Source organism: Ovis canadensis, chromosome 9 (assembly GCF_042477335.2).
Source record: "Ovis canadensis isolate MfBH-ARS-UI-01 breed Bighorn chromosome 9, ARS-UI_OviCan_v2, whole genome shotgun sequence".
NCBI classification, from domain to species: domain Eukaryota; kingdom Metazoa; phylum Chordata; class Mammalia; order Artiodactyla; family Bovidae; genus Ovis; species Ovis canadensis.
The window spans coordinates 41,979,578-43,133,010 of record NC_091253.1 but is presented as its reverse complement, the minus strand read 5'-3'; the positions used below and the strand labels follow the sequence as shown (position 1 = coordinate 43,133,010).

Sequence of the window (1,153,433 nt, the reverse complement as noted above, 5' to 3'; positions counted from 1 at the left end):
GGTAAAGAACACACCTGCCAATGCAGGAGGCTTAAGAGACATGGGTTGGATCCCTGGAACCGGAGGATCCCCTGGAGAAGGGCACGGCAACCCACTCCAGTATTCTTGCCCGGGAAAATCACATGGACAGAGAAGCCTGGTGGGCTACAGTTCACGGGGTCCCAAAGAGTGGGACATGGCTGGAGTGACTTAGCACACATTCAACAAATAAGTACTGGCATTTGTGCCCAGTTCTTACTCGTTAATGATAAAAGGTTGTATTTCCTGGTGGATCATGTAATAGTAATTTCAGAACCCAAGTATAAAGAAGACAAAAATCACCACACGCTTATTAGAAATAATCTGTCTACTAACAGATTTCTTTGGCCTGACTTGTCAGAAGGCTAATAATGACCAATGTTTCCATGCTCTAAATTTGAACAGCGTTAAATTGCAGCATTCAATATCCTTCTTATTTCTTTTGATTTACATTTCTCATTCTTGGTCGCTTCATTCTCAAATTCCCACATAAAAAGAATAAAGAAGGGCTTTACAAGATAAACCTGTATCTTATTCTGGATTAATTTATTAATTCCAAGGGATCTTCATTTTTCCATTAGTGACTAATAAAGGCTATCAGAGTTTCTCCTTAAGGTTGTTTTTAATGACTTTCATCTGCAATACTAATTTAACATGGATTATGTGATGGCAAAATAACTGAATTAGCATTTCCTACTTTGTAATCCAGACATAATATACTAACTTAGTAAAGGTTACCATTTCCCCAAAACACCTACGTGTATCTATGTATCTTTTCCATCACAATTTAAAAATCCTGGTGGTCCCCACCCTTGACAAGGATGGCTGGAGCAGGTCTGAGCCCCTCCAGACAGCTGGTCATTCACTTTCCTTCCCTCTACGGAAAAAGCACAATGATACAAGCTACTTTTCACTTAGAAGGAAATTTAGAAATTGCTAACTATATAAAACTCTTGATAAATAGATTAAAATATGTATCAGTTTGTGGGTGCCTGCTAAGTTGCTTCAGTTGTGTCTGACTCTGAGATCCTATGAACTACAGGCCGCCAGATTCCTCTGTCCATTGGGTTTCCTAGGCAAAAATCCTAGAGTGGGTTGCTGTTCCCTCTTCCAGGGGATCTTCCTGACTTGGGGATCGAATCTACATCTCTCATGTCTCCTGCATTGGCAGTCGGGTTCTTTACCAGTAACCAACTAGGAAGCCCCTATGTCAATTTAGCATATTTTAAATGAATAAGCCACGGCTTTCTGAGCCAGTGTGATGAGAAAATTATGAAAAAATCTAAGCCTGAATATCGGTCATTTGGTAGAGAATCTGTCATGATGTTTACTAGACAAAAGGATTCAGTTCAGCTCAGTTCACTTCAGTCGCTCAGTCATGTCCAATTCTTTGTGACAAAAGAATTAGTAAGGCAGTAAATGTGAATTTTGCTTTACACAAAGTTCTCATAACTTATTTTAAAAGGTTAACTGTTAGCCTGTCAGGTTGTCCCTATTCCCTCGGTCATCATTAGTATAAGAGGAGAAAGGGGCCAAACCAAGAGGAAATATGGCCTCATCCTCACAAACTTACTCAGTGCCAATTTCCACAGGTAAATTTCCAACCTGAAAAGTGAGAGTATCTTCCACAAAGCAGGAACCCTGGTAGAGGAACTGAGAGGCACGAAAAGGTATTTTTACACAGAATATAAAATAAGTGAAACTCTTTTGAATTGCAACTGAGTGTAGGCCTTATTTGTGCCAAGAATAGTTTAGTGTGGCTTTTCTACTCAGCACAAAAAGAACATTTCTTCATGGTGAAATAGGATGCATCATCCAAGAAGACTGCTATGGAGTTACTTGGATGGCAGGCTATGGCCCTGAAAAGAGTTTGTCAGCAAGAGAAGCTGTAGAGCTGAGCTCAGGGTGGGACTCGTATATCTGACCAGTCTCATCCTTTAATAGCAGTGGGTCTTTTCATTTCTGACATGGACATGTGGCAGAGCTCTTACCTCAACAGCCTTCAGCCTGGGGCAGGAAGTGCAGGTACACATACCTGCATGGCCTTGACCTCAGGAAGCTTCACAGCTCTGCCTCTTCTAGAGTATTTTATTACCTCAGTGCTCAGTTGCTCAGTCGTGTCCAACTCTTTGGGATCCCATGGACTATAGCACATCAGGCTCCTCTGTCCACAGGATTCTCCAGGCAAGGATACTGGAGTAGGTTGCCATTTCCTTCCCCAGGATATCTTCCTGACCCAGGGATTGAACCTGCATCTCCTGCATTGCCAGCACATTCTTTACCACTGAGTCACCAGGGGAGCCCTAATCGATGATGTAGAATTCTTAAGCTTCACTATTAAAATGAAGCCAAGATTGAGCAGAAATTGGAGTCTTATACTCAGATTTCTGTCTGACCCCTGCCCAGGTTGCAATCAGAAGTCACCTGATTTCCCTGGGATCTGGAACACAAGTGTCTAATCCTAACACATAGGAAGGGCCCAGAAAATAAGAGGCATTATTTTATATATTTAGAGATGACAGAGAATAGAGAGAGAAACCTCAAAAATGTTACACTACATACACTCAGGGAATTGGTCTATTGTAATCTGCATTTTTCAAAACCATTTGTTGCCGAAAACTAATTTTTATATTTTCTTTCCTCTTTAATATGTCACTTATTGTAGTCACATCTTAATCCCACCAACGTTTGTCAGGATAACTCTGAAGGTACAAAGCCCAACACAACTAAAAATATCCTCCCCTGTGAGCTGTGCCACGGGGCTTGGTGGTTACAAAGGAGTGAAAGGGCTTAAAGAAGTAAATTCATCTCAAAACAGTTTTACTGTTTTGAAAAATGCCAGATTTATTAATATTGAAATCCTCTAAAGTTAAAAAAAATAGATTGATGAAATAAGCTGATATTTGTAGTCACTATCACTCGAAAGAGAAAACACTATCTTACGTTCTAAAGACAATAATGTCCTGATTATTATCCAATCTGACTGGGCTACGGTGAGCCCCTTGATGACATAGCTAAATGTAAGTGAGTTCATTTGAGGGGAAAATATACTCTATTGTAATAAATTAGCATTTGCTTCAGGGGTTTGAAATAAAATGGAAAAAAATTATAACATTTTTCTCCCTTACCTTGTATAACTGAGCAATTTTCTTTCAAATTTTGTGAATAACTCACTCTGTGGATATAATGATATTCTTAGTACATTTGCAGAGCAAAAAAAAAAAAAAAATACTGCTAATCACTTACTGAACAACTTCACACTATGAAATCATGAAGCAGCTTTGTTTTTGTCTTTCCTTGTTCATTCAAATATATTCTCTGGATCTAGTTTTTCCCTTGCCCCTGATGAAACTTAGAACACATCCCATTACTCCTGATTTTTTGTTTTCTAATGAGTAATACAAGTTTCTCCAGGTGGTAATAACTATAGTTATTCAAAGTTGATACAACTCAAAACTTCGTTCAAAGTCACAGCTCTGCCCTCGTCCTGTGGAAAGAAAGCCCCTAAAAGCATAAGAAAGATGTGATTGGGGAAGAAATATATCTTCTCACGCTGTTTTCTTGATAAAACAGATTAACCACTTTGACACTGAGTCCCCCAGCAGACACTGGGGCACCACCCATGGCAGCAGAGCCTGGTCTTCACGTCTGGAGCAGGGAGATGGCAATGCTGAAGCACAGGGTCCTGAGCGACCAGCCTGGCAGCCAAACCACAGTCTCTTCCAGACTCAGCAGATGCCAGGACCTGAGGGCTAGCCCTCAGCTTGCAGAACCTTACCTGAAAACTCAGAGGGAGAGAGGACTTTGGGGAATGAAGCCTTCATGGGGTCAGGCAGCAGAATCAGCCAGGAATGTTGAAAAGCGAAGGAAGCGCCTTCAGACTTGGAATCCCAGGAACCACGGGGGGGGCTGGAGGAAAGTGATGGTTTGACTACAAATCTTTGTCCCTGAGGCCTGAAAAAGAGGAGATTGTACAAAGAAATGTATTTACAAATGTTTCCTAACGCACATATAATCTGAGACAAAACTTCAGAAAGAATTCAAGAGTATTCCCCACACAGAGGTTTCCACCCCTCTCCCCACCTCAGAGCTCCCAAGTGATTCCAATTCCCTCTTTGTTTATGTCTTGGAGACCCAAGTCCAAGTCTTTATGAGTAGCAAAGAAGCAAAAGAGAAGTAAACAAGCAAGATCGTGAGAATTGTTTTCATGTTGCACAAAATTCCTTCTAACTCTGATGCCGCAGAGTAGCCGGAGGCCATATCCTTGCAGGACTGAACACCACTGCTCCGTCCATCACCTCCTCAGTGGTACCTGGGCAGGGAATGCAGACTGTCTGTATATTCACCTTGTCAGAGATACTCAGAGCACAGCAGGAGCCCCTGCTCCAAGCTCCGTTCCAGAGATGATCTGAACCAGAGACCCAATCTGTCCTGACCCTCCGGTGAAAATGCCCGTCTCGAGCCCCGGCACCATCCCCTCATCCTTCCTGTTCAGTTTCTAGCACATTGATTTTGGCTCCTGCAGAGACACAGAGGTGCTGGTCAGAAGGCTGGGTGCTGTTCTGTTCAAAAAAAAGCTGTGGCCAGGGGAAGGGAAATCAGAGATCACGTCATGTTTTCTAAAACAGTTTCCTTCGATATTAGCTTCTCTGATTCATGGTTTAATGTTTAAAAAAAAAAAAGCACTGGACTTATAAAGCATACTCACTCATCCTTCTGAAAATGTTTTCTTTTCGCAAACAAGGGGTGATTTTATTTTTTAGGCTAATGATGCTGGGAAAGATTGAAGGCAGGAAGAGAAGGGGGCGACAGAAGATGAGATGGTAGGATAGCATCACCAACTCAATGGACGTGAGTCTGAGCAAGCTCCGGGAGATAGTAAAGGACAGGGAAGCCTGGCGTGCTGCAGTCCATGGGGTCTCAACGAGACAGACAGGACTGAACAACTGAACAATAACAACAAAATGATAGCACAACACATTTCAGGATCCACAGGGAACAAGCACTCTGCCTGGTCTCAGCCACCATGCTATGCTAACGTGTTTTTACAAATCTGGAAAATAAGTTTTCTCAGTGATTATATAATTCTTTCCCCAGAAACACTGAAATTTAAATTGTCAAGAAAGAAAAACTAGATTTATCTTAATACATATCGAATAAACAATGCCAAGCTTTATAAACCCGTGTTTCAAAACAATTCAACTGTTTCAACCAGATAATAGGCCCGGAACACTCTTTGCGAAAAAAGCTTTACATCTGCACAAGAAAATTTTGAGAGAGAGAGGCCACATTCACATAACTTTATTCAGTATGTTCTCATCCTTCCATTTTATTATTAGTTACTGTTAACTTCTTGCTGTGGAGTGAGTGGAATAGAACATGCAACAAGACTGTAAAGCTTGTTTTCTTACCAAGGTCCTTTGTATTTTCTTGAGTAAATTCCCCTTGCATTACTTTACACATTTTGTCAATCTCAAGATTTCTGGAAAAGTTATTAATAAATTTCTCAGTGCTTTTCTGTAGGGGTGAGCTCTGGAAGGTTTTTGTGGTTTCAGAAGTGTTTCCTGTGATGGCCCCTCCTTTCATTCCCCCCCTTCACCCCCTCAACCTCCACACCCCACTCCCCACTAGAGGTAACTGTCTGTCTGTAGGTAAAGGTGTAGAGAGGGGAGCGGATTGGACTCTACCTATCAGCCTGATGGCACCAGACCTGACTTCATCCTCCTGCTAAAAGAGGAAAAGGTTTTTCCTTCCCCTTGACCAATACGAATTCCTTCCTTTCTGTGTGCGTCTTCTCATTATTCTCATCTTGCAGGAAAAGAAACTTCAAGTTGGAATGTTTAAGTAATTTTAAAAAAGATCACAAAGCTGAGAGGAGTTAAAACCTACTGGTTTTGCCCTACTCTTCTGGTCTGTCTAGCATTATCACATTGTCTCATATGATTAACAAATCATCAGAGGTTTTGCAAATATAGTTGTTACTATTGTTCTCACAATCTTTAAAAATATTTCTCATCATTTCTGTGATACACTCAATTTTGAAATTACCCATTTTTATTTAGTCTTTAGACTTTCCCATGTTCCCAGTCATAAAGAACCTGCCTGCCAATGCAGGAGACATAGAGTGACGTGGGTTTAATCCCTAGGTCAGGGAGATCCTCTGGAGGAGGGTATGGCTACCCACTCCAATATTCTTGCCTGGAGAATCCCTTGGACAGAGGAGACTGGCAGGGTCCATCAAGTCACAAAAAGCTGGACACACTGAAGTAATTTAGCACTCACAAATTTATCCTTTAGTTTCTCACATCAAGCTATGCTTTAATTCAAACAATTCAAAACTTATAAACTCTAAACTCTATAGTGGCTGTTGGTCATACTGGTTTATATTTATTCATAGTCATGTCTGACTCTTTGCAACACCATGGACTCTAGCCCATCCAGTTCCTCTGTCCAGGGGATTCTCCATGCAAGAAAACTGGAGTGGGTAGCCATTCCCTTTTTCAGGGTATCTTCCTGACTCAGGGATCAAACTCAAGTCACCTTCATTGCAGGCAGATTCTTTACTGTCTGAACCACTAGGGAAGCCCATTTATTCATAAGAGAAGTTCATTTCTCACTCACTACAACATGGATGTACTGGATTGGCAAAGGCTCCTTCACGACTTGGTTCAGGGGCCAGATCTTATCCACCTTCAGGCTTGACCATCCTTCCAGAATACCTTCTTGTCAGGAGCCTCGTTAGGCATTACTGACAAAATGAAGGCACGGCCCCAGCCCCCCTTTCCTCATTCCACAGGCACGGACCTGGGATGAAGGAGTTAGGCCTTGTAATTCTGACTTGTTTTTTCTTTTCCTTGGCTGAGTTGACTGAAAAGGAATATTAAGGTGCTTATTGTTCTTAAGAGGAGAATGAGAAGGCAAAAAGCCTGCAGCTGTGCTCAGAGAATAATTCATAAAGTTAATTACTGACATTTGTTCAAGGACTTTTACAAAAGAGTGTTCCAGGATGAGCACATAGGCCATAGCTTGAGGCCATGGGAGGGATTGCTATCTGAAGTCTATTTGTGAGGAAAATGTTTATGGCAAAGGAGTTTACTGAATATAGGGCTTAGAAATAATTAAAATAGAAGTTGAAGATGTTGTAATGTTAGCATATTTTACTATAGCTTATAGAGGTTATGAATTTTAGAGATACTATAGCTAGAAGCCTTTTTAAGAGATAGTGAGCTCAGGATGTTAGGGGCAAAGAGGATTTAGAAAGATAAGAAATAAACTGAGGAATGTAGCATGAGTTATAATGTACTCACAAGTTAACTATAGGACACATAAGAGGAAGTAGATAATAGATGGTAAAACTGATTCTGAGAGAATCGCTGAAGCAGGAACTCTGAAGAGCAACAATGATTTATGGAGATAATAAATCTGGGTGAGGGGGAACTGAAAATGTCAAACCTCTGACCTAATGTTTTTGCAAAAGTATAAAGTGAAAGTGAAGTCGTGTCTGACTTTTGCGACCCATGGACTGTAGCCCACCAAGCTCCTCTGTCCATGGGATTCTCCAGGAAAGAATACTGGAGTGGGTTGAGAGAATCTTAAACTTGAAATAAATAGCCAGACCAAGAAAACTGAGAGGCTGCCTCATTGCTGACACCATTCATCTCTTCAGGTTGAATTCCTGGCTGCTGAAGCTGGACTCCAGCACCTTCTGAGGTAACATATTTGTCTGTATGGAGTCAACAGAAGAGGAAATTATGTATGTGCCAGGAGTGACTGTGATCCACAGAAGAGAACTGTGTAGTTGGGTGACACAGTTCAATGTCACTTGGAAAAGTAAGTTTGCTACGTGGACACTTAACCAGTTTCAGATACAACGTGGTATCATTATTAGAACTCACATGATTTTTTTTAAAAAAATGGAAAAATATGTATTTCATTTAAGTTTTATGCTAATATTTCTCAAGTTTTCCTCTACATTTTTAGGAATACATTCGTAGTAAAATTCTACTTGAGTTTTATTTCTATTTCTCTTGTAATTATATTAGTCTCTTGAAGTTTGTTGACAAGCAAAGTGAGTTAAGTGGTATCATCTTATTTTCTCATTATCTCTACTACAAAATTTGGTCTAGGAAATTTATAAAGTTAGATGGATTTTAATCTTGAACATTTTCATTCAAATGCTGAAAAAAGAGATTCTATCAGTCTCTCTAGTGATTCCTTTTCTCTGGTTGGCAATAGGCAAAAATATTTAGGAAATGACAACCTTGCTCACCATTCTGAAAAAAGGCTATCATGACTTACCAAGTGACTGTTTCAGTTCAGTTCAGTTCAGTCGCTCAGTCGTGTCCAACTCTTTGTGACCCCATGAACCGCAGCTCACCAGGCCTTCCTGTCCATCACCAACTCCCGGAGTGAGTGTTTAAATCCTCTTAAATCTGGACAGAGAGGGTATGCAAGATTTACCCAATGCCTATAACAGCCATTTACAATTAAAGTGCATTCTTATAATAAACTAAGAATGTAATTCTGCTACTAAAACTGTCCCCAGAGGAATTTTCTTGTAATGTTCACATGAAATTCCAATAAAGTTCTTTAAATTATGGTGCTAACTTGAAGACTTTAAATACAACACTTAACATTTAGCTTTAGATCTGATTCTTGTAACAGGATATGAACATCAGTGTCTAAGCAATTGGAGTGTTTCCAACTCCCCTGAGATAAGCCCTAAAGTATGACTTAACTCACTGCCCAAAAAAAGGTTATGATTGAGCAAAAAAAGAAAACACCGTAAATCCAGGTGTGTGTGTTTGAATTCAAATTAAAAGAACACACAGAGACACACAGGATTTAGAAAGATTAGTTTTAAAATCCTGATTAACCGATAGTCTGAATAGATCATTGGTTATATTTATACATAAAAATTGTTTTGTTTTGTAAAAACCAATTTGTATTGAGGATATAGTTGAACTCAGATCAGTAATGCTAAGTTAATCATGTACACAGTACGATCTCAAGGGTTTATTCAAATTCACACCAAATGTTAAATTCTTTACATAGAGATATTTAACTGAGTGTACTTTGAATACACAGGTGATCCTTGAACAACATGGGTCAATCTGAGTATGTTATAGTCAGCCTGTATGTCTCAGTTTTGTCCATCTAGGGAGTCAGCTAACCATGGACCTTGTCTCATGTTTACTATTGAAAACTACCTGCCTGTGAGTGGACTGGTGCAGTTCAGACTTCAGTTGTTCAAGGTCAATTGTATATTTTTTTCATTTTAACCCATTCAGATCTGACCACACTGAGGGCAGCATTTATTTCTGAGGTTGTTGCTTAGTTGCTAAGCTGCGTCCAACTCTGTGATCCCTTGAACTGTAGCTCTCCAGGCTCCTCTGTCCATGGATTTCTCCCAGGCAAGACTACTGGAATGAGTTGCCATTTCCTTCTCCAAGGGATCCTGCTGACCCAGGGACCAAACCTCCATCTCCTTCACTGACAGGTGTATTCTTTACCACTGAGCCACCTAGGAAGCCCTGTTATGGAGGCGGGTGGGTTTTTTTTCAGCCAGGACCTTGACAGGTTGTTATCATCTAGCTATCTCTTATCAGCTATTCTAATTTTTTATTGCTTCTGCAAAAGACTATATTTTTCTACTCTGCTCACTCCGCAAAATGATTCTTATTCTTTTCAGGCAGTTGCGATGTTAGGAACTGTTATACAGACAAAAGGTCACTCATGTTTTGGGAAGGTAATTTGTTAATGTCTTTAACAGTGAATGTTGCTACTAAGGAAATGACCTAAAATTTCTCCTCCTAATAAAAAAATAGGTGAAAGTTGTATTTGCTCAATTTCAGGCTCCTCTGGCCATGGAATTCTCCAGGCAGGAATACTGGAGTGAGTAGCTATTTCCTTCCCCAGGGTATCTTCTCAACCCAGGGATCAAACTCTGGTCTCCTGCATTACAAGCAGATTCTTTATCAGCTGAGCAATCAGGGAAGCCGTTTTTCATGCCAAGGAAATGAATTAAAATTTCTCTTTCAAATAGAAAAATAGAAGAACCTCATTTATATTTGCTCAATTTTACTATCTAGGTTAAAATATGCCCCCCTTTTAAAATTTGAATTCACATATACAATATGAAAATAACATGTATTTAAAATTCATTAATGGCAAAAACTGAACCAAGCAGCAAGCAAAGAAAAATTGACAATTTTGCTCAGTGTTTAACAAAACAAAAACGAAGCACACTGTGAATTAACATCCATCCGTAAAGTACAACTGCCCTGAACTACCCTTCCTTCTTTGTTTCCACAGTGTTTCATTTCTGCTTGGAAGACATAACCTTCTTTGCTGCCAAAAAAAATTTTTTTTCAGGAAGGAAGATTCTTATTTTATTTTATTTTCTTCTTTTTCTAATTTTAATTGGATGCTAATTACTTTACAATATTGTATTGATTTTGGCATACATTGACATGAATCCACCACGGGTGCACACGTGTTCCCCATCCTGAAACCCCCTCCCACCTCCCTCCCCATACCATCCCTCTGGGTCATCCCAGTGCACCAGCACCGAGCACCCTGTATCATGTATTGAACCTGGACTGGCAATTTGTTCCACATATGATAATATACATGTTTCAACGCCATTCTCCCAAATCATCCCACCCTCTCCCTCTCCCACAGAGTCCAAAAAACTGTTCTGTACATCTGTGTCTCTTGCTGTCTCACATACAGGGTTATCATTACCATCATATATATGCATTAGTATACAGTAGTGGTGTTTTTCTTTCTGGCTTATTTCACTCTGTATAATAGGCTCCAATTTCATCCACCTCATTAGAACTGATTCTAATGTATTCTTTTTAATGGCTGAGTAATATTCCATTGTATATATATATATATCACAGTTTTCTTATCCATTCATCTGCTGATGGACATCTAGGTTGCTTCCATGTCCTGGCTATTATAAACAGTGCTGTGATGAACATTGGGGTGCATGTATCTCTTTCAGTTCTGGTTTCCTCAGTATGTATGCCCAGAAGTGGGATTGCTGGGTCATAAGGCAGTTCTACTTCCAGTTTTTTAAGGAATCTCCACACTGTTCTCCATGGTGACTGTACTAGTTTGCATTCCCATCAATAGTATAAGAGGGTTCCCTTTTCTCCACATCCTCTCCAGCATTTATTGCTTGTAGGCTTTTGGATAGCAGCCATTCTGACTGGTGTGAAATGGTACCTCATTGTGGTTTTGATTTGCTGCAAATTTTTTTCAAGCTCTTGAGATTATATTTTCTCTTTCAAGAATAAAAACCAAATAAAAAATTAAAAGCATTTAATTTTTTCCCTAAATTCATTTTATGGGATTTTTCCTAATAAAAAGCCAATTCTGATTTGATAATTATCTAGGTTTTTTTCCCTTCATGAAAGTATCATGTAATTAAGTGTACCAAATATACATCACCTTTGCAATAAATAAATTTGAAATATTTAACCCTTTACACAAACCTAAATGTACTTTGGAATAAATCTATTTATTTAAATAAATCTCTTTATGAAAAGAGAAATAATGCTGGGTTGAGTGGTGAGAATTTTTTCTAGTTTGAGTTAACTATAAACCGTATATTTTAGATCACTTTTCTAGCATTGCATCTCAGAACATCTCTTCAAACTTCATTTTCTGATTAAAAAATACTGTTAACAGTTTTGAAAGTTTCAGAAGTGTGCCTGGAAAACATTGTTAGTAAACATATTGAAAAACAGAGAAAGACTAGTCTCTTTCACAATGACATTCATACTACAAAATAGACAGTAATTAAACCTGGGCTAATACTCATCACCCATAAAGAGTCTGATGTAAGATCTTGTGAGAGGAAACAATACAAAGTGGGAAGTGGAGGTACTAATGAATTGAATGCAAAACCACTGACAGTTCAGGGCTGACATCGTCTAACTCAGGGCTGGACACTAGCTTGACCAAAGAGGTTTCCAAACAAATGTCTAGGAAACATCCTTTCATCTTCTTGATTTTCACGTTAATTCCATCTTAGGTCAATTACTCTAAGCAACTTAAATTTCTTGGAGCTACTACACATGGGTTCATGTGGATCACATATATGGGCATCTCACCAGCTTGGGATGAATAATAGGGGTGTGTTTCATTTAAATGTTCTGATTCATGTCTCCTTTCCCGGAGCCAGTCTGTAACATTATAAAAATATTACACATAGAATTTGCTGAAGATGGTGAAGGAATAGGATAGGGAGACCACTTTCTCCCCTACAAATTCATCAAAAGAACATTTAAACGCTGAGTAAATTCCACAAAACAACTTCTGAATGCTGGCAGAGGACATCAGCCACACAGAAAAGCAGCCCATTGTCTTTGAAAGGAGATAGGAAAAAATATAAAAGACAAAAAAAGAGACAAAAGAGGTAGGGACAGAGCTCCATCCCAGGAAGGGAGTCTTAAAAAGAGAGAAGTTTCCAAACACCAGGAAACACTCTCACTGCCAAGTCTGTGGCGAGCCTTGGAAGCACAGAGGGCAATATAACAGGGAGGAAAAATAAATAAATAATTAAAACCCACAGATTACATGCCCAATGGTAACTCCTCCAGCGGAGAAGCAGCACAGATGCCTGCACCTGCCACTAGCAAGCAGGGGCTGGGCAGGGAGGTGCGGGCTGCATTGCTTAGAGTAAGGAGCTGGCCTGAATGCCCCGAGGGCAATCTGAGTGAACTAACTTGGGCTAGCAAACCAGAATGTGGGATAGCTACCACACGAAAAGCCCTAAGACACTGCCAGGCCCACTCACAGAACAAAGGACTGAACAGAACTAGGCAGCTGCAGACCATCCCCCTCCAGTGACAGGCAGCCAGAGCCGGAAGGGGGCAATCGCAGCCCCAGAGAGACATTATCTACCAAACTGCAAGCAGGCTTCTTTGCTAAGACTTCTTGGGGTTCTGGAAAGCCAACATCCACCTGAGAAGGTGTGCCAGTTGTACACCCAGAAAACCAAGTTGCAGGGATGGCGGAGGCAGTAAGTTGCAGTGACCGCGCTTGCCAAACACCTCATCACCTGAGCTGCTTGGACCTGGGAAGGGCACAAAACGCAGGCCCAACCAAGTCTATTCCTCTGAGGACTACCCAAGTACCTAAATCTGAGTGGCTTAGACCTGGGAGGAGCATGCAGCCCAAGGCTGGCCTCGGACGGTTCCTGGTGGAGCAACCTAGAGCCTGAGCAGTGTGGGCAGGGAAGGCACACGCGCTGGGAGTGGGGGCAGGCCCAGTGTGGCTGAGGCACTGAGAGCACACGCCAGTGTTATTTGTTTGCAGAGTCCCTCCCTCCCCACAGCGCGACTGAACAAGTGAGCCTAAAAACTGTCCACCACCGCCCCCTTTACATCAGAGCAGAAGTCAGACACTGAAGAGACCAGCAAACAGAAGAAGCTAAAACAGAGGGAACCACCTTGGAAGTGACAAGTGCAATAGATTAAAACCCTGTCGTTAGTACCGACTACATAGGAAGGGGCCTATAGATCTTGAGAAATATAAGCTGGACCAAGGAACTATCCAAAAATGAACTGACCCCACACTGCCCACAACAACACCAGAGAAAGTCCTAGATATATTTTTACTATTTTTACAATCATTCTTTTTTTTTAATTTTTAAGTCCTTTATTACTCCTTTAATTTTCACTTTTATAACCTACTATTACTTTGCAAAAAAAAAAAAAAGACCCTATTTTTTAAAAGCAAACTTCATATATATATTTTATATAATTTTTGTGACTTTGCTTTTTTTTCTTCTTTTCTTTAATATTGTATTTTTGACATTCCAAACTCTACTCTAGACTTTTAATCTTTGCTTTTTGGTATTTGTTATCAATTTTGTACCTTTAAGAACCCAATCTTCAGTACCCATTTTTACTTGGGAGCGAGATTACTGGCTTGACTGCTCTCTCCCCCTTTGGAATCTCCTTTTTCTCCACCAGGTCGCCTCTGTCTCCTCCCTATACTCTCTCTTCTCTACCCAACTCTGTGAATCTCTGTGTGTTCCAGACGGTGGAGAACACTTAGGGAACTGATTACTGGCTGTATCTGTCTCTCTCCTTTTGATTCCCTCTTTTTATCCTCCTGGCCACCTCTGTCTCCTTCCTCCCTCTTCTCTTCTCTGTATAACTCCATGAACATCTCTGAATGGTCCAGTTGTGGGGTGCACATAAGGAGGTGATTACTGGCTAGTTTGCTCACTCCTCTATTGATTCCACCTCATCTCATTCAGGTCACCTCTAACTCCCTCCTCCCTCTTCTCTTCTCCATGTAACTCTGTGAACCTCTCTGGGTGTCCCTCACTATGGAGAAACTTTTCATCTTTAACCTAGATGTTTTATCAATGATGCTGTATAGAAGGAGAAGTCTTGAGACTACTGTAAAAATAGGACTGAAAACCAGAAGCAGGAGGCTTAAGTCCAAACCCTGAGAACACCAGAGAACTCTTGACTCCAGGGAACATTAATTGACAGGAGCTCATCAAATGCCTCCATACCTACACTGAAACCAAGCACCACCCAAGGGCCAACAAGTTCCAGAACAAGACATACCATGCAAATTCTCCAGCAACACAGGAACACAGCCCTGAGCTCCAATATACAAGCTGCCTAAAGTTACTCCAAAATCGTTGACATCTCATAACTCATTACTGGACACTTCATTGCACTCCAGAGAGAAGAAATCCAGCTCCACCCACCAGAACACCGACACAGGCTTCCCTAACCAAGAAACCTTGACAAGCCACCTGTACAACCCCACCCATGGTGAGGAAACTCCATAATAAAGAGAACTCTACAAACTGCCAGAATACAGAAAGGCCACCCAAAACTCAGCAATATAAAAAAGATAAAGAGACAGAGGAATACCCAGCAGCTAAAGGAACAGGATAAATGCCCACCAAATCAAACAAAAGAGGAAGACATAGGGAATCTACCTGATAAAGAATTCCAAATAATGATAGTGAAAATGATCCAAAATCTTGAAATCAAAATGGAATCACAGATAAATAGCCTGGAGACAAGGATTGAGAAGATGCAAGAAAGGTTTAACAAGGACCTAGAAGAAATAAAAAAGAGTCAATATATAATGAATAATGCAATAAATGAGATCAAAAAAGCTCTGGAGGCAATAAATAGTGGAATAACAGAGGCAGAAGATAGGATTAGTGAAGTAGAAGATAGAATGGTAGAAATAAATGAATCAGAGAGGAAAAAAGAAAAACGAATTAAAAGAAATGAGGACAATCTCAGAGACCTCCAGGACAGTGTTAAATGCCCCAACATTCAAATCATAGGAGTCCCAGAAGAAGATGACAAAAAGAAAGACCATGAGAAAATACTTGAGGAGATAATAGTTGAAAACTTCCCTAAAATGGGGAAGGAAATAATCACCCAAGTCCAAGAAACCCAGAGAGTCCCAAACAGGATAAACCCAAGGGAAAACACCCCAAGGCACATATTAATCAAATTAACAAAGATCAAACACAAAGAACAAATATTAAAAGCAGCAAGGGAAAAACAACAAATAACACACAAGGGGATTCCCATAAGGATAACAGCTGATCTTTCAATAGAAACTCTTCAGGCCAGGAGGGAATGGCAAGACATACTTAAAGTGATGAAAGAAAATAACCTACAGCCCAGATTACTGTACCCAGCAAGGATCTCATTTGAATATGAAGGAGAAATCAAAAGCTTTACAGACAAGCAAAAGCTGAGAGAATTCAGCACCACCAAACCAGCTCTCCAACAAATGCTAAAGGATATTCTCTAGACAGGAAACACAAAATGGGTGTATAAACTCAAACCCAAAACAATAAAGTAAATGGCAATGGGATCATACTTATCAATAACTACCTTAAACATAAATGGGTTGAATGCCCCAACCAAAAGACAAAGACTGGCTGAATGGATACAAAAACAAAACCCCTATATATGTTGTCTACAAGAGACCCTCCTCAAAACAGGGGACACATACAGACTGAAAGTGAAGAGCTGGAAAATAATATTCCATGCAAATAGAGACCAAAGAAAGCAGGAGTGGCAAGACTCATATCTGATAAAGTAGACTTTAAAACAAAGGCTGTGAAAAGAGACAAAGAAGGCCACTACATAATGATCAATGGATCAATCCAAGAAGAAGATATAACAATTATAAATATATATGCACCCAACATAGGAGCACCGTAATATGTAAGACAAATGCTAACAAGTATGAAAGGGGAAATTAACAATAACACAATAATAGTGGGAGACTTTAATACCCCACTCACACCTATGGATAGATCAACTATACAGAAAATTAACAAGGAAACACAAACTTTAAATGATACAACAGACCAGTTAGACCTAATTGATATCTATAGGACATTTCACCCCAAAACAATGAATTTCACCTTTTTCTCAAGCACACATGGAACCTTCTCCAGGATAGATCACATTCTGGGCCATAAATCTAGCCTTGGTAAATTCAAAAAAAATTGAAATCATTCCAAACATCTTTTCTGACCACAATGCAGTAAGATTAGATCTCAATTATAGGAGAAAAACTATTAAAACTTCCAACATATGGAGACTGAACAACACTCTGATGAATAGCCAACAAATCACAGAAGAAATCAAAAAAGAAATCAAAATATGCATAGAAGTGAATGAAAATGAAAACATAACCCCAAACCTGTGGGACACTGTAAAAGCAGTGCTAAGGGGAAAGTTCATAGCATTACAGGCATACCTCAATAAACAAGAAAAAAGTCAAATAAATAACCTAACTCTACACCTAAAGCAACTAGAAAAGGAAGAAATGAAGAACCCCAGGGTTAGTAGAAGGAAAGACATCTTAAAAATTAGGGCAGAAATAAATGCAAAAGAAACAAAAGAGACCATACCAAAAATCAACAAAGCCAAAAGCTGGTTCTTTGAAAGGATAAATAAAATTGACAAACCATTACCCAGACTCATCAAGAAACAAAGGGAGAAAAATCAAATCAATAAAATTAGAAGTGAAAATAGAGAGATCACAACAGACAACACAGAAATACAAAGGATCATAAGAGACTACTATCAGCAATTATATGCCAATAAAATGGACAATGTGGAAGAAATGGACAAATTCTTAGAAAAGTACAACTTTCCAAAACTGAACCAGGAAGAAATAGAAAATCTTAACAGACCCATCACAAGCACGGAAATTTAAACTGTAATCAGAAATCTTCCAGCAAACAAAAGCCCAGGTCCAGACGGCTTCACAGCTGAATTCTACCAAAAATTTAAAGAGCTAACACCTATCCTACTCAAACTCTCTTCCAGAAAATTGCAGAGGAAGGTAAACTTCCAAACTCATTCTATGAGGCCACCATCACCCTAATACCAAAACCTGACAAAGATGCCACAAAAAAAGAAAACTACAGGCCAATATCACTGATGAACATAGATGCAAAAATCCTCAATAAAATTCTAGCAATCAGAATCCAAGAACACATTAAAAAGATTATACACCATGACCAAGTGGGCTTTATCCCAGCTATGCAAGGATTCTTCAGTATCCGCAAATCAATCAATGTAATTCACCACATTAACAAATTGAAAAATAAAAGCCATATGATTATCTCAATAGATGCAGAGAAAGCCTTTGACAAAATTCAACATCCATTTATGATAAAAACTCTCCAGAAAGCAGGAATAGAAGGAACGTACCTCAACATAATAAAAGCTATATATGACAAACCCACAGCAAACATTATCCTCAGTGGTGAAAAATTGAAAGCATTTTCCCTAAAGTCAGGAACAAGACAAGGGTGTCCACTTTCACTGCTACTATTCAACATAGTTCTGGAAGTTTTGGCTACAGCAATCAGAGCAGGAAAGATATAAAAGGAATCAAAATTGGAAAAGAAGAAGTAAAACTCTCACTGTTTGCAGATGACATGATCCTCTACATAGAAAACCCTAAAGACTCTGCCAGAAAATTACTAGAGCTAATCAATGAATATAGCAAAGTTGTGGGATATAAAATCAGCACGCAGAAATCCCTTGTACTCCTATACACTAATAATGAGACAATAGAAAGAGAAATTAAGGAAACAATTCCATTCACCATTGCAACGAAAAGAATAAAATACTTAGGAATATATCTACCTAAAGAAACTAAAGACTTATATATAGAAAACTATAAAACACTGGTGAAAGAAATCAGAGGACACTAATAGATGGAGAAATATACCATGTTCATGGATCGGAAGAATCAATATAGTAAAAATGAGTATACTGCCTAAAGCAATCTATAGATTCAATGCAATCCCTATCAAGCTACCAACGGTATTTTAACAAAGCTAGAACAAATAATTTCGCAATTTGTATGGAAATACAAAAAACCTCAAATAGCCAAGGGAATCTTGAGAAAGTAGAATGGAACTGGAGGAATCAACCTGCCTGACTTCAGTCTCTACTACAAAGCCACAGTCATCAAGACAGTATGGTACTGGCACAAAGACAGAAATATAGATCAATGGAACAAAATAGAAAGCCCAGAGATAAATCCACATACCTATGCACACCTTATCTTTGACAAAGGAGGCAAGAATATACAATGGATTAAAGACAATCTCTTTAACAGGTGGTGTTGGGAAAACTGGTCAATCACTTGTAAAAGAATGAAACTAGAACACTTTCTAACACCACACACAAAAATAAACTCAAAATGGATTAAATATCTAAACATAAGACCAGAAACTATAAAACTCCTAGAGGAGGACATAGGGAAAACACTCTCCGACATAAATCACAGCAGGATTCTCTATGACCCACCTCCAAGAATATTGGAAATAAAAGCAAAAATAAACAAATGGGACCTAATTAAACTTAAAAGCTTCTGCACAACAAAGGAAACTATAAGGTGAAAAGATAGCCTTCAGAATGCGAGAAAATTATAGCAAATGAAGCAACTGACAAACAAATAATCTCAAAAATAACAAGCAACTCCTGCAGCTCAATTCCAGAAAAATAAACTACCCAATCAAAAAATGGGCCAAAAAACTAAATAGACATTTCTCCAAAGACATACAGATGGCTAACAAACACATGAAAAGATGCTCAACATCATTCATTATCAGAGAAATGCAAATCAAAACCACAATGAGGTACCATTTCATGCCTGTCAAAATGGCTGCTAATCCAAAAGCCTACAAGCAATAAATGCTGGAGAGGGTGTGGAGAAAAAGGAACCCTCTTACACTGTTGGTGGGAATGCAAACTAGTACAGTCACTATGGAGAACAGTGTGGAGATTCCTTAAAAAACTGGAAGTAGAACTGCCTTATGACCCAGCAATCCCACTTCTGGGCATACATACTGAGGAAACCAGAATTGAAAGAGACACGTGTACCCCAATGTTCATCACAGCACTGTTTATAATAGCCAGGACATGGAAGCAACCTAGATGTTCATCAGCAGATGAATGGATAAGAAAGCTGTGGTACATATACACAATGGAGTATTACTCAGCCATTAAGAAGAATACATTTGACTCAGTTCTAATGAGGTGGATGAAACTGGAGCCTATTATACAGAGTGAATAAGCCAGAAAGAAAAACACCAATACAGTATACTAACACATATATATGGAATTTAGAAAGGTAGTAATGATAACCCTGTATGCAAGACAGCAAAAGAGACACAGATGTATAGAACAGTCTTTTGGACTCTGTGGGAGAGGGAGAGGGTGGGATGATTTGGGAGAATGGCATTGAAACATGTATAATATCATATATGAAATGAATAGCCAGTCCAGGTTCAGTGCATGATACTGGATGCTTGGGGCTAGTATACTGGGACAACCCAGAGGGATGGTACAGGGAAGAAGAAGGGAGGGGGGTTTAGGATGGGGAACACATGTATACCTGTGGCAGATTCATGTTGATGTATGGCAAAACCAATGCAATATTGTAAAGTAATTAACCTCCAATTAAAATAAATAAATTTGTATTAAAAAATTACACATATTCACACTACTATATATAAAATAGGTAACCAACAAGGGTCTACCATATAGCAAAGGGAATTCCACTAGGCATTTTGTAATAACGTATAAGAGAAGAGAATCTGAGGAACATGTGTGTGTGTGTGTGTGTGTGTGTGTGTGTGTGTGTGTGTGTGTGTGTATGCATGCACGTGCTCATTTGCTGAGTCGTATCCAACTCTTGTGGCCCAAAGGACTGTAGACCATCAGGCTCCTCTCTCCATGAAATTGTCCAGGTAAGAATATTGGAGTGGGTTGCCATTCCTTCTCCAGGGAATCTTCCCAACCCAGGGATCAAACACGTGTCTCCTACATTGGCAAGCAAATTATTCACCATGGTACCACCTGGAAGCCTATGTATGTGTGTATATATTAAAAAAAAAAATCACAGACACATACATGAATCACTTTGCTGTATACCTGAAACTAACAAGGTATTGTAAATCAACTATACTTCAATAAAAACTAAAGCAAAGACAAACTTAAATAATTAAAAATATCAGGAAACCCACTCAAGCCAAGGGTTGGTCCCAGTGCCCTGTACCTTGCCCTTGAAGCCAGAACTAAGTCCACCCCTGCACCCCCACCCCAAGGCTAAAGAAGCCATGTGGGCTCTGGCACTAAGATTCCAGGAAAGCCTGTCTGACCGTTTTCACCGGCAGCTCAGGAAGCAAGTCAGGGGCAAATGAAAGCTGGACAATCCCCATGGGATCCCTCACAGTTCTAGATGCTGTCAGGGCAAAACTGACCTGGATTTATCATAACACTGTTCTGTTAGGATTTGGCTCTTTCTCTCTTTCACAAACACCCAGCAACACAGACAGAGCTGTCCCCTCCCGGACACCCATCAGGGGCTCCTGAGGCAGCCACACACCACACCCCAGGAGCAAAATGGAGAAGAAAAAATTCATGGTATGTTTCCCTTTAAGGTAAAGGGTCACTCAGGTGCCCAGTGATTTCTGTTCGGCTGCATGAATCAAAGGATTCCTTCTCACCAGGTTGGACCTGCCAGCAGGAGGAATGAGAGCTTGGTTCTCTCACTGAAGATGCTTCAGCTCCTGAGAAAATATTCCCACCACTTTCCACAAACATTGAAAGCCAGGGTTCTGGAGAAGGGTGGCCTTTGCCAATATTAGCAAATGTTTCATTGCCCTAGGAATACCTTGCTGACTTTTAAATGAAAACATTTTATTCCAAAAATATACTTCAAATGTAACCTCTCCGCTCCCTGTCACACCAGTCCTATTGATCCCTCTCTCACTGACCGTTATGTGATCTGATTTTGTAGCTATTGCTGAATCAGTGGTTTGGGAGTTTCTACAGGGTGTGCTGGGACTGTGGACCCTCCTAAGATAGCACAACATCCAGTCCCCCGGTTGCCAAGACATTTAGTCAATTTGCTCCTCATCAATTTCTAACTGAATGTTGTTTATGTAGCTCTGACTGGAGATTCTAAAGCATCTCAAATGATCATTTTGGACTGTAAAGAAATTTATCATGTGAATTCAATGAGTTCCTTCTTAATTGACATATATTTCCATACTTGGGCTTTGGTAAATTTATCTTATAGGCCTTCAAATTAAATTAACTAGAGAATTGATTAGTCATAAAAGAAGAGCAGACACTTTGCTGACGAAGTCCATAGAGTCAAAACTATGGTTTCCCAGTAATCGTGTATAGATGAGAGTCAGACTGTAAAGAAGACTGAGCAGCAAAGAAGATGGTTTCAAATTGTAGTGCTGGAGATGTTTGAGTCCTTTGGAGAGCAAGGAGATCAAACCAGGCAATCCTAAAGGAAATCAACCTTGAATATTCATTGGAAGGACTGTGGCCTTCCAATACTTTGGCCACCTGATGCAAAGAGCCAACTCATTGGAAAAGACCCTGTTACTGGGAAAGATCGAAGGCAGGAGAAGAAGGGGGTGACAGAGAGAGAGATGGTTGGATGGCATCACTGACTCAATGGACATGAATTTGAGCAAGCTCCAGGAAATACTGGAGGACAGAGAAGCCTGGTGTGCTGCAATCCACGGGGTCACAAAGAGTCAGACACAACTCAGTGACTGAACAATAACAACAAGAAAGAGCACATTTGTAATCAAAGGAAAACCTTTTCTTCAATAAAATCACTTTCATCATTGGTTAAAATCACATTCATCATTTCAACACCCAGTCTGTGATTCTGTCTTGGTATAAGATTCTAGGAACCCAGCTCTACTAACTGAGCTGGTTCCCCTTCTCTGTAGGCAGCACTGACGTGTGGTGAAATCTGAACATCAGACGATGTAACTTTCACTCTCTTCCATGAAAATATTCCTGTTTTACCACCTCACTATTCACCATGACCTTTCACTTCCTGGGCCTCACTTATTTCTCAGTTAGGCAGGTGGTGGCTCCTGGTTTTGTAGATAATCCAAGTTTACAGTCTTTCTCTTTTCCTCTCTTTCCTTCTGATGTTGATGCTTAACGTCTTGTCTCCATGTCTTGTAAGGAGGAGGGTAATTATAGGAGAGAAGAAGAGAAATATAGCAGTTGACCTAAATTCTAAAAATGCTCCCACCACTAAAACTCTGTCATTTTAGCCAATTTATTGAAATGCTCTGGGCTTTGATTGACAACGAGAATTTAAAAAGTTCTTCAACTCAAAGTGCTAAACCCTGTCCTGGGAGCTGTCATGTCTGCTTTCCCGTCTGCGGTAATTCCACTTTCAGTGGATGCTGACCCTTGATTTGAGACTTACCACATACACTGCCATTATATGTGGGCAAAACCAGAACAGTATGTATTTAAAAGACACAAGGCAATAGTGTGATGCAAGAGCGGTAAATAATTTCTAAAGGGGGAATTCCTGAATACATAACTTTCCATGCTCCTTGTCACTCCTGATTTTCAGTGCCATGGACAAGATCATGTAATGAAAATGCAGCATCAACATCACCTTTTTGATAACTGGATCAAATACTAGTGGACTAGTATTAGTAAAAACTAATGTCTAATTTGAATTGGACATTCCAATTACAGAACAACGGTTGACTCCAGGGGAGATGTTCACATGTCTGGGGTAAAACTTGTACATTTTTAAAAAGCCATTTCTGAGTCATTTACCCCCTCAATTCACACCTAGGAAATGACCATGAACTCCAATAGTTCAGGCATCAGAATGCTGCTTCCCAACTGGTATGTAATTAAACCATCCTGACTGTTATCCTGATGCAATATCCAAATCACTTTTAATACAACTGCTTGTTCAAAAATTTTATGTAAGTGCTGCTAAAACTGACTAATTATTCATGTTTCTGTTTGTATTTAATTCCTCTGGGGACACACAAAACTGAATTTCTTTCAGTATGATATCATTTCAAGTCACTGTTTTCCCATTAGAAAAGTCTTGAGAAATTGGTACAGGAATAGACCTCATAGTCCCTAAGAAGAATATTTTTTTAACTTTGCTGAGACCAGGCAAATGGTATTTTCCATTCCTCAGTAATGTCACTTACACTCTACCTTCAGGCTTTTTCCTGGTGTTTTCTTCCATGAGAATTCTGTCTCTAACAGTATTTATAAGTGTGCTAACTCAGAAACCCTTGCTATTTCTTCCAGTTACAGGTTTTTGGTGGTTGTAAATTATCACCATCAATGTTTTACAAGAAAGAAAAACAAGAAAACACTAAAAAAAAAAAAAAAAGCAGCCCATGTACTTCTGAATATGCATTATGCAATGAAATTTACATTTAGATTTTCAAAAGCAATCTTCATTCTTATTTAAACTCATGTATATATAAGTACCTATACTTATATATGCATGAATACCCACACATAAAACTCAAAATGTTCACTTAAAACAAAACAACGCATGCTTTGAAATGTGTTTCTAGCATTAAAAGCTTTAAGGAAATGGATATGCTTTTAAAACAACAGTATTAATCCAAACTACAGGTTTAAAAATAAAAGAATGCCACCTAAACAACAAATATTTTTTGTATAGGCCTTCCTGTTTAAATATTTACAGAAGCAATGGGAATTAATACATATGACTCAGGTTTTTTTTTTTAGTATGTGCATAGCAGAAAGTCCCTGCAAAGTGAACAAAGAGCACGTTCTTTTTACAGGGAGAATACTGAATTTTCTCTGTTGCATGCAGTGACCTTGATAAAGTACTTTTTGGAGGGTCAGAACATCAACCACATTTTCATTTGTCTGGCAAAAACACAGATGCAAAATAAATGTTCCACTGACTCAGGAAAATAATAACTGTGAAGTTAACATTTCAATAAGCCAGTAGATCCTATTAAAATTAGTATTAATGCCCTACTCATAGCTTCACTATTTGTGTTAAACTTTCTCTTGCCCCTAAGAGTGGAACTAATTTCACTGACTCTTAAACAAGGAAACATCATTCATTTAAATAAACACTATGTTTGAAACATTCATTTTCCAGATTAGAAGAAGACGCTTATGCCAAAAAGTGTTATCTACCATTTGAATATCCTGCTCCCATATTTTTCTATATTTAGATTTTGTGTTTTTGCATTTCACAGTTAAATTGCAACTGTAGATTACTGGCTTATGTCTTCAAACTTATAGACACTGATGTTTTAAATAATTAAGTAAAAATATTTTATTTAGAAAGGAAATTTTGAATTCAAACCCAAAAACTTAGTTATGAGCAGGTTATGTTCTCTAGCTGTTTTAAACCATACTATGATTGTTATCAACTTTAAAAGGTCTAGGCTCCTTTTTTTCAATATCCATCTGTTTTTAGCTTTCTCAGCCACAATTATGAACAGATGAACAGAAGAAAAGTACCTGTGATTTAGCAAAAGCCTAGAAGTTATTTTTTTTAAGCCAGATAGTTAAGGAACAGAATGTGTGGACTTTTCCAGAATAAACACAGTTCCTCAGCACAGCTTCGCTTCAAGTGTGTTTTAGCTGCCATGTCTAATCCACTGAAGAAATTCACATTATTGTGCTTCTGTGGGTTTTCATGAATTAAACTGGCACTTTCTATTATAATCTTCTATTTGGGGGGGTTTATAGTAATTTCACTGGAAAATGTAATTTGATACAGAACTACACGAAATTGCTGCTAGAGGACATCGAGAATAAATTAAAAGGGAATGAAAGTCTTTTTGGCAGCTTTAATTTATAGAAGTTCAAAGACAAAATAGAAAGTGTGCTGGACCTGTGACTGTCTTAGAGTGATGTCTGCTATGGTGGGAGCAATTTGCATACCATCAAAGTATCACGGATGCATCTGACTCCCCGGCACCCAGATCCTTCATCGGACCCCATGAGGCTCTTTCTCACTGGCTTATTTGGAATAAAAGTCGTCCAGGCAAAGTGTCTTCACTAATGCACTTCACTTAGCACGCATTCTTTCAACTAAAAATGCCCTTTCAACGAAGCAGAATTATCCTTATGTCTGGAACACCCCTGAGGCAAAGGCCTGAGAACCTCTTGTCCAAAGAGCTAGCATCATCTTTGATCTTCTTTTTTAAGACCTGGACGTTCCCACCAAGGTTGGAGAGAAGAAAATGTGGTTTAGAAGATCAGTTGGTATCAGAGCCAGCAGAAGCCACCATCAGATACAGCAGAACACCTGTTACCTAGAAGACACACAATAAGCATTTCTTTAATTGAATTGACAGATTACATAAAAATAACTACAAATGGGGGGATAAATACAGATTCATAAAAAGAATGTTTTCGTACTAGGAAAGTAACAAATGTGGTGAGGCAAGTTTAAACCAAGCCATATGCAGCACAGATGAAGGAATCAGGAATGTTTTGCCAAGAGATTTCATTCAGTGAAATGATGACATAATAGCTTTTATATGCATGAATAATTTCCATGTGGAAAGGAGATTATATATATTTAGGAGGCATAGACAAAAGTTGCAGCATGAGATGAATAGTCATTTTGAGAAGCAGAATTTCAGCTCAATTTGAAACACAAATTCCAAGCTTTGAAAAATCCAGGGAATACTGCTTGTGTTGGGTGGTGCTCTCTCACAGTGATGTGCTGAGAACCAGGATCCATGCACCTTTGTTATGGTGTTCTTAGGAGACAGAATCACAATGAGACTTCTTTGGAATGTTCATAAGAATGGTGTAGAAAAAAAAGTTTCAAGGCCAAATAAGTTTAAGAAACCCTGGGATATCATTCATGAGAACTATGAACATCCAGAGGATGGGCATGTGAGACCCACCTCACCTGTTGTCCATGATTGGTGTTACTGCAGAGGATCCCACAAGTGCCTCAGGAGAAGGGAAACCACGAGAGGTGCTTCTGGGGACTGAGAGGCAAGATTGGACAGCGGGTACCTTGTTTGGTTTTGTTTCCCATCTCTTACACTGCGGTGCAAACACATGTGAGATTGACCAGGTGGGAAATGAGAGACAGGAAGAAAAAGGAGAGAGATGGAAGGAGGAAGGGAAGGGAAGAGAGAAGGAAGGAAAGAATGGGGATTGGAAATTAAAGATGAAAATGGAGGACGGGAAGAGAGACTGGAGTGAGGAGGTGAATTCAACCACACAGTTGTGGCTACAACACATTATTTTTTCCCAGACTTTTATTGTGCAATAAAATACGTATCCCCAAAACATACAAAAGAAAACAGAAATGCACAGCTCTAAGAAGCATGAAGCCTCTCTGAGCCAATCTCTGCCTGTGTTATAACCCCCTTGGGATCACCAGAGTGGTGGGCATGACAACGACCACCACGTGGCCCCACTCCCCAAGTTTAGCCAGGTCTCCAGCACAGGAGAACGCTCTCCTGAAGGAATGATTCTGAGTCCTATTCACAGCCTGGTGTGAAAGCAAGGTGCTATCAGGGTGATTCAGGGAAGTGGCACTTTAACAAAGCACTTAAGAATGAGCTCTATTGCAATAGATACGCTTCATGGTTACTTAAGGAAAAAAATCAGTGTTGGAGAAAAACACACTTGGTTAGGCAGTTACTTTTTCAGCAACCAGTATAATGAGTATCACAAAAGGTTAGAAGTACTGACACCCCAAAACCATTAGATTTCTACACAGATGAAGGATTTGCATAAAACTCATTTGGGGCTAAGTAAGCAGCAGAGTGTTGATGCTGCTCCCTGAGCACAGAGAGGCTGCAGATGAATTGCTTCACTTCATGCCGGCAAAACCATCAGGGGACCTGCTTGCTGTTAAAGATGACTTTGAAGAACGAGCAGAATCAACAGTCCTGAATACAGGAGTCAGTGGAGCAGCCCAGACCTGCATTGGGCAACTTCGCTTTCGTTAGCAAATGAGTGGAGTCAGAAGCGGTCCCCATGATGGGTTTATGCACACATTGCCTTGGGGGTTCAGGCAAAGACATTATTTCAAAGGTAAAGATCAATTATACGCTAATTTCCCAGCTGGTGCCACTTCCTCCACAGGGAGAGAGGCACACTTTGTGCACAAGGGACAGGAAAGGTGGACGTCAGCAACTACACCTCCGCCTCGCTCTTTCTAACAAAAAGGCCACCTGATCTTGTTGTGCGTCTTTACAACAGCTGTGCTTTAAACAAAGAACTCTGTTTCAGTTGTGTCTGGGGTGCCAGATGCTCACACATTATCACTTTATTATCCTAGGCTTTCTCACTGGACCTCAGGTGAGCAAGCATTTGCAAATTTTGCATATTAACAGTCTACTTGAAATGTGATCTCTATACCACCTAACATTGTAGGTCGCAAGACTGCAGGTGGCTTGAGGAGAAAGAAGGAAGAACACGGGGAAGGTTTCCCACGTTACCTCCAGCACTGGGCGTGACAGTGAACTCAGGAAACACTGCTTTCACAACTTTATTATGGAGGAAATAAGCTGAAAGACAACAGCCTCATATTTGATGCAGGTTAGAGACATAAAATTAATTCTTCTTTTAAAATAAAGGCACCAAAGTCTATTTTAATCTCAGAGGTGTTGAGAGAAGTGCCTCAAGATGCCAAGTATCTAGAAAATTGGTGTGGAATTCCACTCTTCAACTGTTCTATATCATTGGATGTCCACACAATTTCAGGGCTTCCCCGGTGGCTCAGATGGTAAAGAATCTGCCTGCAATGCAGGAGACTCGGGTTTGATCCCTGGGTCAGGAAGATCCCCTGGTGAACAGAATGGCAACCCACTCCAGTATTCTTGCCTGGAGAATTCCATGGACAGAGGAGTCTGACAAGCTTCGGTCCATGGGGTGGCAAAGAGTCAGACATGACTTAGAGAATGAACAACAACCGCAAAAGTTTAGTAGATGTATGAAAGCATCGTTTGTCTTCATAATGCTGGTAACCGGTGTTGGTACAGGGAGTTCTCCCCCTGCTCTGCCTCTGCTCGCCGGCTGTCATCCTCTGACCCTTCGCTCAACTGTGACACCTGCTGCCCATGACCCAGTGTGCAGGAAACGACCAGAGAGTTTAATTCCCGCAAAAACTATTTCTTATCACCGGAGTTTAACTTTCTGCCTCCACAGGAAAGTGGACAGAGGAAAATATGCATGGCACCAATAGACCTAATAACGGCTTCCCTGGGAAAGTGAAATCCAACCACAACATGACGATATTGACAGAGGGCTTTAAACAGAGGAAAGCAAACAGCTGAGGCTTTATATTTAAATAACCCTTAGATGACTTCAAAAGATAAGCACAAACTTCTAATTTCAGTGTTGTCATTAATTTTTAAAAACAAATACTTGGCAATAAAAGACATAGATGACAGTCATGTGTGGATGTGAGAGTTGGACTATAAAGAAAGCTGAGTGCCGAAGAATTGATGCTTTTGAACTGTGGTGTTGGCGAAGACTCTTGAGAGTCCCTTAAACTGCAAGGCGATCCAACCAGTCCATCCTAAAGGAGGTCACTCCTGGGTGTTCATTGGACTGACGTTGAAGCTGAAACTCCAATACTTTGGCCACCTGATGCGAAGAGCTGACTCATTGGAAAAGACCCTGATGATGGGAAAGATTGAGGGCAGGAGGAGAAGGGGACAACAGAGGATGAGATGGTTGACATAATCGACTCCATGAACATGAGTTTGGGTGGACTCCAGGAGTTGGTGATAGACAGGGAGGCCTGGCGTGCTGCGATTCATGGGGTCGCAAAGAGTCAAACACGACTGAGCGACTGAACTGAACTGAACTGAGACAGTCAGATCACATGTAAAGCACCTGTGAGGATGGGGTTTGAAGCCAGAAGACGTCAGGGCTGACTAAGTGTAAATAGTGGAATTTTCTTAGTACCTATAATTTTAAACTAGAAAATGGTAATAATAACATCATTGCTCAAACCAGAAGATGTGCATGAATTATTACTTTAAACAATACCTAAAAACGCAATTTATAAACTGCTAGTTCAAAATAAATACTTTTAAATGCACTATTTTAAAATGTGCTGTTTTTTAAATTGATACAAATGGGCTTAAAAGAATTTTTTAAAAACAAACGAATGTACACTCTGATTACTTCTTGGATCTCCAAAAACATTTTCTTGTCCATTTCTTTGCCAGAGAAGCACTTGCAGGTCACCGCTCTGCTCTTTTTCTTCCTGATTGTACACTCATGGTCTGTCTCTGCCCATCACATCTCACATGGCTTCCCACTGAAATGATACCACTTCCACTGCTTGAATTCCCTTCACAGAAGAACCACAGGCAGGAGGATAAACTGTCTAGAGCAGCAGCAATGACAGTGCACCAGGGAGATGTCCCAGGGCCTTAGGGGTGGCCAAGATGCCTTCAGGAAGGAGTTGCTGCCCAACATCACTGAAGGAGCTCAAGGGTCCCTTCTGTCACCCAGACACCCTCATCTCAACATAGAGCGTCCACACAACAGGCCCTTCCATCCTGCTGCCCTGGTGCAGGCCCAACCTGCCTCCCTGAATTCCTTCCTGAGCCCCTGCCTCCACCCAACCATCACCACCAGGCTCCAGACACAAAATGCCAGCCCATCAAGTCACACCATCGCTGAAATCTGTGCATCTGATTCCAGTTTCTCTGGATGAAACTTGAGCTCATGATCACAGAACCTAAGACCCTCAGAGATTTAGTGTTGGTCCTGTCTCTGCCCTGGGGTCTCTGCCTCCTAGAAGTTCTCCCTGCCTCACTTGGACGCCTCTCCTAACCATTTTTAAATGTTGCCATGTCTTAACTGAAATATGATTTCCAAACCCTACAATTGGCCCATTTTTCACGTGCTCACAGAGCCACGTGGCCATCTAAAGGGTTGACTTTAGAATATTCTTATCACTGGGAAAGAAACGCTATGCCTCTCACTCTAGTCCCCACCACCCGCCCCATCTCACCATCCTCCTCTCCCCCAGGCCCTAAACAACCCAGAACCTGCTTCTGTCGTCATGGATCTGCCTGTCCTGTGCCTTCCATCAGAATCATAGATTATGTGGACTTTTGCTTCCAGATCTTTCACTCAACGTAACATCACTATCAGCCACATAGTGTCACACTGGTATCAGCCTGCATTCCTGCTCACAGCTGAATGACATTCCATTGCATGAAAGCATCAGTTTGTTCATCAGTAGAAGAACATTTGAACAGTTTCCACCTTTTCGGCTACGATGGGAAATATCGCTGCTATAAACACATAAACTCACATTTTTGTGTGAACATATGTTTCCACATCTCACCTATGTACCTGGGATTAGAATTTCTGGGTCATATGGTAACTTCATGATTAATCATTTGAGGAATTGTCAGACTATTATTTAAGACAATTTTTTTATTTTTTAAGGACTAGGTATCATTCTAAACTCCCACTTCCAGTGTATGAAGGTACAGAGATGACTCATGAAGACTGACCTTTATTCTGGGGGATCCTTAGGGTCAGCCATAAGCTTTTGTTTCATGCTATCCCAACAGAGAGCACAATTTTGAATATAAGGTAATGCTGAAATATAGACAAACCCATTCAATTACTGAGTGCAGGAATATTACAGGTAAAACCTGGAAGACTCAGACATAAAAGACCTGGAGAAACAGCAGCAAAATGGAAAAAATAAAGGTGCTAAATAAAAAGAACTTTATGACAGGAGACAAAGTTTTTTTTTTTTTACTACACATGTGTTTTTTCTGAGAAATAAATCAATTGGAAATTCTCTAAAATAAATGTTTGAGAAGATATTTGAGTGCCCGACACCTAACGGAGCCTGGCAGGAGTGTGAGTTTCCACTGAAGTGTCATGAGAATCACTTCGCTCTCTGGCAGAGCTTTGGGAAGAGGTGAGAGCATGGTCTTCTCATTTGTTCCCATCTGGGATGCTCTGCGAGTGACATAGCAATTTCGTATTTGTGTTTCATATCTTAATCTTCTTTTTGCCCCTTTGACAGTGTCATTTACCAAGTTATGTCTCAACACCAATGTTTCCTGAAGTGTGTGCTGGTTATAAAAACTCCCCATGTAGCAATAACAGAGGCCTGAGCAGAGGGTCTGCTTCTCAGGGTCCCAGGGTACAATTAGGGGACAACAGGACCCAGCCTCAAGAAACCCTGGACCCTCAGCCTCCAGTTGTGAAGAGGCAGTCTCTCTGGTGATCCACTGCTGTTTTTCAATGTATGAAGAGATTACAGCTGCTCATTCAGAGAATGCCTCTTGTTCCAAACCTCACATACTAGTCTGACTTTCTAAGTGTGACCCCACCCTTGCTTCGTAGGAAAGGCGTCACACCAGTGTGGTCTGAGAGCGAGGTAGTCCCCAAACAGTGGGCACCTGGACTGGAGGGCACCTTCTGAACCCCGCCTGCCTGTCCTCAGCCCCTCTGAGTAGACCTTGCTTTGTTTGACCACAGTGAACACAGGAAATGGAGGCACAGTGGCTGTGGCTCAGACCAGCTCACAAATTAGACATGCACGAAACTGACATTTAATGAGGGAGTCTTGAGAGCCTCTTATATCCCAGCATTGTTATGGGTGCTGAGGATACAGAAGTCACAGAACATGAGATGTCTTGTCTTCCATGACAGCAAGTAAAGAGGACACCAGATATCCACAGACGTAAACAAGTGGAAAAAAGCTGTGCCATTGGCTGTGCCATGCAGAGGACTGGGCAATGCATGACACACTCCTGCCTCAGTCCCAGAGACGTCCAGGAGTATGGAAGCTCCAAGTGAGACTGAATGTGCCATTTCTAGCAGAGGGATTTTCAGTGCTGGTGTTAACCAGGCGTGCCTGGGTTAGCTATAGTTTCTCCAGCTTGAGTCTCCTAATCTGTGGAAGTTAGGGGTGTGTGTGTGTGTGTGTGTGTGTGTGTGTGTGTGTGTGTGTGTGTGTTGGTCACTCTGCTGTGTCAGACTGTTTGCAACCCCATGGACTGCAGCCCACCAGGCTCCTCTGTCCATGGGATTCTCCAGCAAGAATACTGGAGTGGGTTGCCGTTTTCAGGAGATCTTCCCAACCCACAGATGAGTATCCTCATCTGTGATGGTGAGATAATAACAGCATTAGCTCATGGGGTCCTCATGAGGAAAAGAGTTATTACAAAATGCATCTGCCACAGTAGCACCCATAAGAGGAGGCATCACTGGAATTAACCATCGCTGTTTTGCAGTGGTTGTTACTATGAGCTTTCACTTTCAGTTCCAAGAAGGAAGACACCAAGAAGAAAAGTTAGTGATGTGGGTTCACAAACAGAGACTCAATTCACACAGATTTTAACCACAGGAGTAAGGAAGATTGTGTGGTGATTCAAAGTAACCTGGGCAGTTAATACACATGTCCATCTCCTTAGAGTCTTAGAATTACTCACCTCATAAAACCTTCCCTCACTTCTCCTAAGGTCACTTTCTCCTACATACAACTACACTGGTACATACATTTTTCATTATATAATGGCTGAAATCAAAAAGCAGCCCCAAACTATCACAAATTGGATTTAATCTAAATTTGCTGACTTAGTACACATTGTACCTTGATCTTAGAGAATACTTACAACCTTCAAAAAATCACCCAATTACACTCTATAAAGCCTTGAACAAAACATAAACTTTGATTTGTTAAGACATCTTCTCAGATGCGGCCAACGCCCATTACCTTCAGTTTTATGCAATATTCTCCACCCTGGTGCTTCAAATCCCAATTTTCTTAATTCTTTAAAAAAAAAAAACGCCACCCTCTTCAATTTTGCACTTTCACCCCCTTATCAGCACTTCCCCATCTGGTCTCTTGTTTAAACAGTACTTCTTGGTGTAGATACTCTTCAGTTCAAGAATTCTAGAGCACCACTGCTGTTTAGGATTCCCCTGGTTCAGACATCTAAATAAAAGCACTTTGAGATAATCTTTTTAAACTTGAGGATCAAAAAAAAAGAACTCAATTTTTAGCAATAATTGAATCCGCAGTGTGATAAAAAATCATATTAAAATAATTAAACATACATTTATAGATATGTACAATGACATTCTGCTTACTAGAACACTGCTAAGGACATCGAGCCTAACTCAAATCTCACTTGCCTGACTGCACACTGTGAAGTGAACAGCAGTGATGATTCGTTTCAGACAGAATAATCACGAAGTAATCCTAGACCTACTCATGCTCTGGAGGATGGAGCAGCTGATTGGACTTGACCCAAATTGAAGTCCTTCCCTTGGGAATTGAAATTAAAGTGAAGAGATTCCAGACACAGCTTGAACTAAATTCTTAACAGAGATGTGACAAACGGGAGTGATGACAGGACCAAGCGCTGCGTGGTCAGCCGTGCGGTAGACAGAGCAGCAGCCGTTGACGTGGACAGGGGACAGGGGACCCTGGACAGCACAGGGGTCATAGCCACTGTCCTGCAGCGACTTGTGACGGAGCGTAATCTGCAGAAATGCTGAGTCACTGTGCGGCACACCTGAAACTAATAAATATTGTAAATCAACTATTCTTCAATAAATAAAACTAAAACACATTTTATTGCTGAAGATTCCAGCCAAGAGAATTAAAAAAAAAAGTGGAGAAATGGATAGAACACACCTGGGCCCTTGACTCATAGTTTCCAATTCTAGCTCTTTCCTACAACCTGGCTGCGTTTTCTCAGACATCCAGTATTTCTCTAACTAAATCCCTGGTTTTGATTTTTTTCAAATCAGTTTTTGTTTTTTATTTTGAGTGGGTTCAAATCAAGACATTTAGCCAGACCAAGATTAATTCTGCTAAAAGGAATGGTTTAGGATTAAAACTTGGGCAACAATTTGACAGTGTGATTGAGACTGTGGACTGAGATAGAGAACAATATTCTCAAGTGAGAATAAAGGATAAAAAAATGCAGCAATGGGAGAGACTAGGTGTTTAGGGAGCAGTGACCATCTTGAGATGAAAGGTATATTGTGCAGAATGGGACAGAATGAGAGAAAATTCGGACGAAGATGAGGTCAAATAACACAAGAACTTACATGCATTAGTAAAATGTTAAACTTCTATTCTGTTATCCATGGGTGTTCAACGACTTTTGTGATTATGGCTAAGGAAAGTGTTCCCTTCCAAAATTCTGCACAAATTATTTACTTTTATATTCCGCCTCCTTTTCCCCCCGTACTTTTTTAAAATTCCATCTTCATGATATGGATCGTGACAACTTGAACATAATTGAGAATTACTCTAGGATGTGGCTCTTACAGCCATAATCCCACCTTTGTTTTTCTGTGTGTGTGATATAAAGGATCCATTTAATAATGACAGGATTCTTTCAGATATTCTCCTTCCTTTATTTATCCTCTTTTACAGTGACAAACTGCCTCTCAGAATATAGCAATGATTGTTCAAGACCTCTTGGCAGGGAGGTTTAGGGCCTAGAGACAAAGTCGAGTGTAGCCCTCATCAGTGGTTACTGGACAAACTCCTTAGAGGAGCAAGGACTTGATTGCATCCCAGAGGAAAGAGATGGTTAGAGGCTCTGAGAGGAGGCGGAGGCGGGGCTGGAGCAGGCAGGCAGTCTGGAGCCTCACCGTCCAGTCACTGGGGGTTCTGTCTGAGTCTGGGGCCCTCACCATTTAGGGGACCCTCTTCTCTCGTCCACATGGTGGAGCGCTTGAAGGGGTAAAGGACGCAGTGAAAGGAAAGCATCCGTGCCCCAAATCTGCACTGCAGGATAACCCGATCAAGTCCACTGGGCTGTGGAATCTGTTTGTTGTGGAGAAGCCTGGGCCATCCCTGGGGCATGAGGGCAGGGAGGGTGACCCAGGGAGGCCCTGCCAGGACCTGCAAGGAGGCTCCCTGTAGTGAGCCCCATTTGCCTTTTACAAGGTGACTCTTCACCCATAACTGTCCTCCAGTGACTTCATTTGTGCTTTTTAGATCTTCTCCTAAGTCAGATGGTCATGAGCCCTTAGATCCTGCTCAAGTGTGTCCACTACCCTCCTGACTGGGAAACAAAGTAGCCTGAGCTTGGTTCTGGAATCCCAGGTGCTAACAGGTGTAGTACTGGAGACCAGTGGGCACGTGGCCCATGGAATCTGAATCCTGGCATCACCACCATCCATACTCACTTGTTCAGTGGTCCGGCTATGTATTCTGTGAAGACTGAAGGTGCATGGCCAGAAAGCAATCAGTCCCCAGGTGGTTTCTGAGCACGTTCTGTAAGGTCATCATGTGCCCTGCAGTCTGACTGCACAGGGGTGTGTGTGCTCTGCAAAGACGAGATCAGAACACCCAGTGCCACGTAGCTTGGCTGGAAAATTCCCATATATCTTCCACTTGAAAAGAAAAAACAACACTCTGCCACTCACAGTTCTTCAGTTTTCTCCTAATGTTCTGGAAACAGCCTTGATTCTTCCCCTAACTCCACCCCCTCTCCAGGGTAAAGGTTAGTACAGAAACCGTAAGGCTCCTACACTCATCTCAGGCCCCATTTCTAACACAAACAATACCTGTTTATTGTTCTCATGGGTTCTTATCAGGATCAACATTTGCAGTATTTCCTCTACTAGATATCCTCTGGAACTGGAACTGCAGCTGCTGTCTGTGCTACACTTTCACACACTGTGGTCTGAGCACAGGACATTTGGTTTATTTCTGTTCAACTTTGTCTCCAAAACAGCCTTGATACAAATGCTCTCTGCCACTCCTCTGAGCTGCATTAACTCCTGGGATGTGAAGAGCATCTGATGAACTCTCAAAGCAAGACTGTAACTTTCTACAAAGGGTATAAAGAACATGAACATTTGCCCACCAATAGGAAATATACTGTCAAGAAGCCCCAGCAAATGACTTAATACTGTAGCACAGATTCTATTTATAAGCTTATTGAGCAATTAGATTTTGCTATCATAGTCTATAGGGATTCCCTGGTGGCTCAGACAGTAAAGGTCTGCCTGCAATGCGGGAGACCTGGGTTCGATGAGATACACAATTCATCTTTAGAGGTGGATATGCTGTAAAAGACGTAAATTCAAGAAATCAGCCTCAGTGATATTAGCTTTTGTACTAGGGATGGAAGGCTGCAGGCGGCAGTGCAGATGCAGTGCATCTTGATCCACCACAGTTCAGCCGCTGGACAACGTGGCTTTTCTAGAGTAAGCTATCCTGGCAACCAAGGTCGCTTGGTGATGAGCTCACTTCATGCCCTTCCTTCCACCGTGAGGACGGTGGCCACTCACCACAGTTCATGAGAAAGCAGAGGGACCTGGGCCTCTGGTTTCTCTGGGTCCTCCCGGCCTGCTTTGATGGGCAAGTACAGCAACCCAGCCTGGAGAGTGTGCTTTCCCCGGAGGGATGACGGTCCAGCTCAGCAGGAAGGAAAATCCTGGGGTGAGGCAGGGGCTGCCCCAGGCTGGAAGGAAGGAAGCTTCTGAACTCTCTGACCAGAAATCCTGGGTAGGCTCCCCCAATCCTGCCCCACCCTAGAGAGAGTGTACCTAACGTGAGAAGCAGGTGGACCCGAGAGCCTGGAGGACAGACTGAGACAGAGCTGCCAGGGTCTGTCCGTCTCCTGGCTGTGCCTGCAAGCCCACTGCCTCTGATCCTACACAGCCTTCCCTGGAGAATCAGCCCCTGCTAGAGGAGCCCACCCACCCCAAAACCTGGGCATGTACATCAGACCCCCCACACACCCCAGGTTCCACCACTGGTGATGCTGTGGGACCAAGTCTGACCCACTCTCCTCAAGGCAGAATCATCATGTTACTCACGTCACATCATGTGTAGTATTCACCCAACTCCCCTCGATTTGGTCAACCAGATCCAGAAAAGGTGGGCTCTGTTGAAGACACGTCGCACTGGGGCCGTTGCTCTTCTCCGTCCTATGTCCAATCCCCCTAATACATCCTGCGTCTAGACAGCTCGATGTTAATACTGGCTCTGAGGGAATTTAGTTTGATCATTTTTACTCCTACAGAATCCTGTAGGATGTATTTATGTGTCACTGAGGGTGCTTTCAGGATTGTGGGTCTAGTTTGGGGAGTGGACAAGTCTAGATCACATGCCCAGTAAATTCACTTTAGGTACAATCTCTGATGACTGGGAAAGCATTCAGCATTGAACAGGATAATGAGAAACGTTTGATGACAGAGGCAATTATTTGGTCTTTTAAAGTTGATTTTTATAGAGGATATGTTAGCTCAGCTATAACATATTTAATTTTTTTTTCTTTCTATAACTGTTTTTTCTGACCTCCCCACTAATCACACATCCTCCACACAGAACCATGAATGAATCTTCAAATGGGACCCTTTTCTCTCTATGCTGAGAGCTCTGGAGGCGCTTTATTGGCAACTAGTTCCATCCATTTCTTATGTGTTTTAGGTGTTGAAATAAATTGCCTTCTTTGGCTATTGGGCAATCCACCACTGAACAGCAGAACCCGGCCTGCAGCTTTCTTGGAATTCTTCCCAGAATCTAACCAGAGTGTCCTCAATCATAACTGATTGGAGGTTGGAAAAGGGCAGGTGGAATTCACATACTGACAAAGTGTTATCAGAAGATGCAGCCACCTTTAAAAACCACATGAAAGCCCAGATTATTTTGTGAGTTTACTCAATTGCAAGTGGCCAAATGTGATTGCCAATGAGGGCCGATAGGTGGGAGATAGAGGAAAAGGAAAAGGTGAAAGCTACCCAGACACTGGCCATATACTCAGTTCACACAGCCTGAACATTTCATCCTCACAACACTTCATAGCTGAGAATTACTTATTCCATTTTACAGAGTGGGAATCTAATTTAGAACTATTGATACAGAGCAATTTGGATGTGGTTACCTAGTAGCTGAGCCAGAACTCAGGAGAAGGAGAGTTGAAACATCTGTTCTTTCCATTAAACCCTTGCCTCTGTTGCGATCCAAGTAACCTGGAATTCTGTAATTTTGCCACCATTTAATGTGATGTTTACTCCTTAAGATAAGCTTCCTCGATAAAAGCATTGTTTGTGCATTTACATAAACAGTGAGCACTTATAATGCCTGGGATTCTGGGAAATACGCTGAGAAACATATGAACAGTGAATCTTAAATTGGAACTCCCTTCTCAAATTTCAGCGTCTTCCAAACTAAAAGAGGGAAGGCCTTTGCCTGGGGAATGGACAAAAGGCATGACCATCGTTCCTCAGGGTTTGTGGGACACTGATTCCAGGACTCCAACAGACACCAGGAACCACAGACACTCGAGCCCCTTGTATAAAATGGCAGAGTCAAGTGGGTACACCACCCTTGGTGCCCAAAGGGGCTCTGCATCCACGGATACAGCAAACCTCAGACAGGAGCTCCAAAGAGGACAGCTATCCTCTGCATTTGAAATGCACATTCTGCAACTTCCCTTCCACACCCCACCTTCAGAGTGAAGAACTCCTGTTTCAGAAAGAATTGAATTGTCCTAAAGGTAAGACTTTATTTTGGGGGGCTCCAAAATCACTGCAGATGGTGACTGCAGCCGTGAAATTAAAAGACGCTTACTCCTTGGAAGAAAAGTTATGACTAACCTAGAGAGCATATTCAAAAGCAGAGACATTACTTTGCCAACTAAGGTCCGTCTAGTCAAGGCTATGGTTTTTCCTGTGGTCATGTATGGATGTGAGAGTTGGACTGTGAAGAAGGCTGAGCCCCGAAGAATTGATGCTTTTGAACTGTGGTGTTGGAGAAGACTCTTGAGAGTCCCTTGGACTTCAAGGAGATCCAACCAGTCCATTCTGAAGGAGATCAACCCTGGGATTTCTTTGGAGGGAATGATGCTAAAGCTGAGACTCCAGTACTTTGGTGGACTCATCGGAAAAGACTTTGATGCTGAGAGGGATTGGGGGCAAGAGGAGAAGGGGACGACAGAGGAGAGATGGCTGAATGGCATCACTGACTCGATGGACGAGAATCTGAGTGAACTTCGGGAGTTGGTGATGGACAGGGAGGCCTGGCCTGCTGTGATTCATGGGGTCGCAAAAGGTCAGACACGACTGAGCGACTGAACTGAACTGAACTGAAAGGTAAGATGTTTAGAATTAGAGGGAAAAGAGGGAGTGGTGTGTAGCTAGTCGAGGCAACTTCTTCAAATAATGGGAGGTGATGAAAGCTGACATTTTCATCCCAGAGTCTACTTGCTGCATACTTTGTGAATGCACAGCAGATGCAATACCCTCAAAAGGGATTTCCTGTGGATTAATTTCAAACACTCAGGAAGCTGGGCTCTGCCCCAGAAAACACCTTCTGCCCACAGTTGGCCCAAGAGCAGGTAGCCACCGCCTCCAAGCCTATACCATCCATGTCGACCACCCCTGGACCAAAGCTCCTGACTGTTTAGAGGAGGTCCTGTCCTTTTCAGATGACCATGAGGAGCTGAGCAAGAAGGCGGCATTCCAAATTAAATGATGACACAGAATTCCTGACCAGATCAGCAGTATGGGGAGCTCAGAGCACATCGTATTAGAGAGAGATTAAAGGTGAAGGACTTGACCCGTTAGAATAGGAACTAAAGCTCTTGTGGGCTGGAGCAGTTTTTTCCTTGCTCTCTCCACCCCTCCACCTTCAGGCCCCCAGGGACCTTGTGCAACCTCAATTATAAAAACAAATTCATTCCCATCAAGTGGTACCCGACTCTAAAAAGATCATTCTATGCTCTCTTGCAAACTGCGTTTTACTAAATTTTAAAATGAAAAATAGAAACAAATGGGCCCTTTTTACATGGCTCTTGCAAACATGAGACTCTACAGTTGGCAGACTTATGCAGTTTTTAGCAACGAAGCCAAGTCTTTGCAAATAAATTCGGCGATTTGAGGTAGAAAAGGGAAGTTAGCAGGCCACGTAAAGATAGTTTCCAGGAAAACTCCTGGTGAGAAGAAGGTGATGAGGCAGAACCCACAGATGCTGCCTGCAAGCTTAGGGGAGGCTTGGACTCCTTTCTCAGCCTTGAGGACAAACTTGGGGGCCAGTGCAGCCCCAGGTCTGGAGGGTCAGCGCCATGAGTGCCAATGGACGCAAAATGTAATTGCTCTTTTTAAGGAGCTGACATCAGCTGGAATAGATACAAAGAGAATATGTCTGTGTGTGTGTGTGTGTGCACAGTTGCTCAGTCATATCTGACTCTGCTACCCCATGGACTGGAGCCCACCAGACTCCTCTGTCCATGGAATTTCTAAGGCAGAATACTGGAGTGGGCTGCCATTTCCTTCTCCAGAGGATCTTCCTAACCCAGGGATCAAATCTGAGTCTCTTGCATTGGCAGGCAGATGCTTACGACTGAGCCACCTAGGTAGCCCTACAAAGAGAGCAAAATAATCTCAAAAAAAAGATGTGCAGATGAAGTCGGCACATGGGGAGTATCCCTGGTGTCTGTCCTAGAGAAGAAGCCTGCAGTTTTAAGGACAACTAGGTCTTACCCTGAGAGTGTGGGTGGGGTTGCGGTCGGGGAGGGGAGTGTGGCAGGGCTGCGGTGGGAGCAAGTCAGCCAGGAGACACTGACATTGTAACAATCCCTTGTTAAAGTAACAGATGGCATTGCAGAACGCCTGCTGTTTGCCTGGTGTGGCCTTAAGTCCTGTCTTTTAACTATGAATAACAGTGTTTAGAGTGACAGCACCATGTATCACCCATTTGAGAGGAAAGGAGATGCTATTTCATAATTATGCTGAAACAACAGGTATCAGCCATGACTTTCAAGGAAAAATAGAGTAAACATTTATCATTTTAATAGATTTTTTAAAAATGAGATACAGAAGATTGTCACTTGTCCACAGGGTGAGATTTTAGGAGGGCAGCACTAGGGCCAGGTAACTGGGGAGAAGGGCAAGACTGTACAGGTTGAGAACAGGTGAGAGGCAGCTTAGAAGTAAAATGGACAGATGTGGTGACTGGCTGAGTGTCACACGTAAAGCAGTCCAGTGAATTCTGGTCTTGGCAGACAGTGGACAGGGACCAACTGGCCCGGATGGGACCACCGAGAAAGAATAGCTCCAGTGAGAAATGCTGAGTTCCAGGCAGCCTTGGTCAGATGAGTGTGCAGTGAAAAAAAAAAAGGAAAATATGGCCAGCAGCGTTGGTATGTTATGTGTACACTTTAAGTTCAGTGGAGAAATTAAGAACATGAGGAGAAATTAAGAGATGAGGGGAAAAAAACCTAGATGCATATTGGAGCTGGTTGAATCAAGTAAAAATGCTGATAGCCATATTGTTTAAGGACCCAGAAAAAAGAATCAAAATGGTTCGCCTTGTGCGTCACCCAGATTAATCCCCGAGCTCCACAGGGTTTACTCTCTTCATAAATTAAAAGCTCTTCCTTTTAACTGGATTCGAAAAAAATATTTTTAGGACATAATTTGGGACATCGTTTATGCAAGATGTAATTGGAAACAAGCGATAAAAGTATTGATTCCCAATTACCTGTTAATACTAGCTTTAACTTTTGCACTCAAAAAGAGCCTGGATTTGAAAAATCAATGTTCAACCATTTCACCTTTGCAGTGTTTCTTCCTTCCTGGCAAAAGTCCAAATAAGCGTGTCTTCCATTCATTGCTTCTAAACTTTGACAATTACCTGAATTTTATTACAAAGACAGCCGTTTTACTTTCTCAGCTCTTATATAGACAACGTGTGAATTTTCTGTTTTCAGTAGAGCCAGCAAAGTAACAACCACAAAGAAGCATCTGCAGATGCTTCTTACTCAAAGGTGTTTTGTTTTTTTTTTTTTTTTTTTTGGTCCAAAGGATTTTAAGAGTAATGTATTGTTTTCTCCTCACAGTTATTTCCTGTGGTCCTGTCCCCTAATTGACTGTTTATTTCATTTTCAGATTGTTCGTTAACTGTGTGTAAAAATACAGTTGATAGTTGCGTGACGTTGTGGTTATGATTTGAAAGTATCACATACATCAGAAGAAACGGCATAGGATCCACATGGTCCTGGCACCCGTGTTCCTAATCTTCCATGCAGTGGCTTATCCATGCACTCACTCAAGCTGATTGATCACTGGATCTGATAATACCCTGTTCGTGACGGACAGCTCTAACTGTGCTTTCCCTGGGTCCACCCCAGTCATGTCTGTCTCTACTCATCTCGGAAACATGGTGGCAGCAGCTACTTTTAACAAAGCTTAGTCGTGACTGCTCCAGAATGCCAGTTGATTGTCCTATAGGAGACTTATGAAGCAGTGTTGTCCATCACAGATGAGTTTCTAGATTTACCTTATCAAGTTTAAGAGAATAACACCATTTTGATCTATGAGACTTTGTCAAAGGATATAAAAATATGATTTGAATTTTGCTTTTCTTTTGTGAAATAGTTCTCCATAGTAGCTTATTTAGACAATGTTACCATCTTTTAAAGATGTACAGAGACTGTTACAGAGCTGTAGTATATATACGGTAGTGAAAGTGTGTCATTAAATACTAAGGATCAAGATGATAACCATGGTAACACTTCAGCATGCATGCTAAGTTGCTTCAGTCATGTCTGACTCTCTGTGACCCCAGGGACTGTAGCCCACCAGGCCCCACTGTCCATGGGATTCTCCAGGCAAGAATACTGAAGTAGTTTGCCATGCCCTTCTCCAGGGGATCTTCCTGACCCAGGGACTGAACCCGTGTCTCTTCTGTCTCCTGAATAAGCAGCCAGGTTCTTTGCCACTAGCACCACCTGGGAATCTCAACACTTGAGCAGCTGAGGTCAAAAGGTATTTCATAACAGTCAGCTTTGCTGGTTCCTTCAATTTTCTCTCTCTAAACTCAACATATAACATTAAGGATTCCTGAGTCTAACCCTGAGTCTGCTGAATCCGAGTCTCTGTTCTGGGATCCAGAAATATCCTCTATTAATACGCCGTCTTTGTGATTCTTAAATACTTTAAAATTTGCATGCTCAATCTCTGACTTTGCATCTAAAGTCAAGACAAGGTAGTTACTCAAGGGCTCAACTCCAATTCAAATCTACTCTAGAATTAACATGAAACTTGTAGGTTGATTCCTTCATATCTCTTCTTAGTTAATTCCTACCTTAGGAAGGATTTCATTTACTAGGTCCCTTCTTTCCCTATACCTTCTGCCCCATGTGTGGTCAATGCTTTGACTCCTAACACATCCACTCCTTTGGGGCTACAATCCTTCTTACCAGCCCCTTTCTTCATCCTAACTCTTCCCAGAGAGAGGGTCCCCCATGTTTTACCTCCCATGTACTACTCTAGGCCACCTTCACACAATACCCCAACCCTGAACCACCTACAACCCCAAAGGAAGCTAAGAATGAAAGAGACATTTGGAGATTCTAAAGTCAGCTCTGACTTTTACCACCTGGTGAAAGCGGACCCGAGAAGTCCATGGACTGTTGCGCCATCTCACTGAAAGTTACTAGAACCAGCTCCGGCCACATGCTCTGGCCCTTACATCCGTAATAAAACACTTGTATTACACACTCTTGTGCCATCAACTGTACTTAACAATTCATGTGCATTTGGTGGCTTCATCTTTTCAGCACTTCTCCAACCTAGATGGTAGAATCTGCCATTATTCTTGGCAATAGAAACTCTAGATATCAAAGCAGCTTTTGGCTTGAGCTTATTCTGCAATTTTTTAAATACTGAAAAACAGCTGAAGGAGGGCACTTGATCAATGCTTTCATGAAATATTTGGAGTTTTAGCTCACAAACAAGTCTGAGTAAACAGCAAAACTGAAATAAAACTCCAAAGACTGTTAAGTGTTAGTGCCAAACAAATGCCCCCAGGAATAGTGCCAGTGGTATGTGTTTATGTTTTAAATAAACAATTTTAACTACATGAATATGTTTAAATAAATTATATAAATATAATAACATCTGAAAGCTCCAGGAAGCCACCTTCATATTACACCCTAAGTAAGTGGTGCACTGTTGTGCATAATGGGTGATAGTGAAGAAATATATAATTAATTTGAGATTTATTTCCAAAGAAAAAGTGTAAACAGTCTGGAAAAGTTCAAACAAGCCAGTTAACGCAAAATGTTTCCATCACAGTAAAATAAAGAAAGTCACCATCTCAGGGCCTCCTCTCCCTCGATTCTGGAGGTTGGATCTGGGCAGAGGTATCATTAGCCCTTTTGTCTTTCAGATGCAGGGTGGGGGAGGGGGCAAGCGGGAGGACGACCAGAGATGGAAGAAATGAAAATGACAGAGAAGGTGGGCTGGCTCCTGCCTCAGGGAAGGTTCCGAACTCTTTTAGCTTCTACCGGGCCTTTGTGACGTTACAGATGTTCCCCAAGCAGAGGTGCTTTAATTAGTCGACAAAGCAAAGCTTTAGGTCTTGTTTCTCATTCAGTCCAGTGGTTTGGGCCCTTGTCTGGAAACAAGAAAAGAGTAGCAAGAGCTGAACCAAATGATAATATTTTCATATATTTTTTTAGGTGGAAGAAGAGCTGCTTTATAAAGCTGTGTGAGTCTCAGGTGTACAGCAGACTGATTTTTCAGATTGTTTTCAATTTTAGGTTATTACAAGAAATGGAATACAGTTCCCTGTGTTGTACATAGGTCTCTGCGTTTATTTTGCATATAGTGTTGTGTATGTGTTGATCCCAAACTCCTGATTTATCCCCCCACCTGCCATTCTGAGTCCAAAGGCCTGAGGACAAAGGGCAGCAGTGGCAGATCCACCGTCAAGCAGGAAAGGCCGGGTTCCCGCTGCTTCTGCCTTTTTGTTCCGTTCAGGCCTTCACCCACATTGGAAGGGCAGCATTTTACTGTGTGCAGCAACTCAAATGCCAGTTTCATCCAGTAACACCCTCTCGGATTCTCTCAGAAATAGCTGCATTCTCTGAACACTATTGCACGCAGAGAAGCTAATGATGGTCTTAGACTTTTCCGAGGCTTCTGGAAGCATCTGCTTGCTACCTGGCTTGTTGAATACTCAGCCCTGAAAGGTCCTCGACTCTGACCATGTTTAATCACTGGGAAATGCAGACCAGAGAGGGAGGCACATAGAAGCACAGCTGGTAGATTTGCCTGGATTGACAGTTTGGGGTGGGGGTGGGGAACTTTGCAGGATGCTACATTTACAGGATCTTGTCAAGCCATCCAGATCTCAGTGGGAGATGCTTATTACAGTAAGGTTAAACATGCCACAGAAGACTCTGCCCTAAAAGACAACCCTTTTCCCAGAATCACCCTCCTCTTATTCTTTTCTGTGTAGTAATTATTCCTGAAAAGTGTTTAAAGGGAATGATTGCTTCCAATTGTCTTTAAACTCACTTTAAGCATAAACCACTTGCTAAATCTGGATTACTGGAAGAAATACTTTGAAATGAGAGGGGTGACCCCACCGCAGATTTCTAAGTGTGTGAGGAGGTTTAGAGCTTGGTTGCTTGGAGGAAAGTATGTGAAGTTTTCCCAAAACCCCAGGGAAGCAGCGGGCATAAGTATCTGCTGAAGTATCTGCATAAGCAGCAGAAGTATCTGCTGTTGAGCAGGAAATGCCCTGACCTTGCTCCTAGACCATGTCCTGATGTCATTTATCTTCACTGTTGAGCTCTGTGGTAGGCAGAACAATGCCCCCCAAAGATGCTCACAACATGCTCCTCCCTGGACCCACAGATAGGGTCCTGCAGTGGCAGAGACTTGGCAGGCATGCTTCAGTTAAACACCTGCAGGTGGCAAACTATCCTGGATTATTAGTGTGCTTCTAATGTGATCACAAGGGTCCTGCTATCTTGAAACGAAAGGAAGAAGAGGGACAGCAGGATGGTACCTGGTGAGTCCTCAGTACTGGGCCGCTGTGTCTGGATGCAAGGGGTGGGGGGACTGCCGAGGTGGGCATTCTGAGAGCTGAGAAGGCAAGGAGACCACCTTCCCAGGAGCCTCCAGGAGGAACACGGTCTTGCCAGACTCTTCATTCTGGACTCCTGCCCTCTAGAACTGTAAATGGATACATTTGTGCTGTGTTATAGCTCCTGTCTGCAGTAATTACTTAGGGCAGCCCTGGCACATGATCTCAGAAACCCCCTCCTTCTTCCCCACCCCAACTCAGAACTAACCAACAACCATTCCAAGGTGACACCCATCCTCCCACCTCAGACTTGCCATCTACAGAGAAGCCCCTGGGCTTCTCCCTCATCCACTAGGTCATGATCTGAGTGACTCTTGACCCATACACACAAGTGCATTAAGTCCGCAGCATTCATGACATCACCCAGCTCTGGATGCTCCCATGAGACAGTGAAGGCTCTCTAGGAAGCTCTCCGGTCCTGTTACCTATGACATTCAAGAAATACTGAAGTTCTCTTAACTTCTCTGACACTATCCATTTAACCTTAGATCACTATGGCTCCCCTTGTCTTAAGGTCAGCAAAGAAAATAACCCCTTTGCCGTGGAACCATAACCAACACAAAACGCAGAGAAGTAAGGGGAAGTAACTGATAATTTTCTTAGTCTCCAGATCAGTGTTTGGTATGAGATGGTCTTGTTAACACGGCGCAAGTGTCAGGTAACCAGCTGATGGTCTTGCAGCTACTAATGGACAAAGTCAGGTCTGGGCACCTGCCTCCAAAGCAAGAACGTTCTCTGCCTCATCATGCTGACTCTAACCTCACGGGGATGTCAGTAAAGCTGCATCAGCACATGCTGTCTAACTATGTAGAGAAATGGAGAAATATATCAGTATTCCTACTACTTTTCTTCCCATCTCATCAATGCACCTTGTCAGGTTGCTATGGAGATCAATGGATATATGGGCAATGCCTCTGCGAGAAATAAAGCACTACTGCCTTCCTTCAAATATTCAGATTATTTTATGACATTTAGAAAATGTTTCCACTTAAAAAACAGAGAACTCTATACCTAAAAATCTCCTTAGCTAATTAACATGCTCTTAGCTAATAAGAGGATGATTAGAACATTACCTATTACCTTAGCATGCGCACACATGCACATACTGAAATAGCTAATTATAAATCAGCTAATACCCATGAAGTGCTTGTTATATGCCAGGCTCTGTGTGGGAAGCTTTAGGAGCGTTATTTTTTATCTCATTACAATAAACCAGAATGATGGTTTGGCAGTTTGTTTTTAATTATTCCAGCCTAAAGATTAGATAAATGAGATTTAAAGTTCAGAAAATTCTTCCAGGTCACACAGATTGTGTTAAAGGTGAGAATTTGACACTTGCAGTTTGAATTTTTCAGTTTGTAAATCCAAAGCTGAATTGTGATATAGGCTTAGATTTGTAAATTTTATCTTCATGTAAACCACTTAGTGTTTAATTGCAACCTAAGTTCTATCCCAGAAAAGATGTTTTGTATATAATTATCATTGGTCCCAAGGGATCTGGTAAGATATTTTAAGCAGATAATTCCAATTAATTAATCCTGTGGTGAATCACATTCAAAGCACGTATTCTAGTGTGCTTACAAATTATTGCAAACACTAAAGTTAATTATCCTCATCCTGGCTGTAATGTATGAAGTTAAGATGAGCTAGGACCAGAAACTGGAGAAGGAAATGGCAACCCACTCCAGTATTCTTGCCTAGAGAATCCTATAGACAGAGGAGCCTGGTGGGCTGCTGTCCATAGGGTCACACAGAGTCGGACTTGACTGAAGCAACTTAGCATGCATGCATGCATTGGAGAAGGAAATGGCAACCCACTCCAGTATTCTTGCCTGGAGAATCCCAGGGACGGGGGAGCCTGGTGGGCTGCCGTCTATGGGGTGGCACAGAGTCAGACACAACTGAAGCCACTTAGCAGCAGCAGCAGCAGCAGGACCAGAAATGCCAGCTTTAATATGGCAACATGAATAGTCCTCCTGGAATTTGTCTAAGGTAAGCAAGACACAGAAAAACAGAAATGAATAATCAATCTTCAGCAGAAATGGAGACTTTTTAACATGGGGACCACAAATATGAGGAAAGAAAGATAAAAAGGAAAAACTAGTGAAGATGAAATAAAAGACACTCAGAGAAGGGCTGGGAATTTAATAAAAAGTCACAGGCTCATCCTTGTGTCTGGGAAATGGTGTGGCCTGGGTTCTGAGACCAGCAAACCTTAACTGTTAACAACAGTCATAGATGCAGGGCTGACAAGGTCCCAGTCCCTGATCTTTAGTGCAGAGTCTCAGCGAGCAGAGGAGACGGACAAATGAGCGATTGCACAGAAGAGCCATAATTCGAAAGAACAACATGCTGGTAGAACACGGGTGGAGGAGAGGCCCTGTGTCACAAACAGTGCTGCAGGGGCAATTTTGCACTGTATTCGGAGAATGTGGCACAGACACACATACAGACACACAAAACTCAGTGAATAAAGAATTCCTGTTTGTTCAGAGCACGCAGCTCCAGCTCATTCCACTTGTGAAGCTCCTGCCAAAAAAAAAAAAAAACTAAAATAATTTTAAGCCTCTTGTTTAGAAGCAACTTACTTTGTTCAAAAGAGATTAAGGGTATAAAAAGGAACAAGCTCAGAACATCTGAAATATTCTACAGGAAATAAAGGCATATTATAAACAAACTGAGTATACCACCACAACAAAAATGTTACTAAGGTTGCAGATGAAAATTTTGACCAAATACATTGACATGAATAAAAATAGAAAACAAGGAAGGAAGGAAGAAAAGAAAATATAACCTCCATGAAACAGGATCAAAAAGCAGAAGTAAAAAAACCAAGAGGGCTATAGAGATTTAACAAAAGAGATGAAACAAACACAAGTGAAATTAAAAAATTAAAAGTATTATGGCAATCAAGATCAAATTACTCACAGTAAACAAGAGAGTAAAAATCACAAAAACAGCAAGAAACATGGAGGGCAAGAAAGACAGAAGCAGGCAAATGAAATGGAAACAAGTCACACAGAACACGGAAGTTAGGCCAGTGAAAATGGCAGCTTAGAGGGTTCCAAAACTACGTGGTTTCATGAAAGCAACGAGAACAATCATAAAAATGGTCAAATCAACTCTTTCAGAACTTTGGAAATGAACCAAAGGTTTGCAACAATCCAGAACATTTCTTTAAAAAAATAAAAAAGGAATGAATATTGGTAAGAATGTGAACACTAGCAGTTTATTCCCACATTCCTCTCCCCAGTTCTGTTCAAGTCATGAAAGCCCCAGCCCCCATGGTGAAAACTAGCAGCCTTCTTCAGCTCCACATACATTCTTCAAGGCTAGACCACCTCAGAGCAGAGCCCACACGGTCCTCAGGGAAAGGAATATAGTCCAAGAATTTCAGGCACAGCCAAACAGCAGTGCAAGCACAAAGAAAGAATTAAAGACAAACATGCCGGAGTGCGGGTGTCCAGGGAGCATTGTTCCTACAAGTTATTCTTCAGCAAAATATCAGAAAATGAACCTCAGCCAACCAATTAGTGAATTAAATTATTATGGCAAAATTCCAGCATTGCGAATTGAGTATGTGAATTGTTTGATGGAAGTCTGAAATACATATGTTAATTATGATTACAGGAAAAAATGTAAAAATTCTAAATCTTTGCAATGTAGAAATGATATTAAATTGCTAAAATTGGAAAGAGAAAGAGTGTAGGAGATTCTGTATAGCTCTGAGTTTCTCAATTTTTAAAAATAGCTGATTGACAGAGATCGTTAAATACTGCTAAGCCATAGGGTGGAAATATAAGTATATTTGAAGTTGCAAAGATAAATAAAATAAAAATAGCATAATCAGTTAAATACATTTGGTGGAGAAGAAAGAAGAAAATACTGTACAAAGGTCTACAATCCTCTTTCTGAAATTTATAATTCCTGATTTTCAAGGTACTAATTTATTTAGACAATTGTTCAACTCAAAACCTGATTTGAATGGGAGGCTTTCTATAATCTCCTTTTTCTGCCCTCTGTGATCATACAATATTAACATTCTTAGTTCTGTTTGTTGGTATGTCATGCATGGGTAAGCACTTACACCTTCACTCTAAAATTCTAAAAATTTGAATTCTAAGCTTGTGCCCCAAGGATTTTGTCAAAGGAGAATTTATATGAATTCTATTGTTGTATAGAGGAGAAAACAAACAGGTATTATCTGGAGTTCTAATAGCATCTTTAAAAGTTGTGATCACCTTGCTAACCATTAGAGCAAGGAGTAATACAGAGCAGAATTTTAAAGAAGGAAATTCAGTGAGTCAGACAGACGTAAAATTTATTTTTGAATCTATGCAAATAAAAGCCACGGGACAATATGTGAGCTAAGAAATAATATCAAACATGTCTATTGTATATAAATAAATATAAATGGTCTAAACACACATGCTAAAAGAAAAAATTAGAATTTAAAGTAAATCTAACTTTGCATTGGAGGCAGACACTTTAACCTCTGAGCCACCAGGGAGGCTCAAGTGGTAGATAAGCAATATCTATAAAACAAAGAAATAGAAAAAGTTTGTGCAAAAAACATTCAAAACATTCCAGACAAATGAAAGTAAACAAAACTACATATATTGTAATCTTGAAAAAAAAAGTGACAGAATTCAGGATTGTAAATAAGTAAATAAATATCTGTCACAATGGGCACTTTACAGTGATAATGAGCTCCTTTTATTTTTATGTCTGACAAGTGAATGCAGGTAAAGTCTTGCTGCAAATGCTCTGCAGCTGGAGGCTCCTGTGGGTACCATCCAGGTGTGTACTCCGCAGTGAAGGAGTCTGAGTCTGGGATGCTGTGAGAGACAGTGACCAGAACATCAGCCAAATGTGTAAGAGCAAAATATCTCCCCCTGCTGACCCATTGGGGTCAGTAGCTCAACAACGCTGTGTTTGAGGTGAAAGGAAAATGCATACTCTTATATACCCATAAGCTTTAAAATTTTCACAACTGAAAAATATAACAAAAAATAAATACAGGGAAAACAAAATGGTAGATAATACAAATGCAAAATTTTAATTTAAGATCATTATAGTAAGGGTAAGACTAAAAATACTAATGATACCTAGTTATTTGTGATAAACAATTAAATATACAAACATTTACCACCCAGCAGAGAAAAAAGGATAAAGTATTTTAAAATAAGAAATATTATGATGGGGAGAGTATAACAACCCTTCAAATTAAAAGAATTCCAAGAGGTTATTTTGATCACTTTTATGCAAATAAATGTGACAACCTGTATGAACTGAGTAAGAATGATGAAGCGAGGGCAGAGATGCAGCTATTCAGAGAGCTGCCCACCGCCCTTCCCCCCAGCAACCTCACCCTGTTTCTAAAAGGCTGCACTTTCCAGTGACTTTACTGGATAATTACACCAAATCATTAGGGAACAGATTATGCCAATGCTTTTAACCTCTTCCAGAACTTAGAAAAAGAAAAAAATATTGCAAATTCTTTTCAGGACATAAAGCCAACATTAAAACAAACTCCAAAATGGTATCACAAGGGAAGAAAATTATAGATCAATTTTATAATTAAATGAACTGAGTCATAGGCCCATAGATTAAAATGAACTCCATAGACTTTGAAATGCACTTAAAACATCATCATCCATTCTTCGTTTGAAAAAGCTCTTAAATAGTTGCATTCCTTAAAGTTTGCAAGATGCTTAGTGAAAAAGCCACAGCAAGACAAGGTATCCTGATTGGCACCCCAAGGGTCCTTGTGCTGTAGGTCAGGGTGTTTTCAGGGACACAATGTCCCCTCCCCAGCTTGTTTAGTTCAGCTGTGAAGGTCATTTACCTGAAACTGAAATGGATATACCAGACTACACATCTGGACACGAGGCAGAGATGGCATATAAAAACCAGGAAACAGAAGGTAAAGTAATGGTTTGTTTGCAGATTTTACGACTGCTTATTGTTAATTTAAAAATCAACTGAAAAACTATTATAATTCATTATATGCCTAAACAGAAAATTAATATACAGAAATCATTAGTCTGCAATAGACAAACCCAAGCAGTTAGGAGATGGAAGAAAACCCATAAAATATCTAGGAAGACAATCAGCTCCCAAAATACATAGTAAGGTGAGGAAAATTTTAAAATGGAGCTGAAATGCAATGAAGCCTTGAGCAATAGAAAACCATGCTTAATCTTTGGGGAAATAATTAATTCAACAAGAGTGAACATCCTCCCTAAATTAATCTTGAAAGTTAATGCAGTCACAATACAATAGCAACAATATTTTGGGAGGAAAAAAAGGAGGAGGGGGTAAAAGACAGTTTTCAAACTTTATATGGAGGAGTAAAAATACAAAGTAAACTTCTGAAGAAAACTAGTACAGAAAGAAAGACTTCCACTTCTGGGGAATGTGGAGGAGGTATATTCCTCCTGTGTGTGCTTAGTCGCTCAGTCGTGTCCGACTCTTTGTGACACCATGGACTGTAGCCCACCAGGCTCCTCTGTCCATGGGATTCTCCAGGCAAGAATACTGGAGTGGGTTGCCATGCCCTCCTCTGGGGGATCTTCCTAACACAGGTCTCCCACATTGCAGGTGGATTCTTTACTCTCTGGGCCACCAAGGAAGCACATTCCTCCTGTAAGTAAAACTAAAAACCCTGATGTTATATATAAAACAAGCACAGACATCTCAGAGAGGGGAATGGCCATGTTCTCAGAGCCAAGGAAGGACATGGGGGTGAGTTCCCTGGGTTTCATTTCTCCCTAATGTATCCTAAGGTCTACCTGGTTGTTCAGTGGTTACGAATCCACCTACCAATGCAGATGCGGGTTCAAGTCTTAGGTCAGGAAGATCCCTTGGAGTAGGAAATGGCAACCCACTCCTGTATTCTTTTCTGGAAAAACCCATTAACAGAGGAGCCTGGAGGGCTATGGGGTCACACAGAGTCGGAAACGACTTAGTGACTAAACAACGGTATACTTCTAACTGAATACTGTAGGAGCCAGCAACCAGGAAACACCAATGAGGGAAACAAACAAACAAAAAGCTATAGTGAGCCTGCTCTGTCAGGTCAGAGGCCCAGGCAAAGGGCCTGCTGGCCAGACCGACAGTTTTGTAATAATCTCTGTCCTGCAGCCAAAGAGCACATAGAATCTTTAGCTGCACCCACCTGGCCGGCAGAGGTGAGTGGGACCCCATCCCAGACTTGAGGCTCCAGGGGGTGACCACCCCACCACAGAGTCTCAGTCCACAATGACTTCACTCAAGTGCTCCAATTTTTTAAAATTAAGTGATTTTATAGACTGCCTTTCTAACATTTATTTTGTCAGCCATAGTGCTATCACAGAAAAAACTGTTATCAAAGATGCATAACATGCATTTTATATGACAGGTGTGTGATGGAGATAAATCAAGAAAAATGATCGTTTCCTTAAACTGCATTTATCTCTAACATGGGTCACGGGTGAATTAGGGGCTGAAAAACAAGAAGTGCATTTTAATTTTAAATGAGCAGTTATTGGTAATCATTACCATTTGAGGATGGAGAAGAAAACTGTCTCCCCGAGGGGAAAGTCCTTCCAAACTCCAACTCTACTTCCAAAGGCTGAAGTCGACTGGTTGTGCATGTTCAGCTCCTGCTGCTGCTGCTGCTGCTGCTAAGCCGCTTCATCGCGTCCAACTCTGTGCGACCCCATAGATGGCAGCCCACCAGGCTTCCCTGTCCCTGGGATTCTCCAGGCAAGAACACTGGAGTGGGTTGACATTTCCTCCTCCAATGCTCCTCATTTCAGTTCAGTCGCTCAGTCGTGTCTGACTCTTTGTGACCCCATGAATCACAGCACACCAGGCCTCCCTGTCCATCACCAACTCCCGGAGTTCACTCAGACTCACATCCATTGAGTCAGTGATTCCATCAAGCCATCTCATCCTCTGTCATCCCCTTCTCCTCCTGCCCCCAATCCCTCCCAGCATCAGAGTCTTTTCCAATGAGTCAACTATTTGCATGAGGTGGGCAAAGTATTGGAGTTTCAGCTTCAGCATCATTCCCTCCAAAGAAATCCCAGCGCTGATCTCCTTCAGAATGGACTGGTTGGATCTCCTTGAAGTCCAAGGGACTCTCAAGAGTCTTCTCCAACACCACAGTTCAAAAGCATCAATTCTTCAGTGCTCAGCTTTCTTCACAGTCCAACTCTCACATCCATATATGACTACTGGAAAAACCAGAGCCTTGACTAGACAGACCTTAGTTGGCAAAGTAATGTCTCTGCTTTTGAATATGCTATCTAGGTTGGTCATAACTTTTCTTCCAAGGAGTAAGTGTCTTTTAATTTCATGGCTGCAATCACCATCTGCAGTGATTTTAGAGCCCAAAAAAATAAAGTCTGACATGGTTTCCACTGTTTCCCCATCTATTTCCCATGAAGTGATGGGACCAGATGCCATGATCTTCGTTTTCTGAATGTTGAGCTTTACGCCAACTTTTTCACTCTCCTCTTTCACTTTCACCAAGAGGCTTTTTAGTTCATCTTTGTAAGGCCAGACCCTGGGGGCCATGATGGACCGCCCCTCCTCTCCCTCCTGCTGGCGGTGGGGGGGACGTCCCTAATGGAAAGAGCCTCCCAGATCCCGGGGACCAATGACAGCACAGTTCGCCAGCTAAAGCCGCCCCACCCCAGCCACGTAGAAGGACCTGTCAGCCCGCGACATCTCGGCCTGGCGACCTATCCAAACCCCCGTCCATCTAGCCTGACCATCCCTTGCAACGAATGTATAAAAACCACCCCCAACACAGTCCAGGCGCGGACTTCCTCGACCTGCCTCATTGGGGTCTGGGAACCCGGCCTGGGAGCGCTTTGCCATTAAAAAGCCTGTTAGACACTCTTTTGGTGTCCTGGTCTTTTACCTAACACTCTTCACTTTCTGCCATAAGGGTGGTGTCATCTGCATATCTGAGGTTATTGATATTTCTCCCGGCAATCTTGATTCCAGCTTGCGCTTCTTCCAGCCCAGCGTTTCTCATGATGTACTCTGCATAGAAGTTAAATAAGCAGGGTGACAATATACAGCCTTGACATACTCCTTTTCCTATTTGGAACCAGTCTGTTGTTTCATGTCCAGTTCTAACTGTTGCTTCCTGACTTGCATATAGGTTTCTCAAGAGGCAGGTCAGGTTCTCTGGTATTCCCATCTCTTTCAGAATTTTCCACAGTTTGTGATCCACACAGTCAAAGGCTTTGGCATAGTCAATAAAGCAGAAATAGATGTTTTTCTGGAACTCTCTTGCTTTTTCCATGATCCAGAGGATGTTGGCAATTTGATCTCTGGTTCCTCTGCCTTTTCTAAAACCAGCTTGAACATGTGGAAATTCACCCCTTCTTATTTGAAACAATTTCTCCATGTTACATGATCTTGTGTGCAGTTGCCCAGTGTGCTCTCCCAGACCACTGAGTTCTTAATGCTAAAATGACAACCACATCTAAACATAGTGCTAATAGTAGTACGTAGTAACAGTAGCTTATTTCCTGAGTTTGGGGAAGGGGGTGGTTGCAGTTTATGTCAATCTAAGAAAGTGATACTTTTTAAATATAAATTTATACATTTATTTATTTTAATTGGAGGCTAATTACTTTACAGTATTGTATTGGTTTTGCCATACATCAACATGAATCTGCCACGGGTGTACACATGTTCCCCATCCTGAACCCCCCTCCCACCTCCCTCCCCATCCCATCCCTCTGGGTCATCCCAGTACACCAGCCCCAAGCATCCTGTATCATGCATCAAACCGGGACTGGTGATTCTTTCACATATGATAATATACATGTTTCAATGCCATTCTCCCAAACCATCCCACCCTCGCCCTCTCCCAGAGTCCAAAAGCCTGTCCTATACATCTGTGTCTCTTTTGCTGTCTCTCATACAGGGTTATCATTACCATCTTTCTAAATTCCATATATATGCATTAGTATACGGTATTGGTGTTTTTCTTTCTGGCTTACTTCACTCTGTATAATCGGCTCCAGTTTCATCCACCTCATTAGAACTGATTCAACTGTATTCTTTTTAATGGCTGAGTAATAGTCCATTGTGTTTATGTATCACAGCAGAAAGCACTACTTTACACATCAGTTGCAAGTCACCAGGAGCCTCAGCAGAGAATAAATCCCCAGGCTGCAGCTCAGGGCCCTTGATTTCAGATTCCTGGAGATGGAGCCCTGTGTCTGCATTTTATCAGGCTCCTCACTCGGTTCTTTTTTTTTTTTTTAAAGTGCAGTACATTTAAGGGGTATCTTTATTTTTTTTTAATTTATTTATTTTTTTAATTTTAAAATCTTTAATTCTTACATGCGTTCCCAAACATGACCCCCCCTCCCACCTCCCTCCCCACAACATCTCTCTGGGTCATCCCCTTGCACCAGCCCCAAGCATGCTGCATCCTGCGTCAGACATGGACTGGCGATTCAATTCTTACATGATAGTATACATGTTAGAATTCCCATTCTCCCACATCATCCCACCCTCTCCCTCTCCCTCTGAGTCCAAAAGTCCGTTATACACATCTGTGACTTTTTTCCTGTCTTGCATACAGGGTCGTCATTGCCATCTTCCTAAATTCCATATATATGTGTTAGTATACTGTATTGGTGTTTTTCTTTCTGGCTTACTTCACTCTGTATAATTGGCTCCAGTTTCATCCATCTCATCAGAACTGATTCAAATGAATTCTTTTTAACGGCTGAGTAATACTCCATTGTGTATATGTACCACAGCTTTCTTATCCATTCATCTGCTGATGGACATCTAGGTTGTTTCCATGTCCTGGCTATTATAAACAGTGCTGCGATGAACATTGGGGTACATGTGTCTCTTTCAATTCTGGTTTCCTCGGTGTGTATGCCCAGCAGTGGGATTGCTGGGTCATAAGGTAGTTCTATTTGCAATTTTTTAAGGAATCTCCACACTGTTCTCCATAGTGGCTGTACTAGTTTGCATTCCCACCAACAGTGTAGGAGGGTTCCCTTTTCTCCACACCCTCTCCAGCATTTATTGCTTGCAGATTTTTGGATCGCAGCCATTCTGACTGGTGTGAAGTGGTACTTCATTGTGGTTTTGATTTGCATTTCTCTAATAATGAGTGATGTTGAGCATCTTTTCATGTGTTTGTTAGCCATCCGTATGTCTTCTTTGGAGAAATGTCTATTTAGTTCTTTGGCCCATTTTTTGATTGGGTCGTTTATTTTTCTGGAGTTGAGCTGCATAAGTTGCTTGTATATTTTTGAGATTAGTTGTTTGTCAGTTGCTTCATTTGCTATTATTTTCTCCCATTCAGAAGGCTGTCTTTTCACCTTGCTTATAGTTTCCTTTGTTGTGCAGAAGCTTTTAATTTTAATTAGATCCCATTTGTTTATTTTTGCTTTTATTTCCAGAATTCTGGGAGGTGGATCATAGAGGATCCTGCTGTGATTTATTTCTGAGAGTGTTTTGCCTATATTCTCCTCTAGGGGTTTTATAGTTTCTGATCTTACATTTAGATCTTTAATCCATTTTGAGTTTATTTTTGTGTACGGTGTTAGAAAGTGATCTAGTTTCATTCTTTTACAATTGGTTGACCAGTTTTCCCAGCACCACTTGTTAAAGAGATTGTCTTTACTCCATTGGATATTCTTGCCTCCTTTGTCGAAGATAAGGTGTCCATATGTGTGTGGATTTATTTCTGGGCTTTCTATTTTGTTCCATTGATCTATATGTCTGTCTTTGTGCCAGTACCATACTGTCTTGATGACTGTGGCTTTGTAGTAGAGCCTGAAGTCAGGCAAGTTGATTCCTCCCGTTCCATTCTTCTTTCTCAAGATTGCTTTGGCTATTCGAGGTTTTTTGTATTTCCATACAAATCTTGAAATTATTTGTTCTAGTTCTGTGAAAAATGTGGCTGGTAGCTTGACAGGGATTGCATTGAATTTGTAAATTGCTTTGGGTAGTATATTCATTTTCACTATATTGATTCTTCCGATCCATGAACATGGTATATTTCTCCATCTATTAGTGTCCTCTTTGATTTCTTTCATCAGTGTTTTATAGTTTTCTATATATAGGTCTTTAGTTTCTTTAGGTAGATATATTCCTAAGTATTTTATTCTTTTCGTTGCAATGGTGAATGGAATTGTTTCCTTAATTTCTTTTTCTACTTTCTCATTATTCGTGTATAGGAATGCAAGGGATTTCTGTGTGTTGATTTTATATCCTGCAACTTTACTATATTCATTGATGATCTCTAGTAATTTTCTGGTGGAGTCTTTAGGGTTTTCCATGTAGAGGATCATGTCATCTGCAAACAGTGATAGTTTTACTTCTTCTTTTCCAATTTGGATTCCTTTTATTTCTTTTTCTGCTCTGATTGCTGTGGCCAAAACTTCCAGAACTATGTTGAATAGTAGCGGTGAAAGTGGACACCCTTGTCTTGTTCCTGACTTTAGGGGAAATGCTTTCAATTTTTCACCATTGAGGATAATGTTTGCTGTGGGTTTGTCATAGATAGCTTTTATTATGTTGAGGTATGTTCCTTCTATTCCTGCTTTCTGTAGAGTTTTTATCATAAATGGATGTTGAATTTTGTCAAAGGCCTTCTCTGCATCTATTGACTCACTCGGTTCTTAGATACACCAGATTTTGAGAATTGCATGGTTGCAGTTTTGCTAAAATAAATTGCTTCCTGTTTAGGCAACATCCAAGGGTTTTATGAGGTTTTTATACTTTTGTAATATATGTCCAGCCTGTCTCTCTGTCACCTGTCCTTTTAATCATTTAGCATCAGAGTAGGTGCTGCTTCCATTTGAAGAAACCCAGTACTTCAAGGAAACACTGCAAAGAATGACTTATAATAACAAGCTGGAGAGACTCAATATTTTGAAATTTAATGCTTTCTAAAATATTAAAATAATATTTTTAGAATTCTGAAAGGAGGAGGATTCTGGAGTCCTATAAAAGGTGGTTTCCAAAAGGAAAATACTTGAATTGGAATTAATTGACCAGTTACAGATTGGTTAAACTTTTTAAATATATTTAAGAAAAATTTATTAACCTCATAGACCCCTAAATCCCTCTTCCTCTTCTAAAGTGCTGCTGGGAATGAAGTCTAATTTGCTGTCAGTTTTGGATACAGCTCCCACAGATTCCAGAATTCAGTCTTCTTTCAGCTCCCTGATTCACCATCAGATAGACTCAGGTCCCACCTCAGGGACCCCCCCGAGTGGAGCCAACCTGACACAGCTTAGAGGCAAGACCCTCTATGTATAAGAGGGAATGTGGTCTCCTCCAGGATGCTCAGCAGCATCAATGACAGCAGAGGATGGACAAGCATTGGAATCCATCAAGGATGACATAGGACAACATAACATGATACATCTACTTGGTGGCCTTCCTCTGTATTCTCTTTTCATGGTGAAATTTAGCTTGAAATCCGAAGACAGATAGCTCCCTCAAAAAGTTATTTTAAGACTGCACAAATATTTTCAAAGGTAGTTTATTTGAAAATAGAATGTTTGTCTCTTTCCTTGCAAAGGAATTTCAACATCCTAACCTTTGCTTGAGTTGGCATCCAAAATGTGGTTCCAGTAACCACTCATTTATTAATTCAAAAACCTCTGCTAAGCATGTAAAAAAAGATAAAATATTTATGAAACTCACACTCTGTGGCTCTTAGTCAAATAATCACTATAGTGAAAAGGATTTAATATATTTTGTGTTTACAACCTGAAGGCATATAAGTTTCAGTATATCCAATTAAAATATGTTGAAGCAAAACTTTTACATTCCACTGATGCTAAATAAAGGGCTTCTTTGTTGGCTCAGATGGTCACTAATCTGCCTGCAATGCAGAAGACACAGTTTCAGTCCCTGGGTTGGGAAGATCCCCTGGAGGAGGGTATGGCAACCCACTCCAGTACTCTTGCCTGGAAAATCTCAGGGACAGAGGAGCCTGGTGAGCTGCAGTCCATGGGGTCGCTAAGAGTCAGACATGACTGAGAGACTTCACTTTCACTTTTCACTTTCATGCATTGGAGAAGGAAATGGCAACCCACTCCAGTGTTCTTGCCTGGAGAATCTTAGGAATGGCAGAGCCTGGTGGGCTGCCATCTATGGGGTCGCACAGAGTTGGACACGACTGAAGCGACTTAGCAGCAGCAGCAGCAGCATGCATGCATTCATGCCTCCCTTCGTCCATCAACATTTTGAAAAACAAATAAGTAAATTTTCAGGTGCCAAACCTAAAATACATTCTTTCTAAATTATTGAGAAAGGAGAGTAACTATGTAGTACTCTATTTTTCTAGGTAATACAGAGTAGCTCTATGTTTCGAACAGAAAGTAGCAAAAAATAAATAGAGCAGTACGTGATATGAGACGTGGGAAGACAATGACTTCTGAGACTGGAGACCCTGGTGGGGAGGGCCTTTGGGTGATCTGACTTCACATTGTTGCTGCACAGCCTGCCTTTGGACAATTCACTAGATCACAGATTTCTTAAGAAGGAAGCACAGAACTCCAGGCCCCACCATTTCTCCCCCTGGGCTTAGCTGGAAACAATGCTGTAGACGATGTGACCTCCACAAGAACACCAAACTCGCCCAAAGCTGCTGTCCCCTGACGACAGTGTCACAAGGTACTGGAAACAGGTGGACAGCGTGGTCAGTCATGGTCTGGTGTCCGCAAGAGTGCCTTGCACAAAGGTGGCCACTTCCCCCCTCAGGACCCAGTCCCTGGCACCTTCCCTATGAGTCTTCTCCTAACCAAACCAATCAAAGCCTCTCTGCCTCCACCTCTGTCCTGGCCTAGTCGCACTTCGACATAACACCTTGTTTCATCTCCCTTACAGCACTTACCACTGCAGTAAACTATATTCCATGTTGATTTAGTGTTTACTCTTCTCTGCTAAAATGTGACGCTTCTTGGGAACAACCCAGCTCTAGCCAAAGAAGCAGTGTCATTCATCTGACCAATATTTATTGTTATGTCACAAGCTGGGGATAAAATGTCAAGGAGAGCAGGCATGATCCTTGTCCTCATGTGGTTTATGGTGCACTGGGGAAGACGTATATTATGGCGCCGTGGAAAAAAGACATAACACAACACATGTAAAATTATAACTGGTGAGTGCCGAGAAGGAGAGAAACACAGGCCATCAGCCTGTGATGGAACATCTAATTTAGCTAAGTAGATCGGAGATTTCTCTGGGGAAGAGGCTTTGGAGCTAAGATTTAAGATGCATAGACATGAATTCAGGGAATAGAGTGGGGGCTGGGGATGCCCCATGGCAGGAGGGAAGACGGTGCCAGAAGGATGGACAGAGGATGATTGACGGGGCTGGACCACCGGGCACTGGGGACATGAGAGACAGGAGTGGGTGGGATGGATCTATATGGCAAGAATATGCGGCGGGACAGGGCAGGGTGTGACTTTATCCTGAGAGTAATGGAACCATCGAATGTTGTGGTGGTGTGAGTACGCCTCTTCTTGTGTTCCTGAAGAAAATTAGCAGATTTGAGTTTTGTGAAGATGACTGTGATTTATTTATAGAAGAGATTTAGAAAGGACAGAGGTGGACCACTGGAAGGATGTCCTGGCAGTGCCCTCAGGAGACATGATTGCAATTTGGATTCAGTTAGTGATGGTGGGAAAGGAAATGAGTAGGTAGATCCTAGAAACACACAGAATGAAATTTAAAGGGCTTGGTGTCAGATCGGTCATAAGGGAACCTCACCTCCCTAGTCATCTGGGCTGATGAGTGGAGCTGCCAGTCTCAACGATAGGGGACAGTGTGGGCCTCAGAGAATACTGTTGGGGGTGGTGGTGGATTAATTATGACTGTTACAGTGTTAATTATAACATTAGTTTTTGGAAAGATTCCTAATATTTTTCAGAGGATCTATAGCTATATGACATTTCTTGAATGTCTATGAGTTAGAAATTTAGCTTCATGCTATTCAACCTGGACAATTATTTATATCCTCACTCTCTAGTAGCCCAATGGAATTCTGCAATTATGTTTCTCACAACCCTTATTGTTATTGTTCAGTTGCTAAGTCATGCCCAACTCTTTGTGACCCCATGGACTGCAGTATGCCAGGCCTCTCTGCCCTTCACTATCTCCTGGAGTTTGCCCAAGTCCATGTCCATTGAATCGGGGATGCCTTCCAACCATCTCATCCTCTGCTGCCCTCTTCTCCATTTGTCTGCAATCTTTCCCAGCATCAGGGTCTTTTCCAATGAGTCAGCTGTTTGCATCAGATGGCCAAAGTATTGGCCTAACAACCTAAACTTCTACAAAATGTATGAAGCATCAAATAGGCCTAAGCTCCAGCAGGAGGACTTCAGACAGAATTGGACTGGCTGTTGGTGGCTTTATCTGTAATGAATATGGGGCCAATAATATCCAACCTGCCATCAAAACCACTTCACAAAAAGGTTAGTGGAATCTCAACATAAACTTCCATAGAAACTGAGGGCAAATTATCAAAGCTTTGTTTCGTTTGATACCAACATCCAGGGCCAGTCAAATAGCATTTCATAAATCACGCTAGAATGATCATAGCTTGTTTCAGATCACATGGACACCTCTCTGACATAATTACCTTTACTATTTATTATCTCTTCAGTAGGCAACAAAGCCAGGAGATGTTTTAACTAAAACAACAGTTAATGCTGAGACCTACATCTGAGGTACTTTTTAAAGTACAGCCCCAAAGTGTCTGAATGGTGGGAAAATTGCATGAGAATCAATTATCTAGAATTTACCTAGGGGACATTTTGTTGTCACTATTTCTATCATCATAATTCTGTAGAAACTCTGGAATAGCACAAAGCAAGCCTTTCAGTTTTTAATCATTGTATGTGGTACAGTCGCAAAGTCATGTTCGATTCTTTGCAACCCCATGGACTTCAGCCACCAAGCTCCTCTGTCCACGGGATTCTTCAGGCAAGAATACTGGAGTAGATTGCTATTTCCTTCTCAAGGGGATCCTCCTGACCCGGGATTGAACTTGAGCGTCCTGCATTGCGGGCAGATTCCTTACTGACAGAGCCACCAGGGAAGCCAAACATTATATGAGTTCACTTTAACATTATTTTTTGGAAAGATTCCTAATATTTTTCAGAGGATCTATAGCTATACATCTATCTATCTGGCAACTACAAATCCGCACAAATAGATGTAGTGTGTGTGTATATATACATTACTCTAAAGTGCTTAATAACTATATATGTTCATGATAATAAGTTGGATTTAAAACCTTATGTGAAATTTAACTATCTTAAACAATAATAACCTTCAGTAACAGCACTAAACACATTAAAAATACTGCAAACACAAAGGCAAAATGTAACTTAACAAACAGTATCTTTCTAAGTAGACAAAGTAAATACTGACTTGATAGCTTATTTGGGGAAATTTACCCAATAAACTAAACAAGCCATCTGTTTACACATATGCCAAGTGATTACCAAAAAAAAGGAATTTGTTAATAATCTCAAATTAAAAACAAAACCCCCCACAATTTACCATTTTGTTTCACTGCACTTTTCTCTCACTTTGGAAAAATTCAGTCTTCAATCATGCTAATTTGATTTTAGAGTAAAGGCAAATGAAATGTAGAACTCAAAGGTTTAATGAGCCTCCACTAATGCATAAAAAGTGTAAAGGCAAGTAACCATTAGAAGAGCAGTAATGTCAGCAATGAAGTACTATTGGGCCACAGGGATGTTTGAATCCCTTCACTGACAGCAAAGTGATGAAGGAACGTGACTTAGAAGGAGAACACATCCCATCTGGAGGGACCGGTGAAGGCTGGTGAGGTGTCCATCAATGAGGAGGCCATCCTGCCATGTCTGCGTGGTCCTGTGTTGGCAGAAAGACAGTGCTCCCTTCAGGTGGTTAGTGCACCGTCAGCCACACCAGCGTGTACTGATGTCTACCTCTGGGTGAACGTAGCATCCCTAACTGCTAAGACTGGCAGCTTACGTTGAAAGATATTTGCAAGCAGTATCAGAAAACGTTCAGCTGAAGCTCCTTTAGCATTATCTACCAAACATGAAGGAAAGAAGGAAATATTCTATCTGATGTCAGGAATATTCACATTCAGAAAGTGTATTCCAGCCCTCCTCTACGTATTCCAAATTATACACAAAAACATGATCATATTAGTCAATTTGAAAAGGTACAGAAAAATACAAAGAAGAAAATGAAAACCACCCAAACTCCCATCTCTAAAAATAACCATTGTTACCATTTTGATATATTCCCTTCCAATCTACTCTTAAGCATATGTATCTTTTAAATACGACAAAGTTCATATCATATACAGATTATCCTGCTTTTTTTCATCCAACTTGGTATTTTCATGGTTTTCCATGCTGTTGAAAATAATTTACAATCATGAATTTTAAAGTCTACATAACCAAATATGTACAGTAATGTATTCAACAGATAATGTATTAATGGATATGTTTTCTATTTCCAATGTTCATGATTAAAAATATAATTTCTGCAACTCTTTTTTTACACTTCTGAATCCAGGGCTCTTAAAACAATTATGTTAGGCATAAATGCTTCAGTTTTCAGGCGTAATAAAACAATTAACAGATGTAATGAGAGTTTAACAAGCTTTTTGAAAATTAACACACAATTTTTTGATTTTTAAAAAATTTGAAAAATTATAAGGGTAATGAAAAGGCTATTTCACATGAATCTTTGTATATTTGAAGGTATCATGTATATTTGAAGGTCACGTGTTTGCAGTCTTTTCCAGTGTTCTCCATGTAGCTGACACCGGTGGCAGGAATACTCTCAACATTGAAGAAAATGCCTAAACTTTTGCCGTGCGTGTGGCTGCAGTGGTCTTGTCTTGTAAGTGAGATATCCAGAAGGTTTTCATCTTCTTATAAAGGAGACGATCACCAGGAGTAGCTCAGGTGCTAAAGGGTCCGGGGGTCACACCTGCAGGGCCTCAGAGGGTGGCTATTACATAGAGTTGCAAACAATGGTAATACTTTGCATAGTGTAGTTAACTGTTACAACACTGCCCTCCAAACCGCAAAGCAGAGATCATCAGCTGAGAAATGCTTATTTGTAAGCTAGGTTGTCTTCACAGTCAAGGTAAACTGGAAAAATATTGCTGAAATAGTCCCAGACGTGCCCAATTCATTCCCGTGTCATTTTGATATATCCCCATCATTGGGGGGCATTTGTATCTTTGGGGGCATCATGAAATGGTCCAGGCTTGTCTTTTACTGTTTTACTGTTCCAGAATCAGCCATTGCTCCAAGGAGCTGTGATTCCTCTTGTTGGAGAAGAGAGTAGTTACTTGTTCCTACAGGTACCTTGCTTCTGCTTCCTGGTCCATTCCCCCTACACCATAATAATAACAGCATATGAGTTTTCCATTTCTCTTTAGAGATAGAATGCTCAGATCTGACCAACGATTAACTAGAAGAAATTGCGTCCCCACCTCTGCCCTCAAGTACAGGTCACATCAAAGACTTCACCTTCCAGAGAGGACCATGTTTTCTCCCTGTCGGTTGATGTGACAATTATGACATGCACTGTTTTCATCTGAAAAGGAAATCTTCTTATCAGAAAAAACTTAAACTTACCCACAAGCAGACTGATCTTCTCTTTTTACATTTGAAAGCACAGGTACAGACTGAAAAAAGGATTTAAACCACCAGGTGGATTCTGCCACTTCGGGTGATCCTATCAAATAAAATGCACATTTGTGGTTCAGTCGCTCAGTTGTGTCTGACTCTTTGTGACCCCAAGGACTGTAGCATGCCAGGCTCCCCTGTCCTTCACCATCTCCCAGAGCTCACTCCAACTCCGGTCCACGTGTCAGTGATGCCATCCGATCACCTCATCCTCGTCACCCCCTTCTCCTCCCACCATCAATCTTTTCCAGCATCAGGGTCTTATCAAACACAATTGAGAGATGAAAAACAAAGGGAAATAGGGAGGGTGATGCTGATATGAAGTAAACTACATACCTAGCTGGGCTTTGTCATCACCTACGAAGTTGGCAGAATCAGGGCTAGTTAAAGAGGTGCCTGAAGAAACACTGGCCTCTGTAGGAAAGAAACAATAATAAACAAGCAAATAAATAATAAGCCAACACAGATTTTTACATATAAACTCTCAAGTAGCATGGCCTGAAATCATTTAATCCTGGATTATGAACTGAAAATTTGGTTATAATACCAGCCAATCAGAAGTCTCCCAGAATAATACATATTACATTTGTATTAATAAAGTGTGTTCCTTTCCCTGGTGAACAACTCTCACACAGATATTAAGTAGAATTTAAAATATATAATAAATGTTATCAAATTCAAAATCTTAAAAAGTACAAAATCAAGAATGAATATTATTGTACTATATTAAATATATTACTTGTATACGAGTCATATATAATGAATTATATTTAAATATCCTACAGAAGTTATCAAATTTAGAAATATAAGAATCATTTTAAAAGAAAAACTTCTAATTTGTCATATCATACTTGTGTTTTAAACCTAAGTGTTCTAAAAGATAAGAATAGGAAAAAAAACTTTTAAGAATGTAATAATTCTAAGAACACGGGCATAGATTAACTTTGGGTGGGGGAGAATAAATTAGTAGATGTTTCCATCTCTTGTCTACAAATAACCCTTGAAATAAGACTTTTCTACAAGCTGGTATGACTTCAAAAAATGATAGCTTGGTTCTGAAATGATTGTTTCATTTTATGAAATGTCTGAATTTTCTTCGAGAAGCTATACTTTTCCATTTAGCTATAAATTTTCACAGATGGAGAGATAAATAAAAATAAAACTGGCCAGGTAGAAGCTGACCTATTAACCACAGGAGAAAATGGAAATGAGAGAATCTCTGAAACACACTTGTGCTACTTCTCTTTTCTCAGAAATGAATATTTTATTTATGTAAAATCATCAGGTTTTAGTGTATCCTATTAAAGGCAAGGCACATGAAAGTAAAACCCACAGGAATGAGTTGCCATTTCCTCCTCCAGGGGATCTTCCTAACCCAGGGATGAAACCCTTGCACCCTGCATTGGCAAGAGTATTCTTTGCCATTAGTGCCACTGGGGAAGCGCACCCACCCTCCCCACAACCCCACCAAAATTGTGAAATATAAGCTTCTTTTTACTGATTTATGTGTTAATGGTTTCATGGCTATAACAAAATATAGTTAAAGCAAAGTGATGAGGTTTGACAGTTTTTACTAATTCGGGGAGTCTCTGATAGGTCTATTCCTATTTTCTTCACTGTCACAAAGAATTGTCATATTCTCCCTTTAGGTCTGACAGGACATGATACGTAGGTTAATTATACCCCACAAACATCACCTGAGATCATGTTGTCTAGGGCCACCCTCTAGATTTGTTATGACTCACTTCGATAATACTGATTTCTGGCCAGAAGACAACCAGCGGAAGGCACGGATGCCATTGTCCCCTGAGCAGGAGCCAGTGAGTTGGTGCCCGGCAGCCTGCAAAATGGACAGTGAGAGGCTAAAGTTAATCATATTGGGTTCCTGTTCCTTTTCCCAAGAGTATTTTTTGTAAAGCAACATAACTTACCATGTAATAAATACCCCATAAAGAATTAAAGAGTTCACACAAAATTGTAATCAAATTCATTGCCATAAACGAAAAATGCAATTCATTAGGTGAAAACACAAGAAAAAATTTATATCCAAGTGTAACCATGTCCACAGCTGGCTCCAGAAGTGTCAACACAGTCCTGACCATCACTCACCTGCCTGCTTTCTTCAGCCTGCTCTTTCAGTGAGCGTGGGTCTACAGCTTCTTCAGAAAATGCAGAGTTGGGAAGGGCTGACTGATGGTGATCCAGGACAAACCTGCTATGGGGCAGGGGGTGAGCCGTCAGGAAGCATAGTACCCCTCGGTCTGGAAGGCAGAAACCTGAGCTGGGAGTGGACGCAGGTGGGCACTGGGCCACCACAGGCGGAGCCAGAGGCACCCTGCCTGCCTGTGTGCCCTTGATTGGGTCAGCTTACGAGGGGGGACTGTGGGCCAGGCAGGTCTTGGCCCGGACGTGGTGTTGTCCTGGCCCTCTGGACAGTCCTGGTTCAGGGCTGCTGGCTTGACAGGGAGAGAGGTAATAGCCACTGTGGGGACAGAGACACAAACTTGGGGTCAGTCACACACTTGGGGACAGCACCACGCTGGGCTCTGAGGGGGACACCATGGACAGGCTGCAGGCCAGCAGGGGGACTGGATGTCATCACAGCCACAGGGATGCAGCGCAGAGTCACAGGGTCCTGGGGGACAGAAAAGAGGTCGGGGAAGCGTGGGAGCCTTCCAGAGGAGGGCCGTTCACTGCACCCCCAATGGACAGCAGGTTAGAGAGTCCAGCAAGAACAATTCAAGACACGTGGAAATCATGGGGACTGAGGAAACAGGAGCTTGATAGCCTTCTAGCAACAGTGTTGGTTGAAACAAAAGCTGCATTTCTGTTCTGCTTTTAGCAATGGTCCTTACTTGAACTGTTTTGCCATTTCCTAAACTCAGTTTGCCAAGAGGTCCAGCTGTGGATCCCCGGATATTAGGAGGAAGATGCTGTCAGTTGATGATTCCGTTCATTTGGTGGCTGTTGGTTTAACCAGCTTAAAGCAATTTTGGCAACGTATACAGAATTGCTCACCACCTATGTTCAAATTTACTCAAAATATTTGTCTTAGTTTGCCATCATGGTTCTTTTTAAATACCTATTCTACCTGGTTGGGCTTCCCTGGTGGCTCAGAGGTTAAAGCGTCTGCCTCCAATGCGGGAGACCTGGGTTTGATCCTTGGGTTGGGAAGATCCCCTGGAGAAGGAAATGGCAATCCACTCCAGTATTCTTGCCTGGAGAATCCCATGGACAGAGAAGCCTAGTAGGTTACTGACCACGGGGTCGCAAAGAGTCGGACACGACTGAGCGACTTCACCTTCACCTTCACCTTCTACCTGGTTATGACTCCTTTCTGTTGCCAGTATTATTCATTTCTGCCTTTTCTCCTTTTGTCTTGATTAATTTTGCTAGCGGTTTCTCTAGTAAATCGTTCTTCCAAAGAACTACCTCTCTTGTTTTTAGGTTTTATATTTTATTTCCTGTCTTCTTTTATTCTTCTTCCTTTTATTTACTTTAAGGTTATTCTTGTTATCTATTTCAAAATATTTTTACTGCTGTTATGACATTTCTTGAATATTTGAATCATTTAGTGATGCTTTTCTAGACATATACTTTCTCTGGTAGCTTAGAGGGTAAAGAATCTGCCTGCAATGCAGGAGATCCTGGTTCCAACCCTGGGTTGGGAAGATCCCCTGGAGAAGGAAATGGCAACCCACTCCAGTACTCTTGCCTAGAAAATCCCATGGACAGAGAAGTCTGGTAGGCTACAGTCCATGGGGTCACAAAGAGTCGGACACTACTGAGTAACTTCACTTTCACTTCCTAGACATATAAATTTTCTCAGTTATCTTTTAATTGATGATTCCTAAATACCCTATGTTGTCAAGAGAGTCTTTTCTTTTTTATTTATTCTTTCAAATAATTTTGGAAGTGGCTTTCTGTGTATTAATAATAGTAAATATTCTTCCATTGCACAGTCATGATTTTGTATCTATTTGGTTGTGTTACTTAATTATGTTAAACAAATGATTTATGTACTTACTGATGTCTTACCATCTGCCCTCCCAGTTTGTAGTGCGATTGCATCAGTTGAGTCTGTCCATTTTGGCTTCATATATTTTGCAGCCATGTGGGCAAGTGTGCTCAGAATCCTGATGTCATAGCTTTTTGGTGGATCTTGGATTTTACTTTCCTTTATCAGCACTAAGGGTTTAACTTCAGCCCTAGATTTTCATTGGTCTAATGCTAATTTTGTGGCACCTGCTTTTTTATATGCAATCAGAAATTATCTCCTTTCATCTCTTTATTTCCTGCTATCTGTTGTTTCTTTTTAAAAATAACTTATTAGCTCCCTTTAGCTACATTATTTTTTCCTAGTTTTACAGATTCACTTTCTGTCACAGTTGTTGAACTGTTGGCTGAGTTGCTTAGCACTAAATTTCTTCACAAATTTTGGGATGTGGATTTGCAGGTTCTTTCTGAGTGGTAGGCAACTTCCATTGCTCTGTCTAGCTGTGCACCACCCCTGGCCACTACACCACACCTCTCTCCTGTCTGGTGGTATCAAGGTTTGACCCATGGTTTTAGTTTTTGAAAGATTCAAAAATGAGCCTCTCAAAGACGGGGGTTCACTTCCATTCACTCAGTCGTGTCCGACTCTTGGCAACCCCATGGACTGCAGCATGCAAGGCTTCCCTGTCCATTACCAACTCCCAGAGCTTGTTCAAACTCATGTCCACTGAGTACGTGATGCCATCCAACCATCTCATCCTCTGTCATCCCCTTCTCCTGCCTTCAATCTTTCCTAGCATCAGGGTCTTTTCTAAGGACTCAGTTCTTCCTATCAGGTGGCCAAAGTATTGGAGTTTCAGCTTCTACATCAGTCCTTTCAATGAATATTCAGGACTGATTTCCTTTAGGGTGGATTGGTTTCTCCTTGCAGTCCAAGGGATTCTCAAGAGACTTTTCCAACACCACAGTTCAAAAGCATCAGTTCTTCAATGCTCAGTTTTCTTTATAGCCCAACTCTCACATCCATACATGACTACTGGAAACACCATAGTTTTGACTAGACAGACCTTTGTTGGAAAAGTAATGTCTCTGCTTTTTAATATGCTGTCTAGGTTGGTCATAACTTTTCTTCCAAGGAGCAATCATCTTTTAATTTCATGGCTGCAGTCACCATCTGCTGTGATTTTGGAGCCCAAGAAAATAAAGTCTTCACTGTTTTCATTGTTCCTCCAACTATTTGCCATGAAGTGATGGGACCGAATGCCACGATCTTCATTTTTGAAGGTTGAGTTTTAAGCCAGCTTTTTCACTCTCCTCTTTCACTTTCATTAAGAGGCTTTTCAGTTCCTCTTCACTTTCTGCCATAAGGGTGGTGTCATCTGCGTTATCTGAGGTTATTGATATTTCTCCTGGCAATCTTGATTCCAGCGTGTGCTTCATCCAGCCCAGCATTTTGCATTATGTACTCTGCATATAAGCTAAATAAACAGGATGACAATATACAGCCTTGACGTACTCCTTTCCTAATTTGGAACCAGTCTTTTGTTTCATGTCCAGTTCTAACGGTTGCTTCCTGACCTACATACAGATTTCTCAGGAGGCAGGTAAGGTGGTCTGGTATTCCCATCTATTGAAGAATTTTCCACAGCTTGTTGTGATCCACACAGCATTAGCATAGTCAATGAAGCAGATGTTTTTCTGGAATTCTCTTGCTTTTTCTTTGATCCAACAGATGTTGGCAATTTGATCTCCGGTTCCTCTGCCTTTTCTGAATCCAGCTTCAACATCTAGAAGTTCTCAGTTCACGTACTGTTGAAGTCTCACTTGGAAAATTTTGAGCATTACTTTGCTAGCATGTGAGATGGGTACCCTATATATTTTTGCTTTAGCGACACCCAGTACAAAACCGAATATATACCGTAGCTCCTGTTCTGAAAATCTAGCAAAACCAATGTGGTCTTCCTCCTGTGTGTGGTAATGAGGGTTATATCCTCGGCTAACGATTAAAATGTTATAATAGGGCTCCTATTTCCACACCGCAACCATGACATAAGGCAGGCTAATTTCTCCCCGATCGTTCTCTGACCCACGTTATTTTCCAATATCTCACTATTAAAATTAGATCCATCCACAATTCACTGAGTCTTTTATCCTAAAATTAAGTTATGCAAACATTTCTCTTTGATTATAACACACACTTCAAACTTAATGGACATCTCATTAAAGGAAGAGAAAGGCATATTTAAGAAAGACTAATTACTAGTCACAGTCCACCATAGTCTCCCTGAGGGGTGACCAGTTTATTTCATGTGGGACACTATTACTCTTTCTGGGTTTATTGACGATGGATGAAGTAGGAGACAGATATCCCATCGTTGTTTTGTAGAGCATGGAAATTCACTGCAGAAAGATGGTTGTGCTTATAGCTAATTCACTGCCACCCCGTGCTGTCAGACCACTGACCAGGTGAGGTCAGTCTGGGTGACTTCACTGCCTCTGCCTCATTCCAGCTCCAGTCTGACATGTCTGTGTGTGCACACAACACGTTGGGGGTCTTAAACATGCAGTGACATTGGAATCAATGAACATGCCCCACTAAACACAAACACTCTGTTGTTATCCACTCAGTGTTGTCCAACTTTTTGAGACCTTGTGGACTGCAGCCTGCCAGGCTCCTCTCTCCACAGGATTTCCCAGGCAAGAATACTGGAGTAGGTTGCCATTTCCTCCTCCAGGGGATCTTCCTGACCCAGGGATCGAACCTGCATCTCCTGCGTTGGAAGGCAGATTCTTTACCACTGAGCCACCAGGGAAGCCCAAAACCATACACAAGGCCTCTATAATAACCAAAGCTTCAAATGAACACTGTTCAATTCAGTTCAGTCACTCAGTGGTATCTGAGTGACCCCATAGACTGCAGCACGCAGGCCTCCCTGTCCATCACCAACTCCAGGAGTTTAGTCAAACTCATGTCCATTGAGTCCATGATGCCATCCAACCATCTGTGGCAGGTGCTTTATTGGCGAATGACCCTTCACCCCCTCACCTTCCTCCTGTGAGCTTTCCTAAGAAAAGAAACCTGCCTGAGTCACCAAATGCGAACTTACAGCTCGCAGTGTCGGATTCAAGTGGCGCCAGGGGACAGCTATGGACCTGGGACTGCGAGGGTCCCACCTTGCTCACACAGCTCAGGATTCTGACCCTGAGGCTGTTGGTGACCCTGCCTGACAGCTGCCAGAGGTGAGAAATCCTTCACCTACAGACTCTTCCCATCCACCTACACTGGTTAATAGTCTCTCTCCTTTCACAGATATTTCCAGTGTGTGGATGCCATCCCACTATGTCCAGCTCATCCCAATGTCCAGTGATAGCTGTTTCTCTGACCATCACACCCCTGAACAGCCATGGATGCTAGACCAGCCCCTGCCACAGTGCCCCCCACTCCTCCACCCCCAAATCATCACTGGTAGAGGCTGTAATAGCCACCCTGGTCTGCTGGGGCTTCTGTAACAAAGCACCAGAAGCGAGGTGGCTTAAACCATTGAAATTTATGTTTTCTCTTCTCCCGGTTCTGGGGGCAGCGTTGGGTTCTTCTGGGGCCCCTGTCTTTGGTTTGTAGACTGTTCTGTGTCTTCACAGGGTTGTCTTCTGTGTGTCTGTGTCCTAGTCTCCTCTCTTAATGGGTACTCAGTCATATTGGACCAATGTCCCATCCTAACAATGACATTTGAACTTAATTACCTCTTTAAAGACCTTATCTCCAAATATAGTCACATCCTAAGTTCCTGGGGGCTAGGACTTCAACACGTGCCTCAGCCTGGAACGGCCTGCTGGAGTTTCCCACGGGCTGTGGCACTTCACCCATCACCAACCACGGGGGCCACACAGCTGCCAACCAGGCGAAAGGTGCTCCAACTCTGAAACCCCAGCCCCAGGTCACCCTGTCCTTGGCCGGGTTCCCTGGAGAGCAGAAACTGAGACACACATGGGGCAGAAAGAAACCTTGGGTGTTATCTGTTCAATCCATCAGTCTCATCAACACATCACGAGATCATTCAGACAGCTTGCCAGGTAAAGCGAGATTTCAAACACAAAGTGTATGCTAAGCACAAAAGCTTTCATTTCAGACATGAATTGATTGAATATCCTGAATTATATCCATTTTGATGTATCTTTATCCATAAATCTGGGCACTGCTGTCGCTGGAACATGATGTACATAGTTTCTGACAAAAAATTTCATATGCTGTGGTCATGTTTCCACTGATCCTTTGACTAAGCTTACAAGAAATAGTTTCTTATTTAGAATTAAAACCAGAGAAGCCATGAACTTTAGAGGCAGAAACATGAGATTCATTTTTAATCGACTCATAGTAATTATCAAAGAGCACAAATCAAACCAACATGTTGAAAACATTAGATTGTGCATTCTTCCCTCGAAATAAATATTTTAAGTCTGAGATTTACAAATAAAATGAAACAATATTTTTCACAGTGATATTTATTTTACTGTACTTTTCCCTCCTTGTGCCTGATGGAGAGTCGAGTTTTTAAATGTGGCATTTTTCACTTCCTATCTGCTTTTTTTTTTTTTTCCCGAAAATAACTCTGCTCAACTTTCGGATGAAATATCAACTTTTATCAGATGATCCAAGACACAAGTGGATTTTGAACTTCAGCCCAGGGAAGGAAGGCTATCTCTATGAATTTCATCACCAGAGAGGAAGGGGAGGAAAAAAGGACTTCTGGCAGAACTTTCCCAAGCTGTTGCCAGGAGCCACAGAAAGCTCACTTGTATTGCAAACCCATTATAACATTATAAAATAGTTTTACGAATTCAAGGTAATTTATGAATGGTTAACTACAGAAAGGCAGGAGCAATTAAGGTTACGTGAGTCACAGGGTGTTTTTCTAAAGTGTTAGATTCTAGTGGTGTCAGATCTATGTGTATGTAAATGCAGGCCCTCAATCACAAAAACATGCCTAGATGTGAAATTTTAGCTGCTTGTATAGTAAATGTTTGTAAAACTAGTTTTACCTGAAATCCAGAGAAAATACTGGTGAAATATTTGCTGAAATTTTAATTGCTTCAATCGGTGGCACAACCTCCTGTGTATACATCTATAATGCAAAGATAGATGTATCTCTATGTAAAGATAAAGTAAAGATTTTATCTTTAGGATCCTTTCATGAACCCAGGCTCATTCCAGATTAGGGTGGATTTTCACAGGTGTTTTGAGGTTTTATAACTCTTCACTAAGGCTGCATCACCTTCCCCAAATCATCCCCCAGAACCACCCTACCTTACTAATGTTTAGTCACTTCAGTTCTGCCCGACTCTTCAGCTGTGACTCAATGAACTGTAGCCTTCAGGGTCCTCTGTCCATGGAATTCCCCAGGCAAGAATATTGGAGTGGGTTGCCATGCCCTCCTCCAGGAGATCTTGCCGACCCAGGGATCAAACCCACGTAAACCAGGTCAAATTTCCTTATATTGACTTCCCATGATGGATAGTTTCCACTTGTATCTATTGGGAAAGAAAGCTAATGAAATTCAGAACTCAGTCCATTTAGGTCTGGATTTTGCGTAAAAGTGCTGGGTAAGCAAGATGGCATGCATCTCCCTTCATCTATATTTCTTTTTGTAAGAACAGGACTACTAAAGTTTGACTATACTTCAAAGTATTGCACCCAAGGATCTTTAAGTTGGTCTATGCTCTGAAAAACATGACACAAGATGCCCCTTATTAGCGATTCAATCCAATTAGTGTTCTCCTTTTACTTAAAAATTAATCTCTAATTGTACATCAGATATCTGTGAAAAATCATGAACTATTGTAGCCTCTTTTAGCAAATCTTCAGGAAAATATGTCTACTGGAGTTGGGTTATAGAGTAAATAACCATATTAGAGGCCAAGGGCTCCCTTCAATGAACTCTGTAGAACTAACTTTCCTTGATCATTAAAAACAGTCTGCCTTTGTAGCAATTTTACATCCTTGGTGAATGTAGCCCTTTTATGAAGCAGCTCCACTGAAGTATCTTTGATTTGATATTTTATTGAGAATTGAACAGAACTAGGACATGTTTTCTGTAGGGCTTATGCTACAATACACCCAATGAGTGCAAATTCACTGATTTCATTTTATTAAACATAATCAGTAATGAGTTTCGAGTAAACAAAACAGAAGCCACTCTTTCATGTCTAGTGGGAATACTCTGAGTTTGTTTTAAATTTTAATTAATCAAGATTTCCATACAAGGGATAAAGTGTTTATGATTTTTCAATGAATATTTATGAAAGCTCATTGTCCAAAATTCACAATCATTCATTCAGACTCATTAAAAACCTTCATGAATATTTCACCCAAAACAGAGATCATGAACTGAAGCACTTTGTCATCCTTTCAAGGGCCACGTAAAGAACATCCATGAAGGTAAACCACACATATGTTGGTGAGCATCAGTATTTCTTCCTTTGGGACATATGTTGCACCTCTTTACTTGGGATCAGCAGTGTTTTAGGCCCCATCTGTCATGTTAGCAAGAGGTGTTCAATACTAATACTGAGTTTACAGGTGACAGTTACCAAATCCTGAAACACTGATGAATTAATTTTACAATCTAGAAGTCAGAAGTCAAACGTCATTATCAAATGACAAACTAAGATGAGAATGAATTTTCCAGCAAGTAGAGCCACGTCACAGCTATTTACAGAGTGGCTGCTATGTGTCAGGCACCAGGCTACTATTTTTAATTTTGAGAATCCTGTGGACTCAGTGAAGGCTCCTGAGGATTAACAGAATGTCACATCTCTGTCTACAACAGAACGGAAAGTAGGAGTTGATATCACAATGGCATTTTCAACAGACATCTGGTGTTTATCACCCATGGACACTAGTCTTTCACGGATATGGTTCTACAAGGAGGTGAAACTCAATATTCTGAATCCTCAGCACTCATAAAACTCAGATTTGCTTACTGTTCATTCCTCCTAAGGTGTTTTTTAAGCATGTACTATGTAGCGGGTATCTCACTATGCTGACACGTATGGTAGCCAAGACAACATCCTTGATCTCATGGATGCTAGGAAGTAAACTAGTATAATTCCTAGCAGGGAAACATACTTCAAGCAAAAAACAGATAACTAAGCAGGCAGGATGTTCCCTGGTGACTCAGATGGTAAAGAATCCACCTGCAATGCAGGAGACCCAGGTTCAATCCCTGGGTCAGGAAGATCCCTTGGAGAAGGAAACAGCAACCCACTCCAGGATTCTCGCTTGGAGAATCCCTTGGACAGAGGAGCCTGGCGGGCTAGAGTCCATGGGGTCACAAGAATAGGGCACCAGTGAGCAACTAACACTTTCAGGTTTTCACAAGCAGGCAGAGCACTGGGAGCTGATTTAGGTGAGGTAGAGAGAACAGCCTCTCTGAGAGGGTGAACCAGGCAGAGTCTGAGTGAAGGAGCTGACTCATGCCTGGCATCAGGGTGAGGGCAATCTCAGACAAGCTCAGGAAGGGGGCGGCCGTAGTCGGGGTTTAGGGTCAGGACGAGACGTTTCCCAAACAGAAAACCCAAAGAGATCATCTCATTTTAGGAAAATTCAATGACTTCAGTCTTACACGTATTTGTTTATTCTTTTCTTTATTACTCTGTGTTCTTTTTTCTTGCCGAGTAGCATTCCGACATGTGACTTTACCACACTGTGTGTGTCCGTTCTCCTGTTGACAGACATTTGGGGGTTTCTAGTGTGGGATTATTGTAAGTAAAGTTGCTAAGAACACATGTTTACAAGTCTTTTTGTAGACAAGTGTTTTCATTTCTCTTGGGTAAATACTTTAGGGGTGGAACTGCCAGGTCATGTGTTTAACTTTATAAGAAGCTGCCAAACAGTTTTCTAAAAATGGCTGTAAATTTTCACTCTCTTGCCAACAATGTGTGAGAGCCTAGCCCAGGGAAGGCTGTGCTCGCAGCGTGTGTCTTTGTCGGGGCTCACCATCACCCGTCCTGCTGGGGTGAAATGGTGTCTAACGATGCTTCTCTTCTGTATTTTCTGATAATTGATGATGTCGAGCATCCCTCCCTCTGCTTCCTGACAACATATTTTCTTTTGTAAAAAGAAAGCATCAGTTCAAGTTTGTATGTGTTGCATTTGGGTTATTTGCCCTTGGTTATTGACTTGTAGGAGCAAGCTTTTATTCTGAACACAGTTTTCTCTCCTTCATGAATATTTCCTTTCGTTCTGTGTGCTGCCTTACAATTTTTCTTAGTCATGTCTTTTGGTGGGCTGAAGTTTTTAATTTTGTTGAAGACCAGTTAATCACTTTTTTTTTTTAGTTTTTTATTTTTTAAATTTTAAAATCTTTAATTCTTACATGCATTCCCAAACATGAACCCCCCTCCCACCTCCCTCCCCATAACATCTTTCTGGGTCATCCCCATGCACCAGCCCCAAGCATGCTGCATCCTGCGTCAGACATAGACTGGCGATTCAATTCACATGATAGTATACATGTTAGAATGTCATTCTCCCAAATCATCCCACCCTCTCCCTCTCCCTCTGAGTCCAAAAGTCCGTTATACACATCTGTGTCTCTTTCCCTGTCTTGCATACAGGGTCGTCATTGCCATCTTCCTAAATTCCATATATATGTGTTAGTATACTGTATTGGTGTTTTTCTTTCTGGCTTACTTCACTCTGCATAATCGGCTCCAGTTTCATCCATCTCATCAGAACTGATTCAAATGAATTCTTTTTAACCGCTGAGTAATACTCCATTGTGTATATGTACCACAGCTTTCTTATCCATTCATCTGCTGATGGACATCTAGGTTGTTTCCATGTCCTGGCTATTATAAACAGTGCTGCGATGAACATTGGGGTACATGTGTCTCTTTCAATTCTGGTTTCCTCGGTGTGTATGCCCAGAAGTGGGATTGCTGGGTCATAAATAGACATTTCTCCAAAGAAGACATACGGATGGCTAACAAACACATGAAAAGATGCTCAACATCACTCATTATTAGAGAAATGCAAATCAAAACCACAATGAGGTACCACTTCACACCAGTCAGAATGGCTGCGATCCAAAAATCTGCAAGCAATAAATGCTGGAGAGGGTGTGGAGAAAAGGGAACCCTCCTACACTGTTGGTGGGAATGCAAACTAGTACAGCCACTATGGAGAACAGTGTGGAGATTCCTTAAAAAATTGCAAATAGAACAGTTAATCACTTTTAAAAAGCAGGTTTTGTGTTTTTTTGTATTCTAAGAAGTCTGTGTGTAGCCCAAGGTGGTAAAGATATTTTTCTATTTAGGTGTTGAATACCTTTATATTTCAGGTTTAGATGTAAAGTCCATCTAAAATCATTTTTATTAAACATTTATTTTAAATTATGTACTTTCATATATGCTGGATTATCTTCTTTGGTTAAATTTTTAAATGTCTGATGATAAGATGACATTTATGACTAAGTGTTGCAGGTTTGGGGCCTAAAATATGATACCCCTTTGATACAAACACATTTCTAATCAATACCAAGTGACTGGTCGTTTTGTAAACTGAGTGTGACTGAATTAGAAAATATTTCACTCTGTACCTTTGAAATTTAAGAAAAGAAAACTTCTGTCTCACAGTAGTACTTCTCAAAACTTTGTTTTTGCTGATGATAATCATTCTTTGTTATGGAGCGATTCAAACCTGCCCTTCACCTACCATTTTCTTTCTTGTTCCCTTCTTCTACTCTGTGTTTCCGTTTGGTGCTTAGAGTTTTTGAGCTACCTGCTTCATGAACATGCTAGTTATTTCATGTATGGATGCTTCTGGGAACTCTCAGAGAGCCAAGGCTGAGTTAGGAGAGCAAAAAGTGTAACTGTTGTTGCTGAGTCACTCAGTCGTGTCTGACTCTCTATAACCCCATGGACTACAGCACTCCAGGCTCCCCAGTCCTTCACTATCTTCCAAAGTTTGCTCAAACTCATGTCCATTGAGTCGGTGATCCCATCCAACCAACTCATCCTCTGTCGTCCCCTTCTCCTCCAGCCTTCAATCTTTCCCAGCATCAGGGTCTTTTCCAATGAGTCAGCTCTTCACATTGGGTGGCCAACGTATTGGAGCTTCAGCATCAGTCCTTTCAATGATTATTCAGGACTGATTTCCTTTAGGATTGACTAGTTTGATCTCCTTGCTATCCAAGGGCCCTCAAGAGTCTTCCTCCCAACTGAGGAGCCAACGAGGCATGAACCTCTGACCCTGATCTAGCAACAGAAGGGAGCTCAGGGAGGCTTGCCCCTTCCTGTCCGAGGTCCTGGTGACAACGTCAGGCAGAACTCAGTGACCTGGGTCTCCTCTCCCCACGGAAGCTGACACCCTCCTCTGCCTCCTGCATGGGGGACAGATCCAGGAGCTGCTCTGTCCCTGTGTCCCCACTGTGGTCCCTGAGCCAGGTGGCAGGACAAGAGAAAGGAATAGAGTTCTTCCTAAAACGTGCCTGTTGTTCCATTAAGGATGAAAAGTCAGTTCCTAAATGATGCTAGGACAACTGGTAGAAAAACTGGCCTCGACCCCAGGCATCAGAAGATCAAAACGGGTAGTTAAATCAATAATTCAGAAAGGTCCCTGGGTTGATACAAGCCAAGATGCACATAAAAATAGACATGAAGGGTGGAAGCTGCTGGCTCCCACAAGAGTGAAGTGAGAGCCAAGTCTACGCAGGGTAGATGTGGAGATGGGGGCCGTAACCAGGGGACTGGACAAGGCAGTTGTACCCTACGGAGACTAGGTTGTATTGGCCTCTCCAGGCCAGGCCCCTTGACATGACAATGAAAGGTTTGCCAAGAAACAAGAGGTGAAGATAGTGGTGGGGTGGGGGCTGTGGCTGACCCAGGGACAGTAGGAAGGAGGGTTACAGTGGGTTCTAACCCCCAGCAAGGGGACCCTGGAGGGCAGCTTGCAGTTCAATTCCCCAGGAATCTCTAGAAAGAACAGAACACAGACATGAGATGGGGGGTCTGAAAACATGGGGTTAATCACTGTTCATGGAGCGGCCACACGTCCCCGTAACAACCCACCACCACCATACCAGATGCAAAGGGCTGGTGGAGCAGCCTTGACCCCAACCAGCCGTGTTCCTCTAGCAGCAGCCAGGTTAGCTCAGGGGGTCTGACACCCAAAATGGCCCACCCACACGGTGGTAACTGGGGCACCCCACTCCCCCAAGTGAGTCTGCTCTGACACAGCGCCCAGCAGTCCATTCAGCCCCATCCATCCAGGCAGCACCAGAAGACACCTCTGCTCCTGGATCTAGCCTAGGAGGCAGGCGCTGCTGGCATCTCAACACATAAGTCAGACTGTAGGCATCCTCGACTGACTGACTAACACATCCTTGAGAACTACTGTTTACCTAGCATGGATGGGAAGCCCGAGTTCCACTGGCATCTGTAGGCAGTCATCTTTCAGGCTCTGGATTAGGGATGAGCTGCCCGTGGTTTGCATGTGTGTGATTTTTCTATGCCAGTTCCATTCTTGAGAGAGAGATTAGCAAGTTTGGAAACTGTATATAATTATAATAAAATAATATAAATATTAATATTGTTATATAAACATCCTTATTATACAAAAATGAGAGTAAATATATATTTATACTAAAATAAATCTTTTTCCCAGAAAATGCTGCACTACTAATTATACAACCTCAGACTTTGACCCGTTGCTGCCATTTGAAGGAGGGACCCATGAGCTGTGGAGTTCAGGGTCACAGGCGGCCCTGCAGCATCTCCAGGCAGCTCTCACGTGTGGGCTGTGAGACACTCACAGTCCAGGCAGGAGGAAGGTAGATTTACTTGGTTTCTAAAGATCCACTAGACGGAGAGCAGGGCAAAGCAGTGAGTGGGCAGAGCTTGGAGACTGTGTTCATGGACATTGTGTGTGTGTGCATGTGTGTGTCCGCGTGTGTGTGCATGTGTGTATATGTCTGTGTGCGTGTTTGCCTGACTCATGTGTGTATATGTGTGTGTGTGCACTCATGCCTGTGCTTTCTTTGCATGGAACATATCTAGAATTCACACAAACAGAACTAACTGAAAAGAAGAGAAACTGCTTTACTCTTTTCGTCAGTATAATATCTGTGAGAAGCAGAATGAAAAAGAAACAGACCCAGCTGCTCCCATGAGTTCTTTGTGCCAGAGATGAACCAGGCGGACCTGCCTGGTGAGCAGAGGGTCAGGGACGCAGCAGGGACTGCCTGGACGGAGGGTGGTTTCCAAACCACACCTGTGGTCACCACTGTCGGAACAGAGCCCTCATATCAAGATGGGAGGTCACCCCGCGACCTGCCTGTGGTGTCTCACAGCTCCCCTCTGCCCAGTCTCAGGGTCCACACTTCTCCATACTGCATAACTGCCCTCCTCACCTCGGGAGCTCCTGGGGCCTCAGAGAGACTACAGCTCACAGCTCAAGACTCCATCGTGACAATGCCACTTCCTCCAGGAAGCCTCCCCCGACTTCCTGCCCCCAGAGCTGAGGAGGCTCTGTGTGTCCACTGTCTTGATAGCCATTAACATCGGCTGCAAGCATCAGGCTCTCAGGGGCAGACCTTTCTGCTTCCCAGGACTTCCACAGCCAGCACACCTGTCCCCTCAGGGCAGAGTGAGTGAGTTAAAGTCTCTCAGTCGTGTTGACTCTTTGTGACACCATGGACTATACAGTCCATGGAATTCTCCAGGCCAGAATACTGGAGTGGGTAGCCATTCCTTTCTCCAGGGGATCTTCCCAACTGAGGGATCAAACCCAGGTCTCCCTCATTGCGGGTGGATTCTTTACCAGCTGAACCACCAGGGAAGCCCAAGAATACTGGAGTGGATAGCCTATCCCTTCTCCAGAGGATCTTCCTGACCCAGGAATCAAACCAAGCTCTCCTGCCCTGCAGGTGGATTCTTTACCAGCCAGCTACCAGGGAAGCCCAAGCCCCAGGGCATGAATATCAGCAAAACAAGGAGACAGAAGCCCAGGAAACAGAGATCAACCAAGGGGACAGGGTGGTAGGGGAGAGGGAAGGGGTGTCTGAACGGTTGCCACAGAGACGAAGCAGGTTTTGGGGTCAGCATCACAGGACAGAGGCCCAGTCACCCTGCTGAGTCCTGTCCACGGGCTAGGAAGCTTCTGGGCCAGGTGGCAGGCAATAGTCCCTTTCATGTTTATAAAAAATATTCAACCACCGTACTTTGTCATAATAGTTAAGCAAATATCACAGGCCCACCTATATATAATGCAAATAATTTTAAAGATTTCACCTACTACAGAATAGATTTTTGGATCAAGTTAGAATATTTTCCCTTTTTAACAATTCCAGGCCAACTGTAAACCCATACCACCCTCTGCTGGTCATTGTGTGCCTACTATGAAAATGCATGTGGACCTGGTCTGTAGAGAAGTATCAATAACCTCAGATACCCAGATGATACCACCCTTAAGGCAGAAGGCAAAGGGCCTCTTGATGAAAGTGAAAGAGGAGAGTGGAAAAGTTGGCTTAAAACTCAACGTTCAAAAAACTAAGATCACGGCATCCAGTTCCATCACTTCGTGGCAAATAGATGGGGAAACAATGGAAACAGTGACAGATTTTATTTTCTTGGGCTCCAAAATCACAGCAGATGGTGACTGCAGCCATGAAATTAAAAGACGCTTGCTCCTTGGAAGAAAAGCTATGACCAACCTAGACAGCATATTAAAAAGCAGAGACATTACTTTGAGACAAGGATCCATCTAGTCAAAACTATGATTTTTCCAGTAATCATGTATGGATGTGAGAGTTGGACTATAAAGAAAGCTGAGCACCAAAGAACTGATGCTTTTGAACTGTGGTGTTGGAGAAGACTCTTGATAGTCCCTTGGACTGCAAGGAACACCTGAGTTCTGTTCTTGACTTCACTGCTAGCTGATGGCCTCTGACAATGTAAATGAATCTGATCAATAAACCAGTCCATCCTAAAGGAAATCAGTCTTGAATATTCACTGAAAAGACTGATGCTGAAGCTGAAAATCCAATACTTTGGCCACCTGAAGCAAAGAACTGACTCGCTGGAAAAGACCCTGATGCTGGGAAAGTTTGAAGGCAGGAGGAGAAGGGGGTGACAGAGGATGAGATGGTTGGATGACATCACTGACTCGATAGGCTTGAGTCTCAGCAAATTCCAGGAGTTGGTGATGGACAGGAACGCCTGGCACGCTGCAGTCTATGGGGCCTCAAAGAGTCAGACACGAATGAGCGACTGAACTGAACTGAACTGAACTGAACTGAGTCTGTGAAGAACCCAGCATTCCCCAGAAAACAAACTATTTTTCCCGCAGTGAATGAGCTGTTTCCTGAAACTTATTTTCCAACAAACAATATTTTCAAATTTTTATTTTTATTTCTTTAATTTTTAAGCAGAGCTAGTTACTTAATGGTAATCTTAGAATATTTTTAGACTATTTATCTTAGAATATTTTTATCTTTTATCTTTTTATAATCTTAGAATCTTTCTTGGAATATTTTTATCAAAATGTCACTGATAAAAAGTTAAAACAATAAAATATGTGCACTAGAACTTTTCTCAAATTAAACATATTTTAAACTTTTTTAAAATATTAAATTTTAAAAACTTTTTTAAAATATTAAACGTATTTTAAACTTTTTCATTTCATGCTTTTTATTTTCCATTTAATATATTTTCACACATGAACATAATTCTAAGATAAGGCTATAACCAAGACATGCCATGCATTTCACTGATTCTCTAGATAGACTGCACCACCAAAATGGATGGATTTAACTCACTAATTTATTTTTTCTCTTTCTTTTTCATTTTTTAAATTATGAAAATATTTACATGTTAGAGTTTGATAAAGGTATCACAGACAACTGAAACAGAAAGTAACAGGCAGCCGGAATTTGAAAGTCATAGATCAGCTTGCTTTCTAAGAACGTGACCTCAGGCAGATATTTACTGTAACTCAGCCTCAGCTTCCTCATCCTCAGACCACAGGTAGCACGGGATCACTGCATCATTATTCTGAGTAATAACGCATGTTTCACAGAGTGTGACGCTGCCTGCAGTCACCCAGCCTCTTCTCGTGAAGAGCTGGGGCTCAGGAGCTGCCACCTCTTCCGTCTTCCTTGTCTGAGCAACAGTTCTCATGGGTGTACCTTCCAAAACTGGCACATGCTAGGCTCTCAATAATACTGCTGGTGAGTGGATATTTTTAGTAAATGATGGCTGCAAGTGGAGAGATTTTAGCATATTCTGGGGTCTGTGGCCAGCCCAAATGCTTTTCTCATTCAACACATTAAAGGAGTTCTAATGGAAACAAAACATGAAACTATGAATTTATGGCATTGTTCCCAAAAGCAGCGGAATATATAATGCATCTTTCTTAGTCTTTGTTTGGTTTCCATGGAAACAGCTGTGGCAGGTGAGATTGCTATGTATTTATCACAGACAGTTACCTCTATTACTTCTATTTCCTTGATGTAGAAATAAGAGAACAGTTCAGAGGACAGGGATGTGGAGAAGAATATCCGTACCTACAGGTGACGAGTGCCTCACATGCCTCACGATGTCCACTCATTACCTGCAGGCCCGCGCCCAGCGCTGCTCCATCTCCACCTCTCCACTAAGTGCCCTGCCTCCGAGGGCAGGTGACTGTCTCAGCTGACTGTATCCTCACGGGGTTTCTGCTCGAGGAGACTTTGTATTTAGGGCAGCCGAGTCCGAGCTCGCCAGGGAAGGGTCAGTAACCCTGGCTCTGTTACACAGTTAATTTGAATGCTTAAAAAAGATCAGTGAAAGCAAAGGTCTCTTAATCTTCTTTGAAACAAATGGAAAGAAAAAACTGAAAATACACAGATTCATGCGAGTGGGCTACACATAGAAATAATCATCGACAGCACAGTCTGAGGGATTTCAGGCCCTGCCTCTGTCCTAAAGCCCCACACATATCACCTCATGCATCTTATCACATCCTGTAGAGGTTTATTATCTCTATTTCATTCTAGCGATGATCATAGAAGAAATATGGCATGTGTCTTAATAAAATAAGCTTTGTGATCAGAAACACCTGGGTTCTGTTCTTGACTTCACTGCTAGCTGATGGCCTCACACAACTTAAATGAATCTGATAAACCAAGATTTAAATTGTAATATCCGTTTTCTCTGCTACTAAAGACACATCAGCTGTAAAACAACAGTGTACCTCGTGGATGGCAGTGTGGCTGCGGGAACTCGCCCGCAAACCACCTCTGAACACAAATGGCTTGGGTTTCATAGCTGGAAGCTTGGCATTTGCATCAGGAGCCATGAACACATTTGTACCCCTTGGCCTAATGATTTTACCTCTAGAACTGTTTTCTGTGTCATCAAACGTATTCATTGTAGCATCATTTGTAACACTGAACATCCAGAAACAAACAATGTCCACAAACAGAAGATACTAAAACACCTAAGGATCTGTCCCTGTGATGGAATATTGCGTGTGTGTGTTATTTGCTCAGTCATGTCCAACTCTTTGCAACCATGGAATATTATGTAGCTATTTACATTACAGTCCTGAGGAAGATTTAATAACAGGAAAATCCTTAGGTTGCAATGCTAAATAGAAGAGCAGAACACAGTTCTGCTGGACATTATTATTTCACAACATATGCAATATGTATAGAAAGAAGTTTGATAATTAATACAACAAAGTGTTACCAAAGGCTCTGTTAGAGTGCTAATAGCAATATAACAAATTTTTCTCCATTTCCCACATCTTTCAAAAACTGTATATTCTTTTTAACAATGTAACATAATTTATTTTTTATAAATATAATAGTAGCCTTTTTTTCTTTTCCAAGGATCTGCAGTAACACTATTACCTTTAGGGGAAAACATACTTGATCAATTTAAAAGCTGGCATTTTTCAGCCTTTAACAAAACCTCCAAGAAATAAAAAACAATACATCCAGAAAATATGATATCACTGGGCTGCTTCACATGGGTATCAAATAGTTTAGGATCTCTTAATACATCAAAAGATTACAGTAAAATAAAAGAATAAAGAAACCAAAATGTAAGAGGAAAAAAAAATGTTACTTTTAAAGTGTTACAGTTCTCCAGTCTTTGGAAGGACGGATGACTTCATATTAGACAGCTGGGACAGCCTTCATTAAAGCTGTGACTTACAGTTGGAACCCACCGAGTAGTGTGTTCATTTGCTTAAAAGGCAAACAGAGAAACTCCAGGGCCAGCGGTTCTGCTAAGCCTGCTGTGCGTCCAGCTGATAAGCTGAAAATAAATTGCATAGTGTTTGGGGAGCCCATTCCTTCCAAGCATCTCGCATTCCTTCTAGGGGGATGAACGCGCAGGGATTTCATCATTCTTTCAGTCTTCCTTGAACAACCCTCAAAGCCGGCCATGAACCGGGATTAGACCCAACACTTGAAAGGCTGTGATTACAATCCAGCCGAACCTGAGTAGTTTGTGGTTCCTGGACGCCAGCTCCACAGCTCCTGTCTGGGTGTGATACTCATGATATTTGTGTTTGTTTAACACAGCCTTGTTCCTTTAAGAAGACTTTTTTTTTTTAAGCTCAAAATAAAATTAAAAAAAAAAAACAATAACAAAACATTTTAACTGTGGAAGGAAAGCTGATTGAAATTGATTCCTTTGGTGGTGTCCAGTGGCTGAAGGACCCATGGGCGGTTGAACCATGAGGGACGGCTTCCTGCCCTGGTCACACGGGCACCATGGGGTGAACCACAGATACCCACGATGAAGCCTCCTCTCTCAGGACATAATCTAAACCCCAACAGAATTTAGTAGATTGTGAATAGATTACAGTCAGATCAACAGGGGGCTCAGTTGTGAGGTTGAGAAATACTACTCTTTTCTCTCCTTACGAGGTCACCACATGAAGGTCTTTGGGTCAGTTGCACCCAGATGCTGAGCAAATGGATCTCCAGGCCCTACATCCTTGCTGTCTCGTCAGGAAGCCATGAGTCATCTGCCGTGAACCATCGGATCTGCCGACAGCTGTGGTCCCCATCCACGGGACCAGCACTTCCCTGGACGGGATGTCCCTCTCACCTGGACTTCCCTCTGGCTCAGTCTCACCTCTGTTTCTATCCTAGTAACATGCTGGGTTTTCTCAAGTGCTTTTTTTCAGTATCAATTAAGATTTCCATTTGTTTCTAAATCTATTCATACATTAAGAAGAAAGAATTCAGACTTTGATTCCCTGAGACAGAATAACATCCCTAATCTTGGCTCCTATTTTATTCTGGGAAGTGCAGAGAATGAGAGAAGAGAGAAATTACAGATCATATTCCTCATTCTTATTTTGAGTTTCCTGTATTTTTCAGATTTTCAACAGCATTTTAAATAAGATAAGCATGTTCCCACCCTGAGTTTTTAACGCTGTATATAAATATTCAATGATTCTTTTATTTATACACAACACTTCAATACTAAAAAATGTTTAATTTACAGTGATCTTGTTTCATAACATAGACAAAATATGTAGTAGCATTTGGGAGATATAATTCCTATATTATACAGTTCAGCTAAGGAAAGTGTACAGCTTCATGATTATTTCCTTCTCCATTTCCTTCTCCAGGGGATCTTCCCGACCCAGGGATCGAACCCAGGTCTCCTGCATTGCAGGTAGACGCTTTAACCTCTTAGCCACCAGGGAAGCTTCATGATGATTAGTGTTGCTAAATCTGTGGGATTGTGCAGCCACCACCACGGTCCACTTGACAACATTACCCTCATCCATCTATCCTCATATCCTCATCAGCATTTATTTCCAGTTCTGTCCCACCCCCAAGCCCTTCAGCCCTGTGCATCCATGAGTATATTTTCTGCCTCTAAATATGTGCTGGGACATATCAGACAAATCGATGTTTGTTTTCATTGTTTCACAATGAAATGCCTATCCATTTATTGCAGCATTTTCTTTCTTTAAACAAGGTTTCGTAATTGTCAGAGTAAAAGTTTTCTACATCTTTTGCTAAATCTGTCCTCAAGTGTTTTATTCATTTTGGTGCTACTGTGAAGCTGCTAACTCCCTTTTCAAGCGGTTCACAGACTACTGATACTTGTATGCTGGTCTTGTATCCTGCTTCTTCGCTGGGCAGGTTCACTAGTTCTAATCACGTTGCAGGAGACTCCATAGGATTCTTTATGAGCCAGATCATGTCATCTGAAAATGGAGAAAGTTTTAGCTCTTCCTTTCTAATCTCAATGCCTTGTTCTTGCCTGACTTCCTGGCTGGAACCTCCATACAATGTTGAGCAGAAGTGAGGAGGCTGGACATCCCTGTGCTGCTCCTGATCTTAGGGGGAATATTCATCCTTCATCATTAAGTATGTGAGCTGTGTGGGTTTCTTTTCATCAATCTCCTTTGTCATGTTGAGAAAAATCCCTTCCATGTCTAGACAGTGGCTTGTCTTTATCACACACAAGAACAAAATGTTGGATCTTATCAAGTGTTTCTACTTCATCTGTAAAGGCTCTGCTGGTAGGTGCATTTAAGTTGGAATTCCTATAACTTTTGAATGGGTTGACCACTTCTATAATAAAATTTCCTTTTTGTCTCCAGCAACATCTGAGTCTCTTGTGTGATAGTCATGTAGCCACTCTAGTTTTTTATGGGTGCTGTTTGCACATGCATGCTTTTTTCATCTTCTTCATTTCAAACTATACGAATGCTTGAATGACACGGAGATCCGCCCCTCCCCCACTGCCAAAAAAGGCACTAACTCAAATTTCCCCTCTCTGATTATAACCCTTAATCACCTCAACTTGTTGCCCTCGATTCCCTAGACTTCTTCTTAAATCTCAAAAGACTTCAGTGTATGGAGTCCTCTTGTTTTCTTTCCATCAGCCTTGTCTTTTCATTACTCTTCTCTTTAATAAATTGGTTTATTGTATCAATAATATATTTGCTGTTAGTTGATAGTATAGTAGATTTAGCTTGATGTATTAAAAGTAAAAACAACACCATAGGTGTTTATCTCTCTCTAACTAGTAAAAAAAAAAAAAGACAGCTGTCAATTACTTAAAAAAAGAAAATTATCAACATGGAATTTGTTGAATAAGTACAGAAATAACATATATATGGTCACGTTTCCTAAAGCCCACACACCTCCTCACATAGCATGTACAAACTCCAGCTTTGACAGTAAGAGCAAAGCAGAAATTAAATCTATCTCCGTAATTTATTGCAGTGTAACAAACTCTATCCCAGCAATACTCAGGCTGTAACACCTCATACTTACAACTCCAGTCCCAAGAAATAGGACCAATACTTGTATCACAGACGCACCGTCTTCATCGAGACTTTGGCAGGCATCCTTGTTATGTTTGGAAGACTCTGCCTGACCGGCATTATACCCAGATCTGAGGATGAGTCATGTCGTAACAAGGATCTACTGTACTGCTCAGGTTTGGTAGGGGAATGGCAGAGGTCTCAATAGCTTACTTTGGCTCAGCTCCACTGCCTTCGTGGGCAGCAGTGAAAACACCAACCTGAGGACCCAGGGCAGTAAGGGTGGGGACAGGACCTTATTTCAAAGAAGCCCCAGAGTTGCTTCTACCCCAGACTGTCAGAGATGTTTCAAAACAAAACAAAAAGTAACCGAGGGTCACCTGGCACCTAGAATCCTGGCACCGAAAGGCCAACGATTGCTTTCCTAAAGCAAAACTGCTGTTGGATTTGCCAGGGGTCAGCATGAAAGTCACAGTGTCAGTCATTCAGTCGTGTCTGACTCAGTGCGACCCCATGGATTGTAACCCACCAGGCTCCTCTGTCCCTGGAATTCTCTGGGCAAGAATATTGAAGTGGGTTGCCATTTCCTTCTCCAGGGATTCTTCCCTACCCAGGGATCGAACATGGGTCTCCTGCACTGCAGGCAGATCTTTCACAGTCTGAACCATCCCAGAGCTCCTTTCAAAAATATTTCTATAACAACAACAAAAAAATGTCATTTTTAGGGTGCTGTATTATGGAACTCTAACAATAATAGCTGTCATTCATTCAACGTCTCATCAGCAGGTCTGACTGTCAGAGAAGCACAGGGCATAACATTTGTGTTCAGGCTAATTGGACTCGAGTCTTGTCCACAGGACTGATGGGTGTAACTTGGGCAACTTGTGTGCAAAATGAGTTTTATTCCAACTAACTCAAGACTAGATTAAAGGGATGAGGAGAGGATTCAACAATATCTAGCACAAGGTAAGCACAGAATAAAGGGTCGCTCTTAATACTCTGCTCTGTGCTGAGCACTATAGTTAGCACCTTACACACATCTCAAGTCCTTACAACAGCTCTGAGAGACAATCATCAATATTCTCATTTCACTAAAGAGTAAATGAGGATGAAATAATTAGCCTGAGGTCACTCAGCTACTATGTGACACTAGTCATTACTCAAATCCAGACCTATTGAACTTCAAAGTCTGCGAACATTTCTAACTGGAAAACTGCATAATTTAATGGGCACTCGGGCTGGGTCATATTATTCTTTATTGTACCCTTAACCAAACACAATTACCCCAGTCTGCATAAGGGCTGTTATTGTCTGATTTCCAAATACTCAGAGGTCAATAAATGGTCGATCTGCTAATATTCAGTGTAAAAGCCAGTAGACTTAGTGTTAGAACAACTGCCATGTGTATGAAGTCTAGTTCTCAGTCTCACCAGCTGTGAAATAATAAATTATACCTGTCCTAGACAGTTGTTATGAGATGGAAATAAGATTCATAAATATAGTTAGTGCAATTCTTGGCTAAAGGTAGGCACTCATTAGTGTTTATTTTTTAAAAAAAGAATATATATGCATGTTCTTATAAGGATATAACAGAGAATGCAATAGCAACCCACTCCAGTATTCTCGCCTGGCAAATCCCATGGATGGAGGAGCCTGGTGGGCTGCAGTCCATGGGGTCGCTAGGAGTCGGACACGACTGAGCGACTTCACTTTCACTTTTCACTTTTATGCGTTGGAGAAGGAAATGGCAACCCACTCCAGTGTTCTTGCCTGGAGAATCCCAGGGATGGGGGAGCCTGCTGGGCTGCCGTCTTTGGGGTCACACAGAGTCGGACATGACTGAAGCGACTTAGCAGCAGCAGCAGCAGCAGCAGCATAAGGATATAAAATCCATACGAAAGAGGGAAGAAAAGAGAAAGAAGGAAAGAGAGCAAGGGAGGGAAGGAGGGAGATGGGCGGGAAGGGATCCCGTTCTGCTCATCCTGACCCTTGACCACCAGGAGGCACCAGCCCGGAGAGATGCCTCCAGGTGTCTGTTTGCATCAAGGACCAGAAGCCTCCAGGGGAAAAACAACCAAAGGGTCAAATCTGAAGGCTGCTGGTTCAAGGCTGCAGCAGAGAGGCCTTTTGGCCTCGAGCACTGCATTTGTCAAGGGCTTGTTGTCTGATCAGGCCCCACATCCTCACATCTCTGTTCTGGGTCCCAGGGTGGGAGATGAAGTCAAGTGTATGGGAAAGGCAAGGCTGTGGGAGACCCAGGGCCAGGGATTGCTGCTCTATCCTGTCCTTCGTGTTATCCAGGAAGTGGAGACCAAGGCAAGTCCGGGTGAGGTCCCAGCTCCTGGGAATGGACACCATCTAACAGGACACACCTGACATGGATGGACAGGAGCTGAGGGTGGTCTCAGGGGGTTCAGGAAGGGCTTCCGCAGCCTATGGGCATGGTCAGCCACCTTGGTGGTCAGAGACGGAAACACAGCCATCAAGATGGAGAAGCACCATGACACCCAGGACTCCAGGCAGGAGCTGGGGCCCCTGAGAGGAAGCCTGTGTACGCGGCTGGTGGGACAAAGCAGGAGAACTGCTCTTCAAGTGCTTCTATTCAAACCCCTTTTTATCCCCAGGCTGACAGAGCTTGAGAAAATGTAAGTCCCCTAGAAACAAAGGATTTATAATGGATCATCTTTAATTGTCCTTTCCAAGTTAAAAACTGACTTTTCCTCACCTGAATGTACCAGCCATCATGTTGAGGCTTCGTTTGAGTGGTTGGTCTACCTGGACTGATTGTAGGTGTATCTGGTGAAATATCTTGAAAATACACAAATTTCAGGGTTGTTATGGAAAAATGATGATGATGAAGATAAAGGTAAGCACAGCACTTCCTATGATTTCCAGGTTACAATTTGTTAAGCTCACTTTGGAATCCATTTGACTCACTGCTAGTGGAAATGGCTAACATCTCTATTCCAAGTATCTGAGGAAATGCCCCACATTCAAGAACAAAGGAGAAGCCCCAGCAAGATGGTAGGAGGGGCAAAATCGCATTTAGAATCAAACCCATACCCACCAGAAATGCTCAGAGGGCTCAAATTTGTGTGCACCAGGACACAGAGACCCCAGAGAGACTGAGACAGAACTGTGTCTGAGTGTCTCCTGTGGGGTACAGGTCAGCAGTGGACTGCTGCAGGGGCAGGGGCTCTGGATGCAGCAGAGCTGGGTATGGCATAAGCCCTCTTGGAGGAGGTTGCCATTAACCCCACCATAGAGCCACCAGAACTTACACAGGACTGGGGAAACAGACACTTGGAGGGCACAAACAGAACCTTGTGTGCATCAGGACCCAGGAGAAAGGAACAGTGACCCCACAAGAGACTGACCCAGACTTGCCCATAAGTGTTCAGGAGTCTCTGGCAGAGGCTTGGGTCAGCAGCGGCCTGCTGCAGGGATAGGGGCGCTGAATGTAGAAGTGCATGCGTGGGACCTTTTGAAGGAGGTCACCATTATCTTCATTACATTCACCATACTTTGGCCCCAGGTAAATAACACGGACAGAATGTGGTCCACTGGAGAAGGGAATGGCAAACCACTTCAGTATTCTTGCCTTGAGAACCCCATGAACAGTATGAAAAGGCAAAATGAGAGGATACTGAAAGAGGAAATCCCCAGGTCAGTAGGTGTCCAATATGCTACTAGAGATCAGTAGAGAAATAACTCCAGGAAGAATGAAGGGATGAGCCAAAGCAAAAACAATATCCATTTGTGGATGTGACTGGTGATAGAAGCAAGGTCCAATGCTGTAAACAGCAATATTGCATAGGAATTTCGAACGTCAGGTCCATGAATCAAGGAAAATTGGAAGTGGTCAAACAGGAGATGGCAAGAGTGAAGGTCAACATTCTAGGAATCAGCGAACTAAAATGGACTGGAATGGGTGAATTTAACTCAGATGACCATTATATCTACTACTGCGGGCAGGAATCCCTCAGAAGAAATGGAGTAGCCATCATGGTCAACAAAAGAGTCCAAAATGCAGTACTTGGATGCAATCTCAAAAACGACAGAATGATCTCTGTTCATCTCCAAGGCAAACCATTCAGTATCACAGTAATCCAAGTCTATGCCCCAACCAGTAACAATGAAGAAAGCTGAAGTTGAACGGTTCTATGAAGACCTAAACAAGACCTTTTAGAACTAACATCCCAAAAAGATGTCCTTTTCATTATAGGGGACTGGAATGCAAAAGTAGGAAGTCAAGAAACACCTGGAGTAACAGGAAAATTTGGCCTTGGAATGCGGAATGAAGCAGGGCAAAGACTAATAGAGTTTTGCCAAGAAAATGCACTGGTCATAGCAAACACCCTTTTCCAACAACACAAGAGAAGACTCTACACATGGACATTACCAGATGGTCAACACCGAAATCAGATTGATTATATTCTATGCAGCCAAAGATGGAGAAGCTCTATACAGTCAACAAAAACAAGACCAGGAGCTGATTGTGGCTCAGATCATGAACTCCTTATTACCAAATGCAGACTTAAATTGAAGAAAGTAGGGAAAACCACTAGATCATTCAGGTATGACCTAAATCAAATCCCTTGTGACTACACAGTGGAAGTGAGAAATAGATTTAAGGGCCTAGATCTGATAGACAGAGTGCCTGATGAACTATGGACAGAGGTTCGTGACTTTGTACAGGAGGTAGGGATCAAGACCATCCCCGTGGAAAACAAATGCAAAAAAGCAGAATGGCTGTCTGAGGAGGTCTTACAAATAGCTATGAAAAGAAGAGACATGAAAAGCAAAGGAGGAAAGGAAAGATATAAGCATCTGAATGCAGAGTTCCAAAGAATAGCAAGAAGAGATAAGAAAGCCTTCCTCACCAATCAATGCAAAGAAATAGAGGGAAACAACAGAATGGGAAAGATTAGAGATTTCTTCAAGAAAATTAGAGATACCAAGGGAACATTTCATGCAACGATGGGCTCGATGAAGGACAAAAATGGTATGGACCTAACACAAGCAGAAGATATTAAGAAGAGCTGGCAAGAATACACAGAAGAACTGAACAAAAAAGATCTTCATGACCCAGATAATCATGATGCTGTGATCATTCACCTAGAGCCAGACATCCTGGAATGTGAAGTCAAGTGGGCCTTAGAAAGCATCACTATGAACAAAGCTAGTGGAGGTGATGGAATCCCAGTTAAGCTATTTCAAATCCTGAAAGATGAGGCTGTGAAAGTGCTGCACTCAATATGCCAGCAAATTTGGAAAACTCAGCAGTGGCCACAGGGCTGGAAAAGCTCAGTTTTCATTCCAATCCCAAAGAAAGGCAACGCCAAAGAATGCTCAAACTACCGCACAATTGCACTCATCTCACACACTAGTAAAGTAATGCTTAAAATTCTCCAAGCCAGGCTTCAGCAATAAGTGAACAGTGAACTTCCAGATGTTCAAGCTGGTTTTAGAAAAGGCAGAGGAACCAGGGAGAAAATGGCCAACATCTGCTGGATCATCAAAAAAGCAAGAGAGTTCCCAAAAAACATCTATTTCTGCTTTATTGACTATGCCAAAGCCTTTGACTGTGTGGATCACAGCAAACTGCGGAAAATTCTGAAAGAGATGGGAATACCAGACCACCTGACCTGCCTCTTGAGAAACCTATATGCAGATCAGGAAGCAACAGTTAGAACTGGACATGGAACAACAGACTGTTTCCAAATAGGAAAAGGAGTATGTCAAGGCTGTATATTGTCACTCTGCTTACTTACCTTATATGCAGAGTACATCATGAGAAATGCTGGACTAGAAGAAGCACAAGCTGGAATCAAGATTGCCAGGAGAAGTATCAATAACCTCAGATATGCAGATGACACCACCATTATGGCAGAAAGTGAAAAGGAACTAAAAAGCCTCTTGGTGAAAGTGAAAGAGGAGAGTGAAAAAGTTGGCTTAAAGCTCAACATTCAGAAAACAAAGATCATGGCATCTGGTCCCATCACTTCATGGCAAATAGATGGGGAAACAGTGGAAACAGTGTCAGACTTTATTTTGGTGGGGGGGGGGGGGCTCCAAGATTACTGCAGATGGTGATTGCAGCCATGAAATTAAAAGACGCTTACTGCTTGGAAGGAAACTTATGATCAACCTAAATAGCATATTAAAAAAGCAGAGACATTACTTTGGCAACAAAGGTCCGTTTAGCCATGGTTTTTCCAGTAGTCATGTATATGAGAGTTGGACTGTGAAGAAAGCTGAGCACTGAAGAATTAAATCTTTTGAACTGTGGTGTTGGAGAAGACTCTTGAGAGTCCCTTGGACTGCAAGGAGATCCAACCAGTCCATTCTGAAGGAGATCAGTCCTGGGTGTTCATTGGAAGGACTGATGTTGAAGCTGAAACTCCAGTACTTTGGCCACCTCATGAGAAGAGTTGACTCACTGAAAAAGACCCTGATGCTGGGAGGGATTGGGGGCAGGAGGAGAAGGGGACGAGAGAGGATGAGATGGCTGGATGGCATCACCGACTCAATGGACGTGAGTTTGAGTGAACTCCGGGAGTTGGTGATGGACAGGGAGGCCTAGCATGCTGCGATTCGTGGGTCGCAAAGAGTCGGACAGGACTGAACTGAGCTGAACTGAAATAACAGGGAGAGAACACAGCTCCGCCCATTAACAGAAAATTGGATTAAGATTTACTGAACATGGCCCTGCCCATCAGAACAAGACCTGATTTCCCCCTCAGTCAGTCTCTCCCATTAGGAAGCTTCCATAAGCCTCTTACCCTTTTCCATCAGAGGGCAGACAGACTAGAAACCACAATCACAGAAAACTAACAATTCTGATCACATGGACCACAGCCTTGTCTTAACTCAATGAAAGTATGAGCCATGGTGTGGGGCCACCCAAGATGGACGAGTCATGGTGGAGAATTCTGACAAAACGTGGGCCACTGGAGAAAGTGAAAGTGAAGTCGCTCAGTCGTGTCCGACTTTTTGGGACTCGTGGACTGTAGTCCACCAAACTCCTCCGTCCCATGGGATTCTCCAGGCAAGAATACTGGAGTGGGAATGGCAAACCTCTTCAGTATTCTTGCCTTGAGAATCCCATGAACAGTATGAAAAGGCAAAAAGCTAGGGCACTGAAAGATGAACTCCCCAGGTCAGAAGGTTCCCAGTATGCTAGTGGAGATCAGTGGAGAACTAACTCCAGAAAGAATGAAGAGAGGGAGCCAAAGCAAAAACAACACCCAGTTGTGGATGTGACTGGTGATGGAAGTAAAGCCCAATGCTATAAAGAGCAATATAGCATAGGAACTTGGAATGTTAGGTCTGTGAATCAAGGCAAACTGAAAGTGGTCAAACAGGAAATGGCAAGAGTGAATATCAATATTTTAGGAATCAGCTAACTAAAATGGACTGGAATGGGTGAATTTAACTCAGACGACCATTATATCTACTACTGTGGGCAGGAATCCCTTAGAAGAAAGTGATGGAGTAGCCATCATAGTCAACAAAAGAGTCCGAAATGCAGTACTTTCATGCAATCTCAAAAACGACAGAATGATCTCTGTTGGTTTCCAAGGCAAACCATTCAATATCACAGTAATCCAAGCCTATGCCCCAACCAGTAATGCTGAAGCAGCTGAAGTTGAACAGTTCTATGAAGACCTACAAGACCTTCTATAACTGACACCCAAAAAAGATGTCCTTTTCAATATAGGGGACTAGAATGCAAAAGTAAGAAGTGAAGAAATACCTGGAATAACAAGCAAATTTGGCCTTAGAGTACAGAATGAAGCAGGGCAAAGGCTAATAGAGTTTTGCCAAGAGAAGGCATTGGTCATAGCAAACACCCTCTTCCAACAACACAAGAGAAGATTCTACATGTGGACATCACAAGATGGTCAATACCAAAATCAGATTGATTATATTCTTTGCAGCCAAAGAGGGAGAAGCTCTCTACAGTCAGCAAAAACAAGACCAGGAGCTGACTGTGGCTCAGATCATGAGCTCCTTATTGCCAAATTCAGACTTAAACTGAAGAAAGTAGGGAAAACCACTAGACCATTCAGGTATGACCCAAATCAAATCCCTTACGATTATACAGTAGAAGCGACAAATAGTTTCAAGGGATTAGATCTGATAGACAGAGTGCCTGAAGAACTATGAATAGAGGTTCATGACATTGTACAGGAGGCAGGGATCAAGACCATCCCCAAGAAAAAGAAATGGAAAAATGCAAAATGGCTGTCTGAGGAGGCCTTACAAATAGCTGTGAAAAGAAGAGAAGTGAAAGGCAAAGGAGAAAAGGAAAGATATACCCATTTGAATGCAGAGTTCCAAAGAATAGCAAGAAGAGATAAGAAAGCCTTCTTCAGTGATCAGTGCAAAGAAATAGAGAGAAACAACAGAATGGGAAAGATTAGAGATTTCTTCAAGAAAATTAGAGATACCAAGGGAATATTTCATGCAAAGATGGGCTCGATAAAGGACAGAAATGGTATGGACGTAACAATTAAGAAGAGCTAGTAAGAATACACAGAAGAACTGAACAAAAAAGATCTTCATGACCCAGATAACCACGATGGTGTGATCACCAACCTAGAACCAGACATCCTGGAATATGAAGTCAAGTGGGCCTTAGGAAGCATCACTGTGAACAAAGCTAGTGGAGGTGATGGAATTCCAGTCGAGCTATTTCAAATCCTATAAGGTGATGCTATGGAAGTGCTGCACTCAATATACCAGCAAATTTGGAAAACAGCAGTGGCCACAGGACTGGAAAAGGTGAGTTTGCATTCCAATCCCAAGGAAAGGCAATGCCAAAGAATGCTCAAACTATCACACAATTGCACCATCTCACACACTAGTAAAGTGATGCTCAAAATTTTCCAAGGCAGGCTTCAACAGTATGTGAATCGTGAACTTCCAGATGTTCAAACTGGATTTAGAAAAGGCAGAGGAACCAGATAGCAAATGGCCAACATCAGTTGGATCATCAAAAGAGCAAGAGAGTTCCAGAAAAACATCTGCTTTATTGACTATGCCAAAGCCTTTGACTGTGTGGACCACAACAAACTCTGAAAATACTTAAAGAGATGGGAATACCAGACCACCTGACTTGCCTCTTGAGAAATCTGTATGCAGGTCAGGAAGCAACAGTTAGAACTGGACATGGAACAACAGACTGGTTCCAAATAGGGAAAGGAATACATCAAGGCTGGATATTGTCACCCTGCCTATTTAACTTCTATGCAGAATACATCAGGAGAAATGCTGGGCTGGATGAAGCACAAGCTGGAATCAAGATTGCTGGGAGAAATATCAATACCTCAGATACGCAGATGACACCACCCTTATGGCAGAAAGTGAAGAAGAACTAAAGAGCCTCTTGTTGAAAGTGTAAGAGGACAGTGAAAAAGTTGACTTAAAACTCAACATTAAGAAAACTAAGATCATGTATGGCATCTGGTCCCATCACTTCACGGCAAATAGATGGGGAAACAGTGGAAACAATAACAGAGTTTATTTTGGGATGCTCCAAAATCACTGCAGATGGTGATTGCAGCCATGAAATCAAAAGATGCTTGCTCCTTGGAAGAAAAGTTTTGACCAACGTAGAAAACATATTAAAAAGCAGAGACATTACTTTGCAAACAAAGTTTCATCTAGTCAAAGCTATGGTTTTTCCTGTAGTCATGTATGGATGTGAGAGTTGGACTATAAAGAAAGCTGAGAGCCAAAGAATTGATGCTTTTGAACTGTGCTGTTGGAGAAGACTCTTGAGAGTCCCTTGGACTGCAAGGAGATCCAACCAGTCCACCCTAAAGGAAATCAGTCCTGAATATTCATTGGAAGGACTGATGCTGAAGCTGAAACTCCAGTACTTTAGCCACCTGATGCAAAGAACTGACTTATTGGAAAAGACCCTGATGCTAGGAAAGATTGAAGGTGGATGGAGAAGGGGACGACAGAGGATGAGATAGTTGGATGTCATCACCAACTCAATGGATATGAGTCTGGGTAAACTCTGGGAGTTGGTGATGTACAGGAAAGCCTGGCATGCTGCAGTCCATGGGGTCACAATGAGTCGGATACGACGGAGCAACTGAACTGAACTGAACTGATTCCAAGTACAAAGGGAAAAAAGCAGCACAATCCTATCCTTAAAAAAGAATGCACAGCAAATAGGTTGTTGTTCAGTCATTCGGTCATGTCCGACTTTTTGCAACCGCGTGGACTGCAGAATGCCAGGTTTCCCTGTGCCTTACCATCTCCCAGAGTTTGTTCAAACTCATGTTCATTGAGTCAGTGATGCCATCCAACCATCTCGTCCTCTGCACAAAGGACTAGCTTCCAAACTGGTTGGAATCAAGTGGGCAATGCACTAAACTTCCTGTAGGGCCCTGCAGTCACTGGGCTTCCACCCCTGTGTGGAGTCCAGCCCTGCCTCCTCCCAGCAGGTTTCTCTAGGGAGGGGCCCACAGAGGCCTGCATTTGGGGAGCCTTCCTCACAGGGCACCTACTCACTTTCTTCCGTTGCTTAACCTTGGGGCATCATCCATGTTGACTTTCAACATCATAGTGTCAAGTTGGGGCTTCCCAGGGGCTCAGAGGTGACACTTGCCAGCACGGAGTCTCCATTCTGACACAGCACGGCTTTGATCCATGTCGTGGAGACAACAGGGACAGTCGACTCTGAGCCCTCCAGAATCAGGGACCTGGCCTCGGCCTACCTGTTTAAAGGTTATGGCGACCAGAAACCTGTTTCCTTCCTCTTCCTTAGCATAACTGAACAAATATACGTCATCATCTTCTTAAGAACGGCGGGACGTTTGTGTTGTACCAGGGGGTCAGCATGGTTGTAGGGGCCCACAGGAGGGACTGGGTGGGGCTGGGGGGCCTTCCACGACCCACGTGGCCTGTCTCATGAGAACACAGGTTTGTCCGGTGCTTTGGCAGGTGTCAGGGCAGAGGAACTATGTCTCCATCTCGGAGATAGCCCCATCCTCACGTGTCATGATATCCATGAGTATCACCTACTCATGAGCCAGACCAGCCTGTTTGAAGTGCTCCCCCAAAACAGCTCAGTGTCCAGGGGAGTCTCCCTGCCAGTGATCATAAAGAGCAAACCAAAAACTGGGGTCTGGGAAGACCAGATTGAGCTGTGCTCCCTGCCCTGTAGGCTGCCCCTTACACAGAGGCTGTTCTGCTGCGGGGCGCAGGGTCCAAGTCTTCCTTTACACTCAGAACCCAAGTCTCTCTGCCCTCTCCTCCCACAAGTGAGGGTCTCTCCTGGGTGGGAGCACGATTGCCATCTCAGCAGCACCTGCTGTCTCTTGCAATCTCTGCATAGCCCCGGGACATCTGATGTGCAGGAGGAGAGGAGGTAACCGAAATTAACCATGCAGGTGGCATCCTCACGGAGGCATTAGGCCAGACCCCCTCCTGGGCTGGGGAGGACAGAGGACGGCAGGATGCTAAATGCGTAGGAGTTCTGAAGTTGAGGCTCATTCTTTCTATTGTGATGCCTTTAAAGGCTTTGGAGGAGGGTCTGCAGATGAATCACATCCCAGCACAAGGTGGCCTGGCTCTGGGCACTGTGAAGACCTCTGTGGGTGCCTTATCTGGAGACCAGCAGTGTCAGATCTAATCCCAGTGAGGCTGAGAAGGTCCACACCTGGGCAGGGCCAAGGGGCAAGGGGCAGTCCTGCCTCGGACCCCCAGTTCCCGTGCTTCAGCCCCTCCCACACTCAGTTCCCAGTCCCAATATGAGGTTTCTTCGTGATAGCCCGGATCAACCACAATCACCCTGCTCACCGACATGTAAGGGATATAACGCATCTGTAAACACCACCTGTGTTTCTACAAACCAAGTAAGCCATCGTTAGTTCAGAAAAGTTTTTTTTTAAGACAAGGTTTAAATAACAGTCTCCTGAAATTGGGGCAATTACAAAATGAGGTCAAGTTCCTGTCCTGGGTGCACAGACTGTTGGTCCACCATCGGGAGGTGACAGGCCTTGCTAGAGTCTGGAAAGGAAAGCAAGCACTCACCAGCAGGGGTCACTGTGCACCCACAGATCCCGGAGCCACGGAGCGGAGGACGAACACCCGCTCTCTGCAGTCATTCCTGTTCCTCTAACTGCAGAGTCCACAAGTACAGAGAGGACATTGGGGGCCCGGATGTCTGACCTCGAATGACACAGTAACCGCAGGGCAGCCGCCAGAGGCAAGAGGGACACGAAAACCGTAGCTGGAAATGAGGGTCAGAATCCAAGGGATTCAACACAAAATGCATCTCATGCTGCTCCCACGCTCAGCATGATTTTCTGTTTGGTGTCAGATGCACAGCATTTGTGGTGTCTCCTGACCACAACATCAGAGCCAGATGGACTCACACAGAGCCTGTGGCTGGGAGACTGGCATTGGAGGCCCCGGACACCCAGGACGGACGAACACCGACATACCACACAGGACAGAGTTCACAGACAGCACGCTTCCCCATGGTTCCTTACCCCGGTTCTCCCTTGAGCGCATGCACACACACACACACACACACACACACACACACAGAGGCTCACACTGACCTCCCTGAGCAGACACACGTGTGTACCTGAGTTCCATCCACATCCCTGGAGGAAAGGGACCCTGCTTGTCACAAAGCTCAGAACATCTTAGCAAAACCCAACAAGCATTCTGATTGTCTCCCTTCTGCCTTGGGAAATATTTGTCCCCAAATCACCATAAAAGAAATAAAGGAAGAGTACCGAACATAATTTACAGACAGAGAAACCCAGGAATCCAAGGAAACATTTACTTCTCTTTCAGGGGCTGGTTGACTTTACCTAAAGCTGAGTTCCATCATGAGTTAGAGCAACACATAGACACACAATACCATGAGGCCGCTCACGTTTGTCATTCAAACGTCAAAGTTCAGTATCACGACACTTTGTTACTGTCTAAATAGTTAAGAAGTTAGCTGCACGCTCTAATATTCTCTGGATATCACAGTCAAACCAGCGACATTCCGTGACTGCATGTCTTTCAACAGAGGTAATCCCGCCCCCGCCCACACCAGGGTAATGGCCCAAACTGAAGTCGGAAAAGACGCCGTGGTCTCAGGAGCTGGTTCTCTGCCTTGGCTGAGCTGTGGCTTCTTCTGGAGCTGGAATCACCCTGTTTCCTTAGCTCAGTATCTGTACTGCTGCTCCCATACCTGAGGACCTACCTGCGCACAAATCTTCCTGCAAAGTACACAGACCTGAGATGCACTCCCAAACCTCATGCATCTACTTTACTCCCCAAGTTGGCAAGGCAAGAATATGTCTTTCACAGAAAAGCCTGGGTCTGGGAGAAACCCCACTGGCACAGGGAGCCGTGGGGAAGGGCTGGCCCCCAAAGAGGTCACAGAGTTGTCTACAAGTCTTCTCCATCAGCTTCTTCAGAAAACAGAGCAAAGGAGAGACTGCCTGCTAAGCCACACCAGGTCCTGACTAATAAACTTTGTGATGAGTAAGGAACCAGGTGATGTGGGCCTCCCCACAGATCACAGGTAAGGCGAGGCACTCCTGCCAGTGGGACTCAGCCACGGGGTGGGTATTGTTAGAGCCCCACTTCCTCCAGGAGAACCGAGATTCTCTGGGGCGTCAGAGCCAGGGAGCCTGGACACTGCCCTCAGACCATCCACCCTCCCCTCACGTCTCTGCCCCACATCAGAGCCACCCTGAGTCTGTCCCCACTTTGTCCCTTGTCGGGGGGCACACCTGTGCCCCCAGCTGCTCCCTGACTGGGCTGTGAGTCAGTAACATCTCAGGACAAGTGTCCTTCCTCACTGTTCCTGACCACCTAAGCCATCAGCCCAGGACTGGTTTCTTGCTGAACAAGACCCAGGTTGGGAGTGTGCTGCCCCAATGACATGTGTAAGCCAGGGGTCCTTGCCTCCATGCAGGCCTCTGTGCTGGGCAGTGACTGCCCCAGTGACACATGGAAGCCAGGGGTCCATGCCTCCATGTAGGGCTCTGTCCTGGGCAGTGACTGGGCCAGTTTCTGGCCCACATGAGAGGAACCTCCACAGGTCTGACCAGAATCCCTGCAGTGGGTCTTCTCGCGGGGGGGTGTCCCAATGGTCCCCTCCATCCTGCCATCCTCACCAGCCCCAAGGTGTCTCAGCGGGGCACCTGTGCCCTGACTCACCTGGGGCTGGCCCTTCCTGCAGCAGAGCGGACCTCACACAAGCCTGGCAGACCTGTGCAAGAACACGCCTCAGACAGGCTCCTGACACCCTCGCAGCCCAGCACGTCCCGGCTCGGAACACGTCCCGACTCTGCCCGATGTCCGCGTGATGAGGCATCTGTAACCCAGATTCAAGGGCTTTCCCTTGAGGAGTGAAATACTGTTCAACTCTTAGAGTAGATTGTTCACATACACACTTAAGCAGGTCATCCTGTGCCATAATTATCAACCAACAAACAAACACCAGAATGCCTCCAGCCCCCTCACTGTGCTGAGCAGACTCAGGGTGGAGCTGAAGGGGGAAGTCAGTGCATTGGCATCTGGGTTTTCTCAAGGGGGTCGCGTCCATGAGAAAGTGCCTCCTGCAGGAAGCGGGCTGGGAGGGACGAGGAGAGCTCCTGTCCCAATAAACCGGCCAATCTGAAATGAAAGTGCTAGTCGCTCAGTCGAGTCCAGCTCTTTGAAACCCACCCCATGGATTGTAGCCTGCCAGGCTCCTCTGTGCATGGAATTCTCCAGGCAAGAATACTGGAGTGAGTAGCCACTCCCTCACAAAACAGAAGTTCGGAAAGTTGCTCTGGGTTATCCTGCAGTTCACGGTTTGTGGAGGACTCTGATGCATATTCATATTTTCCTGGCACCCATGAAAACTGCTTCTTTCAACATAAAGTTTCATCTAAATTCCTTTCTCTGGTGTTTGAACCAGTGACTGTTAGGAGGAAGGTAAAGGGATCCTGCACAATAGCGAGGCAGCTGGGGCCCCGCCCTCCCTGCCGCCTCACCGCAAGATTAAGAAGTTATGTGCCAGACATGCGCCTTCCTCTTGCAAGTCTTGACTTCAACTGTTATTTTTCCACTTTTTTTTTTTCTCCCAGCACCTGTTCGAATCAAGGGTAGGGTGGTCTGATTGCAAATTTGTTCTTTCCTTAATCTTTAAGCAAGAGGTGGAAAGGAGAAGAGATGCTTGAAAACATGGTTGAAATGTCATTTTTACAACCAGCCACTTTAGTGTATTTTTAGACTCAATACCGTACACAAAATCAAGGTGTTTTTGCTAGTTACCCGGCTAGTTTAGAAACTCAAGCGCTAGAGGAGGCACCCTTTCCTTAAAAACGCCACACAGGAGAGGGGCAGAGAGATGATGCGGTGACTTTATACTGAAAAAACAGCACCACAGAAAGCAAATAAATGTTTGAAACTATTGTCCCTAACGGCCCATTCAGGCTTTTTTCCATTTAAAAAAAAAAAAAAAAACCTAGTGATGCGTGAAAAGATAGAAGCGCTTCTCAGAGGCCTCTGGGAGAGGGTTCCAGATTCCCACGACAGGGACCTTAGTTCATCCTTCCCTCTCATCCTGGGGGGCCTGCTTCTCCCTGAACGTGGGTCCTTTGGGGGCCACAAAGCGCTTCTTTCAAGCCCCAAAGTTAACAAGTGACACGACCGCTTTATTTCCCGAGGAAGCGCCCCTCTCCCCCACCCCGAGCCGCCAGGACACGAAGCGCATCCCCAAGCGCGCGAAGCGGGCGGGTCTCGACCCGGGCTGCCCCCTTGCAGGCCCGCGGCTCACTCACTGGGGCTTTGTCCTCGCCGCTACCTTCCTTTTTCAAAAGCCAGGAGTGAATTGCTCCGTCCCTGTGCGCGCCAAAGCTCTCCAAAGCCGCGAGGCTCCGGGAGCCTAGAGCCCAGCCTTCCCAGCCGGCGCGGAGCCCGCACCTGAAAGCCAGGCCCGGCCGGAGGACTCAGCGCGCCCGGAACAAGGACGCCCGGCTCTGCGATCAGGAAGGAAAACGACCTCTCCCGAAAAGACTGAAGCACTTTTTTCCTCTCCACTGAAAGCTCGGGGCACAGCCCATTTTGAACCAGAATAATTTAGTCTGACAACAGATTCCTCCTCTGCTCACAGCTGGCCCAGAGGGAGGAGCTGAAATCTGAACCTCTCGGCTGTGATTGGACCCTTCTCGCAAAAGAGAGGAAAAAAAGGCCTCCCCGCCGCCACCGCGGGCTCAGTCCGCGAGGAGCCCGCGACCTGGCGGCGCCGCGCGCGCACCTGCGGGGCAGAGATGCTGTAGGACCGCGCGCCCCGCGCCCCGCGCCGCCGCCAGGATGCCGCGCTCCTTCCTGGTCAAGAAGCATTTCAACGCCTCCAAGAAGCCCAACTACAGCGAGCTGGACACACACACAGGTAAGGGGCGGGGTGGGGGTCAGATGTCCGCATCTCAGTCTGTAAATAGGTAACGACAGGGGTGTGCCGCCGCTCGACTTTGATACGAAAGAGCTGGACACCCAGGCTATCTGCTCCCGAAAGAGCGGTCCTTCCTCAGATCGTTTGGGCTCGGGTTTAATTCAAAACTTCCACACTCTGAGCTGGCGAGGAGATCTTCCCTGGGCTCTTGCGACGTCACGTTCCGCAGCGTGTACATACTTGCATAATGAGGACGTGGAGGCTGGGTGAGGCAGTGGGTGAACGTTGAATTATTGCCTTTTTCATGTAATAAGGCTCCTTTCCTCCAGAAAGCGGCTTGATTTACGCCAATCCTTGTACTTACCGGCGTGAGCCAAGCAAGTACCCCACGCATAAGATGGAAGAGAACTTTTCTGTATCTTTAGAAAGTGGGTAGGTTTCCCCCTGCACTCGCTGGTCGGGCAGCCCCCCACACTCGGTCGTGTGCGGGGCCGGGGGTGGGGGGGGGTGCACAAATGAGCCTTAAGCGCAGTGACCCCGAGCAGCAGCGGCGGAAAACTAATGTCCTCCCAGCGCCTGCCTGCTCCTGGGGAGTCTGTCTCCTCGTTCCCTGCGCAGGCAGCCTGGCTCGTCACTGCGCTTTCACGGTGCCCTCTGTCTCACGCCCCGCTCCTCTCCTTTCTCCGCAGTGATTATCTCCCCGTGTCTCTACGAGGGCTACCCGGTGCCTGTCATCCCGCAGCCGGAGGTCCTCAGGTCGGGAGCCTACAGCCCGATCGCCGTGTGGACCACCGCCTCTCCCTTCCACGCCCCGCTGCCCGCCGGCCTATCCCCTCTGTCCGGATACCCCGCATCCTTGGGGCGCGTGAGTCCCCCTCCTCCGTCCGACACCTCATCCAAGGACCACAGCGGCTCCGAGAGCCCCATTAGCGACGAAGAAGAAAGGCTACAGTCCAAGCTTTCAGACCCCCACGCCATCGAAGCTGAAAAGTTTCAGTGCAATTTATGCAATAAAACCTATTCGACCTTCTCAGGGCTGGGCAAACACAGGCAGCTGCACTGTGACGCCCAGTCCAGGAAATCCTTCAGCTGTAAGTACTGTGACAAGGAATACGTGAGCCTGGGCGCCCTCAAGATGCACATTCGGACGCACACCTTACCTTGTGTCTGCAAGATCTGCGGCAAGGCGTTCTCCAGACCCTGGTTACTGCAAGGACACATCAGAACTCACACTGGTAAGAGAAACACATAGTCAGGGTGTCACCGTCCAGCAGAAGGAAGCTCTGGGCTGGCTGTCCGATTTGCCTTAAGTGGTGACACAGTACTTTTGATGATGGATGTTCGGTTTTAGCTACTTCCTGACGACTCAAAAAGTCGTCAAAGCACAAAGGGTTCCACTGCTTGCTCACAGCCTCTGCTCCCGAGACTGCAAACAGCATTTAGACTTTGGAAAGTTAGATTCAGGAGGTTTGGTCTCAAAGATCAATTAGCAAATCAGGAGAGATGTGCTTGGAGGTGTGTTCTGTGAAATGTCTCCCAATGATTAGCAAATACAGATGTTGTTCTCCCAATCAATTGATTAGGCAGACAGACCGATGAAGTTTTTGGTTCTTGGGTTTTTGTTAGCTACATTCTTGCTGTGCTGTCTCTCACCCACATCAAGTTGGATAGTGAGAGCTGAATTTGCTTTCCGTTGTTTGCTTTTGTTTTGTTTTTGCTGCTGAGTTTTCTATTCCTAGCACAAAATCACCCTGCCAGGAGCGGGGGCACTCACCCAGGCTTAGTCATAATACAGAAGGAGGGAAAAGGGGAACTGTTGGGAAACCTGGGGAGGAGCTGGCCGTTAGCTGCACCTGCCGAAGAAGAGAACTTGAACAAGCCAAGTCCTAGGATGACAGGAATTATTTCTCTAGGACTGGCAGCAGCAATTATATATTTTTTTAATTTTTTAAATTTGATTTTTTTTTTAAGTGCAACTTTCGCATTTGTCTTAAAGGGCCAGACATTGAAACAAATATCGATTAAGGGGGATTTGAATCAAGTTTTGCTCCTTCTCATGCTTTTGGCAAAGTGTGAAGATTGCTGTAAGCCTCTTCTGGATTTGCATTTCCTCTGAAAACACTGACCATCTTTCTTTCTCCCCACCCTGCCCCACCCGCCAGGGGAGAAGCCTTTTTCCTGCTCTCACTGCAGCAGGGCCTTCGCAGACAGGTCCAATCTGAGGGCTCACCTGCAGACGCACTCGGACGTCAAGAAATACCAGTGCAAGAGTTGCTCCAAAACCTTCTCGCGGATGTCCCTCCTGCACAAGCACGAGGAGTCTGGCTGCTGTGCGGCGCACTAGTGACACAGCCCCTGTTTACTCGGGCGGACGCCTTTCTAGTTCACTTGTCACGCATTTTACTTGTCACTCCGCCTCTGAGTGACAAGTAAAAGTCCTAAGGCATTTTGTCTTGTGCTGACAAACCCAAATAATATGTATACACACACACACACACACACACACACACACACAGCTGCCAGGGCAGGGGATTCCATGTGCATCAGATTAATCCTTTCCATGTGAAGTTTAAAATGACCATATATTTACTGACCGTTAGATGGAGAGGATAAAAGACAAGAATCTTGCTCTTCTGAGATGAAGCAAAAAGCACATTGCATCTTTCCTTACTAAGAAAGAATGCAAAGATTTACTTTGCTGCCAAAGCATTTCAACTGAAAAGAACAGTGTTGCCTTGTACGGGATTTGTAATAGATTTTCCTATAGGACAAGAATCTGCCAGACACTATCTCAGGTGCCTTATAAAGTATTCCAAGTTCACTTTGTTACATGTGTCATGTCTGGTCACCATCCTTGAACTGAAGCCTGCTTTGTTACCTGTCGTACTTTAAACTTTGTTTTGGAGGGAGAGAGGGAGAAGGAAAGAGAGAAAGAACAAGAAGGAAAAACACAAGAGAATGTATTAAAAGTGTTTTTTTCTTCTTTTTTAGCCAATAAATAGTATGTGCCTTCAGGAGTCGGGAAAGACTATTTTGAACATTCCTGGTGCATGCTCCATGTCTTATGTTTTAAAAGATTTTTAATGATATTCTAAAATCAAATAAAGATGGGAATAAGTGCAACAAAGGATTTTTAGAAACTCTGTGATGTACTTAAACAACTTTAAATGCATACAGCAAATGCAATCCACAACTGCACCCCTTCTAGCTGTCTTTTTAGTTAACTGTATAGTTGATGAGTCCATGTAAATTTGTGTTTATTTTTATATGATTGAATGAGTTTTGTATGAAAGTGAAAAGTTGTCTATAGCCAATGCCTATAAACAACCTGAAGACTTGTGAAATTTACATTTCTTTTTTTAAAAAAAAAGTTTTCAAGGTTCTTTTTTACAATAAACATTTTTGATTTAAAATCTATTGTTTGTATGCTCTCAGAAACTTTACTTACTTCATGATTAGTTCAAACAACTATATAAAGAGCTGCTTCTTTTGTTAATAAGAGATAAAGTGAATGGTGTTCATTATGAATATCAACTGTTAGTTTATGTGTTCGATTATAGTAAAGCCAGTAACTTTTTTTACTCTTAAGATAATACTGTTACATTCAGAAAGACAACATCTTACTGGGAGTGTGTTAGCGTGCCTCTTTAACAAAAATCACACCTTCTGAGTGCTAAGAATATTCACCTTACTGATAGTCAAGAATATCTTTTAAAACTTTTTCTGTTTGATGACTTGATTGTGTTGGCTTTATGAAATCAAATTACGGTCACTGGTTAATTAGTGTCTGCCACCAGAACAGTTTAAGGACTTTAAAAGAAATGTCATTAATGATATATAAGAAGAAAAATAGAGCATCTGCATGAAAAGATCAGGAAAAAGATTTATTTATAGTAGTAGACTTATTATTAATTACACAGGTTGGAAAATTAAGTCATTCAAAGAAAGCCCAACATCTAGTGGGTTAAGATAATCAGCAGTCTGACAGGTGCATGGCTAAGAAAGAGAAGGTTGGGGTTTCTTTTTATGGTATTTTGAAGAGGCCCCCACTCAAACCCACTGTGACCTATTCCAACAGGGCAAGACTGGCCAGCCCACCTACAAGCACATGCTCACCAAACACAGTGGAGTAACTCACGCATCAGGATGCTAAACCACCATCACAGGCACTGTGACAGTCACCTCACTATGTATTTAAATCCAGACTCAAACCCATGTTGAGCAGAGTTCCTGCCACCATTAATCACTTCTCTCTGGTTTGCTCAGAACTCAAAGAATTATTTTTCCTTCTAATGTCCTTGTGATACAAACAAAAGCCAGAACCAGTATTTCAAAGACATTAGCAATACCAACATATCCCCAGATGCTCAGACACATCCCAACGTGTGTTACATTTAAGATTTAGCTGACATATAAAAAGGGAGTGCATTGACCAAGAAACCCCTCAATTTCATATTCTGTTTAATTTTTTCGTATCTCAGGACATAGCTCTCAAAAGCAAAATTATTTGAAGAGCAATTTATAAATTTAACAGAGATGGCTGATGTCTTGTCTGGGGCATTCTAAAGTCAAGAAAAGACTGCTTTAGTTCGTGTATATGGTATATAAACAATGCCCAGAAGCTTGCAGGCCAGGTAATAAGTAGAAATATCTCACAAGGATACGAGTAAGTGAGGCAGGCAGTGTCGCTGGGGCCTTCTGGTTGGTCCTCCCAGAACCATATGGCTCGCTTTCCTTTCCTCATCTGTAGATTTGCAGGCATCTCATTTCCTGGTGTCCAAAACACAAACATTATATTCTAAGGGGAAAATCTGTTCATTCATTTAATTTTCTAGTGGAGAATTAGTGATAATATTTTTGCAATATTATATATTTTTTGCAGTACATATAAAATGTATATTTCTGCTTTGTCCTCACAATTTTCACTGGATTTGTGATTTAAATATTCTTTCATTAATGTCATGAGTTTGAAGTACAGTACATCAATAAGATATTGAGATTTTCTATAGGTATAACTCAGTAATTTTTTAGAATTTTCAGCTTTTCTATGAGGTCTTTGCACATCCTGTAATACATAAGACCTGGCTTGGATGTCACGTACTTCGAATACTTCCCCAAATTCGATCTTTCTGAAAGAGTTATATCATTTACAATGTGGTACTTATCTCCCTGAAGGGCAGTTTCTTGAAACCTTTTTCCCTCACTAGACAGAGCACCTTAAAATAAACTCACAGCAGCCAGTACATCATCTAGAACACAGATATTAATGCATGTTTGTTGAATGAAGTAAGTGAATTAAAATAATAGAAATTGGTGAAAATGGTCTGCAGACCTAAAATACATTTAACATATTTCCCTTTACTGCAAAAAGTCTTGATAATTTTTGAGAGATCCTCTAGGCAAATGTGCTGGTGAGTCTCCTAACTTAGTAATGCCAGCCTCCCTCCAACAGGGCAGATGCTTCAAACAGGGGATAAGGGGCAAGTGCACCAGGACCAGGTTTGATGGACTTTCTGAGAACCTGAGCTTTGAAAACTATGGTTTTAATAATCAGGATGTGTTCTAAAGAGCCTACTCAGGATCCATCCTTGTTCCCTACAGTATGAGACAGAGTGGCACAGTAGGAGTCGTCCCAGCTTTTTTCAGCTTATATGTTTACATTATTGGCTTTATGTCCTTCTGCAACCTAACCCCTCGGCACCCCGTTTCCTGAAGTTTCAAGGAGGACAAGACCCGCAGGGTCACAACCGCGACCTGACAGTCCCAGGCACGGTATCCGCGGTGCTCTCACTCCACACTCAGCCAGACCTGCTCCCTGGACAGATGTCCCTCATCCGGTCACCTCCAGTGGCCACAGTGTCTCGGGCAGCTGATCTTTTACAGCTACAAACATTAAACTCCGAGTTTAGAAAACGGAGCCAGGGCAGCAGAGGCCAGGAGCTGCAGAACTGAAATCCAAACCCAAATTCTGCGGCTTTCCAGACCTGCTTCTTCCGCTGCCCTTAGGAGGAAGAGCCCCTGGAGCACCCGGGTCATGGGCACCCGCGTCCCAAGCACACGGCAGGCAAAGGCCTCTGGAAGCCCAAGAAGACGCGCTCCTAGATCACACAGCGCAGGACTGAGCTCAGGAACCATCTAACTCGGGGATTACACAATCACGTCCAACAATCTCCAGAGGCATTTCCCAACTCAGCTGGAGAAGCCCTGTTGGCCCCACTTCCTGCAGGGCCGCCTGGCAGGGCCCGCTCCCCACGGCTCCCCTGCGCCCTCCTGGGGCCACAAGCCATTTCCTCCCCCACCCCAACCCCGGCAAGCTGGAAGGCAGCTGGTCTCCATCCTTGGCCGTTAACACTTCATCTTCTGAAGGCCACTACGGCTCCCTCTCACACCCACACTCCTCACCCGGCTTTTATCTCCAGAGACAACAAGGCTTCCAAGGCAAACATCCTTTCTTTCACCACTAAAATGTGGACACTCCAGGGTAATGAGGCAATTATAATTGTGAAAAGTCGAAGGCTTCCCTGGCTGACATCCACTTCCAAGGAGTTGCTCCTAGTTTAGATACGGGAAGTGTTCTGAGCAAAACTCACTTAAGAATGAGTGTCCTGTCATCACGGGGAGCAAGGATTCTCGAGTGAGACAGCTTTTCTCTCCTTCTTATCTTCCCACCGGGGGCAGATGGAGAGCAGAAAGACTCCCCTCACCTGAGACAGACACACACGGAGGGGAAAATCCTCTCGTTTCATTTGCATTGGTAGAAGTACGTTTCCACAACCACAGGGCCTGAGCTCTGGGCTAAGTGAGGGCCGGCCCCTCAGGCCTCCAGGAAGTAATCATTACCCTGTGGACGGCGTGCACGGAAAAAGCAGTGAGCCTGGCAGGCTTTCCGCCCTGGCCCCCAGCCAGACCCCAGACAATGAGCGATCAGCAGAGGAAACGGCCCCGCATCCCTGGCCTGGGACCCCAGAGAGGCCGGCAGGGTATTTATAGCCGTGAGTGGGAAGCCTGCTGCCCACAGGAGCCGGTGCACTGGTACAGCCTGCGCACTCGCTCACTGAGGTAGGCTCTTCTGCTTATGATCCACTCGGCCAGTTGTTTGGGAGATGATCTGTGAGTTATCACTAACTAGTTTTCTTAGACAACGTCGGGGGATGGTCAAGATGGGGAGAAGGATGGATGACCTTCTCCTGGGATTTGTTCTGGGCTGAAACTTGCCCCCACCCCTCCCAGGGAAGGACTTCTGCTTCTGAGAATCAGCAGGTAGCAAGAGCTGGTTGTAGAAAGTGGGAAGAAAGACTCAGGCAAAGGGAAATAGGGAGACATTCTTCTAACAAAGACAACGAATGAGCATCATATTTCTCCTGAGTTCCAGCTTCTGCCTGTAGACGCTCAGATGAGCAGAGTCGGAGCTCTCCTGTGATGCATGAGTTTTTTACTCAGACTTGGCAGAAAGAACAGTGAAAGAGGCTAAGGTCCTCACAGCCCCCACCTCTCAGATCTCCATGAGCTGTGGTCGTCTTGGGGTCTGCGGTGGGGCAGGGCCTGGGAGTCTGCATTTCCAGCTGGCTCCCAGGTGTTACGCTGACCCTTGAACATCACCCTAGGGTGCCAGGCTGTGACCACACTCAGCTCCCAGCTCCACCCACTCCCCAGGCAAGCTGAAGGTGGTAAAGACAAGACCACACAGATGTCCAATGAAGCGGCTCCTCTCCTCCGGGCCACCTGATGCAAAGCGCCAACTCATTAGAAAAGACCCTGATGTTGGGAAAGATAGAGGGCAGGAGGAGAAAGGGGTAACAGAGGATGAGATGGTTGGATGGCATCACTGACTCAATAGACTTGAGTTTGAGCAAACTTCAGGAGATAGTAAAGGATAGGGAAGCCTGGCATGCTGCAGTCCATGGGGTTGCAAAGAGTCAGATGTGACTTAGCCACTGAACAGCAAAACAGGCACCAGCTGCTTCCACTCCCACTGCAAGACTGGGCCTTGCTCTCTGCAGAGAAGCTTAAATGTGATTTCAGCCCAAAGGGAGAAAACCAGCCACACTGGCAAGGCTGATGGGGCAGGTCCAGCCTGTACCGCTCCCCTGGCCCTCCGGTGGGCTCCTGCCTGAGTACTGTGGGCCTCCTCTAGGAATGCTCACAGCTTGGCGAGCAACTGCACAGGCTTCTCCTGCCCAATCACCTTGTATCTTTTACAGACATTTGACATCCTGCCGAGTGGAAATTAATTGATGTATTTTTTCTCTAGTTCCTAGGTTACTTTTGCTATGTTGTTTTAATTTAATTATGTATTACTTACTAATCCTTACATAAAATTTCAAATAGGCACTCAGGAGAAAATGATTTTTTATGAACAGATGGCAAGTGATTCTTTTCTCTGTTAAATGTGTTTTTTTTCCCCCATAATAGCCAAACTCATCCAAAATACAATAAAAGGATGACAGACAATTAAACTGAGGATCATTTTACTCCCTAAGTTTATCACTGAATAAGGAATATATAATAATAATCAGTTGATCCTTGAACAACACAGGTTTGAATTGCATGGGTCCATTTATAAATGGATTGTTTTCACTACACACTGGGGCACCTCACAGTCCATGACTGGTTGAATCCACAGACACTGGGGTCACCTGTAAAGTAATACACAGATTTTCATCTGTGGGCAGTTTGGCACCCCTCACCTATACCTGCGTTGTTCAAGGGTCAGCTGTGTATAATGAAGGATTCCTTACTTCTTTTTTTAAAACTTTGAAGCGATTTTTTTTCTTAAGTCACATATAAAGAACATGGAATCAGAATGGCTTTAGACATTTCAACAATACTGGACATTTGAAGATAAAGGAACAGTGACTTCAAAATAAAGAGAAAACTATCTCCAATCTAGAATTTTACACCCAGCCAAACAATCAAAAATGAAGGAGCTATGAAGAGCATCTTCCATATGCAAGGGCTCAGAACATTATTCCATACACCCTTTCACAGGAAGGAGTAATCTTTTGTGCCTATTTCTTACATTAAGTGCCATTTGAAGGATAAATTTCACATTATTGACCATACACTGATACACTTTGTGTCCTCTTATTTCATGGAGTAAATTTATTTTAAAGCCATGTTTGCCAAAACAAAATAGAATACAGATCACCATGTCTTAAGCCTATAGGTCTAAAGGAAGTAAAAGAGTGAATTATAATGGGTAAATTCAGCAGAAATTACCTGAAGGTAAGAACCAATGTCAGATTTGGGGAATGACACTGAGAAGAAAATGGTTACCCACGCTAGTATTCTTGCCTCAGGAATTCCACAGACAGAGGAGCCTAGTGGACTATAGTATGCGGAGCTGCACACAACCGTATGACTTACACACACACACACACACACACACACACACACACACACGCGCACACACACAATGCAAAACGCCACAGAGCATCACGAGGTGCTGCACTGGCCTAGGGCGGGCATCTCTGTCAGGGTGGCCATTGACCAGGCGCAGTTAGTCCCGTCCTGCTTAACTCGAGCTTTGGGTGGTCACTGGGAGTTCTACCTGCCACCCCTGACAGAGGGATAGATGCTGTGGTCTGACCCAGGTGGAGGCAGTGGTGCGTCGTGCTCCTCTGAGGAGCGTTAAGGTCCTGCCCTCCTCCTGGCTGTGCTTCAGGCCTTGCTCATCAGCTGCAGTCATCACCACAAGTTATATGTGCTATAGATAAAAGCAATCTTCTGAGTCCAAGCCCAAAATGCACACCTGGTCCCCTCTGAAGCACACTGACCATAGTCCCCCATCCTGTCTCCTGTGGAAAGAGAGGATGATGGCTGGACCTACAGCAGCCCTTGGGGGACCAGAGGCCCTTCCAACCTTCATGTGTCCTGAAGACAGACACACAGACAGGTGAGAGGCCCAGTGGAGTATCACCAGCATCGGGGGTAAGATGAATGGAGAAGAAGGGGTCCCAGGGCCATGGAGAGCACTGCTGCTTAGCGGCTGCTTAGTGGCTCTCAGATTTGAAAGGGCACTGGAATCATGGGAGGACCCCTAGAGGAGTAATCGGCAACCCACTCCAGTATTCTTGCCTGGGAAATCCCATGAACAGAAGAGCCGGGTAGGCTATAATCCATGGTGTCACCAAGAGTCAGATAAGATTTAGCGACTAAGCACGGAATCAGCAAAAGACTGGTGGAAACATGCATTGTCCCCCAAATTCGGAATTAGAAGGTTGGCAGGGGACCAAAGGTCCTGCATGTCTCCCAAGCTCCCAAATTAGGCTGGAAAAGCTGGTCAGGGTGCAGGGTCTCAGGAGGGGAGGGGGACAGAGGCTGAGCCCCTGCATTTCATGATGGGATGAGAGTTAGGACTTGTGCCAAAGTTCAGGATCGTTCTCTCGCTCACTCCGGTTGATCGCATCCCACTGCTTGCTGAGCAAGCCCGGTCCTAGGCGAAGGGACTGTTAGAGCAGACCATCCCCCCAGTGAAAGAATGGAAAGGAAACAGCACACACTTGTTCTGAATGATTCCAAATTCTTTACAAATTTCTTTATAGCATAGCAGCTTTCAGAAAGTTTGAAATTCAGCTGAAAAGTACATTATATATATAGTGTTTATATTAATATATTATATGGTATAATAGATATTAAGTTGAAATTAAGCTGATATCATATAAAATTCAGGTTGGTGGGGGTGGACTTTACAGGACAAAAGAGAAAGAAAATGATAGAGGCCTTAGTTACAAAGATTTCTTTATAATGCATAATAAATGAAACTGAGTGAGAATCCAGGCGTTTGGCTCCTATGCCACAATTTTAAAGTCATTTTCTTGCGTTTGTAAGCTAGCCTGAATGGGCCTGTCTGCCGTAATCGGGCTCCCACTGTGGGACGAATGCTGATCAGAAAAGGATTTCCCTCCACGATCCCAGCCAGACAAGCACTTTTTGGATTCTGTGCTTTCAACCAAAGACGTAAAAGGGTCTTTGTATTACTGCTTTCCTGAGGCAATAAAAAGGCAATAAAAAAGAATTAGGAGAAAAGACGATTTTGAAATGTAACTTTTAGGTTTTTTACAATTTAGGAAAATCTGGAGGCCTTCAGGATGGAGCCGCTGCCAGGATGCCGGTTGGACCTGGGACGGGAGCGTCCTCCCCAGGGCGCCAGCCTGGGCCTCTACCCCTGCCAACACAAAAGAGCCCAGGTGCCTTTCCAGGGAGGCGTCCTGATTGACCTTAAAGGCAGCCACTCTCCTTTTTCAACTTCAGATCTTAAACAAAGAAGGGACAGCATTTTCATTTATCCTGCAAAACTGCCATCCTGCAACACAAATATCAGTGACAGGACTTTTTAAAGGAACCGATGGCTGCAGCTCCATCGTAACCAAGGCAGTTCTGGTCTGCGGTCCTAGCACTGAAGCGGGAGTAGGCGTGCAGGGCTCTGGCTCCCTGGCTGACCCCGCTAGACGCCCAACCCAAGACGGCCTAGTGCTTCCCCTCCCTCAGCCGCAGTGAGGACCGTTCTTAACTCTGGGTGGGTGAGGAGTGCAGGCCATAGTGTCTCACACAGCAGGGATCAGCACACTTTTTTCCTTCAAATTGAATCTGGTTTTCAATCTATAGACACCAGTTCTCAGGAGAAAGCTGAAAACATAATTTTTCTCCAATGAGAAAGTGATTCTATCCTTGTCTATTAGAAAGAGACGCTCCCTCCGCTTCAGCAGCCTCCCTTCCCTGCTCTGGGCAGTTAACAAGACCACCTGAGATCGGTGTGATGTAAGCATTCACCACGTGGTCATCACAGGTCAGAATCTGCCCCCAGCAGCCCACAGGCTGTCTCACCCAGAGCAATGCAAGAACCTGAGAAGTCAGAAGGATATTTCTCAGACTCACAAACCATAAAAAAATACACAAAAAGCTCTCCATCCAATGAGTTTGTCAAGAACTTTGAAAATTTTTCACCTTCTGTATAATGAGTTTATATAAAGTGCACACTTAAATGAGAGTATCTCACTTCTGAAATCAGAAAAGAAACACTTTGAAAAGTCCAGGACAGATGCTTCATATCCCATGCTGTAACCAGGTTTCCTCCCCTGTGCTCTATACCTGTTATCTGGGTCTATATCAAAGATAAAGCGATTCCTAAAATCAAAGTAATTTTCATTCCATCAGGAGGATTAAAATGATGTGCAGCAGAGAAGTATCTTGAAGCAAATTTGAGAAAGGAAGTTTAGAAATAGATGTCTCACTTATCTTTTTCATGGATGTGTGAATTCCACCCTTATACACCCCCAACTGGATGTTGCACAAGGGCAGCAAGTGAGCAGGACACCCCGACGCTTCAGTCAGTGTGCGGCTGTCACGACACCAGTGATGACCCCACAAGATCAGAAAGTCGTCAGCAAACCCACTCCAGAAGTCAGGGATGGGAGGCTGGACCCCTGCTTTCCTGGGATGGACGACAGGTCCCCCACAGGCCACGGGCTTTACCCCAAGCTTCTCTTCTGCCCTTCACTAGTGCAGCTGAGCTGAAAGAAGGAGGCAAAGCCATGTGGGGTTGATGGATGATCCTCTTTGGTGTCTTTTTTGGCTTTTTCCTAGAAGCTAACCCAGTTAGTCCAGTGAAGTGCCAACCACTTATTGCTCACAAAAGAAAAGACAGACAACATGACTCACACCTTTTCGGGTCTCTGTTTTACTCTCTGTCCCGTAAAAAGCTAAAAATAAAGAAAATAATATGAAATATATATGCATATACAGAACCACTTTGCTGCACAGTAGAAATTAAAGCAATATTGTAAATCGGCTATTGAAAGTTGAAACTGTTAGCTGCTCAGTCTTGTCTGACTCTTTGTGACCCTCATGGACTCTTCTGTCCACAGATATCTCCAGGCCAGAAAACTGGGTAGGTAGCCATTCATTTCTCCAGAGATCTTCTGGACCCAAGGATCAAACCCTGGTTTTCTGCACTGGCAGGTAGATTCTTTACCATCTGAGCCATCAGGAAAGCTCAGATCAACTATACTTCAATAAAATAAATTTAAATAAAAATAAGTAAAAAATTAAATGAAACTATTCCTGGCTTTGAGATTGAGATTGCCGGTGCTCAACATGATCAATTATTGTTGTTGTCATTGTTCAGTCACTGATTCAAGTCTCTTTGTGACCCCATGGACTGCAGCATGCCTGGCTTCCCTGACCTTTATTATCTCCTGGAGTTTGCTCAAACTCATATCCATTTAGTCAATGATGGTATCCAACTACCTCATCCTCTGTCGCCCTCTTCTCCTCCTGCCCTCAATCTTTCCCAGCAATTGTGAATCCCACCAAGCCCAATGCAGTGGAATTCAAACCCCAGCTGAATCCATAGAAGACATCAGATGAAAGAAAAACTCAGTAACCATATCAGCACGTCAGTACTATTTCTTGTTGGCCAAATGGGCTTTTCATATACAGTAACCGTAAGACCATATTTCATCAAGGAATAAGTAAACAGAAGACTCTGAAGCTGTGAGGAACTGCTGTTGAATTCATTTGCCATCACTTGTAACTTTTACTAAATAAAGGGATCCAGAAAACTGACATTTCTTCCACAAAACACCATGGCAAATTCATCAATTATATTGGATAATGTTTCCTGATGGGCTATTTATGTTCTGATTGGTGGACTCAGGTGGTAAATTACCTGCTGCAATTCAGATAAACCGGGGTTCAATTCCTAGGTCAGGAAGATCCCCTGGAGAAGGGTATGGCAATTCTCCAGTATTCTTACCGGAGAATCCCATGAACAGAGGAGCCTGGCAGGCTACAGTCCAGGGGCCACAAAGACTTGGACAAGATTTAGTGACTAACACAGGGAGAAAGGCTAGCAGACCCTGTCCCCTAACATCAGTGAGTCTTAGAAAATCCAGAAAATGTCTGCACTGGGGGTTGTGTAGCGATGTTCAAATAATTCTGGCGCAGATGTGGATCTCTCTATATGGCAATACCTAATATGGCTGTGGCTTTAGGCTCCAGTCTGATGAACCAGGAAAATGAGTATGAGAACAGTGCCAATCCACAGGCCCGACTCCAGGGACAAACGAGTCTACTGGGTGAGAGACTGAGTCTTTGCTGTGCTTCCATGGACATAGCCCACCCTCCTCACAGTCGGGTGAAGGGCAGCAGAGAGCTTTCCCATCTTCCTCTGATAGAGAAAAACGTAGTATGAACGCAAATGTGTTTTTTCAGCACAGCACACCAAAGGCGACCTCTGAACAAGCTGAGACCCAAACCCATAGGCTTTTACTGATTCTCAGTAAATACGTGATTGAGTTTATCTTCGTGTGCACTCCAGAAATGTTGAACAGCTGGTAGTTTCCTCAACAAGCTAATCTGCAGGACATAGCACCCCGCCCACCTCTGGCACCCCTTCTCCCCTGGGTCTGTCTGGCTGACTTCTACAGGATCTTGGAACCTCAGTTCAAGTCCTGCCTCCTGCAAGGAGCTCCCTCCCACTATCCCAGACCTGCCCCTTGGTTCTTACGCACGCACAGGGCACACCATTCACGTGACAGCTGTTGCCTCTGTGCCCATCTCCTCTCTGGATGGTGAATTCTTTAAGAGTCGACACTGGAATCACATTTTTATCTCCCAGCAGGCTGGGCCTAAGAGATGAGCAAAAAGGTTTTACTGAATGAAGGATTTTATCCCAAGGTAGACGTCATCTGGTGATTGTGGGAATAGCTTATCGTAAGCCCTGAACAGTACTCTGAGACACCTTGCAGCTGAAACAGCACAGACATGCACCAATGTATAGTCAACAGCCGTCTCCCCGTGTGGCAGCGAAGCCAGCTGTCGAGACGAGTGCATTTTCTGAACTCTCGTGCTCCGGCCACCATTTCCACATCTCCCCCCACCGACGAATTCATCACGATTAAACAACAGCAAGTGACTCTCACAGAAGTTATGTTTCCTTCACTGTGCGCCTGCCCTGTCTCTCTGTCCGTCTGTTCTCTCTCTCCCATGGATGCTGCAGGCTGCAGCCATATATGGTTTTTCCTATGATGTGAGCTCTCGACGTCTCCCCAGGTCACCTCCCTGGCTTTGTGGTCTGGGAAACCAGCTCTGGGGATGATTCACCCACCACTAGATGGTCTGGATTGTTTAATGCTCTTTCATGCACTTCATGGTTCTTCAAAGAAGGCAGCTGCTCAGTGTCTAGTCTGACTACATCCAGGAAGAAACAGCGCCTCTCCCCTCAAGTCATCTTTACTTGTGATGACTTGTCACTATCTTGTCACAGACTAAGTCACTATCTGCACTTCTGGGTGTGTGTGTGTGAGAGAGTGTGAGTTTGTGTGTGTTACAGAAGCATGGTCACTGTGAGAAGTCTCTCAGGCTGGAGGCCTCAATGCAATACTCGTCTTTGAAAATCCTCATTTGGAACATTAGAAACATCTGGAGAAACCACATTTCCATGTTGAAATAAAGATAAGTTGTCATTCCTGCTGCTCATTTTGAATGTACCCCACAGCCTGATGAGAGCATTTGCCTAAAGCAAGTTATAGAGTAAGAAAGTAAAAAAGAAAAAAATTTTAAGGAAAGTAAAGAAAAAGATGGCTCAGATGATAAAGAATCTGCCTGCAATGCAGGAGACCCAGGTTTGACCCCTGGGTCGGGAAGATTCCCCAGAGACGGGAATGGCAACCCACTCCAGTATTCTTGCCTGGAGAATCCCATGGCCAGAGGAACCTGCCAGGCTACAGTCCATGGAGTCACACAGAGTCAGACAGGACTGAGCAACCAGCACAAAGGTAAAGAACAGATCTTTCTAGCATGAGTTTTCTTAACTACCAAACCCAGGGAGTGGGCTTCTGAGGGCATTCAGGCCAAGAGGATGGTCAGGACCAGGGCAGGCAGAGGTCCTGGGGAGGCACACTGACCAGATGTTGTTGGCTTTCCTTGTGCTAAATTCAACTAGTAGTTTAGATCTATGCCTACAATGGGTTTCCCTGGTAGCTCAGACGGTAAAGAGTCTGCTTGCAATGCAAGAGACCTGGGTTCAATCCTTAAGCCGAGAAGATCTCCTGGAGAAGGAAATGGCAATCCACTCCAATATTCTTGCTGGAAAATCCCACAGATGGAGGAGCCTGGCAGGCCAGAGTCCATGGGGTCTCAAAGAGTCAGACACGACTGAGAGACTAACACACACACATGCCTACTAATGCATGTATTTGGTCTGGAAATTTAGCATAATGTAATACTAACATACGATTTTAGGCTGATATTCTAATTTCATACTTGATTGCCTTCTCAGGCCTGTGATTAAATGTCATCATGTTCCATATGCCCTCCTTGTTGAGAGACAGAGATGCATTTGTGCAGAAGGGCATCTACCTGGAGCAGGCGTTGACCCATGGCTCCTGTGCCTGCAGGTGCCCCTTGCAGGGAATCACGCATCCTGGGCTCTGCCCAGGACAGACTGGTACCCAGCTAACGACCTCCCCATAGCACTGACCCCCAATCACCAGAGCAACCTTCATCTCCTCACATTCTGTCCCGCTGCCTCAGTGATCTGCTAAGAGGGGGTCCTTTCATTCCCTGTGGTTCTAACGCACTTGTGGGAAAAAATATCAGACGATGTTGGCTTTGGGATTTCATACTGGAGTCTGAATCTGTGGTTTCATTCCAAAAATACCATAAGAAAGTCTGAGGAGCAGCAAAGCCGGGGGAAAAAAATAGCTGACATTGAGATTCAGTCCTGAGCATCCGCAAATATTTCTAGAATCTTTTTTTTTTTCTTTTGGTCAAGCAAACCTTTCTTCAAAGAAAAGCTTAGTCATTGAGGAGCCAGCTGTGTGAAAAGCAATAAGAAAGGCGCTCCTTGAAGCAGGACAGATCCTGCCTGGTCTTCTTTCCAGGCTCTGGGCTGCCCCGGAGCTCACTAGGCAAGACTGACACCAGCTCCTGGTCCCCAAACTGTGCTCTAGGAAGTAGGCCCCTTCAGATGCTCCTCAAAGACTCCTCTGGCCCCGGGCCCGTCGATGCTGTAGATCTTCTCGCAGTGTCTTTGTGGTGTTGGACGGCAGTTCTCACGCTGGAGAGCAGGACGTGCCAGGGCCTCTCTGGGTCATGGCCACTCCCAGATGAGCTGTCCTGCAGTCTGCCGGCCACCACGCTCCCCAGGGAAAGCCCTCAGGCAGAACAATCCCCAACTGTCTGACCATTGCTTGTGTGAAGACAGACACTGGGAAAGAGGGTATGAGGGGGACTGACCTGGGGTCCAGTGAGGCAGGGGAGGGCGAGGAGCCCATGTACATTTACGTTGGGTTGTTTCCAGTGATGAGGTCAGTCAGAATAAATGTGGTACCTGTGCTGTCTGCCAACCAGAAATCCAGTGCAAAAGCTCCGCTGATGTCCTGCCATCACCTCCCGCATCCGTCGGCAGAGCGACGGAGCACAGCAATGGCAAGGCAGGCGTCTCCGCCTCACTGGGAAAAAGTACCTTTCAAATGAATCTGAATATTCACCCCCAGTCTATTTCTAGCTCTATAATGGCCTCCACTTCCGTGCAAACATGTGCACTTTAATGGTGTCTGAAAACAGACACAAAGAACAAGGAATGGGAAGAAAAAACGAGACTGTCGCACAGCTTACACAGGTTGTCCTAAATCTACGGATGATGTGATATCCAGGCCATCGAATAGCTCAACTGGTTTTTGTTGTTTGTGTGAGTGCTCCGTTTTGTTTTTTTTTTTTTTCATTTTCTGAAGGAATGGGTGAAATGCTTTGGGTAAACAGGTAAACCAAGAGATGATTCTGAGCCCAGACCTCAGCCGTCCACTGCCCCCATCCTGATGAGTTTCGACCCTCCTGAAATTTTCCATTCGACTTGGGTGGCTGGCTTCACATGTTTCCTGAACCAGCTCTGCACCCCATGGGGTTTGGGACACCACCAAAGACAGGAGTGAGCGGCCACCTGCCTGCGGTCTCCAGGCTCCTGCCTGCCTGGCCACATGAAGCTGAAGGGAGGGAGCGCGGGCCAGGCTGGAAGAGGGAGAGACCTGCACTGGGAAATAGTCAAAGGAAAAGTAACTTCACACCAAGGCTGGTCCTCAGGTGTAGATGGAGAATCCTTACTGAACCTCTACTTTTCACATTAGGCTTTCATTTGTTAGAAGGTGAAAGACAAAGAAATAATTTCAGTATATCCAAGTATCTATAAGAAGTGTGATAGCATTTTAGAACTAGAAATAGACTGGTGGGGATTCAGATTCACTTGAGAAATATTTCTTTACCCTCTAAAAAAGACGCAAGTCAGAAATAAACCTGCTAAAATCCTAGTTGTAAAAGCAAATAAGAAGAGGTTCACGCAGGGCCTTTATGATCATGGCCACAGACCTAAGTGTAAAAGGAAGTGTCCACCCTTTCTGGGGGGCTTCCCAGGTGGCACTAGTGGTAAAGAATCTGCTTGCCAATGCAGAAGATACAAGAGATGTGGTTTCCATCCCTGGGGTGGGAAGATTCCCTGGAGGAAGGCATGACAACCCACTCCAGTATTCTTGCCTGGAGGATCCCATGGACAGAGGAGCCTGGCGGGCTATAGTCCATGGGGTGGCAAAGAGTCGGACATGACTGAAACATCTTAGCACACCCACATGCACCCCTTCTGGGAGGTGATTTTCCAAACCTAAATGATATCTTGAGAAAAGTGCTCAGAAGTGAATACTCATTGTACTACCATGCAGCTACCTGCAGTTCCGACTTTGAGAAATTTAAAATTTGTTTTCCAAAGATTCTAGTTGTCATCAGCATTTTTGCAGAATCTCTGTTCTTCCACACTAACAAAGGTCTTCTAGGAAACTGTGTCATGGAATCACACTGGACAGCTGGCCATGATCCCTGTTCGTGGGACATGGGAGGACAGCTCCTTTGTGACCTCACTCTGAAAGGTGCCTGGACAAGGCTGAGGCTGTCTAAGGAGACACCCTGGATCACAAGGATGCCCACGAGGGCAGAACTCAACTTCAAGGGTGAATCCCCCTTCCTGTTCACATTCTAATTCTGAGAAAACACTTCAGGAGCTTCTCAAAACTTTCACCCAGCACAATTTTCACCAGCCGTGGAGGCTCTGAGGCCGCCATGCATTTCATTTATCACGTTCATAGCGAGCTCTGCAAGGGACACGCGTGATTGGATGCTGCAAGGAGCTGCACCGGCACCTCGGAAGCCTCTTGCACAGGTCAGTGTCCACGTGGAGTCCTGTGTGACATGGGATAACTCACAAACCCCACAAAGCCACAGCACCTCAAAGTGCAACGCTGTGACAACAGAATTTGTCTCTGTGAATGGTTACCTTCATTTTCCACAGAAATAGACCATGTGTCCATCCTTACATTTTTACCCTGAATTTAGCACGCTGTTTATCTGTGGAAAGATTTTCCAGCACATATCTGCTTTTATTCTTTATATTGTGCATTTTTCAGTGTAAATGGTTGCAAGATCACTATCTAGTAATGGCATTCCTTTGTTTGCAGAGCCTAGAAGCTAGTGGGCCTGTCCTTATACTTTTTCTCCTCATCTGATGTTGAATTACATATCTCAGTGACCTTGTCCACTGACCACAGCAAGAACAAGGTGCTGGGATGAGGCAAGGCCAGTGCCTTTGCACACGGGACATGACCATCCTCAGGACGCACCTTCACAGAGGTATAGCTGATGGCGGATCCATGACCTCAGAGACCCCTGACCCTGGTCCCATTCCTGTGCGAACCTGCTGTGTATGCTGGGGCTCATGGCCTCCTGTCCCACATGCTTACTCAACACATACATGTCAACTGGTTACATCATAATAATGAATCAGTAAGTGTGCTGATTGTCAAAGTATTCAAGTAGTTTAACAATGTCACTTGTTTTATCCTCATGAAATCTTCAAACAGGAAGTTGTGATTCTTCCCATTACTCAGGGTGGGGGAACAGCATAGACAAAATTACCTGCATGTCACAATAGTACCCTGGCTCCACCCATGACCCCAGGCTGCTCCCAAGGCAGTAGAGCCTGGAGATACAGCTGGGAAACCTGAGTGCACACCCCCCACTTCCTACCTGGAGCCCCACAGAGCACAGAGGCCATCCAGGGTCAAGGTCTACCCTCATCTCCCTCTTCAAATCCTGGCCACATCCAGGGACCTCCTCCAACTGGGTTTGCATGCTTAATTTGGAAAGAACATGATAAATCTGCCAATACATACTAATGATATGTGTTTCTCTTAAAAAGTGGAAGTGTTAGTCGCTCAGTTATGTCCACCTCGTTGTGACCCCACGGACTATAGTCTGCCAGGCTTCTCTGTCTATGGGATTCTCCAGGCAAGATTACTGATTTTCCCTACCCAGGGATCGAACCCAGGGATCGAACCCAGGTCTCCTGCATTGCCGGCAGATTCTTCACCATCTGAGTCACCAGGGAAGCCCTGCTTTAAGTTTCTCTTAAACAAACAACCAAAACAAAGGCCTCTGGCCGGGTCCGAAGCCAAGACACATGTCCTGAGCTTCTGGGGAAGTCAGACATGCAGAAGAGGCCGTGGAGAAGCCAGCCCCTCCACTGCTGCCCACAGCCCTGCCCTCAGACTGGTCTGAATCTGGCCATCCCCAAGGCTGGCCAGGGCAGCACCATCAGGCTACAGGGAGACATCTTTCTCTGCTGAGAATATCCCCACCATCCCTGCAAGGGGCCACCAAGCTCTCCTGCCACTCATTAGCTGCTCTGACGGGGTGGAGAAAAGTGTAGGACACCTTCCCAGCCAGCAAGTGCCTGATGCTCGCTTCCTCCCCTCTGTCCTGTCTGAGGGATCTGGTAACAGGTGCTGACTACAACCAGACTGGTCCACCTCTCGCTGCCCACTTTCCCCTCCCCTTCATGACTCAGCTGGGGCATCACCACTTGGCATTGTCCTCCACTGGCCCCTGGCCCCCAGGACAGGGCACTTTGCCATGTTATCCATCTGAACAAGTTTACTTGAGAAGAAGGTCAGGTTCAAGGTGGAGAGAAAGATCAATCTGTGATGAGTTATCAGTTTGCTCATCCAGTGTTTCACAAAGTGTGCTTGGCTGGTCTAGGGAATTGGGCTCTGCTGCTAAGTCACTTCAGTCGTGTCCGACTCTGTGCGACCCCACAGACAGCAGCCCACCAGGATCCCCCGTCCTGGGATTCTCCAGGCAAGAACACTGGAGTGGGTTGCCATTTCCTTCTCCAGTGCATGAAAGTGAAAGGTGAAAGTGAAGTCGCTCAGTCATGTCCGACTCTTAGTGACCCCATAGACTGCAGCCTACCAGGTCCTCCATCCATAGGATTTTCCAGGCAAGAGTACTGGAGTGGAGTGCCATTGCCTTCTCCTAGGACTCTCCAATTATAATCTAGAAACTTGTGGTTATCATCTAAAACATATGGTATCAGTTATAAAAACATCTTTGTCATAGTGAAACTTTGACTTGAAAGATATATTCATAGGGTAAAAATTTACTTTCTAAAGTAAGTTACTCTCAAATTAATTTTTAAGTAATTAGAGTTAGATCCTGAGGGGTGGGGGTGTGCACATCATGGGTTGCTCACATTTTTTCTTTAAAAGAAAAATCTTGGATATTATCCAAGTTTCAAAAAATATTAGAACATGAGGTCTGATCTTAACAAAGTAAACTGCATTCACAGAAAAAAAAAAAACTGAAGGAAAATACAATAAAGAGTGAACACTGGATATTTCCAAAGGGAGCCATGGATAATTTGTTATTTCCATGCTGCAAAATCTGCAGGCTTCACCTTTATCCTAGAAAGAAAAGAGTAACTTTTAAAAATATATCAACTATGTGTAAGCACAATTACAAACAGCATTCAGAATTTAGCAATCAAGTTACCAAACAAAAATCTAAAAAGACTTTCTATTAATGGGAAAAAATTTAAGAAATCCTAATTTGGGAGGTTTCTAAAGTTCCTTGATTTATGTTTTCCTGCAAATGTGTGTAGGTTTGACATTGTTCATGTTGGAGAATTGTCTCAGAATACATATTAGATTACTCAGGAGATGATGCAGAAGAAACCATAGTATGGAGTGCATCGTATGCTGTAGCTCACAAACAATGTTCCCGAGCTCAAGGACAATGACCAGGGCGGGAGAAGAGGAGGACGAGCAGATGGGGACACACAGGAGCTACATGTTGGGGAAATTGGGTTCATGATACTGCTTACTTTTGTATATGATCAAAATTTTCCATAATAAATGTTTAAAAAATAAAAGCACAAAACTAGTCACTCAGTGAGATACTATTCTCCACCTCTCAAAATGGCTATCCAAAGATCAATAACACCAACAGTGGTCCAGACATGGAGCCCTGAGAATGCTTGAACAAAACAAATCTGATTAGGAGAAAAAGGCTCTTTAGAGTGAAGCCTGCATTTTCATACATGGATTGGGTAGAAACTTAAGGGGTTTATTATCTATGCTACAGCCTAAATCTTTTCCTGCCTGGACAAACATTCATGTTTAAATCACGTGTATGTATATTTGGAGATGATACTCATGTGTGTCTGTGAGTGTGTGTGCTTATGTAAAACTAACAACACAAAATTCACATCTTCTCATCCTTCTAGATGTGATTAACTTGCTTAGATCACAAGCAATATCAGACTAGCCCAAAACTTGTGATGAGCACACAACTGTGATGTCTTAATAATTATGACCTAAAGAACACAAACCCTTGTTACCACAGTGTACACATCATAGATGTTCATGTATATATGTATCCACTATAACCACTGGAAAGTGTTAGTCACTCAGTCATGTCTGACTCTTTGTGACCCCATGGACTGTAGCACACCAGGCTCCTCTGCCCATGGAATTCTCCAGGCAAGAATACTGGAGTGGGTTGCCATTTCCTTCTCCAGGGGATCTTCGCCACCCAGGGATCAAACCTGGGTCTCTCGCATTGCAGGCAGACTCTTTATCAACTGAGCCACCAGCGAAAATGGAGATCTCTGTATTAACTTGTCACTTAGTAACTGCATACATAGAAAGAGTCCATATGACCCAACGCTGAGCATTGCATGTTTCCAATTCTTTTGGTTCGTTCATTTAACATGTAATAGAGTCACCAGCACTATACTGAATGTGTTTTCTATTTAAAAAATAGAAAGAGATATTTAAGAGATAAAGGAGAAGAAGTCCAAGGCTGAATTATGATAATTCTAAAGTTCTGGTATAATTATGGTGCATTATGACAAGTACTCTTGCCTGGCAAATCCCATGGACGGAGGAACCTGGTAGGCTGCGGTCCATGGGGTCGCTAGGAGTCAGACACGACTGAGTGACTTCACTTTCACTTTTTACTTTCATCCATTGGAGAAGGAAATGGCGACCCACTCCAGTGTTCTTGCTTGGAGAATCCCAGGACGGGGGAGCCTGGTGGGCTGCCGTCTCTGGGGTCGCACAGAGTCGGACGAGACTGAAGCGACTTAGCAGCAGCAACAGCATGACCATTCAGACCTGACAATTTATACTGAACTATCATGTTATAATAAAGTATTCTTTGAGCTCAGTAATTATGACGTTTTTTCTAATTTTCCAACATTTTATATACAGGTTTTATTTTCATAATTTTACAAATGTGCATATAAGCACTAGGATATTATCTTTAAAATACAAGTTGAAGAAAAGCACAGAAGAGTGAAAACATAGGCATGGATATGGATACAGATGGAAATGTAGAAACAGAGATAGATCAGGATGTAGACAAAATGTGGTTATGGATGCAGATGTAGATGTGGGTGTGGGGTGGGGATGAGGACAGAGGGAGACACAGAGCGAGACGGAGTCAGGGAAGGACAGACTGGCAGCCCAGGTGACCGCTGCCTAGGTCCAGCCCCTTGCAGAGCGGAGAGCCCAGAAACAACTCCTACAGTTTTCCGATCATGACAACCCCCTCCCACCCCCACCTTCTCACCAAAAGGAGCCGCAGTGCGGGTTTACGCCACCAGTCTGTTTGCCTGGCTTGTTACTGTGTATAAATAGAGCCGCACTGTATATGTTCTCTGGTGTGCACTGCCTCCCTTGTTTCAGCGTTCAGTCTGTGATTCACCGTGCTGCTGAACGGAGCTATTGTTCACTCTAGGTCCGGGCCTGCAGATCTCACAAGAAACAAACCCATTTTGCTGAAACGGACATTTGAGTTATTTCCAATCAGGAGCTACTATCATTACAAATGCCACTGCCATGAACATTCTTGAAGGAATTTCTCGCTGCTGTGTATACACGTCTCTGGGATGTACACGTGAAGGAAAGAATTTTTTGTAGGGGATACCAAGCTTCCCCCAAAGTGGTCCCTGTTAAAAGAAAGACACTGAGACCTAGGGTTTGTGGACCCCGGAGAACCAGGACTCTCATTTGATAATTTATTTTAAAAATTAATTTGACAAGTACTTAAGGAAAAAATTCTACTTTGGGAATATTTTTCCCACTGAAATGTGTCACTATGAAAGAGAAGTCCTTGTACTGTCTCAGTGTGGACATGACTGAATTCTCTGTTACACTCTGAGCCCCTGGAGTTTTCTAACAGGGCGAACGATGCCTTTGGGCAAGCTTTCCTCTCTAGAGGCTCAGAGAAATACAGAAAACCACGTGAGATGGTGTTGCAGTAATGAGATTGCATTTATGCCTACACATCCTTTAAACTGGCAGTTTGGGGAAACTTGGGCATTGACAAGAAGAGGAGACCCTCGATTAAATGAGGAGGGTGCCTTCTCCCCGGGGAGGCTGGGAAGTTCCCACAGCCCCCCTCGGCCTCCCTGCCCCCACATGATCCTCTAAACACAGAGCTAACCCAAGACTCCACTGGAGGAAACCCCCTGTGGCTTCCCTTTCATAAGGTCTGAGTCTGAGTACCTGTCCCCAGTCTGCAAGACCTCCGCAACTCATGTCCAGACTGTGTGGCCAAGGCTGTTTCAACCCAAGCTTTCTGCACGAAATGCCCCCTGCCTGACACACTCCCAAGTGAGTTACAAGTACTAACTTTCTTATCCTCATATCAGCCCAGCAGGTGGGCACCGTCATTCACACACCCGCCTTATAAATGAGGAAACTGAAGGAGGGAGATGCCTCTGGTCGCAGATGAGGGAGGTATCCCAGCCTGTCCAACTTGGGGCAGGCTTGACCCACTGTCCGTGCCCCACCACTGCCCCCACCTCCCGGCTTCCCCAGCCCTCTTCATCCTGAGAGGCCAGGTGTTTCCCCCATCATCCTCACACCCTCTATATTCCACCTGTGATTCTCTTTGGGCCACCTCTGAACTTTATCCCTTTTAAAACTTGGATATTTTAATTAAATTATTATTTTTCATGTGTGTCCTCTTCTAGAGTGATAATTTATTGAGAGATAAAGTCCATGTATGGTGGGGCTGAGCTATGTCGTCTAGCACACGGCCTTGTTTTTCCTGCCTCCTTAGAAAGGGCTTCCCAGGTAGCTCAAATGGTAAAGAAATCGCCTGCACTGCAGGAGACATTGAGTTTGATCCCTGGGTCAGGAAGATCCCCTGGAGGAGGAAATGACAACCCATTCTAGTATTCTTGCCTGAGAAATCCCATGGACAGAGGAGTCTGCAGGTTACAGTCCATGGGGTTGCAAAGAGTCAGTCAGTCCTGACTGAGCATGCAGGCCTCCTTGGAAAAGGAGAGAGACCTTGCTTTCCTAGGAAACTCCCCGCCCATAAAACACATGCCTCCTCGTGATCCACAGTGTCATGTCTGAGAATCCACGAGCCTCGTTAGCTCTAACAACCCCTATTTGGCAGCAAACAGGGGCAGCGAAATGCTCGTCAGCTTGGGATGATTTCCCACTGCCGTTGTACATCCGGAGTAAACGCAGGGCAGCCTCCCCACAGCTCGATTAGCACTGCTCCTGCACCTGTGGAGACAAGGGTCTGCAGGAAAAGCCTGGTCAGACTTGTGCACGTAGGTCCCGCCGCCTCCCTGGAGGGGAGGCCACTTGACGAGCAGGCGGCCTTGAGTCCTTCCGCAGCAGCTCCCTTCCCAGCTTTGAAACCAGACGATCTCAGCAAGTGTACATGACAAGTGCTGCGAGGTTCACCACTAAAACCCCTGCAGGAATTCTGAGTGATTCTCAAGCATTGGCTGTAGGAACAACGTGGCGATTTTCTAGACAGCCTGTTATTTTAGAGCATAAGTGCTTCTGGGATTATGATTACCACATACAGTTCCATTTTTCCAGGGACTTTCAAAATGACAATTTTGCACCCATGACGACTAAACACAAGAGTTTATTCAAAAACAGCTACTTTCTGGGCTGTTGTGACCAAATCCACATGAGCATGATCTGGAGGAGCTGAAGGGAAAAGAAGGGGCAGAAAAGCAGATGAGGCCAGTCAGGCCAAGGGAGTCACAGTTCCCCCCAGAGCTCAGGGGCAGGAACACCAGGGGATGCAGGGAGGACCCCAACCAGAGCAAACTCAGGTGACCTGAGGAGCCCATGGCCACAGTGGTCAAGCTGTGGGACCAGAGAGTTGGTGGGAGGGTGGGGACAGAAGGGTTGTTGTCATGCAGGAGATGTACTACCCCACCCCGCAACCAGAGGCTGGAGGGGACAGACAGCATGTGGGCAGCTTGGTGGACACGGGGTGGCAGCAAGTGGATATCTTCTCTTCTCAGGGAGCAAGATAACAGAGCTTCCACGGAGAATGAGGGGCTGACAATCTGAAGAAGGAGGAAAAGGTGTAGAACACTCTCTGGAGAAATGCATTCTGATTTGTCGTTAGTATGAATCCCCTAAAGTGGGGGAACAGCCTCGCCCCAGGGAATGACAGCAGAGGGAGGCAGCACCGGGGTTAAGGGTGTGAGCTCCCGTGCCTGGTTATTCCACTTTGTTCCAAGAGCATCCACATGTTGTTAGCAGATGGTCCTGTGTACGTGCCTCTCTGTTCCTAAGTCCTAGAGGGCTTGGAGCCACTTCACTCAGTGTCGCAAATCTGGTACCAAAGCACAAAGAGTGAATTCTCCTTTTATTCATCTCAGCCACACGTGGTTAGTCACTAAGTCATGTCCTATTCTTTGCGACCCTATGAACTGTAGCCCACCAGGCTCCTCTGCCCATGTGATTTCCCAGGCAAGAATACTGGAGTGGGTTGCCATTTCCTTCTCCACGGAATCTTCCTGACCCAGGAACTGAACCTAGGTCTCCTGCATTGCAGGCAGATTCTTTAATGACTGAGCTATAATGGAATCCTGACCACCAGACACACGTGGTCATCCCCAGCCCTCAAGTGACACGCAAGTACAAAGCCCCCCTTCATCTCATCTTCCTCCCGACTCACATTTTGCAAACCTGCAGTGGTCATCACACGGCCCCTCTCTTGGCTGCCTGAGCACTCAGTGAGCCGTGGTTGGAACTCCATTCCCTCGGTTACTGAGATCCCCTCAGCCAGAAAGACCTCTGGACCAAAGACTTCTCCACCCCTGACTCAGTTGCACACCTTCAGTCTTGAGCGTGTCACCTGGTTTACCTGCTGCTAAGCTACTAAGTCGCTTCAGTCGTGTCCAACTCTGTGCGACCCCATAGACGGCAGCCCACCAGGCTCCCCTGTCCCTGGGATTCTCCAGGCAAGAACACTGGAGTGAGTTGCCATTTCCTTCTCCAATGAATGAAAGTGAAAAGTGAAAGTGAAGTCACTCAGTTGTGTCCGACTCTTCACAACCCCATGGACTGTAGCCTACCAGGCTCCGTCCATGGGATTTTCCAGGCAAGAGTACTGGAGTGGGGTGCCATCGCCTTCTCCGAGGTTTACCTGATCGGAAGGCATCTCAAAGGACATCAGAGTAGCTGATTATCAAAGCGAAACAGGACACAGGAATATCAGCGATTCTGAGAAGAAGCCCTGTTCCTACCAGCTTCCCACCTCCCCAGGGCAGCACAAAACACAAGCCTCTGAGATGTGAGAGGTGAGAGGAAGGAGGATTTCGGCCCAGGAGCTCAGGATGGGAGAGCAACACACAGGGAGGCTCCTGGGCTCCTCACTGGCCCCAGGCCTCTGAGAAAGGGCACTCCCCAGGCCTCCAACCCAGAACCAAGCAGCACAGAAATAATTCCGAGAAAGGCCAGTCTCTCTTGGCCGAGAATCGGGAAGAGGGTGGCCAGATCACGGAAAACCATTCTGGAAACTTGTCTCTAGGTGGGCAAACACCAACAGACAGCCCACTGCTGTCTCCCCCTCTGCCAGTTTCCAGTCGCCAAAAAGGGATTTGAACTTGCTCATCCCATCCTGCCTGTGGGGCTGGGAGCAACCCCCAGGCTGATCCAAGAGCCAAGCTTTCTCCCCAACCCCTTAGACAGTGCACCCTGGGCCCAGCAGCAGCAGAGCTGTACCCCTCCCAGCCCGAAGGAGACAGGCAGACGTGAGGTAGACACTGGCCCTGTATCCCCCATGCCCTGGTATTGCCTTGAGACCCCCTCCCTCCCAGAGGCCCCAAGTTCTGGCCTGAAGGCTCTTTTTGCACCCCAGTATTGAGATCAGGGGTGTACCAGTTGCCCCAGACAAACCAATCAGGCCAAACGAAGGCCACAAGAAACCTGAACTTAAACTGTCGTTGGAGCTGCAGCCACAAAATTATCCAGGACCTGATCAAATGCAGCTTGAATAGCACCCAGAAGCTCCTGACACCATAGACAAAATCGAGTGGACACTCCAAAGTCAGCTGCCGCACAAGAACCAAGAAATATCACAAACTGAGGGAGAAAAGACAACCCACAGACACGGACACTGATCAGATGTCAGGATGAGCTGAGAGGAACATTAAATGATGTCATCATAGAAGGGCTTCGAGTACAATTTCAAATCTTTTTGAAACTGATGGAAAGTAGACATGGAAATCCTACAGACAAAGAGAAGTTAGAGGTGGACATTCTAAAGCAGACAGGTATAACCAGGAAAGTAAAACCACTGTTACTGAATGGGCTGAGTAGCAGCATGGAGACGACAGAGGGTAGAACCACTGGACTTAGTGACAGATCAATAGTATTTGCCCATCTGCTCAAAGGAGAGAAAACAAATGGGAAAAAAATGGAGAGAGTGTCGGGAGAGAAAACAGCAGAAGGAGCAGCCCCATGCTGCCCGGGTCCCAGAGGGGAGGAGGGGAGTGGGTGCAAACTTCCCAAATGTGGAAACGGAGAGACAGAAACCTACATCTTCAAAAAGCTGAGAAAACCGGAAATGGGAGGGGTGCATGGGAACCCATGCCAGGACAGATCACGTGCTTACAACACGGTGACTTGCTAAAAACTAAAAGCAAAGAAAAAAGTCCTAAAAGCCTCCAGAGGAGAAACCAATTTGCAGGAGGACAGATTTTTGATCTGAAGACCTGGAGGCAGAGGGAAGTGCCCAGGCTTCTGCAAGCACTCAGAGAAACTCTGGAAGCTGTCATTTCTGTAACTTCGAGGAATGAAAGGGACGGAAAGAAAACTCAGAGCACGTGTTGCCAGCAAACCAGCCCCTGGAGAATGGACCACGAAGTCCCCCAGCCAGAGAGAAATGGTTGTGAAGGTCACTTGAAGCTTCAGAAGGAGGAACAGATCTTAGAATGCGTAAAAATGGGGCAAATGATGCAGCTAAATCATACATAATGATCGAGGCAAATTTTACAAAATTATCTGCTATGTTGAAGTCACACCTATGAGACTTGCACTGACAGAGTAAGAGAGTCCAGGGACCTGAGTGGACATGTGGCCTCCCCATGTCCCTGGGATCGGTGAGCCCTTGCTGCTGGCCAGTCAAGAGTCCTTCAGGCTGTGAGACACAGAGCAACTACCGGGAAAGACAAACAGGGCAATGTCCTCAAGATCACTCTAAAGAAATCAAGTTCAGTTCAGTTCAGTCGTTCAGTCGTGTCTGACTCTTTGCGAACCCATGAACTGCAGCTCACCAGGCCTCCCTGTCCATCACCAGCACCCAGAGCTCACCCAAACCCATGTCCATCGAGTCGGTGATGCCATCCAACCACCTCATCCTCCGTTGTCCCCTTCTCCTCCTGCCCTCAAACTTTCCCAGCATCAGGGTCTTTTCCAGTGAGTCAGCTCTTCGCATCAGGTGGCCAAAGTATTGGAGTTTCAGCTTCAACATCAGTCTTTCCAATGAACACTCAGGACTGATCTCCTTTAGGATGGACTGGTTGGATCTCCTTGCAGTCCAAGGGACTCACAAGAGTCTTCTCCAACACCACAGTTCAAAAGCATCAATTCTTTGGCACTCAGCTTTCTTTATAGTCCAACTCTCCCATCCATACATGACCACTGGAAAAACCATAGCCTTGACTAGACGGACTTTTGTTGGCAAAGTAATGTCTCTGCTTTTTAATATGCTGTCTAGGTTCATCATAACTTTCCTTCCAAGGTGTAAGCATCTTTTAATTTCATGGCTACAAGAGGAATTTATAAATTAGGCTTCATCAAAGCTAAGAACTTGCCTCTGTCAAAGACACTGTAAAAAGCAAGAAAAGATAGGATAACAATTTGGGGAAAATATTTGCCATGAAAGATTAGTATCGTGCATAGAGGGAGAGCTCACAAAGCTCAACAGTAAGGCATAACTAATTCAATTAGACGACTGGTAGAAGATATGAAAAACGTGATTCGGTGTGGAGAACAAACAGATGGCTAGGATGCACGTGACAGCTAGAGTGAATGAAGTGACCACACCCACGCTGGTGAGGCTGTGGTGGGAAAGCCCAGTGGTGCCCTGCCTCTGGGGACCGTGTGGCAGCTTCTCATGTAACTATACACACGAGTCCCAGGCAGCCCAGCGATGCAGAAAGGGAGACCTACGACTGCACAAAATCTGAACATTTGCAGTGACATTACTTGCAAGAGCCCAGAACAGAAATAACCCAGATGTCCTTCAGCGGGTGAATGACTGAACACACCACCGGGGCCCATCTATACCATGGAGTTCTACTCAGCCACAGAGGAGAATGAGCCACTGGCACCCAGAGCAGCCTGGATGGAGCCCCAGGAACTGAGCCAAGTGAAAAGGGCTAATCCCAGTGGATTACACATGTGTGACTCTGTTCCTAAAACACTCCTGAAATGGCAAATGTGTGGAGACTGACAATAGGTTGGTGATGGCAGTAGGCCAGGGAGGGAACTGGCGGTGGTGGGGGCATGGGGTGCAGGGGTGGTTGGTGGCTGCAGTGATAGGACCTCTGTGTCTCCATGTACTGATGTCAGAGCCCTGGTCCTAACACAGGATCACTGTTGGAAGAAACCAAGCAAAGTGTCCATGGGAAATATCTGTATTATTTTTACAACTGCCTGTGAATCTACAGTAATATAAAATATTTAAGAGAAAGCTAGACCCAAACTTAATCCCAACTTAACAAAATTAATGGGCCAAAAGTTTCTAACACCAGCAAACATCTGGCCAATATTTACATCTTCTGTTAAAATTTGAATGCTTAAATTAATTTTCAAGCTGGTAGTGTATGGCAACTCATTAAGACTCGATTTCTGTTTAGAAAACTACCATTTGTTTATAGTTTTTATGCTAATACCTCATCCTCTTGGGCAACATTCCACATGAAAATTATACCTACAAAACCACACTTAGAACAAGAAAGGAAATGGTTCAATATATCAAACAATGCTCAGGGTCAGAATAAAAACTGAAATTTGAATTTCTTTTTTACTTGAGAAACACTTTAAATAACATAGGAAATTTCAACTAATTCAATTTGGAAGAGAAGCTATGACCAACCTAGACAGTATATTAAAAAGCAGAGACATTACTTTACCAGCAAAGGTCCGTCTACTCGAAGCTATGGTTTTTCCAGTAGTCACATATGGATGTGAAAGTTGGACTATAAAGAAAGCTGAGTGCTAAAGAACTGATGCTTTTGAACTTTGGTGTTAGAGAAGGCTCCTGTGAGTCCCTTGGGCTGCAAGGAGATCCAACCAGCCCATTCTAAAGGAGATCAGTCCTAGGTGTTCATTGGAAGGACTGATGCTAAAGCTGAAACTCCAAAACTTTGGCCACCTGATGCGAACTGACTCACTGGAAAAGACCCTGATTCTGGGAAAGATTGAAGGTGGGAGGAGAATGGGATGACAGAGGATGAGATGGTTGGATGACATCCCTGACTCGATGGACATGAGTTTGTTCAAGCTCCAGGAGTTGGTGATGGACAGGGAAGCCTGGCATGCTGCAGTCCTTGGGGTCACAGAGAGTCGGACATGACTGAGCAACTGAACTGAGCTGAGCTGAATTTTGAAAATAGGTATCTTTTCTGTAATATCCATGCTGTTTAGAGCAAGAGTAAGGTTTCATTTGATTTCCCTGCATGGGCCACTGCCCGTAACCTTTTTGGGCTTCCCCAGTGGCTCAGCGGGTAAAGAATTAGCCTGCAGTGCAAGAGACACGGGAGACGTGGGTTCTATTCCTGGGTGGGGAAGATCCTCTGGAGCAGGAAATGGCAACCCCAATCAGTATTCTTGCCTGAAAAATCTCATCCACAGAGGAGCCTGGCAGGCTACTGTTCAAAGGTTCTCAGTGAGTCAGACACCACTGAGTGACTAAATACACGTTTCATTTGAAGGACTTTTTTGTTTTGTCCTTATGACATTTAATTGAAAACACGATACACAGGACATGGCAACCTCAGTCCCAGATGTACTATTTATTTAAGCAGCATGCACACGGGAGAAGGATGTGTCTAGATAACAGTAAACTGAGGTGACAGTCAGTACCCTTGTTTATAGACTAAAACAGCAAACTTAAAATAACAGTTGGAATGATGGAGTTTAATTAGTGTCTGAGGCTAAAGCTCAGCTCTAGTCTCTCTCTGAACCTCATTGGTCAAGAGTGGTAGTACCCAGGGTTTCACCATCCTCATGCCCAGTGGTCAGCATACAGAAGCTCACCCTCAAGTGCCCAGGATACCCAAGCTCATGAAAACAACATGTGCCCCCCCACACACACACACACGTCTTCACTGACCTTCCCCATCGTCCACCTGAAGATCATGGCTTGTTGCTACACTGATGTAAAAGAACAGACATGATGCATCAGCTCAATGGATTTTTATTCTAAACTGAACAGTTAGCACATCATTCCAACCTCTTGTGTTGGTCGCTCTTATAGATAAAAAGAAAAATGTCTCAGCCTCACTGTTACATTGACTCTTATTCTTGCCGTGTTTGTCCAGAAGGGCTCAAACACTCAAGCAGAGAAGTCCCTAATGAGTTATACCTATTAATAAATCCAGGCAGTCAGTCTTGCTGATTAACCAGGACATCAGCAAGGAAGTGTCCTCACCTTACAAGGTAATATTTAAAAAGGAAAAAAAAAATACATACAGAGCACAAATGCTTGCAACATAGTATATTACCTTAAAAGTAAGTTAGGATTTACCTCTTTATCTCCAAATGCATTAACTTTGAACCAAAATCAATAAACCTTCAAAAGGGATACATAAATAAAAATAATAGTAATTGGGGTGATCTTAAACATATGCATCCAAAGGATATTACTCCTGAGTTTTTAGTATTCATTGACTTGGAAACAAAGGAGAAGGGCATTTTCACACCTAGAATCATTTTATCTGTTGGCTTTTCTATCCAGGATTTGTTCTTAATGTTATTTTTTTAAGAAGTAATTTAATCTGAAAGATAAAGAACCTTTGTGACCACTTTGGGCCCCTCTGAGAGTTGCAGTCCCTATGCTCTCTCCTGCCCCACTATTTCGGGTTGTTACATGAGGTGGAATAAGTACAGTAACTGGTAAGGGTCTGGACATCCTCCTCCAGCCCATTACATCATCACAGAGCTCAGAGCCTGCTCGGGACAAGCTGAGCACCAGAGGCCAAGGGGCTTTGTCAGGGATCCCTGGAGACTCTCAGTGTTTGGAGAGCAGCCTGAGCTTTGAACCTTTGATCAATAACTGGAAGCAAACACGGTCCCAAGACCATCTGTGATATTTGTCATCCAGCCCACCGTTATTGTACAGGTAAAGTATCCACCTTGCACCCAGGCTCTGGGGTCTGAGAGCCCACGGCCTGTCCCCCGACCATGCGTCTGCAGCACGGGTGGCAAGACTGCTCAGAGAGCAGGCATCCCACACCTGGGGCCTCAAGAGGATGAAAAAGTGGTGAAAACTCCCACAGGTCGCAAGGAACGCTCCTTTTCCTTTGAGTCTTCCTACCTATTCTTCAAAGTGAGACACTGGTGGTGAGCCCACCAGCAATGATTCTGAGGCCTCAGGGGTCCCCAGGGCCAGGCAGGCACCAGGTGCCAGTGACCGAGGCTGGCATGAGACACCAGGAGGGCCAGGGCCTCTCTGAAAGCACTTTCAGCAATATTTTTTTTAAGACTTTAGAGTACAAACAAATCGTGACTCCTAATCAGATTTAATATTTGGCCTTTACACACCAAACTGTAATCCTTATTTTAATTAAAAAAACAGAGAGAGAACCATGTCACCCCCTTCCTCACTCTCCCCACGAGGCAGCCCTGCATCAGCACCTGCACTGTTCCATTTAATCCCAACAAAGTCTGAGCATGAAATATCACAGTCCCCTCTGCAGATAGGGACACCAAGGCTGGGAGATAAGTGGGTGGACTGGGTCACACAGCGAGGAAGAAGGAGCCCTCCGCACTCAGCCTCCACACTCTGGACTCTCAGCACTCTGCCCCCAGCTCCATGAGCAGAAGGCTCAGTGCGGATGGCTCGGCCACAGCCAGTGCAGGACACAGAGGCCCGTGAGTCGGGACCTTCTGCCTTTAAGGAGGGTCATCTCAGTGGGGTGGGGGATAAGCCCTGAACTGGAACCATGGGGCACTGGGCTCATACCCCCAGCCCCGCTGCAGGGAAGCCAGCCACATATTCATCCCGCAGCATCTCACGCACAGGTGAGACCCTGGACATCCTATGACGGTGGCCCCTGGGGCCACTGCCACCTTGCCGTGACCGGGGTCAGCTTCGCACGAAGCTTGCTCCGTACTTTATCTGGTCAAGACTTAGTGCCAGAGTCCCGGAGGCCTAGGCTGGAGGACCTGAGGGCTGTCATCCATGTGTAGGTCTCCATGTGCCATTCCATCTGCTTGTCTGTCTCCTCTTTCTCAGTCCTTGGTTTGCCTTTTCTTGACTCTTGGGGAGTCCCAAGAACCCTTCTGGAGAAGGCAATAGCAGCCCACTCCAGTACTCTTGCCTGGAAAATCCCATGGCTGGAGGAGCCTGGTGGGCTGCAGTCCATGGGGTCAAGAAGAGTCGGACACGACTGAGTGACTTCACTTTCACTTTTCACTTTCACGCATTGGAGAAGGAAATGGCAACCCACTCCAGTGTTCTTGCCTGGAGAATCCCAGGGACGGGGGAGCCTGGTGGGCTGCCGTCTATGGGGTCACACAGAGTTGGACACGACTGAAGCGACTTAGCAGCAAGAACCCTTCTAGGATTCCACTCATGCATTTACGTGCTTCTGAGTGCCTCCCGTCTTGGGTACCTAAGCCGCTGCTTAGGTATCATGTGCACGCAAGGGCTTCTGTCTCCTGGCATATCTTTCACGACTGAAAGTGACATGTAGATTCTGCTCTTCCATGTGCGTCTGTCTGCTACCCTTCATACTTTCAACAAACAGTTGTCCCCAGTGTTTCCTCCATATTCATACCTGGCACTGTATCAGATGGTGCTATCAAATAAGATTCAGGAAATTAATCATAAGGAGTATTATCTTAAGCCCCACTTTTACTCATTTCAGTGGTTCTCTTTCCTATCTGATGTTCTGAGCCATCTGGTACTTCTATGCTGTTTAGAGACCATTCTCTCCACCTGCTCGGCAAGGGCTGGTTTGCAAGCAGTCATCTGTGTTAGAGGAGACCTAAGTTGCTGCAAGGAGATCCAATCAGTCCATTCTAAAGGAGATCAGCCCTGGGATTTCTTTGGAAGGAATGATGCTAAAGCTGAAACTCCAGTACTTTGGCCACCTCATGCAAAGAGTTGACTCATTGGAAAAGACTCTGATGCTGGGAGGGATTGGGGGCAGGAGGAAAAGGGGACGACAGAGGATGAGATGGCTGGATGGCATCACGGACTCGATGGATGTAAGTTTGAGTAAACTCTAGGAGTCGATGGACAGGAAGGCCTGGCGTGCTGCGATTCATGGGGTCGCAAAGAGTTGGACATGACTGAGCGACTGAACTGAACTGTACGACTGAACTGAACTGAACTGAAGTTGTTTACCCCTTGATCCTGAAGAATATTTTCACTGGACATTGAATTTGTGGTTCATGTTTATCTTTGTCGCATACTAAGAATGGCGCCAATACCAGTTCCTTCTAGTCCTATGGTTCTGGACAAGGAGTTGCTGTCACAGCAACAGTTTTGCTCTGAAGACACAGGTCCGTCCTCTGCCTGCATCAGCATTATTTATTCCCCTAGTTTTCAGCAGTTTAATGTGATCTGTCCTGGCATGGGTTCCCATGCATCCCTCCCATTTCCGGTTTTCTCAGCTTTTTGAAGATGTAGGTTTCCATCCCTCAGTTTCCACATTTGGGAAGTTTGCACCCACTCCCCTCCTCCCCTCTGGGGCCCGGGCAGCATGGGTGCTGCTCCTTCTGTGTTTTCTCTCCCGACACTCTCTCCATTTTTTTCCCATTTGTTTTCTCTCCTTTGAGCAGATGGGCAAATACTATTGATCTGTCACTAAGTCCAGTGGTTCTACCCTCTGTCGTCTCCATGCTGCTACTCAGCCCATTCAGTAACAGTGGTTTTACTTTCCTGGTTATACCTGTCCGCTTTAGAATGTCCACCTCTAACTTCTCTTTGTCTGTAGGATTTCCATGTCTACTTTCCATCACTTTCAAAAGGATTTGAAATTGTACTTGAAGCCCTTCTATGATGACAACTTTAAAGCTCTTCTCAGCTGATCCCCATGTCAGACTCAGCTCTGTGTTGGCGTCTGTTGGTCATCCTGGCCAGTCCACACTCACAGAGGAAGTCTGGTCCCATCTCAGTAACGCCTTGTCCTGCGTGGAGGCTCAGAGCGCTGCCTGGAAACCTCCACACCTGGGATGTTCTCCACTCACCTGGAAGAGCCAGGACAGCCCTTGCCGAGAAGGGGCATGACAGAACATCCAGAGCATCACGTCCACCCAAGGGGCCAGGCCACACCAGGCTCTTCACCGGGTCTCTAACAGATCAGAGTGAGATAAGAAACAATCGTTGTAGAATCTGTATAGCTACTGTTTTAAGATATGCTTCTCATCTACACTGGGTACAGATTTTGTCTTAACTTTCTAGCAAATAACTCATTTCCACCTTTTCTCTCTCGTTCTTCATCTTTGTATTTTGGGGGATGTGTGAATGCAAGGTCCACTCCCCACCCCTCCACCTCCCGCTTCAGAAGAGTGCTCTGAGGGCACGGGAACAGAGGGGAGGGGAGATGAGGGGATGCTGGGGAGGGGAGGCGGGGGAGGGACAGGAAAGAGCAGAGAGGGGTTCAGAGATGCTGCCCCTTCTCCCAGGAGCCAGGGACACGGACGGCCACAGCCGCCCCACCATAGGTGCTCGCTCCACAGAGGGAACCACTCAGGTGAGACCCATCCCAAGTCAGTGCCACCAGGGAGCCCCTCACGACCCCCTTCCCAGGTGGCTGTTCCCAGGATCTGCTCTGGGGACAGTCGGAGGGACTCAGGACTGTGGTCTGGTCCCCCCTTCCCAAACCTTGCCAGCTGCTGGCCTGGCGCTAGGCAGAGGGCGGGCTCCCTTGAAGCCCAGTTCCACTCCCCAAGGGTTACGCAGGGTCCCCCCAATTTCAGCCACTGCTGACAACATCGTTTCCACAAGAAGATGAACTTTAACCTTCAAACAACCCACTCATGTATCAACTTTGAGATCGCAATGCGTTTATCAGCTACGAAATCCCTGTGGTTAAAATTCAGTGATTCTGTTGAGTAATGTTCCTGCTCATCAGATAGCACCAGGTAAAGCCAAGACCCATTCTGTTGGAGCAGGTGTCCTAGGAGTGCTTTCTTCTCTGTTTCTCACAAGTTTGGGCTGTTTTCCTGTGAAACCAGGTCCCCATGCCTCTGTTTCCCTCCTCTCTCGGACTATCTGCAAACACCAAATGGAGCCAATTATTTACTGACAGCGGAGCTCAAACACACTGGGCAGGAATAGAGGAGATGGGCTTTAGTGCTTCTGGAAACACTAAGTCTGCAGGCTGGTAAGTTTAAAAAGAAGGAAAGAAAGGCTGGACCTGAAGCATCATGTGAAGCTCTCGTTGTGCAAACCCTACAAATTACCATCCATTAAGTAACCACATGTGACATCACCGGAGTCTGCTGGTCCTCACGGGGCCTGCAGAATCACAGAGTACAAGCGGCTGTGGGGCCGCTGTGTGGAAGATACAGTTGACCTCATATCCTGGGCATTTCTGCTCAGCAGCCTGTCTACCCCACAGGACCCAGGGTGGGTGGTAGCTTTCTGCAGACAGACGGGGCACAAGTCTGTTGCTTTGGGCACATTCGACCAGCCTCCTCGTACAAGCAGCAAATCCAGTACAGAGCCTGAGGAAACTAACTAATCCTAATTAAGAAAAAAAAAAAAATACAAAAAATGACCCAGTCTCCTAACTCTAGGGACATCAAATGTGAAGAGAATGCCGGCTAGTTTTCAGAAATGTATCAACATTCCCCCTGCCATCAGACTGGCACTGTGGTCAATGGGAGTACCCGACCCCCTGCCCTGTGCCGACCACCGTGATCTCCCGCCTTTGAGGGGCCGCTGGCATCAAGGCCACACCAGCCCCCTCTCCACCTCATGGCTCTTGAGAATCAAAGGCTGCTCTGCCTGGAGTAAACCCCTGGTGCTCATTCCTCTGTGGATTTCTTTCTAACATGAAGTTTAATTTCAGTGTCACTTCTTGGAAAATAATTTTTAAGCAACATGTGGACACAGCTGTTTCTGCTTGGTATAGTTTTGAACTTGCAGTGAATTACATCTTCCTTTAAAAGGGGGGCCTCTTTCTGCTTCTCTGTGAAAGCAGAAGTCAAATAATTACAAATTGATAATAAACACGTCTGAACTTTCCTCTCCGACCCCCAAGCCCAGGAATCCGTCCATGGCCTCTGTTCTTATTTGGTCTCCCATGTTTTAGCAGAGAAGTTTCATCTGTTCCGATGCATGAACTTCATGCATAAACACCGTTTAGGTTTTAACACTCTTCATTTAGTTTGATAAACAAGAAGAAGAAAGAAAACGCTACCCAAACTGAATGATCACTCTCTAGCCAGAAAAATGTTGCTGTCAGACAATCCATTATTCTTTACCAGCTGAGCCACAAGGGAAGCCCAATTCATTGACTATGTGACATTAAAAAGGAAAGTGAGTGCGTTAAAACACATTGTCCAGGGCAGTGAGTGAGGAAATTTGATCGGTCTTCCACCTTTAAAAGGTCCTGACATACAGTGACCTTTAAATATTTGGCAAGCTGCCCCAGAGAAGAGTCTGCAGTGATGGGAATGAAACAGCCATCTGTGGTAAGTGGCCACCACACTGGAGACTTCATCTACAGAGTGCAATGGACAACGGAAGGGACTGTAGTCTTGATGGCCCAAGTAACAAAACTGCGTGTTGGAGGAAAAACCAGCAGAAGGTGAGGAAAGTGATGGGTTGGGGGGGATGACAGAGGAAAGTCAACTTCCAGACCTTCTGACTCTCAGCCCAGATGGCAGCTGGCTCAAGTGATGCTGTTCTAACCCCCACCAGGCTTAATCAGTAAACCAGGGTGAGGGCCAGGTGCTCACAGACAAGGTGACAGTTTACCAAACAGAGCACTTCGGTGGGAAGGAGACAGGATCTGGAGTTGAAGAAAATCCCATAGTTTGGAGACACGGCATTACACACTTGTCCACACCATGGAGCATGCACCGCCAATAGCAAGCCCTTGTGTGGCCCACCGTAGACCTGGGCGATGACCTATCCTCATCTCTCCATGGATGTATCACATGCACCATTGGGTAGGGGGTGCTGACAGCAGGGAATAAGCTGCGGGGGTGAGGCGGGTGTAGGAGATGGGAAATACCTGGGAAGTTCATGCACATTCCTCTCAGTTTTGATGTGAGCCTAAAACTGCTCTAAATAAGAAAGTCTACTAAGAAAACATCTCAGGATTAAGAGGGAGGTGACCAGGATGTGGTAGGAGACAGCAGAACGGAGCAGCGTGAGCCCAGGCATGCTTGCAAAGCATTCAGGGAGGTGAGAGGCTGTGCTGGAATGGGGGCCAGGTAGGGCGGCAGGCAGGGCTGGACGCCACGCCTGGTCATATCTCTCAGAGCTGTTTGAAAGGCTGGGGCCCTGCAGCCCTCCCTTTCCTACCATGGCCTTTGGGTCCCTGTGACCGCGGTGTTATCTGGGTGCAGGGATAAGCAAGGCCCCAGCCCTGGGGCAGTGTGGACAGTGTCTCTTCTTGGACCAAGTGTTTGGAGACGCAGCACCCCAGCATGAGGACCTCAGAAGCCACTCCCAGGGAAAGACGAGCAGCGTCGACCCACACCCCGGAGCTCAGAGCCATCGGGGGTCCCACTGTGCACACAGCGGCCCAGCTGCTCCCACACGCTGAACGCAGGAGGGTCTGCCGGCTCACGGAGGCCCTGGGGGCCCGACTTCCTCTGAGGCATGTGCAGACCCCAGACTCTCACACAGGTTTCCCTGAGATGTCACTGGCTCTTCATGGTAATGTCACTGGAAACCTTAAAGAGCTTCATCAGAAAGCATGGGGCAGACCTTGGTCCATCTCAGAGCTCACCCAAACCTCTGGGTCTTCACAACTGAGTCCGCCTGGTGGGGCAGGATGCTGTAGGGCGCTCCCGAGGCTGACTCAGCCCAGACAAGCAGGGCAGCCACCCCACCCAACCTGGAGGTGACGCTGCTCTCAGGAATGCAGGCACCTGTGAGGGCAAGAGCAGGAGAGCAGTCACCTGTCACCTGATCCGCCAGGTGGAAAGGGGGTGTGGTCGTGGCTGGGCCTTGGCTCTGAGCCCCACTCCCCTCTAGCCGCCGGCTCCTCCCACCACAGTCCTCCCCACACCCAGCCCTCCCTCCAGGGACCCTCCTTCCTACCGCCCACGTTGCTCCAGGACTACAATCCCCTGTTGTCTGTGAACGTTGGTGCCCCGTTGCCTGTTAGGAAGCCCTGCTCTGTTACCCACAAGGAATCTGCGCCTTCAGGCCCCATCTTCCCTCCAGGAAAAGCTTCCGGAGTGGAAGCAGCTGAGACATGATGGGAGGTGTAGCCACAGGGCCCCCACAGCCTTGGCCCTCACGTCCCCCTAGAGCCGTCCGTCTTGGGAACAGCACGTGGGCCAGAAATGCACGCCGGTAGGCACACACAGAGACGTGGGCACACACAAGTACATGCACACATGCATGAACACACAGACAAGCCCTTCTGTCCTCAGGACCACACTGGAAGCAGGCTTGAGGGTGGCTGAGGCCAGCAGGCTGGGCCTGAGTGCCCTGAGGCTCTGGGGCAGGTGGGGGGTGTCTGGGTGTCTGCGGGTGTTGGTGGAAGAAATCAGCCACTATCCGTGGTCCAGTGATCCCAGCCCAGAGCCCTGCTAGCCACATGTTTTCCCTGGGCTTCAGGGTTTGCAATCATCACTGGGCCCCAAGGTTTCTGCAGGGAGGCCTCCCACAGGCAGGCTGAAAGCTTTCATTCCCTCTCCAACAGTTCCAAGCGCGAAGCCGGGGCTCCTCTGCGTGGCTCTAGGCAGTGGGCAGTGCAGGGGAAGGCAGCCTGTGCTAACATCACACAGTGTGGGACAGCAGGACTCACAGGGGAACTGGCCATCACCATGCTCACACCCAGAGGCCCTGCTCCTCACTGTGTCTGAACCTGCTGCCCCCCTGACCATATCTGCTCCCCATCCTGCTACCAGAACAAAGGACTAGATACCAGGGCTTCAAAACAGCAGACGCTTTATCCTGCAGCCCTGGAGGCGAGGAGGCATGAGCCTCCCTGGGCCAAGTCCAGGGTAACTGGTCACTTCCGGAGACTCCGGCTCCTGCCACCCCCGTGTTCACGCTCCCCGCACACCTTAGCTCATGGCCCCTTCCTCTGTCTTCAAAGTCACTCAGTATTGCCCTTTCATGATTCACATTCCTCCTGCCTGTTTGTGTCTTCGTGTCTATCTCTCTGGCCGCAGCTGGGGAAGCCCCTCTGCTCTTCAAGGCTGTGATTTGACCAGGTTTTCCAGGACAACCCAGTAGGATCTCTCCATCTCAAGACACTCACATTTCCCAAGGCCCTTGTCACGCAGGGGTCAGGTTCCAGGCATCAAGAGATGGGCACTTTCAGAGCGGCCCTGCTGCCTGTCACAGTCAGTTCTATCCCCTTGTTGTCAGATATGTCCTGGCACATCTGTCCTCCAGAGTCCCTGATGTTTCTTCAGTTCCACAGAGGTCACTCAGCAGACCATGGATGGACAGATGGATGGATGGAAGCAACTGTTACTAAACCCTCCTATACCTGAACTAGAATTTTGACGTCCTCCCTGCACGTTAGGACTTCCCTGGCGGCTCAGTGGTAAAGAACCCGCCTGCCAATGCAGGAGATAAGGGTTCGATCCGTGGGTCAGGAAGATCCCCTGGAGAAGTAAATGGTAACCCACTTCAGTATTCTTTCCTGCGAAATCCCATGGACAGAGGAGCCTGGTGGGCTACAGTCCATGTGGTGGCAAAGAGTCAGACATGACTGAGCAGCTAATCAACACAACAACGTGTATGTTTCATTTCTTTGGAAAGCCAGGTCTTACCCTCCATTTCCACAGATGAGGAAGTGAAGGCTGGGTGTTAAGCTGCTGGGGTCACACAGCTGACTTCTGACAGGCGCGGGGCTTTGTGTATATGACCTGAAATCCAGGTGTGCCTCGCCTTTCACCAGTGCACAGCTCACTTTTTCTCTTTTTACCCTAGACTTTCAGAAATCACTGGAAAGTAGCTCGGGTTTTCTGGCTGGAGTTCAGCGCCACTAGGGATAAAGGGAGCAGTGAAGGTGTGATGGTGAACTTGCCCTGGAGACAAAGGAACATCGTGAGGATGACGACGATGCTGGTCATGATAGAGCATCATCGTGGAGATGCAGGTGGTCACTGAAACAGCAGGAAAGTAGGACAGGTTTTGCTGTTGTTCTCTTATGTTCACTGAGGCTTATGATGTGCCAGCATCCATGCTCAACCATTTATAGGTATTATCTCATTTAATTTCCTAAAATCCAGCAAGATAAAACCTCTCATCATCCTATTTCAGAATGGAGGTGACTCGCCCACATTCTCACAAGACATATAAGCAGTTGCTCCAGAAATCAATAGGCCACCTGATGCCAAGAGCCGAATCCCTGGAAAAGACACTGATGCTGGGAAAGATCGAAGGCAGGAGGAGAAGGGGGCAACAGAGGATGAGATGGACATGAGTTTGTGCAAACTCCTGGAGATGGTGAAGGACAGGGAAGCCTGGTGTGCTGCAGTCCATGGGATCACAAAGAGTCAGACAGGACTTAGTGACTAACAACAACAAGCAGGAACTGAGCTCAGATCCGTGAAGACCTGCAGCCTGTGCCGTTAACAATGGCATCATATCAGAAGAATATCCCAATAAACATTGTACTTTACCCAAACTAGCCAGTGTTATGAAAACCATAGTGAGTTCTCTTCAGATAGTAATATGCTACCAACTAGACCATCAAAACAAATATGGATGTTCTCTGCTGGTGACACCAACCTATCCTTCTGGAGCTGCTATCAAAACATTAATGTGAAATTATTTTAAAAGCTGTGGGGGAAAGACAGCTGGCCCTAAGGGGGACAGGGAGACAGGAACGTGTGTAGCCGGGGAGCCCCCATCTTCACCTCAGCAGCAACTCAGGATTGAAAGAGGAATTGAGGGAATTTCCACTTAGAGGAAACTGCTCTGTATTCAAAATTCTCTGAGAGCAGAGGGTGACAGGGGGCAGCCTGGAAGTGGGTATGCAGAGGAAACCTCTGCAGCCTTCATGTCACCAGGGTGCCCACCCGGGCAGCAGGTCAGCACTGATGTGTCCCCGGGCTGGAAATCCCCCGCAGCGGTCATGTTCTCCACTGGGAGCACACGGCCCCAAAGCTCTGCTCTGAGTCTCTGCGGTGATATTTTCTGCTGTTTTTCATGCAGAGATAGCATTAGCTCTTATTACTTCCAGCACAAGATACACTCTATCTCACCACCATCTCTATGACAGAAAGAGTCAGAGGAAAGGAAACAGCAGGAAAAGATCACCTTTTAACCTAACGTCTTCTCTATCCCACAATCGGGAGGCTATCAAAAGAGTCCATCATCACGTATCAGATTTGAATACACAGTTAAAGACTGAGGAATTGGGCTTTTCTGAAATCTACCTTGTATATGCCATGCTGATTTTATCCCCACAGTAGATTTTTTTCATTCTAAGAATCAGTGTAGGAATTTACGACATCAGACCCTTGTACGACCCAGAACCCACAAGAAATAAGCCTGCAAACTAATTCCTCTGAATTCACACCCTCTATGTGAACTGTTGTTGTTTCACTTCATGGTGACCATCCAAACATAAGCACACACACACGAGTTAACAGTAGGGAGACGGTGGTCTGGAAAGCCATGGTTTCCATGACGACAGCCGGGCGAGTGTGCAGGATTCTTACCTGTGGATGGTTTCCTCTCCCACACCTGCGTCCACAGGGTCTATGCACCTGCTGGCTTGAAGCCCTGGGCTCTGCCTGGCTGGAGGAGATCATGGGCTGTTCTGCACACCCTCCTCACCTGCCATGTAAGGAGATGCACTGAGGTCCTGTTTGTAGGTGGCCCGTCTGCACCTCCCACACTGCCCTCATCTCCTTGGCTCCTCTTCCCCCTCTGCCTTCCATGAGCTGTGGCCTCGGGGACACAGAAGCAGTACCCTCTCTACTGCTTCAAGCCATGCCCCTCAGCATCTTCGTCTGCACTGTGGGGGATGCACTTAACATCCCTCCAGGAGTTAAGACTGTTTCTGTACACAGAAGTCAATTCAGAGCTTTCAGGACTCCGGAAGGAGGAAGGAAAAGAAGAAAAAGCAATTTCTAGTGTCCAAGTATGCATATTAACCATCTTTTAACTCTCCAGTTAAATTGAATATAAATACAGTTAATATCAATGGAGTATGAACGATACCTGTGTAGTTAGTTCCAACTAGTAGAGCTTATCTTTCAACTCAATTAAATTTTAGATTTCTTTATGCACAAATCTCTCAGAATTTCCTATGTATTAACCTTCCAGATGGATAGAATGTACAATTTATATATATTTATATATAGTTTTTAAGTCTATTAAATCAAGCAGAATAATCTAATAATTTGAAAGCTATTATATATTATCTCATATGAAGTATTTTTTAAAATATAACGCACATTTGAACTTAAATGTTGTCTATCATGAGATCTAAAGATCAACAGTGCAGAGCTAGTTTTGGAGACAGCTATAATTAACTGCACAGATGCTACTCGACTAAGGATGAGGTTACATCTTGATTGACCCATTGAAGGTTGAAAGGGTCATAGGTCAAAAATGAATCTAACACCCCTGACCTCCCGGACATCACAGCTCAGCTCAGCCTGAGTGAAGTGTGCTCAGAGGGCTCAGAAGCAACCTCGGACCACCTGGGAGCATCTCAGAGAGTGTCTTCTGAACATCATGAATACTGGAAAAGATCAAGAATCAAAGTACAGTTTCTACTCAATATCTATCAGTTACACACCATCATAAAGTCCCAAAGTCCTAAGACACATCATTGTAAGTCGGGGACTGTCTATATTTACTTGAGTTTACTGAATGTGTTTGCAGTCCAGAATCAGTCATCACATGATGCTGCTCCCTAGAATAATGATGTAAATAATAACATTGTGGTTGCTATGTAGTCACTAGGTTGTGTTCAACTCTTTGTGACCCCATAGACTGTAGCCTGCCAGGCTCCTCTGTCCATGGGATTCTCCAAGAAAGACTACTGTAGTGGGTTGTCATTTCCTTCTCCAGGGGATGTTCTTGACCCAGGACTTGAACCCATATCTCCTGTGCCTCCTGCATTGGCTGGTGGGTTCCTTACCACTGAGCCACCCTGGAAGCCCAAATAATAGCATAACCAGCCTTCATTTCACTGTTCTTCCTGTTCTAGCCACTGGATGCTCTCATCTCACCCATTTTCCAGATAAGGACACAGAGGCACAGTTGAGGTTGTTTAAATTCCACAGCAAGGAAAGGGGGCAGCTGCTTGTCACCTCTAGCACCTGAGGCTTAAACTTTGGGAGAGAGATCCCAGTCGTTCCTGCCCAGGAAGAGGCCAAGTCAGGGGACTAGGCAGAGGGCCAGGCCCCCGGTACCCCTGCTCCCTCCCAAGCACCTGGAAGGAGGCCCCAGAAGCAGCCCTCCAGCTGCCGTTCACATGCATGTACTTGGCCGTCCATCTTCCCTTGAGAGGAGGATGATGCTGAAATACACTCTGGCTCAGTCTGGGCTCACCCCAGTCCGTTACCACTTTCTCATGAGGTCCCAGAGTCAATAACATCACCTGCCAAACACTAAAAGACATTTTGGAAGGGAATGTTCGGGAGCAAGACACTCTACTCTGAAATGAATACTTTATAACCGGCCATGGCAGAAATGCAGAATCCGCTCAGAGCGCTCCATCGGGTCCCAGGAACTCATCCAGGCAGATCTGGCAGCTCCAACACCAGATCTCAGGGCCTCTTTTGGACAGGGCATTGGTGGTACCCCCATCCCGGGACTCCAGGGGCCAGGAGACGAGTCCTGTGCAGGGTGTCCTCCCACCCAGATCCAATAGCAAATAGCCTGGAAGGAAAAGTCCAGACGTAACCCCCACAGGACAGAACGTGAACTACCCAGGCCCAACCTACAGTGCAAGTGACAGGAAGGCACCACTTTGAGAAAGAAGGTAATTGCTTAGATCGAGCAATTCTAGCTAGTTAGCATGGCAACAGAAAGTGCTGGAAAAAATCTAACTCTCCCAAGGCTGTCATGCAACCTCAGATCCTATGAACCATGCACACACATGTGGATTTAAACACCAAATCAACACACGACAACACATTTGGGCCTTATAACACGTCCTCGTGTGATTAGGGCTTATTTCCATTCCAGGTCTAGCTGTGCTGCTGCTATATGCCCAGCCCAGAAGCCCGGCCTTGTAAACAATCACGGTTCTTAGAGGGTGAGCTCTGCAGCAGCCCCGCTACCCCAGGTGACCCACAGCCTGTTCTTTGCACCAAACTCAACAAGACGCATCACGCCCGCCCGGTGGACAGCGTGCGTCCAGATTTGCGTAACACCTGCTCAGAACAAATGTCTATTCTTCCCCTTTGTGTCTCTTGGTTCACTTAATTACACTTCTTGGCATGTTGTCTAGTTCAGCACCGAAAAAAGAATCAAGTGATTTTATTAAATTACTGAAAGTCAACGTGGTTCTTTTCCTTAGAACAGTGACACTTTCTTACTCTCCTTTAAAAGGAAAAATGTACAAGAATAAGAGTTCTAGGGTTCTTACGCATCTTGCTCATGTCCAGCTGATACTGTAAATCATATCATGTACCTCAGATGAACGATGTAGATGCTTCCAGTGACTCCACATTATCAACACACACTACCTCTCGAGAGGCTGGAGAGGAAAACATGTTCTGTGACATGACCCACATAGTGACAGGTACCCAACAATTTCAGCTGGTTTTGCAGACTCCCAAGTCTCCTGCACATTCCCGCCCCTTGAAGAGTGCACCTCTGACACTCTCTCGGGTGGATGAGACCTTGTCATTGTTTTGCCCTCTGAGTCACCACTCCCAGCCAAACACATAAGGAAGACAAGACATGTCTGCCCCTGGGGACCATGGCTGACAACTCTCAGGACTCTGCTGGATCATGCCTCAAGTGCAGATATGCCTGGGCACGAGGCCAGTCTGAGGACAAGTTGCCACTTCCCAACTGTGACCTGGGCCAGCCACTGTCCCATCCCCTACACCCCTGGGCCTGGGGACAGCCACCGGCTCCCCTTCTAGACTTGTGCCCCCACTTGCAAGGCCCAAATGGCATCCTGTCAGCCCAAAACTCACTACAACCCATGCATCATTTGATCTGCCTCCCCATCCTAAAACAGGAGGGCACCTCACGTGGGCACAGACGCACGTGCACAGGGACACACAGACGTGCAGACACACACAGGCACATAGACACGCAGACACACACCCTGACAGTGGAAGGGGCTGTTTCCTCCCTGCAAGGTCTACACAGGCCCCAAACTGTCCCCTTTGCAGGAACCCCCTCGCTTCTCTGGTCCGGGGACGAATTGCAGGGTGACTGCCCGTCCAAGTTGACTTACTAGTGGGTCAGAAAATAAGACAGAACAAAATCAAACAGACAACATAAATCAACCTTAAATCAAACCAGCTGAGCCCTGAAAACTACAACATATCATCTTCCCTGCAATTGAGTAAAACAAAGCAATTCATACATGTGATGCTCAGTAAATGCTCTGTGAGCAGATAACCAACCAAGTGAACAGCGATCTCCTCACTGCCTTGCAGCCCCCCACCCTCCTCCAGTACACACTTTCTAGAACAGCCCCTCTCAGCCTGCGTCACAGCTAGCTGGTGAACGTGGGCTGTTTGCAGGGAAACCTGGCGGCAGGGGGGCTTTGATTTCACAGATCTTACACTATGTAGAGTGAAGTATATGCTTTTCCCAAAGTAACCAAAGAGACCTCTTTCTGTGCAGCAAATTCCTCTGCAGACTGCATTTGTAGATATAGTTTACAAGTTGTTGAAAACAAGCCATTTGGAAATTTCTCAGCTGTTATTTGTTTAAAGATGGAGCACTCCAACTGAAATCAAGTCTGAGCTCAATCTAAACATCCCTTAACAACCAGGGCTTCACCCAGGCCAGTTGCCTGTGTTCGGGTGGTCAAGGAATGGAGAGGAGGAAACCCACACGGGGCACCCTGTCCCCAGTCCAAGGTGGCCCTGCCCTGAGTGGATGCACAGCCTACTGAGGTCTCCTGGAAGCAGATCCCAAGATGAAAGGTGTGTGGTTGGCTTGACATGTAATGATGTAGGAAATCAACACAGAAAAAAAGAGGTAAGTCACAAAAGAGGGAGCGTCGGTGGTCCTGCAGTCCGTACACACAGACTCCAGGGGACAGCTCAGCCTGTGATGGCCCAGGAGGCTGGACATGTCCCCACGGGCCCCTTTCTCAGCAGGAGGGGATAGTGCCAGCTTCAGGAACCTGGCAGAATTATGGAGATGCAACTCAACCCCACCAGGAGGCCATCAGCATCCTCACCTGCTAGCTCCCAAGGGCCCCTTGTCTCCATCGGAGGACACGTTCACCTTCCAAGATTCTGAGTTCACTTTCTGACTCTGCCATCTACTCACTCTCTCCCTCAAGTAAAGCAGACAGGACCTCACAGAGGCTTATGACAAAGTTCCGAGGAACTCTGCAACCTTACACAGGCAACGTAAGGCAAGGGGGACTTGTTATCTCCACAGCGAGTGTAAACATAAACCAAGTAGGTATAAAACCTACTTTACAGATGTGGAGACAGAGGGGCACGGACATAGGCCAGTTTCTTCAGTGCAAAGAACCAGGTCAGGCCTGGATTGAGCCTGCATAATTTTTCCACCTCCGGTAGTTTCTTCCAAATGTTTTAGGAGAAATAACATTAATCTTTATACAAACTTTCTCAAAGAAGAGAAAAATGAGACTGGTGGTCAACTCATCTTATGAGGCAAGCATAAATCTCATACCAAAACCTAGCAAATAGGGATTTCCCTGGTGGTCCAGTGGTTGAGACTCTGCACTTACACTGCAGGGGCACGGGTTCGATCCCTGCTGGGGGAACCGAGATCCCACAGGCCACACATCACAGTCAAACAAAACCCAACAAACACAGCATGATGTTCAGACCAATCTCTCCCATGGACAGACATAAAGAGTTTAAACAATATATTAGCAAGTAAATCCAGTGTTACCAAAAGCATAATACCTGTGTTTCCTTTAAAACTGCTTTTTTACTCTGCAATGTCAAGTTTGGATTTATTACATTAATGAGCCACTGAGAGGTTAACGAATTGCTTCCTAAGTCAGAGGAAGCAGACTATCAGGACCATCAGTGAGATCCCTACACCTAGTTTTTTGATGTATTTAAAATATCACAATCTCCACCTCCTCTCTTTCAATTTCCCCTGAATACCCCGCAACACATCTTGGGTTAAAGGCACAGTTTGACGGAAATCTCGTCTTGGCCACACACTGGTCAGTTCTCACAACAGGCTGGACCTACGAGTGGTGTTAACTCTTACCCAGGAAGTGAATACAGGACCCCAGCCCCCCACTTTTAATGAGTAAACTCCTGACCCTGTTTCAGTTTCCTTTTTTTTTTTTGGACAGTGCAATGTGTGGCAAATGAATTTTTCGCCAGGTCCACTTCAAATCTCTCAATGTTTTCAACTCTAATTCAGTCTCTGTTCTGTCTTCTCTGTTTGATGAAGACCTCAGTCTCCTGCCCGTCTCCTTGGGCCATGCCCAAGCTCCACTATGCCTGTCCCTCCAACCAGTGGGGGCCCACAACCACCCAGACCACGTGCTATAGAGACCGCAGAGCAAACGTGTCCAAAACCAGACACCTGCCCCTGTCTGCTTCACTCACAGCTCCTGCTACTCAACTGGGGCAACGTGCCTCCTCTGAAGCCAAAACCAAGGAGCTGGCCTCCTGTTAACAGGAGCAAAGGGGCAGGTTGTTTTAGCTGTGTTACAACAGCTGAGGGGTCACTGAAGCTTTGATTCCATTTTAATTTCATTAATGTGCTTGAGGTGTTATAAAATACTGCATAAATAAGAGATGAATTCAAATTCAACCTACAATCTTATACGGCTTCCCTGGTGGCTTGGTCATAAAGAATCTACCTGCCAGTGCAGGTTTGGTCTCTGGGTGGGGAAGATCCCCTGGAGAAGGAAATGGCAACCCACTCCATTATTCTTGCCTGGGAAATCCCATGGACAGAGGAGCCTGGTGGGCTATAGTCTAAGGGGTCAGAAAAAGTGAGAATAGACTGGGCAACTAAACAACAATGAAGACCATCTTACAGTCAGCAGTCCCGTGGTGAACTCACTCTGCAGCTCATGAAATTATTTCTGTGTAAAAGCTATGTTTTCAAAACTTTCACTTCACTTTAGAAATTACTTATTTAGGTCTTTTCCATACTTCAGCTGTTGTGAAGAATGATGCAAATGGTGTATGGATACAGACATCTCTTCAAGAGAGTATTTTCGTTTCTTTGGATGAATACCCAGGAGTGGAATTTCTAGATTATATGGTAGTTCTAGTTTTAGTATTTTGAGGATGCTCCAAAGTGGTTGCACCAATTTACATTCCCACCACCAGTGCACAAGGGTTCTCCTTTCTCCGTATCCTCACCAGCACTCGTTATTTGTGGACGTTTTGATGATAGCCACTCTGACAGGTGTGCAGTGATGTCTCACGGTGGTTTTGATTGCATTTCCCTGGTGATTAGTGATATGGAGCGTCTTTTCATGGGCCTGTTGGTTATCTGTGTGTCTTCTTTGAGAGGGAGTCTATTCTGGTTCTCTGAGTTTGAAGTTTGAAGATTGTGAGATCTAGGTTAAATTAACTAGCAAGTATCAATATTTAAGGGACTTCCCAGGTGGTGCTAGTGATAAAGAACCTACCTGCCATTGCAGAAGACATAAGAGGCACAGGTTCAATCCCTGGATCCAGAAGGTCCCCTGGAGGAGAGCATGCAACCCACTCCAGTATTCTTGCCTAGAGAATCCCATGGACAGAGGAGCCTGAGAGCTTGCAGTCCATAGGGTCGCACAGAGTCAGACACAACTAAAGAGACTTAGCACTTAAGCACATCAATATTTAAGGATCAGACTTCAGCGTTGCCCCTTTCTTCAGTGTGTGAGCACTGCTGGTCACTGAAGACACCTAACCCCTCCTGGGTGGGTGGAGGATGCAGGGGAGGTTCCAGCCCAGTCCTGCCACGTGGTCCCTGCAAGGCCTTCAGGGAACAGAGGAGGGAAAGTCTCAACCTGCCTGGAACAGGGAGGGAAGCCTATTTCAGGAAAATGAGAGCCTTCAAGAGCAGACGGGGAACGCGTGCCAGAGAGCACAGGATGTGAATGGAACATGGAAGCTCCGAGTGCCCCTGCACCTCTGCCAGGGCCTCGGGCGTCTCGGGGCCAGGATGCCCGTCTCCTCCTCCCGGCCAGTGAAAACAGCTGATGGCCAGCACAAAACCGTCGTCCATGGAGGCCCCTTCTAATTGCCCATTATCCTTTAAAAGCAAGAGGATGACATAAGCTCAATCCCGCTCAACGCTTTAGAAAATACTTCTCAGCTGTCTTACAACCATTGGTCGGGGAAGCCTCGGAGCAGATTCTGATGGGGCAGGGGAGTTCCTGAAGGGAGGTGCACGTGGGCACCTGCTGCCTGAGACCAGGGAGTCCGGGACCCTGCCGCCCACCCCGCGTCTGTCCCGGACCCTCCAGGTGCTTACAGTCAAGCGGCAGGAGGCTCGCCCTGCCCCAGGCCAGACACTTCACTCACCCAGGAAGTGGGACCTCAATGGATTTTGCAACTCAGTGTGGACTGCTGTCTTCAAACCCCTGCGCAGTCCGTCACTCACACTGCTCTTTAAATTACATGAATCGGATCTCTTGGCTGCATTCCAGCCTGGGAGCCCTGTGTCGGGGCAGCATTCACAAGCCCGTGTTAGGACAGGTGCCACGGCCCCAGACATGCCTGGCGGTTGGCTCAGGCCCTTTCTTGCTGCGTTTGGAGGTTAATTACCCAGAGGAGTTGCGGGGGAGGGGCAGGTGGATTGACGGCTTCTCTCCAAGGACGCCTCCGGGGGACAGGTGGGGCGGCCCAGCCAGGAAAACACTTGGCAGGATAGGCGGGTGGGGAACTGGACACAGACCCCTGGAAAGATGGCGGTGACGACAAACACCACACTGTGTCCACGGGGCCCCGATCCATGGTGGGGGAGTGGCACTGTGGAGGGAGTTCTCTCCCAAGTAGCAGAGCGCAAACCATCCAGAGCTAGAAAGTCGGTAGGAATTCCCTCTAGGTGGAAAAATCTGAAAGGCACGACAAGCGGTGCCGAATTCCTGTGTCATTAGTGGACTCTCATGTGTCCTGGGTCAGCACAGCTCCAGGCTTGTTAAGATAGGCTCACCTGCTTCTTGCAGCTCTAAATTACGTTTGCAAAGCACTTCCAACTTCAGAACCAAGAGACCAGCTGCCCATGCTCCAGTTTGTCGGGGTCTCTAAGCATCTATAGACATGGAGCATGAGTGTGATTCAGAACCTTCCACAGTCATGTAATGGGTGGAGTGGGCATGGGGTCCTCACATTAAGAACATGAACCACCCCATCGATAACCCCCATCCTGGAAAGGCTGCCTCTCCTGTCAACATTCAGGACCTCCACAGAGTGAGGTCATGACACCAGCTGGTGGGTGGGAGGACACAGCTGAGACATCACCAAGGGCTCACAGCTCCAAGATGAAGCCCCGGGTTCTGGGTCTATGTTCCATCCACCCACAGTCAGCTTCCAGCCTCCCCAGCCCGATACCGCGGGAGTCAGGGGGCCAGAGAGGCACACATCTGAGCTGGTAGTGACAGCCCTGAGTTTTCAGCATGACCCTTTCCCGTCATTCACCCTTAGGTTCCTCACTGAAGCAGCACAGACCATCCTCAGGGGCCCTGCACAATTGGCTGTGGTCATTTTCTTGAGTGTTTCCAAAGATAAAGGGAATATTTAGGTGACAGGAGAGGAAATTCAAATAATTGCTCCTAGACCTTCCTGGGGTGATGGGGGAACAGCCTAAGGAAAAGCATGGTGAAGATGTTAATTATCCCTAAAGTTGTACATAAGAATAAACAAATACATGTAAATGTTATTTATATATTACTTTTATGCTAATAGATAACAATTACATAAACATAGATACATACACATATGTATAGGGTAGATGTAGTTGCGAGTGATTCCTGTCAAGATTCCAGCAAGGATTTTTGTAGACACAGACAAGCTTATTCTAAAATCTTTGTAGAAAGGCTCAGGCTATAAACCAGATGAAACAGTTTGAAGGACAAAGCGAGAGGACTCACTTTACCAGCAGCAAGTCTTATTTTGTAGATCCAGTAATCAAGACAGGCAGAGGGACAAAGACACAGGCCAATGGAACTGAGCAGTAAACCCAAATACAGACCCACACAGATACGCTGAATTTATTTCTGACAAAGATGCAAAAAGAACTCTGCAGCAGAAAGACAGTTTTTTCAACAAATGGTGCTGGGGTCACTCGACACCCATATGCAAAAATTGTAAATCTTGACCTCAAGCATACACCTCACCCAACAATTAGCTCCAAATGGATACCAGTATTAAATGTTAAATGCAAAGTACAAAACTCTTAGGAAAATAAAGACAAACTCTTCGAGTTCTAGGCTAGTCAAGAAGAATTAGATTGACACACCAGCACTACCTACAAAGAAAAAAAAAAAGCTGATAAATTGGACAACGTCAAAATCAAAAGCTTTTGTGAAAGTCCATCTGAGGAGTACAAAATGTTTACCCATAACCCACAAAGGATTGTACCCAGACTATATTTAAAAAAAAAAAAAACTTTCAAAACTAAATGTTAAAGCAAACAATCCAAATTTTTTGGATGAAAGACATGAACAGATGTTTCACTGAAGACAATCCACAGATGGTAAAAAGGACGTGGCCAGCCCTCAGGGAAACGCACATGAAAACCGCAGTGAGAGGTCACCTACCAGAGCAGCTGAAATAAAGAACAGTAACAGCACTGCTGTCCATGGTGAGGGTGTCCCCTCATGCTTGGCTCGTGGCCCGTCAGGTGAGGCAGGCACGCAGGACTTCTCATACAACCAGACATTCACCTGTCACCCAGCCCAAGAGGCCAAGCCGTTTAGACATTCCACGTTCACAGCACTTAAACTTGCTGGAAATGGAGGCGACAGGTGGGAATTGCAGGAGGGGTGGGTGTCCTGTGGGCTCTGCGACGGGAGGGGACGTGGGGGTCTGTGACCTCGGTGCGGGGTGAAACAGCACAACCAATGAGGCTGTATGGATCCGAATGTACACAGGTGAAGCTGAGAATCAGACTGTGATGGGCAACTGCATTCATGCCGTGAGTTACCGTAGCCAGTGAAATGGGGCTTACAGATGACACACGCAAAACTTTGAAAGGGATTATTCGAGAACGGGAGGAACCACGGAGAGGGAGACGCGCAGTCTCTGATGGGCGATCTGGGTGACAGCGATTAAAATCACAGGCGGAGGTACTGTTCTCAGAGGTCTTACTATTCTGCGACAGAATTGGCCCAGGCTCCCCGGTGGCTTCTGGCCTGCTGAGAAAGAGAGGGATCAGCCTTGCCCCAAGTTACTAAGGGCCTTTCTGGGCAGCAACTGCTTATTGCTTTTCAGAGAAACAACCAGAGCTAAGAGTTCTCAGGCTTCTGGAACCTTGTCGGGGTGCTCATATGGTCCGTGTGATGTGCTACGGACCAGGCAAGGATGTTAGTTAGGAGAGAGATCGCACAGCCCTCAGTCAAGGGAGAGTGTCGAGCTGAGCAAGTTCCAGGTCTCTTGCTCAGAAACCTCCCACCTTTACCCTCCCAGTTAAAAATGATCAGTGAGGAGCAGAGCTCAGGCACGGAGCTGGTGCCAGTTATACCTGCATTTTTCTGTAAACACAGATTCTGATGAAAATTGAGAAAGAACACATGGATAAATCTAAGTTTAACCACATATAGATATTTTCTAACATAGGTAATGTTAAGAAAATATTTCAAGCCAACCAAAAAAGAGCCAAAAAAACACCAGGCAATGAGGGTATTTCCTGCCAACCACTGTTTTCCTTTTCCTATCATTAGTCATTGTTCACAAAGATAGCTTCAAAACTCCCCAAAACTTTCTTTTTGTAATGTGCTTGGTCTACACAAATTTGAAGGTGTCTCATTCAGCAGATTTTATCAAAGTTCACACAAATGTTTAAGGTCTGCACAGAATTGAGCTGAAATCTGGTGGAAGCGAGTCTCCAGTTTAGGGTTGTTTTTACTGTACAGTCGCTCAGTCATGTCTGACTCTTTGTAACCCCATGGACTGCAGCACGCCGGGCTTCCCTGTCCTTCACTATCTCCTGGAGCTTGCTCAAACTCATGTCCACTGAGTCGGTGTTGCCATCCAACCATCTCGTCCTCTGCCGCCCCCTCTCCAGCATCAGGGTCTTTTCCAATTTAGCGCCTGACTGTTAAAAGTCCTCCTCAGTTGTGTGTTTATTGTTTCCTCTCTCCACCAGTTCATCCCCACAGGCATGTGCAATGGAAAGTCATTTATTATAACTTAGAATCTCTGTTACTGAGGAAAACAGCAGTGTTTCAGCAGAGTTCTCATTCTGCTCAAGGGCCAAAGCGTGCATTTCCAGCCATTCTGGGGCTTTATTTTCCCGACTGAGGAGGCCAGCACACTGGGTGGGGAGGGGGGCTGACAGGGGGTGCCGATGGCTGACTGTGCCGACCTCCCACCTGAGATGCTGCTTTACTCCTATCCGCCCGCCTCCAGGCCAGAACACTCTTCTGGGCTGAGTGGGACAGGGGCTCAGCCCGCTGGGCACCTGTGGTCCTCCTCAGGCCTGAGCCTACTGAACCCCGCTTCCTCCAATGGGAGAAATTATGCCCCTTTTCTTTGCATCTGTCCACCATCACCCCAAATTCCTACACTGGGATTGTACATAAAAAGTCTGCTCTCAGAATCTCATTTCTTATGCAATTCTTTGAACATAAAGTTTAACTGAGTCTCTTAGAAAACTATCTCAGCATTATTGCAGTCTATTTTAATTATAGCTATTAAATGAAGGCCTCTCTGAAGAATCTCCTTGATCCAGCGATCACGTGGGTCTGACAGGTTGAGAGTCAGAGAGTGCTTGTCTGCCACTCCGATGCCCTGTGGGCTCATGCGGACACGCTGAGAGTTCTGAGCAACTCATGGAAGAAGTCCATCTGCAGCATCTCAGAGACTGATGACATGCTCCACTTCTCCACACTGAGAAGCACTGGTTTGCTTTCAACTTTGAAAAAAAATTTAAACAATAGAAATGAAATCGTGTGAGAGGTAATATTTTTGTATAAAAAAATGTTAGTCAAAGATTTGTCCTGAGTTCCCTGAGATAGGCATGTTATTTTCTTTCTGGGGATTTTAAACAATTCCTCCTCTTCTTGCTTCCTGTTCAGAGCCCCCACACTGCCCATCAGGTCACCTGGCCCCCTCTTCCTTTACGGACGCTGATGCCTGTTACCAGATGCTGTCCAGTGCTGCTTAGGGTGACAGTTCTTTTCAAATCCAAGGTAACAAGTAAAGCTATTTAAAGAACATGTCATCTCAAGTCCTTTAAAATTCTTTTTTCCATATAAAAAAAAGGGAGATAGAGACAGAGAAGGAGGGAGGAAGACAGATAGAGGGAAGGAATAAGAGAGACAGAGACAGAGAGGCATAAATCTCTAAAAAAGTGGTTTTCCTCCAAAACTTGGAAACCCAGGCTGTGATGAGAGATAGGGCTCGGCACAGAGTCACCACGAACGTCCCTCTTCTTGCACCCTGTGTCCTTTGCCCTCCCCTCTTGTGTCTCTGAGACACGATCCTTGGGAGTCTAATTATTTTTTATGTCTATTACAATTTGGATGACATCTACAATTACAACTAACTTGGGGGTTTGGGCCAACCTGAATATAAAAATCTCATTTCTATGAGAAAGAGTATTATTGTTTTATGATAGTGAGGAGCATGATGAGAATTCTTAGGAAATGAAAAGGGAAAGAATCATAAAATCCTGAAAAAAAATATTCTAGTAATTTTCTCTGTGTGATTCATTCAGATTCAAAATTGAGCTGTTTTCATCACCTGATTTCTCTTGATCTTGGAGGCGATTTGTCTGACATTTTGAAACTTGGAGAGAGGAAGTGGGGTGCCTAGAGCTCAGAGGGGCCCAGAGTGTTGGGTTTATCTTGACCCAACAGGAAAATAACCCCAGTGGGAAATGACTTCAGCTAAATTTGAGCTAATAGTGCAGAGATGCAAATGGCTTCGGGAGGGACAGGGTAGGACAGTTACTAAACTGTTTCCTTCCGTTTTGGATGGTAAGGGTGCCGTGCCCACAGCAAAGCCGAGAACACAGTGAAGAACGAGAAAGCACAAACACAGAGGCAGCCAACAAGTGCACGCGTCCTCGGTGCTTGCTGACATCTGCAGAATCACATGGCGCGCTGGAGTCCGCGGGTTTGCCTCAGAGATGCCCTGAGCCTTCGCCAAGAGCCTCTCCCAGGCCCCGCATGCCCATCACGGCATCACTCCAAAAAGAAATAGAAATAGAAGGAAGGTCTTGCCGTGTACATGTCTTAACCATTAAGAGACAAAGAGGAGTGAAGTCGGCTCAGGCTCACCCCCACGGCTGCCCAAGGCTTCCGGGGACACCACCACCACCTGAGTTATATCCGGTTTGGGAGAAGTCGCCCAGCCCAGGGGGGATGAAAACAGCCCTTGGGTGTCTGTAGGGGCAGCTAGGAGAAACCCCACTCAGGATGCCCACAAGAGCCCTGTCTTTCCCTTGCATTTCCAGGGTGGACCCTAAACAGAACTTGAGCTTCAGAGGAAGACACACATTCGTTTCAGGTGCATCTAGTGGGCGGGGAGGGGGTTCCCACTGCCCCTAAGTGGACATAGGGCACCTACGGGGTGGGAACAAGGAGGGCCCAGAGGAGGTTGCCCAGTGGTTCAGAGAAAAGTGAGGTTCATGTGGTCATGAGCAGCATCGAGACCAGCAGGAGGCGTGGGCACCCCCCTTCCTCCCCGTCTCCCAGACATGATTGAGGCCCAGGTGCCCATCTCCCCTCCACAAGGCTCAGCAGCAACGTTGTCTCAGGTCAGGCTGATTTCCTCAGGTCCAACACTGCTGGCCTTTGGGGCAGGTGATGCTTTGTGCGGCTTTCCTGCATTTCACGGTGGTCAACAGTCTCCTCAGCCTCTGTCCTCAACACCCAGCCCCCACCAGCGCGACAGCCTCAGATGTCTCCAGACACAGCCAAGTATGCCCAGGGCTGACCCTCCCTGGTCCAGGCCAGCAGGCGCAGGGCCGTCCTCTGCAGCCACCACCCCGAGGGCACCTAAATCAGGTGACTTGGCAATGTTGGGGGTGGAGGCGGGTGTTGTCTGATGGCCCTCCCATCCCCCTAAAGGGAAGAAAAGGGTGCAGCCGCAGTGGAGCCAATCTGGGACTCAGAACCAATGTGTGCTCTGACCCGGAGGCAGATGCGGAAGACAGCAGAGTGGGCAGCTCAGGCCTGGAGCCCAGCCTTGCGGGGACTCATGCTGAAGGTAGTTTTCAGAGGGACATCTGAAATGATCCCATCTGCATACGCAAGGAGGGGCCTGCTATCTACAGGGCTGTGTGACTGGATGAATGTTTACAGACAGAATTCTCCAAACTTCTGATCAACACGCAGCCTCCTCCTCCTGAGCGGGCATGTCGCAGGCAGCCCGCCCCTGCCCGTCCCCACCCGCATGGCCTTAGACCTGCCTGGCTGCTCCAGCCCTGACCCCTCCCTCTCACAGCTGGGAACCTCCATCCTCACCACTAGTATTTGTCCAGAGTCTGTCCCCATCCACCAGCCTTCACTGCTTCCACTCCAGTCCAAGCCAACACTGCTGTCTTGATACAAATTCTTGAACCTCATCACCAGTCTCCCTGCATACGCACAGCTCCCCTCAGGACAGTCTGAGCTATCCTGAGGGACTGCATTCACTGACCATCCTGGGGGACACACTGTGACTGTCCTGTCCAAACAGCACCTGCCTCCAGCACCTGTCTCCCCAGTTCCTTCACAGCAGGCGTCACTGCCTGGCGCACTCTGTTTCCTGCTTCACTGTGGGCTCTGACCATCACCCACCAGAGGGGCACCTCCTGAGGGTGCACAAGTTTGTCTGTTTCCTCACTTATTCCAGAATTCAGAATGGAGCCTGCACTTAGAGCCACATTCCATGCACAGCGGAAGGAAGGCAGGAGGGACATGTGCTCAGCGCTGTGAACTGCACTTGTTATCACACTTCCAGTCCCACACTCAGTGCACATCCAGAGATTCTGGGAAAGCAGGGCATCCCCTCGCGAGGACCAGGAAATGGACCCACCGCAGGAATTCACGTAAAAACCCTCCCAGGCCTTCCAGCTTCCGATTCCCATGCAAAGACCTTGAAAGTCACTGCTCCACCTTCACAAGTGATAACCCAACAGACCAAAGGATGGCGGCACCCCTGGGTCCCCGGTAGGGGCGAAGTGATCACCCTCCCAAAGCAGGGCCACAGGAGCAGATCCAGCCGTGGGCCCGGGGAGAGACCCAGACAGTAGCGAGAAGATCGTGGCCTGGGTCTCAGGGTTCACTCTTCAGGGGCACCTGGCTGCATGCCCCACAAAGTGGTAGGGTTTACCTCTATGAGCCCAACCAGTTCCAACGGGCAAAACCAGAGACGAGTCCCCCTCGGGGAGGCTTCGGGCAGGGGGAGGAGAGAGCTCTGAAGAACACCAGAGCACTCTGCTCTTCTTAACAAGGCCTGGTCGCAGGGAAAACTAGCTAACCAGTGTCTAACCAGCTGGGGTTTATCAGAGCTGAATAGCCTGGGGGAGGGGAAAGACCCAAGTCCAGCCAGCTCCAGCCAGCCTGACCCAGAAGGGTCAGGGGAAATAAATCCAGATGGAAGGAAGGAATAAAACTGCTTGGTCCACAGTTGACATGATTGTCTATGTGGAAAATAAAAATGAATAAACTTTAAAAGCTATATATATTTATAGCTGTGTGTGTGTATATATATATATATATAAAATCTCCTTCCAACACAGGCTAAACTTGCATACAAAGGTCAATCAGCTGGATTCTCCTCTTTTTCCTTTCTCAACATACTCATCTGTAAGATAAAAATTCCAGCTCTGAGATGCAAACATAAAGGGTGTCTGGGCACCCAAAAAGAATTTGGGAATAAAGTACTCCCATATAGACTCTGGCTCAGAAAGAAATTTGATCTGACTCCTTTAAAAGTATAAAAATCATAAAACTGACCTACATGTCTAGAAGCTGCAGACAGAACCTTGAATCAATCACAGCCCCAGATGAACCCTGTGAAGTGACCAGCGTGTCCTGAGGACAGACACTCATGTCCGGTCTGCCCACACTCACTCCTATCCACCCGCGGCTCCCGGAATCCCACGGCCCTCTCCTCCCCTAGGCTGACAGCAAGGTCCTCACTGATGCTCAGTCCATCTTTGGGTCCCTCAGTCCTTTACCAAACCACTCAGATTCTCTACAGCCTTTCATTCACTGCAAATGGTCCAAGGTCTCAGGCTGACAGAGCTGGTGTCAACACCTATCACATGACGTAAAGAATGCTTTTTCTGCTCCTCTCTCATCTTGTTCACATTCGATTTATTTCCCTCTTCTCCTCCCTTGCCTGCATTTACACCAAGCATCACCTTTCATTCGTATCACCCTTTGATATTCTTAAATATTGGTGGAAATAGGACAAAAAGATGGTAGACGCTTAGCTAAGAGGTATATAAGTGCCATAACTACATTGAAATTCTGGAAGTAAAACCCCATTTTAGCAAGTTTAGTGTTAACAAATCATCAGATTGGAGATAAAATGATGACCTGGGCTGCAGGACATCACAGAAGAATGCCACATATAAGGACTGGTTATACTGCCTGGAGAAGCATACGGTGGTCTTCTCTTAAACAGAAAGGAAGTCAGGTGACAAGACAAAGGGGTGTCTCGACTCCGTCACCTCGAGTCTCCAAGCTACATATCTGTATGTCGCTAGTTCATACCATTTCCAGCATGAATGGCTAGGGGGTAGGGGCTGGGCAGCTGTGAAATTGGGGTTCTCCCTCCCCCCATGGAACTGAGTCTTCAGAAAGAAGGCCCTCCTCAGCCCTCTCTTCCCAAGAAATCCAGACAGTTTGACCCACTTCATTCTGCTTATTTGACTCACACCCTCAAGAGAATGTAGAATTTCATGATTTTCAGATGAGTAAATGAAAGTAATTTTTCAAAAGATTCAGACAATTAATCCAAGATTCAACTTCCATTATTCCTGATTGTCGAGAAAACTCCGCTTCCCTTGAGGTCTGTCTCTTGTTCAGATTCCCTCTCATGTGCCCTGAGAACCCCTGTTATGAGTAAAGGAAAACAGCAAGCCATTACTAGAGGTACAAACATAGTTGCATTTATTCACTGTCATGCTATAAAACACATAGCCAATAGCATTCTTCAGTGCCGCATACCTTTAAGAAGGCAGTGATGGGATGATATCCTGTAAAAACACCTTTTAAAACCAGATCCCGGATGGCAAGTCAGCGGGACAAACGCACAGGAGGGGGAGGGGGGCACATTACTGGCCCAGCCGCATGGCTGGGCACTGGCCAGCCCACACCTGTGACTCTGGAGAGGGTGGGGTGTTTTCCCAGAGTGGGCTCTGATGAGGCCACTGTCCCTGCCTTCCTGGCCATTCCTCTGCAGAGTCTGGAGAAGGCAGAGTCAACCCCACCATGTTTCTGCAGCCTCTTTGCACTCAGCTTCTGTCTCCTCATTTTCCCTGACATGCACCTTCCCCAGCTTGCAGTAAATGCGTGATTCTGCCTGACCCCTGTCCTTCCAGCCACCTGGAGTGGTCAGGGGGCCAGTGAACCCTCAGAGGAAGGTCAGGACATCCCACTAGTGTCCCCACAGTATCTGATGGCTCCTTCAGTGGCAGCAGGCTCAGGAGAGAAATGGGCACACGCCCCTGAGGGGGGTTATTTTGCCAGAACTGTCCAGCTGCCCCTCCTTCTTTGGAAAACTGACCTCTTTCTGGCTGCAGCAGCCGTCAGACCCTTCGGAGAGCAAAGCCCAAAGCTGGAGCTCTCCCTGCCCCACGCTGTGTCCAGGTTGTACCATTGGAGAACACAGACTCCAGATGTCGAAGACAGAATACATCTGTGGCAGATAAATGTGTGCGCCGCAGTCCCATCCCTTCCTGCAACCCCCTTCTCCTCCTGACCCCAGGACCAGCTCTCCGCCCTCCTCACCCTGTCTCTTCCCGCTGCCCTGCACTGTTCCTGATGCTTCAAAAGGGGATGCAGAGCAGCCAAGACCAACTCCTCCTAGGGGGGTTGGGGGGACACACACTGAAGCAGACAGAACTCAAGGGCGAGGGAGGAGCCCCAGCCTGGGACCCCGACATCGGGGGCTGGGTGGTGTCAGCATCTGGAAAGGACATCTTTCCAGTAACCCCGGCCAGTCTCCTGGCCCAGCCTTAGTGCAGAGATGTAGTCAGTCCCCCAAGGTGGCGCTCACTACAGATCATAAGCTCCAACAAATGCCGAGACTCGCATGGAGACCAATTGCACCCCAATCAGGGGTGCATGGCCCCAAAGGGCTCCAGGGGTACAGCAGGGGCACCGCTCAGGCTGTGCACCCCAAAGTCCTGACCCAGCCGCACACCCAGTGCTAGGTAGGAGCTGCCCACTCAGGCCAGGTTGCGCCACCTTCCCAGAGAGGGCCAGGCACCCCCAGCCTCATGCAGCCTCCTTGCCCCCGGGCAGGTGTGGACCGGGCCCGGGTGCTCACCTGAGCTCCAGCCCAGGCAGGCTGATCCGCCACCTCCCACCCGCACCTCCCCGCGGCCACAGCACCTGCGCTCAGTGCTCACCCCGGCCGCTGTCCAGCCGCCTTCCCACACACTTCTGCTGTCATTCTCGCAATAACTCGATCCTCTGAGCTTCCCCTTGGCGTTTTGAAAATCACACCAAGAAGCCCTAAACTGTTAAAGTGAATATTGTTCAGGGCCCAAGCCCTTTTCTTTAAAAACAGATCAATAACCTAAAACAACAAAGATGCACTTTGGCCCTACTGGCCTTCATGGGCCAGGACACTGGGCACCTGTGGTCAGCATTGGGAGGAAAGCCTGTGTGTCCCCCACCAGCCGAGGTCCGGCGCATGCTCATCACCCCACCCGGCTGGGGTCCCACCCACCTGCCCATCCCCCCCACTGGGGTTTCACCCATCTGCCCGTCCTTCCACTCCCACCCCCCACACTGGGGTCCTGCCCACCTGCCCATGTCCATATTCCTCCTCCATCTGCCTGGCCACCTGCTGTGCGTCCCTGACCCTTCCTGCAGGCCTGCCCACCTGTTGCTCCTGACTGTCCCTTCTGTTCTCTGCTCTCCCCATGGGTCACGGCCGGATTATTTCCGGGGCTGACTCATCGGCTCGGCTGTCTGGCAGCCATCCGCCCTGGCCAGGCTCCACTGGGGAGCAGCTCCCAGGCATGGACTCAGCCGCCTGGTCCGGCCCGGCCCGCAGCCATCACTGCACTTGTGACCGGGCTCCCTGGGTCCAAAGCATCGGCCACCTGCTTCAGACCAGGGCTCCCGGGTCAGTTGTTGCCACACCTGCTTAGAATCTGCGCTTTCACAGCGGAATCCCCGCCCTCTGTCACAGCCTGTAGTCCGTCGGCTGTGGCTCAGACCCAAGTTCACAGCCACGTGCTGTTCCATGCTCCCATGCTCTGTGAAAGTGAGAGAAGATGCCCAGCGCCCAGAGATTCAGGATGTGAGCCCACCCCTGCGCATCCTCAGATGGGCTGGGTCTCCCAGTCACTCAGGGCCTGGGTGTGTGTTCACCTGGTGGGTGGAGAAGGGGGTCTGATGATCTGAAGAGAGGAAGGGGCAGCGGGTGCAGAGAGCAGCAGTGAAGGGAAGGAAGGGAAGGGCTAGAGGTGACGGTAGGACAGATTTCGATTTTTACTTTTTCCACTTTTACTGAGGAATCACTGACGTGCAGCACCATGTACGTTTGTACATGATGGCTTGGCTTACATTTATTGTGAAATGATCATCACAGAGAGTTTAGTGAGCATCCATCATCTCACACAGGCACACAAAAAAGAAAAAGAATATATTTTTCCTTGCGATGAGAGCTCAGGGTCTACTTTCTTAACAACTCTCCTTTATACCACTGGAAAGCATAACATTGTACAAGACTTCCCTCTTCTCCACCTCTTCAGCAACACTTGTTATCGCTTGTCTTTTGAATGATAACCATCCTGACAGGTGTGAGGTGATGTCTCATCGTGGTCTTGACTTGCATTTCCCTGATGGTTACTGATGTCGAGCATCTTTGCCGGTACCTGCAAGCGTCTGTATGTCTTCTTTGGAAAAATGTTTATTCAGATCCCCTGCTCATTTTTAAATTGGATTATTTGGTCTGTTGTTATTTAGATGTACCAGTTCTTCACATATTTTAAATAATAACACCTATCAGATACATGGTTTGCAAATATTTTCTCCATTTCACAGGCTTTTTTTATTTGTGGTTTTCCTTTGCTGTGCAGAAGTTTGTTGGTTTTGTTTCTTTTTTCAGTCTCAGTTGTCTATTTTTTATTTCATTGCTTGTGATTTACAGGGGATTTCCAAGAAAACATTACAAGACCCAGTGCCAAGGAGATTTTTCTTCCCTATGTTTTCTTCTGAGTTTCATGCTGTCAGGTCATACATTTAAGTCTTTAATCCATTTTGAGTTAATTTTTGTGTAAGATGGAGTCATTCTTCTACATGTAAATATCAAGTTTTCCCAGTGCTGCTTATGACGTTCCCTTGTGGCTCAGTCGGTAAAGAATCCACCTGCAATGTGGGAGACGGGTTCGATCCTTGGGTTGGGAAGATCCCCTGGAGGAGGGCATGGCAACCCACTCCAGTATGCTAGCCTGGAGAATCCCCATGGACAGAGGAGCCTGGCAGGCTACAGTCATGGGGTCACAAAGAGTGGGACACAACTGAAGCAACCAAGCACACAGTTTATGGAAGAGACCGTGTTTTTTCAGTATTCTTGACTCCTGTGTCAGATATTAATTGTCTATACATGCTTGGGTTTAGTTCTGGGCTCTCGATTCTGTCTCAGGAGTGTTTTAAAGTTAAATGCATGAATTTCAGGAAATTCTGTATTTCCAACAAAATTTAGGATGGTGATGTAAGAAAACTTTTAATTAGCTAATATAATGATGCTAAATGATACTTTCATACGGCAATTAAAAATACTCAGTGAGTAACTACACTCTTTGGTCTCTTCCAATAAAGTATAAACATGTAATTTCATCTTATTTCCATGCTTCCCCAAAGGTCCTTGCTTGTGGGGGAACAGATGACTCACCATGGTCCCCACGCGTGTTTGATGCCCCCAGGTCCCCTCCTCCGTAGCTAGGCCCAGACGCAGGGTCACAGCGTCACAGGACAGCCGTTCCCAGCAGGTGACTGAGCAGAAATTCTCAGGGTGAAGCAACTGCAAGGGCAGTTCACGTCTGCACTGAAACCAGAGTTGCCCCATGCCTCCCTTTTTATGGGCCCACAAAAGCCAGATTTAATCAATCACAAGAACAAAATGAACAGGATGGTTTCGTCACCCCATGCAGGGAGTGCTGACACTCACCCACCCTGTTGGTATCACCCACCCCAGCCGCACACGGACACAGCTGACCCCTGGCTCCATCGTCACTTCTGTGCGTGGGCTGGAGGTGCCCGGTCAGGGGGAGGGGGAGGAGGGACGAAAGAATGCTTTTGAATGTAAGCAGCAGTCACAGCTGGAAAAGTCATTGAAATATAATATCAGCCCCCAAATGGCCATAGGTTATTTTTTGAGACTTATGAATGGTTGAAGAAATGGGATCCACCTTCGGGAAATAATGTTTCTTTATGTCTCATCCTCTCCCGTTTTTCCCCAAAGATGGAACCAATGTGGGATGTTGTAAATCACAGGGTGGCCCTTGAGCGGCTGTGCAGCCCTCCTGCCCATCGAGCCGAGGGTGCAGACGGCGTGCCCAGCCGTGGGGGCGTCAGCAAGGATGCGGGAAGGGGGGTCCACCGGGTGCAAGGTCAGGACGTGAGACCCAGCACAGGTCTGGCATGGGGTGAGGGGCCTCCCACTTCCTCCACTACAGCCTGAAGCTCCCTGCCCCGTGCTCTCCTGGACCCACTGTGGCTGGAGCCCCATCCCCACCCCAGGCTGCCGGCCTCCCGTGAGGTCAACTGCCCCGTGGGGACAGGCGAAGAGGAATTTCACAGAGTGACTTGTGAAGACCCCATCCGAGACGAGCCTGGAAACAAGTGCATACCGAGGCCAGAGAGGCTGGCAGGGCCACCAGGCACGGCTGGGCAGGGCTCTGCACACCTCATGTTGTCTACATGGGGCGTCATACAGCAAAATGGAGGGCCGTGGGTGTACATGGCCTTGGCCTCACTGAAGATTTGAGGCTTTAAAAGCTGACGATCTCATACTATTCATGTTGTATCACCTTTCTTTTTTTTTTTTAAGTTTTTTTTAAGATGTGGAACATTCTTCTAGGTCAATTTTCAAAATTATTGTATTTATTTTTGGCTGTGCTGGGTCTTTGTTGCTGCACAAATTTTCTCTAGTTGCGGCAAGCAGGGGCTACTCTCTAGCTTCAATGCACAGGCTTCTTTCTGCAGTGGCTTCTCTTGCTGTGGAGCAAGGGCTCTAGGGCACACGGGGTTCATTAGTTGCGGCTCCTGGACTTAGTTGCTCTGTAGTATGTGGAATCTTCCCAGTCTAGGAATCTAACTCCTATCTCTTGCACTATAGCCGGTCACTCTCCTCTCGCTCAGCCCTTCCAAAGGGAGGACCACTGGTCAGGGCTTTTCCAGGAGCTGTCTCTACAGGAGAAGTTCCTCCTACAACCTGGATGAAGAAGCGGGAATAAGACAACACATTTCCTGCGCTCCCGTAGAATGAAGGTAAAGGGACCCATAAACCACACTCCTGCCGGAGCTACGCACCTCATTCCTGTCTGGGCACGGGGGACCTGCGGCCCTCGCCACTTTTTCCTCTTCACCACAAATAGCAAGTTTAAATCCACCCCAGGGTGAATGTGGGTTGTTACATCCTGAGAAATCATACTCAGCTATAAAGCAGAGGGTGTCAGTCCTCAGGCCCACCCTCCCTCCCCACCAATAGCCTGATGGATGTTCGCAAACACCCACGAGTCTATCTCCACTTGGGAATGTTCGCAAAGAGTGATGGATGGTTCAACGTGCCCGCACGAGAGGACACGGGAAACCGCCTGAGTGGAAGCACATTTTCCTTTTTAATAGTCTATAAAGCGGAAGTGTTAGATGTCTTGAGAAAATATGGTATTATATCAGAGTAATGCAGTAGAAAGTCCGTCTCTAAACTGTTCAGCCAATCCACTTTACTGTCCCCTTGGCTGATCATTCTGTCTCCAAGAAGACAGCAATTAAATGCAAGATGAAGCCAGAATGGTCAAGAGCCTATGAACATACTGGGAATGAAAATTGCAAGTTTGTAGAAGCTGGAATAAGATCAGGAATATGTGGTGAAAAATCAGGGTCAGTAATGTCAAAAGAAAAGCATAAAACAGGGGGTTTGCTGCCAGGGTTGCCTGGGTAGAAACAGGTGAGAGAAGGACCAGTTTTTGTGCCTCAAAGCACTGGTGACTAGGGCTGCCAGGCCCCTCGGAGATCACAGCTGTCCTGTCCACATTCTCAGCACATCACTGTCCCTCCAGGGTCAGGTGCCTGCACAAGGTCATGCAGGATGGCGGGAGGCAGCCCTTGAGGCCAACACCAATTCTGTGCTGTCCTGCAGATTACTGTCATCTTTCTCTTCAAAAGATGCAACAGTCCTTCCAGTTTAGTTTCTCCTCATATTTTAAAAATGATACTAAGTGTCAGTGATGAGTACAATATATATTTCCATTTGTATCATCTTCAGTTTCTTTCATCCCTGTCTTCTATCTTTCCAAGTATGAGAGATACTATTTTACCTCTTTATTTTGATTTATTCCTGGGGATTTTATTCTCGTTGATGAAACTTTAAATGGGATTGTTTTCTTAATTTCTCTTTCTGATAGTCTGTTAGTGTACAATGTATTGCTGTTGTTGTTTAGCCGCCAAGTCGCACCTGACTCTTTGCGACCCCATGGACTGTAGCCCGCCAGGCTCCTCTGTCCATGGGATTTCCCAGGCAAGAATACTGGAGTGGGTTGCCATTTCTTTATCCAGGGTATCTTCTTGACACAGTGATCGAACCCATGTCTCCTGCATTGACAGGTGGATTCTTCACCATCTGAGCCACCAGGGAAGAACTTGCCTTTTTCAGATTCTACATATAAGTGATATCACACAGTATCTTTCTTTCTCTGTTGGGCTGATTTCATTCAGTGTAACATCCTCAAGGTCCTTCCTTTCACGTTGTTGCAAATGGCTGGGTTTCCTTCTTTCTCACAGGTCATGCTCTATTGTACATACACCACATCCTCTTTATCCATCCATCCATCGGCTGCCCTTGAGTTGTTTCCACATCTTGCCTGTTGTGGATAAAGCTGAAATGAACGTAAGAACACAAATACCTCTTTGAAACAGTGTTTTCATTTCCTTTGGGTTTATACCAACAAGTGAGATTTCTGGGTCTTAAGGTAGTTCTATTTTTAAATTTTTGAAGAACCTCCAGACTGTTTTCCATAATGGTTGCGCCACTATGTTTTGGAAACATATTCCTCTAGCTTTTACTTCTTCCAAATATGTCTTGATATGATATGTCTGAACATGTGCTTTCATTCTTGAAGAATAGTTTTGGTAGATATAGAGTTTGCAGATGACAATTCTTTTCTTTCAGCCCTTGAAAAAGGCCATGCCAAACACAATTCCAAATGAAATTTCAACAAGTTATTTTGTGGACATTCACAGATTGCTTCTGAAGTTTATATGAAAAGACAAAAGATTTGAAATAATAAACTCAAGACAGAAAGAGAGCAAAGTCTGGGAATGGACATACCTGACTTCAAGATTTACTCTGAAGCTACAGGAATCAAGATAGTGTGGTGCTGGTGAAAGGATGGACAAATGGGTGAACTGGAACAGAATAGACAGGCTGAAAACAGACCCATACAAACATACAGTAGGTTCCCTACTTATGAACCTTTGAGTTGCAAACTTTCAAAGATTCAAGCTTGTTCAATCAGATATATTAGTTCATGTGTCTGGCATACATTGTCACATGCTCTATAAGTGGTTGTGCTTTTGTGTACTTTTTACAGCGGGCTTCCCTGGTAACTCAGATGGTAAAGAATCTGCCTGCAATGAGAGAAACCTGAGATCAGTCCCTGGGTTGGGAAGATCGCTGAAGGAGGACCTGGAAACCCAGTCCAGTAATCTATCCTGGAGAATCCCCATGGACAGAGGAGCCAAGGTGGGCGTCAGCCCATGGGGTCACAAAGAGTCGGATACAACTGAATGAATAAGCACACACACATAGAGTACAGTAGTATGACAGCTTTATTTCAAGCCCACGATGTCCAGAAGCAAGTGTAAAAGTAGTGTAGCTGGTACTGCTAAGAAGTGCCAAGTGATAATGATGAAAACAAATGTGAAAGTTATCGAGAGAATAGAGCAACAAGAGGAAGAAGTAACTGAGGAACAGAAGAGATTCACGATGCAGGAAATGGCAAGGGGATTTTCTTTATTTGAAGAGGTTCTGTTAGTCTTTGAGACTCAGGACCCAAATGCAGAATGGTGCACAAATTTGCAGCAGCTGTTCAGAATGCGATCCAGTGCACCATGTCGTCTAAGACGAGAAAAAAAGAGCTTCTACCCAGACATCACTGGATGGTTTTTTCAAGAGGGTAGATAGAATTGAATCCAATAAGGAACCAGAACTGATGCCATCAACAACAGGCATGAGTCAAGTTCAGCTTGCCCTCTGTCTCCTATTGTGAATGATTGTTTGGCTCTACCATTTCCCACCTCCTCTCCCTCCTCCAGTCAATACCTTTTCTTGCCTGTTCACCTGATGCCAGCCCCTATATGCCAACTGTTGTTCTGTGGTACTGTGCTTTTCACAGTACTGTATTGTAAGGTTTAAAACTATTTTCTTAATTTTTTGTGTTTGTTAGCTTTTTATGTGTTATTTGTGTGAAGGATATTATAAACCTATGATAGTACTGTACTATATAGCTGATTGTGTTAGTTGGGTACCCAGGCTAACTTTATTGGGCTTAAGAACAAATCAGACTTAACGAAAGCACTCACTGCCTGGAAGGGAACGCAGTTTTCAACCTACTTTTCTAAGTTGTTTATTGTAGTCAGCTGATCCCTGACAAAGGGGCAAAGACAATTCAGTGAGAAAAGATAGTCCTCTCAACAAATGATCCTAGAACAACTGTATATCCATGTGCAAACACGACTCTAGACACAGACTTTCTACCCACCACAAAAATTAACTCAAAATGATTCACAACAGCCAAGACATGGAAGCACCTTAAGTGTCCATCAGCATATGAATGAATAAACAATTCAGTTCAGTTCAGTCGCTCAGACATGTCCGACTCTTTGTGACCCCATGGACTGCAGCACACCAGGCTTCCCTACCCATCACCAACTCCTGGAGCTTGCTCAAACTCACATCCATTGAGTTGGTGATAGTATCCAACCAACTCATCCTCTGTTGTCCCCTTCTCCTCCTGCCTTCAATCTTTCCCAGCATCAGCATCTTTTCCAGTGAGTCAGTTCTTCGCATCAGGTGGCCAAAGTATCGGAGCTTCAGCTTCAGCATCAGTCCTTCCATGAACATTCAGGGCTGATTTCCTTTATGACTGACTGACTGGTTTGCTCTCCTTGCAGTCCAAGGAACTCTCAAGAGTCTTCTCCAACACCACAATTCAAAAGCATCAATTCTTCGGCATTCAGCTTTTCTTATGGTCCACTCTCAAATCCATACATGACCACTGGAAAACCTGTAGCTTTGACTAGAGAGACCTTTGTTGGTAAAATAATGACTCTGCTTTTTAGTATGCTGTCTAGGATGGTCATAGCTTTTCTTCCAAGGAGCAAGCATCTTTTAATTTCATGGCTGCAGTCACCATTTGCAGTGATTCTGGAGCCCCCAAAAATAAAGTCTGACACTGTTTCCACTGTTTCTCCATTTGCCATGAAGTGATGGGATTGGATGCCATGATCTTCATTTTTTGAGCGTTGAGTTTTAAGCCAGCTTGTGACATGTATGTGTGTGTGCATTGTGTGTGAGTGTGTATGTGTGTCAGAGTATAATTTAGCCATACAAAAGAAGGAAATACTGCCATTTGTGACAACACAGATGGACCTTGAGGACTTCATGCTAAGTGAAATGTCAGACACAGAAAGACAAATACTGTATAATCTCATTTATATGTGCAATCTTCAAAAAGTAAGAAAAGAGAAAAAAACAAATCGTAGAAAGAGATCAAAATCTCAGATGTGTGGTTATTAAAGGGGATTGAATAACAGCAACTAGAGAAACAACTGGGAGATTTCTGAGCTCTGATCTGAGAATTGTTCTGTGCTGCCAACACTGGGCCACCTCAAGGGAGAGGGCAGGATGTGAAACCCATCATGGGCTCCCCGCCAGGGGCAAACTCAGGTCTCCTGTGCTGGGAGACGGATGGTGGACGACAGGCCACCAGTCTGCCAGAGCTAGGCCACCTGACCTCAGCTCCTGCTGGGCACTGCCAGCAGCATAGGCCTCGGCCCCAGGGTGACCAGGCACCTCAGGGGCCCCACCCGTGGCTCAGGAAGGAGCAGAGACCTCAGACCCTGGAGGGACCATCTGCAGACGCTAAACTCCACCCTCTCCCCACCCCCAGTTCCCCCAGACGCAGGTTTGTGCCATGAGAAAGTTCAGATCTTTCACTGAGAAAGCCGAGCTGCCCCCGGAGGCCCCGAGCTTCTGCTGCGCTTGCTCCAGGGTCTGGCCTTTTCCCTTTTCTGCTCCTGCAGCCGCGGGGCCTCAGCACCTGCTCCCATCACACGATCCAGGTGCAGGCGCAACCGGGGAGCAGATCGAATCTCCCCACCTGGCCGGGCATCTGTCTGTCCTGCTGTGGCAGGAACGTGACGCCAGGTTGACAAAATGCAGCCCCGCATGCATCCAGGGGTCTTTGTTCCACTCAGCGCCCCTGCTGCCAGGTCCCCCCAAAGTTCAGGGGCCCAGACTTCTAATACAAATGGCGGATCCCAGATCCCAGTGGGTGACACTCAGTTGGACATGTGTGTCTCCCACTCAGGGTTCCTCCCTCTGTGCATCTCAGAGGCAGCGAGGAGTCTGGGGTCCATGTGCATACGTGTGTGTGTCTGTGTGTGTACGCACACACCCCACCTCTGGCCAGGAAACCACGTTCCACCCTCTCCACCCTCTGCCGTATGCCTGGAGGCTCATTCTGCCTCTGAGATGCCTTCTTGCCGCTAAATCTGGTCTTTCCTTGGGGTGGGTCCTCGAGGATGCTGCCACCCCAGGGGTATCTGGATGCCAGAGATGGAGCTCTTCCCATGTCCCATCTGCAGGGGAGGCGGAAACTACCAGAGGTGGGGTCCATGGGGAGGCTGGGTCTATGGGGGCGGGGTCTACGGGGGCAGGGTCTATGAAGAGGTGGGGTCTATGAGGAGGCGGGGTCTATGAGGAGGCGGGGTCTATGAGGAGGCGGGGTCTATGGACAGGCGGGCTATGGGAGGCGGGGTCTATAGAGAGGCGGGGTCTACAGGGGTGGGGTCCGTAGGGAGGCAGGGTCTGTGGGCAGGCGGGGTCCATGGGGAGGCGGGGTCTACAGGGGCGGAGTCTGTAGGGAGGCAGGGTATGTGGGGAGGCGGGGCCTATGGGATGAGGGATATATGGGAGGCGGGGTCTACAGGGTGGGGTCTGTGGGGAGGTGTCTATGAGGAGGTGGGGTCTATAAATGTGGCGTCTGTAGGGAGGCGGGGTCTATGGGAGGCGGGGTCTATAGAGAGGCGGGGTCTACAGGGGTGGGGTCTGTAGGGAGGCAGGGTCTGTGGGCAGGCGGGGTCCGTGGGGAGGCGGGGTCTACAGGGTGGGATCTGTGGGGAGGTGTCTATGAGGAGGTGGGGTCTATAAATGTGGCGTCCGTAGGGAGGCGGGGTCTATGGGAGGCAGAGTCTATGAGGAGGCGGGGTCTACAGAGGTGGGGTTTATGGGGGAGGTGGGGTTTGCAGGGGAGACGGGGACTTGGGGCCTCACCTAACGGAACCCCGGGTGCTGCATAGGCACCAGGATGGCCACCCTGGGCGCCACGGGAAGCAGATATGAGATCATGGTGCCCTAAGCGACCTCAACAGTTGCTGAAGTATATGGCCTCTGAAAAGGGGTTAAGATCCCAATATCCGGAAAAGGACGAGGGGCAGGGACAACAGGAGAGAAAGTCAAGTTCAAAGGATGCGGGGACAGGGCAGGTGAGGAAGAGTCGCCCCAGGTCTCTGTGCCCCAGGCCTTCCCACTTGGAAGCCCCCGCCTCCCCAGCACTCAGCCCTCCTCACGCTCAGCACACAACCCCCTGAAGACCCTGGAAACTGGAGGAACCCCAGGACCCACAGAATGTCATCGCGAGGTTAGAAGAGTGGAGAGCAGGGAGAAGAGGGGAGGGCCCCAGCGTGAACGCTATGTCCCCTGTCTCCGACTCCAGGCACATCCTGAGTGACTTGGAGGACAAAGCCGGGGGCTAAGAGCATGAACAAGCTCCCCACTCGGCATCGACAGCTCCCTGGGGAAACCCAGGAGCCCGTGAACTGGCCAAACTCTGGGGCACAGGCAGCAGCGCCTAGATCCAGGGATTAGTCACATCCTCTCCGGGGCTGGGCTCCGGCCCTGCTCCCCGAGGAGGCCGGGTCTGGAAGAGTTGCCTCAGGCCGAGCCAGGGCCAGGCCCATCCAGGCTCCTCCAGGCTCCGCGGGAAGGCCCGCCCGCGCCCGGCACACCCACCCGAGCCTGGGACCCACAAAGAGCCCTCTGTGCTCCGGCCCCGCACATTCCTGTCTGCAGCTCCTTGTACAAATAGCAATTTCAGTTTTGACCAGTGTCTGTGGGCTCAAAACTGAGAGGAACAGAATAAAAGAAGGGCGGTTGGAAGCAACAACAGAAACTCAAAGCCAAATTCTTGGTAAGTATATGCTTTTCAGAACCATGAGAAAAAGGAAAAAGCTTCAGAGATTCCTGTGGTTGAGCCCACTGACCACTGCTCTTAGGGACATCTCACGTTTCTGATGACAGAGCACAGCCCACAGCCAGGCACAGGGACACTAGTGGTCCTCTCACAAAGACTGGGGGGCAAGCTTCTGAGTTTTTAAGTCAAGAGAAAAACCCAGACAGAAAGGGGAGTGTTCCTGTCTGCAATTGGCCTGCTGGGCCACCACAGCCACACTGGATGGCTGAGCCCCCATGCCTGCAAAACTGAGCCCCTGGGCTTAGACGGCTGAGCCCAGGGGACTAGAAGGCTGGCCGCTGAGGAAGGGGCTCCTGCTGACTGCTCCCCTCACACAGAACAGTGTCCCACCCAAGGACCTGGAGCCTGGAGGCACGAAAGGCTGAGAAAGCAAGGCGGAGTATGATTCACTCTGAGATGAAAAGTGACTCAAAATGGAAATTGCCGGGTGCGCTGGGACAGCACGGTTCACAGTAACCCACCGTGAGCAGGCCCCGCGTCAGGAGCCCTCAGGGAACACACCAGGCACACCCCAGCCTCGCCACCACCCGAAGACCAGGACAGTTCCTGGCTGGTCTGGCACTCCTGACGGCTCCTGCCCACCCTGCTCGAGAGCCCCCTGAGACTCCAGGAACCGAGTCAGAAGTGAAGACAGGATGGTGGGACCCAGGAGGGTGGCAGAAAAGCAGGGAGCCCACCTGCTCCCCAATCCCTAGAGTCTGCGTTTGAACTTCCTGCCCCAGCTCGGAGCTCCCTGCAAGCCACACGCAGGGAAAAGACATGAGCTCACTTGTGTGCTGACACGTGACTCTTTCCTAGTCTCTTCCTTTCTCTCTTTCTAAGGTAAAGCAGCTTTTCTTAAGCCTTAAAACAGCTCAGTATTCCATGAGTTCGTTCACCCCTGAAAAGTAAAGATTAGGGTAAACTAACATAATATTATAGATCAACTCTACTTCAATCAATAAATAAGTTACAATCAATAAGTGCACTTATAAATAAGCTTAAAAATAAAGATTAGGGTAAAGTATATGAAATTACTGCTTCGGTAAGTCAAAACTGGGGCAAATATCCTCATAATTAATCTAACAGACTACAGCGGGGAAAAGCCAAAGCTGCTTCAAAAGTTGCTCGTTCTTTTTCAGACGGCTTCATTGGTGTCTTGGGAGATGTTAGCACCTGTCACTTCCTCACCTGGTGGTCCTCACCACGGGTCCCCAAGCAGCCTGGGAGGCAGTCATCTTCCCTCACCCCAGTTGTGACAAGCCGTGTCCACCTGGCATTGACCTCTGGGCAAATTCACACTGTGCCAGGCTCAGGGGTTACCAAAGAATGGCTTGGATCTGGCCAAGGCCGAAACCAGACTGACAGAACGGTCTCAGGGGAAGAAACCAGCTTCCTTCCCCTTCGGGCTCGGGACCCCCGTGTCCCATGACTCGGGCAGAGTGAACCAGCTCGGCCGGTGGGGGATGGCCTCCTGGTCCGTGACTGTGGGTGTGCTGGGGGCACGCCATCCTCCACGCGCCATCGCGGAGGAGAAAGGGACCGCCAGCTCCAACCACACAGTGCGGGGCTCCAGGACGTCTCCACCGGGCAGCTTGGTGGCTTCCACGGAGCAGTCTGCCTGCCTGCGTTCCTGCCGCCCTTCTTTCCTTCAGCGAAAACTTGTTAAGTATTCACACACCACCAGGCACTTCCCAACGAAGAATCATCAGTGTCTCAGACTGTTCCCAGAAGGCGGAGACTGTGCCCCAGCCAGGCCTGTGACGTCGCAAAAGGGTGTGTGTGGTGAAGATGGGCTAGACCGCAGGGGACGCGAGCGTGTGGGGGCGTTACCAGGGAAGGAACCACCATCGCCTCCTGGGTGGCCACCCCCCGCTCCAGGTGCTGGGAGCAGAGCAATATAGGCACCTCTGACATCCACCTGCCTCTGGATCACTTGGGCTTGACAGGCAGGGGGTCTGGAGTTTAGAAAAAAAGATGCAGTTCTTTAAAAGAAAGCAGGATAAATAAAGTTGAATTTAGAAAAATATATACACTTTTTTTTAAAAAAAACAGGAATCAGGAATGTAAGGATTTTCACAAAAGGAGCAGCTTGCGGTCCTGGAAGCACATAGAACAGACATACACAGTCCAGACAGGAAAACTATAGAAACAAAACTTTTCAGAATCTACAGTACAGGGAGCTACACTCAATACTTTGTAATAACCTGTAAGGGGAAAGAATATGAAAAAATCACACACACACACACACACACACACACACACACACACACACTCAGTCACTTCAGTCGTGCCCAACTCTGTGAGTCCATGGACTGTAGCCCCGCCAGGCTCCTCTGTCCACGGGATTCTCCAGGCAAGAATAGTAGAGTGGGTTGTCATGCCCTCCTCCCGGGAATCTTCCCAATCCAGGGATCGAACGCATGTCTCCTGTGTCTCCTGCACTAGCAGGCAGGTTTTATCACCTGCTAAAGAAATAATTTTATTTCATCCTTTCCAATCATATGCTTTTTGTTACTTTTCTTACTTGTTACTGCACTGGCTACAATCTCCAGTATATGCTGAGTATAAGTAGTGTAAGTAGTTACCTTCACATGAGTCTCAGACTCTGGGGGAAGACATTTAATGTTTCACCAACTAAGGAGGATGAACTGCAGTTTGTTTTCAATCAAGATCTTTTTACAGACTCAGGGGCTAGGACCATAAGCTGAGGCTGTTCTGTTGGAGCCCGAGGAAGTGAGAGCCACGGCCACTGTGATTAATCCTAAATATTATGATGATTTCATTCATTCGTTCATTTTTAAATATGTATGGAGCACGATCTATGCACCCCAGCTCTGTGCCAATTGCTAGAGATAGAGCAGAGAGCAAGTCACCCTGCCTTCAAGAGGCTTACACTCTAGTAAAAATGGCATTATTCAAACAACAGGACATTTGCGCATCATTGCAAAATGTGTTCTGTAGGAAGCACACAGCCACTCCCCACCACGCTGAGTAACGGGTGGCGAGGAAGCTGCTGGGGGAACTGGAAGGTGGCAGAAGGTTCAAGGACACAGGCTCCCAGGATGACTACCAGGCTCGGATGGAGGAGTTTGGGGTGGTGTCCTCACATCAGGGCAGAGAGTGGAAGGAATGAAAGTTGTTTCTTCCTTCCATCCCTCAGGAAATATCTCATTCACACTTGAAGGCACTAAGCTGTATATCAGACACACCTCCACGTCAACCTTTTCATTCATGCTTTAGATTCCTTTTCATGCAAAAACTTGAGATTCCAACAGAAGTAGAACATTTAAACCAAGTGCACCAGGAAGGAAGGCAGTAAAATTGCATCTTTCTAATTTTTGTCATATGCAGTCAAGCTTAGTGGACGTGCTCCAGAGAAAGTACATGGAAATAGCTCCTTAAGTAACAAGTGGCGTTTTGCTTGCCATCTGCCTGCTTCTCAGCTTTCTTTGGTTACAGTTTTTTTGCTTTATTTTGTTTTAATGTCAGAAAGAAGCTGTTCAGCAAACCCATAACTTAGAGCCTCTAGGCGTCTTTCTCGAGTAACAGTCTCTACATTTTCTATCCTGTGAGATTCTAGACCCTTGGAAATCACTTAATAAGTAGAATGCTTTTTCTTCCTGCAAATACATCCTCTTAAGTATTTATTTTAGCATAAAAGCTTTCCTATGTCATCAAATAAACACCGTAGAATAATTTCAATTGAGAACAGCAATGCTTATGCCTCCTCTCATCCCCACCGGTGACTGTATTTATTCATTTCATAAATACTTCTGAAGTGGTTCCCATATTGTGAGCCAGACACTGATAACTTAGCTAAACAACTTTCTTTTACTGCCTTCAATTTATACATGTGGTTAGAAGACTTTTCTTCCTTGAAATTACATGCATGCAGATATTAACTCTCTGTATATATGAACATATGTGCAACTATGCAGCTATAGAAGATTTTTAAAAAGTAATTAATTATTATACTGCAGAGGGGTTTCACTGAGTCTAGATAAGAGATGTAAGAGCTTTAGCAAGAAAAAGAACATATTATCTATTTCACATGTTGTACAATAAATTGTCTCATGAAACTTTTACAAGTGTTCCCCTGAACAAAATCCACAATATGAAAAGAAGAAAAAATTTCAGGGGAAAAAAAAAATCAGTGTCATGCTTTTCTCTGTCAGAGTTCCGTGGTCCCGTGTCCAGGAGACAGTGGTCAGAGGCTGACCCAGTCCTATTTCCACTGTGGGCACTGCTGGGCCAGACCTGGCTTCTCAGCGCTGTCATCTTATGTTTGTGCCACTTTTGTGGCTTCAGCCAAGAGCCCACCCCAGTCAGGTCTGAGGAGCTATCGTCAGTGTGCCGGGCACAAGCTGCCAGCCCATGGGGCCCCTCTGCCCACTCTGCCAGGGGCTACCTGTCCCCGTCAGCCCCCTCTGGAACCAGGTGAAGTAATGACAAGATGAACAGAGTGGTGCTGCCACACAAGTGGAGGACAGGTAGAGAGTGAGCACCTGGGGTGAGTCTGCTTCCCAGCCAAGTCCCCCTAAAACCAGAGCCCTCGGTCGGCGCCGAGTAAACCCCCTGATGGTCTCCAAGCCAGAGGTCTTTCCAGCAGCTCCCTCCATGGCTATTAGAGCGATTTTCTTGTCTCGAGAAGTTATGAGGAGCTTTGAACAAAGTCTGCCTTCACTGACTCAAAGAAACGATTCTCTCAAAAAGGTATAAAGGGCTTTGAGAGGCTCTTTATCAAAATATTTTTATGGAGGCTCTTTCTTAAATGTTTGACCCCCGAGCTTCTCAGACCTGAAGATTTTTGGGTTTTCTCTCCAGACGAGAAAGAGAAGATGCTCCAGGGCTAACAAGCGCACTTGGAGCAGAAACGGGACACGGCAACAGTGAGCTAGCCTCATTTGCACATGCTCTTTTCTTCTAATACTGTTTATTTGAAAAATGCTAGAAATAGCAGAGAAACAAAAGAGTAAGACTGCAGAATGTTCATAAAATTTGAATTAGGCAGGAAATCACAACGTATTGCATTTGACAGTGAATAACTGCACCACAGGCCACAGGGCTGGAGAAAGGCCGCACACAACCAGCGGAATGCAATCATCTTTGCCTGGCTCACTCTGGAGGCGCCTGTGGGAGAAAGGAAACACGACCCTGGAAATGAGGTGACACCAAGGGATTTTCTTACAGCACCTGTGAGCGGCTGAACTTCCACAAAGTTAGGGGATGACTGTCAATAATTTTAAGAAAAAAGAGAGTTTTAATGGCTCAGGCAGCAAAAAGACCAGAATGGATCTTCCAGTTCCATTCATTCGATCTCTGTTGATTCTTCTGGGTCCTAATTCCACACATCACCTGATGGCAGTGTCTTCCTGGGACAGTGAGAGAAACTTTGCCCATTTTAAGTCTCCATCAAGAAGATGACTCAGGTAGTAGCATTTATGAGCGAGAAGGTCTGTTTGCACCTGTCCCTGGATACAGGCTGCTGCTGCACCGGCCGAGAGCCTGAATCCACACACACTCGGAACGTGCAGGTCGTACTTTCAGCCCAGGGCTCCCGGCCTCTGTCTAGGTTGTGGTCATGATGTGCACACTGTCTTCCTCTTGACAACTGAGATCAGCTGCTTTCTTCTTTGCACATGTTCTTTGACTTTCAAACTTTCAAGCACGTGTGTCTGAGGAGGATGTTGCTTTAAGACTAGCAGGGCAATTATGAGGCAGGATGGATGGTCCACACACAAGGGCTTGGAAGAGAGCCCTGGCATGGAAGCAACACGGGTTCATGCTTATGATGTGCACACAGCTGCCAGGTCCCTGATGGCTGCAGAGTCTGAGTATGTGCCTATAACTGGGGCATTGAGCAAAAGCTTCATTGATGTCTCCTGCATCTTCTTGAAAACCAACAGTCTATGATCAGGGCAGAAAAATATTTCCCAAGATTTTCTGGCCCTTTGGGCAAAAGAATAGCCTTTTTGTAAGTGGGAGTTTGTCAAATGAGAAATCTGGAGAGAACGTGTAAGCCAGCACGTGATTGTATGCACAGCTTCACTCCAGGCGCCGACACACTAGGAAAGTATGACCACGATTACATCAGGCCACTGTGAACAGCTCTATGGACAGTAAAAGGAGAAATCCTGAGCACAGAATAGATGTGCTTCCCAGCATGAGCGAGAGCTCACCAGGCAAACCTCTAGCGCACATTTTCTTCCTAGTTACGATACTCGTCCCCCGGGGCTGGCAGATCCCTTCAGACCCCAACTCCGAGGAGCAGAGCTACATTCACTCAGGCCCGCATGCCCTTTGCTGTTTAGCCTTCCGAGGACAGACATCATGGCTCAGGAAAAGTTCTAGTTAAGTTCAGTCCACAGCTGCACTCGTTTATCAGGCTCCTATACCCCCTGCCCCACTTTTCCTGGCAGCTGGGGTTGGGGCACGGGGAGGCGCGTGGCTTGGAGACAAAGCCCCTGAGGATACCAGTTTTCTCGTCTGTCTTCAGACTCATCTCATGGACTCCTGCCCGTTCTCCCCACCCTCGGGGAGGGGCAGCCTCCTTCCACCCCCTGCAGTTAGAGCTCAGCCCTCAGAGACTCCAGCACCTCCCCCTCCCCACCTCCAACAAACTGCCAAATGCCAAGTGCCTGGAGTCTCCCATCGATCACCTTGAAAGCCCAGACTACGCTAAGAGCCACCCATCACCTCAGCAGATCTGATCTCAGGAGGAGAACATCTGATTATTCTAAGTGGGGGTGTTCAAAATTGAAGAAAGACCAGCGGACCAGCTTACCTAGAACACTACCTGCTCAGTCCCTAGCATCCTGCATGTGTCTCAAGGGCCATACAGAGCCATAGGACCCCGGGCTGCCTGGCAGAGCGTGACCTGGGGAAGCTGTGCCAGCTCAGAGCTGGGGCACACCTGGAGGGAGTGGGCAGGCTGTGCCAGGATGGTGGTGGTGCTAGCCAGATGCAGAGGTGGCAGAGCCAGGTGTGGGGTGTTGAGGAAACGCAGGAGAAACTGTTCTCGGGGTGGTGGTGGAGACCACAGGGGCCAGGGTCCCCACCATGGCAGGATGAGGCAGGTGCCAAGGGTGCATGGATGCACAGAAACTGGGACAGTTTATGGAGAGCCCAGGGTTGCACAGCAGAGACCCTCTCCCCAGCTGGAGGGGAAATAGCCCTGAAGTGAAGATTTGGAGCAGAAGTAAACAGTGGCCACATTTGACAAAATGGCTCAAAATTCTCACTGAACTGATTGTATTACACAAAACAAACACATCAACTTGGTGGCTGCACGCCACAACCCTTACTTTCTGTCTCCCTTGCAGAGACAGGGTTCTGACCCAGCAAACAGACCGTAATGAAACAACAATCCACACCCTTTGTGGTTGAACAAGAGGAACAGCTAGACACAGTTTCCATTCCGTAGTCCCCCAAAACTAAATGTGAATTTTCCAGTATTTTTGCTGCTGTGGAGTAGAAGACGTATATCTGAGGACCCAGACATTAAACACAGCCACAGGGCCCTGCTTTGGCCCAGTCCACACCATCACAGTATCTGAAAGCCAAATGTCCATTTCCTTCAGAGTCCCTATAGCACACGCCACTTAGATGCACTACCTTCTGAAAAACCGATCTATTAATTTAAATTACATAAATTCAGTTCTATTAACTTCACCCTAAAGTTTTAAGGTACTAACAAAGTACATCATGTTTGAGGGTTTCTTTAAATGAAAGATGCAAAGTAATGTCTTTCTGCGGTTCCCTACACTCCTGTTCCTGAGTCCAGGACACAAAGGTCAACAGCAGAAGTTCAGAAGGTAACGAATTGTGGGAGCCTGTTGAACTGGAGAAGCAAGGACACAGGATTTAATTTACCTCAGTGCTTGAAGAAGGAGGGAGAGAAGACGGCAGAGGTGAAAGATCCAACATTCCCATGAATCCTGGGAGCCAGCTGCGTCCCGCTTTCCCAGCACTGGTCTGGTCCCTGATGCCTGTTTCCTCGGCTCGGTCCAGAGGACAGAACTTTTGAAAGAAAGAGCAAATACAACAGAGAAGATTATTTTTACATCAGTTCTTTGAAGGAGTCTCAGTACTGCTCATTTCTCTTCTGATCTTTAAATGAGTCATTTTTTTTTTAATTTCAGTTTCATTGAGGTACAATTGACACAACTATAAAATATGGAAAGTGTACACTGTGGTGATCTGATACACGTGTGCACCGTGAAAGGATTTCCCACACATAGTTAACCAACATCCGTCTCCTCACATTTATCGTCATGTGTCAGGACATTTAAGCTCTTCTCTCTTAGCAAATTTCGGTGATACAAACAGTGATCAACAGTTGTCACCACATTTTATATTCAATCTTCAGAAATTATCCTGCCTGTAAGCTGGAAATTTATACCCTCTACCAGCCTCTCCCTGTTCCCCTGGTCCCTGGCAACCGCCACTCTAGCTCTGTTTCTATGATAAACTCAAGTCTAAGATGGAAAGAAAATAACCCACAAAATGTAAACAACTTAAATGCTCGTCTTAAGACAAAGTATCTACAAGAAGCAGTTATATTCAGAGACTTTGTTATTAATAAAATAGAAAATTCTGTCTACTAATAATAAACTACTCCAACTTTATGTGTTTTTTTTACAACCAGCCTTTATCTGATACTCCAACCCCTGTAAATTTGGGATGGGCTGGTAAATGCAATCCATCAACTAAAACTAAATTTTAATAATGTAAATGTCTCATTGTGTTTAGAAGTGGTAGAAGCAGAATTTGAACCTGGATCTCATTCCCCAGCCTTTCCTGATTCCAACAGAACCAGTTGCCTTTCTTAGTTGACATGTTGAAACAAATGATATACTCAAGTTACAGCACTTAAACTGTGCATTTCCTTGGTGCACTGCCCTGAGATACTGATGGGTTACCCTGGGGAACCTGGTGGGTTACCCTGGGGAACCTAGTAGGTTACCCGGGGACCCTGTTAGCCCTTGGTCCCTGCCCAGCTCAGCCCCACCGAGCGCCTGCCCACCAGGCATGGAGAGTCCATGTCCTCACCCTGCTGCTCTCAGAGTAAAACTTTCTCCAGGCACATTCTTACCTCCCAGCGGTCTGTGTAAAGACCTACTGGCACACAACCGTCTAAAGTAAATCAAGATCAACTGAAAGGCACTTTTAATGCTTATTGTCAGCTTTACATCTTCCCAATATTGTATATGAAATATATTGTAAAAAATTAAAAATAGAACTACCATATGATCCAGCAATCCCACTTCTGGGCATATATCTGGAGAAAACCATTATTCAGGAATATACAGGCGCCCCATTGCTCAGTGCAGCGCTATTTACAATAGCCAAGACATGGAAACAACGTAAATCTCCACTGACAGAAGAATGGATAAAGACGACGTGGTGCATACATACAACAGAATACTACTCAACCGTAAAAAGGAAATAATTTCATTTGCAGCAACATGGATGGACCTAGAGATGATCATACTAAGGGAAGTAAGTCAGACAGAGAAAGTCAAATATCATATGACATCACTCATATGTGATATAAAAAAAGTTACAAATGACCTGATTTACAAAACAGAAATCTAGTCGTAGGTGTAGAAAACAAACTTAGGGTTAACCAAAGGGGGGAAGGGATAAGTTGGGAGACTGAGATTGACATAAACACACTACTGTATACAAAATAGATGACTAATAAGGGCCTACTCTATAGCACAGAGAACACTATTCAATATTCTGTAATAATTTATATGGGGAAAGAATCTAAAAGAGTGAACTATGTATATGTGTAACCGATTCACTTTGCTGTACAGCAGAAACTAACACAACATTGTATATGAACTATATGCCAATAATAAATAATACAAACATACATAAATACTCATTTACAAGCAAGAAAAAAAGGAAATGTGTTGAAAATATGGGGTGCAAAATTAGTAATAAATCACTGTACAAATGGACATGAGGCTACTGATTGGCTTAATATGAAATTAGCTGTATTAAATTAACTAAATTAAAATGTTCACTGCTGTGGACACAGTGACAATATGTGAAATGACAGGATGGATGCTGACTTTCCAGCCAAGTCAATGGCAATAAATGATGGCAAAACATTCCCAAAAGTGGGAGGAAAAATGCCTTGTCCTCAAGGCAGTTTGTACAAGTTTGCAAAAATAGTTCCAGGGTATCTGCCTGGGGGGTACCTGAAATAGAAAATACCAGAAAGTGTACAGTTTTCAAAACACTTTTTTATATGCAAAGAATTCATGGCTTAATATTATTGAAAATGTATACAGAATTCAAACCTCATCAAAATGAGTTTGTAGGATTGTTCAAATTGCTGCATAGCCCTAAAGAAAGAAATGAATCAGGTTATAAAGAGCTCACTAAAGCTTCTACCAGGGTACTGCAATAAGCAGGATGATGGATCAGACAGCTGACACACACAGTCAGAGTTGCGAATAACCCCAAAGTCATAACACCTGGAGTAAGTCTGAGGTTCAGGGCCATGCAACATCTTTACAATTCAAAAGGGCGCACACACACACGTCTCCTTCCTGGCATTTTTATACAAATTCACATACAATCCTGAATATGCATTATTTTTCCTAACCTTCTGACAGATATAGAAGAGAAGAAACAATTTTAAGAATTTATGAAACTTTTTGAAACATCATCTATAAGCTGATTAAAAGGTTACAGCTGAAGAAGGCACATCAGGAAAAAACTTAGTTATGGGGCCTATTAAAACCCCTACTAAACTTGGCCTCTCTGTATGTAGAAAGATACTTTTAAACACTGACTGCTAAAGTGATGGCAGAATTATTGAATAATGACGTACAAATTGTCATTTTTATTAGCGGTGGCCTTTCAGTTTCATACTTTCCACATTGTTTTTGTTTGGCAATAAAGAGAATCCTGACACTGATGAGTCTGAAAACGTTTAGAACTTGAATTGCATTATCTCTGGAATGGAATGGCACCTCCTGAGGGCATTTCTTTGCCAGGTGAGCAGACAGCCTCTGGGTGTGATGGGCTAAGTGTGTCAGTCACGTGCTGGGCCCCGGGCCCTGTGCTGGTCACTGCACCTCCCCAGCCCCGCAGCGGAGGAAGCTTCCGCCGCGGCCCCGCCTTCCCGAGACAGAAGATCCGTCACAGCCCCAGCGTCTCTGCAGAGGAGTGGGCCGAACACATACAGCGGGAACCGCTGGCCGTGCGGAGCCTTGCGCACTGGGCGGACAAGGCCGAGGCCAGAACCCAGTCTGAGGGGGAGTCTGAAGTCCAGACTACTCTCTGGGTCAATGTAGGCCTTTTCAATGCACGCCCCAAGGGTAGAACTGTCGACTATTAGAACAAAATCAGGGAGTCAGGATTCTACACAGCGGGTAGCGACCTGAGAGAGTCAAGATCGGGCAGGTCAGGTGTGCACAGTCCAGAAGGCCGCCGCGCAGGCTACACCATAGCACGCGGCTATGGATACACTGCCATTTTCTAGAGTTATTAACAATTATTTTTAAATCTTAAAAAAAATCCATATGTCTTTGAAAACATATATACATATTTTTCTGTCCTTTGAGTAGAAACGTTTGTGTAAAATTCGTTTTAGGCCTTGATTCTGACGTGCTTATTTCTTTCCTTGGTTTGCCTCAAGAATTACCCCCTGACAAGTCCCTTTCTGATAACACTGCTGGTTCTCATCTAAATAACTAATTTAAATAAAAATAATGATAAATAACTGGTTCTCATTTAAATAACGAAAGTGACCAAGCCAAAGGCCAGCACACATGATGGAGAGAGATGAGGGAGGGACTCCTCTGTCACAGTGCCTGACCTGTGGCTTCAAAATGAGAAACAAGTTTTGAAGTAAGAATCTTCCCAGAAGGGTGCAAATACTATTCAACGCCCATCAACAACCTACACACTTCACAGAATCCCCCATTTATTGAGAACTTTCTCCCACCCTGAACTAAACCTCAGAGAAACACACTGGGCCTTCTTAGGAATAAGCCCAAAGCCTGAGGTCCCAGGAGCTATGAAATTAAAAGCAAATAAATAAAATTGAATAAATACATAATATGTTGAGCAACCTGGCTGAGCCTTAAACAACTTTTCCTTGTATGAAACTTTCAGAAAGCAACTGCTCTGAAGTCGATGTGAGTGTATGCCCTATGGGTTGTGCTGTGATATTTTAACCAAGATACAGGGAATGATGACTGCAGCCACTGACAAGGTCTCCGGGCTGTCCCTTCTACTCAGGCACGCACACACACACACATACACACAAACACACACATGAACGCATGTTCATGCATACACCCACACATAAATGCATGCACGTAATGCAGGCACACAGATGCACACACACACGTACACTCATTGTATTTATTTTTTTAATGTATTTAGACATTGATGAGAATTTAGAAGCATCTCTCCTGCTCCTCTTGTTTTTGAGACTCTGATGCATATTTTAAATCTACAATGAGCACTATTTAGTCTCAGCAGGCAGAGACCCACAGGGACTGGAGGCCCTCCCTGCAGACCTAAGACAGGGAGGAATGACAGATAAAATACAACTTCATCCAAACCCTTCCCCAGAACAGATGCTGAAAGCCAAACCAGAACTGCTTTGAAGAGCATAAGAAGAGAAAACTGGGTTAACTCTGGGTTTTGCTGCTTTTAAATGAGGGTTAGTCTGCAGAGTCTGCACTTCTGAGCCCCTATAATAACTAGATGCTACAAGAGAAATGCCAGGCCCACCCCCAAGCACACATTAATTGAGTGCCTACTGCATACCAGGGACAAGTCAACCAACCAGCACTTCCTCGGGGATCACTAAGATGGGCAATGCTCAGAATACAGGTGGGATAAAGTGCAGTATTCTGCCTAGAATGCAGAGTCAGGAAATAGTCTTCTCCACGTTTCCCACGCTTTCTAGTTTTCTCTCTGCCAGAAAGGCATCCTACAGCTTGGCATTCTTCTTGGAGAAATCTGTGACCACATTTATAAACAAGTAGCTATTTGTCATGAAGGAGCTTCTGTGTGGGGATCCATGGACAGACAGTGCGCCATCCACAAACCTCGAAGACCATGAGGGAAACAGAGATCCTGCAGGGTTGGGAGACCCGGCCAGGTCCTACACCCATGCCCACGCTGCCTGGCTACTAGCGGACCAGAGGACAAGCCTATGTTTGGAACAGCTGAGTGTCCCAGGACCTGGCCAGGCATCTGAAGGCCATTCCAATATAGGGAGCAAGTTGTCCCACTGGCCGAAAGCCGTCCCTTCTGTCAAATGATAATTAAGCAACAAATTAAATAATGTAACAAAAAAAACCTACCTGGACAGTGCAGATCCACAAAATAACCCCTGTCTAGAGTGGGGCTTCTGAAAGTGAAGTCAGTTCTCTTTTTAAATGCTCTTCAGACCCCAGGCCTGCACTCATTGGCCCCATGAGGCTGTTAATTAACAACTGTGACACTCACTCTCTTGCCTAAACTGAGCTGTCAACCTGCTCACCCAAGAAGCTGCTACAGGACCAAACGTAAGGCATGACCTCGACTGAGAACAGTCCTTTTGACATCAAGCCCCTCCTGGTCCTCCTCGTCTCAGGTGACACTTCAGGCTCCACCGTCCTTCACATGGCCACCACTTAGACCAGAAACAGCTCAGCACCCACACTGGCCACTGAGTGCAGATCAGGGTAGCTCCTAGAAACAGAAATTTGTCTCCTAAGAGAAAGACACATCACCCCCTCGACTCCCTCTGGACCTGCCAACTCAGCATGAATGTTGTCACATGGATGCTGAGAAAGATCAGAGAGAAGGAGGCAGCCTGATGCTGATACACCTGCAGTATCGGAGGAACTGACCTCTGAAATTCTCACTGTATGATGGTCGAATCAAGGGTTCACTTGCAGGTGAGAGCTCCCTAGTGACTCAGAAAACATAGTGTTCCTTCTGCCACGGTCCCTACAGATGAGTCTGAGAGTCCTCCAAAAGCAGGAATCGAAAGCCTGGCAACAGTCAGAGTACCATATTTTAGCTACATGCAAATATTTGTTTTGAAATAAGTGTCAATTCACATGGCTCAGAAAGTAAAGAATCTGCCTGAAATGCAGGAGGCCTGGGTTCAATCCCTGGGTCAGGAAGATCCCCTGGAGAAGGAAATGGCAACTCATTCCAGTATTCTTGCCCGGGAAACCCCATGGACAGAGGAGCCAGGTGGGATGACAAAAAGGTGGACACGACTGAGTGACTAACACTTTCACTTTTTCATAGGTCCTTTAAACTTGATTTTAGAATTCCAGTGGAAATATACTCCTTGGTATACCCCTCCAGGGGTGGGTGCATAGAGATCCCTGCCATCACCAGGACTGATGTCACGTGTAGAAAACCTACATCACTTTGTACCCCCTTTTCTTCCATCACCCCAAAAAATTATTGGCTTAAATATTTCTTATCACGTATAACGCTGTATCCAGAAGCTTCATAAGTTTTGCTTAGACTGTCAGACACCATTTGGAGAACTCAACAAGAGAAGGAAAACACACTGCATTCTCACATTTTCTCTCTTTCCGCTCATCCTGCCTGCTCCCCAGCCTTCTGGGACTCGGATGACTCAGCATTGGCCCCTCCAGCTGGGCTCCCTCTGGGCCATTTGCTGGTGTGGATGGGTTTGGGCAGGATCAGTTTATCGTCTAAAAGCTCTCTGTCCTGCGAGGCTCCCTTCCCTGGTCCTCAACCACGTTTTAGCTTCTGGATTATTCCGGCCCAGGTCTGGGGCATGAGACAGAGAGAAACCAGGAACCCCTGCCCTGCTCTGTGTTGTTCTCAGGGGCCTCTCGGTTCCTGTCTACCTGCCTGCCTCCACTGTCAGACTCTCACTTTATGTATTAGACTTTTGACGCCCACTGATTTCAGTTGTGCTTCATGGAGGAACAGGAAAAGTGCGTCTAATTCATCCTCCTGAAAGAGGAAATGCCTCCGTCTCTGTCCGGTCACTGCGGAGGGGAAGGGGGGTTGCTTTTGCTTTTTGATTGTTTGGTTTAGTTGTTTTGCAAACAAGAATCATGGCATTTTTGAGACGTAAAGACAATATTTTCTCCATTTCAGAATGAATTCACAGTTTTCTGAATGAAGCAGAGAAGCATCATAATAACAAGCTATCAGAATTCAACCCAATGATCGGAACCAGGCCAAGGTCCCGGGAGCCCTGTGCAGACCCTGGGTGAACCAGGACACACAGGCCTCCAGGCACCCTGGGGAGGAAGAGGAATGTGGACAGTCCTCCCACCCACCGCCCTCGCTTTGGGTTCTGCTTCCACAGGCCTCTGGTTCAGGAGAACAGCCAGCAGCCAGGCCAGCTGCTCTGCGCCCGCTGCCCAGAGAGCCATCGGGGACGCAGAGGTCCAGAGGCCAGGCCGTGAGTCCACTCAGGGAAGAGCGACAGAGCCTGTCTTCCCTGCTCTGGGCTCGTCCCGCTCCAGGCTCCCAAGCCTGCAGCTCAGCTCCCAGCCGAGCAGGAGGGGCCTGGCAGCAGGCCGTGGCAGCAGGAACTCCCCTTGCAGACAGCCAGTCTGCGGCCAGTGGCCCACAGAAGGCCACTCTGTTCCCGGCCACCGGCAGCATCCCCACTGCACAGGCCGCGAAGGGGGAGGCTCTGAAAGGAGTGTTTTTTTTCCCTAGAATACACAGCACTCTTATTTCCTTGGGGGTGCAGCAAAAAAAACGGGCCAGGACCAGATCGGCAAATGCTGGGGAGTCGGCAAGGACATTTATCTCCAGCGCTGGGGCGCGGGACGGGTCGCCGGGAGGCACTTGGAATGCTTCAGTAAATCATCGTGAAACATGAAAATAAGAAAGCATTTGCTAAACGTGTCTGGGAGAAGGCTTTCATGCCTCTGCTTTTTCCTACCAACTGCTGCTCCTAGGAGAGTCAACGGGGCTGCTGGAATCCAACAGAAATTGGGTATTTGTTTGAGGTGGGAGGGGAAGAAAGCAGTCTATGCCTAGAGTCTTGATTTACACAGGTTTCTGAGGTCACAGAAAATTCAGCTGGTAAATCCATGTGTGTATGTTATAGGAAGTGTAAAAAAAAAAAAAACAACAATAAAAAAACCAAGCAGGAATATATCTCCTGGATGTGGATGTGTGCATTCTTACCAAAAGGTCTATTGAAAGGTACCATATCATTTGCTTTCCCTTTCATTAAAATATAAGAATTGGTTTCCTTAAAAATCTGTGAAAAGAAGCCACATTCTTTTATGAAGCAGGCTCGTGAGCAATGTTGCACCAGCGTGGACACTGGAAGCCCAAGGCCTTCAGGAGACACACACTGGGGCTCAGCTCCCTTCTTGGCAGGCAAAGCATCCTGGTTTGTTCTGAGCAGGAGGTGGAACCACATGAAAGCAGAAACCCCTTCCAGCCTAGAAGCCATCCCTTCATGATGCTGGCCCATGTTTCCTCGAGCCCCTGACCCAGCCTGACAGCCACTTTCTCCAGGAGCCTGTCTGCAGCCCAGGCTATGGGCTTCCCCGTGCTGTCTGTGCCCCCACTTTCCATCAGGGGCTGAATCGAGTCCCCTGCACACCTGGGGCTGAAGTCCTGACCCCAGGACCTCAGTGAGAGATACACTTGGAGAGAGGCCTTTAAAGAGGTGGTTGAGGTACAAGAAGGTCCCGTATGAATGGTGTCTTCATAAGAAGAAGAGATTCAGACCCAGACACATAGACGGAGATGGTGTGACAACAAAGGAGATGGTCACAGGAGAAATCTGCCCTCCAACCCTTTATCTCCAACTCCCAACTCCAGGACCATGAGAAGATGCATGTCTGTGACACTTGTTACAGTCATCCTGGCAAAGAAACAGCCTCTCACACTCCGTGACATCCAGCTCCCAGCCTCAGGCAAAGGAAGACGCAAAGCTGGCTTGTTGGTGACCCAGTTTGCTGTTATATAATACATAATAACGTAAATCTTCACGACCCAGATAATCACGATGGTGTGATCACTCATCTAGAGCCAGACATCCTGGAACGTGAAGTCAAGTGGGCCTTAGGAAGCATCACTATGAACAAAGCTAGTGGAGGTGATGGAATTCCAGTTGAGCTATTTCAAATCCTGAAAGATGATGCTGTCAAAGTGCTGCATTCAATATGCCAGCAAATTTGGAAAACTCACCAGTGGCCACAGGACTGGAAAAGGTCAGTTTTCATTCCAATCCCAAAGAAAGGCAATGCCAAAGAATGCTCAAACTACCACACAATTGCACTCATCTCACATGCTAGTAAAGTAATGCTCAAAATTCTCCAAGCCAGGCTTCAGCAGTACATGAACCATGAACTCCCTGATGTTCAAGCTGGTTTTAGAAAAGGCAGAGGAACCAGAGATCAAATTGCCAACATCTGCTGGATCATTGAAAAAGCAAGAGAGTTCCAGAAAAACATCTATTTCTGCTTTATTGACTATGCAAAAGCCTTTGACTGTGTGGATCACAATAAACTGTGGAAAATTCTGAGAGAGATGCGAATACCAGACCACCTGACCTGCCTCTTGAGAAACCTATATGCAGGTCAGGAAGCAACATTTAGAACTGGACATGGAACAACAGACTGGTTCCAAATAGGAAAAGGAGTATGTCAAGGCTGTATATTGTCACCCTGCTTATTTAACTTCTATGCAGAGTACATCATGAGAAACGTTGGGCTGGAAGAAGCACAAGCTGGAATCAAAATTGCCGGGAGAAGTATCAATAACCTCAGTTATGCAGATGACACCACTCTTATGGCAGAAAGTGAAGAACTAAAAAGCCTCTTGATAAAAGTGAAAGTGGAGAGTGAAAAAGTTGGCTTAAAGCTCAACATTCAGAAAACTAAGATCATGGCATCTGGTCCCATCACTTCATGGGAAATAGATGGGGAAACAGTGGAAAAGTGTCAGACTTTATTTGGGGGGGGGGCTCCAAAATCACTGCAGATGGTGACTGTAGCCGTGAAACTAAAAAAAGCTTACTCCTTGGAAGAAAAGTTATGAACAACCTAGAAAGCATATTCAAAAGCAGAGACATTACTTTGCCAACAAAGGTCCATCTAGTCAAGGCTATGGTTTTTCCAGTGGTCATGAATGGATGTGAGAGTTGGACTGTGAAGAAAGCTGAGCACCGAAGAATTGATGCTTTTGAACTGTGGTGTTGGAGAAGACTCTTGAGAGTCCCTTGGACTGCAAGGAGATCCAACCAGTCCATTCTGAAGATCATCCCTGGGATTTCTTTGGAAGGAATGATGCTGAAGCTGAAACTGCAGTACTTTGGCCACCTCATGTGAAGAGCTGACTCATTGGAAAAGACTCTGATGCTGGGAGGGACTGGGGACAGGAGGAGAAGGGGACGACAGAGGATGAGATGGCTGGATGGCATCACTGACTCAATGGATGTGAGTCTGAGTGAACTCCAGGAGTTGCTGATGGACAGGGAGGCCTGGCGTGCTGCGATTCATGGGGTTGCAAAGAGTCGGACACGACTGAGAGACTGAACTGAACTGAACTGAATAACATAAATATATGTAATAACATATGTAGTATATACAATACATATAGATTAGATAAATTAATACAGTGATGTCTTGTGTAACATAATTGATGTATAATTTTATGTAATGTATATAATATGTTATATTTATGTAATACATTATAATACATTATGTAATATAACACTATGCATCATATAGCATGATATACACAGAAGAAATATAAGGGTGAAAAAGAGAGTTGCAATTTTATGCAAACTAAAAAAATGTACTGAGTTCTAAAAACATTCTGTAAGTAAGATGCTTATAAAACATTTAAAATAAAAACTAAAAGTCTAGCAGCCTTCCATTGGACTTTTGCTCCCAGGAAGATGTAATAGACAAGTTTTTCCCTTTCTTCCTGTTAGCACAAATAAAAGCAATAAACAGTATGTCTAACACAAGCACAGAGGCAGGAAGGAGAAGGCAGGTAGCTAGAGAACAAAGTCACAGGGCCGGTAGGTGGATTTAAAAAAGAAAAGTCCCTGAAAGAAAGGAGGAAGAAAGTGTATGGAAAACTATTCAATGAAATAATAACTCAAAAATCTTCAAATTTGGCAAAGGACATAATCCTACAGATTCAAGAAGCTGAGAAAATCCCAAACAGGATAAACCCTAAAACATCCTTTCCAAGAAACATCCTAGTCACATTACTAACATGTGAGGGCAAAGAAAAAATCTGGAAAATAGGAGGAGAAAAGAACATTCTTTCTCTAGGGGAAAAACAACTTGAATGAGAGTGAAGTTCTCTCCAGAAATTAGAGTCCACAATGTTTTTTAAGATGTAATAGAAAAGAACTATCAATCCAGAATCCTATGCTGATAAAACACCCCTCAAGAATGAAGGGAATTCAAGACTTTCTCAGATAAAGAAAATAGCGCTGCTTGCAGAACTGACCCAACAGAGGGCTAAGTGAAGTTCTCTAGACAGAAAGGCATGTCTGACAGGAGACTCGGAGCAGCAGGAAATGAGAACAATGGAAAGAGTAAAAATATGTATCTAGACAATGCATGTCCTTCTCCTACGGAGTTTTCCAAGTTACTCTTGATGATTAAAACAAGAATTATAACACTTTCTGGCATGACTCTAAAAATACATAAAGAAAATACATAAGACAATTGTATTTTAAACAAGGTTATAAACGGGATGTAAAACAAGGTAGTCTCCAAACTTTATTCAAACTGGAAAATACTCACATCAGTAGTCTGTGACTAAAACAACAGTAATAACAACTAGAAAGAGAGAAAGTGTTACATTTAAAGACACTAAGATAAATCTAAATGAAACTCAAAAGATGTGTTCAACTAACCCAGAGAAAGCCAGGAAGAAAAGACACAAAGAAAAGAAAACAATAAATAAATAGATAGAAAAGAAAAATGAAAGGGTAGGTTTAAGCCATAGCAATTAATAATTGTATTAAGTGAAAAGTCATCACTTGAAAGACAACAGTTGGCCCAGGGGATTGAAAATTATGACACAATTATAAATTATGACAAGCTATATAGTAAAGATGCATCCTGCAAACATTAATCCAAGGAGAGGAGCTATCAACATCCATATTCCTATCAGCTAATGGAGACTTCAGAGCAAAGAGAAGCACAGCGGCAGAGAGGAACGGTGCATTATGGTGAAAGGTCAGGCCACCAAGAAGAACCGTCACGAATGTGTATGTGCCCAGCCACAGGGTTGCATAAGTTATAAAACAAACCATGATAGAGCCAAGAGGGGAGACGGCAAGCCCACAACTCTATGCAGAGATGCCACGACCCCTCTCTCTGCACTTGATGGACAGTTACTCAGAAAACCACCAACCACGTGGAAGGACTCAGTGGCACCATCAGCCAACAGGATCTAGTCAACACATCAGGAGACACCATACCCTGGTCAGAAAACAAAACCAACAAGTTTAACAGAATTAAAATCATACAGAATGCTTCCTGCTCATAACGGAGTCAAAATAGGAACCAAAAATGGGAAGATACTTCTTTGAAACTAATGGGTGTCCTTTTAAATAGTCCATGGGTCAAAGAGGAATTCTTGGGAGAAAGAAAGTGTCCATTGAACTGAATGAAAATGAAAATGGTCCATATTGAAATGTGTGGTATGTGGCTAAAGCAGTGCCAGGAGGGCCATTCATAGCACTAGATGTTTATATCAGAAAAGAGGGAAATCCCCACATCAGGGATCTAGGCTTCCCACTCAAGCACCTAGAAAAGTAAACATGAAACAAACGGAAGGAGGGGAAAGCCCAGAAACCATTGAAGTTAGAAGCATAAGAACAGTAAAGAAAATCCATGAAACAAGAAGCTTTTTCTTTGAAAAGATCAACAACACTGACCAACCTCTAAAAAGACTTACAGGGAAAAAAAAGAGAGAAGGTACGAGTTTCCACTATCAGGGCATGAAATGGGGATGTTACTACAGAACCTGCAGTCATCAAAATGGTAATAAGAAAGTGACATGGGCAAGTCTACACACGAGAAAGTGACAGCCTAGATGAGTGGACCAATTCCTTGAAAAGCACAGACTACCACAACTTACCCATTATGACACATGGAATTTGAATAGCCTTTTAACTATTTGGGAAATCCAATTTGTTACTAAAAACATCCCACAAAGGTAATCTCTAGGCACAGAGCATTTCCCTGAAGAATGCTACCAAACCTTGTAGAAAAATTAACATTAACTGTTTAAACTCTATTCTGGAAAATAGAAGAACCAAGTTACACCCCAGGTAGAATGAACAGCCGTGTCTGAGCTCCTGCCAGGGACCAAGAAGACACAGGCTTTCTGAGCCACAGCTTCAGGCAGGGCTATGCTAGGCCTTTCAAGTAGCTGACAGAATCACAGGGTTTATGAGAAAGCAGATGCAGAAGAAAATAGTTAATATAAAATCTGCAAAGCATTCCAAAGTGAGTATATAAAGGATGCCATGGGAACAGGGGCGGGGGTAAGATGTAAAATAGAAACATTTTGGATTATAATAAACTTTAAAGTGCTTTGTTGTCAGATGTTTTGAGGAATTGCACATGTATTTAATAATAATCTGACCATTAGAAGGTTGGAGGATATTAATGAAAGACCAAGTCTGTGTTGTAATTAGCACACTGATTTGCATGTAAAGCATAGCTGAGCACAGAAACGTGTCTGTGTAGCCACAAGCCCTGGGTGTGTTATCAATTTATCAATTTTAAGCAAATAATTCGCCATGTGTTTAGAAATTTAAATTGTAGCTTCATAGGATGTATGACATGGGACAGCCTGAGTGCATGAGGTTCTGCTATAAACACTAGTGAATTTTTGATCTGTTTGAAAAAAGAAGAATCCTTCCAACGAAGTGAGGTCAAGTGTAAAACATCAGATACAATGTGATAAAGAGCACAAAGTAATCAAATTCCTCATGTACCCTCACAAATAGATGTTTACTTTTCAGATTCTGGTCTTCGCCTTAAACTTCTCTGGCAGGAAGAAGTCTGCTTGACAAGGCGTATAATAACATAAACTGAATCTGCACTCAGCTGAGGCGTCCAGGCCTATGCAGAGCAGCCTCGTCGTTCCTGGGCTCCCCTCGCAGCATCCATGTCTGCTGGGAACTCTCGGCCAAGGGGCCTGCGGGGGCCGCATTCTCCACCCAGAGAGCACTGTCCACATCCATCTTCCAGGGGAAATAGCTGTCCAGGGGCCGCGAGCCGATAAGAAGTGGCAAGTGACAGATGAGGCACCAGCACCGGCGGACAAATGGCCCCTGGGGACAGGAGAGCCTACGAAACGGCAACTGCAGTTCAGCCAGCCATTGCAGGCCCGCCAGAAACATCACACGAGTGTGCACTGCACTCACACACGAGCACAGACACAGAAACAGCTGCCAGGGCGCTAGGAAAGCACACTCCGAAGTGGCGCTCACCCTTCGCTCCAGCATGAAAATGGCAACTGACCCTCGAGTCCCTCCAGCACAGCTCTGAGAGGAGAACGGGACCTGCCTCCCTGGGCCCACCTGGGCTCAGACGCTCCAGGACAGGCAGGATGCGAAGAGTGGCGTCCGGCACACGGTCAGTCCTCAGTGACTGCAGCTGACCCTCAAAAGCAAGATGAGATGCCCCGTTGCCACCTTTCGGGTGCCTACCCTCCACCTCCAGCTTTCTACCTGTCACAACACGCTTCCCTCATTATAAATGCTGCCAAACTCCAATGCTGTCAAGCTCACAGTCTTTATCCTTAACTGGCTTGTTGGGCCCTCGGCTGTGTTTCCAGATGCTCAACGCCCTGGATTCCACCCCTGGGAGAAGAAGGGGTGGAATGGGAAGGGGTGGAACTCCCATCCCGCTGGTCTCTGTCCCGGCCCTGGGCACCCACATCTGGGCCGCATAGGGCAGGATCCAGCAGCAAGGCTCACGGGCAGCAGGGCCCGCTCACCACCTCTGCTCCTCCTGGAAAAGCACCAGCTATTTTTGAAACAAAGTACTTCCTTGAGCCCGAGAAAGTCCATATTAGTAAAAGCACGGGGACTGCCTCCCGGCCCTTCCTCTGGCTCTCTCTCCCGGTTATTTTTAGCAGTTCCTTTCTCCACACCAGCCATGGAGAGAGAGGAAGCAAGCGTGTCCCTAGGGCGACGCTGTGACCTCATGGCTCCCCGGCCATGGGGTCCCCGCGAGGCTCAGGCTCCAAGCCGTGTGTGCCACCCTGGGAGTCACTGGACGGCTCAGGCCTCAGTCCTCTCCCCACAGAGCGGTTCTGCATCACGGCCACAGAGAAGGGACCTCAGCCCAGTGCCTGGGAGTTCTGGACACAGCCCTGGAGTGAGAGGCAGCCTCAGCTCAGCTTGCCCCGTTACATAAGAGTCTCCCAGAGATCCATCTCCAACCATTCTCGGAGGTTTCCTGATACTCTTGGCTGAGACCCCCGGAAGTACATCCCACAGAACCGCTGGAGGCCACAGGCTGCCTCCTGCCTCCCGCTGTCCCACAGAGCCATGTCCCCCAGAAAGAGATGCTACTTCTCTTTCCCTGAGTCACGCTGCAGCGGACCTGCTGTGACAGGGGATTGGGGCTGGAGGAGGAGCAGCCTCGAAGCAGTGTCCATCCCAGCTCTTCCCACAGGACGAGGCTGAGCCTCCTTCCTGGGGGAGAAGAAGTCACCTCCCCTGGAGGCAGCACCAGCCAAGAGCAAGGCCACCTCGCACCCTCAGGGCCACCATCATCACTTCCCAGGAGACCCACAGAGGATACTGAGCCAAGCTGAGCCCAGATCACCAAGCACAGACCTGGGAACAGACAGCTGGCCATGGTTCTCAGCCACAGAGACTGGTCTAGGTGTCCATGGACACAGCTGATTCAGCCTGGCGGCAGCCCAGACCTCCAAACAGCTTCCCCCAGGTACTCGGGCCTCAGGTGTCTGCTCCCCTCCCTGCGGTGCCCGCACATGCCTTCACCTGGTCCTGGGAGGCCTCTCCCCTGACCCTGGCCCTGTGATGCCGTTCAGGCTCTACATGTGGCCCTCTGACTCATGGCTGGTGTCCAGCAGGTCCTAGAATACCACCCGCCCACTGCATGGGCAGAGACCAGTAACACCTGCCAGGTTCAGACTGACATGGTTGCTTCCCTCGGAGCCGGGATGGGCTCCCAGCCATGCGTGGCTCCGCTCCATGGGACCCCTCAGACCTGAGCCCCCATCATGTGAATTTCCCTCCACCCACAGAACTGGGTCCAGGGCAGGAAGCCTGTCCACCCCAGCTCCTGGAAAAGGACATGTGACTCCCAGGATATCTTATGTCGCAGTTCCTGAGGTGGCACAAACCCACCCACAGGGGAGACCAAGGCCAAGGTCTGGCAAAAGCAGCCCCGTGCCTGGCTGCAAGCCTGTCGCCATGGGGAGGTGGCGAAAAGAACTGGCCCCAGGAGGGAGCCCCTTAAGAGATGGGCAGATTTCCCAGGAACAGTTATTGAGGAACTTGAATCAAAAAAAAAAGGAATCAAAAAAAAAAAAGGAAACTGATGTCGTAGAGAACAGACTTAGGGACACAGGTTGGGGGAGAGGAAGGAGAGAGCGAGATGACTGGAGGGAGAAGCATGGAAGCAAACGCACCACCGTATATAAAACAGATAAACAATGGAAATTTGCCGCACGACCCAGGGAATACAAGCTGAGGCTCTGTGACCACCTAGAGGGGTGGGAAAGGGTAGGAGGTGGATCAAAAGGGAGGGGAAATATGTACACCTATGGTTAATTCATGTTGATGTATGACAGAAATGAAAACAACACCATAAAGCAATTATCCTTCAATTAAAAATAAATTTATTAAAAAAAAAACCTGATGTCCAAACTAACAGTACAAAGGAGAGAAGAGTGTGTGCACGCAGAGCTTTATGGGATGTCCCCTGGGCTCAGCTGAGCCATGAAGGAGTCAGTCCACACCACACGGGGCCAGCAGAGGGGTCTAAGCCTCCGATCTTGCATCCAGCAGGAGAGAGCTGGGGAGAATGTAATGGATGTGGGCAGTCCTGGTTCAGGTCCAGCCTGCCCTCTGATTGGCTGGTTGGTTCATCCTCCTGGTCATGGGCTTCTTCCCTGAGAAGATCAGGAAATGCCCTGAGGCCACTGCCGAGGATGCAATGAAGTAATGACTGAGAGGTCAAGTGAGCCCAGCTCAGGCACTCAGGAACCTGTGCTTCTCTGAGTGAGCCAAGGAGAAAACTACATGTAGGCATTTTGTGACCATCGTAGAGACACTTGGACTATTTCACAGCTCCCTTCTTTCCAACGCTGCTGCAAATGTAAACACTTCTATCTGACACCCTCACACAGATCAGCAAGCTCTGAAGGCTGTGGCCTCGGGGAGAAAGGATCAGGGCCCCATCCAAGCAGCTCACTGGGTCCCGAAGGTGGCCCAGCAATCAGGGCAGCAGGAGTGGGGGACCAGCCAGGCTCAGCACATCGCCCACATGGGAGGGAAGCCAGGTCCCCCATAAGAGTAAGACAGTAGGGGAGCCACAGCTGGCAGAGAGGATGCCCCTTCATGAGATGCCCCCTGACATCCTCATCAAAGAGGATCTTTTCAGCAAGCGTTGAATACTTGAAAATGCTTCAGAGTATATCTGTCTATATGGAACTCACAGTCCTCCTCCTAGAGCAGGACTCAGCTCACACCAGACCTTCTGCAGAGTCGGGCCCTGGACCACACTCAGGGCATCACCAAGGGCATCTCCATGTCCCCTTCCGGCATGGCATTTCTCCACCTCCCAGAGCTTTGCTCACGATCCAGAATCAGGGAAATGAACCATTTTTAAATATAAATAAGGACTGACTCATTTATATTTCCCATCAATTAATTACATCAATTCCCAGGTTATGTGGACACACACACACAATGAGAAACATCCATGGTTCAAACAAGACTTTGAAGCAGAGACATTTAAGAACTTGGTTTCCAGAATAAGAAGAAACACTTCGGAACCGAATCAAAGCTCTGCAACTGGGCTCGATTTTTGTATAAATGCAAGGTTCGCAGAGCACTGAGGAGAGGCCATACCTAAGTTCTCAGACTTGATGAGAAATGGCAGGATCCCCAGTGAATGCAGGGGTTCTTAGCCAAACCCTGAGAACCCCATACCAACCATCCTTCCATCAACCCCAAGGAGACTTAACCTGGCTCCCTCTCTTTTGACTGAGATTTCTGCCTCCTCTCGTCTCCCAAGTTCCTGCTGGTCCCACCCCATCCCTAACCCAGAAGAAGCTACACTCCCAGCCACAAAAGCCAGCTTCTCAAATGAGGCATTGCCTTCTACAGAAAACCAACCCATCAGCCCATAGAGATTATAAAACAAGGCTGCTTAGCCGATGAGCTGCTTAGCCGATGATCTAGGCTGTTTCTCCCAAGTCATCAAGAGCGGTTGTCCCGTTAACCGCATCCTCTAAGATCAGGGTTAGTCACACTTTGCTTCATAGGTTCCCAGGTCTGAACTGAATGGACGTGCTTCAGGGGACTCCAAAGAAGCACTAGAGTCGTGAAGTTTCATTGACAGGAATTCCCCTGGTTGGAGACTCCGGGGGAAAATAAATAGAAGCAACAGCGGGCTGGGTCCCTGAACCCCTTGCATACAATGAGTCCTGAACAACCACTTGAGATGCTTAGATCGTCCAGGTTTAGAACCTGACCCTGGAATCAGGAAATGATTTCACCAGGGATGAACCAAAAAGAAGGAGGTATCTGATTCTTTCTAAGCTCTCCCTGAAGGAAGTACATTCGAATGTGTAAAATCCATATCTTATTAAAGGAAAGAATCCACTGACTCTGACCTTCCACATGTAAGCAATCTGTGCTCTTTCTACTCAGTATAAAACCCAGGGTGGGATGTAAAAGAGAAAGTGAAGGTTCTGCTGATCTTGAGGCTGAAACCCACCGAGTCCTGAAACTTGATGATGAACAGCAGGAAAATTTTAGGAAGCTAATTATCTACAAACTCGAACCCGACACTGACGTGTCGAATGATGTCATCATAACTGAAGCGTTGGCGGGACTCTTCATTGTTTAACTGGGTCTCTCCTCAGCACAGGACATGACATCACCTCATGGAACACAATATGGTTCAAGGCAGGCAGATGCTCAGAAACAATAGGCGAGGAAAAAATACAGAAAGCCTGCTTTCAAAGCTCCAAGGATGTCACTGCAAGGGACACGTGGATTTAAGCGAAAAAAAAAAAAAGTGAAGGGAATGTGATGTGCTTTTCGGAAACGTTATGAAGAGTATCCTTCTTGCCCGGGGAGAAAACACTTCCTCTGGCTAACACAGGAAGGAAGGGTAGGCGGACGCCCTGGCAGCCACGGGGAAGAGGTGACAATTCAGAAGGTTCCCTCAGGACCAGTTCTGTTTTCTGTTTGAAGGGGGTGATGAGGCTGCATGCTCAGGTGTGACACCCGCAGAGTGCCCAGAGGAACAAAGGAAAATAGCGATGGCTCTCCCGCATCACCCGGAAGATCAACTTCCCCACCCCGAGTTGTTATATTAGAATGAGCTTTTGTTGTTGTTTAGGTGATGACGTGTGTTCCAAGGCAGGCTCTTAAAACCATGTGCTCTCCTTTTTGTAGAACAGTCACATGTGTGTCCCAAGACCAGTGTTCAGAGAAGTGGGGGAAAACACAGGACCCCTTCATTCATCTGCTGTATGCGTTTATCTGCTTTCAGAACATCACGGGCATTGCCCTTAACATGGATTAGATTATCTGGTTTTGACCGAACTAACTGTGAAAAAAAGGACGAGTAGGTTAAAGTCATTTCTTCACAGAAACACTGATTTGAGGGTAATGGTAACAGGAAAGGCATAAGCCCATGAGAAGAGCACAGCGCCGCTTCAGCCTCTGCCCACGGGGCTCTGCCATCGAGAGAAGGACGGCAGGATGATCTCGTCAGATCTGCAGAAAGATGGCCACAAACGAATGTATTCTTTGATCTATGAGATTACAAATGAATCGTTGGAGAGGAAGCTGCAACTAAGAGTGCACTGTGGTTGAAAATACAAACTAATGACAACACAAACCGTAAGACAATTAAAAATAAGCATGTAGAACAGGGAGAGTAAATTGTAAAAATCTTTACAATTTTTAAGGTATTTAAGGTTGGGTATACTCAACGTAGTACTTTACAAACTTTTTTTTAACTTGAGAAATATCTGTAAATCTCTCTTGGGCTCTCTTACTTCACAGGAAGAGGGAAAAAAAAAAAAACAGCCAAACAGTTGGGGAAACTCTTGCTCTTCCTGGAGACAACATGTCGAGATTATAAACCATTCATTCTTCAGCATGCACAACTGGACAGTGCACATGAACAACTATGTATGTTCCCTTAAACAGTGGAGCATATCCCCTTCCTATCGGGGATTGGCTGCACTATTTTGCTGGACGGTATGTATTGTTCAGAGTAGGTGATCTGCAGCACAAGACCCCAAGTTTCAGGGTGGAAGAGCATTGAAGACCTTCTTACTCAATGTCCACAGAAGGCGTGTCTGTCCTCCAAAGATCAACCTCGGACCCCCAGGCTCCCGACACATGTTCCGCCCCACCCACCCGGTGCAGCACACATCCTCTGCCTCCAGAGTCAGGAGGGATGTGCTGTGGCCAGGCTGGTCAGCCCCTCCCACTTCTGCCCACGTCCCTCTGACCAAGGCCTGGCAATGTGGTCCCATCTTGATGCAAAGCACTGAGAAGGGTGGTCCCCCCACAGAAGCAGGAGGGCCGCTAAGGGTGTGCTTTGAACCATCACAATGCATCTCAACACTTCTAAACCTACACTGTTTGATCAACTGTATTTCAAGAACAAAATGCTGTGAGTCTCTCAGTAACAAAAATGTCAGAGAAGTATGTTCTCACATAAAAGGAAGTAGTAATTTAAAAAAAAACATTACATTGAAGATAAAATGTGAAGCTGTGAAACTTCAACCACAGTGAAAAAACAAAACAAATCCCCCTGAGTAATGCTCTAGAGACAACAGCAGGCCATTAAGTGGGTCATTTGTGGGCAAAGTACTTTAGTGACGAAGTTAATTCAAGGAGAACAAAGTCTGTAATGTAGGTAATTTTATAAAGCAGTGACTTACAATGCTACTTGACAATAATTCACAAGAAGGAGGGCAGGGGATAAAGGTGGACCTTCTGTGTGTCAGTGATGCTCACTGTTCAGACCACTTGGGAGCAAACAAACGCTGTGAGCGTCCAGGATGAGCAAGATCACTTGTTTTCCTCAAAGACAGGCATTCTGGATTTGCCGGCATTTTCTGTCATGTGCGGCTCACCCAACACGTGCTCTTGACCCTGCCGGTGAGGGACGGGTAGATGAGCAGTACAAGCTCAACAACACACAGATGACAAACACGCTCAGGAAATTTGGAATAGATAACTTCCTACTCTGACGTAGGCCATCTGTGAGAAACCTACAGCAAAGAGCATGTGTGATGTGAGACAATGGCACCTTTCCTCCGACACGGGAGGCAGAGCAAGGGTCATTCTCACCACTCCTCTTCACAGCACACTGGAAGGGCGAAAGCAGGCCTGCCTGCTGCCCCCTGTGCTGGAGGGATGTGCCCAGTGTTGATTTTAAAAGGCATGCAGACCGGAAAACAAGACGTAAAAATGCCCCTATTTGTAGAGAGCATGAGCATCAATGCAGAAAAACTTAAATAATCTACAAAAAATTCTAGTAGAAGAATATATGAGTCTAGCATGGTTACAGCACACAAGGTCAGTATACAATTATCAGGTATATTGTATGTACTATCAAAGAACAACTGCAATATTAAACATTGCCTTTATATTAGCATCAAAAATACTTACGAATACATGTAACAATAGGTGCTCGGATGTGTACACATAACACCTCAGAACAATGCTGAGAGAAACTAATGAAGACCTAAATAGAAAGACCTACCATGTCCGTGAGGGACTGGGGGCAAGAGGAGAAGGGGACTACAGAGGATGAGATGGTTGGATGGTATCACCGACTCAATGGATATGAGTTTGAGTAAGCCCCGGGAGTTGGTGATGAACAGGGAGCCCTGGCCTGCTGTGATTCATGGGGTCGCAAAGAGTCAGACACGACTGACTGACTGAACTGAACTAAACTGAACTGAACTGAACCATGTCCATGGATCAGAAAAACTGACACCGTTAAGACATCAGTTCAGTTCAGTTCAGTCGCTCAGTCATGTCCAACTCTTTGCGACCCCATGAACTGCAGCACACCAAGCCTCCCTGTCCATCACCAACTCCTGGAGTTCACTCAGACTCACGTCCATCGAGTCAGTGATGCCATCCAGCCATCTCATCCTCTGTCGGCCCCTTCTCCTCCTGCCCCCAATCCCTCCCAGCATCAGAGTCTTTTCCAATGAGTCAACTCTTCACATGAGGTGGCCAAAGTACTGGAGTTTCAGCTTTAGCATCATTCCTTCCAATGAACACCCAGGACTGGTCTCCTTCATAATGGACTGGTTGGATCTCCTTGCAGTCCAAGGGACTCGCAAGAGTCTTCTCCAACACTACAGTTCAAAAGCATCAATTCTTTGGCGCTCAGCTTTCATCACAGTCCAACTCTCACATCCATACATGACTACTGGAAAAACCATAGCCTTGGCTAGATGGACCTTTGTTGGCAAAGTAATGTCTCTGCTTTTTAATATGCTGTCCAGGTTGGTCATAACTTTCCTTCCAAGGAGTAAGCTTTTTTTAATTTCATGGCTGCAGTCACCATCTGCAGTGATTTTGGAGCCCCCCAAAATAAAGTCTGACACTATTTCCACTGTTTCTCCCTCTATTTCCCATGAAGTGATGGGGCCAGATGCCATGATCTTCGTTTTCTGAATGTTGAGCTTTAAGCCAACTTTTTCACTCTCCTCTTTCATTTTCATCAAGAGGCTTTTTAGTTCCTCTTCACTTTCTGCCATAAGGGTGCTGTCATCTGCATATCTGAGGTTATTGATATTTCTCCCGGCAATCTTGATTCCAGCTTGTGCTTTTTTCAGCCCAGCGTTTCTCATGATGTACTCTGCATAATTTCTGTATAGATGTGATGCAATCACAATCACAATCTTAGCAGGATTTTGTGGGGGGTCCTAATAAGCTGATTTTAAGGCATGCAACCCTCATGGCACAAGGTGGACGTGTATGGCACAATTTTAAGGCACAAGTGTGGATGTGAGAGTTGGACTATAAAGAAAGCTGAGTGCTGAAGAATTGATGCTTTTGAACTGTGGTGTTGAAGAAGACTCTTGAGAGTCCCTTGGACTGCAAGGAGCTCAAACTAGTCAATCCTAAAGGAAATTAGTCCTGAATTTTATCCAAAATCACTGCAGATGGTGATTGCAGCCATGAAATTAAAAGATGCTTACTCCTTGGAAGGAAAGTTATGACCAATCTAGATAGCATATTAAAAAGCAGAGACATTACTTTGCCAACAAAGGTCCATCTAGCCAAGGCTATGGTTTTTCCAGTAGTCATGTATGGATGTGAGAGTTGGACTGTGAAGAAAGCTGAGCGCCAAAGAATTGATGCTTTTGAACTGTAGTGTTGGAGAAGACTCTTAGAGTCCCTTGGACTGCAAGGAGATCCAACCAGTTCATGCTAAAGGAGACCAGTCCCGGGTGTTCATTGGAAGGACTGATGCTAAGGCTGAAACTCCAGTACTTTGGCCACCTCATGTGAAGAGTTGACTCACTGGAAAAGACTTTGATGCTGGGAGGGATTGGGGGCAGGAGGAGAAGGGGCCGACAGAGGATGAGATGGCTGGATGGCATCACTGACTCGATGGACATGAGTTTGGGTAAGCTCCGGGAGTTGGTGATGGACAGGGAGGCCTGGTATGCTGTGATTCGTGGGGTCGCAAAGAGTCGGACATGACTGAGCGACTGAGCTGAGCTGAACTGAACTGGTTTATTGGAAGGACTGATGCTGAAGCTGAAACTCCAATACTTTGGTCACCTGATGTGAAGAACTGACTCATTGGAAAAGACCCTGATGCTAGGAAAGATTGAAAGCAGGAGAGGGGGATGACAGAGGATGAGATGGTTGGATGCTATTACCAACTCAATGGACATGAGTTTGAGCAAGCTCCAGGAGTTGATGATGGACAGGGAGGCCTGGGGTGCTCCAGTCCATGGGGTCATAAAGAGTCAGATACGACTGACTGACTGAACTGAATTGATGCCACCCTCAGTAAACCTCAGGCATTTGGCCTCCCCACCACTCACTTGCTTAAGATTCCAAAAAGTTACCAGAAATGTGTTAATAGCAGTGAGTGTTGAGTATGTATTTCAGGAAAATGTCTTCCTCACTCCCCAGCCCTTTAATGTCCCTTCTTGGCATTCTCCAGGATAGGCGCTGCCGAGGAAGGGCTCCAGGCTCCACCTGCTCAGGAACTCCCAGTTCCCTCTCCCTAAGTGTGGACCACGGAGCATGGGCTGTGCTACGAACTGCAGAAGGGTGACAGCGGACAGACACAGGGATTCAGAGATAAAACAGACACAAATATGGGGGGAAAGCAGGATCATGTGATTCACATTCCAGTGGGTAGACATATCAGAGAGCCATCACTCACTGTGGGAAGTGCTGGAACAGAATGGTCTCCAGGCAGATAACGATTTACTCACCTCTCTGAAGAGCTGTCCTAGGGGACAGGGGGAAGGACAGGTGGGAGTCCTGGAGTGGGGAGACAGCTCCATGCTGTCAGAGGGCTGTGGGGAGCAGAAGGGGGGAGAGAAAGTGGTTAGAGATGGTCACCTGTCTAAAAGGTTGGCTACAGTCCCCCCAGAACTTCTCAGCACTCTCCCTACAACCTAAAACTGGTACAACTGGATATAAATTATGTAGATAGGTAACCTCTATATTTTCCTTTCATTAAAGTAATTTCATAGTAGATTTGCAATATACTTGGAAATCGATTCTGTGACGTCATCTCCCACAGTTTCCAAATGCCTCCATTACAAAAGGTCCACATTAAGTGAAATACTGTCATCAGTTTGACATTCAAGCTCTTTATCATGGCAAAACTTCAGTTAATTGTGAGTCTAAGAGGAGGCTGTTTTGCACACAAAATTAAAGGAAACACTCATAATCACTCTAATACACCATTGTATCCACAAAAGTATCCATCCCAAAGCTGTTCGAACTCTGGACAGTTCATTGGCTATTTCTTACACAGCACAGAGTGAGCCCAGTTTTTGATTATTCTATTACTGATTGACTTGATATGAGGTAACTGTTCAGGCTTAATTGCTTCACTCAGAAAAAGCCCTTGGGACGCAGTCCCGCATCTCTTTCACACAAGCAACTAAACCTAAGAACAGAAATCACAACCAGTCTCAAAACACACTCAGCAGACTCCATCAGGCCCACAGCTTGTTCTAAGGTATAAAAATACTAAGTTCAAAAAGGCACAAGAATGTAGAGAATGCTCTGAAGCTGGCCAACATGTGGACAAAACACACCTCTGATAAATACCTGCTTTCCCTGAGAAAGATTTGCAAGACTGTACGGGTGTGAGGCCAGTTCCACAACCCACCCTCTGAGATACTAGGGAGATGCTATGACGCACTTGTAAAGTTCTGGCTAAAGGAATAACACAGAAGAAAGACCTGGGGGCGAGGGTGGGAGCAGGACGCCTCACCATGGTTTCTTGGCAGGTTCGGGATTTCTGCTGGTAGGACAGCTCTGACTCCTAATCAGGCTTCTGTCATACTGCCTTCCAGCGGCTCTTCCACTTTGAGGGAACATGGATGGTGGGACCTAGGCCTGAAAGCTGTGAAGGAAGAATTGATCTGCTCCCCAAAGGTGCTTAAGAAGCTTCTGGCTCATGAAGTGTGCAGAGATGCATGGACACACCAGATGGGCCAGCAGGGTGTCTGTTCAGCACACCTGGTAGACACAAGAGGGGCCAGCAGCTTCTCCTATTAACCACTACCACTCTTTCAGCTGCTTGTCTCTACGATGAGCACCCCAACAATCTCTATGGACTAAGTATTTGCCATATCTGACATCTGACAAGTCCCTAAGGTCTCACAGTGAATGTATCCGAATACATCCACCCCTATTCGTTCCCTACAATCCTATTAGAAATGCCACACCTGCCCGACAAGACTATGCATGGGAATACCAGTTAGCCATTAACTGGAAAACTCACAATCACTCTAATTTCATATTAGTTACTGTTCTCAAGGAATCTGCTTCAGGATAACACAGTGCCTGCCTTCCTCAAGCATCCTTGACTCTGGATTCAAACAGCATCCCAGTCTTCCATTCCATAACAAATGAAAAAAGAAAACAGAATCAGAGACCTGATTTGGAATCATTACTCATGGTCGGTAGAATTTTTCTGCTTTCCATTTCACAATGATAGTACACACACTATAAAATAATTCGTACTAAAAAGAATTACTGCTTCTGAAGTGAAACAAGTGACATGTTGGAGAATATTATACAACCTTTTCCTTCTGGCTGAACTAACCCTTGTTACTGTCTTAATTCAAACAGGGTGTCTTATCTGTGTTAAAAGCAGAAACTTCTCTCAGAGTAAAGATGTAAAAATTAGCCTTTGTTTGCAGTCAAAAAACTTGTCTTTCAAATAAGTAAAAGATTCATTTTGCTGGGATATTCTTCCAGAAAAGCAAATTCAGGTTGTACCCCAGAGCCACTGTCCTTTGTCAGCATGTCTTTATTTGGAAGGTTGACTCTATCCAGCTTAAAAAATTGCTAGGGGGTTTTCCCCATATTCGACTGACAGCCTCCGCGCCTACCTCAAGAATGAGCAGGGAAGGGAAAAAAATAAATAATTATTACAAGTTCCTCTTGCTCTCAGTAACATCATCAAAACCTTGAAGATATCTTGCTGCAGACTCCCTTCTGGCATCAGAGCAAAAGGACTGGCAACCTGAGAGCAAGCCCCTCACCCTCCCTTCCTGCGCAGCTGTCGTCCGGATCCACGCCTGCTCATTCCTGCATCCCCCAGGTTCCCAGACCTCCCTGAGGACCTGGCGTCACGCTCACCACCCAAGACATCCCCGCACGGAGCGCAAAACAAAATTCAGACCTTGACTTACGGTGCAGCACAGCAAAGGGGTTGTGAATCCGAGCCAGACACACCTGGATGGTCACTCGCCGATGTCACAGTCGGAAAGCGGTCGGAGGGCGCCTGGCCCGATGCCCAGTGAGAGAGCTCAGACCCAGCAACCAATCAGCGGCCGCCCGAGGGTTGCCATGACCACGCCGCCTGTTAGGACCGCGCCCTCTCCTGCCCAGCAGCCAATCGGCGGCCGCCCAGACGTTGCCCCGGCCACGCCGCGTGTTAGGACAGCATACACACACAGGGGAGACCTGCCTGCAGCCCCAGACCCAGGGCTCGCAACCGTCCTGGCAGCCGCCGCCGGACACCGGCCTCTTCCCGGTTTCCTGAGCTCCCAACATGAACCGCAAGAAGCTGCAGAAGCTGACGGACTCCTTAACTAAAAATTGCAAGCATTGTAAGTAAGAATCAAGGGCTGGGCGGGCAGAGACTCCCGGGTCAGGCCCTATCCTGCGGGTGCTAGAGCCTGGTCTGCAGAGTCCCTCCACGCCTGACCCTAAAGAGAAGTCTGGAAGGGAACACTAGCATCAGCTACTTTGGGTGGACACCCACAGAGCCCAGGATCTTAGGGAGCGTTTCCAGGTGTCGAGGCACCAAATTCTACACTCATGCATGCACGTGCTTGCTTCTCAAACCTTCTCTTAACTTCCCCTTACCTTATAAGAAATGTGATTTAATTACCCTGAAGACGTATGTGGCCCTAGCCTCAGATTTAGGTGGAAAACAAGCACTAAAAACCCACTGGAATCAAGAGAAGTAGCACAACAAAAAGCTCTTCTTAGAGCAAACCAACTGGCAAGGTCCAAGTTCTGGACATTACTAAGCGAACCTTATGGGAAAGTGGTTATCAATGGTTGAACATCCTTAGGAAAGGTGGGTTAAAGCGGTACAGAAACCTGTATCTCAGGGCAAGGAAATGTGCCTGGAAACCAAGGAGCTCAAAAAAGCTAATCACACAATACAGTATCTGTTCCCATCTCTGGGGCCCCACTTTCCTGCAAAGTGAAGGAGACTTGGCAGGTGACAAGATGAACACCTATGAAAGATATTAATGTTAATAACCTCCCTACTCCCATCTCACACATATTCTGAAAAGTGGTCCTAGAATTTCACAGGTAACCTTATAATTATATTCAGACTCAAAAACAGAACTGTGCTTGGGCAAGGAAGCTATGGATCTGGTATAAATATTTGATGATCCAGCTTATAAGTTATGTGCTTATTACAAAACTACTGGCCTCTTAAAAAATACAAGAAACCATAATCCCAAGACTATTCCCATGGTGCAAAGAAAGAAGAGCAAACATGTTTTGATGTAGTTTTAAAGATTATGGAATCTAGTGCCTTCTAATCAGAGTTAGTATCTTATATAATGAGAGGTAGGAAAGTCTGTCAGGATGGTGCTGCAAATAAAAGTTATGGTATGTATAAGCATCTTAAACTCTGAAAATGAAAGTTGTCCTATAATCTATTATTATGGTTACTATAATCTGAGAGTTTTGTCCTATTGTTTTTCTTAAAATACTTTCATTTGTTGGAAAAGACCAGATTTTCTTAAAACATCTAGTCACATATTGAATGAACAATGCAATAACTACTATACACGGCAAACACTGAATCTGATTTAGTTCCTTTTCCAGTGTGTTTGCAAATGTATTGCAGACATTCTGTGAATATATTAAAAGATAAGTGAAAACGGGACAAGAAAACCAGTCAACAGTTTTGATTTTTGTCCTTCACATAAAATTTTTCAAGTAAGTCTTAAGAAACTTGATGATTAAATTCTGTAGAAACAGTGAGAATCCCGGGCCAGGCAACTAATCATAGACGTTGTAATAATTTTGAAACTTTACACAGAAGACCTTTCTTCTAAAGTCAGATTTCCTTTTAGTTGCCAGGTGATGTTCCCAGCAGGATGAAGTGAGTAGATTTTGCAGAATCAGAGAAGAAAGTATCTGAAGTGGTGGTCTAGTTAATCCACCACCTGGCAGATCTGATCTGCAGAGCAGACTTACACCAATCTGAAAAGATGAAAAATCCCTTCTCCGATGTCCCTAATTTCATTTAGTATTGTATTCTTGAATTTAAGAAACATTTCAGCAAGAGAATTTTTCCTGTGGAAAAATTACTCAGCTTTGATACTTTGGGTAATAAGCTAATATTCTTTCATTTTTATTCAGCTGAGATGGGAAAATGGCTAATCAACACCCCCTCAGCTAGCATTTCATATACATGAACAGATCGCATCATCTTTCATGCAAGTCTCTCTTCTCTAACCATTAATATCACTTTTTATTTTTAGAGTTTTTACTGTGGTTAAACACACACAATGTATTACACAAATTGTGTATTACACAAATACACAAAATGTATCACTTTAATTATTTGAAGTGCACAGTTCAGTGGCATTAAGTACATTCGTATTGTTGGGCAGCCATGCCCCTCATCATCTCCAGAACTTTCCCATCTTCCCAAACTGAGTCCCCATGAGACTATTGGTCCCTTCCTTCTCCCCTGGCACCCACCACCTACTTTTTTGTCTCTGTGAATTTGACTACTCTGGGTACATCATATAAGTACAATCATAAAATATTTGTTATCTTTGTTGGCTTGTTTCACTCTAGCATGTTGTATTCAAGAGTTATGATATGGTAACATGATTCACAACTTCCCTCCTTTTTGAAGCTGAATCATAGTCCATTGTATGGATGGACACCCATCTACTCATCCTTCCCTGGACACCTGGGTTACGTCCACCTTTTGACTGTTGTGAATACTCCTGGTATGAACACTGGTACACAGGTATCAGAGTCCATGCTTTCAATCCTTTGGGGAAAATACCCAGAAGTGAAATCACTGGATTGTGTAGTATTTCAATGTTTAAGTTTTTTGAGGAAGTGACATACTATTCATACCATTTTCTGTGGCAACTAACAGCTCTTTTAAAAATTATAATCACTGTATCATTGTCTACTATTTATCAATTTATTTACTAAATCATTTATTTTCTGAAGTTTTCAATGTTCCTCTTAAATTGTGGTGCCCCAAACCAGAAATCACCTTCAAACCTGTCCTGGCCTAAAAGACGAGATGGGATTTACCCGCTTCTCTGTGCTGTTTCCTTGTACATGGACACATCTTCCTTGTTTTTAAAAATGCTCAACCACAATTTTGTCATGTTTTGAAATAACATCTTCCCCATCTTCCACCTGTAGTTCATATTTAAACTCCTTTTTATGTTCTTAACGCCAGACACTAATCCTTCCAGCTAGGCACCTCAGATGGTGCTCGGGACACAATCAGCTCTGTGTTTACTGGGCCACCCTTTCCACAGTCATGCACACTGCAAGCAGGCACGTGTGTGCACACGCTTTAGACAAAAGTGTTCTTCCTCCAAGGTGCTGCTCTGTGGTTGCCTGTTCATTTTCACATCACCCACAGCCCACACTTCCTGTGTGCTAGCATATGCTTAAATCCTTTATTGGAAAATAGGTGATTCTGATTTCCAAAATCTGACTCATGGCTTCACAAAAGCTAATGTGAGATGCAAGTTGGTGCCTAGTGTGGGGGAGATTGGTATCTATCTCCAGGGGAACGCTACACTGTAAATCTCATGAATGCCTGTAATCAAAATGCTGCAGAGGGCTTCCCTGGTGGTCCAGTGGTTAAGAATCTGCCTGCCAATGCAGGGGACACAGGTTTGATCCCTGGTCTGGGAGGATCCCATAGCCATGGAGCAACTTAGCCTGTGCACCACAACGATTGAGCCTGTGCTCTAGAGACGGGGAGCTACAACTACCCAAGCCCTTGTGCCCTAGAGCCTATTCTCTGCAAGAGGAGAAGCTACCGCAGTGAGAAGCCCATGCACTGCGACTGGAGAGTAGCCCCTGCTCGCCACAACTAGAGAAAGCCTGCGCATGGCAGTGAAGATCCAGCGCAACCAAAAATGAACAAATAAAGAAAATTTTTTTTTTAATGATGGGGAAAATTACCATTCTTCACATCACCATGCTTACCTCTGCTGCCTTGTTCAGGTTATAATCAGACCCCACAGTTGCCTTTCAGGTGACCTGGCTGATTTTTTTTTTCCCCAAATATGACAGCCTCAGTGCATGGGAGGGATGGCTGTTATTTCTGCTGTGGCGAGACTCTGGGGTGGTGGGGTCCTCTGTTAACCTGGGGGTCATGAGTCTCAAAGCAGGGTCGTCTCCTGTCGACAGCTGGCTGTGGACGGCTCCAGTGTTGTTTGTTTGCAGACTCATTCATGCAGAGTTGAAGCTGGACTTAAAAGGTTAAAATGCCTTTTGTTATGTCTTAATTTTATTCTTTCCCAGTTAGTAAATTTGAAGTGAAATGCCTTATCAACCTCTTCTATAACCTGGTGGGAGAAGTGACGGAGCGGCAGGGCGTAATCATCGGGCTGGACCGCAACGCCTTTCGGAACATCCTGCATATGACGTTTGGGATGACAGACGACATGATCATGGACAGGGGTGAGCAGATGCCAGCATCCTGATGGGCCAGATCCAGCCGCAACTGAGGGAAACAGTTTGAAGTTCAGGCAAACCCTGGGACAGACGCTTCATGTTCTGTGATCCCAATTCCACTTGAACATAAAATTTTAATTTTCATATTTGTAGGGAAGAAGATAGCGACCACTCTTTTCGTGTATTTAAGAAGAGGACAAAGTCAGCCTGAGTAACTAGGTTTCCTTTACCTTATATCAGAAAACCCCAAACATTTCTACTTGGTAAATAGAATAGTTTTAAAATAGTTTCAAAAGGACATTTAAATGTCCTTATACCATTGAGAGTATTTCAGTAAAAATTAAGATATAGCCTATCATGTAGTAGCATTACTTTCATTGAGTAACAAAAATACAAAATTATATATTTCATGTTAACATACCAACATGTAATATACCAACTTGTTTATATGTTAATTGTTGATTCATGTCTTTAGATATTCAGTGTGCTTATTCTCACAAAGTATAAAGGGAGAATGTAAAAGCTTAGGTGAAAGAGTTTTCCAGTGTTATGACGTCTCAGTTTTCCATTTTGTCAAATGAGAATGTGGGACCACATGGTCCTGAAGTTTTGCTTAAACATGAAGAGTGAGCAGTGTGGCACAGGCCTTCACTGAGAATACAGGCTCAGCACAAGCGTTATGTTGTATGTCTCTCTCTTTTTTTAGTTTTCCGAGGGTTTGATAAAGACAACGATGGTTGCATAAGTGTAATAGAGTGGGTGTATGGATTATCAGTGTTTCTCCGAGGAACTTTGGAAGAAAAAATGAAATGTAAGATTTCACGCCATCCTACTGGTTTGTACTTTATGATAAGCAGGTGCAAAGAATGTGCATCAGTGTGGTGGGTTTCTCTGTTGTTTGCTTGATTTGAACTCCCGTTGACCTCATGTAGGGAGCAAATTCAACTCAATAATAAGAGCGGGGAAAAGTAGTAAACAGACAAGTCAGGACACTCTAAGGAGGAATCATGCCAAGCAAGACCCCACAGGCATGTAGCGCACACGCTAACCATACATGCATGCCTTTAGGCATGAAAGTATTGAGTATTTTACACATTTTGTTACTTGAATTATAATCATAAGAGTCAAAAACATTGATTCAAGTTTCTGATTCTTAGTTAATTCCTAATTCACCCCCAGTGAACTCTGTTTAAGAGGCACATTTCAATCAGTTTTCCAAGGTTTTCAAGATGAAATTGTCAACTTGTTGTTCCTTGGCCTGCTCTTCATAGGTAAGTGTAAGAAACCTTTTAGGACTGTTGAATATATTCAGTAAGTGGACGTTAAGCATCTATTATGGGAATTGATTGCTTTGAGTCCTGGGGTTTGATAAGAGCATCACCCTAGAGCCCTGGGCCTTGAAAACCATCAGAGCAAACTCTACCTTGCTAATGGCAGCACTTTTGTATCGGTTGTTTTTTTTTTAAGATTGCTTTGAAGTGTTTGACTTGAACGGGGACAGCTTCATCTCCAAGGAGGAGATGTTCCACATGCTGAAGAACAGCCTCCTGAAGCAGCCGTCTGAGGAAGACCCTGACGAAGGCATCAAAGACTTGGTGGAGATCACACTGAAGAAAATGGTGAGATGGATCATTCAGACTTTTCTGTTGAAATTCACTTCGCAGGTGGCACTAGTGGTAAAGAACCTGCCTGCCAGTGCAGGACACATTAGAGACATGGGTTCAATCCCTGGGTGGGGAAGATCCACTGGAGAAGAGAATGGCAACCCATTCCAGTATTCTTGCCTGCAGAATCCCATGGACAGAGGAGCCTGGAGGGCTATAGTCCATAGGGCTGCAAAGAGTCAAACACAATTGAGTGATTTAGCATGCACTGAAATTCACAAGCCAGAGATGGGCTAGAAATAAGAATTCAAACTGCGGAAACTCTTTTCCTGGGCTTCTCTGACGGTTCAGTGGTAAAGAATCTGCCTGCCAATGCAGGAGATCCAGGTTCAATCTCTGAATCAAGAAAATCCCCTGGAGAAGGAAATGGAAACCCACTCCAGTAATCTTGCCTGGGAAATCCCATGGGCAGAGGACCCTGGCGAGTTATAGTCCATGGGGTCACAAAGAGTCTGACGTGACTTAGCAACTAAACAGGAATCAGTTTGCTGCCTGGTGAAAGAAAGCGCCAGCTTGTTCTCTCTCACTGTGGTATTAAAGAACCTTTTCCATTCCATCACTTAGTCTTTCACTTTTCTAACATCTTTCTTTGAACCATGGACCACAGGAAGATAGTGTGTGTCTGTGATCAGTGTTTCCATGTTAACTGCCGCGTGGCGGTTGCCCCCAGGACCATGATCATGATGGGAAGCTGTCTTTCGCGGACTATGAACAGGCCGTGAGGGAGGAGACCCTTCTACTGGAAGCGTTTGGGCCATGTCTCCCTGACCCGAAGGTAACAGCGTGTGTTCACAGAACAGAGACCAAAGCATCCTATAGGAGCAGCAGCCCAGGACTCCCTGGTTTGGCAAGTGATCAGATGAGTCACATTCACCCATAGAAGAGGCTTCTAAAAGAGAAAGGCGGCCGAGAAATAGGGCTGGTCCGTGTCTTTGAACTCGGGTAGTCCGCTGTGACTTTTTCATTCACTAACTTGTTTGTTCCTGCAAGAAACTATTATTGAAGCGTAATGTGGGCCAGAAACCCAGATGAAAAACTCTAGGGCTGCACTCCAGATCAGGGGAAAAAAAACCGACAGAAAATGATTACATGGTAATAATTATTATTATACCAGCATTGCTAATCAGTACCATGAGCAGTGCTGGCAGCCCCCTGTGGCCTCACCTGTCCTCTGACAACCCCGTGAAGTCGGCAATTATCATTGTCTTCATTTTATGGATGAGGAAACCTAGGCTCAGCGAGTGTAGGTCACCTGCCAGGGTTCACTGATCATGGGTTACAGAGTCCCCGGACCCCAGGTGCTGGGGCTCAGAGGGGCATGTGTGGCCAAGAGGGGATGTGGAGACTGCTGCAGGGAGTTGGGTGGACAGCTGGAGGGACAAGGCAGGCTTGCGGGTCCTGTGGACCCAGCGGTGAACCAGATGCACGGGAGCAGCAGGGCCCACACAGAGGGAGTGTCATGTGTGAGAGGGAAAGGGGGACAGTATTAGAAGAGCATCTGGAGTCGTGAGGCTGATGATGAGCCTGGAGGACACGGAAGGGCCCAGTGCATGGCGCTCGGAGCTTGGCCTTTGTCTTAAAGGTCATGAGGATCTGTTGAAAGGTGTTAGGCAGGTGGAGTGATGCAATACATGAATACTGCCATATTCCCACCCCGGTTTCTCATCTGTATCTCCAGCTGGGCTCGTGTCTTCCTCGACCTTGTCCCTTCCCCACCCCCAGGTCTCCCTCCAACATCTCAGCTACCACTGCAGCCTGGCTGTGCCATGATGAGCCCTCTGGGATCCCGAGGGTGCCCATCCTCCTGCAGTCCCACTGTGGTGAGCTGAGCCCCTGGTTCTGGCCTGTGAACCAGCCCTGGTTCTGGGTCTAAGCCTGTGGGCAGGGGCCCATAGGAGCCAGGTCTCACCCTCCTGGCGGTCCCTGAACCAGCGCTGGGCTGGAGCAGAGTCAGTACCTGAGAATGAGCACACAGCCCATCCCAGGCCCCCACCTCATGCTCCTCATCGCTGCCAGGCTCTTCGGATGTCAGGCAGACACACAGAACACTTTTTGTTAGTCTGTACTAATTTGAGCCTTCTATTTCGCAGAGCCAGAAAGAATTTGAAGCCCAAGTATTCAAAGATCCAAATGAATTCAGTGAGGTGTGAATTCCTAAATGTCATCTCAAGTGAGTAAAAAGGGAGGCTCACCCATACTGTGTGTTCTTCCTGCTTAGCCTGGACGGTGCGGGTGAATTTGGTGAATTGTGTGTTTGAGGGGGAATGGGTCAGGGTTAACTCACATACATCGTCACCTTTGGTGTAAGATCAAGTAAGATAGACGCAGACACAGATTTCCTTATTAGCTGTGGTTGGGTTTGGCCCAATGGGTTATCGCTGCAGCGAGGAGTTATCACCTAGACCATCTGTTGGCACAAACTATCATAAAATATCTCCATGAATGAAATGAATAGAGAGAGCATGTAATCATGAGCTGTTTTCTTCATGATGGAAAGATGGTGGGCACCCATCTGAACATCACTGAAACTACTGAATTCCCTTTGGAGCAATCAGTAACCAAGACGTTTTCCAAAGAATGATCATTCTGGTGTTCAGTGTTGAGACACCTTCCTGCTGTGCCCTGGGTAACAGTCAGAGAGGCTGGGTCTGTTTTCATATGCTCTGTGTCGCTGTCTGAAGTGCCTAAAGGCTCAGCCTGCTGCCCAGAGGGGCCCCGGGCACCATGAGGCTGACCCATCTGTGAGTGCGCACGGGCGGGGCATGCTCCTCCCTGGGTCTGGGGTGAGGTCTGGCTGTGAGTCAGCCCAGATGCCCCCTTTCTGGTCAGATGCAAAGCCCCCTCTCTGTTCTGCCCCCAGGCTCTCCCCCTGGACCCCACTGTTAGTCCACATCACCCCACCTGGGACACCCCTTGTGCAGCCCCTCATCCGGGGCCACATCACATGTGCCCAGTGGCCGGGTATCCCCAAAGCCGGCCTTGCCTTCCCTTGCCCCTGTTTCCAGTGGGTGCTGAGGGCATCGGACGCAGCTCGAGAAAGACGGGCCTCATTCTGCTGCTGAGCCACGTCTGCCTCCTGCGAACTCCAGGGCAGCCGCGGGACGTCAAGTGGGAACCCCTGGTCCACGTGCAGACACGTAAGGCCACACGGCCTATCAAATTCCTCTTGTTACTGCATATGCTTTATTACATTTTAGCAAAAGAATACCTAGTGTTAAAAATGAAGTGCTATAAATAAGTGAAATACCCAATTTCATGAAATAGAAGACATTTTACTGTCCAAGTGTTTTCTTAAAGTTTTGGATTCTCATACAGATGGACTTTGATACAATTTTTCTGTCTTGAGTTGGCATATAAAAAATGCAACACAATATGCTTGTAATTTTTATTGTATTTTTCCAATTACAAATAATAATCACTGAAAAATATTTCCAAAGTTTAAGAAATTTTAAGATGAAACTAAAACGTTAATATTCTGGCATAGACTCTCTCAGGCTTTCTTAAGGCCTCTCTGTGAGGACATGTACGTTTTTGCACAGAGTCGCCCATATTTTTAGGGGATGCCACTGAACCTCCTCTTCTAAGCTGCTTTTTTATGAACCACTGTGTCAGGAACATTCCCTCAGGTCAGGAAATCCTTGTCCAGAGCCGTCCTAAGAGGCTCTTTCCCTGCCCTTCACAATTTGAATGTCCCCATGTTTGCTCTTAAGAATAATTCTCCAAATGAACTGTCCTCAGAGATAAATCTCCTCACAAGCTTCATCACTTCCTTACTTGGGGTGACTTTGTGAGCAAGAGTGCTGGCTTCCAGGCCTGCATCTCTGGAGATTTCCGGCATGTGTGACTACACGGTCCTGGGAAGGCCGGCAGGGCGGGCGCGTGAGGACCAACCCTGCCCTGTGCCGCGCTATTTACTTCTTTGCCAGCATGTGGCCCATAATCAACTGTGATTTTAATGGATCATGCAAAACCCTGATTTTATGCATCTGTCCCTGAACCTTTCCCTGTAGGTCAACCTCCATGTGAATAACCCTGTTTTACTACTTGACTTCCTTTAAAACTAAAAAAGCTTTTAAAACACTTGTGGTGGGACTTGAGGGTGGGGCACCCGAGGGAAGTGGCTAGAGCCTCTCCACAGCCCAGGACACGCTGGGTCCTGCACCTCTGCCCTGTTCTTCCCTCCAGTGACGTTCTGTAGATGTCTAGATTCTCTGTGGCAGCTTGTGAATGACTTTAGCCCCGAGGGTTCACTCAACTTCATAGCAGGTCCTCGGAGCACACGAGTCCCCCTGAGGACCAGGCTCTCCTCCTACTCCACGTGGACCCCACCGCCTCCCCACCTCCTCCTTCCAGGCTCAGTGGGGCTCAGCACTGCGTCTGCCCCGGGGTGGCCTGGTGGGGGCTGCGGGGAACACTTGTAACCTGGAGCCTTCCTCCCACTGGCTCCTCAACATGCTCCCCCCTCCACGCCCTGGGAGGCCCCTCTGGGAGGGCTGCAGAGCCCCTGAGCAGCACAGAGAGACTCTGTTTGGGAAACAAGTAACTTTTTTTTTTTTCAGCCACAGGATTTAAAAGCTACCACTGAAAACTGGTAGTCCTGCATTCTTAACCTGCAAATATCTTTGGGAACAAGATTGCACTTGTGAGAAGCCAAGCCTGCAATTGCCTGCATCATAAAATCATCCAAAACATTCATGAGTCCCACCTCGGGCTAAGCTGGCGGGGCGGGGGAGGTGGGTAACCCAGCCTAAATCAGTCCTCTGCCCGGTCCGCAGTGTAGACAAAGGCTCTGCACCCTGTGACGCCCCTGCTGTCCCCCTCTGCTGGAGTCCCTCCTCCCCTCCCCCAGCAAGAGCCCTGTTGCGGAGATGGTTCAAGGGAATTCCCATCACACAGGCTCAGAAACTGTACCAATAGCCCCTCTAGAGAAGGTTCTTCCGAGCAGCCCCTCTCAGCATCCCTGACCTCCCAGTTGTCAGGGTTCACATGCAGCTACCGGGGAAAGGAACAGATGTGCACCCCAGATCACATGTTGGTCATGATGCACTAACTGTGCAACTGCCTGGCGATAGCCAGAAAGTGCAGAAGTCACGTGTGTCCCCCTCCTGGAAGACCACCCCTCCCTCTTCAGGAGCACACGACCTCCTGAAGTGGTTCCAGTCTGGTCACCAGTGAAGAAGGAGCCGACCCTGAACACACCCTGGAACCAGAATCAGCCCCTGGATGCCAGATTTCCGGCAGAGAAAAGGGTAGCCATGGTGGGGCCAGCCCAGGAGACTCTCTCCCCATCCCAGTCCCATGGGAATACACCGCTCCAGGTCCCGTCGTTCTAAGTGTAGCTTCCTGTGGCCCAAGCCTCCCACCGTATCTGCCAGGAAAACACTCCTCCCCAGGACCTGCATCTTCTTGTCTGCCTGTACCTCCTGCTGCCCTGCCTGCCCATCCAGCCCTGGGATGGACCCACCGGCCCTGGCATCTCCATGGGAGAGACAGTCCACCTGGAGGTGTCTGCAGAAACCAGGTGAGGTCCCAGCTGTCCTGCCCTCGGCCTGTGCACACCGTCTCCTGCCCCCAGCCCAGGTCTCGACGTGGACAGTTCTCGGGGTCTCAGAGCCGGGACAGAAAGCCAGGTTTGGAGTGGGCACGTCCTCCCTGCAGTCGTGTTTCGAGTGGAGCCACTGCCTCCTGGTGGGAGCGATTAGCCCAGAGCTCAGGACATGGCTGGGCCCCACCCTGCCACAAGGAGGCCGTGAGGAGAGGTCATGGGGGAATGTTGGAAGTCCTTCCCGGAGAGGGCGAGCTGAACCCTCACACAGAGGACAGAGCAGTGCCAGACACAGACCTCCACGTGGAGAAGGAGAAGCAGAGGCCACATGATCCCACAACACACACACACAGAAGTGACCGTGTGGCCTTACAGAGGCAGAGACCCAGCCCAAGGACCCCAGTATGGGGCGGGGGCATGGGTTTGCACCAGGCCCTCCCACCTCGGTCCAGCTCTGACTGCCTCACACAGGCCACATGGACTTGAAAGTCTGACATAAGTGAAAGGTGATTTGTGAGCTGGTGGGGACTGGAATACGCACCATCCATCAGGGCTGTGGTCACAGTGGGACAGTCACATATTCTCAGCCCATAACATTGTTATTGAATTGCTAAGTCTTGTCTGAATCTTTGGAACCCCAGGGGCTTTAGCCCACCAGGCTCCTCTCTCCATGGAATTCTCCAGGCAAGAATACTGGAGTGGGTATCCACTCCCTTCTCCAGGGGATCTTCCTGACCCAGGGAATCAAACCCACATCTCCTGCACTGGCAGGCAGATTCTTTACCAAAGGGCCCCCAGGGAAGCCCCATAGGCTATAAACACTCTACCAAGTGTGTTTCATATAAAATGGGAAAACACCTCCACTCTCTGCCTGCTCGCATAGGGACTTTGAGAATGAGTGAGAATAGGTTTATGATGCCATTTTGTAAACTGTGAAGTGTGACAGAAATCCAAGATAAATACGGGTACACCGTCAATGTGAGGGTCTAGGACAGACAATGTCCTCACCAGGATCTCGTAGCTGATGAATAAATAAGAACACAGTGGACTCGGATGACTTGAAGATACAGCTGTGGATCCTCCCCTTGACAAGTGTGGAGTGTCGTCTGAGTGGCGGAGCTGAAGTCTTGTGAGGGGTCCCCTAGAAATCCTTTAGTCATCCAGTGTATTTAGAGAAACGGAGCTCATGAAGCCAAGATAAAGCTCCAAAGAAGTGTCACTAGGATTTTCACAAATATGACACTCTTGGGGTCTGTTTTTGTGAAGTTCCCCCCTGTTAACCCACAAACACATCCTCCCCACAGACTCACAGAAACACACAGTAGTTTATTCTGTTTATGAGACACACTCAAGTCCCCTGAAACTCCATGAACGATACGAAAAGGCAAAAAGATATGACAGTGAAAGATGAGCCCCCCAGGTCGTAGATGTCCAATATGCTACTGGAAAAGGGTAGAGAAATAGCTCCAAAAGGAATGAAGAGGCTGAGCCGAAGCGGATACAATGCCCAGTTGTAGATGTGTCTGGTGGTGAAAGTACAGTCCAATGCTGTAAAGAATAATATTGCATAGGAACCTGGAACGTCAGGTCCATGAATCAAGGACACGGCCAAACAGGAGATAGCAAGAGTGAACATCAACATTTTAGTACTCAGTGAACCAAAATGGACCATATGATGGGCAAATTTAATTCAGACAACCATTATATCTCACTTGTCGTGACCCTGCTAATCCCGAAGCCATTGGTGCTGTCCCGCTAATGTCTGTCTGCCCGTCAACCCCACTCGAGGCTCCAGTGCTTGTGGCACTCACTGGCTCTTGGGTGCTGAAATAGAAATCAGTAGGATACAGGGTTTGCATGGAAGCACAGGCGTCTGAAGGCTACTGAGCAAACAGGCGCTGCATCCAGGTTATGTGAGCTCCAACCAGCCCAGTCCACCCTTGGGTGTGCCTGCCATGTTCCTGAATGGGACACTGTGAATTTGACTAAGTGGAGAACAAGCTTCTTGCCTCTTTGAATTTTTAAATATGACCTTCTGCTGATTTTGACCTGTGTAAATGCAGAAGAGCGCAGCAACCTCAGGAAACCAGGGTCAGCTGACAGCCAGGAAGGGTGGATGCCTCCTTCTTGCCAAGGGCACCATCCTGTCTGGGTCTGCACACAGAGGCCCCGGTGTGCGGAGTCTGCAGAGCTCAGGCCAGGGGACTGGAACCCCAGGGAGTGCCCACCTGCAGGAGTACACGGTGGGGGGAGGGGAGGACCAGGAGGAAGGGGGAGGGCGAAGGGATGATGAGGTAGCAAGAAAGAGATGTTCTGACTACCGGCATGGTTTTAAAATCATGATTTTTTTTTTTTTTTTTTAAGATAACAGGTAAGATGGAGAGTTAACAGCGGCACTCACCCCTGCCCGGGTCCCGACAGGTAGGAAATCCTGGCCGTGCAGTCTGGCCTCCGCGAGCACAGCAGGATGTGAGCAGGCCGGGGCCTGCAGCCCAGCGCCAGGTATGCGGCCCGAGGAGGGCGCGCCCACGGCAGGTGCAGCTCGGCCAGCGCCCGCGGCCCGGGACAGGAGCCCTGCAGGTGCGGTCGGGGCACGCCCGAGTCTGCAGAGCCACGCGGCGCCCTCCGCCTGCAGGTCCCGGAGTGCAGTGGGGCGGGGCCCAGGGGGGTGCAGGGGAGGGTCATGGACCTGGCGGCTCGGGTGACGCCGTGGGGCAGCTCTGGGAAGGGGTGTGGGCAGAGGGGGTTCCTGGGGAATCCTCTCTGCAGAGGCCTCGCCGGACACTCAGCGCGGCCCCACCCCTGCATTCTTGGCACCCACAGCCCCCCTTCCCCAGGGGCAGCCGCTCCGACCGTGCGCCCTGCCTGGACCTGCTGCTGCGGGGGAGGAAGGCCGGCGGTCACGTCCCTCAGGTGCTGCCGGGGCGAGCAGTCACAGAAAGTCAGTCAAGATATTCTGGGACTCAGGCCCCCGAGGTTGTGATCCGAGACTGGGCCGCTGCAGCCCACGGAGCCTCAGGCGGTGCTGGCCTGGTTTGGGGGCGGGGGAGGGGGTGGGTGCCGCTCAGCCCCACCTCAGCCCCCGCAGCCCCACCCTGCCTCCCCAGGGTCAGCAGGCTTGCTTCTGGTCCGGCCCCTCTGCACGCCCCGCCGCCGGGCACCCGCAAAAGGGTGGGCTCAGCCAGGCGCCCAGGGCCCTCTGGGCCTCACACCGCATGCCGGATGTGGGCAACCCAGATGCCCACCCTCAGGGTGTGGAGACACAGGAAGGGACAGACGGGGAGAGGGGCACCTGGAGGGCACCCGGCTCAGGAGAGACACTCGGTCCGGGTCAGCCCCAGACTCAGTCGTGCAGACGGCTTCCAGTGAAGACCTGGTGCTCTGGCCACGTGTCAAGGACCCAGACCCGAAGGTGCTCAGATGGCAGTGAGGCAGGGCTCCCTGGTGCCCCTCAGCAGGCAGACTCGCTCACAGGGCCTCCAGGGACAGAGTGTCCAGGGGGGTCCCTGAAGGCGCTGGAGTGTCATGTCCTTGGACTCAAGGGAAAACAGCACAACTTGTAGTGGCACGGGGACACTGTGGTGACAAGGTGATATGGGGGTGCTGTGGTCACACGGGGACACTATGCTGAATCAAGACAGGGGGCACGCTCTCTTGCCCGGGCTCCCTCCTCAGCACCACCAAGTCCCAGGAGCTCACAGGTGACAGGTGAGGCCCAGGGACAGCATCCTGCACCTGCCCTGACCTCTGATGCTGTCACTGCTGTGTGGTCTGAACGCTTGTCTCTGGTGCCACTGTGTGCTGTGGTTGTGTCTGTGTGTAGATACATCTGTGCTCACACACACGCTTACACATACACACACACACACTCTCACGCAGTCACACATACACTCACAACTCACACTCACATACACAACTCAAACACACTCACACACACTCACACAACTCACACTCTCACACAACACATAGACTCACACTCTCATACACACTCACACACTCTCAGACACACACACTCACACTTACTCTCATACACACTCACACTGTCACATACAACTCACATTCTCACCATCACACACTGTCACCCACGCTCTCACACACATACACTCACACACTCTCACCCTCACACACATATACTCACATACTCTCACACATATACACTCCCACACGCACACACTGTCAGACACCCTCACACATACACATACACATGGGCTGCCTCCCTCTGCCTCAGGCACCCTTGCCGTCAGCTCCCCCTGCCTGCCCTCCCCTGCTGTCCTTTGGTGGCACAGATGTGAGCACAGGTGTCCCCTCTCAAGAGAAGGTGAGGGCAAGGGGCACACAGCCCCTTGGGCCTGGGGGCACCCCACAGCCATGGCTCGCTTCCCTGGGATGGAGGCAGCCAAGCCTCAGAGCACCTGGGGCTGCAGGCAGAGAGCATGGAAGAGCTAGCCTGGCTCAGGAAACACAGGGTCACCCCAGGAGGTCCTGTAATCCCCTCTACCTGGAAGGATCTGCAGCCCAGAAAGGTGTGAAGGGGTGGGGCACAGCCCGCTGTGGGTTTCTCAGCACCCTCTCCCGGTCACTCTGAACAAGCCCGTTCCTGCAGCTGCCTCTCAGAGCTTGAAAAATTACTACAGTGTTCAAAGTCCAGGAGCAAACAGCACTTGATTTTACAGAAAGCTTGGCATTGGCTCTGATAGGAACACATGACTAGCGACCTCCTCCAAGGAGCCTTCCAGCCTCAGCAAAGCCCAGTTTCCCTGATGACCATTGTCCCCTCCTCCAAGGTCACCCCTGGGGTCTGCACAGTTACAACCCACGGGCGCCGTGGTCAGTTTGCTCCTGAGAAACCCTGATAAGCAGAGGAGCTGACGGCAGCAGAGGGACGAGGGTGAGGTCACCTGGGCCATGCAGGAGGGGGAGGTGGGGAGCCCACCTCGTCCCATCAGGTAGGAAATCCTGGCCTTGCAGTCTCGCCTCCGCTGGTACAGTGGGATGTGAGCAGGCCGGGGCCTGCAGCCCAGCGCCAGGTATGCGGCCCGAGGAGGGCGCGCCCACGGCAGGTGCAGCTCGGCCAGCGCCTGCGGCCCTGGGACAGAAGCCCTGCAGGTGCAGTCAGGGCACGCCCGAGTCTGCAGAGCCAAGCGGCGCCCCAGTCTCTGAGCACCCTCCATCTGCAGGTCCCAGGGTGCAGTGGGGGCGGGGTCCAGGAGGCCCGGGATTGGGCGGCTAGGGTGACGCCCATGGGCACCTCTGGGAGTGGGTGTGGGTCAAGGGGGTTCCCAGGGAACCAGCTCTGCAGAGGTCTCTCCGGACACTCAGTGCTGCCCCTCTGCCCCCACACCGGCACCCTGTCTGTCCACCCTTGGCCATCCCTGGGCACATGGCTCTCTGAGTCTCCAGCTGCCGCCTGAGTCTCCTTGGCAGGTCCACACCCACCATGGGGAGGGGACTCCCAGTTCTTTGCTGAAGGACTGCTCCGCCCCCTGGGGGGCTCCCCCTCCCTAATGTGACCTCAGAAACCAGACAGGGTCCCTTGTTCCTGACACACATTCTCCCTCTGCTTCCTCCAAAGACCTGGAAACTCAAACCGGTTTCACTGTTTCTATCAGTTGCATTGTGAGATAGGAGACGTGGTGCTAAGCTAAGGGTTGGAGTCTTGGAGGACAGCATTTCATTAGCCATCCCATTATTGCAGCCACGCTAAGACTAACCCTCCTCACCCCAAGGGAAGCGGGCTTAGCACAGCCTCCATCACCCTGCTGCCAGCCTCTGCTTTGTTCTCAGTTTCTATTTACTTGTCTTATGGTTTTTTTATTCTACACAAACGTAGGTCCATAAACACATAGGTATGGCCACTTTTACTCTGTTCTCCTGCCTTTGCACATACTTGGCACTTAATAAATGTTTGCTAGGTGAGTTGATGACTGAATCCCAAGGCTGGGTCGTGGGAAAACCCCTTTCTGTTTTAGTCTGTGCACCCAGGGCAATGATGACTCCTGAGAAAGTTGTCAGGCCACAGCACGTGCCCAGCAAAGCGGGAGGATCAGCTCCCCAAGGCCCTGACTGCCTGCAACTCACCAGGAGACGAGGAGCCTGGCCAGCAGTTCACCCACCCATCATTTCAGGGGCATCAGTGTTGACCTTTTATGTTGGTCACCAAACAAAATTTAAAATGTCCCTCTGAGACAAAGAACAGTGAACCAGGGCTACTTGGGTATCTGGAAATTCACTGACATGAGTAGGTCTCTGCCCACGGCTGATTCAGCATCTTTACTTGAAGTTCACAGAGTAAATTTATCACATCAAATATGTCTTCAAAAAGGAAGCAAATGTAAACAGACTCCTTTTGAAGCACAGAGTAAGTATGGTTGGAGTTCAATACACAGTGTCCTGCTGATGAGGCTAGATCAAGCCAAGACAGTCTTCTAAGAAACTGACATCCTTATGAAACTTAAACGTCAGATATTTTCTGATTCCTGAGTCGAGTCCCTGAAGGTGGGCATTGCAGGATTCCACCCAGACGGGGTGAAATTATAAGACTGAGGGTTTCAAAACTCATGTGTATTCAGCACCAAGATCTTAACTTTTAAAGGCTGAGAATGTGCAGATCAACAAGGTAAAAAGCTACCTGGGGAAGTCATGATCCCAAGTCTCTCTTCCCCTACAGCTGTGTGTTACAGGCTCAGAAACGGGCACCGTCTGGGCCTGTTAGAAAGTGTTCTGGCAACGTGATGCTTCCAAGAGGCTGCCTGGCTGCCTGGCTCCATGTTACCGACAAGGGGCCTGGAGATGACACCCCTGATGTCTGCACAGCCTCACACCTCTTCCTCCTCCGTTCCCAATGGCCCACCTCCCGCAGACCTCCGCGGTCTCTGCTGAGAGTTCAGCCCTGACCCCCGCCCTGCCCCCTCCTCAGCTGCTTCCCGTGGGCCCGGGGCCCATAATTCATTGCAGTGCCCCTGTCTGGAAGGTGACCATCCCCAGTCAGGTGATGGATGCGTGACGACTGTTCTCAGACCAGACTTGCTGACTCCAAGGGGGCTCTGGTGATTCCCCAAAGATCCCAGAATTCAGATCTGCTGCCCTGAGAATGACAGATACCCATCTCTGTCAGCCTCTCATGCCCTCTGGGAGCAGCCACACCACAGCCTGGCCACTGCGAAACCCCTCCTCCAGAACCTTCCATTTGACGACTCTACCCTCCAGACACCGCCTTCTGAGCGGCTGCCTCTCAAGCCCATCCCACTACACTTGACCTTCCACGCCATGCACACCTCTGCAACTCACCCCAGACCTCCACAGGCCCCTGCAACCTCGCATTTCAGCGCCGACAGGCACCTGCCCTCCAGGAACCAGGTGTCCCATGGATGCTGGCAATGAGAGAGCACCAACCACTAATTTGAGGATGCCGAAGCCCCCAGAGCATAGCCCCATCACTCCTCACACAGGCCCCCTGACCACCAGGACTCAGAGCCCATTCCCTGAAGTATTCAGTGAGGAGCCACACGCTGAGTCACAGTTGGCGGGCTGGCTCCCTGGTGTCCGTGCCCTGACCCTGTGCCTGCAGGGTTTTTATTATTTGAGTGGCAATTTTATACTTTGCAAATCACTTTTATACCCATGACTTCATGAAATCTTACAGCCGTCCCGGAAGTGGACGGGTAGACAGGGTGATTAATGGTGAGCAAACCAAGGCAGGGAGAGGTCAGACCTCAGCTGCAAGGTGCTCACCGGGCAGTGCCATGGACAGGGTCCCAGCGCCAGCCCAAAGTCACCCCAGTTTTGCAGGATCAACAGAATCCACAGGCGGCATGTATCAGAGCGTGTACAGCACCAAGAGAGGCCTGGCTCCAGCACAGAAGACACGGAGCCTCCCCAGCAAGGCAGCTTCGAGAGTGAAAGCGGCTTTGAAGCATGCTCTGGGTCATTGTGCTTGTTCTCACGCATGCTGCATGCTCTGGTGCAAAGACCTAATTACCCTAATGCAGCCTTTAGCTCCCACCTGGTAGAGGTGATGCTTGGTGTTACAAAGTCACATCTCTGGCTACGGGCCCACTAGGCCCGGTCACAGGCCTAACACAGGTCAAATCCAGCAGCAGCTCCTGCCAGGAGCATCCCCCTCGTGTCCAAGGACATCGGAGCCGAGGTGACCTGAGACGTCTCGAGGTCAGGGCAGTAGGGCAGAGAGCCCCCCTCCCGGGGAGTGGCCAGCTCCCAGGGGACCAGACAGAGCAGAAGGGTGGACTGCCAGCCTCACACAGACGTCAGCTCCCCTGCAGACTTGGAGCCTGTGGCGGGAACTCGCTGCAAACCTACCCAGCTGAAAGGAAATCATTCATTTGCCTGGAGAACAAGATGTACCCAGAAACTCGTCCAACTTCTCACTGCCACCACCAGGAAAAAACACACAGCGAGACGCTGGACGACGCGGCTAACCATTGCTCAAACCTGCGGCCGGAGCAGGCACCAGCCTGCCCAAATTCCTCCCACCCGCCCGCCCGCCAGCAGCGGCCAGGAAAACACAAAGAGATGTGGAGAGTTCAAAGGCTGAAGAGCTGGCTGCGTCGTTATCACCAGCACGGATACTGAGGGCTGCGAGCGTCCACCGAAGAGCTGACCTGAGGCTCCTTTCCCTCTACATCAGCCGCAGCGGGTGAGGAGACTTCCTGGAGGTGGGGCCCCAAAGCTCAGTGTGTGTCCTGCACACGTGCACACTCATACAGCACACACACACATGCCTGTGCAGGTGCACACACATGCACACACACACCTGTCTAATAAGCAACCTGCTGGGAGGAGAGGCCATGAAGACAAGCCTTTTCTGCGGAAACCATCCTGACAGAGACTCTGCTCCCTGTTCTATCAGCTTCCGTGGCTCCTCTTCTCACGTCCACCTCCTCAGAAAGAGCACCCTCACAAAACTTCATCAAGACACGGTGCCCAGAGTCTTTCAAGTGAAAAACAAGCCTGCCATAGTTGAGGAGTGGACACAGACCCTGTCTGAACAGAGTTGAGACCTCCTTCGGCCACGTGGGGCTCCTAGGAGTGGACGGAGGGGTCCCCCACAGCAGCACGCCACGGAGAGCCCCACTTGGTGAGGGGCTCCAAACTTCCGTGCTTCATTCTTCCTTTCCGTGTGGAGATATAAAGGAAATTCCAGCAGCCGTGGAATCCAAGGACCTGGTTCTTATCAGGAACTTGAGAAAATCTGCAGAACTCAAAAAGGCTCTGGAAGAACAGCAATTTTAAAAAAGCACACACAGCAAAAAATTTAAATACCAGTCCAAATATTAACAACAAGCACTTTGGCAGGGCCAGCTTTGCACCAGCTGAGGTAGCAGACAGGTGTCACGGCCCCTTCCTGCAGACTGGAGGGTGACACACCTGGAAAGGATCTCGAACAGTGCTTCCACACGTGTCACGGCCACTAAGACACCACCAGCTCTCATCTGGGGTTAGGAGAGCAGGGCCTAGCTTCAAGCTGCTGAGGCCCATGGGCCTGACGGGAAAGAGACAGGTCCCGTCATCACCTGTTTCTGCAGGTAAGGAGCCTGAGGTCAGATCCAGCAGATAAACATCACAGCAGTACAACCCCCCCCTCCTTCCCCCGAAACAGCCTGTGGTCTGACCCAACCCAGCAACTGCACCAGGAAGCCCCAGGATAGTGGCCTCAGTCTGGACACAGTTGAAAGACAGGCTGCTGGCTGAGTCTTGGGTCTATACCTGTCACACCTCCCACAGGGTGGCCCCGTCAGTCACCCCAGCCTCGGGCCCTGCCCAGCAGCACGCAGCACCCAGAGGCAGGGTGTGGATGAGGGATCCTGCCGTCCTGGGAGAGGGGAAGGCGGCTGGGGGTGCTTCCATGCAGAGAACAGCCCGCCTCAGTCCCACCTGCAGGGCCAGCCCTGGGCTCCCCCTGCATCTTCTGAACAAACCCCGAGCAGATGTGACAGCTTCCGCAGCAAGACAGCCACAGTGGGACCTGGAGGAGGATAGACTGAAAGTCTCCTCCACCCCCACCAAACTCTGGGGTCCTGGCCGTGGTCCTTCTGTGGACCCGACGTCAGCTCATCACCCGGAGGCAGCTGGATGATGAGGTGACAGGTGCTGATTGTGGAAGCAGCCTCTCACCCATCAGCAGAGAGAAGCATGGCTCACTCATACAGTGGATGTGATCCAGCCTTCAAGAGGGCCGCATGCAGCCTGGGAAGACGAGCCTGAGCTGCCAGGATTGTTCTGAGGGAAGAGTCAGTGATACCCTGGTTTGTGTGCCCTTAGCACAGTGCCCGCATTAGCTCTTGTCTGCATAATGTTATCAGCATATCGTGTCCTGATGCGTTTTCTCTGCTATTTCAGCTCCTTACATGCTGTTCCTATGCCTTTATGCTGTTTTCATGGGGAGGCTGTTAATTCTATGTTTGGCCTGAATTTAAGTCATCAGACTTTCTCTTTATTAGTCCCACTGAAAAACCACAGTCATCAAATGAAGTGTGTTGAAACGTGGCCATCGCCCAGCTAGATGACTCTGCAGGGCTGCAGGGACCTGCGTGTGCCAGGGCCTGAGCTTGGGTGCCAATATTTTGTTGTGTGGGCTTTGTCTCAGGCTGGAGGGGAGGTTGGCATCGGGACCATAGTCTGGGAGTCGCGGGCTCCAGGTCAGGACCCCAGTCCCGCAGAGGCACCACGTTTCCCTCCCGTGACCATCACTGGACTGTGTGCTGTGTGCACGTGCAGGCCCCGGGCGGGGAGGGGAGCTGCTACCCTTAGCAGAGGGATGGGGACCCCCGGCAGCTTGGCAGCGGGTGGGCTTCTCGGTGATGGAACTGCAGGTGGATGGCACCAGGGGTTCATCAACTGTCCCCTGTGTCACCTTGGTGACAGAGCCTTGTTCCTCGGGTTCAAAGAGGCAGCTCCAGTCCCAGGTCTTCCAAGAGGCTCCCCAGCCCAGAGAAAGCCTGCCCAGTGCTTCCCATGCCACAGATAGAGATGAGATTTGCTTTTATAAATATAAGTAGATCGTGTGGGGAAAAACAGGTTTGAGTTAGGGAGAAAGTTCTTTATCTTTGCTTAAACAGTCAGATGGATATTAAGTCCCACTGGGCAGGACGTGGGTGGCTAGGTCGAGGCAACGACACTCCAGCCAGCTGCCGAGGGCACAGACCCCACTAAGCCGTGGAAGGAGTCTGTGAGGGGCCTGGCCAGGACTGCTGGGAGTCTCTGCCCCACACACGGGGTTCCCCTTTGTCTCTTTTCTAGCCACACCTCCTGAAGTTCACCTGCTCTGTACGCTTTATTTATGACTTCCTGTCTTCTGGAAAGTCACACAGACGTGTGCTAACCGGCAGGGCTACGCACAGGGTGTTCACACCAGGGCACACGTCGTCCTGATTCAACATCAGGCAGCAAAGATCTGTGTGGCGGCAGAACAAAGGCAGAGGTTGAAAGAATTATTTTGTGTTGGTTTCACTTGAATAGAAAATCCCCTAGAAAGTTTGAGCAGTGACCTGGAGACCCAAAGATTTCACACTAATGACATATTCTGTGCTGCCTTCATATCTAGATTCACCCAGGGATTGGTATTTATGCAGTAATTGCTGTGTGGGTCCAAGTTCTACCTTATATATTAACCTCAGGATTGGTTTTACCTTTGTTACATGGTATAAATCTGGGCAACACATTATCCTAGTGATAGACTCTAATAATTTCAGATACAAATGATCAGAATAATACTTGCTACTATATAAGAATTTAGAGGGGCCCAGTCCACACTTGTGGATTTAGAGTCCATGTTTTGAGTAATACCATGCTCACTGTCAATATGCAATTCCCAATATCTAATAATAGGTCAGTTTACTGGCTCACTATTGTAATATGTATCCTGTTTTGATCTCTTTCAATTAAGTCACCACATACATCATGAGTTTCAAAGGTGATTCCACGAAAGGAGTGTAAGGGACTGATCTGCTCAGGAGCCACTGCAAAGAGAATATTTCTGTTCTAAAAGGTTTTTCTAAATGTATGCGTGTGTGCCTGCTAGGTAGGTTCAGTAGTGTCTGCCTCTGCCACTCCATGGACTGTAGCCCTCTGTCCAGGGGATTCTCCAGGCAAGAATACAGGAGTGGCTGTCATTTCCTCTTCCAGGGGATCTTCCTGACCCAGGGATCGAACCCTCGTCTCTTACGTCTCCTGCATTGGCGGGCAGGCTCTTTACCACTAGCGCCATCTGGGAAGCCTTTTAAACTTACATTTAACTTTAATTGTTGAACCAGTCACCAGGCTCAGCGGAGTGATTAGCCGTATCTGCGGAGATCACACATTTTGCCAGGAGCAGAGGTGGTCTCGCATAAGCTCAGGGAGCCTCAAAAGAGACTCCCGTGTTCGACCTTCAGGAATGTTTTAGCTATTTGTTAAATTTCAAATGATTGAATATTAAATTATATAAACTTGCACCTGAATAAATTATATTCAGTGTAAAAATGGTAAGAACTCAAAACTCATCACTTCCTAAATATTCACTCTGTTTCACTGTGTCTGGCATCCCTAAGGCCACGTGTGGATCACTGCAGGTGGCAAGTCAGAGGCTCCTGGATGTGGAGTCCTGCCTGAGCTCATTCACATCCCGTAGGTGAATGAGCTGGTCTGAGCTGGGGTGCTGACACCATAGACGACAGCAAACATCACAGATCAGAGCTTGAGTCCCAAGTGAAGAAAAGAAGAAGAAAACATTTATGTTGCAAATGAGACCTGAAGGTGCGCGTTTCTGTGGCCGTCACACCATGATGCAGCAAGGCCCACTGCCCCCAGCACCCCTGCCATTCCATCTGGAGAGAAACCATGTCCCATCCAAGGACAAATGAAGTCTGGCTCCACCCCGTATCTCTCCTCTGCCTCCGTGCTGTGTCACTAGGAAAACACCAGCCCACCATCACATCTGTCCACCGCTGCGAGGTCCCAGCAGAGCCAGCAAAGGCATCCTTTGAGAGTCAGTGGGTTTGTATCAGGAGTGTTGCCTGTCACTGTCGGGCAAAGAGCTCCCAGCCTGAAAGGCAGGCAAGAGGGGCCCCTATGATGCCACCACAGCTCCCAAGACAGCACGGTGAGGCCAGGGCCACCAGACACAGGGGAGCTGTCCCACCCTGCCCCTGCTCACGAGAGAAGTTCTGAGCAGAGTGTTTCCACTCCCTTCTCAGATGTCTTCAGCGCCATCTGAGTGTATTTTTCTGAATTAATAAAACTCTCAGCAAGGAACAGAGATCAGGACGAGACAGCTCTGTGATGTCTGCCTTGTGCATATGAGGGCTCACCACAGGTTGACCCCCAGCAGGAATCCAACAGTAAAATGGTGCCCAGGGCACTCCCTCCAGTTTAATGATGCATTTGATGAGAATGACTTCACGTGTCTCATAAACCGATTAGTTATGTTGTTCTGCTTCTAAACCATGGTAGGGCTGGGGCTTCAACAGCAGAGGCCAGAGAGGATCAACTGGACAAAAAACAAAAAATCCATTTTTCTTTAAGGATGAAAGATACAGTGTCAGGATGAATTCAACTAAACACACTGCTAGGTATCTATCAATACAATAAAACATAAAGAATGTAATGAGCAAGCATCAAGGGAAAACATTTGCCTGTTCCAGAGATGTAGGAGGAGTTGACGAGGTTTGTCCACATAAAATATGACCCTCTGAGTCTGCCAAGGTCAGCGAGACCCAGGGCGGCCAACTTGGTCTGGACTGGGTTTGTTCGTCCTGCTCGTCTGTGCTGGTTCCTCCCTTCTTATATCTCCGCTGCTCTCTTTTACTTCCCCATCGTCCCTCCCTCTCCACCCCCGAGGGGTGCACACCACCCACGGCGAGGGCAGTGTGGTCAGGGTTGAGCGCAGAGTTCCCATCTCCTAATTGGACCCACTATCTCCATCTCCTTGTGGCCCGATTCTTCGGGGCGGTGGGAGGACAGATGCAAGTTGCTCAGATCACCAGAATCACTTTGCTACAAATCGGTCAGAGGGTGGTTCACTGTTGCTCATCTTTCCAAACTCCTCTATTTCCTTCCCAGGTTTTTACAAGCCGGCGTCTCTTCACAGGTGAGATGCTGACCAAGTGCATCGGCAGGTTATGGAGGATAAGATTTTGACTGCAGTGTAAAATTATATATGGGATGAGGAAAATAAAATCTAAGGCTTTTCGTGAATTATCATATTTAAAAGTCTAACGGCAAATATTAAGGTAGGTTAAGCCTCAAATCATCTCCCGAAATAATAATTTCTTCCTGAAGTCAAAGTGTTAGTCGCTCAGTTGTGTCTGGTTCTTTGTCACCCCATGAACTGTAGCCTGCCAGGCCCCTCTGTCCATGGGATTCTCCAGGCAAGAATACTGGAGTGGGTTGCCGTGCCCTTCTCCAGGGGATCTTCATGACCCAGGGATTGAACCTGGGTCTCCTGCACTAAAGGCTGATTCTTTACCATCTGAGCCACCAAGGAAGCCCAATTTCTTCCTAGGTGTGCTATTGAAAACACTCTACAACTTCTAGAAATACTATGGTTGTTTTTCTTTTTAAGAAATCTTATGCCGTCATGGAAACAGGAATATGGTGAAAAGGAAGAGATCTTTTAAGTCTTTTAGTACAAAAAAAGCAGTGTCAAGCCAGAAACAAATGAACACAGAATAGCTTCTGATGACGAAAATCACAAAAGGAAAAACTGCAAATGGGTTAATCCTTACTATCACCTTGCTACCGGGAAGAAACAGTTGAAGTCGCATAAATATTTTCTCCCTAAATCCCATTTATCTCATTTTTCTTTATGTACAGTTTTTTGAAAAACAAAGCATTTTCCCTGAAAACTTCCCATGCTAGGATTTTTCTCTTTCTCCAGGGGTCACTTATTCACATGTTGGGAAAATCTGAGCAACATCTGTTCAAGGGTTCTGGCTTTCCGGTAGGATGAAGTGGAGGAAGCACGAGATAATATGCCTGCCCCTGAAAACTATTGGCTCATTTAACTTCAGATCCCTAATCAGTAAAGAAAAATAGCCATTTCTTCACACGCCTCAACAAGAAAGGCAGTTGTGTAGAGTATTACTAATTGAGCCTCAGTAGAGACGTGCCAGTTTTTCTCCATACATGCTACACTCTTCAGAAGTCACTCGTCAGACCCACGTGCCAGCTGCTCGATCTTGTCCCCATTCATTTAGTTGGAGGTGGTCTGTGCATCCTCGGGGACAGATGCTGAGGGCTGGCTGTGTGGCCTCCGTCAGCCTTAGTCCATCTTGGGTCTGGGTGGCTCTCCATCCCCCGAGGACTCCGTATTCATTCCTGCTCCATCACGGCCCTGACGCCTGGGGAAGTCTAGCGACACCTGAGCTTGGAGGACGGCTGCCCGGCCAGCCCAGGACACCAAGGAGGAGCAGGACATAACACGGCCCAGGCTAGCAGCTCTCCTATCCTGGGCCTTCCATATCCATGTCCATAGGATATCTACACAATTTTTCTCCAACATTGAGCTATTTTATTATCTTCTTGTCTTCAGAACTTCGTATATGACATTAAAGTTTCTTTAAAAAACAAAAAAGGAAAATGTTAAGGAGTGTTGAAACTGTGGATGATTTCTGTGTATTTTTTAAAGAGTTGTGGATCATTTTTTAAGTCCTCAATGAATTTGTTACAGTTTGCTACTGTTGTTTATGTTCTGGTTGTTTGGCCATAAGACATGTGAGATCTTAACTCCCAATCCAGGGATTGAACCCTCTACCTCTTCACTGAAAGGCAAAGTCTTAACCACTGGATCGCCAGGGGAGTCCCTAATTTCTGTATATTTTAAGGTAGGTGTTCTGTTTTAAATTTTGTTATCAATTTTTTAAATGTGACGGAAACAAGAACTCACTTTTGTGACTCCCCTGGGACAGACCCGGAGCATCTCAGACTGCCCAGCTTGTTCATCAGAGCGTCTCGGACATACCCGAGTCAGGGCTGACGTCTGAGCAGGGCCAGGCAGGAGGTGTTTACACAGACCATGTCCTGTGTTGCTGTGCGTCGCCAGGGCCGCCTTCTGGCCACTGGCCATCGCTGATGAAGAGAAATCAACAAACAGAGCCTCATCCGAGTTCCTGCACTGGTCTTAATGACGAGCTCGGCCGCCCAGCAGCCCGGGGGCCGCGGGTGGGAAGCGAGGGCAGGAAGTGAGCCCCGAGGTTAGCTTTCCTCCCCAGCTAACAGGTACTTGGCAGTTTCCCAGCTTTTATGACTTCTGTAAGAAAAGTGTACTTTTCCATTGTTACTACTGCAACAATGGTCTTGTCTCCCAACGACGGAATTCTTATCATCTCCTGTGACCCTCGAGTAAGAAAACCGTTCTTCTGTGACACCCACAAGTCCCCTCCCGTCAGCAGCTGGATGTCCCACCCACCCCCTCCTCACCCTCCCAACTCTTAGGTGAAAACTGCGGAATCTTACCCAAGCCCAAAGTCAGCGGGCTTTCCCCACCCCACCCCCATCACCCACTTGGAGAGAAGTGATTACTCCTGACTGTGCGCAGATGTACAACTGCTAAAAATTTACACACTGATAAAACTAACCCCTCGTGCCCAACTTGGCGACTTACCAAGAAAAAATGTACTAAAAACTGTCCTGAGTGGATCCTCCCACTGTGGACAGCCTGAGGCCCTGGCACTTCAAGATCAAAGTTGAACAGAGAAAGAAACCAACAGTGAAGGAGCTTAATCAGCAACGTCAGTAAGAGGAAAAGTCAGTGCAGGCTTGTTTGAAAGCTGTGTCGACCTCCGCTCACAGGAGAACTCTGTGTATTCTTGGGTGCTGTGCTGAGTAACTTGCGTGTCCTGTTTAATTTGGGAGAAAAGAATTAACGGCTGCAAGGAGCCAACTTAAGTCTGTGAGACTTCAAAATGAAGTAAAAGATTTCAAGTGTGCCTCCTGAAGAGAATTCATTCAGAATGAGCAACAAGCTTCTCAAACGAGTGTTAATTATAAAGGAAGTGCAGTGATGCTGTGTTTCCATCTGTGGCTCCAAGTCAGTGAAGGGTCTTCAGACTCTTGGGGCTCTTCCAGTCCCAGGCCCCTGACACCATGGGAGGAAGCGGTGCAGGCTGTAAAGTGCCCGGCCTGCGTGCAGCCCGGGAGGGCAGGCATCTCCTTGTTTATTGGCTTGTTGTTTCACTTGAAAGTAATAGTTGATGTGTGTTTACAGGTCTCGCTGGCTTCCCAGCAGCTCAGCTGATTAAAAAAGTCTGCTTGCAATGCAGGAGATCCCAGTTTGATTCCTGGGTTGGGAAGTTCCCCTAGAGAAGGGAAAGGCTACCCACTCCAGTATTCTTGGGCTTCCCTGGTGGCTCACATGGCAGAGAATCTGCCTGTAATGCAGGAGACCTGGGTTCAATCCCTGGGTTGGGAAGATCCCCTAGAGGAGGGCATGGCAACCCATTCTAGTATTCTTGCCTGGAGAATCCCCGTGGACAAAGGAGCCTACAGTCCATGGAGTGGCAGAGTCAGACATGACTGAGCAGGAGCACATACACGTGTAATGGGTCTTGCTGTCTGTGGTCCCTGTGGGATGACGCGGGGCCGCAAAGCAGAGCAGGCGAGGAAGAAGCACCCTTGCAGGAGGTGCCATCGAAAGGAGGGTCTGGCAAGCCCCCAGGTTTCCCCTTGTGTATCCACGTATCTCCCAAACGAAACTAAGCAGACGCTCCACTGCTCAAGTGCCCAGCCTCTTGTCACTCACATGAGTGACAGCGTCTCACTGCTCCAGAAAGCCTTGTGCCAGATGAGACAACGAGGGTGTTTCAGGGCACTTGGTTTTCTTTTAAAGTATTATGATCCACCCAAACATCACACCCTGGCTGGGAAGTTCAGTTCAGTTCAGTCGCTCAGTGGTGTCTAACTCTTTGCGACCCCATGAATCACAGCACGCCAGGCCTCGCTGTTCATCACCATCTCCCGGAGTTCACTCAGACTCACGTCCATCGAGTCCGTGATGCCATCCAGCCATCTCATCCTCTGTCGTCCCCTTCTCCTCCTGCCCCCAATCCCTCCCAGCATCAGAGTTTTTTCCAATGAGTCAACTCTTCACATGAGGTGGCCAAAGTCCTGGAGCTTCAGCTTTAGCATCATTCCCTCCAAAGACATCCCAGGGTTGACCTCCTTCATAATGGACTAGTTGGATCTCCTTGCAGTCCAAGGGACTCTCAAGAGTCTTCTCCAACACCACAGTTCAAAAGCATCAGTTCTTCGGTGCTCAGCCTTCTTCACAGTCCAACTCTCACATCCATACATGACTACTGGAAAAACCATAGCCTTGACTAGACAGAACTTAGTCGGCAAAGTAATGTCTCTGCTTTTGAATATACTATCTAGGTTGGTCATAACTTTTCTTCCAAGGAGTAAGCGTCTTTTAATTTCATGGCTGCAATCACCATCTGCAGTGATTTTGGAGCCCCCCAAAATAAAGTCTGACACTGTTTCCACTGTTTCCCCATCTATTTCCCATGAAGTGATGGGACTGGATCCCATGATCTTCGTTTTCTGAGTGTTGAGCTTTAAGCCAACTTTTTCGCTCTTCTCTTTCACTTTCATCAAGAGGCTTTTTAGTTCCTCTTCACTTTCTGCCATAAGGGCGGTGTCATCTGCATAACTGAGGTTATTGATATTTCTCCCAGCAATCTTGATTCCAGCTTGTGCTTCTTCCAGTCCAGCATTTCTCATGATGTACTCTGCATAGAAGTTAAATAAGCAGGGTGACAATATACAGCCTTGACATACTCCTTTTCCTATTTGGAACCAGTCTGTTGTTCCACGTCCAGTTCTGACTGTTGCTTCCTGACCTTCATACAGATTTCTCAAGAGGCAGGTCAGGTGGTCTGGTATTCCCATCTCTTTCAGAATTTTCCACAGTTTATTGTGATCCACACTGTCAAAGACTTTGGCATAGTCAATAAAGCAGAAATAGATGTTTTTCTGGAACTCTCTTGCTTTTTCAATGATCCAGCAGATGTTGGCAATTTGATCTCTGGTTCCTCTGCCTTTTCTAAAACCAGCTTGAACATCAGGGAGTTCACTGTTCACATATTGCTGAAGCCTGGCTTGGAGAATTTTGAGCATTACTTTACTAGCATGTGAGATGAGTGCAATTGTGCGGTAGTTTGAGCATTCTTTGGCATTGCCTTTCTTTGGAATTGGAATGAAAACTGACCTTTTCCAGTCCTGTGGCCACTGCTGAGTTTTCAAATTTGCTGGCATATTGAGTGCAGCACTTTCACAGCATATCTTTCAGGATTTGAAACAGCTCAGCTGGAAGTCCATCACCTCCACTAGCTTTGTTCTGGGAAGGGAACTGTAAATTTCACTGCTGACATTTCGAACCTCCCCTGGTTTACGGGCTCCCACCCATGGCTCTGGGAGGAAGGTAACTGTGCATTAAAACAGAGTCTCCAGTCCTTAGTCCCCAGGATCCACACTGGACGGGGCCATGGAGGGGACACTCACCTTGGGTTGCTTACTTTCTGAGGCTCTGGCTTCAGCTGGGACTGAAGGGCCAGTTTTCCCAGTGACCTCCTTCCTAAAGGAGCTCAGTCAGTCTCCTATACATGTGTCAAGCCCTGTTCCTGACAACATTGAATTAGTGGTGACTGCCAGCCATCTTTCCTTTGATAAGACTGACCAGTGTAGAAATGACAGTGCCTCTGAGGTGACACTAGCTGAAGCCCAACACAACCCATGTCTGAGGACTGAAGGCCAGTCCTTAATCTCGGGACTCGCCCTTGACCGTGCACGCTGACAGCTGGATGAGTGAATGGAGTCCAGAGCATCCCGCCCCGGGCACAGCCTGCAGCTCATTGCAGTCTTTCCTTCTCATTTTAAATGTTCTCAGCCCTGAGGCCTCTTACACACTTCTCAGGCTCAGTTAAGCTTCCTGGCCTATTGTCTGAAGCATCTTTCTTCTCCCTTAACTACTTGGATATCTCTGGTGACAGGCTGTTACTCCAGGGACAGGTGTCATGTGTAGCTGGTCAGGAATGTGACAGAATCAGGGAGGATTTAGTGACAAAAGAGCAGAAGTCATTGGGACCAGAGGAGCTGACATCACAGGGGAAGGTGGGTCACACCTCACGCAGCCCTGGGGGTCCCAGCAGGTCACTTGCAGGCCCACCCCGAGAGAGGGCTGGCCCTGGCAATGGGCCGAAGCTTTGCTAACCATCAACTTGGTCCTCAGTTTAGGCTGAGACCCATCAAAGACAGCCCATCCGTTAAACTGCCCACTTGGTGCTATTAATAAATGAGAGGAAAGCATTTCCGTCCAAAGTGGCTTTGTTAGCCTAAGATTGTTTGCAGATTAATTCTGAAAACTCTCTGCTTGTATTTCGATTATCTTCCTGTAACCCCGAGCCGAATTTGCTGATCACTTTTGTTTTGACCGGTCACTTTCTGGATCAAAGAGAAACCGCACGAGCTTTGCTCACTGAACATAGTCTCGGGATGGCAGCCTTGCTGGCGACAGGCTTGGAGTCGCTGGCCTGAGAGCACATCCGCTCTCAGACACCAGCCTTAATGCTGAGTGCACTTTCCCTCTTGCTTCCCAGTCCAGCGGTGTCTGGACTTACTCTCTGGATCCCAGGCTTCACTTACAGCTGAAGAAGCGTTATAATGCAGACCAAGCTGCACGCCCAGTACAGGACTGCTGACTGGACTCCCCTTCCCCAGGGACCAGAGCCTCGTCCCTGCCCTAGGGTTCTGCTGGGGCCCCTGGCCTCCCGGCTCCCCAAGGAAGCAGACAGTATCGGGCAGAGCAGACGTGCGGCTGTAAAGACCCGGAGGAGAGAGATTTGCACCCAGTACACCCAATGCTGAGCTCTATCCTGGAGTCTTCACAGCAGATTTTAAACCTCTGACAATGAGTTTATAATGGAAAAACTACCGGACCACAGAGACGCCACTGTGATGTTTATCAGCACCTTTCTCTCTCCTAACACCCGTGCTCATTGCATGGGCCTCCCGTCTCTGTGTAAACACAGCAAGTGGCCTGCTTCTCTCCCAGATGGTGGTTGCCCTCCTCCATCTGCAGAAAAACAGCAGGCCCCAGGAGGCAGTGGGCTCCCCGCACCGCCCCCCACAGCTCCGGCCCAGACGGCACAGCCTTCTTCCCTTCTGGTTGTGAGGTCAGCCAACCTGCACATCCCTGAGTGTTTCCTTAATTATTTCTTTCAAGGATGCACCTGAGGGGGTGGGGGTGACCAGGGGCTGCAGACAACCTGTGAACCACGGGGTCTGACAGAATCTGACCATCAGCCAGGCTTAAATAAACAGGGGAGAGGCCATGCACATCAGTGAAAGGACCCTTGGAGGCTGACAGCTTATCTGGTCCAACACAAGTGTGTTTCCAAGGAGATGGACCACATAATAGAGATGAGGAGTGACAAGGATTTCCTGAGTCTTCCTGCCTGGCCACCAAATCCCCCGGAGCTGGGACCTGGCAGGGCAGTCTGTAGGTAAAAAGGAGACGGAGGAAAGGAAATGCCTCCTCCTCCGGGCAGGCGTCCAAGGAACCAGCTCCTCCTCCTGACTCAAGTCACAGGGGGTCACATCTGCAGGGTTGGAGCAGGCAGGCTGAGTCAGGAGTAGCCATGGCCTGGCAGCCCCCCTAACATGGGGTCAGCTTATGCCCAGCCTCTTGGTTTGAGATTTTCATCGAGAAATGGGCCAGGGGTCAGAAGCAAAGACTTCTTGTCAAGGAAGGAGAGGGGACATTCCCGTCCAGGTGAGAGTCAGCTACCGCGTCAGAGCCAGAGACGCAGCCCCGGGCAGGTCACAGCGGGACCCACAGTCCAGCAACTGCGTTCACGCAGGAGCCAGGCCACCTGACCAGACCAGTCCTGTCCCTGGGCCCTGAATCGGCTAATGCAAGCGCGTGTTTTGCAGCTGGTCTATATCCGAGGAGTTGATTTCAGATAACCCTGCAAAACAGGAAGCAAAGGCTATAATTTTATAGAACTATCTGGCCATCAATGCATGAAGAATAACAATCCTAAGATTTTTAAGTGGAAGGAAAAAGAATTTAATGTTAGAAGTTTTACATATCTTTTCCCTGTAGTTTGTCAGTCTTCACTGGGGCAGACATGGGGGAAGAGGAAAGATCAAAAGTTGCCCAAGCAAATAAGTAACTAAAAAACCCCTCAGACCCCCACCCCCAAGACAAAGGTGACATGGTGAGAAGTCAGTTCACTTCCCTCTGTAACACATCTTCCTTGAAGGAAAACAGAAAGGCTTATTTGGCAAAGTCAAAGTGAAAGCTAGTATAATCGTTGAACATGAAAGAAAAAATTAGAATAGTGGAGAGAAGGTTGGTCCTTTCCCACAGCATCTCGGGGCCAAGGGCAGAAGTGCCACGTGACAGGCTGTACCCTCTGCATGTGGGGAGGTGGGCTCTGAGGCAGGACCACCCATCCAGCCTGCAGGCCCAGTTCCCCTTCCCTGACACTGCCCAGCCCCCCAAAGATAGCCAAGAACACTGCACCTAAAATCCCCCTCATTTCTACACAAACTGAATCTGAACACGCCTCAGCAGCTCTGTCTGTACTGGAGCAAAACCAGCCATCCAGGAAGCCCCAGACCCCACCCGAGCTTATGGACGTTGGCTGAGGCCCCCAGAGCCGCCAGCCGTCCTGTCCAGCCACTAACACATGCTCTCGGGCCTGGCATGAAGGTGTTGCATGAGAGAAAGAGGCAGAAAACAGCCCTCATAGACGGACGGCTCAGCATGCTGACTGTACTCTGCACCCGTCCAATTTCTGCCATCATTAATCATCTTCAAAGTTTGTTTCTGAGAGCAGAGTAGGGGCGGGGTGGGGGTCGGGCATAACCCCTGGCCCTGACAGCCCTGACACTCAGAAAACTCCCTCCTCTGTCAAAAGGTTAGAGGTCAAAGGTCAGAGATAGTTGAGATGGACGCGGACTGTGAGCCCAGCCCCAGCAGTTACTTCCACATCCTGAGACGGAACCTGGTCTGGGTCTTGACAGAAACCCAGGAAGGGCATCTGGAAGTGCATCTTCTGTGTATCCACAACCTTCGTTTAAGCAGAAGAAACACACCAGGACCGCATGTGGCCCTCCATGCTGTGTTGTAGACATGCCCATGGACTCGGGGGCACAGCTCTTGGCCCCCCCCCACCTGCCATATCTGCATCCCAGGGGCCCAGGTACTGGACAGGTAAGACGTCCGCACAACACGACCCCCAACCTCCCACCTGCTATATGTCACTGCTTCCTTTTCTCAGAACTTCACATTCCCCTTGATCCCAAATAACTCCATCATCATTTTCACATTTTCAGCTGAAATGTTTCACTCTGGAGAAATCTAAGTAAGTGTGAGGCCGGGGATCAGCAGGAACTGGGCAGGCACCCCATGTGCTCCGTGTGTCCTGTTTGTGCCACGGGAACGTCCCTCATTCATGGCACAGTGGGATGCTCTCCTGTCTTCTTCTTCTTAGAAAAACCATCCTCTGGTCATCAGGGGACAGTGTCTGGTGAAGAAACCAGGGGCTCCTCTCGTCTGATGGGCAGCCAGCCCAGGACAGTAGGTCGGTCCCCTCTTCCCAGAACCTGACCCACTGTCGGGCAAGGAGAAAGAAAGTCATTTTAATGTGCCCCACACTAAGGCTTCCACCCTCCCCCCAGTGTAGAACAGCCTCTGTACCAGGTGGGTCTCTACGATTGGACCCCTGTGCCCCCAAACAAAAGAGCAATGGGAAGTCACTGGGCTGATAATGTCTGCATCTAAGTTTTCTCCTTCAAAACACTGCACATCTCCCAGGACAGTCTGTAGGCGACACTGTGACAGAGAAGCCGACACAAGTGACCTGGACACCGCGTGCAAAGAGGAAGGTCATGGTCACTGTTAAGTGGTGAAAGTTCATGGAAGGAGCAAGCCCCATCCCCCCCACCCCCACCCCCACCCCCGCCAACTCCTGGGCTCAGGGCCTCCCAAAGCATTTGTTTGCTTTAACCAGAAAAGTTATAATCTTCTAATGCAACTTGAAATCACTTTGTATAATGTTCTAATATGGTTTTCCTCACATAGAACAGCGCTTAAACCCCACGCGACCCTTGTAACAGCCAAGGATACGCCCCACAAGCCCATTATCAAAGGACAGCCATCCTCCCAGAGAACCTCATTTGGGTTTGGCGGTGCCTTTGATGTGAATGAAATGCAAACCCGAGGGCCCAGCTGCTGGGTGTTGCACAGACACCCCGGGGTCACCGGCTCCATGTAATCTCCTGCTGGAGTCTCGAGGATGTGAGTCAGCCCTTCTCTCTGATGTCACTTCCACGGCAGTCAGCAGCAGCTAGAATGCAGATAAAGTTCTATAAGCACAAACCTGGCAACAAGACACACTTTCAATTTTGCACGAAAAGACTCAGCTGTTAGACACAGCTGAAACCTCAAGATCAAAATTAAGCAACAACCTGTAGAATGCGAAGGAGCTGCTATAGTGGTGCATGTGGTAAAGAATCTGCCTGTCAGGCAGGAGACCCAGGTTCTATTGCTGGGTTGGGAAGATCCCCTGGAAAAGCGAATGGCTACCCGCCCCAGTATTCTTGCCTGGAGAATCCCAAGGACAGAGGAGCCTGGCAGGCTATAGTCCATGGGGTCACAAAGAGTCGAACACAACTCAAGCAACTCAGCACGTAGGATGCAAAAGAGATAGGAACAATTGAACAAGATGTGGGGAAAGAGGAGGAACAGGGTGCATTTAGATGGAGTGAGTCCACCTTGCTTAGGGAGTCACACGGCACTCTGTTTCTAAGTGTGTGTTGAAAAGTACCCTACAAATGTACTTGAGACATGATCACTTTGTAGCTTTAAAATGTCTCTCTGAAACGGAACTTGCTAAAAACATTCTGGACTAGCATTTGAAATTTAACTTCAGCCTTAACTACAGTAAATCTTATTGCAAAAAAATAATAATAATGACACTAGATCAATGGGTTTTTTGGTTACTTAAATAGACTCCAAGTTTTAAATTGTTCACCAAATGTGATACGAATTACCTTATCACCAAACATGATAAGGTAAAGTGTAACAGGTTTATGAAATGCTTTCTAATCATACAACAAATGATTAGGTTCCAAATGTTCTTTCTTTTTCAGTAGTTTGTCTGTCTACATGTCAGCCTGATTAGGTAGGACAGCTCCCCACACGCTGATTCTTGTTTAATAGAAGTGGTTGGTGGGTCTGTGCTGGAGATGGATCACAGCAGTCCTGCCCATTCTGTGGGTGTGGAGGGAGCTTTGTGCCTGTGTGTAAACATGAGAAGTTTCTGTGGGGAAGGGCATGTGCCGGTCTCCAGAGGTGCCCTGAATGAAGGAAGACTGAGAGCCCCTCGACCCTTGCAATGCCAGCACCTCAGTGCATCCTGGTTTGTTCTGTCTATGTGCGTATTTATCCGTCAGCTAGTGTTTGTTGAGTGCCTGTGTGGGATCCAGTGATGCGCCCCCATCCTCAGAGCTCTTGGGCTAATTTGGAAACAGGGGTGGCAAGAGAGGCCAGAGAAGAAGTTCAGCCACCAAGCCAGCAAGTGTGACTTTCTGTCACAGCCCAGGTGTCAGGAGGAGGTGGGGCCCATACCCAATCTGCTCCGATCTGTCACAGTTACTGTCCCGAGCTGCCTGCAAGCCACCATCTTCAGGCTGGGCCTGGGCCCCAGACACAGTTCCAGGGTGCTTTCTGTCCTTGACTTTCTTAGTGATGAGATGGGCCATTCCTGCCCTAGACCTGGAGTCAGCCAAACCCCCAGGAAGCTCTGGTCTCCTGTCAGAAAACAGTGTTTACAGATCACAGACAGGATGCCAGGGATTCAAAATTCAGTATTTTTAAAGTGATAAAAAGAGACTCCAGTTTTACATGGGATGTTTAGTTTCCATAAGCACACAGTTTGATAAAGGTAGTGTTCCTCGGGACAGCTAAGGTGACGGGCAGAAGATGGTCAGCTCTGCACCACACCCGAGCCCAGCAGCCTCACCCAGCCACCCGTGCCTTCTCTCCAGTCCAGGCAGAGCGAGCATGTGCTCCTCCAGACGAAGTGGGGAGACACTCCTGGTGCTCCCTGCACAATGCACCACAACTCACTGAACTGAACAGGATCGCAAGGTGCCCCGGTGATCGTGCGGAGCAACAAGACAGTCCTCACAAACGGAGACGCTTCCTGGAAAATCATCAGTTCATAAATACACAGAGCTGTGGGCTTCCCTGGTGGCTCCATGGTACAGAATCTGCCTGCCAGTGGGGGAGACACAGGTTCTACTCCTGGTCCAGGAAGATCCCACATGCTGCTGGGCAACTAAGCCCATGGACCACAACTCCTGACCCTGTGCTCGAGAGCCCAGGAACCACAATTACTGAAGCCCATACACCCTAGAGCCCATGCTCCACAACAAGAGAAGCCACCGCAATGAGAAGCCCACAGCTAGACGGCAGCCCCCCACTCGCTGCAACTAGAGAAAAGCATCCGCAGCATCAAAGACCCAGCCAAATAAGTAAATAAAAATTATATCTATAAAACCACAGAACCATTTCAAGCACCATATATTTTGATGCAACAGCTTCACATATAAGAATCCATTCTGGGTAAGTAAAAAAAAAAGCTGTGAGTGTGTTTATTTCAGCAAAAAAACATCAGAAGCAGAGAGGGGTTTGGAGAAGGAAGAACAAAAGAGGCCCATGCAATGTGGTGGACTGCATGTGGCCCCCGGACTCCGTCACCGTGGCCAGCAGCATCCAGGGCTTGATCTGAGCCTCTCGTGCCATCCACACTGCATCTTCACAACCAGCGAGGACAAGGACCCACGTCACAAGGACAGTGGGACACGAAGCAGCTGGGGGAGGCGTGGGGTCACAAAGCAGAGTCCTGACCTGCCGGCTTCTTACCCCCTACCGTGGATGGGATCGGTGACTCGGGTGCTGTGCCAGGATGTGGTAGAGAAAGCATGTCTCCTATTCTGTGACTAGACACACACACACTTGTTCACACTTGGGCACGGCATTCATGAAATACTCTTGTATGCATGACCACAGTCAAAACTCCCCAGTGTAAATAATGTGCATTTTTCTCAAAATCATTAATGGAATTTGCACTTATTTTTGATGCTTCTTTCCTTAATCTTTCAGTAGTATATGTTACTTTCACAGTCAAAAGAACAGCCATCACCAAAAACTGCTACACAAAGGAAGAGAAGTTGATCCGTGATTAAATTTTGGTTTCTGGACCCAAGTCTGTCTGCTTATTAAAGATTTTTAACTCTTAAGCAGAATGTAAATATTAGCAATTTTATTACTCACTTTATGCTTTGATTTTAGGGGGTCTGCTTGGCCATAGATGCTGTGAAAAGCTTCCTGACTCTCTCTGCTCTCTGGAGGAACCTGTTTCCTGCCTTTGGATATGTTTTAGAAGTAGGTACGGAAACCATACATTATTTCAAAACAATGAATTTATTGTTGGGATCCCTGTATACTTATTTCTTTCTGAGCAAACTTGGTTTATAAAACCAGTTGTTACAGGACTGCCTTGTGGCGGCCCTTCTAAAGTTCCCAATCATTTTTCCCTTTTAGTAATTTGGCACCAAATCTCAGCTGTTTGGAAGTTGTCTTGTTCCCTCAAGCACATTTTGGAATGTGCAAACAGTCCAGATAATAAAATTGTGCCGATAACTTGAGTCACTAAAAAGTAGAGCCCTTCATGACTGTCCCAGGTGTCAGCTCCATCATATGCCTTTCTACGAAGCCTCCACACCTGAGCTTGGCTGAGCCACCGGCCCACTCCAAGGCTGGTCTGGACCCAACCTTCTCCCCAGCAGCGAGTGCGTCCGCAAGGTCTCCGTGACACTCAGCTCTCCTGTATCCGTGGCCGAATCCAGTGTTCAGGGCACTACCCTAGTATGGGCCGCAGTTGTGTCCCTATCAGGGTCTGACCCGCCTAGAGGTCAGCAGGCAACAGCAGGACTTGGAGAACTGATGGCAGGAGGAAAGGACCCCAGAGAGCATGGGCCCACTCCCCTCAATGCCTCGGTTCCTCTGCTCCAGGCAGCCCACTGCAGCCAGTGTAGACACCTGGTCCTTCATCATCCTGTGCCCCCGTCCCCCTCAAGATGATCAGCGTAAACTTTTTCTGACCCAGTTTCCAGAACTGTTTGAAAGGTGGGGAGTGGGCACACACACGTGCACACACACATGCACACGCATGTACACACTTGTACACAGACCCCACATCTCCTCCCACTGCAAGCCCTGAATCGCAGGGCTTGGACTCCATCCGGCTCCTTTCCTTTGACAAAGCTCAGACTGTTGAGAGAGGGGAAATTTGAGTCAAAACAAATCAAACGGTTGTGCTGCAGGTCGTGAGGCTGTGTGATTAAGTCGGCAGCAAACAGCATGCGGGGACCGGCCGTCAGAGGGCACGGAGCAAACCTGCTTGTCTTTGAAAGTTTCCCTTAGAAAGAAATATTTGGGTTCCAGTATCGACCGGGAAGCGGCCACCTGCTGACCTTGACTCAGGAAGCAGATAGCGCCCCACCACCTGCAGCCCCAGGCCTCCCACTCTGACCAGCCCGCCCCCAGTCTCCCGGCTCCATCCGTCCACACAAATGGCAGACTCCCCCACACCCTCTCCCCTGAGGACACAGAGCAGCTCTCCTCCCTGCCTTAGCAGCCTACATGGCATCCTCGACTCTGCGTAAGAGCACAGCAGCACAGCAACCCCTGCTTCCCGGGGTCGTTCTTGGCCTCCCCGCCCCCCCGCCCCCCACCACCGCCGCTCATGCAAATGTGAGGAGTAACTCAAACGCAGGGGAACAGCTCTAGGCTCCTCTTGGCTCCAAGGTTGTGCCATTGTTTCTGGGAAGCACCTCCCAGCTTGAACAATTGTCAGCGTAAGACAGGATTACCCTGTAAGCATCCTTCTTGCGTGACTTTAAACTTTTCATGAATCCTGAAGGCTGAAAGAGCCGTGGAACTGCACTCCTTGCCCACAGTCTTACCGTGACCAGCCTGCCATGAAGTGGGCAGTGGGCCCCACAGCTTCTCTTCCTGGCATTTCTGAAGAATTTTGGGTCTGCTTTGACCCCCTGAAACCATCAAGAAAGAGAGGAAGCTGAAAACAGAGGGACATGAGCTTAGAGTCAACATGATACCAGCATCCCGTCGGGACAGGAGGGGACGTGCTGTGCTGCTTCCTCAGGACCACGGCTCATAGGTCCCTCTGTCCCCAACCCCATGCAGAGAGCCCACCACCTCCCCCAAGAAAGCGCCTCCTGACAGCCGCGCTGTGGTAGAGGGTCCCGCAAACATGACATCACCTTCTAAATATAACAGCAGATGCGAGAGCCACATGCCTACAACATCAGAAAAGCAATTCAAATGCAAAACCAAAGGCTTGCCTTCCAAGTCTTTGTGCGGATTCTCTGTAAATGTGCAACACATGTCGGCTGTTTACAGAGGAGAGGTCCCTGCTCTCAGGATCACACATGTGGCGGACACGCCAGCCTCATGAGGGAAAGTTGGGGAGCACTCACCCAGCGGGGCCCGGGTTCCCACACTGCCCAGTGGGTCAGAGCAGGAGAGGTGGGAAACCGACTAAGCCCGAGGTCCAGGGCCCACGGCCCCAGCTGGCCAGGGGGCACCTGCGCCCAGTGATCACCTTCCCAGAGCCAGAGGACAGTGCAGAGGTCAGGACAGATGTGCAAACTCGCTGGCTCTGCGACTTTCCCGTGGTCCTGTGTAGTCGCCTCATGTATATACACCTTCATGTGCACACACATGCCTACACATACATACACAGGCCCGTGCACACACACACACCATGGCCCAGGTGTGGTCCTGAGGATGACAGGCTGTCATCAAAGCTCTTGGGGTTTGTGTGGGAATTCATGGTGGGGCAGGGGGCAGGGGGTTGGGGAAGAGACACCTGGGATGACTGGCACCTGCCCACCTTGCTCTTCCCACCTCCCCGAGGAAGAGGTGCCAGCTTGTCCCTCCCCCACCCTTTCCTACCTGCCCCAAGATCCCCCACACTCCACCCCGGCTGCCTCATACCCCAACCATGCCATGGTTTCCTCCCTTTCTTGGGCCCATCGCTCACTTGGTCTGGGCTCACTTCTTCTAGGACTGCTGATCACCTTCCCCTCCTATCCACCTCTGTCAGGATAAGCAGTGGGCCAGTCACTGTTTCAAGAGCTGGAGGCTCAGAGCTGCCCTCCCCAAGCTTGGGGCCCAGACAGAGGGCACCGGCCTGACGGGCAGAGGCTGTCATCACTGCCTGTGGGTCTGGGCATGGGTAGGGGCTGGAAGAACTGCTGAATCACCAGCCCAGAAGGTGTCTGCAGCTCTGTGTCCTGGGCTCCTAACCCATGTTTCTCATTGAATCCTGCTTTTCATCTGTAAAATAAGATTAAAACTACCTACATTATAGAGCCCCCATAAGAATTAAGTGAACAACATGTGGAAGTGTTCTATAAGGTGAAAATTGTATTTTGCAAACATTATGATCATGACCAGGAGTGAAGTGAGGATGCAGAAGCAATCTGTTGGAAAAAAAACGAAGAAAAGAAAACCCAGGAGGAATCCAGTATTACAGTGTAGCAGCAGCCTGCTCTCTGTGGGGTTCCTCTGGGCAACCCTCAGCCCCCAGCCACATCCACCCTCTGATCACTCACTGAAATCAAGGCTTGTTCCTCGGATTTCTCACACTGAAGGTCGCTCACCTGAGTCAGGTAGAAGAGCTCTCGTCCATTCTCCCCCAAGCTGCTTTCTGTCTCAGAAACCACGGGCCCAGATGTCAGGAGCATACCCTTACTCTCTACTGACCCATCTGAAGAATCTCAGAACTCTGTAATTTTAATCTCGCTTTAGTTCTAGACTTTTATTATGAAGTTTGAATGAATTCAGAGCTTGAGCAAATATATTTTCTGTCCCAGCAGTTGCATTTAAAAAAAAAAAAAGCTGAAAACAGAATCCGATAAGGTGAATTAACTCTAGCATGAAGTGTATAGTAAGGCAGGGGCTTCCCAGGTGGTGCTATAAGAACCCACCTGCCAGTTCAGGAGACACAAGAGACACGGGTCAGTCCCTGGGTCGGGAAGATCCCCTGGAGGAGGGCATGGCGACCCACTCCAGTATTCTTGTCTGGAGAATGCCATGGACAGAGGAGCCTGGTGGGTAGTAAGGTAACTTGTGTCCTACACAGAAATACACATGACTGCGCCACCCCAGGGGGCTCCTGCCCAGCTACTCTGTGCTCTCTGCACACATTCCCAAAGGGGAGGAAAACGCACTCCCATCTGGAAAGTGAGAGATGCTCTAGAAAATGCAACACTGCAGACCTGGGGGAAGTGACCAATGCTGCCTTCTGCTCATTCTGAAAGCAGCATCTATCCTTTCCCCTTCTACCCACCCCCCACCTTCTTTCTGCCTATCAGGAAATGTTCCTAAAGCCTCATGTGTATAGCAGACTGGCCCTGCAGCTGGGAGCTGCGTCCAGCATGCCTGCCAGGGGCCCATCTCAGGGACGGGGGATGAGGAGATCGCAGGACGCCCCTGCCACGTTATTCAAGTCCAGGCCCAGGGCTACATGATGCTGCCATGGCCCCTCAGGGCTGGCGCTCTGGGCCTCTGGGATTAACAACAGAGCCTGCAGTGCTGAACATTATGCCCCATGCCTGGTGGATGGTGAGGGATCCCAGAGCCCAGAGAAACCGAGCTGACATTTCCCAGGGAGATAAGCAGAGGACAGGCTCCGCAGAGCCTTCAGGGAGCAACGCCAGGCACACACTCCAGAAGGTCCCCAGCCACTCCAAAGATAAAGACATGAAACCCTTGAAGATCTGAATTCCTGCCTAACTTTATCAAGACGGCGGACTTAAGACAAAGAGGCTGTTCAGCAACTCTGGGAAGGAGACTGCGGTTTCTCAAACTGAGTGGCTCCCAGGGTTTCTTTCAGGAAGGGGTCGGAGCATCCCCACTCCGTCTCTCTGCAGCCAGCACGGCTGTGCTCTTCCACATACAGGCCTGTGGACCTCCCCCCCGACCCATGGAAGCGCTGTGAGGCAGTACTGGGTTACCCCTTGTTTACAGATGGGGAAACTGAGTTTCAGAGGTGAGGAGCCTACCCGAGTTTGCAAGCCTGAGGCTTGACTGCTCTGCTGTCTGCCTGCTGCCGTGTCTCTGTGTTTAAAGCACACAGAAACCCACTCAGGCCAGAAGAAACAGCCAGGACCATGCTGCGCAGGCCCCAGGCTGACCCTCAGAGTCTGCGGTGCCACCTCGGGCCACACACGGGCCCTGTGCCTGCCCCTGAACTGAGCATCATGATGGGAGGGGGGGTGGCCTGTGGCGCTAGGAAGGTCTGAGGTCCGGGTCCCTCCAAGAAGAGGAGGCGGGGGAAGGTGGCCTCCCCACCTGAAAGCTCAGCACGTCTGAAGGTCAGGCAGGGAGGTCAGGTTTGGGAGAAGCACAGACTCACCCCCAAGACCAGAGCACAGGAGGCCAACCTTGAGCAGACCTCGCAGGCCGAGGCTTTCAGCTGGAAGACACCAGCTTGTATTTTTAAATATTTTTTTTATTTTTATTTTTATTTTGTATTTTTAAATATTTTTAAGTATTTTTAAATATTTAAATATTTGCACCTTTACCTTATCAAGAATTCCAAATTTTATTACATGACTATTACCTAATGGCAACCAAGCTTTACATAAAAATGGAATTAACATTATCTGAGGGAATAATCCGCCCTCACAATCAACTGGAGCTCTAAGTAGAATGATGTCAAAGTCGGGAAGCGCCCATGTACAGTGTGGACTCTGGACAAACGCAAGCGCCTGGCTTACTTGTTGAATAAACAATCTGTACCTTAGTCTCTTCACTGGCTCATCAATTCATACAGATTTCTCATGAGTCAGTGCGAACTTACTTACACGTTAGAGATAATATGATTGCAGAGGCCTGTTACATCAGTGTTTAACTTTTACAACCCTCCAAGTGATATCGGTCTGCCCGCTTCCCACATAAGACGGCTTTGCTCTGCGGCTCAGTGCAGCATCACGTATCTCCTGCCTGTCAGGGACATACAGCAGGCATTAGGGATAAACCTAAGCAAAATAACATCCATTCTTGTTCTCACAGGAAGAAAGATACATTGTGTGCTGTGATGAAGGGAAGCTCACAGTCTCTAGAAACTCAAACAGGGGTTCTTAACTCAGTCTTGAAAGGGGAGCAATTTAGGCCCCAAAAAGGCAAAAAATAAAGGATGGGAGTGAGTTTCAAGCAGAGGAGACACAGAATGGGAGTGTGGGCAGAGAAGGCAGCTGACATTTCTGGCCTGATGGAGGCAGCTCCATCTAGCAGATTCTCACATGAGTCACAATATAAGCCATGGTGTGACCTAAGCTTTCCATTAGCCAGACTAAGAGACTAAGAGGAAAATAGGTGAAATCAGTTTAAAATGTTTTTACCCCATTTATCTAAAATATTACCAACTCTACACATAACTGATACAAAATTTACTTTGTTGTTCAGTAGCTCAGTCGTGTCTGACTCTTTGTAACCCCATGGACTGCAGCACACCAGGCTTCCCTGTCCTTCACCATCTCCCATAGTTTGCTCAAATTCATGTCCATTGACTCAGTGATGACATCCAACCATCTCTCATCTTTCATTACCCCCTTTCCCTTCTGCCTTCAGTCTTTCTCTGCTTCAGGGTCTTTTCCAACGCTCTTCGTGTGAGATGGCCAAAGTATTGGAGCTTCAGCTTCAGCATCAATCTTCCTAATGAGTATTCAGGGTTGGTTTCCTTTATGATTGACTGGTTTGATCTCCTTGCTGTCCAAGGGACAGGGACAAAATTACTAATGAGGCCTTTTACCATCTTTACACCCAAAGAGCAACTCTGCTTGGATTGTCCAGTGTCTGCCCTGGATGAAGAGCCCAGGGTCACAGGCTCAGGGCCGGGGAAGGGGAGGATCAGATAGGCTGGAGAAGTGAACAGTCCCATGAACGAGTCACTGGAAGTGGGGGAAACACAGGCGGAGAGAGGGGCTTGCAGGGTCAGTGCAATCTGAAGGAAGCTGACACTGGGCCCAGGAGAAGGAGGCAGAGCTAGAAAAGCCAGACCCTGAGGCTGAAGGGTGGGTGGAGTCTGGTGGGTCTGTGTGGGGAGCTCAGCCAGGGAGCCCAGCCGCAGACAGACAGTAGGAACCCAGTCGTTGGTGCAGAGCCGGAGACTGCAGCAGGCTGGCAAGAGCTCCTGCTGTGCTCAGCGCAGTGCAGCTGGTCACACACAAGACGCCCGTGTGTCACACAGACAAGTTCATGTCCCTGTGTCACCGTATAGCCCTCTCCCTGCTCTGAGGGTGGAAGGGGTAGAAGCAGAGCCACCAGTTTCAAACTCGGGGCCACACTGGGGAACAAGCTCCTGGGGCAAATCCCAGCTCACAAAGAAGAGGGGCAGGGGGATTTTCCTGGGCTCCCTGGACCCCACCATCTGCTAAGGGGACGGAGCAGGCAGACACCACCTGCTCCCCACCCAGCCCCCCTGCTGGCAGTTTGGACCCTGCGGCTCACACCAGCCACGCGCCGTGCGAAGGAACCACCACCATGGCTGTGGGCCTTCCCTGAGAAGTGGCATCTGGTCCTGGGAGCCCCGAGCTGGTTCCTCAGAAGCCTTGGGCTCTGGCCGGCTGTCCCTGGGGAGATGCCAACTGTGCTGCCCTTCCTGCTGGTCATTTGGTGAGTAGGTGGGCGTGGGCCTCCAGCAGGTGTTCACCGTTCCTTCTAGAAAGGCCAGGTGCTGTCCAGCACTGGATTTGTTGTGGATACCACCTGTCTGCTCACATGCGAAGATCCTCTTGAAGGGAACAGAGAGTAACAGAGGGGATGGGCGAGAACCTGCCTGACCTGCCAGGCAGAGCGTGGACAGGAGCCCCGAGGCTCCAAGTGGTGCCCTCAGGAGGCAGCTTCCGGGCTGTGTAGAGCCATGTAGAGCTGTGCAGATGCGTCCTGAGCAGAGCGGGGTACTGGGGCCAAGGAGGAGACAGCTGATGTTTGGGAAAAGGAAGTGGTCTTATGCTTGGGAGGGAGGTCGGGGCTGCCCACAGCTTGGAAAGCCCAGACAGAGGGGACCAGGATGCTGAGAGTTGTCAGGAAACGTGAGCCAGCTGCGGGTCTGTGATTCAGGAAGGCTTTTGGAGGGGCTCTCTGCAGGGTGTAGACACAAGGCTGTGGCCAACTGGATGGAAGCAGGGAGACTTGGTGGGGTGGGGCGGGGGGGTGAGCATAGGCCATGTGGGGTGAACCAAAGGACAGCAGTGGGAAGGGAGGTGAGGACCCCTAGGGAGGCCACAGAGAGAGGAAACGGGCAGGAAGAGCAGCTGGGCATGCAGGCAGGGGTGGACGGAAGTGCTCCTGGGGCCCCCATTGTCTCACTCAGTGGACAGAGTGGGCAGTGGTCTCATTTCCTGAAATGGGATTTCTGCAGGGGAGGAGAGGGCACCACCACTGAGGTCGTAGCCATGCTGTCTCTGAAATTCCCGGCGGGTGTCCTGGAGGGCAGGTGGCTGTGAAGCTGGGCCTCTGAGGACAGACCCACGACAAACTGGGGCTTCTGAGTGACATGGACCAGGTCTGGACAGGACCCCCCACGTGGGGGCAAGTGAGCCAGGCTGGGGAAGCAGGGTGAGCAGGTGGCAGGATGAGCTGAGGTTGAGATGCTGACTCCAGGCTCTGGGGAGCCGGCCCCACACCTGGATGGGGGAGATCAATGGCAGGTGGGTGGACCCCTGAGAACCAGGTCAGCCCATCAGAATCTCGCATCTTCCCATACCCTAGACAAGCCCTAAAATTGCTAACTGGTGGTATCTGTTTTCAGTGATCAGCAGACATCTCTTGCTGTTAACTGGATTGTCTTCTCAGCCAGGAGCTCCTATATGTCCTGGTTCCTCTCTGACCTTCTCAGGATGGTCCCTTGAGCTACTGAGAGGCCACCTCTGGACTACAGTCCTCTGTACGGTCCCCAGATGAAACACAAATCACACATTTAGGTTGTGCATTCTCCTCTGTCCACACCCGGGAAGCAAACGCTTGTCCACAGTGGTCTGGACCTCTCTCCTCCACTGAAGGGGGCAGGTGATAACTGGATGTTCCTGTGAAAGTCTCTGAAGCTGGGGGGTGTGACAGGGCAGCAGACCTACCAGGTCTACCAGGTGGCCAGACACCAGCCCCAGCAGGTGAGAACAGGCAGCAGGCGGACTCCAGTTTCCCACGCCTACGAGTAGGGCTACAGACAAGGACTCCCCAGGCCAGAAGAGGAGCCTGGTGTGGTTTCAGTCTCCCAGGGGAATGGTGACAACTGTGTGAGGACAGATTGGGTTGGGGCAGCAAGAGCAGCGAAGTCTCACATTGCTCGTTCCCTCACTGTGAAAACCTCATCTTCTGTTTTCTTCTAAAGGGCATTATCCCAAAGGTTAGATTGATTCAGCTAAACTGTCTCCTAAAAGTTTGATTATTGAAAAAGTCTGGTGACCACTGTCCTCTCCCCCTGAGCCCTTCCCCTCCCCCAGCCCTGAGGTTACTCTTCAATATAGAAACACCCTCCTCAGTGCTTCTGGATGTCCTCCCCCTCCAGCTCATCCAAGCCCACGGCCAGGCTCATTCCTGTTCTCAGCAGAGGGGACGGGTGCCTCTGCCAGACTTCCTGCAGCTGCCTTCTCTCAGAGCCTGTGCTCTAGTTTCCCAACTTGAAAGGTGTCCCAGAAAGGCTTGCCTCATCCCATTACCCGGGGGAGCCTAGCATCCCCAGGGACAACAGACAACAGCTGGTCCAGGCGCAGGCATCCAAGCTTCTGAGGCCACGACCAGCGACCGCGAGGATCGACCCAGGGAAGGCTGAGCGGCTTTCCCCAGCCACCAAGCCGGGCTGGGCGGACGGCAGAGCTGCGGCTGGGACCCGGGGTCCTGGTCCTGTCCGGAACATGGGCCATCCTGTGCCAGCTCCCGTGGCGTCCTAATCGTTTCCATCTTGGTAACGGCTGCCATATCACACAGCTATGGCTTCACAGGAGACTATTCCAGATGAGAAGCAGAGCTGCGAGCGAAGAATGCTTGTTACAGCAGAGCTACTTTTGGCCATGGAAAGAGGAGTGTGAGAAACTGATCTGGCCAAGAGCTTCCTTCTTCATGTTCTCAGAATTAGAGCCACGTCCAGCCCCTGTGCTGACAACACCCAGGACAGTCGGGATAAACGAGCCTCCCAGAAACCTTGTGAACAGCAGCCTGGGGGGTCAGTGGCCACCTGTCCTCTGGGACAGGGTCCTAAATTCCCCAGTCCACAAGCCTTCCTCCACACAGGAGGGACCCACTCTCTTACGATTTGGAAATAAATAATGTTTATTCTCCTGAGGCTACATCTCGGGGTGCAAAGTGACTGATTTCTAGAGATAAACACTGACAAACCATGTCCTCAACCTGAGCAGAAATCAGGGCTGAATGTCCAGCCTGTAGGGCTGGAGGCAGGGACATGGGTGAGTGGCATGAACAGGCTGCGTGGGCATACTCTGCAGCCCCCAAACCCCTCGGACCACAAGATGAAGGGGGGGGGCGGGTCCTGGCAGCATGTCTCCGGGCCTGGGGGCAGGAGGGTCCCTCACGAGCACTGGTGTGTGGCTGCCCATGGCCACATGGGTCAGGCAGCCAAAAACCACACCCCAGCTTTCAGAACCCTCCTCGCCTCTTCTCACTGCAGCAGAGCAAGAGGGAAGAAAGAATTGTGGCTAAGACCATTTCCGAGCAGAGCGGTCACTGCAGGGGGCAGGGACTCCCCACCAGAGGAGGACACGGTGGGCAACCAGGTGGCCACGGAGATGCTGCGGGCCGTCGGGGAGGGGGGTCGCACAGGAAGCACCTCCTGTGAGTGAGAAGTAAAGTGTGCGGTCAGCACGGGGGTGGGCAGCTAGAGGAAGCAACCCTGAACCGTGTCCTGAAACACAATGTGTCCGTGCTGACCAACCGAGAGCTGCAGGAAAAGTGTTTTGACTTGTATATCCTTTCCACAGACAAAGAGCTCTGTGTATCAGTATCTATTTAATCGGCTGTGCTTTCAGGACAGCTGCTGAGAGATGACCCCGGTCCTAAATCGGGACGGAGCTGATGCTAACACGGGATAAACACAAACCACCTGGCAGCATCTCCACAGAGAACCCCACCATCGGATTCAAGAGGCAAGTCTCAGCTGGCATCACACAGACCCCTCAGACGACCAACAGCTCGGGAGGCTGTCCTGGCCTCTCCTCAAGCCGCCTGGGTCCACTCACCTTCACCTGCCCCAGTTCCAAGACCTTCAGAAACTGACTCCACCACACCTATGAAATGAGAATGGTGCTAACACTCACCTGGTGGTCTGAGAAGCAAGGAGGACCATCTTGTTTGCACAATATCATCAAGAAAGAGAAGGATGCTTTGTTTCAGGTATGACTATGAAATAATCATAAAATACTACTACCTTTCTGTTACAAGCACAGCAGAATCCCAAGTCTACAACCCCAACCTTTGCAAAGTAACCAGTTAAAAGTTTGAAACTGATACATTTGAAAATACTGAGCTACAGGAAAGATATGAATGATCTTCTTAGGTGATAATTTGATTCTGTTACACTGAAGGTGTTCGGAAGACAGCGTCTGCTCAGGGCCGTCAGAAATAAGCTCTTCTTCGACCGGCAGCTGCCAACCAGGATGGAGCAAGAGGAGCAGCCACGGGCCCCTAGAGGGCTGTTGCCTGTATGGGCAGCTCTCCAGGTAAACCCTCACTTCCATGCTCCTCCCCACAGTGGCCTGGGGACCCCTCGGGCCATTTACTCAGGAATTTGAAAGGATTTCTGTTTTTATTCTAGAAAAATTATGTTCACACAACAATGTATATGTGAATGCTTTTGGAAGCATTATTTGTAATAGCCAAACACAGGGGCCAACTCAGGTGTCCTTCAGCCATGAGTGGTTACAGGAAAGGTGTTCTTCCACAATGTGGAAGATGCTCAGACGGAAAGGATGCAGAAACCGGACAAAGAGGACAGGCCTCAAGGAATGACGCTCAGCAAGGACACCTCCCACACACATTGGACAACGCACGAAGATGGAAGAGGCTGTGCTCACCAGGGGTAGGGGTGGGGGTGACCCCAAAGGGAAGCACAGGGACCCTGGTGATGGGGATAAATAAACAGATAAACAGACTCTCACCATGGGCAAGTCTGCAGCTGCACAAACTCAGCTTTAGCTTCTGATGTGGAGGTGTCGGTCTGTAAGTTCATGGGGCGTTACCTAGGGAGACAGGGTGAATAGTCATGGGTGTCTCTGCATCGTATCTCACAGCTGCACTGATTCTTCATCTCACATAAAGAGTTTAAAAGCATATACACACTACTCTGTGTATGCAGATAACTAACAAGGACCTAGAGTACAGCACAGGGAATTCCACTCAATAATGATCTAAAGGGAAAAGAATCTTAAAAAGAGTAGACATATATATGTCTAACTGAATCCCTTTGCTGTACAGCAGAAACTAATAAATCATTGTAAATCAACTATACTACAATAAAATTTTTTTAAAAAAATATATTATTTGAGGGAAAATTTGTGACCCAGAACTCAGGTCCACAGCTTCCTACAGAGCTTCCTACGGAGCTGGCTGGCCCCTCTTTTTTGGAGAGAATTGCCTACTGACTTTAATCAGTAAAGAGCCTCGGAGCTCAGGTCAAAGACCCAGGCTGGCCCTGCCCCCCTGGTGCCGGTCACCCTGAGGCAGTGCTCTGAGGCCAGGCCCTCACTCATCCTGGGTGTGGCTCCCAGGCCTGAGAGGACACCTCTGTGACTGCAGTGTGAACAGACGGGCCCTCCTCCCTCCCTCCCTGCAGCCCCCGTTCCTGCTGTGCCTCCCAGGCTCTGTCGCCTATAGCCACTGAGGGTGGGGGGTCCACATGCCTCTCTGCAGGACCGAGGCCCCAGACAGGCTGAGAAGACTGCTGCAGACCCAAAGCCCGGACTCAAGCACAGAAGAAGGGCAAGTGGCCATGGGCCCTGCCTGACACGTGTGTGTGAACGCGTGTGGTCAGCTCTGTGTCCAGCACAGGACTCAGCCTGTCTCGGGTCCTGGCAGTAGTGATGATGGGCTTGCACCACGGTGATCACACTGACCCAGCTGGTAGAAGGGACAGGCTCTCCAGAGAAGGAATCCACGTCTCAGGTTCCCTTCTTGTGACTCTGCCCTGTGCTCTCACCGGGACCATATACGCAGACGGGTGGCCAGCAAGGTGGGGCCCAGGCCACTGACTGACAGGGCCGTGGGCAGCCCGAGGGCTGGCCAGGCCTCCTCCTCTCTCTGCAGACAGCAGTCAGGCCTCCTCCAGATCCCATGGGTAGACGGGCACCTCCTGGCCTTCCCTCATGCTCTGTGATGAAAAACAGGAGGAAAACAGCCGGATCTGAGCTGCCTCTGAACAGGATGCATGGGGGTGTCACCCAAGTGGAGTGGAAGGATGGAGCGGGGTCACGACCCTCCCTCGGGAGGTGGGTGTCATTCGGGGGTGGCCCTTCCTGCTGACGCTTGGCTTTCCAAGCCCTCTGCTGTCTGTGACCCACACAGTCATGTTAACACAGAGACACACGGGAGGAATTCAGGTGTAAAAACCAATGACTAGACACCAACACTCATGTCTGCAGTCACGAGGGTGTTTACTCTGCATGCAGTCACTTCCACCTCCCACCCTGCATCTTCCTGCCACCACCACCGCCCCCCCTGCCCACTGTGAGAAGTGGTCCCCAGAGGAGGCTGAAATACCCACAGGGGCTGGGGGGCTAAATAGGCCGGACTCTGTGCACAGAACCCTCCCAGGGGTCAGTGCTGGCTCAGGGGCCACAGCCCATGTGGGCCAGGCACTGGAAGGAAGCCAGCAGGGGGACAGAGGCACTCAAGGCGTTCCTAGAGCCCCTGCACCTCAGGCCTGATGGTTCCCCTGGGGATTCTATGGTAATAAGATGGAGACGCAGGACACCCCACGTCAGTCTCCCCTGCTCTCATCATCACCGGTGAGGACATAACCCCCTCCAACCTGGGAATCCCCGGACATTCACCACAGGACCAGAGATCAGGCCAGCAGTGTCCACGCACAACAAGCCCAAACAGGAAAGCAGGTGCCTGGGTGGGCCCTCTACGGGGTACAACCCTCTGGGCATGTGGTCACCACCAGGCATGTGGTCACCACCAGGCTTATCAGGTTGAGAGAGCAGGGGTCCGTCTCCGTGTCCAGGAGCATAAGGAATGGGGATGGGGGCCTCCTGGGAAAGAAACCCACTCCTACTCATAGACGCGGAGTCGGGCCCCAGAGAGGCTGTGTGACCACTAGCAGAATGCCTGACTCCCCTGAGCGGGCCCGTGGTGGAAAGCAGTCCCATAATAAAGAGCAGACGCCAGCACTCCCCTCCATCTGCAGGAGGGACCCAGACATCGGCATTCCTGCCCTCTGTTTCCTCTGCTTCCACTGAGATGTTTTGGGAACCTCTCCGCTGGCCACAAGTTTATATAACCTCTCATCTGCCAATTCTCGGAGAGAAAAACGCTTGAGGTTTTACAGAGCAGTTACGTTCACATAAAAACAACATCAAATCCTGCACTGTAATATGCGAAATAAATCCAATTTTCATCACTAATGATAATAGAAGGAAACACCATTGGAAAGAAGGCTGTTTCGTGCCTGTAACTGTAAAGAGCCTGGTAACCATCAGAGAATCTCTTGATGTAAGTGAAAGAGGAGAGTGAAAGAGCTGGCTTAAAATTCAACATTCAAAAAACAAAGATCATGGCCTCTGGTCCCATCATGGCAAATAGATGGGGAAACAATGGAAACAGTGACAGACTTTATTTTCTTGGGCTCTAAAATCATTGCAGATGGTGACTGCAGCCATGAAGTTAAAAGACGCGCACTCCTTGAAAGAAAAGCTATGACCAACCTAGACAGCATATTAAAAAGCAGAGACATTACTTTGCGGACAAAGGTCCATCTAGTCAAAGCTGTTTTCCCAATAGCCATGTATGGATGTGACAGTTGGACAATAAAGAAAGCTGAGTGCTGGAAAATTGATGCTTTTGAACTGTAGTGTTGGAGAAGACTCTAGACAGTCCCTTGGACTGCAAGATCAAACCAGTCAATCCTAGAGGAGATAAATCCTGAATGTTCATTGGAAGGACTGATACTGAAGCTGTAGCTCCAATACTTTGGCCACCTGATGCAAAAAACTGACTCTGATAATGGGAAAGATTGGAGGCGGGAGGAGAAGGGGACAACAGAGGATGAGACGTTTGGATGGCATCACCAACTCGATTACCATGAGTTTGAGCAAGCTCTGGGAGTTGGTGATGGACAGAGAAGCCTGGTGTGCTGCAGTCCATGGGGTCTCAAAGAGTCGAACATAACTAAGTGATTGAACTGAACTGAACCATCAAAGAACCTCCAGGGAGGACCAAGTAAGATTCTCTTTCCAGTTGTCTTCCCATTAATTACGGTGTTGAACCCCAGTTTGACCCTGGACCTCATGCACTCCTGTTCCCTGGGCACCCAGTCCTAGCATGGCTCACGTGACTGCAGGGCCAGCGCCCACATATACAGGTGGACACAGGATGAGCACACGACTGATGCAGCTGAAGCTTGGGGTCAGCTGGTGAAAGACTGAGGCAGTGACAGCGGGAAGTCTCCTGATGGGGCAAAGACAGGAGCCCACGGGCTGCTGGTCACCCAACCCCAGTATCCAGGCTTCTTGAAGTGGGTGAGGGATCTGACCTGAAGTGGTGGGAAGAGTGCTTCAGGCAGAGGCAAATATTAACGCATACATGCCTGTGTGCACGCACATGCTCAGTCACGTCCAACTCTGTGATCCCACGGACTATAGCCCACCAGGTTCCTCTGTCCATGGGATTTTCCAGGCAAGAACACTGGAGTGGGTTGTAATTTCCTCCTCCAGGAGATCTTCCTGACCCCTGCATCTCTTGCATTGGTAGATGGATAATTTACCACTAGCATCACCTGGGAAGGCCCAAGAAATGTGAGCAGAAAGCATTGGCTGGGAATTGAACCCAGGTCTCCTGAGTAGGAGGCAAGATTTCTACCACTAAACCACCAATGCCACTCATTTCAAACAGACGGAGGGGCAAACGTAAACCCTCAGAGTGAGGAGAGCATTAGCGGAAACGCACAGTGACCGGGGGCCATGGTGGCTGGAGAGGCGGGCAGTCAGGAGGCACACAGCGGCCTCTGGACCCTATCTTCTCGAGAGCAACGGTATCCCATCGACATGTGGCTGAACTACAGCATGCAGAGTCCAGGAAACAAGGCAGGCAAGGGTCAGCGCCTCTCAAGGCCACCAGAGGTCAAGCAGCAAAGCAAGGGGCTCCAGCCACTCAACAGATGCCGGCAGAGTCACTGGACATGGTCAGGCAGCGTCCTGCTCACCCCATGCCCGTGCAGGCGCCCAGAAGCAGCCACCCTTGCTGTGGTTCTTGAGGAGGAGGGCACTTGGTGTTCCTCATGACAAGCAATTTTAAGGCGCCTTCGAATCGCTGGGTTTGGAGAAGATTCTGCACAAAGGAGGCCACGGTAGAGGGGGGTGATGGCCGCTGGCCAGGCTTCCAGGCTGGGTGACCAGCTCTCAGGCTGAGAAGCCACATTTATTTCTCTCAAGAGAAAGCAAAATGATTTACACAAATGTCACTGGTGTTCAAAACCCACCGTGACGGGGTGGAGGGAGCAGAAGGAAGCCCCGTGTTGGCTGAGGGCGGCCCACCTCCTCGGGTCTCTGGAAGAAGTTTCTCCCCCAGCACGTGCGGGCATCACAAAGGACTTACAGGGGGTCCTGGGTGAAGCACCTTAGATCTGATTTGGTGGGGATTTTACTGTTGCTTTTGTTTGGGGGGTTTTAATCAAGTTGAACAAATAGAAGCACTATCTTAGGATGAATTGTAACCAAGTTACTTTACACCTCGCTACAATCCCCAGGTCAGAAAATTGTAAAGATGGGAGATGATTTCCGAAGGACCAAACCAGTAAAATTTCCAATTTATGTCGTCTAACTTAAAGATGATGATTGTGCTGCATATTGCAGGGAGGCTCGGGGGGAGGGATAGGAGTGCTTGTGTTTTTTTAATCTAGGTAAAGTTTCAAAAACTAATGTAGATTAAGCGGGTCTGAGTGCAATTAAATTTATGAATACAGAGAAAAATATGAAGTTTTATTAACTGTGGAAGGAATGTGGGTCCTTAGCTGCCCAGCCAGTTCATGAAGACCAAGGAGATCAACTTACAGGGGTTAAATAAACACACTACTTTTTATTATAGCTCAAATGAATCCTCTTGCAGCAAAGCACCGAGTCTACAGTTGGCTTACGAGGTTTTCGTCTCCAGGGGCTCTGGATCTGCCCGGAGAGCAGGACCCACTCTGTTTGGGGCCTCAGGCTGGATTTTTCACATCCCTGGATGGTACTCATCCTATGTCCTAAATGGAAACCAGTACATAAGAAGCAGGGAGTATGAAAGGACACGTGTATGCAAAGAAGAAAAGCGCAGGGGGTGGATGGTGGGGCCTGGCTGGGCCTCAAAGTTCTGTGCTCAGAGAGTAGAGAGTGCCTGGATGGGAGCTGACACGTGACATGTGATCATGGCTGGAGCAACTGTCAGAAATCTTAGCAAATGCACTCAGGCTGATCCTGGAGACCAGGCAGAGTAGGACCAAGGCCGGGGGGGAGGGGGGGTGGGGAGGCCACCCTCCCAATAGCTCAGCTGACCCCCACCCCCAGGACCTCCCCGCCTCAAGGCTGTGTGGCCAACCAGGAGCTTGTTAATTGTGCCAATGATTGGTTTGCCAGCAGCTCTTACAGATTAATATTTCAGGAGTTAGAGACCCAGCTGAGCGTGAAAAGAGCATCCACTCCAGGTTGGGAATCACATTTCAATTCTGCGGAGAAAGAGAAAAAAGTGTTTCTTGAGTGAAGAGGACGAGACTCATTCACCTCCTGCGGCGGCAGACTCTGGCCTAAACTGGCTCCGGAGCTCAGAGCGGGGTACTCAGCTGTCTGCCAGGGCCCAGCGCCATGGGGTCCAACCCCACGGGGCCCAGCACCAGGCCGCCAGGGTTGCCCTGTTTAGAGAACTGCCCCCTGCACTTCAAGTATCTCTTAGTTTTTCTGCAGGAAAATGGCACATTGCTTAAACTTCCTGTGGTTAAAAAGTGCTTTTCAAGAATGTGTTTCCGAAACTAAAAAAAATGAGCTGAGACTGTGTGATGTTTTTCTTACAGGGACCAGAAAGGCCTGGATTCTCTGTGTCCACAGTGGGCTGGTTCCAAGCTCACAGTGAGGGCAGGCTGGGGGCCGGGGTCCGCGGGGCGGGGGACGGGGTAGGGGGTGCAAATAACCTACCCGGGGTCCCATCCAGACCTCCCTGGAGTCCAGGCCTCCCAAGGTCCCCCCAACCCTCATTTCTCCCACTCCCCGACCAGATCTCTGGCCCCCTCACCCACCCTGGCTCCCTCCCCTCTCCTGCGGTGCCCTTCCCCCACCCGGGCCTCCCTCCCAGACCCCAGCTCCTCACACCCGAGGACGGTTCCCGCACCCCCCGCGGGCTCCCCCGGGCACCCCTCCCCTGCAGGCTCCTCCTCCCTGGAGCGTTCTGGGGCCTGCCTATCATCTTCTCTAATTGTTTCCAGATTCGTGTGGGAGGTCAGGCCGCGAGCGCTGCTCCATGCCAAGTTTATAAACAGAGCAGTGTTTCCAGATGTCCGCTGGCTCCAGCCTGGCGAGCAGGTTGATTGGGACCAGAGCAGCAACAGGTGGAGCGCAGACAATGAATTCCTTGACACTTACTTACTCCCTCAACTCTCCTCCCCCCGGCTCTCAGCCCCATCTGCCACTGTCCCCACAGATCCCCAAACGCTCACATGAACGGCAGAGCCTGGAATGCAAGGAAAACAGTCATTTCCCTAATGAGGGCGGGGGTTGGAGGAGGGGGGCAGCGTCCCCATGGACATCAGAGCCTGGCTGGGCCCGCAGGAGGAGGGATTGGGCGGGGTGCCCAGCCCCTCCCTCGCCCAGGCCTCCCCAGCTCTGTCCCCAGCTGATGGCTGCCCAAGTGGGGCTGCTCCTCACAGCAAGTGTTCTGGGAAACGCCTGGGCTTCTCAGGAAAAGGACAGACAACAGGGTTCAGGCCCGCTGCATGCTCAGGGATCCAAAGGGACAGGGTAGGCTACAGTCTGGACCTGCAAACTGGATAAGGTGCACCCTGGGGACCCTGGGACCACAGCGCAGTGTCCTGTCCACGGGGAAGTGGCTGGGCCAGGGACTCAGCGAGGCAGCACGTCAGACGCCTCCACCCAGAGGGCCTAGCTCACAGGCCCTGTGGCGGCTCCCATGAGGGCTGGGCTCAAAGCTGAGGGTCCCCGGCCGTGGACCCAGAGGCCCTGAGGGCGGGAGACGAAGCCTGCGACCGGATGGAATCCAGGCTGGCTCAAGCAGGAACCCTCCCAGGTTTCAGTCCCAACCTATAGAAAGTGCTGTGAAAATACAGCACATAAATATCGAAAGCACGTCTGTGAGTGTCTCTGAGTTAAGACTAGGTTATCTTCTGCCAGTCTTTGAATCTGACTTTGTTCTTATAATATGTAACCCGACCCTGGGCTTTGAAGAGCCAGGATCTGGGACCAGGACTGAGCAGTTCATCTGAACTGACAGGACACCGGTGCGGGGGTCCGTCCACCCACCCAGGCCCAGCCCAGGCCCGACACCCTGAAGGCCCTGCAGCGCCACCACTAACATCCCGCGTCACAGCCGAGCACACAGACCTAGAGCAGGGCCTGCCGGACTCAGTCTCCAAAGGGAAGAGCACACACTCGTGTGTCTTTAATTACCTTCGCTCCATTTCCACAGGGCGGCTCTGACTGGTGCTTTATCCACAAAGCTCCAAGTACTACAGAAGGAATTCCTAAGGAAACAAATCATGCCTGAAATGAAAGAGCAAGAAAATGAGTTAGAGAGATAAACCCCTGAATGGGAGGGGGAGGGGAAGAGGAGGGGGAGGGGAGGGGAGGGGAGCGGAGGGAGAGGAATATCAGAAGGAACTGGATTTGTCACAGCTAAGAATCCTGCATGGCAACCCCCGCCCGCCAGGGAGCAGGGTCTACTCCAAACTCGAAGCGCCAGTGGCTGGAGAGGACCCCCAACACAGCCGGGTTCACCCCAACACCTTGTCCCTGGGGACCACCCCCATGACAGGGAGGACATCTTCACCTGTGCTCTGAGACCAGGCGTGGAGCTGTGTTCCCACCACCAAGCACAGAGACCCACAGCCATGGCACCCCCTGAGCCCATCAGAACAGGGCACACAGCAGTTCCTCTAACTGCAAGAACCTGGCTAAACCAACAGCAACTTCTACAGCTTAAAATCTCAACATCCTCTCTAGGTGGTTAGTGGAGACTGGAACTTGTCCTGTCTACACAATTATAATTATGCAGCAAAAAAAAAAGTGAGCTAGTGAGAACATTAGAAAGTGTCACGGCATTTCCTAATTTCACTGATGAATGAAAACCCCTAATGTATCAGATGCAGAGTGCCACACCATGTGGGCAAGCTGGCTCTCCACATGCCCACGTGACTGAGCCTCTCTTGAGGCCAAAGTGCAGAACCTACAGGAAAAGAAGCATCTTAGAGAACTTGAGTTTTCAAACTGGAAATGTATTACACCTTTTCAAACATAGATCAGGATATTTCAGCAAACACAATGTGTTTGTGATTTTTATAAACTGGTGGTTCTTAGGAGGAACAATGAGCCTACGTGTGCGGAGGGCCCTTAAAGCAGGGTGTTTACTAGGGGTGCAGTCCTGGGGAGCAAGCTTAAATGCTTCCTGAGACGAAACCCAGGCAGAACTGAGCCAGTTAACCAGCCAAGTGCCTCTTTATGTAACGTTTGAAACACTTCTAACCAGAATTAAGGGGATTTTTTCTTCCCCCCTTCAACTTGGCAAGCAACTGAAAAGACCAGTGTGGAGGAGGTGAGAAATGCCATTTCCAAGTCCTGAAGCCGAGTCAGCTGCCCGGGTGACTTAACCCCATCCTGACACAATGGGCTGTTTGTCAGCCCCCGGCTCAGACGCAGGGATGCAGTCCGTACTGTGAGGGGGGCTGACAACCACATCCTTCCTCCCCGTTTGGTCCTGAGCGCCTCCTCGCCACACACTCCTCTCTCTGCTCTGTCCAAAGCCCGAATGATGGAGTCACACCCGTTGCTGTGTCCTCCCAGACAGAAGTCCTGGCCGCACCTACCTGGCCATCCTCAGGTTTCCAGGTGCCATCCCTGCCCAGAGAGCCACTGGCCACCAACAGGGGACAGTGCTTTGGACAGCCGGTTGGCCTCTCTCTTGGGCTTTCTTCCCCTGTGCAGAGCACAGCCCAGAAAGTTCAGCCTGTGGTCCCCAGGGCAGGCGGGGGCCGGGGGGATGGGAAGAGGCCACAGCAGATCCCAGCACCCAGCATCATCAGACCTCCAACTCCACGCTTTTGTGGCTCAGTTGGTAAAGAATCTGCCTGTAATGCTGGAGACCTGAGTTCAATCCCCAGGTTGGGAAGATCCCCTGGAGAAGGGAAAGGCAACCCACTCCAGTATTCTGGCCTGGAGAATTCCATGGACTGTATGGTCCATGGGGTCGCAGAGTCAGACACGACTGAGCGACTTTCACTTTCACTGCCAAGGCTGCTCAGTCTCGCTGCGTCTGACCCCACATGTGTGCTGATGAACCAGCTCTGCTGAGAGAGCCCCTCTGATCCCACGCGTCTGCTGATGAACCAGACTCTGCTCAGCAGGGCATCTGGGGTGTGAGAGTCATGTTAAGTCCATTTAAATTTGCTGGGATGACCACACACTTGGCGGTTAGTGCAAAGGCCCTGTTGTTCAAGATTTCTAGCCAGGGATTTGGCCAGACACCAAATCTAATCTCCCGGGAGTGGGAGGAAAGCAGACAGGCCTCTGACCCTACCCCGAAGGGGTGACCCCTGGGCACAGCAGGCCTGGGGGCTCTGCGTCCTCCAACCCAGCTATGTAACTCAAGGTAGAAAGAATATGCTTCTGAGGACAAGGGGCTTCCCAGGAGGCTCAGTGGTAAAGAGCCCACCTGCCAATGCAGGAGGTACAAGAGGCGTGGGTTCAGTCCCTGGGTGGGGAAGATCCCCTGGAGTAAGAAACAGCAGCCCACTCCAATGTGCTTTCCTGGAGAATCCCATGAGTAGTAGATTCTTCAAAAGTCTATCAAATGCTGTTTTGTTCTGTAACAAGGAAACTAGAACTCCTGGATCTGAAATGAAGATTCTTAGAAATTCTACAGAAATCAAAGCGATGATACCATGAACTGGCAGAAGGGGATCCAGAGAAAACCACTAATTTTAAAAAATAAAGTTAATTCCATCACAAAGAACAACCCGAACCAAAATGTTTAGATGATATCATGCAACATTATTTGGACATTATTTGGAAGAAATATATTTCCATTTAAGACTTTTAAAGAATTTTTATTCTCTTTCAATGTCACGGGGCTTCTATAACTTAGGATGTTCCCCAAACAGAGGTTTGCTTTCGCTGGGTGGACGCACCCTCTGAGATATAAGGTCACACCTGGTTTACTCACATGGCCCAGAATCGCACCCCCTGGAGCCCAGAGAAGACCACTGGGGGAACCCCATCTCCAAACTCCTGACTCTGCCACCCTGAGTGTGGAAATCACCTCTGTCCTGAAACATGGGGACATTTTCCATACATGACTTAGCAACACGCCCCTGCCAGCCATCACCTGCAAATAAATGAATTGTAAATAACACAATGAAAGCTTGTCCTGATATCGAAATAAATTCTTGCTACACCTGCACAAAGTTATTTTATTTAGAAAAGACCAAAAGTTACCGGTGCCCACTTGCTTCTGATGAAGATTCTTAAATATCCAGAAGGATTAGGAAAGCAGTACTTAGCAGTAATAACTTATTCCCAATAAAAGTGATCTCTGGCCAAGACCCAACGAAAAGTTATGTGACCCAGATGAGGCTCTGGATGGTTGAGAAGGGCCTGCTTTCCTAAGACTCAGATGGCCCTTGAGCAGAGTTCCCAATAACGGCCTCCAGGGCACACAGGGACAGAGATGAATGGGGAGACAGAGACAGAGAGAGAACAGGGAGACAGAGAAAGAGACAGAGAGAGAGAGGCCGAGAGAGACAGAGTCAGAGAGACAGACAGAGAGAGGCAGGAAGGGCACGTGGATGCCTTCACGGTTGTAAGAAAGGCCACTTGAGCTGAACGTATTTCCTGAAACCAGGTCACCTCAGGTGGACACCCAGGATCCCAGTCCCCCCTCCCCGGGGGACTCAGGGGAACCAGCACAGGTTCTCTGGCACCAAAATGCAGTGTTTCCCTGAGAGAAGCCATGAGGAGAAGGACCGGGCGACCTCGCTGAGGACCTCCTCAGGGAAGCTTCCTGACTCCAGGCAGGGGGGACTGGACACCTGCACACCCTGCCCAAGGCCACCAGCCCAAGAAAGGGCCGCAGCCACGGTGCTTCCTGAGGAAGCCTCGCGAAGCCTGAGAATGCTCTCAAAGAGGAGAGAGTGCCCTCCCTCCCTTTGGGGGCTGAGGCTCATAGCCTCACCGCCACCAGGTAGAAAGGGCGTCAGCAAGGGGGCCGCTGGAGGCCAGGAAAGGAGACCCCGACCGGCCCATAGAGCTTCTGACTGCCCAGGGCTGGCAGCCTGTGGCCCCTGGAGACCCGGGCCCAGGACACATCTGTGGAGGAGGCAGAGGAGACGGGAGGGCTGGCCCGTCCTGTCCAGGGAGGCCTTTGTCCAGAGGGCAGGGTCTCCAGGTGCGACTGAAGACAACACCCTGTCAGGGGCTGTGAGGACCACAGAACATGAGGGATTCATCCGTCAGTGGCCAGTCAATGGCCAGAGGCTACTTCTTAGAAAACAGAATAGGTATATGTTGAACTTTGGAAAAAAATGCTGCAATTACTTTAGAAGGAGCTCAAGAAGCTGAAATATTTTCAAATATATAAATCTTAATCCAGAACTGCAACAATAGTTTAAGACGTAAAACGCAAAATGCAGACATTTTTTCAAATTCTAGATCTTGCAACTTCTCTGAACCATCCAGCATGTGGAGAGTACATCAAACCTGCTCCAAACGCCACAGACTCGACCAGCTGACAGGCCGGAGCTGAGGATGGGGGAGCAGGGCCAGTGAGGACCCTGACTGCACAGCCCAGAGAACCAACCAGCCTTTTCAGTAAGCAATGTTTGACTCTCGGTGTGAGTGTGGATGCTTCCACGGAAGTTCCTGGGAGGAACAGTCAGGCCATTTGCTTGAGCAAGACATTCCTGGAAAAATAAAACCACGCTCTGCAATCAGGAGGAGCACAAAGTTGTGCCGGCTCCAGCTCTGTGTCTGGGCAGAGCGCAGGCAGGGGTTCTCAAGGAAGAACCAGTTGTTAGTAATTTACAAATAATATGACAGGTGAGATGGCTGGATGGCATCACCGATGCAATGGACATGAACTTGGGCAAACTCCAGGAGATAGTGGGGGACAGGGAAGCCTGGCATGCTGCAGTCCACGGGGTTGCAGAGTTGGACACAACTGGGCAACAGAACAATACAATACAATACAATAGATAAAGATGATAAACATACTATTTATTAGGAATTCAGAACTGAATTTCTAGAAGAACTCATATCAACACTGGGCATTGGCAAAGTCAAAAAAATTAATTTACTTTCATTGAGCACTTGCTCGGTGCCAGATAATTTCACAAATTTTCCCCCAGTTCCTTGTTTCAGTGGGGTCAGGCAGTGAGGGGCTCAGTCCACACCCAGGACCCACACGCTCACCAGGCTCAGTTCACTGTCTCAGCTGTTGCTGTTGCTCGGTCACTAAGTCATGTCCAACCCTTTGCGACCCCAGGGACTACAGCATACTAGGTTCCTCTCTCCTTCACTGTCTCTTGGAGTTTGTTCAAATTCATATTCATTGAGTTAGTGATGCTACCTAAGCATCTCACGCTCTGCCACCCGCTTCTCCTTTTGCTTTCAATCTTTCCCAATGTCAACCCCCTCCACACATGAGGAAACTGAAGAGAGAAGGGCCAAGCAGGCAGAGCAGGGTTCACTAGAAAGGACACCCAAGCAGGTGACCACAGCTGGACCTTGGTCCCCGAGTTTAAATCCAGGGTTGCCTTGCTGGGACAGCCCTCCTTCCAGATAGACACGGGGCTCTGCCCACCCCGCCAGCCCAGGCACCCCCACTCTCCCATCAGCCCTCATCCCAAGGCCACCAGGTCCAGAAACCACAGCTGTGTGTCCTTCACACCAGGAGCAGTATCTCTGACCACAGGCTGGGCTGCAGCCCAAAGGGGAGAAGCACTTCCTCCTCAGGTTTGGCCCCAAGCCTTGGTGGGACACATGGAAACAGGGGTGTTGCCAGCTCTCCAGGGACACCCCGAGGACCAGCTGCCCTTCTGCCTCCCCGCGAGCTCGCCGAGCCAGGCCGGGATGAGCAGGAGGCTTGTTCTTGGCTACCCGGGGCTTCTCCGTGCTTGGCCACAAGACGCTACCCTGAGTCCTACAGACGCAGGGAAGCCAGGGTTGCCCCACTCACCTTTCCACCAGCCTCCAGGCCCCAACTGCTTGGCTCAGTCTCCTTCAGAAGAGTCCGAAATGAAACCAACATGTCATCTCGTCATGACGACAAGGGAGGATCCAGGAGTCACACGTTCCCCTGTCTCTCGGGCTACAGGAGTGTTTACAAGGCTTCGGTCACCAATAGGCGGGCCACATCTTCCTCCAGTAAATGGTCCCAAACAGACCCCCAAGGGTCCTTCCCCGTCCCCTGCTCAAGCGCAGCAGGGCACCCGCGGGAGGGGCGGGATGAGCATCCTCTCTCCTCCCGGCCACAGGCCCCGTGGGAAGCCGCTGAGTCACTAGCAACAACAGTAACCGGGAGGCCCTGACATCATCTACCGGGCATCTCATGTCCGAGCTTTACATCTGTGGCCTTGTTTAGTTCTCACTGGTGCTTAAGAAAGACATTCTGAATCCTCACCAGGGGGGCAGAACATGCCCCCTTTCAGAGATGACCCGTCTGACCTGCCTTTAGCGAGCCGCCAGTTGCCCAGACTCATGGCTTGTTGGCGGCAAAGCCAGGGAGTGAAGTCCCTTCCTCCACTGCGGGCGTCCACCTCCCCCACTGTCCACAAGGGCCAGCGGGACGCGGTTCTGAGAGGAGGCAGAAAGACTGCAATCAGAAGGCGAGTTGCTGCGGTCCATACTCCTCTTCTGCAGGATGTGACGTTGTGACTCTTTTATCTACTTCTGTTACTTTCTTTTCAGTTCAGTCGCTCACTTTCTTTTATCTCCTTCTTTGTTACTTTCTGATTGGCGGATTCTATCTTCCTGCACCAGGCAGGATTCACTCAGTAACTCACTGGGCTTGAAAGAGTTTCGCTGGCAGAGCGATAAAATGGCATAACTGAGAACGGAATGCCCACTTCGCTGTAACTCACATTCCAATGTAATATGTATACTCACTTGTTTGGTTTGTTCCCAGGGAGCAGAAGGATTATCTTGTGCTCCCTTCTCTGGTTCAATTCACTTTTTGGGGGGTGGGGTGGCGTGGGGTGGGATGGGTGGTGGTGATGAGTGTAGAGCAACAGAATGAACCCCGACAGGAGAGGAAAATATGTTCTTTGATGACAATGCTGCAAGTCCACAGCTCACTCCTCCAAACAGCCTGACTTTTCACCTGGCTCACTGTCAGCCAGCTATTTTACATCTCTTCATACACTGCGGAGAAGGATGGGTATGCAAACTGCAGTTGTCCTGTGGAATTTCAGTAGAGTTCACTGTTCCTGTAGAAAAATCAGTTCTGCCTACACAAACTTACTCCAAATAAACTTGTGCTTTTCACCTTTCCTTCCGACCATTTTTAACACCCGCCTGGTTCCCTCTGTGGTTAAAGAGTAAGACAAAATCTTCAAAATGGGTTGCTGTACATCACTACAAGAATCTCGCTTTTACCTTTTCATGAAAAATATCTTTTGACAGAGATACACCCAGAAATTGACCGATGGAACTTCTTCCTCATTGTCTGGGGCCTCAAGGCCAAGTTAACACACATCTTCCATCTCTAATCTGACCTCAGGCCTCTTGTCTGGCTGACTAAGCCTCTCACAACAGCCACTGTCCAGTATCATTAGACAGCCAGCTCTAAATCACTTTTCTTGGTTCTCCCGTGTCCCTTTGATATTCACAGCGGTATGTCAGCACCATTGAGATGGAATGTCCAGGTTAGGGGCGTGTCCCACCTGAATGAAAGAACCACAAGTGCACTTTTTTTGTGCCTCGAAGGAAGATGCTGTTTTTTCCAAATTGAAGATTTAAAGCTACTCTGTATTGTCAGTTGATGGTGAGCATTTTTTAGCAAGAAGGTATGTTAGCTACACACATTGTTCTTTCAGACATACTAGTGTTGCACACTTAATAGACTACAATACAGAATCAACAACTTTCATGTTCGCTGGGAAACCGAAACACGTGGGTGCCTCGTTGTATCATGGTATTTGCTTCACTGCGATGCCTAGAACCAAATCCATGAGATCTCTGAAGTGTCTCTCTGTAGGATCAATGGCCTTGATTTTTCTTTTTTTTTTTTTTTTTAATTTTAAGATCTTTAATTCTTACATGCGTTCCCAAACATGATTGATTTTTCTAGTGGGAAAAAAAGGCAGGTAAAGAAATCTTGTAAAATATTTTTAGTTATTTGGGAAGCTATCTAGATCAGTAATACAGTTCCAGCATTAGTTTTTCAAGAAATGCCTTACTCTGAATTTTCTTTCAATAACATAGAAACAACTCCATAAGTGAAAAAGTCTCCAGCTTTTTTAAAATAAAACACATTTATAGAGACAGTATCTGGAGTCTTGTGCACATGAGCAGGACATCACATTGTGGATACCAGTTGAGGGTTTTAAGGCAGGTTCCATTCATATGAGTAAAAAGCAACATTCATTTACAGCAATTTTAAGTCTGATAGTTCAGAGAAGAACTAACTGGTTTAAATAGCCTTCTCACTTTCATGCACTGGAGAAGGAAATGGCAACCCACTCCAGTGTTCATGCCTGGAGAATCCCAGGGACGGGGGAGCCTGGTGGGCTGCCGTCTATGGGATCGCACAGAGTCAGACACGACTGAAGTGACTTAGCGGCAGCAGCAGCAGAATAGGCAGAAATGTTACTGAAGTAACTGAAGATTCAGAGACAAATCACTTAACAGGTCACTGACCCATGAATTGCTTAACCAAAAGCATCATCTACTTCAAGACTCTTGTATAACTGAAAATTAATTCAAAAGTAAAAACTGGGGAGGCTAAATGAATTCTATCCTAAACGCTGTTCAGTAGATACCGCAAAGCGTAATTCTTAACACAAATGCACTTATTTTTCTTCAGTTCTTTCCCTGAATGGCAAAGAGGAGTCTCATCAGTGACTTTTTAAAAGCAATTTCTTTTGAAACAATAGATTGAAACTCACAGCAAATTTCCAGTTAATCTTCTCTGAACATCGATATTGTTGGGAAGGGCAGGTAACACAACCAGCATAGCCCCAGGGTGTCGGGTCATTAAACTAAAACAGAACTGTAATATGAAAGTGAAGGCACCCACCCAGAAGCATGTTTTTGCCACTATGAAAAAGGCCTGGATGCTAAACAAGCAAGCATGGTACCAAGTTCAAACAAACTTCGCAGAAAGGGAAACATTCATGAATCAGTTAATAGTGGTCCATGGGGTCAAAAACAGTCAGACATGACTTAGCAACTGAACAACAGGCCTACCCTTAAAGATCTACTAAACAAGTTCCTTCAAGCAGACAGGGAATGATAGAAGAAAGAACTGGGAAGGAAGAAGGAGCAACAGAAAGATTAGAAATGGGCACACACAACAGACCATCCTTTTCTCAAGCTTTATCAATTATATTCAATGATAAAACAGAAATCATAACACGTTCTAATTCATAAGAACAAATTATTTAAAAGCAAGGAAGGAAAAAACAACTAAAGGGATGTGAAGTTTTCACTCCTGAAAATAGTAAAATATTGATACCAGTTAAGTGTTATAAGTCACATATGTATATCTGGGTACCCAGAACATCCACTACAAAACCTTTAGACATACACTAAAATAATGATAAATCACTTTGGGAATCCTAAAGTAGTGCTAATATACCAGGAAAAAGGCAAAGAAATACAGGATCAAGAGCTGGAGAAAACAAATAATAAAACAGTCCTTTTAAGCACTAACATACCTGGAAACCACCTTAAATGCAAATTGTCCAAATACACTAATCAAAAGACACAGATTAACAGACTGGAAAAATAAACATGCTCCAAATGTACACTGCTTTTACCAAAACAACCTCTCTTCTTATGTAATGGCACAGGCATGTTGAAAGCAAAAAACACAGAAATAAATATATAAACATTATTTTTTTAAAAAAGGAGTAATAACGCTATTAATAGCTAATAATGTAGACTTCAGATCAAAGAAAATTACAAGAGAAAAGTTTAAAGTTAATCTTATATAATCTCTTCCAGATAAGGAAAAAGGCAGAAACACTTCCAACTCACTTTCTGATGTCAGTACTATCTTGAAACCAAAACTAGACAAAGACAGTGATATAAAATAAGACTATAGATTAATATAACCAATGAACCTAGACACAAAATCCTCATAAAATATCAGCAAATTAAACCCAATAGTGTATAGAAAGAATGATACAAAGTGTCCAACTGGGATTATTCCAAATATGCAAGACTAGTCAGTATTTGAAAATCAATCAATATATTCTACCATCAGTTCAGTTCAGTTCAGTCACTCAGTCATGTCCGACTCTTTGCGACCCCATGAATCGCAGCACGCCAGGCCTCCCTGTCCATCACTAACTCCCGGAGTTCACCCAAACTCACGTCCATCGAGTCAATAATGCCATCCAGCCATCTCATCCTCTGTTGTCCCCTTCTCTTCCTGCCCCCAATCCCTTTCAGCATCAGAATCTTTTCCAATGAGTCAACTCTTCGCATGAGGTGGCCAAAGTACTGGAGTTTCAGTTTTGGCATCAGTCCTTCCAAAGAACACCCAGGACTGATCTCCTTTAGAATGGACCCGATGGATCTCCTTGCAGTCCAAGAGACTCTCAAGAGTCTTCTCCAGCACCATAGGTCAAAAGCATCCATTTTTCGGCACTCAGCTTTCTTCACAGTCCAACTCTCACATCCATACATGACCACTGGCAAAACCATAGCCTTGGCTAGACAGACCTTTGTAGGTAAAGCAATGTCTCTGCTTTTCAATATGCTATCTAGGTTGGTCATAACTTTCCTTCTAAGGAGTAAGCGTCTTTGAATTTCATGGCTGCAATCACCATCTGCAGTGATTTTGGAGCCCCCCAAAAATAAAGTCTGACACTGTTTCCACTGTTTCCCCATCTATTTGCCATGAAGTCATGGGACCAGATGCCATGATCTTCGTTTTCTGAATGTTGAGCTTTAAGCCAACTTTTTCACTCTCCTCTTTCACTTTCATCCAGAGGCTTTTTAGTTCCTTTATATCGATAAGCAAAAGAAAACAATCCTATTATTTGACGCAGAGAAAGCATTTGATAAAACGTTACTCTCATTTAGGGCTTCCCTGGTGGCTCAGATGGTAAAAAAAGGTGCCTGCAAGAGACCGACTTTCGATCCCTGGCTCAGGAAGATCCCCTGGAGAAGGGAATGGCAACCCACTCCAGTATCTTTGCTTGGAGAATCCCATGGACAGAGGAGTTTGGTAGGCTACAGTCCGTGGCATCACACAAAGAGCTAGACACAAGAGAGCAACTAACACACTGCACTCATTTATGATTAAAAAAATAATAATAAAGGGAAATCAGCAAGAGAGGGAAACGATCTCAACTTGACAAAGAGCATCCAGCATCTACAGCTACGATCATGCTTCATGGTGAAAGAATGTGTGCTTTCCCACTAAAATCGAGAACAAGGCAAGGCTCTACCTCTGTCATTCAATATGGCACTGGGAGTTCTGAAAAGATATTAGGAAGAAGTTAAACTATATTTGTAGATGACATGATTGTCTGTTGTAAAAGTCCAAAAGAATCTACAGAAAAAAAAAAAAAATCCTAGAAGCAAAAAGTAAGTATAGCAAGGTCACAAGATACAAGATCAGCTCACAAAAATCAATAACATTTCTACATACTAACAATGAACATTAAATTATTAAATTCAAAACAAATAACAATTTGTAATCACTGCAAAGAAAACATAATACTTTTATATACACGTAACAAAACATGTACAGAAAGTGTATGCTAAAAATTACAACGTGTATGCTAATGAAAGACAAACAAACATCAAGGCATACCACATTCATGGACTGGAAAATTCAACATCATAAAAATGTCAAGTCCCAAATGAATCTATAGGTTTAACTCAATTCCTATCCAAATTTAGCAAGACTTTTTGTAGATAGACAAGTTAATTCTAAAACAAAGGTAAAATCACTTGAAAAAGAAGAGTAAGGTGGAAGGAAATAGTTAATCTGGCGTCAAGTCATATAACACAGCTACAGTAATCACAAAGAGTCGTACTGGGAGACGGTGGGACAGATACATTTATCTAAGGAACAGAAGAGCCCAGAAACAGAGCCAGATGAATATTCTCAGCTGAGGTTTGACAAAGGTGCAGAAGTGACTCCGAGAAGGAAAGCAAGCCTTCTCAAGCAGTGGTTCTGATGAAACTGGACAGGAAGGGAGGGGACTCACCCTACACATCTTATATATAAGTTAATTCAAACTAGATCACAGACTTGAGTGTAAAATGTACGACGACAAACCTCTCATAAAAAGCACACAGAAGAAATCCTCAGGCTCTAAGGTTAAACAACGAGTTCTTAGACTTGACACCAAAAGCACTGCCATACAAGGAAAATTCGATACATTGGACCTCATCAAAATTAAAACCTTTTGCTCTGTGAAAGTCTATGTGAAGAGAATGAAAAGATGAGCTTCAGATGGAGAAGAGGTGTTGGCAAATCCAGCATGTGACAAAGGACCAGTATCTAGAATACGGAAAGAACTTTCAAAACTAAACAGTAACAAAAAATAACAATGCAATTGGAAAATGAGCACAAAGCATAGTGATATTTCACTGAAGAACATACATACACGGCAAACAAGCATGAGCGGGAAATAGTCAACATCATTAAGCATTAAGGAAATGAACATTTAAGCCTCAATGAGGCCACTACTACACTTACCAGAACACTAAACGGTTGGCCAGGATGTGGAGAAACTGGGTCATTCATACATTGCTAGTTGGACAGTAAAATGGCACAGCCAGTCTTGAAGACAATTCAGCAGTATCTTTGAAACTAAGCATTAAACTACCATACAAATTATCAATGGTCCTTCTGGACATTTATACCAGAGAAATGAACACTAACATTCACATAGAAACCTGTACACAAATAATAAGGCAGGTTTACTTGTAATAGCCTAAAACTAGAATCAGCCCAGATGTCATTCAGCAGGTGAATGGATAAAAACCGCAGAACAGTCATACCATGGAATATCTGTCAGCAATAAAAAGGAACAAACTGCTAATACATGTAACAGTTTGGATGAATCTCCGAAGAATTACGCTAAGCAAGAAAAACAGTCCCCAAAGGATCATGCATAGGGTAGAATTTTAGAAACAGAGGACAGATTGGTGGTTGCCAAGAACTGGGACGGAAGGAGGGGGGCATGTGGCCACAAAAGGCCACAGAGGGACCCTATGTTGGGGTAGTGTTTTAGTTAGTGTCTGGACTGCAGTGGTGTCCACACAACCCACACATGGATACAGCTATGTGTGGAACAAACAGACACGTACTGAGTGCAAGTCATCGGACTGAGGTGAGTGAGTCGTGTCAATATCAATGTCCTGGCTGAGCATCCTTCTGTGGCTTTGCAAAATGTTACCATTGGGGGAAACTGGGGAAGAGTACACAGCCCTCTCAACCACATATGAATCTGCAGCCTCCTTAATAAAAGTTTCAATTAAAGTAAAACAGCTGTGATAGGGCCAGTGTTGAGCACACACACACATGCGCACGCACACACACACATGCGCACGCACACACACAGGTTCCTGCTGGCCCCTGAGCACAGCAGGAAAATGCGGTGAGCTCCTGATTTCAAATGCTTTGTTCCATCATTAAATCAAGGAGCTCCTGGAAAACGCAAGGTGAGTGTATGGAATGGAGGATGTGAGATCAGAAAGTTTTCCCAAGTCCTCGTGTCTATAATAGATAGGAACTAACAAAAATTCAGAACCACTAAACCCAACTGTAACATAAAAGCCTTTCTTACAAACCCCGGTGTAGTAACCCTGGCTAACGGGCAGTGACCTCACACGCATCACCGACCGTAAAATCCGCTAACCTGGAGAAGGAGATTTCCTTATCCGTTAGAGATGAGCAAACTGAGGCTGGAATAAGTAAGTAAGCAAGGGGCCATGTTGGTCTCTTCTCTTTGGAACCTCCTGCGTGTCCCCGGAAACTTCGGTAAAAATCTAATGTGTGAAAAGGAAGAAGCAATTGTTTTATGAATAAACTGAGAGGTCCCGCACTCGCAGCCAGACCACTGAAAGGCAGGGCCCCTCCATCACGGGGAAGCCACTGCCGAATCCTGCCATCAACGTTTCAAAGGGTAAAGAGAGCACAGGGTGGGGCGAATCAGACGAACCTTACGTCTGCCTCTGGCAGCTCTAAAGGAACCTCATTCTCACTCTGGGTTTTGGCTCCATCTTCTTAACCAAACCACCAAGCATAGCCACTAACAGCCAACTCGCCAAATTGGACCTCGGTCTTCTCTGTGAGTCTTGGCCCAATTTCTGGCAAATTCATCAAGATACAGTCTGTGGGAGGAAACAGTGCCCTCGTAGCCTATTCAAAGCACTGTGATGCATCCGAGGCTCCTCAACATTCCAGCGCCCTGACGTCCAGCCACCGCCTGGGCCCATTGACCTCAAACGTTTAGACAAAACTCCCCAGGAAGCTGCTCTGCGGAAAGGCTACCGGCCCCAGTCAGCCTGCCCTCAGACCAGCGCAGCTTCTTCTCAGTTCCACTTAAGGACTTTTGAAAAAAAAAAAAAAAAAAGAAGTCCCGGCTTCGGGGCCAGGGAACCCTGGCCAGGACAACGCCCCCGGCCAGATCTCCAGACCCGCCGGCTGAAACAGTTTGGGACTGAGGTGGAAACCGCCTACACTTCGTGTTAATTGTTGGTGAAGACAACACAAGCTCCGCCATCATTTTCTATTTTCCCTCTTTACCATCTTTTCAAAATGACTTTGTCATGGTTTATAGCTGGCTGGTTTCTAGCTAATGAATATTTAGAACCCCAAATCCTTAAGCCCTTATTCCCTGCCAGAGGAGAGAAGGAACCACCAGCTCCAGGGAAAGACGGGGGCCCAGCCAGGCGCCCGGGCGCAGACTACGGGGCCAGAACCGGCCGAGGAAGCACGTCCCCCCGCCGAGCGGGGTCGGAAGTCTACCCTCCAGCCCCGGCCTGGGCCCCTCTGGGAACCCAGGAAGGAAAGGCGCTCCTGGCCGGCGCTCCGTGACAGAGAGCGATGCGGCCCTCTCAGAAACAGGGCAGGAGGCTTCCGGCTGCGAGAATCAGCGTCAGAACGCGCTTTGAGAGCGGCGGGGGCGGCTGGGGGCGGCGGGGTGGAAGGTTCTACCCACTGCACAGAAACTCACACACGCCTTCAGCACCATTAGCAGAAACAGCATCTTGTTTCCAATTCGGCTGCAGATAATGAAATTAGCCCCCAAATTACCATAAAGTGGAACAAGTAGGCACAAAAGCGGGAGGTGGGTCTGGAGGCCTTCGCCCTCCCCCCTGCAGACCAGTCTCGGCTCTGGCTCTTAGCTGTTTAAATTCAAAGCAACGCTTCTGTTTTTCTAAGTCGCCGTCTTGACCCCAAGCAGATAAAGAGCGCCGCGTGACACATTCAGCAGAGTTGCTGTGTTCTTGCTCTGTTTACATCAGGAAATCCAGCGGGTGGGGACTGGCTGGGCGCCGGCCCGGGCGCTGGGCCTGACTCCATCCAGATGTGCGCCGGCTCCAGAGTGGCTGCCGCGCGCAGTAAACGGGCACCGAGGCGGCCCCGCGGGCGCACAGAGGCGGCGAGAGGAGGAGGGACCGCGGCGCGCGGAGGAGGGACCGCGGGGGCGCACGGGGAAGGGGCGCTCGGAGGGGGGCGCGCGGGGAGGGGGCGCTAGGAGGTGGTTGCATGGGGGAGTGCGCGGGGAGGGGCCATGCGGGGAGAGGTCGCAGGAGAGGGGGTGAGCGGAAAGGGGGAGCTGGGGGAGGCACAGGGACGGGGCGCGAAGGGAGGGGCTGTGGGGGAGGGGCGCACCCACGGGGCGGAGAGCAGGGACCTCGAGCGCGACGCCAGCGACCCCGGGAGTGGGCCCCCGCGCCGTGTGCATTTCCCTGTAAATGTGCTACACTTTAAAGAACAGGGAGCGCAGTATATCACTGGGAATGTTGGCTGTCTATTGGTCCCTGTGGATACTGCTGGGTTAGTACGACTTGTAACCAGAGCAAGAGAAACATAAAAAAAGCCGGGAAACACTGCCAATTAGTCATTACAAGGAGATTGTAAAAACAAGAGAAAGAAAGAGGGGAAGCAGAAGGAATAAAAGAATAAAATGCCCCAGGAAAAAAAAGAAACTAGATGCGCTTTTGTTCTGGAATACAGTGAACAGGCAGCAAGAGAGGCTGCTGGCTAAGCAGGGGTCCTGCAAGCCAGCAGGTTCCCAGGGCGGCCCTGGAGGGACCCCAAAGCCATCTCCCGTCGGCACCCCTCTGCTGTGCTTGCAGGACTCGGGCTAGCCAGTGGGCAGGCGGTGTGCTGTGGAGCAGGGCCCGATTGTGTAAAATCCAAGTTAGACATTTATTTCTGATCGCCGGCGGCCTACACAGTCCTCGCTGCTGAGTTATAAGAAAAAGAAACAGGAACCAGTTTCTTTTTCTCACAAGTTCCTACCAGCCACGGACTTCAAGCACACTGTGGCCACACTTGCTGAACATTGTTTTCAACCTGATGGTATTCTGATTAAAATATCTTCCCCTCTCACCCTGCCTTTTGCTGGATTCACAGCTCCAAGAACGTGGGTATCAAACTGAGATGGGTCTGCAGGCGCCTCCCCGGCCTCAGTCCCTTTGTCCCTTCTCCAGATTGAAGCCCCAGTGTGTTTCGCAGCAGAAGCCCAGGGTGGACAATGCTTCTTCCAGGGAACAGCCTTCAAGCAATGGGGCAGGAGGAGGGGGGCCGCTGGAGAGGAAGCTGGGCCCCCTCCCTGGGGACTAGGGACACATGTTGCCAGCCAGAGAGGAACTGCTTATCTCAGCAGCGGAGAGTCGGCAGGCCGCCAGCCCCTCCGCCCACTAGCTTCGAGTCCCACCTCCTCTGAGTCATGAGGACGGCCACATGGCCTGAGATCCAGCCCTGGCAAGGGTGCAACTTTGCTCATCAGCTGGGGTCCTTCTTGGTGCCTGGCCACAAGTCAGCAGATACACAGCTCAGCTTCACCAGCACAAAATGTCTTGCATAAGATATGTTTCAAAAACAATTACATGAGCAAATTATCTTGGCTCGTAGCAGCAGATTTTTTAAATCTGGTAGCAAGATCTCAAGAAAAAGAATGATTAAACCACAAGCACTATTTTAAAATAACATTAAACTAGACAAGAAATGAAGAATTCTCATAGAATCATGAAGAACATGTTCTTCTCCCCCTCAGTTCAGAGCATCCCCCATGTGTGTGTCCTAGGGCACCCAGAAACTTCCCCGGAAGTTAAAGTAAGAAACTTGCTTCTATCTGTGCCTTGATGGAAACCAAAGGAGTAAAGATCCTTCATTCAGTAGGACTTTCCCTTCTTATCTCAGAGCTCTGACACCCATCAGCGGGAAGGTTACAGGAGAGCCTATGGGAGAATCTGTGAGCTGGGCTCCGCCTGCCCTGCCAGCTCGGCTGGCTTTGCCCACAGTCCGTGGTCCCCAAGGGATGACTGCGTCCCTTTTGATCTCAGGACTCAAACGTGACACCCACTGTGGCTGGAAGCCCATGCCAACTCCTGTTGTGTCTCCCTGTGTGTCTGTGTGTGGAACTCGCTGTCACCCTACCTTTGTCTCCACCCAACACCCCTTTCCGGAGGGCTCAGCCCTTCATTTAAAGCATTGCGCTCCCCTCTTTGCGAATGTCGAATGTCGGTGAGATGGAGTCTGCAACCTTGGCCTCTGCCCTCTCACACTATCCTATTCCACGTCATTGTGTGTAACGGCTCATACTGAAGATTTTAAACATGAAGCTGTGCTCTTGACGTTTCTTCCAGCCCAAGTGCTTTATTCCAGCTGCAGAGACATGCTCATCATCATTGGAAACGCAGGGCCTCGACAGCCCTCTCCCTGGACTCAGGCCCGAGGCTCAGAGCCACTTACCTCCCTCCTGTTCTCAGGGGTCTGCCCTGACTTCCAGCACAGACCTCTGGGCGGCAGCCCTGCCCACACTTGAGACGCGGCCACCGCAGCCCCAACACCACGCCAACCTGCAGCCTGATGCCCCTCCAGGGGAGTCTCTGTCAGGGGGCATTGGGGGCCTGTGTGCCCTAGGGGGGGACTCTGTGTCCTGGGGGACTCTGGGTTCTGAGCAGACTCTGTGTCCTGGGTGGACTCTGTGTCCTGGGTGGGAACTGTGTCCTGGGGGACTCTGAGTCCTGGTGGGGGGACTCTGTGATCTAGGGGGGAGACTCTGTGATCTGGGAGAAGGGCTCTGTGATCTGGGGGGACTCTGTGTCCTGGGGGTGGACTCTGTGATCTAGAGGGGAACTCTGTGGGGGACTCTGTGTCCTGGGGGGGCCTCTGTGTCCTGGGGGTGGACTCTGACATCTAGGGGGGAATTCTGTGTCCAGGGGGAAAGGTCTCTGTGTTCCAGGGGGACTCTGTTTCCTGGGGTGGGGGGTATTCTATCCTGGGGGGCGGAATCTGTGTCCTGGGGGGAATCTGTGTCCTGGGGGAGTCTCTGTGTCCTGTGGGGGGAGTCTCTGTGTCCTGAGGGGGAGGACTCTGTGTCCTGTGGGGGCAGGAATCTGTGTCCTGGGGGAGAACTCTGTGTCCTGGGGGTGAGGGGGGGAATATGTGTCCTGGGGGGGAACCTGTGTCTTGGAGTCTGTGTCCTGGGGGAGTCTCTGTGTCCTGCGGGGGAGGACTCTGTGTCCTGGTGGAGGAGGGGTGGGAATCTGTGTCCTGGGGGGAATCTGTGTCCTGGGGTGGGAGGACTCTGTGCTCTGGGGACAGCCTCTCTGAGGTCTTGTCCTGCATGGTGGTCCTTCTATGGATGCTGACTCCCAGATGGAAGTTGAAGCTCCTCCTTGGTCTCTGGTAGGTAAATTCTAGGCAAGCCTTAAAAATCCAAACAAATCTATCACTCTTCCCAGGGACCCCTGCCCCCACTGCCAGCTTCTCCAGGGACGCCTAGCTTCCAGAGGCCGCTAGCCTCCCCAGAGGTCCCCGGCCCACTCCCAGTCATCGGTGAGCAGCTGGTCTTCATGCCAAGGACCCATCCTCATCCTGCTGCCGGGGCTCTTGCATCTTGGGGGCTCTGCATACTCCAGGCCTGCCCTCAGGCTCTCTGCCCTTGTCTCTCCCATCGCTTTTGGTCTCTTCTCAGCCCAGTGAAACCCATGGACACCCCTGCAGACTCTTCTCCTTCCCCTCCCACCTCCTCAAGGCAGGACCACACCAGCCAGTGTGCCTCTCCAAGATGGTCACCCCACTTCCCTGAACAGAGTGTGCTCCGAGGGCACCCCCCAACTCCCAGAGCTGGGCCTTGTCCTCCCACCGGCGGGGGGGCAGATGAGGGTCATCTGCCTCTACCTTCCCTGGCCCCCATCATTGCTTGCTGCTCTCACAACAGGCCCCACCCTGCAAAGAGCCCTTGCTGGATGCTGCTTGGCCTCCCAGGTGGAGAGAGAGGGCTTTCAGCCTGGAAAACAGACGAATAGTTTGCCAGAGCCCCAGGTCTTGGCACTGTGTGTCCCCTGGGCTGTGACTACCAACTCCTGGCCCGGGGGCAGCTGACGCTGGCATCAGATATGTGAGGGGCCACACAACGTCAGGGATAGGCGAGTCCACATGTGACTTTGTCACAGACTACACAGTGTTCAGGGAGGGCCTCTCAGAGAACGTGGTGTGCTCTCCGGCAGCTGTCCCTTTGATAAAGCTGAGCTCTCGGCAGGCTGAGCATCATCTCTTCTGCTGGATGAGGCTGGAAAACAGGAGTGGTGGAGAAAGAGAAGACAAAGGATGCACTCTGATTGGACTATGTGCTGTCATCCGGAGTGTGGTCTTATATTTGGAAGTCCTCCCTGCCCCACCCCAGGCCCACCATGCCCGGGACTCCGGCCAGTCTCAATGGCTCTTCAAACAGACAGTCAGGACGGCTCTCTCTCTGGAGGGACTCATCCTCGTTTGTTTCTTCACTCTCTTCTCAACAGAACTTCACAAGCATGTCTTCCAGTCTGTCATCAGTCTTGAGAACTGTGCGTGGAGGCACAGCCCAGGGAGTCACCCATCCAGGAGGTCGTGCTGAGGGGAGAACATGGACAGGACCTCATAGCGCAGATGGCCGGCGTTGGAGCAGGAGCTCAGAAACGGCGACGACCTGGGACATCCGGCCCGGGGTCCAGGCAGCAAGGCCCAGTGGACGCAGCTGGGCCTCCTGCGAACTCAGCTCACTGGTGTCTACCCTGAGGCCCAGGTGAAGTGGGTCCAGCTCCTAAGTCACTTCTCTGTTGCTGCTTAAATGGGATCATGAGGTTCCACCCAGGGGTCTGATGGTTGAGCTCACACACCCGCATGGGAGGTTTCACCCACGAGTCTGGTGGTTTGAGTTCACACACACACACCTTGGTGTCCTTTAGAGTCACACCAGGGAAGGCAGGTCCAGGTTTTCTCTGGACAGGAAATACTGGACATCAGCTGTGCCTCCAGTCTTGAGGCAAGCCTGAGACAGGGTGGCCTGTCTGCAGAGGGCAGAGTGGACTCAGATGGAGTTGCACACTCGAGCCTATGGGGTGCACGCCCTCCCATCCCCAGGGTTCAACGTGCCCTTCCTGTAGCAAAACAGCCTGAGACCCAGAAGGCCCCCCAGACAAACTTCCCTTACATCCTTGCTTTAGCCGCCTCCGATGCCGATGCTGGACCCCATCCACGGTGATGAGAAGAGGCCTGTCATCCGTGGAGGGGACCAGGCTGGGATGGGGGTGGGAGGAGGCTCTCACAGTGGACAGAGACCTTCTGCACCCCACCCCCGCCACACCCCTGTGGACTAAGAAAGCCTTTAGAACCATAGCAGTGAGCCAGGTCATCGAGTTCCTGCTCTACCCGCCCCCCTCACCACCGCCCCCAGACAACGTGGGTGTGTGTGCAATCGGAAGGAGACATTCCCTTTTCAGTGTGAAAATAAATTCATGTTATCAGTGTGAGAAGCAGTCATGAAGGGCTGCCTTGGGTGCAAGGGCTGCTAAATAAAGAAGAACTGTCCAGGGAGTTGAAGCTCAATGCAGAGCCCCAGCCCAGGCCAAGAGCAGAGCCAGGAAGCTGGTGGGAGGGGTTTCCTGGAGCCAGAAGTGCGTCTGGCAGAAAGCGTACCCACAGCCCTTTTTTGGTTTCAATTCGCATGACATCACAATCTATGAATTTGCTGTGATTGGATTTGAATGAACTTGTAGATTCAAAACAACCCATTTGAAATGAGCTTCACAAAGCAGCTCCATCTCTCTCCAGCGGCCGTTACATTACATGTGGTTCCCTAATGCTCTTCTCTGTTCTGGATCCAGAGGGCAGGAGGGCCCACCCAGGACCAACACAACCAAGTCCAAACATGCACACGCATATACACACATGGACACACATGGATACGAACACACAGAACCACAGACACACATGGACACAGACACACGGAACCACAGACACACACATGGACACTCATGGACACAAACACATAGAACCACAGACACACATGGACACAGACACATGGAACTACAGACACACACATGGACACAGACACACACATGGACACAGACACACACATGGACATGGACACACACATGGACACACAGACACATGGAACCACGCACACATGGGGACACACACATGGAGACAGACACACAGAACCACAGACACATACATGGGCACAGAGACACATGGAACCACATACACACACGGACACACAGACACATAGAACCACAGACACGCACATGGACACATAAACACACATGGACACAGACACACACATGGACACAGACACACGGAATCACAGTCACACAGGTGGACACACAGACATATGCATGGACGCGTCATCCTCCTCTTTCTTTCTGGGGGTTGGGGGCAACTCAGGAAAGGGTTTACCCACATTTGTACACATCAGGGAAAACAGCATCCCACAGGCCTGTGTGTACACAAGGTCACTGTTGAAGCACTGGGTTAGCTGTCTTTCAGATGTGGACAACTGTGTAGGGACATGGATTCTGTTTGTGATAAAATATAGGCCTGCGCCCTCGCCAACCCTGCACACCCAAACTGACCCCAAGCCCAAACCTGGAGAGGCCAAGGACCCCAGACTCTGGACACAAGCTCTCGATTGTGGGTGATTTGGCCCTGGGCATGTTAGCAAAGTGTGGGGATGTCTGTGGTCCCACCAGGGCTGGGGTGCTGTCAGCACCTGGCAGGCCGAGACCAGGGTGCCCCCAGCACAGGGACGGGCCACCCCTCCCACCTGACCTTCCCTGGCCTCATAGCTCCCAGAGCAGGACCAGCATGGGGGCCAAGACTGCGAGGCCCAGAAGCAGCTGCTGGGCCAGCTGACCGGGATAGGAGCCTGGTGGACCCTCGTTGGGGGACCAGGCCTTCCAGACAGGAGCCCAGGAAACTGTGAACTCACCCTCAGGCCACGGTCACCTCTGCCAGTGCTCACTGAGAGTTACAGGTGTGTGATTTTCATGGATGTGTTTTATATTGATTATGGGGGTGGTCTGTGTGGGGGAGGAAAGGGAGTGTTTCTTCTGTCACCACGTCTACTTGCAGGGCAAGGTGGTGGGGCCCAGGGCTGCGTCTGCCTCTGAGCTCAAGTTTACATACCAGATCACAGCCCCAAAGCCCTTCGGGCACCAAGAAGGAAAGATGGACCATCCTCTTCCCCACTCCAATCCCCAATCCTGGGCCCCCTTAGGCTCCCAGGGAGGGTCCCAGCTCTGTTGTCAGCATTGACCGCACAGCCATGCTCCCCTCAAGCAGAGCCTCCACATGGGTCTCAGGTCCACGGCTGGTCTTGCAGGGTTAGCAAGGAGATCAGTGCTGGAAGGGCCACTGGGGAGCCACAGTGGCCCAGCCCTGCTGGACTTTGATCTCTCCCAAAGCTGAGACCCTCACCAAGCACGGTCAGACCCCAACTCCCATCATCTGGCCTCCTCTACAAGACTCCCACCCAGCCTGCCCAGTCCTCTGGTCATGCAGCAGCCTCTCTGAGGCTGGGGTTGCCCCCTCGCATCATCTCTAACCCTCCTTCTGCTCACAAGGGGATGAAGGCTGGGACCGGAGCAGGGTGGGCCAGCACCCCCTGGGACACGAGGACTCCTGAGCTGACCCTTGGGCAGAAGCACATGTGCCCTGCCCAGCCCCTCCCCCCTGTGTCCACGATGCCAGATCCTCCAGGGTCCCCCACAGACACACTGCTGTCACCCAGGTCAGAGGACAGCCTCTCAGCATGAACCGGGGGTATGGAGGTGTGGATGTCCATGCCTCCCTATGAGCTGGCCCTGATCCTCAGGCAGTCTGAGTCAGGCAGAGTGACCAGTCCTGGCCATGCCCCAGGATGTGCAGGGCAGCCTCACAGGATTGGAATCAGCCTTCTGGTCACCAATACTCTATCCGCTGACTGCTATGTTGTTTGGCAGCAAAAACACAGAAACTCAAAACTGAGAGGAATATTCTAAAGGTTGTATTTATAGATGAAACTTCCTCTGCACATATCGTGTGTGTGCTGGGGGGTTAGGGCTCCCCTTGGGCTTGAAGTATGTGAGATGAAGCAGGAAATTCTAGTGCAAAGCTCCTGCTATGTGACTTTAGGAACATTCTTTTAGTCTCTCTCTGACTCACTGCCCCATTTATAATAGTTTCATAGGAATGCAATTTGCTACCCACATTTCAGGGGGCTTGAGATGGTCAGTTGGAATGAGGTTGCATCACATATAAAAACCTTTCAAAGATACAATATTGTTTTGTTTTTTTTCTTTTGGTTCAACATAGCACTTCTGAGCACTTTACAATCATGGTAAATAAGACAGCTCGGTGAATTCCTGGGAGCAATGCTTTAATTGCCACCCTTCGAGAGGAAGAAGTCGAATTTTTTACATCGTTTACAAGCAGCTCGACAGAGAATCAAATCCCTTCATTGTTGATTGAGAACATATCTGTTGAATTTGAGGCCTGGAATTATATTAAAACATACTTCATTTTCAAGGACCACGAAATGAAAATATTGAACATGGAAGAAATTGCTTCATGAGCTGTGAATGAAGGCTGTGCCAGGTAGGGCTCAGGCATCAGATGGCCTTAGCCATGAATGGGGGTCCCCAGTTTCCCCCAGCCTCTGCAGAGACGAGGGCTGGTGTCTGGCCAAAATAAATATGGGAGGAAGCAGGCTCAGAACTCTCATGAACTGGGCTATTTTCCTGCAATGGGACTTGGGAACAGGGCTTTGTGCTAGAATCTCCTGTTCGTTTTCCTTTCATCTCAGCCTCTCCCAGCCCCATATCGCCCACGTTCATCCCATGAAGCCTGGGCTCCGTACCTCCCAGGGGTTGAGGAACTGAGGGTGCGAGTTGTTTTCACTGAACTGTAGTTGATGTACAATGTTATGCAAGTTACAGGTGGACAAGATAGTGATTTACAATATTTAACAATTTTACTCCATTTATAGTTATTATAAAATACTGGCTGTATTCCCCACGTTGTACCACATGTCTGTGTAGCTTGTTTATGGTAGTCACAGTTGTTTGTACTTCTTAATCCCCCACCCCTAGATCACCCACCCCCGACCTCCCTGCTGAGAACCACGAGTTTATTCCCTGTGTCTGAGAATCCGCTTGTTTTGTTATGTCCTCTTATTTGCTGTATGTTTTAGATTCCATGTGCACGTGAGATCACGTGGTGCTTGTTTTTTCTCTGATTGACTTTTCACGTGCAGAGTCAGTGCTCACGGCCAGCAGGGACCTCAGGGCTATCATCCATGGGAGGCGGACCTTAGCAGGGACGCCCCTTGGTTTTCCAGGAAATCACGAGAGATCTAAGCATCACCATCTCACGTATGTGATGGATCCACAGGGACAAGGGGAGTGAGGATTCAGGACTCAGCTATTTTCCGAATCTGGAAGCTTCCCCCACACGTTCTCCCTTTCCTTCTTTCTTTTCTTCTTCCTCTCTCTCTCTGACTCTAAAATGCTCCCCCATCTGCGCGATACAAAGCCGCAAGGACGCACGCTGAGTGACCTAGAGATCCTTCTGGAGAAGGAAACCAGAGTGAGGAGCAGCAACCCAGGAGGGCACCCAGGGAACAGCTGCTTTGTTTTTAAGTCATTCAAGACAGAAAGATAAATTCTGTAGATATTATGTGTAAACACTAAAAGAAAAAGATTGTGTATCTCCTTTCTGTAAAAAAAAGAAAGAAAGAAAGAAACTCACCAGATGTCCAGGCTGAAGGTGGGTGGGGGCTAAGGAAGCTGGAGTTGGGGGAGCAGCCGGGTGTCACCCCTGTAAAGGGCGCTGTGACAGTCAAGGCCCCTCCTGGGCCCCCCAGTCCTCTGCCTGCAGGAGTCCCAATCAGGTCGACCCAGTGTGTGTTCGCACCAACAGGTGCCTCGGACTCGGGGATGGTCAGAGGGCAGAGGCAGGCGTCAGGGACCGTCTTGGCCTCGGAGGGACAGGGGAGTCACAGGGAAGGAACATTGCTCATTTTAATTCTGGGTATAAATCCTTACTTGTGCTTCCCTGAGGCATCTTCCTGCCTGAGACGCTGCCAGAGACAGTTCAGGGACCTGGTCCCAAGTTTAGGGTCCAAACAAGTGGGTGTCCTGACGTCCTTGGGTTTGCACCTTCATGTCCCACATTGTTGCTTTGTTCCCCAGAACACCCCTACTGGATCCATGTTCTCGGACAAGTTCTCTCCCTGAGAACTTCCCAGCATCTATGCCCCAGTGGACTCACTTACTCACAGGCCACAGGTGGGTGGGGGACCATGAGGGGAGGGGGGTACTTCCAAACAGGGGCCAAAATGAGCTGCAAGCCCGCCCGGTCCCACACCATGGCTTGAGCTCTGGCTGTTCCTCAAGACCTCGTGACAGGCCCCTTGTGGCCTGGAGTCCACACATCCAGGAACCTGAGGTCTGGAGGGGCATAAGGCAGACCCGAGGGACTCTCCATCATCCTTCCAGCAGATACCTGACTCGGTCACCCTACAGCCGTCTGTCTGTCTCCAGGTGTTTCTCTAAGAATCAGATCATAAAGTCAGAATACCAACCACAGCAGGGATGTCAGGCCTGAGGGGTCTCTTCATGATTTCTAAGCTAGAAATCTTTGACAACTAACATGATTTCAGTTCACAGATTTAGTCCAGGGAGAAATAGTTGTCATTGACACCGTCCAGCAGTTGGATCAAATACACACTTGAAAAAATGAAGCCTTTGGCATCTGTGAACTTCAGAGACCACTCCTCTTGAAACTATTCTTCTTCCCCCATCTTATCAAACTCGCCCAGGTGCACTGAGGTAAATGAGAACAAGCCAGAGCCAGAGGCTCGCCCACCTAGCCCCTCCTCCTGGGATGTAGGCACCATGGAGACCCACTTTCCTGCATTGTTTAAAGCAAACAAACTCATTTACCAGCAATCATAGAATATTCAAAATCCCTCCTTGTTTCTATTCTTTTTCTCCCTCATCTATTTTAAAACATGAAGTCATCACCTCACTCTTCTCAGTTCTTTGCTTGAGTCTGGCCATCTCCAAAACTGATAGGAGAGTCCTGTGGGTTTTTCTGACCCTTGTCAAGTGCCCCTCCCCTAAAACCCAGGCTGACTCCAGCCACTGTGAGAGCTGAGTCATCCTCAGTCCAGGCCCTCGTCCCCAGATTAGACAGTTCGAATCCTTTGATTCATTGGAGAGTCTGTATCTTTTGAGATAGGCTGGGCCTGACATGCTACTCTCAGCAAAAGAAACCCTCCCTGCAGCCCAGCCTGGACGGGAGCCCCAGCCAGCAAGCTAACCCTCCTGGTCACATTCCGTTCCCAGGCTGCTGATGAGGTGGTCTGGGAAGCCTGGCTGGGCGAGCTCACATTGCTCAGTGGGACCGAAAAGGAATGTGGTTTCCGGAAGGTTTCCAGCAAGGACATGGGAACGGGCTCTGAAGCCGGGCTGGAAGCACTTCCCTTCTGAGAAGCACTTCCAATCCCCCATGGAGCACCGTGTAATAACAGGCTGACGTTTTCATCACAGAAGAAGAATCGGTCACTCAGACGTGGCTGTCACTGGGGTGTTAATAAGCCCCACCCACTTTGCAACCTAGAAGCTGCATGGTTTAAAATGGGGAGCCCCCCGGGAAAGAGGGGTCTCGGCCAAAGCCACAGGCAATTTCTGCTCAGTCTCTCCGAGGGTCAAAAACAGCTAGAGACTCATTAAGTGAATTGAGACACTTCTTAAAAATTGGCCTCTCTCTCCCTATGTTCAATCTCTATCCTCAAAGATTTAACAAAATTTTCCCCCTTTGACCACAAGACAGAGTTCCAGACGTGGGCAAAGGACTCTCGTAATAGGAGCTCAGAGTTCGGGGGAATTTAATACAATAATCGTGTGTTCAGGAAAATTTTCTGCCATTGCAGCTCATTTTTTCCCCTGAGTGAATCTGCTTTATTTAGAACGGCCAGTGGTTCCAAAAGCCTGGGGCCTCCCCCAGCCCGAGTGCCCGGCTCCATGTGGACCCACTTCCCAGCAGTCCTGCAGTTCCCATGCAGGGACAAGACGATTGCTTTCTAATTGTGGTGAAACATACATCACATCAGATATACAGTTTCTAAGAGCACAGCTCGCTGGCATCAGGCATATTCACACTGGTGCAGCCATCCCTGCCATCCTTGGCAGAACTTCCTCAGCTTCCCAAAGTGAAGCTCCTTCCCCGTTAAACACAAGCTCCCCGCTTCCTTGTCTAGCCTTGGGCACTCACCCTGCACTTTGTATCTTTGTGAGTTTGTCTTTCCTACATATCTCGTGTGTGTGTGTGTGTGTGTGTGTGTGTGTGTGTTAGTCGTGTTCAACTCTTGTGACCCCGTGGACTGTAGCCTGCCAGGCTTCTCTGTCCATGAAATTCTCCAAGCAAGAATACTGGAGTGGGTTTTCATTCCCTCCTCACATATCTCCTATAAATGAAGTCATATAATACTTGTGCTTTTGTACAAATATCAGGTTATTTCATCCAGCAAAATGTCTTCAGGCTTCATCTGTGCCATAGTACATGTCAGGATTTCATTCTTTTTATGGCTGTATAATAGTTCAGCAAATATATAAACCACATTTTGTTTCTTCATTCTGCAAAGTTATTAAGAGTTTGAAGAGATTGCATTACATACTTGGGGTAGAATAGACATATTTTATTCAAATTGTTAATAATAAATTGCTACTGTAATAATATTGTCTCCTGACTCATGAACATAGAATCTTTCCACTTATTTCCAACTTCCACCAGTAATATTTTGTAGTTTTCAATGGGCAAGTCTTTCATCCCCTTGGTAAAGTTTTTCCGCAAGTAATTGTATTCTTGCTGATGCTTTTATACATGGAACTTTCTTAATTTCCTTTGCAGATTGTTTATTGTTATTGTACAGAGACACAGTTGAATTTTGTGTGATGGCAATGCTTTTTAGCATGTGTTGCGAGGTTAAGAAATACCCATAGAAAGAGAGGGTTACAAAGCCTTGTTATACTCATCTTCTTTTTTCCAGTTTTAGGACTGATAAGCAACACTCAACTAACTAAGGTTAAGGTACACAGTGAAATGACATGAGGAACGTATATTATGAAACAATTAACAATTGTTTAATGTCTGTCATTTCATATAGATACTAAGAGAAAGAAGAAACACTTTCTCCTTGGGAGGAGCATTAACTGCAGTCTCTAGGTCACACGCCTAATCCTTATTCTTCTTGTAACTGGAAGCTTGTACATTTTGACCACTTTCCTCCACCTCCACCCCCCATCTCTGATAACCACAAATCTCAGCTCTTGTTCTATCAGCTTGGTTTTGGGGGGTTTTATTTATTTAGGGGGGGTTGGAGTTTGTTTTTAGTTTCTTTTAGATTCCATATGTAATTGAGGTCATAGCATAATGCCTTCCTAGTACAACCATGTTGTTGCAAATGGCAAGATTTCACAACTTTTTGTGGCTGAGTACTATTCCACTGCTCACATAACCACATTGTCTGCAGCGACACGTCACCTGCAACACGACACTTAGGTTGCTTCCCGGTCCTGACTTTTAAACAATGCCATAATGGCCGTGGAGGCACTGGTACATTTTCAAGGGAGTGTTTTCATTTCCTTTGGGTGAATACCCAGGAGTGGAATTGCTGGGTCACACGGTAGCTCTAGTTTTAGTTGTGGAGGATCCTCCACAGTCTCCACAGGGGCTGCACCACTTGCATCCTCTCCAGCTGCACATAGGGCTCCCCTCCCGTGCATCCTCTCCAGCTCACTGACTCTTATCTCTGAGATAACAGCACTCTGACTCCTGGGCTCCCCTTCTTTGCTAGTGAACTGAGATCAAAGGCCTACTAAAGCCAAAGAAAGAAGAGGAAAAGACTGTCCTACACAGGAAGCTAATCTAGGGGAAAAGCATGGGGTTTCGGTTTAAAAAAAAAAAAAAGGCAAAAACCGGGGGCTTTGGTCTCTGGTTTAGAGGAATTGCCATTACAGATAATTCATTTAATTGTGGACACTTCATAAGTAAGTACCGGGCACTGCCTAGAGACTGGGGATAGAGCAGTGAACAGGACAAGGATTCTACCCTTGGATGGCGACACATGCTGTGAAACTGAGGAAGCAAAGAGAGGAAGAAGGAGATCTCAGAGGGTGGGGGTGCAGTCAGAGCCTGCCGGGGACAGGTGACCTTGTGGGGCCAGGGCCTGAGAGGGGCCTAGCGCAGCACGGCCGCTGCGGGTGGCCCAGAGTGCCCATGGCTCCAGAACGTTGTAAAACAGCAGGCTGAGCAACGTCAGAGTCTGTAGGCGTAAACACTAAGCGCCTCTGGGTTCCTTGTGCCCAAAGCGCTGCCTTTAGTGCACCCTCCTCAAGGCCAAATTTGAGTCTGAAATGTTAATGAAATAAGACAAAGAGGAAATTGCCTCCAATTTCGTTTCATAGCTCAGAAAATGTTCACTTTGTGTGGGCAGGTTTAACCATCAGCATGGTTAAATTAAATCACGACTTTTGCTAAGCTGCTGACTCACAGAGACACCCCGTGTTTCCAGAGAACATGTGACTTCCAGGGAAGCAGCCTGCTTCTGCCAAGGGAGACTCTGCTGGTCCCAACAAATGCACCTCTAGGCCCAGCACAGCGCTTTTCCACAAAGTCCGAGGTTCTGTGAGTGGCCAGCAAGTTTCAGAAGACCTGGGGTGAAAGTTCTCCAGGAGAAAATAATTCATGGCCTCATATTCCGCGGGGGCCCTTCCGCTTTCAAATTCCAGTTACACATGCGAATAGCTGTTACCCAAGATCAGGGGCCAGACATGCTGAGGGCCTGCCCACGTGGGCATAGCCAGCCTGTCCTAACCAGGGCCCCGCGGTGTAGGGCGAGCACACAGGGGCTCAGCAAAGATCTCGTCACCACGTCCCAGGAATTTTCTCAGCCCCCAGATGCAGGAGGTGAGGTCAAGAATCCAGAATTGGACATCAAGCCCACAGACTGAGTGTTAGTCATCTTATCATTCAATAAGGAAAATTCCCCATAAACAAAGAAGACATAGAATAAGTGGCTCATGTTAAGGACAATTATTTATATGTTATGAAATGTCTGAACTCCGTCCCCTGAGAACAAACTATCTTGATGTATTTCTTCAGCTTCGCTGAGAAAAATTCCATAATAATAAACATGAGATGTCAGCCCTTTTTATTCTCCAGCAAAAAAAGAAGTGAGACTCTGCTCTGGCTGCCTCAGCACAGACCCCTGTGTGAAACTAAACAAAGGCTTCAGAAATCGAGGGGCTTCAGACAGTGCCGTCCCAACCCAGCCACCCCCAACCTGTGGACCCCAGCAACGTGGGGATGGCAAGCAGGTCCAGGCTCACCCATTTAACCACAGACTCAAAATGAGACAGGCTGTAAGTCCACACCAACAAGAGTCAGATGTCATTACTCTGACAGACAGTTATAGACCAAAACCTGTAGAGGGCCATCCCCAGTGCCTCAACAGGAAAGAACCTGCCTGCCAAGGCAGGAGATGCAGGTTCGATCCCTAGGTCGGGAAGATCCCCTGGAAACCCACTCCAGTATTCTTGCCTGGACAATCCCGTGGACAGAGGAGCAGAGTTGGACACGAGGGAGCCACTAAACAACAAGAACCAAACCACCACCTCCACTGTGCTGCAGCCCCGGCTCCAGACGTAACCTGTCCTCAGGCAGGAAATGCTTCTCAGATCTGCTGTCTGTCCACAGCCAGGAACCCAGGGCTGTGGGAAGCCAGTGTCCCCCAGGAGGCAGTGAAGACCCCTGTCTCTGGTCCACCCCAGGTCCCCCTCCACATGCGCTGCCCTCCGTGGCAGCGCCACGCCTCCTACAGGGCCAGCAGGCCCCTCCGCGGAGGCCTGAGAAGAACTGGACCAGGCAGGGAAGACTCCAGGGAAATCTTTCCAAATTGCTGTATTCGAGTGAGTGATACAAAGGCAGCTCTGAGGACGCCCAGGAAACGGCCAGAGGAACTATGACCAGTTCTTGTCGACCGTGACAATCAGGGGAAGGTGAGGACAAGAAACAGGCAGAGACCACCCCAGGATGCAGAGCACGCTCATGGCAGAGAAGGCAGGACACGGGCCAGTTCACCCGGAGCCCTGCCCCTCTCGGGTATTGGGCAGGAGGCCGAGCCCAGTGGAGCTGCTCTTCCTGGGGTCACTTGCTCCCCTTCTGTAATCCCCAGTCCCCTGCATGGAACCAGGAGCTGGGACAGGGCCCGGGCAGTGCTGGTTGCGCCTACAGTCAGTGGCCGGACACCCCATCCTCTCTAGCTGTCCAGAGGTGCTGGGTCTCCAGGGAATCCACCTGGTTCCCGGGCCTGCCCCGTCACCCCTCGCCTCCTAGAGAAGGGCCCCCAGCACCAATCTGGGGGCCACAACCAGGCCGTGTTTTCCCTTTCTCAGAATGAAAATAATCACTCAGAGGTGGGAAGCAAAGGCACCCTCCCTACCAGCCCAGCCAGGAGCTTCAGGCCTGAGCTCCAGCTTCCTCTCCAGAGCACCCCAGCTCCTGCAGGGAGTACGGCCTCAGGACACAAGACAATAGAAAGTGAGCTTCAAGACTTTTGCATCTTGGGCTCAGACTTGGAAACACTAATCTGCGCTGACTCTTCCAGGAAGCGCCGAAAGCCTCAGGAGACAGGGAGCTGCTCAAGATTCCCAGCCCAACCTAACAGGCCGTTTGAGACGTTTTAGGCAGGTTTCAACCAAAGAGGCAAACGTGTGGGTGCTTATCTGAACCGAACCCAAACCTTTGGAATTTTACACCTCACTCTGGAAACCCTCGCTGCGTGCTGTGACCTGCAGGTCCCAGCGGGCGCTGTCTGCTGGGAGGCGGAGCCACCTTTACATACACCTGTTCGCTCAGCGCGTCAGGCAGCCGACACAGCCAGGCAGCCCTCCTCCGACTTGGCCTGTGATCCTCTGAGCCCCTCTGTATGGTCTGTGCAACCACCGAGCTTAAAGGCAAGGCCCGTGGAATGCCTCGCAGTTGGAGAATCACAGGACGGCTTTATCCTAAATCCACCTGGAGCGACTCAGAACAGGTATCAGCTAGAAGGACAATTAGGGGGCGTGTGATGCCAGGAACTTCTGCCAGTTTTTACCTGTTGGAGCTGTTGGGAAATAGACCTGTCTCTGCTGAAAACTGCACTTGTACCTGCACGCAGGATGTGGGAGGGCGAGCAGGTGTTTGTAAGCCTAGTTATGCTCCTGACAATGCTCCTGTCTCACTCACAAAGAATGCTTGCTGCTCAGACGCTTCCCGCAGGGGACACGCCCGGGGCTCGGAAGCCTGAGGGGTGATCCGTCATGGGGAACTGGGACAGTACCCACTCATAAGCGTGGATTTCCACAGCCAACGTGATCCGAATTCTCTTCATTAGGAAGTAAGCAGTTTGGGGTTTTCACGCGTAACTGCTCTGTGCTGTCAAACAGTAGAAAAGGAAGTGGACCTGGGAGCCAAACTCAGGGACCGCCTCACCACCTTCTCCTCCTCCAGGGGCTGGAGTCTCCCCCCTTCCCAGGACAGCATTCTCAATGCTGGGAAAGGACCACCCCGCAACAGGAGCAGAGGCTGCTGAGAAGCGAGGCCCGTCTCCAGTGAGCCTGATGGCTCAGAGCCCCAATTCAGTGCTCCCAGGTCTCAGGGCAGGAGCGCTCTGGTTCTGCTGCGCTTGAGGGCGCCCTTCTCCAGGTGTGCCAGGCACGCAGCAGACACGGGCAGGCAGCAGGGCACAGCTCCTGTGTCCTACACACCCACTCACCATCTGAACAGAAAGGACCGGAGCGGAGACACGCACTCGTGACAAAGGAACAATCACTGGAGGTTTCTTTACATGCGCCCAGGCTGCCTCCTTCCTCATTGAAATAGGAGCTGCACAGTGTGGGTGAGAAAGTATTAGTAGCTCAGTCGTATCCAATTCTTTGCGACCCCCGTGGTCTGCAGCCCAACAGGCTCCTCTGTCCACGGGATTTCCCAGGCAAGAATACTGGATTGGGTAGCCATTCCCTCCTCCAGGAAATCTTCCCAACCCAGGGGTCGAGCCTGAGTCTCCTGCATTGACAGGCAGATTCTTTACCATCTGAGCCACCAGGTGGGTGAGAAGGGGCCCTGGATTCTTCCTTCCTGCTGTGTGTGCAGAAATCCGAAACCCAGGTGTCAGCAAGTGTCCTGTGCAGGCTGAGGCCTGGGCGGATCCAGTCCTCTGTCTACAGCTGCCCCCTGCTCGGCCCCAGCAGTCAAACCACCCTGTCAGGAAGTGGTCAGCCTTCTATTCTCGGTCTGCGGTCCGCGGCCGCCGGAGCGATCGGTGTTGTGGTTTCCCCGGAGGTTCAGTTCACAAAGGTGCCATCCAGAGCAGTGCCACCTACTCCCTCTACCCCCCATCCAAAAGACCTTTCCAGACCCCTGAGACGACTTGTGAAGACCTTCTGGACCCCTGCATAGACTCATAAACACAGAGCAGCCAACTTTCCCTCTGAAACTGGAACACAGAGGCCCAAAGTTCACTTCCTGCAAAGAAAGGGGTGAAAATGTTGGAACTAAGTCAGGTGCAGTAAGGTCCCCCTTGCCCTTCCCAAGGATGCTCAGGGTTGTAGGAGCAAGTGGCAGGAAGATGGGAGGTCAAGAGCCTGAGACAGACCCGGCTCACAGAGCACCTGGGAAAGCGCAGCTGTGGGTGCTGTGTACGAAAGCACATGTTCCCCATGCCACAGGACTTCTGCCCGCCTGCCTGCAGTCCCCAGTGCTGCGAGCTGCTCCATGGAGCCTCGTGGATGGACCCCGCGAGTAGGTGGGGGGTGGAGGTTTGGAGCCAAGAAACCAAGTCTGAACCAAGACTGGGTTTACCTGCAGACAGCACTTTATGCCAGAGCTGCAGGGTTAGATGCGTCACCCTTAATTAGGGCCTTGAGATGGTGACAGCACTGGGACCATGAGATGGGTGCACAGGGATTCTAGCCACCCACCCCCAGCGGCCACGCCACCCACCACAGGGGCACAGGACCAGGCAAGCAAGAACATCAGTTTCACTGTTCCCAGGCCTCCCCTCCACACCCCCACCCACTGCCAGTTGCAGACACCCCACTCCCAGAGACTGGTGTTCAGGGTCCTCGGGGACCCCCATGGGCAGGCTTGCTCTCCGTGAGCAGTGAGCAGATGTGGCCCCGGGGTGGGGCTTCCATCAGCATCTCTAACCGACCAAGCGGCACCCAGGCAGGGATGCTCCACCTGCCCTGCGGTCCTCTGCTGTGTTTCAGGACACATCCCCAGTCCTGAGCCCTCCAAGGCATCCCCAATAGGCCATTTGCAAGAGGCCTTGACCCGTCTGTGGGTCTTAAATGGCTTCAAGGTGCCCTGTGTGGGTGAGCAGGTCCACTCCCTCCCCTTGGCTGGGCCGAGCTGCTCCAGGACCACAGCCCACTGGCACATCACTGGTACCTGTGGCTGGACTCATGGTGTCTAGGGTGGTTTGTGGGCATCACCTTCTTAAGCCCATAGGGACCTTATGGAGCAGAGGACACTGTCACCCCCAACATTACAGGTGGAGGACAGAGCATCAAAGTCACACACAGGTCACACAGCAAGGAAATGGCTGATCTGATGGCCAGGTCAGCAGGGGCAAAGACAGCGGGGCCTGAAAGTGTGAGGCTCCTCTCTGTCACAGCATCGGCGGCCCCGCCTGTCAGGCCTCACCGGCACAACAGGCACTAGATCAGTGCAGACCATCCCAAGTGGGCACAGGACAATTAGAAAGTGGAAGTTGCCATGGAAGCGTGACGGGATGGTGGCACCTGGTGACCCAAGTGGCATCCATACACAAGACACACACAGACCCTCCTCCCATCTGGACCACGACCCCTGACCAGAACACATTACATTTTTAATAAGGAGCTGAACAAATACATCTAACACCTTAAATTTTTCCTTGTCAATTTCCTCTAATCTAAAACCTAAGAAAATGCCCACACAAAATTTCAGTCTTTTGAGAAATTCTGCAAGTGACCATCATTTAAAATTTTTTCCAAGACAGTATACATTTCTATCAGTTAGGGGGGAAAAAAATTGCCCAGGATTTAGAAACTAGAGCAGAAATGAATAAATGCTGCTTCTGTGTCCTGTGTATATTTTTCATTAGAACTTGACTTGCAGAGGAAACTGAGCTTTCAGCAAATATTTTCTGTCCTGTGAAGTGGGGCTAGAGTGAGGAGGTGTCGATGGCGAAGCAGAGGAGAGCACTTGGCTCATTTGCTCTTTTACAGTGATTTTTTAAAATGATTTAACGAAGCTACTGACCACACTGAGGTACTTTAATTCTTCTGTGAGTTTGACTTCCTGAGCTTTGCTCATCGTTACATCAGCGTGTGCATCTGTGTGCTGAACCAGGTTACGTGATAGTTGGGTATTTGCCATCATGACTGCTTCCCAGAACCTGGGCCTGAATCTTCATGATGATGCTGCATCCAGGGAGCTCCTACTGGTGTTATCTTGCATGCCGAGGGTCCTAGTGGATGTCTTCCTCTGACTGGCAGCTCGACATCTGGATTTTGCCCCGGTTCTGGGGTAAGTCCCATATCCTCTGACACATGCTGGCACCGGGCATCCTCCACCCCAGCCAGGCCATGGGGTCCACTTCCCTGATTCCAGTTCCCCCGCCCCATTTAGACCTGCTGCCTGGCAAGCACGTCCCCTACTCTGCAGCCAGAGGCCAGTCTGTGGTGTCTGCTGGCCAGAGCTGTAGCTCACACTTGCATCCTCTCATTTCATCCTCGGGGCCAGGGTCAGCCCTGCTCGTGCCAACGGCGAGTTTTGGACGCATCACAGCTGTTCAAATGTGCCTTGATGGGAGCTGGCTGCCCTTCGCCCAAGACACCAGCAGCACCCCCAAGACCGGGGATTGCAAGTGGGGGAGCTACACCCACAGCCCCGGACACCAGAGTCCATTGTTCATGCATACAAGCTGCTGACTCCGTGAGAAAATCTTGTTTTCACTTTACTGACAGTGGAATTGCTTGCATTTGGAGAAACAGAAGATATTAACTCCTGTGGGAATAGGTTTATATGGAAAACCAAGTTAGGGAGTCTGCTTTGAGAGAGTAAACTGTTGAGTAAATTTATAGGGCCGATTTCCTTCAAACTGCTCAGAATACTCAAAGGCCCTGTCTCCATTACGGATGGCCTAGAAGAATCTCCATTTTGAGGATAAAGGCATTTTTGAGCCACAGGGATTTCAAACAGCCTGTCCAGCTTTCCCATACTTTGGTTTGAGTTGTTACCCACGTAAGATTTAATAGCAAAAGTGAAATCCGAAAGAGAAAGTTTTCATAGGATTTCAGCTGAGTCTCCACGTTAAGGACTGAATGTGTGTCCCTCCCCGAAGTCCACTGTTGAAGCCTCCCACAGTGTGCTGCGTCTGGAGGGACCATCTGCAGGGGGTAGTTAACGTCCACATACCATCACCCGGGAGTTAGAGTTTGAATGTGTGTGTTTGGAGCAGGGCAGGTAGGGGAAGGGGCAGGTGGAACACTGGGGAGCTTCACAGTTCTGCCCCTGCAGCACCCCAGAACAACGCTGCTGCACCCACTCCCGGGAGAACCAATCTGAGGCTTCAGGAGCAGCTGCAGGGGGGCAGGGCTCTTTTCCCTCAAGAAACTAGCCTCCTCAGTCAGGGCCCCAGGAAGAAATAAAGATCAACACAAAGGGGAACAAAATGTGCATCAAATACACCCAAAATGTACTTGTTGGAAATTTGTTTTATTTAATAGAGAAGGAGGCACCAGTCAGACAAGTCACCCCTTGGCTGCCTGCAGGCCCCCCTGCCCCATTTACTGCCTGGCCCAGGCTCAGCCCGCGGAGCCCAGCCAGACGCCGGTCAGCCCCAATGAGCCAGCTCTGTAGCCTCGGGCCATCCCATCCCTCAGCACTGGTTTCTTCATCTGCAGAACAGTGAAATTAAAAAGTACTTATTCCAGGGTTTTCCTTATGAGATTTTAACAAGATAATTTGTTTAATGGCACTTTGTAGAAGTCCAGGATCTCAGTAAGTATCAGCCTTTCTCACAAGAGCACAGCCATTAAAACCAGAACACAGCGTAACCAAAACAAAACAAGACAAGGACTCAAGCCCCAGAATGCTTCGTCTATTTGAGGCGGAGCACCATCCTGGCTTTTTTTCCACTAGCTTGTTGGGACTCAGTCAGCTCACACAGATATTGCAGGCATCACAGGAAATCAAGGAACCAAGGAATTCACATGCTACAAATCAAAAGAGCTCCAGCCCATGTTAACCTGAAAAGGCATCACATTGTCTCACTTGGGTCCTTTTCCCAACTCCAGTTCAAACATAATAACCAAATGCACCAGCACCTGAGTTCTGGCATCCCCCAGGGCCCAGCGAGGTCCCTCCATCCCCACCTGCAACCCGTAGCCCAGGGACCCCCACATGGCCGAGGCCCGGTGTGCCTGGGATGGGGCATTCTGGCTGATGCGAGTGTTATCGTCTTTCTCAGAGACATCCCAAAGCCCCAAAATTGTGGATTCTTGAGGCAAAGTCATGTCCTCCCCAACACATGTCAGCTCAGTGGGCCCCACAACTCAGAGCTGACCCATTGTCCCAGCGACATGAATTTGGAAGACAGGAAAAGCATTCCCCCAAATGGGCATTTTCCAAACACCCTGCTGCATTTTGACAATGGATGCCCCATGGGCCAAATGCACAGCCGGGATCACCTGGGCCGGGGCAGGGGAGTCTCATCTCAGCCTTGCTCCGTCCTCCACATGATGGCCTCAGAAGGTGTGAAACACACTGCTCAGATCTGTGAGTTTATTAAACAGTCACGGGGCACAGAGCCTCCACAGCATCTGATTCCAGGTCAAGAGGTCCCGGCTTCCTTGGTGATGGCACAGCCCTCCGGAAGCGAGAGTTCACAGCCTGGCAGGTGCGGGAGCCAAATTTAACTCTGTGAACTAGTTATCCGCCTGCACAGACCGGCCAGCCTCCTGGGAAATGCACGGTCCACACCTGCTCACACGCTCACCCGATGAACAGGTTCCCCCACCTCTGGAGCCGCCATCCAGGTGACGTGCACAGGGCAGGTGATGCTCCTGCCCGCCCGACACCCTGCGAGATGTTCTCACGCTGTCAACAGGCTGGAAGCTGGCATAACCTCACAGTCTGAGTCTGTCCTGGGAAATGACATTTATTGGGGTTCCTGCCTGATTAATTGTAGTGCATAAAAGCAATACACATTTAATACTCTTTTGTAAAATGAAAAAATATGTAGAAGCACAACAAAAAACTTGGCGTTGAGACCATTCTATTTTCTTTAGAACATTGTTTTCTTTTTGAAAAGTAGGAACTTAGGAGCAGGGGTCTAAGCCTTGATATGTTTCTGAAGTAGCCAAGTCATATGCTTAGGTCTTTTAACGAGCCTCAACTGCAGAGTCCATGGCCTGAAAGAAGCAGGTCCTGGCCACTGGGGCCACCTGACTTCCCTTGTACCCTTCGTGGGGGCCTTTTCCAGGAGGAGATATGTCAATATGAAGTATTATTTCACTACATACATGTTATATACATACACATATATGTGTATGCTATTTAAAGAGAAAGAAACTAAGGTTGGCTTGCTTACTGCCTTGAAATCCTCCCCTAGTGCAGCGCCCAGGGGTTGTGGGGGGAGGGGGCTGGGGACAGAGACTACCACGGCCTAAGCACCACCCCCCACCCCCGCCTGCTCCCTAAGCCTCTTTTCCCAGACTTTCCAACTTCTTCATCAGCTGACTGATGACAAAATGAAGTCATTACATGTTACATCCAGTTGTTCTACAAATATCACTGGGTGCCTGCTGTGAAACGGGAGCTACAGGTGGGGGGTGGACAATGGGGGGGCCAAGTAGGACCCCTAAGTCCACATGTTCCCCAAATCTTTAGCATAGAAAATACTCTGTGCTTTAAATATACATGTGAAGAGTCTCTGTGTGTGTGTGAGTCACTCAGTCATCTCCAGCTCTTTTCGACCCCATGGACTGAAGCTGTCTAGGCTCCTTTTTCCATGGGATTTCCCAGGCAAGAACACTGGAATAGGTTGCCATTCCTTTCTCCAGGGGATTTTCCTGACCCAGGGATTGAACCCACATCTCCTGCATTGCAGGCAGATTCTTTACCATCTGAGCCACCGGGGAAGAGTCTGTTGCCACAGAGAAGACGTAAACAGACCTGGACATGAACTGGAATATTCATCCTTGGAACCAGGCTGAGACAAGACAAGATGGGAGATTCTGTGGCCACTTTGACACGTTAGTTCTACTGGGACTGGCCCACCAGTCAGTGTTATTTACGGGGTGTCAGCAAGTTGGATTCAGAACAGTAGACAGAGGAAAAATTTTAGATATTTCCCACATACCTCACCATCAAACTTAATTTGAAACAAAAGACAGCCGCACACGAAAGATCCAAGAGGTGATCTCCACTGATGATGAAGTATTATTATTTAAGTGCAGAGGACTTTAAGTCACATTTTAATATCATTCTAAGCCTTTTAGAAGAAAACAAAACCAGTTTAATTTCTTTTATAAAAATTAATCAATGTCTATTATTTCTGCCAACACATGTATTACAACCAAATCATCCCAAATCTGAAACTAGGGACTCACAAAATCATCTTTATTCAAAGAACTACCATCTAGGTTTCCAAATTTCACATTAAAGACTAAATAGTTAAAATTTAAACGCAAACATATTGTTAAGTATAAAAGTGGGTAATACAAAAGAAGACAAATTTCCACCACCGTCAGTTTTCTGGCACGTGCTGATGGCCAGTTTAGAAACTTGGTTTTAAAGCGCACACGCATGCTTGCATACTAAGTTGCTTTAGTCGTGTCTGACTCTTTGTGACGCCACGGGCTGTAGCCCTCCAGGCTCCTCTGTCCATGGGATTCTCCAGGCAATAATACTGGAGTGGGTTGCCATGCCCCTCCTCCAGGGGATCATCCCAACCCAGGATCAAACCCGTGTCTCTTACTCTTCTGCATCGGCAGGTTGATTCTTTACCACTAATGTCGCCCGGGAAGCCCTTTAAAGTGTTTGGTTGTCTCTAAAAGATGAACTGCCGCAGTGCTCTCAAAGCCCACCCGTTTGTCTGTCTTAAAACATATTGAAGGTGTGATTAAAAAAAAAAAACTGGACACACCCAGACTGGACAGCCCCACCTTTCTGATGATAAACTTGAAGACTGCAGAGGGTGGGTCTGGGCCTCTTACTCCCCCCACCAGCCCCACGCCTACACTTTCCCACGCGGCTTGGGAATCCCACGGGAACCAGCCTGTGGGATCCTTTTTTATGAATCATTCTCGAATCTCACCTCTGCCACACCCTGAGATACTGGCTGTCAGCAGAGTGTTATTGCAAGAAAAAGAGGGGCAGGCATGCCCCTCTCCCCCATCACTGGGCTGATTCGGTCCAAACAAGGCCCAGGAACACCAGTGTTTGCACAAAGTCCTCCAACTTTGACTGAGCCTTCAAGAAGGGAACAGATTAAGTTGCTCCACCAAAGGCACATTTTCAGCTTTCTAACAATGATGACTAACTTCTGATTTAAGGTCTCATCAGAATGACATCTTTACCCAGTATGGTAATTATTTATATTTTATTCTATCTTGTTCTCTGGTATTAAAAATTATTTTTGGAATTAAAACCAAGTGAGGAGGGGAAAACGTCATTTCAGAACATAAAGGATACAAGCCTGGCCCAGGTCAGGCAGGGTGTTGCCCCATCAGTGATGACACCTCACAGCTGCCAGTGCTCCGGCAAAAAACCTGCCTCTGGGTCAGGGTCAGGGGGTGAGGGTGCCCCTCCATGCCTTGTGTAGCCAATCAGGTCAGGATGGAGCCTGCAAGGGACCCCAAGACTGCCCTGGGGCAGATGGGGGACAGTCCCCCCACCCCATCTCTCCAGCCAACCTTCAAGGAGTCAGTGCAGACCTTGAATCAACACATTGGAGTTACGTTTGTTTTTTTTGCAAAGTTATCACCTTGGCAGCTTCCTTCAAATTCTGCTTTAAGCCTCTTCTCCTCAAAACATAAACCAGAAGGAGTCTTCCTGGATGCGGATGAAACAGTGGGCAGCAGCCGGGTCTGAGGATGGACTGTGGCCCTCACAACGGCCCAGCCTCCCGGCCCGCAGCCCCATCCAGGTAATGTGAGTGTCAGGTGAGGCCACAGGCTTCTGGCTCCTCCCTGAGTGGCTCCGTACCCCCTGAGACACTTGCTCAAAGATGAATCCCAGAGCATCTCAGCAGACGGTGGGGTCCAGGACCATGTTTCCAACAGGGCTCCCTGTGGGTCTTGTGCACTGATGTCTGGGGACAGAGGAGGGTCCCTTAAGCCCTTCCCACACCCCAGATGTTGGCTCTGCTCTTCAGAAGAACTAAGGTTCCCCATCTACACACATATCCCAGAACGTCCTCATCCTGAGTCAGGGACTCACCCTCTGATTGAAGTATGCCTTGGTTTCAGTAACTCTACAGGGTGTTAGAACTAGGGGTAGGTCACCTCCTGCATCGTCTCTATCCTCAGTTGCTGTGAAATGATTGGGGTGGTGGTTGGAACAGGGAGACCAAAGTCCTTGTGTTTGAGGTCAGAGGTCACAGGGGAGGGGTGATTTTCTTCCTTCCCAGTGTCACCCTTCTCCTATGACCTCTGACCCCAAAGACATGGATGGAGGAGCCTGGCAGGCTACAGTCCATGGGGTCACAAAGAGTCAGACACGACTGAGCATGCACACAGGCACATATTCAGAAATCCACCCGGAAATTATCACCTGAACAGAATGGCTAGATGTATAGATACCATAACTGATGTCACATTATTTCTATGCATTTATACATTACTTTTTCTAGCAGAAACTCGGAGAAGGCAATGGCACCCCACTCCAGTACCCTTGCCTGGAAAATCCCATGGACAGAGGAGCCTGGTAGGCTACAGTCCATGGGGTCGCGAAGAGTCGGACACAACTGAGCAAATTCACTTTCACTTTTCACTTTCATGCATTGGAGAAGGAAATGGCAACTCACTCCAGTTTTCTTGCCTGGAGAATCCCAGGGATGAGGGAGCCTGGTGTGCTGCCGTCTATGGGGTCGTGCAGAGTCGGACACGACTGAAGCGACTTAGCAGCAGCAGCAGCAGAAACTAGTTTCCATGGTTGGATTTTTGCCCAAAATTTCATCCAACAGGGAAAGGAAGCCCAGCTTTACATGTATTGTCCCACTGCTCCTAAGAGACAAGGATAGCTTTCCTTTGAGAACAGTGAAGTAAGCTTCAGAGATGTTACACTATGATGCCCCAAGGTCATACAGCTAGTGATCAGAAATGGAATTTAAATATGTCTGAGGGTGAAACTGGTAGATCACAATGTCACAATCCTGTATTTCTCACGGTCACAGACATCTGCTTCTGGATGGTGCCTTTAGCCTTCCTTGCCTGAGACCCCTCCCCAGCGGGTTCTCCACCGCACTGTGGACTCTGCCCTGGTTCTTATGGAGCTGTGTTAAGCCACCACTAAGTACAGAACTTAAAAACAGAGAGCTGACTCTGAAACCGCGGGATGGACCATGTGACAGCCTCTGTGGACCCATATGACCTCTGTGGATGCATCAGCTCTAACATTCCACATGTGCCTCTGTTCACTCGAGAACTTCATAGAATGTGACCATTGCTTCTGACGTCTTGAGTTGTTATTTTTCACATGTTATCATCTTGCCTCTTCAAGTCAGATCGATATTCTTCACCCTCCCACATCCTAGCTTAGTCTCCAGGTCATGGATGACTGCATCCCCCAGGGACAACCTGCTTGTGTGCATGTTCCCTACCTGGAACCAGTTATTAGCATCTCTGCTCAGAACAACACGATGACTCACGGTGAGCAAGCACAGCCCCCACAGAGGAGATATCCATCCTGCAATTTGCTAACAGATCTCATTTGTAGTTATAAGAACTGGGTGAGAAGATGGTGCAAGAGAACAGAGCAGAGTTTTCAGATTTGTTTATTTTCAATACGTAAAAAACTTCTGCAACAAAATTTAAATGGAAGCCCAGTTCGTTAAACAGATAAAAACAGGATTGCTTTAAGTCAAACGCTTTGGATGAAGGCCTGGAGGCTTCCTTGGCCATCCTACCTCCTGAAAGAAAAGTCGTTTGTAAACTTCCTGCAGACCTCCCAGCCCTTCAGTAAACCCCAGTTAAACTGTCGTCCTATGGAAGCAACCCTGGAAAGGCAGGCAGGAATCTCCCAGACTCACTCTTTCATAACAGCCACAGGAACACTGGGGGAAAGTGCAAACTAAGCCTTTTCAGAACTCTGAAGGTTGTGCAGAGGATCCAGCAACCCAAGGCCTGTTTATTCAGGAAAGACGGCTGAATTTCAGGTACAACAGCGAGCTCTGTGGTGTTCTACTTTGGCCCATTCCAGTCTCCCGTGTATCAGTTTCTTATTGCTGCTGTAACATGTTACCACATACCTGGTGCCTTAAAACTGCACAGATTTATCATCTTGTGTTTCCGCAGGTCAGGGATCTGACGTGGGTCTCACCGGCTGACATCCAGATGGTGGTAGAGCTGACTGCACTTCTCTCTAGATCCAGGGCCACCTGTGTCCTCGCTGGTGAAGCCTCTGCAGGCTGCCCTCCTCCTCAGCTCACAGCCCCTCACCCTCACAGGCAGCAAGCAGTGTAAGGCTGGGTCCTTCCTACATCACATCACACAACCTTCTCCTTAGCCCTCATCCACCTTTAAGGAGCCTTCTGACTACACGAGGCCCACACAGGCATTCCTGGGTCAGGAAGATCCCCTGGAGATGGGGATGGCTACCAATTCCAGTATTCTGGCCTGGAGAATTCCACAGACAGAAGAGCCTAGCAGGCTACAGCCCATGGGGCAGCAAAGAGTTAGACACGTCTGAGCAACTAACACACAGAGACAATTCGTAACAATCCTTTATAAGATCAGCTAACTGGCAATTCCACCTGCAAAATTATTCTTCAAAAATGAAAGATAAATTAAGATGTGCCCAGATAAACGATAACTGAGAGAATTTGGAACTAGGAGTCATGCCTTTCAAGAAATACTGAGAGAGGTGTTTCAAGCTGAAATGATTAAGACATGAAACTGTAATTCAAAGGCTTATTAGGAAAAGAGAGCACATTAAGACTCAACTACAATGGTAAATATGAAAGACAATGTAACTATATGTTTGTTTGTAACTCATTTCTTCGCCAGATGATTTAAAAGATACAGTACACATTACTAAAATATGTTGATGGGCTCATAATGTATAAAAATGTAACTTACATGACAGTAATAGCACAAAGCAGAGTGGAAGATATACAGCTATACCGGAGTATTGGAGCGAAGATTTTGCAGTCTCTTGAATTTAAGTTGGTATATCTCTGGACTACACTGCTTTAAATTATGTTAATAATTAAAACTGGTGGAGAAAAAAGAACAGAAAGCACACAACACAGAAAGAAAATAAACAGGAAAATGGAAGCTATAAAGCCTACGTTATTACTAACTGTACTAAATGCAAATAGGTTAAACACCCCAATCATAAGAAAAACATTGATAGAGTGAATTAAAAGGAAAACATGATCCAATAACATACTGTCTACACGAAGACACACTTTAGATTCAAAACTACCAGTCAATTTAAAATAAAATGATAGACTTCCTGCTACACTTAACAAACTCCCAGCTTGATTTTTAAAGAAATTGATACTTCAGTTCAGTCACTCAGTCGTGTCTGACTCTTTGCAACCCCATGAACTGCAGCACGCCAGGGCTCCCTGTCCATCACCAACTCCCAGAGTTCACCCAAACTCATGTCCATCGAGTCGGTGATGCCATCCAGCCATCTCATCCTCTGTCGTCCCCTTCTCCTCCTGTCCCCAATTCCTCCCAGCATCAGAGTCTTTTCCAATGAGTCAACTCTTCACATGAGGTGTCCAAAGTACTGGAGTTTCAGCTTCAGCATCAGTCCTTCCAATGAACACCCAGGGCTGATCTCCTTCAGAATGGACTGGTTGGATCTCCTTGCAGTCCAAAGGACTCTCAAGAGTCTTCTCCAACATCACAGTTCAAAAGCATCAATTCTTCAGCGCTCAGCCTTCTTCACAGTCCAACTCTCACATCCATACATGACCACAGGAAAAACCATATAGCCTTGACTAGATGGACCTTTGCTGGCAAAGTTATGTCTCTGCTTTTGAATACGCTATCTAGGTTGGTCACAACTTTTCTTCCAAGGAGTAAGCATCTTTTAATTTCATGGCTGCAATCACCATCTGCAGTGATTTTGGAGCCCCAAAAAATAAAGTCTGGCACTGTTTCCATTGTTTCCTCATCTATTTCCCATGAAGTGATGGGACCAGATGTCATGATCTTCATTTTCTGAATGTTGACCTTTAAGCCAACTTTTCACTCTCCTCTTTCACTTTCATTGAGAAACTTTTTAGTTCCTCTTCACTTTCTGCCATAAAGGGTGGTATCATCTGCATATCTGAGGTTATTGATATTTCTCCCAGCAATCTTGATTCCAGCTTGTGCTTCTTCCAGCCCAGCATTTCTCATGATGTACTCTGCATAGAAGTTAAATAAGCAGGGTGACAATATATAGCCTTGACGTACTCATTTTCCTATTTGGAACCAGTCTGCTGTTCCATGTCCAGTTCTAACTGTTGCTTCCTGACCTGCATTTAGGTTTCTCAAGAGGCAGGTCAGGTGGTCTGGTATTCCCATCTCTTTCAGAATTTTCCGCAGTTCATTGTGATCCACACAGTCAAATGCTTTGGCATAGTCAATAAAGCAGAAGTAGATGTTTTTCTGGAACTCTCTTGGTATTTCCATGATCCAGTGGATGTTGGCAATTTGATCTCTGGTTCCTCTGCCTTTTCTAAAACCAGCCTGAACATCAGGAAGTTCACGGTTCATGTATTACTGAAGCCTGGCTTGGAGAATTTTGAGCATTACTTTACTAGTGTGTGAGATGAGTGCAATTGTGCGGTAGTTTGAGCATTCTTTGGCATTGCCTTTCTTTGGGATTGGAATGAAAACTGACCTTTTCCAGTCCTGTGGCCACTGCTGAGTTTTCCAAATTTGCTGGCATACTGAGTGCAGCACATTCACAGCATCATCTTTCAGGATTTAAAATAGCTCCACTGGAATTCTATCACCTCCACTAGCTTTGTTCATACTGATGCTTTCTAAGGCCCACTTAACTTCACATTCCAGGATGTCTGGCGCTAGGTGAGTGATCGCACCATCGTGATTATCTGGGTCGTGAAGATCTTTTTTGTACAGTTCTTCTGTGTATTCTTGCCACCTCTTCTTAATATCTTCTGCTTCTGTTAGGTCCATACCTTTTCTGTCCTTTATCGAGCCCATCTTTGCATGAAATGTTCCCTTGATATCCCTAATTTTCTTGAAGAGATCTCTAGTCTTTCCTATTCTGTTGTTTTCCTCTATTTCTTTGCATTGATCGCTGAGGAAGGCTTTCTCATCTCTCCTTGCTATTTTTTGAAACACTGCATTCAGATGCTTATATCTTTCCTTTTCTCCTTAGCTTTTCGCTTCTCTTCTTTTCACAGCTATTTGTAAGGCCTCCTCAGACAGCCATTTTGCTTTTTTGCATTTCTTTTCCATGGGGATGGTCTTGATCCCTGTCTCCTGTACAATGTCATGAACCTCCGTCCATAGTTCATCAGGCACTCTATCTATCAGATCTAGCCCCTTACATCTATTTCTCACTTCCACTATATAATCATAAGAAATTTGATTTAGGTCATACCTGAATGGTCTAGTGGTTTTCCCTACTTTCTTCAATTTAAGTCTGAATTTGCCAATAAGGAATTGACAAGTTCACCATAAAACGTATATGTCAATGCCAGGAACCCAACGTAGCCAAAATATGGAATGACTGTAGAACTTACTGCAAAGCTGCAGTCATGAAGCAAGTAGGATATGAGCAGAGCAGACACAAAGAACAATGGGATGGAAGTGAGAATGCAGAATTCAGTTCCCACATCTACGATCTGTTGGTTTCTGACGCACAGCCAAGACAATTAAATGGGGGAATAAATAGCATCTCCGACAACTGCTGCTGGGACTGAATACACAGGAGAAACACATGCATCACAGCCCACAGAAACCATCCCAGAACGGACCACAGACCTGCCTGTGAGAGCTAACACTGCAAATAGAATAAAATACAGGAGCTGGGGGGACATCCCTGGTGGTCCAGGGGTTACAACTCCGATCTCCCACTGCAGAGGGCCCGAGTTTCATTTCTAGTTGGAGAACTAGATCCCAAATGCTGTGAATAAAAAGATCCCTTGGCACACAGACAACTCAGGAGAAGAGGCACAGCAGAGAGGAGCTTCCAGTTCAGCCCCAGGTCCGCTGCTGGGAACATGAGACATGCCGTCCACAGCGGAAAGGACCTCAGCCCTGAGCATGCAACCCAGGCATGGACACACCAGCCCTGGTCTCGAGCTTCCGGGTTCATGCCGGGGGGCATGTGCACCCTCAGGGGCCGCAGGCTGCAGGGGCACAGGCAGGTGACGCAGGGGAATGAGGGGATGAAGGGCATGCAGGGCATTTTAAAGCAGTTCCTCCCTTCATCACAAGCCAGATCCCCGGGTTGCCTGCTGTTTTCCACCTTCATATAAAGACAAAAACTCTCATCTTGTCTAGATCCTGGTTATTTTGCAAATAGCATCAGCGTGGAATGGAGTGGAACAGGCTGTAATGGGTGTGCCCCCCCAACAGCTGGACGCTGCGAGCACTCAGACGCTAGGTATGTATTATGGATTCAGCAAGCCTGTGTATTAGATATCATAATTATCCCCATTTCACAGAGAAAAAACCTAAAGCATTAGAGGTTAAGAGGTGAACTTGCCCAGGTCACAGCTGCCAAAGGAGTTTTGGGGTGTTTGATTGAAGCCAACGACGGTCCATTCAGGCAGCCAGGTGATGGCCCAGGACAGCTTGAAGTCCAGCTTCTCCCCCGAACCCCCTGCCAGGCTGTCTAATTTAGTTTAGTTCCAGAAAGTCAATACATTTATTATTTTAAAGAAAAATGAAAACATTCCAGAAGAACATTGGAGTATAATTCCAAGCTCAAAAGAACACAAAGATCACTTTACAAAGAAGTGCTCTAATGAATGAACTCTCCGTGGGGGGTGGGGAGTAGGAGGAAAAATAAAGCTGGATTTCCTTGGGATCAACTCAGCCCTTTAATTCTGACTCTCGGTTACTAACAAAACACTCTCCTGTGCAGAGTTTCACCCCATGGCTTTATCAAACAGGAAACTGTGGGAACCTTCACCAAAATTGATTCATACATTCTTCCAATAAATCATCAGCTTTGCCATTGTCCTTTCAATAAATTTTTAGGAAAGAAAGGAAACTACAATAAATTCTCTAAAATTCAGGACCTGCTGAAGGATGCTGCTGTCTCTCCCGCCTTCCTCTATAAAGGACTCCAGAAGAATCAAAGGAAAGATGTACTTTTAAAAGAAAGAAAAAGAGGGGAAAAAATTTTTTAATGAAGAATCTAAATGTATTCATAAGGAAAGAAGAATTGTCAGCTGACCTCTGCAACAGTGGAGGTCGTGGACGTCCTCAGGCTGGCTGCTGCTCCCAGCCTCCCCCCAGGGCCCCTGGGCGGGGTCTCCTTCCTGTCCTCACCTGGGAAACACCACACAGCTTCATTTCTCTTTACACGGATGAGACCCACATTGGAGTCTGCAGCCCGAGCCCCAGTCTCAGGTTTCGGTCCAGGAGTTCAGACCCTCTGCCTGGCAGCTGCACGGGCACCTCGCAGGGACGGCCACCCAGGAGTTCCCAACCTGGACCCCGTTCCCCGCTCCTGCCCTGGCAGCTCTGGACTGTAGTCCAGTTACAGTCCAGCTTCCGCACAACCCTGAGAGTCCTCCCTAGCAGCCGCGCCCACGCCCCGTCCCAGGCCCCGCTCCACGGCGTCACTGCCCCAGGTCCGGTCAGTGCAGCTCTTTCAGCCTGGCTAATGCCCAACCCCACCGCCTTCCCTGCACTTAGGATGCTGGAGGTCAGCCTCAAGCCCCATGAAGCCTCCTCTGTGCCGTGCAGGAGGCAGATGAACCCAGTGGGCCCTGCAGCCTCTCTCGGGGGCAGGAATGGGGGTCCTGGGCACCACGGGCTGGTCTGACCACTCGGACACCCCAGGAGGGGTGGGCAGGGAAGCAGGAGGCGGTGCGCCCAGTCTGCGTGTGTGGGAGGGGCAGCCAGGCCATGAGCACAGTTCCCTAAATGCTGTCTGCACCCAGTTCTGAAGTCGGCCTACCCCCAGTTAGGTTCACTCCCAATCCCTCCTCTAAGGGGGCTCTGGCACTATGGGCCACTCCACTGCCCGTCTCCCCCCCGGCCAGGCCCTAGACCCAGACCCCACTGGAATCATCATCCTTGCCAGTCCTGAGCCTGCTTCTCTGCCTGGCCAGGTCCTTCCCACAGAATCACCATGCAGGCCCTCCTCTAGACTGTAAAACCCCTCCCTGCTCCTCCTCTGACCTGTCCCTGGCCTCCCCCAACCCCCACCAAGGCCTCAGGTGAAGATGGGGCAGGCACCTGGGGTCTGCAGAATGACCGTCCCTTGCGCCAGCCACCCCCATCACAGACTGGCCAGGCAACCTCACCTCTTGGGAGTAAGCGAACTGCCCTTGGTCTAAATAAACAAACGCCACCCCTGCTTCTCTCCCCTGGCGTAACAGCTGCTGTCTGGCCCACTCACTGGGAAAGGCAGGGTTCTCTTCCTTCATCATTTCAAATTGTCATTAAATCATCAGTTACAGTGTCCCATTTCCAGCCTCAGAAGTCTTCCTCAGGGAGGCGAAGCTGCAGCCTAAAGCCAACACTGGGCCGGGGAACTCCAGCCAGGCCTCTCCTAGCCCTGGGGCTCTGCATCTTCACTTCCACCGTGGAAACAATGATGCCAGCCCCACGGGCCATCTGGACCGCACAAGCCCTTCAGGGAGGCCACCAGGGTGGAGCTGGCCGGGGGGCTGCCCACACCCCACCACGGCCACTTGTACCTCTGGTGGTGGCCTCTAGTTGAGGGCACTTACTGGCTCCACCCTCCCCCTTCACTGGAACTTGAGTGTCAGTGGATGAGAAAGTATGCTGAATAATTTCAGTGCTGCCCAGAGGTCAGACAGTTCACAAATGCTTTCCCTTTCTAAATCTAGAATCCGCCCTCGTATCGTCCTTTCCCAGAATTCATCCTTCCACGGCTCGCTCTGTGAGTTCCTCTAATGTAAAAATATTTGGCAGCTTTTTTACAAAAAAAAAAAGTTCAGCTGCCTAAAATCAAGAGTTTCTATAATATAATCTGGTTATGATATCCCTTCAGGAAAAATAATGATGAAAAGCTTTCTGGTAGGGAAGTTATATTGTGGAAAAATGACTTTGCTGCTTATGAAGTCAGGTTTACTTCTGAATTGCTAAATGTATGCCCAGAGATTTAAATATTCTGAGATGTGGTTTTCCTCTGAAGCTCTGAGCTGTGCTGAGTGTGGGGCCTGTGGGGTCTCTTTGGGGTGATGCAAAGCAGACCAGACTTTTGTTCCCAGGAGAAGGGCTGCCTCCAAACCTGCCATGGAATTAGGGTCCTTTCTCTCGATGCAACAACTTTCTCAATAACGGAAAATGTTGTTTCAACAGAGAAACTACAGCTCCAGATTCAGGAGATATTTTTTCAAATTTTGTTTCTGTTCTCACATAAGAGAATTAATCACAAGAAGTTCATAGCATTGCAAAGAATTCAAGGGTCAGTGAACAAAATATGTTGAGTCCTGACTTAGCGAGGAGACAATGTCTGTTTTAACAAGTCTTCCTTGTCTGGAAGAACATGACCATGCCTGTGTGTGTGCAAAAGTCGCTTCAGTCATGTCCAACTCTTTGTGACCCCATGGGCTGTAGCCCATCAGGTTCCTCTGTCCATGGGATTTTCCAGGCAAGAATATTGGAGTGGGTTGCCATTTCCTCCTCCAAGGGATTTTCCCGACCCAGGGATTGAACCTGCAGCTCCTGAGGCTCCTGCATTGCCAGTGGATTCTTTATCACTGAGCCAGCAGGGAAGCCCAAGAATGACCATGCCAGGTGTTACTTCCATGCCAGGCACCTGAGCGATCTCTCCCTATTTCGTGTTCCAGGACACAGATCCAGGGATCCACAATGGAATTCCATGTCCTAATTGGAGCCACCTCACCTCCTTCCTCCCTGGGGGACTCAGCTAGATTCACTGCCCCTGCAGACCAGGGCACACATGTCCATCTACCTCCACAGACACCCACCCTCCACCTCCTCCCTGCTGCTCCAGTCCAACTGAAATCACCCCCTGATGGTCCAGCGACCCTGCCCCCCAGTTTCAGCACCTCAACCTTAATCTAAACTCTTATGTCCCAGAGCCCCCAGCATCCCCAAGTAACGGGCTTCGGGGCTCTTTGTGTCCACTTTCCTTACAGTAAAAACCTAGCAAATAAAAGAAAAATACACCCTCAGTTCAGTTCAGTCGCTCAGTCATGTCTGACTCTTTGCAACCCCATGGACTGCAGTACGCCAGGCTTCCCTGTCCATCACCAACTCCCAGAGCTTGCTCAGACTCATGTCCATTGACTTGGTGATGCCATCCAACCATCGCATCCTCTGTCACCCTCTTCTCCTCCTGCCTTCAATCTTTCCCAGAATCAGGGTCTGTTCAAATGAGTCAGCTCTTTGCATCACAAGGCCAAAGTATTGAAGTGTCAGCTTCAGCATCAGTCCTTCCAACGAATATTCAGGACTGATTTCCTTTAGGATGGACTGGTTGGATCTCCTTGCAGTCAAGGGACTCTCGAGAGTCTTCTCTAACACCACAGTTCAAAAGCATCAATTTTCTAGCACTTAGCTTTCTTTATGGTCCAACTCTCATATCCATACATGACTATGGAAAAACCATAGCTTTGACTAGACAGACCTTTGTTCCCAAAGGAATGTCTCTGCTTTTTAATATACTGTCTGCTAAGTCACTTCAGTCATGTCCGACTCTGTGCAACCCCATAGAAGGCAGCCCACCAGGCTCCCCCGTCCCTGGGATTCTCCAAGCAAGAACACTGGAGTGAGCTGCCATTTCCTTCTCCAATGTATGAAAGTGAAAAGTGAAAGTGAAGTCGCTCAATCGTGTCCGACTCTTGGTGACCCCTTGGACTGCAGCCTACCAGGCTCCTCTGTCCATGGGATTTTCCAGGCAAGAGTATTGGAGTGGGGTGCCATTGCCTTCTCCAAATATACTGTCTAGGCTGATCATAGCTTTTCTTCCAAGGAGCAAGCGTCTTTTAATTTCATGGCTGCAGTCACCATCTGCAGTGATTTTGGAGCCCAAAAAAAAAAAGTCTGACACTTTCCACTGTTTCCCCATCTATTTGCCATGAAGTGATGGGGCCAGATGCCATGATCTTCGTTTTCTGAACGTTGAGTTTTAAGCCAGCTTTTTCACTCTCCTCTTTCACTTTCATCAAAGGGCTCTTTAGTTCCTCTTCACTTTCTGCCATAAAGGTGGTATCATCTGCATATCTGAGGTTATTGATATTTCTCCCAGAAATCTTGATCCCAGCTTGTGCTTCATCCAGCCCGGCATTTCGCAAGATGTACTCTGAGTATAAGTTAAATACGCAGATTGACAATAGACAGCCCTGACATACTCCTTTCCCAATTTGAAACCAGTCTATTACTCCATGTCCGGTTCTAACTATTGTTTCTTGACCTGCATACAGATTTCTCAGGAGGCAGGTCAGGTAGTCTGGTATTCCCATCTCTTGAAGAACTTCCCACAGTTTGTTGTGATCCACACAGTCAAAGGCTTTGGCATAATCAATAAAGCAGAAGCAGATGTTTGCTTTCTATATGATCCTGTGGATGTTGGCAATTTGATCTCTGGTTCCTCTGCCTCTTCTAAATCCAGCTTGAATATCTGGACGTTCATGGTTCACATACTATTGAAGCCTGGCTTGGAGAATTTTGAGCATTACTTTCCCAGCATGGGAGATGAGTGCAATTTTGTGTTAGTTTGAGCATTCTTTGGCATTGCCTTTCTTTGGGATTGGAATGAAAACTGACCTTTTCCAGTCCCGTGGCCACTGCTGAATTTTCCAAATTTGCTGGCATATTGAGTGCAGTACTTTGACAGCATCATCTTTCAGGATTTGAAATAGTTCAACTGGAATTCCATCACCTCCACTAGCTTTGTTTGTAGTGATGCTTCCTAAGGCCCATCTGACTTTGCATTCCAGGACATCTTGCTACAGCTATGTCTTGGTCAGCTATTTTGGCAAGAAACACCAATTAGTGAGGCATGAGACTTTCAACAGTCTCAAGGGCATCTTCAGAACACTTATGGATATAAAGACAAACTGAAGGGGCTTCATGGTGGAAGAAGCAGGCACAGAACTTCTTAATCATGTGGTCAAATTCAGTAACAAGAAAAGTCAACATCGATTGCCACCTGATAAGATCATTGCTTTGATATTCTGGCCAAAATATGTACAGACCAGGTCTAATCATGAGCAAACTCTGGAACATCTCAAATGGAGTAGTATTCTGGAAAATTACTAGCATTGGTTTTTTCTTAATGTTTACAGTCACAAAAGTCAAGGAAACACAGAGACGCTGTTCTAGATGGAAGGCGGGTGAGGAGCCGGGAGAAGGGTGCAGTGGGCCTGAGTCCTGATGAAGGCTGTTGTTGCAACACTTGGACACGTTTGAATGGGGCCTTGGTGCAACCCTGGCAAGTTTCCTGTAAGCTCCAAATTGTTCTTAAAAAGTTTACTTTAAAATGTCTTTTGCTCTTTCTCATTTTTGCCTGTGACTGGTGACATAGTTTGGTTGTATTTAAATGGATGAAAATTATACTTTATAAACGTGTTTGAGTGTGTCTGTGAGATAAATGGACCAACACACAGATACAGTCTTAGATTTCAGTTAAGTGCATTTGCACATGACATCACAAAACTGTGGACACAAATACAAATGCTTCCATACTTAAACATACACCAACTTAAATCTTTGTCTCCAAGCTCTACCATGGAGAAGAAATTAGAAATGCAAACCCACCAGTGTTTCAAGAAGCCCTGAGTCACTGTTTCTGGGGAAGCAGGGCCTCCGTGAGCAGTGACAGGCTCTGTATGGACTTCTGAAAGGATGCTCTCTAATTCTAAAGCGTGGAGGTGGACCAGAACATCTTCCATTCTCTTTCTAGTTTCACTTCAAGGACAGAACCCCCAGCTGCTAATGTCGCCAGCCCAGCGGGCTCTTGACTCCAGGGCCCTCCTCTGAGGGTGATGGGGCCAGAAGCTCTCCTCTTCCGCCACATCCCACTTGAGGCTAGGCTGCTGCCAGGCCACTACAGCCCTCTACCCCCCACCCCCCACACCAGCCCTGGGAGCAGCACAGGACACAGATCTACAGGGGAAGGGTAGGGGGTGCCGCCGTCCACAGAGGCCCAGGAGGGGTCGGCACCTGCAAGGGGTCCCTGGGTGGAGCACGCACGCGCTGTACATTGGATGACAGACACATTTTATGGGCCCATTTCCAGAACCATTTCTTTCCCACCCGTCACCTTTGACAAAGTCATTCCTTGGACACTGATGCCAACCAAGTCCTCAGAACAGAACTTGTTCTTATGATTAAATCCCAAGCAAACACAGCCACTCTACCCAAGATGCTGAAATCCTCACTTTTTCTCTTTCTGCTGCCCAGCCCTGGAACTTCTGCTCCTAATCTCTAAGACTTGCCTGAACTCTGAGAATCTGCGAGTCTTGGTCTCTAGGATCTGCCCAGCAAAGCATCTCTACCAGCAGTGTCTTAGAGGGTCTCTGGAAACCCCTGGTGGGCCGGACACACCAGTTCAGACTCTAAACCAGGTCAGAGAGGACTGTGGTCATGGGTGGGTAGATGGCCGACACCCCCACCCCTGGGGACAAGCTGGGGGGCAGCCGCGTCACCTCCACCCAATCACTACCGAAACCCACCTCTCCAGGACTATTACAATCCGTGCTTCTCATCCTTCCCCAAACATCTTGTTCTGAACTCTGGACATTGATGTGGACTGAGGATGAATCGAAGCCAGTGGGCAGGCTGGTGGAGGGCGCGGGCCCCGTAATGTCCAGGGTTTTGTTTACTGGACTCTCTTAGCGACGCTGCCAACTCGGGGTTTTTGCAATCTTGTCCTGAAAGGCTTCAATGAAGCCTTTATATGGAACTAAGTCATCTCAGGGCTGGGCTGGCCCGTGGGCCTGGATATTTATTTACACTTGTTGACCTGAGCTTAGCTCATTCCATGGCTGTAACTGTGATCTGGCCCGGGGGCTGCCTCTGTGCCATGGAGCACACCCTGGACGTAGACACACATTCACAGGAAAACCGAAAGCAGATTCTTACACAGCGCCTTTACACAGAATCCTCTCCCCATCACCTTACCAAAAGGCAGCTCGTTTCCTTGCACTTGGTGATGAGCAGGAGGGCTTCCAAGGAGGGCTGCCGGCCGGGTCGGTCAAGCGGCAGAAGGTTCGGGGTCTGGCTCCAGGCCCCGCCACGTGGGCAGCGCCCCTCCCTCCGAGGAGGACGGCCAGGGAAGGGAGTCTGGCTCACAGAGGAGTCACTATAGTGGCTGAACCCAGCCAAGTCGCCTTCTCCCTCTTTCTTTGCTTGTTTTCAGTCCACCTGGGCGTTCACTGCCAGACCTTGTTTTGTTCTGTTTCTTTCCTGGTTCTCAGTTTTAAGGCAGATTTAAAGCGCACAGATGCTGTGCAGAGGGTCCTTGACAGGAGGGTCTGCCTGTCAAACCCTGATGGGCTCCCCGGCTGGGTTGTTTGGTTTAGAGGAAGTTACCCCATGTGGAGATGTCCCTTCAGTGGGTCTGTGGGAGCAGGGGTGTTCAGGATGCTCCATGTTGTCACTGTGGTCTAGCCACTAAAGTCCTCATACTAAACGGATACTTCTTTCAAGGGGTTCACCTGCAAGGCTGATGCCTGTGGAGGCTGTCTGCTCCCTGGGCCCCCCGGGGCACAGTACATGTGGAATGATTCCTTGCGTGTTTTACTGCACGGCTTTTCCTTCTGCATTTTGGAGTATTCGTGGATAAACGTTGTTATTTCAATAACACGAGTAGCCGAGAAAGAAGTGCTACAGCTGGGAACCAGCCGAAGGAAACTCACAAAGTGGATCGAATGGCCAGTTCTCTCTCATACTTTCTCAAGCTCAGTAATGAATGAAAGATAAACAAAGAGTGTGCAAACAGTGAAAACCAAATTAGATTTGAGGTTCCTGCCCCCTCTGATTTAATAATAAATAATCCAAACAGTTATCGTTTGGGGGAGTAAGGAAGTGATGCTACAAAAATAAACGCTCTCTCTGCCAGAGGCCTTCAGCCCCAAGCCACCACGGTGAGAGCAGGGCTGCGACCCCACAACCCCCCAGCAGGGAAGGAGGTCCTTTCAGCCCCACATTCCACCCACACCCTGCCCCCGCTCCGTGAGGATGAGAAACCCAGGAAGCATTAGATGTTCCATGTTCCTAGCGGCTGGGACTCTGTGTCTTTTTTGTTTTTTTTAGGTCTTTTGAAAGTGAAAGATAGATTTGGTTTTAATTTTCACTTATTAATATTTTTGTCTATGAAAGTAACTTTCTGAATGAAGGAAGATTCTGTGTTAAGCATGCATAGTCAGGAGTCAAATTTCACATCATTGCCTGTGGTCAGCATAACCTACAAGATTCAGGCCACTCTGGAACAGGACAAAGCTACTGGACCCAGGCTTGCTTGCTCCTCCCCAGGTCCCACTCCAGACACAGCATCCAGGCCAGGAAACTGCCGATGGCGCCGTAGGAAGCCCAGGGGATTCGGCTGAGCCTCCAGCCCCAAACTCCAGCCCAGAGAGCAGAGCCCAGAAGGAACCCCGCTGTCTGGAGGGGTAACTGCCCATGTGGAGGAAAGAGCAGAAGAGTACAGCCAGCCCATCGAGGGAGGGGTCCCCATGGCAGAGGTCACTCCTGCTCAGCACGGGGCTCCAGGCCCCAGGCACCTCTGATGTGAATGTGACTTAGCCTGGTTTTCTCCCAAGAGCTGCTTCTCTCTGATGGGGGCAGGCGAGGGCCCTCCAAGGAGGTGGCCACCTGGCAGGGGGCCCATCTCCGAATGAACTGGAAGGTGTGACGAACCAGGCTCCAGGGAGGAGACATGAGTCCCTGTGAGCTTGGCAGGGCACCCCCCACCCCCTCCCCAGATGCTCATCCAGGCAGCTCCCAGACAGACAGTCCCTCCCGGGAGGAGCGTGTGGAAGGGCACCCGCCCGGCACACGGGAGCGGGGGCTGAACCATCCTCTGGCAGGAAGACGTTCAAAGGGAACTTTTCCTACAATTGTAACAGGGAGCTGCTAAAAATGAGGCCCTGCTTGACGGGGAATCTACTGGAAACAGGCTATTAATAGGTTTGGGTAGGACGGCTGCCCAGCGGGCAGCCTGCTGGGCAGGGCGGGGAGGGAGCCCTCCTCTGACTGGCCTCATAGAGGGACACAGGGGAGCCTACAGTCCTGTCTCTGCCCACCCGTGACTGACCAGAACAGACGGCTGGACACTCAGGGCGAGCCAAGATAAGAGGTCCCCTGCCTGTCAGAGACAGTCCAGGGTCACAGTCAAAGGGCCACAGGACACACACACCCCTGCCCCTTAAACTTCGGAGAGCGGTTCACTTCACTAGCGACCAGGAGCCAGCCAACTCTGCCCTGGAAGCGCCCTGACCCCACCTCTGTTCAGCTCGCGCCACAGAGCGAGGCACAGGTCCTTCCAGCCCAGTTCTGCCATCACACGTGTGTTGGGGGTGGAGCCCACGGTCCCCTCCACGGCGCTGCCTGACCTTGCCTTGCAGGGCCGGCAGGAGCCACATCACTGGGCAGTGTCAGGAGGACAGAGAAAAGTCATGCGGTATGCGTAAGAGCGGGTGAAAACAACCTGATCCTGTCACAGGCAAAGCCCTGAGCTCTTGCACATGCTGTGGCTCCCCAGCGGGCATTCTGGAGAACCCTGGAGCATTCAGCACAAAGTACAGAGAATCCCACCCACTCCCGCTTTCAGGTGACCTCAAGCAGCTGGCCTGACCTTTTTGAGCCTCGGTTCCCTTAATTACCTGGTGGCTCAGTCAGTAAAGAATCTCCCTGCAATGAAAGAGACCTGTGTTTGATCCCTGGGTCAGCAAGATCCCCTGGAGGAGGGTACAGCAACCCACTCCAGTATTCTTGCCTGGAAAATCCCACGGACAGAGGAGTCTGGCAGCCTACAGTCCATGGAGTCACAAAGAGTCAGACACGACTGAGTGACTAACACTTCCCTTAATTCCAGCGCTAACAGGAGGGAGTACCAAGGGTGTCAGCCTTGGGAGCTCCCAGCCGGGACCCCAGACCCACATTTTTCAGGCAGGTGGCAGCCCCCTACGTGGAAGGCACAGCGGCTTCTGTCCCAGCAGGTCGTCCTCTGTACTGATGCGGCCACACAGGAATCCTCAGCAGGATCTGTGTATCTTGCAAATGAACAGAAATTGCCTTTTAATTTTGTAGGTTTGTTGCATCCTCTCCGTCGAGTAAGGACCCCGAGCCAGTGTGGGGGTGGGGGCCCTTGGGTGACAAGACCAGGAAACCCCTCAAGGTGGCAGATCTCCTGCTGCTTCTCTGCTTCAATTGCATGACCGGCCAAACCAGGAGCTCCCTGCCAGAGCAGCCCTGTGCCTGGGTCAGCCTCTGGGCGGTGGTGGTTTAGTCGCTCAGTTGTGTCCGACTCTTGCGCCCCAGGGACTGTAGCCCGCCAGGCTCCTCTGTCCATGGGATTCAGCCTCTGGGAAGAGGATTCAAGTCTCTCGTAAAACCCACCGGCTCTGAAATCCCGCTGAGCAAGCAGCAGAGGCCCGAATCGGCTCCTCTTGTCGGGAGGAAGTGAGTGGAGGACCGCCTGCTTTGACCTTGACGCCCAACGTTTGCCTGTTCCACTGCATCCAGCGTCCAGCCCACAGCCATGGCCCCCCGCTCAGCCCAGCAGCTGTGGGAACAGGCGGAAGCGGGTCCTGAATGCAGCGTGAGGGGGTGCGTTCTGGGGGGCCTCCTCCCCGCAGACACGTGAGCTCAGGAATTTCCTGACCCAAGGATCCGGCCCAGTTAGTGGTTATATCTGTTTGTCTTCCAAGCAACTTTGCATAATATTGACAAAGGGAAAGAAGATGGACGGGTTTTGAGCCTTCTGCTCACAGGGTGCCTGCAGGACAGATGCTGGTGGAGGGCGGGTCTATGGTCCTGGCCAGGCTGCGGGGCAACAGGCTGTCTAAGGCGGGGCAGGGGACTGTCCTCAGTCCAGGGCACTCCCCGGGCCTGGTCCACTGCTGGTGCTGGGCTGGATGAGGGGGGCCATCCTCGTCCAGCCTGGTGCTCCTCTGAACTTCCCAGAAAACTGCTCCTCAGTTTAACCCAGTTTAAACTCAGTTTAACCCAGACTGGCAATTCTCCCATTGAACTCTGAGAACTGAGATCTCAGGGGACGAAGGCCGGGTCATCAGAATTGTTTCCAATACTTTTCAGAAAAAGAGGCTTCTTTTCTATCCCTTTTAGATAATTACAGTGTATCCCCTTCAGACACACTCTGGGCAGCGTGACTTCTTAGTTGGGGCCATGGGCCTCTGCTTCCAGCAGTTGTGGCAGCGCCCCTGCCTGACCCACAGCCCATACTTGGTGACAAAACCTCCTGGAACCTGGGTCCAGTGGGTCATTTGTTAGTGTCTGTCCCTCAAACTCCCCCCCAAGGATTGTGCACCCTGATCCCTCTGAGGTCTCCACCCAGACCCTGCCCTGGCACCACATGCAGCAACCTCTCACTGACACAGGTTCATTTTCATCTTCCCAGACATTAGGAATGGTTTTTACTTCGCTTTAAGAAATGCTCCTCATGTCTATCACTTTACTGCACCGTCTCGTCACGCCTTTTCCTTCCTTCCTCCCTCCCTCCCTCCCTCTCCCATGCCTTCCAGCCCTCAGAGGACAGGTGGCCCGGAGGCTTTCTGGGGCTCGGAGCCCAGTGCCGCAGGGCCCTTGCAGGGTGGCCCCTCTCCCGCCAAGCAAGTGCAGCAGAGTGTCTGAGCTGCACCACCGTTCTCCCATGTGTTCACAGACCACCGTCCACTGTGGGCCTCCGCCTGGCCCCTGGGTTCACCTGGGAAAGTGAACGGCCATCTGGGTGATGGCTGAGGAAACAACAGTCTGGGGAGTGGGCAGAGACTGCGTCCAGAAGACTCACAAGGGAAAGAGTCAAAAATGCCCCAGGATCTGGGGCTGAGCCTCCCTCTGAGAATCTCCTGCCTTCCCAAAGCTGGTGGAAATGCTCTGAACATATTAATAGGACGCAGATGTTAGGCAAGGCGCTCAGAATTCTGCTGCACAAATGAACGGACTGGGAGGTCGCTGGGTCCCCAGGGACATTCCACAGCGGCCCAGCTGATAGCCCCGCAGTGAAATGGAACGTCAGAGACATTCCAGCCGGAAGAGAGGGCAACTGGGCTCCTCTGACCACATAGAAATCACAAGGCAAAGGGCACCCCCCATCCGGCCACCCACCCCCCAAGGAAAACACGGCGAGGACGGGCTGCCAAGCCAAGCCAAGCCGCCCAGGCGCCAGCCGCCCCGCGGCACAGATGGCGCCCCGGACGCCTGGTCTTGGGGCTGCAGCCAGTGTTTTCACTTCGCTGCAATCTGTTCCTGATTCTCAGTCAAATCCCCGCAAGGCTGGGGTCCCCCAGGGAGTTTATACTCTGACCTCGTGACGGCCAACATCGAGGCTGAGGGAAGATCCATACGAGGGCAAGTCTGTCCGTGAGAGGTGGGTGGTGGGGGCCGGGTGGGGTCTCGGGGCTAAAGTTAAAGTGCTATTTGTGAAGTTATTTCCCGTCCAATAAAAAGAGCACAGTGTCTTTAAAGAGACAAGTTGCCAAGAGGGAAAGAAAGTCTTCTTTCAAAAACTGCCAGGACTGGCGATTCTCCGTTACCGTGTGTGTTGAGAAAAGGACACAAAGCAGACGAGGCCGAAGCCCTTCTGCGGCTCACAGGGCCCTGCACTCCTGTTCTGGCTACAGAGACGAGGGCCCCGAGCCGCGGCCAGTGCGGGGTCCCAGGCCACCCTGGCTGCAGCAGGTGATAGGAGGATGCGGCGGGGCGAGCGGCATTTGTTCTCATCTCTCAGACCTGGCGCAGAGTCTCCGGGGTGGAGGGCACAGGCCATGCACCCCCCAGAAGACGGGGACCACGACCCCGGGGCCCTTCAACACAGCCTTGTGTGTCCCCTGGTTCACCCAGAGGTGCGTACAAGGTAACAGAGACCCCGGGCCTGGAGGCGAGGATGTCACAACAGAGCCCCTCCTATGCAGGTGAGCACAGCCTCGCCCCAGCCCCGCTGGGTGCATGCAGGCAAAAGCAGGCAGGGTCAGGACTCCTGCTGATGGAAACTTGGCCTCCTATTAGCTTTCTGTGTGCTCCTCCAGGACAGTCCCTGGGGACCGGGGGCAGGGGTGGGTGGTGGCCCTGAGGTGTAGGGGAAGGAGGAGGAGACGGATGCGGTGCCCACGGGTCCATGGGGAACACAGCCGCCTTTCCTGGACACTTCTGCAGAGCAGGCCCCAGAGGGCTGCAGACTGCTATCTACAAACCCCTCGGCCAGGGAGCCCAGCACAGAATATGACAGATGTGAAATGGACCCACCCACACGGAGCAGCAATGCCAGACAGAGGCTAGTTTTCCAAAGAAATTCCAAGTTTAAAAAAACAGCCAAAATTATTTCTTTTCCCCTGAGAATTTACCAGAAAGCAAGATAATTATCATCCTAAGCAGCTTCCTCAGAAAACAGAACATCCCTCTGATGGAGGAGCCCTGCTGGCTGCCCACAGGGAGAGGAGGGAAGTAGGGTGGTAGGGGGAGCAGAAGGGGCAGGGGGTGGCTTTGGGGTGCCGGCCCCAGGTGGGGTGTGCGTGGTCCCCAGTGAGGGGAAAGGGTGGGGGTCTGCAGGGCCACAACATGCACGTGGGGCGGGGGCGGGGGCGGGGCGGGGGCGTCGGGGAGGGGTCTGCAGGAGCCATGACCACATGCCATCACCAGAGCAGCGAAGCCTGCTGGGGATAGGCTTTTTCAGTCAAAGTCTTTAGAGTGGTAACACACAGAGGACAGGGAATTGACCATTTTAGCCAGGCTAAGTGCACAGTTCCATAGGGTTAGCACACGCACACTGTTGGGCCACCATCACGCCATCATCTCCAGAACTTTCTCATCTTCCCAAGTGAGGCTCTGCCCCACGTAACATCTCCCCCCCAACCATGCCCGTCCCCTTCCGGCCCTGGGCTTGGACTCCAGGGACCTCCTGTGAGCGGAATCCCACAGTGATGTTCCTCGGGGTCCGGCGTATTCACACACACACATCCCCAGGGCACGTCCATGGTGCAGAACCCCTCCTTTCCAGGCAGGATCCTACTCCCTTGCTCGTGGTGACCACATCCTGCTCGTCCATTTGTCCCCCTCCTCCCATCCCTCAGCTCCTGTAAAGAGTGTTGCAGTGGACACGGGTGGATTGGGGAGTTGCAAGCCTCTGTGCTAGACCAGCCTTCAGTTCTTCAGGGCAAACTCTCGGGAGTGGGGTGACTGGATCCACAGAAACGACGGCTCCGCTTTAATTTTGAGCAGCCTCCGCACTGTTCTCCACAGCAGCTGCATCGTTTTACACTCCCACCGACAGTGTGCCAGGGTTCCAGCTTCACACCCTCGCCAGCACCTGCTGTAAGGATTACATTCCCAGGAGAAAAGCCTCGGAGGATTTTTCCAGAGTCCACTGCAGCGGGTGGAGCCGGTCGTGTTCCTGTTCTTGGCACATTGGGGCCCTGGGTCCACATGAGGCCTGTGGCTGGAATTACTCAATCCCACTCTATCCCTTGCCCACTGCCAGCCCCTTCCCTCCAAACGTCGTGTCTCTAACACAGATCTCTTCTTACTTGAATGTGTTCTACATCACCCCCACTGCCCCGAATGGCCGCCAGAGGATATTCAGCGAATGAAGCTGGAGACCTATACAGACGCCTGACTCCTCAGTCTTCCCTGGCTGCCTGCTCGGTGCTCAGCCTTGTACAAGGCCTGACCCAGGAGCTCCACCATGAATGCCACATCCTGATCACTAACAGGTCGATGATTTTCTGGAAAATTAGGAGACAGCTCATAGAGCAGACCCAGTATTGGGGCACCCCATCTGAGTATACACACCACAGCCAGGCTAGAGCAGCCAGCTGTATTTACAGGGCACCAAGGGCTGTGGCGGAGAAGGCAATGGCACCCCACTCAGTACTCTTGCCTGGAAAATCCCATGGACGGAGGAGCCTGGTAGGCTGCAGTCCATGGGGTCGCTAAGAGTTGGACACGACTGAGCAACTTCACTTTCACTTTTCACTTTCATGCACTGGAGAAGGAAATGGCAACCCACTCCAGTGTTCTTGCTTGGAGAATCCCAGGGACAGTGGAGCCTGATGGGCTGCCATCTATGGGGTTGCACAGAGTCGGACACGACTGAAGTGACCTAGAGCAGCAGCAGCAGGGGCTGTGAGGCAGCGGTAAGGCCAGAGGGGCCATCCAGGCATGGACCATAGAAGGTCTGGGGGTTAACCAGGGGTCCCAACTTTGGCCTGTGGGTAAAGGAAGCCATGGATGAGTTTTAAGACTTTTGTTCCCAAGTTGATTAGATTTTGTTTAGGATGGAGATTCAGGCTGGAGAAAGCACCATGAAGGAAAAATTCTCTCTTTATTTGAAGACACTGAAACGAAGCTGCAGTTCCTAAAGTAATATTCTTGACTTCCAACCAGGCATCGCCCTGAGATTAGATGGAGCTCCCAGCCCCTGGCAGGTGACACTGCAGTCCTAGTGAGACTCTGGGGCACCACCTCCTCGAACTCCCTGAACCTGCACCCACAGGCAGGACAGAGGGCAAGAATGAAAGGAGCACCCCGCCCCCCACCCCGGCCCCGTGCCCATCTCCCCTCTGCAGGCACAGAGCACGTGTGGCCGTGCCCCAGCCGCCGAGGCCCTTCGCCGGCCGCCCGTCTGTCCCACCGGCCGCAGGAAGCAGGACAAAGCCGGGAAGGAAGAGGAGGGAATCCTCACCCTTGGGCGGAGCCGGGCCGTGGGCTGGGGACCCTGGACAGCTTGGGACGAAAACATTCTTGGAAGTTGACGAGACCACAAGTGAAAACAAAAGATTCTATCTGGTAGGAAATCAGACAAAATGGAGAGAAATTTGTTTGGTTTGGGGAGATAAAATAAGCAACAGGACAGTGAACTCGGGTCAGGAGGGCAAAGCAGCCTTCCTCAGAGCTGAGCGCACAAGAGAACACCGTCCTCAGCCCGGAGTGGCTCCTTTCTGCAGGGAGGGGTGCTATGTGCGAGCAGAGAAGCCAGATCCAGGTGAATGCGCCCAGGAGACCCAGCCTGCCCACCCCAGATCCAGGTGAACATGACCAGGAGACCCAACCTTCCCACCCCAGATCCAGGTGAGCATGCCCAAGAGACATGGGCCTTCCCACCTGAGTGTCAGCAGATGGGGAGCTGCCCGATGTCTCCTACCAATTTCTGCCTGAAGCCAGACCCTGGCTGGGTCCCCAGAGGGGAACCCCCTTCCCCTCGCCGCCAACACCCAAGTCAGTCAGGTACTGAGTTCCCATCTGGTCCTGTGCCCTGTGGACCAAGGTCTGGAGGCCAAAGTCCAGACCAGAGTGACCTCGTATGCAAAAGGAGACGCCCAGAAGACCTAGGAGCCCCAGCCTCACAGAGTGGTTGTGCTTGAAAAGGACAGGCTTTGGGCCATTTGCCACGTGCTTTGGAGTCACTGTTTACACGGGAGCATCCTGCCTGCAGTGATTCACTGATAGCACACTGAATGAGAGCGCTTACAACGACGGACAGAGCTCACAAACATTCAGGGCCAGAAGGCCAGGCCTCCTGCACCTGGGGGCCAAGAGTGCGGTGCCCCTCACAGTCCCTCCTCACTCCCGGCCCCCGTCTGAGCTCATCAGGGACCCTTTCTGAGTCCAGACATGCAGATCCCCAGGCCCCGCTCCACGCCAGCTCTACGTCACATCTCCTGCCCACAGGACAAGTGTCCACACAGTAAGTGGAAGCCTGGCTATCACGAGTATTCTGGAACTTTGCATCAGGGATCTAACCAGGGGGACATGAGATTCTAACCAGGGGGACATTCAGAGGGAAGAAGAGCCAGAGTTTAGAGAACAATGGATAGCCAAGCCCTCCTCTGTTCTCCAGAGGGGTGACTCTGTCTCCCAGGGGTAGCCATTGTCCCCAGCTAGAACTTCAGAAGGGGTCCAAACCCACACACAGGCTCCAGACACAGGGAGGCAGTGGAACACCGAGAAGCATCTCAGAAGAGGCTAGGAGTGTCAGCTCCCAGGGGTGCCGGCGCCCTCAGATGAGCCCACAGCCATAGAAACAGTCTGGATGTGCGCTTCCACACTTGATGGAAATTATCGTGCAAAAACGTAAGCCTGCCAAGTATGTCATGACAGCAACCAGGCGTCTGCTGTGACAGCAAGCAGATTTCCTAACTCCGCTGCACACAGGAAAGCGCCGTAAATCTTCGCTTAGACCAGTGCCCCGGTGGAGTGACCAGTGGCCAGAAATAGCTCCTTTCCTGCAGACGACTGGAGATTGCAGCCGAGATAGGCCTGAAGAGGGGGCGGGGGTGGAGGGGGAGGCCCGGCCTGCGAGCCGTTGGAAGGGTCCCTCGTATGGGGGGGCCCCCCCGGCGGCCGCGGGAAGCGGGGGCAGCTCTGGCACACGTGGCCGCGGTGCTAAATTAACTGTTAACACAAATAATCAAAGTGCAAGACCTATCAGCGGCTGGCGCCAGCGGAGCGCGGAGGCAGTGGTCAGCGTCGGCGGGAGGCAGGTGGAGGGAGGCCGACGGGTGGGACCGGATGGGGGCCGATCGCCCAAGGATCCGGACCTGCGCAGGGGGATGGGCCGGGGAGGGGCCGGGGAGTGGGGCGGGGACTCACTCAGGACCCAGGGGCGGGGTTACCGCAGACCCGCAGGCGGTGGGGGAGGGGAGGGTCGCACCTGGACCCCTCGCATGGGCGAACTTAATGTGCACAGCCGCACTGGAAGCCCCGAGCCTGGTGGCACAGGTGTGGGGCTTAAGAGGCCACATACCATACCGGGTGGGACGCTGCTGGGAAGCTGTAGTGACGCAGGGAGCCATGCCTTACCGCGGGCCCCCGTAGAAAGGTTGGTCTCTGCAGCCCTGTTCTGTGAGCTGCCTGCAGACTCCATCGCCTCAGCTTGCAGATCGTCTCAAGGCTGAATGCACACTGGCATAACTGAGCTTTTGTAAGTTTTTAAAAACTGATTTCATGTGTGTCGTGTGTGGATATGAGAGTTGACCATAAAGAAAGCTGAGCCCTGAAGAATTGATGCTTTTGAACTGTTGTGTTGGAGAATACTCTTGAGAGTCCCTTGGACTGCAAGGAGATCAAACCAGTCAATGGTAAAGGAAATCAGTCCTGAATATTCATTGGAAGGACTGGTGCTGAAGCTAAAGCTCCAATACTTTGGCCACCTGATGTGGAAAACTGTCTCACTGGAAAAGACTCTGATGATGGGAAAGATTGAAGGCAGGAAGAGAAGGGGACCACAGAGAATAAGATGGTTGGATGGCATCACCAACTCAATGGACATGAGTTTGAACAAGTTTCGGGAGTTGGTGAAGGACAGGGAAGCCTGGAGTGTTGCAATCCATGGGTCGCAAAGAGACAGACACAACTGAGCGACTGAACTGAACTGAAAACTGATTTAACTGACTTCAGTGTGTTTACAGGGGCTTCTCAGGTGGCTCAGTGGTAAAGAATCTGCCTACCAGTGCAGGAGATGAAAGACATCGGTTCAATCCCTGGGTCAGAAAGATCCCCTGGAGAAGGAAATGGCTACGCACCCTAGTATTCTTGCCTGGGAAATCCCATGCACAGAGGAGCTTGGTGAGGTACATAGCGAAAAAGACAACTTGAGCATGCACGCATGCATGTGTTTATACAGACACAGCCACTGAAAAACAAAATTTCTCCCTTTGAAAAAGGCATTAGAATCATGACATAGTGACTAAGAAAACTATAATGTGCCTGTTAGATTCCTAGACCATGTTTGCACAAGAGAGGAGAATCGTGCCAATGGTAGGATGGCTGTGGCCACGAGCCCCCACCTCACATCAGTGGCCCAGGCCTGAGGCCACGCAGCCAGAGCCTGGGTTGTGAGCTCAAGGCTGGAACGTGGAGGATGGTCCAGAAGGGCAGCGGGAATGGGTTTTCCCTCCATATTCATCCTTCACCAAATATTGGGTTAGCCCGTAACTTCATTCTGGTTTTCCGTAACAAAATCGAGACTAAACTTGCAGGCAGGACCTGTGTCTCGTCCACTATCTGTGCCCACAGACACACGATCGGCACCGATGAATGGGTGACGGGATGAATGATCAGCAACCAACCACTGACAAGATGAGGAAAGAGAAAAAGTCAAAGTGTGGTTAGAAGATAAGAAGCTTGAGTCGGGTTTGGGTTTTGATGAGAATGGTGGTGGATGCGGGCAGCTAGAGCAAATCTATATGAACCCCTGCCTACCCACCTCTCGGAGGTGAAGCCAAACCGAGAGCTGTGGGCTTGGGCACAATCTTTTAAAATCCCCCCCTCGGCATCCTCCCTGCAGGTCATGCACCCACACCTAACAGAGCTCTCCCCTCGAGGCCCGACTCTGTTCAGGAGGAAAGTCTGGGGTCAGCTGAATTTGACATCTCCTGTGAGGTTCAAAAACTAATGGAATTTAAGGCAAAAGGATTTTTTTTAAGAAACATACCCAGGTGGTCCTCACAGATGTCCTTTTACAGGAGAAAGAGCAAGGCGGACAGAGGTGGAAGAGGCAATCAGGGTGTGAGGTTCTTACAATAAATACGGGTTTGCTGCTATTCACAGCTGCTTGTTTGCACTATGGGAGAAAATATGTTAACTTTTTTATTAAAGGAAGTTTTTTACATATAAGAATGTTTTTGTATGAAAAACAGAACAGCAACCAGAGAGTGTCTGCTCTAAAAGACATGTTGCTGATCCCAGTGTTATAGCAGCTTCCAGGAGCCCTCAGCCCTGGAGCTGTTTCTGGACACATCCGCCTGCCCTACTGTGAGGTTTTCCCCAGATTTGGAGCTGAGCCCCCAGGACTCAGTCCCTTAGCTCCAGAAATTCCCTGGAAGCTTGTACAGTTTTGGAGAAGCTAGGGGAGGAGGAGGTAGGAGGATGGGGACCCGAACTACCCCTCCCCAGCTGGGCACTCTGTCCACAGGCTCCCGGCCTGTGAGGATCAAATGGCACCTCAGCCTTTTGCTGCCGACCGGTTTTTTCCTGTCTAGAAACTAAGGGTTTTCCACTTAATTCTCCAAGAAGCAAAAAGTATTGCACATTTACTGTAATAAGCCCAAAGAAAATAATATCACAAACCAAATAAAATCAGAAAATAAAATTGTGAAAAATAATAAAGCAATTGGTCACCAAACTTTTACAGTTGAAAAGAAAAGATGCCCTGTGTCCCACCTGCCCTCCTTGTGTTTTTCATCCTGACTTCACTGTCAGCCAAGCAGCTGCCTTTACCAAGGAGCTGATTTGAACGATAGAATGAAATCTCCCCAATGTTTCAGTGTTGTCTAAAAGAGCCCCCTAAAGTCCTGTGGTGTATCTGCGTCTTGCCTTTGCTGGTGGGAGAGCCTAGATTTCCACTGAAATTGCTCAAGTCTTTGAAGAGCTCAGGAGCCTAATGTACTCAAGATCCAAGTAATTTATTTCCAGTTCCACTTCGTTCTACGCGACTGATTAAGTTCAAACCCTCCGAAACTCAGACATACACTCCCCATTGCCAACCATGGCTGCAGGATCATTTGTCGCTAGGGGAAAAGAGATGCAGGGGGTTCTAGAAGACTGTGTGTCTTCCAACAGCGTGCATCAGGGGTCTTCACAAGTTCTGCACATTTGAAGATTTGACGACCCTCACAGCAACAAAGCCCTGCTCAAAGCAATGACTCTTATCTTACAAATTACTTCTCTCACTTAAAAAAGTTATTGTGCAAACTGGCCTTCTGTCTGCATACATCCGCTTTGGTCACAGCCTTCTGGGCACGAATGTGTGTCTCCAGGTTTGGGGAGGTGGCCCGGCCACCCTGGCCCTGGCAGGGGGACGCTGGTCCTCAAGGCGGAGAGGCAGCGATGACTGTTTCCTGGGCTTTGGCGCGCCACGCCCTGTTATTGTAGAGGTTCAGTGCTGCTAGACTCTTTCCTCTATCTTCTGTTTAATGGTAGGAAGAGAGTGTTGAGGGTGTGGATAAGAAAGAGACTTGATGCCTGGAGTCCACAACCTGATCTTTGTTATGATCACTGCTGGCTCCACTGACCCTGTCACCTGTGCCTCATGTGGAAGTCCAACTGGTGAGCGAGCATGCATTCTGCAGTGGAGACGGCCAGCCCAGGCCTTCATCTCTGAGGACAGGATGGTTCTGGTACCCGGGCTGTGGCGGGAAGTGAACCAGAGGGTGAGATTCCACCGACACCCCTTCATCCCTCCCCGTGTGTGCCCTGTGCCGCGTGATTCATCTCCCGTATTCTGTTCAGAAGCACTGAGTTCCCCTCCTCTCTGCTCTGCAGCCAGGCCTTGACCTGCACGCAGAGAGGGGCCTGAAGTTGATGAGGCCTTTGGGTCCCTCCCCCCACCTGCTGCACCCGCAGATCCAGGAAGCACAGAAGTCAGCTGGAATCAAATCCGCCTGCAGATGATGCATCAGAAAGCTTACTTGTCACCTACTGGGAACACTCCTTACAAGCCAACAGAGGGAAGCGTATTTTGGAAGGAAATGGGAAGAGTGCCCAGTGCTTACCACATCCTTAAGCCTCGTGCATGGCCATCCCTCATGGAAGCATTCACACTATCCTCGAAGAGCTCTGAAGCCCCTGCTTTGTGTCTAAAATAGGAGCTGATTTCAATTTGTGGTTTCTTTGTTTTTTAATTTACTGAGGAAGGAAAAAAAATCTTATCTTTATTCTGGCCCATTCAGCAAATTTTTCATTAGCATCTGTAAAACCAAATGCATAAACTGATTTATTTAAAGAGAGAGACCTGAGAATCTTGTTTTTAGTATCCGAGAGTATTATTTTTCCAGTTTTATTGAGAAATGATTGTCATCCATCACTGTATATGTTTAAGGTGTACAGCACGCTGGCTTGATTTATATATATTGTGAAATGATTACAGTTCCTTTAGCTAAAATCCATCATCCTGAATAGATGCAATAAAGAGGGGAAAGAAATATCTCCTTGTGATGAGAACTGTTAGGATTTACTCCAACAACTTCCCTGTGAACCACAGAGCAGTGTTGACTATAGCCCCTGTGCTGTGCATCACAGCTCTTCTCCTTATTCATCTTAGAATGGTATTACAATGTTATTATGTTACCGGTAATACAATGGTATTACATCTTACAATGGTATTACATTTTGACCACCTTCCTCAGAGTGGAAACTACCAATCAGATCTCTTTTTCTATCAGTTTGGTAGGTTAGGGCTTGTTGTGGTTTTAATATGTAAGTAACATCATGCAGTAATTCTCTTTCAGTATTTGACCTACCTCAGTCACAATCAAGCCCCATCAATCCTGGCAGGTGTGAGATGATGTCTCTTCGTGGTCTTGATTTGCATTTCACTGATGGTTAGTGGTGTTGAGCATCTTTGCAGGTACCTGCAGTTATCTGTGTGTCTTCTTTGGGAAAAAATGCCTATTCAGATCCTCTGCCTCTCTTTTAATTGGATTATTTCATTTGATGCTATTGAGATGTATGAATTCTTTATATATTCTGGATAAATTAACCCTTACCAGATATATGGTGTGCAATTATTTTTTCCATTTTGTAGGCTGTCCTTTTACTTTATTGATGTTTTCCTTTGCTGTGCAGAAGATTTTTAGTTTGATGTAGTCCCACTTGTTTATTTTTCATTTTGTTGCTTGTGGTTGTAGCGTGATTTTCAAGAAATCATTCCAAGACCTATGTCAAGGAGACTTTTTTCCCCTAGATTTTCTTCCAGGAATAACATGGTTTTGAGTCACTGATATGTGCTAAGTTGCTTCTGTCATGTCTGACTCTTTGTGACCCCATGGACTGTAGCCCACCAGGCTCCTCTGTCCATGCAGATTTTCCAGGCAAGAATACTGGAGAGGGTTGCCATTTCCTCCTCCAGGGGATCATCCCAACCCAGGGATTGAACCCACGTCTCTTATGTCTCTTGCATTAGCAGGTGAGTTCTTTACCACTAATTTGTCTATAATTCACTCCAAGTAAATTTTTTTGAGTGGTATAAAAGAGAAGTCTAATTTTATTCTTTTATGTGTGATTATCCAATTTTGCCAGCACCATTTATCAAAGAAACTGTATTTTCTCCATTGAGTCTTCTTGGCTCTCTTGTCAAATATCTGTTGACTTTATACAATTGAGTTTATTTCTGGGCTCTCAATTCTGTCCCATTGATCTGTGTGTCTGTTCTTACACCAGTGCCATACTGTGTTGATTACTGTAGCTTTATAGTATAGCTTGAAATCAGGAAGCGTGATGGCTCCTGCTTTGAGGAGCTGATTTTTGTATGACCTAATTTTGAGACCTTGGTCAATCCTCAGCCTCCTTGAGTGTATGTTCGTTAATGATTAAAATATGGTGTTTGAACTATTTGTTGCTATGGTTCATTCCAGGTCAAAAATACCATTTTCACCAAATTTTAAATCAACTTTACCGCAGGGGCCAAAGCACCTTAAAAGAAAATGGCAAGTCCCAAGTGAAGAGAGACACACCTCTGAAGGGTGGTTGGAACTGTGCTCCTCGAGAAGGGACCTATTTGGGATTAAACAGAAGAAACATAAAGCTTTGTCATTTTTAAAACTTGACACGTTCAGTGGCTTAATTGTTACAATAGCTGATGTTAACTAATACGCTTCTGGGCTTTTAGTTCCATCACTTAAAAGAATGAAAGCAATAGTTCACCCCTAGGAAAGTTTTTGTATGGTTTGCATCAACAACCTGTGTGATGGGCCCATCGCCACCCCAGGAGCCTTCTCTGCACCCCCCAATGTCCCCCCACTCCCCCCTCAGTGCTTCCCCTTTGGAGTTCAGCTGCTGCCCTCATCCTGGAGGCCGTGCTGTGCCCTGGAATCAGTCGTCTCCAGATTCCCGAGTCCTCTGTCTTCGATGGGGCAGGGCCAGCACACACTGACCTGGGCCCTCCTGCTGCAACCATAGCGACACCTCTGTCACCACCACCACCACAAGGGACCACTCGGGGAAACCTGAGTTACCCCCACGAGTGGAGACAGGCAGGAGGAAGACACTATCCCCGGCAATGGCGCCCCTGTCACAGGGCCATCGCTGGCACAGGGAACTCTCCCACTGAGGTCGTCCTGCAGGAAGTGTGAGCGCAGGCAAGACGACCTCCCAGCACAGCCTGAGCCGTGGCAGTGACAGCAGCTCACACACCATGCACTTGCCCTGTTTTCTCACATCTTGGCCTTGACAGCCCCAGGGTCCCTGAGATTCTGTCTTCCTATCTCATCTCTTGCTGGTTTTCTCAAAACAGTTCTCCCTGTTCTTTTTCTCTACAAATGCTTTGAAGATTCTGAGTCTCCATCACCCAGGAGGAATGCCCCCCAAGGGCCCGTGACTCCAGAACACCCAGGACCGTTGTTTCCCTAGGCAGCAAAGGAGCCAGAAGGCTGTGCCTTAAGGGGGGCTGGGAGGAGGTGAGCCTGCAGAGAGCCCTGGTCCCCAGGCTTGGCCGGGAAGTGCCCACCTCGTGAGCTGGGACAGCGGCCACATCGGCAGCAGCCTCCCTAAGTGTGGGGGACACTGTTCCCCTGTGCTGTGTGCTCTGCCCCCTGCAGTCCCTTGCACTGACCTGGCCAGTGTCCCCCATGGCTCAGCGCTCACTCTCAGGCAGCATCCCCTGCCCCGCCCCAGTTACTCAGTGCAGCGGCCCCCAGTGAGGTCAGATCCTCCCTTTCCGCCCCCAGTCACTTCCTAAATCCACCCTCTCTCCCAGGAAAACCCCTCAACTGTGTTATCACACTTCCGTTTTCTCTTTTAGTGCTTCTTAATCTTTTCTTCAGGACCGCTCTGAGACCCTGAAAGAAGCCGCAGATGCTGCCCCGGAGGAAGGCCAGCCTCGGGGCTCCGGGTCTTTGCAACACCCCCACTTTGGAGTATGAGGACAGGGCAGCACAGTGGCCGGTGCCCAGCAGCGTGCTCCCCCCGGGCGCCTCTGTGTGGTGGGAGCCTCGGCCGCCCCTCCTGGTTGCCTCCCTCCTCGAGGCCCCGAGCCCAGGACAAACCTCCAGGAGAGCTGCAGGCGAGGGGAGAGGGCGGGATTAGAAACTGTAATTCAAGCTAATATTTGAGGCTTGGCAAGTGCACCTCTGGGACTTCTTGAAAACCCCCGAATCTTTCTCATTTCAGAGCAATTAAGCCAACCCCAGCGTCCTGGCTCCAGGAAGCCGCGAGGCTCCGAGTTTACTGCTGTTTCCTCTCCCTGGGCTGCTCCAGCTCCATCCTGGCCGGTCGGTGCCACCGAGGGGCTCCGCGAGCCAGCGTGGGCTGGGGCGGGGGCACCAGCGGCCGCGGGTACATGTGGCTTCCAGGCCGCGGGCTGAGGCACTGATGTGTGGTATAATCGAAAACATCCCGCAGTAATTTAATAGTTCCCACCAAGCACAGACACGAAGTCTAGCAGCCCTTCCCTCTACACGCTGAGCCCTGGGAGGCGGGGGGAGGGGGGACGCCAGCAGAAACGGGAAATCCATCTGCAGGGCCGCTGCCCAGGGACTTTCGTGCTTCTCTTTGGGTTTGGCTCTGATGTTACAGAGAAAGATGTGCACTCTGGAAACATGCAGGAAGCAGGGGTTTACATTAAATGTCTTGTCCAGCCCTGGGGGGGCGGGGGGGGGGGGTTGGAGATTGGGGGTGCGAGGACCCTCACACACTGGGGAGGCTGGGACACTGCTGAAAGAACAGAAAGCAACATTGGTCAACACGGTGACCAGTGGGTGCCCTTTGTGAAAAGCGCTTGAATCCCACATGGAGGGGATGCCCAGGGAGGGAGCTGACTGAAGACACTCTGAGTCCATGTCCCCCCTCACCCCCCACCCTGAGAGCCATCAGTGGGGAGATCCCCGGGCACCCCCTCCTGCGAGTGAATTTGAGACCAGGCAGGTAACAAAAGTGGAAGCACAAGCTTGGGAAGAAATCTGTCTTCTAGTCAGAAGTTTTCTTTTTCAATCACAATAAATTTTCCTGAAATTAGTCACGAGCCGATGCCTAAACTTCCTGTATTTGATGAGATCAGTGGCAGCCCACAGCTGTGGTTTGTGGTCTCATCTGCAGCCGCAGACTCATCTGAGGCTCTGCCATTGAGGCCAGTGGACTGGGGTGTCTTGCACACGTGCATGAAGGCCTACTGTGTGCCCAGGACCATCCTGCAGGGAACACGGCTCCCCTCTGGCTCTACCCAAAGCCCGGAAGGAATGTTGACGAGATTTCCTGATGCACTAAGTTGGGCTCTGAGCAATAGCGCCAGAAGTCTTCACCTGTGGAGTCTCCGGGGTCACCCCGCCTCGTAGCCCCGGAGCTACTGGCATTCCTGGGCAGCTTGACCCCAATGTGTGCTCAGGAGATGGGCTGGCCCGGTGCCCACCTGGCTTCATGGCTCTAACCTTCAGAGGGGCCTCCCTGGGCTCCACACCCTCATCTGCAAAGGAGGCTGATGAGGGCGTCATCCTGCTCAGGCCTGTGGACGAGGAGTCAGTTAATGCTGGAAAAGCACTTGGAACAGAAAGTGATGCTGTGGTGCCGGGTGGGGTTCATCATGGCTTTGCTGTGAGATGAGAATTGGATGACACAGCACTGACCGCAGTGGCTGAGAAAACCCACGGCATTGAGAGAGCAGACGGGGCAGGGGCGGGTGTCCTGACAGAGCTTAGTGAGGCCCTGGGCTCCCCTGGGAAGGAGATCCTTAGCAGCAGACAGGACTGATTAGCAGACAGGCCCAGATGACAGGAAAGAATTAAGAGCAGACCCAACAGCAGTCCTAATGGTGGGTCATCCCTAAGCTCTGTGTCAGCTTTCCCACCAGGCCCCACCCTGGGCAGAGTAACAGGGGTGGGACAGGGCCTCTCGGGGATCACACGCCCACCCACCCCTGGGGTCTGACATCCCAAACCCCCGAGTATCCTGTTTTTCTGCCCCCACCCAGAAGGGAGCCATGACCTCAGCCTAGACCAGGGGCGGGGCAGTCCTCCTCTCCAGAGCAGGGTCCTGGTGTGGACACCACTCGCCACCCACTCTCTGATGAGAAAGTTCTTCATCGGGCATAAAATATTTGATACACATTTACACAGTACACTGTGGATATGGCATTTGTTCATTTACATCTTTGATAAATACATACGACTTTATGAGAAACACATGTTACTCTGTTGGAAGAAGTCGGGTCGGATGAGAACCTGGGCCTCTGCTGTGAAATGAATCCTGAATGACAGCATCCCAATGTCCCGAATAAGATCAGCCTCCCAGCAGAAGTCCCAGAAACCGAAACAACCCCAAGCAGAGAATGCACTGCGGCCGGCTCATCTGGGCCTACTTCTTCTCCACTTCCTTTGACGTTAAATGTTATTAGAGAGAAACGTGATTCAGCGTGAGCTCTGTGTGCTGGTTTCTCTCGGGTGTGCTGCCGCTTGCAGCGACCAGCCAGGTCCCGAAGTCAGTGGTCCTGCCGTGCTGAGAGGGCCCTGGGCAGCCGGGGTCTCTGTTTCCCTGGGCTCCTTAGAAACTACCAGTGAGGCCTCAACCTCCACATCCCCCACGTCAGGGGCAGGGGGTCAGGGCGGCCTTGCTGGGGCAGGTGTTCCTACAGCCCCTCCCCAGGGATGCAGGCTGTGCTCCCCCCACACCTCTCCCCCACGCCCACCCTGCCACAAGGCTATGCGTCCCTGCGCTAGCTCCCTCTCCCTGGAAGCACCCGGCCACCTCAACAGCCACATCCCAGCAAGAACTGCTCCACTTGGGTGGCTGAGGCCCATAGGCCCCCAACTCTGCTCCAGCAGGCAGTGCCCACATGTCCAGTGCCCCCCGCACCTGACCTCACTCTGTTAAAGCCCCTCGGCTTTTCCTAAGAATCACCTTTCCCAGAGCCTTCTTGTGGGAGAGGCCAGACCTGAGGTGACCCAAGACCCAAGTGGCCCCAGACCCAAGGTGACCCCAGGCCTGACCTGACCCCAGGCCCGAGGTGCCCCAGGCCCAAGATGACCCCAGACACAAGGTGGCCCCAGACACAAGGTGGCCCAGACCCGAGGTGACCCCAGGCCTGACCTGACCCCAGGCCCGAGGTGCCCCAGGCCCAAGATGACCCCAGACACAAGGTGGCCCCAGACCCAAGGTGGCCCCAGACTCAAGGTGGCCCCAGACCCAAGGTGGCCCCAGACTCAAGGTGGTCCCAAACCTGAGGTAACCTCAGACCTGATTTGGCCCCAGGCCTGAGGTAACCCCAGGCCAAAGATGAACTGAAATGACCCCAGGCCCAAGGTGACCCCAGCCCCAAGGTGGCCCCAGACCTGAGGTGGCCCCAGACCTGACATGACCCCAGACCTGAGGTGACCTCAGACCTGAGATGGCCCCAGGTCAGAGGTGCCCCAGACCCGAGGTGCCCCAGACCCAAGGTGATCCCAGGCCCAAGGTGACCCCAGCCCCGAGGTGGCCCAGTGTCACACAGAGGTAGCCCTCCATCCCTCTGGCCTGGAGCAGATGAGAAGAGCAGGGGATGGGCAGAAACGGGCACCGACCACAGCCGGATCTCACTGCCCTCCTGCCCTCTCTTGGTGCCCAGGGCCTCCTGCTTCCTAACTCCTTTCTGAAATTGAAACGCCACATTCATCCTGGAACTCAAACCCCTTTAAGCCAGCGCAGTAATTCTCCAAGCATTTGCATTTTCACCTCCAATTATTAAACGGAAGCTCCGTGTCTTGTTAAAGGAATGCCTGGTCAAGGGGAAGATTTCTGGGTGAAGCCTCCCTGCACCTAAAACTCCATCAAAGTTCCACATGGCGGGTGTGACAGGGCTGTGGGTGGTTCCATGTGGCAGGTCCAGGGGCTGTGTGCCCACACGTCGCTCAGCCTGGCCCCCAGCCTCCCTCCCAGACCTCCCAGACCTCCCAGACCCCTCCCTTGGGCAGCCCCAACCAGGACCACACGCCCCAGGGGGCTACTCTGACAACCCCAGACTCTTCCTGATCTCAGCATGGGGCATGAAAGTGCCTTGACGGGATGAGGGGACAAAGGTGGGAAGGTGAGAGGGGACTCAGAGGGGCTGGGTGTCCAGGAAACCTCTGCCTTCACCCCTGGAAAGCAGCAGACCCCCAGGAAAGCTGGGGGGACCCCAGGTCTGAAGGCCAGAGTCCCAGAAGACGAGAGGAAGCATGTAGAAGCTGTCTGTACCATTGTGCTGGGCACAGTCACCGTTGGGGGGAGGCCAGGAGGGGACAGAAAACAGGAGGTTTGAAGACACGGGTCACAGCAGGCGTGCCCCAGAGCACCACCCCCCACCCCCACCCCCGGTCCCTGTTCACGGGCAGGGATGGGACACACACTGCTGACTGAGAGACTCTGATTTTCAAAGAAGCAGATTATTTACCACTTTGATATATTCACACATGCCACCACAAAAGACATTTAAAACAAGACTTGCCATTTTTTCAGGATCCAAACCAGGCTACTGTCTCTGCAAATGGCATGAAGAAACATTGCTTCATCTGTGATCCTATCTACCACATGGGGCGCAGGGCTCATCCTTCCAAAAGTAAATATTTGCGGAGAAAGAAAAGAGTGGGATTGGTTAAGCTGGTTTTCAGGCCCAGTGCAGAAAAGTAAAAATCTGATTTATTTCTTCCCCTGTTCTGTTCTATTAAAATGAAGTCGTGCAGAAAGCGGCTTTCCCATACGTGTGTGTGTTTTATGAAGGGGAAGCTCACTCTGAGTGAACAGCCTCCAGTGTACGATGATGCCTACGGCAGCTGTTCAACGCGGGTGGCACGGAAGCCAGGTTTCCTGGGAGGGTGTTGGTCAACAGTTTGCTGGGGCCAGCTTGCCCCGCCCACCTAGGAAGCCCACTCTGCCCACCTCTTCACATCCCAGCTGAGTGACAGCATGCTGGGGGCTTAGATCAGCCGTGTGGGGGCAGTGCCCAGCCCTGAAACCAGCACACCTTACACGCAGCTCTGGTCCCCAGAGACCCATCAACCCTTCAGCAGCTCCACCAGGAAATCGAGGTGGTAGAACAAAAACCGGCTACCAAGGGCTCCCGAGCTCCTTCCTGGTCAGAAGAACCACCTGCAAACCCTGTTATCAAACACTGAACTGCCTTGAAAACTAGCTCTTGCTGCAGATTTCATAATGTTTCTTAAGAAATTCAACCTAAAGACAAATACCAGAATCCCCATGGACAGAGGAGCCTGGAGGGCTTCAGTCCATGGGGTCGCAAAGAGTCGGACACGACTGAGTGACTAAGCACACACACACGCAACGCGTATATATGGAATCCAGGAAGATGGTACCGACGATCCTACGGGCAGGGCAGGAAAGGAGACACAGACGCAAAGAACAGACTTTTGGACTCAGTGGCAGAAGGTGAGGCTGATTTGAGAGAATGACATTGAAACATACACATTGCCAAATGTAAAACAGATGAGCAGTGCTAGGCTGATGTGTGACCCAGGGCACCCAAAGCCACTGCGCTGTGACACCTGGAAGGGATAGGGTCGGGAGGGAAGAGTGGAGGGGACACCTGTACAACTATGGCCGATTCATTCTAATGAATGGCAAAAACAATCACAATATTGTAAACTAATTATTCTCCAATTAAAATAAATAACTAAAGTTTAAAAAAAGGAGAAATTCAACCTAGTCATTGATTGCATCAACAGCTAATACTGTCTGAACTACAAGTAGTATCAAGCGGCTTTATACACTTCCTGTTAAAATTTAAAACGAGATGATCTCCATACCGACACAAATGGCCTTGAAAATGCATTGTTTCAGCTCAAACCACAGCCATGGCAGCTATTCTTGACCTCTGTTGCAAATGCAGAGGAAATTTCTGTATTTCGAAATCCACTTAAACTCTCTGGGTCTGTATTAGGATGGGGTAAGCTCACTTTTCTCTGATGTGTCCTCTAAATACAAGTAGATAACCCCGGAAATTATAAACAGAGGATGATAAAAGGACCCTAAAGCCTAGAGAAAAAGAAGGGCTGACTGGAGATGTGGAGATTTGGAGAAAAGCAGTGTGGTTCCCTAGGCTCCTTTGGTCTAGAAGTAAGGGCAGGAGAAGCCTGCAAGACAGAGCCACCGAGAGACATGCATGATGTTTCTCTTCTCTCTGTAGCCAGAGGACAGGGGTAGCGGACACCAGGTTCCTCTCCCCCAGCCACGTAGCTGGCAGGTAGGCAGGCCCCCTGCAGGGCCAGCCTCGCCCTCCCCCAACTGTTCTGGGCTCTTTGGTCCCGCCCCCAGCCTCCACCAACACCACAGGGAGCCTCAGTGCAGCAGCTCCTGAGCTCCAATCCCACAATACAAGGCAACCCAGAGGAGTGCACAGACTCAAGAAGATGAGAGAAGCCTAACTAGAGTGAACCCAAGGAAACTCACGCCAGCACATCAACGTGGAACTTCTGAAAACTAAAGATGAAGAAAAATATCTTGAAAACTGACACATTACTTACTAAAGAACAAGTTGATAACAGGAGATTTGTGATCTGAAATCTAGCAGACCAGAAAGAAGCAGCATGACCAGGTTCAAGTGCTGAGAGGAAAGAACCATCAACCAGAAGTTCACGTTTGCATAAACCACACTTATCACAACAAACTGTGAAAAATTCTTAAAGAGATGGGAATACCAGACCACCTGACCTGCCTCTTGAGAAATCTGTATACAGGTCAGGAAGCAACAGTTAGAACTGGACATGGAACAACAGACTGGTTCCAAATAGGGAAAGGAGTACGTCAAGGCTGTATATTGTCACCCTGCTTATTTAACTTCTATGCAGAGTACATCATGAGAAACGCTGGGCTGGATGAAGCACAAGCTGGAATCAAGACTGCCAGGAGATATATCAATAACCTCAGATATGCAGATGACACCACCCTTATGGCAGAAAGCGAAGAACTAAAGAGTCTCTTGATGAAAGTGAAAGAGAAGAGTGGAAAAGTTGGCTTAAAGCTCAACAGTCAGAAAACAAAGATCATGGCATCTGGTTCCATCACTTCATGGCAAATAGATGGAGAAACAGTGGAAAACAGTGACAACTTTATTTTGGGGGGCTCCAAAATCACTGCAGATGGTGACTGCAGCCATGAAATTAAAAGACGCTTGCTCCTTGGAAGAAAAGCTATTGCAAACCTAGAGAACATATTAAAAAGCAGAGACATTACTTTGCAAAGAAAGGTCTGTCTAGTCAAAGCTATGGTTTTTCCAGTAGTCATGTATGAACGTGAGTTGAACTATAGAGAAAGCTGACTGCTGAAAAATTGATGCTTTTGAACTGTGTGTTGGAGAAGAGTCTTGAGAGTCCCTTGGACTACAAGAAGATTCAACCAGTCCATCCTAAAGGAAATCAGTCCTGAATATTAATTGGAAGGACTGATGCTGAAGCTGAAACTCCAATACTTTGCCCACCAGATGCGAAGAACAGACTCATTGGAAAAGACCCTGATACTGGGAAAGATTGAAGGCAGAAGGATAAGGGGATGACAGAAGATGAGATGGTTGGATGGCATCACTGACTCAATAGACATGAGTTTGAGTGAACTCTGGGAGTTGATGATGGACAAGGAGGCCTGGCGTGCTGCCATCCATGGGGTTACAGAGTCGGACACGACTGAACGACTGAACTGAACTGAACTGAAACCACACTTGGAGAAGGAAGAGGAAATACAAAATTCTTAGACAAAGGAAAACTGAGATATTAACAGTTTTTAACTAGCAGACCTGTTCTCAAAGACTGGCTAAATGAAGCTCTATACTTCAGCTATATGAAGTTCTATGTTTTGCAAACTCCACACAAGTTTCAGAGCCAAGAGAAAAAAAGCAGGTAGTTTCTCATAGTGTTATGTGGTCAAGAGACTTTCTGTGGACTGAGGTTCATGGCCGTTGTCCCCATGCCTGGCCCCTGACCACGAACCAGGCTGACCTCCTCTCCTGCCTCCACTGCCTTGTCCCCAGGTCAGAACCCAGAACCAGGCGTGAATTAAGGGAAGTCACCCAAGCTGCTACAAACCAGAATGTGGCTGATGAAAACTATTGCACGCTAAAGCAGGAACCCATTCCCCAAGCCCACAGCCTGGTCACAGCTCTGAGCCTCCTGACCACCCTCTGAGCTCCCCTGGCCTGAGGTCAGGATCAGAGAGAACAGCCCTACCCTGAGGCCACACAGACGAGTGCAGAGTGGAGGCTCCAACTCTGCCCAGCCAGATTAGACCACTGCCAACACGTTTGAAGTGCTCTTTCTGCTGTTTCCTTTGCTGCTCATCTTCCCAGGCTCCCCACCCCATCAGCACTGCTCTAGGAAGACCTGATCCAGCCGTTTTTGTTCAATGGACTCTCGGTCGACACCGGGCACCGTTTCTCTGACTGTGCAGAGGTGGTCAGGATATCAGGGCGTGGTGGGTCTATGCCGGATCTAGACAGTCGCCTGCTCACTGAAGTGTGGTCTCAGGTCCAGAAAGATGATGACAGCACACTCAGGTCACACAGCTAGCTATACACATCTCTTAGAAAAGACTCTTTCTTCATTCTTAAAAGTCATACACTTCCTGGAACAAAACTAGCAATTGTCTTGCACTTTTAGGGTGAGAATAAAACCTTTACAGTAACACTCAAAACCCTGAGGGAGGGTCCAGATGCAACAGCAAATGTCTCATAAATTACCAGAGGAAAGATGAGGCCTCCAGAAGGGACTCCTTGGAAAGAATTCCTCCCCAGTCCAGTGAAATCCCAGCCACGGCAAGCAGGTGGTGGCGGGCGGGGGCAGGGGTGGGGAACTGGCCGTCATCCTCCCCACATTGTCCAAGGCCTAGCTGCTGGGCTGCACAGAGAAGACACAGAGCCCTCCCCAGAGGAGCAGGCACAGGCCAGGCCCAGGGCAAGACCCCCCACGCACCGGGGAAGGGGGCCACCTTTGACCCGGGCAACCAGTGGCTCCACGCTGCCGGGGGAACCCCAAGGCAGCCTGGTGCTCACACACGTCCGTGCAGCTGGCCTTCCTGCAGCCACGCCGAGTGTTCTCACTCACACAGGCTTTGGCCGTGGCTGGGACAGGCTCCCAGGGGAGAGGCCACCCACAGAGACCTGCGTAATCAATAGCCTCCCCAGCAGGTGCTGACAGAGTGAGCTGGAGCTGGCGTGGGCTCCCTGAGAGCCTGTGGAATGCAACCCCGCCTGGGGCTGGCAGAGGGCCCGGACCCCAGCCTCAGGAGCCCCCAGTCTCAGCCGCCTGGGCCTTGGCTAGGGGTGCATGGACACACCACAACCCCCGTTTCCCCATCTGCTGGAAAAAAGTCAAGCCAGCCCGTGAGTGGAGGTTCCTCAAGGAGCCAGGCGTCTTCCTTGGGTGAACATCAACAAGGCACAGATCTTGTCCTAAAAGCGCCGGAGGACTGGTGTGTCAAGTGTGTGTGCAGATGGGAACTTGGTATGAAAATGCCACTTCCACACGTGAAGTTTAACATTTTCCTAAATTGCCACTAACTGCCTTCATTCCCTAATGGACGGAAATCAGCTGGAAAGGGCTTCATGTGAGAAAGGCAGCCTGCTATGGAAGTCTGGAATCAGAGGTGGGCAAGTGGCCCCAGGAAAGACTGGGCCTCCGTGCTTGCAGGCCCCTCCTCCCCCTCTGGAGGTCCCTCCCCATGGTTGCCTGTAACCCCCCCAGCCCCCAGCTAGGCCCCAGCGCCAGCACCAAGGGGGAGCATACCTCCACACCTGCCCACAGGCCTGCCCCACTAACCTCTGCCAAACAGGCCCCCACGCCTGCCTGTGTGTCCATCCAGACCTGGGACTAAAGCAGGACTCTCTAGTTGCTGTCCAGCCCTGCGGGTGGGTCTGCTCGGACCCCATTTCTCCCCTACCCCAGCTCTGCCAGCACACCATCAAGGTGTTCCCCAAACCGAGGGGAGTGATCTGAGCCCTGTATTGGGGGCTGGAGCTGCAGGAATTTCACGACAGTGGGACTTCAAGGCAATTAGATTAAAGTATTTATGTGAACTTGTAAAGGTTTAGAAAGAAGCCGACCATGTAATTGGTGATTTACGTAACTGTAAGATTTCATTAATTCCCCTGCAAACAAATCCTTCCCAGGCTGCACATACACCCAGCTCTCTCACCTACCCAGAGAGAAATGCATTTTGCTGGGATATAGAAGTGTTTCATTCCAAATGCTATATATGTATTATATACACTCATAAATTTCTGTGTGTATTTGTATACCACATTTAACATCTCTTGCATGGACGTCCAGCTTCGAGGAGCGAGGCTCTTCTGTGCACAAGGCCCAGTCTGTGCTGATCTGTTGTTGCCCCAGGAACAGAGAAAAGGGCCCTGGCCCAGTGCCTTCTCATGACACAAACACGGGCCAGAGGGCTGCAGGCCACCTCGCCGGCGCTGTCCACCACACACAGAACAAAATGTGCAGCTATGCTTCCATCCGGCGTCTCTCCTCTTGGCCAGAGTTGTTCCCACCCACAAGGCCCAGTTCCCGGACAAGCAGTGGAGAAGGAGGGGGGCGAGGAGGGGCTCAGGCTCAGAGTAAGCACCTCCTCCAGGCAGTTCCTGGGCACCACTCCCCACAGCACGCCCAGACCTGGCCCAGCCTCCTCTGACCTCTGTGCCACCCCTCCCTGGGGAAACACCAGCCTCCCAAGGGCGCTGTGGCTCACAGCTTCTTCTGCGTCCATTCCCTCCACTTAGATTTCTGATTCACTTCCCTTCCTGAGCTCCACCAGGGCCCCTGCTCAGTTTCATCTAACTCAGGCTTCCAAGCCAGGGGGAAGCCATGTAGCTCCCAAACCTGCCCTCCATCACCAACACCCTCTCTGAGAACCACACGCCCCTGTACTGAACGAGTACCTCACACCTGCTACAGGTGCAGGACCCCAGGTGCTGCATTCAGTCACCACCTCACTCGGGAGGACCCTCCAAACACTGGACGCTCAGCATCCCTTCACCTGTTTCACCCACCTGCTCCCACTTGGAGTCACCCTCTCAGTTGGCATCACTTTGAGAAGGAGAACTTTTAAACATAATTTTAGTATTTAACTCTGCTCTTACACTAAATTTGATTCTGCAACTATTCTAAGAATTGCTGTGTGACTCTAAATTCATGTACCTGGAAAAGCACCGAATGTGACCAATGTGACTTGTTTAACGTGCTCAAGAAGTATTTGTTCACAGATGGATGGATGGATGAGTGAATGGATGAATAGATGGCTAAATGGATGTTTGTTGTTCAGTTGCTAAGTCATGTCCAACTCTTTGCTGCCTCATGGACTGCAGCACACCAGACCTCCTTGCCCCTCACCGTCTCCCAGAGTTTGCCCAAGTTCATGTCCATTGAATTGGCGATGTCGATTGAATGGATGGATGGGCTGATGAGTGGATGGATGGGTGGATGAATCCAACGCTGAGCACTGCCAGGAATGCCAGCGTCTCCTCACTTTGGGTTACGGTTCCACGGAGGGAAGTAAGAGATGAGGGGTATGAGGCTGCTCCTGACCCAGGGGGGCACCCTCTCCCCTTGAGGTCTCCCGTCATTTCCAGAGGGTCTGTGTGTAGAGCTTCACAACACAGCCAGGAGCCACAGGGGCTTGAGCTGACTGGAACTAAATAAAGCAGTCATCTCAATACATAATGACACTGCAGGGCACCAGCCACTCGTCCAGTGCTCAAACACTTTGTTTTTACAGGAGCCTTACTGGTTAGTGCAGAAACAGAAGTTATGTTCTGCAGGACAGAAAATGCGAAGAGACTGACAGCCCCCAGGACCCCTCCCCTGTGCCGGGACCAGCTCACCTAGAGCTCTGGCCTCGTTCCACGGTGACCAGCGCCGGGCAAGGGAAGCGGCCTTCGTGTGGGTGTATAATAGGAAACACATATCTGGCCCCCTTCTAGGCTCCCGGCACAGCACTCTGAGAACCCTTGGAATTTCCTGAGCAACGGAAGTGTCTCTCATGCTCACAACAGGGCCCTTCTGAGCAAACCCAGATTTGTGCTAATGAGGGGACTCTCGTGTGGCTCCAGGCAGCTTCAGGCCAGGCCAGGCCAGAAAAACCAAATCTGCAGTTGTCCAGGCAGAAGTGAGGGGGTCTGGTGGGTGAGCCCCTACCCACAGAGTCTGCTCTCACTCTAGGAGATGGCATCAGAACTGAGTTGTCAGCCCAGCCGGTGTCAGAGAATCAGAAAACTGATGGCTTGTGAGGAAAACCCCTTGCTGTTAGAAATAGGGGGAAAAAACAGTCCTCTATTTCCTCTCTGAACCCAGAGACTGGGGGTGGAGTTCCGGTCACACGGAGCCTGTGAGATGCTGTCCTTGGGTGGGGATTGGGGTTGGGGGGGGGATCCTGTGAGATGCTGCCCTGGTGGGAGGTGGAGGAGGAAGGTCCTGTGAGATGCTGCCCTTGGATGGGGAGATGCAGTTCCTGTGAGATGCTGCCCTGGTAGGAGGTGGGGGTGGTGGTCCAGTGAGATGCTGCCCTGGTGGGAGGTAGGGGTGGTGGTCCTGTGAGATGCTGCCCTTGGGTGGGGGGGATGCAGTTCCTGTGAGATGCTGCCCTTGGTGGAAGGGTGGGAGGGGGGTCCTGTGAGAAGCTGCCCTTGGTGGGAGGGGGGATCCTATGAGATGCTGCCCTTGGTGGGAGGTTGGGAGGGGGAGTCTTGGGGGGGTCTTGGGCAGGGGGGTGGGGGTGTCCTCTGTGTTCACTGGCTGCAGGTGGCACAGAAGGCTCTGCGTTCCTGCCAGAGGCCAGTGGCTCCAGGTGACCTTTCCTGCAGTTGTGTCCACCCTGACTAGCTGAGCTTGACTCAGTAGATGATGGACTGGGCAGAACCAGCATGGTTTCACAGGGAGGATGTATGTTCTGACCTGAGAATTGTGAAAGCTATTTTCAGTTTGAGAGAGGAGGACATTTTAAATGCTTCTGCCAAAAACAGTAGATTTATGCCCTCTTTTCTTTAAATACAGGTAGAATGAAACCCAGGAATAAAAATGGCAATAATACAAAATGTTTTTCTAGGATCTTGCTTTCTGGATTTTCTCTCGGGGTTGAGTCTCCACTCAGACAAGCTAGGAACTTCTGCTCGAGAACACTAGGGCTGCTGTCCACCCCATGGAGCGCCAGACCCCCGACCACGGGCAGAGCTGTCCACCCCATGGCTCTACCCACCTGGACGTGCTCCTCTGAGAGGCCCCAGCATCAGCAGTGCAGGAATCGCACCTGCCCCCACCCCCACCCCACCCATCCCACCAAGAGAAACGCTTGACCTCTGTCCCTCGTCCACTCAAGACACCAAGGGGCTGGGCCTTGGGAGTGTGTGTGCAGCTGTCAGGGTGGCAGTGAGCAGCCTGACCACAGCCACCCAGAGATCCAGGCACAGCCCTTCACACCGTCCCCAACCCCTGCTGAGAGCTGGGTGGCGGCTCCAGGGCTCCTGCAGCCCTGTCCCTCTCAGGGTCGTCACCGCCCCAGTGCACAGATTCCAGGTCAGTGCGCCCCACCAGGCCTGGCCCTGGCCAAGCGAGAAGCAGGTGGGGGCCCCCTGCCGCCCCCACCCCTGCACCAGGTACCCTGGCATCAAGTAGGCATGTCTCCACTCTCCCCCACCCACCCTTTAATGAAAGGAGCTCTCCCCTCCAGAATTAGAAAAATCAAGACCTTCCCAAATGCTCCCCCAGGGATCAGGACCAGCAGCCCGGGCCCAGCGGGCCCACAGCAGCCCATCCCCGCAGAATCCTCAGACAGCGTTTCCGTCCAAGAGAGTGAGTCAAGGCCAGACAGGGATGGCGCCTGGACTCCAGCTCCTGGCCTGGCCGCCTCCCTGCAGATCTGCACCTCAACACTCCCGCCCAGCTGGGACAACCCCCGCCAGCCAGGGCTGTCGGCGCCAGACTGCGGAGTAGGTGAAAGTCCTGGACCCTTCACAGAAAAGTCAGTCCTTGTAAAACGTCCAGGGTGTTTTCGTTAGCCCCACAGGGAGGCCGCAGCTCTGCCCCTGCGAACGGGCAGCAGGACTTTCTTGGACGCTGAAGCAAGCCGCCCATACAGCCCGACGGGAGGTTAGCCTCACAGCCCACAGAAATACAGACCGCAAGCTGACGAAACAGATGCATCAGAAGGAAGACAGCGCAAAGCCACTCCCACTGGGCCATGCCAGGCCCTGGACAGTGATCTCCAAAACGCCAGGGGGCAGAGTGTTTGACCCCCTGGTGTCCTCTGAGGACAGAGTCGGATGGACGGAGGGACGAGAGGCCACTGAAAACGTGCGGGGAGGGGCATGTTTGTAGAGACGCCCCATGGGCAGCCACACCTGGCTCCCCTGAGGGAAGAAATATGGTCCAGCTCTAGCTCTCACTCATGAAGAGGGCACATGTGCCTGACCAGGGCTGGACTTAATCCCAGACACAAAAGGGATGGGATCCCCCTGCATGGGTAGCATGGTTATCCTGTGAAGGACTACCTTCATCAGCTGAGCCCCCCAGTCTGTGCGCTCCTCAGCCTCACCCCTCTGGTCACTGCGGTCCTGGGTGGCCACCCAGCCCATCCTCTGAATCCACAATGGGCGAGGAGCCCGTCGGTCAAGAGGAAAGAGCCTGGATTTGTGGATTTGTTCAGAGTACTTTCACTTTCACTTTTCACTTTCATGCATTGGAGAAGGAAATGCCAACCCACTCCAGTGTTCTTGCCTGGAGAATCCCAGGGACGGGGGAGCCTGGTAGGCTGCCATCTATGGGGTCGCACAGAGTTGGACACAACTGAGGCGACTGAGCAGTAGCAGTGGTGTAAATGCTCCCACCATGGACCAATTCAAGCCACCGGTGCTCAACCCCTGGGGACAGAGCTCGTGGGTCTCTGACAACCCACCCTCTCAAGTTGCTTCTGCCAGGCCTGGCCCACAGCTGTCTCCTGCCACATTCAGTCCCCATCTGGACGGATAACAACCACCACCACACCTCAGCACCACCCACCTTCCGGTTAGACCATCTCACACCCAGGCTGTCGCCACAGCCTCCCTGTAGGCGTCCACAGCCTCTGTCTCCTTGTCTGTTTTCAACATGACTTTAACGTTTTAAAGCTGGAACAAGAACATCACAGGCCTTGGCTGAAGCCCCGTCTTACCAGGGTCACAGCCAGTGAGCCTCTGCTACAACAAGCTCATAGCCACCAGGGCAGCCTTCCCGCCTCCTCCTGTGGTCCCCCAGGGATACCAGCATGCTCCTGCCTCTGCATCTGGGCCATGTGGTCCCAAGGCCACCCCCATGAAGGACTCCCTCACGTCCCACAGGAAAACTGTCCCTGACTGGTGCCCTACACTGGCCCCCTTCCCGGTTCATCTCGCCTCAGCTTTTCTCACCATCATCACCTGCATGGCTTAAGGGTCTCTTCCCACAGAAGGCAGAGTCCACAGAGGCCCACGACTTGGTCTGCGTCAGCCACCAGAGGTCTGCAGCCTCAAGCGCCATCTGGTGAGTGGCTACCGCCCCACACTCACTCACCCCGAGCCCCGCTCCCTGCGGTTCCCCCATGGGGGGAGCCACTCCTGGAGCCTTTCCAGGGCCACCTTTCCTTGGGGCACTCTCTCTGCCCTGGCCACTTAGACCATCATATCACAGCCCAGACACTGGTCATCCTGTCATAGGACCAACTCCTTCAAGCAAGAAAGGAAAATAAGGAATCTGCCCACATGTGCCTCTGGGAGAAAGAACCCTCGTGAGCCCAAGGGCCAGCTACTCCCAGCTGGGCAGGCAGGAGAAAAGGGTCACCTTCCTTTCAGCAAAGGCCCATTCACAAAGCAAAGAGCCCTGCCAGCCAGGCCACGCGGACAGGCTTCCTCGCCACTGTCGGGGCCTGGACACAGGGAGCATGCATGGGTGGACGTGCAAACGTGCTGCTTTACCATCTTCATCATCTCTGGCCACCCCAGCAGCTCCAAGCCTTCTAACACGGCTAAATGAATATGAGTGTTATCTCTCCCACACAAACAACTGCTTTCAGTAGTAAGTGCAGGTGTTCCTGTGTATACAATAAGAACAAATACTAAAAGGGTGGAACACTACAGAAAGGTGTAACACTCAAGAAATACTTCTAAAAATTATCAGAAAAATTAATTCAAGCCCAGGTCCATGCCACCCCTGCAACCAGCCAGGGAAACCGCAATCTTCCCTGAACCCCACCTCTGTCTCAAAGGAACGTGTTTCCAAAAGACTGGTCCGTCCACACGTTATTTCTTCTAAGGTTTCCCTTGGGGCAGGTGTCTCCCGCAGTTGTGTGACGTCAGTTGTGGCTTCTCAGCCTCCCCCTTCACTGCACCCACCCCAGGACGGGTCCACGACCCCGCGGGGGCACCGAGCACTCGGCCTCCCGGGTCCGGAGGAAGAGCCAGCCCCGTCCTTTCCTCTCTCCTTGCGTTTCCTTCCTGCAAAGCGGAAACTGGTGGCGGGACTCCAATGCGCAGGTGTGGCCTCAGGGCGCAAGGGGCAGGTGAGGCGCGGTGCGCGTGCACTGCAGGTGCGGGGCTTCGCGGGCAGGTGAGGGGCGGGGCGCGGGCAAGTGCCGGGGCGGGGCTCGGGCAAGTGCGGGGGCGCGCAGGGCGCGTGAGCCCAATGCTTGGTCCCGTGGTACATCCATTCTTGGAGCCGCGCGGGAAGCGCTCTAGCCCCTCCTCGCTCGCTCCTCGCCGGCCCGGGGCCCGCAGCGCAGCCGCTAGACTCAGGGACATCTGCCGGCCCCGGGCGGTACCCACTCTGATAGACACACGTTTTCTGTACGAGGAGCAGGAAAGAAATCGCGAAAACGCTCCTTACAGCCTCGTAACCCCACCCCCACCCCGATTGCTAGAAAAGGGGCTGCAGGCGGTCCGTGCTCTGAGTCTCGAGCCGCTGGGCGGTCTGGCTTTTAGTCCAACTCCTGTTTGCAGAACAGCTTCACTACCGCGAGCCGGGAATGCAGCGGGTGGACGGGCAGGTGCTCTCGGGCTCAGGGCGGGGGGTTGGGGGCGGGAAAGGCAGCCCCCAGGCGCTCGGAGGAAGGGTGAGCTCCACAGTCCGCAGGTCTGCGCACTGAGTTTCTCCCCCTTCTCAGCGCGACCTCCATCGCAAGGACCAGCATCTCCACGTGCAGCTGCGATGTAAGCCAAGGACCGCGCCTCTTCCGCCGGGACAGTCACAGCACTGAGCGAAGACACGGAAGTAAATCCGAGCCTTAGGTCACGCTTCATGCCATTTACATTTGCAAAGACATTTATTACTTGGGGTGGCAGGAAGTTTAAGTGCATATGCCCAGTTACCACAGAGGGTGTTCTTGATATTAATACTTCTCCATATGGATAAAAATACTCATCACATAGTCACAATTCAAACATAGAAAGTCAAGAAATGTAGAAAACTCATTTTTTAGAAAATAAAATATTTTAGAAGGTTTTTTTTGTGGGGGGGGTGGGCAGCACTTGCTTATGTGACTTATGGATACTTGGAGCAGTATACTGTGAAATTCCTGTGTTCATACACCGCCGAGTGATGTCCCAGGAAAGTGCCAGTCTGCAACTGTGAACTGACCTGCTTGTGCTTGAATCTAAATGGTGTCCTGGAGTCTGAGTTTCCCTGATCTCAAGGGCTGCTAGTCTTTAGGAAAGAGAGTCCCTGGGAAGTATAACCACCATCCCATGTACACCTGTGATCTGCAGCGTCCAACTTCCAGAGTCCCTGGGCCATTTTTCAAATCACTCTGAGAACTACTACTGCTGTGTGTCCTAGTTACATGCCTCCCAGTAATGAGCACATCATACTATTACGTAACAAGACATCAAGAAAATGTCCTTATTTAAGGGGGAAAAAAGGAATAGGACTTCCCTGGTGGTACAGTAGATAAGAATTCACCTGCCAACGCAGGAGATATGGATTTGATCCCTGGTCCGGGAAGATCCGGACCATGGGACAACTAAGACTGTGTGCCACAACTCCTGAGCTGGCACGCCCCAGAGCCGGTGCTCCGCAACGAGAGAAGCCGCTGCAGTGAGAAGCTCATACACCACAACTAGAGACTCACCCCCACTCGCCACAACTCAAGAAAGCCTGTGCAGCAGCTAAGACCCAGTGCAACCGAAAGTAAAATAAAAATAAAGAAATAATTTTTAAAGCAAAGAAATTTTGAAGACAAAAAGAACTAAGGAAAACCCGGCTGACTGAAGACAGGACCAGTAAAAAGTTTCCACCCCAGTCCTTCCCTGAGATGACCAGTGAATCAAGGAGACAGGTTACCCCATGCCCTCTGACCAGCGTCTTTGAGATGGAGACCAACCATGCCCACTCCTTCTATCGCCCTGGGGTAGAGAGGCCACTGGGTGTGTGTTTGTGTCCCCTTGGGGCAAAGTCGGCCAGTGTCATCTCAGAACAGTGTCCAAGAGAGCCTGCAGGGGAGGCGGGCAGCCGGACTCCTTTTCCAGAGGGAATCAGATGGGCAGAAGGGAAGCCCCACAGCCCAACCCACAGTGGGGCATCGTCCACCAGGCCCTCTAAGGAGGAGAGGGGCCCATCCCCTGCTTTTCCCGGTCCTCTGACAGCCCATGCCATGTCCTGGAACATTGACTCAGGAATGACTCAGAGAAGATTTCCCACTGCGTGAATCAGCGGCCTCAGGCCCTGCCTGTGCACCCTGGGTGCTCCTGGGAGGTCTTCCTTACATTCCTGGCCAGGCCTGGTCCTGCTCCACTCATGAGATCACAGCCCAGGGTGTGGGCCTGTCTCCCCACCTATCCCACCGAGGGGACCCAGAGCCTGCCTGCTGCACATCCATGTGTGCGTGGGTTCCTGTCTCCTCCTGCCGATCAGGCAGCCGGGGGACCCTCCCCTTCTCTCCCCAGTGACCACACCCCTGCCCCAGGACCCTCCTGCATCTGCAAGGCCCATATGCTTACAGTGTGCTCCACTTGTTCACCCTGTGGCCCAAGGGTCTGGGGTTCTCGGAGGCAGGCTGGTCGCTGGGCTGTGTGGCCCTGACTCCAACTGGGGGAGCGTTTCAAACAGGGCAGAACAGGGAGCCATCTGCCCAGCCTGTCCTCACTCCCCTTCCTCCTGAGGGAAAAGGTCAGAGAGGCTGTTGCAGCCCGCATCCCACCCCACCCCCCTCCCCAGCCCAGGAAACATCACCCCTCCCAGCAGGAAAGGAACAGGAGAGCTTCAATCTCTCGAAGCCTCACAACAAAACACCCTGAACTAACCGGCAGCCTTTCTGAATCGATTTTCTTGAACAACGCGTCCCTGGACCAGGGTGTGAGCGGCCTAAACAGAAGTGGGGCGGGTGGGGCGGGCAGCTCACAGGGCACTCCAGGATCCCTCATGACTTGACGTGTTATGTAAATCCAGGTGCATTATCATTAATCTCAGTGTAGATTCATCTTTCTCTTCAGCCACCAGGTTAGTTTGATGATGCAGCTGCTGTGAGACATGGAGAGACACTGAGCACAGGCCCCAGAGGAGGAGAAGGGCTCCCCAGGTGGCCTGGGGCTACTCACGTCCTGAGCCAAGACCAGCCTTCACTCTGGGAACAGATAAATATGGGCTGTGTAACTGTCCGGAGCCCTGAAATTTTCTAGAGTACAGCCTGGGTGGTCAGGTGATGGCCAGCATTATTCTCTTACCACTCTCTGACTTTCTGAGTTTTGTTTAAAACATTATAGATAAAGTTTGCATGACTTTAATTGCTCAAGTTCTAACTGGCATCAAACATCTCAAGCATTTTGTTGTCCAGCACCTCCTTCCCACAGCCACCTGCTTTGATTGCGCTATACATGTCCACACGCACACACGTGTATGCACACGTTCACACACAGGCACACATGTGCATTTACATAAGCACACACATGTGCGGACGTTCACGCACAGGCATATGCACACACGTGTATAAGCACACAAACACACATGCACTCGTACATGTTCACACACAGACACACACCTGCTCACACACAGGGAAATGTATCTTTTGGGTTACAAAAATAAGAGGAATGGGAAATGTCAGAAACTGTTGAAGCAAAGAGATTCAGAGAAAAAACCTCTTGTAAAATCACGGTGGCTCGCCAGGAAGTGGCGGTCTGCCTGGTGCATGGGGTGGGCACAGCCACATGCAGGTTCAGAGTCCCAAGGGCAGCCCTGAGTTCCCAAGTATCTTACTAGGAGGACCAGTGCAGCACCGCCTGCATGGGACTTACTCAATGTGTTCTCAGGATGCCTTCTCCACCTCCTCGCCTGCGGTCAGGAGTTTCCCAGAAGATTCTCCAGGAGAGGGGTCTCCCTGTCTCCTTGAGCCTCCACATCTGTGCAGCCCGATTCCCTCTGGGTGTCCATATAAAACCAACATCAGCCTCCCCGGACCCTCCAGCAACTCACTCACTAGCTGAGCTGCCCAGGACTCAAGGCGCCTCATGGCTCTCCCTGGAAGCCACACCATCCACACCTTGGCTGAACCACCAGCCCTGCCAGGGTCTCCTGGAGCTCCTGGTTGAGCCCAGGAGCCTCTCAGAGTGCTGCTGTCACCTGCACAAATCAGACAGCAGTGGGCAACATGCGGCTGGCGCTGAACCCCCCGCTGACCTCCAAGGCTCATGGCTTTTGAACCTAATACTGAGTCTAAGTATTCCTTCAAGTTTTAGACATAAGCCCTCTTCTAGGGAAATAACCCTTTACTCATAACACTGTGTGGGAAAATCAGAAGTGAATACATCACTTCCTCTGACACATCTTCTTTCAAGAAGAGCAGAGCTGCCTTGAGGACAAGTGGCACTTTCTCATTGCTCTTCCTCTTGGACTGTCTGAGTCCTGTGGGGTGCTTTCAGGCAGGATGGTAGTAATGACAATCGAGAGGGATAGGGTGGGGATTAGAGCAATGATGAAATGGAAAGGCACACGGACATAGAGACCCTGTGTTACACCCACCAGGTCATGCTGCTGTCCCAGAACAGAAGTAAAAAGCCAGATTTGGAGGCTGAGAAACCTCGATGCACAACGCACATGACCCCCAGCTTCAGAAGAAATTCCAATGACAAGAGATGTTGAAATGGCCATTATCATCACCACCCTTGTCATTAGTAATCTTTCACTCAGTTTCCCTCCACTCAGCAATTTTTATACTTTTTTATTGGAATATAATTGCTTTATAATGTTGCATTGGTTTCTGCCGTACGACGACGTGAATCAGCCATATGTATACACATATCCCCTGCCCCTTGAACTTCCCTCCCACCCCATCCCAACCCTCTAGATCATCACAGAGCACCGAGCTGAGCCCTCGTGCTATAGAGCCGTTTCCCACTAACTATCTATTTTAAACACGGTAATGTATATATATTGGGGGCAGAAAAATTGAGAGAGTAGCATAGGGCAACGTTTAAATGAAAGTTTGAACTGCAATTTTTCTGTTTCAAAGAACATATTTCTGTGGTGCTTCCATGCAGAGAAGCTTTATTATATAAGCAAATCGAAGGTTCTGAGATCGTCACAGGCTGACGTTGAGACTTGTTCCTGGGAAACTGGTCCAGCCTGGGGTGGACGGTCAGCTCTGGACACTCCAGTCACCTGAAGAGCTGACGAGTGACAAGGAGCTGACAGGAGCCATCAGAGCAGCGTGCCCAGACCTGCTTGTGCTTCCCTTTGAAGTTTTAGACATAGTACCTGTCAGATAGTTCCCAGATAGGACCTCATTTCTTAATAGCATGCAGGGTAGTCACAGGAGAGAAAGCTTCAGAGCTTCAAAGACAGACACGCTACTGCATGCAGGTCTTCTCCGTTCATGAGTTGGGGGCTATCAACTTCAGAATTCTCTTTTATTGACACAAGGTCGCTCTCAGCGGCTCCTGGTTGGTCGCGCACACACTCCCTGGCTCCCCCTTCCTGGGAGGTCCCCTCGGAAAATGTGACGCTCTTACCTTCATGCCTGAAGCCCCCTCAATGAGGCCAGTGTTTCACACCCGGCTCCCTCAGCGGGTGCGAGGTGTGAGGCTCAGCCAGCACCATCACGGACTCTGGTTCATCATGGGGCTCCCTCTGCTGGTGACCGACGCCAGGAGCCTATAGTCGCCGAGGAAGTGCAAGGAATTTTTCATGGAAATCGGCCAAACACAACGTCTCCAAAACCATCAAAACTTGGAGAGTTGGGGACCTGTTTTCTCCTCCTTAGATGTCTCCATCCCATGGATGCTGAGAAGACCTGCATTCTGGGGTTAGGGATGCCGGCTCCAACAGTTGGGGCCCAGTGGTGGTCCTGGAGTCCCCAGGACCACACGAGATGTAGAGGGAAGGATGTCCACATGCCGTGGGTTGTGTGGTGGCTGAGACCCCGGAGCGTGGGTGCCCACCTGCTGCAGCCCCCCTCTGTCCTGGAAGGAGACCCCACCCCATCACTGAGGTTACTCACAGGGACCCCACAGAGAAGTGACCCAGCTGGAGCCTGGTCCTTCGTGTCCCAGCCAGACCCGCAGAAGCTCAAAACCCACAGAGAGCGTCTTCCCCAATGCAGATGGGTTGTCACTCTCATCACTAAAGTTCCAGTTTCACTGATGTCCCTGCCAAACTTCTTGTGTTTTATAGGTGCTTTCCTTTTTTACACTATTTGTTAAACTATGTAGTTCTCCTTAAATACTTTATTTAATACTTCTCTTTATTTCTCTTGAAACAAATACTTCACTCCTTTTTGTCAAATACTCTCTGGTCCATTTGGTTGATGGTGAGTGAGGACTAATGTTTTACAAAGTGTGAAAACTGATAACACAAGATAAAATGACCAGCACTGAGGTTCCTTGTCTACACATGAGTACTTTTCAGAGTATCTTTTGAAATACTCAGGGCTATAAAATTTTTGAAAGGGTTACAGTATGAGGCACTGAGAAGCAGAGGTCAGGCGATGGATGGAGGCTGGGCCGGGAAGCTGGGCTGCATCTGCACCGAGCTGCTCCCGCAGCCACTTTGCCCCATGCTCCATCCACAGAGGTGCTGGCCAGAAACAGAAAGCCTTACTCAGACTTACTTAAGTGGCAAGGAATTTACAGGCTCTCTGACCAAGCAGCCCAGGGAAGGTCAGTTCAGTGTGGCCGGGAGAAGGCGCCCTCTGCTTTCTGCCTCAATACAGTAAAGCACCCACGACCCCACATACCCATCACCCCCCCGCCCAGCCACCAAGGAATATTCCTGAGCCCACCCTGCAGACCAACCACACCGAGCTCTTCCACCAGGCTTCACAGCATGGAGCGGCCCGGTGTCCACTCACAGGCATTCTGGAGAATGCGCACCACTCAGCACTCGCCCCTCAGGGAGCTTGTCCACCTCCAGGCAGGGAGTAAGCCCCAGATTTGACCCCACAACCTTCCATCCACAAGTGCTGTGGCTGTGCGCCTTTCACGGATGAAGAAATCAGGGCTCAGATCAAAGAACTTGTCTAAAGGCACCCCACTTGGAGGATGGACACCCTTGACTTAAGCAGATGGGCTGACTCAGTGCCCATACAACCATCTCTGACCCAAGGCCACATCCCATGTCCCCTCCCGGGAAGGCACAACCACCTGAAGACAGGAGTATCTGCAAAAAAGGCACCACCCTGCTTAACCGGATATGTTTCAAACTCACGTTGCCACCGGGCTCTGTTTTCTGGCAGCTTTGGGGTTCGCTACCGGGTCCACTTTTCTGGCTTCAGTGGTCAACTTTGTCACAGGATGTTGCTGTGAAATTCATGGTGGTGAAGTTCCTTTCCTCAGAGAAGCTTCATTTTCATCTCTAGCTTCACTTTGGCTGCAAATTCCCTGAGGCCCAGAGTCTCCTGGTCCATTTACACCGGCCCAGCTCCCTACAGACTGTGGTCAGGGGTGCACTCACCTGTCCTAGCACCTCTCCTGTTGAAGACATGGTGCTGCTAAGACAAAAATAGCAGTGCTAACCCTTTAGTCCCCAGTCTTCTTAGGAAATACACGGGAGTTCTCACTGAGCGCTTGGTAAATAAAGAGCCTTGTGCCCATAGATGAACCCGAGGGAGAGGAAAAATCCCTGCAGCATCAGGCAGCTAGGGCCTGGCCAGGAAGGTGTGCAGCGCATCCCGGCCTTGGGGTTTCCACAAGGGGGTCACACTCTCCAGGGCCAAGCCCTCCGTCCCCAACCCCCATCTCCAAGCCCACCCTGGGTGAGACTGAACCACTTCCTCATGCTTTTGAACCTGTCTCGTTCACAGGCTCAGCAGGCAGCCCACCACTGCCTCCCAGGTCATCTACAGCCCTGAGATGACTCTCCAGGGGCCTGGCCATCAGCTGGTGAACTGCTAGACATCCACGTGGAGCCCTCCTGGACCAGCTGACCTCAGACACACAGATAAGCCTACCAAGACCAGCCTAGCTGGACCCCCACCCAGAAGGTGATCAGTGATGAATGGTGCTTGGTTTAAGCCAGTACATCTGGAAGCTGTTTGCACAGTTGTATGTATAAAGCTTTAAATTAATAGATTTTCAGCATTCAATAATATTAGCAGTAATTTTTCCCATCATAGTAATTTAAAAATATAGATTCTCATCTAACATGCAAATCTGAAATCTACAAAAGCACAATGGCCTTGTCTTCGCATGCCTTATTGCTATAAGGGACCATATTATTTGATTTAAATAGCCAACAAGCACTTTCCATTTAGCTGTGCAGACCTCCTGGGCCATCGCATTTCATGTTGAAGGCTGGAAGCCATGGGGGATGAAAGCGGACAAGAGAGTTAGTGAGCACGGCAGGTATTTTCATCACAGAGGCATGTGGGATGGGATTGGATGGTACCAGCAGGACTAAGTGATCTGCGATGGAGCATGGGACCACTTTCTGACACCTCTCTCCTTTGGGGTTCCTTCAGCCTGGAGTCAGAGGCCCCGAGCATCATCGGGGACATGCCTCCCAGTCCCGCCTTGGCCTCTGCTCGCATGAGCCAGGGGATGGTGTTGAGTGTGGTAGGTCCTGTTTCTCTCAGAACACATGTCCCCAGGACCTCTCTCTCTCAGCCTGATGTTGACATTCAGCTGTGCAAACAAGCTCCTGTTCCCGTCTTGGCTGATCAGAAAGGCACTTTCAGAGATGTCCCACCGAGGCCCACACAGCAGGACCTAAGGAACCACAAGAAAGGATCCAGCGCCGAGTGCACACAGCAGGCAGCGGCAGACCGTCCACCTAAGGGCCTTCTCTTGTTTTTTATCCACATAATCCCATTTCACCAGGGCCAGCAACACACCTCATGCCCAGCTGCAAACCCTCGGTGCCTCCAGCCGCTCTCAGAGCAGGTGCAGCCATGAGACACAAGCCCTCTGTGTGGTCACATCTGTGACCAGGCGGCGCCCCCATCCCCAGTAGAACCCAATTCTAATTGACACACAACAAGGACTGCTACCTCCACACACACAACTCTACCTAAACCATAAGGCACATAATAAAAGAAGATGCTGGAACATGACTTAACACAGTCTCTCATGTGCCATGGCAAACAGTGACGCCCAGAGCAGCCGAGAAGGGAGCACTAGGTCTGCACACTGGCTTGTCCATGGTCTAATATTCTTCTAAGACCATAAAGTCCCATAATGCAAGGTCATTTCCAAACTCAGATCTTATTTGCAAAGGAAACCTAGAATCTTGAACTTGAATAAACATCTTTGCTCATCTGAAGGCCAACCCAACTTCAAGAGCCAAATATAAACAGACTCCAACCTTCCTATTGATTTACGGATGTGGAGCAAAGATGCCCAGTTCAGCCAATTCACTCCATAAACACGACTGAGCACCTATTCTGGGCCAGACCATGGCCAAGCTCTGGAACATCAGAGGAACTTGTGGCTCCAGAAAGCTTTATTCCATGTCACCGGCGAGCAGAGCCAGCTTGGACGGGGGCCTTCAGATGTCTACCTGCCAAGGGTAAGTCTTCTGGCTGGTGAAGCGTCCCAGTGGAGGAGGTGGTAGTTTGAAGCTGTGTTTGTCGTGGGCCTGATGGATCCATGACTTTTAAAACAATCTGTGTTTCTAACGTTATTCTAACCAGCTTTTAGTCTTCCTTTTATGAATCTGAACTCCGAAATCTGTCCAGGGTTTGGATCCAAAAATAGTTTCCATTTCTATCCCTCGTCAGAAACAACACATGAATGGAAAAGTTGGGTCTGAGAGCCCATTTCAGGAGACAGGGCCCATTTCAGGAGACGTCAGTAGGTGCCCTGTCTTCACACCACTTCCTGTCTCTCGGGAAATCTGGTGACACTTCATCACACGCGGGCACTCACTCCCCGTTTTCCTCTGTGTACTTTACAGCAGCATGTGTCTCTATGGTGATCCCTGAGCACAGAGCCGCCCGCCCGCCCGCCAGGACCCGCGCGCCTTTGAGAGGCTCGAGTTCACTCTCCTTACGAGGTGGCGCAGGAAATCCACTAATGCGTCTCTTCCAGCAACAGCCACTTAAGCCCATCTCTGCTTGATGATGTGAACTGTGAAATAGCTGTGCTCAGAAGACAGGCCCCGCCCTTCCTGGAGCCTGTCGGCCTGGGCTCCCTGCTCCAGAAAGTCACCACCCTGTGCAGCAGCTTTTATGTTCGCTTTTGTCCACCTTGGCTGTCCTGATGAAATTCAATGCAAGGGACCCAGAATAACCCAACATAAATCAAGTATGTGCAAACTAAGTGCCTCCAGCAAGAGGCCCTTGGCACTGCAGGCAGCCAGAAGGGATTCTGTTCCTCTCTGGAGGTGACCTCCTTGGGCCATGGTGGCAAATTTACGTACAAAGGCCCGGACTCTCTGCCTTGCACTTGCAATTTATACTATTTGGCAAAGACACTTAAATGTTAATAACACTTTTCTTGCTTCTGGGAAGACAGAGTTGGTGTACTTTCCTCTCCTGCCCACACGAAGTACGTCGGAAACACTGGGCATGAAACCCTGAGAGGTGAGAAGAGAGGCCAGACTGGCCGGCGACCTCGGGACCTGAGGGAGCACCACGCCTTATCCCTGGGTTTCTTTCTGCCTCAAATATCACAGACTTAGAGCTGAAGAACCTGGTAACCTGGAAATGCTGACTGACACGGATAAAGAAGCCCCTGCAGAAGCTGCTTTTTATGGGCAAAGGACCAGGCAAAGGGCAGCCCATCCAGAAAGAGAACTCTTAGGAAGCGGCCACTGTGCTCCAGCCAAGCACCACAGGCAAAGCCAGGGTCCCTCCCCAGCACTGTGCCAGGGAAGGCTGAGACAGGAGCCTAACACCCCCACCCAGTCCCAGGCCCCCAGGGTGGTGTCAGTGGAGATTACATGGGAGCCTAGATGGCCACCCCAACGTGGACTGTAGCCCCAGGGACCTTCCCTCTACCGTCTGGGTGGTGCCAGGGGAGGCCGAGGGGACAACAGGACTTTCACCACAGCCCAGCCAGTGATGGGGCTGCCCTGCCATGATATCAGTGAAGGGCATGAGGGGGCAGTCCCACCCCTCACAGCCAGGGGCGTGCCCATGGAGGCCCAGGGGAGTTGGGCCTCTCCCAGAGCAACAAGGGATCCCCCTCGGTGTCAGGGGAGCCCGAGTGGGGATCCAGGACTTCACCCCACCTGGCAGTGAGGAGAAAGCACACTCCTGGCCCCACGGGACCAGTGTTAGAGGAAACACCTGAAAATCAAAGGGTTCAGAACATAATAACCAGTGTTCAGGCTCCTGTCTAAATTCACTCATCATGCCAAGAACCAGGAGGATCTCAAATTGACTGAGGAAAGTCAGTCTACAGATGCCAACACTGAGATGACCCACGTGAGAATGATCTGACAAAGACTTTAAAGCAGCCAATGCAGAAATACTTCAGTGAGCAAATAAAAACATGCTTGAAACAATGAAAAATAGAGCCTTAGCAAAGAGAGAAAGTCGCTGAAAGAAATAGAAGAAACAAGAACCAAATGGAAAGTTTAGAACTGAAAAATACAACTGAAATGAAGTTTAATGAACATGCTCAAAGACGGATGGAGGGAACAGAGAAACAAATCAGTGAACCAGAGGACAAAGAAAGAGAATTCATCCAACCCGAGCAACAGAGAAGACAGGCTGAAACACGGCAATACCCAGAGCCTTCAGTTCAGTTCAGTTCAGTCGCTCAGTCATGTCCAACTCTTTGCGACCCCATGGACGGCAGCACGCCATGCTTCTCTGTCTATCACCAACTCCCAGAGCTTGCTGAAACTCATGTCCATCGAGTCGGTGATGCCATCCTACCATCTCATCCTCTGTCGTCCCCTTCTCCTCCCGCCTTCAATCTTTCCCAGCATCAGGGTCTTTTCTAATGAGTCAGCTCTTCACATCAGGTGGCCAAGGTATTGGAGCTTCAGCCTCAGTATCAGTCCTTCCAATGGATACTCAGGATTGATTTCCTTTAGGACTGACTGGTTTGATCTCCCTGCAGTCCAAGGGACTCTCAAAAGTCTTCTCCAACACCACAGTTCAAAAGCATCATTTCTTCAGTGATCAGACTGTAGCAAAAAATTCAACATTTGTGTCATAGGAATCTCAGAAGCAGAGAAGAAAGTTGAGGGGAGGGCACTGAAAATACCCAAAGAAACTAGCTGAAAACATCTTAAATTTTGCAGAGGACATAGATTCGAGAATTAAGGGAATCCCAATCCCTGGGTCAGGAAGATCTCCTGGAGGAGGGCATGGCAACCCACGCCAGTGTTCTTGCCTGGAGAATCCCATGGATAGAGGAGCCTGGCAGGCTACAGTCCATGGGGTCACTAAGAGTCAGACATGACTGAAGTGACTAAACACACACAAACAAGATAAACTCAAAGAAATCAACACCAAGACATCTCATAATTAAACTTCTGAAATCCAAGTCCAAGGAAACCCTTGAAAGAATCCAGGGGAAAAAAAAAAAAAAAACCCTCACCAATAATGGGAAGGAACCCAAATGATCATGATTTCTCCTCAGAAACCAAGAGAACAAGAGGAAATAGTTCAACACAATTCAAGATCTGAAAGAAAAAAGAACAAATGGAATTCATCATCTGTTTAAACATCCTTGAGGAATGAAAGGGAAACCAAAGACCCTCAGATGAAGGAAAACCAAGCAAGGTGCCGTCTGTAGACCTGCCCTGAAAGATGGGCTAAAGGAATTCCTCTGAACAGAAAGGAAATAATAAAAGAGGAATCTTGGGGTATCAGGAAGAAACAAAGAGCACAGTAAGCACAAATGTGGGAACACACACCAAACTTTTCTTCTCCTGAGTGTATTATATTATATTATACTATGCAGTTGAAGCAAAAATTACAGCGGTCTGGTGCGGTTCTAAATGTATGCAGAGGAAATGTTTAAGATAATTGTGTTATAAAAATGGGAAGATGAAGGGACTGGAAGTAAACTCCTACAAGTCATTCCACTGGCAGAGCAACAGGGGGGCCCTTGACTGGGTGGTCTGCCGCCACCAGGGGCCACCAGCTCGGAGCCCCCAGGCCCCGAGGCACCCACAGCGCATCCCAAGGGTTCCTGTTCTGTACCCAATTGTTCATTTCAGGGCAAAGGTGCAATTATCCACGCTGCTCATCCCTGGGACCCACAGTACAGAGACTCACTCTCCATATCCAAGCGGACCACACAGTACCTCATGAGGAAGGGTAAACCCTGCTGCTCCTTCTGGTCTGTTTCAAAAGACCCAACAGCACCAACATCCTTTGGAAGTTACCCCCTGGGTGCCTGAAGTAAAGCATGAAAAACTGATCAAATCTGTCTACAGTATCTGCAACCACAGCTCCCGGACTATCACATCTGACTCTCAGAACCACATCAGCAGGAGCTTACAAAAATTCGCCGTTCAGCCCATTGCTACCAGACTACCTCCTCTGCCCATGGCCCTGCCTGGCCTGGAGGAAGGAGGCGGAGGGTGTCCCAGGCAGTTGAGGCAGGACTGAGGCTGCCCCACAGCAGCCACACAGGATGTGGGACGTGTGGATAAGTCACTAAACAGGTGAGGCTGGTTCACTTACAGATACGCTGCACTCACCCTGGGCGTTTATGGCCTGGGAGCTGCAGAAGTTTGCATCAGGCTTGCCTTATGGTCTCTAGGAGCCAAACATGACATTGAAATGATCCATTCCACTAATATCGTAACATTTTGTCAATCTGGAACGCATTTTAATCGAAAGGCCCCTCAAAACGGTCTCCTTTGTTGTATTTTCTTGTTGGCTCATTCCATCAACATCTGCTCTGTTTAGACAATAAGAGTTAGAGCTGTGGATGCTGTCGGTACTCAGCCGCTTTTGGGGGTGGGGAAGCCCACCCCAGCCTGGCAGTGTTTATGTAAATCAGTGTGGCTGACACAGCCTTCATAAACACACAGGGGAATGTAACAAACACGTGGTTAGTGCAGGAAATGCTTGCCTGAGAGCTGGCTTTGGTCTCAGCAGACTGATGAGGAGCCGCTGACACGGCAGATCTGGGTTCCCCGTGCCCAGGGCTCCACCCACAGCTGCGCGGGACCAGAGGGGCCTGGCCCACCGAGGGGCCCTGGGGTTCTCTGGGTGGGACGTGGCCCTGCATGCCGGGCCCTGGGCCCCTCTCTGGCTCTGGGACCCCACCAGCTCCCATCACCTCGGCTAGAGAGGTTGTGGGAAGGCCCTTCTGACCCCAACCCTTCGTGTTTATTCAGGAAACAGGGTGGAAGGAACCATCACAGGCACATGCAGACACATGGAGACCAGGCTGTTCATATAAGCAGACGGGGCACCAGGAGGGGCCTGGTTCACCAGCTTAGGCAGCTGAGAGAAAGCAGGAGGCTGGGGACACTGCGCTGTGCTGTGTGCTGTTGTGATGTGAAACACATGCCGTGCTCGCTGTGTGTGCACAGTGCTCTGCTGTGCTGACCAACAGTGTACGCTATGCTGCCCTGTACTGTGCTGTGCAGTGTCCTGGACTCTATACTGCACTCTTCACACTGCACTGTCCACTGTAACACCAACAGCTGCAGAGCACAGCACTGTGCAGGGCAGGACACCACGGTGCAGCAGAGCACTGCAATGCAGGGCAGCATGTGCAGTGTGGTCTAGCACCAGTGCGGTATGAGCAGTGTGTGCAGTGTGGTCTAGCGCCAGTGCGGTGTGTGCAGTGTGTGCAGTGTGGTCTAGCACCAGTGCGGTGTGTGCAGTGTATGCAGTGTGGTCTAGCACGAGTATGGTATGTGCAGTGTGGTCTAGCACCAGTGCGGTGTGTACAGTGTGGCCTAGCGCCAGTGTGGTGTGTGCGGTGTGTGATCTAGCACCAATGTGGTATGTGCAGTGTGTGCGGTGCGTGCTCTAGCATGAGTGCGGTGTGTGCAGTGTATGCAGTGTGGTCTAGCACCAGTGCGGTGTGAGCAGTGTGGTCTAGCGCCAGTGCAGTGTGTGCAGTGTGTGCAGTGTGGCCTAGTGCCAGTGTAGTATAGTACGCCGCACAGCACAGCCTTGGATAACACAGTGCAGTGCGGTGGAGTGCATGTGCAGTGTCCTGGGCGGCAGCACAGCCGTGCAGAGCAGCCTACCCTGCAGCAGAACACGCATGTGGTCCTCTCACACCACAGCACCACAGGCAACTGCTCCCCACTGCCCCGGCCTCTGGCGTGGGCTGTACCCCTGTGGCCTGCACAGCCCTCTGCCTGCGCTGTGGGACCCTGTGCTCTGCTGGCTCTAGGTCCTCTGGTTCCTCCCGGCACTTCTGGAGGAAGGTCAGAGGCTGCCCTACTTGGGACACAACTTGATGAGACCTCAAAAGTCAGTCTACTGAGCCAACTCTGATGGAAAGAGATACCCAGACACCCTTGGGCACAGGCAGGGGCCCAGCTCACCTACAGGATCATGAAGTGGATACCCTGGCCTCAACCCCCTCTGGCCGGGTCGAGTCACTGACTCAGACCTCCTGGTGCTCAGTCTAATTATGTCATCTCGATTCCAGAAAATTCCTTGGGCTGACGACAGCAGGGAAGGAATGTCCAACAACTTATTCGTTTTTTGCAGATAACACAGACTGAGCAAAAAGCTTTCAGAACATGGCACTGAATCAGACACAGGGACTTGCAGCTAGAAGTAAACCCAGAAAACACTTTAAGGCCCTCACTTCACAAAAGAGGGGACAGACTCAAAGCAGTTCATTCACCCCCATCACAGGCCATTGAATGTTCAGGCAAGGTTGAGTCCATGTGCCCCGGGTACCTCCCCTGACCCCACACACCTGCTTGTCTATGACCACAACATACAAGTCACCTGGCATCACAGACTTGCCTGGTCCCATGGGACCACAGAGAGCACCCCGACCACTCCCCCCAGGCCAGACACAGAGGGGCAGGCAGAGGGCCATGCTGGGAGGATCCACCAGCACAGAATTTCCTCCCACTCAAAGGCCGAGATTCATGTCTTCTGAGTAAGAAAATCAAACTCCATCACTTCGCAATCAAGATTAGCCGCAGCCCCAGAGGATGAATTACTCACCAGATTGCCATCTGGGAAACATCCACGGCTCTATCTCTTCCTGGGTGAGGAGTCCCAGATGTCCAGATGTGGAGGCCGCTGGCTACCATGGCGACCAGACCAACACAGAGCAGCCTCTCCACGCTGTGCTCCAGGGAGGTGGCCTAACCCAAATTCTCTCCTGCCACCAGACCCAGGCTTCCCACTCAAGTGGAAGCAAGTCCCTAAGAGGGTCTCAAATGCCCGCTGTCTGTCATCCACCAAAGCCCAGCTAGGGGTCCAATGGAACACCACACAGACCAGAAGCTTCTGGAAGATGGAGGGCAGGCTCTTCCACCCTGGATCACTGTCCTGATGGAAGGTGAGGGGCTTAAGCACAAGGCAGGAGCTGCTGCTTACAGGCACCATCTTCCTTATGGGAAGTGTGTGATCCTACATAAATTCAGGGTGATCCTTGGGCTGAGTGGAGGCCCTGGTGCAGGGTCCCTGACAGCTGAGCCCGGCTTGCTGCCCAGTTAGGCTCTTCAGCTTCAGGAGCTCCAGAAGCCTTCTTATGAAGACAGAGTGGGAGGGAGAGAAGACCTTTCACTACAGCTGGGCTTATTTCTTGGCCCTAAGTAAAAATTTCAGAAAATATTTTTAACCTTATTTAAACAGAAAATGAACACTAAAAACACCTCCATGCCCCCTGCCAATTCCTGCAAAGAAGGAGCTGCTTGGATAACACTGAGTCGTTATAAAATATTTATCTAAAACAGTTTACTTATAATTACATTAGACTCTGTGATATATTTCTGATCACAGGCTGCCCAGCGCAAACCGACCAGACGGTTCTCGGAAGCCAGCACTTCTCAGAGGTGGGCCTGGAAAGCGCCTGCGTCAGCTGGTTCCTGTCTAACAAGAGTCCACACAGTAACTAGCTGCCCTGCTCCCTGGCCCAGCAGCGAACCTCTGGACCTGTTTTCTGATCTGTGGTCCGAGAGGCTGAGCCACGGGAGAGGCTGAGCCACGGGAGAGGCTGAGCCACGGGCAAGGCCGCCTCTTCCAACACTGGTGGCCATGAGCACCCAGTCCCTCAACCCAGGGGCCAAGGTCGTTCCTGTAGACAAACTCGGGAGTCTCTGGGGCCCCCACAGGCACGTGCACTGTGGTCACTACCCTTGCCCTGGCTGCTGGGAAGTGCCGGGGATGCTGCCCCTTCATCCTCTTTCTTGTCCTGAACAAACGCATCTCCGGAGCAGAGGGCCACCTGGCAAGGCTCAGAGAGCGTGTTCTGGGAGCTCGTCTTCTCCAGCAGCACACGGGGGCGGCTCCCCGGCCTGTGACCCAGAGCCCAACGCCAGACCGGACCCCGTGGAATCTGAGAGGCACTAGCAGCACCCATGGGTGGCCCTGGCCAAACTTCATGTGCAGGGCTTCAGGTTCTGCGGGGTCAGAATCTTGGGCAGGTCCTTCGTCAGGAAGAAAAGCGCACAATCACAACTACAAAACGACACTGAGACTTGACCAGGATGAAAAAAACAAACCACACGAATTCAGTGAGCTCTGAGGACTCAGACCCTTTCTTCTGAAAGCCCTTCACCAGAAATGCTTATATACAAGGGGCCTCCTCTCCACCCAGAGCCACGCCCACATCCCACCCACCCAGGCAGGGGGTCCCTGAGCTCAGACCCTCCCTGGGCTGTCCCTCCCGCCTCTCACACCTGCTCTGGCCTCTGTGATCCGCACTGCTTCACTGTTTGAGTGACTTTTCCACCTACAGGAAACCCAGGGACACAGCAAGGGTCAACGGCAGGGTCCCGAGCTCCACATGTGGCCCCGACGTCAGCCTGAAACATGCACTGAATGGAAACAGAAGCATGAAAACGGGCTCGCAGGACGCGTGTCCCACACCTGTCACCTGAGTCCCGGCCCCGCAGCGCTGCCCGGGGCATCCCCGAGTCCCGCCCTCAGACTCGGAGGACTCCAAGCCATAAACGGCCGTGGAAACGAATACACACGTCCTCGTCCCAGCGGCTGTCTTCTAAGGGCTATTTCTGTGTGATCCAGCTTTAGGTTTTCAACTCTTGTCATATTTTCTAAACTCCGGTCTCTTGCATTTACTTTAGGTCTGCGGCACCGCCCTCCCCAGAGGGAAAGCTAAACATTGCGGTCAGGACTTGGTGTTCCCACGCGGCCCGTGAAAGCCCCTGTCCTCGCTGTTGACTGTGGTGCTAAGAGCTGTGCTGCCCCACACCACAAGGTCTATACCACCCCACTGCCCGATGGATGGGCGGGCATGTGGGTCCATGTCCACGCATGTCAGGACCAGGTGTGTGGGAACTGGTCCACGCAGCAAGCAGCTCGGCTCCCAACCAGCAAAAAAAAACCATGCAGAGCGGGTTCATTGGAGGTCCATGCAGAGCGGGTTCATTGGAGGTCCATGCCACATCGCTGAACGACAAGCTGGGCAGCAAGACCTAATACAATATTGCCTTCTTCATGTACATATCTATCTGCCTGTGTTTGCAAATTTCATACACACACACATGAAGATTCTAGAATAGTGTTCAGTCAGCAAGTCAGCAGACTGATTACTTCTGAACAATGGGATCTTGTCTAACTCTGAATCCCTTATCTGACCCTCTCTCCAGATAAACACAAAAAATAGGCACGACGTGCAAAACATAAGTTTTACAATGAACAGTGAATATTTTTCAAAAGGAGTAAAGCATTTAAAGATGAGGGTGGCAGGCCCGGCGGCTCAGAGGGAAGCGTATGGAGGAGCCCTTGGAGTGGCAGGGGCCGGGGAGGACAGGCACCCAGGCCAGAGGGATGCACGTGAGTTGGGGGGTGGGGGCAGCCTCGACTTCCAGCCACAGGTGCCCTGTGTTTTTCCGTTTTCTCTCTCAGCATTGCTCCAAACTCCCAGTCCCACAGGATTCAGCGGAGATGGAGGACAAGAGGGGCTGATTACAGCAGGAGGCACCTGGGATCAATGTGGGGCCTGAGTTTAGAATCCAAAGACCTGGGTTCAGACCTGGTCTGGCTGCTGAGTGACGACAAGGACAGAGTCAAGGGCACTTTCGAAACCTCTGTCTGCTTGTCAGTCGCATCTTTACCAGGAAACCCACAACACCACACATTTATCAATGTCATCTCCATCTCTAGGTTGTGCTAAACGGAAAACCAAATAATTTTATGACTATATTTTGTATTTTCAGAGGCTCAGAAATAGCAGCCTTGGAAGTCGTGCCCACCTCTCCCTGGACCACGAGCGACCCTCACCCAGAGTGGCCCTGCCTACACATATGAGAACGCTGCCCCTGCCCTGTGAAGCCCCCATGCTTGTCCACCAAGGTTGGTGAAGATTTTTAGTCACTAGAACTTACTAGGGGCTTTGCAGGTGGTGCTAGTGGTAAAAAAAAAAATCTGCCTGCCAGCACGGGAGACATAGGAGACGTGGGTTGGATCCCTGGGTTGGGAAGATCCCCTGGAGAAGGAGATGGCAACCCACTCCAGTAACTCCTGCCTGGAGAATCCCACGGACGGAGGAGCCTGATGGGCTACAGTCCATGGGGTCGAAAAGAGTCAGACATGACTGAAGCGACTGAGCACACAGCACTTACTAAAGGATCCTCACAGAGAATGAGGATCATATGATGCCCAACTGATGTATCTACGTCGTTATGTAATGACACATGAGGTGACAGTCAGCGCCTGTTTTTAGAGGATGTGGCGGGGACTCTGCGGGAATTCACTGCTGTCTTGTCTCCTCCTTCTCCAACAGAAGAAGTTTTGCAGCTGGGACGGCCATGACCTGTCGGGGAGACGAGATGGAATTCTACTCAGTGGCTCTTCTAATAAAGCCATTATGTTCCTAAGAAAAGGGGCCCAGCTGGCAGATACCCCCTGCCCTGCCCTGCTCTTTCTTCCCTCCTGGAGCACAGAGGGTGTCTGGCCACGGAGCCAGCACCCTTGGAAGCCAGACTGAAGCTCACACTGAAGGAGGAGCAGACTCTTGGCGTCCACACCAGCCCCAGACTGCCTCTCTCTGGACGTCTTGAGAAAAGGGGAAACGGACGCTGTCCCAAAGTGATGGACAAACTGCTGCTACTTCTGTCAAACACAGCTCTGCTGAGTGAAAAGACCTGCCTGTTCCCAGGCCTCCCCAGCCAGACCCTGAAATGGGGCAGGCCTTCCCCCCAGGGTCAGAGGGTGCCCCATCCACCTAGCACCCTGCCCAAGAGCAGGGCACCTGTTTCCTTGAGGTGCCCAGCCCATCTCCTCTGGCCCCTCACCTCACTGGAGATGGCATGTCCCTTGTCACAGCAGCTGCCTCCTCCCTGGCGGGAGCCTTGCAGAACAGCTCAGTCCATGATGACTGTCCAGGTGACCATCCATGGTGACCATCCATGCCACACAGAGGGCTGGGGGCTTCTGAGACCCGCGTTTCTGCTCTTCAAGGAGTCAACAGCCAACTCCTCGGGTCAGAAGGTACTTGTGGCAAAAATCACTGGCTGTCAAAAAAGTTCAGGAAGTATCTTCCACAAATCACGAAGACCAGATGTGTAACCAGTGGGAGAGATTTTTTTCCAAGGGGTTGATCACTAAAAAGTAAATGATCCAGCCCCCTGTGGGCACACCCACTGCCCCGGCCGCTGCCCCTCCCCCAGGGCTGCTGTCCTTGTGGTCACAGACACCTCAGGGTCTCTCCCCTGCTTCCTCTTTCATCGTATGTTTCATGGTCCACGAGCTGGACTAGGTCACAGGCCTGTTCTGTGTTGGAAGATCAGTAAGAATAAGAAGTTGTGCTGGACATAAGATGCAGTCCCTCAGTTTTACTACCAAACCAGAAACAAACTCCCAGTGGGGTTGGTGACATTGGGATGGAGTGGTTGCAGTCCCCAGCCCCTCCTCCACCCTGGGACCAGCGGTGACCTGATCTTTGCTGGGGGAGCCACACACACCCCCCTGGGGCACACCAGCTCCTGTCTGGGTTCCTGACCCTTTATTCAGGCTCAGCACCGCCTCGATGTAGCACAGCGCTTCTCTGTGAAACTGGCTGTGTGCGTTTAATTCACGATAATTCCTTCAGCTCCTCTGTCTCTCCTCCACCGCCAGCTTCGTTCCCATCTAGAAGTCTATTTTATCTGATAGAAGGACAGTTGCCTTGCTTTCTTTTAGTTTCCACTCATATGGAATATCTCCTGCCATTCATCACTTCCAGTCAACATGTATCTTTAAGCTGAAATGCATCTCCTGTAGGCAGATAGTGGGTTTTCATTGATTGGTGCGTTTGATCCATTTACATTTAGAGTGACTATTAATGTGTCAGGATTTTCATCTGCCTTCTTATTGTTTGCCTTCTGGTCGTTTGTGTTTCTCTCTTTTTTTTTTTTCTTTTCTTTTTACCCTCTGTCTACCTTTGTATTAGGTTGGTACATACATAATTAGGATTTTGGATCATGAATTTTATTAATAGGTCAGTTTCTTTTTTCACTGGTTGCCTTTAAGATTCTTTATCATTGATTTTTGACAGTTTCATTAGAATCTGTCTTACAGAAGGTCTTTCTGAATTGAGATAATAAGATCTTCTAATTAGCTTAATGGATGTGTACATCTAATTTCCCAGATTTGGGAAGTTCTCAGCTATTACTCCTTTAAATAAACTCTGTCTCCTCCCCTTCTCTTCTCCTCTGGTGCACATTTATTATTATATCTGTCTTTCTGAGCAAACCTGATAGCTCACAGAAGGTTTTTTCACTTTCTTAAATCTACATTCTCTATTCTAATGGAATTATTTCTTCAATCCTATCCTTCAAGTCACTTATTCTTTCTTTTATCTGGTTTGCTCTGTTACCAATACTCTCTCTTGCTTCTTCATTTCATTCACTGAATTCTTCAGCTCTAGAATTTCGGAGTTTTGTGGGGTTTTTTTAAAATAATTTTAGAGTCTGATAAAGAAATCCTCTGTTAATTTTATTCCTGAGTTCATCAAATTGCCTTCTGAGATTTCTTACGACTCATTGAATTTATTTATAACAGCTGTTTTAAATTCTTTATCAGCTATATTGTAATATTCTGTGTCCTTGAATTTAGTTGCTGAAGAACTCTTTTTTTTTTTCCTGATCTCATCTCTTCTTGATTTTTCATGGTATCTGACAACCTGTGCTTCTACTCTCACTCCTGAGTGAGCAGACATCTTCCTTAGTTGAGAATTTATTCTGTTTCTAACAATTCAACAAAGGTCTGTCTAGTCAAAGCTATGGTTTGTCCAGTAGTCATGTATGGATGTGAGAGCTGGACTGTAAAGAAAGCTGAGTGCCGAAGAACTGACGCTTTTGAACTGTGATGTTGGAGAAGACTCTTGAGAGTCCCTTGGACTGCAAGGAGATCCAACCAGTCCATCCTAAAGGAAATCAGTCCTGAATATTCTTTGGAAGGACTGATGCTGAAGCTAAAACGCCAATATTTTGGCCACCTGATGCCAAGAACTGACTCATTTGAAAGACCTTGATGCTGGGAAAGACTGAAGGCGGGAGGAGAAGGGGACGACAGAGGATGAGATGGTTGGATGGCATCACTGACTCGATGGGCATGAGTTTGAGCAAGCTCTTGGAGTTGATGATCCTGTCCTTCCCACGCCAGGACAGGGAAGCCTGGCGTGCAGCAGTCCACGGGGTCTCCCAAGAGTCGGACACGACTGAGCGAATGAACTGAACTGAACTGAACTGAACAATTCAGCAGGCTGGCAATTAGAAACCTTTCTCCTGTGTCCCAGAAGGTGGCGCTACAGCCCAGTCTTGAGGCCTCTCCTGAAGGCGTTCGGGCAGATCCACTGAGGCTTGTGCACCTAAGCTGCCTGAGAGGGGCCTGGACTTGGCACCGGGCCTTGGGGGTCCCCGCGCGCGCAGTAAGGTGACCCTCAGGTAGGGTGCTCCCGGAGGTCCCGGGGGAGGACTCCGGGGCAGCAGCGGGAGACACGATCCTTCAGAGAGTGTTTCCTCTGCCTCAACCAACCCCCCAGCCCAGACACCCCGCCTTCCCATTTCCCCTCCCCTCCTCCCCGCCGCCCCTCCCCCGTCTCCATCCCCGATCGTCCATCCGGCCTGAGGAGTCCAGATGCCGCTGGACAGAAACAGGTCCCTCCTGCCACAATCCCACTGCTGAGTCAACTGGATGGTCATTCGCAACGTCCCACCTTCTCGGCCAAAGCGATCCCCTTGGGGAGGGGAGCTGACTGTGTGAGTCCCTCCACCGCCCCTCCCTCAAAACCCACTGCCAGGTTCCCCATGGGCAGGCGGGACTGCCACCAGACATCTGCCCAGTTTGCACCCGAGGCTGCCTTCCCATCATGGCACGTGGGGGTGGGGCAGGCTCCCCGACCCCCTTGGACCTTCTAAGGCCTGTCTGCTGACTGTCGGTGCACGGGTGGTTAAACCTCCCTGGTTAGGGCCAGTCACAGGTGTCCAGCTAGTGGTAAGTCAAAGGGGAGAGAAGACAGGAGAGACTCAAGCTGCCAGGACAGTGACTCCACTCCCCCCTCTCACATTCAGCCTACTTGTGGCCTTGGAGCCAAAGTGGGTGTCTGGCTTTGGGCAGGTAGTTGGATCATGCTTCTGGTTTTCTGTTTTTTTAATCCCTTCTGCCAATCTCTGCCTTTTGGTTGGAGAGTTTAATCCACTTAAATTTAAAGCAATTGCTCATAAGGAAAGACTTATTTCTGCCATTTTGCCATTTGTTTCTGTATATCTCATATAATTTCTTATCCCTGTTTCCTTCCGTTACTGCCTTTTATGTTAGGTGATTCTTTGTAATGGTGTTTTGATTCTTTTTTTAATTCACCTTGTGTATATTTTATAGATATTTTCTTTTTGGTTGCCATGGGGGTTATATATAATACCCTAAAATTACAATGATCAAATCTAAAATGATATCAACTTCAATCACATTCAATAACCGCTGCTGCTGCTGCTAAGTCGCTTCAGTCATGTCCGACTCCGTGCGACGCCATAGACAGCCTCCTACCAGGCTCCTCTGTCCCTAGGATTCTCCAGGCAAGAACACTGGAGTGGGTTGCCATTTCCTTCTCCAATGCATGAAAGTGAAAAGTGAAAGTGAAGTCACTCAGTCGTGTCCAACTCTTAGCGACCCCATGGACTAGCCTACCAGGCTCCTCCGTCCATGGGATTTCCAGGCAAGAGTATTGGAGATACAATAACTACTCCTAAGCAATTCTACATTATCAGTGTCGCAAATTACATTTTTATACATCATGTGCCAAATTAGATTGGTACGTGATGTACACAGATTTTTAATTATTTTTATGTATTTATCATTTAAATCCTGTAGAAAATAGTTATAAACCAAAATACAATAATACTGTTCACATTTGCCATGTATTTATCTGTGCCAGAGATATTTATAGCTTCTGTGACTACTATTTACATCAAACACTCTTGCATTCCACCGTCAGCAGTCCCTTCAGCATTGCTTATAGGGATGGTCTAGTAGTAGTGAGTCTCCTCAGCTTTTGTTTACCTGGGGATGTCTTAGTTTCTCCCTCGTTCGGAAGGGCAGATGGAGAATTCTTGGTTGACAGTTCACTCTAACACCCTACTGCTTTCTGACCTCCACAGTTTCTTCTGAGAAATAGGCTGATAATCTTACGGAGAATACCTTGTATGTAAGGAGTCACTTTTTACATATTTTATTTCATTTTATCTCATTTATTTATTTACTTTTGGCTGCACTGGGTCTTCCTTGCTGTGTGCAGGTTTTCTCTAGTTTTGGTGAGTGGGGGCTACTCTTTAGTTGTGGTACACGGGCTTCTCATCGCATTGAGATTTCTGCCATTTCTGAGCTCTAGGCTCGATAGTTGTGACACATGGCTATAGCTGCCCCTTGGCATATGCAGTCTTCCCTGACCAGGGATGAAACCGGTACCCTTTGCACTGACAGGCAGAATCTTGACCACTGGACCACCAAGGAAGTCCTGAGTTACTTTTCTCTTGCAGCTTTCAAGATTCTCTTTTTGCCTTGCCTTTCGACAGTCTGATTATAATGTATCTCCATTTGGGTCTCTTTGAATTTATCTTACCTGGAATTATTGAATTCTTACTTATAGACTCACATCTTTCATTAAATTTGGGGGTTTTAGCCATTATTCTTCACATAATCTCTCACTCTCGTGTTTGGGGACTCCCATAATGCAAACATGTATCTGCTTGATCAGTTCAGTTCAGTTCAGTTCAGTTGCTCAGTCGTGTCCTACTCTTTGTGACCCCATGAATCGCAGCACACCAGGCCTCCCTGTCCATCACCAACTCCTGGAGTTCACTCAAACTCATGTCCATTGAGTCGGTGATGCCATCCAGCCATCTCATCCTCTGTTGTCCCCTTCTCCTCCTGCCCCCAGTCCCTCCCAGCATCAGGGTCTTTTCCAATGAGTCAACTCTTCACATGAGGTGGCCAAAGTATTGGAGTTTCAGCTTTAGCATCAGTCCTTCCAAAGAACACCCAGGACTGATCTCCTTAAGAATGGACTGGTTGGATCTCCTTGCAGTCCAAGGAACTCTCAAGAGTCTTCCCCAACACCACAGTTCAAAAGCATCAATTCTTCGGCGCTCAGCCTTCTTCACAGTCCAGCTCTCACATAGTTTCCCACAAATCCCTTCAACTCTGTTCACTTGAACCTGCCCCAGCTGCAGGCAGGAGAGGGGTGAGATAGGGAGGAACACCCCAGGACTCTCCGACCACTCTGAACATGGTGTGTTCTTGACTGGACGTTGGCTTGGGGACTGTAAACTGCCGGTTTTCCAGAGCCCCAGTTGAGGTGGTTGAGATGGTTTGTTTCCTTCAAAGCTTCTGTCAGGGAGCAAGAATTATAAGCTTCTCAGACCACCATTCTGCTCATATCAACCCCTCTCCCAGTTCTTGTTCTTATTTTACCACTTTCATTCCATTTCTTGACCTTCTAGTGTAGTGACATTTTGAAACAAAGTATACAAATCTACCAGTTTACTTGCGAGACTTTGGCTTGCTGGACCTTCATCACACTGCCTTTCAGGTAATCATGTCCAGCGTGATCTTTGTCTCCACCAGCTTCCGGTCATCCACAATTCTCTGTTCAGAGTTTTAGAAAAACAGCCTGCTTAGTCGCCATGTCCTCCTAGTCTTCTGCCCTGTCCTCTTAATGTTCTCACCAGCATCTGTCCCATAATCAGAACCCTGCATTAGAGCTATTTTGGTTTTTAATGAATCATAAACTAAGGCTCCCAAGCCATGAAATCTCCCCAGGGAAAACAGTCAACAGGTGTCAACAGCCTTGTAGGTGCCAGAAGCGCTAAGAGTCAAAGGTGATAATTACAGATAGCCTCATGAGCGTATGCTTAGCCGATAAGTCATGTCCGACTCTTTGTGACCCCGAGAACTGTAGCCCCACAGGCTCCTCTGTCCATGGAATTTCCCAGGCAAGAACACTGGAGTGGGTAGCCGTTTCCTCCTCCAGGATAGAGACTCATCCATTCCTAAAATTCCATCATAAGAAATAATGTTTGTCCCCACTTAAAATTAAGTAGAATTTTATTTGCAGCAGTGAAAACCAGGAGGTAGTTTATCACAAAAACAAAGGCTTTGAAATCAAACAGACCAGTATTCAAATATGGATATTGGCACTTACTGATAGCAAATTATACTTAATTTCTATAAAACTCTGTTTCTCATCTGAAAAATAAAATGGAAAAAGCAACAACTGTCTGGCAGGGATAACATGAAAATTAAATAAAATAGCAGATTCAAAGTTGTAATATTGAATTTCATGTTCCCTTCACTAAGAAAAAAAATGAAAATTTCCCCAAAGCTATGAATTCTAACTTTATTAAAGAGATACTACATGGACACCAGTCATGGTTTATATACTTTTTCATTTGCACATGCTGTAACAGTGTATAAATGTGATGCAGTGTATCGGGAGGTTCCAGGGTGAAAGTCTAGGGTATTTCTGGAAGACAGATGGAGTGGCCTACCAGCGGGATATTTTGCACAAGGGGTCAAGATTCCTAGGAAAGTTTTCTTATAAGAGAGGAAAGAGTCAAGGTCACAGATATGGCCCCAAGCTGGTGAGCACAAGTCAAGGTGAGGTTTTCCTGAGTGTTGCTAGCACAGTGATGTCTAACATCACTGGGTAATTCAGCACACCCTCCACCTGCTCCCAGCTCAGGACTGACTCCCAGGGGCAGAGAAACAAAGCACAGACCAAGGAGAAATGAGAGCCATTTCCTCGATCTCCTCAGGACATGGGGGCACTCGTCCACTCTGGTTTACAAACAAATGAAACAGGAGTCCAGGAGAGAACTGCCTCCAACGTAGGCACAGCTTCAGACTTCAGACTGACAGGCAGAAGCCAGACCAGGCAAGAGGGGACCAACTCTGCTCGTTGTAAATACACACAGCAAACTGAAGGAGCGTGCAGTGCCTGGGGGGCACAGCCTTCACAGGAGGTCCAACCTGGCACGTCCCCAGGGACATGGCCCCGCCACCACCTCCCCGCCTCAAGCCCACTCTCCTTAGTGAGGGCGGCGGCCATGTCCAGATGTGGTGCCAGTCTGTGGGTTGAACCACTGTCCTCAGCTGGGACCAACGCTGCCCTTGCACACGGGGGGACATGTGGGTGTGAGAATGGACGTACGACTTACATACTTGTGTGGAAAGTTAACCTACCTTCTCAGTCCCGCTCACCATAAGCACAGCAGACCTTGCACAATGGAGCTGGACCCAGGGCGCTGAAAGCACTTCTCTCACTCTCCTGTGGTTCTGTCCATGGGTCCTGAGGGGTCGCTCAGCAGCCAGGACTCACCACTAAGCTGAGAACCAAGGGCACTGAGAAACAGCATGCCATCTCTAACTGTTCATGTTACTCATGAACCTGTGTGTGTCAGTCTGGACACAACATGCACAAAGCATGATACCATATGTCAGCAACGAGATGGACATCTAGATGGATGCTAGAAACACAGATTGCTTTATATTGATAAAACACAAATAATACAAATTACATATCATCAGACTTTAAAAAATTAAATTTCTTTCAGCTTTATTTCAATCATTTTGATTTAAAATTAATATTCATTTGTGAAATTTTACATTTTAATGTTAATGTTGTAAAATAAAAATTGAAAGATATTACTTTTTGTAATTTTCACTTGTTTTAATTTATATTTTTTAAGACGTTTCCATCTTAACCGTTTAGACCACTACTGTCAATTGAACACAAATTATGTAAAAATCATTGTTATATCTATATAATTTGTGACTTAGCTGAAATAAGAGAAAATAAATTTTATATGATAAATATATACTAATTATATAATTATATATATTTTATTTTATTATTTATTCAAATATCCACAGAATATCCATATATGTAGAATAATAAATAAAATCATCTTTGATATTTTGCTCTTAGTCATACAAAACTTGTACTTTACATATATTTTTATTTTGTCATTATGAAGATACTTATCAGGATGAAACAACAGAACATGTACACTTGGTACCTGTCTACTGGTCTGAGTTATAAGCTTAATATTACATGTGGCACGTGGGGCCAAATGGATGGAGGGGCCCAGAGACACCCCAGGCCCGAGCCCCAGGGCCCCCACAGCCCCAGCAGCCCTGGGAGGAGCCCCTAAACCAGAGCGGCAAGCTGGAAATAACAGCCCAGCAGGTCCAGGCACCAGCACCCCCACCCCAACACTCCCAAGAAACAGCCAGAATCGGGGGTGAACTGGAGACCAGTCTGTGATTGTGCTGAGAACAGAGAACACCTCTGAGCTTCTGCCCTGGGGACCACTTCTACCCCAAGACCATGTGGCCCTAAAAACATTAAATCACATAAAGAAGCAGAAAAGTCCCTCTCCTACCAAGCCTTCCAGAAAAATGTGCTCTGCAAACGTCTAGACTGATCTTAATTCTGCTGTAATAAGCAACTTAGGGCTTCCCTGACAGCTCAGTGCAAAAGAATCTGCCTGAAGTGCAGGAGACTTGGGTTCAATCTCTGGGTCGGGAAGATCCCCTGGAGGAGGAAATGGCAAGCCACTCCAGAATTCTTGCCTGGGAAATCCCATGGAGAGAGGAGCCTGGTGGGCTACAGTCCATGAGGTCACACAGAGTGGACATGACTAAGCAAACAAACAACAACAATTGAGACACCATGGAGTGAAGCAGGGTCCAGAGCTGAGCTGAGCTGAGCTCTAGGAGAGGCAAGTGGTGCCTGACCCTCGCAACGCCCAGGGTCCTGCATAAACACATCCTCTCCAGCCAGGGCAGCCCCCTAGGAGTGGTCAGTGTTCACAAACACCGGCCTGCAACCCTGCTGTCTGGGGTAGAGGGGTTGGTGTGTCCAGGTCTCAGCTTCCTCGGCGTTGAGTGGGGGTGACAATCTTCAGAGGCCCCCGCACCTGGGAGAGGACACAGTTGTCCCTAAGATAAGTCAGGCTCCTCTGGGACAGGAAAGATGAAGGAGAAAGCAAGGAGGCTCTATCTTCATGCAGGCCGTGCGCGCCCAAGGGGCAGCCTGGACAGTCTGGAGACCTGTCCAGGACATGCCACTGGGTAGTCTCTGAACCCCAGACCTGCAGGAGGCTCCCCTTACTCTCTCTGTATCTTGCTGTCATCAGAGCATCAGTCACTGTCTGGAACTGTGTGGTTTATCTCTTGACATAATTCTCTCTCTCCCTCTCTGGAAGGTAAGTTCCAAGAAGGCCTGAACTTTCAAGTTGCCTTACCTGTGCCACTCTGACGTGATGAGGATTCAATAGAGATGCGGAAGAAAGTCGGGTGGTGGGGGGGAGAAAGGAGCTAAAACTGAGACAACCCCTCACATTCCCCCAAACGGAGACAAAGATGAGGCCATGTCATAACCACACCTGAGCACGCTCCCAAAGGTGGTCCCCATAAACAGCTCCTGGCCAGCGCCCAGGCACAGCCCTGGTGCCATGTGTTTAACGGTTCAATTTTTATCTAGTAAAAAGGAATTGGCACCAAACTGATAATTAAAACATTAAAAAGACTGTTGAGTGTTTTATTTAAATTTTTTTAGGCCTATTTTCTTAAGGAAACGTGCCTTTCAGCCAGTGATCTTGGCCGAGCTTTAACGACTTCTTTATGGATTGCATTTTAAATCCCCATTCTGCTGATTGAAAACAGCACTGTCTTTGGAGGGAGACTCCAGAGTGAGATAACTTCCTGAAGCTGGTGAACATTCACCAATGCCTCACTCAGCAGGCACTGTTACCTGATTTGGATTCGCTTAAGCCCACGTCCCCAGTTTCAACTCTATTAAGCTGCATATTTATACACCATTTACAGTAAAGCCTCCAGACTTGATCACCAACTTTCTAAAGTCTGAACAGTCATGGTTGTGCCCTCCCAGCCCCTCTGAACCACATCTTTCCGGCCCTCTCAGTTGCCCCGTCCGCTCCTTCATGAAAATGACATCTCCTGGTCCCTCGTCCACTGTGAACATCCTCTGTCCTGGGCGGGCACTTCCATCCTTAGAGCCATCTGCCCATGAGAGACAGGGCCTGGGTCCTTCCCCTGAGTGTCCAGAGCGTGGTGGTGTGGGCAATCTCACTGTGGACAGCTTGCCCAGAGGAGGCAGTGCAAGAGTGAGGTGACCGTTGTGACCACGTGACACGAGGACTCCCTGAATTGAAGGCCATCAGACGAGGGCACAGACAGCAGCAGGATCTGAGCACCCTGCCCTACAGCTTCAAAGAAGACCACAGGGCGGCAGACACCTTGTTCCAGCCCAGGAACACCCCGGTTGGCTTCTGATGTACAGAAACGTGAGAGAAACTGGGGTGTCTGAAACCACTATATTCGTGGCAATCTGTTATGGCAGCAATGGGAAACCAATATGCCATGGAGTGAAAATAAACTCTTTTGGAGAAAAATAAACACTTTGAGCAATATTTTTTAAATAAATTTTCAAATTCTGTCCTGGTTTTCCTGATTATTAATAAAACTTCTGAATAGGATAAGTTGCAAGAATATGGTAGCTGTTATTCTTAATTTTTCCCCTTCCCCTCCCTCTGGCCATCTCTTGATCCAGCTTCCATGCTGTTCTAAGCTGTAATTTAATGTGAAGCTGAAAGACCGCAAAATGGAAAGCTGTCATAAGTGGTTCTCTCAAGTTGCTTGGGCCCTGGGACCAGAACCTTGCTGGTGGCTTTTTTGGTTTGACCCAGTTAATTCTCTGTTCACTGAAATCTTTATTATGAACATAAAATGTAATGACCACTTTCTATTCTTAAAATTGTTAATAGATCTTTGCATCAAAGCAAAAACGCAAACTCTTATGCATTAAAACTTCTCTTAAAATGAGAAGAATTTTTTCAAGCCTGCTTTTTTTTCTTTTATTCAAAACTCAAGTTTTACTTTATATTTTTCTAAATTTCATGTTTGGTTGCCCTGGGTCTTCATTGCTGCAAGTGGGCTTTCTCTAGCTGTGGCAAGCGAGGCACCTCTTCATTGAGGTGCACAGGCTTCTCACTGCGGCTTCTCTTCTTGCGGTGCATGGGCTCTAGGGCACTCGGGCTTCAGCAGTTGCGGCACATGGGCCTAGTTGCTCGGAGGCACATGGAATGTTCCCAGACCCAGGATCGAACTGGTATCCCCTGCTTTGCATGGCAACACCACCAGCGAGGCCTGATTTTATTTAACTTTTATTGGTGTCTAGTTGATTTATCGGAGAAGGAGATGGCACCCCACTCCAGTACTCTTGCTTGGAAAATCCCATGGACTTAGGAGCCTGGTAGGCTGCAGTCCATGGGGTCGCGAAGAGTAGGACACGACTGAGCAACTTCCCTTTCACTTTTCACTTTCATGCACTGGAGAAGGAAATGGCAACCCACTCCAGTGTTCTTGCCTGGAGAATCCCAGGGACGGGGGAGCCTGGTGGGCTTCCATCTACGGGGTCGCACAGAGTCGGACACGACTGAAGTGACTTAGCAGCAGCAGCAGCAGCAGTAGTAGTGTGAGTTGCTCAGTCATGTTCGACTATTTGTGACCCCGTGGACTGTAGCCCACCAGGCTCCTCTGTCCATGGGATTTCCCAGACAAAAACACTGGAGTGGGTGGCCATGCCCTTCTTCAGGATGTGTAACATAACAGAAATAAAAACGCCAGATAATTTACCATCGTGTATGTGTCTGATACTATCCTGAGAGACTTACAGACATTTTAATTTTCACAACAGCTGTATGAGACAAGCACTATTAATATTATTACCTTTGCTGATGAGAAAACTCAGGCTCAGAGAGATGGTAACTCACGCATGAGTCACACAACTCGGAAGTCACAGTTAAAAGCATGACAAAGGGCGTAGGGCACCTCCCGGCCATTCCCCAGACCTACCTACCCTGGTCCTTGCAGCCCATTCGAAAAGGTAACCGCATTCGTCACCAACTACATCAGCCTGCAGTCCTCACCCCGGCAAGGGGTACAGGACACTGAAGGATGGACACACGTGGATGTGTCTAGTGCTTGGACAGCTGCTCCTTTTCCTCTGCCCAACGGCTGTGTTTGTGCAGGTCCACACACCCAGCCTCGCAGAGAGCACACCCACATGGACCCTAGCCAGAGGGCAGCGGCCCTGACCTGGTCCTGCTCACACCGCTGGGGCACTGGTGCTGTGGTCCCATGGGCTTGACTAAACCTGGCCATCTAACTACATTCTTCAGCGTAATTTCAGAACCTGGTATTTCATGAGCACAGGCGCTGCTATTACAGCCTAGTCGCCAGGAACCTCTGTTTCCGTGATGTGGAGCCTGCACAGGGACAGTCAGGCACAGAGACCCCGAGCTTCAGCCCAGAGGGAACTTTCTTCCCATGAAACTGAGGGCAAACTATTTGGCTGTTTAAAAGCTAAAAATAAATACAACTTACTGGTTCCAAACAGTGTTTGTGGTAGTTCAGTTCCAAGATCATGGCAGTTTGGAAATGAGTTGTTTGTCAAACAATTAGGCCACAAGGCTACAACTGCTTTTGCTATTTTAAATAATAAAAAACAAAGTATTCTGATTTAAAAAATGGACAGCTGTACAGTAAATTCTCACTCATTTTCCTGAGGATATCAGGAAACTAGAGGCAGGGCCCTGAGATGATCCTTTCAGCAGAGAAATTTGCTCCCCCAACCACAGCATTCCACCCAACATCACAGAAATCCACAGGCTCACTCACTCAAGATAAAAATTAGGCTGCACCCTCCACAAGCCCTCTATTCATGCCTCCGGACTGAACAAATGGTTTCTGTCTGTTTCAAGCTCCTCATGAGAAAGAAGGAGATTTAGAATGCGGATTAGCAAATGTAAATTCAATGGTTAGGCAATGGGAAGTTTAAGTGTGTTTTGATAACGTGGCCTGTAAGCTGAGCTCCAGCCTCCTCCACCCAAACGCACAACCTGGGCTGGGCCACCCGCCTCCCCTCTGCTCCTTCCCTCAGTCCTGCTGGGAACTGCCATCTCGGGCCTGTCCTCGCTGCCCCCCCCCAACCCCGCTCACCACCCCCTTCCTCACCGGACTCCAGGTGGGGTGAGTGACAGAGGCAGTCACAGGGAACCAGCTCCTCCCTGGGGTGGGGGTGCTCCCTGGAGCCTCCTTCCTTCACGGCAGAGACCTGGGCATGTCCCCTGGGCCACTGTGCTTGGGGAGAGTGTGGCCCCGCACGGTAGTTAGCGATGCGGCAAGAGTCACCGCAGCCTCCTGCAGGGGCCACCATGGCCCAAGTGGCTGAGGCCTGCCTGCCCTCAGTGGAGACCCTTCTGGGAGCAAACCCAGGTACCTGAGCCCCAAGGTCCCAGAGCTCAGTTAGGGACACGATCGCGTCCCCCACCAACACCACACACACACACCACACACCACATATACAGATACACACACATGCACCACACACAGAGATACACACCACACATAGACAGACAAACACCACACAAAGACATACAAAGGCATACACCACACACACAGATACACACACACACACCACACACAGACATACAAACACCACACAATGACATACAAAGGCATATACTACACACACAGCCGGCTCACATACACACAGATACACATACACCACACAACCACATCACACACAGATAGACACATTCCATACACATACATAGAAACATGTACACCATACAGCTCACATACACAGAGATACACACAGACACACACAGACACATATACCACACACAGATATACACACACCACACAACAACATCACACACAGATACATATACACCATACACACAGACATACAAACACAGATAGTACACACAGACAAAGTCATACACCACACACATACGCACACACTACACAACCACATCACACACAGATACACACACATCACATGCATATACACACACACCACACACATAGACATACAAACACACACACAGCTCACATACACACAGATACATGCACACACACACAGATACACACAGACAGACCACACACATGCAGGTACACACTCACCAAACACACACACCACACACAAAGACATACAGACACACATTACACACACACACCACACCACGCCAACACCAAATATACACACAGACACCCAACCTCCTCTGCTCCCTTACCTCATCCAGCTCAACACCTCCTGCCAGCCCTGAATTCTGCAATCAGCCGGAGGGTCCTGCAGGCTGGCTCTGAACCCGCAGCCCCGCTGCACACACTTGCAGCGCTCCCTGCAGGCTCCACGGAGAAGACACACAACCGCACCCAGGAGCCCTCTTCTGGCGCCTGCTCAGAGAAACTGAAGGATCAGATCCCATTTCCCAAATGATGAGAAAGTGAACAAGTCTAAATTCGAGAATCTGAGCGTGCCCTCTGACTGGTATGCTTCTGGACACACTCTGAAGATAAATCTTAGAAAAGGAAACATAAGACGTGGACTGGGGTCCGATACTGCACACAACGGCCGTAGTTTATGAAGCGCTTTCACACCTGTCATCTTATTTGACCCTCACAACCACTCTGTACATAGAACAAGTATTTAATTTCCATTACTCAGAGTCAAGTGGAAGCTTGGTGTGCAGGGGACCAGAATTCAGCAGCCTCAAATGAAGGTCGGTCCCACTGTTTAACTTTATATCTTTCCTGTTGCACTTTCTGTGAAACATGCAGGAAAAATTCCAAAACAGCACAGGTTGAGGTCTCTGTTTATTCAATTTACATGTGGATTTCCCCCCTTTTCAAAAGTAACGGCTTAAATGAGAATTGCATGAGTAATCGAGTCATTTGTCTTCTTCATTAAACCACCAGCAAGAGCTGGTTATAAAAGTGCTTCAGCGTGAAGAAGGGGTGGCCCTGGAGGGTCCTCACTCCCCCAGCCACCAGCCCCTTGTGGGCTTGGGAGACCCTGGGGTGGCTTTGTGAGGACACTTCGGGTGTGGCTGTCAAGATGGCAATATCTATCTGGGTCCTTTGTGTGGACCACTGTTTCTCCACTTTCCTTGCGTCTTTTGGTTGGTATCTGGACATTAGAAAGAACAGACCCTTCTCCTGGCCAGCACGACCTGACCGCTTCAGCATACAGAGAGGATCCCTCAGCCTGGCCAGTGACTCCGGAGGCTTCTTGGATCTCCGTGCTAAACCAAACCACCGCCTGCTTCTTACTGGCACCCTGGAAGCTGGAGCAAGCTGGGCCCTTGGACACCCCCAGGCCAGCAGGAAGGAGATCGGCTGTGTTCCCACCCTCCCCTGCAGGAAGCACCTAGGAGCTGGGGGTCCCCCTCCTCCTGCAGGCCTGGGTGGGGGAGGGATTATACCTGGAGGAGGTCTCAGACTTTCCTACTAGCTTGGACAGGCACGTGTACCTGCCAGTGCTGGGCACTGGTGGGCACGAAACACCACCTGCTTCACAGCCAGCCCTCGGCACAGAGGGTCCACCCACAGCCTTGGGCACCAGGGGGCCTCACTCCCCTTTTCTAGAGGTCAGCAAACTTCCTTCAGATCATCACTCTCAGCCCCCATGGGGCCACATGTGCCGCAAGCTCACCAGGCCTCTCCCCTTTCGCTCCGCAGCCACGTCCTGGTGGCTCTGAACTGCTCTGCTGGGTGTGACCCTGAGTCACACCTACGGGCTCCTCTCCACATCCCCAAACCAGCCAGAGCCAGCGCGAAGCCCAGGCATCCAGGTGCCCCCAGCCAGGAGGGACCGCCCCCAGGAGGGACAGAGGCGGCAGGAACCAGGCTCCATCTTCAGAGGCGCTTGCCCTGGAGCCAGACAGCAGCCAGTATTCTGGAGCCAGGACGCTGGCTGGTGAGGAGAGGCCTGGGTGGGCAAGGCCAAGGGTGGGACCAGCCTCTCCAGCCTTTTCCAGTGAAAAGAACTGGGTTTGGTTCTCAAGACCCGACGTGCGGAAGCAGGAGCTGTGGCCAGGGAAGCGGGCAGCTTGGCAGCCCCTGCACTGGTTTCTCAGAATTGCTGTGTCTTCTTCCAGACCAGCCTCAGGAGAGCCACAATTTACAGCTGACTTCATCTGGGAGAGTCAAGTCATGCTGGCAGTTCTCTGCAAGGGGGAAGAAAGACAACTAACCACTTCCCAGCTCCCTCCCGTGGACAAGAAGCGAAGTCACAACACAGGGTTCTGGGAGCTGGAGGCAGAAACATGGGGACACCCGCTGAGCTGCGCGTGTGTGAGTTTGAAGAAGCAGTGCTGAGGCAAAGCGTCCAGAGACTCTATTGTCTTTGTCTTTGCCCAGCCAGGCCTGCACCTCAGGGTCACAGGAGAGGCCTCTGTGTCCTTTACAAATCAGGAAACTGGGCTAGTGGAGCAGGACCTTCGGACACCTGGGCCAGGAGGGCAGGCCTAGGCTTCAGGAGCCTGAGGGCATGCCTCTGCACCCTGCCGAGAGAGGGTCCAGTCCAAGGCCTTCGTTAAGGAGACACACTCGCATTGTTAATGTACAAGATGCATGTCTGACACATGGCTCCACAATGCACACAAGGCAAAATCTCAGGCTCGCCCAGCATCCCCAGGCACTCGACCCTCTGGTGCCCACTCTGTGCTCAGAGAATGGCCAGTACAGCGGGAAGCAGCCCAGGGGCCCAGTTAGAATGGGGGGCGGGCTGTAGGGTGGGGGTGCAGCTTCTACTGGAGAACCATTTGGAGAAACGGTATTGTTCTGTTGTTCAGTCACTAAATCGTGTCCGAATCTTTGTGATCCCATGGACTGGAGCACTCCAGGCTTCCCTGTCCATCACCAACTCCCGGAATTTGCTCAAACTCATATCCATCGAGTCAGTGATGTCATCCAATCATCTCATCCTCTGTCACTTCCTTCTCTTCCTGCCTTCTGTCTTTCCCAGCATCAGGGTCTTTTCCAATGAGTCAGCTCTTCGCATCAGGTGGCCAAAGGACTGGAGCTTCAGCTTCAGCATCAGTCTTTTTAAAGAATATTCAGGACCCTTTAGGATTGACTGGTTTGATCTCCTTGCAGTCCAAGGGACTCTCAAGAGTCTTCTCCAACACTACCGTTCAAAAGTATCAATTCTTTGGTGCTCAGCCTTCTTTATGGTCCAACTCTCACATCTGTAGTTGACTACTGAAAAAAACCACAGCTTTAACTATATGGAACGTTGTTGGCAAAGTGATGTCTCTGCATTTTAATATGCTGTCTAAGTCTGTCATAGCTTTACTTCCAAAGAGAAAGTGTCTTCTAATTTCATGGCTGCAGTCACCGTCTGCAGTGATTTTAGAGCCTCCCAAAATAAAATCTCTCACTGCTTCTACTTTTTCCCCATCTATTTGTCATGAAGTAATTGAAGGCAGGAGGAGAAGGGGACGACAGAGGATGAGATGGTTGGATGCCACCACCAACTCGACGGACATGAGTTTGAGCAAGCTCCGGGAGTTGGTGAAGGACAGGGAAGCCTGGCATGCTGCAGTCCATGAGGTCGCAGAGTCAGACACGACTGGGTGACTGAACTGAACTGAATGGGACCAGATGCCATGATCTTAGTTTTTGAATGCTGATGATGACAGAGCACAAATTATTAACCATGTAACGTCACAAAGAGTAGAAGACCCTGACAGGAGCCTCAAACTTCCTGGGACAAGGGGTGCCCTATGAACTTCAGGGGTTATTCAGCCTTAGTGGAGGGAGCAGGGAGTGCAGACACACAGCCTGTGAAGCTGTGGGCCCCCCAGGCAGGCAAACTGCAGGGAGTGGTGGGCCCCCTCAAGACCACCTGGGGTCCTTCCCTCTCCTTGCCCCTCCCCCACATCAGCACGTCCCACCCTCCACCTCCTCTCACCTCCTGATGCCAACCCAGGGGTTCCCTCTGAACTGCAGCCCCTCCCCGCAGCAGTGAGAGTCCAACCATCCCTTCAGGACTCCAAAGGCTCCCCTGCAGCCACTAAAACACTGACGCCCATGGGCAGCTGGCCTAGTCCTGCCACATTGGGAGCCCCCGGCTCCAGCCCCTACCCCAGCCTGGGCCCGCGGGACCACACACTGTCTCAGTCCCCAGCACTGTGACCATGGATGACTTGCCTGCTCATGGCCCTGAGGGCCCCACAGTCAAGGTCAGAGCCACATTCAGACCTGGTGCTGGCTCCCCATGGTGGTGTGCAGGTGAGAGAGGGAGCCAAGGTCTCACTCATGAGAACACTGATCAGGAACTTGGTCCACTAACTGCAGCATGGGGATGAGAGCCTGTCACCTAGCAACTGTTCCACAAGCATCTTTGGAGGAACGAAGATGGCCTAAGAACATGGCCCATCCAGGAGCCACGGTGTTTGTGTGAGCGGGAGGAGTAACAAGCAACAGAGAGCACAGGGTGGGGTGAAAGGTAGAAGCCCAGTGGGGTGAGACGTGTTCTTCGTTCTGAAACCAGTAAAAAGCTACTGATGGAGCTTCATCCACTGCAGCAAATGACAGCAAATGATTCCCGAGAAACCAGAGTAGAGGCGCAAGAAGGGTTAGAAAACTGTTCCATCATCCAGGCCAAGAACATGGCCCAAACCAAGAGAGTGGCTTTGGGACTGGACAGCATAGACTAGGCTGGTTTGTGAGCCGTTAGTGATGAAAACTTGGCTAGGGTTCATCTTCCACTGGATGCCACGTGCAGAAGGGACGAGCCCAGGACGAATTAAAGGTTTCTGAACGGACAGAGGGGCAGGGCACTGAGAAGGGAGCCCTGGTCCAGGTTTGGAGAAAATGAGTCTGATTCTGAAAATGCTGAATCTGACATCACACACCCACGTGACGGCGGCTGGTTGCAGTTGGAGGCCCAGGCTTGGCGCTCGGAACAGTTTGAGCTGGAAGCACGGCACATAGGTTGGATTTAAGCCACGAGAGTGGATGGGCTCATGCAGGAAGGCTGTAGAGAACACGGAAAGCAAGAGAAGTCTGAACACAAATCCTAATGAAAACTACACCGAGGGTGCAGGTAGGGAGCGCCACAGGAACAGGAAAGCGGCAGAGAAAGACCAGGGTGTGGGGTCTCATGGACATCTGGAGAAGGGTTCCAGGGGGATAGAGGCAGACGGCAGTCCAGTGACTTGGAAGTCACAGTCCAGCGACTGGGCAGTCGTCTGGAATCTCAGCAACATGACCTCAGGGGATGGTGGGAGCGGGGGAAGGAGGATGGAAGAGGAGAGGAGACTGCACAGCATCCTTGACCCAGCCTTCCAGCCTCCAAGCGTGTTCCCATCCACCAGTATAGGAAGTAGTGCTGATCGGGGAGTGCTGGCACCACTGCCCTAAAGCCACCAGAAAGCTGGCTTGACCTTGCCACGCTGACACAGCCATCTTTACTATGAAGCCACTGCATTTGGGAGGATGCAACTTTTTAAATTTCTAAGCTTTATTTTATTTCTATTTCTGGTCACACCACAAGGGGATCTTAGCTCCCCAACCAGGGATTGAACCTAGGCCCTGGCAGTGAAAGTGCCAAGTCCTAATCTCTGGACTGCCAGGGAATTCCCAGGACATAACTTAAAAAAAAAATATATCACAATATAAAAATAGGAACCATAGAAGTGAGCATGTGAGGTGTCAGTGGAGAATATGCCATGGCGAACTTTCTGTGTTTGTATCTATATTTTGCAAAGCCCCACAATATTTCATAAGCTACATACTCGCACTAGAAAGCACTCACTATTCTCTAACAGACATGAAGGTGGATTCCAGGATTCGCTATGCAGCACTGCAGGGGATATTTAATTTTTATTCATCTTGTGTCCATATGCAAGTATTCATGTGAGTTGTATGCCAAATATGGAATGGCTGGGTCAAAAACATGCATTTAACATTTTTTCAGATTCTGCCAAATTGTGACGGTTATTGCCAAAAGCCAGCACGATGACCACAACAATATGCACCTCAGGACCTGACCCCACCAACCCCAGGACAATTTCTATCTACTTAGCTTCCACAGGGCTAACCAGTGAAATATGGCATCGTGTTGAGTTTTTAATTTGCAGTCCCCTAATTATTAGGGATGCCAAGCAGAAAGGAGAAAGGGGGCATTTCAAGCGAACACCTCCTCCTCCCAGGGACTGCCAGGGAAGGTAGGAGAGACTAGCCAAATCCTGGTGCTCTGGGGGTGATGCAGTGGCTTCCATTACTTCTTCAAAGGAAAATACACGCTTTATTCTGAATACTGCTTTCATATACCTCACCAGCGTGTGTGGCTCACCTCTGGTGACCATTACAAGGCAACTGCCACTCGGCCCGGCTGCCACTTATGGCCAGCAGCCCATCTCACTGACATTGTGACAGTCACACTTCCGATTGTTTTCACTGTAATTTTTAATTCCTCACAGGCCTGGGCCATGTGTGAGGCCTCTGTGTGTATACCAGACCATCTTCCAAGGACCTGCCACCAATCAGACAACAGACACAAATCCCAACAAACGACCCCCCTCCTCCAGACCTCTGACATAGTGCAGCCACAGGCACAGACAGCTCAGATCTCTGTTGAGCCGGAAGAGGTAGGGACACTGAGTTTCAGAGTCCAACACTGGCCCCCCACCCCCTGCCAGCCTGAGAAATTCTCTGCATGAAGGTCCTCAGTTTCCTCACTTCAGGGTCCACGGAGCCACGTACTGGCAGACAGTGCAGGGGTGAGGCCTGTCACAGGCGCAGGTTCGGGGAGCAGGTGGACGCTGGGGCCAGGCCAGGCAGGTCAGGGATTCTGCCCCCATGGCTGTAGACACTGCCCTCGCGCGGGCATGCTAGGTGGCCTCTGGTATGTCATTACCTTCCCAAATGGGCAGTTTCCTTTCCTGAGAATTTGGGATAATGACCGCTTTGGGAGACTCAGAACACCATGGGAATGATTGCAAATTCCAGGCAAATATTATTTGTGACTATTTCATCGCTGCAGTGAACATCCTCAGAGGTATAATCTACACACAGAGACGATGCTGCCAATGCTGCAGCCCTGCCCTGAAAGGGGTGACGCCCTGAATGTCCTTCCTGGGAGTGAGGGTGGACAGGTCTTGCTCCCGTGACTCCACCTGCCCCAAGGGTATGAGTAAGGGCTTGGGGATGAGGGGAGAGCTTTGTGAAGAGACGAAGTGAAGAAAATGAGAAGTTGTGACCAGACACATAACAGCAATAGGCCATTTCCTTGGGGTCCGGAGCCAAGGGGAGGGGCAGTGACCAGGTCACCAGGGTCTTAGGGAGAGCGACACAGGCATCTCCGGGCTTGGCCAGCCAGCGAGGAGCAGAGATACACACCCTGAGCTTGCACCTCTGCTCTCCAACAAACATCCCACTGGTCCTTCCATCGACTGAACCCCTAGAGCCCAGAAGGAAGCAAACCTGGGGCCTGCAGTCGACGACAATCAGAAGTCCACGCCCAGAGCATGGAGCACAGCAGGAACGCTGGAAACAAGTGACCTGGACACTCAGGAAAAAGGAGATGTCATTCATAAATAGACATATTTTTCTTTTTGCTGCAGCAACAAACAGCTCCAAATCCCAGGGGTTTTGGTAATGGCCATGCATCTGTCTAGGGATGAACCAGTGCAGGGTGCTCCACACCATCATCCCTGAGGCCAGCAGAGCCCCCCTCACCCCCACCCTGCCACCCTGCCTCCCACTAGAGCACGTCCAGCCCTGCGGACAGAATGAGAGGTAAACCCATTCAGCTGCAACAGCGCCCCCTGCAGACGGCATCCACTGGGCCCCAGGATGTCGTGACGGATAACTTACCACTGCGAGAGGCTTGTAGGAGAGCCAGCATATCTAACAGACTTGAGTATGATGTAACTGCCAGGGGGTGAGGGGTACCTACACCTGCCTGGTTCCCACACAGAGAACACGGCTAATTTTATGTTAATTTACGTTACACAACTTACAATTTTTAAAAATGTATTTTAACTGCATGTTGATGCAATGTTAGAAATCTACTGAAACATCTTGGATGCTCGATTTAAAGAGGCAGATGTGGGGCTTGTCTGGGCCTTGGGCGCTCAGCCCCAGACCTGAAGCCCCTCCAGGAGGCTCTGAACCTCGGGGCTCTGAGAAGACTAAAGCCCATCTCCCTGCTTCGCACAGAAAAGCACGGAGGCCCAAGGATGTGGCAGATGCTTAAGCAGCTCCGGCATTTGTGGAAGATCAGACACGTTCCTGGTTTCTCCCACGTGAGAACACCTGACCACGGCAGTGTGGCAACACACAGAGGTGTGTGGACAGCTGGGGGAGGCCGGCTCCAGCACCGGGCAGCCTTCACCTCGGCCGTCACGTCTGAGGCCTGAGCTAACGCAGGGAAGGCGAGCGCAGGAGACGGTGGGGCGGGGGGTGGGGTGCACGGGGAAAGTGGTGTGAAAGTCGTGCACACACCTGGGCTTCAGATGAAAGACATTAACGTCCACTCGGGGGAACGACGGACACACCCATGTACTTGGGGCTGATGATGATGTCACGACTGGCTGACACTCGGCCTCAAAGCTCATCACATGGAAGCCAGGCCGTGTCCCCGCGGCTCCTGTAGCAGAAACACAGCCACCAGGACCAGTGTCTGGACAGGAGGGTGTGGTCCTAGGCTTTGAGCAGGCAGAGTGACCAGCATGGTGTGGACTTAGTCCTCATGGTGACCGTCACACCCCCACACACCCCGGCACCTGCTCCCACTCTGAACGCAGACCCTGATCACCAGTAGGGCCCAGGTGGAGGCAGTTGGGTGGCCCTGGGTCACGGCCTGTAGGAGTTACCCCGTAGGTTCTGAAGTCGAGAAGACAGGACACTTCACTTAGCAGACACACACACTGCCCAGATCCCTCTGTGCTTCCTTCATGGTTATATTCAGAGGAACAGCGACGCCTCTGCCCCGGCAGAGCTGAGGTCGCCTTCAGCGAGGAGATAGCAACACCTGCCTGCATCTGAGGCATCTGGGTCCCTGTGGACGGGCATCCTTCCCTGGGGAACTGTGTCCTCTGTTCTTTATGAGGGTGGGTACTGCCCCCTGCTGATGACTCAGAGTTGGGGGAGGACAACTGCCTGGTGCGGGCAGAGCAGGCATCTCCCTCACACCCTCCCTCATCTGTCCCCTCCCTGCTGGAGGGGGGAAGGGACAGGCAGGCAGACCCCCACAGTTGTGTCCAGCCTGATGCCATCCGCTCATCACCAAGACCGTGCCCGTCACAGACTGGACCTTGGTCCCTGCAAAGCTCAGGGTCACCAGGGAGACCCCTGACCACAGATGTGTCAGGGACTTAGGCTCCTCAAAGGGAACAGGAGTCCAGGGGCAACTCTCCTAGAAGTCACGGCCACATACAGGGTCCCTCTGCTTGGTGCCGATGCTAGGAGTGAAGACTGCCCCTCACAGAGAAGCTTGTCACCCAGGACAGAGCGCCTTCCCCAACGTGGCTGTGTGAATATATGTGTGTCGACCTCATGAGGCTCAGAGCGATGCCACCCATGGCCCCTTCCAGAACACGGTGCCCCCTTATGGACTGACACAGAAAGTTGAATAACACACATTAGGTTTTCAAATACACGTGTGGGTGTTTAAAAGTAGGAAACATAAGAAAGGATCTTCTCCAAGTCTCTAAGGAGCCTGTGCTGTTTTCGCCTTTCGAAGTATAGAGAAACCATGTCCTAATATTTAATGGGGCTTCCCAGGTGGTTCAGTTGGTAAAGAACCCACCTGCTAATGTGGGACACTCAAGAGACAAGGGTTCAGTCCCTTGGTTGGGAAGACCCCTTGGAGGAAGAAATGGCAACCTGCTCCAGTGTCCTTGCCTGGAGAACCCCATGGACAGAAGAGCCTGGTGGGCTATAGTCCGTGGGGTCGCAGAGTCAGACACAACTGAAAGAAAAGAAGTGGATTTGTTAAAATGAGTCTGATGTCTGGGTTAAAATTAAGATTTCAGAATATGATTTAAATCACTACAAATTATTTCCTTGGAATAATACTTTAAAAAAATCCTTTTATTTCTTGAGATCCCCTTAGGCCATGAAGTTAATACACTCAACAATGCTTGTTCTGCATTTAATTATCCACGTCCTCCTTATTCCCACACTCAGAAGTATTCTCTTCACTTCATCCCCATCGGGAAGAAACGAAACTTCTTGGCAGGCAACCTGAAGGAATAGCATCTAGGGAAGCAGCTCAGACCCGTGGGTCGAAGAGCCTCAAGAACACCCTGCAGAGGCGGCGGCCTGAGTCATGACACAGCACTTCCCCTGGGTCCTGGGCTCAGCTGCATGGCCTCAGTCAAACCTCCGGTCACGTCCTGGGCAGAGGGCCACTGTCACCGCCACTCTCCCGGAGCATCAGCTGGGCCTGGACCCAACAGGGCCTCCCTCCCACCTGGGGCCGCACTGACCCACAACCCCCAGGCTGGAGACACGGCAGGAAATGCGCAGGGGCCTCGGCCCACCCCTCACTCAGGCCCCACAGCACCATGTGCTTACACAGCAGCCCCAGGAACACCTGTTGAATATCTATGCCTCAGGGGCTCGGCCTGGTACTGGCAAGTCCTCCGCCTGTCTCCCACGCCCTGCAGTGACCACTTCAGGTGATTTTCAACAACAGGTAACACTGGTCTCATAGAATGAGTGGGAAGTGTTCTCTCCTACTTTTTTCAAAGTCTGTCTGAATTCTCCTTAAATGTTGGGTGCAATCCATCAGTGAACCTTGAGCCTGGGCTTTCCTTTGTGGGAAGTTGTTTTTATTACTAATTCAGTTTCTCTCTTGTTCTAAGCCTGTTCAGACTTTTTCTTGGTCTGTAACTGATAGTTCACAGCTTTCTAGGAATTGGTCTTGGTTAGCTGATGTGTCCCCCAGATCCCCTCCCAGCCCTTTTACTGGGGGCAGTGGGGGTTCTGAGAAGATCCCCCCAGGGTTATGGACGCAGCGTCCCCACACAACATGGAGAAAGACCCCAGCCTGGAAAGGTTCTCTATGCGGCTGATCAGCTGCGGGAAACGTCCAGGCCTCTGGGAGAGGTCTCGGAGCCCCGGACCAAGGCCTGAGCCCGCCTGGGCAGGCGCCCCTGGCTGAGGGGCGGGAGGAGCGAGGTGCGGTCTCTCCACTCTGACCCTCTGTCGCAGGGCCCCCCGTCTAGGCGGTTGCACCTGCTTGCTGCCCAGCCAGGTCCCACCCCTTACCTGGAGGTCTTCTTACCTGAGGGCCTGGGCTCTGGGGACATAGTGAGCCTCCATTGGCTCAGGCCGTAGGGGGCTCCCCTGGACAGGCACACACACACCTGTGCACTCCATGTGTCCCAGCACCCATGTCCAGGATGCTAAGGCCGCAGTGGGCACGGTGGGGACAGTCAGTGGCTCTGGGAACATTCAGCCTCCAGCTCTGCCACGAGGCTCAGACCCAGAGAAGCCCCCAGTGCACTGAAGGGCCAGAGGACGGGAGCCAGGCATCCCACAATGAAGCCCCTCAGAACCAGACCTGTCCTATTTGCAACCTATTCTTCACCCATATTTCTCCTCCAGTAAATTTAGATTTTAAATTAGATTGTAAACATTTGGAGAGAAGCAGAGACCAGACCTCCACCCACACTGCAACTAGCGGACGGAGATACTCATCTGGTGGTGGGAATTAAGTAAACTCTTAATAGAGTGAAGTTGTTGGAGACTTTCTCAAAAACCTCTTCTATTGTGAAACATCACAAACACAGCCAACATCACAGCTGAGCGAATTATCCCCTCAGTTCTCAGGAGCCTCTCTTGACAAAACAGGATCCACGCTCTTTAGTTTTACCACAGAAGTCTAAACAGTACAGGTCAGGTTCTGCTGTTATTTTTTTAAACAGAATAAACAGAATCACACAGTACATGAGCTCCTGTCTTCTCATCCCCATGTCTGTAGTTTCATCCACACTCTTGTATGCTGAGCAACATATGGACGGAAATACCACAGTGCGTCTCCTGCCCAGGGCCCAGCCACCACGCACACCTCCAGTACCTGTTCCTTGGGGCCCATGCACAGCGGCTGGTTTTCTTGAGAAGGAATGACTGTGCCTTGGGGAAGGTGTATCCTAGATTTCAAAAGATGATGCAAGTTTCCAGCAAGTGTTTGTGTCCTCCCTAGCTTTGCATCCTCACCAGCACTTGATGTCACTCTAATTTTAACCACTGGGGAAGTATCAGTGATAACTCATCGAGCACCTTTTTATGTTTCTGGGCCATGTGTGTATTATCTTTTGTGACTTGTTGATTGTGACTTGTTGATAGGATTTTTACTCTACATTTGAGTTTTCTGGTTATCTGCAGTGCAAATATCTAACTTTGCCTTTTTTTTTTATTGAAGTATACATGACTTACAATGTTTCAGGTATACAGGAAAGTGATTCAGTTACATACACACACACTTTTCCATTATAGGTTATTAAGAGACTAAATAGTAGGGCTGAGTCCCTTAGCTGTTCACCTGCAACTACAACATTGTTAATTGGCTACCCTCCAATACAAAATATAAAGTTTAATGTTTGAAAGATAACTGAATATATTTCCCTGGGCTATACAGTAAATCCTTTTAATCTATTGTATATATTATATATGTATATATTGTGTATGTGTTAATCTCAAACTAATTTATCCCTTCCCTGTCTTCCCTTTTGGTAACCAATTTGTTTTCTGCATGAGTCTGTTTTGTAAATAAATTCATCTGTATTATTTTTTTAGATTCCACATAGAAGTGGTATCATGCCTTCTCTTATTTCATTTGGTATGACAATCTCTAGGTTCCTCCATGTTGCTGCAAATGGCAATAACTCATTATTTTTTTAAGACTCAGTTATATTCTATTTATATGCCACATTTCTTCATCCATTCATCTGTCAACAGACACGTTGCTTCCATGTCTTGGCTACAGTGCTGCTATGAACATTGGCCATTTTTGTCTTTTCCAGAATGTATGCCCAGGAGACTGCTGGATCAGACGGTCATTCTATTTCTGGCATTTTAAGGAAACTTCATGAAGTTTTCCATAGTGGCTGTACAATTTACATTCCCACAAACAGTGCAGGAGGGTACCCTTTTCTCCACATCCAGCTTTCATTATTTCTAGACTTTCTGATGATGGCTTTTTCCTTTTCTTAATGGTATCTTGGTTCTATCATACATTTCTTATTTATTGATCTCTATTATTTCCTCCCATCTACTTTCCTTAAGTTTAATTTTGCTTTCTATGACCTCTTGAGATGAATGTTTAGATGATCAACTTTCAGCCTTTCACAATTTTAAATATGTATGTTTTGTGTTTATACACTTTCTGCTACACAATATTTTTGCTTCATCTCAGGTTTTAGCATGTAGTATTTTTGTCATCACTCAATTTAAGACATTTCCAGTTTCCACTGTGACTTTTCCACTGACCCATTGGTTACTGACACAGAATTCCTAGTGTCTAATCTCATCACCTTCTGATGGTCATTTTGATTTCCTCAATGCTCGGAGAGCACACTCAATGGCAAAGACGTGCTTCCAAGGAGTGTTCCCTCTGCAATTGGCGGGTGCATTTTTCTACATTCGGCCTTCAGTTCAAGTCTGCTAATCATGTTCAGATCTTCCATAAACTTAATGGCCTGTGCTATGTCTTACACAAAGAGATGTATATTGGTGTGCGTGTGTTGTTTTCTGAAAGATCTCTAATTTCCTATCAATTTTTCCTGTGCCTATTTCAAGGCTATGTTTCATGGGTATGAACATAGGATGCAGATGTTTCCTAGTGACCAGCCTGCTTTATCTTCAGCAAGTTGTCTTCCTCTAGTGTTTGTATTGTTACCTTCCTCCATCCTTTTATTTTCAATCTTTCTGTATCCTTATTTTTTAACAGCTTTATTGAGGTAGAATACAATTAAACAGGATATGTTTAAACTGCACAATTTGATAAATTTCACGTTTATGTAAATGAAACCACCCCCATAATCAAGACATTATTATCCATTCTCCCCAAATTCTTTCACACTCATTTATGACTTCTCCCCTCCCAACGTCCTGTTACGAGGCAACCATCAAGCTGTAGGCGTGATGGATTACTACATTTTCTAGAACCTCATAAAATAAAATCACATAGTACGAACTCTTTGTCATCTTTCACTTATTTTGAAATTTCATTTTATTGCTGAATAGCACTCTATTTATGGATATATCACAGTTTATCCATTCACTTGATAGACATTTGAATATTACATGATACGTTCTGACTATTGCAAATATTCTGAGTATTCATTTCTTTGCATGGACATATGCTTGTCACTGTCTTTTCAGTGCATACCTGGGGATGGAAATGCTGTCAGATAGTAGATGTTACTTACAGAAGTCATACCATTTTACAGACCCACCAGCAACATATGAGAACTCGTTTACCTACATCTGCCCCAACATTTGGTATGGTCAATCCTTTTTAATTCAGACATTCATAGGTGTGTAATGCTATCTCATTATAGCTTCTATCTGCATTTCCCTAATAATGAATGATATTAACCATCTTATGTGATTGCCACCTGTATATTTTTGTTACCAAAGTGTCTGTTCAGTTTGTGCCTATTTTTTTACTGGGTTGTTTTCTTATTGGCGAGCTTTGAGAGTTCTGTATGTTTTCTTATACCAGTGTATCAGTTTTCAATTTGTCATCAAAACAACCAAACACAAACTTAAGTGCTTTAAACAAATATATTACCTTTCAGTTCTGCAGGTTAGAAGCCTGAAATGTCTCACTGTTTGGCTAAGATGAAGTTGTGGTTCCCTGCAGGCTTGAAGTGCATGTCCTCTTCCTTTCTCCAACTTCTAGAGGCTGCTCGCCCTCCTTGCCTTGGGGGCCAGTTCCATCCTCACAGCCAGCTTCGCCCATCACACCACCCTGACCCTGACCCTTGTCCATGGTCAAGTGTCCCTGTGATCACTCCAGGCTCACACAGACAGCCTCTTCTCAAGGTCAGCTGATGAGCAACCTTGATCCTGTCTGCAACCTGACCCCCTTCTGCCTTATGATGTAACATTTTCACAGATTTGCAGGATGGGGACATAAATGTGTTCGGGAGACAATTACATGTGAGTCACAATGTTTTCTTCCAGTCATGGCTGGTCGTTTTCTTCTCTAACAGTCTTCAAAGAGCACAAGTTACTCATTTTAGTGAAGTTCAGGTTTTGAAATTTTGTTCTGCAAATCCTGTTGTGGTTTGTTATCTAAGAAATCTTTGCTGAGCTGCCCCAAGGTTAACATTTTTCTACTTTTTCCTCTAAAAGTTTGAAGAAAACGTAAACGCTTTACATTTCAATAATCCATTCTGAATTAACTTTTTTATGTGGTGTGAGCTATGGGTTTAGTTTTGCATAGTGATCCCAATGGTTCCAGAATCATTTGTGGAAAAAGATTATGGGAAGTGACAAAGGGTTCTGCTGGTCAGCAACGAGCCTGGCAGGAGTGTAGCTGGGAGGTCACAGACACAGGGGTCGGAGAGGCAAGCAGATGGTCCTCTGGAAGTTGGCACAAAGCATGAAGACCACCGATCACATGTCAATGCCCCTTAAGAACATCACCTGGACATCCAAGCAGACAGAACAGTCAGCTGGCTTGCTATCACAACCTCGGTGTGGGCAAAGGGTATGTGAAGAGAGTGTCCGTGGTAGTGGGTGGGGGCCACAGGTGGGCTTCTGCTCAGCAAGACCTATCTCCAGCTGCACCACCACCCTAGATAGTCAATCAGACACTTTGGGGCAAGGATGAGTCCACGGGACCTGGTCCACCTTGGGGAAGGTTGGCTTCCTCCTCCATGTTCCCCCTGCTTCCCTGCCAAAGCCACCTCGGATCTCTCATCAGCCACCTCAGAGCTGGAGGGGAGGGGAGCAGGCTCCTAGTGCCCGACTAGTACTAGTGCTCCTTCAGACTCAAAACAGAAACACACCTGAACGCTGTCAGGACATGAATCTGGCCTCTCACTAGTCTTTCAGGAGCAGCCTGCTTCTCACACACACTCGCTCCACCCAGTTTGGGCTCCCTTCACTGATTCCTACCGCGCAACATGACAACCTCAGTTCAACATGTCTGCACACCGTCACAACTGCCAAGTTCCCGATTCCAAACAAGTATGCTGCTTGCGCATTTTCAGCATTTATTTAACTAAGCCCACAGCAGAACAAATAAACAAATGCCCTATTTCGCTGAGAAACCTGCCTCCTCTGGTCAAGTACACGAATTTTTGCTCCCAGATGGCCTAGATGGCCTCCATGCGTGTGAAGAGCAGAAGGGCATTCCTGAAGAGTGACGCATGAGGACGGGTTGTGTCAAGCTGCTTTCTCACTGCAGGCCTTGCATCTTCTCCAGTCAGTGTGGTCCTGCCAGGCACTGTAATCTCCACCAGATCATAGGAAACAAGATTTCTGTAAGTGGTCCTTCATCCTGAGAGCTGCCAGTTCACACCACTGCCCACTCAGGTTAAAGTTTTTCTGGAAACCGTCCAGGCTGTCACCCAACGCAAAGGAATATAAAGCACTGCGTTCAGGCTTTCTCGCTGTCTGGCCACTTCCCAATGCCAGAACCCTATTAGCTCCAGTTTCAGTGACAACCTCACACTGTCCTCTGCATCCTGCTACCCAAGTGGCCACTTCTTACTGGAGCTCTTGACTTGGGCACGAGGGGACACACAGATGGGGGTGTGGAGGACCCCTCACCGGTGCCTGGCTGCAGGAACTTGACTGCCTCCCTGCTGGAACTTGACTGCCTCCCTGCTGAGGAACTGCCGGGGTGGCCAAGGACACAGACCCACTCCTCTCTGTGTTTGGAAAATCCACACCTTCACACAATACTAACAGACCCATAAAGAGCATTTGTCCCTACCACTGCTGATGTCACCTGCCAAGCGTCAGCCCTCCTGGACTTCAATCTTACTTATACAACAAGGATCTCAAAAAAACCTGCTATTTTAAAGTTATTGCTTACTCTAATAAACTCGTTTTTTCCTCTCCTCTAATTTTAGGACATTTTTATGTACAGAGAATATCTGTGTACCCCCGCCCCTTGCTGCTTCTCCTATTACTAGCATCAAGCCTTAGTTACTGTGGTACTTTTGCTACAACTGATGAAACAAACCTAATTATTACTAACTCAAGTTCATAATTACTATGAGGGCTCACTCTCCATGCTGTACACTCTGTGGGCTGGGACATGTCTCCACCATTAGGAACAGTGTCACTGTCCTAAGATCTCCACCAGTCATCCCTCTTCCTCCCCCATCCCTCCCCGAAACCTGGGCAACCACATTCTTTTCATTGTTTATCTCTACCAGAAAGTCACATAATTGGGATCATACAGAATACAGCCTTTTCAGATTGACTAGACTTCTAGAACAACTTGTTCTCTGCAGTTTATCAGCTCCAAGTTCATGGAAAGTTAGCACACACTGCTGGAAAGCATACTGAGGACTGAAGGAACACAATCCCATGGACCAGTTGTAGAACACAGAGCATTCCAAGACTATACTCCCTTGGATTAAAACATAAACACAAACTAAGCCTTTTATCCAATTCATAATGAATATTACTGCTAGAAATATCTAGATCTCTGAAACAAAAAAATTTCTTAATTAAGGAAAGGAAGAAAAAATGAGCTAGGAAACTTGAATCAGAAATTATGACTGCAAAAGATAGCAGAAGAGCAATTAGGTTAAAAAAAAGAAGACATGAAAGACATTCAGAGTGGAAAATAAGGATGACAATCTTTATTTGCAGATGACACAAACCTACATACAGAAAACCCTTAAAAATTTACACCAAAAACCTACCCACACTAGTAAGTTCAGTAAGATGGCAAACACAGGACCCCAAGCAAAGTGGGTACAAAGAGGATATACCTTAGCACAGTGAAGGCCACAAAGTGCAAGCCCACAGCTAACACCTCACTCAGCGGTGAAAAGCTGAATCTTTTCCTCCAAGATAAGGAATAAGACAAGGTTGTCTACTTCTACCACTTTTATTCAACAAAGCACTGAAAGTTCTAGCCAAAACAATTAGGCAAGAAAAAGAAGTGGAAGGGATGCAAGTGAGAAAGGAGGACGCACAACTGTACTTGCGGACAACTTGCTATTAGTACACAAAACCTTAAAAGATCCCACCAAAAACATGTGTGAACCCATCAACAAATTCAGTAAAGCTGCAGGATGCAAAATCAATATATAGAAATCAGCTTCATTTCTATACACAAATAATTAGCTCTCAAAAAAAAAGAAATTAAGAAAATGTTTCATTGAAAATTGTATCAAAAACTAAAATACCTAGGAATAAATTTAAACAACAAAGTGAAAGAACTGTACATTTGAAAATGTACAGGACCCAGAATAACCAAAACAATCTTGAAAAAGAACATAATTGGAGGACTCCTAGTTCTTGATCCCAAAACTAACTATAAAACTATAGTAACTACCTGTGCTTCTGGCATTAAGGCTAAATACGTAAATCAATGGAACAGAATTGAGAGTCCAGAAATAAACTCATAAAGACATATGGTCAAATGATTTTCAACAAAGGTGAACCATTCAACAAATGGTGCTAAAAATGAATGGATATGTATATGCAAAAGAATGAATCTAGACCCCTCCCTCACACCATATGCAAAAACTCAAAACAGACCAAAAGCCTAAATGTAAAAGCTACAACAATAAATTCTTAGAAAATATAGATGTAAATTTCTATTACTGTATCAGTTAGAACACAACAATACAGATAAATGGCAGACAGATAAAGAAGAGAGAGACAGGCATAGAGATAGATTTATTTTAAGGAACTGGCCTAAGTGACTGCGGGGACAGGCTGGCAATTCAGGCAGCACTCAACACGACAATCCTGAAGCAGAACCTCTCCTCCAGGAAACCTGTTTTTACTCGAGGCCTTCGGGAGACCGGAGGTGGGTTCATCACGTTGTTAAGGATAAGGTCCTCTACTAAACACCTCCAAAGGACCCAGGTTAGTGTTTGATTTAGTCACTGCAACCTAGCAAAGTTGACACAAAACTAACCATCACAATGACTTTGGACTAGGCAATAATTTCTTAGACACAGTATTAAAATGACAAGTAACCAAAGGAAAAATAGAAAAATTATACTGCATGAAAATTTCAAAATCTGCACATCAAAGAAATAGTATCGGAAACAGTGAAAAGATAGCCTAGAGAACAGGAAAAATATCTGCAAACCATGTATCTAATTAGGTCTAATATCCAGAATATCTAAGGCCTGGCATGCATGCTAGTTTGCTTCAGTCATGTCCAACTCTTTGTGACCCCATGGACTGTAGCCCACCAGGCTGCTCTTCCACAGGATTCTCCAGGCAAGAATACTGGAGTAGGCTGCCATGTCCTCCTCCGGGGGATCTTCCTGACCCAGGAATCAAACCTGCGTCTGTCTCCTGCATTGGCAGGTGGGTTCTTTACCACTAGCACCACCTGGGTGTCCAGAATATCAAAGACCTCTTACAGTTCAACAATAAAACAACAAATAAGCCAGTTTTTCATATGGACGAAGGACATGAGTAGACATTTCTCTAAAGAAAATATGCAAACAGCCAGTGATCTTGTACAAAGACACTCAGCATCATTAGTGACGAGGAAAACCTGCAATGTAAACTACTTTACACCTACGAGGATGGTGAGAATCAAAGACAGAAACAGTGTCGCTAAGGAAGTGGAGATGTATGGCTTAGCCACTTTAGAAGACAGCCAAGCAGTTCCCCAAATGCCTGAACATGGGGTTGCCTTATGACTCAGCAATTCCACCTCTAGCTATCCACCCAAGAGAAAATGCCAACAGGTCTTCACAAACATTTGTACACATGTCTGTAACAGTGTAACTTATCACCGCCAAAATACATAAATAGCCCAAATATCCATTATTCTGGAGTGTTCTACAGTTAGACAGTGGTGAAGTTTGCAGTCTTGTGGATATGGTAAGTCACTGAGCTGAACAGTTTAAAAAGTGAATTTTATGATATGTAATTTACATCTCAACTTTGCAAGAAACAGTAGCAATAAATATGACCCGACCTCCTCTCCCGGCTCTCCTGGCCTTGGGCCTGCACTTCCAGATGGGGTGGAGCCCCGTCCAGTGGGGCTTCAGCTCCAGGGAGCCCCCTCCCCAGGTGTATAAGAGGATCCGACTGAGATGTCGGTCACTACCCTCCAGTAAGGAGCCTACCAGGCAGCATTTCACACCAAGTTAGCTCAAGTGGCTCAGTCCCTTTGGTCCATGGCTTCGTCTACACGCCCTGGACAAAAAGGACGGCCCAGCCTCTGCAGGCCTGCTCTAAGTTCCAGGTCAGGGTCTGTGCTTCTGGTGGGCCAGCGAGGTGTGTGACCCCACGGTGTGAGATGAATGCATGGATGAACCACATCCACTCCCCTCCAGGTCCACCTGTAACTTGTATTGGTCAAAACAATGATGCCAACAATCATAAATGCACTAATAATGCACATGACATGGGAGGGCAGGCGTGGTGTCCCCCAGGGGTGGACCCACTACACCCAGAGGGTTGAGGGAGGTGTGCCAGGCATGCCAGGTCTCCCTAGCACCTAGAACACCATCTGTCTGTCTTCAACCATGAGCAGAAATTAACTTCAGAAAGCATGAGTGGTTTAATGAAGCCTATAGAACCTCATATAACCTCTTGGAAAGTTGGCCTACCCCTTACACAGGAGGACAGACCTGATGTAAATACACATCTTAACATGATTTAAGTGAATGTTCTTAGATTAAGTAACTTTTTAAAATACAACCATTTATTGATAAGTCATTCTGCATCTGACTGTGATTAAAAGCATTTCTACTATTTCATGAAACCATAACTCTACAGGGTAAGCATAACCTCCTCTCAGGAAAAACCGAAGGACACAGGGCTAACTGGCCCAAAGCCACGGGATAAAATGCCCTGGGATTTGCACCAGGTCAGCTCAGAACCTCATGGTTGACAGCGCTAGGGCTAGGGCTAGGGCTAGCCCTAGGGCTGTCAGTGAGGAGCTCCAGGGGAGGCCCACAGGCCTCATCACTCACTCCATCACCAGGGCTGACTATAACTGGCAGAGGCCTGTAACATCCATAGTACTGTCTACCTTTATGTCTTCACCAGGACTTAACACAGGGAGGGCTGGAAAACACACCCCAGCCTGTCTGCTGAACAGAACTCAGTAAAATCTGCATCACATAAAAAGTAACCTAGTTTCTGGCAGATATGTCAATAATTTTTAATCTAAATAAATAATTCCAACATTTCTTTGAAGCCAAGAACGTTGCTTTCAAAAATGTATTTCTAATAATCTTCAATATCTCAAATAAGAAAACACTTACTTTTTGATTTATAGTTTCAAAAAATATACTTTGGAGATTTTTTTAATTCAAAGAATATTAAATTATTAGAATACATTTATAAATATTATTAAAATTTTATTACTATGATGGGCAACTTAGACGTAACTCTCAGAAGCAAATAAAGCAAGAACATCACACACAAGGATTCAGCTCAGGGTAGGGTCTGCGTTTCTGGTGGGCCAGTGAGGTGTGTACCCCCACAGTGTAAGATGCATACATGCCCTCCCATGTTGTGTGTCAAACAGGAGTGACAAGGGAGACCACCTGCAGATCAAGGCAGTAGTGAAGGTGTGAGAGGACCCAGGTAATGTGGGGATGGGGTAAACAGAGGGCATAGGCAAGAAGGAGCCACGCACAGCAGATGGTGTGAGCTACCACTCACAGTGTTAGTCGCTCAGTCGTGTCCGACTCTCTGTGACCCCATGGACAGCCTGCCAGGCTCCTCCGTCCATGGGATCTCCCAGGCAAAAATACTGGAGTGGGTTGCCATTTCCTTCTCCAGGGATCTTCCCAACCCAGGGATCAAACCCCGGTCTCCTGCATGGCAGGCGGATTCTTTACCATCGGGGCCACCAAGGAAGCCCCATCATGAGTCTTCTTTAAGTCTGCGGTGAGAGCTGATGTGCGGAGAGCACATCCAGGATGATGGGAAGAGCAGCTGAGAGAACGGATCCACTGACGTGATGGAGCACAGGAATGGGCTGATGAAGAGGGAGACAGAGACCACAGGTGAGGGGGACTCACCAGAGAGCCATGGATGACAGACTCATGGAGGGGCCACATTCACCTGCAGTTCACTTTCTAAACTAATAAATGCAGTCAGCACCTCGCAGCACTAAGCATGAGGAATTGCAGCACTTAGCTGTAACACACAAGGGATTAAACCATATCACCCAGATTTAAAACGACGTTACTAATAGATCAATTTATCGACCATCACCAATCACAGATTATCTTTGTGTCTACAGAGGGCCATGAACACAGCAGTGAGTGTCACGGTCATTCTTGAGAACCCAGGGTTTAAAACAACTATGGTCTCAGAGTGGAAGCCAAAAACTCAGGAGTTCTAGTTCTCTGGTAAAGAACAGCACAGAGGGGGGACTTAATGCAGAAGTGTGCGTATACCAAATGAAGGTCAGACAACACGAAAAAGTTTTCTTTGTACCAGTATGGCAAGAGAAAAAAGATAAAGAGAAAAAAAAAAAACAACTAAGGTCCAGCAGCACATAGTATAGACATGGCAACAACAGAAAGCCAAGGAGAGACAACAATATTTACATTTCAAGTAGAGATTAATTCAATAAAACATTTTCAGTATTAAAGTCTTTTACATTTTAATTACTGTGTAACTTTTATAATTTTATTGGGCTTTATAATTTTATAGGACTAAGAAGTATATACATTTGCATTAACACAGTTTTATGCATTAAACAATATTTTAACAAAAATAATTCAAGACAATATTGAGTCCAAAAGAATTATTTTTTTCCTTAAGGAAGTCCACATGTTACTCAAGGTAAAGAAACCCAGGCAATTAGATACTGCACTTTTCTTGTGAACTCAATTTTTTCACTTGGGTATTCAGATGATTTTTTTAAACTATAGCAATAAAAAGATAATCTATGTTAGTGGATATAATCTGAACGTCTGTCAATCACTACTTATCTGGACAACCTGGCTTAAGAAGCAGTCAGACCATACATTTCTCTTTGTCAATTATCAACTGTGTAGAAAATCTACTCTTCTCTCACGTTAAGGACAAACCACACAGGCTGTAAGACTCCGCCCTGTGTAATACAGCGTTCACAATGACCAGGTGTGTTGACTGCAAAACAGTTGAGTCTTCGGACCCAAAAACATGACCGTAAGTACTATAACCAACTTTACATTTTAATGCAGGTGTCATGTCAAAACCTCACTTTACATTACATGGTTAATCTTCAGATTACTTGGTAAAGTTATCTACTGTTAAGTGCCTGTTAAAAAAAAAAACAAAAACTATTATATTAGATACAGGAAAACGATCCACTCAGTAGTTAGCAGTGTTTCCCCATAACTTTTGAACAATATGTAATTACTCAAGTGCAGTGAACAAACAATGCAAAGTTTCACTCTCAGTGTATTCAACAGTCAGCTTCTTTACTGCCCACAGGTTTCTGACTTCTGCTGGCTCCTCAATAATTAGCCCTCATTTGAAGGTGGAATATTAACTTCACTTTATAATATTTTAGCTGCCAAAACCTCAGACGTCAGCAGCTGTTCTTACAGAACAAAGACAAGATGAAGGAATTCACAGGAAATCTACATCCGGAGCAGAGGGGTCAGTGCCCAGTCCTGACACACTACCTGGTCAGTCACCACTGGAGGGAGGACAATTCCTGGACTCTAAGAAGTGAAATCCATCTGACTCTAATTGCCAACTTCATAAATGAACTTGAAGATAAAATCTTGTACGGATCTTCAGACTGCATGTGAAAATGAGATGGAGCAGACCTTTAGGGAATCTTTAGTGAGACTGTCCTATTAAAGACATAAACTCCATGGGCAATCTCTTCAGATCCAGTGATTTTTTTTTTTTTAATGACATACTCACTCCATGAGTTCCTCAAACTCCCTTACTTCACAGGATGATGGTTTTGACTTGTCATTTATTTTCTGTCATCAAACACCTTCAATACTTTTCTCTTCAGAAGATATTCGTGGTGTACCTTTTCTTTTCCATACTCTACTATACTTATAAAATAACCAACATTTTCAGTATGACCCATAATAACATTTCCATCTACAGTTTAATAACTTCAGAGGCATATTAATTTAGCATAAAAGACATTCTATTTCCATACACTTCCTGCTTTTCAATAAACACAGTACTGGGAAGGAGTTAACTGCTAATGCTCCTATCAATCCTGTAACATACTGTATCCACTGCTTTTCATAATGTTTCTATTTTTATATACAAAATATATACACTTCCCAAAATCTCAGGAGCCCGACTCTTTTTGTGAATATAACCAAAAGCCAACCAAGTTGTTACTGGAAAATCATATTGGTACTTCATAGTTTTCTGGTAGAAAAGTGAAATCAGTACCTTTTAGATCCTTCCCAGCAATTAATTATACTATAATGCTACACATATGCATCTAAAAAATATAAAAGGAAATCTGGGGGGGAAAACCCATTAAGTAACTCACTAATCCTGTAACTCATGGCACCAGATGGTATCACACATACTTCTGATATGAGAGCATGGCTGTGTGCCCATCAGAAAGAACACAACTTTGACCAAAGCCAACAATTCACAAGGCTCCTTCCAGAGCCCGCCTGCTCCGGCATGCCCACGTCACCACACACCACATCTAGAATGGAAAATACATTGATATTTTCCAACTGTGTCCTCTAAATTTTCAAAACAACTGAATTTCATGTGTATTTATCAATAATAATCTATACTTAGTGGAAAGTATTTAAGTCAATGAATCGGTATTAAGTAATCCAGACTATAAACTATATGCAAGTCAAACCAATTCTCCACACACTTACTCAAATTTGAAGTGATAAATTCCTTTAAAGAGATTATTTAAAATAATTTTTTCTATTTTATACCCAAAAGATCAAACACCACTGACTACCTGTAACAAAAGTTTATGTTCCAAAATCTTGAAAAGTCACACATAAACCTGCAACAACAAATGCCTTTAAAGTACTAGAAAAAATATTTTTAAAATAAGGGATTCTGAAAATTAGTAACTAAAACCATTCAAGAATAACACTGACCTAACAAGACAAACACTTTACTTTTGCAATTTTTATTAATATATGATCAACCCCGAGGGTCTTACCTGCTAGCCTTTCAAAGGCAATGCACACCTTGGTGGGGAAGAGGAGGGGAGGCCTTTACAACACTGGATGTGGGGAAATGAAAGACAAGAGGTCAAGGTGCCCAAGTGATCAGCCCACTAATGTGGAAACAACAAACAGCATTCAGGTGGTTACTGGCGCCCATGTAGGATAGGACACACTCTCCCTACGAAAGGGGCCACTACACACCAATCCAGACCATCAGGAACCACCATTCTCACATAGGATGTCAGTGGGATTCCACTTAATCTCAACCAGTTAAAATTTTTAAAGAATGTATGCCAAGGTAACAGTCCATTTCAAACCCATTCTAACAAAGTACCCAGGCACTAGTATGTACGTATACATTCTCTATGTGTCACTTTAAACATCTTCGCTATTTAAAGTCAGACTGAAATTAGTAACTTTAGATATAGTGCTGCTAACTTTAATGTATTCTGGCCAAGAAAAGGTAGCTCAAAGGTAACTCTGAATGCACTTGATAAAAACACATCAGTGGTTGTTTGAGAAATAAGTTCTTATTACACGACCACCTGTCTATTTTCTTCAGAAAGCACAACTCTTAAGAAGGAAGGATTTTCAACAAAGTAGTACACCCAAGCTCTATGAGATGAGAAACCGTGACCCAAAGCCTCAAGTCACTGTGGTCAAAGCAGAGCACAGGTGAACTTTCAATTCAGAAATACACAGCTGCCAGAGTTAAGGTAAGTGGAAAAAATTAATCCCAGTCAGTACTAAGAGCACTGGGGGCAGATACTATGAAGAAAACTAAAATGTATATTTGGATAATCTGTAATCTAAATTTTATAAAACACTGCTAGAACTCGGACATCTCTTTTAATAATATTTCTAGTGAAATCAAGTTGAAAACATAATACCTGGGATTATTCCTAACAAGAAATTAAAGCCTATTAGGAAATCTGTACTCTGAAACACTCTGCAAATTCCAATTTGCAAGAAGTATACCATACGGGATAAATAATGAGAGGTGTGTATAGATGAACAGCTACAAGAATTCCAATTTTTGCAATCTCAGCAAGTTACTGTACACACACATCAATATAACAGAAATGGCACCGTTTCTGAAGACACATTCCACATTTTATTTACAATTTAAGACTAACTTTAATCTCCAAATCACATATCCATACACCTAATTCCTTTTTGATTTCATTTAAACGTAAATGCATGGTCTGTCCAACAAAGACTGTAAACAAATATTTACCACATCTGTTACATGGAACACACAGGAACAGCTTGTAACAGAAATTCATCCACCTCCCCCACAACATTTTTTATTATAAATACAGGTATCAAAACAATCCTGAACATATTTTTGATACTACTAGTAGTCAGCACCCATACCGCTTCAAAAATGAACACATTTTGTGACAATATTCATTGTACCTGCTACTTTAGACAATTTCAACTGAAGCTCTTTCTCTAAGCAAGATGATGGAGCACGCCACTCGAGTTTCCTTCTCGGCTTTCTCGTCAGAAACACACCTGCCTGCACAGCCAGCCGACACTTCTTGCTGTGCTCTCACCTGCAAACCTGAGCTCCAGTGAGGACTCCAGGTGCGTGCTTAAGTGGTGGTGCCTTAACAAGAAAAGACTGCTGAATTTTCTTCCTGTTACCTGAAAACATAATGGGTGTACATATATTAAATATATTCTTACAAATGTCCAGGTCATGTTTACCAGCTGGAATTATCTTACTTTAATGTGTGGGTATTTTGCATTGTGATATTTAATCAAGACATTAACATGAGTAGAAGGTTGCTGATTTAAGACAAGTTTGAGATCCACTAAAATTAATTGTTGTATGTTTGTCCTTCTGGTGGCTGTGGAAGCTTCATATTTTCTTTGGACATCATTAGACGTCTTAGCTCTTGAAGTACAACTTTAATGCTATATGAATTTTGCCATTTTGCTAACACTGGTATGCTTCGTGCATCCACCTGAAAGGAGGGGAAAAGTACAGTTAACTACAAAGTTTAAAGTACTTGGGCACCAATTTACTAGATGTACTTTAATAAGAAGGGCTTTAAAAATCCACAGTCAGGCACTATTTTCACAAAAGCAAACATTATAAAACCACAGATCCACACAATACTTAGGGCCACAATCCAAGGCCTGGGCAGTTACTCACACCAGGGATCAGCAAATAGTGGTAACCCTGACTTCTGCTTTCAGATCCCACTCCAGCATGCTCTTTGCACTGTGCTGGACTCGTCTTCCACTGGGGGAGACGGACAGGCTGGGGCTACAGCCTCTTCAAAGCCTTAGCCACAGGTACATGCTGTCGCCTGGCCTATTTGGCAGCTCCCTGGAAACCTGCCCACTGAGGACCATCTATTCCCCGACCACCCCCTCTCTACCCTGGTACCTGTCAAAAATAACCAGTGTCCAATGTGTAACAGCAGAGACACAGACTACTATGTAGAAAATACACAGGTACCACAGATGTGTTGTACAGCACAGGGAAAGATAGCCATAATTTTGCAGTAACTTTAAATGGAGTATAGTTTATAAACTACTGAATCACTATACTGTACATCTGAAACAAATATAATATTGTAAATCAACTATACTTCAATAAAAAATACAATTTTTTTTAAATTAAAGAAAAAACTGTTTTAATAGTTCTACTGCCTGAAGCAGCAGCAAGAGGGCAAGCAGGAAGGGGACCAAAGACGCCACAGGAAACGCTGGGAGAGGAGATGTCCAGTGAGGCTACAAAGTCCCACACACACCTGAGGGTCCAGGAGACACACACACGTGCAGTGCTGCACACAGGCTTCAAAGCCTCAGAAAGCTATAAACTCTCACCTATGGCTGACCCTGATCAACATACAGACATTTTGATTATGCACTATAACCAAGCAGAATTTACCCAGGAAGTGCAAGGTTGGCTCAACATACAAAGATCAGTGTGACACACCATATTAACAGAAAAACCCACCACTATCTCCACAGACACACAACAGCTTCTGACAAAATCCAACACCTTTCATAATAAAAATACTCAACTAACTAGGATTATCAACCCAATAAACAGCTTCCACTCGCTTTTCTGTTGTTTTAATGTTCTCCTAACTATAAACTTACAGGTTACGTAAAAATAAAATAACAACTTTAACTTACCATTCCACTGGAATTATTTATTCCATTCATATTAATTTTGGTTACAAATCTAACTGATGGAGGAGCTTCTGGGTATTTAGGTCCACATTCTACTTTCAAGCTATATATTCTGTTCTCATAATTTGTCTGGAAGGCAGAAATAATAACAATATTCAAGCGCTAATAAACTGGAAAAGCACAAGATAAATGTACTTAATATTGCCATGTGTGTGATCAAGAATTTACTTTTCAACAAATTTATTTTATCTATATGGTTAGCAAAAATACAGTTAGTGTGCAATTAAAACAAGAAAATAAAACATAAATGAAAGTGAAAAATTTAATACCTGATGATTCTTGTATAAATCTGGAAAAAAAGAAGCTGACCATCTATGGATCTCAGTCACCTCAACAGATCCATGGCTTTCTCTCTCATAGTAAGAGATCTCCCCAGTGGAGGTGGATCTTGGGTGTTAATAACCATGGTTTAAAATGTATACAACAATCTTGTTCATATATTAATAAATGTTTCAGTATTTTAAAAAAGTAAGCAGCTATATAAAACTCATCTAAGTTTAACAGCAAGCATATATTAACAGTACGCCCAGGACCCGGAGAGGCTTAAAAAGAACTAAAAAGGCCAAGGAGACACCTGTCTGTCGCTCTCCACTCACATGCATACCATCCTCTCTAGTACTTGCAGTAAAAGAACAATAATGAGGTAACCAACAAGGGCCCCACTGTACAGCACAGGGAACTATACTCAGTATTTTGTGATAATCTTTAAGGGAAAACAATCTGAAATAAAAATAGACATATAGGTAGATAAAACTGAATCACTCTGCTGTACACCTGAAACTAAGACAACACTGTAAATCAACTACAAGAAAAAGAAAACAAAAAAAGCCCCTGAAAAATCTCATACTCTTAAAAATACTCAAAGTACATGGAAACAATCAGAATTCTCATACTTTGCTAGGAGTAGGGAATGGTATAACTATTACGGAAAAAATATGGGATTTTTTTCCCATGCATTTCACTACACACATTCAACTCCCCTTCCCTAACTCCCCTGCTGCTACTGCTGCTAAGTCGCTTCAGTCGTGTCCGACTCTGTGCAACCCCATAGACAGCAGCCCACCAGGCTCTGCCGTTCCTGGAACACTGGAGTGGGTTGCCATTTCCTTCTCCAATGCATGAAAGTGAAGCCGCTCAGTCGTGTCCGACTCTTAGCGACTCCATGGACTGCAGCCTACCAGGCTCCTCCATCCATGGGATTTTCCAAGCAAGAGTACTGGAGTGGGGTGCCCTTGCCTTCTCCGTGTAACTCCCCTACTATGCAGCAATTCCAACCCTAGGCATTTTTGATCCAAGAGAAATGGAAACAAACCTACGTTCACAAGATGACCTGTAATCACAGCAGCTTTATTTGCAATAACCAGAGAGAACCATGATCAGAGGACAAGCACACTGCCGCATATCCCCACCATAATAAAAAGAAACAAACCACTATGCAGCGCATGAATGAAACAATGCAGGTGAACCTGAGGGGCACCAGTCAAAAGGAGCAGGCCTCTCAGTACACACACTACATGATTCCACTTGCATGTTCTATGATGGGCAAAATACTCTAGGGCATAGAAGTAGTAACTGGGTCAGGTCTGGGGTCGAGGAAGGGCAAGGGACTCTCTAGGGTGACAGAAATGGTCTGTATCTCGACACAGGTGCAGGTAACAAGATATACCTTTTGAAAGTCACAGTAAGACCTATGCATTTAACTACATGCAAATTATAAAAGTTTTTAAGTTAAAAAAACAAACTCTAAACTAACCTACAATGCTTAAAATTAAACATCCTAACTTTTGATACCCTGGATTAATTTCATCATCACTGGATTTTAAATTAACAGCCAATCCTTTCTGTTACCTAACAAAAGAGTAGAGAAGAGAGTAATAAGTAAAAGGAACTACTATTTACGAACTATATACTAGAGTCAGATACTCTCCTATTGCCTAATTATTAATTTAATTCTCAAAATTTCTAAAGTGATACGGTACTGCACTTACATAAAAGTAAACCTGGAAAAGTTACTAAATCTCTAATGCTAAAAATTTAACAAATGTGGAAAAACAAAACTGGATTTATTTAAATCCAAATAAATAATAGAATAATATAAAGCAACCAGGGATCTTAATAACATAAAAAAACAAGAAACAACTAACCAAGCAACAGAATGTTAAGGCAGCAATTTTCACATTACCCTAAAGCTGGGACAAAACTGTTCTAAATCTGGTACCCGGCAAAGAAAAAACAACCAAGATGAGATGCCAGCTCCTGCAAGTTTAATTAAAAGGCAGCTGAATGAATGCTGAGACCACAACCCCTCACCCAGCCCCCCAGCTCAGCGAGGGGGGCTGAAGCCTGACTGGAAGACAGAGTCCACTCAGGCTGCGCCCTCCTGCACAAGAAGGGGAAGGGGCTCCAAGTCGACCAACACAGAAAGCGGCAGGAGGCACACCTGTCTCTGAAACCCTGCCAGCTGGCCCACCCTCACGTTACCCTACAACAGCCAAGCCCCCAGTGGGCACAGCCGGACACGGGGGCTTCCTGTGGCTCAGTGACACCAGGGAACAGCCAGTGCGGGGCTCCTGCGGATGACCCGAACCGGGAGAGCAGTATCTGCAAACTAGATTATGGGGCTGAGGGTCTTACTTCACACAAACTCCAATACTCTTCAAGTTCTCTCAGAGGAACAAATGCGAGAAAAATCAAATCTAAGTAATTTCAGGACTTTCTGGTGGCTCAGTGGTAAAGAATCTGCTTGCCAATGCAGAAGACGTGGGTTTGAGCCCTGATCCGGGAAGATCCCACATGCCACAGAGCAACTAAATTCGTGCGCCGCAACTATTGAGCCTACGTGCTGCAACCACTGACTCCTAGAGCCGTGCTCCACAAGAGAAGTCGCTGCAATGAGAAGCCCGAGCACCAGAGCTAGAACGGAGCCGCCACTCTCCACAACGAGAAAAGCCGATGCAGCTGTGAAGATCCAGCACAGCCAAAAATAAATAATTAAAAAAGAAAAAATCTAAGTAATTCTGAAAACATACTCTACTCAGTTCAGACTGTCCAATCTTCAAGTTATTCATTAAGTAAGAATGCTCAAAAGTTATAAGCACTTACTTTTACCAAACAGACCATGGTGATACTGTTCACAGGTAGTAAAACATCCAGGTTTTCATTACAAATACTGAGTTATAAAACAACATTTTTAACCATCAGCATTTTATTTCCTTCCTTACATGTCTAATGGAAAAATCAGAGCAGTGGAGGAAGAGGGAACTTGTTAGTTTAGCAGAGTACATGAATTCTACAAAGGAATACCAGAAAATGGCAAACAAACATTTGTCGGAAGTTATCAATGCTAACTACCTGACCATTTTTCTTTCATAAAAATCAAAAAAATCTAAATTCTACCCAACAGCAAAACAGTTGAAAAAGTCCCATTACCGGTAGCAACCAATACACAAAACCAAAGACTAAAAAGAAACTTCCAATTTGCGTTCTTTCTAACAAAGTCAAAGGTCATACAAAACGTATTTAAAAGACTTGCTGCAGGGCATGCCGCAAATGGGGCCTTTGAGTGAAGAATGCAAGGTACAAAAAAATTTCCCAATCTAAAAAAGATTTTGAGTAAAAATAAAAAGTCATGAACTTGAGAAAGACCTAAAAATAAAACAATAGGTCTGTGGCCAACAACACTAGGAAACATGCAAGAATCAGCCTTTCTGACATATTTTACAGGTGAAGACATCGAAGCCAGAACATTTCCAAGGCCAATCAACTGTCACTGGCCAACAGCAACGTGCACTCAACACAAACCAGTTTAGGAACCCTGCTGATACACACGGCCGGTTAGCAGCGTGTTACATACAGCACATTGTTCGCTCTTCCCAAATACCCCTCCGCTCCGTGCCTCACCTTTTCTCCTCTCTATCTGGAATGCTCTCCATCCCCATCATCACCTTCTGAAATCCTACCAGCCAGTCCTTTAGGTATTCCAAAGGCAACTTCCTCCACTGTCCAGCCTTCCTCAATTATTCCAGCTAGAAGAGACATATTCTACAGTCCCACAGTGAACTCACTCTGCCACATTTGGTCTGTCGTCTGCATTCATGCCTTCTCCTCTACTGAATTGCAAACACTTTGACAGCAATGATCACACCAGTCTTCGCCCCCACTCCTCCAGAAAATCCAGCATCAACAAATGTACAAAAATAAGTAAAAAGTGAGGAACTCTTTCAGTTAAAGTTATCTTAACTATTTACTTTAATATTAATAACATAAAAAATGCATACTCAAAAGTTACAATAAATATTCATAGGAAATAAATGTAATGTATGCACTGACCCGTGGTGGCCCAATGATCATGCCTGTCCACCTTGTGAGTGTCATGTCTTCATCATCTTCCAGGCCCCAGCTGACCGTACCGTCGCCTACTCCTTTCTGTCCTTCTTCAAGTTCTTCCAACAAACGAAAATTACGAGGAACTTTAACGCCTATACAAAAGGAAGCCAAAGTAGCTCATAATTATAAGGGCTACACACAGTCAAATTCAGCTTTTCCCAAATTAACTGTTAAAAATTATTTACTAAAAAGGCAACATTCTCTAAAAAGTCTTCTGCCCCAGGAAATGCTGAATCTAATAATAAGTCTTCAAAATGAAAAAGCTACAGCTAGCATTGTTCCAAACATAACAGCAGCACAGAACATGTATCTCAACACCTAACCAGTTTTACAGTGACATAAATCAATCACAAGGGAATCATTACAAGTGATTGTTTTCCCATAATTGAGATTTCTGCCAAGAACAATGCATCAGGTAAACAGGCATGACCAGAAAGTGTCATAAAAGTGTCACTGCATTAGCACATACTCTCCAGTGATCTGTAAAAAAGAGAACTACATCCCATTTGTAAAAAGGCACCAAGAGGCACTACTTTCTAGAATGCTGACCCCACCCTGGGTCCTCAACCAGTGTGCTGGCTGCCTAATAACCACAGTGTCCTGCCTCCCCTGTGAGCAGGTCCGACGATGGAGAGCCAGTCTCCTGGTGGCTAATTTCCTATGACATGTCCGTCCCACCCTGGCCCAACCCAGCGACACTTTTACAGCCCTTCTCACATCTCCACTTCTGAACCCTTTAGACCTCATCTATTTCTCAAATCTTAATAAAAAATTTTCCCCTCTGCCCAGAACTCCAGCCTTTCACAGTCCCCACCACCTCATTCTCACTGAACCCGGTTTTGCCACCATCACCACCCTGACCTCCAACCCCTGGAACCAGCAGGGCTGGTGATACAGCATGTGACTTGATCACAGCCTCTCTCAGGATCACTGGCCTGGCCTCTCCGGAGGATAGACCCTGTGGTCTTGCGAGCTCTCTACAGCACCCAGCCTGAAACACTTCCCAGCCCCACTGCGCAAGTTCTGAGAAAAACCAAGACCCTTCTGCTGGCTCTGGAGCACTGCCTCCCTCCTTCCCTTCCCACTCTAAAAAGCAAGCACACACATAATTGCAAGGCAGGAAAAAACGGTGACATCTCTTTTAAGGAGACTGTCATTCTGCATAACTTATCTCTCCTGCTGAAACTAAAACACCTCTTTCAGGGTTTCCCTGGTAGCTCAGTGGTAGAGAATCCGCCTGCCAATGCAACAGACACGGGTTCAATCCCAGTCCAGGAGGATCCCACGCGCCGCAGAGCAACTAAAACATCTCTTTCAGTTACTAATTCATAGTAGTCCTTCCGGACAAATAATGAAAAGCCAATAAATATTGTAACTTAGAAATAGTAGCCATTTTATGTACTGTGCTTCAGAAAAAGCACTTTAAAATTTTGGGCCACAGAAACATGGATATGACAAAAACCACAAAACAAGAGTAAGCATTATTACAACTATAATAACTATTAATAACCATTTGCTTAGCGTACCCTCTACACTAAATAAACTATCCCATTGGATCCTAAAAGCACCCATTTTACAGTTGTCGAAAGTAGGAGTTTGAAGGAGTTAAGTGACCTACTCAAGGTCACACGGTTTTAAGTGGCAGCCGTTGCTGTTGTACTAAGTCATGTCAGCCCCAGTATTAAAGCCCACTTTCCAGACCGACGTCACTCTCAAGCATTAGGCTCTCCAGGCAGCACCGTGGGCACAGACCAGGCCTCCGACGGCCGCAGCCGCACCCAGTGCTGCTGCCGCTCGGGCAGGGCCCCTGCAGTGTCCTCACCTATACAAGGGGAACCGCCACGGTCTCTACTCCACAGAGCCACTGTAAGGTGATCGATCTCAAACAGGATAAACGATGACTCTCATCATTTTAGTGTTCATATTAACAAAAATTACACAAAGCTTCCATTCACCTTGACCTACGTTTTGTGAGAATTCAAGCTCTCTGCAGTCCTGAAGAATGACCTAGAAGGGGTCCCTGAGCCGAGAGTTTCTATGCACTCACACTGTGCTCGCACCCTGGAACAACAGCCACTCTGTCAGAATCTCCACAATCTGTTGCTCCTGAGCTGCTCTTTAAAGGAATATGAAAGGAGCCTGATCACCCTCACCATCTATGAAATCATTCCCCAAGAAAAATTCTCAATTTATGTGTAATTTCCTTTCCTCCTTTTCAAAAACAATTCAGTCAGGAGAGCTTTATAAGCATCCAAAACTACAAAGTAAAAAATGTAAAGATGTTTCTTTTTATGTAAGTGCCATAAAAGCAATAAACTGAGTGACTGCTAAACTTCTCACCATTTCTCAAAGCAGCATTTTGGGAAAATAGTTCTAAGATTACCAGCAATGTTAACATTTAAAGGGTTACAGCAGCTAAGGTTGTTCTGTTTTGTTTTTTTTTTTTAAGTATAAGACTCAAACAAATATCAGTAAGCTCTATTTTCAAACTGAGGCCTGGAGTACTCTGGCTTCATTTCACGCACCAATGTCTGTAAAGAGAACACACCACAAGGTGGGGCTGTGGGGCTGTGAATGCTGCAGCAGGTGCATAAGCTGCCCTCTGATCGCTGGCTGGCTCTCAGCCCTTTCCTGTTACTTCCACTTGCCTTTATCCTGTGTGTGTCTATGTGTGCCTGGTGATGGTACTATTCTTATTTAATAGTTTTAAATATTTTAAGCCCTTAGTCTAAGATCTTCATTAAAGGGAATAACAAAACAGCCCATATACATGATATGAGTTCCAAAGGTCAACCTCTTAGCCAGAACTCTCACTGCCTGGGAAAACAAGAACTAAACCCTAAAGACCATCCGCCAGACTGACAAATGTTATCTCTGGCAACGCCTGGTTTGACAAAGATATGGAGATGAAGGCTCTTCCACTGCTGAAGCTGGAATAAACTGGCACAACTACTTCAGGAGGAAACTGGTAACATTTACAGAAATGCTGGCACTGGGCTAGAGAAAGGCAGGAACACTCACGTACTATGATTTCTAACCGTGAAAATTTAGAAACAACCCAGACATAACATAGCATAACCCATGACACAATGCTACTGCAATTAAAATGAAAGAATCAGAGCTACAAGTATCAATTAATGCTGAAATTTTAAAACACATTGTTTAATGAGTGCACGGTTTCAGGTTTACGGCTGTACAACAAAGTGAATATGTAATATTGCTGAACTGTACAGAGGAAGTTAAGACAGTACACTGTCTATTACATACACTTTACCAAAATCAGAAAGAGAAATAAAAAAGCTATGTATCAATAGATCTTTATACTGTTCTGAATACATACACATCTAGCAAGAGTATAAAAATACTTGTGGAACAGACTCCAAAATCAGAACACTGATCACCTCTGGGCAAAGAAGTGGCCTAGTACTTGGAAGGGTGCAGGTAACGTCTTGTTTCTCCAAAAAACAAAACAACCTGAAGCAAGAAAAATTTATTACCATTTGGGAGAGCTGGGGGTGGGGGTGTGGGGGGGTAACATGTATATTCATGCATTTTCTTGTGTTTTAAATCTTTTGTCTCAACAGAAAAGGAGAAACAGTATCCAAAAAAGGAGAGAGGGAACTGCAGGCAATGTTTGGGGACAGCAGTTGAGGATAAATGAGCAAAGAGCCAGAAACTGTCAGGAGGGACAGGTGTGCTTGCAAATTCAGACTTAACCTGTGGTGACAAGGACCCAGGGAGGGACTGAAGCCCAGACTTGAAGGACGGGGAGGTGGGATACAGTATCAGCTGTGATGAAAGAGTAATCAGGGAAAAAACACCACACGCCTCCACTAAGGAAAATGTGGTACATTTTATTGTAGTTCTGTGATTTTGTCATCTGACAACCAAAACTAAACATCGAGTACGAGCTAGGAACTGTGCTAGGCCAACGGGATCTGACACTGACGGCCCTGCCTTCATGGAGTGCACAGCACACCAGGGCAGCAGGACAAGAAAAACAAGGGGAGGAGCAGCAAGACGACCGCGGCGGCGGGCACGCTCCATAAGGCAGTGGATCTGCTCTGCCACAAAAGCAGACAGCTGCGTACTTTGACATCAACTACGGAGCTAAAACTCACAGGTGATGACGTCCAACCTTTGCCCACTCCACCCCAGCTCAATGATCGACGTGTGCAAGCCTCCTTCTGGAAGGAGTCCACGGGACTGGGCAGAAAGGAGAACTCCTGTCCCTGGTCTCTGCCCCCCACCTCTATCCTCGGGTTCAGAATCCCTGCAGAACCACAGTATTCCCAAAGCTCCTCCCAGGTTTAGGACCCTTGAATTTCATTTGAAGGAGTTTCAAAACAAGAGACATGACTCGAAGAAGTTAAAAAAACACAAATGCAAAGGGGGAAAAATAATAAATATAAGGTGTAAAAATTTTAAAGAGTGAAAGTTGCTCAGTTGTGTCTGACTCCTTGCAACTCCAAGGACTATACAGTTCATGTAATTCTCTAGGCAAGAATACTGGAGTGGGTAGCCTTTCCATTCTACAGGGGATCTTCCCAACCCAGGATCAAACAAACCCAGGCCTCTTGCATTGCAGACAGATATTTTTACCAGCTGAGCCATAAGGGAAGCCCAAGATTACTGGAGTGGGTAGCCTATCCCTTCTCCAGTGGATCGTCCCGACCCAGGAAGTGAACTGGGGTCTCCTGCATTGCAGGCGGATTCCTTACCAACTGAGCTATAAGGGAAAAATTTTAAGTTGATTTTTAAACAACTAAAACCCTATGTCAATAACCAGTTCCACTAGTAAGTGGATAATATATTTCACAGGTGTGAAACACAAATGATAATTAACAAAAATATGCAGATAAAAAATATTATTATTAAACTCCGATCAAAAAATAAAATTAACACCATGGTAAACACAATGCTGACAAAACAGTGGAAAAACTATTTATCCACCTCAACACATCACTGAAAACTGAATACACTTTGCTGAAGAGGTAAACTGACAAACCATCACAAGAATTTTTAAATATTCATGTGCATTGACTTAAAATCCCACTGAGTGAAATTCGCCCCCAAGAGCAAAGCACAAGGAGGCAGGCAGCCTCCAGCACAGAGTCAGCTGCGAGCAGTGCTTCTCAGGCTGTAGGCTGGGCCCCTCCCAGCCCCCTGACTCTGAGCTGGCCTTGCCACTTGTTCTGGCAGAATGCGACACTGGTGTGGTTCTGGGGCCAGCCTTGTTAGAGCCCTGATACCTTCTGTTTGGTCTCTCTGAAGCCAACCACCATTTAAGTTCTGACTCCCAGACACTACTGGGATGCAAGTAAGTCCAAACAAGACGCCTAGACTGACCACATGGATGAGAAACAAGGTCCTGGGCAAAAGGCCAAGCCCGTCGTCAGGCGAAGGGAGACAACCAGGCCCAGTCAGTCAACCCCCAAATCGTAAGAATAAATCTCTGTCTGAAGCCATATATCCATTTAAGATATTAAAATTTGTCTTAGAATTGATGAACTAATGGCACCCCACTCCAGTACTCTTGCCTGGAAAGTCCCATGGATGGAGGAGCCTGGTGGGCTGCAGTCCATGGGGTTGCTAGGAGTCAGACAGGACTAAGTGACTTCACTTTCACTTTTCACTTTCATGCATTGGAGAAGGAAATGGCAACCCACTCCAGTACTCTTGCCTGGAAAGTCCCAGGGATGCCGGAGCCTGGTGGGCTGCCGTCTATGGGGTCGCACAGAGTCGGACATGACTGAAGTGACTTAGCAGCAGCAGTAAATAATAAATCTGAAAAAATTTCAACTCAATGGTGTACCTGTGAAGCATCTGAATTTACCTTCAATCACTAGGAAGACAGACCTCTGCATCACAGGGTTTGTGAAGTACCTGGAACCAAGGTGTGGAGGCTGCGCAACATACAGCAGACGGTGAATGACGCTACTGGTACAGGTTACAGCCAAAACCACTCTGCCCCCAGCCACTCCCCAAATTCTGGACCTCTTCTTACATCCCATGTGCGATATACTAACTCAGGGAAGGAAGAAAACAAGCAGCTTCGTGTGTTTATTTAATGAATGTACCCGAACACAAAATATCCTTAGTACTGTTCATTTCAGAAAAGTAAGCTCAAAACAAAATTTACGAGTAGAACATTATAATACACTAAGGAGGAAAGCTAGATTTTCCTTGAGTCATTTGTTTTCTCATCATTAAATCACTTACATAGAAACTGGACCGTAAGTAATGCCGAGACTACCAGAGGCGCTCAATAAACCTGGGATGCGTTTCCGGCAGATGCTTACTGTCCACCTCTCTGTCTACACTTAAGGGCCTGTCCTGTAAGTGCTGCTGGTGGAGGACACAGACTCCTTTGCCTAGCATCTTGGCAGAGATGGCAAGCGAGGACGAGCACGGAAGCAGACGCATTCAAATGCAGTAAGCTGTCCCAAAAGATTTGCTCGAACACACTATTGGTATCTCCGTGCGACAGACAAGCCAGTGAGAACAGAGTGACTCAACGTTCTCCAAGAGAGCTGACAGCACCGTTTACTTCAGGGCTAAGGAGGAATGCCTCCCTCAGAAGAAACGGGGGTGGAGGGTGGTCAGGGCGCCTTTGGTCCCTCGCTAGCAGGGACTTCTAAGGGGATCGAGGGCTGGCACACTCTCCCCTGACAGAGACCACTTCCAGGAGCACAACTGCTCGCCTGGGACTCCTGGGAGCTGCAGCTAGAAACAAAGGAGCGATCCTGCCAAGTCGTTGCCGGTAGGTAAACACTTCAGAAAATTAAAAACTTCTCAATAACTTACGTATATCCTCTCAGGAAACAACCACTTGTATCAATACTGGTTAGTCAACCATAACTGATAATTGAGGGAGCAGGTGACACTACCATGAGAAACAAACAGTAAACCAAGCTCTGCGCTGTTGGTCCTTTTCAACAGCATTCCAGTCACTAGGCAGAAAAAAATCTTTGCATGATTATATACTAACAAAGAATAAACTGCTTGGAGCATGCCTGTTACCTGGCTATATTTCTCTTTAATGTAACCTTAAACCTCACACCTGGCAAGGCAGGGTTTAGACTCCTGCCCTCTGTCAAATGGTAATCATGTACAGTAATCACAACCAGACCATCACTGAGAACTCACATATATCAACATTATGTTTTTAAAACAGAGTCAAACAATGAAGCACATATCAAATGCCAGACTTCCCATCTTAATAAAGTAGAAAAAAATAAATTGGACTTTATCAAAATTTACAACGCTGGGGTTTCAAAGGACACCATCAAGAAGGTAAAAGAAAATACAAACACATAGCTATGGAACTTGTATCCAGAGTATAGAAAGAACTTTTACTACTCAACAATAAAAAGACAGTTAACACAATTTTTTAAACATGGATAAGCCAGAAATAAGCCCACACTTGCATGAGCAATTAATCTACAACGGAGACAAGAATATACAAAGAAGCAAAGACACTGACTTCAACAAATGGTGCTGGAGAACTGGACAGCAATATGGCCACGAATCATACTAGACTACTCCCTCATACCATCTACAGAAACACACTCAAAACTGATCAAAGACTTAAACCTAAGACCTGATGCCTTAAAACTCCTAGAAGATACAGGGGGCACGCTCTCTGACATCAGTTTTAGCAATAATTTTCTGGATCTGTCTACTCAGGCAAGGGGGAAAAAAAGCAAAAATAAACAAAATGAGACTACATCAACTAAAAGCTTCTGCAGAGCAAACAAAATTATCAACAAAAGAAAAAGGAAGTTTATGGAATGGAAGAAGACATTTGCAAACACTGAAATCTGACAAGCAGTTAACACCCCAAATATACAAAGAACTCATACAATTCAACATTAAAAACAAACAAGAAAATTGGATTTTAAAAAGTGGGCAGAGGATTTGAATAGGACATTTTCCCAAAGACACATAGATGGCCAACAAGCACATGGAAAGATGATGCTCAACGTCACTAGTCATCTGGGAAATGCAAATGAAAACCACAATGAGACACCACCTCACACCCATCAGAATGCCTGTCATCACAAAGACAACAAATAACAAGTCAGCAAGAATGTGGAGAAAAGGGAACCCTTGTGTACTGCTCATGGGAATGTAAATTGGTGCAGCCACCATGCAAAACAGTATACAGCTTCCTCAAAAAATTAAAAATACAACTACCATACAATTTAACAATACTACTCCTGGGTATTTAATGGACGAGAACAAAAACACTATTTTAAAAAGATACATACATCTTTATGTTTATTGCAGCATCATGTACAATAGCCAAGATGTGGAAGCAACCTAAGTTCCCATCAACACATGAATGACTGAATAAAATGTGGCAGGCATGCACATACACCACAACACTGCTGCTGCTGCTAAGCTGCTTCAGTTGTGCCCAACTCTTCGCAACCCCATGGACTGCAGCCTACCAGGCTCCTCCATCCATGGGATCTTCTAGGCAAGAGTACTGGAGTGGGCTGCCATTGCCTTCTCCAACACCACAACACTACTCAGCCATAAAAAAGAATGAAATCTTGCCATTGCAACATGGATGGACCTACATAGTATCATGCTACGTGAAATAAGCTTCTCCAAGCGAGGCTTCAACAGTATAATTAGAACCGGACATGGAACAACACACTGGTTCCAAATTGGGAAAGAAGTATGTTAAGGCTGTATGTTGTCACCCTGCTTATTTAACTTAAATGCAGAGTACATAATGCAAAATCCTGCACTGGGTGAAGCACAAGCTGGACTCAAGACTGCGGGAGAAATATCAATAACCTCAGATATGCAGATAATACCACCCTTATGGCAAAAAGCAAAGAAGAACTAAAGAGCCTCTTGATGAAAGTGAAAGAGGACAGTGAAAAGCTGGCTTAAAGTTCAACATTCAGAAAATGAAGATCATGGCGTGTGGTCTCATCACTTCATGGCAAATAGATGGGGAAACAGTGGAAAACACTGCAGATGGTGACTGCAGCCATGAAATTAAAAGACGCTTGCTCCTTGGGAGAAAAGCTATGACCAACTTAGACAGCATATTAAAAAGCAGAGACATTACGTTGCCAACAAAGGTCCGCCTGGTCAAAGCTATGGTTTTTCCAGTGGTCATGTATGGATGTGAGAGGTGGACTATAAAGAAAGCTGAGTGCCGAAGAACTGATGCTTCTGAACTGTGGTGTTGGAGAAGACTCTTGAGAGTCCCTTGGACTGCAAGGAGATCAAATCAGTCAATCCTATAGGAAATCAGTCCTGAATATTCATTGGAAGGACTGATGCTGAAGCTGAAGCTCCAATCTTTGGCCACCTGATGCAAAGAACTGACTCAGTGGAAAAGACCCTGATCCTGGGGAAGATTGAAGGCAGGAGGAGAAGGGAACAACAGAAGATGAGATGGTTGGGTGGCATCACCAACTTGATGGACAGGAGTTTGAGCAAGCTCCAGGAGCTGGTGATGGACAGGGAAGCCTGGTGTGCTGCAGTCCATGGGGTCGCAAAGAGTAAGACATGACTGAGCAACTGAACTGACTGAAGTGAAATAAGCCACACAGAAAAAGACAGATGCTGTATGATTTCATTTATATGCAGCAACTGAAAGCTTACAGAATACAGTGTGATACAGAAGCGGCACTAAAAAAGCTGAAATCAAGAAACTAGTTTGGAATCAACATCGAGCTAAATAATCTTGGGAAACTCACTTTATATCTATATATTCACTGTTCATCTATAAAATGAACTTAGCTAGAGCCTAGATGATTCATAATGTACTTTCCATGAGAACTATTATTCCAGTGTATGTAAGCACCTATAAAAAGCCCTAAGAATTTCTCCCCTTCTGTGGTCTGAAATTTTGCTGAGTTACAACTTAAACTGAAAATAACATCCACTTTAACACAAATCAGCGGAGCCCTTGTAAACAAGAACACACTCCCAAATCCAGTCTTGCAGTGCCATCTCACAGTATCTGAAACATCTTATAAATATACTGGCTCTTTTCTAACAGTCAATTACTTTTAAAACAAACTTTTAAATGAAAACTTTTAAAACTTTTAAATGAAACTGGGTTTCATTCCATTTATTCTATCAATTTTGAAGCTTTGTGTCAAAAAGCTCCCCAAATACTTGCTAAATGGATGTCTCCACATATGGGCAATCTCTGCTTTTCATGGTTTCCATATGGGTGACTTTTAGTTACCAGGATTTAAATGCCAATCCCCCAACAAGAGGGTTTGGACTCCAGTCTCCAGGGCACACACACTGTGAGTAAACGCACAGAGTATACACGGCTGCTACTCTCTGTCCACAAGTCACTATGTGAGTAACTGCCGAGCAATCCCGACCAGCGGCCACACGCCACATCTCTCAGTCTGCAGGTGGTGGTTCACCACATGGCTTACTCAATTCACAGACAACAAAGCCTGTAGTAGAGCTGCCTCCTTGCGATTAAATTTTTGAATCACACATACTAAATATACTAACAAATTTCTATTCTGTAGAGTCATGCCCTATGAAATTATCTTGATTCCCAGAGGTGACTGTCTCTTGGGAAAGGGAAACCTAGCCAGTGGAGTCTCCACCACGGCCCTACTTCCGTCCATGAGAAGCACTAGACAGTGTGAGACAGGAACCTGCAGAGAGAAGAGAAGTATGAAAGCCACTCTCAAGTCTCAAAGGAAGTAAGATTCTTCATTTCAGGACTATTCCAAATTCACAATTCCAGACTGAGTAAGACACCTGAATTCTGATCTGGACTCTATTGCTAACCAACTGTGTAAAAGCTTATACTTCCTTAGGCCTCAGTCTTCTCAACTGCAAAACTAGAGAACCAAGTGGTATGGCAAAGTATTTTCCAGTTTAAAGGGCTCAGTCTAATTAGTACCAAGTCGCTTCAGTCATGTCTGACTCTGTGTGATCCTATGAATTGTAGCCTGCCAGGCTCCTCTGTCCATGGGATTCTCCAGGCAAGAATACTAGAATGGGTTGCCATGCCCTCCTCTAGGGATTCTTCCAGACCCAGGGATCGAACCTAAGTCTCTTATGTCTCCTGCACTGACAGGCAGAATCTCTACCACTAGCGCCCCCCTAGAAGTCCCAAGTCTAATTAAAATTCTTCCCAATTTTTCTTCTTAGTAACAGCAAGTGTAAAAGCATATGACTTAAATAATACATGTTAAAATAAAATGCTTTAAATAAGATATAAAAAAAATCTGTTGGGTGTTTTTTTCTTTCTGGCCAGTCAAACAGTTATTTTTACATTAATTTGGCTTAAATAAAAAACATGTACAGCACATCCATCTAGCTCATCTATTTTAAATTTCAAGCTTTATCATATTTATTTCACAAACAGGTACTGTTTCCCTCCCTTGCTACCAAGAAGCAAGCAATACCAAGGTATAACTAAGCGAAAACGTAATTTAAAAATAGTTATTTACAAAACATAACCTAAAACTGCTTCTGCACTCCTCTCTCTCCATGCTGGATAATACTGTCAAGCTTACAAAACACAGAAGAGGAATAAATGTGATATTGACCAAGGCAATTTTCAGCAACAATGTCAAAACAAGTTTCAGGGTCTAAGAAAACATCCATTAACAGTCTAACAGTTATTCTTCTAAATTATGCTAAGATTTCAAAACTCATAGAACATAAAATCAGTGTAAATGTAAGAACTAGAATGCTGAAATATAAACTATAAAACTCAAGCTTCAGATGTACAACAAAATACGCTAATAACCTCTCTGCAACTTCTTTATAACTCATATCAACTTCCAAAAATGACTTAAATGTTGTTATCAAGAAGTATCTGCCATTAATATAACCTAATTATTGTTTTTTTTCAAAATATTTCCAAACTCTTTCATATGTAAAATGGTACAGGGGAAAAAACTGTGTTTAAAAAATGAAATCTACAAAATGAAAACTATCAAGTTAAAATATACCATTTTATTACTAATTTTTCAAGAACCTAAAGATAGGATGCACAAGTCTTAAAAAAGACATGGCCCCATGCATGAGCACACTCGATTTCAAACAGCAAGGACAACAGCAGTCTCAACACTAAAACGTCACTTTTTAAATCACCTATGCTTTACCTCTTAGGTCTGACCCTAAGCGTGAAATAGTTTCGCAATGCTAAAATCGTTAAACAGCTTATCCTGACACCTGCAAGGAACAGAGACACAAAAGACGCAATTTTTCATTAAAAGGTAGCTAGAAAGGTACTACCTCGAAAGTACCAATCGCAACATACAATGAAGTATTCCACTTAACGAAAATTCGTGCAATGATGGCAAGAAATACAAAACCACACTGTTCTCTAGTCAGGTTTCAATAACGATCAGAAAAACGAAAGACCACACGTACTAAGGTTTTAGGTTAATACAGCTTTCAACATTTTTAAACAGTCAAATTTCTAAAACCTCAGTGTTAACATCTAATTTCAAAATCTGTGCTTACAGGAAACCAAAATTGTATTCAATAGGAGAGAAGAGTTGAAAAGCTAATCTAAGAAGTCGTTTTTTCAATGAGCGTTCACCTCGCTCGTTGCTTTTACTTGGCACCGCAGTTATCCACTCAAGGTAGACAGACCACACGCATTCAGTCAGGTAAGAATGGGCCCTCCGCCCACGTTAGGGCGAACCGGAGGATCCGACTCGCTCCATCCACGACCCCCACACGAGCCATCGCGCGCCGAGGTGGACAGCGGGCCGCCCCAGACTCCTCTCCTCGCTCCCGCATCACCCGCGGGACTCCGCCAGCCGGATCCTGCACCGCCTGCCGGACCCCCAGCGAGCCCGGCCCAGCCCAGCCCCCCGGCGCGCAGCCGACGCGGGGCACGACCGCCGCCCCGACGGTCGCCAGGACCCTCCCTGCTCCGCCTGCGCTACGCAGGAAGTCTGGCCATCGAGGGGCCGTACTGTGGCTTCTCTCACACAGCCAGATCGGTCGCCAGATGCAAGACGAGACGCCGCGCGGGTCGGGGTGGAAAAGCAGGCAGCCGGGCAAGGAACCGACCTGTGGAGACCGCCATCTTCTCCTGCAGCCCGACGCACCGCTCAGACGCACGCGACGTCCGCGCCACTTCCGGGAGCGCCACCACCCGCCCCGCGGCTTCCGGCTCCAGGCTCCCTCTCCTCTGTTTCCGGTGCGTCTCCGCGGACCCGCCCTGCGGCTTCCGACTTCCTGAGACGGAGCCGCTAACTCTGAGGGAAAGGTTGAAGGCTAAGATCGTGGAACAAACTTGAGTCAGTCAACATGAAAGAGCAAGAGCGTGAGGCGAGAATGCTCTGTGAGGGGCTGATGCTCCGGGAGCTCCCCCCGGCGCCAACATATCACAGGCGTGCGTCGAATCAGGTGCGCGAGCGCCGTGCGCGAGCGCCGCCCAGAGGGCTGTCCTCTGTCTGGGAGAGGGTGGCGTCTGTGTTGAGGTACACCAAGTGTTTGTGGAAATGAGGCCCTGACTGGGGCGTTGACGGTTCTGCAGGAGTGACAGAATGTTTAAAGAGACCTTACAATTAAGCCGCCGTATTCATATTTTCTTTTGAGATAGGCATGCTGGAAAAACATGATTAAGTCTGTGACTCTAGAAAGTTCTTTCCGTTTCTGAGTGATTAGGGAGCATGACTCCGTCCGGAGAGCTGAGGTGCCCACGGGGCTTGGGCGGCCGCTGGCACGGGGCGGTTCCAGGCGGTGACAGCCAGGACGACCCCCCTGGGGCGCGCCGATCTCTCCCCGAGGCCCGAGCTCGCCCGAGTGGGACTTGCTCTGCGCAGGGCGGTAGTCCCTGCGGGGTGGACCTCTTTCCATCCTGCGCACTCATTTACCCATGCCTTAGCACGAAGGAAATGGCAACCCACTCCAGTACTCTTGCCTGGAGAAACCCATGGAGGGAAGAGCCTGGTAGGCTACAGTCCATGGGGCCGCAAAGAGTCGGACACGACTGAGTGACTTCACGATAGCACAACCGAGGCCTGGGAAAAGACAGGCCGTAGTCTTAGTTCTGAACGTAAAGTGTCAGCTGCTGCTTCTTCCGAATTGATCCCAGCTACCCCCCTAATGTGAAGTGACACTGCTGGGCGCTCCGTTACTTTACTTTTCACTCTGGTGGAAAACTATCGTAGCTCTACTCTTGGTTTTCCTGTCTTGTTCTTTAAACTCTTTGTGTGTGCGCTGAGTTTACTGACCAGCTTCCATTGAATAAAACAACAAGCGTGGGGAGGTGGGGTGTCGGAGGTAATCACTTCCGAAATTTTGTTTTAGAAGACTAGATCGCCGGGAATTCCCCGCAGTCCCGTGGTTAGTACTCAGCTCTTTCACTGCCAGGGGCCCTGGGTTGGAACCTTGGTGGGAACTAAGAGAACTAAGATCCCACGGCCCTGGTCTGGGCCAAAAAAATTAGATTGCATGCATTGCTGTCCCTTGCTCCAGTCCTCTCTTTGAGGGAAGCCAGCTCTCAGTTATGACAGCTGCTTTATAGAGAAGCCCACATGGCAAGGAATTGAGATCAGTCTCTGGTCAATAAACTTGACGATGTGAGGAGCTCAGTTCAACAGCCTGAGGAGCTGAATCTTGTCAACAAACAGGGCATGAGCTTTAAAGCAGATCCTCCCCAGTCAGGTCTTCAGCCTGCCCCAACATCTTAATGGCTACTCTGCTAGAGACCTTGAGACAGAGGAACCCATCTGGTCACCCCTTTCCTGACCCTTAAAAATTGAGATAACAAATGGTTAAGTGTTTCGAGCAAGGACATTTTGGGATAATATGTTATGCAGCAATAGGAAACTAATACACTCTTTATAGTAGCCAAGATATGGAAGCAACCTAAGTGTCCATCAACAGATGAATGGATAAAAATGCAGAATATGTGTGCAATGGAATATTACCCTTTAGAAAGAATGAGATTATGGGAGTTTCCTGGTGGTTCAGTGGTTAAGAATCCACCTTCTAATTCAGGAGATGCAGTTCAATCTCTGGTCAGGGAACTAAGATCTTAAATGTTGAGGGGCAGCTAAGCCTGTGTGCTGCAAGTACTGAACCCACGTGTTCTAGAGCCCCTGGGCCACAGTTAAGGCCTGCTGCTGCTGCTAAGTCACATTGTCGTGTCCGACTCTGTGCGACCTCATAGACCGCAGCCCACCAGGCTCTTCTGTCCCTGGGATTCTCCAGGCAAGAACACTGGAGTGGGTTGCCATTTCCTTCTCCACAACTAAGATCTGACACAGCCAAATAAATCATTTTTTTAATGAAATTTGACCACTGTCAAGAAGGAGTATGGACCTGGAGGGTACTAAGTGAAGTGAGACAAAGACAGATACTCAGATGTTTTCACTTCTATGTGGAATCTAAAAAATGAAACAAGGAAATAGATATAACAAAACTGAAACAAACTCTCAGATGTAGAAAATAAGCTAGTAGTTACCAGTGGTAAGAAGGAAGGAGGAGGGGCAAGATAGGGGGAGTGGATTAAGAGGTACAAACTACTATGTATAACATAGACTACAAGAACAGGACAGGAAATATAGCCAATGTTTTATAACTTAAAATGGAGTATAACATAAAAATTTAGAATCACTATGTTGTACACCTGAAACTAGTAAATCAACTCTGCCTAAATTTAAAATAAATTTTGTAAATTTCTCTTGAGATTTTTTTATCTTTGCCTCTGCTGTTATTTAGATGTGTGCTATTCTGTCTCCATATATTTTGGTAGTCAGTGAACTTTTTTGACGTATGGTAATGGTTATTATAAGATGAGCTAATGTACAATAACAATAAGTAGTTATATTCTTGCCTTCTCTGTTGTAGATTAATTGACCCTCAGTGCATGGCTTTATTACTGGCTCTTCTGTCCCATTGATTTATGTGCCTGATGTTTGTGCCCATTTCATCCTGTTTATGGTTTTTTGGCGGGGGCGGGGGGGGGGGGGCGCGGCGGCAGGGATGAAGCATCTGTACATCAGCCTCCTGGTAAGCCAGTGGTGTTTGTTAGTGGTTTTACCTTGTGCACCCTGGGTTAGGGGTGGAGGAGGAAGCAGACAGTCCAGGAGAAAGGGAATGTTCCACACAGCTCATCTAATGGGAGTTGTTAGATCTGGACTAGCTCTTGTCTTCAGCATTATCTGACTGTGCGGGCCTCTGTAGATCTCAGCTGCCTCATAATCAGCTGAGGGGTGAGGACTGAATGATGCTATCATACTGTTTTGATTAATGTAGTTCTGTAGTGTAGTCTGAAGGCTGGAAGCATGCTGCCTCCAGCTCTGTTCTTCTTTCTCAAGATTGCTTTAGCTATTCAAGGTCTTTATTGTTTCTCTACAAATTTTAGAATTATTCTAGTTCTGTGAAAAACACCATTGGTGTTTTGATAGTGATTGTGAGAAAGCTTTTTTTTTTTTTTCTTTGCCACTCTGTGAGGCTTGTGGGATCATAGTTCCCCAACCAGGAATTGAATATAGACACTGGAAATGAAAGTGCTGAATCCTGACCACTGGACTGCCAGGGAATTCCTGGGATTGCTGTAAAGCTTTTTAAATAAGTGAAAACACAACTTACCAAAATTTGTGAGATACAGTGAAAGCATTACTTAAAGGGAAATTTAACACCAGGCTCCTCTGTCCATGGAATTCTCCAGGCAAGAATACTGGAGTGGGTAGCCATTCCCTTCTCAGGGGATCTTTCCAACTCAGGGGTTGAACCTAGGTCTCCTGTATTGCAGGCAGATTCTTTACGGTCTCAGCCACCAGGGAAACCCTAATAAAAGAATAGTATAAACAAATCTATGCCCCACATTTGACAACCCAGATGAAATGGATCAATTCCTTGAAAGGTATAGTCTTCCAAAGCTTACAGACTGTATGAATAGGTCTGTGTATATTGAAGAAGATACATTAATAATTACTCACCTTTCAAAACAAAGCACCAGGTGCAGATGTGTTCACTGGTAAATTCTATCAAATATTTAATGGAAAAATTACACCAATTCTCTACAGTCTGTTTCAGAGAAAATAAACTGAATATGTTCTACTTCATTTTATAAGGTCAGCATTACCCTACCACCAAAACCAAAGACATCAGAAAACTGTGATCTGTCTCTTCGACATAGATAAAAAATCTTCAACAAAATATTTGCAAATAGATTCAGTAATATATAAAAAGAATTACACATTGCAACCAAGTAGGATTTATCTCTGGAAAAGGCAATGGCACCCCACTCCAGTAATCTTGCCTGGAAAATCCCATGGACAGAGGAGCCTGGTAGGTTGCAGTCCATGGGGTTGCTGAGGGTCAGACACGACTGAGCGACTTCACTTTGACTTTTCACTTTCATGCATTGGAGAAGGAAATGGCAACCCACTCCAGCGTTCTTGCCTAGAGAATTCCAGGGATGGGGGAGCCTGGTGGGCTGCCGTCTATAGGGTTGCACAGAGTCGGACACGACTGAAGTGACTTAGCAGCAGCAGGATTTATCTCACGGATACAAAGCTATTTCAACATTCAAAATCAATTAATATAGTTCATGATATCAGCAGGTTAAAAACAAAAAACACATGATCATATCAATAGATACAGAAAAGCATATGATGAAATTCAAGATTCATTCATGACAGAAACTGTCAGTAAACTAGGAATAGAGGAAGGGCTTCCCTGGTGGTCCAGTGGTTAAGAATCTGCCTTGCAGTGCAGGGGACACCATTTCAATCCTTGATCCTTTTCAACACTGTACTGGAAACCAAAGAAATAAACTGTTTGCCAATGACATGATTTTCTGTGTAAAAAATCTGAAAAAATCAAAAAATATTCTGGAACTAATAATCGATTATAGCCAGGTTGCAGGATACAAAGTTATCATACAAAAGTCTATCAGTTTCTCATATATCAGCAATGATCAACTGCAACTTGAAGTTAAAAACATAATACTAACATAAGTACCCTCCAAATTAAACACTCAGGAACAAACCTAACAAATTACATGTAATATCTATCTGAGTAAAGTTATAAAAACTCTGATAAACAAAATCAAAGAAGAACTAAATAAGTGGAGAGATATCTCATGTTCATGGATTGGAAGACAGTATTGTCAAGATGTCAGTTCTTTCCAAATTAATCTAGTTTCAATGTGATCCCCATCAAAATCCTGGTAAGTTAGTTTGTGAATTGTGGACAAGCTGATTCTAGAGTTTAGAGAGGCAAAGATCCAGGGTAGCCAACACGATATTAAAGAAGAACAAAATTGGTGGACTGACACTGCTCAAATTCAAGAGTTGCTATGAAGATGCAATATTCAAGATAAAATCATTTTGGCAAAAGAACTGGTCATTGGAACAGAATAGCCATCCCATAAATAGACCTCTAGAAATAGAGTTAGCTGATCTTTGACAGATAGCAGAGGCAGTACAATGGAGGAAAGAGAGTCTTTTCAACAAATGGTACTTGGACAACTGAACATTCAGATGCAAAAAAAAAAAAAAAAACTAGACACAGACCTTATATCCTTCACAAAAAATGAACTTGAAATGTATCACAGACCGAAGTATATAATGCAATACTATAAAATTTCTGAAGTTAACATGGGAAAAGCCTAGATGGCAATGGATTTGGCAATGACTTTTTAGATAGGACCGTGAGGGCACCATCCATAAAAGAACTGATAAGCTGGATTTAAGTACAATTAAAATTTTTCTTCTTTGCAAAAAACACTGTCAAAAGAATGTAAAGACAAGCCACAGGCAGGAGAAATATTTATAAAAGACCCATCTTATAAGGAACTGTTATCCAAAATATAAGAACTTCAACAGCAAGAAAACAAACAACCTAGTTTAAAAAATGAGCTGGAGATCCTAGCAGACCCCTCAACAAAGAAGAAATACTAATAGCAAGTAAGCACATGAGAAGGTGCTCCACATCATGTGTCATCAGGGACAGGCAAAAACTAAAAGAGCAGTGAGATGTTGCTACACACCTTTTAGAATGGCCAAAACTCAGAGCCCTGACAGCACCAAATGCCAGCGAGGATGTAGAGCAATGGGACTTCTCGTTATTTGCTGGTGGCAATGAAAAATAGTGCAGCCAGTTTGGAAGAAGTTTGGCAGTTTCTTACAAAACTGAACATATTCTTCATATATAATCCAGTAGTTTTGCTTCTTGATATTTACCCAAAGGAGCTGAAAACTTATGTTCACTTGAAACCTACACACTAATATTTATAGTAGCCTTCTTCATGATTGCCAAAACTTGGAAGCAACCAATGTTACTAGGTGCATGCATACATAAACTATGATGTATGTAGACAATGGAATACTATTAAGTGCTTTAAAAAAAATGAGCTATGAAATCTTGGAAGAAACTTAAATGCATATTGCTGCATATTAGGTGAAAGAAGGTAATCTGAAAAAGGTTATATACTGGTTGACCTTCTGAAAGTCAAAACTATGGAGTCCATAAAAAGATGGGTGGTTCCTCAAAATAATGGGAGAAGTAGGGATAGATAAACAGAGGACTTTAGGGCAGCGATTAGTCTTTATGATTCTGTAGTGGTGGATTTGTGTCATACATTCATCCAACCCATGGAGTTACAACACCAAGAGTGAACCCTAATATAAACTGTGGACTTGGTGATTATGGTGTTTCAGTGTACATTTATTAATTATGACAAGTTTACCATCTTGTTAAGGGTGTTGATAATGGAGGCGGGGTCGGGGGGACTATGCAGGGTTGGGCAGGGAGGTATATGGGAAATCACTCAGTTGTGCTATGAACCTAGACTGCTCTTTAAAAATAAAAAAGCATTTTGTAAAAACCTTAACAGTGGCTTTGCTTGTCCTCAGCTAAGGTTCCTGCAGTGGACTAGAAGGTTCCACATTGTCTGTTCCCATGCCTGCTTCCTTATCTCCCATGCTCGCCTCTTGGTCTTCTCCTCTCCTCTCTGCTCTTTCACATATGGTCCATGTGCTTCCTCACTGTCTGTCCAACAGTGTAGATTCAGAGTCATTTCTGGGTCTGTCCCCCGGCCATTGCTCCTATGTGGACCCCTTTCCTCCCAGTACATTGCAGCTGAACATCCTCCCTGCTGGCTCCTTGCAGTGTGTTGCAAGTGCATCCTGATGCTCACTTGTTTTCATTCAGGCTGATGAGAGCCCATCACCTGTGATTTGGATTACCGCTGGCTGTGCTCTGCTGAGAGCAGCCCCCAGGGGGATGTCTGCATGTTTCTGCTGCCTATTCCAACCATCCCTGGGTTAGAGCATCCTTTCTGGAGTGTCCAACCAGGCAGAGCTGTGGGGTGAGAGTAGATTCATCCTTCACCATCTACTGTGAGCTGACTGTTCAAGCTCCACAGGTAAGCACTTGCACCCCAATGGTGAGCGCTCTCAAGTCTCCTCCGGTTTGTTAGAACAGTGATTGGTGTCATGGTGTTAAGTTCAGATTTACTGGGTGCATTCTCCCTCCTCTCATTCAGCAACTGGAGTATTCTTAAATCTAAATAAACAGGAGATAATGAAAACTTAAGATAATACAGATGGAATTTGTTCTTACTCCAGTGTGTTATTTTCTCACTATGAAAGAGATTCTTAGAAACATTGATAACATTTGAAGTTTTAAGTCCATAACTGGAAAGAATGGACAACCACTGAAATAACATGAACTATGCATGCTAAAAGTAGGGAGAGGACTCAGGGTTACAAAGAACTCTGAAATTCAGAGAGGATCTGACATAAAGTCATAAATTTCTTAGATATCTAAATTCCTTCTTTTTAAAAAAAGATACAATATTTTATTAATAATAATTCTATAATAATTTATTCATGACTATTACTTTGAAAGTGAAAGTGCTAATCACTCAATCATGTCTGACTCTTTGGGACCCCATGGGCTGTAGCCCGCCAGGCTTCCCTGTCAAAGGGATTCTCCAGGCAGGAATACTGGAATGGGTTTCCATTCCCTTCTTCAGGGGATCTTCCTGACCCAGGGATCAAACTCAGGTCTCCTGCATTGCAGGCAAATTCTTTACTATCTGAGACACCAGGGAAGCTAACACATCTATTTTTAGTTTCTTATATACCTTTCACATAAACATACTTTTTAATTACTGCTCTTCCATCCTACATATTACTACTTTCAGTAAAACATTTTTTCCACTCAGTTTTCAGAAGTACAATTTTAAAGGCTTTAAAATATTAATATTTATCATATTATCAAGACATTTTCTTCTCTGGTCATTTGTCACTGCTTCCAAGACTCTTGTAGAATAAGATCTTCTGTCCACATCCTTAGGCAGTTAGGGGAAAGGTCAAAGGCTCTTCCTGAGTCTTCAGGGCCTTAAACACAATCAGCCTAAATTAATCCTCATGCTACCAAGCCAAACTCAGGTTTGCTCACCTGATGATCGCCAAAGCCAGTCTACCTGGTTGTGGTGAAGAAAAGTACAGAGTTTAGTCATAGGCGCCAAGCAAGGAGAACAAGCAGCTGGGGCTGGAAAGACTTGAACACCCCAAGAACTTCCAGGGAAGTTTTTAAGGCAGCAACTGGGGTGAGGGTCTCAGGGTGTGGGACCAGCTCAGGTACATTCTTCTGACTGATGGTGAGGTCACAGGGTGATGTTTCAGGAATATTAATCATCAGTCTTCTGGTTCCAACTGAAACCACACAGCTGGTCTCAGCTTAATGAAGCTTAGGTTCTTTATGTCTCAACACAGAAGGAATTCGGTCAGAGACAAAGTGAGAGGTAGGAAGTGGATTTGTTAGTATAGGATTCTTGTGAAGGATATGAGCAGGCAGGCAGAAGAGCTCCACCCCAAGAACTTACTGGGCTACACTTTTATAACCAGAGGAAAAGTGGGGCAGGAGAGAAGGCCATCTTCCCTCTCATTCTTTGAATAAACTCCAAGCTTACATCACTAGCTCCTTCGAGTCTTAAAAGCAGAAATAAGCAGTTCTGCACAACAGTTGGAGTCTTTGGCACCCCACTTCTGATAACGGAGACAACCATAAAGCAGAAGATTGAGAAAGAAATTGAGGACCAAGCAATAATATGGACAAGTTGGGCATTTGACTCAGCAACAGTATCACCCACGGTTTTCTCAAGTGCGCATGGAACAGTCTCCAGGATGAGCATCTGTCACAAAACAAGTTTAAAAATAAATTTTAAAAGACAAGAACCATAAAAAGTATCTTTTCTTATCACAAATGAAACTTAAGTCATTAACAGAAGAAAATCTGGATAATTCACAAGTATATAGAACTTAATCAATATACTCTTAACCAGTGTATCAAAAGAGAAATCACAAGGGAAATTTTCTAATTTCCCAAGAATACAATTTACCAAAACTTACGGGATGCAGTGAAAGCAGTGTAAACAGGGAAATGAATAGCTTTAAATATATACATTAAAAAAGAAAAATCTCAAATTAATTACCTAATCTTATAAGGAACCAGGCAAAGCACAAACTAAACCCAAAGCTAGTAGAAAGAAACAAGGAAGATTAGAGTGGAGAAAAACAGAGAATAAGAAAACAATCAAGAAAATCAATGTAATCAAATGATGGTTCTTTGAGAGGATCAATGAAACTGACAAACCCTTAGCTATATTGACTAAGAAAAAGACTGCTTATGTTTCATGAAACTGACAAATGTTTAGCTACATTGGCTAAGAAAAAGACTACTTTGTTTCATGATTAAAATCAAAAATAAAAGTGGGTATGTAACGAACTACACAAAAATAAGTATTATAAGAGACTGTCATGAACAATTGTACACTAAAAAAGTGAGATAACCTAGATGAAAGGGACAGATTCCTAGAAACACACAATCTCCTGAAACTGAATTATGAAGAAATAGAAAATCTGAATAGACCTATAACCAGTAAGACTGAATCAGTAATTAAAAAAAAAAAAATCTCCCAACAAAGAAAAGCCCCAGATCAAGATGGCTTCACTGGTGAATTTTACCAAGGATTTAGGGAAGAATTAATGCCAGTCCTCTCAAATTTTCCCCAGAAATTAAAGATGAGAGAACACTTTCTAATGGGTGTTATGAAGTCGGCATTTCAGTTCAGTTCAGTCGCTCAGTCATGTCCGACTCTGCGACCCCATGAATCGCAGCACGCCAGGCCTCCCTGTTTATCACCATCTCCCGGAGTTCACTCAGACTCACGTCCATTGAGTCCGTGATGCCATCCAGCCATCTCATCCTCTGTCATCCCCTTCTCCTCCTCTGTCATCCCCTTCTCCTCCTGCCCCCAGTCCCTCCCAGCATCAGAGTCTTTTCCAGTGAGTCAACTCTTCTCATGAGGTGGCCAAAGAACTGTAGCTTCAGCTTTAGCATCATTCATTCCAAAGAAATCCCAGGGTTGATCTCCTTCATAATGGATTGGTTGGATCTCCTTGCAGTCCAAGGGACTCTCAAGAGTCTTCTCCAACACCACAGTTCAAGAGCATCAATTCTTCGGCGCTCAGCCTTCTTCACAGTCCAGCTCTCACATCCATACATGACCACAGGAAAAACCATATCCTTGACTAGACGGACCTTAGTCGGCAAAGTAATGTCTCTGCTTTTGAATATACTATCTAGGTTGGTTATAACTTTTCTTCCAAGGAGTAAGCGTCTTTTAATTTCATGGCTGCAATCACCATCTGCAGTGATTTTGGAGCCCCCCAAAATAAAGTCTGACACTGTTTCCACTGTTTCCCCATCTATTTCCCATGAAGTGATGGGACCAGATGCCATGATCTTTGTTTTCTGAATGTTGAGCTTTAAGCCAACTTTTTCGCTCTCTCACTTTCATCCGGAGGCTTTTTTAGCTCCTCTTCACTTTCTGTCATCTGCATATCTGAGGTTATTGATATTTCTCTCAGCAATCTTGATTCCAGCTTGTGCTTCTTCCAGTCCAGCGTTTCTCATGATGTACTCTGCATAGAAGTTAAATAAGCAAGGTGACAATATACAGCCTTGACGTACTCCTTTTCCTGTTTGGAACCAGTCTGTTGTTCCATGTCCAGTTCTAACTGTTGCTTCCTGACCTGCATACAGATTTCTCAAGAGGCAGGTTAGATGGTCTGGTATTCCCATCTCTTTCAGAATTTTCCACAGTTTATTGTGATCCACACAGTCAAAGGCTTTGGCATAGTCAATAAAGCAGAAATAGATGTTTTTCTGGAACTCTCTTGCTTTTTCCATGATCCAGCGGATGTTGGCAATTTGATCTCTGGTTCCTCTGCCTTTTCTAAAACCAGCTTGAACATCAGGAAGTTCACAGTTCACGTATTGCTGAAGCCTGGCTTGGAGAATTTTGAGCATTACTTTACCAGCATGTGAGATGATGCAATTGTGCGGTAGTTTGAGCATTCTTTGGCATTGCCTTTCTTTGGGATTGGAATGAAAACTGACCTCTTCCGGTCCTGTGGCCACCGCTGAGTTTTCCAAATTTGCTGGCATATTGAGTGCAGCACTTTCACAGCATCATCTTTCAGGATTTGAAACAGCTCAACTGGAATTCCATCACCTCCACTAGCTTTGTTCGTAGTGATGCTTTCTAAGGCCCACTTGACTTCACTTTCCAAGATGTCTGGCTCTAGATTAGTGATCACATCATGATGATTATCTGGGTCGTGAAGATCTTTTTTGTACAGTTCTTCCATGTATTCTTGCCATCTCTTCTTAATATCTTCTGCTTCTGTTAGGTCCATACCATTTCTGTCCTTTATCGAGCCCATCTTTGCATGAAATGTTCCCTTGGTATCTCTAATTTTCTTGAAGAGATCTCTAGTCTTTCCCATTCTGTTGTTTTCCTCTATTTCTTTGCATTGATCACTGAAGGCTTTCTTATCTCTTCTTGCTATTCTTTGGAACTCTGCATTCAGATGCTTATATCTTTCCTTTTCTCCTTTGCTTTTCACCTCTCTTCTTGTCACAGCTATTTGTAAGGCCTCCCCAGACAGCCATTTTGCTTTTTTGCATTTCTTTTCCATGGGGATGGTCTTGATCCCTGTCTCCTGTACAATGTCACAAACCTCATTCCATAGTTCATCAGGCACTCTATCTATCAGATCTAGGCCCTTAAATCTATTTCTCACTTCCACTGTATAATCATAAGGGATTTGATTTAGGTCATACCTGAATGGTCTAGCAGTTTTCCCTACTTCAATTTGAGTCTGAATTTGGCAATAAGGAGTTCATGATCTGAGCCACAGTCAGCTCCTGGTCTTGTTTTTGTTGATTGTATAGAGCTTCTCCATCTTTGGCTGCATAGAATATAATCAATCTGATTTCGGTGTTGACCATCTGATGATGTCCATATGTAGAGTCTTCTCTTGTGTTGTTGGAAAAGGGTGTTTGCTATGACCAGTGCATTTTCTTGGCAAAATTCTATTAGTCTTTGCCCTGCTTCATTCCGCCTTCCAAGGCCAAATTTGCCTGTTACTCCAGGTGTTTCTTGACTTCCTACTTTTGCATTCCAGTCCCCTGTAATGAAAAGGACATCTTTTGGGGATGTTAATTCTAAAAGGTCTTGTAGGGTCTTCATAGAACCGTTCAACTTCAGCTTCTTCAGCGTTACTGGTTGGGGCATAGACTTGGATAACTGTGATATTGAATGGTTTGCCTTGGAGACGAACAGAGATCATTCTGTCGTTTTTGAGATTTCATCCAAGTACTGCATTTGGGACTCTTTTGTTGACTATGATGGCTACTCCATTTCTTCTGAGGGATTCTTGCCCGCAGTAGTAGATATAATGGTCATCTGAGTTAAATTCACCCATTCCAGTCCATTTTAGTTCGCTGATTCCTAGAATGTCGACGTTCACCCTTGCCATCTCTTGTTTGACCACTTCCAATTTGCCTTGATTCATGGACCTGACATTCCAGGTTCCTATGCAATATTGCTCTTTACAGCATCGAATCTTGCTTCTATCACCAGTCACATCCACAGCTGGGTATTGTTTTTGCTTTGGCTCCATCCCTTCATTCTTTCTGGAGTTATTTCTCCATTGATCTCCAGTAGCATATTGGGCACCGAATGACCTGGAGAGTTCCTCTTTTGGTATCCTATCATTTTGCCTTTTCATTACTGTTCATGGAGTTCTCAAGGCAAGAATACTGAAGTGGCTTGCCATTCCCTTCTCCAGTGGACCACACTCTGTCAGACCTCTCCACCATGACCCGCCCATCTTGGGTTGCCCCACAGGCATGGCTTGGTTTCATTGAGTTAGACAAGGCTGTGGTCCTAGTGTGATTAGATTGACTAGTTTTCTGTGAGTATGGTTTCAGTGTGTCTGCCCTCTGATGCCCTCTTGCAACACCTACCACCTTACTTGGGTTTCTCTTACCTTGGGCGTGGGGTATCTCTTCACGGCTGCTCCAGCAAAGCACAGCCGCTGCTCCTTACCTTGGACGAGGGGTATCTCCTTACCGCTGCCGTTCCTGACCTTCAACGTGGGATAGCTCCTCTAGAAGTCAGCATTCACTTTCTAATGTGTGTTATGAAGTCGGCATTACACGATACCAAAGCCTGACAAAGACAGTGCAAGAAGAGGAAACTGCAGACCAACATCCCTCATGAATATTGAAGCAAAAAATCTCAACAAAATACCAGAAAGCTAAAATCAGCTGCATAGTGAGATGACTGTACACCATGACCAAGTGGGACATATTCCAGGAATGCAAAGTGTGTTCACATGATACCCACATTAATAGGATGAAGAAAAAAATCACATTGTAGTCCCAATTGGTGCAGTAAAAGCATTAGACAAATTCACCACCCTTTCACGATTAAAAAACACTCAAAAACCTAGGAATAAAAGGAAACTTCATCAATATCATAAAGTCCACATCTGAAAACCCTACATCTAATGTCATTCTCAGTAGTGAAAGACTGAAAGCTTTTCCCATAAGATCAGCAGTAAGATAAGGATGCCCACTTTGTCACTTCCTTTTAATGCATTGGTTTTAGAAGAATTAGGCAAGATAAGGGGATCAAAGTTACCCAAATTGGAAAGGAAGAAATAAAATTTATCTCTGTTCACTGGTGACCTGATCTTATATGTAGAAAATACTAAAAATGCCAAAAAACAACTTAGAGAACTAAGAACCTAATTCAGCAAAGAGGCAGGATACAATCATCACACAAAAGTCAGAAGCATTTCTGTACACTAACAATGAAGAATTTGTAATGGAAATTATGAAAACCATTTCATTTGCAATAGCATAAAAATAAGACTGAACAATGTTGAAAACATTGCTGAAAGAAACTAAAAAAGACATACCTAAATGGAAAGACAGCCCATATTCACAGATTGGAAGACCTAACCTTGTTAAGATGAGAGTATACTGACGTGGCTGCAGGTAAGCACGCAGGCAGGAACATAAGCAGATGTGCCAGGATCTGAAGGGAAGGAGGTGCCTCTGCCGCAGGGCTGTGTTCACACCTGCTCCCAAAGGAGATATCTGCCTCCTTCCCACAGGTGAGCCAGTGCTCTGCACCTGGGAAGGGGTGCAGCTGCGGACAGAGTGGCTGCTCCTTTACTGCCCCTGGGTCTCCGCCTGACCACTCCTGTGGCCAGCCCAGCCAGACAGCCCAGGGAAGGAACCGCACAAAACACAGCTTCAGGGCTTCCCTGGTGGCTCAGTGGTAAAGAATCTGCTGCTGCAGGAGACAGGGCTATGATCCCTAATCTGGGAATATCCTACACCCCACTAAGCCGGTGCGCCACAACTTTTGAGCCTGTGTTCTAAAGCCCGGGAACGGCAGCTACTGAGCCCACACCACAGCTGCTGAAGCCAACATGCCCTGGAGCCTGTGCTCCGCAACAAGAGAAGCCAACGAGCTGAGAAGCCCATGCACCGCAACGAGAGAATAGCCCCGGCTCTCTGCAACTAGAGAAAGCCTGTAAAGAAGACCCAGCACAGCCAAAAATAATAAATTAAATTGTGTTTTAAAAAATAGTTACAGCTTAACCAAGTTGACAGGGAACACAGCCACCACACATGGAATATTTATAACCCAAGAAAGAAAGTCTGTTGACAAGTCAGGAGGCTGCAAATGCTTCATGTAAGGCCATTGGACTGTGTTCTAGCTTTGATTGTAACTGACATCTCCTTCCAGTTGTCTAAGAAATTCAACGTGCAGATTTGAGGACACTCATCATGTTGGTTTGCACAGAGCCTCTTTTCCCATTCAAACTGTAATTTTATGCTTGAAGAGACATCAGAAAGATTTATTAAATATATTTTAGATTATTTCCAAATTCATAAAATATTTTGATAGTGCTAACTTGTGTGCATATGTATCTGATTATTTTAGATACGTCTGAGCTTACAGTGAATTCACTTTTTCTTTTTTTTTCCCCACCTTAATCTAGAGTAGTTTTTTTCACATACTGCTTTCAAAACTAAATGTATCAGGCTTCCCTGATGATCCAGGGGTTAAAAATCTACCTGCCAATGTAGGGGATATGGGTTTAATCCCTGGTACAGGAAAATCCCACATGCCAAGGGCCAAGTAAGCTGGTGCACCACAACTATTGAGCCTGTACACTCTAGAGCCCATGCTTTGCAATGAGAGAAGCCACCGCAGTGAGAAACCAGTGCACAACAGCTACATAGTAGCCCCTGCTCACTGCAAGTAGAGAAAGTCTGTGCACAACAAGGAAGATTTGGCACAGCCAAAATAAAAATAAATAAGTAAAATTGTAAAAAAAAATGCATCTTCTGATGGTTGAAATAGGTGTTTCAATTGCCATCTCCCTGCTGTTGCCATTTATAAAACACTTGAAAATTTTTTTTAACATTTTTGACAGTTTCAAACTTAAAGCAGTAAAAGGAAAAATTGTAAAACACAAACAAACTATGAAATGGACTGAGAAGCTCACTGGCTATGTGTGATGGAAACATGTCTGGGTAACCTGATTCGGCAGGTTCTCTGCTCCTTTTGCTGTCTTTACGCTATTTTACAACTCATTAATTTGTAAACAAAAAACTGGTAATGATCCATGATTTTTGTCCACAGAAATACAAATCAGTTGTGTCCAGTAGTTTGCTATGGATTATTCCCTGTGGTGGGATTCCCAGGTGACTCAGTGATAGAGAATCTGCCTGCACAGGCAGGAGACACAGGAGATGTGGGTTCAATCCCTGGGTAGGGAAGATTCCCTGGAGAAGGAAATGGTAACCCACTCCAGTATTCTTGCCTGGGAAATCCCATGAATGGAGGAGCCTGACAGTGTACAGTCCATGGGGTCGCAAATAGTTGTACATGACTGAGCACACACACGTGCATTCCCTGTGTGTAGTTCCATTTTGCTTCAATTTATAAATTAATGCCAATATTCTTCCAGTTTTCATTTGAACCAACTGTAATTTCTTTTGGATTCTCTGATTAATAAGTTAAAATCTTTGACAATCATTTTATCTTTCTCCATGTCTTGATTGTATCTTCAAAAAGTCGCCTTTTACCAACAGCAAGAGTGAACCAAGAACTTCCAGATGCCATCTGAGCCACTAGGAAGCCTACTAAGAGACATTTCTAAGTATAAAAGATCAACTTAAAAAGTATCAGCAGATACATGCTTGACTTTATCCTATAATCTATAGACAATTTATTAGAATATGTAATAAATCCATACACCTTTTCCAAAGGAATACCCAAGATAGAAGTAGCAATAAAGTTATAACTGACAGTCACCACAGATTAAATAATTTAGATAAAGCTTACCTCTCTCAAAGAGATGGACTCTGGGCAAGTGGTTCAGAAGGAAATACAGTGTGCTTTTAACTTTGTATGAAAAACAATGTTCAGTCCCATGTTGCTGAACATATTTGTTTTTGCCAAATAAATCCTTTACTTCAAATTTCTGTCCGAATGTTTTATTAAAACTCCACTTCTGGCCTTTGTTTTGGAATTTGTTACTTTTGTTGCCACCTCCTGGTTGCTGTCCTCTGAAGCTTTTACTTCCTTCCCACTGTCCCCTGACACCTTGGTTGTTCTCGGGCTGTCCCCTGAAGCCTCAACTGCCTTCCCCCTGTTGCGATATCGCTCCCGTGGTCCTTCTAGCTCTGGTTGCCCTGTGGCCACAGAAAGGTTCCAATAGCCATGAATCATTCCACTTTTCCTGTTCTTCTGTTACTGATGCAGTAGGGATATCAAAGCAAACATCCTGCTTTCCTTCGAGAAAGACCATTCTCTTCACTTTGGAATCAGTATCCAAGCATAACTAATGTTTGGCGTCTCAGTTGAGCATTGCAGATCATGGTCACAAAGCCCGTGTTTGAGTTGATCAAGGAGCGCTGATCTATTGATGTGGCACTGGAAAACTGGGTCAGGGCTGCTGCCAAGGCTTCCACAGCTCCCTCCTCAATCAGCTTCTCAGCTGACTGCTTGAAGTGACCAATCGCAGTGGGAGGCACAGAGTCCAAGAGCCTGATGGCACCTTTGCTAGAAGCTTTTTTATTATCTCTGCTGCAGAAGAAATACCTGTTCGCTTAAATTTAATTCCCACTTTTTGCTCCACTTTGGCTAACTGGTATTCTTCCTTGTGCTGATAAAAGCAGATGCAAACCCTGGTCTCTTCAGCTGTGTTCACCCAGAATGGTGAATGTAGGACTCCACATCCTTTGGTGGGGATCTTATAACAACCAGATCAACCTCAGGGATGTCTAACCTATGTGCAGCAACATTGGTTGCAACCAGAACTGCAACATCATCGTTTCTAAAACCTTTCAGAATGATTTCTCCTTCCTTCTATGGAATGTCTCTGTGTAAAGACTGGGAATCCTGCTTTATGGCCACATTCTGTGACAACTCCTGGGCTTCTTCCTTCGTTTCACAAAATGTGATAGTGTGCCCTTGATAACCACTGTACACTCAGCTCACGTCCCCAATAACTGCTGCCCTCTCAGTCCAGTGGCACTTGATAGCCAGAGGCTCTACAGTTATTGCTGTTTTCTGTGTCTTTTTACCAATCAGGACTGCCTGTTCATATATAGATTTCATGTATTTTTTAGCAACATTATACACCTAATGAGGGCAAGTTGCAGAAAAGACCAATGTTTGGGGATTGTCTTCTGAATCTTTCTTGTATGCTACATATAAAATCTCTTCCACTTGATCAGCAAAGCCCATGTCCAACATCTGGTCAACTTCAGGACATCATGCCTAAGTGTGTTGAGAAGCTTTGCTTATATTCCATATGGTGAATTTTAGCAAGAGCCCATGGGACTACAAGTGCACTCCAGTTATATTTATGTATTTCTTCCACTCCCTAGAGCACTCAAGCCCTGCACTAGGCCCTGAGGAGGAGAGAGGAGACCCACAACAGTAGGTACAGAAGGTCCCAGAGAGGTGGGTGCAGGGCAGTGGGAGGACCTGGGGACATCCCTGATCTTGGAGAACAGGTGGGACTTGGTCAGATAAAGCATTTGTGTAGAAGCACCAAGTGGGGGAGCATAACACATCCAGGGGTGAGTTGGGGGCAGTGGAAGGAAGGTTGGTGTCTTCTCCACATGGGCTGCTGTAAAAAAATGAAATACCAGAGACTAGGTGGCAATAGAAATGTATTTCTCACATTTCTGAGGCCTGGGAAGTCCAGGGTCATGGCACCAGCAGATTCAGGGTCCGGTGAGGGCCCTTTCCCGGGTTACAGGAGGCCTATTGTGTGCTCATGGCATGGTCTCGGGCCTCTGTTACAAAAGAGTGCTGCTTCTATCGTAAGGCTCTGCAGTCACCCCACCCCACCCCCACCCCCCACCCCCGCCTGCCAAATGCTACCCACTAATACCATCACCTCGGGTATCAGGTTTCAACATAGGAATTTTAGGGGGACTGAACATTCAGCCCACAACAGTTGGAGACCTGGATAGGCCCCCTCCAGCCTGAATGAAGTCCTCTTTGAAGGACTGCACATGGCAGGTCCTGCCAACAGGAGTCTGTTTTTCTTTGGGAAGATGTGGCCCTGTCTTTAGGGGTGGGGTAGGAGAGTGCCTCTGGAGAAGGCAATGGCACCCCACTCCAGTACTCTTGCCTGGAAAATCCCAAGGGCGGAGGAGCCTGGTAGACTGCAGTCTATGGGGTCATGGAGAGTCAGACACGACTGAGTGGCTTCACTTTCACTTTTCACTTTCCTGCATTGGAGAAGGAAATGACAACCCACTCCAATGTTCTTGCCTGGAGAACCCCAGGGACAGGAGAGCCTGGTGGGCTGCCGTCTCTGGGGTCGCACAGAGTCGGACACGACTGAAGCGACTTAGCAGCAGCAGCAGGAGAGTGCCTCACTGCCCACATGGCTCAGCTGCTGCCTCTGTGTACACTGTGTTACCCAGAATCCAGGGACAAAGGGCTCGGCCCCTCAGGGCCAGTGGAGCTGGACAAAATGGAAAAAAATTCTCATTTGCCTCTTCTTGATGCATCATCTTCAGTTTATCTGGGACATTTTTCCAAAGATGGCCAACAGGCACATGAAAAGAGGCCCAGTATTTCTAATCATGAGCGAAATGCAAATCAAAACTACAATGAGATACCACCTCACACCTCTCAGAATGGTTGTCATTAAAAAAAGAATAATAACGAATGCCAAGTGTTGGTGAGGATGTGGAGAAAAGAGAACGCTTGTGCACCGGTGGTAGGAATGTAAACCCATGCAGCCACTGTGGAAAACAATATGGAGCATCCTCAAAAACCTAAACAGCTACTGTTTGGTCTAGCAATTCCACTCCTGGGCATGTATCCCAAAAGGAACCAAGACAGTAATTGGGAAAAAAAACATGCACCCCAGTATTCATTGCAGCACTGCTTATAATAGCTCAGGAATGGAAGCAATCTAAGTGTCCATCAGCAAATGAATGGATAAGGATGATGTGGTGCGTATATACGGTTGATATTACTCAGCCATCAAAAAAGAATCTTGCCATTTGCAATAACATAGATGGACTTGGAGGGTATTATGCTAAGTGAAATAAGTCAGACAAACTGTATGATATCATTTAAATGACTCTAAAAAATAAAACCAGTGACTATAACAAGAAAGACTCACAGATGTAGAGAACAAAACTGTGGTTACCAGTGGGAACCAGAGTGATGGAGGGGCACGTAGGGAGAATGGAGGAGTAAGAGGCGTGAACCACTAGGTATACAATAAACCAGCTACAAGTTCCCTGACCCAGGAATATAGCCAGTACTTTATAGTAACCTCTTAACAATTGTGAATCACTATGCTATACGCCTGAAACTGATATAATATGGTAAATCAACTGTGCCTTCCCAAAAAGTTGATATACCTATGGCACCTTCATATCTAGTTATTGATATGCAGAGGGCACAAGATGTAAAAGTAAAATATTATTACTGTTTAAATGGGCTTATCAACAGCATGAATTAATCTTTCCTTGGTGGATAAATGTCTAATTTCTTTAATAACAGCTATTAATTAAGCAACCCAATAGTTTGATGTGACATTAACTTTGTTCTGGTCTTCATTGCTCAGTTGGTAAAGAATCCACCTGCAATGCAGATCCCAGTTCGATTCCTGGGTTGGGAAGATCCACTGGAGAAAGGATAGGCTACCCAATCCAGTATTCTTGGGCTTCCCTTCTGGCTCAGCTGGTAAAGAATCTGCCTGTAACGCGGGAGACCTGGGTTTGATCCCTGGGTTGGCAAGATACCTTGGAGAAGGGAAAGGCCACCCACTCCAGTATTCTGGCCTGGAGAATTCCATAGACTGTATAGTCCATGGGGTCACAAAGAGTCGGACTTTCACTTTCTTTCTAACCTTGTTCTAAAAGAATCATTAAGGTGTAAAGTTAATAGTTTAGAAGGCACCTGGACCCCACAGTCAAAGCCTGTCTCATGGAACTGTCTGTCCTTCATCCATAAGAAGTTGAGTTTATGTAGGATCATCCACAGCCCAGAAATCTGACGTTGAGAACAAGTGAGTAGAGTGTTTCTTGAAAATTCTCCAATCTGGCATCTTTTCTTCTCACTTACAAATTCATTCTGAGCAAAAATTCACATTTGGCAGTGTTTTGATGTGGAAATCCTTCCAGATATTTTGCATCTTGACAGCAAACTCCAGAGTTAAACTGCGGCTAGGCTGATTGGGTAAGTTTAGGTCCTGAGACAGAGCCACTGAAAGGGTCCGCTCAGGTCCCATGGAGCCATTGTTATAAATGTGCAGAGACAGTTACTCAGTGAGTCACCGAGGACAGGCTGTACCTGGTTCTGAAGCTTTCTTCTCTGTGACTGTAATTTTTACTTCTTTGCCTGCTTTTACTGTATCCTTTTTTAATTTTCAGGAATCTTATAAGAAACAGTCATTGAACTTTATTCCTAAGTCAAATGTGGCTTTGCTGTAATGATGCCAAAAGTCTTAAGGAGCAACATGAAGCCAATTGAATCATTATTCCCCAGTGCTTCAGCCCTTTTCAAGGTTCAGAGGGAAGAGACTTCATCCGTTTAACATACACATCGCTGAACTTGAGTTTGGCCCTCTGGTTGTGCAAAACTTTAGAATGTATCTGATATGGTAGAAATAGGTTTCAGGGATCTTTTACTGTAAGCCCTTTTTGAAATAATCACAGCAGATAGCTTATAGAAATCGTTAGCACAGATGCTATATGTTCTATAATATTACAATATAACCTTCCAACTAAGGGAAGACTGTTTTCATCTTTGTGAGATTATGTGTTCAGGGTTCACAGCAATTCAGGCCAGCAGATCACACACTCTGCCTGTGAAATCCCACTGAAGACAGAGTGGCCGTGCCGGAAGCACAGCCCTCAGAGGAACAGACAGGAAGTTGGAGACTGAATTTTATGAGCCGGAAATGTCACTGAATTGGATGTTTTCAATAAAGACTGATATTCTGTTGGGTAGAGCAGGGCCCCTGTTTAGCTACTCCCAGGTGGTTCTGGAGCAAACACTGCGGAAGGCTGTCCATTCCTCAAAGACAGCTCTCCACCCTTGCAGGAATCAGCCCTGCATTTCAGCCCCCATGCCAGGAGACCCCACAAAGGTAAGGCAGCTGGATCAGCTGCTTCTCTTTCACGAGAGAAGGAGCTGGACCAGTGTCCTTCTCCATCCCTCCCTTGTCCAGGGCCGCAGAGACGTGCCTGTTAAACGGGACCAGTGCTGCCCTGCGGAGCTGCTGAGAGGGGAGAACACTGCACACGGGCCGCGTGGTGTGTGTGTGTGAAATAAAACATGGAATCCATTACTTGGTCTCGGCAGAGCCTGATAAAGCCTTGGGAAACAGAAAACAGTGGAAGTGTTATTTGCTCAGGTGTGTCCAACTCTTTGCAACCACCTGGATGGTAGCCTTCTAGGCTCCTCTGTCCGTGGACTTCTCCAGGCAAACATACTGGAGTGGGTTGCCATGCTCTTCTCCAGGAGATCTTCCCTACCCAGGGATCGAACCCAGGTCTCCCGCATCGTGGGCACATTCTTTACCATCGGAGCCACCAGGGAAGCTTGAAAAACATAGAAGCAGATCTTAAATACAACTTTCCATTTGCAACAGTAGACAGAGAGCAGTGAGAGAAAAGAATCCAAAGAATAAACACCTCTGAGGTTTTAAGTTTTGTTTTGTTTTAGATTCCACGTAAAAGAGATCATACAGTATTTTTGTCTTTCTCTGTCTGATTTATTTCCCTTGGCATAATGCCCTCTAGTCCATCCATGTTGTCACAAAGGGCAGGATTTCCTTTTTTATGGATGAATGATATTCCATTGTGTGTATATGTACATACGTGTATGTATAATTACATATATGTATTTATATAGAATTTCACATCTTGTTTATCCACTCATCCACCAATGGACACAGGTCGTTTCCATGTGTTGGCTGTTGTGAATAATGCTGCAATGATCATGAGGCCCATGAGGTTTTATAAATTGTTCTTTTAATCTGGAAAACTTACAGTTGCCTTGGAAAAGGTCCCTGCCTTCATGGAGCCTATGTGCTAATGGAAGTAGACAAACAGCAGACTTAAACAGTACATACATGAGACACTTTCCCATCATGATAAGTACTGAAAAGCAAATGGGGCAACAGAAGAAGAACAACAGAGTTGGCCCCGTTCTTTAGGGCGGTCAGTGAGGGAGGGGCCCTCTCAGAGGGTTGCAGCTCAGATAATAGGGCAGAGCTCCTGTGAAGCCTGGAGAGAGCCCAGGCAGGGGTCGGCGGCTGAAAGAGGAGGGCCTGGGACCTGGGGAATGGGCCTCTGGGAGGGAAGTCCTGGTATCTGTCATAGGCCTTAGTAATGGGCTTATTTGGCCACCAGAGGAAGTCCAGTGTGACTGAAAGTGTGTTAGTGTTGTGTCCCTGAGGTCCCAGAGACAGCTGGAGCCAGATCCTGCAGTGTTTTACTTATGAATGACAAGAAGTTTCTATTTTAACTAGAACAGGCAAACTTGGAAAGGTTTTTAAGAACAGGATATGTAGTGTGAAATCATGTAGCATTGCCAGATTGCAGTAATGTGATTTGTTTTAAAATGATCAATGCTGATATTTAAGGGTTGTTGTTATCAGTCACTAACTAATTGTTGTCCAATTCTTTGCTACCCCATGGATGCACATCAGGCTCCTGTGTCCTCCACAGGACAAATTCACGTCCATTGAGTCAGTGATGCTCTCTAATCATCTCATCCTCTGTTACCCCATCTCCTTCCTGTCCTCAATCTTTCCCAGCATCAGGGACTTTTCCAGTGAGTCGGCTCTTTGCATCAGGTGGCCAAAGTATTGGAGCTTCAGCATTAGTCCTTCCAATGAATATTCGGGACTGATTTCCTTTTGGATTGACTAGTTTGATCTCCTTACAGTTCCAGGGACTCTCAAGAGTCTTCTCTAGCACCACAGCTCAAATGCATCAATTCTTTGGTGCTCAGACTTCTTTATGGTCCAGCTCTTACATCCATACATGACTATTGGAAAAACCGTAGCTTTGACTACATGGACTTTTGTCAGCCAAGTGGTCTCTGCTTTTAATACTTTGTCTAGGTTTGTCATAGCTTTTCTTCCAGGAAGCAAGTCTTTTAATTTCATGGCTGTAGTCACCATACTGTCAGAAGTGGTTTTGGAGCCCAAGAAAATAAAATCTGTCACTGTTTACAGTTTTCCCCCATCTGTTTGCCATGAAGTGATGGGACCAGAGGCCATGATCTTAAGTTTTTTAAAGTTGAGTTTCAAGCCAGCTTTCTCACTGTCCTCTTTCATCAACAGGCTCTTTAGTGCCTCTTCACTTTCTGCCATTAGAGTGGTATCACCTGCATATCTGAGGTTATTTGTTCTGGAAATCTTGATTCCAGCTTGTGATTCATTCAGCCCTCCTTATCACATTATGTACTCTGCATGTAAGTTTAAATGAGCAGGGTGACAATATACAGCCTTAATGAACTCCTTTCCCAATTTTGAACCAGTCAGTTGTTCCATATAAGATTCTAACTGTTGCTTCTTGATCGCGCACAGATTTCTCAGAAGACAGGTAAGGGGATGTGGTATTTCCATTTTTTAAGAATTTTCCAGTTTGTTGTGATCCACACAGTCAAAGGCGTTAGTATAGTCAATGAAGCAGATATTTTTCTGAAATTTCTTTCCTTTTTCTGTGATCAGATGTTGGCAATTTGATCTCTGGTTCCTCTGTCTTTTCTAAATCTAGCTTGAACATCTGAAAGTTCTCGGTTGAAGCCTGGCTTGGAGAATTTTGAGCATTACTTTGCTAGTGTGCGAGATGAGTGTAATTGCGCAGTAGTTTGAACATTCTTTGGCATTGCCTTTCTTTGGGATTGGAATGAAAACTGACCTTTTCCAGTCCTGTGGCCACCGCTGAGTTTTCCAAATTTGCTGGCATATTGAGTGCAGCACTTTCACAGCATCATCTTTTAGGATTTGAAATAGCTCAGCTGGAATTCCATCACCTCCACTAACTTTGTTTACAGTAATGCTTCCTAAGACCCACTTGACTTCACACTTCAGGATGTCTAGCTCTAGGTTAAGTGACACACCATTGTAGATATCCAGATCAATACAATCTCTGGGGTTCAAATGTACTACTTACTCTCAAAATCTGACAAGAACACAATATTTACATTGCCCCAGATTGTCTCCTCACAAGATACTTCTAATTTAAAAAGGAAAAAAAAACACCAAAAACATAATTTACAATGAAGAAACCAGAATACCACTTTACTCAGGTGATAAAGTTCAACCTCAGCAGTAAAGGTCAGGTTCATGACCCCCTGGTGTGATGCGCTGAGGACACAGCCTCACCTGTGCTGCTGCTGCCAAAGGGTCCCCAGAATCCAACCAGAAAGATGTCAGACAGACCCAAATTGAGAGACATCTCCCAAAGCTGTGGCCTGCACTCCTTAAAAATGTCAGAGTCACAAAAAGATAAGACTGAGGAATGCTCCAGAATGAAGAGGACATGAAAACTAAATGCACCTTGTGATCCTAAAGCAGAAACCTGAATTTCTTAGTTTTACTATGAGCGTTATTGAGACATTTGATGAATTCTGAATGTCTGTAGATTAGGTAACGAATAACTTTTTTAAAAAAAATTAATTTTTGCCACTGCATGGCAGTGAGATCTTAACTCCCCAACCAGGGACTGAACCCACGCCCCCTGCAGTGGAAACACTCATTAACCGCTGGACCACCAGGAAAGTCCCTGAATTTTTGATTGTTATGAATAATTCTGTGGTTTTATATGAAGGCTACTGGATTTAGGACATAAATTGTATTAAGGACATACTTATAAGTAAAGGGGCATCCTAAGTGTCTCAAATAAAATTTTATAGAGAATGTTAAAGCACATTTGAGAAAGTGTAACAGGAATTTGAGTGAAGGGTCAATGAGAATTATACTAATCTAACAACTTTTTTAAAGCCTGAAACGTCAAAGTTTTAAAAATTGAGTTGCAGAGGTATTTAAGAAATTACCTCAGACTTAATAAGTAACAGCACTTTCTTAAACCAAACATTTCCTAACTTTGTTCTAAGAGTTACATTCTGAGCTTCTTGTCTTGCTGATCTTTGATTCCTTGGGTGGAGGTGGTTGTATTTATAACAGATGCTAGGAGTATCTATGTCTGTGTCTAAATCCAGTAAGGATGCTCCAACTAGTAAGTCTGGGTCAAAATTAGAGGGAAAAATTCAAATTCAATTACATTATTTTATGGCATTTGAAACATGTACTTTTAGGAATTCAGCTGAATTGTACTGTCCTACCAAGAAAAACCTACGTTCTTTTGTTTGCAGGGACACTTGGGCAGGGACCACATGCCAGCCCTGTGAGTCGGGAAGAAGAGGAACCAGGACCCCGGCCTGGGCCACCCATACCTATGCTCAACAAACCACGTTCCACAGTTGGGAAGGTGCCATCCTTCCTGCCCCAGCACTTGGGGGTGAGTCCGCACGCTCACCCTCCAGCTCCAGCTCTCGGAACTGGGTCTGGCAGAGCTCTCCAGGGAGATGCACTGTTCCTCCTCCACCTCACTGCCTGCACACCCTCTTCCCAGCTCTGCCAACAGGACAAACCCTGCTATCCCCGTGGCTCTTGGGGACCCCCCAGACCAAAAGGGACCAGAAATGCACCCTAATAAGCTTGGATCCTGCACAACAGAACCCCCATTGGGTTCATTTGACTCAAATTCCCTTAAAATCAAACATCATTTGCAGCCTTCAGTTCCACGTTGGTACTGAATTAAGAGTTCAGAAAAACATCATTAATGTATTACTTCAGGGGAAGTCAAAGGTGACACTGCTCGGATGACCTCAAATTCCACCCCCGACGCCCAATGTAATGCTGTTTAAGCACTCAATTCTGTCTGGACACTTTCCCAATGAATAGTGACTTTAAGTTATAAGAAGGCCAAACTCACACAGTGACACGTTTCAGGGATTACTTGTTATAGTCGTATTTCTGCCTGAGATTGCAGCCAATGGTGGTTTTATGAGAATGACTGCTAAAACCGAAATTTTTAAATATGATGAAACTTATTAGTGACTTATAGGAAGTAATTAACATCATGAATTTCCGTAAAAGCAGTGTTTATTAAAGCTTTTTTCTTAGTGAAAAGTGCCAGATAACCAAGTATTACTTATTCTATCACTTATTGAGGAAGAAATTTTACACATTAGAGCAAAGCAATACAAGTTAACATAGAACCCCATTGTTACCAACCTCTTGTAGGCAAGAAAACAAGCCTGGAGGACTCAGCGGGGCCTGTCACCTCCTCATAGGGAGGGATGGGAACACCCGCGTCTCCAGTACCCGACAGAGTCCAGCACAGACCAGGACTGAGACCGCAGTCTGCAGAGAAGAGTGCGTCCTGCTGTCTGTAGGGACACGCTACTCAGCCCTGGTGCTCCATGATACTCAGTCTCTGCTGCACACACTCAGATGGCCTAGGACGCTTCACTCAGTATCAACAGATGAATACACGGGCTTCCTAGGAACAGTGAAGCCACGTGAGAAAATTCTCATGGTGCCAAGCAATGACCTTGAAGCCCCTCCTCCTGCTGGCGGCAGGGCCAGGACCATGCTGCTCCTGGGCCTTCAGAGCAGACGCACAGTCTTCCCAGTTACTGTCAAGAAGTCGTCATCCGCCAGGGCGCGCAGCGCTTCTTCAAACATGTCCTTGGTGATTGCCTTCGGGGAAGAGCAAAGAGTTTACATCTGGAGCTGCCCTCCCCAGACACACAAGGAGCCCAAGTTCAGAAACCACTGGAGTCTCCTGCCTTCTGGGCGGCTGGACAGACATTTCATGCTCCAGCTCTTCCCCTAAAGGGCTTGATGCTAAGCACCACAGGCCTGGCGCCCCTGGTCTGTGTGAACCACTCAGCGGTCATGTGGGGCCAAGAAGGGGGTGTCAGGAAAGCAGGCAAGGGCTGGTCCCAACCAGCAGAGCCCCTGCCGTGAACCTGGCTTTCCTAATAACAGCCAAAAACTGCAAACACTAAATGTCCACCAACAGTTGAGTACATGATGGGGAAGGCATGAGACAGAGCAAACATGTCGCAGTGGATTCAGTGTCACAGAAAGAGCTAAGACTGTCACTGATTAAAAAAGAAACCACTGACTCTGCTCAAAACTACTCATCTACATCCACACAGAAGACTGAAAAAATTCTCAATGTGATCACTCACTATGGATGGGGACCGTACTTCTCTTATGTGTATCTACATTTATTACTCAAGCAGTAAATGAAGGGGGAAAGCTAGGGAAAAAAACTTTAAAGCAGCATCAAAGGAAAAGAAAACTATTAAACAAACAAAATGTCCATGTAAACACTTACTATGTCAGACTGTCCCCGAATATCTTCAAAGAGCTGCTGGTATTTCAGGGCTGGTGTCTTGCCCTTTGATAAAATAAGCTTTCTCAATGCTTCCGCTAACTCTTCTTTCCGCTTCCGAGAGGTAGCACTCATTCCTGAGTTAAGAGAAAGCAATGAAGATGTTTCTCCCATAATCAAGGGAACACCTTTCAAATCTCTAGTATTTCTTCTAAAATAATCTTTAGTCTTGTCACCAGACAAGGTAAGGGGATGGTGGCTGAATGCCAGAGTGAGGTCTGAATCCTGTCCCCAGTTTTATAAAAGCTCAGAGCCGCTACTGGCCACTGAGACACAGCCCAGCAGTCCACACAGGAGCAGAGTCCCCCTTGTGGGGGCCTGAATCACTCGGTGCCTGGACGGCTGGGTGGGACAGAGCTGGGCCGAGTGTGCCAACGTCTGCCTCCGCCCAGCCCCATCGCGTGTTCATGGGGGCTCTGACTCGAGATAGGGCAGCACCCACGTCGGGGGAAGGCTGACCTGTGGTGAGGATGGAGATGTCTACGATGCCTGTCCGCGGGTCGGTGGCCGACTGCTTCAGTGCCTCCCGGTGCAGGCGCTTGGCCTCCTCCACGTCAATGGCCTCCACCTTGTTTGAAAACCGCACTTTCGCGTGGGCTTCTGCCAAGCGGATCAGTGACTCCAGCTGCCGGGGGTACGCAGACACCATCCCTCGGCTACTGCCAACCTTCCTCATGTCCACGTAGGCCTGCAAGACAGGAGACAGGCTGACTCCTCACATGGTGACCGCAGGGAGGGAAGTCCTGAGGGGAACAAGAGCATGGTCTAGCCTTAGGCCTCCACCCTCATCTGGGGGAGAGGTGGCACCAGTGGGGGGATTGTGGCGCTGGGGAGGGAGCTGAGGACTTGGCTTGTTCACACCCTAGGAGGACCAAATAGCAGCAGGCCAAGGGGCGCTGACACAGAGCACACAAAGGGTAAACTGTGAACTCGTGTGGATGACCTGATTCTCAAGATGACCCAGAGGGAAAACTACGAATCACTTCTGTCACTTGAGCATCTTCAGAACTGTCAGGATGGAAAGCCCACCAAAGCACTAGGAACCTTCCTAGTGTCACAACATCCATGCGTGTGTCACCAGGCACTGCTGCCCACTTAAAAGGTACTGAGAAGTGAACATAAAATACTTCAATTCTTTAGAAATGAGCAAATGCAGCTCAGAGACCAGAATTACAAAGTCACTAAGTATTAACAGCCTCACCGATATTTCAACTCAGGCATCCTGGTCTTAAATACACTGTGCTTACAAGAACTTTAAAAAGAGCACACAACTTGTAGAAATAATCCTTTTCCCTCTTCCACACGTGGAAAAGTCAGCTTTGCAACACAGGAAGGAAAACAGTTGTAGAAGACAGTGTTGTTCTTGACTAAAGACTGTTTCAGGGCTGAGCAGGGCCCAGCAGCACTTCGGGCCGCGGTACCTCGACGAGGGCCTGGCTGGCGTCCTGGCTGAGCCTTGGTGTCACGGTGCTGTGCGCGTAGGCGATGTAGTCCCTGAGCACCGCCATGTCCATGCCCTCCTCCTGTGCCTGCTCCTCACTCTGGTAGTACAGGGACACCAGGTGGTGAGCCAGGCGCCGGTCGTATGCCTCGTCCTGGGGGTCCAGCATGAGGAAGATCAAGTCAAACCTGAGGAGACACGGTGATGGTACCCAGTCAGGACACCCACGCACCTGATGTGGACCTGCGGCCTCCGTGGGAGTGGCAGGCGCGCCCGGCCCAGGTGGTCCAAGGAGCTCAGGCCCCCGGGTCTCCTGCCCCAGCCCTCAGTCTGCCTGGGAATAAGTGTTGGGCGCTGAAGGTGAGTCAGAAGCAGGAGGCTCTGGAGGGAAACACTGCTGTGATTCTGAAGACTGGAGGAGGTGAGTGAAACACATTGAGCTGTGCTGGGGAAAAGGAACTATTTGTGTAAGAAGTGAAGGAACCAAATTCTAAAACCCATTTATGAAATACATCCATCCTTGAGGGGAAGCCTGGGTCACATCTCCCCTCCCACAAAGGCAGCTCTCAGACCCTTGTCTATTGCAGGAAGCTGCTCTCTGCACTTTGCTGATTGTCTACAGTGGCTATAGGACCAAGAGCAGCAAGAGGTGGGCTTCTGACAGAATGGAGCAGACAGGCCCCAACCGCTCCAAGAAACAAGCATCCGTCAAGGTGAGCAAGCGCGTGGTCCTCACCTCAGGACCCGTGACTAAGCAGACATGCAGACCACACCAGCATGAAGAGACGGCGACTGGCTGTGTTAACTCTGGTTATTTCCTTCTCACCCTCACCCTGAGCCTTCCACAGATGAGGAAAATGAAAGCATTTGTTTGATGAACATGTGCTATCATACCTTGATAAGAGTGTGTGGGGCAGCTGGATGTTTTCAATGGTGGTTTTTTTCGGATTCCACTGAGACTCAATCGGGTTTGCTGCTGCCAGGATGGAGGTGCGGGCGTTGAGCTGACAGATGATCCCAGCCTGCGGGAGGGACCGATAGCGTGGTCAGCAGCCTCACGCTGAGGCCAGCAGGAGCTCAGAGCCCCTGCCTCGGGTGGCCTTTGCCAGGAACCCCTGGCACCACAAGCACGGTACCTACAGCATCCACTGGGGAAGCCTAAGCTGAGTTTCACACCAAGGATGGAGGTGGGGGTAAACATTTGCTGTGACTACATCTTCTCAAAAACCAAATCCCTGGCATGAGATTTAGGACAAAAGTTCTGTGAACACCAGGCATTAGAGGTTAGTACCGCACAGAGGACCCAGGTCCTGTAGAGGACACTCAGATGGGCTGGGACCTGACAGCAGAGTGTTGGCCAGCCTCCCGAGCTGCAAGTCCAGACGCTGTGGTCCAGGCCCCATCCCCCACCCCCACGCAGACATCAGAGCGGGCGGGTGGCTGACCTTGGCGATGGACAGTGTCTGCTGCTCCATGACCTCGTGTAGCACGGAGCGCGTGCTTTCATTCATCTTGTCGAACTCGTCGATGCAGCAGATGCCATTGTCGCTCAGCACCAGGGCGCCGGTCTGCAACACCAGCTGCCGTGTCTCAGGGTCCTTCATGACGTAGGCAGTGAGGCCCACGGCACTGGAGCCCTTCCCGGACGTGTACTGGCCCCGCGGGACCAGGTTGTGCACGTATTGCAGCAGCTGGGACTTGCTGGTCCCTGGGTCCCCGCACAGCAGGATGTTGATCTCCGCGCGGAACTTGCCCCTCCCTGTGTGGCTGAAATCCTTTCTAGTCCCGCCGAAGAGCTGAAGCAAGATTCCCTGGATAGACGGACAGACAGGTCTCAGCACTCACCTGAGGTGGGTGGTGGAGAGGCAGGGGGCTGAGCAAATGGATGGTGAAGAGATCAGAGGACGAGAGCGGGTCAGAAGCCACACAGGGCCTGCCTGGAAATGGGTGAGCCGGGGGTGGAGATGAGGGTGCGGCCCCTGTTCCACCCGAGGCTCAGCCTTTCCCGGTGTTCACACCATCTGACCTTGAGCTTTCAGGCCTGGCCGTAAGCAAGAAGCCTTTCGAGGTCAGTTACCTTCTTTATATCTTCATGCTCATAGATGCTTGGCGCCAGGGCAGATGCAAGCCTCTCATAGATGTCTGGCTTCCTGGAAAGCTCTTTGAGCAACTCCACACGTTTCTCAGAGAAAAGTTTCTGCTCTGCTTCTTCGTCAAGGCCATGCAGACGCTTTGAGTCAGTCTTCCGGTAGTGAATGACGTCAATGTGGGTTTTGTAGACAGACTTCACATTGCTCACTCTGGGGTTGATGCGAATGGGGACGGCTCGATAGATGCCTGAAGGCACGAAGGACACCCTCTCACCTGCCTGCTCTCAGTCCAGAGCAGGGGGAACAGGGCTCTGGGGGCTCTGAGCACAGCCGAAAGGCTGACTGGGGAAACCCACCTCCACCCGGCGCCTGCCTGCTGCTGTGTTCAGTGTGAGACAGAGTTCTTATTTCTCTTTAAGGGAATGTACAGTTATTAATAATTTGACTAAAAATATTAAAATCCTGTTCCAAAAGCCTAAAAAGAAAGGAAATCCAAAAGGCTCACGTATTTAAAGTCGCTCACTAGTTATTTCGGACAACAAGACAACCTGCTGTCTGGGAAGGCACCACATTGGAGGTCAGAGGCTGGCACTGAAAACAGCAGCCCCAGGTCATCTGCCCCCAACCAGGTCAGAGGCCTGACGGTGGAGCCCCTCACCTGTGATGTGCACTCTGTCCCCAGGCTGGACCTTGTCCACGAGGTCATTGTGAGCAAAGAGGACGACCGTGTGCGGCGTCTGCCCCGCGGGCATGTCTTCGGGGGACTCCTGAAGCTTGATCTGGAAGGACAGGGAATGGACATCTCAGGACATCCAGATACCCGGCACCTCCACTGCCCCAGGGACGTTGCTCTGGAAGATGGCTATGCTCACCACAACACACTAGTCTCCAGCAACTCAGTCTCACCTCCATTCCGAGAGCATTGTTGAGTAAACACTCCCCCACATGGGGGTGGGATGGCCACATCAGGGTGGCAGTGGGTGAGCCTGCATCACCCTCTGCCTGCTTTTCTAATCCATTCTGGGCGGCACTCCATTCCAGGTCAACCCACTCAGGAAGCGTGGTTTTAGGGCCGCACGAGTGGACTGGTTACACTGGGCTTTGGAGGACCCAGCAGGGGCAGAACAAGGACGGGGTTGTGGAGGGTGCACGCACCATCTGCTTGTCGGAGAACACAGAGCGGTTGTGGATGAGGGCCATGCTGTGGCTGGTGTGGCAGCGCTCGCACACGCAGGGCTCGGCGATGCGGCCACGGTCTATCTCCACGCGGGCGGTGTGGGCACACACTTGGCACTGGAAGAAGGCCTCCTGCATCTCTGGAATCAGCTGGGATGTCCTGATCACCATGCCACTGATGGCGATGAGCTGATCGATATCTGCAAGGCGGAGAGAAGGCGGCTTGTCCCAGCTGGGCGTGGGCCTCCCCAAGGTCTGGGTCTGCTGTCCAGCCCTGGAGGACCTTGCCGCAGGCCGCATGGGGATGCTGGAGTCACAGGAGACGCTGTGGCCAGAGCACCAACACTTCGCTGGGCACCCTCAGCTCTGGCCTGGGACGCCCCTCCTGTGTCCAGCCGGATTCCTCTCAATCCCTCAAGTCTACTGACCTGCACCAAGCTCAGCTGGCCCAAGGCTGCCTGGGGACGAGCGGACTTATGACGTGGCTGCAACAGCCCATGTGCTTGTGATAATGTTCTTTATAGCCATAACCATCACCCCACTATACATGTGGGGTTCAGACTTACCAGTCCCACTAATACCTGGGGCCCTGAAACAGCGTTTCCCCAAATAAAGAACAGAAGCTTCAGGTCTGGTTTCCAAACCTTCGGCTGCAAACCCTCCGATGGGGGCCCAGAGTGCGCCATCTCCCTGGGCTGAGACCCCTACACTGTTTTTCTGCCTCTTCTCTTTCTTCCCAAACCAGACATTCTCCTATGCATCAGGGAAGGGACCATATTTTATAGATCTGCTTTCTAAACTGATTCTGAGAAAGTGCCTACTTAGTAAAGTAACTAAAACTATCATCATTGGGTAAGTTTACCTTAAGATAGAAAACTGTCAAAAGTTATATCTTTTATATAATTTCATTTGTTATTAATAAAAATAGGTATGGTGACCTACAAGCATATGGCACAACAGAGCCTGCTCCCGGTTTCTGTTAACTCACACTCCACCGTCACTGTTACCAATTCCTTTAAGGTTCCTTGGTAAAGTGACTCTCACGTAAGGTATTTTCCTGCTGTTAAAAACATTACCTTCTATATGTCAAGAGTATCTCAATAAAGCTGGGAGAAAGACAGTACCTTCTGGATTCAGGTTCCTCATATTCTTAGTCTTCAAGGCGTTGAATGGTCTCACTTGAATCTGATGCTCTAAGATTGAGTCAGGGTAGCGGTCAAAGAAGATCTCATTGACTGCCATGTCAAAAGTTGGGATGACTTCCTAAAAAACAAATGTAGGATGCCAAGCTATGCTTGTATTTTTAGCTTAGGATTAAATAAAGCAACTGACATTAGCAAGGCATAAAAACAAAAGAACATGGGATAATCCAGAAGCATTATCCTAGAAATCACACATGTGCAGTTCACAAACCCTTGGGCATGCTGGAATCTCACACATCAGCACTTTCTCACTTAAAGAGGCGAGTCTACAGTAGTTCCTTCATGCTGTGCTGGCATGACTGTAGGCTTTTAATTAGTAACACAAGCCTATACTTTCATGTCTTTTCCTCCATATCAAAATGATAGCAAGGTAGGTAAAACTATAATTCTTACTCAAATTTGTTAACACCTGTTCTCTGTTCTGTAGATGAGGAAATGCTGCTCGGAAGCTGAGGAACTGAGTCAAGGTTACACAGCAATTCAGCAAAATCAAGATTTAATAACAAGTCTGCTTGCCTCCAAAGCCTACAGCTATTAATAGGATCAGTATAGCTGATGCTTTGTTGATAAAGCCTGGCCTTAAGCCCAGAGAAGACTGTAGTATGGTTAACACACCCTGTTAAGACATGGCAGGCGTGTGACCGTTTGACCATTTTCATTCAAGATATTTCATATCAGCAAACCCAACACACTATTGTGAGTCACTATTACCTTATTCATATACTAAGAAACACTGCCAATCAAACTATGACATGCCAGCAAAAGTAACACGTATCTTGATTTTCAATGTTAATATGTAAAAAACAAAGTGTTCAACTTAAAAAAGAAAGAACATGATTTAAGGAATTTGGGGGGAAATTCCCTGGCGGTCCAGTCATTTGGACTCCAAATCCCACAAGCCATGAGGCATGGCCAAAAGAAAAAAGAGAAAAAGGAAAAAAAAGGCTCTTTGAAGCATATTCTATTTATAAAAAATTTTTTTTTAAAATTCTCATTGCCTTTTTTATTTGGATAATTGTAGATCCACATGCAGGTGTAAGAAACATAAAGATCTGACTCTGCCCAGTTTCCATTAATGATAACATTTTGCAAATAGTCTAATATCACAAGCAGATATTAACTTGGTACAATTCACTTATATTCAGATTTCCCAGTTTTACGTGTATTCACCCTTGTATATATATGTGTGTATATTAAGTTCTATCAATTCTATCACCTGCATAGGTTCATGAATCTGTCACCATAGTTAAGGTACTGAATAGTCCTTCAAAGCCACCAAGATCCCTATATTGTCCCTTTGTCACCATACCGAGCTCCCCCTCCCCTATTCCTTCTCTGTAACCCCAAGCAACTACTCATATGTCCATCTCTATAATTCTGTTATCTCAAATGTTATGTAAGTGGGAACCGTTATTAACATCACCTTTTAGATGTGTATGTAACCTTTTGGAATTGCTCCCGTGGGATCCATCCAAGTCACAGTATGTTTTACCTCTGAGGCATGTTCCAGACTGGCTATACCACAGCTGTTTGCCCACAACTGACCTGAAGGACATTGGGGCTGATTCCAGCTATGAACATCTGTGTATAGGTTTTATGTGAACATGAGCTTTTGCTCCTCTGTGATAAATTTCCAGATATGCAATTGCTGTGTCATATAATGGTTATATGTTCACTATTTTTTTCTTATTGGAGTATAATTACTTTACAGCATTGTGTTAATTTCTACTGTACAACATGAATCAGCCGTAAGTGTACACACACACCTTCCTCACGACTATGCTCTCAATTTGTCCCATCTTCTCATCCCCTATAGTGTCCACACACACATACACCGGCACTCTGCAGGCATATTCTGTTACTGAGAAGACTGCTATCCAGGAACCCTGCAGGTGTTCTAGATATTTATTGTAGTCCGCCAAGGTCAAAGCCAAATTCTTACCTGTGGGTAACAGATGAGCTGTCTGTAGAGGTTTGTATCAAATGATTTTATGTGTTCACAGTTTACGTTTAAAAACGGCTCTCCAGTAACATTAATCTATAGAATAGAACAAACAAGTTATATTCTGTTAATTGTTTTAAAACAGTTAATTGAATTTTTAGGTAAGCATATTTCATTACCTCTCCAAGTCGCTGCATGTACAGAGGTTCAGTAATGTCTATGCCAACATTTTCTTCTTCTTTAGCCAGAGGATCAATGAAACGCTGAAGAAATCTCTAAACATAGAGAAAGATTAAGCAGCTACTCAAGTTATGGGCACTAGGGTGCATGTATCTTTTCAAGTGCTCATCAATAAACAATTGGCTTAAGAAGATGTGATGGGACTTCCCTGGTGCTCCAGTGGTTAAGAATTCACCTGCCAATGCAGAGAACATGAGATCCACCCTTGGGAAGAGCCCACACGCCTCAAGGCAACTAAGTCCCACAACCACTGAAGCTCACAAAACCTAGGGCCCATGTTCTGCAACAAGAGAAGCCACAGTAGTGAGAAGGCTATGTACCACAACTAGACATAGTTCCTGCTCACTGCAATGAAAAGCCCCAGTGTGGCAACAAAAACCAGGCACATACACACACAAAGTGACATATATGTTTATATAAAATGGAATACTACTCAGCCATAAAACAATCAGCCACTTGCAGCAACACAGATAGGTGCAGACAATATTGTACTTAATGAAGTAAATTAGAAAAAGACAAGTACTATGTATCACTATCACTTATGTATGTAATCTAAAAAATAACACAAATGAGTCTACATACAAAACAGAAACAGACTCCCACAGAAAAGAAATGTGTGGTTACCAAAGAGGAGGGGGAGAGGGGAAGGGAGGGATAAATTAGCAGTATGGGGTTAACAAACACAAACTACCTGATGTAAAATAGAAAAGCAACAAGGATCTACTATAGCACAAGAAACTATGTTCAATATCTTATTAGTTACCTATAATTAAATATAATCAGAAAGAAAATTTATTACGGCAACTGAATTACTTTGCTGTATACCTGAAACACAATATTGTAAGCCAACTCGACTACACAAAAATAATAGTAGCGTCAGAATTTGAAAACAAGCACGTTTTTTTTTCCTAAAAACTGTATCTATGATTCTCACCCACATAAGCATCTGTGCCTAAACACTGGGGCACTTGGACATAGGTCATGCACACTTGCTCCCACATTTCGAAGCTTGGAGGAATGACACCTCACCTGAAAGTTTTCTTTGCACGTTGCCACGTTTACATCTGTTCCCCAAATCACGAGTTTTTGGCCCAAAGACTGCTCGCTCGCCACTGTATCTTCTGCGGCCGGCTGCACAGGAAAAGCCGACGGGAGCGGGTTCGGGGGACCGCCCGCATCGCGCACCCCACCGCGCCCCGACCGGCCCTGGACTCACCCCGTCCGAGTGCAGGTCCACCTGCAGTCCCTTTCGGGCCGAGCCCAGGTCGGGTCTCTGCCGCAAGGGAGTGCCGCGCACGCCGCTCCTCGGGGTGCCCTCCACCCGCGAGCTGGGGGTGCCGTAGGTCAGCGGCGAGCTCAGGTCCAGGTCCAGGGGGACCGCTGGGGATCGCATCCACACGGGTGAGCCGGGGCGGGGGCGTCCACCCCCCCCCGGGTCCCACCCCCGACTCCCCACCGGGCAGCGCACCTGCGGGCGGTGCGCGGGACGGGGTGCGGGGCTCGGCGCCAGGCGACGAGGGCAGCGGCTGCGGCTCTCCGGACGACAAGGGGTCCTGGCCTGCGGGGGTGGAGGGCACCGCGGCGTCGGCGCGGGCGGCACCGGGCCTGCACGGGGGCTGACCCGGCACCGCCCGCCCTCCCCGGGGACTCCGCGGGGCACCGCAGGGACCAGACACTCACGTGGCTGAGCTGAGGCGGCCCGCCGGGAGCCGCGGCGGCTCGGGGTAGATGCAGGAGACGACATGGCGGGCTGCGCAACAGGGACGCGGGTTCGCGTGGACGCTCCCTATAGACCCCCGTCCCTCTCCCCTCGGTCCTGTCTTCCCTCCTCTCAACTCTTACACACCCTCGCCGCCCCCGGCCGACCACAACCAACCCGCCGGACCCGCCCGGGCCCACCTAAGTTGCGCGTTTCAGCTCCGCTTTAGCAGTACGCAGATTTCCCGCCGGCGGCACTGTTGGCTCCGCCCCCAGCGGCGGCCCGCCAATCGCGACAGCTTCCTCGCGCGGCCCCCGACCCCGGAAGGCACCACTGGGCAGTGATAGGGGGAACTGGACGGCCTCAGCCCGCGCCCCGCAGGACACCTACGCACAACTGGCTCGGCGCTCCCCTTCTAGAATGGTCTTGACCGCCATCGCAGCGCGATTTCGCGGGAAATCTGTGGAGGCTGCATTCCCGGCCGGCCTCCACGGCGGGGGTCGTCCCTGTGTCCCTTGGGATTCCAGACGACCGCCCTTACCCCGACCCCCGTTACCAAGGACTAGCGGTGGCCCCTGACCCGAGCCCTAGCCTGTCTCTGTCTGCCTCGGGCACTTGGTCACCTCCAACTCGCCCCTTGTTCTCCACATCTATTTCCGGAGGTCGAGCGGTTGGGTTCCTGACTCTCCCGAAGTTTGAATGCATTGTGCTTTGTGTATCTTAACTTAGGATGTCTAAGCCGCCGGTCCTACAGGGCAGGCCATCTCCTCGAGGATCTCCATCAGGGACCCGTCGCCCGCATGGAGTCCGGAGCACTACAGGGCCGAGGCTGGGTGTGCTCAGGGCTCATAGATTCCCCTCCCCGGCCCACTAAGGCCCCATTCGGCCCAGCACCTCGCCCCCTAGTCCTAGGGGCTGGTCCGGGCCCAGGCAGTTGTGCGCACGCGCCGGAAAATCCTCCCATCCCCGCCCTTTCCCGCCCAGCGGCACTTCCGGTCCCGGCAGGGAGAGTGGTGTTCGCAGCTGGAGGTTATGGCTGATTCGGGATCCTGCGTGCGGGGCTCCCTACTGCAGCTACAGGAGTCCCTGTCCGCTGCCGATCGCTGCGGCGCGGCGGTGGCCAGTGGTCAGCTGCTGCGGGGCCTGGGGCAGGAGTGCGTGCTGAGCTCTGGCCCCGCGCTGCTGGGTGGGTACAGCTCCGGGCTCCGGACGGCCGGTGCCCGGCAGCCGGTTCGAGTCCGAGTGGGCACCGGGGGTGGTGCTTGAACGGGTCCGTGGGAATTTGTGATCTGTGTAAAACTGTTTGTCAACTTCCTCTGTTCTTAACGCCAGAGGAAAGGTATTTCAAAGCCTGAGGTGGTGGAAATGCTCTGAATTTGGCATCACTGCTAACCACGGTGGGGAGCCACGATGAGAGGAAAGTTTTATGTTCTTCCACCTCATTGTCGCCTCAACCCACCAGCACCTTTTCCAAACCCCAGTTTTGCTGTTCCTTTGGAGAAACGAGTCATGCTCTTAACTTTTGACTTATGCCTGGGTAAGAACTTGACCCTTTGCAGCAGAAGTGCCTCTTAGCATTTTTAATGTGTCATTGCGTGAAAACTTCAGTTACACCCCCTTGTAAAAACACAAATATGCAGACTTCATGATGCGTCCTCTTAATTAGAGGATGAGATTTTCTTCCGAAAACGTCATTGTTAATAAAGAGGGGGAAATAAAGCCTTAAAGAGATTGCTGTGTAGTGCTTACAGACTGCCAGGTTGTATTCATGAGGACAGCATCACTGTGTAAATGCTTTCCAATCTGTTCAGTTTTGTTCCTTTAGTAACCTTGTCGTAAAGCAGTTCGAGGTTCACTCTATCCAGGATGTATCCTTTCACTTGAGGGATTGTAGGGCTGTGTACTAATTTCCTATTGGTCCTGAAATACACCACAAACTTAGTTTTTACAACAGCTCAGGTTTGTCGGTTACCGGTCTGTGGTTGGAAGCCAGCAGGGATCTATCTCATCAAGCTAAAACCGAGGCAGCAGGCAGGGCCACTCCTTTTTTGAAGCCCCTGGGGGAGAGTTAATTTCCTTTTCATTCAGGTTGTTAGCAGAATTCAGTTCCTTGCAGTTGTAGCACTGAGGTTCCTTTCTTCTGGCATTCCTTGTTTCCAGAAGACACCTACATTTCTTAGATCACGCTGCCCCCCTCCCCGCTTCCTCAAGCAGCAGTGTCAAGTAAGACGCCTGGAACCTGTCCTGCTTGCCTGCCTTCCCATCTCCTTCTCCCCCTTCCACTTGTGAGGGCCCTTGTGACTGCATTGGGCCCCCTTGATAACCCAGAAGTGAAGTGAAGTTCTCTCAGTTGTAACCAACTCTTTGAGACCCCATACAGTCCATGGAATTCTCCAGGCCAGAATACTGGAATGGGTAGCCTTTCCCTTCTCCAGGGGGTCTTCCCAACCTGTGGATGGAACCCAGGTCTCCCGCATTGCAGGCAGATTGTTTACCAGCTGAGCCACAAGGGAAGCTCTGATGACCCAGGGCACTCCCCAGTTTAAAGTCAGATGATTGGCAGCCTTAATTCCATTTGCAACCTAATTTTCATTTGCTGTGTAAAGTTAGCACATTCACAGGTGTGACGCTAGGCATCAGGGTTCTGGCCTCTGGGGCCATTATTCTGACATCACTGTGGAACATTGTCTAGAATTTCCCGTTTTCCGTGTCAAGGCAGACTTAGGCTTGTGTTTTGTCACTTATGAGGCTGAATTGAAAAACAAGCATCACCTTTAGTGTGCGTTTATGGAGAATCTTGGCAACTCTCTTACTTTTCTTTTTTTTTTTTCCAGCATTACACACTTCCTTAGTTTTTTCCAAAGATTTTGGTTTGCTTGTATTTGTTCGGAAATCACTTAGCATTGATGAAGTAAGTTGACCATTTCATTTTGCTCTTCTAGTGTATGTCTCTTCATGTTGAGGTGACTTTTTTTTAGCCCATGTTTCCGTAATGTTTATTTCTTTTATTATAGTTTCGTGATTGTAGAGAAGAAGCCCTAAAGTTTTTATGTGTTTTCTTAGAAAAAATTGGCCAGAAGATCACACCTTATTCTCTAGATATTAAGGTAAGAAGGAAAAAACCTCTTTATATATCAGCATCTCTTAACTTACATGGAAAGTTACATGGTAACTTGTAACTTAACATGGTTAAGCTTAATTTTATTTCTGCCTTTCTTGTTGAGGAGTTTACTTATTTTTGCTTGATTGTATTAGAAATTAAGTGGCTAATTTTTTAAAAAATTTAACAAGCTGAGGCCCTTGTGGAAAACTATTAAATGTAGTATGTCAAGTATTGGTATTTCTTCTCCCAGGTGTAGATTTAGCTATTAAGTCTTAGTTATAAGAAGATCTTGTTGATGATTTTGATGTCTCCTTTTAAATCCTAGAATACTTGTACCAGTGTTTACACAAAAGATAAAGCTGCTAAATGTAGAATTCCAGCCCTAGAACTTCTTATTAAGGTAATTAAAAAAATATTTCTAAGTGCGTGTATTTTATGGTACACATATAACTTGAACTGAAAGCGAGAGTTGTGGGTGAGGGATGCTGAGGACTCCCATTGGTGTGAGAAGGTGTCTGTTTCCAGCCATCACCCAGCAGCACCTTGGTGTTCTCCCCTCACACCGCTCTGGGGAGCAGAGGAAGAATTTGGTCTGTGAGGGGCAAGAAGTGAGAAGTGAAAGTTGTTCAGTCCTGTTGGAGTCTGCGACCCAATAGACTATACAGTCCATGGAATTCTCCAGGCCAGAATACTGGAGTGGGTAGTCTTTCCCTTCTCCAGGTGATCTTCCCAACCCAGGGATCAAACCCAGGTCTCCCACATTACAGGCGGATTCTTTACCAACTGAGCTGTAAGGGAAGCCCTTACTCTGAAAACCTAACGCTGCTGAGACTTGCCCAGATTCACCTCATTTTGTCCTTGAATGTTTTCTTGAAACCTTACACTCACACTGTGAAGGTTCTGTGTGTTGTGTGTATGTGGTCATTGGGCTCACTCTCACCTGGGTATCTGCTTAGATGCGTATCTTTTTTTTTGTAGAATTTCTCTGGGTTTTGTTGGTCCTTAAGTGCCTCTGAGAGAAAGGGTCTAGTCACAGGATAATTTTCTTGGGAAGGTGAAATTACGTCTACATCCCTTTCCACTTGGTCTCCCCTGTTTTTCCACCACCCACCTCAGCCCCTCATCCCCCATAACCTAGCTTGATGCCGAGCATGAGTGCCTGGAGACCATGGCTGTGGAACATGGCTGTGTGCGAACAGGTGCAATAGATGGAAGCCTTCCGTTGCTTCCTCCTAGACTCTGCTAACTCGTGTTCGTTCTCTCAGTTACTTCAGACTTTGAGGAGTTCTAGACTCATGGATGAATTAAGAGTTGGAGAGTTATTTACCAAATTCTATGGAGAACTTGCATTGAAAGCAAAAATACCAGATACAGGTAAGATGTATTTAAATGTGTCTTTAAAATGTTTTAACAAATTTAACAAGTTTTTAGTGTAAAACTTGGATTTTTTTCTGCCAAGGTATTTATATTTTACAGATGAACTTTGTTTTAAACTTCTGTTGGAGCATTGTTGCTTTACGACGTTGTGTTAGTTTCTACTGCACAAAAAAATGAATCAGTTCTCTCTGTTTTTGGATTTCCTCCCCGCTTAATACAGATGAATTCTTTTTGCTGGAAAGAAACCAAAATGGAAACAGAAATAATGTGTTAAATGTGCTTATAAAAATTTTAATCTATACAAAATGATTTCTTCAAATAGAAAACTCACATGTCAAATGTAATTTAGCTTATAATAATACATTCACATAAAACATATCAGGAAAGATTCAGTACATAAAACTAGATAGTTTGTGTGGCTTATTGTTAAATTATTTCGAAGTGAAATCCTCTCCTTTTATTTGGGGATTTTTGCTTAATTTATTTAATTTTAGGCCTTAATTTGTCTAAAATTTATTTTTCAGTTTTAGAAAAAGTATATGAGCTCCTAGGAGTATTAGGTGAAGTTCATCCTAGTGAGATGATAAACAATTCGGATAAACTCTTCCGGGCTTTTCTGGGTGAACTTAAGTCCCAGGTATGATAAACTTTATAATCTATTCTGCTTCCTTGTATCTGGTGGGCTTTTCTCTTTTTATGGTACCTTGTGAAACTCTCCTTTCAGATGACATCGACAGTGAGAGAACCCAAACTTGCGGTGCTGGCGGGGTGTCTGAAGGGACTGGCGTCACTTATGTGTAACTTCACCAAGTCCATGGAGGAAGGTATTGCTTGACGGCACTTGAGTTTCTTTCTTTATGGAAGAACTACTAGTCTGAAATGAATTCCTGTGTGATTTTTGAATTTTGTGCCAGTTGTGGATTCACATGCAGTTGTGAGAGGCAATGCAGAGATCCACGTGTGTCCTTCACCTGGCACCTCCCGGTGACGCCTGTCATGACGTAGTGCAGCCTGATGAACCTTCGGGTCTTGCTTGGTTCCAGTTGCTTCCCATGCACCCACTTGGGTGTTGAATTTAGTTCTGTGCCGCTTTATCGCATGTGGGCTAGTGTGTGCCCATGACCGTCGAGGCCCTGGCAGCCTGCCGAGGGAGCAGCCTCCCTCCTATCCTTCTGTAGCCACATCTCCCTCCCCTCCCCTCCCCTCCCCTCCCCTCTCTTCCCCTACTCTCTTCTCCCTTCCCCTCCCCTCTCCTCCCCTCCTCTCCTCCCACAGCCACTGCTCACTCTCCCATCTTGAGCTTTGTCCTTTCACGTTTGTGTAAACAGACTCATAGCAGGTCCTGGCTGCCTTATTTCATGGTGCTTAAGGTCTTCAAGGTACACCCCTGTTGTAACAGAATCCCGCTGTATGAATATAGTACACGTATATCTATTGGGCCATCAGTGAGTACTTGGGTTGCTTCTGCTTCTTTGACTGTTGTGAATGATGCTGCTGGACATGGGTGTGTGAACACCTGGAGTCCCCGCATTCCCTTAGAGCATCCCCAGGAGTGGGCTTGCCGGCCCACGTGGTGGTTCTGTAATTTCCAGGGGCTGCACTAATTCCTGTTCCCACCATCAGGGCACAGTCTCTTCATGTCCTCAGGGTACTTGTTTTCTGTTGTTTGATCGTAGCCTTCCTAGTGAGTGTGAGGTGGTTTCTCACTGCATCTCCCCTATGGCTCTTGGCGTTGAGTGTATTCACAAGTGCCTCTTGCCCACTTGGGTGTCGTCTTGGTTGAAATGTCTATTCAGGTTCTCTGCCCATTTGAAAAATTATATCATTTGACATTTTGTTACTGAGTTGTATGAGTTATTTACGTATTCTGCATATCAGTTCCTTATGGGATCATAATTTGCAAACATTTTCTCCCATTCCCTTGGTTGTCTTTTCACTCTATTGATTGTGCCATTTGATGTGCAAAGGGTCTTCATTTTGATAAGTTCAGTTTTTCTCCTTTGGTTGCTTTTCTCCTTTGGTTCTCCTTTGGTTGCTTGTGATTTTAGTGCCACATCCATGAAATCATCACCAAGTCACTGAATCGTTGTGTCTTTGTAGAAAGCCAGTTGGGCATTAGCTGATTGGCTCATCACTTGTGGGGGTGGATCTTGGTTCTCTGTTGCCCTGCCCACACCACACTGTCTGTATGATATAATTATATAGTAAGCTTTAAATGTCCTGTGAAGTTCTCACATTTTATTCTTTAAAAATCGTTTGGGTATTATAAGGTCTGTGCCTTTCCATGTAAATCTTAGAATGAATTGGTCTGTGTCGACGAAGTCTTGCTTGGATATTTGTGGTCTTTGTGCTAAACCTGTGGATCAGTTGGAGGAGAGTTGATGCCTTAACCATGTTGAGTTTTCTAGCCCATGAGCACAGCGCACCTCTTCATTTAGTTGAGTTGGGTCCTCTTTGATTTCTTCCATTAGCATTTTGTAATTCTTGTGCCGCAGATCCTTGCCTGTTGGTTTTAAACTCTGTTTAATACAATTTTCTTTTTAACTGTCAGTAGTGTTCTTCTATAGTATCTCAAATTTAAGCTTAGAGGATAATCTAGCTGTGAGAGCATTATAATGAATTCATTTGTTTTTAAAGGACAAATCAAACTTTTAAATTCCAGAAAATTCTTTAAAAAAACTTGTTTGCTGTTGCTTACCATTTTTGTTCAGATAATTGTCAGATTTTTCTACCTCCTGCATGTGTTTGTTTTTATTGAATTGCAGCTTAAGAAATTGCCAGATCTGATCATTTCAACCTGAGGAAGCAGCGGTTTCTAACGTATCAACCAGGTGTTCCCAGTCTTTGCTGCCTCTGAGTAGAGAAGCTGGCCGAGCTGCTGCTGCTTCCCCTCCTTGGTCTCTCTCTCCGGCTCCCTGTCCATGGTGCATCCCGCTCTCTCAGCTCCCTGCTCAGGGATCTCCTGTTTTCTGAAGCCTCTGTGCTTCCTCGTGTGAGCCGCTTTCTTGGGCTTCTGTAGTCCTCTCTGTTACAGCACTTTCTGTGACATGTTTTTCGTCTCCTAGACTGTCTATTTTGTCACTTGACCTCGGTGGCAGGTGACGTTGCTTATTTCTGTTTGTCTTTGCTTGGCGTGTTAACTGACATTCGGTGAACAAGAAAATTAATAGTACTTATTGCTCATTAACCATGTGCTAAGGATTATCCTGTTCATGTTGCAAGGGAAATTCCTGTGACAACTCACTAAAGCAGGTGATAATATGTTTGTTTCCTGGATTAGAACACTGGACTGAGGTGGACAGAATAATGGCTTCCAAAGATGTGCCATAGGTCTGAGTCAGAGGGGAATCAGGTGTGGATGGGACGTTGAGACGAGGCTGTCCAGGTAAACCCAGTGTGATCACAGGGACACTTGACTGTGAACGAGGGTCAGGGTCAGGGTGCTGTGACGGGAGAAGCTAGCTATGAGGATGGGACTGGGGCCCCAAGGCAAGGAGGGCGAGCAACTTCTAGAAACTGAAGGCAGCCCTCAAGCCTCTAGAGAGGAGCACACCCAGGGACTCCTTCCTTTGTCTTATTTTAATGACTTATTCATTTTTCTGGCCATTCTTTGCAGCTTGTGGGATCTTAGTTCTCTGACCAGGAATCAAACTTGGACCCTGTCGGTGAATGCACCAAGTTCTAAGCCAGGAAGTTCCCTATTTTATTTTTTAATTGAAGCGTAGTTGCAGACCAGTATTGTGTTACTTCAGGTGTACAGCATAGTGATCTGACGATGAAGCACCTTAGGAAATGACCACGACAAGTCTCATAGTGTCTGTCACCAGAGTTGTTATGACAGTGCTGACCATACTCCCCAAACTGTGTGTCACGTCCTGATCTGCGCCTGGGTCTCTCATGCTCCCCGCTCGCTTCCCTCTGGCAACAAGCAGTTTGCTCTCCGTATCTGTTTCCGTGTTTCTTTGTTCTTTTAGTTTCCGCTTTTAGGTGAGGTTATGTGTCTTTCCGTGACCCTGCGTCGCTTAGCATAATGCCCTCTAGGTCCATTTGTGTAGCAGCAGATGACAAGACCTCATTCTGCAGCTGAATAGTATTCCCAGAAATACGTATACCTGCACATTCGCCACATTTTCTTTATCCGTTCTTCTGTCTGTGGGCACTTAAATGTTGCTTCCATGTTTTGGCCATTGTCAATAATGCTGCTATGAATACTGGAGTGTGTGTATCTTTCTAACTACTGTTTCCGTTTTCTTTGGATCAGTACCCAGAAGTAGAATGCTGGATCACGTGGTAACTGTAGTTTTCTAGGAACCTCCGCTCAGTTTTCCGCAGTGGCTGCACCAGTTTTCATTCCCATCAGCAGTGCATGAGGTTCCCTTTTCTCCACCTCCTCATCAATACTCTTTATTTGTTGTCTTTTTGATGACAGCCATTCTGACAGGTGTGAGGTGAGATCTTGTGGTTTTGATTTGCATTCCCCTGGTTAGTGATGTTGAGCATCTTGTGCCTGTTGGCCATCTATGTGTTTTTGGAAAAATGTCTATTCAGGTCCTCTTTCTCATTTTTTATTTTTATATTTTTTCAGTTTTAAATTTATTTGTGTCTAATTGGAAGATTATTACTTTACAATATTATGTTGGTTTCTGTCAAATATCAGCATGAATCAGCCATCTGTGTACATACGTCCTCTCCCTCTTGAACTTACTTCCCACTTCTCACCCCATCCTGCATCTCTGTATTGTCACAGTCTGCTCATTTTTCTTTTTACTGAGTTTTTTTTCTTTTTTTTTTTTTATTGAGTTGCTAAGTTCAGTGTGTTCTTTGGATGTTAACCCTTTATTAGACCTATCATTTACAAATATCTTCTCTCATTCAGCAGCCTGCTTTTCTGTTTTGTTGCTGGTTTTCTTCACCATGCAAAAGCCTTTTAGCCTGACGTAATCCTGCATGTTTCTGCTTTTGTCATCCTCTAGTGAGGTAACCAGAGAAGGCAATGGCACCCCACTCCAGTACTCTTGCCTGGAAAATCCATGGACGGAGGAGCCTGGTAGGCTGCAGTCCATGGGGTCCATGGGGTCGCTAAGAGTCGAACACGACCAAGCGACTTCACTTTCACTTTTCACTTTCATGCATTGGAGAAGGAAATGGCAACCCACTTCAGTGTTCTTGCCTGGAGAATCCCAGGGACGGGTAAGCCTGGTGGGCTGCTGTCTATGGCGTCGCACAGAGTCCGACAGGACTGATGCAACTTAGCAGCAGCAGCAGTGAGGTAACTCCAGGTGGCGCCAGTGGTAAAGAACCTGCCTGCCCATTTAGGAAATGCAAGAGATGCAGGTTCGATCCCTGGGTTGGGAAGATCCCCTGGAGTAGAAATGGCAACCCACTCCAGTGTTCTTGCCTGGAGAATCCCAGGGACGGGGGAGCCTGGCAGGCTATAGGTCATGGGATTGCAGAAGAGTCAGGCATGACTGAGCACGCATGCATACATGAGGTAACAGAGCAAAAACAGTACTGCTAAGACTCATGTCAAAGAGCACAGTGTATGTTTCCTCTAGTTTTGTGGTTTCAGATTTAGGTTTAGGTCTTTAATCCATTGAGTTTACTTTTGTATGTGGTGTAAGAAAAGGGTCAAGTTTCATTCTTTTGCATGTAGCTGTCCAGTTTTCCTACCACTATTTGTTGAAGAGGCTATCTTTTCTCCATTGTATATTCTTGCCTCCTTTTTCATAGATTAACTAACCATATTTCTGTGGGGTTTTTTCTGGGCTTCCTATTCTGTTTCTTTGATCTATGTTTCTGTTTTTTTGTGCCAGAACCATAACGTTTTGATTACCGTAGTGCAGTTTGAAATCAGGGCACACAATGCCTCCAGCTTTGCTCTTCTTTCTCAGAGAGTATTTTGACTATTTAGAGTCGTTTGTGTTTCCATTCAAATATTTTGCTTAACTGTTACAGTTCTGTGAAAAATGCCATGGATACTTTGATAGGGATTGCATTAAATTTGTCAACTGCTTTGAGGAGTGTGAACATTTTATCAAAATTAGTTCTCTCTACTTGTGAGCACAATATACGTATGTATATTGTATGTATGCATACGTATGTATATTTGTGTGTATTGCACAACACACATATGTATATTGTATATATACATATGTATATTTGTATGTATGCATATATGTATGTATATTTGTATGTATTTTTATATGTATATTTGTATGTATTGTCTTCAGTTTCTTTCATTAATGTCTTAGAGTCTTCAGGGTATAGATCTTTTACCTTCTTGGTTTAATTTATTCCAAGTATTTTATTCTTTTAGATGCAACTATGAATAGGATTATTTGTTCAGTTTTTCTTTATGATAGTTTATTATTAATGTGTAGGAACACTATAGATTTCTGTATATTAATTTTATACTCTGCAGCTTTACTGAATTCATTTATTCTAATTGTTTTTTGGTGCAGTCTTTAGGATTTTCTATATATAGTGTGTCATCTGCAAATAGTGACAGTTTTACTTCTTCCTTTCCACTTTGGATTCCTTTTATTTCTTGTCTGATTGCTCTCACTGGGACTTCCAACACAATGTTGAATAAAAGTAATGAGAGTGGTCATCCTTGTGTTGTTCCTGATCTCGGAGGAAATGCTCTCAGCTTCTCACCATTGAGTATGACGTTGGCCCTGGGTTTGTCATGTACGACCTTTACTGTGTTGAAGTACATTCCTGTTTTACCCACTTCATTAAAAGTTGTCGTAAATGGGTGTCAGTTTTGTCAGAAACTTTTTTCTTAATCTATTGAGATGGTCATATGATTTTTAATTCTTTGTTGAAGTTCTTACTGTGTTCTTCTATTCTTCTCCCGAGTTCATTGAGCATTTTTATGACCATTACTTTGAAATTTTTTTCTGGGAAGTTACTTACTTCTGTTTTGCTCAGTTCTTTTTTTGAGATTTTGTCGTCTTCTTTCTTGTAACATGACCTTTGGCCCCTCGTTCTGCCTAATTCTTTATTTGTTTGTGTTTGGTAGCTCAGTTACGTTTCTTGGTCTTTGTGTAGAAGGTGTCCTGTGGGGTCCAGGAGTGCAGCTCTCCCCCTTCCCTGGACTGCCCTGGAGCTGGGCACTCCAGAAGCCGGGCACTCCAGGAGCATCCCCTGTGGTGGGTGGGCCAACCTGGCCTGGGGGCCACTGTGCTGCAGTTTCTAAGGCCTGGTTACCGCTGTGGCTGGTGCTCTGGCTTGTGGGGGCAGCCTGGTGGAGGGAGCCACTTTGGGGCATGCTGGTGCTGGCTGAGGTGTTGGCAAGGCAGGGGTCACTTTGGGGAGGTCCTGATACCAGCCAAGGGCCCGCATAAAGGGCTGCTGGGGGTGCAGCTTGGAGGAACACCAACTGTGTCGGGTGTGCAGATGAAGCCGGGTGAGGTGGGTGGTGCTGCTGGCTTAGATGGAGAGTCAGACCCTGCACCTCATCTTCTGGGTGCAGGGTCTCCAGCTGGGGAGCTGAGGTGGAGTCCAGACCCTGGGGCCCCAGTGCTGGGGATGGCCTGACAGCACTACCTTCCTCCAGGGGCCACTCCTGTCTCCACTTGTGGAAGGTCCATCCTGCTGTTTTCAGGTCATTCTCGGGGTTTTCTGCTTGTGTCTGTGATGTTGATTCCAGATTGCTCACCTCCAGAACTGGGTGGTAGTAAGTTTGTGTTGTTTTAAGGCACAAAGTTGGTGAGAATTGATTACAGTGGTGACAGGAAACTGATGTAACCAGTGCAGGACTGGGACTTGAGCCTTGGTCTGAGGCTAAAATTCAGGTTTTTGGGCCATGCTGTGATTATGTGACTCCAGGCAGTAGTACTGGGTACTAGCATGTTCATTAATAGAGGAAGGGGTCCACTGTCTCCAGCAGAGCAGTGGGTCGTGAGTCTCATGAGCTTTGCCAGACACACCTTATGATCTGTGACAGTGGCTGCTTTCTGTCTTTCCTCAGATCCCCAGACTTCAAGAGAGATTTTTGATTTTGCATTAAAGGCAATCCGTCCTCAGGTAGGATTTAGTATTCTAATTCTTTCACGACTGAGCCTTGTGATTGTCAAACATTGATGGTAGTTTTTTTTTTTTTTTTAATAGATTGATCTGAAGAGATATGCCGTGCCTCTGGGTAAGATTCTACTTTTAAGGAGGTTATTAGGTTGGTGTCTGAGTGAATGTTTGCCTAAACTGTGAGTGAAGGTGGCGCTGTGACCCCTGTGATGCTCCCACGTGGTCACTGATGGCAGCTCTTGGTGCTGTTCGAGATGGTCACACTAAGATTGCACCATTTCAGAAGAAATTACTTCAGAACAATCCAGATCTTTTGATTCTATCTTTATCTAAATAAACCCTGATCCTACTTCTGACCTTTGTTTTGGGGGTCACTGGCCGGATTGTGGGCCTCTTGATTCAAATAGAGGATGGAGGCATCAGGTGTGAGGGGACCCCAGGCCCCTGAAGTAAGGATTCGGGGGCTTTGTGAGCACAGTTTTGGTTTGATGTGTGGCTGAAGCTTCCTAAGTTCTTTGTCCTGCCCTTTGTCATCCTGTTTTAAATACGGTGTGTTCTGTGTTTGCAGCTGGGCTGTCCTTATTCACCCTGCACGCATCTCAGTTTAGCACCTGCCTTCTGGACAACTACGCTTCTTTGTTTGAAGTCCTGTCGAAGTGGTGCAGCCACATGAATGTGGAATTGAGGAAAGCTGCACACTCAGCTCTGGAGTCTTTTCTGAAACAGGTACTATGTAAAACTCTTTCTATGCAAAGACATAAATTCCAGTCTTCTGCATGAACATTTGAAAAAAAAAAATACAAGTTGGTCCATTAGCTTCTGTAGTACTTAAAGAGGAAAGTTGGTTATCCCTCTGCCACAGGAGTGGCAGCAGGTTTGGAAGAAAGAAAGCTTCAAAGACATCAAGTCTGATCAGGTCCTCAGAGCCAAGGGCGGACAAGAGAGTGAGGAGGTGGGACGGAGGGAAGGCTGGCGGTCAGAAGGTCAGGGCTCCCTGGAGGCGGTGGCTGGGTCAGGGTGGGAGCAGGGAGGGGAGGGAGACGGTGGCAGGGTCTGCTGTCCTGTTAGACTGGATGCTTGTGTCTCTGTGGCTTCTCGGCTGAGGCGACCTCTCCTATCTAGGTTGGGTGTGGGTGCAGGGAGCCTGCAGGTGGCCTGCCGTCTCCGGGTGCTGAGACCTGGGGCCTTTGTACAGGTCTGGGCGTGGGCTGCAGGTCGGCACTGTGGATGCATGTCTTCCTTCTCCCTTTGGTGATTGTCTGGCTTCTTCCCATCCTTGTCTCGGACGGTCGTGGGCAGGTTGCGAGAGCTTCCTGATGCCCTTGCTGGTCTCGAGTTCTGGCAGGTGTCACTGTGTGTGGTGCATCGTCATCTGCTTGCTTCTCAGAGTACTTGCTTTGGCTCACGTAATTATTGTAGCTTATTGTTTTGAGAAATGAGACACCTTTTTTTTTTTTCTTCCCCTGGTTGTTAGTTCTGAACCCTCTCTGTGTTCGCTCCTGGGGGTCCTGTCTGTGGGTGACTCTGAGCTCGCCAGCTGCTGGGCCTGCCCAGCTCTGTGTCACCTTGAGTCAAAGATGAGTCTAAGGAAGCTTTCTGCTTCATCAGGGAGCTTTAGTCCGGAGCCTGTGTTTTGTGCACGTCTTCCTGTGTCTACCTGGTCTCTCTCTCAGTCCCTTTCTCTAGGAAGAATGCATCACGTGTAATAAAGGCTTACTTAAGGAAGTGGCTTTTCTGAACCTGATGGAGACTAAGTGGATTGAACAGATGGTTCTTTACAAGTAATAGCTGCTGTGGACCTGATGTTGTCCCATTCGGCTGTTCCAGCCTTTTCACGTTTGGATGGATGCCTCTAAAGTGAACGTTGTGTGATGCAGGTTTCCTTGTTGGTGGCACACGATGCCGAGGCACACAGGGGCGCGCTGCGCTTCTTCATGGAGCAGTTCTACAGCATCATCAGGAACGTGGACGCCAACAGCAAGGACCTGTCCATCGCCATCCGTGGATATGGGCTCTTCGCGGGGGTATGTCTCACTTATTGACCCCTTTTACTTTCATTTGAATGTTTAAATGAATATACTTTAGTATCTTTTGAATAGCATCTCACACTTTTGAAAACATTGTTCTTGTTTGTTTTGTTGTTAATGTGTTTTTTCAGTGCTTCCTATGTATCATCTCAAATATTCATAACTCTCCTATAAGCTTTTAGGAATATTATTCCACTTTACAGATGAGGAAAGTGAGGCCAGACAAGTTAGGGGACTCATGTAAGGGTTCAGCCAGCGATAGACAGAACCGAGACATGGCTGCAGCCTGGAGACGAGGAACACCATGTTCTCCTGGCCACGCCTGGCCGCCCATCACTGATGAGCCCCTGTGCTCACTCTGGCATGAGTCCCTGAGCCTGGGTGAGGTCTGCTGGGAATACTGGGAGTTGGTGTGGCTGCATCCTCCTGGAGGGGTCTATGGCTCCCACTGGCGGATTACGTCTCCTGCTGTTTCTCTGTACAGATCCCCATCAGGGCTACTCCCCTGCTGTTGGGATGGAGAGTCTCTTCCAGCCCTCTGCTCAGTCCTCCATCCTGATGCTTCCTCATTTGCTTCTTCCCAACACTCCTTTCCCCTTAAAGTCTTCATCTCCACATGTTTCCGTGGCTCGTTTATACTAGCTTAGGGCAGAGGAAATGTGTGAGGAGGCTCAGAGGTGACTGAGAGCACGGACTTTGTATCCTCAGACCCTGAGGTCTGGCAGTGGGGACCTGTTCACTATAATGAGCTGGTGTAGACAGAGTAAGGTGGAACAAGGGAGAGGATGCGGATCAGGCGCTGGTCCAGGCCCGTGAGGAGGCGGGACTGGGGCCAGCGTCTGAGGAGCCTTTGGGACATGTGTGGCTGGACTGTCTCTGAGTTAGGAGGGTGTGGCTGTGGGTGCTGCTGCTGTGCTGTGGGGGGATTGAGCCTGTCCCTCCTCTGGGCATCGGCCCTCTGCAGGGATGGCACCCAATTGTCTGCAGTCTGCCCCTGCCAGAAACACAGGTGACAATCAGTAGGTGTTTTTTGTGTTAGTAACTTTAAAATGTATTTACAGGTTTTTCGGAAAGCATCTTTCTGACGTACAGTGCATTCTATATCTGTATTCTCCACTGAGAAGCTGTTAACATTCCGTTATAATAACGTGGCCTAACGAGACGCCTTAGGTGCCATCACCCTGAGGTGGAACAGATTGATGGAGACTGGTTTTGCCTCCCTGCAGCCATGCAAGGCAGTGAATGCCCGCGACGTGGACTTGATGTTCGTGGAGCTCATCCAGCGGTGCCGGCAGCTGTTCCTCACTGAGGCGGATGCTGCCGAGGACCACGTGTACCAGCTGCCCAGCTTCCTGCAGTCCGTGGCGAGCGTCCTGCTGCACCTCGACGCCGTGAGTGAGGGGGTGGCCCGCTGAACATGGGCTTGGCGAGATTAGCCCAGGTCTTCAGCTGGTTTGATGCAGTTCAGGCACCAGTATGACCAAGGTGACCTCTTTAGCTAGTACCTTGTACGGTTTTTTGGTATAGTTTTTGTCATGAAACTTGATGATTTGTTTCCAAAGCAGAAAAGCTATCTGTTACTCTTTTCATATTTCTAAAAGATTAGGATTGCTGCTTGAGATAGAATCGTAGGTAACATGTCATGCAGACAGTTTTACTCCACTGTGTTCAGACAGTCCCAGCGAGGAATTAGTCCCCTAGGTAACAAGCTGCTTCTTCATGGATTCTGCCTCCCTGTGTCTGCTGTGCCTGTTGTCGCAGCCCCGACCTGAGTGTGCTCTCATCCCCGCAGGTTCCTGAGGTGCACTCGCCGGTCCTGGAACACCTCGTGGTCCTGCAGATGGACAGTTTCCCCCAGTACAGCCCCAAGATGCAGCTGGTGTGCTGCAGGGCCATTGTGCGATTGTTCCTGGCCCTGGCGGAGAAGGGGCCCATCCTCTGGAGTTGCATTGGTGCTGTGGGTGAGTTTGGAGCTTACTCCTGAGATGATGCATGAAGAATCTTACCGTGTTGTTTGAGATAAAGAACATCCAGTTGCCAAATTCGTTTTTGTCTTATGATGCCTCTTGAGGAACTGCTAATATTTTGGTGAACCAAAATCTTTTTTTCTCTAGTTTTCTGAATTTCTTCATCTTTTCCTTTTGAATCTTAGTAGTCTAAAATTTGAAACTAAACATTAAAAAAAAGAAAAAAAAATTAAAGGTGTTAGCAAACTTAGAGAAAAAACCAAGAGGTACTGTATATTCAAATGGCTGTCTGTTGAGAGTTTAGTATTTTTCAGTGTAATTTTTCATTTTTGTTTTTATTTTCTTTTTTTAGTACATCAAAGTTTAATCAGAATATGTTCTAAGCCAGTGATCCTTCAAAAGGTAAATTCTGAATCTGTGCTTTGAAAATTAGTCTTTTGTCACCCTGCAAGTTAGAGATGTTGCTGGAACTTTTAGTCTGTAAATATACAAAAGTGGCCTTTTTGATTGCCTGAAAGATTTTTTTTAATGAAGTTGTCCAATAGGATGGTTGTCACTTAAACGAATTACCATTACTTTCTATAGTATATGATAGCTGCTTTCCCAAATGCAATGTTAATATAATATATTCAGGCGTTTGAAATTGCAGACGAATGTGTGAATTACTTGCAATGATGGGTAATTCTTATGGGGAAAAAGAAAAATGGCCTTTCTATTATTAGCAATGCCTTAGATTTTGGTAAATGTAGGATGTAATACCTATTTTTTCAGATAAATAAACTTCTGGGTGTGAGACATCCTTAAACATAACCTTATTACCATACCTACATTTTTACGAAAGGATATTTTCCCCTTGAAACTCTAGGACAAAATACTTAGTATATAATGGGAGGCTTGTTTTAAGTTTACTTCAGTTAGAGAAAATAGGAGGAGATGAGAGATCTGTGTGAGGAGGTGAATTATTGGGTATTGTTTTGAAGCTTAGTTCGTGCATCACCATTTCCGTCCTAGAGAATGGTGACTTTTTCCTAGCTTTTTTATTGTGCTTTCATAACGTGCTGTCTTCCTCAACCAAGCTGCATGCTTCAGCCAGGGGCTCCCTTAGCTCCGGGAATGCACATTGGGAGGCACAGCAGTGCTGCTCCTCTCCGTCCCTCCTGAGCGTGGCTGGCTGTCTGTTTTCCCGCCAGGGAGCCGAGCCCGAGTCTGAGGACCCCGGAGTGTTGGGGGAAGTCAGGACCGGCAAGTGGAGAGTGCCCACCTGCAGAGACTATGTGGACCTGTTCAGGAGCCTGCTGAGCTGTGACCAGACGATGGTAAACACTGCAGCTGAAAGCCACTGAAGCGCTTTGGCTCCCCTACAGTGTCCATAGTTCACACTGGAGGCTTAATTATTTCAGAAGCCTGTTTTACTTTCAGTCAGTTTTTTTTTTTTCTTTTTAAGTACTTCAAGTAATGTAAATAAGGATAAAGTGAGACTTGGAAAAAAAATCAGATTAGAGGAGCAAAGTCATAGAACTCATTTGAAACTGATGAGTAGTTGTAGCCAAGTCCTCATTTTAGCTTAAGAAACTGCGTACAAGGTATCAGAAATGTGGCAGTGTTATCATGGTGGGAGAGCTGTGCTCTCTGTATTTGCTAAGGGTGATGTGACAGGATGGAGATGGGTGCACAGTTCTGTCAGCATTAGAACCACCCCTCCTGCTTCCTGTGTTGCTGGCAGGTGTTTCTGCAGTATCTGCTCCAAGCCAGGTTGGTCACCATTTCACGTAGTGTCTGACAGAGCATGGGTATTCTAGGAAAAGCAGTTTTGGTCAGTAGATGGTTCCTGTCCTGTGCAACCTCAGGAGTTTTTCTTATTAAGGTATTAGTAAAGTAGTATAGCAGTATTACTAAAATGTTTTTTCTTATATGTGATAATAGGTATATTTTGAGGTTAAGTTCCGTAGACACTGGTCTGTGTTTTTGGAATGATAGAATATTTCACTTTGAAAGAGATAACAGATTATAGAGCTTTTCAGTCCCTTCTGAGGATAAATGTATAGTATACGTATCTATATATGCATGTGTATGTGAGTACATGTGTTTACAAGTGCACGTGTGTATACGTACATGCATGTGCATTCGCATATAGACATACAGAACGTGTGTATATAGTGTAGAGATGTGTGTATACACACACTGCTTATGTACATTCTCAGTCGCTCAGTCGTGTCCAGCTCTTTGCAACTGCATGGAGTGTAACCTACCAGGTTCCTCTGTCCATGGGATTCTCTAGGCAAGAACACTAGAGTGGGTTGCCATGCCCTCCTCCAGGGGATCTTCCCAACCCAGGGATTGAAACCACATCTCTGACATCCCCTGCATTGGTGGGCTGATTCTTTACCACTGAGCCACCAAGGAGGCATCTCTCCCTCTTTCTGTCTCTCTCTCTCTCTCACACACACACACACATACACATGCATTAATGGAGTAAATACTTGGACGAGGTTGGCCTAAACCTTCTCAACTCACTACTGTTTATGTGTGTTACGTGACTGTTTAAGTCATGTCAGACTGAAATGGTGTTGTCCTAATAATTAGAAAGATGTCTGTATTTTACAGCTTGAAAACTTAGAGGTAAGTCTGCTCTAGTTTACACAAGTGTTTCCATAAAACCTAATTACACATGTACATCTTTATGTGTCATAATGCTGATTTAATACTCGTACTGACACTGTTTTGTGCAGCATTTTGAAATTTATTTTCTTTACTTTCAGGATTCTCTCTTAGCAGATGAAGCATTTGTCTTTGTGAATTCCTCTCTTCAAAGTCTGAATCGTTTGCTATATGATGAATTTGTAAAATCAGTTTTGAAGATTGTTGAAAAGCTGGATCTTACGCTGGAAAAGCAGAATGTTGGGGAACAAGAGGTTAGACAATGTTGTCAGTAGCAATTCTGCATCATTTTTGTACCAGCTGTATCTACATGCTGCAGTATTCAGGAGCAAGTCTTACATTTGTAGAGGATGGCAGGAAATTGGTTTATCAGCATTAACACATGTCATTGATACTTTTCTATTGATATTTGAATTGCCCAGTGTACAGAATATATTCTGTATCAGATTGTTCAAGAAGTAATTTATAATAAGTTAAAGCAATTTTTTAGAAAAAGTTGTTGGGAGGATTAGTACTCTTGACTTAGCAACAGTAGAGACTAGTCTTATTTTGTGTAGAGGTGGGTTTTTGCAGAGGGTCTGGGCACCCTGGTGCTCCTCGGTTTATGGCCAGGGGGACCCCAGGCTCTGGAGACAGTAGAAGGGAGGGCAGGAAAGGCCATGCCTCCCACGTTTCTGCACCGTTTTTCTGGCTGGGCTCAAAGATCAGACTGGGCATGAGGTTGCTAGCTTGGAGCTGCTGTCCCTCTGAGGAGACAGGACACTCAGGTAGAGAGACTGTCACCTAAGGTAGTTTGTTTCTGAGTCCAGTGGTTCCTGGAATCAAGTTTGCACGTTGGCTTCCACGGCTGAGGCCTGTGGTCAGGGGTCCTACAGGGGCAGAGCCCTGGCCTTGGCTGCGCTTGTCAGGGCCAAGTTTTTGTGCTGGTTGTCGGGGCCATTGAGGAGTGGCCTGTCACTCTTCAGGCTTTCTATTCATTCACGTCTAAAGTAATTTCATGAGCAGACGTGCTCACTCCCTGAGACGGTTGGCCACATGTCTGCGTGCAGAGCACCTGTCTTAGTCTCTGTGTCCCTGCGCCCCCACACCCCACCGCCGGGTCACCGTCGTCTCTGTTGGTGTTTCCTGGGACATGCCTGGTCTCCAGCCTTGCCCTCCTTCCTGCCTGTTTGACATTTCCACCTGGGTCTGAAACACAAATTGAACATGTTTATATTTATGTTTCACCTAACAGTAGCCACTGGTCCTCTGTCTCTCATTTTGAAATCTCGTCACTACTGATAACTGTCTTGTGTTTTGAGATTCTGCCTCTGTCTGGGCACTGTGGCTCCTGTGAGAAGTTGTGCCCTGCCCCGCCCCCAGATCTTTCTGTGTTTTCACTTTTATTCCTACTTACCGCATCCCTTGTGGCCTCCTGTGTAGCATGTTCTGAGGGTTCTGTCATTTTTATCTGACTGTGAGCTTTGGGCCCATCTCTGCCTCCTCACTTTTGCATTCCTTGCTCAAAGCCTCACCCATGTCTGTGGGTCACTTGCTGAGTCATTTGTTGAATGACTGAACGGTACCGTGTTTTTGGTGCAACTGATTTTCAAGGATGAAAACAAAGCTGCTGGCATTTGGGTGATCCCGACCTCAGATCCAGCTGCTAACCTGCATCCTGCGAAACCCAAAGACTTCTCTGCTTTCATCAACCTGGTGGAGTTCTGCAGGTATTCATAAAGTTATGTATACTTAAGAGTAGATACTATCAATTGTTGGCTATGACATAGGAGAACCACTTATGTAGTACAAGAAATGAAATAGTAGGACTTAAAATCTAAAACAGCTTATATGAAATTTTAAAATAGATTATTATTATTTTTTTAATTGTATTTAAAAGATCCTCAGGTAAGGACAACAAGGGGGCTTCCCTGGTGACTCAGACAGTAAAGAATCTGTCTGTCTATGCGGGAGACACGAGTTCAATTCCTGGGTTGGGAAGATCCCCTGGGAAGAAAATGGCAACCTACTCCAGTATTCTTGCCTAGAGAGTCCCATGGACAGAGGAGCCTGATGGGCTACAGTCCATGGGGTTGCAAAGAACTGGACATGAGTGAGCGACTGAGCGCAGAACACAGCATGGCAAAGAAACTAAAGAGTACAGATACACCCGAAAATGGGGTATAATGGAGTCACAGATAATGATTTTGTTTTGATTATGTCACTTAGAATTTCAGAGCGGAGTAAAAGTATACGATGAGGATTTCTTTGTTAAGCTTTACATTTGTTTTTACAGGGAGATTCTTCCTGAGAAACATGTAGAATTTTTTGGGCCGTGGGTGCATTCCTTCTCATATCAGTTAATTCTGCAGTCTACACGGTCGCCACTCATTAGTGGTTTCTACAAACTGCTTTCTCTTGCTGTGAGAAATGCCAAGAAGATAAAGTATTTTGAGGTAAGTGTTTTTTGAGGGACATTGAATATTCCTGTGTATTTTAGATTGCACGAGTGTGTATAAATACATTCTAAAATATGGTATTGTACAGCATATTGCAGTTTTAAAGTCTGCTACTATTGTTATTTGTATTTTGAGAAACTGATGTGAGTGGCAGCTGCATGACACCGTTTAAAAGTTTAATGGGGAATGTTTTCCCCATTTTCCAATCTGACTGGCGAGCATCTGGCTGGTGCTGTGAGCTCTACAGAGGTTCTGATGTGTGCATGGCGCCAGGACCCACCTGCAGCATCACTGGCGCCCTTTCCAGACTCAAGTCCTCAGAGCCTCTGGGCACAGCTGCCCGGGGATCTGGTAGCTCCTAAGGATGGAGAGTGGTGCGTCAGTGTCCAGGGGCTCTAGTTGTGAGCAGCTGTCTCAGCTCACAGGCGTGCACGTCAGATGACCAGCACGGGGAGTGGACTTGGGCCCCTGACTCCTGGCCAGTGGTCCCCCTCCCAGCTCACACGTGCTTCCTTATGGGCCTCTGCCTGAAGTGTCTTCCTCTCTGCATGAGGCCTCAGCAAAATTAGAATGGGTCCCCTCACAAGGACCAGTGGGAACCGCCAGATTAGAACATGGGACTATCTGGTTATCATTCCCTGAGCTCATTGCCTGTTTTATCTGACAGGGCGTAGGTCCAAAGAGTCAGAAACCGTCTCCTGAGGATCCAGAGAAGCATTCCTGCTTTGCTTTGTTTTCAAAATTCGGTAAAGAGGTAACTTTCAAAAGCTTTATCCAGTCTTATCATATATTATTTAAAGATGAAATGGGTTGCTTAATCCACGTGGGGGTGGGGGGGTTGAAAACACTGGCAGAGAAAGTCACTGTGCTTCCGAAGTCCCCTGAGGTTTCTCACAATAATTTTAGTGATGATGACTCAGGGTCCATAGATTCTTTAGCTTTTCCACATGATGGGAACTAAGTACTCAACACAAACTTTTGCTGGAGATAAGTACCTTCATTTTTCGTATTTGCAAATCAGATGTTTTGTAGTCGATGGTGGAACTGAAGGCTCTGTTCAGGTGCATAGCACTAACCTTGTCTTTCCTGCCGAGGTGTCAGTTAAGATGAAGCAGTACAAAGATGAACTCCTGGCCTCCTGTTTGACCTTTGTCCTATCCCTGCCACATGACATTATCGCACTTGATGTCAGAGCCTACGTCCCTGCGTTGCAGGTGGGCACATCACTCGTGGGGGTCATGGTTCTGAGAAACGTGGCAGTCACAGTGGCACTCACATGTCAGAACCCCCATCCCCACCCCCCGCCAGCATCCTGCGTGGTCGGGCCTTCCTGAGGGGGCTTCAGTGCCCCTTCTCTCCAGCCTGCATGGTTCCAACAGAGGAAAGGCTTGTCATTTAAGAAGCCTTCTCTCAGAACTAAATTCCTGGTTTTCATTACCTCATTTGTTCTCATGTACAGATGGCTTTTAAACTGGGCCTGAGCTATGCCCCACTGGCAGAAGCCGGCCTGAATGCCCTGGAAGAATGGTCAGTTTATATCTGCAAACATGTAATTCAACCCTATTATAAGGATATTCTGCCTAGCCTTGATGGATATCTGAAAACTTCAGCCTTATCAGGTAAAGTATAGAAGAGTTTTTTTTTTTTTTTTTTTTTTATAGAAGAGTTTTGATGTGTATCTTAAAATGGTAATGTAATACATGTGTTGGTATTTCTACATATTATGCATTCAAAATACATTTGGTTGGTATTTTTGTAATCTTTCCAATTCATTTCAGTATAATTGGACATAAGTATAACTGAGGTATTAAAACTACTTATAGGTTACTTACTCATGTATATCCTAGCAAAATTTATAAAATCTTCAAGGGGAAGAATTCTTAAACATCTTGAGCATCTTATAAATTCTGATTTATTGTCTTGCAAAGAAAACCTTATTTAATAAATTAAACAGGGATTAAAACTATAAGAAAATCCAATAGTAAAGTTATATTTTGACCTAATTTCACCTGATTTTTATTGGTTTTCCAAATATGACTGATTTAGTACTGCATTGGGAGTGCAGAGTCCTAGCCACTGAACCACCAGGGAAGTCCCTCCAAGAAACTGGTAATGGTGTCTAAAACTGAGACAACCACTATTAATATTTTTGTTCTAGAAATTTCATTTTTAATCATACTTTAAATTAGAATTTTAATGTCTCTGCATGGTAGTCTAGTGTCTTTCCACTTGTGCTTATTAACTAAACAGATGAGCGCTATTTAAAATTGACTTCTGTTTACCCTTGACAGATGAGACCCAGAATAACTGGGAAGTGTCGGCACTTTCTCGGGCTGTCCAGAAAGGATTTACTAAAGATGTGTTAAAGCATCTGAAACGGACAAAGAACATTTCATCTGTAAGAGACCCTTATATTTTCTTTACCTTAAATAGTGGAGAGATCAGATTCTGATGCTCATGAGTAGTAAAAATCTTCATTTAAAATATCATTGTTACATATAAGTTGGTGTACAGTATGAAAATAATTTCAGTATATATTTAGTGATAAAAATGTAAACCATGTTAACATGTAAACCGTGTTATTGTCTTGATCTTGTTTTTTTTTGTTTGAAATAAGCAGTTGCCACACTGATATTGATGTATAAGATTGCCTCATTTACTTATTATATCTGAAATAGGTCATTTTGTCGAGTTTAGTTCATGGCAGTTTTTATGTTTTTTGCCCAGTGATAATTTCTTACGACTGGTTTTTTTAGATGTGGCACATAATGTAAGAGATAAAAATGATGTAAATAGAGAAAATTGAGTTAGTGTAACATAACATCTCGGAGAAGGCAATGGCACCCCACTCCAGTACTCTTGCCTGGAAATTCCCATGGATGGAGGAGCCTGGTGCGCTGCAGTCCATGGGGTCGCTAAGAGTTGGACACGACTGAGTGACTTCATTTTCACTTTCACTTTCATGCATTGGAGAAGGAAATGGCAACCCACTCCAGTGTTCTTGCCTGGAGAATCCCAGGGACGGGGGAGCCTGGTGGGCTGCCGTCTATGGGGTCACACAGAGTTGGACACGACTGAAGTGACTTAGCAGCAGCAGCAGCAACTTAATATCTAGAACTGGTATTGCAAGCTTTCAGGAAGTTTCCTCTGATCTCATTATTTTTGACAGTTTCTGTTATAGGATCAGAAATGCATTTATTTCTTTTTTTAATTTTTACTTATTTTTCGCTGTGCTGGGTCTTTGTTGCTGCAAGGGCTTTTCCCTATTTGTGGCAAGTGGGGGCTACTCTCTTGACAGCTTTTGATTGGGAGACTTGAAGGAAACTAGAAGTGGTGTCTAATAGTTTAAATTATTTTATCATATTTAGGTAAAGGAAGATAAAGTTTCTTGAGAATATCTCTAGTTTTGCACATTTCTTTATAGGAGGGCCCGGGGGTCCCAGAGTGCGAGGCCAGAACTGTTTTCACTCGTGATTGTTTGCACTGTGCAGTGGTGGGTGGTGCTGTTCCTTTAAGCTTCACGAAGCCTCGACCCTTGAGCACACACGGTGTACCATCTTGTCTTGTGTGCTGGGGCAGGAGGCGCTGGTGGTTGGCCTCAGGGAGCATCGAGCAGCCGCCTCCCCCGTGAGCACTACTGTTACTGGAAGCATGGCAACGGACTCCTGGCTGCTCAGTGTCTGGCTGACGTTTTCTCTGGAATAGAGAGCGGGCCTGTCACTTCAGGAGCACATCTGAGAATCTTTGCTGCTGGTGAACCGGTATCTCCAGATGAGCAGTACATTGTGTTCCTAAACTGAGTGTAAGATAAAGCCAGTGGATTGTACTGTAATAGACTGCATAAACTTCCCTGATGTGGGCTCACACTCCACATTGTAACTAACCTTTAAGAAACTACTGCTTCAGTTTTGGAGTAGTAGCAAAGCAAACCCTAGTTTCCTAGAAAAACTATGAAGTCCTCCTCCCTTTTCTAGTCATAGCCCAGAAGTCTGTCGCAGACACAAAATGTGAACAGCACCGCTTGCCTGAGATTGTTTATTTGGAATATATCCTTAGTTTTCCTAAAAGTATGTAATTTGTTAACATGTCATGGGTTCAGTGTTTTTAAATAAAATGATAAGTATGTAAATAGTAAAAAGTAAAAGTGTTAGTCCATCAGTCGTGCTGACTTTTTGCAACCCCATGGACTGTAGCCTGGAGAGCTGGCTGCTCTGTCCAGGGGATTTTCCAGGCAAGAATACTGGAGTGGGTTGCCTTGCCCTCTACCAGGGGATCTTCCCGACCCAGGGATGGAACCTGGGTCTCCCTCACTGCAGGCAGATTCTTTACTATCTGAGCCACCAGGGAAGCTAAGTTTTAACAAGATAAATACTGGTAAATACGACCCACAATAACAGAAGCTCTGTGGGAATCCTCAGTATTTTTTAAGGGTATAAGGACTCCCGAAACAGGAACTGCTGACCTAGAAAATGGACATTGGCTGCAAAAGTGGAAGAATTGTGGCTTTTTTTCATGATTTTGCAGTAAAATGACGGCAGTGCCGTGGAGGATTATAAGGAGACATTGAGGGCATCAGCGGTAGAGAGGGTCTTTCTTTGAGCTCAAGGTTGTTTCTTATTGTCTCCACATTTGCAGAATGAAGCACTGTCCTTAGAAGAAACACGGGTTCGAGTAGTGCAAGTACTTGGCCATCTCGGGGGACAGATCAACAAAAACCTGCTAACAGGTGACGTTTCCTGAAAGTAACTCAACCCTGGAGGCATGTGGGCCCCTCAGCTGAGTGCACACAGGTCACAGTGTCTTCTGATACTTGCTCCCGTGTGTCATTTATGTCTTTCAAGTAAGATTTTGAGGAACTGTATTTTGTCTAATGGAGTGAATGCTTCTGCCATGCCCTGAAGCCTGTGGGTTCCTATCTTCAGGGTCTGGCATATGTTCATTTTTTAAGCAGAGTCTAGCTGGATAGGCCTTTATGTTAAACATCGTGTCAGGAATTCAGAGTTATCTCTTTGAATACTAATATTCTTAATGTTTGGATATTTTTAGTTGTTTTTGATCAGAATTAGTGTTTTTTGATGAGTAAAAATTTGTATTTTTAGTTTTAAAATTTCATCCTAAATGTACTGGTGATTTTGGCATTTCAGCAGTTAGAATGTATATTAGAAAAATGTGTTATAAAGAGGAACTATTTATGAAAGTATTGTTCATTTATCATTTTTTCACAGAAGAGTAACTTAACTGAAATTGAAAATTAAACATTCCAGACTATTAGACTTGTTTAATTAGAAGCAGTATGTGGTGGTTTCTGGTGTTGCTGCCCCGTGTGTGTGATAAACAGAGCAGGAGGGGGTGGGCCAAGGCCATCCCGGTGAGGGGAGGAGGGGCTGACCGGCATCTCCCCTATAGCGGCGTCCCCCGAGGAGCGGGCCAGGGGCTGTATGGCTTGGGACCGAGAGAGGAGGCTCAGCTTCGCAGTGCCCTTCGTGGACATGAAGCCTGTCATTCATCTGGACCTGTTCCTGCCACGTGTCACAGAGCTGGCACTCTCGGCGGGTGACAGACACACCAAGGTACTCATCACTCGCCGTGGTCAGCCATGTGCTCCTTAGGAGAGATGTGTTGTGTTTCATGGGCTTTGTGTTTTCTCTAGCTTAGTGATGGGAAACTGCTCAGTTATCAGAAGTTGGTATCCTTGGAAAATGGAAATTAAACCTAAAGAGTCTGAATAGATGATAAAACATTAACGCACTAGAACTCTTCATCGTAGAGAATACAGGGTACAGGGGGTTGAAAAGGGATTTTTTAGTCTGTGCTCAATTCTCTATTCAACTTGGGAGATTCAAAACAGATGGTCTCAAGGTTTTCTATTAATTTGTACATTGCCACATTTTGTTCATTAAAAACAGATTTTCAGGAAGTAACAGTTAAGGCGTGCTCACAAATGGAGCAGTGTTCTGTGATACGGCACCGTGGGACTGTGTCTCTTATGAGTGTGTTAGTCCCAGTGCCTGGATCTTTTACGTCTCTGTTCTCAGCTCTTGGCTCCAGAGCAGAGTGAACAGAAGTGTTAATCTTGTACAACAGGAAGTGTTGCTTAATGTTAGTTCGTATATAGGTGAGATAGTTATCTGCCGCACAGGTTTTTCTTTTTAAAGGGCTGCATTCTGTAGCATTTCAAAATGCTCTTGACCTTTGTTGGACCCCTGGCCTGTTTCAGGTTGCGGCCTGTGAACTTCTGCACAGCGTGGTTATGTTTATGCTGGGGAAAGCCACTCAGATGCCTGATGGTGGCCAGGGCCCCCCACCCATGTACCAGCTCTATAAGCGCACATTTCCTGTGCTGCTTCGACTGGCGTGTGACGTGGACCAGGTCAGTGCATGATTGTGAATTTGAAACAGTTATAGAATTTGGAAAAATGTCGCATCAGGTTCAATGATCATCTCAGCTTGTTGCATGTTGGGACAACTCTTAACATCCTTGAAACCTGCTGCCCGGCGCTGCCCTCCCACCTCTGGATAGGACCTAGGACTCAGGACTTCTCAAAGCGCCCGCAGTCCCTAAACATGTGCCACAGGGTGTGGAAAGAGTCCCTGCTGTGCACCTGCGGCTGTGTGCCGTTGGCCCTGTGACATCAGCGCTCATGGTCTTGCACAGAGGGGAGGTGGAGGAAGCTGTGGCCAGCAGTTGGGGGCTCGGAGATACTAGCAGGGTGCTCTTTCCTTGTGGCTTTGTGGACAGGGACACAGCCTTTGCTGCTGGGACACAGAAAACATTCAAGTTCTCACTTTATTTTGTGAAGCAATAGAAGGTTCACACATGAAAAAGAAAATGAAAAGCACGCTTATGAACATGGATGGAAAGTCCCTTGGAATATGTGAACCAGTACAGTCCAGCAGTGCGGTGAGATGCACTGTGATTAAATAAAGTCTGGGGGTAAAACTGGAAATTTACCACAGTAGATTTCGTTACTGGTGATTCTCTCCATATAGGCCAGAAAAATATTTGTGTTGGCAAGCCAGGAATAGTTTACTTTTGCCTTTAAAATGTCATTTACCTGAATGACACTGTTGGGTCGCCCCCCAGCTTTGAAGCACCGTGCTGCCTCTGTTTGGGCCGAGGTTGAGATGTGGTGAGACGTGACTCTACACCCAGAGTGGGGCCTGTGGGCGGCCTGTTTTCAGAACGGCTTCACGTGTGTCTAGGAATTTATTTGCGGGGGTTGCTGTCTGTGTCTCTCATCAGGCCACGTGGTCCCTGAGGGCGTGGATGTCAGAGAAAGGAGGAAAGAAGTTATTTTTTTGAATACAGTTTGTAAAAACTCTGGAAGGTTCAGATGTCAACCGATAAATCTAAGAATCAGTGAAGGTGAAAGCTGATGAATTACAAAATAGGACTCTCATATATCAGTGTTTTAATATAGCTCATATTTTAGTATTGACCCCTTGGGAAACGTGTCTACAGTATGCCATTCATAACAGCATCAAAGAAAATAGTGAAGCATCTGGGGGAGTTCCCTGGTGGCCTAGTGGACAGATTCCGGGCTTTCAGTGCTATGGTGCAGGTCCGTCCCTGACCTGCAGACCACGTGGTGTGGCCGTAATAAATACAGAAAGCGTCTAGCAATAAACTTCAACGTGCCAGGCACTCGTGTATTTATTGAATATAAAATGAATGTGATGTGTGCCTGAAGAACCAGTACTGAGGGAATTTCCAGGTTGTCTAGTGGTTAGGGCTTGGCATTTCCACTGGTGGAGCCCAGGTTTGACACCTGGTCAGGGAACTAGGGTCCTGTATGCTGTGTGACTTGGCAAGAAGAAAGGATCAGTATTGAAAAAAGGCTGAATCTTCCTCAGATCAATCAGTAAGTTTGGTATCCTTCCAGCAAAAATCCTGAAAGTATTTCATTTTGAACATGAAAAGCAGTCTAAAAGAACAATTCCTTGAATCTAACCCCGAAAACTTGTGGGCGGGTCAAGTCCTAGAGGGAGTCCTGCCCTCGCAGACATCGGGAGGAAGACACTCTGAGTACAGTGGTTGGACTACTGCACAGGTGTCAGTGGGGCTGTCTGGCAGTGGCTGCGTGGGCCCCTGTGTGCACATAAAGTGTGTGTGTGGTGCATGGGGTTTTCTGGGTCAGTGAGAAATGGATCGTTTAGTATATTCTTTTAGAGTTATTAACATATGAAAGGTTAATTTCAGATTTAAAAGATACAGAAGGAAAAACAAACTGAAGATATGAGAGAGAAATGTAATGAATTATAGCCTGTGTGAATCTTTGGATAGGGATGGTCTTTTTCACTGGTAAAATATATTAATATGGAAACATAGGTTGCTAAAAGTAAACTCCCCACCGTCACCCCTCGCCCCCTATCACTCCCCAGGAAAAGTCGTGTCATCCTCTGCAGAAAATCTGGGAAGCTTCCCCAAGATCTTAGTAAAACACATTCTTACAAACATATGTATAAATTTTGTTTTATAGAGAAAATAGGGTCACAGTGTTCAGAACTTCTTTTATTTAAAATGCAGTCTGCTACTCTGGTGGACTTTATCATTACATTGTAGATTGTAGGTGTCTTTCTGTAAAGTTTGTGTAGAAAGGGAGATTTTCATACAAGATTTGAAGGCAGATATGTGGAAGAAAATTATTAGTATATTGACTTGATTAGTGTTTAAAACTGCTGAATGACACAAACCCCACAATTTTGATATGTATGTATTTAATGTGGGAGAGTCTCTTGGACAGCAAGGAGATCAAGCCAGTATATCCTAAAGGAAATCAACCCTGAATACTCTTTGGAAGAACTGATATTGGAAGCTCCAATACTTTGGCTACCTGATGAGACGAGCTGACTCATTGGAAAAGATCCTGATGCTGGGAAAGATTGAAGGGAAAAGAAGAGGGTAAAAGAGGACAGAATGGTTGGATGGCATCATTGGCTCAATGGACATGAATTAGAGCAAACTCTAGGAGATAGTGAGGGACAGAGAAGTCTGGCATGCTGCACTGCAGTCCACGGGGTCATGAAGAGTTGGACATGACTTAGGAACTGAACAACAGGATAAAGTAGGAAATTTTTTTGCCATTTTGTGCTAAAGAAGGTAAGATTTTAAAATGGACAAATGGATAAAGAACAAAAATGGGAAGGTCATGAACAAAGAAATATGTGTGGCCAATTAAGTACATTTAAAATATTCAACCTTTTAGTAAATAAGGAAATTCAAAATTATACTTTTTGTAGCAGTTGTAAAATAATTTAAAAATTGGCAGTGTTTAGTTTTAGTGTTGCCAGTGTTCATTGTTGCTTTATTGATTACGCCAAAGCCTTTGATTGTGTGGATCACAACAAACTGTGGAAAATGGGGTGGGAGGTGGGAAGGTGATTCAGGATTGGGAGCTTATATACACCCGTGGTGGATTCATGTCAATGTATGGCAAAACCAATACAGTATTATAAAGTAAAATAAAGTAAAAATAAAATTTAAAAATAAAAATGTATAATAATAAAAGAGATGGGAATACCAGACCACCTTACCTTCCTCCTGAGAAATCTTTATGCAGGTTAAGAAGCAACAGTTAGAACTGGACATGGAACTACAGACTGGTTCCAAATTGGGAAAGGAGTACATCAAGGTTGTATATTGTCACCCTTCTCATTTAACTTATATGCAGAGTACATCATGTGAAATGCTGGGCTGGATGAAACACGAGCTGGAATCAAGATTGCTGGGAGAAATATCAATAACTTCAGATACACAAATGACACCACCCTTGTGGCAGAAAGTGAAGAGGAACTGAAAAGCCTCTTGATGAAAGTGAAAGAGGAGAGTGACAAAGCTATCTTAAAACTTAGCATTCAAAAAGCTAAGATCATGGTATCCGGTCCCATCACTTCATGGCAAATAGTTGGGGAAACAATGGAAACAGTGACAGACTTTATTTTCTTGCACTCCAGTCACTGCAGATGTTGACTACAGCCATGAAATTGAAAGATGCTTGCTCCTTGGAAGAAAAGCTATTGCAAACCTAGGCAGCATATTAAAAAGCAGAGGCATTACTTTGCCAACAAAGGTCCACCTAGTCAAGGCTACAGTTTTTCCAGTAGTCCTTCATGGATGTGAGAGTTGGACTATAAAGAAAGTTGAGCACTGAAGAATTGATGCTTTTGAACTGTGGTATTGGAGAAGACTCTTAGTCCATTGGACTGCAAGGAGATCCAACCAGTCCATCCTAAAGGAAATCAGTCCTGAATACTCATTGGAAGGACTGATACTGAAGCTGAAGCTCCAGTACTTTGGCCACCTGATGTGAAGAACTAACTCATTTGAAAAGACTCTGATGCTGGGAAGGATTGAAGGCAGGAAAAGAAGGGGATGACAGAGGATGAGATGGTTGGATGGCATCACCAACTCGATGGACATGTGTTTGAGCAAGCTGTGGGAGTTGGTGATGGACAGGGAGGCCTGGCTTGTTACAGTCCATGGGGTTGCAAAGAGTTGGCCACGACTGAGCGGCTGAACTGAACTGAACTGAGTGTTGCCAGGCCGGTAGGGAAGGGACCTGTGGTCCTGGCAGGAGGGAGTGCGGATGCCATGCTCATCCAGAGAGGCATTCAGAGTGTGTGAACGTGGCTGTCACACTTCTGAACCACTTGTGTTTCTAGCAATCGGTCCTGCTGCGTCCATACAGGAGATGCTGGGCCTCTATGAACATACAGATACAGCCCATGTGTTTATGTGAAAAGTATTCAGACGAGAAAAATAGGTAGTTACAAAAGTGTGTATTTTTACAGTCATGTATATTCATATATTTAAGTGTAGAAGTGTATCATGTTAACAGTGATTTTGAATGTTAACAGTGGTTACGTTCAAAACCTACATTGGATGTAGGATTATAGACAGATGGTTTTCTACATTTTCTATATGGAATATGTGTGTACATATATATAATTTATGTACTAGGAATGCAAAATAATTTTTTTTTGAAACAAAAAAGTAACCCTTTAAGACCAGGTTAATTTCCAAACTGAAAGGTAAGACTCTTTTACTTTGATTTAGTCTAAAATTGTTTGAAGTTTAGGAAGATAATTTTCAGATAAATATCTGGATACAAGAGGACCTGTTTAGCCTGAGCCCCAAGACATGCACGTGAGTTTTGATGTGGTGTGCATACCAAGTGCTTCCTTCTAGAGCACAGTATCACTGGGGAAGTAAAATTCCCTGGACTGTGTGGGGCACCTGTGGGGCCAGCCTGTAAGACACAGAGGAGAGAGGTCTGAACATGGAGGATGTTCACCTTCACTTGGACTGTGAGCATTTACTCCTCATAGAGAAAGAGGACTAGCCGCATAACCACGTGTCTCGGGAGATTGCTCTGATCCAAAAGGACACTGCAGCTTCTCCCCAGGCCTGGACTGTGAAACCCAGAGACCAGCAGGCTGTCTGGGTCCTGGAGAGACTGTGTCTACATTTGAGCTGCTTAGAGTGAGAACCTGGGATGCCATAGAGTGAAGAGTTGCTCGGGGCAGTGCCTCTTCTGTGATGCGTGTGGAAGTGTATCCGTGGAGGACGTGGGAACGGACCGCCTCCTGTGTGTGCTCAGGGCCAGGTTAATAGGATGGGTGTGGGAAGCCTTTGCTGTCAACCCTGATTGCCCTGCTTAGGAGAGGAACAATGACTCCTGGGACACATGATTTTTTTTGCAGGCCTCTTAGGCAGGGAGAAGTTAGATCATGTTCGTCACAGAATTTAGCTGGAGAAGGACACTGGTATAACCACAGTAGTGGTATTGCTTAATTTTGCTGCTGTCATAGAAATGAAACTTTCTCTGCTATAAGATCAGCATGAAGGAAGTAAACTGTGATGGTCTTGCTCTTCCAGGTGACAAGGCAGCTGTATGAACCTCTGGTCATGCAGCTGATTCACTGGTTCACCAACAACAAGAAGTTTGAGAGTCAGGACACGGTTGCCCTGCTGGAGGCAATACTGGTGAGTGTGATCCCCTCCTGCCATTCCTGTTGACTGGCTTATGTGGTCAGTGTTCAGGACCTTAAGCTGCCCATTAGGGTGTAAGAGTGTAGCATCTTGCTAGATTCATCATCTTTTTCTTTTGTTTTAGATAATCGGTGAGACACCATTTAATGAATGTGGTGCCATATTTATTAAGTGATACTTTTATTTTTTTTCTTTTTCTTTTTTTTAAAGTGATATGCAAACAGATTTTTTTGCTTTGTTTTGGGAGGATAACTATAAATTTGACAAACTTCATCTACTTTGAGGGACTGTGTGTGTGTTTGGAGGGTAGAAAGGGTGAACAAGAATGTTCCTGGACTTTTATCAGAGTTGCAGTATCCTCTTGTTTTAAAAACATGTCTGTGGTATAATAGTTACGAGTAAAAGGAATTATTTGAGTTTGTCCCATTTTCTTCTGCATTCAGATTCAGTTCCTCAAAACCCCTAAAAAATCTTAGCTCAGCGTTTACATACGAGGGTCCTGAGCCACTGGAGGTGGCATTACTGGGCTGTGGTCTCTCGCTCACTGAGGCAGAAGGCAGTGGTCAGCTAAAGCCTTACTGTCTTTCCATACTTATTTTAGTTTCATATTCTGAACTTGTACAAATAACTATATGTGATTTCTTTAAATGTCATATTAAGTGATTTTTACCTATTATATCAACCCATAGTTTTGTTTTCTCATATGCTGACTTTGAAGTCAAAATCCTCAGTTGAACTCATAGCACATGTGTCCAAACGAACATCCTTTAGTTCTGTGTTTTTGAAAATTGATTTCTTTGAGTCTCTGTGTCACTCTCTGCTGAGTGAGTAGCGTCATCGCATGGAGGGCTGCCGTCCGCTCCTGCTGGCCCAGGCCAGGCCTGGAGTCCCTGTTAAATGTGTCGTTACTCACAGGGCTCCTTTCGCTCTCAGAGGCCCCTGACGAGAGGTCACGTGTGGGTGGTGGGCGTTAGTGAACACGTGCAGTTAGGATGGTGGCGTCAGTACAGCTGTGGTTTACTTCCAGCAGGGCCTGTGACAGATCCAGTTAATTCAGTTTCATTTGTGGATATTTCAAGCAGACGGATTTATTCTGCTGTTTCTGTAGTCGCTATCTTAGCTGATCACTGAAGGCAGTTTAAGTCAGGGTTAGAATGGAAATGTAATGCGAGCTGGTTGTGGAGGTGCGAGCTGGTGGTGGAGGTGCGAACTGGTTCTGGAGGTGTGAGCTGGTGGTGGAGGTGAGAACTGATGGTGGAGATGAGAGCTGGTATGGGCTCCGGCACCCATGTGTCTCTCCCCTCTGCACCCCTGCCATTTCTGCTGTGTGTGACCATCACCTCCTTGACTCTGGTTTGCACTGTGATCAGAGATTTTGTGTATGGCAGGGAACCAGTTGTGTTAGAATCCTCTTATTTCATTTTCTGAGTACTTTCTCAAGTTAAACTTCTCCTTTGTGAATCAAAGAGGGAAACAAACACTCAAGTTTCCTTGACAGTTTTTTCTAGGTGTTTGGAGACCGTGGGCTTCAGTGGTGGCTCAGCTGGTAAAGAATCTACCTGCGATCCCTGGGTTGGGAAGATCCCCTGGAAAAGGGAATGGCTACCCACTCCATTATTCTGGCCTGCATAATTCCATGGACTGTATAGTCCATGGGGTAGCAAAGAGTCGGACACGACTGAGCAACTTTCACTTCACTTCCCGAGACCGTACCATTGCGGAGCATGCTCCAACAGAAAGTTATATTTTCAGAACCGCATCTGTCGGATTTTTCTTTGTGTAGCATTTCAGTTTCCTTGAGACTTGCAAGGTCTTTTCTTCATCCTCAACAGATAAGCATCCCAGGTGCTTTTACTGGTAGAATCAGCAGCAGAAGGTTTCAGGATGTAGCCATTGTGTTTCTTCTGGGAATGAGAGACTGCTTTGTTGAGATATAATTAAAGTATTCTCTCTCTTCTTACAAATGTTTCAGCTTCTTAGTCTCTGTAAAAGACAGTTTCATTTTGTCGAAAGAATTTATTAGAGTCTAGATGCTTCCTGAGAAGCCCCTTGACTAGTGTCTATTTGTTCCTGAATTGAGCTCTAAATTCATTCCCATAAATTACTCCAGTTATGTTCAGGGTACTCAACTGTCACTTTATGCTTTGTTTCAGGATGGAATCGTGGACCCTGTGGACAGCACTTTAAGAGATTTTTGTGGTCGGTGTATTCGGGAATTCCTCAAATGGTCCATTAAGCAGACAACACCGCAGCAGCAGGAGAACAGTCCAGTAAACACCAAGTCACTCTTCAAGCGACTGTACAGCTTTGCACTTCACCCCAACGCTTTCAAGAGACTAGGAGCATCGCTTGCTTTTAATAATATCTACAGGGAGTTCAGGTGCGTGAGTTCCCTGTCTGGGGTACGAGGGCGGGGCAGGGGGGGCGGCATGGGGAGAGTAATACTATTTACAGGGAGTTCAGGAGTCACGTGCTGGGAAGAGTGTAGAGGTTCTTATGTTTCCAGTAGTGATTTTGTGAAGTGACTTACTGTTTATGCATCCATGTAATCATGTATCAAGCACTTAGTGAATACTTATATTCTGGACGCTGTACTGTTTTCTGGGGATTAAATAATGAATTAAAATGCTGTTTGCATTCAAGAAGAGGCTCAGAAAGTATTGAGAACTACATTCAGGCTTAATAAACATGGTCTGGAAGGTGTAGCAAAAGACGTCGTAAGCGACTTGTGAAGCACGTAAAGGTGTCTGACACAGGGTGAGTAGGTGACACGGGAGTGAGACTGGAGCCGCGTGGAAAGGCTCAGGCCCAGGTCAGAGGGACATGCAGAGATAAGAGACGGACGGGGGTCTGAGGAGACACATTTTCTCTTCCTTGCTGTGGGGATTGAGGTGCAGATGTGAGTGAGGCGAGGCTGGCCACGGGCCTCTCTGTAGAGCTAAGATCTGAAGGCCACGGCCAGGCCCGGAGTCGTGGGAGCAGGGAGCACGGTTGGGCTTGTCCTGAAGCTCACCTGCCAGCAGCTGTGTGGGGAGTGGTCTGAGTGCCAGGACACCGGGGAAGAGGCTGTTTCATGGTCCATGGAAAAGATAGTCCCTGACCTGAGGTCATGGTGATGCTGGCTTGTTCCTTCGTTGAGCATTGGTTGCTAAGTTAGACTGCAAGTGCCAGACACCGTGCCAGATGTGGAAGGTACAAAGATGCAGCGCTTCGTGACGGTTGCATTTAAAAAAGAGAGGCAGGTGATAGTCACTTAGATAAAGGTAAAATTTGTAGCTGAAATCAATGCCTTAGTAGTAGTATAAGGGATTCCCTGGTGGCCCAGTGGTAGGACTCCATGCTTCCATTGCTGAGGGCTCAGGTTCCACCCCTGGTTGGGAAACCAAGGTCCCATGAGCTATGCCGTGCAGAGGAAAAAAAAAGAAAAATTCAGTAGTGGTACATGATTACTAAAGGATCTTATAACCAATAATCAGACCTCATTTAGTCAGAATAGCTTCTCTCAGGAAATGGCACTTAGATAATGACGAGGGAGCAGTTGTTAAGATAAGAGAGGTGATGGATGGATGGGGAGGTAGGTGGGTGGTAAGTAGATTGTAGCTGGATGGGTGGTAGATGGAGATATGACGGATGGGTGGACTGATGGATGTCTGTATCGGCGTGTGGGGGCATGTTCACATTTGTGTGAGAATTGACTGGAATTTGAAGTCATTGTTAATTTTTTAGTTGAGGTGGAGTTGATGTAAAATGTTTGGTGTACAGTGTGATTCAGTTTTTAAAGGTTATGCTTCATTTGGTGGCTCAGAGGTTAAGTGTCTGCCTTGCAATGCAGGAGACCTGGGTTTGATCCCTGGGTCGGGAAGATCCCCTGGAGAAGGAAATGGCAACCCACTCCAGTATTCTTGCCTGGAGAATCCCATGGACAGAGGAGCGTGGTGGGCTACAGTCCACGGGGTCGCAAAGAGTCGGACGTGACTGAGCAACTTCACTTTCACTTTCCCTTTCACTATAGTTATGATAAAATATTGGCTATATAATCCTGTATTGCACATTGCTTTTCTGTGTTGTACATAGCAGTTTGTGTCTTGAATTCCTCTACCTGTTCTGCCCCTCCTCCTTCCCTCTGGTAGTCACTGGTTTGTTCTTTGTATCTGTGAGTCTGTTTCTGTTTTGTTATGTACATATGTTTGTTTTATTTTTCAGAGTCCCCATATCAGTGATATTATGCGATATTTGTCTTTGATCTGTTTCCCTAAGCATAAAGCTCTCTAGGTCCAGCCATATAGCTGTGAATAGCATCATTTCATTCTTCTTTATGCTGTGCAGTAGTCCATTGTCTATATACACAGCTTGCTCATCCTTTTATCTGTCAGTGGAAACTTAGGCTGTCTCTGTCTTGGCTGCTGTGATTCGTGCTTCTGTGAGCATTGGGGTGCCTTTATCTTACCGAATTACGGTTTTCTCAGGTGTATGCCCAGGAGTGGAGTTGCTGGGTTGCATGGTAGTTGTAGTTTAAATGTTTCGAGGAACCTCCATGCTATTTCCATGGTGGCTGCACTAGTTAACGTTTCCACCAGCAGTGCCCAAGGGCCCCCTTTCTCCACATCCTCAGCAGTACTCGTTATTTCTGGTCTTCTTGGTAATAGTTATCTGACAGGTGGGAGGTGATATGTCATTGTGGTTTTGATTGAATTTCCCAGATGCTTAATGATGTTGATCGTCTTTTCATGTTCCTGTTGGCCGTCTGTGTGTCTCCTTTGGTGAGTGTCTGTTCGGGTCTTCTGCCTATTTTTAAATGGACTGCTTTTTGATAACTGAGGTGTCTGTGTATTTTGTATACTAACCCCATATTTATCATATCATTTGCATATGTTTTCTCCTGTTGTGTAGGTTGTCATTTTGTCTTGTTGATCCTTCCTTTGCTGTGCAGAAGCTTAAGTTTAATTAGGCCCCATTTGTTTCTTTTTGCTTTTGTTTCCTTTGCTTTAGGAGACAGATCCAAGAAAATATTGCTACAATTTATGTCAGAGCATATTCTGCCTGTATTTTCTTCTGGGAGTTTTATGTTTTACAGTCTTACATATGATTGCATTTATAGTCACATATGTAGTCTTTAAAGTCCGTTGAAGACCTTACATATAGGTATTTAATTCATTTGTGTTTTTTTTTTTTTAATACATTGTTAGAGAATGAACTGATTTCATTTTTTGTATGTAGCGGTCCAATTTGCCCAACAGCATTTATTGAAGACCCTGTCTTTTCTGCATGTATATCCTTGCCTCTTTTGTCATAGATTGACTGACTGTAACTGGATGGTTTTATTTCTGGGCTCTCTACGGTGTTCTGTTTATCTATCAATCTGAGGCCATTTTGATTACACTACAGTATAGTCTGAACTCAGGGAGTGTGGTTCCTACACTTCTGTTACTCTTTCTCAAGATTGTCTCAGCTATTTGGGGTCTTTTATATTTCCATACAAAATTTAAAATTATTTGTTCTAGTTCTGTGAAAAATGCCCTTGGTATTTTGATAAGTTTTTTTTTCCTTTTAGTATTTTAAGTTGTGAAAACCTATTTGTACATAAGAATGTTTAAAACATATGGCCACATCACATGGTGTGTGGGATATTAGTTCCCCAGTCAGGAATCAGACCTGCACCTCCTGCAGTGGAACCTCGGATTCTGGACCACTGGACTACCAGGAAAGTCCACAGATGACGTGATAGTTTGCATAGAGAACCCTAAAGACTCCACCAATAAAACTGTTAGAACTGATAAACTCAGTAAAGTTGCAGAATACAAAATCAGCACAGAAAAATCTGTTGCCTTTCTGTGTACTCATCACGAACAATCAGAAAGTAAAATTAAGAAAGCAGTCTCATTTACAGCTGTATCAAAAGGAATAAAATGCCTCGGAATAAATTTAACCAAGGGGGTGAAAGACCTGTACCCTGACAACTGTAAGACACTGACGACAGAAATTGGAGAAGACCCCAACAGATAGATGTCTGTTCTGTGCTCACGGATTGGAAGAATTAATATTGTTAAAATTGCCATACCTCCCACACAAGTCGCGAGATGCAATGCTGTCTCTCTCCAAATCCTGATGGCTGTTTGCACAGAAATAGGACCAGCAATCCTAATACGTGTGGGGAGCCGCCAAGACCCCGAATAGCTGAAGCAGTCCTGGAGGAGAGCCAGGCTGGAAGCATCCCCTGGGTCCCGAGACTCATCCAGCCTTCTCTCTGCGCCGTCTGACTTGCCTCTGGCTGTGTGCTCCTCTCGCCCCGTTTGCGACTTGCCCCTCCCCATCCGCCCCCCCCCCCACCCCCTGTTCTGGTGAGACCTTGTTTCCTTTACCCTGTTGCTGTCTTTCTCAGATACCTGGGTTTGCTGGGCCGCATTCCAAGTGGCTCTGAGAGAAGATCCCGAGGGAGCTGTGTTGGGGGTGTCGTGTGTTGGGTGATATAAACACAGGCTTGTATGCTTCCTTCCTGCATGCTCTGGGGCCATTCTGGAGATCTTTCTTTGGGGAGCACGGTTTTAGAGTATCATTTGTCTTATCATTTATCTTCTCACTACGTTAAATGGATTTGCTTTTTGTCTTACTGTCTTTTGTTCAGGATAAAACTACTGTAGTCACCCTGGCCCTCTGAGATTGACTCCAGCTCTGGCAGTTTGACCACACGATGCTGTTCAGGGGAACCTCTTCTTCCCGCTCTGACACCCATGTTCCATCCTGCCTCACGCCTTTGCCCACAGCCTGTATTTTCAGTGTCAAATCTGGGTGTGTGACAGGCTGTGCATGTGGAAGATGAGGGGCCTGTGGAACCATAAGAGGCTTCTGGGATCCCCTTCTAGGATTCAAATTTAAAAAAAAAATTAGGGTAATATTCCTGGCAAACCAGACAGCAATGTGCAGTCTTGTCCTGATGCCCCCATCCTCGAGCCCTGCTGGTTCCTCACTCTGGTCCCTCACTCTCGTCCTCACTCTGATCCTCACCCTGGTCCTCACCCTGGTCCTCACTCTCGTTCCTCACTCGTCCTCGCTCTCGTCCTCACTCTGGTCCTCACTGTGGTCCTCACTCTGGTCCTCACTCTGGTCCTCACTCTCGTCCTCACTCTGGTCCTCACTCTCGTCCTCACTCTCATCCTCACTCTGGTCCTCATTCTGGTCCTCAGTCTCATCCTCACTCTGGTCTTCACTCTCGTCCTCACTCTGGTCCTCACTCTTGTCCTCACTCTGGTCCTCACTCTGGTCCTCACTCTCATCCTCACTCTGGTCCTCATTCTGGTCCTCAGTCTCATCCTCACTCTGGTCTTCACTCTCGTCCTCACTCTGGTCCTCACTCTCGTCCTCACTCTGGTCCTCACTCTGGTCCTCACTCTCATCCTCACTCTGGTCCTCATTCTGGTCCTCAGTCTCATCTTCACTCTGGTCCTCACTCTCGTCCTCACTCTGGTCCTCACTCTGGTCCTCACTCTCATCCTCACTCTGGTCCTCATTCTGGTCCTCAGTCTCATCCTCACTCTGGTCCTCACTCTCGTCCTCACTCTGGTCCTCACTCTCGTCCTCGTTCTCGTCCTCACTCTGATCCTCACTCTCGTCCTCACTCTGGTCCTCACTCTCATCCTCACTCTGGTCTTCACTCTCGTCCTCACTCTTGTCCTCACTCTCGTCCTCACTCTGGTCCCTCACTCTCGTCCTCACTCTGGTCCTCATTCTGGTCCTCAGTCTCATCCTCACTCTCGTCCTCACTCTCGTCCTCACTCTGGTCCTCACTCTCGTCCTCACTCTGGTCCCTCACTCTCGTCCTCACTCTGGTCCTCATTCTGGTCCTCAGTCTCATCCTCACTCTGGTCTTCACTCTGGTCTTCACTCTCGTCCTCACTCTGGTCCTCACTCTCGTCCTACTCTGGTCCTCATTCTGGTCCTCAGTCTCATCCTCACTCTGGTCTTCACTCTCGTCCTCACTCTGGTCCTCACTCTGGTCCTCATTCTGGTCCTCACTGTGGTCCCTCACTCTTGTCCTCACTCTGGTCCTCACTCTGGTCCTCACTCTCGTCCTCACTCTGGTCCTCACTCTCATCCTCACTCTGGTCCTCACTCTGATCCTCACTCTCGTCCTCACTCTCATCCTCACTCTGGTCCTCACTCTGATCCTCACACTCGTCCTCACCCTGGTCCTCACTGTGGTTCTGGGAAAACACCCCTTCCCAGAGTGGGGAATGGTGCCTGTGCACTTGGTCACAAGCTGGAACACCCATAAGACTGTGCGCCTCTGCCTGGCAGTGTGTACACAGTCATTCCCTGTCCTGTGTCAGAGGAACAGATTTTCCAGGGGGAGGCTGACCTGTGCCCTGACCCCTCGGAAGTCTGCTGTCACTGGATCATCCAAAGATGTTGGTGGTCTGTGTAACTGTTACGTGTGGTGGGTACGCCTGTGAAAGGCCCAGCGATGACTGCTGGTGTTGACTTGTTTTTGGATGGGTAGAGAGCTTTTGAAGTTGCTTTGAAAGAATGAATGTAGGACCAGATCTTCCTTTCTGCTACATGTAATGTTGGGGAGATGTGTGGAGTGTGGTCAGAACAGTGGTTCAAGGTCCTGTGCTGTGAGCAGGTCCACAGGTGGGGGAGGGTGCTTATTATGGAAGGCCATGTCTGTTGGGTCTGTCCTTGGCCAGGTTTTCCTCTTTGAGGTGTGTTAGGCTGTTTTCTGTTTTAGAGTATTAGAGCTGTTTCTAAAGACAGATTCAGCTCAGGTGTGTTCTGTCTGGTAGCACTGCTGTGTCCCGGTGTCGTGGCTGTCTTCCGATTCTCGGATGACACTCGTGTTCTCTGTTGCAGGGAGGAGGAGCCTCTGGTGGAACAGTTTGTGTTTGAAGCCCTGGTCACGTACATGGAAAGCCTGGCCTTAGCGCACACAGACGAGCGGTCTTTGGGTAGGTCCATTCGGGCTTTCTGTGCACGCTGGCCTGCACAGCTCGCCAGCTTGTCCACGCAGGGTGGGGCCAAGGCCACTCCCTTGTGAGGCTCTGTCTTCTCTCGTCTCCTGTTTAGGGTGATGAGTGAAGCAAGGATGGGCCCCTCATAGCCTCTAACCCAGTTTATACAAGAGGTGTCTGTACCCCCACCCCTAAGACTCACCATGTCCCCCTGGCGGCCACCCAGGTTGACCTCGGTCATGCGGGGTCCTGCCCGGGGTGGGCAGGGCAGTTTTACAGTGAAGCCCCAGTGAAGCCAGCCAGCTGCCGTGGTGACTCAGCTGGTGGAAACACACAGCTGGTGCAGGGCAGACAGTGGACCTCCTCAGAGAGGAGGACAGTGTCTCTGAACTCACTGATTGTGGTCTACAAGGTAGGAAATAGCTTTCCCAACAAGACTGTGATAAAGCTGTTGTGACAGTCATGAAGACAGTTTTAAAATACTAGGCCAGACATAGGCTACATTGTGTCCAGAGCTGTCAGGATCATCCTCAGTTTTCTAAGGCTTCTTGGCGATCCCCTATTCGGTCTGCCTGGGAGTCTGGCCCAGGGTTCTGACATGGCTCTCACGTGTGGAGAACCCCGCCCTCACCAGGGAGGTGCTTGTTTTTAACAGATGCATGGAGCCCTGTTGTCCTCCATGTTGATAGCCCTACTAATGAGTAAAAACATCTAAAATTCAGTCCTGCCAGCATTACATTAAAATTGCTTCATCTTGACGTCGTATACAGGTGACTTTTCTCAACAGGAGAAATTTGACTCTTAAAAATCACTGTCAGGTAAAAAGTGTAGAGAGAAAATGCTTTCTTGGTAACAGGGGAGGCCTCTTTGCTTACCACCCTGGATGCCTGTGGATGATTTCACCATTTTGCTTCTGTTCTGCAATGCTGTATTATCAACTATAACAGAGTTTAACCTACAGCAGAGAAGGAGGGTCAGGGAGCTCCCCCGAGATGACAACCTGCAGTGGGGAGCGTGTGGGCTCTGGCCAGCTTGGTGGGTACCGCGTCCCACCCGGAACTGAGGCTGCCTCTGGCTGGCAGGGCTGTTGTGTCGCTCTGTGTGAGTGTGCACCATGCTGACGTGCAGTTTCTTAAACATGGGTTTTGGTTGTGGACATGCAGTGTTGTATTTTATAAAATCACCTGTTTAATTACAAACCTCGGCCAGGAAGCCTAGTACTGCTGTGTTGATGACTATCAGCTGCGAATCTCCGTGGCGATGTCTGTGTGTTGAGAGCAGGTACGGTTCAGCAGTGCTGCGATGCTGTCGACCACCTGGGGCGCATCATCGAGAAGAAGCATGTTTCCTTAAACAAAGCCAAAAAGCGACGCTGTCCCCGGTAGGTGATGTTGCTTCCTTTCTCTCTTTCTTTTTTTTCCCCCCAGAATAAAACTAATTCTCAGTCAACACATGTTTAATATCTGTGAGGAATTTATAAAAGTATAGAGTTAGTTTTCTAAAGTCATTTAAAAGCTGTATGTTTAAAAGTGCTTCATTTAAGGTATAATCTTGGTTGGGGTGGTAGATGCATTTTTAGAGTCATTGTTGGAGCTGAGATATGTCTGCACTAAATACAGCTCTGATGTGGAATTCTTTGACATGCTATGGAGTAGGTTTGGAATGTAAGATCCAAAATATTAGAACAGTAGGATTTTGAGAGACATGAAGTTACAGGATTTTGAAATGAAGTCCTTCAAAACCAAGGCTGGCTCATCGCCCAGTGATTTTCTGTCTTTACTCCCATTTCCATCCTGCCAGGTCCCGTTCTCAGACGGGGTCATGGTGTGCCATGCTCCCTCTCCCCCGGGTCTATGCATGGGCCCAAGGAGCCCTGGCATGTGCTAACACTCTGCAGAGGCATAGCCTGTGGACTGGACATTGATTCTCCCTCTGGGGTTTTAAAATCAATTCTCCCCTACCCTGGCCGTGGCATCCCTCCAGGTTGCTCATGCTCACTCTTGAGCAACAGGATTACTTTGAGGTCTGGTAACAGTGTGGATCGCTGGGCCCTGCCCTGGAATTGGACTTCATAGGTTTTCAGGGGGCTGAGAATTTGCCTTTCTGCTGAGTTTACAGATGACACTGATGAAGCTGGTCCAGGGAGCACAACTTGAGAAGCTCTGCTTCAGATCCTTAACCCCTTTTGTTTTAAATTGCACTTAACAGAAAACATGAAAATACGTGGTACTGTTCTTTTAAGAAATGCTTTTAAATTTTTCCCTCAATTAAAAAAAGGCAATGAGCATTTAGAATCTATTTCACCTGTGACATTTTGATTGTATTCTAATGATAATACATTAAAAATAAATCAAATGCCTTTTAATGAGGTTTCCACATGTATTAAGGAAGCAAAATTAAATTTATGGTTTATGGACTCTGGGGTTGGCTAAATGCTGAATGTTGGGGCAAATACTGAGTGCAGTGTGTTCTCCATACAGAGGCTTCCCACCTGTGGCGTCCTTGTGCCTGTCGGACGTGGTCCAGTGGCTTTTCACCAACTGCGGGAGGCCCCAGACGGAATGTCGACACAAGTCCATAGAACTCTTCTATAAGCTTGTTCCTTTGCTGCCAGGTATGGCGATCACTGTGCCCTATAAGTGTCTTTTACCAGTAGTCTACAGGTGTGCTTATATAAAACGTGATCTTTCCATTTAGAGAAATGTAACATGCCTCTAACAAACAAAAAGTAAGTATGTTCAATAATTATTTCAGGTCGTTTGTGTGACAGCTGATAATTATGGCTACAGAGTTCTCGAAGATTTATAGAAGGGAAAATGCTGTTTTGATGTTAGATGAAACAGAGGAAGTAAATTTAGGATTTCTTAGTATCTTTTATTTTCTTCTACAACATTTTTGCTTTTCTATTCTACTTAAAAGAAGGAAGAGTTGGATGACCATGGTGGTTGTTAATGTGATATTCAGTTAAGATTTAATAAATCTTATTAATAGTTAATGAAGTAGTGTAGTTGTTTTATTTTGACATGTAAATTAATAAGGAATTCCAGACTCCCAAGTCTGAATGATCTCAGATCTTTGTGATATTAAAGGAAAGCAGTGGACCTGTGCTTTTTAGTAGTTACTCTGCTGAGCCATTAAACTTGAGATCACGTCTCAGTTTCTCAGGAGTGAGTGTCTTGTTCTCTCCAGTCAGTCCCTCCTCAGGTTTGGCGGCTGCGGCATGGGGACGCTGGGCTTCACGTGCGCCGGGCGCGAGTCCGGAACCAAGTGGCGCGGTGCCACGTGCATCTGCGCGAGGCGGCGCCCTGCACCACGGCTCCGCAGCCTGTTCTGTTTAGCAAGTGGCATGGAGGAGCACTGTGGGGAACAAGAGGCGAGACACCTTCCCGTCATTCTGGGAGTTAGAAGCGTTGTGCATTTTGTTATACTCTGGAATACAGTACAAGTTGCTTAGTCGTGTCCGACTCTGTGACCCCATGGGCTGTAGGATCCTACGTTCATGGGATTTTCCAGGCAAGAATACTGGAGTGGGTTGCCATTTCCTTCTCCAGGGTACTGTGAAATACGTGATGTTAAATACTGTATAATTTACATACTATATATCATGGTTTTATTCATGCTGTATATTTACATATACTATGGAAACATGTAGTATGTATTTTTCCACTGTACTATAATTTAACGTACGTGATAGAGATGTATGTTTGTGCTTTTAATTTTTAGGGAATTGTTTAAAAAGCATTAGTATTTTATATAGGCTTTAAGTTAGCAAAGTTTGTTTCACGTGTTTCCATTCTCACAAGGAAGTCAGTGCAGAGTGGATGGACGGGGTAGAAGGCAGGGCAGAGGTGGGACTGCTTCCTGCAGGCCCCACGCCCGCTAGTGGTGTCGGCGCGGCCACTTTTCCTCCCAGCTGCCTGCTGCAGGCCCTCCTGTACTTTGGGGAAATATCAGGGCTCTACCCCTCAGAATGATCTGTGTTCAGCACTGGACACTGGGTTCGCCATCTGATTTGTCCTCCTTTGTCCTCTAGGGGGCCTCTGCCCACTTCAGGGATATTTTAGGTCCTGCGTCCTGCAGAGGTGCCCTGTGCACCGGGCTAGGCACGTGGACACCCAAATGCATGGGGTGCAATGAACAGTGCAGGTTTGCTCCCCACCAGGGAATGGTGGTGGAAAGGCCCCGGCTCACGGGGAGTGGGAGCGAGAGACCCCCCCCCCCCATCTTGTTTCCCTCTAGGCCTGTCCTCCTGGGCCCTTCATTTCTGCATCTTCGCCGCCGCCACTCTCAGCTAGCACTCGATGTAGAATTTACGTTATCTTCTTATGCTTTACTCACTGTTACAGTTTTCTTTTTCTGTTAGTGAAAATAATGGACTGGTAATTTCTCTTTCTAAAACTCTGAAAACATGGTTCTAATCTTTTCTAACATGGCTTGTGATAGGCATTTTCTGACACAATAAAAAGCATTTCTTTTGCATCAGAAATACATTTCTGTTTCAGTTTCTAACTTCATTAGAATCAGAATGACTTGACATGTTTAAAGGCACTGATTTCAGAGCCTACAAAATACACTTTGATGTTCTTTGTTTAATTTAGAAAATAATTAATACCTATTAGAAAAATATCTTTTATTTTTATTTATTTTTTTAATTTTAATTTTTACTTTATTTTACTTAACAATACTGTATTGGTTTTGCCATATATTGACATGAATCCACCACGGGTGTACATGCGTTCCCAAACATGAACCCCCCTCCCACCTCCCTCCCCATAACATCTCTCTGGGTCAAAACGAATCGCCAGTCTATGTCTGATGCAGGATACAGGATGCTTGGGGCTGGTGCACGGGGATGACCCAGAGAGAAAAATATCTTTTAAAAAGTAGATCATTTAATTCTCTTATTTAATGAACACTGGACTTTGCCATGTGGTAGATGCTCTTCCGAGCACTGTTTCAGATATTAGCTGCTTCAGGTCACGTAATCTTGGCGACAGCCCCAGAGGCAGATGTTGTGTGAGTCACTGGACAAGGACACAGGCCAGAGGGCCGCTCCCCATGGCGCCGGGTGGAGAGGCAGAACCTTCAGAGGGCCTCACTACTCTGGTGCTTGTTCCTTCAAAAAAGCAATAATGGTTCTCAAGAAAGAGGGCAGGAGGAAGAGTCTGAAGTTTACAGGTAGTGAAATGGTATCCAATTAGGTTGCTAATGGTTAAAGACACTGAGAATGACTCCTGGTGGAAACAACCTTCTTGTCTGTGAGCACAGGGAGTGAGCTGTGAGTGCCGCAGTTAGAAAAACACTACCCTGGATCATTTTGGAATTTCGTTGCATTGGTAGGTTTGTTTATGTGAGTCTTTTATGGGGGGCTGTATTTGAAATATTGTGATACTGCCCATCTTGTTATGGTCCGACTACATTTTAACCCTACCAGACCTTTTTTTGTTCTTTATTGTTGGGAGAAACTATTTTTTATTTTCGTATAGCGATTAGCAAATGATTTTAATCACATGAGAGTGACTGATGTGTGTGTTTGAATCCTGTTTCTCTTTTAAGGCAACAGGTCCCCTTCCTCATGGCTGAGAGACCTGGTCCAGAAGGAAGGCATCCCCTTCCTCGTGAGCACCTTCGAGGGCGGAGGAGCCCGGGACCGGCCGGCCGGCTTACTGGCCCAGCCCACCCTCCGCCACCTGCAGGGCCCCTTCAGCCTGCGCGCCACCCTGCAGTGGATGGACGCGCTGCTGGCCGCGCTGGAGTGCTACAACACCTTCCTGGATGCGGGCACCCTCGGCGCTGCTGAGGTCCTGGGTGGGTAGAGCCTCCCAGCTCGGCTCCATGGCTCTGCCCGGAGCCAGGCTGGGGATGAGATGGGGCGTGTGACTGGACAGGATCATGGATGTCATTCTCGGCTCTTCTGCTCCCTCCGTCAGGGAGCATGGCCCACACGGGCAGGTACCACTCTGGGAGGGGCGTCCCCAGCATGGAGCGTATGCAGCCAGCTGGTGGCTGCCAGGTGTGCTCTGCTGTGAGGCTCAGAGCAGCCACATTTAGTGTCTTGGATTTCTCCTGGGTCCTCGCTTGGGTGGGCCAAACTGCAGACTTGTCCACAGAACAGGTTGGGCTTTTCAAATGATTGAACCGGGGACATCTGCTCCAGCTGTGGTGACAGCTGACTCAGGGGACTGCATCCTCCCGCAGTCCTGTCAGAGGTGACAGGGTTACAAGGACTCAGGTGGCCCCTGGTCTGTTGCACTCAAGGGCACCTGGGGTTTGAGACTGTGACTCTGACCAAATGAACTCTCGGTTACTTGAATACATAATGACCTGTCCAGAATTACTCAAGTGACCTGTCAGGTGGCAATTTGATTAACTTTCCTCAAATCTAATGACACAGAGAACTGGAAACCCCCACCCGAGAGGGTCTCACCCAGCCTCCACCTTTGCTCTTCTCTCAACTTAGGCACCACTGGGGTCACTTGTCCCCATCTTTATGCCCAGATGGTGAGCTGCACTCCGATCACAGAGAGGAGAGCTTGTGTCTGTCCTTCTGTGGCAGACGGGGTGGGCCAGGGGAGTGCATCTCAGACTCATGAGTTTTGTGGGAAACCTGTCTGGGAGTTGGTCTGAAATTGACTCCATGAAACAGCCAGTCAGAGCCCCCTGTTTAAGGCCAGGATGTGTCTCCCCCACTGCCCTTTGGAGGACATTTAGGTGGTTTCTTCTTATATTAAATTGAAAACATTGCTAGAATGAACATTCTCAAAGCGCATATTTGCGGTTCCACTATTATTTCATGAGGATAAAATCTCAGGGCTGGATCAAAGGATATGAACTTTTAAACCTTTGATAGAAATTGGTGTGCACATTTTTTTAAAGCTTTTAGTATGATTGAGCAAATAGCCCTTCAAAAAGATTGTGTTAATTTATGGTCCCGTGGGTAGTGTTTGAGAAGCAGGATCTAACCTTCCATAGGTGTGTTCTTACTGTATGAGTCTGCAGCTGAATTCTAGGTGGGTTGTGTTTTGAAATGAGAGGAAATAACTGCCCATTTTATTCAGCTTTTATTGAACCTTTAAAAATTTGACTGAAAGTATATATATCACACCCATATTTAAAGAAGAAATTTTACATTAATCTTAGTGATTTTAGAACGAAGTGTATGCTGATATTTTACTATAATTTTTTCTAGGTGCTGAAACGCAGTCTTCGCTTTGGGAAGCAGTGGCTTTCTTCTTAGAGAGCATCGCCCTGCACGACATCACAGCAGCACAAAGGTGCTTTGGCATGGGGACCACAGGTGACAGGCCCAGCCCGCAGGAGGGGGACAGGTACAGCTACAGCAAGTGCACGGTGGTCGTCCGGGTCCTGGAGTTCTCCACGACGCTGCTGGGCGCCTGCCCCGATGGCTGGAAGGTGGGCCTACCCTCCCACCGGTCTGCTTTCCCAGAGCTGTCCCTGTGTGGGAGCAGGCTGTTCTTGAGGATACCTGACTTCAGGTGCTCGTGTGGGAACAGAAGACAATTTTCTAAGTATCTTACTGGCTCTTGGGTTTTATGCTGTGACCGAGCACCTGCCTGAAGAAATGCACATCAGCCAAAGTTTGTAAATGTGTCTGTTTGGCTGAGACCCACAGCCTACCCATTGGCATCTACTGTGTGCCTGCTGTGCACCTGGCCTGCCCCTCCCAGGGCTAGGGACCCAGGCTGCCCCATGAGGGTGCCACAGGGGCACCTCCAGGCCCACCTCTCCCAGGACTGGGGGCCCAGGCTGCCCCATGAGGGTGCCACGGGGCACCTTCAGGCCCGCCTCTCCCAGGGCTGGGGGCCCACGCTGCCCCATGAGGGTGCCACGGGGGCACTTCCAGACCCTACTTTCCCGGGGCTGAGGGCTCAGACCACCCCATAAGGGTGTCATGGGGGGCACCTCTTGGCCCACCTCTCCCAGGGCTGGGGGCCCAGGCCTCCCTGTGAGAGTGTCATGGGGGGCACCTCCAGGCCCGCCTCTCCTGGGGCTGAGGGCTCAGACGACCCCATAAGGGTGTCATGAGGGCACCTCCAGGCCCGCCTCTCCCAGGGCTGGGGGCCCAGGCCTCCCCGTGAGAGTGTCATGAGGGTACCTCCAGGCCTGCCTCTCCCGGGGCAAAGATGGAGTGACCCCGGGAGACTGGAATGTGTGCTCGCTGAGCCTCGTGGAGAGCAGGTGCCAGCCCTTCCCCCAGGCAGACGGAATCCCATGTGCCTGGCCGTCCAGGGTGCTGGGAGTCCCATTGCTGCCATTGTGTCTGTCCAGCTCCTTGGGAAGGACTCACGCAGCACAGACCTCATGAGGCTCCTGGTGAGGACGTTGTGTGCACCCTCGAGTGTGGGCTTCAACGTTGGAGATGTGCGGGTGATGGAGCAGCTCCCTGACGTGTGTGTGGTCCTGCTGAGGGCCCTGAAGACGTCCCCACACCGGGACATGCTGGAGGCCCGCCTCCGGGAAGAGGTCACAGCAGAAAGGTGGGGCTCCGGATGGGCTCTGTGTGGGGGCAGCTTCAGCCAGGGCATGCCCAGCCCCAGGATAGCCGCCATGGCTGTGCCCTGCGAGCTAGTAAATGCATTCCAGCAGGACTAATGATTGTCAGAGTCCTTACAGTAAGGAGGCCAGCACTCACCTGGTTTTTCTTTGTTTTCCTTGCCTGGCCAGCATTGAGGAGCTGTGTGCTGTTGACCTGTATGGCCCAGACGCACACACGAAGATGGCCAGACTGGCTTCTCTCGTGCTGGCTTGTAAGCAGCTGCACAAGGCTGGCTTTCTGCATGTCGTAGTGCCGTCTCAGGTAACTGCTGCTTTGTTTTACATTTCTCTTAGCTTATTATGCCAGTTAGTCTATGTATGTGTAGTCTTTTTAAGACATCATTATGTACAGAGCTTGCTGAGATGGGAATTAGAGAAATACTTGCTCCAGACACGTCATTGTTGCCTGGAGTGTAAATGCAACAGTGAATGCTGAAGTTCGTGAATGTAAACTGGAAATCCAGTGAAGGACTACTGAATGTTTTCAGCAGCCTTCTGAGACCTTTAGGCACTAACTGCTGTCCTCTCTTTGTGGCAGGAAGCAGAGGTGAGTGAAGTTGCCCCTGAGAGTCGGAAGGCAGTGGTCAGTGTTAGTGAACGTGGCTTTTTATGAATGAAAGTGGTGAGGTGGTGTTTTCCTCTCAAGTGTCTCATTGCTGGGTATCTCAGTGTTGCTTCACTTCAGTCTCCAGATGAGCAGCATTCTCTTGGCATGAAGCTTCTTTCCCTGGTTTATGAAAGCATCGCCCCTGGACATGAGGGGCTGAGCCTGTCCTCCCTGGACCCCAGCTGCCGGCGGTTCGCGCGTGAGCTTCTGGAGCTGGCCTTCGCGTGCGGAGGACTGGTAGGAGATGCGCCCGTGTGCACATGTGCCTTCTGGTGACCTCGGGCAGCGCTCGCAGCGTCCCTGGAGGTGGGAGTTTAGTTGGGGACCCTCTCACTTGCGGCTACCCACTGCTGAATTCTGACCTGGAGAATTCCATGGATTATATAGTCCATAGGGTTGCAGAGAGTCTGACACGACTGAGCAAGTTTCACTTTCATTTCACTTTTCTCAGCCGCACAAGGACTTTAATAACTGATTTAGGTGAGATGACTTTTTCTCCTGTAAGGAAAGAGTTTTCCTTTTTTTTTTAGAAAAGTAGAACGATTTTCTTCTTGAGCTGAGGTTTGGTCTTTCTCAGGCAGAGAACGTTCTGTGGGTGCAGAGCCACCCTGCGCTGATGCTGTGGCTCTTCCTCCCCTGCCCTTGGTGACTCGATTGGCTGGTGTGGGAGGCACATCCAGATGCCCAAGTGCTCATAGCCTCGGGATCTGCCAGGTGGCCTCCGATGATCTCGCTGGCTGAGGGTCCCTGTCCACCGCCCCCCTTCTCCTGCCCTCCCCTGTACTCCCTCAGCACAGACAGACTACTGTCTAACGTCCTCATCTGAGGGTCCCCACCCACCATCCCCTTCTCCTGTCCCCTTGTCCCCTTGGAACAGACACTATTATCTAACGACCTCACCTATCCCAGATGCTCCCCTTAAAGCAGGATTTTGGGGAGCCCTGGGAGACACAGGAGTCAGGAAGAGTTCTGATCCCAGATGGAACCTGGGAAATGGAGCCTGGGGAGGGTCTGCAGTGCAGAGCAGATGAGAATGCTGCTCATCTGCAGACTGACCAGGCCAGGCCCCTGTGCTTTCCATGTCAGAGTTCCCTGTCGCCCAGGGAGTCTTGACCCCTGCTGTCCCCTCTCCTCCTTGCAGTGTGAGCGCCTGGTGGGTCTCCTCCTGGACACGGCCGTGGTGTCCACGCCATTCTCGGGAGGCGCCCAGAGGAACATTGTTAGCTTCTCTCATGGACAGTATTTCTACAACTTGTTCTCAGAAACAATCAACACTGAACTGTTGAGAAATCTGGATCTTGCCGTATCAGAGCTCATGAAGTCATCTGTGGATAATCCCAAAATGGTAATGGATTTTTCCTCTTAGGAAAGTGTGTTTTATTTAGTAATGCTTATAAAGGGGTTGCTGTACTGCTGAGAAAATGCATCATTAAAACAAAGTGCAGTCTCTGCCTGGAAGGTCTAAAACTCCTGCCCAAAGCCTCTCCTCTGTGAGCAGTTAGTGATGTAGTGGATATGAGACGTTGACCCTTGTTCTCATCTCACAGGCCCTGTACGACACGGCTCAACTGTGGGAGCGACTGGCCTTAGTCTCCCCCGGCTACGGCTGGGCCAACGCCGCAGTCCCCATCACAATGCTGAGTCCTGATTCGCACACATTCATATTCTGGCCCCTCTGCCCCTCACACTGAACCTTTGCAGGTCAATATTTAATATGTAGTTGACTTTGGTCTGCTAAACTTAATTTTGAACTTGAAGTTGGTTGGTAGACCATCAAAAATTGTTAACTGTTGCAATGGCCATTCTAGGGCCATTCTAGAGGCATAATTTCCTGCTGAGTTAATGAGCTGTTATTGCAAGGAGACTTTACAGCTGGGGCCCGAGTCAGCAGGTTGTTAACTATGTGAGAGTCGAGCAGGTGTTTCCGATGCGCCTGGTCCCCATGGGGTCTGTGTCCCGTGCGCCTCTCCCTGGAAAGCTGCTGGGGCAAGTTCTGCACCAAGACAGTGTTGTAGCGGGGACTGACGAGGACATGGGTCTGGGAAGTGGACAGTCTCCCGGGGAGGGCACTGACCCCCATGCGAGCCCCGGGAGGCACCCCCACCCCCCGATGGTGCACAGCCTCCCTCCTCCCCCGCAACGTGTTTGATGACAGCAGTGACGGTCATGAGAAAGGCTCAGGAGGGAGACACACTGGGACGCTGTCCCTCTGCCAGTGAGAGTCCACGCACAGCCTCTGTGCGTGCGAATCCCTCCCACGGACCGTGGCGCTAGAGTGCATTTCCTCATCAAGGGTACCTGCGCCATTCAGACCGTGTTGTTCATGAGTCAAATATTAAATTCATGGCCATCAGTGTTGCCAAGGAAGGAGACTTCCTGTGGCTGGCTCATCTGTGAGTGGTTTCATGGCAGCAGGGACGTTGATTCATGGATCTCAGTGGACTTAGGAGAGTGCTGTTGGGAAGGTGGTTGGACAGGAATACATGCACGTGTGTCCCTGTGTGTGTGCCTGTGTCCGTGTGTGCATGTTCCTGTGTGTGCATGTGCCTATGTGTGTGTATACTCTGTGGGTGTATCTTTGTGTGCCTGTGTCCCTGTGTGGGTGTTCCTGTGTGTGCATGTGCCTATGTGTGTGTGTGCTCTGCGGGTGTATCTCTGTGTACCTGTGTCCCTGTGGATGTTCCCGTGTGTGCATGTGCCTGTGTGTGTGTGTGCTCCTGTGGGTGTATCTCTGTGTGCCTGTGTCCCTGTGTGCATGTGCCTATGTGTGTGTGTGCTTCTGTGGGTGTATCTCTGTGTGCCTGTGTCCCTCTGTGTGTGCACATGAACACGGGGGTAATGGTGACTGTAGACAGCTGACTTCCCCTCTCATGGAGAATGCCCCCACTAAGAAGACAGTAGTGGTGTAAGCCTGATTTAGTCATGGGGCTGGAGACCATTGTGGGCCTTTGTAAGAAAACTCACATATTAAGTCACATGTGAACTTCAGATTTGAGGAGCTGTGAGGTACATGGTTCTTCTAGAAATAGCGTCTTCATTTTCCAGGAAGAGCTTTGAATGACAGTAAATTCTGTTGCCCGCCTGTGGGCCTGGATGCTAAGTTTCCCTTCCTTTGCCCACACTGTTCTAGGTGAGCGCTGTCCTGAACGGTCTGTTGGATCAGAGCTTCCGGGACCGAGCCAGCCAGAGGCACCAAGGCCTGAAACTGGTCAGCACCGTCCTGCAGAGCTGGGGGTGCTGCAGCCCGTGGTGGGCCGGGGACGCCACCCCTGACAGCAAAACTGCGGTGCTCACCTTACTGGCAAAAATTCTGCAGGTATTTTCAGAGAGCTTGAAGATGTAATTGTGTCCATTGCTTGTGTCTTTGAAAGTTTGATGGAAGTTTCTTGAAAAGCTCTTTAGTTTGACTGATTTCTGATTCACTTATATCCTATGTTTTTCTGTTTTTTTACTGTATTGTCCTTTATTCTCATTGTTTCTTCTTATACTTTATCTTCTCAGTGTGCCCTTATGTTCATTGTCTGAAGGATAGTTTTAAAATATTTCCAAACAGAAATTGTTGACATCTTTTGAAGCCCAATAACAAATTTATAGATCATTTCTGAAATTTGAAAAGTAGAAAATGTAGTATAGGAAATTGGAGGCACAATGTAGAGATCTGAGTTTATTTTCCCTCTGTTAGATTGATTCATCGGTGTCTTTTAATACAAGTCACAGTGCCTTCCCGGAAGTTTTTACAACATTTGTGAGTCTACTTGGTGATCCAAAATTGGATCTACATTTAAAGGTAAGAGATTAAAAAGATTTTTTTCAGATTATGGTCTCCATTTGTTTCCTGTTTTATATTTTTGTGTATTTGTGATATTTTCTGTTTTTTCTTTATTTTATGGAAAATTTCAGGCATTCTCAAAAGCAGAGGGAGCACTGGTTTTTGTAGCCATCAGTCATCTTTCTACTAATTAAGAATCTAAAACATCTTAGTAACTTGGGTCCAAAACTTCATAGACTGTAATTTTAGAGTCCTGTAACAGATTTTACTCCAATAAAGTGTAACCTCATGAAAGTGTCTCGCTCCTGGATCACAAGGATGTTTCTCTGGGATTTTCTGCTTCATGTGCTTAGTCAGGTCTCACATTTCTCAGCATGAGGGAACTGATGTCCCACCCAGGGAGGAAGGCCCTGCCTGGAATCTCCAGGGCCCTGGTGGAGGAGAGTCAGCTCTGCATTCACCCTGTAGGCTCTCCACAATGGTCTTTCCTCAGTGACTTGGGCAGCAGGTTCCTAGTAGTGGTTCTGCTCGTAGGAGGAGAAATCACAGACACATGCTGCCCTGTCCCATGCTCTCGGGTGGCCCTGACTTGGCCACCAAGACGAGGGTGGAAGCCTGGATGCGGGGCACATCCCACCATGGGCTTGGTGTCCTGCAGTGGTCATTGAGCCTCCTGGCTCCATCTGTAGAGAGCAGTCATTGCTCTTGTCCATGGGGCCTGCGGCTCGTCTCACGCTTGTGCTTGCTCTGCAGGGCCAGGCCGTGGCACTGCTCCCCTTCTTCTCCAGCCTCACAGGCGACCGTCTGCAGGAGCTCAGACACATTCTTGAGAAGCTCATCGTCTCTCATTTCCCCATGAGGTCTGGAGAGTTTCCCCCAGGGACTCTGCGCTACAGTAACTATGTCGATTGTATGAAAAAGGTTAGTTCTCAGTAGTAGCAACCAAAGGTAAAACACTGCTTGTTTCCTATTAACATTTCTTAGAGAGAAGTAAGTGAAATATTGAGAGAATGTTCTCGTTTTAAGGATTCTGTTGAATTCATTTTGAAAGCTGGGTGTCTGTGGAGGCAGAAGTGTTATCTGAATCCTTTGTAACTAATTGTTCCTCAGACTTCCCTGGTGGCTCATACGGTAAAAGCATCTGCCTATAATGCAGGAGCCCTGGGTTCGATCCCTGGGTTGGGAAGATCCCCTGGAGAAGGAAATGGCAACCCACTCCAGTACGCTTGCCTTGAAAATCCCACGGAACGGAGGAGCCTGGTAGGCTACAGTCTGTGGGGTCACAAAGAGTCGGACATGACTGAACGACTTCTCTTTCTTTTCCACTATAAAAATTGTAAGGTATTTTATGTATATAAATATTGTGCAATATTTTATTCATTATGTGTAATTTTTAAAGGATAATACCTAAAAAAGCTTCGAAACAGAATATTACATATTTGGTACAGCTTCTGAAGTTTGAGTAGTGGTTGAGAAGCATCCATATAACCATCTCCCATATTCAGCTGTTAACTTTCTGTCACACTTGCTTTGTGTGTGTGCATGAGGGGTGGGTGTGTGTGTGTCTGGCTGAAGCCTTTGCAAGCTAGCAGCACACGTCCTGGAGCTTCGCCCCCGGGTGCGCCAGCGGTGCGTCCTGAGCGGGAGGTGCCGCGCTGACGCCAGGCGCAGGGAGGCCCACACTGCTCTCAGACCCTCTGCTCTGCCGTCTGTGGCCTCACTTCTGATGTCCTCGTGTTTGGCTGGATGTTCCAAATCAGGATCTAATTAACAGTTGCTTTGAATTGTCATGTCGTGTCTCTGGTGTCTTTACCTTCATCCCTTTTGTTTCTCTGTGATGTTGGGATTTGGAAGAAAGCAGAGCTTGTTTTAGAGGCTGACCCCGTTTGTCTGATTGGTTCCTTGAGGTGCCTTTTTGTTTCCCTCCCCCTCTGCATTTTCTCTAAACTAGAATTCAGGCTGCAGGCATGGCCATGATATTCAGGCTTACCTTTCTGGCAACAGCCCCACCCCAGTAGGCCTTGTGAGCGACCTCACATCTGCTGGCTGGTTGCAGTGATTGCCGCTTCACTTCTCTGTTGGACGGTGTGTTCTTTCTGCAATTTGGAAGTCATCAGTGGGTAGCAGCACCATTGCGCCAGTACCATCTGTGTTTCCTGCTCCACAATCTGCCAGCGACTTGTTATTGAGTCCACAAAGGTTCTGAGTAGATCTATAGTACCTTTCTCTTACTGTAAGTGCAAGGGCACATAATCATGGAACGTTTGAAGAAAGCTTCTGGTCTAAAAAAGATGTAAAACAACAGGAACCGAGAGGGAACAGTCAACAAGTCAAGATAACATCAAAGAGACTGTTCTGAGTAACTTCAGAGACTAGAGATGGTGTCATGTTGAGAAAGAACAAGTGAGAGCTCTTGGAAATTAATTACATGAGGGCAGAATTAAAAAACCTTCACCAAATGGCAGATGAGATTGCAGCTGTCTCCTGAAGCGTAGAGAGAGCAGAGGGACATGGAGGTGGAAGGTGGGACGTGAGGTGAGAACGCTGGACCCTCAGCCTGGAGTGTGTGCTATGTGGTGAGGCTGGTGTGAGGGGACACTCACACCCAGGGGCTGGAGCCCAGGAGCGGCATCACGGAGGGGAAGTGAGGACCCTAAACATGGTCAGAGGGAAACTATCTGTGAAACTCTGAGGGAATCAAAACTCAAGTATTTTGTGAACATTATATGCCAGGCATTCACTGTAGCCACAAAAATGACCTATATTGGCATTTGTTAATCTTTGTGAAACTGTTATAATTTTCTCTTTTTTATTTGAACTGTCAAAAATCAGTCCAACACAATTATCATCATCACCATTGGTGTGTGTTTCTTTCCTAGTTTCTGGATGCATTGGAGTTATCCCAGAGTCCTATGTTGATGGAGTTGATGACAGAAATTCTGTGTCGGGAACAGCAGCATGTTCTGGAAGACTTATTTCAGTCTACTTTCAGGAAGATTGCCAGAAAGTAAGTCACTTCTAGTTTGTGATCCCGGGAATCATAAATGTTTTATTTCTGTGGGAGATTATTATCGTTGTGCAGAAAATAGTGAGTGCCTTATATCAGTAGATGCAGGTAAATTTTTACAAAATCCAACATTCATTTATGATAAAAGTGGCAAAAGGTCATCTAAGAAAAACCAACAGCCAACAAAATATAGCGAAAGGCTGAATGTTTTCTTCCTGAGTTTGGGAACAAGTTAAGGATGTCTATTCTTTTCTACTCGATGTAGTGCTGGAGATTCCAGCCATTGCAATCAGACAAGCAAAAGAAATAAAAGATAGTCAACATGGAAAGAAAGAAGTAGAAATGTATTTTCTCACAGATGGTCCAAGGTAGAAAATCCTGAAGATCACAAGAAACTATTAGAACAAATAGACAGTTATAGAAAATTTATCACATACAGGATCAGTATTCAGAAACCAATGGTATTTCTATATATGAACAGAGAACGTTTGACACTATAATTAGAAATGTAATTCCATTGATAATAGCACAGAAAAGAATAAAACAGATGGGAATAAATCTAACAAAAGAAGTTCAAGACTAGTACACCGAAAATTACAATCTATTGGTTACTGCTGCTGCTGCTGCTAAATCACCTCAGTCATGTCCAACTCTCTGTGACCCCACAGACGGCAGCCCACCAGGCTCCCCTGTCCCTGAGATTCTCCAGGCAAGAACACTGGAGTGGGGTGCCATTGCCTTCTCTGATCTATTGGTTAAGGAAGTTAAAAAATGAAAGATCTAAATAAGTGGAGTGCTATTCCATGTGCATGAATTGCAAGATACAATGTTGTTAACAGGGTTATTTCTATCTGCATTGGTAGCTTTCATGCAGTCCATATCAGAATTCCAACAAGTCTTATTTTTTTGTGTATACAAATTATCTAGGAGTTTCTAATATTTTATGGAAGTGCAAAATACCCCTTAACAGCCAAAATAATTTTGAAAAAGAGAGATAAAGTTGGAGGATTTTTCACACCCCAATTTTAAAACTTACTCCAGTGCTACAATTGTCTCTGTAATTTTTTTCATTTTTAGAGCTTTTAAGACAAAACAGAAGTAAGTGTCAATCCATTGCCATAACTTTTCTTTCTGATGTTCCTGCTATCCCATCTCTGGCCAGTGGGTCCCTGGTAGCTAGTTAGTTCCTCAGCGTTTGGGCAGCTCTCCACTGGTCTCTGATTGTCTTTCAGATGCTCTCTGGCTCTGCAGATTGTCTCAGGTTCACCTGCACCTGAGTCACACCATTTTCCCCAGAGGGTCCGTGAAACGGTGTTTAGAGACCGCAGTCTGGGTCCTAGGTGAACTTGGTGCAGCTAGGTTGCAGTGCTACTTTCAGTTCACACAACTAAGGAACAGTTTGTTTAAGGAAAAGAAAAATACTCTGATCTTTCTCTTTCAATCTCAACATTATGAGTTCTTTATTATTTAACTTTTTTAAATTATTTTTTCCCCTTACATTGTAGATCTTTATTTTTTCTGTTGAGTATTGATTTATTTTTTTTATTTATTTTTTATTTTTTTATTTTTTATTTTTTAAATTTTAAAATCTTTAATTCTTACATGCGTTCCCAAACATGAACCCCCCTCCCACGAGTATTGATTTAAATAACAGTCCATCATTACATAATTGTTTTATCCTATAATACACAGAAATTATCTTCAAAAATAACTAAGAATAATCATAACTGGATGAAGTTAACATTTTAAATTTTATTTATAATTTACTTATAGAGTATTCTCTGAGGATATAGTCACACTTTATGTTCACTTGAGTATTTTTCAGTGTGTGGTTATTACACCACTTCATTAGGTACACTTTAATTAATTTTCAGATCTTACAAGTTATTTGCTTTTCATTTAATTTTGTTTTCGAACACATGAAATACATACATGCATTGAACTCTGAAAGTAAGTAATGTGCTGTGTTCCGGAACCTCCTTCCGTCTTGGTCCCTCTTCTGTCATCTTATGCTCCTTTACCTTTTTTTCTACTTCTTGTTTTCTACAGACACTCCAAATCAGCTATAGAGATCTCTGCTTTCCTCTTTTTTTTTTTTTTAAAAAAAGCAATTGTGTAATTATTCATGGTGTGGAGGTAGTGTGTGGATGCAGTCCCTGCTGCTGGGCTCTGTGTCAGCCTTTTGCTGTTGAGAGTAGTAGCCCAGTGACCAGAGGAGCAATAGCCCAGTGGCTAGAGTAGTAGCACAGTGACCAGAGTAATAGCTCAGTGACTAGAGTAATAGCCCAGTGACTAGAGTGATAGCTCAGTGACCAGAGGAGCAATAGCCCAGTGGCTAGAGTAATGGCTCAGTGACTAGAGGAGTAATAGCACAACGACCAGAGGAGTGACCGGAGCAATAGCCCAGTGACTAGAGTAATAGCGCAGTGACTAGAGTAATGGTGCAGTGACCAGAGTAATAGCACAGTGACCAGAGTAATAGTTCAGTGACTAGAGTAATAGCGCAGTGACCAGAGGAGCAATAGCCCAGTGACTAGAGTAATGGCACAGCGACTGGAGGAGTAGCCTAGTGACTAGAGGAGTAGCACAGTGACTAGAGTAATAGCGCAGTGACTAGAGTAATAGCGCAGTGACTAGAGTAATGGCGCAGTGACTAGAGTAATAGCGCAGTGACTAGAGTAATGGTGCAGTGACTAGAGTAATAGCGCAGTGACTAGAGTAATAGCGCAGTGACTAGAGTAATGGCGCAGTGACTAGAGTAATAGCGCAGTGACTAGAGTAATGGCACAGCAACTAGAGCAGCAATAGCCCAGCGACTAGCCCTGGGCCTGCGCTGTTATGTGTTGCCAGTGCAGCTTTGCATTGGATCCCTAAGTGTGAGAGCAAAGGTAAATGCATCTTTAATTGTGCTAGCTATCATCACATCCCCTTTGGGGGGATGTGTTATTTGTATTCCTTTCGGCAATGTATGTATCATCACAGTTTTGTCAACAGAGTATACGCACAAACGTGGATTTTTTCCAGTGATAACAGGTGAGAAAGAATCTCTCAGTGTCACTCTAATGTGTCTCTTTTGTTATGAGTGACGTGGAACATGTCTTCATAGTGAATGCTCATTTCCATTGACTTTTCAGTAAACTGTGTGGTGGCCATTCTTGCTCTTTCCCCCTTCCTCCTTCTTCCTTTAGCAGGATAGTCCTGGAGAATTTAGGTCTGGGACAGAGTCTGGACTCACACTGCAGAGCTCTTATAGGTCCAGTCGTGTTCTGCAACCTCAATTTTTTGTGACTGAATAACCCTCAAGTCCAGTGTTTTGTCTCATATCTAACTTCTGAGCATCAGGATTTTAGAACTGGGAAAGATTTTAATGGTCATTCAGTTGTAACCTCTTATTTTTATAGGCAGGGAAACAGTCTATCCTTAACTTAAAGATTTATAGACTGAATTGTTTAGGCAGTCATTCATAGACCATGTTTCCCTGATGGCTGAGTCTCTACCTGGAAAGTACAATGGTGGGTCCTTGGTTCATGAGTTTCAGGGTCTGGGAAACGTGATGGTCTTCAGCCTGGGGCTGTTCGAAGCCTTGGAGGTGTCCTCTGAACTGGACCGAACTTGAAAATAAATGAAAATATCCTTTTTCCTAGGCCTAAAAAGGCACGAAGGTTTCTGGGGATGAGTAAGATCACATGGCTTATGTGCATATGGTTCTTGTACTTCACAGTTTTATATACATAATCTTTAGTTTCTAATTCATAATCCTTAGCATTCACTTGTAGCATAGTGGGCCCTCGTGGAGTATTCGTTTGAAGCTGGCACGTGCATGTAGTTTTTCTTTGCTCTTAGGAGTTCATGTGCCACGCAGCTGGGCCTCCTGGAAAGCGTGTACCGGAAGTTCAGCAGGGACGACCTGCTTCCCAGCGCCGCCCGCCAGGCGTTAGTGGACCGCGCCCTCCTCACTCTCCTGCAGCACTGCGGCCTGGGGGCGCTGAGGGACTTCTTCAGCAGAACTGTGGTGGAGGCTGTCGATGTGTTGAAGTCCAGATTTACAAAGGTATCATAGTCTGTTACTAAGTTGAATGTTAGTAAGAGACGACAGCCCTCCTTGGTCAGGGTCACTAGAAACTGCCATGTATTCAGCCAGGGTGTCAGCAACTCAAGCGTCCCCTCCGTGCTCTGATCTCAGCCTTTGAGCACGTGGCGTCTGCGTTAGTCTCCGGAGACATCTGTAACAAATGACTGGGAGTGTGGCTTAGACTCACAGGGCTTTCTGTCTCATGGTTCTGAGATCAGAAGTAGAAATCCGCTTCCTGGGGCTGTACTTGTTCTAGAGGCTCCAAGGAGAACATGTTTCTCTCCACCAGCCTCTGGGCCCAGCATCCCTCAGCTCATGGCCATGGTGCTTCTTCCTCCGAGTCTTGGTCACTTGACCCACCCCCTCCTTCCTCTTCTTTTTTAAAAAAATCCACTATTTTTCTTTTTTTAAAATTGATATATAGTTGATTTACAGTGTTGTGTTCATTTCAGGTATACAGCAAAGTGTTTGTTATATTAAGTTGGTGCAAATGTAATTATAGTTTCGGGCTGTGAATTTTAAAACATAACTAGGCTCAAACACATCTTTATTAATCAAAGTAGGAACCATTACAGTCGTTCACTGTTGTTGCATAGAATAAGAGAAGATGACTCTTCAAAACAACCAAGCTTTTTCACCTTTCCAGTTTGCTTCACATACTGAACAACCATAGAGTGGTTGACAATGAGTTCTTTGACAACGTCTCGTGTAGTTTTAAGAGGATCAGCTTCAGTGATGGCTCTCAATTGGTTGTTGTCAACATCTAATGTCTGGCTGCTTCACTCCTTATCTGCAAGGCTCTCATCTCCTTTGCAGAACTTCCTGAACCATCACCTCACTGTACATTCATTAGCAGTGTCTGGGCCAAATGCGTTGTTGATGTTGTAAGTTGTCTCCTCTGCTTTATGACTCATTTTGAACTTGAATAAGAAAAATTGCTCGAGTTTGCTTTTTGTCTAGCATCATTTCCATAGTCTAAAATAAATATGAATTACACAGCTATAAGTCATTAGCAAAAATCTTAATGAGAAATGTGCATTAAAATGATGTAATGATATATAACATAACCAAATTAAGAATGTATTCCAATATCAAACAGCAGAGTTCAACAGTGCAAAACCCCAATTACTTTTGCACCAACCTAGTACATGTATATGTGTCTATTCTTTATTTGATTCTTTCCCATTAGAGGTTATTACAAGATACGGAGTATAGTTCCTGTGCTATACAATGGGTCTTTGTTTATCTGTTTTATGTATACTTATGTGTGTGTTAATCCCAAACTTCTAAGTTGTCTCCTTCCCCTCCTCACCCTGTAGTAACCAGAAGTCTGTTCTCTGTCTTTGAATCTATTTGTTTTCTAAGTTGACTGTCTCATAGTTTAGATTCCACTTATTAATGATACTATATGATATTTGTCTTTGTGTGATTTACTTCCCTCAGTATGATAATCTGTAGGTCCGTCCATGTTGCTGCAAATGGCATTATTTCATTCTATTTTATGGCCAAGTAATATTCTATCGTATTGATGTATGTACCACCTCTTTATCCATTCCTCTGTCAGTGAACACTTGGATTGTTTCTGGCCTCCTCCTTTCTGTGTAATGTCTCTCTCTGCCTCTCTCCTGTAAACAGGAGTGCATTTAGGACCCTCTTGGATAATCTCAGAATTCTTTGGTTCATTTCATCTGTCTCATTCCTTCTCTCATGCGAGGTGACAGGCCCAGGTTCCAGGCACTGGAGCATGGATGTCTTTCCAGGTCTTTAATTCAGCCTCACACAGTCCACCTCTGCCAAGCGTTTCTACTTGCAAAATACGTTTATCTCATTCCAGGTCGAAACCCATTACAGCATCAACTGCTATGTCCAAAAGCTCACCTAAAGATTGTTAGCACCAAGTCCCAGACCTCATCATCTAAATTGGTATGGGTGGGGTTCTCAGAATGGTGCATTCTGAGGCTACATCCTCTCCGTTTGTGGACCTGTGAAGCTGGAAAACACATTATTTGCTTCCAAAATACAGTGGTAGGACAGGCATAGGACCATCGTTATAGACATTCCTATTCCAAACAGGAGACAGTGGAAGGAAGGAGTTTGTTTTCCAAAGCAGTTTGAAAATTCAGCCGGGCAAACCCATTAGGTTTCAAGACCTGAGAACAGTGCTCTGTGGCCTGGCGCTTATGCTCTGGGCCAAAGACTCTGTCCCCGGAGTCATCTCCTTTTTCCTTGAAGGTTAGCATTTGTTTTCAGCTGAGCAGTTTTGTCTGTTTCTTGCCTGTAGCATTTGGGGAATACAGCATCCTTTTTTTCATTTTATCTTGTCTCCTTCCCTTTCAGTTCAGACTGGTCTGAGCTTCTCAGAAACCTTCTGTCCGTCTCCTGCCCATCTTGGAGATTCCTGCCACGGCCCCTCCCTGATCCTGGGTCTTGCAGTGGTGGTGGTGGGGCAGTGGGGCAGGCTGAGGACGGCCGTGAGCACAGGCTTCTTTCCCTGGCTGCCCCGTGGTCTTCTCCAATCGACTTCCCTCACCGTGGATCTCCTCATGGCAGCGTCTTCTACAAGCTGGATGGGCTGAGAATTTCCCACATCATCAAGTTCTGGTTCTTTTTGCTTAACAGTTCTGTCTAATTTCTCACCCTCACATTTTCTTATGAGCAGCAAAGAAGAAGCCAGGCTTATCCCCAACAAATTTACTTAGAAATCCTTTCAGCTCCATATTCAAGGGCACAGCCTACATTATCTGCTTTCTGCACAACCTCTGAACATTCTTCAGCTAAGCTTTCTCCCACCATATAGCACGGATCCTCTTTCCTCCAGTTTCTAAAAACTGTTACCTACTTCATTCTGAGACCTCACCACCAGTTACTTTTAACGTCCGTATTTCTACCAAAAATAGGTTTGTGACGATGGCCATTCCCTGAGACAGCATTCATTGCTTTTCCTGCCACTGGCTTGCCCTCCACTTCCTTCTGAGTGCTCACCATCAGTGCCTTCAGTGTTGACATTTCTAACAACAGTCTCTACAAGGCAATCTAGACATTTTCTGTCATGCATGGTGAAATTTTTTTCCTCCTCTCTTCCCTGTTCAATTCCAAAGCCACTTGTGTATTTTTTTCATTTTGAAGTAGCCACCCCCCCCCCCCCCACTCTTGGTACCCAAATATATATTAGTTTCCTTAACCTGCTGTAATAAATTACTATAAGCTCGGTGGCCTAAAACAACAGAAGTCTATTGTTTTGGAGGCCAAAAGTCCAGAATGTGTTTCACTGAGCTGAAGTATTTGCTGCCACACATCAGTACTTAGGTTCATGCTTTAGTCCCTGGGCTGTTTCTTACTGAAGTGGTTTAACATCTTTGTTAAAATTATTTTCAATTTAAAAGGCATTGAGTATTGACAGACAGAGATTCACTCAGTCCTGTCCTACTCTTTGTGACCTCACAGACTGTATAGCCCCCCAGGCTCCTCTGTCCATTTAATTCTCCAGGCAAGAATACTGGAGCGGGTTGCCATTCCCTTCTGCAGGGAATCTTCCCAACCCAGGGGTTGAACCGGGGTCTCCTGCATCACAGGCAGATTCTTTACTGTCTGGGCCACCAGGAAACATTGGGTATTAAAGTTGATTTATTCAATAAAATATTTTCCATGTTTGATAGGACCAAAGATAATCATTTGTTATATGTTTTTAGCTGAATGAATCTGCCTTTGACACTCAAATTACCAAGAAGATGGGATATTACAAGATGCTAGAGGTGATGTACTCTCGTCTTCCAAAAGATGATGTCCACTCCAAGGAATCTAAAATTAACCAGGTGTTCCACGGCTCAAGCGTCACAGAAGGAAATGAACTTACAAAGACATTGATTAAGTAAGATTTTCCTTAACTTTAGATTGTAGTTAATTTTTTTGGTGCATGTATTTTTACATATGTGTATAATACGAATACATACCTAAACACTGAATCTTAGTAGTTTTCCTGTGTGCAGACTACTTGGTGTTGGTGGTGCCTCTGTCCATGTGAGTCTCCAGGCAGGAACACTGGAGTGAGTGCTGTTTCCTTCTCCAGGGGATCTTCCCAACCTAGGGATCAAACTTAGGTCTCCTGCATGGCATGGTAGGCAGATCCTTTCCCACTGAGCCACCAGGGAAGCCCCCACAGAGTACTTGGATGGAGCTAATGCAACATGTCATTGGGCAGCATGTTTTATCCAATACACATCATCCATAAAGAGTATAGCTTTTTCCCTTACTGTTTCTCTACCGTTTCTTCTCCCTCAACAGCTCAATATGTTTCCAGTGTATGATTTACAGTAAGGCAGGATTGAGTGTGTTTTATTTTCTCTCTCATTTGAAACTGAAGGCATGTTCAGCATTTCTAAGCACTGGTTCTGTAAAGCATGGAATAGTCAGACGTGTCATCTCTGAAGCCAACTTTCTGTGTGGCTCTGTCTTAGTGCTGAACACAGATGTGTTGGGTCTTGCTCTACAGAGTCCCCTCCACCCCTGTGACCCCTCCTTATGTGTGGGCCTTGAGGGTGATGTCACCCCTAGGCATTGGCATCAATGAAGGTCTTGAGGAGCACATTTTTCCTTCTGAATCCAACCTCTGAGCACACCCCCCAGGGCTGGCGGGTTCATGTTGCTGGTCTCCTGGAGCCAGCGGCCAGGAAACATTGGGCTTGCCGGATGGAGCTGCACAGGCCTCCTGGTGACAAGTCTTGCTGCCCTGTGGTCACAGCGACCATCCATGTATTACTGGAACCTGATCGTTTGCTCCTCGGCCTGCAGCCCTGCAGAGGGACCCCGTCCCGCAGCTGGGGGTTTCCTGTAATTGGAGAGGGCATGGCAGGGCCAGGGGGGTGTGGTCCCCTGGCTGGGTCTGGTACACTTCTCCCGTCAAGCGCTGGTCAGTGATCCCTTCCAACTGCAGGCTGTGTGGAGCAGCTGGGAGCAGTGTAGACGGAGGGGCAGCTGTGTTCTGATGGCAGTGTGCTCACAGGGCTGGCCGCTGTGGGCAGGGCCAAGACCGGGCTCCTGGGTGTGCTCAGCACCTCTGTCACCGCTGCCACCCACCCTCCATGCCCTCACACAGACCTTGGACTGTCATTCAGACCCAGCCTCTTGGAGCCCCTCCTGCTCCTCGGGCTGGGCCCCCCACCCCAGCTTCCTGTGCAGTACAGCCCAGGTGTGGGTGCAGGTGTGCAGGGCAGGTCCCGTGCTGTGGACTGGAGCTGATCTCCCCTGGAGGGACTGAACCCCACCTGGCTGCCCACAGGCTGTGCCACGATGCCTTCTCGGAGAACATGGCTGGGGAGGCCCAGCTGCTGGAGCGCCGGCGGCTGTACCACTGTGCCGCCTATACCTGTGCCATTGCCCTTGTCCGCTGTGTCTTCACGGAGCTCAGGTTTTACCAGGGCTTCCTGTTCAGCGAGAAACCAGAGAAGGTAGGCCCCTCCAGACCGCTGGCTGTGCTGCCTGGGTCCCGCGGGGTGGGGTTGGGGGTGCTGCTGGGTCCTGCGGGGCAGGGAGGGGTGGGGTGGGGGGTCTCCTGGAGCTGGCAGCGGATGCAGATGGCAGGTGCTGCAGTGACATCAGCACCAGGCCTCTCCGCCGCTGGGGCATCGTCACAGGACTCTTTGCATTTACAGAACTTGCTCATTTTTGAAAATCTGATAGACCTGAAGCGCTGCTACACGTTTCCCATAGAAGTGGAGGTAAGTGAGGCTGGTCATGGTGTTTCCAACGTAAAAACACTTACCAAGGCTTGTAGGGAAAAAGGTACATGGTACTGAACACTAAATGCCCTCTACTCAAGTCCGCTGTGAACTATAAACATAGGCAGTTTCTTACAGTTCTACCTCAGGTATAATCTCAGGCAGCTGTAAAAGGTTGGCCCTGACTCACATTTTCCCTTAACTTGTAAAGGAGAGAAAATGCCAGTAAAAGGAGCTGTTTGCATACATCCCCCGAGTGGTCTTCTAAGCAAGCTCCTGTGGTCAGTGAGTTGAGGTCTGCCCCGTGCAATGTTGGGCTCTGGTGGAGGCTCACCCAATCCTGGGCTCTGGGAGCAGGAGTAGGGTGATGGGGAGGACACTGTGGCCAAGAGGTAAGCTCAGTCTCTGCCGAACTCAGCGGACGCTGGGGGTGCTGCAGCCTTTCACAGCCCAGGGCAGTGGACGGACAGAGCAAGTATGAGGGGAGGCTGGCATTCTGTCCCGCACCACTGACCTCCACCCTGTCCTAGTGTGGCTCAGTGGCTCAAAGTTCAGGTAAGTGGTTGCTCCTGCCCTTGTGCCCTGTGCCCTTTTGGAATAAAGCTAGGACTGTTTTCTAGGCCTGTCTTCGGAGAACTAAGACATCACATAATCACACTAGTCTTTGGGGCACTCAGACACTCTGTGTGTTACCTGTGAGTGTCTGGGAGCAGATGGGAGCTCTGTGGTCTGTCGCAGCTGTGCAGTCGAGGGCCTGAGGCTCCTGGCCAGGCCTGAGGCTGGAGGAGTACCACCTGCCGAGTCCCAGAGCCGAAGGAGCACCAGCTCCCAGGCTTTTGGGGTCTGTCTCTGTGGGTGTTCTAGTTTTGCTTAAAATGAGTAACAGTGATTTTTGTCAGATTGCTGCAGAAACAGAAACTACGTGACCCCGAGTCTAAAAAGTTTTAAATTGTCTGTTTTTGCCTGATAGGTTCCTATGGAAAGAAAGAAAAAGTACATTGAAATTAGGAGAGAAGCCAGGGAGGCGGCAAATGAAGATTCAGGTAGGACACTTTCAAAATGATGAGGAAGATCCCGGTATATAGATAGTATTTCAAATACCCCAACCTTGAATTGGATTTGGAAATTTTTATTTTCAAGTGATAAACAGAATTGAACTTTGAAAGAAACGCAGTCAGTGAAAGCAGCTCGGAAGCGTCTTGGGGTAGCCAGAGGAATTCAGGCCTGGCTCACTTTCTTAACACGTGCAAGATGCGTGTGCTGTTTGCTTTTGGATTGTTTGTGTGTTACTTAGACTCGTCTCCCTGCGTTTGCTGCAATGTCCCCGAAGGCAGGGTCTTGGCCCCCAAGGTCAGCGTGGCCCACGATGCTTTGTGTAATGCCACCCTCTGAAGAGAGCTGTCCTGGCCCCTGTATTCACTACTTATTTACCTGCGCCAAGTCTTAGTTGTGACGCTCAGGCTTAGTTGCTCCGTGGCAGGTGGAATCTTTGTTCCCTATGCAGGAATTGAACCCGTGTTCCCTGCCTTGGAATGCAGACTCTTAAACACTGGACCCTCAGGGAAGTCCCTAGCCTCCCTATTTGGAATCAACCCTCTGTCCTTCCATGTGCTCCTGGTTTCAATTTTTGGCTTAATTTTTCTTTATGGCTTTTTGCTTCCCCCACCCCGATTCAAGGATAAAATTTGAACCAGTTTTCTAAATTCCTTACAGACTTTGGATTAGTTATTTGTCAGTAATGCCTCTAGCCACATTTGTGTTAGGCTTTATGGGCAGAATGTGCACCATCAAAATTTTAAATGCAAGAAGTTCTATTAGCATCATGTCTGAAAACTGGATCTAATTTGACTGAATGTCTTTGTTTTTGCTGAAGAGTTACTGCTCAGGGATTCCAGAGCACCTGGATGGTGGGTGAGGAGTACGGATTTAATGAAAGTATCCTAGATGCAGGAGTCACTTGAGCTTCGAGACACACGTGTCTTACTGACTTGAGTGATGGTAGCTCATCCTCTTTTTCCTTCAGGTGGCCCCCAATACATGTCTTCACTATCGTATCTGGCAGACAGCAGCCTGAGTGAGGAAATGAGTCAGTTCGATTTTTCAACTGGAGTCCAGAGCTATTCGTACGGGTCCCAAGACCCTCAGTCCAGCGCTGGTCATTTCCGGAGACGGGTGATTAACGAGTGTTGTTGGTGTTGGGAAGGAACAGGTGCCCCAGGATAGAGGGGCCCCAGCCTCTAGCCCAGGCGCAGGGTCTAACGCCGCCAGCACAGAGAGGAGGCAGTGGTGGGGTGGTCACATTCCCGGCTCCTCCCGGGGTCAGAATTGATGTCAGAACCGTGTGTCTGTCATCAGTGATCCTGGCCCAAGCAGAGCCTCCCCCTTGGAGGGCGGGCCTCTGGGGAAGGAGTGTCTGGCAGCGGGGGCAGGCTGGGACCTTCACCTGTCCAATATGTCCTCTTGGGATTTCCTGGGCTGCTTTTTCCTGGAAGTGATCTGTGCTGGGACACGCCCAGATCTGTTGCTCCGCCCCGAGTGTGTGACACCTCAGTTCAGCATCCTGTGTGTAAAATGATTATCCCTGCTCTTTCTTTCTTAAAAAGGATCAGGAATTTTTAAAATTCTATTACTGATTAAAATTTTGAAGCAGATTAAGTTCACAGAAGTCCTCAGTACTTTTCAAAGTACTGACAACACATTAGGAAACCACGTACCCTGTGATTATCCTTCAGTTGCTCTACTTTTCTACGTAAAGTGGCAGCTGAGCATCGTGGGGACTGTTGCTCTCAAGACATGGAGTATTCTGGGGCCACCAGAACACGTCTGAAGAGACGTGTGTGTAGAGAGCAGCAGCTCTTCAGTGATGCCCCGACTTCGGTGTGGCCCCAGAGAGAGCTGGGCAGACGGGGGCGGGGGGACACTTCTGAGAACATGAGGAAGGTGTGAGGTCCCGACTGTGTGCACTCTGTGGTGGAGCAGGCAGTCGGGCGCTTAACCCTGCATGGTCTCTCTCTCCCCAGGAGCGTCAGGACCCTGAGGGCCCAGGCGACGTGCTGGACCTGGACATGGACGAGCTCAGCCAGCATGAGTGCATGGCCCCCCTGGTGGCCCTGGTCCAGCACATGCAAAGACTTGAGGCTGCGCTGCCTGGAGAGGAGGTCTCTCTGCGCTTTCTGGTCTCACTCACCAAAGCTGACTGTGACTGACCATGTCCTGTTGAACGAGTATTTGACATCGAAGACTAAACTGAATTCTGTCTCTAACACTCGTGATGTCTTGTCACTCATGTCCTGCTTTGTCACTGTTGTGTCATAATGCCACTTTCTCACTAAGTAATATTGAGTGTGTTATTTCAGGGTTCAATGCCAAGAAATCTTCCTCCTTGGATGAAATTTCTTCATGACAAACTGGGAAATCCATCAGTGTCATTAAATATCCGTCTTTTCTTAGCCAAGCTGGTTGTTAATACAGAAGAAGTAAGTTATTTATTTCTTTAAAAACTCTTTTCAATTATATGCATCTCCTTAGAGAAGGAAATGGCAGCCCACTCCAATATTCCTGCCTAGGAAATCCCATGAACAAAGGAGCCTGGTGGGCTACAATCCATGGGGCCTCAAAGAGTTGTATGTGACTTAGCGACTAAGCACAAAAGCGCATATGAATCTACTTTTAAAAAACCCACAATAAAGGAAGACGTTAAGGGTCACAGCATGGCCTTATTCCCTGAATAAATTCGCCAGCCTGTATTACTTATTCAGCATGTGGGTCGGCAGCCAGCCTTCTTGGTTTAGAGTAATAGAGAATGTGGTAAAGAGATTCCTGGTAACTGTGTGAAGAGTAGCTGACGTGTTTGCATCATGGGTCTGTTTCTCTCTCGGTCATGCGTGGCCCTGTCAGGAGGGGCACTCGGACAGGTTTATGAGTGATCCTAGGCTGACCTGGGAGGGCAGGGGGTTCACATGCAGCTCAGGAGGAGCGAGTGCCAGGAGGGGGCCTCCCGGGCAGCAACTCGTGAGGCCTCAAGGCCGTCAAGTAGTGACAGGCCCTTCCTCAGAGTCATGCTTGACTTCTGGCTCCTGTGGCTCAGACAGCAGAAATGACCCTTTTGGTTCTGGAGCTGGAAGCCCGAGACTGGGATGTCAGCCAGTTGGCCCCGATGATGCGTGACCAGCTGCTGTGCACCTTGGCCATTTCTTGGCCTGTGGAAGGTCTTCTCTCGGCATCTGTCTCACGTGTAAAAATTTCCCTTTTAATCCTTTTATCAAATAAAGACACTGTCGCTGGTTAAGTCCCCTACTAATGACTCTTAACCTGATAATCTTCCAAGACCCTGTTTCTGAATCAGGTCACATTTACAGGTTCTGCGAGTTGGACCTCAGTGTCCTCTTGGGACTCACAGGTCAGCCATAGTACTTGGGATCATGTGACTTCCAGCTCATGTTCCTGTAGTGCTGGCTTGATGGCTGGAGGAGAGGAGCTGGCGTCTAGTGTTTAGTTCAACAAGGGGGTTGCTGAGCTGTGTGCACTCGTGTGGCATGAGGGGCCTGCTGTATTGCACACGTCCTGAGCTCAGGAATCTTCAGGGCCCATTGTCTTAATAGAACAAAAACATAGAACTTGTATTTACAATTCTTTTTAAAGTTGGAACTTTTATCCTCTTTTATAGTTTAATAATACAGTAAAGAAGTTTATATTTAGAATTCATAAACCAGTAGATATATATGAACAGTGTAAACATTATTTACCTCTGGGGTACTTGAACAAAAAGATTTGAGACCACACAGATTTAATTGCGAGCATAGATTTGAAATCCCTGAGAAAACATTTGGAGAAAGAAGAGGGTGGCAGAGGGAAAGAAGGCTGAGAGTCTTGGGTTACACTCGGTCTGAGTTTCTAAAGTAAATTCAGTGGAATTTAGTGCATGAAGATGCTCTGGATTTCAGACTTTGGGTGAGTGAAAAAAATTCGCCACATGCACCTCGCTTCTATATCCTTCTTTTCCACTTCCCCTTGCTTCTATATCCAGTAAGAGTAGGATCCTACAGCTGTATGCTGTGTGGAAGGTGAGACTGGTGTAGAACGTTACTACTCTAAGCATAGTTGGAGCAGATCTACGCAAAGAGCAGATCAGTTTGAATCTGTCTCCATTGAGCTGTGGTTTCAGGGCCTACAAGGAAGACGTCAGCTGAAAATCTAACTGAATCAGGCAGCATAGTTGTTGGCATTCACGTCTGTTTTGAATTTAGGTAGAGGCGTAATACAGAAGGATGTTCCTGAACTCCCATCTTGGTTACTCAGCAGTTCTGACATCTGACCTTTGAACTCTTGCCTAGGTCTTCCGGCCTCATGCAAGGCACTGGCTGGGCCCCTTGCTGCAGCTGGTGGTTTCTGAGAACAACGGCGGGGACGGGATCCACTACCTAGTGGTTGAGATCGTGGCCACGGTCCTTTCGTGGACGGGAATAGCCACCCCTGTGGTAAGAGCAGCTGCGCCTCTGGTGCCCCCTCCCCACACGGCACCCGGGACCCAACCCCAAGTGCCTCAGCGTCTCCAGCCCAGATCCTGCCCATCTGTGCTGCTGAAGAAGGCCCCATTCTACTCCCTCACTTCTGTCTGCTTTGCTTTGCTTTTGATAATTCCCCTGGCTTTGCTTTTATTTTTAAGATGTTGGATGTTTGTCCTATTTCCTTTCTGCTTTAGCTTGCTAGGAGCACTGACCCTAATAATTGGTTTATTAAAAGTACATGTGAAATATCCAGCCAGGCTCCTCTGTCCATAGGTTTCTGTAGGCAGGATTACTAGCGTGGGTAGTAGCCATTCCTCTCTCCAGGGGATCTTCCTGACCCAGGGATCAAACCCAGGTCTCCTAGCATTGCAGGCAGATTCTTTACTGTCTGAGCCACCAGGGAAGAATATTTTATTAAAAGTACATGTAAAATAGATGTTGGCAGACGCTGAATGTGAGGCTGAGGTCGTGGTCTCCAGCATCCATCTTGTCAGCCTCCCCACTCCTGGTGATGTGGTGTGACTTGGTGACCTCTGGTGTGATGGTGACCCTCAGTCCCCACACTGTCCTGATGCAGGCTGTGGTGTCCTCCAGCTCTCTGGCTCCACATGCTGGAGCTCTCTCCCATTTGCTTACTGACGTCGGCCCCAGTGGTGTGCAGAGTTCTCCTAGGAGGATGGCCTGGCACGTGCTTACTGAACAGAATATGCACCCATGAAGCTGTCACACGTGTTTGTGTTGGAATGTGGCTATCCCATTTCACAGCAAGCCAAGTTTAACTGAGGAACCTCTGCAAGAGGTTAACTCCCATGTCAGGCATTCAGCTCGGCTAGGAGGGCTGCAACAGCCAGGTTGAAAGTCACAGTGAAATTTCACCACTCATTGCAATAGTCTGAGCAAGAGGCTAAAAGCAGAGGGAGGGTGTCCCCCGCCCCATTCTGTGTACCCCATGGAACAGCATCCTGGCAGTGGGTCAGGTGACCAGCACAGATCTGGGGTCACCTCACCATTGAGGGGGAGCCCTAGTGGGAAGGCACCAGCAGTTGGTGGGATCCTGGGGTTGGGAGGAGGTGGGGGCAAGGCTGAGTGCCCAGTCAGAGCAGGGAAGATGTCTTCAGGGACCCCATAGGGAGGTCTCAGCCGAGGCCCTGAGAGGCTGCAGGACCCTGTACAGACCTGCAGGAGTGCAACCACCCTGGGGTCAGGGCTACCCTGGGGGTTCTGGGGAGGCCTTCCAGGGGAGACCTTAGTGTTACAGTCATGTGTCATCTGAACAATCATGGGAGCCAGACTGCTCAGTACAACGCCAGCTTTCTTTTATAGACAGACTTCTGGGTTAAGAAATGCTTTCCCAGAAGAGAATGCTACATATTTACATGAGATTTCTCTGCATTTTTCAGGGGGTCCCTAAAGATGAAGTGTTAGCGAATCGATTGCTCCATTTCCTGATGAAACATGTTTTTCATCAAAAAAGAGCTGTGTTTCGACATAACCTTGAAATCATAAAGACCCTCGTTGAGTGCTGGAAGGATTGTCTGTCCATCCCTTACAGGTATGGATTTACTGGGGTTTGCCGTGTCCTTTAACTTGTCACACATTGTGCACGGTTAATTACCGTGAGACTTAATGACTTCAGGGCTTCCCTGGCAGCTCAGATGGTAAAGAATCTGCCTGCAATGCATGAGACCTGGGTTCAACCCCTGGGTCGGGAAGATCCCCTAGAGAAGGGAATGGTTACCCACTCTAGTCTTCTTGCCTGGAGAATGCCATGGACAGAGGAGCCTGGTGGGCTGCAGTTCACGGGGTTGCAAAGAGTCAGACACGACTGAGCAACTAACATACTAATGGACTTGAAGTGCTGGAAGGATGGTTCCTGGAATGGAATCTGTTGGTAGGTGTGTTGTCACTCATGATCAGCCCCCAGCATTTGTCACTAGAAGCATCTCTGGACGGCACCGCCCTCAAGTAGCCCTCCATCTCTCTGGGTGTTCGGCATGTGCTCTGCCGTTTTCTGCCCGCAGGGCTGATTCCTGTCATCATAGCCTGGGGCAAACCAGAATTTCCCAAAGGTTCACCATCAACCATGGGGTTCCCTGGTGGTTCAGGTGGTAAAGCATCTGCCTGCAATGCAGGAGACCTGGGTTCAATCCCTGGGTGGGGAAGATCCTCTGGAGAAAGAAATGGCAACCCACTCTAGTACTCTTACCTAGAAAATTCCATGGACGGAGGAGCCTGGTAGGCTAGTCCATGGGGTCGCAAAGAGTCGGACGTGACTGAGCAACTGCACTTTTCTTTCTTTTCTCACCATCAACCAAGGGAGAATTAAGGCAAATAACTAGATTGTGGGAGATGCAGAGCTCCCCGTGTCCCAGAGGCAGAGTAACTGGGTGTGAACAAAGAAATGGGAAGCAAGGGGTTTCTTACCTGACAGTCAGCTGTGGAAGCTCTTACGTCTGTCTTCCTGCTCCTTACATCTGACAACTTACACTGTTTCTTCACGCTCACATTTCAGGTTAATATTTGACAAGTTTTCCAGTAAAGATCCTAATTCTAAAGACAATTCTGTAGGAATTCAGTTGTTGGGTATTGTAATGGCCAACAACTTGCCCCCCTACGACCCAAAGTGTGGCATGGAAAGTGTCCGGTAAGTGTCATGTTTTTATGCTCTGTTTCTTTTTTGGGTAAAGTGTACCTGATTCTGATTGGAGACTGGAATATGGTTTAATTTCGAGAAATTTAAGGACTAGAACCCATATTAGTATTTCCATCTAAATTAAGTAGTTGGGTTTAGAGGTCATTTGGGAGGAGAAATATGTTAGTGGAGTGAATGGGAAAAGTGAGTTTTTAAAAACTGTATGGTTTTTTCCATGCAATTTAGACAAGGTGTTAGCTATTTCTGTTATTTTTTAAGCTGCCATTTTCAGCACCCACTCCGGAAACCAGCCTAAGGTCCAGAGACCCTTCACCAGAGTATGGCCACGAGGGGGCGCTGCAGCTCTGCCGCAGGTGCAGCTTGCCGGCTCCTCATCTCCTAGGGTCGGGGAGGGTCCACGTGGCGGGGCCTTAGCAGGAGAGCCCTAAACTTCGTAGAGAGGGGCTGGATCCCTGCAGAGGCGGTCACTCGGTCAAGTTCACTGTCTCTCGGGAAAAGTTTGCTGTCCAGTTGGTCCTCCTGGGTCAGCCTCTGAGGCACCAGGGGCTTCCGCCGCCTGGTGCCGTGGACGGACGCGCAGCTCAACACAGCATCAGCGGGAAGTGGTTAACTTTCGGACCAGTGGCTTTCCTGATCCCCAGTCCTGCAGTCATGAGGCCAGGGTGCATCGCCCCCCACCCCACCCCTGTGTGACTGTGTATCCTCCTTCTGTCATATAGACGGCTTTAGAGGGGTCAGAGATCAGGCCGCTGCTGATTTCTGCGCTGTCAGTGTCTATATCTGGAGCTGTGCGGGTGGGCGGGGCCTGCCCAGGGGTCATTCGTCTGACAGCAGCTTCCCTGGTGGCTCAGCTGGTAAAGAATCCGCCTGCAATGCGGTCTCCCTGGGTTGAGAAGATCCCCTGGAGAAGGAGAAGGCTGCCCACTCCACTATTCTGGCCTACAGAATTCTACGGCCTGTATAGTCCATGGGGTCGCAGAGCTGGACACGACCGAGCGACTTGCACTGTCTGTCGGATAGCAGGACAGATTGCCCTGTGCTCACTGGCTTTCTGTGTTTCTCGCAGGTACTTTGAAGCTCTGGTTAGTAACATGTCCTTTGTCAGATATAAAGAGGTGTACGCAGCGTCAGCAGAGGTCCTGGGGCTTGTTCTCCGGTATCTCAGCGGGAGAGAGAAGGTGAGTGTGCACGCAGGGCATGAGTGCCTCTTCTTCACTGTTGGCTCAGCCTCGGTGCTTCGTCCTCTGTGCTAGGAGCCAGAGTGGGCAGTTTCTTTTAAAGAGATAATTTGTTTTGTTTTGTTTTTTTAATGCCTGGAAACTTTGCAAGCGTTAAGGTTGTTAACCTTCTTCTTATTGTAAAGTTGGGATGTAAGCATTGGAGCAGCTTTCATTCCTCTGACCTTGGCATCAGGGGCCACTTTGGAGAAACTGCCCTGATGGAGCCTTGCTTTGGTTTGGGGGAGGGTAAGCAGGGGAGGTTCCCCACTTCCAGTTTCTGGCATAGTGCAGCTGAAGAGCAGGGGTGGCCTCTGACTTGGGCGCCTGGTGTGTGCCCTGCCCCTCCCGCACCCCTAAGCACACAGTCTCCGCATCGGCCCGTGTGTGGAAATCGCAGGTTATAACTAGCTGCTACTTGGCTGACCCCCATGGGTTAGTGCAGGGGGCTTCTTGCTAGCGTCTGCAGAGCTTGTCACCCATGCTGACAGGATGCGGGGTGCAGACTGTCCAGGATGGTCTGTGCTGGTGCCTGCAGAGCTCATCACCCATGGGGACCAGATGCAGGGTGCAGACTGTCTAGAATGCCACACTGGACCAGTCCTCGACCCTCTGTCACTGCTCAGAGGACACTCTCGCTTCTTCACTGGGGTGTCATCCCACCGGCCTCCCCCACAACTTGGAGTGTGGGCCCCTTGCTGGTCACCCAGCCTCATGGCTTGAGAACTCCTCAGGCTCCTAATCCCCAAATTCGTGTCTCCAGTCTCCTTTCCTCCTGCAACAAGACAGGATGAGGAGAGGCTGGGGAAGTCGAGGGATCCTTAGGGCAGAACGGTCCCCCCACAGCATGTTGGAGCCCGGCCTATTTCACCAATTAGGCCTTTATTTGGATTTAGAGGAAAATTAAACTGAAAGGAAATAGGAACCCCCTCCCCTGAGAATATCAAACTTATAATTTATTTTAGGGATTGCCAGCTATTTTTATAAAATAAAAAACATGTTTCAAATTCAGGATAACGTTGTTATGACAGGATTCTAATGCCCCTAAGTGGTGGGTTTCAGTTCACATAATGTGCTTAGTTATCACCACAGGTGGAGCACACAACGGCAGATCAAAAGGTTAATCTTTCATGACTTAAGTCTCAACTTAATACAAATGATACACCCTTTGGTTTGACATAGCTCTTTTCTGAGTATAAAATGGTTGATTTAGCATGGAAGATGGGGGAGCAGTATGGAACATAGAAGTGGGGGTCACTTGTGTTCTGACCACTGACCAGCACGGCTCCAGACCGTGGTCTCCAATCCCAAGGGCCCTCGTGCTCCTTGTTTCTCCCGTGGGGTCAGGGCCCCCTGTTCTGTGGATGGGTGCTCCCTGGGGGTGCGGCTCTCGGGGAGCAGTCAGGAGAGGCCGGGCCTGGAAGGTGGGCATAGGGAGATGGGCAGGCTGCCTGCAGATGGAGCTCCCTGAAATCCTGGTTTGTGTGAGTCTTTGCCCAGAGACGTGCACACTGACATAATAAAATGCGTCTTTTGTTTTTTTCTTAAGATTTTTTGATGTGGACCATTTTTAAAGTCTATTGAATTTGTTGCAATATTGCTTCTGAGGCTTGGGAGTTCTTAGCTCCCCGACCAGAGATTAAACCTGCACCCCCTGCATTGGAAGGCATCCCAACCACTGGACCGCCAGGAAAGTCCCTCAAATGCGTCCTAAACAGCATCCAGTCCCTGGTCTTTGTTCAGCTGCTCAGATGGCTCCCTGGCAGGGTTTTGGTGTCAGAAAGAAGTATAGTCTTGATCATTCTTTCACCTGATGTGTGGCCAAGGCCTGGGTTACCTGAACTCACAGCCACCGAGCCTCTGGTGGTGCCCAGTGGTCAGGGCCCCCATGGCCTCCTCGAGATGGCGCTCTGGGTGGTCACCTCACTCTTCTCAGTGCCTCCAAGTTCCCACTTGTGTGTATTTGAAAGGAAACTTGGTCTTCCAGATGCTAGAGGAGTCTGTGTATGAACTGGTGGTAAAGCAACTGAAGCAGCATCAGAACACGCTGGAGGACAAGTTCATCGTGTGCCTGAGCAGAGCCACGAAGAACTTCCCTCCTCTGGCTGACAGGTGGGGGTGGTGTCTGCCTGCCCGCTGGGGAGGGTCATGTGCGGGGGAGGGTGGTTGTGTCCGTCTGCCTGCCCCTGCCTGCGGAGAGGGTCGTGGGGTGTTGTCAGCACCTGCCTGCCGGGGACAGTCCTGGCGGGGGTCAGTGCCCCTCCGCTCACCGGCCCTGGCCACTGCCCAGGTTCATGAACAGCGTGCTCTTCCTGCTGCCGAAGTTCCACGGCGTGATGAAGACACTGTGTTTGGAGGTGGTGCTGTGTCGTGCGGAGGAGACCCCTGACCTGTACCTGCAGCTGAAGAGCAAGGATTTCGTTCAGGTCATGAGACACAGGTGAGTGGCCGCCACCTGTGTCCTTGGATGCAGCTGTTTGTTCAGCTGTCCCCTCAACTCAATGGGGCTTGTTAATCGCCGTGACAGGAGTGTTTGTTCACTTTGACACCTGACACTTGAGAGGCCCTGTCTTGGGTTGTCCAGGGCTGTTTTCAGATTCAAAATGTGTGGTTTTGAGTTCTGTACCTGTTTTGTCAGCTAACAGGCTTCCATTATTTGTTAAATTTGTTTATTTTCAAAATGGTAACGTGCTGTTAAGGTAAATGCTGACAGAGTGCTGCTGATGGCATCCCATGTGTTCCTCCCGCCTGTGTGCACACTTTTACATGGTGATAAACTGTCTTTGTGTTGATTTCCTCCAGTCAGCCTGGTTCAGTGTCTGCTATGTGGAGCATTCAGCTGGTGCTTATTTAAGGAGGAAATGGGAGTGCACCACATTGGGCCCTGGCTGCACTTAACCCCTGGTGCCTGACCAGCCCTGGAAACCATTTTTTAAAGTCATGAAATCCTTTCTAGCTAGCTTATTTTGTTTGACTTGGTCAGTTTTTTTAAAAAATGAACTTTTTATTTTGGAATAATTTAATTTTTACAGAAAAGTTAGAAGTATACAGAATTCCCACACACCTTTCACCTAGCTTCCCCATCTCACGTCATCATGGTGTTTGTCTAAACCAAGAAGTTAACATTAGTGTACTTCTGTCTATTTGAAATCACCAGTTTCCTCATCCTCTTCCTAGGATCCAGGCAGGACACTACAGTGATAATTTCCTTTTCATAATCTAGCCCATGATAATTATTTTTAAGAGCTTAATTTTTATATAAATGTAGTATTAGCTATAATAATAAAATCTGAAATACAGAACAGCACAGAGAAGAAAATGTTACCTGTCACGTCTAAAGGTATAGTAATAATGGTTAAGTCTGTGTTTTTGAAAACTCCTCTTTATAGAGACGATGAGAGACAGAAAGTGTGTTTGGACATAATTTCCAAGATGATGGCACGGCTGAGACCTGCAGAGCTCCGGGAGCTCCTGAGCGCCGTGGTAGAGTTCCTGGCTCACCCTGCAGTGCCATGCCGTGAGCGGATGTATGCCATCCTCATGTGGGTCCATGACAACTACAGGTGAGCGCCTCACCTGTCCCTGTCAGACGCTCGTGTTCCGTCTCTTAGGGAGCATCTGGGTGCCTCCAGCAGTCTGGAATGACTATAATAAATGATAAGACATTTAAAAATGTGTGGTTATTAACTGCAACAAGTTTGGTATGTTGAAATGTATTCTCATCCTACTGCATTTCGTGAACCCATGGGAAATATTCAGAGCACGGTATTACTGGCTGAGCTAAAAGTGTACTTTATTTTCCTTGTTTTCCCTTACAGTCTGACAAGGTTAAGTAAAGAACTCCTAGGATGTTTCCTCCTTGGGGACTGTGGTCCTGCTTGTCAGCTGGCCACCAGGACCTGGATCAGGGTGTAGGCCCCGCGGGGTGGGTGGAAGGTGGGGAGGAGGCAGGTTTCATTATTTTCATCCTAGACAGCATTGTTGGGTTGACCCAGTGCAGCGGAAGGAGCAGTAACGGTTTTATTGTCTTGTGACTTCTCTCAGAGACCCAGAGAGTCAGGCAGATGAAGACTCGCGAGAAGTATTCAAGCTGGCGAAAGATGTGTTGATCCAAGGGCTGACCGACGAGAACCCCGGGCTTCAGTAAGTGCCCCTCCCGGAGCAGCGTGGATGTGTGGGTACATTCAGGGCTCTTTCTGGGCCAGTGTGGGGTCTCTCTGAGGTGTCAAAGGGCCTTTGCTGTATTAGCCTTTTCTCTGCCTCTTGCTGGCATAAGAAAAATGTATTTTAGATCACATTAGAACCTGAAAGTCCTGGCATGTTACTTAAATATACACGTCTTGAAAAACTGGTGTGGGTAACACTGTCTTGACTGTGCTGTGAGTTACAGCATCTCAGGATGAGAAACCTGTAATGAAAAGTGAGTTGTCATTCCCCATTTAACCCCAAGTGAGCTCCCACTCTGCACATCAGTGTCAGACGGCCTGTGGAAACCAGAGGGTGCTGCAGGGTCATCACAGATGGCCAAGAGCTCATTATGTTACAGCAGGCCTGGCGGAAACCCTGATGAGTCTGTGCGTCAGCTAACTTTCAGCGTACTGCAATTTTTAATTCATTGAGCTTTTAAAAATTGTATTTGGATTTCTCAAACATTCACAAATTATAAAGCCTGATCTGGTTTTTAACTTGTTTAATAGTTTGACTACTTTCTGTTCATATTATGTTTTGAATATTTTGTGGCACTAATGTTTAGAGTAAATTGTCTTAGTAAGGCGATGAAGGACGATATATATAATTTCTCATGGTGTTTTCTGAGTTTCAGAGTATGTAATGTAAAATTCTCATCTTTGCAAACTTCTGGGTAATAGAAATGAGAATAGAATGACGCAGCTTCTCACCTCCTGTTAAGTATGCAAACATTCTGGAATATTTCCCCTTCAGCACGTACCTCATCTGTTAGGCAGCTTACCTGTGGATGGAGGTCTGCATGTGGATGGAGTCCCAGGGCTGATCTCCGGTGGAAGAAGAGGATCTTCCTCGTGGGGCACGTAGAGACCTCCTCTTCTTCTTTCTTCTCTGCCTTCCAGATTAACTATTCGGAACTTCTGGAGCCATGAAACTAGGTTGCCTTCAAATACCTTGGACCGATTGCTGGCCCTAAATTCCTTATATTCTCCTAAGATAGAAGTGCACTTCCTGAGTTTAGCGACAGATTTCCTGCTTGAAATGACCAGCCTGAGCCCCGACTTCCAGACTTCCCTATTTGAGCACCCTCTGTCCGAGTGTGAGTTTCAGGTGAGCTCTGGCCCTGTGAGCTGACTTTCCCGCCTATTGGTCAGCAGACTTTGTCCACTGGTGTTAAATCCTTGCTTTTTTCTTCAATTCAGATGTAATTAGGATTGTATTTGTTTTCAGTGCACAAAGTAGTGATTTGATATTTGTATACATTACAGAATTATGACCACAATAAATCTAGTTAACATCCATCACTGCCCATAGTTAGATGATTTTTATCTTGCAGTGAGAAGTTTCAAGATATACTGTCTTAGAAACTTCACGTATACAGATGGTGTTACTGACTGTAGTCACCATGTGTATGTCGCCCCCCAGATCTTACTTATTTTACAACTGTAAGTTTGTGCCCTTTGACCCCCTTCACCCGTCTCCATCATCCCTCACCTCTGGCAACCACCAATCTGTTCTCTGTTTCTATGAGCTTTTTTGGTTTTGTTTTGTTATGTTTTTTGCTGAGCAACTGAACTGAACTGAAGATCTTGCAGTATTTGTGTTTCTCTCTGACTCACTTCGTGTAGCATAATACCTTCAGGGTCCATCCATGTTGTTGCAAATGGCGGGATTTCGCTCCTTTTCAAAGCTGAGTAGTGGCCCATCATCCGTGTGTGGCGTGTGTGCGTGTGTGCGTGCACACTCGGCGCGCATCTTCTTTCTCCTTTCGTCTGCTGACGGACGCTTAGGTTGTCTCCATATCCTGGCTGTGTAAGCAGTGCTGTTTTGAACACTGGGGTGCCTGTGTCTTTTCCCAGTAGTGTTTTTGTTCTCTTCTGATAAATACCCAGCTGTGGGGTTGCTGGGTCCTCTGGTGGTTCTATTTATAGTTTCCTGAGGAACCTGCACTCTGCTGTCCACATGGCAGCAGCAGGTTGCATGCCCACCCACAGTGCACAGGGTGCCCTTCCCGCTCCTCAGCTGCAGGTGCCATCTCTCGTCTCCTGGTCACAGCCACGTGGCAGGCATCTGGTGATGCTTCACGGCACTTTGATTGGCGTTTCCCTGATGACTCGTGTGCTGGCTTCCTGATTTTACTTGGAATCCACACACATTCTTCCTGAGATGCCCACTTGCACCTCACCCCATTCGCCCCCTATCCTGCACACAGCTCACCCTTGTCCTTTCAACCTCCATGGAGGCATTTCCCTCCCCCGCTCCCCCGACATGCCCCGTAGGTGCTTGTTTGCGCTTCCACCTGGCAGCACCACTGATGAGCCACATGATGACTCAGAGCCCCCCCACCCCATCCCCCCATGTCCCCAGCATCTCCTAGTCTGGTTACATGGTGGGGGCAGTGGGGTCAGAGGAGTCTCGAGTCATTCCCTGAGCGTGGCAGTGAGCCTCTGAATGCAGGATGTTAGGAGGAGAAGAGCAGTTTTTCTCCCCAGTACTGATTGGTTTTATTTGTTGACAGATAATTGTTCTGTTAAAATTTTTAAATTTGAGAAAGTTGTTCTTCAGCTGCTTCTTGCAGAGCTACATGGAGTATAGTAGTGTTTGTGGAGAGGACTGTGAAGTTTTAAATAAGCATTTGCACGTTCTGAGAAGGTCCGTGACTCACCTGACCCTCCCTCTGGCAGGAGTATACCATTGACCCCGACTGGCGCTTCCGGAGTACAGTCCTCACACCAATGTTTGTTGAGACTCAGGCTTCCCAGAGCACGCTTCAGGCCCGGACCCAGGACGGGTCTGTCTCGGCTCGCAGGGCGATGGCGGGGCAGGTCCGGGCCACCCAGCAGCAGCTTGACTTCACACCCACACAGAGTGCAGGTACTGCCTCCGCTGTGGGCATGCATGCCGGGGGCACCGTGAAGGCCTCGGTGGCTGGAGGGAGGATGGGCTGAGTCCCTGGGTTGTAGATTCGGGGGTGGGGTGGCCTCGAGGGGCCCTGGGGACAGAAGTGGGGACGGCTGTGCAGCCCAAACGTGCTGGGCTCTTCAGAGTGCATGACATCGTCCATTGGACTTTCTGTGTTTTTACCACAATTTTAAAAAAGGGGAGAAAAGCATTATTTCTGACTGGAGAAAACAAGAAAGATTTCAGTACATGTAAGTTTTAGTTTGATTTTTGTCCGGAAAGATCTGTCCAGTGCATCCAGTTTAAAACCGCTTGTCTCAGAAGCAAAGCCGAGCTAAACCAGACTCACTCACTGTGTTTGTAGTTCGTTAACCTGCTCTTTCTCAAACGGTTCAGCCGTTTCCTTTGATCAGCAGAGTATCAGCTGTAGAGTAAAATCCCCAAGTCGTTTTTATGGAAATACTTCAGTGTTTTTCCTGTATGTAATTTTTTCACACTCTGTTTGTTGTGGAAATAGGACTAACTTGGCCAGTTACTGTGGGACCTTTAGACACTGATGTTAGACATCACAGACCTCAGTGCCATGTAGATGTAGTGTCATCCTGACGGGCGTGTGGTGGTCTCCCTCGTGCCCACAAGGAGAGGAGGTCTGGCCGCCGGGCCTTCCTTGGGACGTGGTGGCCTACCCTGGTAACTGCGGGCGGCCCTGCTCTTGAGCGGCGGGTCCTGGCCGAGGCACCGGCCGAGCGGCACTGCTGTGACCCGCGCATCGTGTGCGTTTGCAGGAGGAAGAGTGCTCTCCCACTGGCTGACGGCAGGCAGCACCGACCCTCTGGGCGGCAGCCTGGCCCCCACTGCTGAGGCCTCGTCTGCGTCCCTGCTGTTTGCCCATAAGAGGCCCGAGAGGCCCCGGGGGACGCCCGTGAAGTCCGTGGGGCCTGAATTTGGGAAGAAAAGGCTGGGCCTCCTTGAGAATGAGGTGGACGATGGAGCACAAGGTAAAAGATCACTGAGCTGTGTTGAAACACCTGCCTCCGCAAGCTCATGACTGTTCCTGAGTCCAGGTGGCCTGCGTGGAGCCCAGCACCACGTGGGAGCCTGGTTTGGGGTTCAGAAAGCAGTTGCCTGAACTGGCTTGGCCCCTCACTCAGGGGTCTCAGGGTCTAGGGGCCATGGTACGAGCAGGATGGGGAAGCTGAGTCAGAGAGTTTAGGTCCGGTGGCTGGGAGGGTCAGGGCAGGCCTGAGGGCGGGAATGAGGATGCAGGCATTCAGCTCACCAGGGGTGGGGGTGTGCTCCGGGAGGGGCCTCGGCCAGATTCCCCCCAGGCTCTCGAGAAGCCCCCAGCCCCATCCCTTGGGGCCCCTTCCCCAGTCAGCCTCATCTGCTCAGCCAGGCCCTCAGTGTTGCTTCCACAGCTTCAGTTGGCGTTACTGTGGCCCCCTTTCCTTGGGGTCTTGGTCACTTTCTCCCTTGCCTCCCCCCTCCCCCCACACTGCCACCAACATCCTGAACAGGTCTTGCTGCGGCTTGGCTCACGTGGGGCTTCTCTCCTTTCTCGTGTGGTCACTGTTCGTGGGCGTTAATGGCCTCCGTTTCTTTTTTTGTTGAAGTAGAGTTGTGTTGATTTCTCCTGAATGGCACAGTGATCCACCTGCATGTATGTATATGTATACGTGTTCTTTCTCACTAAGAAACGGCTTCCCTTTTCACCCATGGGTGTTTTTGCCAATAATTTCCAAACGTCAGTTTTCTCTTGTAGGAATTCCACCTTGACTGTCAGACCCGAGGGACTGTCCTTCTGATTTTCCCTTCTTACCGTCTCTGCTCGGCTCTGGGCACAGCATTACCTTCTGACTATGCTTGTGCATGACAACGTCCAGTCTCTAGTTCCCACGAGCTTCTGTGCTCTCGGAAAGTCCCTCTGTGCCCTGTTACAGGACCTACTCTGCTCTTGTGATAAAGGGTCATTTGAAAAATTTTTTCCCTAGATGGTCTGCTTTCAACATTTTCTCCCCCGCATTGCTTTGGTTCCTACTTTTCTTATTTGAAGCTTTGGTGAAATGTCTGCTGATTTTCGGCTTTTGCTGTGTCCAGGCAGGCAATAACCGGCATTAGGAGTGGTGGTTGCACACTGGGTGTGCTGACTGGCCTCATCAGATGTGGAGGCCCCCATTTTGTACTGGGTGGTCCCCCTCCGAGGCCAGGTCTTCCCCCTCCTGCCTGCATGTCCAGGCCTGGTGCTGGGTCAGCCCTGGGTTCCCCAGTGGTCCCGACTATGGGGGTTCTGCTCCAGCCATATGGCCCCGTACCTCCAGCCTCAGCCTCGCATTTCCAAGCCCCCTCTTTCCCCGAGATGTCCGAGCCCTGCCTGCTTCCTCCGTGCAGCCTCAGTTCTCCAGCTTCTAAAACTGCGCTTCGCAGGCTTAGGTTGTTTTGGAAATAGAGCTGCGGGGAGTAGGAGATGGAGACGAGCGGATGCCTCACTTCATGTCAGCAATTCTGGGGAGGTGGGGATGGACATCAGCTGCGCATAACCAACCTGCTGTCTGTTCTTCAGGTCCAGATAATCGTGCAGAAATACTGCGATTACGCAGACGATTTCTCAAGGACCAAGAAAAGCTGAGTTTGATTTATGCCAGGAAAGGTGTTGTTGAGCAAAAGCGAGAAAAGGTTTGTACCCATTTCTGGAATTTGGTCGGAAATAGTTGTTTCTGTCACAGGAGGTGTGCCTAGGAGATGTCTTCCTGGCTGGCCTAGGCCGGATCGCAGAGGTGGCCCATGCGACCCCACCTCCAGGTGTTGCCTGAGCCCCACTGCTCTGCTGGGGGGTGGGAGGTGCTGTTCTCTCTGGACAGATGGGTTTTCTGCACGAGGTGGAGACCAGGACCCCCCGCCCCCGGTGTCACGCCTCTCAGGTGCAGTCCCCACAGCCTCGAGGCCAGAGCCCTGACGCCGTGGCTGAGGGCAAACAAACAGGGGCTGCGCTCCTGGAGGCTGGTGGGGGGCTGGGTGAGGAGCATGGCCAGTCCCGAGCTGCCCACTGCAGACACACGTGTGGCATGAAGGGATGGTTGAACGTTTCTCCCAATGTGGAAGTAACAGCAGAAGTTGTTCAGCCCAAGAGTCAGTGTGAGATACAGATCAGTGATGTTGACAGGCTGTTCTAGGATTGGACTGTGGTTGAGACCCTATTATAACCCACAGAGATGACGACAGGCTGTTCTAGGACTGGACTGTGGGTGAGAATCCTGTCTCCATTGTGACTCAGTTTAAATCCTCAGCCACTTCACTTCCAAGTCTGAGAGTGAAATGGTCAGAAGGTTCCACTATCTTCTGTGGAAAGACTGGACTTCCCTGTATCTCTGTAACCACAGCTCTGCAGGCTGAAGGCTGGCCCCACCCAGCCTAGGGGCCTTTGCTCCAGCCTCCTCATTAAGTCTGAGTCCTGCCTGGGCTTCTTGAAGGGGCAGGGTGGGGGTGGGATAGAGGCGCCGGGCTGATCGCTGAGGGTCTCAGGGAATGGATGGGGTGTGGCCTGGGACCTGGGGTGGCCTTGCTGGATGTCGTCACCACTCATCAGAGGCGTTTGGGGGTCCCCTCTACTCTTGGAGCTGCAGAGCAGTGTGCAGCAGATGGAGAAGCTAGGCAGCCTCAGGGGTTAGCCAGGATGTACGCATGTGAGGGAGTGCCCTGTCGGGGGAACAAGGCTCACAGGGGAAGCCTGGCCCCTCAGCGGGAACGGGCCCTTGCCATTGGAACCGGTACCCGCCGGGGGAATGGGGCCCGAAGGGGGAACGGCTGCAGAGAGCAGGGCCAGCTGGGGCCAGTGGGCTCTGTAGCCAAGGTTTGTCTTAAGAGTGACAAACAGATACAGTCCTCTCATTTGTGGGTTGAAAAAGTTTAAATCAAGTTCTCTAGTTTCAGAGAAACTCAGATTTCTTTGTAATAGATCTTTAAATAATCTTCCTGTTGCGCATCTGATGCTGGTTTTGGGCTTATTGTCTGCCACGTTGATCAAGTGTAGCGGCTAGAGTGTCTGAGCTAGAATTGACCTTGATTCACTTTTGTCAGTGGCAGGCGAGGACAGTTTCATCACCCAAACACTACTGGTTAGGTGAAAGTTGTAACCTTCCTGTATTGCTGATGATTGTAGGAGATCAAGAGTGAGTTGAAAATGAAGCACGAGGCCCAGGTCGTCTTATACAGAAGTTACCGCCGTGGAGACCTTCCTGACATCCAGATTCCACACAGCAGCCTGATCACCCCGCTGCAGGCTGTGGCCCAGGTCAGTATGAAACCGGCACACACTCTGGGACTGTTGCCTCTTGCAGGGAGCAAGGGTGACCTGTCCCCGACACGGGCCTCAGTGCTGAGCCTCATCCCAAGTCCTGGCTCCCGGGGACCCCACCGTGGAGTCTTATCCAGCACTTTGCTTTGGGCCCAGTGTCTCTGTGTGCCGGTCACACTGCAGTCTTTTTCTCACCAGTGATGGTGGTGGGAATGAAAAAGTATGTAAGTAGCTGCACCACTTAAATCATTGATTATACAAAACCCTCTTGTGGGGGTGATGGGGAAGGTCAGTGGTATCAGCATCCTTCTCCGAAATTCCCAGGCACAGAGGCACTCCTCTGCGTCATTAGGGTGACCACGAGCTTCAGGAGTGAGTGAGATTCTGTAGCTGAGTGCTCTGAGATAAATGAGATATTTATCCCTCAAAAGTCTGGTTAAAATTCCTTTGACTTTAATGAAGTAATTTTAAAGATCTTTATACTGTGTCATAGTACATAATTAGGTACTGAAACTTGATGCCTCATAATTTTACTGTACTTAAGTTTACGGTACTAATATTGATCATAAGTGATAAGTAAAAGTCGCTCAGTTGTGTCTGACTCCTTGCGACCCCATGGACTATACAGTCCATGGAATTCTCCAAGCCAGAATACTGGAGTGGGTAGCCTTTCCCTTTTCCAGGGAATCTTCCCAACCCAGGGCTCGAACCCAGGTCTCCCGCATCGCAGGCAGTTTCTTTACCAGCTGAACCGTTGGGAAGGCCCAATATTGATCATAATAATAGGTTACATCTGTGTAGCCCAATACTGCTTTATAAGCTTTTTACTTATCTAACTATTTATTAAAGTGATAGGAATTTGCAAAATACCTTAGAGCCCCGTGTCCCTTCCCAGCTTTCCTCGGTGGGCACAGCCCTCCAGTGACGTTGCCCAGCGTGGTGACTGGTGGCAGCACTTGATGTTCCAGGCCAGGCTCTGATGCACGTGCAAGTCAGCACACCTGTCCCCCTCGGGAATGTCTTTCAGAGGGACCCGCTCGTCGCGAGGCAGCTCTTCAGCAGCCTGTGCTCGGGGATCCTGAGGGAGTCAGGCGAGCGCAGGACTGCAGCTGAGGGGCGGGGCGCCGCCCAGAAGCTCCTGCAGGACTTCACACACTTCCTGGACACCAGCTTCTCCTTCTTCCCGCCCTTTGTGTCCTGCATCCAGGTGAGGTGGTCGGCACGCCTGTGTCTCAGTGGCTCTGCTGGTTTCCCATTTGCAGTGTGGGCTTAACACAGCAGCTGGACTCTGGTGGGGCCACTTCCTCCCAGGTGGCTCAGGGCAGCTTATTGATTCTTTTTGGCTGTGCTAGGTCTTCCCTGCCGTGTGGGCTCTTCTCTGGTTGTGCTGGCTGGGGGTGCTGGGGCCTGCTCTTTGTTGTGGTGCACGGGCTCCTCGTTGCTGTGGCTTCTCTTGTGTAGCTCAGGCTCTGGGGCACGGGCTTCAGTAGTCGTGGGTCCCGGGCTCTAGAGCACAGGCTCAGTAGTTTGGCACCTGGGCTTAGTTTCTCCACGGGATGTGGAATCTTTCCAGACCAGGGATTGAACCTGTGTCTCCTGCCTTGATAGGCAGATTCTTTACCGCTAAGCCACCAGGAAAGCCCCAGTTAATTTGTATTTTTTTTTAAATTTTATATATGACGGAATAATCTGAGATCCAACTTAATACAGAGTTGCTCTGACTGTGTGTCAGCTCGTCCCTCTACGGTTCTGGTCACACCTGCATGTCACGTGGCACCCAGCCCTGCTGTCACCTTCGGGGACACTGATGGAGTACGTGCCTACCTGTGCACTGGGTGGGGACCAGGCAACAGGGACACAGAACTACACTCGATGGGGGCAGGCGGAGAGCAGGCAGAGGTGGAAGGTCACGAGGGCATGGCATGTGATGCAGAAGTGGGTGGGGTGTAGGGCCTGGTGGGCAGATCATCAGGCCACCCCTTGCTGGGAGGTGAGGGGTGCTCTGCACCATTGCAGACACAGGGGACACAGGTGTCAGAGAAGGTTTCCACAGCAATGCAGTTCAAACAGAGGACTCGTGTAGATGTAACCACTAAGCATACTTATTAGGGGATTAAAAAATATTTTCTTTATACTCAAAACGTGGATAATTACAAAGCTCCTAGTAGAAAATCATCTGGATTCATGTCAGTATTTTTGTAATTAGTTACGTCCTTGGAATAATTTAAAAATTATGTTCTTTAATGCTGTTTATCAGTAGCTGTGGTTTGCAGACTGGGTAATAATTCCTTGAGATGAAGTATTTATTATGCCTACTTTGTTCTCTTCCATGCAGCATGAAACTGTTAATACAGTTTCTTTTTATGTACTCTACTTTTATTGGTTTATAATTTACATGTAGAATTTTTTCATTGGTTTTCTCCTGGCAATACCAAAGACAGGGCTTGAGAAGTTATATTGCATCAGCCAGTGTTTCAGAGTAAGTTTCTCTTCACATTGTATTCTGCAGTGATTTTTTTATATCTGAATTTCTAGTTTTGCAGTTTTGTCCACTGCTGTTTAGGGAAGTCTTGATAGGTAACTTATCGCCCTGCAGCTTGCCTTCGGGCCCGGAACTGGGGGAGCCACGTGGGAGGGATGCACGTGCAGACTTGGTCTGAGACTGTGTGTGAAGTGCTCCATGTCTTTCTCCCCTGACTGCTAACGCCAGAACTTAGTGTTTGGTAAAACGAGTTACTCCTGGTTGGAGACCCTCTCACTGAAGGACTGTGTGTCTGTGTCTTGCCAGGAGATCAGCTGCCAACACGCCGACCTGCTGAGCCTTGACCCGGCTCTGGTCAGTGGGGCCGGCCTGGCGGGCCTGCAGCAGCCCGGGGCCATCTGCCTGCTGGAGGAGGCGCTGTTGCGACTGGCACCCCAGGAGCCGCCTGCCAAGCGTGTGCGGGGGAGGCCCGGCCTGCCCCCCGACGTCGGCAGGTGGATGGAACTTGCCAAGTAAGCTCTGGGCCCCGATCCTGCTGTGGCCAAAGTGATGTGTCTAACACAGTTACTTTATCTGGGCAAGATACATCCTGTCTGAGACTTCTCTTACCTGAGGTTTATCATGAGAAACCCAGGGCCTAATTCTTAGACACTGGATTCTGAGGGCGCTGGATTAGGGTGAGACTGGACTTGCATTTTTCCTGTAGCACTGGTTTTGAGATATTCCCGATTCTGGGAAAAGTGTAAAAGAATGTCTCTGTCGTGTAGTCGCTCCTGTCCCTGTGCCTGTGAGAGGCGAGCAGTGGGTGCTGTGTCGCTGCTGAGAAGCCTCACAGCCTGGGTGTGGCCCGTCCCCTGGGGGATGACGTCCTGGGGCTGCTGCTCTGCCCACAGGCTGTTTCCACCCCGTCATGTCCTCCGTAGGCTTGGATGGTTGTGGCACCTTGTGTGGGCACGCTGAAGACAGGAAGAAGTCTCCAGGGAGGACGGAATGGACTTTTAGACACCTGAGCCTGTCTTCAAGTGGAAGGCTTGGCTGATGGGCCAACAAATTTGTGTTGACATCAAAGTCAAAACTCCAGCACATGTTCAGGCTCTCAGTAACATCAAGACAGCCATTGCATGTGGAGGACATGGCATCTGTAGGGCCAGAACTAGTTTGCCTGCTTCTGGGTTTTGGACCAGATTCCAGAAAGGTTACCACAGATAAATGTTTCATTTGTAAACCTATGATATTTTCAGATTTTACATTAAATGCACTTTAGAATGGGCTTCCCAAGGTGATGCTATTGGTAAAGCGCCACTAGTGGTTAATGGCAAAGAACCAGCCTACCAACGCAGGAGACATAAGAGATGCGGGTTTGATTCCTGGGTCGGGAAGATCCCCTGAAGGGGAGGGCATGGCAGCCCTCTCCGGTATTCTAGCCTGGAGAATCCCATGGACAGAGAAGCCTGGCGGGCTACAGTCCATGGGGTCACAGGAAGTCAGATGAAACTGCAGTGACTGAGCACACAGCCGTGTACTTGAGAATAACTCCTGCCTTCTGTATGGCTCAAGTATTAAAACTTACTGGTAACTTCAACATTTTTAGGATTTTATGTTTTAACAAATCAATATGACATCTTTTTTAGTTATAATTGTGGCATCTTGGTTTAATATCATTTCAAGAAAGACTTTAAAAATATTGGGTATTCACTGATTTGTCCTCTTTTTTTTTTTTAATCTGTTTCATAGACTGTACAGGTCAATCGGGGAGTATGACATCCTCCGTGGTATTTTCAGCAGTGAGATTGGAACAAAGCAGATCACACAGGACGCACTGTTAGCAGAAGCAAGAAGTAACTATTCTGAAGCTGCCAGGCTGTATAACGAGGTAGAGTTGATCTCCAGCAAGTGTGTCCATTGCTTTACCACTTTTGTTCTCTGGATGGAAACACTCAACTTTAGAATTTAGACCTTCAAATATTCATCTATATTCCTTAACTTTTACACAAAGATTACTACCAGAAAATGGTTTCATAATAATTGAATGTGAACTAGTTATTATTCTGTCTTTTACTCTTTTTAAGAAAATACTGAATCAAAGAGAAAGTGTTTTTTACCAAGTTATGAAATTGTAAAATGTCATTTCAGTATCTGGTATTGTTATATAGTTTCTGTTTGAGTAGATTATTTCCACTCTGCAAGTAAAACTTATAAAAAGGTAGATGAGAGCTGGTTTGGGGAAGTCCAGTTTTGCACGTCTTGTGTTGGGAGTTGTCCGTGACTGAGTGTGGATGTGTGGAAGGTCACACTTGCAGTTGAGGGCCTGTGGCCTGTGCGAGACATCTAAATGGTGAAACCTTCTGCAGTTTTCTATAAATGTCCTGTTTTCTAATTTTCATTCTAAGAACTTTTTAAGTAGTGAAGACTCTACAGTATTTATATCAAATTAAGGGCCATTTTCAGTTTTCAGCTTATTAATTGACTTTATAGTTAAGTTCCCCAAAGAAGTGGTTCTGTCCTAGCTGGGATTTTTAATATTCATTTGACAGTTAGGTTCCCTCAAGTTAACTCTCTTTTCCATTTTTTCTATACCTGTCATAAATCTGACAGTGATTATTCTTAGTGTGAATGTTACATGTATCCAATTTGGTAAAATAATCTTTGCAGGCCCTCAACACACAGGAGTGGGCAGATGGTGAGCCCACGGAAGCCGAGAAGGACTTCTGGGAACTTGCATCCCTTGACTGCTACAACCAGCTGGCCGAGTGGAAGTCGCTGGAGTACTGCTCCACAGCTAGCGCTGATGGCGAGGGCACCCCGGACCTGAGCAAGATGTGGAGCGAGCCCTTCTATCAGGTGCGGGGCCATCTATGAGGTCACCCAGTTAGATGTCCTCGATAGTCAAGTGCTCTCTCATTAATGAGAGTGAAGTTGCTCAGTCGTGTCTGACTCTTTTGCAACCCCATGGACTGTAGCCTCTCAGGTTCCACCATCCATGGGATTTTCCAGGCAAGAATACTGGAGTGGGTTGCCATTTCCTTCTCCAGGAGATCTTCCCGACTCAGGGTTTGAATCTGGGTCTCCTGCATTGTAGGCAGATGCTTTACCATCTGAGCCACCAGGGAAGTCTAATTAATGAAGGTGTTTAAAACTTTTCAGAAACAGGAAAGTGGTTGTAAAGCATTAGACTGTTTAAATAACTTGACTCCCCCAAACTCCATAATATCGTTAAACCACTGTACTTCCCTCATAGCTCAGTTGGTAGAGAATCTGCCTGCAATCCAGGAGACCCCGGTTAAATTCCTGGGTTGAGAAGATCCGCTAGAGAAGGGATAGGCTACCCACTCCAGTATTCTTAGGCTCACCTTGTGGCTCAGCTGGTAAAGAATCCGCCTGCAGTGCGGGAGACCTGGGTTGAATCCCTGGGTTGGGAAGATTCCCTGGAGAAGGGAAAGGCTACCTACTCCAGTATTCTGGCCTGGAGAATTCCATGGACTGTATAGGCCATGGGGTCGCAAAGAGTCGGACATGACTGAGCGATTTTCGCTTACTCACTCACTGTGCTCTTAGCTAATGCTTTCAAAATAAGCAGATGCCTTTACAAAGGAATGTTAGCCTCCCTGGTGTGACCATAGGGAGAGTGTTTCCTATTGTGTCTGCACTGCACATGGGCCTCACTGGGCCGGTCTGGCACCCATCTGCACCGCTGCCCTCGCCCGGCCTGCAGGTCCTCACTTGGTACTGAACGTCCGGTTCTCTTTCAGCTACAAGTAGTTTCCGTTTTCTATAGAACGTGTTCCTGTATGTTTTGTGGTTATAAAATGAGCAATTGTAGATGAACTTGCTTGAAAGATTGTGGCCTTAGGTTTGAAACATTAAGCGCCATCATTTGAACCAGTGAAGTGACGCCACAGATGCATGGTGACGCCATCTCGGGATGTCACATCCATTCTCGCTCTGCAGGAGACCTGCCTGCCGTACATGGTGCGCAGCAAGCTGAAGCTGCTGCTGCGCGGGGAGGGCGACCAGGCACTGCTGACCTTTGTGGACGAGGCACTGACCTCGGAGCTGCGGAAGGCCCTGCTCGAGCTCCGCTACAGCCAGGAGCTGAGTCTCCTGTACCTCCTGCAGGACGACATTGACAGGGCCAAGTATTACATCCAGAACTGCATCCAGATGTTCATGCAGGTAACCTGGGCCGGCCCGCCGGGGCTGCGCTATTCCTGTGAGCTTGGGTCGACATGGGCAGTTCTCTGGCCACTTAACCCTGATTCCCTCCACACCAGCCAATGGCCTGGAGCCTTTTAGTGCCTGTTTCTGATTTAGAAAGTTCCTTTTGTTTTCCCTTGGGGTTTTCTTTCTTTCCCTGGACAAGTACCTGAGAGCAGGCCCCACCCCCAGGCATCTGGGTGGGAGGTGGTCATGCAGGAGGGTCTTGCGGCCCCACCAGCCGGAGTCTGTCCTGCCTCTGAGGTTGGCCGTTACGTTGTTAAAGCCGATTCTTGTGTAGAGTCCCTGAATGTTTATTATTGCTGAACATAGACATTCACTGTCTTTATTCTAGTTTTTACACATGCTTAGGGTTGAGTAGCAGTCCACTCGAGGAAGGTTATGGAAAGAAGAAGGTTGGCTTCTATAGTTGGCAGTTCTGTATTATAGGATATTGTGATTTTTAAGAATTGGTGGGGAATGGAGGCAGCAGCACCTGATTGTATTGCTCTTATTGATTTTGTTGAACCAAAATGTGACTGAAAACCAAAATTAAAAAAAAAAATTAGACCGTTTAATTGCTCCTGTGACCAGAGACATCTCGTGTAACTGATCTGTTTACAGAGTGGTTACTGTTTCATGTTTAGACTGTGTTAAAATCTGAAGCAGTACATTGACCTGTAACCAATGCTAAATAACTTTTCCAGAACTATTCCAGTATTGATGTCCTCTTACACAGAAGTAGACTCACCAAATTGCAATCTGTACAGACTTTCATAGAAATTCAGGAGTTCATCAGCTTTATTAGCAAACAAGGTAACTTTTTATTTATATGTATCTTTTTTCCTTCCATAATTAGGAAGAGTTTTGGCATCTGATTGATTTTTTTGTTTTTGTTTTGCTTGGTAATAGTACATGTTTCTTAATGTATGGGTTAGAAATTGTCTTGAGTTTACTCCATGAATGTGTATTTTGAGATTGTTGAAATAAGTGTTTAAAATAGTCCGGTGCTCTTCTGGGCACTTAAGAAGCTTCCAAGGAGCAGACGCTGTGGTCCCCACAGAGCAGAGCAGCCAGGACCCCCATGAAAAATTGGGGTGATAGAATCTGCTGGTAGGACTTGAGTTGGCTATGGTAGGAAGAGAGGGGTTCTCAGAGGGCCAGTCTGAGCCTGGGGTACTGGCGTGACTGTCCTGGGTGAGGTGAGGCCCAGGTGGCTGTGCCCAAACCGAAGGCCTTTCTGCTACTGCTGAGTGGGCTTAATCCTGATGCCGATGGAAGGTCCCCCAGAGTCAGAAGTAACTTCTTGTTTTGAATTCAAATTTCATTTCTTGAAAGACTTCTTAGAGTACTGATAAAAGTTGGTGTTCAGAACTATCTACCTGACTGTTCTCTGTTTTAAATTTAGAGAATGGTTTTTCAAGTATGTATTACTAGTGGCGTATCATTCTAGGAGCTGTGTTAGTTTCTTTTCTCTGTATTTTACCCAGTTTTATAATAGCCTATGAGATGTAGGCTCTAAAACTAATATCATGGCACCTGATGACTGATGCTGAAGCTGGAATACTATGGCCAGGCGATATGAAGAACTTACTCATTAGAAAAGACCCTGATGCTGGGAAAGACTGAAGGCAGGAGAAGAAGGGTATGATAGAGGATGAGATGGTTGGTGCATTGATGACTTGATGCGCATGAGTTTGAGCAAACTCTGGGAGTTGGTGGTGGACAGCGAAGCCTGGTGTGCTACAGTCCATGGGGTTGCAGAGTTGGACATGACTGAGCAACTAAACTGAACTAAACTGATCAGGTTTTGTATTTATTATGTCAGCAAATCTGGAAGACCCAGCAGTGGCCACAGGACTGGAAAAGGTCAATCCTCATCCCAATTCTCAAGAAGGGTAGTCCTAAAGAATGCTGTAACCATCAGACAATTGTACTCATCTCCCATGCTAGTAAGATCATGCTTATAATCTTACAGCCTAGGCTTCAGCATTATTCAGACCAAGAACTTCCAGGTATCTAAGCTGGTTTTAGAGAAGGAAGAAGAACTAGAGATCAAATTGCCAACATTCACTGGATTATAGAGAAAACCATCTCTCTCTGTCTCATTGACAATGCTAAAGTCTTTGACTGTGTGGATCATGACAAACTATGGAAAGCTCTTAGTTGGGAATACCAGATTATCTTACCTGTCTCCTGAGAAACCTGTGTGCGGGTCAAGAAGAAACAGAGCCCTGCTTGGAGCAACTGATTCATTCACGATCGAGAAAGCATTGTGACAGGGATATCTGCCGTCACCCTGTTTGTTTAACCTATACCCTGAGCACATCATGAGAAATGCCAGCCTGGATGAGTTACAAGCTAGAATCAAGATAGGCGGGAGAAACAACCACCACCTCAGATATGCAGATACCAGTCTAATGGCAGAAAGTGAAGGGGGAGCTAAAGAACCTCTCGATGAGGGTAAAGGAGGAAAGTGAAAGAGCTGGCTTAAGACTGTTAAGGAAGCTAAGATCATGGCCTCTGGCCCCATACTTCATGGCAAATAGAAGGGAAGAGGTGGAAGTAGTGACAGATTTCCTCTTCTTGGCTCCAAAATCACTGCAGACGGTGACTGCAGCCGTGAAATCAGAAGATGCTTGCTTCTTGGCAGGAAAGCAATGACAAACGTAGATGATGTGTTGAAAAGCAGAGACAAAAGTCCGCTATGGTTTTCCCAGTGGTCACGTACGGTTGTGAGAACTGGACTGTTAAAGAAGGCAGAACATCAGAGAATTCATGTCTTTGAACTGTGGTGCTGGAGAAGACTTCTGAAAGTCCTTTGGACAGCAAGGAGATCAAACCAGTCAATTTTAAGGGAAATCAACTCTGAACTGGAAGAACTGATACTCAAACTGAAGCTCCAGTATTTTGGTCATCTGATGTGCACAGATGACTCATTGGAGAAGTCCCTGATGCTGGGAAAGATTGAGGGTAGAAGGAGAAGAGGGTGTCAGAGGATGAAATGGCTGGACAGCCTCACTGAAGTGGTGAACATGAACCTGGGTAAACTCTGAGAGATACTGAGGGACTGAACAACAAATGAGACTTAGATTCTTTTTCCTCATTTTATAGGGCATTAGAGATTAAGTAACTTGCCTGAACAAGGTAAGCACTGCTTTCTCACCATAGAAAGAAAAGCAAAGCTTTAAACGTTGTTATTGTTGTTCAGTTGCCCAGTTGTGTCTGACTCTTTGTGACCCCGTGGACTACAGCATGCCAGTCTTCCCTGTCCTTTACCATCTCCTGGAGCTTGCTCAAACTCATGACCATTGAGTCGGTGATGCCATCCAACCATCTGTCGTCCCTTTCTCCTCCTGCCTTCAATCTTTCCTAGCATCAGGGTCTCTTCTTACAAGGTAGTTCTTCCAATCAGGTGGCCAAAGTATTGAAGCTTCAGCAACAGTCCTTCCAATGAATATTCAGGACTGATTTCCTTTAGGATTGACTGGTTTGATCTCCTTGCAGTCCAAGGGCCTCTCAAGAGTCTTCTCCAACACCACAGTTCAAAAGCATCATTTCTTCAGCACTCAGTCGTCTTTATGGCCCAACTCTCACATCCATATATGACTACTGGAAGAACCATAGCTTTGACTAGAAGGACCTTTGTCAGTAATGTCTCTGCTTTTTACTATGCTGTCTAGGTTGGTCATAGCTTTCTTCCAAGGAGCAAGCGTCTTTTAATTTCATGGCTGCAGTCACCATCTGCAGTGATTTTGGAGCCCCCCCAAAATAAAGTCTGTCACTATCTATTTGCAATGAAGTGATGGGACCAGACGCCATGATCTTTAGTTTTTGAACGTTGAATTTTCAAACCTTGATGGCATCATCCTTTAGGGATTTGAATGGTTCTGCTGGAATTTCATTAACAGCAGCTTTATTAAAAGCAGTGCTTCTTAAGGCCAACTTGACTTCGCACTCCAGAATATCTGGCTCTGGATGACTAGCCACACCATCATAGTAATCTGGTTCATTAAGATCTTTTTTATACAGTTCTTCCATGCATTCATTCCATCTCTTCTCGATCTCTTCAGCATCTACTAGGTCTCTACCATTTTTATCCTTTATTGTGCCCATTTTGGGGCGGAATGTTCCCTTGATGTTTCCAGTTTTCCTGAAGAGATCGCTAGTCTTTCCCCTTTTGTTGTTTTCTTTGATTATTAAGCACTGTTCATTGAAGACGGCCTTCTTGACTATTATAGCTGTATTTTGGAACTCTGCATTTAATTTGATGTACCTTCCCATCTGTCCCTTGCTTTTCGCTTCTCTTTGTTCTTATGCTATTTGTAAAGCCTCCTCAGATAACCCCTTTGCCTTCTTGCTTTCCTTTTTCTTTGCAATGGTGTTATTTGTCGCCTTTTGTGGTGTGTTGCGGCCTCTGTCCCTAGTTCTTTAGGCACACTGTTAACTCAATCTAGTCCCTTGAATCTATTTGTTACCTCTATTGCGAATTCATATGGGATTTGATTTAAGTCATACCTGGTTGTCCTATTGTTTTTCCAGTGTGGTGGTGTTTTTTTTTTTTTTTAGTTTAAGCCTGAATTTTGCTATGAGAATTTGATGATCTGAGCCACAGTCAGCTGCTGGTATTGTTTTTGCTGATGTATACAGCTTTTCCATTTTTGGCTATAAAGAAACACGTTGGTTTCGGTGTTGACCATTTGGTGATGTGCCTGTGTAAAGTCACCTCTTATATTGTTGAAAAAGGTTATTTGCTATGACTAGTGCATTCTCTTTAAATATTGGTGTTGTGGGATTTAGAAGCCCTTGAGCCAGGCTCTTTGGGGCTTTTGTCATGGCGACCTCATGTGCACACCAGGTCTGGGTTGGTGGCTAATCCTCCAGCAACGGACAAGTCTCCCCCTCCTCTGGGCACTCCCATGAGTGGCATGAGCAGATTCAGTTGTCCTGCAATGACTTATATTAGATTTTATAAACAATAAAATTGGTTGCAACCCTGTGAATAGCTTGTCAGTTTTCAGTGCTTTTTAGATTTCGGGATTGTGAGTGGAGCGTTGTGACTGTGGACCTGTGGTGAATGTAAAAATTGCGTGTGTTTATTTCCTCCTCTTTCCTTGATGGCCTGAAGACATTAAGTTTTCATGCCAGAATATATTAAACATGGTAACTTTGTGCTCCTGTTGTGAACAAGAGGGCCAAGTGTTATAATTTGCACAAGGAATCTGAACTAAGTTTCTGTTTACAGATGGCAGCTCACTTGGTAAGGTGGTCTGATCATTGGGCTGTGGCCACACTCACACTATAATGTCATTTTTAGGTAATTTATCATCTCAAGTTCCCCTGAAGAGACTTGTGAAAACCTGGACAAATCGATACCCTGATGCTAAAATGGACCCAATGAACATCTGGGATGACATCATCACGAATCGGTGAGATGTAATCCCCCAAGTTGATGTGGTCTTTTTTCTGAAGTTTCCAGAATTGTTTTTCTCCCAAACTGTGGTTGAGCAGTGTGGAGTCTGAGCCTTGCGTGCGCCCGTTTCCACTGAGGTTGTCCCGTCAGCAGCCTCCCTGCCTGTGTGCGATCATGTCCCCTGTCCGTCCTGTGCTGGGTGGTGAGCTGTGGATGTGCTTGTAGGTGAGAGAAGGCAGGGCAGCCCCTCTGCTCCTGGCTCAGGGCTGCCTGATAGGGAGTGACACCCCGAATTCTCAGCCCTGTTATGCACCATATGCCTCACTTCACCAGGTCTGAGGCTCTCTGCCTCCCTTGAAACAGCTCTTGGTGGTCCACAGGCAGATACTTGCCACACGTATCCGTGGGAGGAGCAGGGCCAGAGAGGCTATGAGTTGTTTTATGCAGAAACGCAGTCAGCAGGACCGAAGGACTGTGACCCTTACAATTCTTCTTCCTGTCATTGGACCCTGTTTCCTCTGGTACTACAGCTTTTCAAAGGTTCACTTTTAATACTTTTTGTTTTTCAAACTTTTTCACTTTTTATTTTGAGACAATTCTTTTCTATAAAAAAATAACAAGAAAAGTGGCACTCCTCTGTGTGCCTTTTTCTCAGATTCATGGTTTTCTAAAACATTTTAAATAGATTGTATATTAGCCTTTTTTTCTTTCTCTCCACATATATATACTAATTTTTGGAACCATTTGAGGATAAGCTGCACACATCTATTTCTTTACCTCTTTGTTTATCAGTGTACCTTTCCTAAGAAAAAGAGTATTTTCTTAGAACCACAGTATGATAGTAACTTCTCTGTTTTCACTTTAATGTACAGCCTCAATTTCAGTTTTGTCATTTCTCCCATTAATGTCCTGTAAAGCATTCTGGCCTTTAAGACAGGACGCAGCAGCATCGTATATGCATTTATTTAGCTGATATGTCTTCTTGGTTTTCTGAACCTGGGACAGCTCTTCAGCTGTCTCTCAGGACACTGATGCTCTGGAGGTGTTTTCCATAGTTTGGGTTTAGCTTATGTCGTCACGACTGTCCAGGTGAGATGCCCGTGGTGGGAATGCCACTGAAGCAGAGTGTGCATCCTGCGGCATCCCTCCTAGAAGCACAGAGTGTCCCCTGCCCTTCCTTTCCTGGGGGCAGTGGTGTTGGCTGTCTGGTTAAAGCAGTGTCTGGCCTTTCCGGGTGTCAGGCCTATATTCTCCTCTCCCCAAACGGATGACAGGGGAGGTGCTCTGCGACACGCCAGTCCTGCTCGATGAGGCTGCCTCCTCCACACTGTGTCTGGATGACTTTGGACAAAGCAGCCTTGGCAGCGCTGTCCAGTGACCATCGTCTCCCCCCGCCAATGTGCCTGTATTTGTCTGCATCTCGTAGGAAGCCCTCCTTCTCCCCCATCTGTTTATCTACTCATTTACTTAAATTTTAATTATTAATATATAATCATGGAATCAAATTTTATTTATGGAATATAATCCGTTACTGTTCTTATTTATTTCATGTTCAGAATGTCTCAGGTTTGGTTAGTGGGAGACCTTTCGATCTGGTATTCCAGGCTCATCTTGCAAAATTATCCTCTTGTATTTTCTTCTAGAAATGTTATGGTTTCATTTTTTATGTCTAGGCCTGTGATCCAGTGGAAGATGATCCTGTAGATGGTGTGAGGCAGGGGTACAAGTGCACTTTTTCCGTGTGGATATCTGGTTGTGTAGTCCCATTTGTTCAAAAATCCTAACTTTTTTTTCGTTGAATTGCCTTGGCACCTTTTTTGAAAATCAGTGGGCATTATATTTGTGGGTCTTTTTTTGAATTCTCTGTTCTGTTTCTCGATTTTTACGCTTATCTTTTCACAATATCAAGCTGTATTCATTACTGATGCTTTATATTAAGTCTTGAATCAGATAGGGTGAGTCCTCCAACTTTGTTTTCCTTAATGAAAATTGCTTTGTTTCTGTTAGGATACTTATATTTATATATATGTTTTAGAATCTGTTTATCAGTTTCTACCAAAAAAAAAAAGAAAAACAGAGTTTGGTTGGACTTTTGTTGACTATAGATCAGTTTGGGAAATTGCTGTCTTAATAGCATAGAGTTCTCTAGTTCAGGAATGTAATATGTCTGTTTGTTTACTTAGGTCTTCTTTAATTTCAAAGATTTGTATTTTTTCAGTATGGAAATCTTAGATGTCTTTTGTTAGATTTGTTTCTAAGTATGTGTTGTTTTTTCAGCACTCTTGTAAATGGATTTTTTTTTTCATTCTATTGGTATTTTCCAATTATTTGCTGCTCATATACTGATTTTCTGAAAGTTTTTTTTAATAATGAAGAGGTATTGAATTTTGTCATATGCCTTTTCTTTGCATCATTTAATTGATCATATTTTTCTCTCTTTTTCATGTATGTATCTGTTAGGTCCGTATTGTCTATAGTATTGTTCAAATCTGCTATTTCTGTATAGTTTTTCAGTCTGGATGATCTATCCATTGTTAGTGGTAGAATATTAAAGTCCCAACAATAGCTCGATTACTGTTTATTTCTCCTTTTAGTTCCATTACTGTTTGCTTTATAGGTGTTTCGATGTGGGGTGCATAAATATTTGTAATCATTCTGTTTTCTTGACAGAGTGGTAGTTGGCCCCTTTATCCTCATGTAATGACCTTCCTTGTATCTTTTTACTGCTGTTAGCTTAGTTTGCTCTGATAGAGTAGAGCTTCCCCTGCTCTTTGGGGTTACCATTTACTTGAATATCTTTCTCTCCCTTTACTCTGTCAGTGTGTCTCAGAGCAAAGGTGAGTCTGTAGTAGACATCATATTGTTGGTTCTGTTTTGTCTTCTGACTGTGTCATGTGGCTTGTGGGATCCCAGTTCCCTGTCCAGAGATGGACCTTGGGCCAGGACAATGTAGGTGCCGAATCCTAACCACTAGACCTTGAGAGTTCTCCCTGGATCTTACTTTTATCCATTCAGACATTCTGTGTCTTTTGCTTGAAGAATCTAACCTGTTTACATTTGAAACCATTATTGATGGGTAAGGACTTACTGTTCCCATTTTGTTAATTGCTCTCTGACAGTTTTGTGGGTCCATGACCCCTTTTTGCTTTCCCTGTTCTTTCTTGCGTGATTTGATGACTTTTTGTCTACTGGGTTTTGACTTCTTTATTACATCTTTTGTGTGGCTACTACAAGCTTTCCTTTGTGTCTAGCATATGGCTTACATAAACTATCTTGTAAAAGGATTCTCTGTGCTGCCTGGATTTTCTGATCAGGCTTCCTGGGTGGTTGGAACAAGGTTCTGTGCTCAGCAATAAGATGGGGTACTGTTGAAGGGTGGGGACGACAGAAAGATTGGCCCAAAGGCCAGTACAACTTATCATTTGGGGACCCAGATCAGGTGGGACTGCACACCAATTCCCTGGCCAGACAGGGCGGGAGAGACACTGGCCAAGCTGTCTGCTGCAGGACTGCTGTGTGCTGTGCTGTGGGTGGGCCCCACAACCCACATGTTCTTGTGAGGCTCCCTGGGTAGCTGAGCTGAAGGCTCTTCCACAGGTCAGTTTCCCGGTCCATGCGGGGACACCACGTAGGCCCCTCAGCTGACAGGACTCTTGTTTGGGAACCAGATGCAGCAGAACCATGAGCCAAGCTACATGGCTCTGTGGCCAAGCCACTGTCCTGGCTCTGTCCACAGGCAGGGCCTCCCGCTGGGCCTTCCCATGCTGCTGTGAGCAGGGTCATGGTAGGCTGTGCAGGTCCCCGAGCTCCAGTTAGGCTTCTCAGTAGGGTGGCTGGGGCTGTGAATTAGCTTCTCTGCCCAGGCAGAGGACAGAACACACTCCAGGACTGACGACGCTCATTGTTTGGGTCCTGAATCAGGCAAACCTGCACCCTGCCCAGCTCCCTAGTCAGACTAGGCCAGCATCTCGGCTCAGGTGCATAAAGCCACTGGTTAGGATTTCTGTTCAGCCACCACTGGGAGCAGGGCCCTGCCTGCCTGGATCTATTGCTGGTTGCTGTAATCCCCTCAGCTTTTCTGTCATGGTCTGAGCCCTGAGACCCCTAGGAGGTGAGACCCGCAGCCCTGGGAGCAGGCATCCCCCCAGTCTCTGGGGTACACTGTTGTGTTGAGGGATTTTTCCAGAGGTGTCTTGTCTGTGAATGTTGTTTGGTTTTCCTGTGAGGGGACCAAGGTCAAGAATGACCTGTGTCACCATCCGGATAATATTGCTCGTCTTTGCTGTGTTTTTGGTGTAATACACTGCTTTTGATTCTGAAGCAGATGGTGCATTTGAAGGTAAACCTGTGTGGTTATGGTGATCTCTTTTCCAATCTCTTCCATATTCTTGGTTTGCTAACATCTTGTTAAGAATTTTTTCTGTTTGTATTCAAGTGGGAACTGGTCTGTAATGTCTCCCTTTTTTGTAATGTCTTTGTTAGGTTTTGATGTTAGGGTTATGCTGGCCTCATAAAATGAGTTAGGACAAGTACCCTTCTTTGTTTTTTGAAAACAGTTTGTGTAAGATACTTCTTTTTTCTTAAATATTTGATACAGTTCATCAGTGAAACTGTATATACCTGGAGGTTTCCTGTGGGGCAGATTTTTGATAATATATTAATTACTTTAATAATGTAGGGCTGGGACCTCTGCGGTGGCCCAGCAGTGAGGGCTTCGTGCTCCCAGTGCAGGGGGCCGGAATCATTCCCTGATGGGGGAAGTAGGTACCACCTGGTGCAGCTAAGACCCAGCACAGCCAAATAAATAAATACTGGGGAAAAAACTCACCTTTTTGAAAAAAGATATATAGGACTATTTAAATTTAAATTTTCTATTTCTTTCCATAACAATTTTATTAAATTGTATTTTTCCATTTCATGTCAAATTGTTGGCATAAAGTTGCTCATATTATACTCTAATGTTATTATTTATGATATCTGTAGTGGGAGATCCTTATTCAGTCCTGATACTGACGATTTGTGTTTCCTTTTTTTTCTTCATCGGTTTCTCAATTTTAGGTGTCTGTCAATTCTGCTGATTTTCTCAAAGGATCTGCTTTGCTGATTTTATCATCAATCTGTTTTCTATTTCATTTATTTTCTGGTTTCATCTTTAGTATTTTTTTCTGTGTTCTTTAGATTTAGCTTTTCCTTTTTCAGTTTCTTAAGGTGTAAACTTTGATCATTGACTTTATGCTTTTTTCTTCAGTACATTTAAAGTTATAATGTTCCTCTAATCACTGCTTCAGCTGCACACTGCAGATTTTAGTATGTTGGTTTTATATTTTTATATTATCTTGTAGTTCAAAATATTTTCTCATTCTTCTGTAATTTCTTTTTTGATCCATAAAATAGTTGTAAGTGAGTTTCTGTATCTTACAGATTTCTGAATTAATTCCTTGTGGTTATAAACATGCTGTATGGTTTTGGTCTCTTTAAATTTATTGAGACTTGATCTATGGCCAAGCACATGGTCTATTTTAGTAAATATACTTGTATACTTGAAAACCCAGTGTATTCTACAGTTCTTGGAGATAATGTATATAATTTTCAGTTAGATCAAGGTGGTCAATTGTGTTCTTCAGATCTTCCATGTCTTTAGTGATTTTTTGGTGTGTCACTGAAATACAATCACAGGAACCAAATCAAATGTGTATAAAATTGGCCATATGTGTAACACAGCTACTGAGAACAGTGGTTAGAACCTGCCTACCGCTTGACACTGTCTGACTTTGGGAGGAGGACCTTAGATTTGGAGACAGAAGAGAAAAATGGTTTTGACCCAACACCAGATGTGCTATCCCTTCATTAAGAAGGCAGGTTGTGAGTGTAAATACTATACTTTGTGGAGGTGGAGGCAACAGATGATATCTGGAAAGTTTAAGTATCCTCAGTGATCTTCAGAGGATCGTCAGAGTTGGTTAATAAAAATGGAGATTAAGTCCAGTTCCGAGAGTGTAAGATTAACCGTCTAAAAAATGAGCAAGATTTCAGTAAGCGTAGAATTTCTGTCTAAATGCTATCCAGTAGCTTCCTGTGTGTCAGAGATTCCTTTCACAAGTCCGGCATTAACTCTTACTTTTCTTTGTTTCATGCAGATGTTTCTTTCTCAGCAAAATAGAGGAGAAGCTCTGTCTCCTTCCAGACAGTGAAGGTGCGAGTGAGGACTGGGCTGAGATGGATGTGCAGGCTCAGGAAGAAGACACACAGACCCTGATCACGAGCTGCAGCTTCTCCATGAGGATGCAGATGGCCGAGAGCGCAAGGAAGCAGGTGGGCACCAGGGCCACAGACTCGAACCGGCGGTCTCTAAGCTGAGCTCCTCTTTAAAAACTGATGCTTAGAGGTGATGGAGTTGTTAGTATTTCTTTTCTTTATAAGAAAGTAAGCTTGAAGAAAAATTAAAGTTTTCCAGAAAGCATCTAAAGTTTATTATTTACTTGTCATTTCAAAATGATTATTTTCTGTTACTTATAAAGAAAATAGACCTAACATCAGGTTTTCTCTTGTTTAACAAAGTAGTGAGTGCTTGCCAGTTTGTTACAAATTGTATTTAAGTTTCAAATTGTATTTTCAGATTGTGAAAAGTCTGTCCTTTGATAATAAGATCCTTAATTGATACAAGTGTGCTTTGTTTAAAAGTGGCATATTAACATTTTAAGTATTAAATTTTTCATGTAATCATATTTAACTATACTAGAGGAACTTTCTGTTTTAATGACCCTATGTTGATTTGCTGTTATAAAGCAAAGAATATCATGCCAGTAGAAATAATTAGTATTTCTGTTTTGTGGGTTTTAATGCTCTTGTATAATGTTTTTCTTTGAGGTAAGTATTGTATAAGGAATTTTTCTATTTTCAATAAGAAAAAGCCCAGCCTGGAACAGCTTAAGTGAACAAAGGAGCTGTATCAACCCCTAAATTATACTCTAGAGGAACACGCTTTCAGATGCTCTCAAATTCCCCACCGAGAAGGATCTGTCTCCTCTCCCAGTCTCCCTCGCCACACACACACGAATCTTGTTCTTTGTGACTCTGGTAGCTTCAGGCTTCCCTTGGAGTTGGAAATGCTCTTGATGTTTTGTGTACTGCTTTCCCACTGCATCTTTCTGGAATTAGGTAGTCTCTCCCTGACTGTTTCCTACAGAAAAGAAAGAAGATTCTTTTTTTCCAGAAGGTCCTGGCCATTTCTCCTTCTGTCTCCTTAGCTCTGGGTGCAGCAGGAGCGGGGTGCATGCGGCTTCTCAGCAGAAAGTGGGGCAGAGCGGGTGCTTTCCACTGCTGGGGGGGTCACGGGGTCGGTGGGGAGAAAAGCTCCAGGGAGAAGAGGCGCTTGGGAATGGTAGGAAAGAAAGGTGCTAAGATACATTTTTAAACAATATCCCAAAGGTGAGAAACTAGGAACTGCAGAGCCTGCTGTGAGGGGAAGGCTATCTCGTGATGCTGACTTGAGGTGGACCATGAAGCTTGTGGCCCAGAATTAGGGACTGGAGACTCCAGGAGGTCCTGGAAGGTCTTGAACATGCTGGTGGGAAAAAAAACTGTGTTAAAGAAGACCAGAGACGGCAGGAGTGATGAGGGCGACCTGGACTTCTGGTCTAAGTGGTTGCAAGGGTTGTAACACAGTCTAATGTCAATGTCCTTGAAGCTTAGCAGAGAATTAGATTTAAGAGATGTCTGTAATACAACCAAATAAGTAGTAGAGAAATTGTACATTGAAACTAAAAGCTTCTGTGCCTCAAGCAACACACTAAAGAAAGTGAAGAGACAGCCCATACAATGGGAGACAATATTTGGAAATTGTATATCTGATCAGTTCAGGTCAGTCGCTCAGTGGTGTCTGACTCTTTGCGACCCCATGAATTGCAGCACGCCAGGCCTCCCTGTCCATCACCAACTCCTAGAGTTCACTCAGACTCATGTCCATTGAGTCAGTGATGCCATCCAGCCATCTCATCCTCTGTCGTCCCCTTCTCCTCCTGCCCCCAACCCCTCCCAGCATCAGAGTCTTTTCCAATGAGTCAATGAGGTTGCCAAAGTACTGGAGTTTCAGTTTTAGCATCATTCCTTCCAAAGAAATCCCAGGGTTGATCTCCTTCAGCATGGACTGGTTGGATTTCCTTGCAGTCCATGGGACTCTCAAGAGTCTTCTCCAATACCACAGTTCAAAAGCATCAATTCTTCAGCGTTCAGCTTTCTTTATAGTCCAGCTCTCATCCATACATGACCACTGGAAAAACCATAGCTTTGACTAGATTGACTTTTGTTGGCAGAGTACTGTCTCTGTTTTTTAATATGCTGTCTAGGTTGGTCATAACTTTTATTCCAAGGAGCAAATGTCTTTTAATTTCATGGCTGCAGTCACCATCTGCAGTGATTTGGGAGCCCCCCAAAATAGAGTCTGACACTATTTCCGCTGTTTCCCCATCGATTTCCCATGAAGTGATGGGACCAGATGCCATGATCTTAATTTTCTGAATGTTGAGCTTTAAGCTAACTTTTTCACTCTCCTCTTTCACTTTCATCAAGAGGCCTTTTAGTTCCTCTTCACTTTGTGCCATAAGGGTGGTGTCATCTGCCTATCTGAGGTTATTGATATTTCTCCCGGCAATCTTGATTCCAGCTTGTGCTTCTTCCAGTCCAGCGTTTCTCATAATGTACTCTGCATATAAGTTAAATAAGTAGGGTGATAATATACAGCGTTGACGTACTTCTTTTCCTATTTGGAACCAGTCTGTTGTTCCATGTCCAGTTCTAACTGTTGCTTCCTGACCTGCATATAGGTTTCTCAAGAGGCAGGTCAGGTGGTCTGGTATTCCCATCTCTTTCAGAATTTTCCACAGTTTATTGTGATCCACACAGTCAAAGGCTTTGGCATAGTCAATAAAGTAGAAATAGATGTTTTTCTGGAACTCTCTTGCTTTTTTGATGATCCAGCAGATGTTGGCGATTTGATCTCTGGTTCCTCTGCCTTTTCTAAAACCAGCTTGAACATCTGGAAGTTCACGGTTCACGTATTGCTGAAGCCTAGCTTGGAGAATTTTGAGCATTACTTTAATAGTGTATATCTGATAAGCGTCCACTTATCCAGAATACATAAATAACTCTTTACGACTGAACAACAAAAGTCAAACAAGTGATAAAACGGGCAAAGGATCTGAATGGATGCTTCTCCCAAGAAGACACTCAAGTGGCTAGTACACACATGAAGAACGCAGCACCATGAGTCATGGGGGGAGGCAGGTCAAACCACAGCAAGGGCCTTCCCGTCACCACCCTCAGGACGGCTGGAGTAGAGGTGCACCCTGCCGTCACCGGTCTGGCAGCTCCTGCAAATGCCAAGGGTCACCATGTGACAGTAGTTCCCCTCCTCAGAATATACCCACGGGAAAGCAGAGCTTAGGTCTACATGGAAATTTGTATCTAGGGGCTTACAGTTAAATTACTCAGTCATGTCCAACTCTTTGTGACCCCATGGACTGCAGCACGCCAGGCTTCCCTGTCCATCACCCACTCCCAGAGCTTACTCAAACTCATGTCCCTCGAATTGGTGATGCCATCCAACCATCTCATCCTCTATCGTTCCCTTCTCTTCCTGCCTTCAGTCTTTCCCAGCGTCAGGGTGTTTTCAAATGAGTCAGTTCTTCGCATCAGGTAGCCAAAGTATTGGAGTTTCAGCTTCAGCATCAGTCCTTCCAATGAATATTCAGGACTGATATCCTTTAGGATGGACTGGTTGGATCTCCTTGCAGTCCAAGGGACTCTCAAGAGTCTTCTCCAACACCACAGTTCAAAAGCATCAATTCTTTGGTACTCAGCTTTCTTTATAGTCCAACTCTCACATCCATACATGACCACTGGAAAAACCATAGCTTTGACTAGACGGGCCTTTGATGGCAACATAATGTCTCTGCTTTTTAATATGCTGCCTAGGTTAGTCATAGCTTTTCTTCCAAGGAGCACATGTCTTTTAATTTCATGGCTGCAGTCACCATCTTCAGTGATTTTGGAGCCCCCCAAAATAAAGTCTCTCACTGTCCATTGTTTCTGCATCTATTTTCCATGAAGTGATGGACCAGATGCCATGATCTTAGTTTTCTGAATGTTCAGTTTTAAGCCAACTTTTTCACTCCCGTCTTTCATTTCATCAAGAGGCTCTTTAGTTCTTTGCTTTCTGCCCTAAGGGTGGTGTCATCTGCATATCTAAAGTTATTGATATTTCTCCCAGCAATTTTGATCCCAGTTTATGCTTTATCCAGCTCGGCATTTCGCATGGTTTACTCTGCATAGAAGTTAAGTAAGCAGGGTGACAATATACAGCCTTGATGCATTCCTTTTCCAGTTTGGAACCAGTCTGTTGTTCCATGTCCAGTTCTAACTGTTGCTTCTTGACCTGCATACACGTTTCTCAAGAGGCAGGTCAGGTGGTCTGGTATTCCCATCTCTTTAAGAATTTTCCAGTTTGTTGCGATCCATATAGTCAAAAGCTTTGGCGTAGCCAATAAAGCAGAAGTAGATGTTTTTCTGGAATTCCCTTGCTTTTTCAATGATCCAGTAAATGTTGACAATTTGATCTCTGGTTCCTCTGCCTTTTTAAAATCCAGCTTGAACATCTGGAAGTTCATGGTTCAAATACTGTTGAAGCCTGGCTTGGAGAATTTTGAGCATTACTTTGCTAGTGTGTGAGATGAGTGCAATTGTGCGGTAGTTTGAGCATTCTTTGGCATTGCCTTTCTTTGGGACTGGAATGAAAACTGACCTTTTCCAGTCCTGTGGCCACTGCTGAGTTTTCCAAATTTGCTGGCATATTGAGTGTAGCACTTTCACAGCATCATCTTTCAGGATTTGAAACAGTTCAGCTGGAATTCCACCACCTCCACTAGTTTTGTTCATAGTGATGCTTCCTAAGGCCCACCTGACTTCACATTCCAGGATGTCTGGCTCTAGGTGAGTGATCACACCATTGTGGTTATCTGGGTCATGAATATCTTTTTTGTTTATTTCTTCCATGTATTCTTGACATTTCTTCTTAATATCTTCTGCTTCTGTTACATCCATGCCATTTCTGTCCTTTATTGTGCCCATCTTTGCATGAAATGTTCCATTGATATCTCTGATTTTCTTGACAAGATCTCTAGTCTTTCACATTCTTTGTTTTCCTCTATTTCTTTGCATTGTTCACTGAGGAAGGCTTTCTTGTCTCCCCTTGCTATTCTTTGGAACTCTGCATTCAAATGGGTATATCTTTCCTTTTCTCCTTTGCCTTTAGCTTCTCCAGGGGCTTTATTTCCATTCAGATTAGCAAAGAACATTATTTGAAATAGCCAAAAGGTGGCAACAACAAAGCTGGAATGTGTATCAGGAGGAGGTGGGTGATAAATTGTGGTTCACCCTGAGAGAGAGCATTGCTCAGCTGTAAGGAAGAGTTGGGAGTCTGACTCAAGTCCGAGATTGTCTGCTGATTTAATGATACCAAGGGTCTGGAAGAGGCAGATCCAGGAGCAGAAAGCCATGTCGCCATCAGTTGGGGAGGGGAAACCCCTTTGGACAGAGCTTTCGTGGTTGAGGAATATGTTGCGAACTCAGTGGCCCTGACGCTCTCCCAGCCTCCCTGGAGTGCATGTCGTGGCTGTGACTGTCCCTACGGTAAACACAAGGACACCCCATGGTTTCAGCTGAGGTGATGGGTCTCTGTTCCCTGCTGGATTGTGTGCTGCGGGCCCCATCTTATCTCTCTGCTTCCTCTCTCTTCCCTGCAGAACAATTTCTCACTTGCCTTGAAGCTGCTGAAGGAGCTGCACAGAGAGTCGAAAGCCCGGGAGGACTGGCTGGTGACGTGGGTGCAGGCCTACTGCCGGCTCAGCCATAGCCGGGCCCGGGCCCAGCGCCGGCCTGAGCAGCTGCGCACGGCACTCAGGACTGCGTCCCTGCTGGGTGCGAGCTGCTTTCCAGGCTGCGCGCGTTGTGGATCCTGCCTTCTCACCTCTCCTTTGTGCTGCGCTGACATTTGGGAACTCAGTTTTATAAAAATGTTTTAAAAGATAATTTTATTTATTTTTGGCTGTGCTGGGTCTTCATTACCACACGAGCTTTTTTCTAGTTGCCAAGGATGGGCTCTGGAGCACTCGGGCTTCAGTCATTGTGACATGTGGGCTCAGTAATTGTGTCTCCCTGGCTCTGGAGCACACGTTCAGTAGCTGTGGCCATGGGCTTTGCTACTCCTTGGCATGTGGAATCTTCTTGGCTCAGGGATGGGACCTGTGTCTCCTGCATTGGCAGGCAAATTCTTTACCACTGAGCCACCAGGGAAGCCCTGTAAAATTTTTATTAAATGTTTATTAGGTATTTGGAGCCAAGGTTCTTTGTATCCTAATAATACTATTAAATATGACTTTTGGAGCTTTTATTTCTCTAAAGTTGAAGTTTAAAATGTTTTTTTTAACACTTAGCTAAGTTTTGGGTTTAATAGTTTAATTATGACTATATTCTTTTAATTTGTGTTTTTACTGACTTCTAAAACATTTGTGTGTATGTAATCCAACAGCTGAGAACACATCACGCACAAGCACCCTGGCTTCCCGTGACCATCATGTCCTCCTGGGCACCACCTACCGGATCCTGGCTGATGCGCTCTGTGATGAGCCCACCTGCCTTGCTGAGATCGGGGAGAGTAAGGCCAGGAGTGTCGTGGAGCTGTCTGGGTCCAGCTCGGAGGATGCAGACAAGGTAGTGACACTGGGGACCTGAGCTCCTGGCGTCGTGTTTGTCCTGACCGTGACGGTTCTGCTGCACGAGAGCAGCATCAGGTCTCTCTGTGTGCTTTTAACACGTAGCTGGCAGTTACTCGCAACTGAGTTTGCCACTGGGCTAGTGACACCCTCCATGTGCTTCCTGTTCATTCAGATAACGCCTTTCCTTTAGTGTCAAGGATGAGGAGTCTGTGTTGATCCCTATGGACGGTTTTTCCATGCACTTTGCTGTAATCTTGCCACCCGTCATCATCCAGACGCCCCACTAGCTTGTGGGGAAAACCAGCTTTTCTACTTTTTTGTGTAGCGGCTGCTGTGTTGGCTTTTTTCAGGTGATTCTATATTATCAGTAATTCCCATGTGCTCCTCGTGTCTCTTGTGTCCCCAGCCCCTCCTCAGCCCCACTCTGGGGCCTAGGGGGCCCACCTCATGTTTGTTTTCAGGTCCCGAGGTTGTATGAGGCTTGTGTCTCTCTCCCGGTCTGGAACTAACAGCTTTGTGTTCACTGGTGGCCCATGGGGCCCAGGTAGGGAGGAGGGTCCTCAGGAAGCTCCGGGCCCACTCACAGCTTTTGGGGTCTCTGAATTCCAGGTTATGGCAGGTTTGTACCAGAGAGCATTCCACCACCTTTCTGAAGCCGTGCGGGCAGCAGAGGAGGAGGCTGGGCCCTCGGCACGGGGCCAGGGACCTACAGCCGGCGTGACCGTGGCTTACCTGACACTCGCCGAGTTCTGTGACCAGCAGCTCCGCAGGGAGGAGGAGGGCCTGTCTGGTGAGCCTCACGTTGTGTCAGCACATGGTTTGTCTGTTTGAGGGGCAGTGACATGGACACACCCTGTGGGCGGCCTGTGGCCGGTGGCAGGCTGTCTCTGTCCCTTCGTCTACTTACCTGACGTGAGCATGACCGGCTCCTGTGGCCGCCCTCCTTTTGCAGCCCAGGACTCAGACAGCTTCACCCAGGAGTAGGGGTCAGCCCCCGAGAGAAGCCCTCACACACGGCCCACTCCCCAGGCCGCATGCTCTTCTGCAGTAGTTGCTGCAGAGGGAACATGACGATTACAACGTGCAAGCCCTGGGAAGTGAGCCTCAGAGTCGGTCACTGTGTCTGCCTGGGGGTGGTGACCGCATCTCCCCTCTTCTGTCCCACTAGTCCTTGGGTCTGCAGAGCTGCTCACGTATCCAGCCCTTGTGGTGGACAAGATGCTGAAGGCATTGAAGTTTCACTCAAGCGAGGCGCGGCTGAAGTTCCCCCGGCTCCTGCAAATTGTTGCACGGTATCCAGAGGAGACGCTGGACCTTATGACCAGAGAGGTCAGTGTGTTCATTCCAGCAGCTGGAACCTGATAGAACTTACGTCCAGACATGCACCGTGTGTGGGGCATGGGTGATGGCTTTTCCTAACCACAGCTTTCTGCTCCATTCTAGAGTGTGTGTCAGTGAAACGCTGAGAGTGAGCTCCCAGGCCTCGTTTCCCTCTGGGGGTGTTGCTGTGAAGACTCTGTCTGCAGGGGCACCCCAGGGGCAGACAAGGGGCGAGGCTGGCACGTGGCCTCCTCTCCCTTGAGGGCCGAGCCTTGTCTGTAGCATCTGGGGCCTTAAGCTCAGCTCACTGTTTGGCAGCGCCACTTTCTGGCAGGGGATGTTTTGGGTGCCAGCCCATCACACCCTGCATCTAGGGGACACTGAGGTCTCCTGCGAACATCCCACTCCCCTGTTTATGTCCCGTGCCGGCCTCTCTGCGGGGGCTGTGTTGGGGCAAAAGGGAGGCAGGGTCCTCAGAGAGGCTCCTTAGTGACTTCTGTGGAGCTGTAACTGGAAAACTGGGCCAGGCTTTGAGTTGACAGTGTTCAGAAAGGGTGACACAATGCTGTTAGCTGAGCACAGCAAGCTTGTAGATGGTGCTGTCTCAGAACTCAGAGTCAGTTCTCTGCACTCTTGGGTGGGTGAGTATTTCATTAGGTTCAACACAGGAAATTAAGGTCAATTTAGTATGCAACACACAGGCGTTTTTCTTAAAGATAAGTTAAGAAATTTCAATAAGTTATGATTTTATTTTTCCCCAAATCATATTTACATATAATAAAGATGACATCTTGAGTTTGTATGGAAACAGACAGAGCGGTGGGTCTATATCAAGACCCTTGAGAGGGGCAACTGGCCTCATGCTGAGGGTTCCATAAGCTGCCTGCCCTCCCTCACTTTACAGCAATGTTTCAAGTGCATCAGATTTTATCCTGAAACAAATGGCTGGAAAAGCATTGGAGGAAAACCTGGGCGAAATTTTAAAATGATCTTGAAGTTGAGGGACAAAACCCAGGAGCTATAAAGGAAAATAATTTGACACTTCTATCGTTTAAAAAAAAAACAAAACCATATACAAAGTTTAAAAGGAAACTCAGAGAAAAATATTTGCAACACATAGTAGAGATGGAGATCAGTTGTCTCCGGTCTCCAAAACAGACTAATAAACAGGAGATGCTCACATGATTAAAGTATGTGAGGCCAAGAAGTGCAGGCTTCTAAAAATGAAACATGCAAATTACAATTAGATACTTTATTTCTCAGATTGACAATAAATTTTAAAAGTTGAGTGTCCTCAGTGTCGGAAAGGATTTTGGAAAAGACTTTTAGAGGTGAAAATTTGAAAAATCTTCTTGGAGGAAATCAGTGATTTTTACTGTTGTTAGTATTAAAGTAAGAAGGGATTTAGGAATTTCTCCTGTGGGCGTATAGCACAGGTACAAAGAGATAAACATGCAGGGATGAGCCCTGTAGGATTGTCTGGAAAGCAAGAACTGCAGGCACCCTAAAAGTTGATGATGGAGCACAAGGAAGATGACGTGGGATACAGTACAGCTGGTGGAAGGAACGACGTAAATCTAAGGAGGACTGCAGCCATGAAATTAAAAGATGCTTACTCCTTGGAAGAAAAGTTATGACCAACCTAGATAGTATATTTAAAAGCAGAGACATTACTTTGCCAACAAAGGTCCATCTAGTCAAGGCTATGGTTTTTCCAGTGGTCATGTATGGATGTGAGAGTTGGACTGTGAAGAAAGCTGAGAGCCGAAGAATTGATGCTTTTGAACTGTGGTGTTGGAGAAGACTCTTGAGAGTCCCTTGGACTGCAAGGAGATCCAACCAGTCCATTCTGAAGGAGATCAACCCTGGGATTTCTTTGGAAGGAATGATGCTAAAGCTGAAGCTCCAGTACTTTGGCCACCTCATGTGAAGAGTTGACTCATTGGAAAAGACTCTGATGCTGGGAAGGATTGGGGGCAGGAGGAGAAGGGGACGACCCAGGATGAGATGGCTGGATGGCATCACTGACTCGATGGACGTGAGTCTGAGTGAACTCCGGGAGATGGTGATGGACAGGGAGGCCTGGCGTGCTGCGATTCATGGGGTCGCAAAGAGTCGGACATGACTGAGCGACTGAACTGAACTGAACTGAAGGAGAATCAGCAATAGCAGTTCTGTCTGCTTCCATTCTTATAAAGAAAGGGGCCCTGTGAGTGACCAGAGAAGGCTCGTGGCGAGTCAGAACCGAAAGGGCAGGAGAAGGCCAACCTCTGTCAGTGCGTCTGTCTGCTTTTACGCTGACAATCGCAAATGCAGCTGTGCTTTGATGTTGGACACACAGCCCCTGTGTAGGGAAGGAACATTAAATGTCCTGCTCTGTGTTGCAGATCTCTTCTGTCCCTTGCTGGGAGTTCATTGGCTGGATTAGCCACATGCTGCCCTTGCTGGACAAGGAGGAGGCGGTTGCCATCCAGCGCACCGTGGAGGACATTGCCGACCACTACCCGCAGGCCATCGTCTACCCGTTCATGATTAGTAGCGAAAGCTACTGCTTCAGAGACACTTCTGCTGGTCATAAAAACAAGGAGTTTGTGGCCAGGTGACACAGAAAAATTAGGTTGCTCAAACACTGAAAGGTTGTAAAAATGATTGTGGGCCAAGCAGACACACAGATGCTTGTTTGTCCTCAGATGAGTTAGGGCTGCCCTGGGGCGAGAGGCCTGGGCGTCTATAGGCTGGGTGCATCCACCTGTGTGTTATTTGCTGTAGAATGTCTTTCCTTTTGTAAGCACAGTTCATCTTACAGTGTTAGTCAGGAGAGGGTTGTGCTAAATGCTAGTGATCTCTTGGTTGAGACAGACTCAAGATGCATTCTGAAATCAGTTCCTGAAGTTGTTCTGAAATTGAAAGTCTCTGGGAAGCCGCTCTTAATTAGGACTCACAAAATAGCCCAGATGTTATCCTTTTGGCTTCTTTAGTTGATTTGTGAGTGAGTACACAGGCAGTTGTGTTTCACTTTAGAAAGAGGACTTTGGTAGACAACAGTATTGTAGCCGCCTTTCAGTGTCAGGAGCTGACGTGCCTAGTTATTTAGAGTGGTGAGCTTCTGAGTGGCAGTGTGGGGGAGCGCAGTGCCCTGATGGGCTGGCCACGCACCCACCGCCCTGTGATGCCTACCGCCCTGTGGCACCCACCTCTGTCTCAGCAGAGGCAGCTGTAGCGTGATCAGTTCCTTAGAAAGAGAAGTTGCAGGTTTGTTGAGAAAGGGACCCTTTAACCACAGAAACTGTATGTGTCAGCTTGTGTGCATCAGAATGTTGAGGATTTGCTTTCACTTCATCTTTCTTTCTTTTTTAATAGTATCTGTCTTTAAAAAAAAAAAAGTTCATTTACTTATTTGGCTACACTGGGTCTTAGTTGCGGCATGTGAGATCATGTTTCCTGACCAGGGATTGAACCCCAGACCCGTCGCATTGGAAGCACAGTATCTTAGCCCCTTGTCCCACCAGGGAAGTCCCTGTTTTAATTTTTAAATTGCTCCTTCTCTGAACTAGGTAGCTGGTTAAATATTTTCTTATATATAAATATAGTTATATACATATAAACATTGTTGGCCTTGATCTTTGGAAGATGTTTGAGCACCTAAACTTTAATTTTTGTAACAGGATTAAAGCTAAGCTGGATCGAGAAGGCGTGGTTCAGGATTTCATTAACGCCCTGGAGCAGCTCTCCAACCCTGAGATGCTTTTTAAGGTGAGGTGACAGCTCCTGGCATAACACACGGAACTCAGTGAGACTTGCCTGTGGTCCCACTTGACATGTCTTTTTCTGTGTAGGACTGGATGGAAGATGTTAAGGTTGAACTAGGGAAAACACCTGTGGATAAAAAGAACATTCAGAGAATGTATGAGAGGATGCACGCAGCCCTGGGAGATGCACAGGCTCCTGGCCTTGGGAGTTTCCGAAGGAGGTTTATCCAGGTACGTGGATGGCAGGCTCCTCGAGATTACAGAGTCGTGTGGAGACCAGGGCTTATACTTGCTGGTTCGTTGATAATTCTGGTTTTAAAATGTCTGTTGAACTTATAAACTTTCGTTAGATCTGTGACTTTCTGGTAGACATTGATGGCATGTTTTTAGGTCAGATAGTGGCACGTTTATTATATTCTGTTCTTCGTGGCTAGCTTCTTAGACGTAAAGGTTAAGTGTGGTTTAATCTTCTTGGTTCTCAGAGTGATCCTGGATACCACACACGCCTGTACCATTGCCACTCAGAATCCCAGATGGCAGGTGGGCGGACTGCAAGGCTGGCAGGGTTCAGCAGAACTTGGGTGTGAGGTCAGGCAGGGGCTGGCCCAGGGTCGACCAGATAGGGCGGCAGAGTAGGTACTGCAAGTGGTCACGGAGCAGCCTTCCAAGGAGAGGAGGGGCCCACCCGCTGCTCCTGGGGAGGGCTCCTACAGGGTCACACCCAGGTCGTGCCCGTTGTCACTCTGCACACTGGGTGTCCTTTCCCTCCTGCTGAGCCCGTCAGCTCTGACCCAGAAACTCTGGCCCGACTGGGTTGAGCACAGCCCACTGCCCACCTGGGCAGAGCCCCTATAGAAAGAAACCTTGCTGCAGCTCCAGCCACGGTTTGTCCTGAGGTTGGTTTCTATTACCTGGGACCATCCATCTAGAACTTTCTACTTCATTACAAATCAACACTTAATTTGCATCAATTAAAAGGATAATCCACCAGAATAGGGTTGAAACATTCAAGGAAAGTGAAACTATTGATTAAAGGCACAGGAAAAAAAAAGCAATGTAACTGAGTACCTATTTGTTATAAAGATTTGTAAACCTAGAACCTTTCCAGGAGTTCAACTTCACATTAATATTAAAGATAAAAAAAAAAAGATAAATTAGATGGACATGTATAGACTACTGTGTATACAATAGGTAACTGTCGAGAACCAACGATATGGCATAGGGAACTCTCCCCAATGCTCTGTGGTGATGGCAGAAACTAACACTGTGAAGCAACTGTACTCCAATAAAAAAATTTTTTTTTTAATTTAAGGTAAGTTTAATATTATTTTCAGGCTTTTGGAAAGGAATTTGATAAACACTTTGGGAGAGGAGGCTCTAAACTCCCAGGCATGAAGCTCCAAGACTTCTGTGCCATCACTGGCTCGCTACTGGGAAGGATGTCCAGGGCCTCAAATGCGCCGGGGAACCTGAGGGAATGTTCTCCCTGGATGAGCAACTTCAGGGTGGAATTCCTGAGAGCGGAACTGGAGGTCCCTGGTGAGTTCACCTGTGGGCAGACAGCATGGCGCTAGAAAGAGTCGGGCCAGAGCAAGAGCCTCTGTTTCTAAGAGGGTGAGATCAGAATCATAACAGTTTTCTTTCTTTTTTTGAAAAGATTTTAAATTGCACATGTTTTTCATCATCAGGAAAATCTGTAGTTTCTGTGATCAGTACACTTAACCACATTACAAGTCCCATCCCATTCCTGAGGACGTGTGCTCAGCTGGCCCCTGCTATGTCATGGCAGCTGGTAATGTCCTCTGAATCTGCCCACGCACTGCCCTGCAGAACTTTTTTTCAGAAATAAAATTCAGGCAACCCCCCGAGATGCTGTGTGTTTTATTCCAGCCCCTGCAGCAGAGCACATCAAGGTGGGTGGCTGCATTGTAAGTGACGCGTTGTAAGTGCTGCGTTTATACCACACCGTGCAGTGGGGTCCTGTCTAAGAAACAGAGTACATACAAAAGTTAAAACACACTGTTTCTGAAAAACGCCATCTCCTGACAACTCAGGGCCGTCACCAAGCCTCCATTTGTGAAAACGGCAGTGTCTCCAGAGCAGTAAGATGCAGTGTGCCTGCACCCCACTCCTCGGGAGATGTGCTGGTTCCACCTGAAGTGAGGGGGTGATGGCACCTGACATGCCGTCAGGAGGGGCTGACACTGCAGGCAGGCGGCAGCGTGCTGGCCACATGTGGGCACCGTGTGATCCTCACGTCCCTTCTTCCCCCTGGAATTTGCCAGACAAAAAATTTTACAGTACAGTGACTTGTATCCTTACTCCAGTGGGGGAAAAAAACAGATGTGGAGAAAGACTTTTCTTTGTTGTTATTAACAGCTATGCATCCCAGACCGTGAGTTTCAGGAACATTGAAGCATAGCCTCCTGATACACAACCTGACTGAAATCAGGGCTGAGGTGGAGGGCTCGCCCAGCCCTGTCTCCCCATTTGCTTCTGCTCCACCAAATAGGAAGCAGCATCCATTAGTCAAATGAGAAATAACAGCATTTTAGAAAAATACATCCACTGAAAATTTTGAGTAAAATTTTTTCTCGTGTTAGACTGGGTGTGGGGGATGAAGGGGGGTGTGAAGTGCATGCGCTGTCCCCGCAGCATCTGAGGCGGCTCTGTGTCCCTCCCAGGTCAGTACGATGGCAGAAGCAAACCAATGCCTGAACACCACGCACGGATCGCAGGCTTCGACGAGCGGGTAGGTGCCAGTTCCACCAGCTCCATGGCCGGGGTCAGCCCCTCAGTTCACTCCCCTCCTTGGTCTCAGGCGCGTGGAGTTCTCTGAGAGTTGTGTTACGAGTTTCCTGATGGAATTTACTGAGCTTAATGTATGTTTTAATTTCAGTCATGTGTAAGGGTCTAGTAGACTTGAGGCATCAGCTCTGTGTGTGTCCATTATAGACGTAACGCAAGTGGACATGTCATGTGGCTTGTTCACAAGCACACATGTGTGTCAGTGTAACTCGTAATCAGGGCAGCCAGGGGCCCCACAACCTGTCTGTCACCAACCTGCATCCCTCTGGGGACAAGACCCGGGCCACCTGGTCTCTCAGCTGCACCTGAAGATGCTGTTCAATCTCTAAAGGTGAAAGTGATGGCCTCGATCAGGAAACCCAAGCGCATTGTGATCCGCGGCCACGATGAACGGGAGTATCCCTTCCTGGTGAAGGGCGGCGAGGATCTGCGGCAAGACCACCGCATCCAGCAGCTGCTCCAGGTCATGAACAGCATCCTGGCCCACGATGCTGCCTGCGGCCAGAGGGGCCTGCAAATGACCACCTACCACGTGGTGCCCATGACCTCCAGGTGCGGCTGCCCCTCTGCAGTGGGGGGGTGCAGTTCCCCTCTGTGGGCGGGGACAGGGACAGCGCAGGATTCAGGTGTCACAGGACAGAGACCAGCAGCACAGACTGCTCTGCTGTGAGGCTCCTGCTTGAGAAGGAAGCGAAGGCAGAGCTGTTTTATAGAGAAGGCCAGCAGTGGGGCTCATGACTGTACCTTCCTTTCAGGCTGGGGCTAATCGAATGGATTGAAAACACCTGCACATTGAAGGAACTACTACTGAGCAGCATGTCACGGGAGGAGAAGAAAGCCTACACCAGGTGACCTTAGGCCCAGGGCCCATCTCCCACTCCACCTGGCCACCCCAGCCCACTGCCCCCCTCCCCGGGCAGGGCTCCTCCACCCTCTGCTTCCAGGGATGTTTTCACGCCCTTTTCATTACTGCCCTGCCCAGCCTGTGTTTCAGTCTGCCTCTAGGTGGGTGAAGATGACCTGGAGTCAAGGTTTCTAAGCAATCACTCAGTTATTCAGTCATATCTGACTGTTTGCAGCCCTGTGGACTGCAGCACTCCAGGCTTCCTTGTCCATGACTATCTCCTGGAGTTTGCTCAGACTCATGTCCATTGAGTCAGTGGTGCCATCTAACCATCTCATCCTCTGCCTCCCGCTTCTCCTCCTAAGCAATAGCTGCATATATTTTATCACAATTTTAAAAATAGAATTAACCTTGAACAAAAAGAAAAGTGTTTGAAGAAGATAAAGCAAATACTAAGATTTCAGCTAACATTTAGTTATGGATTTTCTGTGGCACCATTCTCAGTTTTTACTGTGTATGAAGTTATTTTTTACCAAAACTTACACAGTGAGTACTACTGTCTCCTCTGTGCAGACAAAGCAGCTGAGGCTGGAGAGGTGAGGTGTCCCTGGTGTGGAAGGGGTGCAGGTCAGAGACTGCTGGGCACAGGTGGGTGACTGGTGGGTGTAGGTCGGTGCAGGAGGATGTAGGTTAGAGTATGTGAGTGACTGGTGGGTGTAGGTGGGTGACCGGTGGGTGTAGGTTAGCGCAGGAGGGTGCCTGGTGGGTATAGGTTAGTACATGTGGGTGACTGGGAGGTGTAGGTTAGTGTGTGACTGGCTGGTGCAGGTGGGTACAGGTTAGTGCAGGTAGGGGACTGGTGTTGAGTTCCAGGTCAAGATACAACAACTTTATACTTTCCTTTATCCTTTTATATTTTCCAAGTTTTTTATAATAAATATATTTCTGTAATCAGTAATTTAAAAAAAAATTGTTCCTTGTTTCTGTAAAGAAGGGAAAGAACAGCGTGGCTTACAGCCATTTTGAAGCGGGAGTCAGGAGTTTGGGGACCAGCGGGAGGATGGCAGGGAGGAGACGATCGTAAAAGGCCTCAGGCCTCTCCCCCTCCTCAGAGCATTTGCGTAGGAGAGCGCTCTCACCCAGGGACGGGAGCCTGGTGGGCTGCCGTCTAGGGGGTCGCATAGCGTGGAACATGACTGAAGTGACTTAGCAGCAGCAGCAGCAGCAGCAGCGCTCTCACTGCCTCTTTCTTAACATAGGAGCACTGCTCTTTTCAGACTCTCACGCCTGGGTAGTAGTTGCTACATAGTGTTTACCCACTTTAAATTCCAATCACTGGAGTCCTTTGCCTGAAATGACTCCTGCTGTCCCTGGAGGACTGCGCCCGGGGTCAGGGATCTGCTCTAGAATCTACTAACGCACAGTGAGCCCGGCTGGCCCCACGGCCCCACTTGTAAGGAGAGAAAGTGTGAAAAGCACACGGTACACAGATGTCCATGGAGTGTAAAGTACTTTTCAAATTGGGTTTCCCTAGTGGCTCATCTGGTAAAGAACCCGCCTGCAATGTGGGAGACCTGGGTTCGATCCCTGGGTTGGGAAGATCCCCTAGAGAAGGGAAAAACTACCCATTCTAGTGCTCTGGCCTGGAGAATTCTGTGGACTGTATAGTCCATGGGGTCGCAGAGTCAGACATGACTGAGTGACTTTCACTTTCAAATAGGAATCATATAAATTAGTTCCCATTACCTTTTTAAAACGGCCCCCTATTCCTAAAATCCTTGCTATTTTTTCCTTAATTTGTACGTTGCAATTTTCCTGCCTACACATTTTTGTCCAGTTGTAACTGGGAGAGAATTTAGATTGAAATCATCTCTTCCTGAAATTAACCTAGTGGCAGCTCAGAAAAGCTTCACCTGAAGTGATTTAATTACTAAGTAGCACATGTAACCCTGTTTCCTCTTCAGCTTTTGATACAAACCCCAAAGTGGTTCTACAAGGACCACGGTGTTTCCACCTGTTCAGACACTGCCTTCTGTCTGTGAAGCATCACTGAAAGCAGCTTTTCAAATTGAGCTCAACTCCATCGTCATTTAAGAAAATGCTTTTTTGCACTTACTATGGATTTTGTCTATATTTCCTTATTGGAAATGTTTTTTTAAAAATGTGTGGCACACTCCAGTACTGTTGCCTGGAAAATCCCATGGACAGAGGATCCTGGTAGGGTACAGTCCATGGGGTTGCAAAGAGTCGGACACGACTGAGCGACTTCACTTCACTTTAAAACCCTGCTCCCGTCTGCAGTATGAAAAACTTCCATGACTACTCCAAATTTGGCACATTCTCGTAGAATGAAAGTTCACTGTAAACAATTAAGTGCTTGGTTCTCTGCTACTCAAATTTAAATTAAAAAAAAAAAATGTGTGGCAATGTTTAAATAATGAAGCAGACAGTGTGCCATCAACAAGTAATTTGTGGCTGTTTAGTTTGTTAGTGACTGGCCTGCTGTGAACAGGTTGTGTGTGGTGCTGCCGTCCTGCTGGGAGGGGTCCCCCCTCCCCGGGGCCTTCGGGACCATATGCCTGCTTCATCAGCTCATCTTCCTCTGTGTGAAGCGGGATGTCACTTGTATCTGGTGGTCTATCCCTGCATTTTTGCACAGGAAGTAGCCATGGGTTTTGAGGAGTGATTCAGAATGAATAGTGGTATGTTGAAGTTCTTGGCCCAGGGTGGCAGGAATGCAGTGTTAATATTAAATATGATTTAAGTCATATTTGTTTTTCCTGCCTCTTCAGTACTTTGCAGTGAGTCCCTGCTGGTGGGCCTCTGAAGTCAGCTGCCCTCGATACCTTCCTAACATTGGTTCTCTTTCTCCTGCATGTTAGTGACCCCCGGGCGCCTGCATCTGAGTACAGAGAATGGCTGATCACGATGGTGGGAAAGTGTGACCCTGGGGCCTATCCCCTCATGTTCAAGTACGTGGTACTCTCATCCCCTCGTTCCAACTAGTTCATCCTTCTCAAAGTTGTACATTCACTTTGTTTCTGAGAAAATTTTGCCTTGGAGCTTCAATTTAACAAAAATTTTAAGTCATGGGAAGTTTGATCTAATCAGACATTCCCTATGATTAAATTGTAGAGCAGCTAATCGCACTGAAGCAGTCACATCTTTTAGGAAAAGAGAAAGTAAAGTGCCTGCAGATCTCTTAAAGTAAGTGCCTTTCTGACTTTACACCTGTGGGGGAGGGGCAGGGTTCGGGCAGGGGCCACATGACCGTCCCCTGTAGGCGGGCCTTCCTGAAGATGAGCACTGGCCCTGAGGCCTTCTTGGCCCTTCGCAACCACTTCACCACCTCCCACGCACTCCTGTGCATCGGCCACTGGGTTCTGGGCATCGGAGACCGGCATCTGAACAACTTCATGGTGAGCCTGGAGACAGGCGGCGTGATCGGGATTGACTTCGGACATGCATTCGGCTCTGCCACCCAGGTGAGCTCGCCCTGCTCTGTGCTGGGGTGGACCTGTCGTCAGCTTTTTGACCCCTCTATGAACACCCCTCTATGGACAGTTGGCCTGCCGTGATCATTGAAGCGGTCATTCTTGTAAAATGGGAGAGTCTCAGCTTTGTATCAGCCTCGTTCAGGTGGTTGTGGACAGTGTGCTGATAGACTAATTACATCACTTGCTCCTGTAAAAGGGTAGGAGGCTCATCAGAATGTCTTGCGTGGATGAGATGCACACCTTTCCTGATGTCAGACTCCAGCTCTCCGTCTCTGGGCTGTGTGGCTACACGCACAGACCGTGTGGTTCCTCCGGGCATGGTGACCTCACACCCATGTGGCCAGTTCCAAGAAGAGGGGAGCAGATGTGCTCTGCATGCATGAGCGGCAGCTGCAGGAGGCCTCACTCATCTGTCGTGCATCTCATTTGCTCTTTAGGTTCTGCGGGTCCCTGAGCTGATGCCTTTCCGGCTGACTCGCCAGTTCATCAACCTGATGTCACCACTGAAGGAGACGGGGCTCATGAGCAGCGTCATGGTGTGCGCACTGAGGGCCTTCCGCTCGCGCACCGACCTGCTCACCACCACCATGGACGTGTTCGTGAAGGAGCCGTCCTTTGACTGGAAGGTCGGTGGTTCTCCCCTCTTTGGAGCTTTGTTCCAGCGTGCTCATGACTGACCACCTTCCTGTCTCCTGGTGGGGATGTGTTTACCAAAGTACTTACTTGGTTCTGTACAGCTCTCAAAGTTAACATTTGGGATCATTTAGCTTGAAAATTAGACAAGAGACCTGCCTTTTATTTGGAGGACACTGTTAGACTTGAGAGTATTTGTAATCCTTTGGCGATGGGGTTTGGTTTCTTTTAGACAAGTTTTAGTTTTGAGTCTGTTCCACACAAGGTCAGCGTCCTTCTCCGCTAAGCCCCCAGGAGGAAGCGCAGCAGTGACCCCTCAGGGAGGGCCGCAGTAAGCCCAAGTGTAGACCCTCGTGGTCAGCATCACCGTCACATGTGCTGCAGAGAGAGGGTGCGCAGAGAGCTGCAGAGCCCTTCCTGGCTGGAGACTTGGTTTATTTTGAGATTACTACCTGTTGGTTCTGTTTGAATGTGACTGTATGTACCATTAAGCAGAGAAAATCATGTTCCTTTCCCTCAGAATTTTGAACAGACAATGCTGAGAAAAGGAGGATCGTGGATTCAAGAAATAAATGTAACTGAACAAAATTGGTATCCACGGCAGAAGATTCATTATGCTAAGAGAAAGCTAGCAGGTGCCAATCCAGCAGTTATTACCTGGTAAGCATTTATTTGTGGAAAAACACACACACACCAACATGCTGCTGTTCCCGAGAGAATCTTTAAACATATTTGTGTGTGTGTGTGTGTGTGTGTGTACTCAACCTGTGCCATCAGCCTGTCACCCCCACTGACAATGGCGGGGTGCAGCATGCAGAGGCCACCTCTCACTGCCTGGCCGGGTCCTGACTAAAACACACACACACGCCCCACACCCCGGTCAGCCCGGCAAAGTCCTAACTCTGAAACCTACACTCACACCACACATACACAGGCACACACCAGTCGGCCCAGCAAGGTCCTGACTCATAAACACACACAACACATACCACACCCCCCCCCCACACACACACACACACCCCCGTCAGCCCAGTGAGGTTCTAACTGTGAACCCACACTCACACCACACATACACAGGCACACACCAGTCGGCCCAGCAAGGTCTTGACACATAAACACACATAACATATACCACACCCCCCTACACACACACACCACCCCCCGTCAGCCCAGTGAGGTCCTAACTCTGAAACCCACACTCACACCACACGCGCACACACCAGTCAGCCTGGGCCCCCTCACCACAGTCCTGGACTGTCGCATGAACATCTCTGCCTGCATGAGGAGATGTGTTTACCTTTGCTCCTGTCTTTTCTCAGGACAAATGTGGCCGTGGTGGCAGAGCCCTTGGGTGCACAGAACGTAGTGGCGGCTCATTAATGGGCATGCAGATCAGGTGCCTTTAACCTAGCTTTCAGGTTTTTCTGGTTGAGGTCTACAACAGATACAGATTTGCAGAAATGATTCATAAGAAGGAAGAAAGTTGGACTTTCCCGTTAATGGTAAATGGTGACCACGGTCAGTTGTTTTTTGACAAAGATGCCAAGACCATTCAGTGATCTTTCCAGCAAAGATCACTAAAAGGAATGAAGGTGGAACTCGCACCCCAAACGATATACAGAGTTAATTCAAAGCGGATCAAAGACCTACCTGTGAGAGCTAAAACTATAAAATCCTTAGAAGCAAACATAGGGGTAAATCTTTTGGACCTTGGATTTGGCAATGACATTTGACATTCTTAAGTCTAAAACCAAAAGCACAAACAAGAGAAGGAGAAAGAAAAGCATAAATTCGTCAAAATTAAAAACTTTTGTGCCTCAAAGGATACCATCAGGAAAGTAAAAATACAGTTCACAGAATGGGGTAAGACATTTGAAAGTCATATAGCTAATAACGAACTTGTGTATAGAATCCATGAAAAAATTCTTAGAGCTGAATAATAAAAAGACCACGCAATGAGAAGAATGACCAAAGGACTTGAACAGACATTTCTATAAAAGAATATAGACAAATGGCCTATAAACAAGTGGAAAGATGCTTAAAATCATTAGTCATCAGATAAATGCAAGTGAGACTCCACACCCACTAGGATTGCTATTAATATAATCAGAAACTGGAATATAACAAGCTATTGGTGAGGATCACACACACACCCACACACTTGCAGACAGATGTTCCCAGCAGTGTTCTGTTTTCCTGCGGATGGAATCTTGACATTGAGGACAATGAGCAGCAGAGAGTATGTTGTGTGACCAGATGGAGTGTCTGGTTTGGACTGGAGAAATAACCTGCAGTTTGTGTCTTTGTGTTGCTTGATCTTTTTTCCAGTGATGAGCTTCTCCTGGGCCATGAGAAGGAGCCTGCCTTCAGAGACTATGTCGCTGTGGCACAAGGAAGCCGAGAGCACAGCGTTCGTGCCCAGGAGCCTAAAAGTGGACTTTCAGAAGAGGCCCAAGTGAGGTGCCTGGTTGACCAGGCAACTGACCCCAACATCCTCGGCAGAACTTGGGAAGGGTGGGAGCCCTGGATGTGAGATCCCCAGAGGCAGCAGACAGGGCCCCTGTGTGTGTGTTTAGAGACCGTCCTGAACTCTGATCCAAGCCACCAGTGACTTCATCTTCCCAAAGCCCCAGAGAGCAGGTGTCTGTGTGTGACTTCCTCTCGTATCACAGTTTAATCCAGCTCATGATGAAGTGAATGCCGACCCGGGTCAGGGACTAGGCCGTGGTCAAGGATGAGCTCAGGATCACAGTGGACATAGAAGGGCAGGTGTATCCAATCTCATGCAAGCACCGAATCATGGCACAGCAAACAGGTGCTATGGCCGGATGAACAGCTGTCAACGTTAGTGGTGTGTGAAGTTAGAAGTGGTAGCTTCCCACGTGCCTTGGAAATTACGCCCAGAAGACTTTGTCCCGCAGACTTTGTGAGAGTAACTGATGGGATGTTAGGTTGTATCAGCAGCACAAGAATATGAACAGGTCAGGGTGAGATTGTGGCTTATTATATTTACACATGGTTGTGTAATGTGTGAATGGAAAGAATCTCTTTATTGATGTCTGGAATTGTGGCACCATCTGTTACCCGGTGGCTTTAGAAAATTGATAAATAAACACAAGGGAGTCAGAAATGATGTTCCCTAAGTGCTATGAGAACTTTATAGATGTTTATCCCCAAATTTTCTCCTTGATTGTAATTTGACATGATTGTGTTTGACATTGTAGGATATTTTTGTAGGTTTTCTCTTTCACATTTTTCCCCTCTAGCTTTGACATTTTAGGATAGCGTTGTCCTCTAGAAGGTAAAGTGTTGAGGGGTGAGAAAGCTCTGGTCTTAGCTTTGCTACCTTTGCTACTCTGGTCACAGCTGGAAGGTGGGTACAGGAGCTTTGCATCCCAAACTCAGGAAGTCTGCGTAGGCCTGGCACTTGACATTCCCGTTCTAGGAACATGAAGAAAACCCTTGCTTGAAATGAGTCCTCCTTGGAGATAAAGTATGATTCTGGGGCAGCCAGGTCAGGTTATGAAATGCAGGATGGCAATAGCTTCCTGTCCACTCACCAGCCTCGGTCCCCACGCCTCCCTAGCTGGAGCCTGTTTCAGGCTGACTTGAGCTTTGTGTTACAGCTTTCCAAACATTTCTAATCACAGACTCTTCGATGATTTGGGGAAATGGTGAATCTTAGTGCCCTGACCAGGGATCAGATCCACATCCCCTGTATTGCAAGGTTGATTCTTTTTGGGGGGGAAGAGTTTGGAAGACCATTTGTCCTTCAGTTTTATTTTCACTTTAATTATTGTGAAATAATATTTAAGTGTGGGCCATATTCTCCACTTCTAGCTAAAGAGATAAGCATGTTTGTATATGTATGGACAAGCTTGCAGATTTCTAATTGTTGTCTCAACACTTTGAAGCACAACACTGTAAAATCGCAGGTCCCTCCTTGGAGAGATAAGGGTTGTTCCTATTGCTGCTGGCAGGGGTAATCATGCACTGACAGTGTAGATGAACGAAAAGGACCTCTTTATTGTTGTCTGGAGCTGTGACACCATCTGTTACCCAGTGGCTTTCAGAAAATTGATAAATAAACACAAGGGAGTCAGAAGTACTGTTCCCTCAATGCTATGAGAACTTCTTTACAGATGTTTATCTCCAAATTTTCTCCTTGCAAAACATTAGTTATAGAAAAACACACACCATGTTCAGTTGTGAGGCTTTTGAGCTCTACCCTATATAATTCAGAATCGGTCACTCTTTGGTTGTAATAAAATGTAGGCGAGTTGCCCTTTAAACTTTGTTTGGCATCATGAATTTGAAAACAGACTGGTGTTGTCCACCTGGGCCTCTTGAAACGGAGTTCAGATCAGTGGTGTGCCAGAGCCCTCTTGTTCCCATCCACACGAGCAACATTCAGAACATCAGGAATTTTGCCAGCGAATTGTTAAGCTCACTCAGAAAGTCAGCAAGTGCTGCGAGTGAGGGCTTCTGTTTATCAGAGTCTGTGCTTCAGTGGATGGCTGGCACCCACGGTTAGGGTGCCGCCAGTCCAGGCTTGTGTGCATCCAGCGTAACTCCCACAAGCTCCTGGATGCCAATGTGTGGTGGTCACATCCTAAGTGTCTCCCGCCATGTCCCCTCTCGTCCTGCACCTCTCCCTGGTTCCTGTCTTTATAGTCTTTGCCCAAGATCACTGCCACTGCCTCCCAGCAGACTCTCTACCACTGGAGGGACTTCCCTGGTGGTCCAGGAGCCAAGACTCTGTGTGCCCAGTGCAGGGGGCACAGGTTCAAGCCCTGGTTCAGGGAACTAAGATTCCCACAGGCTGCATGGTGTAGCCAAATAAATAAAGAAATCTAGTACTAGAATACAGTTTAGGAAAGAACCCTGCTATCCTGGAATTGAAGAAAAGATAGTTATCTCCAGCTGTTGGGGGAAATTGCTATATAAACAGGGCACTTTTGATTGTAAAGTAGGTGTGGCTTTTGTGAAGTAGTACCCCCAAAATTGTTCTACAGACTGAATCTATGACTGTAGAATTTATTTTCAAAACAGTTGGCCAGCGCTAGGTTACAGCCTGTGACAGCAACAGTAATGCAGTCACAGTGCTGCGGACCCTGAGGGTTCTGACTTCATGATTGTCCTGTTCTGGCCGGCTGATCAGAAGCAGTTTCCACCTCGATCTTACTCTGCCCGAGCCTGGGCTGGGGGAGACCCTCCAAGCTGCCTCAGCTCCAGTGTGCTATCACCCAGCCTGCTGTAAGTGTGTCTGTAATTAACACTGGCTGCTAAATCGTGTCCAATCCTTTTGTGACCCCATGGACTGTAGCTCTTCAGGCTCCTCTGTCCATGGGATTTTCCAGGCAAGAATACTGGAGTGGGTTGCCATTTCCTTCTCCAGGAGATCTTCCCCACCCAGGGATCAAACCTGTCTCTCTTGTGTCCCCTGCATTGGCAGGCAGATTCTTTTCTAAGAAACCGAGCTAATTAACAGTGTTAGATGTGCAGAAATACAAGAATGCTGCATTTTCTTCTTTATTTTTTTCCATTTTCACCATTTTAAAACCATTTTCATTTTTTAAGTGAAGGATAATTGCTTTACAGAATGGTGTTTGTTTCTGCCAAACATCAACATGATAGCCACATGGCCTCATTAAGAAAGTAAAACATTTGTGAGTCTCCTGCAGGTTTTCTTCTCTGGATTGTAGAAGCTCTCTGTCAGCACAGCACTCTGGGCCTGGAGAGTTCAGAGAATCACTTCAATAATGTGACAGCCTCGTCCATTTAAAATGGAATTCAGTGCCAGCTTCCCTCAGAGGCATTCATTGAAACTCTGTGCATGAGCCGTTCCTGTTGTCACTTATGTCTCTCATGTCTGCCAGCCAGTGACAGCATTGCTCAAGGTCATTAGGCTGGACTGGGCTTCCCTGGGATGTGTGACGCCTCCCACAGCTCATTCTGCATCTTGTTTGGAGCAAGGAGCAGCAGCCCGTGCCATGCTGTTAGGGGCGCGAGCAGAAGTGGGTGGGGTCCGGGGCTGACCCCTGCAAGGTGAATTCTTAACCAAGTGGTTTGATATTTAACAACAGTAAATCTTCCAATCCACGAACACGGTGTCTTTCCTTTTATTTAACTTCCTTCAGCAGTGTTTTGTAATTTTTACTAGTTTTTGTTGTTTCTAATCTTGAATTACATTTTTTGAGACAAAGGATGGTATATGAAAATGACATACCGATATTTTCTATAAAGTTCACGAAGGATATGTAGCCCAGGTAAGCATGTACAAAGGAGAGCATGTCACCCTGACCCTTTACAGAGCTGGGAAAGAACATTGTTGTTTTTAAGTTACACTGTTAGCATCAGAAGGAAAAGAAACACTGATCTTGATGGCTGAGCAGGCACTCCACCTTGAAGGAGCTGTAGTTAACGTGTGATCAGACACACCCTGCTGCTGCTGCTGCTAAGTTGCTTCAGTTGTGTCCGACTGTGCCACCCCATAGACCACAGCCCACCAGGCTCCCCTGTCCCTGGGATTCTCTAGGCAAGAACACTGGAGTGGGTTGCCATTGCCTTCTCCAATGCATGAAAGTGAAAAGCGAAAGTAAAGTCACTCAGTCGTGTCTTGACTCTTAGCGACCCTATGGACTGCAGCCTTCCAGGCTCCTCCCTTCATGGGATTTTCCAGGCAAGAGTCCTGGAGTGGGGTGCCATTGCCTTCTCCCAGACACACCCTACATCCCTCTATACACTAAAGGGACGGCAGGGAGGGAGGAGGCCTGAACAAAGAAATTTTTGTTTAGTTCTTGTCCTGCCTTCAGGTAGAAATTTTTATTTCATCACATTTTAGCGCCTATATTAGAAAAGAAAGATTGCAAATAAGTAACCTAATGCTACATGTTTAGGAGACTAAGAAAAAGAACAAACTAAACTTGGTGCCAGTAAAAAAAAAGCACAAAAAGAAGCAGCAAGCAAAACACTGATTCTTTGAACAGCTCATTGATAAACCTAGACTGATTCAGAAAAAAAAGACAAACCCGCAAATATCTAATATCAGAAACGAAAGTGGAGCGCAGAGCGGTTTGGTTGTTCGTTGGAAGGAGTTCTTCCGTTCGTTGGAAGTTTTTCCCGTAGCTGAGCTATTGCTGCTCTTTGGGCAGCAGCAGCGGCGCGGCGGTCGGAGAAGCGGCCTAAAACTTCGGCGTTGGGTAAAAGAAAATGGCTCGAACCAAGCAGACTGCTCGGAAGTCAACGGGTGGGAAAGCGCCCCGCAAGCAACTGGTCACAAAAGCAGCCAGGAAAAGCGCCCCCTCTACCGGCGGGATGAAGAAACCTCATCGCTACAGGCCCGGGACTGTTGCGCTTCGAGAAATCCGTCGTCACCAGAAATCCACCGAGCTTCTGATCCGGAAACTGCCTTTCCAGAGGCTGGTGAGGGAGATCGCCCAGGATTTCAAAACTGACTTGCGGTTCCAGAGTGCCGCCATCGGTGCGCTGCAGGAGGCTAGCGAAGCGTACCTGGTGGGCTTGTTTGAAGATACTAATCTGTGTGCCATCCACGCTAAGAGAGTAACCGTCATGCCCAGAGACATCCAGTTGGCTCGCCGGATACGGGGAGAGAGAGCTTAAGTGAAGGCGGTTTTTATGGTGTTTTGTAGTACATTTCTGTAAAATACTTTGGTTTAATTTATGACTTTTTTTGGTGAGAAATTGTTTATAATATGTTGCATTTGTACTTAAGTCATTCCATCTTTCTCTCAGGATGAAGGCGAAAAGTGACTGTTCACAAACCTGAGTGATGTGAGCACTGTTGCTAAGGGGTGACAAGTTGCTAATATGCAGAAGGGATAGGTGATATTTCTTGCTTCTCATGATGCACGTTTCTATGTTAATGATTTGTTGAGTAGCTGTTAAGGTACTAGAATTGATAAATGTGTACAGGGTCCTTTTGCAATAAAACTGGTTATGACTTGATCCAAGTGTTTAACAATTGGGACTGTTAAGTCTGACCATAAATCACTGTTAGAATGTGGGCGTTTTCAGGAGCAAAGATACAAGTCTTAACCACAGTGTAACTTACAATTTCCTTAAAAAAAAAAAAAGTAAACCTGGCAGCTATAGAATACACTATGTGCATTTAAAATAGCTATTTTATATATTGTAGTGTCAACATTTTTCAATTAAATGTTTTACATTGACATGTGCTGGGGAGTGTTTAAGGTATGTGATTGAGAGACTGATAGGTTTTCTCCTGAGCAGACTGCACTTGTGTATGTAGTAAAGTGCTTTGTGTGTTATGCCTTGCATAACTCCTCGTTCTACCACATGTTAAACTAACCCTCTAGCTGATAAAGCAAACACTAACGGGGAGGGGGATTTATTTATAAGGGCTCTAGACTATAATACAAGTTATTCACTGCAGCAGCATCTGTTACTAATATAGTAGTTAGCGCAGCTTTTCTTTGTGTTGTGATTGGTCTGATAACTAGGTTGAACTTTTCTCTACCAAGGAGGAACAATACCGAACTTTTTTTCCTTGTGGGGTTTGTATTATAACTGTTAGGGTAAACTTGCTGTGGGGGAGGGACACAGCTTCAGCTTATGGAACCTCTGCCAGTTAAAATGGTGTTCATGTGGCATAGATTCTAGGAAAATCACTTCATAGAGATGGCTTTCCAAGTGGTTTAAAATTTATCCTTCTATTGAAGTTTTTAGGTCAATTATATATGTTGACTAAATTTACAAATAAACTTGTTTATTAAAAAAAAAAGAAAGTGGAGACATCAGCCTTACAGAAATAAAAATTCCTAGAAATATAAATTGCCAAAACTGACTCAAGAAATAGAAAATCTGAACAGATCTGCAATGAGACTTAATTAGTAATTAAAAACCACCCCCACCCCCAGCCAAAAGAAGCAGACAGTATACTGGTGAATTCTACCAAACACTGAAAAAGGAGTTAACACCAATCCTCAAATGCTTCCAAAAAATATCAGAAAGGGAAAAGCTCCCTAACTGATTCCAGGAACCCTGCATTACCTTCAAAGCCAGAGACTCAAAAACAACAACAACAACAACAACAACAACAAAGCCAGAGACTCTATAAACAGCAGACCAATATCCCTTACGGACACTGATGCAGAAATCCTCGATAAAACAGTCAGAAATGGAGTCCAGCAGCACTAAGGATTACTCACAGGCACATGGTGCCATCCCAGCGCTACAGGGTTGCTTCAGCATCTAACACCCATTGTTGTGATGCATAACATTAGTACACAAAGGGAAAAACAGGTTCATCTCAATACAAAAAAGTATTTGACAGATTCAATACAGTTTCAAGATAAAAATCACATGGCAAACCAAGACTAGAAGGAAACTTAACCTGACAAAGGACATTATGAAAATCCACAGGTAACATTCTACTCATTGGTGAAAGAGAAAATGTTCTGAGGTCAGGATCAAGAGAAGGATGCCCACTTTCAACACTGCTGGATGTTCTAGTCAGAGCAGTCAGACAAGAAAAAAGGACTCAAATTAGGAAAGAAGAAATGAAACTATCAGACAACTAACAGAAAACATGATCATATATACAAAAAAAAAAAAAAAATCCCAAAGATTCACAAAGTACTAGAGATAGTAAGTTAATCCAATGGTAATTAACTGTTCTTATTACCCTTTCAATACATCTGTTCTCAGATTTTTTGCTCCAGAGAAGTGATGGAACTTCACTGCTGGAATCAGGACTCCAAAAGAGGTACCCTTATCAGTGGGTGATTGTCCAAATATTTATTCTTTGGGAGGATAACAACAGAAAACTCTTAGTCCACCATCTTGCTGTGACGTCACTCTCCATAGCCCTCTTGAAAAGGTTTCAACATATAACTCAGAAATGTAGTACATGCAAGATACACTGCTGTATACAGTTTCATAGGTATATAAGCATAACCAGTAACACATGTACCTTATAGCATATTTCAGCATATTTCAGTTATAAAAATTGTACATATATAGATACAGTAAAAGGATGAACGTGCAAACATACAGCTAAAAACAATTTTTAATTCCAAAAAATAGTATACACCTAGGTTGGAGAAGGAAATGGCAACCCACTCCAGTGTTCTTGCCTGGAGAATCCCAGGGACAGGGGAGCCTGGTGGGCTGCCGTCTACAGGGTCGCACAGAGTTGGACATGACTGAAGTGACTTAGCAGGTTGCTTAAACACAGAGGTTCATACACTTCAGTAAAGAAGTAAATAACTCACCCTATTGAATACGTTAATTATGCCCAGTTTTTTTTGTATACCTATATCTCAATAAAGCTGGAGGGGAAACAAAGTATGTTTCACACATATACTTCTATCCATAGTAAGGCACCCACCAGTTTTAAATACACTGAATTATGATATACCATTTAATAAAGGGGCAGCCATGCCATGTACATGTAAACACAATGTCGCTAACATCTCAATACTGATGAACACTCTCCTAACACTGTTAAACACACTGTTTCAACAAACACCATTCAAAGGCCAGAGTAAGACTTAGGCGCGGAGTCCAGTTTAGAGTCAGACTGAAGGTCAAGGTCAAAATTGGATTTAGGGTACTTGGAGTGTGTGATCCAAGGTCAGCTTCAGGGTCATTATGCAGGTAAAGGTCAGGGACAATCGGGAAGAATCAAGCAGCACATGAGATTCAAGCTCATGCGGTCAGGACAGGTTCAGGATTTTGGCGAGGAGGTGAGGACAAGGGTCAGAGCTGACGAGATGTTCATTGTGAGGTATATGGTCATCAGGATCTTCATGGTTAGGGTCAAGGTCATGGCAGTAGGGTCAAGGTTATGGCAGTAGTAAATGGCAGAATCAGTGTCAAGGTTAAGTTTAGGATGAGGATCTAGATCAGGGTCAATGTCAAAGTTATGAGGAAGGTTCTGTTCAGTATCAGGGTGATTATCAGGGTTAGGAAGATGGTCAAAATCTAGCCCAAAGTGAGTGTGAAGGTCATAGGGTCAGGGTAAAGGTCAAGTTCTGGTCTGTATGAGGATTGAGGTCAGTTTCATGTTAGGGTGGGTATAGGTGATGGCATCATTGACTCAGTGGACATGAGTTTGAGCAAACTCCGAGAGATAGTGGAGGCCAGGGAAGCCTGGCATGCTGCAATCCATGGGGTGGCAAAGAGTAGGACATGACTGAGCAACTGAACCACAACAAGGGAGTAGGCTCAGCCATGGTAAATGTTAGATTCACTTATGGTGAATGAGGGTGTGTATTAGTTCTTAGGTCTGTGTAACAAATTGACACAAACTAGTTAGCTTAAACCAAAAGAAGTGTATTCTCTCACAGTTGCGGACGTCCGAAGCCTGCAACCTAGGTGTGGGCGCAGCCATACCCTCTCCAAATGCTCCAGAGGAGGAGCCTCCTTGGTCTCTTGCAGTTTCTGGTCCCCTTGCCATTCCTGGGCTTGTGATGGCATCACTTCAGTCTCTGCCTCTGTCTTCATGTGTACTTCCTCCATACCCGTGCTTTCTCCTTTTCCATGTTTCAACGTATATTACTAAACAAACTAGTACATGCTTCACCCACAATGCAACGGTGTTCAGCGTATCTCATCTTGAGATCCTTAATTCTGCAAAGGGCCTATTTCCCAGTAAGGTTACATTCACAAGTACTGGTATTAGATACATGTTTTGGGGACTACTATTCAAGCCAGCATAGGGTTAAGGTCAGGAACATTTAGGGTCAGACTCATGGTCAAGTCTCATACAGGCTTAGGTTAGCTTCAAGGTACAGCTGAGAGTAAGAATTAGTATGTATGAACATTCAGTTCAGTTCAGTTCAGTCGCTCAGTCATGTCCAAATCTGCAACCCCATGGACTGCAGCATGCCAGGGTTCCCTGTCCATAACCAACTCCCAGAGCCTACTCTAACTCATGTCCATTGAGTCAGTTATGCCATCCAACCATCTCATCCTTTATCGTCCCCTTTTCCTCCCGCCTTCAGTCTTTCCCAGCATCAGGGTTTTTTCCAAAGAGTCAGTTCTTTGCATCAGGTGGCCAAAGTATTGGAGTTTCAGCTTCAGCATCAGTCCTTCCAATGAATATTCAGGACTGATCTCCTTCAGGATGGACTGGTTGGATCTCCTTGGAATCCAAGGGACTCTCAAGAGTCTTCTCCAACACCACAGTTCAAAAGCATCAATTTTTCGGCACTCAGCTTTCTTTATAGTCCAACTGTCACATCCATACATTGCCACTGGAAAAACTATAGCTTTGACTAGACAGAACTTTGTTGGCAAAGTAATGTCTCTGCTTTTTAATATGCTGTCTAGGTTGGTCATAACTTTCCTTCCAAGGAGCAAGCATCTTTTAATTTCACGGCTGCAGTTACCATCTGCAGTGATTTTGAAGCCAAAAAAAAAAAAAAAGTTTCTCACTGTTTCCACTGTTTCCCCATCTGTTTGCCATGAAGTGATGGGACCAGATGCCATGATCTTCTTTTTCTGAATGTTGAGTTTAAGCTAACTTTTCCGCCTTCTTCACTTTCATCAAGAGGCTCTTTAGTTCTTCTTCGCTTTCTGCCATAAGTGTGTCATCTGCATATCTGAAGTTGTTAATATTTCTCCTGGCAATCTTGATTCCAGCTTGGGCTTCATCCAGCCCGGCATTTCGAATGATGTACTCTGCATGTAAGTTAAATAAGCAGGTGACAAAATACAGCCTTGACGTACTCCTGAACATTAGGATTACAATAAGGCCAAGGGTTAGGTTCAGGATTAGGGCTGGGTGACATGAGGGTCCAGTTTAGGTGTGGGTCAGTGCTGGAGTGAGGGTAGGGTCACATGAGGGTCTGGGTCATCATGGTCAGTGTTGGGTGTTAGGGAGAGAGTCATACTGATGGCTGCAGTTACTGTCTTAGGAGGGTCAGGATCACAGGTCAAGGTCGGGTTAAGTTTCAGTGTCAGGTTCAGGGTCGGTGTCAAGCTCTGGGTAAAGAGTGAGTATTGTGATCAGTTCAGGGTTATGGTAAGTGTGGGTCAGGGTGAGATTCAGGGTATGTGTTAGAGTCAGCATTAGAGTGAGGGTAAATATCAGCGATGTTTAGGTTCAGGGTTAGTTAAGACTCAGGAAAAGGGTTAGAGTCCAGGGCAGTTTGAGTATCAGGGTTAATGTCTGTTGGTTCAATTGTAAATTCCTCATAATTACACTGCGTTATGAATGGCATAATGTAGAGAACACAGACCTAGGTGTCACACTCGAGTCTAATTCTAAACATTACTAGCTCTGTACCCCTAGGCAAGTTTACTTACTAATTATTAGTTCATTTATTCGTTCATATCTAGTATTTATTTGAGTGCTTTATATGTGGAAGAAACTGTGAAGTGCTATGGATATAAAGGTCAAGAAGACAGAAATGGTACTGCTTTACATAGGTGGAGCCAGATGATAATTATTTAGGTTATGAGTATTGTAACATCATCAAAGGAGCATAGGGTTTGTGAAAATGAAGAACAGGGAGGTTCAGCCTCCTAGGAGTTCAAGGAAACTGAGAACAGGTTCAAGTTCACTTTGTCTTGTTTTTTTAAACCTCAATTGAAATAAAAAAATTATTATTTTCAAATATATGAAGGAATATTATAGTGAACCTCCATGTGCTGATTTCCCAGCTTCAACAATTTTCAGGAACTGTATATAAACTGGCTTGGCAGAGACAAGAGCCTTTCAGGAAATGGAGTAGCAAATGTGAAGACTCTGAAGCCCCGTGCACATCCAATAACTGCAGGTAAGGCTCCCGTGAAGAGCGCACATATCCCTGGGTATCTGTGTGGAGAATGGATTGTGTTTGCTTATATGTGCACGGATGAGGGCAAGAGTGGACCAGGACCAGGGGATACTGCTTATGAGGCCACTGAGTAGACTGGGTAAAATAAATCAGGGGCCTGAAATACATCCATGGAGGAGTAGTATGGGTGGAGAGACTCAACACAGGACAGACAGGGCTTCAACAGGAGAGCCAAACGTGCTCATGATAGTTCTCAGGTTCTGTTACTGATCCCCAGCGGGTTGGTTCCAGAAGATCTTGCAGATCTTCATAGAATTGGTCAACTTCAGCTTCTTTGGTGTTAGTGGATGGGGTATAGACTTGGATTACTGTGATGTTGAATGGTTTGCCTTGGAAATGAACCAAGCTCATCCTCAGTTCACTCCGAGATCTACAACACCTAGAACTAACACCAAAAAAAGGTGTCCTTTTCTTCATAGAGGATTGGAATGCAAAAGTAGGAAGTCAAGAGATACTTGGAATACACAGCCAAGTTTGGCCTTCGAGTCCAAAATGAAGGAGGGTAAAGGCTAACAGGGTTTTGTCAAGAGAACACCCTGGTCATAGCAAATACCCTTGTCCAACAACACAAGTGATGACTCTACACATGGACATCATGAGATGGGCAATACTGAAATCAGATTGATTATATTCTTTCTAGTTGAAGATGGAGAACCTCTATTCAGTCAGCAAAAACAAGACCTGATGTTGACTGTGGCTCAGATCATGAGCTCCTTATTGCAACAAATGAAAGTCACTCAGTCATGCCCAACTCTTTGTGACCCCATGGACTATACAGTCCATGGCATTCTCCAGGCCAGAATACTGGAGTTGGTAGCCTTTCCCTTCTCCAGGGGATCTTCCCAACCCATGGATTAAACCCAGATCTCCTGCATTGCAGGTGGATTCTTTACCAACTGAGGTATCATGGAAATTGCAACATTCAGGCTTAAATTGAAGAAAGTAGGAAAAAATCACTAGACCATTCAGATATGACCTAAATCAACCTCTTATGATTATACAGTGGAGGTGATGAATAGATTCAAGATATTAGACCTGATAGACAGAGTGCCTATAGAACTATGCACAGAGGTTTGTAACATTGTTCAGGAGGTGGTGATCAAAACCATTCCCAAGAAAAAGAAATGCAAGAAGGCCAAGTGGTTGTCCGAGGAGGCTTTGCAAATAGCTGAGAAAAGAAGAGAAGCAAAAGGCAAGGGAGAAAGGGAAAGATACATCCAACTGAATGCAGAGATCCAGGAAATGGCAAGGAGAGATAAGAAAGCCTTCCTAAGCGAACAATGCAAAGAAAAACAGGAAAACAATAGAATGGGAAAGACTAGAGATCTTGTCATGAAAATTAGAGATATCAAGGGAATATTTCATGCAAGAATGGGCATGGTAACAGATAGAAATTGTAAGGACGTAACAGAAGCAGAAGAAATTAACAAGAGATGGCAAGAATACACAAAGCTATACCAAAAAAGTCTTAATGACCAGGATAACCACAATGGTGTTGTCACTCACCTAGAGCCAGACATCCCAGAATGCAAAGTCAAGTGGGCCTTAGGAAGCATTATGAACAAAACTGGTGGAAGTGATGGAATTCCAGCTGAATTATTTCAAATCCTAAAAGATGTTGCTGTGAAAGTGTGGCACTCAATATGCCAGCAAATTTGGAAAACTCAGGAGTGGCCTCAGAACTGGAAAAGATGAGTTTTCATTCCAACCCCAAAGAAGGGCAATGCCAAAGAATGTTCAAATTACCATATAGTTCCACTCATTTCACATGCTAGCAAAGTTATGCTCAAAATCCTTCAAACTAGGCTTCAACAATATGTGAAACAAGAACTTCCAGATATTCAAGCTGGATTTAGAAAAGGCAGAGGAACCAGAGATCAAATTGCCAATACCCGCTGGATCATAGATAAAGCAAGTTAATTCCAGAAAAACATCTACTTCTGCTTCATTGACTATGCTAAAGTCTTTGTGTGGATCACAACAAACCGTGGAAAATTCTTAAAAAGATGGGAATAACAGACCACCTGACCTGTCTCCTCAGAAACCTGTATGCAGGTCAAGAAGCAACAGAACCGGACATGGAACAACAGACTGGTTCAAAGTTGGAAAAGGATTTTGATAAGGCTATATATTGTCACCCTGCTTATTTAACTTCTATGCAGAGTACATCATGCAAATGCTAGACTGGGTGAATCACACGCTGGAAACAAGATCGCCAGGAGAAATATCAACACCTCAAATATGCAGATGATACCACTCTAATGGCAGAAAGTGAAGAGGAACTAAAGAGCCTCTTGAAGGTGAAAAGAGGAGACCAAAAAGCTGGCTTGAAACTCAACATTCAAAAAATAAACATCATGGTATCCAGTCCCATCGCTCCATGGCAAGTAGATGGGGAAAAAGTCGAAACAGATGAATTTTATTTTATTAGGATCCAAAATCACTGCAGACAGTGACTGCAGCCATGAAATTAAAAGATGCTTGCTCCTTGAGAAGCTATGACAAACCTAGACAGCATAAGTTACATGGTTATAACTTTAACCATATAGTTAAAGCTAATGTTTTTCCAGTAGTCATGTATGAATGTGAGAGTTGGACTGTAAAGAAGGCTGAGTGCCAAAGAATTGATGCTTTTGAACTATGGTGTTGGAAAAGACTCTTGAGAGTCCCTTAGAGAGCAAGGAGATACAATCAGTCTATCCTGAAGGAAATCAGTCCTGAATATTCATTGGAAGGACTGATGCTGAAGCTGAAACTCCAATACTTTGGCCATCTGATGTGAAGAACTGACTCATTCGAAAAGACTCTGATACTGGAAAAGATTGAAAGTGAGAGAAGGGGATGACAGAGTATGAGATGGCTGGATGGCATCACTGACTCAATGGACATGAGTTTGAGTAAACTCAGGGGGTTGGTAATGGACAGGGAGGTCTGGTGTGTTGCAACCCAAGGGGTCACAGAGTCAGACACAACTGAGTGACTGAACTGAACTGAAGAGAAGTTTAAGGGGTAGGAGGCAGACTTGTTAGTGGGGTTCTAGGAAGGGCTTCCCTCATAGTTCAGTTGGTAAAGAATCTGCCTGCAATGCAGGAGACCCAGGTTCGATTCCTGGGTCGGGACAATCCTCTGTAGAAGGAAACGGCAACCCTCTCCAGTATTCTTGCCTGGAGGATCCCATGGACAGAGAAGCCTGGCAAGCTACTTGAGGTCCATGAGGTTGCAAGAGTCAGACACGACTTAGCGACTAAACCACCAACCAGGAAGGAGATAGAGATTTGCGAGGGCAGCCAGGTGGGGCGGGGTGGTGGTGGTGTTTGGAGTGGCCAGGGCTTGCACACAGCATGAACTATGCCTAGCAGAGTACAAGTCTCCACCCCCGTCCTTGGATGGAGATCTTAACATAGTAATGAAGCAATGTAACTTCTGGACACCTCCAAGTCTCATCTGCAGAGATGCATTCCTGTGGTCAAGTCAGAGCCAGTTTGGAGCAGTTGATCACTACATACCTCTGAAAGCACAGCTGCAAAGCCTCTGTCAAATATCAGATTCTTCCAAAACAAACATAGAGGTAAATCGAGGCAATGATCCTTTAGCTGTCAGAGGCTGGTATGGGTGACAGTTTCAGTATGAGCTACTGGCTGGATGTCAGTGCCACCACTGAGATGGAGATTTCTGAAAAGGAAGCTATTTTGGGAAGAGAAGAATTTAGGTTAAAGAGTCTCTCAGACATTCAAGTGACAATGACCAGAAGTTAGTGCAATGGGACTTTAGTTAAAGCATTAGGAAGCGGTCTGTTTGCAACTTTTGAGAGCCAAGAAAGACACAGTGAGATTGTTGAGCTGTCTCCTTAGGCCTAACTGAGGCAACCATTTGTGCGGTGTCCCAGTCAGAGTCCCAATATTCTAAATCCTAAACTAGCTACATTTAGAGTCCAGTTTATCTTATGCTAAGTGTTGACAATAATAGTATTAGCAATATCTGTGTGTATGTGTGTGTGTGTGTGTGTGTGTGTGCATGCTCTTTGCAACCTCATGGACTGTAGCCTATCAGGCTGCTCTGTTCATGGAATTTTCCAGGCAAGAATTCTGGAGCAGGTTAATATTTCCTACACCAGGTGATCTTCCCATCCCAGGGATCAAAACTGTGTCTCTTGGCTCTCCTGAGTTGCAGGCAAATTCTTTCCGCTGAGCCACCAGGGAAGTCGCAGTAGAAATGTCTACCTAGACATTTCTTTCTTTCTTTTTCAAAAATCGCAGTGTGGACATCTTTATACAAAGCATTTGTGCTTTAGTGAGTGAAACTCAAATGCAATATGCTGAAAGAATAGGGACTAGGCAGGAAAGACGGGAAATGGATTAAGTGCAAAATATTGGTATTCTTACAGAGGCATGAGAAAGTGCTTTTAGAGCAGAAAACCAAACTCCATTTCCGCCAAGTTCAGTTCAGTTCATTTCAGTCGCTCAGTCATGTCTGACTCTTTGCAACCCCATGAATCACAGCACACCAGGCCTCCCTGTCCATCACCAACTCCTGGAGTTCACTCAAACTCACGTCCATCGAGTCCGTGATGCCATCCAGCCATCTCATCCTCTGTCGTTCCCCTCTCCTCCTGCCCCCAATCCCTCCCAGCATCAGGGTCTTTTCCAATGAGTCAACTCTTCACATGAGGTGGCCAGAGTACTGGAGTTTCAGCTTTAGCATCATTCCTTCCAAAGAACACCCAGGACCTATCTCCTTCAGAATGTACTGGTTGGATCTCCTTGCAGTCCAAGGGACTCTCAAGAGTCTTCTCCAACACCACAGTTCAAAAGCATCAATTCTTTGGTGCTCAGCTTTCTTCACAGTCCAACTCTCACATCCATACATGACCACAGGAAAAACCATAGCCTTGACTAGACGGACCTTTGTTGGCAAAAGTAATGTCTCTGCTTTTGAATATGCTATCTAGGTTGGTTATAACTTTTCTTCCAAGGAGTAAGCGTCTTTTAATTTCATGGCTGCAGTCACCATCTGCAGTGACTTTGGAGCCCCCCAAAATAAAGTCTGACACTGTTTCCACTGTTTCCCCATCTATTTCCCAGGAAGTGATGGGACCAGGTGCCATGATCTTTGTTTTCTGAATGTTGAGCTTTAAGCTAACTTTTTAACTCTCCTCTTTCACCTTCATCAAGAGGCTTTTTAGTTCCTCTTCACTTTGTGCCTTAAGGGTGGTGTCATCTGCATAGCTGAGGTTCTTGATATTTCTCCTGGCAATCTTGAATCCAGCTTGTGCTTCTTCCAGCCCAGGGTTTCTCATGATGTACTCTGCATATAAGTTAAAAAAGCAGGGTGAGAATATACAGCCTTGACGCACTCCTTTTCCTATTTGATACCAGTCTGTTGTTCCATATCCAGTTCTAACTGTTGCTTCCTGACCTGCATATAGGTTTCTAAAGAGGCAGGTCAGGTGGTCTGGTATTCCCATCTCTTTGAGAATTTTCCACAGTTGTGAGGGTACAAGTCGGAATCCTTTCCTACTTCCCAGGGTGACGCTTTTCAAGTCACTATTGTCGTTTTTTTCTTCAATAGACACCTTTATTTAGACAACAGCCTTCCTGGTGAGTTTGTAACCTAATTATGTCTCTGCTCAGCTCCAACCCCCCCTTCCCATTACATTTCCTTTAAAATCTCTGCCTCCAAGTGTTGGAACACTTCAGCAAACTCATGTGCAGGGTCTAAGGAAAGGCTCTGCTTGCGGTTCTCAAAATGACGCGGGATGGAAGCAACATCACCTGAGAACCTGTCAGAAATGCAAGTTCTCCGGCTCCAGTCCGTACCTTCCGAGTCCGAGACCCAGTCACGGGCTGTAGCAGGTCCCCGGGGATTCTGGCGTCTCTGAACTTGAAAACTGCTTTGGATACTAAGCCCCAACCCGACCCCATCCCTGCCTCCGCCTCGGCAGATGGGGCAATAAGACCCCTATCTCCGGCTACCCACGGCTACAACCATTCCCTAAGCACTGCTTGCTGAATTCATAGCCCACTTGGGGTTATCATTTATTTTTAATTTCGGTCCTTATTATTAATGTCGGTCCTTGCCTGACAAAGCACACCCCAGACGAGCTTTATTTGGAAAACCCCGCGCGGGCTTTTCAGCAGCTCCTTGGCCAGGAGCCGACCGCGAGGCTGCGCGTGCTCGGTTAATCCGGGCCCAGCCACAGGTTGGGGCCGCAGCGCAGAAAATCCGTCCATGGAGCTGTTGCCCGTGCCAGACGCCACGGTTCAGATCAGCGCCAGGGGGTGCGAGTAGCAGGAAAACCACGCCCCTCCACGAGCATCAGTTCAGTTCAGTTCAGTTCAGGTCAGTCGCTCAGTCGTGTCCGACTCTTTGCGACCCCATGAATCACAGCACACCAGGCCTCCCTGTCCATCACCAACTCCCAGAGTTCACTCAGACTCACGTCCATCGAGTCAGTGATGCCATCCAACCATCTCATCCTCTGTCGTCCCCTTCTCCTCCTGCCCCCAATCCCTCCCAGCATCAGCGCTAATCTCAAATGTAGGGCAAGGCGCGCGCCGGGAGTGAGGGCGCGGTGCGCCGGAGAAGCCCCGCCCCCAGCCGGAACATCTGCCAATCGCGACGTTCACGCCGGTAGGGCGGTGCGTCCGAGGAAGCCCCACCCCCTACCCGAAAGTCCACCAATCGCAGCACTCGGTGCGGCCCGGCGCGCCGAGTTGGTTCTGCGACCCACGGCCTTCCGGTGCCTTCAGAGGGCGGTGCACCCTTGAGGAGGGGGAGCGCCCGGAGATGCCCCGTGGGGGCCTGTCTCGAGGCCCTAAGGTAGGCTGTGGGCTTGTGGGCGCCGTCTCCGTGGTCTCCGTATGTTGGAGGGACCCGCGGAGCGCGTGTGGCCGACTCTGGACTGGTGGAAGTTTGTGGAATGGACGCCGCCTGCGTCTGGCCGCCTTCCTGGAGAGCGAGGGTCGCTGCCTTGGGGGCATGAGCCTTGCTGGTGTTCAGGGTTTCTGCCTGGTGGAACCATGACAACGGTGTCTGGGGTCTGGGAGACCTTCGTCCCTGCTGCGATGCCTCTCCTGCCCCGGTTGCAAAGAAGTCAGTTCTTACTCCATGTTGGAATTGTTTCTGTGACTTGCTTTTTGTTGCTTTTGTTATTATAATCTTACTTAACACCTTGCCTCAGAGAATCCTGCCCCTCTATCTGACTGTTAACTAAAGTGCCTTTGTTCAGAACCTTGTTTCCCTGTAAATGGCAGAGAGGAAGAAATTTAACACATCCTTGCTTTTCTAGGAGATGTGTGCAAGATTAATGGCCTTTTTTACTTTGCTTCCTCACCTCTGCCCATCAATGATCTATAAAAGAACCTGGCATCCAGACCCCGAAAAAATGGTTATTTTGAGGTGCTGGCCTGCGATCGTCTGCTCAGCTGCTTTCCGAATAAAGTGTATTTCCTTTCCTCAACAACTCCTCTGTAGAATTCATCAACCTGTTTGGAGAGCAGAGAGAGCTAGGATTCAGTAACAGTTTGGCAAGCCAGCTGAGGGCCTAGCTGCTTGGGGCTAGCTGGCCCTGGTCAAGGAATACTGGGGCAAGACCCTAGCAGCTGCTGGGACTGTCCTGAGGTTCTTTCCTTCAAGATTCCCTGAAGCAACACCAGCTGCCCCCAGCTCTTGGCAGTTGAGACAAGGGACTGATAAACTTCTAGAGTTGACGGACTCGATTTTGTTTGTGGTGTGAATGAGTGATAGTTGTTCAGTCATGCCTGACTCTTTGCAACCCCATGGACTGTAGCCTGCCAGGCTCCTCTGTTCATGGAATTCTCCAGGCAAGATTACTGGAGTGGGTTGCCGTTTCCTTCTCCAGGGGATCTTCCTGACCCAGGGATCCTGCATTGCAGGAGAGTTTTTACCATCTGAGCCATCAGGGAAGTCTACTATTAAGAGAAATTTCTAAGTCTAACGACAGGTCAACTTAAGTATTAGCAGATACATGCTTGACTTTATCTTATAAGTTATAAACAATACATTAGAATATGTAATGAATCCATAAACCTTTTCCAAAGGAATACCCAAGACGGAAGTAGCAATAAAGTTATAAATGACAGTCATCAATCCGATGAAATAATTTAGATGAAGCTTTTCTCTCTTGAAGAGATGGGGACTGGGCAAGTGGTCAGGAAGGAAATACAATGTGCTTTTAACTTTGTATGAAAAATAATGTTCAGTTCCACATTGTTGAACATAGTTCTGTTATTGCCAAATAAATCCTCTACTTCGAGTTACTGTCCAAATGCTTTATTAAAACTCCACTTCTAGCCTTTGTTTTGGAATCTGTTACTTTTGTTGCCACCTCCTGATCGCTGTCCTCTGAAGCTTCTACTTCTTTCCCACTGTCCCCTGACACCTCGGTTGCCCTTGCGCTGTCCACTGAAGCCTTGATTGCCTTCCCTCTGTAAGTCTACCCAATTCGGTAGCGGGTTCAGTTGGTCCACTTGTTTTATGTGTTCTTCTGTGTTAAGAGCGATGGGCTCGATTTTGGAGGGTAAGTCGCTTTGGTGTTGGGGAACGTATTCTCTCAAGTTGGGCTTTTCCTTCATGGGACAAGCCAGTTTGGTTGGGGTACCCTGTTGGAGAAGGGAAGTGTTGGACGCTACCCTGAACTGGTTCACTGGGGAACTAGTTCTTGTGGGGCAGGCCCACCCTAGTTTGAATTAGCTTATTTGTTGAGTAGGGTAAATTTCTTTATCTGATTTGGGAATTGGTTCAGTTGGAACTGGTTCATTGGGGAGCTAGTTCTTGTAGGGGTGGGTAGCCTAGTTGAAAGTAGTTCATTTGTTTTGTAGGTTAAATTTATTTACCTGATTTGGGAATCGATTCATCTGTATGCATCGATGCTAGAATCTGTTCATACCATTTTTGTTGGCATTTATGTGCGTCTTTCATGTTTTGATGTTATAAAGCTTATAAAAATGGGAAATATTTCATCTGTCCCAAAGGAATGATCTTTGGGGCATATATTAGATATGTTAAGATCAGAAGAGCAATGGCCCCTGAATGGCTCACAATTAAACAATCTGGCAATCAGAAGGAGAGGAACACTCTGATAATAAACAGGCCCAGGGGCTCCCCTGAACTTGAGGCGTCCAATTCTGATTTCCCCTACAGGAGCCTCTGGTAATTGTGACAGTAGGGAACAAGTTGATTGACTTTCTAATAGGCACTACTTTTCTTTGTAAATTAAGTGCTCAAATAACAATTTCCCCAGAACAGCCTGACATCAGAGTCCCCACCGGAGCCTTTTTGACCTTGTCCAGCCTGGGGAGCTTTGGCTCCAATTTGGGGTGTTCTCCCTGTGAAAGGAAACTGTTTATAAGGTGCTTTGGAGAAAGGTCACTAGTCTAATGGGACTGGGAAGTCATGTTTAATGTGACTTTCCAGCTGTTAGGTTTTGGTTTATTCTGGTTACTTTGGTAATGCACAGACATCTGGTACTGTTTCCTCTAAGGCTTCTTCTACAGTTTTCTCATTTCTTTCTTCTCGAACCCTCTGCACACAGGTGAGTGGCTGTGGAAACAGTTGAAGAACTCTGACCAGGGTTACTCTGGTGTGTTCCAAAGGCTTCCCCCAACCCCCCGACCCCCTGCCCCAGGTTTGTGGCTGAACCAACCATTCTAATTATGACCTCAGGATGCACTTCAGCAGAAACCATCAGGGGACTCTGAGAAACAAGATTCATTACTCACAGATCCTGAAGGGTACGTAGTACATCCAGGGGCTACACAGTGAGGTCAGAGGCAGAGAGAGACACAGAGGGAGAGAGGGGGGTGCACTTGGGTTTGCCTTTATTAGGGTCTGAGAGCTAGGTGTCTAGAATTTCATGTGCTCTCTCTTCATTGGCTAGTTTAAAGCAATAGCTGGGATTAGGGTGCAGGAATGGAGAAGTATGGTCACTCAGACAGTCATTTATCTAGGTTACCAGGGCTTTTTGAAATCGGGACCTTCATGCGTGGAGGCAGGCTAGTTCCTTGCCTTGTTGTTTTGCAGTACAGCTGACCAGGAGCTGACCGTGCCACTGTGGCCAGTTCTGCAGGGATACTTTTATTCGGGTTGGACTTTTGAAGTGGATGCCACTTGGCAATCAAATGATTAATGTCAGGCAATTACACTGCATCTTCACTTAGAAATACTGATGTTTTTGACCTGATACTCACTTTTTCCCCTAGTCATTCTATTAGTTTTCAAGACCTTATCATTTTTTTAAAGTTGTATTAATTAACTATTGTTCATATAACAGATTTGTCTCAAAACCAAAGCAGCTTAAAAAATGTTTATTTTCTCATAGTTTCTGAAGGTCAGGGATTGGGAAGGTTCAGCTGTGTGGTTCTAGTTCAGGGTGTCCCACAAGTTGGACTCAAGGGTCATCACAGCTGGAGAATCCATTTCTAAGCTCACGCATGTGCCTCTTGGCAAGTGTCAGTTCCTTGCCACTTCCATAAGGCAGCTCATGACACGGCAACTGGCTTTCTCTCCAAGAGACCCTGGTGTCTTTAATAACATAATTTCTGAAGTGACATACCATCTTTTCTATTAATCACATAGATCCAACTGATAGTGTGAGAGGGAACTGTAGAGGTTGTGAACACCAACAAGTAGGGGATCATAGGATGTTATCTTAGAGACTGGCTATCAGGATAGTTTTGCTCCAGGATTTTTTCTTTCTTTTTTTTTTTTTTCATTTCTCCCTAGGGTGGGTACAGAGTAAATACTTTATGCATAGAGTGTTTGTGTGTAACAGGTAGCATGCTCCCATTCCATCTTCTGAGATGCTTTCCCATAGGAACCACTTTAATTATGTATAATTAAATATGTCTAATTCCTGTGCTTCCCAGGTGGCACTAGTGGTAAAGAATGCCCCTGCCAATGCAGAGGACTGAAGAGATGAAGGGTCAGTCCCTGGGTCATGAAGATCCTCTGGAGAAGGAAATGGCAACCCATTCCAGTATTCTTGCTTAGAGAATCCCATGGACAGAAGAGCCTGGTGGCCTACAGTGCATGAAGTGGCAGAGTCAGACATGAGTGAGCACACACACATATTCCTCTGCTTAAGCAACATTTTACTTCTTATTGACTGCAGAATAGTTTTATTTTGGGCTGCAGTCAGTCAGTCCAGTCTCAGTTGTGTCTGACTCTTTGTGACCCCATGGACTGCAACATGCCAGGCTTCCTTGTCCATCACCAACTCCCAGACCTTACTCAAGCTCATGTCCATCGTGTCAGTGATGCCATTCAACCATATCATGCTCTGTCATCCCTTTATCCTCCTGTCTTCTATCTTTCCCAGTATCAGGGTCTTTTCCAGTGAGTCAGTTCTTCACATCAGGTGGCCAGAGTACAGGAGTTTCAGCTTTAGCATCATTCCTTCCAAAGAACACCCAGGACTGATCTCCTTTAGAATGGACTGGTTGGATCTCCTTGAAGTCCAAGGGACTCTCAAGAGTCTTCTCCAACACCACAGTTGAAAAGCATCAGTTCTTTGGCGCTCAGGTTTCCTTATGGTCCAACTCTCACATCTATACATGACTACTGGAAAAATCATAGCTTTGACTAGACAGACCTTTGTTGGTAAAGTAAGGTCTCTGCTTTTTAATATGCTCTATAGGTTGGTCATAGCATTTCTTCCAAGGAGCAAGCGTTTTTTAATTTCATGGCTGCAGCCACCATCTGCAGTGATTTTGGAGCCCAAAAACATAAAGTCCGTCTCTGTTTCCATTGTTCCCCTTCTGTTTGCCATGAAGTGATGGGACTGGATGCCGTGATCTTAGTTTTCTGAATGTTGAGTTTTAAGCCAACTTTTTCATTCTTCTCTTTCACTTTCGCCAAGAGGTTCTTTAGTTCTTCTTCGCTTTCTGTCGTAAAGGTGGTGTCATCTGCGTATCTGAAGTTATTGATATTTCTCCCGGCATTCTTGATTCCAGCTTGTGCTTCATCCAGCCCAGCATTTCTCCTGGTGTACTCTGCATATAAGTTAAATAAGTAGGCAATATACAGCCTTGATGTATTTCTTTCCCAATTTGGAACCAGTCTGTTGTTCCATGTCCTGTTCTAACTGTTGCTTCTTGACTTGCATACAGATTTCTCAAGAGGCAGGTCAGGTGGTCTGGTATTCCCATCTCTTTCAGAATTTTCCACAGTTTGTTGTGATCCACACAATCAAAGGCTTTGGTGTAGTCAGTAAGGCAAAAGTAGATGTTTTTCTGGATCTGTCTTGCTTTTTTGATGATCCAGCGAATGTTGGCAATGTGATCTCTGGTTCCTCTGCCTTTTCTAAATCCAGCTGAACATCTGGAAGTTCATGGTTCATGTACTGTTGAAGCCTTGCTTGGAGATTTTTGAGCATTACTTTGCTAGCGTGGAAGATGAGTGCAGTTGTGCGGGAGTTTGCAGTTTGCAGTGTGGTAGTTTGAGCATTCTTTGGTATTGCTTTTCTTTGGGATTGGAATGAAAAGTGACCTTTTTCCAGTCCTGTGGCCACTGCTGAGTTTTCCAGATTTGCTGGCATGTTGAGTGAAGCACTTTCACAGCATCATCTTTTAGAATTTGAAATAGCTTATCTGGAATTCCATCACCTCCACTAGCTTAGTTCGTAGTGATGCTTCCTAAAGCCCACTTGACTTCACATTCCAGGATGTCTGGCTCTAGGTGAGTGACCACACCATCATGGTTACCTGGGTCATGAAGATCTGCAAGTATTGCAGATTGGGGAAATAATCTGCTCAGAAGACTTCAGTACCAGCCTCAGCTCTCCAACTAACTAATTTTATAATTTCTAGCAAGCTATATATGAATCTTTCTGGACTCTTAAAATGAAAGTTGATATGGGCCTGAACTAACATGGTAAAATTGGAAATAGTATTGGGAAAGGACTGAGTAGACAGATAAAAAAAGGAAGATGAGATTTAAGCACCTGAAATCTCTTGAAAGGTGAAGAGAGAAGGGTCAGTGTTGACTCAAAAGTTGAACCTATGAAAAATGGGAAGCTTGAGGAGAGTTAGTTGCCTCTTAACCTGATGTTAGGATACACCGATACATGAAACTTAAGGCCCAGGGAGAGCTTAGGGCAGTCAGTTGCAGAGTATTTTACTTCTTCCTTCTCTCTTGCCTTAGCTGCCCTTGCTGTCCTTTCAGGTACTATGACTCTTATTCCCTTTATGCTTTGTCTTCTTTCCTTGCTAAGTAGCCACGAATGACCTCAAATCCTTTATCAGTTGCTTGCCTCCTGAGAATTCCTGATCCTTCCCTCACTCTCACAGATCCTTTTGCCCCCTCAGACTCAGTCTTGGGTGTCCCACTGCTGTTTCCCACTGAAAGAAAACCTGTATCTCGGTAAGATCATAAAAGAGATCTTTCTGATAATACTCTCCTTCTCTAATCCTTTGGGTCCTCATTACAAAACTTTATTTCTGATGCTTCTTGTATAGTGTCGGCAAGCGAGTGAGTGAGTGAAGTCGCTCAGTCATGTCTGACTTTTTGCGACCCCATGGACTGTAGCCTACCAGGCTCCTCCGTCCATGGGATTCTCCAGGCAAGAATAACATTGCAATTACTAATTAAATGAAGTGTACCTGTCATTTCAGAGGGTTTTTCCTTTTTTAAGAAAGAGAAACATGGCTTCTTTGAAGTAGGAGGGGAGGAGCCAAGGGGAAAGTAAGGACCTGGCTTCTTTTATATTACTGAAAGGAGTCAGCTTTGGGTAACAGGAGCATTTTTCCTCTGGGACTGTTGGGGAGAAGGAGAGTTCAGTAGATGAGAGGTCTGCTGAGTTTCGTGGTGGCTCATTTTACCCTTCGGGAAGATGAGACGATCAGAGCTACGATGGTGACATGGAGAGGTAAAGGCAAGCCTGAGTGTGGAACTTGTGTATATGTAATTGTGTGTGTGTAAGAGTAGAGGAGTGGGGAGTGGAAACAGTGTTTACCAGCCTTGATCAAGGACAAGTAATAAGAACATTTGAAGAGGGTGGCTCTCTTTTTGGGTCTTTTTATGGTAGCCCTGTGGGTTGGTGACTGGTAAAGTGAACTGGTAGAAGGGTGGGAGTCTTAACACTTGAAAGGCCCCTCTGAAGTCATTGGCCATCAGAGTGCAGAGTGGCAGAAGAGTCTTCATGTCTAGGGAGGCTAGTGATGACAATGTGATTGGGCTTGAGACTCAGAAGTCCCAGTGAATTCCCAGGTATTCAACCCAGTCAGAAGCCCAGATGCCGGTGTGTACCTTTATGAGGGACAGTTTTGTTAAAGTGAGATAATGCAGAGTGGCTAGAATCTTTATTTCTGGGAATTAGACTTACATGGGAGAAAATCCTGACATGTTGCTTACTAGTAGCTCTCCGACCAGTACAATATACCCAGCATTTCTAAGTTGTAGCTTCTTTGTCTATAAAATGGGGATAATACTTGCCTTGAAAGGTTGGTATGAGGGTTAAATGATGAGAATGCATGAAATGATATACTGAGCATATAAATGTTCAATTACTGTTAGTGATAATGAAAGCAATTAATAAAATACCATGATAATGAAAGTATCTTTTAGATACTATTGTGAATCCTCCACTGTTTTCCCTTTAGCTTTCCCTGGGATTGCTTGACTCAACTTGTTGAATAAGGAATAGGAAGAGGGCTTAGTTTTAAAGTTGTTCAGTGATGGTGAGAGATTGTCTCATAGTTATCTTGGTGGGTGTACCTTATGGTTCCAGTTTTAGCCCTTGGTAATGCCACTGGATGACTTACTAGTAGTTCTGCTTAGAATTAGGCTGCTTAGTCCTGATTTCTTGGTCTGCAGGTTGTCTTATCCTTAACATGGAAGGAAAGGAGAACTAAAATTCATTGAAGACTTTTCATATGACAGGGACTTCACATACATCCCTTGTGTAGAGGGAAAATATTTTCTTTTAAATCAAGCATACATAGATAAGATAAAGTAGTATGAAAAAACTTCTCATGGAAACTAGAAATCATTGCCCTGGTCTTTTCTCCACTTAGTGCTGACCCTGTAGGCAGTCTGTCTTTAAAGCTGCGATATTTGTAGAAGCACTTACAGTTGTAAAGCATGACAGAGATCTCATTTATTCTTTATCCAGTTTGCCCCATTGGTGACATTGTGCAAAACTGTAGTACAGTATCACCACCAATATATTGATCTGAATACAATCCAACCGCCTTATTCAAATCTCCCTAGATGTGTGTCTGTGTATGTATTGTGTGTGTTTCAGTTCAGTTCAGTTCAGTCGCTCAGTCGTGTCCGACTCTTTGCGACCCCATGAATTGCAGCACGTCAGGCCTCCCTGTCCATCACCAACTCCCAGAGTTCACTCAGTCTCATGTCCATCGAGTCGGTGATGCATTTAGTTCTGTACAATTTTGTGACTTGTGTAGGTTCATGTATGAACTACCACAGTCAAGATACTGAACAGTTGCACAAATATTCCTTTTCTAATCACACCCACTCGCTTCCAGTAACTCCCACCCCAACTCCTGACAATCATTCATCTAAATTTTTTGTCATTTCAAAAATGTTACAGGGAAAGAGTCATTTAGTTTATAACCTTTTGACATATTTTTGTTATTTTTCCCACTCAGTATAAGAGTCTTATCCAGGTTGTGTATATTAGTGGTTTGGTCATTTTTATTGCTGAGCAGTCCTTTGATGGATGTACAGCAGTTTACTTAGCATTTTACTGTTGAAATATGACTGGTCTGTTTACAGTTTCTGGCTATTAGAATAAAGCTGCTGTCAACACTTGTATATGGATTTTTGTAGGGTTTTATTTCTCTAAGATAAATGCCCAGGAGTGTAATTGCTGGTTCATATCATAATTGGATGTTTAATTTTGTAAGAAATCAGCAAACTTTTCTAGAGTGGCTGTATGATACTACACTTAAATGTATGAGTGATTGTATCAATTTCATAGGTAATAAATTCATGTTTTGAAAGTATGTAATTCAGAGAGTTTTTTTTTTTAGTATATTCACAGGGTTGTGTATATATTTTTAACTATAGAATATTTTCATCACTCTAAAAGAAACTCCACAGCTGTTAGCAGTCATTCCACATTCTCTCCTTACCCATCCCCCGGCAACCACTAAGCAAACTTCCATCTGTATAGATTTACCTACTCTGGAAATTTCGTGTAAATGGAATAACACTTGGTCTCTTGAGATCAACTTCTTACGCTTAGCCTACTGTTTTCAAGGTTCATCCATTGTTGTAGAATGTATCAGTACTTCATTCCCCTTTGTGATTTAATATTTTTTCATTGGAAGGTATACAACATTAAATCCATTCATTTGATGAATATTGCAGTATTTACACATTTTGGTGGTTAGGAATAATGCTACTGTGATCAATTGTGTACTAATTTTTGTGAAGATGAAAGTTTTCATTTACCTTGGGTATAAACATACCAAGAAGCTAAAGGCAAAGGAGAATAGGAAAGATTTATCCATCTGAATGCAGAGTTTCAAAGAATAGCAAGGAGAGATAAGTGATCAATGCAAATAAATAGAGGAAAACATCAGCATGGGAAAGACTAGAGATCTTTTGAAGAAAATTAGAGCTACCAAGGGAACATTTCATGCAAAGATGGGCACAATAAAGGACAGAAATGGTATGGACCTAACAGAAGAAGATATTAAGAAAAGGTGGCAGGAATACACAGAAGAACTATTAAAAAAGCTCTTAAATAACCACAGTGGTGTGATCACTCACCTAGAGCCAGACATTCTGGATTCCGAAGTCAGGTGAGCCTTAGGAAGCATCACTATGAACAAAGCAAGTGGAGGTGATAGAATTCCAGCTGAGCCATTTCAAATCCTGAAAGATGATGCTTGAGAATGCTGCACTCAATATGCCAGCAAATTTGGAAAACTCAACATTGGCCACAGACTGGAAAAGGTCAGTTTTCATTCCAATCCCAAAGAAAGGCAATTCCAGAGAATGTTCAAACTACTGCACAACTGCACTCATCTCACACACTAGCAAAGTAATGCTCAAAATTCTCCAAGCCAGGCTTCAACAGTACATGAACTGAGAACTTCCAGATGTTCAAGCAGGATTTAGAAAAGGCAGAGGAACCAGAGATCAAATTGCCAACATCTGTTGGATCATAGAAAAAGCAAGAGAATTCCAGAAAAATATCTACTTCTGCTTCATTGATTACACTAACATCTGGACTGTGTGGATCACAACAAACTGTGGAAAATTCCTAAAGAGATGGGAATACTAGACTACCTGACCTGTCTCCTGAGAAATCTGTATGCAGGGCGAGAAGTAACAGTCAGAACCGGACATGGAACAATGGACTGGTTATAAATTGGGAAAGGAGTACGTCAAGGCTGTATTTTGTCACCCTGCTTATTTAACTTCTGTGTTAAATTCCAGCTCATCTGGAATTCCACCACCTCCACTAGCTTTGTTCATAGTGATGCTTCCTAAGGCCCACCCAACTTTGTACTCCATGATGTCTGGCTCTACGTGAGGGATCATACCATTGTGGTTATCCGGGTCATTAAGATCTTTTTATATAGCTTTTCTGTGTATTCTTGCCACCTCTTCTTAGTATCTTCTGCTTCTCATAGGTCCATACCATTTCTGTCCTTTATTATGCTAATCTTTGCATGAAATGTTCCCTTGGTATTTTTTATTTTCTTGAAGAGATCCCTAGTCTTTCCCATTCTATTGTTTTCCTCTATTTCTTTGCTTTGATCACTGAGGAAGGCTTTCTTATCTCTCCTTGCTATTCTTTGGAATTCTGCATTCAGATGGGTATATGTTTCCTCTTCTCCTTTGCATTTAGCTTCTCTTCTTTTCTCAGCTACTAGTACAGCCTCCTCCAACAACCATTTTGCCTTTCTTTTTCTTGGGGATAGTTTTGATCACTGCCTTCTGTACAAATATCATGAACCTCCACCCATAGTTCTTCAGGCACTCTGTCTATCAGATCTAATCAGTTCAGTTCAGTCACTCAGTCCTGTCCTATTCTTTGTGATCCCATGGACTGAGCGTGCCAGGCCTCCTTGTCCATCATCAACTCCTGGAGTTTACTCAAACTAATACCTTGAATCTATTTCTCACTTCTACTGTATAGTCGTATGGGTTTTGATTTAGGTCATACCTGGATGATCTAGTAGTTTTCCTTAGTTTCTTCAGTGTAAGTCTGAATTTGGCAATAAGTTCATAATCTGAGCCAGTCAGCTCCTGGTCTTGTTTTGCTGAATGTATAGGGGTTCTCCATCTTTGGCTGTGAAGAATATAATCAGTCTGATTTTGGTGTTGACTGTCTGGTGATGTCCATGCGTAGAGTTGTCTCTTATGTTGTTGGAAGAGGGTGTTCGCTATGACCAGTGTGTTTCCTTGGCAAAACTCTGTCAGCCTTTGTGCTCCTTCATTTTGAACTCCCAGGCCAAACTTGCCTGTTACTCCAAGTATCTCTTGACTTCCTCCTTTTGCATTCCAGTCCCGTATCATGAAAAGCACATCTTTTTTGCTGTTAGTTCTAGAAGGTCTTGTAGGTCTTCATTGGACTGTTCAACTTCATGTTCTTTAGCATTAGTGGTTGGGACATAGACTTGGATTACTGTGGTGTTGAATGGTTTGCTTTGGAAACGGAGATCATTCTGTTGTTTTTGAGATTGTAGCCAAGCACTGCATTTTGGACTCTTTTGTTGACTGTGAGGGCTACTTTATTTCTTCTAAGGGATTCCTACCCACAGTAGTAGATATAATGGTCATCTGAATGAAATTTGCCCATTCCGGTCCATTTAGTTCACTGATTACTGAAATGTCAATGTTCACTCTGGCCGTCTCCTGTTTGACCACTTCCAATTTACCTTGATTCATGGACCTGACATTCCAGCTTCCTATGCAATATTGTTCTTTATAGCATTGGGTTTTACTTCCATCACCAGTCACATTCACAGCTGGGCGTTGTTTTCACTTTGGTTCAGCCTCTTTGTTCTTTGTGGGGCTGTTTGTCCACTCCTCTCCAATAGCATATTGCGCACCTCCCGACCTGGGGCGTTCATCTTTCAGTGTCCTGTGTTTTTGCCTTTTCATACTGTTCATGGGGTTCTCAAGGCACGGATACTGAAGTGGTTTGCCATTCCCTTCTCCAGTGGAACATGTTTGTGAGTTCACATGTTTTATAGTCTCACCAGCACAGAATGAGGATTCTAATTTTTCCCATGCTTATCAGTACTTGTCATTGCCTTCTTTTGACTTTAGTGTGTTTAGTCATGTTTGACTCTTTCCAACCCCATGGATTCTAACCCACCAGGTTCTTCTGTCCATGGAATTTTCCAGGCAAGAATACTGGAGTGGGTTGCCGTTCCCTCCTCCAGGGGATCTTTCCAACTCAGGGCTCGAACCCTCATCTCTTGCATCTCCTACACTGGCAGGTGGATTCTTTATCAGTATACCATCTGGGAAACCCTACTTTAATGAGTAGAAAATGGTATTTCATTGACTTGGTTTTGCTCTTGTATTTCCCTAATGACTGATTATGTTGAGTATCTTTTCATGTGCTTATTGGCCGTTTAAGTATCTTCTTTGAAGAAATGTGTATTCAAATTGCTTGCTTGTGTTTTAGTTGGATTTGTCTTTTTATTGTTGAGTTGTAAGGGTTCTTTATAAATCCTACGTATAGTTTTCTTATCAGATATGTGACTTACAGATATTTTCTCCCAATTTGTGGACTTTTAAAATTTTCTTGATTAGGTCATTTGAAGCATAAATGTTTAAAATTTTTGATGAAGTTCAGTCTTTTTACTTCTGTTGCTTATGCTTTTGGTATCACGTGAGAAATCACTTAGGTTTTTTGTGGTAAAGGTTCATTCCTATCTTTTCTTCTGAAAGTTTTATCTCATACATTTAGGTCTGTGGTTCAGTTTGGGTTAATTTTTGTATGTGATGTAAGAAAAGGGTCTGCTGCTGCTTAGTCACCTCAGTCGTGTCCGACTCTGTGCGACCTCGTAGATGGCAGCCCACCAGGCTCCGCCATCCCTGGGATTCTCTAGGCAGGAACACTGGAGTGGGTTGCCATTTCCTTCTCCAGTGCATGAAAGTGAAAAGTGAAGTCGCTCAGTCGTGTCCAACTCTTAGCGACCCCATGGACTGCAGCCTACCAGGCTCCTCCGTCCATGGGATTTTCCAGGCAAGAGTACTGGAGTGGGTCGCCAGTGCCTTCCCCGAGAGAAGGGTCTAGCTTCATTCTTCTACATGTGGCTATTAAGTTGTACTAATACCATTTGTTGAAAAGATTATTCTCTCTTTAATTCTCTTTACATTTTCTTTTTAAGATCAATTGAACATAAATGTAAGGATTTATTTTTTAGTATGAATTCTGTTCTATTGATTTATGTGTTATGCTTATGCCACTACCAAACTTAACTACTGTAGCTTGGTAGAAAGTTTTGAAGTGACAAAGTCTCTCGCGTGTTCTGCTTCAAGATAATTTGAATCATTCTGGATCCCTAGCATTTTCATGTGAAAAGTGACATTAGTTACTTTCTGAAACAGCCTTCTGGTATTTTTTTTTTTAATTTGGTTAACTGCAGAAAATTGGAGAGTATTTCTGTCTTAACAGTATTAAGTTTTCTAAGCTGTGAACATGGAATATCTTTCCTTTTTTCCCCTTAATTAAAGCAGTTCTTTATTTTATTTTATATTTTTGGCTGCACAGCATGTGGGACCCTAGTTCCCCTGATCACAGATCTAACCCACACCGCCCTGCAGTGGAGGGTGGAGTCTTCACCGCTGGGCCACCAGAGAAGTCCCCTCCATTTTATTTAGCTCTTTGATTTCTTTCAGCTATGTTTTGTAGTTTTCATTTTAGTAAGTCTTGCACTTTTTGGTTAAATTGATTTCTGAGCATCTTATTCTTTTTGATAGTATTAATGCAATTAATCATTTTCCTCTTGGTCACTGCTAGTGTATATAATTACAATTGATTTTTTTTTTTTGACATTTAACCAAAATTTATTTCTCTCCCTCCAGTCTCCAGAAGAGCAATAGAAGGAAGCATTCAAAACAGTTAATTTTTTATATTGAGATTGTGTCTTGCAACTTTGCTGAACTCATTCATTCTGATGTATGTGTGTGTTTCTTAGGATCGTGTGTGTGTGTGTGTGTGTGTGTGTGTTCAGTCACTCAGTCATGTCTGACTCTTTGCGACCCCGTGGACTCTAGCCCACCAGGTTCTTCTGTCCATGGAATTTTCCAGGCAAGAATACTGGAGTGGGTTGCCATTTCCTCTTCCAGGGGATCTTCCCAACTCAGGGCTCGAACCCTCATTCCTTGCATCTCCTGCATTAGCTGGTGGATTCTTTGTCAGTGTACCACTTAGGAAGCCCCAGGGGTGACTATATCATCTCTGAATATTCAGAGATAGTTTTACTTCTTCCTTTCCAATTTGAATGTCTTTTATTTCTTCTCCTTCCCTAATTGCCATGACCAGAACCTCTAGTACAATCTTGAATGTAAGTGGTGAGGGCTGGCATCCTCTTCTTGATCCTTATCCTAAGGAGAAAGCATTCAGTATTTTATTATTGTGTTATTGTGTATGATGCTCTCTGAGTTCTATTTAGAATGCTAATATCATGGAAGGACGTTGGCTTTTGTAAGTTGTTTTCCTGTTGATCCTGTTTTTTTTTTTTTCTCCCTTTTATTATATTGATACAGTATATTGATTGAGTGTTGGATGTGGCATCAATCTTGCATTACTAGGGGGAAGATCCCTATTGGTCACTGTGTATATTCCTTTGTATATGCTGCTGGATTCAGTATGCTAGTATTTTGTTGAGGATTTTTGCATCTGTATTCATAAGTAATAATGGCCCATAGTTTTTTCGTGATGTCTTTGGTTTTGTTATAAGGATATTTGATTTCATAGTATGAATTAGGAGTTTATGAAGCATTGATATTAATGGGTTTTTAGATGTTCGGTATAAATTATCAGCATAGCCATGTGAGCCTTGCTTTTCTTTGTGGTAAGCTTCTAAATTACTCATTCAATCTGTTTGTTATGTCTGTTGAGGTTTTGATTTTTACTTGAGTCAGTTTTGCTAGTTGTGTCTTTCTAGGCATTTGTCTGCTCTGTGGTAGTTACCTACATATTCAGCATGTGGCTTTTTTGTGTTACTCTCTTGTCAGTCAGTCTCTCAGTTGTATCCAACTCTTTGCAACCCCATGGACTGCAGCACGCCAGGCTTCCCTGTCCATCACCAACTCCCGGAGCTTGCTCAAACTCATGCCCGTCGAGTCAGTGATGCCATCCAACCATCTCATCTTGTGTCGTCTCCTTCTTCTCCTGCCTTCAGTCTTTCCTGGCATCAGGGCCTTTTCTAAGGAGTCAGCTCTTTGCATCAGGTGGTCAAAGGATTGTAGTTTCAGCTTCAGCATCAGTCCTTCCAATGAATATTCAGGACTGATTTCCTTTAGGATGGACTGGTTGGATCTCCTTGGAGTCCAAGGGACTCTCAAGAGTCTTCTCCAACACCACAGTTCAAAAGCATCAGTTCTTTGGCACTCAGGTTTCCTTATGGTCCAACTCTCACATCTATACGTGACTACTGGAAAAACCATAGCTTTGACTAGATGAACCTTTGTTGGCAAAGTAATGTCTCTGCTAGGTTGGTCATTCATAGCTTTTCTTCCAAGGAGTAGGCATCTTTTAATTTCATGGCTGCAGTCACCATCTGCAGTGACTTTGGATAATCTTATAGTATTTCCTATAATCCTTAGTTTGGTAGTGCTTCTCTTCTTTCATTTCTTACTTTTGCAGTTTGAATCTTCTCTCTGTCCCTATTTTTTTGTTTTTTTTTTTGGTCAGTTTAGCTAAAGTTTTGTCAGGTTTTAAAAAATGTTTTTCATATTTATTTTTGTTTATTTATTTGGCTGCAAATAATATTTAGTTGAGACATGCAGGATCTAATTCCTTGACCCAGGATTGAACTTGGGTCCCCTGCATTGGGAGCACAGAGTCTTAGCCACACGACCACCAGGAAAGTCTCAAGGTTTATCAGTTTGGTCTTTTCAAGGAATCAACTTTTGGTTATATTTATATTCTTTATTATTCTGTTTTCCTATTTTATTTCTGCCTAATTGTTCTCATTTCCTTCTTTCTGCTTGCTTTGCATTACTTACTCTTTTTTTCTAGTTTTCTAAGATGAAAGGTTAAACTGTTACTTTGAGGCCTTCTTTTTAAAAATAGGTATTTACAGCTATAAATTTCTCTGTAAATGCTGCTTTTTCTACATCCACAAGTTTTATCTATTTTTTTTTTTCATTTTTCTCATAGTGTCTTCTAATTTTCCTTGTGATTCTGTCTTTGATCCAATAGGTATTTAGGAGTCTTTTGTTTAATTTCCATATTTTTGTGATCTTTGCAGTTTTATTTCTGTTGTTAATTTCATTGTATTATTGTCCTCAGTTCAGTTGCTCAGTTGTGTTTAACTCTTTGTGACCCCATGAATGGCAGCAAGCCAGGGCTTCCTGTCCATCACCAACTCCCGGAGTTCACCCAAACCCATGTCCATTGAGTCGGTGATGCCATCCAACCACCTCATCCTCTGTCATCCCCTTTTCCTCCTGCCCTCAATCTTCCCCAGCATCAGGGTCTTTTATAATGAGTCAGCTCTTCACATCAGGTGGCCAAAGTATTGGAGTTTCAGCTTCAACATCAGTCCTTCCAGTGAACACCCAGAACTGATCTCCTTTAGGATGGACTGGTTGGATCTCCTTGAAGTCCAAGGGACTCTCAAGAGTCTTCTCCAACACCACAGTTCAAAAGCATCAATTCTTCGGTGCTCAGCTTTCTTTATAGTCCAACTCTTATATCCATACATGACCACTGGGAAAACCGTAGCCTTGACTAGACAGATCTTTGTTGACAAAGTAATGTCTCTGCTTTTTAATATACTGTCTGGGTTGGTCATAACTTTCCTTCCAAAGAGTAAGTGTCTTTTAATTTCATGGCTGCAGTCACCATCTGCAGTGATTTTGGAGCCCAGAAAAATAAAGTCAGGCACTGTTTCCCCATCTATTTGCCATGAAGTGATGGGACCCAATGCCATGATCTTAGTTTTCTGAATGTTGAGTTTTAAGCCAACTTTTTCACTCTCCTCTTTCACTTTCATCAAGAGGCTCTTTAGTTCTTCTTCACTTTCTGCCATTATTGTCTTAAGAATAGTAACAATATGATCTCACTCCTTTATGGTGTATGGAGGCTTGTTCTGTCTGGGAGAAGTTTTCCTCTGTGTGTGAGAAGAATGTATTCTGCTGCTCTTTGTTTGAAGAGTCCTCATGATTTCTGTGAGCAGTTAGCTGTTAATCTTACTAAGGGTCCTTTTACATGGTGAGTCGTTTTTCTCTTGTTGCTTTTATGATTTCTCTTCGTCTTTCATTAGTTGATACGATGTGTTTATAGTTGGTCTCTTTGAGTTTATCCTCAAGAGTTTTTTGAGTTTCTTGGGTATATATTTAATAGCTCATCAAATTTGGGAAGATTTGGGTCTGTATTTCTTGAAATACTGTTTTACTGCTTCTTTCATTTTCTTACCTGATGGTATCCCACAGGTCTCTGAGGTTCTGTTCATTTTTCTTCATTCTATTTTCTTTCTGTTCTTCACCTTGGATATGCTCAATTTTCCTGTCTTAAAGCTTGATGACTTTTTTTTCCTGCTAGCACAAATCTGCTATAGAGCCCCTCTTGAGATCTTATTTCAGTTATTGTGCTATTTAAATCTTGAATTTCTATTTGATTGTTGTGTTTTTTCCTTTTTTCCTAGAGAATAATTTTTATGGCTTTATAGTCTCTATTTGCTGATTATTTTCTTTTAACATTTTAAGACAGTTTCCTTTTTGTTTTTTCTTTGAGCATATTTACAGAGCTATTTTAAAGTTTCTGTCTAGTGCATCCCACTTCTGGCCTCCCTCAGGTACAGCTTTTCTTGACTGCATCCTGTTTCTTCATGTGTCTCACGATTTTTTGTTGAAAACCAGACATTTAAGATATAATGTGACCACTCTGAGCATTGAGTTCTCCCCCCACTTCCCCAGAGGATATTTTTGGTTTGTTATTGCTTTGTTTTGTTTAGGGATTCCCAGGTGGCACTAGTGGAAAAGAACCAGCCTGCCAATGCTTGAGATGACCCTCCTAGATGGGTTCTGTGATGTCCATATATCCCCTAGGAAAAGGGGTACCTGCAGCTTTTCCTGCTGCCTCCAGGAGGTGGGTCTGTTAAGGGGCAAGGAGAAGATTGCCATCGCCTTGAGCTGGAGGTAAAGGAGCCTTGCAGTCCCAACCTGTGTCTTGTGAACCTGGACCCACAGACTGCATAAAATGTAGTATTAGTGGTTGTTTGAGGTAAATGCCAAAAATCCGAGGAAAATTTTCTGTCATGTGTAGCTGCTGAAGACACTACATTGTTAGTTTACTTGTCTGTGAGTTATTGGACAGAGATTTCTGTAAATGCTTTGAGCCAAGTCCATCATTCTTACTGAGGAACTCTCTGTGTGTCGATACATGCCTTCTGTACTCTGGCAATTTATAACTGACTATCCCCCGGAGGAGAAAAAGGCAACCCACTCCAGTATTCTTAGGGCTCGTGGTGGTTAACTGTTAAAGAATCTGCCTGCAATGCAGGAGATTCTTGGGTCAGGGAAGATCCCCTGGAGAAGGAAATGATAACCCACTCCAGTATTCTTGCCTGGAGAATACCGTGGACAGAGGAGCCTGGCAGGCTACTGTCCATGGGTCGCAAGAGTAAGACATGGCTTAGTGACTAAACCACCACCATTGTGAATGACTATGCAAACCTCTTGCCCATTTTAATGAAACTTATCTTTCCTAGGGGCTTCCCTAGTGGCTCAGACTGTAAAGAATCTGGCTGCAGTGCAGGAGACATGAGTTAGATCCCTGGGTCAGGAAGATCCCTTGGAGAAGGGAATGGCTACCTACTCCAGCATTCTTGCATGGAGAATTCCATGGGCAGAGGGCCAGGCGGGCTACCCTCCCTGGGTTCATGAAGAGTTGGACATGACTGAGTGACTAACACTTTGACTTTCCAGTGTTCTTGCCTGGAAAATTCCATGGACAGAGGAGCCGGGTGGGCTACAGTCCATGAGATTGCAAAGAGTTATATGCAATTGAGTGGGCACACAGACACTTGCACGCTTGGCATGTAACTCTGTGCAGGGGCTCAATCCTGAGCTACTAGGCTCTTCTCAGGGTTTCCTGGGCATATACACAGCCCTGCAAACACAAGTAGCGTTCCAGATCCCCTGGAAGGTATCAGATCTTCAGTGCTGCCTGTGGACATCTCATTCTTCAGATATTCCTTCTTTAGTGTTTTTTGTCAGTGTGGTTTCTTAATCCACTGTTGCTGTCTCAGGCAGCAATAATATTAATTAATTGCTGTCAATTGTTTTAAACAAATGCTGTGATAGTAGGGCTTTCCCACTGAGTGAGCTCTGAGTTAGAGCAAATTATGGTAATTTCTGTGAGTAGTTTTTTTTTCCCCCACTAGCTGTCGGGCAGTTCAGGTAGGGCAGTACTCTGAGGAACCAGCCTTTTGACAGCTGCAAGCCCAGTTTGCTTTCTCCTATGGCTGCTGGGCTATCAGTCTACACAGCTACCTGGGCTGTGAGGCTGCTGTTTTTCAAGGCTGCCATGGAGCTGAAGAGGGGGCATGAGATGAGGGCAAGTTAAAACACCAAAAATTCACTGTTGTTACTGATATTAAGCTGCTTTTTAGAGTGAATGCTATTCAGATTATGAGCTTGTGGTTAATTTCCAAAGTTTTGAAAAATTAAACTTTGATTATTTTTTGCCACTATTATTATTCCTCTTATGGAGGAATGGGTTTTTAGAGGTTGTTATTCTCTTATTCTGTAAGTTTGTCCATCACAATTTTATTTTAGCTATCTTTATAGGTGTGTGCAGTAACTCATTGTGACTTTACTTTGTATTGCCATGATGGCTCGTGATGTTGAATGTGTTTTTATGTGCTTATTTACCATCTGTCTATCTTCTTTGCAAAATATCTGTTCATGTCTTTTGCTGTTGTTTAGAAGCTAAGTCGTATCTTTGTGACTCCATGGATTGTAGCCTGCCAGGCTCCTCTTTCCATGGGATTTCCCAGGCAAGAATACTGGAGTGGATTGCCATTTCAGTTTCAAATGGACCACGTTTTGTCTTTTACTCATTTTTAAATAAATTTTTTTTTTTGGTATTGCTGAATTTTGAGTGTTTTAAAAATATTCTAGATATTAGTCCCTTGTTGGACATGTTGTTACCAAATATCTTCTGTCAGAGCAACGTTTAAAATTTTTACCATGTCCATTTGATAGTTTGTGCTTTTGCTATAAAATTTATAAAAACTATTTGCCTAGCTATAGAACCTAAAGATTTTATGTTTTTTTTTCTTCACAAACAGCTTTGTTATTTAATGTTTTATGTTTAAGTTTGTGACATATTAGATTGGCCAAAAAATTTGCATGGTTTTCCCATAAAGTCTAGGTTAATTTTCATATAAGGTGAGTGGTTTAGGGTTTTGTTTTTTTTTATTAAATTTTTTGGTCTATGGATGTTCTGTTGTCCAGCACCATTTACTGAAAGTCTATTCCTTTCTCCACTGAATTGCTTTTGCGTGTTTGTCAGAAACCAATCGCACTTTGGTTTTTACTTCTGGGTTTCTGAAGCAGTCTAGTCATCTACATGTCTGTCTCTTTGCCAAATGTATTGTCTTGATTATTGGAGTTACTTAGTAAGCCTTAACATCCGATAGAGTGACTTTCTACTTCATTCTTCTTCAAACAGTTTTAGCTCTTCTAGGGCCTGTGGCTTTCACTGAAAGTTTCAGAATAGCCTGGCAATATCTATAAAGTACTTTCTGGAATTTTGATAGGAAATGAACTAAAGCTATAGATCAGTCTGGACCAGATAGACGCCTGTGAGTCTCCTAGTTATATTGCTCCATTTATTAACCTTTCTTTAGGTTCTTTCATCAGACTTTTGAATTTTTTAGCCTGTAGATTCTGTACATATTTTGGTAAGTTTATGCTTAATATTTCATTTCCTTTGGTGTGATTATAAATTGTATTCTGTTTTTAATTTCAGTTTGTATATGTTTATTGTTAGTATTTAAAAATGGATTGGTTTTCGTGCATTGATGTTCTATCCTGCAGCCTTACTCCACTCACTTTTTAGTACTGGGCATTGTGGGGGGTAGATTTCGTGGGATTTTCTACATAGCCTATAATGTCTCTGTTGTTTTTCTTTTTTCTTTTTCAAGCTGTGTGTTCTAAAATCCGCCATCCTTCACTGCCTGCCTCCCACCCCATCTCCTGGTCTTATTGCAGCAGCTTTAGCTTCCAGTTGTGGCTCAACTGGTAAAAAATCCACCTGCGGGAGACCTGGGTTCAGTCCCTGGGTTGGGAAGATCCCCTGGAGAAGGGAAAAGCTACCCACTCCAGTATTCTGGCCTGGAGAATTCCAAGGACTGTATAGTCCATGGGGTTGCAAAAGAGTCGGACTTTTCACTTTCTTTTCACTATAGCTTTCAGTACCATGTTGAAGAAGTGATGAGAGTGGACATCCTTACTTGTTACTGATCTGAGGGGAAAGCATTCATTCTTTCCTGGTTGAGTATGGTGTGAGCTGAAGGTTTGTGGTAGTTACTCTTTGGTTGAGGAAGTTTACCTCTACTTGTAGTTTGTTTATAGTTTTTCTTGAATTGGTATTGGATTTTGCCATATGCTTTGTTTTTATATCAGATGGTGCAGTTTTTTTAACTCGTTGATATGGTAGATTACATTGGCTGACTTTTGCATGTTGAATCAGCCATGGACACCTGAAATAAATTCCCCTTGACCTTGATGTGTAATTCTTTGTAAACATTCAGTCAGCTCAATTGCTCAGTCGTGTCCGACTCTTTGTGACCCCGTGAACTGCAGCATGCCAGGCCTCCCTGTCTATCACCAACTCCTGGAGTCCACCCAAACCTATGTCCATTGAGTCAGTGATGCCATCCAACCGTCTCATCCTCTGTCATCCCCTTCTCCTCCTGCCCTCAATCTTCCCAGCATCATGGTCTTTTCCAATGAGTCAGCTCTTCTCATCAGGTGGCCAAAATACTGGAGTTTCAGCTTCAGCATCAGTCCTTCCAATGAACACTCAGGACTGATCTCCTTTAGGATGGACTAGTTGGATCTCCTTGCAGTCCAAGGGACTCTCAAGAGTCTTCTCCAACACCACAGTTCAAAAGCATCAATTCTTTGGCGCTCAGCTTTCTTTATAGTCCAACTCTCACGTCCATACATGACCACTGGAAAAACCATAGCCTTGACTAGACGGACCTTTGTTGGCAAAGTAATGTCTCTGCTTTTTAATATGCTGTCTGCTGCTGCTGCTGCTGCTGCGTCACTTCAGTCGTGTCTGACTCTGTGCGACCCCATAGATGGCAGACCACCAGGCTCCCCCATCCCTGGGATTCTCCAGGCAAGAACACTGGAGTGGGTTGCTATTTCCTTCTCCAATGCATGAAAGTGAAAAGTGAAAGTGAAGTTGCTCAGTTGTGTCCGACTCCTAGCGACCCCATGGACTGCCTACCAGGCTCCTCCGTACATGGGATTTGCCAGACAAGAGTACTGTCTAGGTTGGTCATAACTTTCCTTCCAAGGATTAAGCGTCTTTTAATTTCATGGCTGCAGTCACCATCTGCAGCAATTTTGGAGCCCAGAAAAATAAAGTCAGCCACTGTTTCCCCATCTATTTTTCATGAAGTGATGGAACCAGATGCCATGATCTTAGTTTTCTGAATGTTGAGTTTTAAGCCAACTTTTTCACTCTCCTCTTTCACTTTCATCAAGAAGCTCTTTAGTTCCTCTTCACTTTCTGCCATAAGAGTGGTGTCATCTGCATAGCTGAGGTTATTGATATTTCTCCCGGCAACCTTAATTCCAGCTGTGCTTCCTCCAGCCCAGCGTTTCTCATAATGTACTCTGCATATAAGTTGGATTCCTTTTGCTAATATTTTGTTGTCTTTTTTTTTTTTTTTTTTGCATTTAAATTAATAAGAGACATTTGGTCTGTAGTGTGCTTTTTTATACTGTTTTTACTTGACTCTATCAGGGTAATATTTGTTTTCTAAAATGAGTTTGGAAGTGTTCTCTCTTATTTTCCTGAAGTTATTATATAATATTGACATTAATTCTTTGTTAAAGGTTTGTTAGAACCCTATATTGAAATCACTTGGGCCTAGTGGTTTGGTTTCGTGAACTTTTAAACTTCAGATTCAATTTATTTGATGGTTATGAGGTTTGTTCACATTATCATTGATTGAGTTATACTTTTTGAGGAATTGGTTGGTTTCCTCTAAGTTACTGAATTTTAGATGCAGAGTTTGTGGTGTTCTTTTATCTTGTTAATGACTGTTGAATTTGTAGTAATATCCCCTATTTTAAACTCATATTGGTCATTTGTGTCTTCTCTGTTCTTGTGTTTTGTCAGTCATGCTAAAAGTGTATCAATTGTCATTATCTTTGAAGAATCAGCTCTTGGTTTCATTGCTTTAAAAAGTAATTGTTTTCCTATTTTCAGTTGACTTGATTGCTACTATTTATTGTCTTCCTTTTGCTTGCTTTATTTTTTGTTCCTTTAGTTTCTTGAGATTGGAATTTTGTTATTGGTTTGAGATTTCCTTTATTTCCAGTGACAGTAGGTTGACCCTTGAACAGTGCAGGGTTTAGGAGGCTGATCTCTCGCGCAGTTGAAAATCCATGGTTAACTTATAGTTAGACCTCTGTATCCACGGTTCCACATCCATGGGTTCTGGCAACTGAGGATCATGTGCTCCTGGAGTAGGTGTTTACTGAGAAAAAAATTGCATATGTAAGTGGACTCATGCATTTCAAACCTGTGTTGTTCAAGGGTCAACGTATTTAGTATCACGAATTGCCCTCAGTTTCGCTCTAGCTACATCCCATATATTTTGATGTTTTCTTTTTCATTTAGTTTTGTATATTTTAAAAATTCTCTTAAAGTCTGTATGTTTGATTCTTGAATCAGAAGCTTGTTCTTTTTTAGTCATGTACTTAGCATTTATTTTCATTCCTGATTTCTAACAATTCGTTTATGATCGAGCCACACATTCTGTATGATTTCAGTCTTTTCTTCATTTGGGTAAATATTCCTTTTTGTTTGGAGAAATATTATGTATTTTGTTTTTTACAGGTGGGCTATTCTCTCTGTGTCAGTTAGGCATTCCGTTCAGTTCAGTCGCTCAGTCGTGTCCGACTCTTTGCGACCCCATGAATTGCAGCACGCCAGGCCTCCCTGTCCATCACCAACTCCCGAAGTTCACTCAGACTCACGTCCATCGAGTCAGTGATGCCATCCAGCCATCTCATCCTCTGTCGTCCCCTTCTCCTCCTGCCCCCAATCCCTCCCAGCATCAAAGTCTTTTCCAATGAGTCAACTCTTCGCATGAGGTGGCCAAAGTACTGGAGTTTCAGCTTTAGCATCATTCCTTCCAAAGAAATCCCAGGGCTGATCTCCTTCAGAATGGACTGGTTGGATCTCCTTGCAGTCCAAGGGACTCTCAAGAGTCTTCTCCAACACCACAGTTGAAAAGCATCAATTCTTCGGCGCTCAGCCTTCTTCACAGTCCAACTCTCACATCCATACATGACCACAGGAAAAACCATAGCCTTGACTAGACGGACCTTTGTTGGCAAAGTAATGTCTCTGCTTTTGAATATACTATCTAGGTTGGTCCTAACTTTTCTTCCAAGGAGTAAGCGTCTTTTAATTTCATGGCTGTAGTCACCATCTGCAGCGATTTTGGAACCCCCAAAAATAAAGTCTGACACTGTTTCCACTGTTTCCCCATCTATTTCCCGTGAAGTGATGGGACCAGATGCCATGATCTTAGTTTTCTGAATGTTGAGCTTTAGGCCAACTTTTTCCCTCGCCTCTTTCACTTTCATCAAGAGGCTTTTTAGTTCCTCTTCACTTTCTGCCATAAAGGTGGTGTCATCTGCATATCTGAGGTTATTGATATTTCTCCTGGCAATCTTGATTCCAGCTTGTGTTTCTTCCAGTCCAGCGTTTCTCATGATGTACTCTGCATAGAAGTTAAATAAGCAAGGTGACAATATACAGCCTTGATTCACTCCTTTTCCTATTTGGAACCATTCTGTTGTTCCATGTCTAGTTCTAACTGCTGCTTCCTGACCTGCATACAGATTTCTCAAGAGGCAGGTCAGGTGGTCTGGGATTCCCATTTCTTTCAGAATTTTCCACAGTTTATTGTGATCCACACAGTCAAGGGCTTTGGCATAGTCAATAAAGCAGAAATAAATGTTTTTCTGGAACTCTCTTGGTATTTCCATGATCCAGTGGATGTTGGCAATTTGATCTCTGGTTCCTCTGCCTTTTCTAAAACCAGCTTGAACATCAGGAAGTTCACGGTTCATGTGTTGCTGAAGCCTGGCTTTGAGAATTTTGAGCATCCCTTTACTAGCGTGTGAGATGAGTGCAACTGCGTGGTAGTTTGAGCATTCTTTGGCATTAGGTGTGTTTTTTTGTGTGTGTGATGTCTTATATCATTTAGCTTGTTTAGCTGTTGAGCACGATGTTCAGGTATTGAAAACCCCAGTATTAATTACATTGGTGGATTTAACTGTTTATTCTTTCAGCTCTATCAGTTTTATTTTATGCATTTTCAGGCTGTGTTGTTGGGTGTTTATAAAATTAGTATTATATCTTGCTGAATTTATCCTTTTATTATTGTGTAATATCTGTCTTTGACCTGAGGTCTACTTCACCGGATACTAATATTGCAACCCCTGTTTTGTCAGTGTTTACTTGGTGTATATTTATATTCATTTACTTTCAACGTCACTGTAGTATTGAACTTGAGTTTCTTCCAAACAGCATGTAATTGGTTCATGTTTTTAGTTTACTCTGCCAGGCTCTGTGTTTTGATGGATGTACTTAGGTCATTTACATGTAAGAGATAATTATTGATATATTAGTGCCATCTTATTTGTTTTTTTTGTGACTTTCTTTCTGTTGTTTTTTTCCTTTCTCTCTTCTTGACTTTTTAGAGCTACTTAATGGGGTCGCTTGGAGTCAGACACAACTGAGCCACTTCACTTTCACTTTTCACTTTCATGCATTGGAGAAGGAAATGGCAACCCACTCCAGTGTTCTTGCCTGGAGAATCCCAGGGACCGGGGAGCCTGGTGGGCTGCCGTCTATGGGGTCGCATAGAGTTGGACATGACTGAAGCGACTTAGTAGCAGCAGCGGCAAACATTATTAGGTTTCCAGTTTGACTTACTTATAATTCTTCTTAGCTTATCCTGTTGTATTGTGTTCTCAATGGTTTTTCTAGGTATACAATAATATGTACGTAACTTACCACAGTCTACATGTGTAGCATTTTACCACTTCTGGTAAAATGTAGGAGCTTCGCTTTTAACTTTAATGTCAGCTAGTGTTGTAACTTGTTTCATATTTCATATTTATTGAATGTGATTTGTACAGTTCTTGAGAAGGATTGTCTTTAGTATTTATCCATATATCTGTAATTTCTGTTTTTCCTTTTTCATCACTGATGACAAGATTAAAAAAAATCATTTTCTTCTGTTTGAGGATTTCTTTTTACCAATCTTTATACATCTGCTGATTTCTAAGTATTATGTATGTTTTTGGTCTAAAAATGTCGTTATTTTCCCTAGACTGCTGAGGATATTTATTGTTTATTGTTTTTTGACTGTTATTATTTATTGACTGTTTATTGGCTATCAAGTCATGAGTTACAGTTATTTTCTTTAAGAACTGAAAAATAATTACTCCTGTTCATTCCAGCCTCTAAGGTTTCAGATGAGAATTTTGCCACTAGAATTGGTTTTTCTATATAGGCAGTATGTTATCATGGCCCTTTTCCAAACTTTTTTTTGTCTTTGGATTTTAAAAGTTTAATTTTCATGTTTTACCATTAGTTTCTTTAGGTTTATCCCGCTTTGGGTTTATTCAGCTTATTAAATCTGTAGAAGTATTGTACCTTCGGCCAAGTATAGGAAATTTTAAGCTGATATGTTTTCACATATTTTTCCAATCTCCTTTCTTTTTCTTTACCTCTCGGGGCACTGATGGTGTGAAGGATGAATCTTGTTACCGTCTCACAGGCTCTGGGGCTCTAGTCAGTTTTTTTTAAATGATATTCTCTTAATCTGTTGTTCAGATTAGGTGAATTCTATTGATTGGCCTACAAATTACTGATTTTTATCTTCTTTAATTATCATTTTACCACTGAGTCCATACACTAGTGGGTTTTTTTTTTTGGTAATTTATCATTATTTTTTAGTTTGATAATTGTACTTTTCAGTTCTGTAATTTCCATTTGGTCTTTTTAAAATAATTCTTTTTTACTAATTTTTCATTGTTTCAAGAGAACTTGATGTTGATTGTTGAAACATTTTTATGACAGCTATTTAAAAATTCTTGTCAGATATTTCCAGCATAAGATTCATTTAATTGTTGGCATCAGTTAATTTTTTTACTTGTTTTTTGATAGTATTGGTTCTTAGTGTGAAGAGCAATTTTTCAGTTGTATTCTGGACATTTTGTCCATTTAGGAGATGCTGGGTTCTGTTTAAGTGTTTTATCTTAGTAGTATGCTGCTACGGTCAAGCACTCAGGGCCTGACCTACTTTTGTGGACTGTGGTTTCAGTGATAGTTTAGTTTTCAGAATCTTTGTGATGGTGTTGGGCTGCCTGGCATATCTAGTGCCAGGAAGCTGAGGGAACAGAGGAAGGTCCCCCAGGCTGCCCTGCTGGGTGTCTCTCGGTGAGGGAGTGGACAGTCTCGGGGCACAGAGTGACCGAGAAGCTTCCCTTGTCAGGTTCATGCTGTGTTCCCGCCCCCATGCCCCTGACATGAGTGTGAGTCTTCGGTTGTGGTGAGTTGTTGCGAGATTTGTCTTACTGACACTCACGTCTTCTCCACCTTTCTCCTCTCTCTTCCTTGACCTGAAACCTCTAATGGAGAAGGAGGTCTGAGTGCGTTGGGATTCCCTTGATCACGTATCTGCAGGGCTCATGATTGCTCTCTCCTTGTTGTGGTGCTCGGCTTACTTGACATTGTCAGAGAGACTCCTCCTTGATCAAGTAGAGGAATGAGCTAGATTGTAGGTGGGGACACATGGGATCTGAGTGACCTTCTGTTGGATGCTGGGACATAAGGCACTTTGTTGCTCTGTTATTCCTTCAGTCTTGGGCTCTTCAACCAGCTTGCCACCTTCTTGCCATCTTCCAGAATTCTCACCAGTCTCTGTGTTACTTCCAGAGATTATAGTTTTTCTGTGTTGGCAGAAGCTAGGAGAAACAAATCTATACCATCTTATTTAGGTTAGAAGTTTGCAAATCACTCATTCTTTTAACCATTTCTTGTGGAGTTTATTTTCTTATTTTAAAAAACACGTTTTGGCTCAGCTGGTAAAGAATCCACCCGCAATGCGGGAGACCTGGATTCAGTCCCTGAATTAGGAAGAGCCCCTGGAGAAGGGAATAGCTACCCACTCCAGTATTCTGGCCTGAAGAATTCCATGGACTGTATAGCCCATAGGGTTGCAAAGATTTGGACATGACTGAGTGACTTTCACTTTCATTTTCTTTAAATCTGTTGATTACCTACTATGGGAAATCAGGACATAGCTCCCTGTGAGCATTCCATATTTCTGTTACCCTTTAGTGTATAGTTATGTTACGGTTTTTTTGCTAAACCAGAAGTGAATATTAATACTATAATCACATAAATATGGTCCATTGAAAACTCAAGTAGTATACGTGAGAAAGTATACACAGAAAGAAAGTATACTTGAGAAATTATACACAGAAAGTTTCCTTTCTGTGCAGCCATTATTTTAATATAGTAAATAACCACTGCATATTTTTCTTTACTTCATTTTTTACTTAATTATAGGTAATTAAAGTTTTTATGCCTGTCTCTAGTCATGTATATGGCTTATTTCCTCCTTTTGCTGTGATATATCCTCCAGTATCTTTCTAATAAAGGGTTTTTTTGAGTTCTGCATATCTGAAAATTTCTTTATTTTGTTTGCACTGTTGATTAATAATTTGGCTGAGTATGTAAGTCTAGATTGAAAACCAGTTTTCCTCAGAATTTTAAAGACATTGCTCCAGTGTCTCCTAATGTCCATTTTGTCTTAAATGACTTAATTAATATAAGTGCAGATGGAGTTGGGCTTTCCTCATGACTCTTGAGGTAAAGAATCTGCCTGCAGTGCAGGAAACACAGGAGGGGCAGGTTCGATCCCTGGGTCGGGAAGATCCCCTGGAGGAGGGAATGGCTACCCATTCCAGTATTCTTGCCTGGAGAATCCCATTGACAGGGGAGCCTGGTGGGCTGCAGTCCATGGAGCAAAAAGAGCTGGACACAGCTGAAGTGACCGAGCACATATTCAAGGCCGTGTATATATTTAGGAAAAGAAAGTTAAAAATTCATACTCTTAATACTTTGCTTCATAATTTGGATTTTGATCAGCAAAACTAATGGATTGAGATGTATGGAGAAAAAAGTTTGAAGGTATGGAAGACATTGAAAGAGGTAGCTAAAGAAACTTAGGAAAGAAAAGCTTTAGAGTGGTTAAGTTGTTTCCTGATATCTTAACTTGCTCTGAAGTTCATAGTTCAGGTATCATTGTCTTTTGATATGATTTGATTTAAGAAATCTTTGCCTTCTAACCATTGCTCTTACTTTTGGGGAATTATTTAAATAACCAGCAGGGGGAGTACTTAGGTTCCTTTTGGAACAGAGACTCAAGCTGGAAAGATACTTGGGATTTTAGTGTACAGTACAGTTTAGAACAGTTAGATTTCTTTTTGTCTTTTCTGATAATAATACACACCTATTATAAAAGAATACACTAGAGAATATCACCTGTTAGTCTGCAGTCAGGAGACACAGGCACTTTCATGCGTTTCCTGCAAATGTTTTCTTCTAGCAATGCTTGTATCTACATCAAAATTGATGTTACTGTTTTAAAACTTACAGTCATTAGTGTTAATAGGTATATACTTGAAAATCAATTTTGACTATTCTTTTCCATCCGGATACAATCAGAAACAGAACACTGATTCTTGTGTATAAATGATTTCCACTGGCTTCTCATAAACTCATAGGTTTGATTTCTGTTCTTTTAAGGGGTAGAACTTCCGTAGAGCATCAGAAAATTCCTATTGAGCAAAGAAAAGCAGCAGAATACAACATTATCTGTTTTAAGGATATGGCTAAAATGTGTGTAATCACAGACACGAATTGGGCAGCAGTGTATTAAAACAGGTGTGTCAGTGGCTAGCTTGGTCCTTGGTACACAATTTTGTACTCAGTTTTTGTAATGGACAAATAGTGGAATAGAGTGATTCTTAAAAAAAAAATTATTGTAATGTCAAGACACAAAAAGGGAATACTTCTGTAGAGATTGAAACACACATGAACAATTTCTGTAAAAGTTATTTGTAAGAAAACCTGTCCAGAGTGTGTAACTCTAGGTTATCTCCTCTTAAAAACTATGACAGAGAAAAACAGTGTATATTGTATACCCAATAACTAATTTATTTACAGAAAGAAGAGAAGCATATTTAGTGCCTGAGTTCTTGGCCACAGTTTTATGAAGATCTCAAAAAACCTTCTCTTTGAACATTCTGTATGAGTCCTTCCCTATTTTGAACCAGTTTATTGAATTCACCTGGGCTTCCTAGGGGGCTCAGTGGTATCCTGCCTCAGTGAAACTGCCTGCCAACGCAGGAGACTCAGGAGACACCGGTTTGATCCCTGAGTTGGGAAGATCATCTGGAGAAGGAAATGGCTACCCACTCCAGTATTCTTGCCTGGAGAATCTCATGGACAGAGGAGCCCGGTGGGCAATAGTCTGTGGGGTTGCAAAGAACTGGACATGACACATTGAATTCTTTTTTCAGTTCTTGTCATTTATTTATGAAAATAATGATACCTGTACATTTATGAGTATGAAGAAATGACATTCATCAAAGGGAAAACAGTTTAGAGGAGAGGTTAGTGAAGAAATCAAGTTGCAGTAGTCTCTATGTAAGTGTGCTAGGGAAGAGAAGGAGCAAAGGATAGCTAGATGGGGTCATGGTAAGAGAGAGATTTAAAGAAAAAGCAGACAGACACTTGTGCATGGTTGAATGATGGCCTGAGGAGTGGAACTGTCTATGGTAGGAGAGTTTGGAACCTGAACGTAGTGTCCTGGGACTGGCATCCTGGTCTTTGAAGATTTCCTTCTTACAGCCTCCAGCCCCTGGGATGTAAAGCTTCATGTTTGTCCCTTGGCCTTTTCAAAAGCTCAGCAGAGCCAATGGTATTTTTACTTGTTTTACCCAGCAGTGTGTACTTGACAGCTGTAGAAAATTCCAAATATGTGCAGAGACGCTTGTTGTGTGTTTAGTTTCCCCTTACAGTTTGGATTTTAATTTAGTGCGGCAGTTCTCAAACTGTAACAGTGTAAGACTCACGAAGGTGGTTGCTGAAATGCAAATTCCTGAGCCTCTCCTCACTCAGGGTTCTCACTTGAGGTTTGAGGATCTCCTGTCTCCAGAAGCATACCTGATGATTTTGATGTGCATTGCCCTTGATAGCAATCTTAAAACTTGTGGTAAGATAATGTAGTTTACTGTTTTAACAATTTTAAGTGTATGGTGTGTGACAGTAAGTCCTTTCATGTTGTTCTGGAACTGTCACCACCTTCCATCTCTAGAGCTTTTCATCATCCCATACGGAAACCCTTTACCCATTTCAACAACAACTCATTTTTCCCTCCCCCCAGCCCCTGGCCACCATAGTTCTACTTTATGTCTCTGTGAATTTGATGACCCTGAGGACCTCATGTAAGTAGAATCATACGGTGTTTGTCCTTTTGTTTCTCTTTTATTTCACTTAGCTTAATGTCTTCAAGGTTTTTCCATGTTGTACCTTGTGTCAGAATGTTTTTCTTTCTTTAAGGCTGAATAATATAGTATTCCATTGCGTGTGTATACACTGGTTTTTCCAACGAGTCATTTAATTCCTTCCTGCTCCTTAAACTCTCTGAGAGACTGTAGAGTGCTAATCAGTAAACTTCATTTTCTTTTTTTGAGTTTTGAAATATTAAAGCTGGTCATTAGGTTAAAACAGTATTTTTGTGAATCATAGTAAACATCTTTATTAAAAATGTCTAAAGTACATTCTCATATTAACTCTCCTGAATATTAATCAACTTTTCCTCTTCCTTCTATTTTGGTAGTATATGGTACTATCATCTCACAGTATCGTTTTTAAGTACAGATTTTATCTTGGTGGTGGTCTTGAGATAAGCGCATCTATTATCCATATTTTACTGAGGCAGAAGCTGGGTCAGTAAATTGTAAATGTAGCCAACTGGTTGCACAGCTGTGACTCAGGCCAGACCAGTGTGACAGCACAGCCTGAAGATGAGGGCGAAAGGACTTGTGTTCTGCTTGTGAAATTTCCTGGGTATTTCTGTGCTTGAGGAGGATAATAACTCATGACATTGACTAGCCTGGACAATCCAGGATCTACAGGTAGCCATGACCAAAGTATATTTCTTCCTTTGTTCAAGTCAGAGTGAGCTTTCTCCAGGAAACATTCACTCATGAATCTGTTTCTGAGCTCATCAGCCCAATGTTGGTCTATTTCTTCCTCCACCCTAATTATGTTGTTAGAGCCAAAGGTCATTGAAGGTGAAAATGGGTTTTGGCTGTGTACCTTCAGAGGGCTCAGTGAGTCACTTCAGCTCAGTATAGATATTTACTGAATACTGTGGTTCAGCTCTTTTAGTATCTGGCAGTTGAAGGCCAGCTTAAGCTGGATAGAGGCTTGAAAGATTGATGCGTTGGCCTGCAGCTCACAGCATCTGGGCACCTGGGCTGCTTGGGGACCTGCCCTCCAGCCTGGAGCATGGCTTGTTCCTCTTCTGACTTTCTCAGGTTTTTCCCATTATATGGGATAAGGTGGCTGGCTGCTTCGGGGACACACCCTTGACCAAGTTGAGAAGAAGAGAATCTTCTCCAGTGGCCCCACTGGAGCGGGTCTCTCATTGCCTCAGCTGGGGTGCCGTGGCATCCCTGGACCAGTCATCGTGGATGGGCCGATGGCCTATGATTAACCTTGGCCATGTTGGGTGCCCAAAACTGTGGTTGGGGAGTGTGTTTTGTCACTAGAAAAAAAAGGTGGATGAATGAGAAGGCTGGGTAGTGAAGTTGCCCTGTAAGCACGTGTTTGTGGCGGAGTGAACACTGTGGAGAGAGAAGTGTCCGTGCTGCCTAGCCATGTAGAGAGGTCTGCTGGAGGTATTGTTTTTGACCATAGGTGGACAAAATGGAAATGAAGTAGGCTGCGTTTCCCCATAGGCTTATACTTACTGACTGACTGACTTTGGATATTTAAAAATTTTGTGACAGATCTGGTGTAATAGTCACGGAATTTGTATATTTGTTTAGCAGTTATGTAAGGAGGACCTCAGTGGGGGTGCTGTGTAGTGGGGATGAGGTGCAGAGACACAGGACTCCTGCCCTCAGGAGCTCTTACTCCAGGGCAAGGGGTAAGTTGGGCAAGAAACCGATGGGGTCACTGAGGGAGGGCGTTAATGGAGACTTTGAAGGATATTCCACAGAAAAGATGAGCATGATCTGTGGAGAAATCTGTTAGGGAGACCAGAGGAGGAGGAGAGGTGATGTCTGGCAAAGCGTGCCGTGGTTGCAGGTGGGTGTTGGAAATGCCCCGCCTGGCAGCAGTACGGGAAATAAGAGATGGCTGGGGGAGTTGGGGAACCACCAAAGGGGGCTGTGGAAGGCCGGGCTGGGAGCTGTCAGAACTGGGGCTCAGGCCCGTTTGTCCTTGCGCTTGTGGGAGGGTCTGTGTCACTCCTGCCTGAGCTGCTGGAGGGTGGGGTCTTTCTTGCTCATTTTGTGTCCCGGGGCCTGCAGAGTGTCTGCACTGGCTGACTGGAAAGCGGGACCTTAGAATTCTGTCATTTATATTAAGTTACAGGGTTCTAGTCCCTGAAGAATCTTGAGTGTGGATGAAATCCAGAGGAGCAGAGGACGGGTCAGATGTAACCAAAGTAGTGAGCGATGTCCCAATCCACGTGTCTCTGAAAAAAACATGTGCTCAATAAACCTCACAGGAGAGGCTGTGAGCACCACAGTGCGGGCATACTTGCTGATGTATTTAAAACTTCACATCTGTTCCTCATTCTCTATCCTTAATGTAGATCAATTCCTGGGTGAAAAAGTGTTGACATCCATTGAGTATGTGGCTAGAGCTACTGAGATTTATTCAGATACCCAAGTAAACTTTCTATTGGTAGACATTCAATTTGTTCTCCAAATTTATTACATGATATCCAAAGCAATATTTAGAAATATTCACTTCTTTCCGAAGGGAGTATCCCACAGATGTATAGTAGCATGCATTTGGTATCAAAGGAATAAAGTTTCAAAATGAGTAAATAAAATACATACGCATGATGTACTTAAAGAAGTGAAAACTTGAGCAGAGAGGTGAGAAGAAGGAAAAGTGGTCTGTGAGGGGCTGATGTGGATAGTAAAGCAGTAAAGCAGAGTTTAATGTTTTTGGTTTTAACTAGTTGCTTCTTTCTAAGTATGCTCCATTCAAAGTACAGTCAATCCTCATTTTTCAAAGATTGTGTATTTCTGAAATTGCCTCCTTGCTCAACTTTATTTGTAATCCCTGAATCAGTCCTCATGATGCTTTTATAGTCTCTTGCAGGCATATATAGAGCAGGGAAAATTTTGAGTCACCTGACATGCATGTTCCCAGCTGAGGTTCCTGGCCCCACTCTGTCTGCTTGTTCCGGTTCTCAGATCAGCTCAGTTCAGTCGCTCAGTCGTGTCAGACTCTTTGGCCCCATGAACCACAGCATGCCAGACCTCCCTCATCACCAACTCCTGGAGTTCACCCAAACTCCTGTCCATGTTCTCAGATCATTTGCCTAATAATGGTCTGTTTTCCTGGTTCAGGATCCAGTCGGGGATCACAGGTTTTATTCTCTCTCCATGCAGGCCAGGAAGCAACAGTTAGAACTGGACATGGAACAACAGACTGGTTCCAAATAGGAAAAGGAGTGCGTCAAGGCTGTATATTGTCACCCTGCTTATTTAACTTCTATGCAGAGTACATCATGAGACACGCTGGACTGGAAGAAACACAAGCTGGAATCAAGATTGCCAGGAGAAATATCAATAACCTCAGATATGCAGATGACACCACCCTTATGGCAGAAAGTGAAGAGGAACTCAAAAGCCTCTTGATGAAAGTGAAAGAGGAGAGGGAAAAAGTTGGCTTAAAGCTCAACATTCAGAAAACGAAGATCATGGCATCCGGTCCCATCACTGCATGGGAAATAGATGGGGAAACAGTGGAAACAGTGTCAGACTTTATGTTTTTGGGCTCCAAAATCACTGAAGATGGTGATTGCAGCCATGAAATTCAAAGACGCTTACTCCTTGGAAGAAAAGTTATGACCAACCTAGATAGCATATTCAAAAGCAGAGACATTACTTTGCCGACTAAGGTCCATCTAGTCAAGGCTATGGTTTTTCCAGTAGTCATGTATGGATATGAGAGTTGGACTGTGAAGAAAGCTGAGCACCAAAGAATTGATGCTTTTGAACTGTGGTGTTGGAGAAGACTCTTGAGAGTCCCTTGGACTGCAAGGAGATCCAACCAGTCCATTCTGAAGGAGATCAGTCCTGGGATTTCTTTGGAAGGAATGATGCTAAAGCTGAAACTCCAGTACTTTGGCCACCTCATGTGAAGAGTTGACTCATTGGAAAAGACTCTGATGCTGGGAGGGATTGGGGGCAGGAGGAGAAGGGGACGACAGAGGATGAGATGGCTGGATGGCATCACTGACTCGGTGGACGTGAGTCTGAGTGAACTCCGGGAGTTGGTGATGGACAGGGAGGCCTGCCATGCTGCGATTCATGGGGTCGCAAAGAGTCGGTCACGACTGAGCGACTGAACTGAACTGAACTGATGCTCCTGCAGCCTTACACTGATCTGGGTTAGCTCCTCAGGTTCTCTCCGTGTTTCTTGGCCATGTCCTTGTTGAGGCGGGCGGTCCAGTTGTTTTAGGTTTGTCTGACGTTTGCAGTGTTGAGATTGAGGTTATGCGTTTTCGGTAGTTATACTGTGGAGGTTGACTTATATTCTGCTTGGTGCCTCCTATCAAGAAGCACTTGGTGATGGTTTGCATCAACATTCATGACTTGGTTAAGATGGTGTCTGAAAGATTTCTCCACTGTAAAGTTACTGCTTTTCCCTTTGGAATTAGTAAGTAACTTCTGGGGGATGTTCTGTGACCATGTATGTATTCTCTTCATCCTCACACTTTCACCCACTAGTTGTAGCATTCATTGATGATATTCTAAATCTGTCATTCATTTGTTCATGTCATTGTAGACTTACTTTCTTATTCTGTTCAGTTGGTTGTAATCCTTTACTATCATTACTTACTTGATGCTGGAATGTCCCACGTTGGCCATGAGAGCCCCTTCATGCAGGCTCCTGTGTCTTTTTTGCATGCTCTCCTTATTCCTTGAGCAGTTTCTTACTCTCTGGCTCAAGATATTTCAGGCTAACGCTGTCCTTCCCTGTCCCATCCGTGGTATCACCCACTTTACTAAGGAGCTGACCTGGACCGATTTATTGTGTTAAAGAGATATTCTGGAGATATGTATATGTATAGACCAAGAACTGAATAGACCCAATGATGTTTCCCAGTTTCCTTACTGTTCTGGATAACTCAGTGAACCTCTTCAGATAACTGCACTCTGGTGGAGCGGCACCTTCCTGAGGGTCGATGCCTCTTTGCTTGCAGTTCTCCCCACCACAGGAGTCTCTATGTAAGAGGAAACAAGCTTAGACCTCTTAAGTATTAAAATGCCATCTATGTTATGGCTGAATTTATTTTTATGAATTTGTTCTCTTCTTCCTCCTTAAGGAAGTTTTAATGGTGTATTTTAATCTTAATTTATTTTTGAAACTGCAGTGTCATTGGATGAGCGGTTTTATTTCTGATAAAGTGATCAGCTTCTAGTAGGTTACCTTAATTTAATTCCCAATGCAAATCGAAAATTTTCCTCAAAATAAAATGCAAATTAAGAAAGTTATAAGGTGGATGTTTGTTTGTCATGTATTGTGTTAGTTGCTCGGTCGTGTCCGACTCTTTGTGACCCCGTGGACTGTAGCCCGTCAGGCTCCTCTGTCCATGGACTTCTCCAGGCAAGAATACCGGAATGGGTTGCCATTTCCTTCTCCATTGTTTGTCATAGATATTAAAAAAAAAAAACTAAATAAAATAGCTTGAGAAACCAATCAGTGTTGTCACCGTTTTTGGACATAAGCTCCTTGGTTCCTTTGGGTCTCAGGTGGAGCCCCTGCCCTCCCATTTCTGGTGCATTCTCAGCTGCTGCTCTCCTTCCTGCTGCACATCAGCTGCCTCTGTGCTCGATCCTCTGTTTTCTTGCTTCTCTTGGCTCTTTCCTGTCAGATGGGATCCCATGCAAGACTTTGGAGGGTTCATGGTTTGTCCTCATCCACTTGTATTTTAGAGTTGGTTGTCTGCTTGTGTTGTTCAAGCCCTTTTAGTTTTGCTGTCTTCTGACTCTTCTTTCTGTGGAGGTTCAGAGACAGTTTGAAAACTCTGCCAGTTCTCTCTTGCCTCCTTGCTTCCAAAATGACCACGGAAAGAAACAACGATGGTCATGTCTAGGAAGGGCCGAGGACACGTGCAGCCTGTTCATGCCCCAGCTGTGCCCAGTGTGTGCCCAAGGACAAGGCCATTAAGAAGTTCATCATTGGAACAAAGTAGAGGCCGAAGCCATCGGACATTGCTGAAACGAGTGTTTCCAACGGCTGTGTGCTTTGCAAGCCGTGTGTGAAACTACCTTACTGCATGAGCCATGTCACTCACAGCCAGGGGGTCAGGAGTCATTCCTGGGAGTCCCAGAAGGACCTTCCCCCAGAAGCAGACCTGCAGCTGTTGCCCCCCAGCCTCCACCAAAGCCCATGGAAGGAGCTAAGTCCTTATAGACTAGAGAAATACTGTTCTCTAAAAAGACACTGAAATGGAAATTCTACATGAAAATGAAATAAAAACTGGGTCCTCACTGATGCCATTGCTGGGCTTGCTCAACAGTGCCATTCATTAGCGTATACTTAATGAAATTGATTTCCTTATTTTTTTCTTTGAAAACTGTTTCTACAGAGAAAAAGAAGTCGGGATGCAGAGTACCCATCCTTTCCAGGAGAGAGTCCCCTACCTTGCAGACGAGCAGGGCTCAGGACCGTGGGGGCTGAGGCTTCCCTGTCTGAAGCATGGCTCAGGTGTGGAGAAGGATTTCTGAAGAGTCCCGGCACTCCGGTAAAGTCGTGATGCTGTCTTCCCTGAATGCTGAGCGATAAATCCTAGCTTCCTGAGAGTTCACGCCACTGTACTCATATTTCTTTGGAATTCCCTTCCTTATTGTCTTTCAGAACACTGTAATTGATGTGTTACTTGTTTTTCTTCATCCTTGAATTCCCTACAATTGTGGCATAGTAGTATTCACCTCTTTCTGTCATGCAGAACTTTGCACTTTGTAAGTAGGGATGCATACTGGAAATGTTCTCAGAAGATAACACTGTTGAGCGTCCTACCTTTAAAAGAAGTGTATTTAATGAAATGCTTATGTATCAGGACCTGATGGCACTGGGGGATTCTGGTTGATTTTGGTTTATGTGGTAACTTTGAAGTACTCACCATAAGAAGGAGTGTTCACCACTGTTATCAATTCTACAAAGACAGCCCTCTGTTTAGATTCTGGAAGAATATAAAAATGCAGTTATAAATATGTGCTTTGGAAATACTTGTTGATGAATAAAGGAAAATGGACGAATATGTTAAAGGGTGTAGTATAAGTTCTTGACTATTTTATGTAATGTTGTTGGTTTTTTGCACTTGTCACATGAATTACTGCATCATTATTAATTATTATTATTATTGTTACCATTATCTGCCTGAAGTCATTAACAGCTGAAAAGAAGACTACCACAGAAAAACACCTTGAATTATCCTGTCGACCCAAGAAAGGTAATATTGTTGATTTCTTGGCAGGAAAGATAAAAGCCTCATATATCCTCCTTTGATTTATTTGTTTTTTAAAAAGTCATGTATATAGTTTGGAAAAACTATATATTCATGGTTAGAAAAAACACCGAAACAATGTAAAAAGGTGTTTTTGGCATCTCTATCATCTTTTTCACCATCTGTCCCATTTTTTATGCCTCCCATAGCTAATCATTAAATTTTTTTTTTTTTTTTTTTTATCTTGCATGGTTTTTATTCATTTTGGAGCAGTTTTAAGTCTAGGAACTGATCATGTGTATAGGCAATCCTTGAATTTCTGGTTCTCAGATATTTATACACTTTTTGAAAGCAAAGCCATGATTTCCCATTACCATCAATGGAATAATCCCTTTTAATCTTGCCACAGTGCCTTTCTGAAGGGCAGACTGAGATTCCCCACTGAATTTTAAGCTTTGAATTCTGTAAACATATAATGCAATTGTCCATTTGCACCCAAAGTGATGTTCAAAGTGACTGTAAGATTAGACATTTACTTGTGGTATAAACATTTCCCATTTCTAAATTAATAGACATCTGTTATAATTTTAAAATGTTAATTTTAAAATGTTAATTTTTATGTTTAAATGGAAATAACACTAAATATTAGAAAGCAATATTTATGTTTTATACAGATAAGTTCATTCTATAAAAAAATGTGTTACTAATGGAAATAAACTTATGATGTTTCTTTATTGAATTCACTGTTATCAACAGAACCCAATAGGTAAGCTCAGATTCATGGCTGCAGGGTTTTAAAAAGAATCTGATTTGAGAAATAAAGTTATGACCTGTAGTATAAGGACTATACTACTTAGTCAGTGATGGTTAGGGAAGACTTCGAGTTACGGGTCATAGGAAAGTGTATTGAGGTGTTTGAAGGGATGGGTTGAATTTATCTCCTACAACAAGAAGGTCAGGGGGCTAGACTCATTTTGAGTTCTGCTGCCTTAGTGTAGCGTCTGTTTTTGCAGTCGTGAGGTGGAAGCTGAATTCTGCAGGCCGACTTCTCAGGAAAAGTGTAGACTTGGGGGGATTTTCTCCAAATGAACTTTCCTCTGAGAAGGAGTACTCTCCCTCAGACCTCTACCTTTAGCCAGAATCTGTTCCACAGTGTCACCTCCACCAAAGAGACATCAGTGAAATTAAGGATTTTTAAACATATGTGTTGCTGCTCCAATAAAACTGGGATTTTGTTGGTAAGGAAGAAGGGGTGTGACTATCAGGGAGGCCACAGGTTCTGCTGCTGCACTCACTCACCCTCAGGGTGGGCAGGAAGGGTCATGACTCCAGACTTTGGGGGTCTCATTTGACTGTGCCGTGTCCTGACTATGTTTTGACTGTGGGATCTTGAGAAAGCAAGCTAAGCATGCTTTGCTTCAGTTTCTGCATCTGGAAAAGAGGTCTCAAACTTGTGTATCTCACTGGGTTGTTGTGAATTAAACAAAAAAAAAAATCCCTGTTCGAAGGTTAACACTTAGTAGGAGATCATATCAGTCAATCCTAAAGGAAATCAAACCTGAATATTCATTGGAAGAACTGATGCTGAAGCTGAAGCTCCAGTAATATGGTCACTTCATGCGAAGAGCTGTTTCATTGGAAATGGGACTGATGCTGGGAAAGATTGAAGGCAGGAGGAGGAGGGGGTGACAGAGAATGAGATGGTTGGATGGCATCACCAAGTCAATGGAAATAAGTTTGAGCAAGCTCCAGGAGATAGTAGAGGGCAGAGGAGTCTGGCGTGCCGCTGTCCGTGGCGTTGCAAAGAGTTGGACATGACTTAGGGACTGAACAGTGGCAACACCTGCAGCAGTTGCTGTTACATTTGATGGCAGAGAGGTGAGAGCCTGCTCAGCATCCTGCCGAGTGAAAAACTTTCTGTGAATAAGAGATTTGACACTTTAAGCTGTATTATTATTTTAAGGGGATTCCTTTTATGCAATTGAAAAATAAAATTCTCCTCATTTTTTTGATTTCTAAAATACTGTATAGTAAAATAATACTGTAATCTTCTGATGGTGCTATAGAATTTAAATTTTACTGTTATTAATGCCAAATGTTGTAATTTTCAAAGATCAATTTAATTCTAATTTCTAAGCTGTCATAATATGAAGTATGGAGAAGATAGTACAGTTTTCCCTTGAATGACTGGCATGGGGGGGCTTTTGTGCTGACCCTACACACAGTCAGAAATTCGCCCGGAGCTAACTTCACAATCAGCCCTATCTGCAATTCTGCATCAGCAGATTCAACCTACTGTGGGTTGTGTAGGACTGTAGTAGTACATATTTACGAAGATATTTCTGTGTAAGTAGACTCGTGCAGTTCACGCCTGGGTTGTTGAAGGATCAACTCTTACTTTCTTTTACACGATAGATTTGAAGGTATAATCAAATTTAACTTGGACAGAGAAAGAAATGTTAAATAAGCTGCTGCCTTGTATTTAATTTCAAAAGCATCTTTTGAGGTGGTTTTCCATGCCAGTATATATTCAACCTAAAACCTACTCTGCTATACTTTCTTTTCTGTGGAATGACCAGTATGTTCTGATAGACTGGAAAAGCATATATCCATGTATAGTTAATTTGTTTACAGCATAAGCAGCTTGTTAAGAGAAGAAAGTGTTATTAATAATTTACCAAATATAAACTGATAGAAAAGGGAACTCAAGGCATTCCCTGAAACTGGTTTATTTTAAAAATAGTAACTTTTAAAGTGTTAGTTTAATTTAAGATAGGCTGTTAATAAAATTTCTAGGACGTAGAAGTAGTATTTTTTTAAGAACAGGGAAGCAAAAGTAGGGGAACATACTTTGGCAAAGTGTGCAAAAAAGAGGGGGACTCCATTTCCTTGTCTCCATGTCTATTTCCTTACCTGTAAGGTACTGAGAACCAGAGAAGGAAGGGGGAGGAGATGGAGGAGAAGAGAAGGGGTAAGAGAGGTGATCCTTTGCTTGCTGGCAAAGGATCTTGCCAGAAGGTTTGTGGAAGGTGGAAGAAGATAAAATTGAAATAAAAATAGGCTGGAACCTATGTAAATAGTGATTTTCTTTAAAAGGAAGAACTTTTAAAAAAATGTGAAAAAATGTGTTTCCTAAGCAAATGCAACCATGTAATAAAAAAGAAAATAGTGTGTATTATTTTATTTTTCTTGAAATATTCTGCAGAATATATTCTCAGAGTCTGTTTTTTGTTGAGGTCAGAAATCTCCTTGGAAGACATCAGTAAATTTTTAAATTGTTATTTGTTGATGTGTCTTTCTCCCTGTTGAACCATAGGTTTCTTTCGGGGAGACCCTCATCTGTTGCTAATCTTTCTCTCCGAAGTGACTTGGGTTAGAATAAGGCTGCCATAATGAAGTGCTACAGACAGGATGTTTTGAACAACAGGAACTTTCTCTCTCACAGTTCTGGAGGCTAGAATTCCAAAGTGAGATATTGGCAGGATTGGTTCCTTCCAGGAAATGTGCTCCTGGCTTCTTTCCTTGACTTGCAGGTGGCTGTTTCTTTTCCAAGTATCTCTTTCCTAGGTCTTCCCTCTCTGCATGCGTGGTTAGGTGTCCAGATTTCTCCTTTATATAAGGAGAGCTGTCCTAGTAGATGGGGGCCCACACTAACGTCTCACTTTAATTTGATTACCTAAAGACCCAGTCTCCAAATAAGATTACATTCTGAGATGCTGGGGTTAGAACTTAACATATCAGTGGATTTTTTGTTCATTCGCTGAGTCGTGACCAGTTCTTTGCGACCCCATGGACTGCAGCACACCAGGCTTCCTTATCCTTCATTATGTCCCAGAGTTTGCTCAAAGTCATGTCCATTGAGTCGGTGATGCCGTCCAACCGTCTCAACCTCTATTGCCCCCTTCTCCGTCTGCTCTCAATCTTTCCCAGCATCAGGGTCTTTTCCAGTGATTGGCTCTTCTCATCAGGTAGCCAAAGTATTGGAGCTTCAGCTTCAGTCCTTCCAGGGAATATTCAGGGTTGATTTCTTACAGGATCGGCTGGTTTGATGTCTTTACAGCCCACGGGACTCTCAAGAGTCTTCTTCAGAACCGCAGTTCAAAACCATTAATTCTTCAGCGCTCAGCCTTCTTTTTGGTTCAACTCTCGTGTCTGTATCTGACTCCTGGAAAACCATAGCTTTGACTATACTGACCTCTGTCGGCAAAGTGTTATCTCTGCTTTTTAGTACGCTGTGTAGGTTTGTCTTAGCTTTCCTTCTGAGGAGTACGTGTCTTTTATCAGTGATTTTGGAGCCCAAGAAAATAAAATCTGTCACTGCTTCCACTTTTCCCCCTTCTGTTTGCCAGGAAGTGATGGGACCAGATGCCGTGATCTTAGTTTTTTGAACGTTCAGTTTTAAGCCAGCTTTTTCACTCTCCTCTTCCACCTTCATCAAGAGGCTCTTTAGTTACTCTTCATTTTACAGGGTGCTAATTGCATTCCTGAGGGCTTCACCCTTATGACCTGATTACCTCCTGAAGAGGCCAACACACAGATTAGGCTGCAATGTGTGAGTTTTGGGGGACTCACACATTCAGTGTATAGAGTGTTCCACTTTTCCCTTTTGATTACTTTTCCAGATGCATAATAATGAAAAAGATTGATAATGTCTTTTGTAAGTAAGTACACAGCTTAGTTTTATTAGCTCTTTAAATCAATATGGGTTCTTTGGTTATTCTGAATAGTTTACGTTTAATTTTATATTTTGAAGGATAGACAACTTTAGTAATTCTAGATCTTCATGGCACAAAGTAAGTGTTCAGTAAATGTTCACTATTATTTCACGTTTTTGTGCCTTTGTAAGTGTTGATTTTCTAGACACCATTTTGCCAGTGAATCTTCCTTTCCTGATCAGTATAAAGTGGAGCATTCACTTTTTTGTGTTGTCCGCAATATTCTGTGACATATCTCTAATACAGTATTTGATTTTTCTTTTCATAGTTAATTAATGTTGCATTCCTCGAGGGCAGGAATTTTCTTTTTTTTTTGGTTTCCTCAAGGTTTACTATATCGAAGGTGTTATATAAATATGTATTTAATGAAGCCATTTAGCTTCTGATACTGTTTCCTCTTCTGTAAAACTTGAGTTGTAATATCTAATCTCTTATGGTGTATTGAAATGTGGTTAAGGGTTTTTTCCTTGGTTTTAGAATTTTAACTCAATTATCCACTCAATGTGAATAGGAAAATTGATTTTTATTATTTATCTATTCTTTTCTGATTAATATCAGTAAGATTTTCTGTTGAACTTTGGTTCCACTGCAATAGAGACACTCCATTCCTGCTAGATTTCCTGTCTGTAGTATGGACAACGTAAAAATAGTGAGCACGCCACGTGCTGGTGATGTGGAAAAACTATACCACCCTCACAGTGCTGTGGGACTGTAGAATGGCATGGCCACTCTGGAAAACAGTTGGGCAGTTCCTTATAAGGCTTCACATGCAATTACCATACAGTCCAACAATCGTACCCTTAGACATCCTGGAGAGTGAAAATTACAGTCACATGAAATCCTGTACGTAGTGTTCATAGTGGCTTCAGTCGTCATAGCCCCAAACTGAAAACAACCCAGACATCCTTCAAGGGGTAACTGATTAAACATGTGATTCATTCACACTGCAGAACAGCACTCAGTAATTTAAAAAAAAAAAAAAGTGACTGTTGGTACATACAACAGCCTGGTGAATGTCCAGGTAATTGTGCTAAGCTCAAAAAGCCAGTGATAAAAGGTGATGTAGGTGATCTCATTTATATGTTATTCTTGAAATGACAAAATCAGAGAAGTGCAAAATTGCTTTGTGATTGCTAGGAAATAGGAATTGAGGTGGGGAGGTGAGCTCTGTTAATGGCTTTGAAAAGGCAGTGCAAGACATCCCCACAGTGATGGAGTTGTTCTCTGTTTTGACAGCATCACTGTCAGCTATGATGTAGTACTGTAGTTTGCAGAATGTCACCCCTGGAACAGCTGCTTGAAGCATACCAGAGCTGTCTGGTTATTTCTGACAACTGTCTATGAACCAACTATTATCTGAAAATAAGGTTAATTAAATTTAAAAGTTCGCCGTTAAGCATTTTAAGCAAACTGCTATTACCAGGGCGCCTAGTATAGTAAAGGAAGCACACGGAAGCATTCCTTTTGTAGATAATTATTGATTTCTGTGGTTTTTTGGGGTACTTTTTTTACCCTTAAGGCTTGATGAAAGATTCTACAAAGTTATAGTTTTATAATTATTTCAGGTTATTTTTTGAGTTTTCATTTGTGCTCCAGTCATTTTCCTTGTCTTTTATGACTTTGATTTTATTTTTTTTCTTCTTGTAGTTGGGATTTAATTTAGCCAGGTTGCACATAGACCTTTAGTTGGAAAGATTTGAAATAAGACATTGTTTTCACTATCAACAGAATTTTGTATATTTGTGCCTTTTGCAAAGTATCATGTATTAGACCTCATATTGATCAATAATCATAATCAATTGGCCATTAAAAAAATTATTCTTTCTTTTGCAGAACCTACCGCCTTTAAGAGTACCAGTGGGCTTGCAGCTATAACGTGGAGTTCCAGTGGAAGTGATCTGTCAGATGAAGATAAAACAGCTTTTAAATCACACAGAGATAATAGATATCGTTCTAGAACAGGCAGGTGTTGTAACAGCAACATTTTATGTCCAGAAGATGGGGCCAGTGAAGGTAAATTGATAATTTTTAAAAGAAATTTAGTTTCCATTATAGATTGTGTTTTAATAATAGAAATAACTTATACTTCTCTTCTAATACTTAGCATTGATTTTGATATTACTGAGTCCCAATCTTTTAGAAACATTTTCTCATAATATTTCTCACAGTAACTCCTTCAGAGATCGGTATTACTGGGATTATTTTTGCAGTTGACAATTTAGGCTTGAACATGTTAAAATTGATCAGAGCCAGTTCTCTAAAGTATAATATAAAATATTATAATATATAAAGTATAAATAATATAATATAAAGTATAAAATATCTGGAGATATTTGGGTTTGGCTCCAGACCAACACAGTAAAGTGAATGTTGCAGTGAAACAAGTTACGTGAATTTTTTGGTTTTGCAGTGCGTATACAAGTGATGTTTTTATACTACTGTAGTCTGTTTAAAGTTGCACTAGTATTATGTCTAAACAAATGATAGACACACCCTAATTTAAAAACACTTTATTGCTTAAAACTTCTGTGTATCATCTGAGCCTTCATTTAGCCAGTCTGATATTTTTGCTGCTGGAGGGTCTTACTTCACTGTTGATGGCTACTCAAGTGAAGCTTGGAGTTGGTGTGGCAGTTTCTTAAAATAAGGCCACAGTGAGGTTTGCAACATCAATGGCATGTTCCTTTCATAAACAATTCCTCTGAAGCATGCAGTGCTGCTCGGTAACATTTTACCCACAGGAGAACTTTCAGAATTGAAGTCAGTCCTCTCAGACCTTGCTGCTGCTTTTTCAGCTAGGTTTATGTCATATTCTACATCCTTTGTTGCCATTTCAACAGTCTTCACAGCCTCTTCACCAGGAGTCAACTCCATCTCAAGAAACCACTTTCTTTCCTCATGTACTAGAAGCACCTGCTCACCTATTAGAATTTTATCCTGAGATTTGAGCAATTCAGTCACATCTACAGCTTCACTTCTAATTCTCTTGCTGTTTCTACCACACCTGCAGCCCCTTGCTCCCATGAGGTCTTGAACCCCTCACAGTCATCCGTGAGGCTTCAAATCCACTTCTTCATCACTCCTGTCACTGTGGGTATTTTGACCTTTTCCCTTACATGAATCGTGAATGTTCTTAATGGCATCCAGAATGCTGACTCCTCTCCAGAAAGTTTTCAGTGGACTTTGCCCAGATCCATCAGAGAATCACTGTCGATGGCAGCTGTAGCCTTGTGGAATTCTTAAATCATAAGGCCTGAAGGTTGAAATTATCCCTTGATCCATGGGCTGCAGAGTGGATGCTGTGTTATCAAGCATGAAAACAACATTTATTCTGTTGTACAACATCTTCATCAGAACTCTTGAGTGACCAGGGATATTGTCGGTGAATATTGATATTTTGAGGGGAATCTCTCTGAGGAGCAGGTCTCAACAGTCGGCTTACAACACTCAGCAAACTGGGTCGTAACAGATGTGCTGTCGCTCAGTGCTGTCACTGGAGCACAGGCAGAGTAGACTTAGCATTCCATTCTTAAGCACCCTAGGATTTTCAGAATGATAGGGGACACTGGCTCAACTTCAGCCCACCAACTATGTTAGCCCCTAACGAGGCAGTCAGCCTGTCCTGTGTAGCTGTGCAGCCAAGCACTGATTTCTGCTCATCTATGAAAGATCAAATTGCCAACATCCGTTGGATCATCAAAAAAAGCAAGAAAGTTCCAGAAAAACATCTACTTCTGCTTTATTGACTATGCCAAAGCTTTTAACTATGTGGATCACAACAAACTGTGGAAAATTCTGAAAGAGATGGGAATACCAGACCACCTGACCTGCCTCCTGAGAAACCTGTATGCAGGTCAGGAAGCAACAGTTAGAACTGGACATGGAACAACAGACTAGTTCCAAATTGGGAAAGGAGTACGTCAAGGCTGTATATTGTCACCCTGCTTATTTAACTTATATGCAGAGTCCATCATAAGAAACGCTGCGCTGGATGAAGCACAAACTGGAAGCACAAGATTGCCAGGAGAAATATCAATAACCTCAAATATGCAGATGACGCTACCGTTAGGGCAGAAAGCAAAGAGCTAAAGAGCCTCTTGATGAAAGTGAAAGAAGAAGGTGAAAAAGTTGGCTTAAAGCTCAACATTCAGAAAACTAAGATCATGGCATCTGGTCCCATCACTTCATGGCAAATAGATGGGTAACAGTGGAAACAGTGACAGACTTTATTTTTTTGGGCTCCAAAATCACTGCAGATGGTGATTGCAGTCATGAAATTAAACGATGCTTGCTCCTTGGAAGAAAAGTCATGACCAACCTAGATAGCATATTAAAAAGCAGAGACAGTACTTTGCCAACAAAGGTTCGTCTAGTCAAGGCTGTGCTTTTTCCAGTGGTCGTGTATGGTTGTGAAAGTTGGACTGTAAAGAAAGCTGAGTGCTGAAGAATTGATGCTTTTGAACTGTGGTGTTGGAGAAGACTCTTGAGAGTCCCCTGGACAGCAAGGAGATCCAACCAGTCCATTCTAAAGGAAATCAGTCCTAAATATTCATTGGAAGGACTAATGCTGAAGCTGAAGCTTCAATACTTTGGCCACCTGATGCAAAGAGCTGACTCATTTGAAAAGACTCTGATGCTGGGAAAGATTGAGGGCAGGAGGAGAAGGGGACGACAGAGGATGAGGTGGCTGGATGGCATCACCAACTCAATGGACATGAGTTTGAGTAATCTCCAGGAGCTGGTGATGGACAGGGAAGCCTGGTGTGCTGCAGTCCATGGGGTTACAAAGAGTTGGACACGACTGAGCGTCTGAACTGAACTGATGAAAGTCCTAGGTGGCCTCTTCCTCCAGTAGCAGGCTGTGTCACCTGAGTTGCAAACCTGTTGTTTAGTGTAACCACCCTCATGAATTTTCTTTGCCTGATCCCTGCATGACTGGGTAAGGCTTTTACATCTGCACTCACAGTTTCACCTTGCACTTTTCTGTCACGGAAATGACTTCTTTCCTTAAGCCTTGCAAACCAGTCTCTGCCAGCTTTAAACTTTTCTTCTGCAGCTTCCGCACCTGTCTCAGCCTTCACAGAACTGAGGAGAGTTAGGGCCTTGCTCTGGGTTAGGCTTTGGCGTCAGGGAATGTTGTTTCTGGTTTGATCTTCTATCAAGAAACTAAAACTTTCTCCATATCAACAGTAATGCTAAAGAAACTCCAGACGAACAGAAAAGCAACTAATAGAAGTTGAGAATTGAGGTGGCAGTCACAGGTGGGACAAATGGGATGCTTATAGATAAAAGTAGAAATATACTTTCTTCTGCCTTTTAATATATTTTAAAATTGCTGAACAACATGGATCTTTTAAAACTACTGAGGACAAATAGATTTAATACAATTTAAGAATATTTTAAAATTGTATTTGTAGATGACCTGCAGGTTATTGACTGGGAGATTGACAGTGAGAGGGAAGATGCTTGTGAACGTGATGAATTTGAAGACCGAGAAAGTGTGCTGGAAATATCTGACTGTGCTTCTGGTGCAAGCAGTCGTTCTTTGACACCAGCAGAGACGCCACCTGAGCTTCCTAAGGTGAGGACGGATTGTTTCCCACTTTCCGTTCCGTTCATGGAATGTGTTAGTCACAACCTTTGGTGTTTTGTTTGCAGCTCCTCTAAATAGTATGCTGGTAATGTGCTTTTAAACGTGGATAAATACTGAGTTCTCTTCTCACCTGCTCTCACCTCTGTTACACATGGGTCTTTCCCAGGATCCCTCTGTTCCCTCAGGACACGTGTCTTGTGGTCTGGTCAGATTAGATTCAGCAATGTGCAATTCTGAATAATAATATTCATAGCAAGACAACTATTAATTGTGATTTTCCTTTACAGCTTTTCATTTTTTTATGGAGTTAATTATTTGGGTTTATGTTGCATTGTTTTACTTATGAATAAAACTCTTAAGTTTTCACTGTTGTTCAGTTCTCTCATTAAGATTTTCAGACATAGCAGGCATTCTATTAAGTTTTTAGAAAATTTAAAAAATATTTTATTGAAGTATGGTTGATTTTCAATGTTGTGTTAATTTCTGCTCTACAGCAAAGTGATTCAATTTTATATATATGTATGTGTGTGTGTATATATGTATTCTTTTTTCATATTCTTTTCCATTATGGTTTATCACAGGATATTGAATAGTTCCCTGTGCTATATATACAGTAGGACATTGTTGTTTATCCATTCTAACCATGCTAGTTTACATCTGCTAATCCCTGACTCCCAATCCATCCCTCCCCCTCCCCCTCCCCCTTGGCAAGCACAGGACTGTTGTCTATGTCTGTGAGTCTGTTTATGTTTGGTATATTTGTTCATGTGTGTCATATTTCAGATTCCACAAAGAAGTGGTATCATATGATATTTGTTTCTGTCTGACTTACTTCCCTTAGTGTGATTATCTCTAGGTCTGTCCATGTTGCTGCGAATGGCATTGTTTCATTTTTTATGACTAAGTAATATTCCATTGTGATTATATACTGTATCATATTTATTCATTCAGCATTTGATTAGTTTTGTTTTTGTGGAGAACTATTTTTCACAAACTCCTAGCCTTTCTGATGTCACCTGAGAGTCCCTTCTGCTCTGTGAACCTTGCCAGTTTTATATTGCCCTTCACCCTCTTTTGGGGAATTCCCTTCACCTTGTTCCTGCATGGAGCAACTTTATTCTGGATTCCATGTCTTTCTCTTTCTTTGTTTTTACTCTCATTTTGATTGAGCACATCTTCCAATAGCTTCCAAGGAAGGATTTATGGAAGATAATTTTTTGGAATTTGTCATGTCAGAAAACGCAGTCATTACACTTTGACCTGTGGTTGAAACTTTATATAGAATTTTTGGTTTGAAATCATTTTTCTTGAGAATTTTGAAGGCATTGCTTCCTTTTCTTCTAGTTCCAGAGTTGCTATCAAGAAGCCAGCAGCTATTCTTACTCTTGATGTTTTAAGATTTCTCTTCCCTGTTTTAAACTGTTTTGGTTGTGATGTGCTTAGATGTAGTTTTCTGCTTGGAGTTTGTCAAGGTTTTGCATCTGTGGTTGTCTGGGATCCCCAAGCTCCCTTCTAGGTTCGGTGATTTGGTAGGAAGACATGCAGAACTTAGCGTACAAAAGCAAAATCATCACTCTTCAAGAGTCTTCCTCAGGGGAGTCACACAGGGTATGCTTTATTGCTCCAGCAGGGAGTTTTGACAACATATGTGCACTGGTGTCTACCAGCGGGGCTCATCAGTGACTCTGAGCCCAGGGTTTTTATTGAGGGGTGCTGTCTGCCTAGCTTGTGCCAGAATTTCAGATTTCAGGAATAAAATGGGTATTCAACATAAGCCGCATAGTTGGGACAGGTGAGGCACAGGGAGCCACTGTTATCATTTAGGGCATGGTGGGCTCATGCTGATATCATTTAGGGCATGGTGGGCTCATCCTGACATCCAAGTTAGTTCCCAGAGGTTGGCAAAGACCAGCCTTGCAAACAAGGATCTCTCGGGGCACCTGTCTCAGGTCTGCTGAGTTAACTCTCTTCCTCACAAGTGGGTGCAAAGCTTTCATCACATTTGAAGAGTTTTTTGCTTTTATTCAGCACTTTATTCTTCTTTCTGGTTTCCCTTTTCCTTCCCTTCTGTGACTGCAATTATCTGTGTATTAATTAGGCTGCTTGATTTTATGTCATGGTTTATTGATCTTGTGCCCATTTTTTCTCACATTTCATTTTGAGCAGTTTTTATTGCTATATCAAGTTTAATCTTTTTTCCTATCATGTCTAATCTGCTGTTAATACTATCCAGTGCATTTGCCATCTCTGAAAGTTTGATATGAGTCGTTTTACATTGCCCATGTCTCTCCTTAACACAATCATACGTTTATCAATATTTTCAGCATAAATAGTCTGTTTATAATAGCTGTTTTAATGGCTTTTTCTGTAAATCTATCATCTGTGTCATTTCTGTGTCTTTTCTATTGATTGATACTTCTTTTCATTTTAAGTTGTATTTTTCTCCTTCTTTACCTGCTTGGAAACTTTTTGAGTGTATACCAGATATTTTGAATTTTATGTTGTTGAGTACTAGATTTTTTAAAATTTCTTTGAATACTCTGAGGCCTTTGTTCTGTGGTACAGTTATTGGAAACAGTTTCATCGTTTTAAGTGTTGCTTCATGGTTTTTTCTCTGCGTCTGGAGGAGTACTCAGTCTTAGGTCTTAGTGCTGAAGCAGGACCTTCCCAAGTGTTCTCTGTAATGCCCTGAATTACCGTTTTTCCACCGGGTTAGCAGGAACAGCCACTGTCTCCTGACCCTGTATGAACTCTAGGCACTGTTCTTCTCCGCTCCCAAGGGATTGTTCCCTGATGTAGAGTTTCTTTATGTGCACATGCTGATCAGTACTCTGCCGATTACTTGAGGGGGATGTTTGGGTTTCTTTGTGCAGCTCTGGCTTTTCTGGTGCTCTGGCCTATGAACTTGAGCTCCTTCTGTCTCCATGGACTCTCGACCCTGTCCCATCAACTCAGGGAGCTGCGTAGTCTCCACTTCAGTTCCCCCTCCTCACTGTGTAGTTTGGAAATTCTTTCTGGAAGGTAAACTGGGGCAATTGTAGGCCTCATTCCTTTGTTTCCCATCTTTCAGGAGCTAGTATTCTTCTTGCCTGATGTCCCATGTCTTGAAAGCCATTGTTTCAAGTATTTTGTCTCATTTCTTTCCTTTTGGTTATTTCAAGCAAGAGGATAAATCCATTTCCTATTATACCATTATGGTCATATTCTTGATTCTTTCCAGGCAACCTGGAACATGAAAAGATGTTCCTAATCGTTAGACATTAGCTGATCAAAACCGTAGTGAGATATTACTGTATACCCATTAGGATAGCTGTTACCCATAAATGGGAAAATGAATGTTGAGGATGTGGAGAAATTGGAACCCCTGGGTATGATTGGTGTGAATTTCAAATGATGTAGCCACTCTGGAAGACAGTTTGTTGGTTTCTCAAAAGTTAAAATAGAATTACCATGTGACCTAGTGATTTTGCTTCTGGACATAGACCCCAAAGATTTGACAGCAGGGTCTCAACAGAAATTGTACCTTGATGTTCATAGTGGCACTATTCACAGTGTCCTAATGGTGGAGGCAACCCAAATATCTACCATCAGGTGAAGGAATAAACAAAATGTGTGGGTATGTGTATTGTCTGGGCTTCCCTGGTAAAGAATCCGGCTGCCAATGGAAGTAGACGCGGGTAGATCCCTGGGTCAGGAATATTCCCCGGAGAAGAAAATGGAACCCATTCCACAGTTTTACCTGGGAAATCCCATGGACAGAGGAGTCTGGTGGGCTAAGTCCATGGGGTTGCAAAAGAGTTGGACACGACTTAGTGAGTGAACAACAACAAATGTATATTGTGTACTAAAAAAAATATTCACAACCTAAAAGATGAGAGTTATGTTTTATTTGGTGGGAATTTTTAGGACTTCAGGCCTGGAAGGCAGCATCACAAGTAACCCCGAAATAAAGTGCTGTAATGAGCTGAGTGGGGAGGGGTAGTCAGAATATATAGACATTATGCAACAAAGGGTAGGTAGTCTGAACGTCGAAAGGTTATTGTTAATTAAAGAAAACCTGGTATCTCAAGTTAAGGAATTTAGTGCTTTTCTGTGTTTGGGAAGATACCAGAATCTGAGTTCCCTTAAATCATTCCTTAGATACGCATCTTAACTGTCTAGGGCCGGTATCCTGTGTTTTCTCATCCCGAGTTTCCTCAGGGCTCAGTGTGGGGGGTGACTGCAGTCTGATGGCTGCTAGGCAATAGGTACTTCCTTCCTGAGTTCCCTCAGGGCTCACCAGCTCACCTTCTGTGGCGGCTGCAATCAGTGATGACTGTGCCACCCCTTGTTTACTGATATGGCAGGAAATATACCATTTCTCAATGTGTGTGTATGTATATGTGTGCTTTTGTATATAGATACAGATATGTGTGTGTGTGTGTGTGTGTGTGTGTGTATGTGTTACGAAATTAAACTTGGGTCTGTCTGCTCTGTTGTAGTAAAGCCAGTCTGTTGACACCGAGTTGTGGTGAGGGAAAGTGCAGCCTTTGTTGCATGGCACCCCCAGTGTTTGGGGCTGAGCGTGGAGGCATGAGTTTGGGTCCAAAAGACCCAAACTCCACCGTGGCTTTCAGGGTAAAATTTTTAGTGACAGGGTTGCTAATTTTGTGATCAGGGTGACTGATCAGCTTGTGGACATTTTTCTGCTTGGTTGGTGCTGAAGTAGTCAGGAGTCACCATCATCCCACTTCTGGCAACATCCAGTCTGTGGCTTGTGTGCTTGTGGTCAGCGTGCAGCTAACTTATTCCACCTGGTGGGGTTTCAGTGTCAGCAGAACAACTCAAGGACATGGCTCAGGATAATACCTCTGTCCCCTGCAGAAGAATTGAAGGTCCTTGACTGTATTTAGTAGCTGAACTATTACTGTTTCATGTTGCTTGACAGCTTTCCTTTGTGTCTCCATTTTCTTACTTTTCTAATTAAATTTTTTCTTTGGAACTTGGGGAGGTCCTAGGAGGTGAAGCTTTTCTACAAGCGAGAGGCAGGATCCTATTCCATTTCATATACAGTGGTTATTATTCAGCATTCAAAAGGATTGAAATTCTGATACGTGGTACAAGGTGGATGAAACTTGAAAACATTATGCTGTGTAAATTTTTTTCTTGGCTTTTTTTGGGGGAAATACTCTTGTTAATTAAGGTTATATTTATCCCTTGAAAGTTGTATAAATAACCACATCTGTTACAAGAACTGTAATGGTGCATGGTAGAGATGCAGTTGGTTGACTGGGATTTACTAACTCAGCTAATTGAGAAGCTCGTGCACACAGGTCTTGTAGTGCTTGCAATTCAAATTCACACCTTGTTAAAATTACAAATTACAGTATAGCACAGACTTTTCAGGGTAGCTCTTGAATAACTGGGCTTCTCTGGTGGCTCAGACGGTAAAGTGTCTGCCTGCAATGCTGGAGACCCAGGTTCGATCCCTGGATCGGGAAGATCCCCTGGAGAAGGAAATGGCAACCCGCTCCAGTACTCTTGCCTGGAAAATTCCATGGACTGAGGAGCCTGGTAGGCTATATTCCATGGGGTCGCAAAGAGTCGGACACGACTGAGCAGTTTCACTTTTCGCTTGAATAAGTATAGTTTATGAGAAGTGAGTGACTGGCATCCATAGTTTTCCAGAATGTAAACGGTGTGTCTATGGGTGGTAGAACTATTGGAGAAGTTTATTTCTTTCTTTGCTATATATATATATATATATTTCATAATAATAATAAAAAAAGACAGAAAAGTCATTGGCTTTTCCCTCAAGGAAGAGGAAGAATCAGATCATGTATATTGACCATCTACTGGGCCTTATATTGTACTAATTGCTTTATGTATTAGTCTGTTTGAGCTGCTGTAACAAAAATATTATAGACTAAGTGGCTTATAAAACAGGAATTCTGACAGTTTTGGAGGCTGGAAGTTCTGCTATCTAGGAGCCAGCAAATATGGTGTCTGTTGAAGGCTCACTTCCTGGTTCTTAGCTGTCGTCTCATGTGTCCTCTGTGATGGAGGGGGTTAGGAGGTCTCCCTGGGACCTTCCAGGAAGGGCATTAATCCCATTTATGAGGGCCACACAGCATGGCTTCGCTCCCAGGTGCCATCACATTGGGGATTAGGTTTCAGCATGGAGTTTGTAGCAGTACATTTTTCATTTGAGCCTAAAAACAAGCTTGTGAAGTCAGTGCTGTTGTGCCCTATTTTCAGACAGGAAAGTGTATTATTAAAGGTATGTGACTGTGACCAGGTTATTTATATAATAATCAAGGCCACTCTGAAATCTTGCAACGAAAGTATTGGGTGGTGATTGAATGCCTCAGGATCCACGTCGATTGCTTTCTTATATCAGAAGAAGTGTGCACATGCACGTAAGAACTTTGAAAGTTATGGTGATAGAAAAGGGAAATTCATGGCTTTCATTGTATCTAAAAAGTTCAGTATTTCTCTCTGTAGTTTCTCATCAAGTACACTTTTTTTTTAGTAGTTATATATGTTAAAGTGTGACATATTATGTTATTAAAAAGTGACTCAAAAAATGGATTGCTCCAACCAGGCACTGGGAGGTGTTCCTGTGATGAGGAAACTGTGCTCTGCCTAATCATAGCCGTGTTCTCTGTGGCCTTAACTCCTGCCTTCTTTTCCTTCTTTCTCTTCCTGGTATCGGAACAAAGACTCAATTATTTTCCTTATTATCTTCAAGCTGCTCACTGTTAAGTCTTTTTCTGACCCCCTTGCTATCCTGAATTCCTTGTGGGTTTCCGACTGCCTGATGACATCTTTGTGTGGATGTCCTAAACATGCTGTGAGTCCAGAGTTCCAAGTCCTGTCTCTTCCTTCTAACCCAGGCTCATCCTTTTTATGTGGTCCTAGTTCATTTTCTTTTTTCAGCCTTAATCTACTCATTGTCAGGCCACGCAGAATTGGCCTCGAAATCACAGCATCCCTACCACTTCTTCCCTATATTGGGCCCCTTCACCTGTGGCCTGTCTTGTTTCCTTGCTTCATAACTGATTTCTTAGCTCCTATCTTTTTGTTAGATTCATCTTAATAAACATTATGACCTCATCATTTACTTATTTATACTTTCAGTGGTTCCCCACACAGCCTGAGAATCAAGGTCCATGTAACTTGACTATTACAGTTTAGCCTCAGGTCCTTCAAATGAATGAGGAAGAATATATACTATATAATTCTATTTATGTAAAATTCTAAAACATGCAAATGATTTTAGTGAGAGAGCAGGTCAGTGGTTTATTGGGAATGAGCGGGGAGATGGATGGATTACAGTGGGACAAAGAGAAAAGTTCTGGGGGTGATGGAAATGTTTATCTTGATTGTGGTAATAGTTTCATATGTCAGTGAAATTGATAAAGCATTTTCTAAAGTAGAAGAAGGATCTAAGTCTGTGTGCTTATGAAATATTCAAAATAGTTTGTTAAATGACAAAAACATACACTAATTGTGTAGAAAAATGTAAAGAATGTACATCTGCATGAACTGTCTCTGCTTTGACGAATCTCTGCGTTGAGGCAACTTTTTTCTGTGCTATTTTGAATTTTGAACCATGTACATGCATTAATTGTATTAAAAAATTTTTTAAAGGACACTTTACACTTTTATCCAGAATATAGTGAGAACTTCTACAGAATAGTAAAGAAAAGATAAATAGCTCACAGCTGTGGTCCTGTCCATTTTGTTATAGTGCCAATAATAGTAATAGCAATGATACCATTAATAACAGTACAGTAACTCTGAGTTATTGCTGTATGCCACACACTTTGGTAAGTGCTGATCATGTTATGTAGATGTTGTTATTAGCCCCATTTTGCAGATTAGGAGATCGAGACATAGCTGGTAAAGCAGAATGAGGTTCTAACTAGTGTATCCCCTGCAGTATAGCATGGTTATACAACTTGAAGGAAAAGCATGATGAAATCAAAAGATCATAGCTTCAGTTCATAATGTTGCCTTTTAGGACATATGATTAATTGATTCTTGATGTGACTTCCTATTCAGTATTGTTATCTGGGTTTTCCATTTATTTTATGTGTCTTCCAAGAACCCTTCCTATAGAGGGCAGCAGAGATACAGCGGTGAGTTTTCTACTAACCTACATTTTTTCAGGAAGCGTGAAGAAAATTGGCTTTAAGTGAGCTTTGTTATGTAATTCTCTTGTACTTTATATAGTGATTCCTATGCAAATACAGGTTTGTAGACTTAATAAATATCAGATAACCTGAGTGAGAGGTGGAGTTTTGTTGAAGGTGCGCAACAATAGCTGGGTGACACAAACAAGATCTGAAAGTAGTAGTTTTAAAGACAAAGCAAATGTGATTTTCACATTTCAAACATGGATTCATTATTATGAAACAGATGTTTTCTGTGTATTTTTAACAGTAAGAGCAGAACAAATGATTCAGTATCTCACAGAAGATGGAATAGGGAAAAATTTAATAAAAGTAGACTAGCAAAATTTTATATTTCTTGAGAGGATATTTAGAAAGTAATCTGGCAGACTTTGAAAGTATTTCTAAGTTTAATGAGCATGTTTGTAATTCTTTATTTATATTTTTATGAAAAATTGAAAGTAACACATGTAATTTAACATTTAATCATTTTAAATGATGAATCAGAATAAACTGATGTAACTAAATATGAACTAATTGTTAATGTCTGAGAACTCCCCAATTTATCTATGTGTAGACTTGGTGGAATTTGATTATGATGATCAAAAGCACGCATTTTGGAAGTCCTCTCTAAAATGTAATTATGTTTATATAAAAATGAAAATTTCATGCTTGTAAAGGGAAAATATAGGGCGTGTTTAGTCATGATTTCATTTGATTATATTTTGAAGATTTCAGTATAGAAACATTACATTTAAGAAACAAATTCAAGGCTTTCCTGGTGGTCCAGTGGTTAAGAATCCACCTGCTGATGCACAAGATGCTGGTTCCATCCCTGGTCCTGGAAGATCCCACGTGTCACAGGGCAACTGAGCCTGTGCTGCTACTCCTACTGTGTGCTCTAAAGCCTGTGCTTTAGAGTCTGGGAGCTGCAGCTGTTGAAACCCATGCACCTAGGCCTATGCTCCACAGCAAGAGAAACCACCATGATAAGCCCACGCACTGCAAGTAGACAGCAGCTCCCGCTCACTGCAGTGAGAAAACCCTCATGAAGCAGTGAAGACCAGCACAGCCAAAACTAAATAACTGAACACAGGGCTTTTTTAAAAAAAGAGACAGATTTGTACTCCAGTGTTCTCTTATGTTAAAAAGGAGGACTCCTAGGAGTAGTATTGAGGAGTAGGTACTTTTTGTTGTTATTTTACATTACAGTTTTGTGTGCATATATCTATAAACACTGTTCTTGATCTGATAGCGCTATAGCATATTTTGGTTTTTATTCTCTTTAGGAAAGTGAGTATGTCCCAATATCATTTGTAGCATTTGTTTCAGAACTTAGCATCCTTATTTTTCCACATCTCCCTTCTTAATTGGCTAAACCTTAGCTTATGACTTATCAGGTCTGAGACTTTGTCATTTTTTGTTCTAGTATAAATCTTACTCCTTTTTCACTGTCACCCTGTCATTTCTTTTACCTTCAATTTTGTTTCTTCTTCTGTTTCTTTTATTCCTAAATTCATCTGTTTTCTGGTATGAGAATGATAGAATAGAAAAAAGAGTGTTGTAGGAATTATCGTTACATGTATATAAATTAAAAAGTCATCATATGAGTCATTACAGTGTGACTTTAGTCCTCTAGTTTTCTAATTTAAAAAAGTCCTTAGGAATTCCACTCAGAGTAAGGACGGAGCATCATGTGTCAGATTACCTTTCTTACAAATAGCAATGACAAATTTTGGACATATAAAGTATATTAAATATATTTTAAAAATAAGTTTATATAAAAATATAAAGAGTATAAAAATACTTGAAGACAGTAGATAGAAGAATACAGCTGGCAGAGACTTGGAGGGGTTGGCATTTTAAAGAAGAGAATGGCACAAGCAAGGAGGGTTTTTCATTTATCACCACTTTTTACCCAAAGGCAGGCCCCTGTCAGTGTTGTTCAGGGTGACTAAACTTGGATAGAAATCATAACACAGAGTTTGGGGTATGGGAGGTCAAAGGTGAAGGTAGAACCTCCCAGAGAGAACCCCACATTCTGCGTATAGATCTTACAGGTTATAAGAACTACACAGATTTCAGCTGTTCTCCACTACACAGGAGAAAGCAGTGTACTTCCTGTACTCACAGGGGAGTGAGTATAGCCGAGTTAACTACTGTTTAAGCAGGAAGGTAAATACTCCTCAGAAGAGCATAACAGAATCCAGAGTCTACATCCCTGATAATGACCAGGATACACTTCGCATTTGTTAGACACAGACACATACACACGTAAACCCAGGAATGTGACACATACTTACAAGGCAGATAATTGAGACAGACCCTGATATATCAGAATATATTAGATAATATTAGGATATTAGAACTCAAATATTAGAATTACCAGATCTTGTAATTCTATTCCAGCACAGAAAGGAAAATATGCAAATAATGAATGCACCAAGCAAAAGACTCAACAGAAAATAGAAATTGAAGAGAACTTTATAGTTAAATGTACAGTTGTCTTTCAGTCACCAAGTCGTGTCCTTGTGACCCCATGAACTGCAGCACGCCAGGCTTCCCTGTCCTTCACTATCTCCAGAAGTTATCTCAAACTCATGTCCATCCAGTCAGTGATGTTACTTAACCATCTCATCCTCTGTCGCCCCCTTTTCTTTCTGCATTCAAACTTTCTCTGCATGAGTCTTTTCCATTGAGTTGGCTCTTCACATCAGGTGGCCAAAGGATTGGAGCTTCAGTTTCAACATCTGTGCTTCCAGTGAATATCAGGATTGATTTCTTTGGCATTGACTTGTTTGATCCCTTTGCTGTCCAAGGGACTCTCAAGTCTTTTTCAGGCAACACAGTTTGAAAACATCAATTTTTTGATGCTCCGCCTTCCTTATGGTCCAACTCTCACATCCACACGTGACTGCTGGAAAAACCATAGTTTTGATTATTTAGACCTTTGTTGGCAAAGTGATGTCTCTTTTTTAGTATGCTTTTCTGCGAAGGAGCAAGCATCTTCTAATTTTGTGGCTGCAGTCACCACCCACAGTGCTTTTGGAGCCCAAGAAAATAAAACTTGTCACTGTTTCCACTTTTTTCTAATGTATTTGCCATTAAGTGATGGGATCAAGCACCTAATTGATATTTGTAGAATACTTCATGCAATGCAAATACAATAGGATGCACATTCTATTCATGTGCACACGATATACATACCACAATGAATCATATATTGTGTCATAAAACATCTCAAAAAACTTCAAAAGATTGTAACTCTGAAGATGATACTCTGCAACCATGATAGAATTTAAAATAAAAATCAGTAATAATAAGATATCTAGGAGAAATTCATATTTTTAAAAATTAAAGAACATTTTCCCTTTTGATATGTAGATTTAATGTGAAATCATGAACATTTTTAAAGGCATCTACAGTAGATACAAAAGTATTAGTCACTCAGTCCTGTCTGACTCTTTGCAACCCCATGGACTGTAGCCCGCCAGGCTCCTCTGTCCACGGAATTCTCCAGGCAAGAATACTGGAGTGTGTTGCCATTTCCTTCTCTAGGGGATCTTCCTGACCCAGGGATTGAAATTGCATCTCTTGCATCTTCTGTATTGATAGGTGGCTACTTACCACTGGCCACCTGGGAAGCCCTATAGTTATGGTTATAGTTTTATTATAAAGAATATAACTCAGGAACAGCCAAATAAAAGGAAGAGACGTATAGGGAAAGCTGTTACGGGGGTGGAGGTGCGGCAAGGGGTAGGGAGGTCTCTTGGCCTGCTACTCTCCTAGCTCATGGCTGTGTTCACCAATTTAGAAACTCTTGCATACCTCACCATTCTGAGTTTTGTTTTGTTTTTTTTTAATTTAAAATTTTTAAGTTTTTGTACAGTTTAAAAAATTTTGATTTACAGTTATTACAAAATACTGGCTGTATTCCTGGTGTTGTACGGTATATCACTGAGCCTGTCTTACACCCAGCAGTTTGTGCCTCTTACTCTCCGACCCCTATATTACCTCTCCCCGCGCCTGCTTACTGGTAACCTGTAGTTTTTTCTCTGCATCTGTGAGTCTGCTGCTTTTCTGTGGTCTTCATTAGTTTGTTGTAGTTTTTAGACTCCACATATAAGTGAAATATCATACAGTATTTACCTTTCTCTAACTTATCTCACTTATCATACTTATTAGGCTTATCATCTGTGTTACTGCAAATGGTAAGAAATTTCGTTCCTTTTCTATAGCTGAATAGTATTCCGTTTTGTGTGTGTATGTACCACATCTTCTTTCCGCATTCGTCTGTTGTTGAACACAGGTTGTTTCCATGTCTTGGTAATTGTAAATAATGCTGCTATGAATATTGGGGCACATGCATCTTTTTAAATTAGTGGGGCTTTTGGATTCCACCCAGAAGTGGAATTACTGGGTCCTATGATAATTCTAGTTTTAGACTTTTGAGAAACCTCGATATTGTTTTCCACATTGCTGCACCAATTTACATTCCTGCCAACAGTGTACAAGGGTTCCCTTTTCTCTACATCCTCAGCAATGTTTGTTATTTGTTGACTTTTTGATGATATCCATTCACACAGGTGTGAGGTGGTATCTCATTTTGGTTTTGATGTGCATTTCCCTGATGACTAAGTGATGTAGAGCATGTTTTCATGTGTCTGTTGGCCCTCTGCATCATCTTGTAATGAGAACTTTTTGGAGATGTACTCAGCTTTCAAGTAAGCAATGCAGTATTTGTAACTACAGTCACCATGCTGTACATTATATCCGCATGACTGAATTATTTTATTGCTGGAAATATGTACTTTTGGACTCTCTTTATCCATTTCTCCCTTCCCCTTACCCTGCTTTCAGCTTCTGTCTCTGATAACCACCGGTCTAGTCTCTGTATTTGCAGCTTGGATATTTGTTGTTCTTATTGACGTTTTAAAGCTCCATGCATAAGGAAGTGAAAGTCGCTCATTCGTGTCTGACTCCTTGCGAACCAGTGGACTATACAGTCCATGGAATTCTCTAGGTAAGAATACTGGAATGGGTAGCTGTTTCCTTCTCCAGGGGATTTTCCTACTTCAGGGATTGAACCCAGGTCTCCCACATTGCAGGCAGATTCTTTACCAGCTGAGCCACAAGGGAAGCCCAAAAATGAAAGTGAAAGTCGCTCAGTCCTGTCTGACTTTTTGGGACCCCATGGACTATACAGCCTGTGGAGTTCTCTAGGCCAGAATACTGGAGTGGGTAGCTTTTTCCCTTCTCCAGTGGACCTTCCCAACCCAGCAATCAAACCGGGGTCTTCTGCACTGCAGGCGAATTCTTTACCAACTGAGCTATCAGGGAAGCCCCACACATAAGTTCTAACTTATTTAACTTAACATACTGCTGCGATTCATACTGTGTCCGCGAAGAGTCGGACACGACTGAGCGACTGAACTGAACTGAACTGAACTGCCATCAAGGTGCATCCCTGTTGTTGCAGATGGCAGCATTTCATTCTTTTTTATGGATAAATAGTATTCTGTTTTGTGTGTGTGTGTCTCATGTCTTTTTCTGTATTCATGCATAGATGGACACTTAGGTTATTCCCATATCTTGACTTATTATAAATGTCACTGTGGTGAACTAGGCCATGGGGGCATATATAGCCTCTAGAATTAGTATTTTTGTTTTCTTTCAATAGATACCCAGAGGTGGGATTACTGTAACTTTTAATTCCTTTCATGACTTTAAAAAAATTATTTTTTTTAATTCTTTGCTTACATATTATATTTGTATATGATATAAACCCGTTGAGACATTGTTGTAATTTGTGATTGATATAATTTATCTGTTTTATAGAAGTAGAGAAAAGAAAGGAGAGTTAAGTATTTTTTATAAAGTGCTACATGATCTTTCTTATTTATAATTTTTTCTGGTCCTTTTCATTTGTTCCTGTGGAATCATTACCATCTAGTGACATTTCCTTGGTCATTACAGCTTTGTTCCCACCACCTCCTTTGTTTATTGACAAATACATTACATTTCTATATGTTATATAATTATGTACATACTGTTTTATGCAACTGGTTTTCAAATCGGTTAAGAGAAAGAACATGCATTATACTTTTTAAAAATCAGGTAATCGCTTTCATTGAGACTTTTTTCATGTGAATTTATGTGGATTCTTAGGTCACTTGCTTTCATGCTTAAAACCTTCAGTTAGCTTATTTCATAAGTGGAGTCTGATACTTTTGATCAGTTTTTGTTTTCTGGGAATATTTTATTTTGCTTACATTTTGATAGATAGTTACATAAAAAGTTTTAGTTGATAGTTTTTTTTTTTTAATTCAGTACTTTGAATATGTCATCTTTCTGCCTTCTGGTCTACATTGTTTGTGATGAAAAGTGAGCTATTAATCTATTGAAAGTTCCCTTGTACATGATAAGTCATTTTCCTCTTGCTTCTTTTTGGATTTTTTTTTCTTTTTCTTTCAAATTTTTATATGATGTGTCTGTACCCCTTTGTGTCTATCCTACTTGGAGTGTTCATCTTACACGTGTAGATTTATCTAACAGCTTATCAACCAGAGACGTCTTAGTACGTCTTTTGTTACCTTAATGTCATTGATCAGAGACATTTCAGTATTCACTTATGTAAGAAATCACTGGCTGCAGGCATTAGTTTCTGTAAAAATCCCCTGGTCAATCATGTGTTAATTAAATTTAAGAGATTTATAGCCATCACTTTTTGGAAGGTTTTTTCTGCTTCTTCCTCTCTTTCTCTGTATTTTCATTAAATGTACGTTGGTACATTTAATGGTATCCCACATTTCTCAGAAAGTTTGTTCATTCTTTATTTTTATCTCTGTTCTTCATATTGCATAGTTTCTATTGTTCATCCGTTTCTTCTTTCAGTTTATATCTGCTATTAAACTGTTCTGATGAATCTCATTCTAGTTATTGAACTTTCCAACTTCAAGATTTCTGTTTGGTTCTTTGTCGTCATACCTATCTTTACACTTTAAAAAAAAAAAGAGATATAACTCAAATGCCCAGAATTTACCCATTGAAAATGTACAATTCAATGATGTTTAGTAAGTTGTGCAACTATTGCCACTTTTTAACCCAGGATATTTTTATAATTTCAGAAAGAAACCCACGTTGATTAGCAATCAATCTCATTTCACTCCTCTCACATCCCCTAGAACTTTCTGGTCTGTATTCATTTACCATGAATTTTCCTGTTCTAAGCTTTTTGGAGTCATAATGGAGTCATTAATACGTGGCCTTCTGTGTCTGGATTTTTTCAGTAGGTGCACTGTTTTCAGGGTTCACCGGTGTTGTGTGTATCAGTACTTCGTTCTTAGGGTGAAGTAGTATTCCATTGCATTGATGGAATATTATATTCCACATTCCACAATGGAAATATTGATATACCACATTTTAAAAAAATCCATTCATCAATCGATGGACATTTGGGTTCTTTTTTACCTTTCAGCTGTTATGAATACTGTTTCTCTATAGTTAAAGTACGAGTTTTTCTCTGAACATGTTTTCAGTTCTCTTATGAATATACTTAGAAGTAGAATAGCTTGATCAGTGGTCACTCTGGTTAAACTTTTGCCGGGACTGTCAGACTGCTTTCCATAATGAGTTCACCATTTTTTATTCCCACCAGCAATTTATGGTCTCTCCATTTTCTCCATATCCTTACCAACACAGCCATACCGCTGACTTTTTTCTTCATTTGTTTTCTTAATAATAGCCACCCTCAAGAGTGTGAAACAGTGTCTCATTTTGGTTTTTATTTGCTTTTTAATAGCTAAATGGTTTTGAGCATTGTTTCATGTGCTTATTGGCTATTTGTATATACTTTTGTAATTTCTCTCTTCAGCTTCTTTTTTCTTTCTTTCTGTTCAGATCTTTTACCTATTTATCACTTGGCTTATTTGGGTTTTTACTGTTGAGATAAAAGAGTTCTGTATATAGTGTATACATGTGTTATCTGATACATGACTTGGGAATATTTTCTCCCATGTATGAGTTGTCTTTTCACTTTCTTGATACTGTCCTTGGTTGCAAAAGGTTTTTATTTTGCAGAAGTCCAGTTTATTTATTGGAGAAGGCAATGGCACCCCACTCCAGTAATCTTGCCTGAAAAATCCCATGAAGGGAGGAGCCTGGTAGACTGCAATCCATGAGGTCGCAAAAAGTCGGACACGACTGAGCTACTTCACTTTCACTTTTCACCTTCATGCATTGGAGAAGGAAATGGCAACCCACTCCAGTGTTCTTGCTTGGAGAATCCCAGGGACGGGGGAGCCTGGTGGGCTGCCGTCTATGGGGTTGCATAGAGTCGGACACGGCTGAAGAGACTTAGCAGCAGCAGCAGCAGTTTATTTATTTTTTTCTTTGATTCCTTGTGCTTTTTTGTGTCATATATAAAAAACTATATAATATATGGCCATGCAGATTTGAACCTATGTTTTCTTCTTAAAGTTTCTGTAGTTTTACCTTTTAAATACTGATGTATGATCCTTTTTGAATTAATATTTTACTTGGTTTTAGGCTGGGTGAAATTTGTTCTTTTTCGTGAGTATGTCCAATTGTCCCAGCACCATGTGTTGAAAACTGTTCTTTCTCCATTTAAAGGTCATGGTCTCCTTGTCAAAAATCAGCTGACTATGTATGGATGGGTTTATGTCTGGAATCTAAGTCATTTTCCACTGATCTGTATGCCTCCCCTTTTGCCAATTCTGTCTTCTTTTGATTAGTGTAGTTTTGTAGTAGATTTTGAAACTGAAAAGTCAGTATTCCCTAACTCTGTTTTTCTTTTTCAAGATTGTTTTGGCTATTTTGGGCCTGTTCCATTTACATAGGTATTTTAAAATGAGTTTCCTATTTCTGTCCTCTTCTGCCCCACCCTTGCATGGCTGGGAGGACCTGTTTCCTTCTCTTGGTGTTGGTGTGTGGGAGGCAGAGGAGCATTCCGCAGGAAAGAGACCACATTCTAGTAATGACCCAGTAGTGGTCAGGGCCTGCAGATTTCAGGAGAGGCATGGTTGGAAGAGTGCTGTTCTACTTTTATGCTGTAAATTTCCTAACTGTAAATGTAACATGACCAGAAAGCCTAATTATTCGCACATTGCTGCTTACACTGGTTAAGACTTGAGGTCTTCAAACAAGTAAACAAAATCTAACAACAACCTTTGAGAAAATCATTGGAAGTTAGTGATTAGGTGATACAGTGGAGGAAGAGTATCATTAGTAGAGATATAACCAACATTGACTAAATGGCATCGAGGAACCACAGCACATGTGTACTGTTTCAATACCAACATGTCCTAGGAGCATTGTGAGTGGTAACAGTAGTCACTTTTTCTTAAGTGGGAGTTACGAAATTAGTTTTGCACGCAGATATGATGTCTATGCTGCTAAGTCGCTTCAGTCGTGTCCGACTCTGTGCAACCCCATAGACGGCAGCCCACCAGGCTCCCCCGTCCCTGGGATTCTCCAGGCAAGAACATTGGAGTGGGCTGCCATTTCCTTCTCCAATGCATGAAAGTGAAAAGTGAGAGTGAAGTCTCTCAGTTGTGTCCGACTCTTCGTGACTGCAGCCTACCAGGCTCCTCTGTCCATGGGATTTTCCGGGCAAGAGTACTGGAGTGGGGTTTCATTGCCTTCTCCTATGATGTCTATACTACACCACAAAGAATATTTATGTGCATGATTGCACAGTAGATAGACACTGAGTATCTGTTTTTCTACTCCATATTTGAAAACTTCATTGATAAATCACTATAGCTCTCATGAGCCCATGAGAATTTTGTAAAATCAATTATTTATTCAGACAGTTGCTTTACAAAAACCATAAGCTCAGGACTGCCCCATAGCCTAGAGGTTTACATCAGTGAACAGAATCCAAGTTGTCGGTGGGATGTCAGCCTTGCTGTTCTTTTATACTAATTGATAGCGTACCTGAGAACAGGGAATGTTTTCATGAGTTAAGGGTAGAGTGAGTAATATCAGTTGAGCTTGCATTGTTTTACTTTAAACAAAGGTATTATTTATAGTGTATCTTCATGGGTGAATGCACCCTGAGGAGTATGAGTAAAACATTTCTTTAACTAGATCTGTGAACTTTGTGTTCTTATGACTGCCTCTGAGGGGCCTGGGCTGGGTAGAGAACAGAACTACAGCGTTCAGGTGTTAACAGTTACAACCTTCAGTCCACAGTAGAATTGACTTTTTAATTATAACAAAGTTTTAAGCCTAGGCCTACTTCTAGGTGCAATATTGGTCCATGTATCCTTAGTTATCAATTGTTATCAAGATATTTAGATTAGTTTTAACATTCATCTGAGTAAATCATATTTGATTGAAAAAAGAAGCTTTTATCAGAAGGTAAACCATATATATTTCCAGTTTTTTTTTCCTTTGACTTCCTATGCTAGTATTATTTACAACTTACTTTAAACATAATTTGAAATAATTATGAACAAATAATTATGTCATAGTTTTGAAAGAGTAAGGTTTAAAGTATATAAGAATAAATGTTCAAGATTTTTTAACATTTTACTATGTTGAGGAAAATCATTTGACTACGTAATTCTGTCTGTCAGAGTTAAAGACGTGATAGGCTTTGATCTTAAGACATAGTTTGTGCTGTTGTAAGACGAGAGACCTGTGAAAGTGCTTAGTAAAAATTAAGGCTGGAAACTAAAGGGTGAACAAACATCTGTGCTTTCATCGCGGCCTTCTACCAGTGTAGACTGCCGAGTGTTTGTGGTTTGAGTCTTGTCTCTGTGAGTCCTGTAGGACTCCTGTGGTTTCCCTGGATTAGGAGCTGGTTGCGAACTGCTGCAGTTCATGAGGATGAACTATCGTAATGTTACACGAAGGATGGCGCTTTCGGAGTAGGAGGAAAAGCAGATGACAAAAACTAAAGGAGAAGAGAAGTGTTTTTTTCTGAAAGTATGTAGACTCCCTGCAGATTATGTGTTCTTCTCATTTGCATCTTACCTTTGTGGATGAGTTAACGTAACCTGTGTGGGAATGACATAACTTTCCTATCTCTTACTTATTCTGACTGGATCGCATGAGAGGACTGCACTGTGGCCCACATTTTTCTCCAGGGCTTTCTGCGGAAGTGAGTCAATACGTTGTTTCTGGCTTTACTTGCTGGCCCTCCCTCCCATGCCAGCGTTGGGTGCATTGGAATTTTCCAGGTATATCATTAGAGGAGGCAGCATAGAAAGGGCCGGAGCAGGATTCACAGTGCCTGGGGAAGTCCCAGGGATTGTTCCAGGAAGTACTGAAAGTGAGCCAAATGGAGTAGGGCTAAAAAAATGACCTGAATTAAAAATGGACAGAACACTGAAAAGCCTTCGTCACATTTAACTATCTTTTATTATCATATTTAAAAACTGATTTAAAATGTAAGCTGAGATTTCTTTTTAGCGTGGATTTCAACACCTTTTTTTATGCTTGTGCCAAGAACACAGTGTTCTGTTAAGTCATTCAGTGACGAAGACTGCTGGCTTGCTGCCAACCAGGGTCAAGTTCATTCAGATAAGCTCCAGTGTAGATACTAAACTGAGTGAGGAACATTCCTCTGTCTTGGCATGTTAGGTGGGTTTGGAGGATCAGTTGTTTTCGAAGATTGTTGTGCTAATGTCACATTCTTGTCTGTTTGTTGACTCTGCATCTGACTTAGTGAAATAGTGCTGCTCTCCTAACCATTCCAGACGAGTATCTAGCAGGCCCGGTATGAACTCTGCTCTGTCATGGGAACTGTTGCTTTATACCACTGAAGGGAACACACGGGATTCAAGAAGTGCTCTTTTCAGTCACATATGCGAATTGAAGCTGGAAAAGGTGGATTAGAAGGAAGAAAACTGCTATCAAGTACCCATCTTTAAGGATTTTATTCATCCTTTCACTCATTGGAATGAATGGTTCTTTCTTAGTTCCTTGGTTTAATTTCTCAGTTACCATCTTTGTTTTCCAGTTGCAGAAATTCATTGACTCTGTTATATTAAAAATGCACTAAGTACACAGAAATCTTAACAACCAGAGCTATTTTGCCTGAAAATTACATTTAAACAGTTTTTTTTTGAAAGTATTTAATTTGTCAATGTGTGAGTGAGCAAACATATTTTGACTTGTAAGTGGCTTACTAGATCCTCAGAAGATTACTTTTTTCCTGTTCATTGTAATATTTAACCAAGGATATGGAGTTGGTGTTGCTACTGATAAAGTTTAAAGAACGCTTGGGTTACTTACTGTCTGCTAGAATATGCGGTTTGGGGGCCAGTGTCCGGTGATGACCCTCTTTCCGTGACTGGTCACGGTGTCGCATAATGGTTCTCTTTCTGTGACTGATCACCGTCTTACTCGTTAATGCCTGTCTGGACTCGAGCAGGATGCTTTGTCCTCATCGGCTCACTGGGTACCAACAGTCGGCCAGTTAATGGATACCAGTCACATCACGGGTCAGACGTGTGATGATGGAGCATTTAGGTCTGGGATCATACTTTATATCATAAAAAATAATCCCATGAAGCAAATAAATCATAAACATATGCCTTTACAGACTTATTTAAAAGCAAACATGTTATCAAAAGCTGTAACATAAGTATTTGTTTAGCTCATTTTTCTGCATGGGTTACTTTGGGCTTCTAGTAAAGCTTGAGCAGAAGAAACTTCTTTCATCAAATCTTCATGTAGCAAGCATACTAATTTACCACTCTTCCAAGGACCTTTGAACAGTATAAAATATTGTTAATGCAGATGGAATATGCATGAATTTCTCAGAAAGCCTTAGAATGTTAAGTGCTGGAAGGAATATAGCATTTCCTCCCTTCCTCAAGAGGCACTTTGTAGTGTTAGCAGAGAGTTGGGGTTGGGCATTATATCGCCATAGCACTCCTTTTGCTTCCGTTGTGCCCTTTGTCATAGCTCCCAGCAAACACTGCCTTTCTCCCCAGCTAGACTGAAGTTTCTTGAGGTCCAGGGTCTACCTGAGTGAGGGAATGAATGAATGAGTGAAACAGAGGCAAGACATGCAGATGGACAGTGGCAGGGACTTTGTAAAAACACTACTGGCAAGACTCATATGTTCTCAAGTTAAATACCTGTATATGTGGTGAAAGCTGAACTAAATACAACTATTTAAACATTCATTCTTATGGAAATTGAATTGCTGATATTATATTTTTTGTCTGTTTATTTGCCTGCATTTCTCTACTTTTATCAGAAAGCTTTATGCCTGCAGTGAGGGTGACAGGACGGAGTAATGGGGTCAGAGTGCTGTCGTGGGAGCAGGATTTCCCATCCAGTCACTGTGCCTGTCAGTATCCAAACTCCCAGATTGTAGTTGAGGATACTTAACAAAGTATGTGTCCTGATATCATCAAAATTTTCAACTGTGAGAAAAGCTAAGTGGAGAAAGATTCTGTACTTAATTAGGAAAAAGTTAAACAAATGACTGTGTAATAAGCATGCATGATCACATGGCTTAGCCACTTGAAAACGTTTTACCAGAATTTTGTGATACTTACATTCCAAGTAGAGAGCTCATTAACAAAGCACACGGGTCTCATAGGTTGAATGGGTGCTAATGGTCTATATCACTTATATTTCTAGGAGAAATTGTAATGGAGACACTCTTCAGTACACAGCACGTTTGTGGTGGGTGGGAGCAGGGGATACCTGCTTATAGTCTACTCAGTTTAGTTGAGTGCTCATATAAAAGGTTTTGATTCTTAAATAAGTAGGAGTTTAAGGAGTAGGGGAAAGTGTGAATTTATCAACAGGGATTATAAGGGAAACGCGTTAAATTTTCCATACTACTGTGCTTCTTGCTCATCTTTTACTGTGTCTTCCATCCAAATTGCTGGACCTTTGACACACCTTGCTGTTTGGATCTGAGGGAGGGAACATCATTCCACTGTGTTTCCACATCGCAGCACCCACTGCCTCCACGTCCCGACATCCGCTCCCTAGCTAGTCGGAACTTGTGCTTCTCTTGCCTGTGTTAAGATATCAGCGCACTGCTCTGCTCCCTGTGTATCTTACAGATTTTAAAGATATCCCACTAGGTACTAGGATTTCTGCCTGAAAAAAGCACTGAGTGGAGCACTGAAGGCCAAGGGAAAGAGGACATTTGCTTAAGTCAAACTTCTTTCTTTTATCTTATCCATCCTTTCTCTGTGGCTATGAGTTACGTTCTTTCTGTGGTATGATGGAGCAAAATAGCACTTATTTTCCCCACTGTATGATTTCTGCTTCTTTTATTGAGCTGAACTTCTAGGAAAGAAAGCTCAAAGGGCCTTATTTCCTTAAATATGTGCCTTTGTTTTGTTTACTTATAAGAAAGAAATTTGAAATCTGGAATTTGGAGTTCTGAAAAAAAAAACTGGAGAAGAAAATGAGAAAGAAAGGAAAGGAGATTTCTTATGTGTTGAGGATGTAGTGTTTTAAAGCTGCATTAAGGTCAGTAAATCATATTAGAAAGGATTAAATATAAATATGCTTATTTGCAATTCAGTAGATTTGTGAGTGTTTCCTCACTAAAATGTGGCTTGCACATATTTTATTCTGACAGTTTTTGCTCTCCACCCTGGTAAAAATTGCCATCCGTATTTATAAAATCTGTTAACAAGTGAACTGGGCTCTGGGCATAACATTTAATTTATTTAATTGAAAAATATTGAATAATTATCTTATTTTTTCCCCAAATAACTGCACATCCAAAATGATAGGTTTACACTGTATGGTTCACTCCTGAGTTTGGTGCATTTTCCTGTGGTGGCAGGAAGGCAGGACCAGAAACAGATTTTCTTAAGATTCAGATTTAAGGCTGAGATCTCCTTCTGCCCATTGCACAGCAGTCTTGTGACGTGAAGACAATTAAATACATTCACGTCTGCTCTTTCTATAGTTGTCTCTAATATGGAATGGCATTGGCTCAAACTGTCTCACAAGAATTTCTCAATTCAAGAGCACTTTCTCACCTTTATATTACTTCAGTGGGAAACTTCAAAGGTTCTATTTTCATGTAATCTTTCTTTTCTATGGGTTTTAGTCCTGCCCAAAGTTATTTATATTTAAGAAGTTAGGATGTAGGGTACACACGTGAACACACACACGCTGTTTTGAGTTTTGTCTGCATTATTAATTCATAATCCAGTAACTTTTCTATAGTCTCTCTAGCTGGAGGTAATTAGAATCAGCACTTTTATATAATTTATTTTCATTTTAAGATGTGAACTCTGTGTGACTGGGATTTCATGGACATCTGGTAATAAGAATGAGACGTAGTGTCTCAGACCCTTTTACTTGTATAAGTTTTTAGTTGAGTTCTATTTTTATATTATTATCCGTGGCACATTAGACGAAGAATTCGTATCACCTTTGTTAACATTCCGTCAGAACACTGTTAGTCCGAAATGTTGACAGCATCATTCCTTTAAAAGTACTGCAGACAAGGCCTCTGCTTGTTTGGGAGTCCCTGGTCCCAGTTCTGTGCGTCAGAGCACATGGAGAGCCTGAGATGGCCTTCCCTTTCTGCTGTACCCACAGAGGCAGAATTGAAAAGAGAGTTTACGAATGCAGGAATGCAGGATAGTGATTTTATGTCTCAGCCTGTTCTGCAGGAATGACGGTGGGGAATGAATATTTTAATTCTTTTTCTCATTTTTCTTGAAAATCAGCTTAACCATTGCAGTCAAACTTGAGATTTGATCACTCGACTTAACACCCTGTACAGCTTGTCGGTGTCTTCCAGTTTGAGGTAGAGAGGACCCCATCTCTAAGGAGAGTGCAGTCATTTGTGGGCATATATGTTTCAGGTATTTTGTGTGTGTCCAGAATACATCATGAGCGGTAGTTCTCATTGTGAAATTCACCACTAGCTTTCTCCTTCCAGGTATTCTTCCTGCTTCAACAAATGAGTCCTCACTAGCAACAAACCGCAGCAGTATGATCAGGGTTGCCTATCAGACTGAACAGTGCATATGTATGTGTGTGAAACTGCTTGAAAGAGCCTGGTACGCTCTTTACAGAAATGGAGAGACTGGCTTTTCCAGAAAACAGTCAATAAGAATCATTGCTGTGTGGCTGGTTATTTCTCCTTAGTTCTTAAGCAGCCAGAGGACATCGCACTCAAGTGGTGATCCCGTTTATTGTGCTCACTGGGGAGTTTACTCTGCTCACCTGTCTCTGTCTGTCATTGATCCGTCTTAGCACAGGTCCCCAGGTTGGAGGCCTGTGGACCAGGGGAGGGGTTCAGAGCGTCAGGCCTCAGAGGGCTTGCCGGGCACAGGACCTGCAAGCTGTTAGGAAGCTCCCGCAGGTGCTGCTTTACTGGAATGTGGCTCCCACATCACCAGATCTCTGTTGCCAGGAAGCTCTCCAGGTTTATCTGTAAAAGTCTCCCCATTTCTACATGTAGGCAGCTCATACAAAGAAAATCAAAACAAAAAGTGAAAAACTCCATAGGGCGAAAAGCAAACATGGAAACTTCTCGGCTGACTGCCAATCTGAGGCAGTGTTGATGCTTCACGGTGCCCATCACCTTGTTCTTGGAACATTGCTTTAGTGCTGTTTGTATTCATGGGCGGGTAGGACTCTGATTCAGCATTTATTTAATGTTATGGTGAGCATTCACCTATGTTTTTCACACCTTGCTTAGATTCTGTTGTGCTTTTTAATATTGAAAATAAGTGATAAGTGATGCTGATGAAACTGTAAAAAAAAAAATTACTGCTGATAAATGGATTAAATGACCACATTTACACAAAAGGAGGCATCTAAAGTGCTAGTGCTGTGGCCTTGAGCAGGTTGAAAACCTGCTCTGACTTCACTTTCGGCCCTGAAGTTCAGACGGTGATATCTGCTATTAGAACTTGTCAAGTTCCAGTGAGACCACATAAGAGGATGAAGGATTTGTAAATGATAAAGTATTATATGAATTTATCATCACAATAAATCATTTTTATTAATAATTGAGTTCCTTGTATACTGAGTGCCTTCCAGCCATCTGACCATTAGTAAGGAGACAGGGTGGATGTACACTGACCGTGGACTATAGGTCAGTGACATACTGTGGCTCCCAGGAAGGGCCTGAGTGGGGGCTGCCAACCCCACGCCTAGTTAGGGAGTTCACTGCCCCAGGGAAGACTTCAGGCTTGGACTCAGTAAGGCTGCATTAAGTGGACAGGAGTTAAAACCAAATATTCAGATGTGAGGCCTGTGTAGAGAAGTCATTCTCCAACCAGCAGCAGAGCACCACTTGGGAGCTTGTTAGAAATACAGATTCTCGGGCAAGCCACAGACCACTGAATCAGAGTCAGGGGCGAGGCCCAGCTGTCCTTAATGAGCTCTGTAGGCGTTCTGTGACGTGAACATTGCCAAGACGGAGAGGCATTCGGAGGGGCAGGAATATTTGTAGGAGAGTAGTCTTGGAACTGGCGTGTGTGGGGAGATCCGGAACTCAGGGCTCCAGGAGTGCAGGAGTGCTTGCCTAGTTTGGCTCAGTAGGATCTGGAAGAGCAGGCCCTCAGTGGTGGGTGTCAGGAACACAGGGCTCGTCAGCTGTCAGGTCACGGCCAGTGCTCCTGGGCTGCCTTTGTGGTGGTCGTTCAGTCCAGAGACTCTGCATGCTTCATGTCTTCTGACCTGAGTCTAGATTTTGGAGTAGCCAGAGGGGCCCCAGGAAGGCATAATGGTTAGTGTGAGCCTAATTGCAGTGTGGTGGAGGGCTGTGGGGCAGTGTGGCATATGTGTGTGTGTGTGTGCATGGATGTGTGCAACATGGCAGGTGCAGTGGAGGGCTGTGGGGCTGTGTGTAGGGTGTGTGTGTGCATATGCACACACTTGCGTGGAAGTGTGCAGCACAGCAGGTGTGGTGGAGAGCTCTGGGGCAGCTTGGAGGGGGTGTGTGTGTGCGTGGATGTGTGCAGCACGGCAGGTGGTGTGCACACTTCTTGAGTTTGGTGGGGAAGAGGCCTGCTGTGCTGCCCAGAAACAAGAGGCTGTGAGGGACTGTCTTGCGTGGTGTTGACAGAACACGTGCCTCATGTTTGTAGACACACAGTAGCTGTGATGTGTGGTGGGATCAGAAGACCCCCTCAAGACTGTTGCAGAGCTGTTGGGACTGGCCTGGGGGACCTTCCTCCCATCACTCTTGGACCACACACCTTTACACATCACCACATCCGATTTCTGCCATTTCTAGAATATGTGCGTTGTGTTTTTTGGCCTGTTTTTAAAAAATGGAATAAATTAGGTATACAAAAATAGAGAAAAAATCATGAGCACCCATGAATCTGCACAGCCTGGGAAATAACACATTACAGGGAGAATTTAGGCACCCTCCTCCCATCTTTACCCATGTTCCTGTTTTGGGGGTCAGTATCACCTCCACTTGATCAAAGCCTTACCTATCCCGTCTTGTCTCGCCTCTCCCTAGTGAGCCAACAATGCAGTGTGTTTTGTCAGAGGTCGTGTTACAGTAAGTTCCAGGGAAGACTCATGGGCTAATTCATGTTGCAAAAGTGTCTCCTGGGGAATTAAAAGACATAGAAATTAGAGCTATTTAAAGAAATGTTATTTAGATAGGAGAATATTTCAAACTCTTCAGTTTCTGGGTTCCCCTCTGTCCTTGCCCCCAACCCTGCCTCTGACAGTGACCTCTCAGAAGGGAGGCTTGTTGGATGGCCCCTTTCCATGCCTGTGTTTGGAAGCATCACAGAATTCTGCATGTTATTAAAATGATTCTTTTAAGAAAAGCATTCGCTTTCTGAATTCGGTCTTCAGAAGAGCAGAAACATGCTTCGTGCTGCAGTTCAGTTTGGGGGCCACTGAGCTCACATTTGGTCCGGAGAGTGCGGTGGTCTGCTGCCAGTGTGCTGTTGAAGGGGCTTCTGCCCTCCCCCTCCCTGCTTCTCTCTCTCCCTCTCTCCTTTCCTCCCTCTCCAGGAGTTAAGGAAAATCACTCTCTTCTAGCAGAGTTCTTCCAGCTGTTTTGGGGGCTTAAAGTGAAGTGGCTGAAGTGCCCGTAAAGTACTAAAATCAAAGGTAGGCATCTGTTTTAAATATACCTGGGTCACTGTTTCAAAGGAGAACATAGAGAAGGGGGAATAAACTCTCTGTGTTTAGTGGTTGCTCCTATAAAGCATTATTCTTCTGTTAATATGAAATAAAACATTTGGTTCATTGTGAAAGCGTACTGCTCAGGAGAGTAAACGATCACATTTAATCCTGAGGATACCTCCCTGAACTCTTTCATGGCTCCTGCCCTCGCTGGCCATCAAGCCAAGGTTCCTCTGTGCTGGGGGTTCACTCCCAAGTCCTTGACTCTGGAGTTTGGGCCTTACTTTGAAGAGCCGTGGTTGTCTTGTTGGCCTAATCTGGGCCAGAAGCTGCCACAGGAAGCGTCGATTTGGTTTCAGGCTGTGTTCTGGTTCTTTGTTTATTGTTCTTTGTTTCTTAAGTTGACATATGATTGGCATATAACGTTATAGTAGTTTCAGGTATACAGCATAATGATTTGATTCTTTTATATATGTTACAGAATGATCACCAAAAGTCTAGTTCAAATCCCTAAGCAGTGTTTTTGATCCTGTAACTTCAAAGCAGGTTTTGTTTTTGTAGAGCCTAGTCCTAGGTGAGGTTCCAGCTCCACTAGCTGGCTAGGTCTGCTCAGTTGTTTAATTATCAGTCGCAGGCCCCACATAGAATTCTCATTTGGAAAATACCCAGTGTTCATTTGATTTCTTTCAGTGGTGACAAATCTTACAGACTTTTTTGAAAATACCAGGTTTCTCATGAAGTCTTCTCAGGGGCATTTCTGATAAAGCAGGCCTCATAATCCAAAAATGTTTATTGAAAAGTGTCTCCATTTCTAGCAGTTAGGTTTTTCCTTTGAGCTTGTGGTCAGACCTTGTCTTGGGTCCACAGCTGCTGCCCAGTCTCTGGTGACTTTCCAGCCTTTCCCTGCAGGCACTGGGGCAGGTAGCAGATGGGTAGGCTTTATTTTTTCTGTATTTTTAACTTTTAATTGATTCAGTTTTTAATTGAAGTAGTTTGGACAGATACTACCTGTAAATTTAAGGTGTACAGCCTGTTAATTTGATACAATTGTATATTGCAGCATGATTGCCCTTGGGGGGATAATTAGCACCTCTGTTATGTTACATAATTATCATTTCTTCTTAATTTTTGCAGTTGTTAGGTGTCAGTCTCCAAGCCAGTTTGATGATGAGAACACGGTATTGTTATCTGTATTCCCTGCTGTGTATTAGATTTCTGGGGTTTACTTCCTGTTGGCTGCAGGTCTGTCCCCGTCACAGCGTCTGTCCCACCCCCCACCCCCCAGCACCTGGTAACCATTGTGTTGCTCTCTGCCTCTACCAGTTTGGCTTGTTTGTTTAGATTCCACATATAGATGATACCGTGTAGGACTTGTCTTTCTCTCCCTGACTTGCTTCACTTGGAGTAATGGCCTTGAGCTCCATTCATGTAGTCACACATGGCACATCTGATGGTCTTTATGGCAGGGTGGGTGGGTGCCACCTGACCACCCTCACTGCAGGCTGTGGCTCTTATCCAATGTGTGTGTGCTGCGGGCAGCCCAGCACCTGCCGCAGAAGGGGGTCCACAAGTGTTAGGATGTGTGACCTCTGCAACTTCACCTGCCAGAGAAGGTCAGGTAAAGAAACGGGCGGTGGTGGTGGTGGTGGGGCTTCTGCAAGTAGGAGGCTTCTTCTGGGGCACTGAGCTTGGTAACAAGCTGTGGGCCAGTCTGTCCTGTTCCTGCATTTGCAGAGCAGCTCCGCCAGGTCTCTTTTGGAACCAGGTTCCTGTGGTCACCGTACCACCCGCAGGGTGGCAGCTGCCTCTCTCCCAGAGTCCCCTTCCCCAGCAGGCAACTACTATGGCTAAGTTTTCCCAGAGACGTTAGTGTGTGACACTCTGTCCCCTGACCTCTGTACACGAATGCCAGTATACCTGACACACAATGCTGCATGCGGAGCACACAGGCAATGTGCCCGGGTCCTCCCGTACCTGAGACACAGCGCTGCACGTGGAGCGCACAGGCAGTGTGCCCGGGTCCTCCCATACCTGAGACACAGCGCTGCACGCGGAGCGCACAGGCAGTGTGCCCGGGTCCTCCCGTACCTGAGACACAGCGCTGCACGCGGAGCGCACAGGCAGTGTGCCCGGGTCCTCCCGTACCTGAGACACAGTGCTGCACGCGGAGCGCACAGGCAGTGTGCCCAGGTCATCCCCTGGGAACGCAAGAGGTCCCCTTCCACTGACCAGTGTGGTGCGGTCCACACAGGGCAGGACCCTCTTCTCTCGAGCCATTCCCCTGTGCGTGCATGTTCAAGATGTTTCCAATGTTTTACTTGGGAAACAAAGCAGCCCTCATGCATAGCAGTTTTGCATATGAAAATGTAGATTTTCCAAGTTATGTTTCTCTCCCTACTTTAAGGCTTTTACTGTGTGTCCTCGATTTCTAGAAGAAGTAGTTTATTTTCCTAGAATCTCTTGTCCATTATTTAATGTAAACATTAAGTAAATTGACTTGTCTGTAACTCTGGATTGTTAGTTATGCTATTACCTCATTCCTGTAGAGAGGAGAATGGATCACCTACTGTATTAGCCTCTGTTCTGAAGACGTTGTTCTTCCCAGCAGGGAGAAATAAAGAGATTATAAAAACAGATGAAAAATTAGGACTGGAGATATCAATAAATAGGATAGAGGGGAAAAATGATGAATTCCCTAACTTCTTAGGTGTGCTACACAAGGTCTGAGGGATCTAGAAAAGAATGTGTGTGTGTTGTGTGTATGTATACTGGACACACACACACTCACACAGATCTGAACAAGGTAGAGAAGCACAGTGCCCCTGTTAAACATATGTGTGTGTGTGTGTGTGTACTGAACACACATACACAGAAAGATCTGGACAAGGTAGAGAAGGCCAGTGCCCCTATTAAACGTGTGTGTGTGTGTGTGTGTGTGTGTGTGTGTGTATACTGAACACACATACACAGAAAGATCTGGACAAGGTAGAGAAGGCCAGTGCCCCTATTAAACGTGTGTGTGTGTGTGTGTGTGTGTGTGTACTGAACACACATACACACACTGATCTGGATAAGGTAGAGAAGCACAGTACCCCTATTAAATATATGTGTGTGTATGTGTATGCATATTGAATGCGCGCGCGTGCACACACACACACACAGATCTGGACAAGGTAGAGAAGCACAGTGCCCCTGTTAAAGTGGCAGATGCCAAAGCCAGATGAGGCTCACGCTGGGCAGTGTGGGTACAGAGTGCCTGAGACAGGTGGGGGCTATAACCAGAAAAGCCTCCGTGGAGCTGACCTGCCCGGCTCAGGAGCCTCTAGGGCCAAGGCGTGTGTGCTCTGAACCTGAGGTGTGGGCCTCGTGGGGAGGAGTCCCTGAGGCCGACTCTGGTGTGAAGTGGGATTGTGGGGCCTTGAAGTATGAGGTTGGGGCCCAGGGAATGCTAAGTGTTGGCCTTGGGTGCTGGCCTGAGGAGATCCCTATGACTGGAGCAAGGGGGCCGTGCTAATTCCCAAGTGGAGGTGACTGAGTGGGCTGCTGAGGACTTCACTGGCATGGTTGGCGCGGGGCCAGTCTGTGCATGGACAGGAGAAGGAAAGAAAGTTCCAGGGAGGGGAGGTCAGGTTGGGTTTCTAATGACCCTGTTCCAGACTGAGTGTGCGTGGGAATGGAGAGAGGAAGGAGTATTAAGATCTAGTAATGAATTAGTTTCAGTTTGGCTGTTGTCACAGAGAACATAGAGTAAAAGATAAAGTCATCATGCTGAGGCAGGTCGCCTGGAACACCGGCTGCCTGCGGGTGTAACACAAATCTCAGAAAGGGGAAGGCTATAAATTCGCTTGTATTATGTGAGGTTGAGAGAGATATTCAAATATAAATGTCTCAGGCATTGTAAAGATGAGTGATTTGAGGATAAAAAAGCAGGAGGTGTAGATTTGACTGTTGTCTGTAATTTTTTGGTTTTTGCAGTCTCAAGTTTGAAAAATAAAATCCTTACATAGAAAGAAACTTGTACTCTATTTCTCATCGGTGCCATAAAATTCTTCCTTGGTGACACGTATTTTGATGCCAGCTTTTTGTGGTTTCTTTATAAATTGTGGTAAAGTTCTGAAATGACCCCCGATACCCCACTCCTACTGAATCCTGCATGGCCCCTGAAACTGTGACTTGGGTGGCATTTACTCCCTGACTAAACTTTGTATTTAGCTCAGTGGACTTGAGGACAAGAGTCGATCTTCTGGGCCTGGCCTCATCCCACAAACCATTTCCATCTGGGTCTAGAGGTCAGAGATGGGGGAGTCAGAATTGGAGGCAGAAAAGGGATTTATGTAATATTGCTGGTTCACAGTTGGAAGAGGCCACAGGGCAAGGAGTGTGGTAGCATCTAGGAGCTCAGAGTGGACCCTGACCCCCAGCCAGCCAGAAAGTGGAGACCTCAGTCATAAAGTCAGAAGGACCTGAATTCTACCAACAAGAAGATTGAGCTTAGAATTGGATTTTTCTCCAGAGTCTGGGGGAGAACTAAGCCCAGCCATGCCTTGATATCACCTTTGTGATACCATGAGCAGAAGACTCAGTTAAAATGAGCAAGGGACTTCCCTGGCAATCCAGTGGTTAAGACTCCCTGCTTCCAGTGTAGGGGGCGCATGGGTTCAATCCCTGGTAGGGGAATTAAGATCCCACATGCCACCTGACACAGCCACAAAAACACAAGGGAAAAACAGGCAAGACTTGTGGCCTGCAGAGCTGTTAGGTAATAAGCCAGTGTGACTGCAGTCCCCTGAATTTGTGGAACCTTGTTACACAGTATAGAAAGAAAACTAACGCAGAGCTTGTGGATAGCATTCAAAGGGCACAGGTTGTGCGTGTTGTCAAGCACACGTTTAAGAGAGTGGAAATAGCAGACACAATGAAGTTAAGCAGCTGGCCAGAGACCCCATTGCTGGCGGCCTAGGGCATTCACAGGGCCATCCTCTCTGTCTCCCAGGAGCCCTCCCTGCACCCAGCCCGGGATGGCTTTGCACCCTGCTCCCCGTCCTCGTAGCACTGTGTCCTTCCTCCTGCCATGGCATGTGGTGTGCTCGGTGGTACAGGTTACTCCCTGCCCACACCTCACCCACATCTGCCTCGGTGTCTGTGCAGCAGCAGTGAGCAGAACGCCTGGCGCTCAGGGGCATTTGGTCTGTGAATGAAAGTGAGACAGGGAGATGTTGATCTAAGAACACAGGGATTCAGAAGCCAGAATAGAGAGTGTAGGATGATGATTTCAGTGACTGCTGAGATATCAAAAATGTGGTTTTTCAAGGGAGATCTCACTCTTGAGTGCAGGTGATTTAGAGTAAAGTAGTGAGTACCAGAACTCATGGACAGTTAACGAAGACATGATTTGACTTCTCTAGGTGACAACGTGAGGCATTCTGATTTTGGAAATCAGAATAAAAAGCAGGTTCTGGTGCCTCACATTACTCTCAGAAGTTAACATGCTGTGTCGGGCTAGAGAGAAATTGACATGGTCACACTTACTTTCCAGATTTGGGAAAGTCACATGTGGTCTTGTATGAAACCTGTGAATAATCTTGTTAATGCCACTATTCATATTTATAAAGCCTGTTATTGACTAAAAACATATATGCAGTACTATTTCTCGCTTAATGGTGGAAAGGTATGTTCTGTGAATATTTATAAGCATCCTATCCCATCAATAATCCTGGGATATGACGTTTCTGTTCAGTTTCTGTTGTCTGTAGCTTCCCCTGTAGCTCAGTGGTAAAGAATCCGCTTGCAGTGCAGGAGTCCATCGCTGGGTTGGGAAGATCCTCTGCAGGAGGGCATGGCACCTCACTCCAGTATTCTTGCCTGGAGAATCCCATGGACAGAGGAGCCGGGCAGGCTTACAGTCCATAGGGTCGCAGAGAGTTGGATACGACTAAAGTGACTTAGCACACACGCATGCACAGATGGAGGAGATAGAAACAACTTCCACCAGAGAGTCCTGAGGTCTCACTGTGAAAGTTGTTTTAAACTCAAAATGATCATTTGTGCTCATTCATTTATTGCCAAGGAGCTGACTAGTAGTATGCTCCTTGTGACTAGGACACATCTTACCAGCAAATGGAAATAACCTTTCAGAGAGTCTACCATTTTTTATGGAGACTGGAAGCTCCTTGTGGGAGCATTTGTATGTGAGAAGGACAGTGCAGGGCATGGTTAAAATGAAGAGGAATATGACGAGGATTCTCACTGCAGGAGCAGACGGGTGAGAGTGGTCTTCCTCTGTCCCTTTAGTCAGTGTCATCATAGACATTCTTACAGAAGAGCTCCCTGCAAGGAATAGAGGCAACAGCAGCTCCTCACAGACGGTTAACGAAGACAGGATTTGACTTCTTTAGCTGAAAACGTGAGGCATATCTGCCTGCTCAGTCGTGTCTGACTCCTTGTAGTCCCATGGACTGTAGCCCTCCAGGCTCCTCTGTCCATGGGATTTCCCAGGCAAGAATACTGGAGTAGGTTGCCATTTTCTACTCCAGGGGATCGTACTGACCCAGGAATTGAACCTGCGTTGTAAGGTGGATTGTTTACCATTGAGCCATCTGGAAATCCCCACTGTGGGTGAACTTTACCCTGAACTGCATTGGCAAAGTTTCAGATTTATAATTAATGATAACCTGAATATGCTGCATAAGGTTTTAAGTATGTGTGAGACCGCAAGTAGTTTCTTCAGTATTTTCTCAAGTTCTTAAGACACTTAATTCTCACTCTTGACTTCCTCTTCATCTTAGAACCTGCAATTTCCTTTGTAGGAACAACTTCCTGCTGGGCTCCTCTGTCTTCAGCCACTTCTGCCTTGGATGCCCTGCGTTTTCACCCAAGCCATAACTGCATTGCAACACCAGGCCGTTTCATCACCCTCTGAGTTGAGAAAGTCTAGCAGGAAATCACCAGTTGACTGTCCCCAGAACAAGCTTCGTGTTTCTTGGTTGCTGTGTCATGATAGGCAGTTATGAAGGGGATGCTTTGTAGAAAAAACTTCTTTTCTATGGTTTATTTAAGAGTCTTGTCATCTGGAGAACAAAATACATGTAGAAAGAGAGATATTTTCACCCTAGTCTGAAAAAGACCCTGTTGTTAACCACTGTTTCCCTATGGCCACTTCAAGTCCGTTGCTTTCTGTTAATCCCATCTTCTCTCACAGGACCTGATTTCACATTTCTCTCCTGAAGAGGTAGTTTCCTGGATGTAACAATAGGTCAGAGCAGAGGTAGGTACCCTCTCATATGACTAGTATCTGTAAGTTTGGTTGTGGTCTCCCAGAGGGTGTTTTTTGTGTGTGTGTGTTACCTAACATAGAATTTGCTCTCCTCCCAAAGCAGAAGGAGCCTGTTTAGCTTCCTTCTCTACCAGCTGCAGAAGTGGTGCAAAGTTCATTTCCCCATTGCTGCTATTCATATGGAACTGTTGTGCCTAGCACATAAGGGAAGGGTGAGTGAGTGAAGTCGCTCAGTCGTGTCCGACTCTTTGCGACCCCATGGACTGTAGCCTACCAGGCTTCTCCGTCCATGGGATTCTCCAGGCAAGAATACTGGAGTGGGTTACCATTTCCTTCTCCAGGGGATCTTCCCGACCCAGGGATTGAACCCGGGTCTCCCACATTGGAGGCAGACACTTTAACCTCTGAGCCACCAGGGAAGATTTGTAAAAAATTGATTTCTGCTGTTGTTATTTAGAGATCAGATAAAGAGAAGTTTTCAGTGAGTTATATGGTCAGAACCTACTTATTTCATATTCTCTCTCATAGGAAATTTGTCTATGCCTGTCTAAACTCTTGAAGCCATACGTACAGAAACCAGGTGAGGCTTTTAAGCTCACAGTCTCAAAGAAGGACGGACATGTATACAAATAGCATATAGAAATTCAGGAGTAGAAGTGGGTACACTGTGTAGTGTTGGCAAAAGAAAAGCCTTTGTGGCTTAGGAGGAACCCTGTAGTAGATACATGCTAAGCAAAGTGTGGGAGTATCCATGGGGTATTCTCAGCGGTGGATGTGTGGGTGTTCACTTATAATAGAAAGTTGTGGTAGAGAGGACTTTGTAGATGATGGATGGATTAACAAAGTCTTCAGCATTAAATAAGAATTTGCCTGGTAGAAAAGAAAGAGGCAGGGCATTTCACGGGCTTCCAAGGTGGCACTCATAGTAAAGAATCCACCTACCAATGCAAGAGATGCGAGAGACAAAGGTTTGATCCCTGGGTGGGGAAGGAGGAGGAAGTGGCAACCGGTTCCAGTATTCTTGCCTGGAAAATTCCATAGATAGAGGATCCTGGTGGGCTGCAGTCTGTAGAGTCGAAAAGAGTCGGACACGATTGAGCACAGCAACAAGAAAATGGCTCTGATTGGTTTATGATCTCAAGTTGTTAGAAATTTCTTGTTTTGTTCTTTTGTGTTAGTTATTATTAAGGCAGCAAGTTGTGGAGATGAAGGAAGGAATTTGTATAGATTTGGGACACTTACAGGTATGATTAAGAACCTTGCATGATAAGCATGTTTGTTTGACCTCATTCAAAGTCATGTAGTCCCTGAACGCTTGAGGTTCACATCAGTGCTGGTCCAGTGTCTCAGAAGCTTGGGTTAAATGTTCTTAAGGTCGGACCATTTCTATAAAAAAGCTCATTTCAAAACCTCTCAATGATTTTTCAGGGCTTTGATTTTGTTAGGCATGCTTTGAGATATTCATTGAGCAATGCTGAATCCAGTTATTGTCTAAATTAAATGTTTACACTTTGACTGTAGAAACAAGTTGCAGGAGGTTATGTGAGGATTCCACAGGAACAGGACTGTTTGTTGCTGGATCTGAAGATGGGGCAGCCATGTGGAAAGTAATGTCAGCTAGGAGCAGCCCCCAGCTGATGGGCAGCAGGAATCTCACTCAAAGGCTGTGAAGAGCTCAGTCTTCCACAGCTGTGGGGACTGAGAAGAGGACCCTGTGCCCAAATGAGAAGCAGCCCGCCAGCACTTTGACTGTCCTTTAGGGACTCTGTGTAGAGACTTCAGCTTGGACTATCTTGCCCTGAATAAAGGTTTGAACACCAGAACTGTGAGCTAATAAATGGATGTTGCCTCAAGCCTCTGACTTAGTGGTGATTTGTTATGAAGCAATAGAAAACCCAGGCTAGAGTTTCCCAGTGCCAGAGAGCCAGGAAGTTACCCCTGGATTGCCTTTTCGTGACTTTTGGTGTACTGAGTTCACAGCAGGTATCAGCAGATCCTAAATTGATTTTAAAAATTTATGATTTAGGTAATTTGAGTTTTATTATAGCAACATTGGACTTCCCTGGTGGCTCAGATGGTAAAGCGTCTGTCTACAATGCGGGAGACCCGGGTTTGATCCCTGGGTCAGGAAGATCCCCTGGAGAAGGAAATGGCAATCCACTCCAGTACTATTGCCTGGAAAATCCCATGGACAGAGGAGCCTGGTAGGTTACAGTCCATGGGGTCGCAGAGAGTTGGACATGACTGACATTTGGAGTCTTGTTATAGCAACACTGAGTGATGAAGAAAGAATTTTGGTATTTTCCTTTGTTTACTTTTTGTTTTGTTATATTTTTAATATGTGGTTTTCTTTATCTAGGAAAGAAATTAAGAAAAGTAATTTGTTCTGGAATGAGGTTGGTAAACTGTAGCTTGCATGCTACATCACACCCCTTACCTGTCTTTGCAAATAAAGTTTTATTGAAATGCAGCCATGCATACTGGTTTCTGCACTGTCTCTTATGGTGCTCATGCTGCAGTGACACAGTTCAGTATTTGTGAAAGATACTGTGTGGCCCTCAAAGCCTAAAGTACTTACCATCTGGTCCTTCACCAAAAAAAAAACAAACCCAAAAAACAAAACTGCCATCCCTTGTTGTAGATGGTGATCTGATTTAAAACCATATTTATCTAACTATAAATAGTTTCCATGAATGGAGATTGATATTTCTCTAAGTCATGTAACATATATGTTATTATAAGAACTATATCTGATTACCAGGATTATATAGACTAGTTTCTACCTCTCATTCTACTCAAATGATGGAAAGTGTATTAAAATTATGAACTCTGTGTGTCTGGAGTCCCTAAGATCCTCTCCAGATTTAGCGATTTGTCAGGAGGAATCATTGAACTTCTAAGTTATACTTGAGGCTGTGATTTATTACAACAAATGATGCTAAGCACAGTCCACAGGGGAAGATGTGTCAGAAGTTGGGTGACCAGTCACAAGCTTCAAAGAGTCCTCGCCTAGGGGTAGCAGAGGACACGCTTCATCTCAACCTGCAGCAGCTCTTGCAGAGTGTAGTAAGCTCACTGGTTCCGCGTAGTTTCCGTTGTCACCGTAACAGTGCCTGGTGATTGGCTGCAGTGACCAAACCCAGTTCTAGAAGGAAAGCAGATGCTTACCATGAATCACATTATTTGCACAGACCACCTGGACAGAACAGTACAGTGTGGCCAAGGTACTGAGGGTGAAAAATGTTTCTATCAGTTTGAATATTCTAAGAGGTCAGTTCTCTAGTGCCAGTCAAGAGTCAGTGACTAAAGCAACCCTTCTGAGCACACGTGGTTGGTTCAGCTCATGCATTAATGCTCCTGAGCACCCCATAGTACGTGTTCAGAAACACAGAGAATTTTTGCTGGTTGTAAATGTTCTGTACAGTCTTTATGTATACAGTTTCAGGTGCATATAGAATGTTCTGCTAGTTACAACTGTATTTCAAATATGTTCTTTTAGTGAATTATTTTTTAGTCAGCATTATCTTTATTTTTCAAGTAAGAAAATCTGCGTTACTTCATGTACCAAGCCCAATATAACTTTATAGAATCATGGGTCTTTAAAACTTCACAAAGATAAACATTGTTTTGTTTGAATTTATAGTTTAAATCGGAGAGGGCAATGGCAACCCATTCCAATACTCTTGCCTGGAAAATCCCATGGATGGAGGAGCCTGGTGGGCTGCAGTCCATGGGGTCGCTAGGAGTTGGATGCGACTGAAGCGACTTAACAGCAGCAGCAGCATGGTTTAAATCAAGTGTCTTCTTAAGGGTGGACTACTCTGCTGTTTCTGGCTTTTAGAGGGGCTAAAACAGCCTGGTACTTCTTTTCATAGTTCATGTTCCTGCATGAATGTTAAAGAGTAATCGTTTTCAGAGTTGACTTACCTCCATGATATAGTTTTGGCTCATTGTAGCCAATAAAATCCCTAACTGTATTAAACATTATCTTTTAGTTATTGAAATAATGATGAAATGAGCTTTATGAAACATTACACCTTTTAAATACCTTAATATAAAGTGCTTGCTGTATCACCTTAATCAACCCTCATGTTATGGAAAAATATACAGGACAGATTTCTTCTATGGACAGAATTCTCTTAAGTTTTGCCTTCCTGTACTTCTGTAGCTATCAAAGTTAAATATGTATACATATGTGTATATGTGTGTGTGTGTGTATCTATGTATAAGTTTTCCTCTATTCCTTTGCCTGGCATTGTTTTCTAGACAGAGGCTGATATAGTGTGTTTAGGATTCTGTATGGATAGTGGGGATTCTTGAGATTATTCCTTTATCTTTTGTGACTGCACAACTATGTTTAAGTCATTTTTCTCTATTTCAGTTTACCTAATTTGTCCTCTTTCATCTCAGAGGAATTTTGTGAGGATTATTTTGATGAAGTTTGATTATTTTGAAGAAGCATCTGTGTGTATATAAAATACGGTCAGGTGCTGCCTGCCTGAAGTCCAGTTGGGACCTTTTCAGCCAACCTTGTGTCTGGAGTGAGGCCTGGGTCCTCTGAAATACTTGCTCTTAGATTTGCTTTACAGTGAGTGTTTTGGTTTTACTCGGTTATAAGCAAGTAGCCAGATAGAGATGTCTAAAGAGCAGAGTATATATTTTATTCATCTTTTTAGTCTTCCTGTTGTCCAGCACTGAGCCTTGCTATATCCTGGTTTCAAACCCAGAGCAAGCAAGGAGCCTGTGACTTTGATAGTCAGAGATACAACAGGAGCGGGCTTGAGCATCGCAGGTTTGAGGTCCACCAGCAGTCTTGCAAATGGTAGGAAAGGAAGTCCATCTGGTACGTGCAGAAGTGCACACCTCAACATCCTAAGTAATGTTTCTCTATGAGAACAGCTGTCAAGAAAATGTGAAACTACGTTCAGTCTACAATATTTAAACAGACAGAAGTAGAAGTTAGGGAAAACTACAGCCCTCTCTTAGAGGTCATAGATGGAAGGACGTTGTAAAGGCTCCTGAGAAAGCTCGGCATTTAATTTCATTCATCCATGTTTATTCACATTGCCTTGGCTGTGGAGCCCCCCTCTGCCTTTATCTTCATGCCTGTTAACACCTCCTGGCACCATGCTTAGAGACTGCTACCCAGGCTGTGAGGCTGTGTCCTGGCCTTTCACTGCATTGCCTTTGTTTCCTTAGGGCACTTCCCTGGCTTGTTTCCTTGGAAGCCATCTGCCTTCTCCAGACTCCTCCCTCCCTTCTGACTTCCCACCCCCACCCCATTCGGCACTGTGTAGGATTTTATTTTGCTTTAGTTTAGTTTTTTTAAATTGAAGTGTGGTTGCTGTACAGTGTTATATAGTTACAGGTATACAATATAGTGATTCAGAATTCTAAATGTTATACTCCATTTATAGTTATAAAATATTAACCATGTTCCCCGTGTTGTACCGTATACCCTTGTAGCTTTGGTTGCTTGCTTAGTTTGTTGTGTCCAGCTCTTTGCGACCTCATGGACTGTAGCCCACTGGGCTCCTCTGTCCATGGAATTTCCCAGGCAAGAATATTGGAGTGGGTTGCCATTTCCTCCTCCAGGGGTTCTTGCCAACACAGGGATCAAACCTGCCTTTCTTGTGTCTCTTGCCTTGCATGCGGATTTTTTTACCCTCTGAGCCATAGGGGAACACCCATAGTCTTGTTTTGTACCTAATATTTTGTGTATGATCTGAATTCTTTGCCTTGAAAAAAAGCAAAGTCTGGCTCATAACCAGCAGCAGTCTGTGTCTTGCCTCTTATTCTGTTTGCAAATGAATAGATTAATTTTTTGAGTGTGTGGTCATTTTGCCTTTCTGTTAGTTTTGAGGCTCCAGTTTTGAGTGTGCTCTGAGTTGGATGTTCCTTAGCCTCCAGCTAACCAGGGAAAGGTATGCCACCCCTGCCTATCTGCCAGAAGACCGCATTGCAGAAAGGCAGGCTGTGTCTTTCCCTGAAAATGTCTGAAACAGAGAGAGAGGCAGCCAGGTTATGTCACAGACTGCGTCTGTACTCCAGTCGAGCCCCGTCTTCCTGGGAGGAGGCGTGCTTTCCTTCATGACCTGTAGTCACTCTCTGGGCCGAGGGATCCTGGTTCTGGGTGGATCTCTGCGGCGAGGCCCTGCTGGCCCCGGGCCACCAGGCACTTCTGTGCTCTGGGCTGCTGCTCAGTGAACTTTGACCCACAGCTTCCTTTTTGAGCACTGCAGTCACTGTCTTGCTGTCTCTAATGATGAGCCTCTCCCCTGCTGTTGGTTGTTTTCCCCTTGGGCTCCTCAGAGCAGGCACTCTGGTTGTAAAGATGAGGTGGAACGGTGCTTCTGTGAACCCACAAAACGTTGGTAGGACTTGAGTTCTGTTGTTCTCATCGGGCTGGAATTTGAGGTTGGAAACATTTTGTTTGGGGAAGGCAAGCCAAGTGGTTTACAGAGGTGTAACTCTGGGTGTAGCTTGTTAAACCTGTTTACCTCAGGAAAAAATTTTTTTTTCTTGAGTGTGTGAGAAAATCTGTCGCTTTTGTTTTCCCTCTCACCAGCTGGCAGTGATTTTCATGGATAAAGTTTCAGTCACAAAAAGCACACAAGTAAACAGTGAAAGTGTATCACCTATGATTAGTTTAAGACTGTATAATCTAGAATTATATTGCTTTTACTGATTTTTAATCCCAGTAGAAAGTAAAATTCTGTTAGGATCTGGAAGTCTGATACACTCCTGGTCTTGATGGTTTTGCTGTCCTTTCCTACACATCCAGTGTTGTCCTTGATAGAGAACAGCCCACGTTAATGAAGGAGTGAGTGTGTGAGTGAGTGAGTGAGCGAGCGTGTGTGTGTGAGCATGTGTGTGTGTGTGAGCGTGTGTGTGTGTGTGTGTGTGTATGATGATTCCACCAGAATCTAAAGACCATAGAGGTTAGGATTCTGGTATCCGCTCCCCCCATCACCACCACTAGATCCATTGTACCCAGAATGATTTCTGATGCACAGCAGCATTCAGCTGATTTGTTAAAGGGATGAATTCCGTTTTAGAGTTTTGAGTGGAAAGTGTCTGGTAACTAAACTTGTCGATTTATCAGCTGCCGGTATTTCTCCTTCCCATCAGTTTTTAGGAGCTGTGTTGGTTTTGGTCGTTTCGCGCATCACAGCTGCCAGGGCATGTCTTCTTTAGCTTTTTAGCTGTTGCCCACACCTTTTAACCTACGTAAACACGTTTACTGGTTGTTATTAGATTCAAAATCTCCTAAACAGGCAGCACCTTATACTTCTCTTATTATGTCCTTAAAATTCCCACGACTGTTGTCATTTGTAGTGTGAGTTGAAGAAAGGGAGGCTGAATCAGGATAAACGTGGTGAACTTGGCGTGGCCTGGCCCTTGCTGATCTCCCCAGGCAGGTCTGGGCTGGCCAGTAATTGGGTGGGAGCCTCAGAGAGCAGAAACCAGTGCTTCGAGACATGGGCCTGCCGGTTAGGGTGCAGCCGACAGCTGCCCCCACAGCGGGGCCCCGGGCACACAGGGTGCTTCACTGACCATGCTGGGCTGAGTCCAGAGCGTGAGGCTTTTGTTTTCGCAAAAAATACAGTAAAGTGAGCTGTTTTTGTCCTGTAATTGGTTATCTCAAGGAGTGACTTTAGTTTAGTTACCTTTCGATTGTTTTGCCAGCTGGGTAAGTAATTTAGCTTACAAAGGTGTCATTTAGAATTGAAGAGGTTATCATTTGTTACTGATATTCCACTGTTGCTGTTGGTGCAACCTATCTATACATTTTAGAACTGGAAGCTGTAATTTCTGAGAGTTGGAGAGTGTTGCTTCATCTGGCTGATCGGTTTCACCTGTTTTACGGCAGCGTGTCGTAGTCTTGCAGGGAGACGCTTGACTTCCTGACTTTGTTAGTGGACGCTGTTTCTATCCAGGAGGACCCTGCACGTGTAGACATGGATTTAGGTTGAGATTTGATGTAGGAACTAGGATGCTTAGGTTCAGGGCTAGTTCTTTAATTATGAGACTCTTTCCTGAACATTTCATGCAGAAATTAGTGGATGGGATTACAGGAGGTAACTTCAGCTTAAAGAATATCAGATGAATTACATAGAATATTGTGTGAATTAATTTTTTAATTAAAATTTTGTGCTACTTATTTAAAAATCTATTTTAAATAAAAAATGTTGAATATCCACTTATTTAGAGAATTGAAGAATTGTTTTATTCCTGATTTTTCCGCTGATTACAGCTCACATAAATGTGTGTGTATACTTCCCATTTTGTCCTTGCTCTCCTTATCACCCAGATGTATGCACTGCCAGATAACTGGCAGATGTTAAGGGAGAGACAGTGGAGTCTTTTTTATCGTCTTAGGTGCACAGTATTATATTATCAAAGTAAGATGGAGTCATTGTGATTCCTGTGATAGTCTGTAGGAGGTTGGTTGTCTATGATGAGGCTGAAGTAATAAATGTACCTTGACTCGGTTCATGGAGCCCAGAAATTAGAGTGCTGCAGCCAGCTTGTCCTCACTTGTGTCCTCCATGAGGAGTCTTAGGGTTGGTGTCATTGGTGTCTTGAATCATTTCTTCTCCAGTGGCATCTTTGTCAAGGAGCTGAATTTCCAGTCTCCTGCTAGGTGGCTCTGTGTGTCTGTGCTCGACCTGTGATCATTTAAAACTCCATGTGTTCCAAAGAACAGCTTCTCTTTCCATTCTTTGCTCTTGAATGTGTCCTCTATTTCAGTCAAGACAGCACCACTGTCTTGACTAAAATTTGGCCTTTTGTAGTGCATTACTACTACGTTATTTGTAGCAGTGCATTCCTTGAGCCGAGTGTCTGCAGTATTTTCATTAGTGCTATTTGGTTGCCAAACAGTTTTAGAATAATAATTATTAAAGTAGTAGGCTGTGAATGCATTTACACCTGCCAGTGTGCTGAATTTCAGCACATTAAAATGCTATAGTAACTTAAGTTGCTGGACTTACCAGGTGACTCAGTGGTAAAGAATCCACCTGCTGATGTAGGAGATGCAAGAGACACGAGTTTGATCCCTGGGTTGGGAAAATCCCCCTGGAGAGGGAAATGGCCACCCACACCAGTATTCTTGCCTGGGAAGCCCTGTGGACAGAGGAGCCTGGTGGGCTACAGACCATGGGGTCGCAAAGAGTCAGATGTGATTTAGCAACTAAACAACAACAAACTTAATTTGCTAGAGCATGTCTTCAGTGGGTTTGGGAATGGAAACAAATCTGAAGACATGGACCTTATCACTGACCTAGGGCAGTCCCTGGTACCAAGAAGCCACATGGAAAGTATGTGAGTGAATTTGCCATCAAATTTATCATCATTCCAAGAAATAAATTTAGAACCTGCTTCCCACTGCTGATGGCTTACTTGATTTGTCTTTATGTGAGAGGACATTTGTGCTCTCTACACCCCGCAGTCTGTCAGTTACGTGGTTATCTCTTGCCTCCCAGTGTGAAATCCACGCTTGGATTTGTCAAGACTTGTCTGTGTATCTTGAATCCCTGGTCCTTCCCTGCCTCATGTGCTTGCTTTCTTCTTTTCTCATCTTTAAAATGCTAAGAATTCTTCGGTCCTTTGAGACCCAGTGTAGGTTTTGTCTCTTCTAGCGCATCTGCTGGTTTCTGATCAGCCAGAAACAGGGGCTCTATTCTGTGCTCATTTGGAACATCTCATGTGAGCCGTGCTTACAATATCTCCTTTATTTGATTTCAGGTTCGTTATGGAACTGTATCTCATTAAATTTTGTCTCTTGTATAACACCTTACACATAGTATATACTTAATAAGGCTGCTATTTCTTTAATGAAACACTTTCTGTACTTTGAGATATTTCAGTTCAGTTCAGTTCAGTCGCTCAGTCATGTCTGACTCTTTGCAACCCCATGAAATGCAGCACGCCAGGCCTCCCTGTCCGTCACCAACTCCCAGAGTTCACTTAGATTCACGTCCATTGAGTCCGTGATGCCATCCAGCCATCTCATCCTCTTGTCGTCCCCTTCTTCTCCTGCCCCCAATCCCTTCCAGCATCAAAGTCTTTTCCAATGAGTCAGCTCTTCGCATGAGGTGGCCAAAGTACTGGAGCTTCAGCTTTAGCATCATTCCCTCCAAAGACATCCCAGGGTTGATCTCCTTCAGAATGGACTGGTTGGATTTCCTTGCAGTCCAAGGGACTCTTAAGAATCTTCTCCAACACCACAGTTCAAAAGCATCAATTCTTTGGCACTCAGCCTTCTTCACATTCCAACTGTCACATCCATACATGACTACTGGAAAAACCATAGCCTTGACTAGATGGACCTTAGTCGGCAAAGTAGTGTCTCTGCTTTTGAATATGCTATCTAGGTTGGTCATAACTTTCCTTCCAAGGAGTAAGTGTCTTTTAATTTCATGGCTGCAGTCACCATCTGCAGTGATTTTGGAGCCCCCAAAAATAAAGTCTGACTCTGTTTCCACTGTTTCCCCATCTATTTCCCGTGAAGTGATGGGACCGGATGCCGTGATCTTTGTTTTCTGAAAAGTTGAGCTTTAAGCCAACGTTTTCCCTCTCCTTCACTTTCATCAAGATGCTTTTTAGTTCCTCTTCACTTTCTGCCATAAGGGTGGTGTCATCTGCATATCTGAGGTTATTGATATTTCTCCTGGCAATCTTGATTCCAGCTTGTGTTTCTTCCAGTCCAGCGTTTCTCATGATGTACTCTGCATGTAAGTTAAATAAGCAAGGTGACAATATACAGCCTTGACGTACTCCTTTTCCTATTTAGAACCAGTCTGTTGTTCCATGTCCAGTTCTAACTGTTGCTTCCTGACCTGCATACAGATTTCTCAAGAGGCAGGTCAGGTGTTCTGGTATTCCCATTCTCTCTCAGAATTTTCCACAGTTTATTGTGATCCACACAGTCAAGGGCTTTGACATAGTCAATAAAGCAGAAATAGATGTTTTTCTGGAACTCTCTTGGTATTTCCATGATCCAGTGGATGTTGGCAATATCTCTGGTTCCTCTGCCTTTTCTAAAACCAGCTTGAGCATCAGGAAGTTCACGGTTCATGTATTGCTGAAGCCTGGCTTGGAGAATTTTGAGCATTACTTTACTAGTGTGTGAGATGAGTACAATTGTGCAGTAGTTTGAGCATTCTTTGGCATTGCCTTTCTTTGGGATTGGAATGAAAACTGACCTTTCCCAGTCCTGTGGCCACTGCCGAGTTTTCCAAATTTGCTGGCATATTGAGTGCAGCACTTGCACAGCATCATCTTTGAGGATTTGAAACAGCTCAGCTGGAATTATCACCTCCACTAGCTATGTTTGTAGTGATGCTTTCTAAGGCCCACTTAACTTCACATTCCAGGATGTCTGGCTCTAGATAAGTGATCACACCATCGTGATGATCTGGGTCATGAAGATCTTTTTTGTACAGTTCTTCCATGTATTCCTGCCACCTCTTCTTAATATCTTCTGCTTCTGTTAGGTCCAGACCATTTCTGTCCTTTATCGAGCCCATCTTTGCATGAAATGTTCCCTTGGTATCTCTAATTTTCTTGAAGAGATCTCTAGTCTTTCCCATTCTGTTGTTTTCCTCTATTTCTTTGCATTGACCGCTGAGGAAGGCTTTCTTATCTCTTCTTGCTATTCTTTGGAATGCTGCATTCAGATGCTTATATCTTTCCTTTTTTCCTTTGCTTTTCGCTTTTCTTCTTTTCACAGCTATGTGTAAGGCCTCCCCAGACAGCCATTTTGCTTTTTTGCATTTCTTTTCCATGGGGATGGTCTTGATCCCTGTCTCCTGTACAGTGTCAGACACCTCATTCCATAGTTCATCAGGCACTGTGTCTATCAGATCTAGGCCCTTAAATCTATTCCTCACTTCCACTGTATAATCATAAGGGATTTGATTTAGGTCATACCTGAATGGTCTAGCAGGTTTCCCTACTTTTCTTCAATTTAAGTCTGAACTTGGTAATAAGGAGTTCATGATCTGAGCCACAGTCAGCTCCTGGTCTTGTTTTTGTTGACTGTATAGAGCTTCTCCATCTTTGGCTGCAAAGAATTGAGATATTTAGCAGATAGTTAATTTTTAGTTGCAAGTAACAAAAAAACAAAATATAGTTAAAGAGGAGGAGAAAATGTTTTAGAACCATGCTAGTATATCCTGAGATTGCCCAGGATTATTTCTGTAATGAACTATAGACCTGAAGAAAGTATTATATGTGAAAGTTTTCAGAGGGCTCCCTTTGGTCAGCTTTCCCAGGGAACCTGCTGGAAGTCAGTCTCTCCATCTCCCTGTGTCTCTCGTCTTTTGCTCTGGCAGCCTAAGCAGACTCACCGAGAGCTTGGTGCTGAGAAGTGTGGTGCCGCTATAGCACATACCTTAAAGTGCAGAAGTGGCTTCAGAACTGGATGTGGGGAAAGGCTGGGAGAGTTTCAAGGTACAGAGACACAAAAACAGACCGGTGTGAAGGGACTGCTAAAGGCGATTCTGGTGAGACCTGAGAAAGAAGTGATACTGTTTTTCATATGTTTAGTTAAACAACGTAGTTACATTAATTTCATCTGTTTCTTTTCATTACTTAACGTGGCTACTAGAATGTTTTAAGTTACGTATCTTTCAATTGGGCAGCACTGAAATAGAGCTACATGTACGAACATGAATAAGTATTTTAAGAAAGATAATGTTGATGGGAAAAATACGTCATTCAGAGCTGTGTTCAGAGGATACGATTTAAAAATTTTATATAAAGTTTCAAAGCTCACAAAATAATACTCTATAGTATTTGTGTATGTGGTAAAGAATAAAGAGAGAATAATATTCTTTTATGAGAGCAAAAAGAGGATGTTGATGAAATGCCAAATTCAGGAGGGAGTTACCTCTAGGATGGAGGAAAACTCGAACATGAAGAGAGATGCAGGAATTTTCAACTGCCTTTAAAAAAAATCTGAAGGAAAATTTGTATTGTGTTAATATTTGATGAAGAGTGATTAGGTAATGAGCACAGGTATTTTTTAATTTCTTACACTTTTCCATGTGCTTAAATTATTTCATAATAAGTAGTCATTATCTCTCATTCTTAAAATACTTCTGGAAGAATTTTTCCATTTAGCTAAGGAATGACAGAGCCAGTGAAGTGACTTGTGCAACTACGAAACAGTATAATAGGGGACCAGTGATTCAAAACCGAGTCTTTTTTTGTTCCGAAACTCATAGCCCTCCTTTCTCATTAATCAGCTTCCACAGTAAAGATAAAATGTCGCCTGGTTTCCTGAACCTGCAGACTCCTGTGAGTGGTCTTCGATTCTTTCCTTCTCCTGTCTCGTGCACGTGCACCTCTGCCTGCGTATACAGGGACACACGGTGCATGTGTGCTCATGCACTCAGCATGCTTTGTGAGAGTGTGAGTTCCTTACTGTCAGGCTGGGGCTAAGACAGCTGGGGTCTCGTGAGTGGCCGTTTCTCCCTGTGTCCATGTGAGGAGAGGTCCTCCGCGCTCTTCAGGATTTCAGCCTTTGGGGAGCAGTTCTAAAGGAAAATGTGCTGAAGGGCTGCTGCTTGCCATCTTTTCCTTAAGATGTTTGTTATGGCTTTTGTTTCCTCTTAAAAATTGGACGTGCGTACATGAAGAATACATGGTTTCTTTTGCTGGCTAAGGCATTGTTCATGTTTGATCAGCTGCTGAAGACATTAATTGTTGTATTCCTCATTGTCATTTACAGAGATCCTCTTAGGGATCAAGAAAATAACTTAAAAAAGAAAATAAATGTAAAATTTAATACATTTATTAAATCCTTAAAACCTCTGTTGGCAAAGAATCTGTCTGCAGTGCAGGAGACCTGAGTTCGATTCCTGAGTCGGAGAGATCCCCTGGAGAAGGAAATGGCAACCCACTCCAGTATTCTTGCCTGGAGAACCCCATGGTCAGAGGAGCCTGGTGGGCAACAATCTATGGGGTTACAAGAGTCGGACACGACTTAGCGACTAAATGACAATGAAATGCTTAATGTGTTAGATGTTATTATTTCTCCAAATTGAAGATGAAGAAACAGGCATAGGAAAGTTAAATACATTGCTTAAGATAACCTGCGATTGAGGGCAGGGCTGAGCTTGAGATGGTGCTGGGTTCGTATCTGTGCAATCTCTTCCTTCTCAAGTGAGTTCCCTTTTCTGTCTCTTCTCACCCGGGTACAGCTTAAATGTTGATAATATTCCCACAGTTCCAGCCTGGAGCTGCTCTTCTGTTACGTGGTTTCTGTGGACCGTCTTTCCCTTGAGCTCTCATACTTGAGCGCACAGTTTCTGTCCCTATGGTTCCTGCACTTGGATCTCCACATCGAATCTCTTTCTTTACGCTCCAGGCCTGTCAAGCCATGGCTGCCTCTTGGTCATTGTTACCTCAGCTGTTTCATAGGCATTGCAGTATTAACATACCAAAGCCAAATTCAGTATTGGGAGCAATCCTGTTCCAGATATATTTCTGGAATTCCCTTTCTTGATAAATGTACCTCTCTTGTTGCCCAGACCAGGTGCTTGGGGGGCTCCTTTCACTCTGCCTTCACTTTCATTTCTGACATCTGGGAGTCCTCAAGTATTGTTACATTTTCTTCATTATTTTCTTTCCAGTCTGCTTCTGTCTGCTCCTGCCACCTCTCACATCTTCATCTCTTGCTTTGATTATGGAGGAGACTTCTTGCTAGCTGCTGTCTCTACCTTTCCACAGTAGAGTCTGTTCTTTAGAATGTTGTCTGGGTGATCTCTCCACACCAGCACGTGCCTTGTCTTGTCCCTGGTAAAACTGCCCGTGGCTTGCAAGGGCCTCAGAGTACAGCAGCATGCCCTGCTGTGGTCTGCTCGGCCTTCAACACCCCTCTCCTCTGCTTCTTGTAGATTACCCTGCGTGTGCTCTGTTCTTTCTGGCTTCCTATTTGTGGTCGTGCTATTCCTAGTCCCCGAATGCACTTCCTTCTCTCTCTGCCTAACAACCTGCAGTTAGCATCCAGCTTAGGTGGCAAATCCTGATTCGAGTGGCATCCGTTTCCTTCTTCCCCTCTCCCTGTGCCCCAGCTGGCTTTGTTCTCTCACCTGTTCCTGTGCAGCCTGAACAACACTTCTGTTGCAGTACTTCCACCAGTTTGTTCCGTGACTATTTCATTTTGACCTCCCCATCTCCACAAAGCACTCTGTCCCTTTCCATTTTTCATGTGAGTCCCTGGCACAGGCCACGTGTAGCTGGTTATTTATTGACTTTTTTCTAGGACAGTGGTTCTCAATCAGGGGACGCCTGGAGACTTTTGACAGTCATGCCTGGAGGGGCAGTGCTCATTCTGCTAGTGGGCAATGGCCAGGATGCTGCTAACCACCCTGTGGTGCACAGGACAGCCCCACATTATCCATGGTGAAATGGCAGCGGTGCTGACACTGAGCAGCTCTGCTCTAGCGGGAAGTGTGCAACTTTAGAGTGCTGTAGGAAAAGATATTCCATAGCAAAAACATGAAATTAAATTGGGAGTTACTAAGTAATATCCGAAAATTTCATGTCGAGAAACAGTTTTCAGGGTCCACTACTGTGGTTGTTTTGTGGCCTGTTCTTCATGTTTACTCAGAAGCTGTGTCTGGCAGGGCAGGGTTGGGGGGAACATGTGCCCCTGACGAGCAGTGTGTAGTAACTGAACACTTCAGTAACACAGTAAGGTGGACACACAGTTGAGCCTGTGGAGAGGATTGTGGGATGAAGCTCTTCTTTTGACAGTTTTTTCATTTACTTTTTCATATTTTAAATGGCACCTGGTAACAGGTGACTACCCAAACTTTTGAGATGTGGGAATAGATGAGGTCCTTTTTAAGCTCTTAAAAAGATTTTAACGATAAGATTCTCAAAAGGCCAAATGTGATAAATCTTTTGCTTTGTGTGTAAATTAGTAAATAAAGAAAATTGTAATGCTAACCTACACACAGAGACGCATCCCAGTGCACATGTGCACACACATACCCACAAGTGATAACCTCGTTCACGTGTGTCCATATGCCTGCTACAGTGCCAATGACACAGTCCAAGCTGACCATCAATAGGAAGGGCTCCTTGTGAGGGTCCCTGTAGCTGCAGTGTGAATTGATGGGGTACAGAACCCATTTAACTAAATGTACAGTTTACATTTAATGAGTTAAAAATTTAGTGTGGCTATTAAATTAGGAGCAGCTACTAATATACTGGAAAATTAGAATGTTGAGGGATATTGTTGCTGACATTAAAACAATGAGAGTGACTTGCAAAATCAAGTAATAGGAAAATATCTACCATATTTAAATGTTTTAGCATGTTTCTGGGCAAAGACAGAAAGCATTAGAAAAGAATGTATTGATTCTTCTCTCCAGGATTTGCCATTTATTTACTTATTTATTTATTGGCCGCACTGGGTTTTCACTGTTGTGTGAGCTTTTCTCTAGTTCCAGCAAGGGAGTCTACTTTATAGTTGAGATTCTTGGGCTTCTCACTGCGGTGGCTTCTCTTCAGAGCACGGGCTCTAGGGGTGTGGCCTTAAGTTGTTGCAGCTGCCAGGCTGTAGAGCACAGGCTCAGTAGCTGTGGTGCATGACTTAGTTGCTCTGAGGCATGTGAGATCTTCCTGGACCAGGGATCAACCTGTGTCTCCTGCATTGGAAGGCGGATTAGTTACTACTGACCCACCAGGGAAGCCCTAGATTTGGCTCTTGATGTGAAGTCCTGCTTTATATAATCTGGTGTTCAAAACAAAAATTCTTACTTATTTGGTAGTTCAGAAATTTGAGTAGAAGAAAGTGTAGGAAATGTTAGGAAAAAGACTCAGTGACTCATTCTAACATAGTTCCTGTTTTTTTTTAAATTCCAAAGGTAAATATTTATTATGCTCTCAAGCATATTATTATTATAATATAATTATATTATATTACATAACAGTTCTGTCCACCATGCCATGATGGTATTTCCCTCAATTATCAAGATAGCACAAAAACAAAAATTAATAGAACATTCTGAAAAACAAGACATTAGAGGGGAAAAAGTGCATAGGACCAGTTTCTTTTTTTTTGATGTGTGATGAAAAGAGGATTTTATTTTGCTTCATTTATTTTTTAAATTAATTAATATATTTTAATTGGAGGATAATTGCTTTATAGTATTGTGATGGTTTTTGCCATACAATCACACGAATCAGTCAAAGGTATACATGTGTCCCCCCTGATCCTGAACCCACCTCCTTCCCCACCCCATCCCTCTGGGTTGTCCCAGAGTACCAATTTCGGGTGCTCTGCTTCATGCATCAAACTTGCACTGGCCATCTATTTTACATATGGTAATATGTGTGTTTCAGTGCTATTCTCTCAAATCATCCCACCCTCACTTTCCCCATCCCACCCTCGCTTTCTCCCGCTGAGTCCAAAAGTCTGTTTTTTACATCTGGTCTCCTTTGCTGCCCTGAATATATGATCATCAGTACCATCTTTCTAAATTCCATATATATATGTTAATATACATTATTTGTCTTTCTCTTTCTGACTTACTTCAGTTTGTATAATAGCCTCTAGGTATATCCACCTCATTAGAGCTGACTCAAATGCATTCCTTTTTATAGCTGAGTAATATTCCATTGTATATGTATACACAGCTTCCTTATGCACTTATCTGCTGATGGACATCTAGGTTGCTTACATGTCCTAGCTATTGTACAGTGCTGCAGTGAACATTGGGGTACATGTATCTCTTTCAATTCTGGTTTCCTAGGGGTGTATGCCCAGCAGTGGGATTGGTGGGTCATATGGTAGTTCTATTTCCAGTTTTTTAAAAGAATCTCCACACTGTTCTCCATAGTGTCTGTACCAGTTTGCCTTCCACCCAACAGTGTAGGAGGTTCCCTTTTCTCCACACCCTCTCCAGCATTTATTGTTTGTAGACTTTTTGATCATGGCTATTCTGACCAGCATGAGGTGATACCTCATTGTGGTTTTGATTTGCATTTCTCTAATAATGAGTGATATTGAGCATCTTTTCATGTGTTTATTAGCCATCTATGTGTCTTGTTTAGAGAAACGTCTGTTTTGGTCTTTTGCCCACTTTTTGATTTGGTTGTTCATTTTTCTGGTGTTGAGCTGCATGAGCTACTTATATATTTTGGAGATTATTCTTTTTCATTTGTTTCGTTTGCTATTATTTTCTCCCATTCTGAGATTTGTCATTTTACCTTACTTATAATTGCCTTTGTTGTGTAAAAGCTTTTAAGTTTAATTAGGTCCCATTTGTTTATTTTTGTTTTTATTTCCATTACTCTAGGAGGTGGATCATGGAGGATCTTTCTGTGATTTATATCTGAGAGTGTTCTGCCTGTTTTCCTCTAAGAGTGTTATAGTTTCTGGTCTTAGATTTAGGTCTTTAATCCATTTTGAGTTATTTTTGTATGTGATATTATGAAGGGTTCTAGTTTCATTCTTTTACACATAGTTGACTGGTTTTCCCAGCCCCACGTGTTGAAGAGACTATCTTTCCTCCACTGTATATTTTTACCTTCTTTGTCAAAGATAAGGTGTCCATAGGTGCATGGATTTATCTTTGGATTTCCTATTTTGTTCCAGTGACTATATTTCTGTCTTTGTGCCAGAACCATACTGTCCTGATGTCTGTAGCTGTGTAGTATAGCCTAAACTCAGGAAGATTGATTCCACCAGTTCTGTTCCTCTTTCTCAATCTTGCTTTGGCTGTTTGGGGCCTTTTCAGTTCAGTTCAGTTCAGTCGCTCAGTCATGTCCGACTCTTTGCAACCCCATGAATCGCAGCATGCCAGGCCTCCCTGTCCATCAACAACTCCCAGAATTCACTCAGATTCATGTCCGTCGAGTCAGTGATGTCATCCAGCCATCTCATCCTCTGTCATCCCCTTCTCCTCCTGCCCCCAATCCCTCCCAGCATCAGTCTTTTCCAATGAGTCAACTCTTTGCATGAGGTGGCCAAAGTACTGGAGTTTCAGCTTTAGCATCATTCCTTCCAAAGAAATCCCAGGGCTGATCTTCAGAATGGACTGGTTGGATCTCCTTGCAGTCCAAGGGATTCTCAAGAGTCTTCTCCAACACCACAGTTCAAAAGTATCAATTCTTCGGTGCTCAGCCTTCTTCACAATCCAACTCTCACATCCATACATGGCTACTGGAAAAAACATAACCTTGACTAGACGGACCTTAGTCGGCAAAGTAATGTCTCTGCTTTTGAATATGCTATCTAGGTTGGTCATAACTTTTCTTCCAAGGAGTAAGCGTCTTTTAATTTCATGGCTGCAGTCACCATTTGCAGTGATTTTGGAGCCCAAAAAAATAAAGTCTGACACTGATTCCACTGTTTCCCCATCTATTTCCCTTGAAGTGATGGGACCGGATGCCATGATCTTCATCTTCTGAATGTTGAGCTTTAAGCCAACTTTTTCCCTCTCCTCTTTCACTTTTAAGAGGCTTTTGAGTTCCTCTTCACTTTCTGCCATAAGGATGGTATCATCTGCATATCTGAGGTTATTGATATTTCTCCCGGCAATTTTGATTCCAGCTTGTGTTTCTTCCAGTCCAGCATTTCTCATATATCCATAAAAATTCTGAAATTATTTGTTCTAGTTCTGTGGAAAATGCCATTGGTAGTTTGATAAGGATTGCATTGAATCTATAGATTGCTTTAGGTAGTATACTCATTTTTATTATATTGATTCTTCCAATTGAAGCACATGGTATATTTCTCCATCTATTTGTGTCATATTTGATTTCTTTCATCAGTGTTTTATTCTGTATACTTGGTCTTTTGTTTTTTTAGGCAAATTTATTCCTGAGTATTTTATTCTTTTCAATGCAATAGTGAATGGGATTGTTTCCTTAATTTCTCTTTCTGAGTTTTCATTGTTAGTATATAAGAATGCAAGTGATTTCTGTGTATTAATTTTATTAGCAGTTTCAAACTGGCCTCTGGAAAATATTTCATTGGAATTATATGGGAAAACTCAGTTTTTCATCTTTATCCTTAGAGACTTCTTTGGTCAATTAAGTGGGTTACATCTGAAGAGGCAGTTTTAAAGAAAATTTGAGTTTTAACAAATAGTAAATTACTATTATACCCCACATTAAAATTCAGAATCAAAAGATTACTTTTTTCCCAGTAGGTGTTAAATGACTAATAGCATTCAGGTTCATGTTATTAGTTCAGTTTTTGAGACTGACAAATGTGTGGCACATTTCTTTTAGTTGATTGAAGGAAGATTGAAATGTTTGTGCTGGATTTGGTGGATTCTGTGAGATAGTGTCTGGCTTACAGTTGGTTTAATATCTTCTTTGGGTATATGGCTTGCTTAGTTTGGATTTTGTATGAAGAAAGAAGTTTAAGATACAGATATTATGTCTGCAAAGTTATTTCAATGAATATAATCATGGGGAAGTAGAATAATGGGCATGGCATAAATATGGATTTGAGTAAACAATTCTCCAAAGTTAATTGCATTTCTCTTAATTTGTTTTTTTTGTTTTCAGATAAATCCTACAGAGATTTTAGAGTATTCATCAGATAGTGAAGAAGATGACAGCTCTGAGAACGTCTTGGTCATTGATTCAGAATCCTCTCACAAATACCACATGGATTTTGGGTCAAATGGAACACAGGTTACAGAGAGAGGAGAAAACCTGAGGGTAGAATCTACGGAGACCATTTTGCAGACACCCAAGAAACAGACAAAACTTCCCAAGACTCCAGAAAGTTCAGCAAAGAGGAAGAAGCTTTTAAGGTTAAATACTTTATAAAATAGTTTTTCTTTTTATTAAAAAATCCAAATACCTAAAATGTTAATTTAAAAATATCTATTTATGTCAGAAGGAAGATTTATAGAATAGAATTGTAATTCTGATGAGCAGTTCTAGAGTCCTAATTTCTGGAGATGACTTATGGATTTGTTCATCTAAGTTGAACATCCACTGTTTTGATCATAACCAGTTTATGTAACTGTTTTCCTTAATGGAGATTGGTTGTTTGGGTTTATCAAATTTTATTTAGTAACCATGTTCCAAGTGCTATCTTAGACAATTAATACAAGTAAATGACTGTTCTTATTTTTGAGTGAGTTATGTTTAAAGAGGTAAATAGAAATAAAGAGTATTGAGACTGCTTTTATGATTGTAGTTGGCGAGAGCAAGGATTCACAGGCCTGAAACTGGGCTATGTGTGAAGAACCATAGAAGCTAGGCTACAGAGGGCCAGCAGAATGTGTGAAGGAGCACAGTAGAGCGTGTAAATGCGCTAATGAAGAACACGGTTTGGGATCTGTTGAGGGTGTGTACTTCACAGAGGGCAGGTACAGCACACACCAAGGAGAGCCCAGTGATGGTGTTACTGTTGGGTCAGCTGGGGAGGAGGCAAGGAGCTTGAGTTCTGGAGAGCAGTGTCACCCTCTCCTAGAAGCTGCAATTCAAAGCAGGAGAGGGGCGGGGACCTTAGGGCACACGTTTGATCAGGCTTGATTGGGATCCAGTGTCTAAAAGAGATCCCAGAGGAAAAAAGTGAGATGAGTTAGAAAATAATAGAGAAGACCCAGTGGAGACAGAGAGGTTAGGAATAATCGCTGTCCATGTCCAGGGATGGAAATGGGAGAAGGGGACCTGTTTTGAGTAAAGGAGCAGAGGGGAGACTAGAAGGATGTGACTAATCCAGTGGAATGGATATAGTCTGGTGATCTATCGATGCCTGTTCACTGTTGTTGTTGTTGTTTTTTTTTGACATAAAGTAAGACAGAATGCCTCATGCCCAGAGTGAAGAAGTTATTAAATACCCTTAAATGAGAATGATGTCGTAGTCTATTGAGAAAACAGGAAAGGAATCTAATTAAAGGGATTCAAATGTCCTTTGCTCATGACTGAAGCAACTCCAGCAATATGCAAATAGTTGATTTCTTCTTGTGATTTCTAAGTGATAACTGAGGGATGTCTGTTTTGTGGTTATTCTTTCAGAGTTACTGTGTTGAAATACTAAGAGTGTGGTTGGTGTGATTAGGGCTGTCTGTCTCAGGCATCAGACTGGAAGACTTTCTGTTGACGCTAGGAGGAGCTTTATTGAACTTCCTGAAGGCCCATGGTTGCTGCCTGGAGCAGGTTTGCTGACCTGGTTCGGAAGCAGGGGAAAGGTCACATGTTTCGGCTCATAGGCTCTTCTGTTTAGAGCATCATGTTTTCAGTTGAGAAAATCTCTTGACTAGTTGTCTAGTAATGATGAAAGAAAGACTTGTTGAAGTGAACTTTTATGAAAATGTTACGGATACAGACATCTTGATAATCCTCACAGGGAAGGGTCATGAGCCGTTGTCACAGAAGTTCAGCCAGGGATGGGGTGGGGGGCAGTCTGTGGAAAATGAAACTGCAATGAGAAAAAAGGTGGTTGTTAATTACAGGTTTCCATTATGTAGCACAAATAAAATATTTATAAATGCCATTAAAAGGATTTTTTTTCTTTTTTTTTTAAACCTCATAAGGACTAGCTAGCAAGGATCAAGTTAAGTAGTTGGCATTTCAAGGCTGGAGAACATTGGCCTTCTCTCCTTGTGATTTGTCCAACAGGGAAATGTTAATTCAGTCTCTTTGGGCCTTCTTCCTTGTTTATTCATTTTTAAAAATTTATTTATTTATTTATTTATTTATGGTTGTACTGGGTCCTTGTTGCTCCATGTGGGCTTTCTCTAGTTGCGTGGAGTGCGGGCTACTCTTTGTTGTGGTGCACAGGCTTCTTGTTGCAGTGGCTTCTCTTGTTGCGAAGCACGGGCTCCAGGAGCACTGTCGTCAGTAGCTGCGGCTTGTGGGCCCTGGAGTGTGGGTACAGTAGTTGTGGCGCACAGGCTTAGTTGTTCCTTGGCGTGTGGAATCTTCCCGGACCAGGGATTGAACCCATGTCCCCTATGTTGGGAAGTGGGTTCTTATCCACTGACCCACAAGGGAAGTCCTATTTTTATTTTTATTGATACGTGGCACTGTTTGAGGCATAACTAATGAAAGTTAATCTAACATTGCTTTGAAATTTTAGTTAGGTTGTCAATAATAAGGCCGTATTACACCAGTCTTATGGTCAGGTGTTTTTGTTTTTTTTTTTTTTTTTTTTTTTGCAGTGCTTGCTATATTTGACAGAAAACAAAACTTGAAGATACTGTATAGTACATTTATTTAAATTATTTTCTCTTTACCTGATTTCTTCAAAGAGTGTATTAAAAGTATGTAGTGATTCTTTTTCTGGAAATTAGTTGGAATGTTTTGAATCTTTTTCTTTTTCACTTCACATTTTGTAGAAATGTTTAGCCTTGTCGAACTGATGCCAGTAATCTTTTCAGATATGGTACCAATCTATTTATTTTATATAAAAGATAATTGGACTGTCTTAACTTGCCTGGGAAATGTCATGGATGGAGGAGCCTGAGGGGCTATAGTCCGTAGGGTCGCAAAGAGTCGGACATGACTGAGTGACTTCACTTTCACTTTCACTTTCACTGTATTGGAGAAGGAAATGGCAACCCACTCCAGTATTCTTGCCTGGAGAATCCCAGGGACTGAGGAGCCTGGTGGGCTGCCATCTATGGGGTTGCACAGAGTCGGACACGACTGACGTGACTTAGCAGCAGCAGCAACTTGCTTAGTGAATTTATGAGATCCTCACCATAGACCCCACCCTGGCTCAGCAACATGCAATCAGTGGGGAACTTGTAACTCCCAACTACTCTGTGAGGAGCAGAAAATTTGGATCCAGTATGTAGCACCTCAACTTCTAAAACTTTCACTGGAAGGACTAGCCCCCCAAACACCTAGCTCTAAAAGCCAAAAGGGCTTGTGTCTATGAGACCCACCAGACTCTCAGTTCAGTCGCTCAGTTGTGTTCAACGCTTTGCAACCCCATGGACTGCAGCATGCCAGGCTTCCCTGGCGTCACCAACTTCTGGAGCCTACTCAAACTCATGTACATCCAGTTGGTCATGCCACCAGACTTTAGCAAACATAGATATAGTTCTTAATGAACTTACCAGGACTCCCTGTGGCTATTCCTCTAGGGCTCAGCCCACAGTGAGCTGACAAAATCATCTCCTATTCTTTCTCCCAAAGAGGCCTATTTGCTTATGATAAAAGCTGTTCCTTGAGGGTCAGTTCAGTTCAGTTGCTCATTGTCCAACTGTTTGTGACCCTGTGGACTACAGCAAGCCAGGCTTCCCTGTCCATCACCAGCTCTTAGAGCTTGCTCAAACTCATGTCCATCGAATTGGTGCTGCCATCCGACCAGTTATCCTCTGTCGTCCCCTTCTCCTCCTGCTTTCAATCTTTCCCAACATCAGGGTCTTTCCCAATGAGTCAGTTCTTCACATCAGGTGGCCCAAGTATTGGAATTTCAAAGCTTCAGCATCAGTCCTTCCAGTGAATATTCAGGACTGATTTCCTTTAGGATGGACTGGTTGGATCTCCTTGCAGTCCAAGGGACTCTCAAGAGTCTTCTCCAACACCACAGTTCAAAAGCATCAATTCTTCTGTGCTCAGCTTTCTTTATGGTCCAGCTCTCACATCTATACATGACTACTGGAAAAACCATAGCTTTGAGTAGATGGACCTTTGTTGGCAAAGTAATGTCTCTGCTTCTTAATATGCTGTCTACCTACAAGACCTTCTAGACCTAACTCCCAAAAAAGATGTCATTTTCATCATAGGAGACTGGAATGCAAAAATAGGAAGTCATGAAATACCTGGAGTAACAGGCAAATTTGGCCTTGGAGTACAAAACAAAGTAGGGCAAAGGCTAACAGAGTTTTGCCAAGAGAATGCACTGGCTATAGCAAACACCCTCTTCCAACAACACATGAGAAGATGCTACACATGGACATCACCAGGTGGTCAGTACCAAAATCAGATTGATTATATTCTTTGCAACCAAAGATGGAGAAGCTCTGTACAGTCAGCAAAAACAAGACCAGGAGCTTACTGTGGCTCAGATTATGAACTCCATATTGCCAAATTCAGACTTGAAGAAAGTAGGGAAAACCACTAGACCATTCAGGTGTGACCTAAATCAAATCCCTTATGATTATACAGTGGAAGTGACAAATAGATTCAAGGGATTAGATCTGATAGACTGAGTGTCTGAAGAACTATGGATGGAGATTTGTGACATTATACAGGAGGCAGTGGTCAAAACCATCCCCAAGAAAAATAAATGCAAAAAGGCAAAACGGTTGTCTGAGGAGGCCTTGCAAATAGCTGAGAAAAGAAGAGAAGTGAAAGGCAAAGGAAAAAAGGAAAGATATACCCATTTGAATGCAGAGTTACAGAGAATAGCAAGGAGAGATAAGAAAGCCTTCCTCAATGAACAATATAAAGAAATAGAGGAAAACAATAAAATGGGAAAGACTAGAGATCTCCTCAAGAAAATTAGACATACCAAGGAACATTTCATGCAAAGATGGGCACCATAAAGGACAGAAATGGTGTGGACCTAACAGAAGCAGAAGATATCAAGAGGAGGTGGCAAGAAGAAACAGAAGAGCTATACGAAAAACAGCTTTATGACCCAGATAGCCACGATGGTGTGATCACTCACCTAGAGCCAGACATTCTGGAATGCGAAGTCAAGTGGGCCTTAGGAAGCATCACTATGGACAAAGCTGGTGGAAGTGATGGAATTCCAGTTGAACTATTTCAAATCCTAAAAGATGATGCTGTGAAAGTGCTGCACTCAATATGCCAGCAAATTTGAAAAAACTCAGCAGTGGCCACAGGACTGGAAAAGGTCAGTTTTCATTCCAATCCCAAAGAAAGGCAATGCTCAAAGGCAAAGAATGCTCAAACTACCGCACAATTACCTGAGGATCAGGTTCTAATTTATCACACATCTAGGCTGCTGACTGCCATTCTCCTTGGATACATGGGAGGCCAGCAGGTGCCTTCTTCTCATTCTCTCTCCACATTGCTGTGGGTTGATGATGTCTCCTAGAAGAGGCTTGTGCACATGTCTGGCATTTCAGCTTTTGTGACTGCCACCCAGAGGACATACCTTGATTGCCTGTGTTTGATGGCCAGCAGGACTGGCATTTGTGGATTGAGCAGGACTGTAGCATATAAAGAAGCAGTTCTTATCTGGCTATCCCCAAAGGGCTCAACACAGAGGGAGTGCACGGAAATGCCCAGCTCCCAGTATTTCCCGGCAGAAGGTTACTTGTGTACTTTAAAAGCTGTTGACTGAGATTCTACCTTTGGGACACTGATAGCTCTTGGCACACTCTCAACTTCCAGGAACCACTGAGAACAAAGAAGACATCTTGGATGTTCACAGAAGTTTGCGAGAACCAAGAACTCAGGCCTGGCTGAACAATAAGGTTGTTCTCCTAAACACATAGAGTCAAGCAAAATGAAAAAATAAGAGAAACACATTAAAAAAAAGAAAACAATAGAAAACTCTGGAAACAGACCTTAAGGACAGAGACATAAATGAGTTGCCTGAAAAGAGTTCAAAAATAATGGTCCTAAGGGTGCTCGCTGAGGTCAGGAGAATAATGCAATAGCAAAGTGAAAATTTTAAGAGATAGAGGATATAAGAAAGCACCAAATAGAAGTCACAAAGCTGAAGAATACAATAATTTCATCGAAAAATTAGGTGGAGGGTTTCAACAGCAGTGTAGATCCAGTGGAAGAATGAATCTGTGAACTCAAAAACAGGGCAGGAGAATTCATCCAAACAGAGAACCAAAAAGAGAGAGGAATGGAAAAGACTGAAGATACCTTCAGGGACTTGAGATACCATCAAGTGGGCCAGTATTTCATTGTAGGGGTCTTAGAAGGAGAAGAGAGAAGCAGGCAGAAAGTTCATTCAAAGAAATCATGCCTGAAACTTACCTATGATGGGTAAAGAAACAAATATCTAGATCCAGGAAGTCTAGAAAATTCCTAGTAAGTTGAATCCAAACAGACCCATGTCAAAACATATAATGAAATTATCACAAGTTAAGGTAGATCATTGTAAAAACAGCAAGGGAACATCAGCGTCGTATGTACCAGGAAACACAAGTAAAACTATGAGTTGATTTTTAGCACAGCATTGGCAAACAAGAGGTGTGTGGCATGATAAGTGCTGAAAGGGGAAAAAATGCCAACGTAGAATACTGTACCCAGCAAAGTTGTCCTTCAGAGTTGAACAAGAGGTGAAGCAAAAAAGTTGAAGACGTTCATCAATTATACTAATCTAGCCTTACAGTAGGAGAAGGCAATGGCAACCCACTCCAGGTACTCTTGCCAGGGAAATCTGATGGATGGAGCAGCCTGGTAGGCTTCCATGGCGTCATGAAGAGTCAGACACGACTGAGCAACTTCACTTTCACTTTTCACTTTCATGAACTGGAGAAGGAAATGGCAACCCACTCCAGTGTTCTTGCCTGGAGAATCCCAGGGATGGGAGCCTGGTGGGCCGCCGTCTATGTGGTTGCACAGAGTCGGACACGATTGACGTGACTTAGCAGCAGCAGCCTTACAGTAAGTGCTAAGGGACTTCCTCAAACTGAAAAGAGGGATGTTAAAAGTAATGGGAAACACGTCAGAATAAATCTCACTCGTAAATGTAAATATATCATTATATTCAGAATATTCTAATTCTGTTGTGGTGAGTAAATCACCTCTAAATATAGTATAAAATTAAAAGACAAAAATATTTAAAATTACTGTAACTACAGTGCTTTGTTAATGTATACATACGATAAAAGCATGTAAATTGTACCATCAAAAACATAAAAATGTCAGAGTGGGATAAAGTAAATGTATAGAATTCTAGTAAGCATTTTAACCTAAGTTGTTATCAGCTTCAAATAGATTGCTTTAAATACCAGATGTATTATATAGCCTCGTGGTAACCACAGAGTAAAAAACCTATAATAGATAACAAAGTTAAAGAGAAAGGAATCAAAACATATCGTAGAGAGAAATCAACAAATTGAAATGAAAGGGACAAAGAGAAGACAAAAGGAACAAAGGGTTACAAAAAACTGGAAAGCAATGAACAAATGGCGACAATAAATTCATATTTATCAGTAATTACTTTTGGTATAAATGGACTAAATTCTCCAATCAAAAAACAAAGAGTAGCTGAATGGATTTTTTAAAGAAAAGTCCAACCAAATGCCGCTTGTAAGAAACATCACCTTTAAGTAGAGAGAAACAGACTGAACGTGAAGGGATGGAAAAAAATATTCCATGAAAATGGAAACCTAAAGAAAGAGGGGTAGCTCTACTTATATCATACTGTATAGGCTTTGAGCCAGGAACTATAACAAGCAAGGGAAATTATTTCATAATGATGAAGTCAGCAGTGCATGAACAATCTAACTGCACTTAAAAGAATCATATAAAGAACAACTAGGCCCAAAGTTAGTAGAAGAAATAGTAAAAATCAGTAGGGAAATATATGATATAGATCAAAAAGACAATTGAAAAGATTAATGGAAATGATTAATGTTGTTTTGAAAAGCTAAACAAAATAGACACACACTTACCTAGATACAACAAAAAAAGGAGAAAAGTCTCAAAACTGGAACTAAAAAGGGAGTCATTATAACTAATATATAAATAGAAAGAATTATGATAGGTGCTATAAACAGTTATATGCCAACAAATTGGACAACCTAGAAGAAATGGATAAATCCTAGAAACATTTGACCTTCCAAGATTGAATCAAGGTAAAATTAAAAATTTGAACAGAGGAACTATTAGTGAGATTGAAAGAAAGTAAGAGTTGCTCAGTCCTGTCTAACTCTTTTCAACCCCACCGTCCTTAGCCCTCCAGGCTCCTCTGTCCGTGGAATTTCCCAGGCAATACTGGAGTGGGTTGCTATTCCCTTCTCCAGAGGATCTTCCCTCCCCAGGGATCAAATCTGGGTCTTCTGCACTGCAGTCAGATTCTTTACTGTCAGTAATCAAAAACCTCACAACAAAGAAAAATCCAGGAACAGATGGCTTCACTATTTAATTCTGTCTCATAGTCAATGAAGAATTAATGCCAATATTTTTCAAACTCTTTCCAAGGAGAGAAAAGGAGGAAACAATTGCAAACTCATTTTACATGGCCCTGATACGGAAATCAGACAAGGACACCTGAAGAAAAGAAAATTATAGACCAATATCCCTAATGAACATGGACACAGAAATCCTTAATAAAAGTATTGGCAAATCAAGTTCAACAATATATTAAAAGGATTATGCACCAAGATCAATTGGGATTGATTCTAGAGGTTCAAGGATTGTTTACTCTTCACAAATCAGTCAACATGATATATCACATTAATAAGATAGACAAAAAAAATCATATCATTTCAATAGATGCAGAAAATGTTTTTATAGATATCAACATCCGTTTATGAAAAAAATTTCCCACAAACTGGGTGTTAAGGGAATGTACCTTAACATTGTACAAACCACAAAGTGCAAACCCACAGCAGACATTATACTTCACAGCGAAAAGGTCAAAGCTTTTCCTCTAATATCAAGAACAATGTTCATTCATTCTTGTCACTTTTATTTAACACAGTACTAAAAGTCCTAGCTGCAGTAATTAGGCAAGAAAGAGAAATAAAAGACATCTAAATATCAGAAGAATTAGAGCTTGTCTTATTTACAGATGACATGATACTATACAGGAAAACCTAAAGACTCCCTGAAAAAACTGTGAGAAGTAGTAAATAAATTCAGTAAAGGATACAAACTCAGTATAGGCCTACTTCGTTTTTTTGTGCTTTGCTTCATTGTATTTTACAAATATTGTGTATTTTTGTTTTACAGATTGAAAGTTTATGGCAACCCTGTGTTTTTCTGCCATTTTTAGTAGCATTTTAAAATTAAGATACATACATTTTTATGACATAATGCTGTTGTACATTTAATAGAGTACTGTGTAGTGTAAACTTAATTTTTACATGTATGAAGAAACCAAAAAGTTTCTTGTGATTTGCTTTATTAGGCTAATAAATTCATTGTGTTGATCTGGAACCAATAGTCCCTAGTATCTCTGTGTACAAAAATCAGTTGCATTTCTGTATGCTAACCACAAACATATCCAAAATAAAAATTAAGAAAACAATCCTATTTTACAGTTCCATCAAAAAGAATAAAATACTTGGGAATAAATTTAACCAAGGAGGTAAAAAAAAATACACTTAAAATTATGATATTGGTGAATGAAATTGAGGAAGACAAAAATAAATGGAAAGTTGTTCTGTTCTCATGGATTGAAAGAATTAGTATGGTTAAAATGTCCATACTACCCAGAACTATCTACAGATCTAGTGCAACCCCTATCAAAATTCCAATCTTAAACTTTATGTGGATCCACAAAGACCCCAAATAGCCAAAGCAATCTTGAGAAAGGAGCAAAGTTAGAGGTATCACACTTCCAGATTTCAAACCATATTTCAAAGTGGTAGTGGAGTATGATAGAGAGTCCAGAAGTAAACCTGTGCACATATGGTCAATTAACTCATAACTGTGGAGCCACAAATATACTATGGATAGAGGATAGTCTTTTCAATAGTGTTTGGAAAATTCTACAGCCACATACAAAAGAATGAAACTGAACCCCTGTCTTACACCACTCATTAAAACAACTCAGGTGTTAGATTTCAGCGGAAGACCTGAAAACATAGAAGTCTTAAATGAAAACATAGGTGATAATCTCCTTCACCTTGGTCCTGGTGATTGATTTTGGGGATTTGACACCAAAAGAAAATCTAAAAAAAGCAAAAATAAGCAAGTGGAATTTTTCAAAATAGAAAGCTTCTGCAGAATAAAGGAAACCAGAAGCAAATGAAAAAGGCAACCTACAGAATGGAAAAAAATACTTGGAAATGATTTCTGATAAAGGTTAATATCCAAAACACATAATTAACTCATGCAACTCAATAGCAAAAATATCAAACCATCCGCTTTTAAAAATGAGCAGAAGAATTGAATAGACATTTTCCAAAGAAGGCATTCAGGTGACCAAAGATATGAGAAAAGGTGTTCAACATCAGTTGTCATCAGGAAAATGCAAGTCCAAGCTCACTGAGATGCCACCTAACACCTGTCAGAATGACTGTCTTTAAAAAGACAAGCAATGACAAGTGCTGGCCAGGATGCAGAGAAGCGGGAACCCTTGTGGACTGTTGGTGGGAGTATAAATGGTGCAGCCACTAAGGAAAACAGTATGGAGGCTCTGAGAAAACTGAGTAGATTCTTCCATACTATCCAGCAGTCCCACTTCTGAGAGTGTATTCATGCGAGAAGAGTGCAAACTTTTAGTCATAAAGTGAGTACGTTATGAGGATCTGATGTAAACATGGTGACTGTTATTCAGAACACTACATTGTACAACTGAAATTTGCCAAGAGTGGAGTTTAAATGTTTACATCAAAAAAGAAAAAAAGATAAACATGTGAAGTGGTGGATCTACCAGCTGAGTAAATAGGGGAGGATGCTTTCACAGGTATACATATATCAAATCACCACTGTATGTACCGTATGTACTTTACAAGTTTATTTGTCAAATATGTCTCAATAAAATTGAAAAAGAAAAAAATTATTTTGCGTATATTATAGCACAGCCTTATTGAATCTTTTTTTTTTTTTTAATATACAAGAGACTTTTACTGGAATTGTGATTGTTGACTAGAGATCATGGTGTTTCCATTCCTGAGTTCTGGTGTACCTGCTCAGAATTCCCTGCAGGAATTCTTGGAACAGAGGAATCCTGTGACCAGAGGCTGGGCGGGAATGTAGGTTCTCTCTCAGGCTTCAGATGCTCCTGCATGTGGAGGACAGTTTTGCGTTCATTCATTTTCCCTCTTCATTTTTACCTTTCAATCCTAAGTTCACTTGTAAGATAATGCTTTCAGACTGTATTTTGTCTTTTTTTTCCTTCTCCCTTAAAGTCGTAAGTTTGAAAACAAGCATTTGGTAAATAGGTAATTGTGCAGAGAATACGGTCTTCTGCTTTTCTATGTATTCTTAGTATCTTTAAGTAGCAGGTATTCCCGAAGAGGCAGTAGGCGTGTCACTGAGTCTTGAGCTTGTGATCCCTGGAGCCAGACCTGGTGTTCCCCCAGCTGTGCCCCTCAGCAGATGTCTCACCTTGCGCAGTGTTACACTCTCAGTGCTTCTGTTCGTCATGTGTGACGTGAGGATGCCAATAGTGCCTGCTTAGTCACTTCATGTGAACAGGATGATCTGAAGAAAGGCTTACCTATGTATAAAGTAGAGATGCTTTGGCATATATATGACTGTGAGAATTTTTAAAAATTTCCTGTAATATATGCTGCTCTCACGCACACATATTCAGAAATAATTAGTGCCTGTAGAAAAAAAACTACCTAATAGGAAAATGAAGTAATTTGTAGTGATAATACATATAATGTATATTAAAATGAGGTCTTTTAATCACTGTGGAAAGAGTGCAGGGTGCAAGTAAAAATCTAACAGAGTCAGCAATGGCAGTGACGAGCATTTCTTGAAGACTGACTAAATGCCAAACGCAGTGTCCTTTCTGTTTCCTCATCTGGCTAGTTATACAATAGTGAAGAATTTTCCTGACCTCTCTCTAAGCTCTGACTTTCTTCATGTATGAGTTGGGTGTTGATATCTGTTGTTTCTACATCAAAGGAATATTATTAGAATAAAATGAGATAATGTAGTGAAATGATCAGTGAACATAGTTTTATGAGATAATACACTGATGACTTACATAGTCAAATGGTGATTAACACCTGATGATGGTTTCTCTTGTGGTCACAGATATGTTAGGAACTGCTGACTCTTCTGAATGTAGGTAGTTCATGGAAAAACCCAAATGAGCTTTATAATTGATCTGTATATCTATTTATTCATTGATAGATCGGGTCTCTTGTGAAGTGCCTGTGTATCCTCTATTATGAGTCATTTTCCTTCCATTCATGGAAGTTTTTTCCTTTGTATAATGTTGATATCCTTCCTGTATTTACAGTTAATACTTATCTCTAGGTCAAGTAATGAGCTCATACCTGGATCCTCAATTATTTGAGTGTTCTGCCTGTCAACTGGGTGCAGGTTTTATTCTTGATTACAACTCTGAACCCATTTTACACTTATCTTTTTGCCCGTCTGCAGATTAGACGATAAGGTCCACCGTGGTGTGGCTTGTTGCCTTCTTCACATCCTTGGCACCTGTGCTTGGCTCGGCATAGCAGGAAACACATAATCAGTATATATGTATGGAGTAAGTTAGCTAAGAAAGAGTAGTCAGAAAGTCAGACTCATCTCAGAGGAGCCCACATTTCTAAGAATCAGAAAACTGATCATCCAAGAAGTCTTAAAAAAGGAGATAACTAATGTAGAAGGATTTGACCTATAGGAAGAGAATGTAATGCCAAATGAGTTAAAACTTGCATGCCCTGATTGGAGGGTATAAAATATAAATGTTCCAACTCTTCTGAAGCTTTTCTTTTCACTAAACTTAATACATTATAATTTGTTGAACAGAGGCGGGCTAGCAGAAAGACTTAATGGACTGCAGAATCGAGAGAGATCCACCATTTCTTTGTGGAGACATCAGGGTCTTTCTTACCAAAAGACACTTTCAGGTAAGGCTTGCACAGGTATATGTGAGTAAAGAATATGCCAGGTAAAAGTATTTTTACATTAAAATATATAAAGTTGATCATTACTGTTTTTACCCCTTTTTCTCTAGGTGCCAAAGGTCTGAGTTGGAGGGTTCTGTATTATATCTGTTTTTGCTTTATCTGTTTCAGTAGCTTTCTGATTGTTGCAACTGTGACCCATAGTAAGCAGTACATCTTACTGCATCTCATAATACACACACAACATTCACACATCACACACACACCTGAAACAGACATTCAGTAAACACTAACCTAACATTTACACATATCACTCATACACAGACACACACCTGAAACATTCACACATATCATTCACACACACACACACACACACACACACACACCTGAAACAAACATTCAGTAAACACTAGCTTCAGTAGTATCCCAAGTCCTTGTCTCACTGAATTGATGTAGGACCCTTCTAATGAGGTGCAGTATGCAGCTTAGAAGTTGCTGCTTCAACTTCTCGTTACAGTGAATTAACCAGATGGTCAAGCATAGAGCTGAGAGAGTATCTTCTGGAGGTGGGACAAGAAAAATACCAAGTGAAACAAGTATGACTGGGTGCTGAGACTGAAGGGAACAGATGAGCTTTTGTTTGGCTCATCAACACCAGATAGCTTATTTGGAATTTTCCTTTTGTTTTCTTTTCTTTCATTTGAGAATAGAGGGTACTTACTGATATAATGAGTAAAAGAGAAAAGCAAAATAAAAAAACAGACAAAAATTATCTATTAATTTGAAAACATGAATAAGACCAACTCCAATAGATTGTTCTTTTAGAAGTCTTTGTATTTAAGAATTTGGTTTTGTTTTTCTCTTTGATGAATTTCTTATTTTTCAGACCTATGAATCCTCTCCTTGATATTTGTAATAAGTTGTGTCTTTTTCTTTACTTTTGATATACCTCACTATAGGCATATATTAGGAAGAACATTTCACTGGTCTTTTGTTTCCTTTGTAGGCTGGCAGAAGACTTTTTTTCCTTTCAATATGAAAAAGTATTTTCTCACTTCTGTATGTTTATAGCAACTGATAAATAGGAAAAAAAAAAACTTGTAAATATGAAATAGAGGTAATTTCCTGTCTCCCCAATCCCAGGAACTAACATATAGTGAACAGCTGAAATTCAGGGATGGATTCATGGGGTATCTCTGTGATGAAACCCTGTGAGCCTAGAGCCTATTATACAGAGTGAAGTAAGTCGGAGAAAAACAAATATTAACACACATATGTGGAATCTAGAAAAAACTGATGCACCTATTTGCAGGGAAGAAATGGATACGCAGAGAACATGTTTGTGGACATATCGTGGGGGAGGAAAGGGAAGTATGAATTGAGAAAGTAGCATTGACATATATACACTACCATGTGTGAAACAGAGAGCTAATGGGAAGCTGCTGAATAACACAGGAAGCCCAGCCTGGTGCTCTGTGACGACCTAGAGGGGTGGGATAGGGGGAGAGAGGGAGAGGCTCAAGAGGGAGAGGATATATACACATGTGTAATTATGGCTTATTTGTGTTGTTGTTTGGCAGAAACCATCACAACATTGTAAAGCAATTATCCTCCAATTAAAACATATTTTTAAAACTGAGGTTGATTTTCTCAGTGAGGCAGTTGTTACAATGCCGTGTAACAAGATGCTCCTTGTCTTTGAGCATCATTAACTGTGAGTGCTCAGAAGTTTCATCTCCAGGGGCACAGCGGGTCCCGGGCACTGCTCCTGGAGCCCTCCTCGCCCTTTGCTGTGCCCCTGAGGCGCTGGAAGCATCCAGAGTAGTGGCCCCTGTGGAGTGGGGCGCCCTCCGCCCTGCTGGAGTGAGAAGCCAGAAATCTGGCCCCTGCCTCTTTCTCAGTGCTTCCCAGGGACCTGCCTGAGACTTGGGAGGCCCCTGAAACAGGGTCGTGTTCAAGACTGCCCACTGGCGTGGTCAAGAGAGGAAGAAGTAATGACAGGGCCAGCATTTTCTATACAGTGGCAGTGATGTGAGCCCGAAGAACCAGGGCTTTTGTAGATATGTGTTGTCTCCTTGTGTTGGGCTGTGCTTAGTCGCTCAGTCATGTCCGACTCTTTGCGACCCCACAGACTGCAGCCTGCCAGGCTCCTCTGTCCTGGAGGAGTCTCCAGGCAAGAATACTGGAGTAGGTTGCCATGTCCTTCTTAATTTCTTCATTGCAGTATTTTCTCATAAATAAAAAGTTGTCTTGGTGTTAGTAAATGGTTGATTATTTCTGCCAAACCTAGTTAGTTGGTAAACTAAGATCCTTCAATTACTTGAAAAAAATACTTGATAGAAAATACATATGACTTGGTCTAAGTATTCTAGTATTGAGAGTTTAAAGCTAGGAAAGAGAGGCGTGTGGTTGGCTGTTTATTTAATTTGTCTGATATTTGGCAGTATTGTGCCGGTTAAATTTTTAGTTTCTGTGAGGACATGGGGTTTTTGACATAATATGACAAGTTTAAAAACAATACATGTTTGTTCAGATTTATGGAATGAGAATGACATGGCCTGAAACAGTTTGCAGTTTCCTAGGTCCAAGTCTTAATCTCATTTAAAATGTTTTCTTCAACTCCTTGGTCTATCTTACTTATTTACCCTTTGCTTCAAGTGAAGGGACCTTGCCTGTGACCTGCTCAGTGTGGGTCAGCTCCAGGGTGCTGAGGAGGTCTAGCTGCAGTTCTTTTTCTTAACTTCCGCTTTCCTCTGGGGTCAAGGGAGCTGCCTCTGGAGTATTTCTAGCTTCCCTCTGACCAATAAAACCAGAAAGCTGATTAGTGTCTAAGCTTTATTTTTTCTGCTTTTTATATTCAAACCCACATTTAGGGACGGCAGTGGTATTTAATATTGCTCTTTGTAGTCATGGGCAAGAGGAACTCACATTAATACTCTGAGTTATTTAAGTCAGGAAACAAACTATGATACCAGTTTACCCACTGTTAGAACTGTAACTTCATGTCCCAAATGACTGTAATTTCCAGTGATCATTGTAAGTTAGTAGAAAAGAGTTCATACGATCAAGTTATTTCATAATTATGTTAAAATATTGATGGGACCTGAGAGAGAGGAAGGGATACTGAACCAAACTCAACTCTCCAGCTAATGTGTGTCACCCCTTAGCTGTTTCTGCCACATTATTTTTCATCTCTTGTGAGTTTTTCTACCGAAAAACCTATGTAATGAGATTTGGTGGCACAGCAGAAGTAAATGATGGTTTCAGATTCCCTGCAAGTTTATTTAATCTGTGCTTTCTCCATTTCTTTTTACATGAAAAGAAAAACGGTAGTTCTACAGATTCTTTTCTCATAGATCTGAGGTTTAAAAGAATCTTTATTTCTGTTTTCTTCTGTAAATTATCCAAAAATAAGACTGCAAAGTTAGCCCATTCTAAATGAATTATATACTGTGTAACACATATCTGCTGTTGAATTCCACATGTGGCTCAATGAATAAAAATTCATTCATAGAGTTAAATTGGGACCTCTTTAATGACAAAAATTATCTGTATGTTCAAAATGCTAGTTTTGACCTTTAGAAAAGCATTGATATTGGCAAGGCAGCATTCCCTTTGGCTTGCTCAAGCAATTGTTTTACCCTCCAGCCTAGTTCAGTATCGTGTCGGCCTTTGTCCTGATGTGAAATCTTGAGTGTGTCATCGTAACCTTTTCACCAGTCTATCTTTCCAAACTCTGCCAGCTCATTTTTACTTTTACATTTTACTTTCAGAGAGGTTGTAATTTCCACTTGGGACCTTGGTGCCTGAAGGAGCCTGCTTGAAAGTGGGAGTCCAGGCTTGACTGCCTTTGTCTCCCCAGAAGATGGTGAGGAAGGGGAGTGAGCCGGCCGACTTGGCGGCCTGCTCCCCAGCTGTTCCCCATAAGTGTTGCTGCAGGAAGGTGGTCTTAGAGTGGGCGGCTGCTTATCACACAATGCTCGTAAGCTTTTCGAACACATTCTGTTACAAAATAGGAAACTTTGCAGCCCGCATGCAGAATAAGTAAGTTCTTGAATTAGTAAAATGCCTTACAAAGTTTGGAAAACAAATTGGAAACTGCCTTTTTTCTGTGACAGCGATTTATGAGGCTAGCAACTTGAGCACACCCGCTTCCATGCCCTGTGACGCTGCTCCATCTCCACCAGTATGCGGAAGTGGTCATTCCTCGGAGCTGTGTTCATGCAGCCTTCACGCAGCCGGTCGCCCTTCCTTCAGGGACACGCTGCCTCCTGTCTGCCTCCTCCTGTGTACACTTTCCTCCTGTATGAGTCCTCCTCTGTGAGCAGCTTCAGCAGGTGTTTGTCAGGCTTCTGCCTTGACCTCTTCTGTTCTGTGTCCCCTTCCTGGATAATCTAGGATCTCCATGCCAGCCCCCTGACTCTCAGGGCTGCTGGGCAGTCTGGAAACTGTCCTGGCCCAGCGCCAGCACCACCGGCACCTCGGTGCCTGCAGACCCAGCAGACCAGTGTGCCTGCCACCTGCTACCCCAGCCCACACACCGAGTGTCTTCCATGGGCTCTCCTTTTTTTTCCCCCCCTGGTCTCTTGCACATGTTTTCAACCCATTAAGTCCCTCAGTGCCGGTGATTCTACCTCACAGCTCTCTCTCAGGTGAGACCTCTTCAGCAATCCCATCTGCCACAAGCTCAGGCCCCTGTCCCCTTGCGCCTGGATTACTGCATCAGCCCCTGCCTGGTCTCCCTGCCCCTGCCTGTCCTCATTTTCAGCCTGTTGGGGTCATTATGCTAAGAGGCAAATCTATCACTTGCCTGCTTTAAAAAATGTCCATTGACTGCCTCTTATGTTGGAGTAAGTGTCCATCACCGTCGGAGCCTGTGGTATGAGCTTTCTTGGTTTGGGTCTTGGCCCACCCAACTAGTTATTTCTCGCATACGTACCACCCTGCACCTGTCACAGCTGCCCTCCACCTGCCATGTCTTTCGTGATAGCCACCTGACCACCAGGCCCAGTACACTTTCCTCTGTTGGTAGTTACACTGCTGGCGTCCTGTTGTTCAGTAGGTATTCCAAGTAAAGGCAAACCCTAGCTCTGCAAAGTGCCGCAAGGATGTGCAGGGCTGACCCCAACCCTGGGCTGTGCCCGGGGACTCAGCAGGTGTTTATGAAGTGAATAAATGGCGTCAGTGGTATATTTAAAATTTTTCCATGACACCGGAGTGCAGAAATGGCCCTAGCTCTGCTGGAGCTGAAGGCCCGTGCAGGTCACTTGATCTGTGCCTCTTTCTTTCCTGAGAAAATTTGTCTCAGCCAAACCTTTGGTGATTTCTCTTTGAGATCCTGTGTTGCCATTGTCCACTGTTCCGGCGGGAAGTCATCCTCCGAGCGCCCCCCTCAGTCTCTCTGGTTATTGTACTCCCGGGTCTCTCCATGCATGTCCTTGGAGAGACGATAAACTTTTTGATGTCATTTCATTTTAATCCTTCAGCTGATTACTCTCCTTTTCCCTCTCCTCCCTCTTAGGGTCTATTACAATGTCCTTGGAAAGGGGATGGCACCCACCCCTGAAATAACCTGCTCTGCTTTAGTAGTTGTGAATTCACTGTAATTCCTGCTGGAACGTACACTGCTCTAATTATTGATACCGCCTGTGTGTGTGCTAATACATATCCAACTGTTTTGTGACCCTATGACCTGCTGCCTGCCAGGCTCTTGTCTGTAGACTTTGCCAGGCAGGAATACTGTAGTGGGTTGCCATTTCCTCCTCTAGGGGATCTTCCCGACCCAGGGGTCAAACCCACATCTCTTGTATCTCCTGCATCACCAGGCGGATTCTTTACCACAACACCAACTGGGAAGCTTGCCTATTTTGACCCAATTTAAAGTGGCTTAACTGATGGATTAGAAGTTCTTCACTAGAATATCCTTTACGAATAGTTCTCAGAGAGTGGGAGGGGATTAGGGTTGCTGTTGGAGTAAGTATCAAGTGTAACAGGGCCTTAGGGACACCCTGGATCTGTCCACATGTCAGTACATGTGTCTTTAGTTCTTTTTGCTGCAGGGTTTTCAGCATTTTGGACTGACAGTGAGTGTGCACTTTGCACAGATGCACACGCACTCTAGCCTCCCTCAGGATGGCTTAGAGAAGGTGGATGTGAGCCCTGATTTCTAGAGGACTCTGCTAGTTAATAACTATCCAGAAGTAGTAATTTGCTGTTTTGTAGTTGGGTTCCTAAAATTTTTCTCAAGACATTTGATTGCTTTATAGCTGATGTTAAATATATAAAAAATTAGAGATATTTAACAGCCCTATGATCTTTTAAAAGTTGTTTTCAGTGTGATTTTTAAAATTTTTTTACTTTGAGGAAGTTGCTTTACGATGTTAGGATGGTTTCTGCTGTATGATAGTGCAAATCAGTCATGATTATACATCTATCCCTTCCTGCTTGTGCCTGCCTCCCCTTCGCTCATCTGGCCCTCTAGGTCGTTGCGGAGTGCCCGGCTGAGCTCCCTGCGTCATGCAGCAGCCTCTCACCGGCTGTCTGCTTTTCACAGGGCAGTGTGTATATGTCAGTGCTGCCCCTCAGTCCATCCCACCCTCTCCCTCCCCAACAGTATCCACAAGTCTGTTCTATACATCGGCATCTCCATTCCTTCCCTGCAAATAGGTTCATCAGTACTGTTTTTCTAGATTCCATATATATGCTAATGCATATATACATATAAGCGATATTTGTTTTTCTCTTTCTGACTTCACTCCATATAACAGGCTCTAGCTTCATCCCCCTCACTACAACGGACTCAAATTCATACTTTTTTATGGCTGAGTAATATTCCATAGTATATATGTACCATATCTTCTTTATCCACTCACCTGTCAGTGGACATCTAGGTTGCTTCTGTGTCCTGGCTATTGTAACTAGGGCTGCAATAAACACTGGGATACATATGTCTTTTTGAACTGTGGTTTTCTCAGGATATATGTCCAGTAGTGGGATTGCTGGGTCATATGGTAGTTTTATTCCTAGTTTTTTTTTTTGTTTTTAACGAATCTCCATACTGCTATCCATAGTGTCTGTATAAATTTACATTTCTACCAACAGTGAAAGAGGGTTCCCTTTTCTCTACACCCTCTCTGGCATTTATTGCTTGTGGATTTTTTGCTGATGGCCATTCTGGCTGCTATGAGGTGATAACCTCTTTGCAGTTTTGATTTTCATTTCTCTAATAATGAATAATATTGAGTATCTTTTGAGCATCTTTTCATGAATTTATTGGCCATTTGTATGTCTATTTTTGGAGAAATGTCTAGTTAGGTCTTCTGCCCATTTTTTGATTGGGCTGTTTCTTTTTCTTATATTGAGCTGTATGAGCTGCTTATATATTTTGGAGATTAATCTTTTGTCAGTTGTTTCATTTGCAATTATTTTCTCCCATTCTGAGAGTTGTCTTTTCATCTTGTTCATAGTTTCCTTTGCTGCGCAGAAGCTTTTAAGTTTCATTAGGTCCCATTTGTTTATTTTTGTTTTTATTTCCATTATTCTAGCAGGTGGGCAATATGATTTTTGAACACCATTTTAATACTGTTTTCTAAGCCAAAAATATTACCTACAATACTATGAAGGAAAGTTTTTAAACAAGGAAGTTTTTCAATAAGGAAGACCTTGCTTTGTGTGTACTCAGCGTGGAAGGGTCAGTTTGCACATCACGTGGTCCCAGACACAGCTCACCTTTGGAAATCTAACCCGTACTAGACCCTGTGTCAGCTTGGGCAGCCATAACTTAGTACCACAGACTGGGTGACTTGGATAGCAGACGTTATTGCTCAGAGCTCTTTAGGCCGAAATTCTGAAGTCAGGGTGCTGGCAAGATCTAGTTCTAGCGAGGCTCTCTTCCTGGCTTTTAGGCAGCTGCCATCTGGTTGTATGCTTATGCAGAGAGAGAGAGATCTGGTTCTTTAGTTTCTCTTCTTATTTTAAGGGCACTTTGGCCATCTGATGTGAAGAGCCAACTCATTGGAAAAGGCCCTGATGCTGGGAACGGTTGAAGGCAAAAGGATAAGGGGATGACAGGGTAAGATGGTTTGGGTGGCATCACCGACTCAAAAGGCATGACTTTGAGCAGGCTTCGGAAGATAGTGAAGGACAGGGACGCTGGTGTGCTGCTGTCCATGGGGTCACAAAGAGTCAGACATGACTTAGAAATTGAACAACAACAAAGAACAGTAATCCTTTAAAATCAGTGCCCCAATCCTTATGACCTCATTTAAGTTTGGACCCTTCCTTAGAGGCCCCGTGTCTAACTATATCCACACTGGGAGGCGAGGGAGCTTCAGTGTATGAGTTTTGAGGGACCGAAGCATCCAGTCTCAAATATTCTGCCCTAGCCTTCAATAGTTCATGTCCTTCTCACATTCAAAATGCATTCATTCTATCCCAGCAGCCCCCAAACCCTTAAGCCTTTCCAGCATCGGCTCTATAGTCCAGAGTTTTGTCTAGATGTCTGAATCAGATGTAAATGAGACTTGAGGTTCGATTCCAGCCTGAGACAGAATTCCTCAGTAGCTGTGAAACCACAGTCATGTGCTTCTGGATACAGTGCGGTCAGGTATAGGACAGACATTGCCTTTCCACAGGAAGAAACAGGAAGGAAGAATGCAGTGATAAGTCCCAAGCAAGCCCAGAAACTACCAAGGGTCATTCTATTAATTTTAAAGGTCAAGGAAAATCCTCTTTGGTTCAGTGTTCTGCCATCCAGGCCCCCCGGAGGACGGTGTCACCCCATGGCTCTGTTGGACCTCTCACTGAGGGCTCTCTACAGAGACACCACCTCTGGGACGGAGGAGGGCATCTTCTCCCCACAAACCCAAGATGCTGCCCCGCCCTTGGAAGCACAGAAAGGCGTATCAGCCCTGCCCCGGCCTTGTGCTGAGAGTGGCAGCCCTTAGGATCTCTGGGTGGCCTTTAGGGTCATCATTCCCTTTTTTGAAGGTGACATATATTTGCAGGCTAGCTTTTCTGCCCTACGAAGAAGGCTCGCAGCCTTCCTTCATTTCCTGTGGTCTTTGTCTCCTGTGATTCAGACTGGTAGTATCTGTGCTCACAAAATCTCTTTACTGAGTGATCGTTTAGCTACGTCTTTGGTATCCTCATCCCAGTATGCTTTTTCATTGTTTTGCAATATGGACAGGCTGAGAATTGTACAGATCTTCAAGTTTTGCTTCTTTCTGCCTTCTGCTGTGTGCTCACAAGTAAGGAGGGAGAGCCTTGCTGTGTCTCTTTTTACAAGGATGCTGATCCCATTCTTGAGGGCTCTCTCTTGGTATAATCATCTCCCAAAGCTGCACCTCCAAGCACCATCACGTTAGGGACCTCAATATAAAGATTTTGTGGGGACAGAAACATTTGGTCCATAGCAGTCCCCTGTCCTCCACTGTCCATGACTTGTTCCTCACATCTGCTTGATACCTCACCAGAATCACCTTTAACATCTGTATTCCTAATATGTACATCATACTTCTCCAGTTTCTGCCCACTGTCCAGTTACAAAGCTGCATCCACATTTTCAGATATTTACTATGGCAGCAGCCCACTTCATGGTACCGAAATCTGTCTTACTCGGCTTTGGCTGCCGTACAAAATACCTCAGACTGCAGGACTTAAACAGCAGACATGTATTTTCTCACTATTCTAGAGGCTGAAAGTTCAGCATTGAGGTGCCACCGTGGTCAGTTTCTAGTGAGAGCTGTCTTCGTGGCCTGGAGACGGCAGCCATCTGGGCATGTGCTCACATGGCCTTTCCTCTCTGCTCGGCAAAGAGAAACAGGAAACTGTGGCTCTGTTCTCCCAACTGCTACTGCTGCTGCTAAGTCACTTCAGTCGTGTCCGACTCTGTGACCCCATAGACGGCAGCCCATCAGGCCCCCGTCCCTGGGATTCTCCAGGCAAGAACACTGGAGTGGGTTGCCATTTCCTTCTCCAATGCATAAAAGTGAAAAGTGAAGGTGAAGTCGCTCAGTCGTGTCCGACTCTTAGCGACCCCATGGACTGCAGCCCACCAGGCTCCTCTGTCCATGCAATTTTTCAAGGCAAGAGTACTGGAGTGGGGTGCCATTGCCTTCTCCGCTGTTCTCCCAAGGACCCTCACTAATGCTGTCACATCAGCCCCTCCCCACCATGACCTCTTTCAACCTTAATTACTGTCTTGGAGGTCTGTCTCCAAATATAGCCACAGCATGGGGTTAGGGCTTCCACATGTGGATTTAGGGGGACTCAGGCATGCACTCTGGAGTACTCCCTCTTCTCTGGTTTTGTGTGAACTTTGCTGAAGGATCTGTTGCTTTCCTGGAGCTTCTGTATGCTTTTTCCTTACTTGAATTTCTTAAAAAATGAGACCTTCCATTGCCCATTTACCCTCTCCAGAACAGTGCAGGCTACCCCAGAGAACAGGTCCTCTGACACAGCTGGTGGCCGCCCTGTGTCTCTGATCCCGGGGCTGACGTGCTCTCTCCATTGTTTGCATTGCTGGGGACTGTGATGAGCATCACAGTCTCTCAGGCCATGTTGTCCTGTCTGGTGCTTTTTTTTTTTTTTTTTTAAGACTTGGGTTTCAGATTTCTGTTTCATGCTTAGAATTATTGTGGCTTTTGGAAGAAAATATTTTAAACTGGGTGAAAAGGCCAAAACAAAAAAAAAATGTAGAATCAAGAAGTGAAAGCATAATTGTTTACAGTTCAGTAAGCAGTTGTGGTTAAGAAATGTGTCTGTTCATCATTGCCAGATGACTTAAAATTTTATGGGGGAGCATAAGTTTTACAAAGAATAATTGTGCTTTTACAGGATTAAGATGTAAATTTCCTCAGAAGTTAGTTTTTAAAAGGTATTGTAATCTAGAGCTCCTAGTTAGAGCTTTATGAATTTTATTGTGAAATTATCTGTGAAATGAATCTGATGGCAGCTTACAACATTTACTCAGAAACTAAAATTTGAGGTATCAAGCATTAGTAACAATATAATAATGCACTTGGGCATACCAGACCACCTGACCTGCCTCCTGAGAAACCTGTATGCAGGTAAAGAAGCAACAGTTATAACTGGATATGGAACAAGAGACTGGTTCAAAATTGGGAAAGGAGTATGACAGGGTTGTATATTGTCACCCTGCAGAGTAACGTCTCTTAACTTAAATGCAGAATACATCATGAAAAATGTGGGGCTGGATGAATCACAAGTTGAAATCGAGATTGGCTGGAGAAATATCAATAGCCTCAGGTATGCAGATGATACCACTCTAATGGCAGAAGGTAAAGAGGAACTAAAGAGCCTCTTGATAAGGGTTAAAGAGGAAAGCGAAAAAGCTGGCTTGAAACTCAACGTTAAAAAAAGTTGGGATCCTTGCATCCGGTTCCAACACTTCATGGCAAATAGAAGAGGAAAAGGTGGAAGCAGTGACAGATTGTATTTTCTTGGGCTCCAAAATCTTGAGGAGCCTAAAATCTTCAGGACAGTGAGTGTAGCCGCGAAATTAAAAGACGCTTGCTCTTTGGAAGAAAAACTATGACCAATCTAGACAGCATATTAAAAAGCAGAGACATTACTTTGCTGACAAAGGTCCATCTAGTCAAAGCTATCATTTTTCCAGTAGTCACGTATGGATGTGAGTTGGACCATAAAGAAGGCTGACCATAAAGAATGCTTTCCAGTTGCTGTGCTGAAGATGGATCTTGAGAGACCCTTGAACTGCAAGGAGATCAAACCAGTTAATCCTAAAGAGAATCAACACTGAATATTCATTGGAAAGACTGATGCTAAAGCTGAAGCTCCATTCCTTTCCACCTAATGGTAAGAGGCAACTCATTGGAAAAGACCCTGATGCTGGGAAAGATTGAAGGCAAAAGGAGAAGGGGGCAGCAGTGGATGAGATGGCTAGATGGCATCACTGACTCAATGGACATGAAATCGAACAAGCTCCGGGAGATAGTGAAAGACAGAGGAGCCTGGCGTGCTGCAGCCGATGGGATTGCAAAGAGTCAGACACGGCTTAATGACTTACTTAATGTGCTTAATGAAGCACAACAACGACAGTGCAGTTAAAGACTCAATAACTGAACACTCACAGGCCTGTACTCTTCCTGGGTGTTTGAGATCATTGGTAGAATCAGGCATAGTTGTAACATCTCAAAAGAAAAGATAGTACAGTTGTGTACAAATAAATACAACTCAACTTTCAGTATATATTAATGAAAATAAGCAATGGTACAATAGAGTGAATAGATCAGATACCACTTGGATTTGATTTTGGACTGTAGTGTTTATTGCAATTTACTTTGCGTCCCTTGGGTACACATCACTTCCAGTTTAGGAGAGGGAGGTCACAACCATCTTGGTTGGCAGTGAATTCAAGAACAGAAGAGAGGTCCCAAATTTCTTTACACCAATTTATGTTGTTCGAATTCATTCAGCTCATACATACTTCATTGGTATTTATCCAAGTGCAGTGCAAAGTTAATGATTTAGTAGACAAAATTATTCATTTTATATGTTAAAGTCTTGGTAAGTAAGAGCTACAGTGATGACATAACAGAGATAAACTGCTGAATGGGAAACAACTGTGGTCAGAGCATTCACCTGGGAGATGGTGATGAAGTGCTTTCTTAAATTGTGAGTATAGCAATAATTTAAAGCTGCTTGAGAGCTGTGGAACTTGAGGGCAGAGCAGGGAGAAGTAACTGGTTACAAAAGCGTTTCTAAACAGTGGACCGTTGTTTGGGTTACTCAGTGGTTGGCCCCTGAAGGGTTCAAGAACAGGAATGGCTGTCATCAAATTTACGCAGAAAGAGACCGCTCTGGACGGCCTTGGGATAGGGCCGAGCAGTCAGGTACCAGACTGAGGAGGTCAGTTAGGGCCAGGCTGTTGTAATAACTAAGAGGCATCTCAGTCTTACTAAGCCTAACACTGGTATCTTGATATCACTATTGTCCCCTGTCCCTTGCCCATCTCACACACACACCTGCTCCTCTGTCTGCACAGGAAGCAAGTGAACTTTAAAGCCCCCCAATTTGCTCTACTGTCTTGCCCTCCCACCCCAGCCTGTGTGTGCACATGTGTGTTTTCATGTGTGCATGTGTGTTTATGTGTGTACATGAGGTGTGAGGACTGAGGGGAAAAGTCATGATGGGCACCTACTGATGATTTGGCCTGAAGAAGAGAAAAAGTATCAGTTTCAGAGAATAGTAGGACATGTATTTTAAAGCCAGACTCTTTATAGGTTCAGTCAGTCGCTCAGTCGCTCAGTTGTGTCCGACTCTTTGCAACCCCATGAATCGCAGCACGCCAGGCCTCCCTGTCCATTGCCAACTCCCGGAGTTCACTCAGATTCATGTCCATCGAGTCAGTGATGCCATCCAGCCGTCTCATCCTCTGTCGTCCCCTTCTCCTCCTGCCCCCAATACCTCCCAGCATCAAGGTCTTTTCCAATGAGTCAACTCTTCGCATGAGGTGGCCAAAGTACTGGAGTTTCAGCTTTAGCATCATTCCTTCCAAAGAAATCCCAGGGTTGCTCTCCTTCAGAATGGACTGGTTGGATCTCCTTGCAGTCCAAGTCTGTTAGAATATCTGTGAAGACAAAGAGTAATAATATAGGGAAAATCCCAAATTACTCTGTGGTCAGCATTTAGATAAGTAAATGGAACAAGTTAAAGTTAATGCAACCATTATGAAAGGTATTTCATAATAAAAAATTACAGATGTTTCTGTCTCAATGGGAGGATGATTTCAATATTTCTCCCCACATAGCAATTTGCCTTGCTTGGTACTTTCTTTTATAATTTTTGTTAGTTTTTTGCATAGTATTTTTATGTAGGTATTCATGAAAGTTGTCCTCATTATATATATATATATATATATAATATATTAATTCATCAGTGTAACCCACTGAGAAAGATTGGAATTAACATGTATTATAAGTGGACTCTAGTCATCTGTATATTTCAGATAAATCAATTCAAGTATCAAAAATATGTTGTGTTCTTATATTATTTGCTCGATTGTTTTTAGACCTCTTGTTTGTTTAAAAACAAAGACTTTTTTTTAGAGTCGTTAGGTGATAAAAATAAGTCTCTTATTGATGCATTCATTCAGCAGATGTTTACCTGTAAGGTACCTATTTTCCCTTGTAGCGCAGTGTTTCGTCTGCTCAGCCCTGGTGGTGTATTTCCTCTGTGAGTGGTCTTTCCCAAGTCTTCCCCACTCTGGTGCTGTGTTGCTGTGTGTGGTCTTCAAGCTCTTCTTCCTCAGAGTTTGGTTTCTGTCAGATTACACTCTTCCTTACTAGTGTTGAAATCCTGACTGTGTCCTGCCAGTGAGAAGCCTCACTGGAGTCCATTTCTCAACCTGGTGTACCTGAAAAAAAGAAAAATATTTTAAACAAGTCCAGTGTTTTAGTTTAATAAAACAGGGGTAAAAGCATCCTCAGTTTCCTGTCTTTCACTGGCATTTACCCTCAAGACACTGCTTCCAGGACTTGTGAGAACACTGTTTTCTGACCTAACCCTAACCCCTGAGTCCTGCCAGTGATCCTCTCTGCCCTGAAGAAGTCATGTGAGCAGCTGCCTTGTTCCGTTTTCTTACTGGTCAAAACGGGAGATTAGTATATTCCTTACCTATTTCATAGAGTTATTGGCTCAGGTACGAGAACATCAATAGATTTAGAAAGGCCTTGGAAAGTTAGTGTTGGGACAGCGCTGTGATGACAGTGGCCGCCTTTATTGCGCAGGTAATAACCGGGCCCTGCGCTGTAGGCTTTCTGTGTCTCTCTCTCAGTGTTTGCAGTGTTCTAGACAATAGCTGATACCGTCTCCATTTTAAAAGGAGGGTTCTCATGAGAAAGATAAGTGTAGATAAGGCAATTGAGGGTTTCTAAGGGAAGGAACACTGCCTGTGGCTGGGATTCAGGAACACTTCCTTGACAACATAGATAGAAGTTTCGACCGAGTCTCAACAGGGTTTATGAAAAACTGTTGTCCCACTGTCACAGGATAGCCTTTTTGTGTTCCCCTCCATGTAATTGCAAAATTGGTCATTTGTAAAACCAGTATCTTGCCGTGCTCGGACTGAAACTTGCATTGAATGCATAACTGGTCTTGGATTGTCCAGGCTCTGTCTCCCGGCGAGGAAGGGGAGGTTACCCTGCTTCCTTTCTCCAAAGAAAGCTGACCTCGGCTTCCCCGCTGGCCTGTGGGAGGAGCTTCACAGCCCCTCCCCGCCAGCCCCACTTGCAGCCAAGACCTGTTAGTCAGGAAGCGTCCAGTGGTAATGGTCAGATCAGGGTTCATATTTATTAGGTATTGTCAGGAGTTCTCATAAAAATCTTCAAAGAAACTGCAGTCAGTAGCAGTGTGACTCAGAATTACAGGTATTTCTACTGTAATACTATTTACGTGTCTCTGTAGTGTCTGGCCTTCTGTAAAATCTGTCAGGGACTGTAGAGTTGGAGGCAGACCACTGAAAACCTAAGTCACTTTGTGATCAGCTGCACATAACAGTGACTGGCAACCGGAGGGAGAACGGTGCTGCCTGGGCAGGCGCTGGCCCTTGAACTCCAGTGGGGCAGTGGGTACTGGAGAGCGCAGGCTTCAGAGCCCTGGGCAGCAGCCTCTGCCAGCAGCAGAAGATGGTGTTGGGGGTGAGCCCTGAGTGCGCGTACAGGTTTTAATAATTCCTGAAATATGTCCAGAAATGTTCCTGTGGCTAGCCCTAACCCTAGGGCTTTTCTCTTTGCTGCTCTTGACTCCTCCCACTGCTCTGCTGCCCAGCTCAGGCAAAAAATGTGTGCACCACAATGACCCCACATATGCTGACTTCTCTTCCTGTTCGCTTGCTGAGGGTTGACTGCCTTTTACTTGGAGACTCCTGTAGTGGCAGAGCCGAGTCCCTTCCTAGGCAATGCTCTTTTTTATGGTGTGTTTTTACTCCCTGCAGGGACCAGTGCAGCCTAGCATTGTGCTTATTTGCGTACCTCCCCCTCCTCAGGGTAGACACATACCTTAGAAATCCTCATTCCCTGTTGTGCTGAAATCCTCGTTCCCTGTTGTGCTCTGGGGAGGTGCTGTGACCTTACTTCATACGTGAACGCTTGCTGTTGGCACTCAGAGGAGAGGATGGAACAGTTTGGGGAAGAGGGGAAAATGAAGGAGAAAAGTGAAAGGGGTTTTTTGTTTGTTTGTTTTTAGAAATGGAAATGAAATTAAACTGTATATCCACAGCCTTGGCCCCGTTAAAGCCTTTCGTTAACTGGTTAGCTAAAGTGGCAATGAAACTTGTATTAATATCTGTTATTAACAAGACACGTGCCAGACACTTAGGTTTTATCTCATTTAATGCATTTACTTTTTAATTAAAAAGCAGAGAGTAATAAAAGTAATAGTCACTAACTAGGATTAACAGCACATTAATCTTTTGTCTCTTCCACTTCACATATTTTTATAACAATACAGCAGATAAGTTTGAAGTCTCCTGGCTTCCCTTCCTGAGGCAAACTCCTTTCTCGCATGATGCAGCGGTTATCACAAGTTTTCTGTGTGTTTCACTAGTCCATATTTCTGTAACTGTCTGACATTTGTGCCTGTAATGATATTTTATTGGTCTTTGTGTTTGAGAGAAATAACATTAGGGTGTTAGCCTGCCCACAGCTTGTTTAGCCCTTTTATTTACTGAGGTCTCTCCGAGCTGATAGACACAGATCAGGTCCATAGCAGGTAGCTGCTGTGGAGTCTCCGCTGTCCACCCCCTCAGCTCACCCACTGGCCACCGATTGATACTGGGTTGGTTTCCGGCTCTTACAAACAACACTGAGTTGTGCGGCCTTGTCTCGATCTCTGGGAGCATGTGACAGAGTCCTTGGGTGCATATCTGGGATTTCTGCTATGTGGTTACAGGCTATGCACACCGTCAACTTTATTTATCTTACTTAATTCTTAAAAATATTAATCAAAGCAGGCGGCATGATCCTCATGTTACATATGAGAAAAATGAGGTGTTGAAATGCTGTGTAGCTGGGCCAACTCAATAAGAGAGCCAGTGATTGAATCCAGATCAAATTCCATCCACTTTAGTCTCGAGCCCTAACTCCCATTATTCCACAGAAATCCACAACTGTTAATCTGTATGATTGTTATAGTATTTGCAGCTGGTCAGTCATACTGCATCGTTTGCAAGTAGGCAATCAGAGCAGGTAATGAAGTGGAGGGGCGTGTGAGATAGGGGGACCCCGGTCACGTTTGCAAGTAGGCAATCAGAATAGGTAATGAAGTGGAGGGGTGTGTGAGACAGGGGGACCCCGGTCACGTTCCCTTTGTTGTTGTTTTTGAAAGGGTTTAAGTTTTAGAGTAAAAACATGCTTTATGAAATGATGGGTTTACCTTTGTTCATCTCCTTCCAGGTATAAAATCTGGCGTCTTAACTGTGAAGATTCTAGAGCTGCATGAGGAGTGCACTGTCCACGTCGCCACGTGTAGGCAGCTGTCAGAGCTACAGGCTGACGGCCCTTCTCAGGGTGGGGCCGCGGAGGCCAGCCTGAAGGTTCTCTTCACCAAGGAGACTGCCCGCTGTCTCAGGGGGCGTCCACAGGATGTTGTCCACATCTATCCTCCCTGGTGAGTGCAGTCACCCAACTGTGAGTGTGTCTCAAAAGACTTTGTTATCAGGAACATTTTCATCACTTTATTATATGGTGATGCCAGGGGAAGGGAGCCAGGATTCGACATAGGTTTTATGTAACAGAAGCTCTGAACTGCCTCTCATGGCTTGTTTGTACTTCTGGCAACAGAGTTTCGATAATTTGGTGGAGGAGGAGGTCCACATCAAGATTTCTGCTTAAGGGCTATGTTTTTATAAAGTCTGGCTGTTTCTGTTTTTATTTTTCTTAGAAATGTAATTTTAGTAACGATGATTATGTAAACAGTAGGATAATACACACTAATTTAATGCTTCCTTGCTAATTTTGCTGGAGGGGTAAAAATCATAAAGTAAGATGAAATAGGGGTTTGATCTTCCAGGGCGTAAGTGGTCACTAGTGGCTCAGAAATTATTTTTGAGGATACCATGTTTGTTTTCTTCTGCATAGGATATTAATTTTTACCACAAAAAGGAGAGGGAAAGTGTGCACAGACTTGTTTTAAGGGTTATTGAGTTTTAACTGTCTGTTCATCTGGCCGCTCCAGGTTCTGGCTGTGGCAGGACCTTCAGTCTTCACTGTGTCACATGGGGTCTTTAGTGGTGGCATGTGGTATCTAGTTCCCTGACTAGGGATCAAACACGAGCACCCTGCACTGGGAGTGTAGAGTCTTGACAACTGAACTGACTACCAGCGAAGTCCCTCAGGGATATTGATTTTATTGGCAGGTTTTTTTTTTTTTAATTATCTATTTAGTTTTGACTGCTGAGTCTTCAGTGCTTTGTGTGGGCTTTCTCCAGTTGCAGAGAGCGAAGGCTGCTCTCTGCTTGTGGTTCACGGACTCACTGCGGTGGCTTCTCTTGTGCGTGGCTCAGGAGCACATAGGCTTCAGCACCTGTGGCTCACAGGTTCAGTTACTCAGCAGCTTGTGGGATCTTCCTGGCCAAGGGATTGAACTGGGATCCCCTGCATTTCAGGGCGGATTCCTAACCACTTGACCACCAGGGAAGCACCCCTACTGGCATTTTTAAAATTTCATTCATCAGTAAATTCTTAGATTTGAATTCAGCTGGCTCAAATGGTAAAGAATCTGCCTGCAATGCCAGAGACCTAGGTTCGATCCGTGGGTGGGGAAGACCCCCTTGAGAAGGGAATGGCAACCCACTCCGATATTCTTGCCTGGAGAATTCCATGGACAGAAGAACCTCGTGGGCTACAGTCCATAGGGTCACAAAGAGTCAGACACGACTGAGTGACTAACATTGTCATTGTCATTGTAAAGATCTTTAAGTTTAACTTCTTCCCCAGAGGAGGGGTCTTTTCATTGTGTCTGTAGTGAGTGAGCATTAGTCTCTAAATAAATTCTTCTAAACAGGCTGAGGATATCACAGGTAACTTTCATTATTTTATCTAAATTTTTGATACATTTTAAAATTGACCAATATAATACACATATAGAAACATATACAGGTTACAAGTTTATATTTCATTAAGTTATCACAAGGTAAATACATAATTGCTGATTTGCATGGCAGGGATAATCTGCTGTGCTTTTCCATAAAATGACTGAAGATAAATGATAATAAATACTCCATTTTGAACTAGACTGTTTCTACATGTTTTTCTCTTTAACATAAAACATGATTATAACTGTGTGGCTCAGAGGCTTCAGCTTCACACAGTGATTCTGAAAATTCTGTGAAGAATTAGGAAGTAACCTTGGTGAGTATTTTAGGTAACAGAGCATTGAGTTCAACACTGCTTATTGAGGTGACACAGTTAGGGTAAGCTAAGTGAAGTCCTAGGGATAAAGTGTCCTGTGGATTTGTTCTGAAAGAGGAAGACTTACTGAGGTCAGAGGATACTGCCCTTTTTCTGTCTTGAGCAAGATTGATTTCTTTCAGAGAAGCTACACATCAGTCATTTTGATCCAGCAACACAGTCAGCTCCTGGCAGAGGCACAAGTGCTGTGAAGGCCTGTTAGAAACATTATGGTTCCAGCACTAAGCCTTTGGTTAAATATTATACATTAATGAATGAATGGAATGCTTCATGTCAAATGCAGCCTCCCAGTTGGCCCACAAGTACTCTTTATCATACAACTAAAGATTGGAAAAGCAAAAAGAAAAGTTTCCTTGTTTAAAAGTGTGTCTGCTTTCTGGCCGTGGTCTTCCAGAGGTGGGCTGTTAGTGAGCACAGGGCACGGCCCCTGAGCTCCTGGGTGGAGAAAGTGCGGCCAGTGTTGCTGCCCGGCTCTCCTGGTGTGTCTCCCTCTTGGAACACTCCATGTAGCACATGAGTTCTGTCAGATAAACAGACACATCGTGACCTGTCAGATTAAAGCACATCCATGAACCCAGGAAATATCTCATAATTCAGTATAGATTTATTCTTAATTGAAAGGTCTTGGAAACAATCATGCTTTCTGCCTTCTGGGAGTTCAGATCATGGAAGCATAACATGCCTTATCCACACACGTTCTAGCTAGAATGATGAAGTTTTTCCTAATTTTTTGAAGTTGTTTTTTCTTTTATTATTTTTAACATAATGATAATCTGTGAAAAAAAAGACAAAAGCCAGAATAGATAGTGGGTGACTTTTGCATGGTCTTGTTCTCAAAATGACAGTGGCTTATTGTGGTCACTGAGAGTCCACACACACACACACCACCCCTCTGCCTTCGTAGGTATGGTTCTTTCTTACTGGAGGGTTTTTCATAACCCCAGGTCCACGTGACAAAACTTGCACCTCTCCTGCCCCTTCTCTGTCTGCTTTCCTTGCCTCATCTTCCCAACTCAAGACGCGCTTGGTTGCTCGGTCTTACACGCCACATAGTGCCTTCCATGTGCCTCTATTACAAGACGTCTGGTAGAAATCACTTCAGTCACACTTCTGTCTGACCCTCCATGGTGAGCTTCTTGAGGGCAGGGCACATGTGATTGGTGGTAGAAGTGGAAGTTGGCTTTGCAAGACCATGTGACCATAGTGAAGTAAAAGCGTTAGCTGCTCAGACACGTCCGACTCTTTGCGACCCCATGGACTGTTGCCCACCAGACTCCAGTCTCCTCTGCCCATGGATCCGTGTTTTCTCAGAAGATCTTGAGATTAGATAACCAGCTCATTTTTGAGGAATTGAAATGGTAGTGGGAATATGTGTACTAGTATTTGTAGTTGTGAAAGCACTGGGTTATTAGATCTTCCTAGCCTAGCTAACATGAAAATGCTTGGGAAGTTTTCCCTCTCTTTCCACAAGCTTACAGGACAGGTAGTGTTCACTGAATAGCAGTGCTCTCCTGATCAGTCAGCACCAAGCAGACAGGAACAGTACTCCTGCACAAGCAGGATCCTTGGGTCTCCAGCTGTTTTCACAGGAGCCATACTCTCACTCAGCCCAGCACGGCGACACTGTAGGGACTCCATCACCATCCTTTAATGGCTGGAGAAAAGTGACCAGGAGGAAAAAAATCAGACTAGTCTGGTTGATGATTGGGAAATAGATGTATGTTTGACCACAGATCTTAAGCATATTATGGAGTTTTTTTTGTTATTTTTTAATAGTATCAGGCTTTTTTTTTTAAAAAACCTTTTGGAACATTCATGGATATTTTGAGGAAGTTTGAAAATAATGTTGAAAATGAACATATGTTAATTAATAGCTTACTCAGTAATTATGCTCAGTAAAAATGCCATCCTTAGCTGTTTTAGGAATGTAATCTTGAAAGAATAATCCAAAGACTAGAATAGTGGGAACGCCAATACGTAAGGGATTTCTCTAACCCCAGTCACAGCATTACCCTCTCAGTGGTTCTGAATGCTGAACCACTTTCTCATTGGGCTGAAGGTCAGCTCTTACCTTCTACAATGTCTGTGAACAGATCAGCTTATCATTTTGCATCCTTTTTTCCTTCAGAGAAGACGGTAATGTAAAAACAGTTCTGACTCCATTCCCTTTCCAAAGTTGGCCTCGGACCCTTTTCTTTTTTCTGGTAACAGAAAACAGAAATGCCTGTTTGATTTTACCTGCATCTAGAATCCTAACGATTTTAGAAATAATTGATTTAAGAACTATAACTCTAGTCCAATACAGAATTAACTTGTTACCTGCTCTCTTTTGTGGGATGTCTGTAGAATTTGTCATTTCCATACTATAGATGAGGGAACGGAATTAATACAGTTTAAGTGTAGCTGTTTGATGCAGGCAGTTGGGTCAGCCCCTGACTGGGTCATAACATTCAAAATTCTTGACTCTCACATCTGCTTGCGTTGTGTCTATCACCATTTTTACTAACAGTGTCATGGACACGTAGTTATTTAAGTTACTTCGGATCTGTGGAGAAGCAACTTCATGTTCTGGAAGTGGATGATTCATAGATGCTCTTCAGGTCCTGAGGAAGTTGCCATGGAGAGTGGGAGACTGTTGGGAGACTGCTGGGAAGCTGTGGTATTGTTCTCCTGTGATGCTGCCCTGCGTATAGAGACAGCTGGGTTGGCGTTGTCTTTACCTGAAGCCCCTACGTTAGGGAAAGCTGTTGAGGAAGGTGGACTGGTGGTCCAGCAAAGGCATATGGGTGCAGTTTGCTATTCTCCTCATACCCTGCCAAGTATTCTGGAAACATACTCTGAGTAGAATGTACTCATGCAGGATAGTATATTTTGTTGTCTCACTTTGTTTTGATTTTTACTCTTTTCCTACCTTTCATGTAGGAATCAAACCAGCTTTCAAGGAATAGATTTGTGCTTATTAGATGGCTGTTTCATGATTCTTCTTGTTTTCAGTAGCTAAGTTGTGTGCGAGTCTTTGTGACCTCATGAACTGCAGCACGCCAGGTTTCCCTGTCCTTCACTATCTTCCAGAGTTTGCTCAAATTCATGCCGTCGGGTCAATGATGCCATCTAACCATCTCATCGTTTGTCGTCTCCTTCTCCTCCTGCCCTCAATCTTTCCCAGCCTCAGGGTCTTTTCCAGTGAGTTGGCTAACACAGTTATTTCCAGCCACTGCCCTCTGTCACGTCAGCCCATCTGAAAACCAGACCTGACTTTTTCTCTTCAGATTACTTGTCATGCAGACTTTCCTATGAGGCCGTAAGTGAGGGCTGAGGTAAGGATGGCTGGTGTGGCAGAAGCAGGTAAAACAAGAGTACAAGCTTCCTGTTTGTGGAACTTAGTTTCAGATGGTCTTCACCCTCAGTATGCTGCATACACCACTTTCACTTGCAGACATGGTATTCCTGGACGTATCCATCCCTAATACTAGTTGAATCAGACAGTGCCCAGTTCATGATACGTCCATGGCTATCTCATGTCCCTTGTCAAGGCTGCAGGGTTATCTAACATAGTCAGATGTCCTGTCACCACTGGGAGCCAGCAGCAAGCCAGGGTTTCCTGTCAAAAGGAAACCAGTTATTTATTGACTAAAGCATATCTTAGCCCCCAGACCTTTGGCCCTTCTGCTCTTCTGTTTTGGCTCCAAGTGTCTCAGTCAGCTGTAGGCATTTCCATTGGTCACTGAGACCAGGTCAGAGAGCCTTGTTGTATCCTGGCCCATATGGAGTACGTTCTCTCACCTCGCTGAAAGCTGAGCCTTTTAGGTCACTCAGGAGACAGAGAAGAACACAGGAGGGTGGAATGAGAGATACCGAATCAAGGAATAGATTTGTGCCTGTTTTTTGGTGGTAGCAGATGAAGAGTGCAACATTTTTTCTCTTTGGAGGAAATACCTTAACATGCTTCCACATCATAGCACCTTTGGAAATTTTGCGCAGGGCACAAAATTTACTCTGAATTCTTCTAGTATTTATCTTCTGTCCAGTGGTACATGCTTGTATTGCTAGGGTGTCCTAGGCTACCTTTTATTTCCTGTTAACAAATTCTATCTGTATGATGCCCTCTCGTTCTGTGAAACAGTGAGATGATGAGGTTCCTGTAGGCTGAGCTATGGCGAGAACTGGAGTTTACATCGTGTAATGTCAGCAAGATGGAAGTAGCCTGCTGTCGGCCAGGTAAAAGCAAGTAGCTTTCTGTTTTCTCTGCTGTTTGGGATACAGAAACACACCTGCACATACACATTCAGCTCTGAGATCAGTAGCTGCCAAGCAGGGTAGGCAGTGTGCTGATTCTCTCCAGCAGAACAGCTCGATCTGCCTGGTAAAATCTGTGGTAACTGCTGTCATCTTCAAAGCTGTCTGTCTTCTATGGAGGCCTGATGCCACACAGGAGGGGAGAGAGGAATCCGCAGCATGCTTCTCTCAGTCTCTGAGGTCATCCTTCAGAAGATGCGGTATCTCTTTCATTGTTGTTTGCAGTGCAGAGAAACTTTGGATTTCTTTTCAGCTCATTGCATCACAGCAGTTCTCATTATATGAATCAAGGTGCAGATGTGAAAGTTCTTCCTGTTTCTGAGTATATGTTCCATCCACAAACTCAGGATCTGGGCAGATAATCATAAGACAGACTTCATTTGTGTTTGTCACTCATGGAACCTTCAGCTTGACCACTAGAGCACAGGGGTATTGAGTCCTCGAGGATCAGCGTTACATCAGGGACAGGGACCCGTAGGTCCCGAAAGGGCTAGCTTTCTCTTTCTCCAGTACACAGCTGTCCCCAAAAATAACACTTTGGGAAGGAGTAGAAGGAAGAATTAACTGACAGGCTTGGGATACCAGTGAAGAGTTCTTTCCTGAAGGACCAGCTGCTCTCCGAATCAGGGGCTCTGGGACTGCTGCTTACTCAGGCTGGGACCCAGAGGATACTCCTGGACCTTATGGTGCTTGACCAGGCAGGGCCTCTGTCAGTTACCCTAGAGGTTATATGGGAGTTTCTTTAGATTCTCAGCTCTTCCACATATCTCTCAGTAGCCATCCTCCACCAAATATTCCTGTACCTCAGGGCGTATTAAATAACTTAGGTCCTCTGGGTCCTGATGTGTGCTCTGCCTGACTGCTTCTGGGCACTTGGCTCCACTTTTCCTTACCTCATGGGAATCCGGGAGCCTATTTCAAGGGCAGCCTCTGCCACACTGACCTTCTCTGTGGCTCCCTGAGGGGTCAGGTTGAAAGGCGGGTGGCCATGACACACGACAGCTGTCTCTCAGTCTTCGTATTTCTTTCTGTATTTTACTGTCACATTGCTAGCATCCAGATATTCTGATTTCTGTTCTGGGCTATGCAGGAGGCAGAAAGTTTGAGTTGGGGCTTTGATTTAGGGCTTTTATAGGATAGTTCTAATTAAAGACAGACACTTTGGCAACTGTGATGAATCCCCAGTTTCATCCCTGAAATGCATTTTGTAGTGATATATTACAATACCTAATAGACAGAAGCTAATCAAGGAACTTCTGTGAGTACTTTCATGTCTGTTTTCTTATTTCCTCTTCAGATAACCTTGTGGTATAAATAGAACTAGATTCTTACAGATGAGGAAACAGGTTTAGGAAAGGTAATTACTTTTCTGGAGGCAGAACTAGGACTAGAACCTGAATCCCTTGACTTCTTACCTTGTGCTGTCTCTTTTCAGCACACACCTAGTGGTTCACACAGTGTGGCACACATGTCTCTATCCAGAAACTACAGTTCACAGTTGTGTTAGATACTGGTTGCCCCTAATTACAGCATATATTTAAGAATATATTTGCAAGTAAGTTAACAAACACACTTGACAGAAACCTAGGAAGTTACAAATGAAAATTGTATGTAAAAAGAGTATGTGCATGTTTGTATTTTCTTTGTAATATTCACACCTTCAGTTTCTATCTCTATGCAGTAATTCTCTCCAGAGATAATACATCTGCTGCTGCTGCTAAGTCGCTTCAGTCGTGTCCGACTCTGTGCAACCCCAGAGACAGCAGCCCACCAGGCTCCCCCTTCCCTGGGATTCTCCAGGCAAGAGCACTGGAGTGGGTTGCCATTTCCTTCTCCAATGCATGAAAGTGAAAAGTGAAAGAGAAGTCGCTCAGTTGTGTCTGACCCTCAGCGACCCCATGGACTGCAGCCTACCAGGTTCCTCCGTCCATGGGATTTTCCAGGCAAGAGTACTGGAGTGGGGTGCCACTGCCTTCTCCAATTTCTAAATGCATCCACTGCTTGCTTTAGAAGTCCCTGAATGGGACTTCCATCTCTTCCTTAAGAGGATTTGGAGACAGGTTGTGGGGTTGTTTAATTGAGGAAGTTCTGCAGGTTGAAACCCAGCCTATTTTGTTGTCCATCTTACCTGATCTGCATAGTAATGGCTAAGCCTAAGATCAGTCTGTTGATCATTGTTGCTAAATCATTTTCTGTATTTTTTTTCTCCCAAGAAACATAAAATTTTTGAAGATTAGTGTTACATATACTTTATAAATTAGCTCAGTGCCCTACCATCTTAACTGTTCGTTTAGAGCATCACATGAAGGCGTTCTTAATGAGATTTAGTGCAGGCCTCTGCTGTTATCTCACTGGAGGGTTTGCTGGAGGCTGGCTTTCCCGACAGCCCTGACCACAGAGCGTTGGAATGCGGGGCTGACGTCACAGCCGCTCCTGGGAATGTTCTGCATTCCTCTTCCTGGCAGTGGTCAGGTGGCTTCCAGCAAGAATGAAGGATAACAGCTTCCAAAGAAGAAAAAGAAAGAGGAGGAAGAGAACAGTTTATAATCAAACTATTGTGGGGGAGGCACTTTTATTCTGAGCCAAAATTGAAATTAGAACCAGATGTCTAACATTCTGATGCTGCACGAATGTTAAATGCATTTATTAATGACTGTAATAGCTGAGTTATTTGGCTTCTTATTGAACTTAAGTTTTGAAACTCTCTTTAAGAATTCTGGAAAAACAACTTCTTGTAGTTGATATTTTATCTGCAGAAGCACCTTTTTGAGTGTAAAGCGGGGGAACGGCACACTGAGGCCCAGGTGCTGTGGTTAATGAACAGGCTGTGTAAAATCTGTTAATCTTCGGAAACATGACTTCTGAAACATGAAGTCTCTGTAATGTGTTAATGTAGTAACTTCAATCCATTAATTAGGGGAGAGGTATATTCTATTAAGATATATGCTACAGAAGTTTTTTTTCCTGAAAATATTTGCATTAACGTTGTTTCTGAATATTATGTTACTGGCCAAGCCAGGTATTCAAAACAAAACATAGCAGACCCTTAATATAATAAACACGGATTTCCCAAAAGTCGTTCAACTCTGTAGTAGTGTGTGCAGCAGAAAATTGGGCAGTAACTAAGTTTAAACTTAATTTGTGTTTTCCTGTCTTCTAGGCACACTTTGTTCACATTGATTGTCCTGGCTTAGCATATCACAATTTGTGTGTGTTAAAGTAAAAATGTTCTTTCTTTCTTTTTAAACAATGCCTTTCAGTAGATTCTCTTATTTCTGTGTCATAACAGTTACATTAAAACAGTTCTTCAGTTTAGGTGAACTATGTTTGAATACTTCCTGTTACATATTGAAATGGAAAGTTGGCATCCTGTTGTAGGTCATGTCTCTGGTAAGGAATTTCCAGAAATGTGGAGAAGTGCTGACTCATGGTGTACAGTGGACTGATCCCACTGCAGTAAGTCATGAGGGGATTTTCTGAGCTCCTCGTTGAAGCAAGCAAAATATGCCTGGGTACTGTGCTATTTTATTTTTAGATGTAGCAGTGGGGGTGGAAGAGAGGCTGTTGGTTGGACTATTAGCCTTGCTAATAGCTGTAAAGTTCTAGGGTTAGGTATGTGTATAAATGTGTGTTTTTCTACAGGCTATTATTAGAATTTGGAAACCAGATTGTTTTTGTTGTAATCACCTACCGTTGTTCTCTCTGAATGTTGCCCCCCACAGGAACCCCATGCCCTCAGGCTGGGATGGTGTCTGGCTGTGGGCTCTATGAAATGTCAGTGATGGTGGTGCTTGCACTGAGGGGGTTGGTCCAGAAAGAGGTGTTGAATTCTTTGTATTTATAATTGGAAGTTTCTGAAACTAGTAGTAATGATTTAAAACTTCAAATATTAGCGGGCAGAAGTTAGCAGAAAAACTAGAATTTGTTGCGTTAAATGTGCCTGGCTCTGTCCTGAATATTTTATGTGTGTTAAATTGTCTAAATCTGTTACTGGTTGAAATTTATTTTTCATTCATTTGGTATGGAGATGTCTGCTAAATTTGATGGAGAGGAGCTATCTATAACAAAAATGCACCTCTAAATGCATATCTAATCTCATCTAATGCAAAGTATATCCATCCATCAATTCCACAAACACTCGCCGAGTAACTGTTCTGTTCCAGGCCGGTGCTGCTGGGTACTTGGCGCTAGGCGCTGAGTGCTGGGTGATAGGTGCTGTGGAAGATGCGCTCTTAGTTCCTCTCTGAGGGCAGCGGTGCTGCATGGAGGGCCAGAGCAGGAAGCACATGTTCATGATTTGTGCAGCATTCTGTTATGGCTATTGTGGTAGAATTCTGTAGTTACAGTGAGGCACAAAGAAGGGATGTACTTAGATCTGTGCTAGATTCTGTCGGATTGCGCTATGCTTAGTTGCTCTTTGCAACCCCATGAAAGTTAGCCCACCAGGCTCCTCCTCTGTTCATTGGATTTTCCAGGCAAGAATCCTGGAGTGGGTTGCCTCTTTTAATATGATTCTGAGGATGTCAAACTTGATGGCAGAAAGTAATTTGAGTAGGCAGTGCTGAAAAAAAACAGGCTTATAAGGGAGATGAGGGAAGTACCCCAGTATATGTGACAGTTACTCAGGACTGCTTCAGAGGAAATTTAAGAAATTTAAATGATAACTTCCTTACGTCAAGTCATTTCCTTACGTACACACGTACATCTCGCAAAACAGCATGACAGTCGCCTCGTGTGTCTGCGTCTACCCTTCTCACACACTCCTAAAGAGACTGAATGGCTCTTTGTTAACACTCATCACGGAATCATAGAGCATGTTGTAAAACTGTTTCCTGTTGTGTGAAGGCTGACAGAAGGAAGAGTAGGTGTCCTTCTGGTGCGGCGAGCCCCTGCCACTGGGGAGGCACGTGGAACTCCGCAGCTGGCCTGCAGGCCGAAGCCCCACTGAGCACTTGTTCCGGGAGCTCCTGTCACGTCCCCCGACCACCTCTAGTGTCCCCTTCTGCTGAGCTGTGCCAAGGGAGCCATTGACCTGTTCTGAGAGGTGATTGTGAGGAATTATTAACAGAAAGATGCTCATATTTCAGAATGCAAAAATAGTTCTCTTCCTTTTCCAAATGTGTGTTCGCTAATTACATGGCAGAGAAGATCCTTGCCGACCTCTGGTAGGTGTTTTGCTTGAGAACTGGGTGAGCACCTGCAGGGCATAGCCAATAGCCCTGAGGCTGGAGGTGATGCAGAGGCACCTAGGGCCTCTCACACCATCCACACGGGATTCTCCAGTAATCTACGAAGCCCAGGAGTGTCTAGAAATTTAACATATTTGTTGACTGAATAAGTGACGTTTCTGTACTTTGAGACAAAACTGCATTCTGTGCTTTGTAAACTCTCATTATGTATACATGTAATCCATGAATACTTAAAAAAAAACTGTAGCAAATACACATCACATAACAAAACCATTTTAATATTTTTATATGTATTCAGTGGTATTAAGTATATTTGTAACATGTTGCAAGCATCACCAGTGTACAGAGCTTTTCCATCATCTCAGACAGAAATTGTACTCATTTAATAATAATTCCTCACCTCTTTCCCCAACCGCCCCCCACAGCTCCTGGTATCCTCTGTTATACCTTCCATCTCTATAAACTTGCTTATTCTAGGTAACTCGTATAAGTGGAATTACACAGTATTTGTCCTTTTGTGTGACTTCTCTCACCTAGCTTAATATCCTCAAAGTCCATGCCACTCTATGGATGGACCACATTTGATTTATTCATTCATTTGTTAACAGACACTGGAGTTGTTTCTACCTTTCATTTATTGTGGAAAATGCTGCTGTGAACATCAATTTACAAATACCTGTTTTAGTTCCTGCTTTCAGTTCTTTTGAGCATACATCTAGGAGTGAAAATAATAGAGCATATGTTCATTCTCTGTTTAACTTTTTGAGGAACTCATAGTTTTCCACAGTGGCCCAGCCATTGCACATTCCCAGCAGCAGTGGGTTCCAGTTTCTCGACATCCTCACCAATACTTGATATTTTCCTTTTTAAAAAACAGCGATTCTAATGGGTGTGGGGTGGTATTTCATCCTGGTTTTGGTTTGCGTTTCCATCATGACTAGTGATATTGAGCACATGATACACTTTGAAATTCCAAAATAACCCAGAAAACAATTAAAAGTCTCCAAGAAGATGAAGAGTTCCTCATCGGACCATTTTCACTCCAACTGTGGCCTCTCCAGCCCACAAATGCAGTTTCTTGTTATAATTTGCATCTGTGACTGAAGGCTGGGACCACTGTTCTCAGGGCTCAGGGAAGTAGAAAAAGTTCTTTTCAAGTCAGGTAACCCTTCAACATGGAGAAGGCAATGGCACCCCACTCCAGTACTCTTGCCTGGAAAATCACATGGGCAGAGGAACCTGGTAGGCTGCAGTCCATGGGGTCATGAAGAGTTGGACACAACTGTGCGACTTCACTTTCACTTTTCATGCATTGGAGAAGGAAATGGCAACCCACTCCAATGTTCTTGCCTGGAGAATACCAGGGAAGGGGGAGCCTGGTGGGCTGCTGTCTCTGGGGTCGCACAGAGTCGGACACGACTGATGCATTAGCAGCAGCAGCAGCAACCCTTCAACAACATGTTCTTTTGCTGTGTTTGTGTTAGATTCATTATGTATGAAAAATGATTATGTTCACTTACACTTACTATTTTCTTAGAAAACCAAGCTTTTAATCTAAAGCTATGTGCATGTGTTTGCTCAGTTGTGTCTGTGACTGCATGGACTATAGCCTGCCAGGCTCCTCTGTCCATGGAATTTCCCAGGCAAGAACACTGGAGTGGCCATTTCCTCCTCCAGGAGAACCTTCTGACCCAGGGATCGAACCTACATCTCTTGGTTTCCTGGATTGGCAGGTGGATTCTTTACCAGCTGCGCCGCCTGGGAAGTCAGTCTAAAGCTATAAGTAGGCATTAGGTAATTGGAAAAGAAAGGGTCTAGACCGTGAGGGCATGTGAAAATGAGGAAATCAATAAAATGTTTAATTCTGTACTAGTAATTTAATGATTTCATTATTTACATTTATTGCCTAAATATGTTTATATTTAATGCTTTAATATATTTTGGTATATAATATGAGATAGGGATCAATTTTAATGTTTTCCAGATAATTTTATCAGCTTCACTTCCTAAATCATTTTCCGTCACTGACTCTAAATATTTCTCTTATTACTTATTATATTCCTGTTTCCTAGGATTTATTTCTTTGCTCTATGTTCTGTTCTGTTGTGTTGATAGTCAGTAAACCTTGATATAAATCAGTGCCTTGCTTCTGTGTATGTATGAATAATTTATAGATAAATACACTTGATCGGGGGACAAAATCATTAAAAATTTTAAAACAATGTGTGTGATCAGTTTCAAAGACAACAGCCCACCCAGTCCATGAACACATCTGGCAGGTTTTTAAATTCTTGTCTTGCCCTTGGATTTGACTGTTGTTCATTCAGTCAGCACAGACTCATCCCATCTTCAGGCAGGGTTGTTACTTCAGGGCCACCCGACTTCACTACAGATGCACAGCCCACGCTTGGATCTCAACAATGGAGGGTACTTTGCTTGACTCACTTTTCTTTGTTGCTCAGTTTTCTTGACAAACTCTACAAAGGAATTTTAGAGCAATATGCTTCTCATAACAGAGGGAGATGATTTTTTTAAAAAAAGTACTTAATTGATCAGCTAGGTCTTTAAGGATCCCCTAAGTTCCTTAATTGCAAGAAGATCAAACCAGTCAGTCCTAAAAGAAATCAAGCCTGAATGTTTATTGTAAGGACTGATGCTGAATCTGAAGCTCCATTATTTTGGCCACCTGATGCAAAGAGCCAACTCACTGGAAAAGACCCTAATGCTGGGAAAGATTGAGGGCAGGTGGAGAAGGGAACAGAGGGCAAGATGGTTGGATGGCATCACTGACTCAACAGACATCAATCTGAGCAAATGCCAGGAGATGGTGAAGGACAGGGAAGACAGGGAAGACTGGCATGCTACAGTCCATGGGGTCGCAAAGAGTTGGACATGACTGAGTAACTGAACAACAACAAAGCTTGCTAATGATCAGTTTGACATTGGCCCCAAGGAGGTCACCTGTTCTGGTCACCTTTTTACTTCATGTTAACATTGGCACAGTTTTAAAAAAGTTTTTATTGAAGTGTAGTTAGGAATAAAACATAGCCATCCTGTATTTTATTTGGTAAATCTGACAACTGTTTACCTTAAGCTGAATTATACATAATATATTTTAAGAGTTGTGTTACTTTCTGCTGTAGAGCAAAATGAGTCATTTATATATATATATATGTATATATTTATCTAGTCTTTTTAAGATTCTTTTCCCATGTAGGTCATTACGGAGTATTGAGTAGAGTTCCCTGTGCTACACAGTAGGTCCTTGTTAGTTATCTCTTTGACATATAGTAGTGTGTTTGTGTCAGTCCCAGCCTCCTAATTTATCCCTCCTCCGCTTCCCCTTTGTTAACCGTAAGTTTGAAACTGGCACACATTCTGAGTGTTTGTTTGACATGAATGAAACAAAACTTAAATTGTTGAATTTTGTGCTTGTATCAAGCAAACTGAAGAATGGTTTGTTCATTTTAGAGCTTGACTTGAGAATCTTTGTTCCCTGCATTTTCTCCTCTCAGTCCCCGGGGGTGATTCCCACCTCTCCTGGTCTGCCCTGTGACCACCCAAGACAGCACGCAGCTGATGGCATAAACGTTCTTGTTCTTTTGAGAAGAAGCTCACCATATGTAATGTTTCATGGATGTTACTTCTGTTCATCCTTAACGCAAGTATAAGAGAAGCATAACTGTCTGAAATTTTCAGATGGGGAGACTGAAGTCAGGGAGATGAGGTCATTCGCTGCATGTCCACCACTCTTGAGGCTTGCAGAGCCATGTGCAGGGCAGGTCAGCCCCTAGAAAGGAGTTCTGGTTACCTGGCTTCAGAAAGAAGCCCCATCTTTGTCTTAGACTTGCTCTATTATGGAGCACGTGGAGGGCAAGAGATGTCAAGTTTTCCTGAGTTTTTGGTAGTCTGTTGAAATGGCCTTGAGAAATTTAAACCAACTGGCTGAGGCTCACAGAGTTTGGTAGGGACCTTTTCCTGATGTGCTCTGTGACTTCGGTATTACTGTGGTCATGGCCTTTCCCAGACTTTGCTCTTTCAGAGAAAAGGATATGGGTAGCATTTTGAGATTGCCTCTTGGATCCCAGTCCTACCCCAGTAGAGAGGCTCCTCAGAGTGGGCCTCAGGTCAGAGGCAGAGTGGGTGGGACCCAGCGGAGGGCTCCAGGTGCATGTTGAGGGTGACCTCATTCACTCTTACTGTGGATGTTTGATTAACTTGCTTTGATGAATAAATAGTAGTAACTGTCTTCCTCTCCTTACTACTTTCTCCTCAAGAGCAAATGATTAAAGCCAGAAATTTCTGTCTTGGGTATTATGGAATGTATATTGGTATAAATGAAGGAAATGTGGAAAAGGCGAGGAGGATTTTAGAAGAAATACCCAGATGTTTTTGTTGTCCTAATAGAGGGTCGATCCATTTTGTATTTGAAAGCATTTCAGGTGGGTTTTGTAGATGCATTTCAGTTAGTTTTAGGGTAGCGGTTCATGTTAATGAAGGATGCTGCTAGCTCTTAGATGTGTGTGAGCAGTAGAGAAATGACTTTAGCCCTGAGAGGATCACGCTGTCCCCCCTGCTTATTGCTCTGGTAAGCATGTGGCTTTGACTGGCTGTGCGGCTCTGTGACATGTCACTGTATGTACCCACACATGTTCCCTCGCGTTCTCTCTTTCTCCAAACTTGTGGGGAAAACAACCATTGTAAAATTCGTTTATTTTCCCTGTTTGGTTGTCAGTGGCAGAAAAAGCTGATGAAGGCTTGGTCAGAGCCAGCGTGGAAAGGCAAGGGCCTGTGAGCTCAGAGGCCCGGCTCAGGGGTTTCCAGCTTCCAGAGTGGCCTTGGGCTGACTGGTCTCCTCTCCAAGTTTGTAGGACTGACTGGGCTGCAGGTGTGTTCATGTCAGAAATCACAAAATACCACTGTGTTGTATGCACCATATTCTATTGTTTTCCTTTTTTGAAAAGACCATTAAAAGTAGAAATTATTTGTAGAATTTTAAAACCTGGTTTTAAAATCCAAGTTTATATTATTATTTTTTAATGCTAAAAAGTATTTTATTTTCTGGATGTCGTTGTTTTTGGATAGTTTTTTTCTTCTTCTTCTTCTTCCAGGTAGTAATATTCTGAGAAAGGTCTTTATTATGTATTATTAGTGAAATCTACTGTAATCCAATAATGTTTCTGCCACATTGTTTTAAAAGCAACATTTAAGATAAGGAATTTTTTAAGTTTTAAGGCAATTTTTTCTTTCACAACTTGAACTTGGCTACTAGTTTGGTGTATATTCACCTAAGTTCTATTTTATGAGCTTCCTGGTGCTTTATTGAACTCCTGTTTCTCTGACCCTGACCAAATCAGTAAGGTGGAGGCGTTGCATACAGATGGACTTTGGTGAGATTGTGACTGCAAATGGTAATTGCGTGGCCTGAAAATCTGGCTTGGGAGTCTAAGCTTTGATGACGGTGCTTTAGGGGAGAGCCCTGCTGTGTGACACAGAGACTTGGAGCTGTGGCTATGACACTTGAGCTGTTTCTCCCCTTAGTTGAGCCACCAGCCTCAGGGTTGTCTGCTCAGCGCTGTTGTCCTTGACCTTCCCCTAACTCCTGAACCTCTCATGTCTGACTCTTTATGACCCCATGGACTGCAGCACGCCAGGCTTCTCTGTCCTTCACCATCTCTCAGAGCCTGCTCAAACTCATGTCCTGTGAGTTGGTGATGCTGTCTGGCCATCTCATCCTTTCTCCCCCTGCCCTCAGTCTTTCCCAGCTGGATCCCTGGTGTGCAGCAGATTGCACCCAGCTTTGCCACTCTTTGCTCTTTATTGATCCTTGCTGTATATCCTAAAGAAGCCTCTCAGTTTGTCTTCCAATAGTAATAGCACCTCTTGAATTCATATAAAATAATGTCCTTTTGGGGATAAGAAACATTTCCCCCCTTCTTATTCCTCATTAAACCTTGAAGTCAGGGAAGCCTTTACTTCTTTATATTGTCCCCTCTACACTCCCCTCCCGTATGCCCAAATGGAAATCTCTGTGAGGGGCACTTGGCCCCTGTGTTTCACGTGTCTGACTCCTGGAGTCACTGTCATTTAGGTCAGGGCCAGCTGTGCTGTGGCAGCAGGCTGAGCTCCTGTCTCTCTGATCCCTCCCTCCTGATACCGCAGGCCCAGCACTCCAGTTTGTCCCTGGCAGCCAGAGGCAAAGGAGACGGCACATAAAACCCCCAGTGTGTTTCTGGGGGTGTGGTGGTCTTCCCTACCTCCAGCCCTGAAACCCCTGTGAAGTTATTCAAGTGACCCAGGGGACAAGAGTGGGCTGATACAGTGTCAGAGAGGGTCGTGGAGTGGAAGGGGTTGGCGGAACTAGATAACTTTACTGCCTTCCAAGACTGATAATCAGTATCCAGAGGGGGCGGAGCAGCGCTCCCAGCCACTCCAGGGCCTGGCTGTGGATGTTCAGAGGTCCTGCGCAGTATTTCTAGATCATCTGAGTGAAACTAACACACGGAAGCTCTTATTTCCAAAGGCTGTCAGTCAAGGTGTAAAGGCCCTGCTGTGAGTTAAGGTGACACGCCCTGTTTTGAATTGGATTTCCTGCTCATTCTGATGGCAGGCATTCTTCCCGGACGAGGGTGAATTCAGTTCCAGTGTTTGCTTGTAAAAATGAATCCAGTCATTGTATTTGTCGTTTGGCTTTCTGCCTGCTGTTAAAGCACAGAGCAAACTTCTGCTAGTTAGTCCCTATGGTTCTGAGTCCTCCGCAAAGAGCAGGGACGGGAAAGGGGAAAACCCAGAGGGTGACTGAGTTCATTTACATACGGTGCCAGAGGGCAGCTGTGTGCTGCCTGGCCGTCACATGACCCTGTGCAGAATCCCAGCATTCCACTTACTGGAATAGGAGACAGCCTGAAAACCCCAGCACACAGGAACTGCTCGAGATCTCTCTTTATGGTTCTCGGCTTAGCGTTGGCAGCTGAATACTGCAGTTCTACTGTGTAAAAAATATAGGTGAAAAATAGGAGGTTTCATGTTTCTCCCTCTTTTCAAAGTTTTGTTCAAGAAAGAACTTCTCTAAAGGAGCAGACTCACGGCAGGACAGGGGCCCTACTGGTTGGCGCAGCCCAACTGGACTTTGCCCACTGAGTCGTCCTGAGGGCCCAGATTAGCAGGCTGCTGTTGGGATTTGTGGGTGAGGTTTGCAAGGCCACGCCCTCTACCTGGGCTAATAGAAGATGCGATTCAGTCCGCTCAGTATGACTCCAGGTGGTCCACACATGGCTGAGTGTGTTAGACACATTGCTGAGTGTGCATTAAGAAGGATTATTTTTCCCATTAAATGTGAAGGGCATCCAGAAGGATCCAGCAGCACAGCCACCCCAGGTACCCATAGGAGTACAGTACTTAGAGTTGTTCCCCTGGGTTAAACTCTGAACCCTCCTAACCTGGGGAAAGGATGGAGGGGTGGGCTGATCAGCTGCTGCTCCGAATCTGTTCCCTCTCTGAGGCAGCCTTGCCTGAAGTGAAATGAGGGGTGTGGTGGTGATGCCCCGGGGTGGGTTCCCATCCTGCCCTGGTGACCTTACAGCCTCTGTGTCCCTTGCTGCCCCTATTTTATTTAATTCTGGTCTGGCCCATTGGGTTAGAGCTAGATCACTTTTTCCTCAGACTTAGTTTATATAAATGGAGGAAATTTGAGTGTTTAATTGAGTAAATATCAATAAGTTTTGACTTTTTTATTAGTGAGGAGCAGAGAGCCCTGCTGCCTTGCTCTTGCTTTGCTCAGTACTAGGAGAATATCCAAACGTCCAACAGACAGGTTTTGGCCACAGGGAGCCCATGCTTTTGGGTAGAATACCTAAGCCCAGCCAACTGTCATCTCAGGGCAGAGTGTGAACAGAAAGAAAGACCCAGGTTCCCATGTGGATGTTTTGTAGATGGGACAGTAATCAGATGTGGGAAAAAAAGAGATGGTGGGTGGTAAGCTTCCCAGAGCCACCATGGCCCGCTGCAGGAATGGTGCACACAAGGGCCCAAGGAGAGTAATAGGAAGAGTTAAAAGGCCCAGATGAAGCCATCAGAATAGGAGTTCTGACTTCGTTTCTGGTCTGACATATGAGGAACTTGGAAGGTGCTTCTATTTTCCCAACAAGAAAAAAGCCAAAGAAACAAAATCATCAGCTCCTTTCGGTCCAACAGAGAATTGAAGTCCTAGGGCACATCCCTGCCCCACAATTAGAGAAAGACAGGCGAGCAGATATAGCGACTTGTAGAAGCTTCACTGGGACCAGAACTGGGGTCGAAGGGCTTTGAAAGTACAAGTGTTAGTCGCTTAGTCATGCCCAACTCTTGGCAATTTCATGGACTGCAGCCCACCAGGCTCCTCTGTCCTTGAGATTTTCCAGGCAAGGATACTGGAGTGGTTTGCCATTTCCTCCTCCAGGGGATCTTCCTGACTTGGGGACCAAACCCAGGTCCCCTGCACCGCACTGCTATCCTTCCCGACTGAGGCATCAGGGAAGCTGGAAGGGCCTTAACAGTAGTGGAGGAACCGCTGGGGCTCAGTGCGGACAAGCCAGAGAGTTAAAAGTCCCAGGGGCCCCACCTTGGGGGTGGGGGTACAGTTTTGTAAGGCTACCTCTCAGAGCCCTACCAGATTCTCACAGTAAAGATCAGAGAAAATTCCCCTCAGGCACCTAGCTTGGGGAGGGAACAGGAACCATTTTGAAAGACACCAGGGCACTCTTTACTTCTTAACAGGTCCTACCCTCAGGGAACTATCTAACCAGTCTTATCAGAGCCTCTTGGCTCAGCCCTAAAGAATCCGCCTGCAGTGCAGGAGACACAGGAGATGCAGGAGACATGGGTTGGATCCCCTGGAGGAGGAAATGGAAACCCACTCCATTATTCTTGCCTGGAGAATTCCATGGACAGAGGAGCCTGGCAGGCTACAGTCCATGGGGTCTCAAAAAGACAGGACTGAACACGGCTGTTAGAGCCCAGCAGACCTGGCAGGGAGGGAAGAGAGCCCTCCCCAGGTTCCTCCGGTCTTCCTGTCTCACCTGAGGGGGTCATAGTCCAGAGGCTTAGGCTCAGGAGGCCCTGAGACCTGATCGTAGGCTCGAGGACATCTGCCTCGCCCCTCACCTCCCACCTCACCTCCACACCAGGCCTCCTTGTACTGTCACGGGAGTAAAACCGAAACGGCCACACATCTCAGATCTCCTTTAAGAAGCCTCTTGGGAAAGGCAGAAACAACAGGGCAGACAAAAGCAGTGACCACAGAGAAAATTTTTGGCTGTGACGACTACAGCCACGCACGCAGCAAAGACAGTGTGGATCCTCATGAGGCTGACGTAAAGCCTCGTGCTAAAGGTCTGCACGCCTCAGTTCCCTGGACCCAGGACATCATATCTGGCTTTCAACAGTAGGTTGCAACACATTCTAAAAGGTAGAAATCATAATTTGAAGAACAGATCAAGCATTAGGACTGGACATAGATATGGCAGAGATGTTGGAATTACTCAGATTAGGAACAGAAAACAGTTGTGTTAGTATCCTGAAGTGAAGTGAAGTGAAGTCGCTCAGTCGTGTCTGACTCTTTGCGATCCCATGGACTGTAGTCTACCAGGCTCCTCTTGTCCATGGGATTTTCCAGGCAATAGTCCTGGAGTGGATTGCCATTTCCTTCTCCAGGGGATCTTCCCAACCCAGGGATCCAACCTGGGTCTCCTGCATTGTAAACAGACGCTTTACCGTCTGAGCCACCAGGGAAGTCCCGTGTTAGTATCCTGGGGGGCTGTAAAGGAAAAAGTGGACAACATTCAAGAACAGATGGGTAGTGCAAGCAGAGAGAGAGAAGCCCTAAGAAAGAAGCAAAAGGAAATGATAGAAATCAAAGGCACTGTGACATGAAGTGTGCCTTTGGTGGGTTCATCAGCAGACTGAACATGCCCAAGGAAAGAATCCATGAGCTGGAAGAATGGTCAGTAGAACTTTGAAAACTGACGTGTAGAGAGAGAGAAAAGGAATAATGAAAAGGGAACATAGTGTCCAAGAACTGTGGGACAGTGGCAGAAGATAACAGGCACAGGTGATGAGAGGGCCTTCCCAGCTGACTCAGTGGTAAAGAACCCGCCTGCTAGTGCCAGAGACTTACAGGAGATGTGGTTTGATACCCGGGTCAGGAAGATCCCCTGGAGAAGGAAATGGCAACCCACTCCAGTATTCTTACCGGGGAAATCCCATGGACAGAGAAGCCTAGTGGACTATAGTCCATGGGGTCGCAAAGAGTCGGGCATGACAGAGTGACGGATCTCTATGGAAACAGCATGGAGGGGCTGCAAAAAATTAAAAATAGAACTACCATATGGTCCAGCAATCCTACTCCCAAAGAAAACAAAAATGCTAATTTGGAAAGGTATATGCACCCCAGTGTTCACTGAAGCGTGATTTACAGTAGTTAAGACATGGAAGCAATGTAAGTGCCCATCGATGAATGAATGGATAAAGAAAATAGTATGTGTGTTCCACACACAAGGGAATAATATTCAGGCATTAAAAATGAAGGCAGTCTTGCCATTTGTGAATATAATGCACTGTGCTAAATTAAGTCAGGAAAAGAAAGATAAATGCCACATGACTTCACTTATATGTCGAATTTAAAAAGAACAGCAACCAAACAAGCTTATAGAGAGAGCAGATTGGTGGTTACCAGAGACAGGAGATGGGAATGGGAGAAGGTGGCAAAAAGGGTGAAAATGTACAGACTTGTAGTTATGCAGTTAATGAGTCCCGGAGATGTAATGTACCCAGGATGACTATAGTTAATAACACCATACGCACATGTGAAAATTGCTGCACGAGTAGCTCCTAAAGTTCTTGTCATAAGAAAAAAAAATCTTGTAACTGTGTATGGTGTTGGATGTCAGCTAGGCTTACTGTGGTGATGATTTTGCATTGTCTATAAATATCATGTTGCCCACCTGAAACTGACATAATGTCAGTTATATCTCAGTGTTCAAAAATGTAAATGGACGCAAAGAGCTAACAAGATTCAAAAGGAAACTGGAGTAGCCATGTTAATTCCAGCCAGAGCTGATTCCGCCATGAGAACGATGATCAGATATAGACAGGAGCATCCATAATTATAAAGAGATCAGTTCTCTAAGAGGACATAGCAGTTCTTAAAGTGTATGTGCTTAATAACTGACCAGCAACATATGTAAGGCAAAAACTGATGGAACTGCATGGGGGAAGAGAGGAATCCAGAACCTTGGGTGGGATGGAGCGTGGGCCTGTGAGGGGTGAGAACGCCCATGCTGGCAGCGAGCAGTTTTGGCAGCAGCTTGAGGGATGAGCTCGGGCTGGGCTAAGGCTGTTGGGAGGGACGGCTTGGGGCTGGTATTTAAAGTGACAGTACTCCATCAGGACAGTTTGAGGAGGAAGAGGAACAGGTCTAAGACAGTTCCCAAATTCTGACATTGACAGCTGCATGTTGGTGGGACGTTCAAGCGAGATAAATAATACTGAGGCCAGGGAAAGCTTCCTGTTCCATTTTTGACAGGTCTTCATTTGAAATCCAACGTGGTCTAGTCGGTTGTTAGAGTCAAATACATGTGGAGAAGCAGGTCAACAGGTCGGGGCCAGAGCTGAGGAGCCCACGGGGTGGCCATCCTGTGGGGTGAGGCTTGTGGGAAAAGGGAGGGGAGAGGAAGGAATGACCTTCAGAGGGGCCACAGCGGGCGATGGCCATCCAGCAGCCTTGGGAAAGACAGTGGTCAACAGAAGAAATAAGACGAGGAAGTGCCCCTTTTGTTAGGGGTTGTGGTGACTAGGGGTGTTTCAGTGGATTCCAGTACTGCTGAAGGTTGAGCAAACAATGATTTTTTCAAGGAGCTTGGCTAAGAAGAGGCCTAAGAAATGGATGGTGGCTAATAGAAATGGCAGTAAAAAGGGTTTTTTTCTTTCCTTTAACTGGGAAAACCATGGACATTTTTCCCCTGGCGGCAAGAAAACTTTGGGAGGAAGGGACTGAAGACAGAGAAGAGGCAGAGTTATGAGAGAGGTTGGAGACAGCCAGATTGAGGGATTTAACCTTGGACAAGTGTGCGGTCTCTTTTCCAGGTCAGAAGAAGGGAGGATAGGAGGGCTGGGCCTTCTGAGAACGTATGTTCTTGGGCCTCTTGTTGGTAGCGCCGGCTGGAGCAGACGCCCTTCTTGTCAGAAAGGGGCAGTGCCAGTTTCTGACTTCCAGGGCTATTGTGAGACTAAATGAGGTCATTCATGCGAAGAATTCAGTACAAAGAGAGGCTCATAGTACTTACTTTAAACAGTGTTAATTTAAATGTTAAGTGTTACTTTTGTTTCATCAGAATTAATTTCCATTGCTCATTAATACACCTAATAACTACTTCATGAATACCTACTGTTTCCCTGGGGTGCAGTGGGATGAGATACCATAAAGGGTGGCAGGTGGGTGAAGAAGGACTTCACAGCCTTCTCCAGGGCCAGGTCTCTTTTCCATCTTGCTGCTCCAGGAACACTCCTGTTTCTTTAGGGGCCACACCTACTTTCCGTTTACCCCACCCTACTCCTTAACCACATATGAAAAAGCAGAGACATTACTTTGCCTACAAAGGTAATTTTTTAAAGGTAATCAACACTGAATATTCATTGAAAGGACTGATGCTGAAGCTGAAGTACTTTGGCCATCTGATGTGAAGAGCTGATTCACTGGAAAACATCCTGATGCTGGGAACGATTGAAGGCAGGAGAAGAAGGGGATGACAGAGGACGAGATGGTTGGATGGCATCACCTACTCAATGAACATGAGTTTAAGCAAGCTCCGGGAGATGCTAAAGGACAGGGAGGCCTGGCGTGCTGCAGTCCATGGGGTGGGTCACAAAGAGTAGGACACAATTGAGTGACTTTACAACAACAAGCTCCTTAATCACTGACAGTTGTTTATCTGTTTCCTATTGTTGTTATTTGGTATAGCAACAACATTTCCTAAATGGAATTGTGTGGTACATAATGTGTTGAAGTCGGCTTTTCTCACTCGGGATGGTTCTCTGGAGATGCGTCGAGCTTGTCACCTGTGTCAGTCACGCCTTCCTTTTCACTGCTGGGTGGTCTTCCCTTGTGAGGAGCAATGTAGTTGTTTATCCTCCTGTTGAGGGTTTTGTGAATAAAGCTGCTGTGGACATTGATATACCAGTTTTTGTGTAAACATATGCTTTCGTCTCTCTTGGGTAAATACACTACACCGGAGTGTAGTTATGGGATCTTATGAATAGTTACATGTTCAGTTTTTTAACAAACTGCGAACTTTTTCAGACTGGCTATGCCACTGTACATACCCACCAGCAATGTGGGCATGATCCCGGTTGTCCACATGCTCATGTATCTTGTTTTCGCTTTTTATTTTAGCCACGTGTGTAGTGGTTGCCAGTGTGGTTTAAATGCCTTTCACAGATGACATTAAATGTCTTTTGATGTGCTTGTTTGCCATCTGTGTGTCCTCTTGGTGAAATGTGTGTTCGTATCTTTTACCCATGTTCCAATTGGAATGTTTTTTATTTACTGTTAAGACTTGAAGCTTCATAAATGTATTCTAGGACTTCAAGTCCTAATCTTAGTTTCTAGTTTATCTTTTCAGCCTTCTTAACAGTCTTTTCACAGAACAACATTTTTTCTTAAATCAACGAAGTCCAACTCAGTTTTCCCTTTTCTGAGTTGTGTGTTTCTTGTCAAGTTTAAGAATTTTGTACTTAGCCCTAGATTCCAAATATTTTCTCTTGTGTTGTTTTATAGTTAGTTCCATGATATGTTTGGAATCATTTTTTATATAAGGTGTGGCACTTGTTTGGAGGTCCTTTGTTTGTGCCTGTGGATAGCTGGTTCCTTTAGAACCGTTTGCTGAAAGGTTATCTTTTCTCTGAATTATTTTTTGCCCCTTTGTCCAAAATAAGTTGAACATACATGTGTGGGTTTATTGCTGTTCTGTTTGTTGAGTTACGTGTGTGTCCCTCTGCCAGTACCATACACTCTTGACTGTAGAAGCTCTTTAATGCCTTGAAATTAGGTAGATCAGTTTTTACCCCTGCATTCTTCTTTTTCAAAACTATTTCAACTGTTCTAGACAAACATTGCCTTTCCACATAAATTTTAGAGTAATTTTTGTTTGTATGTATGAAAAACCTTGCCGAGATTTCAATAGGAATTATGTCAAACACGTTTATGAATTTGAGAATTGACATCATTCTTTTATGTAGTCTTTTAATCAGTGAACATAGTATTTCTCTGTATTTGTTTAATATTTCTTTGATTTCTTTCTTCATTTTTTAAAATTTATTTTTTAACTGAAGGATAATTGCTTTACAGAATTTTGTTGTTTTCTGTCAAACATCAACAGGAATCAGCCATAAGTGCACATATGTCCCTTCCCTCTCCTTCCCATCTCCCTCCCTGTCTAGAATTTTGTAGTTTCAGCATGTAAGTCTTATACATGTTTTGTTAGATTTACAGTGAAATATTTCTCTTTTTAAAAGCAGTTGTAAAGAGTATTTTTAATTTTGGTGTTCATTGCTAGTACATATGAATACAGTTGATTTTTATGTGTTGATTTTGTGTCCAACACTGATAAGTGAACTCATTTATCAGCCCTAGAATTTTTCTGTAAAATCCTTGGGAATTTATATGTAGGCAGTCGTGTCATCTGCAGGTAGGACAGTTTGCGTCTCCCTTTCTGATGTGTGCACCTTTTCCCCCTCTGGCCACAGCCAGTCATCTGTGTTGAAGAAGGGCAGTGAGGGCATGTGTTCCTGATCTTGAGGGAAAACTCGTGGTCTTTCTCCATTGAGTGTAAGGGTACCTGTGTGTCTGTTGTGGATGCTCTTTATCAAGGTGAGGGAGTGTCCCTTAATTTCAACTTTTCTGACTTTTTAAAAATCATGAATGAGTGTTGAATCTTACCTGTTTAAACAGTTTTTCTTTATTGATGTATATGATTGTATGACTTTTTTCTTAGCATTTAATGTAATAAATTATAATGCTTGATTTTCGAGTATTAAATTAGCTTTGCATCCCTGCACTAACCTCTACTTGCTCATAGGGTGTGTTTGTGTATATGTATAAATTTTTTGTTACATATTGCTGAATTCTGTTTACTGTTATTTTGTGAAGAATTTTTAGAGCTATATTTATAAATCATACTGGTCTGTAGTTTTCTTTTTTGTCTGTGTGTTGTCTTTATTTTGTTTTTAGTATCGGGGTGATTCTAGCTTCCTGAAATGATAGACAAATGTTCCCACTTCTCTTTTCTGAAAGAGATTGTGTAGTATAGTTACAAATGTTAATTTGTCTTCATATGTTTGGCAGAATTCTCCAGTGAAATTGTCCAGATTTAGAGAGATATTTTGGGGAGTTTTAAAATTGCATTTTCAGTTTTCTCATTGACTCTTGAGTCTAGTCAAATATTTTGTGTTGTGTGAGTTGTGGTAGTTTGTGTTCTCTTAAGGAATTGGTTTGTCTCATTGAATATGTCGCGTTTATGTGTGTAGAGCTGTGTGGAGTATTCCCTTCCTTTCCTTTGTCTTGCTCCATTTCTGATACTGGTCGGTAGATTTTGTCCACGAACCAGTTCTCTGTTATATTCATTTTCTCTTTTTTAAAAATTTCAACATCAGTGGTTTCTGTTCTTCTGCTTGCTTGGGTTTATTTTGATTTTCTTTTTATAAGTCACTGAGGAGAGTGTTTATAGATTATTGATTTAAAACTTTTCTTATGTCTGTGGCTCATTTGCTCAGTCATGTCTGACTCTTCGTGGCCCCTTTGACTGTAGCCTGCCGGGCTTTTCTGCCGATGGAATTTTCCAAGCAAGCGTACTGGAGTGGGTTACCATTTCCTACTCTAGGGGATCTTCCTGACCCAGGGATTGAACTCGCATCTCCTGTGGCTCCTGCATTGCAGGCAGATTCTTCAGCACTGAGCCACAGCAATGCTGTAAGAGTCCCTCTCAGCACTGCTCTAGCTGCATCTTACCTGTTTTGTTTTGTAGTATTTTCATTTTTGTTCAGTGGAGCATATTTTTCAGTCTCCTTTAAGACTTCCTGTGTAACTCATGGACTTTTTAGAAGTATGTTATTTAGTTTCCAAATGTTTGGAGATCTTCCTATAATTTTTCTATTATTAATGAGAAGACAGGAAAAAGTGGCTTTTGCCTTAAAATAAAATCCAGTAATGAATATGATACAGTACTGATGCATGACACATGAAATATACAGATTATATAAAATTGATAATCAAATATAGCTTAGATCTGCTATGTACTGGAGAATGCAAGGGCACCCCATTCCAGTACTCTTGCCTAGAAAATCCCATGGACGGAGGAGCCTAGTAGGCTGCAGCCCATGGGGTCGCTAAGAGTCGGACAGGGCACGATTGAAGCGACTTCATTTTCACTTTTCACTTTCATGCATTGGAGAAGGAAATGGCAACCCACTCCAGTGTTCTTGCCTAGAAAATCCCAGGGACGGGGGAGCCCGGTGGGCTGCCGTCTATGGGGTCGCACAGAGTCGGACACAACTGAAGCGACTTAGCAGCAGCAGCAGCTGCTGTGTACATTAACACAAAGAGTAGAAGAGCATAGCCTAAAACATCAACTTTTTATATTATTCTTCCTGTTTTAACAAAAATGATAAAAGAACTGATTAAAATTATTTTAAGAAGCAAGTGGAAATACTCCATCCTGTGTATTTGACTATCTTAACAGTTTTTTGTATTTAAATGTATATTGTCTAGGTTGAATATCAAATGCATGCATCCCATAATTTTGATTACTCAGAAATATCAAGTTCCTGTCTTCCAGTCCTTGGTCTAGAAACTTTAGATGGTCATGAGTTAATCTAGAGAACTTGTAGGTTAATGAATGGTATAAGCAGTTCCCTTTTTATTATCTTTTCTCTGTGCTTTGCTTTGACTTTCTCCCACTGTTTTTGTGGGATCATTTTATTGTCCTAAAGCACAGATTTCAAAGACACTATATATATTTCTTAAGGAACGAAACTAGAAAATGAATTCAGCCATAGGAATCCATTAGGTGAAATAACCATCCTGGGATAAGAAGGACTTGCTGAAGGAACTGAGAAAAATTCATTCCAACGTATATCTGGTGACTCCTGCTGTGTGCCCAGCACTTACTGCATTCCACATGAGGTGGAAAAATAGGAGCTGTCATCCAGTCCCTAAGATCTCACGGGGTACATCCTCTGGAAGGTCCTGGGAGACAGGTGCTCACCTGTAATGATGTGGTCTAGTAATTGGTTTGTTTTCATTGCTGCGTGCGGGCTTCCTCTAGTTGCAGCGAGCAGGGGCTGTACTCTTCGTTGCTGTATGTGGGCTTCTCATTGTGATGGCTTCTCTTATTTTGGAGCACGGGATCTAGGTGCTCAGACTTCAGTAGCTGTGGCATGTGGGCTACTACCTGTGATGTGTGGGCCCAGTAGTTGCATCTCCAAGCCCTAGAGTGCAGGCTCAGTTGTCCCGCAGCGTGCAGAATGTTGCTGGACCAGGGATCGAACCCATGTCCCCTGCACTGGCAGGCGGCCTTCTAAGCACTGGACCACCAGGGCAGTCCTTGGCACCATTCTTAACCTATCAAATAAGAACAGCACCCTCTCCACCTTGGCAGGGTTATTAAGAGGACTGAATAGAGGACTGGAATCACCAGTCTTAGACAAATAGAGATGCCTCAGGCGTGTCCGTGAGTTTCTTGTATCCTCACACAGATGCCTATATCCTGAAGCTCCCTGAAGGCCACGCCCCCTCCTGCTACATCATCTGTTGTTAGCTGGGCATTGCTTTTAGTCTCTGCTAGGCCAGAGGGACCACTAATGAAAACAAACCGTGGGCCTTGTGACCTCAGATGGAGAGCCACGCTGTGGTCTAGAGGCAGGCTGGCCGCAGGTGGGTTCCCAGGGGGCTGCACAGGGGTGTGTCTCTGAGTTGGCTTCATCCTGTATGATGCCTGTCCCATGTGGATTCTCAGCCTGCCTGCACCACTTTGTCCCACCAGTTCCTGTCCTGGGAAAAAACTAGGTACAGTCTCACTCTGACTGCAGATGAGCAGCCTCCCAAACCAGAACTGTCATCTGGGACCTAGATATTTGGGCTGAAAAATTCTTGGCTTTTGTTTTCTGGAGCACCAGTATGTTACATAACATATCTAGCCTTCACATTAATTGATGAATGAAGTCCTCTGATTCGACATAAACAGATAATGCCCACACTACATGTTGTAATTGAAACCTGTAGGTGAGTATTTAAGACTAGAGATCACAGGTTACTATAGTGGTAGGAATAAAACTTGTTAAGTTTAAATCAGAGTGTTTGCTTGTCCCCAACCTTACTACCTATTAGTACCTGGACCCAAAGTACATACCGTAAAGTATGAATGGGTTGTTTCCCAAGGGTTCCTTTCTTAGAACTTGGACTGCATTTTCCCAAAGAACAGTAGTAGAAATCATGGCTTCATTCCCAGGCCAGCTCCAAAAAGTCTCTTTCACTTTAATGCATTCTAACATTTTACTGACAGTGGAACTTGAGCTACCTTATCCCACATTTATAACATTATTTCTCTAAGAAAAATTTGAGGCCAAGCTCAGACATTAAGGGCGTTAAGTGCATGGGAGTGGGGAGAGAGAGAAGGGAAGAGAGAGTCTGTTGTCTGGAGGCTGGCATGCAGTAGAGAAGCCATCCTGAGCACTGACCGGTCTGTATGCCTTCTCTGAGAGGATACCTGTGCAGGCCAGACTGCTCTGTTCTGAACTGGCTCCAGAAGGGTTGTTGCCGGAAGACGGCACAGGGGAAATGCTGAGGAGTGCTGTCTAAATACTGTCTGTGCATGTGTTTGGTTATTTCCTAAGTTGGAGGCAGCTCAGAAACTGGTTGTACAATGTTTGATGTGTATGTTTCTCATTTTTAAAGCATGTTAACTGCGTCATTGAAAGTGAAGTCGCTCAGTCATGCCTGACTCTTTGTGACCCCATGGATAGTAGCCTGCACCAAGCTCTTCCGTACATGGGATTTTCAAGGCAGAGTACTGGAGTGGTTGCCATTTCTTTCTCCAGGGAATCTTCCCAACCCAGGGATTGAACCCAGGTCTCTCACATTGTAGACAGACGCTTTGTCACCATATTAATTTGTAAATGATGGTGGACGAAAGATGCATTGGCTGAACACTTCCCATGTAGCCTGAAGCCCCCACTGCCCAACTGTCTTTCAGACTCTTAGTTTATTTTGTTGGCCAGCATTGTATACAGGTCTACTTATTTGAGGATATGAGCCTTTGGTGTGGTCCTTGAGACACCTAAGGTCTTTTTCAGATGTGCACCAGACTTTCGAATTCTGTGATTGGTTTAAAGAAGCCTGCTTTATACGCTGATGCTTCTGTTGCTATGCTGGTACATTTCTAATATTCTTTAAAAATGGAGCTCTTTGAGTTTGGTACAAATATTCATATTATGCAAATGTAAAAATTTTGTCTTGAACCTTTATATAGCTCCAGCTGAACACAAATTATGTACTCCCAAAGAGAAAAAGCCTCACAATGTCTTTATTCCAGAAGATACTAATAGATAATGAGCAAATTATGCTTACATTCAGAACATGGGGATTATTGTCATCTTTACAAACCCAGTTCCAGGTAAATACAAGCTCTCCTGTTTTCAAACCTAAGGAAGGCTTGAATTGCACATTAACCTTGTAACAAGCCAGTGAAATATGCTCTGGTGTATCTTGTGCAGTGTGTGACCTTATCTGTAGATTTTAATATCCTTTGTGGTTGCTGGTGATGTGGTTTGTTTTAGGCTCCGAGGAATGTTTGCTCTTGTTTCTTTCTCTAGTCTGGCGCTAGTTACTCTGGAGCATTCCTGAAAGTGATTACTGTATAATGTAAAAGGAAAAATAAAAGCAGTTTTGGACATAGAGGTGAAAAAAGTCACCTGTAGGAAGAATGGACATTTTAAAATTACACAGGATTTTGGAATAATAACAGTTCTCTTCTGAAAAACATGTTGCATTTAACTGCCTATGCCTGTATTCTTGGAAAACTCAGCAGTGGCCACAGGACTGGAAAAGGTCAGTTTTCATTCCAATCCCAAAGAAAGGCAATGCCAAAGAATGCTCAAACTACCGCACAATTGCACTCATCTCACATGCTAGTAAAGTAATGCTCAAAATTCTCCAAGCCAGGCTTCAGCAATACATGAACTGTGAACTTCCTGATGTTCAAGCTGGTTTTAGAAAAGGCAGAGGAACCAGAGATCAAATTGCCAACATCCACTGGATCATGGAAAAACCAAGAGAGTTCGAGAAAAGCATCTATTTCTGCTGTATTGACTATGCCAAAGCCCTTGACTGTGGGTCACAATAAACTGTGGAAAATTCTGAAAGAGATGGGAATACCAGACCATCTTGAGAAATCTGTATGCAGGTCAGGAAGCAACAGTTAGAACTGGATATGGAACAACAGACTGGTTCCAAATAGGAAAAGGAGTACGTCAAGGCTGTATATTGTCACCCTGCTTATTTAACTTCTATGCAGAGTACATCATGAGAAACGCTGGACTGGAAGAAGCACAAGCTGGAATCAAGATTGCCGGGAGAAATATCAATCACCTCAGATATGCAGATGATACCACCCTTATGGCAGAAAGTGAAGAGGAACTCAAAAGCCTCTTGATGAAAGTGAAAGAGGAGAGTGAAAAAGTTGGCTTAAAGCTCAACATTCAGAAAACAAAGATCATGGCATCCGGTCCCATCACTTCCTGGGAAATAGATGGGGAAACAGTGGAAACAGTGTCAGACTTTACTTTTTTAGGCTCCAAAATCACTGCAGATGGTGACTGCAGCCATGAAGTTAAAAGACACTTACTCCTTGGAAGAAAAGTTATGACCAACCTAGATAGCATATTCAAAAGCAGAGGCATTACTTTGCCAACAAAGGTCTGTCTTGTCAAGGCTATGGTTATTCCAGTAGTCATGTATGGATGTGAGAGTTGGACTGTGAAGAAGGCTGAGCGCCGAAGAATTGAAGCTTTTGAACTGTGGTGTTGGAGACGACTCTTGAGAGTCCCTTGGACTGCAAGGAGATCCAACCAGTCCATTCTAAAGGAGATCAGCCCTGGGATTTCTTTGGAAGGAAAGCTGAAACACCAGTACTTTGGCCACCTCATGCGAAGAGTTGACTCATTGGAAAAAACTCTGATGCTGGGAGGGATTGGGGGCAGGAGGAGAAGGGGACGACAGAGGATGAGATGGCTGGATGGCATCACGGACTCGATGGACGTGAGTCTGAGTGAACTCCGGGAGTTGTTGATGGACAGGGAGGCCTGGTGTGCTGCGATTCATGGGGTCGCAAAGAGTCAGACACGACTGAGCAACTGAACTGAACTACTGCCTGTATTCTAGTGTGTCATCTGACTAAAACTGCATATTCTTTTTAAAAAATCGGTTTTACTCTGCCTAGACTTGACTGTCTAACCAGCGTGGCTGTACGTCTTTTGTTGGAAGCAGTTGCTTTGAGCAGCCCTGTTGACCTGAGCCCATGCTCTTTCCTGAGCTCTGGGACCCCCGTGAGTCACCACCTGTTGTCTGGTGTGTTTGCTTCCCCATCTATAAAGTGTCTAGTGGCATGAAGACAGCGGTGGTCAGGCAGGGGTGATCTGACTGCTGGTGAGATTTCCTCTTCTCTCTGCTGTGGCTATTGAGCAGACAGGAGTCAAGTGTGGGAGACACAGACACAGCCCTGGGCTTGTTTGCAGTGGGTTTAAAGGTGAGGCTGGGTGGCAGCAGTATACAGTGCTGTGTTTGTGGGACCTTACTCCTTTTGTGAAGAAGGAAATTAGGAAAGAAATCTTCATAGCATAAACTGTATGGTAGTATCTTATATCTTCCAGAAAAGAAAGATAGCACTAAGTCATGTCTGACTCTTGCGACCCTAAAGACTGTAGCCTCCCAGGCTGCCCTGTCCATGGGATTCTCCAGGCAAGAATACTGGATTCTTCCGTCTGGGACCTAAATCCAAGTTTTCTCCTTCAGATCAGGTTGACTTCACCAAGCACAAGCAGAAACTGTTGTTCCTGATTTTGTTTTATGTAATCAACTTCTGAAGACTAACATGTAATACAGTGTTACTTGTTTGAAGTGAAATGCTTATTCTCTTTGGGAAAATAAGCAGATATAACTCTCAGAGTGATAACATTTCCTTGCTTATGTTATGTTGATGTGCCACACCTGAGAAAATTGCAGACGATCTTATCAAAAGTGGTGGTGGTTGTTGTTGGCTGCATTAAAGAGTATCTCCCAGTTCCTCCTGTATTCACACTCTTCCTTGTATTCTGACGTGCACATGTCTGCGAAACTTGATATCTGTTCAACCATCTTGTTAGGAACTGTCGCTCTGTTACAGTCTCACCTGGCATTTCCAAATCTGTTTTTCCACACCTCATCCTGGTAAGCCAAGGGGACCACCTGTCCACTGGTGTTCAGATTCTTGGTGCCAGTGTCTTTCCTAGACATCTTCAGGTAGCCACTCACAGTTCCATTTCTGTGTCTTCAGGGGCCAAGCATCCATACTTTCTGTTTTTCTCATCTACACTTGCAGCTTTTCTTGCATCTAGCAATTCACGTAGAATTCTCTCTTCCGTGAAAAGCCTTCCAGTTTAAACCAAGGGATTCAGATTACATAATCATTTTGCCAAAATTCTGGGTTTGTTTAGGGACAGATATTCAAGAAGCCCAGTGTAATTGCTTTGACATATTCCACCAGAATTACAGAAATATACCAGCATATTCAAATGCCTGTCTGCTTGTTAATGATTCTTTTTTGTACTTTTCTGATTTTCTCAAGTTGCCTGTAATGACTGTTTATGGTTTTCGTAATCAGAACAACTGTTTTTCTTCCTGTTCTCCTGTCCCCTTTATGTAAGCCTTGGGGAAATCTATCTATTCTTAAGTCTACAACAGATCCCACATTTTACCACTTGAAGAGTTAGTATCTATGTGGGTTTTCTTCTGAAAAAATAAGCATTTCACTTTAAACAACCCCTTTGGACTGTTCTGTAAAATGAAACTGATGATTCCTTTGTTTCTGGGGGTGTCCTTTCTAGGTCTTATGTTAGATCCACATAAGACAATGTTAGTTCACACTTAGTTTCTCTGTTCCTGGCTTTGTGATCTTGGTATGTTAACCTGTTTCCGCATTGGTTTCTTCACCTGTATTTGTGATGCCAACAGCACCTCCTTTGGAGGATGGACCTAATAGCTCATCCAGGTGAAACATGCAGCGTGCCTGGCTCAGGGCAGGTGTTTCATAAAACCTTCACACTTGGAGGCTTGAACTGTTCATGCATTCAGACCCTATTTGAGGTGGCCCCAGGCTGCCCAGTTAGGGCCTGTCAAGTATACCTGTGTGGCTGCATATCAAATAAAAGTGTTTCTCAATTCAAATATATTTCTTTTATAATTTTCACAGGGAGCTTCCAAACAGAATTACTTTCTCACATCTTGACCTGAGTCCTAACTTTGCTGTTTCAGCTTTCACACTAGCTTTAAAATTGGTTACTCTACCACTGTTTGATTTGGTATCTTCAATACAATAAAGAAGAGTGATTCTCATAAATATTTAGAAAGGCACCTAATTAAATCCCATTATTATAATAAACTATTTAGTTTTTTTTCATTTTCGTGTAGTATTTACTCATTTATATCTTTTTTACTGTTGCAGTTATTTTAATCATGTCATATTACATATTTTTACTTAATATTTCAATAAACATTTAATGTATGACTCTATAGTCTTTGAAATGAAAATCAGATACCAAAAAGATACCTGTACTCCCATGTGTATTGCAGCATTATTCACAGTACCAAGATATGGAAACAACTTGAGTATCCATGAATAAATGAATAAGAAGATGTGACTTATATACACAGTAAAATATTACTCAGCCATGAGAAAAAGAAAATTTTTTCTGCCCTTTGTGACATGGATAGACCTTGAGGACATTATACTTAGTAAAATAAGCCCACAGTTCAGTTCAGCTCAGTTCAGCCGCTCAGTCGTGTCCGACTCTTTGCGACCCCTTGAATCACAGCACGCCAGGCCTCCCTGTCCATCACCAACTCCTGGAGTTCACTCAGACTCACGTCCATCGAGTCAGTGATGCCATCCAGCCATCTCATCCTCCGTCGTCCCCTTCTCCTCCTGCCCCCAATCCCTCCCAGCATCAGGGTCTTTTCCAATGAGTCAACTCTTCACATGAGGTGGCCAAAGTACTGGAGTTTCAGCTTTAGCATCATTCCTTCCAAAGAACACCCAGGACTGATCTCCTTTAGAATGGACTGGTTGGATCTCCTTGCAGTCCAAGGGACTCTCAAGAGTCTTCTCCAACACCACAGTTCAAAAGCATCAATTCTTTGGTGCTCAGCTTTCTTCACAGTAGTCTTCCTAGTCTTTATATCGTTTTAATACTTGCATTGTATTAAATATAATATAAATACATATGCTAGTCCATAAATTACTATTTAACCTGTTTATTAAGATTTAAGTATTAAATATTACTAAAAGAATAAAATTTCAAGTGGGAAATTATTTTTTCTTTTTGGCTGAAAATTATGTAAACAGTATGTACCAGACTATTATTGATAAGGATCTGATATTTGTATTCAAATTTTTTCTTTCTTGAACTGTTTTCCTCCTCTAATCTAAAGTGATGTCCTCCCCTGAGTTTTCATATCCAGCCACAGGTACACGTCTGCTTTCTTCTCTTCCCTGACAGAGAGTACGCACTTTTAAGTGGATTGTCACTGAACTGTTGGACTGGGAAGGACTGGTAGAGTCCAGCTTCTGTCTCCAGATGGGGTGACAGTTACTGGAGGCAGATGACTGTCTCTTTTTTATCTTGAAAATCTCCTGGGAAAAAGATTTCAAAGCTCTCTGGAGCCATTGTTACATATTTTAAATCATTTTTCTGCTTTTTACTTTTATCTTAGATCATGTTCACTATAGTTTAAGCCACTGTCACTTAGTACATACAAGACCTAGTATTATGTGCTGAGACATATATAAGTTAAAATTTCACCCCTGAAGGCTCTGCAGGCCATTTTCAGAAGTTGAAAGTGAATGTGTACGCGCTCAGTCGTGTCCAGCTCTTTGCGATTAGCCCGCCAGGCTTTTCCGTCCACGGGATTTTCCAGGCAATAATACTGGAGTGGGTTGCGGTTTCCTTCTCCAGGGGATCTTCTGGACCCAGGCATTGAATTCAGACCTCCTGCACTGCGGGCAGACTCTACCATCTGAGCCACCAGGGGCTCCCTAAAAGTCTGTTCCCATCCGGTTTTGAACCAGGGACCTTTTGTGTGTCAGGCGAATGTGATAACCACTACACTACAGAGACGAATGTGCTCACATATCACACTAAGGACAGTGGATTCTATTCTGTATATGGAGCCATCAGGGATATCTTAGCATAGACATGATGCAATGGCTGTCATATTTTAAGTAGATTTAATCTGTGTTTCTGGGCAGAAAGCTTTCATTTATCACTCACTAAGCACATATTTGTTTTAGACCTAATTTTATTTATATATCCATGTGATAGATAAAGAGAAAACACAATTTCTTTTCTCTTTCAAAGACTTTAAACACATGACTACATAAATAATTGTAATGTAAGGCAGTGAACTCCATGCAGGCAGTACAGACAGAATGGAGACTGCATTTACTGGGCTTATGATGGTAGGCTTTCTGGAGATAGTGGAGATTAACCTGGTTTTGGAAGATAGGCCATATGTCTGAAGAATGTGAGTTCTGGACTGTGCCATTGTTTCTAAAGATACTTCTACTGAGGCAGAGATTTTGCTGCAAATTCCAAATGCCTTGGTGCTCAGAGAAGTGAGGGTGTATGATAGAGAAGAGCTGGGAATTAGTAGACTAAGTGATAATCATCACTTTGGATTTATAGACTCTTTGTGTGACCTTTGGACAATTCACTAACTTTATTGAACTTTTGTTTTCTTATTTACAAAATGAGTGACCCAAACCTGATGATTTTTAAAGGTATTTTCTAGCTCTACTGAAGTTCTTTGTGCAAAGTGTAGTGGTTAAGAGAACAAATCTGATGCTAAACTGCCTTGTGTCCCAGATCAACTATTTTGCGTCTCTTTGATTAGACTTGTTGCTTTGCCTCTGATCCCTCACTTGTATGATGGGAAGCCTCATAACACGCTCTCACAGTGGGGAGATATGAGGGTGGAGACTGTTCAGCATAGTACTTGGCACAAAGTAAGTTCTTAGTAAGTATGAGCTAGTTTTGGAACCAAGTCAAGGAAGATGGCAGAACAGGAAGTTCCAGGAACATGTTCCTCCACTAAAACAACAACTGAACTTTTAAAAATGTCTCAGGCAACTGTTTGGAACTTTGGACCTAATAGGACACTTGCAGTGTTCAGGAGAACGTGATGAAGACAATGGTAAATTTCAGTAAATCTTGATCGAATTCAACGTTCACGCTGCCGTGGCTGCCATCGGCCACCTCCAGCCCTGTGGCAGGAATCTGTCAGGCACTAAAGCATTCCTCATGCAGCTTGCTGATGCCATGGTAGGCAACGAGGATTTTGTCCTCCAGCAATGAAGGTTGCGAGTTTTGATTGTTGCTTGCTGCTTTTGATTACTGTGGGCATGACAGAGAGGTCAGCCATTGTTTCACTCCACTATGGGCTGAAGTTGCTCTCCAGATATTAGGGGATTTAAGAGACAGAACTCTCCCTTCCCCCACTCTTGGGAGTCAGACTTTTGAAGAATCCTTTGGTTAGGTCTGTGGTTGTCATTAGAGACAAATGAAGAGAAAGTTTAGTTTCTCACATACAGTAAGAATATACAGTTTGCAGAACTGCTTTGGAAGAGTCACAGGATAGCTCCAGCTCTCAGCAAACAAAAATTGTTCTCAAGGAGTGGGGAAATTAGATTTCTAGAATTACCACAGCATAATATTCACAGTACCCAGTTCTAAAGAAAAAACATACAAAGGAACAGGAAAAGTATTTCTCCTTCACAGGAAATAATTTGACAGAAACCATCCCAGAGGAAGCACACACATTGGAGTTATTAGTCAGACTCTGTAAATCAGTGTCTTAAACTGCCCTGTAACAGATGCTGAAGTGACTGCTTCAGTGACTCCTTAATATGAAAGGATACTAAACAGCCTCTTGAATCCATAAGAAAAAAAATGAACACCAGTAAAGGTAACTGCTGCTGCTGCTAAGTCACTTCAGTCGTGTCCGACTCTGTGAGACCCCATAGACAGCAGCGCACCAGGCTGCCCCGTCCCTGGGATTCTCCAGGTAAGAACACTGGAGTGGGTTGCCATTTCCTTCTCCAATGCATGAAGGGGAAAAGTGAAAGAGAAGTCGCTCAGTCGTTTTTGACTCTTAGTGACCCCATGGACTGTAGCCCACCAGGCTCCTCCGTCCATGGGATTTTCCAGGCAAGAGTACTGGAGTGGGGTGCCATTGCCTTCTCCTTAAAGGTAACTACATAGGTAAAATATAAAAGCTGATATTATTGTATTTTAGATATTTGTAATTTCTCACTTTTTCCTATATACACCAATTGTTATAAATCTCTGTGGACATTTAATGGATATATAATATATAAAGTTGTAATCTGTGACAATAACCATATAAAGGGGAAGAGATGGAGATGTACAGGAGCAGAGTGTTTATGATATTGAAACTACTTTGAGATTATTCAGACCAGGTTGTTACATCTTTGAAGATGCTAATTGTAATTTCCAAAGTAACTACTAAGAAAATTTAAAAACACAGAATAGGAAAGAAGAGAATTAAAATGATACACTCCCTAAAAATCAACTAAGTATTTAAAGAGCAGTAACGAGGGAACTAAAGAACAATAACCAAAAGACATACCTAAAAAGAATAAAAACCACATACATAAAAAGAAGAATAAAAAAACACTAGGAAACCAATTTATAAATGCCAAAAGCAAATCTGCCTTTATCATTAATCACATTAAATGTAAATGAGTGAAACTCAGCTATTAAAAGGTAGAGATTGGCAAACTGAGTTTCCCCCCGACCCCCCCAAAGGATCCATCTGTATACTGTCTACCAGAGATTCAGCTTAGGTGTAAGAACACAAAGAGATTGAATGAAAGTAAAGGGATGGAGCAAGATATTCCACGCCAATAGTACTCAGATGATTGTGAGACAATGTCCACTTTAACTCAGATTATAAGAGATAAGGAAAGGCATTTATGTTGATAAAAGTTTCAGTACATCAAGAAGAGATAACAGTTACAAACATATGTGCACCTAAAAATGTTCATGGATTGGACAACTAATAATATTAAATGTCAGTACTACCCAAAGCTATCCATAGAATCAATACAGTCTTTATCAAAGGATTTGAATTTAGGGGATAGTTTTTCTGTTTTTGTTTGTTATACAGGAAACCTCATCTTAAAATTCATATGGGCTTTCCTGGTGGCTCAGTGGTAAAGAATCCAGTGCAGGATCCTACCAGTGCAGGATACTCAGGTTCCGTCCCTGATGTGGGAAGATCCCACCTGCCGTAGAGCAACGAAACCCACACACCACAACTATTTAAATAAATAAAAGTTAAAAAAAAAATTCTTATAGTGTCTCAGGAGACTCTGAATAGCCAAAATAATCCTGAAAAAAAGGCTAAAGCTAGAAGACTCACATTTCTTCATTTCAAAATTACTGCAAAGCTATAATAATCACTAATAAGATAGTGACATAAAGGTAGACATATAGACAGTGAGTTGAACAGAATACCCAGGATAAACCCTTACACGGATGGTCAGTGGAATGCTGACACAGGTGCCGAAGCCATTCATGTGGAAAAGATAGTCTTTTCAACAAATAGTGGCTGGGAAAACCGGGTATCCATATACAAAAGAATGAGGCTAAAGTAGACAAGGAGCATGAGTAGACATTTATTCAGAGAAGACACACAAATGCCAGTGAAAATAATGGTTTTCCAGACAGACTGCCTCTGCTCAGATGTTGGCCTCCCACTTGCTAGCTATGTATTCTTATTGCACTTTTCTGTGCTTCAGGGGGTCTGCTTTGAGGTTAAAGGTGCTCATGAGAGGAGGGTGTCTGGCGCCTAAGCATAAGGAAATGCTGGCTCTCTTGATTGCTGTCATATGCTTGGCCACGTCCAGGTGCCAGTGCAGGCGACTGCACCCTGGTTCCTGTCCTGCTTTTCACTCATCTTCCAAGCAGACCACAGGCTTCACCTCTAAAATGCAGATGATTCTGTGTGCCCTACTTTCCTCTTAGGGCAGTTAACAAGAATCAAGTGAGATAATTTAAGGGAAAGTAATTTATAAAATGTTCCTTTAAATTAGTGCATGAAACATAAACATAATAATAAACATATTATAATTATTACACATTACTATAATTAACTTAACAATGTATGTTCTTTTTATGCTTTCCTTCTCCTAATAGACAGCTTCTTATTGTGTTAATCCTATTCTTTATTTGTATCATTTGGTTTACTGAGTAATTTCTTGTGTATAATAAGTGCTCAGTAAATGTACTAGAGAAGCATTTAATTGGTATGGTATAAACTTTTTATTTTTAAAAATTTATTTAGTTTTGGCTGTGGTGGGCCTTGGTTGCTCTATATGGTCTCTTCTCTAGATGCGACGAGCGAGGGCTACTTTCTTTGTCATGGTGCACAGTCTTCTCATTGCAGCGGCTTTTCTTGTTGCAGAGCACCGTGGGTTCCAGGGTATGCGGGCTTTAGCAGTTGTGGCACACTGACTTTAGAGCACAAGCTTGGTACTTGTGGCATGCAGGCTTAGTTGCCCCACAGCATGTAGAATCTCTCTGGACGAGGGGTTGAACCCATGTCTCCTGTATTTGCAGGTGAACTGGTAACCACTGGACCACCAGGGAAGTTCTGAAATAGTATAAAATTTGTAATTATATGAAATACTTGAGTGTTGTTTTATTTTCTGAGAGGGTGCAGCAGGCTATTTTGAATTAATGTCAATAGCTTTTTTGGTCTGTTTTGACAAAAATGACACAAAGATCATCTCTACCATTGTATGCTTCCCTGGTAGCTCAAATGGTAAAGAATCTGCCTGCAATGCATGAGACCTGGGCTTGATCCCTGGGTCAGAAAAATCCCCTGGAGAAGGGCATGGCTACCTACTCCAGTATTCTTGCTTGGGGAATTTCATGGACAGAGGAACCTGGCAGGCCACAGTCCGTGGAACTGCAAACAGTCTGAGACGACTGAGTGACTAATACTTTCAGAGTGATAATTTACAACCATAAGTATAGATATCTCTAACTGTACATTTTAAGGAACCAAGAATTCAGTTGATAGGTATTATATTTAGTTGATAGATAGTAATAAACTCATAAAAGAAGATAGAAACACTTGTAGAATTGTTTCCTTTGAAGATTCACTTTGTAAATTATAACCGTTTTAAAGACAAAAATGAAATATGAAAAAGACTTCCATTTGTGTAAGTTCGTTCCCTTTCACAGCCTCACACACAAGGACTCAGTGTCTCTCTGGGAACTAGGGCTCTGCCCGGCCTGCCCCCAGGAGCCCACTCAATGGAGTCCAGAAAGAGGATAGCGTTAAACAGTACCCGGTGGATGGAAGGAAACAATCCCATCATTGAGGAAAACACGGAGAAGGCAATGGCACCCCACTTCAGTCCTATGTGCTTGTCTTTGTATTAAGAAACAAGAATGATTTAAGTTTGTTAAGTAGAAATTCATTTCTATTAATTTTTCAAATAGTGTGTTGAATACAGGTGAGCCTGGTTCTATTTAAACTTGTCTAAATTGCAGAGCAGAGCTTCTGCACGGTGAACTTACACACTGCTTGTCTCGATCAGGGCACTGGGCAAGCTCGTACCTGAGGAGACTTGGGAATGTGGGTAGGCGTTTGTAGCTTAAAGGTATGTTTCAAGCTGTGTTACTAACCTTGCATGGTAAGGAGTTGAAAGGGTAATGGCATACTAACTGCTCCACGGTCATCCAGTCACTTTCAGGTCAGGCAGGCGCAGGAGGCCTTGGTGATAAGTTGGGAGCACCCTCAGATTCTGCTCTGTAGTCGTGTTTGTGGGGCTGTGGCACCCAAGACCAGGGCTAGGTAGCCCTCAGGGGGACACACTGTCAGGTGGACCCCCTGGCGGAAGGTATTACGAGAAACTAAGTACAGAAGGTTTCATCCCCTCCCCTGGATTAACGTGCAGGACTGCAGCCTCGGCTAGTTGTGGGGTCTCAAGGGAAGGTTTTCTTTTGTGGGGCACACTCTTACTGTTTAAAGGCCCAAACTTGTATTTTGTGTGTCTGGCTCTAGTTGCTTTAGTGTTTTTCCTGGATGGGTGAAGTGCACATAGAGATACTGGTTTTGATTTTGGCATATGACACACCCTGCTATGGTTTTGCTGTGCCCTGGTTGCTATGTTACATTCTGAGGTTTCTGCCATTCTTGTTTGCCCTAATTTCTTTTTCATGAAGATAAGTTGTGCCATTCAAGAGAAGTTGTGCTACTGCTTCTTCTAAGAGTGTTTTGATCCCAGAACATTCTTATTCCTTTTATAAGTTAAAGCGTGTCCTCTAATGAGTCTTGCACATTTATCTAATTCAGCTGACGCTCCTTCATTTTGAAGCTAGACTAGGTTTTGTTTGTGGTAATAATTAAACCCGGGCTTTGTGAATTTTGAGGACAGTCTTAATTAACTGATTCTCTGACTTTAGTACTGTCAACTTCAGTTCTTTGTGATCATTGTCTTCCCAAGTTTCTTTAAATGTCATTTATTGTGAATCCTTTTGGTCTAATTTTCATAAATTTTTCTACTGAAATTTCAGTTTGGGACATTTTGTGGATTTTAGAAAAATGTTTTTCAATTCACTTGATTTGTTTTTCTCCCTTTTTTTCTTGACGCACTATTCAAATACTGTAGTGTATTCCTCATTTTTTGTGTTATCTCAACTTTTATTTTTCTTTATGAGATCAAAAGATCAAACCATTAAAAAATTTATTTTACATGTGAATACTGTCATCTTTTGTTGAGATGATCTATATTATATATTATGTGACCATTATTAGAATCCCTTTTACATAACACTATTTGTTGGTTTTTGGTGATCTGAATCTATTTGCAGATTAAATTATTTGTATGAATAGTTACTGTAACGTTTCTTGATAAAAGTGGATTTTTAAATCAACTTGGTATCTCCATTGGAATGAGAAACCTAGACAACAAGATAAGTTTAGCCATTCTGACTGCTGTGGTTCTTTGGTCTGTCCTGAGCCAGGGTTTCCTTCAGCGCTCTAGTGAAGGCGAGCATAAGGAAAAACTGAGTCACTCCTCTGACTCCTGGCTTGTCTTGTGTCTTGTAGCTTCATCTTTTTGTTTCTAAGTTTCATTTTTCTTTGCAAGTGGTCTCCACGTTGAGGTTTGTGGTTATAGACATCTGAGAATTGAAGTTGGCTTTGTTACCTATGTATTTGGAAAGTCATATATTTCTGATTAAAAAATCATACACCAAAGAGTTCTCACTTTTGATAGTTTTATAAAAAGCATATTTTTTGTTTGTTTGTCTGTTTAAATAACATTAAGTTGCATTGAAATTGCAGCTTTAAATTGTTTATAACTGGAAAGATGATATTTGGAAGTTTTCTAGAATGGATGAATTTTTATAATCCAAGGTTGTTGAAGAATAATAACCATCATTTATATAAAGCATTTTAATGTATCAAATACTTTGGTATCCATTGTTGTCTTAAAATCGTCAAACTTAAATGTTGTTATTCACCAGTACAAGACAAAAAGGATTCTGTTTGTTTAGGCGATGCAGTTCAGATCATCTGGCTTGTAAGTGACCAAATGGGATTTGAACCCAAATCTCTAGACTTTCACGTTCTTGTTCTACTTGCTGTACCAAACTGCTGCTCTGAATAGACAGTTTTTACCTAGAAAGAAGCATGGAGTGTCATGTTGCAAGTTTCTAAAAAAAAAAAAATACATTTCACTGGGATGGCCAAAAAGTTCATCCAGGTGTTTTTAAGATGTAACAGAGAAACTCAAAGTTTTCGGCCAAGCCAGTACTTGCAGCCTTGTCTTCCAGCTCTGTGGATGAGATGTGAGGGAGGCGCTGTTCACTCCGTCATATGAAAAAAATGCTTCATCACGTTGTGATTTTTATCTTGCAGCCATTGACCTGTGGGCTAGAGACATTAGGTATAGTTTATTTCTCTTTTTTTCTGCTGCATGGAGTGAGATCTTTATTGTTAATTCAAAGGTGAGAAGGCCAAGCCCTAACAGTCAGTGAGTTAAAGCCTTAGATTTGTACAGGTCACCAGATGTGATGGGAGAGCAAAAGAGGAAGTGCTGCCTTCCTACAAGTCCTGGCAAAGCCAGAAGACTCCACCAAGAAGCTTCCTGCCCTTTATGCAGGAAGTCCTGACAGTGGAGCAGGTGTTTTGTAGCTAAAATGAGTAAACTTGAAAGGGCTACCAGTCTCTTGAGTGAAGTTAGGAAGGTGTGATGGTCGTGTGGATTTTTCTAGAGCAGTAATCCTCAGAGTATGGTGAGGGGACCAGCAGAGTCACCGTGGAGCCTGTAACCAATACAGATTAGGCGGCCCCTCCCCAGACTCCTGAATCAGAGGCTCAGGGTGTGGGGCCCAGCAGTGGGTGTTGTAACAAGCCTGTAGTTCTGATTCATGCTCAGATTTAAACTTTCTGTTCTGAAGTCACATGAGAAGTCTGTAAGTAAAGGTTTCAGATAGGCCCCGAGAAAGCAGTGTGGCAACGTGGGAATACGTGTAGGTTTGGGTTCAGGAGATGCTTATGACCCTACAGATAGAGGCCGGCCACAACCCATCCTGAGGCATCAGGTTTCTGCCTGCGCTGTCCTTGTTAATGCATAAATTTAGGTCTTGTTATAAAGATGGCTATTTCTGATTTTCAAGAAACAGAACTGAATAGAGCAGGGAGAATCCTTTACGCAGAGACCACAGCTGTAGGAAGTCCAGCCACAGCACTGTGCTATGTAACCTGGTGGAATATGCTTTAATGAAGCAAAGTGGCTGAAAGATGGTAGTATACTTTCTGAGTACTCTTTAAAGGTGGTGCTGTTGTGGCACAAATCTGAGATAGGTAGACAGACAATAGAACTGAGGTGCTGAGGAAGAGATGGGATAAGGAGCATGTTAACTCTTACTAGTTGGGTCAGTTTGGACTCATTTGAGAGTTACTCACAGGAAGTGGTTATTGCTTAGTTTATTCAAGTGATGAGGCAGTTTATTGTTAAGTAAAAGGTTGATTCAAGTGCTTATTTATATCTGTTAAAGAATACGTTTTTATTGTAGGAAAAAAAGACACAATAATACAAAGAAGAGCATTCAAACTTATTGGTGTGTAATCCTTTTATTTAAGGATAAGTTGCTTAGTTTTCTGGTGCAGTGCATCCTTGTGCACTTCCTCCTTGTAAGAATATTATAAAAATAATATGTAGCCTTACTATCTGGGAATCTTATAGTTCATACAAGCCTGAGTCTGTTTCTCTAATTCAGCAATATAACAGTTGTCACCCACGGTGGTAGTACCCACAGCAGGCTACTCCTTGTTGCTGTGCCCGGGCTTCTCATTGCGGTAGCTGGTCTTGTTACGGAGCTTGGGCTCTGGGGCTTCAGGAGTTGCAGCAGGTGGGCTCAGTCCTTGCGGCTCCCGGGCTCTGGAGCACGGGCTCAGTAGTTGCGGTGCACCGGCTTAGTTGCCCTGTGGCATGTGGGATCTTCCTGGACCAGGAATCCACCTGTGTCTCCTGCATTGATTGGCAGATGGATTCTTTACTACTGAGCCCCCAGGGAAGACCCCTACTTTTTCTTTAATTAGGATTCTTTATGCTATCATTTGTATAGTTGTTTCGTTATTTTTCTACTTTTTATTAGAAAGTTAGCTTCTTTGCTGTATTTCACTATAATATATGAGTATGATTAATGTTTTTTTGCGTGTTTTTCCTCCACATCTCTGATTATTTCATTGGCATAGATTCTTAACAATGACTTTGTTAAATAAAAATGTATGAACATTTTTAAGGCCTTTAATTACCCAGTTGTATATAGAAATACATACACTAGCATGAACCCAGAGGAAACTAAATTTTTTAAAGGTTTCCTGTCTTACACTGCAAATACTGTTAACCTCTAGAGATTTTTTAAATAGCTGCTATATTAGGTACTATTTTAATTAGTAGCCAGTATGTATGCCAAGCCTGGTATGCACTCGTCTCTGTCTTTGGCTTGTATATTGGAACATATGCAGTTATTCTCACAGTAACAACATTAAGTACGCATGATCCCCATTTTAATTATGAAAAAGTTAAAGTTGAGAAAAATCTAAGTAATTTAATGAAGATAAAATTGGCAGCATGTAGCATAGCTAGAATTTAAACCGAGGTCAGTCTGACATCAGACCATGCTTTTCCTGCTTTCTTCTTTTTTTCTGCATTTTCTGTTATGTTTTGACAGAATTTTTGTTATTGAATAAGTGTGGGATTTGTGCCTTGAAAATAAAGTTTACACGTACTGCCAGAAAAGTGGTGGTTCTTTCTGTAAACTGGAATTTCCAGTGACCTGTGCCTATGAAAGGATATGGCCAGAAACTTATGTTAGTGTGGAGAATTAGGCTTCTGGTTTACAGAGGAAGAAACTTATGTTGGTGTGGAGAATTAGGCTTCTGGTTTATAGAGAAAGTCTGTCTTACATTTTATATTCTTCCATGAATTCATCTTTAATGTATTTTGCTGTCCACTTTAGAATGGAATAAACTGTTTGTCAGTGATGTCTTTATTTGGATTAAAAGGGGGTTAATGTCTACTCTGGGAATTTAAAATAACACACAGTTATAAATGTGTTCTACTTCAGTGTTTTTATCAGTTTTTTAGGTAATGTGGGTGTTATTTGGATAGGAAGGTAAAAGAAACATATTTGAACCAGGTGATAAATCTTGTCAAATAAGAAGTTGAAAATAAAGGGAGCAAAACTTACTGTTTCTTAAATTGGTTTGATTCTTCAGTTTAGAGATATTTCCTAGGACTAAGGTTTTAAATTTTTTTAGAATACATCTGATTTTTGGTGAGAGGAGGAGTGCCCGTTCACTCTTTGAATAATTGAAAATGTGGGCAGGATATTTTGCTGTTTTTAAAAATTCATGAAAACACTGCTAACACTGTCTTGTTGCCAACTTGGGTTTCACGCAGGGATTCATATGCTGGTGTCTGGGGGAGGGGCCAGATGGGCCTGAGCTTGTGCTGTGGCTCAGAAGTCAAGAGGTACAATAGCCTTTTCAAATCCAACAAGCTGATCAATGAAAAAGGGCTTACCAAGTGAATGGAATGTGGTTTATTTTCTGTCTGGAGAATGAAGTTCTCCGATAGCTGCATGGAACTCTGTGCAGTGATCTGTGCTGCCCAGTATGGTACTGACCACATTGCAGACTGGACACGTGGCTCCTGCACCTTGGGATCTGTACTGTAGATTTTGTTTTCTTTCATTTTATTTGAAATCTGTTTGCCACCACGGCTGCCTCCCAGGCACAGGTGTAGAAAGCGGCTCTGAGGTTCTGTTGTCACCAGAGACCTTTGTGCATCTGCTTTTACATCCCTGTGTGGCAGCTTGTCAGACGGGCCCCCCCGCCCCCAGTGTCTCACACTGTCCCGGTGGCTCCGCTGACCTGTACATTGGCCCCTGCCTGGCGACCGTGCCACTTCCTGTCCCGTGCACTGTCCTTCCGGGAATGGTGCGGGACCTTTCTGGCCATATTCAGTGGTGGGTCCCATCCTCCCACCAGGAAAGAGAACAGACTGGCTTTAAAGCCGTTGGCTTGTGTTTCAGCCCTGTCGTGGACCCTTGCTGTGGACACAGTTGTTATCGTACCTCCTCTGGAAATGCAGACAGGCCTCCTCGTTGTGAAGAGGGCTGAATGAGAGTGTGGCCAGTGCAGTAGCACCCAGAGCAGAATCCAGCCAGAGGAGGAGCGACACAGGCGTCTTCGTGCACATGAGCACATGGAGGCAGCAGGGGAGTAGTATTTTCTGCTCATGACATAGACTTCTCTCTGACCTTTAGGAGGAGAAAGAAGATGGGCCACAGGCAAATAACACTGAATTACCCTAGTTTTTGCTAAACAAGAGACAGTGACTACTGTCAAGTGACTGAAGATGTAATTCTTGGAGGAGCAGCAGTACTGGCAGCCTCCATCTATTTGTGCAAAGCTGCTCCCAGAACTCCACACCATGCTGTTACTTCATCCTTGAAGAAATCTCTGCACTGCTTATAGCTACTGTTCATGCTCCCCTGTTATACAAACTGAGTCATCAGTTACATTTGCCCACATTCACACAGCTAGTGAGTAGCAAAGCCAGGATTTAAACCCAGGCTTCTTAGAATCCAAACCATGTCTTTCCTCCTGCCTCCCAAGCCATCGTGTGCTGTGCACTGAAGCTCTGTGCCTGCACATGTCCCCTCCGACCTTCTATTCTTCCACAGCCTGATGTGAAGTGTGTGCTGCAGCCAGATTCCTCCTCTAAAGAATGTGGACACAGCTGTGAAAGGTCTGGCTTATCTGTTCAGAAGGCGCGCTTATTTCTTTATAAACACATCTGATGAGTAGTAATAAAGTGGTTTTGGTTCCATTAATTTAGGAAGCATTTATTGAGTCCCTTACACATGTCAGGTACTGTCTGGCACTCAGAAACAAAGATAAAGAAGAGACAGATGATCTATTCTAGGATTTGAGGGGTTTAGTTGTAGAGGCCAGCATAAACATTTTGAAAAGCACTAGTGAGTACAGAGAGAAGAGGTGCTTTTACCACAGAAGCTAGAAAAAGGAGCAACATCCATTTGAAAAACATTTTTATTTGTATGAAATAATGATGGGTGAACCAACCAGACAAGACCTCTCACAGGGATAACAATCTGTAGATGATTAATTACTTGGAGAGCCCCATGCCTGTCTCCCCTCAGAAGCCTGGGTTCCGGCAGCACCGGCGTGGTTCTGCTTCTCTCAGGGCTTCCCTTGGTGTCTGTCCCCTGTGGGCTCTCTTCCCCTCGGCCTGTCCCACGTGGTGGTGGGAGACGCTTACACCAGCCAGCTCTGTACTGGAGCTTCCAGTTGGGATGAAATTGTAAACAGAATTGATTACTGGTACCAGGTATGTCTTCAGTGGAAAGTAGATTAAGACTAGGCTTATGTTTTTCTGACAACTACAGTTCTCAATCTGACTCTTAGCTAACTAGCCATTAAAAGAGAGAAGGAAAAAAGTAAGGAAATTCCTTCTGTTTGTCTTTGTTTTCTTTAGGTCACAGCATTAATCCCAGCAGTTGTCTTTGCCACCCATCAGATTTGGATACCTTCTTCCTAGACAGTAAATAGGCACATTGATCTTATTTGTGATGTGAAAGAAATACTGTTTGTTCTGAGCCGCTAATGGGATATTTCATACTTTGGCAGGGTTGACAAGCACTGGAAAATGAAAAGAGGTATCACTTGGTTTTCCTCCTGTGCCCTTGGTGACATTAAAAAAACAGTCTATTTTTCCCTGTTTACCTGAATTCTGTTCATAACAGACTCAGTAAAGAACAATGGAAATGGTTCTTCTTGAAAGCAAACATTCTGACAAATGACTGTTTCTATTTGAATATACAGGGTTCTCTCTCTTTCTTTTCTAAAGTGAGCTTCAGTCGAAACCCTGGTGCTTGGCTCCACACCCTAGGATTCTGTGTGTGTCCCTGTGTGTGACTACCCGCATGGCAGCCTGGCCCACCACCGCCGCTGCCTCGTCAGGGAGGTCCTGAGAGAGGACTGGAAAGTAAACACATCACATTCTTCATATTCCTTGACGGAAGAATCCGTGCAGGCCCAGCCTCATGTTGGTGTTCACTGCTGTTGTTGGTTGTCATGTGATTTACCAAGTGAGCTTTTACAAACCTTGTTGTTCAGTCCCTCAGTCGTGGCTGACCTTTTGCGACCCCATGGACTGCAACACGCCAGGCTTCCCTGTCCTTCACCATCTCCTGGAGCTTGCTCACACTCATGTCCATCGAGTCGGTGATGCCATCCAACCATCTCATCCGCTGTTGCCCCCTTCTCCTCCTGGCCTCAGTCTTTGTGTAACAAGTGATTTTAGACGTTAACTGTGCATGTTAGGCATTATGAGGTCCTGGATCTTATTTAAGCCAGTTTTAGCTGGCTTTGTCTGAGACTGCTCTGAGAAGAGAAGTGGGGGTTGGGGGGTACCCTTTACCAGGCGGAGGGAGACGTCAGGATACCCCTCGTCCCTGCCCCCAACATGGCCCCTGCTGACCGCAGTGGACAGTGGTGGGAGACTGGGTTGTGGGGAAGCCCTGGCACTGCTGGGTCTCCTCTGACACTGCGTGGGCTGGAGCTGGGGCTTGGTTCTGGGCGTCGGGCATCTCCCCTGTGATGGCGGTGTGGGCAGCCCCACCGGGCTGCAGGGACTCCCCACGGCAGCCTGTCGAGGGCCATGTGTGGGCTCCTCTCGCCCTTGGCTGGTATGTGTGGCCATGGGTCACAGTTTTTCTGTGATGTTTGCCTAAAAGGAAGCTGCTGAACCTTTTCTGTCTCACTGGGCTGCCCCTTCCTTGTCCTTCAGTCGGAGAAAGTGAGCTTTTGAGGGTGTTTTTGTCTGCTCCTCTCTCTCCCCTTTCAGCATCTTCTCATTTTGTTTCTGTGCAGCATCAGGCATTCCTTGTGTCTAGGGGGAGAAAAAGGGGAAAGTGTATCTCCTTCATCTTCCTGGGAGTGGAGGTCCTAAGTCTCCCTTAATGTTAAGCAGCTCCTCCTGTGTGAGGAATAAGCCTTAGAGGTCTGAGAGGCACCGAGAGAACCTTGTCCTGTTCCTGCTCAAATGTGAGCCACTGCAGTGACTGTGTCTGTTTGGAGTGAAGGTGGAGTTCCTTTGGTGTCTGACGCTTCTTCTCTGAAAGAGGCGAGCGGTCTTGTTGTAATGTTCCCTTCCGTATCAGGCAGCTCTGTGCCCCTCACCTCTGGTACCTGCCCCTGAGGCCCCTGAGGGGTCCTGAGGCTACCCTGCAGCAGCTCCCACTGGCAGGGGTGTGGTCACCTCCTCCACCCTGACTCCCAAGGCAGGATCTGCTCCGAGCAGCAGAGGCCAGGGCGCTGTCCCTGGGGCTGGCTTGTGGTGTCCGTAGCCAGCACGCTATTGCCCTTCGTACTCAAGATTTAGCAAGAAAGTAAGAGGAATCCAGCATTGCAAATAAATTTTTATTTGCGTATCTTTCCCTCTCCAGGCAAAAGCTTATTATCCCAGGTGGAAGTTGCCCTGTTATTCTGAATACTTACTTTTGTCAGAAAGCTGTTGCCAAAGAAGATTCAGAAGCATCACGTGATGGGCACGAGTGTGACGTGCCCTGTCCGAGGAGGAGCAGCACTCTGGCTCAGGTGTTCCAGTTTAAGAGCCTAACCGATAGCTCACCCGAAAGCAAGGTAAACTCCTCAACTTAGAAATTTTCGCTTTGTAATAATACTGCATTTAAAGGCCCGGTATTTATAGAAGTGTTTTCCTTTGGTCTTCTTCAAGTATTCAACACACATATACGTCATATTTACTCTAATTTATTAAAATTTGAGTTTTTTTTCTGTTCTCATAACTGCCTAAGAGCTTACTTAAGCCTCTTTTATTTATTTAAAAAAATCATCTTTTTCTTCTTCATGATGTTTGTTGCCCTGGGGATAAAGAGTTGCGTAAACTTGAGGTTACACACTGGAGATTGCTTTTTGGAATGTTAGTGACCCTGAGCCATGACTACCCATGATGATGAACTTGGGGAGCGCTAAGCCACACTTGGGGTGGGCAAGAGGACACTCCTGGGGTGCTGTGGGCTCCAAGTGTCTGACTCCAGCGCAGCTACCTCAGGGTTGCCTGGCTCCCTGCATCAGCGCTTAGGGGTATGTTGAGGGTGACCACATGAGGGGAAACCAGAAAGAAAAGCAAATGGACTTTCATCCTGCTTTGTATGTGTGGAATCAAGCAGGGCCTCCCTTAGACTATCAGAAAATGTGTCTGGAGGGAATTATGTGAAATCTCCCTTTAATAAATTTAACAGATGTACAGTATATGGCCCAAAGTGCATTACTGCTTTAACATACAGTTTCAAACAGGTGTGTGATGTTAAATTCATGAGATGTGTCTGTGTCTGCCGCCTGCCCCAGGGTAGCTGCCAGAGAGCTTAGTGTCGAGAGTGCGGACTGTGGACCTCAGAGCCGAGTTTGGGTCCTGCCTCAGCCGCTTCCTGCTGGCAGTCTTGGGCAGGATTCTCGGCTCCTGTCTCAGCATGCCTGTCTGTGTAACAGTGGTGACTGCAGCCTGCCTCCTTGGGTTGTGAGGGTCACATGGTTGTTACGCAAGCACAGGATGTAGAGAACGGTGCCGGGATGCAGAGGGCACAGAGTCTTCTAGAGGCGCTGTCCTCTTGTGAAGGTGTTTTCCAGGACTGTTGAGGCGACTCCTATGGCTCACTGGAGTGTGCAGAGTGCTGGCACTTCACAGTAACCCTGGTCCTTCTTTCATTTTGTTTTGTACTTTGTGCTTTGAGATTGTTACCTCATAGAAGAAAACTTTTAAAATTGCCATGAGGTATTTTAATAGGAGTCCTTTCTGTATGTCCTCAAGCCCCCGAGGTGGTCTGTGCGCCTCAGCTCGCCGTGGCCACTCAGGTGGCCCGCGGATGGGAGCCCTGAGCTGCGGCTCTGCATTTGTCCCTGCATTCCTTGAGGGTCCTGCAGCCACGCCGGCTGCCACATTCCGTATGGCGCATGCCCTCGTGAGTCAGCCTGCAAGTGTTCCTTTTGCATGTCTCATCAGGTTCTGTGTGATCGTCACACTGCAGTGGGCACAGACCGGACCCTCCGTCCCGAACAAGCAGAGCCATGCGTCCCCAGCCGAGCTCCCCTGAGGGATTCTCTGCTGGATGCAGTCGAGAGCCACGGAGCTGCTGCCTGGACGGGAGTGGGCGTGCGAGTGGTGGTGCAGAGAGTGTACTCCCTGCCCTGCAGAGGCCAGCAGGCAGACAGCACAGTCCCACCCAGAGCACGGTGAGTGACGGACATGGGTGCCGGGCCCACACTCATCTGCACAGAGGGGAAGCTCTTCTCAGCAGTTTCATCGCCACGCACAAGGGTGGTGTTTCTTTGGTTGATTTTCTCTTACATCAAAATTTGGAACACCTGGTATGACAGAGGATTTTGTCCATGTATAATTATCTAAATGTGCTCAGTCACTCAGTTGTGGCCAACTCTTTGTGCCCCCATGCACTATAGCCTTCCAGGCTTCTCTGTCCATGGAATTTTCCAGGCAAGAATACTGGAGTGGGTTGCCATTCCCTTCTCCAGTTTATCTAAATAGACCTAGTAGAAAAGTTAGTCACATTTACTTTTACCTTTGATAGTTCATGCTACTGAAAGTCATACAAGCATGATTGGTATTGTTCTGAAAGAGCCAAGGCAAGGTTGAAGAGACCATGGCAATAGCTGTCAAGTTTTATGTCTTAGAAATCAGGATAAAGAAATGGCAGCTGGTGGGTCTGTGGCTCTCAGATGGGGCTTTTGAGTCCACTTCGGTGTTGCCACAGGTCCTGTGAGTGGTACGGATGCTGCTCACTGCCCTCGCCCATGCGGCAGCCACTGACCACGCAGGAAGTACAGCTGCTGGGGCTGAGCAAACTACATTTATAATTTCACTGAAGTTTAATTAAGTCATTTTAGGTAGCCCCCTGTGGGTAGTGGCTGCCTTGGTGCCCTGCCTAACTCAACAGCTGTGGGAGCAAGGGTAGACCTGTGATTCACAGTGCTTCACTCCAGCAGATATTGGGAGTGGCATCTTTCTACTCACACTTAGACTCTTCCTGGTTGTGTGTTTTCAGATAGCTGTAGACACATGGTTGAGTAAGAGTTTCTTTATCCTTGTCAGACCCTTCTGAGGTTATCTTTCTATGGTAAATTGCCCTCAAAGCAGTAAGACAGATTTACAGAAGAATAGAAATTAAAAGCATAGATGCCAGTTTATCTGACAGTCAATCATTTTGTGCCTCTGCTGTTAGAGAAACACATACTGAAGAAATAACAAGTCACAGGCATCCTGTCCTTACGGTGCCTTCTGATGTTATTGGGAAGGAGCGGCAGGAAGCACGACTCTGTTACCTGTCAGTCGCCTTCCAGTGGACCGCGGCTTACTTTGAAGGACCAGGAATTTCACCGTCCTTTCAGGTGGAGAGTTACAGAATATTTCTTGTGGAATTATAGAAACGTTTATTTTTATTCTGTTTGGAAAATGTATGTGTGAAACCTGAATATCCGTCTTTAGGTCTTTAACATACTTGTAGCTGTTGACCAGTTTTGTGCTAGACTTAAAATTGTGTCCTTCTAAACAGAATCACCTGAGACAGTTACAGATCAGACAAAGGTTTTGTCTTGCTTGGCTTCTTCTGTGGTCTGTGACCATGCTGGGCTCTGAGGAGGAGATCCTGAGGCCCGCAGAGCACTGCTCACGCCTGATACCAACTGAGGCTGTGCTCACAGAGGATTGAAGGCAGGGCAGGCGTAAAGCTCAGAAATAAGAAAGCAACACCAAGTTAATCAGATGTAATGAATATGTATCAGTGGGCACGGAGGCTTCTTGTAGCACATGTGAGATTGTAAACAGAGGCTGGAGGACGGTAACCCATTTCACAGATGAGAACACTGGGCCTCAGAGATTGACTTGCTGACAGTTATACGTGGATGAAGGAAAACCATCGTGAGATATAGAATCCCCACATGACAGGGTTGTAGAGAATACTGGACCTGAAAGAAAGAGAAGAATATTGACTTGGAAGCAGGCTCTGTTTAGATGCTAGATGACCAGGGGCCAGTCACCCTGGAAAGCCGGCATGGGACCTGAGTAGACTGTGCACCCTGAGGAAGAGTGGTCCTTCTGGATGGAGGTCGTAGCATTTGGCCTGGGTTGGGAGACAAGCCTTCTGTGATGTATTTGGGGTACAGAAAGGTCTTACTGTATAATCCATTATTAGTTTCTTCTAGATTCATTTGCTATAATAATGATCAGGTTCTCCAGTTTACAAATCCAATTAATATAGAAGGAATAAGACCCTTGGCCCTCTACTAATTCTCTGCTGGTGTGTATAAGGCATGTCCTTGAGAGTCACTCAGCAGCATGTGTCCTGGTGTAGACCTTCATACCTGCATGTGCAACACGATACGAGGGGAGACACCCTCAGGAGACTTAGGCGCGTTGCCTGGAATGCTTTTTTCTACCAGCGATTTCTGCCTGTGACTTCCTGCCTGCTGGTAACTTCAGGCAGCCGTGCAGCGCACGGAGTTAGTCTTGTCCAGAGGCCCGAGCATGGAGGACATAGCAGGGAGACTGAACAGTGAGGGCCACTCCCCTGAGTTAGCTCACCTGCTTTTCCCCAGCAACTCTTCTCCAGCAGTGAACTGAAGTCTTCTCTGAGCACCACGTGTTTCCATAGAGCCAGAAATCGCCATGTCAGAGTAAATTGAGGCCTGTGCCTGGGCATAAACAGAAGCAAGTCTGTTTTCTGGGACTCTTGCTACAGTGATTCTGCCCTCCTGCCCAACCAGGTCATATGCCCCCCTGAGGAAACACCGTGATGACTCTGTGTCTAACTTGGCACCTTGACCGCGTTTTGTCTGTCTGCTCCCAGCACTCTAGCCATGTCACTTTTATGAGATCAGTCACAACTTAGCTTCTGATGGCATACAGCCCAATTTTTGTCACCTTTGGAATTAAGAGAATTTTATTTGAGGCCTGCCAGTCCTGAAGAGGGTCAGATAGATTTGTCCTCTGAGCTGTGAAACATTAGCGAAAGTTTACGTTAGATTTCAGAAATGTCATATGTAAGTCTGCTGTCCATTGTTCTTCTGAATGACTTCTTTTAACTCACGCTATCAAAAAAAACCGTTTCTACTTGGTTTCTCAAAGTGTTGTATATCAGAGTAAGCCACATGAACTTTAGTTTTATAAATCATCCAATCAAAAGTAACAGAAGACAGACCCAAAGCACTCCCTAAACAGTAAGCAGGAAGTCTGTTCAGAGCCAGAACACACCTTTACCTGGACCCACTGCATGTTGGATGAGTGCTAGGTAAACGTATGACTAATCAGACCACAGGCTTTTTAGCCTGGGGGAGCACTAGTTTCTACTGGAGGGAACGGCAGCAGAGAGCGCAGAAGTGGGCTGCCTGCCACAACCCCCTCCTGGCAGAGTGGCGTCTAGACCACTCTACTCCCTGTCCATGGTGACTGACTTTCTTCCTCCCTTTTTTTGAAACCATCACTTCCTTTTTCCTTGAGATGCTTAACTTAGGGACAGACAATTTTATCCCTCAGAGACACACATTGTTTCTAGCCTGTCACTGCAGAAACATTTATTGTGGGAGAATTAGTCTTTCGTGAGGGCATTGAATTCATAGAACTTGCTCAGTGGTCTTGCATTTGGACGAAAGCCTGGAGGAACAGACCTTCGTATTTAACTGTTTCAGGGGATTAGATCTGATAGACAGAGTGCCCAAAGAATTATGGACTGAGGTTTGTTACACTGTACAGGAGGCAGGGATCAAGACCATCCCCCCATAAAAAGAAATGGAAAAAGGCAAAATGGTTGTTTGACGAGGCCTTACAAATAGCTGAGAAAAGAAGGGAAGCTAAAGGCAAAAGAGAAAAGGAAAGATATACCCGTTTGAATGCAGAGTGCCAAAGAATAGCAAGAGATAAGAAAGCCTTCCTCACTGATCAGTGCAAAGAAATAGAGGAAAACAATAAAAGGGGAAAGACTAGAGATCTCTTCAAGAAAACTGGAGATACCAAGGGAACATTACATGCAAAGTTGGGCACAATAAAGGACAGAAATGGTATGGGCCTAATAGAGGCAGAAGATACTAAGAAGAGGTGGCAGGAATACACAGAAGATCTGTACAAAAAAAGAGCATCATGACCCAGGTAACCATGATGGTGTGATCACTCACCTAGAGCCAGACATCCTAGAATGTGAAGTCAGGTGAGTCTTAGGAAGCATCACTATGAACAAAGCTAGTGGAGGTGATGAAATTCCTGTTGTGCTGTTTTAAATCCTAAAAGATGATGCTGTGAAGGTGCTGCACTCAATATGCCAGCAAATTAGGAAAACTCAGCAGTGGCAACAGGACTGGAAAAGGTCAGTTTTCATTCCAATCCCAAAGAAAGGCAATGCCAAATAATGTTCACTTTATCACACAATTGCACTCATCTCACATGCTAGCAAAATAATGCTCAAAATTCTCCAAGCCAGCCTTCAACAGTATGGGAACCATGAACTTCCAGTGGTTCAAGCTGGATTTAGAAAAGACAGAGGAACCAGAGATCAAATTGCCAACATCTGTTGGATCATCAAAAAAGCAAGCGAGTTCCAGAAAAACATCTACTTTTGCTTTATTGACTACATCAAAGCCTTTGACTGCGTGGATCACAACAAACTGTGGAAAATTCTTAAAGAGATGGGAATACAGACCACCTGACCTGCCTCCTAAGAAATCTGTATGCAGGTCAAGAAGCAACAGTTAGAACCAGACACAGAACAACACACTGGTTCCAAATTGGGGAAGGAGTACATTAAGGCTGTATATTGTCACCCTGCTTGTTTAACTTCTATGCAGAGTATATCATGTGAAATGCTGGACTGGATGAAGCACAAACTGGAATCAAGATTGCCGGGAGAAATATCAGTAACCTCAGATATGCAGATAATACCACCCTTATGGCAGAAAGTGAAGAAGAACTAAAGAGCCTCTTGATTTGAAAGTGAAAGAGGAAAGTAAAAAAACTGGCTTAAAACTCAGCATTCAAAAAATGAAGATCATGGCATCCAGTCCCATCACTTCATGGCGAATAGATGGGGAAACAATGGAAACAGTGACAGACTTTCTTTCTAGGGGCTCCAAAAATCACTGCAGATGGTGACTGCAGCCATGAAATTAAAAGATGCTCCTTGGAGAAAAGCTGTGACCAACCTAGACAGCATATTAAAAAGCAGAGACAGTACTCTGCCAACAAAAGTCAATCTAGTCAAAGCTATGGTTTTTCCAGTAGTCATGTATGGGTGTAAGAGTTGGACCGTAAAGAAAGGTGAGCGCAGAAGAATTGATGCTTTTGAACTGTGGTGTTGGAGAAGACTCTTCAGAGTCTAAGGAGATCAAAACAGCCAATCTTAAAGGAAGTCAGTCCTGAATATTCATTGGAAGGACTGATGCTGAAGCTGAATCTCCAATACTTTGGCCACCTCATGGGAAGAACTAACTCACTGGAAAAGACCCTGATACTGGGAAACATTGAGGGCAGGAGGAGAAGGGGATGACAGAGGATGAGATGGTTGGATGGCATCACTGACTCGATGGACATGAGTTTGAGCAAGCTCTGGGAGTTGGTGATGGACAAGGAAGCCTGGCATACTGCAGTCCGTGGAGTCACAAAGAGTCAGACACAATGAGTAACTGAACTGAACTAATGTGTTTTGCTCAGTCATGTCCAACTCTCTGTGACCTCAGGGACAGTAGCCCCCCAGGTTCCTCTGTCCATGGGATTCTCCAGGCAAGAATGCTGGAGTGGGTTGCCATTTCCTTCTCCATAAGTTGCATTTTAGTTTCATGGAAATTCATTGAACTGAACTCAGGAAAGAAAAACATTTTCCTTTCTCTCTACTTTGACGTTTTATTCTCTTTTCATCTTTTGACCCTTACTTAAGTTTCTTGGCTTACATTTCTTCCTCTTTTCACTTCCTCTGGTCCTGGGTTGGGTTCTGGTTCTACATAGTTGACAAAACCAGGCATTGTCCTGTGCTCACGGAGCATTGTCTGGTGAGGGAGTCCCACATAAACCAATTGAAAGCAAAGACATTTATGATTTTAAGTTGTGCTCAGGGCTTGGTGAGAACAAATGGGTTACTCTGAGAGACAGTGAGTCCACAGAACTTAGTTTGGGGATCGAAGGGCCGTGTTCTGAGGCAGTGCTACTTAAGTGACACTGGAAAGCTCAGAGGATGTTGGGTGAAAAAGAGATGAAAGAGAAGTACCCATGGAGGCGGGGGTGTGGGGGGCCTTCGAGAGCTCCAAACAGGAAGGAGGTGGCAGAGTGGCAAGCGAGTGTGGGCCACGGGTGTGCCTGTCCAACAGACACGTCAGCTGTGGGACGGAAATGGTTTGGGAATGAGAGGGCGTGGAGCACGGCCCCAGTGGAAGCAGAGAGGCCCTGAGGAAGCTCCTGCCGGGCCCAGCACAGACCAGGCTCCCATCTCACACCATGCCTCAGGGAAATGGAGACACTTCTCATGTGCGCGTGACTGGATGGAGGGTTGGGAGTGGTAAGGCAGAAGGAAATAGAAAGAGTACTTCTCAGGCAGATTCAATCTGGGGCCTGTTCAGTTTGAGATTCCTTTGAGGCATCCAGGAAAGGGTGTCAGGTGAACAGTCAGGGAAGACGTTAGCTTGGAGGTCAGTATTGAGGGATTTTTAGCCTCCAGCTTGCCAGTCTGTGTATTTGTATGTGCATTCATGTGTGGCTAATTGAAGAGTACGTTTGTCCATGGTGCCAGATTCCAGAGGTCCTAGGGCCTGGAGAGAGAGCAAGATGCTGTCGGCCCTCCTGCCTTAACACCTTCAGAGCTGTTCCATCACAGGCAGAGGCTGTCTAAAGCCAGGGCAGTGGATGCGAGCACACTGGGGACATGGTAGACACCAAGGAAGGAAAACACTGGCTTTAAGATTCCAGGTTCTGCAGCACTGGAGGATGGGCAGACAAGGGAGCACAGAGGAGCCTGGAGGGGAAGGGCTGGTTGTGGCAGGACTGCATCATGGGGCAGTGCCTCGGGTGATAGAGGGCAGCTGATCTGATGCTGCAGAGATGCCTGACAAGGTGACAGATGACACCAAGTGAAGTTCCTGGGTGACTTAAGCACAGGAGTTGCCGAGGGGGTAGGAGGACGGTGGAAGCTAGCTCCCTGGGCATGGAAGAGGGTGGGATGCAAGGAGCGTGAACAGGTTTTGATAGCAAGGTCTTGAGGGAATGAGAATGCTCAGCATTCAATGGCACACGAGAACTAGAATGCAGGCATTCTGTTTCTTGCTCCCAAGATAGGTACTGTTTTTCTTTCTTCTTGTGTGTATCAAGACAGAGTGGCGTGGAGTTCCTCCAGAATAGCAAATCATGCATGTCCGCAGGGAGAGAGCGCAGAGGGAGGACGACCGCTCCGCCTCACCAGGACACCTAAGCCACCCCACGTGCTCTTCTGTGTCCCCCATACTCCACCAGTCTGTGCAGTGATTGTATCGATCGACCTGTGCAGCAACACATATTCATAGGTTGTTATTGTTACTTGTACTTTATTTCTTCATATTGTAGAAAAATTGGAATCACTCCTCTTCAATGGTTTGAGTATTTTTATTGTGATGCAAAGATAGAAGAGCAGAGCATCATTTTCTTAATGTCTCCTCATAAACGATGTCACAGCCCATTCCTCAGGTTCTCCTTCCTTACCTGTGCTCTCAGTAAATTCAAGTCTTCTCTTAATCATTAGCTCTGTGTTCACGAGTCTTAAATAAAGCCTCTAATCTCAGCTTCCTAGCTCCTACCTTTTGCCTGTTTGATCTCTCAAACAGCTGTTGGTGGTCCTTGTGATATCACAGGGTCATTCAGCCCTGATTCCTTCACAGCCTGTCTTATTACTGGTGATTCTACTAACTGACATCCAGACCTATTATGTTCTCTGCCCTTCCTTCTGTTCACATTCTGGAGTACTGTGAAAGGTAAAAACAGCATCGCGTCCATGGAATTACAGCTCTAGGTCTTGCTGTTCTTAATGCACGTGAAGAGGTGTCAGCGTTGGAACTACCTTACTTCTGTCTCCTCTTTTTTATATAATTCACATGCTGTAAAAATTCACCCTTTTACAGTGTACAGTTCAATACTTTATATTTGCAGAGTTGGTCAGTTGTGGCCATATTCTAGAATTACAACATTTTTGTTGCCTCAAAAAGAAACTCCATACCAATTGGCTGCTAACTTCCCTTCTCCCAGCCATGGCAACCATTAATCTACTTTTGTCTCTATGGATTTGTCTGTTTTGTAATAGTGCTGCTATGAACATTTTAATCCAAGTTTTTTCTGTGGACATAATTTTTCAGTATATATCTGGGAGTGGAATATCTGGGTCATATGGTAACTCTTTTTTAAATTCTCTGAGGAATTAGTGTTTTCCAAAGAAACTGCTTTGGTACAGTGAGTAACATAGAAAAACATCTATTTCTGCTTTATTGACTATGCCAAAGCCTTTGACTGTGTGGATCACAATAAACTGTGGAAAATTCTGAAAGAGTTGGGAATACCAGACCACCTGACCTGCCTCTTGAGAAACCTATATGCAGGTCAGGAAGCAACAGTTAGAACTGGACATGGAACAACAGACTGGTTCCAAATAGGAAAAGGAGTATGTCAAGGCTGTATATAGCCACTCTGCTTATCTAACTTCTGTGCAGAGTACATCATGAGAAATGCTGGGCTGGAGGAAGCACAAGCTGGAATCAAGATTGCCGGGAGAAATATCAATCACCTCAGATATGCAGATGACACCACCCTTATGGCAGAAAGTGAAGAGGAACTCAAAAGCCTCTTGATGAAAGTGAAAGAGGAGAGTGAAAAAGTTGGCTTAAAGCTCAACATTCAGAAAACGAAGATCATGGCATCTGGTCCTATCACTGCATGGGAAATAGATGGGGAAACAGTGGAAACAGTGTCAGACTTTATTTTTGGGGGCTCCAAAATCACTGCAGATGGTGATTGTAGCCATGAAATTAAAAGATGCTTACTCCTTGGAAGAAAAGTTATGACCAACCTAGATAGCATATTCAAAAGCAGAGACATTACTTTGCCAACAAAGGTCCGTCTAGTCAAGGCGACTATGGTTTTTCCAGTAGTCATGTATGGATGTGAGAGCTGGACTATGAAGAAAGCTGAGCGCTGAAAAATTGATGCTTTTGAACTGTGGTGTTGGAGAAGACTCTTGAGAGTCCCTTGGACTGCAAGGAGATCCAACCAGTCCATTCTAAAGGAGATCAGTCCTGGGTGTTCATTGGAAGGACTGATGCTGAGGCTGAAACTCCAATACTTTGGCCACCTGATGCAGAGAGCTGACTCATTTGAAAAGACCCTGCTGCTGGGAAAGATTAGGGGCAGGAGGAAAAGGGGACTACAGAGGATGAGATGGTTGGATGGCATCACCGACACAATGCACATGGGTTTGGGTGGACTCTGGGAGTTGGTGATGGACAGGGAGGCCTGGCATGCTGCGATTCATGGGGTCGCAGAGTCGGACACGACTGAGCGACTGAACAGAACTGAACTGAAAGAAACTGCAGCATTTTACGTTCCCACCAGCGCTGTGTGATGGCTCTCCTTCCTCCACGTTGTGCTCAACGGTTGTGATGGTCTTTTTTCTACTAGCCATCCTAATGTTACAGAGCCATATCTCATTGCGGGTTTTTCCTCCGCCCATCCTAGTGGGTATGAAGCTGTATCTCATTGTGGCTTTGACTTATGTTTCCCTAAGGAGTAACAATGTTGAGCATCTTTTCATGTGTCTTGCTCATTTGTATACTTCTTTGGAGAAATGCTAGTTTAAATCCTTTGCCTACTTTCTTAATTGGGTTATTTGTCCTTTTCTGTTGAATTATAAGAGTTCTTTATTCTGTATGTAAGTCTCATATATGATTCGCAAGTATTTTCTGCCATTATCTGGTGGGATTTCCCGCCCCCCCCCCCTTTTTCTATAGTTGTCTTTGAAACAGAAGTTTATAATTTTGGTGATGTCCAATTTATCTTTTTGCTCTTTTGTTTGGTTGCTTGTGCTTTTGGTGTAGCATCTAAGGAACCGTTGCCTAATCCAGGGTTATAAAGGTTTACTTCTGTATTTTCTTCTAAGATTTAATAGGTTTACTCTTCCATTTAGGTCTGTGATCCATTTGAATGATTTTTGTTTATGGTGTGGTCCAGCCTCACAGTCATGCTAACGTGACTACTCTTTGTCTATGGAGTTTTCTTGGCACCCTTGTCAAAGATCAGTTGACTGTACATGTAAGTGTGTATTTCTAACCTCTCATTTCTCCCCCTTTGCGCTGTCTGCATGTCTCTATGCTAGCACTGCAGTGATCTGAGTTACTCTATGTTTATATTATGTTTCAAAATCAGGAAGCGTAAGTCCTCTAACTGTATTTTTCCAAGATTATGTTCAGAATTCTGAGTCTTTGATATTTACATATGAGTTTTAGAATCAGCTTGTTAATTGTTATTTATTTTGCAGTAAATCAACTGGGTGTTTGATAGAGAGTGTGTTGAATATGTATGTCAATTTGAAGAAAATTGCTATCTTATCAGTATTTAGTCTTTGGATCCATAAACATGGGATGTCTTTCAATTAGATCTTTCATTTCTTTCAGCAGTGCTTTATAGTTTTCAGCCGTTAAATTTATACCTGAGTATTGTTTGTTTTTATACTATTATAAATGCAGTTGTTTCCTTAATTTCAGATTGTTCATTGCTAATATGTAGATATGAAGGTGATTTTTGTATATTGGCCTATACTCTGAAGTCTTTTTGAATTTGCTTGTTAGCTGCCATAGTTTTTTAGTGGTTTCCTTAGGATTTTTCATACATAAAATCATGTAGTCTTTGAATAAAGATAGTTTCACTTCTTCATTTTCAATCTGGATGTATCTTATTTCTTTTTCTTTCTTAATTTCCCTGCAAGCTCTCTTAATTGTCTCGAGGCAGAAAAACCAAAGTGGTGATTTAATGCTGTGGTGTTCTCACAGCAGCTCATCCCCAGCTCATTTTCTCAGTCTGTTGAGGCCTGTGCAGACTTCACTATGGTTGTATGCCATTTGCCCTGCCAAGTCTCTCCTGGTTTTAGCCATGGAAATAGTCTCTTTATCAGTGCATTAGAATGGAAAAAAAAGGCAAATTTTGAAAGTAGGCAGGCGTGGGTTTGAATCTGAGCTTTGCTAACCTACTAGCTATATTTTCTTGGTTAAAGATAGGTAGATAGATAACGCTCTTCATTTTTTTCTTAACAGCCTCATGCTGTTAGTAACGTCATTGTCAGTCTTGTATAATTGTTTTGAAGATTCAGTGAGATAAGATTTATAAAATGCCTGGTGCCAAGCATACACTCTTAACACTATTTGCTTTATGACAGCTGTGGTCCTTTGTATGGAAGTTAGTTACAGAAGTGTCGTTCTTTACTGGAAGGTTGTCACCTCCTTGCGGGTAAGGATTATGTGTAGGAATATTTATTATTGCCTCCTGGTACACATACTGTGCCTACTATATCTGTATTTATATATCCCTAAATATTTTTTCAGTTAGATGTATCTCTTTTGGCATTTATGATGGTTTGTGTGAGTTTCATTTCTCCTCTTCTAGATGGCACAAAATGGATCCATTTTCCTACCCTTTATCTCCTTTTGAAGCTTTTATCATTTTGTTGGTCTAGTGTCAGATTACAGGTAGCTGGTTGCAGTTTTAAATGTTTCAGAGTAGAATCAGAGCTATGGATAATTTGAAAGCAGTATGTTCATGTTCTTTAAACTGTGTAATACCAACCTATATCATTGATCCCGTTTATAGTTACAGCATATGTGTACCTTGAATGTGTATATGTATCCTTAATGAGCTTATTGATATATGAAATAGCAATGAAAGTTCCCTCGTTCTTTTTTTATATATTAAACCAGTGATATACTTGAAGGAAAAAATCAAAAGGAATGGCAACAGCCTAGTGATATGAGTACAGATATTTAGGAAAATAAAATGTTCATAACCTGATGAAGACAGCAAGAGTAATTTTCCAGATTCATAGCCAGACAACCGTGGTACATATATCCATAGTTCAGAGTTTGCTTCTTAGTCTGACCTTGGTGATTTTCCAGCACCTGTTATCCATCAAGATCAAGAATGGTTTCAAGGTGGCCCTATATAAAAGGCGTGGAATTTTCTGCCTGTTCCTGACCTCCTTTCTCTGGAAACTTCTGTTACTTAAAGAGGCTGGGGACCTCTGATGGTCTGCACCCCCACCCTCTCGTGCCTGCAGCTTGATCTGGAGCTGTGTTGTGGTCACGCTAGAACTTTCCTGTGAGCCAGACAGCACTCTGGAATGTGTGCTGTTAGAGGACAGCGCAGAGTGGAGCCTTGGGAGACAGGGTGCCAGCCGGCAGCGTCGGGGTCAGGGGCATGGGGAGAGGGGAGCAGATGTGAACACTCAGCCCCACATGCCTCTGCAGCCAGACGCACAGAGGGGCGAGATCAGAGAGACCGGACTTGACCTCCCACTCCAGCTGGGCTGCCACGCTTGCCGCCCCCTCTCCCCCTGCTCGCCTCTGTCACGTGGACCTGTTCCGCCCTGCCTCCCAGCTGCTGTTGGACCCAGAGCACTTGGGGCAGCCAGCTGGCAGTCTTGGGAGGCTTGCCCTCATTATGCTCATTTCTTGGCCCTGAAGTTCTAATTAGCTTGAGCCTGATGAGTGCCATGTGCCACAGAAAACTGCAGCAAACGTATCCTCCAAAACCATTCTTGGGAAGAGAGAGACACTGTGAACAAGGACCCCTGGTCTCTTCTGGACCAGTTGGCCTGGCAGTGATGAAAATATTCTGAACCTTCATGTTTATTTGCACAGACACAAAAAGAGAGAGGGATGGGTACAAGGGCATCTAGACAGTGCTTGTTGTATAGTGAGGATAATGGCCAGGTGTTGTATACTGGCGCTTGTCAGTACTTTCAAAATCAGCCCATACATGTGGTTTTTGAATTTCACTGCCCCCGTTTAACCATCTGAGGTCAAGGACTGATTCATTGGTTTTGGTACAGAACCACGAAGGCAGCCTGTGGGGATGGGAGAAACAGCCGTGGGTGAGGAGCTGAGGGTGCAGTGCATGGCTGGCTGTGTCGCTGTCTTTAGGCAGGACGAACCAAGCTGTGGGCACAGCGGAGCATGGAGCCGTCATTCCTCTAAAGAGACCTATGAGGAGGCTTGGGGTAGGTGGTTTTCTGAATTGCCAGGGACACTGTGCTTCAGGAAAGACTCAGGGCCCCTGCAGGGGGGTTATTCAGTATAAAGCAGCAGGCAGGGGGGCTTCTAGGGAGGAAGCAAGAAAGGAGTAAGAGCTGCTCTGGGCCCAGGGTGTTCATCAAGAGGAAAAAAAAAAAACAAAACCTGTTGCGAATGACTAAAGGTTTTAAGGGATTTGTTACAATTAGTACAGAGCTAAGTTAAGAAATCAGGATAGAAGCAAGCCCCCACAGGTAGAAGATAAAAGGATGAAAACAACATTTTAATGAAACTTAGTGAGGAGGAAGGAACCCATAACTTGAATGAAAGAGAGAAGGTCTGAATCATGCAGGGGCAGCTGGCTGGGCCAGTCTCCGGGTTTAGAGTAGCCCTTACTGTCAGCCCACTGCTTTGTGGGGTCTCTGGCTGTGTCCTGGCCTGTCTTTCCTCTCCCCATGGTGGATTCTGAACACGGAGCAGAGAGGACCAGGCCGGCTACATGTAGGGGAGTAGAAAGAGAAGAGCCACATTTCCCAACGTCTCACCACTTATACCAGGGGCTTCCCTGGTGGCGCAGCAGCAAAGAATCTGCCTGCCAGAACAGGAGATGCAGGAGCTGTGGGTTTGATCCCTGGGTCATACTCCAGGGAAGATCCCCTGGAGAAGGAAATGGCAACCACTCCAGTATTCTTGCTGGAAAACTCCATGGACAGAGGAGTCTGGCGGACTACAGTCCCTGCGGTCAGAAAGAGTTGAATATGACTTAGAGACCAAGACCAACACACCACTTACACAGCCTCTTGGAAAACTGGTGTTTATTGGAAGGACTGATGCAGAGGCTGAAACTCCAGTACTTTGGCCACCTCATGCGAAGAGTTGACTCATTGGAAAAGACCCTGATGCTGGGAGGGATTGGGGGCAGGAGGAGAAGGGGACGACAGAGAATGAGATGGCTGGATGGCATCACCGACTCGATGCACATGAGTTTGGGTGAACTCCGGGAGTTGGTGATGGACAGGGAGGCCTGGTGTGCTGTGATTCATGGGGTCGCAAAGAGTCAGACACGACTGAGCAACTGAACTGAACTGAACTGAACTGAACTGGAAAACTGGGAGGTGGCCTAGGAGGCTCTGCACCATGAGTCTACGCCCAGAGAAGCAGCAGTAGGATCCCGGTGTGTTGGAGACCGTAGACGTTCTTCAAAGGCCTGATTTTCTGGGAGCTGCAGAAAAGTAGAAAACTGCAGTGACAGCAAAGACACTGGAAAATGTTATCTTTAAATCTTTCAAAAGCAAGTAATTCCAGTTTTCACTCTGCTCATTAATGCGTCATCTTCTCTTCAGAAAAGGCCAGAATGAGACTCCTACAGTGACATGCTTTGTACCAGGGCTACAGCATATTTGGTATCTAGTGTCATCCAACATGGGGACAGTCTGCCAGAGTCTGTTTATGTTTAAACTTGGCATTTCTTCCAGGTGCTTCCTAAGGAAGAGTTGGTGCTCTGTTCTGGGGTGGGGGCAGGTCGATGAAAAGTGGAGCAGAGACCAAACCTGGGACTGAGGTGTGGCAGTGAAGCCCCTCTCAGGGGCTCTCAGGCCGCCTGGAAGTTTACATGAGGAGGGGCTGTTTCCATCACTGCCTGGAGAGGAATTGTACATTGTGGGACTGGTTCCCTGAATGCCTGTTAGAACACATGGATTCTGTGTGTCCATGTCACCTTTTCTTAAAAAATTTTTTTTTGGATTGAGTTGAAATTCACATAAAACTAACCATTTTAAAGCATACAGCTCAATGATACTTAGTTCATCACAGTGTCATGCAGCCACCACTTCTATTTGGTTCCAGCATATCCTGTGCCCATTATCAGTCCCTCTTATGAGCCTCCCCCACCCCTGGCCTCTGGCAGCCACAGCCCTGCTTTCCGTCTCTACGTCTCCACCCGTACTGGACATTTCGTGTAAATGGAGTCCTAACGGTGTGTGGACTTCTGTGCCTGGTGTCTTTGACTCAGCATCATGTTTTCAAAGTTTGTCCATGTTGGAGCCTTCTGTCCTTATGGCTGAATAATATTCCAGTGTATAGATACATCACATTTGTGTTTACCCACTCATCAGCTGAAGTCTTTGGGAATGGATATTTTCATTTTTCTTGGGCATATCCCCAGGAGTAGTATTGCTGGACTATATGGTAATTCTGTGTTTAACTCTCTGAGGAGCCACCAGAGACCCACCATTTCATATTCCTGTATCAGGACTGTGATGTCTCCACACCCTCCCTAACACATGTTACTGTCTTTCTTTTAATAACAACTATTGTAACTAGTCTGAAGACCAGTTTTACTTCTTCCTTTCTAGTATATTTGTCATTTGTTTCTTATTTTTACCTGATTGCTCTGGGCGCAGTTTCCAGTACAACAGTTAAAAGGAAGTAGCAAGAAGAGGTATTTTCACTTTGTTCCTGATCTTAGGGGGAACTTTATCTTTCACCATTGAGTCTGATGTTGGTTGTGGATTTTTCATATATGTCCTATGTCAGGTTGAGGAAGTTCCTTTCTATTCCTAGTTTGTTGAATATCTTTATCATGAAAGAGTGTTGGATCTTGTCAGATGCTTTTTTTGCACAGCCTAAATCCAACTTTTTTGTGATTATACATTTTAAGGTTAGGAATCCTAGAAGTTACTAACATCGTGAGTCTTAGTAGAGAAGGTATTGTAACCAGATTATTAAAATAATTGCTTTGAGTCACCAGGTTATGGAACTACTTCTGTTGTGCTTGATCCTTCTCTGCAATAATATTCTCTGTAATTGGAGTTTACAAGCATGCACTTAGCTTTGCTTTTCTTAAAGTTGATTTTAATACAGTTTTTATTTTAAAATAGTTTTAGATTTGCAAAGAGAGGTCCTACATATCCCATACACAGCTTCCTCTATTGTTTTTAATTGAACTATAGTTGATTTACAATATTATGTAAGTTTATATAAGTTTCAGGCTATTTTTAATTATTATTATCATGCGATCTCATGGTTATTGAACCAGTAGTGATACTGTTATTATTAACTTATACTTTACTAGATTTCCTCAGATTTTCCCTCATGTCCTCTTTCTGGTCTAGGATTCCATCCACAGACCATACTACATTTAGCTGATACATCTTCTTAGGCTACTCCAGACTGTGTGTCATAGATCTGCTCTCTTATGATGACCTTGCTGGTTGTGAGGATTACTGGCTAGGTGTTTGGTAGAATAGCCCTCGTTCTGTGTCCTCCTGATGTTTAGGCCAGTATAGGTTTGGGAGGAAGATCCCAGGTGGAGAGCCATTCGCAGCACATCGTGTCAGGGTGCATGCACCCTGTCGCATGACTGAACCCCTGCTGTTGTTGACCCGCAAGCTGGCTGAAGTACTGTTTATCAGGTTTCTACACTGTGACATTAGCTTTCAAAAATTAGCTTTATGTTTTAATTCCTGTTGGATAATGACAAAGCTAGAGCATTCCGTTTCCTCCATTGGTATTAGAGGGAGTCTGGACCAAGAGCGCTTGTGACTTTTATAGGCTCAGAGCAAAGTGATATGTGAGCCAGATTTCTGAGTTGGTTGTCTTTGACGTGATTTATTATTCATGTTCATTTCTGTGTGGAAAGTACAGAGTTGGGATTCTTTCCCCGCAAACATACTTGTGTGCTGAGAAGGCATTACTCTGGTCTTCAGAAGACCCTCTGTCTTCCTTTAGAAGATTGGGGGGACGATGGACCCGTGCTGCAGAGGAGTGGTCAGTCAGCAGAAGGTCAGGGGGATGATGGACCCATGCTGCAGAGGAGTGGTCAGTCAGCAGAAGGTCAGGGGGGGATGATGGACCCATGCTGCAGAGTGGTCAGTCAGCAGAAGGACAGGGGGACAATGGATCCATGCTGCAGAGTGGTCAGTCAGCAGAAGGACGGGGGGACGATGGATCCGTGCTGCAGAGGAGTGGTCAGTCAGCAGAAGAACAGGGGGACGATGGATCCGTGCTGCAGAGGAGTGGTCAGTCAGCAGAAGGTCAGGGGGATGATGGACCCGTGCTGCAGAGGAGTGGTCAGTTAGTGTATCTTCAGTGAGCCTCTTGTGGTGCATCACCCTGCAGTGCAAAAAGTGGCATTAACAGAAAGGAAGCTTGCACGAGTCACCTCTGTGCCCAGATTCACCCTGGATGGTCCTTGATCTCACGTGGGGGTTGGAGACTCTAAGGTGAGAATGTCTTGTGTGTGTCGGGGCATCTGTGTACATACTTGGTGCCAGGAGGCCGTGTGCTTAAAGTAGGCAGCACCATGCATGGTTCACGGGGCAACTGAGCATCTGCAGAGTGTGCGAGTCCTCAGAGGACTCCTTGAGGCTTCAGTGGGCCTTCCTGTCACAAGTCCTAACATGGAGAGTGCCAGGTGACAGAGTTACACACTTTTATATCTGTGATTTGTGTTTGAATCAGAATTCCTCCCATGTGTCATTTCTAGTTGATTGGTTCAGCTGGGTTTTTTAAATTAGTAAGCTATCTTCCTTTTATCTTCTACAGCTGAGATATATCTATCCATGACATCTTTTCTTATCATCCAGTTCAACTAAAACAATTTAATTGCTTTATTTAGTCTTGAAGGAAACCTAAACTGAATTTATTTGAAATCTGAATCACTTGAATTACTGGCTTTTCCCTTTGGGTGCATACATTAACACAAACTGTAATAGAATACCACCAAGGATGATAGGCTGTGCATTGAACATTTCTGAAGTTTAACAGGTGTTAATTTCTCTTTATGAAGCTATATTTTTTCATAATTTAATTTTGTGAATATAAACTCTCAAAACACACTAGTACTTATTATGCAAAAAGAATATAAGTAAATGTGTTGCCTTTTTATAATTACTTGAGAAGCAATTTATTACTCTACATGAGATATAATTTTTTAAAATACATGAAAGCTGGCTTAAAATCCAACATTCAAAATACTAAGATCATGGTATCCAGTCCCATCACTTCATGGCAAATAGTTGGAGGAAAAATGAAAACAGTGACAGATTTTATTTTCTTGGACTCCGAAATCACTGTGGATGGTGACTGCAACCACAAAATTAAGACTGTTGCTCCTTGGAAGAAAAGCTATGACCAACCTAGACAGCAGAGACATCACTTTGCCAACAAAGGTCCATAGAGTCACAGCTATGGTTTTTCAAGTAGACATGTATGGATATGAGAGTTGGACCATAAAGCAGCCTGAGTGCTGAAGAATTGATGCTTTCAAACTGGTGTTAGAGAAGACTCTTGAGAGTCCCTTGGACAGCAAGATCAAACCAGTCAAGCCTACAGAAAGTCAACCCTGAACATTCATTGAAAGGACTGATTCTGAAGCTGAAACTCCAATACTTTGGCCCTGATGCGAAGAGCCGACTCACTGGAAAAGACCTTGATGCTGGGAAAGACTGAGGCCAGAAAGAGAAGGGAGCAACAGAGGATGAGATGGTTAGTCGCTCAGTAGTGTCCGACTTTGCGACCCAGAGGTCTGTGGTTGCCAGGCTCCTCTGTCCATGGAATTCTCCAGGCAAGAATACTGGAGTGGGCTGCCATGTCCTTTTCCAGGGGATCTCCCCAACCCAGGGATCAAACAATTGTCTCTTATATCTCCTGCATTGGTAGACAGGTTCTTTACCAGCTGAGTCATGAGGCTCAGAATATCTGATAAGGTATTAATTTATCCCAGATTTAATGATCAGTTTTTCACAATGTAAACCTAAGTACTCAAAGTGTGTATGTGTGCTTAAAAAATTGCTCAGAGTACTCTAGCTCTGCTTTTGAAAGTTTTCTCCGCCCCCCTGTATGTTATAGAACTAAATCTGGGATCAGGTAGAATGTTGGCCCCATGTGCTAATGGATCTTGTGTTTCCTCCCCTCCCCATCTCTGCTCAGTGGTTCCTGCACACACTGTTCAGTAAACAACTGAGAGAACCAAGCTCAGCCACTTCATTCACAGAGTGTTTAGAAAGGGCTGAGCAGCCTTGACACACTGGCTCAAGTGGGGTGAGAGGCAGTGTTCATGTTTTCGTTTGTTCTTTTTATAGCATCCAGTCAGCTGTAGCTGGTTAACTGAAGCTGGGGCTGCTATTAGTGCACAGGTCTCTTACGCAGGATAAAGGGCCTCTGGTGGAAAGAGGTTTTGTTACTCATGATGCCGCGACCGTGTTTACATGAGCTCACCCTGTCGTCTGTCATGGGATGTGATTTAGAGAGGTTCCGTGAAAACACAGGAAGTCCCTGGGAGCTGTTCAAATCACCCTTGAAAACAGAAAATATAGATAGCTCTCCTGTGAAGCCAGCTGTCCTTCATAGATCATGCTCTCTGGGCTGACGCCTGCAAGGAGAGCGTGGACATTTCCCATTGGTGTTAGAGAAACTGGGTGAAGAGAGTGGTTTTCCCTCTTCCCACAGCAAGGAATCATCATCTTATTGGGGGAGAGAGTTTTTTACCCAGCCATTTCTGGATAAGTTAAACACAGCTGTTTGTATCGCTGTAGCTTTTCATGGGCCGAACTCTGACTGAAGGTAGAGTTTCACTTGTTAGAGATCATTAATAGCTAGATGGAAATAGATATGGGCTGAATTCATCCTGCCACCTCTCTTTGTAAATAAAGTTTTATTGGGACCAGCCTATCTGTTCTGTTCTCTGGCATTCTTGTCCAGAGGTGCTTTCACACCTCAAAGGCTGAGGTGAATAATGGCAAGAGCCTGAAATACCATCCTCGCTGACTTTGCTCCACAAGTGAGAACACAGCGAAGCCCCACTGTAAGCAGGCTCCTCACCTCTGCTACCTCATTTAATCCCCTGAACAACTCAGTGAGGCGAATGGCAGTCCAGCCCCTGGCACCACCCTGATAATGGTGGTGGTGGTTTCATTCACTAAGTCATGTCCGACTCTTGCGACCCCGTGGACTGCAGCCTGCCAGGCTCCTTTGTCCATGGGATTCTCCAGGCAAGAATACTGGAGTAGGTTGCCATTTCCTTCTCTAGGGGATCTTCCCAACCCAGGGATCGAACCTAGGTCTCCTGCATTGCAGGCAGATTCTTTACCAACTGAGCTACAGGGGAAGCCCCACCCTGACCAGTATAGCTACCAGGTCTCTGACCCTGTCAGAATCTGCTCTGGGCAAGAGAGGCACATGAGGAGGAACCAGGGATAAGTCTGGATTGTGAGAGGGGCCTGCATCTCCTCCAGCAGCTGCTGCCACTGTCAGAGGAAAACCCTCAGCCCCCGTGTTTTCAAGACGTCATCATTTCACATGCCGAAGAAGCTCACTTCTGCTGATAAATCAGGTTTGAAAGAACGTACTTTCTCGCCTCTAGTGAGACCGATCCATCAAGGAGCTGAGCCCCACAGATTTTTGGCAACTTCGGAATGCTAGCTAAATTGGCTTATCCTTTAATCCCCCAAAACAAGCAGCAGAAGAATTCAATGCTGCTGCTGCTAAGTTGCTTCAGTCATGTCTGACTCAGCAACCCAGGATCCAGTGTCCATGGGGATTCTCCAGGCAAGAATACTGGAGTGGGTTGCCATTTCCTTCTCCAATAAACACTCTCCATTCAAAATGCTTTTTATTTCCCATTTCCAGTTCTCTACGTAGAATTGAATATATATACACATTTATTTCCATCTAGCTATTAGTGATCTGTAAAAATTCTGCAATGGTTAACACTTCTTGTCACAATAACAGATGAAGATATAAGTATATGCTTTGAACTACATACAAAAATTGTGTGAAATTAAAGTGTGTAATGGTTAATGTATTATTTTTCAGATACAGTAGCTCCTGTCACATGCTAAATGACCTGACTTTGGGAATGTTGGGATCTCTGTGTACTTGGCCTTCAGATGTGATGAATTACAGAGTGATAGAGGTAGCATAGCAAACTTGTGGGCCAAAGGAAGTACAAACATGAAACCTTTATACCAGGATTTACGATTTACAAGTGAGGGAATGAACACAGGAGAATAGTAAGCACTAGGAAAACATGTTAATCAAATTATGGGTGAAAGTTTTGTTAATGTGAATTCTGAGTGAAGCAGTGGAGAGTGGGAAGCAGGGTATGATTCCAGTCTCACCTTCAGCGGCCAGCCCTGGTGCTCCCTTGGCCTCTGCCCTGGGCAGGCAGCGGGGTTGGAGGCTTCACGTTGTCCTGTGGGTGCTGAGGTGCATCATGAGATTCCGGGTCCACCCGGCCAAGCGCGAGATGCGCGGCCTCTCCTGGTCACACATGGTCCAAGCAGCCTCCCGGGGCTGGGGGAAATGATGCACAGACTCACCTGGTCCACTCGTGGTCTGGGTCCACCACCCATGCTCTCGTCCAGCCTCACGCACCGGTGCGGAGTTGGGTGCGGCGTCATGCAGAGTGGTGGCAGTTTGTGCTCTCCATGTCTTCCTTGTCAGTCACAAACCTGCGCTCCTGAGCCCAGGTGAACCTGCAGCCAGTCTGACGCAACTGGTCCTTACAGGGGTGTAGCCCAGACCTATTGACTTTCCTGTGAGCTCAAAAGCAGCAAAGCAGCTATGACCACCCACAGGAAGTCAGGTGCCTCCTTCAGGCCTGGGCAGAGGTTAGAGCAAGCATCCAGCCAACCCCGTGGTGGGGTGGGGGGTGGCTGAGGCAGGGGAGGTGGGCCCGCCCCTTCCAAGTCTGCTCTTCCCTGCAGCCTCTGCTGGCCTGGAAACAGTGGGGACTTCAGGCTGCAAACTTGTCATTACAGTAGATTTTAGGGAAAATCAGTACTGCACTTGTACAAACAGAAAGTAAGAATTTAGGCTTTTGTCCATAATCACATGGGTCTTACTTCCTCATAATTACATATTTCATGTATTAATGGATTTTTTAACTTCACAAATATTAATGTATACTGTAAAACTGAAACGTAGCCCAGAAAAGCACTGGATTCAGGAGTCATCACATTAGACATATCAGGGCAAATGGTGAAAGAGGAAATTTGTATCTCAAAAACAAGTTTAGATTTATCTATTCCTAACATTTGGAAAAGGATTGAAGGGCAGATGAAGAATTCTTATTAGATTTTTCAGAGTTCACAACTCATGTAAAATTCAGAGAATCACCATACGGTTTTCATTTATAATTGTCCTTTGCTTTCTGGAAGGCCAGTAAAATACAGCGCCTTGATTTATGTGAAATTTACCCCCTGACAAACTTAAGTCTTTCAGAGAGACCAGCATCCAGGATTCAGCCGTTACCTCCAGATGATCTGAGAAAACTGAAGAGCCAAATGTCTCATTGCTTTAGATTAGTTAAGTGATGATAACCATGAGCATTTATAATATTATTTTTAAATTGTCCCTGTGAGGTTTTAAGACACAGAACTGAATGTACTGCCAGATATTTTTGCAGGAGTCACAGATGTAAAAGAGAATTCTGCACACACATCCCGCTCCCCAACACCCAAACAGAACATATTTTGCGTTAAACCCTTTGGAATGGACTATTTTTAGAAAAATGACAGGGGAGTTAGGAAATGTTTTTTCACAACTTTTTGCGTTACAGCCCATAAAAAATTATTATGTTTTAATTTAATTATGACATGCCCTGTACTGTGGTTGATTCTGCTGAGAGTGAAGTACCAAATGGAACAGCCATCCTATATTTATGTCAAACAGATAGTAGCGTTCTACCTGCTCCCAACTTGGGGAGGTCACACGTGGTGCCCAGGCGTGGGCCAGGCTTGGCAGAACTGTGCTGGGAGCAGCATTGCTCAACATTGCACACTGAATTGCTTGTGCTCACAGCCCATCTTGTGCATGAAGTAACATAACCACGGAAGGAACAGCCTGGTCCATTAATATTTTTTGTGTGCTTTTAAGCCATAAAAGCAACATGGTGACATCTATAGAAAATTTCCAGCAATAGAAACATCACTCTAATTCTGTTCACTGTGTAATCATTTCGTATATTCTCGTTTTTTATGCTAACTTCTTTCAAGCTGAAATCATAAGACATTTTTTTTTCTTAGCCCAAAGAATGTCGGCACACTGTTACCATTGTTGCTTCCTTTGTGTAACATTTCACTTTCACTCTGTACTCAAGGAGGAAAAAAGGGAACTTAGTTGAGAACCTAACAGTATGCCAAGTGCTTGTGTTTTTGTGTGATTGTTTGAGGGGCTAATTTTGTGCACGTGTTAGTCACTCAGTCGTGTCCGACTCTTTGTGACCCATGGACTGTAGCCCACCAGACTCCTCTGTCCATTGAATTCTCCAGGCAAGAATACTGGAATGGGTTGCCATTTCCTTCTCCAGGGAATCTTCCCAACCTAGGGATTGAACCCAGGTCTCCTGCATTGCAGGCAGACTCTTTACCACTTGAGCCACAGGATTGGTAAGGAATCCACCTGCAATGCAGGAGACCCGAGTTCAGTTCTTGGGTCAGGAAGATCAGCTGAAGCAGGGGTAGGCTACCCACTCCAGTATTCTTGGGCTTCCTTTGTGACTCAGCTGGAGAATTCCATGGACTATATAGTGCATGGGGTCACGAGGTCACGAAGAGTCGGACACAAGTGAGTAACTTTCACTTCACTTGAGGGGCTAATTAAGCACATAAAATATCCACGCGGTACCTGCCAGTAGCCCTCTGCACAGCAGCAATGGAAAAGGCCAGTACCTGGGAGAGGTGGGTGTGAGTTTCATTGCTCAGAGGAGGCCATTGACGGGCAGGAGGCCGAAGCTTGTCTCAGGCCGAGCTGGAACTCAGAACCAAGTCCTTGTGGCTCTGAGCCATTTGCCATTTTAAGTGTAGCAGCCAAGGTATGCCCCATGCTAGAGTTCAGTAGAACACTGTCCGTTTGGAACCACTGGGTGCCTTGTAAGCACTCTCACTCGCTCGGTGCAGCCTGCACTGGCACTGAGACTAGAAAAACCACTAGTGACACTTTTAGTTGAGTGTGAGCAGTTACTGTCTGCACAGCAACTGCAAAGAACACACCTGTCCAAACAGCTGGCTGTAATCTGGTGTTTGGAAGATTAACATTGATAGCATTATTTCTTGGCATCTAAAAGATTTTTAAACAAAAAGTCAGTCATGTATCCAGTGGTAAAATTGCCTAAACTCTTTGATGAAGAAAGAAAGTAAAGGTCCCTGAGCCCCTCGGTGTCACAGTGGGCAGCACTGCTTTTCAGAAAATGCCTCTGAGCCTGTAAGGGAGTAGGAGGTGTGCTGCAGACCGGCATCCTGGGCGTGGAAACTGGGCGCACACACATGCTGGCTGGCTGTGCAGGCTCAGGCAGCATAGCCCATCCACACAGCGAAGCATGTCCCTCTGTGAACAGAAATTTAGTCCGGAAAGCTTTCTAAGTAGTTCATGAATGCTTGACCAAGAAATGAGGTTAAATCTAAACCTTTAGCAATTTAGAAACACAAACCAGTAACAAAGTAGTACAGTAGTCTCACTAGTCAAGAAAAATGTTATTCCATTATGCTGTATCAGTTCAGTTCAGTTCAGTTGCTCAGTCATGTCCAACTCTTTGCAACCCCATGGACTGCAGCACACCAGACCTCCCTGTCCATCAACAACTCCCAGAGTTTACTCAAGCTCATGTCCATTGAGTCAGTGATGCCATCCAGCCATCTCATTCTCTGTCGTCCCTTTCTCCTCCCACATTCAACCTTTCCCAGCATCAGGGTCTTTTCAAATGAGTCAGCTCTTCACATCAGGTGGCCAAAGTATTGGAGTTTCAGCTTCAACATCAGTCCTACCAATGAACACCCAGGACTGATTTCCTTTAGGATGGACTGGTTGGATCTCCTTGCAGTCCAAGGGACTCTCAAGAGTTTTCTCCAACACCACAGTTCAAAAGTATCAATTCTTTGGCAGTCAGCTTTCTTTATAGGCCAACTCTCACATCCGTACACGACTACTGGAAAAACAGTGCTGTATGTCAGTTGTATCTCAGTAAAACTGGAAAAAATAAAATATAATAGAGCATTATTGTTCCTTCCTGCGTAGTGCTGAGCACAGAGCTGCCCTGAAGGCTTCAGCTTAGGGCGAGGGGTCCTGGGGTCCACATGGACACTCACCGTCGTCGGCATGGACTGAAATCATGTCTGCCGCAGTATATAGACTACTTCCTGAAAGCGTATAGAGGTTTTTTGGTTTTGTTTTTTAGTTTTATTTCTGACTGTGCTGGGTCTTTGTTGCTGTGTGGGCTTTTTGCTAGTGAGGCATGGGCTTTAGGGCACGTAAGCTTCAGTAGTTTCATCAGGTGGACTCAACAGTTGTGGCTCCCGGGCTCTGGAGCACAGGCTCAATAGTTGTGGTGCACAGGCTTGGAGGCAAGTGGGATCTTCCTTCAGGGATCGAAGCCATGTCTCCTGCACTGGCAGGCAGGTTCTTTTACCACTGAGCCACCAGGGAATCTCCAGAGGGTTTTTTTTTTAATTAACTAAAGTCCCTAATTTATTCAGTTTGCCTAGACTGAATGTTTTTATTCTGGCCCCCACCCACACCCCAACCCTATCCAGGGAGCCCATCACATTTAATGGCCCTGTTTCTTTATGGTCCTCTGGGCTGTGACTGCTTCTAAGGCTTTGCCAGTTTCTGATGACAGTTTTGAGGGGGACTGGGTAAGGCGGGTATTCTGTGGAATCCTCTTAACTGGAAGTGGTCTGGTGACTCAGGGTTAGACTTGGGTTGTGGGGTTGCAGCGGCACGTGTGTGAGGGCTCACACATCAACAGGATGTGTCACTGCTGCTGCTGTTGGGCAAACTGCCAGCTGACGGGGTCTCCATGTCTCCTGGGACCCCACTACCCACCCCACCCCCAGCCCCAGAGTCTTTGAGAAGAAGTTGGTCTGCACATCCCCAGCCCGAGGCACGAGTTCCAATGGCATCCGTGTCCACAGAGTCCTGACTTGGAGTTCTTCTCTTCCGCGTGTACGTATTCACTTATTTAGATCAGCATGGACTCATTATTTTTTTTAATACTTGGATTATAATCCAGTACTGTTTTGCTTGTTTTGTTGCTCAGATTGTTCCAGCTTCGGCCTCTGAAGCTCTTTGAGCTGACTCCTTGTCTCCCTGATGTACTCCCATCATTGTGAGTTTTCAGTTTGGTTGTGCTTTGTCTTCAGCATTTTCTTACTTCCTGGCACTGCCCTTATACTAGAATCAGCCATTTCACCAAGGAGTTTCTTTTGTTGGAAAATGGTTTGGAGATACCAGAAAACACAATTTTAAGAAAATATAAGTTCAGGACATCTCTGGTGACACAGTGGGTTAGAATCCACCTGCCATGGGTTTGATCCCTGGTACAGGAAGATTCCACATGCCTTGGGGCAGAAAGTGAAGAGGAACTAAAAAGCCTCTTGATGAAAGTGAAAGAGGAGAGTGAAAAAGTTGGCTTAAAGCTCAACATGCAGAAAACGAAGATCATGGCATCCGGTCCCATCACTTCATGGAAAATAGATGGGGAAACAGTGGAAACAGTGTCAGACTTTATTTTTTGGGGCTCCAAAATCACTGCAGATGGTGATTGCAGCCATGAAATTAAAAGACGCTTACTCCTTGGAGGGAAAGTTATGACCAACCTAGATAGCATATTGAAAAGCAGAGACATTATTTTGCCGACTAAGGTCCATCTGGTCAAGGCTATGGTTTTTCCGATGGTCATGTATGGATGTGAGAGTTGGACTGTGAAGAAAGCTGAGTGATGCTTTTGAACTGTGATGCTGGAGAAGACTCTTGAGAGTCCCTTGGACTGAACCAATCAGTCCATTCTAAAGGAGATCAACCCTGGGTGTTCTTTGGAAGGAATGATGCTGAAGCTGAAACTTCAATACTTTGGCCACCTCATGAGAAGAGTTGACTCATTGGAAAAGACTCTGATGCTGGGAGGGATTGGGGGCAGGAGGAAAAGGGGACAACAGAGGATGAGCTGGCTGAATGGCATCACTGACTCTATGGATGTGAGTCTGAGTGAACTCCTGGAGTTGGTGATGGACATGGAGGCCTGGCGTGCTGCGATTCATGGGGTTGCAAAGAGTCAGACATGACTGAGCGACTGGACTGAACTGAACTGAACTGGGGCAACTAAGGCCATGCACCACAACTAGAGAGTAGCCCCCACTTGCCACAACTGGAGAAAGCAACAAACCCTAGCACGGACAGAAATAAATAATTTATTTTAAAAAGAGAATGCAGGTTCCGCTTAAAGCATCATAGGGTTGCTGCCAGCTTCAGTAGCCAGGATCAGATAGAGAGGCTCTAGAAAGAGGAGTGCCTGGTTGTTTGTAGTCCGAGGAAGACAGCCTGTCTCAGCATTGTTCTGTACACAGAGCTCTCTTTAGCTCTTGCACTCACTTGTCTCTTACACGGCTTTCACGATCACGCTCGACCATCTTTCCAGAGATGATGTTTGTCTTATACTCACTTGTCTCTGAGACGGCTTTCACGGTCACACTCGCCATCTCTCTGGAGATGCCGTTCATCACTCACTGTTGTCCACAGTTTCTGGGCGAGCGCACTGTCAGCCTCAGCATCTGTGCCGCCCTCCTGGGACTGTCTCCCCTCCTCCACCTGCCCTGCTGGGCCTCTCAGCCACATGCCCGCGCCCTTGTGTCCTCTGAACCATTTCAGGATATTTCTGCACTAAAAGGCTCCTCTGAATGGTTTACTGTTTGTTTTATGCGTCTCTGGTGCTAGATGCTATGGTTTCTATGATCTGTGACTGCGGTATTAAAAGAATGTGCCTTCTCAAATACTTTTTAAAATAGATTGTTTGGCCAGATAACACCTAGGTATTTTAACTACTGGTTTCTAAATAGTAAGACCCTTTTTTTTTTTTTAAAGCACTAGAAATACTGTTTTTTATGAAAATTTGGTATTATTAGCTGAGATGTATTCCAGTGGTGGTTGTCTCATGAAAATTGCACTAAGCAATAGAGAGAAGGAAAGAAAATCTCTGGATCCCCCCTTTTTCTATTGTGTGTGTCACTCATTTTCTCAGGATGTGCTTCCATGTAGTTACTCTATAGTTGTTGACACATAAGTAATATTTCTTACGGATTTTCTCCTCTGTTGTCACAGCAATTATGTAGTAAAAACCCCAGGTTCAAAAGCTTCGTGGGGTCCCTGCTCTCAAGGGACTCTGGGTATAGATATGTGAACTGGTGTGTTTCTGATCTCATTCATCTTTCAGAGACTTAAAATTATCTGCGGAAGTGAACACAAGTTTTTTTGTTCATGAGTTTGGTTTTGCCTTTTTGGTTGTTGTTGATTGATTGAGGAAAAAGCATATATATAGGATTCTCTTCCCTCACAATCTGCTTCTTGTGAGATGTTAAAGAAGTTAGGCTCAGTGACAGGGATATCTATTCCATTTAACCTAAACAGCAAAAGATTCATCAAAGAGTTCAGAAGGCTTAAAGAGCTTCTGGGAAAAGTGAGGAAACAGACTGTGTACGGGACTTCAGGAAAGACTCTCCGAGTGGCACTGAATAGCCAGGGTGCCGTGAGGACCTCCCCACTCCAGCCCTTCACAGCTCCATAGCCTCTTCTCGTGATGCCTCATGTCTGCCTTTTACCCTTCACAGTGATTGGCCAGGCCCTGAGATCTCTGTTAATGTGGTGCTTGGCAGAAGCAGGACAGAATCAGACCCTCTGCCTTTGATCTGCAGGAGGAACTCTGCTGCAGGGAGCATGAGAAGTGCAGTTTCCTCGCAGCCTCTGGGGTCTAGGAAGGCCCAGAGAAGGCATTTGGAATCTTCTCACCCACCAGAACAGTTAGAAAAATTGAAAAGAGAGAAGTAGAAATGTGTGAAAGAAATATAGACCCACCTCAAAGACACGGAAGGTTCAATTCCAGACTGCCACAATAAAGTGAATATCCCAATAAAGTGAGTCACACAAATGTTTTGGTTTCCCCATGTGTATAAAAGTTATATTTACACTATACTCTTGTTTATTAAGTGTGCAACATTATTTCCAAAAAAGCAATGTATATACCCTAATTAAAAAATACTTTATTGCAAAAAAAAACAGTAACCATCACCTGAGCCTTTGGCAAGTCTTCTGTTTCTGCTGGTGGAGGATCTTTTCTGTGTTGAGAGCTGCTCCCTGATCAAGGTGGTGGTTGCTGAAGCTTGGGGTTGGTGTGGCAGTTTCTTAAAATAAGGCCGCAGTGAGGTTTGCAACATCGATGGAATGTTCCTTTCATAAACATTTTCTCTGAAGCATGCAGTGCTGCTTGGTAACATTTTACCCACAGGAGAACTTCTTTTAGAATTGGAGTCAGTCCTCTCAGACCTTATTGTTGCCTTATCAGCTAGGTTTATGTCATATTCTACATCCTTTGTTGTCATTTCAACAGTCTTCACAACCTTATCACCAGGAGTCAATTCCATCTCAAGAAACCATTTCTTTGCTCATGCATAAGAAGCAGCTCCTCGCCTGTTAGAGTTTTGTCCTGAGATTTGAGCAATTCAGTCACATCTACAGCTTCACTTCTAATTCTCTTGCTGTTTCTACTGCACCTGCAGCCCCTTGCTCCCATGAGGTCTTGAACCCCTCACAGTCATCCGTGAGGCTCCAAATCCACTTCTTCCTCACTCCTGTCACTGTGGGTATTTTGACCTCTTCCCTTGCACGAATCACAAATGTTCTTAATGGCATCGAGAATGCTGACTCCTCTCTAGAAAGTTTTCAGTGGACTTTGCCCACATCCATCAGAGAATCGCTATTGATGGCAGCTGTGGCCTTGTGAAATTCTTAAATCATAAGACCTGAAGGTTGAAATTATTCCTTGATCCATGGGCTGCAGAGTGGATGTTATGTTATCTAGCGTGAAAACAACATTTATTCTGTTGTACAACATCTTCATCAGAACTCTTGAGTGACCAGGGATATTGTCGGTGAATATTGATATTTTGAGGGGAATCTCTCCGAGGAGCAGGTCTCAGTGGTCGGCTTACAACACTCAGCAAACTGGGTCGTAACAGATGTGCTGTCACTCAGACTCTGTTGTGCTGTCACTGGAGCACAGGCAGAGTAGACTTAGCATTCCATTCTTAAGCACCCTAGGATTTTCAGAATGATAGGGGACACTGGCTCAACTTCAGCCCACCAACTATGTTAGCCCCTAAAGAGGCAGTCAGCCTGTCCTGTGTAGCTGTGCAGCCAAGCACTGATTCCTGCTCATCTATGAATGTCCTAGGTGGCCTCTTCCTCCAGTAGCAGGCTGTGTCACCTGAGTTGCAAATCTGTCGTTTAGTGTAACCACCTTCATGAATTCTCCTTGCTTGATCCCTGGATGACTGGGTGAGGCTTCTACATCTGCACTCACTGCTTCACCTTGCACTTTCCTGTCATGGAGGTGACTTCTTTCCTTAAGCTTCACGAACCGGCCTCTGGCAGCTGTAAACTTTTCTTCTCCAGCTTCTACACGTGTTTCCGCCTTCACAGAACTGAGGAGAGTCAGATCTGCAATAAGTCCATTTTGCTTTCTTAGCATTTGTGTACTCACTGAAGTAGCACTTCTAATTTCCTCAAGAACTTTTCTTTACATTCGCAGCTTGGCTAACTGTTTGGCCCAAGAGACCTAGCTTTTGACCCATCTCTGAAATTGCCTTTTTCATTAAGCATAATCATTTCTAACTTTTGACTTGAAGTGAGAGATGTGCAACTGTCCTTTCACCTGAACACTTAGAGGCCATTAGTATGGTTGTTAACGGGCCTAATTTCATTATTGTTGTGTCTCAGGAAAAGGGAGGCATAAAGACGGGGAGAGAGGTGAGGGAATGGTCAGTCTGTGGAGTGGTCAGAAAACACATTTGTTGATTAATCTGTCTCCTGTGGACACAGTTCATGGCACCCGAAAACAATTACAGTAGTATTAGTAACACCAATGATGATTGATCATAGATCACTGTAAATTAATACAATAGTAAATGAAGTGTGAAATTACCAAAAAGTGATGCAGAGACACAAAGTTAGCAAATGCTGTTCGAAAAATAGCACTGATAGACTTGCTTGACACTTGAGTTGCCACAAACCTTCAATTTCTTAAAAAAAAAAGAAACACACACACACACACACAGTATCTGCAAAGCACAATCAAGTGAAGTGCAATAAAGAAGATCTCCCTGTGGAGGAGAACAGCAAAGACCCACAGTCATAAAATTTCAGTTTAGAATGCCATTAGCTATGGAATGCTGTTGTTGTTCAGTTGTGTCCGACTCTTTTGTGACCCCTTGGACTGTAGTCTGCCAGGTTCCTCTGTCCATGGGATTTCCCAGACAGGAATACTGGAGTGGGTTGCCACTTTCTTCCCTAGAGGATCTTCCCAACCCAAGAGACTCGGTTTGAACACGGTGGGTGCACATGTAGCTGAGGGCTGTGTTCAGTGCTCAGACTCCGGGGGACAGAGACTGACTCTGGAGGGGGGCCACTGAAGTGGAGCTCAGCCCCATACATGCTGGAGCTGCGTGAGAAGATGATGGATTCCCTAGACAGCTTCTTATTCAGTGATGAATAGAAAGGGAACAGCTGCCTGCACTTTGGAGAGACTGAATCTGACCTGGCTGTGGTCTTTGGGGCCTGAGAGCAGTGGCAGGTCTGCGTGGCAGTGACAGGCCTGGTGTGGAGTTGTGGCTTCAGTAATGTTGGCATACACAGATCAGTGTGCTGAGGAGGCCCGAGGCCTGCTCTGGTGATGAGCAGTGACCGTGGACAGGGGCCAGGCCCCTGCTCCACCGCACCCAACACCTCCTATTAGGGCAACGCTGTCACTTCCACATGGTACCCCTAGTAAAATGTTAGTACTTTTCTCATCTTAAAAGGTCATTAATAAGAGAGGAAATTCAGCAAAGGTTGAAAAAGCAGTCGTGAGTATGAGTCTGTTCATGGAAAATTCTCAATTAAAAAATGTAATTTGGTGGAAGGCAAGATGTACAAATATTTCCAGTCTTTGTAATTTGGGAAATTATAAAGGTCTTGGAATGTGTCTTATTCATACATGAGGGTTCTGGCATATTGAATCCAGAACACTCTCATTTATTCTACTTTGTCCTCCTGCAGTGAAAATCAGTGTCACCATGTCTGTCTTCTCAGCATCTAACGCAGAGAGAGCTGTCAAGGTCTACAGAGGCTACAGAGGTCTACAGAGCTGTCCAGGTCTACAGAGAACATGAACATGTCTTACACACAAACTCCATACACAAACTCCATGCATAAACTGGAGGACACTAGCTCTGTACCCAAACTGTAGGAAACTTCTGAGCAGAATGTCTTTTAAGTCAAATTCAGCCCATATCTATTTATTTGTGGTGGAAAGTACTAATATTCAGATAATTAATGGATACAGTGTCCTCTGTTTTCTGTTCTGCATTATGTAGCTTTCTCCATGCAGTAACTGATCATCTATTTCAGAGAAAACTGCAGCCGAGTAGTTGAAATGTTTTAGTGTGTTATATATGAACAAAGCATTTGCCATGAAAAACTCTGAGCTGTGTATTCAAAAGCATCTTGAAGAGTGGTATTCGAAATGGGAAGACTTTGCTTCCTGCCCAAAATGGAATAGTCGTTCAGCTCTGTGCTGTCATGGCCTGGTAGAGCAATACCTAAAACATTCTTTCATTATTAAAGGTTGGCTTTATCCATGATATGTTTTATTCAACTGTGTAAACTTTTGAGGCCCTTCGTCATAGTTAGTGACATGCACACGCTTGTTAATCACACAGTTTAAACGCCAAGCACAGTGTCCCCAGAGCTCACATTTCTGGAACCTGTAGGCTCCACCCTCTGTCCTGACTAGCCCTCGGCAGTGACTCTTGCTATCAGCAAAGCTGAGTCATGGCCAAGCCAGTGCCGAGGGGTAATCAGGGAGGCAGGACCCTGGGGGCCATAGCCACCACTGCTGGCCTCCTCGGCCATCTCCTGGCAAGAGGGTAAATCTGAATGAAGGCTGAGGTTGCCTCCCTCCTGCTTGTAATTGAAGGCTCAAAACTGTTTGCTCTCCTTATGGTGATACCGTGGTGTTTATGGAGGAACTTGGGTCGGGTGTTAGCGTTACCTGGAGTGACTGAGACGGAAGGCTGGCAAGAGCCCTTTGAAGAAGGACCTGAATGCAAAGGTGGATCCAGCCTGGAAAGCTCCAGGAGACGCACTTTCTAGAAAGACCATCGCTTGCAAAGAAAGATGAACTTTGTGTTTCAGGAAGCAGAGAGCTGGCTTGGCTGGGGTGCCACGACCCCAGGCCTGACACACAGGGGCCAGGGGAAGCAGGCAGCTTCCTCCCATGTGCTGAGAGGCCCCGGGGGCTCAGGCCTGGGCTGTTCTGATCTGTGCCTCTACAAGAACGCTCCTGCTGTGCTAGATCACATGGAATGTGGAGGAGCAGGAACCCAAGGAGAGGGCCGAGGCTGTCTCGGGAGTCCAGATGGGAGGCGGGTGATCTGGGCGAGCTTGCTGTGAGGAACTGGAGGAAAGAAGAGAGACTCGCGCCCTCTTAGAGGTGCCAGTGGCTGGATGTGGGGTGATGGAAGGAGGGGTCGGGGATGACTGTGTGCTGTTGACTTGAGGGCAGCTCAAGTTACTGAGGGGAAGTGACCCGGGAGGCATTGGGTGGAAGTTGAGAGGTCCAGTACGTCCTTGAGATGGAGGTGCCTGTGAGAGGCTAGACTAGAGAAGCCCGCCTGCACGTGAGCTTGCAGTGGAGGAGAGAGGTGAAGCCCTGCAAGCCAGGTGCTGTGCCCGGGGCAGAGAGAAGCACCACGAGATAGGTCGTATCTAGTTGCTAGAATTTAATGGAAGGCAGAGTTTTCCCCCTTAGTGTAATAGATAGACCAATGGAACAAGAAAGAAGATCCCAAATATATATAGGAATTTCATAAATAATATGCGTATTTCAAAACAGTGGGGAAGATTAGCCATTCGATAAGTGGTGTGAGGACAATAGATAAGCCATCTGGGAAGAAAGAAGCTGGATCTGGCTTATCTCAGCCTGCACTGGAGAAGGAAGTGCTGGGTCCACACAGGACAAGCTGAGAGCCTGTGCTCACATGCGCACCCCCACGCCCTCTACCCCAGAGTGACAGCTCATCCTCCCCACCAGACTCCTCGTGGGACTTGCCTGCAGATGCACAGAACTGTGCTCTTCCCACTGTTTCTGATAGCAAATGTGGCGACAGCGTAAACGGTCAGCATTAGAGGGTTAAACTAAATCACACCCAGTGGGGTACTTACTTAGCTGTCTGTCTATGCTGTTGTATAAAAAGAATGAGGAAGCACTCTGTGATCTGATACACAAACGTCGATGTATTGGTTAAATACAGAAAGCAAGGAGCAGGGCAGTCTTTAAAATGTGCTGTGCTCCTTGGAAATTTATAAACAGAAACTCTGGAAAGACATGTAACAAGCAACAGTGATAATCTGTGAAGGGCATATGATTACTAGGGGACAGAGGACAAGAACGGGAGGGAATCTTTGTCACATACCTCTGTATAATTTAAAACTTTTAATTATATATTATTTAGGAGAACAAAGGACTTTTATACACAGTCGTTGCTCTTGGGAATTTTTAACCATTACCCATGGTTTTGGAAAGCAGTACATAGAGCAATGAAGATACACTCTTTGACCCTAAAATTCTTAGAAATTTAATTCATAACAAACACAAAAAAATCACAAGAGTGCACACTGTTCTTAATGGTAGCAATGCCTATAATAATGGAAATATAGAAGCAATCCCAATATTCAGTATAAGGAAGATTATTTAACACTGACAAACCTCACAGTATAATATTGAGCTGCTGCATAATATACCGAAGAAAACCAGTGGAGACATTCATTCAGCACGCACCTTTGTGCCGCCTCCGTCACTCATTGTTCTGGGTGTTAAGGATACAGCAATAAATAAGACCAAAAAAGGCGAAGTCTGTGCACTAATGGAACCAACATTAGATCGGGGATCACTGGCAGCAGACAAACACATACTGTATGAGAAAGTGATGCTGTTTCTGACGTCAAATAAACCTGGATGACCCAGTGGTTGCAGTTTTCACATAAGAATCGAGGCAAGCCTTGTGGATTACATAGTGTCTGAGTGAAGGAGTCGAAGGGAAACACACCTACCTGCCATAGTAAGGTAGGTAGCCAGTGGGGATTTGCTGTATGACACAGGGTGCTCAGACTCAGTGCTCTGTGACCACCTAGAGGAGTAGGTTTGGGTGGGAGGTGGGAGGGAGCTTCACGAGGGAGGGGACATACGTCTACCTATGGCTGGCTTGTGTTGATGGATGGCAGAAACTAATACAATATTGAAAAAAAAAATCCCAAAGGTGAGAAGCCATGAGGCATTTGGAGAGTGTCCTGGGGGCAGGGCGGACAGGGGTCTGTCATAAGAAGGTCAGGAAGCTGTGGCTGGACCTTTGACTCTATGCTCCATGCAACTCAAAGCTTGCCATGTGAGAAGCACGGGGAATGGTGGATAAAGAGGTGGTGCACCCTGAAGACATGGAAAAGGCAGGACTGCAGGAAGTGTTGGATGTGGGGAGTGGAGTAAAGGGAGGAATCGAGAAGGACTCAGTGGTTTGGGCCACAAGATGAATGGTGGGTACCAAAAGGGAGGTAGGAAATTGAAGGGCTAACGCATGTGGAAAGAAGAAGGAAAGGGGTGGGTTTTGTTGTAGATTTTTGACTTTGAGGTACCTGTGAGTTACAGATGTAGAAAGAGAGAACTGAAATGAACTGTGTGATGAATATACTTACAGTTTTTATGATGCGCACACGGGTGAGTAAACGGAGGTGGACGTGTGCTGATGTGTGGGAGGGTGTGTGTATACACTCCCCGGTCTGTTTTCTGTGAGGTCCTGGGCCTGTGACACTCCAGGAGCACTGAACACATTTAGCACCTGGGTATTAGCTTTTAAATATCTGAAAGAAACCAGGGCTTCTTGGTGAAATGGGTGATTCCAGGGTGGGATGGGAAAAAATAGGATATGCGTCTTGAGCATTTTATGTGGAAAAGAAGGAATGTTCTCAGAGAATGGTGGAGACATATCGGGAGGACACAGGAGCCAGCTTGAAAAAAGCCTACAACCAGCCGATTCTGGGATAAGTTGAGCATCAAAATGATAGTTTGGGGTACAATCCATTGAGAATTCATGAATCCACAGTTTTTAAAAGTTAATGATTCAAAAATTCGACAAGGACTAGGATAGTTACATAGCCTGACAGTATTTGCCACACATTTTTTTTTTTTAATTTCAGAAGGAAAAAGTAACTTACAGTTGAGAAACCTGATAGACATCACCTCAATTAAGTAATAAAACTGATCATCGTCGCAAATGGTCCCTACTGAAATAGCACGCCAGCTGTTAGCACGCGGCAGCAATACATGAGCTGGATCTCATTGTGAGAAAATATCAGAGAAAGCTAAAGTGAGAGTTTGTGTACCACAAAACTGCGTCCTTGGAGAATGTCAAGGTCATGAAAGTCAGGGAGGACTAGGATCCGCCAGCAGCACACAGCTCCGCGTTGTCTTCTGGTGCAGAGTGCGGGACGGACAGAGTAGGGAAGCACAGTGCGTGTGCGCGTGAGGGCGGACAGCGTTCCTTTCCTCGCTTCTGCGGTCGTCAGCGGTGATTTTCACAGGAGAAGGTCCTTGTTTATAGGGATGATCCTCATTTGAGAGTGACTGGGCGGTAAGGGAGAGAAACAAGATGACAGTGCCGCCAGGGCTACTCAACTGATTTTGAGTAAAAACTTTCTTAGCTAAGATCTGTCCTTCCTTCATTTGTCTTGTTCTAGTTACAACTTTACTTTGACACTAGTGATTCAGGGTGCGGGGTGGGGAGGGAGAGGAGGGAATGCTTTGTACTGTATTTAGAAGTTTTAGAAAATTGGAAATTCTGAGACCTGTAGTTTCTCGAAGACGACAGGAAAGAGGGCTGCAGGGCACCTGCTGGGAGGAGAGCATTGCGCTTACAGGGACTCGCCATGCTGGTCTGCACACAGAGCGGGCCTGTGGAGACGGAGCAGGGCGGGGGCTGCTCACCGTGCTGGGGTGGGCAACCAGCTGGGAGAGCTGGGGCTGGGAGCCGGGGCTGGCCACTGTCCTGCCCCGAGGTGGAGTCATACCTGAGGACCTTCCTTCTCTCTACAGTCGAGTCGTCTTCTGAAAGTGATCCCTCATCTGCTCTCTTGAGTATGATAAACTGAGTATAGTTTAGTCTTTGAAGTTGAAATTATGTCATTATCAAATATCCTAAAACAATTTACTATTGCTTAGTGGTAGTGTCCCTAGAACAGGTGTTCTTAGGATTACTGAAGAACTTACAAAATCAATATTGATGTTTAAAAAAGAAGACAGCCTTACATGCATGCCTCTTGCTGAGGTGGTTTGTGTTTTGTTTGGTAAGGTCAGAGCAGGTAGAACGTGTACCTCTGCTTCGCAAACACCGGTGATTTACACGCTGCTCATTGGACAGGACCGGTTTCCAGGCCGGTTAGTCAGCTTCCAGTGTGAAACCCTGACTCAGAAGCCGGTCGTCTGGGATGAGTCACCCTGCTCCTGCTGCGTCACGAGGTCCAGCGCAGCCTGGTTGCTCTCAACTGGCGCCCTTCCTGGAACCACAGACCCTGAGGATATTCAGGACTCTTCTCTCCCAAAGCTGCATGTAAGAGTGCTCCCCACGATGCTCAAGAAGGTCAGAGCTGTCGCATTCAGTGCAGCTTTAGTGTGTCAGGGCTTCAGGTTTCACAGAGAACTCTGGCCGAGAGAGGCAGTGAGGACTCTGGGTTTGGCCGCCAAGCCACGTGGTGATCCAGGGAGCATCATGGAATGTGTGACCTCCCTCGGCACTACAGAAACACTCAATGCCTTCTTCCTCGTTTGCACTCAGGCACAGGCCCCCGGACTTTCAGGTTCAGCAGTGAGAGGCCATGGAAAGGTGGGAATACCACATGACCCTCGTTTGAGAGTGACTGGGGGATGAATGAGGGAAAACAAGACCACAGCCCCCAGTGCTGCTCAGTGGATTTGGCATATTTTGAGTAAAAACTTTCTTAACTAAGATCCCTTCTTCCCTTCATCTGTCTTACTCTGATTTAGAACTTCACTAGGACACTAATACTCCTACCCGTTATAGCAGTGAAAAGGTCTCGGCTTGTGAACTAGCTGTATAGAGCATTTTAATACTGATTCTCGTCCACAAGTGTTGAAGCTACTTCTTACACCTTCTGTCCCTACAAGCCTGAATAAATGCCTGTCAGTTAATTCAGCTTGGTGGATCAAACACATATCAATCATCTGTAATACACAGCTAAGGGCTTCGATGGGTACGTGGGGAATACAAAGTATGTTCCCATCCCCCAGAAACTTGCAGTCAAAAAGGAGAGAGGAAAGATCTACTCAGGTTTTTGGGGAGAATGTTATAAAAGCTAAAAGACAAAAATAAATCATTTTGCATACAAGGAAAAAGGAAGAATTGGGAACTTACATGGTTGTCCAGTTGCTAGGACTCCATGCTCTCAATACAGGGGGCCTGGGTTCAATCCCTGGTCAATAAATGGTATCCCGCATGCCATAACTAAATATCCTGCATGCCACAACTGAGACCTGGTGCCACCAAATGAATAAAATACTAAAGAAAGGAAAAAAGAAAATTGTTTACACTATAGAATGAGAAAAATCAAGAAAGAAGTGGAATGAGTTTGTCTTTGAAAAATGGGCATCTTTAGACAGGTATGGTGGTGGGAACATGAAGTTTGTTTAGAGGAACTAATGGGAGCCCAGTGGAAACAGTGTCAGACTTTATTTTGGGGGGCTCCAGAAACACTGCAGATGGTGATTGCAGCCATGAAATTGAAAGACGCTTACTCCTTGGAAGGAAAGTTATGACCAACCTAGATAGCATATTCAAAAGCAGAGATATTATTGATATGTTGCCAACAAAGGTCCGTCTAGTCAAGGCTATGGTTTTTCCAGTGGTCATGTATGGATGTGAGAGTTGGACTGTGAAGAAAGCTGAGCGCCGAAGAATTGATGCTTTTGAACTGTAGTATTGGAAAGGACTCTTGCGAGTCCCTTGGACTGCAAGGAAATCCAACCAGTCCATCCTAAAGGAGATCAGTCTTGGGTGTTCATTGGAAGGACTGATGCTGAAGCTGAAACTCCAATACTTTGGCCACTTCATGCGAAGAGTTGACTCATTGGAAAAGACCCTGATGCTGGGAGGGGTTAGGGGCAGGAGGAGAAGGGGACGACCGAGGATGAGATGGCTGGATGGCATCACTGACTCGATGCACATGAGTTTGAGTAAACTCCAGGAGTTGGTGATGAACAGGGAGGCCTGGCATGCTGCGATTCATGGGGTCGCAAAGAGTCAGATACGACTGAGCAACTGAACTGAACCAAACTGAACTGAATGGGAGCCAAGACTCAGTTGGGGTGAGGCTGCAGTAACTTGGTCTTAGACTCACACATGCATGAATCAGGAGACCTGCAGGAGTCATGAGGATGCCCTGGACCTTCCATAACTAGTTGAGTGATATGACTATCTCTGTCCCTTAGGAAAGAGTATTTTAGAGCAACCTTCAGGAGTGGTGAGAGGGAAGGACCAGGTTAGGAGATCAGTTAGGAGACATATCCCTAGTCCACGTAACATGCAAAGCAAGAAGTAAAACAGGAATGAGAAGGAAGGATGATGAAGGATGATGTTAAAAAAGATAAACATGGAGCAAATGGATTGACTACAGCAACTGGGTGTGGAAAAAGGAAATAAAGGTCACTGGCAGATTTTGGAACAGAGTGACCAAGAAATGATGGGGCTGTGGCTGTGGCTGTGGCTGTGTTACACAAAGAGGGAACACACAGGAAGAACCATAAGTCTGGGCCACAAGACACAGGACATTGGGAGTCCTCTGATGGTAAAATCATAGAACTGGATTAAATGAGATCCTGGTCAGTTACCTGTGCTCAGGTTTCCCTGGACCTAAATAAACAACAGCACCAACTTTAGTCTGTATATCCTAGGAAGGATAGATGCATTTATACAGCTCTGTGCTAATGATAGGCAAAAAATCTAATTAAATCCTCTCCTTTGGTGGGTTCAGACTACTTCTTTCAAGACCTACACTCATATACTTCATTTTTTAAAAGATATCACTGGCATGATATATATGTTCTTTTAAAATTCATAAATACCTTTCATCTGTGATCTGGGCTTCTCTGGTGGCTCAACTGGTAAAGAATCCACCTGCAATGCAGGAGACCTGGGTTCAATCCCTGGGTTGGGAAGATGCCCTGGAGGAGGGAAAGGGTACCCACTCCAGTATTCTGGCCTGGAGAATTCCATGGACCATATAGTTCATGGGGTCATAAAGAATCAGATACAACTGAGCGACTTTCACTTCATCTGTGGTCAACTGATTTTTTTGACAGAGGAGCTGACATTTTAACTGGGAAAGAATAGTAATTCCCACAGGTAGCCCTGAGACAAATGGATATCCACATGCAAAAGAGTCAAGTTGACCCCTGCCTCATATCATATATAGGAATTATTTCAAAATAGATCATGGGCCTAAATATAAGAACTAAAACTATCATACTCAAAGGAAAAAATAGGAATATGTCTTTATAACCATATATACTGGGCAGTTGTTCCTTACATATGACACCAAAAGCGTATATACCCCCAAAAAATAAATAAAGGGGACTTCATAAACACAGAAATTTCTTTGCTTCACAGGACATTCAGGAAAGTAACAGACAACCCAGAGAACTGGAGAAACTTTTTGCAAATCACATATCTGGTAGGGGATTTGTAACCAAACAAATATAGAAACTAATGCAAAAAGTTGCATCATTATAAAAAAAGATAACCCAAATTAAAAATAGAGAATTTGAATAGACACTTCGCCAAAAAAGTTGGCCAAGAATCCCATGATATCATCATTTAGCCATCAGGGAAATGCAAATCAAAGCCACAGTGTGATATATCACCTCACACCCACTAGGGTGGCTGTAATAAAAAAGACAGCCAATAATATGTGTCTATAAGGATGTGGATAAAGGACCGAAGTCGTATGGACCTAACAGAAGCAGAAGATATTAAGAAGAGGTGGCAAGAATACACAGAAGAGCTACACAAAAAAGATCTTCATGACTGAGATAACCACGATGGTGTGATCACTCACCTAGAGCCAGACATGCTGGAATGCAAAGTCAAGTGGGCTTTAGGAAGCATCACTATGAACAAAGCTAGTGAAAGTGATGAAGTACCAGTTGAGCTATTTTAAATCCTAAAAGATGATGCTGTGAAAGTGCTGCACTCAATATGCCAGCAAATTTGGAAAACTCAGCAGTGGCCACAGGACTGGAAATGGTCAGTTTTCATTCTAATCCCAAAGAAAGGCAATGCCAAAGAATGTTCAAACTACTGCACAATTGCACTCATCTCATATGCTAGCAAAGTAATGCTCAAAATTCTCCAAGCCAGGCTTCAACAGTATGTGAACCATGAACTTGCAGATATTCAAGCTGAATTTAGAAAAGGCAAAAGAACCAGAGATCAAATTGCCAACAACCGCTGGACCATTTAAAAGGCGAGAGAGTTCCAGAAAAACATTTATTTCTGTTTTATTGACTATGCCAAAGCCTTTGACTGTGTGGATCATGACAAACTGTGGAAAATTCTGAAAGAATTTTCCTGCATGCAGGTCAAGAAGCAGCAGTTAGAATCAGACATGGAACAGCAGACTTGTCCCACATTGGGAAAGGAATACGTCAAGGCTGTATATTATCACCCTGCTTATTTAACTTATATGCAGAGTACATCATGAGAAATGCCGGGCTGGATGAAGCACAAGCTGGAATCAAGATTGCCGGGAGAAATATCAATAACCTCAGATATGCAGATAATACCACCCTTATGGCAGAAAGTGAAGAAGAACTAAAAAGCCTCTTGATGAAAGTGAAAGCAGAGAGTAAAAAAGTCGGCTTAAAGCTCAACATTCAAAAAATGAAGATCATGGCATCTGGTCCCATCACTTCATGGCAAATAGGTGAGGAAACAATGGAAACAGTAACAAACTTTATTTTGGGGGGCTCCAAAATCATTGCAGATGGTGACTGCAGCCATGAAATTAAAAAGACACTTGCTCCTTGGAAGAAAAGCTATAACCAATCTAGACAGCATATTAAATAGCAGAGATATTACTTTGCCAACAAAGGTATGTCTACTCAAAGCTCCAGTAGTCATATATGGATGTGAGAGCTGGACTATAAAGAAAGCTGAGCGCCAAAGAATTGATGCTTTTTAACTGTGGTATTGGAGAGGACTCTTGAGAGTCCCTTGAACTGCAGGGAGATCAAACCAGTCAATCCTAAAGGAGATCAATCCTGAATATCCATTGGAAGGACTGATGCTGAAGCTGAAGCTCCAATACTTTGACCACCTGATGCAGAGAACTGACTCATCGGGAAAGACCCTGATGCTGGAAAAGATAGAAGGAGAAGGGGACAACAGAAGATGAAATGGTTGGATGACATCACTGACTTGATGGACACAAGTTTGAGCAAGCTCTGGGAGTTGTTGACGGACAGGGAAGCCTGGTGTACTGCAATCCATGTGGTCACAAAGAGTTGGACGTGACTGAGCGACTGAACTGAACTGAACAAAGATGTAGAGAAACTGGAGCCCTCATAATGGCTGGTAAAATGGTGCAGCCACTTTGGAAAACAGTCTGGCAGTTCCTCAAAAAGCTAAACATCGCATTACCATATGATCCAGCAAAGCCACTCCTCAGTATAAACCCAAAAGAATTGAAAACATATATCTATGTAACTTGTACACTGACATTCATTGCAGTATTACTTGTAAATGCAAGAATATGGAAACAACCCAAATGGCCATCAGCGATGGATGGATAAATAAAATGTTACATATGCATATAATGGAATACTGTTCAGCAGTAAACAGGAGTTCAGTACTGGCACTTGCTATCAGTATAGCTTGGATGCAACTTGGAAATGTTATGCTGTGTGAAATAAGCCAATCTCAGAAGGCCACAGCTTCCATGATTCCATTCCTGTGAAATGTTCAGAGCAGACAGATCCATAGACAGGAAGTAGATCAGTGTGTTTGGGGGAGGGGAGAGCAGGGAGGCCCTGTGACAGCTTGGGGCTTTTGGACTAATGTTCTGGGACTAGACAGTGCTGGTGGTTGGAGAACACGTGTATGTATGTAATGCCACTGAACTGTACATTTTAGAATGGTGAAATTGTACATTTTATGTGTGTTTTGCCACAATATTTTTATTTGAGTGAATTTTATGGCATGTAAATTAGGTCTCAGTAAAGCTGTTATAAAAATACAAAGCATATCAGCCTGATTGTTTTCAGGGCACTGTGCTGAGGGGAAAAGTTCAATCCAAAGATCCTATAGTAGATGACTGCATTTTTATAACATTTCAAAGTGGCCAAATCTTAGAAACCGAGGACAGATCAGCAGTTTGTAAATGTTGGGGAGGGAGGGGGAGGGAGGGAGGTGGGTGATAAAAGACAGCCAAGGGGTCCCTGTGCACGACCTTTGGAGGTCCTTGTGGAGGTGGGTGCAGGACCTCCACAGTGGTGAACTTCACAGCACCAGGCTTGTGGGCACACAGATAGCATCGGGATGGGTGAGACCTGAGCCCAGGTGCATGGCAGTCGCGAATGTCTGGTGTGATGTCTTACTGTTGTCTGCCTGGGACAGTGTGCTACTGGGGGAAGGGGCAGAATTGACACTTCTGTCCATGGGAATTTCACTTCAAAATGTGTAAGAGGAGCTGTGTCTCTTTGAAAACTTGTTCTGGAGGCGGACTTCTGTGGCTGTGAGATGTCCTCTTCTGACATGCCTCAGCTTAGTCCAGTCTCATCTCCAGGGGCAGTGACTGCGATCCAAGTCCAGGACTCCAGTCATGTCCTAGTTACCTGTGTCCTCCTTCAGACCAAGCCTTGCAGCAGGATTTATTGTTTGGTTAATTTCACCAATGCAGTATTTTCCGAAAATAAAGAGGAAGTGAAAGTGTGGAAAAGGCCTTTCTCGAGACTTTTGCCATGCTTTAGTTACATTTAGCAAAAAAACAAAAAGATTGTTATTCTTTCCTATTCACTGATATTAGAAAGTTTCCATGTCACACTTTTATTTTAGCAAAGAGAAAATCCGATTTTTCTGATGAATAAAACCACATTTCTGTGCAGTAGAGATCATCCTGCTAACATCTCATGTTGAAAAGATAAACAGCAGGATTAACTGTTTACTTTAGGAGCGCGGTCTGCTTGTTTTTCAGGAGGACACAGTGTCCCGCTGTATCTGGTTTCCCGTCTGTTTGCGGCTTGGAGCTGGGAAAGGCCCTGCCCCTCGTGCTACGCACCCCTCCCGCCGCCTCCCCGCCCCCCCCCACCCGGGTTGGGTCCAAATTCCCCTCCCAACTTCTCCTCCCCTTTCTCTCTTTCCTGCTTTTTTTTTCTCACTTTATCCTGGAATTTCTTCTGTTTATTTCTTAGATTGGGTTTAGTAAGGGATCATAACGTGGCGAGAAAGACCGTTGTTGATCGGAGACTGCTTCAGTTGACTCTGACCTAGAATAGAGCAGCCGGACCTGACTCTGATTCCGGGAATTCTTGGTGAAGTGCTCAGAACTGCTTCCACGACTCATGTAAACATCCACATGTCACTTCATCTGCTTCTCTCTTGGAACACGAGCATCCGCAGACACACATGTGCACGCACGCTCACTGGTTCTCTCCCACTCTGCTTCTGTGTCTGTGATACAGAGCCTGTGAATGAAAGGAGGGAAAAATAAATATTTTTGAAAAGTTGGGAAGGGGCATTTGAAGCTTCAGAAATTAAATTATAGGCTCTCTGAAACCCCCTCTGTGAATCAACAGTTTTGTTTTTCTTCTTCCTTATGCTTGTTTTGTTGCTTTCACAGATTAACAGTACGTGTACTTTCGGAATTTTTAAAATGTTCTTTAATTAGCATGATGAGGCGTTCAGCCCATAAGAGAAGGAAAGGAAGAAGCATTCTTAGAGACAAACATTAACTCCACAGTGGACTTTATACTTCCATGGTGATATGCCTGGGGTTGAACCCTGCACCTCTTATCTGTTATTTTGTTGCTGGGCAGGTGCTGTGCAGCTCAGCAGTTTTACTCCCTTACTCCAGCCTCACCCTCCTGGCTCATGAATGCAAGAAAGTCAAGGCACCGCAGCCAAGGGCTCTGGGACCAGGCGAGCTGCGGGCCGAGGGTTTGTCATTGATTTCGACTGCTCAAGCAGAGAGGCGCTTTCCTTACAACAGACCTGGGTGGTGGGGTCGGCACCTGAGGCACCTCCTGAGCTGGCTTCCGGGGTGCCAGCGTTGTTTCTGAGCCCTCTCCCCTGCCTCAGTCGCTGTCCTGTGGGCCCTTCATGCAGGAGATCGGCCTCTTACAAAGGGGCTCACACCTCTTACCACTCAGGAGAGCTGATACCTGACCAGGGAATGCCACCTTCCTGTCGATCAGCTCTGTCTGGTAGCAAAGTGGATTTGCCTGGTGGGTGAAGGAAACGGAGACGCTTAGGTGCAGCGTAGGGGCAGGCTTGTCACCGGGGGCCAAACAGATTGGAAGTTACCTGGATTGTGAGGGTCTGAGCGGAGCTCCCAGCAGCCGGGCAGGTCTCCAGCGTTAGAGGAGCCCCTCCCCCATGGCCTGGCACCACGTGCTGACAGCCGTGAGAGCGGGGGAGGGGTTTACTTGGTGAAGGTCAGTCTTTTAGGCTTGGGTGGAACCTTGAGCTAAGTGGCATTCTCTTGTCAGACCCTTAACTTGGAGAGTTTTGAATGGCAGGCTGACAGGCTCTTTAACCCCTCCTCCCTGGAGACATCTTCTCTATGCTGTTTCAACATTTATCAACAGTGGACCACGTCTGAAAGCAGCAGTTTCCCTCCCATGCAAGGCTTGGGGTCCCAGCATCAGTGCTCAACATGCGTGAAAGTCACCTGCAGCCTGGGGCATGGCGTCACTGGGTGTCTTTGGCGTCCTGGCTGGGGCTCCAAACATTCCCTATTAAAACAACCACCTCCTGTGCCAGCGACCGTGTTTCTACAACAGCATTTGGTCTGAGCCCTCCCAGCATCCCCATTACTCCCCAGTGGCAGGAGGTGGGCATGCTGGCTGTCCTGGGCCAGTGATTGACCCACCTGAGCCTGGACCCAAACCCTCCACCCCATACAGCCCGCTCACTGCGGCTCCACACCGCCCCAGAGCTGCCCACCAGGGTGACATCTCTACCTCCATCCCTGTTTCCATAAACATAACTGATTTTAAATTAAGAATAATACATGGGAATACCCGAATAGTAAGTAGTCTTTCCCCTTATGACCACTTTCCCTCTATCTTTGTTCTTGCATAGTATTTTCCGGCCTTCTCTCAACTTCTCGAACATGGGAAAACTCCCATGTTGCTGTCCCAGTTTTGGAGTGTGCTGTGCACCCTGCTCTTAAGTGTGTTCCTGTCAGCTCTGTGCAGGACAGGCTTCCAGACCAGCCCTGGAAGGAGCCTTCCCTGACCACCTGGCCAGGCCCTTCCACCCCAGCACTTTCCCGCAGGCTCCATCAGTCCCCCACCTGTGCTCATCTGTGTGCTGGGGCCAGGCCTTTCCCTGGGGAGGAGCCGAGGACCCTGCCCAGGCCTGGGCCTGCAGCAGTCCCGCTGTACTTAGCATACAAGAAACCTCTTGAGGCCGGGGCACTGTTCGGGGCATGGGGATGAGCGTGTTCGTGCCAGTGTTACTGACTCTACGGTCCTCGAGGCCTCTCTGCGTCCCTCGAGGCCTCTCTGCGTCCCTCGAGGCCTCTCTGCGTCAAGCACTCCTGCGTCTGACCCAGTAATTTTGCACTTGGCTCATTTCTTGTGTTCACGCAAGTCAAGATGTCTTTTAAGGAAAAAAGAACAAGTCATACTTAAGTCTGCGAACTCAGAGAGTTTCCAAATACTCTCATAACTCAAATAACGGCTGAAGAGCCCAGCACATGGTGGCTGTCCAGAGGGTCTTTGTTTGGCGAGGATGTGAGTTGCAGAGTCAGATAAGAACCAGCTTCTGGAGTAGCAGTGAGTGCACGGTGGACTCTCCCGTCACACATAAGCATTGTAGCTGCAGAAACTGAACAGCAATCATTTGAGCTTTTGGAAATTGTCCTAAGGGCACACAGCAGATGGAGGACATTCCATCTGTGGAATCATGGAAACCTACTATGTCTCAGTAAGAACAGCGAGTCTGTGGCTCTTGCGCCCTGACCCACTTCCTGCCAGCTGCTGCTGCTCTAGGCTCTGCTCCAGGGGCGCAGACAGGGCCCAGTCCAGCACTCGGTCTCCCTCTAGGAGGGCTGTCCACCACATCCCTCATCCCCAGGCCTCTGTTGAGAGGCTCCACCCCAAGTGTGGGGGGCCAAGAGTACCTCGGGTGAGGGGCTCGCCCAGAAGACCAGCGCCCACCAGCACACATGCTGGGGCAGAGGCATCTGTGCAGGTGGAGGGTACTGCCCAGAGGGAGGTGGTGCCCAAGAGTGAAGGGAACGGGATCTGGAAGAGCAGTTCACAGCGTGCTTCAGGCAGATGACAGAGCCACGAGCAGGTAACAGAGAGCATCAGGGAAAGAGCCGAGGGCCGCCCCGGAATCGCTGTCAGATGTGAGAGGCAGGAGGGGTGTGCTCAGGAGCAGTCAGAGCACTCACGGCGAGATGTGGATGCAAAGCTCACTGCCCTGCAGGCCTCCACACCGCCTCTATCCCCACACTGGACAGTCAGCTTCTTGACCCATGGACAAATCTTATAGCCAGTATCAATGTCTTATAGCCACAGCATATTAAAGAAAATGTCACATGTGTGGAATTTTAACACTAGTATCTTTAAGATAGGGCATTCTTCTGGTTTCCACCTGCCAAATAACCACTCCTGAACAGAGTAGTGCATCAGGTGAGGGGACAAGGGTTTCCTGGTGTTCTTGGGTATAAAATACTATATTGCAAGGAAAATTGATCACACTAATAATTATATATGATTTTGGTGTATTTTTTCCTCTGAAGACCTGACAAAGTAAATTTTAGAAAAATTATCGCTAGCAGCATTTTGGTGATGATTTTCAAGGAATACCTATTAATATATTTGAATATTAATGTTTGGTAAAACATAATTTGATTGCTAAGTAATGTCTGATTCTTTGCGACCCTGTGAACTGCAGCATGCCAGGCTCCCTTGTCCTTCACTGTCTTCTGGAGTTTGCTCAAACTCATGTGCATTAAGTCAGTGTTGCCATCCAACAGTCTCATCCTCTGTTGCTCTTCCTCCTCCTACCCTCAATCTTTCCAAGCATCAGGGTCTTTTCCAATGAGTCAGCTCTTTGCATGAGGTACAGAAAGTATTAGAACTTCAGCATCAGTCCTTCCAATGAATATTCAGTGTTGATTTCCTTTAGGATTGACTGGTTTGATCTTCTGGCTGTCTAAGGGACTCTCAAGAGTCTTCTCCAGCACCACAATTTGAAAGCATCAATTCTTCGGTGCTCAGCTTTTTTTATGATCCAGCTCTCACATCTGTACATAAAGGTTGATTAGCTGATTATTAAGTATAATATTAGGGGCTTCCCTGATAGCTCAGTTGGTAAAGAATCCTCCTGCAATGCAGGAGACCCTGGTTCAATCCCTGGGCTGGAAAGATCCCCTGGAGAAGGGAAAGACTACCCACTCCAGTATTCTGAGAAGGAAATGGCAACCCACTCCAGTACTCTTGCCTAGAGAATCCCACGGATGGAGGCTACAGTCCACAGGGTCGCAAAGAGTCGGACATGACTGAGTGACTTCACTTTCACTTTCAAGTATAATATTTATAGTTTTTCGGATCCTCTAATTGTTATGCCTTTAGACTGTGCTGCCATATGTGGCTGTTTACATTTAAATTAATTACAGTTAGGTAAAACTTAAAATTCAGCTCCTCACCCACATTAGCTGCATTTGAAGCCTGCGTGGCTGCCACAGTAGCTGCAGGGCCACCCGTCAGCATGGTTTTTGAGCCCACACGCTGCTACGGGCTGCCGTTCTCTGCTTTGTTCCTCACTCCCACTGTGTGTTCATCTGGTCTACCTGTCTTGAAATAAGGAGTTTAGCTCCACTTCTGGCTAATTTCTTAGCCTGGTAATTTCCCACTTTTGTACATTTAAAAAGAGGTTTATGTTAAATATGTTTATATGTTCATTTTATCTTATTGTTAAGAGTTCTCTTATGTAACATTATGTGGTCTTGGGCAAGACCCCAAAACCTTCTGATCTTCAGTTCTCTGTATGCTGAGTGAGGGTGAGAATAGTCACTCCCTCAGAGGCCATGTAAGGCTAAAACAGTGCCCGTGGAACAGGGCCTGGCACCCACCACCCACTGTCAGAATGATGCGCTTCTAACCCATGCCCACTCGAGAAAATTAACATTTGTTATTTTAAGCTTCCAACTTGTAGAATGACTTGCTGTGTAGCAATAGATAGCTAATCGAATAACCAGTCAGTGAGGCAGACAAAAACAGTTAGTGCAGGAACACAAGACTTGAAAAATACACTTAAATGACTTGACTCACAGATCTCATACAGAACCATCTTTAACAACTAGCACATGTGCATTCTTCTTGGTTGATATTGTCTTAAAAATTGATTGTGTGCTAGGCCATACAGCAGATCTCTACAAATGTAAGACAACCAGCATATTCTTTCACTGTAGTGCAATTAAATTAGAGTTAATGGCAAAAATATGTGCATTTTCAATCCCTATAGAAAAAAATTTTAAATACTTCCAAATAATTCCTAGATCAAAGAAATAATAATGGAAAAATATTAATTAAAAATAATAATTAAAAATACCTAGAACTGATGAATAATCGTAAAAATACTAAATATCAAATTTTACGTGATATCGTTAATTTAATACTTAGAAGAAATGTTATAGTCTGAGCTCATTTTAGAATGAGAGGAGATTCAAAATTAAATGAGCCAAGCCTCTAACATAAAAAGCAATTTAAAAATAGTAGGATAAATACAAAGAAAATAGAAGGAAGGAGATTATAAGCATAAGGGTAGAAATTAATGACGTGAACTGAGTAAACAAAGCCAAGAGTTGGTTCTTTGAAATGATATAATAATAATTCAATGAAAAAACTCGTAAAGAGAGGAGACACGATATAAATAAGCACAACTGAAAAGGGAAGATATGAGGATCAGCCCTATCAGTTAGAGGTGCAGTGAGAGGGCATTGTTCTGTCTTTATGCCAATAAACTTGAAAATGTAAACAAAATGGATAAACGCCTAGAAAAATATAACTTACCAGAAAATCCCCAAAAGTTCAACTATTATTCAAGAAATTAAGAGTTAAAGTCTTCCCAGGTAAAGAAAGCACGATAGCGAAGTCATTTTATTACTAAATCCTTTCAAAGTCATGTGTCAGAAAACACATGACTCTAGTCATATACAAAGTTTTCACATGAAAAAGGAATTCCTGTCAGCTCATTATATGAAGTGGATATAAAGAATCCTGATACCAAATCTGAGAGAGAAAATTAAAGGTCCATATCACTCATGGGTATAGATAACAAGTCTGAATACATAGCAGAATCGTTGCTCTTTCTTGGGAGTAAAAAATTGGTTTCATACTTGGTAAACTGTCATTGTCATTTACCACATTAGCAAAGGAGATGAAAACATAGTCTTTTCATTGACTACAAAAAATGCATTATATAAGCTCTAAGACCCATTCATGATTTTTAAAATTTCTCAGTAAACTAGGAATCTTTAACCTGATGAAAAATCTACCACCAAAAAAAAAAAAAAACACAACTGAGGCTACATACTTTCTTTAAAACCAAGAGCACAGTGAGGATGCCATGCCACTGCCTCTGCTCACTGTGGCACTGAAGACGTTCGAGGGCAGTCAGAAGAAATGATGCAAAAAGAGCATGGGGCTGGGAGGCGGGCGCTTTCCTTATGCACAGACCAGATGGTAACATGAACCTTACACTAGAAGTGTCGTGAATAGTAAACTCCATTCAGTTCAGTTCAGTCGCTCAGTCGTGTCCAACTCTTTGCAATCCCAGGAATCACAGCACGCCAGGCCTCTCTGTCCATCACCAACTCCCAGAGTTCACTCAGACTCACGTCCATCGAGTCCATGATGCCATCCAGCCATCTCAGCCTCTGTCGCCCCCTTCTCTTCCTGCCCCCAATTCCTCCCAGCATCAGGGTCTTTTCCAATGACTCAACTCTTCACATGAGGTGGCCAAAGTACTGGAGTTTCAGCTTTAGCATCATTCCTTCCAAAGAAATCCCAGGGCTGATCTCCTTCAGAATGGACTGGTTGGATCTCCTTGCCCTCCAAGGGATTCTCAAGAGTCTTCTCCAACACCACAGTTCAAAAGCATCAATTCTTCAGTGCTCAGCCTTCTTCACAGTCCAACTCTCACTTCCATACATGACCACAGGAAAAACCATAGCCTTGACTAGACGGACATTAGGATTGATGAATTACAGGAGCTGATTGTACTTTCCATCCATTGGCCACCAAGAAAAACACAGTCTAAAACAGCAAGCACAGCCATGCGCAGTCTAGTCACAGACCTGACAGGTGGAGCACGGGCTGTACAGAGAACCATGTTCTAAAAACTGGCCTGAGCACCCCTCCCTTCCCCCAAGGCAGGACGGACTCCTGGTGCCAGCCAGAGCGCCCTTCCTGCTCACAGCCCCAGAGCTCACCCCCTACCATCTCCTTACAGTGAGAATATTCAAGCTACTGCAGTCACCCCCAGGGTACTGCCTCCCTGCGAAGGCATTTGTGTTCCCTGAATGTGATGTAATTTATGGGAAACACCTCTTGATTCAGGAAAAACAAGTTGACCAAGGGCCTTTGTGTGCAGACCTGCAGTGGTTTTTGGAGCTTGCTGGTCAAGGGCAGGGAACACTGCAGTGCCTGGGGCTCCTGGGTGCTCCTCAGCCCGCCCCCACTGGGAGTGTGCTGACCACCATCACCCCCACCCCCCGGCTCCCGTCCCCGTGGGCCAGGGGCACAAAGCCGCCTGTGAGAGCAGAGCAAGGAGGGCGGGGGTGTGTGCTGCGTGTGAACACAGTGAGGAGAATAGTAGGGGGGCCTGAGTGCCTCCCTCCCCCTCAAGGCAGGACGGACTCCAGGCAGAAGAATAAACAGGAGCACCCTTCCTGGGTCATCTCTGACATGGGCAAACGTCAGAGCAGGTTTAAGGCAAGGGTAGGATCCCGTTTCCCACCTCCCCCTTCTCAGCACAAGCAGTCAGCAATTCTCTCTAGTTTCAGGTAGCTCTGAAATATAAACATTACCATATGCAGAATAGATAGCTAGTGGGAAGTTGCTCTGTGCCCTGAGGAGATCAACCCATTGCTCTGTGGTGACCTAGTGGGGTGGAATGGGGTGGGACGGGGAGGGAGGTTCCAGAGGGAAGGGATATATAAACACTTATGGCTGATTCCCATTGTTGTATGGCAGAAACAAACACGACATTGTGAAGCAATTATCCTCCAATTAAGACAAAAAATTCTAGTCTTAAAAAGCAGATCCTTTTGGATTCTGTGGGAGAAGGCAAGGGTGGAATGATTTCAGAGAAGCATTGAAACATGTATATCATCATAAATGTGAAATAGATCGCCAGTCCAGGTTCGATGCATGAGTCAGGACGCTCAGGGCTGGTGCACTGGGATGACCCTGAGGGATGGGATGGGGAGGGAGGTGGGAGGGGAGTTCAGGATGGGGAACACATATACACCCATGGCTGATTCATGTCAATGTATTTCAAAAACCACTACAATATTGTAAAGTCATTAGCCTCTAATTAAATAAATAAATTAAAAAGCAGATCCGTGGAGGTTTTTGCATACATCTTGACTTCATATGTGTTAACGGTAATGCAGAGCAGTGTGAAATGCCCCAGGGGTCTGTCAGGCGACCGATGGCGTAGGAGTGGGTGTAGGACCCCCTGCCCTGCCCTCTCACAGCTGGCAGATGGAGCCTGGTCACTCGGCCCTGCCTCAGCCTGAGTTAGACTAGGAGCAGAGGAGCAAGTCAGGGCAAACTGAAGGGCTTCCCTCCTAGAGGCTCTGCCTTGCGGAATGGTCAGGGGACAAAACCACAGGATAGGTGTAACACGGAAGCGTGTGCTGTCTTCATCCCTGCCTTCACGCAGCGGGTTGCTCCAAACAGGACAGGATCGTGAGAGACCGTGCCTCAGTGCTGAGCGTCCATACAAAACATAAATGTTCTGTTACGGCAGACAGGGTAAACAAGGGAAAAGGGGCTACTCTGCGTCTGGCAATGATAAAATACTTGATTTGAAAGGTGGTCTCAGTGTGCTGTTGTAAAGCACATTGGGTTTAGGGAGTAGTTATCTTCCTGAAGAGAATTCTGTCTCCTACTGTTTTCTGTGGCTGGTGGCCCACACACTTGCTGGTACACAGCTAAGAAGTGCATGTTTTAGTTCAGTATTGTTCATTTATCCTGGTTCGCCTATTTAGGAAGATGCCTACAGTGGATTTCTGTTGCAGAAGAAGGAAAGTCTGGTCTCTGTACCGAATCAAAACCTGTTTCCTAAAGAGCAAATGTGGATGCTTTTTTGTAGAGTCTGCCTTCTTGTGCAAGATGCCCTTGGACTCTTCAGTGAGGTGCACTTGGAGGGCGACATACTGAAGGACAGGCAGCTGGAGGGGAAGTGCTGCAGGCTGTCAGGCATGAAGGTTCTGCAGAAGGTCACCAGAGCAAGGTGAGACATCTGTACGCTTATTTTTAAAGACAAACTAGGCCCGAAAGTTTGCCTCTAAAACAAGGGCCGGAGTTGGGTTAAGCCCATAAAGTATTTCTGAGAGAAACATTATAAGTGACAACAGAAATAATGCTGCAAGTTTAGTGATTCACAATTTTATTAAGATTAGGATTAAAAATGCTATATATGTGTCTTTTAATTCTAAAGTTTTTTCTATGTATTATCTATACTAATAAGGTAGCTTTGCATGAGTCAGTTTATATGAATGAAAGTACAACTTTGTGAAAAGGCATTTCAAAACTCTTATTTTGCCGTGTTTTTTGCTTTCCATGGCAAGAAAGCATATTTTTTGTCGAGTTGCATGGCACCTCACCCCTTGATGTTGTTTTGGATAGGAATGGTACATGGATCTGGCCCAGCTGTTCGTTGTTCCATTCCAGTAATCATCTTAGTCTTGAGTTAGGGGAAAGAAGAACATTTTTAATGGTACTATTCAGTCATGTAGAGAATGGTAAACAGTGAATTTGGGGGTTTCTCATTGGAGCCTCTTTCCTCAAACAGCATGTCATCGTAGGTCTTGATGTCGGTGTTTTGCTGGAGTAACGTCTGAGCTTGTCACACTGTCTGAGGGAGGGCAAGCCCATCATGTGCACTTGCGGTCCGACTTAGAGCCGGTTGGAAGCCAGTGGTCTGCTTTGCAGCGGTCTGCATTGCAGCCGTCTGCTGTGGTCTTCCTAAACTTTGAGCATTGCCGAGCATTCCTCCGCCCGACCTCCATCCACAGTCCGCTCTCCCATCCTGGCTCTGTGCCTCATCTGTCTTTCACATGGCACCGGGCAGGTGAGCAGTGGCTCCACCCAGGACCCTGCTTTCCTGAAGGACAGACCCCCTGTGAGCCCTGCGTTGATTCACGCACGTTTGTCTTGTAGCAGGTACTTCTGCCTGTTTGTGGAAAGGTGGCTGTATTGTAATGTAATTGCCTTATAGGTTAGGCACAGCACTGCCCAGATATTTGGAAAGCCCAACTGGGCTGCGTGAACCTTGTCCTTACGAAGTTGAACCTCATTTAGCCCTTGGTTTCAGAATCACAAGCATCTGGAAAGACTGTGTGTAGTTGTGGTAAGTGAGGTGTTGCCCCGACATTAGCCTGGTGGCAGTAACTCCACTGGCCCCATGTAGACCTCCCAGAGGTGCACTCAGCACAGTTCCCCCCGTCACCACCACACGCCAGGTACAGGGGGCTCTGCGTCACGTGCATCTCAGTGGAGCCCCTCCAGCTGGCAGATCTCGAGTGTTGCAGGCCAAGGGGCTGCTCCTGGGGACACACTCCCTGCTGGTGAAGGCAGGACTCACCTCCAGTGCCATGCTTCTGGGGACTGACAGAGCCTGGGGCCCAGGGGCTCTGGCTCCATAAAGCACGTGCTCTTTACCATGAAGCCACAGAACCGTCTGTGTACCTGACATTTAATCAGGTTCTTGTGAGCTGTACTGGAGGTATACTGCTGTCTACAACGTTGCCATAGGACATATTTTTTCTGTAGGAAATGCACTGAATAGTCTAAATAATTTGTTTACAGACAAACTTTTGGAATCCACTCCATTTTTAAGTTGAACTAAAATTTGACTAAGTGTCTTTTAGTTGCTAACTCATGTCCTACTCTTTGCCACCCCATGGACTCTAGCCCTGCAGGCTCATCTGTCCATGGGATTTTCCAGGCAAGAATAATGGGGTGGGTTGCCATTAAAATAGTTGATACTTCTTTTTAGGTTGGAATTAATTTATTTATCTTATGTATTTCACTTTACTTTGACATGTAACCATCCAAATAGATTGTCTTTTTGTTCTTTTGGAAGCTATATTTCTTCAAAACAAATTATTTAATAGTTTTGGAATGCTGAATGTTATAATTGCCTATTAGTGACATCACCCACTGTCAGTCATCCATCCATGGCCCAGTAAACAAAAACTGCCTCTTTTTTCCCCAAAATTATTGTGTTTCATAGCAACTCATAAACCTTAACAAAATATATTTCTCATAAACCTTGACAAAATAGACTTACTTCCCAGAATTCAAGCTAAAATGATTACTTATAATTATATAACTCCAATATCTAATATAGAAAGCTACTTCTTTGCCAGTTGGAAGGTAGTTTTATGTCTGGGCTAAGTCATGGAGTCTTTTAAATTTTAGCTCCTGGGTTTCTTCTGGTCCACCGTCAATAGTGGCAGCTTTGGGTGGACTGATGGCCTTGGGGCTGGGCCCCTGTTCCGGGGACCCCACCCTGTTCACCTGCCCCCCTTGGAATGGTTGAACAAAAACAGCTGTCTTTTGTGTTTCTCTGACACATTTATTTTTGGTGTTTTGTATCTGTGCTGACCAGTTAAAGTGAGAAGAGTCAGGAAAATAGCCTGGATATAATGGAAAAGACCATTTTAAATAGCACTGCTAAGCCCACCCCTGCTCTGCTCTCTTCCTCCCCAGGACTCCGGCTGTTTGTCCAGGGACAGGCGTGTCCCCTGACCTTTGTTCTCCCAGGTGGCCTCTGCAACGGTTTAGAGGTCAGATAGGCTGAAAACTCACTTTACTTTGGTGTCATAATTCTGGGTATGAGCTTTATCTTTTTCTTGCTGATTAGTATGTGATCTTATTTTTATGTGATATAGCAATACTGAGGGAAAATAGAACTTTTCTGAAATATATTAACCCTAGAAGTATAGAAAACACAGTAGCAACATTTTTGCAGGGGAGGGGAACCTCTTTCAATTCAAAATCCTGCTAGTACTTATGTCCCAACTTGTTAAAACCAAAGCTACTGACCCTCTAAAGTGCAGTATTAGTTCATAAGGTACTACTTTGTTTAGATTTTTTCCAGTGGCACTTTGAGAGTAATGTACTGAAGACTATTGAAGACTTGTGAAGTGAGCCCTCACTTCCCTGGTGGCTCAGGGGTTAAAGCGTCTGCCTGCGACGAGGGAGACCTGGGTTGGATCCCTGGGTCGGGAAGATCCCCTGGAGAAGGAAATGGCAACCCACTCCAGTATTCTTGCCTGGAGAATCCCATGGACGGAGGAGCCTGGAGGGCTACAGTCCACAGGGTCGCAACGAGTCGGACACGACTGAGCGACTTCACTTTCACTGTATACAGACGAGTCTGCCTGAGTGCTGACCATGATGAAGGAGCAACTTCCACGGTCTTTGACCTTGAATTGTCCCCCTTTGAACTGAAGACTAGACCTGCCCAAGGACTGGGGCAGTTGTTGCTTTAAGTGATGAGGTCTTAAATGTCTGATCTCAGAAGATTTCCTGAAAGCAGTGAGTGAAAAGAATGTTGAGGCATCTTGATTTTGCAAATAGAAATTTTCTCCTCAAATTGGTAAGATGTTATCTGTGAAGATGTAAAAGTAGGGTTAAGAGAAAGTATAATTCATTTATTCTTTAAATATTTGTGCCTGTTTGTGCTATGCATCTGGTTAGTTACTGCTCTGCTAGATTTGGGGGATTTATCCTAAACCAGAAAGTACTGAAATAAAAAGTCAGTCCAGATGAAGCCTCAAATCCTGTTAACTAGGAATTCTGCAGTGACCCAGGAAAAATTAGGGCCCCTAGGAATTTTTGAGAGAAGAAACGAAGAGGTAACAAAATTGAAAATGGAGTAGAGTTGATTCTGCTCTTGTATTTTTAATATATTTGAAAGAGAGGGAGAGACTGGGGCAGGGGTGCAGACCTGGGAATCTCTGCAGCCACTGAGGGCAGAAGGAGGGACCTGGCACCGTGGATTTGTAACTTCCGGTAGCTCCGGGCTGGAAGTCGGGAAATTCTCCAGGGAGCCAAGACTGATGCCAGGAGTGTAGATTAGCCCTTTCCTGCCCGAGCTCACAGACCAGCAGGAGAGCCAGGAGGAGGTCCTGAAACACACCCACCAGTGAGTGCCAGACACAGCAGCCATTTTGTAGGGCTCAGAGGGCAGGTTCAGATTTGGGGACCCTGGAGAGAACCGCAGGAGTCTGGGGCTGAGGACTCAGGGGAGGGCGGGAGGACACACCCCCCTGGTCAAGACATCCACTCCCCCGCCTGGGGCGGAGACTGGTAAGCTTTGAGGATAGTGTGAGGGGTTGGGCATGCTGCTGCTGCTGCTGCTGCTGCTGCTGCTAAGTCACTTCAGTCATGTGCGACTCTGTGTGACCCCATGGATGGCAGCCCACCAGGCTCCCCCATCCCTGGGATTCTCCAGGCAAGAACACTGGAGTGGGTTGCCATTTCCTTCTCCAATGCATGAAAGTGAAAAGTGAGAGTGAAGTCGCTCAGCCGTGTCTGAGCGGGATGTATTTCAGAGAATGGTCCAATTAATAGTTGGTATTTACATGCCAGCTTTTGTTTTAAAGGTAACAGATTAAGTACCAATAGTCTTCAACTTTGAAACCAAGTTTAGTTAGCTTGCTCACAAACTAACCCATGGCTAGGAGGTCAGAAGCCCCCATTCCACCCCCAGCCCTCAGCACTTCCTGTCCAGAGCAGTCACCCTTTGTCCCAGGTACCAGTCCCTCCTGCCTCATATCCGGGCTCGCTGAGGCCCTCTGCCTCCTGCAGCAGCTCCCTTGGCCCAGCGCTCAGGGCTGTGTGGGTTTCTCCTGACCTGTGTCCCACCAGAGGGGTGTGTTCTGATGTAAATTTGAGTGACATCTTAGTGATACTATGCAATTATCAACACCTGTCTGAGGAGCCCTGGAATGGCTCCCCTAGCTGGCCTGTGCCGGGTACAGGCTGCCCAGCCCAGAGTCCCAGTGGCTTACTGAGATACAGACTGGTTCTCAACCCAGCCACTCCCCTCTGCATGGTGTAGACCATTGTGGATTAGCATACCTCGTGGCCAGTGTCCACGCTGGCCTCCCCATCGCCAGGCTCTGTTTCTCACTCACCATTGTACTTCCTGTGCACGGTTCAGTTCCTGGCACCTGAGAGGCTCATAATAAGCGTTTGTGGAATGGACATTAGTTGTTTGCTTGGATTCATCTTAGATTTTCCTCAACAAGATTTGAACTTGTGCTTTCTTAGCAGTAATCACTGGTGCACAGTTTTAGAGGGAAGAGTGGAGACTAAGTTGTCCAAAGACCAAGTGCAGATGGGAAACATATCCTCTGTGTACCCTGGGCTGGGACCCTGGGTCCTCCCCACTGTGTCCAGGGGCACGCGCTTGAGGGTGTTGGGAAAGCGTTTTGTCAGGGATGGGATCCCAGCTTATGGAGGAGGACCTGGAACAGGTGAGGGTGACTAGCCCAGGTCAGGCTCTGCTGTGACTCTGGGCCCTGGGCCATCAGTTTCCTGGAGGCCCTTGTATGACCAGGTGCATGGAGGGGCAGCACAGGAAGCTTTTAGGAACTGTCCACACAAGTGGACGGGGCTTGGGGGCCGTTGTTGAGGCATCATCTCAGATGCTGTTTCAGCAGAAAGCGTGTCTGGTAAGTGCTCTCCTGGGAACAGAAGCCTCAATGACTTCCTCCTTTGATTCCCCTCTTCAGATGGCTGCCTCTTAAACAGACACACTTCCCTTGGGGTTTGCACATTGCTGTGGTTGGAATCCTCTTTCAAGAGACATACTCAAGAAATCTTTCATCATTTTGAAAAATTGTTCCTGGTAGGTTCACCACCCAGTTAATGGCAGGAGAATAAAGTGTCACTGAAAGAGAATGTACTAAATCCTAAAACCAAGAATGCTCAAAAAACTGGCCAAAAGAGACGAAGGACTGACCCACGTAGAACACTTTGGGTGTTCTCTCTTCACTCACGATGCTGAGTAAAGAGAGTCCATGCAGAAGGCTGCATGCACGCTGTGGGGTCCCACTTGCATGAAACAGAGGAAACCCATGGGGACAGAGTGCAAGTTGGTGCTCGCCAGGCGGGAGGAGAGCAGGGGGTGACTGCTGGTAGGCACCGCGTCTTCCTGGGACAATGACAGTATTCCAGGACTGGACGACGTTGTGAATGTGCTCACTGCCAGTGAACTACGCTGTGTGACTTGGTTAATCCTGCATCATGTGAATTTCACCTCATTCTTTTAAAGGGACATAAATGAATTCATTGCCCGAAAAGTACACTGTGTTATGAAAACAGCTACAAATGTGTCATAAGTCCAGTTGGAGAAGAATAGTTTCTAAATGAAATGTCTAGGCATAATTTCACATCACTCAAAAAGACCCAATTAGGGAGTTAGGGGCTCAGGAGGAAATGTCGAGTATTGAACTTGAACCGTAAAGATTATTTCTGGGAAACTAGGACAGATTTATTTAGTAAACTGGGCACTTCTAAATCATTTATTACCTTTATCATTCAGTGAACAACCCTTAAGAAGAGAAAACTCTTGTATATCTCTCTGTGTAACCAGTTATGGAGACATTGACAAAGGGGAAAACCGGCAGATTACAGAAAGGCTCATACACCCACCAGGTTGATCACAGGAAGAGGAGGAGAGAGAACCACAAACCACCTGAAAGAGGCGTTTGAACTGTGTAGGCCAAGCATTAACCACTGTCAGGATCACTGCCCTAGTAGTGCTTCAAAAAGCCATCCAATAAAAAGAAATTTGCCCTGTCTGTCGGCAGTTAGATACAGGAGTTCTGCCCCGAGGGCCCTCTGCACGTCTGTCCGTGTCACACGGCGGCTGAGTGTGGATGCAGGGCTGAAGTCAGTCCAGTCGGCAGGAAGCGGACCTGCCAGCGGGGCTGCACTGACAGTCCAAGGAGGTTTCTGCTGGAGCGGGTGGGGCTTTACCCAGAGGCTTTCAGGGTGTGGCTGGTGAGGTTCATCCAGTTCATGGCAGACACCCATGGGAGGGCATGTCCCCACCCATAAGTTCATTCCTCTTATCTCTTGACCAAAAATAGACTGTCTTGCTGGAGCCAAGTGTTACTTATCCACATGTCCTCTGTAGCAATTAATAGAGGGTGCAGTGATAACCCGACTAAAATGATGAGGTCTGAACCACAGCAGACTGTCACAGTAGTTCTTGGCCATTTGAAAACATAAAGGAATTGTTAGTAGCAATCTCAGAAGTGGCTCAGACACCTCCCCCACCTTGCTCCACCCTCTTCCCCCCAGTGACTTGAGGGACACAGTCAAACCCAGTTCACTGGGGTGATTTTGGCAGTGACGGCCTGACTCATGCAAGGGCTTGCTTAGCAAAATCAAAGCTTCAGGGGCGACACTGGTCTGAGTAGAGGCAGTGGAGGGGAGAGCAGGGCTCCGCACCACTGTCTTGTGAGTCTCATCTCAGGCGTCGGTCAGTGCACTGGGGGCTGACCCCTCAGGCATCAGGCAGGAGAGGTAGCACTTGCCTTCCCAGGTGATTGTGATTTCGTGAGTTCACACACAGAAGTGGTTCTGCACACCTGAAAACACCATAGTAGTGGTTCTGCCCTTGCTCCTCCTCCTTTTTTCTCTTTTCCAATTAACTAAAAAGTAGAGCTCTGGTCAGCATTAATCTAACTCTTTCTTTTCTTGTTTTTACAAACAAAATGGGAAGAGTACGATGAGTAACTTAGAAGAATGATAACTAGAGGTTGAAAGTATTTTGGTTTTTTTTTTTCCAGGATAGACTAGAAGTCAAGTTGGCCTTGTTAATTATAACAGGGGGCAAGAAGGGGTAATGAAGCCAGTGGAGTTAAAAGTACAGAGAGATTTTAGCTAAAACAGGAATCCAAGAGACCAGTCAGGAAGATCAGCTGATACAGGAACATAAAAACATCTGCTGCCTAACTCTGGTTAGTAATTTATCCAGTGAATTTACCTGCAGCACAGTAAGTCTAGAATTCAGCCAGTGGACGGGATTGTTTTGCTTTTTCATTCATTCCTTCTCCTACAAATCTCAGTACTCCCCTTCTCCCCACACTCATCTCACAAAAATCATAATGCTCTGCCTGTAGGGAACCAGCAGTTTTAAAGCTTTCAAACTTTTAAAAAATAGAAGTCCAAACAGCAAGCTCTGTGTTAATAACAAATCTGCGTAGAGCTCTTCTGTTTAGAACTGGGAGGTGGTGGGTGGGGGCCACCATGGCCCCCACCCAGCTCCTGGGGCTGCATCATTGGGAAGTGGTCACTGAGCACTGGCTTTTGTTCTGGACATTTCACATACCAACATGGTTCTTTCTTGAGACTTCCCTGGTGGTCCAGTGGCTAAGACTCCTAAGGCAAGGGGCCTGGATTCCATCTCTGGTCAGGGAACTAGATCCGTGTGCTGCAGCTAAGATTTGGCACAGCCAAATAAATAAAACTAAATATTAAAAAATATATACATGGTTCTTTCTCTTCCTCTCTCAGCATAATAACCTGTGGCAGCAGGCCTTATCGTGGGGCACTGGGCCATGTAATTCAGAAGCTTGGTGGGATGTTCCTTGTTCATCTCAAATATGAAACACAAATGCTTGATTTTGCTTTTATTAAGTGCCTTCTCAAATTTGGAGAATCTTACATATTATAATTTTAGGTAGAACCCCCTTAAATCTTTTTGTTTGCAGTAAAATGCCTGTCTGTCCATATAGCACTTGGAAGTGGGAAGAGAGGTGTCATCGTCACCGTGGTCCTTCTTTCTTTCCCTTCAACTCTCCAGCCCACTGGCAAATTAGGTCATGTTACTGTGTTTTTAAGTAAAGACCCGGAAGCTCCTGAGACTAAGTAATAACTTGGCTGCAGGTCAGGGGTGGGCCTGGAGCCTGGTCCTCCAGAGGCCAGCGCCTGCATCTCTGGTGCTCTGGCCTACATGTAGTTACTTCCAGTTCCAGGGGAATTCACTTCTGTTAAATTTCTCATTTGCTTTATAGTTGTAATCCCTGGCGCTCAGATCAGAAGTCTGACCATTTCTTGTCAGAAGTGATGTAAATTTAGATTCTTGGTGTTTTCCATTGTTTTTGTTAAACAGCAGCGGTGAGCCATCTCTGCTGGAATTATCTTGAATGACAGGAGGAACATCAGATACATACTAAATAATTGCACTGAATGCCTCAGGTTTACTTCAACATTTTTTTTTTTTCCCTGTTTAGGCACTTACTAATGAAAATATGACTTTTAAGAACTGGACATTTTCATTACTATTTTTCATTATAGTATAGTCATTTTCATTACTATTCTTTTTAAACCAAAGACTTTGCTCATCTGCCTGGAATCACTGACAGTGGAGAGAGTGGTCCCAAGGGCGCCCTGGGGCTGGACCACATATTGGAGAAGCGTCAGACCAGGCCTCTCAGGATTATCTGTGGGAGATCATGGTACAGCTGCTGTTGTCACTGGTTGTTAATACATCGAGAAAAGGAAATTTAAACATCTCCTTTCCGCTGGGCATTTACTCCACATCTTTCTCCACGAATACAAAGTTGTCTATAAACAAAGAAGAATGGTTGCTTTTCTCTTTGTTGTTTCCGACGGTGTCCTTTCCAGTTTCTGCCACCACTAGTAACGGACACGTGTGTGTGCCCTGTGTCTCCTTTACTGATCTTTTCACTTAGCCTTGTTTATGGGGAAATGTGACAGACATGAGAGCCGTTCCTGAGTGCAGAGCAGAGTGAACAACTGTCGGGCTACCCAGGATGCCACCACCAAATTCAAAGAACAAAACATGCTGGGGCTTCCAGGCACCACCCCATGCCCCAAGATCTCTGCAGCCCTGATTTCCTCTGCTGTCTTCTTTGCAGTTTTACCGTTTTATGTTTGTCCTCAGAGCCCAGTCACTTGGCAGAGGGTTGTGCTGATTTGTTGCTTGTGCCCACGTAGACCATCCCCACAGGAGAGCAGAGGGTCTTCTGACGAGTCTGTGCAGGGCAGCTACGTGGTATGTGAATTCGTGGTGATGGAGTAGATTGTGAAGAGGCTAGCTTGTTTCAAATATGAGAGCGCACTGGTAATGTTAGTGTATGTATCTATCAGAAAACCTGGGCTGACAGTTTTTGTGTGGAATGTGAGTGTTCCTGCCTCCACACTGGTAAGTAGGTCATGTGACACTGTTGAAGTGATAAAGACCTCCTGGGCCATGAGACCAGCCTGAGAACTGTCTGCAGTTCTCGACAGCAGCAGCTTGCAGCAAGAATTCCTTACTTCCCTCGCTGAGTATGTGTCTGTGTGTGTGTGGCAGTTCCTGCCCAGGTAGAACAGAAATGCACAAAGTACTTGTTTTATACAAACTTGTGCTCAGTTCAGTTCCGTTCATTTGCTCAGTCGTGTCCAACTCTTTGTAATCCCATGGATTGCAGCACACCAGGCTTCCCTGCCCATCACCAGCTCCTGGAGCTTACTCAAACTCATGTCCATCGAGTCGGTGATGCCTCCAACCATTTCATCCTCTGTCATCCACTTCTCCTCCTGCCTGCAGTCTTTCCCAGCATCAGGGTCTTTTCCAATGAGTCAGTTTTTCACATCAGGTAGCCAAAGTATTGGAGTTTCAGCTTCAGCATCAGTCCTTCCAATGATTATTCAGGACTGATTTCCTTTAGGTTAGACTGGTTTGGTCTCCTAGCAGTTCAAGGGACTCTCAAGAGTCTTCTCCAACACCACAGTTCAAAGTATCAATTCTTCGGTCCTCAGTTTTCTTTATAGTCCAACTCCCATACCCATACATGACCACTGGAAAAACCAGAGCTTTGGCTATACAGACCTTTGTTGGCAAAGTAATGTCTTTGCTTTTTAATATGCTGTCTGCTACTGCTGCTGCTAAGTCGCTTCAGTCATGTCCGACTCTGTGCAACCCCATAGACGGCAGCCCACCAGGTTCCCCCATCTCTGGGATTCTCCAGGCAAGAACACTGGAGAGGGTTGCCATTTCGTTCTCCAGTGCATGAAAATGAAAAGTGAAAGGGAAGTCGCTCAGTCGTGTCCGACTCTTCGAGACCCCATGGGCTGCAGCCTACCAGGCTCCTCTGTCCATGGGATTTTCCAGGCAAGAGTACTGGAGTGGGTTGCCATTGCCTTCTCTGAATATGCTGTCTAGGTTGGTCATAACTTTCCTTCCAAGGAGCAAGCGTCTTTTAATTTCATGGCTGCAGTCACCATCTGCATCTGATTTTGGAGCCCAAAAAAATGAAGTCTCTCACTGTTTCCCCATTTATTTGCCATGAAGAAATGGGACCAGATGCCATGATCTTAGTTTTCTGAATGTTGAGTTTTAAGGCAACTTTTTCACTCTCCTCTTTCACTTTCAAGAGGCTCTTTAGTTCTTCATATGCTTTCTGCATATCTGAGGTTACTGATACTTCTCCCAGCAATCTTGATTCCAGCTTGTGCTTCATTCAGCCCAGCATTTCTCATGATGTACTCTGTATATAAGTTAAGTAAGTAGGGTGACAATGTACAGCCTTGACGTACTCCTTTTCCAATTTGGAACCAGTCTGTTGTTTCATGTCCTGTTGTGACTGTTATTTTTTGACCCGCATAGAGATTTCTCAGGAGGCAGGTTAGGTGGTCTGGTATTCCCATCTCTTTCAGAATTTTCCACAGTTTGTTGTGATCCCCATAGTCAAAGGCTTTGGTATAGTCAATAAAGCAGAAATAGATGTTTTTTTCTGGAACTCTCTTGCTTTTTTGATGATCCAGTGGATGTTGGCAATTTGATCTCTGGTTCCTCTGCCTTTTCTAAATCCAGTTTGAACATCTGGAGGTTCACGTACTGTTGAAGCCTGACTTGGAGAATTTTGAGTATTACTTTGCTAGTGTGTCAGATGAGTGCAATTGTTCAGTACTTTGAACATTCTTTGGCATTGCCTTTCTTTGGGATTGAAATGAAAACTGACCTTTTTCAGTCCTGTGGCCGCTGCTGAGTTTTCCTAATTTGCTGGCATATTGACTGCAGCATTTTCACAGGCTTTCTTATCTCACCTTGCTATTCTCTGGAACTCTGCATTCAAATGGGTATATCTTTCCTTTTCTCCTTTGCCTTTCACTTCTCTTCTTTTGTCAGCTATTTTTAAGGTCTCCTCAGACAACTATTTTGCCTTTTTGCATTTCTTTTTGTTGGGGATGGTTTTGATCACTGCCTCCTATACAGTGTCACAAACATGCATCCATAGTTCTTCAGGAACTCAGTCTATCAGATCTATTCCCTTGAATCTATTTGTCTCTTCCACTGTATAATCATAAGGGATTTGATTTAGGTCATACCTGAATGGTCTAGTGGTTTTCCCTACTTTCTTCAGTTTAAGTCTGAATTTGGCAATAAGGGAGTTCATGATCTGAGCCACAGTCAGCTCCTGGTCTTCTTTTTGCTGACTGTCTAGAGCTTCTCTGTCTTTGGCTGCAAAGAATATAATCAATCTGATTTCGGTATTGACCATCTGTGATGTCCATGTGTAGAGTCTTCTCTTGTGTTGTTGGAAGAGGGTGTTTGCTATGACCAGTCCATTTTCTTGGCAAAACTCTTTTAGCGTTTGCCCTGCTACATTTTGTACTCCAAGGTGAAATTTGCCTGTTACTCCAGATATCTCTTGACTTCCTACTTTGGCATTGCAGTCCCCTATAATGAAAAGGACATCGTTTTGGGGTGTTAGTTCTAGAAGGTCTTGTAGGTCTTTATAGAACCGTTCAACTTCAGCTTCTTCAGCATTACTGGTCAGGGCATAGACTTGGATTATGCTGATATTGAATGGTTTGCCTTGGAGATGAACAGAGATCATTCTGTCATTTTTGAGACTACATCCAAGTACTGCATTTTGGACTCTTTTGTTTACTATGATGGCTACTCCTTTTCTTCTAAGAAATTCTTGCCCACAGTAGTAGATACAGTGGTCACCTGAGTTAAATTCACCCATTCCAGTCCATTTTAGTTTGCTGATTCCCAAAATGTCAATGTTCACTCTTGCCATCTTGTTTGACTACTTCCAATTTGCCTTGATTCATGGACCTAACATTCCAGGTTCTTATGCAATATTGTTCTTTATAGCATCAGACTTTACTTCAGTCACCAAAGTTGCGCTGGTTATTTATTTACCTGGTGTTTTGGCTGTTCTAGGCCTTTGTTGCTGCGTGGGGCTTTCCCTAGTTACAGCGAGCAGAGACTACTTGTCATTGTGGCGCTCAAACTTCTCATTACCGTGACTTCTCTTGTTGTGGCAAACAGGTTGTAGAGTGCATGGGCGCAGTAGTTGTGCACATGGGCTTAGTTGCTCCGTGGCCTGTGGGGTCCTCCTGGCCAGGGCTGGAATCTGTGTCCCCTGCATTGCAAAGTGGATTCTTTTTTTTTTTTAATCAGTAATTATAGCTTTGTTTATGAAAATAAACTCATGTTTAGCATTTGTTCACCAGTTTGAATACTACAGTTCCAACTTAAAAATATGAAAGTGAGCATGTAAATTTCATTCTGTTCCCTTGTAAATGCCACCAACGTATCAATAAAGACATTTTTTAATGAATGCTTATCAACAGAGAAAATACTGAATTAATTTTGATACACCACATCGTGCAATATCATGTAGCCTTTATAAAGAATTAAAACTATAACAGATGAGTTGGAAGAGATTTAGCAAAGTGGATTCTTAACCACTGGACCACCAGGGAAGCTCTAGTTAATATTTTTATATCCTAGATCTTGAAGAAAGAATTAAGATTAGGAAGGACATTTAAAAAATATAACTAGCAGATATCCTGCAAAATGTGAGGTATTCCAAAATTATAAATTTATCTTACATGGTTATATAATAAATTTAAGTGATGGTACAAAGAAATAGTAAAAAAGGCTTAATTTCAGATGTGTATGCATTTCTTTTCTTCTTTTTTTTAACATACAAAATTATACTGAGTTATGATTAACATACGATATTATATTAGTTTCAAGTGTACAACATAGTAATTTGATATTTTTATACATCATGAAATGGTCACCACTGTGTGACCAGTTACCACGGTCACCATAAATTGTTCTGTTGCCATATCTCCACCTCTATATTGAGATCATGTCCCCTGATTCTTTCCCAGCTTCTCTGGGCTTCTTTCTCTTCCTTTCACTAGCTTCTGAGGAAACCAGCTCCTCTGTCTTACAGCTCTGCTGTCTTGTCTGGAGTGTCTATTTGTGGCTTTGTTTAACCTTGTCAGTCTACCCTCTGAGCACTTAGTTATTTCAGTATCTCTATCTATAATTTGAAAAATATCATCCTGAAATGCATTGAATTAACCTTGGAATATGTTTAGTAATCCCCACACCTGTCGGGTGTTTGTGGGGTGTTCTTTGTAGAGCATGGTCTCTGAAGTCAGAGTGCCCGACTTGATGCCATCACTGTCTAATTAAGGAACAGCTGATTTCTAATACAGTTGATTTCTAATTCAGGAATCTCCCCCAAAGAGGCACATCCCCATGAGCAGCCGCTCCTTCCCCCAACCGCCACCACTGTCAGCAGGCCCTTCAGCTGTTCGTCTGCTGTCTGTCCCTGTGAGTTTGCACATACTGAACATGTGATAGTGAGGAACCGTGGATAGTGAGGGGCCGTGGATCGTGAGGGGCCATGGATCGTGAGGGACCATGGATAGTGAGGGACCATGAATCGTGAGGCGCCGTGGATCGTGAGGGGCCGTGGATAGTGAGGGGCCGTGGATAGTGAGGGGCCGTGGATCGTGAGGAACTGTGGATAGTGAGGGGCCGTGGATCGTGAGGGACCGTGGATCGTGAGGGACCGTGGATAGTGAGGGGCCGTGGATCGTGAAGGGCCATGGATCGTGAAGGGCTGTGGATAGTGAGGGGCCGTGGATAGTGAGGGGCCGTGGATCGTGAGGAACTGTGGATAGTGAGGGGCCGTGGATCGTGAGGGGCCGTGGATCGTGAAGGGCCGTGGATAGTGAGGGGCCGTGGATAGTGAGGGGCCGTGGATCGTGAGGGACCATGGATACTGAGGGGCCGTGGATCGTGAGGGGCCGTGGATCGTGAGGTCCATCCATGTTGCATCATGTATCAGGGCTTCCACCCTTTTCATGGCGGCCTGCTGCTCTGTTGCATGGATATAGCATTCAGTAGTATTTTACCACTTTTTTAACTCACCAAGATGACCAGTCCAGTTGGTAAAACCAGGGGTTTAGCTTCAGCCACACATGCACAGAATGGCAAGCGGCATGTTTGCCTTTCCTCCACAAGTTCACCTGGTTTGTAGTTTTTGTTGTCCTTGCCTGGTCTTTCTTGGAGTAGTTTCATTATGTAGTAGGGGCAGGGAGAAAGTGGAAAGCAATGAGAGAACTTGTCTACAGTTGATGTCCTCTCAGGGTTTTTTCATATCAGAGTGTTTAAAAGTGGAAGTTAAACGTTAGATTATATATTTATATTTAAGTGGAAGTTAAATGTTAGATTCTGGTAGAGTGCTTTAAAAGTACTAAACAGACTGACCAGCACAGTGAGGCAAGGCAAAACAAAAGAATCAGAAAGGAAGAAATAAAACTGTGAGATGACATGATGGTCTGTGTCAGAAATCCCAAGGAATCTGCAAAAGACAAAATGTTTCCTAAAATGAGTAAGTCAGTTTAGCAGAAGCCCAGCATACAAGATTAACATTCAAAAGTCAGTCACATTTCCAGTGAACTTCTCGAAACCAAAATTTAAAATACAATATTTTCAGTTGCTGAAAAAGGAGTATTTAGGCATATCCCTAATGAAATATGTCAGGAGTTGTATGCTGCAAACTACAAAACACTGATTAAAGGAATCAGTGGATATCTAAATAAACGCATGCCACGTTCATGGATTGAAAGACTCAACATCGTAAAGATGCTACTTCTTCCCAGAAGAGTAGATCAGCTTGACACAATGCCCATTAAAGTTCCAACAAAAAAGTGTGTAGATATGTCTAGGCCTTGGAGAAGGCAATGGCACCCCACTCCAGTACTCTTGCCTGGCAAATCCCATGGATGGAGGAGCCTGGTAGGCTGAAGTCTATGAGGTCACTAAGAGTTGGACACGACTGAGCGACTTCACTTTGACTTTTCACTTTCATGCATTGGAGAAGGAAATGGCAATCCACTCCAGTATTCTTACTTGGAGAATCCCAGGGACGGGGGAGCCTGGTGGACTGCTGTCTCTGGGGTCGCACAGAGTCGGACACGACTGAAGCGACTTAGGAGCAGCAGCAGCAGTCTAGGCCTATTCCAGACTTTATTTGGAAATGAAGAGGAACCAGAATAGATAAAAACCACTTTGAAAAGGAATAGAGTGGGAGGAATGGTACCCAATTTCAGAACTTATTAAATGGCTACAAGAAACTGCTGCATTGGTGGAGGCATGACTGGTCAGTGGAGAGAACCTAGGAAGGGCTGTGACTCCTGACCACATGACTCCTGACCAAGCGCAAATAAAGCCATTCAGTGAAGGAAGGATGGTCTCAGCTCATTGCCCATGGATGGGCAAAAAATTAATCTCAACCTCAATCTCATACCTCACAAAATATTTTAGGTTTAAATATAACACATAAAACTGTAAAGTTTTTAGTAGAAAACCATTGGGACCTACTAAGAAAAGAGTTCTGAGATAAACACCTAAAGTGTGATCCACGAAAGGAAAAAAATCAGTAAGTTGGACTTTATCAAAATGAAAATCTTTTGCTCTGCAAAAGATTGTGTTAAGAGAATGAAAAGATAAGCTACAGACCATGGGAAAATATTTGTAAATCTTATATCTTAGACTATATAATGAAATCTCAAGACTCAGCAGTAAACATACACACACTCAGTCCAATTAGAAAATGGGCAAAGGACATGAAGAGACATTTCCAAAGAGGACATCATGTGGCAGATAAACGCCCAGAAAGATGTTTAACGTCACTGTCCTTAGGCAGAAGCACAGCATGAGTGATGTGAATATTACCACACTCCTGTCAGAACAACTGAAATGAGAAACAGTGACAACCTTGGATGCTAGTGAGGCTGTGAATAAACTGTCTCGTATGTTGCTGATGGGGCTGTAGGGTGGTGTGGTCCCCTGCAGGAACACAGGAACAGAGTTGGCAGTCCCTTTAAAACCTGAACATACTTACCCAAGCAGTTGCACCGCTGGGCATTTATCTGGAGAAAAGAACATCAGCATTCCCATAAAGTTCTGTGCCAAGTGTTTTTAGTAGCCCCAGACTGGAAAGAACCCCTGTGTCCCTCAGAGATGAATGGTAAACACATCCACACCATGGACAGCGCTCAGCGGTAAAAGCAGCAAGCTGCTGGTGCCACTGCAGCCTGGGTGGATCTTGAGGCCACTGTGCTGAGTGACGGAAGCCGAGCCGAACACACCAGGCACCACATGACTCTGTTTATACAGGGTTCTCTGAGGTTGTGTCAGTGCACGAGACTGTGTGAATGCTGGTTACTCCCTCACCGAGTCTCTAAGCCTCAACTGGGCTAGCACTTTGGTGCCCATCCCTCAGGGAGCTGTGTGGAAGGAGGAGGGGCAGAAGTGGGCAGACAGGCGCAGCGGGCCCACCAGCCCCCAGCTTCTAGGGGGCCCCCAGCATCCAGTGGCCGCCTCTCAACCTCAGCTGGCCCTGGTCAGTCACCCAGCTCTGTCCGATCACCTATACAAACAGCCGCTGCCAGGAGAAGGGGAGAGTGACTTTTCACCAGCATGTCCCCATTTACTTGCTGCTTTGTTCTTCATTTGGACCCAGAGTGTTGGTGTTGGCTGCAGACCCCGCCCTGTATGCCGCATTTCTGCTGTGATCCATGCGAGGGGCCAGAAGACAGCAGGGAAGCTTTGAGTCTTGTTCTCTGTGATGCCAAGGCCCTCATTCTCAACTCTGAGTTTAACTGCTGGATCCTAAGCACTTAAAATAGTACATGCTATTAAATGTTGAGAACAATAAGAATGTGTAATATTAATTGTTAAGGCCACAAGCTTTTAATAACGTAAACAACGTTATTATCTATTAACACTGTTGAGAATTAGGGCAAAATCTAAGAAGCCTTTGAGATACATAGTTTGGTTTTTTCTTTCAACTAAAACGGCATTTTAAAAACTGGTAAAATGCACATAATGTAAAAGTTTCCATCTTAACAGTTTTTAGGTAGCAGGAAGCACATTCACAGTGCTCTGCAGCCATCATACCAGCATGTCCCAGAACCCATCACCCTTGTGAAGCGAAGCTCTGTCCCCTGAACCGGGGCTTCCCAGCCCCTGACAGCCACCCTCTACCTTCTGTCTATGAATTGGTCTGGTTGGCGATCTCATATAAACGGAATCACACACTATTTGTCTTTTTGTGTCTGACTATATTCTTTATTTTAGATAATTTTTCTTGTTCTGTGAGTAACACGTGTCTGATTTTGAAAAATACAGGAAACGCTTAAACGAAAAGAAGAAAATAAACGTCACCTTTAAATTCTACTCGGATAACCACTAAAAATATTTTTTTTTACTCTTTCAGAGAGAGATGTTATAATTTGTTGTCTGCTTTTCACTTAGCAAGGTATCATGAATATCTTTCCATGTCCATAGTTTCTGTGTAAATGTTTCAAAAGCTGTATCATATTTCATTGTGCAGATACATCATAATTTTGTGTATTTTTTTATTGAAGTATAGTTGATTTACATGGTTTCAGATGGATAGCAAAGTGATTCAGTTATACATACATGCATATATATATATTCTTTTTCAGTTTCTTTTCCATTATCAATCATTACAATTTATTGCTTGTATTTTCATATCGTATACAGTAGGTTCTTACTATTTATCTGTTTTATATACAGTGCTATGTATCTGTTAATCCCAAAGCCCTAATATATCCCAGCCCCACTGCCTTTCCAGTCTGGTAACCATCAGTTTGTTGCTTACATCTGTGAGTCTGTTTCTGTTCTGTAAATAAGTTCATTTGTATCATTTTCTTAAGATTCCACATATAAGTGATATCATATGATATTTGTCTTTCTGTTTCTGACTTCCTTCACTTAGTATAATTTCTGGATCCATCCACGTTGCTGCGAATGGCATTATTTCATTCTTTTTTGTGGTTGAGTAGTATTCCATTGTCGGAGAAGGTAATGGCACCCCACTCCAGTACTCTTGCCTGGAAAATCCCATGGACGGATGAACCTGGTAGGCTGCAGTTCATGGGGTCGGGAAGAGTTAGACACAACTGAGCGACTTCAGTTTCACTTTTCACTTTCGTGCGTTGGAGAAGGCAATGGCAACCCACTCCATTGTTCTTGCCTGGAGAATCCCAGGGACGGGGGAGCCTGGTGGGCTGCCGTCTGTGGGGTCGCACAGAGTCAGACACGACTGAAGTGATTCAGCAGCAGCAGCAGTGTTCCATTGTATATATGCACCACGTCTTCTGTATCCACTCCTCTGTCGGTGGACATGTAGGTTGCCTCCATGTCCTGGCTGTTGTGAATAGTGCTGCTATGAAAGTTGGGGTGCATGTGTCTTTTTGAATTAGAATTTTTTCCAGACATATCAAATGCATGATAATTTAGTGAACAGTCTCTTTCCTGTGCTTACACATTCCAGGTTGCAAGGTCTGTCTGTCTGTCTGTGCACCCCTGACTTCATTGCATATTCTGAATGTTGGCTTCTTGGTGTTCAGCCTGCATCTGACCGGCTCACTGATCAGCATCTCTTCTTTCTTCAGGATGGCCGAGCTTTTTAGTTTGATTGACACCATGTGGCCTCCACGGGCAGCTCTGAAAGCAACAGGCCCTGGCACAGCCTTTGAGGTAAGCTCGGCATTGAGGCACCACCCCACCACAACAGTGCACATCCTGAGAAACCCTGTGAGGTTAGCCTGGCATTGAGGCACCCCCAACACACAGTGCACCCCCTGAGAAGCCTGGATCCAGTGAGTGTGAGCCAGGACAGAGGTCACACTGCTGCCTTACTTGTAGGCCAGAGCCTGGTTACCTAGTCTACCATGTCACATGCGTGCTTCCGGAGGTTCCTTTACGGTGACCTCTCTCCACCCCCATTGTCATGGGCCACTGCACACTGAGGGTCTCAGCCTCGCACCCAACAAGAAGCAGGTGGTTTCCCTGCCTCCTTCCAGTCAGTAGTAGAACCACCACTGAGTACCAGTTAGAGCAGAGACTCAGTGCACAGAATTTGTGCACATCGGTCGAACCACTAGCTCAGCTCAGCTCGGAGTCTCCCTCTTCTTCCTCACGTCGTGTTTGGTAGCAAGTTGCCCACAGATAGCAAAATTGAGGAAGAGGATCTGTCCTTCCTGCTCTGAACCCTGTCCAGCCTGCTGGCAGCTACTGCTTCGGGCCTTGGCTCCCCAGGCTGAGAGCTGGCCCCTTTGTGTGGTTCTGACTTCTAGCACAGGTGGACACAGTAGCTCTCTCTGGAGCTGGAGCAGCAGCCCAGTCGGAGATGCCATTTCTAGATGCCTCACAGGGAAGAAGTTTGTGAATGGAGTCTTCAGGGCATCTGGAGATTGAATTTCTAGAATGACATCTTGAATTGGTGATAAATTCAGGAGCACAGAAACTCTCATGCTGGGTCCAGAGAGAAACAAGCCCATCAGTAAAGACCCTTGGAGAGAGTCAGTCTGCATCTGTGAGCAGAGACGGCTCTGTTGAAGAGTCAATTTATGTTAATAGTGCATTTGAGTCTTTAAGCAGCGCCTTCACGTTCTACTTTTGTCTTCATTTTAAACAGGAGAAAACTCATCTGCCTCCTCCTAGCTTCTGTTACATCCTCAGCGCTCATCCAGACTTGGGGCAGATTGATGTAATTGAAGATGACCCCGTTGCAGAACTTTACCAGCCACCGACTCCCCGCTTCTTAAAAGAAATTATGCAGGTGGTGCCTTTGTGTGTACCGGACCTCTGTCGCTTTGCTCTGTGTGTGGGCTTGGGGAGACTTACGCACTGTTTTCAATACGTTCCAGGCGGATGGCCTCTGTACCCATTGCAGCTTCTGTGCCAGAGTGATTTACCGGAGACCACAGGTGATCCATCTCTCTTTCTCTTCACATGTTGTACAGCTTATCAAAGGATAATCTCCCTCAGAAATGGGTGGAGTACCCAAACAGAAAAGCATTGTTGAATGCCAGTTATGCACGATCCACACTGACATGGCGGTAAGCACACTGCTTGTGCAGTTGGGGCTGCGGCCTCTCATGAAGTCCCGGGTGTGAAGCCAGCAGAGTGTGCTCTCAGGATGCGAGCAGCAGCCTCGTGGCTGTCACTCACTGGCTCCTGCCCACAGCCCTGCAGCTGGACCAGAGGTGGAGGGGGAAGGAGTGTTCAGATGCACTGCCACCTTTAGCTGGTCTGTGGAAATCCTTGCCCTTCCTGAGAAACTGACCATTTGCTAAGATGAACTCCTCCGTCCAGTGCAAGGCTATGTGCGGGACCTTGGGGTCCTGTCCCTTCTGTCTCCTTCAGATGGAATGTTTCTTTATCTTTCTTATCTTTTATGATCTTGTCATTTTTGAGGAAGAGGTTGATTTCTTAACAGAATGCCCCTCCATTTAGATTTACCAGGTCACAAAGAGATCTGTGATTATGCCACATAAAAATACTGTGTTCATACCAGGGGCACACAGTGGAGCTGTCCCAGTGCTGTGATATGATACCAGTTGATTAAGATGCTGTTTTCCAGGCTTCTCCACTCTACAGTTAACTAACAAATATTCCATACTTATTGCTTAATAACTGTGTAACAGATGTTTTGTAGGAAGATAGCTTAAGACTGTTTTATTATCCTGTTTCTTATAAAACTTCTACCCATTCATTGTAACAGCTATATGAATCTTGCTTGAATTATTACTCTGATAGTAGCTAAATGATAATTTTCTAATTCCAGCATTTTTCTACATTTATTAGTTGGCATTGGCTATACTTAGGAACTTTTATTTCCCTGATTTATTTATGCATTCAGTCATTTATCTCAGCTTGAACCAGTAGATTGAATTTTTATTCATTGGGTTGTTATCTGTAGCTGTCACTTATTCCAGTGCTTACGTCTCCCCAGATTCAAGCCAGCTCCTGTGTCCTTTGGACATGGCCCCATCACTCCTCCAGGGCTCCCTTACTTTCTGCAAAAATAAGATGCTTCAGACTCATCTTGTGTCTCCTCTGCTCTGAAGTCAGCTGTCTGCTAAGGAGCCCTGGTTGATTTTAGTGAAGAATGGCATTTAGAAGCCAAGATCTGGGTCCTTGGTGGGCTCATTGCTGCTGGGCCATCTCGGCAGATGGAAGAAGGAAGTATGCGTGTATAGTCATGCCCATGTACCTACCGCTCCACGTCTGTTCTTTCTTTACATCTGTCTCTACCTAAAACTCATCGTCTTCTACCAGTACTTCCAACTCTAGGCCATAACACTGACTCTAGATTTCCTCACTTCCGTATTAATAACTCCCTCATCCAGCTCTGAGAAACCTGGCTCTCACTTTCCTCAGTATAAACTTCTCTAATTTCTTATATGTAATCAACCTCCCAACCATGTGAACCACCTCCTCCACTCAGCTCACAGCTCCTGACCTTGCCGGTCACCGTCTTTGCCCAGTCATGTCCACCAGCCATGTGGGATCGTCAGCCTGACCACACCATCCATGCCAGCAGCACCCTGACCCTCACGCCAACCAGCTTCTCATAGCCTGGCCCTGCTGACCCCAGGGGTATTTCCAGTGAGATCCTTGTCCCCATGTGTGCCTGCTGAGTCCTAATGGCAGAAGACTGTGATGTAGTTGTGTCCTAGCCACCTCCCGAAGGCCCTGCATCCATGACCGTTGCACTGGAGTGGAGGATTCACCATGTGCATCCGTGGGGTCAGGGGTATGAGCATTTCATTCATAACACTTCCTCATCCTTGGGACACTTAGATCTTGCAGGAGAGAAGAGTGTGTGTGCTTCGTGGAAGCCAGTGTGATGACTCACATCCTCACCCTGTGGACGTGGGATTGGGAGGAAGTGCGTGGCTTCTTCCTCTTTGGTCAGAGGACTGGGAGAGAGGAGCCAGGGAGGGGCAGGCCTCCCCCCAGCCATTGGCCCTTAGCATAGCAACAGGGCTGGAGCTTACTGGGCTTGGCCATGTCCGGCGTGCTGAAGACCACATATGCAAAGGCCGTTGCATCTGTGGAAATACTGATTGAAATGATATCAGAAATATTAGTGTTAATAATAATCATCTAAGATTATCGCCTTTAAAAATAATTTTGGATTTAAGAAGAGCTACCAGGTTAATAGCCTTGTCCGTGACTTTGAATTCTAGGCAGACAGTTTGTTTCTGGAGCCGAGGGAGATGTGGCTGGTGGTGACTGACATTACTCTGCAGACACTGGACGAGGACTCAGGCCTCCCCAGGACTGTTCCTGTGCGTGTGGCCACCTCATGCCTGCTGGACCAGGAAGTCCGGGATGCTCTCTGCGAGACCACCTCCCAGAGCTTCCTCTTCCGGGACGCTCTCCGAGACCAGGGTATGCCTTCCTCTTACTGAAAGCGCTGGTCTGTCCCCCCGCCCGGAGTTCCCTGCAGACCAGGCCCCTGTGACAGCTGCCTAGACAGAATAAAGCCCCACCTGTGGTGCTGGCATGCAGGGGTGATGCTGGGGTTACTGGGGAGGGTCTTTTGGGGTCACGCTTTATGGGCACAGAAGTAACAAAGCTGCTGCCTAGCGCACCGCTTTGGTAAAACAAACAGAGAGCTCAAGCATTTATGTCCATCCTTCTGTGTCCACCCTCTGCAGCACCAAGTCTCTGTCTAGAGAAAGGTGGTGTTTGCATGTGAACTACATACATATTCTTACCATGTAAACCCTGTAAAACATGTACCTCGTGCCATGTCAGGCTGTGTAAATAGTGGTTGATGTGCAGCAAATCCACATTTTGCTTTCTGGAACTTTCCCTAAGTGTTTTCCACCCACGGTTGTCTGCATCTGAGCTGGCTGGAGTCTGCAGGTGTGGAGCCTGTAGGTACGGAGACCTGACTGTGTGCTTATACCCGTCAGCACTCTTTCTAGGAACCACAGTAGGACCCTGCCTGGACAGTGTATTTTCAGTGTTGAAGCTACGTGACATGAAGTTGGTCTTTCTGCATCAAATGTGAACCGATGTTTGTTTGTGTTTACAGCTCTGGCTTCCTTTCTGCACAGACTGTGTCCCTGGACACACAGGGGCCCACACCAGTGCCCCTGACCACCCCTTCTGCACCTAACTGCCAGGAGACTGGCAAAGGATGCGTCTCTCCTGGCAGGAGAACTTGCTAGTTTCAAACCTGGAACTGCAGTAATCCAAAGCATCTCTGTTGGCAGGTCAGATTGTCTGTGTTGGCCGAACTGTCCTCCTGCCTCTGAAACCCCATGAGGGTGTGACCGTGGGTGCCGGGGAGCTGTCAGGCCCCCTGCGTCTGGATGAGCTGGGCCCTGGCACTCGGGTCAACTCCATTTGCAGCATCCGAGGTATGTATCCATCTTGATGGAAGAGAGATTTGTATTTTCTTAACTATCCCACTCACTTTGTGTTTGTTGTTTATTCAGTGAGTGTTTGAGTACCTGACATAGGGTACATGAGGAACAAAATGAAAAGATGCCGGCCTTTCAGACACAAGCAGAGCCAGGTTGGCAGCCTCTGGGGCTCCGAGTGCCTGTCCCAGGCCCTCCCTGTGGGGCACAGACAGGAGCCCTGAGCCGAGGGGGAGGGGAGGGTGAGCCCATCAGGTGAGGTGGGGGTCGGGGGGCGAGCAGGACTTGCCCCGGCTGCTGACGAGGCAGGGTGGGTAAGCTCCGGAGTGGGAGGAGGTGGCAGAGGTGTGTGTGGAGGGGGTGGCAGTTGGGAGTGGGGGGATTCAGGGCGGAGGCGGATGTGAGGGAGGGTTCGGTCAGAAGACCCAACACGCAGGGAACAGTGATCTGTGACAGCACCGTGGTAGTCAGTTTCCAGAAAGTATAGAGATTCCACACGTACGTCAAGGGCCTGTGTCCTCCACCCAGGGCCACTCGACCCCCAAACCCCATGTGCTTTTTATGAACAGCAAAGGCTGTGACCCCACTGTTGCTTGAGCCCAAGTCCCCTGTGTGATTGTGAGGCTGAGCACGAGTCCATTGTGTTTTCCTTCAGTGCATTCCCTTTACCCTAGTGTTCCCGCAGAGATGTAGCTCCTCAGGCTCGTGGACTTGAAGAAGTATGGCTCCAGCCTTCAGCTGGGTCTCTTCTTGCCCCCACTCTCTCGTCTCTGCTCCAAGGATGGCAGGACTGACCTCAGAGGCTGGTTGAGGAGTACGTGGGCTGACAGGGAAGCCGATGTTCCGTGCTCCCACTGCCGCAGGCAGGAGGCTGACTGGGGGCTCGGGGGCTGGAGCCAGCGACAGCAGGGATGGGGCCCAGACTGCCATCCCTGCCCAGGCAGAGCTGGTGCAGACCTTTCAGAAAGGTGGGAGGGCACGTGGGAAACCCCGGACAGCTGCGCAAGCTCCATGTGCTGGAGGAGAGGGGCCAAGGTGGCCAGCTGGCCCTGTCCTGTTCTGCTGTCCCAGCTGTGCTAATGGAGTAGAACAGTCAGGTTTTTATCTTAGATGAAGCCCTGTTTTCAGCACCACAGGTCGACTCTGGAGTAAAATGGGGGCTGGCTGTTGGCTGCTGGGAGGAGCACAGGGGAGGCTGGCTGAGAGTCTGGAGGCTGGGCGGGCCGGTGGACAGGCGTGAAGGCCGGACTCTGCAGAGCCGCACAGCCTGTCCACAGCCTGTGCTCTCCAGGCTCCCATCCCCTCATGTCTCCCAGGGTAGGTCATCCAGGCTCAGAGCCAGTGGAAGGAGGAGGGCGTGACTCCAGGTGACAGTTCCCACCCCCAAACCCCTCCCGCATTTTATGAGAAAATGTACTTGAAGAGCTGGCTTCCTGAGAAGGGTTTGGAGCCAGACCACTCTTACCTGCAGCCAGAGAGTAAGAAGCATAGAGATGCAGACCAGGAGCATGCAGACAGTGGTGAGACAGACTTGCCTTTCCTAAAGAACCTCATATTTTAAAGAAATAGTCATTTCCAGTGAGATTTACAAAACTCACTTGAAATTTAACCATTTCACTTGAAATTTAACCATTTCAAGAGAGATTTGGTGGCAGCCCATTTACAGTATTGTGCAACCACCTCCTCGTTTATGTTTTGGCTTTTGTCGTCTCACTGGCTTTGAAAACAGTGGCAGTCTGGTTCTCAATCACAGTGTCATTGAGCAGAAACTCACCTTTTTGAAGCGTGCAACTCATTGTAGTGTGTTCATACAGTCGTGCAGCCATCGCCACTAACTAGCTCCAGAGAGAAACCCGTGTCTGTCAGCACTCACGTCCCGTCCCCTCCCAGCCCCTGGCTCCCGTTCCTCTGCCTCCTGCCTCATGGACACTCATGTGAATGAATCATACAGTGTGTGCTCCTTGGTTTCTGGCTGCTGGCACTCAGCAGGACATTTTCAAGGCGTTTCTCAGGCTTTGTTCCTTTCTGGGGCTGAATAGTCCATCATATGGACAGACCCTGTTTTATTTATCCGTTCATCAGTTGATGCACTCTTTTTTGATCCTATAATTCATGCTTCTGTGAATTTTCATGTAAGGTCCTTGGGTGGACATCTACTTCCTGTTCTTTGGGTGTATTCCTGATGTCTGACATAGTTTTCATGTGGGCCACAATCACAAACAGCAGCAGCATAAGCTGTGCTCCCTCCACGCGTGATGGGGAGGCATCTGTAGGAAGTGACCCTCCAGAGGGCAGGACATGAGGCTGACACTGAACATCCCATGTCCAGATGTGGTGACCAAAGGGACTGTTGGGAGGTACAGCCCAAGATGAGGGAGATCAGGTGTCCACTGTGACCTGTCTGGAGAGGAGCAGTGTTGGTGGAGGGGCTCTGGCCAGCAGTGCCCGTGGAGTGACCCTGGGCCGACACAGGCTGCCTCGCGCTCCCAGAGCAGAGCTGTGACAGGTGACATCCCCCTGCTCCGTCCTCCCAGCACTGGGTATTCTCAGGTTGTAGATCGTCCGTCATTTTCACAGGTGTGTGCTGGTGTCAGGTTGCTGATTCAGTTTGCATTTTTCTGACAGCATTTTCTATGGAGCATCATTCCTATGTTTATTTGACATCTGTATATCTTCTGTGTTGAGGTGTCTGCCAGGGGCTTTGGTCCATTTTTATTCGGGTTGTTCACTTTCTTATTGAGTTTTTTGAGTTTTTCATGTATTTTGGATAGCAGTCCTGTCCTAGATAGGTGTTTTGCAAATATCTTTTCCCATCTATGGCATCTCATCTCTTAACAGTGTCTTTTGTGGACCAGTTTTAATTTTAATGAAGTCCGACATAGACTTATTTTTCCCCATGAACTGTGGTTTTGGTGTTGTATTTAAAAACTCATTGCCAGACTAAGGTCACCCAGATTTTTCTCCTGTTTTCTTCTAGGAATTTTATGGTTTTGCTTTTTACACTTAAGTATACAATCCATTTTGAGTTAAATTTTGTAAAAGAGGTCAGCTCTTTTTCTAGATTCATTTTTTCCCCAGGTGTTTGTCAGTTGTTGTAACACTATTGGAAACACTGTCTTTTCTCTGTTGAAATGTCAGATCAGTTGACTGTGTTCATGTGGGTGTGTTTCTGGGCTCTCTGGTCTGTTGCCTTGGTTTTTTCTTTTGAGGGTAGGATGCTGTCTTGATGACGGTGGCTCTGTTGTGTGTCTGTCCTCCAGCTCCATTCTCCTCCAGTATTGTCTTGCCTACTCTAGGCCTTTCTGCCTCCTGTGTAAGCTTGAAACTTGGCTTATGGTATCCACAAAGTGACTTGCTGTGCTTTTGATTAGAATCGTGTTGAATCTGTAGTGCACCTTAGGAAAAATGTACATCTTAACAGTGTTCAGTCTTCCTGTATGTGAACATGGAATACCTCTCTCATAATTTTGATCTTTGATGTATTTCAGCAGTGTTATAGTTTTTCTCATATAGATCTGTGTGTATTTTACTACACTTATACCTAAGTATTTCATTTATTTTAGCTAATATAAATGGTATTGTGTTTTTAATTTAAAACTTCACTTGTTCATTGTTAGTGGATAGGAAAGCTATTGACTTTTGTATTTTAACTTTGTATCCTACAACCTAGCTGCAATCATTTTGTAGTGCTAGATTTTTTCTTATTGATTCTTTGAGGTAGTCTATATAGGAAACTGTCACTTGTGAACAAGGACACGTTTTTCTTCACTCCCAGTCTCTATCCATTTTATTTCTTTTTCTGGGTTTCTCATCTTAGCTGGACTCCCAGCACCAGATTGAAGAGAAGTGATGAGAGAGACCTCCTTGCCCAGTTCCTGATCTCGAGGAGAAAGCACCACCTTTCCCACCATTAGTCAGTGATGTCAGCTGTCAGGGTTTTGAGTGTTCGTTGTTTTTTCAGCTAAAGATAATATCTCTTTATTCCATATATTGAAGGGAAATAATGTTCCGGTCTCTTACTTCCCCTCCAGTCAGTGCTGATTATTAAGATCGATAATGTTCCGTTCTAGAGCTGTAAAGCTTTGCCCTTTGTCTGCAGGTTGATCCTCATAGATGAAAAACAGTAAATGGTATTTTTATTATAATGATTATGTAAATATTTTTCGCTGAACAGGAAACTAGTACATACTCTATTTCCTTTCTTGTGTGATTCTTTTCATGGAGTTTTGTGTTGAATTTTGTTTTACTTACACTGCCTGCTCTACACTCTTAATTATTTTCCAAATCCTCAAAAATGGTGACAGATCTTTGGAGCCATCCTTTTCCTGTGTAATTTCTCTCCTAGGGCCTTCTGTCCCTCTGAACCTTCCTTGACTGGTTGCTCTGCTGTCAGCTGTCATCTAGGCCTCCTCTGTATTAATCCTTTAGGGTCATCCTTTCCTAAATCACAGAACTTCTTTATTGGTTTATTCCAACTGTAGGCTTTTAATAAATGTTCTTTACCAAGGTGAGAAAACTTCCTCTATTCCTAGATTAATGAGAGTTTTTATCATCACTGGGTATTGGATTTTGTCAAGTGGCTTTTCTACAGCCATTGATATGATCATATGATTTTTCTTCTTTATTCTGTTGATATGATAGACTGTTGTTGTTGTTATTTAGTCAGTAAGTCATGTCTGATTCTTTATGACCCCATGGACTGTATCCCACCAGGCTCCTCTGTCCATGGAATTTCCTTGTAAGAATACTGAAGTGGGTTTCCATTTCCTTCTTCAGGGGATCTTCCTGACCCAAGGATTGAACCCATGTCTCCTGCACTGGGGTATATTCTTTAGTGCTGAGCCTCCAGGGAAGCCCTGTGATAAATTACAGTAGTTTATTTTTTAAAATATTGAATCGGCTTATTAACCTGGAATAAGTCCCGTTTGGTCATGGTATAATCCTTTTTTTAAATGTAGTTGGATTAGATGGCTAATATCTTGCTGAGGCCTTTTACAGCTCTGTTCATGAGAGATCCTGGTCTGTAGTTGTCCTTTCAGGTAGTGTCTTTATCTGGGTTTGGAATTAGGTGCATGTTGTTGTTAGGGGATGAGTTGAGAAGTACTCCCTCTGCTACTGTCTTCTGGAGGGAACTGCACAGGATTGGTATAATTTCTTTCTTAAATGTTTGCTCGAATTGATCAATGAACTCCTCTGGGCCTGGTGCTTTGTTTTGGAAAGTTATGAATTATTGATTTAATTTCTTTAATACAGGCTTACTTCATTTTATAGTGCTTGGTAGATACTATGGTTTTTACAAATTGAAGGTTTGTGGCAGCTGTGTATCAAGCAAGTCTATCCCTGCTGTTTTTTCAGTAGCTCACTTCATGTTTTGGTGTCACATTTTGGTAATTCATGCAGTATTTCAATTTTTTTCATTATGGTTATATTTGTCATGGTGATCTGTGATCAGTGATCTTTGATGCTACTATTACAAAAAGATTTCAGCTTGCTGAAGGCTCAGATGACGGTTAGTGTAATTTAGCAATTAAGTATTCTTTAATTAAGGTTTTTTAGACAGTATGCATTTGTTGCACATTCAATAAGCCATAGTATAGTGTGGACATAACTTTTATGCACACTGGGAGCCAGGGATCAAACCCAGATCCAGCCATCTCCTGCTTGCCACAAGGGGGTTGCCAGTGGTATGAAGACCCCAGACAAAATATATTTCCTCAGCTCGAGTTGTGTTCTGTAATTGGAAGGAAATTGCTTAATCCCATGTAATTGTAAATATTGTTAGCACTCACGGGTACCCTAAGATAAAAGGAACTGTGGTTTGTAGCAGTCTTCTTTTTCTTAATTCATTTAGCAGACACCATAACTGTGATTGAGTCTCTGTGCTGGAAGCCCTCCCTTCAGCTTGGATTCTGCCCTCTGTGAAGACGCGCCTTCCGGCTGTGCTTTGAGCTTTTACTGGCTTAACTTTCAGCCTTTTACTGGCTTAACTTTGACTCAATCTTGATTAGATTTGTAAGAACAATGAAATTAGCTAGGCAGTCTTTTTTAAATCAGGATGTATTATTTTCATTTTCAAAAAGTCATTCAAGGATGCATTGCAGGAATGCGTTTTAATAAACCAAGCCTACTTAGTTCTCATTATTTTATCCTCTGCAGATAAATTTTCTCCTAATGTTTGTTCTAGTGGAAAATTAAATTCTTTGCTCCAAGAGTGGGAAGGATGACTCTCCTGTTTCTCTGGAAACTTAGTTCACATCTTACTTTTTCTCAGATGTCTCATTTCACCACTCTTCAACAAGGATGGTCTGAGATTCGCAGTGTATCTTGATGATATGTACAGTGCTTCACATTCTAAGAAAATTAGACCAACTCAGTCTCCTGTTTAAAATTCCTTCCTGGCTTCTCATCCCTTCCAAGATCAAGTCTAGAATCCCAAGGAGACTTGGAAGGTGCTGGCCTGCCGTCTCACCTGCCTTTTTCTCTGCCTCTCTGGCCTCCAGTCCCACCTCAGGGCAAAGGGTGGACCTGTGCCCCTCCCTACCAGCAGCCCCACCTCAGCTCCATTCTTTCAGGAAGCCTCCCCTGACACTTAGGCCAGCCTAGAGGGCCTCTCTTATGCCCCTCTCAGGGGTCTTTTACATTTCTCAATTTAGCATGTATTTTATATTCTACTTTTTTTTTTTTTTCAAGACACTAGTTTTTAGAGCAGTTTTAGCAAAATTGAGCAGAAGGTTCAGAGATTTTGCACATTCTTTCTACCCCCACAAATGCACAACCTCCCCCACCGTCAGCATTCCCACCAGATGGTGCATTGGTTGTAACTGATGAACCTGTACCGACACATTGTCATCACCCAGAGTCATAGCTATAGCCGGGGTCACTCTTGGTGACTACATTGCGTGGATTTAGACAAACTTATGACATGCAGCCATCATTACAGTGTTGTACCGAGTGCTTTTCCTGACCTAAAACGTCTGTGCTCCACCTCTTCAGCCCTCTCTCCCCCTTAATACCTGGCAACCACTGATCTTTTCACAATCTGTATAGTTTTGCTTTTGCTACAATGTCCTATAGTTGGAATCATACAGTCTGTAGCCTTTTGAGATTGGCTTCTTTCAGTTAGTAATATGCATTTAAGGTTCCTTCATGTCTTTTCATGACAGGAGAGCTCATTTATTAAAAATTACTGAACACTGTTGCACTTTCTAGGTAAGCCAGACTTTATGTATCCATTCACCTACTGAAGGACTTCTTGGTTGCTTCCATGTTTTGGTAATTAAGAGTAAATAGCCACATGCCAGTGTTTATGTGGACCTGTGTTTTCAACTCCTTTGTGAAAATACCAAGGAGTGTGATTGGTTCATTGTACCATAGGATAGTGTTTAATTGCCTAAGAAATTGCCAAACCGTCCACAGTAGCCGTCCATGTTTTATTACCACCAGCAGTGACTGCAAGCTCCTGTTGCTCCACATCCTCAGAACCATTTGGTGCGTCAATGCTCAGGACTTAGCCGTCTCTGTAGGTATGCAGCAGTGTCTCATTGCTATGTTCATAGGTGTGCAGGGGTGTCATTGCTGTGTTCATAGGTGTGCAGGGGTGTGTCATTGCTGTGCTCATAGGTGTGCAGCAGTGTCTCACTTCTGTGTTCATAGGTGTTCAGGGGTGGCTCACTGCTGCGTTCATAGGTGTGCAGCGGTGACTAATTGTTGTGTTCATAGGTGTTCAGGGGTGTCTCACTGCTGTGTTCATAGGTGTGTAGGGGTGTCTCACTTCTGTGTTCATAGGTGTGCAGGGGTGTCTCACTGCTGCGTTCATAGGTGTGCAGGGGTGTCTCATTACTGTGTTCATAGGTGTGCAGGGTGTCTCACTACTGTGTTCATAGGTGTGCAGCAGTGTCTCACTGCTGTGTTCATAGGTGTTCAGGGGTGTCTCACTGCTGTGTTCATAGGTATGCAGCGGTGACTCATTGTTATGTTCATAGGTGTGCAGGGGTGTCTCACTGCTGTGTTCATAGGTGTGCAGGGGTGTCTCACTTCTGTGTTCATAGGTGTGCAGGGGTGTCTCACTTCTGTGTTCATAGGTGTACAGGGTGTCTCATTGCTGTGTTCATTTGCATTTCCCTCATGACGTGACACTGGACATCTTTTCTTGTGCTTCTTTGTCATCTGTGTATCTTCTCTGGCGAAGTGTCTGTCAAAGTTTTTGGCCCATTTTTTAATCAGGTTATTCTAGTTCTTATTATTGAGTCTTAACAGTTATTTGTATATTTTGTATAGCAATCCTTTATCAGAGTGTCTTTTGTGGATATTGTCTCCCATATTTCATGATATTTTTACTCATTTGTTTATCTGCTTTCCCAGTCAGACTGTGGAGTCCATTTGTAGATTGTGGCATTTATTCTTATGTTCATAGTGCTACATGTATATCCCACACTAAAAAACATTGTATACATATTTGTTTGTTGAATAAATAAATCACAAATGTTGGGGTAAAGAGAAATAGAGAAACCACATAAGAGGAGATCCTAACAAACCAGTAAGAATCTTTCCTTATCAAGAAAGTGGAAACCTAGCTGTGGGATTCTATTCCACCATCCAGGAGGCAGATACTTCCTGTAAACATCCAGGCAGTGGGCCAGTGTGAACAGTGTGAGCCAGAGGTTCTGTGGGATGCACCTCTGAGGGTTTTTGCCATCTCTGGGCTCACACTTTTGGGTACAGTGACTCCACTCCATGAGCCCATTCTGGGGGAAAGGCCCTTCACGGAAGGGGCCAAGTAGACAGATGCCTGCTGCCTTGTCATAGAGCAGTTTGGATGCCTAGTGTCCAGTCTGGAGAGTGGTCAGGGGAACCCTGACGTAAATCTTCAGCCATGCAGAGCCTCAGGGCAGGACATGACGGCGCAGGCATGCGTGCTTGTCATGTACTCATAACACGCATGCTGGGAGAAGGCAAAGATGAAAATACTTGGGTAGCTGGTAATAGGCTTACGCTTTAAAACTTGTCCTTTGCTGTAATTTAGTGCAATAAATGGGAATTATAATAAGTGTGAAAGTGAAAGTGAAGTTGTTCAGTCGTGTCCAACTCTTTGCAACCCCATGGACTATAGCCTACCAGGTTCCTCTGTCCATGGGATTTTCCAGGCAAGAATACTGGAGTGGGTTGCCATTTCCTCCTCCAGGAGATCTTCCCAACCCAGGGATTGAACCTGGGTCTCCCACATTGTAGGCAGATGCTTTACCGTGTGAGCCACCAGGGAAGTAATAATAATAAGTTTAGGAGCATTTATATAAACTCAAAATTGAGGAAACAAACCTGGGCACCTCCCGTTACCATCTGTGACCTCTAAGGGGCACAGAGAGGCTGGGGGACAGAGCTGCCTCTGAGCCCAGCTCTGCTTCCCTGATCCCAGGCACTGTGGTCGCTGTGGACGAGAGCACCGCCTGCTCGTGGCCTGTGTGTGATCTGTGTGGCAGCGAGAGACTGGAACGGAGCCTGGCAGACAGGTAGGGGGCAGCCACCAGGAACCCTGCGGCCTGGGGCCAAGGGGGCACATGGGGCGGCCAAGCTGCCGCAGGAGGCTGGGCGCGTTTTCTCCCCAGGTCACCACTGGGCTCCTGCTGCTCCCTGAGGCTCCTCTGGTCCTAGAAGAGAAAAGAGCGGGCTTCCTCAGCTCCTCCGTTGTCAGATGGGAGAGAAAGAACTCAGGGCAAACACAAATGTGTGGCACGCTGGTGACCGCACGGGCGACCCTTCACAAGCTGGCGTCCCTTCCTGCCCAGTGTTACTGCCCCCTGCCCCCCACACACCCTGGGCCCATCCTCCGAGCCAGTCCTCTGGCCCCACTGGCCGTTAGAGGCACCCAGGGCGCCCTCACTTTCCTGCTGCTGGAACCTCCTGGGTGGTGGCCTCAGGCCCAGACCAGACAGCGCGGGGCAGGGCTTGGAGACAGCAGGAGCGTGGAGCTAGGTTCCTGGGAGGCAGGAAGGAGCAGGGACGAAGGTGACCAGAGCAGGTCTCCCTGGCCCCGCCCCTTGTTGGCCGGGTGCTCAGCCGGGTGAGCTCCCTGCCAGGTCTCTCCCTCCTCCGGCCACCCTACAAGTGGCCAGATCTCTGCGCCCAGGCTGCTTCGGGCCTGTATCAAGACCTGGGTTTCTGAATGTGACCCCCAGACACCGGGGTGCAGGGACTGTCTGTCCCCACCAGGCTCCCGCTCTCTGCCCTCTTGTCTCCAGCAGCAGGGGCGCCTTCTCCTGTGGGGACTGCTCCCGTGCGGTCACCTCGCCCGTCCTCAGGAGGCACCTGCAGGTCTTCCTGGACTCCGCCTCGCGACCCCGGTGCACAATCAGGGTCAAGGTAGGAGCTGCCAGGGGCTGGTGCCTCCGTGTCCACCTCCAGGGCCCCTTCACCTGCGGCCAGGCGGGGGCTGCCTCTCCTGGTCTCTTCCTGGGGAGGGAAGGCTCAAGTCTCTGCGGTGGAGCTGGTGGCCTTGAGCCACATGTCAGTCCCCGGGAGGGGTATTTCCGGAGAGTGGGGTGGGGTGCTGACCCAGCCCCCTTGGTGGTTCTTGCAGCTGCTACAAGACAGCATCTCTTCGCTCCTGAGGTTCGCTGCCTGTGAGGATGAGGTAAGTGGAGGCCCAGCCCCTGGGTGTGTGCTTCTCCCCTCTCCCTGTTCCTCGTGTGCTGGGCACCAACAGAGGTCAGACTCTGGAGCCTCAGCTCGGTCCCTGCTTCCTCCTGACTCACGCCTTTCCCTTTCGGAACTGAGGTTCTTCTCATCAGTCCTGCAGGAGATGGGGAGCAGAGCCTGGGGCTCTGTCCCCTGGCTTCCACTGTGATAGGATGGTCTCAAGGTTTCAAGTTAGACCTAGTAGAACAGCTATCTGAGACATACAGTTTTTAAATTGCTGGGTATTCTAGAGTCTGAGTGCATGGAAACCTCTCAGAGCTGCCCTAACTTAATGGTGGTGGCTTTGTGAAGAGGTGTGAGGCATGCTCCTGAAAGAGACTGCCACCTGAGCATACACACCTCACTTTACACACTGGCATTACCTTACACATCCATCTCACCTTACACACCCACCTTACCTTACACACCCACTTACCTCACACACCTGTTACCTTACACACCCACCTCAACTTAGACTGACATTCCCTTACACATCCACCTCACCTTACACACCTGCATTCCTTTACCCACCTTACCTTACACACCTACCTCACCTTACACACCCACCTCACCTTACACACCCACCTCACCTTACACACCCACCTCACCTACATGCCTACCTTATCTTGTACACCCATCTCACCTTACACATCTATCTCCTTACACATCCATATCACCTTACACACCCACTTTACCTTATACACCCACCTTACCTCACATACCTGTTACCTTACACACCTGTTACGTTATACTCCCACCTCAATTTACACACTGGCATTCCCTCACACACCCACCTCACCTTACACACCCACCTCACCTTACACACCCACCTCACCTACATGCCTACCTTACCTTGCACACCCATCTCACCTTGCATACCCATCTCACTTTACACATCCAGCTCACCTTACACACTGGTATTACCTTATACACCTATCTCACCTTACACATCCACTTTACCTTACATACTTGCATTCCGTTACACACCCACCTAATTTCACACACCTGCCTTGCCTCACAGCCTTATGGAGCAGAGAGCTCTGTCCATGTCAGAGCTGTGCAGAAGCTGTGAGGGGCTTGCATGTCTGCCCTCAGGGTTCAAAACTCAGGTGGCAGACATGAACAACTCTTGCAGTTGCTGGCAAAGAGGATGCTCACATCGGCAGAGCTACGGGTTCCCACAGCCACAGGCCCGCTCTGCATCCAGCCTGAATTTGGAGGCTCCATGCAGCCCTCCTAGCTGCTTGCCAGCCCCTCCTGGGCTTAGGGGTGGGGGAGAAGTGGCCCTTATTACACTCTTCACTTTACACCAGATGTCAGTTTTGAGTAAATCAGAATGTCTGTGCACAGAATCTGTAAGGAGCCCTGGTCTGGCTGCGGTTCCAGCTCGAATCCCTGGCCTCATGCACCTCTTTAGAGCAACTTGGCGACCCCCCGCCCCCTCCCCCCAACAAACCTTCATCCAAGGGGCTGCTGTGTGGTGGGGACCGATGTCTCGAGGAGGGCTTGTGGACAGGTGTCCCTGACCGTGTGCAAGTGGTGGGGACCGATGTCTCGAGGAGGGCTTGTGGACAGGTGTCCCTGACCGTGTGCAAGTGCGATGGGAATCAGCAGTTACCTGCTGTCCTCAAGATGGGCAGAGGCCATGCTGACTGGAGAGGCCACAGGGACAGGGCTCCTGTCGGATGCAGAGAGACCCGCAGAGGGAAGGTCATCGCAGTCTTCTCAAGTGACACCTAGAGGGTAGCCAGCCTGGGTGGGGACGACAGGGACCCTGCGTGTGTTCTCTTCAGATGGAAGTCCTGTGTTTCACAGGTGGTGAGCCCGTGGTTCAGTGACTGTTGGTCCTTGGGTAAGGCTCATGGATTGGAGAGTTCCAAGGTAGGGGGCTTTAAACAGACACTAAATATGGCAGGTCCACCTCACCTTGTGCCCTCAGGGAGGAGAGCTCTGTCTGTGTCAGAGCCATTTGGAACTTGTTACCGTGGAGGATGCTGGGGGAGTTCTCAAGAACACAGCAGAACGAATTGAGGCCCATGGCCGAGTGTTGGGGATGGCACCCAGAGCACCCATGGGCCCTGCAGTAACCTGGGTGCCTTTCCTGGGCCCTGGGCTCCCGCTCTCTTCAGGGGCCTGGAGTCTGAAGGGCCTGGTAGGAATCCACTCATTCACTTACTCCCTTTTAATGGAGGCAGGCTGTACCTCCCACACATTCGACTTCTCGACTGCTTGCATCCTAGAGAGCTCAGGAGGCTTGTGTGTGCTTGTGTGTATGTGATCCACGTGTGTGGGGTGTGTGCAGCAGTGCCCTGGCCAAGAGGCCCAGTGGCGAGCACCTCCGTGTCCCCTTTGTGCTGCTCTGCTGGCAGAGGCGAGGCCAGCAGGACTGGGGAGGTGCCAAGCTCGTCACCCCCAACCCCAGCTCTGCACTGAGTGGACTCTCGGGCTTTATGTCTACCTGGAAGGAAGTAGACACGGGTGGGGGTGAGACTTGTGTGGGGGCACTGGCCACGAAGATCGCCTGGACTCTGTCAGCTTGGGGCGCGGGTGTATATTCACAAATTGCAAAGAATCGGATGACTCTCCATGAGAACCATGACTGCATTCCCAGAACAAACTGTGCCACTTCTGGTCAGGACCCAGGAGTGCTGGGTCTCAGGCCTCCACTTAACAAGGTCCAGCTTCAGATGTAAAGGCAGTAGTCACACCCACCACTCTAGCTGAGTGACATCACAGAAGCAAGAGTCAAAGAAAATACACCACACCTTTTAAAAACAGAGGCACGTTTTATACTCACATACACAAATACATGTATTCATGTGACTAGCACGTGTGAGTTTGGTAGTGTGATTGTTTTTAACTTATTCATGTTAATTTCCCCCAAATATAGATATAAGTAAATCTCCATTTATAAATGATAGTTATTATTGAAAACTATAGCTGCCAAACCTGGCATTTTAATAACAGGGTATTTTTCAGACTGTTCTTTCCAAGTCAGAGTTCAGTGCTTGTATCCAGGGGACCTGGGCCCCCCGTGGATACACCAGGGGAAGCCCTCGTAGACAACACAGTGGCATACAGCATCACCATTGCCCTCCCAGCCCTGAGTGGGAACCTCCCGCCCCCTTCTCCAGCATCTCTGCCGCCTTCCTGCTACTGCGCCTGTGCGAGACCCCTCATGAGCACAGAAGCCCTGGGAGTGACCGAGGGACTGTGACCTTGATGTCTTGGCCACAGGAGCCCAGCGGGAGGCCTCCACATGGTCCAGTCTCATCCTTTCATTTCCCCTCTTCACCTGTTTGGACCTCAGTTCTCTCCCCCGCTTTACCTAAGCATGCTACCAGGGAGGTTGGAGCTCCCTGTGAACCACAGTGGGGAAACGGCATTTGGTGCTGTGCCTGTCTTGTAGGTGGGAGACAGGGACTGCAGTGAGCTGGCTTCACAGCGTCTACATCCCAGACCAATCTGGACATTTACTGCTGCAGAAGGAGCCATCTCAGGGCTCATTGTGTCCACGCTGTGCACACAGACCCACTGTCTGGACACGGCTCTGCTGGGCAGCGGTCACAAGGCTAGACTGGGGTCACAGATGTCCCCGGTCCCTGGCTGGCCCTTATGCTCCTGTAGGCTGGGACCTCGCTGGGCCCTGAGCCAGAGACCCGCACGGTCTGGATCCCCTCACGGCATGTGTCTGGTCCTGAGCAAGGCAGAAGATGGCCCCTTCCCACCACACCGTGCTCACAAGAAGCCAGACACGGGCTGAGGGCAGTGAGGCGCCCATCAGGAACACAGACGCGCCAACCCTGGCCATGCTGTCTGACCGCCTGGCCTGGGTCTCCCTGCCAGGACATGTCAATGTTGGACGGGGCAAGTTAGCACTGAACTCAGTGATCACAGACATCCATCAGGTGTCTGGCACAGAGCAGGGCTGGGAGGAGCCTCAGCACTGCGCCTCAGGTCCTGCGGAGGAACTTCCCAAAGAACACGTGACCTTCTGGGGCTTCAGTCTTCCTCTAGACCAATGAGCCTCTCTTTATATTCAGCCCTATCCCCCCAAAGTGTCCCGAGGTCTGATACCTGGAGACCAGGAGGGCACAACATACTGCCCCACCTGGTCCCCGGGCCCCACCGCCTGGAGCTGTGCATTCCCACGTGGACATGATGAGTGCCCACGGCTAACCTGTTCCCTGAGATTGTCATCAGACAGTGAGACGGAAGGCAGGCCTTTCTACAACGTGGGGAGAGGCGCCCAGCTCAGGGCAGCTCTGGGAGAGATGAGACCTTGTTGAGGCAGGCAGAGCAAGTCCTTGACCAGAAGTGCTGGTCGACTACGGAAGTGGGAGTCAGCGGCAGGCATGATGGAGCTCCCGCTGGGACCCGGGGCACGGCTTCACGTGTGCTTCCCCCCCAGCTTCTGTCCTAGCTGAGAGGTGTGCACCTTGTATCCACTGACAAGACATCGGTAAGAGACATTCTTAATGTTCTTGTGTAAAAATGAACTCAGCTACCAGAAAAAAGCAGTTCCTTTGCTTGTATCGCAGCCTATTCTCACCTCCGAGAGGGTCACGGGCCAGGGAAGGGCCTCCTGCTCTGGCTGTGGTGTGCTGAGTCGCCGGGGAACAGGGTGTCCAGGGCTGTTTGCTCTAACCAGCCTGCCTCTCCTCCCTGCAGAGTTACGAAGTGAGGAGTGTCCTCGGAAAGGAGGTGGGGCCGTTAACCTGTTTCGTCAGGTGCATCACCACCCACCCGACCAGCAGCATGGGATTGGAGGAGGTTGAGCTCCTGAGCGAGGGGAGAGCCTCTTGAGAATCCTGGCAACGGCCACAGGATCTGCGAACTTTACCAAGTGGCTGAGAGGTGGTGGTGGTTTGGGTAATTTCTTAACCCTGGGCAGAGTGAATGTACTTTATGATCTTGAAATGGAACTTCATGTTAGTAAAATGGCTTTGTAAACTATAAATCAAAATACTTTTTTCTGTGATTATATATTTCTTATTACCTTTCTGCATGTTAAAGCTTAAATAAGCTTCAGGCCTTCATATTTATTTTAGATAATACAGTAGAAAAAATTATTTTGTCCTCCTGTAATTTTAAAGTGTTCCGTTCAAATTTTACCATGATTCAACAGGTTTTTCTCCCCATTTCTTTTAACATTCCCCCAAAGAATACCCAGCAAAGGGCAAACCTTTGTCCTCTCGTCTATTACTGCCCTGCACAGTCAGTGTCCAACCTAAGTGCTTTGCAGTTCATTATTTTTTGGAAAATGTTCTGGGGGCACTGTGTCAGAGGTCCAACTGTTATGGGTAAAGTATAGATAACGTGAGAGAACAACAGGTCTGGTTAGCACTGGGTGCAGAGACAAGGCCACCCTGCCACAGGAGAGCTGGGTCATCGTTCACCTTGTTGGCAGAGTATCTGAGTTAAAAGTAAAACCCCGGATTAATTATCTCTGGACACTAAAGATTTTGTTTCCTCCCTTATGACAATATAATCATGACAGGCCACAGTTAATAAATTACATAATATAGAGGTAGCAGCCAAGACAAAGAAAGGCTGCCCAGTACCCACTCTCATGGGGGAAAGGCAACGACTTTATTTATTCGTCCAGGTTAATCTTTGAAACATTACAAGTACTGGCAAGGTAGCCAGTTTTAAGTAGCTTTGTGACTGTCCTTTCCATCTCCTACATGACTTGTACTTCACGCACTTGGAAAATCTACTTGAAGCTGACTACAGAAGTGAGGAAAGTGAAAGCAAATGCCATAAAAGCCAAGATGAGTCGGGCTGGTTTTCGGGTAACCGAGCCCCCTTCTCCTTGCCCCTAGGCCCCTACTCGAGGTGGGACGCACTCCAAAGGGTTTCCAACATGTTCCCGGGGCGCGGGCACCTTCCACCCGAACGGATCTCGGCAAGATAACCAGCACGCCCGCAGGTGGAGTTCGGCCTGTTTGAGAAGCAAAGCAACCCGGGATGACCGGCCCCGGGGTGCAAGTCAGCCAGACGCGCCCTCCCCTGCGGGTTCGGAGGGCCGCAAGCGCAGGAATCAAATTGGGTCTAACGCGTCTTTATTCTTACAAATACTGTAAAAATCAGTATAAAAAATGAGCATGCTCAGTCTTTCCCTCGTATCTACAGTACAAAGGCTTGTCGGAAAAGTCTCTTTTACGAATGTACCTTAGCTGCATCCTAGGCGTAGGATGTAGAGAAGCTGCCGTCACATTAACTTAGGGTCCACGCGGCAGCTGTCCGAGTCCCGGCCAAGCGCGGGAGTCCCGCCCGGCGGCTCCAGGCAATGCGGCCGCAGCCCGCGCGGCCCCCGCGTCACCGCGCGTCCGCCGCCCCCGCGCCGGGCAGGAAGGGCGCGCCGGGCAGCTGCTTGAAGAAGCGCCGCAGTCCGGCCAGGTCCCGCGTGAGCTGCTCCACGCGCTGCTGCAGCTTCTCGTTCTCGGCCGAAAGCTCCACCAGCTTCTGCTGCATCTCCTGGTTGCGCCGCTTGGCCTTGTCGCGGCTCTTGCGCACAGCGATGTTGTTGCGCTCGCGTCGCTGCCGGTACTCGGGGCTGCCGCGGTCCGGGCCCCGCTTGCCCGCCGCCTTGTCTCGCGCGGGCCCGGGCGCTGGGGGCGCGGGGCTCCGGCGCGGCGGCTCTGGCGACGCGGGCGGTGTGGGTTGCGCAGCGGCCGCGAGGCTCACCACTGTCTGCGCGCACGCGGCCACCTGCGCGGGCAGCAGGGAGCCGGGCGCGTCGCCGTCACCCCAGTCGGGCTCGCGCTTGAGGGGTCGCGGCGCCGGGCCAGGGCCCCCGAGGCGCGCGGGTCCCCCGGGCAGTAGCTCCAGGGCGCCCGCTTTGTGGTTGCTGTTAAAGAGGTCGGCGAAGAGCTCGTCGTGGCACAGCTCCAGGGTGGGCACGGCGGCCATGGAGTCGATGTAGGCGCTGAAGTCGATGGCGCTCTCGTCGTCGTACATGGCGGGCGCGGCCGGCTCGGCTCCGCGACCCGGCTTCCCCGCGCGGCCGGGCTCGTAGAAGGCAGCGGGTTCCGCCGTCCAGGGCGCGCCGCGCGCTGGGCCGTCCAGGCTGAAGAGCGCAGCGCTCATGGCGGCGTCGGGCCGGCGGCGAGCGCGGTCCCCGGGCGGGCCGGGCGCTGCCTTTTCTAGCCCGGCTGACGCGCACGCCCCGCCCCGGCCGCGAACCGCGGGACCCCCGCCCGCGCGCCTCCCCCGCGCTTCCTGCCCGCCGGCCCGGCCCGCGCGGCGCTGCCGGGAACGACCCTCCCTTGGCCGCGCCTCCTTCTTCCTGCTGGTGGGTCGGCGCCTCCGCGCCCGCGGAGCCGGGGCGGAACCAGAACGGGGCACCGGACCGGCTCGCGAACTAGGGCACCAGGGCGCTGCCCCGCAGCTTCAGGGAGTTCGGGCCGCGGTGCTTCCCGATCGCGGGGATGGGGAGGTCGGGACGCTGCCCCCTCGAGGCTCGGCCATGTCTGGGGAGCGCGCCTATTGCCAAGGAGAGCCTCGAACCCCGCGCGCCCTTGAACCCCCAAGAGCGCCCGAGAACTCTGAGCTCAGCTCCCGTGAGCCCCGAGCCCCGGACCCTGCTTCCAGGTCCACAGAGCAGTGCCATTTTGCGGTGGTGTCTTAACTTCGGACCTGTCTTTACTTTTTTTTTTTTTTTTTCTTCTGTTCAGTGTTCCAAAAAGAAGCTCCTTTGGATCCAAAGCAGTGGGGTAGTTCCCCTTTAGGAGAAAGATGATATTTAGACTAGTAGCTCTGACAAGGTATTAACTTGCTAGCTCTTCACCTTATAAAACTTGAGAAGACCGTCAATTGGCTTTGTTGGTAAACATTTGCTACAATTCAGGTCAGGCATTTCGGGTTAGTTCTATTTTTCACATCACAGTCCGTTTTCAGACTGGGCCTCCGTCCACATCCTTTTTCGTTTTGCTGCTTCCCAACACCAGTCAGTCCACAAGCCCCACAACCCTCCACAGTATTCCAAAAGTAACTTCTAATGTGTGGTTCATGCACACCCTCAGAAAAGACATTTATTTTGGAAGTCAAAAAAAACGCTTTACTAAAGCCCTCCCTAGTCAGGGAATGCAAAATAAATACTTGCACGGAAATTCGGTGACATGATTAGTAGATTCGGATGTCAAATTGGGATTGAGCTTGAGAGATGCTACGCCCATAGTTTTTAGATTAAGTAGTAATTAATGATAACTTTTCGGTAAGAATTTTCTTCCCTTTTCCAAAAATGAGAAAGGAAAGATCATAGACCAACAAAGTAGGAATTTGTTATGACATTTAAAGGCAATAGAAATACAATAAAACAATTTAAAGTTTAGCTTTTGTGTCAGTAGTTCACACTCATTTCTTAAATGTCTCCGCCTACTGTCTTTTCGTATTAATTTATCCAAGGTAAATACAAAGTTGTTCATGATTTCTCATTGTTAGGAATCTTGAGTTTTCTGAGTGATTTTGTGTGGTTTTCTGAGTAGGACTGTCCAAAGGAGGCGGTCACGTAAGAAATTGTTTTCTTGAAAATGTTGGAGCCTTGGATTCCCCCTCCTTTATTTCCCCTGTTTTTTAACTGAATAAAGTTATCTCCTCTACTCTCTCCGCCCACCCCCCACCCCCAGTCCGTAGAACGTTGCTATGGACGTTTTTCAGATGCTGTGCTTCAGGTGGACTTTCCAGATACATCTGTCCTCTAGAAATTCCGGGGACTGGGCATGCCTGAAACACACTCCAGCTAAGGGGCACTGTCAGGGCTAGAAAGTGGGACTGGCTTGTTCCTAACTTGGAGGGGTCACATGTCAGTCCTCACAAGGAATCATTTTTGGGTGCTTCATAGGGTGTAAGATACAGGCAAGAAGAGTTGTCCAAATTAAAGTCTGAAATGAAGTTTCTGAGACATACCAGTGTCAAAAGGACAGAAAGTGTGACTTTAGTGCCCTCTACAGGGGATGATTCTCCTGTTCTGTGTCAGACAGTAGTGAAGTTACAAGGACAGACTTTTTAGATAAACCTCTTTCTCATATTTTTTGTGTAAGGACTATAAGAATGAAGCCACTGGGTATTGGGGTCACACATCCATGGCACTGCTAAAGCCTATGTGTTTTATTAAAAACCTACTTTAATGAGTCAGAAATTCTGCATTCACTTCAGCCTCTGGAATTTAGGAGACAGAGCCCCCAGATGACAAAGCATCCAGAGCGGAGAACAGATTTATTCTGTGAGTCAGGTGTCCACCTGCCACAAATTGGCTCATGTTCCCAGTAGTACAAAAGAAGGAGAAGCACTTTACCTCCCCAGCCCAGCCTGTCAGCCCTGCCACAGGTCATCAGTGTGCATTGAATTGGAGTCCACTGAATTGGCAGATGGTCTTGTGTAGTATGGTCCTTTTAACTATATTGATTCTTTCAGTCTGAGAACAAGGCATATCTTTCCATTTGTTTACATCATCTTCAGTTTCTTTCATCAGTGTCTTTTAGTTTTCAGATTATAGATTTTTTTGCCTCCTTGTTCAAGTTGCTCAGTCGTGTCTGACTCTTTGCAACCCCATTGACTATACAGTCCATGGAATTCACCAGGCCAGAATACTGGACTGGGTAGTTGGTCCCTTCTCCAGGGGATTTCCCACCCCAGGGATCGAACGCAGGTCTCCCACAATGCAGGCAGATTCTTTACTAACTGAGCCACTAGGGAAGCCCAGGAATACTGGAGTGTGTAGCCTATGCCGTCTGTAGTGGATCTTCCTGACCCAGGATTTAAAACAGGATCTCCTGCATTGCAGGTGGATTATTTACCAGCTGAGCTACCAAGGAAGCCCTTTACCTTCTTGGGTAAGTTTTTCTGTGTGTTTTATTCTGTCTGTTCAGTTCAGCTCACTCACTCGTGTCCAGCTCTTTGTGACCCCATGGACTGCAGCACGCCAGGCCTCCATGTCCATTACCAACTCCCGGAGCTTGCTCAGACTCATGTCCATTGAGTTGATGATGCCATCCAGCCATCTCATCCTCTGTTGTCCCCTTCTCCTTCTGCCTTCAATCTTTCCCAGCATCAAGATCTTTTCCAATGAGTCAGTTCTTCGCATTAGGTGGCCAAAGTATTGGAATTCCAGCTTCAGCATCAGTCCTTCCAATGAATATTCAAGACTGATTTCCTTTAGGATTGACTGGTATGATCTCCTTGCAGTCCGAGGGACTCTCAAGAGTCTTTTAGAACACCACAGTTCAAAAGCATCAATTCTTTGGCTCTCAGCTTTCTTTATGGTCCAACTTTCACATCCATACATGACTACTGGAGAAACCATACCTTTGACAACATGGACCTTTGTTGGCAAAGCAATGTCTCTGCTTTTTAATATGCTGTCTGGGTTGGTCATAGCTTTTCTTCCAAGGGGCAAGCGTCTTTTTAATTTCATGGCTGCAGTCACCATCTGCAGTTATTTTGGAGCCCAAGAAGATACAGTCTGTCACTGTTTCCATTGTTTCCCCATCTGCTGGCCATGAAGTGATGAGACCAGATGCCATGATCTTAGTTTTTTGAATGCTGAATTTTAAGCCAGCTTTTTCACTCTCCTCTTTCACTTTAATCAACAGCCTCTTAGTCCTCTTGGCTTTCTGCCATAAGGGTGGTGTCATCTGCATATCTGAGGTTATTGATATTTCTCTTGGCAATTTTGATTCCAGCTTGTGCTTTATCCGGCCCGGCATTTCGCATGGTGTATTCTGCACAACTGCACTTATCTCACATGCTAGCAAAATAATGCTCAAAATTTTCCAAGCCAGGCTTCAACAGTATGTGAACCGTGAACTTCCAGATGTTCAAGCTGGATTTAGAAAAGGCAGAGGAACCAGAGATCAAATTGCCAACATCCTCTGGATCATAGAAAAAGCAAGAGTTCATTGGAAGGACTGATGCTGAAGCTGAAGCTCAAATACTTTGGTCTCCTGATGGGAAGAGTCATTAAGACCCTGATGCTGGGAAAGATTGAAGACAGGAGAAGGGGACAACAGAGGATGAGATGGTTGGATGGCATCACCGACTCAATGGACATGAGTTTGAGTAAGGTCTGGGAGTTGGTGATGGACAGGGAAGCCTGGCATGCTGCAGTCCGTGGGGTCGCAAAGAGGTGGACACGACTGAGTAACTGAACTGACTGACTCTACATATAAGTTAAATAAACAAGGTGACAGTATACAGCCTTTATATACTCCTTTCCCAATTTGGAACCAGTCTGTTGTTCCATGTCTGGTTCTAACTGTTGCTTCTTGAACTGCGTATTGATTTCTCAGGAGGCAGGTAAGGTGGTCTGGTATTCTCATCTCTTGAAGAATTTTCTATAGTTTGTTGTGATCCACAGCTTTGGCATTGTCAATAAAACAGAAGTAGATGTTTTCCTGGAACTCTCTTGCTTTTTCTAGGATCCAAGGAATGCTGGCAATTTGATCTCTGGTCCTCTGCTTTTCTAAATTCAGCTTGAACATCTTGGATCTTGGTTCTTGGTTCACGGAGTGTTGAAGCCTGGCTTGGAGAATTTTTAGCATTACTTTCCAAGCGTGTGAGATGAGTGAAATTGTGCAGTAGTTTGAACATTCTTTGGCATTGTCTTTGGGATTGGAATAAAAACTAACCTTTTCCAGTTCTGTGGCCGCTGCTGAGTTTTCCAAATTTGCTGTCATATTGAGTGCAGCACTTTCACAGCATCATCTTTTAGGACTGGAAATAGCTCAACTGAAATTCTGTCACCTCTGCTAGCTTTGTTCATAGTGATGCTTTCTGAGGCCCACTTGACTTCACATTCCAGGATGTCTGGCTCTAGGTGAGTGATCACACCATCGTGGTTATCTAGGTCATTAAGATCTTTTTTGTATAGTTCTTCTGTGTATTCTTGCCACCTCTTCTGCTTCTGTTAGATCCATACTGTTTCTATCCTTTATTGTGTCCATCTTTACATGAAATGTTCCCTCAGTATCTCTAATTTTCTTGAAGAGCCTTCTAGTCTTTCCCATTCTATTGTTTTCCTCTGTTTCTTTGCATTGATCACTGAGGAAGCCTTTCTTATCTCTTCTTGATATTCTTTGGAACTTTACTTTCAAATGGGTATGTCTTTCCTTTTCTCTTTTGCCTTTAGCTTCTCTTCTCTTCTCAGGTATTTGTAAGGCCTTATCAGATAAGCATTTTGCTTTTTTGCATTTCTTTTTCTTGGAGGTGGTCTTGATCACTGCCTCATGTACAGTATCTCAAACCTCTGTACATAGTTCTTTGGGCACTTGTTCTATCAGATCTAATTACTTGAATCTATTTGTCATTTCCACTGTATAACCACTGTATTGATTTAGGTCATACCCGAATGGTCTAGTGGTTTTCCACACTTTCTTCAATCTAAGTCTAAATTTTGCAATAAGGAGTTCATGATCTGAACCACACTCAGCTCGTAGTCTTGTTTTTGGTGACTCTGTAGAACTTCATCATCTTGCGGCTACAAAGAATTTAATCAATCTGATTTTGGTATTGACTATTATCCTGTCTGATGTGATGGTAAATGGGATTGTTTCTTTCATTTCTTTTTCTGATATTTCGTTGTTAGTGTATAGAACTGCAATAAATTTCTGTATATTAATTTTGTATATAACCTGCAACTTTACCGAAGTCTGTGATTTCTGCTGGCATCTTTAGGGTTTTCTATGTGTAGTAGCACGTCATTAGCAAACAGTGACAGTTTTACCTCTTTCTTTCCTATTTGGATTCCTTTTATGTCTTTTTCTTCTCTGATTGCTGTGGCTAGGACTTCTAAAACTATACTGAATAGAAGTGGTGAAGGTGAGCATCCTCATCTTGTTCCTGATACTAGAGAAAATGCTTTCATCTTTTCATAGTTGAGCAGAAATAAATTGTGGATCATGAGTTTACCTCTTAGTGGAGGAAGTTCATCATTTTCATTGGAAAGATGCTGATAGAAAGTTAAGTATAAAATTTAAACCCTCTTTGTATTTTTAACAAAGTATATTTGATTTGCAATATTTTGTTAGTTTCAGGTGCATAGAATAGTGATTAAGTGCTTTTGCACATTATACTCCAGTTACTACAAAATAATGGCTGTAATTATCTGTGCTATACATTGTATCTTTGTTGACTATTTGTTTTCTACATAGTAGTTTGTATCAATTCCATATTCTCAATTTGTCCTTCCCCCCTTCCCTTTCCCCTTGGGTAACCATGCATTTGTTTTTCAGATCAGTGAATTAGTGAGTTGTATGTTTTGCATGTTAGTTCATTTGTATTTGGGCCTCCTTTGTGGCTCAGCTGGTAAAGAATCCACCTGCAATGTGGGAGACCTGGGTTTGATCTCTGGGTTGGGAAGATCCCCTGGAGAAGGGAAAGGCTGCTGCTGCTGCTAAGTCGCTTCAGTCGTGTCTGACTCTGCAACCCCATGGACTGCAGCCTACCAGACTCCCCTATCCCTGGGATTCTCCAGGCAAGAACGCTGGAGTGGGTTGCCATTTCCTTCTCCAATGCATGAAAGTGAAAAGTGAAAGTGAAGTCCCTCAGTCATGTCCTGCTCTCCACGACCCCATGGACTGCAGCCTACTAGGCTCCTCCGTCCTTGGGATTTTCCAGGCAAGAGGGAAAGGCTGCTGCTGCTAAGTCGCTTCAGTCGTGTCTGACTCTGTGCGACCCCTTAGACGGCAGCCCACCAGACTCCACCGTCCCTGGGATTCTCTAGGCAAGAACACTGAAGTGGGTTGCCATTCCCTTCTCCAATGCATGAAAGTGAAAAGTGAAAATGAAGTCGCTCAGTCGTGTCTGAGCCTCAGCGACCCCATGGACTGCAGCCTTCCAGGCTCCTCCATCCATGGGGTTTTCCAGGCAAGAGTACTGGAGTGGGGTGCCATTGCCTTCTCCGGAGGGAAAGGCTACCCACTCCATATTCTGGCCTGGAGAATTCCGTGGACTATATGGTCCATGGGGTCGCAAAGAGTCAGACATGACTGAGTGCCTTTCACTTTATTTCACTTCATTTGTATTATTTTTTGGAGTCTACATATAAATGATATCATACAGTATTTGTCTTTCTCTGACTTATTTCACTTAGCATAATATTCTGTGGCTCCATCCACATTGCTGCAAATGACAGAACTCATGGTTTTTTATGGCTGAGTAATTTTTTCATTATATATATATTATATATATCATGATATACTTATATCATGATATGTATATCACATCTTAATCCAGTTGTCTGTTGACAGATACTTGGGATGCTTCCATGTCTTGGCTGTTGTAAATAATACTGCTGCATACATTGGTGTGCGTTTATCTTTTTGAATTAGTGTTTTCATAACCCATGATTGAAAGTGCTGAGTCACATGGTAGTTCTATTTTTAGTTTTTTGAGGAACCTCTGTGTTGTTTTCCATAGTGACTGTACCAATTTGCATTCCCATTCACATTATACATTATGAGTTCCCTTTCCTCCACCTCTTCTCCAATATTTGTAAATTTTTAGACTTTTCAATGATAACCATTCTGCCTGGTATGAGGTGATATCTTATTATTGTTTTGATCTGCATGTCTGTAGTAACTAGTGATGTTGAACACCTTCTCCTGTGCCCATTAGCCATCTGTATTTCTTCTTTGGAAGAATATCTGTTCAGGTATTTTACCCATCTTTTGATTTTTTTTATACTGAGTTGTATTATCTCTTTGTATGCTTTGGAGATTAACACCTTGTCCATCATATCATTTGCACATATTTTCTCACATTCGGTAGGTTATCTTTTCATTTTGTCAGTGGTTTCCTTTGCTGTGCAAAAGCTATGAGGTTTAATTAGGTCCCGTTTGTTTATTTTTACTTTTTATTTCCCTTGCCTTAGGAGACTAGTCCAAAACAAATAGTACTGCTATTTATGTCAAAAACTGTTCCGCATATATTCTCTTTTAGTAGTTTTTTGGTGTCCATCCTTCCTTCTAGTGACTTTGAGCTTTGTGCTGCTTCTTCTAATTCCTTTAGGTGGCTGATTAGGTTGTTTATTGAAGATTTTTCTTGTTTTTTGAGGAGACCCTGTATTGCTAAACACTTCCCTCCTAGAACTGCTTTGCTGCAGCCCCTAGATTTTGGAAAGTTGTATTTCCATTTTCATTTGTCTTGAGGTATTTTCTGATTTCATCTTTATCAGTGACCAATTGTTTTTCTTTTTTGTATCATGTTATTTAATCTCTACATATTTATCCATTTTCCCATTTTCCTTCTGCAATTGATTTTTAGTTTCATACTATTGCAGTTGGAAAAAAAATGATTGATATAATTTCTCTCCTCTTAAATTTTTTGAGGTTTATTTTGTCACCCATACCAAGACACATTACAATTAAAATGTCAAAAATTAAAAACAGGACTATTAAAAGCAGCATGGGAATCCCCATGAAACTATTAGCAGATTTTTCAGCAGAAATCTATAGGCCAAGAGGGGAGTGGCTGAAATATATACAAAATGATTTTTTTTAAAAAAACTTCTAACCAGAAATAGTCTACCTGTAAAAATTATAATTCAGAACTGAAGGGGAGCTAAGGAATTTTAAGACAAGGAAAAGTTAAAGGAGTTGATCATCACTAAAATGGCTTTATAAGAAATGGTAAAATAACTTCTTTATGTTGAAAAAAAGCACTAAATACAAGAAAACATAAAGGTATACATCTCATGCTGCTGCTACTGCTAAGTCACTTCAGTCGTGTCCGACTGTGTGTGACCCCATAGACACCGGAGTGGGTTGCCATTTCCTTCTCCAGTGCATGAAAGTGAAAAGTAAAAGGGAAGTTGCTCAGTCGCGTCCGACTCTTTGCAACCCCATGGACTGCAGCCTACCAGGCTCTCCCGTCCATGGGATTTTCCAGGCAAGAGTACTGGAGTGGGGTGCCATCGCCTTCTCTGTAGGTAAAGGTAAATAGACAGTAAAATTTAGAATAACCTAATGTTGTAAAGCCTTTGACTAGGTGAATCACAACATACTGTGGAAAATTCTTTAAGAGATGGGAATACCAGACCACCTGACCTGCCTCTTGAGAAATCTGTATGCAGGTCAGGAAGCGACACTTAGAACTGGACATGGAACAACAGACTGATTCCAAATAGGAAAAGGAGTACGTCAAGGCTGTATGTTGTCACCCTGCTTATTTAACTTATATGCAGAGTAGATCATGAGAAATGCCGGGCTGGAAGAAGCACAAGCTGGATTCAAGATTGCCGGGAGAAATAGCAATAACCTCAGATGTGTAGATGACACCACCCTTATGGCAGAAAGTGAGGAAGAACTAAAGAGCCTCTTGATGAAAATAAAAGAGAGTGAAAAAGTTGGCTTAAAACTCAGCATTCAGAAAACTAAGGTCATGACATCTGGTCCTATTACTTAATGGCAAATAGATGGGGAAACAGTGGATACTGCAAGTGTCCTGACAAAGTGGCTGACTTTGTTTTTTGAGCTCCAAAATCACTGCAGATGGTGACTGCATCATGAAATTAAAAGATGCTTATTCCTTGGAGGGAAAGTTATGACCAATCTAGACAGCATATTAAAAAGCAGAGATATTACTTTGCCTACAAAGGTCTGTCTAGTTAAGGCTATGGTTTTTCCAGTAGTCATGTATGGATGTGAAAGTTGGACTGTAAAGAAAGCTGAGAGCCAGAGAATTGATGCTTTTGAACTGTGGTGTTGGAGAAAACTCTTGAGAGTCCCTTGGACTGCAAGGAGATCCAACCAGTCCATCCTAAAGGGGATCAGTCCTGAGTGTTCCTTGGAAGGACTGATGTTGAAGCTGAAACTCCAATACTTTGGCCGCCTGATGTGAAGAGCTGACTCATTGGAAAAGACCCTGATGCTGGGAAAGATTGAGGGCAAGAGGAGAAGGGGACGACAGAGGATGAGATGATTCGATGGGCATCACTGACTCAATGGACAAGAGTTTGGGTAAACTTGGAGTTGGTGATGGACAGGGAGGCCTGGCACGCTGCAGTTCATGGGGTTGCAAAGAGTCGGACATGACTGAGCGATTGAATTGAACTGACTGAATGTTGTAAAGGTGGTAAATTAATCACTGATAAAGCTAGTATAGAGATTAAAAGATAAAAGTAGTAAAAAATATATATAACCATAAAATTCATTATAAAAAAATTAGGATAAAAAATGTACAATATCTTTTATAGCAATAGATATTGATACAAAATACCACAAACACAAAATGTTGGTGGGAAATAAGTAAGTAGAGCTTTAGAACAGGTTTGAACTCAAGTTATTGTCATCACAAAGTAGACTATTATAAATACAAATTGTTATATGCAAGTCTCATGGTACCCGCAGAGCAAAAACCTATAGTTGCTATCCAAAAGATAAAGGAAAGAGCATTTACGCATGACCAAAAAAAAGGTCAACAAATCACAAAGGAAGAGAAACAAGAAAAATAACAGAGAAAGATGAAACAATCAGAAAATAATATAGCAATAAGTACATATCTATTAGTAATTACTTTCAATACAAATGAACTAAACAATCTAGTCAGAAGATATAGAGTAGGTCTTAACAGATAAAAAGCGAGACCCATCTATATATTACCTGCAAGAGACTTATTTCAGATTTAAGGACATTCACAGATTGAAAGTGAAAGAATATATAGATATCGTACACTGACTATAATAAAAAATTTAAAGATTTATAGACAATAATTTAAATAATTGGGGAAAAAAGAAAAGGGATGGCAAAAGATATTCCATGAAAATGGAAATGAAAGCTTGGTTAGCTATACTTATATCAGATAAAATAGATTTAAAAACAAAAATTGTAATAAGAGGGCATTACATTATGTAAAGGGATCAATCAAAAGGATATAACATTTATAAATATTTATACATCCAACAAGAGTACACACACACACACACACATACACACACATATGTAACCTATAAGACTGAATCATGAAGAAACAGTAGCTGAATACTCTTATATGCACACACACACAAAGATTAAGTTAGTAATGGATAACTTTCCAAAAAACAAAAATTTTGGACCACATGGCTTCACTGGTGGATTCTACCAAATATTCAAAGAATTAATACCAATACTTCTCAAATCCTTCCAAAATATAGAAGAGGGAATCCTCCAAACTTATTTCACAAAGCCAGCATTAACCCGATAAGGTTCCCTGATGGCTCAGCAAGAAAAGAATCTGCCTGCAATGCAGGTGACCTAAGAGAAATGGGTTGGAGCCCCGGGTCAGGAAGATCCCCTGGAGAAGGAAATGGCAACCCACTCCAGTGTTGTTGCCTGAAAAATCCCATAGACAGAGGAGCCTGGCGGGCTACAGCCCAGGGCTAACCTGATAGCAAAAGCAGGCAGGGTATTACGTGGAAAGAAAAATTCAAACCAGTAATTCTGGAGAACATCAATTCCAAAATCCTCATCAAAGTATTAGCAAAGCAAATTCAAAAATATATTAAAAGGATCTTACACCATGACAAAATGAGATTTATTCTAGGGCAAGAATGGTTCAACATTTGCAAACCAATCAATGTGATATACCACATAATAAAATGAACAATACAAATTATACGATTATTTCAACAGATGAAGAAAAATTGTTCTACAAAATTCAACATTTATTTATGATTAAAACTCTAAACAAAGCGGGTATAGAAAAGAAGTTACCTTATGGTCCAGTGGTTAGGACCCAGCACTTTCACTGCTGTGCCCCGTGTTCAGTACCTGATCAGGGAACTAAGATCCTGCAAGCTGTACAGCACAGCCAATAAAATAAAACTCAAGAAAAAGTGGGTATAGAAGAAACATATCTCAATATAATAAAAGCCATGTGTGACAAGCTCACAGCTAATATTATACTCAATGGTAAGAATTTGAAAGCTGTTGTCCAAAATCAGAAACAAGAATGACTACTGTCACCACTGTCTTTCAGCATAGTACTGGAAGTCCTAGGCATAGCAATCAAACAAGAAAAATAAATACATTGGGAAAGGAAGAAGTAAAAATCTTTGCACTTGCAGGTGACAGGATATTAACTAGAAAATCCTTAAGACTCCACTCAAAAAACTTATTAGAAATAGTAATTTATATAATAAAAAATAACTGATGCAGACTAGAGAGGATATTGTCTAAGGCTATGAAATACGTTTTTATAGCTACTTTACTGGTGAATTAGATGGTATTTTTTAAGATGTGAGTTCTGGTTGAAAACTTGCAATATCCATTATAATGGATATTATATGATTTATTTGATTGATTTATTTATATGATTTTTCTTCTGTGTGAATTGTCAGATGACTTGTAATGTGTGAGCTCTGACTGAAAGCTTTTGCACAGGCATGGCATTTTACAGAGTTCTCTTGACTGAATTCTCTGATATACTGTAAGGTGTGAACTCTGACTAAAGGTTTTTCCACATTTATTCCACTTAGAGTTCTTCTCTGGAATGAAATGCTTGCTGTGCTTTTTCAGAAGCATTTTGCACACCAGTTACCTTGGTGGTTTCTCTCCAGGGTGACCTCTGACCTCTTGGATGTGTTGCAAGGTAGGCGCTCTGGTCGAAAGTTTTGTCACAGTCATTGCACCTTTGGGGTTTCTCTCCTGTGTGTCCCCTGATGATCAATAAGTGGGAATCCTGACTGAATGCCTTCTCACTCTCACTGTATATGTAGGGACTGGATTTCTCTCCACTATGCTTTTTGATGTTCGCTGAGAGCCAAGTGTCCTTGAAAGGTCTTCCCACATTCAAAACGTACATGCGGCTCCTCTTCCGTATGAATGGACTGCTGCTGATTGTGTGCTGTGAGGTCACTGAAGCCTTATCCACCCCTACCACATTTTTAGAGCTTCCCTGCACTGTGAATTCTCTGGTGCTCAGTGAAGGATGAAGCTTTGGCTGAAAGCTTTCCTACAGTCACCACATTCATAGGCTTTCTCCCCAGTGTGAATTCCCTGATGTTGAGTAAGGGAATTTTAAAAACCTTATTTATTTAATTTTGGCAGTGCTGGGTCCTCACTGCTGCATGCAGGCTTTCTCTCATGGTGGGCAAAGGCCATTCTGAGTTGCAGTGTGCGGGCTTTCACTGCGGTGGCTTCTCTCGTTACAGAGCAAGGGCTCCAGGGCATGCGGGCTTCAGTAGTTCTGGCTTGCAGGCACAGTAGTTGTGGCTCATGGGCTATAGAGTGCAGGTTCAGTAGTTGTGGCTTGCGAGCTTAGTTGCTTGGTTGTGGAATCTTTCTGGACCAGGGATCAAACCTCTGTCCCCTCCATTGGTCCACCAGGGAAGTCCTTGAATAAGGAATTGTTCTGAAGTCATTCTCTGAATTTGCTACATTTGTACGTTGTCTCTCTAATGAATTAACTGGTGCTGAATGAAACATGTGGTGAGGCTGAAGAGTTTTCCACACTCATTACACTGAGAAGGTTTTCCCCCAGAATGGCTTCTCAGGTACTGAGTACAGTGTGCTCTGCAGATGAGGCCTTGCCATGTTCTGGGCATTTGGATTTCCCTCCCACGTGAATTATGTGGTATTGAGTTACTGAGGAACTTTTACTGCTGAATGCTTTCCCACATTTTTGCAATCACAAAAATTCTCTCTGGTACCAATTGCCTGCATCTGAATAGCATCCTCTGATCAGGGCTGCTGCTTCTGCATCCAAGGACCCTTGTGAGCGTGAATTATCTGTGTTTCAAAAGAAAAACACTGCTCTGGCTGATGGCTGTTTAACATTCACTGAACACAGCTTCTTTCCAGCACGAGCTCTCTTGGGTGCAAAAGTCTGAGACGACCATCAATTTGTTGCCACATTTCTAGCACTCTGGAGTTTCTTCCCTGAGCTGACTGAGCATCCCATTTCAGAACCCTTTTCTGGTAGGGATGCTGGGCTGTCTACACAGAACTGACAATGCTGGTAGCCCCTCTTTCCATCAGTAATAGCCAAGTGGTGTTTGTGACTTGCTCCAGAGTTGGGCTGAGTTGCCTCTGCCCCCCAGCCTTGACCTCCAACTGCCTTGGCACTTCCAGGCCTCATGTACTCTGGTGTCTGGAAGATGGTTCTTGGTGAGGAAAGATGATCTCATCCCAAGTGTCTTTGTGAAGCCTTCAGTCTGAGAGATAAAATCAATTAAAAGTTCTTTTGAGTACTGTGGTGGGAATTAGATAATATGGTAATAATGAGACTGGGATTACAAGACAGTTTAATGCCTGGTGACATTAATCACCATGTTATTAAAATCCACAATTAAAAAAGTTTCCCTTAATTAAATGCTTTTTATGGTCCAGACATATTTTATAGCACCTTTTGTGTAATTAATACATTTAATTCACATCGCTACCTTACCTCTGAAGTAGGTCCCATTATTATCTCCATTTTATAGATGATGAAACTGAAGAAGTTGCCAAAGGCTATATAACAAAATACAAACAAAAGCAGTCTGGCTCCACAGATATTGCTTTAAACGACTTCATTTCTCAGAGGAAAACAGGAAACAACTCAAATGTTCAATGGTTACAATATTACATTCCATAGAAATTTTGGAAAATAATGTGGCCTGGGAAGATGTCAGTTTTTATGTTAGATTAATGTAGCAGAACACAATTTACTTATAAGTACACTTTTAAAAGTTACATTAAAAGCCCTTTGTAAAAATGAAACTAGCTCCTACTTTGAGTGTGGTGAGGGATTCAGTTCAGTTCAGTTCAGTCGCTCAGTCGTGTCCGACTCTGCAACCCCATGAATCGCAGCATGCCAGGCCTCCCTGTTCATCACCAACTCCAGGAGTTCACACAGACTCATGACCATCGAGTCAGTGATGCCATCCAGGCATCTCATCCTCTGTCGTCCCCTTCTCCTCCTGCCCCCAACCCCTCCCAGCATCAGAGTCTTTTCCAATGAGTCAACTCTTCACATGAGGTGGCCAAAGTACTGGAGCTTCAGCTTTAGCATCATTCCTTCCAAAGAAAACCCAGGGCTGATCTCCTTCAGAATGGACTGGTTGGATCTCCTTGCAGTCCAAGGGACTCTCAAGAGTCTTCTCCAACACCACAGTTCAAAAGCCTCAATTCTTCGGCTCTCAGCCTTCTTCACAGTCCAACTCTCGCATCCATACATGACTACTGGAAAAACCATAGCCTTGACTAGACGGACCTTAGTCAGCAAAGTAACGTCTCTGCTTTTGAATATGCTATCTAGGTTGGTCATAACTTTTCTTCCAAGGAATAAGTGTCTTTTAATTTCATGGCTGCAATCACCATCTGCAGTGATTTTGGAGCCCCCAAAAATTAAGTCTGACACTGTTTCCACTGTTTCCCCATCTATTTCCCATGAAGTGATGGGACCAGATGCCATGATCTTCGTTTTCTGAATGTTGAACTTTAAGCCAACTTTTTCCCTCTCCTCTTTCACTTTCATCAAGAGGCTTTTTAGATCCTCTTCACTTTCTGCCATAAGGGTGGTGTCATCTGCATATCTGAGGTTATTGATATCTCTCCCGGCAATCTTGATTCCAGCTTGTGTTTCTTCTGGTCCAGCATTTCTCATGATGTAATCTGCATACAGGTGACTTTTTCATTTTAAAAATTAATTGTAATCAATTTGTCTTCTTTTCCTGGAAGTCTGGCAAGCTAGGCTATTCAGACCAATCGTCGTCCCCCCCAAGAAAATGAAAAGTGCTATGTGATATTGTGATTTAGAAGAAATACATATTTGGTTATTCATAGGTCCAATATATTTCTCATGTATTTGGCTTCCGTCTTCAGCTTCTGGCTCCAACTCCCAAACTGCTGGAATGGTCCAGGTGTTGAGAGTGACCAGTTATCTTTAGTTATGCGACTGAGGTGGCTTTTGGAAGCACTTCAGAATGGGGCTGGCTGCCAGGGGAAGCAGCCTGTGAACAGAGGGTTGGGGTTTTCAGGACCACCCCAATTTCTGGTAAGGGGAAGGTGGCTCGGGGGTCTGTCAGTCACCCGTGGATAACGATGTAGTCAATCTTGACTATGTGAAAAAGCCTCCATAAAAACCCTGAAGTCAGCTTCTGGCCCCTTTGCAGACAGCTTTAAATGCAGGGAACCCACATGCTTCCACCCATCTCCACATGGGGCCCCAGGCCTCAGAGCACAGATTCTCCTTTGTAGTTCTTCACCTGGCTGTTGAGTCATTTCTTTTAATATCCTTTAATGATAAATCAGTGATCTAGAGAGTCATCAGGATAGCAAGCAAGAAGTAATAAGCAAGAGAAATGAACAAAATATTAAAAAATTTATAGGAGGTTAACAAAGTCAAAACTTGGTTCTTCGAAGAAACGAAGTTCACAAATGCCTACTGAGACCAGTCAAGAAAAAGAAACACCAAGAGTCAACATCTCAGATGGATGTGCTGCACACATGAAAAGATGAGTGTGTAATTTTGCCCATGATTCAGTGCTATAGTTTCTGTGAGACAGAAACTTAATTCAGGGATCAGAGGATGTAACCCTCAGGAAGTGACCTGTATGATGAGAAGTGTGTGTGTCTGTGTCTGTGTTGTGTGTGTGTGTGTTATCTGTGTCTGTGTTTTGTGTTGTCTGTCTGTATTGTGTGTGTGTTGTGTGTGTGTGTTATCTGTGTCTATCTGTATCTGTTGTCTGTGTGCCTGTGTTGTCTGAGTGTGTGTTGTGTGTGTGTGTCTATCTGTGTCTGTGTTTTGTGTTGTCTGTCTGTATTGTGTGTGTGTTGTGTGTGTGTGTTATCTGTGTCTATCTGTATCTGTTGTCTGTGTGCCTGTGTTGTCTGAGTGTGTGTTGTGTGTGTGTGTCTATCTGTGTCTGTGTTTTGTGTTGTCTGTCTGTATTGTGTGTGTGTGTTGTGTGTGTGTGTTATCTGTGTCTATCTGTATCTGTTGTCTGTGTGCCTGTATTGTCTGAGTCTGTGTGTTGTGTGTGTGTGTCTATCTGTGTCTGTGTTTTGTGTTGTCTGTCTGTATTGTGTGTGTGTGTTGTGTGTGTGTGTTATCTGTGTCTGTCTATCTGTATCTGTTGTCTGTGTGCCTGTGTTGTCTGAGTCTGTGTGTTGTGTGTGTGTGTCTATCTGTGTCTGTGTTTTGTGTTGTCTCTGTATTGTGTCTGTGTGTGTGGCCCGAGTGCTCTGGTAGAAGGGCAGGAATGGCAGTGGGCTGGAGCGGAGGATCTTTGTGGGCTGATGGGGTGCAGCTGTGGACGGGGAGGGGGTGAGCTGCAGAGTTTCCAGAGCGGCTGCTGCATCTCCACACTCTGGCCAGGCCAGGTGCAGGACTCCTCCCCCAGGCTGCCCATCTGCTCCCAAGATGACCCAAGGCTGCCTCCAGGCTCCGGGCTGCAGCCTCTCCCCCAGCACTTTGTCCAGGGAAAGGTTCCCAAGGGACTGGGAAGACACGGGCTGGGCCAGTCTCTGACCTGAGGAGCTGCTCGGCACCCTCTCCTCTCCTTGGACGGGGAAGAAGGAGCATCCGCAATCCCGGCGCCTACTTCCTTTCCCTTCATCTCCTGCCCACTGAGCAGACATGCAACTCCTCCCCGCTCAGGGTGTGGGCATAGCAGGGAGGGCCCGTTCACACACGCACCCCCACCAGACCACCAGCTTACTTCACAGAAGGTGCAAATCTAAGAAGCAAAGGCACAGCTAAGAACACTTCCTGAAGCAAAGGAACCATAGCTGGGGGTTGACGACGTGGTTAGAAGTCATCAAGGCTGTGTCAGGATCATGCAGGCTGGAAGATGTTTGCAAACCCCTGACATCCTGTGTACAGGGATGAGACTGGAGGGGAAGGGACTAGGACTGCCAGGACTAGAAACACACCATCTGCCCCTGGCTGGGAGTGGTGATGCACAGCTGGGGACCACCCGTGGGTCACCTTGGACTCAACAGAGGGGCATCCTTGTTAGAAGAGACAAGAGCGAGCCCGCGTGGGAGACCAGCTGGGAGAGTCCCTGTCCCCCACTGAGCAAGACTCCCCTCCCCCAGTTGACATAAACCTCCCCCTATAGCCCCAGGAGCTGGAAGACCTGCCCTTCGGCCGTGCATGCTGCTTGTTAGGCCTCCTGCTTAATCACAGGTAACTGCTGCTATGCTCTCACCTGGGACACATGTGCATAGCTCCCTGGAGATACTCAGACTCCCTGTTCAGTGTCAGCGCAGGTGACACAGTGACAGCCGCTCTGGGGCCAGACTCACAAAGCCCATGCCTGTATCAGTGGCCGCAGACACATCCTGCCGGTCACTCCCTACCTGAGGCCCAGCAGCGCAGGTGAGTCTGAGTGTCCTCGGGGCTCAGGGCAGGGCTGGGCTGCAGGTGGGCTCGTGCTTCCTGGCGGAGGTGCTCGAGGCTCAGATCTGAGCCCACAAGAGCCTGGCCTCCAGTCTCAGGTGGCGCCCAGTCTTGCCTGGGCCCCGTTTCAGCAGGACTGTGTGGGCTGTGGCAGCTTGTGGTGGGGACTCTGACTCCCCAGAAGTGTGGGGGAGGTGTGTCTGTCCTAAAGGCTCCATGTGTCCTGAATTCCAGCCTGCCTCTGACGCTCTCTACTTTTCTGCCTTCTCAGTGAAGAAAGGGCAGTGCTATGCTTTGGCTCACCACCGCCTGCCTGGACATGGTCTCAGAGACAGAAATGGTTTTGCTTTTAGCATTTGGGGTCATAATGCAGCCCATAAATCATGACAAAATCTTTGTGTGAGAATGTGAGGGTCTCTGCTTTGAATTATGTCATTTCTGATGTCTAAGCAGTGACAGGTTCCCTAACATTCCATGTAATGAGACCACAAAGGGGAAGAAAAGAAAGCAGAGCTTGGGAACAGAAGGAGGTGAGCTGCTCGGTCCCAGCAGCAGCTTATGGCCTGATGACTGTGTGCATCACACAACATTTATGACTTTTCCTCCAAGCCTCTTACATATAGATGAGATGTGTAGTTTGCAGCAAATTTGTAGGTTAAGTAAGGTGACTATAAACACTCTCAAGTATTCAGTAAATTTCATGGCATTGGAAATCTAGAAGCAGACGTATCCTGACTGCTGACTATCACCGTGTGTATATGTTTGTATGTCTGCATTTTTATAGATATATTGGTCTCTTTATTATTTTTCTCTTCCCTATCTTTGAATGTATCTCCTGTATCTTCAGTTGCTAAATATTGACCATGTGTATCCAGTAGACCACATGCATGGCTACTGACGACCAGAGCTTCTGTATGTCATGCTCATTTCATTGCTCATTCAGCATTTTCGGTTATCATGCTAATCCCCCTGGCTTTCCCCTTGCTGGTCTCCTTTTCATTCTAAAACCAAATTCAGGTATCCTGGAATCTGGACAACCTTCACATATCTCTTGATGTTACTTCCTCCAGACGTTTGCACATTTCTTATTCTGATAATTTAAATTTAATTGTTAAATGTGTTTATGAGTTTGTTCCTCTAAAATCAGAAATGAAGACTTCACCAATCATTGAGTTGGGAATAAGCAGCGGTTCAATAGAATGGAAGAAAGAGAAGGCCTGAGCCTGGGTGAGCATAAGCCGTCCCTCAGCGTGCTCTGCTCATGGTGGGCGGAGGTACTAACCACTGGCCGTCCCGGTGAGCCTGTTGATTTCTTTGGTTGACGAAGTCGCAGGCCTTCAGAGTCCCTTCTCTCTCAGTGAAGATGGTGAGGCCCAGGGTCCCCGTGATCCCTTCTCTGTCTGTGCAGATGGTGAGGGCCAGAGTCCCTGTGATCCCTTCTCTGTCTGTGCAGATGGTGAGGGCCAGGGTCCCTGTGATTCCTGGGCTTACCATGCTATTTTGTTGTGTCCCAGGAGGCCACCTGGTTCCCCAGCCACATGCCTGCACAGACATGCCCAGACACTACTGGTGCCATGGTCCTAAAGGCTGTGTTCCTCTTCCAGGCGGGAGCTGGCATTCTGGGAAACGCCTTCCTCCCATCCACCTATAGCTCGTCCTTTCTCACTGCACACAGGCCAAAGCCCACAGGTGTGGTTCTGTCCAACTTCGCTGTGGCCACCTCCTTGGTTCTCGTCTCCAAGGGGACACCTCATGTGGTGGGTGTGCTGGGACTCCCGGGTGTCCTGGGGGCTGCTGGGTGCAGAGTCACCCTACTCCTTGCACAGGGTGCCCTGGGATCCTGCTGAGCTGACTGCAGGCCATCACCATTAGCCCCAGGAGTGCGGCATGGGCAGCCCTCAAGGGCCGGGCATCAAAGAACGTGGGTTCCTCCTGCCTCTTCTGCTGGACCCTGAATCTGGCAACCAACTCTTCTTTCCCATGCAGATAAAGTGTCTCCTGGGACAATAACAGTGTTTCCAGAACAGAGAACCTGCTCTTTTGCCAGTACAAGTTCTCCCTGTCTGGAATATCTGTAATCCCAGTCTGCTCTGTGGGTGCCATGTTAATAGTCCTTATGATCTTGGACGGCGTCCACATGGTGTGTCTCCTGCATAGTCCCCGCCAGAGAGTGCATTACGTCCACCACTCCAGCCTCGCCCGTAGGACGTCTCCTGAGAAAGGGGCCGCTAATACCATCCTGCTTATGGTGGCTAATTTCATTCCCTTTTACTTTCTCAACTCCATGTATATACTCAAAGTCTTTTAGTTCCTACTTGTGGCTGCAACACACCCTAAAGCTTCTTGCTATATGCTTTCCCTCCCTCAGCCCCTTAGTGCTGTTGCTTCAGAACTCCAGAGTGCTGGGGTCTTGCTTTTAGACCCTGGGAGTGTCAGCCAGTCTCTCCTCTCTCTTGGCTGCCTGCATAGCTTCCTTCCTTTCTTCCACAGGCTTTTCATGAAACTCCTGCAAAGTGCGTGTTATTAATACAAATAGATCCAGAACACTCTTACCAATCTTTGCAGGACCTCACAGCTTATCAAAGAGACAAAGTGTAACCCTAATAAATCCAGTATGACACAGCGTGGTTTTAACTTAAGATATTTAGAGGAAAAATAATTTATCTCACACATATCAACATTAATGTTTTTCTTTCTCTTCCATATGTATGGAAAGAAAGGTAGGTATAATCTGGGAGAACTCTATTGGGATTTCAATAAGTTTCTTTGCTGCTATAGGAAATTGAGTAAAATAAAGCAAGTAAGAGCATAGCATTAGGATTTATCAGATATAGTTTTCATCTGGATCATACCACTTCTTCAGGGCTATGTGATTTTATCCTATTTAGCCATTTTGAGTTTCAGTATATTTTATGTCATAGAATTATAATGAAGGTAAAATGTGACTCTGTGACACTAAGTATCAGTGTCTAATGCTGCATGTCTTTTTAGTTACTGTAATTAGCAAAATAAGTTATTAATAATAACTGACAGACACATGACAATTATGGAAAATTTAAGAGTATTGGAACCACAGTTCACATTAAGGTAATACTGATTTCAGTAGTTTTAACAAACTCCATGAGTTATGTTTCATTCACTACATATTCTAAGTCAGATATACTGTATACATTGTTATTATTAGTATAACTCTCTAACACATGATATAATTATTGTTCTTTTCCATGTGGATTGTATAACTCCTGTATCATTTCCTAAAGCCCAAGGTTGCACAGCAAATAAGTACAATATTTTTAAACAGGCTATTCGCCAACACTTGGATTCTTTATATAATTTAATATTTTGCAAACAGATACTTAATAAAGAGCAGTAAACTATGAGTTTTAAGGAAAAAATTTCCATTGGCTTACTTAAAAACGAGGGCTTCCCTGGTAGCTCATCTGGTAGTGAATCCACCTACAATGCAGGAGACCCCAGTTCAATTCCTGGGTCGGGAAGATCCCCTAGAAAAGGTATAGGCTACCCACTCCAGTGTTCTTGGGCTTCCCTGGTGGCTCAGATGGTAAAGAATCCATTTGCAATGCAGGAGACCTGGGTTCAATCCCTGGTTTGGGAAGGTCCCACTCCAGTATTCTGGCCTGGAGAATTCTGTGGACTGTATAGTCCACGGAGTTGCAAAGAGTTGGACACTTTGACTTTCACTTTCACTTAAAAAAGAAGTAATCATAAGTTAAATCCTGTGACCTGCCTTGATTGAGTAAGCTCACTTTACTTGTTGCTGCAGAAGACTTGTATGTCCTTCAAATGTAATTGAAACAATGTTTGCTCAAGTTGTTTTTGTTGAAGGAACTTGGAGTCAGATCAAGCAGTTTGAACTGAGCTACTAAAGGTGGGCTAAGACCACTGACCCTCCAGCTGGGCACATGCAAGCTTCCACTCACTCACCTTCTGACTTCAGAGGGCCAAGAGCAACCCCCGGGGAACACCCTGGCGTTAGCACTTCCTGAGCGCGTATTCTAAAGCGTGCAGCTTAGGCATGCCTGAGCTGGACAATTACCTCACCTTCTTCTCATTGCCCGTTGCATTTCCCCACACTTCCCTCATCTCAGCTTTACCCACACAGATCACAAGCCCCTCACCTTCTGCGAGGCTGGGGACGAGACTTGTTCTGTCTCCACACTTGGATGCCTCATGGATAAGCTCCCTCTCAGCTGCATGGCTTGGTTTCTCAGCATTTGGCTTGCTGCAGATGGCTCAGTGGTAAAGAATCTGCCTGTCGATGCAGAATGCAGGATATGCTGGAGACGTGGGGTCAACCCTGGGTCAGGAAGATTCCCTGGAGGAGGGCATAGCAACCCGCTCCAGTATTCTTCCTGGGAAATCCATGGCCAGAGGAGCCTGTTGGTCTTCCTGGGAAATCCATGGCCAGAGGAGCCTGTTGGACTACAGTCTGCAGGGTCACAAAGAGTCAAACATACCTGAGCACACATGCAATATGGGGAAATCAAACCCAGCTCGGTAACTTATATAACTCAGAGAATTGAAAGTTGCAATATCTGTGAATTCCTAATACCCAGCCTAGTGTGTGTTAAACGCAGAGAAAATGCTCCCATTTGTCACTCAACTCGGCGGGGCTCATTGAAACGTTTTGCTGCCCACACCAAGGGACAATTCAGATGCTCACCTTGGTGTGTAAATAAATAAAGCTCAGATGAATCTATGTTAAATGTTACAGCATAGAGGTATTCACTTTTATTATTTATTTTATGGTTCCAGTAACTATTTGCTCCAGGAAAAGCATAAACAATTCTGAATAATAAACATTGGGTTTCTGATTAGCTATAACTTTTCCAAAACCACGGATTCTCTGATGGCTCCATGTGGCTTCTGAAGGCAGTAAATAGTGAGCCCACAAAGAACAACTTTGAACCACATCCTAGTAAACAGGCAAAGCTAGTGAAAAGTAAAAGAAGAAAAAACAGACCATCGCAGGTCCTGGATATTGACGTAGGAGCAGGCAAAAATGAAGACACAATCACTCGGAAAAGTCAGCTGCGTCTTTGAAGAACAGAGAGGTCGGTGGCACCTAACCTTGACCCACACCCTCTTTTCCCTGACACGCCCCCTCTCTCCTGCTGAAAACTCGGGTTGACAAGGATTCACTCCATCAGGTGTGACTAGGAGGATGGGGATTCCTCCTCTTCCATCTCCAGGCAGGAGACTAGAAGGAATCTCCCTGAAAGAGTCAGGCTGCCAATCCTTCACATATCCCCAGCATCATGTGAAAAGGGTACAATTTAAGGGTTAAGGTTAAGGGTTCCATGTCCTGTTGGTCTCCTCGGAAGCAGGAATCAATCTCTCCTGTGAAAGGTACACCACCTGAGAGCTGAGGCCTGAGGCTGCAGGGCTGGAGGCGTGCTGGCTTCTGCACATCAGTTCCTTCTGGAAGCCTTCTGTCATAACTGCTGAGGTGCCATTACTTTTGTGACAACCGAGGCTAACTCCTCTCTGGGCCTATTTCTGAGAAAAGCTGAGTCTGAGCCTCTGCAGATTCTCTGCATTTCTTGGCCCAGAGACTGACCTGCACCCTCCCATCCTGCCAGACCCCTTGTACAAACACCTCCCCTTTAAGAGCTCATTTTCCTCATCCAGATAATAACACCCAACTCAGCAAACCAGCCGACAAATCTCCAGCTGGTCCCTTTCTACCTCAGCCACTTCAGAGTCACTCTCTCAGAAGTACTTCAGCTCAATGACTTACTGCTGTGTCCCTTTCTCTGGCACAGTGCCATCCCTGGTGAGCCCCATCTCATGTCGCCATGACGGCCTTGCTCAGGGGAGCTGGACACAGTGCCCTGAAGTGGCCTGATGGAAGCACCGTACCTTCAAAATGACCGACGCCCCAAATCCATCATCAACATGGTGGTCCAGAGACTGGGGATGTGTGTGTGCCTCCCACAAAACCGTTGCTCAGGAGACCCTTCTCCATGTTCTCCTGACCCTTTTTCTTCCTCTTCTCTGCTGATATCTTGCTGGGTTGTTCATGGAGAGATTAGATACCAGCCAGCAAGAGCAGACTCATCTCTCCAACACATGAGAAAAGAACAGACACCGGCCTGTACCCATTTTATCCTCCTCTGCCTGCCTGGCCCATCATGGCAGCAGAAGGTGTCCCTTCTCCCAGCAGAAGCAAACCCCAGGTAACGGACTTCGATGTAAAGGAAACCAGATTATTGAGCTTCAGACACTTTGGGGCTCCCAGGTAGCTCAGATGGTAAAGAATCTGCCTGCAATGCAGGAGACTGGGGTTTGATCCTGGATCAGGAAGATCCCCTGGAGAACGGGATGGCACCCCCCTCCAGTATTCTTGCCTGGAGAATTCCATGAACAGAGAAGCCTGGGGTCCATAGGGTTGCAAAGAGTGAGACATGATTGAGTGACTAACACATACATATACATACAGACACATACTTTAAAAACAGCAAAAACAAAGAAACCCCCTCAAGACAGCAAGTGCAGAAAGGGTGTGCTGAGCCTTCCCCTCTTTCTTTCTGGAAACAGGAGAAAAAATATCCACCCCCACCCCCACGGAATATGTCCTTCATCTGCTGGAAGGTGAATGACATTGTTACCGTTAAGGGCAGAGAGATTCTGTACAAACAGATCTTTTTGACTACAGTCCTTGTCCTCCTTAGCCTCCCCACATAGTGTACTTCCTTTTTCACAATCACCTCTCTTTGCTCAACTCAACAGAATAGGATTTAGGTTTTGCCGCTTCTCCGGGTCTTTCTTCATTTCCTTAGGAGGGTGCCCTGGGTCACGTAAAACTCAGGGGAAATAAATGTGGAGGCTTCTCTCCTGTGCATCGGTCTTGTGGCCACTTCGTTCTCAGGATCAGCTGTTTTGTCTTGGCAACATCTTTCTTGCTGGGATCACTGAATTCTACCTTGTTCCTTGGCTTAATTCCTCAGTATGCTGACATGCGGTCAGCTACCATCTTCAGAAATTCTGAAAATGAAACACATTCTCACCATATGATCCAGCCATTGAACTCTTTGGTTCCATGGACCCAAGTGAGTCGAATGCTTACATCTAATGCTTATATAAGTCTATATAGGACTTTAATGGCAGCTTTATTCATAACTGGCAGAACTCGGAAGCAACGAAGATGTCCTTCAGGAGGTGAAGGGACACGTAGACTGGGCTTCATCCATGCAACAGGATGTTCTCCAGTGCTGAAAAGTCATGAGAGAGATGGAGTCATGGGGAGACAGGTTGGGAACCTTCAGTGCATATTATTCATTAAAAGAAGCCAATCTGGGAAAGCGGCAAAGCTCAGGATACCAGCTACCTAGGACATTCCCGAAAAGGCAAGCGACGAAAAGGGTGAAAAGACCAGTGCATAGCCAGGAGTTTGTGGCAGCGTTGGGGTGTGGGGGGTGATAAGCAAGTCAAGCACAGAGGATTTTTAAGACAGGAAATTATACAGTGTGATACATTCATGGTGAGACAAGTTGTCAAAACCCATAAAATGTACAACACTAGGAGTGATGCCTAATGTCGATGCTGGACTCTGGTGACCATGATGTTTTCATGCAGATTCATCCATAGTAACTGACACACAGAATCAAAAGTACCTGGGTGGGGGGTGGGAATAGCAGAGCAGGGAGTTTAAGACACCTCCCTGTACTCTGTCTAATTTTGCTGTGAACTCAAAACTTCCTTAAAAAAAAAACGATAAAGCCTGTTTAAACAAACAAACATTCCAGTAGCATGCCATCACTGCTCCTCTTCAGTTCCTCAATTTGTCTGATCCGCTTGAGAGTCAAACTTCAGCAGAGTTTTCCATTCAACCTGCATCCTTTCTAAGTTTCAGGTGACATCTGCTTTTTACTCTCACTAGACTCTTACTTTTTAAAGAGTATTTTTCTTCTTTTTAAATTTATTTATTTATTTAATTTTTGTTTTACATGATCTTGGTTCCCCAACCAGGGATTGAAGCCAGGCTCTCCCAGTGAAAACGCTGAGTTCTAACCACTGGATCACAAGAAAATTCCCTTTAAAAAAATGATGTATAAATGACAGGCAATATTATATTGGGTTGGCCAAAATTTTCTTTTGGTTTTTAAGTAAAAATAAAAGACACACTTTTGATTGTCACCAAGAGCTTTACTGAACAATGTATTCACTGTTTTGTTTCACTGCCTTCTGCCATTTTCCAGGCATCTTTATAATTCTGTCCTCCAAAAACTTCTTATCTTTTTGCACAAAGAACTGATGCAGGAGACTTTTACAGTTGTCCATGGAATTGAATTTTTTTCCATTAAGATAATTTTGTAAAGACTAAAATAAATGGAAATCTGAAGGTGAAATGTCTGCTGAATATGGTGACTAAATCAGAACTTCTTAGCCAAGCTGTAATAGTTTTTGCATGATCATCAAAGAAACATATGCTTTCACATTATCCTGATTGAAGATTATGCATTTTCTGTTGACTAATTCAGGACAATGCGAGTGCTGCTTTCAGTTGGTCTAATTGAATGCACTTGTTGGAATTAATCATTTGGTTTTCTGGAAGGAGCTCAGAAGAGAGGACTCCCTTCCAGTTCCACCATATACACAACATCACCTTCTTTGGATGAAGATTGGCCTTTGGTGTGGTTGGTGGTGGTTCATTTCACTTGCCCCACATTCTCTTCCACTCCATATTTTTGCACAGTATCCACTTTTCATTGTCCATCAAAATTTGTTTTAAAAACGGGATGTTTTGTTATGTTTCAGTAGAGAATTGCATGTGGAAATATGGTCAAGAAGCTTTTTTTTCACTTATGTGGAACCCAAACATCAAGGTGATTAACCAAGTTAATGCAAATAATTTTCAGCATTTGATTTGGATATTTTGAGTATGTCATCTATCTTCTGTGTGGTATAATGTTGATTGTTCTCAGTTAATGTCTCTATTTGATCAGAGTCAACTTCAACAGGTCTACCTGACTGTGGAGCATCATCCAGCGAGACATCTGCAGCATAAAACTTTACAAACTACTTTTGACATGGTGAAACAGTCACAACAGTTTCTCCATACACTGCACAAATCTTTTTTTTTTTTTTTTCGCATTTCAGTTGAGTTTTTACATTTCTTAAAATAATAAAGTATAAAATGCCAAAATATTACTTTTTTCTACCATCTTCAATATTAAAATTGCTATATAAAAATTCACAAATTTGGTAAGTTTTTAAAGTTTTCATTTACTTTAATTGGAGGGTAAGTACTTTACAGTATTGTGATGGTTTTTGCCGTGCATGACTATGAATTGGCCATAGGCATACATGTGTCTCTTTCCTCCTGAACTCCCCTCCCTCCTCCCTCCCCACCCCATCCCTCCAGGTTGTCACAGAGCCCCGGCTTTTGGTGCCCTGCGTCATAAATCAAACTCCGACTGGCTATCTGTTTGTATATGTTTCAATGCTATGCTCTCACAAGTCATCTCACCCTCTCCTCCCACTGAGTCCAAAAGTCTGTTCTTTTTGTCTGTGTCTCTTTTGCTGCCTTGTATGTAGGATCATCGGTATCATCTTTCTAGATCCCACATATTTGCATTAATAAATGGTATTTGTCTTTCTCTTTCTGACTTACTTCATTCTGTATAATAGCCTCTAGGTTCATCCACCTTATTAGAACTGACTCAAATGTGTTCCTTTTTATAGCTGAGTAATATTCCTTTGTGTATATGTACCACAACTTCCTTATCCTTCATGTGCTGATGGCTATCTAGGTTGCTTCCATGTCCCAGCTATTGTAAATAGTGCTGCAGTGAACACTGGGGTGCGTGTGTCTTTTTCAGCTATGGTTTTCTCAAGACATATACCCAATAGTGGGATTGCTGGGTTGTATGATAGTTCTATTCCTAGTTTTTTAAGGAACCTACTACTGTTCTCTGTAGTGGTTGTATCAGTTTGCATTCCCCCCAACAGTGTAAGATAGTTCCCTTTTTCCACACCCTCTCCAGCATTTATTGTTTGTAGACTCTTTGATGATGGCCTTTCTGACCAGTGTGAGATGATACCTCGTTGTAGTTTTGATTTGCTTTTCTCTAATAGTGAGCAATGTTGAGCATCTCTTCATGTGTTTCTTAGCCATCTCTATGTATTCTTTGGAAAAATGTCTGTTTAGGTCTTCTGCTCACTTTTTGATTGGGTTGTTTGTTTTTCTCATATTGAACTGCATGAGCTGCTTATAATTTTGGAGATTAATTCTTTGTCAGTTTTTTTGTTATTATTTTTTCTCATTCTGAGGGTTGTCTTTTCACCTTGCATATAACTCCTTTCATTATGCAAAAGCTTTTAAGTCTAATCAGGTCCTATTTGTTTATTTTGTTTTTATTTCCATTACTCTAGTGGGTGGGGCACAGAGGATCTTGATGTGATTTGTGTCAGAGGGTGAGTTTTTCTGGGGGGGGGCTTTATTGTGATATAAAACACAGCTTATAATCACTCATCTAAAGTATACAATTCAGTGGTTTTTAGTACATTCACTGTTGTTTAGTCACTAAGTTGTGTCCAACTCTTTTGCAACTCCATAGACTGTAGCCCGTCAGGCTCCTCTGTCCATGGGATTTCCCAGGCAAGAATACTGTTAGGCAGCTATTAATTATAGAACATTTTCATAACCTCAGAATGAAAACCCATACTCATTAGAAGTCATTTCTCATTCTCTACCTCACATTCTCCCACACCCCAGACTTAGACAGCAAAGTAATGCTCAAAATTCTCCAAGCCAGGCTTCAGCAATACGTGAACTGTGAGTTTCCAGATGGTCAAGCTGGTTTTAGAAAAGGCAGAGGAACCAGAGATCAAATTGCCAACATCCACTGGATCATTGAAAAAGCAAGAGAGTTCCAGAAAAACATCTATTTCTGCTTTATTGACTAAAGCCTTTGACTGTCTGGATCACAATAAACTGTGGAAAATTCTGAAAGAGATGGGAATACCAGACCACCTGACCTGCCTCTTGAGAAACCTATATGCAGGTCAGGAAGCAACAGTTAGAACTAGACATGGAACAGCAGACTGGTTCCAAATAGGAAAAGGAGTACGTCAAGGCTGTATATTGTCACCCTGCTTATTTAACTTATACACAGAGTACATCATGAGAAATGCTGGGCTGAAAGAAGCACAAGCTAGAATCAAGATTGCTGGGAGAAATAGCAATAACCTCAGATATGCAGATGACACCACCCTTATGGCAGAAAGTGAAGAGGAACTAAAAAGCCTCTTGATGAAAGTGAAAGAGGAGAGGGAAAAAGTTGGCTTAAAGCTCAACATTCAGAAAACAAAGATCGTGGCATCCGGTCCCATCACTTCCTGGGAAATAGATGGGGAAACAGTGGAAACAGTGTCAGACTTTATTTTGGGGGGCTCCAAAATCACTGCAGATGGTGACTGCAGCCATGAAATTAAAAGACGCTTACTCCTTGGAAGAAAAGTTATGACCAACCTAGATAGCATGTTCAAAAGCACAGATATTACTTTGCCAACAAAGGTCCACCTAGTCAAAGCTATGGTTTTTCCAGTAGTCATGTATGGATGTGAGAGTGGGACTGTGAAGAAGGCTGAGCGCCGAAGAATTGATGTTTTTGAACTGTGGTGCTGAGAGGACTCTTGCGAGTCCCTTGGACTGCAAGGAGATCCAACCAGTCCATCCTAAAGGAGACCAGTCCTGGGTGTTCATTGGAAGGACTGATGCTGAGGCTGAAACTCCAATACTTTGGCCACCTCATGCGAAAAGTAGACTCATTGGAAAAGACCCTGATGCTGGGAGGGATTGAGGGCAGGAGGAGACGGGGACGACAGAGGATGAGATGGCTGGATGATATCACTGACTCGATGCACGTGAGTTTGGGTGAACTCCAGGAGTTGGTAATGGACAGGGAGGCCTGGCGTGCTGCGATTCATGGGGGTTGCAAAGAGTCGGACACAACTGAGAGACTGAAATGAACTGAACTGAATCATAAATGGGTGGCTGAATTTTGTCAGAGGCTTTTTTTGCACCTATTGAAATGATCATATGGTTTTCATCTTTCAACTTGTTAATATGGTGTATCACATTGATTGATTTGCATGTATGGAGGAATCCTTGCATCCCTGGAATAAACCCAACTTGATCATGGTGTATGAGCTTTTTGATGTATTGCTGAAGTCTGTTTGCTAAAATTTTGTTGAGGATTTTTGCATCTATGTTCATCAGTGATATTGGTCTGTAGTTTTCTTTTTTTGTGTTCCCTTTGTCTGGTTTTGTATCAGGGTGATGGTTGCCTTGTAGAATGAGTTTGGAAGTGTTCCTTCCCCTGCAATTTTTTGAGCATTTGAGGATAGACATTAGCTCTTCTCTAAATGTTTGATAGCATTTTCCTGTGAAGCCATCTGGTCCTGGGCTTTTGTTTTTTGGGAAATTTTTTATGACAGCTTCAATTTCAGTGCTTGTATTTGGGTTGTTCATAATTTCTATTTCTTCCTGGTTCAGTCTTGGAAGATTGAACTTTTCCATCTGTCCATTTCTTCCAGGTTATCCATTTTATTGCCATATAGTTGTTCATAATAGTCTCTTATAACCCTTTGTATTTATGCATTGTCTGTTGTAACCTCTGCTTTTTTCATTTCTAATTTTGTTGATTTGATTCTTTTTTTCTTGATGAGTCTGGCTAAAGGTTTATCAATTTTATCTTCTCAAAGAATCATATTTTAGTTTTATTAATCTTTGCTATTGTTTCTTTCATTTCTTTTTCATTTATTTCTACTTGGATCTTTATGATTTCTTTCCTTCTACTAATTTTGGGGGTTTTTTGTTCTTCTTTTTCCAGTTGTTTTAGGTATAAAGTTAGACTGTCTATTCGATGTTTTTCTTGTTTCTTAAGGTAGGATTGTATTGCTGTAAACTTCCCTCTTAAGACTGCTTTTGCTGCATCCCATAGGTTTTGAGTTGTTGTGTTTTCATTTTCATTTAAGAAATTTTTTTGTTTCCTTTTTGATTTCTTCAGTAACCTGTTGGTTATATAGAAACGTGTTGTTTCATCTCCAAGTGTTTGTGTTTCTTACAAGTTTTTTCTTGTAATTGATATCTAGTCTCAGAGATAACGATTTCAATTTTCTTATTTACTGAAGTTTGATTTGTGACCCAAGATGTGGTCTATCCTGGAGGATGTTCCATGTGCGCTTGAAAAAAAGTGCATTTGGATGGAACGTCCTGAGGATATCAATGAGATCCATCTCATCTAATGTATCATTTAAGACTTGTGTTTCCTTTTTAATTTTCTATTTTGATGATCTGTCCATTGGTGTGAGTGGGGTATTAAAGTCTCCTACTATTATTGTGTTACTGTCAATTTCTCCTTTTATGTCTGTTAGTGTTTGTCTTATGTATTGAGGTGCTCCTATGTTGGGTGCATAGATATTTACAATTGTTATGTCTTCCTCTTGGATTGATCCCTTGATCATTATGTAGTGTCCTTCCTTATCTCTTGTAATCTTCTTTATTTTAAGGTCTATTTTGTCTGATATGAGGATTGCTACTCCAGCTTTCTTTTGCTTCCCATTTTCATGGAATGTATTTTTCCATCCTCTCACTTTCAATTTATATGTGTCTTTAGGTCTGAAGTGGGTTTCTTGTAGACAGCATATAAATGGGTCTTGTTGTGGTATCTATTCAGCCGGTCTGTGTCTTTTGGTTGGAGCATTTAATCCATTTACATTTAAAGTAATTATTGATATATGTGTTCCTTTAGCCATTTTCTTAATTGTTTGGGGTTGATTTTGTAGATCTTTTTTCTTCTCTTGTATTTCTTAACTATATAAGTCCATTTAACATTTCTTGTAGAGATGGTTTGGTGGTAGTGAATTCTCTTGACTTTTGCTTGTCTAAAAAGCTTTTTATTTCTCCATCACTTCTGAATGAGATCCTTGCCAGGTACAGTAATCTTAGTTGTAGATTTTTCCCTTTCAGTACTTTAAATATATCCTTCCATTCCCTTATGTTCTGCAGAGTTTCTGCTGAAAGATCAGCTATGAAGCATATGGGGTTTCCCTTGTATGTTACTTATTGCTTCTCCCTTGCTGCTTTTAATATTCTTTCTTTGGGTTTAGTCTTTGTTAGTTTGATTATGTGTCTTGGTGTGTTTCTCCTTGGGTTTATCCTGTATGGCACTCTGTGCCTCTTGGACTTGATTAACTATTTCCTTTTCCACGTTGGGGAAATTTTCAACTGTAATTTCTTCAAAAATTTTCTCATACCCTTTCTTTTTCTTTCCTTTTTATGAAACCCCTGTTATTTGAATGTTGGTGTGTTTGATATTGTCCCAGAGGTCTCTGAGACTATCCTCAGTTCTTTTCACACTTTTTACTTTCTTCTGCTCTTCAGAAGTTATTTCCACCATTTTATCTTCCAGCTCACTGATTCATTATTATGCTTCATATATTCCATGATTGAGTCCTTCTAGAGTATTTTTAATTTCAATAATTGTGTTGTTTGTCTCTGTATGTTTATCTTTCATTCTTCTAGGTCTTTGTTAATTGATTCTTGCATTTTCTGCATTTCTCCAGGTTTTGATCATCTTTACTATCATTATTCTGAATTCTTTTTCAGGTAATTTGCCTATTTCCTTGTCATTTATTTGGACTTCTGTGTTTCTAGTTTGTTCCTTCATTTGTGTAGTATTTCTCTGCTTTTTCATTATTTTTTTTTAATTTATTGTGTTTGAGTGTTTTCCCAGGATTCAAGGTTGAATTCTTTTTTTTTTTTTTTTAAATTTAAATTGGTTTTGCCATACATTGACATGACTCCACCACGGGTGTACATGCGTTCCCAAACATGAACCCCCCTCCCACCTCCCTCCCCATAACATCGCTCTGGGTCATCACCGTGCACCAGCCCCAAGCATGCTGTATCCTGCATCGGACATAGACTGGCGATTCGATTCTTACATGATAGTATACCTGTTACAATGCCATTCTCCCAAATCATCCCACCCTCTCCCTCTCCCTCTGAGTCCAAAAGTCCGTTATACACATCTGTGTCTTTTTTGCTGTCTTGCATACAGGGTCGTCATTCCCCTCTAAGGTTGGTCTAGTGGTTTGTGTAAGCTTCTTATTTGTAAAAAATCTTATGTGCAAGATGTGTGCTGAGTTTTTGTTTTTCCTCTCTTGGGCAAGGCTGAGTGAGGTGGTAATCCTGTCTGCTGATGATTGGGTTTGTATTTTTGTTTCGTTGGTTGTTTAAATGTCCTGCACAGGGTGCTACTGGTGGTTGGGTGATGCCGGGTCTTGCATTACAGTGGTTTCCTTTGTGTGAGTTCTCACCATTTGATCCTCCCTAGGGTTAGTTCTCTGGTAGTCTAGGGTCTTCGAGTCAGTGCTCCCACTCCATAGTCTCAGGACTTTTTCTCTGGTCAGGAATGAAGATTCCACAAGTGGTTTGTTATGGCATTAAGTGAGATTAAACCAGAAACCAAAGATGAACTCCAGACAAATAGCAGTTACAAAATCAGGCAAATAATAATCATAATAATGGAATATACACATATATATATACATCCATGAGCAAAGTCAAAACAGTCCAACAAAAATAAAGGACAATAGATTGACCCAGTGAACAAAGGAAATAAAAAATTTTATTTACCAGTTAAGAGCAAAGCTAACTAAAGCACGAACTGGAAAACAAAACTAAAGCAAGGTGCCAAGTGGGGAATAAAGCAATGAAAACATAACTAACAAATATGTTGAGAGGAAAGGAAAAAAAGAATAGATATGCAAAGTTAAATAGAAGTAGATGAAGAAGATTTATATATATTAAAGATTAACTGCAAGGGGAAAAGAACAGTAGGAAGGGCAAACAAAGGAATAAATGTAGAAAAATAGAATAGGTTTTTAAAAATCAAAAGTTAAAATTATAAAAAAAGAGAAAAGATTTTAAAAAATGGAAGAAGAAAAAAAGGAAAACTCCACAGAACTGCAAAAGCCCAACGTAGATGCAGCGGTTTATAACAACAATAAAAAGTGTGACTGAATATACAGACACACACACCCACACACACACACATATATATACACCTATAAGCAAAATCAAAACAGTTCAACAAAAATAAAGTACAACCCAGCGAACAAAGGAAGCCTAAAATTACATCTACCAGAACAAAACTAAAGTACAAACTGGAAAACAAAACTAAAGCAAGGGGCCAACTGGGGACTAGAGCAATGAAAATAAAACTAACAAATATGTTGAGGCTAAAGGAAAGAAAGAATAGATATGCAAAGTTAAATAGAGGTAGATAAAGAAGACTTATATAAAAAAAATTAACTGAAAGGGGGAAAAGAACAGTAGGAAAAGCAAACAAAGGAATAAATGTAGGAAAAAATAGTAATAGATTTAAAAGATTAAAAACAACAACAACAACAACAACAATGACTCCTCCCCAGAACTGCAAAAGCCCAATATAGAGGCAGAGATTTATAACAACAATAAAAAATGTGACTGAGAAAGAAAAGAAAAAAAGCTCAAGTGCTTAGTTAGATTTCATAGTGCCAATAAAATGGACAACTACAGCAAAGGGGGGAAAAAAGAAAAAAAAATCCAAAAGAATCTACAGAACAAATCAAAACATAGGAATATTAAATGTTTTTCTTGAGTCACTGCTGTCAGAGTTCTTTCCCTCGCTGGGAGTCACAGTCCGCCTCACCTCCCTGTATGCCCTCTAACACTGTGCCATCTTTGGACCTGCTGTGGGGGCAGCTCAGATTCTAATCTGCTTTATGCCTCTGTGTTCTTGCCTCCAATGTCCACAGCTATCAGAACTAGTGCGTCTTCTTTTGTGGGAGCTCTCAATTAACTTTTATATATTCCACAGACACAGAGTCTGCCTAGTTGATTGTATGGATTTAATCTGCAGCTTGTACAGCTGATGGAAGGGTTTCAGGTCTTCTTCCTTAGTCACACTGCCCCTGGGTTTCAATTGTGGTTTTATTTCCACCTCTGGATATGGGTCATCCACTGGGGTTTGCTCCTGAGGCTGCCCTGGAGGACTTGGGTTTGCCCCTGTGATTGCCAGGTGTGGAGGTGGTGCATCTTCTTGGGTCGCAGGGGTTCTGACAGCACCAGGTACTCAGGGGAGTTGGCAGCTAGGGCAGCAGGAAATATAGTGTTCTAGAAGGGTATGGCCACCAGTATTGGCCAATACGCTCCAGTATTCTTGCCTGGAGAACCCCTCTCTCTGACAGAGAAGCCTGGCAGGCCACAGTCCACAGGGTTGCAAAGAGTTGGATGCTACCGAAGTGGCCCTGCACGCCTAGGCGAAAGCTGCCTGTGGCAGCTCTGCCCCAGTGAGAGTTGAGCGTGAAGGTAGCACAGCTCTTGGCTTGTGGGGACCCTGGCGGTGCCAAGAGTGCAGGGACACGGACTGCCTCTGCCGCAGGAGTTATGGCCCTATCAGAGTCTTTTTTCAAGCCTCTTGTAGCTGGCAATCAGAAGGCCTCTTTGACCAGTCTTTCTCCATAGCTCCACTCATTCAGACACTTAGAGGGTTTCATTATCTGGGGTCCTTCTCTGTTGTTTGGTGCCAGGGTCCTACTCTATAGATCAGCACATCAGGCACTTAAAGGGGCACCCTGGTTGGGGTCCTACTCTGTTGCTCAGTGTGTCAGGCTTTTGATGGGCCAGCCTCTATTGTTCAGCTGCCAGTGCTGGCTTGTGGGGAGAGAGAGGCTGTGGTGATGACTCCACCCCCTACACATGACGCAGCAGAATCGCCTTGGTTCCATGGCTGCCTGGCTCTCCTCCACAGGCATTCCCCCCAACAATCTCTTCCCCCCACAATCTCCTCCCTCACATCCCCTCAATCCATCTCTCCACAATTAGCAGCAGCCCTTGCCCTGGGATTTCTCCACAATCTCTCAACTTCAACTCCCAGCCACTGCGACATCTAAGGTATGTATGGCTGTGGCGAGGACCGTCTGATTCTCATTCCATTTAGGCTGCCACAGATCAGCTGTTTCCCTCTCAGCCTTCAAAGTTTCTCCTCTGATTCAGACAATTGCCCCCATGTGGGGATAGGACCCCTGCTTCGATTCCCTCATCTGCCAAGGGCAGGCCCAGTCCTGCTAACACTCCCGTTTCCCCTCCCTACTTTCTTCATCCTACCGAGTTTTGTGTGGCTCTATATATTCTTTTCCGCTGGTCAGGTACTCCTGTCCGCTCTCAGCTGGTGTTCAGCATGCACTTCTGTGTCTGAAGGTGTGTTCCTGATGTGTCCATGGAGAGAGATATATTCCATGTCCACCTACTCCTCCGCCATCCTGTCGTTCAGAGGGTGAGTTTTTAACAGATACATTCTGACAGTTGTCAAAATACAATTGAAAAAATTGTTTCCAACGAAGTTAAAGACAACTAAGCCCTACTAGAGCCCACTCCAGTATTCTTGCCTGGAGAATCCCCGTGGACAGAGGAACTTGGCGGACTTCAGTCCAAGGGGTCTCAAAGAGTCGGACACAGCTACGTGACTAAGCGCAAGCACAGAGCCACCTCACTGAGAAAATGAACAAAGCGTTTGGCCAGCCCAGTGTTAATGTTCTGGTATACAACGTAGTGATTTTATGTTTTCATACATTACGCAATGATGACCAAGATGCACCCCCTCCAGTGTTCTTGCCTGGAGAATCCCGGGGACGGCGGAGCCTGGTGGGCTGCCGTCCATGGGGTCGCACAGAGTCGGACACGACTGGAGCGACTTAGCAGCAGCAGACCAAGATACATCTAGTCACCATTCATCACCATACAATGTTAGTACAATATCATGGACTCTATTCCCTAGGCTGTATGTTACATCCCCATGACATTTGTTTTACAAGTGGAATTCAGTACTTCTCAATCTTTCTCACCCTTTGCACTCATGCCCCTACCCCTCTCCCTTCTGTCAACCACCAGCATGTTCTTGGGATCTATGAATCCATTTCTGTTTGTGCTTGTTTGCTTGTTTTATTTTCTAGTTTCTACATGTAAGTGACATCATAAGGTGTTTCTCTTTCTCTGTCGCATCTCACTTTCTCTGTCGTATCTCACTTTCTCTGCCATTTCTCCCTCTAGGTCCATTCATGTTGTTGTAAGATATCATTTTTTTTTATGGCTTAGTCATATACCAATGGGGCTTCCCTGGTGGCTCAGTTGGTAAAGTGTCTGCCTGCGATGCGGGAGACCCAGGTTCGATCCTTGGGTTAGGAAGATCCCCTGGAGAAGGAAATGGCAACCCACTCCAGTACTCTTGCCTGAAAAATTCCATGAATGGAGGACCCTGGTGGGCTACAGTCCATGGGTCCGCAAAGAGTTGGACACGACTGAGTGACTTCACTTCACATATAGCATTGCGTGTGTATGTGTATATATGAAAACTTCTTTATCTATCAGTTGATGGACATTTTGCGGCTTGCGTGTCTTGGCTATTATCAACAAAGTGCCATGAATATAGGGGTGTGTATATAATTTTGGATCATGGTATTATTTCATCAGAAAGATACTCCCAAGTGTAATTCCTGCATCACATGGTAGTTCTAGTCTTAATTTCTTGAGGACCTGTATATGATTTTCTGTAGCTGTACCAGTGAACATTCCCAACAAAATGCATGAGGGTTCTCCACATTCTCGCTGATACTTCTTATTTATTTTGTTTGGATGTTAGTCTTTTTTATTTTAGGTGTGAGGTGGTAACCTAAATTCCATGTTCTTTTGATGCGCGTGTCCCAGGGGACAGGTGATATCGATGATAGTTGCATGTGTCTCTTTGCCATCTGTACTTACTCCTTGGAAAAATGTTCAGTCCCAGTTTTTAATTGGGTATTTGGAGGTTCAATTGTGTCCGTTCTTCATCCGTTTTGGATATGAACCCCTTTTCAGATAATATTTTTCGCAAATATCTTCTCACGTTCCGGTTGCCTTTCATTTTGTGCATGGTTTTCTTTGCCATTGGAAAGCTTTTCAGTTGGATGGAGTCTCATTTGTTCAGCTTTTGTTTCTCTTGCTTGTGGGGAAAGATCCAGAAAATATTTCTAGGACTGATGTCAAAGAGAGTACTGCCTGTGTTTTCTTCTAGCAGTTTATAGCTTCAAGTTTTACACTGAAGTGTTTGATTCATTGTGAGGTTCCTTTTGTAGATGGCAAGAGAAAGGATTCCAGTGTGATTCTTGTGCATGTATGTGCAGTCACCGAAGAGACTCTCTTTTCCCCACTGTGTAGTCTCACCTCCTTTGTCATAGATGAATTGACTATATTACTTCACTTCACTTCAGTCACTCAGTCTGACTCTTTGTGACCTCATGAACCGCAGCACGCCAGGCCTCCCTGTCCATCACCAACTCCCAGAGTCCACCCAAACCCATGTCCATGGAGTCAGTGATGCCATCCAACTATCTCATCCTCTGTTACCCTCTTCTCCTCCTGCCCTCAATCTTTCCCAGCATCAGGGTCTTTTCAAATGATCTGCTTCCCTGGTGGCTCAGAGGTTAAAGCGTCTGCCTGGAATTCAGGAGACCCGGGTTTGATCCCTGGGTCGGGAAGATCCCCTGGAGAAGGAAATGGCACCCCACTCCAGTACTCTTGCCTGGAGAATCCCATGGAGGGAGGAGCCTGGTAGGCTACAGTCCATGGGGTCGCAAAGAGTCGGACACGACTCAGTGATTTCACGTTCACTTTCACTTTCAGCTCTCTATATGCTTATTTCCGGGCTCTCAATTCTGTCCCATGGGTCTATGTGTATATCTTTTGTTCTCATACCATACCATCTTGATTATTATTATTATTGTAGTATATTTTGAAATCAAGGAGGGCTTCCCTGGTGGCTCAGATGGTGAAGAATCTGCCTGAAATGCAGGAGACCTGGGTTCAGTCCCTGGGGCGGGGAGATCCCCTGGAGAAGGTAATGGCAACCCACTCTAGTATTCTTGCTGCTAGACCATGTTGAATGAAAGTGGTGAGAATGGTCAGGGTTAGTTAGGTATGAGCTCAACTGGCTCTCTTCCCCTTGCTCCCTCTCTATCTCTCTGAGGCTTCCAGGAGGGACAGGACTAGTCCAAGGTCACACATGGCTCGAGGAGTCAGCTGGACCATTATTTTTCTACTCCCCAGTCCTGGGCACAGTTTTGTGTACTGTGTACCTCCTTTGACCCAGTGTCCATTTAGAGCTTTCCTAATTTTAATGGGGCTGTGTTAGAGTTCTTTGTATATTTTGTGATAAAACCTTTATTAAATATGTTTGCAAATATTATTTTTTCCCAGTTGTGTTGTTTTTTTGATTTTTTTTGAATGAGGTTTTCACAACAGTAGCAATCTTTAATTTTATAAAGTCCGTGGAATCTCCTGCCTTTCTGGAATGGTGTGTTTTGTGTTGTGTGTTACAACTACAAAGCTTGTGATCTACATGACCAAACCCAAGCTCACGTCAATTTTATGTTTTCTTCTATAATTTTGAATAGTTTTGCATTTAAAATTTGTGAGAAGGTAACAGGAAGGCCAGAGGTCCCCAAGCAGCAGGGGGAAATAAACTGCAAGTGGCAGACATCTTTTGTTTTCTTTTGTTTTCCCCTTCTCTGTTGATCAAACAGTTTCTGCCTGAGACTTTTTTTTTTTTCTTTTCTCAAACCTTGGGCTGATTATGGCTCAACAAACCAGTATTCATGTCAATTGTTTTATGGCCAGGGATGACATCCCGGCCATCCTATCTCAAAAATGCATATTGTGAGAGGGGGGACTGGTGAAACTCCCCTCACCCTTGAGGTGTTTCTTTTATCTGATTAGAAGCTCGCTAACAAACGCCTTGCTAAAAACTAGCAAGTGGGCATTCTATCTGCCCCCTTCTGATGTCTATGTCAGAAGCTTTCTCTATCTCTCTTATACTTGAATAAAATTCTGTTACACAAAAAGCTCCAGTGGTCAAGCCCCGTCTCTGGCCCAGGATCAAATTCCTTTCCTCTGGAGGTGGCAAACCGCAGCGTAGCACGCGGATAGCAGCTGCAACCTTTCAAGTTGTCTATAAATAATTTTGAGTGAATTTTGTGTACCTCATAAAGTTTGCGTCTACATTTATTTCATTCTATATGGTTTTCAATTCTTTGTTCTTTACCTATTTTTGAAAAGTTATGGGATATTGTCTTCATTTGAGTTTGAATTTACAGTTTAATGGGCTTCCCTGGTGGCTCAACTGGTAAAGAATCCGGCTGCAATGCGAGAGACTTGGGTTCGATCCCTGGGTTAGGAAGATTCCCTGGAGAAGGGAAAGGCAACCCACTCTAGTATTCTGGCCGAGAGAATTCCATGGACTGTATAGTCCATGGGGTCGCAAAGAGTCTGGCACGACTGAGCGACTTTCGCTTTCCAGTTTAACAGACTCAGCAGCTCTGCCCGCAGGGGCCGCTGTGCCCCGTGACCTGTGAGTGAGGCGTGGCCGGCACTTTCCTTATTGACCACAGGGTGGCGCTGAGCCCGCGTCACTGACTCACAGCGCATGCGTGTTCCCTGCCGCTCCGGCTTAGCTTAGCTGCGGGAGTTTTGCCTGCTCGGGCACGGCAGGGCTTTGGCTGGGACTCCCAGGTGAGCGCTCAGTTCGGCTGGGACTCCCAGGTGAGCGCTCAGTCTCCTTGGAGGTCGCTGGGGTTTCGGCTTCAGGACAACACGAGGCGGCGTCCACACTGATGGGAGCTGGGATTCCTGATGACTCAGGCGACATCGAGAGGAAAAGGTGAGGAAAATTCAGGAGAAGTTTGGTGAAGTTTCCTGGGTGCGAATGACTAGTTATCAGACGACCCAGAAGGCCGTGGTGGGAAGCGGGGGTTTTAGTCAGTTTGATGTGCGGTTTAGACGGTGTCCAGGGCCCGTCTTTGGATGTGGTGTCGTTTTCCCAGCTCTGTTTATTGTGGGGACTGTCCTTGCCCTTGGTGAGTCCTCGGCCCCTTTGTCATGGATAATGGACCATCCGTGTGGGCTGAATTCTGTGCCCTCTGTCCTGTTCCTCTGGCCGTGTGCCTGTTTTTTGTGCCAATTCCACAGTTTTGGTGACTGTAGCTTCACCAGATTTAGTGTGGAGTCAGGGAGGGAGATGCCTACAGACAGTTCTTTCTCGGGGTCACCTTGGCTATTTGGGGTCCTTTGTGATTCACGCAAATGTTAGGAGGATTTGCACTTTCTGTGAAAAATATTGGAAGTTTAGGAAGGATTGCATTCACTGTGTGCTTTGGGTAGAATGGACATTTTTACAACAGTATTTGTTCTGTTCCATCATGAACCCAAGTTGTTGTTCCGTGGCTCAGTCGTTTCAGACTCTTTGCAATCCCATAGATTGCAGCAGGCCAGGCTTCCCTGTCCATCATCAACTCACAGAGCTTGCTCAGACTCAAGTCCATCCAGTCAGTGATACCATCCAACCATCTCATCCTCTGTCACCCCCTTCTCCTCCTGCCCTCAGTCTTTGCCAGCATCAGAGTCTTTTCCAATGAGTCAGTTCTTTGCCTCAATATTTTGGCCACAAAGTATCAGAGCTTCAGCATCAGCATCAGTCCATCCCATGAATATTCAGGCTATCAATGAATATTCATGGTGAGCAGAAGTATCTTTAACTAACTCTTCTGTTCCATGAGCACAGGTATCTGCAGTGATTTGTGTCTTCTTTGGTTTATTCATCATTGTCTTAAAGTTTTCAGTGTATGGGTCTTTGACATTCTTTGTTAAATTTATTCCTTGGTATTTTGTTCTTTTTGATGCAGTTGTAAATAGAGTTTTTTTACTTTTGGATGGTTCATTATTATTGTTTAGGAGTGCAGTTGATTTCTGCGTATTTATTTTGCATCTTTACTGAATTCATTTATTATTTCTAGTAGTTTTTTTGGTGGAATGGTGTAGAAAATTGGAATTTAAAATCCCAGTTTCTGCCACATCCAGGTTGTCCACAACAGGGAGGAAAGGGAAGTCCTTTATGTTGTTGTTGTTCAGTTGCTCAGTGTGTCTGACTCTTTGTGACCCCACAGACTGCAGCACACCAGGCTTGCCTGTCCTTTGCCATCTCTAGGAGCTTGCTCAAACTTGTGTCCACTGAGTCAGTAATCCCCTCCAACCATCTCATCCTCTATTGTACCCTCTCCTCCTGCCTTCAATCTTCCCCAGCAGCAGGGTCAGGCTTCCCTGGTGGCCCAGATGGTAGAGAATCTGCCTACAATGCAGAAGGCCCAGGTTTGATCCCTGGGTTGGGAAGATCCCCTGGAGAAGAAAATGGCAACCCACACCAGTGTTCTTGCCTGGGAAATCCCACGGACAGAGTAGCCTGGAGGGCTGTAGTCCATGGGGTCACTCAGGGCCTCTATAGGAAAGCCCTAATATAGTCTTCTCACAGTGCCTTCTGAATTCCATGTGGATTTTGAGTCCACTGGATCTGGATAAGGCTTGGCCTCTATATGGAGGTTTAATATTTTCTTTGCTTTTCTGGCATGGTTTTGACATGGTGTTTTGAAAAGTATTTTATTTTCCAGTAATTTCAGATGGATAGACAACCTTATATACATGAGAGTAAGTTTTGTGTCTTGATTAGATATATCCCTAAATATTAATGTTAACATTTAAATGGAATTATTTTTATAAGCTCATTTTGAGATTATTTATTGCTAGTATATATGTATAAGATAGATTTTTGTAAAGTGATATTTTGTCTTATAACTGCTGAATTAGTTGACTAGTCAAATAATTTTTCGTTGTTATAGGAAGTTTTGCATATAAGATAGTGTGATCTGTGTTCTGTGAGCAGACACAGTTTTAATTTTTCTGTTTATGTATGAATGCCTTTTGTTTCTTTCCTCAGACCTCTGGGTAGCACTTCCAGTACCCTATTGAGTAACAGTGGTGAAGGCCGGCTTCCTGTCCTTGTTCCCAATTTCAGGAGTAAATCTTTCACTGTTTTACGTTGAGCATGAAGCTTGACGTGGCTTTGTATGCTGCTCTCACATTGGACAGATTTCCTTTTATTCCTGCTCTCTGGAGTGTTTGTATCATGAGATAGCACTGGACTTTGATTATAGCTTCTTCTGCAGGAATTGAAATGATCATGTGTTTCTGCCTCACAGTTTATAGTGGTTCAATACACTGCTTAGTTTTAATATGTGGAACAACCTGGCATTTTTGGTGTAGAGATATTGCTTATGGCACTGTCCATTCAATGTTTTGATGGTTCCATGTTGCTCTAATTTTATGGAGAATTCTTGCTTTTCTGTGTATACGATATACTGGTGTAGTTTTCTTATTATTACGTACTTGTGTGATTTGATTAGATTTGGCTTGGTGTTGGTGGTTTGAAGGGTTAGCATTAGGGCTGAGACTGGTGTGCGGGCTGGGTTATGGGTTATGGTTGCTGTTAAGTGACACCCACGTTGCAGATCGGGCCACCTGCCTCTGACATCCCCATCCTGCCAGCTCCTGCCTGGCCCTCTAGAGACTGCTCACCACCCAGAGGGCAGGGGTGGTCCCCTACTTGGCCTTCCTCCTGCCTCTGCCTGTCCATCTGTCCTCCCTGAGTCAGGACACTGCTTCCTCCATGAGGCTTCTGGGTTCCGGCCTTGGAACCCCGCCCCCGCCCCCCACCACGTCCCCACAAGCTGTGTTGACCACCAGGATTTGTCACCTCAAGAGGCCCAGGAACTTGGACTTCCCAGGATCTCAGAATGGGACTTTGTGTGCAGATGGGCCACTGCAGAGCTGTCCAGGTTGAGATGAGGTCACTGACCTCTATGTGAGAGGGGAGCAGTCCTCATGGGGAGAAGGCCAGGTGAGAGCAGAGACAGAAATGGGCAAAGAGAGCTGGAACCAGCTAACGACAGAACCTGCAGCAGGAGCAGGCCCCCAGCACCTGGATCTAGGGCTCCAGCCTGAGGGCAAGTGTCCCCTATTACACCCCTCACACCTCCCCCCACATGCATCTGGTGTTCTGTGTTGGGGCCACAGGAATCCCAAACCTGGCCTGTGGAGGCCTGAGCGTCGTGCTTGTTAAAACCCAGGGCAGTCACTAGCTGCCTCCCCTCTGCACATAACCCTGTCCCTTCCCGGAGGAGGGACCCGGGGTCCAGGAAGACCCACTCTTCCCTGTGGTACGGCTGCCTGGCCCCCGTCCACTGGGCACCTCAGCCCCGAGAAAGTAGCCACAGTGGTGTAATGACCACGGTGAGTGCCTGCAGGCCACCCTCACCCCCCTCCTGCCCTGAGTGTGGCCATCTGAGAAAGGACCCTCCAGCCCCCGACGCAGGCGCCTCGTTTCACAGGGTAGGCCCTTGCACCTTGTTCTCGGAGGAGGGTGTTGAGAGCCGTGGTGACTGACGCCTGTGAGTCTGTGGGCCGGAGAGGTCTTCCCCAAGAGCCCAGGCGCAGCTGGGCCAGGACGGATCCACCCCTCCCTTCCGGGTATCCCATGGAGTGAGGACCAACTCCGGTGACCCCAAAACCCCCAGAGGGCTAGATCTTCCACAGGTCGGGGACTGGGTGTGCGCCTCATTCGCTCAGAGAGAGCGGTGTCTTCACCACGGCTGCCAGATGGGCCCGTGTCCCCACCAACATCCAGCCTTGGGGACCCTCCAGACAGAAACCCCCTTCCAAGGGCAGAGGCCCCTGTGCTTACAGACCCCGCCTTCAGGAAGGGGGCCGGCCCGAAGGACGGTGGACGTGCCCCAGTGCCGAGCGCTCACTGACCATTGCCCCCGTCCCCCTGCCCCTCCTGCTCCCTGTGGCCTCACCCCCTCACGGGGAGACCCTCCCCTCTAGGCTCCAAGCACCCACGCTTCCCACCTCATCCCCATCTCTCTCCAGTTCAGTTTGCCCTTTTCCACGCCGGGTGAAGAGGAGAGTGAACGCCTCATGCCAGTGTTTGCAGCTATGTCAATGGGCTTCCCTTGTCTTCCTGGCTGCGGTCTAGCTGGACACCGGGTGGTTTCCAGGGGTGCAGAGCTCGGCGTCGCCCAGCAGCGAGCAGCTCTGACACCCGCGCCCCACACTCCTCGTCCAGCCTCAGGGGTGACCCAGGACCCTCCCTGGGCTTCCCTGACCCTTGGTCAGTGTCCTCAGTCATGTGCTGACAGGCGAGGGTTCCCTCCAAACGCTCCTAAATGCTTCACCCCAGCACCCTTCCCGCAGTCGGCCCCTTGCCTGTTGGGATGCTCCACCCTCACCAGGTCTCGACTGCATGGCAAGGGCAGACGCCAGGCCTGCTGTATGCACTGCTGTGCATCCTGCTGTGTACACACGTATGACCCTGCCCCAGGACTGGGAAACGCAGCCCTATCGGGGATGTGGGGAGACGTTACTGACCACAGGGTGGATGTCAGCTCTCAGCTCATGAGCAAGGGCAGCTGGCTTCTCACTCCTGGGACCCTTTCTCACCCAGCCTGACCATGACCTGGCTTTGTTCCGCCCTGTTGTCCCTCCATCGGCCTCGCTCTGTGAGCAGAGCAGGCCAGTTAGTGGCCACAGATTGAGGCCCACGGACACTAGCTGACCTTGTGCGCCCCTGCTGGCCACGCGGGATAGGCGCTGCCCTGTGTGCTGGGGGCTCTACTGTGCACAGAGCCCAGGCCTCTGCTTCTGGCTCTGGAGTCACCTGGAGTCTGCTGCGGGTGTCTCTGCTTCCTGGGCCTCTCTTCCAGGCTGGTCTGTCGTCATGGCATGGTGCGTGGTGGGGCTTCCCGAGTCCCCAGGGAGCTGGAGGCTGAGGTCGGGCACATCGTAAACCCTGCACCTCAGAGCTCAGGTGGGCTTCCTGGGCTGCTACAGCCAAGGAGGCTGGACTCTGCTCCACACCTGTCCTTGCTGAGTTTAACTGCATCCTTCATCATAACTAACCCTGAGTATAACAGCTTCAGGGACTTCTGGGAGCCTCCAGGAAAAGCATCTGGGAGGCAGTCTCTGGATCCCTGGCTCTGCAATCAGGGTCAAATGTGGTGGAGGGTCTTGGGGCCCTGGAATCGAAGAGCCCTCTACCGGGGGTGGGGGGTGGGGAGGAGACCCCAGGTGGTACTTAGCTGAGTCCAAGGCCCTCCCAGGTATGAGGCATCCTAGCCCCCGTGCATCACAAAGAGGCCTGGTCCCTGCTTCTGAGAAATTCCCCAGGGTGGGTCTTGATGCCAGAGGTGCCCATATGCTGTGGCTCCTGAGTTTCCAGGGAGGATAGAGGAGTGAGGAGAGACTTGTCCGCAGAAAGAGAGCTTCTGTCAGAGCAGAGCCTAGGGCTGCCACACCTCCACTTCCACCACCAGCCCCAGGTGCACGGGGGCATGACTGTGAGAGCGAGGCTCCTTCCCCCCGCAAGACATGCAGAACACGTGGGGCACTGGTCATTGGACCCCCACTCAGTGTTAAAACCTCCCACTCAGGCCTGTTGATTGAGAGATACCATTTGAAGACTATTAAGGGGGTGGGGTGGGCTGGGAGTGAACGCCCAGGGGGGTGAAGCTGAGGTGGGGCAAGTTGGAAAGTCACCCAAGGCCAGGCTCTCCCTGCAGCAGCCCCCCACATGAGCCCAGGTGGAGGTGGGCCCCTCGAGTCAGAGCCCCGATGGCTCAGACACCACATTCTGGGCCTTTGGGGCACAAGTGCGCAAGTAGCCCCTGTTCTTGTCTACACCTGCTGCAGTCAGGGTCAGCCCTGTCTTCGTCTTCTTACTAGTATTTTATTTGTATTTTTGGAGAAGATTTTTTCACAAGAAACACGGATTTTTTTTTTTTTCCAAGCAAAAGGTTTACACATTAAGAATCTATTGTCTTGGAAGAATAGAAAAAGTCTCTTCGGCTAGCAAGGGGCAATTCAGATTAGAGGAACTAGTGAAGCAAGTTATATCCTGGAAGTTCTGATTGATCCAGTTTTAGGAATAAGATTGACTGTCTTCTTATCTAGTTGTGTAAAGCTCCTATCGTGCTGTCTCAGCTCGAGACTGGTAACACTCACAACCGAGCCTCCATGGTCCCATCTGGTGTGGACACAGGGCTGGCTCACTGTCCAGGAGGCTGCATCTGTTCACAGAAGCCACCAAGCTGCTCCCCAGGCGCCCCAGTCCTGTCGTTGCTATTGAGGGCACAGACCTCTGTCTGTTCCCACTCTTGCTGGGCTGACTTCTGTCTGGCCTTCTCCACTCTGCTGACAGGCTCTTTAACTCTGGGTTTTTCTTTACATGCAGGTGGATCCATGGCTTGGCTTCTACAGACTTCTTCATCAGCGTTGACCTGGATGGGACAGAAGAAGGTTGATCCCTGGGTCCAGAGTCCAAGCCCACCACTGCCCTGTTCTTCATGGCCAAGTTCTCACCCCTCCCAGCAGGCCTCTTGGGGGCCACTGGGATGGGGTGTCCCTGGCAGGAGCAGGGGTCCACGACTGGATGAGGGTGTCCACACCAGGGCTGGAGGGCCTCTGGGGGGCTGGAGGCCATAGGACAGGCAGGAGGGCTCCCAGCGTTCAGGCAGGTCCGCACATCATGGTCTTAGAGGCCCGCACACAGTGCACCAGGCTGTCGATGTGGTAGAAGGTGCAGTGGTCCAGGGACCAGTCCAGCCCGCGCAGGTGCCTGACCACCAACTGGTCAGTGTAGAGTATGCACAGGCAGCCCTGGCCATGCTCCCGCACTTCCGGGAGGACACTCAGCATGGTCCCTGGGATCGCCAGGAGGTCCGCCAGCAGGGTCCCCCCATGCAACCTCACGAAGTTACAGTAAGAAACAAAAGACACCTCCCTGCAGGAAGATGGAAAGTCAGCAGCCTGAGTGCTGTCCTGAGGAAGGCAGGCTGGCGTCTGGGAACTGGGGGCTGTAGTGGGGTGAATGGGTGGCTCCCAGGTGCTATGTCCATGTCATGACTTCAGAATCTGAAAATGGAACCTTATTTGGAAGTAGTTCTTTGCAGGTGTAATTGGTTACGAATCTGGAGAGGAGGTCATCCTGGATTGGGGTGGCCCTAAATCATTGAGAGCGTCCTTCTAAGAGACACGGACACAGAAGAGATACCAGGTGAAGATGGAGCCAGAGGTGGGAGGGAGGGGGCCACAAGCCCAGGAACACCTGGAGCCCAAAAAGCTGGAAGAGGCAGGAAGGACCCTGTGTTGGAGCCTCTGGAGGGAGCGCAGCACTGGGACACCCTAACCCCATACGGCTGGTCTCCAGCCTGAGAGGGCACAGGCTTCTGTTGTTCAGAGCGTCCGTGTGTGGTCGTTTGCCACCGCTGCCTCAGGAAGCTCATGCAGCTGGTGGGAAGCTCCAGTGCCCTGTTCTAAAGCCTCCCTCCCATTAGGGGCAGGCCCCTGCACCTATGCTATTTGCACTAACCATGAGGTTCTCGCTGAGCCCTGGCTCCCCTTCTGGGCACTGGCATTTTGGAGAGGGAGAGCAGAAACCATCACGTGACCAGCCCCCAGCCGGGTGCCAAGTCTCCAGTGAGCTTCCCTGGGGAGTTGGGGTGGGGGTGACTGTCAGGGCTCTGCCCTTTGTCACGGGGGAAGAGACACCCTAGACACCCTCAAGGAGGGAGAGACACGATGGGTGAGTGACCAGCTCAGGGCCCCCACTGGTGCCTCCCCACTGTGCCCTGAGGCCTGTCTCAGCTGTGAGCACCCCAACCAGTGCTGAGCTCTGGAGCCCCCCCGCAGGCCCCACCCCTTCCTCCACCTCTAGTAGGTGGGACACCCCTTCCCCTTGTCACTTCTAGAGCACTGCAGCCCCTGCCCCCTTTGTCCTCTTCTAGTTGGTGGGACACCCCTTCTTGTCATTCCAGGAGCGCTGCAGGCCTCACCCTCTTCCTCAGTGTCTAGTAGGTGTCACACCCCTTCTCCTTGTCACTGCAGGAACAGCTCTGGAGTTGTGTGAGTATGTGAGTGTGAGCTCTGGTGTGTGAGTGGTTCTGGGCTTTGCAGGCTGAGCCCCTGGTTCTGTGCCCCCTTCACCACATGAGCACTAAGGCAAGCTGTCTGCCCTGCTGCCTGAATGCTCTCACCCCAACTCAGTATTCTCAGGGAAGGATTAGGGGCTTCTGTAGCAGCATCTGAACCCTCCTATAATAGGGGTGTCCTTGTGCACAACCCTTTAACCCCAACCTTTAGCAAGAGGTAACAAAAGTCTCTAAGGTAGAGGTTCCAGAGAGAATGGTAGCTACACAAGCAAAACTAGATGGAACCAGCTGGGACCAAGCTGGCAATGAATCTGACTTCCAGCAGACATTGTGTGTTGATTTTACTGTATTATTAATGTGGGAGATAGATGGGCTCCAGATTAGACATAACTGGCCTCCTGTTTGCATTTCATGGGACACGAATAAGTGTACTTCATTTCATGGTGGATACTTACAATTGTTAGCATTTCTGAGGGAAGAGTTAGATGGGCTTCAGTCTAGGTATTTACAATCAGCCTCCTGGTTGCCCTCTGAAATGGAAATAACAACAGAGAGTAAATAGCCAGTGTTTGTCTCTTGCAAACACCTTAAGGTAATAGTCATGGCAAGGATAAAGAGGGGGGCGCAAAATCCTGTATGAGTAAAGAGCTAAGGGATCTCTGCCCACCACTGTTTTGGGACAAGGAAGACGCTGCACATGCACAGAAAGTCTTCTTATGGGTCAAAACTCAAGAGATAATGCCAGGAGCAGTGAGTCTTGCTTTTCCCAGAAGACTTCACTTCAAGATCCATCCTGGCTCAAGAGTGAGTGTGCACCCAGGGGAGGGTCCCAGGGTAGGTCAAGTGTGGACAAAGAAGCCGGATAATTAGCCTGAAGGAAAACAAAGACCCGGAAGAGATGCCCCATGTAAATGACTTAACCATCTCTTTTCTCTGCTCCTCCTCACTAGGGGGGACGCCCACACCCTTTCTCTGCTGTGCTTCTATCTTAACAAGCCATCTGTCTGTGTGCTTCCCCACTTGTTGTTATTCTCTTTATGTCTCTAAAAAATTTATACCTGAATTTACAGTTTCTGTCTCTGTGATAAATACACTTCTCACTGTGGGCAAAGATCCAGGGAAAAATGGCTTCTAGCTTCTAGCCCTTGCCTATCTGGTGGCTAGGATTCACGGTTCTCATCCAGGCTTCCCAGTTTCAATTCCTGGGCAGGGAATTAAGATCTCCTTTCATGTCACCACTGGCTGCTAACTTGGTCATTATATTAAGTGACACACCTACCAGTGGCCGTACCCAACGTGAAGAACCAAGAAAAGGTAAACATGAGGTGGCCCCCTGCTAATTTGGAAAAGCCCTGCCCTTCCCCTAAACGCACCTGCCTCCCCAGCATTAGCCTCACTCCTCCTCCCAGTGTCTTTACTGTTTAAAATCGAACCACTTTCTCCAGGTGGGCGAGAAGTTGAGCTGCGAACTTAGTGCCTGCTTCTCTGTTCTTTCTCTGAGTAAAGCCCGTGCTGTGTTGCTCTTGGCTTTGGTTTTATAATTGCCTACTTGAGCCCAAGTGGAAAAAGGAAGCCTTTCCTGTTGAGGCAGAGCCTTGGCCAGGCCAGGGCCTGAGCAGGGGCCATAGGACAATTGGTGAGAGTCTGTGAGGGGACGGTGGTCTCTGTCGGCGGGGTGGTGGAGGGCGCGCCCACAGCTACAGCACTGGCTCCATGGATGAGTGTCAGGGCGCAGAGATGATGTGAGCCAGGCCCTAGTGAGGGCCACATTCAGGCTGTCATGATGACCAGAGTCAGGGCCCAGTGAGGGCCAGAGCCAGGCCTAGAAAGGGTGAGATTCACGCCCTAATGAGGATGAGCGTCAGTGCCTAGTGAGGCCCTGAGTAAGGCTGTAGTGAGGACCAGACTCGGGGCCGGGTGAGACCCAGAGTCCTGTCCCAGTGGGGCAGAGTCAGGCCACAGTGAGGACCAGAGTCAGACCCTAGGAAGGACCAGATTCAGGGCCCAGTGAGGACGCAAGTCAGGGCCCAGTGAGGCAAAGGATCGGGCTTATTGAGGCAAAGAGTCAGGCCATAGAGAGGACCAGAGTCAGGCCGTAAGAGGACCAGACTCAGGACTTAGTGAGGACAAGAGTCGGTGCGTAGTCAGGATCAGAGTCAGTTTTTAGTGAGGACCGTAGTCAGGCCATAGAGAAGCCTTGTCAGGGCATCGTGAGAAGCTGTGTCGTGCAATAGATAGGAATAGAGTGAGGCTGTAGTGAAGACCAGAAGGAGGCTGTAATGAGGGGCATAGTGAGGACATAGTGGTCCAGAGTGAGACCACAGTGATGACAAGAGTGAGGACACAGTGGGGACCGGCGTGAGGCTGCAGTGAGGGTGAGAGTCAGGCCCTAGGAAGCAGGTCAGAACCCAGTGAGCGTGAGAGTCTGCGCCAAAGCGGAGCAGAGTCAGGCTGCAGTGAGGACCTGAATCACGGCCCAGTGAGCAATCGCGCCAGGGTCCAGTGAGGACAGGAGTCAGGCCCAGTGAGGAAAGAGTCAACCCACAGAGAGGACCAGAGTCAGGCCACAGAGAGCATCATTGACAGGGCAGAATCGGTGCACAGTGAGGAGCAGAGTCAGGTCCTAGCGAGCATGAAAGTCAGGCCCTAGTGAGGACCAGAGTCAGGCCGTAGCGAGGACCAGAATCATGGCCCAGTGAGAAAAAGTGTCAGCATCCAGTGAAGAAAAGAATCAGGCCCCAGTGAGGCAAGGAGTCAGGCCATGGTGAGGATGAGAGTCATGCCAGGGTGAGGCATGTCAGGTCCTAGTTAGGACAAGAGTCAGGCCAAAGTGAGGATGAGAGTCAGGCCCTAGTTAGGACTGGAGTCAAGCCACAGTGTGGACCAGAGTTAAAACCGCATGATGACCGGATTCAAGGACTAGTAAGGAAGAGTGTCTGGCCCTACTGAGTACAAGGGTCATGTCATAGGATCAGATTCGGGGCCCAGTGTGGAACAGTGTCAAGCTCCAGTAAGGACAAGAGTCAGGCCCCAGTGAGGTAAACAGCCTGTAAGCAGGCAAAATTCAGGCCATGGAGGACAGTCAGGACATAGTGAGGACGAGAGTCTGACCGTGGTGAGGATGAAAGTCAGGCCAAAGAGAAGACCAGTGTCAAGCTGTAGTGAGGACCAAAGTTAGAGCCCAGTGAGGACCAGACTCAGGGCACCGTGAGGACCAGAGTCAGCATCTAGTGAGGACAAGTGTTAGGCCCTAGTGAGGATGAGAGTCAGGACCTAGTGAGACCAGAGTAGGACTGTAGGGAGGACCAGACTTAGGGCCCATTGAGAACCACAGTCAGGCCGATTGGGTACCAGAGTCAGACCCCAGTAAGGCAAAGAGTCAGGTTGTAGAGAGGACAAGTAATGTCATAGTGAAGGCCGGAGTCGGACCAGAGTGAGAACCAGTGAGGAATGAACTCTGAACTCGGTGAGGACCGATCTCAGGGTGCAGTGAGAACTAGAGTCAGCATCTTGTGAGGACAAGAGTCAGGCCCCAGTGAGGACGACAGTGAGGCCATGGTGAGCACCACAGTCAGGTCCCAGTGAGGCTAAGAGTCGGGTAGTAGAGAGGACAGAATAAAGTCGAAGAGAAGACCAGAGTCAGGCCATAGTGACAAAGACAGTCAGGCCACAGAGAGGACCATAGTCACAGCATATTGAGAAGCAGTGTCAGATATAGAAGTGTGAGGAGGCTGTGGGGACCAGAGTCAGGCCATAGTGAGGACCAGAGTGAGGCCATACTGAAGATGAGTCAGGCCCTCATGAGGCCAAGAACCAGGCCCTAGTAGCATAAAAGTCAGTGCCTTGAGAGGATGAGATTCATGCCATAGTGGGGCAGAGTCAGGCAGAGTGAGGACCAGAATAGGGCCAGGTGAAGAATCATCTCAGGCTCCAGTGAGGACCGGAGTCAGGCCCTGGTGAGTCAAAAAGTCAGGCTCAAGTGAGACAAAGAGTCAGGCACCTGATAAGGCAAAGAGTCAGGCTGAAGAAATGATCAGAGTCAGGGGCCATTCAGGAAGACTCAGGGCCCAGTAGGACCAGAGTCAGGCGGTGTGGAGGAGTAGAGTCAGGGCCCAGTGAGGCAAAGAGTCAAGCAGTAGAGAGTAAAGAATCAAGCTGTAAAGAGGACCAGAGTCAGGCTGTAGTGAGGCAAAGCATCGGGTCATAGTGAGGCAGAGTCAGGCAGTAGAGCCGACCAGATTCAGGCCACAGTGAGAACCAGAGTCAGGCTGTGTTAAGGACAAGTGTCAGGCCATAGAGAGGACCATGTCAGCGCTCAGCGAGGGCAGACTCAGGGAACACAGGACCAGACTCCGTGCATAGTGAGCTCCAGAGTCAGGGCATATTGAGAAGCATTTTCAGGGCCTAGTGAGAAGAAATATCAGGTAATAGGAAAAGTGTGAGGATGTAGTGAGAAGCAGAGCGAGGCTATAGTGAGGAACCAGAGTGAGGTTGTAGTCAGGATGAGAGTGAGGCCAGTTTGAGAACAAGAGGGAGGCTGAAGTGAGGACAAGGGTGACGAAGTAGTGGAAGACCAGATTCAGGCCGTAGTGAGGACCTGAGTTAAGGCCCATTCGAGATCAGACTCGGCCCAGTAGGACCAGAGTCAGGCTGTGGGGAAGACCGAGTCAGGACCCAGTAAGGACCACAGTCAGTGCCTACTGAGGACCAGAGTCAGGCCTCACTGAGGCAAAGAATCAGCCTGTAGTGAGGCACAGAGTCAGGCAGTTGAGAGAAGAGTGTCAAGCCATAGAGAGGACCAGGGTCTGGCTGCAGTGAGGACCAGACAGGCTGTAGAAAGGACTAGAGTCAGGGCCTGATGAGGACCAGAGTCAGGCCCAGTGAGGCAAAGCATCAGGCTGAAGTGAGGCAAAGAGTCAGGCCATAGAGAGGCCCAGAGTCAGGCCGTAGGGAGGACAAGAGTCAGTCAGTTAAGAGGACCAGTGACAGGGCCCAGGGAGGGCCGGAGACAGGCCCTAGTGAGTATGAGAGTCAGGCCCTTGTGAGGATTTGAGTCATGCCATAATTAGAACTAGAGTCAGGCCACAGAGAGGACCAGACTCATGGCCCAGTGAGAAACAGTGAGGCTCCAATGAGGACGAGAAATAGGCCCCAGTGAGGCAGTCAGGCCATATTGAGGCAAAGGTTCAGGACAGAGGAAAGAGTCAGGTCATAGGACGAGAGTCAGGCCACGGTGAGGAGGAGAGTCATGTCAGGGTGAGGACGAGAGTCAGGCTAAAATGAAGACGAGAGCAGGCTTTAGTGAGAACCAGAATCAGGCCGTATTAGGGACCACAGTCAGTTTGTAGTGAGGGCCAGATTTAGTGCCCAGTGGGTCCAAAGTCAGGCCCTTATGAAACGAGAGTCAGGCCTTAGTGAGGACCAGAGGCAGGCTGTAGTGAAGACCAGCATCAAGGCCCAGTGAGGACCAGATAAAGGGCCTAGGGAGGACCAGAGTCAGGCCATAGAGAGGACAAGACTCAGGGCCCAGTGTAGACCAGAGTCAGGCCCAGTGAGACAAAGTGTAAGGCTACAGTAAGGCAAAGAGTAGGCCCTAGAGAGGACCAGAGTCCAGCTGTAATGAAGACCAGTGGCAGGCCATAGAGAGGACCAGAATCAAGCCATAGTGAGGACCAAACTCAGGGCACAGTGAGGACCAGAGTCAGTGCATAGTGAGGACCAGAATCAGGGCGTAGTGAGGGCCAGAATCAGGGCATAGTGAGGACCAGAATCAGGGCACAGTGAGGACCAGAATCGGGGCACAGTGAAGACCAGAATCAGGGCACAGTGAGGACCAGAGTCAGGGCATAGTGAGGACCAGAATCAGGGCACAGTGAGGACCAGAATCGGGGCACAGTGAAGACCAGAATCAGGGCACAGTGAGGACCAGAGTCAGGGCACAGTGAGGACCAAACTCAGGGCACAGTGAAGACCAGGGCCAGTGTGTAGTGAGGACCAGAATCAGGGCATAGAGAGGACCAAACTCAGGGCACAGTGAGGACCAGGGCCAGTGCATAGTGAGGACCAGAATCAGGGCATAGTGAGGACCAGAGTCAGGGCACAGTGAGGACTAAACTCAGGGCACGGTGAAGACCAGGGCCAGTGTGTAGTGAGGACCAGAATCAGGGCATAGTGATAAGCTGTGTCGGGTAACAGAGAGGAAAAGAGTGAGGATGTATTGATGACCAGGTGAGGCTGCAGTGAGGCCAGAGTCAGGCCATAGAGAGGAGCAGGGTCAGACTGCAGTTAGGACTAGGTCAGGTCCTTTGGGGGACCAGACTCAGGGCTCAGTGAGGACCAGAGTTAGGCCATAATGATGACCAGACTCAGGGCTCAGTGAGGACCAGAGTTAGGCCATAATGATGACCAGAGTCAGGGCCCAGTGAGGACCTGAGTCAGGCACCTGTGACAAAATAGTCAGGCCCAAGTGCGGGAGAGTCAGGCCACAACGTGGTCCAGAGTCAGCCACAGTGAGGACCAGAGCCATGGCCCGGTGCAGACCTGAGTCAGGCCCAGTGAGGATAAGAGTCAGCTCAAGTGAGGACAAGGTCAGGACAAACTGAGGATCAGAGCAGAGCACAGTGAGGACCAGAGTCAGGCCATGGAGGACAGACACAGGCCATGGTGAGAATGAGAGCCAGGCCCTAGTGAGGCCCAGACTCAGACTGTAGTGAGGACCAGTCTCAGGGAGCAGTGAGAACTAGTGTCAGCATTAGTGAGGACGAGAGTCAGGCTCTAGTGAGGATGAGAGGACCATAGTCCGGCCCCAGTGAGGCAAAGGGTCAGGCCATAGAGAGGGCCGACTAGACCCCTAGAGAGAGCCAGAGCCAGGCCTTCATGGGGAAGAGAGTCACCAGGGAGTGAGCACCAGAGTCTGGCCGGAGTGAGGACGAGACTCAAGTCACAGTGAAGACCAGAGTCAGCCGCAGAGAGAAGAGCAGTCAGGCTGCAGAGAGAGAGTCATGCCATAGACAGGACCAGTGTCTGGGCCCAGTGAGGAGAAGACTCGGGGCTCAGCAAGGACAAGAGTCAGGGCCTAGTGATAGATAGTAATAGGAAAAGAGAGGGCATAGTGAGGGCCAGAGTGTGGCCTTAGTGAGGGGCATGGTGAGGCCCTAGTGTGTACGAGAGTCAGGCGTTAGTGAGGATGAGAGGCTGAGACTGGTGAGCCAAACAGTCAGGCCCCTTTGTGGCAAAGAGTCAGGCCACAGTGTGGCAAAGAGTCAGGCCACAGTGATGCAAAAAGACAGGTTGTAGTGAGGCAAAGTGTCTGACTCTTCGCGACTCCATGGACTGTAGCCTGCCAGACTCCTCCATCCATGGGATTTTCCAGGCAAGAATACTGGAATGGGTTGCCATGTCCTTCTCTAGGGGATCGTCCCAACCCAGGGATTGAACCTGGGAGTCTGCACTGCAAGCAGACTCTTTACCATCTGAGCCACGAGGGAAGACCAGAGCCATTATAAGAGCTATGCAATTGGATATTTGAACAATTTATCTCCAATGTGAAAATAAAAGTGAAGTTTCTCAGTTGTCTCACACTCTGTGAGACTCCACGGACTGTAGCCTACCAGGCTCGTCCATCCATGGGATTTCCCAGGCAAGAGTACTGGATTGGGTTGTTATTTGCATCTCCAGGTGATCTTCCCAACCCAGGGATCGAACCTGGTCTCCCGCATTGCAGGCAGAAGCTTTACCGTCTGAGCCACTAAAGAAACCCATATCTTCAATATAGAGGTTGTTAATGCTGTTCTGTAAACCTCTCACAGTTGTCACCATCTTTGTTTAGTTCAGTAATATCTTGTGGTTTAGCTTCTGTCTTCTGTGTGTAGTAAGCTAATCACTGATTGAAAATATGTATAACTTTGCTTTATGCTATTTTATATTTCACAACAATATCCCTGTTAACATCTGTGAAAGAACTTGCTATGGAAACCGAACCATAACATACCATATTATACATGCAGATTTAACATTTTGTTTCATATCCTCTCTGGTGTATTTCAGTGTTTTAATTTTCTTTTCAATAACAGTAGAAGTTATTTGATATACTAATACTACACTGTCATACATAGGGAATTTCTTTCAGCCTTTAAAACTAAACTATTTTTGCTGTATGATTTTAGAAAATAGAGTATATGGGAAAAGACAGCTAAAGCAAATTATGCTTTAGAACACTTTCCCATACCTAGAAATTAGAAAACTTTAAATATTGAAAATTAATAATCATTTAGAAAACATTTGAATTATTAATAAGATTATATTATTCAAAAAGGGATTATGATATTGTTTAAGAGATAAAATGATATTTAACCTTCATAAGTAAAATAAAAGTATTGTATCTAAAATACTTTATGGTAATATAGGAATCAGGTATTGATTCCTTTGATATTTTATTGGAGTATAGATGCTTTAACATGTTGTGTTAGTTTTTGCTGAATAGCAAAGTGAATCAATTCTACCTATACACATATCTTCTCCTTTTTAGATTTCCTTCCCATTTAGGTCACCACAGAGCATTGAGTGCAGTTCTCTGCTATACAGCAAGCTCTTATTAGTTATCTGTTTTATATATTGTTATTGTTTAGTCCTTAAGTCATGTCTGACTCTATTGCAACCCCATGGACTGTAGCCCGTCAGGCTCCTCTGTTCATGGGATTTCCAGCAAGAATATTGGAGTTGGTTGCTATTTCCTTCTCCAGGGCATCTTTTCAACCTCAGGGATCGAACCCATGTCTCTTGAGTTGGCAGGTGAATTCTCTACCACTGAGCCACCAGGAAAGCCCATTTTATGTATAGTAGTATATATCAATAAATGTCAGTCCCAATCTCTCGATTCACTTTAAAATAAAATAAAATGCAGGTAGAACAGAGGAAATAAATTAGACTTATAAAACAATCATTTAAAATTATTTAACTGGGTGCGTTGAGTTGTTTCACTCAAGATATTTACTGATTACTGAGTTGATTTCTTAGTGGATTAGTGTTAACATTGCACTTTGCAGCATAGGTCAAAACTCTGGCCTTTCAGGCTATTTCAACCAGTTTTAGGTCTTTGTGGAGGACAGGAAACTGAAGATGGGGAGATGGTCTGAACTGAATTACCTATCTGGTGTATTACAAAGCATTCCACATTGACATTTATTGTGTCATTGAGCAGTACATTTGTAATCAATAACATTGCAATTTTGCTTCAAAAATAATAAAACAACTGTTTAAATGCTAACTCCCATTTTAAGAAAAAGAAAATATATCCTATTAGATTTTAGCTAAATTCTACTTTAAACTGCTTGTGCCTTCGTTTATTATTCCTGAGTTGTTTCATATCTATGTTCGTTAAGTACTCAGTTCCTAATCTCCAGATCAGAAACTTCTCTTCTATGCATTCCTCTGATACACAATAGGCCTTGCTTTTGACACTGTATTAAAAATCTCCCTGTAACCATCGTGTGGAAGGGAGAATCTGGATGGCCCCCTAATTCCCTCTTGTTGATGCACAAGACCTGCACAACCTGGAGAATGGAGAAGACCTATGAATGTAAGGGTTATTATTCCCTTGTGTGGAGGTATGTTTTCCTATTGGCTTTCAAGAAGCTGCCATATTGTGACAGGGCCAAGGTAATTAGGATCTGAGGGTTGTCTCTAGAATCTGAGATCAGTCCCTGGGGACCTCAGTCCTAAAACTGCAAGAAACCGAGTTCCGCGAACAACTTGAATGAGCTTGGAAGAGGACTCTGAGCCCCAGATGGGAATGCAGCCTAGGCCAAAATCTTGGTTACATCCATGTTAGACCTCAGCAGAGAACCCATCTCCACTGGGCCTGGACTTCCGACCTACAGATACTGTGAGACAGTAAGTGGATGTTGTCTTAAGTCTCCAAGTTTGTGGTAATTTGTTTATAGCAATAGAAAACTAACAAAATCTGAGTTCCTTTTCTATGCTCTTTTCACTTATTTTCTGCCATAGATTAGCTAGTAGCAAGTGGGCCCTACATGATTAATCTCAAAATGGGCAATTAAGATAATGAATGTAATGGAAACCTGGCTAATCAAAGCTGGTTTACCTTGTGTTAATGGAGAAGGAAATGGCAGCTCACTCCAGTACTCTTGCCTGGAGAATCCCATGGACAGAGGAGGCTGGCAGGCTACAGTCCATGGGGTTGCAAGAGTCGGACACAACTTAGCGACTAAACCACCACTGCCAAGGCAACATTCTGTAAGTGCTGCTTACCTGAGCCACTTCTATATTTATACTTGTGTGTTTTCTGAATTCAGTTATAATGTTCTTTAAAATCCCTTGTTGTTCATACTGTTAATGCTGTTTATGGGGTTCTCAAGGCAAGAATATTGAAGTGGTTTGCCATTCCCTTCTCCGGACCACATTTTGTCAGAATTCTCCACCATGACCCATCCGTCTCGGGTGGCCCTACATGGCATGGCTCATAGTTTCACTGAGTTAGACAGGCTGTGGTCCATGTGATCAGTTCTGTGATTGTGGTTTTCATTCTGAATACCCTCTAATGGATAAGGATAAGTGGTCTATGGAAGTTTCCTGATGGGAGAGACTGACTGAGGGGGAAACTGGGTCTTATGCTGATGGGTGGGGCCATGCTCAGTAAATCTTTAATCCAGTTTTCTGTTTTGGGGCAGGGCTATGTTCCCTCCCTGTTGTTTGACCTGAGACCAAACTATGGTGGAGGTAATGAAGATAATGGTGACCTCCTTCAAAAGGTCCAGTGCACACACTGCCACATTCCCAACCCACGCCTCCTCTGGGGACTCCTGGACACTCACAGGCAAGTCTGAGTCAGTCTCTTGTAGAGTCACTGCTTCTTTCTCCCGGGTCCTGGTGCACACAAGGTTTTGTTTGTGTCCTCCAAGGGTCTGTTTCCCCAGTCCTGTATAAGAACATTTCATTCAAAGATGGGCACAATAAAGGACAGAAAAGATATGGACCTAACAGAAGCAGAAGATATTAAGAAGAAGTGGCAAGAATACACAGAAGAACTATACAAAAAATATCTTCATGACCCAGATAACCATGATGGTGTGATTACTTACCTAGAGCCAGACATCCTGGAGTCCAAAGTCAAGTGGGCCTTAGGGAGCATCACTATGAACAAAGCTGGTGGAGGTGTTGGAATTCCAGTTGAGCTATTACAAATCCTAAAAGATGATGCTGTTAAAGTGTTCCACTCAATATGCCAGCAAATTTGGAAAACTCATCAGTGGCCACAGGACTGGAAAATGTCAGTTTTCATTCCAATCCCAAAGAAAGGCAATGCCAAAGAATGTTCAGTTTACCACACAATTGCACTCATCTCACACACTAGCAAAGTAATGCTCAAAATTTTCCAAGCCAGGCTTCGAGTACGTGAACTGTGAACTTCAGATGTTCAAGCTGGATTCAGAAAAGGGAGAGGAAGTAGAGATCAAATTGCCAACATCTGTTGGATCATCAAAAAAGCAAGAGAGTTCCAGAAAAATATCTACTTCTGCTTTATTGAGTACAGCAAAGCCTTTGACTGTGTGGCTCACACAAACTGTGGAAAATTCTTCAAGAGATGGTAATAGTAGATTACCTTACCTCTCTCCTGAGAAACCTGTATGCAGGTCAAGAAGCAACAGTTAGAACCAGACATGGAACAACAGACTAGTTCAAAATTGGGAAAGGAGTATGACAAGGCTGTATATTGTCACCCTGCTTATTTAACTTCTTTGCAGAGTACACATCATTCAAAACTCCAGGCTGGATGAATCACAAGCTGAAATCAAGATTGCCAGGAGAAATACCAACAACCTTAGATACACAGATGACACTACCCTAAAGGCAGAAAGCAAAGAGAAACTAAAAAGCCTCCTGATGAAAGTGAAAGAGAAAAGTGAAAAAGCTGGCTTAAAACTCAACATTCAAAAAACCAAGATTGTGGCATCTTGTTCCTTTACTTCATGGCAAATAGATGGGTAAAAGTGGAAACAGTGATTTCTTGGGCTCTAAAATCACTATGGACAGTAACTGCAGCCATGAAATTAAGAGATGCTTGCTCCTTGGAAGAAAAGCTTTGACTAACCTAGACAGTGTATTAAACAGCAGAGACATCACTTTACTGACAAAGATCCTATGGTTTTTCCAGTAGTCATGTGTGGATGTGAGAGATGGACCAAAAAGAAGTCTGATGCTTTAAAACTGTCATGCTGGAGAAGACTCTTGAGAGTCGTTTGGACAGCAAGGAGATCAAACCAGTTAATAATAAAGGAAATCTACCCTGAATATTTATTGGAAGGACTGTTGCTGAAGCTGAATCTCCAATAATTGAATACCTTATGTGAAGAACCAACTCATTTTAATGAGTCTTTTATACCCTGAGGCTGGGAAAGATTTCAAGCAGGAGGAGAAGAGGGTGACAGAGGATGAGATGGTTCATGGCATCTTTGACTCAGCGGACCTGAGTTTGAGCAAATTCCAGGAAACTGTGAAGGACAGGAAAGCCTGGCATGATGCAGTCCATGGGGTCACAAAGAGTCGGACATGCCTTAGTGACAGAACCAGAAAATTTCAAAGCCCATGAGAGACATCTTAAAGAAAGAGGGGAAAGGAAAACATTTTACTCATCTGTTCCCTTTAATTTATGGAGAAAAGTTTGCAAATGATGGCCATATACCAGGCACTGGGTCTGATGCTGGGCCTGAAATGGGGCAAGTCATGTCTCTCCAATAGCTGAGTAAGCCAACTATTCAATACTTGGGCCAATGTATGTCTAAAAGGCTACTGAGAATGAGTAAGAAAGATGTGTAGCTTGGGAGATGAAACTTGAACTATACCTGAAAGAATGGGCTAGAGAGCAGAAAAAGACAGGTAGGTGGAGCATCTGCAAAATCAGGAAAAGATGAAAGGACAAAGCCACAACCATGCTGGGAGCAGAGGGCAGGTGGCTTCTCAGGGACAGCGCTTGTGTACCATGATGGGACTAGTGGACTTCTCTGGAGGCCATAGAGAGTAATAAAAGGAACTTAAGCAGAAAACTGAAAGATGGCTGCAGAGCTCCTACCAAGACCACCAGAGACTGATCACATGAAGCTGAGTTTATTCAACTTTCTGAGCAAAAGTGAGCGTCACCTCTAGGAAATCTTGCTAACATCTCAAAGGGAGAGTGAGGGCAGGGTGCTGAAAGGTTTCAGATGGTTCTGGGGCAGGTTTGGGCAGTGAGGACCTGCCAGAATTTGTAAACCAAGGGAGTTGCTGGCACAGGCTCATTTTTGGAATCCTTGAGTCTTTGTGGAACGCCTGAACTAAGGGCTTATCTTGAATATACAGACCTGAAATAGCTGTGTTAAGCCAGTTTGAACTTGAGGTAGTTTTTCATGTCATGTCATAGTTTGAGACAGTTTATCAGTTTTGAGGTTCACACTGTTAGTCTTATAAATTGTGGTTTCTGTTTCATTTCTCATTATTTTGCATTTTAAAAAGATCATCAAGAAGTAGTATGAGGAAAGGATCACATAGGGATAGATAAGAGGCAAGGAGACTTTGAAATTGTAGAGTAACACGTGACACCTTAAGGACAAGGTGGAACCATGGAGCAGCGAGAAGGTGACGGGTGAGGAGTAATACAGAGCAACTGTAGCAAGTTGTGGAAACCAAATAATTTGGGGGAGAGGAATAGGGCAGGATGAGAGAGAGGGAGAATTTGGGAGTGATACCCGCCTGCCAGCTTCAATGGATGGGGAGGGAAAAAAACTTGGAAAAATATAAATAAGTTCAAGGTGGAATTGTTACCTGTGGACATCTGGGTGCTGCTCGGAGGACACTCACTTATTTTCCAACAATCATTTCTTGAGAACTCTCATGTGCCTGGTTCACTTCTAGTTACTGGGATAGATTAATGCTTTTTCTCCTGCAAAACAACCAGATCTCTGTCCATGTGTAGCTTATACTTGAATAAGAAGAGATAAAAATAAACAATAAACACAACCAGTGAATTATCTGGTGTGTTAGAAGGTGACGAATGTTGTAAGGAAGAGAGTAAGAAAGGTAAAGGAATTTGGGTGTGGTAGGGAAAGACCCAGAGAAGGCAATGGCACCCCACTCCAGTACTCTTGCCTGGAAAATCTCATGGGCGGAGGAGCCTGGTGGGCTGCAGTCCATGGGGTTGTGAAGAGTCGGACACGACTGAGCGACTTCTCTTTCACTTTTCACTTTCATGCATTGGAGAAGGAAATGGCAACCCACTCCAGTGTTCTTGCCTGGAGAATCCTAGGGACAGGGAAGCCTGGTGGGCTTCTGTCTATGGGGTTGCACAGAGTTGGACACGACTGAAGCAACTTAGCAACTTAGCAGTAGCAGAGAAAGACCTAGGTGGTAATTTTAAATGGGTACTAAGGGTGGGCCTCACTGGGAAGGAGATCCTTTCTGAGAAAAGACTTGATAGAAGTTAGGAGCACTCCAGGACATGCTGGCAGGCAAAATAGATGATACCCAGTCACAGCTGAATTTCAAATAAGTAGGGAGTAATTTTTTCATGTCAGTATGCCCCATGCAATATTTGGGACATAGTCAAATTATTTGTTTATCTGAAATGAAAATTTAACTGGGCATCTTGTATATTTATTTGCTAAGTCAGGCAGCATGATTCCAGGCAGAGAGAATATTTCATGCAAAGCCTCTAAGAAAGGAGTGTGCCAAGGAAAATCAAAGGCCTGTGTGGCCAGTTCCATGTGGGTGGGGATGGGGTGGGTACGTGGGCTAAAATGGCCACTATGGGCTCATGGTTTTAAAAGGGATAAAATGGGCAGCTGCTGCAGGGCTGAAAGCAGAGGGGTCAGAACTGCCCTGCTTGTTAACAGAATCACTCTGGCTCTTGAGTGAGACTAAACTGTAGAGAAGACAGGGAGGAAGCAGGATAACCCCTGGGTGACCTCTGGAAAGGGACTGTGTGTGCAGAAAGGTGGGTGGTCAAGATTCCTTAGCTTTTTTGTACTTCAGAAGAATATTTTAAATTTAAGAAAAAAGAAATGAAGAGACTAGGTTTGTTTGCGATTTCATGGGCATTTGTCTTGCTGTCTCAAAATAAATAAATAAATAGACACAGACCAAAATCTCCTCTCCAGGACTCTGCAAACACTTTTTATAAAGAGCTAGATGGTAAATCTCTTTTAGGCTTTACAGGCCAAGTTGCAAAATTGAAGGTATTAAGTATATATCTACATGACAAGAGAGAAACAAATTTCCATAAGATTTCATAAACAAAAACTAAGCATGATATTTTACAATACAGGAACACTAATGGAAAGAATGGTAGTATTTGGGGGATGACATTTTGCTTAGTTGGGGTTAAAAGTTACTGTTTCCTGTCATCAAAATTGATTGCAAGTGTTCATCTATTACTGCCAACCTGTAATAACATTTCACATATTTTACCTTTGAAAAAATTTTTTTCACGCGTGTGAATACTAGCAAATACCCTAAAGATATGGTATTAATTGAGCGTATTTACCATTTGGGAGACTGTTCAGAATTCTGCTAGATTCTCCTCGATATCTGCCTTTTAGCATTTCATTACAGTGCAGATTATCACTTCCATCCAAAAGTTAGGTGGAAGCCCATTAATTTCTCAGGTAAATGGACTTTGCAATAAGGACATTTCCTTTGCACTTTCATTGCAGTCCAAAAAAATATTGTTACAACTGTAGTTTCAGTTCAGAATGTATACTCACACAAATTTGTATGGGAATAGAGTTTGGACCTCTTTTTCTTTTTTTGGTTTTTAAAATTTATCTATCTTTAATTGAAGGATAATTGCTTTACAGAATTTTGTTGGTTTCTGCCAAACATCAGCATGAATCAGCCATAGGTATACATATGTCCCTTCCCTCTTGAACCTCCCTCCTACATCCCTCCCCATCCCACCCCTCTAGGTTATTACAGAGCCCCTGTTTGAGTTCTCTGAGTCATACAGCAAATTCACATTGGCTATTTATGTTACATATGGTAATGTAAGTTTCTATGTTACTCTCTCTATACATCTCACCCTCTCCTTCCTCCCCCTGCAACCTTGACTGTGTCCATAATTTTTGATAGCACAGAAGGTACATAAAGCAACTTGCGTTTACTTGTGATTTAAACATTAGCTGTTGTCTAATTTGCTTTACTACAGTATAAATTTTACACACAAACTCTATATTTCCTTAGAGTTTTAGGTTGATTTCACTAAGAAACATCAAATTTGTAACCGGAGCTAACTTTCAAATTCAACCCATGGTTGATAATAGTGATTATCTTAGAAAAAAATTCAATTCAGCCTTGAGCTCAAAAAAAAAAAAAAAAAGAAATTAACACTTTATAATTGCTAACCTATTGAATTGCTATGCGGTTGAGAAAGTTAAGATATTCAGGTTTTTTTCTGACAAAAATTCACGAAAGTAATAAACGTTAATCCAAATGAGGGTCACTGCTGACTCTACTGGTTCAATAACACATGATAGATTCCAATGTTTTTTGCAAAGTCCCTGCTATTGAATAACAAAATGACTAACCATTCACATTAAAGGGTTTGTATTTTCAGAAGTTTTGCAAATTTGTCCAACTAAGCCTTTTTTTGTTCCACAAATGTTTTTTTTTACCATCATTTACTGTAAAGTAGCTTAACAATTTGCATTCAGGTTGTACTGAATTTGTGTTTTCTGAACCTCTTTGAAAATGTCCTTGCTCCACACACACACTAGTTACAGTGTAACTCAGGTGCTTCAAACTCAGTATTGGTTTCTCAAATAAGCAACACCTATCAAGCAACCCCATTAGGTTTATCAAAGGCCAAAGAATATCACTTGAAAACATTTGCCCTATTTTAATTAGCTGTTTATGTTGCTCACAATGTCCTCAGCTCTTCAAGAAAGTTATAGTTGAATGACCAATAGTCTTAAACTAGTTTATTTTCAGGTACTGCAGTAAATCAATCTAATTAACTCACCATTAGTAAAGGACTCTTCTTGTTTGTCCAACACTTGGAGACTTACTTTAGTTGCAGCCTCATTTTTATTTTTGTGAAGAAACTGCTCTGATGAGCTATTTCATTTTAAAATATATAAGTTTTTCTGACTTGTCTTCCTGTAACTTGGGAATGCTGTGGTGAGTGCTTAGTCTCATAAGGTCAACACTTTATTCTTTTTAGCCCAGTTGCTGTTGTATAATAAACACAATGCTTTGCCATCTAATTGGATAACAAAATAATTGACACTTCAATGTGCTTTAAAAATAAAACATGATGTCCACGCTTCTTTCTTTCTTTTAATGTGATGGGTATGTACCAATAATAAAAGCAAATATAATGTCACAGTACGTGGCACTGGGACAAATGTCTAGTTGCAACTGAGTTGGTTACATTTTGAGTGCACCAGGCGGCTTTCCAAAGTGGGTAACTGAGACATTCTGGCTCTGTCTCAATTACCCAACTCTGTGTAACTTTCAGTTCTAAAAATTTCCTTTAGTTCTTCTTTACCCTCTATTTCTTTGCTGGAGATTTTCCTTTTTAAAAAAATGTATCTTGATCATGTTGATGACTGGTCCTTGAAATATTTTCAGGATGACTCCTTTAATATCCTTGTCAGATAATATCCTGTCATCTTGGTGTTGGCATCTATTGTCTTTTCTAATTCAGGTTGAGATTTTCCCATTTTTTGGAAAGAGGAGTGATTTTCAACTGAAACCTGGACATTCTGGGTATTATGAGACTGAGTCTTTTTAAAAAAATTTATTTAGTTAGTAATTTTTGGCTACTCTGGGTTTTCATTGCTGCTCAGGAGTTTTCTCTAGTTGCAGTGAACAGGGGTTACTTTCTAGAGCACATGGGCTCAGCAGTTTCAGTTCTCAGGCTCTAGAGTGTGGGCTCAGTAGTTCTGGTGCTTGGGCTTCATTGCTGTGCAGTATGTGAGATCTTCCTGAATTGAACCAGCATCCCCTGCATGCAAGGAAGATTCTTAACCACTGGACCACCAGGGAAGACTGAGACTGTCTTTTTACATCTTGCATTTTAATTGGCCTCCTGACACCACTCCAGTAGTGCCATCTCCTTCAGTCAGTTCAGTCGCTCAGTTGTGTCCGACTCTTTGCGACCCCATGAATCGCAGCACGCCAGGCCTCCCTGTCCATCACCAACTCCCGGAGTTCACTCAGACTCATGTCCATTGAGTCAGTGATGCCATCCAGCCATCTCATCCTCTGTCGTCCCCTTCTCCTCCTGCCCCTAATCCCTCCCAGCATCAGAGTCTTTTCCAATGAGTCAACTCTCCACATGAGGTGGCCAAAGTACTGGAGTTTCAGCTTTAGCATCATTCCTTCCAATGAACACCCAGGACTGATCTCCTTTAGAATGGACTGGTTGGATCTCCTTGCAGTCCAGGGGACTCTCAAGAGTCTTCTCCAACACCACAGTTCAAAAGCATCAATTCTTTGGTGCTCAGCTTTCTTCACAGTCCAACTCTCATGTCCATACATGACCACTGGAAAAACCGTAGCCTTGACTAGACGGACATTTGTTGGCAAAGTAATGTCTCTGCTTTTGAACATGCTATTTAGGTTGGTCATAACTTTCCTTCCTAGGAGTAAGCGTCTTTTAATTTCATGGCTGCAATCACCATTTGCAGTGATTTTGGAGCCCCCCAAAATAAAGTCTGACACTGTTTCCACTGTTTCCCCATTTATTTCCCATGAAGTGATGAGACTGGATGCCATGATCTTCGTTTTCTGAATGTTGAACTTTAAGCCAACTTTTTCATTCTCCTCTTTCACTTTCATCAAGAGGTTTTTTAGTTCCTCTTCACTTTTTGCCATAAGGGTGGTGTCATCTGCATATCTGAGGTTGATATTTCTCCCAGCAATCTTGATTCCAGCTTGTGCTTCTTCCAGCCCAGCAATTCTCATGATGTACTCTGCATAGAAGTTAAATAAGCAGGGTGATAATATATAGCCTTGACGTACTCCTTTTCCTATTTGGAACCAGTCTGTTGTTCCATGTCCAATTCTAACTGTTGCTTCCTGACCTGCATATAGGTTTCTCAAGAAGCAGGTCAGGTGGTCTGGTATTCCCATCTCTTTCAGAATTTTCCACAGTTTATTGTGATCCACACAGTTAAAGGCTTGGAATAGTCAATAAAGCAGAAATAGATGTTTTTCTGGAACTCTCTTGCTTTTTCCATGATCCAGTGGATGTTGGCAATTTGATCTCTGGTTCCTCTGCCTTTTCTAAAACCAGCTTGAACATCTGGAAGTTCACGGTTCACATATTGCTGAAGCCTGGCTTGGAGAATTTTGAGCATTACTAGTGTGTGAGAGGAGTGCAATTGTGTGGTAGTTTGAGCATTCTTTGGCATTGTCTTTCTTTGTGATTGGAATGAAAACTGACCTTTTCCAGTCCTGTAGCCACTGCTGAGTTTTCCAAATTTGCTGACACATTGAGTGCAGCACTTTCACAGCCTCATCTTTCAGGATTTGAAATAGCTCCACTGGAATTACATCACCTCCACTGGCTTTGTTCGTAGTGATGCTTTCTAAGGTCCACTTGACTTCACATTCCAGGATGTCTGGCTCTAAGTGAGTGATCACACCATCGTGATTATCTTGGTTGTGAAGATCTTTTTTGTACAGTTCTTCTGTGTATTCTTGTCACTTCTTCTTAATATCTTCTGCTTCTGTTAGCTCCATACCATTTCTGTCCTTTATCAAGCCCATCTTTGCATGAAATTTTCCCTTGGTATCTCTAGTTTTCTTGAACAGATCTCTAGTCTTTCCTATTCTGTTGTTTTCCTCTATTTCTTTGCACTGATCGCTGAGGAAGGCTTTCTTATCTCTCCTTGCTATTCTTTGGAACTCTGCATTCAGATGGGTATATCTTTCCTTTTCTCCTTTGCTTTTCACTTCTCTTCTTTTCACAGCTATTTGTAAGGCCTCTCCAGACAGCCATTTTGCTTAGTGCTAGCTGATGAGGCAGGATGTGTGAAGTCTATGTTCCCACTGTCTTCCTGCCAATGTCAAGACCCAAATAAAATTCCTGTTCACTGTTATTTTTTAATTTTGGAAAATTGATTCATGGATATAGGAAATTATATAATTTCCAAGAGTAATAGGCTAGTTGTACTGGAGTTATTCCAGGCTTTCACAGTGGATTTATCAGAAGTCTTTCCAAGCTTTGTGGAAATTTCAGAGAACTAATTGTGCTGCCAGGAACCACAGTGGACCCACTGTAGACAGGTGGGGCACACTGACTTTGGGATGAGTCATAATCATCTTTCTGAAGCAAAGGACCTTTTCTAAAGCAACAGGATAGAGAAACAAGAACTGACATTTTCATTCTTTCAAGAGACATGAAAGTTAGGACTTCAATATGGTAGAAATTTGTTAAAAGGACATAAACTTGGACCTAGATGCAAGTATATTCAACTTCATAAAACAAAACAAAACAAAAAACTTGCAATGTAAACCAAAACATCAAAAGTACTTAACAGTGTTCCTACCAGTGCTAGTCTTTGTAGGAAGGCATATCTGTCTTTCACTATTCTCCAACTGTGTTGTAAGGTGCATGGATATTTTTAAAATGAGAAAGATACAATAATCTGTACATTTAAAATCCACACGCAGTGTGTAGTTTGTGTAAAGAAACGCTCAGGTCTCACAGAAAGTGAGAGAGAAGAGATGATGAGGCCTGATCTGAGGTATACTGGTCCCATTGGTAACAGACAGGCCTGGGTAGCAGACAGTGCATTACAGTCCTCCACATCATTGCACTATTTAAAAGTCTTTTATTTTCAAATTTAAATGCTGTATGTTCATTTTTTACATTTACACAACAGAACTGAGTAAAGTTGGGGAGCCCAGCCTGGGACTCTGTGATGACCTAGAGGAGTGAGATGGGAGAGGAGAGGGAAGTTCAAGAGGGAGGGGATATATATTATGACTGATTCACATTATTGTATGGCAGAAACCAGTGTAACATTGTGTATCAATTATCCTCCAACTAAAGAAAAGTGTGTAAAGCAGTAAAGTTTTGCTTCTCATGCACACAATCCATTGTCCCCCTTTTTACCCATGAAATAGTCTAAAATAGGACTTCTTTTGTGGCTCACCTGGTAAAGAATCTGCTGGCAATGTGGGAGACCTGGATTCGATCCCTGGGTTGGGAAGATCCCCTGGAGAAGGGAAAGGCTACCACTCCAGTATTCTGGCCTGGAGAATTCCATGGACTGTATAGTCCAGGGGATTTCAAAGAGTCAGACATGACTGAGTGACTTTCACTCACTTTAGTCTAAAATAAACATTTTAAAATCTTTTAGCAGGATAGCCATTTTTAGCAAATAAAAATTTAAGTTGACCACTCAACATGTAAAAGATAAATTGGGGAGATCTAACGACCCCTCCAGGCTCCCCACGTAGCGCTAGTGGTAAAAGAATCTACCTGCCAATGCAGGAAATATAAGAGATGTGGGTTTGATCCCTGGGGGAAGATCCTCTAGAGGAAGGCATGGTAACCCACTCCAGTATTCTTGCCTGAAGGATCCCCATGGACAGAGGCACCTGGCAGGCTACAATCCATGGGTCGCGAAGAGTTGGATACAACTGAAGTGATTTAGCACACACAGTGACCCCATCCACTCCTTCTGGATAGTGTCAGAAAGACCTTGGGGAACATTCATCCAATTAGTATGAATTAATTACAGGCTCTGTGCTATGTGATAGAGATACACAGAGAACATTGTGTACAGTACCTTCTAGCAGAGAGACACGTAAATAAACAGCTACATGCATATATTTCAGCTGGTGAAAACACTCGGGGCAAAAATAAACCTGGGTGAATGAGACAGGGTGAGATGATCTGGGCAGTGGCAGTACACGGGGAGCTTCTTCAGGGAGGGCCTCTCTTACAGTGATGTTTGAGCAAAGACTGAGAGGGTTGGGGCAGCAATTCCACGGACATCTGGGGAGAAATGTCTCAGGAGGAAAACACAAGTGCAGAAGCTCTGGTGAGAAGGTTCTCTGCATTTAAGGGACAAAAGGACAGGCCTAATGAAGGCGAATTCTGAGAGGAAGCCCAGGCACATGGTGGTGGGCATGAAGGCCACATGAGGGCTTTGGCCTCTATTCCTACAGAGTTGGGAGCCGGAGGACAGCTTTGAGTTGAAGAGAAATATAATGCCTCTTATATCCTGAAGTGAACCACCTGGCCACTGTGTAGGGATCAGTATATGGGTTGAAGTCAGGCTGAGAAAATGAGCCTGTGGAGGGCTGGTGCGCTACTCGAGTGATGGAAGGTGCTACTGCCTTACCCAGGCCAAGGGAGCACTGGAGGAGCCACTGAAAAGGGGGTAGATTCCATAGTATGTGCCACCAGACTGGATGTGAGGGTAACAAGAAAGAGAAGAGTCTGGGATGACTCCAAGGTTTGGGTGTTTCCAAAGTGCTGGTTGATGATAAGAGCTGGCTGGTGCACAGTTCACAAGAGCAGGCCCCAGCACTGAAGACGCACACACACACACACACACACACACACACACACACACACCACCTTTTCTATGTCTGTCACTAACTCTCACTCTCTGATTAATACAAAATGCTTAACAGAAAAGAAGCATGCTACAAGTAAGTCAACAAGTGAACAGTAGTGATTGTTTTGTTATTTTTACTTTATACATGATATTGTTGACCTGTTACTTTCTGTACTCAGTTGATGCATTAGCCTTTATTCCTAATCAAGAGAACTAAGTTTGAACTACACAGTTTTCTCTGCTGTTGCTGCTGTTGCTAAGTCACTTCAGTCGTGTCCGACTCTGTGCGAACCCATAGACGGCAGCCCACCAGGCTCCCCCTTCCCTGGGATTCTCCAGGCAAGAACACTGGAGTGGGTTGCCATTTCCTTCTCCAATGCATGAAGTGAAAGTGAAATCACTCAGTTGTGTCTGACTCTTCACGACCCCATGGACTGCAGCCTACCAGGCTCCTCTGTCCATGGGATTTTCCAGGCAAGAGTACTGGAGTGGGGTGCCGTTGCCTTCTCTGACACAGTTTTCTCTAACTTTCATTAAATCAGAGAAAAAGAATAGAACTCTAACTCAATGTCTATCTCACTGAGATAAATTTAAATGGGAAAAAGTACTAAATAATAGAACACTTCACTTGAAGTCAATGGCAACCCACTCCAGTACTCTTGCCTGGAAAATCCCATGGACAGAGGAACCTGGTAGGCTGCGGTCCATGAGGTCGCTAAGAGTCGGACATGACTGAGCGACTTCCCTTTCTTTATTCACTGTCATGCATTGGAGAAGGTAATGGCAACCCACTCCAGCGCTCTTGCCTGGAGAATCCTAGGGACGGCAGAGCTTGGTGGGCTGCCGTCTATGGGTTCGCACAGAGTCGGACGCGACTGAAGCGACTTAGCAGCAGCAGCCACTTGAGGTAGCTTAAAGAGTAAGGGCACGTGATATTTCTCATTACAAGGAATTTGGGAACAGGCAATTACAGGAGGGTTCATCATTAGCATGACCTTGTTACCAGACCAAACTTGGGTCTGCTTGCATGTGTATAATAAAACTAATCTACAAATATGGGGGTTGTGGTAAAGGAAAGAACAGCAATTATTGCAAAACTCCCAAAATGGGGCCAAGCAAAGAGAATGGGCAGCTCACCCACAAAAGACCTGAGATCCTCAAAGTCTTTCAGGGAAAGGTTTCTAAAGGTAAGGTAAGCTAAGGGAGAAGTCAACGGGTATGTGGATTTCTTCTGATAGGTTGGTGGTGTGGTAACAAGGAGGTATTTTGGGAGTTAACATAGTCACCTTTCTGATTCCAAGCCATTTGGGGTCTATGTGCTTGTATTCAGCATATAGCTAACTCCTATCTGATGGAGGTTTTAGTATCTGCAAAACAACTCAAGAATATGACTCATAAGGTTATCAGCTGATTTTTCAGTAGAAATTATGTACTTCAAAAGTGAGTTGCAGAATATATTTAAAGGGATGAAGGGAAAACTTACAACCAAGAATACTCTACCAGCAAGGCTCTCATTCAGATTCAACAGAGAAATCAAAAGTTTTTCAGACAAGCGAAAACTGAGAATTCAGCACCACCAAGCCAGGTTTACAAAAAATGCTAAAGGAACTTCTCTAGGTGGGAAACACAAGAGAAGGGAACTAAAGAGGAAGGGAAGAAACAAAGCCTACAAAGCAAACCCAAAGCAATTAACAAAATGGCAATAGGAATATAATATTGATAACTGCCTTATATGCAAATGGATTAAACTCTCCAACCAAAATGTGTAGGCTGGCTGAATGGATATATAAACAGGAACCATATATATGCTGTCTACAAGAGATCCGCTTCATATCTGAGGACATACACAGACTGAAAATGAGGGAATGGAGAAAGATATTCAGTAGAAATGGAAATCAAAACAAAGTTGGAGAGCTTGCATGTGTGCTCAGTCATGTCCAATTTATTGCAACCCACGGACTGTAGCCTGCCAGGCTCATCTGTCCATGGAGTTTTCCAGGCGAGAATACTTGAGTGGGCTGTCATTTCCTTCTCCAGGAGATCTTCTCAACTCAGGGATTGAACTCACATTTCCTGTGTCTCCTGCATTGGCAGGCAGATTCTTCACTATTCCACCACCTGCAATACTCGTATAAGACAAAAGAGGGGTGGGATGGGGTGGGAGATGGGAGGGAAGTTCAAAAGGGAGAGGATATATATATATATATATATACCTATAGCTGATTCATGTTGAGGTTTGACAAAATTCTGTAAAGCAATTATCCTTCAATTACAAAATAAATTAAAAAAAAAAAAACAAAAAACAGACTTCAAAGTAAAGACCATTCAAAGGCACTATATACATTCATCAAGGGATGAATCCAAGAAGACATAACAATTATATATGCACCCAAAATAGGAGCTCCTCAATATATAAGGCAAATGCTAATAGCTGATGTGAAGAACTGACTCATTTGAAAAGACCCTGTTGCTGGGAAAGATTGAGGGCAGGAGAAGAAGGGGATTACATAGGATGAGATGGTTGGATGGCATCACTGACTCAATGGACACGAGTTTGGGTAAACTCTGGGAGTTGGTGATGGACAGGGAGGCCTGGCATGCTGCAGTTTATGGGGTTGCAGAGTCGGACACGACTGAGCAACTGAACTGAACTGTACTGAACTGAACAGCTGCAAAAGGGGAAACTGACAGTAATACAATAATAATGGGGGACTGTAACACTTCACCTTCTGGTGGCTCAGTGATAAAGAATCTGCCTAGAGACCGAAGAACAACCAAAATCCAAAGTCAGTGGAAGAAAAGTAATCCTAAAGTTCAGAGCAGAAAAAATAAAATGGAGACAAAGGAAACAATAGCAAAGATCAGTGAAACTAAAAGCTGGTTCTTTGAGAAGATAAATCTTTAGCCAGATTCATCAAGAAAAAAAAAGTGGGAGAGGAATCAAATCAATAAAATTAGAAATGAATAAGGAGAAGTCACATTTGACACCATGGAAATACAAAGGATCATAGACAACTACAAGCAAATATATGCCAATAAAATGGACAACCTAGAAGAAAAGGACACATTCTTAGAAAGGTACAACCTTCTAAGACTGAACCAGGAAGAAGCTGAAAATATGAACAGACCAATCACAAGTAGTGAAATTGAAACTGTGGTCTAAAATCTTTCAACAAACAAAAGCCCAGGACCAGATGGCTTCACAGGTGAATTCTGTCAAACATTTAGAGAATTAACACCTACCCTTCTCAAACTCTTCCTAAAAATTGCAGAGGAAGGAACACTCACAAACTCATTCTATGAGGCCATCATTATTACCCTGATACAAAAACCAGATGAAGATATCACACAAAAAAAGAAAATAACAAGCCAATATCACTGATGAACATAGATGCAAAAATCCTCAACAAAATACTAGCAAACTGAATCCAAAAGCACATTAAAAGGATCTTACACCATGCTCAAGTGGGAGTTACTGCAGGGATGCAAAACAATGTGATACACCATATTAACAAATTAAAGAATAAAAACCATATGATCATCTCAATAGATGCAGAAAAAGCCTCTGACAAAATTCAACAAAAATTTATGATTAAAAAAACCTCTCCAGAAAGTAGGCCTAGAGGGAATCTACCTCAACCTAATCAAGGCCATATACAACAGATCCACAGTAAACCTCATTCTCAAAGATGAAAACCTGAAAGCATTTCCTCTAAGATCAGGAACTAGACAAGGATGTTGACCCGCTCCACCTTCATTCAGGATAGTCTGGAAATCCTAGCAATGGAGTAAGAGAAAAAAAAGAAATAAAAGGAATAGAAATTGGAAAAGAAGAAATAAAATTTCACTGTTTGCAGATTACTTGATACTATACATAGAAAATTCTAAAGATGTCACCAGAAAACTACTAGAGCTAATCACTGAATTTGGTAAAGTTGCCAGATACAAAATTAATACACAGAAATCTCTTGCATTTCTATACACTAACAAAAAATTTCAGAAATAAAAGGAAACAATCTCATTTACCATCTGATTAAAAGGGATAAAATGCCTAGGAATAAATCTAGCTAAGGAGGTAAAAAGCTATACTCAGAAAACTGTCAGACACTGATGAAAGAAATTGAAGATAACACAACCAGATGGAAAGATGTGCTGTGTTCTTAGATCGGAAGAAATAATATGTTAAGATGACCATACTACCTAAGACAATCTGCAGATTCAATTCAATCCATATTAAATTACCAGTGGCTTTCTCACAGAACTAGAAGGAAAAAAAAATTGTATGGAAATACAAAGACCTTGAATAGTCATAGCAATCTGGAAAAGAAAAATAGTGCTTGAGAAATCTGGCTCCGACTTGGACTGTGCTACACATCTACAGAAATCAAAACAGCATGGTTCTGGCCCAAAAAAGTAAAACCAGAAATGTAGATCAATGAAACAGGATAGAAAGCCCAGAAATACACCCATGTGCATTTGGTCAATTAATTGATGACATATGAGGCAAGAATATACAATGGAGTAAAGACAGTCTCTTCAATATGTGGGAAATTCTGGGAAATACTGTGAAAACTGGAAAGTTCCATGTAAAAGAATGAAATTTGAACAGTGTCTCACACCATGTATACAAATAAGCTCAAAATGAATTAAAGACCCAATTGTATTACTGGACACCCTGCAACTCCTAGAAGAAAACATATTTCCTTTGAAATAAGTCTTAGTAAACTTTTTTGGATCTATCTCAGGCAAGGGAAAGAAAAGCCAAAATAAACAAGTGTGACCTAATTAAACTGAAAAGCTTTTGCACAACTATGAAACCCTCAAGAAGAAGAAGAAGAAAAAAAATCCAAAGGGCAACATACAGAATGGGAGAAGATATTTGTTTTTTTTAAAGTATAAATTTATTTTAATTGGAGGCTAATTATAATATTGTAGTGGTTTTGCCATACATTGACATGAATCTGCCACATGTGTACATGTGTTCCCCATACCAAAATGCCCTCCTATCTCCCTCCCCATCACATCCTTCTGGGTCATCCCAGTGCACCAGCCCTGAGCACCCTGTCTCGTGCATCGAACCTGGACTGACGAGTTGTTTCATGTATGATTATTATACATGTTTCAATGCCATTCTCCCAAATCATCCCACCCTCGCCCTCTCCCACAGAGTCTCCCAAAAGGCTCTTCTATACATCTGTGTCTCTTTTGCTGTCTTGCATATAGGGTTGTCATTACCATCTTTCTAAATTCCATATATATGCATGAGTATGCTGTCTTGGTGTTTTTCTTTCTGACTTACTTCACTCTGTATAATAGGCTCCAGTTCCATCCACCTCATTAGAACTGATTCAAATGTATTGTTTTTAATGGCCGAGTAATATTCCATTGTGTGCATGTACCACAGCTTTCTCATCCATTCGTCTGCTGATGGACATCTAGGTTGCATGCATGTCCTGGCTATTATATACAGTGCTGTGATGGACATCAGGGTACACGTGTCTCTTTCAATTCTGGTTTCCTTGGTGTGTATGCCCAGCAGTGGGACAGCTGGGTCATATGGCAGTTCTATTTCCAGTTTTTAAAGGAATCTCCACACTGTTCTCTATAGTGGCTGTACTAGTTTGCATTCCCACCAACAGTGTAAGAGGGTTCCCTTTTCTCCACACCCTCTCCAGCAGTTATTTTTTGTAGACTTTTGGATAGCAGTCATTCTGACTGGAGTGAGATGGTACCGCATTGTGGTTTTGATTTGCATTTCTCTGATAATGAGTGACGTTGAGCATCTTTTCATGTGTTTGTTAGCCATCTGTATGTTGTCTTTGGAGAAATGTCTGTTCTTTGGCCCATTTTTTGATTGGGTCATTTATTTTTCTGGAATTGAGCTGCAGGAGCTGCTTGCATATTTTTGAGATTAATTCTTTGTCAGTTACTTCGTTTGCTATTATTTCAGAATGGGAGAAGATTTTTGCAAATGATATGTTTGACAAGGGGTTAATAGTTTATATATGTATAACAAATTAAAAAAACAAACCATCTAATTAAGAAATGAGCATAAGATCTAAATAGTTTTCCAAAGAAGACATACAGATGGTTAATAGGCACATGAAAATATGCTTAATATCAAAAATCATCATGGAAATGCAAATCAAAACACTGAGAAATCACTTCAGACTTGTCAGAATGGCTACCATTAAAAAAGTCTACAAGTAGCAAATACTGATGAGAATGTGGAGAAATAGGAACCTTTGTTCACTGTTGGTGGTAATGTTAGTGCAACCACTATGGAAAACAGTATGCTGCTGCTGCTGCTGTCACTTTAGTCGTGGAAAACAGTATGGCGGGTCCTTAAAAAAAAAAAAAGGCTCAGTGGTAACAAATCTACCTGCTAATGTACGAGACTCAGGAGATGCAGGTTCAGTCCCTGGATCAGAAAGATTTCCTGGAGGAAGAAATAGCTTTGGGAACTCATGTACACCCGTGGTGGATTCATGTCAATGTATGGCAAAACCAATACAGTATTGTAAAGTAAAAAAAAAAAAAAAAAAAAAAAGAAAGAAATAGCAACTCACTCCAGGATTCTTGCCAGGAAAATCCCATGGAGAGAGGAGCCTGGCAGTCTACAGTCCATGGGTTGCAAAGAATCAGACATCACTGAGTGACTGAGCATGTATGCATGCATGCTAGACCATAATGGAAAAGAATATAGAAAAAGAAGAATGTATAGAGTGAATCACTTTGCTTTACAGAAGTAATTAACACAACATTGTAAAACAACTATACTTTAATTAAAAAAAAAAAACAGAAAAAAAATAGAGCTACCATGTGATCCAACAATCCCACCTCTGGGCACATATCTGAAGAAAACTCCAATTTGAAAAGATATATTCATACTGATATTCATAGCAGCACTATTTACAATAGCCAAGACACAAAAGTAACCTAAATGTTCATTATAGATGAATGAATAAAGAAGTTGTTGTAAATATATGCAATGGAGTATTACTTAGCTATAAAAAAAGAATGAAATAATGTCACTTGCAGAGATTATAATATTAAGTCAGACAGAGAAAGACAAATGTATTACTTATATGTGGAATGTAAAAAAATGTGATAAAAAAGAACTTCTTTCAAAACAAAAATAGACTCATAGAGACAGAAAGCAAACCTTATGGTTACCAAAGGGGATAGAGGGGATGAGGGAGAGACATAAATTAGGAGTTTTGCATTAACATATACAAACTGCTGCTGCTGCTGCTGCTGCTGCTAAGTCGCTTCAGTCGTTTCCGACTCTGTGAGACCTCATAGATGGCAGCCCACTAGGATCCTCCGTCCTGGGATTCTCCAGGCAAGAACACTGGAGTGGGTTGCCATTTCCTTCTCCAACATATACATACTACTATATATAAAATAGGTAAAAAAAAAAAAAACAAACAAACAACCAAAACCTACTGCATAACACAGGGAACTCAATATCTTGTAATATCCTATAATGGAAAGGAATCTAAAAAATATATGTGTGTGTGTATGTATGAGTCACTTTGCATTGTAGTTGAAGCTAACATGACATATAAAAAGGAAGATACTGGAAGAATTTATTAAAATTTAAAAAACACCATCTACCTGTGAAACACTCACTATAGATACAAAGACAGAATACGTTGAAATTTAAAGGATGGAAAAAGATATTGCACACAGATAGTAACCAAAGAGAGTAGGAGTGACTGTATTATCAGACAATATATATTTTAAGAAAAAAATGTGCAAGAGACAAGAAGGATATTATATATTGATCAAAGTTCAAATTCATGAAGAAGATATTACAATTCATAAACATATGAACAAGTTCCATGAAGTGAAATTGACAGAACTGAAGGGCAAAATAGACAATTCTATTGTCTATTGTCTATTGTCAGAATGTATCAAAAACAGTACTGAGGGAAATTTATAGGTGCAAATATTTACTTTGATAAAGAAGAAAATCATTAATCTTTCTCAAACTCTCCCTAAATATTTAAGAGAAGGAACATATCTTAATTCATCCTATAGATTAACTGTTACCCTAATACAAGGCCAGAAAAAGACACTAAAAGAAGAGAAAAACTACAGACAAATATCCCTTATGAGCTTTAATGCAGAATCTTCAATAAAATACTTGCAAACTGAATTCAACAGCTAGCATCTTGTTTAATATAATAAAAGAATAGTGTACCATAACCACATGGGAGTTATTCTTATAGTGAAAGGATATTTTAGTGTTCAAAAAATCAATCAACATAGTATGCCCTGTTAACAGAATGAAAGGAAACAAACCACATGATCATCTCAATTGATACAGAAAAAGCATTTGACAAAATTCAACACACTTTCATATTAAAACAAATAAACACAACTCACCAAAATAGGAATAGAAAGAAACTATCTCAATACATAAAGCCCAAACATGAAATACTCACATTTAACATCATACGCAATGCTGAGAAAAAAGATTTTCTCCTAAGATCAGGAGCAAAACAAGGATGCCCACTTTTACCACTTCTATTCAACATAGTACTGGAAATTCTCATCATAGCAGTTGCATAAGAAAAAGAAATTAATTGAAGAGGAAGAAGTAGAACTATTTTTGTTTGTTGCATGACCTTAAAACATAGAAAACCCAAAAGATTCAACAACAAAAAAGCATTTATACCAAATGATAAATTCAACAAAGTTGCAAGATACAAAAATCAACAGTCAAAAAATTAGTTTGTTTATGCTGATGAAAGGAATCAGAGTTGACACAAATAGATGGAGAGATATACTGTGTTCATGGATCAGAAGAATCAATATAGTGAAAAGCAGTGTACTACCCAAAGCAATCTACAGAGTCAATGCAATCCCTATCAAGCTGCCAATGGCATTTTTCACAGAACTAGAACAAATAACTTTCACAATTTTTATGGAAATACAAAAAAACCTCAAATAGCCAAAGCAATCTTGAGAAAGAAGAAGGGGACTGGAGGAATCAACCTGTCTCCCTTCAGACTACACTACAAAGCTACAGTTATCAAGACAGTATGGTAGTGGCACAAAGACAGAAATATAGATCAATGGAACAAAACAGAAAGTCCAGAGATAAATCCACGCACCTATGGACACCTTATATTTGACAAAGGAGGCAAAAATATACCATGGAGAACATACAATCTCTTTAATGAGTGGTGCTGGGAAAACTGGTCAACCACCTGTAAAAGAATGAAACTAGAACACTTTCTAACACCATACACAGAAATAAACTCAAAATGGATCAAAGATCTAAGTGTAAGAACAGAAAGTATAAAACTGGTAGAGGAAAACATAGACAAAACACTCTCTGATAAATCACAGCAAGATCCTCTATGACCCATCTCCCAGAGTAATGGAAATAAAAGCAAAAATAAACAAATGGGACCTAATTAAACTTAAAAGCTTTTTCACAAAGAAAAAACTATAAGCAAGGTGAAAAGACAGCCTTCATAATTGGAGAAAATAATAGCAAATGAAGCAACTGACAAAGAATTAATCTCAAAAATATGCAAGCAGCTCCTGCAGCTCAATTCCAGAAAAATAAATGACCCAATCAAAAAATGGGCCAAAGAACAGACATTTCTCCAAAGACAACATACAGATGGCTAACAAACACATGAAAAGATGCTCAACGTCACTCATTATCAGAGAAATGCAAATCAAAACCACAATGCGGTACCATCTCACTCCAGTCAGAATGACTGCTATCCAAAAGTCTACAAAAAATAACTGCTGGAGAGGGTGTGGAGAAAAGGGAACCCTCTTACACTGTTGGTGGGAATGCAAACTAGTACAGCCACTATAGAGAACAGTGTGAAGATTCCTTTAAAAACTGGAAATAGAACTGCCATATGACCCAGCTGTCCCACTGCTGGGCATACACACCAAGGAAACCAGAACTGAAGAGACACGTGTACCCTGATGTCCATCACAGCACTGTATATAATAGCCAGGACATGCATGCAACCTAGATGTCCATCAGCAGACGAATGGATGAGAAAGCTGTGGTACATGCACACAATGTAATATTACTCAGCTATTAAAAAGAACACATTTGAATCAGTTCTAACGAGGTGGATGGAACTGGAGCTTATTATACAGAGTGAAGTAAGTCAGAAAGAAAAACACCAATACAGTATATGAACGCATATATGTGGAATTCAGAAAGATGGTAATGACAATCCTATATGCGAAACAGCAAAAAAGACACAGATATAAAGAACAGACTTTTGGATTCTGTGGGAGAAGGCAAGGGTGGGATGATTTGAGAGAATAACACTGAAACCTGTATATTATTCAGTTCAGTTCAGTTCAGTCACTCAGTCGTGTCCGACTCTTTGCGACCCCATGTATCGCAGCACGCCAGGCCTCCCTGTCCATCACCATCTCCCGGAGTTCACTCAGACTTGCATCCATCGAGTCCGTGATGCCATCCAGCCATCTCATCCTCGGTCGTCCCCCTCTACTCCTGCCCCCAATCCCTCCCAGCATCAGAGTCTTTTCCAATGAGTCAACTCTTCACATGAGGTGGCCAAATACTGGAGTTTCAGCTTTGGCATCATTCCTTCCAAAGAAATCCCAGTGTTGATCTCCTTCAGAATGGACTGGTTGGATCTCCTTGCAGTCCAAGGGACTCTCAAGAGTCTTCTCCAACACCACAGTTTAAAAGCATCAATTCTTCAGCATTCAGCTTTCTTCACAGTCCAACTCTCACATCCATACATGACTACTGGAAGACCCATAGCCTTGACTAGACGGACCTTAGTTGGCAAAGTAATGTCTCTGTTTTTGAATATGCTATCTAGGTTGGCCATAACTTTTCTTCCAAGGAGTAAGCGTCTTTTAATTTCATGGCTGTAGTCACCATCTGCAGTGATTTTGGAGCCCCCAAAAATAAAGTCTGACACTGTTTCCACTGTTTCTGCATCTATTTCCCATGAAGTGATCGGACCAGATGCCATGATCTTCATTTTCTGAATGTTGAGCTTTAAGCCAACTTTTTCACTCTACTCTCACTTTCATCAAGAGGCTTTTTAGCTCCTCTTCACTTTCTGCCATAAGGGTGGTGTCATCTGCATATCTGAGGTTATTGATATTTCTCCTGGCAATCTTGATTCCGGCTTGTGTTTCTTCCAGTCCAGTGTTTCTCATGATGGACTCTGCATAGAAGTTGAATAAGCAGGGTGACAATATACAGCCTTGACGTACTCCTTTTCCTATTTGGAACCAGTCTGTTGTTCCATGTCCAGTTCTAACTGGTGCTTCCTGGCCTGCATACAGATTGCTCAAGAGGCAGGTCAGGTGATCTGGTATTCCCATCTGTTTCAGAATTTTCCACAGTTTATTGTGATCCACACAGTCAAAGGCTTTGGCATAGTCAAGAAAGCAGAAATGGATGTTTTTCTGGAACTCTCTTGCCTTTTCGATGACCCAGCAGATGTTGGCAATTTGATCTCTGGTTCCTCTGCCTTTTCTAAAACCAGCTTGAACATCAGGAAGTTCACAGTTGACATATTGTGAAGCCTGGCTTGGAGAATTTTGAGCATTACTTTACTAGCGTGTGAGATGAGTGCAATGGTGTGGTAGTTTGAGCATTCTTTGGCATTGCCTTTCTTTGGGATTGGAATGAAAACTGATCTTTTCCAGTCCTGTGGCCACTGCTGAGTTTTCCAAATTTGTTGGCATATTGAGTGCAGCACTTTCACAGCATCATCTTTCAGGATTGAAATAGCTCCACTGGAATTCTATCACCTCCACTAGCTATGTTTGTAGTGATGCTTTCTAAGGCCCACTTGACTTCACATTCCAGGATGTCTGGCTCTAGATGAGTGATCACACCATCGTGATTATCCGGGTTGTGAAGATCCTTTTTGTACAGTTCTTCTGTGTATTCTTGCCACCTCTGCTTAATATCTTCTGCTTCTGTTAGGTCCATACCATTTCTGTCCTTTATTGAGCCCATCTTTGCATGAAATGTTCCCTTGGTATCTCTAATTTTCTTGAAGCAATCTCTAGTATTTCCCATTCTGTTGTTTTCCTCTATTTCTTTGCATTGATCACTGAAGAAGGCTTTCTTATCTCTTCTTGCCATTCTTTGGAACTCTGCATTCAGATGCTTATATCTTTCCTTTTCTCCTTGGCTTTTTGCCTCTCTTCTTTTCACAGCTATTTGTAAGGCTTCCCCAGACAGCCATTTTGCTTTTTTGCATTTCTTTTCCACAGGGATGGTCTTGATCCGTGTCTCCTGTACAATGTCACAAACCTCATTCCATAGTTCATCAGGCACTCTATCTATCAGATCTAGGCCCTTAAATCTATTTCTCATTTCCACTGTATAATCATAAGGGAATTGATTTAGGTCATGCCTGAATGGTCTAGCGGTTTTCCCTTCTTTCTTCAATTTAAGTCTGAATTTGGTAATAAGGAGTTCATGGTCTGAGCCACAGTCAGCTCCTGGACTTGTTTTTGTTGACTGTATAGAGCGTCTCCATTTTTGCTGCAGAGAATATAATCAATCTGATTTCGGTGTTAACCATCTGGTGATGTCCATGTGTAGAGTCTTCTCTTGTGTTGTTGGGAAAGGGTGTTTGCTATGACCAGTGCATTATCTTGGCAAAACTCTATTAGTCTTTGCCCTGCTTCATTCTGCATTGCAAGGCCGAATTTGCCTGTTACTCCAGGTGTTTCTTGACTTCCTACTTTTGCATTCCAGTCCTCTATAATGAAAAGGACATCTTTTTTGGGTGTTAGTTCTAAAAGGTCTTGTAGGTCTTCATAGAACCGTTCAACTTCAGCTTCTTCAGCATTACTGGTTGGGGCGTAGACTTGGATTACTGTGATATTGAATGGTTTGCCTTGGAAACGAACAGAGATCATTCTGTCGTTTTTGAGATTGCATCCAAGTACTGCATTTCGGACTCTTTTGTTGACCATGATGGCTACTCCATTTCTTCTGAGGGATTCCTGCCCGCAGTAGTAGATATAATGATCATCTGAGTTAAATTCACCCATCCCAGTCAATTTTGGTTAGCTGATTCCTAGAATGTCAACGTTCACTCTTGCCATCTCCTGTTTGACCACTTCCAATTTGCCTTGATTCATGGACCTGACATTCCAGGTTCCTATGCAATACTGCTCTTTACAGCGTCGGACTTTGTTTCTATCTCCAGTCACATCCACAGCTGGGTATTGTTTTGGCTTTGGCTCCATCCCTTCTTTCTTTCTGGAGTTATTTCTCCACTGACCTCCAGTAGCATACTGGACACCTACTGACCTGGGGAGTTCCTCATTCAGTATCCTATGATTTTGCCTTTTCATACTGTTCATGGGGTTCTCAAGGCAAGAATACTGAAGTGGTTTGCCATTCCCTTCTCCAGTGGACCACAATTTGTCAGACCTCTCCACCATGACCCATCCGTCTTGGGTTGCTCCGCAGGCATGGCTTGGTTTCATTGATTTAGACAAGGTTGTGGTCCTAGTGTGATTAGACTGACTAGATTTCTGTGAGTATGGTTTCAGTGTGTCTGCCCTCTGATGCCCTCTTGCAACAGCTACCATCTTACTTGGGTTTCTCTTACCTTGAGTGTGGGGTATCTCTTCACAGCTGCTCCAGCAAAGCGCAGCCACTGCTCCTTATCTTGGACGAAGGGTATCTCCTCACCACCGCCCCCGTGAAATAGATGACCAGTCCAAGTTCAATTCATGAAACAGGGCATTTAAAGCCGGTGCCTTGGGATAACCCAGAGGGATGGGTTGGGGCGGGAGGTGGGAGGGTGGTTCAAGATGTGGGACACATATACACCCATGGCTGATTCATGTCAATGTATGAATCACAAAACCACCACAATATTATAAAGTAAGTATCCTCCAATTAAAGTAAATTAATTAATTAAAAAAAATTAGTTCCTATACTCTAGCAATGAATGATCTGAAAAGAAAATTAAGAAAGCCGTCCCATTTACAGTAGTGTCAAAAAGAGGTAAGTTTATCCAAGAAAGTAAGTATTGTCTACTGAAAACTATAAAACATTGCTGAAAGAAATTTTTAAAAACTTAAGTAAATGGAAAGACATTAGTGTTTATGCATTAAAGACTAAATATTGTTAAGATGACAATATTACCCAAAGTGATATTCAGATTCAAAGCAAGTCGTATCAAAATTCTAACAGTGTTTCTTGCAGAAATAGTAAAACCCATTTTAAAATTAAAGGGAATCAAATAGCCAAAACAATCTAAAAAAAAAATAGGGACAAAATTGGAAGACTCACACTTTTCAATTTCATCTCAATACTACGCTGGAGTAATCAAGATACATGGTACTGGCCTAAGACTAGATAGACCAGTGGTATAGAATTGAAACCCCATAAATAAACTTCTAATCTATGGTCAATTGGTTTTTAATGAGGATACCAAAACCATTCAAAGAGAATAATCTCTTCAACAAATGGTCCTAAGAAAATTGGATATCCACATGCAAAAGAAAAAACAGTTGGGCCCTTACCTTATACCACATACAATATTAACCAAGTGAATCAAAGATACAAAGTTAAGAGCTAAATCTATAAATCTTTAGAAGAAAGCATAGTAAATCTTCATGGCCTTGGATTTGACAATGGCTTAAGTATGAGCCCAAAAGGAAAGGCAACAAAATTTTTTAAAAAATTAGATAAATTAGACTTAAAAATTTAAAACTTTTGTTCATCAAAGTACATTAACGAGAAAATGAAAAGATAATCTATAAGATAGGAGAAAATATTTGCAAATCATATTTCATATAAGAGGCTTTTAGCCGGAATATGGAAAGAACTCCTGTAAGTCAACAACAAAAAGAAAAACAACTCAAATTTAAAAATAGGGAGAACTTCAATAGACACTTACCTGAAGAATGTATATAAATGCCAATGCTGCTGCTGCTGCTAAGTCACTTCAGTCGTGTCTGACTCTGTGCGAGCCCAGAGATGGCAGCCCACCAGGCTCCTCCATCCCTGGGATTCTCCAGGCAAGAACACTGGAGTGGGTTGCCATTTCCTTCTCCTGTGCACGAAAGTGAAAAGTGAAAGTGAAGTCGCTCAGTCGTGTCCAACTCTTAGCGACCCCATGGACTGCAGCCTACCAGGCTCCTCCGTCCATGGGATTTGCCAGGCAAGAGTACTGGAGTGGGGTGCCATTGCCTTCTCCGATAAATGCCAATAAGTACTTGAAAAGATGGTCAACTTCACTAGCTATTAAGGAACTGCAAATCAAAACCGTAATGATTAATCCCTTCAAATCCATTAGAATGGTTATTATCAGAAAAAAGAAAATAACAAATGTTGGTAAAGATGAAGAGAAATTAGAACATTGCTGGTTGGTATGTAAAATAGTGCAGCTACTGTGGAAAATAGTTTGGCAATTCCTCAAAAAGTTAAATATAGAATTACCATATGTCTCAACAATTCTACTCCTAGGAATATACTCAAAAAATAAAAAACAAGGTCTCAAACAGGTATTTTTACACCAATGTTCATTAAAGTGGGCTTCCCAGGTGGTGCTAGTGGTAAAGAACCCACCTGTCAATGCAGGAGACATAAGAGATGTGGGCTCATTAAATAATTATTCCCAATAGTTAAAAGGTGGAATGAAACCAAGTGTCCATCAACAGAAGACTGGATAGGAAATTCCCTGGCAGTCCAGTGGTCAGGACTCAGTGCTTTCACTGCCAGAGCTTTGGGTTCCATTCTTGGTTGGGGAACTAAGATTCTGCAAGCCACAGGAAGCAGCCAAAACCAGCAACAATAACAACAGCAACAACAACAGCAAAAACCGAGAACAATGGATAAATAAAATGTGCTATATGTGTGTATAAATGTATATCTATATATATGTATACAGTGAAATATTAGCCATCAAAAGGAATAAAGTTCCAACACATGCTACAACATGGATGAATCTGACTATATTATGCTAAGTGAAATGAGCCAGAAGAATAAGGACAAATAACCAATGATTCTGCTCACATGAAATATCTAGAATTAGTATTATTCATAGAGACAGAAAGTAGATTAGAGGTTACCTGTGGCCAGGTAGGCAGGCAATGGTGAATTATCGCTACACAGGTACAGTTTCTTTTGGGGTAATGAAAATGTTTTTAATTAGTGGTGATGGCTGCACAATATTATGATTGTAGTATATATGGTAAAATGGCAAAATTTTCTATGGACTGAATTATACTATGTGTGTGTGCTTAGTCGCTTGTCCAACTCTTTGTGACACCATGGACTGTAGCTCACCAGGCTCCTCTGTTCATAGGGATTCTCCAGGCAAGAATACTGGAGTAGGTTGCCATGCCCTCCTCCAGGGGTCAAACCCAGGTCTCCCAAATTGCAGGCAGGTTCTTTGCCATCTGAGCCACCAGGGAAGCCCAAGAATACTGGAGTGGGTAGCCTATCCCTTCTCCAGGGGATCTTCCTGACCCAGGAATTGAATCAGGGTCTCCTGCATTGCAGGTGGATACTTTACTAGCTGAGCTACCAGGGAAGTCCGAATTATACTATGGTCTCACCTAAATTTATACTTTGTAGTGGTAACTCCCAATGTAATGGTACTTAGAAATGGGGCCTTTGGGAGGTTCAGATCATATAATGAGGGAGGGACCCTCAGGGTGGGATTAGAGCCTTTTTATGAAGAGACCAGAGAGCTTGCTTTCTGCCCTCCCTTGTGCCACATGAGGTCACAATGGGAAGACAGCTGTTTGCAAGCCAGGAGGAGAGCTATCACCAGGAAGCAATTCTGTCAGCACCTTGATCTGGATTTCCCAACTTCTAGAACTGTGAGAAATACATGTCTGTTGTTTTGTTACAGCAGCCTGAGCTAAGACTTCTTGTGTTTATATATGTTTTACCACAGTTAGCAGTCCCACTACTGATCATATATCTTGAGAAAACCAGAATTCTAAAAGACACATGTACCCCAGTGTTCACTGCAGCACTGTTTACAATAGACAGGACATGAAAGCGAACTAGATGTCCACTGACAGATGAATGGATAAAGAAGTTATTGTACTTATATCCAATGGAATTTTACTCAGCCATAAAAAAGAACAAGTTTGAGTCAGTTAAGGGAGGTGGATGAACCAGAGACTGTTATACAGAGTGAAGTAAGTCACTCTGAAAAACAAATATTGTATATTAATGCATATATATGGAATCTAGAACAATGGTCCTGACGAACCTATTTGCAGGGAAGGAATGGAGACGCAGACACAGAGAACAGGCTTGTGGACATGGTGGGGGAAGGAGAGGGTGGGAGGAATAGAGAGAGGAGCACTGACATATACACACTATCATGTGTTAAATAGGTAGCTGGTGGGAAGTTGCCGTATAACACAGGGAGCCTAACCTGGCGCTCTGTGATGGCCTGGAGGGGTGGGACAGATGGAGGAGATATATGTATAATTACGACTGCTTCACATTGCTGTACAGCAGAAGCCAACACAACACTGCAAAAGCAATTTTCCTCCAAACAAAAAAAAAATTAATAAAAAAGCTTAACTATATTCCTGAATACAAGCAACAAAAAGTTAAATAACAAAAACATACCATTTACAATGAAATAAAAATATAAAAATCACCTAGGATTAATCTAAAAGTATGACAAATTGACAGGTGACAGGGGCTCCTGCGTTCAGTGGTCTTCAGACACTGTCCTATGCAGGCTGCTTCTCCTAACATGTGTGCAGTTCATGTTTCCCAAAAATCTGTCTTAAACTCTGCATTGCTTGCCTCAATTTTTACATGTAGGATGATAACGGACTTGGTTGAAAAAAACCTAATCATCATTTCATTTTCATTCTTATTAAAAAAAATACATTTATCCACTTATTTGGCTACATTGGATCTTAGTTATGGCATGCAGGCTTAGTTGCCCTGAGGCTTGTGGGATCTTAGTTTCCTGACCAGGGATCAAACCTGCATCACCTGCACTGCAAGATGCATTCTCAGTCTCTGGACCATCAGAGAAGTCCCTTAATAGTCATTTCTGACCAATGACAACATGAGTGATTTTTATCTTCTCTGTCGTGTTTTTCTGTACTTCCCAAATTGGCTAATATCAGAATATATTACATTTTTCATAATCAGAGGAAAAGGACATTGGTTGTTAAATATGTTTACAATTTACTCTTTTTTCTCAACTGCCACTTAATCCCTATTTAGGTATGCATGAGTTCTGGGAAAATCATCCAGGTTCCTGTCATCTGACCTGCAAATGTCTCCACCCATACCCTCTCCTCTCCTCTCCTCCTGCCCTTCCACCCTTATGTCTGCTGTCAGTCCTCTGAGGTCCTCTTACCTCCAGCAGTCAAGGCCTTCCCTCTTCCTGCAGCCAGTTCTGTCTGTGCTTTCTGTCTTCTAAAACCTTCCCTTACTGCAGGAGGGGCCAGTGTCTCTGAATCCGCTCTCCTCCGCTGTGTCCCATGGAAGCCCTCAGCCCAGTTCAGATGGGCACACAGGAAAGATCAGAAGCAGTAGTTTGGCTCTGACTGCTGGTCACTGTTGTGAAGCACTGTGCAAGTCCTCAACACTTGAAATCTCATTTTTCTCACCTGCAAAATGGAGAAATTATGTGTCATAATTTTGCATAATGTCATAATGTTGCAGGAAAGAAAGTGGAGCACAAGAAGATGGTCATGTGCCGTGTCTCAGGCAAGTCCTTGGGACAGCCACTGAGTGTGAGTTCTTGGCTTCGCACAGAAAAGAATTCACAAGCCAGCCATAGTAAAGTGAAAGGTTTATTCAGGAAGAAACACATTCCATAGACAGAGTGTGCACCATCTCAGAAGGAAAGAGGTGCCAGTGTATGGCACTGTCAGTTTTTATAGGGGTGGGTAATTTCATAGGCTAATGAGTAGGAGAATTATTTCAAATATTTTGAGGAAGAGACAGGGATTTCCAGGAATTGGGCCACCACCCATTTTTTGCCTCTTATGTTGGTTTTGGAACTTTTATGGCCCATGAGGATATGTCATTTAGCTGATGTATCACAATGAGCTGAGGCTCAAGGTCATATGGGAGTCAATCGCCCACCATCTTGGGCCTAGTTGGTTCTAACTAGTTTATGTCATGACCTCAATAACTGTCATTTGTCTAAAGAGTGTGTCCTGCCCTCTTCCTATATCATTAAGGATGTGATGACCATATAACAAAACAATCTGTGTAGCTAGTGAGTGTATTATACCTGTATGTGTGTTAGTTGCTCAATCATGTCCAACTCTTTGTGACCCTATGGACTGTAGCCAGAGAGGCTCCTCTGTCTATGGAAATCTCCAGGCAAGAATACTGGAGTGGGTAAGCCCTTCATTTATCCAGGGAATCTTCCTGACCTAGGGACTGAATTCTGGTCTCCGCATTTCAGGCAGATTCTTTACCATCTGAGTCACCAATACCTACATTAAACACTCAATAATTCTAAAGCAACTTGAATCAAACACAGATTTTAGATCAGATGAACTTGGGTTCAAGGCCAAACATGGCTGTTTGTTAGTCATTTATCTCCAAGACAGCAACTTTTTTAAAAAAAAAATTTTATTTTTACTTTATTTTACTTTACAATACTGTATTGGGTTTGCCATACATTGACATGAATCCACCACGGGTGTACATGCATTCCCAAACATGAACCCCCCTCCCACCTCCCTCCGCACAACATCCCTCTGTGTCATCCCCGTGCACCAGCCCCAAGCATGCTGTATCCTGCATCAGATATAGACTGGCGATTCGATTCTTACATGATAGTATACATGTTTCAATGCCATTCTCCCAAATCATCCCACCATCTCCCTCTCCCTCTGAGTCCAAAAGTCCGCTATACACATCTGTGTCTTTTTCGCTGTCCAAGACAGTAACTTTTTAAATCTCATTTTCCTCACTGAAAAGTGGATATGTGCGCTAGTGCATTGACTATTGTGTGGTGCCATGCACCAAGCACTGTGCTAAAAGGTAGGGGCACCTTCCCATTTTAGGAAGCACACAGCCAAGTAGGATTTGGATAAATCCCAGTTTTGGCTATAGGCTGGACCCACCTTGTTGTTGTTGTTCAGCCACTAAGTCGTGTCTGACTCTTTGTGACCCCATGGACTGCAGCATGCCAGGCTTCCCTGTCCTTCACTGTCTCCTGGAGTTTGAGTTCAGTGATTCCATTCAACCATCTCGTCCTCTGTCATCCCCTTCTTCTCCTGCCCTCAATCTTCCCCAAATCAGGGTATTTTCCAATGTGTCAGCTCTTTGCACCAGGTGGCCAAAGTATTGGAGCTTTGACTTTAGCATCAGTATTTCCAATGAATATTCAAGGTTGATTTCCTTGAGGATTGACTGGTTTGATCTCCTTGCTGTCCAAGGGACTCTCAAGAGTCTTCACTAGCACCACAGTATGAAAGCATCAATTCTTTGGCCCTCAGCCTTCTTTGTGGTCCAACTTTCACATCCACACATGACTGCTGGAAAAACCATAGCTTTGTCAGCATTGACTCTGCTTTTTAATATGCTGTCTAGGTTTGTCATTGGAGAAGGCAATGGCACCCCACTCCGTACTCTTGACTGGAAAATCCCATGGATGGAGGAGCCTGGTAGGCTGCAGTCCATGGGGTCACGAAGAGTCAGACACGACTGAGCGAATTCACTTTCACTTTTCACTTTCATGCATTGGAGAAGGAAATGGCAACCCACTCCAGTGTTCTTGCCTGGAGAATCCCAAGGACGGAGGAGCCTGGTGGGCTGCCGTCTCTGGGGTCGCACAGAATCGGACACGACTGAAGTGACTCAGCAGCAGCAGCAGCAGCAGGTTTGTCATAGCTCTTCTTCCAAGGAGCAAGCGTCTTTTAATTTTGTGGCTGCAGTCACTGCTAAGTTTGAAAGTTGAGTTTTAAGCCAGCTTTTTTTACTCTCCTCTTTCACCTTCATCAAGAGGCTCTTTAGTTTCTCCTAGATTTCTGCCTTTAGAGTGGTCTCACTTGCATATCTGACGCTGTTGATATTTCTCCTGTCAACCTTGATTCCAGCTTGTGATGTGACACATAGATTTAAAGGATTATTTCTGATAGACAGGGTGCCTGAAGGACTATGGACAGAGGTCCATAACGTTGTACAGCAGGCAGTGATGAAAGCTATCCCAAAGAAAAAGAAACTCAAGAAGGCAAAGTGGTTGTCTGAGAAGGCCTTCACAAATCACTGAGAAAAGAAGTGAAAGGCAAAGGAGAAAGGGAAAGATAAACTGAATGCAGAGTTCCAGAGTATAGAGAGGAGAGATAAGAAAGCCTTCTTCAGTGAACAATGCAAAGAAATAGGACCCACCTGGGCAGGTTCATTCCAATCCCAAAGAAAAGCAATGCCCAAGAATGCTCAAACTACCAGTCAATTGCACTCGTCTCACACACTAGTAAAGTAATGCTCAAAATTCTCCAAGCAAGGCTTCAACAGTACATGAACCATGAACTTCCAGATGTTCAAGCTGGATTTAGAAAAGGGAGAGGAAGCAGAGATCAAATTGCCAACATCTGTTGGGTCATCGAAAAAGCAAGAGAGTTCCAGAAAAACATCTACTTCTGTTTTATTGAGTACACCAAAGCCTTTGACTGTGTGGATCACAACAAACTGTGGAAAATTCTTAAAGAGATGGGAATTCCAGACCATCTGACTTGCCTCCTGAAAAATCTATATACAGGTAAAGAAGCCACAGTTAGAACTGGACATGGACAACAAACTGGTTCCAAATTGGGAAAGGAGTATGTCAAGACTATATTTTATCATCCTGCTTATTTAACTTATATGCAGGGTACATCATGAGAAATGCTGGACTGAATGAAGCACAAGCTGGAATCAAGATTGCCAGGAGAAATATCAATAATCTCAGATATGCAGATGACACCACCGTTATGGCAGAAAGTGAAGAAGAACTAAAGACCCTCTTGATGCAAGTGAAAGAGGAGAGTGAATAAGTTGGCTTAAAGCTCAACATTCAGAAAACTAAGATCATGCATGGCATCAGGTCTCATCACTTCAAGGCAAATAAATGGGGAAACAGTGGAAACAGTGACAGACTTTATATTATTGGGCTCTGAAATCATTGCAGATGGTGACTGCACCCATGAAATTAAAAAACACTTGCTCCTTGAAAGAAAAGCTATGACCAACCTAGACAGCATATTAAAAAGCAGAGACATTACTTTGCCAACAAAGGTTCATCTAGTCAAGGTTATGGTTTTTCCAGTAGTCATGTATGGATGTGAGAGCTGGACTATAAGGAAAGATGAGCACTGAAGAATTGATGCTTTTGAGCTGTGGTGTTGGAGAAGACTCTTGAGAGTCCTTTGGAGAGCAAGGAGATTCAACCAGTCAATTCTAAAGGAAAGCAGTCCTGAATATTCATTGGAAGGACTGATATTGAAGCTGAAACTCCAATACTTTGGCCACCTGATGCGAAGAGCTGACTCATTTGAAAAGACCCTGATGCTGGGAAAGATTGAAGGTAGGAGGAGAAGGGGACAACAGAGGATGAGATGGTTGGATGGTATCACCGACTCAATGGACATGAGTTTGAGTAAGTTCCGGGAGTTGGTGATGGACAGGGAAGCCTGGGGTGCTGCAGTCCATGGGGTCGCAAAGAGTCAAACACAGACTGAGTGACTGAACTGAACTGGGCAGGTTCAAAAAATCCTGAGGTCCTGGGGGTTCTGAGCAAAGGGCCTGAGTTGTGGTCTAAGCGCATTTTAAGTTTCCAGGAAACCCCTAGTAGTACACATCAAAGACTCTCTGGAAAGTGACTCCCAAAGAATTCCTTCACACCTAATTGGCATAGAACATTTTCCTCAGTGATTGTTTGATGTACTGAAGACAGAGAGGTGAGGTGGGCTCCAGTCTTCAGACAGGGTTTTCCAATTCCCACACACTCTATGTCAGCTCAAAAGGAGTCAGAAGTCTGATAGGAGTGCTGGCTCCAGTCTTATCTGTTTACAACTGATAACAAGAAAGTGGACCTTCCCCAATTTAGGGAAGTTGGTAGGGGGTTGGTGGGATCTGCCTGCCAACCACTGGGTCTCCAGCTGTTTCCAGACAAGGCTTTCCAGCAGGGCCTTATTAACTAAGCAAACCTGGGCTACACCTACTGAAATGTGAAAGTCTTTATAAGACCTTTAAGTAAATAGAGCAAGTGTCAGAGTGTTTTATCACCCCTAGGCTTTCAGCCCTTTCCCTCCTCAAAGCTGATTTCAACACTTAAGCAAACACCCAGAGAGGGGCATTGGTCCTATATCTAGCCTTAGCCCTATTTTGCTGGTAAGACATTTCCCTTCCTTTTTCTAAAGTTTCCATTTGTAAGACACACATTTTCAAAACCTTATTTGACATAAGGGGAGAATATCATGATGTCTGCGATTTGCCTTAAAAAACTCCAAGAAAAAAAAATGTGGGGGAAAAACAATGAAGAAAGATTGGCAATGGTTGGCTGCTGAACCCAATTTTATCGATTCAATATCTCAGCTTTCATGTATGTTTGAGAATACAAAATTTAATAAAAGAAACTGTAGAAAATACTTATAAAAGTATTTATTTTAGAAAATACTTATAAAACTTTAATATTATCAGAAAGATTTGGATTCAATATCATCCTCTAAACTGAACAGTTTTAAAACTTATTTAAATAAATATTCTTTAGCTTATCCATGGATTTTAGTGTTCATAAAGAAGTTACTATTGACTTAAAGTCATAAATGTAATTACTTTTGCATATAACTAAAGTATGTAATTAACAAGAACCATTACATCTAAAAGTATATTTGTCTTGAATCTCATTACAGATTTTCATGAAGGCATGAGACAACCTACTCCGTATGGTTTGCCCAGTCAGATCTGTGGGTTCTGATCCTGGCAGCTCATGGACCCAGCTTTTGGGAGGCCTCATGGCAGCCAAGCTCACCAATTTCCTACTAGTTTATTTAACAGCATCTTTAATTAACTTCCCATTTAAAAGTTTAAACATTAAATCAGTATCAAAAAAATCTCATCTTTGGGGGATACATATCATTTTCAGAAAACAGTTTTTATACTAAAATCATAGGACAATTTGTATCAGAGTTGCAAGGCATCCTCTGTACTGTGAGGCAAGGGTCCCAGTCCTTACTTTGGCAATTAGAAAAACTGAAAATTAGCAAGTCCCAGAAGAAGCCCCTGAAACCCCCCTGGTTAGCAGGCTCCTCATGAGACACTAGTGAAACATGAGGGAGGGGGCAGGGCACAACCTTTGAAAGAATGAGGACCCAACACAAGCCAGAGTCCAATGGGTCCAAGTCTAGTCAACCTGGATTAGACCTTGATCCTCAGTATAGGCTCAGTGTAACACATCAGCAAGGTAAACGACAGACTCAGAGATGCCGTGACAGTTGAAGGCCCACCATCAAAGATCAAAATGTGGGTGGTGATCCAATTTCTAGAAATCTCCACCCCTTCCCCAAAATAGTTGGAATAATCCTCCCACTCATTAGCCTATGAAATTACCCAGCCTCTCTCCTTCTGAAATAGCTCACACTCTCTGCGGCGTGTGTTTCTTTTTAAATAAATTTGCTTCTTACCTATCACTTCATCTCTCACTGAATTCTCTCTGTGATGAGACATTAAGAACATGAGCTTCTTGAACCACCAGGGAGGGGACATATGTCCACCTATGGCTGATTCATGTTGATGGTTGACAGAAAACAATAAAATTCTATAAAGTAATTATCTGTCAATTAAAAAAAGAAAAAAGCCTGAGTGTCATTAGGTCTGGAAACCAGGTCTGTGAACTCAGTTGGAAGACTGGATTTTCATTGGGTTTGTGTTCCCGCACGTGAGTTCAAGTCTCAGTGAGCTGAATAGTCACTATTCATATAGTGAAACTATAGTTTTACTAAGGTGGCACTTACCCCTGTGCTCTGTAGTCTTCAGATACCCAGTGTAAGGCTTGCCTCACTGTGGGCCGTATCACCCAGCACACTGCAGCCTTCTTATAATATCTGTGTGTTTCATGTTTTTCAAATATCTAAGTGCCAAAGGTTTGTGACTTAAACTCAAAGCCTCAGTTGCTCCAGCAAAATATGGAGGGTAAAAATAGTGCCTCCCCGGAGGGGTCCTGTATTAAGTGGGTAATGAATATGATATAGTGATCATTATACTAGGCACAGAGAAAAGGCCTAGTTTGTAAAAATACTGATGCGTCCTCAGAAAGGAGGTGTTGAAATGTCTCTCTTTAATATTCATGCTCCCCATCCGAAGCTTGAAATCGAGCCAGGTGGTTCTTTTCCACACAACAGCTCTCTTCTCTAGCTGGGCCCCTCACCATCTCCTCAGTGCGAGGAGTGTACAATATAAAATCTCTATTTCCACATGAAAACTTTTTCGTTCATGTTGAGGTTTTATTGATAATTTTTTGTTTTCCTTTTTGTTTTTTTTCAGGAAGGGGAAAGGCTATCGCCTTCTAGTCACCAGTGTTTTACATTGGGGGTTGACTCCTCCTGCTACTATCAGCACCGTAAACACTATAGGGGAAGAGGCCCCGCCCCCGGCACTAGCAGGTATCATTGAAGGGATGGTCCCCGAGGCTCTGTGCTGGACCCTGCCCGTCACAGCACAGTCTTTGCCAAAGCAATTGCACAGCAGAACCCAGAGGAGACCTCATTGCTGTTTCTCACAGTTATTTAGTGGCCAAGGTAGAGAGCAGGAAACACCTGTGTCTTCTGTACTTACCATCTTGCGTCCTGAGGCAGTTCTTCCAGTAACTGCAGTAAATCTTCAAATCTTCAAATACAAAAACTGTGCAGACTCAGTCTCTTGGAATTGATCTTCAATGTATCCATGAGAGGAGACTTTTTTATACCAGACGTGTCAGTGGGAAAATGACCTGGAGCCATTCTATTAGGTAAGAACAAAAATCATCTAAGTCTTAGAGCCAAGAGGGGTGTTTAAGAGCCTGGAATAAATTGCAATGCATGCTTAATGTTGCTTCTCTTAAAGGGACGGGTACATGCTTGGTCTAAAATCTTTCTAAAGAATGACAACATTAATCAAAATCTACTAGTTACAAAATGATTGCATAATTATCTATTGTACATTAAATATATATTTAGACATATATTTGTATATGAATGCACTACATTTTATGCATATGTAAATTTCTGATTAAATTTCTTTAAATATTCTAGGCTTCTGTTTGTGATCAGTTTGATGTTACAGATCATCCCCATGGGAAACAGTAAGAAGCATTTTGTTTATATTCTCTTAGTTTTTATTGCATATTTGTTTGTCAATCACTATCATTCTCGTATTTTCAATTAATTTTTAAGGCTATCAAACAGGGAAATATAAAAGTAGTAGAGAAGAAAGCAGCAGTGGTAAAGCCCAGAAGTTCCAGCAGAAAACACTCAACTGGACCTTGAATAATTTAAGGGAGGAGAACGACAGCACGGAGGGCTGGAAGCCTCAGGGTTCATTCCCCTACTCCTTGACTTTCCAAGAGCTAAGCGGCAGTGCTGCAGACAAAGGTCATCCCGGTCAGTGAACTCTGAGTGTGTGTGTGTGTGTGTGTGTGTGTGTGTGTGTGTGTATCTGTGACTGTGTGTCTCTGTGTGTGAGCTTAGAGGGGATCTTATAGACTTTCTCCTTTGTCTCCTTCCTTGGCAGGCAGATTCTTTACCACTAGGAAGCCAGAACCCTGAGTTTAGAATTGGGGAAAAAAAAATAGGATAAGTTAACAATAAAATGAGAAACCCAATGAATAACATTTTACCATCTTTAAATATATAATATAAAGTAAAAGGATAAAGACACTATAAAGTAAAAGGATAAAGACATTATAAAGTATATACTTTATATAAAGTATATATATATAAAGTGTTTATTATATAAAGACACTATAAAGTATATACTTTTATACTATAAAGTAAAAGTATAAAGACAGAGGATGTGATGGTTGGATGGCATCACCTACTTGATGGACATGAGTTTGATCAAGCTTTGGGAGTTGGTGATGGACAGGGAAGCCTGGCGTGCTGCAGTTCATGGGGTCGCAAAGAGTTGGACACGAACGAGCGACTTGAACTGACTGATAAAGTAAAAAATATTTCCTAGTGAGGTGTTCTTTTACTCTGAAAAAAGTTTTAATATTTTATTGGTAAAACGTGGCTTTGGCTTCTAACTGGTTATTTTTCTGCACGTCCAGAGCTATCTCAATCCCAGATAATAGCGGCCCTTTGCTAGGCTTATCGCAGTCTCTCAGGCTCCAGTGGTAGATTTTTTTTTTTTTTTTAAATTCTTTCGGTGTCTTTGCACCCGTGGGTGGTCCCTGCTCGCTCGCCGCTCTCCGGAGAGGCCAGTCTGTAATCACTGTCTTGGGAAGTCACAGCCTAATTTTAACATATGAAAGGAAGGAAGAAAGAAAACGCTACTTTGCAGGGGGCAGGGTTTCCCATATGTCTTAGGGAGCCTTCCTGACCCGCCCGCACCCCTGGTAGTTTGTTTTTAATCCTTAAACTAACAAGCAGGGTTTACCTGAGCAAACACTATTAGCAGGAAGCCAATTTTATTGCCTCCCCGAGGGGATCTCTCTTGGCCCTTCTCGGGCTTATCAGACATAGAGGGTCCCGCGCGGAGCTGACCACAGGCGACGCCCCCACAGGTGCACCTCCGCGGCAGAGCTGCTGCCAGAACGGCGGCACCTGCGTGCTGAGCAGCTTCTGCGTGTGCCCCGCTCACTTCACCGGCCGCTACTGTGAGCACGACCAGAGGCGCAGGTAGGCGCGGGGTGGTGCAGGCTGGGGGCACAACGGGGCCTGCGGGGAGAGGAGACTGGGAGCCGGGCGGGGGCGGCGGGACCTCCCGGGGCGGGCCGAGGGTGAGCGCGCCCCCTGCACTAACGCCAGGCCCGGGCTTCCTCAGCAAGTGCGGCGCCCTGGTGCACGGAGCCTGGACCTTCCGCGGCTGCCACCTCTGTAGGTGCGTCTTTGCGGCCCTGCACTGCCTCCCCCTGCAGACACCCGGCCGCTGCGGTAAGAGGAACCCGCCCTGCGTCCTGTGCTCACAACCCGCACTCAGGCAGTTGCTCCTTTATACATACCGACCCATACAGATCTACCTGTGCCAGACGATACAGGAATGAGCGATTTGCAGGGATTCACCACTCGGGAAAGTCACATTCGTGGTGAATCACATAGTGTATTATCATCATAGTCTTTGAAAAATTTATTCCTAGGTTTCCCATATCCTACTTGCAGAATTTAAACGTGATTTCCAAACAGTGTCCTTAAATGCTCTTTACAGAGAACAGAACTTTGGAAGCACTTAAGCTGGTAATTAGAGCCGCACCTGGCAGACAGGGCCAATTCAATTCAGTCAGTCGTGTCCGACTCTTTGCAACCCTATGGACTGCAGCACGCCAGGCCTCCCTGGAGTTGACTCAAACTCGTGTCCTTTGAGTCGGTGATGCCACCCAACCATCTCATCCTCTGTAGTCCCCTTCTCCTGCCTTCAGCTTTTCCCAACATCAAGGTCTTTTCAAATAAGTCAGTTCTTCGCATCAGGTGGCCAAAGTATTGGAGTTTCAACATCAGTCCTTCCAATGAACATTCAGGACTAATTTCCTTTAGGATGGACTGGTTGGATCTTCTTGTTGTCCAAGGGACTCTCAAGAGCCTTCTCCAACACCACAGTTCAAAAATATCAATTCTTCTGCGCTCAGCTTTCTTTATAGTCCAACTCTCACATCCATACATGACTACTGGAAAAACCATAGCTTTAACAGGGTACCCAAACTAAATCTCTAGGGACTTCTCTACACTGGGCCAATACCCACCTTCTCAACTGAAATGTAGAGAGCGCCCTGGAGCAGGACAGGAGCAGGCCTGAATGGCCAAGTGCTGCCCTTCAAGGCCAACCTGGCAATGCTTCAGGAAGCAAGATGCCTGGTAACCACAGCTCAGGCCTGCCACATAAATAAAAGTCAGTGGGGTGTGGACTACACGCAGGGTGAACACTTATTTGTGATGACTCTGAGCAGTCCCCAACTCAATGCAAATGTTTTACTTGTAAAACTAAGGAATGTGAATCTTCTGAGGTCAGAAAACAGATGAAATGCTCGGCTGCAGAGTCGTCATCTCAGTCAGGGACCAGAGACACAGGTATAGCAGGCACGGCATTTCTCCCCTTTACAGTAAGCTCTGGCTGGGATAGCAGTAAGGGACTTGGTTAACACAAGCAGAGCTCCTTGGTCCTCTTTGTTAGCCTTGGGTGGGCTCCAAGTAAAGACCCTAGGCCTACTTTCCTTTTCCTTCCTGCACTATAGTCGACCTTGGGCCAATCCCGCAGTGTAAGGGTGTGCTTAATGGTGGTACAGCCCTTCACCCCCACTTCACATCCCCTTGTCCACTGTTAGATTGCTGTAGAAAGGCAGCACTCTTGTGAGTGGAGCCCTTCAAATCACCCTCTTGGTGGGGTTCCCTGGGTGGGGTGCCTGCTGGAGGAGCACGCATAATGAAAGCTCAGCTTCAGACGCATCTTCCTCCCTTCCTTCCTCCTCTGCAACCTGGGATAGGATCAGCATTCTAGTGACATTCTTAGTGAAGGTGCAGCGCTTCAGCCCCTCTTCTGCTCCCCTTAGCCAGCTCTGCATGGTGCCAGCAGTGTGTGTGGGGAGTGGGGGGAAGGGGTGGGTGGGTGTGTGTTGGGGATTATAGTGCAATATACTTTCCCTTTCTCCCTCTCCTATCGGGCTCTTCATTTGCTGGGCCTGTGCCACTGATTCAGTAGCTGGTCTTTGAATGACCCAGAGAAAGGACATAGATTATGGCATAAGCATTAGAATTGCGGACGGTGCCTGTGTAGTCCTACAGGTGAAGTCATTGCCCACTGTGGTTGGCTCTCCTTGCAGTGATCATTTTCAGTCTTCTAAGCAAGGGCTTCCCTTTTGGCTCAGCTGGTAAAGAATCTGCCTGTAATGCGGAAGACCTGGGTTTGATCCCTGGGTTGGAAAGCTCCCCTGGAGAAGGGAAAGGCTACCCACTCCAATATTCTGGCCTAGAGAATTCAGTCCATGGGGTCACAAAGGGTCAGACACGACTGAGCAACTTTCACTTTCTAGCAAGGCCAGCTTGGGTTCTAAGCACCAGAGCAGGAGCTAGGTTCCAAGATGTCTGCTCACATCCTGGAAAACATTCAAGGCTGGGATTGCTGTCTGCCAAGGACAATGACAGTGACTCTGAAAATGTGGCTTGTGCTCATCAAAAGTGAACCAAATAGTGAGGTCATCTCTCAGAGTAATTTGTCAGGAGCACTCTGTGACCCATTGATTGTGCATCAGGGCAGATGACAGTGGTGGTGGCTGTGCTGACTGTGGTTACGACCTGAGGATTACCATGATAGTGATAGCAGCAGTGCTGATAGATGATTATGATGCTGTGAGGATAACAGTCATCAGGATAAGCATCTTTATTAGCTCTCAGTTTATTTCAAGGACTTTATTTACTTAATCCCAGTCAATTCTTAACAAGCCTTTGAAGTAAGTGTTATACTTTTTATATTTGAGGAAACTGAAGCCTAGAGTGGTTAACTTCTTCAGCTATTCTTTTTTTTTTCTTAAGAGATAAATTATCATATTTTATAATAACATTTAAATTATTTTAAAATATAAATCAACATACAATAGCATACTGGTATAAACATTGACAAAATGATAATTAATATACAATTAATATTAATTGGAATAAAATTGCTATCATTCAGAGTACATAAGCACATCCCTGAACTATGTCAGACACTTTTAAAAAAAAATGAGATAGTTCAGTTCAGTTCAGTCACTCAGTCATGCTGACTCTTTTCGACCCCATGGACTGCAGCATGCCAGGCTTCCCTGTCCATCGCCAGCTCCCGGAGCTTGATCAAACTCATGTCCATGGAGACAGTAATGCCATCCAACCATCTCATCCTCTGTTGTCCCCTTCTCCTCCTGCCCCCAATCTTCCCCAGCATCAGAGTCTTTTTCAGTGAGTTAGTTCTTCGCATGAGGTGGCCAAAGTATTGGAGCTTCAGCTTCAGCATCAGTCCTAATGAGTATTCAGGACTGATTTCCTTTAGGATTCACTGGTTTGATTTCCTTGCAGTCCAAGGGACTCTCAAGAGTCTTCTCCAACACCACAACTCAAAACCATCAATTATTCAGTGCTCAGCTTTCTTTGTGGTCCAACTCTTGACATCCATACATGACTACTGGAAAAACCATAGCTTTGACTAGATGGACCTTTGTTTGCAAAGTAATGTCTCTGCTTTTTAATATGCTGTCTAGGTTGGTCATAACTTTTCTTCCAAGGAGTAAGCATCTTTTAATTTTATAGCTGCAGTCACCATCTGCAGTGACTTTTATGATTGCCATGTAGAATTATATTAGTTTCAGGTATACACAGTGATTTGGTATTATATACAAATATATGCAATTGAGAAATGATAACCACAGCAAACCTAGTTAACATCCATCACCATACATACAATAATGACTTTCTTTTTCTTGTGATGAGAAATTTAAAGATCTACTCTCTTTCTTGTTGTTCAGTCGCTCAGTCATGTCTGACTCTTTTCAACCCCATGGACTGAGGCACGCCAGGCTTCCCTGTTCTTCACCATCTCCCAGAGCTTGCTCAAACTCATGTCCATTGAGTCGGTGATGGCATCCAACCATCTCATCCTCTGTTGTCCCCTTCTCTTCCTGCCCTCGATATTTCCCAGCATCAAGGTCTTTTCCAGTGAGTCAGCTCTTCTCATCAGGTGGCAGCTTTAGCATCAGTCTACTCTCAGTAATTTTCAAATATGCAATACAGTATTATTAACTGTAGTCACCATCTTGTACGTACGTTACATCAGTTTCTTTTCTTTCTTTTTCAATTTTTAGATTCTACGAAAAAGTGAAATCAGATGGTATTTGTCGTTTTTGTCTCACTTATTTTGCTTCCCAGAATGCCTTCAAGGTCCATCTCTGGTGTTGCAAATGTCAAGGCTTCCTTCCAGACTTTTCCTGTAATTTTCAGTATAAAATAAATATTCTTTGGAGTGATATTTTTTACACTAAGATTTTATTATGGATATAATTAGAACTCTTATTGGTAAAGCTACATTTTTTATTGAATTTTCTCTGAGCCACTGAGTAGATTTGCCCTAAATATGTCTTTATTTTTTAATTGAATGAAAGATTCAATTTCATTGAATATTTATTTTTTAATATTTTTTTAAATTATTTCTGAAGTCTCACACACATGATTTCACATAATAGTCCTCTTATTTTCTGAATGTTCATATCGCCCCTTCCCTCTTTCTTCTCTCTTCTGGCAAGCACTGGTTTGTGTTCTGTATCAGTGAGTCTGCTTCTTTCTTGTTTTATTCAATAGTTTGTTGTGTTTTTTAGATTCCACGTAAATATTTTATCATTCAGGATTTGTCTTTCTCTGTCTGCCATTTGACTAAGGATAATACCCTCCAAGTCCATTTATGTCACTGAAATGACAAAATTTCGTTTTATGGCCAAGTAGTATTCTCTCTTGTGTGTGTATGTGTTATCACATCTTCTTTATCTGTTCATCTGTTGATAAACACTTAGGTTGCTTCCATACTTTGACAATTTTAATAATGCTGCTATGAACATTGGCGTGCATGTATCTTTTTGAATTAGTGTTTTGGGGTTTCCTGGATGTATACCCAGGAGTGGAATTGCTGGTCATATGGTAATTCCAATTTTAGTTTTTTGAAAAAAACCTCTATACTATTTTTGACAGTGGCCATACCAATTTACATTCCCATCAGCTGTGTAGAAGTGTTCCCTTTTATCCACATTCTCAACAGCTTTTGTTATCTGCATTCTTTTTGATGATGCCCATTCTGATAGGTAAGAGATAACATCTCACTGTGGTTTGGATTTGCATTTCCCTGATGATAAGCCATCTTGAGCATCTTTTCATGTGCCTGTTGGCCATCTACATTTACTCTTTGGAAAAAAATCTGTTCAGTTTTTGTCCATTCCTTAAATCTGGTTTATTGTGAGTTTTTTTTTTTTAATACCGAGTTGTATGAGCAGTTTATATATATAGGATATTAATCCCTTATATGTCATATCATTTGCAAACATTTCCTCCCATTCAGTAGGTTGCCTTTTTGTTTTGTCGATGATTTCCTTTGCTGTGCAAAAGCTTTTATATTTGATTGGATCCCATTTGTTTATTTGCGCTTTTACTTGCTTTGCTTTAGGAGACAAATACAAAAAAACACTGCTGCGATTTATGTAAAAGAGTGTTCTGCATATGTTTCCTCTGGGAGTTTTATTGTATCCATTCTTCTGCGTAAGTCTTTAATCCATTTTGAGTTTATTTTTGTGTATGTATGATGTTAGGGGGGCTTCCCTTGTGGCTCAGAGGTTAAAGCGTCTGCCTCTAATACAGGAGACCTGGGTTCGATCCCTGGGTTGGGAAGATCCCCTGGAGAAGGAAATGTCAACCCACTCCAGTATTCTTGCCTGGAGAATCCCATGGATGGAGGAGCCTGGTGGGCTACAGTCCATGGGGTCCCAAAGAGTTGGACACGGCTGAGCGACTTAACTTAACTTTATGATGTTAGGGAGTTTTCTAATTTCATTCTTTCACATATAGTTGTCCAATTTCCCCAGCACTGCTCATTGAAGAGACTATCTTTTCTCCATTATGTAACCTTGTCTCCTTTGTCATAGATTAATTGATCATTTATTAATGGGTTTATTGCGAGCCTCTTTAAGAATATTTTGGACGGTATTATTTAGAATATTGAAAATTTGACCACATTGTAAATCCAATAGCAGAATAATAGGTAAGTAAATGTTTTAATTCCTTTAATGGAATTTTATGATGACTTTGAAGAGTATATAGAAGATAGAATGGAAAACTGTGTTTCCAATATAATTCTAATGTGAAAGGACACATATGGATAGGGGAATCACAAATATTGGGTTGGCCAAAAAGTTCCTTTGGGTTTTTTATAATGTCTTATGGAAAAATCCAAACACTTTTTAGCCAATCCAAAAGATAAAAGTATGCTACAGAATCAGGGTCCTTTGGCTCCTCTAAGCACACAAAGGCCAGAGAATCTCCAAGTGCCCTCTTTGCTTGACACTCTATGGGTCCATGTACAACAGGCTTTCTTAATCCCAATATAATATCTTTTCAAGGGCATATTTTTCATTCTGTTTCAGAGGAACACTGTTTATTCTCCAGTTTCCTCATGTAAAATGAGGATAATCTGCCTTGAACTTTCACACAGATATTGAAGAATAAAATTTATGCAAAGCAGTCTTATTTGTTGGTGTGAGCTGTTTTGTAATTTTTCTCTTCCATGACCTAAAATAATGCTCTGTGTATAATAATTCTAAATAAATATTAAATGGATGACTCTTGATGTTTTAGTTCCAAATATAGTGCCAAAGAAGAAACACCATAAAGGCCATTGCCTACTATTATATTACATTAAAACAATCTATTTTCAGTATTCTATTAATAAATACAGTATATTTTAGACAGGTAAATATCATTCTACCATTTTCTTCATTTACATTTGTTAATTTTGTGTTTAAAGAGGAAATTTGGCATAATAGAAAAAGCCAAATTTTAAATGGGAAATCCCCAAAATACTTGTTCAAATCCCCCAAAATAGTTGTTGTAATGTTTACCATCTTTATAAACTGTGCTTCAGTCTCCACAGCAGAAACAATTTACCCCATAGATTTGTAAAGATGAAAAGGCCCTACACCTGTTTTATATTATACATAAAATAAAATATTGTTGCATTATTTTCACCATCGACAGTATTCACATCAGTACAATGAGGTTAGAAAAAACTGCTTCATGATCTATCACTTACATGCAAATTTACTAAAATGTGTTTTTTTAGGTTGTGAAAAATACCCACTATACACATTAATTGGTGAGCATTGCTAGAGTTAAAAGGAAAAAAAATCAAGAAGAGTGACAGCCTTGGAGCTAGCAGTCCTTAAATCAACCCATGATCTCATTTTACTGAGAAGGTGATTCTTCCTATATATCACCCAAAGAATTAAGTATTTCCTTAGCATCAAGAACCAATATGTTCTAAAATTTAGAGTCTAAGTAATGACACAGTGAAGAAGCAATTTAGAACTTCCTCAGAGAGAAACAGGTCATGTAAATGTCAGATTGGGGTCAGGTCAGGCCTCATCTCATTCTTCAAACCCGATTTAAAAAGTACAGTTCTGTTGCAAAGCAGACAACCAACCAAACAACAAGCAAGTAAACATCTGCAGGCCGGAGCCAGACTGTGGACCTGCTGGAAGGATGGCCTTCCTAGGTCCTGGCCCCAGCTGGCTGCCAGCTGAGGGCGTGCTGACTGGGAGAGAGCAGACCCTTTGTCAAATCCCTCTGGGACATTCTCCCATGATAGGTGTCATTTCAGTGGGGTAGCTTCTCTGGGTGTCATGACAGGAGAGAAAGCTATTGGGTTTTCCAAGGGCATTCAGGGTTATTTGTAAACTGGAAAATTTGGGGAGTGCTAGCTCTGGACCTCATATTGAAGTATGATTTTATCCTCACCCAAGGTGGTCTCCAAACTATTTTAAAATCACCACTTAGTACTCTTGCCTGGAAAATCCCACGGACGGGAGAGCCTGGTAGGCTGTAGTCCATGGGGTCGCTAAGAGTCGGACATGACTGAGTGACTTCACTTTCACTTTTCACTTTCATGCATTGGAGAAGGAAATGGCAACCCACTCCAGTGTTCTTGCCTGGAGAATCCCAGGGACGGGGGAGCCTGGTGGGCTGCCGTCTCTGGGGTCGCACAGAGTCGGACATGACTGAAGTGACTTAGCAGCAGCAGCAGCAGCAGTGGTAGTGGGGACATAGTGCCACATGCTGAGTATTCACAAATTTGATTTCACTTCTAGCTTCCTTTTCACACATGCTTAAGACTAAAGTAATGATAAAAATCTCTGCGATGTGTAAGTCTAAAAAGAGAACTTCTGGTAAGTATATAATTAAAATCCCATGTTATAGTATATCATCATTGGTAGCAGAGTTTCTTTTTTGGTAAGACATAAATAATGATGGGCTTCCAGGTAGCACTAGTGGTAAAGAACCTGCCTGCCAATGCAGGAGATGCAGGAGATGCAGGAGATGTGGGTTTGATCCCTGGGTTGGGACGATCCCCTGGAGGAGGGCATGGCACCCTACCCCAATACTCTTGCGTGGAGAGTCCATGGACAAAGGAGGCTGGTGAGCTACAGTCCATCGGTTCACAAAAAGAGAGTTGGACGTGACTGAACGACTTATGTCAGCAAACATGATGATAGGCCACAGAACCATTGATTTTGTAGGTTTTGATAAACAGTAAATGTGAAGAAAGCTTGCTTTAATTTTTCCTATTAATATATAGTGGAAGTTCTAATATTTTCTCTCTTAGCTCACTGGGTGACCTTGAGTCCCTAAGGAGGGACATTGTCTGGTGCTCACAGCTCCAGTTTGGGGATCCCTGCTTGGGGGACTGACTTGGTCTAACCAAACTCATAAAACTGACTCTAACAATGGCCTTTGAGTTCACATGCAAGAAAAGACCGCCAACAGGGCCTGAATCCTCTCTGTGGTCAGCCTGTTCCCTTTCACCAGGGGAAAAATCAACAGTGAAGCTCAGTATGGGCTGACCTGTAGCTGCTTCTCACACTGAGAGCACCTGTTGTATCATCAGCTTTTCTGGAGCTACCTCTGAGCCTGGATGCTAAGGCTTCTGTTTTGTGGGGTTCTAGTACCTTGGATGTTCTTTGGAAGGAATGATGCTAAAGCTGAAACTCCAGTACTTTGGCCACCTCATGCGAAGAGTTGACTCATTGGAAAAGACTCTGATGCTGGGAGGGACTGGGGGCAGGAGGAGAAGGGGACGACATCCAGATGGCTGGATGGCATCACCAACTCGATGGACGTGAGTCTGAGTGAACTCTGGGAGTTGGTGGAGGACAGGGAGGCCTGGCGTGCTGCAATTCATGGGGTCACAAAGAGTCGGACATGACTGAGCAACTGAACTGAACTGAACTGAACTGAAGTACCCTGGAACAACCCTCTCCCATGTGGGGTGATGTGGGGAATGGTGCCCAGGTCTGCAGTGAGCCTGCCCTCAGTCTTGTGCTGAGCGTGGCCTCCTGGCCATGCTCACCATAGTCACCTGCAGAAAGAGGCAGGGCAGGTCTCTGCTGCAGTGACTTGTCTTTATCTCTACTCATTGGCTTTTGATGGTTCAAGCTGACCACAGGTTTTGACGTTCAGAAGGCACTTTCTGGCGGAATCCTAGAGGACAGGGCTTGGCAGGTTTGTCAGGGGGAAGAGCAGGTTGGCCTCTGCCAAGCAGCCCTGGGGAAAAAGTCCCTATAAGTTGGGCCTTTGTATGCCTCCCTGACCAGCCGATCCCACATCCAACCCCAGATTTGCTTGGGAGACTACTTAGTGGAGTTGGTACCCCTGCCTATAGCCATACCTGTGGGGCTTGTCAGTTTTACATGGTAGCCCTTCATCACCAGGGAGTTTAGCAAACACTCTTATCTGGTCTCACTACCCCAGAGAGTCCCACTCAGCACCTCTGGGGTGGGGTCCTAGCCATTAGAGAAAGCCAGACCTACTGAGTTTGGGGCTCAGAGTGAGACCTGCAGTGGAGGAGCCACACTGCCTCAGTGGGGTGGTGAACACTTCAACTGGGGCACATCTGCAGCTGTGCCTCGTTGTCACGTCCTTTGTGAGACTGTCCACCATTGCTGTAGGAAAGGCTGCTTTCCTCCTCTTTAATAAGTGGTCCCTAGTCAAAGAAATAGTGTTAGGACTATCTGGGGAACAGATGACAACAGATGGATGCAAGCTGTTTTATTTCACTTTAAATCAGATCCACTTGCCTGAATTGTTAAATGACGGTATAGTACTCTGAACCACCACCTTGGTTAGCTCATGTGCCAAATGATAAGGGCTGAAGGACTATTTCTTTGTGAGCCTTAAAAGCAGCAAACAGATTCTCCTTCAGCTCTCCAAGTTACGTAAAAATCCCTCTGTTTCCAGCTGCAGTGAAAGGAATGCACAAGTTAAAGGGAAGCGCATCTCCCTTGAGCTGTGCTGTGTTCTCTACAGCTGGTGTCCACCCATGCTCTGTGCTGCCCACCAGGCGGCCCAGTCCACAGGGCAGGGCCCAGGAGGGAGGCCCAGGCAGAAAGGGGCCTTTCCTAGAGTAGGTGCAGACATTTCTAGTTCACTGTCTTAAAGCAGGCCTGCCACAGCATATCTCATAACTCTCTCGGGATTATTTTTTCCAGACTTGAAAGACTTCCTCACCTCACACTCTAATGGACTGAGAACCCAGCTCACGTGGCGTGTTCTCCTTCTCTTGTCCTGCTTCCTCCTGAAATCCATCCTCAGTGAAGGGGGAGCCTGCTGATCAGACCACAGTTCACCCAGCAGAACCAGAACCGTTCCTGGCCTCCCAACGTGGCTGAACCAGATGGTGCTGCATGGGGAAGCCAGGGATTATATATGTCCCCTTGCATTGTCTACGTTGTATGTAATAGACTGGTTTCCTTATAAACAAGAACATTAAATGAATATTTGTAATGCTTAAAAAACTTTTTAATGAAAGAGCCTTTCTTACTTTCCTAGTTATTTCAAGGTACAGTAAGTTTCCTACATACAAATGAATTCCATTCTAAAAGCATGTTCATAAATCCAATTTGCTTGTAAGCACAGCAAAGTTAGCTTAGGTACCAAGCAAATACAATCAGCTATGTAGGTTAAAGCTTCTGCCTGCAATGTGGGAGACCTGGGTTCGATCCCTGGATCAGGAAGATCCCCTGGAGAAGGAAATGGCACCCCACTCCAGTATTCTTGCCTGGAGAATCCCATGGACGGAGGAGCTTGGTGGGCTACGTCCATGGGTCGCACAGAGTCGAACATGACTGAGCGACTTCACTTTCCCTTTCTTTCATGTAGTACTCTACTGCAATAGTCTTATAATACTATTCACACAAATAATACATAAAGACAAGAAGTAAAGAAAATATTTTTAATCTTACAATATAGTCACTGCTACATTACCACTGCTTTTATGCTTGCTTCTGGACATCTTGGGTTTAAAATATAAATACTACATTACTGTACTCTATTAATGCAGGAGACCCCAGTTCGATCCCTGGGTTGGGAAGATCCCCTGGAGAAGGGAAAGGCTGCTCACTCCAGTATTCTGGCCTGGAGAATTCCATGGACTGTATAGTCCATGGGGTCGCAAAGAGTCGGACACAACTGAGCAACTTTCACTTTCACTGTATACAGGACTATACGGTGAAGAACACGAAAGCACAACCACTTGCAGAGGACGCATGTGCTTGACAGTGTATGCCAGATCCTTAAACTAACATGATTGGACATGCGAACACATTCATGTCTTTGAAGCCTGACAAAAGTTTGTATGTAGGGGACTTACTGTATATGACTGGATGTGCACGAGTAAACACTAGAGGCTGGGGCCTATTCAGCCGGAATCTCTGATGATTCAGAGCAGACCAAACATGTGGCGCTTCAGGTAACAGCTCCCTTCTACACACTCCTTGAGCCCCACACGTGGATTCTGCAACACTTGACATTATTTGTTCACCTAGTCTCTTCACAAGTTCTAAGTCCTGGAGGGCAGGGACAGTGCCACATGTGTGCCCCCAGCACCACCATGCTGTGAATGTGGCAAGGAGCAGACGCCAAAGAATATTCCATAGACAGAGAAAGGAGGGCGTGAAGGGGAGGGAGCCCTGGTTGGAAAAGGCAGCTAGGCACCCTACCTCCTTTTCTCCATCCTCCTCCACTAATGACTCAGCTGTGACATGCTTCTAGGATGGTTAGCACTTTTTGGAATTATCACCAGTATCTCCATAAAAAGGAGCTGTTGAAGTGGACCAAGGAGCCCGCTTTTCTGCCTATCACACAGAACTTGGGAGTTAGGTGTTTCTCAGTTGGATCTGACAAATACGTTAGCTCTCTATTGATTGAACACAGCCCTGTTTGGACAGATACCATAACTAAGAACACAAGAATGAAAACAGGAAGAATATTGCAAATTATTCAGTCAAACAAATCAATGAGAGTAAAATATGAGAGAGAAAAAGACTCTGGGATAGACAATACAGCCTGAATTAAATTAATTGATCAAAATATTGATATTTTATAAATCTTGTAGAATTTCCTTTAAAATATTCAAAGCTGAATGCAATGCAAAGGCCATCACAGAGCTTATTGTGCATGTGATATAAAGCTATATATACTGAAGTGCTTTTGTGGACAGAAAAGTGGCTTTCAATCAACGCTGAAACCTCCCTGCCCAGAGAGAGTCATCCCAGTGTACTACACATACAGCTAAATGGAGAGTTCTCAGTGTGAACACTGAAATGGGATCTTTGCTGAGTTAAATGGGCTTCTATTTTTGGGCTTCCCTGGTGGCTCAGACAGTAAAGAATCTCCCTGCAATTCAAGAGACCTAGGTTTGATCTGTGGGTCAGGAAGACTTTCTGGAGAAGGGAAAGGCTATCCACTCCAGTATTCTTGCCTGGAGAATTCCATGGACACAGGAGCCAGACAGGCTAGAGTCCATGGGGTCGCAGAGTCAGACACAACTAAGCAACTAACACTTTCACTTTCACTGTGAATACTGTGGAAAATTCTTAAAGAGATGGGAATACCAGACCACCTTAGCTGCCTCCATAGAAACCTGTATGCAGGTCAAGAAGCAACAGTTAAACCAGACATGAAACAATAGGCTGATTCCAAATTGAAAAGCAGTACATCAAGGCTGTATATTGTCACCCTGCTTATTTAACTTCTATGCAGAGTACATCATGAGAAATGCTGGGCTGGATGAATCACAAGGTGTAATCAAGATTGCCAGGAAAAATATCAATAACCTCAGATAGGCAGGACACCACCCTAATGTCAGAAAGTGAAGAGGAGGCAAAGAGCACTTGATGAAGGTGACAAAGGAGAGTGAAAAAAGCTGGCTTAAAACAACATTCAAAAAACTAAGATCATGGCATCAGGTCCCATTACTTCATGGCAAATAGATGGGGAAACAGTGTAAACAGTGACAGATTTTATTTTCTTGGGCTCCAAAATCACTGTGGGCAGTGACTACAGCATGAAATTAAGGGACACTTGCTCCTTGAAAGAAAAGCCAAGACAAATCTAGACAGCGTATTAAAAAACAGAGACATCACTTTGCCGACAAAGGTCTGTATAGTCAAAGCTATAGTTTTCCCAGCAGTCACCTACAGATGTGAGAATTGGTCTGTAAAAAAGGCTGAGCTCCAACACTTTCGAACTGTGGTGTTGGAGAAAACTCTTGAGAGTCCCTTGAGCACCAAGGAGATCAGACCAGTCAAACCTAAAGAAAATCAACCCTGAATATTCATTGGAAGGACTAATGCTGAAGCTCCAATACTTTGGCCACCGGATGCGAAGGGCTGACTCATTGGAAAAGGTCCTGATGCTGGGAAAGATTGAGGGCAGGAGGCGAAGGGGACGGCAGAGGATGAGATGGTTGGATAGCATCACCAGCTCAATGGACATGAGTCTGAGTAGATTCTGGGAGACAGTGGAGGACAGGGGAAGCCTGGCGTGCTGTAGTCCATGGGGTCGCAAAGAGTCGGACATGACTTAGTGACTGAACAACAACAGTGAATACTTTAGTACTGTAGAGCTCTACAAAGCAAGCAGGCATGCATGCATGTGTGCATGCGTGCGCACACACACACACACACACACACACACAGCAAATATCTTCTTAGGCCCACTATAAGTTGGGGTTGGTGGTCCCACCCTTCAGGCTTGAGTAGGAGCGAGAAGTGAAACAATGCCAAGGTCAGTGACTATGGAAGTCTCCTAGGATTCTTCAGAACACGGAGGAGCCAGGCTGGCTGAGAAAGGCCCCATGCACATGAAACTGCACACTTTAGAATGTTCAGTTAGAAAGCTCACAGATAGGTGATATTTCCACTGAATTTTTCAGTTTTTTAAATACTCCTTAGTTCATAAGCCTATGAAATGCAAGTTATTTTTAAAATGTATGTTACAAATTAGTTTCTGGGCATTTTCAAAAATTTCCACCACTGGCTACGGAAATATGAATTTGATGTAATATTCAAATGAGAGTTAAAGAAAAAAGTTGAGTTCAGCCAGTATTGACTGGGACTGTAGTATGGGAAAAAATAATTATTAAAGTTTTGAGACATAAATATTTCTGGGTAATAATGTCTTCTGATAGCAATACTGTCTTTACATAGTTTCAAGTACATTCTGAACAGTACTATCTGTGGTAGCTGAATTTTCTACAAATAAATGAGTGATGAACTTTGCAATTTATCCTAAGAACCTGATGAATGTGTTTATATTATGTGTAAAATGTTTACAAAATGCATATCTTCTACACTTTTATGCCAATATGAAGTTTGCTAAAAACAAAACAAAAAACAGACAAAAAGATACATTGTCTCATTGTCAATAGCTCCACTTAAGGAAATTGAACTAAGAGGGCTGTTCCACACTTGAGAGGTTACAGTTGTGATAAAAAGGAAAAGCAAGACATGTTCATTTTTAGTAAGAATATCCAGGATATAAACGCTCATCTACACTTTAAATACAAAATTAAGAATCAGGATTATGGATTCTCTTAAGAGAATAATTCCTGATTTTATGCAAGAAAACCACCTTAACCATTTTCTCTATTTATCCATCTGTTTATACATCCACTTAACTAAGCAAATGAGAAACCTTGATTTACCTGGCTCTGAAAAGAACAGAAATTGTGAAAAGTAAGCTGACAGCTTTTTCTATAGCGTATGGAGAATTTGAGTGTAAAAGATATTTTCCCTGTAAATGGTTCCCCAGATGTTCAGAAAGATCATTAAAAAGTATAAACTTCCCAGGAGACAAATGACAATCCTGGACTCCTGGTTGGAAGCTTCATTCACATAAATGTGTCATGGATCTTACCTATCTCCTGCTGTTGAGGAGAGTAGATAGAGACAGTCTTCCTGGGCCATTATCTCAGAGCTGCCCTCACCACAGGAAAGAGCTTTTTCACACCCTGGTTTTTCTCACTCTGACAGAGGGTGAGGAGTCCTCCCTTTGGAGAAAGCAATAACAAGCTCTCTCCAATCCTGGGTTGTTTATAGAAGCCCACTCTTTCCTTTCCAGCTTTTGTTCTCACTGAGTCTACCCTTGCATATCCTAAAACTAGGATCTGCCACAGTGTCGTGTGTACTCTCATGAAATACACACAGAGACGCTGACAGAAGGAACAGGAAAAGCCACAGGAATGTATACCAGTCACATGATTTCAGTTCCCTGACTGTTCAGACCTTTCAACCCATCCCTGTGTTACAGTTCACTTCAGAGTCAAAGCAAGAGCCTGGTGGGGAGGTGCCCTCTTGTACTTCTCAGCCACATCACAGTTACCCCTTTCTAGCATGAAAACAACTGACTCTAATCTTGGCTGAGAGCATTGAAAACCAGCTTCTGAGTGTATTTCCAATTTCTGCTGTCTTCAAAAACCCACTCTGGTGCACATAGCTTTATATCACACCTAGTCATCGGTCCTGTGACAGATCTATTAAATTTAGCTTTGAATAGCTAAAAGTAAGCTTCATAAGCACAGCCTTTTCCATTTCACCTGGACTGTCTACTCTTGGGAAAGGAAAATGAGGGGCTGTGTTTCTTCTACTTAGAACTGTTGGCTGACTGCTGACCTCCTGACCAGCAACTGGATTACTGCAGGACCCCAACTAGGTACAGTGGAAATCTGTAGTCACAGAGATGGCTGAATGCCCAGCAGTTGAACACTACCAAGCTGAGTGAAGGTGCTGTGCTTGGAAATGTCTGCACACTTCCAATGGAGTTTGTAGAAAGATGAGCAGGTAAATGTTTAATAACTAGCTCTCCAGAAAAAATTACATATACATCAGTTTATTACAAGTAAAGTGCTTTATTACAAGTAAAGTGGTTTATTACACATAGACTATAAAACAAGAGGGAAGCGGGCAGGGCACAATTTTTGAAAGAATGACATAGCTCAAGGACATAAAATAAACTGATTAGAATCAAATGGATCCAAGATGCTAGACAAGTCAGCTTCAACCAGACCTTAATCCTCAATCAGCAAGCTAAATGACACACCCAGAGGTGCCATGATAATTCCAAGGCACTGTCTAAAGACAAAAAGTGAGCCCAATTCCTGGAAATATTCACCCCTTCCCCCAAAATAGTTGGAATAATCCTCCCAGTCATTAGCCTATGAAATTACCCCGTCCATAAAAACTAACACTTTGCGGCCACCATACTCACTGTCTGCAACGGCCCACACTCTGTCTGTGGGATGTGTTTCTGAATAAATTCACTATTTACCTATCACTAGACAAAGTGATAAAAATTGCTTTATTTATTATTTTATTACTAAATTCTTTCCGTGATGAGACATCAAGAATCTGAGCTTTAATAGGTCCTAAAACCAGGTACTGTGGGTTTCAGCCAGGTTCAAGTCCCAGCAGATGGGTTCAAGTCCCATCTGAGATAAATGGTTTCATGTACAGCACAGAATTTGCAAATAGTAATAAACATTTATAATGTTCTATGTTGTAAATTCCAAAGTAGCAGTAAACTTTTGTAGATTTTTACCAAAATCTATAACATATATCCAACCTATAGTTGTGATTCAACCATAATTTGACAATTGATACCACGTCCTATCAGAGGAAATAATCACTAAACAATCTACAACAGGAATAGAAAAAAGTTTTATCTGAGCCAAACTGAAGACTATAGCCCAGAAGACAGCCTCTCAAATAACTGTGAGATACTGCTCCAGAGAAGCACAGTTTTCCACACAGTTTTATATCTTTTCAGAACTAAGAACATCAAACAAGTCAGGGATAGATTCCTTCAAGGTTCAAAAAAAAAAACAAAACAGATCAACATGTACACAGCAAGTCAGTGTAGACTTGGCACCTGGGAAGGGAGTCTTTATCATCAAATAAGTGCCATCATTGGTACAAGGGAAGCATTTAGTCTTTATTTTTAACAGTCTTCATTTTTAGTCAATGTCTCCTTTTCTTTAATAATTAAGCAGATGTACAATGCATGTTTGACAGGCCCCAAACAGGTTGTTTTAGTTAGCAAAACATTCAGTTTAACTCATGTATTAGCCAGAATGACTTCCCTTGATATATGAAAATTGCTTTGCACCAATCTTAATTCAATGACTCTTCTCCCAGTAAACGTACTGTCATTAAATCTGGCAGGGACCTAATATGAAACTATTTCTAATCCTCATTATGTTAATTAACCAAACTCTCTGAACTTTGGCACTTCAGTTTTTTGTTGACATGAATAACTTCTTTGCTGTATTAAAATTAGGCTTGGTAAGACACACAGACACAGAAATGATTGTCATGAAGGAAGCTCTCTTTCTCATTTCATTTTTGAAAAAAAGTACATTATAATACCTGAAGTATGTCAAGAAGATGCACTTTACTTTTCTGCAGTGGTGTTATTCTGAAAGTATGCCCTTTTGCCCCCTGCAACTGTTGTCTGGAATTCAACATCAATAGTTTATATGACTAAACTTTATATGAAATTCGTTTTCTTGAATTTGTTGAAAGCAGCATAATTTAAATAGCTTTTCTCTCCTGTTGTTATGAAATGCTAGCAAATATATGATATCTTACTTCTGGAGTGTTCTCAGCTCTGTTCTTCCACTTCTCCTCCATGGGTGTCTGTCTGTTCTCTTATTTCTGTCCCCGCAGCTGCCCTTCCCTGCCCCAGTTTTGCTCTTTGATACAGGGGGAAGCTTGTATAGTCTATGAGAGGACAATGGCCAAGTCTTCCCCAAAGCTTGAGCTATTCCTCTTAACTGGTTTTCAGAGTCAGCTTTAAAGTTATTTTCAACTACATACGTATTTTTAAATGATTTAATGTCTGAGTTATTTTAACTTATTTTAAAGTTTTCATTTGTATAATTATGAATTTTTAGTTTCTTATTTATTTTAATTTGTATAATTATGAATTTTTAGTTTCTTATTTATTTTAATCATGGATTTAAAATAATTTTTAAAATTTATGTTAGTCATTTGATTTTAGAGTTGTTCATTTTAGTTTTATTTATTTAATAAAAAATTATAATAGATTCACTTATTTAGCAAACACAATCTTCCTTGTGCTAGGTTTTAGGAAAAAACATTGGTAAGATTAGGATCCCAGCCCAAAGAAGCTTATAGTCTTAGACTACCTCAAACACATTGCAATGTCATAAATGCTGTTAAAAAGTATACAAATAAAGATGTATGCAAAACAAAACTATACACAAAATGAAAAAAATGTATACAACAAAAGAACTTTTAAACAAGAAGTATTTCTAACAGCCTTTAGGTAATGCTACTGAACTAAGTAACTAAATCCAAACTGTAATGAGAAAATCTGATTATTTTATGTGGATCAACAGAAATCAACTACATGGGACCTAATGAACTCATAAATATGATTTATAACCTTGACTTTGAAAAATATACTAGCTTGAATCTGTTTCCCACTTTTTTTTCTCTTTCTCTGGGACCTACAACTGGTTAGTGAAGTATATGTCTTTGTAAATGGAGATGGGACATTTGTCTTTTTCTCTCTACCTGACCCTTCCAGGATTTTGCTTCTCCAGCTGCCTACTCTGTGGACTTGATAGTTTATTGCAACTAGATTACAACTTAGTTATACTAATCATTGTTTTAACCTGTTCTTTGCTTCCAAACAGTCTATACTTGTGTCTCTGCTACACTATGACCTTGTCAAGGTTACTAGCTGTGTTCAGTCAGTTCCATTCATGCCTGACTTTTTGTGACCCCATGGACTGCAGCATGCCAGGCTTCCCTGTCCATCATCAGGGACCTTACACCCAGAGCTTACTCAAACTCATGTCCATTGAGTTGGTGATGCCATCCAACCATCTCACCCTCTGTCGTCCCCTTCTCCTCCTGCCTTCATTCTTTCCCAGCATCAGGGTCTTCTATTTTATAATACTGTTGTCTCTTATAGTATGTAACCAGGCCTCCAACAAATGTAATGGTGAGTAGGTGACTTGAAGCAATTTATGGAAAATATAGTTCTGCATCCCTCCAAAAATTGCAATAGTGTAATTCTTGGCATGGGAAGAAGCAACAGGGAAATATCTCCTGGATCTTAATAGATTAGAAGATAGAGGATCCAGAGAACACTTTACCATCTATCGATGGGCCTAATCCAGAATTAATGCCCGGAGTGACATATTGATGAGAACTTCCACCTGATCTGAGATGAGCTTTCCAGCACCATGGGACAAAAATTGTCATGCAACGTCTCCCAAATATCGATTGAATTTTCAACCACAGGGAGGTACTGTGAAATGGGGTATTTCCTGCTATATCAGTAAATAAGAATGTCACAGTCATTAGCAATTTGGGACCTCCAGATGTGAATTTCTGACCCCAGAAGGCCCTCAAATGGGAGAATAAGCCTGCAATACAGCAGCTGTTGGCTGCTGCCACACCCTACAGTGAGCAAGGAACTAAGGTTGTGAAAAATCAAGAAGCAGTATGCTGGCCCCAGGTAGCTGCGATGCATATGAAAGGAATGATTTCAGTGAGCCCAAATGCTTGTATCTTTCCATACACAGAAGGGTGCTAAATTCCTTGACTTGAGGAATCTGGTTTTTCTTAATTAAGAATAATCTTTTGATGTTCAGACTACACACCCCTTGTTGCAAACTCATATATATCCTAACTCCTCAACCCACCTCCTGGGAGCAATTTCAGAATCTGTCTCCTGCACTTGAAGTTCTAACAATTCCCACCAAATAAAATGCACGTGTGTGTGTGCATGTGTGTGTGTGCATGTGTGTTTGTGTGTGTGCATTTAGTCGCTCAGTCATGTCTGAATCTTTGCAACCCCATGGGCTGTAGCTCACCAGACTCCTCTGTCCGTGGGGATTCTCCAGGCAAGAATACTGAAGTGAGTTGCCATGCCCTCCTCCAGAGGATCTTCCCAGTCCTGGGATCAAACCCAGATTTTCTGTATTACAAGTGGATTCTTTACCATCTGAGTCACCACTTTTAGGCTGTAACTACCTTTTTTTAGTTGACACAGGTCAACTTGCCTAAAGTCACAGTGTTTAAACATTATTCTGGATGTTTCTATAAAGGTGTTTTGTTGAGATTAATGTTTAAATCAATGGACTTTGAGGAAAGGAGATTGCTTCCATAATGCAGGTGGGCCTCATCCAATCAGTTGAAGGTCTGAATAGAAGAAAAGAGAAACTGTCCTGGAGTAAGAAGGTGTTTTGCAAGCAGACTGCCATCAAACTTGAGCTGCAACGTTGTCCCTTCCTAGGTGGCCAGCATGACAGCCTTTTTGGATTTTCTATTAAAATGTACCTGTGGGATTTTTGCTTACGGGGTGTTAAAGAAAGTAAATGGAAGTAGTCGTGGTCAAGCTTCAGAGGCAAGAAAGCAGAGCAGGCCTCTGACCTCGCTTCCAACCTCTCTGGATACTGCCCTGACTCCATGCCTGCTGTGAGTGCAGGACTAGCAGCACCACAGATAAGACAGGGGGCAGATCCTGGAGTTGTTGAGCCCTTGGAGGTGGTCTGGGCAACCATGGCTAAGGGTTTACCAACGTTCCAAGATTTGCAAAACAAACAAACAGCATTGTAAAAAAGATTAACATAATCCAGTGTTGCAATTTACTGGCAAACAGATGATGGTATCAGTCTGTGGCCTGGGATTATAAGCGGGAGCCCCCATACTGCAATTTTGAAGTCTTACCCAATGGAGCAAACATGCTGCCCTGGGCCTTTTCCCAGTTGAGACCCCAGATTGCTATTACACAGGACTTCCCAGCACTGTTTGAGCCTGGATGTCCGTCAGTGCGATTTGTCAATGTACATACTGTTACCCTCCTTTTGTTGTTGTTGTTTAATCGCAGAGTAGTTTCCAACTCTTTTGCTACCCTATGGACTGTAGCCCACCAGGCTCCCCTGTCCATGGGCTTTCCTAGGCAAAAATAACTGGAGTTTGTTGCCATTTTCTCCTTTAGGGGAACTTCCTAACCCAGAATTGACCTCAATTTTCCTACATTGGCAAGTGGATTCTTTACCAGTGACCTACAAGGAAAGCCCCCATCCAAAGGATATCTGTACAAATTCCAGTGGCGAGATTACATCAATTTCCAAATAATTTATAATCTGTTTCAACCATTGTCTCTCCACCTTTTGTCATTAGTACTCCACTAAAGAGCTGTTTTTAGTCTTTTTAATCCTAGTCAAGACTCTATTAAGTTAAATATTACAGATATAATGTATATCTGTTCACATATTATGTATATCCATACCTTATACATATAAAGAATAAGATATTTGCCACCAAGAACAAATTTTCACCAAAAACACAGTCTAAGCAGTGAATGGTTTACAGTATTAAAACTTTTTTAAAAAGAATAAATATGGAGAAGAAATGATGTGTTTCAGCACTCAGTTATGTAGATTATTTCCAAAATAATTCAACTACTCAGTTGTATCAAAATTAATTTTTCCTGAAGTAGGTACTATTCTCAACTATAGGTAATCCTTGCCTTGCCTGGGTGTTGGGGAGGGACCATAAAAATGGCAATCAAAGCAAATTTTAATAAGGAATGAGGAAAATTATTATTGTTCTGTGACCTTGAAAAAAAATGGTCAAAATATTTAAAAGTGTCAGCTGTAAACATAAAAGAAAATGAAAAAAAATTTAAAAATTAAAAAAGGAAAATTTTTGCTTTTTCTTTTACTCTACTGTTTCTATTTCTGTTTGTATATTGAAAGATAATTCTTCATTAAATATTGAAACTGTTTACTTGTATATAACAAGTGGTTTCTTTTATGAATGAATCCTTTGAACCCAAAACAAAAGTTAAATCTTTCACCAAAGCATGGTGATGGCATGTTTCGGCAAAACAAGTGATGGCACAGAGGCCAATTACCACTGAGAGAAGACTTGCTTTACTTACACTTCCCAAATGGAGGGGTCCTCTACCCCCACAAAGGGCCACATGATGAAGCACCAGTCTGGTCAGGAGACAGAAGCAAAGGTGAGAGGAAAGCATGGCCCAGAGCCTTTATTGTGTTTTCCATGGAAAAAGCAAGGCAGGCAGGAAAATAGCTTAGCAATGGCAAATGTGAATAAAGTCAGTGGGCTCTAGGCTACATTGGTGGTCTCCAGTTTTCTGTAGTGGTTTAGGTCAGGGGATATAGTGGCTTGGAGTGTGAGAGTTGGATCAAGTTAGCTGTTGTGGTTATGGACTTGGGATTAGTTGTTTGCAAATAAAAGGTATGTTCACAGTTGATTATTATTTCTCCCTGGCCAGGAAGGGTTCCCAACATGTCAAACCATAATGAAATATAGGACATTTAAAATATGATTCATATGGACTTGAGCTGCTATATCAGTTCTTTCTGAGTCTCCAGACTGCTGGCACATCCTGCAGATTTTGGATTTTCAGTCTCTATCATGAGCCAATTCTTTAAAACTAATCTAGGTATATAGATAGATATATAGATATAGATATAGATATATAAACTTGCAGCTGTTCTCTGGAGAGCCCTGAAGTCCTGTTGCAGAAGCTTGCTGAGGCCCAGTTTTGACCTGCATATTAGAACACTCTTGCAGCAAAAACAATGTTGGATCTCACATATTCTGATTATATTCTGACTGTAGGCTTTCTTCCAGAATTTGGTCTGGAAGATCACAACTTTCTTTCTACCTCTTTATGAAGACTTTATTTTAAATAAATTGATTCAAACTTTTAATTTCTTCCTTTTTATTTTTTGGCAGAAGAGTCAATTCAAATACCATAGACCATCTGTGGCAGTTGTTTCTCCAGGGTTCCTCTCACCCCTCCCGCTGATCTTGGGATGGGGTGTCCTTCCAGTTGAACTCTTATACCCTCTTTCTTGTCTGTGGGGTGGGCTGGGAAGGTGTCAACAGGCTCCTATTTCCTCTGGCTGCACTTGGGGTCAGCTAATTGGGAGCCTTAGCTGAAGATTTGAGGAAGGAAATAAAATGGTCAGGGCATTTACTCTATGAAAACCCCGCTTGCGAGGTTTCCTAGGCTTGCTATGTCCCTCAACTGCAGGTCTCCCCTTCTCTCAAGGCAGCTTCTCTGTGACCTTCCCATCAAGACCCATAGGGCCTTAAGGTGGCAAAGTCTCTATTGCTGCTGCCTAGGGCGGGATCCTGAACTGGGCCTTCTCTTTTCCTTGTACCCCAACCATAATACTCTGGTATTTAGTTCTTTTGTAAATAAACACTCTACAGTTTACCCTCCCTTAGCGTGTGCCAGCTCCAAAGCCCATACTTTGTAATGTCCATTCAAGGTAATGATCACATTTTTCTCTCATCTGTGTTTATCCTTTTATTCACTCAATCTAGTGTGCTCTTTAATTCAACTACTATATTATTCCTTGCTTTTTTGCTTGCTCCTGGGAAGAAAAGCAATGACAAACCTAGAGAGTGTATTAAAGCAGAGGCATCATTTTGCCAAAAAAAGGTCTCCCTAGTCAAAGCTATGGTTTTTCCAGTAGTCAAGGTCTTGCTAGTCAAAGCTATGGTTTTTCCAGTAGTTATGTACAGATGTGAGAGTTGGACCATAAAGAAGGTTGAGAGTTAAAGAATCGGTGCTTTTGAATTGTGGTGCTGGAGAAGACTCTTGAGAGTCCCTTGGGCAGCAAGGAGATCAAACCAGTAAATCCTTAAGGAAATTAACCCTGAATATTTATTGGAAGGACTGATGCTGAAGCTGAAGCTCCAGTACTTTGGTCACCTGATAGGAAGAGTCGACTTACTGGAAAAGAGCTTGATGCTGGGAAAGATTGAGGGCAGGAGGATAGGGGGCAACAGAGAATGAGGTGGTTGGATGGCATCACCGACTCAATGGACATGAGTCTGAGCAAATTCTGGGTGACAGTAAAGGACAGGGAAGCCTGGTGTTCAGAAGTCCATGGGGTCACAAAGATTCGGACATGACTAAGCAACTGAACGACAATAAAAGTTATTCCTATAAATTATTTTGACTTTGTTCTTTTCTGTGGTTCCTTTGTCTTTGGTCTTATTGTTAATAGTATTTTCCTATATCCATAAGGATATTCATTATGCCTATTCAACATTTTTGATCTGTCTTTTCCAACAAGTCTATTTCAAATACAGTAAAGCCCCTATGTATGAATGAGTTACATTCTGAGAGCATGTTCATAAGTCTAATTTGTTTGTAAGTACAACGAAGCCCAGGTACCCAGCTGACACAATTGGCTACATTGTAACTGTAACAGGTTTATAATGTGCTTAGTTGCTCGTTGTGTCCAACTCCTTGTGACCCCATGAACTGTAGCCTGCCCGGCTCCTCTGTGCATGGGGATTCTCCAGGCAAGAATACTGGAGTGGGTTGTCATTTCCTCCTCCAGATCTTCCCAGCCCAGGGATAGAACCAAGGTCTCCCACATTGCAGGTGGATTCCGTGCTGTCTGAACCACCAAGGAAGCCAGGTTTATAATACTTTTCACAAAAATAGTACATTTAAAATCACACACAAAAAAACATTTTTTAATCTTATAGTACAGTACCTTGAAAAGTACAATGGTATAGAGTACAACAGCTGGCAGACAGGTTGGCACCTAGTGAACAGGCAAGAAGTATTACTGACTGGAGGGGGGAGAGGTTGGCCGATGGTAGAGGTGAAGGATTGTCAGCAACGGGAGACAGAGGGCCAGCTGCAATTTCAATCATGCCTGACAGTGATGGCACGGGTTCTGGTTCCTTGCTGGATTCAATTCTATCTACCTTCTTGAAAAAGATGATCCAGTGGTATCTAGGTAGAAGCTCTATTTTTCTTGTCATAGATGACACGATAGTACTGGGCTGCACTCTGAACAGCTGCTGCAACCGTCATGTAGCATTCTACATTCGCGTCCTGTGCCTCTCACACTAATGGTGCCTCCTCAAATAAACAAAATCCCCTTGCCATTTCCTGCATCATGAATCTCTTCAGTTCTTCAGTTACCTCTTCTTTTTGTCTCTCTTCATCCTTTCTCTGGTAAAGTACACAAAAGCACAGCCACCTGTAGAGAATGCACACACCGGACACATGAACTAACGTGACTGGACATGTAACACACAGTCACATCAGTTAAAGTTCACGACTTGAAGGTTCGTGTGTAGTGGACTTACGGTAACCTATAACATGCAGTCTGTTGTATTTCTCATGTGACAGTCACACTCAGTGTGTAGCTGTGTGAACACGTGAGCTATTCCTCATGGTTAACAGCTACTCTGTCACTCTGGAACAGTGCACCAGAGAAGGACTGAGGTCCTAATGAGTTTAAGGAGAAGGGAGGGTGTCTGCAGGCACCAAAGGGTTGCTCTTATGCTTTCCTTAGTACTGGCTCTACTAGTCAGCTCCTATAGTCAGGGCCTCAACTGAAAGCCTTAGAAGAAATCGCTATGGAAGGATCAATCTCCCTAGTAGCAATACCCCTGTCTTTGGGGTAGAAGTAAGGGGATGGAGGGCAAAAGCTCAAAGGTGGATGGTGGGACCTACACACCTGTTGACTTGGCCACCCTGAAGCACAGTGGCACCCGAGGAGGGTTATGCAGCATTTATCATGAGGTTGTGTGTGTGGGGTGTAGGAGAAGAGCGTGTGAAGAGATGCTCTCTTCAAGTCAATTCTCTCACCTCCTTCCTTTCTCCCTGCCAGCTACAGATCACTCCAGTTTCTCTGGTTTTTCTCTTGATTTTGGTTTCTGAAATCTACATTTTCTTTTCACCTCCCCAGTTCATCCAGGGTTGATTCTGGGGTGAGAGCCAGAAGCCTATGGGAAGCCCCTGCTGGCATGGCTGGTGAAACCCACCTCAAGGGCCTCTCCTAGCCTGTCCCCCAGACCCAGAGTCAATTATCCTTACAGATCTGCCTTCTACTCTGCCCTCAGTTTTATTTGAGATCTTTCTTTGCCACTGACCAGAGGGAATTCTGAGACATTTGGGACAGTCAATCCTGAGACAGTCAGGGCCTGAAGAGTCTGTGAGGGGCCTTCATTGAGAAGAGAACAGAGGTTTCCAAGCACTCTCAAGATGTCAGGGCTGGAATCCCTGTTCCACTATTGACCACTCAGGGGCCACAGACATGTCACTTACCCAGACTAAGCCTTGTGTCCTCAGCTATAAAAAGTTGAAAGGTTGTTGCTGAGCCATGAAAGACACCGGGATTCTTGGCCTCCAGAGGAGAGGATTTCAGTCTGGGGACAGTGATGAGGCTTAATCACGCAGAGCTTTTGTGTGATAAAGTTTTATTAAAGTATAAAAGAGACAGAGAAAGCTTCTGACATAGACATCAGAAGGGGGCAGAAAGAGTGCTCCCCTGCTAGTCTTTAGTAGGAAGTTATATACCTACTAGCAGGCCGCTAATTAGAGAAAGGAAATGTCTCAAAACTCAGAGTGAGGCCAGGCCCCTCATCCACAACATGCATTTTGAGATAACATTGGCACAAGGTGAGTCATCCCAGGCCATAAAATGATTGACATGAATGTTGGCGAAGAAAGGCAGGTTTCTAAGCAAATACATAGTCTCATTAACATAGCTTAAGAGAACATTTGCATGAGTAAAACATACTGGTTTGTCAAGGCAGTTCTGAGTCTTAGGCAGAACCAACTTGAAGAAAGACAGAGTCTAAGGTAAATACATAGTTCATTAACATCGCTTAAGAAAAACATTTCCATAAGAAAAACGCATTGGTTAGCTCAAGGTTTGAGAAAAGTTAAGGTTAGTGGAAACAGGTGTCTCCATGGCAACAAAGAATTTTAAATGAAACCTCCTTTTAATTTGGTATAGAGAAGGGAAAAAAGGCTGCCTTGCAGTTTGTTTCCTCCTGCTTTGAGAGAGAAAGAGAGAAAACATCTGACCCTTGCAGCCTATTTCCTCCATTTGGAGACCCCTAGCCTTCCTGCCTGTTACCCTCTCAAAGTGACCAAACCTAGATAAATAATACTGTTGACTAAACAGATGCACAATATGAGAGTTGCAAGTTCAAGGAGGACTGCAGCCTGGGAGACAGTACCTCACATAGCTCTGAGAGACTGCTCCAAAGAGGCAATGGAGAAAGGTAAATATATAAGGTTTTGGTGAAGGGGGCATTCAGTGCAATCAAGCACTTACTTTACAAAAGGTTTTCTGCTAGTCAAGAGGAGCTGATGTCACCATGAAGGGATTTAGTGCTTTTCTAGATATGAAGAGATGCAAGGATTAAGGATCATGAAATCAGTTCCTGAAAATATCTAACTATCTGAAGACCTGTTCCACTGGTTTCCCTGGTGCACAGAGTGCCTCACTCTCCATCCTGAATTCCCCTCAGTAGGTGTTCAGCAGCAGCAGCAGCACAGGTTTCAATCTCCTCAGAGGCAGACGGCAAATGCTGTTGTTGTTTAGTTGATGACAAAGGCTCTTGGCAAGTGCCAACTGATAGTTGGCAATACTGAGCATTGAACCTGATTCCAGGTAATAGGGAGGTGGGCTGGGATTGGAATTGTGACTCTTCAGGTCTCCAGAGTGTCCAGATAATGCTTTTGTATCCCCTGAATTGGACATCCAGGGAGCTTCATAGAGAAGCAGTCACATCTCTCCATGCTCCAAACAGAAACATGCTGTTGGACAGAACAGAAGTTTCCATGTTTGAGAAATCCAGCACAGCCCACATGAGGCCTCTGTGCATTGAAATAAAGGGACGTTTCCCAGGACCGTGGGTGGGTCTGTGGGTGGTTGAGACGGCAGATCTCACCTGACCTCACTTGCATCTCAGGCCCAGCAGCCCTGCTCTGCTATCTATAACTTAGCCCACTGTCAGGGAGGTCTTTCTCACTTCCAGACACTTCTGAACTGGGAACAAAATCTGTGTTAGTGGAAGCAAGATTCTGGTGACCATGTGTGGGTGACTTCACCTGCTGTTACATGCTGGCAAGGGGGCAGGGCTCTTTGGGTGACAACGGGTTTGGAAAGAATTTTCACAGACCACCTGATGGCACTTTGGGCACAGTGGACTTTCAATGAATGGCGCTCTTTCCTGATGAACAAGGGTCTGGGCTGGGGGCTGTGGTTGTTCCTCTGAGAGCTCTGCTAACTGACTAAAATTCTGTGACCCAGATGTGCTTGCCAGGCACAGTTCAGGACATGACTTATGGGCTTGGGGCTGGGCCAGCAAGTCCTGGGTCAGCCCAGCCTCTACCACTGCAGGGAACTGCCCACAGGGGGTTGGAGGTTGGGCCTCTGGAGACCATCAGAGGACAGGGCTGTGGCAACAGGGAGAACAGGCTGGAGCTGAGCCATGGAAGAGAGCTCTGACTGCGGATATGAGCCTGGTGGCCAAGGTCTCTTGCTCTTTACTTCAAATCAAGCCTTTCAAACACAGCCTCAGTGGCCTATCAGCTCAGAGATGATCTTACACCTCTAGAGTGACGCCTATGCTGACTCAGCGCCCTGCAGGCCTTGGGCTGTAAAGCTTTGTCCCTGAGCCCTGCCAGCTCCTCTGAAAGACTCCTTGAGGAGGACTCAGCTCCGAATGAAGATCATCTACCTCTAGAGTGACTGCTATGCTGACTCTCGTGATCTGCAGGCCCTGGGGCATAATGCTTTGTCCCTGAGCCCTGCCAGCTCTTTTGGTGGACTCCCCAAGGAGTATTCAGCTCCAGATGGCCTGCCAGTCACTCAGTGTCCCTGTCTTTTCCCATCTCTGCCCAAGGAGGAGCTCAAAGCAAATTTGGGGTGGGGGTATGAGGTGGTTCTGATGACTCAGAAACAAGAGCAGAGGCTTCTTCCATTGTTTTTATTTTATCAGGCTTGGAGCAGAGTCAGATTTAGGGAGGACTCAGAGTTGAACACACTTAAGTGCAGCCAGTTGGCAAAAATGCAGATGGGCTGCTGAGAAGATAGCCACGGGCCCCATGTGTCTGTCAGAGCCCCATTGGCCAGAGGAAAGTCAGCAGCAGGTGGAAGGTTTGTGAAGCCACAAGGACTAGGAAGTTCCTGGGCTTGTGGACATTGCCCAGAGAATTAAAGTTGATCAGAGCAGGAGGTTTCTCCTCAGCAGGAGCAGTTGAAGGGTCCGGATTGGGCGAGCTTTTCTGCTTCTCAGTGATCCATTGGTTGTAGTAGGAGACTTTGGTGAAAATGCTGGGCCTATGGGTTTCTCACAGAGCGCACTAAAGCTGGACAGCCCCATCAGATACCAGGTGTCATTTAATTTGCAGACGAGGGGTCCCCCAAAATCGCCTGGAGGAAAGAGAGGGCGTGAGTCATGCGGACCAACATGGAGATGGACAGGCATTGTTCAGAAAGTGTGAGGACAACACAGTGGAGTTTAGAAGGCCTCATAGCTAGATGGGAATATGAGTGAGTTGTTATCAGAATTACATGGGCAGTTTGAAAGGTCCAGACACAGGGTTCCCCCTACAAACCTTCTAGATCAAAATCTCAGGGGTGAGGCCTTACAGCTCATTTCATATCCACAAGAAGAAACAGGGGCACCCCAGGCTCAGGATGTGAGTCCTCTTCCCTCCCAATCCTGTGTGAGAGAAGGTACCTCTAAGGTCCTGAAGAATGGCTGTGGCAGGCCTAGAAGCTGCCAACTGCCTGCTCAGCCTAACACTGCATCCCAACCATCATTTTTTGTTGTTCAGTCACTAAGTCATGTCCCACTCTTTGTGAACCCCACAGACTGCAGTCTGCCAGGCTTCCCTGTCCTTCACTATCTCCTGGAGTTTACGCAAACTCATGTCTTTTGAGTCGGTGATGCCTTCCAACCGTCAAGCTCAGTCATACCCTTCTCCTCCTGCCCTCAATCTTTCTCACTGTCAGGGTCTTTTCCTACAAGTCAGCTCTTTGCATCATGTGGCCAAATTATCGGACCTTCAACTTTAGCATCAGTCCTTCCAATGAATATTCAGGGATGATTTCCTTAAGAATTGACTTGCTCTCCAAGGGACTCTCAAGTGTCTTTTCCAGCACTACTTTCAAAAGCATTAATTCTTTGGCCCTAAGCCTTTTTTATGGTCCAAATCTCACATCTGTACACGACTAATGGAAAAACCAAAGCCAGCTTCTTCACTGTCCTCTTTCACTCTCATCAATCAGCTCTTTAGTTCATCTTCATTTTTTGCCTTTACAGTGGTACCATCTGCTTACCTGAGGTTGTTAATAGTTCTCCTGGCAATCTTGATTCCAGCTTGTGATTCATCCAGCCTGGCATTTCACATGATGTATTCTGCATACAAGTTAAACAAACAGGGTGACAATTTACAGCCTTGATATATTCCTTTCCTAATTTTGAACCAGTCCATTGTTCCATGATCTGTTCTAACTATTGCTTCTTGACCTGCATAAAGGTTTCTCAGGAGACAGGTAAGGTGATCTGGTAGTCCCATCTCTTTAAGAATTTTCCAGTTTGTTGTGATCCACACAATCAAAGGCTTTATTGTAGTCAGCAAAGTATATGTTTTTCTGGAATTCCCTTGCTTTCTCTATGATCCAACAGATATTGGCAATTTGATCTCTGTTTCCTCTGCCTTTTCTAAATCTAGGTTGAACATCTGGAAGTTCATGGTTCATGTACTGTTGAAGCCTGGCTTGGAGAATTTTGAGCATTACTTTGGTAGTGTGTGAGATGAGTGCAGTTGTGTGGTAGTTTGGCATTGCTTTTCTTTGGGACTGGAATGAAAACTGACCTTTTCCAGTCCTGCGGTCACTGATGAGTTTTCCAGATTTGCTGGCATATTGAGTGCAACACTTAAAAAGCATCATCTTGAGGTTCTTGGTTCATGTACTGTTGAATCCTAGCTTGAAGGATTTTGAGCATTGCTTGCTATCCTGTGAAATGAGCATGTTTGAACATTCTTTGGCATTGCCTTTCTTTGGGATTGAAATGAAAACTGACCTTTTCCAGTCCTGTGGCCACTGATGAGTTTTCCAAATTTGCTGGCATATTGAGTGCCAGCAAACAGCATCATTTTTTAGGGTTTGAAATATCTCAGCTGGAATTCCATCACATCTACATCTAACTGTGTTCATAGTGATGCTTCCTAAGGCCCATTTGACTTCACACTCCAGGATGTCTGGCTCTAGGTGAGTGATCACACTGTCATGGTTATCCAGGTTATCCAGGTCCTTTCTTGTACAGGTCTTCTGTGTATTCTTTCACCTCTTCTTGACCTCTTCTGCTTTTGTTAAGTCCTCACCATTTCTGCCTTTATTGTGCGCATCTTTGCAGGATATGTTCCCTTGGTATCTCCAATTTTGTTGAAGAGATCTCTAGTCTTTCTCATCCTATTGCTTTCCTCTATTTCTTTGCATTATTCACTTAAGAAGGCTTTCTTTTCTCTCCTAGGTATTCTTTGGAACTCTACATTCAATTGCGCATATCTTTCCCTTTCTGCTTTGCCTTTCTCCTTCCTCAGCTAATTTTGAGGCCTCCTCAGACAACCATTTTGCCTTCTTGCATTTCTTTTTCACATGAGGTGAATCTACACATAGACATCACCAGATGGTCAATACTGAAATCATATAGATTACATTCTCTGCAGCCAAAGATGGAAAAGCTCTCTACAGTCAGCAAAAGCAAAATTTGGAGCTGATGCTGGCCCACATCATTAGCTCCTTATTGCAAAATTGAGGCTTAAATTGAAGAAAGTAGGGAAAACCACTAGGCCATTCAAGCGAAGTGAAGTGAAGTCACTCAGTTGTGTCTGACTCTTCGTGATCCCATGGACTGTAGCCTTCCAGGCTCCTCTGTCCATGGGATTTTCCAGGCAATAGTACTGAAGTGGATTGCCATTTCCTTCTCCAGGGGATCTTCCTGACCCAGGGATCAAACCCAGGTCTTCAGGTATGACTTAAATCAAATACCTTATGATTACACAATCGAGGTGAAGAATAGATTCAGATTCAAGGGATTGGATCTGGTAGACAGAGTGCCAGGAGAACTATGGACTGAGGTTCATGATACTGTACCCGAGGTGGTGATCAAAACCTTTCCACCCAAGCTTTTGCGTTTGATTTACTATGGTTTCTAGTTTTTCCTCAGTTTCTTGGTTAAACTTCTTTAGAAAATACCAAACTGCTAGATGTGCTGAGGGAAAGAGGTGAGGCCTATGCCGAGGCTGGCAGGATGGCTGGACTTGAAGGGAATCCCAAGGGACTTCCAGGAGAATGTGAGGAACTTTGAGTGCAGGACGCCAAGACAGGAAGTCACCTGGCACTATGGGGCTTAATGTTTCCATCTCACAGGGCAAAAAGTGGAACCAAGGAAACACAGCACCCCTCCGCCCTCTGTATTCAGCACGTGTATTCATCTAGAACATGAAGAGCACATTCCGCACGTGGGAGACAAGATGATGGCGCACGACACAACACAGAGCACATTCTCCACGTCTGCAGACTCAGAGGTGAAACAGAAGGGGCCAGAGGAGGATCCTAAGAGAGCTTCTCTAAGCTAAGACTGGAGAGATGAGCAAGGCCTGACTCTGGGAGATGCAGGCAGAGGTGGCCTAGAGTGACAAGCTCTGCCCCCAGTCCTCATCAGCCAGGAGCTGGAGGTGAAGGGAGCACTGGAGGACACCCAGCAGGGAGGTGATGTGACCTAAACTGGATTCTAAATGGATGGGAGGTTGGTTCTGGGGCTGGGTAGAACACAGTCAGCGGGAGGCCGCGAAACTGCAGGGACACAATGAGGACACGGCGGTGGCAGCCAGTGTAACAGAGATGGGCAGGAAATGGTCGAAACTCAGAATCCACCATACTGACCCTTCCTCTCTACCTAAGGAAAGAATGGAGCATGGCAAGGAGAGCAGGATGAGGATGAGTGCCAAGGCGTGGGTCCTTGGTGGGCTGGTGTCAGGAGGAGGAGAACGGGAGCAGGAGACGCCGGAGGGGCCACCCTTAGAATCTGATGAAAAGTGCTGCAGGCTGCACTGCTGCGGGGGTGTGCGAGGAAGTCTGATACCACTAGCAGCCCCAGCGAGGCTGAGGCCTTTGGTTATCTTGATAAAAGCAGTGTGAGGGAATGGCAGGTGCCGATGTTCGATGAAGCGAGCTGAGGTGAGAAAGAGAAGTGAGCAAGCAAGAGAGGGCAAGTGCAGACATCCTGCGACGAGCTCTGCTGGGAAGGCAGGCAGAGAATTAGGGCAGTGGGAAGAGGAGAGAAGGGTCATGTGGCATGTTTGAAGATGGCAACGTGTTTCTGAGACAGAGAAAGCACTAGAAAGAAGGTGCGGGAGGAGAGGAGAATGTGTGAGGAAGCTGGTGGGGGCTCAACCTCAGAGAAGGACACGGTTCTCCTAAGGCTGACTTTGGTCACCCCTGTCCTCTTGCCTTTCTGAACCTCAGTTCCCCCACCATAAACTAGAAGCTGCACTGAGTGGGAGAAGACATTGACAGGGCACACAAGCACTACTAGACTCACAGCCCTCAACTCAGTTTGAAATAAGGGCGAAACACTTGGATAGATACTACAAAAAGGCAATACACATATGAAAAAGACCTTGCGTTCGTTATTCATCAGAGAAACACAAACTAAAAATACTCGCAATGGTTAAAACCAGAATGTGGACAGTGTGAAGTCCTGGCGGCCAAATGGAGCAGCCATTGTTGGTAGGAGTGCAAATGTATCCAAGCAGGGTGGAAGGCTGGTCCCCAGTAACTAGGAGAGATAAACAGGCGCACATTTTATGGTACAGTAATTCTACTCCTAGCATTATACCCAACTAAAATATAAACCCATGAACATTCAAACACATGCACAAGGATGCCACCTGCAAGAGTCTCAAGCAGAAACTACCCAAATGCCATCAACACTAGAATGGAAAAAGAAATGGTATATTCACACAACACTAAGCAGGTAATGGTGTGCAGCAATATGACACCTAACAGAAACTCCACACAAGACAAACAGAACTCACACACAAAATGGTGACTGAAGGGGACTGAAAGTGTGCCCTGTGAGATTCCATTTATGTCCTGACAAACATTTATCTCCATTTATGTCAAGGCTACTCTGGGGTAAAAGGAAGGGGTATGAGGATGCCCATTTTGATGCTGGTTACTTGAATGTGTCAATTTCTAAAAGACATATCCAATGATACACTTGTAAAGTATGCCTTTTTCTATGTATTCTATCCTTCAACAAAGCTTTTAAAAGTTATAAAGAAAATGGAAGGAATGGACCAGCACCCTTTGAGAGCTTCTGTGCTTCAGCTCTGATGCATCAGGCTGGGGTGCACCTGGGAAGAGGAAGTCAGGGACTGGGGAAGGGCTCAGAGAAGTCAAGAGAGTGGGCAGAAGCTGCAGGAGAGGAGAAGCAGCCCATGTTACTTACTGGGCAGACAGACTCTCCTTTCAGTAAGTCCGCAGCACACAACATGCTGTCCTGTATAGAAACTGTTTGGTCGCTCCTTTCTGGTGGTTTCAAAATCTTTTCACAAAATGAATTAGCCAAAATGCCGACCTCTGCTTCCTGCAGTGTTTTGGGAGTAGGTAGGAGCTCTGCAGGTGAAGGAAGAGGGGTTCAGATGTGGGGTGGACCCTGAGAGAGAGATCAGCTCGCTTCCTAACCTTCCTGCTAATAGAGATGCTGCCAGTTCTAGTTGCCAGGATTGGGGAAGCCTTCAGTGGATGTGCAAAGATGAGGGGGAAAGATACCTTGCAGATGAAACAGCAAATGTGAGGGGCCCATGGTGGGGAGGATGAGGAAGGAAATCATTGTGGCTGCAGTGGGTACAGTAGGGGGTGAAAAAGATAAGGCAATATCATAGCTGAGTCCGGAGCAAGGAGGGCCTCCTCACCAGGATGCGGAGCTTGGATTTCATTCTAAGCACACTAGGAAACCACTGAAGGGTCTGCTTATCTTTAAAAAACAACGAATCTGGCTGCCTTGTGGAAACAGAAGCAGAGGCACAGAGGGTGGAAGCTGGGTCCTGGCTTGGCCAAGGCATAGATAGCAGTGCCTCGTGGTGCTTAGGCAGCTTGACAAACGAGGCATGGCTCTGCCTCCTAGAGGAGCACATGTCTAGGGACACTGTCCATGCGGGTGCTATTTCTAGATCTTGTTCACAGATCGGAGGCATCCTCCTGTGGCAGCACAGTGTGCTGCTGATGGCTTGCTCCTATGCAGTGCTTGTCCTGTGTGCCTCACATGTCGCAGGGCTGGCACAGGCCCAGCAACTGTGATCAGCAGAGGGTATGGAGAGGGAAGGACAGTTGACAGCTGGGAATCTCTTTAGTGTCAGCTGCTCCCTGTCCTGGTGGCTGATCCAGCCTGTGACTTCCTTTCATGTCCCAACACCTCCCATCTCACCTGTCTTGGAGAATCTTTCTTGCTTTGCCAGTGGTTCTTAACAAGTGACAGCCCATCCCAGGACATATCTTTGGAAATGTTGGAGAGTTGGCTGTTCTCATGATGAGGCATTGTGACTGACATTTGTGGCCAAGACCAGGGATGCTGGCACTGGCCTGCAGAGCAAACAAAGTCCTGCCCCAAATGACTCCACTGAAATATGGTCTGCCAAATCACAACCCTACAAATCATGTCAAATTTACATTCCACATTTTTTTCACTCAATGTTATTATTTTTCTGAATCAAAGGCATTCACCCTAGCACAAAATTCTCTCAGTCTAAAAATAAGCATGCCCAGCAAGCTGGCAGAATGGGTCAGCTTCACTTGAGTTAAGGGATGAGGGACATGAGATTCATTGATGTATGTTCTTAAGCCTTAAATGCTCCAACTTAACCTCCCTGGCCAGAAAGCAGGCCCACCTTTATTTCCTTATCGCTGCCCAAGTACCTCTACCTGCAGCGGAAGCTCAAGAGGTGTCCTGAAGGGGCTTGCCCAAACAGGACCAGGGAGTCAAGTTGGAATCTAGGGTAGCTGAGTCAAAGAGCTCAGGATCCTGGTTTTGAAATTAGAGATACTGAGGCTATTTTGAACCATGGGCTGAAGGAAACTTGAAGCATGAGAAGGGCTGGAAGGGCCCCACAGTGGTTACTGCAGTCCCCTTTCCCCCGCCTCAGCCCTGGCTGTCACTCACCTTGGGTAGTGACCATCCCCCAGCCGATTATCCAGCAGATGATAGGATTGAGTAACTGGATATTAGCTTCCAGGAGGCAGACGGTTCAGATGGAGTCAGAAAACTTTGCAGGGTGATACAGCTGTAAGAGAGCTATGTCACTCTCCTGGTAGTAGCGTTTGTTATAGTCAGCGTGGATGTAGAGTCGGTACACTGCTGTCAACTGACTGTATGCAGCAGGTTTTTCTAGTTGATAGTACCCCAGCAGGATTTTGTAGTCAGATGGCTTATGGGACCTGTTGTGGGAGGTTTAGTTACTACCCATATCCTCTGAGTGCTGGTCCATCATCCTTATCCTGGCTGCCTACCTCCCATCCCCTCCTCCTGGTGACACACCACCACTGTTCCAAAGGATTCTTTCTCCTTCTTTCCTAATATTGAGGTAGGTTTGATTGCTGTCCATAGCCTCAGGATATTTGTCCTTTGAAAGTTTCTCATGGCTTACCCAGCATGTGATAGAATCAAAGGAGCAGAGAGTCTTTGTCCTGGAAAGAAACTTTGGATACACATCACACTGTAACCCTTCAGCTGAGATGAGCAGTCCCTTGGACAGCAAGAAGGTCAGACCAGTCAGTCCAAAAGGAAATCAACCTTGAATATTCACTGGAAGGACTGACGTTAAAGCTGAAGCTCCAATACTTTGGCCACCGGGTGCAAAGAGCTGACTCATTGGAAAAGACCCTGATGCTGGGAAAGATTGAGGGTAGGAGCAGAAGGGAATAACAGAAGATGAGATGTTTGGATGGCATCACCAACTCAATGGACATGAGTTTGAGCAAGCTCTGGGAGATAGTAAAGGATAGGGAAGACTGGCATGCTGCAGTACATGGGTCCCAAAGAGTTGGACATGACTTAGCACCTGAACAACAACAACAAACTGCATCCCTACGGTTTAGATCAGCAGATACTTGGCTCATTCCCAGCTCTGACCAGAACACTTGGAAGTTCCCAGGGCCAGAAGTGATTCTCAGATTTCTCAGCCCAGAATGATGCATCCCTCTCCTGCCCAGTCCTCACACACTGTGTTCTCTATAGGCTGGTCCTCCTCTGTTAACAGGCACTCAACAAGTCCTTGTGGAACAAATAGAGGAGTTTACGGAACTGAACTTCTCCTTGCTGTTGAAACATGAGCAACTTTCGACCCACATGTCCTGCTTAGGCTGTCTCCCTAACCAAATTCCTCCTACAAGGCCCCTCCAATTTCAAGCCCCTCATCTGATGGCACCCACAGACTTCCCTTATGCTCAAGATCTACTTTCTTATACATTCTGGCCTCCCATCCTGTATCACAGGAGTTGGGCTTGTGTCTCACTTTCCTGGTAGGATCAGAAACTTCAAGATGGGCTTTGCATCTCCAGTTCCTGCTCAGTGGACCTCACATGGGGCCTGGCACCTAGGGGTGCTGAATTAATAAATAGAACCAAAGTAGGATCTCAAAGCCAGCTGATGCCAGCAGCTCTAGACTCCTGACTTGGAGGGTGACACTTTCTACCCGCTCCAGGTACACAGCAAGCTCAGGATGCACCTGAGAAGCAGTTCACTCTCTTGACTGCCCTGTCCCATTTCTCTGGACAGAGGCCATCTGCTTTATGCATCACTCTGGCCTGTGGTGGTGACCACAGCTCCTCTTAGGCACATGCTTCAACAAAAGTGACAAGAAGAGCTGGATTCCAAGATGCCTCCAGAAAGAAACTTGCCAGTCTGTGGAAGCGGTCAGGACCCAGGGAAGCCTCTAGCAATTGTGCTGAAGATGGCCTGTGGATTGCCTGGTTGGAAGAGGGCAAAATGTTCATCCACACAAGGACTTGATGGATGCCCCCAGCTCTGGCAAGCCTTGGGACTATGGTTCCAATACAGAGCCTGAAGCTTATGCCTGGCATGTGACCTGAGACACTACACAGCCACCGCTATTTTCACAAAAGGAGGGAAAAGCTGAGATCTTGTGGACTCTCTAGTCCTGGGCAAGATGTAGAAATCAGAGTCCATGTTGAATGCGAACAATATCTAACTCTTAAGTTTAGGGAAGATAAAGAGTAGATTGGAGGCACTTAAAATGGAAGTAAAGTCTACTTCCTAGTATTTACTGATCATCACAGAGTTAATTTCCATTTAGCTATTAACATGCATTACATGCAGCTGAGATAACAACAGCATCTTGGCAAGTGTTACCAGAGTATGAAGGTCCAGAGGGAGAATGAGGCAAACAGCCCCTGTCCTGGGATTCAGACAGTCAGGAAACTGGAGTCTGGTGAGGATCAGGGATGGCCTTCCAGGGAGAGGGGACTTCGGAGTCAGGCAGGGGCACACACAGAGACCCTTGGTGGCAGCAAACCATGATCAAAGCCTAAGAAAGAAAGACTAGGACAGCCTTCATCCTCTTCTGTCCTGTCCATCTGTCCATCCCACCCAGCAGCAGGCTGTGGGGAAGACGTACAGTTGGAAGCAGTGGGCAGCTGAGATCACCCAGTAGTCACTGATGAGAGAAGCTCCACAGATAAACATTCCCCGGTAGAGAAGACCTCCCTGCCAAGGTCAGCGTTTGTCAACTGCTTCCTTGCCACCAATGACCCTCCCAGTTATGGCAGTCTTCCCACATGCTGTCGAGACAGTCCCAGCCATGAGACCTCTGTGTTATGGATGCCAACTGTGGTGCCTCCAAAGGTCAGTATCCATAGGACCCAGGCCACCACAGCCCATCCTCCCCCTTCAAGCTGGAAAATCCAAGAGCCAGGGTGAAATGATTTGACTCACATGACAAAAGGCCACCTAACTTTGCTGGTGATGGTGGTGCTACAGAAGCAGCCTGTGGATCTGGAGGGGGCAAGAAGGGAGGCAGTTGCAGAGGTGTTTATCAGCACATTAGCCAGGGCAGAGGTCCAGGTCGGGCAGTGGTCCAGACACTTTCTCAGACCTAGTTCACCTAACTAGCACACTGCTTTTGAAGTCCCAGAAACTGAAGCCTTCCAGGGTGATGCCACTGAGACAAAGTGGTGGCACCTTTTCTCACCCATCCTCATATTCTAGAGAGACTGAGGTCAAACAGAACATGCTCTGCTTGACAGTTCTCTCTCTGAAGCTGTGCTTCCTCATTCTCCAAATGAAGAGAGTATGGGGGCCAATAAGGACAGGAAGTGCAGGCCGCTGGTCCTTGGACAGAGGACAATTGAAATCCAGCGTGAAGACCCTGAAGTGGGCGGTCACTTCCTCCACCTCTCATGCCCCACAGAGACTCAGGGACTCCAGAAACCAGCGGGCAGGTACAGGTCCTACCTGTCTCCTATGAGGGCGGAGATGGGAACAGCGGGGAGCAGAGGGAGGGGACACATGAGGGCAAGCGACCTGGACCTCCTTCACCCTCCTACTTACTCACCAGACACGGCAGACCTTGCTGGTTCATCTGCAGTCCCAGCCACCTTGGTGTGCGGCAGGAGTGAGTGTAGGCAGAGGAGGACAACAGCCAGGGTGCAGGCTACCTTCCAGCTTGGCCCTGGGCCCTCGGCTGCCGTGATCTCCGTCTGGCCGGTCCTGCACCTGCGATCCGACTGAGCTGACAGCGGCTCGCGTGGGCCCCGGGGCATGCTGGGAAACCGTCTCCTTGTGCGTGCCACACCCGTGACGGGGACTGGACGGCAGGCACGCAGTTGGAGAAGCAGCCTGCACTGGTGTCTGGAGCTCGTAGCCCCTGGTCCCTGGACGGTAGTCATTGCTGGGAGTCCCCAGGTTGATGGTGGGCAGCAGAGGGCACATAGGATCCCTCTCCAGTGACCCTATTTAGCTGGGGAGTCATCATGACAGCTATGGCAGTATGCTGAGGAATAGATACTAATGCTCAAAGGAATATATACTAGGAATATGTACAAGGAATCGATACTAATGCTCAGAGGAATATATACTGGGAATATATACAAGGAATGTGTACCAATGCTCAGAGGTCAGGTGCTTCTATAAGGGTCATCCAATGTGGCCAACCTGCTTTCAAGATCCAGCGCACTTTCCACTCATTGTTCCTCCAGCCCCTACTCCCCGTGTGATCAGGTCAGGGCCACCAAAGATAATATCCCTTCCTTAAACTCACTTGATATTATACAACATGACATAATCATGGGATGGATAATCACAGGTCTTTCCCACACCCAGCAAGAGAGAATTATACAAGAGTATGGGTCTTTAGGGGGTCCAACCGCTGACCTCTAATGACTAATGGCCTTCTCAAATGCCAAATCATTCACTGTGCCTCAAGGTTCCCAAGAGTCTCATCCTGTTAAACTTGAAATTTGAAGTCTCATCTGTTGGAGGATGTCACCAAGAGGGTATAATAACAAGTTGACTCTGGAGCTGAACCTGGGCAAATGGAGGCTCCTCACCCCTCCCCTGTTCTCAGAATGTAGGTTCTGCCCACAGTGAGTCTGCTCCAAAGATGCAGCCCTGAGGGAGTAAGGTGTTGGTGAGACCATCTGGACAGTTTATATGACTGAATCCAGTTAAGATCTCCATATAATCTTTAAGATTCTGGGTAGGGGGCAGGTCGTGTGTGGTTGCAGAGATCTACTTGTCTTGGGACCTCCAAGTTTGTTAAAGCTTAGAAATTGTAATCTAAATTTACTTGAAATAATGGAGACTTGACTGTAAAAAATATGAAGAAAATGATCATTGTGGATGCTTATCATGGCCTTTTTTTACAGAAAGTAACATGTGTTTGCACTGGAATAGTCCTATACGGTTGCTTCTTATAGTAGAAATCTGAGGGTCCAGCTTTCATTTTGTACTTTCTTTGTCCCTTTCAGTAAAGATGGTAGTGTTTCTACCGTCATAAACTTCTCAGGGAATTTGTGGTCCTTGCTGTGGCTCTCACTAGGTTTAACTCCATTAGACAAAGTCATAAAACAGATTGTTGAGATTATTGCTTTCCTAACGGCCTTTTGTTGAGATATTATGTATTTATCACTGCAATAAAAAGCTGGAAAAAGGCAATAATGACTGTCCCCAATATATCCAGAGACATAGAGGAAAAGGTTGGAAATTTTGAAGAGAAGTTGGAATAAGTGAACAGAGTAGGAAGAGAAAGGTGGTAAAGCACAGTGACTGAGATCAAAGGTGGCATCAGGTGTGGGAGAGCAGAGGTGTTGCAGATGCTAAGAGGACAAGGGGTGGGACACAGGACACTCCAGGCAGGTGGTCTGAGGACAAAGGCAGTCTCCCATTAAGTGGCTGCAGAAAAACAGTTTTCAGCAAACACTGGAAGATGAAAGGGACTTTGGTGAAGATGGGGTCCAGGAGATTTGCTGCTAACCATCTAGGCTGTATCTGATTTTGTTCAGAGGAAAGAAAGGCATGAACGGCAGTGGAACAGATGCCTTCCATGTACTCCACGTGTCATCTTCACAACTATAAGCATTCCTAGTTTGCAGGTGAAGAAACTGAACTGAGGATAAACCAGCATTATACGGGGCTTGCAGGGTTAGGACGCAGGCCTAGCTCTGCTGGTGGCTTGCCCTTTTGTGTCCTGCTCCTGATCAGTCAGAACCCTAGCATTACACTGCCTGCCCAACCCCAGTCTGTTTTCAAGGAAGTACAGAACATAGTCTTTAGCCTGTGCCTATGACAGGGTTGCCACCACTTTGAACTGGTTAAGTGTGGAGAGGAGAAGGGTGCTGTGAGCAGTGGCAAGGTGCTGGGAAGGCTGTGGATACCTGGAAAGGAGGCTTCATGGCCACCTGGGGGGATAGAATGTCCGGACCCCTTTCACAGATAAGGAAGAAACAGCTCTGAGAGGGAAAGTGACCTGCAGGCAGGTTCAGTATCAGGACTGGGCCAAGCTAGCAGGCTCTAGAATCCATGACAGTAACCACTGCCCCACACAGCCTCTCTCTGTAGGCCTGCAAAATGCTGGGACAGGTGCAGACTTCCCCTCTGGCTTCTTCTAAAACTAGAAGTATATTTGATTTACAATGTTGTATTAGTTTCAGGTGCACAGCATAGTGATTTGAAATAGTTATCATTGCTGTTGTTCTTTGGTACCTAAGTTGTGTCTGACTCTTTGTGACCCCAATGACTGCAGAGCACCAGGTTTCCCTGTCTTTCACTGTCTCCTAGAGTTTGCTCAGATTCATGTCCATTGAGTCAGTGATGCTATCTAACCATCTCATCCTCTGCTACCCCCTTCTCCTTTTGCCTTTGATCTTTCCCAGCATCAAGGTCTTTTCCAATGAGTCAGTTCTTCCCATCGAGTGGCCAAGTATTGGAGCTTCAGCTTCAGCCTCAGTCCTTCCAATGCATATTCAGGGTTGATTTTCTTTAGGATTGACTGGTTTGATCTCCTTATATTCCTAGGGATTCTGAAGAGTTTTCTCCAGCACCATAATTTGAAAGCATCTATTCTTCAGGCCTCAGCCTTCCTTATGGTCCAGTTCTCACATCTGTACGTGACTATTGGAAAAACCATTCTTTTGACTATGTGGACCTTTGTCAGGAAAGTGATGTCTCTGTTTTTAATATGCTGTCTAGGTTTGTCATAGATTTTCTTCCAAGGAACAAAGCATCCTTTATTAATAATGTCATAGCTGAAGTCACCATCCACAGTAAATTCGGAGTCCAAGAAAATAAAATCTGTCACTCCTTCCACTTTTTCCCCTTCTATTTGCCATGAAGTGATGAGATCAGATGCCATGATCTTACTGTTTTGAATGCTTAAAGATAGATAGCTTTTTCACTCACCTCTTTCACCCTTATTAAGAGGCTTTTTAGTTATTCTTCACTTTCTGCCATTGGAGTGGTATTTGCATATCTGAGGTGGTTGTATTTCTTCCAGCAGTCTTGATTCCAGCTTGTGATTCATTCAGGCAGATATTTCATATGATGTACTCTGCACATAACTTACATAAGCATGGTGACAATATACATCATTATCACACTCATTTTCCAATTTTGAACTAGTCAATTGTTCCCTGTCCAGTTCTAACTGTTGCTTCTTGACCTGCATACAGGTTTCTCAGGAGACAGGTAAGGAGGTCTGGTATTCCCATCCATTTAAAGTTACTATAAAATACTGGTTATGTTTCATGTGTTTTATAACACATCTTTGCATTTTATTTTATACAGAATACTCTGTATCTTTTAAGCCCTTATCCCTACCTTGCCTTTCCTTTCAATCTTCTCCTCACTGGTAACCACTATTTTGTTTCCTGTATCTTTGACGCTGTTTCTGTTTTGTTATTTTCATTAGTTTGTTTCCTTTTTTAGATTCCACACATAACTGAAAACATACAAATTCATCTTTGTCTTGGTTACTTCAAAAGCACATAATATCCTCTGGGGCGATCACAGTTTTTCACATGACTTATAATATTCCATTGTATGGATGTATACCACATCTTCTTTATCCATTCATTTGTCAAGCTACACTTAGGTCGCTTCCATATTTTGGCTAGTGTAAGTACTGCTGTTATGAACATTGGAGTGCATGTGTTTTTCAAATTAGCATTTTAGTTTTCTTTAGATATCTACCCTTGACTGGAATTGCTTAAACCATATGGCAATTTTACATTTTTTTTTTTAAGAACCTTCATAGTGCTTTCTGTAGTGGTTGTGCCAATTTACATTCTTACCAACCATGAACTAAGATTCCCTTTTCTCTACATCCTCACCAAAATTTGTTGCTTGTTACATCCCTGTCAGTATTTGCTATTTGTAGATTTTGTTCATGGTAGCCATGCTGACAGGTGTGAAGTGATATCTCATGGTGGTTTTGATTTGCATTTCCCTGATAATTAGTGATGAGCATCTCTTCATGCTCCTGTTGGCTATTTGCATGTCTTCTTTGGGAAACTGTCTCTTCAGGCCCTCTGCCCATTTCTTAATTGAATTGCTTAGTTTTGATGATTTGGTTTTGAGTTGTATGAGCTGTTTATATATTTTGCATATTATTAATCTCTTAGGAAAAGGAGTATGTCAAGGCTGTATATTGTCACCCTGCTTATTTAACTTCTATGCAGAGTACATCATGAGAAACGCTGGACTGGAAGAAACACAAGCTGGAATCAAGATTGCCAGGAGAAATATCAATAACCTCAGCTATGCAGATGATACCACCCTTATGGCAGAAAGTGAAGAGGAACTAAAAAGCCTGTTGATGAAAGTGAAAGTGGAGAGTGAAAAAGTTGGCTTAAAGCTCAACATTCAGAAAACAAAGATCATGGCATCCGGTCCCATCACTTCATGGGAAATAGATGGGGAAACAGTGGAAACAGTGGCAGACTTTATTTTTCTGGGGCTCCAAAATCACTGCAGATGGTGATTGCAGGCATGAAATTAGAAGATGCTTACTCCTTGGAAGAAAAATTATGACCAACCTAGATAGCATATTCAAAAGCAGAGACATTACTTTGCTGACTAAGGTCTGCCTAGTCAAGGCTATGGTTTTTCCAGTGGTCATGTATGGATGTGAGAATTGGACTGTGAAGAAGGCTGAGCGCCGAAGAATTGATGTTTTTGAACTGTGGTGTTGGAGAAGACTCTTGAGAGTCCCTTGGACTGCAAGGAGATCCACCCAGTCCATTCTGAATGAGATCAGCCCTGGGATTTCTTTGGAAGGAATGATGCTAAAGCTGAAGCTCCAGTACTTTGGCTACCTCATGTGAAGAGTTGACTCATTGGAAAAGATTTTGATGCTGGGAGGGATTGGGGACAGGAGGAGAAGGGGACAACCGAGGATGAGATGGCTGGGTGGCATCACGGACTCGATGGACATGAGTCTGAGTGAACTCTAGGAGTTGGTGATGGACAGGGAGGCCTGGCGTGCTGCAATTCATGGGGTCGCAAAGAGTCGGACACGACTGAGTGATTGAACTGAACTGAACTGAACTGAATCTCTTATCAGACATATCATTTGCAAATATCTTCTCCCATGCTATAGGCTGCCTTTTGGTTCTTTTTGAGGGTATTTTTAATTGTGCAAAAACTTTTAGGTTTAATTAGGTCCCACTTGTTTATTGTGGCTTTTGTTTCCCTTTGGAAGCCTGAGGAAACAGATCCAAAAATATATTACTAAGACTGTATGTTTTCTTCTAGGAGTTTAATGCTGTTATCTTACACTTAGGTCTTTAAGCCATTTTATTTGTATATGTGGTATAAGAAAATGTTTAAATTTCATTCGTTTACATGTAGCTGTCCAGTTTTCACAGCACCACTTATTGAAAAAACTGTCTTTTCTCCATTGTATATGCTTGACGCCTTTGTTGTAGATTAATTGACCATAGCTGAGTGGGTTTATATTTGGGCTGTTTATTTTATTCCATTGATTTATGCATCCATTTTTGTACCAGTACCATACTGTTTTGATTACTGCAGCTTTGAATTATACTCTGAAGTCAAGGGGAGTGATACCTCCAGCTTTGTTTGTTTACTTTTTCCTAAGATTGCTTTGACTATTCAGAATAAAATTCAACCATAAATTAGGATCATTTGTTACAGTTCTGTGAAAAATGCTTTCGGTAATTAGATTAGTATTGCACTAAATCTGTAGGTTGCTTTGGGCAGTGTGCTTGCTTTAGCAATAGTAATTCTTCCAATCATGAATGCAAAATATCTACCTATTTGTTGTATCATCTTCAATTTTCTTTATCAGTGTCTTATAGTTTTCAAACTATAGGTCTCTTACCTCCTTGGTTAAGTTTATTCCTAGGTATTTTATTCTTTTTGATGTGAGTGTAAAATGGGATTGTTTCTTTGCGTTCTCTTTCTGATAGTTCATTAGTACATATACAAAACAACCAATTTCTGTATATGTATCTAATATCCTGCAGCTTTACTGAATTCATTCATTAGTTATAATAGGTTTTTAGTAGAGACTTTAAGGTTTTCTATACATAGTGTCATGTCATCTGCAACTAGTGACAGTATTATTTCTTCCCTTCCAATTTGAATGCCTTTTAAATTTCTTTTGTCTGAGTCCTGTGGCTAGGACTTCCAATACTAGGTAAAATAGAAATGGTGACAGTGGGCATTCTTGTTCTGTCCCTAATTTTAGAGGGAAAGGTTCCAGTTTTTACCTTTTGAGTATGATGCTTGCTCTAGGTTTGTCATAAATGGCTTTTATTATGTTGAGTTATGTTCTATCTATATCATGTAACTTTTGGTCATTCCTTTTGTTAATGTGCTGTATCACATTGATTGATGTGGATATTGAACCATCCTTATATTCCTGAATAAGTCTTACTTGATCATGATGTATGATTCTTTTATGTATTGCTTGATTTTGTTTGCTAACATTTTGTTGAGAATTTTACATCAAGAGTCATCAGGAATATTGGACTTTAATTTCCTTTCTTGCAGTGTTTTGTAACAGGCTTCCCTGGTAGCTCAGCTGGTAAAGAATTCACCTACAAGGCAAAAGACTCTGGTTCAGTTCCTGGGTTGGGAAGATCTGCTGGAGAAGGTATAGGCTACCCACTTCAGTATTTTTTGAGCTTCCCTGGTGGCTCAGTCTTTTGTATGTTTTGGGTACCAGGGTAATGGTAGCTTTGTAGAATGATCTTGGGAGTATTTTCTCCTCTTCTTTTTCTAAAATAGTTTGAGAAGGATAGGTGTTAACTCTTCTTTATATGTTTGGTAGAATTCCCCTGTGAAACCATGCAGTCTTGGACTTTTGTTTGTTGGGAGTTTTTTGAGTATTGATTCAGTTTCACTACTCATCCATTCAGATTATCTGTTCTTTCTGATTCAGTCTTGGAAGATTGTATGCTTCTGGGAATTTATCCATTTTTTTCTACATTGTCTAGTTTGTTGACAATTTGTTGTTTTAGTATCCTCTTATGATTTTATTTTTTATATTTCTGTGATATTGGTTACAATTTCTTCTCTTTTCCCCCTCATTTTGTGTATTTATATATTTCTTTTTCCTTAATGAGCCTGCTAAGGATTTATCAGTTTTGTCCATCTTTTCAAAAAATGCAGTTCTCTTTTTCATTAATGTTTTCAGTCTATTTTATTTACTTCCTCTCTGATCTTTATTATTTCTTTCTTTCTGCTGACTTTGGGCTTTTTTCTTCTTCTCCTGATTTCTTTAGATAATAGATTAGCTTATTTGATATTTTTCTTATTTCCTGTGTTGCTATAAACTTCCTTCTTAGAACTGCTTTTGCTGAGTCCCATAGATTTTGGAAAACAGTTTTTTCATTTGGTTTAAGGTATTTTTTGATTTCCTCTTTTATCTCTTTGTTGACCTATTGAGATTTTAGCAGTATATTTTTTAGTCTCCAAATGTTTGGTTGTTTTCCAATTTTTCTTCCTGTACTTGATTCCTAGTTTCATATTGTTGTGGTTGGAAATGATACCTGAAATAATTTTTATTCTTTTATATTTGTTGAATCTTATTGTGGTCTGTGATTTATCTTGGGGAATATTCCATGTACATGTGAAAATGTGCATTCTGTTATTTTTTAATGGAATGTCCTGGGGATAGTTTTTAAGTCCAACTGATTGACTGTGTCATTTATGGCGAATGTTTCCTTATTGATTTTTTATCTGGATATCTGTCCATTGATGTAAAAGGGGCATTAAAATCTTCTATTGTTATTTTATTGTCATTTTCTCCCTTTATGTCTGTTTATTTAGGTGCTTCTGTATTGGGTGAATGAGTTTAGAAATATTATATCTTCTTCTATTGATTTCTTTACCATAATATAATGCCTTTCTTTATGTTTTTTCTTTTTAATTAATTTTTTATTGAAGGATAAATTGCTCTAGAATTTTGTTGTTTACTGTCAAACCTCAACATGAATCAGCTATAAGTATACATATATACATTTGCCTTTACTGGTGGAAAGTTCCTCCACCTACATTTTCTTTCTTGCTGTAGTCTTTTTTTCACATAAAAAAGACCCTTTAACCCTTCTTATAAGGTGGGTTTAATATTGATGAACTCTTAGATTTTGCTTGTCTGAGAAGCTCTTTATCAATCAAATATGAAAGATAATTTTGCTGGGTAGAAGCATCCTAGGTTGTATTTTCTTTCCTTGCAGCACTCTAAAATACATCAGATAACTCCTGTCCTGCCTAGTCTGCACAGTTTTTGCAAAAAATCAACCAATAACCTTATTGGGTTCTTCTATTTATGATTCTTTTTCTCTTATTGCCTTTGAAGTGATCTCTTTAATTTTAACTTTTGCTATTTTAATTATATGTCCTCATGTGGGTCTCTTTGAGTTCATCTTGCTTGGGATCCTCTCTGCTTCCTGTATCTATATGTCTGTTTCCTTCTTCAGTGTCAGCAAGTTTTGAGCCATAACTTCATCAAATACAGTTTCTATTTATTTCTGTCTTTCCTCCTTCTGACACCCTTATAATGCAAACATCAGAACACCTAATGTTGTCCCACAGGTCCCTTAAACTAGCTCATTTCTTCAAGTATGTTTTCTTTTTCTTGTTTCAAATGTGTGATTTTCACTATTGTATCTTCCAGTTTGTTTATGTGTTCTTCTATATTACCTAATTGGCTTTTAATTCCCTCTAGTGCGTTTTTCTGGAGAAGGCAATGGCACCCCACTCCAGTACTCTTGCCTGGAAAATCCTCCATCCCAGGTGGAGGAGCCTGGTGGGCTACAGTCCATGGGGTCACACAGAGTCGGACACGACTGAGCAACTTCACTTTCACTTTTCGCTTTCATGTACTGGAGAAGGAAATGGCAACCCACTCCAGTGTTCTTGCCTGGAGAATCCCAGGGACGGGGGAGCCTGGTGGGCTGCCGTCTATGGGATCGCACAGAGTCAGACATGACTGAAGCGACTTAACAGCAGCAGCAGCAGCAGCAGCAGCAGCAGCAGTGTTTTTCATTTCAGTTATTGTGTTCCTCATCTCTGAATTATTCTCCTTTATACTTTATAGTTCTCTGTTAAAATTCTCACCATGTTCATCTAAACTTTTACCCAATTTAGTTGCCATTCTCATTACTATTTCTTTGAGCTCTTACTCAGGTAAATTATTGATATTTATATCTTTTTTATTTGCATATTTTTCCAGGTTTTTTCTCTTTTTTTTTTTTTAACATATTCCTTTGTCTTTTCATTTTAACTTTCTATGTCTGTATGAAATTAGGTGAAACAGTTACTTTCCTGGTCTTGAAGGTGTGTTCTTCTGTGGGAGTGTCCCTATGCAGTCTGTATGTGCCCAGTGTCTTTGGTGGGACAATTAGATCTGAAGTGAACATCTTCCCGCCTTGGGTGGGAGGTAGGGCTGGAGCTCAAGGGGCTAGAACCAGAGCTAGGTATGAACGGGAGCTGCCACTGCCCTCTCGGGGGTACAGTCAATGGTTGAGGAGCTGGAGCAGAAGCCCTGGGGGATCTTAATTTCTCCCAGTTATAACAGTAGTTTACATCTTGGTTTGGGACATGGCAGGGCCTGAGGCTTGGGCTTGCACTTATGGGCTGGTTTCACTTTATCCTCCAGTGTTTGTGTCTTGCTTAGTGCCTTGGTCAGGGCCAGAGGGATTGGTGCTGCAACACTGAGCTGTCCTCACCCCCTATCAGATTTTCACAGGGTCGGGAGCTCAGGTGTTGGTGTTCTCTGCCCTGGAGCTAGCTTCACCCCCTCTGGAGTGTATGTAGGGATTCCCCCCTCCCACTTCACAAATCCCAGGATGTCACTGGCTGCCTCTGCCCTGTTCAGAGGCAGGGCAAGGGTTAGAACTAGATATGTTCCTCACAAGTATATGCATTCTCACTAGCAACAGTAGCCTCTGCTTTAGTGGAAAGCAGTGCCAGAACAAGAGGAGATGGAGGAGAACCCTGGCACTAGATGGGAACTTCACTGGGGTGGCCCTGCAGACCACCAGGCAGTTTTCATCATGTTGCCTTAGCACTGTGATGAGGAAAAAGCAAGTCTGTGTGTGCACTCTTGAGAAGTGGACTCTTAGTTTCTAACAGCCCTCAGGTTAGCCCCAGTGGTTTTAAAATCAGCTAAGGGGGGGGGTATCTTCTAAGTGTTGGATGCCAGGGCTGAAGTGACTTGAATACCTCACTTCCCAAGGAGGATTCCCAAGCCCCTGATATCCCTGCATCTTCTGTGTCCCCATTGTGTCCGGACCAGGTCACTTTCCCCCTCTTCCTACTAGACTCCATGTGGATCTGTCTTTTCTTTGGTTGTAGGAGAGCTGTTCTTCTAGTCCCTAGATCAATTTCAGCAAGAGTCACTCTACATGTAGTTGTAGTTTTGATGTGTTTTTGACAGAAGATGGACCCAGAGTCCTTTACTCTGCCTCTGGATCTTCTCTCTTCTCCTGTTTTGCATTTTCATGGCCAGTTGCGGTTTTCCCTTCTCTTTCCTCCAGGAATATGTTGCACTGAGCCTTGCCATGAGGTGGCAGGATTAAACTGTTTGTCATTGTCTTAGCAAGCTTGTATGTCAGACCATGTTCAAATCATGGTGTGCATGCTCTTGGGTATGCAGGTTTCCTTGTACCTACTCTTTTCACTATTGCTAGCTGTGGCCCCTCAACATTTATGCCATCCACACTGTCCCAGACTCCCTAGTACCTCCCCTTTTACCTTCACCTATCAAGTGGAAACTTGCTCTCCCATTTTTTCTTTTGTCTAAGTTCACTGGCCTTAAGCCATTTAACCCCCAGCTTCACATTTACATGAACTCTCTGCAAGACTGGCTCGAGGAGTATGCTGGAAAGCAGGACAAACTGAATTCTTACTTCCATGGAGCTGATTGTGATAGAAAAGTTAGACATGAGTCATGCAAGAAAACCGAGACAAATTGTGGTAAGTCATGTAAAAGAAATAAGGAGCAATATATGAGTATAAAATAGAGAGCTGTGTTCCATTCTAGGTGTCAAGATACATTTGCCTGAAGAGTCTTTCAAACTGACATTGGCTGATCTGCAAAGTGGGCAATAGTATTCCCAGGTGGCAAGGTTCTTGTGTCGTTTAAGGAGTCAACAGGAGGCAAGTGAGCTGGAGTTTAGAGACTGAAGAGGGAGGAAGGGACAAGGAATGGGCTGTACCTGGTCTCAGGTATTAGGTTAAAGATCTTAGTCTTTATCTTAAGAGCAGTGAGAAACCAGTTGCTGATGTTGTGATGGTGATCATGGTGATGGTGAAAATGGTAAAGAAGAGAAGGAAGACGATGGTGATAGTGACGATGGTAGATGACTGTGGTGATGGTGAGGATAATGATAGTAATGATGTTGTTTAATAAGGATGAGAGTGACTGCGACAGTAAGAATGATAATGACATGGTGATCATGAGGATGCTGAGGTGCTGATGAGGATGGTGCAGATAATGAAGGGTCCAGCACCACTACCTGCTAAGAAGGCAGGAATGAGAATGGAAACAACACATTATTTGAAGGAAGACACATCTGGTACTTACTTGCTGGCTGGAATGAGAAAATACTTTGACCTCATGTGCACTTGAATTTATTTATCCTCAGAAGGGTTCCTGAAGATGAAGTGAGGTGTATAAGGGTGCTTGGTACCTAGCAGTTGCAAAATTAGCTCCCTGGTGTCTCCATGACACACAGGCAAGCAGCCAGGCATGTGACAATGACAGCCTATGGCTGGAGAGTCCCTCTGCTGCTTCACTTCTGCAGCCTGGTCAGGTGACATGCTTAGAGAGGCATTAATACTGCTATCAAAAAACTAAAAGCCTGTGTTTAGATCATCTCCTCCAAACTGGGTGTCCTGCTGTCTGTAGGAATAGTTGTGTGGTGGGAGCTCTGCTGAGAGTATCTCGGTACCTCATCCACTGCCTGCTGCCCTCACCCTCTGGCAACTCAGGGGGACACAGCAATGGGGACTCTGCATGTCTAGGGAAAAATCCTAAGTCTCCTCAAAATGTGACACTTGGCAAGACACTTAACCTAGCTAGGCCCATTTCTCATCTGAAGCCAGTTTGGCAGCTTGAGGTGGCTTCCTGTGAGATTGTGCACAAGCGGATGCTCCGCAGTGAGGTGGCCTGCAGTCACTCTTAGCTTACCTCTCCCTTGGGGGCAGGATCGAGGGCTCCATTTATTGTCAGTCTGAATCTGTTTGCATTGAGCCTTCCACAGTTTCAGTTTGGCTCCAGTTTCCTGGAGGTTACCTTCTGGCCAGTCCCAGGACAGGGACAATCCCAGCATCCCAAGGCCCTTGAAATGACACAAATGTGAAGACTTTATTTCTCAAGTGACATGTAGATCACTAACCTGTTCTGCACATCTGCCCTGTGTCAGCACACATGTGGTGATGAGTGGCCCCCGCGGGCTGACAGGTCAGGCTGTTCTGACCCGTAATGGATGCAGAAAGTGGAAGTGACGGAGCATTTTAAGGCTCTGGGGTCACTCGCCAGGAACAGGTAGTGCTAGGCCATCCCCATGGTGGCCAGTGCATTTTGAGTTGGCCCAACAATAAGGAAGATTCTTTAACATCTAGCAGTTCATGCATTGTGGAGATTATTCCCTTTCTGTTTCCCTGGAGCTGGCTATCAGAAGGCTTGAGCTCCCGGTCACATTTTTACTGAAGAGTTGTCATGTAACAGGTTTTCCTCTCCCAGGGAATTTGCATTATAACACAGGGACCTGCGAGAGACCACACTGACAGCCCGGGCCTGCTGGGCTCACAGCAGAGAGCACCCTAACGTTCAGCCCAGTTGTATGACATGCAGAGTACACATCAGGCAGGGCTCTGCTCTATCTCTAGGCCTGGGGTCAGTGGAAATATGAAGGAGACACTCCAGTGAGAGGCACAGGCCCTGGCAGAGGGGACAGGGAGTTGGGGTCAGCCCTCTGGCAATTGCCATTTCTCCAGAGGAGGGAGATGCCCTTTCTTAGAATAACTTGCCATCAGAGCTCAGGTACTGTTGCTCTTCCTCCTGAGAATGCTGTAATAGATCCTCAGGGAGGGCATGGCCTTTGAATTAGGGGCTCTCTGGGAACATGGCCTTTGGCTGGCTCTGAAGGATGGAATGATCCTCATGCTCCAGAAAGGGCCTCTTGGGTGAGAAGAACTACTCTGGGATCCCACTTTGCAGGTTAACACGACAGCTGTCCAACCTGAGGGTGATAGCCCCAGGACCACCTGCTTCCCTGTTCATCTCACCTGGACCCCACAGTGTAAAGTGGAACCAGTGTAATCCACATCTCTCTTCCAGGTTGGGTCCATTGTCACAGTGGACCCCAGGTGGGGCCATGAAGGGTCTAAGTTATTTAGCCAAGACCACATTGCTAAGGACAAGACGCAGAGCTGCTGAGAAAGAAAAGGGAAATAGGACATGGGGACCCAGTGTAGTCAGAGGGTCCATGACTGAGAGATGAGGCAGGCTTCTGTGTGTCACCCGGTGGTTCTGGCCCAGGTGACATTATGTCAGGCTGGGACACTCATGGCTCTGTGTCCTGCCTCCCCCAGGTCCCAGTGCTCAGGGAGGCTTTAGCTCCAGGCTGCTCTCTCAACCCCACCCGAACCCCTTGACTGCTGGGGCAGGGTTTGCAGGCCACTGATCAGCTCATGCAGCTCCCTCTGTGGTTAGGTCTGTGGAGTAGAGAGCACTTGCCACCTCTGTGAGATCAGTGCAAGGTGAGAGTGGACGTGGATGCACATTTACCTAGGGCTTCCATTGCATGGCTAAGTGTTCCACCTCTGGATTCTCCTGACATTTCTACAAGGTCCTCGAGGTCCTCGTGCACAGCATCCACATTTCACAGATAGACAATGTAGAGAGAGTAACAAAGTTTCTCAAGGCCATTACAGCCAGGACCTCCAGAGCACGTGGGCTGCTCACCTGAGCCAGAGCCCCACAACGGTGAGTGCACTATGAGTGCACAAACTTGCGACACCCTCAGACAACCCTACGTGTTCCAGCTGCCCAGTAGCCTCGCACTCCAGTCTCCCCCCGCCTTTCGGTCCTCCCACCTCTGTTCCATGCTGCCTCTGTCAGACCAGGACAGGAACTTCCCAGGGTTCAGGGACCCTGCACAGGGGTCCCTTCTAATAGCTTCCATACAATTCACAGCTACTGATGAAGCATTATTGCTGAAAAGCACAGAGAGGCTAAACCTTTACTGAAAGCTGGAACCTGGAAAGTAAGCAAGCAGAGCTGTGGAATCTGGGACCACAAACCTCCATTTTACAACAGCTCAGGATCTGGGAGGGGCAAAGCAAAGCTAGGACACACCCCTCGTGAGGAGTGTCATGGAGACACCTATAAAGCTGGAGCCCCAAAGGATTACTATCTCAGAACAAGGGTACATGACGACTAAGAGACCAGCAAGAGAACTGGCCTGCAGTGATATCAGTACCAGGAAGAAAAGGAAGAAAATTCCTTGAATACTCTTGAGTAGCAGCCATTCTTCTGACAGGATTAGAGCTAGGTTTCAAACCATTTTAATGATTAAAACTCTTATCCTGTGGTTGGTGTGGTGCTTCTGGAGTATCTGAGCTTCAGCTCAGGGCTCAAAGAAGTGAAACAACCTAAAAAAAAAAAAAAAAAGAATTGCATTTGTCAAAACTCACAAAGTCACACAGGAGAATAAGACTCCATGAATGAGAATGAGAGGAAACAAGAAGATAGCCGCATTGTGTCTAGCACCTTGGATTATCAGATACTTGGTTAATAAAAAAATGTTTAATACAGTTTAAGACATTAAAATGACACGAAAACAAGCATTTAGGGACAGCAAAGTTTTAAAACAGCCAAGTAGATTAAGAATTAGATAGAACTTCTAGGAAAGAAAAATAAAATAATGAGAATTGCAAAGGGGCAGAACCAAGATGGCAGATGGGGAGCACACAGAGTCCAAGTGTCCCCACAACTAGGGCATCTGCTGGACCCTGGTGGAGAACCTTGACACCTGGTGGATGGGAGGAACCCCCCAGAGGCATGGTATAAGGTGGAGGGGAGTGAGCAGGGAGAAGCAGCAGAGGATGGTGGAGACCAGCCCGCCTGAAGGTGACTGGGAGAAGGGTTGCCATGCCCGGAGAGGCACAATTACATTGAGAGGATCAAGGGAACAGGGAAGAGGGTACCTTCAGGGGTTTGGAGGATCAGAGGAGAATATGCTGGACATTCTCCTCACCCACTTGACACTTAGGTGTCTGCTGAAACCCTGGGCCTGGTCATCCCTGCTCCAGGGCACCCTTTGCTCACATGGGTCTTGGGAGTGTGAGAGAGGGAGTGGGGAAGAGGAAGTGATGAGTCTGATGGGGAGGGGTCCTTAGGGGTTAGAGAACCGGGGCAACAACCCCCACCACTCAGCCTGGGCAGCCAATTGAGGGCCCAGACCTGATCCTCTGCACTCAGAGGCTGGAGGCACTCTGGGGCCCTCTCCATCTTCATCAAGCCTAGGCCCTGCCAACAACCAAAACCCTGGGCCGTTTCCGGCTGCATGCATCCTGTGTATACGTCTAACCCCCACCTAAGCCCCACCCCTGACAACCCTGCATAAGCCCCCCTGCCCCGCCCACCGCCCTCCCCCCCAGTCAAGTCTTTTCTGTGTTTTTTTTTTTTTTTTTGCTACTGAGGTTCTCTTTTACCTTCTGGTAGTTGTTTCATTTATAGGTTTATTTTTTCTAGTATACCTGTTCAGTTCAGTTCACTCACTCGGTCATGTCCGACTCTTTGCGACCCCATGAATTGCAGCACGCCAGGCCTCCCTGTCCATCACCATCTCCCGGAGTTCACTCAACTCATGTCCATTGAGTCGGTGATGCCATCTAGCCATCTCATCCTCGGTTGTCGCCTTCTCTTCCTGCCCCCAATCCCTCCCAGCATCAGAGTCTTTTCCAATGAGTCAGCTCTTCTCATGAGGTGGCCAAAGTACTGGAGCTTCAGCTTTAGCATCATTCCTTCCAAAGAAATCCCAGGGTTGATCTACTTCAGAATGGACTGGTTGGATCTCCTTGCAGTCCAAGGGACTCTCAAGAGTCTTCTCCAACACAGTTCAAAAGCATCAATTCTTCGGCGCTAAGCCTTCTTCACAGTCCAATTCTCACATCCATACATGACCACAGGAAAAACCATAGCCTTGAAAAGATGGACTTTTGTTGGCAAAGTAATGTCTCTGCTTTTGAATATGCTATATAGGTTGGTCATAACTTTTCTTCCAAGGAGTAAGCGTCTTTTAATTTCATGGCCACAATCACCATCTGCAGTGATGTTGGAGCCCAAAAAAATAAAGTCTGACACTGTTTCCACTGTTTCTTCATATATTTCCCATGGAGTGATAGAACCGGATGCCATGATCTTCATTTTCTGAAAGTTGAGCTTTAAGCCAACTTTTTCACTCTCCTCTTTCACTTTCATCAAGAGGCTTTTTAGCTCCTCTTCACTTTTGCCATAAGGGTGGTGTCATCTGCATATCTGAGGTTATTGATATTTCTCCTGGCAATCTTGATTCCAGCTTGTGTTTCCTCCAGTCCAGCATTTCTCATGATGGACTCTGCATAGAAGTTAAATGAGCAGGATGACAATATATAGCCTTGACATACTCCTTTTCCTATTTGGAACCAGTCTGTTGTTCCATGTCCAGTTCTAACTGGTGCTTCCTGACCTGCATACAGATTTCTCAAGAGGCAGGTCAGGTGATCTGGGATTCCCATCTCTTTCAGAATTTTCCACAGTTTATTGTGATCCACACAGTCAAAGGCTTTGGCATAGTCAAGAAAGCAGAAATAGATGTTTTTCTGAAACTCTCTTGCTTTTTCCATGATCCAGCGGATGTTGGCAATTTGATCTCTGGTTCCTCTGCCTTTCTAAAACCAGCTTGAACATCAGGGAGTTCACGTATTGCTGAAGCCTGGCTTGGAGAATTTTGAGCATTACTTTACTAGCATGTGAGATGAGGTCAATTGTGCGATAGTTTGAGCATTCCTTGGCATTGCCTTTCTTTGGGACTGGAATGAAAACTGATCTTTTCCAGTCCTGTGGCCACTGCTGAGTTTTCCAAATTAGCTGGCATATTGAGTGCAGCAGTTTCACAGCATCATCTTTCAGGATTTGAAACAGCTCAACTGGAATTCCATCACCTCCACTAGCTTTGTTCGTAGTGATGCTTTCTAAGGCCCACTTGACTTCACATTCCAGAATGTCTGGCTCTAGATGAGTGATCACACCATCGTGATTATCTGGGTCGTGAAGATCTTTTTTGTACAGTTCTTCCATGTACTCTTGCCATCTCTTCTTAATATCTTCTGCTTGTGTTAGGTCCATACTATTTCTGTCCTTTATCGAGCCCATCTTTGCATGAAATGTTCCCTTGGTATCTCTAATTTTCTTGAAGAGATCTCTAGTCTTTCCCATTCTGTTCTTTTCCTCTATTTCTTTGCATTGATCGGTGAAGAAGGCTTTCTTATCTCTTCTTGCTATTCTTTGAAACTCGGCATTCAGATGCTTATATCTTTCCTTTTCTCCTTGGCTTTTCGCCTTTCTTCTTGTCACAGCTATTTGTAAGGCTTCCCCAGACAGCCATTTTGCTTTTTTGCATTTCTTTTCCATGGGGATGGTCTTGATCCCTGTCTCCTGTACAATGTCACAAACCTCATTCCATAGTTCATCAGGCACTCTATCTATCAGATCTAGGCCGTTGAATCTATTTGTCACTTCCACTGTATAATCATAAGGGATTTGATTGAGGTCATACCTGAATGGTCTAGCGGTTTCCCCTACTTTCTTCAATTTGAGTCTGAATTTGGTAATAAGGAGTTCATGATCTGAGCCACAGTCAGCTCCTGGTCTTGTTTTTGTTGACTGTATAGAGCTTCTCCATCTTTTGCTGCAAAGAATATAATTAATCTGATTTCGATGTTGACCATCTGCTGATGTCCATGTGTAGAGTCTTCTCTTGTGTTGTTGGAAGAGGGTGTTTGCTATGACCAGTGCATTATCTTGGCAAAACTCTATTAGTCTTTGCCCTGTTTCATTCCATATTCCAAGGCCAAATTTGCCTGTTACTGCAGGTGTTTCTTGACTTCTTACTTTTGCATTCCAGTCCCCTATAATGAAAAGGACATCTTTTTTGGGTGTTCGCTCTAAAAGGTCTTGTAGGTCTTCATAGAACCGTTCAACTTCAGCTTCTTCAGCGTTACTGGTTGGGGCATAGACTTGGATAACTGTGATATTGAATGGTTTGCCTTGGAAACGAACAGAGATCATTCTGTCGTTTTTGAGATTGCATCCAAGTACTGCATTTCGGACTCTTGTTGACCATGATGGTGACTCCATTCTTCTGAGGGATTCCTGCCCGCAGTAGTAGATATAATGGTCATCTGAGTTAAATTCACCCATTCCAGTCCATTTTAGTTCGCTGATTCCTAGAATGTCGACGTTCACCCTCGCCATCTCTTGTTTGACGACTTCCAATTTGCTTTGATTCATGGACCTGACATTCCAGGGCGGCGGTGGCAGGCCTGTGCACTAAGCGCAGGCACCAGTGGTGGCGGGCCGGTGCACTACGTGGCCGAGAGCTACCCTGCGTCCTAGGTCAGGGGCAGTGGCCTAGAGTGCCAGGCTGCGATGGCGCTGGAACGGCCAAGAGGAGCTACCCCACGTCCGAGGTCAGGGGTGGTGGCCGAGAGGAGCTACTCCGCGTCCGAGGTCGGGGGCGACGGCCGGGAGGGGATACCCTGTGTCTGAGGCCAGGGGCGGCTGCCAGGAGGAGCCACCCCGCATCCGAGGCCAGGGGCAGTGCCTGAGGCCAAGGGCGGCAGCAGGAAGGAGCAACGGCACGCCCAAGGCTAGGGGTGGCGGCAGGGAGGGGCAACCCCAAGTCCAATGAGTGGTGGCTATACGGGAGCAGGAGGGCCTAGAGGAGCCATTCCACACTGAAGGTCAGAAAGGGTGGTGGTAAGGAGATACCCCTTGTCCAAGGTAAGGAGCAGCGGCTGTGCTTTGCTGGAGTAGCTGTGAAGAGATACCACACGCCCAAGGTAAGAGAAACCCAAGTAAGATGATAGATGTTGCAAGAGGGCATCAGAAGGCAGACACACTGAAACCAAACTCACAGAAATCTAGTCAGTCTAATCACACTAGGCCACAGCCTTGTCTAACTCAATGAAACTAAGCCATGCCCGCGGGGCAATCCAAGACGGGTGAGTCATGGTGGAGAGGTCTGACAGATTGTGGTCCACTGGAGAAGGGAATGGCAAACCACTTCAGTATTCTTGCCTTGAGAACCCCATGAACAGTATGAAAAGGCAAAATGATAGGATACTGAAAAAGGAACTCCCCAGGTCAGTAGGTGCCCAATATGCTACTGGAGGTCAGTGGAGAAATAACTCCAGAAAGAATGAAGGGATGGAGCCAAAACAAAAACAATACCCAGTTGTGGATGTGACTGGTGAAAGAAGCAAGGTCCGATGCTGTAAAGAGCAATATTGCGTAGGAACCTGGAATGTCAGGTCCATGAATCAAGGCAAATTGGAAGTGGTCAAACAGGAGATGGCAAGAGTGAACGTCGACATTCTAGGAATCAGCAAACTAAAATGGACTGGAATGGGTGAATTTAACTCAGATGACCATTATATCTACTACTGCGGGCAGGAATCCCTCAGAAGAATGGAGTCACCATCATGGTCAACAAGAGTCCGAAATGCAGTACTTGGATGCAATCTCAAAAACGACAGAATGATCTCTGTTCGTTTCCAAGGCAAACCATTCAATATCACAGTTATCCAAGTCTATGCCCCAACCAGTAACGCTGAAGAAGCTGAAGTTGAACGGTTCTATGAAGACCTACAAGACCTTTTAGAGCGAACACCCAAAAAAGATGTCCTTTTCATTATAGGGGACTGGAATGCAAAAGTAAGAAGTCAAGAAACACCTGCAGTAACAGGCAAATTTGGCCTTGGAATATGGAATGAAACAGGGCAAAGACTAATAGAGTTTTGCCAAGATAATGCACTGGTCATAGCAAACACCCTCTTCCAACAACACAAGAGAAGACTCTACACATGGACATCAGCAGATGGTCAACATCGAAATCAGATTAATTATATTCTTTGCAGCAAAAGATGGAGAAGCTCTATACAGTCAACAAAAACAAGACCAGGAGCTGACTGTGGCTCAGATCATGAACTCCTTATTACCAAATTCAGACTCAAATTGAAGAAAGTAGGGGAAACCGCTAGACCATTCAGGTATGACCTCAATCAAATCCCTTATGATTATACAGTGGAAGTGACAAATAGATTCAACGGCCTAGATCTGATAGATAGAGTGCCTGATGAACTATGGAATGAGGTTTGTGACATTGTACAGGAGACAGGGATCAAGACCATCCCCATGGAAAAGAAATGCAAAAAAGCAAAATGGCTGTCTGGGGAAGCCTTACAAATAGCTGTGACAAGAAGAAAGGCGAAAAGCCAAGGAGAAAAGGAAAGATATAAGCATCTGAATGCCGAGTTTCAAAGAATAGCAAGAAGAGATAAGAAAGCCTTCTTCACCGATCAATGCAAAGAAATAGAGGAAAAGAACAGAATGGGAAAGACTAGAGATCTCTTCAAGAAAATTAGAGATACCAAGGGAACATTTCATGCAAAGATGGGCTCGATAAAGGACAGAAATAGTATGGACCTAACACAAGCAGAAGATATTAAGAAGAGATGGCAAGAGTACATGGAAGAACTGTACAAAAAAGATCTTCACGACCCAGATAATCACGATGGTGTGATCACTCATCTAGAGCCAGACATTCTGGAATGTGAAGTCAAGTGGGCCTTAGAAAGCATCACTACGAACAAAGCTAGTGGAGGTGATGGAATTCCAGTTGAGCTGTTTCAAATCCTGAAAGATGATGCTGTGAAACTGCTGCACTCAATATGCCAGCTAATTTGGAAAACTCAGCAGTGGCCACAGGACTGGAAAAGATCAGTTTTCATTCCAGTCCCAAAGAAAGGCAATGCCAAGGAATGCTCAAACTATCGCACAATTGACCTCATCTCACATGCTAGTAAAGTAATGCTCAAAATTCTCCAAGCCAGGCTTCAGCAATACGTGAACTCCCTGATGTTCAAGCTGGTTTTAGAAAGGCAGAGGAACCAGAGATCAAATTGCCAACATCCGCTGGATCATGGAAAAAGCAAGAGAGTTTCAGAAAAACATCTATTTCTGCTTTCTTGACTATGCCAAAGCCTTTGACTGTGTGGATCACAATAAACTGTGGAAAATTCTGAAAGAGATGGGAATCCCAGATCACCTGACCTGCCTCTTGAGAAATCTGTATGCAGGTCAGGAAGCACCAGTTAGAACTGGACATGGAACAACAGACTGGTTCCAAATAGGAAAAGGAGTATGTCAAGGCTATATATTGTCATCCTGCTCATTTAACTTCTATGCAGAGTCCATCATGAGAAATGCTGGACTGGAGGAAACACAAGCTGGAATCAAGATTGCCAGGAGAAATATCAATAACCTCAGATATGCAGATGATACCACCCTTATGGCAAAAGTGAAGAGGAGCTAAAAAGCCTCTTGATGAAAGTGAAAGAGGAGAGTGAAAAAGTTGGCTTAAAGCTCAACTTTCAGAAAATGAAGATCATGGCATCCGGTTCTATCACTCCATGGGAAATATATGAAGAAACAGTGGAAACAGTGTCAGACTTTATTTTTTTGGGCTCCAACATCACTGCAGATGGTGATTGTGGCCATGAAATTAAAAGATGCTTATTCCTTGGAAGAAAAGTTATGAGCAACCTAGACAGCATATTCAAAAGCAGAGACATTACTCTGCCAACTAAGGTCCGTCTAGTCTAGGCAATGGTTTTTCCAGTGGTTATGTATGGATGTGAGAGTTGGACTGTGAAGTAGGCTGAGCACCGAAGAATTGATGCTTTTAAACTGTGGTGTTGGAGAAGACTCTTGAGAGTCCCTTGGACTGCAAGGAGATCCAACCAGTCCATTCTGAAGATCAACCCTGGGATGTCTTTGGAGGGAATGATGCTAAAGCTGAAACTCCAGTACTTTGACCACCTCATGAGAAGAGCTGACTCATTGGAAAAGACTTTGATGTTGGGAGGGATTGGGGGCAGGAGAAGAAGGGGACGACCAAGGACGAGATGGCTGGATGGCATCACTCACTCGATGGACGTGAATCTGTGTGAACTCCGGGAGTTGGTGTTGGACAGGGAGGCCTGGCGTGCTGCGATTCATGGGGTCGCAAAGAGTCAGACACGACTGAGCGACTGAACTGAACTGAGGCAATATTACTCTTACAGCATCGGCTCTTGCTTCTATCACCAGTCACATCCACAGCTGCGTATTGTTTTTGCTTTGGCTCCATCCCTTCATTCTTTCTGGAGTTATTTCTCCACTGATCTCCAGTAGCATATTGGGCACCTAATGACCTGAGGAGTTCCTCTTTTGGTATCCTATCATTTTGCCTTTTCATACTGGCCACTGAGCGCAGCCGAGAGGAGCTACCCCACCTCCGAGGTCAGTGGCGGCTGGGAGGAGACGCCCCACGTCCGAGGTCAGGGGCAGCAGCTGAGAGGAGCTTACCTGCGTCAGAGGTCAGTGGCAGCTGGGAATAGACACCTCGTGCCCGAGGCCAGGGGCCGTGACCCTGAGGAGCCACTCCGAGCCTGAGGCCAGGGGCAGCAGCTGGGAGGAGCCACCCATGCCTGAGGCCACGGCCAGAGGCCGGGAGGAGCAACCCGAGGAGTGGTGGCTGCACAGGCGCAGGAAGGCCTGGAGGAGCTATCCCACATCGAAGGTCAGGAACCGCGGCGGTAAGGAGATACCCTTCGTCCAAGGTAAGGAGCAGCAGCTGTGCTTTGTTGGAGCAGCCGTGAAGAGGTACCCCACGCCCAAGGTAAGAGAAACCGAAGTAAGGTGGTGGGTGTTGCAAGAGGGCATCAGAGGGCAGACACACTGAAACCATACTCACAGAAAACTAGTCAATCTAATCACACCAGGACCACAGCCTTGTCTAACTCAATGAAACCAAGCCATGCCTGCGGGGCAACCCAAGACGGGCGGGTCATGGTGGAGAGGTCTGACAGAATGTGGTCCACTGGAGAAGGGAATGGCAAGCCACTTCAGTATTCTTGCCTTGAGAACCCCATGAACGGTATGAAAAGTATACCTGTTAGTTCTCTATATTTATTTCTTATTTTTTGCTATTATTCTCGTTTAGTTTCTTTTTGTTATTAAGATTCTATTTTACCTTCCAGTGCTTGACTTTATTTTTTAAGAATATACTTGTTTTTATTTTTTTTACATATATCAGTTAGTTTTCTAAATTTAATTAACTTTTTTTCCTTGATCAGAAAGGTCCCCTGGAGTAGGAAGTGGTAACCCTCTCCAGTATTCTTGCCTGGAAAATTCAATGGACAGAGGAACCTTGAGGGACAGTCCTTTGAGCCACAGATGGTCAGATACAACTGAGCACAAACATACACACACACACAAACAACATAAGGAACAACACTACCTAAAGATCAAGGGATAATTTCAAGGGGAAAATAAAACAATTACAAATATTTTTGCACACAACATAAGAGTACTTCAATATATTAACAAATACTAACCGCCATAAGTGATGGAGTTCCAGTTGAGCTATTTCAAATCCTAAAAGACGATGCTGTGAAAGTGTTACACTCAATGCCAGCAAATTTGGAAGACTCAGCAGTGGCCACAGGATTGGAAAAGGTGAATTTTCAATCCAATCCCAAAGAAAGGCAATGCCAAAGATGTTCAGACTACCACACAATCGCACTCATCTCACACACTAGCAAGTAATGCTCAAAATTCTCCATCTGTTGATGGACATCTAGGTTTCTTCCATGTCCTGGTTATTATAAATAGTGAGGAATGAACATAGGGGTATGTGTCTTTCTGAATTATAGTTTTCTCAGGGTATATGCCCTGTTGTGGGATTGCTGGGTCCTATGGTACTAATAGTCAACAAAATTCTGTAAAGCAATTATCCTTCAATTAAAAAATAAATAAAATAAAATAATAATTTCAGATACAAAAATAAATAAATAAATACATTTCATCACTATTGTCCTCAGCTTCCCTGGTGGGTCAGAAGTTAAAGCGTCTGCCTCCAACGCGGGAGACTCAGGTTCGATCCCTGGGTCAGGAAGATCCCCTGGAGAAGGAAATGGTAACCCACTCCAGTATTCTTGCCTGGAGAATCCCATGGGCGGAGAAGCCTGGTAGGCTACAGTCCATGGGGTCACAGAGAGTCGGACACAACTGAGCGATTTCACCTTAGTCTTATATGGGATTAGTAACCATGATCAATGCAATGAAAAACCAGCACTGTGTTTCTAATATATTAATGATCCATATCCCCAAATCCCATCTGCTACTTATTGACAGCAAAATCATTTGCTTATTTATCAGTCTTATCAAATATTTCATCATGATAAAATTTTGACTCTCTGTTAATCCCTTGTGGCTCAGCTGGTAAAGAATCTGCCTGCAATGTGGGAGACCTGGGTTTGATCCCTGGGTTGGGAAGATCCCCTGGAGAAGGGAAAGGGTGCCTACTCCAGTATCTTGGCAGAGAATGGGGTCTACTCCATGGGGTTTCAAAGAGTTGGACATGACTGAATGACTTTCACACTTTGACTATGAATCTTAATCTTACAAATTCTAACAAGACTATTTCAAGTCATAAACTACATATCAGACACAATTCTTTTCTTTCTGTAACCTGTATCTACTATGACATTAAAACGGGCTATTTGGTATTTATACATCAAAGGGACATCTATATTTTTTCCTGTCTTTTTATTCACATAGGACCAGGCCTGTACAATGAATCTTCTACTTTTCTAGAAATGTGAAACATCAGAATCAGTATGTTATTCAAAGCGATAACCACAGCTTTTATATATCCTAACGTGGAGAAGGCAATGGCACCCCACTCCAGTACTCTTGCCTGGAAAATCCCATGGATGGAGGAGCATGGTGGGCTGCCGTCTTTGGGGTTGCACAGAGTTGGACATGACTAAAGTGACTTAGCAGCAGCAGCAGCAGCAACAACAGGAGGTAAAGAGCCTTTTGATCAGGGTGAAAGAAGAGACTGAAAAAACTGACTTAAAACTCAACATTCAATAAATGAAGACCATGGCATCCAGTGCCATCATTTCATGGCACATAGATGGGGAAAAAGTGGAGACAGTGTTAGATTTTCTTTTCTTGGGCTCCAAAATCACTGCAGATGGTGACTGCATCAATGAAATTAAAAGGAACTTGCTCCTTGGAAGAAAAGCTATGATAAACTAGACAACATATTAAAACACAGAGGCGTCACTTTGCCAACAAAGGTCCGTCTTGTCAAAGCTATCGTTTTTCCAGTAGCCAGGTATGGATATGAGAGTTGGACCACGTAGAAGGCTGAGTGCCGAAGAATTGATGATTTTGAATTGTCTTGAATTATAGTGTTGGAGAAGACTCTTGAGAGTCCTTTGAACGTCAAGGAGATTAAACCAGTCAGTCCTAAAGGAAATCAACCCTGAATATTCATTGGAAGGACTGATGCTGAAGCTGAAGCTCTAGTCCTTTGGCCACCGGATGCAAAGAGCCAATTCATTGGAAAAGACCCTGATTCTGGGAAAGATTGAGGGCAGGAGGAGAAGGAGGTGGCAGATGGACATGATTTTGAGCAAACTCTGGGTGATAGTGAAGGACAGGGATGGCTGGGGTGCTGCAGTCCATGGGGTGGCAAAGTGTTGGACATGACTGAATAACATCAACAACCATGAGTTCAAATATTTTTCTGAGAAATAGCAGTCATTAAAAATATATATACCCATGGCTGATTCATGCTGAGGTTTGACAGAAAACAACAAAATTCTGTAAAGCAATTATCCTTGAATTAAAAAATAAATTAATTTAAAAAATCCCCTTCCTGTCATTCGTTATATTGATACACCCAGTCAAATGAATCTGAAAAGGATTCTCAGTAAATTCCTCCTCTATTCTTTGCTTTGCCTTCTTCCTGTCATTCAGTTAAGCCCCAGTAATTATTTATCTATTATTTCTTCATGAAACAGGATGTAATAACACAATAGGAATCTCATCTGATGTGAAGAAAGTTCCATTTCATCACACTACACAATAAACCATATCTTAGGATTTTATTTTTAACTTGAACACTATCCATATTAGTACTGTTTCTCCCAACTTTATAGGAGATCCAGAGAAGACTATTCCTGCCAACCCCCTGGTCACTTGTCCACACATCAAACCATAATGATATTATATATTCACTTATGCAATTGCACAGCCTATTCTTAAATAGTAAATCAGGTGATATACTTGCTCTAATTTTCTCAGTTCTGATTCTAGCAATCATCTCAGCACTTTATACATCATCAGAATAAAGTATAACATTTCAACCCCTTAATCAATGTTTGTTCTGATTACTAATATCAGATATATCAATGCTAGCACAAATCAGAGGACAACAAGCTGAGCACTTCTTTATAATCACCACACAACTAGCATAGATTTTACATTTATCTTTCTCATTCTCATGCTTGTATCACTCACAAGCCTTAGTGAGAATAATCTAAAATAGTCTTCATAGTGTGTTTATTACTCTGGTCTTTAAAACAGAAAGGAAGAACACTTCTCTCTAAGACTCAAGGGAGAAGCTCCAGCTCCACCACCAGCACCCAAAGCTGAAATTCTACTTAAATTGCTCCTTGAAAAATTACACATGAACAGTGAAACTTTATTACCTTGTGCTATGCTAGTATTAGGAATATATTCTAGACAAAGAACTTTACACCTTTCACAAAAGTTAACTCAAAATGAATCACAGACCTAAACGTAGAATGCAAAACTATAAGACAAAAGAATATGTATGACAATACAGATGACTTTGAGTTTGGCGATGACTTTTTAGATATGACACCAAAGGCACATACAATGAAAGAAATAATCGATAAGCTGCTGCTAAGCTGCTGCTGCTAAGTCACTTCAGTCGTGTCTGACTCTGTGCGACCCCATAGAAGGCAGTCCACCAGGCTCCCCTGTCCCTGGGATTCTCCAGGCAAGAACACTGGAGTGGGTTGCCATTTCCTTCTCCAATGCATGAAAGTGAAAAGTGAAAGTGAAGTCACTCGGTAGTATCAGACTCTTAGCGACCCCATGGACTGCAGCCCACCAGGCTCCTCCATCCATGGGATTTTCCAGGCAGAGTACTGGAGTGGGGATTGATAAGCTGGACTTCATTAAAACAATGTGGACAGAATGGAAAGGCAGAATGTAGTCTGGGAGTTCAGAATGTAGTCTGGGAGAAAATATATGCAAAAGACAAATATTTGGACAAAACACAAAAAAGGACGGTTATCCAAAATGCACAAAAAAAACTCTCCAAAAAGAAAACTAACAACTTGACTTAAAAAATGGGCTAAAGACTTCAAGAGATACCTAACTAAAGAAGAGAGACAGAGGGCCAGCAAACATATTAAAAGATGCTCCACACCATGTCTTAAGACAGCGATTCCCAGCCTTTTAGGCACCAGGGACCAGTTTCGTTGAAGAGAATTTCTCCTACTGACTGACTGGCAGTGGGGGATGGTTTTGGGGTGATTCAAGCACATTACAGTTATTGTGCCCTTTATTGCTATTATTGCATTTTGCATTGTGATACTTAAGGCTACGCGCAACGCACCAAAATGCAGAACCATTGCGAGCCCTGAACTTGTTTTCCTGCAACTAGACAGTGCCATCTAGGGGTGGTGGGAGACAATGACACCCGAAGTGTGTAGCTTATTTCCAGAATTCTCGGTAACCTCGTCTGGTTTCTCTCACTGCAGCAAATTCTACCTCACAAAAATAGTATATTGTAAATGGAAGCAGAATGTCTCGTGCTTTGGTGGCAGGCTCAGGATATTCAGCCTAAACTTTAATCCAGAATATATGGCTGTCTGGAGTTGTCTTAAACATACTTTTAAGGCCACCACCATTTGCGATCTCAAGCAGTTGATCTTCTAGCATGAACTAAGTTGATTTACCTGACTTATTCACAAATGGGTCACAGATCCATTCCTGCCCAGGAATGGGGTTTTTTTTTGTGCTTGGGAAATAATGCTCAAACCCTTGAAAGCTGAGATAGATTCATACACCAGTTGGGAGAAGGAAGCCCTTGGCTAGGTCTTCTTCAAAATCTCTGCTAATGTTTGAAACATGTCAAGAATCCCACTTTTCACGCCCTGTAATTCCGATTTGACTTTGGATGCAGTCGCTTTATCTGTTGACTTGAATATGGTTGATGTTCAATCCTGAAGTGACAGATTGAGTTCACTGAGCAGGTTGAATATGTCACACACAGTAAGCACATTTTTGACCCATCCAGTGTAATTGAAATACTCTTTCAGTTGTGACAGCTTTTCTCAAAGAAATCTCTGGGGCTGCTCTCATAACTTGAAAATGCTGTCCAGTGATCTACCTTTAGGGAACTATCTGACTTCTGTGGAAGGACTGATGTTGAAGCTGAAACTCCAATAATTTGGCCACCTGATATGAAGAGCTGACTCATTTGAAAAGACCCTGATGCTTGGAAAGATTGAGGGCAGGAGGAGAAGGGGATGACAGAAGATGAGATGGTTGGATGCCATCACTGACTCAATGGACATGGGTTTGGGTAAACTCTGGGAGTTGGTGATGGATAGGGAGGCCTGGCATGCTGTGGTCCATGGGGTCGCAAAGAGTCGGACACGACTGATCCATTGAACGGAATTAACTTCTGTGTATAAAAGAAGACACGTGTGCTCTGTGCCCATCTCTTCTCAGTGTTGCACAGACAGATATGATTTAAGGACATGTACTTTAATGTGGTTGATAAGTTTAATCACATCATGCAAAACATTAAGGTGACATTTTTCAGCTGTGCAGCATTTCTCCATGCGTGACACGGTGCATAGACTCACATTCAGAAGCAACCTCTTGACTTAAGTAGTGAAACAAGAAAATCATCCAGTCACGGTAGCCACTCTGTCCATGAATATACCAACACAAAATGACCAGTTCAGTTTCCTGAAAGGCTTGAATAGTTCTGCAGCTGTGCTGTTGGTTGGCAACAAAAGTGCACAAAACATTCTCATGCACATCTTCCTGAAAAAGACAAATCACACGGAAACAAGCCCTGTGGCCTTGTTGCCAACACTGGTAGACTCACCAGCCGGGTCGTCTACCACAGCGACTCATTAATCCTCTCTAAAAATCATGCCTCAGTATCCTCTACTGCTTCATCAGTTCATCTAGTGTGGTGCTAGCTGAAAGAGGAACATGGGCCACAGTTTGAACTGCAGCCTGTCCTAAAATTTCATGACAAATGTCTTAACCAGCAGCCAGGATCAATTATTCTATAATAGTAAATGGCTTCTTAGCTTTAATGATGCAGTTAGCCACTAAGAATGATGCTCTCAGTGCAGGTGCATTTGATGAAGTGGTGGCCTTCCGCAATTGTTTCTATTCTTCATGTTCATTTTTTTTTTCTTTTGAAAAACTCCAGAGGCTTGTCTTTTAACACAGGATGGTTGGGCTCCATGTAGTGAAGCAGTTTTGAAGGTTTCATTGTTTTATTAAATAGCTCATGGCCACCTATTATATTATACACAGCAGGCTTGAGAATGTGAATCACCTGTTGCAATGAACCCATAATTTAAGTAGGACTCTTGTATTTTCTTTAAATGCAGCTTGCTTTTTGTTGGCAGTCTTAGAATCTTCTGCTGTCTCATCATTTGGTCTCTCCTCCTTTTCAAAGAAGCTCTCCAGCAACATGTTTTTTCCCAATTGTGAGTAGAGTTAGCTTGTGGGCTTACGAAAACTGTGACCAAGGCAAGTGCAGTGTGGGAAAGAGGTACAGACAGAAGTGGTACATAAAATAGTGGGCAGACTCCATGCAGACTAAAATAATTGTCAGAATCTGCCTGCCACCAAATGCAGCTTAGTTGTCACTTGCCTCTCACAGATAGGGTTTTGATACGAATTTGAGAGTAATTGATTTATTATGGTTTCTGTAGGGTCAGACTTCTCTGCTAATTTATATTTGCAGATACTCTCCAGTGCTATCATCACTACTTAGGCTCAGTTCATCAGGCACTAGATTCTCGCAAGGAAGATGCAACCTACAGCCCTCACATGGCACAGTTCACAGTAGGGTTCATGCTCCTATGAGAATCTAATGCCACTGCTGCAACCGACAGAAGGTGGAGCTCAGACAGTACTGTGAACAATAGGGGACAGTTGTAAATATAGATGCTTCATCCATGCATCTGCTGCTCACCTTCTGCTGTGCAACCCTGTTCCTAACAGGTCATGGACTGGAACTGGTCAATGGCCCAGGAGCTGGGGACCCCTGCCTAAAGAGAATTGCAAATCAAAATAACAAATATCACTACGTACCTATTAGAATCCTGGGCTCCAAAATTGCCACACATGTGATTGCAGCCTTGAAATTAAAAGATGCCTGCTCTTTGGAAGAAAAGTTATGACAAACCTAGACAGCATATTAAAAAGCAGAAACATCACTTTATGGACAAAGGTCCATATAGTCAAAACTATGGTTTTTCCAGTAGTCCTGTATGGATGTGAGAGCTGGACCATAAAGAAGGCTGAGTACTGAAGAACTGATGCTTTCAAATTGTGGTGCTGGAGAAGATTCACGAAAGTCCCTTGGACTGCAAGGAGATCAAACCAGTCAATCCTGAGGGAAATCAACCCTGAATATTTATTGGAAGGACTGATGCTGAAGGTGAAGCTCCAGTACTTTGTCTACCTGATGTGAAAACCCAGCTCTTTGGAAAAGACCCTGATGCTGGAAAAGATGGAAGGCAGAACGAGAAGGAGACGATTGAAGATGAGATGGTTGGATGGCATTATTGACTCAACAGATATGAATTTGAGCAAACTCTGAGAGTTAATGATGGACAGGGAAGCCTGGCAAGCTGCAGTCCACGGAGTTGAAAACAGTTGGACACACTGAGCGACTGAACAGCAACCTCTTAGAATGACCACAATTACAAAAATGACACTGAATACACCAAAGGCTGACAAGGATGTGGAGCAACAGAAGTTCTCATTCATTACTAATGAAAATGTAAAATTGTACCGCCTCTTTGGGTAGTTTATCAATTTCTTACTAAATTAAGCATACTCTTAACATAAGGTTCAGCAATCATACTACTTGGCATTTACCCAAATGAGTTGACAACTATGCTGACCCCAAAACCTGCACACAGATGTTTTTAGCAACTTTATTCATAATTGCTAAAATTTGAAAGAAATTAATGAACATACCAGTTCCAGATAATGAATATTATTTAGTGCCAAAAAAATTGAATAATCTATCAAGCCACAAAAAGACATAGCGGAGGGATGAACCACTGTCCAGAGGAAAGGAGACATGGTGTCTGCCTGCCTTTAGCCCAGGCCTCTGTTTGGGGTCCTCCAGCATACATGTGGGGACTCTCCTGAGACTGTGTTACAAGTCCCTTGGCTCTGGCCTGCTGGTCCTCCTCCATCCAGGCCTTCTCTGGGATGGCACTGAAGATAAAGCCCTGAGCCTTTGGAGTGGGAGCACTGACTTAAAAAACCTAGACTACTAGAGAACTAATACTGCTGCTGCTAAGTCGCTTCAGTCATGTCTGACTCTGTGTGACCCCATAGATGGCAGCTGCTGGGGTCCAGCCCCAATGGATCCAGGGTGATTCAAAGGTGGGGACAGAGTCAGCATCCTTGGAAATGACTTATTTAATTACAGACAGAGAGATTAGAAAATTAGCAGAGAAAAAGAGGCTGAATAACTTGGTTTACATGGAATACCAATCACCACCTGTGTAGGCCACAGGCGTCTTCCCATTCTCCTGAAGGAGAGGAGGCACTGAGGGCCCCCCAGTCTGATCTTAGAAGCCCAGGCAAAATTAGCAGGCTTGGTGGGTACCCATGCACCAGATGGGAATTCAGCCAGAAAATAGTAGGAGAGAAAAAGAGGCTGAATAACTTGGTTTACGTGGGATACCAATAAAATTCCAAGACAAGGAATTTGCACCATCTACGTTGGCACACCAGTGCCACTTGAATATCGGATGGTGCCCCTCCTTAGGCTCCTTCTTGTATGGAACTTAAAAACTGGGGCAAGTAAGTAGACATGGTGAGCACCCACGCTCCAGATGGGAATTCAACCAGAAAAACGGAGAGCAAGAAAGAAGCGACATGGAAGCTGAGCCCCTTTCTTTATTTCTTAGGTTTGCTTATATACCTTTTGTTACACATAGGGATGAATACAGAGTCACGCCGGGGTCAGCAGTCCTGATCTTTATCAAAATCAGGTGCTTTACATAAAAAAAGATCTTAGGGGTTTTACATCATCTTCTGGCTATGAGGCCTGCTGACATTTTATGACCATTTCTTTCTGATAACCAAAAAACTTATTTTTTCCAAGGGTGTTTTTTCTTAAACCAGGCACCACCCTTCAACTAAAGTTGTATTCCTATAGGGTGAGGGTGTAGTGAGTTACAATCAAGAAAGGAATTTATTCAACCCAAGGTTAACATGATTAATCTTAAAGGTTAATACTTATTTCTCCTATATGTTAGTTATATTCATTATAAGGGCAGGGAATATGGACATTTAGCAACAAACATCAGCCCAACAAATGAAAATCCTTTCATCAATGTTCCCCTTAAGATCTATTTAGTCTTAAGATAGTGATAAAGTTACATTTTTACATAGAAAGGACACAGTGATTTATAACAAAGTACAGTGATCTATTACAAAAGAGAAAAATTCATTAACTCAAAAAGTCTAGTATTGCTAACCTTAAAAACTATATTTCCTTTTCTATATTCCAAATACATTGATTAATATATTCCCAGGTGCCTAAGGATATGGAGGCCTGGTGGCAATCATTGACTCAACAATGAGAAAAGCCCTATGCTAATTAAGATTCTCAAAATACTCCAAAACTCTCTGTGCTGTTTATGGTTGAGAGGTAGTAAATAATCATGTGCATAGTGGCAGGACTATGGATAATCCTGTCACACAAGCTAGTTTGCCAGCAGAGAGGTTTGACCTGAGACACCCTTGTCACACCCAGGGCAGGGAATTAGTAGCAATTATTGGCAAAACAAATGAAAAAAACCCTTCACCAATACAATTCCTAACCAACCCACTATACTGACAATTTCCAACTTCCCAAAGGAATTTGCCTTTAATAAGTCTAAAACATCTCATGCCTCTCAGATTGGGAGGCTGTAAACAATCACATGTGGCCGGATGAACCTATACAGGCGGGCTAGATAACCTTCAGAGGAGTTTGTAAGTTGAAACACTCTTGTCACGCCCAGGAATTTTTATTGACTTGGAGCTGCACGTTTACTCCTTCTCCGAGAGAGGTAATGGGGGTCAGTCCCCAGTAAAGTCAGAGGTGTAGGTGAGAGCATAAAACAGACTCTGGTTTTGGGGTAGATGCTCGGGAACAGGGGGTTTCCTGAGGCTTGATCATGCCTTTGCGTATGCCGAGCCTTCTTCCTCATGACCTTTGCCATGGGCTGAGTTCCTCATGCTGGCTCCTGGCAGGCAGCCCACGAGGCTCCCCCGTCCCTGGGATTCTCCAGGCAAGAACACTGGAGTGGGTTGCCATTTCCTTCTCCAATCCATGAAAGTGAAAAGTGAAAGTGAAGTCGCTCAGTTGTGTCCGACTCTTAATGACCCCATGGACAGCAGCCTACCAGGCTCCTCCATCCATGGGATTTTCCAGGCAAGAGTACTGGAGTGGGGTGCCATTGTCTTCTCCAGGAGTATCAAATAGTGAGAACTAACCCTAGGGAGTATCAAATAGTGAGAACTCACACAAAGGAAACCACTTGAATGTAAGACTCAGCCTCACCCAACCACCAGTAGCACCCTGTACAGGATGCCTCATCTAAACAACAAACAAAACAAAAATACAAACCAAATCATCAGCAGATAGGATTACCACCTCACTCAGCCTTGCCCATCAGAAGAAAAACAAACAAACAAACAAACAAAAGCACAAACCACTGAACCAACTTTAGGAGGGCAGAAACCCAAAGGAAGAAAGAATTCAACCTTGAAGCCTGGGAAAAAGACACCTCAAACCCAGTAAGTTAAAATAAAATAATAAAAAGGCAGAAACACACTACACAAATGAAGGAACAAATTAGAAACACAGAAGTCCAAATAAATGAAGAGGAAGGAAATAGGAAAACTACGTGAAAAAGAATTCAGAATAATGATAGTAAAGGTGATCAAAAACCTTGGAAACAAAATGGAGAAAAGGCAAGAAATCAGTTAACAAAGACCTCGAAGAATTAAAGAATAAGCCTGCAGAGACAAACAACACAATTACTGAAATTAAAAATACTCTGGAAGGAATCAATAGCAGAATATCTGAAGCAGAAAAATGAATCGGTGGGCTGGAAGATAAAATGGTGGAAATTACTTCTGAATAGCAGAATAAAGTAAAAGGAATGAAGAGAACTGAGGATAATCTCAGAGACCTCTGGGAAAATATCAAATGCAACAACATTCGAATTATAGGGGTCCCAGAAGGAGAAGAAGAAACGAAAGAGTGTGAGAAAATTTTTGAAGAGATTATAGGTGAAAATTTCCCCAATATGGAAAAGGTAATAGTCAATCAAGTCCAAGAGGTGCAAAGAGTCATATACAGGATAAACCCAAGGAGAAACACACCAGGACACATGCTAATCAAACTAACAGAGACTAAGCGCAAAGAAAGAATATTAAAAGCAGCAAGGGAAAAGCAACAGGTAACATACAAGGGAAACCCCATATGTTTAACAGCGATCTTTCAGCAGAAACTCTGCAGGCCAGAAGGGAATGGAAGGATATATTTAAAGTACTGAAAGGAAAAAATATACAACCAAGATTACTATGCCTGGCAAAGATCTTAGTCAAAATTGATGGGAAAATAAAAAGTTTTACAGACAAGCAAAAGTTAAGAGAATTCAGTACCACTAAACCAGCTTTACAATAAATATTGAAGAGACTTATATGGTCAAGAAATACAAGAGAAGGAAAAAGATCTAAAAATCAACCCCAAACAATGAAAAAATGTCAATAGGAACATATATATCAATACTTACTTTAAATGTTAATGGATTAAATGCTCCAACTGAAAGACACACACTGGCTGAATGGATACAATAACAAGACCCATATATGTGCTGTCTACAAGAGACCCACTTCAGACCTAAGGACACATATAAACTGAAAGTGAGAGGATGGAAAAATATATTCCATGCAAATAGGAAGCAAAAGAAAGTTGGAGTAGCAATCCTCATATCAGACAAAATAGACCTCAAAATAAAGAATAGAAGAGATATGGCTTCCCTTGTGGCTCAGCTGGTGAAGAATCTGCCTAAGGAAGGACACTACATAATGATCAAGGGATCAATCCAAGAGGAAGACATAACAGTTGTAAATATCTATGCACCCACTATAGGAGAACTTCAATACATAAGATAAAGACTAACAGACATAAAAGGAGAAACTGACAGCAACACAATAATAGTAGGAGACTTTAACACCCCACTCACACCAATGGACAGATTATCAAAACAGAAAATTAAAAAGGAAACACAAGTCTTAAATGATACATTAGATGAAATGAATGTCATTGATATCTTCAGGACATGCCATCCAAATGCAGAAGATTACAACTTCTTCTAAGTGCGCATGGAACATTCTCCAGGATAGACCACATCTTGGGTCACAAATCAAATCTCAGTAAATTTAAGAAAATTCAAATCATATCAAGCATCTTCTCTGACCACAATGCTATTTGACTAGATATCAATTACAAGAAAAAACCTGTAAGAAATACAAACACTTGGAGATTAAACAACATGTTTCTAAATAACCAACAGGTTACTGAAGAAATCAAAAGGGAAATAAAAAAATATCTAGAAAGAAATGACAATGAAAACATGACAACTCAAAACTGATGGGATTCAGCAAAAGCAGTCCCAAGAGGGAAGTTTGTAGCAATACAGTCTTACCTTAAGAAACAAGAAAAACATCGAATAGACAGTCTAACTTTATACCTAAAACAACTGGAAAAAGAAGAGCAAAACCCCCCTGCCCCCAAAATTAGTAGAAGGAAAGAAATCATATAGATCTGAGCAAAATAAACAAAAAAGAAATGAAAGAAACAATAATAAAGATTAATAAAACTAAAAGCTGGTTCTTTCAGAAGATAAAATTGACAAACCTTTGGCCTGATTTATCAAGGAAAAAAAGAGAGAGGAATCAAATCAATAAAATTAGAAATGAAAAAGAAGAGGTTACAACAGACAGTGCATAAATACAAAGGAATATAAGAGACTATTATGAACAACTATACGACAATAAAATGGATAACCTGGAAGAAACGGACAGGTTCTTAGAAAAGTTCAATCTTCCAAGACTGAACCAGGAAGAAATAGACATTATGAACAACCCAATTACAAGCACTGAAATTGAAGCTGTGATCAAAAATCTCCTCCCAAACAAAAGCCCAGGACCAGATGGCTTCACAGGATAATTCTATCAAACATTGAGAGAAGAGCTAATGCTTATCCTTCTAAACTCTTTAAAAAAATTGCAGAGGAAGGAACACTTTCAAACTCATTCTAAGAGGCAAGCATCACCCTGATACCAAAACCAGACAAACACAACACACAAAAAGAAAACTACAGGCCAATATCACTGATAGATACAAAAATCCTCAACAAAATTTTAGCAAACAGACTTCAGCAACACATCAAAAAGCTCATACACCATGATCAAGTTGGGTTTATTCCAGGGATGCAAGGATTCCTCCATATATGCAAATCAAACAATGTGATACACCATATTAACAAATTGAAAGATAAAAACAATATGATCATCTCAATAGATGCAGAAGAAGCCTTTGACAAAATACAGCACCCATTTATGATTGAAACTCTTCAAAAAATGGGCATAGAAGGAACTACCTCAACATAGTAAAGGCCATATATGATAAGCCTACACCAAACATTATTCTCAATGGTGAGAAACTGAAAGCATTCCTTCTAAGATAGGAACAGACAAGGGTATCCACTTTCCCTTATTTTTCAACGTAGTTCTGGAAGTCCTAGCTACAGCAATCAGAGAAGAAAAAGAAATAAAAGAAATCCAGATCAGAAAAGAAGTAAAACTCACTGTTTGCAGATGACATGATACTTTACATAGAAAACCCTAAAGATAGTATCAGAAAATTACTAGAGTTAATCAGTGAATTTAGCAAAGTTGCAGGATACAAAACCAATACACAGAAATCACTTGCATTTCTGTATACTAACAATGAAAAATCAGAGAAATTAAGGAATCAATCCCATTCACCATCGCAACAAAAAGCATTAAATATCTAGGAATAAACTTACCTAAGGAGACAAAAGAACTTTACACAGAAAATTGTAAGACACTAATGAAAGAAATAAAAGAGGACATATACAGATGGGGAGATATTCCATGTTCCTGGGTAGGAAGAATCAATATTGTGAAAATGACTATACTACCAAACACAATCTATACATTCAATGCGATCCCTATCAAATCACCAATGACATTTTTCACAGAACTAGAACAAAAAATTTCACAATTCATATGGAAACACAAAAGACCCTGAATAGCCAAAGCAGTCTTGATAAAGAAGAATAGAGCTGGAGGAATCAACCTTCCTGACTTCAGAATATGCTATGAAGCTGCAGTCATCAAGACAGTATGGTACTGACACAAAAATAGAAATATAGACCAATGGAATAAGATAGAAAGCCCATAAATAAACCCATGCACCCATGGGTACCTTAGTTTTTGACAAAGGAGGCAAAAATATACAATGGGGCAAAGAGAACCTCTTCAATAAATGGTGCTGGGAAAACTGGACAGCTACATGTAAAAAATGAAATTAGAACACTTCCCAACACCATACACAAAGATAAACTCAAAATGGATTAAAGACCTAAATGTAAGATCAGAAACTATAAAACTCTTAGAGGAAAACATAGGCAAAACACTCAATGACATAAAGCAAGATCCTCTATGACCCACCTCCTAGAGTAATGGAAATAAAAACAAAAGTAAACAAGTGGGACCTCATTAAACTTAAAATTGTTTGCACAGCAAAGGAAACTATAAACAAGGTGAAAAGGCAACCCTCAGAATGGGAGAAAATAATAGCGATGAAACAACTGACAAAAGATCAATTTCCAAAATACACAGGCAGCTCATGCACCTCAATACCAGAAAAACAAACAACCTAGTCAAAAAGTGGGGAAAAGATCTAAACAGACATTCTCCAAAGAAGACATACAGATGACTAATAAGCACATGAAAAGATGCTCAACATCACTCATTATTAGAGAAATGCAAATCAAAACTACAGTGAGATATCACCTCACACTGGTCAGAATGGCCATCATCAAAAAGTCTACAAACAAATGCTGGAGAGGGTGTAGGAAAAAGGGAACGCTCTTGCACTGTTGGTGGGAATGTGAATTGATACAGCCACTATGGAAGACGGTATGGAGATTCTTTAAAAAACTAGGAATTAAACCACCATATGACCCAGCAATCCCACTCCTAGGCATATACCCTGAGGAAACCAAAATTGGAAAAGACACATGTATCCCATTGTTCATTGCAGCACTATTTACAATAGCTAGAACATGGAAGCAACCTAGATGTCCATCAACAGATGAATGGATAAATGTTTTTGTACATATACACAATGGAATTATTACTCAGCCATAAAAAGGAACACATTTGAGGCAGTTCTGATGAAGTGGATGAACCTAGAACCTATTATACAGAGTCATAAAGAGAAAAAGTAAAGAAACAGTAAGTCAGAAAGAGAAAGATAAATATGGTATTCTAATGCATATATATAGAATCTAGAAAAATGGTACTGAAGAATTTACTTATAGGGCAGCAATGAAGAAATAGACATAGAGAGTATACTTGTGGACATTGGGAAAAGGGAAGAGAGGGTGAAATATATGGAAAGAGTAACATGGAAACTTACATATTACCATATGTAAAATAGATAGCCAATGGGAACTTACTATATGGCTAAGGAAACTCAAATAGGGGCTCTGTATAAACCTAGAGGGGTGGGATGGGGAGGGAGATGGGAGGGAAGTTCAAAACGGAGAGGATATATGTATACCTATGGCTGATTCATGTTGAAGTTTGACAGAAAACAACAAAATTCTGTAAAACAATTATCCTTTAATTTAAAAAATTATTTAAAATAAGAAAATGGCAAAAAAGAAAAAGGACAGGAAACATAAATGCACTTTACTAAGTCAAAATCCACTGAATGTACAACTAAGAGTGAACTGCAGGGTAAATTAGGTACTCTGGGTGACAAAAACTTATCAGTATAGGTTCATTAGTTGTAACAAATATAGGTCTCTGGTGGAAAATGTTGACAATGGGGGAGGCTATATATGTGGGAGAGTGGGAATATATGGAAAATTTCTGAACCAATAAGCCAATATTTCTGTGAACATAAAACTGCTCTAAAATAGTTCTTTGGCCACCTGATGTGAAGATCTGACTCATTGCAAAAGACCCTGATGCTGGGAAAGATTGAAGGTGGGAGAAGGGGACGACAGAGGATGAGATGGTTGGATAACATCACCAATTCAATGGACATGAGTTTGATCAAGCTCCGGGAGCTGATGATGGACAGGGCTGGTGTGCTGCAGTCCATGGGGTCACAAAGAGTCAGACATGACTGAGAGACTGAACTGAACTGAACTGAATGTACACATATGTGCTTTATTGTTCATGATACATAATCACACATTATTTATCCCATGCATAGATGCACATCCACAAAACTATTAATTTGCACAATATATAAAATAATTCACCACACATACCATTCTTTACTACATAGATATCCATTGTAGAGCATATATACTTAATATTACATAAGATAGAATAATAATTGCACATGCCCTCTTAAGTCAGATCATTTCCAGTCAACATTCTTCAGGTCAGTTCAGTTCAGTCACTCAGTTGCATCCAACTCTTTGAGACCCCATGAACTGCAGCATGCCAGGCCTCCCTGTCCATCACCAACTCCAGGAGTTTACCCAAACTCACGTCTATTGAGTTGGTGATGCCATCCAGCCATCTCATCCTCTGTCGTCCCCTTCTCCTCCCGCCTTCATTCTTTCCCAGCATCAGGGTCTTTTCCAATGAATCAGTTCTTTGCATCAGGTGGCCAAAGTATTAGTACAACACATAATCACTTCTTAATAATCAAGCTTTATGAAACCAACACTGAGGAATTCCCTGGTTGTCCAGTGGTTTGGGCTCTGTGCTGTCACTTCAAAGGGCTCAGGTTCAGTCACTGGTCAGGGAAATAAGATCCCACAGCCAGCTGGCACTTCTCACTCTGATACCATAGCACACGAGGGTTTCTAAAAATGAACTCTATGGGGCATGTGCTTCTTAATTCAGGACACTCTCTCCTAAGATTGCTCACTCTTTTTTTATAATTGTTTACTTTTAATTGAAACATAATTTTTCTACAATATTTTGTTGGTTTCTGCCAAACATCTACATGAATCAGCCTTTGGTACACCTATGTCCCCTCCTTCTTGAACCTCCCACCCACATCCATCCCCATCCCACCCTTCTGTTAAGAAACCCTGGTTTGAGTTCCGTGGGTCACACAGCAAATTCCCACTGGCTATCTATTTTACACATAGTAATATATATATTTCCCTGTTACTTTCTCCATACATCCCACCCTGTCCTTCCTCCCCCCTCCACAAGTCCATAAGTATGTTTTCTATGTCTGTGTTTCCATTTTGTTGTTCAGTCACCCAGTTGTGTCCATCTCTTTGTGATTCCATGGACTGTAGCATGCCAGGCCTCCCTGTCCCTCACCATTTCCCAGAGTGCCCAAGTTCATGTCCATTGCATCGGTGTTGCCATCCAGCCATCTCATCCTGTGATGTCCTCTTCTCCTTCTGCCCTCAATCTTTTCCAGCATCATTCCTGCCCTACAAATAGGTTCTTCAGTACTATTTTTCTAGATTCCATATATATATATATGTATATATATATATACACACAGACATATATATATATATGTTAATGCATGCTATTTTTCTCTTTCTAACTTACCTCACTGTATATAATAAGCTCTACATTCATCCACTTCATTAGAACTGACTCAAATGCATTTCTTTTTATGGCTGAGTAATACTCCATTGTATGTATGTACCACAGCTTCTTTATCCCTTCATCTGTCGAAGGACATCTAGGTTGCTTCCATCTCCTAGCTATTGTAAAAACTGCTGCAATGAACATTGGGGTACATGTCTTTTTGGGGCACATACATTTTTAAAATTTGATTTTCTCATGGTATATACCTAGCTGTGGGATTGTTGGGTCATATGGTGTCTTTATTACTAGTTTTTAAAGGAATCTTCATACTGTCTTCCATAATGGCTGTATCAATTTACATTCCCACCAACAGTGCAAGAGGGTTTGCTGTTCTCCCTACTCTCTCCAGCATTTTTTGTTAGTAAATTTTGTGATGATGGCCATCTTGATTGGCGTGAAGTACTGCCTCATTGTAGTTTTGATTTGCATTTCTCTAATAATGAGTGTCCTTGAGCATCTTTTCATGTGTTTGTAAGCCATCTTTACGTACTTTTGGGTGAAATGAATGTTTAGGTTTTCTGCCTGCTTTTTGGTTGGTCTGTTTTTCTAATATTGAGCTGTATGAGTAACATATGTTTTGAATATATAGTTTGTCAGTTGCTTCATTTGCAGTTATTTTCTCCCATTCTGAGGTTTGTCTTTTCATCTTGCTCATGGTTTACTTTGCTGTGCAAAAGCTAAGTTTAATTACATCTCATTTATTTTTGCTTTTATTTTCATAAACCTAGGAAGTGGGTCAGAGAGAATCTTGCTGTGATTTATATGAAGAAGGGTACTGCCGATGTTTTCCTCTGAGAGCTTTATAGTTTCTGGCTTTACATTTAGATCTTTAATTCATTTTGAGTTTTTTTTTTTTTGGTATGTGTTTATGGTGTTAGGGAGTGTTTTAATCTCATTCTTTTATACCTAGCTGTCCAGTTTACCCAGCATCACTTACTGAAGAGGTTGTCTTTTCTCCATTGTATATTCTTGCATCCTTTGTTAAAACTAAGGTGCCCATAGATGTGTGGGCTTATCTCTGGGCTTTATATCTTGTTACATTGGTCTTTATTTCTGTTTTTATGCCTGTACCATGTTGTCTTGATGACTGTAGCTTTGTAATGTAGCCTGAAGTCAGGGAGGTTGATTCCTCTAGCTCCATTTTTCTTCCTCAAGATTGTTTTTCTATTCAGGTTTTTTTTAGCTTTTCATAAAAGTGTCAAGTTTTTTGGTTCAAGTTCTGTGAAAAATGCTGTTGGAAATTTAGTAGGGATTGCATTGAGTTTGTAGATTACTTTGGGTAGTACAGTCATTTTCACAATATTGATTCTTCCAGTCCAAGAAGATGGTATATCTCTCCATCTGTTTGTAACATCTTTGATTTCCTTCATCAGTTTCCTATAGTTCTCTGTCTACCAGTGTTTTGTCGCTTTAGGTAGATTTATTCCTAGGTATGTTATTCTTTTTGTTGCAATGGTGAATGGGATTGTTTCCTTAATTTCACTTTCTGATTTTTCATTATTAGTGTATAGGAACTCAAGTGATTTCTGCATATTAATTTTATACACTGCAACTTTACTAAATTCATGGACTAGCTCTAGAAGGTTTTTGGTGTCATATTTATGACTTTCTATGTGTAGTATCATATCATCTGCAAGCAGTGAGAGTTTTACTTCTTCTTTTCCAATCTGGATTCTTTTTCTTCTCTGATTGCCATGACTAGGGCTTCCAAAACTATACTAAAATGGTTGTGAGAGTGGGTACCCTTGTCTTATTCCTGATCTTAGAGGAAATAGTAGTTCTAATATTAATGGCATGGCCTGAAATTGACGTCTGGCTAACAGCTGTGGTATCCTGACCGTGCAAGGGCAGCATGAAAAGGACTTGTTTAAATGGCCTCCTGAGGTTTTACTGTCTCTCACTTCTAATCAGTGACATTGACCAGCCTGTGAATAGGCAGGAACAACCAAATATGATGAGAAGACTCTGAGTTTTAGTTAATTAGTTTAAAAACAATAGACAGCAACCAAATCAAGGGATAGCAAAACTTTAAATGGGCTAATAATTTTGATTGGAATGACTGAAGAATAAAATAATCTCTAAGTGTTTAAAATCTACACCAGTTAGTCACATATTGATCCAAAATAATGATCAATGGAACAAGCTGCCCTAGAGATTACAGTTCAATCCCCCCTAGAGTTTATTTAAGTAAAAGAGTTTATAACCTTGATGTTAAATCAGGACATCTCAATGGTACAGGCACTGTTAATGGTTTGTTTGTACAATGATTAGAGTTCTGCATGATTTGAGTTTAGACCAAAGCAATCCAGATCAATTTCTGTTGATTCTACATTTCTTCCAGTGGGAAAAGGAAAGAGAAATATGATCTCATATACAAAAGTGCCTTCAACCTAACAGATGATACAATCTTAATCTAACTAACTTTTATGTTGTCCTGCCAAAGTATAGGAATTGTTAGGGTGACAGAGACCAGTAATTGCATGAAACTTAAATCTTTATTACCAGAAGGCCGATTATTCTCCCTAACAGAACGTTCATAACTAATTTTCTTCCATTAATTGTCTGTATTATCATGCTACAGCATTCCTTAGACTAATTGACCCAAAGCTTTAGGTCATATCCAACTCTTTAAGGGACTTCATGTTAAAACATATCTCTGAGGTCAAACTATTCAATGAAAACCTCTACAACCACTATCATCCAGGTCTGTATTCATTATTGAACCTACTCTCACCTTCACTCTAGCCCTAACAAAATGACTCAGTTACTATATCCCATACCAGAGGCATTTATTAACATAAACATAGGTATAGTATTTATAGTAGATATATTGAGTTGGTTGAGCTTCAAATTTCAGATATATAAAAATATTTAAAAACTTGTTCATTTTTTAAAGTTGGGAATATCAAGTATTTTGCAATGAAAATGAATGTAACAAAAATAGTTCTTGTGTTCCAGAGATAAATTTGCCTAATACTGGTATATGATCCTCTTTAAGAGATGTTGAATTCAGTTTGCTTGTATTTTGTTGAAGATTCTTGCAATGATGTTCATCAAGAATATGCACATGTAGTCTTCTTTTCTTCTAGTGCCTTTGTATGGCTCTAGCATTAGTATAATGATGGTATCATAAAGTGATTTTGAAGTGTCTCTGTCATTTCAATGTTTGGAAGAGTTTGAGAATGATTGCTGTTTATTCTAAACCAAACGGGCACACGGACCACAGCTTTGCATAACTTAATGAAACTGTGAGCCATGCCATGTGTGCCACCCAAGATGAACGAGTCAGGGTGGGGAGTTCTGACAAAAATGTGGTCCACTGGAGAAGGGAATGGCAAACCACTTCAGCATTCTTGTCTTGAGAACCCCATGAACAGTGTGAAAAAGCAAAAAGATATGACACTGAAAGCTGAACCACCCCTCCACCCAAGTCAGTAGGTGTCCAATATGCTACTGCTGAGGATGTCAGTTGCGAATAAAGACGCTAACTGTGGAGCTTGGACTTGATTATGTGAGGAAGTACCCCTGAGCATTCCCTAGCTTTCAACTGAAGAGTGAGTGCAAGATGGGGAGTGAAAGATGAGGAGCAGAGACAGGCAATTTCCCCAAATTGTCCAGTTGAATATATTCTTGGGTGGAAAACTCATACTGCAGCACTCTTGCAATGAAAGGAAACAATCTACATGTAATATTTCAAATGTACCATTGTTAACTTTGAATATAAATATTAAGTGATAAGAGTTTCTTTCCAAGTGATCTATTTAAGAGCCTCTCAAAGAGGAGTTATCATATTTTTTAAAGGCAGAAAAGATGCTTTGACTTTTAACTGTTGGGAATTTAACTCTATAAGTATTGCTATTGCCAGCTAAAAGTCTATATTGATGAATTGAATATATTTTCACATTATAATGCAATATTTACACAAAGAATATTATATATTTTATATGTTATATATATAACACAATATTTATAGAGAGAATTATATATATGTAATATATATGCCCTATAAGATTGATATGTAATAAATATCAAAACTATCTTGAGAATTGTGGCTTAATGAAGATTCAAACCAAATAAAAGATTAGTCTCTAAAGTACATTACTTTCACTGTAAAAAGAGATAATCCAAGCATTCTATAAATAGAGAAAGTCCCACATTTTTTGGCAATTTCTAGGAATTCTAATACATTTAGATAAAAGAAGTTGACCATGAAGGACCTCACTGCGGTGCTCATCTAGACACATCTAGCTCATCTAGTGGTGCTGGGAAAAAAGACACATGTCTTTTTTCTAAATATCTGTTTTTACTTTTCCTGGGTGAAGAATACCTGGGAGTGGCACTGTTCAGTAAATATGTGCTAAGTAAATATAAATACTGTTTGATTATGTAGGAGATTTCTTGAGGTATACTTTGCAAGCCATATAGTCACTCATTTAAATACACAATTCTTTGCTTTTGTGTGAGTTAATACACAGAGCTGTGTCTCCATCAAAATCCCACTCTGGAACAATTCTTTCGTGGTAAAAAACATTCCCAATCCTCAGTATTTTCTACTGGCTTCATATGGCACTCAGTCTCTCTCTCTTTGAAATACTTCCTTCATTTCGATTCCAGTTCTGGTGGCTGAGATAGTAAAGAATCTGCCTACAACACAGGAGACCTGAGTTCAGTTTCTGGTTCAGGAGGATTCCTCCAGAGAAGGGAACAGCTACCCACGCCATTATTCTTGCCTGCAGAATTCCAGAGACAGAGGAGTCTGGCAGGCTACAGTCCACGGAATTGCAGAGTGAGACACGACTGAGCCACTCACACTACTGATACATTCTACAGTTTTATCATTGTGTTTGTTGTTTGTTGCATTTTTCTAAACTCACCTGCCTTTCTTTATCTGGCTCCATGGATGGCCTCTATTTCTCTCCCTAACCTCTTTGCATTAGTTTCGACCTGGCACGTAGCTCTTGCACCAGTTTTCTTACTCAGTATCATAGCCCCTTGCTGACCTCATCCAATCTTGAGTCATTAGTGATAGCTAATACTGTCATGACTTCTACATATATTCATCCTTTCCAAACCTTTCCATACAGTCCAGATTTACACCTACCCTGCTGCCTCTGCATCTCTGTGTTGGCACTGAACAGGCCAAAGCCAAACTAGATTTCTCCCCTGAACCTGCTCGCCCTCTGTCTCCCATGTCCCATGACTAAATCCTTTCTGACAGGTGTTTCAGAACCCAGACTTGTGATTTCTTTTGACTTTTTCCTACTCTCCACCTCACCTTATTCCAGTCAGAAAAGGCTCCATCCACAGCTCCAAAAATGACCCATACTTGCCTCTCCCTATTCTCCCTGGTCAAGGCTGCTATCACCTCTTAACAGGATAGCTGTGGCTCTTGCAGATAACCACCCTCCATCTCCTGCCCGAACCCTGCAGGCTGTTCTCTACCCAGCACAAGCAATCCTGTCAGGCCACTCCTCAGCCCATTCTCCCTATAGATTTTTGCTCATCAAGCCAAAGTGCACACGTCACCCACAAGTCCTAGGCATCTAACACCTGGTTACTTCTCCATAGTCTGGTCAGGTCTCACTCTGTTCCAGCCTAACAGGCCTCCTTGCTGCTCCTTGAGTGTGACAGGATGCTCCTGCCTCAGGGCCTGGCATTAGCTCTTACCTCTGCCTAGAATTCTCCCTACAGCACTCACATGAGGGTCTCCTTCCTTCCCTTCAGGTCTCTGATCGAACGATGGTGAGGAAGTTCTCCCTAGAATATCCCACATAGTGAAGACCCAGTAGCTGTTCCATCATGATGTTACCAAATAGGCTTGACTGCTCACTACCCAAGAAATTAACACTGACAGAAAAGTGTTGGGCAAAGGAAAAGCAGCTTTATTTAAGGAAGCCAACAACCTGGGGAGAAGGTGGACTCTGTCCAAATGAACCAACTCCCAACTCTCCAAGTTTGAGCCACAATTTATTTAAGAGGTGAAGCAGAATTGCCTCCAAGCTTTGTGCTGGGGATAGGCTGCTTTTCTATTTTTGAAGACTTGTACAATCATCGTGAGGTGCCTTACTAGCACTGGAATCTGAGTGTGGATATTACCTGGTCTATATAAGCACATCTGTTCTATGGGTCAGTGGAACAAAGGAAGACAAAGACAGAAAACAGCAAAATAGGACAAACAAAACAGGAACCAGTCCATAAAACACTGTACTGTGTTTAAGTATCAACAAGCCCTTGGTTGTTGTGGGGAAATTAACAAGATGTTGCCAGTCAGGTTCTCTTGCCCCACACTCTCATGTCCTCTCACCCCTTGTTCTGTAAACAATGACTCTTCACAGTTGTATAACAGCTGAGATCACTTTTGACACTGCACTTGCACATCACAATGTGCTTACTGGCCACGGGTTACTTTTGTTCTGTAAGCATATATAAGCTTTACCTGGAAACGCCCTGGAGGGTTGTGTGCGGTTATGCTGTGCTATGTTATGGCTACTGCTATGGCTGCTGGGCCAGCCATGAGAGAATAAATGTGTCTGCAGTTCCTACAGCTCCTTGAGTCTACTTCCAACCTCTTAGCTCATGCATTGCCTATGCTGGGTTCAGTGAACAGTGTAAACAGCAAAATAATCGGTGTCACGAGCAGGATCAGCAATACAGCTGTAAAGCTAGAGCGGTTGTAATGATAGTCCTGTACATCACGACCCTTACCCCCTCTCTGTCTCATTTCCCTTCACCACCCTCATTACAATTTCACATGCACACAAGCATTGTCTTTTATGAAATGCCTAGTTTTTCACTAAACTGGAAGTTTTATAAAGACAGAAATTTCCTCACCAATTTATTATTGCTTTCTTTCCAATGCCCATTACATAATTGTTGCACTGTAATGCAAATGAAATATTGAACAAATTGCATGAGAATATCTATGCTTCCCAGGTGGCAGTGCTAGTGGTAAAGAACCTGCCTGCAAATGCAGGAGACATAAGAGATGCTTGTTCAATCCCTGGGTTGGGAGGATCCCCTGGACGAGACAATGGCAACCCACTCCAGTATTCTTGCCTGCAGAATCACATGGACACAGAGGAGCCTGGCGAGCTATGGTCCATGGGGTTACAAAGAGTTGGACACGACTGAAGCAACTTAGCATGCATGACTTTTTCCAAAGCTGCCTATGTAGGTATAGGCCAGCATATTTCAGTTATTCTTTAGTCTTCTGATGTAAAATTAATTTCTTTAATATCTTATTGGGAAGTAACTCTAGGTTTAGGAAGTTTTCATAGTAAATAGTAGAGGAGAAAGTAAAAAATAATAACTTAGTAAATGCTTAAATATGGCTACCAGTGTGCAACTCACCTAGCGGAAGCTTGAGGAAGGGTAGTTCCCGGGAAGGAAAATAATCTGCCCCTACGTCTTCCCTCTGATCATGAGGAATGTTTGCATGTCCAAGGATGTGTGACCAGTGTGGGAAATCATGGTACTGAAAGTCTTCTCAGTATCTGCTTCTGCACTTCCAGGCCTGGCCTCCAACAGATCAACAATCAGGTTCAGTCCCTCAAAATTTTCTGGGGGAAAATTTCTTTTTTTGAAGTTAGACTTCAACAGAGCATGAACTGAGAAGTTCCAGATGTACAAGCTGCCTTTAGAGAAGGCAGAGAAGCCAGAGATCAAATTGCCAACATCTGCTGGATCACAGAAAAAGTGAGGCAATTCCAAAAGAATATCTACTTCTGCTTCATTGACTGTGCTAAAGCCTTTGACTGTGCGAATCACAACAAACTGTGAAAAATTCTTAAAGAGATGTGAATACTAGACCACCTTACCTGCCTCCTGAGAAACCTGTATGCGGGTCAAGAAGCAACAGTTAGAACCAGACATGGAACAATGGATTGGTTCAGAATTGGGAAAGGATGTACATAAAAAGGCTGTATACTGTTACTATGCTTATTTAAATTATGCAGAGCACATCACGCGCAATGCAGGGCTGGATGAATAGCAAGCTGGAATCAAGATTGCCAGGGGAAATATCAACAACCTCAGATGTGCAGATGATGCCACTCTAACGGCAGAAAGTGAGGAGGATCTAAAAAGCCTCTTGATGAGGGTGAAAGAAGAGAGTGGAAAAAGCTGGCTTAAAACTCAACATTCAAAAAACTAAGATCATGGCATCTGGTCCCATCACTTCAGGGCAAATAAATGAGGAAAAAATAGGAAACATTGGCAGATTTTATTTTCTTGAACTCCAAAAATCACAGCAAAAAATGGCTGCAGCCATGAAATTAAAAGATGCTAGCTCCTTGGAAAGAAAGCTATGACAAACATAGACAGTGTATTAAAAAGCAGAGGCATTACTTTGCTGACAAATGTCTGTCAAAGCTATGTTTTTTCCAGTAGTCATGTACATACTTGAGAGGTGGACCATAAAGAAGGCTGAGAGCCAAAGAATTGAAGCTTTTCAACTGTGGAGCTGGAGAAGACTCTTGAGAGTCCCTTGGACAGCTGGAAGATCAAACCAGTCAATCCATCAGGAAATCCACCCTGACTATTCATTGGAAAGACTGATGCTGAAGCTAAGCTCCAAGACTTTTGGCCACCTGATGTGAAGAGCCAACTCACTGGAAAATACCCAATGCTGGGAAAAATTGAAGGCCAAAGGAGGAGGGGACAAAAGAGGATGAGATAGTTAGCATTACTGACTCAATGGACATCAGTTTGAGCAAACTCCATGAGATAGTGGAGGACAGAGGAGCCTGCGGTCCATGGGGTCTCAGAGAGTCAGACACAACTTAGTGATTGAACAGCAGCAAGTAACTATACTTTGTAATAATGTTACTAAAGAGTTTTCTTCTTCATCTCAAATGTTGGTGCAAAAACATAGCTAGAAATAACAGAATAACTTTTAATTTTGATAGAGGCAGACATGTTTGGTAAACATGGCCACCACCCCTCCCATTCTTCCCCTCTAGTTTGTCACAGAGTGCAGTGCTGGGCTCCCGGGGTTAGCAGCAGCTTCCTGCTAGCTATCTACTTTGCACACGAAAGTGTGTATGTGTTAGTGCCACTCTCTCAGTTTGTCTCACTCTCTCCGTCTCCTGCTGTGTCCACAAGTCCATTCTCTGAGTCTGCACCTCCATCTTTTTCCCTCTGCAAATGCATTCATTAGTACCATTTTTCTAGATTCCATATATATGCATTAATACATAATATTTACCTTTCTGACTTACTTCACTCCATATAATAAGTTCTAGGTTCATCCATCTCAGTTCAACTGATTCACATTTGTTCCTTTTTATGACTGAGTAATATTCCATTGTATATATGTAGCACAACTTCTTTATCCATTCATCTGTCCATGGGCACCTAGATTGCTTCTATGTCTTGGCTATTGTAAATAATGAAGTGATGAATGTTGGGGTCTATAGGTCTTTTTGAATCATATTTTTTTCAGGGTATATGGCCAGTAGTGGGAATGCTGAGTCATATGGTGGTTTTATTCTTAGTTTTCTAAGGAATCTCCGTACTGTTCTCCACAGTGGCTGTATCAGTTTACATTCTCACAAACAGTACAAGAGGGTTCCCGTTTGTCCACATCTTTCCCTGAATTTATTGTTTGAAGTTTTTTTTTGATGATGACCATTCTGACTGGTGTGAGGTTGATACCTCATTGTAGCTTTGATTTGCATTTCTCTAATAATGAGTGATGTTGAACATCTTTCTGTGTGTTTATTGAGCCTCTGGATGTCTTCTTTGAAGAAATGTCTGTTTAGTGCTCTTGCTCAGTTTTTGATTGGGTTGTTTGTTTTTCTGATATTGAGCTGCATGACCTGCTTAGGTATTTTGAAAATTAATCCTTTACTGGACAGCAATGTATGAAAGAATGAAATCAGAATATTTCCTAACACCGCATACAAAAATAAGCTCAAAATGGATTAAAGAGTTAAACGAAAAGCCAGAAACTACAAAACTCTTAGAGGTAAACATAGGCAGAACACTCTTTGACATAAATAACAGCAAGATCCTCTTTGACCTGCGTCCTCCAGGTGGCACTAGTGGTAAAGAACCCACATGCCAATATAGGAGATGCAAGTGACAAAGGTTCGATCCTTGGGTCAGGAAAATCCCCTGGAGGAGGGCATGGCAACTCACTCCAGTATTCTCGTGTGGAGAATCCACTGGACAGAGGAGCCTGGCAGGCTACAGTCCACAGGGTTGCAAAGAGTGAGACATGACTGAAGCGACAGCATACATGGACACACACTAATGGAAATAACAAGAAAAATAAACAAATGGGACTTAATTAAACTTAAAAGCTTTTTTCACAGCAAAGGAAACTATAAACATAATGAAAGGACAACCCTTATAATTAGAGAAAATAATTACAAATGAAGCAACTCACAATGGATAAGGTGCATATTTAAAGCTCTCTCTTTGGCTGCACATCAGCAAGCTGATTTCTTTTAGCTTCCATAGTGTTAAATTTGGAATGCCTTGTTGTTTTAATAATTGCCAACTGCACTGACAGCTGCATAACAATAATTCTGCAACCTGTTTTTAAAATTCTTTTGTAGTCTGTATTGAAGAGGTTAAAACCTCATTTCAAAGTTGTGTGCCACTTCAAAAGCACAGTGACTGTTAGTATAAATATTCATTACTCCATCTTTGGCTAGTTGGCAAGCTAGAGTTCAGGCAATTAACTCAGCTGTTGTGCTGACTTTGTTTCTGGTAAATAAAAGTTTTCAATTATGTCTTCTGTAGACATCATTGCATAGCTAACTCAATAATGTCCTTGTTCATCTTTTAAGTAGGACACATCTTTAAATTAAATTATATCAGTTTTATCAATAGGGGCTTCAGTAGAAGTCATTGCTGGAAGCAAGAAGGTAATCTGTTGACAAAATGCAGTTGTGATTGTTTCCTTTCTGTAGTGCTGGAAGCAAAGTTGCAAGGTTAAGGTTATTACATGGAACAAAGAAGTATTCACAAGTGGATACTTTGGGCTTTCCTTGTGGCTCAGCTTGTAAAGAATCTGCCTGCAACGCGGGAACCTGGGTTCGATCCCTGGGTTGGGAAGATCCCCCGGAGAAGGGAAAGGCTACCCACTCCAGTATTCTGGCCTGGAGAATTCCATGGACAGTCCATGGGGTCACAGAGAGTCAGGCATGACTGAGTGACTGAACTGAACTGAACTGAACTCTAAATATGGGAAGAAGCAAAAAGAGGGAATATTTTCCTGGACCAAGAGGCTAGTAAGACAGGTATGGTCAGAGACTTTTGCTACGTACAAGGCCTGGTCTAGTGACAACACATTGAGTGGCCTGTCAATGGAATCTTTGTTAGACCTGGGAGTGAGCCTTTTCAGCAATTGAGACACAATGATCATGAAATGTCCCCAAAACATGGTCAAATATGTGGCTATGAAGGGACCCTGCGACTGGAAGTTGGCCCTTGCCAGCTGCCTCTACAAAGATTAAATCATGACCACTACAAATGCTGACCTTTCTCACCCCCTTGAAAGGAATTCAGGGTGGAGATAAAAAAATAAGGCACTCTGTGCTCTGGGAAAAACCCGGAAAAGCAGGCCTTCAGATAGTCAGATGTTTTCAGGTAAAGATTTTTATGAGTCTAATTCTTGCATCTTCTCATACCTCAGTTCAGTTCAGTTCAGTTCAGTTCAGTCGCTCAGTTGTGTCCGACTCTTTGCGACCCCATGAATCTCAGCACGCCAGGCCTCCCTGTCCATCACCAACTCCTGGAGTTCACTCAGACTCATGTCCATCGAGCCAGTGACGCCATCCAGCCATCTCATCCTCTGTCATCCCCTTCACCTCCTGCCCCCAATCCTTCCCAGAATCAGAGTCTTTTCCAATGAGTCAACTCTTTGCATGAGATGGCCAAAGTACTGGAGTTTCAGCTTTAGCATCATTCCTTCCAAAGAAATCCCAGGGTTGATCTCCTTCAGAATGGACTGTTGGGACCTCTTTGCAGTCCAAGGGACTCTCAAGAGTCTTCTCCAACACCACAGTTCAAAAGCATCAATTCTCATACCTAGAGAAACACTAATGTTATGAACCAATGTCTGGACCTGGTTCTCCTGGCTAGCCCCACGAAAACTTCCCTACTTCTATTAATCTTTGGGCCATATATTTTTAACTTTCTTGTTAAGTTTTTTTCTCCAAGTAGTAATATGACAAGAATAACCCCTGGCCAACACCCAGACAGTGCTGGAACAAGCTGCCTTATCATTCTGTGGACTATCATCTCCCTCCATAAATGCACCCCGAGGTCCTCAGGCTAGTCTCCCTTTGAGATCTTATATACGGGAGACCACCCTCAGTGATAGAAAAGCTCAGGGGAGACCACCACCAACTAGCTGACCTGGAGCTGTCCCAGCACCTCCAGGCCCTGGGAACAGTCTTCCCGAGAAACCCAAGAAAGGACACCCCTCCATTGGGCAGCTGGGTTCACCCCTGTCAGCCGGGGGATGGGGTATAGGTTAAAGATTGAAAAAAGGAACCACTTCAGCCGGTTTGGACAGACTCTCACAAGGCCGGCCTGCCAAACCCTACTGCTGTTAGAGTTATAGGTGTCATCCCTTGGATCCACCATACCAGAGTCAAGAAGGCAGCGACTTCCTGTGATGAGGACACCTGGAAAAGAGTTTGGGACCTTGAAAACCTCAAGGTCTGGTTCCAGAGACAACAGCCCTCACCCACAAAGGACACTGAGCCCTGCTCTAGTCACTCTGGAAGCTGACCAGTCAATGCATGGCAGAAGCTTGAGGATTCTTCAGCTTTCTCCAGCCACACTCTGGCAGCTGGTTGGTCAATGCATGGCAGAAACTTAAGGATCTGGCTATCAAAATACCAATCAATTTTCATTGTCAACCCTGGCCTCTATCCCTAATCTGTATTATTGCTGTGCTCTTCATTACTGGACCAACTAGATTTCCTGGCTGAGGTGGTTTTATGGAAAAGGAGAGGGCTAGATCTACTGACAGTTGAAAAGAGAGGAGTATGCCTCTTCTTGAATGAAGAATGCTGCTTTTATATAAACCAATCCAAAAACAGAGACATGGCCCAACAGCTAAGGGAATGAGTCATTAAAAGGAGAGAGAAACTAGCTAATTCCTGGGGTAATTGGAGCAATATCTAGAGCTGGTCATCGTGGCTTCTCCCTTTAACAGGTCCTCTCTTCATGAACTGAACTGACACCTTAAAAAAGTAGCATTTTTAAAATGGAGATAAGGGAATTCCCCAATGTTCCATTGGTTAAGATTCCATGCTTCCAATGCAAGGGAACCTGTACGTTCAATCCTTATAGGAGTGAGAGATAGGCCATAAAGAGGGCAGAGTGCTGAAGAACTGATGCTTTTGAACTGTGGTGTTGGAGAAGACTTTTGAGAGTCCCTTGGACAACAAAGAGATCAAACCAGGCAATCGTGAAGGAAATCAGCCCTGACTATTCATTGGAAGAACTGATGCTGAAGCTCCAATACTTTGGTTGCCTGATGTGAAGAGCTGACTCAGTGGAAAAGACCTTGATGCTGTGAAACGGTGGGGGCAGGAGGAGAAGGGGGTGACAGAGGATGTGCTAATGGGATGGCATCACTGACTCAATGAACATGAGCTTGAGCAAACTCTTGGAGACAGTAAAGGACAGGGAAGCCTGGTATTTTGCAGTCCATGGGTCTCAAAGGGTCAGACATGACTCTGACTAAACAACAGTCATATCAACAATTAGTGATATTGAGCAACTTTTCATGTGTGTCTTGGTCATCTACAGGTCTTCTTCGGAGAAACGTCTGTTTAGGTCTTGTGCCCATTTTTTGATTGGGTTGTTTGTTTGATATTGAGTTGAAGGTTTTTTTTTTGGTAAATTTTGGAGATTAATCCCTTGTCATTCACGTCATTTACAAACATTTTCTCTCATTCAGTAAACTGTCTTTTCATTTTGTTTATGATTTCCTTTGCTGTGCAAGGCTTTTGAGTTTCATTAGGTTTCGTTTGTTTGTTTCTGTTTTTATTTCCATTACTCTAGGAGACGGATCAAAATGACCTTGCTGTGATTCACGTCAAAGGGTGTTCTGAGAACTATGTTTTCCTCTAAGAGTTTTGTAGTATCCGGTTTTACATTTAGATTTTTTAATAAATTTTGAATTTATTTTTGTGTTTGGTATTATTAGTGAATGTTCTGAAAGTGTTGTGAAAGCGTTAGTTGCTCAGTCATGTCCAACTCTTTGTGACCCCATGAACTATAGCTTGCCAGGCTCCTCTGTCCATGGAATTCTCCAAGCAAGAGTACTAGAGTTGGTGACCATTCCCTTCTCCAGGGGATGTAGTGAACTCAGAGATCCAACTCAGGTCTCTTGCACTGTAGGCAGATTCTAGTTTTATTCTTTTATATGTAGCTGTCCAGTTTTCTGAGCACCACTTATTAAAGAGACTGTCTTTCCTGCACTGCATATTCTTGCTTCCTTTATCATAGATTAATTGGTCATAGGTGCATGAGTTTATTTGTGGCTTTCTAATCTTTTCCATTAGTCTGTATTCTGTTTTTAATGCCAATAGCATAGTTTTGATTACTTTGATAGTCTGAAGTCAGGGAGCCTAATTTGTATCACTTTCTGATTTGCATTATAAATGATATTTATTGAGGAAATGCCGCAGACCCACAGTTGATGGTGGTAGTTTGAAGGCAGGTGGGATGTTTGATTGACTTCTTACACTACTCTCCTCACCCTCACCTCTTCGCACTGCCTTTCACATATTGGACAATGTGTGCTTTCTGAGAACACAGTACCATGCCCTAGAGCTGTACAGAGGACAGGGTCTCTGCTGTACTATTTTGTCATTATGAATAAGTAGTATCCTTTCTGGAGCAGCTAATACCACTGGCATTAATAGTAACAGGTAATGTTAACTCTCTTCTGCCACAACATACAGGTAAGTTGGAGAAACAAGATTGAAACACATTAGACAAGAAAATGTTTAAGCAAAATGCCAGAGAAGGTGAATTTTAGAGGCTTCATGGTGGAGGCAAGGAATGAGCTGGTGTTTGAAAGGATCAACTGGGTTTGTATGAATAGAAGTATATGCATAGGAGAAATTCCAAGCTCAGGCTCTGCAGGTGTGAAATATATCTTCTCTAAAATCAGTCACACTCAGTTGGAATTTTGACTTCTTACCATTTTAAGATACTGAATGATGTCTTTCAGTTGAGGATGTGGGGCAAGTGAATTAATTCCCTAGTTCTCATCTGTAAAGTGAGATAATAATATTTAACTGATCTTGTTGTGAGGATTCAATTAGATAAATGCCAAAAAACTCATCACAGAGTCAGGTACTTTGAAACCACTCAATACAGATGAGTCAGACTTATTTGGAGTGGTACTGTAGTGTCAGCATTGCTTTTCCACTTGCGTGGATTTTCTATGTCTCTTTTGCTTATGGACCCCACGGCAGCCAACAAACACACCGTCAGTCTAGTAATTTCTTGTCAAATTGCCTCTCTTGTTCTTCTTACACATTCTGACTGACCACCTTGCCTCCTGCTCTGCTGTTTAGGTACAGGCCCCTTTGTACCCTCCATGACTTGTGAGAATAAAACGTAGCAGTGAATCCAGTCATGACATTAATTCCGCATGGTTCATGGAGCTTCTGAAGTGAGTGAGTGAGGAAGGAGAATTTGACTACTCTAGAGCATCAGGTCTTTCAGCCAATAATAATTTGCCATTTCTACTAAGGGCCTCTAGATGCTTTCTGTAGAGGGGATGGAATATTTCACATACAAGTGGCAAAATCCATTCCTATGAGATTATGTAGCCAGAGTCAAATGTCTCCGCTGCGTGGAGAAAGAGTATGGTTTTTCTTTTCCGATCAAGTCACAGTTTTTCCTTTCCTAAAGTTGTAGCCAGCGCACACAGGAGGCAGCAATACTCCATGATGTCATAAAGAAGGGGGATGTATTACAGCAGGAAACTATTGGCTACAGGTACAGATATTGGAGACTGATGCTAATTTTTGGAGACTCAGAATGTCAAAGCAAGGTTGGACATGTATGTGCATGTATGTGTCTGTTTGCGTGTTTGCTCTGGTCATATGCACACACATGACACTTGCATGTGTGTACATGCTTAAGTTTGTGTACACATTTGTGTGCATATGTGAGTGCCCTTCATGCATGTATGCTGATGCTCGGTCACCTGGTCCTCTGCTCCTTTCTCTTCTGCTTTTGCTGAGTTACTATCTATCTGTCATCTGTTTTTATTAAACAGACATACCGTATTGAAAACACTCTAAAGCAGGCACCCAGCTACATATATCTGTAAAACAATCCTCTGAGGTTGCTTTTATAACCCCAAGTTACCTCGAAGAACCAAGACTTAAGAAAGAGTAATTTGCCCAAGGATAGCAACCTTGTGCGTGGCCCAGCAGAGGGATCAAATTCAAGCAGACACAGCTCTCTATATTTAATCTGCTTGAAAGATCCCACCTTCGGGTCAGTGTGTCTTCTCTGTCATCCTCTTGGGTTTTTCCAACATCTTTTCTGAAGCATCCAGAATCCCAGTTACGGTCCTTGTGTGATGGTCTGTCAAGTCAGTATCTGCGCAGCTCACCTTCTTTCCCCCAAGGCAGCATTTTTAGTACCTGCTTCAGGACGGTGGGCTTCTATTTCCCTGACCTTGTACAGAGAGCATTGCTTTTCAGTCCTAAATTTCAGAGCCCTTGGGAATTTCCACAGCTCATTTATGAAGCGTGATCAGATACAGGTCAGGAAAGGTGGCCAGAGGTCAGCACTGACTAGCTGTTTAGAGAGAGGGAAACGGCAAACAGGTTCATGTGACATCAGACCTCCTGGGTCCTTCAGGGTCGTCTTGGTGCCAACATCTGGCCTGGCAGTGCTGGGAAGACCTTTGAGCACAGAGATCCGTCCAGACTATAATCCCATCAGCTCTTCCAAAATAGAGAGAGGAAACTATCTGAGCACTCTGGGAAGTGTGAAGGGTTCCAGAGTGTAATGGGAAATTCATTAGCAGGCTTCCACTCACTTGGTTGGGTATGAATGTTAAATTCTTCCTGCCCACAAGGTCTCTCTCTTTCAGTGTGAAAATTCCCACTCTAAGGGAAAATACTGTCTGAGAGGGCCAATATAAAAAACAAGGGCTGTCAGTTAGCAGCATCTTGGGATAGATCAGTTTATCAGACTAACCTTTGAAGGGAGCAATGACCTGAAAGGCTGAAACTGAAGACTGGCATGTCTCTGGAGCTGAGCTAATATGCCAGCCGTGAGCCATCTGGGGCTTTTGAGCAGCTAAACTGTGGCTAGTCTGAGCTGATAGGTAAGTGTAAAATACACACTGGATTTTAGAAATGTAGTATGATAAAATGAATTTAAAATATTTCATTAGTAACTGCTTTATATTGACTGCATATTGAAATAATAAATTTTGGATTTGTTGGGCTAAATAAAACATGTTAAAATTAGTTTCAGCTGTTTCTTATTACTTCTAAAAATGTGGCTACTAGAAAATTTTAAATTGCATATGTGGCTTGCATTTGTAGTATCTGTTATATATCTGTTGGATGTTGCTGCTCTAGAAGTATAGTCTGGTGAGGTTCTTCAAACTGCAGAGTAGCTTCAGAGTCTTGGTATTGCTGCTTGCAGGGTTGATAGTGGGTGCTATCAATATACTTTTCCTACATTCCACCTTCCCTTTGGCAGAACCTGCCTTCATTATCTTGGGGTTCCCTTGGAGATCAGTCGGTAAAGAATCTGCCTGCAGTGCAAGAGACCTGGGTTCGATCCCTGGGTTGGGAAGATCCCCTGGAGAAGGAAATGGCAACCCACTGCAGTATCCTTGCCTGGAAAATCTCATGGACAGAGGAGCCTGGTGGGCTGCAGTCCATAGGGTTGCAATGAGAGACGTCTCTTCTGGTGAAGCAAATATGTATCCTACACATGCACGACTTGGCACTTTCTTCTCCTAATGATTAAATAAGCCATTCGCTCCCTAAATCTAAAACATCTTCTGGGCTTATACATATGTAACCCGAGAAAAACTTATATATAATAAAGCAAAAAAGTATAAATAAACATATGTGTATAAACATATTATCTTAGTTGTTTGTAAGCATTAAGCACTCTTCGAGTTTTATGAAATCTTTCTTGAATGCATGGATCCTCATTGATCTCCCTTCATTGGCCTTCTTGGGTGCTTATTTCCTGAACTATAGCTATGATCACATAGGGACTGTTTTTTGTTTGTTTGTTTTTTCTTATGTCACCTATGGAAGTCCTGTCTTCTAGGTTATATTTGTCCCCTACTGGGCCAGGCAGAGTCGGTGCTTTAATACTTGATTGCTGGCATTATTGCTTTGTTCTGCCTCTTCATGTCTGCCCATGAAATTTGTTCCCCTTGTGGAAAACGGTGGCAATGCAAGCAGCTTGAGGCCAGGTCTAAAGCCTTCTGAGTTTAGGGGCTCATTGTTAAGCTTGATGTTATTCACCTCAAACGCATCCTAGTACTACAAGAAGAGGACCTGGATGGCTTCTGACCTCGCATAACCTGAGAGCGATTGACTGAGCCAGGTGCCATAAATGTCCCCTGTGGGCCTGATCCATGGTGCTTGTGATTTGTCCAGTACAGATGTTTTTCTTTATCGCTTGGTTTCTTTGAATATGTACTGTTCCTATAAGAAGGGATACTTATTAGCCCCATACCCCAGAAGACAGTGAGTCTGCTGGAAGACGACAAGGGGGAGGGGGGGAGCTGTAAGAGAGAGAGAACATTAAGGAAATGTAGGGAAGTGAAATCATTCAGTTTTGTCCGACTCTTTGCGATCCCATGGACTGTAGTCTACCAGGCTTCTCTGTCCATGGGATTTTCCAGGCAAGAGTACTGGAGTGGGTTGCCATTTCCTTCTCCAGGGCATCTTCCTGACCCAGGGATTGAACCCAGGTCTCCTGCATTACAGGCAGACGCTTTACCCTCTGAGCCACCAGGGAAGCTGGGGTAGCTGAAATTACTCTTCGCCTTTCTCCCAAATTTCCTGGGTCTAGAAAGTGTCCACATCCTTGCTTTATTTCATCCCAGCTAAGCCACGGCTGGAGAAATCAGTAAATCAGTAAAATTTACCTCGCATCAGTAAATCAACAGAGCTGAGAGCTCAGTCAGCCAGTCAGTCTTAAGAGCATTCTTGGATTTGTGGATGCCTTGAAAAGGATGCTTAGTGAAACAGAGGGCAGGGTAGTTATTAAAAGAGATTAAAAGGTATTAGCTCATGCTTCATTAAGTTACAATTTAAAAAAGGAACAGAAAAGAAACAGGAGGCTAATTTTTCCAGTCACTGAAATTTCAAGGAGGGGTGAGCTGGCCTCTGAACCATTAATGTTTTATATTAATTCTCCTGTATGCTTAAATCTAACCCAAAGACATGTCTTTGGTTGAAAATGTCTAGTCAATTTCACCGTATTATACAGAGAGTTGGCCTCCTGGGAGACCAGGCAGTCATATTAAACTCATATGGTATTATTCTCTGAAGGATTTTGACACCTGATTTGAAAAACAAATGAAATGTTTCTAGGACACACCCTCGACATGAGAAAGAGGAATTATGATGATGTCCATCTGGGGAAGTTGAGTCCAGGAAAAGTAAAAGAAAAGGTCGTCCTAGGACCCAGCAGTCAAGTGTATTGCTTAGCAGCACATTGTGACATGGGTTGTAATGACTTAGTCCCTTTGCTGGTTGTTAGGACTGCACAGGAAAGGCAGGGGACCGCATTCCTGATGAGGTTTCACAAGGCCTTTCTAGTCCCTCACTCTCAATATAAGTCTACTTCAGTTGAAGGTCTAAGATTCCCCACTAGATCTTCTGTTTCATAACTTAAGATGTCTCTGTTAGCATGTAAACTGAGTAGCACTATACTTAACCCATGCCATTCATTTACCTTTAGTCAAGAATTAGAGATCTGAGACTGATTTTGGAGAGAGAGTCTAGATGAACAGATTACTGGGTAACTGGCACACTAGAGAGATGTACCAAATTTGTCACCCTCGAACAAGTTCAGTTTTGATTTGTTATTACATATCATTTTATTATTTTAAAGGATTTGGCAACAATGGAGTTAAAGCTCTCGGTGAGAAAACATTTTTCAAAAACAGACATGCATCAAGATTTACATGGTTATGTAGAGCCCTCTGGACTACTGATTGACTTTCTCATCTTGAAACTCTATATTTAGGGTTACATGAATTTAGTGCATTCTCACAATGGTTGTCTACTCCATAGCAGATTACAAGTAGCACAGACAAAAATGGCAGAATCAGAAAGTGGCAGCTGACAGTCTGACAGGGGAAGGAGAAAACATTTTTAAAAGGCTCAGAATTCTGACATCAAGTGCCATTGAACGAACAGTGCTTTCTATGTCAAGACCCCTGAGAGAGCGCTATGTGCTAATAACACAACCACTGACTTTCATGAGGGTTGACTGTGAGACATAAGCAAACACTGGAGTTAGATGCAGTCTCCAGGGCTGGGCTGGGGGTAGGCACAGCTAAGTGGAATTCAATGTATTGAACTACACAGACTGAGGTAGGTGATATACATAGATCATCCTCTCAATTTCTCAACATTTCTATGCAGTAGGCATTCTAGAGAACAGAAAACTGAAGTTGAGAGAAGGGAAGAATATTCAGTTCATTGATGCAGGAACTACGTGAGTGTCCACATCTCTCTCCTCCAAGCACATGCACTCCTTGGCTCCAGGCATAGGCCGCTGCAGCCCTCCCTTGCACGGTGACCACTTCCTTCACCACTTCACACTCGTTCATATCCCTAGCTCAGGGTGCCTACTGCTTTCTGTCTACATTTCCAAGTTCAGCACTCATCTCCAGAGGACTCCCTACCTCACATCACATAGCTTTCCTCTGAGTTTGATTTCCATAGTACTTGTGGCCACTCTGCTGGTCCTCAGTGATCGCTGCCCCTCAATCCTTGGTGTTTATCATGCCTCATTCTGTACAGCCTGTGGTTGGCTTTGCTTCCTCATCTAAAGGCTTGCTTCCTTAGGTCAAGGACCTTGTCTTTTCTTCTTTCTGTTTCCCAGTTCCACATGAAACATTTATTGACTCCTTGTAAATTTTTGATGTTTAGAATATACAGGAGTGAATCTAAGCAGTCTCCTCTGCACTTACGCATTACAGTTAGCTGACGTTCATCTGAGCCCTATTTGTGAATATATGCCTGCCCTCTTCCACCCCCGCTGCCCCCAAACAAATCCTGCATTAGGAATATCTGAAATGGTTTCAAGAATTCTTTCTTCACTGTTTGAAGGCTTGGTCATGAGACATATGGTGATCTTGTTGCCTAAACTATTCTCAATCAAGGAGAAAGACATCTTCCAAGGATTGAAGTCCCCAAGAACAATAAATATGTTAATCATTCCATTAATTACTTGTTGCAGTCCTAAATATTAGAGCTAAAAAACTATGTGTGTGTATTTTAGCCTCACTATTCAGTATCTTTGGCCAGAGTACTTTCATCCACAGTTTCCTCTGCCCTGTGCCACCCTCCCTCTGTCCCTCCGGTTCACAGTAAGCACCCTGCTGGCATCTTCCTCCATCCCCAGGAGTCACTGTCCTTTGCTAGCATGGACCCTTTACTCCCTTCCTGTCTTGGCCAGTAAGGTCACTTCAGCAAACTAAAGCTCATTAAAGGCAAAGGCAGAGAGGCAATTCAGCATTCTGACCCCAGATACTGTACCTGAAAAAGCCCTTTGCCTTTTATATTTCAATCTGAATAGGTGTATGACTCAGTGGTGGAAGGATTTGTAGCTGACACTCAATAGAAACTGCTCTCTAATTTTGACAAATCCCACCTTGAGCCTAGAAGGGAAGCAGATATTGATCCTAAATGTACCTAATTCATCTCTGCACTTGTAATCCCCAAAGAAAATGCCTTCTGTGACCAGAGGGCAGTCAATATTTTTTCCATCTTGTAAAATAAATAGCAGTTATTTTGGTGTGTCTTCATGCATCTGGGGCACCAGATGTGAACAAAGAGTTGACTTTTCCTCTTCCCGTAGTCAAGTTATAATAAACACAGTGTTTCTTGTTTGGGCTAATTAAAACTACATCAAATAATTTGGATTGATGAGTGACCAGAGGTGACTGTATCGTACTTTGTCCACATGAACGAGGAAGCCTCATTCCCCAGGCTGGGAAGGGGTATATCTATCAAGACATAGCTGGAGACATACAATAAAGTGCATGAGAATTCATTCCAGGGACTCTCTGATTCTAGCAGTATTACAGTTTTAGCAACACAAGGGAGGCGTTCATATCAATCAGGAATCTTCTTACAAACATGGTTTTATTTATTGTCCTTCCTCTCCTTTACCTATGAGACTAGAGTTAGTTATGGGAGAACTTCTAGAAGGTCAGCAGGTCTGGCCAGACAGAGAACAGTTCTGTTTCCACAATCATTCTGTCTATTCTCAACCCAGATGGAGGGCTACAAGTTGTTGGAAATACCAAAAATGTGATTTGTGTCTATATTGGTCTAAGTTCCACATCCTTTCCCAACCACCCCAGGTCAATTCCTACAAACAAACCCAGAATCTCTTTGAAGTGATGCACTGTGCCTACATTTGGGCAAACCATCTACTTAGTTTCATTTTTTACTTCACATTAATAATTGTTTTGATTATTGTATCTGACTAATTCATCAGATAAACCAACCTTCTCAGTTCAGTTCAGTCGTTCAGTCATGAGTGACTCTTTGCGACCCCATGAATCGCAGCATGCCAGGCCTCCCTGTCCATCACCATCTCCTGGAGTTCACTCAGACTCATGTCCATCGAGTCCATGATGCCATCCAGCCATCTCATCCTGGGTCGTCCCCTTCTTCTCCTGCCCCCAATCCCTCCCAGCATCAGAGTCTTTTCCAATGAGTCAACTCTTCGCATGAGGTGGCCAAAGTACTGGAGTTTCAGCCTTAGCATCATTCCTTCCAAAGAAATCCCAGGGTTGATCTTCAGAATAGACTGGTTGGATCTCCGTGCAGTCCAAGGGACTCTCAAGAGTCTTCTCCAGCACCACAGTTCAAAAGCATCAATTCGTCAGCGCTCAGCTTTCTTCATAGTCCAGCTCTCACATCCATACATGACCACAGGAAAAACCATAGTTGCCTTGACTAGACGGACCTTTGTTGGCAAAGTAATGTCTCTGCTTTTGAATATGCTGTCTAGGTTGGTCATAACTTTCCTTCCAAGGAGTAAGCGTCTTCTAATTCCATGGCTGCAGTCACCATCTACAGTGATTTTGGAGCCCCCCAAAATAAAGTCTGACACTGTTTCCACTGTTTCCCCATCTATTTCCCATGAAGTGATGGGACCAGATGCTATGATCTTAGTTTTCTGAATGTTGAGCTTTAAGCCAACTTTTTCACTCTTCCTCTTTCACTTTCATCAAGAGGCTTTTTAGCTCCTCTTCACTTTCTGAAGAAAATGAAGAATAATTTCAGGAATCCAATTTGGATTATTCAAGACTTTGGAGGGTTATTAGTTTTAAATGACAAATCTTATTTTGGCAGTCTAAGGAACCATTTGGATGTTCCCCAAATTTTCTTTCCATGCTTTGTCATAAATCTGATTTGAATAGAATATGACTCTTACCCAGAGAAGCAATTCTACTTTCCTCAGAATTTGCCAGATCCACTGGATACTGGGCAAACAAGTCCTCATGATGCAACAATCAGATATTTGGAAATTGAGTCCACATATTTCACTCTCTAGCCAAACCGGCCTTACTCCTTTTTTCCTGGCATGGACCTCAGTCTTCCTTGTAGGCTGCTGTTTGCTCCTGAATTATCCTCTCTTCCACCAGTTCATATTAAATTAACATTCCAGCTAGTTTCTCCAACATCCTTATGATTAGGCCTGCAGGTTCTATGCACCAGCTTTGAGATGCTTCCTCTGAAGGCATGGCAAATTCAAGTTCAAGGCTCAATGTGGAGATGAGTGATAAATATGCTAGGCCAAACCAAACAAAATTATTTTAAAATTTATAAAATTTCTACCTAATATATGAGTATATAGCCACATGTCAACAACTTTAGTAAAAATAATAAAACCATGAAGCTCACAAGAAAGGATAAGTGACACATTTAAATGAAAAAAATGTAGGTATAATCTGATGAAGAGTTAGAAGCACTGAAAACTATCTCAGCCTTGGCCCAAAGTAACCATGTCCTTATTGAAGTCATTTTGTATTTCTGGGTTTAAATGTCCTTGCTGTCAAATGAGGGGGTTGGGATTAGATGACCTCTAAGTCTCCCTGTTGCTTTAATATTCTATGATTCTGTATTCAAAGGCATGTAAATAAGTCCTTTGGGAAGATTTATATTGTTTTCTTTACAACTGCAATGCGAGAATAGAGATACTGAGATTATCTCAGCATGGTTAAAACTGAAGAAATATCAAGCTTATGTTGTGAATCTCTTTAGCGAATCAAGATATTTACTAAGATTCTTCTTTTACCATGTTCATCTTCTAGAGTCTTAGGGATGACAAATGTGGGGCACACTGGTAAAACTAATATTGTTACTAATGAAATTGTCTTATAGTATTATGTTTCATAACACAGCTAGTGCATTGACACGCATGTATATGATGTGCACATATTCATGATCATGGGTTCTTATGGTAAAACAGACAGCCCAGAGATGATTTCATCTAGTCCTTCCTTTCATAGATGAGCCTATAAAGCTCCAGAGAAGAGGAGTCCCCTAGTCACCTGAGTAATTTAAACTTTGAGATCCAATGGCTTAGCTGACACTTGTCTAATCTTTTTTTTTTTTCCTGCTTTCTTCTGAGATGTATACATTGTATACAGACATCTATTTCATTGAGGTAGCATGCAAATATGTCTTCATTATTTGTGTACCTAAAATGTACCCTCACCAATAAAAAGAAATGCATTCTAAAGACTGATGCAGAGTGATTAAAGATCAGCCATAGATTTCAAACTTCTTTCTAGATTCCCTGGGAATCTGATTTAGTCAGTACTCCCCCTGGCTTGTACTTTATCCAAGTCACATGGTAAACCCAGACTGGTTAAATCAAGATTTCTCTCCCGACTAGTTATTTTAAGATTGGACCTGGAGCATGGGGCTTTCAGTTCTGTCTGTGTTTCTTCTCACTTATCAAACTAGCATTTATCCAACTTCTGTAATTTTTCCAACTTCTTACCCAGTCTTTGTTTAAATACTTCCAGTAAATAGAGTCTACCTATTTCTACCATAAAGGAAACAACTAATTCTACCATAAGAATATTGTTTCTGATTTTGACTTGAAACGAGATTCTCTGTGACTCCACCTGTTGCCTATTTTGTCGTCTGCTCCTGTGTATAATGCCACCCACACCATCACATCACTGAAGAAGGAATTCATAGGGCCTGGACTCCATCTTAGGCCTGTTCATGCTGATCATGCTCGGCCACCTTTCCAATGGACTCTGAACTCTGTGTTTAGTGCCTATGTAAACAACAATAGAAGGATAAGATCCCCTCCAGACAGGGGAACCTTGAAGATGGTATCTAGGTTACTCATTGCCTAAGAGAAAACATACACTAATCACCCCTTCCTCCAGACAGGCCATACATTTTTCTGTATCTATCGGAGTGTAACCTCGGGCTTATTGATTATTGGCTAATTGTCTGACTGTTTGAGCACATGAGCAAATAGCACGTGAATGATAGGGTTATTGGGATTGTATTTTCCTTGGTTTATGTAAGTCTCAAGGAATTTGGGGTGGTGGGTTCAGACACATACAGCTGGGGTATACAAGATTTTTACAAATGCTGGTCGGGGTCCTTGGCTAAGAGGAGACTCTGCCTTGGGCCCACCGGTGTAATAAACTGCACTCCACTATCTGCATCGTCCTTTCGCGTGAGTTTGTTTCCCGGCATGCGTGCCTACAACATCACTTATATTAGAAGTCAACCACCCTGCTCCTTTCCTCACTGGGCTTGGCTTTCCTATTCTGTTCTCCTTTTCATCCTTCACACCATGTTTCCCCTCCCTTGGGTATTTCTCATTGTCCTCAGGAAAACGTTGTGCCCCAAACAGAAAATGATTCCCTAGGTATCCTCTGATCAGTGTAGTGTAGTGAGCTGTTAATCACCATGAACAGGATATTACCTTTCCATCAAGCCCAGAGATTTAGCAGTTTTCACTTACTGCTTTGTTAAGGGGTGATAAATTCGCTCAATCCTTGGTTTCTCAGCAGAAGACAGGCAGAGGAGCAATGGGCTTGATTTCAAGAGTCTCTTTCCTGCTAGAACACTGAAGAGCTTGTCAATATCTTTTCTAGGTGTGTTTTGTCAAACCGATATTTCAATAGACAGCCATTAGCACCTCACCCTCTGCTTCACAATCACATTTTGGGGAGTTTACTTTGACTGACAGTTTGCAAGGATCATTTGTATGGATCTAATCTGAAGTTTCAAAAGCCATTTCCTATCAGTGATGTCTACCCCTTCTTACACTGATTTGTAAAGAGCAGTATAGAAATGCATCTTTTACTTTTCGTTGAGGCTTGTCTAAAGGAAAAAAAAAAATCTCTCTCCCCACATCTCCCCAACCCCAGTAAGAATCAGCCACTGAAGATAAAAGATATCACACCTCCTAAGAAATCTGATGAAAGCAAATTATCACCCTACTGACATATTGAAATGGCAAATCACATACTGCATTTCCCAAGCCCCAGTAATATGAGTGTTTTTCTTTCTTGGACTGTATCTGATTGGGTAAGTTTATTGTCCCATAGATTTTAATGTGGTGCTTAGTTAGAAAAACCATCAAAGGCAGAGTAACTCTGATTCTTATTACAAGCAGTGACCATATTTTCATCAGGACCCCCCTCCCCCCCCCAAAAAAAAGGAAGAAAAGATAAATACCCCTAAGTAGAGGAGATTCTAGGATATGATTCTCTTCTGTGTTACGAACAATAATATAAGAGAAAAACAGTGTAATAGGCCAAGGGAAAAAATGCAGTTGATGACAAGAACAATAGATTTTACAGGAAAATATGTGATAAGAAAGAAACATTGCATTGTTTGGGACACCTGTAGGTAATTATTGCAGCTAAAGACATTAATATCAGTTTCTTCACTCATATCTTCATAGACTGTTTGAAAATATTAAATGACAAAAGCTTAATAATCAAAAGTACTGAGTTAGCAAATGTTTTCTAATTTTATAACTTCTTGTAATTACCAAGTCTTAGAGTGAAATGATTTAATTAGAAAGTAATCAAGAAGTGTCTACTGTTAATTGAAGGAATTATAAAAGATCTAAATTTTAATATATTTCTGAGGTGATAAAATTAGAATTTACCATACTTGTTTTTCAACCATCCTGATGGGGAATTTTTGACACTGCAGCAGAGTATTTGATACTTTTAAGAGGGACATCCATCACTGAGAACTACATGGATTATAAGATCTCATTCCTCTTGTCTGAGAAATAATAATAGCAGTAATAATAACAACTAATATTTATTGAGAACTTATTGTATGCCAGAAAAAAGTGGTTCAGAGCAGGAACCATATCTGTTTTATTCACCAGTGTATCTTCTGCACAAATAATATGTCTCTGATAAAGAATTTTGAATCATGCTGAACACCAGACAGATTCAGAAAATAACAAGTGGGATGAGAATCCCATACTCACATTTAATGGAGTTGGTCAGCTGATTCAATCTTCTCATTTGAACCCTCCTGTTGGCACATACTTCTTTCAGATGAGTAGACTTATTTATATTTTCTCTCAGAGAGTAACACACATTTATATACACATAAAGTTCAGCTGAAGTGGCAAAGATCTTGCCAGAGACCCTAGAGAACAAATGTTTACTGTCTGTGGCTTCTGGTTTACCCTTCCAATGTATAAGCAATCAAGTACTGGATATTAATGGGTATTTACAGAATAGAAGTAAGTAGTAAGCAAGGGAATGAAGATAATAAAAAGAAAGTGAAAGTTGCTCAGTCATATCCAACTCTTTGCGACCCCATGGACTGTAGCCCGCCAGGCTCCTCTGTCCATGGAATTCACCAGGCAAGAATGCTGGAGTGGGTTTCTATTTCCTTATCCAGGGGATCTTCTTGACCCAGGAACTGATTGCAGCCAGATTCTTTACCATCAGAGTCACCAGGGAGGCCCTAAATAAAAAGAAGTTAGCGTCAATTCCATCAAAGTAGGAATGGCTCTGTTGAATGCTATGAAGGAGAAAGCATTCGGCTTCATACTGCTGATGTGGAGCAGGAATGTGAGATATGCCTTTAAATACCTAGCTGTAGAAAAGCAGTCCTTTTCAAGGGAACTGGAAAATTCACATCTTCACTAAACCACCAGGCTCTTGCTATCTCTCCCAGGCCCATCACTATGATATGCCTGCCTCGCCATCCACAGATTTCAGCCATGGTGAATTACCAGGACTTAATAGTTATCTGGGGTTTAATGACTTTTCTCTGCATCTTGGACCATCAACTCCTCCTGGACTGTCATTAATCCCAAGGGCAATGTCTTAGACAGTGATCATTATTGCTTTAACAAATAGTTCCAGTATACAACAAGACTGACTTTTCATTTATCTTCCATGGAAATTCATTTTGCAGGAGTGACACTGTCAGCTTAAGAGACACAAGCTATTGTCTCAAAGTTAAAAAAATGGTATTATTGCTCTTTGTACTTATTGTATTGAAAGACAAAGGCTAATTAAATGTTTTATTTCCTTGGAGACAGAGAAATGCTGGCCAACTTGCTTTAAGACAGTTTTGCTAATATTGTAAGGATATTTATCCTTTATACAGGTAAAAGCTAGTAGGGATGGTAAGAGAGATGTGTGTATGTGTCAGGGGTTGGAGGTAAAGTATGAGGAATAAACACCTAGAAGAGTCAGTATTTCAAGGACTCCAATCTCCAAAATTTAACTGAGTAAACCAGAGAACAAGTTAATGAAAGGACCAATATCTATTCATTAACAAATTTCTGTGTTTGTCATTTATTTTTAACTTTAGATTTGTAGATTCAGCTTACAAAGGCTGTTGATTCAGTCACTAAAAAACTAAAAATGAAGAGCTAAGTTCACAGTTCATGCAGTGGCACTAGGTAGGAGAATTTGCCTCAGTCATGTGGCTCAGATGGTAAAGAATCTGCCTGCAATGAGGGAGACCTAGGTTCGATCCCTGGATTGGGGAAAAACCCCGGAGGAGGGCATGGTAAACCACTCTAGTATTCTTGCCTGGAGAATCCCCTTTAACAGAGGAGCCTGATGGGCTAAAATCCATGGGGTCACAAACAGTCAGACATGACTGATGAATAAGCACACATATATGCATGAAATGGTTTATCAAAGATCCAGATTACAGTAAGAAACTTTCTGGGGCATTATTATTAGAAAATATATTAAAACTGATTAGCATAAAAAACATCAAGTGAAGAGTGTATTCCAAAGTGCTCTTTGAAAGTAAGATTTAAATGAAGAATAAGTCCAAGGTATAATTGAATACATTGATACCAAAGCCTAGTATTTATGTCTTAGAAAGCAAATTCCAGCTCTCTCATCTAATTTCAGAATCCCAACATATCTGATTCTAGGCCATTGTTACTTTATTTGGAGCCAAAATATTTTACACTTCGTCAAAGACATTTGATGTAAGGTTTACCCTCATCGCAAATTTTCTCATTTAACAGTGGTCCAATCACTAGGTATAAGGAAGAAACTTCTCTGTTTCCCTGTTTGCATGTTTCCTAAGTACACATTTTTTACTAATATTGTAGGCCCAGGAAGAAGAAAATCTTATGGGACGTCTCTGTGCCTGGTTTTTGCCATTCTGCCCTCACATTAACGTGTAATATAGGACAAACCATGTAACCTCTATGGTTGGTTCATTCTTTAAAGAGAGGACATATCGAAGATGCTAAGAATTGCTAAGATCTCTTCAGGTTTAAAAGGATATGATTAAAGAGGAGAAAATATGTTTCCACTTTGCTGTTTTAAGAAGACACCCATTTCTCCTATCCATTTTCAAACATATTAGATGGATGGTACCATGGTGGTGTCATGCTTCAAAACCAGCCACTCCTTCATCCAATTAGTCCTTGATCCTGAGTTCTCAGAAAGTCTTTTTGGCAATTATTTGCACCATTAAAACTAGCTTAAATGATCCAGGAGAACGGCATATTTTTATAAGTTCAGAGAAGCTTGCAGAACCTGGGGTAGAAGTAGATATCATTGTCATTCTCACCCGAAAGAACTTAGTTTTTTTACAACTTTCCCCATAAACCATGCTGCAGGGTGTTAATTGACAATAGTACTATATTAAGTACTTGTTTTCCCTATTAATTCATCAGAGATCTACCTGATTGCAAGAACTTGGACTCAGATTGAAATAAGCAAATTTATGCTTAGTGTTCCTATAATTCCCCATCCAAATATTAGTCCAAACAATATCTTGGTAAGGTAAGTATCTGATTCTCGTTTAGGTTTTTGAGATAGGGAAAATAGCTTCTCAGTTTCACTTCTGTTTTAAATGTCCAGGTTCTATGTACCCAAGGAGTTGTTGTTTTTGTTCAGTTGCTCAGTCATGTTCAACTCTTTGTGACCCCATGGACTGCAGCATGCCAGGCTTCCCTGTCCTTCATTATCTCCTGGAGCTTGCTCAAACTCATGTCCATTGAGTCAGTGATGCCATCCAAACATCTCATCCTCTGTTGTCCCCTTCTCTTCCTGCCTTCAATCTTTCCCAGCATCAGGGTCTTTTCCAATGAGTTGGCCCTTTGCATCAGGTGGCCAGAGCATTGAGGCTTCAGCTTTAGTGTCAGTCCTTCCAATGTATATTCAGGGTTGATTTTCTTTAGGATTGTCTGGTTTGATCTCCTTGCTGTCCAAGGGACTCTCAAAGGTCTTCTCCAACACCACAGTTTGAAAGCATCAGTTCTTCAGTGCTCAGCTTTCTTTTTACTCCAACTCTCACATCCATACATGACTACTGGAAAAACCATAGCTTTGACTCTACAGACCTTTGTTGGCAAAGTGATGTCTCTGCTTTCTAATGCACTGTCTAGGTTTGTCATAGCTTTTCTTCTAAGGAGCGAGCGTCTTTTAATTTCCTGGCTGCCATCACTGTCCACAGTGATTTTGGAGGCCAAGAAAATAGTCTCACTGTTCCCATTTTTTCATTTTTCCCTGTCTATTTGCCATGAAGTGATGGGACCAGATACCATGATCTTAGTTGTTTGAATGTTGAATTTTAAGCCAGCCTTTTCACTCTCCTTTTTCACCTTGAAGAGGCTCTTTAGTTCCTCTTTGTTTTCTGCCATGAAGGTGGTGTCATCCGCATATTTGAGGTTATTGATATTTCTCCCTGCAATCTTGATTCCAGCTTGTGCTTCATCCAGCTCAGCATTTCGCATGCTGTACTCTGCATAGAAGTTAAATAAGCAAGGTGACAGTATAGAGCCTTGATGTTGTTCTTTTCCAATTTTGTCCCAGTCCATTGTTCAATGTCTGGTTCTAACTGTTGCTTCTTGACCTGCATACAGGTTTCTCATGAGGCAGGTAAGGTGGTCTGGTATTCCCATCTTTTGAAGAATTTCCCACAGTTTCTTGTGATCCACACATTAAAAAGCTTTAGCACAGTCAATGAAGCAGAAGTAGATATTTTTTCTGGAATTCTCTTGCTTTTTCTATGATCCAACAGATGTTGGCAATTTGATCTCTGATTCCTCTGCCTTTTCTAAATCCAGTTTGTACATCTGGAAGTTCTCGGTTCAGGTACTGTTGAAGCCTAACTTGAAGGATTTTGAGTATTACCTTGTTAGCATGTGAAATGAGAGCAATTGTGCAGTAGTTTGAACATTCTTTGGCATTGCACTCTTTTGGGATTGGAATGAAAACTGACCTTTTCTGGTCCTGTTCCTGTGGCCACTGCTGAGTTTTCAAAATGCTGTCATATTGCGTGCAGCACTTTAGCAACATCATCTTTTAGGATTTTAAGTAACTCAGCTGGAATTCCATCACCTCCATTAGTTTTGTTCATAGTAACGAGGTACCTCATTTATCAGATCGCAAAGCTAAAATTGGTGATTCATGCAAGGTAACAAATAAAATCCATGGTAGTATCACATCCTGCTGTGGTCATTATCTTTGGTCCTAGGAAACTGGGGAGTTATCATAAACTCTTTGTGATCCCAGCTGCTACTAAGACCTGTTAGAGTTTCTTACAAACCTTTAGGTTTTCTCCATAAACATGGCCACTGCATTAATTCAGTGTCTGTTCAGTTTCTTCCCTGGACAATTTCAGTTTCATTAGTTTTACTGAAAAATTAGCCTTCAATAACATCCTCCAACATTATCTCTGACATCCCCTTGAGAATCAGGCAACCCATCTGTGCTCCCACAGCACATTCTTCCATGATAGCAATATTTGGCCACACTAGTATAATCATCTATTTATGGTTCTGCTTTCTCTAATATTCCTCAAGCCACACACATTATATCAGGGGACTCAGTGTTTTGTACTCTGACCCTGTTTGACCCTTGTGTGTGATCTGTGTATTCATGAAGGATTAAGATATGTAAGACTACACATTTGGGGATTAGGAGAAGCATAGTCTTCCTCATCATTTGTGCAAATATGATAACAAAGGAATATTTTTCATACCTTGGTGGAGGCAAGATCAAAAAAAGAAGCCCCACTCTAAATACCTGGTTGTCAATTGATGGGAGCCATCTCTCAAAGAGGTTTCCTAAATGATTGAGCCATCTTGGATTATTGAAGAAAAAAGAGAGATTTGTGAAGCAGTTACTTTCCTTAACGAAGTAATTTCAATTGTAACTTCTACATATATCCCGTTAGACCATACTCCATGGGGCTCCCTGTCCTAATTCAGGACAGGGTCCTGAATTGAAAGGTTGCTGGAATTGTTAATAACACACAGAGGCAGTGGAGGTGATGTTTCCCATACTTCTCCCAATGTCTCTGAGCAAACAGGATGTGAGTAAACCCAAAGAAATTACCTCCATTATCTTCTACTTGCACATTTTGCATTTAATTTTCCTTTTCATTCCCTCCACATCAAAGTTATTTCTGATTTCTCTGCCCCAAATATATGAATATATGCCCTTTTTTGTCTCCTGGTTTTTTTTTTTTTTAAATCATCTTCTGAGTCCTGACTGCCTGGTGGAATTAGGGAAACCGTTTGTCAAAGATCTTCAAGTTTAGCAAGGAAAGTTCTTGTGCAAAAAACACAATCTTGAAATTTTTCTCAACAAAATTTCTAAAATTATCTCCCTTTAGTCTAAATCCAAAGTAGAGTGACTGGTGTTTTAAAAGCAAAACACTGTTCAGCTGTCACCAAAGTAATACAATATCATCTTCCTGCTTTCAGAAAAGTGTAGAATATGAGACCCATTCGAAGCACATTATGACCTAATGAAGAACATTTCTCCACATCTGAATTTTCCAAGGAAAAATGAAACATTTTGAATGAATTTGGAGTACTCCAAGGACTATTTGCGAAGAGAGTAGGCTTAAACAAAAACATTTTAAAAATGTGGATGAATTTTAAAATGATTCCATGCAGGTGTATATGTTTACATATGCTAACTGAAAAAAATATGAAGAGAATAGAAAGGATGGACATAGTCACGTTTAACAAATCTCACATACCCAAACTAGGAACCCTCAGTTTTAAAAACTAAAAGGGATTGCAAAAACAAATATCATATGATATCACTTATATGTGGATGAAAAATGGTACAAATGAACTTGTGTACAAAATAAAAATAGTGTCACAGATGTAAGAAAACAAACTTATGGTTACCAGGTGGGAAAAGGAGGGGGTGATAAATTGGGAGGTTGGGTTTGACACATACACATCACTATATATAAAATAGGTAACTAACAAGGACTTGCTGTGTAGCGCAGGGCACTATACAGTTCCTATTCAGGACTCTGTAATGACCTACATGGGAAAAGAATCTAAAAAAGAATAGCTATATGTATAACTAATTCACTTTGCTTTACAACAGAAACTAACACAACATTGTAAATCAATTATATTCCAATAAAAATTTAAAATAAATAAAAGGGATTGCACTGATTTTTAAGGTGCCACATACTGCTGAGAAAGTAAAATCCTGCTGCCTTCCTCCCAGTTTTTGTATTACTAAGAAAGAAACCATTCAGTATTGGTTTCCCAGTCTGCAAAGAAAATCCAGGAAAATTTACTGAGATAATAATATACTCTCAAAATATTGAAAGCATCCCTATTCATCAGCAGTTCAGTTCAGTTCAGTTCAGTTGCTCAGTCGTGTCTGACTCTTTGTGACCCCATGAACTGCAGCACTCCAGGCCTCCCTGTCCATCACCAACTCCCAGAGTTTACTCAGACTTATGTCGAATGAGTCGGTGATGACATCCAACCATCTCATCTTCTGTCATCCCCTTCTCCTCCTGCCTTCAATCTTTCCCATCATCAGGGTCTTTTCAAATGAGTCAGCACCTCGCATCAGGTGGCCAAAACATTGGAGTTTCAGCTTCAACATCAGTCCTTCCAGTGAACACCCAGGACTGATTTCCTTTAGGATGGACTGGTTGCATCTCCTTACAGTCCAAGAGACTCTCAAGAAGTCTTCTCCAACACCACAGTTCAAAAGCATCAATTATTCGGCACTCAACTTTCTTTATAGTTCAACTCTCACATCCATACATGACCACTGGAAAAACCATAGCCTTGAGTAGACAGACCTTTCTTGACAAGGTAATGTCTCAGCTTTTTAATATGCTGTCTAGGTTGGTCATACTTTCCTTCCAAGGAGTGTCTTTTAATTTCATGGCTGCAATCACCATCTGCAGTGATTTTGGAGCCCCCCAAAATAAAGTCAGCCACTGTTTCCACTGTTTCCCCATCTATTTCCCATGAAGTGATGAGACTGAATGCCATGATCTTAGTTTTCTGAATCTTGAGCTTTTAGCCAACTTTTTCACTCTCCTCTTTCACTTTCATCAAGAGGCTCTTCAGTTCTTCACTTTCTGCCATAAGGGTGGTGTCATCTGCATATCTGAGGTTATTGATATTTCTCCCAGCAATCTTGATTCCAGCTTGTGTTTCTTCCAGCCTGTGCTTCTTCCAGTCCAGCATTTCTCATGATGTACTCTGCATATGAGTTAAATAGGCAGGGTGACAATATACAGCCTTGATGTACTCCTTTTCCTATTTGGAACCAGTCTGTTGTTCCATGTCCAGTTCTAATTGTTGCTTCCTGACTTGCATACAGGTTTCTCAGGAGGCAGGTCAGGTGCTCTGGTATTCCCATCTCCTTCAGAATTTTCCACAGTTTATTGTGATCCACACAGTCAAAGGCTTTGGTATAGTCAATAAGGCAGAAGTAGATGTTTTTCTGGAACTCTCTTGCCTTTTTGATGATCCAGCGAATGTTGGCAATTTGATCTCTGATTCCTCTGCCTTTTCTAAAACCAGCTTGAACATCTAAATAAAGCTGTTCCTGCAAGGACAGTTTTGTCCCTTCCCAATACTTACACTTCTTACCTCTGCTTTTGTCACATTGAATTGGTATGGGGCACTGGTACAATGTTGATTGATAATATGATAACATATTTCATTTTTCCCCTAATATCCATGAAAATGATTCTAATAAGCAAATTTCATAATCAAATTCAATGTTTGTTGTAAGCTTTGATAGATTTATTAGGTTAAGAGTGCCCTTACTTAAGTATTCTTAGTTAACTTGAGAATTTGAAAATTTGAATGAACTACATGATTTTTCTGCATTGAGATATCAGTAAGTCGACATTCTTAATCTGTCAATAAATTTAATAAACTGATGTTTCTCTGGAGCCGATTATACAGAGTGAAGTAAGCCAGAAAGAAAAACACCAATACAGTATACTAACACATATATATGGAATTTAGAAAGATGGCAATGATGACCCTGTATGCAAGACAGCAAAAAAGACACAGATGAGTATAGCAGACTTTTGGACTCAGAGGGAGAGGGAGAGGGTGGGATGATTTGGGAGAATGGCATTGAAACATGTATACTATCATGTAAGAATCGAATCACCAGTCTATGTCCAATGCAGGATACAGCATGCTTGGGGCTGGTGCACGGGGATGACCCAGAGGGATGTTGTGGGGAGGGAGGTGGGAGGGGGGTTCATGTTTGGGATCGCATGCACACCCGTGGTGGATTCATGTCAATGTATGGCAAAACCAATACAGTATTGTAAAGTAAAATAAAGTAAAAATAAAAATTAAAAAAAAACACAAAACAACAAAAAAACCCTGATGTTTCTGACTTTTAGATAATCCTGCATTATAAGTAAAATGCTACCTTGTAATAGTGCAATCTGTAAAAGTGCACATAAAAATAAAAGGTTTAATGCTTTATTTACAGGATTTATAAAATAAGTTTTTTTGAACATCTTTTGTTCAAATTTGTTGTCAAAGTTATTACTCCAATTTATGTAAAATGAGTCATATAGTAAATAACTATCTCTTTTTGACATCTGTATGTTATTTTCATTAGAGTACTTTTCTGTATTTACAGTTTCTCATTTGATTTCATTGTCAAAGTTTGTATGTATTATTTTTTCACGGTTAAGTAATCATATTTGCATTTTAACAAATGTCTTGGAACAATGAAAAGTACATAAGTTAAAATTTAAATTATGGAAATATTGGCCAATTGTTTTACGTGTCATATATCTGTTGGCATATGTTCAGTCACTCAGTTGTGTCCAACTCTGCGGCTACAAGGACTGTAGCCCACCAGGTTCCTCTGTCCATAGAATTTTCCAGACAAGAATATTGGAGCTGATTGCTTTTTCCTCCTCCAGGGGATCTTCCTGACCCGAGGATCAAACCTGTGTCTCTTGCATCTCCTGCATTGGCTCACAGAATTTTTACTACCAGCTCCACCTGTGAAGCCCTCATATATCTGTTGATCCCTTATTAATTTTTTTTTGCCTTTTCTACCTTTGCTTTTTTACATGTTCAAGTTAGAAGTTTATTTAATATCTTTTTAAATTTTGCTAATTCTCCAAATTGCTTTTTTTAAAATTTAATTATAAACATTATACAAGTGCAACTAATGATTAATTACTTTCTGATCTTATCATTGTTATTTCCTTCTACTTTTTAAAGATTTATTCTTTTCCTTATCAGGCTTTTGAGTTGAAAGTCAATTCATTTATTTTCCATTATTATAATTTTAAATGAATACTTTTATGTCTAGAAGCTGCTTTCAAAACATTCTATAGTTTTCATCATCATTTTCTTTTTAACTCACAAGGTGTTGAGCAATCATGAAACAATCTGAGCTTGTTTTTGTCTTGCTCCTCTTAATTTTTAATGTAATGATATTGCACTCAATGAATATGATTTTAATGATACTGAGTGTTTGAAATTGACTGAACCTAGTTTTGTGACTTTATTCACATACAATGAATTAAAAACATTTTATATGAACCTGGAAACACCCTACAATCTTTACTTTTCTGAGTAGAGTTGTGTAAATGGCTATTAGATAAATATTTTTGCTTGTTATTTAAAACTTCTGTATTGGTAAAGATCTGTTGTCATTTTCATGTGTCAGTCCCTGACAGATATGCTTCAAGATTTCCACTGTAATTATGTATTAGTCATTTGTTCTGAAGATGCTGTCAGTTTTAGCATGACATATTTCTTCATCAAACAGCCGTCCCCTCTATCTTATTAGCTTAAAAAATTATTTTTACTTTAAAAAATAAAAGTTAAATTTATTTATAATCTATAGTTAATTAAATTTACTGCTATTTAAAAGCCATTTCTGGGCTCATCATGGTGAAACTTACTTCCAAGTACATATTCTTCTGGCTGAAGTGGACACCTTAATAATTTTTATGATGGGAGTTTATGGGTAATAAACTCAGCATTTATATTACTGAAACTGTCTTTTCAAGAAAACTCCTGGAAAGAGTTGTTCACATTATCCTGTTCACTTTTTTTTTTTTTCCTTCCCAGTCAAGTCACTGTTACTTGCTATTCATTGAATCTTTTCTTGTTAAGTAATGACCTCCCGTGCCAAATCCAATGGTCATGTCTCTGGTTCTTCTTCTTTGACTTATAAGCAACATTGGACATAGTTTACCACTTCTCTTTTGTGGAACACATTCCACATTTCATCTTTATGGTAGTCTCTCTGGATTTTCCATCTCCCTTGTTGGCCTTTGTTACGTGGGTTCCTCATTGGTTCTTTCCACCTTTCTTGCTTGTACATCCTTCATTCCTCAAGGTTCAGCTCTGAGATGTTTATCTGTATTCATACTTAGCACATGACTTTAACTAATAAATAGATGCTGACTTGTATTTCTCATTCCAACCTTTGCCCTTGGATTCCAGATTCCTATATCTAGCTGACTACATGATGCTCTCATTTAAATGTCTTTTGGATGTCTCATGTACAGAAGCAGCCTCCTGGGTTTTCATCTACAAACTGGCATATGCTGAAGACAACTCCATTCTGTCAATTCCTCTAGCCAAAAACTTGAGTTATTCTTTTTTCTTCCCTTCCCCTGCTCCTTCTCTTTTTAAAAGTCATGCTGAGTACTCCATCTGGAATTCATTGTCTCAGACATACGTATGGATAACTCCTCGATTCCTTAAGGAGTTTCATCAAATGTCATGTCTTTGGAAAGGGCTTTCTTTATGCCTCTTCATAAATGGCATGTTCCCATCACTACTGGGTACCCTTCATCCTACCTTTTCTTTTTTATCACACTTAACCACTTTCTTTGGAAGGAATGATGCTGAAGCTGAAACTCCAATACTCTGGCCACCTCATGAGAAGGGTTGACTCATTGGAAAACTCTGATGCTGGGAGGGATTGGGGGCAGGAGGAGAAGGGTACGACCGAGGACGAGATGGCTGGATGGCATCACGGACTCGATGGACGTGAGTCTGAGTGAACTCCGGGAGTTGGTGATGGACAGGGAGGCCTGGCGTGCTGCGATTCATGGGGTCGCAAAGAGTCGGACACGACTGAGCGACTGAACTGAACTGAACCACTTCATGACATAATATCTCTTTATTGTCTGTCTGTCCTCATCGAAAAGAGGCTTGAGAAAATGGGCTTTGTTTCTTACTTCCTGCTATATTCCGAAGTGAGGACAGGAGTTGAAACAGCAAACTCAAAGAAAATTATTTGCTGAATGAATAAACTATGCCTTTAAAGGGCTTCCCTGGTGGCTCAGAGGTTAAAACATCTGACTCCAATGCAGGCGACCTGTGTTCGATCCCTGGGTTGGAAAGATCCCCTGGAGAAGGAAATGGCAACCCACACCAGTATTCTTGCCTGGAGAATCTCAGAGACAGAGGAGCCTGGTAGGCTACAGTCCACGGGGTCGCAAAGAGTCGGACACGACTGAGCGACTTCACTTCACTTTTAAAATTGTCATTTAATTCTTAGTATTCTATAGTTTTGCTTCTCTATGACTTGGAATGGATTTTAAAGTTTAAATTAAAGGTTAAATAAATAAATAAACAGTATGAGTATATGTATCACCTAATATCTAACTTTCTTTTAAAAGTTTCTTTTAAATCTGAGAATGCCCATTAGATAAACATTTTTATTTTGGTTTTCTTAAATTTTGGATAATTCTTTTACTACCTTTTAAAATATTGTTACTTTACCCTTTCTTCTTACCCTTTTCTAGAAAGTGTTCATCCTATTTTCCAGGCCCTTGCTGAATTTTTTTCATATTATAATAGAAAAAGTTTTATTTCTCTAAAATATCTTGAATTTCTTGATTCTAAATCACTAATGTCCAGAGCAGAGTTTTAAATTGCCTTTAAATTTCAAAAATTAAATTTAATAAATTTTTGACTTTTTTTCTTTTCTATCTTTTGGCTCTTGCTTTACTCCTAAGTTTCTTTCATAATTTCTTGTTTATTTTTTAAAAATTGTGTATTATGCCTTTTTGTGTCATTTAAGCATCATAAATATTTAGATAAAAGTCTCTGTAATATTGTTCTAAAAGCAAACTTCATCCATCTTGAATTCATGTTAAAATTCTATAAGTTACAAATGATATATTTTATTAAAAGTTTTGGGGCTATCTGGGTTATTGGTGAAAATCCTTGACCTAGAACAAACCTTCCAAGCTTTTTCTCAAAATCTCCAGGTAACATGACCCAGACTAAGGGATAATCTTTAATACTGGTCTCCATGTTGAGAGACAAATAGGGAAATCTTTTGATTATAGTTGGGGTTTGAATAGGTGAACTTGTTTCTGTTATCTTATTTTGCATTTTTCACTTTACTGAAAGTCAGTATAGTCAAAGCCATGGTTTTCCAATAGTCATGTGTGTGACTTTTCCAATAGTCTTGTGAGAGTTGGACCATCAAGAAGGCTGAACACTTAAGAACCGATGCTTTCAAATTATGATGCTGGAGAAGACTCTTGAGAGTCCTTTGGACTGCAAGGAGATCATACCAGTCGATCCTAAAGGAAATCAACCATTGGAAGGACTGATGCTGAAACTGAAGTTCCAATATTTTGGCCTCCTGATGTGAAGAGCCAACTCAAAGGAAAAGACCCCAGTGCTGGGAAAGATTGAGGGCAAGAGGAAAAGGGGGCAGCAAAGAGTCTGACACGATTTAGCAACTGAACAACAACAACAATGCTTTGGGTTAGAGATGATTTCTTTATAACGCCCTTTTTTTCCTCAACTGAAATAAGAAGGTATACCTTATATTTTTATCCTTAACAGCAGTGTCTAAAATACCTATTTATCCCCAAATAATAAAAAAGTTAATCTTATTCTTGAAATATGATAAGTGAAAGTGTTAGTAACTCAGTTATGTCTTACTCTTTGCCACCCCATGGACTGTAATCCACCAGGCTCCTCTGATGGAATTCTCCAGGCAAGAATACTGGAGTGGGTAGCCATTCCCTTTTCTATTCCCTTCCCTTCCCTTTTTCCCTACCCAAGGATTGAACTCATGTCTCCTGCATTGCAGGCAGAATCTATACCATCTGAGCCACCAGGAAAGCCCAATCTTACTCGTATTCTATGCCAAAATATATGAAGACTTGAATCTTTAAACTCATATTTCCTTCATTTCATTGCCCTATATTTCCTGTCTTATTTCTAAAACCCCCAAATCTTGTTTTTCATTATTTTCCATCAATACTTTCAATGCACGAACATGCTTGCTATGTTAATCATTTGGCATTTTGTGTGTATGCCACTCCTTCCTTCTATCAAGTTGTGGGAGATATATTATATTCAAAATATTGACTGTCTCGTCCCCTCTCCTGATGGGAAACTTGTTTTGCTAATAACTGTGAGCAGAAGTGTGAAATGCGTTGCTGCCTAGGACCTGATGTTCTGAGCTTGCTCTGAGGGCCTCTGGATCTGGAGCACAGAAGATGTGGGGCTAAGTTCCAGCTACACACAACCTTTCATGGTAGTAAAGCCTAGCCTCCCCCAAGCCTCTCTCTTGAGAGACTTTGATATATAAAGTGTCTTTTAATAGCTCTCTCACTGACAGTTTGCTTATGACAAAATCCTGTAGTCTTTGCCTGAAAAAAAGTTTATTTTGCCTCAATGTTTTCTTTCTTTAAAGGTTTCAAATTCAATACTCACACTTTCTCCATAGTTATAAAATGTATAAACTACAAAAAATATAGTTATAATTCAACTCAACACAAAAACTTCCAAACTGGGATGCTTCCTCAATTATTATTATCTTGACACTTTTGAAGACTCAGTTCAGTTCAGTTCAGTCACTCAGTTGTGTCTGACTCTTTGCGACCCCATGGACTGCAGCACGCCAGGCCTCCCTGTCCATCACCAACTCCTGGAGCCTCTCAAACTCTTGTCCATTGAGTTGGTGATGCCATCCAACCATCTTATCCTCTGTTGTCCCCTTCTCCTCCTGCCTTCGGTCCTTCCCAGCATCAGGGTCTTTTCCAATGAGACTGTTCTTTGCATCAGGTGGCCAAAGTATTGGAGTTTCAGCCTCAGCATCAGTCCTTCCAGTGAAAATTCAGGGCTGATTTCCTTCAGGATTGACTGGTTTGATCTCCTTGCAGTCCAAAGGACTCTCAAGAGTCTTTTACAACACCACATTTCAAAAGCATCAGTTCTTTGGTGCTCAGCTTTATTTATAGTCCAACTCTCACATCCATACATGACTACTGGAAAAACTATAGCTTTCACTAAATGGACCTTTGTTGGCAAAGGTAATGTCTCTGCTTGAAGACTGCTGGCTTGTTATTTTGAAGAATGACTCTTAATTTGAGTTCTTCTGATATTCTTAATGTTTAGATCTAGATTTTATATCATTGGCAGAAAAATCACAGAGTAATGTGGTGTTTTCTCATTGCTTCAAGACAAGCTTCACTGTTTTGATTTGTCCCATTAGTGGTAATGTTTAATCCTTTTACTAAGCCTGGTGTATGCCTGGTTTCTCTTTTTCCTTTTGTAATTATTAAGAATTCATGTGAAATGACTTTGAGACTATAAAAATACCCCTTTCTCAATGAACTTACAATGAATCCATTTATATCTTTGTACCCATGGCTTCTTAATTTCATTCAGTGGGTTATAATCAGATACTAATGTTATTTATTTTGATGTTGAAATTATCCCAGGCAAGGTAAGTGGAAGACCTCAGAAGAAGGACTCTGGTCTTTTGACAAATCCCTGTCATTCTTTGAGTATATTCCTGTTTTTAGTCACAAGGAGCATTGGTTTATTCTGGTGGGCAGTAGCATTTAGAAAACCAGATCTGGATTCCAGATGTGCTCACTGCTATTAGGATATCACTTCTCTCAGGCCTGCAAAGTGGATCAAGCTAAGGAATATGTGTGTATGTGAAGAGGAAATGGGTGAGTAATCACATATATTTAGATTTCTCTCTCTCTATTTATCATTGTCATTTACCTACTTCTAAAATCCTGAATTTATATTGCTGTATCCAATATTACAGAATTCATTCTTATTTATGCTTTTTCTATAATTGTCTTCCTTAAAAATGAGAAACCTTGCACCCATTATCTTAAATATATTTATTTGATTAATCAATTTGCATATAATCAATCTTCTATCACCACTAATAGCTATAATTGCCAACTTTGCTGTTATTTCAATTGGCATTCCTTGATAGAAAGTATTTTTTTAAATATATTTTAGTTTTTAGGAAAGTTCTAGATTTACGGAAAAATTGAGAATATAGTAGAGAGGGTTCCCATAACCTGACACCCACATCCCTTTTTATTAACATCTTACATTAGCTTGATACATTTGTTATAATTAATGAACCCATGCATCTGTGCTAAGTCCTTTCGGTCATGTCTGACTCTTTGTGACCCTAAGGACCATAGCCCATCAGGCTCCTCTGTCCATGAGGTTCTTCAGCAACAATATTGAAGTGGGTTGCCATGCCCTCCTCCAGGGGATCTTCCCAACTCAGGAACTAAGCCCACATCTTTTGCATTGGCAAGCAGGTTCTTTACCACTAGCACCACAAGGGAATTCTAATGAACCTGTGTAAACACAGTATTATTAACTAAAATCCATGGTCTGCTCAGATTACTGTGGTTTTCACCTAATGTTCATTGTATGTTTGAAGACCCCATTCAAGATAACATATTACATTTAGTTATTATGTTTCCTTTTTGGGCAGTTTCTCAGGCTTCTCTTGCTTTTGATGACTTTGATAATTTTGAGGAGTAATGATCAGATATTTTGTAGGATGCCCCATTACTGGAAATTGTCCGATCTTTTCCTCAGTATAAAACTGAAATGTGGATTTTGTGGGAGGAAACCACAGGGGTAAAGTACCGTTTTCATCACATCATGTCAGGAGTATGTACTCTCATTGTGTTTATTGACTATCGATGCTGACCTTGATCACCTGGCTGAGATAGTGTTTGATAGATTTCTCCAACATAAAGTCACTCTTTCCTTCTTTTTACACTTACTATTTGGAAGGAAGCCATTATTTGCAGTCCATGTCTCAGGAGTGGGGAGCTATACTTCACTTCCTTGAAGGAAAACCATCTACATAAATTACTTGGAATTCTACTCTATAAGAAATGTGTCTCTTCTCCCATATATTAGTTTTTTCAACCATTTATTTGTATCGGTGTGGACATATAGATATTTATTTTATGCTTTGAGTTATAATTTGGCACTACTTCATTTACTTTGTTGCTCAAATTATTTCAGCTTTGGCTATTTGGAGCTCCTGCACTCCTTTGACATAATCCCATCACTGTGGGATTTTGGCTTTTTTCTCCTTACTTTCCAGTACTATAAAATGTTCAATGCTCACCCCTCTACTTCCTGATCAGTCTTAGAATCAGTCATTTCTCCCAGGACCCTTCTTTGTTCCTTTTATTAGAGATGGTATGAAAGACCAAGATTTGGGCACTAGATTTGCTTGTTGGTATTAGACTTTTTTTTTTCCTTTTAGGCTTTCTCAATTGACAGCAAAGAAACATATATGTGCATATTAACCTTTGTATATATACATATCAACAAATATTTCTCTAAGTAATCATCTGGATCTAAATTAAACATAAGCTCATACTGATATCCCCAACTCTAGTCCATTGCTACATAGATTATTCTAGGTACCCTTGCTAATATGCAAATTCCCACTCTATCAGTGAGAACTTTAATTCTGGCAATTTTAAAGATTTTTTTCCCTCTGGTAATCTGTCCTTTTATTACATTGGAACTGGGTGTAGATTTAATTTATTTATTTAAAACTCAATCTGCTATTTTAATTGAAAGACATCTTTTATTAAATTATGTATGTGTTTCAGACATTCTATCTTTGAGTACTACTGTTTCCCTTCAAGCCCCCCAGAAGAGATATATGTAATTTTTCATTCTGTTTTTCATCCATCTTATAATTTCTTTCATAATTCTCATCTTATTATATCTTTACACTCATTATATCTTTACAAATAGATGATTTCTTTTTGCATCAAGTTTAAGTTTTTAGCCCTATTTCTCCACCTTTTCTTTATATAAATACTATATAAACACAACCTTGAAAAAGATATAAAACATTTTTAGTACCAGAGAAGACTCATTTAGTCCCTTCTGAGTAATGTTACTCAAAGGGACTCTCTATAGTCATTTATTATTCTTGTCAAATTCCATACAAATGGAACAAGTTTATATTACTTCTGTTCAGCATTTTAAAAAGTTAACTTTGTTTAATTTGAGATAATTTTAGAATTATAGAAATGTTATAAGGATAGCATAAAAAGTTTCTATAAACTTTTCACTGAACATCACTTTATATCAACAACTTTTTTTAACCATATGTCTTAGGGAGACATAAGTACACTTCAATTAGGTATATACCTATATATTGAAATACTGGTCATAAGCACACATGGGTTTAGCTTTAATCATTGCTGCAAAACTATTTCAAACTGTTTTAAAGTGAGCATCAGTCAGTTCAGTTGCTTAGTCGTGTCTGACTCTTTGCGACCCCATGAACTGCAGGACGCCAGGCCTTCCTGCCCATCACCATCTCTTGGAGTTCACTCAAACTCACATCCATCGAGGTGGTGATGCCATGCAGCCATCTCATTCTGTCATCCCCTTCTCCTCCTGTCCCCAATCCCTCCCAGCATCAGAGTCTTTTCCAATGAGTCAACTCTTCCCATGAGGTGGCCAAAGTACTGGAGTTTCAGCTTTAGCATCATTCTGTCCAAAGAACACCCAGGACTGATCTCCTTCATAATGGACTGGTTGGATCTCCTTGCAGTCCAAGGGACTCTCAAGAGTCTTCTCCAACACCACAGTTCAAAAGCATCAATTCTTTGGTGCTCAGCTTTCTTCACAGTTCAACTCTCACATCCATACATGACTACTGGAAAAACCATAGCCTTGACTAGACGGACCTTTGTTGGCAAAGTAATATCTCTGCTTTTGAATATGTTGTCTAGGTTGGTCATAACTTTCCTTCCAAGGAGTAAGCATCTTTTAATTTCATGGCTGCAATCACCATCTGCAGTGATTTTGGAGCCCCCCAAAATAAAGTCTGACACTGTTTCCCCTGTTTCCCCTTCTATTTCCCATGAAGTGAGGGGACCAGATGCCATGATCTTCATTTCCTGAATGTTGAGCTTTAAGCCAACTTTTTCCCTCTCCTCTTTCACTTTCATCAAGAGGCTTTTTAGTTCCTCTTCACTTTCTGCCATAAGGGTGGTGTCATCTGCATATCTGAGGTTATTGATATTTCTCCTGGCAATCTTGATTCCAGCTTGTGTTTCCTCCAGTCCAGTGTTTCTCATGATGTACTCTGCATAGAAGTTAAATAAGCAGGGTGACAATATACAGCCTTGATGTACTCCTTTTCCTATTTGGAACCAGTCTGTTGTTCCATGTCCAGTTCTAACTGCTGCTTCCTGACCTGCATACAGGTTTCTCAAGAGGCAGGTCAGGTGGTCTGGGATTCCCATCTCTTTCAGAATTTTCCACAGTTTATTGTGATCCACACAGTCAGACTTTGGCATAGTCAATAAAGCAGAAATAGATGTTTTTCTGGAACTTTTTTGCTTTTTCCGTGATCTAGCAGATGTTGGCAATTTGATCTCTGGTTCCTCTGCCTTTTCTAAAACCAGCTTGAACATCTGGAAGTTCATGGTTCATGTACTGCTGAAGCCTGGCTTGGAGAATTTTGAGCATTACTTTACTAGTATGTGAGATGAGTGCAATTGTGTGGGAGTTTGAGCATTCTTTGGCATTGCTTTTCTTTGGAATTGGAATGAAAACTGACCTTTTCCAGTCCTGTGGCTACTGCTGAGTTTTCCAAATTTGCTGGCATATTGAGTGCAGCACTTTCACAGCATCATCTTTCAGGATTTGAAATAGCTCCACTGGAATTCTATCATCTCCACTAGCTTTGTTCATAGTGATGCTTTCTAAGGCCCACTTGACTTCACATTCCAGGATGTCTGGCTCTAGGTGAGTGATCATACCATCGTGAATATCTTGGTTGTGAAGATCTTTTTTGTACCGATCTTCTGTGTATTCTTGCCACCTCATCTTAATATCTTCTGCTTCTGTTAGGTCCATACCATTTCTGTCCTTTATCAAGCCCATCTTTGCATGAAATGTTCCCTTGGCATCTCTAATTTTCTTGAAGAGATTTCTAGTCTTTCCCATTCTGTTGTTTTCCTCTATTTCTTTGCATTGATTACTGAGGAAGGCTTTCTTATCTCTTCTTGCTATTCTTTGGAATTCTGCATTCACATGGGTATATCTTTCCTTTTCTCCTTTGCTTTTCACTTCTCTTCTTTTCACAGCTATTTTTAAGGCCTCCCCAGACAGCCATTTTGCTTTTTTGCATTTCTTTTCCATGGGGATGGTCTTGATCCCTGTCTCCTGTACAATGTCACAAACCTCCATCCATAGTGCAATCAAATCCATCAATATATAAGAATTCTAGGTGCTTCACATCCTTGCCAATCCTTGGTATTGACAGCCTTCATAATTTTAGACATTCTGCTGGATGTGCAGCGGTATCTCACAGTGTTTTAAATTTTCATTTAAACTAAGTGTTAATCATTAGTCATGCTTGACTTTTCACGACCCCATGGACTGTAGCCCACCAGGCTCTTCTGTCTATGGAATTCTCCAGGCCAGAATACTGCAGTGGGTAGACACTGCATTCTCCAAGGAATCTTCCCAACTTAGGAATCTTACTCAAGTCTCTTGCATTGTAGGAACATTCTTTACCGTCTGATCCACCAGGGAAGCCCAAATTTTCATTTTCGTTGTAACTGATGACACTGAACATTTTTTCAACTATTCATTGGTCATTTTGCTATCCTTTTGGTGAAGTACTTTTTCAAGTTTTTTGCCTACTATTTTATTGGATTATCTGTCTTTCTCATTGATTTGTAGTATTTTTAATATATGCTGGATAGATTTTTGTCAGTATATGCGTTGAAAATATCTTCTACTCTAGTTTTTGACTAATATGAAAATTAAAACAATGCTTCTAGAAGAAAACATAGGAAAATATATTTATAATCTTGGAATAGGCAAAAATTTGTTAAACATGACAGAGACAGCTTTAAGAAAACATTGTTAAATTGTATTCATAAAGCGATTTTAATATTCTTATTTTAAAGTGTTTTACACAATCTCTCCTTTTTTGTTATTGGTGTTATTATGTGTGTTCATTCTCTCTCTTGGAGATTTGTCTCTTAAAATGCCTTGTGATTTATTATTATTATTATTACCTAGTCAACAGAATTGATTTTGTGTTGGAGTCCAGCAGTTTCTGTACTTTGGAAAAATCGTTTAACAACAAAGTGTTCTTTTGTCACTTCACTAGTTATGGGTATATTTTATGTTTTTTCCCAATTTGGGTCTCAATTCCACATATGTAAATTTGGAGCTCACAGCTACACTTGGAGGAGGCTTTTGTAGCCAATATATTTCAAATGATCACACCCATAGCGTCAGGGAAATAATAAGAATCCTTGCTATTTGTCCAGGCTGATGGGTGGAATTTTCTAGTCTCCCTTTAATGAATAGGAGAATGATGATAATGCCCAGCTTTACAGGTAGATCAGCTCCAGTTCTCACAGCAGAGACCCGTGACTACACTGCTCCAGCTTGAGTGGGAAGCATATTGTTCTGAATCAGTTTAGTCTTCAATTTTGCCCCCCAAATGTCTGCTGTGTGCTTATCTGTGTTTCCAAAACACAGAGATTTTATGGCCACATCGAGGAACAACTCTGAAAAAAATAAATTTTAATAAATACTGGACAAGACTATGCGGTCAAGTTGTAATCATCTTTGTATCCCTAGCCCTTAGCCTAATACGTAGCTTATTGATTATGTGAATAAATTAAGATTAAATTTCAGCTCTATAATGTTGACTGAAGCATGAGCAGATGCAGCTGAAATCTATTTTCCTGAAAACCACCTTTAGAATAATTTTGTTCTTATTTGTAGTTATGACCATTTGACAAGAGTCCATGAAAAAGAGAATATGATAACCCTCTTGTCAATAGCAAGGATGTGTCAATAATGGAAAAACTCTTCTGTGCAACATGTCCTAGGAACAACAAAGCAGACAATACCCATTATCCATGTGTCATTTCTTGGTTGAGGACATAAAAACAAATCAAGGCAAAACCCACTGTATCTTTAAATTAGTGGCACAGATTGATGCCCATATTTTTCAGTGTCATTTCGTTATGTTGAACTACTTATGTCATCATAATCCAAAGCATCTTTTTTTTATGATAAATGCATTTCATCATTTATTTAATGTGTAAGCTCTTGCACTAATTTTTTACAAACTAGTGAACATTGGAGAAGGAAATGGCAACCCACTCCAGTGTTCTTGCCTGGAGAATCCCAGGGACCGGGGAGCCTGGTGGGCTGCCGTCTATGGGGTTGCACAGAGTCGGACACGACTGAAGCGACTTAGCAGCAGCAGACTCAGTTGATTAAAAAAGTAGCAAATCTGATGTATACTGGTATGAACACTGACAAATTATTTCTTCCACGGAACTATAACCACATGTTCCAAGATAGTATAAATGTATCATTGAGCTAACGTTAATATACACTACTATTTTATCAATTATATAATAAAACAAATTTTCAAGTATCCAAATATGAAGTTACACAGCTCAAAAGGTATGTAAAAATATAAAAATGCTCAGTTCATTAGCAGAAACCCACTTTTTTTTTTTTTTTTTGCAAGAGAGGTTGGGAATCACATTTCAAACAGAATTAAGTTGGTAAATAACTTCAGGTAAGTATGAAAAAAATTACAAGAATTTCAGAAATTTTGATTAAGAATTGTTTTAATTACAGTAACAAAATATTTCTACCTTTTAAAAAATATTTACTAAATTAAAGCACATATTCTACATGTTCTGCGCAAGACAAAGGCAGCATTTTACTAAAAATACTTAATAGCCCCCTCCCATTCTTTTTTCAGGCCTTCCCTGTAAGTTGCATCCCAAAGTGTAAGGATTAAAATGAACTGTAAGGCTTTTGTCTGGAGACATTGAAGACATATGCTTCTGTACAATGTAGATTTTCAAAATGGAGGCCTTCTACAACACAAAATGAGGTTAATAGAAAGATATTAAATAATCACTGTGAGACTTGGTTAATTAAAAAAGTAGCAAATCTGATATATACCGGTATGAATGTGGGAGATGTAAACATTTTGTGAGCAAACAAACCTCGTGGGCCCTACTTTCTATGTTTGAAATGTTGCAGGGACTAAGCCACATATGATCCAGCGGGTTCATAGTTCCTGGGATTTGTTCTATATGATAACTACAAGTATTGTGCTGGGTATTTTGGCACCTAGTCTTTCTAAATTTATTACATATTGGTAAGACTTTGGCATGGAAACAGATTTAAAGACATGACTCAATACGCATGATTTCAGGAAAGGTCAATTGCTTTATTGACTATGCTGAAGCCTTTGACTGTGTGGATCACCACAAACTGTGGAAAATTCTTCAAGAGATGGAAATACCAGACCACCTGACCTACCTCTTGAGAAATCTGTATGCAGGTCAGGAAGCAAATCTGTATGCAGGTCCAGTTAGAACTGGACATGGACCAACAGACTGGTTCCAAATAGGAAAAGGAGTACGTCAAGGCTATATATTGTCACCCTGCTTGTTTAACTTCTATGCAGAGTACATCATGAGAAACGCTGGGCTGGAAGAAGCACAAGCTGGAATCAAGATTGCCGGGAGAAATATTAATAACTTCGGACATGCAGATGACACCACCCTTATGGCAGAAAGTGAAGAGGACCTAAAAGGTCTCTTGATGAAAGTGAAAGAGGAGAGGGAAAAACTTGGCTTAAAGCTCAACATTCAGAAAACAGATCATGGCATCTGGTCCCATCACTTCATGGGAAATAGAAGGGGAAACAGTAGAAACAGTGTCAGACTTTATTTTGGGGGGCTCCAAAATCACTGCAGGTGGTGACTGCAGCCTTGAAATTAAAAGATGCTTACTCCTTGGAAGGAAACTAGACAGCATATTCAAAAGCAGAGACATTACTTTGCCAACAAAGGTCCATCTAGTCAAGGCTATGGTTTTTCCTGTGGTCATGTATGGATGTGAGAGTTGGACTGTAAAGAAAGCTGAATGGTGAAGAATTGATGCTTTTGACCTTTGGTGTTGGAGAAGATCCTTGAGCGTCTCTTGGACTGCAAGGAGATCCAACCAGTCAATCCTAAAGGAAATCTGTCCTGAATATTCATTGGAAGGACTGATGCTGAAGCTGAAACTCCAATACTTCGGCCACCTGATGCGAAGAACTGACTCATTTGAAAAGACCCTGATGCTGGGAAAGATTGAAGGCAGGAGGAGAAGGGGATGACAGAGGATAAGATGGTTGGATGGCATCATCGACTCAGTGGACATGAGCTGGAGTAAACTCTGGGAGTTGGTTCTGGACAGGGAGGCCAGGTATGCTGCAGTCCATGGGGTCAAGGAGTCACACACAACTGAGAGATTGAACTGAACTGAACTGAAGATGCCTTCTCTGATACCTAAAAGCCTTGGGCTTCCAGAGGGAGATAAGACCAAACAGATTTACTTACTATGCTAACACTGTCTGGCCTCAATACAGACTTGATAACAGGTCCCAATGGCCAGAAAATGAACTCTTGATTTTAATATTCTATGCTGCTGCTGCTGCTAAGTCACATCAGTCATGTCCGACTCTGTGTGACCCCATAGACGGCAGCCCACCAGGCTCCTCCATCCCTGGGATTTTCCAGGCAAGAACACTGGAGTGGGTTGCCACTTCCTTCTCCAATGCATGAAAATGAAAAGTGAAAGTGAAATCGCTCAGTCGTGTCCGACTCTTAGCAACCCCATGGACTGCAGCCTACCAGGCTCCTCTGTCCATGGGATTTTACAGGAAAGAGTACTGGAGTGGGGTGCCATTGTCTTCTCCAATACTCTATGGGACCTCGATAACTTTTGCCGCCACAAAGGGCAAGTAGTTAGAAATCCCTTATATTCAGGTTTTCTTCACTTTCTGTTCTCGACCCACTCTCTGAATTCTGTTCTGCTTCTCAAATACTCTTAGCCCACTCTGGGCCATATCCTAATACAATGTCTCCCAATCCCTATTCAGACTTTTCTTCTTCTTTCTTTGATCCTCTGACCACAGCCTACCAGCTATTGCTCCCAATCCAGTTTCACTATCTCCAGCTTACATCCCCTCCTCCCTCCATCCTTTTCAATCGCAGGTCTCAGCCACCGCTGCAGCTCCCAAACCCCCTCCCCAGCCTGTGCCTGAGATAAGCTCTGAGACCTCAGCCCACCCCCTCTACCCTGAGGGTCCCAGGGCTTTACCCTGACCTCCCTAGATCCCCTCCCTGTACCTGGTTCTGAACAAATTTAAAACAGGAAACTTCACCGCAGGACCCCACTCCTTCCCTGCTCCACTCCTCCCTTTACAGGAAGTAGCTGGAGCAGATGGCATTGTTCGGTTCATGTCCCATTCTCCCTCACTGATCTAGCTCAGGGTGAAAAGCATCTTGGCTTCTTCTCCTCAGACCCTGATTATTATCTAAAAGAATTCAAGTATCTTACCCAGTCTTCTGGCTTAACCTGGCATGATATTTACATCATGCTTTCCTCCACTCTTCTCCCAGAAGAAAAGGAACGGGTATGGCAAGCCTCGCGGGCGCATGCTGATGAGATACACAGGACAGATGACACTAAGCCTGTAGGGGCCACGGCTGTCTCCCGAGATGATCCCAACTGGGATTATCAGGCAGGGAGACCTGGACAAGCAGCCCGTAATCATATGATTGCTTGCCTCATCGTGGGCCTTCAAAAGGCAGGGCATAAAGCCATCAACTTTGATGAAGAAGTGAAGTAAAGTGGCTCAGTCGTGTCCGACTCTTTGCGATCCCAGGGACTGTAGCCCACCAGGCTCCTCTGTCCATGGGATTCTCCAGGCAAGAGTACTGGAGTGGGTTGCCATTTCCTTCTCCAGGGGATCTTCCCAACCCAGGGATCGAACCTGGGTCTCTCGCATTGCAGGCAGACGCTTTAACCTCTGAACTACCAGGGAAGCCAAGCTCTGGGAAATAACTAAAAGGCTAGACAAAAACCCGGCACAATTTCTAGCCAGGTTAATGGAAGCACTACAAAAATATACAAAATTAAACCCCACTTCAGCAGAGGGCACCATTGTCCTTAACACCCATTTTATCTCCTAATCATCCCCAGATATCCAAAAGAAACTAAACAAGATAGAAGAAGGCCCTCAAACCCCTCAACAAGACCTTTTAAATTTAGCCTTTAAGATTTTTCAATAACCGGGAAGAACAGGCAAAGCTAGAGAAGGCCCAACAGGATCAGGCCAAATACCACCTTTTAGCCACTGCCCTACATGGCTCCAAACCTCCATCCACTAACAAAGACAGGAAGCCACCTGGGCCCTGCTTCAAATGCAGCAAAGAAGGCCACTGGGCCCTCTCATGCCCCAAGCCAAGGCCCCCTCCAGGTCCATGTCCCAGCTGTAGCATAAAGGGACATTGGAAGGTCAGCTGCCCAAATCCCCCTCCAGGGATCCAGATATCCCCTCCTGGTCCTTAGCAGGAGTCCTCTGACCCAGCTCTGCCCAGCCTCTTCACCTCTGAAGACTGAAGTTGCCCAGGGCCCCAGGCCCTGATTCTCATCACCTCTAAGGAGCCCAGGGTACATTTTACAGTGGCAGGTAAGCCACTCTCCTTTCTCATTGACAAGGGGGCCAGTTACTCTGCTATGCCCATCTACTCTGGAAAAAACAAGGTCTCTCAGGTCTCTGTTATGGGGGTTGATGGTTTAATATCTACACCATGAATAACCAGGCCTCTACCTTGCACACTTCAAGATACCCTGTTTCCCATTCTTTTCTCATACTCCCCAAATGCCCCACTCCTATTCTTGGGAGAGATTTTCTCTCAAAATTCAAAGTCTCTATTACTATCCCAAGCCCACTAGCCTGGCTACTGCTCCTCAACACCCCACCCCCCCTTCTCCTGCCCCATTGCCCTCCTCATCTGTAAACCCCATAGTCAGGGATATAGACAACCCATCTCTTGCTTCTCACCATGCTCCAATTCATATCTGTCTCAAAGACCCCTCTAAATTCCCCAATCTTCCACAATACCCCATCTCCCAAAAACATCAACAAGGGTTAAAGCCTATCGTCACTAAACTCCTATGTCAGGGCCTCTTGAGCCCAACTCACTCTCCCTATAACACCCCCATCCTACCTGCCAAAAAGTCAAATGGTTCTTGTCGCCTGGTCCAGGACCCGAGACTTATCAACGCGGCTGTTCTCCCCATACACCCAGTAGTTCCAAATCCCTGTATTCTTCTCTCTCTCATTCCCTCTTCCACTACCTACTTCACTGTTCTAGACCTCAAAGATGCCTTCTTACTATTCCTTTACACCCAGACTCTCAAGACCTCTTTGCCTTTACCTGGACTGATCCAGACAATCACTGCTCCCAACAGCTAACATGGACAGTCCTCCCACAAGGCTTTTGTGATAGCCCTCATTTCTTTGGCCAAGCTCTAGCATCAGACCTAACCTCTCTTGACCTTACTCTGAGTACTGTCCTCCAATATGTGGATGATCTCCTTTGTAGTCCTTTGCTTACATACTCTCAACAACACACTATAAAACTCCTCAATTTTCTAGCTGGTCAGGGCTATCGAGTACCTCCCACCAAGGTTCAGCTCTCTTTTCCTAGAGTCACCTATCTCAGAGTCCCTTTAACACCAACAAAAAGATATATACTACCTGATAGAAAGTCCCTTATATCTACCCTCCCACACCCTACATCAAAAACAGAGATTCAGTCCTTCTTGGGGTTAGCTGGATATCTATGTCTCTGGATTCCTAATTTCACCCTCTTGGCACAACTCCTATATCAAGCCATCCAAGAAGATCTTTCAGAACCCCTAGAGCTAAAATAAAATACCCATTCAGCCTTTAACACCCTTAAGCAAGCCATTCTCTCAGCCCCAGCTCTAACACTTCCTGACCTTTCTCACCCCTTTATGCTCTACTGAGAGGCATAAAATTGTCCTAGGAGTTTTGGGATAAAATCAGGGGCCCTCCTCCACCCCTGTCACTTATCTATCAAAGCAATTAGATACCACAGTTCAAGGATGGCCAGCCTGCCTATGTGCTCTGGCAGCAGCTGCACTCCTCACTCAGGAAAGTGAAAAACTAACTTTTGGAGCACTCACTGTCATTTGTTAACCACATGACTTTAAGGACTTACTTTC

The 1,153,433-nt window shown here is 45.2% G+C and overlaps 10 protein-coding genes, 10 long non-coding RNA genes, 1 other non-coding gene and 1 pseudogene across 52 annotated transcripts; 7 read left to right on the top strand and 15 right to left on the bottom strand.

Moving 5' to 3' along the window:
• The first annotated feature begins 38,578 nt into the window (after positions 1–38,578).
• Positions 38,579–110,077, top strand: SNAI2 (snail family transcriptional repressor 2). Of its 2 annotated transcripts, XM_069599997.1 has the most exons (4): positions 38,579–39,470; positions 106,382–106,660; positions 107,350–107,895; positions 108,823–110,077. In XM_069599997.1, the coding sequence occupies exons 2-4, from the start codon at positions 106,582–106,584 to the stop codon at positions 109,002–109,004; spliced, it is 807 nt and encodes a 268-aa protein (XP_069456098.1). In that variant the 5' UTR covers positions 38,579–39,470; positions 106,382–106,581; the 3' UTR covers positions 109,005–110,077. The 2 variants fall into 2 exon arrangements, with proteins under 2 accessions (XP_069456098.1, XP_069456097.1); XM_069599996.1 differs by lacking the exon at positions 38,579–39,470 and having other exon boundaries at positions 105,953–106,660.
• On the bottom strand, positions 64,392–75,485 carry PPDPFL (pancreatic progenitor cell differentiation and proliferation factor like). Of its 2 annotated transcripts, XM_069600001.1 has the most exons (6): positions 75,262–75,485; positions 68,073–68,598; positions 67,709–67,803; positions 66,300–66,377; positions 65,913–66,012; positions 64,392–65,667 (listed from the first exon to the last, which is right to left on the bottom strand). In XM_069600001.1, exons 3-6 carry the CDS (start codon positions 67,761–67,763, stop codon positions 65,547–65,549), a joined length of 354 nt encoding a protein of 117 aa, XP_069456102.1. In that variant the 5' UTR covers positions 67,764–67,803; positions 68,073–68,598; positions 75,262–75,485; the 3' UTR covers positions 64,392–65,546. The 2 variants fall into 2 exon arrangements, with proteins under 2 accessions (XP_069456102.1, XP_069456103.1); XM_069600002.1 differs by lacking the exons at positions 68,073–68,598; positions 75,262–75,485 and having other exon boundaries at positions 67,709–67,817.
• Positions 110,078–143,745: 33,668 nt separating the features above from the next.
• On the bottom strand, positions 143,746–217,124 carry LOC138446194 (uncharacterized). Its single transcript, XR_011259226.1, has 4 exons — positions 217,021–217,124; positions 214,586–214,669; positions 189,764–189,910; positions 143,746–143,849 (listed from the first exon to the last, which is right to left on the bottom strand). It is a non-coding gene; the product is annotated as an uncharacterized lncRNA (long non-coding RNA).
• A 110-nt stretch (positions 217,125–217,234) lies between these two features.
• Positions 217,235–230,126, top strand: CLXN (calaxin). Of its 6 annotated transcripts, none has more exons than XM_069601011.1 (7): positions 217,235–217,450; positions 221,388–221,546; positions 222,247–222,351; positions 223,008–223,159; positions 223,875–223,979; positions 225,295–225,374; positions 226,065–226,630. In XM_069601011.1, the coding sequence occupies exons 1-6, from the start codon at positions 217,393–217,395 to the stop codon at positions 225,352–225,354; spliced, it is 639 nt and encodes a 212-aa protein (XP_069457112.1). In that variant the 5' UTR covers positions 217,235–217,392; the 3' UTR covers positions 225,355–225,374; positions 226,065–226,630. The 6 variants fall into 6 exon arrangements, with proteins under 6 accessions (XP_069457112.1, XP_069457111.1, XP_069457113.1 ...); XM_069601010.1 differs by having other exon boundaries at positions 217,262–217,450; positions 226,210–226,681; XM_069601012.1 differs by lacking the exon at positions 226,065–226,630 and adding an exon at positions 227,764–230,126 and having other exon boundaries at positions 217,286–217,450.
• A 20,659-nt stretch (positions 230,127–250,785) lies between these two features.
• LOC138446072 (uncharacterized) lies at positions 250,786–254,447 on the bottom strand. The gene is made up of 2 exons (XR_011259123.1): positions 254,380–254,447; positions 250,786–253,096 (listed from the first exon to the last, which is right to left on the bottom strand). It is a non-coding gene; the product is annotated as an uncharacterized lncRNA (long non-coding RNA).
• A 13,201-nt stretch (positions 254,448–267,648) lies between these two features.
• LOC138446192 (uncharacterized) lies at positions 267,649–269,227 on the bottom strand. Its single transcript, XR_011259225.1, has 2 exons — positions 268,974–269,227; positions 267,649–268,100 (listed from the first exon to the last, which is right to left on the bottom strand). It is a non-coding gene; the product is annotated as an uncharacterized lncRNA (long non-coding RNA).
• A 2,657-nt stretch (positions 269,228–271,884) lies between these two features.
• TRNAR-CCU (transfer RNA arginine (anticodon CCU)) lies at positions 271,885–271,955 on the bottom strand. Its single transcript has one exon. It is a non-coding gene; the product is annotated as a tRNA-Arg (tRNA).
• Positions 271,956–273,027: 1,072 nt separating this feature from the next.
• LOC138446191 (uncharacterized) lies at positions 273,028–291,425 on the bottom strand. Of its 2 annotated transcripts, none has more exons than XR_011259223.1 (4): positions 290,773–291,425; positions 275,727–275,819; positions 273,700–273,778; positions 273,028–273,319 (listed from the first exon to the last, which is right to left on the bottom strand). It is a non-coding gene; the product is annotated as an uncharacterized lncRNA (long non-coding RNA). The 2 variants fall into 2 exon arrangements; XR_011259224.1 differs by lacking the exon at positions 290,773–291,425 and adding an exon at positions 281,503–282,688.
• A 135,364-nt stretch (positions 291,426–426,789) lies between these two features.
• On the bottom strand, positions 426,790–446,736 carry UBE2V2 (ubiquitin conjugating enzyme E2 V2). Its single transcript, XM_069599999.1, has 4 exons — positions 446,345–446,736; positions 433,244–433,392; positions 428,858–428,983; positions 426,790–427,671 (listed from the first exon to the last, which is right to left on the bottom strand). Exons 1-4 carry the CDS (start codon positions 446,358–446,360, stop codon positions 427,525–427,527), a joined length of 438 nt encoding a protein of 145 aa, XP_069456100.1. The 5' UTR covers positions 446,361–446,736; the 3' UTR covers positions 426,790–427,524.
• Positions 446,737–463,320: 16,584 nt separating this feature from the next.
• LOC138446245 (nucleolar RNA helicase 2 pseudogene) lies at positions 463,321–464,527 on the bottom strand (annotated as a pseudogene).
• An 8,807-nt stretch (positions 464,528–473,334) lies between these two features.
• Positions 473,335–485,403, bottom strand: MCM4 (minichromosome maintenance complex component 4). 2 transcript variants are annotated; one of them, XM_069599993.1, is made up of 17 exons: positions 484,646–485,403; positions 484,427–484,496; positions 484,215–484,304; positions 483,963–484,126; positions 483,776–483,877; positions 482,686–482,781; positions 482,507–482,602; positions 480,487–480,625; positions 479,342–479,562; positions 478,845–478,965; positions 478,174–478,433; positions 477,542–477,907; positions 476,991–477,118; positions 476,077–476,284; positions 475,115–475,343; positions 474,599–474,732; positions 473,335–473,952 (listed from the first exon to the last, which is right to left on the bottom strand). In XM_069599993.1, exons 2-17 carry the CDS (start codon positions 484,488–484,490, stop codon positions 473,860–473,862), a joined length of 2,511 nt encoding a protein of 836 aa, XP_069456094.1. In that variant the 5' UTR covers positions 484,491–484,496; positions 484,646–485,403; the 3' UTR covers positions 473,335–473,859. The 2 variants fall into 2 exon arrangements, with proteins under 2 accessions (XP_069456094.1, XP_069456096.1); XM_069599995.1 differs by having other exon boundaries at positions 484,836–485,383.
• A 36-nt stretch (positions 485,404–485,439) lies between these two features.
• Positions 485,440–615,274, top strand: PRKDC (protein kinase, DNA-activated, catalytic subunit). Of its 2 annotated transcripts, XM_069599970.1 has the most exons (86): positions 485,440–485,631; positions 487,280–487,356; positions 487,460–487,552; positions 487,874–487,948; positions 488,814–488,922; positions 489,450–489,562; positions 489,650–489,749; positions 496,901–496,956; positions 497,041–497,071; positions 497,522–497,679; positions 498,831–498,977; positions 500,207–500,371; positions 500,773–500,941; positions 501,300–501,349; positions 502,138–502,263; positions 503,707–503,859; positions 505,199–505,314; positions 505,881–506,040; positions 506,711–506,797; positions 507,138–507,257; positions 507,503–507,662; positions 508,335–508,441; positions 510,679–510,769; positions 511,450–511,613; positions 512,261–512,413; positions 517,922–518,029; positions 520,189–520,415; positions 526,883–526,977; positions 528,262–528,361; positions 529,461–529,594; positions 532,537–532,788; positions 534,170–534,393; positions 535,270–535,478; positions 535,666–535,798; positions 536,222–536,380; positions 537,285–537,488; positions 539,274–539,459; positions 539,826–539,930; positions 540,666–540,833; positions 542,792–542,919; positions 546,763–546,970; positions 550,681–550,859; positions 552,267–552,435; positions 552,640–552,705; positions 553,676–553,748; positions 554,729–554,877; positions 555,726–555,863; positions 556,062–556,181; positions 558,039–558,182; positions 559,613–559,764; positions 560,725–560,856; positions 561,932–562,043; positions 564,070–564,194; positions 564,373–564,522; positions 565,472–565,645; positions 566,127–566,225; positions 567,170–567,377; positions 568,952–569,141; positions 569,954–570,166; positions 571,729–571,841; positions 573,325–573,456; positions 574,487–574,666; positions 576,248–576,453; positions 577,676–577,814; positions 578,594–578,782; positions 579,890–580,114; positions 580,843–580,951; positions 585,453–585,564; positions 591,686–591,860; positions 597,347–597,521; positions 598,132–598,313; positions 598,928–599,108; positions 599,487–599,647; positions 602,026–602,237; positions 603,304–603,391; positions 603,475–603,618; positions 604,722–604,926; positions 606,072–606,139; positions 606,527–606,747; positions 606,951–607,043; positions 609,922–610,011; positions 610,175–610,246; positions 610,323–610,524; positions 610,974–611,162; positions 611,690–611,829; positions 613,498–615,274. In XM_069599970.1, exons 1-86 carry the CDS (start codon positions 485,478–485,480, stop codon positions 613,700–613,702), a joined length of 12,375 nt encoding a protein of 4,124 aa, XP_069456071.1. In that variant the 5' UTR covers positions 485,440–485,477; the 3' UTR covers positions 613,703–615,274. The 2 variants fall into 2 exon arrangements, with proteins under 2 accessions (XP_069456071.1, XP_069456072.1); XM_069599971.1 differs by lacking the exons at positions 609,922–610,011; positions 610,175–610,246; positions 610,323–610,524; ... (1 more) ...; positions 611,690–611,829; positions 613,498–615,274 and adding an exon at positions 607,613–607,716.
• Positions 615,275–618,292: 3,018 nt separating this feature from the next.
• Positions 618,293–618,884, top strand: LOC138445750 (histone H3.3C). The gene has a single exon (XM_069600000.1). It carries the CDS (start codon positions 618,382–618,384, stop codon positions 618,790–618,792), a length of 411 nt encoding a protein of 136 aa, XP_069456101.1. The 5' UTR covers positions 618,293–618,381; the 3' UTR covers positions 618,793–618,884.
• A 10,465-nt stretch (positions 618,885–629,349) lies between these two features.
• On the bottom strand, positions 629,350–631,593 carry LOC138445755 (uncharacterized). Its single transcript, XR_011258988.1, has 2 exons — positions 630,815–631,593; positions 629,350–630,302 (listed from the first exon to the last, which is right to left on the bottom strand). It is a non-coding gene; the product is annotated as an uncharacterized lncRNA (long non-coding RNA).
• Positions 631,594–631,673: 80 nt separating this feature from the next.
• Positions 631,674–914,713, top strand: SPIDR (scaffold protein involved in DNA repair). 20 transcript variants are annotated; one of them, XM_069599972.1, is made up of 20 exons: positions 631,674–631,817; positions 670,385–670,540; positions 671,182–671,248; positions 677,791–677,970; positions 681,375–681,538; positions 736,601–736,851; positions 749,603–749,703; positions 767,136–767,349; positions 819,056–819,251; positions 820,630–820,859; positions 874,607–874,747; positions 894,304–894,388; positions 895,329–895,472; positions 895,561–895,620; positions 897,889–898,093; positions 898,927–899,073; positions 908,489–908,582; positions 909,312–909,432; positions 909,650–909,703; positions 914,419–914,713. In XM_069599972.1, the coding sequence occupies exons 1-20, from the start codon at positions 631,785–631,787 to the stop codon at positions 914,551–914,553; spliced, it is 2,778 nt and encodes a 925-aa protein (XP_069456073.1). In that variant the 5' UTR covers positions 631,674–631,784; the 3' UTR covers positions 914,554–914,713. The 20 variants fall into 20 exon arrangements, with proteins under 20 accessions (XP_069456073.1, XP_069456074.1, XP_069456076.1 ...); XM_069599973.1 differs by having other exon boundaries at positions 631,688–631,817; positions 909,315–909,432; XM_069599975.1 differs by lacking the exon at positions 874,607–874,747 and having other exon boundaries at positions 631,688–631,817; positions 909,315–909,432.
• LOC138445754 (uncharacterized) lies at positions 738,143–743,601 on the bottom strand. Its single transcript, XR_011258987.1, has 2 exons — positions 743,239–743,601; positions 738,143–738,470 (listed from the first exon to the last, which is right to left on the bottom strand). It is a non-coding gene; the product is annotated as an uncharacterized lncRNA (long non-coding RNA).
• On the bottom strand, positions 761,988–764,337 carry LOC138445752 (uncharacterized). Its single transcript, XR_011258985.1, has 3 exons — positions 764,197–764,337; positions 763,849–764,098; positions 761,988–763,312 (listed from the first exon to the last, which is right to left on the bottom strand). It is a non-coding gene; the product is annotated as an uncharacterized lncRNA (long non-coding RNA).
• Positions 837,488–843,361, bottom strand: LOC138445753 (uncharacterized). The gene is made up of 2 exons (XR_011258986.1): positions 842,027–843,361; positions 837,488–838,019 (listed from the first exon to the last, which is right to left on the bottom strand). It is a non-coding gene; the product is annotated as an uncharacterized lncRNA (long non-coding RNA).
• LOC138445756 (uncharacterized) lies at positions 864,199–866,638 on the bottom strand. Its single transcript, XR_011258989.1, has 3 exons — positions 866,570–866,638; positions 866,428–866,487; positions 864,199–865,731 (listed from the first exon to the last, which is right to left on the bottom strand). It is a non-coding gene; the product is annotated as an uncharacterized lncRNA (long non-coding RNA).
• Positions 914,714–915,320: 607 nt separating the features above from the next.
• Positions 915,321–918,074, bottom strand: CEBPD (CCAAT enhancer binding protein delta). The gene has a single exon (XM_069599998.1). The coding sequence runs from the start codon at positions 916,837–916,839 to the stop codon at positions 916,069–916,071; it is 771 nt and encodes a 256-aa protein (XP_069456099.1). The 5' UTR covers positions 916,840–918,074; the 3' UTR covers positions 915,321–916,068.
• Positions 918,075–957,569: 39,495 nt separating this feature from the next.
• LOC138446190 (uncharacterized) lies at positions 957,570–964,978 on the top strand. The gene is made up of 2 exons (XR_011259222.1): positions 957,570–957,815; positions 964,272–964,978. It is a non-coding gene; the product is annotated as an uncharacterized lncRNA (long non-coding RNA).
• Positions 964,979–1,014,185: 49,207 nt separating this feature from the next.
• Positions 1,014,186–1,027,246, top strand: LOC138446070 (cryptic protein-like). 3 transcript variants are annotated; one of them, XM_069600800.1, is made up of 7 exons: positions 1,014,374–1,014,493; positions 1,014,777–1,014,826; positions 1,014,918–1,015,124; positions 1,016,249–1,016,363; positions 1,016,509–1,016,618; positions 1,021,852–1,021,943; positions 1,026,941–1,027,246. In XM_069600800.1, exons 1-6 carry the CDS (start codon positions 1,014,471–1,014,473, stop codon positions 1,021,887–1,021,889), a joined length of 543 nt encoding a protein of 180 aa, XP_069456901.1. In that variant the 5' UTR covers positions 1,014,374–1,014,470; the 3' UTR covers positions 1,021,890–1,021,943; positions 1,026,941–1,027,246. The 3 variants fall into 3 exon arrangements, with proteins under 3 accessions (XP_069456900.1, XP_069456899.1, XP_069456901.1); XM_069600798.1 differs by lacking the exon at positions 1,021,852–1,021,943 and having other exon boundaries at positions 1,014,265–1,014,493; XM_069600799.1 differs by lacking the exons at positions 1,016,509–1,016,618; positions 1,021,852–1,021,943 and having other exon boundaries at positions 1,014,186–1,014,493.
• The last annotated feature ends 126,187 nt before the right edge of the window (positions 1,027,247–1,153,433 follow it).

Excerpts from the sequence above, each read along its gene's own strand:
- MCM4 (XM_069599993.1), bottom strand. The coding sequence starts at position 484,490 with ATGTCGTCTCCTGCATCTACCCCGAGCCGCCGCGGCTCCCGGCGGGCC. Across the intron at positions 483,878-483,962 it reads TGGACCTGCACTCGGACGGG|CCGGCCGCAGAAGATACAGT; the intron begins GTGAGTCCAGGG and ends TTTCCTGTGCAG. Across the intron at positions 478,966-479,341 it reads TGTTCTCCGACAAGCAGATG|ATCAAGCTTCAGGAGTCCCC; the intron begins GTGCGTGCACCC and ends CTGTCCTTCCAG.
- LOC138445750 (XM_069600000.1), top strand. The coding sequence starts at position 618,382 with ATGGCTCGAACCAAGCAGACTGCTCGGAAGTCAACGGGTGGGAAAGCG.
- PRKDC (XM_069599970.1), top strand. The coding sequence starts at position 485,478 with ATGGCTGATTCGGGATCCTGCGTGCGGGGCTCCCTACTGCAGCTACAG. Across the intron at positions 559,765-560,724 it reads TGTCTGTCCATCCCTTACAG|GTTAATATTTGACAAGTTTT; the intron begins GTATGGATTTAC and ends CTCACATTTCAG. Across the intron at positions 591,861-597,346 it reads CCGAGAGCGCAAGGAAGCAG|AACAATTTCTCACTTGCCTT; the intron begins GTGGGCACCAGG and ends TCTTCCCTGCAG.
- PPDPFL (XM_069600001.1), bottom strand. The coding sequence starts at position 67,763 with ATGGCATCCGTGCCTTCCGCTGGTTGTCTTCTGGCCAGAAATCAGTAT. Across the intron at positions 66,378-67,708 it reads CAGAAATCAGTATTATCGAA|AGGCCAGTGTTTCTTCAGGC; the intron begins GTGAGTCATAAC and ends TCTTTCCTACAG. Across the intron at positions 66,013-66,299 it reads TGATGACAAAGCCCAGCTAG|GATCACCCGAAGTGGCAGAA; the intron begins GTATGTAGTTTA and ends TTTATTTGATAG.
- CEBPD (XM_069599998.1), bottom strand. The coding sequence starts at position 916,839 with ATGAGCGCTGCGCTCTTCAGCCTGGACGGCCCAGCGCGCGGCGCGCCC.
- CLXN (XM_069601012.1), top strand. The coding sequence starts at position 217,393 with ATGAACCGCAAGAAGCTGCAGAAGCTGACGGACTCCTTAACTAAAAAT. Across the intron at positions 217,451-221,387 it reads AACTAAAAATTGCAAGCATT|TTAGTAAATTTGAAGTGAAA; the intron begins GTAAGTAAGAAT and ends ATTCTTTCCCAG. Across the intron at positions 222,352-223,007 it reads TTTGGAAGAAAAAATGAAAT|ATTGCTTTGAAGTGTTTGAC; the intron begins GTAAGATTTCAC and ends TTTTTTTTTAAG.
- SNAI2 (XM_069599997.1), top strand. The coding sequence starts at position 106,582 with ATGCCGCGCTCCTTCCTGGTCAAGAAGCATTTCAACGCCTCCAAGAAG. Across the intron at positions 106,661-107,349 it reads CGAGCTGGACACACACACAG|TGATTATCTCCCCGTGTCTC; the intron begins GTAAGGGGCGGG and ends CTTTCTCCGCAG. Across the intron at positions 107,896-108,822 it reads ACACATCAGAACTCACACTG|GGGAGAAGCCTTTTTCCTGC; the intron begins GTAAGAGAAACA and ends CCCACCCGCCAG.
- LOC138446070 (XM_069600798.1), top strand. The coding sequence starts at position 1,014,471 with ATGACCTGGAGCCATTCTATTAG. Across the intron at positions 1,015,125-1,016,248 it reads TGCAGACAAAGGTCATCCCG|GTGCACCTCCGCGGCAGAGC; the intron begins GTCAGTGAACTC and ends ACGCCCCCACAG. Across the intron at positions 1,016,364-1,016,508 it reads GAGCACGACCAGAGGCGCAG|CAAGTGCGGCGCCCTGGTGC; the intron begins GTAGGCGCGGGG and ends GGGCTTCCTCAG.
- UBE2V2 (XM_069599999.1), bottom strand. Across the intron at positions 428,984-433,243 it reads TGATCATTGGGCCACCACGG|ACAAATTATGAGAACAGAAT; the intron begins GTCAGTGCATAC and ends TCTGCCTTCCAG. Across the intron at positions 427,672-428,857 it reads TAAATAATTCCAGTGGAATG|GTGGATGCACGAAGCATACC; the intron begins GTAAGTTAAAGT and ends CCCTCCTTTCAG.
- SPIDR (XM_069599972.1), top strand. The coding sequence starts at position 631,785 with ATGCCCCGTGGGGGCCTGTCTCGAGGCCCTAAG. Across the intron at positions 749,704-767,135 it reads TTACCAAAAGACACTTTCAG|GTATAAAATCTGGCGTCTTA; the intron begins GTAAGGCTTGCA and ends ATCTCCTTCCAG. Across the intron at positions 894,389-895,328 it reads GCCCTGGCACAGCCTTTGAG|GAGAAAACTCATCTGCCTCC; the intron begins GTAAGCTCGGCA and ends CATTTTAAACAG.